Raw genomic sequence first — 1,153,433 nt, 5'->3', positions numbered from 1 at the left:
ACATTCGTGGTTAAAGCAAAGGAGAAGCAAGCACCTCCTTCACAAGGCAGCAGAAGAGAGAGAACCAACTAAGGGGGAAGTCTTCCGCCTCCTGGGTTCAAGTGATTCTCCTGCCTCAGTCTACCGAGTAGCTGGGACTACAGGCATGTGCCACCACACCCGGCTAATTTTTGTATTTTCAGTAGAGATGGGGTTTCACCATGTTGGCCAGGATGGTCTCCATCTGTTGACCTCGTGATGCACCTGCCTCAGCCTCCCAAAGTGCTGGGATTACAGGCGTGAGCCACTGCGCCTGGCCCAGTGAGACACATTTAAACCATCAGGTCTCCTGAGAACTCACTCATTATTAGGAGAACAGCATGGGGGAAGCACCTCCATAATCCAGTCACCTCCCAGCAGGTCCCTCCCCTGACACATGGGGATTACAATTCGAGATGAGATTTGGATGGGGACACGGAGCCAAACCATATCAGAGAGTATTGCTGGAAGCCACTAGTACCTATTTTTAACCACTTTCTACCCCAGCTATTATTAGCTAGGCTGTAAGACTTCTCAAACTTGAGTGTTTTTCAGAAGTACTTGGCTAGCTTATTAAAACACAGATTATTTGGCTTCATTCTCAGAGATTTTGATTCATTAGGGCCTGAGTGGTGGGCCCCAAGAGTTTGCACTTGACATGGACCCAGATGTTGCAATGCTGGGTCTGAGTCTGGAATCACACTGAGAATGTTCACATTTATTACCCCAAATTCTCTGTGTTGGGTTGGGTTAGCCCTGCTGTTGTTGCTTCTGTTTGCTCTCTCTCAGTGCCAATGATTGAAAGAGGCATCGCTTCACCCAGTACAGTGGGGTGTGATGGGGAGAGAGGAAACAATATGAGAATTCTTCCCCAGCCTCAACTCTTGGCTGCTAGAGCTCTTTCTGCCATGCTGGCATTCAATAATCTTCCCAAGGGTTTTCACAGTTTTAATTTAGTAACTAGAACCCATCAAATTCCTTGTTTATCTGTGGCATCTCCTTTAAGATAGATTCCAGGGTAGAAAGCCACCAACCTATGTTGGTTCATCATCTTTTCAGAAATTTGAAGTCTAATGTGACTTTAAAAAATTCTTAAAAAAACTGTTGAATAATATGATTTTCATATAGCTATATGCCAATTACTTTGATAACTTCTTGTGTTTAAGATTATCTTTCCTAACTAGCTATAACTATAGTAATGTAATGCAAGCCTATCTTGTCTAAACTCAGACAATGTATTTCAGTGATATGTTTTCCTTTATCGTCTTTAGAAGCTTTTTTGTCATTAATGTCAAATTGCCAAGACAACTACCCTATGTGGGTAAAAAATAATGAAACCACACCTTGACTTTTTTTTTTTTTTTTTTTTTTTTTGAGACAGAGTCTTGCTCTGTCCCCAGACTGGCGTGCAGTGGCGTGATCTTGGCTCACTGCAAGCTCCACCTCCTGGGTTCGCTCCATTCTCCTGCCTCAGCCTCCTGAGTAGCTGGGACTACAGGTGCCCGCCACCACGCCCAGGTAATTTTTTTTTTTTTTTGTATTTTTAGTAGAGACCAGTTTTCAGGGTGTTAGCAGGATGGTCTCGATCTCCTGACCTTGTGATCTGCCCTCCTTGGTCTCTCAAGATTTTTTTTTAATACAACATCTTGAATAACTTTTAGATTCTAATAGCTGTACAACTTAGAACACCTTTGGGTTTTCTATCTTCACAGTGTACTTATAGGACCCTATCTCGTTATTTAGGTTTTAAAGGGACTGTATTAACAGAAGAAAGATATGTGTCTCCAGAGCATGAATGATTTTGTCAAGTCTAGAACAGGGTTTCAAACACTGAAAAATGTCAGATTATTTTCAAACGCTAGAAAATAAATGATATGGAAAAGCAATATATGACAATGAGGCAGATAAGTGTTCATTTCTGGTAATGAGGGCCCCTGGACCACTTATTTGGTAGGTTGGCCTAACATTTACATTTATGTCAATTCTTTGGACTATAAGGAAAGCATCTCTTGTGGGGATGACAATAGCAAGATACAACGCTACAATGAAATCTAATTGTTATTTACTATTGCAGTGGAATGTCAATGAGGGGATGCATTGTTCAAAAGCTGGCATTGGTAAAGTTATTAAATTGATTGGTTCATGAGGGAATATAGTACATTAGTGAGCTATTAAGCTGTGACCAAGAGTATGTATTAGAAAGCATGCCTTCATAAGTTTCCAACATCATAAATCAAGGCAAGATTTAGTACACAACACTGGCAGGAAGCGGCAATCATATATTTTACAAGGCTCAGCTCAAGAAAGCTCAACCTTCAATCATATTTGGGTCAGTATTTTATATTTATAATTTGCTCTATACTATTTTTTTATTATATTTGGTTCTTGTATGAGGAATTTATAACATGAATATGATTAGAACTGAGCAGTAAAAAGATGATCCCTGCAGATTTCTATTGAGTTTCCTCTATGCTTGGTAAATAAAGTGTATTTTTTTGACTTTTAATTATATATGTTTAGAAAGTGATTGTAACCAATTTTGCATTTATTTCCCAGGTTGCTTCCATAAGTAATTATTCTAAGTTATTAGATATAAATCTAAATATTGTAAAACACCCTAAAGCTAGAGTGAAAAAGAAGGTTTTTTAATAAGAACAGATATTTTTAAGCAGTAAAATTAGAATTTTATTTTCACATTTATACTATTCTAGCCCAAATATCTGCTTCTTTTATCAAATCTTATCTAGTCTTTCTTATCTGAATGAATATCACTTCTCTGGATTTTATTACTTTGTTTTAAATGTTTTAGCACTCTTAACTCATTTCACCTCATATGAGAGTTTTACACATATCCACTTCCTCTACGTATTCTGTCTACCTATGGACAACAGAAAGCATATCTGGTTAATTAAAATACTTCCTTCTCTTTCCCCCAATACACTTACAGTCATTTACGAGTTTAATATATTTTGTGAATAAATTAATATTTATCTGATGTCAAATATAAGAATTCATAAAACATCAAACAAATGTTTTCGCTTAACAATAATTATTACATAAGTACTATATTTTATAAATAGTAACTAATATAAGTAGTTTACATATATAATTTAGGTGCTAGAATTCAGTATATAATTTTATTTGTTACCAAACTAGCATATTAAAATCTCAGAAGATATTTTTAGGGTTATAAAATAATCTAAGTAATTAATAAATGTGTGTTGTATATGATAAAGTTTCCACGCATAAGTTTACAAATACAAGTGCTTATATATAAATTATATTATTAATGATACATATATGCAAATAAATTCTGGAAATACATTTACATAAAATGTATACACACAAAACAAGCCTTCTTATATTCAGCAATGCTTTCCCATGCAAACAAATGTAAAAACACCTGTAAACATTCCTATATTGTGTCTCTGATAAAACATTAACATGTTAGATACAGTATGATGTGTTAGGATGTGCAGTAGCCACATGGATTGATAGTTGGGTTCCAGACTCAGCAACACCAAGAGCCACCACTCATCATTTAGAAAATAGCCTAACTTCTCTGGTCTTTTCTAAGCTGCCTTGTAAAATGAGTATATGAAACTTCGATCTCTAAAATATCTAAGCCAAATAGAAAAATCTGGCCCTAAATATAGTTCTAAGGCTACCATATTTTTAGCGGTATTAAGAGCTCCTGGTGTCTGTCTGTGTATAGACATTTGTGTGAATACAACATGTGTTGGGGAAGGGTGAGATCGAAAAAATACACACAAGATATAGTCTATCCAGGAGGACGTAAAATTTGGCCAGCGTAGGTCTAGGTACACAGTAGTTGATGAGCAAATAGTTATGACATGCCTAGAGTTCTTTAAATTTGCTAGTCAGCCACAGCCATGTGAGGAGCAGTTGTCATTAAGCAGAGAATTAAAGGACAGAAGAGCCAATTCTGTCCATTAGATATAGCCTTTCTGGCAAATGAAACAAAAACTGCAAGGGTGTAAGGCCAAACAGATCTTGCTGTTCTCTTTTGAGGCTTTTTTTTTTTTTTTTTCTGGATGTTGTTAATTTGTCCTATGTGTCTGTAAATCATTAGGAGAGAATGTGTCAGTACCCAGTAATCCAAAAATCTTTCGTAAATACCATTAAAATATTAAATAATATATGCTTGAAAGTCCTTCAAAAGTTTAAAAAATCTAATTTTATTTTACATAATCAAATAATAGAATCAGAGAACTGAAGGAGCATCTTTATAAATCTAGCCCAGTGTTTTTCAAATTCTGCACTATAGAACCATTAGGCTCAGTTTAGCAATCCCACAAGGCACTTAGTTAAAATGACATTAATAAAGTCTATCTTTTTTATTATTTTTGAAGTTGTAATTTTAAACGGGAACAACTTCAAATGTCCTATAAACCAAAGTATTAATTAACTGGATACCATTAATATAACTTCTGCTTCAAATCTGACGTTTTATTTTCTGAATCTGAGGACTACGGAATAGTTTTTCTTGTTCTCACATGTGTATGTGTGTGTGTGCGCGTGTGTGTGTGTGTACATGAACATGTATGCCATGTGTACTAATGATTATTTATAAAGGTTGTAACTCAGTATTGTTATTATTCTGAGTGAAGGTCTCCACATGCCTACTCCCATTAACTTATAAAGATGAGTGTCCTGTTAGAGCATGTGCATGTCATACTTAATTGAATTTTATCTAAAGTTAGGACACATATTTCTTGCTATGTGCTATAATTATGGTCAATAATAGATTGTTCAACAACAAGAAAATAAAATATATTTTCTTAATGGTACTTTATATGAATGTTCTAATTTTTAAAACTACTGATTATTTAATGTTTTGTTTGTTATTTGTTATACTTTGATTCAAATTTTGAGTTTATAATAAATACTGTGATTAGTTTTTGAAATTTTGAAGCAACAATTTCTTCAAATTTTTAGAATCATTTTGGTGAAAAGTTATGCTACATATAAAATTGCTTAAATTATTCACACTCACTTATTTGCATGGGTCAAGACTTCTTGGAATTGTTCAACCAAAACAAAATGTAGAAATAAAATAATTCTGCCCCAGAAAAACCAATGAGTTAAAGATGAGATTAAGAAGGACTTTTTTGTTTTTTTAATAAAGAGTCTCGCTCTGTCGCCTAGGCTGGAGTACAGTGGTGCTATCTCTGCTCACTGCAAGCTCCGCCTCCCAGGTTCTTGCCATTCTCCTGCCTCAGCCTCCTGAGTAGCTGGGAATACAGGAGCCCGCCACCATGCCCGGCTAATTTTTTTTGTATTTTTTAGTAGAGACGGGGTTTCACCACTTTAGCCAGGATGGTCTTGATCTCCTGACCTCATGATCCGCCCACCTCGGCCTCCCAAAGTGCTGGGATTACAAGCATGAGCCACAGCGCCCGGCCAAGAAGGACATTTTTTAAATAACTTAAGACCAATGAAAATGGAAACACCACAGACAAAAACTTATGGCATGGAGCAAAAGCAATTCTAATAGGGAAGTTTATAAGTAAGTAAATCAAAAAAGAAGAAAGATCCCAAATAAACAAACTAACATTACATCTCTAGGAACTGGAAAAAAAAGAATAAACCAAACCCGAAGTCAGTAGAAGGAAGAAAATAATAAAGATAAGAGCGGTAATAAATGAAATGGAGACTAGAAAGACAAAGGAAAAGAACAATGAAACTGTTTGTTGTTTGAAAAGATACACCAAGTTGATATACCTTTAGCCAGACTAAGAAAAAAATATATAGAGAGAGGACTGAAATAAATAAAATTATAAGTGAGAAAGGAGATACTACAACTGAAACCACAGAAGTACAAATAGCTATGAGAGAGTACTGTCAACAAATATATGCCAACAAATTGGATTACCTAGAAGAACTAGATGGATTTCTGGAAATGTGTAAACTACAAAGATCAAATAATGAAGAAATAGAAAATCTGAACAAACCCGTAACAACGAGGTTGAATAAATAATAATCGAATGTCCATCAAAGAAAAGCCCTGAAACAAATGGCTTTGTTACAGGAATAGGGTTCCAATCCAGACCTCAAGAGAAGATTCTTGAACCTTACATAAGAAAGAATTAAGAAAGTAAAAGAATAACAGAATGGCTAATCCATAGACAGAGAAGCCCCGAGGGCTGCTGGTTGCCCATTTTTATGGTTATTTCTTGATGTATGCTAAACAAAGGGTGGATTACTATGCCTCCCCTTTTTAGAGCATATAGGGTAACTTCCTGATGTTGCCATGCTCGTGGGAGTGTAGCAGTGAGGACCACCAGAGGACACTCTCGTCACCATTTTGGTTTTGGCCGGCTCCTTTACTGCAACCTGTTTTATCAGCAAGGTCTTCATGGCCTGTATTTTGTGCTGACCTTTCCTGTCTCATCCTGTGACTTAGAATGCCTTAACCATCTGGTAATGCAGCCCAGTAGGTTTCAGCCTCGTTTTACCCAGTTCTGTTTAAGAAGGAGTTGCTCTGGTTCACAGGCCTCTGACAGCTTCACAGCAGAATTCTACCAAACATTTAAAAAGAAACTAATACTAATCCTCCTCAGACTCTTCCAAAATATTGAAGAAGAGTGACCATTTACAAGGCTAGCATTAGCCTGCTATCAAAACTAAATGAGGACTCTATGAGAAAATAATATTTCAGGCCAATAACCCTGATAAACATAGGTGCAAACGTCCTCAACAAAATATAGCAAACCAAGTTTAAGAGCACATTAAAAGAATTATTCACCATGATCAAGTGGGATTTATGCTTGGGACGGAAAGATGGTTCAACACACAAAAATCTATGAATTTGATACATTGTATTAATAGAACGAAGGACTAAGCTCTATGATCATTTCAATAGACACAGAAAAAGCATTTGACAACATTTAATATTTTATCATATTAAAAAACACTCAACAAATTAGGTATGAAAAGAATGTATCTCAACAAGATAAAGGCCATATATGATAAGCCCACAGCTAACATCATCAAACTAAATGGTAAAAAGTTGAATGCATCCCTCTAAGATCAGGAAAACACAAGGATGCCCACTCTCACCACTTTTATTCAACATAGTACTGGATGTCTTAGCTAGAGTAATAAGACAAGAAAAGGAATTTAAAAAATTCAAAAAAGAAAGAGTAAAATTGTCTCAATTTGCTGATGGCATATTCCTATGCATAAAAAACCCTAAAGAAACTACCACAAAACCGTCAGAACTAGTAAATTCAGTAAAGTTGCAGTATACAAAAGCAACATGTAAAAATCAGTAACATTCCCTTATACTAACAACAAACTACCTGAAAACCAAATTAAGAAATCTATCCCATTCACAGTAAAGAATAAATTAAAAATAAAAACATGTAGGAGTAAATTTAACTGAAGTGAAAAATACATATATTGAAACTTTTAAAACATTGATGAAAAACATTGAAGAAGAGACAAATAAATGAAAAGATATCCCATGTTCATGGATTGAAAAAGTTTATATATTTTAAATATCCATCCTACCCAAAGTGATCTACACATTCAATGCAGTCTGTATCAAAATCAAAATGTCATTTTTCATGGAAACAAAAAAGTGTCCTAAAATTTATTTGAAACCATAAAAGACCCCAAATAGTAAAAGCAATCATAAGCAAAAAGAACAATCCTGGAGGTATCACGCTACCTGACTTTAATACCTATTGCAAATTTATAGTAATTGAAACAGCATGATACTGGCATAAAAACAGACACATTGACAAATGGAACAGTATGGAGAGCCCAGAAATTAACCTATGGATTTATGGTCAATTGATTTTTGACAAAGATGACAAGAACATGCAATGGAGAAAGGGCAGTCTCTTCAATATCTGGTGTTTGGAAAGCTGGAGATGAAAATGAAGTTAGACCCTTTTCTCACACCATATAAAAAATATCAACTCAAAATGAACTAAAGACTTACATGTAAGACCTAAAACTCTAAAACTATTCAAAAAAAAAAGAGAAAACTCCGTGATATTGGTCTGAGCAAAGGTTTCTTGGATATTAGCAGAAAAACACAGGCAACAAAATAAACAAATAAGAATACGTGAAAATAAAAAGCTTCTGCATGGCAAAGGAAACAATAGAGTGAAAAAACAACCCAGGGACTGGGAGAAAATATTTGCAAACCGCACATCTGATAAGGGGCTAATATCCTAAATATTTAAGGGGCTCAAACAACTCAATAACAAGAAAATAAATAACCCATTGAAAAATGGGCAAGGATCTGAACAGACATTTTCCAAGAGAAGACATATAAATAGTCATCAGATATATTAAAAAATTCTCAACATCTCTAATTAGCAGGGAAATGCAAATCAAAACCACAATGAGATATCACCTCACATCTGTTAGAATGGCCATCATCAAAGTGACAAAAGATAAGTGTTGAAGAGGAAATGGAAAAAGGGGAACCTTTGTTGTTGGTGGAAATGTAAATTAATACAATCATTATTTAAAACTCTATGGAAGTTCCTCGATAAACTAAAAATAGAGCCACCATATGATCCAGCCATTTCACCTCTGGGTATATTTCCAAAGGAATGGAAATCAGTATGTTGAAGAAATGCCTACACTTAAATGTTCATTGGTGCCTTATTCACAATAGTCAAGATGTGGAACAGACCTAAGTGTACATCAATGAATGAATGGATAAAGAAAATGTAGTGTACATATATGAATTAAAAATGTAGTGTACATATATCCTTAAAAAAGAAGGAAATTCTGCTATTTGCATCAATGCAGATGAACCTGGAGAAGATTATATTATGTGAAATAAGCCTAGCACAGGAAGACAAATATCACACAATGTCCCTTACATATGCAATCTAAAATGTCAAACTAATAGAGGTAGAGAGAATGGTGGTTACCAAAGACTGGAGAAGGATTGGGAAAGGGGAGACGTTGATCAAAGAGTATGTTAAAAGAAAAACTTCAGCTGAATTAAATTTAATGGACTTTAATTGAGCAATGAACAGTTTGCAAGCTGGGCAGCCCCCAGAATTACAGCAGATTCAGAGAGACTCCAGGGATGCCTCATGGTCAGAACAAATTTATAGACAAAAAAAAGAGACATGACCTACAGAAATCAGAAGTGAGGCACAGAAACAGCTGGATTGGTTACAGATTAGTGTTTGCCTTATTTGAACACAGTTTGAACACTTAGCAGTGTATGAGTGGTTGAAGTATGGCTGATGGGATTGGCCAAGACGCAGTATTGTTACAGGAACATACTCTTGAGTTAGGTTTTCAATCTTGTCTTCCTATTAAGTTAGGTCATGGTTCAGCCACAAGGACTCAAATATAGACATACTGAGTCCTTCTCAGGCCAAATTTAGTTCACTTTAACAGGTACAAAGTTTCAGCTGGGCAGGAGGACTAATTTTTGGTGATCTACTGCACAGAATGGTGAATAGAATTAATGCATTGCATATTTTAAAATTGCTTAAAGATTAGATTTTAAATGTTTTCACCAAAATAGTTGATAAGCATGTGAGGTGATGGATATGTTAATTAGCTTGATTTAATCATTCTATAACGTAAACATATATCGACACATCACATTATACCCCCAAAATATTTACAATTATTATTTGTAAATTTAAAAAAAAAATTGTTTTGATGGTATATTATTGATGCTGTCATACATTACTTTTAACTTTAAATATTGGTATATTAGAATAGCCTCATTGTTTAATTGAATGTTTTTATAATAAGCCAGTATAATAGATTTGATATTATGAGATGAATTTGCAGTTATACATGATTTTTCTGTTTTACAATTTTGTGTTATATACAAGGTAGGCTTTTTAAATTTTCCAGGGTTAAAAAAAGGGTGTAAATCATTCATGTAGATCACCCTATTATTTCTCCCAAGCTTGTCAGAGGTATAGGAAATGATTTTCAGATAGAGAACGAGTTTCTCTCAGACTTCTACAAGCTAGTTGTTTTGATAGGTTGTTTGTTTGTTTGGTGGTTTTTTTGTTTGTTTGGCATTGGTTTTTTTTTTTTTTTTTTTCCTCTGAGATGGAGTCTTGCTCTGTCACCCAGCCTGGACTACAGTGGCCTGATCTCGGCTCACTGCAACCTCCACCTCCCGGGTTCAAGCAATTCTCCTACCTCTAAAACACAGTTTTATTGTGATAAATTTACATTTTATGTAATCACCAATTTAAAGTGTACAATTCACTGGTTTTAAGTATATTCACAATCACTAGTCTGTCTGAGTCCATAGATTTGCCTATTCTAGACATTTCCTCTGAATAGAATCTTACAATATGTGGCCTTTTGTGTCTGGTTTCTTCCAGTTAGCATATATTTCCAGATTCATCCATGTAGCTTGTATCAATACTCTGGTCTTTTTGTTTTCAAAGAATATTTCATTGTAAGGATATAACACATTTTGTTTACTGATTAATCAGTTGATGAACATTTTGAGTTGTTTTCTTCTTTTTGCCTATTATGAATAATAACACTGTAAACATTTATGTATAAATTGTATTTGAACATAGGATTTCATTTCTTTTAAATATATACATAGGAGTGGAATCACTGGGTTTAATAGTAACTCTATTATTTAACATTTTAAGGAACCACCAAGCTGTTTTTTAAACTGGATACCACACTGCCAACAACAATGGATGAGAATTCCGTGTTCTCCACGTTTTCATCAGCACTTGCTATTCTCTGTCTTTTTCAATACAACTGTTCTGTGGGATATGCAGTCACATGCTATTATGGTTTGGGTTCGCAGTTTTCTAATTACTAGTAATGTCAAATAGCTTTTCATGTGCTTATTGGCCATTCATTTATCTTTGTTGTAGAAACATCCATTCAGATTCTTTGCCTAGTTTTTAATTGGGCTGTTTATTTTTTTATTATCAAGTTGTAAGACACCAGCAGTGTTTCAGGATTCTACAAACTAGTTTAAACCTGTGGTCATCATTCTTGCTAACATACATAACTCCATTTTTAATTAGGAAAAAAAATTAACCAGGTTTCTGTAGCTAAGCAATGTTCATCTTATATGTGAATACCCAGTCAGATAATATAACTTACTGATACTACTATTTGAAGATTTAAAAATATATAATTTCATCTCCTACCAAACCCATTTGCTAGCTGATATTTTAGTGCCTTTCCAAAGGCATGACAATTATTTTCCTATGAACTTTCATTTTGAAGAAGGAAGTTGAAAACAAAGAGATGTTACTATGGCTCTCATTACCAAAGTCTATTTTCAAAAGAAAATGATAGAGGAATATGCATTTAGAAAATATCTCCTATGTCTCTGGTTGTACAGAGTGTGTGTGTGTGTGTGTGTGTGTGTATATATATATATATATATATATATTTTGTTGGATGGAATATGACCAGTGATCTGTGGAAATAACTGCTGGAAAACCAACAAATTGGGATATTATTTGCAAAGTTAATATTTTTACACCTGTTAATTTTACTCATTTAAGAAAGTATAAACAATTTTATCATGCATTCATTTTCGGTGCCTGGAACATGAAAAAACTAAAACATAATTTTACGTTTTTCGCTTACTCAGGTAGAACCTCGTTATCTAACCTCAAGACCGCTGAAATGAAAATCCAGTTGTAATCATAATAACACTCGCACAGTGGTGATAGGTTATATCCATACAGTTTCTGCTCCAGTGAAATTCCATTTTAAGAAAATACTCTATGCTATTCACTCGCTGGACATTCATTGTAATGAGATGTCATTTGTATAAGCAATATGAATTGCATTCTTCTGTCAAGTGGACATAAGTTCAAGTATGGGTGACTTTGAGAAATATTCTATACATGGTAGCTGACCAATTTGTTTTGGTGGCTATATAGCTTAAATATAACAATGGTTGATATTCTATGAAAAATAGACAAGAAAGAAATCTAATTGTCATTGTTTAAATTTAAACAGATAATGTCAAAACTCCAGAAAATATGTGACATCTGCTAAGTAATAATTCTCTACATCTCTATGTGCTTTTTTTTTTTTTGACAGAGTTTCGCTTTTGTTGCCCAGGCTGGAGTGCAATGGTGTGATCTCGGCTCACCACAACCTCCACCTCCTGGTTACAAGCAGCAATTCTTTTGCCTCAGCCTCCCAAGTAGCTGGGATTACAGGCATGCACCACCATACCCAGCTAATTTTGTATTTTTAGTAGAGACAGGGTTTCTTCATGTTGGTCAGGCTGGTCTCGAACTCCCGACCTCAGGTGATCTGCCCACCTCGGCCTCTCAAAGTGCTGGGATTAAAGGCAAGAGCCACTGCGCCTGGCCCTGTATGTGCTTTTATAACATTATCTTATGAAATGTAATTGGAGCATTCATCACATTGTAACTGTACCTTTGTGTGTGTTTGTGTTTGAAAGTGTGTGTGTGTGTGTGCGCGCGCGCGCGCACATTTCAGAGAAACCTGAGAAATAATTAAGGGTATGGAAATAATTAAAGGTATCTTATGAAATGTAGCTGGAACTCTTATCACATTGTGATTGTACCTTTGTGTTTGTGTTTGAGAGTGTTTGTGTGTGTATGTGTGCATTTCAGAGAAATCTGAGAAATAACCAAGGGTATGGAATGTATGGTTTATCTTCATTTTGCCAGTACCTAGTACAATGTCTGACATATAAAAGGTACTCAGGAGGCCGAGGTGGGCGGATCACCTGAGGTCATGAGTTCGAGACCAGTCTGGCCAACATGGTGACACCCTGTCTCTACTAAAAATAGAAAAATTAGCCGGGCATGATGGTGAGCACCTGTAATCCCAGCTACTAGGGAGGCTGAGGCAAGAGAATTGTTTGAACCCGGGAGGCAAAGTTTGCAGTTAGCTGAGAGCACGCCACTGAACTCCAGCCTGGGCAACAGAGCAAGACTCCATCTCAAAATATAATAATAAAAAATAAAAGGTACTCAGTTCCAATTCATGAATTAATTACTATAGTTGCTGCTGTTAGATTGGCTGCTACTGCTGCTGCTACAAATACTATCTCTGCTATTGCTCACTATTATTCATTGAGCGCTCATTATGTGCTATACTCTTTTTACTTTTTCTCACTTCATCACCATAAGTATGAGGTACTCTTGTATTGCTTTATCACTGAAAAAAATTGGGTCACACAAAAAAATAAAGGTGGGGAGAGGTTAAAATTCTTTTATCAAGGTGAGTATTTTGGTCTGCTTTGTTGTTGTACATTTGTTTTTGTTTCCTTGTGTGTTTTGCATATATAATTTCATCAGAAAATGTGGCGGTAAAAGAAACTAGGATCCAACATATGTTTCCAGATAGGTCATAGTGAGTGGGATCAGACACGTGAAAATTCACTCAATCTCTCATGGGCATGGGGCAAGGGAAAGGGACGTCAGGTTGTACACGTGATAGCTTTAGTTCAACCATCTAGGAGGAAAAAGTGTGGTTTTTTTCTTGTTTTATTTGCCTCTCTGCCACAAACCCACGTTTCAAAGCTTGTTCAAAATGAATACTCGATAAATATTATTGATAGGCAGTCTATCTGCCACACATCATCTTTGATAAGTGAATTATAATGACAATACTTTGGGTTATGATGTCTGCCCTTTGAGAGAAAGAGAATTTAAAGTAACCACGGCCTATCTCAGCTTGCTGGAGACATGAATCTCTTGGCACATATTAGCATAATCTACTTATGGAAGAGACATAAATGTGGAGCGAAAGGGTTGCAAAATGATTTGCTGGGTACTATTGTTGAGCCCTAATTTAAATCACTTGGTTTTCTCCATTATTATTCCAAAGCCTCATCTGAATCCTTCTGACATTAAATGTACTTTATAGGAACAATATATTCCTATAACTTGTAAAATCTTTAATGTAAGATTTATATTATCTTCAGTAAGATGGATGAGAATAATTACCTTGAGTCTTGTTAAGTTCCTCAACCAATACTTTTACAAATTTGTATAACAGAAAGAATTAAAATGTCACAAGATATATTTCTGAGCATAACAATCACAGCATTTAAAAATATGCTTAAGCATAGTATTTTTAAACAAAATTCATAGATTATCTTTGCATATACTTATACACGAGGACAGTATGGTTTTCTTGAAAACATTAGTTACAACCAGCTTTCAGTTTCATTTTTAAGTATGGGCCATATTGCTATATGTGAAAGCTGACGTTTCACCAGAGCCACAAGGACATTAGAGTTTAAAACAGCAAATGTAAAATCATGCCATTGGTCATTTGCTAAACTTCAAAAGAGAGGACACAAATTTCAGTATCTGTCAAAGTAAACACAATTCACTTTTTTATTCATAGCAGGGAAAGTCATATGTCAAAGGAAAAAAGGATGATTTGCTGTGAGAAGAATGCCAAGGAAAAGGACAAAATAACATTGATTCAGTAGTTAGATTGAATATACAAGAAGTAAGGAAAAATGTGTATTAACACATATATATCAGAGGTGTAAAATTTATATGAGGTACCAAAACATCATGTTATAGATTCCCTTCTCTACATAACCAGGCTGATGCACCGTGCCAATGTAAATAGGCCCAATTATTACAGTTTCTAGTGCAGCAGAAAGCAAAGAGATTCAGAGAAAATATTGCCTTAGGCTGTCACCATGGTGGTCTCAGCAGGGGCTGAGCCAAGCTTGAGTCTATAGGACTGACCCAAGACTTGAAGAAACCAGTGAGGGTAAGACTTCACACAGAGGGTCGTGTCACAAGGGATTTACTAAAGATCAAATCCTGGCGACCAAGAAAAGCCCAATAGCTAGATAAGAAGTGAAGTGTTTGAAGCACACCTAGCAGAACAGAACTAGAACAGGAGTTTTCCAAGGTAAAACTCTGCAAATATTCTTTGAAGCAAAGATCCAGAGAAGATGAAAGATTTTACAAAAGCATTTTTGGCTCCTTCCATGGGGATAGAAGGAGTTCTTTATGGTTGAAGAAGTAAGTAGGAGACAGGACTAATAATACTAAGAACCCACCCATAGACCTTTCACTAACTTACTCGATTTCCATTGCCTTCAAGTAATATATTTGATTTCCTTATTTGTGAATGTGATAGCTATCTTGTCTTCCTTACAGAACACCTGTGAAGATTAAATGTGACTATGAACATAAAAGCACTCTACAAACTTAAAATGTATTTACAAATGGGGAGTTATTATTCTGTTAATTTTCTTTTATTTTCCTTTCTTTCTTCTTTTCCTACATTCAACAAATATTTCATGAGCATCTAGCATGTACCAGACATTCAATGCCCTATGTGAGCAGTCAAATCTTCTTCCTCTAGGGAGCTCACATTCAAACTGGAGAAACGTAAAACAAAATGCTGCAGTAGATGGGACTAGTGCTACAGAGGACAGTAAATAAGAAAAAAAGAACTGGAGCAATGATAAGAAGTGTGGGGGTATTGAAATTTTGATAGAGTATCCATGGAAGTCTTCCCCGAGAATGTGACATTTTATGCAAGACTAGGAGACATGAAAGAATGAACCATGCAGATTTCTAGGAGAAGACTATCCAAGCAGAGGGAAGAGCAATCGCAAAGGCCACGAGGTGGAAGAACGGTAACATATCTCAGAATCTCCAAGGGAAGCTATATGGTTGGAGTAGATAGAGGGAAGTAAGTAGGGTATCAGTTCAGAAAGGCAATGGAGCAGCAGATCACATGGAACCTTCAGGGTCATGGTAAAGGTTTTGGTTTTTCCTCTCAGTGTGGCAGAAACAGGACATGGTTAGGCAGCTCAGTTCGTTACATTGAGAATAGACAGAAGAGAACCGATGGTTAAAACTGGGCTCCTGTTAAAAAATATACTGAAAGAATTCAATTGTGAAATGATTTGATGTGGAAAAGAGCAGTGGAAGTGTTGAGAAATGTTAAGATTTTTGGGTATAAGATTAAGGTAGACTCAACAGGTTAGCTGGAGACTTGGGTGAAGGTTGTTAACAAAGAGACTAAGTAGTCAGCAAATAGGAGGCTGGAGCTGACATTAACTGAGATGGGAAAACTGGAGAGAAGAAAATCTGGGGAGGAGGAAGTGGTAAGAGTTCAGTTTGGGACTTTTTTTTTTTTTTTTTTTTTTGAGACGGAGTTTTGCTCTTGTTGCCCAGGCTGTAGTACGATGCATGATCTCGGCTCACTGCAACCTCTGCCTTACGGGTTCAAGCGGTTCTCCTGCCTCAGCCTCATGAGTAGCTGGGATTACAGGCATGTGCCACCATGCCCGGCTAATTTTTGTATTATTAGTAGGGACGGGGTTTCACCATGTTGGCCAGGATGGTCTGAAACTCCTGACCTCAGGTGATCCACCTGCCTCGGCCTCCCAAATTGCTGGGATTACAAACGTGATCCACTGTGCCTGGCCAGTTTGGGACATTTTAAATTAGTAGAGGCATATTAAACATCCAAGTGGAGATATCAAGGAGCCTTTTGATATAAATCTGAAGATTAGGGGAGTAGATTTGGTTGAATTCACAAATGTAGGCATTGTTAGAGTAGAGGTGAGGTGGTCTGTAAATCTAGGTGATTGGTTAAGACCTTCAGAGGAGTAACTATGGAGACAGCAGAGATCTACAAATTACCTGAGAGGCATACCTATGTTTCCACGTCAGAAAGATAAAGAGGAACAAGCGAAGAAAACCAATGTGGGACAATAATTAGGACACTGTGGTAATTTGAAAACCAAATACAGAAGATATCCCAGGGACAGGGAGCGATGCGCTGTGAAATGCTTATGATTCAGTTTATATGATTCACTGCAACCTCCACCTCCTGGGTGGATGGTTGAATGAGGATGAACATTTACCACCTGCTATGGTTTGGTTTGTTCTTGCCCAAACTCATGTTAAAATTTGATCCCAAATGTAGCAGTCTTGGGAGGTGGGGCCTAGAGGGAGGTGTTTCAGTCATGGGGGCAGATCCTTTATGAGGACAGAGTAATGCCCTCCTGCAGGGTTACTTTTCTGCACTCCAGTTAAGGGGTTAGTTCCTGAGAGTAGCTCGTTTCAAAGACTCTGGCTTCCTCAGTTTCTCCCTTTTGTTTCCTCTCTCACCATGAAATCTCTGCACACACCTGCTCCCCTTCCTCTTTCTGCAATGTGTTGAAGCATCTGGAGGCCCTCACCAGATGCAACTGCTGATCTTGAACTTTCCATCCATTAGATTCATGAACCAAATAAACATCTTTTCTTTATGGACAACCCAGTCTCAGGTATTCTGTTACAGCAACACACATGGACTAAGACAACACCACACACAACAATGCAAAGGCCATTTATGATCTTGACCAGAGGAATTTCACCTCAAAGGTGGAGGCAAACCCATGATAAAGTTAGTTTAAGAATACCAGAGAAGGCTGGGTGCGGTGGCTCGTGCCTGTAATCCCAGGACTTTGGCAGGCCAAGGCAGGTGGGTCACTTGAGGTCAGGAGTTTGAGACCAGCCTGACCAACATGGTGAAACCCTGCCTCTACTTAAAATACAAAAATTAGCTGGGTGTGGTGGCGTATGCCTGTAATCCCAGCTACTTGGGGGGCTGGGGCAGGAGAATCGCTTGAACCCGGGAGGCGGAGGTTGCAGGGAGCCAGGACCACACCATTGTACACCAGTCTGGGCAACCAGAGCAAAACTCTGTCTCAAAAAAACAAAATAAACAAACCAGAAAAGAGACAAGAGAGAAAGTGGAGACAGCAGGGTCAGTAATATTTTCAAGGAGTTTTGCTACCAAGAGAAGCAAAATTAATAATAATAATAATAAGGGGATATAAAGTTGAGCAAACATTCTTATTTTAATAAAAAAAATTCTATTAGGTAGCATTCAGAACAGAGGAAAACAATTGATAATTACGGAACAGTGTTATTGAGCAAGTGAGAAGGCATGGATCTGGTGTCCAAGTGAGTTGTCCTGAAATATGTTTGGGAACTCTGCTCTGTGGAAGCAGGAAGGCCAGCAATGTGTGTGGACACAGATGGATTTTTGGGTGAATGTGGTGCAGAGAGCCTGCAGAGGCTTTCTTCTGAGTGGTCTGGGTTCTCAGTGAAATTTGAAGCTAAGAGGAAGACTGGCATAGAAGGCTGGGCTTAAGCAGGAGTGGTATACCAAGATAAGCGCATGGAATTGGGGAATGCGGGACAAGGCAGGGAAAGTATATGTGATGAAGTTATTATGAATGATCTTGTAAGCAAGGTAAAAAGGAAAATGAGAAATGAATGGTGCGGGGTGAAAGTGAAGTATAGTGAAAGGCTGGAAGGTTTATAAATCCCAGGGAGGTATGTTTTCAAGCTTCTTATTGGTCGTGAGACCCAAAAGTCTTGGTCATTCCATCTGCTAAAAAGTCTTCAGTTTCTTTGTATCCTTATCGCCTCTGCCTTATTTAACATTATCATTATCATTATCATTACTCCCGGGGCATTTTCCTTGCCTCTTCTAGAGTGCTAACCAAAATATCACAGAACGGCAGCATGAGCATCACTTGGGGGCTTATTAGAAATGCAAATTCTCAGGTCTCGACTTAGGCTTATTGAATAAGAATCTCTAGGACTGGGGCTCAGGTGATTCTTCCGCATATAAAATGTAAAAATCTCTGCTCTTACTGCATATAACATACAAAAATCTCTGTCCATACAGCCACCCAAGGGATTTTCCACATAAGAAAACCTCATTATGTTCTACTTTTTCTCAAAAAAAATTTGAGCCTGCTTTACCTAAAGCATAACATCTAAAAATGTGTGCTTAGCTCATTCCCATATTTACACCTGTGCTCTCGTCTTGTAGATCATATCTTCATGTCTTAGCCTCTGCTGTTGTTGGCTCTGAAAGGTATTTCTTATCTTGCTATACAGGCAGAAAAAAAAATTTATTCAGTTTTCACATTTAAGCTAAGACCTGTTCTCATTCCTCTTGGTCAGCTCAGATGTTTTTACCCTATGCTTTCACCAAACTTTATATAGACTTCAATTTTAAAAGGCATGTCATTATATTATTAATTTTTACATGTATTGCCCTCCACTAAACAGAAAGCTCCTTGATGGTAAGAATAGTTTTCTTTTATCTTTGATGGCCAGCATCGCAATCAGTTATTAGACATTCACTATATGTTCTAGGAAGATGAGTAACTGAATAAGGTATTCCAAAGTAAAGTGGTTTCTGCATTTAGATGCTCTGCCATGTGTGAATCTAACTTACAATAATTTATTATACATTGTACACAGCCAGAAATAATGAACAATCTGTTTATAAAATCTATTTCCTTACACTGGGTCATTTATGAATATGTTAAATAACAAGATACTTATAATACTTTCATTTTTCATATGGTAAAGCCAAACGTTTACTAATTTTTCAGCAAGACTTTGTGATTTGGGTTAATTATTTTTCTTGAACTATAAAGGATTTTTCCAACCATTCAGGTTCTTTCCCCAGAGTACCCTTGCAGTACCTGACAATATTTGCCTATTACTTTGTCAAGGCAATGTGAGTGTTTCTGTGGTTTTGCAACAAGGTTTTCCAATTTGAACAATGATTGAATTCATGATAATGACCTCATCAATTTCACATTCTGGACTGAGCCAACCAATTCCATTCAGATTTGTTATGCACTTCATTTCATGGGGCCATACTAAGCAAACACTTTCCTGTTAATCTTTGACAGCTGGGCCAGCTGACACATTTAAACAAATAGTAAACTATTATTGGACAATGAAGATATAAAATGACAAAATGATTCATTTGGTTATATCAATATACAATGGAATAGCTTAAATGAAGTCTTTTTATTTATTGTTGGTAGATTAATAGAATCATCTGATAGGTAAAACCCCAAAAATTTTGGTGTAGTTTCAACACTTCTGGCTGATGTCGTATACTTTTCACACAATAATGCAGACTCGTATTACTCTTGAATTGTTACAGTAAATGTGTGACATGGTATAAAAAGCAGAACTACATAATACTCTAAAGTATTAAAGGCATATGAAATTTTTGGGAAGACTGCTTGTTTTGGAAGAGCATTACTAAGTTTACAAAGGAATTTACATAGCTTCCTTTAGAATTTTGACAATATAAGGTCATTGTTTAAATTTTGTTTTTCTAAATTATACAGAGATTATAGCAGGAAATACATATATATGTGTTTGTGTATGGTGTGTATTCACACACACTCATACACACTAAATTAAAGGAACAAGTCAAGAATTCTTTTACAAAATTACAAACCCCTTGGATTGATACTTCCAAGGATAATCTGCTTGACTTTTTGAAATTCTTGACATCTGTATTCTCTCTTCCTTGGCACATGCTAGACTGCCCTTTCCAGCATTCCTACAGCTATGTGTGATGATGTGACTGAGTTCTGGTCAATGCAATGTGAATGGAAATGATATGTGGTTCTTCCAGGCAAGAACCAACCAACCAAACAAACAAACAAAAAACACACTAGCCTACTTTTCCTGTCATTGGGCTGAATGAACGAGAGTCCAAGGATCTAAAGGATGCACCTGGCTCCAAACTGTTTCAATAGAGAAGAAAGCCCCCCAACTCCAGTCCCCACTAACCCTCATTAAATTACAATCTAATCAAGATACTTGCATTGTTTTAAACCACTCGGATTTTAGGATTCATCTGTTATAGATGCTATTATTATTTGCCTTAATTATCATCACTGGAATCTACTCTCAATAGCCAACAGTCAGTCTTATCCCACCCTTTATTCTACCCTAGGTATGGTTTAATGTCTAGGTTCTGCTTGGCAAAGACGATTTAGACAATAAAGGAGAAAAACTGGAAACTTGGACAGCGATCAAGGCAGAGGATGGCCAAGCTTAGCTTGGAGCATTCACAAGTTTTCAACATAATTGCTGGCAGGCTTAGCTATGGCCTTAGGATGAAATAAGTGGAAAGCTAAAATGGAGAAATAAATTAAGACAAAAATCTAGATACGACTTAGGTAAAGGTGAAGTCTGTGACGATGAGAACTTGCTCCAGAGGTTTTATACCACGTAGGTTTACTGGTCAAAGTGATATTTTAGCAGCTCCGAGTCTATGTAGCTGATTCATATTTTAAAAGCCCCACCTTATAAGAGTAAAAACTATTTTCTGTATTGGTAGTATTTTTATTTATCGAAGTCTTCCAATATGCATTTGATGAAAATGATATGTTGCTTTGCCACATTGAGGAGAAATAGGGATGCATCATATGCAGGCCAGATAGTGGCTAATCTCCTAATAATTATCAGGTTGTCTCTGGACAAGGGATCAAGTTTATCTGAATTTTGCCTACAACCATGCCAGCTAAGCAGAACTACTCATGGATTTTCAGTTTTTTCATTTAAATTTGTATATTAATATGTGATCCTAAGTAATGATGTATCTAAAGCATCTTTGTTTTAGATACTAAATAAATTAGGATTTAACAATACATTTGTACAATTTGCTTTTTTGTCCAACCCTGAGATTATTGATCTCCAGGAACTGAATCCCCAATGCTCAAGTGATTCAACACTTAGTAGAATAGACAGGCAAGTAATGGATGACTGAGTTAAACACAAGGTAGAGAGCACATGGAATATGCATCTAACTAGTTTAATTAAGTTAGTTCTAACTAACTTCCAGACTAGGAAGTTGAGGAGCAGCAACAAGAAGTCTCTGTTTAGAGGGTCATTAGTAAGGAATAGACAACTCAATTAGGTAATCCAGGGAGATACATTTTGTAACATATGTTTTATAAACATAACTCAGCTCAATACATTCCCAATTGAAATAAAAGAGTAAAATGTGAGCACCTCTTGTGTGTCAGTTGTGATGCCTCATGTTTTACTAGTGTTATCACATTTAGAGCTTAGGGTGGTCTTGCAAAATTGACAAGCAATTTGAGAGATAAGAAAACTAATTCAAATGTTGAGGTCACATTTGGATACTATGATTTATGGCTTGCTAGTCACTTTCAGAAAGTGATTTTTTACAGCCATAATTTAACTTTGTATTTTTTTAAATCGATTTACCTCTTGTCTTGGCAAATAGGTAAACTGGATTATAATTACATGGTACCATTATAGGTTCCCAGAAAAGATTTTTTTTAATCCTCTCAAAATCACCACCACTTGCTCACTTATATTTTGGATCTGTTTTAGAAAAAATAAAACTTTCTTTCTATTATTAGAGCTCTAGCTTTATATGTAAAAACACCTTTGGAAGAACTGGCACATTAAAATTGTTTCACACAGAGATGTAAATGAGTGCCAATCTTCATTTAGTTTGCTGTGACATAAACAAAATTATACTTCTTATATATCGTGACTAAAAAGTAAAAGAGCAAAAGTAGGCATTAACAAAATGGAGAGAAAGATGCCATAAGATTTCACAAGAAACACAGGAAAAGGGGGGCAAGGGATATTAAACCAAAATATGAGACTACTTCCCACTTTATCTAAGGCACAACTTCTTCAGATGTTTAATTTTTCATTACTAAAGAAGATAACTGATCAACCTTTAAAAATAGTTGTTTTTCCATATTATCTTTATATCTGTTTTTTATAGTGAGACATTCATGTTTTGTTCATTCACTTCCATGATGAACACCTTGCACTGATAAAATGACCAAGGGCACCCTCAGGACTCATCATGGATGGTGATGAAAATCAAGCCTGAAAACTTGGATTCAGTGTGTCATCCTTTATAGTAGCACAATTTAGAAACAAGTTAGACTATTATGAATAAGTTGTTTCTCCACAGATTATTTTCTGTTTTGTTAAAATCCCATTTAGAATGAGATTGATTGAATGGTAATCACAACTATTCTAGTTGCCAATCATTCTTTGGGTTTCACTTTTTGTTATTGTCCTAGAGGGTCAGCAGCTGTGAACTTGTTCTCATTAATTTTCCTGACAAGCGCTAGTTTACACAGAAATGGTTGAGTCCAAACTCAGGACCAATTTGAATTCATTTGAAGTTAGGGAAACAACTGATTAGGGCAGACCTCTAAATTCAACAGATGTTACATTCAGTTTTGAAAACTGATGGAGATTGAATATCCGTGGCCTCAGTGGTTTATAACTGCACTCTAGCACACAATTGATTATTGTATATTATTTGTCATTTATATGGTATGAAAGCCTGAAGCCTTTGACTAATAGATGAATATGTCGGTGAAGATGCTTTAGGTATCCTACTCAACCCACCCTTATACACAAAAAGACTTACTTACTTACCTAGCAGGAATCTAGAAATAGGGTGGATCTCAGGGCGATGGATCCATTGACTCCATGCCATTGAGGACTGCAACACATATTTCCCCACAGTACCAGTTTCATCCTGTATTGACTCTCACGGTGAAGAATGGTTACTATCAGCAATTGGACCTACATGTTTCTTTGTATATATCTAAAAGCTGAGAAAGAAGGTTTCTCTTCAGTATTCTAATCAAGAAACTGTTCTATGATTTAGCTTGATTGGATTGTCTAAGTCACATGTCAATAGTTAATAGTGACTGCGACTGGGGAAATATAATGTGCTGGTTATATTGCACTAATGTACATGAGCTCCATAACAGAAGAACAGAGGCACTGCAGGGGTCAATATTTGCTAATCACACAACCAAAAATATCAACGATAGCCTCTGTCCAGCATCCAGAACACAGTCAGTCGTTGTTCTTCATTTCATTTTTGCATTGCATTTTGTAATTTTGTTTATTTATCTTTATTTTTGCAGTTAATGAATAGTAATATAGTCATACACCACATAATGATGTTTTGGTCAACAACAAATTTCATATATGACAGTGGTTGCATAAGATTATAATGGAACTGAAGAATTCCTATTGCCTAGTGACATCACAGCTGTCTTAATGTCATAGTACAATGAATTTCTTGTGTGTGTGATGATGATGCTGTAAACAGTCCTACTGTGCTGCCAGTCATATAAAAGTATACCACATACAATTATATATAGAACATAATACTTGATAATAATGTTACTCGTTTATATATTTACCATACTAGACTTCTTATGGCTATTTTAGTGTGTACTTCTACTTATTAAAAAAAAGTTAACTGTAGGCTGGGCACGGTGGCTCACACCTGTAATCCCAGCACTTTGGGTGGCCGAGGCGGGTGGATCACGAGGTCAGGAGATAGAGACCATCCTGGCTAACACGGTGAAAACCTGTCTCTACTAAAAATACAAAAAAAAAAAAAAAATAGCCAGGCATGGTAGCGGGCACCTGTAGTCCCAGCTACTCGTGAGGCTGAGGCAGGAGAATGGCGTGAACCCGGGAGGCGGAGCTTGCAGTGAGCTGAGATCGCGCCACTGCACTCCAGCCTGGGCAACAGAGTGAGACTCCGTCTCAGAAAAAAAAAAAAAAAAAAAAAAAAGTTAACTGTAAAACAGCCTCAGCAGGTCTCTTAGGAGGTATTTCAGAAGGTATTGTTATCATAGGAGATGACAGCTCCATGCATGCTACTGCCGCTGAAGACCTTCCAGTGGGATAAGATGTGGCAGCAGAAGACAGTGATGTTGATGATCCTGACCCTGTGGAGGCCTAGGCTAGTGTGTGTGTTTTTGTCTTAATTTTTAACAAAAGCTTTAAAAAGAAATAAACTAAAATAAATAAACTTACACATAGAAAAAAGCTTAGAGAATAAGGATATGATTAAATAAGATATTTTTGTACAGCTGTACCACGTGTTTTAAATTAAGTGTTATTACAGAAGAATCAGAAAGTTAAAAAATTTAGTTTATAAAGTAAAAAACTGCAGTAAGCTAAGGTCAATTTACTACTGAAATTTTTAAAAATAAATTTAACAAAGCCTAGGTGTGCTGTAAGCTTACAGCAGTGAACAGTAATGTCCTAGGCCCTCTCCTTCACTCACAACTTACTAAGTCCTGTAAGCTGCATTCATGATAAGTGCACCATTGTTTGCCTTTTACAGTACTTTTAGTGTACTTTTTCTATGTTTAGGTATGTTTAGATACACAAATACCATTGTGTTACAATTGCCTGTAATATTCAGTAGAGTAACATGCTGTTTAGGTTTGTAGCCTAGGAGCAATAGGTTATTCCATATAGTCTTGGGATATAGGCTAAATCCTTTTTATCCTTTTTTTTTTGAAACGGAGTCTCACTCTGTCACCCAGGCTGGCGTGCAGTGGCAAGATTTCTGCACACTGCAACCTCCCCTTCCTGGGTTCAAGCAATTTTCCTGCCTTAGCCTCCCGAGTAGCTGCGATTAACCACCATGCCCAGCTAAATTCTGTATTTTTAGTAGAGATGGGGTTTCCCTATGTTGGCCAGGGTGATCTTGAACTCCTGCCCTCAAGTGATCCACCCCCTTAGCCTCCAAAGTGCTGGGATTACAGGCGTGAGCCACTGCATCCAGCCGGGATATAAGCTAAATCCTACATAGAAGGTAGTGGTCTATACACCTTCTAGGTTTGTGTAAGTAGGCCCTATGATGTTTGCAGGAAAACAAAAATCACCTAACAAGGTATTTCTCAGAATGTGTTCTCCTCATTAAGTGATGCATAACTGTAAAATGATAGTAAGAAATATATATATATAATATGTAAAAAATCTGTTGTATCTACAAAAATTAAATGGAATGTTTTGAGAGGCTTGACACAATTAAGTGGTTAAAAACTCTTGTAGAATTAATGTTAAAAAAATATATAAAACTGACGGGTGAGATAGAAAAATATCTAGAAGGATTTGCTTTTTTTTTCTTTTGAGATGGAGTTTTGCTCTTGTTGCCCCAGCTGGAATGCAATGGCGCGATCTCAGCTCACTGCAGCCTCCATCTCAGCCTCCCGGGTTCAAGCGATTCTCCTGCCTCAGCCTCCCAAGTAGCTGGGACGACAGGCGCATGCCATCACGCCCAGCTAATTTTTGTATTTTTGTAGAGATGGGGTTTCATCATGTTGGCCAGGGTGGTCCCAATTTCTTGACCTCATGATCCACTCACCTTGGCCTCCCAAAGTGCTGGGATTACAGGCGTGAGCCACCGTGCCTGGCCAAAGGATTTGCAATCACGTTATTTTGCAAACATTTTAAATGTTTTAATGTTTCACTCTTCTTTTAAAAAAAATGAAATTAGAGACCATAGAAAATATATTGTGGTATGATTATTCTGAAAGGAAAAATTTGAACTTCAACTAGGGGCTATGCACTCAAAGAAGACACATTTCCCCTACATCAAATAACTAGTGAATGGTGTCTAGTAAAAATATGTTTGTGCTAATACAAAAATGTTAAGATATGCTTATTATTTCTATCTTAGCATTTTTAAAATCAGTGAACAATTGCTTTATTTATTCATTTATTTATTTATTTGTGATGGGGTCTCACTCTGTCACACAGGCTGGAGTGCAGTGGCGCAATCTCAGCTCACTGCAACTTCGACCTCCTGGGTTCAAGCAACTCTCCTGCCTCAGACTCCTGTGTAGCTGGGATTACAGGCATACACCACCACGTCCAGCTAATTTTTGTATTTTTAGTAGAGATGGGGTTTCACCATGTTGGCCAGGCTGGTCTCAAACTCCTGACCTCAAATGGTCCACCCACCTTGGCCTCACAAAATACTGGGATTACAGGTGTGAGCCACCGTACCTAGCCAATCAATTGCTTTAAATAAGAGGACATTTAATTTTGTTAGAAGTTTAAAATAAATTTAAAATAAACCAAATAAGTTTTGCTTGATTTAATGAAAGTAAAATAATTTGAAGTAGAATTCTGAACTTTGCATAAATGTTTATTATATGAATTTTTTAAATGCTCAACAATGTTTAGAAATTAAAAATCATTAAAATGTTATATTCAATTTAAACTACATATTTCATTTTTACAGCATTAGTTGATTCTCTGCTGTGAAATACATGATTAGAACTTTTTCCCTTCCCTATTTTTTTCTTCTACCTTCCCTCTGATTTTGTTGCTTTATTCAGCATTTATATACCATTCTATATCTATAATTTTTCTACTGTTTTGCCTGTTATATTTAAATAGATTCAATGCCTACTGCAACTTCTACCATGGTATCTCCATTTCTTAGTTATTTTAATGTATTTCTTGGCTGAATTTATCATTGGGCAGGTAATTTTTTCCCAAGAAAAATGTGAGTGCAATATTCCTTGGAGGCTTTTCTTGTTCACATGTGAAAATGTCTGCCTGTTGCCTTTTTCCTCAAATGATAATGTAACTGGAAATAACACAGAATTGTTGAATCATACTTTCGTTTTTAAACTGTGGATAGTTTTACATTGTTTTCTAGCATAGAATATTTCAGTGGAGAAGTTTGAAAACAGCATACTTTTTCCCCCTTGTAAGTAACTTTTCTGCAAAAAATTATTTCTTCATCCTTGAAGTTCAATAAAAGATGAACTAGGATGGATATGCATGCTGGTGGTTCAGTGATAAATTCTCCTAGTATTTTATTTATTGTGCCTATTTAGTTTGCAGGTTCAATGATCTCTCATTTCAGGAGTTTTTTCCTATATTACTTTCCTCATTACTATTTTCCATTCCATTTGTTGGGTTTTCTACTTGGAGAACATCAATTATCTTTACATTCAATCTTCTTTGTCCATCTTCCATATCTATCATCTTCTAATTGCTTTGTTCTCTCGGTCTTTTTCTTCTCATTCACTCTGTGAGGAATAGAGGGAATAGAGATTAATTCCCTCTATGCCAGTAGCTTGATAGTCAAGAATCCTACTTTGCTTATTTTGGCTTTCATTCATTTATTATGTTAATATCTGTAGCAAAATTGTTTTGATATTCAGTTTGCTTTGATAATTTTTATTCTGCTGCTTATTAACATTTTTCTCTTTTATTATTAATATTATCAATAATAAAATATTAATTTTATTAATAATTAATTTATTATTATTAATAATAAAATATTAATTTTATTATTAATATTATTAATATTTTTCTCTTATTGAATTCATGTTTATATTAAATATGTTTACATCTTGTGCAATTGTCTCTGTTGTTTTATATTTTGTGTGTTGTGATCCTCTCAACACACACCCTATCCTTGGCCAAACACGCTTGCAAAATTATATGCCATTTTAAAAATCTCATTCATCATTAATTTGGGCAGCTCTGTCCACACCTTCTATTTACTTTGATATAACGTAAGTGAATGAATTCTTCACACTTTCACCATCTTATCTAGTACCTTTGTTTTTCCTTTGACATTATTATTTGAATGGTGGATACTAAAAATAATCTACTTTTTTATACCTGAAGTCATGAAGACAGCTTTATCTTGGATAAAGCTGAGATCATTCCTTGTTGGAGCACATAGCTCCATTCTCTTCTTCGAAATTGAATGTTTTGTACTAGAGCCAACTCTCCTAGACAGGTAGGGGTTCTGCAAGTCAGCAACCTCCCACCCCTGTCCCCCATCTCAAGAAAGCAATCACTCTGAGTTTTTTCTACCTCTGCCAAAGTCCTACATTGCTGTGTAATATCCTCCAATCTCGAGAGCTATTTTCATTCTAAAAATTGTCCCTGGTTTACTTCCGGTATTCTTAATATATTTCTCTCCAAACTGGAGAAATATTATTAAAGTTATCAGTACTTAGCTAACTCCTGTTCTTTCCTCAATACTGTTGTATCCAATTCCAGAATTTTCTTTTTTTTTTGATTGCCACTTTTTGATGTTTATGTTTATTTGCTGATGGTGAATCTTATCAATTTTTTTAACTGGTTTTGTGCTTTTTTTGTTTGCAAATTTGGGAGGGAGATTTTGCAATACTGCCTCCCTCTGACATCTTAATGCAAAATCATCTGATCTCTAAACTTCTACTGGTCATGATAAAAATGAAGTAAAAGAAAAGAAGTACAAGCAAGTGAGGGTATTAGCAGTTTTTCGGTAATTAAAGGTAGCATGATGAATTCAGCAGTTTGGATCACTGTCATGACACTGGCAACGTTAATCAGTAAAGTTTCTACAATGACGGAAATGTTCTGTATATTTCCTGTCCAATAGGGTGACTACTAGCCAAATATGGCTGTTGAGCACTTGAAACGTGACTGGTGTGAGTGAAGAACTGATATATTCTATTATATTTTAAGTAATTTGAATTAAAATAAAATAATTCAGTAGGTCTCATTCAGTAGGTCGGGGAAATGACCAATGACCTGATACTGCCTATCCAGGGTACCACATTTTGAAAAGCTCTCCTCTATATAACCAACGTTTCTGTACCGATTAAAATCACACTGTTCATACAATTGTGCAATCACAGGAAAAGTACTAGTTGGTGCAAAATACTTGTCTATAACAACATAGGGATTCTCAAGAATATCGGGACATAATCTCCACTGAGAGACGAGACACTGCTCTTTGTTCTTTCCTCAGAAAATAACCACCTTGTCTCTTTCCCATTCCTTTCAATTGTTACCTGGTGTCTTGTGATAATAATAGAATCACAAACTCCCAAGTCCTGGTTTCAGCTGTAGAAGACCCTTTAAATAGGAGTTGGATTCATTCCCAAATAAAAAAATACACTACTATTTTAATATAGGTATATATCCAAATGATTTCTTCATGACATTGCTAGATAATTTTATAACTCACTAAAGGCAAATATTTTAAGGACGAGGAATGTTTTATGTCTTGCATGCTTGTTACCATCAACAGTGTAGGAATTGTAGTTATTTCCTTCTGTAATTCCTATCCCTAACACACTGTTGACATTTTCCAAGCTAGACCGTATAATTCAGTATGGCTCATCTCACACAAATTAGGACATTTTGTCATGTTCAAATATAGAGAAAGACATAGCCTAGCATTTCCTAGAGAAGAAAAATTTCCAGCATTGTCTTCCACTGTGCAGTCTCACCATATAGTTTCATTGATCTAACAGCTGATCATATTTTCTAAATCAGTTGAATTTTGGAACCATTTTCAGTAGAGTTTTACAGAGACATTTTCTCTAGCTTGAATATTTAAAATGGTAAATATTGTTATCTGATTTTATTAAAAATGTTAACCAGGCTCACTGGGGAAAGTGAATCAAGATAATCAGAACAGCTATTCTATTTTTTAAAAAAAATTTCTTAAAATAAATTTTAAAACTCTTTTAAAATCTTAAAATTTTTTAAATTATATGACAGATCCTATCAGTTCTTTCCATCAGTTTTCATGTTTCTTATCATTTTGTTACCGTTCTAACAAACATGTAATAAAAATCATGATGTTTATTATTATTATTTGAGTCTGTTGTTTTGTAGGCTTTCTCTATTCTTGCTATAGATTTGTACTCAGTTATCTTAAATTTCTGTCACTAGCTGAGTGAAGATATTTGATATTTAGTGGTAACTACTAAACAATCTGTCATGCTTGATAATGTGTAAATATGATGGATATATAATCTTATATTTTGAACACTTGTTATTGCAAAAGCTACACTTTAATCTTGAAAGCAAATCACCAAGTGAGATTTATTCAGGGTTCATTTTACATTTTTGTAGCATTCATGGATGAACTACTTTGAAGATTAAATTATAAGCAATAAAAGTTAATTTGCTGCATTAGTAAATATACCAGTAAATTAGTAGGAAATAATCACTTAAAACTTATACAATACAATTTTAATTATGTAGAGTCCATGTTTAGATATATTTTCTTCAAAATATACGTGGGCCACAATCAAGCATATTAATTTTCTGCCTGCTGGAGCAAAAGCCAGTTGGTATCTTCCTAAGAAAATTTTGTCAGTTTCTATAGTCTTGCAATCATGTATATTCTAAGGCTTGTTTTATTTTGTTTTGTTTTGAGTGTTAAGTCTCTATTAATCAAGTATAATGAGGATAATCTCTCTTACATTATTTTAAACAAGTAATTTTATTTCCCTACCTTCCATCATTTTTCTTTGTTTTAGCTTTATCAATGTATAACTGACAAATAAAACTTGTTTACAAGCAGGATGTACAATATAATGTTTTGATATGTACATACATTGTGAAATGTCTATTATTTTTCTTGATTCCTCAATCAGACAGCCTATATGTGAGGGCAGTGATGTGAATATAATCTGTGACTCTGTGTGTTTTACTTCTTTATCCCTGCTAAGAAAACAGATAAGGAAGTTAAGTGGAAAGAGTAACTTTATATGAATAACTATGAATCTGATCTTATTTATCTTTTAATAATAATATAGTCATAAATTGTCATTCTCTAACACTATCTATAAATGCCTATTGACACTTTTTTAATATCCCTGTAAAATTACGTTGACACTCAAGAATATGGTTAAGAGACATTTCTCTACTAAGATTTTATAAACAAATTTAAAGGACAAGTGATAAATTTGGAAAAATTATCTGTTACCTATATGATGTACGAAAAAGAAAAAGTCACACTTTATACAGTTTCTACAACTTAGAAGGAACAAAAAGAATCTACTGGAAAAAAAAAAAAAGAATACAATTCAGAAATTCCCTGAACTAGAAATCCAAATGGCCAAAACACAATCCTAGGTTCAATTAACAAATCCAAGTCTTAACAATAATGATACCTCCCAAAGTGCTGCAGTTACAAGCATGAGCCACTGACCCCGCCTCCACCTTTCCTTTTTAACTATCAATTTCATATGCCTGATTTTTTTTACAATAAGCATGTTATATTTGTAATTTTTAGTTTAACTTAATGTAAATAACATTTTATACTCCATAGTACAGAAAAATATAGTATACCTATTCTTTTATATTTAAAGAAAAAAAATTTAAATTAAATGCAGTTTTATCAAAATATGTTATGTCATTTTTTTTTTTTTTTTTGTCCAAGACAGCATAGCTGTTCTGCAGTGAGTGTATGGAGACAGGAGTTATCGTATACTATTGATAGGAGAGTAAATTGGCCCAGTCATTTCAGAGGGCAATTTGACTGTATTTCTCAAAAATCTAAATGTTCAAATCCAATAACTGATTAATTCTATTTCTAAGAATAAGTCCTGAAAGACTTTCATCTGGGGCTATACGATGTCTGTGCAAAGGGCCCCTACCACATTCTATGACATTTTTATGTAACAGTAAAATATTGGAAAATACCTCTGTATTCAAGTCTGGTAAAATAATTATGTTGAATCAGTATAATGGATTACTTGCAGCCAATAAAAATAAGAAGATGTATGTGAAAAATGTATCTTTTACTGAAAAAAAAAGCAAATTGAAAAAACAAAATCTAGTTACAATAGTTTTTTACATAAAAGATATACACATAAGTGAATACATATGTGCATGTATAAATGTATGAGCCCATATGAGCGTAAGAAAAAGGTCTAAAATGATATACTCTAAATAGTCTGCTACCGGGAATTCGGGCTGAGTGGCTAAGTGAGACCCCTTTCTCTTTCTCTTTCTCTCTCTCTTTTGAAACAGGGTCTCTCTCTGTTATCCAGACTGGAATGCAGTGGCACAATCATAGCTCACTGCAGCCTGGAGCTCCTGGGCTTAAGTAATCCTCCTGCCTCAGTTTCCTGAGTAGCTGGGACTGCAAGCTCATGCCATCATGCCCAGCTAGTTATTTATTTGTTTATTTTTTTATTTGAGATGGGGTGTCTCACTATTTCTCCAGGCTGGTATCAAACTCCTGGCCTCAAATGAGTCTTCTCCTGGGTCACTGGGATTACAGTGGTGAGCCATCGTGTTCCACCTTTCTTTTTATTTTTGAGACAGGGTCTCACTCTGTCTCCCAGGCTCCAGTGCAGTAGCCCAGATCTCAGCTCACTACAACTACACCTCCCGGGTTCAAGTCATCCTCCCACCTCAGACTCCTGAGTAGCTGGGACTACAGGCACACACCACCATGCCCAGCTAATTTTTGTCTTTTTTGGTAGAGATGGGGTTTCACCATTTTGGCCAGGCTGGTCTCGAACTCCTGACCTCAAGTGATCCTGTTCTGTCCTGTAAAAAAATAAAAAATAAAAAAACACTTTCAGTAATATACAGCAAGCTTTTGTTTGGGAGGGGAGATAATATGTAAATTTAAACTATTAACTTTTCTTTAAGAATTACTACAAAAACAGATTTTAATTCCTATCATTATAGACTATTAACATTTTATATTCTACTATTTCAAGCAGTTATGCTAATTTATTTTAGAGATTCTTCAACTCTTCCTTTTCAACAAATATTTTATAATGATCTATAAAGATAAAAAAAACAGAGCCAGTAAATTATGACTTTCCTGTTATACTAATGCCACGCATTTTATGATTGTAGTGACAGAGGTGTCTGTCATGAAACAATGACTAATTGTAGGAAGTACAAGCCTTCTTTAAAATTAATGAAGCTTCAGCAAAATAACAAAATATGAAAAAAATCAAAATTATTTTTTACTTCAAATATACATTTTTTTCTTTTTTTTTTAATTGACACAAGGTGTCACTCTGTCACCCAGGCTGGAGTGCAGTGGTGCCATCGTGGCTTCCTGCAGCCTCTACTTCCCAGGCTCAATCCATCCTCCCACGTCAGCCTCCTGAATAGCTGAGACTATAGTTGCATGCCACCATGCCTGGCTAATTTTTGCATTTTTTTTTTTGTAGAAATGGAGTTTCGCCATGTTGCCCTAGCTGGTCTTGAACTCCTGGGCTCAAGCGATCTGCCCACCTCAGCTTCCTAAAGTGCTGTGATTACAGGTGTGAGCCACCGTGCCCAGCCAATTTTTCAAATTGAACTTTCAATTATAAAAGATTATTTGTCTTACTTAAGCATTGTTGTCCTACTAAAATATTATTTCTATACATTAATTATGCCTTGGTGACTTTAGGTTTGAAATCAAAACCCATTTTCTTTTATATAATATTAACAACACTATTCAGAGCTAAGATGCATTATAACTAATGATGCATTATACACTTGATTATTAATTTTGCTTTTTAAGTGAATAGGAAGAGTGGATATGAAGAGAATGCCCACAGTCCTCATTGCTGTGGAGATTTGCTTTCCACGATTTTAAATCAGGGTTATCAGAAAATCCAGTTTCTCCCTAGAAAGGTTTAATTAGTTACATTTGTTGAAAAGTTTGACACATTCTAGATGCTTTATATTTAAGACTGTTTTATAATTAAATGCCATATTATGAAAGCTCTTCTTGCTTCTGTATTAACTTATTAATGGATATTGAATTAAAATCATAAAACTTAATCCTCACTGTTGAATATTTCTTGAATCTCAACTAATAAACAGTTGGCATATGGACATTCTTATTGAAATATAGGACATTTTTACTGGTGAATACATTTTTCCATTTAAAAGTTTTTATGCTGATATAATATAATTGGTTCCATTAAGCTATTATAATATAAATTGCATTCCCCTAAGGTCATTTTAGCCTTTACACATGGCTAAAGGCTTTCATCAGTTATATAAAACTCAGTGCTGTCAATGAATTTACTATTGAGTAGCAGACTACCAAGTAGACTGAACAGCTGAAAAAGGGGAGAAAAAGCAAAATAATGATAAAAGTAGATAACATTTATATAGAGCTCACTACAAGTCAAGCACTTTTTAAATTGTCTCATCCATGTTAATTCATCCAATTCTCATAATGATCTTGGAGGGTGATCCCATTATCATCCCCATATTGAAGAAACTGAGACCTGGAGAGGTTAAACAATTTACCTGTTGTCATACAAGCAGTAAGGAATTAAGCTACAGTTTGACCCCAGATATTCTGGCTCCACAGCTCATGCTTTGACTTAACCACTAAGCTACACCGCCTCTCTATGCAAATTGGTGTTGGATGACTGAAATGGTATGGGTGCTTAGATTCAAGTGATATATAAGGCTGCAGACAAAGACAGGCCTAGGATTTTATCATTTTAATTGACTACCACTAAACAATTGGCCAGAACCTGGACTTTCTGGCCCTATACTTATTTCTTTCATGGTCTACACCAATAAATTTGACATGATTCCATCCTGCTGCCACAAGTGTTAGACTGTAAAGAGAATTAGTTATTTGCTTCTAATATCTTGCCAGATAATTAATATAGAAAATGATACATTTTTCTCATCAAATGCACCAATGAGCTTTTCACTGGAATATGAACCCTGGTTTGCAGAATGGGGCGAGTCTGGGGCATTTGTGACTGCAGCCTTGGGTTCCAAAGACCAGGCTGACTCAGGAGGAATATTACTCAAGGTAACTGCAGTTTGTAAAACATGAGCAAAAAGAATAAAAAAGGAAAAAAAAATGATCGGAGTTGCAAGTCACTGGAGTATGGCAATCCTACAGGCATGTTAAGAATGAAAACAGCTGGGTGCAGTGGCGCACACCTGTGGTCGCAGCTACTTAGGAGGCTGACACAGAAGGATGGCTTTAGGCTAGGAGTTCAAATCCAGCCTGGGCAACATAGCAAAAACCTGTCTAAATAAATAAATAAAGAAAACAGGATTTAAACAGAAAATTACTAGTGAAGGAACCCATCAGGCACCCTTGTTCTAGTCAAAACTTTAGCATTACCCTAGTTGCTTATTTCCCTCACTTCTCTACTGTGATGTCAGAGCCTTTAGGAAGCCTTGAGGTTCATTTCTAAAACAAAGTGAGGTATGCCCATGTTTGGCATTTCCATGACTCCTGCCCACTATTCCAATCTGTGGTCCTCTCTTCCTGAGAGCTCAGCCTTGGCCCCAGCTATGTGTTCATTTCCATGGCTTTTACACTTGCCCTCTAGGTTGTGTCCATGACACACAGCAGAGGTTTTTAAATTAGAAATGAGATCATATCACTCTCCTGCCTAAAATTCATTTCAGTGCAAGTAAGAAAGATTGATATATTCCCATATATGTTAGAAGAAAGTTCAAACTCCTTGTCAAGGCCCAAAGATTCTAAATAATTTTGCCTTTCTCTAACTCTATCTCATCTCTTCTCCCACCTCCTTCCATCATGCTTACTTATTTCCAGTTATACTGTTTCCCCTTCAATTCTGCAAATAGCCACACTGTCTCTTGACTTTGTACTTTTTTTTCTCCTTCTGTCTTGAATGCTCTTCCCTAGCTCTTCAAATGCCTGGCTCAGTCTCACTCAGGTCTGGGCTCACTGTCACCTTTTAGAGAAACCTTGCTGATCAGTTATTTTAAACAAGCCTCCTTATTTATTTTCTGTCACATCACCATATTTATTTTCTTCACAGCAGTTGCTACAGTCTAAATTATCTTGCTTACCTATTTGATTACATGTGTATTGTCTGCTCCAGTAGACTGTAAGCTTTACCAGAACAGCAACCTATTCTGCCTCGTTTGAAGTGTGCGCCCTATGTTGAGCAAAATGCCTGGCATGTAGTAAGCAAGTGGTAAATGTCTGTTGCATGAAGAAAACTGATGGTGAATCAGTGTCCACAAATGAGCCAAGGAAAATGGCTCAGGGCTGAGACCGTGGGCAGTGAACAAGTTCTTTGCACTGTTTGTGAGAATAGAAAGGCCAGGACATAGTCACATTGGGATTGAGTCCTCAAACTGTAATAAGCACAAATAAAATGACGAAACATAGTAAAAGAATGACTGTTCCCTGTCTATCTATCAATCATTTATCCATTTACCTTTTGTGTGTGTGTCATGTCTACAGCTTTATCCTTTCATGAAATGCATGCTGTATTTGGTAATTTTCAAATTTAATCATTATATGAGCATAATTAAAATACAGATGTTTACATTTCATTTTAAAAATAAATGCAAACACTTATGAGTTTTTAGAATGCAAAATTAAATGGAATATCTTGATTCTCAATCTCAGATTAACTAAAGATATACTTTGTGATGCAGCAGTTAATTTATATGGTTAAACAGTGTATCATTGAAATGCTTGCACATAGTATGCGTAATAATGTTTGAGATAATGAAACTACAAAAGCAAAGGAAATAATTTTGATTAAAAGTGAATGTGTCTTTTTGGAAGTTAAAATAATCAAATGGTAAAATATTACTTCTAATAATTGCCATTTTTTTTTTTTGCTTTCCTTTTATTTAGAGACCAGTAAACCTGTTCCACAAACTTCTAAAAGCATACAGATGTGAGAAAAACTGAAACGAAATGGTCATTATTTCTAAGCGCAGGTTTTCTTTTCAACTACGACTGGGTTTTGAGCATATCTTAATTACCAAAAAACTTAATGAAAGCTTAGCAAACTTTGAAGGAGGAGGTCATTGCGTTAATGTTCTTTCCACAATTCTCAGCAATATCATTTACACCCGCTTCCCTGAGGTGTTATTCCATATGCCCCTTCTGGATATAACTATGTAGGGAGTGTAAGAATCTTTATAAATTTCTTCAAGAGGGTGATCATGATTTTAACTGCTACAACCAATCAAATCTGAAGGTCCATTTATTTAATGAACATGAATTCATTTAAAAAAGGAAATTACCAAACTAGTCATTTAATAACAAAAAGGGAAACAATACAAATAAATAGCATAATTAAATAGCAAAAGGCTATGAGAATCTAGGCATTTTGAGTATCTGCAAAAGGCTAACAATGACTTTTACAAATTAATTGTTGTAGGATAGGTTTTTTTGTTTGTTTGTTTTTTTATCAGGATGGAGTCTCTCTCTGTCGCCTAGGCTGGAGTGCAGTGGCGCAATCCTGGCTCACTGCAACCTCCACCTCCCAGGTTCAAGAGATTCTCCTGCCTCAGCCTCCTGAGTAGCTGGGGATTACAGGCACACACCACCATGCCTGGCTAATTTTTTTTTTTCTATTTTTAGTAAAGATGTGGTTTCACTATGTTGGCCAGGCTTGTCTCGAACTCCTGACCTCAAGTGATTCTCCCACCTTGGCTTCCCAAAGTGCTGGGATTACAGGCGTGAACCACTGCGCCCAGCCTAGGATAGGTTTTCTAATTGCCATTACATTAGAGTTTTGAAAAGAAATCTATTGAAAAACTCATTGAACTATATACACTTATATCGATGATTTTTAAGGCATATAAACTACACCTCGGTAAAGTGGCTAGAAAAGTTATATACCAAAACTTTTTTCCAACTATATCTCTACTCTGCATCTTCAACTTTGTTCAGTCTATGCCGTAGCACTTTCTCCTGTATCCACCATTATGCAGAGTAGTAACGCATTGGGTGTTGCATTACCCAACCTTCTGCTGAACCTAAATTTCATCACATTTTTAAATAAGTAACTCTCTTCTTGGACCTTATGCTTGACATAACTTTTCCACTTTTGAGGGATTTTTTTCTAAACTATAACTTCATATAATTTCACCCCTTGATTTTTCTAACCTCTTTTCCTGTCTCCTCTCATGTCATCTCATTTCTTCTCTTTCCTTCCTTGCTTCTTTTATGACTTTTATTTCTGGCTATATAGTCAATTCATTTACTTAGAATGTCACCCTTCCTAATGCATATAAACTGTGAAAGACTGGCACTTCTCTGAGGTTACTCTTACTTTCGAATGGAAATTTGAGTTATTAAGCACTTTCTTAAAGCTAAAATTAGTAGGAATTGCTATTCATTTTGCTCACGTGAAAAGTGTCAGAAATATCCTGGATCTTATTGAGGTTTTATTTCTCACTACTAGTACAAGACTATACTTCTTGAGTGTGGAGACTGAGTCTTTTTTTTTTTTTTTGAGACAGAGTCTCGCTCTGTCGCTCAGGCTGGAGTGCAGTTGCAGGATCTCGGCTCACTGCAAGTTCCGCCTCCCACGTTCATGCCATTCTCCTGCCTCAGCCTCCCGAGCAGCTGGGACTACAGGCGCTCACCACCATGGCCTGCTGATTTTTTGTATTTTTAGTAGAGACAGGGTTTCACCGTGTTAGCCAGGATGGTCTCGATCTCCTGACCTCGTGATCCACCCGCCTCGGCCTCCAAAAGTGCTGGGATTACAGGCGTGAGCCACCGCGCCCAGCCGCCGGAGACTGAGGCTTATTCATCTTCATGTGCATCTCCCATAATTGAATGTCTGGCACAGTACTCAAAAAGTAGTATTCACCAAATTTTATGTACCCAAGAGTTCCAGAGAAGTTTGTTGTTTTTATTATTGCCCTTGTTGTTTGCAGCAATCATTCCAAATGCCAACATAGAATCCTACCTACCTCTTATTCAGTACCGAAGGTCCACACCTATGTGGTATCCAATGATCATTTTGTAAATAATATGATCTCTGTCCCTTTACTAAAAGGATAAATAAGCTGACCACATATGTGAGAAGGAGGAGATAGCAAAAGCCAAGACTCTTCCTTCTGCTTCCTTGCTCCCAGACTCTTCAGGACCTTACCCATAAATTATCATTTTTTTCTCATCTACTGCTAATTGATCCACGTTCTAAGCAAACAATCATACTCCAAACCCTGCTTTTAAAAACAATCTCTCCTCAGGTCCTTTCCCCAGGATATAGTCGTTTTTCTCTTTTTATAGTCCTTTTTCTCATCTATTGTTCATCAACAATTTATCATCAATATGATCTATGCTTTATATCCATCAGCTTCAATCTAGCTTTTTCCTATACCGCTATTACGACACTTCTTGTGAAACAAGCACATATGACCTCTTAATAGTTAAATTATAGAGTTTATGCATTGTTTCTTGTATTTTGTTTACACTGAATAAATCTATAGAATTTGTAATAATTGGCGATACGGGTGAAATCACTGTAGCAATTTCAGCCTTGCTTATTTTCAATGGCAAGTAAACCTCATTCTGCATTGATGGTGAATTCCAATGCAAAGATATTTATTAACCATCTGCAATTAAAAAAAAAGGTGTAGGGGAAATACAATGAAAACACCAAACAGTATTTTTATCTAAAATTATTATATAGTGGTACAAACAACCGTACACCATGAACTACATTATGTTATGGAATAGACTGTGATGATGGAAATCAAGTATATATTAGACAGAAGGGTTATTCTAACTGGAAGGATTGAGGGATGGGGTCAGGGCTGCTTTAACATTTTTTTTTCCTTATTTTTTTCCCTACTTTTATTTTTCTTCTTTGAGTTATTGTTGTTTGAGTGGTTAATAACACTTCTCAGTTCATGGGACATTGTCATCAGGGGTCTATGCAAGGTTCTTTTATATTTTATGAATTTATTTACTTCCTGTAACTTCATTCTCCACTGGAGAAAATCTTATACAGAAGATCACATAAGAACTGGACCTGGGTGCATGAATAGGATGTCCACAGAGGAAGTGAAGGGTGCTCCAAAAAGAGGGAAAAGGGGAACATGGGTACCAAGAATTGATCGTTGCTTAACTCTGGGGTTAGTGGCAGCATATATGTCTGGAAAGATTGTTGCAGCAAGTTGTAAAGGCCTTGATATCCTGTGTTAATACAATTGCAACACCATGACAAATTTCGAGCAAATGGGTTACTGGATCTGGCTCATGTAAGATCATTCTAACAGAGGTATAGAGAATCTATTTTAGAAACTGGGTCAGAACAAAGATAACTGAGAAAGAACATAGAAGAAACTGGACTGGGGAGATTACTTTGAAGATGGTTCATTATCTAAATCATAATCACAATTAAGATTTAAGGTAATATTTCCCATTGATACAGAAGTTTAAAATGAGACAGACGTCCATATGCAATTAATCTTTTCTTCCATACTGGTCCTACAGGCCTGATGTTAAATGCTTTTTAACATGCTCTTGTTATCCCTATAAACATTGGAGCTTGGTTTCCTTGGGAAATATAAGAGCAGAGTTTATTAGTGTATTCATTCCTAGTACTAAACTATAATGGATCCAGTGGTAGAATGAAAGATTCAGTTTCCTTAACTTGCCATATATCTTTTATTACATTAGTGATGTGTTTTCCTGATATTTGTTTCCTTGTAAACTGTACTTTTCTCTCTTTCTTTGAATTAGTTGCTATCAAGGTGAATAGCTGAATAATCTTGCATTAATTATTAGTACTTCTTATGCCAAAGCTAATTCATGGTTTTGCACAATTTAAATAAACTACAGTCTTATATAAAGAAACAGCTTGTTTCTTTAGAAAGCTAACACATATATAAACATATGGTCATAATTTGAACTTAATGTAAGTTTCCAACACAATCATATAAAGAGATTAGAAACAAGGAGATCCTAAGTCTTCTATGATGGCATTCTATTAAAATCCAAATTGAAATGTGTGATAAAAGTTACTTAAATATATGTGCCTATAATCTATCTATCTATCTATCTATCTATCTATCCATATATCTATCTATCTCTTTTCAGCCATCTATCTATTTATTTTACTGCCTTCATTACCTACAATTTGTTTGTGATTCTCCAAATTCCTTTTTTTCCATGTTATATTTATCAAGAGTTTTGATTTTGGTCTTGGATTTTCTGTGATTTCTTTATTATTCTACATTTAATTATTTTTGTACCCCAACAGTTAATGTGATAACCTTTTTCTATTAATATCCCTTTCTCCATTCAAGTATTTATTTTTCTCTTTCCTCCCTGGCATTTCTCTATGAAGGAACCTTGACAGCTTTCTATCGTCGTATTTTTATGGTCATAGCACAGACACCCTTTGAAGTTAACATCTTGTTTTGTCCTGAAGATAGTTTCTACTCCTTCTTTATTTTCTTTGACCCCAGCCCAGACTTCAATAATGCATTGAACTTGCTGTCGCTGGTAGTCCTTCTGCTGATATTTCATTGCTGTCTCTCTTGCTCAGGGTCAGGGACAAACTCTCAGCTATTCTTACAAGATTTTAATAGGCTTTTACTGGCACTTAACATTTATAAATAGCAAACAACAAATGACACTTCTGTTGCATGTGCTACAAAATAAGCTTTTTGTACATTGAAGAACATATTTCTTAAAGAAAAAAATTAAATAATGTCTCTATAACTAAATAACAGATAATAAGACCAAACCATAATTATATAAATTAATATTATTTGGAAACTTTTTAGAACATGTTTTATATTTTTATGAGTACATGTAGGCTTGGTTATGCTGGAGTAAAATATCAACATGAAAACACCAGTGTCTTAAAGCAACAGTTACAGTCCTAGCCAACTGTCCAGAGCAGCTGTCATCTCAGTTTTTGGCTCACTAGTTCAGACTCTGTGATCATCAAGAGAAAGGTAGAGTATTCAGGAGGATCCACACCAGTAATGTAAGGCATTGGCCTAAAAAGGAACAAAGTTGCTTTCTCTGAAAAGCCCTTAACCAGAATTATTCACAGGTTTTCACCTAAGTGAAGAGAAAAAATGAAAAAGACACAAAAGGGTAATTCTCCTAAATAGCTACAGAGGTAAATAATCAGATATGGATAAAGACTAGAAATTTCTCCCACAACATGATACAATAGATTTCTATTTTGCTGCCAACAACATATTAATTCTACTTTACTCCATGGCTAAACTTTGGAAGATGTTAAGTTATCAGCAAGCATTAGAAGAAGAAAGAGAGAGAATTTGTTATGGACGAGGCATTCAAATCTTGATAAATATAAATAAAGTATGTGAGACTAGAATAAATAATGCAAATACAAGGTAAAATAAAAAGGATACATCAGTTAGAGGACAGAACCATTTTGAGAGCTCTTTGGAGATGAGTGTGGAAAGCAAACAGAAAAAGTGGCAGAGAGGGATTCTATGGAGATTGTGAATGGTGACTATTAAAAACACTAAATGCTGATATCCACATATGCTTATGTTCAGGCAAGTCTACAGATGGGAAGATACTTAGCTGGAGCAGAAATAAGGAATGGGCTGTGAGGTTTACAAGAACAGACCACCCAACACCTGTGTGAAGTGAAAACCTGGCCAAGGACCACAGTCATGAATTCAACTTCATTGTCCAGAAAACTAACTCATGCCTCATAGAGCTATTATGGAAGCATCCATTCCTTTTTATATAAAGCCCAATTTTACCTTATGCAAAAAATTTACAGAGCATGCATATGCTTGCAAATAATTCATTTTCTGTGCCCTTTATTTTACTCATAGGGTGAAGAAGTAAAGAAGCGTCACAAAGGAAAGATCTTCTGGGTCCTAACAGGACTAATATCAGTGCCCAAAATGAAAATGCATTCTTCTGCATACCTAGTTACTGTTTCGGCTGGTGTTTCTTACTTACAGTTAAGAAAATGTTAGACATCTCTCTAGTTCACAGGTTAGCTACCCCAGCTCCCTATTCAGAGCTCCCTAGTGGGACGCTGTTGAGCCTAAAATTCATGATTGTCAGCCTCCAACAGAGAACTTCCATAGATTGCTGCTGCTACAGCTTCAGGATCCAATCCAAGTCCTGCTTTATGCCAGTCTGGTGTTTAACACTTAGTCTGGTTTATTACTTCCAATCAATCCTTTTTGGGGCTATGTTAACTGAAATTAGTTTCTGTTGTTTGCAACCAAAGAACCATAATTAAGACTGCCCTCTCCACTCCCCAAACAGCTGAGATTTTTGCACCCAAGTTGACTAAGAAACTTCTGAAAATAAATAGCAGGTTTAAGATCCTGGTCTAGAGAGCTGAATCACAAGTCATTTAAAGGAGGATAAACAGGGTTCAATTACTAAATTCCTTTATTGGAGAACATAGCCAAAAAGAGAAAAAGCAAACATAACTAAAGAGTTTTAAAATCGATGACATCAGAAGAATGTGATATAATCAATAGTTAACAGGAAGTTAGCCTGTGAATAACTTGTGGACAGTCAATGGTATTCACATATGCATACGCTTCCATAAACCTGCTGTTCTTTCTCAACTATTCCACAAATGGAAGGGGCATGTGACTCCTTTCCCTCTCCTGTATTGATTTTCCTCATGGTCACTATTCCAACTGCACTCAGCTATTGGCAGTTGTCTTAATATGTCATACCCTTTAATGTGTACGTATTTGTGTCCAAGTTATTTCTCCTTCCTTGGAGTGACTTTTCTCTGTTGTTTGTCTTTCACTTCTTAGAATCAGCTGTCACTCTTTGAAATCTCAGAGTCAATAACAAGAACAACTACAAAAATGATCACTCACTCTACTCACTACTTTCTCCCTACAGTTCCCAGAACCTACTGCTAGTATTCCATTTGTCAAAATGCAGTTTATTATTTAGTTGCATCTGTTGTCTTTAATCCACTGTGAGCTCCTAAAAGTGGGGCTGTGACTTACTTGTCATTGCATGTCTGGGAGGTACTTGGTGCTTGGCACAGGGTGAATAATACTTTTTTTTTTTTTTTCACACAGATGAATGAATAAATTAGTGATCTAGGCTTAAGATTTTTCCACCTCAAAATCTGACACGTACACATCTATTTGCAAAACCTTATAGAAGCAAGTTTAGATAAAATTAATAAACTGAAAACTATCCTGTCCTTTTATATTTAGGTTGTAAATTCAATGTAGATAATGGATGCATTCTTATTATGTGTGTGTGTGTATATATACATATATATATAAAAGAATTTATTTTTATATAAATTTTTTATATATATATAAAAGAATTTATTTTTTAACAGAAGCATCCCATCCTTTTTACATAAAGCCCAATTTTACCCTATGCATAAAATTTACAGAGCATGCATATGCTTGCAAATAATTCATTTTCCGTGCCCTTTATTTTACTCATAGGTTGTATGACTATGTACCCATGTGCATGTATGTGTGTGTGTGTTTTATACACATAGATGTGTGCACATGAGTCTACATGTTTGAATAGATTTTGAGAAGCAATTGTAATGCACTATTATAATTGAAGTCCAAATTGACTGCAACTATGTCAATGAGTGCTGAATCACCAGCCTCACTATTTCCTCCTTAAATAGCCTTTCCGTCATCTCCATTTTCTCGAGTATTGCTCCCTAATCCTACACTGTACCTTCACTCCCTTATCTCCTTCTTTCCATTAAATTTATTCTTCACGGAACTGACATCGACTTTATTTTCAAACAGTGACTTCATTTTCAATAAACCAAGCTAGAAAACCCAATTCTGTATGTATTCTGGGCTTGGTTTTTGCTGATGTTAATTCACCATATTAAGTTTTTGTCTTGGCTCTGCACAATCTAGTGATTAGCATATATGTATAAAATAAAAAAGAGCTTTTATATTTAATGTACTTTTCATGTGCATTGAAACTCTGGGCAGAAGATGTGGGGTAAATGCAATTACTATGTAGAGTAAGTAGCATGGTAAATCTCAAATTACATGAGAAATTTACCTAGAATTAGATCAGATACATAGATGATAGGTAGGTAGGTAGATAGATAAATTTTATTTAAAATGATCGTGATCAGGAGTGAATCTCCAAAATATTGTGAAGCTGTAGAACTTATATTGGGTATTTCTTTGGTTGCCTGTGTGCATCCATTCTTCCCTTCATGCAAGCATTCCCCTCTGGACCTCTCACTCTTCCTCGTCCTCCCACCTACCCTAATGGGAATTACCCACCATGACTGCAGGCCCTCCAGGATGTGGTTCCCAATTTCCTGTCCCTCAGAGCCTCAACTGCCATTCTCTAGACCTTGTCCCTGACACCTATACTTGACATACTGTCATGTGCTGTCCTAGAGTTCTACTTACTCATATTCTTTCCAGGTATTTTCTTTTTGCAGGGTCACACTATGTGAAATGCTCTTATCTCCCCTGGGAGCCTGAAAAATGCAGCTTTATCTTGAAATCTCAGTTCTTCTGAGATTACCTGCTCCAGAAAGACTCTTCTAACTACACAGTAGTTATTTAGATGAAATTACCTCTATTTTCTGCCTTATCAATTCTAATATTGTGCTTGCCATACTGCATCAATTTCTGCATAGAATTTTTGTGTGAGACAAAAGGAAAAAATGAACCCAATTCTCAAGCCCTCCCTGTATCCTACAACGTTCCTTCATGGTGTCTGGCCCTTTTGACGCTGAGCTTGACCATGTGACTCACTTTAGCCAGTGGGATGTTAGCAAACGTGAAGTAAGCAGAGGCTTGAAATGAGCTTGTATATTGAGGCTTCTTTGCTCTTGCCTTTTGCCATTGCCAGAGAACCTGCCTAGAGGAGCCTGCTGGAGGATGAAGGACACATGGAGCAGAGCCATGTTTCCCTTGTCATCTCAGCCGTGGCCATCCTGGACCAAATGCTCACCTACAATGTGTTCATTATACTTGTTGTGGCAATGCATAACCAATATGGTTGCTTTGCCTGTATTTTGTGACCTCTTTGTGAGTGAGACATCTTTGTCTTGATTAAGTCTCTTTCCCCCATTCCTAGAACAGTAGTTGATCTATTACATTTTGGTTGAATTGAACCTGTTGAATGCCGTTATTGTTCCTTTCCCAGAAAAAAAAAAAATGAGTGCTGTATCTTATTTCTAACAGGTTTCTAAACAGTTTAGAACCCCTGTTTAAAGGAATTCTACAAAAAATATTGAGAACTGCATAACCTCTTTAGAGTAATCAACATTTGCAAATGATCAATTTATCTACCTCTTTAGTGAGCCTTAAACTTTGCAAGAGATTAAAAAATGATATATTTTTTCTCAATAGTTTTCATGTAATTTTCTGCACTTTTCTAAAATTGGTTGTGGAAATTGTGCCTGGTTTTAGGGTGGGGGGAACCAGCAAGTTTGGAAACATCATCAGTGTTGTTTTACTCGTCTTTTAGTAAACACATTAGGTCTGGACAAAGTCTAATGCATATGCAAGTTCAACATAAACTGCATGGATCAATTAAGTAATCTCTCCTTTTCATGTACTTGATAAAGTACTATTTCTCATATGCATTTTTAGAACAAAAATTACCCATAAATTTGCAAGATTGGCAGGTATAACCAAATAAAGACAATTTTCACTTTTGTATAAATAATGAAAGTCATACACTCAAGATAGGGACTGTGGAAAGGCTAGGAATTCTAGAATTCAGCATATTTGAGAAGATTGCTCTGGCCCCCCTCAGGAAGGACTTTTCATTCAAGCTTTGAAAGATTCAATCTATGCAAGGATATTTCTCTAAGCTGCTAGTCCAAAAGTAATAAACATCAAGCTTACAGACGGGTGTGGAAACTGAATGGCTTTGCTTTTCTTCTGAGGGATTTAATTTATTTTTAATATCACAGGTGGCTCGAGGCAAGGTGTAATCATCTGTCACTCTTCAGTTAAATCATATCACCTCACTTCTGAAATATTCTTTGATCCCTCTACCTGTAAATCATGTTCCACTTTCTCTGCCATAGACTGTAGCATATAGATATAATAATGACATTACAAATTACCAAGAGCATGGAGAGTATGTCTATTTAAAAGATGATTGAAAAACACACACATGCAAATACTAACCCAGACATTTACTTTTTAATGTTTTTCTTCTTTTTTGACTTGTTACTAGAATATAAAATTATATGAAACACATACTGAAGACAAGTTTTAATTTTTTTAATTTAAAATACATCAGGCATTTCTTTTTTACTGGCTTTATAGTTTAGACAATATTAATACTTTACATCTGTAATTTTAGCATTTTGAATACACAGTTTTTAATGTACATTATCCACTGGGCAGATCCATAGAACAAGCTAAAACTTTCCAGATTCACATTACTTTAAAAATATTTTGATTTGCTGGGCCTGGTGGCTCATGCCTGTAATCCCAGCACTTTGGAAGGCCGAGGTGGGCAGATCACGAAGTCAGGAGACTGAGACCATCCTGGCTAACACAGTGAAACTCCGTCTCTATAAAAATACAAAAAATTAGCTGGGCGTGGTGGCACACACCTGTACTCCCAGCTACTCGGGAGTCTGAGGCAGGAGAATTGCTTGAACCGGGGAGGCAGAGGTTGCAATGAGCCGAGATCATGACCCTGCACTCTAGCCTGGAGACAGAGCAAGACTCCATCTCAAAAAAAAAAAAAAAAAACTGATTTGTAGTCATATATCTTGGTTAACACATTTTCCGAGGGGGTCATTGGGTATAGCATGCCTCACTAGATTATGTTAGGAAAAGTGATAGATAGGACATTAATTTGTGTTATTCCAATATAAAAAGGGCCTCTTTTCTTCCCTCAATCAATCTAACTATTAAATCATTTATAAGAATCTTAAATATCACAATAAGATATCAACTGTCTTGAATAAAAGTCATAGATGCATGCCTGTAATTCCAGCACTTTAGGAGGTCGAGGTGGGTGGATCACAAGGTCAAAAGATAGAGACCATCCTGGCCAACATGGTGAAAGCCCGTCTCTACTAAAAAAAAAAAAAAAAAATTAGCTGATCATGGTGGCATGCGCCTGTAGTCCCAGCTACTTGGGAGTCTGAGGCAGAAGGATCGCTTGAACCCAGGAGGTGGAGGTTGCAGTAAGCCAAGATTGTGCCACTGCACTCCAACCTGAGTACAGAGCGAGACTCCATCTCAAAAAAAAAAAAAAACAAGAAAAGAAAAAAAATTAATAGATGGAATGCCTTTCTAGGAAACATTACCTTAAAAAATTGTAATATTATAATAATCAAAATAGCCAGATTCATATAATTTTACAAAAAAACAAGATTTGCTGAAATGGTAAATCAAAGAAGTCATTGTGAAAACAGCTTTAGCTGCATAAATGATAAAATCTAGAAATAGGGATGAGTGTTATTGAAAAGAAGGCTTCTGTTTATATGAAGAAGGAAGTCTGAAGAGATGAGGGTAAGTGATATACTGGCTGAGTGTCCTTTATGCAAAACCCTTGGGACCAGAAGTGTTTAGGATTTAAAATTTTTTAGATCTTAGAATATTTGCATGTATGTAATGAGATATCTTAGGACTAGGACCGTCGTCTAAAGATGAAATTCACATATGTTTCCTATAAACTTAATACACATAGTTTGAGGGTAACTTTATGCAATATTTTAAATAATTTTGTGCATGAAACAAAATTTCAGAAAGCAAAGGTTCCACTCTCTCCACAAACCATGTGGACAGTCTGTAGTTGATTGGCATCACCATGATTCCTGACTCTGAATTTATACACTATTGATAAGCAATCATCTTCTTACACTTATTCTCACATAAGTACTTAACAGCAAAAAAATGTGACATGGTATTTTCAGCTTATTTTCTAATAAATACTTATTAGTCATATAACTGCTCTCCTAATGTTTATGTTGTTAGATCAAAAAAAATGAGTAAGTATGTTAAAGGACCTCGGACTTCCAAAATAAATCTGTGGGCATTATCAATGTTTTATTTCTCTGAAGCCTACCAATTCCATTTCCTGATTCTTCATAGGACTTTTTGACACATTACTTCAAACTCTTAGATCAACAACATATTAATCCCTAGATTTAAAAGAATTATTGCTATATTAGGCAGTATGCACTTAGTTGCAAGTAATAATTTTTTGAAAGGAGCTGATCAAAAGGGAATATTTATTATAAGGATACAATCATAGTGGGCAGCAATATACTTAGGCCTCTGGAATGAACTGAGAGAGAGGACTGGACAGAAGTCTTCTCTCTGTCCTTGTGTTTCTTATCTGAATTAATTTGATTAATCAGTATCTTGATAAAAAATAAACAGCTTACTCTAACTGAGTAATTTGGGCAGAATAAAGAGACATCTTATACAGACAAGGTATAGCATAGCTCCCTGGCATAAGGAAAACCAAGGAGTCATTTCCACATCCAGATCTGGAGGAGAAGGAGCAGAACAGAAAACGCACAGAGGAAAACTGCATAGGAAGGACACCAGCAGGTTAGCACTGCGCCTGTATCCCAGAACTAGCAGCAGGAATACTCCTTAAGCTGCCATTTTTTTTTATCTTTCTTCCATTGTCTCATATCTCTTTCTAACCGCAGCTGGGAAAAGTTCTCCACTTTTCAGGGTTCATGTAATTTGATTGACCACACTTAGATGACCCAAGATAATCTCCCCATCTCAATATCATGTATTCCTTTGGGTTCTGTAAAATGCAAATTGTCCTGGAATAACTAATGCTTGAAGTACTTTTTTATAAAGTGTGGGGCAGTTGTAGTGTAAGAATTTAACCCCTATGAGAGCAGAGACTGTTTTCCTTATCCTTTGTTTTGCTGTATCTTCAGGATTTGGAATAGTATTTGGCACATAAAAGGAGCAAAGTAAATATTAGTTGAATGAATGAGTGAGTGAATGAGTGGAGAGAGCAATGCCAAGAGAGAGATCTGTAGTTCTGAGAAGTAACATATAGGCAAAGACAGAGGCTTCATCAATACAGCCCCTGCCATTATCTCTCTCCCAGATTACTTCCAAGAGTCCCTCTGAGTTTTTCTGAATTGCATTAATCTCAAATCCATTCCTTATTTTAAGACTAAAATGGGATTTCTTTTGCCATATCGAATTATTCACTTCCTTGGTTAAATTGCAACTGAAGTTTCCTTTTGCCTGTTGTATAAAATCAAGTTCTTACAACACCCTTGAAGATTGGCCCTGAGTACCTTTTTCCTCACATTGTGCTCTGCAGCTGCATTAAAAATGTCCTCTTTCCTTGCTCACCTCCTCTCCTTTCTTACCTTGAGGCCTTTGTCAGTGCTAATTCCTCTGCTTTGTATGCCCTGCCATCTTGAGACACCCTTGTCTGGCATCTTTGTTTGTTCTTAATACTAAACACAGGTGCTCCACCCTCCACAAAGCTTCCCTTGACACTTAAAGTTTGCCCCTAGAACCTCCTCTGTATAGTTTTCTACTACCCCAGAAGATGCTGCATCTTGTTTTTTGTCTCTGTCTCCTGTCAACTTGATATGGGGAAAAGCAAAACAAAATAAAACAAAACTTTATTAGTGCCAGAAAAAAAGAATCATCAAAAGGATCACCCTTTAGAACAATATATTATACTTCCTGCTAATTCATTCCAGTTTTCCCTGAGGAAATGCTATGTACACATGCGTGTGTATAAACCCATTGTTATGTTAATTCAATCAATTAGTTCTTTTTTTATATATCAGTCTCCTTTTTCCTCACGACCATCCCTAAACTCAGAATCAAATTTCCAGCTCAATTATATTTAATCTGGTATATTTCATGGTTTCTACATTTATGGGTTTTTTTTATCCGTCTTTTCTACACAAGAACCAAGCTAGTATTGGGCCCTCATTTTAATTACATTTTTATCTTGTTTTTAATAATTCCTATATATGTGCTTTTTTGTAAATTGCCTAAAACAATTTGTAGAAAAATAAAGGCATTTTAAAATCTAATTCATTAAACTTTAAGTTAGTGCTTTTTGAACACCTAGGATTGCCATAAAAAGAAACAAACACACACAAAAAATTGGGGGACATAGTTTCTAGAAAAGAAAATTCTTACCACTGATATTTTTTCTTTTCCGGGAGTCAATAACTCCAGCAAATAAATACTTCCAAAAGAACTGTGTTCTGTAATGTGGAAATGAAAAACAAATCTAGTTAATTCATTCAGAAGATTTTTCTGTACCTGTATTTAGGAATAAATTTGCATCTTTTACATTGGTTCCTTTTGTCATTATTGTAAATAGCCTTGGATGGTAATAACCCACTCCATTGCTCATAAAACCCATTTGATCTGTGTTTATCACTTGCTCTGTAAGTAGCTCTTCATTTCTGTTTGTTGCTATCATGGTTATAAAATATACTACTATAATAGTTCTTAAACATACAATAGCACTATAAAACAGTATCTTTGGTGGGTATTTAAACAATTTTAATGCTGAGACAAAATAATTTAATTTCCTACCCATATGTTGAATGTTCCTTAAGGCATTAAAAAAATCTCTAAAATCCATACGCTTGAAAATATCTAAATTTCTGCCAAACTTAGTTCAGGCTTATTAGTAATTCCAAACGAGTGAAATCATTGTGATTATACAAGAAAAAATTGATTAAAGTATGGCAGCTTTCTCTACTATCCACTATTTCAGAGCTAAAAACAATACGTATATCAGATCTTGGTTCTGTGACATCTAAAAGTATCTACAACATTTGTGAGCAAGAAAAAGTAGAACCTATCAAATAAACTTTGAGAACCATAAACTTGTTTTACTCTACCTGTAACACTTTCTATAGAGCTAAATTAACATTCTTTGTATTGCTATTTCAATAAAAATGTTATGACTCTTTTATAGTTAAAATAAACTTTTTAAATTTTCAGTGCTAACCATTATCATTTAATAAACAGCAGTTAGATTTTGACACTTTCATTTATTTTAAAGAAAAGTTAATATGCCATTGAGATGTGAATTTTACATAAACAGAATAAACAAAAACAGATGATTATCTCAATAGATGCAGATAAGGCTAGATAAAATTCAACATCTCTTCATGTTAAGAGCCCTCAATAAACTAGGAATTGAAGGAACACACTTCAAAATAATAAAAGCCATCTATGACAAACCCACAGCCAACATCATTCTGAATGGGCAAAAACTGGAAGCATTCCCCTTGAGAACCACAAGACAATAATAACCTCTCTCATCACTACTATTCAACATAGCACTGAAAGTCCCCGACAGAGCAATCAGGCAAGAGAAAGATATAAAAGGTATCCAAATAGGAAGAGAGGAAGTCAGTCTATCCCTGTTTGCAGACATGATTCTATAGCTAGGAAACCTCATAGTCTCTGCTCCCAAGCCCTTTGCTCTGATAAACAACCTCAAATAAATTTTTTTTAAATGTACAAAAGTCAGGTGCAATTCCAAACACTAGCAACATCCAAGCTGAGAGCCAAGTCAAGAATGTAATCCTATTCACAATCACCACCAAAAGACTAAAATACCTAGGAATACAGCTAACCAGGGAGGTGAAAGACCTCTACAACAAGAATTACAAAACACTGCTCAAAGAAATCAGAGATGACACAAACAAATGGAAAAACATTCTATGCTCATGGATAAGAAAAAATCGTGTAATTAAAATGGCCACACTGCCCAAAGCAATTTATGGATTCAGTGCTATTCATACCAAATTAACAATGACATTCCTCACAGAATTAGACAAAACTATTTTAAAATTCATATGGAACCAAAAAAGAGCCCAAATAGCCAAGGCAATCCTAAGCAAAAGGAACAGAGCTGGAGGCATCATGTCACCTGACTTCAAACTATACTACAATGGTATAGTAACCAAAACAGCACGGTACTGGTAAAAACAAACAAACAAAAACAGACACAGAGACCAATGCAACAAAACAGATCACCTACAACCATCAGATCTTAGAAAAAGCTGACAAAAATAAGCAATGGGGAAGGGACACCATATTCAATAAATAGTGCTGGGATAACTGATTAGCCATATGGAGAGGTTTGAAAATGACTGCTTCCTCATACTGTATATCAATTCAAGATGAATTAAAACTTAAATGTAAAACCTAAAACTATAAAACTTCTGAAAGATAACCTAGGAAATACTATTCTGGACATAGGGCCTGGCAAAGATTTTATGACAGAGTCCAAAAGCGATTGCAACAAAAACAAATATTGATAAATGGCATCTAATTGAACTAAAGAGCTTCTGCAAAGCAAAATAAACTATCAATAATATATTTGTATGCATAGTTTGCATACAAACTATGCATGCAACAAAGGTTTAGTATCTAGAATTCCTAAGAAACTTAAACAAATGTACAAGAAAAAAATAACCCCACTAATAAGTGGGCGAAGAACATGAACAGACACTTACCAAAAGAAGACATTCATGTGGCCAACAAGAATATTAAAAAATACTCAACATCACTAATCATTAGAGAAATGCAAATCAATATGACAAAGAGATACCATCTCATGCTAGTCACAATGATGACTATTAAAAAGTCAAAAATTAACAGATGCTGGCAATATTACAGAGGAAATGGAATGCTTATATACTGCTGATGGGAGTGTAAATTAGTTCAGCCATTGTGGAAAGCAGTGTGGTGATTCCTCAAAGAATTAAAATGAAATTATCATTTGACTCAGCATTCTCATTACTGGGTATATACTCAAAGGACTATATATTGTTTTATCTTAAAGGAACATGCATCTGTATGTTCATTGCAGCACTATTGACAATGGCAAAGACATGAACTCAACCTATATTCCCATCAACAGTTGACTAGATAAAGAAAATGTGGTACATATACATATACTACGTAGCTATAAAAAAAAGCAATGAAATCATGTCCTTTGCAGCGACATGGGTGAAACTGGAGGTCATTACCCCAGGCAAACTAACAAAGGAACGAAAAACCAAATACTGCATGTTCTCACTTATGGGAACTAATAAATGAGAACACATGGACACAAAGAGGGGAACAACAGATGCTGGGGCCTACTTGCAGGTGAAGGGAAGGAGGAGGGAGAGGATTAGAAAAAATACCTATTGGGAACTATGCTTATAACCTGGATGATGAAATAATATATACACCAAACCCCCATGACATGCAGTTTACCTATAGAACAAATTTGCAGATGCACCCCTAAATCTAAAATAAAAGTCCAAAAACAAACCAAAAAAAACAAACAGAAAAGAAGTAAGTTTTGTGAATTCTTTAGTTTATAAGTTAAATGTGCTCAAAACATAAAGAAATCAAGAGTTCTAGAGTAATTATGTCATTTATACAACATGAACAATGCAAACATAAATTTGAAAGCTTACGTAATTCTCAAAAGAATCAGAAATTATTGAAAAAATAAACATTTTCTATCCATGTAGCTATTGACCAAAATTTTTATAGAAAGAGAGATTAATGAATAAACTTACATTGTAAAAGCAATCTATTGACATTTCCAAACCTAGTGACTTGATTTGCTCCAGTACTATAACAGTATATAAAATTATATATTATATTTATAATATTACATGTAAATGTTACATATATAGTATTAGTTTACTACATAATGCCTACAGTATTAGTTTATTATGTAAGCATATATAACTATACATATATAGTTATTAGTTTATTCATCAATTCAAGTATTCATCAAATTCAACAAACATGTATTTGCTTACAACTTACTCAACATCTGAAACTGCACTTTGTATCGAAGGTGTAAAACTTAGCAAGGTCAGTTTTGCCTGCCAGAGCTCTCACTTATATATGGGAGCTAAAAGAGTGGATTTCATGAAGATTGGTGATTACCAGAGGCTGGAAAGGATAGCATGAAGGGAAGGTGGTTAATGATCCAAATATACAGTTTGATAAAAGAAATAACATGTAGTGTTTGATATATTAGTAGGGTGACTATAGTTTACAGTGATCTATAATACATTTCAAAATAGCTAGAAAAAAATAATTTAAATGTTATTAGCATATAGAAAAGACAAATATTTAAAGTAATGGATATCGCTTGGGCTAGGGGAGGGATAGCATTAGGAGAAATACCTAATGTAGATGACGGGTTGATGGGTGCAGCAAACCACCAAGGCATGTGTATACCTATGTAACAAACCTGCACATTCTGCACATGTATCTTACAACTTAAAGTATAATTTTTAAAAAGTGATGGATATCCCAAGTAACACTAATATGACCTTTATACATTATATGACTGTATTAAATTACCATGATGTACATTCACTACTCGTTAATAAAATTTTTTTTAAAGAAAATAAAATAGATATTGAAAATGTGGTATGATAAGTACTGTAACAATGGATGGTAGATCTTCCAAAACTTACTAGTTCCTTTTCAGTTTGGCATCTACTTCTTCATGTTGTTAAAATAAAACATAATTGAATATTGTTGTGTTTATCTTAATGATATTGTAATTTATGATTTTTACAAGTATGCAACTTTATGATTTTAATAAATCTTACTTAAATATTATTGTAGCCAATTAAGTAAAGCTAATCCAGACATCTATGCATCAAGTTTGTTATAGGTGGTGACACACTGTAAAAATGTGTACACATTAATGTAACAATGGAATTAAGTTTTTAATTTATTCCTGCTGGTAGATAATAACAGGAAGTCAGGGAGATGGATGCACAGTTGCTATTTATCCAGTCACCCATTGTTTGCAACTAAGCACCATTCAAGAGACCTTCTTTCTGCCTCATTAAATAAGTTAATCATGTAAATCACAGAGAAAATTTGAGAAAATATGGATATAGTTTGCACATAAATGATGTATTTTTATTGCTGAGAATAAAAACAGATGTGACAATGCCCAGATGTCAGTCACAAAACATTATCATTCTTTAGTATCTAATATGAATGAATAGAAAATTAGAAGGTCAAATTGAGATATATATATGTATGTGTGTGTATATATATATATTATCTGTAGAACATATTCACGAATACAAATCATTCTCCATAATTAAAATAAGTCTAAACAGCTCAACTGCTGTGATAAGAATTTAAAATGAGCTACATATCATATCTGGAAATGGCATTGAGAGACTTTTTAAACAGAAGCTCCAAAAATCCATCATTTTATGAACAAAATGTCTATTAATATAGGTTTAGTGAGTTCATGACTCATGTAATGGCTAAATCCTTTTTATTTTTCACAGTCCCTCAGTACTCCACAAACCTTCTACTGTTGCCAGCAGTATTAGTAGTGTGGCCAGACAGAGGATTCAACACCTGAAAGATTGATGCAGAACAATTAATAAATGGAAAGGCAAATGTAAACATGGTCATTTCAAAGCAAATAATTACAGTCATGTCTCTGGAGGCAAATATTGGCCCAAATTTGTCTTTTCAATCAGTTTAACATGCTTTAAAAAACTTCTCTTTCGATTTTGTTTGATCCACGGTTATTTAGGCATATCTTATTTAGTTTCAAATATTTGGGGATTTTCCACGTATATGGTTACTAATTTGAAAGTTAATCATATTGTGGTCAAAGAACATACATTGCATAATTTTAAATGTTTTAGATTTGTTGAGACTTACTTTGTGGCTTAGAATATGGTCTATCTTGGTAAACGCTTTGGGTGCCCTTAAAAATAGTGTGTAATCTGCTGTTGTACAATGGGGTGTTCCATAAATGTCAACTAGGACAAGTGGATTATGTTGTTGTTTACCTCTTTTATATCCTTACTGATTTTCTCTCTGTCCTGTCAGTCATTGAGACATGAATCTTGAAATCTCTAACCATAATTGTGGAATTGTCTGTTTCTCATTGCAATTCTATCATTTTTGACCCATGCATTTTTCTTAATTTTTAGGCACATAAACATTTATCCTCCTGATAAATTGACCCTTTTAACCCATGGTAATACTGTTTGCTCTGAAATCTACTTTGTCTAATATTGAGATAGCCCACACAGCTTTTTGTTGTTGTTGTTGTTGTTGTTTAATGCTGGCATAGTTTGTATTTTTTTATTTCTTTAATTTTAACATATTTGGGGATAGCAGATTAAGATGGCAGATAGGAGGCAGGACTAGCCTTGTAGCTCACACTTGGAGGAACAGAGCAGGATGTGGAGGCTCACTTCCTCAACTTTTGCTCCAAAAACTACTGCAAGAATGTACCAGGAAAGCTGAGAGAATCCACACACCCTTTGAAAGAATTGGATCATCACTGCAGGCTCCCTGAGACACTGAAAACCTGTGAGTCTGCTTGCTTTTTCAATGGGGAGGTTCCTGGTCTGGGGCCAATTCTCAGCCCTGCTCACTGGTTGCCTGGAAATAGACTTGGTGCTGCTGTGGGGTCACGGTGGGAGTGAGACCAGCCTTTAGGACTGCAGGCTGCTGGGAGCAGGGTGAGGCCTGTGACTGCTGGCTTTCCCCCACTTCCCTGGCAACCTGTATGAGTAAGCAGAGGCAGCCATAATCACCCTGAGACTATAACTCCATTGGACTGGGAAACACACCCCATCCTCCACATGAGCTGAAGCAAGCCCTGCCCAAGGAGAGGCTGAATTCAGATATGCCTATCCCTGCCCCTACCCTGTGGTCTTTATCTACCAGCCCTAGTAGCTGAAGACAAAGGTCATAATCCCTTGGAAGCTGTATGGCCCTGCCCACCACCTGAGGAACCTGAATACTGAACCAGGTGTCCCTAGGGCAAGTTTGCATCCTCTCCACAGGACCACAGATAATGGGCTCTTGAGAGCACCACCTCTCTCAAGAGAGAGGTGCCTGGAGGCCAACCAACACAAAACCAGCACATCAAACAAAAACACAACCAAGGACCCTCACAGATTCCACTTCACTCCCCTGATACCTTCACCAAAGCAGGTGCTGGTATCCATAGCTGCAAGACCTGAAGGTGGATCACATCACAGGGCTCTTTGCAGACATGCCCCAGTACCAGCCTGGAGCCCAGTAGCTCCGCTGGGTGGCTAGACCCAGAAAAGCAAAAATTATCACTATAGTTTGGCTTACAGGAAGCTCCATTCCTAGGGGAAGGGGGAGAACACCACATCAAGGGAGCACCCTGTGGGACAAAAGACTCTGAACGGCAGCCCTTGAATCTTAGATCTTCTCTCTGACATAGAGAAGGAATCAGAAAATGAGAAGGAACCAGAGAATCAATTCTGGTAACATGACAAAACAAAGTTCTTCAAAATCTCCAAAAGATCATACCAGCTCACCAGCAATAGCTCCAAAGCAAGACAAAATCTCTGAATTGCTAGAAAAAGAATTCAGGTCAATTATTAAGGTAATCAAAGAGGCACCAGAGAAAGTCAAAATCAAACTTAAATCAAAAACATCATATAGGATATGAAAGGAAAATACTTCATCCAACTTGCCAGTCTTTGTCTTTTAATTGGGGCATTTAGCCTGTTTACATTTAAGGTTAATACTGTTATGTGTGAATTTGATCCTGTCGTGATGATGCTACCTGGTTATTTTGCCCATTAGTTGATGCAGTTTCTTCATAGTGTCGATGGTCTTTACAGTTGATATGTTTTTACAGTGGCTGGTACTGGTTTTTCCTTTCCATATTTAGTGCTTCCTTCAGGAGCTCTTGTAAGGCAGGCATGGTGGTGACAAAATCTCTCACCATTTGTTCATCTGTAAAGGATTTTATTTCTCTTTTGCTTATGAAGATTAGTTTGGCTAGATATGAAATTCTGGGCTGAAAATTCTTTTCTTTTAAGAATGTTGAATATTGGCCCCCACTCTTTTCTGGCTTGTAGGGTTTCTGCAGAGATATCTGCTGTAGTCTGATGGGCTTCCATTTATGAGTAACCCAACCTTTCTCTCTGGTTGCCCTTAACATTTTTTCCTTCATTTCAACTTTGGTGAATCTGATGGTTATGTGTCTTGGGGTTACTCTTCTCAAAGAGTATCTTTGTGGTGTTCTCTGTATTTCCTGAATTTGAATGTTGGCCTGTCTTGCTAAGAGTTAAACACATTGGTGGGCTGTATTTAGGAGACCCATCTCATGTGCAAAACACATATAGGCTCAAAATAAAGGGATGGAGGAATATTTACCAAGCAAATGGAAAGCAAAAAAATAAAAATAAAAAAAAGTAAAAAAAAAAAAGCAGGGGTTGCAATTCTAGTCTCTAATAAAACAGACTTTAAACCAACAAAGATCAAACAAAGGCTAAGAAAGGTATTACATAATGGATCAATGCAACAAGAAGAGCTAACTATCCTAAATATATATGCACCCCATACTGGAGCACCCAGATTCATCAAGAAAGTTCTTAGAGACCTACAAAGAGACTTAGACCCCCACATAATAATAGTGGGAGACTTTAACACCCCACTATCAATTTTAGATAGATCAATGAGACAGAAGATTAACAAGCATATTCAGGACGTGAACTCAGCTCTGGACCAAGCAGACCTAGTAGACATCTACAGAACTCTCTACCCCAAATTAACAGAATATACATTCTTCTGAGCACCACATCACACCTATTCTAAAACTGACCACATAATTGGAAGTAAAACCTTCCTCAGCAAATGCAGAAGAATGGAAATCAAAACAAACAGTCTCTCAGACCACAGTGCAATCAAATTAGAACTCAGGATTAAGAAACTCACTCAAAACTGCACAACTACATGGAAACTGAACAACATGCTCCTGAATGACTACTGGGTAATTAACAAAATTAAGGCAGAAATAAGTAAGTTCTTTGAAACCAATGAGAACAAAGACACAATATACCAGAATCTCTGGGACAAAGCTAAAGCACGGTTTAGAGGGAGATTTATAGCTCTAAATACCCACAGGAGAAAGTAGAAAACAACTAAAATTGACACCCTAACATGACAATTAAAAGAACTAGAGAGACAAGAGCAAACAAATTCAAAAGCTAGCAGAAGACAAGAAATAACTAAGATCAGAGCAGAACTGAAGGAGATAGAGACATGAAAAACCCTTCAAAAAATCAATGAATCCAGGAGCTGGTTTTTATAAAAGATCAACAAAATAGACCAGTAGCCAGACTAATAAAGAATAAAAGAGAGAAGAATGAAATAGACACAATAAAAAATGATAAAGGGGATATCACCACTGATCCCAAAGAAATACAAACTACCCGCAGATAATACTATAAACACCTCTATGCAAATAAACTAGAAAATCTAGAAGAAATGGATAAATTCCTGGATATATACACCCTCCCAAGATAAAACCAGGAAGAAGTCGAATCCCTGAATAGACCAATAACAAGTTCTGAAATTGAGGCAATAATTAATAGCCTACCAACCAAAAAAAAAAAAAAAGCACGGGACCAGACGGATTCACAGCCAAATTCTACCAGAGGTACGAAGAGGAGCTGGTACCATTCTTTCTGAAACTCTTCCAATCAATAGAAAAAGAGGGAATCCTCCCTAACTCATTTTATGAGGCCAGCATCATCCTGATACCAAAAACTGGCAGAGAAACAACAAATAAAGAAAATTTCAGGCCAATATTCCTGATGAACATCGATGTGAAAATCCTTAATAAAATACTGGCAAACCAAATACAGCAGCACATCAAAAATCTTATCCACCACGATCAAGTTGGCTTCATCCCTGGGATGCAAGGCCGATTCAACATATGCAAATCAGTAAACGTAATCCATTACATAAACAGAACCAATGACAAAAACCACATGATTATCTCAATAGATGCACAAAAGGCCTTCGATAAAATTCAACAGCTCTTCACGCTAAAAATTCTCAATAAACTAGGTATTGAAGGAAAATACTCAAAATAATAAGAGCTCTTTATGACAAACCCACAGCCTATATCATACTGAATGGGCAAAGGCTGGAAGCATTCCCTTTGAAAACCAACACAAGACAAGGATGACCTCTCTCACTACTCCTATTCAACATAGTACTGGAAGTTCTGGACAGGGCAATCAGGCAAGAAAAAGAAATAAAGCGTATTCAAATAGGAAGAGAGGAAGTCAAATTTTCTCTATTTGCAGATAACATGGTCGTATATTTAGAAAACCCCATCATCCCAGCCCAAAATCTCCTTAGGCTGATAAGCAACTTCAGCAAAGTCTCAAAATACAAAATCAACGTGCAAAATTCACAAACAATCCTATACACCAATAATAGACGTACAGAGAGCCATATCACGAGTGAACTCCCATTCACAATTGCTACAAAGAGAATAAAATACCTAGGAATCCAACTTACAAGGGATGTGAAGGACCTCTTCAAATTGCTCAAGGAAATAAGAGAGGGCACAAACAAATGGAACAACATTCCATGCTCATGGATAGGAAGAATCAATATTGTGAATATAGCCATACTGCCCACAGTAATTTATATATTCAATGTTATTCCCATCAAGCTACCATTGACTTATTTCACAGAGTTAGAAAAAACTACTAAAAATTTCATATGGAATCAAAAAAGAGCCCATATAGCCAAGACAATCCTAAGCAAAAAGAACAAGGCTGGAGGCATCACACTTCAAACTATACTTCAAACTATACTACAAGGCTAAAGTAACCAAAACAGCATGAGATTGGTACCAAAACAGATATATAGACCAATGGAACAGAGCAGAAGAGAGACCTCAGAAATAATGCCACATATCTACAACCATCTGATCTTTGACCAACCTGACAAAAACAAGCAATGGGGAAAGGATTCCCTATTTAATAAATGGTTTTTGGAAAACTGGCTAGCCATATGCAGAAGACTGAAACTGGAACCCTTCCTTACACCTCATACAAAAATTAACTCAAGATGGAATAAAGACTAAACATAAGACCTAAAACCATGAAAACCCTAGAAGAAAACCTAGGCAATACCATTCAGGACATAGGTGTGGGCAAAGACTTCATGACTAAAACACCAAAAGCAATGACAACAAAAGCCAAAACTGACAAATGGGATCTAACTAAACTAAAGAGCTTCTGCACAGCAAAAGAAACTATCATCAGAGTGAACAGGCAACCTACAGAATGGGGGAAAATTTTTGCAATATACTCATCTGACAAAGGGCTAATATCCAGAATCTACAAAGAACTCAAACAAATTTACAAGAAAAAAACAAACAACCCCATCAACAAGTGGTCGAAGGATATGAACAGACACTTCTCAAAAGAAGACATTTATGCAGCTGAAAAACACATGAAAAAATGCTCACCATCACTGGCCATCAGAGAAATGCAAATCAAAACCACAATGGGATACCATCTCACACCAGTTAGAACGGCAATCATTAAAAAGGTGGGAAACAACAGGTCCTGGAGAGGATGTGGAGAAATAGGAACACTTCTACACTGTTGATGGGACTGTAAATTGGTTCAACCATTGTGGAAGACAGTGTGGCGATTCCTCAGGGATCTAGAACCAGAAATATTATTTGACCCAGCCATCCCATTACTGGGTATACACCCAAAGGATTATAAATCATGCTGCTATAAAGACACATGCATGCATGTGTTTATTGCGGCACTATTCGCAATAGCAAAGACCTGGAACCAACGCAAATGTCCAACAATGATAGACTAGATTGAGGAAATGTGGCACATATACACCATGGAATACTATGCAGCCATAAAAAATGATGAGTTCATGTCCTTCATAGGGACATGGATGAAGCTGGAAACCATCATTCTCAGCAAACTACTGCAAGGACAAAAAACCAAACATCGCATGTTCTCACTCATGGGTGGGAATTGAACAATGAGAACACTTGGACACAGCTAGGGGGACATCACACACCAGGGCCTGTTGTGGGGTGGAGGGAGTGGGGAGGGATAGCATTAGGAGATATACCTAATGTAAATGATGAGTTAACGGGTGCAGCACACCAGCATGGCACATGTATACATATGTAACAAACCTGCACGTTGTGCACATGTACCCTAGAACTTAAAGTATAATAATAATAAAAGAAAAAAAAAACCCCATCTAAAAGTGGGCAAAGGATATGAACAGACACTTCTCAAAAGAAGACATTTATGCAGCCAACAAGCATGAAAAAAAGCTCATCATCACTGGTCATTAGAGAAATGCAATGTGAAAACCACAATGAGATACCATCTCACACCAGTTAGAATGGCGATGATTAAAAAGTCAGGGAACGGCAGATGCTGGAGAGGATGTGGAGAAATAGCAATGCTTTTACACTGCTGGTGGGAGTGTAAATTAGTTCAACCATTGTGGAAGACAGTGTGATGATTCCTTCAGGATCTAGAACCAGAAATACCCTTTGACCCAGCAATCCCATTACTGGGTATATACCCAAAGGATTATAAATCATTCTACTATAAAGACATATGCACATGTATGTTTATTGTGGCATTATTCACAATAGCAGACTTGGAACCAACCCAAATGTCCATCAATGATAGACTGGATAAAGAAAATGTAACACATATACATCATGGAATACTATGCAGCTATAAAAAGGATGAGTGAAAAAATATGTCCTTTGCAGGGACACGAATGAAGCTGGAAACCATCATTCTCAGCAAACTAACACAGGAACAGAAAACCAAACACTACATGTTCTCACTCATAAGTAGGAGCTGAACAACAAGAATACACGGACACAGGGAGAGGAACATCACACACTAGAGCCTGTTGGGGGTGTAAGGGGCTAGGGGAGTGATAGCATTAGGAGAAATACCTAATGTAGATGATGGATTGATGGGTGCAGCAAACCACCATGGCAAGTGTATACCTACACAACAAACCTGCACATTCTGCACATGTATCCCAGAACTTAAAGTATGATAAAAATAATTAAATAAATAGAGTTTGGTCAGTAGTGGGAGTGGAGAGTGGACCTCAGAGAGCCCTGAGCAGCCCCACTGCTGCCGCTGTTCTAGTTACCATCACTCCCGGGGAAGAGCCACAGCTGCTGCAGCAGGCCCCAGTCACCATCACCACACCCATCAGCAAGGCAGAGACCCAGCACCCACCTGCCACCCCCCCCCACCATTCTCGCACCACCCCCCCCACCCACTCAGCTTCACCGACACCAAGCCCAGCAATATGGGGAGCAGTGCAGGGAGTGGTGAGATTTTTAAGAGTTTCATTTTTAATTTGTACTAAAAGCTTACAAATGGATAATTTTTTTCAAAAAAGTCAACAAACTGCAAGCACCTGTTAATAAAGGTCTTAATAAATTGTTAAATAAATAAATAAAATGGAAAAAAAAGGAAAATTCTTCAGTGAAGTAGATAGCATAAACAAAAAAAAATCACAACTTCTGGAAATCAAAGACACAGAGAAATGCAAACTGCACTTGCAAGTCTCAGCAAAAGAATCAAACAAGCAGAAGAAAGAACTTCAGAGCTCAAAGACAAGCCTTTTGAATTAACCCAATCCAACAAAGACAAGGAAAAATGAATTAAAAAAAATGAACAAAGCCTTCAAGAAGTCTGGGACTATGTTAAACATCCAAACCTAAGAATAATTGGTTTATTCAGAAGAGAAGTATAAAAGTTTGGAAAACATTTTTGAGGGAATAATTGAGGAAAACTTTCCCAGCCTTGATAGAGATCTAGACATCCAAATACAAGAAGCTCAAAGAACACCTGGGAAATTCATTGCAAAAAGATCATCACCTAGGCACATAGTCATCAGGTTATCTAAAGTCAAGACAAAGGAAGAATCTTAAGAGCTATGAGGCAAAAGCATCAGGTAACCTATAAAGGAAAACCTATCAGATTAACAGCAGATTTCTCAGCAGAAACTCTATGAGCTAGAAGGGACTTGGGTCCTATCTTTAGCCTCCTTGAGAAAAACAATAATTAGCCAAAAATTTTGTATCCAGTGAAACTAAGCTTCATAAATGAAGGAAAGATGGTCTTTTCCCAGTAAACAAATGCTGCGAGAATTTGCCACTACCTAGCTGGCACTACAAGAACTGCTAAAAGGAGCATGAAATCTTAAAACAAATCCTCAAAATAGAACCTCTTTAAAGCATAAATCTCACAAGAGTTATATAACAATAACAGAGTAAAAAAACAAACCAAAGTATTCAGACAACAAACTGCACAATGAATAGAATAGTACCACACATGTCAATACTAACATTGAATGTAAATGTCCTAAATGTTCCACTTAAGATACAGAATGGCAGAATGGATAAGAATTCACCAACCAAGTTTCTGCTGTCTTAAGGAGACTCACCTAACACATAAGGACTCACATAAACTTTAGGTAAAGTGATGGAAAAAGACATTCCACACAAATGAACACCAAAAGTGAGCAGGAGTAGCTATTCTTATATCAGACAAAACAAACTTTAAAGCAAAAGCAGTTTAAAAACATAAAGAGGGACGTTATATAATGATATAAGAAATAGTCCAACAGGAAAATATCACAATTCTAAATATATATGCACCTAACACTGGAGCCCCCAAATTTATAAAGCAATTACTACTAGACCTAGGAAATGAGATATATGGCAACACAATAATAGTGGGGGACTTTAATACTCCACTGACAGCACTAGACAGGTCATCAAGACAGAAAGTCAACAAATGAACAATGGACTTAAACCATACCCTACAACAAATGGACTTAACAGAAATTTACAGAACATTCTACCCAACAATTGCAGAATATACATGCTATTCACCAGCACATGGAACATTCTCCAAGACAGACCATATGATAGACCACAAAGCAAGTCACAGTAAATTTAAGAAAATTAAAATTATGTTAAGTACTCTCTCAGACCACAGTTGAATACAATTGGAAATCAACTCCAAAAGAAACCCTCATAATCATGCAAATACATGGAAATTAAATAACCTGCTCCTGAATGATTCTTGGGTCAACAATAAAATCCAGATGAAAATTTAAAAAAAAATTTGAACTGATTGATAATACTGACACAACCTATCAAAACCTCTGGAATACAGGAAAAGTGATGCTAAAAGGAAAGTTCATAGCATTAAATGCCTACATCAAAAAGTCTGAAAGAGCACAAATAGACAATCTAAGGTCACACGTCAGAGAACTAGAGAAACAAGAACAATACAAACCCAAACCCAACAGTAGAAAATAAATAACAAAGATCAGAGCAGAACTATGAAATTGAAACAAACAAACAACAACAAAAAAGATAAATGAAACAAAAAGCTCGTTCTTTGAAAAGATAAATAAAATTGATAGACTATTAGTTAGATTAACCAAGAAAAGAAGACCGAAGATTCAAATAAACTCAATTAAAAATGAAACGGGAGATATTACAACTGATAACACAGAAATACAAAAGATTATTCAAGGCTACTATGAGCACCTTTAAACATATAAACTAGAAAACCTAGAGAAGATGAATAAATTCCTGGAAATATACAACCCTCCTAGATTAAACCAGGAAGATATAGAATCTCTGAATATACCAATAAAAAGCAGTGAAATTGAAATGATAATTTAAAAATTGCCAAAAAAATGTATGGGACCAGATGGATTCACAGCTGAATTGTAACAGACTTCAAAGAAGGATTGGTACCAATGCTATGACACTATTCCAAAAGACAGAGAAAGAGGGAATCCTACCTAAATCGTTTTATGAAGCCAGTATCAACCTAATACGTAAACCAGTGAAGGACATAACAAAAAAAGAAAACTTCAGACCAATTTCTCTGATCAATGCAAAATCAATGCAAAAATCCTCAAAAAAGTATGGCAAATCCAACAGCATATCAAAAAGATAATCCACTGTGATCAAGTGGGTTTCATATCAGGGATGCAGGAATGGATTAACATCTGCAAGTCAACAAATGTGATACACTACATAAACAGAATTAAAAACAAAAATCACATGATCATCTCAATAGTCACAGAAAAGCATTTGACAAAATCCAGCATCCACTTATGATTAAAACCCTCAGCAAAATTGGCCATAGCAAAATAGGACATATCATAAGGTAATAAGAGCCATCTATGACAAACCCACAGCCAACATAATACTGAACGGGGAAAAGTTGAAAGCATTCCCCCTAAGAACTGAAACATAATAAGGATGCCCATTTTAACCACTTCTATTCAACATAGTACTGGCAGTCCTAGCCAGAGCAATCAGACAAGAGAAAGAAATAAAGGGCATCCAAATTGGTAAAGAGGAAGTGAAACTTTGCTGTTTGCTGATGATATGATTGTATACCTAGAAAACCTTAAAGACTCATACAAAAAGCTTTTACAAAGGGTAAATGAATTCAGCAAATTTCAGGATACAAAATTAATGTACACGAATCAGTAGCTCTTCTACACACCAACAGCAACCAAGCTAGGAATCAAATCAAGAACTCAACCCCTTTCACAATAGCTGCAAAAAAGTCAAAATACATAAGAATATATCTAACCAAGGAAGTGAAAGATGTCTACAAGAAAAACAACAAAACACTGCTGAAAGAAAACATAGATGACACACACAAATTGAAACACATCCCATGCTCATGGATGAGAAGAATCAATATTGTGAAAATGACCATACTGCCAAAAGCAATCTATAGATTGAACACAATTTCCATCAAAATACCACCATCATTCTCCACAGAACTAGAAAAAACAACCCTAAAATTCATATGGAACCAAAAAAGAGCCCACATAGCCAAAGCAGAACTAAGCAAAAGAACAAATCTGGAGGGATCACATTACCTGACTTCGAACTATACTATAAGGCCATAGTCATCAAAACAGCATGGTACTTGTATAAAAAAGGGACATAGACTAATGGAACAAAATAGATAACCCAGAAATAAAACCAAATACTTACAGCCGATTGATCTTCAACAAAGCAAACAAAAGCATATAGTGGGGAAAGGACACTCCACTCAACAAATGGTGCTGAGATAATAGGCAAGCCACATGCAGAAGAATGAAACTGGATCCTCGCCTCTCACCTTATACAAAAATCAACTCAAGATAGATCAAAGACTTAAATCCAAGATCTGAAACCAGAAAGATTCTAGAAGATAACATTGGAAAAACCCTTGTAGACATTGGCTTAGACAAAGACTTCATGACTGGGAACTCAGAAGCAAATACAACAAAAACAAAGATAAACAGATGGGACTTAATTAGACTAAAAAGCTTCTGCACAGCAAAAGAAATAATCAGCAGAGTAAAGACAACCCACAGAGTGGGAGAAAATCTTCACAATCTATATATCCGACAAGGACTGATATCCAGAATCTACAAAAACTCAAACAAATCATCAAGAAAAGAAACAAACAATCCCATCTAAGAGTGGGCTAAGGACATGAACAGACAATTCTCTAAAAAAGATATGCAGTGGCCGACAAGCATATGGGAAAATGCTCAACATCACTAATCATCAGAGAAATGCAAATCAAAACCACAATGCAATACCACCTGACTCCTGCAAGAGTGGTCATAATGAAAAAAATTTAAAAAAAATAGATGTTAGTGTGGATGTAGTGAAAAGGGAACACTTTTATACTGTTGGTGGGAATGTAAACTAGTACAACCACTATGGGAAACAGTGTAGAGATTCCTTAAAGAACTAAAAGTAGATCTGCTGTTTGATCCAGTAATTCCACTTCTAGGTATCTACACAGACGAAAAAAAGTTATTATGTGAAAAAGATACTTGTACATGTTTATAGCAGCACTATTTGCAATTGCAAAAAAATATTAAATCAGCCCAAATGCCCATCAATCAACGAGTAGATAAAGAAAATGTAGTATTGTGGTATACATATATCCCAGGGCATAACACTCAGCCTTAAAAAGGAGCAAAATAATGGCATTCACAGCAACCTGGATGGAATTGGAGACTATTATTTTAAGTAAAGTAACTCAGCAATAAAAAACAAAGCATCATATGTTCTCACTCATATGTGGGAGCTAAGCTATGAGGCTGCAAAAGGATAAGAATAATACATGGGATTTTTGAGGACTCAGGGGAAAGGGTGGTGGGTGGTGAGGGATAAAAGACTACACACTGGGTACAGTGTACACTGCTAGGGTGATGGGTGCACTAAAATCTCAGAAATCACTGCTAAGGAACTTATTCATGTAACCAAACACCACCTGTTCCCCAAAAACCTATTAAAAAAATTTTTTTTAGAACAAAGAAAAACCAACAACATATTTGGATATTTATATTTCAGGTGGGTTTCTTATAGACAGCATATAGTTGAGTCTTGGTTTTTAATCTTAACAGTTTCCTATTTTCAGTTGAAATTTTTAGGCCATTTCTATGTAATGTGAATATTGGTATGGTTGCTCTTTGCTTTCTATTTGTCCCATTTTTTTCTTTGTTCCTGGTTTCCTCTTTTTGACTGCTCTTGAATTAATTTCGTTTAACAATTCCAATTTATCTCAATTTTAGCTTTTAAATGATAACATTTTTAGTATTAATTTATTTAGTGATTGCTTAGGATTTACAGTACACGTACATATTTTTCTTATTTTTATTTATACATAACAGATGCACATGTTTTCAGGGTACATATGATAATTTGATACATTTATATAATGTATAAAGATCTAATTAGGGTATTTGGGAAATACATAACTTTAAATGTGTATATGTACATATACATACACACATATAACCTTAAATTAATATGTATATATAGAGACAGAACCTTAAATATATATATATTTAAATATATATATTTATATATAAATATATATATTTATATATAAATATATATATTTATATATAAATATATATTTATATATAAATATATATATATAAATATAAATATATATATTTATATATATAAATATATATATTTATATATATTTAAATATAGATACACACACATATGTACATATAGTCTTAAACATATATATGTATACACACACAACCTTAAATACATATATAACAAATATATATTTATATATATTTATATTTAAATATATATATATTTATATTTAAATATATATATTCATATTTAAATATATATATTCAAATATAAATATATATTTGTTATATATGTATTTAAGGTTGTGTGTGTATACATATATATGTTTAAGACTATATGTACATATATGTGTGTGTATCTATATATATATATTTAAATTATGTATATTCCAATTACCCTAATTTCATCTTTATAATCTTTAAGTATATTTTATAATCTTTAAAATGTATATTAATTTGTAAATCTAATTATAAATCTTTATAATTTGATCTTTAACATATATGTATTTTAATGCTAGGAACACTTGAATCAGTCTTTTCTAGATATTTTAAAGGTACAGTAGATTAATGTTAACTATAGTCACCTTACTGAACTATCGAACGTTAGGTCTTATATCTTTTATCTAACTGTATATTTGTCTTTTTAATCAACCCTCCTCCCCCTCCCCTTCCCAGCCTCTGGTAACCACCAATCTACTCTCTCTCTTCATGAGATCTATTACTTTAGCTCACACATATATGTAAGAACATGCAATATTTGTCTTTCTGTGTTTGACTTATTTCACCTAGCATAACGACTCCCAGTTTCATCCATGTTACTTCAAATGACAGGATTTTATTCTCTTTTATAGTTGAATAATATTCTATTGTGTATATATAGCATATTTTCTTTATCCATTCATCCATTGATGGACGCTTAAGTTGATTCTCTTTTTTTGGCTATTGTGAATGGTGCTTCAGAATACATGACTACAGATATCTCTTTGATAGATTGATTTCCTTTCTTTTAAATATATACCTACTAGTGGAATTGCTAGATCATATGGTAATTCTATTTTTAAGTTTCTGAAGAAACTCCATACTGTTTTCCATAATGGCTGTACTAATAATTTACATTCCCACCAACAGTGTACCAGGGTTCCCCTTTCTCGACATCTTTGTCAGCATCTGTTATTTCCAGTCTTTTTCATAAAAGTCATTTTAACTGGGCTGAGATAATACATCATTGCGGTTTTGATTTGCATTTTTTATGATCAGTGATGTTGAGCATTTTTTTTATATATACCTCTTGGTCGTTTGTATGTCTTCTTTGAAAAATGTTTTAGATTTTTTGCCCACACAAAATAATGAGATATTTTGTGGGGTCTTTTTGAGTGTTTGTTTGTTTGCTATCAAGTTTTCTGAGCTCCTTGTGTATTCTGGTTATTCATCCCTTGTCAGGTGGTTACTCTGCAAATATCTTCTCCCATTCTGTGGGTTGGTTCTTCACTTTGTTGATTTTTTCCTTTGCTGTATAGAAGCTTTTTAGCTTGATGTAATCTCATTTGTTTATTTTTTGCTTTTGTTGCCTGTGCTTTTGAGGTTTTACACAAAATATCTTTGTCCAGAACAATATACTAGAATATTTCCCTAATGTTTTCTTTTAGTAGTTTCATAGTTTCAGGTTTAGATTTAAAATTTAGATATAATTTTTAATGCATTTTGATTTTTTATATGGTGAGAGATAGGGATCTAATTCCATTTTTCTGCTTATGGTTATTCAGCTTTTGCAGCACCATTTTTTGAAGAGACTGTCTTTTCCTTATTGTATGTTCTTGGTACCGTTTGGTTACCGAGTTGGGTATAAATGTATGGATTTATATCCAGTTTCCTTATTCTGTTCCATTGGTCTATGTATCTGTTTTTATGCCAGTACCATACCAATTAACTATAGCTGTCTTGTATAATTTAAAGTTAGGTAGTATGATGCCTGCAGCTTTGTTCTTTTTGTTCAGGATTGCTTTGACTATTCTGGGTCTTTTGTGGTTCCATATAATTGTTTTTTCTATTCCTTTTCTTTCTTTTCTTTTTGAGACAGAATCTCACTCTGTCACCCAGGCTGGAGTGCAGTGGTGCCATCTCGGCTCATTGCAACCTCTGCCTCCTGTGTTCAAGCAATGCTCATGCCTCAGCCTCCCAATGTAGCTGGGATTACAGGCATGCACCACTATGGCTGGCTAATTTTTGTAATTTTAGTAGAGACAGGGTTTTATCATGTTGGCCAGGCTGGTCTCAAACTCCTGGCCCCATGCAATCTGCCCATCTCGGCCTCCCAAATGCAGGGATTACAGGTGTGGGCCACTGTACTCTGCCTTTTTTTTTCTATTCTTGTTAAGAATGTCCTTGGTATTTTGATAGGGATTACATTAAATCTGTAAATTGCTTTGAGTAGTATTGTAATTTTAGCAATATTCAGTCTTCCAATCCATGAGCATGGAATATTTTTTAAATGTTTTATGTCCTCTTCAATTTCTTTTATCAATGTTTTAAACATTTACTTGCATAGATCTTTTACTATTTCTTTGGTTAAACTTGTTCCTAGGTGTTTTATATTCTTTGTAGCTATTGTAAATGGGATTGCTTTCTTGATTTGTTTTTCAGATTGCTTTTTGTTGGCGTATGGAAATGCTACATTCGTATGTTGGTTTTTATATGTTGATTTTTGTATCCTGCGACTTTACTGAATTTGTTTATTGAGTCCAACGATTATTTTGTAGAGTCTTTATGTTTTTCAAATATATAATTAAGTCATCTGTGCATAAAGCAAATTTGACTTCTTTTGTTCTAATTTGGATGCCCTTTATCTCTTTCTCTTGCCTAATTGATCTTGCCAGGACTTTCAGTATTGTGTTGAATAAAAGTGAAAGTTTTGATAATATGATGTATTTCATTTATTGACTTGCATGTATTAGACAATTTTGCATTCCTGGGATGACTCTCACTTGACTTATTTCACCTAGTATGAATACCATGGTGAATTATCTTTTTAACATGCTGTTGAATTCAGTTTGCTATTATTTCATTGAGGATTTTGCATTTATTTTCACCAGTAATATTGACCTGTAGCTTTCTTTTTTTGTGGTGTGTTTTTCTGGTTTTGGTATCACAGTAATCCTGGCCTCATAAAATAAGTTTAGAAGTATTCCCTCATCTTCAATTTGTTTAAAGACTTTGACTAGAATTGGTTCTGTGTTTAATGTTTGGTAGAATTTAGCAATTAAGCCATCAGGTCCTGGGCTCTTCTTTGATGAGAGACTTTTTATTATGACTTCAGTCTTGTTACTTATTATTGGTTTATTGAGGTTTCCTGTGCCGTCATGGTTCAATCTTGGTAGGTTATATGCGTCAAGAAATGTATTCATTTCTTCCAGGTTTTCCAGTTTATTGGTGTATAGTTGTTCATATGTCTCTAACGATTCTTTGTATTTCTGTAGTTAGTTGTTATGTCTCCTTTTTCATTTCTAATTTTACTTAATTGGGTCTACTCTTTTATTCTTAATATAGTTATAGGTTTGTTGAGTTTGTTTATCTTTTCCAAAAACCAACTTTTCCTTTTGTCAACTTGTTTTACTTTTTGTCTCAATTTCACTATTTTTCTGCTCCAATTTTTATTACTTCTTTCCTTGTACTAATTTTGGTTTTGGTTTATTATTGCTTTTCCAGTTCCTTAAGGGCCATTATTAGCTTGTTTATCTGAAGTCTTCATACTTCTTTGATATAGTCAGTTATTGCCATAAACTTCTATCATTTTTTGTATCCCATAGATTTTGGTATGTTACATCTCCATTTCCATGTGTTTCAAGAATTTTTATAACATCATTTTTAATTTCTTTATGACCCATTGATCATTTACGAGCATATTGTTTACTTTTTATGTGTTTTTGCACTTTCTGAAGTTCCTCTTGTTATTGATTTCTAGTTTTAATCCACTGTGGTCAGAAAAGACACTTGATATAATTTCTACTCTTTTAAATTTCTTGAGACTTGTTTTGTGGCCTGATATATGGTCTATCCTGGAGAATGTTCCATGTGCTTATGAAAAGAATGCATATTCTGATACAGTTGGGTGAAATGTTATGAGTCTAGTGTGTAATTTAACTCAGATGATTCTTTGTGGATTTTTTGTCCACTACTGAAAGTAGGGTGTTGATGTCCCCTACTCTTACTATACTGAGGCCTGTCTTTGGTTAACATTAGATTTAGTAATGTTTACTTTGTACACATGGATGCTCCTGTGTGGGGTGCATAGATGTCTATATGAGTATATCCTCTATCTGAATTGATCCTTTTATCTTTATATTCTGACCTTCTTTGTCTCTTTTTACTGTATTTTACTTGTAGTCTATTTTATCACTTGTAAGTATAGATATTTCTGCTCTTTTTGGTTTCCACTTTCACAGAATGGCTTCTATCTCTTCACTTTCAGTCTGTGTGTGTGTTTATAGTAAGGTAGGTTTCTTCTAGATAGTATATGGTTGTCTTCGTTTTTTATCCAGTTAATCACTCTATGTATTTTTATTAACGAATTATCTCCACTTATATTCAGTGTTATTATTGATAAATAAAGACTTATTATTGCTATTTTGTTACTTATTTTCTGGCTGTTTTATAACTCATTTTTCCTTTTCTTTCTTTTTTTACTGTCTTCCTTTGTGGTTAAGTGTTTTTCCCTGGTAGTATGTTTTAATTTGTTGCTTTTTATTTTTAGCATATCTATTATAGGTTTTTGCATTGCAGTTACCATAAGGGTCACAGAAAACATCTTATAGATTTAACAAGTTATTTTAAAGAAATGACAGCTTGGGGGAGTGGAGCCAAGATGGCCGAATAGGAACAGCTCTGGTCTACAGCTCCCAGCGTGAGCAACGCAGAAGACGGGTGATTTCTGCATTTCCATCTGAGGTACCGGGTTCATCTCACTAGGGAGTGCCAGACAGTGGGTGCAGGACATTGGGTGCAGCGCACCATGCGTGAGCTGAAGCAGGGCGAGACGTTGCCTCACTCGGGAAGAGCAAGGGGTCAGGGAGCTCCCTTTCCTAGTCAAAGAAAGGGGTGACAGATGGCACCTGGAAAATCGGGTCACTCCCACCCTAATACTGTGCTTTTCTGACAGGCTTAAAAAATGGCGCACCAGGAGAATATATCCCGCACCTGGCTCAGAGGGTCCTACACCCACAGAGTCTCGCTGATTGCTAGCACAGCAGTCTGCGATCAAACAGCAAGGTGGCAGCGAGGCTGGGGGAGTGGCGCCTGCCATTGCCCAGGCTTGCTTAGGTAAACAAAGCAGGTGGGAAGCTCGAACTGGGTGAAACCCACCACAGCTCAAGGAGGCCTGCCTGCCTCTGTAGGCTCCACCTCTGGGGGCAGGGCACAGACAAACAAAAAGACAGCAGTAACCTCTGCAGACTTAACTGTCCCTGTCTGACAGCTTTGAAGAGAGCAGTGGTTCTCCCAGCATGCAGCTGGAGATCTGAGAACAGGCAGACTCCTCCTCAAGTGGGTCCCTGACCCCTGACCCCCAAGCAGCCTAACTGGGTGGCACCCCCCCAGTCGGGGCAGACTGACACCTCACACGGACGGGTACTCCTCTGAGACAAAACTTCCAAAGGAATGATTAGACAGCAGCATTCGCGGTTCACGAAAATCTGCTGTTCTGCAGCCACCACTGCTGGTACCCAGGTAAACAGGGTCTGGAGTGGTCCTCTAGCAAACTCCAACAGACCTGCAGCTGAGGGTCCTATCTGTTAGAAGGAAAACTAACAAACAGAAAGGACATCCACACCAAAAACCCATCTGTACATCACCATCATCAAAGACCAAAAGTAGATAAAACCACAAAGATGGGGAAAAAACAGATCAGAAAAACTGGAAACTCTAAAAAGCAGAGCGCCTCTTCTCCTCCAAAGGAACGCAGCTCCTCACCAGCAACGGAACAAAGCTGGACAGAGAATGACTTTGATGAGTTGAGAGAAGAAGGCTTCAGACGATCAAACTACTCCGAGCTACAGGAGGAAATTCAAACCAAAGGCAAAGAAGTTGAAAACTTTGAAAAAACTTTAGACGAATGTATAACTAGAATAACCAATACAGAGAAGTACTTAAAGGAGCTGATGGAACTGAAAGCCAAGGCTCAAGAACTATGTGAAGAATGCAGAAGCCTCAGGAGCTGATGCGATCAACTGGAAGAAAGGGTATCAGTGATGGAAGATGAAATGAATGAAATGAAGTGAGAAGGGAAGTTTAGAGAAAAAAGAATAAAAAGAAATGAACAAAGCCTCCAAGAAATATGGGACTATGTGAAAAGACCAAATCTACGTCTGATTGGTGTAGCTGAAAGTGACGGGGAGAATGGAACCAAGTTGGAAAACACTCTGCAGGATATTATCTAGGAGAACTTCCCCAATCTAGCAAGGCAGGCCAACATTCAGATTCAGGAAATTAAGAGAATGCCACAAAGATACTCCTCGAGAAGAGTAACTCCAAGACACATAATTGTCAGATTCACCAAAGTTGAAATGAAGGAAAAAATGTTAAGGGCAGCCATAGAGAAAGGTCGGGTTACCCACAAAGGGAAGCCCATCAGACTAACAGCGGATCTCTCGGCAGAAACCCTACAAGCCAGAAGAGAGTGGGGGTCAATATTCAACATTCTAAAAAATTTTCAACCCAGAATTTCATATTCAGCCAAACTAAGCTTCATAAGTGAAGGAGAAATAAAATCCTTTACAGACAAGCAAATTCTGAGAGATTTTGTCACCACCAGGCCTGCCCTAAAAGAGCTTCTGAAGGAAGCACTAAACATGGAAAGGAACAACCAGTACCAGCCACTGCAAAAACATGCCAAAATATAAAGACCATCAAGGCTAGGAAGAAAACTGCATCAACTAACGAGCAAAATAACCAGCTAACATCATAATGACAGGACCAAATACACACATAACAATATTAACTTTAAATGTAAATGGGCTAAATGCTCCAATTAAAAGACACAGACTGGCAAACTGGATAGAGTCAAGACCCATTAGTATGCCGTATTCAGGAAACCGATCTCATGTGCAGAGACACACATAGGCTCCAAATAAAAGGATGGAGGAAGATCTATCAAGCAAATGGAAAACACAAAAAGGCAGGGGTTGCAATCCTAGTCTCTGATAAAACAGACTTTAAACCAACAAAGATCAAAAGAGACAAAGAAGGCAATTACATAATGGTAAAGGGATCAATTCAACAAGAAGAGCTAATTATCCTAAATATATATGCACCCAATACAGGAGCACCCAGATTCATAAAGCAAGTCCTGAGTGACCTACAAAGAGACTTAGACTCCCACACAATAATAATGAGAGACTTTAACACCCCACTGTCAACATTAGACAGATCAACGGGACAGAAAGTTAACAAGGATACCCAGGAATTGAACTCAGCTCTGCACCAAGCAGACCTAATAGACATCTACAGAACTCTCCACCCCAAATCAATAGAATATACATTTTTTTCAGGACCACACCACACCTATTCCAAAATCGACCACATAGTTGGAAGTAAAGCTCTCCTCAGCAAATGTAAAAGATCAGAAATTATAACAAACTGTCTCTCACACTACAGTGCAATCAAACTAGAACTCAGGATTAAGAACCTCACTCAAAACTGCTCAACTACATGGAAACTGAACAACCTGCTCCTGAATGACTACCGAGTACGTAACGAAATGAAGGCAGAAATAAAGATGTTCTTTAAAACCAATGAGAACAAAGACACAACATACCAGAATCTCTGGGACACATTCAAAGCAGTGTGTAGAGGGAAATTTATAGCACTAAATGCCCACAAGAGAAAGCAGGAAAGATCCAAAATTGACACCCTAACATCACAATTAAAAGAACTAGAAAAGCAAGAGCAAACACATTCAAAATCTAGCAGAAGGCAAGAAATAACTAAAATCAGAGCAGAACTGAAGGAAATAGAGACACAAAAAACCCTTCAAAAAATAAATGAATCCAGGACCTGGTTTTTCGAAAGGATCAACAAAATGGATAGACCGCTAGCAAGACTAATAAAGAAGAAAAGAGAGAAGAATCAAATAGACGCAATAAAAAATGATAAAGGAGATATCACCACCGATCCCAAAGAAATACAAACTACCATCAGAGAATACTACAAACACCTCTACGCAAATAAACTAGAAAATCTAGAAGAAATGGATAAATTCCTCGACACATACACCCTCCCAAGACTAAACCAGGAAGAAGTTGAATCTCTGAATAGACCAATAACAGGCTTTGAAATTGTGGCAACAATCAATAGCTTACCAACCAAAAAGAGTCCAGGATCAGATGGATTCACAGCCGAATTCTACCAGAGGTACAAGGAGGAACTGGTACCATTCCTTCTGAAACTATTCCAATCAATAGAAAAAGAGGGAATCTTCCCTAACTCATTTTATGAGGCCAGTATCATCCTGATACCAAAGCCAGGCAGAGACACAGCCAAAAAAGAGAATTTTAGACCAATATCCTTGATGAGCATTGATGCAAAAATCCTCAATAAAATACTGGCAAACAGAATCCAGCAGCACATCAAAAAGCTTATCCACCATGATCAAGTGGGCTTCATCCCTGGGATGCAAGGCTGGTTCAATATATGCAAATCAATAAATGTAATCCAGCATATAAACAGAACCAAAGACAAAAACCACATGATTATCTCAATAGATGCAGAAAAGGCCTTTGACAAAATTCAACAACCCTTCCTGCTAAAAACTCTCAATAAATTAGGTATTGATGGGACGTATCTCAAAATAATAAGAGCTATCTATGACAAACCCACAGCCAGTATCATACTGAATGGGCAAAAACTGGAAGCATTCCCTTTGAAAACTGGCACAAGACAGGGATGCCCTCACTCACCACTCCTATTCAACATAGTGTTGGAAGTTCTGGCCAGGGCAATTAGGCAGGAGAAGGAAATCAAGGGTATTCAATTAGGAAAAGAGGAAGTCAAATTGTCCCTGTTTGCAGATGACATGATTGTATATCTAGAAAACCCCATCATCTCAGCCCAAAATCTCCTTAAGCTGATAAGCAACTTCAGCAAAGTCTCAGGATACAAAATCAATGTACAAAAATCACAAGCATTCTTATACACCAATAACAGACAAACAGAGAGCCAAATCATGAGTGCACTCCCATTCACAATTGCTTCAAAGAGAATAAAATACCTAGGAATCCAACTTACAAGGGATGTGATGGACCTCTTCAAGGAGAACTACAAATCACTGCTCAAGGAAATAAAAGAGGATACAAACAAATGGAAGAACATTCCATGCTCATGGGTAGGAAGAATCAGTATCATGAAAATGGCCATACTGCCCAAGGTAATTTACAGATTCAATGCCATCCCCATCAAGCTATCAATGACTTTCTTCACAGAATTGGAAAAAACTACTTTAAAGTTCATATGGAACCAAAAAAGAGCCCGCATCTCCAAGTCAATCCTAAGCCAAAAGAACAAAGCTGGAGGCATCACACTACCTGACTTCAAACTATACTACAAGGCTACAGTAACCAAAACAGCATGATACTTGTACCAAAACAGAGATATAGATCAATGGAACAGAACAGAGCCTTCAGAAATAACGCCGCATATCTGCAACTATCTGATCTTTGACAAACCTGAGAAAAACAAGCAATGGGGAAAGGATTCCCTATTTAATAAATGGTGCTGGGAAAACTGGCTAGCCGTATGTAGAAAGCTGAAACTGGATCCCTTCCTGACACCTTATACAAAATTAATTCAAGATGGATTAGAGACTTAAACGTTAGACCTATAACCATAAAAACCCTAGAAGAAAACCTAGGCATTACCGTTCAGGACATAGGCATGGGCAAGGACTTCATGTCTAAAACACCAAAAGCAATGGCAACAAAAGCCAAAATTGACAAATGGGATCTAATTAAACTAAAGAGCTTCTGCACAGCAAAAGAAACTACCATCAGAGTGAACAGGCAACCTACAGAATGGGAGAAAATTTTTGCAACCTACTCATCTTACAAAGGGCTAATATCCAGAATCTACAATGAACTCCAACAAATTTACAAGAAAAAAACAAACAACCCCATCAAAAAGTGAGTGAAGGACATGAACAGACACTTCTCAAAAGAAGACATTTATGCAGCTGAAAAACACATGAAAAAATGCTCACCATCACTGGCCATCAGAGAAATGCAAATCAAAACCACAGTGAGATACCATCTCACACCAGTTAGAATGGCGATCATTAAAAAGTCAGGAAACAACAGGTGCTGGAGAGGATGTGGAGAAATAGGAATACTTTTACACTGTTGGTGGGACTGTAAACTAGTTCAACCCTTGTGGAAGTCAGTGTGGCGATTCCTCAGGGATCTAGAACTAAAAATACCATTTGACCCAGCCATCCCATTACTGGGTATATACCCAAAGGACTATAAATCATGCTGCTATAAAGACACATGCACACATATGTTTATTGTGGCACTATTCACAATAGCAAAGACTTGTAACCAACCCAAATGTCCATCAATGATAGACTGGATTAAGAAAATGTGGCACATATACACCATGGAATACTATGGAGCCATAAAAAATGATGAGTTCATCTCCTTTATGGGGACATGGATGAAATTGGAAATCATCATTCCCTGTAAACTATCACAAGAACAAAAAACCAAACACTGCATATTCTCCCTCATAGTTGGGAATTGAACAATGAGAACACATGGACACAGGAAGGGGAACATCACACTCTGGGGACTGTTGTGGGGTTGGGGGAGGTGGGAGGGATAGCTTTAGGAGATATACCTAATGCTAAGTGGCGAGTTAATGGGTGCAGCACACCAGCATGGCACATGTATACATATGTAACAAACCTGTACATTGTCCACATATACCCTAAAACTTAAAGTATAATAATAATAAAAGAAAAATAAAAGAAAAAGAAATTAAAAAAAAAGAAATGACAACTTTTTTAGATAGATCAGAAAAAAAGGAAATGACAAAAAAAAAAAACTTAAAAAAATTGTCTACACTTTAATTCCATTACCCCATGCTTTGACTTTTTGTTTTCTCAGTTTACATATTTTATATTGCCTTTCTCTTAATGGTTGCTGTACCTATTACTGTTTTTGATAGGTTAGTTTTTTCATCTTCATAGTAGAGTTACAAGTGGATTGCACATCACAATGACAATATTAGAGTATTCGAGGTTTGTCTGCGTACTTAATTTTACCAATGGATTTCTACCTGTATTTTTTTTTCTTTTTGCACATTAGCATTTTTTTTTCTTTCAGTCTGAAGAACTCCCTTTAGCTTTTAAGACAGTCTAATAGTGTATATTTTCTCAGCTTTTGTTATCTAGGAAAAACTTTATTTCTCACTCATGTTTGAAAAATAGCTTTGCTGCATACAGTATTCCTAGATGGCATTTTTTCTTTCAGTGTTTTGAAAATGTAGTCCCACTTCCTTTGGGTTTTCATTGAGAAGTCTGTTGCCAGAAAAATTACAGCCTTTAAAGTACATAATTTGCTTCATTTCTCTTGCTGCTTTTATGATCCTTTCTTGGTCCTTGATATTTGAGAGTTTGATTATTACATGGTTTGGGGTAGTCTTATTGGGATAAAGTCTGTTTGGTGTTCTCTCTCCTTCCTGTACCTGGATATTTACATCTACCTCAAGTTTTGGAAATTTTTCTGTTATTATTTCTTTGAATGAGCTTTTTACTCTTTTCTTTGGCTCAAATTTCTCTTTAACAGCAATAGTATTTAGATTTGGTATTTTGAGGTAATTTTCTATATCTTGTAGCTTATCTTTGTTAGTTTTCATTTTTTTTTTTTGCTTTTCCTCCCCTGACTATGTATTTTTAAGTTTTTCAGCTCAGCAAATGTGTTTCTCAGTTCCAAGATTTATGTTTGATTCTGTAATTATATCAGTCTCTTTGTTAAATTTCTGAATTGCTTTTCTGTCTTATATTGGAGACCACTGAGTTTTTTTATAACTGCTATGTTGAATTATTGGCACGAGAGCTCACATATCACAGTCTTGTTAGGGTCAGTTACTGGTTCCTTGCTTTGTCCATTTGAGGTCATGCTTTCCTGTTTGCAATTGTTTCTTGTGGATGTACATCTATGTCTTTGCATTGAAAGGTTAGTTATTTATTACAGTCTTCTCTGGCTGACTTGTGTTGGTTCTTATAGGATATGTTTGCTTAGAGATTATTTGTAATTTTTGAATTTTTTCATTTTTATATTCTTGGGATTCTGGATGTTTTAGTATTAATATGAATATTATTTCAGTTCTGAGATATAATTAAAATTATTTGCAAACTAGTTTGATCCCTTTGCATCTTGCTCTTAAGCTTTGTTTAGCAGATCACAGAAGTGCTTAGTTTCAGTCTAATTTTGCCCCAATATGGACACAAAATGTTATGAGGACTCCACTCAATGTCCTGTGAATTATGAGCATGGTTCTTTCCTTAACTCAGGTAGTTTTGTTGGGTAAAGACTCAAAGGGATCCTCTTCAGATCTCTGGAGTACTCTGCCTATGCAGTCTTTCCATTTCCAGTACTCTGCCCTATAAACTCATGCAGCTTTCACTTTCCATGACTTTCCACAACTAATTTCTTCAACTCAGAGATACCTCAGGATTCTACCTAATATGTTGTCTCTTCACCATGTCCTAGGGAATCTCTAGTCAGTAAGATTAGGCAAAATTAAGCCTCAACTAATTTTTTTTTTTTTTTTATTTCTCAGATCAGTATCCTTCATTGGCTGATATTCAATGTCTTAAGAATGATTTTTGATACATTTTATTTGGTTTCTTACTTTGGTTTTCATTTTAGTTGTTTTAGGCATAATGGTAAGCCTGGTCTCAATTAACCTTGTCCTGAAGTGGATGCTTGAAAAATCACTGGAACTGTGTATCAATCTTAAACTACATTTTGTCTCCTAGAGCAGAGTTTACTTACGGTTATTCATTTTTCAATTATGAGATTCGATTTGTCATGTAAGGAGTGATTTTCTTTTTTCCCAACTTTTATTTTAAGTTCAGGGTATGTGTACAGAACGTGCAAGTTTGTTAGTTAAATGTATGCCATGGTGGTTTGCTGCATAGATCATCCCATCACCTACGTATTAAGCCCAGGATTCATTAGCTATTTTTCCTTATTCTTTCTCTCCTCCCACTCCCCACCCTCAAACAGGCCCCAATGTGTGTTGTTCTCCACCATGTGTCCATGTGTTCTCATCAGTTAGTTCCCACTTATAAGTGAGAACATGCATTATTTGGTTTTCTGTTCCTGCATCAGTTTGCATGCTGGTGAGGTTGTGGAGAAAAAGGAATGCTTTGACACTGTTGGTAGAAGTGTAAATTAGTTCAAAAATTGTGGAAAACAGTGTGGCAATTCCCCAAAGTGAAGACCTAGAGGCAGAAATACCATTTGAGCCATTACTGGGTATATACTCATAGAATGTAAGGAATTATTTTCTAATGGTTAAACTGATTACTATTTTAGGATGTAGCCACACAATTCTGGGAATTTCATTTTTATTGAAAACCTTTTGACATGTAGTCCCTAAAGTGGAAGTTCCTTTTGCACAAAGAATTTGACACCCTTCTCAGACATTTTTTTCTTGAGCGCTGTCTAAGCACCATGCAAGAGGCTTATTATATACTCAAAAGTCACAATATGCCTCATAATTTTTTTTCTCAGGAAAAATATTTTTCAAGGTGTCAATCTTAGAAGAGTCATTCAGGGAGAATGATTTCCTCTGTCAATTCAATGTATATTGAAAAGAAAAAAAAGAGTGTGATATAACTTGAGAAGATACAAAGTGTAGGCAACATTTATGTGGAAACATGGCACTGACTATTCAATCTTTATTGATAGCTAATGAGTTTTACCAGATGTCTACTTGGCTTATCATAGATTATTAGAGTTGGCTTGGTTTATTGTGTCCAATCAGGATGGATTTGCAATCTAATTAATTTGTTCCTCACCCCTATTGACCTTCAAGGGAATAAACGGAAGGAAATTCCTAGATCATTGAATCACTGCTTTCACCACTACAAAGTCCTTCTTCTGCATGCAGATTGAATATTAAAAAATAAACAGCTTCACAGGTGTTTATTTAGGGTGCTGTGAAAGAAACCAAGAGAAGAGCTAAGGAATTTTTCTGTTTATCCTTTTCTCCAATCATTTCATGGACAGGTAAATCTTTAAAACACCTCTCAAAAACACCTTAATTTTTTTTAATTAATGTGACAATGCAGCTTTGCATTATTTAGCATTTCTAATCTTGCAATCTGACTTAGTGGAAAATCACTTTGTTTTCTTCATCTCAGGTTTCAAACCAAAAATATAGCCATAATGTGTTCTGCTCTTGTATAGACTGCATAAGATAATATTTATAAAAATCACTGTGAAACATAGACCACTCATCATATATGTAATATACTACCACAATAATAGGTGTTGTTGCTGAATTATTCTATTTTCAATGTTTACTATGATAGTTGAACACAAAGCTTGAGCCTATTACATATAATTTTTTTATAAAATACTCTAAAAGAAGAATCAATACATGAGAAAAAAATTACACTTTGACTTCAACATAGTCTGTATGACAGTGAGGATAAAATGGCTGAAAGATAAAACAAGCAATATTTGCTAACAATAGAAGAAAATATCCTGGAATCCATTTTTTTCCTAGCAATAGAGGGTAACTCTAGAAGTATTTTTTTTCTTACCAAAATGCCAAGAGTATACAGCAGGGCAAGAAGCATGCAAAGCACAGAAGCCGCTTTCAGAGTATGTCACAGCAGCTGCATTTTGAAAAGAGAGTTGAAGAAGTAAAAAACCTGAAATTTTAGTATTACCCATCTCTATATAGTTATGAGTTAATCGTAATTCTCTTAAGACTGTAACTTGAACTATTATACAGAGAGATTTAAAAGTCTTTGAAAATTAGTATTTGCGAATTGTGTGATTCAGAATACAAAGAAAGATATTTATTTCCTTTAGCAATAATCAACTGAGTGTTAACAGTCCTTGGAGAGGCAGAACATTTATAAATTCCTTCACAGAATATTTAAAAAATAATAAAAGCAAGTTCCATCTATACTTAGAATATAGGTTCATTGTCCGGGTGTGGTGGCTAACTCCTGTAATCCCAGCACTTTGGGAGGCCGAAGCGGGTGGATCACCTGAGGTCAGGAGTTCGAGACCAGCCTGGCCAACATAGCGAAGCCCTGTATCTACTGAAAAAAACAAAAATTAGCTGAGTGCAGTGGCAAGCACCTGTAATCCCAGCTACTCGGGAGGCTGAGGCAGCAGAATCACTTAAACCCGGGAGGCAGAGGTTGCAATGAGCCGAGATTGCGCCATTGTACTCCAGCCTGGGAGACAGAGCAAGACTCCATCAACAAAAAAAAAAAAAAGAAGAAGAAGAAGAATATAGGTTCATTATAGGTTCATTGTTAGGTAGACTTTATAAACATTTTTGATCCCTTTGCTCTCTGGTTTAATCTTAAGAATTAGTTATCCTACTCCTTTCCACAGTAACTCCTTGCACTTCTCTCTTGAATATAACAGTCAATCCTTGCAGGGCACTTACCCAGCAGTCAGGTGATCTGTTCTTCACAAGTTTTACTTCATTTGAACCTCCCAATAACACTGAGGTATTGATAGTACTATTATCTTCCCATTTGGCAGACTTGACACTGAGGCCAACAGAGGCTAAGTAATGACTTGGTTCATGCAGTTGAGTAGTGGGAGAGTGAGGATTAAACCACAAACCCTGTGGTTATAAACACGATGAGATTACGTTTTCTTATATAAACCCAGCTTCTCACTCTGTGACCTTTCTCAGACCCTACTCCATCCATAATTATTCTCTCCACTCTCCTGACCTTTTGTCACTCTCTGTCCCTTTGCTTTCTCCATCTTCAGTGGCTCCTTTTGCTCAGCCATATATTAACGTTTTTATGTTTTTCAAAACTGCAGTAATACCATCGTTCTTACCCTCCAGCTCCAACTCCTTCCTCTGTGCCAAGGTCCTCACAGCAATGGTCACGTGGCCTCCATTTCCACTCTTCTCATTTATTTTATCTCACCCACCATGAAACTGAAAGTGTACTCTTAAAATATAGTAATAAATTTCTAATTTCTAGTTTTATTTATTTTCAGTTCACATTCTACTCTAATTGTATACAAAATTTGGCAATTTTTACTACAATATCTTCCCTCCTTTTTTTTTTTTATTTTTAGAGATAGGGATAGCGTGTTGCTCTATTGCCCAGACTGTAGTGCAATGGCTCAATCATAGCTCTCTGCAGCCTCAAACTCCTGGGCTGAAGGGATCCTCCCACCTCAACCTTCCAAAATGCTGAGACTACACGCGTGAGCCACTGTGCCTGGCCAATATCTTTTTTTTTCTTTTTCTTTTTTTTTTTTTTTGAGACGGAGTCTTGCTCTGTCACCAGGCTGTAGTGCAGTGGTGCAATCTTGGCTCACTGAAACCTCTGTCTCCTGGGTTCAAGGAATTCTCCTGCCTCAGCCTCCAGAATAGCTGGGACTACAGGCGTGCACCACCAAGCCCAGCTAATTTTTGTATTTTAATAGAGACGGGGTTTCACCATGTTGGCCAGGATGGTCTTCACCTTTTGACCTCGTGATCTGCCCGCCTCAGCCTCCCAAAGTGCTGGGATTACAGGTGTGAGCCACTGTTCCCAGCCTGGCCAATATCTTTCTCTAAAGTCTCTTCTTCCTTTCCTTTTTACTCCTGATTTTCTTTCTATGTCAGTTCATTTATTTTTATTTTTTGTCCTCTCTCTCCCTTTAAGTGTTTATGTTTCAAGATTTCTGACCTTTTTTCTCTCTTCTCTTCTTGCTCTATCAAGTATCATTAATCCACAAACAAGAAGAGTCCTAAACGTCTATCTCTAACCCTGACTCTCACCTCAGCATGAGATTCATATTACAAACAGTACAGTGGACATCAGCACCTAAATGCTATGTGGGCTTCTCAAGTATTTCCAAAACCAAACACATGATCTCCCACTGCCCTCAAAAATGTCCCCTTCTTCTTCATTTTCTATGTATATGAGGATGACCATTCAGTTATCTAAGCATAAAACTCAAGACCCTTCTCAGTTAGTTAAAACATTTAAAGTGTTTAGAAAAGACCCTGCACATTATAAACACTCAATAATTCTTAGTTAACAGTAAAATTGCCTTTACTAGTTAATAGTACTATTTGCCATTGACTTCTCACTCTTCCTCACTTACTATATCCAACTGAACTCCCGTCATGACAATTCAATCCCTACTAAGTCTCTGGACTTTTGATTTCTCCTTCCTTTTTCACTGCCACTGCTTTAGTTCTTTCAGGCTGTCCATTTTCAAACACCAGAGCTGGTCTCCCTGACTTTAGATTCTAACCATTCCCATTACATTTTCTCACTGCCTACAGAGTTATCTTGCTAAAACTTAAGTGGGGTCAGGCACTCTGTGTGATAAGTTCGTGTAATTGTACCACGTAAGCCTTTCCCAATCTAAACACAAGCTACCCTGCCAGTCATGCCACTTGACACTTAGCCGATAACACCTTCCATGCTGTGCTCCAGTTAGAACTGCTTCTCAACCCAAAGACTGACCGTGCCCCGACATATTATACTCTTCTTATACCTATACTCTATGCCTTCTCTTTCTGCCTGGAAAACTCCTACCTCAATCTTAAAACCTATTAAAACTCTTAACTTTTAATCTTGATTTTAAACATTACTCTTTCCCTACCTAGCTCCCCATCCACTTCCATCTCTACCCCCGTCAGGCAGAACAGGGTACTGTCTCCTCAGGGTTTCTATTTTGTAAATTTGTAGAAACCCATTTTTATAACACAAAATCTTAAATAATTGTTTCCACAATATCATATTTTTACAATATTATGTTTATTGTCCAGTAATTATGTAATAGCTAATAATAACTCCAACGTATCTTGAAGGAAGAGCTTCAGGTTTGTTTATATTTTTATTTTCAGAACCATTCTTATATTTGACACACAACAAATTCCTAAAAACTGCTTGTAAAGTGAATGAAATAAAACAATTCTTACATTTCACTTTCTCAGCCAACCTACTCTTTGATTATAATTATGGTAGATCTGCTTTTATAACCCACTTCATTCCTCACATCCTTTACATTTATACCCCAAATGTAAATTGGTAGGAATTCTCTAAACCATTCAGTGTCTCATTTTCCTTACCTGTAAAATGCTGAAACTACTTTATAAGGTTGTCATGGGATTTATATCATTTATATACAAAAAATGATTAGAGTATAACAGGTATCTGATTAGCATCTAATAAAATTAACTATTACTATGATTACTCTTGTATCCGAAAGTTCCTTTTTCCTCTGATACATTTGTGTGCAATGCTTCCTATGTATGGATGATAATGTTTTCTTAGTTTTCCCACATAAAAGGGAGAGATCAGTGAATCCCTTTATAAGATAAAAGACATATATAATTATATTAGTCTATTCTCACACTGCTGTAAAGAAATACCCGAGAGTGGGTAATTTATAAAGGAGAGAGGTTTAATTGACTCACAGTTCTGCATGGCTGGGAGGCCTCAGGAAACTTACAATCATGGCAGAAGGCAAAGGCGAAGCAGACACCTTCCTCACAGGGTGGCAGGACAGAGTAAGTGCAAAGAGGGGAAATGCCAGACGCTTATAAAATCATCAGATCTCATGAGACTCATTCACTATCACGAGGACAGCATGGGCAAAACTGCCCCACGATCCAATTACCTCCACCTTGTCCTGTCCTTGACATGTGGGGATTATGGGGATTATAATTGGAGATGAGATTTTGGGTGGAGTCACAGCCAAACCGTATCAATAATTAAGCCCTAAAATGCTCTTTGGTTAGAAATGAAGAGATTTATTCTTAGGGTAGTAAGAATTATTCTTATGTTATTATTTTGTTATTATAAGAGCAAGAATTTTTAGTCCAATTATTACAGTCTCCTTTTAAACACTTAAAAAACTTTATAAGTGGCTTTTGATTGTGACACAATTGTAAAGGGATACCAAAGGAAACCTGAGGATAAGGAGTGAGATGCTTGCTCTTCTTTTCACCCTGGCACCTAAACAGATAAGCTACTTTCTGCTTTTTAAGTGCTCCTCAGTTAATGCTGCATGTGAGCACTATTGGTTTTTATTTGTTTGTTTGTTTTACTTCACTGTTTTTTTCGAAGTACTTTATGCTCATTAACCTATTTTCTATATGGATATTCCAATTAAATATTAGAACAAAAAGTTGTTTACTTTTAAGTTTCTTTTGGGAGAATGAAAGAAACTCCCAAATTTCTGCAATAGAATCGAATTGAAATATAGAAAAGAAATTTATCTGTGAGTTCTCCCAGCTCTGCAAGATATGAATCATCTCTCATCACTCACTTTTTCAGGCCTCAGGATCAAACTAGTGCCAGAGGAAGACCAGGTGACTTTTTTTCTGAGGGAGAGAAGTAATGGCAGCCATTGTCATTCCTCTCACTTTTTAAATGGACTGAGCTGCCATGGGAGCTATTTGTCAACAAACACAGACCAGAAGTCATTAGTTAAATACAGATCATGTGAGATTCGGGGAGCAGCAGATGGAGGGGTATAATGACAAACTTAAAAACAGCCATTTGGTTACAAATTGTCTTAATATTAATAGTTACATTTTAGCATTTAGTTACTACTTCCTAAATACTGCTATTTACCCATAATACATAATAAAAAACTAAAAGATCGTGAAAGGAGGAGATAAACAATGAATATACTAAAGTTGTTATGGAAAATCTTTGTAGACTTACACATATTACACACATATGCATGTGACAAAAATACTTTTTTCCTTTCTGTCCACATTATTTCAAAACTTTCAGGTGAAATTTTAATTCATTCATTTATATTTTTTTCTTTTATTTACAAAACAAACATACATTTTGCAGCCATTAAGTTCCAGGGATGGCAGGCAAAAGAAACTAAAGGCCAATAAAATTGTCCTCAAGAAGCTTATATTTCTTATGCAGTGATTTTCAAAGCATGTTCCTTAGAGCAACTACATGAGACGTACCGTGGGAATTTGTTAATGACGCAGGCAGCTGGCTTTACTCCAAATTATAATTTCCGTGCATGAGCTTCCAAAGTCTATATGTTTAACAAGCAACCTAGTTAATTCTTTTGCTTTTAAAAAATTTGCACACTGATCTAACTGCTTTGCTCCACCAAGTGTGGTCTGAGAAACGACAACGGTATCTACATTTCTCATTCCAATTATATCCAATTAGTCTTTTAACTTGTCATCCAGTGGTTCACAGGCACTTCGAAGTCTAAAGAGTAATAATCTAGTCTATATGATTTCTCGAGCCAACCATATAATGATATTATGTGGAATGATTGGCGTGTGCTGTGGGAGACACACCTAAAAAGTTGTCCAGAACTTGAATCCTACCATCACACTTATCCTATTTTTAACATTTCTCAGGTGAATCTGTTTCAACTACTATATTTTACTCGGGTTTCTTATTTTTGTTTGTTTATTTCTATTGGCACTGAAAACTTAAAGGATAGTGAGATGTAGTTTAAGATGGGTTATCGTTTGGATATTTGCCTTGTGGAGGGGCATATGAACAATGAATATGAATTACACAAATAAGGAATACACCGCAAGTCAGAGTTAGGACAACATATCTTCATCCATCCACTTCTTTACTTTACTCAGAAAATATTTATTTATTGTTTTATTTTATTTATTTATTTATTTTTTGAGATGGAGTCTCACTCTGTCGCCCAGGCTGGAGTGCAGTGGCACAATCTCAGCTCACTGCAAGCTCCACCTCCTGGGTTCAAACCATTTTCCTGCCTCAGCCTCCAGAGTAGCTGGGACTACAGGCGCCTGCCACCATGCCCGGCTAATGTTTTTTTTTAACAGATTTTTAGTAGAGAAGGGGTTTCAACGTGTTAGCCAGGATGGTCTCTATCTCCTGACCTCGTGATCCGTCCACCTCTGCCTCCCAAAGTGCTGGAATTACAAGCGTGAGCCACCGCACCCAGCCTCAGCAAATATTTATTAAGCTTCTTCTTTGAGCCAGGGATTTAGATAGTATTTAAAATAATAAGAAAAGCAAATATTTACTAACCACTTTTACTGTGTATTGATGAGTCCCCTTAATTGTCACATAAGTTACTGCATTTAATTGTCACAACCTTGTAATGGAGGGACAGTGATTACTCTTGCTTTACAAGTACGGAAGCTGAAGCCCAGAGAGGTAGAATAACTTGCTCAGGGTCACCGAGCTAGAATGGATTTTATTGGGAACCTGAATACATATCTCTTTCATCAGAGCCCTTCCTTTTAACCTCTATGCTATCCTAATGCTCACATTTCTAGGATTCAGATCACCGAAGTCCTTAATCAAACAAACCTTTGAAAAATGCATGGTGAAAATATTACATTTGAGGCAAACAGGAGGGTCAATGGAAGTATGGAAGGAAGCAAGAATTCACCAGGAGAAAGAGAAGGCCAGAAGATGCTTCCAGGGCACATGGATAGAGAAGGACAGTGGTATCCTAGCCTTATGGAGCAGAACGTCCAGCAGCAGAGAGCATGAGAGAACACACTGGGTATAGGGAACTCGACATTTCTTGGTTTTGCTGGAGGGTGAGTTTTGAGACAGGGGAGAAATGGGAAGTGATGGACAGAAAGTAAAGGACCAGATATTGAAGAGAATGATATGTCCTGCTAAGTATCTGACATTTCTCTTATAGGTGATAAAAGTCTATTGAATAATTTTGAACTGATAAATTATTATATTTTGCTTCAGATAAATTAATTGTCAAACATAGTGAAATCTTTTAAATAATAATAACTCCAAATGGTTTGTTACTGCAAATTGTAGTCTTCGGAGGGAACATATAAAAGAAACAGCTGTGTTTCTGAGAGAGTTTGTAGGCATTCTGACCCCAAGGAAAGGGTAAGCATGACATGTTTTCTTATACCAGAGGTCAAGATCTTCCCAGTGGTTTGTTTTTGACCTGGAAAATTTTGTGTGCACATTTTTTTCCCTCAGTCAGTGACATTATTCTTGCAGATCAGGTGCATTCAAAAAATTATTTTGTGTTAATCTTTTATAAGCATGAATGATTTTTAAGCCATCATTTAAAAAATTATTCCTAGGTTTTTTGGTAGTTTTGAGTTCTAAAGACTGCATATTGTTAGGCACAATAATTAATTGTGACACACTCTACCCACAAAGAAATGTATATACCCATCAGCAAATCTCCATTGGGGCATCAAGTCATCTGCCTGCCTTAGCCTCCCAAAGTGCTGGGATTACAGGGGTGAAACACCACACCCTGCAGCCTCAGGAAACTTTCAATCATGGCAGAAGGCGACAGGAGAGCAAGCTCATCGTACATGGCCCATACAGGAGGAAGACTAGGGGAAAAAAATGTGCACACAAAATTTTCCAGGTCAAAAACAAACCACTGGGAAGGTCTTGACCTCTGGTATAAGAAGTAATTTTACTAGAAGTAATGCTTCAATAACAACACCAACTCCAGGTACTCAACAACATGATACTTATAAACCTTTACCTGATTAAGCCATCCAATTAACCTTTCAAAGACTGTGTAAATACAGACATAGGTGATGTCTGGGCATTACAATTTGACATGAGATTTGGGCAGGGACACAGGCCCAAACCATATCACCAGGTGACCACAGAAAACCAAAAAAGAGTAGGAATATTTAATGTAGACATGGTCATCTGTGGGTAAAGTGCTTCTTCATATCCTATTTATTTAACCCTCCTCAGAGTTAGCAGGGTTAGTCACACACTCATATGTACCTTTTTCTAGAAAAAAATAAATATTTCTAAAAGTTTGAATTAAGTGAACTAAATTATAGTTGACTAATTTTTAAAAATAGAGTAAACAGTCACAATTTGGAGCACAAACCAAGGGGAAAGAAGAAAGACTTTACCCACAGATGACCATGTCTACATTAAATATTCCTACTCTTCTTTGGTTTTCTGTGATCACCTGGTGATATGGTTTGGGCCTGTGTCCCTGCCCAAATCTCATGTCAAATTATAATCCCCAGCATTGGAGGTGGGGCCTGGTGGGAGGTGACTGGATCTTGGGGGTGGATTTCCACCTCAGTGTTGCTCTCGTAACAGTGAGTGTGCACCGTGAGATTTGGTTGTTTAAAAGTGTGTAACACCTCTCCTCTCGCTCTCTTCCTCCTATATGGGCCATGTAAGATGAGCCTGCTCTCCTGTCGCCTTCTGCCATGATTGAAAGTTTCCTGAGGCTGCTGGGTGTGGTGTTTCACCCCTGTAATCCCAGAACTTTGGTAGGCTGAGGCAGGCAGATGACTTGAGGTCATGAGTTCAAGACCAGCCTGGCCAACAGGATGAAGCCCCGTCTCTATTAAAAATACAAAAATTAGCTGGGCATTGTGGTGGGTGCCTGTAATCCCAGCTACTCAGGAGACTGAGGCAGGAGAATCACTTGAACCCAGGAAGCAGAGGTTGCAGTGATCCGAGATTGGGCCACTGCACTCCAGCCTGGGTGACAGAGCCTACCTCAAAAAAAAAAAAAAAAGTTTCCTGAGCTCTCCCCAGCCATGCTTCCTGTATATCCTGCAGAACCATGAGCCAATCAAACTTCTTTTCTTTATAAATTACCCAGTCTCAGGTATGTCTTTATAGCAATGCCAGAAAACTAATACACCTGGCAAATTGAATTAAGTTACACAATGATGCAATATTTTTTCATTAACTAAATTTCAAGGGATACAAATCCTGCTCACATTGATATGATTTCCGGTATCTACTACTTCTAGCATATGAAACAAATAATCATTGGCTTCTTATTTGTGGTTAGCCTGGCATTAACCCAGGAGAGGAGGGTTCTTTTTCATTTTTCCTAACTATGAGATATTGCTTATGAGGTAGGATAAAGCAGAGATCTCCAGCTTAGTGATTTTTTTAATGACCCGAATCAGGATACCAACTTAAGCATCTCAGCTCTTATGCATTGACAGTCTGTAGTCTATGTACATTTTTCATAGTAACAGCACTTTTTGTGGTGTTTCTTTATTCTTCCCTTTGTATCACAGTGGAGCCCATTCACTCTGTTCCACACAGTATATCTTTCTAGGTCACACCCTTGCTGCCTCAAGAATTTTAACAAGAGTTATAAATCTGCAGTGTCCAGATACCTGGAAATCTCTTGCTGACCTGATCCTTCATCATTTTCGCATGAGAATTTGGTATGACTTTGAGTAATGGTGTGTTTTAAGAAAACACATTATAGAAATAGGTGGGCCCTTCGTAACACAACAAGAATGCCATGAGCCCACAGGTCCTCTGTCAATAGGCCATTCTGTTGGTTGTTGGTTTTCCAGCTGTAGAGATGTCATTAAGATGCTTCTACTTCCTTTTCTCAAATTAAACTGTTTTCCTATCTCTTTTTTTTTTGTTTTTTCAATCAGTAACCTGTGTTTTACTGGTAAGAACATAGGAAATCAATAAAATTTAGGTTTGAATTCAAGCTTTGACACCTACCTGCTAAGTGACTTTCAGATTCCGAATCTGTAAAATGGATAAAACAAAGCCAATTTCAAAAGATTGCTATACATTTTAAATTATGCAATACAAGTAAAATGCTAACATTTTATCTGCCATAGAGTTGGTCCTCATAAATATCTAGTGTCATTTCTATTGTAATTTTTTTTTTTTGATAGGGCCTCACTGTGTTGCCCAGGCTGGGGTGCAGTGGTGCGATCTTGGCTCACTGCAACCTCTGCCTCATGGGTTCAAGTGAGTTTCGTGCCACAGCCTCCCAAGTAGCTGGGATTTCAGGCACCCACCACCACTGCTGGCTATTTTTTGTATTTTGAGTAAAGACAGGTTTTGCCATGTTGGCAAGGCTGATCTCAAACTTCTGGCCTCAAGTGCTCCACCCGCCTCAGCCTCCCAAATTGCTGGGATTACAGGCGTGAGCCTCCACACTTGGCCTAATATTTTGAACACATTTTACTCTTGGCTGTTGATGCACGGAGTGTTAGAGCTGAAATAGTTCTTAATTTTAGTCTCTCCTGCTGTAGATCAGGAAGGCAAGAGATAGAGAGGACAAATGAGCTATTCAAAGAGCAGAGGGTCACAAATAGAACTAGCGTTCTCCTGAAGCCGTCTTGATCCGTAAGTTTCAATTCATGCTATAATCTATTGTATAGTATCTGCTCTATGTTGATATTTCCTTACTGGTAGCAGTATTCCTCTTCCCACCTTATAGTGTATACTTGTATATCATTTTGAAGTTGCAGCTAATAATCAAATACTCTGTCTAATGTTTCATGTGAAACCCTTGGACTTCATGGTATTTTGAATGTTAAATAATTTCATCATTTTAATAGTTTATCTCAGCAATGGCATATGCAAAATTAGCTGGATGAAGAGTGTTATCTGACCACGGCCAAAATCTGTAGCCCAGAGACATAGCAAATTTTCCCTGGCCCAGTGGTGCTGGAATATATTTAAGCCTTTACAGCAAACTAAAACAATTCATTTAAGGAATTATGAGAGCCAAACTATTTTTTTTAGAGTCTCTAACTGATACTTCATGTGCTAATAGAGAAAAATATTATGGTGTCAATGTTTTTCTCTTTAAAATATAATGTAATGTGGCATGACTGATATAGCCAATCTCGAATATTAGAAATGATGCATCACCTAATTCATCAAAATCAATCTTGAAAAGGTCAGACTTACTTGAAAAATAAGTTGATTGGCCTTAAATGAACATATTAAGATCTCAAAATTAGAGAGAGACTTCATGGTTTTGCTAAGTTGTTTTTTCAAAGTACCCTCATCACAAAATTTAGGCATACAAATGTCAACAATTTGTGTAGTTATGCATTTAAAAAGTCTTCTTCAATGGAAACACACAAAGTTTCATAACTTTCAGTGACTAATGCCTACCGTAAATAACTACCACAGATTACATAGTAAACTCTTCATTACTCGGGGATTGACCAGTCAGTTGGTAAATTAACTGCGTTCTAGATTTTTTAATTCTCTCTCCTCATTGCATGTCTGCTGGTTACATCAGTACTCACTAGCAAGTCAAACATAATGAAGGAAAAAAGCTAAAGAATATCTCATTGATTTTAAAAATTATGGAGAAAACATTTAAAAATTGGCTTTCATTTGAAACTTTGAGTCTCTGTACACATAATATATCAAAACTCCTTCTCTTTACTATTTATACAAGGCACTGTCTTGCGGTCAGTTATATATTTTAACAGGTGAAGAGCAGAGGCAATAATTTTTTTAAAAAATTTTTCTAACTTTTAATTTTTATAGGTATATAGTAGGTATATATATTTATGGGGTACATGAGATATTTTGACACAGGCATACAATGTGTAATCATCACATCAGGGTAAATGAGATAATCATTGCCTCAAGTATTTATCCTTTCTTTGTGTTACAGATATTCAACTATACTCTTTAAGTTATTTTTAAATGTATACTACATTTTTGTTGACTGTAATCACTCTGTGTATTAGGCCGTCCTTACACTGCTATAAACAAATACCTGAGATTGGGTAATTTATAAATAAAAGAGCTTTAATTGACTCATGGTTCCACAGGCTGTACAGGAAGCATAGCATCTTCTGGGGAGGTCTCAGGAAACTTACAATCATTGTAGAAGGTGAAGGGGACGTAAGATGTCTCACATGGCCAGAGAAGGAGAAACAGAGAGAGAAGGGAGAGGTGCCACACGCTTTTAAAAGACCAGATCTTACAAGAGCTCTATCATGAGAACAGCACTAGAAGGATGGTGCTAAACCATTAGAAACTGCCCCCCATGATTCAATCACCTCCCACCTGGTACCCCACCTCCAGCATTGGGGACTACATTTCAACATGAGATTTTGGGGAGAACAGAGATCCAAACCATATCAACCTGTTGTACTATCAAATATTAGATCTTATTCATTCTATCTAATTACATTTAGGTACTCATTAACCATTCTCAGTTTCCCCTGCACCCCTCACTACCACTACCCTTCCCAGTGTCTGATAACTATCATTCTATTCTCTATCTCCATAGGTTCAATTGTCTTAATTTTTAGATCCCACAAATGAGTGACAGCATGCAGTTTGCCTTTCTATTCCCGGCTTATTTTACTCAACACAATGTCCTCCAGTTCCATCTATGTTGTTGCAAATGACAGGATCTCATTCTTTTTATAGATGAATAGTACTCCGTTGTGTATTGTACCAGATTTTCTTTATCCATTCATCTGTTGATGGATACTTTGGTAGATCCCAAATCTTGGCTATTGTGAATAGTGCTGCAATAAATACAAGAGTGCAGATATCTCTTCAATATACTGATGTCCTTTCTTTTGGGTACATACCAAGCAATGGGATTGCTGGATTATATAGTAGTTCTATTTTTAGTTTCCTGAGGAACATTCTAGGATAAAAAGATTTTTGTTTTCTTTCAGCACTTTAAATATGACATGCCATTCTCTCCTGGACTGATATATTGATATATTGTATATACTCTGCTGCCAGATATATTGGAATGCCTTTGTGTGTTATTTTTTCTCTTGCTACTTTTAAGATTCTCTCTTTGTTTTTGACCTTTGTGAGTTTGCTTATTAAATACCTTGAGGTAATCTTATTTGGGTTAAATCTCCTTAGCGTTCTATAACTTTCCTGTACTTGAATGTTGATATCTTTCTCTAACTTTGGAAAGTTCTATCTTATTATCTCTTTGAATAAACTTTCTACTTCTACCCAGCCGAATTCTGCCCTGTGTTGCTTTCCACTGTGACCAGGAAGCACTGAGTTCTAACGCAAAGTCCCACAATCACTGCACTCACCCTCTCTTAAGAACACAGATTTTCTTTCTGTGCCATGCGGTCCAGACCAGGGGATGGCGGAGGGATGGTATCAGTAATTCAAGACTGTCTTTCCTACCTTCTTCAGTGCTTCTTTTCTTGATATTATGTTAAAACCAGGTATTGTAATCACTCATCCAAGTTTTGGTTCTTATGAAGTTGCTTTCTTGTGTGAATAGTTGTTCACTTTGGTGTTCCTGTTGTGGAGTTGATCACTGGAGGGTTCTATTTGGCCATGTTGCTCTACAGAGGACGTAATTTTGATTTATCAATTCTATTAGTTTATAGGGGTTTTGTTTGATTCCTTTTACTAATCTTATGAGTAATTTTCTCAAACTTGTGTTTGCATAAGAGAGCCATTTTGTGTGTGCTGAAAGGCTCTGTGTGTGTGTGTGTGTGTGTGTGTGTGTGTTGCTTAATGTCAAATAGATTCAAACTATTGGTAATTTTGAATTGACCAGCTGTTTTCATGTAAAAGCAATGATAATAAACATTTTGGTGAGATAAGGAGGTAACTTAAGATTCTAGTAATTAACCAAGGTGTAAGCAACTTAAAATTATTTCCATCTGTAAAACTATCATTTCAACAAATTATATTGTTTTAGAGCAATGACCATGTCAGCAATGACAATGACAATGTAGCAATGACAAGGACAAAGTTAATTCTGGTTACAGAAGAAATAATTCTTGTTTAGTGAATCAAAGATCTCCACTGAAAATCACACCATTTGAATTCTTGCAGACTTTGAAGCTTAAATAGATTCTTAGCCTTCACAACCCCTGGGTATTTTTAATAAGAAGTGTAGTGTGATTCTCTGCTTGGGTAAGGAAATAAAATACAAATTTTTCTCGAGAGGGCCCTTAGGTATATTACATCCAATTAGTCCTATCTTGACTCTGTGAAGTTGTCCCAAATAAGAGTGGGTGATAACTGTTTGTAATTTCCAACCAGAGAATTCACCTTAGTTTGTACTTTGAATAGTTAATGCTTGGCAGTAGCAGCTTACTTTAATATAGGGGACATCTGGAAAATACCTTGTAAAGGATGAAACCAAAACATGCAATTGTCTAAAAATATTATGGAGTGAAGAACACAACCACATATAATTAACTTAAATGTACAGTGGCATTATATTTGTTAAAGAATTTATTAATAATATTATTTTTCAGTTCTTTTCATTCTTTGCAGGAAGTTATTATACTTTTAATTACTTTAGTTTTATATTTTCTGTTGTCTCCTGTGATTATTTAAATCAGAATTGCCATTTCCTTAACATAATTGCAGATTGAAACGTGTGACTATATTTCTTATTTTAATTTTTTGTTTTATAAGCTTCATCTGGTACCTATTAACCATGAACCTTGCTCTCATTCAATTCAGCTCATGTTCAGATACCAGAATTGAAGCAGTATCACTCCTGTAATATTTTTACCATTTATTATTGAAAGCAGTTGAGAATTAATGATTTTAACAGAAGTGACATTTGTATACAGTTCCATTAAACAATTAAGATAATACTTGATCCACAGAATACATTGGAAACTTTATAAATTAGAAATACGCTGAATAAATAGACAACTCATGCTGAGAATAAATGTTGAATAAATCAAACAAATGTTTCATCATACTCTGGATTCTTCCAATCAGTTATCTAATTTCTACAAATGTATTTTACATTTATCCTTCTAAGTCCATTTATAATGTCATTGCTCTTTGCCAACAATACTAAATGTTAATTAAATTTTGAATATTTCAATCACTATTATATTGTGATTAAAAAAACAGTGTATTCAATCTAATTTTAATGTGTCTCAACCTCAGAAAATATTTTTCTCTAGTCATATTTTCATGAGTAAGAATTATTTCCAATTATATTTTAACCATGTCTTTTTCATTATTTTAAACAGTAAAATTTTAATATGTTTACTCCTTTCTTGTTTTATGAGTCTAAATGCTGTAGAATAACAATAGCCAATGTGAATTACACAAGCATTTTAAAATGTAAAAAAAGCACCTTGATATGAAAAGAAATGCTCAGTTGTACTCTCAAGACAAGAATTTAATAATAAATACTCTGCTTAATAAGGACAGTTTCTAAAGTTAAAAAACCCAAAAGTGGTACATAACACAGATACTAGTAACAAAAAGAGAGAGGCTAGATTACTTCTTGCTGATTCTCACTTACACCAGCCCCCAATAAATTTCTTTCTTTTGAAATTGCTTTTCACCTGCTTATCTAAATGTGACTTATATCTCTCTATCCCTCAGTCCTCCATTTGTCATGAATTGTTCTCTCACCTACTGTTCCCACAGTTCACTCTATGCCCTGAAAATTGTAATAGCTTGTGTTCATAACTTAGTCTTACTCTCCAATGATTTCTCATATTTTATGATTACTGTTACATTAAATGTTTTATTTCCTTGACCACATTGTAAAGTCATGGAGGACTGGATGCATGTTTTATGCTTTTGGATTGTCCATAATATTGGATACAGTGCCACGGTCAACAGCATATTGTATATGTACATTTGTATGCTCCCAACATATGTAACCCTCTTCCCATCATCAGCTTCTTTTCCCTTGTTTCAATGTTTCTCAACTGAGTAGCTCCAGCATGCCTACCAGTGGCCAAATCAAATTATCAGTATTTTCCCCAATCTAATAAATCAGTAAGTCTTATCTAGTATTCCTTCTCAATATATCTTGAATTTATCACTATCTCCCATTGACACTATCGTAGGTCAAGCCATTGTTAATCTATAACTTAGCTTGCACTGGCCTTCTAACTGGTGTAACTGTTCAAAATTGCTTCTTTCAAAACACTTGCTTATTCAGTAGCCAGAGTGATATTTCTAAAATGTAGACATAAGCTAATTTGCTGCTTAAAATCACCAGTTGTTTTTTATTTGGCTCATGATAAGGTCCAAGCTAAGCAGAGTAGCATAAAAGAACCATTATGACCTGGGGTCTGTCCACTTTGCCACCTCATGCCAAATAGCTCCCTTCATCACTCTCAATGTCTTGTTATACCAAATTGTATCAAATACCTTTCCATTTTACATAACAGTGGACTTTCCACATGTATCTCCTCTTCTTCATATACATATTCTCCTTACTTCACTTTACCAGCATGTGTTGGTGTTAGATCTTTTTACAAAAGGCTTAGATGATTTCTCCTCCACTCTTGAAAGAAATATTTTGTGTTCTCCAAATTTACTTGCATAATTTCTTTAAATTTACGTATATGATTCATTATGTTTCTCCCTATTTTAACAGTTGTCATTTACTGATTTATAAATATTCTTCCTTTGACCAGTCATCTATAAGTAAATTACATGCAGAGGGCTATCTTTTCCCATAGTTTAATCCCAAATACTTAGTAAAAATATGTTTTTAAAATTTTTTAAATGAGTGATGGGTGGTTTGGTAGATGGATGGTTAAAAGAACATTTTTTTAATACATAATAAATGTGAGTTGAACAAATGAGAAATGAAATTTATAGAGCACTGATACAATAATGTGTAATTTTCCTTTAAAATGTATTTAAAATTCATTTAATAACTCATTAATTTTATTATGATATAAATAATAATAATGATGAAGTTGGGCAGCAAAGGTAATAAGGAGTTACATTATTGAGCAAATAATGTATGCTAGTGTGCTATGCCCATTTATATTACTATTATACACGCCACTCTTAATTGCTTATTTTCTTACCAAGCTTGAGAAAAGAGAGTCAATCAGATTGTAGTGAGCCAGCCCCAGTTTCTGTTTTACCACCAAAACGATCTACTTTATAGTTTTCATTTCTTGTCTTTATCTATGCAATGGAGACAATATTTGCTGACTTTATAACAATATAGTTATGAGAAGTGAGGCAAGATGTTGAAAATTATTTTAAACTCAGACTACAGTAATTTAATATAAGCCATTCCTTTTCTAAATTGTAATTTATGTTTCTTCAATATCACAAAATAATGTTAACTTCGTTCATATCAAAAGTACTCCATATCTGAATCTTTCATTCCAGCCAATCTGATATACTCACTATATTCCAAATAGTCATGATGGCATGTGTGAAGAAAATATTACATTGTACATTTCTGCATTCTTCTTCCTAGTTTTAACTGACAATTTAGTTCTCATAGTTCCCTTTTCTAACACCTTTATCTTTATAGAGTTTTTTAAAGAGACATTTGAACATATGTAAGTTACCTCAAATCTTTTTTGGAATAGGCTAGGGAGAAAATGAGCCAGAAATTGTGAAAATAAAATGCCAGTCTTAAGATAACTGAAAATAAATGAAGATTGTCACACCTATCAGGTTATAATAATTTTTTTAACCACAACATTAGGACTCCATAAGTCCATAGGAAGAATTATTTCAAAAGAAATTTCCAACAGAGCAAAAAAGGCAGAGTATGAAACTTGAAAATTCATCTCCTCATAAAAACAGTACAAAAGCTAGCCAAACAACAACAAAAATCTAGTCTAGTTTGACTTTTCTAGAATTCTGAAAACTAACTAAAATGCTGGAGAAATTGGGAGACCATTTATTGAAGAAATACCCACTGAATCTTGGTAAGAACAATGAGCTTTGTGGTATTTATACTTACCCTGGTTCCATCCCATACTCCTCATCTTAGTGATGGTAGTGATGAAAATGTACTGTATTTCTAGTACAGGTAATCAGTGCTGGAGGGAGCAAAACAGACCTCACTCACAAATAATTGTTTTAGCCCACCTGGTAGCTCCCTGAAAGACCTGCTTAAAGTCAAGCTAAAAGTGCTTGCCTTAATGTCTCATAACCTGGAACTCTCCCAGTGCTGAGGTTGCTACCCTGAGGATGTTTGTCAAAAATGTTCACAGGCAAATATAATAGTCACTGTTTCCTGGGGGAATGAATAAAAGTTGAGGCAAAAAAAAAATAGATTAATTAAAAGCTTAGCATGAAAGGCTGGAGATTGAAATGCTTTGGGGAATAAAGGCTTTGAAAATTTCTCACATATTCTGGGAATCCAGAGGGCCACATGTAGGTACAGGGCAGTGCAAATCCTCAGGAAAAACCGAAAAAAGGCATTAATCTCTCACCACTGACTAACCTTCAGTCTCTGCACTGGCAGGAAGTGAATGCTAAGGCAGGGATGGTACATGGCCTCACTAGTGTTTAACACACACAAGCCCATCTCCAAATTCTGGGAGATGTTTTTGGTTCCAGGCAAGTATAGAAATCTCTGTCCAATCACTAGCTGACTACTAACCTCACAGAAAAGAGATGTATTGACCACACATGACAAAGAATACAGACTTTATGATATTAATTCAGAAAAGTCACTAAACAAACAATTACCATAACAAGCAGAACATGAAACTCTGGAGAAGGGAGAAACCTGAATTCCATGCTTGCTACATTATAATTCTCAAAATGTCCAGTTTTCAACAACAAACACAACAGGCATTAGACATGCAAACAAACGACAACGTATATTCCACGTGCAGGAAAAGAAGCCATTCATATAAACTGCCTCTGATTAACCCGAGACATTGGTCTTAGCAGACAAATCCTTTAAATCAGCTATTTTAAGTGTGTTCAATGAACTAAAGAAAATCTTGCCCAAGGAACTGAAGAAAATAATGAGAACAATGTATCACCAAATAGAGTATCAATAAAGAGAAAGAAATTTAAGAAATAAATCAAGTAGAAATTCTGAAGCTGAAAAGTACACATTCAAGGTACTGAAAAAAAAAACTATCAACCAAGAAAATAAGGCGTTCCATAATAAATAAAAACAGTTTTCACTAATAGACTTGTCCTAAAAGAAATGCTAAAGGGAGTACTTCAGACTGAAACTAATGGACACTAGACAGCTACTTGAATCCACACAAAGAAATTAAGAACATGGGTAATAGTAAATAGGCATTATAAAAGTATTATGTAAAAGTCATTATAAATGCATTTACTGTTTTAACTCCTCTATTTTGCTATCTGATTTAAAAGGCAACAGCAAGAACAATAATTATAAATCTATGCTAATGGACACACAATGTAAAAAGACAATTTATATCAATAACAAAGTTTCAGTTAGGATGAATAAGCTCTAGAGATCTAGCATACAGCACAGTGACTATAGTTAGGAATTATGTATTGTATACCTGAAAATTGCTAAGAGAGTAGATCTTAAATGTTCTCATAACCAAAAAAAAATGATAAGTATGTGAGGTAATGAAGATGTTACCCTGATTTAACCATCTTACAATATGTACATATATCAGAACATCATGTTATACATCGTGTATGCATACATATACAATTTTTGTCAGTTATACTTGTAAAAGCTGAGAAAATAAAATTAAATAAAGAATTCGAGTTCAGAAATAAATCCTAGTACTTATGTTCAATTGATTTCAACCAAAGTGCTGAGACCACTCAGTAAAGAAAGAATAGTCTTTTCAACAAACAGTACTGAGACAATATAATATTGAAAAGAAAAACAATGAGTTTGGGCCGCTATCTCTCACTACATAGAAAAACTAACTCATAATGGATCAAACACCTAAATGTAAGACCTAAAACTACAAAACTCTGAAAAGAAAACATACGCGCAAATTTCATATATTTGAATTAGGCAGTGGTTTCTTAAGTATGACTCCAAAAGCACAAGCAGCAAAAGAAAAAAATTGTAAACGAAATTTAATCAAAATTAAGCTTTTTATATATTGAAATATATTATTAAGGAAGTAAAAAAAATGACCCATGAAATGAGAAATAACGTTTGCAAATAATATATCTCATAAGGGTTTAATATCCAGAATATGTAAAGACCATAAAACTCAACACCGATAAGATAAACAACACAATTGAGAAATCAGCAAGTGATCTGGATAAGCGTTTCTCCAAAGAAGATATACAAATGAACAGAAAGCACTTGAAAAGATGCTCAGCATCATTAGTCATTAGAGAAATGCAAATCAAAACCACAATGAGACTAGAATGGCTAAGAAAAATGGAAAATAGGCTGGGCGTGGTGGCTCACACCTATAATCCTAGCACTTTGGGATGCCAAGGCAGGCAGATCACCTGAGGTCAGGAGTTCGAGACCAGCCTAGCCAACATGGCGAAACCCCGTCTCTGCTCAAAATACAAAAATTAGCCGGACATGGTGGCAGGCACCCGTAATCCCAGCTACTCAGGAGGCTGAGGCAGGAGAATCACTTGAACCTGGGAGGCGGAGGTTGCAGTGGGCTGAGATCTTGCCTCTGCACTACAGCCTGGGTGACAGAGGGAGACTCCAACTCAAAAAAAAAAAAAAAAAGGACAATAGTAAGTGTTGGTGGGCATGTGAGAGAACTGCACCCCTAATCCATCATTATTGGGAGTATAAAATGATGCAGCCACTGTGGAAAACAATTAGGCAGTTCCAAAACCTAAACATAAAGTTATTATATGACACAATAATACCACTCCCAGATAAAGCTCAGGCAATTGAAAATAGATGTTCACAAAAAAACTCATGTTTAGAGCAGCATTATTCACAGTAGCCAAAAGGTGGAAATAATCCAAATGACCATCAGCTGATGAATGGGTAAACAATATGTGGTATGTTCATGTAATGGAATATTATTCAGCCATAAAAAGCAACACAGTACTAGCACATGCTACAATATCCAGGAACTCTGAAAAATTATGCTAAATGCAAGATGCCAGACGCAAAGGTCACATATTGTAAGATTCCATTAATGTGAAATGTCCAGAATAAATAGACAAATTCATGGAGACATAAAGCAGATTAGTGGTTGCAAGTGGCACGAGCTGAGAGGAATTGGTAGTGACAGATTAATGGATTTTCTTCCAAGAGTGATGAAAATGTTCTACAATTAGATTGTTGTGATAATTAGACACCATTGTGATTTTACTAAAAACCACTGAATTTTACATTTTTAAATCGTTAAAATGGTAAATTTTATCCCTGTTTTTAAACATTTACAAAAAAAGTTTCCAATACAAATTTTCAATATACATGCTAACATGGAAAACAATGAGAATATATTTCATGGCTTGTTGTGCATTCTATGTGAGGTTTGTTTGATGAAAACTCCTTTCCTTTCAACTATTTTTCTGAGACTCACAATCGTGTTAAATCAGATTTTCCCAATATCCATTTGTAGAGTCTAGTACAGTACATTATCTTTTTTACTAAGACATAAGCATTTTGAGGATACAAATATTTCTTGTTTAGTTAACTGTTTGCAACTAGCTTATTGACTTACAAATAATGAGCATATCAATAAGTAGTTGTTTAATGAATTTATTAATTTCCTGGCTTGGGGGAAGGAAGCTAACATATTATCATTGGCAGTGCTTTGCCGAATTCTTGCCTTCAGATTTGAATACAAAAAATATGATTTATTGTCATAGTTACAAGTAGGATAGAGCAGCTAATATGTTAGGTTCATAGAGATCACGCAATTGATAAATACGATATTATACTAAGACTTGAATTAACTTAATCTTCAGAAACCCGTGAAAGCTTTACCTTATGTAGTATGATTATTATTATCATCTTTGATTTCAGTATTAAATGCTTTGTGGCTCCTTAGAGTCCTAGAACAATGTAAAAGCAGGTAGATAGGAGGTCCACTTTCATATAAGTGAGAATTTTTAGTTGTCAGATAGTTGACATTAATGAACTTCACATTTATCTCTTCCTAACAGCAATTTTTAAGCATATGTCTGTTAATCTAGCTCTTTCATTATTTCCATACATAAGCCCATTGCAAAACTCACCAAATGACACAGTAGACTGTCCCTTCAATAATGTTATTAGAAAAAAGTGCACTGTTGGGTTCATGTTTTGTAGTTTCTTATAGCAACCTTAGTTAAACTAAAGTTGGAACTAAACAACTAAAGTTAACTTTCACTTGCTTAATTTAACCTTTGGTCTCTGATATTCTCATATCTGATCTTTACTTTAGAAATACATATTATAGGCCCAGGGCAGCGGCTCACGCCTAGAATCCCACCACTTTCCGAAGCTGAGGCAGGTGAATCATGAGGTCAGGAATTCAAGAGCAGCCTGGCCAATATGCTGAAACCCAGTCTCTACTAAAAATACAAAAATTAGCCAGGCGTGGTGGCACACGTGTGTAATCCCAGCTATCAGGGAGGCTGAGGCAGGAGAATCGCTTGAACCTGGGAGATGGAGGTTGCAGTGAGCTGAGATCACACCGCTGCACTCCAGCCTGGGAAACAGAGCAAGACTCTGTCTCAAAAAACAAAAGAAATACATATCATACCTGCTATGTACAATTTCTTTTCACAGTATAACAGGTTTGGATTTTACTTTTTATTATATTTCTTTCCTCAAATATTATTATTTTATTTCAGCACTCCTTTTGAATTGCCCACTCTGCTTTAACAATAATGCTGTTGTTTATTTGCATGGTGGCTGAAATAAACTGTGCTATTGGTCTACCTTGGCTGCCATTTCTTATTTCTCATCCAATCTGTTTTCTTTCAAAGAGGCTAGCTCTTATTAAAGAAAGATGACACCAACTAGTAATGTTTTGACTGCTTTAGACTCCTGAAAACTGTGTTTTCCATCATTCTCTTGAACTTCTACAAAGCTTGTCCTGGTTTTAATCTAATTTTCATAAGTTATAGAGCTATGCAACTCAACACAAGAAGCAATACAAATAAAACTTACTCCAAAGACTACCACTGGAAATGTTTTGTTGTTTTGAAACTTACTATGTCATTCTTGGAAAACGTGGCTGTCATTTCCAATGAGGGTAGATTTCACTTTATTTGAAAAAGTGGTAGAAGAAAACAACAGGTGAAGAACCACTTAAACAGGTCACTTTGAAGGAGTTCTTTATACTTGAAATTCTATTCTCTCAAGTTCATAATTTTTATAATTGAAATATAAAATATTTTATTTTCATAGTAAACCTCAAAAATAAAATTAATCTCATGAGTAAACTATCTGAAAATGTTCATTTATTGCTAGTTGTCCAAGAGTAGTTTGAAGATGACTCACTGCAACACTGGTAGAACGGGCATCATTTGTCTGCCACCCAATTCTAGAATGAAGAGCTGACTGCATTTTGTTGCACCCAAGACACTATAAGGAAGGATTTGCTTATAATTTTGTAATTGAATTCATTAAAATTTTTACTCTCATAAATATTTGCTGTCGTTTAGGGTTTCCTGTCACATAAAAAATGTAGAGTTTTGAAGATATACCAAAAATGTGTCATATTAGACTCACTCTTAAAAATTAATTAATCGTGCACCATGTAAAACATAGAGAAATTATAAAGGATGTAAAAATGAAAACAAAAAATAGAAATTATAAAGAATGCAATAGTCATATCTACTACCTAGCTTAATAAATAATATATTGCAAAAGGTCAAATATTTGTTGTTTCTTTCTTCCTGAACATCATCCTCTGGAGTAAACTTGTTTCTGTATATGACTGTCTTAAATTTCCCTGCATGTTTATTGCATACATATGGATCCTGAAACAACATCCAGGGGTTGGAGGGTGAGGCAGGGCGTATAGTCTATAATTTGCAGAAAATATGTATGAGTCAAGGATACTATTGTGTGGAGACCAGCATGAGCAAAAGAATAGACCCAGAGTCATTGAGGTACTATTATGTGTAGGGTCTGGTAAACATGGTCACTGAAGGCACATCATGATTATAGGTTCTGAATACCTCTTTTTTCTTCTTCTTCTTCTTTCAAGAGACAAAGTCTTGCTCTGTCACTCAGGCTGGAGTGCAGTGGCACCATCATAGCCTGAGTTCAAGTGATCCTCCTACCTCAGCTAAGTAGCTAGAACTACTTACCCCCACATCTTGCTATTTTTTTGTTTTTTTTTTTCTAGAGATTGGGTCTTCTGTGTTGTCCAGGTCTGTCTTGAACTCCTGGCCTCAAGTGATCATCTAATTTTAACCCCCAAAAGTGCTGGGATCAGAGGCATAAGCCACTGGACCTGGTTTACAGGTCTTAAATATCTAAGAGCAATGCCAATGTAAGTCCAATGTTACACATCCTCTCTCTCCAAATGGCCCAAAATGGAGGCAAAGGAGTGGGACTCCAAGACAGAAGATGTGAGTGAATTAGAGGAGGAGGAGAAACAAAAGAAGCAAATATGGGGATATCGGCTTATAGCCATGTCTACATTTACAACAACTCTGCTCTTTTACCTGCAACAAAATAATCTAAAACAGCTTATTAAAAATAGATTAGTTTTGTTTTATCACTGTGTCATTAACTAGTATGTGTTCACAAATGAAGGCAGATTGGGAATAGACTTCGCTTCACTTTCAAGGTTCCTTTCCTCAATTAAGTCTAAAAGAGAACGATTTCCCCACTCCCTCATCCCCATGAAAAACAAAATAAAAGAAAAAATTCTGTATCTTTAATTTTTTTCTACCAAAACTGATACCTGAAAATCTTTTACAGCTGCATCTGCTATTTCCTGCTCAGCCCTTTCTTAACTCTCTTAGATATGACCTAAAAGAAAATATGCCCAGATACCACGTTACCCAAGCAGTATATTCTCTACCTGCCTTACCCACTCTATGTGCCAACCCACTTGTTCTGATGCCTGAGGTAGAAATGGTAGAGTTTTGGCTGCAAAATGCTTTCTTCTTGCATTTACTATAGATGACAAAATTATTTTGGAGTTAAATGGTGAGATGGAGGGATTTTTTTTTAGGTCTTATATTTGACTAAAGATTTATGTTTCTTGCTTTGTGAAAATTTAATATTTTAACTGTATTCCAGCAGCCCTATGAAAGTAGGTAAGGTAGATGTACTAAACCCATTAACACGATAAGGCAACCAGAGGCTCAGTGAATTGCTAAGATGGTGAGTTGCTTTTTTACTAGGTGAAATTATATTTTTATGGAAAGGACAGAAGGAGCAGAGTTTGTTTTGGTATTTTGCTTTGTTTTTTGTAAATGTGCATGTGTTAGCAAAATCACAAAGCAGCAAGAAACCAAGGATGTAGTAAATTATTCACTTTATGACTTCAAAGAGCTTCTCTTTTATGACTAGCAGCCTCACAGATCAATAGATAATGGGTGTAAATAAGAGTCATAGAATTTAGGAGTTGGACAAGGCTTTGAAGGTTATTCAGGACAACCCCTCATAAGGAGTTATGCTGGTCCAATATCGCTTGGAAAAGATGGGCTAGGCCAGACCTTCCAGTCTAGTCTGAGTTTGAGTTTGTGTGAGAAGTTTGACTTGAACTAGGTACAAGCCTACTTTTTCTTTGATTTACTGACAGAGTAGTAAATAAGAAGGGCAAAGATTGCCAAAGAACTAAGAATGCTTTGAGGGTTAAAATTTCTGCTGCATTCGCACTGGGGCACTCTTGTACCTGCGATTGCTCTGGAGGGCTTAGGAGATTTCCCATATTGCCCAGTATGGGCAGAATTGTCCACAACCTGCCACAAGAACTAACCCAGACTCTGCGAGAACATTCCCCCACAATGGGTAGTTGATATCATAGAGCTTTCTTTCTCACTGTAGGAAACCCTAATTTGTCAGCCTTTCTTCTACTACTTTATATTGAAATCAAGGCTAGCTTTTAATCATAAAGGGACAAAAAAAAAAAGCACACTCCTAATTAATCCCCAGCTTCTACTGCTCTTTTAGAAGTCCCTTTGTTTCATGGAGACCAGAAAAAACCATTTACATTTCCAACTCTTTGTCTTATTTTATTTTATTTTATTTTTCACTCGGTCTCCCAAACTAGAGTGCGGTGACACGATCTCAGCTCACTGCAACCTCTGCCTCCTGGATTCAAGTGATTCTCATGCCTCAGCCTCCTGAGTAGCTGGGATTACAGGCACCTGTCACCACGCCCGGCTAATTTTTGTATTTTGAGTACAGACGGGGTTTCGCCACGTTGGCAAGGCTGGTCTTGAACTCCTGACCTCAAGTAATCCTCCCACCTCAATCTCCCAAAGTGCTGGGATTACAGACGTGAGCTACCGTGCCCGGCCTCTTTGTCTTATTTTTGTAGTCTCAAACAAAGTAAGTCAACAATCTTTTTTTTTTATTATTTTTTATTTTTTGCAAGCCAGCCCTTCAAATACTTAAATGAATTATCTCTGTTTCACAACCATTCACAGCCTTGGTCTTAATCTTTGTTTTTTGTTTTTCTAGTCCCCAAATCCCAATACATCTTCTCCCATGATACAACTTCCTATTCTGTTGTGTGCCTTCAGCGGAACATTCTCCAATGTGTCACTGCCATTATAAAACACAGATCTCTTAGCTGACCCCAGTTGAATCTCAATCCTTCCCCCAGAGTAGCACATTTCAACTAGGAATCCATTCATATCTATCTTGGTAATCCTATACAGTCAGTCATTCCGCTGAGGGCTCCACCTAACGGTGACCCCAAACGAAGGGAAGGAGAAAGGAGAAAGAAAGAAAACAAAGGTGAAAGAAAGAACAAATACAGAAATATAAGGAAGAAAGAAAAAGATAAAAAGAAAGAAGAGGGAGGAACAGAAGGAAAGATTTGAAAAAAAAGAAGAAGAATGCATTTACTTTAGCAAATCTTCTTAATAAATCACGCAAGTTTTAAAGAGTCCCCCTCTTTTATCTTGTAAGGTCTCACAAATTATTTGATAAACATTGCAGTAGATATTTCTTTTCTTTTCTTTTTTTTTGCCTATATAATATGAACTCTCTTTTTTCTCTAATAGCAGTATCCTAATTTCGTAATGGATCCAGGCTCCGTCACTCCTAGGACAAGTGCTTTGGCAGAGCTGTGTCCAGTGCTAGCTTTGTAGACACATGGTATGCTGTTCTGACCAATCAGATCACTTTATTTCTCCAACCATGACAACTGGTTCAGAGATGGACATCTGACCTATTCAGAGCCATTCAGAATTAACCTCAGAATTTTTATTGAGAAAACCAGAATAGATTCTATTTCAACAAGATGTGGAAGAAATCTTGGGAACATTAGTGACCTCAACAGGAAAAAAAAAAAAAAAGCAAATGTGGAAGAAAAATAAGCTGGTGGCGGGGACGGGAAGGAGCCAGGAGATAAAAACAGCTTCCTCATAGCTGGAAATAGACAAAGCAAGCTGAGGTTAGTTCTACTAGAGACGTTTTCCCTTACTGATCTTTTTTGTTTAAGCCTCTTTTAGCTGAGTTTCTTTTATTTGCAACAGAAAGAGACGTGTCTAATATTTATTTTCCCAAAATATGCATCAAATTTCACTTCTTTCCAAATTGATTATTTCCAATTTAAAACATGAGGATGATGAGTGCACATCTTTAGCACTCTCAATTTTTCCAACCCTTGTCTTTAATGTAATTTACTAATAATTATTTAAACCTCCCTCTCTCACTATTGTGAGCTACATGAAGACAGAAAGCATCACTTACTTTAATGTCCCTTATAGTTTAGAGCAGTGCCAGGCACTTAGTTAACACACCATAAATGTCTAGATAGATAGATATATAGAGGTAGGTGATAAAGAAATACATATATATACTATATATATATATATAGTATATATAAAGAAATACATATATAATATATACATGTGATAGGAGGAAAGAAAGGATAGGTAGATTTATCAATTGGTATAAAGCCCGTGGGCTGTGACTTATGCCTGTAATTCTAGCAATTTGGGTGGCTGAGGCAGGTGGATCACTTTAGCCCAGGAGTTTGAGACCAGCATGGGCAACATGACAAAACCCTGTTCCTATAAAATATACAAAAATTAGCTGGGTGTGGTGGCATATGCCTGTAGTCCCAGCACTCGGGAGGATGAGATGGAAGGATCCCTTGAGCCTAGAACTTCGAGACTGCAGTAAGCGGAGACTGTGCCACTGCGTTCCAGCCTGGGAAACACAGTGAGATCCTGTCTCAAATTGATAGATAGAATAATAGAAATAATTAAATGAACATTATGTCAACTTCCCTATGGTCTATACATCTTCAGCCTTTAATAGCATTTGCTTTGGGAACTCATTCACAACATCTTTTATTATTCTGGCAGGTTTCATTTGATCACATGTTCTCCTGAATGATTTTCCCCTTCTCCCTTTATCCTGGATTATCAGTTTTTCTATCTAAAGAATGTTCATTTTATGCTAATAAGAAGCTGAGCTCAGAGAGATGCTCCTCAAATTTTTAATCTTAGAAAATTTTCTGGGAAACCTATGACAAGGTGCTCACCTCCCTTGCAAGAACAGGCTTAGTATATTCACAATCATACATTTCATTGTCTCTCTGAGGGTCAGTGTTTCTTGCTGCAGCTCATAATGGATTTAAAAATCCTTGTAATGCCTAACTCCCCTTTAAACAATTAACCAGAGTCTCTTTGGTTCCCTTGGAGACTATTTTAAGACTTAAAATTGTTTTTCTTCCCCCCTGCCCACACTGCAGCTAAAAGCTATGAATTACCACAATAAACAATATTGAGAAATGTCAAAAAGCATCATTTCACCTCATGGAAAATAATCAAAGAGCAAAGATAGAGATTCCCTTCCTATTTATGCACTTGTTTAAGAAGTGGCTGACCTCTGTGGGATCTTCTGGGAAAACTTTGATATTTCGACTCTTCGTTATTAAACATTCATAGATAGAGATGAAAATGACTCATTTACTTTTTTTCAGTCATACCAAAATTGGCCAGATGGCTTTTGCAGCTGACAGGTTCCAGTTATTCTTTGCAATGGAAAAGGGCTATCAATTTATGAAGGAGGAAGCATGATAGCGACATCCATAATAAAATTTAAGCAATAATCTGTACACAAATAACATATTTATCATCCCACATGCAAAAGCTAAGCCATTTGCAATTTGTAAACTTACATTAAGTTCAAAATAAAGAAATTTAAAAATGCATGCTAGTTAAATAAAATGCACAGTGTTTATAATTGGGAAACATAGTATCAATAATGATGATGGTAATGATTATAGATAGAACTTATATAGGTTTAAAAGTATGCCAAGCCCAATAAGTGCTTTATGTAAATTGTTTCATTTACTCCTTCCAAAGATCATTTGAGGCAGGTACTCAGCTAGGAAAAATATTCTACAGAGTATGCAGCAGGCAGAGCAAGTGCTAAGGGTCTGAGGTGAGAATGAGCATAGCATGTTGAAGAAGCCAAAGGACAGTCAGAGTAGATAATATGTCTTTTACATAACAATATTTTATATCAATTTTCATTTCCTTTCTAGTACAAGATTATTTAGAATATTAAAATTTTCAGTTAAAATTGTTTTTTTTTCCCTTGGCTATTCTTTTTCTGTTGTTTTTTTAAATATTTTGTTTACAGAATGTGGACTCAATTTTCAGTTTCATATAATTTGTTTTTATTTTAATTTTGAAATAATATATTAAAATTTAAAATATTCTTTCATGAATGTTTGAAAAACTGTATTATTGTTTTAAGATTACAGTTCTGTGTGTGTGTGTGTGTGTGTGTGTGTGTGTGCATGGCTACCAAATCAAATTTTTAGTAGTTTGAATTTTGCTATTCCTCTTTGAGTCTAATGTCAAATAAATTTTGTATGAAGTATCTTTAAAGCTCTAACACTTAAGGATCAGTAAATTTGTCTTTGTATTTCCATCAGCTTAATTTTGTATATTTTGATGCTGCATTTTAAAAATAATTTACACTCAAGTTTTGTTTTTTATTGTAAGTTCCAGGATACATGTGCAGAATGTGCAGGTTTGTTACATAAGTAAACATGTCCCATGGTGGTTTGCTGTACCTATCAACCCACCACCTAGTTATTAAGCCCAGCATGCATTAACTACTTTTCCTGATGCTCTCCCTCCCCCTGCACACTGCTCCCACCCCTCAACTGGCCCCAGTGTGTGTTGTTCTTCTCCCTGTGTCTATGTGTTCACATTGTTCAGCTCTCACTTAAAAGTGAGAACATGCAGTGTTTGATTTTCTGTTCCTGTGTAGTTTGCTGAGGATAATGGCTTCCAGCTCCATCCATGTCCCTGCAAACGACATGATCTCATTCCTTTTTATGGCTGCATAGTATTCCATGGTGTATATGTACCACATTTTCTTTATCCAGTCTATTATTGATGGGCATTTGGGTTGATTCCATGTCTTTGCTACTGTGAATAGTGCTGCAATGAATATATGCATGCATGTATCTTTATAATAGAACAATTTATATTTCACTGGGTATATACCCAGTAATGGGATTGCTGGGTCAAATGGTATTTCTGGTTCTAGGTCTTTGAGGAAACACCACACTGTCTTCCACAATGGTTAAACTAATTTACATTCCCACCAACAGTGTAAAAGCGTTCCTATTTGTCCACAGCCTCCCTAGCATCTGTTGTTTCTTGACTTTTTAATAATCACTATTTTGACTGGCATGAGATGGTCTCTCATTGTGGTTTTGATTTGCATTTCTCTAATGATCAATGATGTTGAGCTTTCCTTCATATGTTTGTTGGCTGTGTAAATATCTTCTTTTGAGAAGAGTCTCTTCATGTCCTTTGCCCACTTTTTAATGGGGTTGTTTTATCCTCGTAAATTTGCTTAAGTTCCTCATAGATTCTGGATATTAGGCCTTTGTCAGATGGAGAGATTGCAAAAATTTTCTCCCATTCTGTAGGTTGTCTGTTCACACTGATGATAGTTTCTTTTGCTGTGCAGAAGCTCTTTAGTTTAATTAGATCCCATTTGTCAATTTTTGCTTTTGTTTCAATTGTTACCAAAAAAGAGCCCATATAGCCAACACAACCCTAAGCATAAAGAACAAAGCTGGGGGCATCATGCTACCTGACTTCAAACTATACTACAAGGCTACAGTAACCAAAACAGCATAGTACTGGTACAAAAACAGACACACAGATCAATGAAACAGAATAGAGGACTCAGAGATAAGATTGCATGTCTATAACCATCTGATCTTCCACAAATCTGACTAAAACAAGCAATGGGGAAAGGATTCCCTATTTAATAAATGGTGCTGGGAGAACTGGCTAGCCATATGCAGAAAATTGAATCTGGACCTCTTCCTTACAACTTATACAAAAATTAACTCAAGATGGATTAAAGACTTAATGTAAAATCCAAAACTATAAAAACTCTAGAAGAAAATCTAGGCAATACCATTCAGGACACAGACAAGGGCAAAAATTTCATGTTGATGCTGTATTTTTTATGTATATAAGGTTTTATGATTTTACTTTTACCATTGTAAAATATTATTAGCTTGTCTCATTCATCTTTTTTTCTGGTATTATAATGGGTTTCACAGTACTGGTTCAATGTCTGCCTTTTGTTAAAATTTGCCCAATTTACTTTCACCATCATTTTATTATCATACTTTATATTATCGAATTTTTAACTTTCTCACTTTGACACAACATATAGCTAGATATGGGATTGTTGTTCATTTGTTTTCTCTTCTTTCTTTTTTTTTCTTCTTTTCTCTCCCTAATGTTAAAGCCTCTGATTTATAAGGAAATATAACTTATGTTTATTATGCCTACAAACATACTTAGTATTTCTTAGGTTGAGATCCCCAGCAAGTGGAGCCTGTGGCAAAGGCTGGTGTGCTTCTGCTCCATTAGAGTGTGATCCCAGGGAGAAGTAGGGAGATCAAGTACAGCAAAGCAGGGAAGAAGGGAGAGCCAATAGGAAATGTGCCATGGGGCTGAGCATTACAAGGTAAAGCAGATGTTTGACCTTCAGGATCTCTTCCCCCAGAAGCTATATGACTGTGGCTCAGAACAGTGTGCCCAAAGGAGACAGAGGGGTAATTTGTCTACACACATCTGTTGCCCATCACTCAAAAGTCCGGCTGATAGGGGGTTAATTCTGCCCCACCACCCACCCCTACACACACACATTTCGGTTGGACATAGGTGGGCACTGAATGTAGATTCTTTGCTTCCTGTATTTATATGTGAAAAGCAAAGTGTTGAGAACTGGAAGCATGAGTGAGTGACATGCAAGGAACTGACATTGAAGTAAGATTCTGTGAGGGTGAGGTTGCGTTTGTAGAAGGTGGTTAGAGTCCACTTAGCAATGGTCATCACAGAGGTGGCTGAGGGACCAGTAGGTGGTTCTGAAAAGGTAAGTGGATGCTACCTAGGTTTGTTTAGTCTTCTTTCTAGCAGGGTTTCTGATTGGGTTTCATTTATTTTATTTTCTTGTACTGAATTGTCTTTTCCTATTTTTCATTTTTGTTTTAAGCATTATCCATCATATGCCTAATAGTTGCCCACATATATTTAATGTGTATGTTTATATTATAATTTTGGAAGGATAATTTGAATTATTATCCATTTAGAAAATGACCATAACATACTTTCACATTTCTTGTGCTCTACCTTCTTCACCTCAACTAGTCACCCTTTATATGCTCTGGGTTTCATATTGAAAATATATTTGAAATACTCCTGGATCATTACACATAACTCTGTAACATATTTATTTTTTAAATTCTGGAGAAATCTATTTTTGAGCTCACTAGTTTCCTTTGTAAGTCTATCCATTTCTCAATTCAACCCACTCATAGAGTTTTTTAATTACCTTTTTCAATTAAAAATTGAATGTTTAAATCTAACTCTTTTAAAATGACCACTGCTTAATATAAACTGGGAAGAGATAAGGGAGTCGTGGCCCATCTGTTCCAGTAATCATCCGGATGGACAACCAGGTGGCCTCTGCCTTGCTTACAATCATTAACTGTGAACCTGGAGGACTGCTACAACCAACCTTAGCAAGTCTGAGGATACCAAAGTTTAGGGCACCAGTTTCTTATGTTCATTTTTTTTCTTTATAGTTCTTTTAATCTTCTCTTTATGTTTCAGGGATTCCTCAAAATTTATGATTGGTTGATGGCATGCTTCATCTTTCTGATGTTCATTTGAAAGTGGTATGTGTGTTTGGGTGTGTGTGTGTAGTGTGTGTGTAGTCACTCTTACCAGTAGCACACACCCCCCCGCCCCCCACCATTCTCTCCTCTATCCTACTTTGTTCTTTTGATTTTTTTCATTTCAAGGGATTTTGGAAAGTAGAAGAGTAAAACTGTATAGTCGATCTACACCCTTTGATACAATCTCCAGCGCACTAATTAATTTTACATTTTTATCATTGTTAGTTTTTATTGAAACGCGCATGCCAAAAGAAAAAAAATCTACCCAAGAATAATTGAATTAGTGTATCTGAGTTTGTTTGGTAGATAATCTTTTAAATCTTAAATTGTGTTAATCTCAGCATTTGCAGAGCTATTGCCTGCTATCCTGTAGTGAACCCAGTTTCTAAATCAGAGCAATCCTTAATTAAAATGGTACATTAATCAACAACAAACTATTTGTATCTACCATTATTCTAAATTGTATGACTTGACAAGATCCACGTTATTGCCTAAGATAAACATTAAATATGTAAACTTTATAAGGCAGAAGCTGTTTATCTTAGTCCTATCTAGAAAAGACATTACAAATAAGGATTCATTAACTTATTCATTTTATATATATGTATATTTTTCATGTTATATATATGTATATTATTCTTTGCCAATTTTATTATAATTATATGCTTGTTAGGGTTAAATAACAGTTGTAATTTTTTGTCCCACACGTGCCTGCATGTGTAGGCACTTTATGCATATGCACACATTTATATTTCTTATTTATACATTATATTATGACTAGAAGTTACATTCAAGATTACGCAAAAAACAAGAAAAACAAAAATAAAAATATGAAAATGCTTAATTCAGTTATTTGCACAACCTAAATATAAAATTAGAGCATGCCTCCAAGATCTAATGGGAGTCTTAAGGGTCCATTAGATGGCACAATTGGTTTAAAATTATAATATCTCTCAAATTTTTAAAATTAAAATTTGCCTTCAATGTAAAGCAATGGTAACAACAAACTGTTAGAATAACATATGGCACTAACCAAATTGATTCTAAATGGCCATCTGTCCCTAATATCTATGATTTCCTCCACAGATAATTATTGGGAACCTGATGCTCCGTACTGTATTAGGCATTAAAAGGAAGAAGATGACTAAGGGAACAAAATAACAACTTAGAATGATTCTCTCCTTTTTAGAGTTTTTCCCTAACTTTGTCAAAGTATAATTAAAAAATAAAAATGTATATATTTTCAGCATACAATGTGATGTTTTAATATACATCTTCATTGATTACCACAGTTGTGCTTATTAACATATCCATCACCTCACAGGTTTACATATTTTTTTTTGTGGTGAGAACATTTAAGAATACTCTCTGAGTAAATGTTAAATATACGGTACAGTATGATTAATGATAGGTATGGTCTATTGGATTTCCAAAACTAATTCATTCTGCATAACTGAAACTTTATGTCATTTTACCAATGTCTCCTCTTTTCCCTCACTCTCAAGAGACTGGCAATCATCATTTTCTCTCTATTTCTATGAGTTTAACTTTTTAAGATTGTATATGTGAGAGTATGCTGTATTTGTCTTTCTGTCCCTAGCTTATTTCCTTTAACATAATGTTTTCTGTGTTCATCCATGTTGTTGCAAATGACAGAATGTCCTCTTTTTTTTTTTGAGACAGAGTCTCACTCTGTCACCCAGGCTGGAGTGCAGTGGCGCCATCTCGGCTCACTGCAAGCTCTGCCTCCCGGGTTCACGCCATTCTCCCGCTTCAGCCTCCCGAGTAGCTGCGACTACAGGCGTCCACCACCATGTCTGGCTAATTTTTTGTATTTTTTGATAGAGACGGGGTTTCACTGTGTTAGCCACGGTGGTTTCCATCTCCTGACCTCGTGATCCCCCCGCCTTGGCTTTCCAAAGTGCTGGGATTTACAGGCGTGAGCCACCGCACCTGGCCAGAATTTTCTCTTTTTAAAAGAAGAAAAATGGCCGAGCGTGGTGGCTCATGCCTGTAATCCCAACACTTTGAGAGGCCGAGGCGAGAGGATCACGAGGTCAGGAGATGGAAACCATCCTGGCTAACACGGTGAAACCCCATCTCTACTAAAAATACAAAAAATTAGCCGGGCGTAGTGGCGGACACCTGTAGTCCCAGCTACTTGGGAGGCTGAGGCAGGAGAATGGCTGGTCCCGGGAGACGGAGCTTGTAGTGAGCCGAGATCCTGCAACTGCACTGCAGCCTGGGAGACAGAGCAAGACTCTGTCTCAAAAAAAAAAAAAAAAATAGAAAAAAAAGATGAAAAACATTCCTGTGTGGGTGTGTGGGGGTGTGTGTGTGTTTGTGTTTGTGTATTTTCTTTGTCCATTCATCTGTCTATGAAAACAGGTTGATTCCATATCTTGGCCATTGTGAATAATGCTGCAGTGAACATAGGAATGCAGATATCTCTTCAACATACTGATTTTATTTCCTTTGAATGTATACATAATATTGGGATTGCTGGATTATATGATAATTATTTTTAATTTTTTAAGAACCTCCATATTGTTTTTATAATAGCTGTAACAACTTACACTCCCACCAAGAATGTACAAGGGTTTCCATTTTTTCACACCCTCACCAACACTGATTATCTTTTGTCTTTTTGATAGTAGCCATTCTAACAAGTGTGAGGTTATTGTGGTTTTAATTTGCATTTCCCTGATGATTAGTAATGTTCAGCTTTTTTTTTTTTTCATGTACCTATTGGCCACTTATATGTCTTCTTTTGAGAACTGTCTCTTCAGCTCCTTTGCCCATTTTTTAATTAGGTTATTTGTTTTTGGTGTTGAGATCTTTGTATTCCTTATATGTTTTCAATATTAATCTCTCACTGTATATATGGCTTGCAAACAATTTCTCCCATGTAGGTTGCCTCTTCATTATGCTAATTATTTCCTTTGCTGTACAGAAGTTTTTAGTTGATGCAATCCCATTTGTCTATTTTTGATTTTGTTGCCTTTGCTTTGGGGATCATATCCAAAAATTATTTCCCAGACCAATGTCAAAAGGGTTCTTTTCCTATGTTGTCTTTCAATAATTTTATAGTTTCAGATCTTACATTGAAGTCTTTAATCCATTTTGGGTTGATTTTTGTAGACAGTGTGAGTTAAGGGTACAATTTCATTCTTCTGCATTTAGATAACCAGGTTTCCCAACACCTTTATTGAAAAGACATTCCCCATTGCGTGTTCTTGTCATCTTTGTTGAAGATCTATTGACGATAAGTGTGTGGATTTATTTCTGGGCTCTCTATACAATTCCATTGGTCTGTATGTCTATTTTTATGCCAGTATCATGTTGTTTTTATTACTATAGCTTTGTAGTATATTTCAAAATCTGGTAGTATGATGCCTTCATCATTGTTCTTGTCAGGATTACTTTTGACTGTTTGGAACTTTTGTGGTTTCATATGCTTTAGGATTTCTTTTGTATTTCTATAAATAACACCATTGGATTTTTATGGGGATTGCATTGATTCTGTATTTGTTTTGAATTTTTAACAAAATAGATTCTTCCAATATATAAACATAGATATTTTTTCTTTGTGTCTTCTTCAATTTGTTTCATCAATATTTTAAAGTTTAACTGTACAGATCTTTTATCTCCTTTGCTCAATCTATTCCTAAATTTGTTTTAAATGATACTGTGAATGGGATTGCTTCCTTATTTTCTTTTTTGGGTGTTTCATTGTTACTGTATAGAAATAACACAGATTTTTATATGTTTGTTTTGTATCCTGCAGTTATACGCTGAAGTTGTTTATTAGTTCTAACACTTTTTCAATAGAGCCTTTAAAGTTTTTCCATATATACAGTCACACCATCTGCAAAGAGACAATTTAACTTTTTCAGTCAAGATCGTAATGGATATCCTCCAGACTGTTCAGTCGTTTCCTTACAGAAATCACAGTTTTACCCTCAATAATCTCAATACAATTACAAAAACAAATAAAAGGATCAGTACGTCTTTGATTTTGTTGGAAATATATTAACTCAGCTTTTACTCAGTTTAGCACAGTGGTAAGATGTACAGGTTTTGACATTAGACAGATCCAAATTCCAATTCTGCTTCCTCAAATCACATGCTGATGAATTTAGGCATGTTACTTAACCTCTCTGAGAATCTTTTCTTTCTTTTTTTTTTTTTTTTTTAATTTGGTGAGTGAGCATAATAATCACAATAATCAAATAGGCTATTTTTCAGATCTATCTATATATAGTATATGTATATAATATTTATATGTATGTATAAAACATTTAGCGTAAAAGCATTCAATTGATTTTAATCTCTTTACCTGTAAGTGTTTATTTTGGTGTGTATTAACACATTGTGTGTATGTTTATATAGTGTCTGCATTTAAATAAAATAGATTTAAACTTAATAACCTGGAATGCTAGATTTATATCATCACAATTTATTAGGTTAAAATGTGAGTGCTCTAAAACAAACAAACACAATGCAACCCCTCAGGCTCATGAAAGTAAAATGAGAAATACATTATGTGGTGATAAGAGCTAATACTTCATGCAAATGTGACATTACACATCTCTTTGTGTTTAGGACTATGCTTGTCAGCTATGCAAATGCTAGCCATTATTTCTTAACACACTCTGGTCCTTAAATAGCACCAAGAGGAATGTTCTATATTTCACTCATTTAGTACATTATTGTATTGTAATTTTTAAATAAAACTAAAAGAACTAGACCACATAACCATCTTTGATCAATGTTCAGGACAAATATATGGCAGAGAATTATTAAACAGTACCTCAAGCACGCTCTTTCCAGAGGGCAATGGATTATTTAGTACCATGTCGAATCACATAAACTAATTCAAAAATGATAAATTACAATGAAAATGCATGCTGATGTTTTGTCCCTGAATTCTAATAATGGGTGTAAAACAGTGTTAACTATCATTGATCAGACACATTTATTAGCATGCTAACCTAACAATTAACCATAGTAGTGACTATCAAACAGCCATATGATTATAGTATATGATGTACTGTATAGTATATGATTATAGAAAAGATATAGCCTATGGGTTCATTTACTCTAGGAATACCAATTATAAATATAAGTGTAGAATACTAATTTGTTAATTAGATAAATATCATTTTAATTCAGAACTGTTGACACTCTGCTTCTCCTTGACTCCCTGAGTTTTAAATAAGAAAATGTATTAACTAACTTAGAATTTTCTCAAATTTATTTATCATTGCACTTAGCCTTCACTTAATAAAAATGTTTATTTGGCTTCAGGCATGAAATTTCCCAGATAGTCAAAAACAAATCTGCCAAATCAATGCCAATAATCTTCTAAGTATTTTGAATATTAATATTTATGAAGGACGAAAGGTTACTTTTCTAATGTTGCAATTAAATGTCTATTTTCTCTTCATAAATAGAAATTAATGAATCAATGTTTATGCAACTGACTGCTTGCCAATTAAACACTTATCTTAGGAATTCATAAATGTCCTTTCTCTTCAAAGAGTCAGCAATAGAGAATTCTTTCTTTTTTCTCTTTTTTGTAACCTTTCTTCTACCTATTTTTTTCTTATTCTCCCTGCCTATTTCTTGTCATTATCTTTGTTCTATACTCTTTTTTCTTTGCTCTTCATCCTCCTCCACATCCCATACAATGTCTGGTATTAACTCATACAAAGCAGTGCATGTAGAGACTATGTTATTAAAACCCTAGGGGTTTGGTCTAGGTTCCATTGCTCACTGCACAGAAAGCCAGTTACTGAGACAATGAGTGTTGCCTGGGAAGAGAGATGGGAGCCAAAGCTCAAATCTACCCCTCTCCACCAAGCAACATTGGGAGTTTATATATCAGGGAAGGAATTTAGCTATGTACAGAAAGCAATCATGACAAATAAGGGTTCTGGCATCTGCCTGGATTGCCATCTGCCTGGATTGGCATCTGCCTGGATTGCATCAGGTGATTTTGATCAGGTGAGTTTCAGTTCCTTCCGTGCCTGAGGGTTAATTTCCCTAGGGAGGAACTCAGAAGTGAGTTTCAGGTTTTAAGACCAGAAGGGGCAATTTCTGTATTTATTTAAAAAAAAAAAAAAGTAAACATGATTTCTACGGAGCATTTGGGCTTGTTTTAGCAGTAGGTGAGGGCATGGCTGAGACCTGGCAGGGAAACTGATCACCTTAGTTTAAAACATTTAGAAGCTGAGAGGAAATTTCCTGGTCAATAATCTAGGCACCTCAAAAAAGTTTCCATTATTTTTTTTCAAATACACAGATAATTGCTTGGCCAAATTGTTACACGTCATTGGCAGTGACACTGAGGCAAGACCAGAAATCAATGGCTTGAAAGAATGAGAACAGCAAAGAAGAATTGTCCAGTTGTGCAAATGAGAGAATTTCAGCCCACAGTTGAGATAATGATAGCGGATCTGGAAAAGACAGGGATGATGAGGAAACTATAAAGAAGAAGGACACTGTAGAATTCAGCAATAGGTTGAAGAAAAGACAGAAATGAGTCACAGATTGGAAATGGAATAAATGCACATTGATGCCTTCCTTCCCCACTGTTTTTTTTTTAAAGCATGTATATCACCTGATGGTTATCTGAACGAGAGCCCGACTGAAGAGGCTGACAATCAGACTAAGCCAAGCAGACAAGTAAAATAGCTATAGGGAACAGTCCTAGAAACAGGTTTTACAATTTAGCATAGATATGTCTTTTTCCTTAAAAGAAACAATCTTGGCTTATATTTTATTCATAAAAGCTATTCTTTACTCTGTTGCCTTGAGTGATTTTGGCTATGTGTAGATGTGAGGATAGCAGCTTTAAATTCACCTGTGCCCTTGAAACAGCAGCCTGTAGTACATTCAACATTGTTGCACTGACTGCTGCTATTCTGCGTTCTTTGTGAGCAAATTATGAATCTATCTTCAGAAAATTGTGTTCCAGTGCTATTACTGAATTAACACTTTGCTTAAGTGTGTTAATTCACAGACACCCACATGTGTGCCTACATACAACCTCAGAGAAAATGTGTAAATAAGTTTAAGAGTAGCAAAAAGGCATACGTTTTATGAAAAGCATTTAAAGTGTCTAAAATTTTCTATTTATCCTGTTAAGAGAGAAGGGTGCAGGGATTTATTAATATTGAATGAAATGATGTATATTGAATAGAAAATATATTTTCTTTTTTTCTGAGACAGAGTCTCACTCTGTCACCCAGGCTGGAGTGCAGTGGCATGATCTCAGCTCACTGCAACATCCGTCTCCTGGGTTCAAGCAATTATCCTACCTCAGCCTCCCAAGTAGCTGGGTTTACAGGTGCCCACCATCATACCTAGCTATTTTTTGCATTTTTAGTAGAGATGGGGTTTCACCCTGTTGGCCAGGCTGGTCTCGAACTCCTAACCTCAGGTGATCCACCCGCTTCAGCCTCCCAAAGTGCTGGGATTACAGGCTTGAGCCACTGCGCCCAGCCAGATTATATTTTCTTTAAGATAGAATAGTAAGCATAATCTTCCTGATCTTCCTGATTTTGTCTCCCATATTAAAGAACATTTATTGTCTGTCTAAAATTTAATGTTCATGTGTACATGGAATTTAAAGACAAAAGAATACATTCCCAAGAAAAATTTAACTTGTATTTCCAAGCCCCATCTTTGCATCAGAACACCCTGTAGAGTTTTAAAAGTTCTAAAACCTGAATTCCACCTTGAGAAGTTAGGATTTTAAAATCCCCACTGGTCAATTGCATGCATAGCCAAAGTGGAGCATCCCTGTATTAGGGCCTGCCTGTTGCTGGGTGCAGGGGGTGGCAGCAGGGCACAGTGGAGGTGGGTGTGTGGTGGAAATCACTTCAAAACTTACCTAGCTCTAAGATGGGCTGTTAGAGGGCAGTTCCTTCTAAACTTTAAATATGAAATCAACTGTTCAGTTTATGATTCTGTTACTGTATAACCCTGACCTTGAATTTATCTGGGTCACCTTTGCTTTAAGAAAACAGCCTGTCTAGAAGAGCAGGGATTTTGTAACCAGAGATTTGAACTGAAGTCTTGGCTCTGGCCATTTACTACTGAGATACTTAGGTAAATTATTGAATCTCTTGTAACATCTGTTTCCTCACTCTATAAAGTAGAGTGATTAAAAATATACTCAACAGTTCCAAGGCTGTTCAAGTTCAATGAAAGATAATCTGTGTAGGATTGAACACACAGGAAGTGCTCAGTGTGCGTCAATTTCTTTCTCCTTTACTGAATGGTAGCCTTTTTATACTCATTTGTGCTCCTTATAAAATAGGCAAAGTCAAGGGAAAGTGATTAAAATCACATGAGCCTGTTCTCTATTTGGCAGTATCTCTGTAAAGAGTGAGAAGAAGACTGGCTCTTTTAATTTTTAAGACAGGAAAATGATTTTTTGATTTTGTTTGACAGAGTCTTGCTCTGTTGTCCTGGCTGGAGTGCAGTGGTACAATCATAGCTCAGTATAACCTTGAACTCCTGGATTCAAATGATCCTCCTGCCATAGCTTCCCTAGTAGCTGGGACTACAGGCACACAATACCATACCCAGATAACTTTTAAAAAATTTTTTTGCAGATATAAGGAATCTGCCCAGGCTGGTCTCAAACTCCTGACCTCAAGCAATCCTCCTGCCTCAACCTCCCAAAGTGCTGGGACTGCAGGTGTAACTACCACAAACATCAGGGAAATGATTTTTTTAAACACACATAGCAGAATGTTTTTGTCTTAATATGTGATGCCCAACTTAAAATAGTTACCTTTAAGAGCTGAGAGGTTATTCCAAAGATGCTGCACTGAAAAAGAAAAATTCATAGCCACACATATGAAATTGTCTTCCAGAATTTAGGGTACGTGAAGCAGGATGGAAATATAATGCAATTGCAAGGTCCTAGGGATACAAACCTGGGACAAACAAGCAAGTTTCCTGACTCTATAGAATTTACCTTTTAGAGGAAGACAGATGTTGATCAAGTGCTCCTACAGAAAACTAGGACATGTAAAATAACTAAGGATGGGAGGGGAGCAAATGTAGAAAACGGTAAACCATTTCCAAGGTAATGAGGGTTGTCCAGGGAGAGAGATGATGACACCCTGGACTAGGGTTGGGTGCTGGAGTCAACTTATGTAAATTATTTAGGAGGGAGAGCCAACAGGATTTGCGTATCGTGGGGATTTCTGCATGTATTATTTTAGAGGTGAAATTAGTAGGACTTGAAAGAGAAGCTTATATGTGATATATCTGACTTGAGCAACCAGATGAACCATGCTGCTACTCAATAAAATTGGGAGGATTAAATAAATCTCTTATTTGAGGTAGAAGATCACATCTCGAACACCTTGAGTTTGAGATGCCTTTGGACCATCCAAGATGAAATGTCGGATAAGCAGCAGGAGCGATGCCTTGGTCCCACAGACAAGAGAGTGAGAAGCAGTTATATGTGGGTCATGGTATAAATCATATGATGGCCAGTGAAGCCCTGAGTGTGGGAGGTCATATTCGGAGAAAGCTCAGAGTGAGAAGAGTGCCTTTACATAAGTTTTTATTAAGGACTTCATGTGATAGCATTGACTGCTGATCACATAGGTGTTTGCATTAAATAGCATAATCTAATCCACAAATTCTCTTTCTTAGAAGTTGTTTAGAAGTGAAAGCAAAGCTGCTCTTCAATAAATGTCTCTTGCACATACTCAGCAATCCCAGAAGAGAAGCCAAAAGATACAATCAGTATGTAAAGGTGCGATCGGTGTGTAAAGATACAGTCAGTGTGTAAAGATAGGTCAGTGCTTAGAATGATCAAGGGGAAGTCCCAGATGAAAAATGTTGAAGGTTGTCTGGCCGTTTCAGTTTCAAACCCATGTGAATCCTGAGATTTTTATGCCCTATAGAAATAGTTACTCATTAAGATTTTATCAAAATAGTCTCCTTGAAAAAATAATTCTCATGTCTGTCAGCTGCAGTGTGTAAACTAAAATTTAATTAGAGAATTTAAATATCTCTTGAATCTCTGATAGCAGTTTTCAAGACATTTGAGGCTTATTAGTTCAGGCCATTTTACTTCAGGGAAGAGTGAGATAGCAATGGTGAACTTTTTTTTTTTTTTTTTAAATGTTGGGCAACTCCTTTTATTCCGTAATGAGAAAACACTTGCTTTTTAATTAAAATTCTATTTCTGTATACCTTTCTTAGAGTAGTTGAATCCTAAATATTCAGGGGCAGTGAGTCAATTTAAAACTCATAACAAGTAAAACTTCTTAAATTTAATTGTACCCTTCAAGTTCAAAAGTGCTTTGGTAATTTGGGTTCCAAACAGAATGTGGGTAGCAATTAAGGGAGGGTGCTATTGTGAATCATGCATCACACTCAGAATCAAAAGATGTTGGTTTTCATTCACCCTGTCCTACACACAGGATATGTTTATGAGCTGAGCTCTGTGGAAGCAGAGACATTTCTTAACCTCCCAATCTCCACATCTACCTTATAAAGATTTGGTAGGTTTTGTTGTTTCTGTTGTTGTTGAAGTTTTAAAGTTTATGGTGAAATATATGTCAGGCATTCAGGTAAGAATAAAATATTATAAAAAGTATTATGACAAACATTAGTTTTCATTAAGCTAACATTAGGAAGTAATCACTTCAGTTTATTTTTTAAGGAATTAAATGCTATAAACACAATTGAGATCCTTTTTCTACCTTTCTCCTATATCATTTCCTTCCCTCCTCCTCCACTATACATACAATTAGGAATTCAGTGCACATAAAAATATTTTTTTTTAGACTGAAGGACTCCTAGATCCTTATCTGTGACTATAGAGAAAGGGATCAGAGAGTGTGCTAAATCTACAGGTGCTGGCCCTGTATAAGTCAAAAGGATAATAATTTCTATAAATGTATTCTGTACTTTTGTTACATAATTATGTATTGATAAGTATATGTAATTTTTTTGCACGATGTGTTAATGTTTATCGAAATAGTACTATGTGTACATTACACTACATGTAACATTGTACCTCTTGCTTTTACTCAATATTTTTTTGAGTTTTCTCTATGTTGGTAAAGGTTACTAATTCATTCCAAGTTCTATATCATATTATTCCATTTACAAATGTAGCATAATATAGTCTTCCATATTCCTGCTGATGGATGTTAGATTGTTTATAATGTTAAATTGTTCATTATAAATAATGAAGTAATGAGCATTATTGCTCTTGAACGTGCCTTGTGTTCATATGTGAGAGTTTTATACACAGGATATTTCTTTCTTGCTGTAGACTAAAATTGTTCACTTACTATCGCACTGCTATATTGTTTTCCAAAGTGGTTGTACAAATTTATACTTCCAATAGCAGTGTATGAGAGTCTTATTTTTCCGTATTTTTGCAAATATTTAGTTTTTCCTTTTTTGTATGTGTACTTGAATTTATCTCAGACTTTCATAGCTAAATTTTTGGGGCCACCTCCACTGTCACTACTAACATCTCCATGAGTGCCACCATCTCCCTGATTCTTTCCATGTGAGTATTGTATATAGGTTCAATGGAATGGGCCAAGTACGATTCGTAATCATGGCAGCTGTCATCTAATATATAACTGTATATAATCAAAATAACATGAGTAAAATCTTTAATCTATCATCTTATTCATTCATTATATGTTAGTTAAATGTTGGCACTAAGAATAATTATAATTCTGATTTAATAATTAAAAAGATAAAAGAATTATATAATTTTTTATGAGAACACACCAGATTCACCATGAACTTCAAAGAGGGATACATAAAATTCTGCCCTTGTGTGGATCAAACACATGACATCTAACCTCACCAGTAAACTGGAAAATTAGTCAAAATAGCAAATAATTATTTAGCTTCTTCCATCCCCTCTTTGACGTTCCCTAATTTCACATAATTCTAGAATTAAAAGGAATACAGTAACAACTTTGCCAAAGTTTCTTATTTAAAATTTAGGAAGAATATTCTCAAATTATGAATCCTAAAGAGGTGAAATGCCTTGATAAAGTCACATAACAACAGATCTCTGCCTTTAACTTCTTTTTCCTGATTTTTGGCAGCCTGAGACCCTGCAGTGCAGTGTTCTGCCAAAACACGTGGGCCTGTTGCCCTCAAGAACAGCGCAAGCCATCAAGATTTCCCTGACTCACTTGTTTACTCTAACATCTCACCTCCTTTTTCTGTAATATTTCAGGACTTTCCTCCTTGCTAACCAATCTAATAATCTAATGAGCGCAGCACTGGCAGAGGTTTAATGTTCTATCCATTCTCAACAATATTGCCCAAGAGGGAAATTTTTCAGCCAGTTTCTATTGAAGCCTCTCAAAATATTACTCTGTAACTATCAACCTAATCTTCTTAAATGTAGGCAGAAAAACAAAAATCACTTCAGTCTTTTCTATTTTAATTTACTAAGGTACACTAAAGAAAACTTCTCTACCATCAGCCACCTCATAAAGGCCTGAGACAATCACACTCATCATTTAAATTCAGACATAAGCCTGGCACGCTAATGAAACTAAGGCAAATATGAAGGTAATAGTTTGTTTTTAATGCCTATTAAATATTGTTAAATTAAAATGAAACATTTAAGAAAATATATGTGACATTCAAATGAACACCAAATGATTTCATTTTACACTAGTCAATATTAAATTAACTCCATATTACACAAAAATGTTAAATACTACTGAAATAAGCAATATAAGAAAATTATACTGTAACCTCACAAACACATCATGGTTGGAAATTTGTTATTCAAAAAAAGATTAAGGCTAATATTGTAAAACTGTTTTAAAGTCAATTATTTTTAAAAAGAATTAGGAGAAAATATCATCACATCAGTGGTTCCATTATATGTTTTAAATTAATGAACTAATGAAACCCACTGAAATGTAGGCAGGTGTAAACAAATTGCTGTTTGTATAATGCAGTACTTAGTAAAGATTATTTAAGTAGTATGCTAAAATCTAAACAATATGTAGAGTCTATTAAGGATAACTTTTAGCATTACGTTTCAAAATTAAAGTTGAAATAATAAACTGAAGAAATTGCTAACCTAATCAATTCTGAGTTTGCAATATACAACACGGGATTGGTCACCTGATATCAATATGTAAGTTGTTTCAAAGTGCAAACTTGATTTTAAAAAGTTTCTTTGGTCTTCATATTCATTTATATTATTTCCACACATTCTTTCAAATTAAAGACATATTTAAGTATCACAGATAACTTACATTACTCAAGTTATCAGTTAAATTGCTCAAAGAGTAACACCATAATTACTATACAATAATATTTTGATTATTTTGACCTCTATAATCATGCTGAAGAGATATTTATCGGTTCTTGATTAATGGGCAATTTTGATTTAGATTAATTCTATGATAAACTTAAGGTTATCAAGTATTATTTTTTCTTCAATAATTTAACATTCACACACAGACACACACACTTTAGTACACACTTGAGTGCCCACTCTACACCGTGCTGGGACTCAGAAATAAATCCTTGGCCGGGCACGGTGGCTCACACCTGTAATCCCAGCACTTTGGGAGGCTGAGGCGGGTGGATCACGAGGTCGGGAGATAGAGACCATCCTGGCTAACGCGGTGAAACCCCGTCTCTACTAAAAACACAAAAAATTAGCCGGACGTGGTGGCCGGTGCCTGTAATCCAAGCTACTCAGAAGGCTGAGGCAGGAGAATGGCGTGAACCCGGGAGGCGGAGCTTGCAGTGAGCTGCACTCCAGCCTGGGCGACAGAATGAGACTCCGTCTCAAAAAAAAAAAAAAAAAAAGGAAATCCTTAAGAAACTCAGAGATAAATGGGTATGACAGACAAATTAGGACACAGTGTTGCCTGCTATGCATGGAGACGTTAGCAGAACACTCTGGGAGGCCCAGAGGAGCAGTGTATATTGGATTTGGGGTGGCATCACTTTCTCAGGGGATTGTTGTGTGGATTGAGTCTTGAGAGACTGGTACTTGCCAGCTAGACAAATTGGTGCGTATTGGGGCTGGAGAAGCAGCCCACGGGACCACAGGAAAAGCAGCAGCAGCTGGTGTACTGCATTGCACTCTGGAGACCACACTACCCAAGGTCAGTCATGAGATGAGCTTGATGAAGTGAGAGAGAAGTGGCTAGAGAGGAAGGGTCAGTACTAAATCACAAAGGCCTCACATCATGGTGAGTGACTGCAGCTTGATGGAGAAGTCAGCAAAAAAATGTCAACAGAGAAATGGCAGTATCAGTTTGATTTTCCAGAAAGCTCCTACTAGTTGCCTCATAGTTGAATATTTCCTACAATTGGAAACATTAGGTGCACATAAGGAGAGGCTTTGTGATGATGGCCCAAGGCTTTACCTGGGATTGACCATAGAAGGAAGGGTCAGAGGCTATGCTATATTTATGGCAAACAGTCTTGTATATCTTTTTTTTTTTTTTAGATGCTCTTATAGCCAAGGCTGGAATGCAGTGGTGCCACCTTGGCTCACTGCAACCTCTGCCTCCCGGTTTCAAGCAATTCTCCTGCCTCAGCCTTCCAAGTAGCTGGGATTACAGGCACCCATCACCAAGCCTGGCAAATTTCTGTGTTCTTAGTAGAGACACGGTTTCACTATATTGGTCAGGCTGATCGCGAACTCCTAACCTTAAGTGATGAGCCCACCTCGGCCTCCCAAAGTCCTGGGATTACAGGCATGATCCACCGTGCCTGGCCACCCTGTATATCTCAAACTACAACAATAAAGTGAAGGATGTAATTTTTTTTTTTTGGTTATTTCTTCCTTGTAAGCTTGGACACAAACTAAAATGGCTCATGAATACAGCTGGAAGTTAACTCAAGTTAGAGGTCTGCAAATTATGGCCCCTGGACTACACCTAGTCCACTATCTTATTCTGTAAATAGAGTTTTGTCGGAAACAACCCAGTCACATTAAAACCAAAGCTTATTCTTTTATGAATTGTCTGTGGCTGATTTTGTACAACAGCAGAAAATCACAAAACAGACCATAAGGCATGCAAAGAAGAAAATACAGTGTAGCCCCATATAGATAAAGCTTGCCAACCCTTCATTTAAGAGATCACTCAGTGCAGAACGTGTATTTTTTCCCATATATTTCCATCTTTTTTGCTCTTCATTCTTTCTTACACCTTAGATGCACCTGGGATCATTTTCTCTCTGTCTAAAGTGCATCTTTTAGAATGACTTCAGTGAAAGTTGTCACAAAGACCCCTCTCAACATTGTTGCTCTGAAAAAGTCCGTTTTTATCAACTTTCCTGAAATGTTCTCTAGATTATACTCATTCTCTTTTAGTGCATTAAAGAGATTATTCCACTATTGACTATCTGACTTTGTTGCGGTTGAGAAGTTAGCCATCAGTCAAATTCTTGCTCCTTTGAAGGTGATATTTTGTTGCTGTTCTTCACCTGTGGCCTTTCTTAAGATTTTTTTCTCAGTCTTTTTTTCCCCGGAGCAGTTTCAATGTAACATATTTAGTTGCAGATTTCTTTTTAATTATCTTGCATGGGATTTGTGAGCTTCTTGAATCTGCAGATTACTGTCTTTCAGATCTAGAAAATTGTCAATCACAATCTTTTCAGATATATCAGCTGTCCTACAGTCTCTCCTCTCCATCTGGGACTTGGATTACATTTCCTAAATCTTGTTTTGGTGTCATTCATGGTTATTAATCTCTCTCATGTATAGTCCATCATGGGTCTTTTAAAATTAAACTCAAGATAATTGTTTGCAACCAATCTTCTCAGATACAAAGCCTGTCTTTAGCTGTCTTCAGTTTGTTGTCAAGTCTGCTCACAGAGATTTTAATTTCTGTTATATGTTTTTCCAGAAGTTTTTTTTAAACCTTCTATGTCCGTTTTTATGGTTCCCTGTCCTCTGCAGATACCTTTTAATTGGTCCTTCATTTATTTAAACCTTTCAGCGTAGTTGTTTTATAATCGGTATCTAAATATTTATTAATAACTACCTGATGTCTTTACCTTTTGCTGTGGTTCTGTTTTCCATTTCTGTCCTTTTCTACTTGTTCTCATAGTCTAGCACCTTGTTGTCATTTTTGACATGATGAGTATTCTTTTTGAAAAAAAAATTTTATAACTAATTGACAAACATTTTTCAAAGAGAATGTTCATTGCTGCATCAAGTTCAAGACGTGGTACAGACAATATGTGACTAATTCTACCGAGGCTCTACCACTTCCATTCACCCTTGGCCTGAGGGTAAACTCTTTAGGGTCTCAGCTTATCAAGAAGGAGTCTTATTAGACTTCCAATTTTAGGTTAATTCTGCATTAGATTTTGATTCCATTCCCAGAAGGCCTCTGCTAGGAAATCAAATACCTTCAGGGAAAAATCCGTTTTTGTACCAGGATAAATTTCCAAGTTTTCATTCTTCCTTCCTTTTAGGCCTCAAAATGTCTTATTGTCTTGTTGTCTGTGTGATGCTTTTAAGAAATTATTTTGTAATATTTTTATCAGCTTTTTTAGTTGTTTTCAACAGGCCAGAATGTCCCTGTAAGCTGACCCTCCCATTACTATAAACAGTAAGCCTTCTGAACATGCATTTTAACAGTAAGAGTATTAGGTTAAGTAAGGTCTTAAATAAAAACCTTACTGCTAAGGTCGTTGCTTCCTCTGCTGCCTTTGTGAGCCAAAGGGAGGTTTCTCACTCTTTAAAACTCCTGTGGGCTTAAAGGAAGGTAGCCAGGCTTCGTGCTCTTTTTGCTTCAAACTGGTACAAAGTCTGTGTTAAAATAGCCAGTTGAGGCCATTTTTGTCTACATGGAACTATGGTTATGGCATGTAACCAGAATGCTAAAAACTCTTTGCTGGTAACATTGTAGATTGCAAAAATGGCAACTTGGCAGCTTTTTGAAAAATGATGTGGAGTCTATTTCTTCACCCTTTGATTCTGGGCTGCTTTGTATATTACTTGGTTAATACAATGCTACAGAAAGGATGTTGTATGTAATCTGAGTAGTCTCAAGAATTTTGAGGTATATCCACTCTTACTTTTGGAACTCTGCGAACTTCACATCTAATAAATTACTGGAGGATTTGAGTCCATATGGAAAGATGCCCTACTCATTCTAGCCAGTGAACCTACCAGCTAACTACAGATGCATGAGCAATCTCACTTTAGATAAACTGAGAGGAACCAGTGTGGCCCAGACTAGAAGAACCACTCAGTGAAATTCACGCCAGATTGCCAACCTATGAATTCGTGAACTAAATAACTGGTTATTGTTTTAAGCTACTAAATGTAGAAGAGGTTAGGTTTGCAGAAAAACTCAACACCTAGAGCTATATTACTTTATTTAAATTGTTCTTCTTAAAATTAAATCTCTCTCAGTTATCAAATCAATGAGCATTTTTCAGTCCTTATCTAATGAGACTATTTTACAGTATCTGACAGTATTGATTATTCTTAAACAATCTATACTCTTTTAGTGTTTATGACACTGGATCTTTGCACTTCCGCTAGAATTTCTGTACTATTCATTCTTCATTTCCCTTGTAGATTTTATTTCTTCTTGTTTTCCTTAAAAGTATCAGCATTTGTTAGGTTTCCGTCTTTTTCTTATGTTTCCATCCACAAACTCTTCCTATTGGATCTCCTCCACTTTTTTTTCTATTTCAATGACCACTTTGTATAAAGATATAAATTATGTCTTTATGCAAAGCCTCTTCCTGCATTAAAGTCCTGAATATGTAATCTGAGAGTTAGGTAATAGTCAGATATATGTCCTGAGGCCCTATGCTTCAACATATCTCAAAGTATATAACTGCATTCTTCTCTGCCATCTGCTGGCTGGCTATTCCTCTGTTTCACATAGTATCAAAACTAGTCTCCCAGCAACCTGCTAGAGAAACCTGGCATAACACATGCCTCCCTCCTCATTATATTTGTGTCCACTCTGTTTCTCTCACACTGCTCTGGTTTAAGCCTTCCTTCTCTCTCTTTTGAAACATTATAATCGTTTCTTGACTAGTATCCTTAGCTGTAGTTTGTTTCTCTTATATCTATTCTAAACTTAGCTGTCAAAAAAGTTATTAAACAACAACTTTCAGAGCATTTGCTACAGTGAATTTGGCAAATAATAAACATATTTGCTACCACAATTTTTGTCTCTGCCTCTGAAAGTTATCACTAAGTGATTTCTGCAGGATTTTCATGGTAGCATCCAACTCTACACAGCCAGCCATTGCTATTGGATAGGAGATAGCTTTAAACCTTCTGTTTGCCTTAGGATTGTCAAAGATTAACAAAGCTGGACAGTAGTTAACATGACAAGGATATATTTTAATCAGTAATATACTACTGCAATAAGGAAGAGGATCTAGTTCTATCACAAACACCTCTTCTAACATCCAGGTTAGTTTTCTTTCAGGTGTCTTTGTATAAAACATCTAGAGTGGGTTAGGTGCTATACCTTTGTGATCCTGTCAAACCTATATGACATCCTATCAATATGAATATGAAACCTCTATGAATTTCTATCAATATATCTGCTCACAATTTTGAGGTTTTCTGATGATATTTCTATTTATTTCACTTGGACTCTGTGAAGTCAAGTACTGTATCTTAAATATCTTTATATCCCCATCATTTAGCACAGTACGTGACAATTAAAATCACTCAGTGGTTTTAAAATTTAACAACAACAAAAACACATAATAATGCACTGACCTACAACTTGAATAGTGCTCGTGGGCTCAACATCATCTGAAAATTGTTCATTTAGCCAGAATTATGATTTCAAAATAACTAAGGACTATAGGAAACCCATTCTATTGTCTCAGGGAAATGTCCAAGGTGTCCTACTTTTGTGGACATGTGTTATCTGACAAAAGGTTGTCAAGTTCACTGTTCTTTCCAGTTCTGCCTGGTACTATGATTGCAGTGCCTAAGCAGCTTGAATTTTCTGGGAAACTGTGCACCATGCTGTAATAATTCAGAAGCTGTTTTTGTGTTCTTGAAACATATGGTGCTAGCTCAGATTTATCTTGGGAAAAGCTGGTCAGGAAGGGAAACTGCTGAAGAGCTGAAATCTCTCCCAGCAGCTAAGAAAACAACGGAGGGACACTGGCGTCCTTCCTCCCAGAGCTCAGGCTCTCCGCCAGTTTGTGGTCCATATGCTGAATCCAGAGAGCTGCTTCACTTCTAATAACGATTGTGTTACGTTGTGTGAAGCTGATATTCCTCCAGAGGGCTCACAGTTTCAAGCATACCTAAAAGCACCTGTTAGGAAGCACAGCCTCAGAAAAATGCATTAGCATTTCTAAGGAAAGGGCTTATTTTTATTCTTCTTGGTTACAGAGTTGCAAGTTGGCTTGTTCAGAAAGAGCTGTTTTTGCACCACACTGATGTTCAGTTTGGTGCAACATTTAAGTCTGGGAAGAGCACAGAGCTAAATGTGGCAAGAGATGGCAATAGAGAAAATGCCAAGTGCCCCCTGGCTTATCTCTTGTAGAAGAATTTGTAGCAGGGCTTAGACCACCTGAAATGAATAGCATTCTGCAGTTCTGTCTGAATTTCACTCTGTGATTTATTATTTCATTATACTAGACTGAATTTGAACCAACAAATAGTTTGCCCAGGGAATAAAATATACTTTTACTTTACAGATCCTTTCCCTTCCCTTCCCATATCTTTTTCTTCTTTCTGTCCCACCTCCACCAATGTGCGTATGTGTATGTGTGAGCACATGTGTGTGTGTACTCACATCCATTCTGTTATAATAATTGGAAACCTACCTTCGCTGGAGCAGGTTAAATATTGCCTCTTAAATATTAATATGTTTAGAAAACCCATTCCCATGAATAATAAAAGTGGTAATTTCTACCCAGTTGTTCCCAAATTTCAATAAATTAATCTGAATAAATGAGTTTATAGATATTACATTTAGAAAATGCATAGTTAAAAGGAAACATTTTAATAAAATAACACTTTTCAAAAAGCCAAATTTCAAACTGGAAAATCAGAAGTAGGTAGTGGCCAGTGCCACTAGAATATGTTAGGAAATCTCAAAATTTCTCCTCCCCCTTTAAAAAACAGTGTTCCTCAAAAAAATGTATACATGTGTCGTTTAACTCAGCCTTTTTAGCCCAGTCCTATTATAATGCTGTTTGTTCCAAACTATTTTATAAAATATGTTTATGCTAAAATATGTAATATTACCTTCCACTAAATAAATAAATCTATTGTACACATATCACATACATATGTACCATCACCAACTCCTGTATGAGGACTAAAGCTATGATTTTTTTATCTTGGCCAAATTCCTACCTAAGGGGTGTGGGGAGTCATGCCCTACAAACCACAAATTCTCATCAGGTGGGTTTTATTTAACCCTATATATCGTGACTTACTTTCCAATCTGACTCTGCCATAACATTATGAGACAAGGAAGAAAATCAAAATATTTCACCCCAAAACATGTTTTTCTGCCATATCTTGAAATGGCCCTACAAAGTCGTCCTTTGTTGGGGAAGATCTGCATCTGTAAAGAATCTCTGTTAACATAGCTAGATCTTTTTCTTTCAGGCCCTCCTAATTCTGAAGAGATTAACTAAAAGTCTAGCACCTTTTAAAGATCTGAATAGGAAACATTTGTCATCTATTGTCTCTAAGGGCAGCCACTATAAGATTTCAAAAGAACTTTGCTCTCCACGATCTTTTATCTTAACCCAAATATTTCTTTTCTATCCATCTCAGGTCTTTAGACAACTCAACCAATTGTCAACCAGAAAATGTTTAAATTTGCCCATAGCCTGGAAGCCACCCCCCAGCCCCTCCCTGCTTAGAGAGTTGTCCTGCCTTTCTGAACCAAATCAATGTATTTCTTTCTTTTTCTTTTTTTTTTTTTTTTTGAGACGGAGTCTCACTCTGTCACCCAGGCTGGAGTGCAGTGGCGCAATTTCGGCTCACTGAAAGCTCTGCCTCCCGGGTTCACGCCATTCTCCTGCCTCAGCCTCCCCAGTAGCTGGGACTACAGGCACCCGCCACTATGCCCGGCTAATTTTTTGTATTTTTAGTAGAGACGGGGTTTCACCGTGTTAGCCAGGATGGTCTCGATCTCCTGACCTCATGATCCGCCCACCTCAGCCTCCCAAAGTGCTGGGATTAAGGCGTGAGCCACTGGGCCTGGCCTAATCAATGTATTTCTTAAATGTATTTAATTGATGTCTCCTGCCTCCCTAAAATATATAAAACCAAGTTGTACCCCGATCACCTTGGGCACATGTTCTCAGGACCTCCTGAGAGCTGTGTCACGGGCTGTGGTCACTCATATTTGGCTCAGAATAAATCTCTTCAAATATTTTACAGGGTTTGACTCTTTTCGTAAACATATACTATAATATCTTCCAAAATGTGGTCTTAACTCATGAGAGCAACAGTGCAGAGTGTGTGACATTTTCTAATTCCATGAGTATTAGCTGGTTGCAAAACAAGCATTCTCAGCCCATGGCACTGTGTATTCCAAGTCGAGCGTATTCTTTAATGTGTTTTTATTTTGCTTCACTCTCTCATGTTACCATTTACCTCATCTTATGGTAAAGCAGTTTTGATCCATAATGGTATTTTTAAAAGCTAAATTTTCCAAACTGAAACACCTAGCTGAGTAGGCTGCGAGTTAAAAGAATAGTGTGGCAATGGCTGTAGATTCCTTCAAGGAAGTGGTTGAAGGAAGGGATGGATTTTAGGGATTGGTTGAAGTCGTTTAATATTTTCTTCAGCATAAAAAAATGACTAAATCAGTTAGTACAAATAACTTCTAGAGCAGTGGTCCTTAAACTCTAGCATGCATCAGAATCACATGGCAGGTGACTTAAAACACAGATTGCTGGCCCCAGCTTTAGGGTTTCTATTCAGGAAGTCAAGGTCGTGACCTGAGACTATGCCTTTCTTTTTCTTTTCTTTTTCTTTCTTTTTTTTTTTTTTTTTTTTTTGACAGAGTTTCACTCTTGTTGCCCAGGCTGGAGTTGCCTAGGCTGGAGTGCAATTGGCCCAATCTCGTCTCACCGCAACCTCTGCCTCCCGGGTTCAAGCGATTCTCCTGCCTCAGCCTCTTGAGTAGCTGAGATTACAGGCATGCATCACCACACTCGGCTAATTTTGTATTTTTGGTAGAGATGGGGTTTCTCCATGTTGGTCAGGCTGGTCTCAAACTCATGACCTCAGGTGATCTGCCCACCTCAGCCTCCCAAAGTGCTGGGATTACAGGCATGAGTCACCGCACCCAGCCAACTATGCCTTTCTAACAAGTTCTCAAGTTATGCAGATGCTGTCAGGTGGTGTCTTGGTTGATTTGAGCTGCTTTAACAAAATACCATAGACTTAGTGGCTTATAAACACAGACCTTTATTTTTCACAGTTCTAGAGGCTGGGAAGCCTGGGAAGCTTAAGATGAAGGCTCCAGAAAATTCAGTGTCTGGGGAGAGCCCTCTTCTTGGTTTATAGATGGTGCTTTTTAGCTGTGTCCTCACACGGTGGAGGGAGAGACCTAGCTTCTCCAGCCTCTTTTATAAGGGCACTAATCCCATTCATGAGGGCTCCACTCTCATGACCTAATCACCTCCTAAAGGCCTTGCCTCCTAACACCATCACCTTGGGTGTTAGAATTTCAATATACAAATTGTTAGGGGACACAAACATTAAGACCATAGCAGCAGGAGGGAACACACTTTGATAGCTGTTCTTCTAGAGCAATGTCTACAGTGCTTTTCAGTCTGGATTTCATAAGGGTTACTGTGGTATTACCTGAGAAAAACAAAAATGGTGCTACCTAGCTAACTTCCACAGAAAAAAATCAAAAACATCTTTTCTTTTTTTCTTTTATTTTCTCCTTTTTCTTTGAGAGACGGGGTCTTGCTGGGTCACCCAGGCAAGAATGCAGTGGCCTGATCATGGCTCACAGAAGCCTTGACCTTCTGGGATCGAGGGATCCTCCTACCTCAGCCTCAGCTGGGAATACCTGATTGATTTTTTAAAAATTATTGGTAGAGACAGGATCTCACTTTGTTGCCCAGGCTGGTCTCAAATTCCTGGCCTCAAGCAACCTTCCTACCTTGGCCTCCCAAAGTGCTGGGATTAGGATTACAGCTGTGAGCCACTGTGCCTGACCAAAAAAAAAAAAAAAAAACTTTAAACTAAACAACTTTTTAAAAAATATAATGAATTTATGTTAATTTTGTATTTCTTTTCCACTGAGAAATTAGGAAAATGTTTAGTGAACTTTTAGCCAAATTTAACTAGGAAAAAAACTTCTTAATTTTGGCCTGAATTCCTGGCTACAGCTGATTGATGACCCCTTGACTTCCACAACTTTTATTGCCATCCCAAGTTGGCCCCTCATCCTCAGAGTAACATCCTGGGGAGCTGTCATCATCCAAGCTTGCCTCACATCTTCTGTCCTAAATTTTTATGCGCCACCTTCTGCCCACAAACTTCTTGACATCTTCAGCCTGATTTCCTCTTTTTCTTTTTTTTCCTCTTTTCTCCATTTCTCAGTTCATTCTCTTCTGCTTTCATTGTTTTTCTGAACATACCTAGACCTCATGGTCAATCATCACATCGATCATTTCTTTCTAATATTAGAAATGTCCTGACTTTCTTGCCATTATTCTTACACACAGTGAAAATAATCCAATCTAATCATTCTTTTCTCTTTGACTTCCACATTAACAATCATTGCTATGAAAATTAATGGTTAGACTGCCATTTGAATTTCCAACTGCAAAATGTCCTGTCTCCAAGACTAGATGAGCAGTAATTGGACATATCCCTAATGAGCACTCTGCCATTTTCCACAATTTTTATTTCAGATTGTCATCACTGAAATCCCTTTCTCACCACCCTCTCTATCACACTTTGGAAAAAGATCTTTCCTCCCATACTGTACAAATAAAATAATAATAATAGCCACCAATCATTTTTTCCCTTCAACTTTCTTCACCCTTCCCTATCCTGCTACTTGCAGATTCACTCATCTGTGCCTCATTGTTTCCCACTTCAGAAGAACACAAGAGCAGAATCAAGAGCCAGCACAAGATAGTTTTGGATAAGTACCCCATTTTACTTTCCATATTTTATCACCAGTGTAGTGTATGAAAAAGTAGGGAACATTTAAAAGTTCAGAAACAAGGGCTGATCCATTACAGCCTGCACTTTCATGTTCCATGAAAACCAAAAAATCAAAAAACTCACTCTATTGAAATCATCTCTTTCCTGGTTTATCTCTTAAACTAGACTGAGCATTTGGTTCCCTGTGGCTCTTGCCTTTCATATCTATGTCTACAACAACTCAGTATCTACTACATCACAGGGACTGCCCAGTAAATGATTCAGTGGGTCATTCCTTTTTTTTTTTCCATGTCTAATTTTTGTTGATCCTCACTTTGTGATCCACAATTATTCCCCTTTATTTTTCTCTTCTTGAGTATCACATTTGTGTTATGTTTTATTTGCTTATCTATTTTGACAAATGTTCACATCTTTTTAAAATATGCATATGTATAAGACATAAAAGTGCAAAGAAGAATTCTACTCAACCAGAAGTAACCCTTGCTAGTGTGCATTTATCATATGACATTCTGGACAAGGCTCTGTGCATATTTAAAATGTGTAGTCCCTGGGTATTCTTCTGGTTTCTTTCTGTTATTACCTCTCTTAATGGGGTAGGAAGGAGTAGATAAAATTCTAGCTAGAGTAGCTATTTGAAGATGATGCTTCAAATATTATCCCCAAGTGGTGAGGGTTTTGTTAGGGATTTGGGGAGGGGAGTGAGGGGACTTGCACTTGCCTCGGGACAGTCTAAAATTCCAATTTAGGTTTGTCATCTCAAATAAACTCTCACAAAATCTGCTATGTTCTCCAACTTAGGGGCATTGCTCTGTTTAGAGTTTGGTTTTTGTAAAAGTTAAAGAAAGAGGAAAGAAACACAAAAAGTGGCTTAACAGTCAAAGACAGGTTTATTTTGGAGAACAAACCTGAGAGGGGCTTCTGGCCAATTTTTGGTGAGGAGCACTCTCTCTTACAGTCTAAGAGTATTTATTGGTGAGAGAGGTTGGAAAGTTTCTGTGTTGGGGAGAAGTTTATGGTGGGGTTGGAATGTCTCTGGTTAGAGGGCAGGTTATCTTGGGTCTGACATTTCTCTGGCCGGAGGGGAGGGTTATCTCAGGGCTGGCATGTCTCTGGTCAGGAAGGGGTTTGGAATGTTTCTGGTCAGAGATGTCATTTGTGGTTTATGGTCATGCTGACCTTAGCCATTAGGCTGATGCCCTTTAGATTTAGGTGGTTTTTTATCAAGGTGAACTTTAAAATGGCAGTGCTCATCCAAGATGGTGATGCTCCTGCTCTGTCAGTTTTCAGGGTGGGATTGTAACTCACAACAATGTTCTGTGATATAATGAGATGGCCATTGCTTTCCCACCCTCCTCATTCTCTTATATCCAACCATCTCCCTGTGCTAAGAAGCCAGATCAAGACAACACCAATGGCCCTCCAGCAAGGTTCCACTGTATGACTTCCTCTCCTGTTCTACCTTGTGGATTTGCATCTAAACCTTGTCAGGCTCCCTTCATCCCTCAGACCGCTTTCACACTTCTAAACTTCATCCACATTTTCCACAAAGAGTCATCACATTGTCTTTTCAGATTCATTCACTCTCTTTTAGATAAGTCTCTACTTGTCTGAAGTCTGAGGACATAAATATCAGCTTTAATCATCCTCCATGATTTTGATCCAAATTTTAGTATGTGATGGAGATCATTTGAGTTTTAGGTTTGAAGTTAGTTTTTTTTGTTTTTTGTTTTCCACCACATAGGAAAAGTTATACTCTCCTTGCCTTCTCCTCCCTTAACCCCAACATGTGTCCATATGTTTAGTGACACTTAAGGGAAAAAAGTAGAAGAAAAATGGCCTAGTGCTGCTGTTTTTCATTGGCTGTCCGTCCTACCAATTTAATTTGAAATTTGTTTGAAGAATGGTGTACTGAAGAGGAAAGATGAACAACAGCAAAAAGTCCCTTGTTAGTTATGCTTTGCTCATGGAAGGCCCTCATTTTGGTGTTCTATGACCTGCAGTTCAGTTCCGTTTCTCTCCTCTGAGTGTCCATGTTTAGCCCACCTGCCTCTGCATTGGGCTTTATAGCCTATTTGTTGTTGAGTAGTGAGGATTACATCTTGTTAGAAATGTAAGCTGAAAATAGTCACAATGGAGTTCTAGAATCAATTTTCTTGGCAAAAGTGCTAAATAGTCATCCTGACTCCAGTAAGCCAGGGATACTACTATACTAATAACCATTGCGGCCTACTGAGTGCACACACCGTGCCAGGTAGTCTGCTAAGGGCTTCAGTGCATTTTAATCTTTTCACCAGCCCAGGACTGTGTTTTTTTGTTTTTGTTTTTGTTTTTTTAAGTAAAGAATTTTTAAAATGAAGGAACTGAACCTCAGAAAGCTTGGATAATTTGTGCTAGTTCATCACACTAATAAGTGGTAGACTCTCTCTGTTTGACTCCAATGACTATGTTCTTGAACACTATCCAAATGAATACCAAATAACTCACTTTGCAAACATTACATGTCCATTATCACTTCATTAATTTGTTCATTTTATTGCTCATTTCCAGAATGCTCTTGCCACTCCTTTTATCATAAAACATCCCATCCATTCTTAAAGAGCCAGCTTATATCTAATCTTGTATCTTATCCTTCCCCTAATTATCCAGCATGAAATAGTGTTTCTGCCTCTGTTCCCCTTAATCATGTCTGTTTTAACACTTATTTTTAATATATCAGTTAATGTTAGACATCTATCACCTTTTGGTCTCAGAGTTGTACCAGTTCCCATCTCCTACTGTATCTGGTACAGGACAGCTTTTTGTTTTGATTTTCAGAACTTGATTTCAATATATATATATATGAAAGAGGAGACATGATACAATAAAAAAAAGTAACATTTGATATAATAATATCTAAGTCCAATTCTAGCATTTACTAGGTGTATTATATTAGAAAATGCAACAGGGATCACTGAACCTCAATATTGTCATCTGTAGAAATTATCTTCATAATAAAACTACTTGTTTTACATTTGATTGAGTTTTTAAGAGAAAAGCAAATACAATAATAAGTGATGAAGTATTATAACTCATAATGTGCTATGTTACTGTATTTTGTCACTGCTAATAAAAATAGTTGATTGATGACTTTTTAAGTGACTTTTAGGCAGAGTCTAGAGTGAGCAGTAAAAGAAATTAAAGCTGAAACAGTGAACCTAAAATTCTGTTGTAGAAGTTGTTAATAACTGTCTTTCCTTCAGCAGAAGTTACCTAGTTCTACATTGCCTCTGGCTTTTTGCCACCCATTAAGATAAAAAGCTAGAAGATATGAACTAGGAAATAGTAGAGATAAGGTGAAAGTCTAGCTTGAACTCAGTGAAGCAAATCAAGATAAGCAAAGATCCCTCGCTTGGAGATGTGGTAGAAGACTTGTGTGAACTATTACAGTGACTAACTACACAGAGGAATAAAGTTATACATATAAAGTTAAAAGATATATAATATGAGTGCTCCTGTTGAATCAGCCAACATGAATTCAGTCATATAGTCATAATAGTGTGCATCATAAAACAGTATCGTAAATAGCAATGAGTTATAAATGGATTTGACCAATATACTTAGTGAGACCAATATACTTAGTGAGAAACTACACTGTATTATTACTTTGTACAATTATAAAAGATAATTGCCCAATATAAATGATAACTAAAATTTAAGAAGAAATTTCCTATTTTTAATCTAGATTATAAAATGAATGATAGTTACGTAAAGTTTATTTTTCTTTGGAAGGAAACCAAATCTGGAGGCATAATAATAATTTGGTATCATGTAATGCCTAGGAAATAGTACATATCTAATAAATATTTGTTGAGTGAATAAATGAATGACACCCACTGGAATAAGTTAAAAAGTTTTTGTAGGTAAAAGACAGGGCTGAAACAATGATTCTAACTCATAAGTGGTGGGCCATTAATTATATACATATATGCACAGACACACACATAAACTTTAAGAAAATAAAATTTTAGGAAAACAGATAAAATGTCAACTAGTATTTTATTATTCTGCTAAATGAATTTGTTGTCATTCATGACAGTGTAATGATTCCATCTTGTGTCTTTGTGCAGGCGCATGTGTGAACCACTTTAATCCTCTTCTTTTTAATTTTCTAACATTAAAAAAACTCTATTTTTTTGTGTCCATGAGACATACAGTTTCAAAACTATTTTATGAAATTGAATGGATAGTATAGGAATTAATGTCATGTATATCGCAGTGTGATTCCTTTTAAACCTGAATGAGAGGAATTTAAGGCATGCCTACTGTTTTTCAGGGGCATCTAGTAACTTTGAGTTATTAAGTAATGAAAAGTCAGTGACGGAGTTCAAGTTCCTATTAAACATAAGGAGAAAAACATTTATATAGTAGGTTTAATCACTGTTACTTTACATTTTGATGTGCAAATTAAAATCGAGAATGTGTCATTTAAGTAGGCTTAAGAGTTATTCAGAGGTAGAAATATGACAGCAGCTGACCTTTATTGTTATATTTTACTGCAACAAAAGCTCTGTGGATGTTACACAATTTCTAGTGTGAATTGTCTGAAGGTGGTAAAAGAATTCAAATATCTGGACTGAGGTGTATATTTTAGGAGATAGAAAAATTACTTTCTTACCTTCAGCAAACTTTCTCATAGATCACAAGATTCAAAGGGCAATCTTCAATCCTCTAACTTACAACACACGGTAAACTACTTCCTTTGCAATCCATAAAATGAAAGGTACAGGTGATATTCTGCAAATACAATAAGAAGATTGTGTTGGGTTACAAGAGTCTCGTCTGATTAATTTTTACATTCCCTGGACCTAAAATAATATCTGTTTTGAAACAGTAGCTCCATGAGTATTTACCGAGGTCAGCAGAATTTCATTAACTGAATTTAAATGTAGTAATTGAATTACCCACACAAGTAATTTAGTTTGAGTAGTTTTACTTAGCTAATAGTGGCAAGCAGAACATTAAAATGGGCAAAGAAATAAGCATACCAGAGTTCTGCAAGCACTTTCTATGAACAGCCAGATAATAAGTATTTTAACTTAGGAGGGTTTAAAAATAAAATTAAGGATATTATGTAGGTGCATACATAACAAATTAAAATGTAACAATTAAAAAAAAAAAACTATTTGTAACTCACAAGCCATACAAAAACAGACAACCAGCACTTTGGCTAGTGGGCTATAGTTTGCCCTTCCCTGAAATAGATTTTTGTGCAACAAATTCAAAGATTTGTTCCCGTAGTTGACCTAAATAATTCTGTAGATTTGGTCCTCCATGATGCAAATTTACATAGACAAGATGATTAGACAGATGATGGATTGAAATCAATTTCTTGTGAGTTAAATTAAACAATTGAAATGAATTGTTCTATTATGCCTTTGTCTCTGCATACAAGTTAGCAAATTCTGGGAGCCAAGTGGAAAATGTGGATAAAAGGATTTAAGCACGTCTGGAGCCCCTAAGGAGAATGGCATCTTTGGAAGAAAAAAGTTAGTGGAGTTCAAAGTGTGCCTTAGAAAAGGATAGATTTAGATAGAAGATCTCATCCCTGGTAATAGGAGGAAGGTCATATGCAAATGGGCTTTGGGAGCAGTGTGAGGGTGAGTTAGTTGGAGCAGGTGAGGGCACTGGAGCTCACTCTACTAAGTTGGCAGAACATTGTGGTCCTCAAGGCCTAATGTAAGTGCATTTAGCTCTGAGAGACATTAGACATAAGTAAGATCTATTCAGGAAAATGTTACTACTTGTTCCCAAAAGGAATTCTGCAATTCTTTTTTTTTTTTTTTTTTTTTGATACGGAGTCTCACTCTGTCGCCCAGGCTGGAATACAGTGGCACTATCTTGGCTCACTGCAACCTCTGCCTCTTGGGTTCAAGCAGAAATTCTGCACTTCTAACTGAACAAAATATGCAATTAAATACACATGAGCAATGGAAATAAATTAACTTTAATCAATTCATTTCTGTAGTTTAGTAAGAGTAGTTTATGGAAAATTAGTATTGCCTTATCAAAGGAGCCCAAAGCTATTTTCAAGACTGTAAAACATTTTATATGTAGTAGTATCAAGTGGTGTATTAGTAAAATTTAAAAGAAAAACAAACAAAAAAGAAGATGAGCAAGCGTCTTGATCTTTCTGAATTTTAGCTTCTTCATGGGTAGGGTGAAGATGTGTTACTTAATGTTTGCCAATGTCTTATCTATCTTTACAATGCCAAGAAGTCATAAAATTTTTATGTTAAATATCTAAAGTATAAAATTACTCACCAAACTACCCAAGGTACACATGTATGTACTCATTCAACACCTAGACCCGTAGTTCCCAAACTACGTGTCAAAGTGCCTTAGGGAGCTTTAGGCTTGTGGGTCATACAGTTTCTTACACAATAACTCAACTCTGTAGCCCTAAAGCAGACATAAATAATATGCAAACACATGAGCATAGCTGTGTTTTGAGAAAGCTTTATTTTCAAAAAGAAGTGGCCAACACCCAAGCTGTACTTCACTGAACTCTGGTATACAGTATATACATATATATTTATATATGCACATTAAATATAAGTGTTGATATGCTCTCAAGAAATGTACAAATATATGAAGTTTCCTAATTGATGAATAAAATAATAAACACATAAATACTTAAGTGAAGAATGGAGAGAAGGAAGACAGTAGGTAGATTAGAGATAGCCTGAGTCAAAAGGAATAAAACCACCAGTAAGGAAAAAGAGCTTAATACATTCATATACATATACACATACATATACACACAGTTGCTCCTCAATTTTACAGTAGGGTTTTATCCCAATAAACCCATCATAATTTAAACATATGATGGGCTTATCAGGAGAGAACCCCATCATAAATCAAGAAGTGTACTAAATGCATACACTTTTGCACCATTTTAAAGTTGACAAATATATGTTGAACCCTCCTAAGTTGGAAAATGGTCTATCTATACATGTATGTATTCGTATATTTGTTCTCTGTTTCTCTATGAAATATTGATGACAAATTTGTTATTTATTTGTCATAACAGTTCATCTCAGATGTGACAGATACACAGTGTGTATTATTATGAAACTTGTAAAAAGGTTTAAGAATAAATAATAAACATCCATTTCAATCCTGATAATAATGAAGTTTAAACTCATTTCCTTGGTACTATCTCTTAAAAATAGTAGTAAAAGGTTTTGCTTGAGCAGAATGATGCCTAATGTAGACATTACACTCTTGTGAAAATAACCACTTTGATAATACAAAGATAGCCAGTCTGGTAGAGATTAAACTGAGACAGCTATGCCCCTGTGTCGCAGACGTTCAGTTGGCCATGTTATCAAGACCCAAGATATTGTAACAAATAAATAAAATAAAAGTGATAATAGTAATAATAATAAAGCTGCTGTAATCAGGCCAACAGAACACCCCCCAAATTTATTTCCACTTAATAAATGCTCTTCTAACCTCATATTAAAGATTGTGTCTCTGATTCCAGTTAAAGACCAAATTTTAAAAATATGGAGACTCCAAATCTGATTCTGTATTGAATTTTAATGTGAAGATGTTTGCTGGAATGCTTCAAAGGAGATTAGAAATATTGATTATCATTTAAGTACTCTTAGATCACCAAAATCTCACTAATGAAGAATTTATTTGTATAATGACTCCTATTGGCTAGTTAACAAACTATAAAATGAACATGTAGTACATTAATCCCTCGATAACATGACCTGAAATCCCTACATTCTAAAAGTATCTCTTTGTTTTCTGCCTGTATTTGATAGAAATGCGGCATTAATGAAATGTTCAGTTCTTGCTTAAAGTTCATACCGGCATAAGTTTTCAAGGAATGTAGGGCTTCAACACTTCTTCAAAGTCATGTTTGACTCTTTCTAGAATAGAATATAGAGGTATGATTAGGTAACCTTAAGTGAGAGAGAGATTGCACATAGAAAATAAAGCTTATTCTGCCACCTAGAACAGTTTTTTGAATAGTCCTTGTTATGTCTGAACCTTGTCACTCAGGGCTCAGTTCAAATACCAGCTTTCTATAGAGATCATTTTTTGATCACTGTTTTAGGAAGGGGTCTTTAGAAATTAGATTTTGGGACATAAATGGGTATGTAGGAAGTTTACAGGAAATTGCCTTGGAATTAACACCTGTAGTGGGGTGAAGGAACCTGGACTGGCAGAGAAATGTAGTCAAAATTAAGGCCACAGCAGATTCATCTTTTTCACCAGGAGCTCTGGTGCTGAAATGCATCTATAGAATTATTCCAACTTTCCCCAAAGGAGTAGGCTTTCATATCCCCATATCAGTCAGTCATTGGATGAGGGATGGGTGCACACCCATGGGTGTCTTACCTCTCCTTGGCTGAGGACAATTCCCAGAGCAAGGCTCTGACTGTGAGCTTTCAGCCAAAAACACTCCCAGAAGCTGGGGGAGTAACAGCCTCAGTCCTAATGAGAGAAATAGATGGTTTAAAATGGCATCTACAACACTCTACTCCCTGCACTATTCAGGTACTTGTGATTCATATACAGTCATGCATCACTTACCAACAGGGATACATTCTGAGAAATGGGTCCTTATATGATTTCGTCATTGTATGAACATCATAGAGCATACTTACAGAAACCTAGATGGTATAGCCTACTACACACCTAGAGTATATGGTATAGTATACTGCTCCTGGGCTACAAACCTGCACAACATGTTATTGTATTGAATATTGTAGCCAATTGTCACACAATGGTATTTGTGAATCTAAACGTTAAAAAAAAGTTGCAGTAAAAATTCAGTACTATAACCTTACGGGACCACCATTGTATATGCGGCCCATCATTTATCAAAACATCATTATGCGGTGCATGAGTGTATTAAGTTCTGGAATCAGCTCCTCTAGAATCCCTGGAAAAACATAAAAAGGACAGTAAATAAGATAAACTACAGCCCATGCACTACAGCTAGTCAGAAGTCATAAATGATATTCATTGTTTCTCTCTTCCATTATGATTTCTATATTCACCTTTAACTAGTGCTTCTGAAGATCTAGGTAGCTACTAAATGCAGAATGTCATATCTGCAGGGTCTGGGTTCTTAGTCATCGTAAACTTCTCATGCCTTATCTGTTTCTCTTGTCCAGCTACCACAAAAATTTATCAACAGAGAACAAAGATATGCCTCAAGAATCACCAGGTTTAGGCCAGGCACAGTGGCTCATGCCTGTAATCCTGGCACTTTGGGAGGCTGAGGCGGGCAGACCTCTTGAGGTCAGGAGTTCAAAACCAGCCTGGCCAAAATGGTAAAACCCCATCTCTACTAAAAACACACACACAAACACACACAAAAAAATAGCTGGACGTGGTGTTGGGTGCCTGTAATCCTAGCTACTCAGGAGGCTGAGGCAGGAGAATCGCTTGAACCTGGGAGGCGGAGGTTGCTGCGAGCCAAGGTTGTGCCACTGCACTCCAGCCTGGGCGACAGAACGAGACTCCACCTAAACAACAACAACAACAACAAAAAAGAATCACCAAGTTTTTTATATGGGGGCCATGCAAATACTTCCCTGTCCCCATTGTGAAACCGCAGCCATAGTTTCTCCTGGTGATCACGGTAGCCTCTCCAGGATGACTATCACTTTATTTGTCTCCTGGAGAACTGGTATGAGAAGGTCCAAGTGACATGGTAGCAGCTACAGCTTAAATCTTAATGGGGCTTTTATGGCCCCTCAAGGGTAAGGACCTTTAAACCTCTAGAACCAAGAACTGTAAGGACAGAAAACACAGATTCCTAGGAGTTCAAGGCAGTGAGCTATGAGTCACCGGAAGTAATGATACATGGAGCTATTTCTTAGCTCACATATTCATGTATTATACTGTTGAGGATGTAATCATACACAATGGTCCTTCATGTAGAGTGCATGCTGTCTCCTGGAGGATGGGTCCTCTCAGTGTGTTATTTCCAAGGTAGTGTCTCCATTGTGCCTTTACAAGGATCTTCTTTTGTTCTATAAGGCTGGCAGCTTCTGAGTGTTATAGGGTATGACAGAGCCAGTGGATCCCACGGATATCTGCCACATCTCCTTTGCTGAAGTGTGAATTACTTGGTTCAATAAGATGTAACATATGGCATAAATGTTGATGTAGTAAGAAGTCTTTAGTCCATTGTACAATGGTTCTGACAGAGACCCTGTGAGTAGAAAAGGCAAATCTATTTTTGGTTATATGGATGATGCCACTCAAGATGAATTTCTGCTCTTTCCAGAGTGAAAAATATCTAATACAATCAACGTGCCACCAAGTGGCTGGTTGGTCTTCTGAAAAGATGATGCCATATGGGAGGTAGAGAACTTGTCTCTGTTGGCTGCATGCAGTGGTTCACACCTGTAATCCAAGCACTTTGGGAGGCCAAGGCAAGAGGATCACTTGACATGAGTTCGAGGCCAGCCTGGGCAACAGGGCAACAAAGTTCCTGTCTCTATAAACACCTTTAAAGAAATTGGCCATGCATCGTGGCTCATGCCTGTAGTCCTAGCTACTTGGGAGGCTGAGGTGGGAGGATTGCTTGAACCCAGGAGTTTGAGGCTGCAGTGAGTTATAATCTTGCCACAGGACTTTAGCCACTGAGTGACAGAACATGACCACGTCTAAATTAAAAAAAATACACACACACACACACACACACACACATATGAAATATATATAAAGGAATATATAGGAATTATGTATATACACACATATATTTGTACATACCTATGTGTGTATGTACGTGTGTGCATGTATATATATGTGTGTGTGTGTGTGTATATGTATCAATTGGTCTCTGTTATTGGCAGGTTAGGTATCCAAAGTGGCAGTAACTAAGATGGCATATGAGATATGCTGACTGACATGAACTGGCTAACTTAACTTGGATGATCACTGCCTCTTTTAAGTTGCTCTTGGGTGAGTTTTAACCTGTGACACAAAGATGTTCACAAATTATGATCACTCCCATAGATCCATCCACATATCTAATTTCCATATCTCCTTTTTCTCATTCATAATGTTTATCCTTCCAGGCCCCTGAACAATTAGTCAATTCACCACAGTCCATGAGTCTGTAAACATCCTTGTCTTGGGCCACTTTTCTTTCCACACCAAATGGAAAACTGCATCACTTGCAGCTCTCACCACAGAGAGAACTTATTCTTATAGTTGTTTTTTAGGGTCACTTTTAGTTTTTACCCACATACTGAGCCAACTCCCATGTGAGCCAAGCTCAGTCCCTTTCCTGCTCTGCCCACCAGTCATATTTGTCCTCATCACGCAGCCATAGGTATGTGCTGTGGGAGGGATTTGGATGTAATAGTGATGGATGACATGGCGTCTGGGCTACCTGATTACCCATCATACTTGTGCCCTCCATTTCTGCTCTTGCTCAATCCCAGGTGTGCAATTCCATCTTTTGATGGATTTCTTCTGCACCTACCCCACCTTATGGCTGGATGAGACTCTCAGAAATTCGTGATGGAAATATCTGGCTACAAAATCACTTGATATCTCATGGTTGGCTGACACATATCTCCTAATAACTGCTTTTGGAATATAGTATAATTCTCCAGTGAGGTGGCAGGATCTTGGACCAGAACTCTAGGGGTGTAATTGTGATTCTCCTATCAGAGTTTGCTATAAACTCTGCATTCTTTCCTACCACTGACATATGTAATAATATGTTATCTTTTGGGTCATATGGCCCAAGTAGGGAAGCCACTTTCTCCTACACCCCCTATGAAGCATTTTTCCTCACTAGTTTTCACTGAAAACAGGCATCCTTTGCTGTCACACACTAATGGGTAGAAGGAGTACTCTCAAGTGTGAAACATGCTGTCTTTAGAATCCAAAGTAGTGCTGCACTTTGTCTTTTAATTTGATTTGGATTGTTTCAACATGCCAAAGATCACTGGACTTCTAAAAACATCACTGCTGTGGTTGGCCCTTAAATCTTCTTGGGGTTTAAGTTACACTTTCTAGGCCACACGTGAACTCCTTTTTGCAGCCCCAGCCACCAATTCTCCACATCTTGTCCTCTCCATCTCCTTTTCTCACATATAGCCACAGTGTCTGAAGCCATGGCAGCCACTGTGGCTATGTAACAACAAACACAAGGACAACAGGGCCAATGCACTGAAAATTGTGGAAAGATGATAATCTCTTGGGACCTTGATGATATCTTTAAATTGTAGAATCTTCCTATAGTTCTTGTTATGTTAGAAATATTTCTTTTATTTGAGCTGAAACCACTTGGATTAGTTAATTATAGCTGCTATAAAAAATGAACTCTAAAACAGCAATAACTTAATACATAAAAATCTCATCTCTCTCTTACAACAGCTAAAACAGGGAGTTTTCAGTTGGGTTATTCTCCTTCAGACAATGATTCTGATTCTCTTTTTTTTTTTTTTTTGAGATGGAGTCTCACTCTGTCGCCCAGGCTGGAGTGCAGTGGCGTGATCTTGGCTCACTGCAAGCTCCCCCTCCCGGGTTCATGCCATTCTCCTGCCTCAGCCTCCCAAGTAGCTGGGACTACAGGCACCCGCCACCATGCTAATTTTTTTGTATTTTTAGTACAGGAGGGGTTTCACCATGTTAGCCAGGATGGCCGCGATCTCCTGACCTCGGGATCCACCCGCCTCAACCTCCCAAAGTGCTGGGATTACAGGCGTGGGCAACCACGTCTGGCCTCAGACAATGATTCTTGAACCAAGTCTTCTTTCAGATTTTGGCTCCACCATCTCCAAAACTTGGTTTCCAGAGTTAACTTGGATATCACCTCAATTTCTAATTTTAGGAAATGAGAAAGGAATATAGATGATTATGCATGGGAAGTTTTTAATGGAGAAAGCCCAAAACTAGGTTGTATGGTTACTCTTAACTGTAAAAGAGAATTCAAAATTGTTTTTCCATGAAGAATCAGAAAGGGGAATGACTTTATTCCTTCTACCTAGAATAGTGCCTAACTGATAGCAAAAACTCAATGTATAAACATTTAATATATGAATAAATTAGTTTGCTTTGTTCTGCTTCCCAAGCAAGAATGTACTGGTTGGTAATTACTTATCCAAAATGCTTAGGACCAGAAGTGTTTCGGATTTCATATTTTTTCAGATTTTTTAATATTTGCATATACTGTACCTAATGAGATATCTTTGGAATAGAACCCAAGTCTGAAATTTATTTCTGTTTCATGTACACCTTAACACACAGCCTGAAGGTGATTTTATACAATATTTTATACAATATTTTAAATAATTTTGTATGTGAAACAAAGTTTGTGTTAAGTATTTACACATGGAATTTTCCATTTGTGGTATCATGTTGGTGCTTTAAACATTTCGGATTTTGGAGAATGTCAAATACATACCTTTTTTTTTTTTTTTTGTAAGAGACAGGGTCTTGCTCTGTTACAGCCCAGGCTGGAGTACTGTGGCATGACCATAGCTCACTGCAGCCTCGACCTCCTGAGCTCAAGCAATCCTCCTGCCTAAGCCTCCTGAGTGGCTGGATCTACAGAAGCTGCCACCACACCTGGCTATAGACCTAAACATATGTCTTACAAATGTTTTATATGACCATAGAGTAAGATATTACTTACATCCACAAAAATTCTGAGTTCTAGAGAAACAACTCAAATGGTGCTGTTTATTATTGATTGATTCATAATTTCATTTATATATAGGCAGTAGCAATCTGTCTACAGCCTTCTTAGTGACAATATATGTGGTCTTCCTTGTTCCTTCACACTGAGTAAGGTCTCATCAGTGTTTTTTCTAAGAGGTAGTCTGTGTTTTTTCCTTTGCCAATAACTCAGTGAGAGACCACTACCCTCCAATATAACATCAAAAGTACCTGATCAACTAAGTCAAAAATTTACTTGATCTTCTCTTATGTTATGTAGGAACAAAATCTGTTTTGGCCGGGCGCGGTGGCTCATGCCTATAATCCTAGCACTTTGGGAGGCTGAGGCGGGTGGATCACGAGGTCAAGAGATTGAGACCATCCTGGCCAACATGGTGAAACCCCGTCTGTACTAAAAATACAAAAATTAGCTGGGCATGGAGGCACGCACCTGTAATCCCAGCTACTTGGGAGGCTGAGGCAGGAGAATTGCTTGAACCCAGGAGCCAGAGTTTGCAGTGAGCCAAGATGGTGCCACTGCACTGCAGCCTGGGTGACAGAGCAAGACTCCGTCTCAAAAAAAAAAAAAAATCTGTTTTATAAAATTAATGTTTGCTTGAATTGATTGAATTTCCCCATGGTTACAAGGAAATAACCTAGTTTGCCAAAGATGACTTATAGAGTTTATATTTTACCGTTTGTCTTTAGCACATACTCACATCTAGGTCTACCTCTCTATTGATTATGCTTCCTTAAAATTTTTTTCTCTGAGATGACTATGTCATGATTTTACAAATCCACATGTATATTAGTCTGTTTTGCATTGCTATAAAGGAACACCTGAGACTGGTAACTTATGAAGGGAAGAGGCTTATTTGGCTCATGGTTCTGCAAACTGTGCAAGAAGCATGGTGCTAGCATCTGCTTCTGGTGAAGGCTTCAAGGAGCTTATAATCATAGGAAAGGCAAAAGGGGAGCAGATGTGTCACATGGTGAGAAAGAGAGAGAGGAGAAGCAGGACAGGCTTTTTTGAGCAATCAGATTTTATGGTAACTAACAGATCAAGAATTCATTCATTACCATGATGACAGCACCAAGCCATTCGTGAGGAGTCTGCCCCCATGACCCAGACATCTCCCACTTGGCCCCTATATCCAACACTGGGGATGACATTTCAACATGAAATTTGGAGGGGGACAAATACCAAACTATATCGATATGATTCTGCACATGAAATGGGTTAGCATAGTTAGAGATAATTAACTAGGCTCCAAGTCTATTACGTTAATATAAATCCTAGGCAAATAAATTATTTATATTTTCTAACAAAATATGTATTGAAGCTAAGCAGGCACATCTGATGAATCATTCACTCTTTTGTTTGTTGTTTCTTTTTAATTACACAAATTTTCAGTGATTATATTGAAAATCATGCAGGCAAAAGACTTCGAATAAACAAATGAAAGTTCTTAAAAGAAATGTTACATCCTAATGGCAACACAAACCTTCTAATTTTTATTTTTTAGTATAACTTAGAGGCTTTAAGTCACAGGTCAGATTAACTTCTGATGTAACCCAACTATGCAGACTTTGTTTCCTAGTACTAAAGACATGAACATACATGTAATTTCCATCACCTAGAACTGTTTTGGCATCATTGTGATGGCCTACTGTACTTTTGCAAATTACTTTATCATCCTTGCTGCTTTGATATTCTTCTTGTCAATGCCATGTTTCCGATAATGTCACTTTGAACAGTGATTGTGTGAATGCTTAGAATTACTAATAATTTCCACAGACAGTATCTTGTAGTGAGGTAGTAACGGAATATTTTTCCATTCTCTGTCAGTGTCTTACCGGACTGATTTTTTACAAGATGGCTTTCTTGGCATCCAACGCAAGGACTCTCATCCCAAGAGAAAACTTTATGCACAAATTAGAAATGAGGGAATAAAGTTTCTTAAACTACAACTGCATCAGAAGATGTGTTCTCTCTGTCTCTGATTTTTTGTTTGTTTGTTTGTTTTTTGTTTTTTGAGACAGGGGTCATGCTTTGTCATCCAAACTGAAGTGCAGTGGTGTGAACATGGCTGATTTGCAGCCTCAATTTCCCAGGCTCAAGCGATCCTCCTACCTCAGCCCCCCGAGTAGCTGGGACTACAGCACACGCCACCACACACAGCTAATTTTACATTTTTTTCTTGAGACAAGAGTCTTGCCATGTTGCCCAGAGCTGATCTAGTCCTGAGCTCAAGCAATCCTTCCACCCCAGCTTCCCAAAGTTCTGGAATTACAGGCCTGAGCCACTGCACCCAGCCTGATGTGTTCTCTCTTAAAACGTTCTTAAACCCGGCCAGGAGCGGTGGCTCATGCCTGTGATCCCAGCACTTTGGGAGGCGAGGCGGGCGGATCGCGAAGTCAGGAGATCGAGAACATCCTGGCTAACACGGTGAAACCCCGTCTCTACTAAAAATACAAAAAATTAGCCGGGCGTGGTGGCGGGTGCCTGTGGTCCCAGCTACTCGGGAGGCTGAGGCAGGAGAATGGCGTGAACCCGGGAGGCGGAGCTTGCAGTGAGCCAAGATCGCACCACTGCACTCCAGCCTGGGCGACAGAGTGAGACTCTGTCTCAAAAAAAAAAAAAAAAAAAAAGAAAAGAAAAGAGAAGCTCTTAAACCAATGATTTTTTCTATAATCACTAATTAATGATGATCATCATAACTTCAACCACAGTATTTTTAAAAGAGATATTTAAAATACTTTCCCCCTGATAATTTTTATATTCCTTAATTTGTGTATTATAACATGAAGGGAATAAGGATCACTGATTTGACAGTCTATTGTTTGGTCTAATTAAGTATATACAAAACTGAATTTCCTTAAAATACTGAAACTCAAGGATTAAAAATAAATTGTTTAGTAAGAGAAAGGAGAAACAAAAAAACCGATGGGAAAGACAATAAAGAAGGAACAATAAAAAGTTTGTGGGATTGGTTATAGCTTTTTTTTTTGGTGCTAGCCATAAGATTTATCATATGTCAGATAACTAGAAAATTTAAGCCCATATTTTAAAATCCAGGAGCCAAAATTTTGACAGATACTTTTTAAACAGTGACTCAGATTAGCTAGCTAGATAGGTAGGTAGGTAGATAAATGGAAGATAGATAGATAGATAGATAGATAGATAGATAGATAGATAGATAGAGATAGGTATAATGAAATCTTTTTCAATTTACATCACGAGTATCTTATGCATTACCCTCTTATTATAAATGCAAAATGTACTTTAAAATGCTAATTTTGAGAAAGATAATGACTAAGGAAATTTTATAGTACTTGTGATTTGTTCCGTTAGTGTATTACTATTACAATTTCAAAAGACTTATAGAACATTTTTAGTCAGTCTTTTTGAGAAAAGCTGAATGTGCAAAATTTTAAAGAAGACATTCTCTTTTATAAAAGAATATATTAATATAATCTCATCTTTGTTTGAAGGGAAAATAAATCAAATAACCTTTATTTTTTTCCAAATTCATGAATTTATACATATTTGATCAGCGTAAGTTTTTGAGATTACTTCACATAAAATTAATATTTTCAGAATTATTGCTGTTAATTTGATCACCCAGAATATCAGTGATTTACTCACCCTTTTCATGGTACTGGTTTTCTCTTTCTCCAGCCTACTTTTCAGGGTGATATATGGACCCTCCGTGGATATTTACCCCAGGGAAAGAATCTACCTATTCCTAATATGTATGTATCTAAACTTACATAGATGAAATATGCAGGGAAAGGAGATTGCGGATTTGTAAATCTGGAGTAGAATTTTAAAAATCACTGTACAGATAGACCAAAGTTTGCAAAATCAGATGCCAGCAGAGGTTTGGTAGGTAATATACAAGAATTGAACAGCCAGATATAAACCAATATATTGGGGTGAATTTGAAAGCCTATGCCCCACGCAAAAAGACAGCACATTATTTACAAAGCTCAAGCAAATTATTTCCTTGCTGAAATGTAAAATCTATCTTTCCAACATAGGAGATGTCAGAAATCCAATTCTTTGTGTCAAGCAAGTCTCAGTTAAATGTAGGTAAGCAATTTGAATTACTACTAGTAATTGGCCTACTAGTAGGCCAATTTAAAACCTATATATGGATCTAGTGCAGGAATTACAGATTTTCTGTAACCGAAGTCTGAAAAAAAATTTAAATTGAATTTTAGCGTCATCCAACATAGCCACTTTTTCTACCATTACTTATTATTTCATTCCTGTTAGCTTTAATCATTTACCTGCTTGCAGGCCCTGAATGCCCTTGAGATTGTAACTAATGTTGGTCCAAAAATCTCACTGACAATGTTATTGTGGCATGATCAGTGAAAGAGAAGTTGGGTTCATGGTTGAGAAATAGGGATGAGAGATATAGGAGACTGGTTGAATGGAGGTATGGTGGAACTATGACAATGCCCCTGCTGTATCAGATGTGGCCTCTGCTGTATCAGATGTGTCACCTCCTCATCCATTTGAGCAGCCATAGCTATGTAGAAAAATCCTTAATTTATGTCATTAAAGATGTTTGATGTTAACATAGTAACTGATCATTTATAAAGTAAATAATAGGGATTTGGCACATGTGTGTCTGGCTTTGTCAGAAGTAAACAAGAAGAATATTCATAACCTTACTCAAGTCATCTGGGGAAGGATTGCTCCTTGTAGTAAGACTTTTCTGGAAAACAAAGAGGTTTGGGGATTTCTTAACCCTATTGCTTTCTAGAATCTCAGGGTTCAGTTAAAACTCAACATTGTCGGCCAGGCATGGTGGCTCATGTCTGTAATCCCAGCACTTTGGGAGGCCGAGGTGGGCAGATCACGACGTCAGGAGATCCAGACCATCCTGGCCAACGTGGTGAAACCCCATCTCTACTAAAATACAAAAAAATTAGCTGGGCGTGGTGGTGGGTGCCTGTAGTCCCAGCTACTTGGGAGGCTGAGGCAGGAGAATCGCTTGAACCCGGGAGGCAGAGGTTGCAGTGAGCTGAGATTGCTCTACTGCACTCCAGCCTGGCAGCAGAGTGAGACTCCGTCTCAAAAAAAAAGAAAAAAAAATTCAGCGTTGTCAATAAAAATCTGATGGTGAGGTACAAAGAAAAAGCTACAGAGAATTTCAGTTTAAAGAATTGTAAGTTCTATTAAGGAGATATTTTTTAACACACCTCAAGGAAATATTATCCATTCCTGGAATACAGTGGCTCTCAACTGGAGGTGATTCCTTCACGCTGAATCCTTGGGGACACCTGGCAGCATCTTTGCTTGTCACAAATGAATGTGGGAATGTGACTGGTATCAATTGGATAGAGGCCAGAATTTACACTAAACATCCTACAATTAAGAGAGCCCCCTGCAAGAAAGAATCATTCACCCTAAACTTTCAACAATGCTGAGCTTGAGAGACTTTGCTGTAGGGACAAAAACACAAGTTTGAGAATTTGATAATTCTCTGCCATCTTCAAGCTACATGGACTCCCATAAGTAACTTAGCAAGTATGAGCCTGTTTTCTAATATGGTAGTTGGGCAAAATAAAATACATCATGGAACTTGTGAGTATTAGTGAAGTAAACTCTGTGTAAACGCCTACCACAGTGCCTGGCAAATAAGTCAGGAAGAAAATAATAATTACCTCTCAATTTCCCACCCTCCTTTCCATCTACTTCTCACTTCAGTTTCTCCAGACTAACTTTTTGGTAATCAACCATTTCATAGGGATGATGAGGAGAGTCTAAAAATTCTGGGTTTGGAAGTAAGAAAAAATCGGAGCTTTTGTACCACCAGGATCAGTTTTATGACCTTAGGCAAACCAACTTACTCTCCGTGTTTTAGTTTTCTTACCTGTCAAAAGGACAAAAAGACATTTTCCCTTACCTGTCTTGGAGATGAAAATAAATGAGTTACTAGGAAAAGGAGCAATTTTCCCAGGAGAAGTGATCTATAAATGACTTTTGCTTTAGCAGCGTATGAAAGCACTTTCAGAAGTATGGACAATATCTAAATTAAAGGATTTAAGTTATTTTACTGTAAGTTACATTATTTAAATATAATGTATTTAAATAGTTTTTTGATAAGTGTGCTATTTATTTTTTAAGTTATATTTTAAATTAGAGAACTCTGTATAGCATTAAAATATATATAGATGAGTCTCAGATTGAGACTATAAAATTTCTCACATACCAATACACATTTCATCTCTGAATAGTCTTTCTTTTCATATTTTCTCAGTTTTGTTTCTTCAGGTAGTTTTCTTTATACAGTTCAAATAAATATTTTGTTTTTTTCCCCTGATTTACTGCTTTAGATAGTATCATTTTATTTTACTTTTCAAAAGTTTAATCACATAGTGACTTACCCAACCATATGTTCTCTTTCCTTTCCTGGAGCTTGTTTATATTGGTATTTTAAATTTGTAAAGTTTACATATTTCACATTTAATATGTAGCTAAAGTTGTGCTCTAGCTTTACTATAGGTTGATTTTAAAAATATAAGAACAATAAAAGTGACATTTATGATTTTAAAATTATGCGAATATGCAAACCAAATACTGAAATTGAAACTGTGGAGAAGGAAATGTAATCCTATGGCACTAAAGTTCTAATGCTCAAAAGATAATGTCCCAAGCATACACAAGTAGTAGCTTTTCCTTTCTTATGTGCTTATGTTTCCTCCATACATCTTCAGTGACCACTAACTCATGTTCATAATCATCCTTTCACTTTCTTTCTTGAATGTGTTTTTTCTTTTTTTAAAATTAGGTTGTATAGCTTTTTAATGCTCATTGGTTTCCCAGTAAGCAGACTCTGAAACAAAGATTTGTGTTCAGGAAATTGATAGGACATTGATTAGATTTTGTTCCTAAGGATCAACCTGGTGGGGGATAAGGGGAGACAAAGTGAGATTAAACAGGGGAGCAAGATTGAGTAAAAGAAAAAGCTGGCCTGTGGAACACTCATAACAAAGGCCTCAACTGATTTCACAGGGAATCTCTTGGGTGGAGATGCCCCTTTGTCGTTGTTCCAGCTGCCACAAGAGAGTAGGCATGGGGTGTAGGTTCCACCCAGGAGGCAGTGTGATCTTGGGCAAGGTGACTCTCATCAACCAGGACAACACTGGGATGGTGGGTGGGGAGGAACTCAACGGCAAACTTTCAGCCACCAATACTCCCAGCAGCTGGGGGAAGGCAAGCTTCAGGCCTGAAATATATGAAAGAGCAGGGAAAAATTCAGACCACATGCAATAGGATCCATTCAGAGCAATCCTCAAGAGGTAGATTTCTCACAAGATCCTTGAACATTTGGAAAACTGGGTTTAGTTTTTTCATTATGCTTCACTGGTAAGCTAATGAAAAGTAGAAATAATTTTCCTCAAGGTGTTTCTTCATTGTCGTTTTAGTACTCAGTGCCTGATGGGAAGTCAACCGGCCAATCAGATTCCTGCTGTGTGGTGTACATGTTTTACTTTTTCTCTCTATGGAAGATTGAGGAAAGTTTCCCTATCCTGGAAGTTCTGAAACTTCACAGGATTTGGAGCTTTTTAAAATTCTAATCAGCCTTTGTATGTTTTTAATAAGATGTGCCTTCCCTTCTCTGAAGACAATCTTTTTCTAATTTATTTCCTTGTTTCTTTCATTCACTATCACAGTTCTTTTCACCTGGATCTCTTGTTAGATAAAATCCAGAATATTGTATATTTTTCCATTAAAATAATCTTTTCTTTTATTATTCTTCCCTTTGTCTTTTGTTCTTTTTGTTTCCTGGGACATTTTCTCAAGTTTTATCATCCAGATCATCAGCTAGATCCTTAGGTATATTCATTTTCCTTTCTGTTCCATAAAGTAACATTAAAAATTTTTATTTTACATTATGTTTCTTTTACTTCTTTTTATATGGTTTCTTTATAAACATTTATTATTATTTTAATGGACAAAATTTGTATACGTTTATCATGTACAACAAGTTGCTTTGAAATTCTGTATGTATACATTGTGGAATGGCTAACTCCTGCTAATTAACATATGCGTTACCTCTCATACTTACCATTTTTTCTGATAAGAATATTTAAAATGCATCCTCTCAGCAGTTTTCAAAAATATAATACATTGTTATTAATATGATACATTGTTATTAATACATACTACATGATCTCACTTATATGTGAAATCAAGAAAAAAGTTGAACTCATGAAAGTTAAAGAGTAAAATGGTGGTTACCAGGGGCTGAGGGTGGTGGGGAAGTGTTGGCCAAAGGATACAAAATTTCAGTTAGGGGAAATATGTTCAAGAGATCTACTGTACAAGTTGGCGAGCATAGTCAATAATTCTCTTTTATTTTGGCAGCATTCTCTTCTTTTATGAATACAAGTGCTTGCTTTTCTCTTAAGTCTGTGCTGTAGATAATTTCTACCTCTGCTTTAGTCAGCCATATGCTTCCCCATTCTGGTATTTTCGTTCACATTTGGTTCATATGTTTGGTGGTCTATCAGTCATTATTTCATGAATAAAAACACAACTAGTTTAATTGATATAAGTTGTTTGCATAGGTTTACTCTGCAGATACATAGGTCTGGTTCCCAAAGTGACTAAGTTATATGTGTATGCGTGTGATATATTTGTGTGTGTTGTGTCAGTCTGGACTAAATTTTATGTAATTATAACATGTAATATTATATATCAACATATATAAAATGTATAACACATACAAATATATGCTATGTTTTAGTGTTTGTTTTGTATGTTTTACTTGTTATATATACCATGTGTTATGTTTCATATGTTGTATATATGCTATATATATATATAATATATATAATGTGAGTATATTTAAATGTGTCTATATGTGCTTTTTAAAGTCTAAATGTTCTAAATGGTTCTTTTGCCCCCAAATGTGTGTTCTGTTAGCCTTAAATTCTCATTACTTTAAATATTTTCATGAAGTATATCTTAGACACGTTTTTTGCTCTTTTTTGCCCATAAGAATCCTCCTCCCCAATCCCACTCCTTGGCCCAAGGAAAACACTTCTAATCTGATTAGTGTGAAGTCAAACAATAGTGAATTCATACTCACTAGCATGCAGATTAAGTATGCATGAAATCATACCTGTCCATTTTCTCTATCTCCTTGGTACTTACATAAAGGTGGAAGAGGACTAGGTTTCTAGTATTCGCCATATTATGCTTCATCTCCTCTCCACTTCCTTCATCTATGTGAACAGTCCAAGAATAATAAACCCTTGAGATACATATTTTGGGGCAACATATAATGTTCTACATAGGCTGCTCAAAACTGGAGTTTACTAGTGCGGTGTATTAAGATATCAAGCACTTGTGCAACACTTAATATTATGTTTTGGTTCTTATTTAGCTGTTATTCTTTTTGTGTATTGCCCTATTGAAAACTGTTATAATTGATCATACACATTGAGTCATTCTTGTCATATCCAAACTGAAACAGAGTCTAGAAGCTGGGGGGAAAAGTACTCAGCTTATAAAACATTGCTCCAAGAATATAATTCTCTGCAAGTCTGACTACTGAAATTGCTTGTTGTAACCCGAAACCAGTTTTATCTATAGCTTCTGAGAAGACTTGCTGCAATGCTAGGACTAATTCTGCCCACCACCATTGCTCACCAGTACGAACTTGCCAGCTCCCCAAACACTTACTAGTGTCAGCAAACTTTCTCAAAGAGTGGTATATAACATGTCTCCTTTTTCATAAAACCTCTAGCCTTCTCTTTGTTCTTTGGACCTCCAGAATACCTCCAGTCCATTTGCATGCCTCAAACTGCAATTGTTTCTTCACAAATAAAACATTAAATTTGGAGATTTGTCTTTACATTTTTATTCTGACTTTGAAAAGACACAGAAAAAGAGAAAGTATAAGAGCATGCATTTGATTTAATAAAAGTCTCACTCCTAATTCCTAATTCCTAGTCATGCCCATTCAAACATTCTACTATGTCTGCATGAATCCATTTAAAACTGTAAATATTAATGAAGAAAAAAATCTCATTTATCAATTAGTACCCACCAATATTTATTCTCAAGGAGTTATATTCACAATCTAGATTCTTTTCATGTGCCACCAAATGCCCCACTTTCACTGCTCCTCGTTCTGCTTAGGATCCTGCATTCGAGTTCTAACTCCACTTACCTTTGTCTCTCTAGGAGAAAATAAACACACATTCTAATGCAAGTGAGTATTTTTTTGGTACTGATAACATTTAAAAATGTCCAATTCAAAATATAAAATTTCTTTCACACAATTTTATGTAACACTAGTAAGAAATACTAGAATTAGTAACAAATTACTTTTCGCATGCCTCTATTCTGACTGTGACTTACCAATGTGTTTCTACTTTGAGATTTAGAAGTGTAGCATTAACACAATGGAATTAATTCCCTAGTTTAACTAGAAAACTGCCAACAAGGGAAGTGGGACATAAATGGTTTGATAAGAATACAGAAAATCCAAAGCATTACACTGCCTGCAAAATGAACAAGTACCTGTACCCATTCACAAAGTGAACAGGTGAGCAGTCATAGGGCACTATACTGGTTCATTGCCTAAGACGGTACAGGTAGGCTTGTCTATGTGTATGATGATATGTGTGTGCACATAGGAGACCTACGGGAAGGTTTGCAGGAGATGTTATAGAAAACGGTTGTTTCTTCATCATTTTGCCAAGAGCTCTTGTCCTCCAACCTAACTGTGTCCATACATAGTGGAGCATTATTTGAGTAAACGACTGAGCTCTGGGAAATGGGTAAATGACCCCAAGGCAAAAAGGTGTAAATAGGCTTGCCTGGGCTTCAGTGTGTGCTACTCTGCTGCTGTGACGATCATTGCTAGCATAACAATAAGATCCATGGTTACCTTTATGGTTGTGTTGAGTTGCTGGGGAAAAATTAGAAGAGAATTTGGATCATCTATTCTCAGGAGACCCATTTGAATCATCAAAGCTTAATGTCACTTGTCTCTATCTCTTTCAACCACGCATTCCACATACCAATTTGCTTAAATGGTGGATGCACATGCCAAATCTAATTATCCCTTATCTCACAAAGTCATTAATCATTCCCATGCATTATTCATTGACTACCAATAGCTACTCCAATCTTTAGTACATGCAACTTCAGTACACATTACAATACCATGTTTATAAGTGGCATTTATCTCTGAAATGTACTGCATGGCATTTCTAAGTTAGATGAAATATTCCTGGCATAAAAACTGGTGGTGTGTTTTATGGTGTTCTTCTCATAATCCATAAAATTAATAATATAACAAGAAAATGCTACAGATAATTGTGAAGCTGCAGATAATTATTCATGGTGATGTTAATTAGCACAGTGTTGTGAAAATGGTGCACAACCTACACAGTATCCAGGGATTGCAAAGTACTTTGAAAAGAGATTGTATATTATCCAAAAAAATCAGAAGGAAAGTGGTGTGAGGGATAGATTAGCCTAGTTAAAAGACAAAAACAATGTGAAATTTGGGGTAACTGGAGCATTCTCTAGCCATTTAATATTCTCAACTGCTGCATTCTACAGAATTCATATTGTCCCACATATACTTTAACCTTTTGATTTCCTCTAAAATATTTGAGGGGTACTTAAATAGACACAATGATTAAGTTCAAATCTCATTTTTTTCCCAAAGACACTTAGAGAGTTTATGAGACAACAGAGATTTGAAAACTGATCTCCTGATGCCAACCCAGAGCTATTTCATTAATGGATTATTGGATGAAACCAAGTTTTTTTCAGTGCCTTCTACATAACAAGTTACTATACACAGTGCCATTACATACCATTTTCAGAAGTCTATTGAAAATGCTAATTATTTATCTATCTTTATATCTATATTTTCATCTATAACCTCTATCATTTATCATCTTTATTTACAGATGAGAAAATTGAGAGTCATCAAGGTTATGTAGTTTTCCCAAGCTTCCTAGTTAATAAATAGGTCTGCCATGATCCTAATCTTAATTTATCAGATTCAAACTGATGTGCATATTTCCAAGACTCTACATTTTGTTAGTTTCCTGTCATGCTGGGCAAGTAGGAAGGACTTAATCTTTCTTTATAATAAAAATGTTGTTTCAAAGATTCCATAGAGAAAACCTCGTCCAAGTCACTTATTTTAAAGATAAGAAAACTGAGACTCAGAGAAGGTACTTCTTTACACATATATAATTATTGTAAACTTTAGGTAAAGCACGCATTTCCTAACTATTGATCGTATTGGTATATTTTCTATAACATTATGCTTTCCTCTTGAACTGCTCACAATTGGAATGTCATACAATCTTTTCCTCTTTTATTTTCTCTCTTTCTGGTTAAAATCAATACATAATGTAACATTGAGCCCAAAACCTTCATCTTCCGTAAATTTTTATCAGATTCCTTATGCACAAAGAATTTATCTTTTCTTGGAACTAATAGAACATACATATGATTCAATTAATCTTTTCCATTTGCTGTATCTTTTTATTTATTCTGCCTCATAATCACTCCTAGTTTCTTAAACATGTTCCTATCTTGTCCCATGAGCTAGATGACAAAGTTCTGTGAGAAAAACTCATACGCTTCCTGTTTCTACACTCTTCGTGTTGTATTGCCTTGCCATGGTAAACACTCAATCAGTATTTGGTGATTGCTTGCTTAATGTTTGACCAGGACAAAGAGTAGATTATTTTGCCTATTTTATTTACAAGGTACAGCAAGTTAAATGATATGTGGTTTTATCATTAAAAAGTGAAAAGGGAATTAAGGAGATTGAAAATTCACTGCAATGTTCTGCCTGCTACCATGAAGGTGGAAAGCCAAAAGAGCAGTTTTACCAGCCAGCTTTTCCTGTGGTGTGTTTCTACACCAATGAGCTCAGTATTCTAACATAAACTGTGTAAAAATAACTGCTAGTATTTATATTTCAAAATGTATCTATTTAGTTGAGTGTGATGGTGCTCACCTATAGCCCCAGCCACTTGAGAGGATGAGGTGGGAGGAGCACTTGAGTCCAGGATTTCAAGTCTGCAATGAGCTCAGACAGCACCACTGCACCTCCGCCTGGGTGACAGTGTGAGAGCCTGTCTCTAAAAAGAAAAATCAAAGTGTCTGTATTTCTCATATTTCATCACACTTTTGGAGTACTGACTTGTACATAGATTTCTGAAAATGCTTTGTAAGCTGAACATAAGACAAAAAGAAGATGATGAGAACCAGCCTTATCTTCTTGAAAATAATTACGAAGCTGTAAAAAGAAACAGATACAACTAGACAAGGAAGCTTAAGGGTGGGGGGAGGTGGGAAATACTTGGATGCCCTCTCTTCCTTCTGGTCCTCTTCTATGTGTATTGATTGCCTCAGACACCTTCAGAGTGATCATGTTGTGGAGAGCATGGTTGAACACCTAAGAGGGAGAAAATATCAGAATATTAAGTAAAACTAGGTTTTCAAATGCAATAACCACTCACTGTAGCTTTTCAGGGATGATATTTGCCTGGCAATAACTTTTGATTTAAGAAAAATCTTTTTCACCAAAACCTATCCCTTCTCTGAGATGGGTTCCAATCTAGATAAATGGCACCGCTATTCACCTGCTTACTCAAGACCCAAACCTAGATGTTACTGTTGATCCCTTTCTCTCCCTTACCTACTATAGCCAATCAATCACCAATTTCTGCTGAGTCTGCTCCCAAATATCTCTTGCGTCTTTCCATTTCTCGCCAATCTGTTACTATCACTGTAGTCTGAACTAATATTATCTTTTACCTAGACCATTTATTTACTCCAAACTAATTTCTGTCACTATCCACCATCAAATAAGTGTGGAAGTTAACAGTGCCAGCTTTCAAGTCAGACTGCTCACTGGTTAGCTAAGCAATATTAGGCAATTTTTAAAGCTTTTTGTAAGATGAAGATAATAATATTTACCTTGTTACCAGCAGCAAATTTGTATGGGTCTGCAGCACTCAATACTTGCCTAACTGGAGGAAAAAAATTTGGCTGAGGGCCAGAATTATGTTGAAGGCAGAGGGAGAGATAAAGGCAAGTTTGGTTTTTTGTTTTGTTTTTTGTTTCTTGTTTTGGAGACGGAGGCTCACTCTGTCACTCAGGATGGAGTGCAGTCGTACAATCTCTCAGCTCACTACAATCTCTGTCTCCTGGGTTCAAGCAATTCTCCTGCCTCAGCCTCCCAAGTAGCTGGGGCTACCATCACATGCCACCACACACAGCTAATTGTGTGTGTGTGTGTGTGTGTGTATGTGTGTGTGTGCATGTGTGTGTGTTTAGTAGAGATGGGGTTTTACCATGTTGGCCAGGCTGATCACAAACTCCTGACCTTAAGTGATCCACCCGCCTCGGCCTCTCAAAATGCTAGAGTTACAGGTGTGAGCCACTGCATCCAGCCTAAAGCAAGTTTAAGAGCAGGAGTGAAAGTTTATGAAAAAGTTTTACAGCAGGAATGAAAGCAAGTCAAGTACACTTAGAAGAGGGTCAAGCAGGCAACTTGAGAGATCCAAGTTCCCCATGTGGCCCTTGACTTGAGGTTTCATACATTGGCATGCATCTAGGGTTTGCATTTCTTCTCCCTTGATTCTTCCCTTGGAGCAGGCTGTCCACATGCGCAGGGGCCTGCTAGTACGTTGGAGGTGCTGCATGGTCAGTGTGTTTACTGAAGTTGTGCAGGTGCTCATTTGAAGCATTTTTCCTTTACCAGTAGAGTGTTCCAGAGGAAGGTCATATACCACTGCATCATTTTGTCTTTTACTGTGCATGCCTGAACCCACTTGCTCAAGTCCTGAGATCTTATCAGGAAGCTGCTAATCACCAGCTTCAGGTGTTTTCTGTCTATTGTGAGACTGGTGTTGGCTGTGGCCAATTATTGTTTTAGCAAGACAGATGAACAACCACTTGATCATCACCTGATTGTTGCCTGACATTCCTGATGGGGGGGCCCTCTCCTGTCCTGCTCAAGTATGCCTACCTAGGTACTCTCACATTTCTGCCCTCAAGAGTACAAGACCCAATTATTTGGTATAATGGATGCAAGTCAGTCTTTTGTGGTAGTATGTTCTGTGAGTCTTGGTCTCTTGCTAGCTGTCAGGGAAAAGTGGCTCCATGGGTTGGTGAAAGTGGTATCCAGCTAGGTCCAAGGGACACAGGGGCAGGAATTCAACTCTGTTGTGTTTCTCTGATGGGCATTCTAGGGTCCTCTAAAAGGATGCCTCTTGAATATTGAGAGGACAGTATCCCTCATTGAGGATTATTTGGAGTTTGATGGCCTGAAGGCAAGAGGAGACAAATTGGGTTACTGTGCTTAGAAAACATGTACCAAAAAGGAGCAAAAGTAGGAGACTAACAAGTGGGCCTAAAAAGGGAAAATCCCAGGAGAACCATTTCCAGGTTTCTTCCCAATTTAGCCAGTTCTGAGTGTCTTGTTCTCATAAACTGGAAGTTCAATTTAAAAGTTGTCTGATGTGGTCTTGTACTTTTCCCAATTGATTTACCCCAAAGCAACATTTTTCATCTGAGTCTAAACAGATTTCTCCCTGTGCTGCCAGTAACATATCTAGCTCTTGACAGTTTTGGAGGACTATGGCTGCTAAAGAGTCAATTTGTTCTTGCATAGTTGTTAAAGTTTTATCCATGTCATCAATGTTGCTGGATATTTCCTTTGAGAGTTGGCTACAGGCCAAGGAGGCTTTTGTGATTCCAGCAATTCCAGTACCCATACCAGCTATAATGCCAAGTCCTATGAGAAGGGGGGTTAATTGGATAGACCTCCTCATCCTGGGAAGGATGGAATGCCTGTGGATTGGTGCTGGAAGAGAGAGACTCTTGGGGGTTTGAAGATGTCAGGGATACATAGCTGATGGTACAAGTTCCAGTCTAGTTAGTCAGAAGACATTGGGGAACTGATTGGACACAAATATAGAAGGTTCCTTGGACTTAAAGACAAGGAGCCTTCTGTATTTGTGGAGAGGGTAGAGATGTCAAAACAAAATAAAGTCTGACACTTTCTAGCATAGCTAGGGGGCATGGCTAACTCTGTATGTTCCCATGCCTTGCCCAGAATTTAATGGATTTAAAGCAGGCAAGTAGTATAGTTACTAAGAGTCACAGTAGCAGTTTATACTACTAAAGGATTTAGTAGACCTAATAACCTTTACAATTTTACATTTTTTTTATAAATTCCCTTTCGCAATTTGTTTATGACTTACATAGGTCATCTACAACATACTTGGATGATTTGACTTGTCCTAAACATCCCTCTTTGTAAACAACTAGTCATTTTACTTTAGGACAAGAATGTACCATACAAGATCACTTCTCATATAAAATCTATTTTCTTTATAACCTTCCTTACCAAAAAATCTCTTTACCTTTATAACCTTTGAATTAGACTAAAGTAATTTTCCTTCTGTTAAGAAGTTATGTTGCTGTGCAAGTACTATGAAGAGGGAGAAGATAAGGAGATTATCTGCATACTGTTGAAGTTATTCTCCCTCAAGGGATTGCTCAGTTAGATTTCTTACTAGGGCTTCTCTGAGTAAACATGGACTATTTCTAAACCCTTGAAGTAGGACTATCCAGGTTCAAGTTAAAGATTTAGGTAACTTCCCCAGGAGAAATAGGGCTATTAGAGGGAAAGATTAATTCAGATTTTGGGTAAATATTAAGCAGGCACCCATCCCAAAGGGGTGTGGGGCTTTTAGACATTACCTGGTACTTATGTAAGAATAGTAATTGGACCCTAAGTAATATAAAGGTGTGTGAATCTTTTCTTTTCAAGGGAGGTGGTGCCATTTGCCCCCATTACCCAACAGGATTTGGAGGAGAGTTGCTTAGAGAAGGAGATTAGCACAGACTAGGCAGCTCTTGAACCCACAAGAGAAATTTATAACTACTTCCTGCCTCCAGAGTTGCCCTTGGCTTTGTGCTGTTGATGGCCATCAATGTCTGATCTGGGAGCTAGCTGGAGCTGGAACCCCTTCAGTTTAAGGCATTTATTGGATTGGAGCCTGGCCCAGGGGCATTTTTGGCTCTTGGGACATCCTTTTTCCAGTGGCTGAGCTTGTGGCAGAGGGAACAGGCTATGTGGGGATTTCTCCCATTTGGCCCATTTGGGCAATTCTTTTTCCAGTGGTCTGGTCTTCTGCACCAATGGTAGTTATCTAGAGGAGTGTCCTTAGGGCAACCTGGAGGGGGCTGGTGGGCTTGCAGAGCAGCCAGTACTTAAGACTGCCTCCTGTTTGTGCATTTCTCCTTCTCCTTAGCCCTGTCGTCCTTATTCTGCTCTAGGTTTTGAAAGACTGAGGAGGCTAATTTGAGGATTTCTTGTATAGGGGCACTGGGTCCTGAGGCTGACTTTTGTAATTTTCTCCCAGATCATTTTTAGGCTAAACAGTATTACAAAGGAAAACTAGATTTTTGCTTTAAGATTTGGGGGGATCAAAATTTTCCCAGGTTTGTGTATGCATGGAAGGGGCATGTCCTGTGGTATGCAGACACAATTAACTATATGCAAAGAAAGAACAAAGGGAGAAGAAAATGAAGACATCCTTTCTAGTTTTCCTAACGTATTTTCCTGCACTTATGGCAGACTGGAGTGAACAGGGTGTCCCCCATTCATCCTAGGGGTTCCAGAATGAACCAGTGCTTACTGGGTACCCATAACCTTGGTCCCATCTTGTTTTATGGAGGTACAATTACCCATTTGTGAAGATACAACACATGAGAGAAGAGAAGAGGAGGGCACCCTCCCACCCCTGTTTTTCCCTGAATCTTTTGCCTGTGGCAGATCAGAGTGAACAGGGTTTCCCATTCATCCAAGGGGCTCTGGAACGAACTAGTGCTTGCTGGGTACCCCTAACCTTGGTCCCATCCAATTTCTGGGACCAGCCTTCATCTCTGTCCTACAGGTACTTTGGTCTTTTATGCCTGTGGCCTTGGGCCAGCCTATATCTTTGTGGCCAAGACCTTACAGTGACTCTTGTTCAGAGCATTCTAGAAGTTACAAGGAGCTGGCAGAGCCAGAGGTCCAATTAGTGTGTGTCCTGGCAATGAGCCGAGACACATCTATGAGAAAGCCCATTTCTTTGTTGCCACACAATGCAGCAAAAGCTGTGGACATATAAACAACAAACTGGGAATGTGGTCCTGAAGGAGCACAAGACCATTTCAGAATACAGACAGACAAAACAGGAGAATAGGCAGTGCAGGTTTTCTGGAAACAAGCAGAGGAAACCTTGAACATTACACGGCCTTAGGCTTTAGCCCTACCACTCTCAGGAGCCTCCTGTCCAAGAGGGCCATTAGTGCCTCAGGTCTACTCTGTGCAGACTCTAAGGTCCTTCCCAGCCCCATGAGCCACTCACCAGGGGGAGCTGAGAGATCAGCTGAGAACAGAGCCACTGTGACCAAGAGGAATCATTCTGGGCATTGGTTAGTAAGCAGGAGAGTGAAAGGGGGAGAAAGAATCCATGTACAGGGGTTGTACACCCTCAGCCAAAGAAAGCAAGGCATAGAGGTGTCTTACCACTAGGGAATGTGCCTGAGTCACAGCACCAATGTATATTACCAGCAGCAAATCCATATGGATCTGCATCAAATCAATCCTTGCCTCCTTGGAGGAAAGAATTTAGCCAAGGGGCAGAAGTAGGTTGAAGGCAGAGGGAGAGACCAAGACAAGTTGTAGTGGGAGCAAAAGTTTATTAAAAAGTTTTATAGCAGGAATGAAAGGAAGTCAAGTACACTTGGAAGAGGGCCAAGTAGGTGACTTGAGAGATCCAAGTTCCCTGTCTGTCCCTTGATTTGAGGTTTTAAATACTGGCATGGTTCTGGGATTTGTGTTTCTTCTCCCTTTATTCTTCCCTTGGGGTGGCCTGTTCACATGCTCAGTGGCCTGCTAGCGGTTGGGAGGGGTCACATTTGCAGTGCATTTACTGAAGTAGTGCAAATGCTCATTTGAGGCATTTTTCCCTTATCAATCAACTGTTCCTAAAGGAAGGTCATTTACTGGTTAAACTCCACCATTTTTCCTTTTGGTGCACATATTTAAGCCCGGTCATCCAATTCCTGAGAGCTTATCAGGAAGCGGCTGATGACAGATTCAGCCTTTTCTGTCTGCTAGGAGACCATCTTTTCCTGATGTCAGCTGAGACCAATTACTATTTTAGAGAGACAGTTTAACAACCACCTGACCATCACCTGATGGTTGCCTAATATTCCTGGGGCAGTCCTCTCCTGCTCTGCTCATGCCTGCTTAACTACCTACTATAACAACCTCACTGGGTTATTTTAAATATTAATGTGTTAATAGACGTTTGCCCCAAAAGAAGCCTGCTGTACAGGAAGATAGTCAGCAAATATTAGCCATTATTTTATTATTGCACCCAACAGGCCCAGTTATATCAGTTATATATAAAATGCCTATCTGATTATGCTTTTTTTTTTTTTTTTTTTTTTAGACAAAGTCTCACTCTGTTACTCAGGCTAGAGTGCAGTAGCCTAATCATGGCTCATTGAATCCTCAACCTCCCAGACTCAATCTTCCAACTGCAGCCTCCTGAGTAGCTGGGACTAGAAGCATACCACCACACCAGGCTAATTTGCTTATTCTTATGTAAAAATGGGGCTCTTGCTATCTTGCCCAGGCTGCTCACGAACTCCTAGACTCAAGCGATCCTCCTGCCTCCGTCTCCCAAAGTGCTGGATTACAGGCATAAGCCACCATGCTCAGCCTGACTATGCCCTTTTCAAGCTTAAAACCATTCAATGACTTCCTATTATTTTTGGAATACATTCCAAAATTATTGACATAACTCCACATGAGCATCCTTGATTCACCTCTGCACACCTCTCCAGCCATATCTTTGCTATTCACTATCTCCCTCATTATCTGATCTTTAGCAGCACTGGCTTACTTTAAATTTCTTAGGCACACAAGATTCATTTGGCCTAATTAAGCCACTGCATGGCAGCTCTCTTATACCTTCCTTGGACTAGAATCCCAGTTATCTTCCCTTCACTCCTGATGTTCCTTCAGAACCCAACTTAAAGAATACTTTCTCAGGGCCATTTACTATGTGACATTATTATGTGACCACTCAAGACAAGATCAAATCCCATTTTTATGCAATTTCATAATACCTAGAATTATAGCTAATTAATTACATATATAATTATATGTCTTTGTTTCTATCATGTAAATTTTATTACATTAAGTTTGTAATGAAATGGGGAATGTCTGTTTGTTAACCAAGGTATCACTAGTGTCTAAAAGAGTACCTGACATCTAGTTAATGTTTAACAAATAGTTACAGTTATAGAATAAACCCATTATAAATAAATGAACTAAAAAAATAACTGTGGAGTTACTCTGATTCTGTTCTTTGACTTTCTAGGGGTTAATGCTGGATCTACTTAGCAAGAGGACAGCCAGGGACACCTTAGAGATAATTCATCCTAACCACTCCTTTTACAAATAAAACCAGAGTCCATGCAGCTATAAAAAGAGCCTTTCTCAACCTTCCTCCAGTCATAAGTTCTTTTGTTTCTCTATCTACCATAACTGTGAAAGGAATTCCATACTTTAACACAGGCACTAGTGGTGATTAGTTGTCCAATTCATAAAGTTGTGCATTGCTAAAAGGGGTAATCCAAAGGTCTAGAATTCAAATGTCAGAAGTAATGAGATCAGTAAAATACAAGGATAAAAAAGGCGTGAGACCACAAAAAAGTATTTCTTCTATCTCATCTTGTAAAAATCATCTCTGAATATAAAATATAACGTGATGTGTATTTTTAAAGATTTCTCAAATGAACTCTAAACAGGAAAAGACAAAATTAAGGATAGAAACTTGGATCTTGGTTGGTGCTGTAAAACCTGAGAAAGTTATTTATTTTTGTGTTCTTTTCCCTGTGAGGGAAAATGGTATTTCCAATTTCAAGAAATCCAAGCATATATAAGCTTTAAAATCAGAAAAATTAGAAGCCAATTTTAACATTTTTAAAGTATTTTCTTTGCTTCCTCAAATAGTGAGTCACCTAAGTTCAACATATCATAATACCATTTTTTTTTTTTTTTTTGAGACACAGTCTCTCTCTGTTGCCCAGGCTGGAGTGCAGTGGCACGATCTTGGCTTACTGCAAGCTCCTCCTCCTGGGTTCACGCCATTCTCCTGCCTCAGCCTCCTGAGTAGCTGGGACTACAGGTGCCCTCCACCACGCTGGGCTAATTTTTTTGTGTGTGTGTGTTTTTAATAGAGACGGGGCTTCACCATGTTAGCCAGGATGTTCTTGATCTCTTGACCTCGTGATCCGCCCTCCTCAGCCTCCCAAAGCGCTGGGATTAAAGGCGCGAGGCACCACGCCTGGCCCATAATACCTTTTTAAAAATGTATTTAAATTAGATTTTTACCAAGCCACATTATCAGGCTAAGTTAAAAGGTACCTGTTTCATAATTGAGATTGTATATATATTTCCAAAATGACCAAATACATACTTTTGTTGAAAGCAACCCATATTTCGGATATCTTTATCTTATATAATTTTGTTCTAGTCCACACCATCATTGCTACTGACAAAAATTATATAGTACTTTATTGTACTCAAGTTTGTTTTGTCTTGTTTTGTTTTGAGACAGGTCCTCACTCTGTTGCCCAGGCTGGAATGCAATGGTGTGATCTTGGCTCACTGCAACCTCTGCCTCCAGGGCTTAAGCTAGCCTCTTGCCTCTGCCTTCCAAGTAGCTGAGACTACTGGCTAATTTTTTGTATTTTTTTGTATAGACAGGATTTCACCACGTCACCCAGCATGGTCTTGAACTCCTAGGCTCAAGCAATCTACCCGCCTCAGCCTCCCAAAGGGCTGACATTACAAGCGTGAGCCACTGCACCTGGCCACATTTCAAGAGATTTTGTATTTTCTATTCTTGAACAGTCTTGACTGAACATGAATGCTCTCTTTGTGTCCACCTGGAGTAATTGAAAGATATTTATTTAAAAGTGATATTAATGATATAAATAGATAAAAGAAGAGTATCACCTGGATAAGAATTTTGAAATAAGAGAAAAGTTTGCATTTGAAATGCAAATTTTACATGAAATATATATATATATATATATATAATTGGAGTTGTTTTTTACAGTGAAGTTCAACTGTTCTTTTTGTTCTTGTTGTTCAGATGCTCTCTCTCTCGTTTCTTTTTGAGTGTCACAGACATTTATATTCCTCTTTTCTCAACCTAACCTTTCCCTGATTACAGGCATTGTACTAATTACTGTGATTCCACAGTTCAACACAGACAGCTTTGTTCCCACTTCTACAGAAGCACAGAGTTGCATCAATATTCAGTAGGGAGATTTTGAAAATAACCTAAGTGGCATTTTGGAATAGATGTTCCTCCAATGGGTAAAATACCTACGCAAAACCACAAAGTACACATTCAGTAGCATATTTTTTTGAGATTCTACAGACTTTCCAAACAACTTTGTTTAGAATAAAAGATTCATAATATGCTAATACAAACGTAAATATTGTACCAAGTCACATCTAAAGGATGGAAAAGTCTACTAAGTGAAAATACCCATTACTTTGGGGCTGTAAGATTTTCTACCAGAGAGGATGCACAGTAATATACCCTAACTGTTAAGAATGAGGAAGTTTGTTGCTGTTGTGTTTTGTTTTATTTTGTGGGCATCTGTAAGAACTAGACAAAAACTGTAGAGTCCTGTGTGTGTTTTGTTTCACCTATGGAATACTGATTTTCTTGGTGTTAAAATGATTAATTCTTATTTGTTATAAAATAGAGAATATTATATAAGTTCTGGATTCCTGTATTCTCTTGAAAAGCATGAAGATCTGCCAACTCTGGGCCCAATTTCATCTAGCAGCTACTGCTACAGTATGGTGCTTAGACTCACAGAGGGAGGTGGCTTTCCATTTCAGCCCCAACCCCACCTCTGTCTTTGCCTTCGATACACTGAAACCTAGAGTCAGATGGCATTTATCATTTTTTTCCTAATATTAGAGTTGAAAATATATTTTGTAAATATCTGTGTTTCTATCAAGAGGGGTAAGATTAAAAATGGACTCATATAGCTGTATTTTTCAAATAAAAGAGGTGTAGTCCAAGAAGAAGGAATATTTCTTTGTGGAAACAAGGGACATTCCATATATTTAATTTGTAATGTTGTCTGTGTGAAAGACTACATCTTTGTCATCTGTGCATTCTACTTTACTATACACATTTATATTTATTTACTTGCCCCTTAGTAGCTTAGTCTACAGCCACTGTGACTGTCGTATGTCAGCCATGGTATAAGCTGACATTTTTTTAATTGGGTGTGTGAACATGTGTAAACTTCGGAAAAAGTGGCAAAGGATATACTCCCTATGTCAACTCATTATACCTAGTTCATGGGTTTACCAGTTATTTTAACTTTCTTTTGTTTATCTTTTTCATGTTATGAGTTTTTGACCATGTGCTTGTGTTATATTTTAAAACAGAAAAACAATAAATTAAAACAAAAAAAGTAAGAAGATGGTTTGTTCAGAATGCTAAACACATATTCCCTTTTTGTTCCCCTCTGGATGCAATTAATGCATACTTCAATCTTCATAGAACCTAACCCAAAATGCAAGGGTCTTTATAATCAGCCTTCCCAAAGTGGTTTTTACTCAATCAAAACCCTCCTCTCCAGACATACTGATTTTTTCATTGTCCCTTAAACACACCTGAACTCGGAACCATTTCCTCCTTCACGTTTGTATTTATTCTGTTTACCCTCTTGACTTCCATCCCAACCCAGAATATCTTATTTTGTCGATGCATCAAAATACTCACATCATTCAAGTCCAGTTCAAACTCCTTATTAATGCTTCCCTTAGACGCCAGAAATGATCGCTGTTCTCCCTAATTGCAATTGCACTTAAACCAACTGTCTCGAACAGCTCAATCTTTATTAAATATTTCCTCGTATTTCCTCTGAGGAGCACTAAGACCCTGAGATATTGATAGTTTTTATGATGTAAAAATTTCCATAGCTTAAAAAATAGTGCAAAAATGTTCAGAAACATTTGGTTTAAACAAAATTAACCAGATTTATTTACTGCAGTATTTCTTAGAACCATTAAAACATGTGTGCTCTCCTGCTAATAGTGGAGAGTGGTTTTAATATAAGGAATTTTACGAAATTTTGTCAGCATCAAACTGTCAATTGTCATTATTTGGCCCATATTTTCTAGTAGAATAATGTCCTGCAGAAGATAATTTGGGTGATCCTAGTTCATAATATAGTTTTATGTGTATCTCTTTATTCCAAACCAGCTAGCAAATTTCTAGTCACTCTACTTGTTCTTACAAATATTTTTACACGTCGAGATCCTTCAACAGTTATGAGTTCATGGTATGTGTGCAAAAACCACGAATAGATAAGAAGGGGAGTAACAATACATTGTCCATTGGCTAAGATACTGGAGCAGTAACAAGCGGACAGTCATCCCAGATTCAGGGAAACAGGAGGAAACCCATCAAAGGACATTAGGTAACCTCTGAAAGTCTGACAATGTTTCCCTCTTCATGACACTCGTTCCTTGCTTCTCCTCTTCTGTCTGGACCAAATGATTTCAAACTCAGTCTTCCTGTAGCTCTCCACTGTGAAAGAGGCTTAAAGAGATAGGATCACTTCAATTCAGGGTGCAGCCTCATTTTTCCCTCTGCTGTTCACATATTGATAGGAACTTTACATCTGTCATGTCTCCTTTTATAGATGAATGTAGGGAGGGTGGATGATAATGCACTTTAATATTTATCCAATTTCAAAATGAAAGACAAGTTGAAAATCTTTCATGAGGATGCAATCCACGGAAATATTAGAGCTGTCTACCTACCACCTCTAACAGATTTTGGCCTTTGTTTATTTCCGGAGCACTTATTTGTCTATATATTCATTAAGATAATTTTTGTTTATGTTTTCTCACACATATTATGATTCCCTTAAATTTCTGGAGAGCCTTGTTCTATGCTCTGTAAAGGAGAGGCATATGCAGGTTAAATAAGAATTTAATATATGCTTAATGAATGTATCACTTATTTGTAGAATGCATTCTTGTTCCTCCTTGATATTCTTGTCATGCCAAACCATCACGATTTCTGTCATTTGTCAAAGTATATTCTTACTTTGCACTTACACTGATTACACCTGATAGCCCATTTTGCTGAGTCATCCTACTGTTCTCTGTGTCCTTACTTCTCATAGTGTTGTCAGGAAACCAGCAGCATAGGCATCCCCTGAGAGTTTGATAGAATGCAAAATTGCAGCTCCAACTCCAGACATAGTGATTCAGAATACGCATTTAAACAAAAGTCCTTGGCAATTCTTATGCTCATTAAAGTTGGAGAAGCTCTGTTCTAAGTGTTCCCTGGATTTTTCACTATGGGCTGAGGCACATGGTATATAGATATCTCTCTCTCTCTTAACTTCTTCTGTTCTCCTGGGCATTGTCTTCAATATTTCTCTTTCTTTTTCCTTTCAGCAAGTGCACCTGCTTAGGACTCACTAAACCATTTTCACAATTAATTTTCCACCTAATCAAAACCCTCCTATCCATATATCTCTACTATCACTCCAAAAATAAAAGTTTCATTGAGGTCTGCCTCCCCTATAGTTAACTAGCTCAGATGGAAGTTGTAGGCTATTCCACTTGCCAGGCATTTTTCAGCCCATTTTTTGCATTTTTGTTCCATCATTTTCCTGAAACTTTTTAAGTCACAATTACCTAAAATTGTTGAACATATTGAGCATTTTTTCAAATTCAGTTGTCTTGTCTCTCTGTCACCTTTGACACTGTTGTTGATACGTTCTTCCTTAAAACTCTCTTTTTCCTCAGCTTCTGAGAAATAATCCTCTTCTGATTCCACAAAGACTCAGATGGTTCTTTCTCATTTCCCTACCTCTGTGTTCCCATCCAGTTAGTATTATCCTTCCATCCATGCATCCATCCATCTATCCATCTACCCATCCATCCATCCATCCATCTTCAGCTTTCTTTTTTTAATCTCTCTATATATTTTCTATAAATGATGCTTCTGACTTTCAAGACTTCAACTACCAGATCCAGAGCTACTGATTCCTTTCATCAGTGACCATGCCTTTTCTCCCACATGCCTCTCTGCATGTAAGATACCTCTCCCTGTCAATACAACCCACACTAAACTTATTTTCTCCCCACCTCTTCCATTCTATATTCCTTAGCTGGGCTGGTAGAATTGAAAAGTCTTTCTCAACTCCTACTTCCTTTTCTGTGCACATCCAATTATCCCCTGCATTCTGTCGATTCCACTGTCTTAACAACCGTTAAGTCTATCTTGCCTTCCTATCACATAGTTCCCAACTTCAGAATTTCTTCATTATTTCTTACCTTCACTGCAATAATGGTCTCCTAGTAGGTTTTCTTTCTCCTTACCCACAGAGTTCTTCCTAATCAATTTTTCTTACTTGTTACACCATGAAAAATTTTCCCTTCTCATTCTGTAGCCATCTCAATGGGTTTGTTCATGCAGGTCTACTAAAAGCAAGGAAGGGCTCCTGAGGTTATACCAATGTAAAAGGATAGGAAGGTGAGTAATTCAGATAAGATGTGGTTTCTTAGGCAACACTCCCTTCCAACATCTATGAAAATAGGTGAACATAAAGCAAAATTAAAATAATAGCAAATAGTCTGGGCACAGTGGCTCATGCCTGTAATCCCAGAACTTTGGGAGGCCAAGGCAGGAGCATTACTTGATTCCAGGAGTTCAAGACAAGCTTGGGCAAAATGGTGAGACCCTGTCTCTTCAAAATTAAAAAATTAGCCAGGCATATTGATATGTGTCTGTGGTCCCAGCTACTTGGGAGGCTGAGGTAGGAGGATTGCTTGAGTCCGGGAGGTCAAGCCTGCAGTGAGCCCTGACTGTGCCACTGTGCACCTGCCTGGGCCATAAAGCAAAACCCTGTCTCAAAAAGTAACAAGAAGAAGAGTAGCAAATAAATAGCAAAAATATAGCAAAAAAAAAAAAAAAAAAAGAAAAAGAAAATATAGCAGTCCATAAAAAGAAAATTCAAATTGATTCTGAATAAAAAACATGCTTTCAAATCCATCTGAAGAATTCCTACCTTAGCTACTGATTTGTTATCAGAGAAAACAAACACTGTGATATATTTAAAGAGGTTTATTCCAAGCTAATATGAGTGACCATGGCCTGGGGAACAGTCTTAAGAGATCCTGAGGCCTACAGGTATCCTGAGGTGGATTCAAAGATTTTCTGGGTTGGGCATGGTGGCTTACACTTGTAATCCCAGCACTTTGAGAAGCCAAGGTGGGAAGATCACCTGAGGTCAGGAGTTCAAGATCAGCCGGGCCAACATGGTGAAACCCTGTCTCTACTAAAAGAAAAATACAAAAATTAGCAGGGCATGGTGCACAATCCCAGCTACTCTGGAGGCTGAGGCAGGATAATTGCTTAAACCCAGGAGGCGGAGGTTACAGTGAGCCAAGATTGTGCCACTGCACTCCAGCCTGGGCGACAGAGTGGCACCATCTCAAAAAAAAAAAAAAAAGAATTTCTGATTTGGAATTTGTTGTAAGAGTTAAGCTTTGTCTTTAGACTGGTAGTCTTTGTCTAAAGACTTGAAGTTAGTAGGCAGAAATGCTCAAGTTAAGATTGGGGGTGTTGTGACGACCAGGGTTTCTGTTATGTAGATGAAGCTTCAGGAGTTGCAGTCCTCAGAGACAATAGATGGTAAATGTGTCTTTTGGGACATTGACTTTTACATTAAGTGAAAGTCAGACTCTTAGTCTTTTCTAGATCTGAAAAAGGTCTGGAAAGGGAAGGCCTGGATGCATTAATGGAGATTCTCTACTGATGCAAATTTCCCCCACAAAAGACAGCTTTGCAGAATCATTTCAAAATATGTCAAAAAAATATATTTTATGGTAAAATATTTTATTTCCTTCGGGATGTGCTTTCTGTCATTTCTGTCATGTGATGCTATACTAGAATCAGGTTGGAATTTAGCATTTTATTGCCACAAGGATTCTTTTTTGTCAGTCTTAGGATCTCTGTTTTAACTTTAATGCTTGTCACTTATGCCTAAACTCCAAAAGGGAGGGAATATAATGAGGTATGTCAGACTTCCCTTCCAGTTATGGCTGGAAATTCAGGTTTTCAGGTCTTTCTGGGGTCCCCTTGGCCAGAAGGTTGTCAGTTCAGCCAGTTGGGGGAACTGAAAATTTTACTTACGGTTTACAGACTTTAGAAATAAACCCCACTAATTGCCCATCCTATTTTGAGATGGTTCATTCATATATGAAAAACTCCTCTTCCTTTACATTTTGATTTATACCTAAAAACTCTGCAGGGATGATTTCTGTCATTCCAGAATTCTCCATGCCTCCAAGTAGTGTTAGAAATTTCCTTTTTGCAAAACTACTTCTTCTGAAGGAGAGTTTTGGAAGCTATCTTATAGTTTGGATTCATGGGTTTGGAAAAGAGAATTATTCCAGGGGGTTATGAAGAATCCTAAAATCTTAACAGAGCAAAATCTCAAAATCTATATATATGTAGATATATATATATGTTTTTTTTTTTCTTGAGACAGAAATCTCGGATTTGCCATTGAATTACAGCCTGGGTGACAAGAGCAAAACTCCATCTAAAACAAAAAGCAAAAAACAACAACAATAACAAAAACAAATTGGCCAGGAACATTTCTGTTTAGGAAATTTAAGACCAAGGAACTGAACTAACATTGGGTACTTACCAGAGTCTAAGACCTGTTATTCATGGGCATTTAGATAAGTTTTCTCATTTAATGTTTATAACTCTATTGATAAGGACATGTTATCAATAGAGAAAAATGAGAAAAGATAAATGAAAATAACAATTGAGTACTTAATGCCAAAAACTTTATCAGGTATCGTGAGGTATCTGTTATATAAAGCTCATTTTGCAGATGAGGGATGCTGCTCCGAGAAGATGAGTGAGCTGCTCATGGAAACGCAGCTCTTAACTGCTAAAGGGAGGAAATAAAGCTTTGCCTACTTTACTTCAAGGCCCAAGCTGTTTTCATTATAACAATCTACAATCTTTAAGATAGGTGAAGACCATTTTGGACACAAATGAGCTAAACTGCTTATCCTATTTGTGTTTTAATCAGGTCTGTCTGCAAAGTTATCTTCCAGCTATTTTGTATTCACCCCACGATACCTAGCACTGTGTTCTACCATACATGACAATCAATAAATGTTTGCTAAATTGATGGATGGACCTTGGTGCGCTATTAAGGAACACTCATCACACTACAGGAATTGCTTTGTCCCCATGTTAATAGACAACTGGTTATGATGACCTTTTAAAGGAAAGTAAAATTATGCTTCTCTGAAAACACATCTAATAAAATGAGGATGTTATTATTATTTGGTTTGTTTTTGAGAATGTTGACCTTAAATACAGTTAAATAAATAGCTGGAAGATTGGAAATAACATTAGGAAAAAGATCCTTTATGAGACATGATAAAGAACAATAATTCTTTGATATATACATTTAAGTACAAATTCACAGAACTCCTTCTGAAGAAACAATTGATTTACTCGTAAGTTTAAGTACCTATTAAATATCTCCTAGTAGGCAGTTTCATCTACATGTTACATGTCAGTAGCATTACCTCAAATAAGAGCAACTATTTGGACCCATTCTTTGGGGTTGAGGAATGGAGGTGATAGTTATTATGCATGAAGTGGCTGACTAGATGGTGCACGTAGACTGCCTAATGTTGATATTCAAAACAATCATATGAAATATGTGTTACTATAATCACAATTAGATGGGAAAACTGAGTGAGGAGGAAGTCAGGTATGTTTCCTTGCTTACATGTCTAGTACATGTTAAAGCCAGAATTTAAATCTGTATGTCTGATTCTAAAATCTTTGTCCACTCTGCTTCTCCCATGCTACCTCCAATAGCTCAAAGTATAAAGAAGGTACAGTGACACAAATAGGGCCTTCATCTAAAAAGATCAGAGTAATAGCATAATGAATAATAAAATATTTACAGTATCAACAGGGTCAAGGGTAAGTGCATTTTTAGAAAAAAAAAAATGACTGGAAGGAAACACCACAATGAAAACAGTGGTTTTGTTATATTATATTACATTTTGCTATTTTAGTAATGGAAAATTCTAAGCTCATAAAAAAGCAAGATAAGTGCATTTTAGGACAAAGCTTTACATCAGATTAAAGAAGATTTCTGGGAGAGAATCAGCAAGAGGCCATCGTGCAGCCTGGACAGAGGGAGGGAACGTTCCACACTGCTGCTCTAACAGAACACAAGCAATGGCATATGGCACTAATTTGTGAAATTACACTTTAATTTCAAACCCAGGTTAGGAAGAGTAGTCATGGCTGGAGAACACTGAAGAAGGTTTCCACCTATTAGCTCAAACAGTCAGGCAGGTGCTAAACTGATCCAGCAGGCAGCATGCTGGATGTTGGAGATAGAGAGTTGAACACTGTCATGTAAGTAAAAACAGCATGTTGTAGGAGCATACTTCAGGGTTGTACTTCTTTATAGATCCTCTGAAGTGGGGCACTTGATATATATATATGATCAAATAGAACACAATAGCTTTTCAACTTCCTTCTGCATTGGTTTTTAACCTTCCTTCCTTCCTAATATGTGCAACCTGCCTGAATTCCCTATCTACCTTCTTGCATACTGGCCCAATATAGAGAATATATTAATTATTACTTTCCTTATAATAGCACCCAACCCATCTGTTTTATTCAGAAACCCAGTTTTACATTCCATTTTCAATGTCCAGCAAAAAACAGAGAAGGCCTCAGCATTATGAGTGCTACCCCATGAGATAGTACGTAGAATGGCCCATCTGTTAAAACACTGTTCATAATTTAAAATGGAACATTTTAAAGCTCAGTGAAATCATTTCTGGTCTACAGTACAACGAACTTCTATTCTCTTACCTCCTGGAGAGGTTGAACTGAACATGGAAAATCAGGCCTTTTTGGTTCTTGTAGTGAATATAAATGGTGATATCAAATCACCAACTTGGCCCAGGAGATAATTTCTTGTGAGTCGCTGAGGCTGGCTGTTCAATCTTACATGTTTTACACATAATTCCAGACCATTTTGCAGAAGGTTTCTTGGCTTCCATCTTAAGGATCAAAAGCAAGTTTCCTCATGGTTTGTGATTCTTATGCCAAAAGAGTAAATGTGCAGGAAGGTCACAAGCAGCAGCAAAGCTTCTCTCACATCTGCCTTGAACTTGAGCAGTCAGGCTTGCTAATTTGACCTCCTACTGTCATTTAGAATCTTCTGCCAGGAGAGTTTTTTTCTTTTTTAAAGAAGTGAGAGGCAGATAATTTGTTTTAATTATTTATATTTAAGAAGTGGAAGGAACAGGGAAGAAAAAAGAGATGTCTTGATTTTCTGAGGAGTATGCCATGGATGGACATTTAGGGCACAAAACAGCAGTTACCTGGTTTATGCTGAAAAAAAAAACATATAAATAGGAATTATTGTGCAGCAGTAGCCCTGAGGAGGATTCTCTGCATACTCAATCTTTCTAAGCAACCTTAAGTGTCTTGGACTCTCCATTACAGAAAATGTGTTTAGGTCTATGAATGGAAGAGCGCACCTGTGTGTGTCCTGTCTCAGTGTTTCTGTGATGATGTGGATGTGCTATTAAAATATTAGTAACAAATGGCAATGTTTTTCTAGCCTTGATGTTATTCTCATAGTATTTACAGGTCACATCAACTGGGCAGACGTGGCTACAAAGTAAGGTTGTAATATGTCAAAAATTATTCTCCTTGAAAGCTCATGTATATGTATTCTCAAGAGACACCCTCAGGCAGTTAGAAACAGTGTATTTCTGTGTAATGACCTGTTCTCCCAAACATGGTTATCTCATTGCCCAGGGATTAAAAGGGGAAATGCTTGTAACAATCAGCACAGGCAAAAACTGCAAAGGGATGGAATAAAAAAAAAACCCATAAAGCAGACATAATGATTTACAGAGCCAAGCAGTCTGAGGTTATCTGTTTGAGGAGCCAATAATTACATGTATACAAATAATCTTTGGAGGAATAGCACAAAAATTGATGTTTCAGAGGTTGACCCAAGTCATAATATTTAAAATCCCTAGTGTAAGGGGGCACAGAGCAATATAATTTTAGAAAATCATTCATCCAAAATATATTTTAAAGGATTTTCACTTAAAGATGACATTCCTTTTACCAATGATGTAGACTACATTAGTTCTCCTTCCCTTTAGGTTTGAAGTTCAGTTAGCTCAGTCTCTTTTGTACTAGGTAGAGTTAGTGGCTATTCCCTTGAATAGTCCAGATGACTTCACTCATAACAAGGCAGTCCCAGAGTAGTTAACATGCAAGCCACGTGTGAGGGTGTGTGTGGGAGGGAGAGAGGAGTTGGTGTGAAGAGGAGGTCATCTGTGCTAATGGAAAATAAACTCAAAGGGCATATTCAGCATCACCTTTGTATGGGAAGGGCATCTATTTGGGGTTTTCATTTTCTGATAGGGAGTGATAGAATTACAACTAATATAATAAATAAATAGAGCTTTAGGGAGTACAACAAAAGAATCCCAGCCCTGGCCAGTGATTTGATTTGCTCTAGCACATCTATCTGACTGAGCCATCTGGCAGCAAACCAGTGTTATCAGAACAGCAATGGGTGTAATCTTGAGGAACTGTGGCCCCTTGACAAACAGACTGGTGGGAAAAGTGCAAGATGTGGCAGGACTGAGGATGAACAACTATCCACCCTGCAGAGGATAGCAACATAGGGAGAGAATGAGTGGTGCACATCACTTTGTCCAGAGTGTTTGGCCAGGCCGGGTATGAAGGGCACTTAGGCTGGATACCTAGGAATGTCTAATAGCAGGTGGAGCAGACAAGAAAGGAGGCCAGGCTCTAGTTAAGAAGAGATTAATTATGGTTTGGAGAGAGCTGTCCATTCATAACCGGTGGGCTACGGAAGGCAGAAATCATTCCCCAATGGGAGAAATTGTTAAGAGATTGAGTGAACTCCAACTAAGAAGACCTATCAAGGGACAGAAGGCAGGACATAGAGAATGTTGTGATTTAGAAGTTATACAGCCAACTACCTTCTAGGTACACCTGTGCTGTCAGACTATTAGAACAAGACCCAATTCAAAGTTCTATTCAACTTTGAGACTTAGGCTGCCAGTATTCCCACCAGGTCACATTTGGCTAAGACAGATTTACACAGAGAAATGAAGGTCATCAGCATAAAGATAGAAATGTTCAGAGCTTAAGGAGGAAAAGTAGACGATATCATATGAGGACAGAAAGATGCACTGGGATGCATAACACTGTATTAAAATGAATATTACAAAGCTGAAACAAAGAGTTTTTGAATTCTAATTTGCATTTCCAAAAGTTATATGCACAGATACTTGCACTGCTTCATTTCCTCTCTACATGGGGGTCTGGGTGGCTATCTGGAAGAAAAGAAAAAAGCTTATCAGTTTTTTTTTTTAGTGCCCTATTGAACACATCACTGCATTTTAATCTGGGACAGATGGTGGAAAATGGCATCTGGTTAATCAGGGGTTCATAGATTATTTGGTGATACAACTTAACTGTGCTGATGAAGAAATGAGAAATTGTGTGTCTTCCCTAGAGCAGCATTATAAAGCATCTTTCCTGGTGTTTAAAATTGATTGTGCATTATATTGGTTAAAGAGTGGCATTTTGAAAATAAAATTAGGGCTGATTTGCATTTGTGTTGAAACAGTTGCACAGGCATTTGATAAGAATAGTTCTTTTTTCTTTTAGAACACATTTACAGTTTACATTTATTTATATTAACTCAATGTTTTATTCAACATTGTTTTAAAAGACAAGACAAACATGGATATAATTACTCATAAAGAAAATAACTCTTATGAATGAGAATGATTACTATGTATTCCATTTGGGAAAATAAAACACAATTTTTTTTATTAATTAGGACACAGGCAATACTTCAGTAAATGTACCAAGGTAATTCAATTTCATAACTGACAATTTTAAAAGGCATTTTGAAACATTATATATTATTAATTTTTACATCTAGAATTGCACTTGTAGATGCCATCAGAATACTTGATCAATATCTGTTTATTAAGATATAAGCTCCATGACTTAATTGTGTTATGTTTAATTTATGTGTATTTCCTTGATTCACAGTCTGCAGTAAATTCTGGTTGCTTAGATCTGGGCAAAATGTCTTTAAAATTATCAATAACTTCCAGGCAGTAAAAAAAATGAATTGCATGTTGATGGTAAAAGAAAACAAACTGCTACATATGATGCATGCAGATTTATTAACTAAATAAGTCTTCATTCCTCCTCCAAATATGATTGAAATTTATAGGCTTGCTAGAAAATTCTATTTTCCAAGAAGGTGTTTGCAAAGATATTTGTACAGTAATTAAAATAGTTACTTTTCCAGTAATTATAATAGGGAACTTGGAAATATGCAAAATAATAATCTTATTTTATTTATGGTATATCATATTATCTTTGAAAAGCAACTCAGGTGACATGATGTTTAAAAGTTTCAATCTCCTAAATGAAAAACACGTTGCTATTGTAGAATTGGTCTTGTAAGATGGTGTCAGAGATAAAAATCATAGGAAAGTTCATAGATTTTGTTTTTAATTTTTAAGTTATTTCATGTAAATCATCAATGGACTCTAGGAAGACATAATCCCTCCCACCCCCACCACACACACATCTTAAAAACTTTACATTTTAAAAGGCCAGGCAAATATTACTGAGACAGAGAAATATATAGTAAGCACCTGGTTGTAAATTTAACCATAACCATCCAGAAAGATCAGTTATAAAATGGACATTCTGGGCTGAGTATCAATAGTTAAATAAATTGAACTTTGTCAGGAAAGGGAGGGAACTGAGTTTCTAAGTGGGCCAGAGGTAAAAAGCAGGTTTTGTGAAACACCTAGGGATGCTGCAGTTGAATAGTCTGCAATTGGAAGGTAGATCTAAGAAGTAAAAATACTAAAAAAAAAAAAAAAAAAAAAAAAAAAAAATTAAGATACTACTTTGTTATAAAATAACTTGATGATTCTGTGTTGATGATACATGAATCAGCCCCCTCCCATCAGTACAGTGAACTTGGTCAATGGACTGACTCTAACATGTGCTTCTTTGCCCCATACAGTTATAGGGCAGAAAGTATAAGCTTTAGAAGTTGAATCCCATGGGAGAGGGCATAGCATTCATGCATCATGACAGACACATGTTCATTCTATGCCCCATAAGGGGCAAACACCATTCTGGGTACTTAGGTCACGAACGTGAAAAAACTAGACCAAAGTTTTGAGGTGTGGAGTATATATTACAAGAAGAGAAGAGAGAGGACAAACATATAAACAAATAAATAAACATGTTCCAGATGGCAATAAATTTTATAAAAATAACAAAACAGGGTAAGGAGGATAGAGAATACAGGGATGCTATTTTAGAGAAGGTGATCAGGAAAGATCTTCCAGGCACAGTGACATTTGACAGAGATGTAGAGGAAGTAAATGATGAGCTATGTGGATGTTCTAGGGAAGTGTACTACTGGCAAAGGAAACATCAGGAACAGCTCGGAGAGTTTCTGTTTAAGGACCAGCAAGGCAGGCAGCAAGTGAGGCTGCAGGGCTGTGGGCAGAAGGAGGATGATGGAAGATGACGGCTCAGAGCTGGTGATAGCAAAGAGGCGAGATCAATCACAACCTTTTGGCCGCTCTAGGAAACTTGGCTTTTCCTTTCACTGAGGCAAGAGGCCACTGGTCATTTTTGAGTAGAGTGATGTGATCTGGTTTCTCTTTTAAATAGCTTATTTTAGCTACTCTGAGGAAATTGAAAAGAAGGAAGACAACAACAAGCTTTTGCAACAATTCAGACCAAGGGTGTTAAGAGTTTGGACCACATTTCTAACAACGGTAGTGAGAAATCAGTGCCTATTCTGATGTGAGTCAACAGGATTTGCTGATAGACTGGGGGTAGTGTGTGATAGGAGAGAGAAGTGAAGAGAAGTAATCCATGACGCCAAGTTTTCTGATCCACATAATTAAAAGGATGGAGCTACCATTTACTGAAATGGAGTTGATAATGGGAAGAAAGTAAATCTGAAGTCCATTTAGGGGGCATAATTATTTTGAGATACTTCTTAGCTAGTCATGGACAGATCAAAAGATGTGACATGCTTATCTTGAAAAAAAAAAAAAAACTAAAGAATGAATGAACTAGAGGAATATGGTAAGATTACCAGATAGGCCTAAAAATCACCAGAGTTTGTGAATTTCCTCCAGTGGATTAAAAACTCCACCAGAAATAAGAACAATTGAGTTAGAGCAAGAAGGTAGGGATGTTTGGTGAAGTGGTTAAGGTTTGGGAAAATTACTTAGAAATATTTTATCTTCTATACATTATAGGGGTGGGGATGTTATGGCCAACTGTGTGGCTTGGAAAAGTTCCTTAATTCTCATTGCTTCTACTCAATATGCAGTTCTTATAAATCAGAGAGAACATCTCTTTCAGGTTGTATCAGGAGCATTCTCAAACTAACACGCAGAAATCGGCAATTTAGGAAGGGAGGAAAGGAATATTCACCGATTACCTGCTATATTCCAGACACCGTGCATGCCGCTTCACACATATTACCTTAATTGATCTTCCCGACACATTTCTGAGATGGAAACTCTTATTTTCATTTTAGAGGTGAAGAAAGGTTAAGGGTTAAAGATTCATCTACTTAACATAGCTAGGCAGGGATAGAGCATGGCATTTGCCTTACCTGCCATCATTTCCATCTGAAGAAGTTGAAAAGCTGCCTCCAAATATTTTGGTATGAGATGGGGTACATAAATACTTGTTAATAACTTGTTCGACTGCATTATGTCTAGACAAGAATATATTAAATTCGGAAAATAAATAATTTTAGGAGTGTAAGCTTTATGAGGATTTAGTCCATGCTGTCTTATATACAGGTGTATTCTATTCATTCACTCACCTAATATTCATTTGGTGCTTACAATAGGAAAGGAGGTTTTTTGTTTATTTGTGTTTGCTTGCTTGAGACAGAGTCTCGCTCTGTCACCCAGGCTAGAGTGCAGTGGCTCAATGTCAGCTCACTGCAACATCCACCTCCCTGTTTCAAGCGATTCTTGTGCCTCAGCCTCCCGAGTAGGTGGGACTACAGGTGTGCACTACTATGCCCGCCTAATTTTTGTATTTTTAGTAGAGACGGGCTTTCGCCAGGTCGGCCAGTCTGGTCTCAAACTCCTGTCCTCAAGTGATCCGCCCACCTCAGCCTCTCAAAGTCCTGGGATTAGAGGCATGAGCCACCACGTGGGGCTAGGCTAGGAGTTATGTGCTCCATAGTTAAATAAGATACAGTTCTTGTTCTTCAGGATTTCCTATTTTATATATATAGACAGCCAGATAATAGCACACTGTTTCTGCTTTAAAGGCTGCGCTCCTCTTGCCTGTTTAATATTCAACTGCCTATAATCCAGGGCTTTGCAAAAAATCATTCACTGCTTTTTTGCAGTGATCAGTTAATCAAGCAGAGCCACAAAGGGACTCAAGCAAGGGTAGTAGAAGGCTGGCTTCTGGAATACAGGAAAAGCCTCCGTTTGCCAGAGCCCAAGGTTTTAAATGCAGACAAAGTCAAAGGCTGGGAAGAAAGCAATGTGTGCTCATAGATAGCATGGACCCAGGAGATCAGCCCCAGGGATGGAGATCAGATGGAAGCCAATATCGCTGGTCTAAATAGAGGCAGACCAAGTTTAGAAATTGAAGCACAGAAGTTCAACTGCTTCAAAGAGATTTACTGCAGCTTTGAAAAACGCGAACTGAAAATCAGGGGTGCGTGTGGCAGGGCCCACAAGCTCTCAAAGAAAGAGAGGGAAGCACTAACTGGGCAGCCTCTGTGTGGCTTCTTAGGCTTTAGACCCTTCTGAAGATGCTGTATATCTTTCTCTATCAGGACCCAGGGAAGTTGGGTTGTTCCCTGGGAATACTTAACTGCTGCACCAGGAGGAAGAGACAGCTACAGTGCCCTAAGTCCCCAGCTCCAGTAGCCCTTAAGGATCCCTGGTCTACTTCAGCGCCTCTTTCAAAGCTGCCTCACTCTGAGTAGTTTTTTCTCCCTCTAAGAGAGGCCTATTACCCTTGCTGCTGGTGGTGGTGGTGGTGGGGATGTCCTAGATTTGTCTAGTTGTCTTAGTTTGGGGGCTAGATCTTGTATTGGAGTTGAACTTCAACTTTTATTAAGGGGCAAGGCTCTTGACTGAAATTTCTTTGGTAAACTCTTGTTTCTAGAAAAAATCCAGCATTGGGCTCCCTTTCAATGACCTTTTCATTCTGCAGATACTAAGCCTCATTCTTCTCCCAGCTAGATTAACATGCCTTGGGATATTGCCTGGTTCTAGGAGGGACAGTAGGTCATATCATGATAGCAGTGGATGAGCATGGTGCTGTGAGACTGGCTGAAGTGGCCCTCGATAAAGGTCAGAAACAATAGGCAGAAGGGTACACCATTTATACCTACTGGTAAAGTCCATTGGTGGCCCATGGCTGGACAGAAAAGCAATAGCCCCTTTTAGAGGATGGAAGTTAAAGTACTAGTTATAAATCTAAAGAAAATATTTAGTCCACTGGAAGTAATGGTTCATTATGATTATTAAAACAACAATGACAACATGCAGGCTAAGGATGTCTTTAAGATATTGTAGAATGCCTGAATAGATAAAACATGAGGCAAAATAAATGGCAGGGAATAAATGGATCTGATTAGTGGATGACTTACTATCCAAGATGTAGCATAATTTCTATAAGGCTATATTCTAAAATATGCATTTAATGCCATAAGCACAAAAGTATAAAATGCACTGGGATCTCAATATGCCAAATGCACTTAAGAGTCCAGTGGGGATGATCTTTCTGAGGATGGCCATGCCTCAACAGAGTTTAGTCTCCTAGACCTTAGGTCATTTGTATTATCTGATAGCATAAAGGTATGTGGCATCATGGAATGAGCTAAGTACCACATTGGAGAAATCTCCCTGGATACCCAATGATCCCCAGGACATTTCATTCTGTTCATATCCTGGTACCAGTAGAAGACAGAGCAATCTCAGATGCAGCCTCTGCCAATCTCGAGATTCCTTCTGCCAGATCTTTATGTCATCTCAGAAGAATAGTATTTGTTGTTGTTTTTTTTTGTATCCTTGTCCTAGATCCACTTCACACCGTGTTAAGCAAAGTGGCTGAGAAAATGCAGAGTTATTTCAGGCTGAGACTTATATCGGATAATCATAAGGGCTGTGTACACCATAGGATAGAATTCACTTGTTTTATTTTTCGACATTTAACACAGTGAAAGATTTAAACATAAATTATTTGATTGGCTCACTCAGTTACTTGCAAGGAAGCTCCTGAATCACTGTATGATCCCCATGCTCCCCCAACCAATTCCTGAAACTTGGAACCGAAGCATTTTTTTGGAAACACCAATGCAACAGAAATAAATGTTATTACCCTGGGGCCAGCATACCTTATTCTGCCCCATGCTTCCCTCTCTCTAGGATTGTTCTCCACTGGGAAATGTATCTTGTTCTTTGGCCATTCTCATGCAGAGACACTGTTCCTTCCCCATGTACCTGTTAGGATTCAGAACAAGAAGTCACTTAACTCTTTTTACGTCGAATAGTTAAGAGTACACAGTTATTCAGGAAATTGTAACTTTGATGTATTTAAATATAAGAAACATCTGCTTGGAATCTGACCCATGTTTGTAGTTCATGGGTCAATCAGAAAATTAGGCAGGGTTTTAAATGATGTTTTAACTGCTCTGCAAGGTGCAGGCTGAAACCTTTCCTCTTCGCTCATAGGTGGGAATTGAACAATGAGAACACATGGACACAGGAAGGGGAACATCACTTTCTGGGAACTGTTATGGGGTGGGGGGAGGGGGGAGGGATAGCATTAGGAGATATACCTAATGCTAAATGATGAGGTAATGGATGCAGCACACCAGCATGGCACATGTATACATATGTAACTAACCTGCACATTGTGCACATGTACCCTAAAACTTAAAGTATAATAATAAAAAAATAAAATAAATAAAAATAAAGAACTCACCCAGTGCAGCTCCCTTCTTCCAAGTGTTGACTCTTTTCCAGAATTTGCTTGCTTTTGTCACTCGCCAGTGCCTTTAGGTGGCTGTTTTGTAGTTTTTCCAGCATTTATATTTTCTTTGGGAAGGGCAGTCTGATTGAAGCTTATTCACACATTTTAAAGGCATCCCTGAGGAAACAGGAAGAAAAATTTGCACTGTTAACCCTTTGCCTTGCAATCAAAAAGTTTGTAATTATTATATACATACCCTTGCTTGGCTTTGATTCTTTTGTGATATGTGTATCAGAAAAAAATAAAGAAGAATTAAAAGAAAGGCAAGAAGATGAATGGAAGAAAGAGATAAAATAAGGCTTTGGATTAATGTGTAATGACATAGCCACAATTACAGTATCAGGCAGAATAGTTTCCTGTTCCTAAAAGTTTCCCATGCTCTGCCTATTCATCACTTCCTCCCTCCTTTCAAATTCATGACAATCACTCATCCTTTTACTGTCTCCATAGTTTTGTCTTTTCCAGAATGTCACATATTTGGAATTATGAAGTATGTAGCCTTTTCAGACTGACTTCTTTTACTTAGTAGTATGCACTTAAGATTTATCAATGCATTTTAATAGCTTCATAGCTCATTTTCTTTTAGCACTGAATAATATTTCATTGTATGGATATACCACAGTTTATTCATCCATTCATCTACTGAAGGGCATCTTGGTTGCTTCCAGGTTTTAGCAATTATAAATACAGTGCTGTAAGCATCTCTGTGCAGGTTTTTATGTGGACATAAGTTTTTAATTTATTTGGATAAACACCAAGAAGTGCAATTGCTGGATCATACAGTAAGAGTATATTTAGTTTTGTAAGAACTGTCAAACCAAATGGTACAGTGGCTGTACCATTTTGTGTTCCCACCAGCAATGAATGAGAGTTTCAGTTTCTCCACATTCGTGTCAGAATTTAGTGTTATCATTATTTTCAATTTTAGCATTCTACCAGATATGTAGTTGTATCTCATTGTTGTTTTAATTCTCAATTCCCTAATGACATATACTATTGAGAATACCCACAATTTTACAACATGGTATACTACCACTGCTGCCATTACTTGTAAACACCTAGTTAAAACTTTCTATGTACTAGGCACTATGCAGAGTACTTTTCACATATTTTCTCATAACCCTACGAGTCAGATACACCATTATTACGCATTTGCAGGAAAAAAAATCCTGAAGTTGAGAAGAGTTAAGTGCACTGCTAGTAAATGTTGAATCTATGACCCTGGGGTCTTTCTGACTCCAAATCTCATCTTTTAACCACTACATACATTTTTCCTCAAAGTGTGATCCTGAATTTCCTACTTCAAACCAGGTAGGATGTTGATAAAAATTCAAAATTCTGAATTGTACAATATTGCATCAGAATCTTCATGCTGGGTGTGGATCTGGAGTGGGAGAAACTGAAACACACTCAAGATTAACAGCCATTATACTACCATTCTAGGATTACCCGAAGTCCAAGTAGCAGTTTTGATACTTTATTTCTATCTTGTATCATGTATTTCTCTTTGAAGTATATTTACAAAATCCCTGTTATTTATATAAAATAAATTATACTAAAAACATTGAGATTATATCTTAAATGTAGGTGAATACATAGTTTTCTATGTTCCCTAATTAAGGATGCTATAAAATCTTTTCCTCATACACTCTACCTTAGAGATAAATTTGACAACAGGGAAAAAAAAAAAAAAAAAACAAAAAACCTCGAGTCTTTCAAACATCTACTGTGTATCATTCTGGTATAGTCTGAATGTATCCTCACAAAATTCATATTGATTCAATTGATTCAATTGAAATCATAATCACCAAGTTGATGATATTAGGAGGTGGGGTCTTTGAGAGGTGATTAGGTCATAAAGGTGAAGCCCTCATGAGTGGAATTACTGTTCTTATAAAAACACTTTAGACAGGTAGCTTGCTCCTTCCCACATATGAGGACACAGCAGGTGCCACCTATAAACTAGAAAGTGGACCCTCGCCAGACTCCAAATGTGCCAGAGCCTTGATCTTAGACTTCACAGCCTGTAGAACTGTGAGAAATCATTTTCTGTTGTTTATAAGCCACCTAGTTTATGACATTTTTGTTATAACAGTGCATAGGGACTAAGATATACTTTGTGCTAGGTAAATTGAACAAAGACCATACCAAATACTTCTAGCATTATGACAGATTTATCTAACTATAAAAGTCTATTTAATGTCTTTTTATTGGATGGAAAAACTGAATATATTTGCATATTTTACTATACAACTATATACTATATATATGCATATATAGTGTGTGTGTGTATATATATAGTATTGTATATATGCTATACCATAGTATACCATAATATACTACATATATAGTATATTTCACAATAATTTCAGGCCAAGGAAAAAGTCATTATTGCAGGCACTCTATGAAAACTTATTAATTAAAATAAACAGACACGTATTTGTTGTGGCTTTTGATCCAAGACAAGACATTATTAAGGATATTAACAATAGAATTGCCTGTGTTCAAATCTCTGCTATGCTTCTAAATCATTGTGGAACTTTGGGCAAGCTTTAGTAACACCTTTTAGGTCTTGGTGTACAAGATTCTAAATGGAGATAAGGAAAGCCTCTACGCTCTAGAATTATTGAATTAAAGGAATTAGACAGTGCCTGATTCACATTAAACATTCAATAAATGTGAGCTATTATTATTTTCACTATTATTATTCTCAAAAAAAAAAAAAAGGAAATTGAGTAACAGAGTGGTAGGGTGGAAAGCATGGCAGAATGGTAGTGTGAGACCCAAAAATATAAGAATATAAATGATATGTGACAAATCCATAGTATAGAAATTGAATACTCTGAGAATGAAAAACTGAAGAAATCACTTTTCATGGGAGTGGGCAGGGATGCATGGCTTCTTTGAGGAATCTAAATAAACTTGAAAATGTTTTTAGGTGAAAAGAATGTGTATTTGGAGTGGGTTTCCTCAGGGATGTACAAATTTAGAGACTTTAGCACTTTTTGGTAGATAGGGAAACCCCATTGGGACCCTCAGACACAGCCCACTGTGTCAAGACTTGGCAATTTGAGGAGAGATGGTGCCAAAGTAGGTGCTGTATAAGAAAGGAATCTTAGACACATGAAGAGAAGGCATCCTTTCCATACTAATTGAAGCTCAACTCAAATAGCAAGCTAGAACCCCATTTGCAGCTACAAAATTGCAGACTGAGCACTACAGTCTTTTAAACAAGACTGTCACTGAGTTCACAAAGGCAAGAGGCATTGTCACCTGAAGCCACAAATCCTGCTAAGAAGAGCATTAATTGTTCTCTATATCACATAGACTGTTTAGTTTTGCAATCAATAAGAAAGAGTGGGCTCGGACCAGGACCCATTGCTTTTTTCAGGTAAATTTGGAATTCAACAAATAGACCACGATCTACAATTTTCTCCATAAGGCAGAATGCAGGCTAAGCTGATACATATTTACCAGCATGGAAATGAGTTAATGACCTTGCGATGAGGATCTCAGTGACATAAACCCCCATTCTCTTTACAACTTCTTGAGTTTGTCTTGGTGTTTGCTAACTCTGAGGAGGTCTAAAAGAATAAACAGTGTTTGCATTCTGCTTTCAATGCCATAAACACATTTTGGAGAGGCAGGAGCAATTTTATAGCTGTACATACACTGGAGAGAGAGCATGACCCTGGAGAGCTAGAGGTTTATCATTACTTTAAAAAATAACGGTTGAGAAGGAATTGCTCTAAGTGTAGTCTCTGTCGTTTATTTTATATTTTTTAATAGCTACCTCTTATTGAGTGTTTACTAAGAGACAAGAACTCTATTAGGCACTGTTTAGACTTTTATTTTAAAATGAAACACAGATACAGCAAACCACACAAAATTATTATATGGCAAATACATCTTAACCGCCACGCATGTCAAAGAATGAAAACTTGCTAGCCATCCAGAAATCTCCATACATTCTCTGTCCTCTCTGTCTCCAAAAATAACCACCCTCTTGACTTTTATATTAATCTTTTTTTGCATTTTTATTGTTTACCATTTAAGTGAACATCCTAAGGCATTATAATGTAGTCATCAATTTTCAAATTGATATGTCTTTTAGCTTCAATATCATCAACGTGTCATCTCCCTTGTTCCCACAAACTCCTTTCCCTTAAAATGAATCTGTTGACAAATATGGGCCACTTGTGGATTTTGCCCCAGGGTCGATTTGATGAGTATATTGATATACTCATGGTGCCAATCTACATGTTCTTCTCTTCTCTGCATTTCCAGCAAGTGGCAGCAGGACCCTTGATCAAACTCAGCTTTTATATTGTTTGCAACATTATAGGTAGCACTGAGTCTTTCATCAGGAGGCAAATTGATGCTCAACAGCAGGTTGGTTATTTTCTTGGTGATTATAAACTGGTAATACTCTAATTCTACCCATTATTTTACACATTAGCTCAAATAATTTCATATGTAAGGTAATTCTTCCTTTCACCTACAATTTGGTTACCCAGTGGCATAACTCCAAAAAAGGACAGAACTGAAGTTTTTATGATAGGTTTTGTGATAATAAATTGGTTCCCTATCACCCTCAGAAGATCAACTAGGATTTAAATTTATCTGATGGATCCCAATGCACTGTAATTTTTATCCTTATTGAAGTGCTATTTTTTCCTTCTTCATCCAGGTGGAGCCTTTTCAAGGTTAACTTTTGATTCCTCTTAAACTAGTAGTCTTTGATACTTCCCATGTTAGTCCATAACAAAATGTTTCAGATTTATCTGGTATGCTTCTTTTCTTATATCTGTATTCAGCACTTTTCTAAGAAATTCTGTTTTTTGTTTGTTTGTTTGTTTTTTTAACACAAAAACCTGGTTGCAAGTGATAGTCATTGCTACTAGGTTTGCCAAAGTTAGCACATAAAAATACAAGCCACGTAGTCACCTATTTGGGACACACTTATACTAAAAAAATTATTCATTGTGTATCTGAAACTCAAATTTAATTGAGTACCCTGCATTTTATTTGACAATTAATTTATACTAGGTCAGTCATTATTTTTAGACCGAGTTAATCTAGGTCCTCTGAGAAGCAGGTGCAAGTGGATGTGCAAGAGAGTTCTTGGAGAAAATGTCTGTGAGGGAATAAAAGAGTGAATGGAAAAAGCAGGAATAACCCTTTGACTGTGATGTAGGCTTTACTGCTGTGAAGGTCAATGGGAAGAAAGGAGAATAGATAGAAAGAGTCTGAAACTGTAGTTCAGGTCTAAGAAATATTCAGGAGGGTTCTCAAACCAAAGCTGTCCAGTGGAGGATTCCCACAAGCCCTATGAAGGGGACTGCTTCAGTATCTCTGCCGCCTGCACTCAGTCATTTGCCTAGCACAAGCTGTGGGAAGCATAGCCTCACTGCTAATGCTGTTGTGCATTAGGAATGAGATAATAATGATATCTCCAAATGAAAATTTCCAATTCAATTTCAGGGCTATTTTCTAAAGGAACTTCTTCTATTTGCCTCTTATCTATCTGTAGTGAAAATTATAGTTCTTAAAGCCTTGGAGATTAGAGAGTTAGAACATCTCATAATTACTCATTTACTTTTCCAATATTATACACACAACAGAAAAAAAAGTAACTATACAAATATTACCACCACCCATTATAAATATTGAAAATATGTTTTCTTGCATATGCTATCTCATTCTCTCCATTTAGTTGTACTAAATCTACATTGGTAGATAATATAGCTGTTATGTACTCTTTCCTACTTATCACTCAATTTGTCTTATTCTACTATAACTAAATGTGTAATCCACCATAATTCTTAGGCTTATGTCTCTCCAGTTCTGGAATGTTCGCAGTGGCTCTTAGTGACATGAGGTATTGGACAATTGAAACATATCTGGTCTAAATTGGTATGTTTGTAAGCATAAAATACATACTGGATATTGGAAATTTACTATACAATGTAAAGTCTCAGACAATTTTCATATATATTAGATATCAAAATGATAAAACGTTTAGTATATTGGGGTAAATAAAATATACCATTGTTTTAAATTCTTCTGTTTCTTTTTATTTTCTTCAAGTGGCTACTAAAAAATTTAAAATTACATACATGATTTTTTTATTTAATTGCGATGTTCCTGTTAATTTTGTTTTCTAAAACTGATTTCTAGAAGATTCCTCAAAAAACTCCCCTGAGGACAATATTCCTTGAGTGATTGCATGTTGCTAACAGTCTTTCTATGACCGTTATAATTGAAATTCAGTTTTACTGAATATAAAACTTCTGGTCCATATTTTCTTTTCTTGAGTATCTTAAATATGTTACTTCATTTTTTTCTCTCTAAGATAAAGTGTTACTGTTGGAAAGTTTAATAATAATAATCTTAGTTCCTTTTTAAGTCAAGTATTCTTTTGCCCTAGATGCCCGAGTAATTCTCCTTTTCCTCTTTCTTAATTTTACTTGGTGTTGATTGTACTATATTAATATTATCAGTTACACTATGAGATTTTTCAGTAAGTTTAAATTGATTTTTTAAATTTCAGGATTACTTTCTAATACTTTTTTTTTTTTTTTTGAGATAGAGTCTTGCACTGTCACCCGGGAGTGCAATGGTGTGATCTCGGCTCACTGCAACCTCTGCTGCCCGGGTTCCAGTGACTCTCCTGCCTCAGCCTCCCGAGTACCTGGGATTACAGGCACCTACCACCACACCCGGCTAATTTTTTGTATTTTTAGTAGAGATGGGGTTTCACTATGTTGGCCAGGCTGGTCTCAAACTTCTGACCTCGTGATCCACCTGCCTCGGCTTCCCAAAGTGCTGGGATTACAGGCGTGAGCCACCGCGCCCAGTCAGTATTGAGTATTTTTTTTTTTTTTTTTTTTTTTAATCCTTACTTTGTTCTGTCACTCAGAAACTCCCATAACATTCACGGATTTTTTGCCATCTATAATACATGTCACATTTTCTTGAAACCTCTTTATTTTTTAATTTCTTTTTAGTGTTAAATATTTTTCTCCTTCTCAACTTGATTTCCTTTAAAGTGTTATTTTTGTACTTATATCCTCTTATTTTCCTTCTAGATTAGTCTTATTCCTACTATGCCGTTTCTTTTATTTCTAATTTTTTTCTTGAGTTTGATCTCTTTTTCTAGTTCTGATTAATGTTTTTTCATGTGTTGCATGATTTTCTTGATGTCCTTTAGCTTATTTTAAAATAATATGTTACACTTCTGAAAATATTTTGAGCATGACATTTTTTGGCAGGCTTATTTTGTCAATAGCAGAAGTTGGCAAATTTCCTATAAGGTTCAAGACAGTAAATATTTTACACTATGTAGGCCATATGGCCTGTCACAAATACTTAACATTGCCATTGTACCATGAAGATAGTCATAAGCAATATGTAAATGAATGAGAGTGGCTATGTACCAATAAAACTTTATTTCTAAAAACAGAAAGTAGACTGGAGTTGGCCTCTGGGCTACAATTTGCCAGTCTCTGGTCCATAGGAATTTCATTCTATGTTTTCTTGTAGCAACTTTGTTTTGGGGGCTAAACTTTACATACATGGCATTTGACCTTGATAGTTTTCTGTTGCTCATTTTTGTATAAATTTAGTTTTTTTGAACTTTTAGATAGGTAAAAATTAAGACTGACTTTTCAACCTAAAGGAGATCCTTCTTCTCTTGTTACGTAACAGTAAAAAATATATATATTGGCTTGTTTTCATAGATTTCTTTTATCTGTTTACGTGGAAACAGGCTTGTCTGGATTTTCTCTTTCCTTCAATTTTATTATGTCTATTCAGTTCAATTTTGACTCCACTTTTAGTAGTTTATCCTCAGTATGGGGTCCTGTTTTGGAAAGATGCCTGGAAGGTTGGTTTCAAGAGTTCACAGGATCGAGACTGCACCAGCCACCTAAGACCCTGACATAGGCCTGCTAAGAACAATGAAACAGCTGAGATTTTATATTGCTTACAAGCCAGTGAGTTAACCCGCCAGTTTTACGGATGTTGGCAAAAGACATGAGACTCTGAGGGTCAGAGACAAAGACTTTTATTACTCATAGTATAATGAGTAGGATGAACATGAGTGTGTTTGTGTGAGTTCTTCTTCTCGTCAAGTACCATGGGAGGGGTGGTTGAGCCAGATGGATGCCTACCCACACAGTCGGTTGCAGTTTATAGAAGAGGAACCCTGAGCTTAAGGAACCCAAATCTTTTATAATGGGGAGTAAGCGTGCTTGTTTTTTGTTCCAGAGGAAGACATTATCTTTTTTATACTGAAGAGTAATAATGCTTGTCCTTTGCTCCAGAGGAAGATCCTAGTCCTTCTTTCCAGGTTAATTGCTGAACAAATATTCTTTAAAAGATATTATGAAACGGCATTTTCTTCTGATAAGAAATGCAGAAATATGAGGGACCAATTTCCTGTGGGGAAATGGGCTCCCCACAGGGCCCCTTTTACTCACTGTTGGAATGCACAAAACCTCTCCTAGTTCCACTCGGTGTTATTATGTTGGTCCACTGTAGTTTCTAGTGAATACCCATTGACTATTTGGGGGTTCCTTTCTTAAATATTTTGGAATTATCTCATCTGTAATTTGCCCTACTGCTTTCTTCTGAATTCGCTCACATAGATACAAGGGCACCCACACTGTGTGGCTTTTGGTGTTTACGGATTTGTATAGGTATCTAGTTATTTAGAAGTGTTGTAAATGTTGTACATTTGGTTCTGATATCTAATTCTCTATCTAGCCTAAACCCATGCTGTCATCACAGCAGCCTATCTTCCCAAAATAACCCTTTCGAAAAAAGTATGCCAAGCCTGATTTTACTTTTTTTGAAGTCCTCATTTTGAACATAAACTTTATTTTTCCCTAAAATACTTATATTTTTCCCTAAAATACTTATTTCTAAGATCTTCCGAAGCTGCATAAAAATACTTGTCTCTCCTCTCCTTCCCCTATACTAAGTGGTACTAAGTTGTTATTGTTTTAAGTGGAGGGGCCAATGTTTTCTTTCTTTGCTTTCTATAATATTCTGTATCTTATTTTCTTGCCATATTTGTGTACCCCATCTATCAGCAATTCCTCTTACCCTCTTTCCAAATACGTTGTCAGAAACTAGCAAAGCAGATAAACAAACTTATTTAATATGTGTGCAGAGGATGTAAAGCAAAAATAACTATCTTCTGAGATTGAGCATAATCTCAGAAATTTCCATTGACTTTATGGTCCTTTTGGCAGTATATATACAGTCTAGAGGAATTTAAGCTGTATTTACAACAACAAATATTTTATTCAACTTCAATATTTCCTCAGCATTTTGCCCATTATAGCTCTTCCTCCTCCAAATTTAGTGTAGTTTTTATATATTAGGTAAGAAATAAATTAGGAGTGATAGTGCAAACATATTTCTTTCCAAATTCTCCTGTGAGCTTTCCACACTGGAAGCTTGGTACTTCATAACACGTAGTACCTGCTCCTAAGCAGTAGAAAATTCCATGCTTATCTGGCTCTTACTTAATGTTTTAGAACTAAGCAATATCTGATGGGTTCTTACTCATATCCAGCATCAGTAGATCAGAGGAATATCAAGATTATGTAATTCCTACATGTCAAGTAGAGAAAAGTAAAATATTCTGGGACAACAGAAAGAGAAAATATATTTTCCCTGGATGATCCTGTTCAGTAAAATAAAAAATACAAGCTTATAGGAGGTGCTAATAGAGCTTAATATTGAGAGGGTGAATAAAGATTTTTTTTTCAAAGAACATTTCCTCTGAGGCTCCCCCTACTTAGGCAAGGAGACTGATGTAGACCCCTACCCACCACCCCCTGCACACACACACAGTTAACTCCAGTACCCAACAGAATTCCTCTCCACTAAGCATTGATATTAGTAGAAAAGATAAGATGCCACATATGACAATTAGGATGCTGAACAAGCTATTAGGTTGGTGTAAAAAAATTGCGGTTTTGCCATTACTATTTTTTTTTTTTTTTTTTGAGACAGAATCTCACTCTGTCACCCAGGCTGGAGTGCAGTGGTGCCATCTTGGCTCACTGCAACCTCCGCCTCCCGGGTTCAAGTGATTCTCCGGCCTCAGCCTCCCTAGCAACTGGGATTACAGTCACGTACCACCACACCAAGCTAATTTTATTTTTTATTTTTTTTTTGTATTCTTAGTGGAGACGGGGTTTCGCCATTTGACCAGCTCGGTCTCAAACTCCTGACCTTAAATGATCCACTTGCCTTGACCTCCCAAAGTGCTGGGGCTATTATATTTAATTGCAAAAACCACAGTTATATTCGCACCAACCTAATATTAGAAAATAAAGGCATTCAATTGTGCAGTGAGATAGACACTACAAAGAGTGAAAGAAGAAAGTCCCTGTGAACTTGCAATGGGAAGGTTGTGAAAGGTGTTGAGTCCTAATAGATCAGTTATATTAGGGAAGATGAAAATGTGAGTGGATGGCTTCTCCATGTGAAAGGTCAGGGAACCCCTGAAGGGAAGAGGACTGCCCATTTGTCCTGTGAGGCTTTTGATGTCCTATTAACTAAGATTAAACACTCTTATAAGTGTTGCTCAGTAAATCAAGTTGCTAACTGAAGGGTGATTTTCTAGTCATTCATTTGTAAGAACTATCATATCCGTAATAGATTCTCTCCTCCTCCTCCTCTGATGCTTATGGTCTAATTGTTAAGTGTAACAAATGATAAAATATTACAAGGCAAGGTAAGCTTGAAGTTAACTAGTAATATCAAGTATAACTTACTGACAGAGGAATGAGGAAGTTACACTTTTGACTGCATTCTAAAATTATACAAGTATATAGAAAACCAACGGCAGGAGCAATATTTAGGCATAACCAGTGGGATTTATGGTATTTCGGTTCATTATTTTTATGAAGATGTCAATAAACCAATGAGACTTACTACACCCTAACATCCCTAACAACTTCAGAATGTATTCTCTTGGCGTTTCCCTTCCCTCTCTTTTTCTCCTCCTACTCTACCTTGTCTCTTCCGCTTCTTTCTCTTTCTTCTTGGATTTGGATAAAGATCTGTGACTTTAGTAAATATTTAGATATGCAGGATAGAAACTGAGTGACTTAAACATTTCCTTATTCTCCCAAAAAGATATAGATATGTGACAGATTGACAGACAGATGAATATAACAAGGGATATACACTAGCAAGCAACTCATCGTGTCTAATAGATGAAACAGAATTAAACAATGTTCAGTATTGAAAGGTGTGTTTTAATGTGTCTTATTTCAATGTACTTTGCCTCCCCTGATATCCTGAAACTATTATTTGTATAATCACATGACTCCGCGTGGTGAAAGGAACCCAAGGACTTGGCCTCAAGTTTCCTTTGGCAATAGTGGAAGAAAAATCCCCAGTGGTAGAAAGTCAATTGGTAGAGAAAATGCCAGGGACTCTTTAATGTCAGCGGATGCTCTAGGGCTATTGCACCTGAATCTTCGACTATCTCTTGTTTTCTAGAGGAAAATTCATGGGAGAATTTGAATCTAGTACTAAATCCTTAAAAACAAATTGAACATTGTGGAAGTGTTAAAAAAGATGAAAATCTTTCCTTCTAAAAATTAGTCAGGATCTTATAGTAGAATTTTCTCTTTCAATTTGTAAAAGATTTTCCAGAATGGGAAATGTGTTTTGTGCTATTCTGGGAATTTTATAAGGAAAGAAATTGGGTAACCACTATGAAGTCTGAATCTAAGAGAAGGCTCAGTAATATTGCACTTTTCAAGGAATAAAGGAAGACTATTTTGAATCATTTGGGAATCTTGTCTTGGTTATGGAAACGAGAAATACCAGATTCAAAGAAATTTATTCATCACAGGCAGACATTATCTCAAAAGGACAAATGCGATGCCAATGTTTCTAAATACTCCTCCATACATAGCAACCCTCTGTCATTTGTAGAGAAATCTGATTCAGAAAACTTTATTTCTAAAGAGTTGTGAAAATCAGGAAAAAAATACCATTAATATCAGCTCAAAGAGATGATGGAAGGTTTTTTTTTTTTCTTTTTTACTGTGCCAACATAACCAATTCATTAAATGACAACTCTTAAAAAAAGAGCAGAATAAATAAACACACATCCCTTGTTGGGCATCTAGTGGGTAAACATGACAACAGCAGGTAAATTTCTCATGTTCTCAAGTTGTTTTGGTGTTACAATTCAGCTATATGTATATAGAGAAAAGCATACACAGTAAAATAATCTGCGTTGTTTTACTGTCTTAATTCCTGTATATATGACACAGAAGGGCTGTGGGGTGAAAGGAAGATGTGAGGTTTTAAATATAGCAAAAAAAAAAAAAAAAAAAGAGGTTTGACAACACCGGACCTCAGTAGGCATGGGCAATTTGTCAATATCTTCAGGTCTCCAGAGAGCAAGAATGACTCTCAGGATATTGCAACTCTGTCTGCTTCCACCAGAGATCATAATTGGGCTATGAATTTTTATAACAGGAAAGTCTTCCTGTCAAAGACAGAGACTGACAAAAAGTTTATTTAACTGATACTGAAAGAAACTCAGAACAGAATGAATAGTATACATGGGTATCATTTATATATATAGTGCCTTTACTTCTTTCTTCTTTTTTTCTTTAAAAGTAAATTCCTGTTATAGTTTACTGGTTAGAGCTTCTAAAATGTAGCTTGTTTATGAGGATTGCTCAGCATACTGGTTTTCTGCCCAGGGACATGATATGCATTTTGGGGAATTCAAAAGCCGATTGAGGTGAGTAGAGGTCGTTCGTAAATCGAAACCAAATGATAGCAGAAGATGTGAACTAAAGCGATTTCTTTATCTGCAAAGAGCTAATTGGGCATATTTCAGGCCAAGTCTCTGAAGACACAGCTCGTGAACTCTGTCTTCTTGATGCTCTGCTCATTATAGACACTCAATAGAGGACTGGCTAATGCTAGGGAAATCCCCATCGAGGTGGTCTTTACATGACACTGCAGATTTACCTCAGGAAGGAGAGCAAAGAGAAGGAAAATGCAGTGAGGGCTTCTAGCAACTAGCTGCTTGTGGAGTACTATTTGCCTTGTCTAATTCATCTGAAACTGAAGAGTTTGTCTCTAAAGGATATCCTACTTCACAAAATCTCAAGGGACATTTGTCTTTCTGACATATCAGCTGTTAGCTAAACCTTATTTCTTACTTGGTTGTTTTTAGAGTAAATTTTGGTTCTTTGGTCCTGTGTCTGCTATTTGAGGTGGAGGATTAAATACTGCATAGATGACCTATGTATGTATCGAACAACCTAATTTTGCCACAGATACCAAAACACTATAACGATAATCTTCAATTAATCCAATTATTATCTAAATTTCATAACCTGTCCTCAATTATCTACCTTAATATTTCTAGGTAAAGAGAGATGTACTGCATTGACTTCCTGTTTTTAAAGGGTAAAACAGCAAGAGAAAGAAAGATATTGTAGATATTCACGGTGTTGTATGTGAGGAAGTTTTTGAATGACTTCAGAAACCCAAATGAATATATTGAGAAAGCAGCATTGTGAGTTCTGTCTACATGTGAACCCAAAACTGGGATTTGAGGCAATTCATTTTCAGAAGGAAGTGATGGAGTTTGAATCCTAGGAAATCTTCCTGAATAAAATGGCCATGTGTTGTAAGGTTTAGATATTTATAACCCAAAATAGAAGGAATTTTGCTAGGTGGTCTCTCCAGTTCCTTTTCGGTTATGAGAGTATGATTTCTTTCCATGAAAAGCGTAGAAAAACTTCCTTTATTGTTATATGAATGTTATAAAATGTATACTTGTCCATGAATTAGCTGATCAAAGATCATACATAAAAACTATTCAAAATACTCTGTGAATCTTTTTTAAGAAACTCTCTTTAAATAGATTTTTGTATTCAGAAATGATACTTTGTAAATACATTTTGAATTTCAAATTTAAACATTATCAAGACAAAATTGTGACTATATGTGTATGTAAAACTAGAGAGCACTGGAAAATGTGATGGATGGTAAGGGCCTTTTGCAAGGTAATTAACTTACCTATTGATTTTGTTTAAAAAATTTCTAAGTACTTAATTGACTCTCCCATTAAAATTTAAACATATACAAATAATTTTTCATTCAGAGGATAGGCGTTTGATTTATAACATCAACATATCATCATAAAAATTTAGAGAATGAGAATATCTTAATGGGCACCTGGTCTAAACATTTTAATTTTACCAGGTAAAAAGGTGGAAGTGGCCTGGCATGGTGGCTCACGTCTGTAATCCCAGAACTCTGGGAGGCCAAGGTGGGCAGATCACGAGGTCAGGAGATCAAGACCATCCTGGCTAACACGGTGAAACCCCATCTCCACTAAAAATACAAAAATTTAGCTTGGTGTGGTGGTGCGTGCCTGTAGTCCCAGCTACTCGGGAGGCTGGGGTAGGAGAATGGTGTGAACCCGGGAGGCGGAGCTTGCAGTGAGCTGATCGCACCACTGCACTCCAGCCTGGGAGATGGTGCCAGAGTCCATCTCAAAAAAAAAAAAAAAAAAAAAAAAAGTGGAAGCAAGAGATAAGTGACTTCTCTGTGTTCTATACCTCCATGCTCTGATGGACCAAGAACACCAATCTGTTGACATCTAGTCAGGTACAGAACCCCTGTATCTATATTGCATTAGAGTTATATATACTTTAGTGCTTTTAAAATTTTGTAGACATTTGATTGTGAATGGATGTTTTGTATTTTTTCTTTAAAAATAACATCATTAGAAACCATATAAAACAGAACCGCAAATACTCCCTTCTAAGGTGAAAGGTATTCCAACATTTCTTGTTTGGACGTTAGAATTTTTTCTTCAGTAAGAAATTAAGTTGAAAATGAAGTAGAACATCTTACACTGCAATTCAAGTGCAATACATTAAAAAAATAAAAACAGTGTTTAAATTGGGAAAATCCGTTTACATGTGATTAAGTTTTAATCAGTGCCCTTAACCTAGATCTCAACAGCTAAAAATGTTCTTAGCTTGACAAAATAACAACCCATCCCAAAAGACAAATACTTAAATTAAATCAAAGAAACATTTTATAAATAAAAAAAATTCACACACACATACACACACAGACCCCCACAATACATGAAACATATAATAATGTATGTCTTTATTTGTAATGAAGTGGATTTTATACTGAATTCAGAACATAGATGCAAGTTCAACAGTTGAACTAAATCAAATAAGTAATCTTATATAAAAGGATAACTCCCTCTAGCATAAACTTATCCTGTGTGACAGATATCTCTGTAATAAAGTAAATTCCTTCAACTCAAGCAGATTGTCCAAAATGGAAACACATTGAAAGGATGAATATACTCAAATAATCAACAGAAGAGCAAAAGATAAAAATGGGAACATTTTCTGAATAATGCAGATGCCCTCCCTCCAAAAAAATTACATGTGAGGGAATATCTATATTGTCACAATTACTGGATAAGCTGCCCAATAGCTATTATACTGGTGTTTCATTAAAAATAACTATTTGCTTTATACTTTTGCAACTTGCAAAGTTATTCCTAGCAAAAACTTATTTCTCCTGAAACAGAATAAATAGGTCATTCACAATATGCACTGGAATACATATTTTTGAAAAACAAGATCTCCACTCACCTCTGATTCTATCTTTCTGCTGGTGATTACTGTTATATTTATTTTAAAATACATACTTTATTGGAACCATCGTTACAATTAATATTTAGGACAACATTATAATTCATGTTTTAGAAACTACTAAGGCAGGAGGACAACTCCGACCATTCTACAAAAGTCTTTCAGTTAAGAAGTGATTAATTAATGGACTGAGTGGCTCAAAGCAGGGAGCCAGTCCTTAGCCAATAAAGCCCAACTCAGTGCTACCCCACTGCCCCATATTCTCTGTCCTCTCTGCTGGAACTGTCTTGTGCTGAATACATGAACACCTAAATATTCAACTCACTCCTGCCATTTCTCTAGTGAGCAATCTCCTACAACCTGTGCCTGAGACTTGGAGACTGTTTGTGGTCCATGGGCTTTAGGCGCCCCAAGGAGAGCCACGTGCACTAGTGCATCTGGATGAACTGTGGACTTTGTCTATCCACGAGAATTCAACTTCCTAAGAGCTACATTGACTCATTGATTTGTATCCAGGCTCCCGGCTCCCAATTCCCAAACAACATAAGCTCCCTGCAGCCAGGGAATTTGGTAGGTTTGTCGTGTTGTTTAGTGTCTCTTCCCTGCAACCCTCTCTCTCAGCCTCACAGTGTGTTTGGCACGTGGTAGGTGCTCGGTAAACCTACTTTGAGTGAGAGAGGGTTGTGTTGAAGAAAGGAAAGGCTGAGAGGACTTAAGATTTGAAGGTTTTCCTTCCTACATGTGTCCAGGAAGACAGAAAAAGAAAAAAAAAAAGTGAGTATCAGATTCTTATCACCATTACAGTTATTATTGTTTTTAACCAACCTTTAGGAATTCCACTGACATTACCCAGGCAGCTGGTAGGAGAATCTGGGCTGGAGGCTAAAGGATGTCCATTGCCCCAAATCAGAAGGCGCAGAACCTCAGGTCACAATCTGAGACAACCCCTCGGGTCCCGACAGGTGTTGCCCGCCTCCCATAGGGCTCCGGGACCCCGGTCCCCGACTGCCCCCTGCCTTCTGGGGCGCTGGAGCATGCCCAGTGGCAGAGCTGGAGCCACCGAGGGCTTTTGCACCGGCGCGCTCCGCTTCTCCGGGTTTTAGCAGAAGCCTGCGGGGGGCGGGGGGTTGCGTGTGTGTGGGAGGGGGGTAACCGCGAAACCCGGCAGCCTTGGGCGCGCGAGTGGGGAGCTCTCGCGCCGCGCAGGGCTCTCTCCCCGGTTGCAGTTGCTGAGGAGATGCTGGAGCGCGGCACCCGGCTGCTCCACCTGGCGCGCTGAGCACCTTGCGGGCAGACCCCGGGGGCCGGCGGTGGGGGGGTGCAGACTGCGGTAGAATGCACGCAGGGCTCCTCCGGCTCTGCGAGACGTCGCTCCAGCTCGGTCAGGTGCCGGGGGCCCGCCGCTCGCCACTCCACTAACTTGCCACTTGGTCGTGCCTGGTCTCCGAGGCTCGCTACGCTTTGGGTGGTGGGGGGCGGGGAGAGTGGGGAGTTAGAGGGTCTGCGGTAGCCGAAGGAGGGATCCTACCAGGGGGAGCCTGCCTGGTGCCGCTCTTCTTCCCCTCCCTGTAACTCCCCTCCCCCCCAACCCGTCGCTGCCGCTTTCCCTTCCGCCAATTCCGAGAGCGACGGGCGCCTGTGACATGCGAACGCTGCCAAGTGACGGTCCCCGAGTCTGAAGTGCCCGCGAGGAAGTGAGCGCCAACACGGGCCGCCGGCGATGACAGCCATGAAGCAGGAGCAGCAGCCCACCCCGGGGGCCAGGGCGAGCCAGGCGCAGCCGGCGGACCAGGTGAGAGTTGGCAGCTGCGGCCAGGCCCTCCCGGGAGGGGTGGTTCCAGTCCGCGCTCCCCCCGCCTCTCCTCCCAGGCTCGGCTCCCACGCCTCCCTTTTCTCACCCTCCCCCCCGCCCCAGTTCCAGGCTCTCCTGCTTATCCATGGACTCTCCGGGAAGAAGTTAGAGCCTCTGAGTGCGCTCCGGGGCCGGGCGAGAGGATGCGCAAGGTGGAGAGCCGCGGAGAAGGGGGGAGAGAGGTAAAGGGTGAAGGTGCCCCGGGGAACCCCGGCGGGCGGGCCACCGAGGGAGGGGAGAGGTGGCCAGGGCCAAGGAATGGGGCCTCTTGGCTCCCTATTAACGTACGTTGAAGAAATCTGCTGCGCTCCTGATGTCCACTTACCGGGTTCAAGCCCGGTCTTCCTATAGCCGGGACGCTCGCTGGCCAAAGCGACCCGAGTAGGCAAATGACCTTTAGGCGGACGGAGTTTTTCCTTTGCTTTCTTGTTTCTTTTGAGGAGACGGGTGTGTGTTTGTGAGGTGGGGTGTTTGCGGGGGTCGATGGGGGAAGAGTGTCCCAGACATCTGTAGTCTGCTGAGCGGAACGGAGCTTGGGGAGCAGCAAGGCATTAATTATTAAGGGGAGCCGGGAAGGTGCTGGCTTTAGTGATTTGTTGGGTTTGGATGTGTTGTGTCTGCAGAGATGAGGTGCCCTGCGTGGGCTGAGGGTTATTCCTGTCTCTTTCCCGTCCTTCTACACCCGCCAACCCCTTTTTGTTTTGGTCTTTAGAAATCTGTAGCATAACCGTACCGTCGTGGATCCCCATCTTGTCTCTGTCCCTGATTTGGGGTGATTTGGGAGTTCGGTGTCGCTCTTTTTTCAAAGTTGGAGGGTCGGGAGCGCCGAGATACCCTGACGAGGAGGAGGAGGAGGAGGGAGGCTGTGCTGAGCCGGATGGAGGTGCGGTCACGTTTACATCAATTAGAAACTCTGGGCAGAGAGAGCTGCACTTAGGTCAGGGATTAACTGTGGACACGCAGGACCCAAGCACTGGGGTAGGAGGATTGGGGATCTTTGCTCGGAGTGCACTGCGAAGGCTGCTGGAGGCGTTCCTGGCAGAAACCCTCCCAGCTTATGGCTAGCATGGGATGGAGGGAGTGCACGCAGCTAGGCTCCAACAGCAACTCGGCTTTTCGCGTATTCTAAGCACTAAAGGGCCTATTAAGGGGAGCTGTCCAAATCGCCCAGGAGTGGTGGCGAGACAGAGGAGGCGATGCCAGCGATGCTGTTATTAATATTGCAGACTTGGTCATCTCTCCTGGCTTGTGGTCTCTTTTCTCCTCTTACCTCCCCTTCTCTGTTCTCTCACATATGTTTCACACAGGTGGTGGGGATTACTCAATGATTTAAAGCTCCCTTCCCGTTTATTAGTGGGAGGGGGTTGAATGTTGGCAGTTTTTACAAAGCATTTGTTTTCTTAAACTATCCTGTTTGATCCATACTCTGAGATCAGTATGAAAATATTAAAACATCATATGTTCCTTCCTTTTATACCCCTTCCTCCTAATCCCCAGCACACATCAGAATGTAAACACTGGATAGCAGATATAGAAAAATAATTTCAGGACAGGAACATGGATTTAACATCCTCTTTCAGGCTGACAGCCCTTAAATTTCATTAACAAGCCACCGAGCCTCTCTACTGCTCTTGGAATGATGCTACCAGTAAGAATGATTAGTCAGGTGAGAGTCCCCACATGAAATCTTTGCTCACTAACCTGTGACACCAGCTGGTTACTTGAGGCGCTGCAAACAGTTCAGTGATGATGGAAGTGGGATGCAGAAGCAGAGCAGAGCACACAGGAGCTGAAAATGTATGTGTAGATAGTGGACACGCTGTCTATGCACAACAAACCCCCTCGTCAGGATTAATCTGGTACTTAAAATTCATATGAAGAGATAGGTGCAAGCTCGAATCCATTTCTCTTGTTAGTGTGCATTTTTTAATAGCCACTTCAAATATTCAGGGAGTGGCTACTTTGCAGAACTCTTGATTTAATAGAGTATTTTAAGTGCCTTTCTGAGTATTGACATGATTTGAAAATGTCAGTTTTATGCATCTTATGCATGTGTTCAAATAGATTGATTTTACAAAGAAAGTCAACTGAAATATATACATGGCACCTCACAGTGAGGGTTTTTCAAGCACTCCCAGGAAATACTCACATCTAGCATATTTTTGTTCAAAGCTTGACATATGAAATGATGGACAAAGAATGTGAATGATTTTTGTGAAAGCTTAAACTACTTTCTGTAAGACTACTAAGCTTTTATTAGCCATATTAGTCATTATGGTTTAATTCTGCAATTGCCACACAACTCTCGTGCAATACTAGATATAATAGCTTCATAAAGATGTGATTAGTTGTGTGTTTTCTATAATATTTCAAAAAAAATTCATAAATTTAAATTAAAATGTACCTTTATGAAATTATACCTAGTAGTTAAATAGCACATATGTTCCAACAAATCAATCACTATGCATTGATTTTGAATGATTTAAGCTATTGAATGTTTCCAAAAATGTCTTCTAGTTTCTATGGTAAAGATTTTTATGAAACCTCAAAGATGCCTTGTCCTGAGGCCATCAAACACCTATTTCCACTTATAGCACAGTGGAAGACCATAATCCTTCCTCTAACTGAAAATGGTTATGAACCATATAATTTGGTTACAGTTACAGTCCTGTAGAGGGCTCAACCTTCCTGTTTTATTTGATCTGTTACTGTACTCTGGCACAGGGTGCCATGACAAGAGGACATGCCCTCCCTCCCTAGAAAAAGGTGACAACAAGAATAGGAGGGACCGTGTAGCGACCGTGTATTTTATGAATATTCTGAATCACTGGAAATATTTTTATCATCTTAGTAATCTTTCTTTTAAAGATTCTTTGATTAAAAAATATTTATGACAGTTATTTTTGTTGCTTTCATAACACTCCACATTTACAAAATGTCTAAAAACAAATGCCTTGACATGACTAGACACAATCATTTCTTAACATGATCAGTATCTCAATTAACATTGAAAGAGCTCAGAACTTTAGTGGCTAATTGTAATTTATTATTATTTTAAAAAATCACTTCCTGAATGTTTGCCACAGGCAGAGTACTATTCTCAGGGTTCATAAAGTAACATTTATTGAATGTATTTTTCTATTTGATTCCTAAAGCAGTTTTTTGAGGTTAGTCCTGTTTTTATTCCTATTTTAGAGATGAGAATACAGAAGATTAAGGAAGTTATTGTGGAAGTGAGACTTAGCCAGGAACTCATGGAGGTCTGAAGCCTCAACTTTTAACTTCTATACAATCATGATACAACATATTTCCATTATAAGAATGAAAGTAATTGCAAATTATATATGTATGTGTGTGCATGTGCACAAATTTACCTTGAATATAAAACGAATGAATAATTTGTTTAAAGCTTCAACTATACACATATAAATCACAGCTCTGGAAATTTTAGTTAACTTAATATCACGCTACTGATCTAAATAATATAAAATAACAAGATAGATCCTCATAAATTTATAGGAACTTTTCTTGATCTTTGTATGATTTGTCTCTGATGACGAGACTCTCAAGGTTTGTTAAATGAGTATATATATTTTTTAATGGTCAATCAGACAAGGTTTAGAATTTGTTCACATTTCCACCAGGTGGCACCCTTCTGCTGACTCCAGTGGGTAAAAATGTTGCCTAAAAAGCGTGGCCGTTCTCTCAGCTCCAAAAGCAAAACAAAAATAACCACACAAAAACAAAAACAACAAAAACAAAACCATCCCACTTTTCAGAGTATGACTAAAAAGCATATTTTTAAAAGCAACTATTTGACTACAAAGACAGCACTTGTTATGCATTTTCTTTAAAAAATGCATTTTGGTAAAAAACCAATCTCTTACGATTGAACGTGAAGCTGTCACTTGATGAAATCATTCATGACCAGAATTGAGATCAAATGTGTAATGTGTAAAATGCCTTCTCTGAAATATCGATGTGCTTTAGACATTTAGGTAATATCAACTTAAAATATTTCAATACAGAAATTGATATTCAGTATTTTTATTCACCTTTGGTCTAGCAAACCAGATTAAAATATTCAAACATATGCTTAATGAAAAATTGCAGAAGAGTTATTCTTCCATGTGCCCTTTGCTAATATATACATGTCATAATTTGATCAATAAACTATTGTTTTTAAAACACAACCTTGAAAAGAGCTTTCATAAATCATATGGAAACATTTTAATTAATAAAAAATGTATTACTTCGAATTATTCAACATATAAAATGTCATATTTAATTGGGGTAGAGTTCTATATAATTTGGTTATAAAAGATAATATACATTAAATAAAGATGTTATATGGAAGTCTATGATTTGAGAAAAAACATGCATTTCCTACTCTCCCTGAAATTCTTATTTTTATATATAAATATAATATATTATATAAATTTATCATCTAAATATAATATATTTTATAAATTTATAATATAAATATTATATTTAAGGTATTTTGTTTATTGAGTTAAGAACATACCACAAAATATCTGTTGCTTAGAATCTTCTAATATATCTATATATCTGTTTGATTATTTCAGGATCTGAGCAAATGGTGCATTTTAAAAAGATTAAATTATATAAAAACAACTTAAAGAAAATTGTATTATTAAATATTAATGCTGCATTATCTTATGAAGCACATTACATTGGAAACAAAACAACCAAATTTCTCCCAGTCTGAGTAAAAATAAAGCAAATTCAAAATTTTGGTTTCTTGAATTATTTATGATTACAGAATGTCTTAAGCTTTACTACTTATAGGCACATTTTAAATTTACTTACAGTGTGACATGTAGCAGGCACAATGCCAGAATGCTGTGACTAAGATTGTGAGATTTTGTGCTATCAACCACAAATATTTATTCATCACTGTCTATGGGTTATGCACTGGAAGTGCACAGAGTCAAGTTTATATCCCAGGTCCACCAAAGACCAGTGTGTTTTCTTGGGCAGGATAACTGAATTTCCCCATTTCATCTGTGAATGGAGGTGACTGCGGTTCCCTTTAGATGTTTGTTCTAAGGGTTAAATGAAATAATATGTAGGAGTTTTTGAATAAGGCCTGACTTATACCAAGTCTTCTTATTGAATGGGTAGTCTGGGAATAAGAGCCTAGACAAAATAGGAAAAAAAAAAAAAAATCTTGGCCTGATGCAGTGGCTCGCACTTGTAATCCCAGCACTTTGGGAGGCTGAGATAGATGGATTGAGCCTAGGAGTTCTAGACCAGCATGGGCAACGTACTGTGACCTTGTCTCTAAAACAAACAAACAAACAAAACAAAAAAGAAAGAAAAAAGAAAAGAAAGAAAGAAAGAATTAGTAGGGTTTAGTGGCATACTCCTGTGGTCCCAGCTACTCAGGAGGCTGCGCTGGGAGGATTGCTTGAGCCTGCGAGGTCAAGACCACAGTGAGCCGAGATTGTGCCACTGCACTCTAGCTTGGGCAACAGAACGAGACCCTGTCTCAAAAAAAAAAAAAAAAAAAAAAAAAAGCCTCAGGATTATTAAGCCATGTATAGCTGATAACATTATTTTAAGTTTACAGACAACCACATTTTGCAGTACACGTATTGGTATGATTACGCATGAGTTTTTGGGTGCATGCAAATATTATATTAATGGATTTGGACATCAAACCTATTTTGGCAGGCATCCAGATTTCAAAATATTCTGTTACATCCTGACTTTCATTCAATCAAAATTGAATAGTAAAATTCTTTACTGTTCTACTCTGTAAGAAGTCAGGCTAAAAGTAAACTTTGGCTAATTCTTACCAAGAGTTGAATTAGCTGCTGAATATGTTGCACATTGTTTTCACTGGAATGTACTTCCCAAGGTAATCAGCATGAGAAAGAGGATATTTAAAGGAAAGACAGATGGGATTTATAGAAATATGTCAGGGAGTGAGATTTCAGTCAATGTAGCAGGAGAGTGTGCTTGGCAGTGGAGCCACCAAGAACCCAGGGTGCATGTCCCTATTGTTATGGGGAGGGGCATGGAATTGGATTAAACATAAGTCAAAAGACTTTTTCACAAATTTTTTCTACAGCTTTTTCTGTGTAACCTTTAAACACACATGTATGCTTCACTTATTAAAATCATCTCCATATATTTTCATACTTGCTAAGTGACTTGTGTGTCCTAACCAAGTTCATGTATGACTAACATTAGAATGGGGGCCATATACTAAGACATACATCAACCAAAAAAAGGTTAGAGGTTTTTCCATCTGAACACCTGTACAAGGTCCAAAAAGAAGCCAGATAAATGATAAAGGGACTGTAAACTTCTTCATAAACTTATATCTTTATGGATAGTTAGAATTATTCTTGCTCTAGTAAATGCTGCCCTGCCTTGAGAAGTCGTGGAATTTAGTATTGATTATTCCCAGCATATTCTTGTTTTAAAGTTTTTATTGACCTGATCCACAAGGTTTCTGGCAATAACCAATCTCTGTTTATTTGTCCCTATCTAATAGCACCTGTTCTCTAAGGCTTTTAAAATTAGCACTCACCTTCTTTCTACATGGTAGACATTCTTATCATTGACTACATATTAACTCAAGGAATGGTCGTCATTTTCAGTATAGCAGAGAAGGCTGGGAAGTAGGTTCAGTGGGGAGACTGGGGCACTGAAAAGAAAGCTCTTCTATTGTAGATTTATGTTTGTTAAGCTTTCCTAAATTCTTAGAATCTCAGGCATATCCATTTGTAATGGTAAATGTGTCACCCACTGCCAGGCTAAATACAGAAAACTCAATTTTATCCAAAACTGATAAAATAAATATTTTGAATTGTTTTGTTCTGTAACTGATGTGAACAGTATTCTTTTAATGTCTTCCATAAAATAAAGAAAAATTTTCTAAGTTTTTCATGCCATAGTTTATTTAAAAGTTATTAAAATATTCTATAACATTTTTGGAATTGCCAAATGATTTTCAAATTTAATTACATTTTGGGGAGAGGCAACGTGATGTAAGACTGAGAACAAAGTCAAACAGATTTCAGATTGATTCCTTCCTCTGCCATTTACTGGGCAATTTATAATCCCACTAAAATCATTCTTTCATCTTGAAAAGGGAGAGGATGATGAGAATGTTGCAATAATTAGAGAATCTATGTGAATGAGTTTTTATTGCATCTGGCTCAAGCTTGAAACCTAGTAAGTATTTTCATTCTTAATGCTATCATGCTTCTAGATCATCTGAGAAGGATATTTTCTTCTTTTACAAAAGTAAATTTGCACTTATGTTAATGAAAATGCTGAATGTGTGTGTGTACACCATTATCAAATATATACACACTATACACACACACATATATATATTTATGATCTAAATTCTATGGGTCTTTTATAGGTAGATTATTATAGGGCATTAGATGAAAATGAATTTGTGACCACTGATTTCTACTATTTTTAGATGAAGAGTCTATTTTCACAAAAGACTTAGAGTCTTGTTTGATATGTTCATGGTTTAATATTCTCTTTCCAGAAGTTTGGTCCCCAGGGATGATTCACTTAGAAATTCTTTGCATATAGGAACAGGTGATATTATTTAGTTGAAATTTAAGAAAAGTTAGTTGAGTGCAGAATCAAAACAGACTTTACATTTGGGAATGCTCTCCAGCCAAGGTATGTATTTTCTAACTTTAATACTATTGTTATTTGTCATGGTTACTGGTTTTCTCAGGTCAAGACAAAATAACTATGTATCAGATTATAAAAGATAGCAAATGAAGAAAAATGAGGATAAAAGCTATTTTTATTATTTTTATCCCCACTCTCTTTTTGATATGTAAATGAAGATTCAGTTTCTTATTCCATCTGAGAAACTCTGCTCTGAAAACAGAAATGTGACAAATCTGTATTACATAATCAAGAACTTGAGTGTCAGGCTGCCCTGTGATTTATTTTCAAATAATGGACCAGAGAGACCACTTGAAGTTGCATTAATAATGCTTGTACAGGGAGAAATAGGCCTTTCTTGTTATTGCAACATGGGTTTACTTTTGGCAAGAGTTGAGTAAGTGAAAACTCTGATATTCATACTTACATTAATCAAATCTCACCTCCAGGAATGGTTTTAATATAAGTTAATCAATGCAAAACATGGCTCTTTTTTTTCACTTCACATGTTTTAAAACAAGTACTAGAAGTCTTTCATAAAGCAATCCTTTAAATCGATGTGTCACAAATTTGCATTGATAATTCTTCTCTCTTAGACACAGAATAGAAGATGAGGAACTGAGGCAATGTTTGAATAGAGGTAAAAATATATCTTTTTGAGAGGAAAAAAAACTGAAATCCACGAAGGATTCCTCAAATTTAGAATAGGTCATTTGTTTGGCAAAATTAGTCTATAATTTAAATTTCCTAGGATCTATGAAATTATGTATAGATTTTCTATCTACCTCACTAGCTTTTAGGAACTTCAAGGGAAAAGACGATACGTTTCACTTGTATGTACCTTTTTAGAGTACTTTAAAACATAAGTGGTCCAATAAATAAAGTGAACATATTTTGAAGCCATACCCAACATCTTCATCAGGGTTATTTCCTTTTTTCTGATCTTAGGAATTGTGTGTACCCTACTTCTTGACAACCATATTGAGAGTGATAGGCATGTGTGAATTGAACCAGGAGTTGAAATGAAAGAGACTCCCCCTCCTTCACATTTATGAAGGTTGCTTATAATTGCTCCAAAATGAGATTTACTCAACTTTAGGCCACTGTGGCATGATGAGTGGCTCATTATTACACATTTCTATTTGCTCAGAGTCAGTATCTCTGTATTCCAGGATGGTACTTTTCGTTCCTTCATCTCTCTTTGCATGAATGCCATCTCCAAACCCAAATCCAGTTCCCTCCGCCTCTCTACATTTCTGAGAGCCATCGTCTGTCTAAGAGTTGATTGACTTGCTGACAAAGAATACTTTGATATTGGCTGGGCACAGTGGCTTGTGCCTGTAATCTCAGCACTTTGGAAGGCCGAGGCAGGTGGATCACCTGAGGTCAGGAGTTTGAGACCAGGGTGGCCAACATGGTGAAACCTTCTCTCTACTAAAAATACAAAAATTAGCCAGGTGTGGTGCCGCATGCCTATAATCCTAGCTACTCAGGAGGCTGAGGCTGGAGAATTGCTTGAACCCAGGAGGCAGAGGTTGCTGGGAGCCAAGATTGTGCCACTTAACTCCAGCCTGGGTGGCAGAGTGAGACTCCATCAAAAAAAAAAAAAAAAAAAGAAAAGAAAAGAAAAGAAATAGTTGGATATTCGTAGCAGCATTGCCTTTCTAAATTCTTTCCTTCAAATAGCCATGACATGAATGATAAATGATGATAACATTCAGATAAACTGTTGTTTCCTGAATGTCACACCTTTGTATTCAAATCAGGAAACAGACGAGGGAGAGGTGAAGTGACTTGTCTCAGGTCACACTGTTGTTTAGAATTAGAAGCAGTACTTGATTCTGGGTCTCTTTCCATATAGCCATTCCCAGATTCTGCTGCTGATACAAAGCCTTTGGTGGTGTCATGGTGGCACATCTGCCTTCCTTGCCACTTGACATAAGTATAACCTTTTTTTAAACAAACAAACAAAAAAAACCACGTTTTAAAATGCTTTGTGTCCATAGGCAAAGCTCATTTGACATTTCTTGATTTCTCCTTTGTGATGAGCTAGTTCTAGGTCAGTGGTCCTTAGACTTTTGGCACCTGGCCACCAGACATCACAGAAGTGCATATGCATCTTCTGTACTTTGCCATGGCAAGGAGTTACACCCAAAGCCATAATGCCATTCTGAACGTAAACTGTGAAATTCACTATTCCAGTGAAATGGCAGTGCCACCACTACACAAACAGAAGTTGACTTTCTCAAGCTTCCCCTCTTACTCTCAGCATGAATAAGCAACTGCTGATATCTACACACAGCATTTGAAATTGCAACTCCCAGCAATGTAGTAGCAATTGGGTGAATCCCTCCTAAAGGAGAGATGCTCTTAAAAACTGGGGAATGCATGCAGGTAAATTTTAGAGCTTTCTTGGGACATTAATGGAAACAACAGACTTCTGATACACTGGGATTCTTGGTAAGAAAGGCTTTTGCCCTGGGCGTGGTGGTGGGCTCCTGTAGTCCCAGCTACTCGGGAGGCTGAGGCAGGAGAATGGCGTGAACCCGGGAGGCGGAGCTTGCAGTGAGCCGAGATCTCGCCACTGCACTCCGGCCTGGGCAACAGAGTGAGAATCCGTCTCAAAAAAAAAACAACAAAAAAAAAACACAATTTCCAGAAGCTGATTATTTGTATTTCCAGACAGAGTTTTCAGAGCACCAAGTTCCGATACAGACCAGAGAAATGATTATATGCTAAATAAATAAGTCCATGAGAATAATTTTTGAGACACATGTAATTATTTTTAGTGGATAGACCCAGGGATTTCTATTCATTTAACCTGACTTTAAACCCTAGAGCCTTGACATACTAGTTTGAGCAACTTACCCAGCCTCTCTGTATCTGATACTTCATCTGAAAATGAAATGATGTTTATTTTGCAGAACTGTTGTGAGGGTCAGCAATGAAATAGGTTTACTATCCAAGAGATGCTGAAAAATGGTGGTGCTTATTATTTGGTTATTAATATGTGTTGGGTTCTTATACCAGACATAGACAGAGTGATGGAAAATCAAATTATGTTGGATGTTGAAGTTCCCAGAAGTTGGAAACACAGCTTTAAAGCACCTTTTGTCATTGTTTGACATTGGAAGCTTAAGGGCATCTTTAATATTGAACTCCTGTTTTTGTTGGTATGCAGATTATATAGAGTCCTCCTGACTCCAATGCAAACATGGATTGAGAGTTGGTTAAGAAGCTATATGGCATCCATTTTTATATTTCTTATCACGCAGAGATAAACAAAGTTTATGTTTTGAAAATGGAAAACTGAATATGCATTTACTTTTCTGAATTTGTTTTTTTTCCCTTCCCCATCCCCATGGTTAAATTCCATCTCATGCTTATAATGTATTCTGCATTTGGAGTGCAGCTTCGTTCCTTCTCAGAGCTACAGTTCTTGAGCTGTAACAGCGAATCCAAAAAAACTAATATGGAATCACAGATGGTGCAAATATTTGAAAATAGGTAAATACAATCTAGGATTAGCTGCTTGGACTCAGAAATGTCAGCTTCACATTGCTTATTGGTCACATAAGGCAATTTTAGTTAAGGAAAACCCAGGACAAAACCATCATGATATAAAATTACTGGTTTGAAGATGTGCAGCATAACAGGCCCATAATTGTTACATAAACCTCAAAATGAGTCATTCTGTAACAAGAAAAAGGTATTTTAGAGAGATCACAAAGCACCAACAGGTTATACAGGGCTAAAAAATTAAGCAGATACCATAACATGTTCCTGTTGTACAGTACCATCTGCTGACTTCCATTTACAGCCAATTTTTAAGGAGAAAATATCCATTCTTATGGGTATGCTTTAGGTAGACACAGATTAAATGACCTGAGCATGAGATGCAACAGTCAAATTGCCAGCGTAAAATCTGCAGATGGTAATTATTAGTAATATGCACTGTGGGCTCATAGTTCTGACTCTGAGAGTCTTAAATAATAGAATCCCATTTTCTTTCCATTATCCCCCTTTAAGATGTATATATATTTTGAATGAATCTTACAACCGACTATGTGATTAAGTTACATGGTTTACTGATAAGGCAGTTGAGAACGATAAAGCCTGATTTGCTCAAATTCATACAACTGATCAATTTGGTATAGTAGAAAGAAGAGTTCCTCCCACCTAGGTTAAGAGTTGGTAGAAGGAGCCTCACTCAATTATCAGAATCACAGAAATCACTTTGGATTGTCTGTGATGATGTCGATAAAGAAAAAATTGATGAGAATGTAAGTGGAAAGTTTCCAGCTGGTTTAGGATTTTATTTTTATTTTTGGTAGCAGGTTTAATAAGAAGATGTATTATACAGATTCTATCTGGAAGCAATAAGGTTAACTAGCATGGTTTGTGTAAAGTCTGGATTTTCTGCAGTATCTCATTTTCCTGATGAAGTAGAAGAGAGTAGGAAGGCCCGTTCCAGATCAGACATGAAGATCTATAAGACAGTATTGATCCCTTTCAATGTACATGTTTCCAAATGAAAAAATGTGGTTCTCATATAAGTATGTAGTGAATCTCTATCAAGAATTTAACTTATTAAAGGAACCATCAAGACGGTAAATTTGGTTCAAACAGTATTTGAGGAAGAGAGATTTATATAGTCTGAAAAGGAATGGCTTACAAAGTTTGCAAAATTAAATACAAAACTGGTTAATATTCAGGCCATAACTTTTGTGTTTGTCTTTGATAGCAGACAGAAATTTTTTGGTACTTATATATTTTCTATAATTAACATCTAACTTTATAGACTGTGGGCCTATGTAATAGCAAATAGTAAGAGAAAATAGGGTACATTCTCCTAAAATTCTATAATCATATGTCGGCTGATTAGATAGCGCCCCAGTTTGACATTGAAAAGATGAATGTATAGTTATACTTGTTTTTATTTACAGTTCTTAAATTGTTTTCCTAACATTCCCAAGCTCAGAAAAACTGTGCAATCTGGGCCTACACTTGATGTCACAGCCAACCTCTTAAGCCATTTTATTAAAGTTTTCTATAAACCCTATGGAGCTTCCAGTGTCAGATTTGATTCACCAGCAGTGAGGTCCTGGAATGCAGCCAGTCAGCCAACATTGCTTGTCAGGTTTGTCCCAAGAAATTGATGCAGGTGTCTGTGAAGGCTAGAGGAGAACAGTTTGGTAGTCTCAAATAGCTTTTATTTGGAGAAGATGCGATAGGATAATTGCACACAAGGAAGTGAAAAACCATTCTTGGAGGATTTAGCAAAATGAGGTTCAGATCAAGCTGCATGGTGGTAGTTGTTCCTTGAGATGGCTACTTTTAGAAACTGCCCTTAGGGAGACGAGAGATTAACTACCAACATGGTGTGATTTAAGGCATATCATAAATTTTTCATTCCCTTGTGACTCACATCCCTGACTGTCAGTGTTCTGAAAAATAACTCTTCTCATTCATCTGCATAGCTCCGGCTTCCACCATGACTTCCTTTGTTCCTTTAACTTCTGGCTGGGCAGGGGATATTAACAATTTATGTCTAATTTGTATTCATTTCCTGCTCCATGATTGCTTAGTATGCTCTGTCTTGAGAACCCATATTTGGGGGCCAAAGAAAATGAGGGCCTTATGAATTTAAGAGGGGTGGGTAACAGGAAGAAATAAACATATGAATGGGATTGGGAACCTCAAGAGAGAATCACCACTTGCACATGGGGCAAGCTACCTCCCTTCCCTTGCCCTTTCCTACCAGTGTTAAAAACAAAAAAGTAAGTTTACATGAGTACTTCTGTGCAGTGTAAAAAGGGGTTCAATGAATAATTTGGAGTTTAAGAAACTTATTGAATTATTGAACCTTAGTTTCCTAAAATATCTTTTACTTTCTCCCAGAAAAGACCAGCACTATTCAATAGTACATACTGGAAAGATGAAAATGTTCTGTACTGGTGTTTTCCAGTATGATAACCACCAGCTACGCATGGCTATCATGTTAAACACTTGAATTGTGACAGTGACACTGAAGAATTGTATTTTTAATATTACTTAATTTTAATTAATTTAAGCTTAAGTAGCTGTATGTGGCTAGGGCTACTATATTAGAGAATCAGTTTTAGAACACTATCCAAACTTTAATGTGGGTATGAATCACTTGGGGGATATTGCTGAAAAGCAGATTCTAGTCCAGTGAATGTGAGGTGGGGTCCAAGATTCTGCATTTATAGCAGGTGCCCAGATGATGCCTAGTCTGTGGACCACACTCTGAGAAGTAAGGCTTTATTTCTCAAAAGCAAGGATTCTCTAATCCTAATTTATGTCTTTAGCCAGGCTGACACTTGTCCTAGAAGATGAGTCAGATGAGCCTGTAGCAAAATTACAAAATATGACTTTCAAATTATAAAAAGGAAAGAATTTCAGTGACGAAATTATTGGTATTTTTATTATTGACAGTAGCTAAAATTTTGCATCTATACTATATATATATATATGTTGTATATTTATATTTTATATATTTTATAAAAAATTTTAAATATATTTATATATAAATATATGTTATATTTATATATAAATATATGATATATTTATATACAAACATTTTATATCTATAATATTTATATTTTTATATTATGTAATGTAATCATCAATTGCTTAAATTTTATTTAATCCTCACCATAACCTTATGTAATAGATTCCACTTTTATTCCAGTTTTGCAAATGAGGATCTGAGGTTTACTAAAATTAAGAGACTCCCAAGACTGCACAGGTAGTAATTGCAGAAGCTGTCTTTTGATCACATACAGTCTTACATATTATAATAACCATCAACTTCTTTCCTCTTATTAAGTGGAGGCCAATGATTTCCCACTTGTGGCTGATCAATAAATCATATCTGATTCTTTTCTACAAATGATAATAGTAAAGCCAATACTAGTAGTTGTAGTAGTAATGCTCACTAGAACTCTGTGTACAAGTTAGAACTCTCATCCTCACTTTAAAGATGAGGAAATTGAGGTTCAGAGAGGGAACCTCTTTGATTATATAATTTGATTATGACCACATAACTTGTAGGTGGCAGAACCGGGTTTTGAACCTGGATTGTCTGCCTCTGGAGTCCATGCCCTTGTCTATTCCAGTAGACAGTTTCTCATGTGTTCAGTGAGCACCTGCTGTCTTAGGCAATGTGCTGTGAGCATGGCCACTGCCTTCTGTATATTCAATTGAAAATGGAGTTTACTTTGAAAATTTTAATCATGTGTAATTTTATGTCTATCAAAAATATTTTAAGACAAAAGGTCACTCTTTATTGTCCAAAATGTATAATTTAGTTTGTATCATCTTTGAAGCCAATTTTTAAATTCGTTTGTCATCTATGAAGCTGATTTTTTAATTGTGCATATTTAGTTTTAGATCTTACCTCCACTTTTTTATTAGTGAAGAACTGGTGAGCACTGTAAGACGTGTACATGTATGTGTGTATATGTGTATATATTAATGTAAACTTTACAATTTAGAAAAACTGAAAATTGTCTTCCTTGTCTCCTTGAACTTGAACAACAAATTGGCTTCATCATTTTATGAAAGAGAAGGTGAATGCTTTGCTCCCGGTTTTTCAGTAACCTAAGCATCTGATTTAAGCCTTATTTTTCAGAGGTCTTCGTCATTTTGTTTAGTTCAGGAGTCAATGCTAACAGAGTCTATTTTTTTCACTTCCAATTTTAAATAAAACACATAGTCTTCTTTAATTTCTGAATAACATATTCATGTAGGTCAAACATCAAATATTATGCGAATATATCCAGTGGAACGTCTCCTTCCCAGAGTTGTTCCCCAGCTGTGCAGTTCCTCATTCTATCATTCTTTTGATAGTTAATCACTAATATTATTTTCATTTCTTTCTTCCAGAGAAATGTTTGTAGTTTCAAGCTAGTCTAGACACATTCTTTACCTCTCCTTTTATAAAAATGTTAGCAGACATGTTTATTTTAAAGTGCATGACATTGCTTTTGTTTTGTTTTGTTTTGTTTTGTTTTTGTTTGTTGTTTGTTTGTTTGTTTTTTGAGACAGAGTCTTGCTCTGTGGCCCAGGCTGGAGTATAGTGGCGTGATCTCGGCTCACTGCAAGCTCTGCCTCCTGGGTTCATGCCATTCTCCTGCCTCAGCCTCCTGAGTAGCTGGGACTACAGGCGCCCACCACCACGCCTGGCTAACTTTTTGTATTTTTAGTAGAAACGGGGATTCACTGTGTTAGCCAGGATGATCTCGATCTCCTGACCTCGTGATCCACCTGCCTCAGCCTCCCAAAGTGACATTGCTTTTTTTGATAAAAACCTTGACATTATCAAAATAGACCCTCTAAAAGTTGGCTTCTTTAAAAAATGTTCCTCCTTTTTTCATGATAAATTAAATATTATGTGCCTCATAATCTGATAAGTGATAGCCAATCTTGGTGCAGGTGTGTTTACTTTGCCCTTGCCTACACACAGAAGGGAAGAGCCATGCTCTCCACACGTTGCCTGACAAAGAGTAGGTGCTCATTGAACACCTGAGACACTGTCTACTGGAATAGACAAGGGCATGGACTCTAGGGGTAGACAATCCAGGTTCAAAACCCGGTTCTCCCACCTAGAAATCATGTGGCCCTAGTCAAATTACTTTCCTTCTCTGAACCTCAGTTTCCTCATCTTTAAAATGAGAACAACAAACTAACTTGCACGCAGTGTTCTATTGAGCATTATTACTACAACGACTACTATGAATACCACTACTATCATCTGTGGAAGAGAGTGGCTGCTTTACTGGTCAACCACAATCAGCACATCATTGGCCTCAATTTAATAAAGAAAATAAATTGATGGTTATTATGATATGTATGATTGCATGTAACCTAAAGATAACTACTGCATTTATTAGCTATTCTGTTTTGGATATCCCTTAACCTCTCTGAACCTCAGCTCCCCATTAGCAAAACTGGAATAAAAGTATTCGATATGTTGGCATCCACTTCAATGCTATATCTGTGCATGTGTGTGTGAATATGTATGTATATATACGTTTATTTATATACATGCTTTCCAACTTAGGATGGGGTTAGGTCCTGACATAACCATTGTAAATCAAAAATATCATCGGGTCAAAAATGCATCATAAATTGAAACTATCATAAGTTCCTCTACCTATTATGGGATTGTGGTTTCTACTGGATGCGTGTGGCTTTCACACCATGGTGAAGCCAAACCATCATACTCGAGGGACCATCTAGATAGCATCGGTCTACATATGTTAATGGGGATCTTAACAAATTAAAAGTAGAAAAGCTTCCTCCTTATCCCCAGCATTAGACTCAAGTATGTATCCCAGCTTTTGCATATTTTAATAAGTTGAAAATAATTAATGAGCCTTTCCTAGTAGATGGGTAAAAGAAAAGGGCTATTATTGAAATATTCTGAAACACAATTTTATACCTTATAAGATATTCATGTTAAGGAAACAATAAAATAATATTTAGAAATTTTAATGTAGAATTGAACAAGTTCCCTCTATTTTCTTTTATAATAAGAAAGATATTATATTCCTGGATGTTTGAATGACACTGTGAAGTCTAAAGGCTAGTAATGGACATAATCCAGCATTATGAAAATGTTGTTTCTGTATTATTATTAAAAAATATAGAGACTCTAAATGCATGATAATGAATACATGGTGTGCTTACATTTTCTTATATACTGTGGGATAAGCACAATTTGAGAAATGAGAGGCATTTCTTTAAAAAATAGACAGTGCTTCATTCACCTGTCTTAGCCTAAAAAGGCTATATGTTGCTGTCAGTCACAGCAAATCACCCTCTCAGTGAATAAGAAGGAGAATAATAATAGTTGAGGTAAGGATAGAAGACCTTAGACTTTGCAGAATTCTTTTATGTTTGCAAAGAAAAATTACTTCGATAAATTATAAGCTTATGGATTTTTTTGTCCTTAACTCCTCATATATTGAGGAAGCTAAGAATTATTCTAAACTTGGCAAATTTATTTGGTCAAAATATTCCCCTCTATTCCATCAAGTAGTAATGGAATTTAACAAACACACCATGAAGAAAAATAGCAGCATTGAAATGTTTTATTGATCCATAAGGATGACCAGCTCTACCAAGACTCCAAACCATTTCACAGAAGGAATTTTTAGTTAAACTATTCTTAACAACAGGAAAAATAAGTTATTTCTTTTAAGATTCTGTAAAGATTGTAGAGCTATTTAAAATCAAATAACCTCTTTTCTCTGAAAAATTTTAAAGAAAAATCAATTTTTTACAATGCACCTGCTGAATTATTGCAGGGCATATTTGGTAGCTGCTTATCTTTTAACACAAAGAAGAAACTTGTAGTTGTTAATGCTTCTAGGAAGTCAAGCTACTGAATGGAAAGTGGTTTTTAGAGTTCAGATTAGGCCTTAATCTTGATGTCCTGCTGGGAATATTAGGAGATCTATGGGCATGGTTGAGGAGAGGTACACTGATAGAAATCAACTAGGACTTTGATAATTTTTTTCAAGAATCTTATTAAGTAACCCAGACAGAAAAGGTACATGAAATGTTACCAGGAAGATTCCTGATTTCATATTATAAATACTGAATAGGTATGACTTAAAATAAATTTTAATCAGTCACTAATTACATATTCGTACCTAAAATTTGGGTAATGGTACCATTTGATTCTATCATAAGGAATCAAGCCTCTTGTGTGTTATAATCCAGGATCTTTAGGTCAAACCTCTTGCTTTTGTGAATTAACCTGGAAATCCTGTCAGATCTTCTAATTACGATGATATAGGGCAGTTTAATAGGAAGTCAGGATTCCCTTGGCCTCTGAGATTTCAGTGTTTGGTGGAGTACCAAGCTCTCAGTTTCACCAGCTACTGCAGAGTCTTATGACATACCCAATGGATTAATTATAAGTTGTGCCCCTGAATACATCTAACCTTGACATCCTGTCACTAGAAATGTGCATATGTATATAGACACCCAGACTGATGCTCCAAGGAAATGTTTCTAGATTGAAGGGGTGGGAGTAGGCATGAAAAAAAGTCCTTTCTGCTTATTTATCTCATTGTCCATGGAGGTAACTATTTATATTGGAAGGACCGAGGGTAAACCCAAGAACTCTTGATTATAATGACACTCTGTCCCTCCGTCCCTGCCTCCCTCCCTCCCTGCCTCCCTCCCTTCCTGCCTTCCTTTTTTAAGCAAAAAAGCAACAGGAAATAAAGAAGTGAATAAAAGTTGTCTCTTTTCCTGAAAATATACATCACTTAGTAAACACATCTCACCCCTGTTTTGATTTGTGAATAAGGACAACTTAAAAGCTGTCTTCTAATATGAAACACCTTAACACTAAGACCTTGCAAGGTGCATCTGTTCTTTTTATCCTGGACATTAAAAAATAATTTACAGACAAACAGTTTGGGTGTGAAAATACTTAAAATGGACAGCTTTCATTGTCTTTTAAGAAATCATGATGGACGTTCTGGTGAATGTCTGTGCTAACCTGAAGATATTGAGAAAGTATTTTAGGCAGATTCTGTTTTATCTATTACTTCATATCATATCACTCCCTTATTCGGTGGCTTAAAACAACCGTTTTATTTCTCGTGACTCTGTTGGTCAGGAGCTCAGGTGGCTTGGTGGGCAGTGCTTCTGGTCCAAGTGTGATTGTTTATCTTGACTGCATTCATCCGGTAGCTGGAAGGTCAGGAAGACTTCACTCATATGTCTTGTATATTGTTGCTTTTTCATAATGACCTCTCTTTCTTTCTCCACATGGGTAGTTTGAACTTCTTCATGCATGGGTCCTAGCATCTCTTACCAGGAAGTTGCCTTCTAAAAGGGATTATTCCAAGTACCCAGGGAAAAAAACCCTGCAGATCTCTTAAGAATCAACCTTAGGAGTTATGGAGCCTCTTTTCTGCCACATTTCCTTGTCAAAGCAGGACACAGGAGGCAGCCCAAATACCAAAGGAGGAAAAATGAATTTCTTGTTTTCATAAGAGAAATGGTAAGGACTGTGCAGTCATCTCGGATCCACCACAGACTGTCATTGGCGAAAACAACAGAACTGTATCTGGATACAGACATTCACTATAATAGGAGCATGTGGATGATTTAAGAATGTTTGAATGTTGAAAATATTATAAGGATAAAAGTGATGTCATGATGTCAGTGCTGTATTCAGCCATAATTTGTCAACACATACCATCAGCCGTAATCTATCAACACATGCATACAAGTTATAATTTATAGAAAACAGTCTTTCATGTGCAGTGATGCTTAGAAAGATAAGAATTTACATTTTAACTGTAAAATAGAAATAAATATAAAGCAATCACCTTTATATAGATGTAGTTATAAAATATATTCATTTGAGAATAAATCTAACGTCCCGCTTGGTTGAAAAAGACGGTATGTTCTAAATAATCTTTTAGCTCCAGGGAAATTATGACCATCTAGAGTAATTTTGTGTCAAAAATTAAAATATACAGCTAGACTTCTCAGAAGATGTATATTTTAAGGAAGGGACAAGTACACAGAAGTTGGTTATTATGGCCACAAAGATACTTTAATTCTGAGATATAATTACATTAATGAATTCTGACACTGTGAAATCCTTGATGTTGTCACATTTCAGGCTGGAAGAAGCAATTGATCTGGGATTGGTGGGATTCCAAAGATTTCACAAAAGAAAGCTTTTTCAGATGGGTGGGGGGAATAATCAGGGAAAACAGTCTTTGGGGTTGTCAGGAATATAATATAATTATCTATGAAATATCTTTTTAAAATTATTCAGCCCCTCTTTGGGCATTAACAGTACATGAAAATATCCTGTTCTCAGTGATCTAACTTTTTAAAGGTACTCCAACGCAAAGGACTTTAACGCAAAGTGTAGATACTCCTTTCTATGGAATATAACCCTAGTTATGACAAATTTCTCCTTTATTTACTCCTTGGAATAAGTGAAGGCGATTTAACTCAGAGGGGAAGGTAGGGAAGCTATTTCAGAAGGAAGATACCACCCTAGCGTGAGTGATGGGGGTTACCTTTCTTTTGCTTCCCACTCCTCCACATTGCCTGTTTTGCTTAAAATATGACTTCATCCCTTTTTCTTCTTTTGTTGTCATGGGTTATTGGAATGTAGGAACCAAGATGTCCTGAGTGGTAAACTTAGCTCCACTACCTGAGAAGGGTGATGTGGCATATACTCACCTCATGGACAACAGGCTGCTGGGAGTCCTTTTTGGAAACGTAAAATATTTACACACACACACAGGCCCGCACACACATGCACACAGAGGCAAGCACATTAACTAAGGGAAAAATTTTACTTGAACACTTCCCTTGGAATAATAAGTCTTGTAGAACTAATTGTGGCCAGATTTTTAACTCACTCTCTCTTATTCAAAGCAGAAAAGAACATAGAGGAAAATTATCTACTGCTGTAATGTGATGGTTTTGTACTCCAAAATGAACATGAGAATCTTCATTCATTTTTTAGAGACAGGTTTTTTATTCACACTATAAATTCTGTGAAAAAAAAAATGTCATTCTTCCAAACTGGTTCTGACTTGTGGAGTTTGGGAATAAAGCCATGTGTGCATTTTAAGCATTCCTACCTTGGTGCTTTGGGTTAAATGCCCCCCAGCGGTCATCCAAAAGAACCTTTTTCTTGCCTCCCTCATGCTTTGAAATTACCTGTTTACTGGTGTCTCTCCAAATACCTACACGTTTCTTGAGGGCAGGACCGGACTTTCTTCATTCTGAATCATCAGTGAAGAGTTTCAAAAAATATGGTGAATTTGCATTTGTAGTAGAAGTGCTTTGAAGGAAAGAGAGTTTGACATTTAGGAGAGGGTTCCATGGCAATCTTTATTAAGTTGATTGGTATTTATAATATCTTCCAGTCTGTGGATCATTTTAAGGGTATGCCAGGCTAGCAAAGCTAATAAAGTCAGAGTGATCTCAGATTGACAGGTGGAATAAATAATAGACTTTTGGTATATAACTCACAGAGAAAATCTAGAGTGGGTTGATGCACAGTACAAGGAAAAGAGCTATAAAAGATAGATTGAAAGAGCTTTTTAAAAATTAGGAAGAGCAAGCAAGGAGAAGTGGAATCCAGAGGATAGTAGGATGTCAGAGGGCTGTGTTTCATGTGGGCCTCTAAAAGTGTCCATGGAAAGAATCCTAGTTGCAGAGTTCCTGGGGGAAACAGGAGGTGAGGTGCACAGCCAAACTAACAGGCCAGACTGTTTTGTTTGCAACATTAGTTTTAACGTTAAATACAGCCAGTTTCTTTGGACTCGCAGCCCAGACAGGGAGAGGGAATAGGGAACTCAATGACTTCTTGAATAAACAATTGCAAGAAAGTCTGTAAAACCCAATGAGACCAATAATTACCCCACGAGGTAGGGCCTGATCCTGTGGAAGATTATGGGTCAAAATAAAAACAGTATTTTAAACGTGTGTTCAGTCATCTGAATGATATAAACTTTAGCTATTATTATTATTTCTTCACTATAACATAATTTGTCAAGTGGAATTCTTTTGCTGCCTGATGAAGATGATTTGTGCACTTGAGCTGACCCTGTATTGGATAGGGAGGAAGAAGAGGTCATTTCAAATGGAAGGGGAAAGTAAAGAAAATTGCGTGAATATCTGTAGAAGACATGTGTGAAGTCTTATTTCTTCTCTTTATTGGACTTTTACAAGACGATGGCAGCAGCAGCCGGGGATGCAACAAGAGTCACATTCGCTTTGGAGGCCGCCCTTGAGGAATGGCCCCATTTTTCACAACTGTACAGAAGTCATCTCTAGGAGAGCTGCAGCAGGCAAAGCCAAGCCGGCTGTAATTAATGACCCAGGCTAATATTGGTCTTTGATGTTCTTGGATATTAATAAATGTTAGATAAGAAAAGCAGCTATTTATCTCTTTGCCCAATATACCTTCAAACATTTGTACAGGAGATAGATATCCTAATGTAAACATTTGCAGCCTCACATATTGTCGGGATCTCTGAACTGTGACTGTTGACAGCAGGTTGCTTTAAGTAATTAATTGCAGTGAGACAGAATAATCTAGTAGAAGCTATTGTCATCCTAAGTAATATTTTCCTGAGAAACAGTTATGAAAAATGAATACTAGCATTTAGTAATGCATAGTGTGAAAGTCAAGAAGAATATTGAAGACAAAGGAAACAATCATCATTGCTTGAGGAAAACTAAATTTTATATAGCTGTCTTTTGTTGTTATGTTAATCAAATTATAAAATAAGCGATAGTAGGGGAATAGCATTGCTGTTTTATAAAATTATTTTTAGAATTAGATTAGCTCTGTAACATGAGATGGATCACAGTGAGATTGTACCTCATGAGTACTCAACTCTTATAAACACTACAATGACATTGTTAAATATTCCATGCTTAAAACCCCTATTTCAGGGGTTCGTTTTTATAGTTAGAGAAGGATTTTTTGTTTCTTTTTTTTTTTAGCTTTTAGACTATATGCATACAATGTATTACAGGTGCCTGTGACTTGCTCTAAAAATGTTGGAAGCTGAACTGCATCCTATTCTTGAAGGAGAACTTAATGTCAAGAATTTAAATTTGCAACACCCATTAATGTATATTTAGAGCATTTCAACAAAGAAATACATTTAATGACAAAAGTTTTAAAGTATTACAGAAGAGTCAGAACTGAAAAATAACTCATGGAATTTTAATGTACCATTTTACCAAATGTCCTAAAAAATGATGAGTACTTTCAAAAGTAAAAAAGTACCTAAAATTTATTATTGTTAAGGAAAATTTTATGTCAATCTATATTAAAACCACAAGTTTGTAAATTTCTGAGGAAAATTGCATTAAGAGTGTATGGATATTTTAGGATAATGATTAAAATAATCCAAGAGAGAATAACATAAATATAGATATTTAATGATATCCAATTCGGCATAGATGGATGTGGCTTTAATTCAGTGTGGCAGGAACTCCAGAAAGCTAATTTTAACAAAAGAATGTAATCTGAACAATATTAAACATGTAGGTCACTTTATTTAGAGATAATCACTATAATTTTAAACCTGTTAGTAAAGGTTGTAATGCAAGTGTGTTGTACTAGAGTTCTCCAGGAATCACTCTCACTTCTCTCCTGAAAAATATTAAAAGTACCTTCAAAGATAAAGCTGATTACAGCATAACAAAGCAACTCACTACCACCTCTACTTCATAATAAATACACCCCACATTATTGTGTTAGATATGAGTTTCACAAAATTTATTGATTAGTTGAACTTTTAAAAAATCTATTATATTGACTTCATGTCTAACCCTTTTATAAGTGAGTGGAAATAATTTCTTTTATTTCTTCCCCTATTCCCTCACTCTCATCACTGAGTAGCTCCATTGTTTTTATTATCTTATTCATTCCTGGTCTTAGTTCTCTTTGCTTTGTTCTGTTTTACATGTAAACCCACTTCTATGTAGAAGTTTTTCTATGCAGAGAGAGCAGGAGTATATTCTTTACACTTGGGACAATAAACATTTATAGACTGAACATTATACACCAGAAACTCTGCTAATCGCTGGATTTACACTGCTGGAGGAGACATGATAGTCCTCTCAGAGCCTACAGTGGAATACGAACAGAGCAGCACAGTGATTTTCTGAGTGTAACAGAGCATGAAGTCAATGCTCTTGGTGTCTTTTAAGAGCTTTGCTTAGCTTATCCTTGGCGGTAGTAGTGGAGGGGAGTCAAAGAAGTCTTCCTGGAGGAGGTGAACTGTGACCTAAAATATGAACAGGAGATAGGATGAAGAAGGGGGAAGGATGGAAGGTGGTCATTTCAAGAAGTAGGAAGCAGCCTGCTCAAATTGTATAGCCCTCAACTGTATGGTATTTATGGAAAAATTATAAGCAATTTATGTGACTATCATGTACAGTTCTAGGAGGTGGTGTGTGATGAGGTTGGAGGAGCAATGTCATGGAAATTGTTGTCCTTGTAGGATATTCACAGCAGCTTGGGCTTTACCCTAGAAGTTGGGGAGACAGCTGGAGAGTTTTAAGTAGGTAACTGGCATGGCTGACTTTACATGCATCATTTTGGCAGCAGACACAGGAAGGACTTAGAATAGTAATATGCTAGGGTACAGCCTCTAGTCAGAGGATGTCGACAAAGGACCTGGACTCAAATCATGGTCTACAATTCTGCCAGGTTCTAGCCCTACTGAATTCAGAAGGCGGTGCAAAGATTCTTACAATTCATAAAGAGAAACAAGTCCAGCTATGGAGAAGAACTTAGTTTTTAGTATAGAAAGTTTGAGATATTTACGGACATTTTTCATACTTACTAAATCTTGAAGCAGAGAGCGACAAAGACATACATTTGTGAGTCACCAGCATATACATGGTCATGAAAATTGTGAAAGTGGATGGAGTTTTTTAGGCTTGGTTTATATTAACATAACGGGAAAGTGACGGTCCAGGACACCTAGGAAGTTTGGGAGGTCAATAACAAGGGAAGAACTTCCAGAGAGGCCTGGAAATGGAATCAGTAAATTTTAAAGCACCTGGGAAGCAGGGATGAAAAATAATGTAGTGGGTGGGAGCATGACAAAGCTCAGTAGGCCTGGTGTGGTGGCTCTCGCCTGTCATCCCACCACTTTGGGAGGCTGAGGCGGTCAGATCGCTTGAGCCAGGAGTTGGAAATCAGCCTGAGCAACATGGTGAAACCCCATCTCTACACAAAATAAGAAAAAACAAACAAACAAAAAAATTAGCAGGGCGTGATGGTGCATGCTTGTAGTCTCAGCTACTTGGGAGGCTGAAGTGGGAGTATCTCCTGAGCCCTGAGAGGTCAAGGGGGCAGTGAGCTGAGATAGTGCTACTGCACTGCAGCCTGGGCAACGGAGTGAGACTACTTAAAAAAAAAACAGAGAGAGAGAGAGAAAGAGAGAGAACGCACTCAGGAGAGAAGAGAAATCTCAGGAGAGAAGTAAGTTTCAAGAATTTTGCTGATCAAGGAAAGAGGAAGACTAGGAATGGAGGAAACATGAAATTCAGCAGACTACCTTTTGAAAATTTTTGTTTTATATTATTTATATGCTTTTCCTTCTTATTTTTTAGGATAAAAATAATTGAAAGATAAGATGTGTATGGGCTACACATGGACTAAGATTGGAAATATGGGAGAAAATGGGATAATTAAAGAATCAGGGTCCTGGGTGAATGTCAGGTAACTGGATCTTTCTGTATAAAGAAGTTTGGGCTAATATCTAGAACTACATTATGGTAAATTTTCACGGAAATTAACTCAGAGGGATCATTTCCAGAGTAATTTTAAGCCTATAGAGATGTTTTAAGAAATCAGGCAGTATTTTAGGGTCTCTCAAGAAAATTCACAGACCAGGTCATAAAATACAATAAACCAAACGTTTTCTAACCCACAGAAAGATCCTTATACTTGCTTATAAAAAGAGATATAGGAATTTATACTACACTGCAATACCATTTATCACCTTGAAATTGGCAAAATCCAAAAGTAGTGAATACTGTCATGGGAATTGCTGTTGGAAATGCAAAATGCTACAACTCTTTATGGAGAGGAATTTGGCAGTGTCTAGTAAAATTATATATACTTTTACCCCTTGACCCAGCAATCACACTTTTAGACACCTATTTCACAAACCTATTGGTAAAAATATGAAAAAAAATCACACCTAAGGCTGTTCACTGTACGTCTATTTGTGATAGTGAAAGACTGGAAACAGTTCAAATTTTCTTTAATAGTATTGTTGCACATCTATACAAATGCTATACTTCACAGCTATAAAAATGATTCAGAAAAGTAACTGTACTATATTTTCATCATTATATATGTATACACACATCTGTACAAATATACAGGTGCTCCTTGATTTATGATGGAATTGTTATAAATAAATAGCACTCGAACATAAATTTAATTTTCTCAGCAAGGCAGTTTTAATTCTATAGAAGGGTGTGACTTGCAGATGGAACAATGGCAAGAGCACCCCTGAACAAGGGAGGGGAAGGGGTTCTTATTCCTGACTACTCCCGTGTCGTTCCCCTGTTGTCTAGGGTTGGACCGCACAGTCTAAGCTAATACTGATGGGCTATTTTTAAAGAGATCAGGGGTATGAGCCAGAGTGGCGGGGTGAATAGTTTGGCAGGAAGGGTGGTTACAGAACAGGTGACTCAGGATGAGCCAGGACAGAGCAGGTGACCAGGGGTGACTCAGGTCAAAGCAGGTGACCAGGGGAACAGATGTGAACTACTGATTGGAAATGACGGGGAAGTTATTTACTGAAACTAGAACCAAGGGGCGAAGAGAACCAGGAAGTTAAACTTTAAAATGGAGCATCAAAGAATAACAGACCTGAACATACTGACAGACTGATTCTTTGAAGAGAAACTTGGGGTTCACTATATTTAACAATCCCCCATCTTGAATTTTTACAGTTCTTTCTCTTCAGACTTCCTTAACATGTCTTGGCTTAGTTGTTCTGCTGCATTCTCTAAAAGACTAAACTTCTCTGCATAAGGTGGAGGAGAATTTAGAATTAATAAGGTGGAGGAGGTTTTAGTAAGTGCTGCCTCTATTGAGTCTGCACACCAGCCCATGGATGTATGCTATGACACAACACCCGACAAGAATGAGTACACCTTCTACGCTGCAAGAGAAGTAAGAATCGAGGCTATGATTCCTTTCCATTTACTGAACCATTTTTCTAGCCACCCTGTGAAGGAGTCATTTACTCCTGAGTTTTTGGCTAACTCATTGGACAGAGCAGTTAGACCTTGCAATGCCTTTGTTATACTTCCATCGGGGCAGTATTGTTCGGGATGAAGGTACAACATTGAGTTTTGATCATGAGGTAAACTCCTCCACTTTCTGCTAATATCATGTCTAAGGCTATTCTATTTTCCCAAGCCATCTGGCTAGTAGCCCCTAATTGCTCAGCTGTTCCTTTAACAGCATCTCTAGTGTAGTTAATAAACCACTGTTTGTTGTAATAAATGTAATTTATTCAAACTATGTTCTTATTAATTGTCACCCACCAAAATATTGACTTAAATCCTGCAGCTATTTGATCTTGGGTTTTAAATTCATCTGGTACTCCTCGTGGAACTCTAATAGCATTTATATAAACATGGAGGTCAAAGGACTCATGTGAGGCACTTCTTCATTTACAATTTTTTTTTAAATTATGTTGACGGAATCCTAGGGTGAAAGGCATGGCCAGTTGAACTAGAGCACAAGTGCTGCTCTAATTACTTGGCAGAGTACCCAGCAAGAGTCCCCCGCAATACCACCACACATCTGCTCGGGGATGAACAAGGGCAGACTGGTGGGTAAGCTCTTGAAAGGGCTTGGTTTCACTGCACCCTGTTAAGTCTACAATGAATACTCACTTCTCCCCCTGCCATGAAAGGCACCAGGTGAAGTTAACATCAGGGGCTGGAGGCCGGATGGCCCTCGGGGGCTGACCCGCAGGGCTCTTAACCTCAGGGAACAGCAGTGAAAGAGTCTTGCATGACTCATCGCCCCAGACTGTGGGGTTCTGGAAGAGAGCTACCATACAGCTCATGCCCGGTCCATGAGAGGACCACCCAAGTGGAAAGGGGACAATCTGGGTCTCTGGCCTGCCTGTCGCACATAACAGTCGCTTTTGTTTAGCGTGCAAACAGAATATTTAATCCATTCCAGCCAAGCGTTTGTGTCCTGATATCCTGTTTCAATTGCTATAGTTTGTTTTAAATTTTTAACCTCTACAGCAACTACTTTGGTTTTATCATTGGGTTTATAACGAGAGAAGGTTTGGTTAGCAGAGAACTTAGGAGAGGAAGAAGGAGGTGCAGGAGGTGAGGAGGCAATGAAGCACATTTCAAAGGATCCTATGGGGTACTTCCCTGAGACTTCTGCTCCTATACTATAGAAACAGCTTAATGAAGGGGAAGAACTCTGGGGAGCAGAGATGGTAATCTGTACTGGATTACAGTGATTTATCTGACCATGGAGAGGGCTAACTCCTTTAGTAAAATGAATATATGTGGTTTTAAGAAACTGCAAGTACTAGCTGGGGCGGTCCATCCTTGCTCTTTAGTATTTTACAGAGCATTGGACCAACTTTGGCAGAGAAGCTCTGCTCTAGGAGGACAAGATTTCCAGTTTATACTGGAATCTTCATCAAACTCTTCTCAAACTAACTTATTCCATTTCACAGATTTTTAGTCTGAGGAAAGCTAGGAAGGATAAAGTACTTTTCTGAAGTGGAGAGTTGCCTCTCACTTGGCAAGTCTCCACAGGGTATAACAAGGCAAGCATCAAATGTAATAGTTTGAGGCAGAATTGACTTGGTTACGTTAATAAGTAGGTGATCAGCAATAGAGCAAGGAAAGAAGAAGGAGTAATAGAATAGATGAAAGAGAGTTAAATTTTTCTTTGCTTTAGTTTGGTAGGGTTTTCCCCTAGGACTATGGCCCATGACTTGGGAGGGGGCGGTGCTTTCTTGACTTGAGTATTATGGATCCATCCTTTTTCTGCTGTCCGGACTGTGGTTTTGGTAGTTAGGAGGACTAGGTAAGGTCCTTCCCAGGCCGGTTGGAGCTTTTCCTTCTCTCCAGCTTTTGATGAGGATGTGGTCCCCAGGCTGATGTTGATGTACTGGAAACTCTAGGGGTGGCACCTGTGCTAAAAGACCTTTAGTTCTGAGGGAAGAGAAAGTGGAAGATAAACCAAGTATATAATTTCTGAGAGACTGATCTTTTGTTTCAAATGTCGGGAGATCAGTAGTAGAATGTAGATAAGGCAGTCCATAAAGCATCTCATAAAGGGATAGGCCTATGTCTTTTTGGGGAACAGTTCAGACTCTCAACAGGGTAATAGGCCTTTCTACTTTCCCTGATGAAGGTGGGTGCCAGGGATTATGATATTCCCATATTATATCCAATACCTGGGCTAATTTCTTAATGGCATGTGCAGTGAAATGAGTCCTATTATCTGAAGCAATGTTTTCTATTAATCTAAACTTGAGTATAATATTTTCAACCAATGTCTTGACTACATTATTAGCAGTTGTACTTGAAAAGAAAATGTCTTCTACCCAATGAGTAAGCTGGTCTACTATTACTAATAAATACTTTGGACGACAAATTGGAGGCATCTCTGTGTAATCAATCTAGATACTTTGGAATGGCCTTAAGCCTGGACTCCTTCCCCTAAGGGGCAATATTTTACTAAGCAATTGTCTGTAACCGTTTGGCCAGGGTATAAATTTCTATGCACCCATAAACTCTGAGGACTGCGTCACACATGGCTTGGGGCCCCTAGTGGGTCCCTTGATGCAGCTGGACCAAGATTTCCCTCATAAGGGGTTTGGATAACATTTCTCTCAGTCTAGCAATATCCAGTTTGCTTCTGAATTCTCTTTAGTACCTATTTTTATTAGTTTTTAGACCAAAGAAAACCAAACAGCATTTTATATTTGACAGTGCTTCCTGTATGATTTTTATACCAGATAAGCTAAATTTCACCTTTATATTAGTGTGCTATTAATGTTAAACTCAATTTTAATAAAGCCTTGTAGACATATTTATCCAATTTTAATGTCTGACCATATGTAAGATTTTTATAGACTCTTTTTAACCCTTTATAATTTTTGTTAAAGGGCAGGTTAGTGCTTTAAGAAAAACCCATAGTGCTTTTATTTTAATACACAATTGAAATAAATTTTAATTTATTTTAATTAATTAAATAAATTCTTTTACACAGAATTTCCTTTACAATTAACGTTTCAAAACTTGCTTAAACTTTAAAACAAAAAAAAATTTTTAACCTTTTAATGTAGGTATAAATCCACATTCTTATGCCTCCTTACAATCCTTTTACCAAAAGTATATTTTACTTTCCTTACACACCTTGCAAATAAACTGTTTCTTCAATAGTTTTACATTCAGGAGTCCTAATTACCTTTGAATTATACAACATTTCTTGCATAAATTCCCTTTTATAACATGTTTCACGACTTTCACAGACAATCCTTGACATGCCTTAACTTTTTGACTTGTTGTAAACATCCTTTTTTTTAAACAACAAGTTAATTTACTTTTGGACAAGAATTTACCATGTAAGATTCTTTTTACATGACTTCTCCTTTTTTTAATGTCAAAGATGATAACCGTTCTTTTCCAAAGCAAACTTCCTTTATGTCTGTGGACTAGACTGTCTAAGACCACCAGATTAGAAGTTAGGATAATACATGTTACAGTGTTAACTTTTAGCAAACTTTTGTTGAAAATCTGTAAGTTTGGGATTTTAATTAAAGAAAGGCTTTTCTGGTGTCCAGGGCCATGGACAATAGCTATTCCTTTTGGCAACTGAAGATTATTTATACGTGGGTGATTAATTCCTTGTGGACCAGGTCTTGGTCTTTGCTATTGATAAGTCCTCATTCAGTCCAAATTTTTCCAAATGTATGAACCACTCAAAAGGCGTACTTAGAATCTGTAAGATGGTTCACTTCCTGGTTCTGTAAGTACTTTAAGGCTTGGCTGAGTGCAAACAGCTCACATGTTTGAGCAGACCAATTATTAGGCAATTTTCCTAACTCTATTTCTACAAGAGTTTCTCTATCAATTATTGGATACTCATTGTGTCTTTTTCCCTCAATCACCCGGGAGGAACCATCTATAAATAAGTGTCGTCCAGTCCTGAAAGGAGTTTCTCCTAGGTGTGGTCAGACCTTTGTATGGTAATTAATTAAATCTAAACATGTGTGCTCTCCCTTAAGATTTGAATCCCCTGTTAGGAAACCTGCTGGGTTAAGTGAATTATCATTGGTTAATGTTAAATCATCTTTTTCTAACAAAATAGCCTCATACTTTAAGATTTTTGAGTCAGTAAGCTATTTTTTGCTTTCTGACTTAGGATAGTTCTGACTTTGTGAGGTGTGCTCACAATGAAGTTTCTTCCAAAAGTTATTTTTCTACTTTCTTCTGTTAGCAAAGCCATTGCCGCTACAGATTGAATGCATTTGGGCCACCCGCAGATTACTGGGTTAAGGATTTTTTTTTTTTTTTTTTTTTTTTTGAGATGGAGCTTTGCTCTTATTGTCCAGGCTGAGATGGAGCTTTGCTCTTATTGTCCAGGCTGCATGCAGTGCAATGGGGTGATCTTGGCTCACCGCAACCTCCGCCTCCCAGGTTCAAGCAATTCTCCTGCCTCAGCCTCCTGAGTAGCTGGGGTAACAGGCATGCGCCACCATGCCTGGCTAATTTTGCATTTCCAGCAGAGACGGGATTTCTCCGTGTTACGGATTTTTGATAGGAAGGCTACGGGTTTCCAGTGGCCTCCGTGCTTTTGGGTAAGTATTTCTAAGGCTATGCACTTGTTTACACTGACAAAAAGATGGAATGGCTGCTTAAGGAGGGTAAAGCTAGGACGGGGCAGTTACTAATAGATGTTTTAACCTTTCCATCTGTTGGATTTCTGGTAATTGCCAAAGGAAGGGGTTTGGCCCATCTTGCGTGAGCTTTTTGTGTAAAGGTTTTGTTTTTAGGGCATAAGAGTCTATTCATAGACAACTGTACCTGACTAATTCTAAAATTTTTTAAGTTCACAATGTTCTGTGAACATTTGTGGAATCTACACGGCAGAGGACTAGAAGGGACATTTATATGTGATGTTTAATATAATAATGCCACATGTTGGATACAGTAGGAGATTACTCTGTGTTTCATATTTGTAGACACTGATCTCAGCAGACACAGAATCTCGGGTCCCCTTTGGAAAACAGCATTTTATGAAGAGCCCTTGATGCATTATGCACAGGAGAGAAATCATGGTGGTCAATTTCCTAGTGTTGGGTTTTGCCTGTCAGATAAATTTAAGCTGGGACAGTGTCTTTTGCAGATTTGGGGATATATTTTGGACATTCAGTGTGCGTTCATGATGATCACTGACTGGACAAACTTATGTTGATGAGTCAGTATTGTTATTAGAAGATGAGAGGGGCTCTGTAATTTGAAATCAATTTTCTACTCCTGAGACGTTGAAAGGGATTCCAATTTGGATTCAGTGTGGGTGGCTTTCAAGATAGTTCTTTTTAAGATCATGTGATCTTTGCCCTTCTCACAGTTTAGTGTTGTCTATTTTTAAAGGTGTTAGGAGTAAATGTTGTTTATGTTTAAGCATGATAATATAACCATACCTCACCACCACCCCTAACACCCGTAGAGACGAATACATGATAAGGATTGCAACTGTGGAAGGTAAACAAATAAGCAATTTTGCTCATTTGTTTTTTAAAAGTGTGACTATTTGTCTTGATAGTACTACCTTGAGCTTGTGCTTCAAAAATCTGTCCAGCTATTTTTCTCTGCAGACATATTCACACTCTCAAGCCTGCTTCTGTTAATGTGTTTATGTGATTGTTCTAACACGATGAATACTGCTTTTGACTATATGTACCCAGAAATTATTATTACATTTTTTTTTGTAATTTACATAAATTATTATTACTTTTTTTGTAGTTTAGATAATGAACCAAACTTGTGGACCTTTTTTGTTCGTTTAGAAGTGGTAAAGGTTGTTCGTTGCCTTGACAGAATTCTTAACAGCTGCCTCTGCCTTGGTTTTGCTTTATGTGCTTCCTTCCCTCAATGGCCATGGCATTGTATTTTGGGACACTCTTCCCTCCACAAAGCAACAGGGCAAATCTTCAGTGGATATTAGAATTTTTCTCTTACTTCTCTTCTGCAAACCTGGTGCACCCATACACAGTATATCTTTTATTTTATTACTTCCAGTTTGGTGAAAAACTGGATTTGTCATGACAACCAAGTATTTAGTAGAACAGAAACAGAGATAAAGAACACATCTTGAAAGGAATACACAGGATCAATATTTCATGTCCATTTGAAGTGTTTTCAGTGTTGTTGAGGAAAAAGTACATCTCATTCAAGTGTCCTTTTTTTCCCAGGGACCAGATGTTCATTTTATTTATCAATTGTGGACAATCCATCAAGCCCAGCAATATTTTTCCAGAGATTTCCTCCTGTGGTTTTCTAATTTATTTGAAATTTAGGAAAAGAAGAATTGCAGCTGCTGCAGAAGAATTAGAGTTCAACTTATGTGTACGTGATCATTGGAGCATGTTCCTCCCTCAGACATTAAATGTTTAACAGGACAGAGTAACTTATGCTTCGTTTGAATCTTGCATCTGCCTGCTTCTCCTAACTGGGTGAAGAATGCTGACAGTGACCTACTGGATTAGTTATTTCTCTCCTCTATTTTATGAAACATTTCATATTTTATATTTCAACATATGAAAGCATATTTTAAAATTACTTTAAGACTATATTTTAGATACTCTCCAAATAACTAGTATTGCAGACCTTCCTGCTTCAAAATATATTTGTAATTTTGTTCTAATTGCACTGAGCCATAATAGCTAAGATTGAACCTACATTTAAAAAATTTAATTTCCCTTCATGTTAGTGGGTAACTATCACCATGAAAGAGACTACTTTTTTTAAAGAGATTGGACTTTTACATTTATTACCACTGTAAGTGCAATGAGGCAAGACCTCTGATCATGTTCTTTTGGAGATGGTTAAGGCATTCATGAATCTTTTGGAGCTGTCAGCCTGCACTTCTCACTTTGTCAGAACATATGGATGTGTGGGTGTGGTATGCAAGCTAACTGTCCTGAAGAAGCTTATCAAAGAAATGTTTGGAGGAAAAAACACCATAACACTGAGCATAAGTTTGAATATAGCCATATACTAGAATAAAATATGGAGATCAGAAAAGAGCTTCCTATCAGAGATTGTTAACATTGGAACTTAAATTGCATCTTGAAAATGGATTAATAAGGTTTAGCCCAGTAGTGGTAAGTTGGTGGACATTACTAGTGGGTAAACATTACATGGGCAAAAGTTAATAATGGAATATTGAGGAAAGGAGTCTGGGCTGAGGAAATAAAGGAGTAGGCAAGGCCAGGAGGGGTGGCTCACTCCTGTAATCCCAGCACTTTGGGAGGCCGAGGTGGGCGGATCACGAGGTTGGGAGTTCAAGACCAGCCTGGCCAATATGGTGAAACCCCATCTCTACTAAAAATACAAAAATTAGCTGGGTGTGGTGGTACGCACCTGTAGTCCCAGCTACTCGGGAGGCTGAGGCAGGAGAATTGCCTGAACCTGGGAGGCGGAGGTTGCAGTGAGCCGAGATCATGCCACTGCACTCCAGCCTGGGTGATGGAATGAGGCTCCATCTCAAAAAAAAAAAAAAAAAAGGAGTAGGCAAAGAGGAGAATGGAATAAGTGGAGTTGGGAATATGGACTCATAAACTTACCTTTAGGAGGAGTTACTAGGAGAGTTTCACATCAGAAGTGGCCTAATCAAAAAAGCCAATTAACTCCAGCCATTTTTAGTCACTGTAATTTGGCTCCAAATTCAGGTTTTAGGGTAAGATATCTTATCGGCTGTATCTTCAAGTTCTTTAAGTATTGACATCAAATTTCCTGTAACGCCTTTAGAGCCTACTATAAGCCCTAATAGATGACTTTATCTGGGTAGCTAGAATTTGAGATACCTGTGAATCTTGGCTGTAAAATTTGGCTCAATTTGCATCCCATTTGGATGAAGCAACAGGATATTAGGGTTTTGAAGTATGCTTATGAAAATAAATATGCTATGACATTTATAATTGGTATGATTCAGAATTTAATTAGATAAACTACCTAGCATTTCTCTGTATTTTCAGAATCTTATTACCAACTTTTGTAGTACTCCCCAAAGAGCAATTTCAGTAATTTGTAGTGTACCTATGGACATGATAAATGCTATTATATCACTATGATTTGTAATAGCAGTGCTTTTCACTGTGAAAGATTTACTGAGATTTTCTAATTGACTTAGAGCATTGCCTCTCAAACTCTTTCTCTGTTTCTTATTCACTGTACTTTCTCATCACAACTTAGTAATCATATTAATCTTGCTTTCTTGGAAATGATTCATATATTTGCATGAAGACTAATTAAAATACATATGCCTGTCCTAAATGATTAGGCTAAGACTTAAATGAGCAACTCTCAGCTTAAAATCCTCCAGTGATTCCCCAGCTTGCTCAGAGTAGAAGCCAAGGCTCTTATAATAGGTTGTAACACCCTGATACTTTTCTGGATTCATCTCAAACACCCTCTTACTAATACCACTCAGCTTTATGGCACCACTTTTGGTTGTGAAGGCACCAACAAAAATGTTTATTGTCTGAATTTGGCATGTGTGTGTGTAGTAGTGTACTCACATATCTGAAAAATATTTACCCTTTAATATAACTTTCTGTCACTCTGTATATACACCTCCAGATTCCCCCAGTTCAGACATGCATTTGCCTTTGCTATTTTACTGGTCTGGAATTATCTTCTCTCAGATTTCTTCATGTATTACTCCTTCAGTTTCTTAAACACTTTGATCAAATTACTTCCAGTGATTCTTTCCCTAGAGGGATTTACTTAAAATCACACCACTTTTTACTTATTTATTCTCTTCATTGTTTGTGTCTTCTCTCTGCTCATCCCCCCAACCCCACCCAGACTTAAGTTCAGTGAAGAAGATTTTTTTTCTTGTTTCTTTACGTTACTAAATCTCCAGTGCCTATGTCAAACTCTGGCATGGGGTTAATAAATGTATGTAGAATGAAGGAAAGCAAGCCTCTTCTAAATGAGTGCTTACCATCCTTATTGCCTCTCAAGAAGTAGATCTTAATATGAAAAAGGATGGGAAAGTTCTCCTTACCTTTTCTTCTAATCAGAAGCCTTTGCCATGCTCGAAACATTAAATGGAACCAAATTTCTGGATTTATTTCTATTTACATCTCCAGACATTTGCAATCCTTATAAAAAACATGGTAGAGGCTAATCATGATAATGTAGATAATAATAGTAGTAGTAATAATAAAAGCTAACATTTATTGAAGGCCTATTAAAGTTCAGATATAACTTATTATATCATTAACAAATGTTATTAAATTATTTAATAATTTTTATTATTTTATTAATAAAATAATTATTTTTATTAATAAAATAATAATCTATTAATTATTAAATTTATTAAATAATTTAATAAATTTATTAAATAATTTAATACATTTAATAAATTATTTAAATTTTTAACATACTTAAAATTCTTGATAAGCAACTGAGTTGATAATCCTATTTGCCCATTTTGAATATGATAAAAAATAGCCACACTTACAGTAATTTTATTTGTGTGCATATTATGTATGCATTTTTTCTGCTTGGGATCTGTTGTATATTTGTATGGGGATTTTAGTATACGTAGTGTAGAGACTATCACTGTCAGGTGAATGCTGTTATTTCTTTTGGAGTCTATTGGCTTTTAAGCACTCGGCGTGAAATATATTTATATATTTCAAATAACTATTAAGTTGTTATCATCTGACTTTTTTTAAACCTTCTACATCAAGGGACTTTTCATTACCTTATTTGAACTACTAGTTCTTGGTTTAAATGTAACAAATTCCTGGGAGGCCCGTTTTGACCGCAGAGTACAATGTAGCACTATCTTTTTTAAAATAACATACCTACTTACCAAAAGAATTGGAGAAGAAATCTTGATTCCTTTAGGATTAGACTAAAAAGTTACATTACTTTTTCTTTTATTGATTATCTTTTTGTTTATAGCATCTATCAAGACTGAAGAGATGATGATTTTAAAAAGATAGGCATTGTATTATGATTTGCTTTTTCTTCATTGTTTTTATAGGATGATTAAAAATATCTGGATTTCATAAGGCATAATTGACAGGTTGCAGATCTGAGTTGGAGCACATGTCAAATAATATATAAAATCTTCTGCTTGATACTTTTTGAGATCAAACATTGTCATAACACCCACAGTGTTTAGAAATAGGCCAGAGGACAGCCTCCTGGATAGCTGACCTTTAACCAACAGGAAGTATATAAAATATCTGCAGAGTAGAATGACTATATTCCAAACTTAGATTAGACAGAAACGACACCAGCTCTGGGTTCCATCACTATTTCTGTGCATCAGTTGTTGCATCTGAGAAGCAGAGTGCTTTTTGTTCCCCCACACTTCATCTAGTTTGAAGCAAGAAAATTTAAGAGTGCAACAAAACGAACTGGCTTTTCCAGCTGATCTCTATCTTCTCTGACAGATGGTTCGGTTGGGCGTCTTTTCCATCCAGAGCAGCGCTGTATTTGAAGAATGAAAGCATTGAGAGAGATCATTTGTTGTATAGAGCAGAGTTTCAAATAACCATTACTACTGCCAATCTCTGCGGTAATTCTTGGATTTTGAGATAGGTGTACAAGAAACTCTGTGGTGAGATTAAACATTCAGCTAATGGTTTTTTTTTTTTTCCCCAAAGTCATTAAGTAGCTAGCATTTAATTTTTTATATGTGCAGATTAAAAATGAAGGTTGATTAAGTACCAGCAAAGGAAGCTCTGTTCAGGACAACTCTGGTATACTCTTTGGTGTCTTTGGTGGAAATGACTATTTATTATGCAGAAGAATAAGACTTTATAAGAATAGTATTTCCCTAAGCAGGCACAGCACTTGAGAAGATTACAGAATACCTGTTTACTCTGCTAACCTAATTCTCTGTCGATTTCTCTTGTCAATGCCTTTTGATATTTTGACACAGAATGTTCTACCTAGGACCACCCTGCTGAATATAGGTCAGGCTCCGGACACTTTCTGAACCTATTCTCATAAATCACAATTTTATTACTGTTTATACTTGTCCACTTGGGTCATTCCACACAATGGGATCTTATTTTTAATACTAATTTAAACCGAGGTGTTACTGAATATTTTGCTTAACATATTTGCAGTTCCCGAAGACTTCAGAGTTTTATCCCAAAGAAATAATGCTCATAGAGAGGTAGCAGACATACTAGTTATTCCTTGGGAGAGGAAGAAAACAGGAAATGGATATTTGGAAACAAGAGAGACTTCCATGTTCCTCAATTCATAGCAATTATCCAGTCCTACTTTGGATCATCCTCCTAATCCTATTAAGAAAATAAATGAGACTCCAGGCATTACAAAATCTGAAAGGTTTTTAGAAAAACAAGCTACTCTGAAAGCATATCTTTGGTCAACGCAGCCAAACACAACTCACAGTTTTAAAAACACAGAACTGGCCGGGTGCAGTGGCTCACGCCTGTAATCCTAGCACTTTGGGAGGCTGAAGCGGGCCGATCACCTGAGCTCAGGAGTTCGAGACCAGCCTGGCCAACATGGTGAAACCCCATCTGTACTAAAAATAGAAAAACTAGCCTGTGCATGCCTGTAATCCCAGCTACCTGAGAGGCTGAAGCAGGAGAATCCCTGGAACCCGGGTGGCAGAGGCTGCAGTGAGTTGAGATCATACCACTGCCCTCAAGCCTGGGCTACAGAGTGAGACTCTGTCTCAAAATAAAATAAAATAAAATAAAATAAAAACATGGAACCATTTGGTAATTCCTTTAGAGACAGGTTGGATTTTTCACATCACTACTCAGTCGATGAAGCCTTGAACTAGGACCTACTAATTGTGTCTAGACATAAACAGAAGAGGAAATGAGTCCAACAAGAGGAAACAAGAATGAGTCTTTGTCAAGTAGACTATTTCTTTTCAAGAGCTCATGTTATCCTCAAGTTATAGGGAAATCCTTTCTTGAAAAATGACTCCACCTCCTGCTCTGCATGTGCTCCCAGCCTCTCCTTCCACAGTGGAGCAGTAAGAGAGTGAAGGCTTTATATGTCCTCAAGAGCAATGATTTTGCAAATTCAGAATTGCTACTTCCTCAGGAAAACTTGAAGTTAAAAAAAAAAATCCTTATTTGAAGAAGGAAAACATTAGGGCATTATCGGATGAGAACGTCTCTCATTTCCTCTCACACGTTAGTGTCTTTCTTTGAAAAGTAGTGCTTTTATGTCTTAGAATGAGAGTACTGCATGATTCAGGGTTCTAAATTTTGTGTTAAATTAATATCTGTGCATTCTTAAGATGCTATTTATCAAGGTGGTTTTACATTTGATCAGAACTCAGCCACAGATGCATTTTCATTATTTATTTATTTTTATAGAGATGGAGTCTTGCTATGTTTTCCATGGTGGTCTTGAAATCCTGGCCTCAAGGGATCCTCCTGCCTCAGCCTCCTAAAGTGCTGGAATTACAGACATGAGTACCCATGCCTAGCCTACACTATATAATTAATTAAAACTTTAAAGCAATAAAGGCTGCTGAATTTTAAGTTAAGCAATTTTCTATGACCTAGAAACATAAAGTAAAATCACTCTAGTTTGTCACATAATGAAAAATATATGCTAATTAAGAATCGGAAAATCATGGCTTTATGGAATTGAACATATTTTCAATTTACTGATTAAACTCCCTGGGGATTTTAAAGTCATCTAATTCAGCTTCTTATTGAGAATTTTCTCTTTTAATTGCACAGCTTTGGTCTAAGTACTTCCAGTGGACCTACTTCCCTCTACTTTTCCAGGAAAGTCTGTATCAGAGACACTTGTATTATTTTAATGTGTTTCATTATTTTGAGAATACAAAATTGGATTCTGCATAGCTTTACTTGCTTTTCATATTTCTCTATGTAATGGGGATATTTTTGAATTCTAGAACAGCACTGTCCAATAGCACTTTCTGTGATGAGCAAGTATTTTATTTCTGTTTAATATGGACATGTGGCTAATGAGCACTGGAAGTATGGCTAGTGTGACTGAATTACTGAATTTTGGATTTCATCAATTTTTAACTAAATTAAGTTGAAATAGCCACACAAGTCTTCCGTATCGACATAGTTTTAGAGATATTGTTTTCATCAAGGACAAAGGAAGAAGAAAATACCTTTCTCTTGTTTGACTGCCTAATGAGCAAAATTCCTTTTTTACAAACGTTGAGAAACAGACAAACAAACAAAAAACAACAACAAAAATCTTTTGGAGTTAATGCTTATTTTGCATAGAAATAAAGGCATGAAGGAAATTTCAATATATGGCCAACTCAAGTTTAGAGAACAGTCAGCTCTCTATGGTAACTAACCAAGGAAGAGATGAATAAGGAAGGTGTAGAAGGTGGGGAGTAGGACCTGCTTACCAGCTTAAGGACAACTGAAAAGTGACAAGAATTCAACTGCCGCGCCCAAGACAATGTTTCCTGCAAGAATGAGTGGGTTTTAAGTACAAGGAAGAGTGTTGGCTTGAGTCTGGTCTTACTATGTTTTTCCCTCTCCATCCTTAATTTTTCCCAGGTTGTTGACAGCGTATAATTTCAGTAGATGCTCGGCACTTCTCACATCTCCACTGGAGATGAGCTTTATACAAGTGAAAGTGCTACTGAGATGGGAAGATGTTAGATACTGGCATACGTGCTTCTTTTTTATTTTTTTCTATGATTTGCCTCCATTCCTTATGTCAGCATGAACAGATTGGAGAGGGAGATGCTGAGTGTGTCATACTGAACTGAGCTAAATTGATTGGAACTAAGGGTGATATGCTCCCAAACTACTACCCTATCCTATTTACAGCTTCATCCAACTAGTGAAGTAATTTTTCTACCTCAGGAAAATTGAAAAGATCCACACATACACCCCCACACCCAGACACACACATGGACACATGCACACAAATCCATGAAGTTGGCACTTTGGCTTTGACCTGTCATGATCTTCTGGACCCTCTCTATGATCTGCTTCAGCCTCATTTTCCTTGTCCAAACACAAAATATTTTATACTATCCAATATATTTTATTATGGATTTTTTCTTGTTAAATTTCCTTTTCTCCTATCTATTCAATCAAAATTCTTTCCCTACATGGAGAGGTTTACCTAATAATAGAGGTCTACCTAATTTTCATATTAAAGTAACTCATACTCAGTTGTGAGGAAGTTCTCTAGGTTAAGAATAAATATCATAGAGAAACTTATTGTCAAATGAATACCTAAATGACAAATTTCTGTGGTGATGGGCGAGTTTAAGCAGAAGAAACTCCCCCTCACGTTCTATGAATTTTCTTCAGTTATCCTGATTTGACCTGATTTTAGGCTACTTGTAAAGAAATAGAAATTTTACTAATTAGTGAAGTTGTCTTCTACAGTTAAAAATCCATTATACTTTTTCTGTCTATTTCTGATATGCACTTCTGCAAAAACTGGGGCTTCTTAAAAGGCTAAGTGACCACTTTTAGTTTAGGCGAGATATAAAAACACAAGTAGCAAAGAAAGTAATTTACCTTTGTCTAGAGAATTTATTCTCTAAATATGCACAAAGAACAGACCATATGTCAGACTTTGTCCTTAGAATTCACAGGAAGAAAGAAAAAGACTAAGCCTCTAGCCTCTTGCTGTTGACAAGAGCAATAGATACTACATGGATTATATAGACCTTGCATGCTGTTGTGATGAATTTGATGATAGTAACAGAAAAAAAAAATAGCCTTTTGACAATGCCAGCACTTTACAAAACATTTTAGTCACAACTCTAATAGCAAAACAACCACTAAAGCAGATGTTACCACCCTCATTTTAGAAATGGGGATTCTGAGGCTCAGGGAAATGGCCGCTGTGGATGAAAACTTTAGGTTTTGTCCCTGGCAGTAGTAACAAAAACCCAAACTGACTAAACAGGTCATAAAAGTAAGGAAGCAACTCAGTTTCATCTGTCTGCCTGTTCTGTCAGATAGTGACAGCTCCTCCCCTGGGGAGCAGTGAATACATGAGTGAGAAGACTTTTTAATAACAGCCATTCTGACTGGTGTGAAATGACATTCATTTTGGTATTGATTTGCATTTCGCTGATTAGTGATGTTAAGTATTTTTTTCATGTTTCTTTGGCCACTTTTATGTTTTCTGTTGAGAAATGTCTGTTCATGTCCTTTGCCCATTTTTTAATGGGGTTGCCTTTTGCTTTTTGGTTTGTTTAAGTATCTTATACATTCTAGATATTAGATCTTTGTTGGCTGCATGGCTAGTGAGTATTTTCTCCTATTCTGTAACTTGTCTGTTTACTTTGTATATAGTTTCTTTTGCTGTGCAGAGGCTGTTTAGTTTAATTAGGACCTACTTGCTAATTTTTATTTTTGTTGCAATTGAATTTGAGGACTTAGTCATAGATTCTTTGCCAAGGCCAATGTCCAGAAGGGTATTTCCTAGATTTTCTTCTATAATTTTTGTAGTTTTAGGTCTTACATTTAAGTCTTTAATTCATCTTGGGTTAACTTTTGTATATGGTAATAGGTAAGAATTTAATTTTATTCTTCTGCATATGGTTAGCCAGTTATCTCAGGATCATTTATTGAGAAGGGAATTTTTTCTTTATTACTTATTTCTGTAGACTTTGTCGAAGATCAGATGGTTTTAGGTGCGCAGTGCGGCTTCAGTTGGTGGGAATGTAAATTAGTTCAGCCACAGTGGAAAGCAGTTTGGAGATTCCTCAGAGAACTAAAAATAGAACTACCATTTGACCCAGCAATGCCATTACTTTGTATATACCCAAAGGAAAATAATTTGTTCTACCAAAAAGACACATGCATATGTATGTTCATCACAGCATTATTCATAATTCCAAAGACATGGAATTAACCTTGGTGCCCATCAGTGGTGGATTGGATAAAGGAAATGTGACACATACACACCATAGAATATTATGCGGCCATAAAAAAGAATGAAATCATGTTCTTTGCAGTATCGTGGATGCAGTTGGAGGCCACTATTGTAAGCAATTTAACATGGAAACAGAAAATCAAATACTGCATGTTCTCACTTGTAAGTGGGAGATAAACATTGCATACACAGACATAAAGATGGGAACAGTAGACACTGGGAGCTAGAAGAGGCGGAAGCAGGGAGTGGTGCAAGAATTGAAAAACTACCTTTGGGGTCCTGTGCTCACTACCTGGGTGATGGGTTCAATTGTATACTAACTTAACCATCACACAATCTATCCTTATAACTACCTGCATATGTACCCCTTGAATCTAAATGAAAAGTTGAAACTAAAAATGAGTAAGAATCTGAAAAGAGGAGGAGCAACTTCTCACTTCAGGGAAGCTTTCTTATGGGAGTATGTTTTATACACACATATACATGATATGTATATGTGAATCTGTTTTATGAACATATACCTATTTCCTTATGGACTATGAGGACAAGAAAATGGTGTTTCCCTCGTCAGGTGACTGGGCTGCTGCTTGGATTTATTAGTTTGGTAAATATGTTAGTGTGAGATAATGTACCAGACGCCTCAGGAAACCAATTTTTTAAACAATCTATAGCACCATAAATTAGCATTTTCTAGTGTGACTTTCAAATATGAATTACTATTCTCTGAAAAAAAGTTTCATGAAGAGAGTTCAGTTCACAGAGTCCAGGTACATGTGAGAAACTTCCGAGTAGGTTCCTTCCTCAAAGCTCTGAGAAGCACTGCAATAGAAAAAAACATTTGATTTTGCTTAAAGCAATTTTCCCCATATTTGACAACAAAACCATGTCTATTTGCTTTTTTCTCTTCCAAAGTCAATCTATTGACATATTTGTTCTACAGAAGACATCTGAGAAGATTTTTATTAAACCAAATGAATGAGTAATGTGGAAAATTCAGGCATTATAGTGGGATTAGAGAAACATTTTTGGCAGAGGATGGGTTGTGGGCAACCATTTTATTATGCCATTTAGCTCGGTTTACTCCTCTATTTATTGATGTCTGGTACTGTAAGTGTATAATTATTTAGTGTTCAGTAAATGCTAAGCCATATTAAATGATAATGCTAAAATTAAGAATGTGCATGCTATTTGTCCAATCTAGATACAGGCTAGGCTCAAAGTATGATGTGACTTCAGCCAGGCTGAGGGTTCAATAGGCTTTAATATTCTTCAAAGATGTTATCATAAGACTTAATAGAACTAGAAACAGAACATGAATAAACCAATATGACTGTATTGGAGATTTTTCCGACTGTCAACAAGTGTTTCGTTGACTGTTCCAGACTTTTAAAAGTGCTGTAACTTCAACATCCGAATCTCCTTTTTGTGTGCATAATAAACATTCCTGCTTTGTGTAATTTTAACTAGACCAAACGATGCTTACACTTCCCAGATACCAGCTGTTGAAGCAGCAACTTTCAAATGATTTTGCAGATCGGCAAACACATTATATCATTGTGTGTTTTGCAGCTGTCTCTTCAGTTAGCCTGGTTTTGCTTTTTGCAGAGTAACTTGTGTACAGTTACAGAAGAGTATTTGTTTTCCTCCAACAGTCTTGGCAATTAGTGCTTTCCTAGCTTCAGTTTTACTTCGGTGCAATAGGCACCCTGTATTGTGAACCGTTTATAAACCAAGGTAATGACTTGTGGGTTTTTAAAGAGTGCTTACTGCACCAAAAAAAAAAAAAAAAAAAAAAAGCTTTCTCCTGGCTTGAGTGATTTTAAAACGTTTAGTCAAATATTTGGGTGCCTATTGCGTTTAAGGCACTCTACGTGTTTTGCATCCACTGAGCAATACATAGTAGAAGTTAGTCGCGTCACAAGTAAATGGGAAGGTTATTCTAAGGAACACCAGTTTTCAAAGGCAAGAGAGCATATCCCTGTGATGCCACAGAGGGAAACTCAGCGAGACTAGAGCAGAGTACAAAATCAGAGTATCTTATGGTAGGCATGCAAGAAGTAGATTGCAGAAAGCTATGCTAAAGAGTTTGGAATGGAATTGAATTTGGAATGAATGGAAATCCTTTGGAGGATTCTTCTTTTTTTTTTTTTCAGGGGTATGTGAAGATCAGATTTGTGTTCCTGGTTAAAGATCAAACAGTATAGTAGAGAGAATGAACTATAGGCAATCACTTTGGGTGCAGGGAAATGAGTAAGCATACTATTGCCTAGTTATATAACAATAGATTGGCAAAACTGGATAGTAGAGACAGTGAGTCCTAGTTAGTTTTCTTAAATGAATCTATTAGCTGATGTACATATATTAGATAGAGGACGACAGCATTTTAGAGCTGGAAGATCCACTAATCTAAGCCCATTGTCCAAGATATGAAAACTAAGTCTTGGACCAATTGAATAATCTTGATAAAAGCTTTAAAGCTAGATAGTATCAAAGCTAGAATCAAAATCCACATCTCTAAGGATACTTTGCTTTACATTATCTCTCCTTTTTTTTTTTGAGACGGAGTCTCCCTTTGTCACCCAGGGTAGAGTGCAGTGGCACGATCTTGGCTCCCTGCAACCTCTGCCTCCCGGGTTCAAGCGATTCTCCTGCCTCAGCCTCCCAAGTAGCTGGGATTACAGGCATCTGCCACTGCACCTGGCTAATTTATCTCTCTATTTTTATTTTGTATTTTATTAACTTTATCATTGAGCCTTAACTGCATAGATTAAAAGAGTAATTTCTTTTAATATAATTATACATTGCTAAAATGAGGTCTCATAGCAGAAGAGAAATGTTTAATGGCAGCTTCGTTTACCTCTTGCTACTTGACTTTGAGCAATGCATTCCTTTAGACTCAAAATCTGCTTTTTATTATTTACCAGTCTCCCTTATCTGTATTATTCAGTGTGCAAGTGTTGATCTCCATCTATGTTCCAGGGACTGTAGCAGGTGTTGGGTAAATAATATGTGGAAAGCTCTATCCTTGAGGCTGCTATGGTGTTGGAGAAATAGACAAGGTTGTGGGTGGCTCTGCAACCACAGTGGCAGGACGTCCCGCCCTTCTGGAGAGTTCAAAATGGCTTCCTGGACGTGAAACTTGATTAAGAGCAGTGCCAACATCATCGTTTCAAATTATCTGGAAGTGTACATTTAGGAGCAAATGTACAAAGCTATAAAAATATTCATAATTCCTTTTTACCCCTAATACTTGACTCTTGTGCTTGGCTCTGACATGCTTACTCTGAAACTCTTCTGGAATTGGCTTTGTGTGTAGACAACAGATCAGTTCTTAGATCAGAAAGTAGGTAAACTGGCATGATGTTGGATTTTGGCTAGCTCTAACTATTAAGTAGTGATGACAAGGGTACTCAGTCTGAAGCATTTATTTTTTATTTTAGACGACACTATCTTAATCTCAAAAAGATATCCTTTGACTTGAACACCTTTCCCCAGGTTTAAACTGTAATTGAGTTAAAAAAAAAGTCAAACATTCTCAGTTTCAGGAAGATATTACTGCTGTCTAAAACCTACTAAAACATATTTTGCCTATCCAAAAGGCAAAATATGTCTCTGAAGGGAACATGAGCACGTTGGCAGAAAATGAAGCTATTTATAGATCTTATTTTTTTTACTCTCTCATTCCTTAGTTGTTTTTATTGGTCTTATTTAAGATATGGACATTTTTAATATATGTACACACACAAACATATATATGCACAAACATACATACACATACATGCTATGAAATACTCTATAGCTAAGTGAAACATGAGACGTCTCAGCATGTGAAACTGTAATAATCTCATTCAGTTACCTTTTGCTAAAGTAGACTTTAGTCTTTTGCATTTCTATTATTTCTTTCTTATTACTTTTCTTTGTTTATTCTAACTTTCTTGTTGTCTGCCTTGCTTTAATCATTTTGTTTTTTCTCTTTATCTCCTGAGCAGGCAAACAAACCTCTGGGCAATGTGGTCTTGCAGCTCAGAACAGCAAAGAAAAAAAAAATATTTAACCCGATAACTGCAAAGAAGAAACTGTGTTTCCTGGGAGAGGAATTATTGCCAAAGTAGATGCAAGAAAAATCAGCTCTGGCAGAGACAAGGAAGAATTACACATATCTCTTAAGTTTATACTTCCTAGATTTCGATCACAGCGATAGTAGCAAAGATGTGAAACACTTCATTTCTATAGTATCTTAAGTAGGCCAGGTTCAGTGGCTCACGCCTGTAATAGCAAGCACTTTGAGGTGGAGGATTGTTTGAGGCTAGGAGTTCAACACTAGCCTGGGCAACATGAGTCCTCTTCTCTTTTTATTTTTATTTTTTATATATATTATACTTTAAGTTCGAGGGTACACGTGCACAATGTGCAGGTTTGCTATGTATGTATACATGTGCTATGTTGGTGTGCTGCACCCATTAACTCGTCATTTACATTAGGTATATCTCCTAATGCTATCCTTCCCCCCTCCCCCCACCCCACGACAGGCCCTGGTGTGTGGTGTTCCCCACCCTGTATCCAAGTGTTCTCATTGTTCAGTTCTCACATATGAGTGAGAACATGTGGTGTTTGGTTTTCTGTCCTTACGATAGTTTGCTGAGAATGATGGTTTCCAGCTTCATCCATGTCCCTACAAAGGACATGAACTCATCATTTTTTATGGGTGCATGGTATTCCATGGTATATATGTGCCACATTTTCTTAATCCAGTCTATCATTTTTGGACATTTGGGTTGGTTCCAAGTCTTTGCTATTGCGAATAGTGCCGCAATAAACGTGTGTGCTTGTGTCTTTATAGCAGCATGATTTATAATCCTTTGGGTATATACCCGGTAATGGGATGGCTGGGTCAAATGGTATTTCTAGTTCTAGATCCTTGAGGAATCGCCACACTGTCTTCCACAGTGGTTGAACTAGTTTACCATCCCACCAACAGTGTAAAAGCGTTCCTATTTCTCCACATCCCCTCCAGCACCTGTTGTTTCCTGACTTTTTAATGATCGCCATTGTAACTTGTGTGAGATGGTATCTCACTGTGGTTTTGATTTGCATTTCTCTGATGACCAGTGATGATAAGCATTTTTTCACGTGTCTTTTGGCTGCATAAATGTCTTCTTTTGAGAAATGTCTGTTCATATCCTTTGCCCACTTTTTGATGTGGTTGTTTTCTTCTTGTAAATTTGTGAGTCCTCTTCTCTATTAAAAAAAAAACTTAATTAGAGATTCTAATGATACAGAGAGGAAGATCAAATAAGTCAAAGCAATACTATTGAGAAATATTCAAGACATTTATGTTTTAAGGTAATTTGTTTATTTTGCCAAAAGCAATACATAATCATTTGATCAATCATATAAATCTGCTACAATTTTTGTACTATATTTTAATGTTTAATATATAACTTGAATTGTGCTACTCCCTATGAAGTTTTGCTAAAATATTTAACTATTATTTTACAAAATGTATTATTTTGCAAAATGCAAAATCTTTTTCTTAGAAAAATGAGTTGCTTACTTAGTTTCTTTTGTTGGTCTTATTGATTTTTTTTTTTGGCCAAATATTTTAGACTTTGTGTGGCCCAGATGATAAGTTATCATTTCTCATAGGAAGTCATATGGCCTAAACCAAAATAAAAGAATAGGAAGTCTATGAGACAAAGCATGGAAGTCATTTAGCATAGGTAATACCTAGGAAGGCCTCATTGGTTACTTCTTACCAGTCCTGCAAGTTTTACTGTTTCTGCTTGTGAGAGTAGTCATCTGCCTTCCATCATCAATGCAGGCATATATTGGATTTAATAACATTGGCTCTTTTGCCTATTGAATTGTATATTGCTGACATCAAAACCCCTCCTAATAATGTTTTTTTTTTCTTTTCTCCTTAAAATATTGGCTCTGGGAGGACACTTACCCAATTTTCTTTCATTTAATTTGGCAGTAAGATGCTAACGGTCCTTTTTTATTGACAGAAGCAATAACAATTAATACAACTTCAGTGCATCATTAATTGACATGTTTTGTCCATATGTTGTTTCAAATCTCTTTAAGAAACAAATGATGTCCATATTTGAGTTAAATACAATGGTAGATATACTAAGTTAGAGGTGTGTGCATGTGTGTGTCAGCCAATACTTTGAGTGTTAGAAATGTTTTCCTATTCATTATTTTTTGAATAAACAAGTAAATGCTAGTTAAAGCTATTTGATGCTGTGACTGTTTAGCTCCTTATGCAAAAGACAGGTCAACACCATTGGATTTGTTGAGTTGACTGTGCTTTCAGCATTATGCCAAGCAATGACCCAGGATGCATGTCTTAGCTCTGACCTTAACCTGCAGTTACTTCTCAATGAAGCTCTGATGCCTTTGTCAAGTACTTGTACTTTATCCATAGATTAGCTAATTTTCAAGTTGTGGGGTTAATCTTTATCTGTGTTACCTTTAAACTAAATACTTACTGTTCCCTAAAGCACTTTAGTGCTTTAGAGAACATGCTGGAGTGAACCTCCCTGCCTGAATCTGTTATGTCATGACCCTTCATTACAGACTCTTTTGAAGATGTGAGGCAGTTTTATATTAAGCAAAGATTATCAGAGAAGCCTGCTTTATGGAAAGAATCAACCCAATGTACATGACATGCACCAGTGTTTCTCTTTGCCAAAGGGAACACACTAGTTATTCACATTAGAGATGGCCTTGAGTTACTATAGTCAAAATACTCCACTTTGATCTGTATTTTCTTTAATTCAGTATAAACTTTTGTGGAGCATACATCTGAAAAGTCCATGCTGGCACTCAGAGAGTTACTCTTTTAGCTTATGAGACAGAGTGATATATGTTGCACGATATTTTTGTGTTTAGAATGGTCATCTATGGAATGAGATTACAGAACCAATTTTCTTTAATTTAAAAGACAAAAAGTATTCAACCTACTTGAAACACATACAAATATGTTAAAATAAATAAAAATAATTATTTATGTGTACTTGCACACACAAATAGATAAAATATTACCTTGACATATTTTATTATAGCATAACTTGCATCAGTATATATATATATGCATATACATATTGGGGCATATTTGTTCATAAATTCTTAAAGTTGCCTGGTTATGAATGCTCTGTCTTAAATGAGTTTAATATGTCATTATTTCACTATGAGAAATGCATGAGTTATTCACATTGGTTTATCACATATGGAGTTGAAGGAGTCTATTTTACTTCTCTTTCAGGATCATACAAATAGTTCATTTATATAATCACAAAATGGAGATCCACTCCATGATTATCCCTGCCCATTAATATTGAATTTTCATCACTGTTATTCTTTATGTGAGTTCTTAAATATAACCCTTGTAAGGGCTATAGAATATACATTTGAAAGGATTATAAACTGTGATAGTAGAAAATTCTGAGAGAATTATACGAAAGTCTTCAGTGAGGATTCACTGGAGATAGCTGGGTTGTGTATCTCCCCTTGCCCTAGCAGGATATCATGCATTTTTACTTTACGTATTTTGTCTCAGAATGAGTAAAAGACATACCTTAGAGTAGGATGCAACAGTGTTCTCGGATAGCACTAATTTAGAAATAAACTGGGATTGTAAATGCAAATGTATTAGAGAACCATTTTGCAAATCTCTTGCTTGTAAGAAATTTCCCATATTTTTGCCCCATGTCACCCATCCATGGTGATCAATACTCATCCTTAAGCCTTCAGGTTTTGTCTTATATCAGGTGTTCATGGAACAATGTATGTTTACTTTATCTATCTCCATCCTGATTGATCATATACTGCTTACCTTCACTCTTTTTAGACTAAAGTCTTTTTCTTCCCTATTTATTTGTTCCTCTGACACTATTTTTCTATGCAATTTTGTTTGAGGCTTTCTAGTAGGGGAGAATAGGTCTACATTATTGTTTATAATCTCTTCTGGTCATTCCTTGCTTTTGTTTTTAGTTGTATTACTGCAGTTAATATTTATGTTTACTAATATGCGTATGCTTAATCCCAAATGAATACTAATATGATTCATTACAGTGTACAGTATGTCAAGATGACTGGCAGGTATCTGATTCCTAAATACTATAATGAGAAGCTTAGGCCTATAGTACTTAGACTACTGTTATTTCAGCACTTACTACAATCAGTAGATTTTTAGGCACATTTAAGAGATTTATAAACTGACTGAGGTTCCTAGGTCACTGTTTATTTTATGGAAATAGAGGCAGGATTTATGGATAGAAAAAATCAGAAAAATGCTTTTTTTAACCCATGAAATTAGAGTAAAATAATTTTTATAAATAATCTTTAATATTTAGACTTTGGTTTTGTAGATAAATTCTGTGTTTGAGAAACAAGCCTTTCGTGGGTTGGTGTTGGGAAGCAGTCCTGGGGAGGAAACATAATATCCTGGCAAATGTGGCCAGTGGCCTGGAGAGTGCCATGCAAATTGAGAACTGAGAGCAGTTGTGGATGTGGAATGAATAGGGGTTTGGTCTGGGTGCCAAGTCAATGTAAGGAATGAAAGCTACATCCCATGAAGATAGTTTAGTGACAACTCTGGCTTTCAGCAAGTTGATGAAAAGCTTTATTATTCTATTTCTGCTGCAATTGCAGGAGTCCTTTCTGTCTGGGGGTTAAGCTTACCCAAGAGTATTACTTCATTTCCAAGTCTAAGCATTAGGTTCTGATACATGGTATGAAATTGTTAAACTCTGTGGATTTTAAATGGCCTTTTGAAATTATCTGTATCAACCGAGGTGATGTTAAGATACCCTGAGATCATTTTCAATTAATTCTACTTCAGCCGATGCTGAGAGGGAGCAGATAGGGAAATGCTGATCAATATTGCCATGGGGTATACATTTTATATATGAAATAATTACTTGTGTCACTGAACATGTGTTTGTCTCAAAGCCATATGAAATTGTCAGAATCTGTCCTTTTTTTCTGACTTCTTCCTTTATTCAATAACACTCAATGGTCTTATATCATTCTTAATGTGAGATTGACTTTTGTCTCTAAGGAATGTAAAAATTAGCCTGATTTTCTGAAGGAACTCATCACAGGCACTGGCATTCCCATACCTCTCTTCCAACTGAGTTCTTGTTTGCCTGACAGAATTGTGAGCCCCTTGCTTCCTTTGACCCCCAGGTTCCCCAATCCACTCAAACTGACAATGCCTTTGGCTCTCATTTTTTTATCCTGGTGCATCTTGCCTTTCCTGAGCTTGCTGTCCTGTTGGCAGCTAGACTGCTGTCTTTGTTGTTGATAGGACGCAAATTGGGAAATACAGGGACAAAAATTTTAACCTGCTCCATTACCCAATAGGTTTGGTTTTTTAAATCTGTATTTTTATTTCATACAAGATAATTTGTGTTGTGACATACCTATATGGTAATGACTGTTTGGTGGATATTTTCAATGTTGATTTTCCAGAGTTGTCTTAGAACAAAAAGTGTTGGCATTATTCTCTAGGCTGGTAAATATGTTGTGCTTCCATTTATGTGGTTTTAAAGCATAACTTACGATATTTGTCCAAATGAAGAAACATCTTTGTTTTTATCTAGCAGGAGCTGATAACTTATTTCAGTAGTGAATTTTTAAATTTATTTGACAAATACGATTAACATATTAAGTTCTGATTTTAACACCAAAAAAGAAAAAATAAAATAGGCCATATAATTTTGAGCATTTGTGAATTTTATGGAAATACTTTAAGTTTTAAAGTTTTTAAATAGGCCACATGTCTAGTATTAAAAATAGTTCACATGTCTATTATTATTTAAGTCAAAAAATTACAGAAGTGGGCAAAGATGTGGAGAAAAGGGAACATATACATTATTAGTGGGAATATATATTAATACAACCCCTATTGAAAACAGTATGGATATTTCTTCAAATAACCAAAAATAGAATTATCATTTGATCCAGCAATCCCATTACTGGGTATCTACCCCCACAAAACTAAATCATTGTATCAAAAATACCTCCATTCGTATGTTTATTGCATTACTATTCACAATAGTAAATATATGGAATCATGCTAAATATTGATCAAAGGATGACTGGATAAAGAAAATGTGGTGTATATGCATACCATGGAATACTACTCAGCCAAAAGAGAATGAAATTATGTCTTCTGCAGCACCATGGAGGGAACTGGAGGCCATTATCTTAAGTGAGATAACTGAGAAACAGAAGTCAAATATCACATGTTCTCACTTACATGTGGGCGCTAAATAATGTGTACACATGGACAGAAAGAGTAGAGTAACAGACATTGGAGACTCAGAAGGGTGGGAAGATGGGAGGAAAGAGGGAGAAAAAATTATGTAATGGGTATAACGTACACTATTCAGGTGATGGTTACACGAAAAGCCCAGGCTTCCTCACTACACGATATAACCCTGTAACAAAACTGCACTTGCACACCCTTAATCTATAACAATGAAAAAAAAATTTAATTAAAAAAATAGGCCACATATTGTTTCAGCTGATGTTTACATGGAAAAATTTGAATCTCCCAAGGTCTCTGGAGAGATAGTGGAACTTCAGACATTTCAGTGACTGATTTTATAAACGCATATGTACATAAGTGTGTGTGTACATATATGTCTAACTTAGCATAATCAAAAACTAAGTCAAGGCTGGGTGCAGTGGCTCATGCCTGTAATCCAAGCACTTTGGGAGGCTGAGGCAGGTGGATCACCTGAGACCAGGAGTTCGAGAGCAGCCTGGCCAACAAGGTGAAACCTCATCTCTAAAAATACAAAAATCAGCCAGGTGTGGTGGCGGGCACCTGTAATCACAGCTACTCAGGAGGCTGAAGCAGGAAAATCAGTTGAACTCAGGAGGCAGAAGTTGCAATGAGCCCGGATGGTGCCATGGCACTCCAGCCTGGGCAATAGAGTGAGACCGTGTCTCAAAAAAAAAAAAAGGTCAAAAGCTAAGCTATATATATATGTATATATATATGTATATATACACACCCGTATATGTACAAATATATGTGTATTTGGACATACATATATACACGTATATATGTATACATAAACATATACACATATATACACATATATACATCTATATATTTGTCTAACTTAATCAAAAGTATACACTACAATTTTAAAAGATTAATTACAGCACACACATCAAATAGATATGTGTTGTGTGTTTTAGACTTATCATTTTATCTGTCTGATAAGTGGCTATTCATCCAGAAGACCTAATTCACGTATTAATTTCTCATCTTCTCACAGATAATTGTTTTCACCAGAGTTTTACCAAGACGCTTCATAATTGGGAGTAAGGAATAGGTTTTGAACAATTTAGTTTTGAATCCTATGTCTGCTAATTACCAGCTGTTTGAACTTAGGATAATTATCTAATGGCTTTAAATCTTAATTTCTTCATCTGTAAGAGGATTAAATAATAGCTATCTAATAATACTAAATGACCCTTTTTGTGAGTGCTAGAAGACATCATACATGGTAAACACCTAAAGAGTACTCACCACATAAAGCTCATTCAATATTAATTCTGTTTTCATGGATGATGGTTATTATCACCATTGACTCAAGACTTTGGCATTTTTGTTTTAATCATTTGCTTCATGGCTTTACTTCCTTTACAGATAGCAATAATTGGCTATGCATTGATCTTTCCTCAGAAGCTAGCACATGTCAGAAACATAGTAGATATTTAATTAATTTAGGGTGAATAAATGAAGTATGCCACTTCTTTACAAAATGCCACCAGTGGGACTTGCCAGATACACATATGATCTTATTTTACTTCAATTTCATCATCACCTGTTCTAAAGCATCTGATCTGCACATGAAAATTAAGCTTTTTGGAAAATCACACCATTGCGGTTGGTACTGATTGCTTTGCCCAAATTATTTTGTCCTCCAAAATACACTGCTGATTCACATCTTTTTTTTCTTTTGCTCATGTAATTATTGATTACTTCTGTCTAGAATTGCCCTTGCCTGACTTACTTGTCTGATTCACTTACTCTCTCAAAACTCAACTCCAGTATTGCCTTACCTGAGACCCCAGTCTAGGTTTAGATGCTCCCACGTCATGCTCTGCTTCACCTACTTGTCATATGTTATGTGACCTTTCCTGTCATTAACTGATTTTGTCTCTTACTCATGAGACTGTATTCTTTTCAAGGTTGAGCACAGTTTCAGTGCCTCAATTATGAATGTTTTGCCAGAGAGTTCTTAGTTCCTTACTAGGATTCAGTAAACATGTGTTAAGCTGAACTGAATATTGTATATAGACTGTACATTTTCAATACAGTTTCTTGACTTGCATTCAAAAGGACAATTTTTATTTTTGCAATGGCCTACATAAAATGCTGCTTTGATCCCCTTGTAACTTTGCTGTAAAAACTGAACTCAAGAGATAAGTAGTTTTGAGGTTTTGGAAAAGGAAAGAAACAACGATTTGATTCTTCTTGAAGGGTGATCTCTCGTTACATATTTTTCCTATGATTTTAATGAGTGTTTTGCAAAAAAGTTTTGCCGGATCCTTATATTTTCTAGAAAACCTTTATTTCCTTACTCCTACTTCTACTTGGTTTTCTTAAAACATGACATTTGAATAAAATTTATGCCTTAGGAAAAATGTATTTCTTTTAAGCTATAAGGTTTCCAATATCATACTGGCATAGATTCAAAGGAGAGGTTCCATGTCAAATTTTGTACTTCAACAAGATCCTGTTCCATTCCAGTTCATTGCATCAGGCTATAGCTTTCATTTACAATTTTTTCTTTGAGAATGCTGTGAGTAAAATGTATGGCTCTTTTTCCATACCAGGAAAATCCTCTATAGAGTAGTGTATACTGGAAACACTTACAATAAGATATACTATGGATTTCCCATGTCTAACATTTGGTTCTCTGATGTTTATGGGCTCTACTAATCAGCCTTGTGGTAACTGGTTTTCTGACCATAATTTGAACAGAAAATGTTACCGAATTAATTGTTTTTAATCGAAGGAAAGTCAATGTAGTTTTTATAATACATTTTTACTAAGGACCAATATCATATGTTCCCATTGGAATTAGACTCAATTAACCTATTAGTGTTAGATGAATAAATATCCATCCTCATACCCATCACACTGAGTACTTATTATACCCTACAACCTTTGTTTAGAGATAGCATGCATTATCTTATTTATCAAAGTATCTAAAGTAACTATTATTATCCTTATTTTATAAACAATAAACAGAGGCACAGAAAGTTCAAAGTTACATTTGAATGAAATAACATGTTAAAAAAGTGAAAATAGGTTTTAATTTTTCATCCCAAGATGGTAAACACATGCTCATAACATAGGTCTGCATTGACTTCTCTGTACCTGGAGGCTGAGGTTGAGCAATTTATATTTCTAGACCAAACTTCTTGAAAATGAGCAAAATTATATTGCATTTATTTTCCTGCTATTCATTACATAATAGGAACACAATTAATTTTTGTACATGGATCATGAGCATGGTTCAAGGTTTCCAGCTCTGACCCTAAATACTTTTCCATAATCATCCTGCTTCTGTTCCGTAAGTGTATACACACACACAAACACACATACACAAATACATATATATACACCTCCACTCTTACTACTGTTCTTTCTTTGTCCATGGTGCTGAAAGCAGGAAGCTGTTCCATAAAGAATAATGACAGAAATTATAACAATAAAAAGGTGCTGTACTTATCAACCATCAAAATGATTGATGTTAATCATATATTGTGCATAACATAGAGATATTTGTATTTCTTGGTATATTACCCTAAATTCTCAATATAAAGATCAAAAGAACTTAATAATTAGGAGAATAAAATAATCTTAAATATTGTTAGTCACACTTTGAGAAACCAAAGGTTAAAAGACTAGCCAACATCTCACAGAGAGCTTTGAATTGATTGCAGCTGACTGCAAATATGCTGACTAATTATCATGCCCTTTAAAAATACTATCTTGCCTGGCTTTTATGTTAGCCTAGAGAAAATTGTCATGGAAAAATGTGAATGGCTAAATATTTTATTCAAATTTATCACCTGTCATCAACAACTAGAAATGTGTGAGCCAGTTATTCACCTAACTACATGCTGTGGTAGGATGATGGCAGTGATTATAACAAAAACAACTATCATTTATTGAACACTTACTGTGATCTTTATAAGGGTCAGCTAATTTAATCTTTACTTCAACCTCATGAAAAATAAAATTCTTATTTTGGAGTTACAGAACCTCGTACGTGGGGAGATTTAGTTGCCTGTTTTCCTTGGTATTGGAGCGGAGTTACTGTTCCAGACCAGATTATCTACACCAAAGTCTATACTCTTAATCATTATTCCATATCACCTCCTTCATTTTATATGCTCATTGTTAGTAGCTATCAAAATTGTAGGTGTTGTATTGCTGTGACTGAAGTCTGTCTTTATAAGTCAATGTGAAGCAGTGATACAAAAAAATAGTATATTTCCAATTAGTTACCTCGTGTAGATCTTCCGTGTGACCTTACAAAAGATACCTTGAGTTTAATACTATCTTAAGAAAAATAAATTCAGGATCAGCATGGTGTCTCACACCTGTAATCCCAGTGGTTTGGGAGGCTGAGGTGGGAGAATTACTTGAGGCCGGGAGTTTGAGACCAGCCTGGGCAACAGAGTGAGACCCCCACCTCTATAAAAATAAAAATTTAGAAAAGGAAAATAAATTCAGAAAAAATTTCACCACAAAGTCGTTTGTTTGCAGACAATTATGTATTATGTAGATATAACCAATCTTTGACAGACATGTCACCTACACTTTGGAAATTATTAAACTTGCCTAAACTTGTAGTTCATTTAGTTGATATTGCTGAAAACAAAACAAATCACTACTGTGCCTTTGATGATTCTTGAGAAGTTCAAAAGGGAAATACAACAATAGTTTACTACTGCTATGCCATGCACTGAACTACATAGTTCACAGAATTTACTTTTAATTATCATATACCCTTTGCTTTCTATTTCATATGTATACATATATTATATGTTCATATATAATTGTTTTAATGTTCATTTATAATATTTATTTATATGTAACTAAAATATTATATAGTTAATCAGTGGCAAAGCCAAAATTGTAATCAGTGTATTTTGATTATAAAACATTAAAAATATTAACTATATCAGAAGTTACAAACTGTTCAATTCAGTACAAATGCAATATTTGTTGCATTTATATTTCCACTTTTTTTTGCCCAGAGTGTGTATTTTGTAGATGTTGCAGTTGTTACAGTTTGTCCATAGTATTTTTGAATTAAAGTATGTCACAAAGAAATTAAGATATTTTTCTCTTGAAATATTAGCCTTCTGGCTGGGTTAGGCTCATATTCATGCATAGATGTATTGACTAAATCTAGGTGTACTTTAAATGAGAATGTTCTCTTTAGTGTACTGTAGTCCCCACCTGGCTCACTTCACTCATTTGTATTAGCATATGTTCCCTGTAGGAATTTAGGTTTGTTGCTTTTGCGTTGTACTCAAATGCACTAAAGCAGGGTTCAGCAAACCATGGCTCATGTGGAACAGCCTACTTTTGAATATAAGTTAAGGATGGTTTCTGCACCATTACAAGGTAAAAGAAAAGAGAGTTAATAATAAAAGGGAATGTGACAGTAACTATACATGGTCCCCAAAGTCTAAAATATTTACTATCTGGCCCTATATAGATGGCTGACCTCTTCTTTAGAGTATTTTATGGGACTTGTTTATTCTACACTGCCTCCGACTCTTTGAAAAAGATTGGTAGCATTATTCAATACAATCATGGACACTAGAAGAGATGGCAATTAGCCTGGCCGTCTTGGGCAAAATTAGAGCCTTTGAGGCTTTGTTTCTTTTTTTTTTTTTTTTTTTTCTATGAACTAAGAGAAAACCATGGTCTATAAGATATTTCTGGAGGCGAAACTAATAACCCCACATGGACAGCTGATTTCTGTGTTACTTCTGCTTTTAAAGCCAGATTGGGCATCAAAGGATTGCCTGAACTGTTCATTTGGAGCTATTTGTTTGAAGCTGATTAGTGAAAATGCTAAGTGTAAGTAAGCAATGTTACTTAAAGTCTAGGATTTGGAGAGTTTTTTCACCAGAGGAATCTGATTTAGCTTATTGGAAGGGTACGCGGATAGATTTCTTGTTAGTAGGAATTTAGGAACACAGGGGAGAGCAAGTTTAGTAACACAGGCATGCTGATTATGAAGAGTGGTACCACTTATGGGGGAAGAACTCTAATATCTTTAGAGTAAATGAGTAAAGAGGGCCTGGAGATGAATTTGATAATGCATACCTCACCCAAAGGTACTAAAACAGGGAGAAATATAACAAGTAGCATTGTGCTCACCCAACCAGAGATGTCTCTAGCTCAATCAGTTCAGCCATGACTTCCCATTGGTAATTTGGTTTGAATCATAATTGATATGATTTTGCCGTGTCCCCACCCACATTTCATCTTGAATTCTCACATGTTGGGAGGTAATTGAATCATGGGGCAGGTCTTCTCATGCTGCTTTCCTGATAGTACATAAGTCTCATGAGATCCATTGGTTTTAAAAAGGGGAGTTTCCCTGCACAAGCCCTCTTCTCTTGTCTGCTGCCATGTGAGACATGAGTTTCACCTTCCACCATGATTGTGAGGCTTCCCCAGCCACATGAAGCTATAAGTCCAACAAACCTCTTTCTTTTGAAAATTGCCCAGTCTGGGATATATCCTTATTAGCAGCATGAAAATGGACGAATACAGTAATCTTTGACTATTAGAGTAGAAGACATTCAAAAGCAATTTAGTGCATCTTCATCTCATGAACAGCATTAAAAAAAAAGCAAATAAAATGGTCATAAAATTTAATTAATTTGCCCAAATTTGTCCTGAAGAGTCAGCATTAGTATCTAGATATCCTATTGCAGATTTGGGGCTCTTTTTATTACATTGTCTATAATTCCACTGACTTTTTTTCTAAAGAGCATTATTAAAAAAATCAGTTGCCGATTGCTTTTGAGTAGCATACCGAAAGAACAAAGGTCTTAGGATTGGATAATCAATGTAATGAATATTTATAAGACTATTTGTAAATGCATTTTGACTAATACAAATAGATCTGGTAGCAATATTGTTTCATAACATATATCTGTGAATGGTGTTTTAGTATCTTAGGGGTTGGGGCTTCCTTGTTGAGGACTCAGCTAAGTAAGAAAACCAGTGCATTATTTTTGGACTCAGAATAGACCAATGTGAAGCTTTTAACAAGAGTAAAGACAGCAATAAGAGGGTTGAGCTATTTCAGCTTTTCCCTCAAGTAAGTTTTAACTTTTGCTTAAAAACATTAATTTTAAGGATGTCTATTTTGTTTTTGAGGCACTGTGCCACCAGGTTATTTATTCAAACAATTAATGATTAATTTACTATTTTCTGCCAATGAAAGAGCTAGGATCCATAGGTTTCATTATGGCTGTGTCAGTTGCTCTTTATGGAGACTTTGGCAAGTAATTTAAATTCTGAATCTAACAAATTTCCTAAGAATGGATTAACTAGTTGTTCTAGGTACATACTGTAAAATATATATAGGAAACTAAAATTTAGATAAGACATATTTGGTTTGACGAACTGTAAGGAGTGAATAGTTTTAATAAACTGTGTTCAGGGTAATGTGAGTGTAAGATATGTTCAGCTGAAAATAAAGAAAATGATTAAACAAAAATATGAAATAAACAACAACAAAAAGGAACCAGTAAATGAAAATGCAGTCCAGCAGCAACAATATGCTAGAAAGTTGGAGGAAACCCTGAAAAGTGGAAAGCTGTTGGGACCAGACTAATGGGAAAAAGTACTGAAGGAGAAAGTTGGAATCTTTTCTAAGAAAATGGTTAATAGCATGCACAAAGATGTCCTGGAATGTTTATCATATCAGTACGAGTCATAGAATTTGGAAGCAAACTTTTCTTTCACCAACATGTCTTGTTGTAATAAATCATGATATATCAATACTTTGGAACAACATTATGTAGCCATTAAAATGATGTTACTCAATTATATCTATTCATATCAAAGCTGCAAAATCACACTTAAGTTATTCAATAAAAATTGATTTAGTCCCTTCTAGGCATTGGACACAATTATGTGTACTAGAGGTTCAATGATAAAGTAGTCCTGCTTTGAGTTTATTGTCTATTAAATAGAAAACAGTCATCAAGTACATATGCAGATTAGTGAGTGTAAAGTTACAACTGTGAAAACCTTCTTAAAATAAAAGCTTCATCTTAAGGAAGTGTGCAAAGTGGGATCCAGATCTAATTGGGGATTTGAATGGACTTTCCTGAAATCTGAAGGATGAAAGAATTGAGTTAACTATGTGAAAGTCAGAGGGTAAAAATATAAGGGAGGAGGAGAAAAAAGGTCGTATGACCATATGGATTTTTGCCCCTTAGAAATTGAAATAAGATTTGTGTGGCTAGAGGTTAGAAAGTAATCTGTGAATGTAGGATAAGTCGAATCAGAAAAAGGAATATTAAAAATTTGCCAGGTGAGTTTCTCTAAGTTTCCTCATATAAGCGAGATATTATTCCCAGAGGCAGAGAGTAGAATGGTGGATACCATGGGCTGGAGGGAAGGTCGGGAGGTTGGGGAGATGATCGTCAGAGGACACAATTTCAGTTAGAGGAATAAAGTCAAGAGATTAATTGTACAACATGGTGATTGTAGTTAATAACAATGTATTGTATACTTGAAAATCACTAACATAGTAAATTTTAAGTGTTCTCATCACATACACACACACAATAATCATGTGAGACAATATAATTGTAATTTGTTAAATTTAGCTTTCTACAAGGTATATTTATTTTTTAAAATCATGTTATATACCATAAATATATCCAATTCTTGTCTTTTTAAAAAATAAAATTGCTAGGTGACAAATATTGAATGCTTACTGCATATTGAACATTAAGAATGATCACATTAAGCACTCTCAATAGCTTTTGAGACAGGTATGATTACCATTTGCATTTCTCCAGATAAGTGCACTAAGATGAAACTAAACCCATGTCACACAGTCCTGCCAGAGCTAGGGTTTGAATTCAGACTGAATAGTAATCACTGCGTTACACTTATCTTTTGGGTAGGAGATAGTCCATAGGTCTATTTTAAATGTTTCGGATTTTGATTTTTATCCTAAAATAAGATAAAAAGCATTGGCAAGTTGCCATTTTTTAAATAAATTCTTAAGGCATTTGTGGGGAGGAATATTCAGGTGGAGCAAAAGGGAAAGTAAAGGAGGCCAGCGAGAAAGCTATTAAATAATGCAGAAGAGAGGTCATGATAGCTCGCTCTAGGAGGGAAGATTAGAAATGGAGGGAAGAAGACAGGTTGCAGAGACGCAGAACAGGTGAAATTGCATGGTACTCCGTGATGGACCTGTTGGGGTGCAACGTGAGAGGCCGGTCTCAGGCCTGTGAGGAGGATGACAACCTGCCTTGAGATAGGCAGCACTGGACAAAGGGCCCGATGACTATGAGTGTGTGTGTGTGTTTTTTTTTTCTTATTGAGTGCTTCGAAACACTTATACATTGAAGTCAAACCACATGAATGTGTGTGTGTTTGTGTGTGTGTGTGTGTATGCATGTATATCTGGAACTCATGGAAGGTTACTGAGCTGGAGATAGATTTGCCAATCATCTATGGGTGGTTAGGAATTAGAACTGTGGGTATCAGTGAAATTTCCTAGGGACATACACGAATGAATAGAGATGAACGTAATAAATCAAGTATTAATAGTAATTATTTCTCTGTTATAATTATAGGTATTCTTTGTGCTAGTTTTCTTTATTTGTATTTTTGTTTTACTTTAATCAGCATATATTGATTTTTGTGGGAAAAAAATTGAAAAAGATTTTTTTTTTCAATTGAGAAGAAAAAGTTTATTGTATATGGCAAAGGGTAGAGGAGAAAGAGAACCAAGATGGACCCGGGGTTTTGTGTCTGGATCAAAAGGCTTTTCTCCTCTCATTTTGCACTGTTTACCCCACTCAGTTTGGCACTACCTTTTATTACTCACTGGCAGTATCATTTCCATCAAAACTCTAATTTTTAAATATTTTTTAGACAGTAATGTTAGCTGTTATCAGAAGTTGTCAACAAAGCTTAAATTCAATTTTACTTATACTTTAACATACAGGCTGCACATGCTAAATACTTGTCACTTAGAATGCTGTTCTCATTAGTCTGGATTCCAGATTTTGTTGTCATGATGATATGTCTGGCAACATTCTCATAGTGGGTCAGCTCGACTGTCTAAGGATTATCTTCTATTACAGTTCAGTTTATCATGCTCTGTTTGCTGCATTCTTTATTAAGAAACTCAATTACCTATAGTTGTAGATATTATGTGCTAATGAGTTGTACGTGTGAGTAAATGTATTCCAAACTCGTTTTTGGCTGCTAATATATTTCTACAAAGATGCTTTGAGAAAAAGAAGCAATAAGATCTGCTTCCATTCTCTGTCAGAAAAGTTGCCGCTTAGTCATAATGTGGCTTTGTTCCATATTTCCATGAAATTCATTTGAGACATAGTAAACTCACATTTTTGAATTTAATATTTGTAAGTACACTGTCAGTTATCCACATAGTCAAGTAAAACTTAACAGCCGTGAACAAAATCTTTGAACTGTAATGTCATATTGTGTCAGGTAATATTATTCAGCTATGAAATACTTCATACTTTAAAAATGACACTTTACTGAGCACTTCTATGTATAACAGAGTTTAGTAAAATGTTTATTTTGACTACTTATTATAGTTATATCAATTTGTTATTTCCAACAGTAGTTAGAGGAAGCACAATTTAATTAAATATGTGGACGGAGAAAATTGATTTCAGAGCAAAGTTTCTTGTTTCAGATTACTTGTTTGAATCTCAGATTTTGCTTGTTGTTAATGGAGTTACATTTGTATAACCAATTGTAATAAATTAAGATTTCCATGAGGCATATGGTTGTGTTCATTTCTGAAGAACTACAGATTTCAAGTAAAACAAAACAAAACACAGAAATCACCGAACCAAGGCACATTTATTGAGTACAGACATCAACCAAATTTCGTTTTTGTATTAAAATCTAAAAATTCCATATAAATAGCTATGTTTGTAGGTTGTTCTCAGGCTAAAAATAAAGACAGATATTGCATCTTTCATCAACATAACCTCAAGATATTTGGGTGGGACCAATCTTCTCAAGATTTGATTTTAAATTGTTACTTAGTCTTATTCAAATTACACGTATCCTTCCCTCTCAAGGTACATAAAATGAAATGTTCCGAAAAGACAATTATGTGAGTATGGGGGATTCTAGGGACTTACAGTCTCTATTAATTTTAGCAATAATTTTTTTCTTATAGTGAGGTCCATTTTCAGAGTACATTAAATAATGTATAAATAGTCTTCATCTTTTGGTGAAGAAACTGATTCTTCCAGTTGAAATTTAAACTTTCTTTTACTCTCTTTTTCTTTTTTCTGTTGTCAACTTTATTGAAATATAATTTGCATACAGTGAGGTTCATCCTTCTTAGTGAACAGTTCTGAGTTTTGGCAGCTATATATCTGCTGCCACTATTAGGATACAGAATAGTTAGCCCAAACTCCCTCTTGCCCCACTTTAGTCACCTTTCCTTGACTCTCACTCCTTGGTAGGCACCAATATATTTTTTGTTCAGGTAGTTTTGCTTTTGCAGATTGTTACATAAATAAAATCAGACAATATGTAGCCTTTCGGGATTGGTTTCCAAAGTTCATCTAATGCATTTGAGATTCACGCATGCTGTGGTGTGTGTATCAGTCTCTGTTTTCTTTTACTGCAGAATAGTATCCCATTATATAGATATACCATAGTTTGTTCAGCCATTTTATGCTTTCTTTTTATTCTGTTTTTTCAAAATTAATTATTTATTTATATTAATTTTGTGGGTACATAGTAGTTGTATATATTTATGAGATACATCCAATTTCTTTTCTTTTTTTTTTTTTTTTTGGAGACAGGGTGGCATTCTGTCACCCAGGCTAGAGTGCAGTAGTGTGATCATGGCTGTCTGCAGCCTTGACACCCTGGACTCAACCAATTCTCCTGCTACGGCCTCCCGAGCAGCTGGGACTACAGGTGTGCACCATTATGCCTCGCTGTTTTTTTTGTGTATGTATACATATATTTTTTGTTGTCGTTGTTGTTGACATGGGGTTTTGCGAAATTGACAGACTGGTGTTAAACTACTGGTCTCAAGTGGTCTATGTGTCTTGGCCTACCAAAGTACTGGGATTACAGGTGTGAGTCACTGCACCCGGCCCTATACATGGGGTACAGGAGATGCTTGATACAGGCATACAATGCGTACGAGTCATATCAGGGTAAATGAGGTGTCCAGCACCTTAAGCATTTATCCTTTCTTTGTGTTACAGACTATAAAATTATACTCTTTTAGTTATTTTAAAATATAGAATAGATTATTGTTACTGTAGTTACCCTGTTTTGCTATCAAATATAGATCTTATTCACCCTATCTATTTTTGTACCCACTAACGAAACCCACTTCAGTCCCCCCTCCAGCTACTACCACACTACCCTTCCCAGCCTCTGGTAACCATCATTCTACTCTCTATCTCTGTAAGCTCAATTTTTTTAAAAAATTAATTTCCACAAATAAGTAAGAACATGTGAAGTTTGTCTTTCTGCACCACACTTATTCCACTTAACATAATGACCTCCTATTCCATCCATGTTGTTGCAAATGACAGGATCTCATACTTTTATATGGCTGAATAGTATTCCATTGTGTATAAGCACAACAATTTCTTCATCTACTCATCTATTGATGGACACTTAGGTTGCTTCCAAATTTTGGCTATTTTGAATAGTGCTGCAATAAACATAGACGTGCAGGTATCTCTGTGATATGCTGATTTCCTTTCTTTTGGTTGTATACTTGGCGGTGGGATTGCTGGATCTTATAGTAGCTCTATTTTTAGTCTTTTAAGGAACCTCCAAGCTGTTTGCCATAGAGGATGTATTAATTTACATTCCCACCAACAGTGTACAAGGGTCCCCTTTTCTAAACATCCTTGCCAGCACTTGTTACTGCCTGTCTTTTGAATAAAAGCCATTTTAACTGGGATGTGATGATATCTCATTGTAGCTTTGATTTGCATATCTCTGATGATCAATGATGTTGAGCATCTATTCATACACCTGTTTACCATTTGTAGTCTTCTTTTAAGAAGTGTCTATCTAGATCTTTGCCCATTTTTAATCGCATTATTAGACTTTTTCCCTATATAGTTGTTTGAGCTCCTTATATAATCTGGTTATTAATCTCTTGTCAGATGGATAGTTTGAAAATCTGTTCCCCCATTCTGTGGGTTGTCTCTTCACTTTGTTGATTGTTTCCTTTGCTGTGCAGAAGCTTTTTAACTTGATGTGATCCCATTTGTCCATCTTTGCTTTCATTGCTCATGCTTGTTGATTATTACCCAAGAAATCTTTGCCTACTACAATGTCCTGATTCCTCAGTGGTTTTTGTTTTTTGTTTTTGTACAGTAATTTCATGGTTTGAGGTCTTAGATTTTAGTCTTTTATCCACATTTATTTGATTTTTATATACAGATCTAGTCTTATTCTGCATGTGGATATCCAGTTTTTCCAGCATCATTTATTGAAGAGATTGTTCTTAGGACTTTTGTGGAAAATGAATTCACTGTATATGTATAAATTTGTTTCTGGGTTCTCCTATTCTATTCTATTCTATTCTATTCTATTCTATTCCATTCTATTCTATTCTATTCTATTCTATTGGTCTATGTTTCTTTTTATGCCAGTAGCATGTTGTTTGGTCACTGTAGCTCTGAAGTATAATTTGAAGTCTGGTAATGTAAATTCTCCATTTTTTTCTTTTCTTTTCCTTCTTTTTTTTTTTCTTTGGCTTAGGATAGCTTTGGCTATTCTGGGTCTTTTGTGACTCCACATAAATTTTAGGATTGTATTTCCTATTTCTGTGAAGAATGGCACTGGTATTTTGATAGGAATTGCATTGAATCTCCAGATTCCTTTGAGTAGTGCGGACATTTTAACAATATTGATTCTTCCAGCCCATGAACATGGAATATCTTTTTATTTTTCTGGGGTCTTCTTCAGTTTCTTTTATCAATGTTTTATATTTTTCATTGTAGAAATTGTTTGTTCTTGTTGTTGTTGTTGTTAATTCCTAGCTATTTTATTTTATTTTATTTTATTTCCATTTATTGTAAATGGGATTACTTTCTTGATTTCTTTTTCAGATTGTTTATTCTTGGCATATAGAAATGGCTATTTTAATGTTGATTTTGTGTCTTGCAGCTTTACTGAATTTGTTTATTAGTTTGGATAGTCTTTGGTGGAGTCTTTAGGTTTTTCCAAATATAAGTTTATATCATCTGCAAAGATAATTTGACTTTTTTCTTTCCAAGTTGGATGCCCTTCAGTTCTTTCTCTTGTCCAATTGATTTAACTAGGACTTCCTACTTTCTTTTCATTTTGTAGGTAGTATTTCTGCCATGAACACTAGGATTATATTGACATTTTAACTAGTTGTTGTTTTATCTACTTTTATTTTATTTAGAACTTTTCCAATGAGTGTTATGATTTTAGACTTTCTAATTGAAGAGCTTTTTTATTTATTAAATTATTTGTAAACATTTCAATTGTAATAAGTATTGCATTTAATGAAAAATGAATTGCTTTAGAAAATATTCTATTGAAATTCTAGAGATATGTTAATGATTTATTTGTTGTATTTTTTGGCATGCTTTTTCTGGTAAAAAAATTAATTATGAAAAATCGGAAACTACAGACACGTATAAGGAAGAAAAATCCATAGTATTCTAACATGGCTCATAGTTTGCTGGAAAATAATTACAATTTTTTTCAATCTCTAATATCTGCAATATCAGTCTCAAAGATTGAGAACTTCTGGCACACCATAGTTGGAAATTTTACAAGTAAAGCCAAAATTAGCTAATTTAGTTAACTGAGTTAGGGGAAGCAAGTTGAGCCTATGGAGTATAGATAAGAAAACACGCTTCAGTGTTCAAGACATCAAAAAGAAAAAAAGAGGAAAGAAAAATATATTTCATTATTTGAACTAGATTACATTCTTCCCTGGAGTTCCCTACTTTTGTTATCCTGCATAACTGTGTTTTAAGTAGGGTTAAAACTAAGATATTTCAAATTGTGTAGTAGAAAAAAAATAGTCTGGTATTATAGATTAAAAAATGAATTAAATATAATTATTAATCTAAGGTTTTGAAGTCTAAAAAATTCTAATTCATTTGTTTAAAACACGAATGTCCATATTCTTTTACTTTTATTCCATGATATATGAAAGTATAATAACATGAATTCTATTTATAAACGTGTGTTTGTCTTAAGGTACATATGCTAATGAACATTTACAAATTGCAACTCTTACATTTCGCTATGAAGAATTTAAAGCCCATACTTTACATTTTGATTCATATTAATACTTAAGGTCTTTTTTGTACAAGTTATACCTACATTAAAAATTAGAAGGGGTCTTAGAAGTCATCTTAGTCCAAGTACCTTATTTTTCTGGAGAAGAAATTCGTCTTTTAAATGGTTAGTGAATAGAAAAGTTTAAATAGATACAAGGATCCCTAGTTTCAATACAAAATAATTTTGCCTATAACATCACTGGGATGCAATGAATCTCACCAAAAATAATTTTCTATATGTCTGTTTGTAACAATTAGCCCCCAAATATTTTGATCAAGAAGTAGCGATATATGAAAGAAATCCAGTCTTGTGGTTCACCCTTTTCTGTGACTTTCACCATTTCCCTCCCTCTATGCTCCCACCGCAGTATTTGGGATCAGCTCCACCTTATCTCTTGTCAGGCCAGTACTTCTCACACCTTGGAGGATATGAGAATCATCTGGAGAATCAGTAATGAGCACAAAGTAGAATAGGGCCTGGGCCTGTGGATTTGCACCAAATTTTGTAGGTGAGTTTTATGCCCCCTAAAGAAATCACTGGTGTAGACTCCTGCATGTGCTCCCACATGAGCCCCTTCCTCTCCAGCCTTTCTCATTCTTCTCGAATCAAGAGGACGTACTTTGGCTGGCACAAGCCTTCTAACTGCCTACTCCATTGTATTGTTCCAAACAAGTTAATGGCATGCACTGAACTGAGTCACAGTTTCCACCTTGGCATCAGAAGGCTCCCCCGTAACATTCTAGCCTGGGTCTCTTTACTCCAGCATGACTGAACTCCGGCCCTTTAAGAGGAAGCATTAAAAGTGTGATTTCTGTTCTCAGAGACTTGAGTTAAGCTTATAGTTACTACTAATAGAAATGTTCTGAGGTTCACCATTTTTCTGAAAAAAAAAAAAAAGTTTTTAGGTGCTTTGAATATGATACATAAAAGCTGGGTATGGGGAGAAGGCACTTAGCAAACTTGGGGATGATAATGTGATAGGCTGGTTGCCTTTCTCTTTAATTATTTTGCTTACAATGTTTCACTGACCGTAGGTTTTGAACTTATACATGCTTCAATCTTCAGTTTTGATTTCACTACTTCCTCGTGCCTTCTGATTTCCCTTGCTGTGTGCTTTCTTACTCTTCTGAATATGTGTAGAATTGTCACATAGCCACTGGAAAAAAAATTCTGCCATATATGAGTGCTAGTATGCATTCTGCATTATCCTCACACAAGGCAAGGGAGCTGATTTCATTTCCTTTTGTAATCACTGCACATGACAAGTTCCCAAAATACATATTGAATGAAGTGAATGAATACACTTATTTTGAACTCTTAATCTTTATAAACATTAATATTTTCTGGTAATCATAATAACAGCTGCTGTTTATTCAGTAGTTAACATGTGCCAGCCATGGTGCTAAGTGTTTTGTGCATGTTATTATTATGTTCTTAGAACAACTACCCCAAGATGCAAGTATTTTAATTCCATTTCATGTATGGGGCAGTTTGAAGCTCAGTAAAGTTAAATACTTTAATCACTTGCAATAGCTAGTAAGGACTAGAGTTGAGAACTAAATATAAACTCCTAGCAACTTTATCGATGGTGTCTATCGTCATCTTAATCTTGACTGTAGATTGACTGTTTTTAAATGGACTTAAAGTGACAGCAGATTAGTGACCACCATGTCATATTTTAAAGGCTTACAATGAAATAATTTATTCTGTTATATAAAATAGAATGATCTTTCATCTAAATTAGAGAAGTTTTGCAATTGTGTAGGTATATTGAGTGTGTGTGTGCCTGTGTATGTGTGTGTGTGAGTGTTTATTACATGCAGTTCAAGGGAGGCTAGGTACGTGATAATATCTTATCCAATAACTGTTCCCACTATGCTTCCCGAAAGAAAACCATCTGATTTCATGTCATTTCAGGCACTTTGGGTTATTTTAAAAGTCTTATCTAGTTTTTTAAGACTTGGATCTAGAATGTAGTCTAAGAATGCAGTCCCGTGTGTGATTATAAGACCTCTTTCTCCCTTCCAGTCTTTCCCTGGTTCAGAAAAGACTTGACTCCATAGACATCATTTGGAGCTGGCGAAGACCTGTTCTTTTCCCATCCCCTTCATGTGCTCCTTGCTTTCCCCCTGGTGGTTATACTTTATAGAGGACATTCAAATGGGAATTCACTCTGGGATCCATTTGATAGTTTTTCTTAGGGACTGTGGGTCTCCCCTAGAGTTTCCTGGAATGAGGACTTAGTCTCTGCAAAGAAAAATTGACAGCAGAGTCGGCCACAATAAAAATTTCTACTCAAGTTTGTAGCCCTCTTGTGGGCGTGGACAGGATGATACTCCATAGAATTTCCACAGCATCCTTTTGACTCATGGAAAACTCACTCACCTTTGCCACACCAAATGTGGGATGCAGGCTTTTCCCCATCCTCCACACACATATCCCATTTCTGCTCACCTGTCTCTCCCTTAGCCCTTCTTCTGCCCAGTAGTATCAGGCAGATTTAAAGCTTAGAAAGTTCTAGACTAGAGAGATAAATCAGCCCTCAAAACAGTAGGAAGTTAAATGGAGGTAGTGGGGGAAATGCTTTTCAAGGTACCTTTATCTTGAAGAAGGGGACATTCTAATAAGCGATAGAATAATGATGAAGAAGTGGTTGTATTCTCTCAAATTCACTTATTCCCAAGTTTTATAGATCAGTGTTTATCATATTTTTTCTGCAGCCCCCACTAAGAAATAATTTTTGCATTACAGTCAAGTTGGCTCTCTCTCCCTCTCTCTTTCTCCTTTTCTCACACATCACACACCTGAAATAATAATAATAATAATAATAATAATAAACTCAGCATTCACCTATTTTATATACCCTGCACTATGTTTCCTTTTCTTCTTCTATCCAGTACTATCAGTGTTTAACTTGCTTGTTTCGTGACCCACGAAACTGATCAGATAACCTTAACCTTTGCATGTGTCACGTTTCACAATTTATAAAGCACTGCTGTAGAAGGTAAAGACTAATAAACATGTTGGTTGACCTTTCTTCCCTTGTACAAAGGATTCTCAGGTCAATAGCTAGATTTTACTAAACTGGCCCTGAAAATTTTATAATTTTAATTCTCAATAGCAGTTTTCTGTACTCTAGTCCGTGAGTTACTGGGGAACAATTGAAGGCAAGAAGAATAGCAGTTAATATGGCGTGCCACCTTCTCACCATGCACACTTGGATTCACAGGTAGCTGTGTGTGCATGCACTTACATTTCCTAAACCAGTTTTATTGTTTTTCCTGAACATAATAATAATACATGCTTGTTGTTTAAAACAACTATTCTGAAATATATAATTCTTTCTCATTCCCGCAGAGTAATCACTAATTTAGGTCTTTTTTAAGTCCTACTTAATACATATATGCACCCACGCATGCTTATACTTTAGTAGTCTTTTTGTTTCTATCACGGTCTTGTTTATTCTAAAAGTTGATCATTGGAGAGAAGGTGACCTTGACATGAAAGTCGGCTCTTGCTTCAGAGTCTAAACTGGGACCTCCTTGCTGCCTTGAAGGGTAAATTTATTATCTCTCCGGGATAAGAACATGATCTTTAGACTCTATTAACTTTTCTCCAACTTCTTTCTCATTTAACATGAAAATGCTTACGTTTTTGTTTTTAACCTTTTTTTTTAGCTTTTATTGTGCACTTGCTAATTTCATTCTCAGTGTGACCTCTTGAATATCCACAGGGAAAGGAAAATTGCTTTAGAAAACCTCTGTGCAAGGAGATTCAGAGAATTAGACTTATCTTTGTAAGAATAATATGAGCTAGATATAGTTTACTGGGACACAAAAATCTGCATATACCAAGAGAGTGGGACAATAGACATAATGATGTGAATGGTAAAAATAATAAAGAGGACTTTGCCTCATTTATTGATTTTTTCGAGTATTTTCCATCTGAGTTACTGAGTACAGATCTCTTTCTTTCAATTTACAAAAATTAAAAGAACTAAAGATAGGCAATTATTTGTGGTACAGATGCATTTAAAACAATATAATTCTGTTTTAAAATAAAGTTGCCTTACTCATTTCAAAGCTAAGGTTGTGATGGCATTTCTGGAAATTCTCCAATTTATCTTAAAGTTGACAGTTTTGTTTTTTTTTTTTTGGTGGGGGGGTTGGGTGTGGAGACCGAGTCTTACTCTGTTGACCAGGCTGGAGTGCAGTGGTGCGATCCCAGCTCACTGCAACCTCCGCCTCTGATTCAAGCGATTGCCCTGCCTCAGCCTCCTGAATAGTTGGGGGTTACAGGTGCACGCCAACACACCCAGCTAATTTTGTATATTTAGCATAGATGGGATTTCACCATGTTAGCCAGGCTGATCTCGAACTCCTGACCTCTGGTGATCCACCCACCTTGGCCTCCGAAAGTTCTGGGAATGCAGACGTGAGCCACCGTGCAGCCAAGTTGACGTTTCTTACGGATATTGCCTCAAATAAGTACACTATGGAGGATGTCCTTATGGCTTAAATCTGCCTCATAGACGATTGTTCAGTGAAACATTTAAATTGCTCCCTAAGTCTCAACTCTAATTCCTTAGCTCATAACTAAAAAATTTACTTTTGACTAAGGAGTGCAAGAAACAGACAAGCAACCAAAACAACACCTGTACATACTACCCCCCCCCCCCACACACCAAGATTCTCTTTAATATTCATTATGATAATTGTAACCATATAAGGAGTTCTTTTTGTGTGTCTGACAGTATGCTATAAATTGTCACTAAATCTCCAAAGAAAACTTAGAGGTATTATTACTAAGTTACAGATGAAATTTTTTTAAAAAGATTTAAGTTGATCTAACATCACATTGGTGAAGATTTTAACCCATCTTTCAGAATATACCATGGACATAGTTGTCAGGCAAGCACGTTAGTGTAGAGATGCCTTTCATTGTTTAATGGTGGGTGCTCTTTTAGATGTCTGGTAGGAACCCAATAGTTATCTTGTTTATTGATAATAACAAGATCAAGATGGGAAGTCATTTTCTTTGGTTCTCTTATTTCCAAGCAACATTTCTGCATTAGTTATGAACTCCTTAAACAAACACCGAGGATTCTTATTAGCTTTCTTTTTCTATGGCAAACATTATTAACTGATCACGGCATCTTTTCACTGGAAAGGCTGGGCAGCAGAAGCTTCCACAGAAGGCTCTCTAGCCAGACACCACCAATCAATTATCGAAGGTATCAAAATTAAAACCAATGTGCCATTTCTGCCTTCTATCCTATGACTCTCTTACACTGAGGATTAGAAAGACAATTTTGAATTTTTCACTTAAGTCTTAAGAGACATATTGATTTGCAAGAGGTATTTATTAGGTGTTATGCAGAGTAAGCTAGTTAACTCTTTGATACCCTCTCTCACGGAGACTAAGTAAGTTGGCTTTCCCTGTTAAGGAAAATAGTGTTAACATCTGCATTTCACAGTGAGTTAAGAATTTTAGGGAATGGGGCATTACATTTACAGCCTAGGATCTGAAATTGTACATGAACAATTTGAGCTCAAAGATTACGATGTTGAAAGTCAGTGATTTTCTGGCAGCTCCTTAATGTATAGCAGCAGCAACCGCCATCACAATGATAATATAACTTTTCCAGGTTCCTACTATGAAGCTAAGCTCTGTACAGACAAAGCTTATTTTATTGTACTTTGTGTTATTGTGCTTTGCAGACAATGCATTTTTTTTTCCAAATGAAAAATTTTTGGCATCATTTTTACAGCAGTATATGCCTAATTCATGCGTTTGGGTCACATTTGGGGAAATCTCATAATATTTCAGATTAATTCATTATTATTGTATCTGTTATTGTGATCTGTGATCAGTGATCTTTGATGTTACTATCATAATTCTTTTGGAGTGCCATGAACCATGTCAATGTAAAACAGCAAAGTTAATCAATAAATGTTGTGTGTGTTCTGGCTGCTCCACCGACTAGCTGTTGCCCCATCTATCTCCCTTTCCCCAGGCGTCCATAGTCCCTGATACATAGCAACTTTGAAATTATGGCAATTAATAATCCTATAGTCACCTCTAAGTACTCAAAGGAAAAGTCGCATATCTCTCAATATAAATCAAAAGCAAGAAAAGATTAAGTTTAATGAGGAAGTCATGTCAATAGCCAAGACAGGCCAAAAGCTAGGCCTCTTGGTCCAGTTATCCAAGTTGTGAATGCAAAGGAAAAGTTCTTGAAAGAAATTAAAAGTGCTGCTCCAGTGAATGCACAAATGATAAGAAAGCAAAACAGCCTTATTGCTGATATGAAGAAAGTTTTAATGATCTGTATAGATCAAAGCAGCCATGACATTCCCTTGAGCCAAAGCCTAATTCCAGAGCAAGGCCCTAACTCCCTTCAGTTCTATAAAGGCTGAGAGAGATGAGGAAATTGCAAAGGAAAACTCTGAAGTTAGCAGAGTTTGGTTCATGAGGTTTAAGGAAAGACACCGTCTCCATAACTTCAAAGTGCAAGCTGAAGCAGCAAGTGCTGATGTAGAAGTCACAGCAAATCGGTTATCCAGAAGATGTATCTGAGATCATTGCTGAAGTTGGCCACACTAGACAGAAAATTTTCAGTGTAGCCAAAACAGCCTTCTATTGGAAGAAGATGGCATCTAGGAATTTCAGAGCCAGAGAGAAGTTGATGCCTCTCTTCAAAGCTTCAAAGGATGGGCTGACGCTTTTGTTAGAGGCTAATGGAGCTGATGGTTTTAAAATGAAGCCAGTGTTCATGTATCTTTCTGAAAACCCTAAGGACCTTAAGAGTTAGGCTGACTGTGCTCTATAAATGGAACAACAAACCCTGGATGATAGTACCTCTGCTTGCAGCACAGTTTACTCAATATTTTTAAGCCCACTATTGAAACCTACTGCTTAAAGAAACAAAATTTTTTGTCAAAATATACCTGCTCATTAACAATGCACCTAGTTACCCAAGAGCTCTGATGGAGAGGTACAAGGAGAATAATGTTTTCAGGCCTGCCAGCACAACATTCATTGTACAGCCCTTGCATTAAGGATAATTTTGTATTTCAAATCTTATTTTTTCAAAAGTTGATTCCAACCCTCATGAATGACTTTGAGTGGCTTGAGACTTTAGTGAAGGAATTAACTGCAAAGGAGGTGGAAATAACAAGATAAATAAAATTAGAAGTAGAGTCTCCAGAAGTTCCTGAATTGCTGTACTCTCATGATAAAACCTAAATGGATAAGGATTTACTTCTTATGGATGAGCAAAGATGGAATTTACTCCCAGTAAATACGATGTGAACATTGTTGAAATGACAGCAAAGGATTTAGAATATTATATAAATTTGGTTGATAAAGCAGTGGTAGATTGTATTAGTAAGTCTAGAGGGACAGAACTAATAGGAGATATATATGTGTATATAAAAGGGAGTTTATTAAGTAGCATTAACTCACATGATCACAAGGTCCCATAATAGGCCATCTGCAAGCTGAGGAGCAAGGAAGCCAGTCCAAGTCCCAAAGCTGAAGAAATTGGAGTCCGATTTTCAAGGGCAGGAAGCATCCAACACAGGAGAAAGATGTAGGCTGGGAGACTAAGTCAATCTAGCCTTTTTATGTTTTTCTGCCTGCTTTATATTCTGGCAGCACTGGCAGCTGATTAGATGGTGCCCTCCCAGATTAAGGGTGGGTCTACCTTTCCCAGCCCACTGACTCAACTGTTAATCTCCTTTGACAACACCCTCACAGACATATCCAGGATCAATAGTTTGCATCCTTAAATCAAATTGACACTCAATATTAACCATCACATGGAATTTGAAAGGATAGACTAATCTTGAAAGAAGTTCAACTGTGGGAAAAATGCTATCAAACAGCATCACATGCTACAGATAAATACTTTGCAAAGGAAAAGTCAATCAATGTGGCAAAATCCATCATCTTAATTTTTGAAATTTTCGTAGCCACCCCAACATTCAGCAACCAACACCCTGGTCAGTCAGCAGCTAGTAATACCAAGGTAAGTTCCTCCACCATCAGAACATTTAGACTCACTAAAGGCTCAGATGATTGTTAGCATTTTTTAGCAATAAAGTGTTTTCTAATTAGGATATGTTCACTTTTTTAGATGTAATGCTGTTGCACACTAGTAGACTACAGTATAATATAAACATAACTTTTTTTATTATACTTTAAGTTCTGGGATACATGTGCAGAACGTGCAGGTTTGTTGCATAGGTATACACAAGCCATGGTGGTTTGCCAAACCCATCAACCCATCATATACATTAGGTATTTCTCCTAATGCTATCCCTCCCGTAGCCTCCCACCCTCTGACAGGCCCCAGTATGTGATGTTCCCCTCCTTGTGTCCATGCGTTCTCATTGTTCAACTCCCACTAATGAGTGAGAACATGCAGTGTTTTGTTTTCTGTTCCCGTGTTAGTTTGCTGAGAATCATGGTTTCCAGCCTCATCCGTGTCCCTGCAAAGGACATGAACTCATCCTTTTTTATGGTTGCATAGTATTCCATGGTGAATATGTGCCACATTTTCTTTATCCAGTCTATCATTGATGGGCATTAGAGTTGGTTCCAAGTCTTTGCTATTGTGAATAGAGCTGCAATAAACATACATGTGCATGTGTCTTTATAGTAGAATGATTTATAATCCTTTGGATATAAACCCAGTAATGTGACTGCTGAGTCAAATGATATTTCTGGTTGTAGATCCTTGAGGAATCACCACACTGTCTTCCACAATTGTTGAACTAATTTGCACTCCCACCAACAGTGTAAAAGCGTTCCTATTTCTCCACATCCTCTCCAGCATCTGTTATTTCCTGACTTTTTAATGATCACCATTCTAACTGGCATGAGATGGTATCTCATTGTGGTTTTGATTTGCATTTCTCTACCGACGAGTGATGATGAGCTTTTTTTCATATGTTTGTTGACGGCATAAATGTCTTCTTTTGAGAAGTATCTGTTCATATCCTTTGACCACTTTTTGATGGGGTTGTTTGTTTTTTTCTTGTAAATTTGTTTAAGTTCTTTGTAGATTCTGGATATTAGCCTTTAGTCTGATGATTCTAGATATTAGCTCTTTGTCTGATGGAGAGATTGCAAAAATTTTTTCCAATTCTTTAGGTTATCTGTTCACTCTGCTCATAGTTTCTTTTGCTGTGCAGAAGCTTTTTAGTGTAAGCACGACTTTTAAATGCACTAAGAAACCAAAAATGTATGTGACTTGCATCATCACAATATTTGCTTTATTGGGGTGATATGGAGTCGAACCCACAATATCTTCAAAGTATGCCTATACTAAGTACTCAATCCTTATACATTCAATTTTCACAACAATCTTGTAAGATAATTTTATTCTTTATAAGTCAAAACAAAATATTTACAGTTCAGGCTCCAGTAACTAGCTTATCAACAACACAGCTACATTTCTCAACTGAATACCAAGTATGCCTTTTCCTCTAAAGTTGTAATGTGACATAGTACTAAATGATACCAGAGACTTTTCGTGGCAAACCTATAAAAAAAGTAGTGCTGGTCGGGCGCAGTGCCTCACGCCTGTAATCCCAGCACTTTGGGAGTCCAAGGCAGGCTGATCACGAGGTCAGGAGTTCGAGACCAGTCTGACCAACATGGTAAAACCCCGCCACTACTAAAAACACAAAAATTAGCTGGGCGTGGTGGCATGCACCTGTAATTCCAGCTACTCAGGAGGCTGAGGCAAGAGAATTGCTTGAACCCGGGAGGCGAAGGTTCCAGTGAGCTGAGATCGTGCCACTGCATTCCAGCCTGGGCGACAGAGCGAGACTCTATCTCAAAATAAATAAATAAATAAGTAGTGTTTCTAATATCTCTCAGACTGTCTTTAAAACTGCATGTTTAAATATTTTGCTAGACTAATATGTTCAGTATCCTTAGTAGTTGCTAGTTTCCTGTATCTTCTTTCTTTACTCTTTCTCTGCAAAAGCATAATCCATCTCATTGCTGACATTCTCAGATTCTAATCTTGTACAGATTAACAATATAAAACTGTATGCACTTATTCACAAAATAATATATATTTGTAGATTTTGTGATTCACAATAAATCAGTAATAGCACATTGCTCTCTCCCTCCCCCACTGGCCTTGGTGATAGTTGTTCTGGGAATTCTATAAACCATGGCATCATCATGAGAGAGACACACATGCTTTCTTTCTGATGTTAATCAAACCATTTCTATTTCTTCATAGCTTTTCATTAGATGGATTTTGGCTTTATGTAATACAGAAACACATCTTACTTTTAAATTGAACTGTATGATTTTAATTTATTCTTCATCTTTGCTAATTGTTTTACTTTGGTCAAATCTGAAAATCCTTCTATACCTCAGAAATGTATCTGGAAAAATGGGGATAAACATAAATCACAGGGTTATCATAAAGATTTTAATATACTAATGAGGAATTCCTTTGAAATTGAGTATGCATTGGCTGCTATTGTTATCACTAGAACTACTTGGAAATGGACATGAATCATTTTAAAATAGTTGTTTGGTGGTACAGTTTTTTTAAAAAAAATTTCTATAGGTTTTTGGGGGCATGTAGTATTTGGTTACATGAGTAAGTTCTTTGGTGGTGATTTGTGAGATTTTGGTGCACCCATGACCCAAGCAGTATACACTGTACACAATTTGCAGCGTTTTATCCCTCATGCTCTTCCCACCCTTTCCCCCTGAGTCCTCAAAGTCCATTGTATCATTCTTATGTCTTTGCATCCTCATAGTTTAGTTCACTTATGAGTGAGAACATACAATGTTTGGTTTCTCATCCCTGAATTACTTCACTTAGAATAATAATCTCCAATCTCATCCAGGTTACTGCGAATGCCATTAATTCATTTTTTTTTTTCTTTTATGGCTGAGTAGTATCCCATCATGTATATATCCCATGGTTTTTTAATCCACTCGTCGATTGATGGGCTTTTGGGCTCGTTCCATATTTTGGCAATTGCAAATTGTGCTGCTATAAGCATGCGTGTGCAAGTATCTTTTTTGTATAATGGCTTCTTTTCCTCTGGGTAGTTACCCAATAGTGTGATTGCTGGATCAAATGGTAATTCTACTTTTAGTTCTTTAAGGGCTCTCCACACTGTTTTCCATAGTGGTTGTACTAGTTTACATTACTACCAGCAGTGTAGAGGTGTTCCCATTTCACCACATCTATGCCAACATCTATTTTTTTTTTTTTTTTTTTTTTGGTTATGGCCGTTATTGCCAGAGTAAGGTGGTATTGCATTTTTGGTTTTGATTGGTGTTTTCCTGGTCATTAGTGATACTGAGCATTTTTTCACATTTGAAAACATAGCTTAGCTCCCACTTATAACTGGGGGCCATTTCTATATTTTCTTTTAATTTTTAAATAGTTTAAAAACATAAGCTAAGCTATATAGTCTCATATTTTAACAACTAACTTGAAAATATTTAATAGAAAAATTTATATTAGTACTGCTTAATTAAACCTTTATTGGTAGTTGGTGATACTTCTATCACTCATGTTAAATTCTCTTCTCAAATAAATTACAATGTTTTATAACACACACATACAACAAATGTACACCTAACATTTGTTGTGCTTCGCTAAGTACTAGGCATATAATTTGCCTCCCAATTTATTGCAAGTAAGGTTTATCAAATATTTTACCACTGCATAACATGGAATATCACCTTGCCAGCCTCCAGTAGTATTTCCTTGACACCAGCTGCCTGACTGCTAAGGCACTGACAACTATTTTTTTTTTTAATTGTAGCAGGATCCCACTCTTGGTACTTGTTTAGGTATTAGGGTGATTTCGATGGGCGCATTAACCCTACTGACTGAACATCTCAGTGACTCAACACAGAAAAGATACATTTCTTGCTCATGCTGTATGTCTGAATGACTGTTGATTGGCTGCAAGGCAACAGTCCTAAAATAAAATTATGCTTAGCTTTAAAAAAATAAAATAAGGGTCAGTAAAATATCTAATTATTTTTCTTTATTTTTATTTTCTCACATTTTCATTTAATTTTACATTATTTTATAAATATAACTGTACAAACTGCAAGGCCAGTTATTTGCTAAAGAGTTTTTTGATAAAACAAAATGATTGAGTAGAAAATCTCACCATGATCTTTGACTTACTTAATGGTAGTTACAGAAAACAATTTATATAAATTAAAAGGCCATAGTGCAAGCAACCAACAAGTATTTGACTCATACAAATCTGTATCATGATGTCCATTAGCTCAAGATGTTGACTTTTCTTCTTTTTCTTCTTGCTGCTTTTTTTTTTAAACTATTTTTTTTTCATCTAGCCACCAGAGAATGCTTATGGGAAGTTAGCATAAATATCACACGGTGTTTTCAAATATTGTTTATGCTTGACTGAATAGGGATTTGTACAAAGAGTAGTTAAATATATGGACTGAAATGGATGCTCCCCATTATAAAATAATATTTGGTAGATTACTTATAAAATTTTTCTTATTTTGAAACTCAAAGTTGTTTATATATGTAGTCCTACTTTTTAGATTTAAGCCTTCTTATGTGTTTGCTATTAACTGACTTAGAAAAAGTAATACCTTAAAATAAGAAAATAAATGCTTACGACAATAAGTAGATTGAAAATTCATTTGAAATTAAAAAAATTTTGTGACATTTATTTTTGTGCATATTAGTACCAGAACTGAAAATAAAGCCCTGGCAGTCTCAGTGTCTATATATATATATACATACACATATATATGTGTGTATATATACACATATACATATATATGTGTGTGTATATATATGTATATATATATAGAGAGAGAGAGAGAGAGACATATATGAATGATATGAATGTGTACTATGATACATTGGCCTTTTTGAATTACTTCTACAATTGCTATAGTTAAGCCATAATCATAGCAAAATATTTCACCGAGATGAAAGGAATATAAAAATGTTTCTGGCATTATAAAAATTGCAGTGAAGATGTTGGAACTTAAAGCCAAAACAAATAGCTTACATAATTAAAACAGAGCTTTGTCTGTGGTAAATTTTTTGGCCTGGAAATGTGAAATATTTCTTAATTCTTGAAAGTAATACTTGTGCACACTTCATAAAATTATAGTGAGAGAGAGAATGTGTTGTAATTAGCAGCTGAAGAGATAAATAGGAAATCTTGCTTAGTCGTGTACCTTACATTTTCGTCCTGACAATGCTGAATACATTTTAATGAGAATAAAATAAATTAAAATTAAAGCATCAGCATAGATTCTATATATGCTATTTTTCCCATCTCCATTCCAAGAGTACCTCTGTGTTTACCATTGTTTTATATATATATATATATAGTTTCATTAGTTTGGGGGAACAAGTGTTTTTTGTTGCATAGATAAGTTCTTTTGTGCTAATTTCTGAGATTTTGGTGTATCTGTCACCCAAGAAGTATTCACTTTACCTAATGTATAGTATTTTATCCCTCAGCCCCCTCAGCCCCTTCCCCCTGAGTCCCCAAAGTCCATCGTATCATTCTTATGCCTTTGTGTTCTCATAGCTTAGCTCCCACTAATAACTGAGGACATGTGATATTTGATTTTCCATCCCTGAGTTACTTCATTTAGAATAATGATCTCCAACTCCATTGGGGTTGCTATAAATGCCATTATTTTGTTTATTTTTATGGCTGAGTAGTATTCCATGGTGTATATATTCCCATCTTCTTTATCTGTTCATTGGTGGATGGGCACTTAGGCTGGTTCATATTTCTGCAATTGCAAAAACAAATAACCTCATCAAAACATGGGCAAAGGACACGCATAGACAATTCTCAAGAGAAGATAAACAAATGGCCAACAAACATATGAAAAAAATGCTCAACATCACTAATTATCAGAGAAATGCAAATTAAAACTAAAATGCGATACAACCTTACTCTTGCAAAAATGGCCACAATTAAAAAATCAAAAAATAATAGATATTGGCATGGATGTGGTGAAAAGGGAACACTTTTACACTGCTAGTCAAAATGTAAACTAGTACAGCCACTATGGAAAACAGTATGGAGCTTCCCTAAAAAACTAAAAGTAGAATTACCATTTGATCCAGCAATTCCAATATTGGGTATCTACCCAGAAGGAAAGAAGTCATTACAAGAAAAAAAGACCCTTGCACGTGCACGTTTATACAATTGCTTTTAGATTTTACTTTGCAGACTTATAAGAATTCCGTGATACAATGGGGATATGTTACTTTTGTTGCTGAGTTTTACATGATAGATTCTGTCATATAAGTCAGCAATAAAATTAATGATTAATGATTCTTATGACCTCCTTATATATATCTTAATGAGACCAACATTAAAGTTTGGCATTAATTAAATTCTGGGCTGAAAAATATATTATTTCAGACATAGCTTATACATTTTTTTAAATTGACTTTTGAGCTGATGTTAGGTTTGATTGGAAAAACATATTCAATGAGCTCCAAAAGTTATGCTTATATATGATGTCAGAAATATCTGGATACTGAATACAGAAAATTGAAATGAAAGATGGAAACCTGAAGAAGACTACTTTTCAAATAGAGTGATCCAATTTTTGTATTTATTACCTTCAAAGCCCACCTCTCACTGTATACTTTTTTGGGGTAAAAAAAAATGTGCACTTCTCATTCCCAGGTATCTACAGAACTCACTAGATTCATTTAAATTTATTACATAGTTATCAAACCTTCACTACATTACAAGACTGTGCTACATACTGGCTAGACGACAATAATGAAGCTCATTGAAAATATCATTAGGGACACAGATAATTTGCTGAGCTTTCCACCAATGGAATCACCTAGGTGCTCTGGTAGCATGAAGACAAACTTTATTCTGCCTAGGGAAAACACTAGGGTTTTCCAGAAGAGGTCATCTTTGGTTAAGCCTTGAAAGAATTGGTGGATTTTTTCAAGTAGAGGTCTTTCTGAGAACACTGTAAACTGAATGATCAGTGTGAACAAATGTATGGCCCATAAGTGGCCTCACAGAGACAGGAGAAATGTGCACTAGTTGGGTGTTTATTGCAGCATCTGGGCGAAGTGTGAAGAGAAACAGATGAGCAGCTTGTCAAGTAGGGAGGGGCGACACAATGGAGGGAAACTGGAATTGTGAGGTTCAATGTATGGGACACACACAGATGTTGTTGGGGCGGTAGACAGCACTTGGGAACTAGATTTGAACTCTTATTTTACTATATATGTACTTCTTTTACCCATTATTATACAATGCTACATATTCTGATAGTAAAATAAGTATAACCACATCTACCATGTTCACATCTTGAAGAGGGCTGAAGAAAATCAAATGACATGGCTTCGAAGTCCTTCCTCCGAACCAGATAGGCTCTGCTCAATGAGTGAGGGTGTATGTGCCTAGACATGCAAATGAATGAATGAGAGAAGTGCACTAGAAAACCTACTATCACCAAAGACCTATGTCAGTTTTCTCAGGCAACTTTATTAGTAATACAGCTAACATTTAAATTCAAAAATGATAAAATGAGGAGAAATGCATACATTTGTCATTTGTATTAAGGATGAGTGACTAGAATTGGGAAACAGAGAGGAAGACATTTTTATATTTGAATTGTTGATAGATGGTAATGCTAAGAACAGGATAAAGAATGGAGGAGAAAAATGAGGAGAAGCTGGGGAGAGACTTCAGGTAGGATCTAATTTTTTTTTACAGTTTGTGAAGTGCCTGCATGTCCTCATCATTGAGCTACAATTTTGTTTTGATGTCAACCAAGGTATAAAAACTAGATCATCCATATACAGATGGCAGTTACACTGGTGGGAGGGAATGTGATGCCCAGGAATTTGTGTAATAATTCATGTGTTAGAAAGTTGAATCATGAATAGTGAATGCAGAAAGCAAACATATGATGTAAATTCTTGAATGATATTTATCTCAGAGAATCAGGAGACCCTGAAATGAGCAAAAAGAGGATGACTGCCCCATGAAAGGAGCCCTAGAGGGAAGAGTGAAAAGAGATAGAAGAATGTATTAGGGTGTGAACATCACACAAGTGATGGATAGGATAAGACCTGAGAAAGGGGTCATTACTCTTGCCCCAAGAGAGTCAATGGTGTCTTGCATTGAGCACTTTTCAGTGGAGTGGCTGGAGATGAAATACAATTGCAGGAAATTAAAGAATGCATGGAGGTAAAAATAAAGAAACAGAAATGCAGTCCACACTTTGAAGAAGGTTGATGATGACGGAAAGAAATATGTTTGAGAATAAAACACCCCATGAAAGATTAGCATGCAAAGACAATACAACAAACCAATATACTGTTTTGTTTTTTCCTTTGGTCCTATTCCAACTAGCTAATGGTGGCTGTATAGCCTTCTTATATGACTCACCGTTGAGTTTAGGTTGTCTATCTCCAGGGAGAGCGTAACTTGGTAAACCCTTGGAATATCATGTCTCCTTTGCTAGTTTTCTTCTTTCCAGTTCAGGGGATTGCAGTGATATTTTACATCATTGACTGCAGCAAAGACCCAAAGGTGGAAATATGCCTCCCTCAAAGGTACTGATGTCATCTCCATTAGGAGGAATTTCTGTATAATCTCACTAAAGACACCATGAAGATTTGTCCTGTGTTTTCAGTGTCTGATGGATGCTGCTGTAAGGCAGCTCTTAGTTTTTATATGCACTTTTATGCTTTAATGCAATTCTCTCTCTCTCTAGGACTCAGACATAAGTCCCACAGGAGAAGGGCTGGCAGAGGCATTAAGTGCTAGACCATGAGCTGTATTGCATCATTCTTTCATTCAGACCTGGCTCGTGGTTTTAAACTATAGTTGTGTACTCTGGCCTCTTTTTCTTTAGAAGACATTTCTTTCTTTTTTCTTTTTTCTTAAGGGGCCTCTCTGACTATGCTTACAGATTTCTTTTTCTTTGTGAGTCAATCCTGCTTGTCCATCACAAGTACTCAGATTAGGCTACCGGTTGGAGTAACCTGCTGCTACATTAGTTATTACAGAGAGAATTGTGTTATACAGAGGGAATTAGTTATACAGAGGTAATGATGAAGTAGGTAAAGTTCAAATTGCTGTTCGCTTGCTTTTCATTGAATAAGGGAGGGAGATGGGGTAGAGGGTAGCAAACTGATAATGGAAAGGAAGAGTGGTGCTACTTTCATTAATATCTAAAGAGCAATAGACGACATAACTGTCTTCATGCTAAAATCAAAAGTGTAAGCAATATGATAATTCTTAATACTGCCATGTGCAGATGTACTAATCATGCTTGTGTTAATGCACCATTTAACTGAGAAGATGAAGAAATCCAAGACATGTGATTACATCCAAAGACCAGGAGAAAATCATGATAGTATTGAGGATACTTTTAAAGTAAGTGGCTAAGGAAAATTTTGCTACATCTTTCATGAATGTCACAGAAATAGAGACAGTTTGAAAATGGAAATTTTTCCAAATCATATTGAAGTTTTGCTAGTATATTTTACTGAGAATTGAGCAATGATTTTTGAGAACTTCATTATGCTGAAGATTAAAAATACCAAGTTGTTGTTTCTAAACTCATTTTTTTCAGAGAATAGATAGCTTTTCAGCATTTAATATGTACAATAAATTGCACTGTGATGATACACAGATGAATCTGGCACAGTGTCTATTCTGTTTAATTAATGTCCTGATATAAAACGCACTTTAGAAAACATTAAGCATTATAAGGGGTAAATTACTGAAGGTGTTTGAACAGATTATGTTCATATATAGTGATTAGGAAAAGCCTTGTAAAAATTATGACATTAGTTGGACCTCTATAATAGATAGCACTTAGAATGGCAAGAGAAAATATGGTGCCTTCCAAATAGAGGGAACCACATAAACCACGTGGGAGAAGACACAAGCAGTGAACATAAAATGCATGGCTTCTTTTTATTGGGTCGAGTGGTTTTATGAAAGAAGTTAAGAGAAATGAGGTTGTAAATGCAGTTTGAGGCAAGTCATTTCATACCATAATCAGGAGTGTGGGTTTTATCTGAAATAATTTCACTGGGTAACTTTAAAACAAGTTGTTAAATGATCTGATCTGAAATTCTACAAAGAAGCTACTGCAGATAGCAAGCCTCTTGAGTTCTATTTTTTTCCCCATTCAACAACTTCTGCGTAACAGAAATTAAAGTCCACAGACTATCAAAATTAAGGGAACTTTGATTTTCTTCCTCAAAATGATGCCTACTATAAGTAAGAAAGGTTAACCTTACTCCAGGAAAGGAAGAGTAAATCTCTGGGGTTAGGAAGGCTGTTGTGGTGAATGGATAACTTAATGAAATGATCAAATAGTCCAGAATGATGTTAATTAGGGCAATTTTGTATTACTATAATTGCTTTGTATTTATTGAATTATTGCAATGGGTGAGTTACTAGACAGAAAGAAATCTATTTAGTAAGCTGACAAAACACTGAAAGGATGACAGAATTGGAATGCTCTTGGCTGTTCAATTCACTGCTTAAGCAGTCTCCAAATACATTATGCTATTTTTTTTCTTTTTCTCTTTTTCTTCTTGCTCATTATCTGCTCATTGTCCTTGGATGGGACAGTTCCTTATTTGAGAGTATATCACATGTTCAGATCATTTTCATATATACCTTCCTGGCAGACACTGATTCTACAAGTGTTGTATATTGTTTAATGATTTTGTAAAACATATTTACTGAGAGACTGCAGTAAGACAGACTCATTACCCAAGATCAGTGAACCCACTGCATGGAATAGATGGGGAAGCTTCTCTACCATAATTCTGAACTGAAATACAAATGCTGCCCTTAGTGGCAGAGGTTAAAACCTTAAAAGTTTGTGTTGAATAAGGAATGTCATTGGGGGACATATTGAACCATGTGTGAAGATGTGTGAATGGAAGGGTCTGGAGAAAAGAGAGAAGATTGGAAGATAAATGTATGGGTGGTACATGTAGGGAATAGGGACTCAAAGGGAATGTCTGAGCAATGGGAGACACTGTGAGGCCATGGGATGGGGTAGCCTCAGCTCATAATACGTTTACGTTATTTCTTCTTTTTAGTTTTCCAGAAAAAAATAATGTTGCCAAGTATGCCAACCTAAATAACAACTTATGTTTCAACACTGTATTTTCTAGGTTGTTACTGGCAACTTAGAAAGCCTTTATTTTGGAAAGAGTGCTTGAGTGGTATTGAGATTCCCACATTGGCTTAGCAAAGTCTTCTTTGATAACTTACTTCTAGAAATATATTAATGAACAGTAGTAACTTGCTATTTCAAACATGATCTTTATGGGGAAATGTGTACTGAACTCCAGTAAAATGACAACAGCATATATGTCCACACCATGACAGTCTTTTATGCCAGTGGAAAATGTTCAGAAGTGAAGGCTTCCTGCCAGCAGTAGTGGACAGAAGAATGAAAGTAAGAGTCGGATTTTTTGGAAAAGCATTTCATGGTTTTCATCCCCAGTGGCTTTGGAGGAATATGCCACTTCTGTTATTGTGGGAAGTGCAGTTAGAAATAATAGTAACGGTGGTAGCTGCCAGGGATAGGTCTGTGGACTTTGGGAACTGAAGTACTTGAATTTGGTACCTTTATCTTGATTGGAATCTATGACTATTTTAAACACTTTCTCCAATTTACAACAGCTTCTCTAAGAAAAGCTTCACAGCTTTCTTTCAGAAAAGCTTTGAGAGGTAGGTTTGATTGGCCTAATTTTATTAATGATGGCTTTAAAGCATATTGAGATTGAGGCTGTCACTGCCAAACATAGCACCTCTCTTTGTCAGGCTCTATTTCTCAAACATATACATTTCTCACTCTCTGCCACTTTTTCAGCTGTCCAGTTTCTCTACTGATCTGTAATTCAGTCATGGAGGAAGAATAAGCTTAATATAATCCTCTTATTAGAAAGCTTTTACTTCAACAAAAAATCCCCAGGATCTTAGCTCTAAGTCTCTTCAACCCCTATCTATAGGACCTACTTAAAGGGCAAAAGTGTAAAATAAATAAAAGGAGATAAAATGAGGAGAGGGGCAAAAATGAAAGAATTACTTATTAGGAAAAGTAAGAGAATGTGAAAAATAATTATTTGCAATGTCAAAGTTTACATACTTCTCCAGGTCAAGTTTATTTTTCTCCAACATTATTAATGATGTATTGAATCTGAACCCCATGCACAATTCTGTTCTAGGCAGTTAGGAGTCATAAATGTGATAGAAAATGTTCTTACCTTCAAAGTGGTTACAGTGTGATAGAAAAGTATATATTTAGAAAATATTCTAAGCTATTTCAAAATAGAATTGAGAATGTGACAAAAGCATAGGCTGTAAAAAAATGGTTTTAGGTAGATTTTCTCTGGGCAGCCCCACCTTCCAGTATCAGTAAAAAACCTGTGTTGAAAATTGCTACCAGACAATCTCTCTTGTTGACCATGTCTAAAAAAGTTTCATGCGTATCAATTTTGTATTCTATCACGTATCAGTATGGTGCCCTTAAGCAGATTCCAAGAGGACCTCCTCAATCAGAACGTATCACCTCATAAATTATAAGATTAATTTGTTTTAAAGATGCCAACTTTCTCTCTTATTCAGGAACGCCTTTTTCCTGAAAATATACTTAGAATCTTAGTAGATACTATCGTGAATTTCATGACTAATTCTAATTTGTTCAATAAACTGTTGATTAAATTATATAAAATTTGGGCACACTGGATAATAAATACAGAGAACTCATCCCTGTCCCCTCAACCTTGCTGTGGGAGCCACTCTTCTTAATTAGCTAAACAATTCCAGTGAGTACTTTTACTTAAATTATTTGAATAATTCCACCTGTGCAAACCTGACTGCAATGGGCTGTTAACCTAGAAACCCTGAGTATTTGATTACATCTGAAATAATTGCCAAGCTTATTGTTTAGTTTAACCCTAGTTTAACTCAGATATACCGATGTCTCATTATGTTTGTTAACTCTATTCTGATTCTTCAAATATGATTAATTATGATTTACTGAGAACAACGTTTTCCTTCTGTGTTTACTTCAGTCCACAGAGTCTGTAGGAGGGGAAATCTAATGGGTTTGATGTTCACTGGAGTTGTTCCTTTGAAATAATTAAGGTTATATTTTAAACTTAGCCATAGGGTAAGGACTGCCAGATATTTCTTTATGTACTTGGATAAAATTTGCTTAAATTCTTCAAATCTCTGGTCTCAAACTAATTGATTTCTCTGATGTAGTGCTTCCTTCTCCCAATTGTGTGCCTTTAAATGAAAAATCTCTCTTCTAACCCTCTAGCTATAAGGAGTTTGCCAAAGGCAAAGTCGTTAACCAAGATTTTTATTTTGACCCATAGTTCCAGCTTTCTTTTCATTTTGACAGTTAATATGAATATACAGTATCTCAGTGTATTAGGCTATTCTTGTGTTGCTATAAAGCAATATCTGAGACTGGGTAATTTATGAAGAAAAGAGGGTTAATTGGCTCTGTAAAGTGTATAGGAAGCATGGTGATAACATCTGGTTGGCTTCTGGAGAGGTCTCAGGGAGCTTACAATCATGGAAGAAGGTGAAGCAGGAGCAGGCACAGCACATGGTGAGAACAGGAGCAAGAGATGGAGTGGGGGAGGTGCCACACACTTTAAACAACCAGATGTCATGAGAGGACAGCACCAAACCATGAGGGAGCCTTCCCCATGACCCAATTTCCACTAGTCTCCACCTTCAACACTGGGGATTACATCTGCACATGAGATTTGGAGGGAACATATATCCAAACTATATCATTCCCCCCTGAACCTACAATCTCATTTCCTTCTCACATTACAAAATACAAAAATCTTTTCCCAATAGTCCCCCAATGTCTTATTTCATCCCAGCATTAACTCAAAAGTCCTAAGTCCAAAGTTCCATCTGAGACAAGGTGAGTCCCTTACACCTATGAGCCTGCAAATTCAAAGCAATTTATTTACTTCCAAGATGAAAGGCGGGTGCAGGCATTGGATAAACATTTCTGCTCCAAAAAAGAGAAACTGGCTAAAAGAAAGGGGCCCTAGGCCCCATGCAAGTTTGAAACCTGGCAGGACAGTCATTAAACCTCAAAACTTCAATATAATTTTGTTTTACTACATGTCCCACATCCCAGGCACTCTGCTGCAAGGGGTTGGCTCCCAAGGGCTTGGACAGCTCCACCTCTGTGGCCACTGCTCTATCAGGCTGTTGGGTGTTTTTCCAAGTGCAGGATGCAAACTGCTGGTGGATCTACCATTCTGAGGTCTGTAGGGCAGTGTCCTCCTTACCCCAGCTTCACTAGGCAATGCCACAGTGGGAACTCTGTGTGGGCCCTCCAGCCCCATATTTCCCTTCTGCACTTCCCTGGTAGAGCTTCTCTTTAAGGGCTCTGCCCCTGAAGCAGGCTTCTGCCTGGGCGGCCAGGCTTTTCTATACACTCTCTGAAATATCAAAGTGGAAGCTCCCAAGCATTCTTAACTCTTTCACTCTGCATGCCTGCACGCTTAACACCAGGTGAAAGCCACTGTGTTGGTCCATTCTCATGCTTCTAATAAAGACATACCTGAGACTGGGTAATTTATAAGGAAAGAGGTTTAAGTGACTCACAGTACAGAATTGCTGGGGTGGCCTTGAGAAACCTACAATCATGGTGGAAGGGGAGGCAAACATGTTCTTCACATGGAGGCAACAAAGAGAGTGCTGAACAAAAGAGGGGAAAACCCCTTATAAAACCATCAGATCTCATGAAAACTCACTCACTATCATGAAAACAGGATGAGGGGAGCGACCCCCACGATTCAATTATCTCCACCTGCTCCCTCCCATGACACGTGAGGATTATGGGAACTATAATTCAAGATGAGATTTGGGTGGGGATACAGCCAAACCATATTATTCCACCCCTGGACCCTCCCAAATCTCATGTGCTTGCAATTTAAAACACAGTCACGCTCTTCCAACAGTCCCGCAAAGTCTTAACTCATTCTAGCATTAACCCGGAAATCCAAGTCCAATGTCTCATCTGAGAAAAGGCAAGTCCCTTCTTCCTATGAGCCTGTAAAATCAAAAGCAAGTTAGTTACTTCACAGATACAATGGGAGTGCAGACATTGGATAAATACACCCATTCCAGATGGGAGAAATTGGCCGAAACAGAGGGACTACAGGCCCCATGCAAGTCTGAAATTCAATAGGGCAGTCATTAAACCTTACAGTTCCAAAATGATCTCCTTTGATTCCAAGTCTCAGATCCAGGTCGCCCTGATGCAAGAGGTGGGCTCCCACAGCATTTGGCAGCTCCATCCCTGTGGCTTTTCAGGGTACAGATGCTCTTCCGGCTGCTTTCATGGGCTGTCATTGTCTGTGGCTTTTCCAGGTGTGCAGTTCAAGCTGTCGGTGGATCTACCATTCTGGGGTCTGGAGGACAGTGGTCCTCTTCTCATAGCTCCACTAGATAGTGAAGCAATGGGGACTCTGTGTGGGGGCTCCAATCCCACATTTGCCTTCCACACTGCCTTAGGAGAGGTTCTCCATGAAGGCTCAGTCTGTGCAGCACACCTCTGCCTGGACACCAAGGCATTTCCGTAAATCTTCTGAAATCTAGGCGGAGGTTCCCAAATCTCAACTTTTGACTTCTGTGCACCTGCAGGCTCAACACCATATGGAAGCTGCCAAGGCTTGGGGCTTGCAGCCTCTGTAGCCGTGGCCTGAGCTGTACCTTGGTCCCTTTTAGCCATGGCTGGAGTGGCTAGGAGACAGAGCACCGAGTCCCTATGCTGCACACAGTAGGGGAGCCTTGGCCCAGGCCCACAAAACCATTTTTCCCTCCTGTGCCTCTTGGCCTCTGATAGGAGGGGCTGCCACAAAGGCCTCTGACATGCCCTGAAGACACTTTCCCCATTTTCTTGGTAATTAACATTCTGCTCCTTGTTACTTAGGCAAATTTCTGTAATCAGCTTTAATTTCTCCCCAGAAAATGGGGTTTTCTTTTCTATCATATTATCAGGCTGCAAATTTTCCAAACTTTTATGCTCTGCTAACTCTTTAATGCTTTGACGCTTAGAATTGTCTTCTACCAGGTATCCTAGATCATCTCTCTCAGGTTCAAATTTCCACAGATATTTAGGGCAGGGGTAAAGTGCTGCCAGTCTCTTAGCTTAAGTATAACAAGTTGGGAACTGAACCTTTGCTTCAGTTCCCAACAAGTTCTTAGACCACTGTGGCCTAGACTTTATTGTCCATATCACTATCAGATTTTGGTCAAAACCATTCAACAAGTCTCTAGAAAGTTCCAAACCTTCCCACATCTTCCTGTCTTCTGAGCCCTCCAAGTCTCTAGGAAGTTCCAAAGTTTCTCACATTTTCCTGTCTTCTTCTGAGCCCTCCAAACTGTTTTGACCTTTGCCTGTTACCCAGTTCAAAAGTTGCTTCCACATTTTCGGGTCTCTTTACAGCAGCACCCAACTTTTTGTGGTACCAATTTACTATATTAGTTTGTTCTCATGCTGATAATAAAGACATACATGAGACTGGGTAATTTATAAAGGAAAGAGGTTTAATTGACTCACAGTTCAGCATGGCTGGGGAGGCCTCAGGAAACTTACAATCATGATGGAAGGGGAAGCAAACACGTCTTTCTTCATATAGCGGCAGCAAGGAGAAGTGCCAAGCAAAAGGGGGAAAAGCCATTTATAAAATCATCAGGTCTCGTGAGAATTCACTCACTATCAAAAGAACAGCATGGAGGTAACCACTCCCATGATTCAATTACCTCCCTCTGGGTCCTTTCACAGCATGTGCGGAATATGGGGACTACAATTCAAGATGAGATTTGGGTGGAGAGAGCCCCAAACTTTGTCAGCCACCAAGGCTTATGGCATGCCTTCTCTGAAGCAGCAGACTGAGCAGTACCTGGGACCCTCTGAGCCTATGGCTGGAGTTGGAGCAGTCAGGATTCAGGGAGTAGTGTTCCAAGGTAGTGTATGGCTCTGATGCTCTGGCCCTGGCCCATGAAAACATTTTTTCTCTTAGGCCAAAGGGCCTTTGATGGGAGTGGATACCTGGAAGACTGCTGAAATGCCTTTGAGGCCTTTTCCCCATTGTCTTGTCTATCAGCACCTGGCTATTTTTGAGTCATGCAAATGTATTAAGTGGTTGCTTCACAGCCCACGTGGATTCTTCCCCTGAAAATTTTCTAACACATGGCCAAGCTGCAGATTTTTTAAACTTTTACACTCTTCTTCCTTCTTAAATAGATGTTCCAACTTTAACATCATTTATTTGCTCCTGCATCTGAATGTAGGCTGCTTGTTAGAAGCAGCCAGGCCACATCTTGTACACGTTGCTGGTTAGAAATTTCTTCCCACAGATACTCTAAATTATGACTCTGAAGTTCTACCTTCCACAAATCCTTAGGGCATAAACAGAGTGCAGCCAAGTTATTCGCTAAGGCATAACATGTATGACCTTTGCTCCAGTTCCCAGTGCGTGCCTTACTTCCATCTGAGACCTTGTAAGCGTGAATTTCACTGTCCATATCATAACAGCATTTTGGTCTCAACAATTTAACCAGTCTCTAAGACGTTCTAAACGTTTCCTTATCTTCCTGTTTTCTTCTGAGCCCTTCAAACTCTTCCAACTCTTTCCTGTTACCCAGTTCCAAGGGTTCTTCCACATTTTCAGGTAATTTTTAGCTGAAATTACAAATTTTCTGTATTAGTACATTCTTGTGTTGCTGTAAAGAAATACCTGAGATGGGGCAATTTATAAAGAAGAGAGGTGTAATTGACTCACAGTTCTGCAGGTTGTATAGGAGGCATGGTGCTGGTGTCTACTTGGATTTTGAAGCCTCAGGGAGCTCACAATCATGGCAGAAGGCAAGGGGGAAGCAGGCATGTCACATGGTGAAAACAGGAGCAAAAGAGGGAGTGAGGGAGGTGCCACACATTTTAAACAACTAGATTTTGTGAGAGGACAGCACCAAGCCATGAAAGATTCTTCCTTATGTCCCAGAAACCTCCCCACCAGGCCCCATCTTCAACACTGGGGATGATATCTGAGCATGATATTTGGAGAGGCCATATATCCAAACTATGTCACTCAGTATGGCATTTCATCTGGATAGGATGCAAAACTAAGTGGAAGCCCCCGTTAGTTTCAGATGTTGAGTGTTTTTTTGCTAAGTTACATAACATTATGGTCTACATTAGTCCATTCATATAACATAGGTATATGCCTTGATGATATAACCTATTTTGTCTTCTGGTTTAAAATCATTTAATAGAATGGATTTCGAGTCAGTGATGTCAACAGAATTGAATTCAAAGTTATAAGGAGTCCTAGAAGGGGTTTTTTTGTTAAGAGAAGGATTCAAACTGTGGAAAAGAGATAGGATATATGTAGAATTCCACTTGCAATTAAAATATATGTACCATTATTTTCTCTTTTCCTCTACTCTTGTGATTACTTCTATTCCTTAAATGGAAACAGCTGTCATTAAAACTTGAAAATATTTGTTTAAAAGCAAATATTGTTTATTGATGCTAAAAGCATCAAGGAAACAAACACACTTTCAAGTTAAATTTGTTATTGTCATGGTACACTGAAATAGATTTTGTTATACTTTATATGCCTGAAATTAGTATGCTATGCAAAAGGATTAGAGTGAAAGATTTAAGCAGGTCAGCAGTGAAGATGCTGCCAGTAGCTGGTGTTAAATTGAACATTTAATGTGTGTCAGCTATATGAATTTTTCTCTCTTAATTTTCATGGCAACTTCCTGAAATAGGTACCATTCCTATTTAATAGATGATAAAATTATTCAGAGAGTTTAAATAGATGATTGAAAAGTAAGATAACAAAGACAATAATCCGGAAATAAAATTGTTCTAGCTTACAAACTGTAGTATCCAAGTTGGCAAAAAAAATCTTTAAAATGTTGTTAAATAAATTATAGTTAGATTGAAAATCACCCTAAACTGAATATAGAATAATTTGTAATAATAAATAAACATGCATTCAACATGTTAAATGAGAAAAAGCAGATTGCACACTTCAGGTATAATGATTCTATTTTATTTTATGTGCTTACACACTTTGGGAGGCTGAGATGGGAGGATCACTTGAGGCCAGGAGCTTGAGACCAGCCTGGATAACATAGTGAGATGAGGGCATCTCTAATACTTAGGGCACACTGGCATGCTCCTGTAGCCCCAGATACTGTGGAGGCTGAAGTGGGAGGATCACCTGGGCCTGAGGCTGCAGTGAGCTGTGATACCACCGCTGCACTCTAGCCTGGGCAAGAGAGTGAAGCCCTGTCTCAAAAAGTAAATAAAAAATAAATAATTGTGCTTACATATGTATCTTACCAGTGAAGATTGAGTTCAGCTGCCTATAACAGAACACCAAAAATTGCAATGGCTTAAGCAAAGTTAAGTCATTTCTCTTTTATATAAAAGAATACAGAGACAGTCATCCAGGACAGATAGAGTAGTGGTCATCTATTTCTTGCACCTTGCTAACATTTATCTTCCAACCTGAGGATCATTCTGTGATCTACAATTACTGCTGGAATTCCAGTCATCCTGCCTACGTTCCTGGTGCCCAAAGGGAGGAAGGAATAGCAAAAGACTGGCTGGGTGGGGTGACTCATACCTGTAATCCCAGCGCTTTGGGAGGCCAAGGTGGGCGGATCACCTGAGATTGGGAGTTCGAGACCACCCTGACCAACATGGAGAAACCCCATCTCTACTAAAAATGCAACAAAATTAAATGGGCCTGGAGGCACATGCCCGTAATCCCAGCTACTTGGGAGGCTGAGGCATGAGAATCACTTGAACCCGGGAGGCGGAGGTTGCAGTGAGCCGAGATCGCACCATTGCACTCCAGCCTGGGCAACAAGAGCGAAACTTCATCTCAAAAAAAAAAAAAAAAGAAAAGAAAAAAGAAAGAAAAAGGAACACACCTCATCTATTTGTACCCACATTAGTAATAGTACCTTATCCAGAATGACCCTAGAAAACCGTTTACTTATTGTTCATTGGCCAAGAACATAATTACATGGCCACACTTAGTTGCAGAAAGGTATAGGAAATATTTATAGTCTGTACCTAGACATATTGCTGCCCTATGTACCTAGACATATTGCTGCCCTAAGTATTATTCTTGGATGATCATTTAGCGGCCTCTGTCATGACATATTTGTATTGAATGAATGATGGTATAAAAAATACACATATGCATAAACATATTCACACAAACTATATATGATATATGCTATATAGCATAATTTTATTATCTATGTGCATATTTCTTTACTTACAAATGTTTAATTTGGTCATACTTGATTTAGTTGTTATAGGTCAGTCGGTCATATGTTTCTTTTTATTTATAATTTAAAATATATTTTACCTTATATAATTACACTTTTAAAAATGATATGTTTAAAAACTAATAAATTTGAAAATTTATACAATTCATTCTCTGCTTTTCCATAAAACAACACTTCTGGCATTAATGAGTCACTGCTTTCCATAAACTATACATAACTATTGTATGTATTTATTACACATTATTATATATTATATTATATATACATTAATTATGATATATAATTGTATTATGACTATATATAACTTCATGGTATTATGTATATAACATCATGGTATTATTTTCAAGCCTTTTGTTAATATCAGAAAGTTTTACATAGCAATTAGGAGCTAGAAATGGGTTCAAATCATTCCGTTGGTAATAATTTGAACTTAGTTTTCTTTCATGGTATGAAAGTTTTTGTGCGCTACTTTTTACTATTCCTAAACCAAGAAGCGTGAAGATCACTGAATGTATTTGCTGTTCAATTGGAGGTCAGATGCAAACTCAACAAAGGCTTGGCACAAGATAAATCACTCTGCTGTGAAATGACTCCATAAACACAAGGCACTTGCCAGCCCTCAAACAAAGTAGATTTACAAGTTTTTAAGAATCTCAGTGAGAAGTACTGTTGTTTCCTTGAGTGTAAGTTACCCTTATTCATGAATATGTTTAAATTTTAGAAAACTGGACCACAAAAGTCTATCCTAACTGTAGTAGTCTGTGATTAAAATGGCAAAAGCAAAAATGCATGATTTTTAAGCTCGTTTTAGTGCTATTTTCTAGTATTTTAAAATTTTTTGATTTGTTCTTAATAAATAGGTTTTAATTGGAAGTGTTGTTTTGAGAAATGGAACTAAAACTTTGAGTGGGGCAGTATAATTTTAAAGTCAGAGTCTATCATTGAGTTCATAAGTTCATTCAATTTGGAAATTAAAAGTAGAGGAAACTGACAAGGGAATTGGGGCGTGCTGCGGAATTACTCTCAAAGCTAAACATGGAGTTAAAACTGTGTCAAAACCATAATTAGTATTTGCCCTTGAATTGTCCTTGTTAATAGAAGTGGAACAGTGGAAAATACTGTGTAGAGGCATTGTCTGGAAACTGCATTTCATAGCAAATAAATCCAAACCACCTTAGTGGAATATAATTATGAGGGGTAGCTATAGTCTCTGTGGCTGAAGAGAAAACAACAACAAGAACAACAACAAAAAAAAACGCAGAGCACATCTTGCTCTACATTGTAACTTGCATCATGGAATCTGCCGGATCTATGCCATTTTGGATTTCATTACCACCGGTTGAAAGTGGTAGATTTCTTTTTCTTAAGTCGGCTAGAAGACCTAATTTTAGTAAGCCTAAAGGGCACTGAGCCATACAACTACTTTGGTGGATCGTTTCCAGTTTGAGGAAACTGATTTCCTAGTGCACAATCAGTGAAAGTTATATGGAATGCATGGTGAAGAAATATGGTTTAGTGAATCTGGAAACAAAAAATTGGCCTTGGCATCATGAGGAATTCCCATTTGGCCTTCGGCATTTTTGTCTATGTTGGCTTTTCTGTCCCAAGACTTTCTATAATCCAATTTATCACTTGCTTTTTTGGGTTAAAGGGAAATAAAATTTCCACACTTCTTCAATACATGTGCTGGAGAGGACAAAGGGAGGGAATTTATTTTTTGTGTATGTTGTAAAATCAGAAGCAATTGTTGAAAGGTGATGAACAGTTTGAAAGGTATATTATTCCCTTCTACTACATCCAGTGGTTACTATGAAGTTTTTCTCATCTCTTTTGTATCGTTTCTTAAATTCTGCTGTGTGGCAGAGTATCTTATTTATCTCCATATTAACATGTCTTTTGCAAGGTTTCGTTATATTATTGCGACTGTTCTCAAAAGACACAAGCTTCCTCCTAAAATATGTCACAATCAGGTTTTACTAGACAGCTACTAACAGCCTTAAATTAAACAGGATCTCAGGATGTCTTGTCAGTTTGGGTTTTCAGCTGCAGACAGCTGACAGGGGATAAAGAGGACCCAGCAAGTACCCACAGAACTAATGCCACATGCCATCTCCCTCCAAAGAGAGAATCCTTGACCCCTGAGTTTACCATTCTCATTTTTGAGATTCCATTTTCACTTCTACCACATACAAATTGCTTTCCTTGTTTTTAACACAGTTAAGTAATTTGAAAAAAAATCTAATAAATAATGTATCTCACATCTCTATGTCTTTTAATAGGAAGAGGGCACATATTAATTCAATGTATTCATTTGCAAGAACACAAAATCCTGGACTTTTTTTTTTTTTTAACTTACTGATCATTATATATCTGAGACATTTGGTTTAACACCAAGTCTTTTGTCATCAGTAGCTCCCATTTTTTAAAGACTTCTTCTATCTCTATATTCAATAAATGTCACAATTATTTGCTATCATTATTTTAATATGTTTACTATTATTTTTATTTTAAAATATGTTCTGATTTTCATATACTTACTGTTTTATTTTTAGTTTAAAAATATTTTCTCAGAAACCTAAAATGTCAGTGAATACAGGTAAATATTTATTCATTTGGACTACATAGAAATCTAAAGCAAATATTCATTGTGATATGTACATCTACATATAAATATAACATTTTTATAAACACATTGTTTCTGTTTCAAACATGAGTCTTGGTCAATAATTGATATAAATAAAAATTCAATTTTTCCATAAAATTTTGTTTATGTAAAATTAAATAAGGTAACCTTTATATTCAGGCAGTTCTGGCTCTTGAATAAATTGCATGCTTAGAAATTTCACTTTAATAAAATAAAAATTTTCTCCTCATCTGTAATGTATTCTTCCTTTTACTGTACTAGCATCTACATATTGACTGCTTTCATGAATTATTTCTTCCCAAGGTGCCTACAAAGAAGTAAAACTCATTCATAATAGATTGTATATTAATCCCCAAATTCCATGTAATTCTACAGAAGGAAAAAACATAAACCCAAATCATGGTACTTGCAGTGGAAGAAGCATAAGCATCCTACATTTATACCCTTTTCCCCATAAAAACATAGTGTAGCTGGCAGCCTGCACAGTAATGATTAAATGAGACAATAAAATCTTAGCAATTCTTACCCTGAGTCTGGAAGTGATCACCGTGTCCAAGAGCAAGTCATTTCCTTTTACTAGATGTAGTTTTTTTTATTCTACAAAATACTAGGAAGAGATTATCTCCAACAGAAGTCACATCTTCTGGGTCAAATTAGGATCACAAACATGTGTTTGTGTATTAAAATGTTTTAAATTTGAATCAGCTGACAATACTTCAAAAATTGGGAGATTTGATATTAATATCTTGTAACACATAATAGGTACAAGACTGCCCCTGGCAAAAGCCTGCATCTCTGGTTCTCCAGAAGCCCCACCCTTCTCACTTGCTACCAGTCACTTAAACCAAGTCTGTGTTGTGGCTTAATGTCTAATTGCCTTTTTATTTAAAACTCTGACTTTGGCCCCTGGCCTAGAATGACCATTAATGGTATATTTAGCCATGATATCTATGATTCTTTATCCAATAAATGCTTAAGGCTATCCTTGCCTTGATGTTTCTCCCAGAGCTTGCCTAGTCAAGCTTCATCCTCTTAGTTAATTATGGTCCTGTATAGAATATGTGCTATTCTGTCTTTTAAAGGCTTTTCCAGGGACACATTTGACATATTTAAACATGATAGCTAGGTAAGCTGTTTTAAAGGCATTATCCTCCACAACTGCAAATCCATGAACATTCTACTCTTGTATAAAAAGTCATTTCAGAATATGCTATTTTACTAGGTTTATTCATTACTAAGTCAAGAGTTGCTTCATCAGATTAGTATTTATTTTCAACTGCCTTTCTCATATACATGTTAGATAGCATTGCACTCTGAGACTGGATTTGAAACTTTATTTTTTTCTTTATAAAACATTAGTGCAAAAATCACAAAGGGATTCAACACACACACACACACACACACACACGTGCTCATTATTCAATAGGTTTTGTATGTTTGAATTCAAGAAATGATGAGTTATAAGTTATATCTGAAATGTCCAGGAGAGTGGGTCTTAATTCAGAAAGAAAAAATGGAAGGTAGTTAAAAATGATTTCCATAGTAAATACTCAATAGAATTATTCACTAAGAAGAAGGAAATTATGTTGAAAACTTAAACTTTTGAGGCTTTTCAAGAGTGTTAACAGGTATCTGTGACATATTTTTAGTACTTTAATTTGGTGGACATATTCTTATAATCTTATAATTTAATAAATCAGTTATTAAAACTTCAGTTAGTTTTTGCGAAAATAATGCTGTACAATAAATGATGCAAAGTGTCAATTGACTAACCACTGAGAAAATTTATCCCTCACTGAAATTCCTGTATGTTGTTAATGTGTCTCTGCTTTGGGCTGTTGGTTGGGTTCAGGTATCTATGTGTCTTTTAATCTGGAGCCTATCCTTTGCTGGGGAATAATATTTGTACAAGATAGGGCAGGATTGCATAAACAAGTCAAACCACACATGTGCATCTATATCCTGGTTGGATACAGCTTATTATATTAACTCACATTCGATTAGTTGAAGCAAGTCACAAGGTCAAGCTCAAAGTCAGTGAAGAGGAGCATTATAGATGCATTGTGGCTAAACCACAATAAGCCATTTCAATGTAGGGAAGGACGGAAGAATTGTGAACACATAATACTATCTGTCACATGAAATATGCTTGGTAATTTGCATTATTTTGGATATTTCACATAACAAATTCAAAATATAGCTTGAGAAAGATAATAGACAAAGATGTCACATATTTTGGAATGATGTTTGAGAAAGATGATGCTGTTTCAGTTCTGTAAGCTCTTAATATTTATCAATGTGTCATCTTTGTTTTAAAATATAAAGCTTTATCTACATGATGATTGTGAAAAGTGGGTACCAAATTTTGGGCTATGTAATAGTACATGAAAGGAAATAGCCATAAGAAAATCATGAATTTAGAAAAACACCATTGCATTGATAGATTTTATTAGGGGTGTCAAATGTTTCAGCTTATAGGTTAGAGAAATATAAGCCCCTCTTTTCATACTGCTATGTGGTATGACTTGCTGTTATTATAAACTTCTGTACATTGCACTTGAGTTTGACGAAGATCCATAAAGATTTACTCATTGAAGCATAACCGCCATTGTGACACATAACCTTGGGTTGAGGTCTCAATTCAGAGCCAACTTCGGGCAGCACCATGAATAAAATTTGACCTTGCCAATTTCACATTCCCCATTTCTCCCATTCAATACATACACATCGATGTTCCCAATGTCTTTATTTTGTCCTTTGGCTTTGGTTTCCCCATATATATATATATGATTCTCCTTTAATTTCACTCAGTATCCTGTCTTACCCATTTTGAGCATCTGTTTAATACAAAGTTATTATTAGGCATTCTGAATTTAAAAAAGCAGGAGACATGGTTCCCTAGGATGGTGGTATTTAAACGATTTTACAAAAATCCTGGCAGATTATAAGAAATAGATTTTAATTTCAGTCCACTAAATACATACATATACATGCATACATGAAGCAAAAGTTTCACAAATAATAGTAACCTTACTACAGGTATACATTATGATGTATTTTATTTCATTGGGGGTGAGTGTTGGTAGCCACTCACTAAATGAATGTCAGTCCCTAGTGTTTCTGAATTCAGTGTATAAAAGCACTTTAAGATTTTAGGTTTAATGGTGGCTAGGGATAAGGGTCAGAGAAAGGGGAAGCTACACATATCTCCAGTATTATTAAATGCCAAATAAATGGTGCAGATAATAAGTGCTGAAGTGTTTAGAAAAAGGGGCCAGGTGCGGTGGCTCCCACCTGTAGTCCCAGCTACTGGGGAGGCTGAGGCAGGAGAATTGCTTGAACCCGGGAGGTCGAGACTGCAGTGAGCTGAGATCATGCCACTGCAATCCAGCCTGAGCGATGGAGCAAGACTCCATCTCAAAAAAAAAAAAAAAAAAATTAGAAAATGAAGAAGCTTATTTTGACTAAAATGTAAGATGGTAATACTAGAAGTTATCAAAGATGAAGAAGAAGAGGTAGGACTTGAATTTCATATTAGTGTTTCAAAATATATTAACATGAGGAGGTAATTTAATTATTATTTAGGAACGGTTATCAGCAAGACATATTTTAGAAGCTCTGTAATAGTTTCGAGGGGTTAGGTATAGGAGTTCATTTTGAGAATTACTGTGAGATAAACATGAAGGATTGATTATGTATTATATCTGAACATGAATTCCAGGCCAATTATCTCAACATTTATCTTTCATGCAATGGAGACTTTCTTTGAGTTTCTGATGTGGAAGCTAGAATGATGTAAGAAATATTTAGGAAGGGGAATTTGATATGCACCATGGTCACCTACGTGCTATTGTATTTTTAATGTTTTTCTTAGATTTTTCAATAAAAATTCTACCATGCGTTTTCTGGGGCTTGTTAGCAATTTAGTGGGAGTTATACTGAGTAGTACTTTAACTCAAGTGAAGGATAACTAGGTACACTCTTGAGACAGGTGTTCATTGGGATATGATATATTCATTTCACACATTATAAGTTCTAGCCTTAGAATTTTTCATGTTTTAAAAGCATTATTCCAAGCATCCAATGTATATTGCATTTATCCCATATGATTTTGTCCAGAATCATTACTGTCCACAGAGGTTTTATCTTTGTCTGTGATATTAACATTTTTGAGGACGATGAAAATGGCTTCATATTCAAGAATGATAATAATTTGGTCAACTTTTATGTACTGAGAAATTAATTGAAGTATTTCAAAAGACTAAATAGCATGAAATATTTATAATTGCTGTATAGTGAAAAATGATGAGAGATTTTCCTATCCTCATACGGTATTTTGCAGAGGGTATAAGCAAAAGCTCTTGTGATTTTTATTCATTTTGAGGGGGAGAATTGGATAAATTATGTTATGTTTTTAAGGTACTGGTTTTTGTTTTATTGTAAGCAAAACTTATTTACTTTTTATAGTGCTAGTCATTATCAATGCCAGAGGACTGCTGAATCGTCCTGTTCCCACCTCTAGTCCTATAGGACTTCACCATCTAAAAACACGTTAATTCCTATACAGCTTTGCTCTAGAGTCTAGAAAGATGCTAATGATTATATGCTAGAAGGGATCAAGTGATATTTGGAGGAATTGTTCTTATGTCTTCTAGATTGTCATTTTAGAAGCAAATCATGCTTTCTGTGAGATGTCCGTAAGTGCCTCTATCAGAGACGGATTATAGTGCTGTGGTGTCATGGGTCTGATTCTGTGGGGAGAATTTAGCTTACTAATTTCGAACATATATGCAATATATATCAGATAGTAAGTGCTGCAAAGTATGTCCCTGTGCTTTAAAAGGGAATTATTGAAGAAATTTCTAATTTCACAATAAAACATATTTTAGAGTAGGAGGGACTTGTCTTTAGGAAGGAAATCTGCCATATATTAGCAAGCACCATTACATTTTAAAGTGATATTTTTCAGGCATATAAAGAGTCAAGTTCTTAAAAATAAGAACACCTTTATTATCATGTAACTGCATTTCAGCACTGCATCGCTCTCTGTATTCCCCTCTCCTCTCCTTGTCTACCTCTCTCACCTTTATTTCGCTCCCTTCCTTCTAATCTTCTCACTTTGCTTTTCCTGCACTTCCCTTCCTCAAGGCATTTGTTTATGCAGTTTCTGTAGCCCTACATGCTTATTCTTCTCCTATAGGTAAACACAATTCCAATTTTTCAAAATCCATCTCAAATCACAGAGCCTTCAAGATGGTTCCCAAAGCTTCCATCAGACTTAATTTGATATCCCTATATTTGCCATACATTGTGCTTTTAAAAATTGTAGTTATCCTTCTCTGTCTTATTTAATGGTAATTTATGTGTGTCCACTCATTTCATAATGCTGTACTGTAGGTTAAGGCCAATGTCTGGCTCGCAAACATCTTACTCATCGACACAGAGATTTGCACAGAGCAGACACCCAATAGATATTTACACTGAATATTTTATGAATCGTATTAAAATCTATAGGTGGCTTTTAACCATACTTTATTGATGTTATTTAATTAGAAGTCTCTCTCAAAAACTTCATATGCTTTGACGCTGGGGAGGATGCCTCACTCATTGTTGTATCCCTATTTGTAACTAACATTTATTGAGTTCCAATTATGTGACAGACTCCTACTAGTGCTTTGCACTTTATATGGCTCATCTCGTTGAGTCCTTAGAATAACCCACCAGAATAGGTGGGCAGTAATATCTGCAGTTTATAGGGGAAAAAAATTGTGAATCAGAGGCTAATTTACTTTCCAAGGTTTGAAGAGGCAGTAAGTGACAAAACCAAGATAAAAACTCAGAAAGCTTCATCACTTTCTGCAAACCTTGAACAATCTAGTGAATGAACGAATGTGGCTTCAGAGTTATGACATAACCAGCAGGAGAAAGAAACCGTCATGTGACTTCCTAAAATATGATGCATTATTTCTTTCAACAAATTATTTGAGTAAGTGCACTATGCTTAGTAGTTATGTGAATCATTATCTTGGATTTTATTAACTGTAGGGCTGTAGACTTTGGAAAGAAAGATCCTAATACTGTGTTCAGGAATCAATGAGAAACAAAGATATTAGTAGAAAAATGGAGTGGAAGAGAGGCAGTGGGTGTATCGATTATGTGCTTTGGTGATTATGATTTCTGTGCTATGGATATTTAAAATTTTATTTTCCTCTTAATCTTCAATTTCCATCTTCTGGTAACTTCTTTAGATATAAGAACAAGACACTTTCTTTACCGTTATAACTGCTAGATTTTTATCCAGTGTATTTTAAGAAGCCTTTTTTATCCAGTGCCTTTTATCCAGTGTCTTTTAAGAAGCTCAGTCCGGGTGCGGTGGCTCACGCCTGTAATCCCAGCACTTTAGGAGGCCGAGGTGGGCGGATCATGAGGTCAGGAGTTCAAGACCAGCTTGGCCAACATAGTGAATACCTATCTCTACTAAAAATACAAAAATTAGCTGGGCGTGGTGGCACGCACCTGTAGTCCCAGCTACTCGGGAGGCTGAGATGGGAGAATCACTTGAACCCGGGAGGCAGAGTTTGCAGTGAGCGGAGACCACTCACTCCAGCCTGGGTGACAGAGTGAGACTCCGTCTCAAAGGAAAAAAAAAGAAACAGAAGCTCAATAAGTGTTATTTGGGATAAAGCATTAACTGGTTTAAAGCTCAAGACTTTAAACAACTGAGGATTGGGCATTAAAGAATAACAGAAGCTACCATCTATTGAATTTTTATTAAGACATTTCAGGACACCAGGAGTAAGAATACAGGGTAGGTGTATCTGTTATTTATTGCTCCTTAACAAATAATTCCAGACTTCATGGCTTAAAACTACTCATCTCACAGTTCCTCTAACTAGGAATTCAGCATCTCTAATTTAAGGTATCTAATAATGAGGTTCCAGTTAAGCGATTGTCAGGGTCTGTGGTCTTATCAAGAGGCTTGGCTAGTGGAGGATCTGCTTCCAAGCTTACTTGTGGGGTCTCAGTTTTCTGCTGTCTGTGGGCCAGAGCTCTCTTTCAGTTGCTTGCTATGCAGGTGGCCTCATGGGACTTTCTCATCACATGGCAACTGGTTCCCCATGGTGAACGGTCTAAGAATCTGTCCAAGATAGAAGCCACAGTGTTTTTATAATCTAAATCGGAAGGGATATTCCATCACTTCTGCCACATTCTATTGGTTTGTAGTAAGTCAGAAAGTCTAGCCCACATTCAAGGCAAGAGGATTATAGAAGGGCATAAATACCAGAAAGAGAATTGTGGGGCACTCCCTTAGAAGCTGCCTATCAAAGTACTTACCCTGCCATTCTGTCTACTTATCATTGTATTTCTCTTTAATTTGATCTTGAGGTTGTAAAGTGGCTATAAACTTTAGCCCTGCCCTGATGGAGTTCCAAGGGATTTATTTGGCTGTGGGTATTTATGATGTGCCTTTCACTGGATACTTCTTTATCCTAGTGGATGGCCTAATTCCTGTGCCTAACTTGTTACTAGGTATACTTCACACACACACACACACACACACACACAAACACTTATTAATGCTGGCAGACTGACAGTCACCTTTGCAGCTCTTGTCTGATCTGCCAAGATAGTCACTCTCTGGGAGAGCTTTGACCAGAAGAAAAATTAGGTATGGATGTATTGGTCAGGAGACGTAGAGAAGGCAGCACAGCAAAACATATGAAGTATAAGAAGCAGTTTATTACTCATGAGTCCACGAGAGAAGAGGGCTACTACATAGGAAGCAGGGGGCAAAGTTGTGGGGGCAAAGTTGTGGGGGCAAAGTTGCAGGGGCAGTGTGCTGAACCAGCAGATCAGGAGCAGATAGAAAGAGGACCTGTGGGGCCGTGCCTTTATTGAGCTATGGGGGTTACCCGTTAGGCTTTCCCATAGAGGTTATTGATTGGCTAATTTAAAGAAAACACACATGAAGAGGGGAGCTTATTCCCATGACTCTGGTGTTGACATTAGGTTTTGTGGTCAGTAGCTGTGGGTGTGCTGAGCTGTAGATCAGTAAGATGAGAATCAAGCAGATTACCTTACAAATGACCACGTGGGGAGAGGAAGATTTAACTGGGCCAAGGGTGATGGAGCATGACTTAGGTCAGGGACTTATGTCAGTCCTAAAGTAGATGCTGAGGCAGTAACTATGTGAAACACATTTATGACACACATGCTCATTGCAGATACTAGTAATTGGTCATAGCATTATTTCAAAATGAGACAAGATTTGGGACTACAAAACATTCTCAAGGTAGTGTTCCAGGAAGCTACTGACTGTCAATTATTTAGGATTGGAACTCCATTTGAAATCTTTTTGTTCTTTATATTTTTTTTTTTTTAAGTTTATCTTCATTAAAAAGCTGCAAATTAGATATTTATTTTTTTATTCCACTTTGGAGAAAACAACAACACTAAGAAATGTCAAAATTAATCATTGATATATTTGTGACCCGTACCTTCAAAACTAGTTCAGCCTACTGAAAAATGCTCAAGCTCTTTCCTCCATGTGATAGCACTTTCAGATATTGTTTTTGCGGCTTAAAGGGAATTTGCATTTAGGTATGTGTACAATATCAACAAATTGGTGCTACAGGCACATTCAATGTTCTTCTTTTTAGAGGAAATTAAATTCAATTTGATTAGGTTGATGTGGACAACATTAAAATAAATGTTAACCTTATTCTGTATTTATGAATCAATACTGATAGGTGTAAGATACCTGGCCATTTTACTTGTTGGTAAGGTCTTGGAATAAGGAAATCTTGACAAGTTTTGAAGAGTATATTCTTTATAATTTCAAACTGTGAAAACTATGCACTTTCCTAAGAGTAGATTTTCAAGTCACACAAGGGATCATGCTGAAAACTGACTTCTAGAGTCTTTGCTCGGCAGGTTGTTGCATTTTTTTCTTTACTATCGAACACTCTTTTGTTCATGCCTTTTTTTCTTATTGCTTGCAGAAATGTGACAAGCTTCAAACTTACACAGAAAGAATAAGTAGTAGAGATACTAGGTATCATTGAACAGCCCAGATGTCTTTTGAAAGTATTTATTCAGCTGAACTAGAATTTCAAAATCTATTAGAAAGCTAAAATACATCTTGGAAAACAAAAGCAGATTTTGAATAAAACATAGGTAAAAAAACTTTTAAGTAAGAAAATATGAAAAAATGGCAACAGCTTTAAGTGATAACTTGATGGCTTCCACAGAATAATTCATAGTGTAGGTATTTTTTATTAAAACGACAAATATTCTAAACAATGTAAAAGTGAAAATTAGGTATTTTAATTGAGAAAGATGAAATTGGCACCATTTAAAAAATTTTTCATGAGTTCCATTTGTGTTAAGAAAGTATTTCTTATTTAATCAAATACATGTGCAAAATGTTATCTTAAAATCCTTTCAGAGTTTTAATAAAGAATGCTCAATATGAGCATACATATTCAGCCATTAGTTATATTCACATTCTCTTCCAGAAATAATCTGTTAATAATTAAATGTGTTTTATAAACACATAATAAAACTCAAATTAGCTTCTCAGATAAATTGTTGTTGCTGTTGTTTAGCTGGTATAGTTATAAACCATCATTCGTATAACTTTATTATATTGTGTTTTCTTTGAAACCGATCAACCTCAGCATTTAGGATTGTGGACTATTAGATGGAGAAATGAATATCTGCCTTAGCATAGTAATAAATATTGTTAGACTGACACAAATATTAGCCTGCACTCATAGTGCCTAAAATAGGCCATTCCAGTAATTGCTTAGAAAAATATTATTGGTACAGCTTGTAGAAATTTACAAATGAACAGAAAAACTCTACATTTGACCTAGGATGTATGAATTCTTCAAATAATAAATATATCAAATATATTCTGAATTTGAAATAGTCTTTACCTTGAGCCACAAAAAGGAAAAGCAAATAGAATCAAGATTACTTGTTAATTTTCAATTTTGGGGTGAAAAACCTTATTCAACTTCTCCAGTAACTAAATCACATAAAGTTCTTCAGTACAAGTTAGTTTGTGGAAATAGTTCACGTAGTTATTCCACGTCTCCTTCTAACAAAATATCAACAGTTAAAATATCCAGTTTCCTTTTCATTTATGCACCATTGTAGTTGCTAATATAAATGTTGGATCTTTCTGCCTCCCACTCCCACCTCCAGCCCCTCCCCTGCCCACGCACCTGCACTGGCTCACATTGGTGCTCTTTTTCTGCGGGCTGTGCTGAGCAGAAAAGGTGAGGCTATTCAGGGTTCTGTAATGCTCAATTCCATGTTGCGTTTCTTTTCCTCAGAAACAGTTGAAATCTATCTATGGATGAAAAACGCTTCATAATCCAAACATTACTTCAATCAGATATGAAGAGTGGGTTTGCTGCACTGTAACATGCTATTATTGCTTAGGTTTATTTGATAAAAGTGAACAACCACAACTTTTATGAAAAACTTTTTTTTTTGAATTTTATGTGAGTTGCCCTTTTGGAAATAGATAGATGAGAGAGAGACAGAGGGACAAAGAATCTGTATGAATTTTGGCTTTTTCCTTGAGTATAAATATTTATCTTTCCCCCTTCAATGTAAGTTGCTTGGATGTTCAAGTGTGGAGTACATTTCTTTTCTAAAACACAACATATTTTTCAATTTTATTCATTGATTTATCACTCAAAACATGCACTTGAAGGTACTGTTAGTACTCTCCTTCATGGCCAGTTTATGTATACCGTTTTTTCAGAGTTTCTTGAGACCGCTTGCTTTTTTTTTTTTTTTTTTTTTTTTGACCGAGTCTCCCTCTGTCTGTCGCCCAGGCTGGAGTGCAGTGATCCTGGCTCACTGCAAGCTCCGCCTCCCGGGTTCGCGCCATTCTGCTGCCTCAGCCTCCCAAGTAGCTGGGACTACAGGCGCCTGCCACCACGCCTGGCTAATTTTTTGTATTTTTAGTAGAGATGGGTTTTCACCGTGTTAGCCAGGATGGTCTCAATCTCCTGACCTCGTGATCCGCCCACCTTGGCATTCCAAAGTGCTGGGATTACAGGCGTGAGCCACCGCACCCGGCCTGAGACCACTTGCTTTTAAAGAGCTCTCACAAACAGGTAGCATGTGTGACTGCCTTTTGACCTAAAATGTGATATTTCAGAATATGTTACTAGAAATTTGCAATAATGTTCTTAAAATTATTAATCTTATTGATGCGTTTCTGGAGATCAGTAGCAAACATTTATTCTAAAGATTGAATTTGGAACGAGGCCAATTCAGTGTTTCTCTAAACTGTTTTGGGTAGAACACTAATAATAATGCCATGTGCTTTTACTAGTATTTCATAGCCAAATACATTTGAGGATTACAGAGTTAGCCCACTCGTAGCTGTCTTGTGGACTGCACAGAGCCTTCAATGTGCTAGCATGCATCATGCATCCACCTCTCCGAGAGTGGTGTCATATATGTCTATTGATTGGAATGAGCAGGTTACTCCTGCTTCCCTCTGTAGAGCGCATCATGCGGAATTGTTTGTGTGTGTGTGTGTGTATACCACTTTGGATATCACTCAGTTAACAGTTATTGTCTAAATCATTCTTGTGATAAGAATGATCATCTTATTATATAAATGATAGAACTATACTTGAAAATACAGCCTGATTGTTTTATCTATCCATTTTATCATTAAAGGTCAATTGAAAACTTTACTATTATGAACCCTGTCATTTCATATTGAGGTTCTTTAACACTAGAACCTGCAGAATTAGCCGTACTTTGACATTAAAACTATTACATTGCCATCCTCTCTTTTTCCCTGGTGAATATTTAGATGCACTTTGAGATCTGGTTTCCTATTGCTCTAGTGGTGGGCCTATTTTTTTAAAAATATTTTCAGTTTTGTTTAATCTACAGAGAAGTTCCGAGATCCTCCAGAGCTCTGATGGGAAGAATTGTATAGCGTGTCCCCTGCCAAAAGATCTAATAAAAAATTTACACAGTGGAGGCTTTGATTAAATGAATTATTCATTGACAACTATCCATCAGGGAATTAGAAGTTTATGGCAACATGAGCTGTGGAAAATAGAAAGAAAAATTACCCATTACTAACTTTTTAAATGAAAAAGTCAGAAACTCAGATTGAATTTGAATTTAACCCTGCACATAGAAAGACACTATGCAAATTATCGAGAGGGGTTACATAACCTTTATGCAATTTATTACTTAATAAGCACATAATTGGCTGCTAATTAACAGTTGCAGCATCTTTCTTTCTTGTCTTTCCTCTCGTTAAGCATAATATTATGTGTAGAACTAGCATAGTGTGGTTTCTAACTTTAACATTCTTCTGTAAGATCACTTGTGTTCAGCACCTCGCACAGGGTTCTATTCACAGAATAGAATCCTATTTTGTTTTCTTTTATATTAGAAATAGTCCACCAGCCTCTTGACAAGGTGTTATGAACCAGAGAGGAAAGGTCAATGATTTAAACCTGCTTTAGGAAAAGCATATATAGAAGTTGTTTCTTGGATTTCTGGAATGAATTTTAACAGCCGCCTATAATTGAAAGCATTTCATGCAGGGCACTTCACAAAATGGACATTCAAAAACTGCAGGTTGACCTGTACTGAAGACGTGAAATTGCTTTGTGCCTTTGAGAAGTACTCTTGGATAAATCATGCCATTGTCTATATTGAGTTCCCTGATTAAATAATAGTCTCTCTCTATCTCTTTATCTCTCTCTAGCTAGCCATCCATCTATATATATAACACACACACATACTCAAATAAATATTTACATAACGAATCTATCGATGTATATTAATAAGTACTATACATTCAGCACATGATTAGGGTGCATAATCTCATATACATGTTGCAAAAATCTTTGAGGGATAGTATCATTAATAATATTTCATATATGACAAAACTGAGGTTTAAAGAGTTTAAGGGATTTTTCCAAGTTCACATACTAAGAGAAACAGTTACTATATAAGTCACATTAGCAGCAAAGGCAAGCCTTTCTTCTTTTTTTGAATATTATATAAAAATTATATAGAAAAGTTTCTTTTTAAACCTAAGCCATGGGAACAGTTCTTCAGTTTTCATTTTATTCTAGTAAATTTCTTTTCTTTTCTTTTCTTTTTTTTTTTTTTTTTTGAGACGGAGTCTCGCTCTGTTTCCCAGGCTGGAGTGCAGTGGCGCGATCTCAGTTCACTGCAAGCTCCGCCTCCTGGGTTCATGCCATTCTCCTGCCTCAGCCTCCTGTGTAGCTGAGACTACAGGCGCCCGCCACCATGCCCAGCTAATTTTTTGTATTTTTTAATAGAGACGGGGTTTCGCCATGTTAGCCAGGATGGTCTCAATCTCCTGACCTCGTGTTCCACCCGCCTCGGCCTCCCAAAGTGCTGGGATTACAGGCATGAGCCACCGCACCCGGCCTATTCTAGTATATTTCAACTCTTGGTGGCAGAAACATCTTTCTTAAATTTCACCCAGAAGTGAATTATATGCCCACCCTTTCTTTTTCCTGATGGATATGTGGAGAGAACAATTATAGTTCTACTTTGCTCTTGGCTGTAGGTATAGTTGTTAATAATTAGAAAACACTCGAATGGCAGGTTGCCAATTAGAGAGGGGAGTATAAAGATACACAGAACCCGGGCAATTCAAATTTGAGACAATCACCTTTAAAGAAATTGAGAGTTCACTAAGGTTGCTAATGAATCCTGTCACTTGTATCAGTCAAGAGGATAATTTGTAAATAGCCTGTAGAGAATCAAAGGCCAGAATATACTCTCTTTTCTGACAAGCAGAAAACACATTATATGGGCTAATTTTCCCTGCATTTTTATCTTAAAAAAAGGAGATGGGTTTCTTATTCTGCAAGCAAATATATATTTTTTCTAAATGTGAGCTATTTTGAAAAACCTAAAACCACTCATCCTAGAGCAAGAACAGGGGTACAGGCCTAGGTTGAGTGTCCAAGAGAAGACTGTCACAGGAGCTGGCACATTAGTGAGAAAGGTGACATTACTCCAGGGGAACTTAATGATGCCATTTATTTCTTGATGCTCTGAGGCACAGCCCCCATTTAGATGGATTACTCTGAGAATTTTGTAAGATATCCAATGAGATACAATCATCTTTATTGGTGGCAAATATGTAAAGGCAAGTATGAGAGCTTTTGGCAAGATCATCTTTTTTTAGAGACACATTTATCATATTCCTTTTTACCCTCTTTATTACGTAGGTACTAATACTATTTCTGATTCACTGCTCTCTACTCCAAGGATTGCACTAATAGGATAATTTTCATAAAGCTTTTGGCTAAGAACTCCTGCTATTGACCTATGCCCCTTTGTGTCTAGGTTGATCCAGAAGATACTTCAGCATAAAAATAAATGCCACCAAAATTTAGTTTCAAACTATAAAAGTTGATATTTCTGTTTTATTTGTCCAAAAGAGGTTCTAAAATGAAATTTTCTCAATTTCAGGTCCATTAAAAAGTCTGAATCTTATAAATATGCATAGCTTTTATAATACTTATAACTTAGATATTAAGAAAAATCAAGATGTACATTATTAAAGAAATAACATTTCCATTGTTTTCCTTTCTCAGAAGTGGGATAAACAAGCACTGTAAACTGAAATAAGCAATGCATTCTCAGTTCCCTCCCAATAGAAAATACTGGTGTGCCTGACTTACCATTTCAGAGAGTCCAGAGAACGCTGCAAACTAGGCAGGCAGTCAAGTGCAATGGCAATGAATAACCTTATAAAATTTCCAGACTTTAAGACTGTCAGTCTGGAAAACTACACTATCTTTTAGCACAAGGTACTTTTGGAGATTATTCTAGGGATCTTAGAGAATGATAATTATACTTAAGTCCTGCCAGGGCTTTTTTTTTTTTTTTTTAAACTGTGGTCAATAGCACTTCCATTGTACTCCTTACATGACATTATGTTACAGAAGAAAATGTTTTATAACAATGTCATTTGAGTGCTTCAGTTGTTATGTCTCCTTGAATACATATGAAAGAATAATTAGCTTTGTAGTAAAGGACATTCTAGTTATACATCTATATTTCATTGGTTTCTTCATGTTTTTCTCTTCAGAAGTAGAAACTTAATGAAAATATTGCATAAGTAGAGAGCAGTTTATGACAGTATTTCTTTCTAAATAAATTAAAGATTTTATTATATCTTGAAATATATCACATATGTAAAATATTAAGTATAATGTTTGTGATCATTTTGAAACATAGACTTTTAAACTTTAATAAATTATATCTAAGTAACATTTTAAATTTGTTATCTAACTTCTACTGTTAACATCTGAAAAAAATTAGAATTGGCAGACATGCAGGATGATGTTGACTGTAGCCAGAAAATGTGGAAAGGCCTCAATTAGTATCCCTGATTCACACTTACAAATGGGTGTTTCATTGCTGTGCAGTTTGATAAGGTAGTTAAGGCCATAGTCTGGGAGACAGATAGGCATGGATTCCAGTCCTGGCTCAGGCATTTCTACTTATGTTATTCGGGCATGTCAGTTTTTCTTTCTAAGGCTCATTTCTCTGTCTGTCAATAAGGAAATAATGTGTTTCCTTGGTAGAAAGATGGTTGTGAGAGTTCAGTGCAATCATGCATATGCATAGTAAGTATTCCATATATCCCAATATCATGACTGGTTCCTTGGGACAATGCTACACAAACTTACAGTCTACTCACTACCTTTGATGTAAAGCTATCCCACTGTCCTTGCTTGCTTTTTCTAGAGGTTGAGCTCTTCCTTCATTTCTAGAATAGTTACTGATTTCACCAATAATTTGCCTTTTAAATCCATTGTTACAGACACCTTTTTGAATCTGACTGCTCAAAAGCTTAGTCCATTTTGTGTTGCTATAAAGGCATACATGAGGCTGAGTAATTTATGAAGAAGGGTTTTGGTGCTCATGGTCCTGCAGACTGTACAAGAAGCATGGTGCCAACATCTTCTTGGCTTCTGGTGAGGGCCTCAGGCTGCTTCTACTCATGGTGGAAGGCAAAGGGGAGCTGACTATGCAGAGAACGGGGAGAGAGGAAACACATGGGGGCAGGTGGGTGATATGCCAGGCTATTTTTCACAAACACTTCGCTGGGAACTAGTAGGGTGAGAGTTCAGTTACCCCAATGGAGGGCATTAAGCTGTTCATAAGGAATCTGTCCCCATGACCAAAACACCTCCCACTAGGCCCCACCTCCAATATTGGGGTCAAATTTCAACTTGAAGTTGGAGGAAACAAACATCCAAACTATAGCAGAAGCCTTTTTTTTTTTTTTTAAAGCTTTAGCTTTACCTGCCATATATAATAGTTCAAGCATAAAATTCAATGTCTTTTAGCTTACTTAGAGTTGTGCTGCCATCACCATAATGAAACTGTGAGACCTTTAAAAGAGAAGACAGGTGTAAACTTGTGTTGTCTTTGATTAGGTTATGACTTACTAGATTTGACACCAAAAGCACAAGCAATAAAAGAGAAAATATTTAAGTTAGACTTCACCAAAGTTAAAAACTGATATGCCTTTAGGAAGCATGTAAACTCAGAAGCCATTCGTATGTGACTGGCTCATGGACATAATTGATTCAACCAGAAATGGACATTAAAACCATGGTAGGCTGGTGCAGTCTCTCACGTACGAACTTGAAATAGATACAAGGAAACACCATGAAGAGAATCTCTGTGGACCTTAACATTTTCAAATTTTAGAAAACAACATTTTACTATGTGGAATGGAGAGGGAGAGTGTCAATGAGAAAAACAAGAAGGAGGAGGAGGAGGAAAGGAAGAGAGTTTGGCTTAAAATGTTACCGCTCAAAATGCCTAGCGTGAATTGGGGCAGGTCCATGAACTACTTGTTATTGGTCTCTACCCAATAAGGAGCTGGCTCCAGAATGCAGTTCAGTTGACATTTTCTTTTGTAAAAAAGAATTTCTCAATTAAAAAAAAAAATCACCCTGTTGATTTGCGTTTGATAGTACCTTGTTATCAGACACCTGAATTTTGGGTAGCATTTTTCTTTTTTTTCTTTTATCTTTTTTCTTTTTCTCTTTTTTTAAAATTATTTATTTATTTATTTATTTATTTATTTATTTATTTATTTATTTTTTACAGGATTTCTGTTGCCCAGGCTGGAGTGCAGTGGTGCAATCTTGGCTCAGTGCAACTTCTGCCTCCTTGGTTTAAGCGATTCTTATGTCTCAGCCTCCCAAGTAGCTGGGATTCTAGACGCACGGCACCACGCCCAACTAATTTTTCTATTTTTAGTAGCAACAGGGTTTCACCATGTTGACCAGGCTGGTCTTGAACTCCTGATCTGAGGAGATCCACCCACTTTGGCCTCCCAAATTGGGTAGGATTTTTCTAGAATATTGACGCCTTAAGCTTTCTTATGATACTCACTCTTTTCTTTCCTACCCTGTTATGCCCAGTGGGAGAAGGTTACTTGTCCTAATAGTTATCAGTAAATGCTGATTAAATAAACTGTAAAAGGGTAAATAGTTAATAAGATTCTGAATTTGGACTTGTGATTTTTGAGGCAAAAATAATAGATGGAAAGACATGTTTTTTGGATCAACAGGCTTGTATGGAGGTAGACATTTATAATCTTAGGCATACTAGTGAGTGATGGACATTTTATTACTGTTTTGCAAAGATATGGACAAAATCTTAAGATCTATGTCTTCTACTTTTAGGCATGTAGGTAAAAATATCAGTAACAATGCAGAAAGCCAGTTTATCTATTTAAAAGATGAATACACTGGAAGCCTTGAATATGAGGCTGAGTAATGCAAGCTTTTCCCAGGAGAACTGTGACTTCTTGAGGCCCAAAGCTGCACTCTGGAATTATAAGTCCTGAGACATAGTCTATAAACAATAAGTAAATATCCTGTAGTTCAGTGTTCACCACTGATGACTTCTCACACATAAGCAATATCATGCTAAGCAGGTAGACACTCATAGTCATCCAATAGTTTTCACTGGGAAAATAGTTTGCTAAAAAGCAAGATGTCATATTTGTTGTTAATATTTTTCACACATGTTGAGAAATTACCTCTCTTGAAGAGAGATTTCTTGAGTTAACCTTGGGGCATTAGCCTTTGCTGCAAAGTTTGAAAAACTCAATTTTTCCCACTCAGTGTGATCTATTACAAGCAATTCTGCTTCCTGAATTTTTGAGTGTATTGCTAGTTATTTTATTCTCGGATACCTAAGAAGGGACATATGAGGGAATGTTTTGATTATCCTAAATTCATTTCTATGGATAACTTCATATCTTTGTTCATATCTTATTTCTTCCGTAGTCACTTAAACATGAGAATTCTATCCTATCTTCCACAAAAGCTATAATTGAAATAGCTGTGCTTTCCACTTAAAGAGTGAAAAGGTTAATGGTATGGAGATGAAACTGGAATCCAATCCTCATGAACAATACCATCTTTTCCATTTTTATGTCGCCTTTTTGGTCACCTAGACCATACACAAGAGATTTTATTTTTCTTTTTGTATAATTGCTTCTAAACAGATTTCTATTACATCTCCAAATTTCAGTTTCTCTCCCACTGTTAACTCTAGGATAAAGTGGAGTTCTTACTTTATTTCAATAGAAGCTAGAAATAGGTACCTTAATGAGGCAACTCTTGATTTTATTTCAGAACTTGGTAAAACTTTGGCTTTTCATTTCAAAAACAAAAGTAAGCCTCTGTGCTTGCTGATCTGTGTTCCGAAGACTTATTCTCCCTGTGCACCCACTATTTCTACTAGCTAGAAGTAAGGCAGAATTCCCATAGAGTAATTGTATTTCAGTTGTATTTCAGACACCACAGACATGAAAGCTTCACAGAAAAGGTTGCTTCTTCCTCAGTGGAGCTCATTTGGTAATAGATGCCAGGTGCATGACTGATGCTGGTTTGAAATGGAGGACCCAGTAATAGCTATATCTCTTGGTGAAATTGCATGAGCTTACCAGAATTAGAATATGCCCATAGGAGTAAACATAACTTCTCATTTTTGAAAAATTCATAACTTCTCACAACTTTTGTTGTTCTCATTGCTATTGATATTGTTTTAATAATATTCATCCCTATCAGTGCCTAGCAAGAAAATATGTGCAACAAATATTAGTTGAATGAATATTTTAATCCACACAGTAAGAGCCATAGGATATAAATATACGTGATCAATATTCCACTGCAGAAACCACTGGATATCTTAAAACATTATAAAGTTAAGTGTGGAAAACTATTGCTGTGCTTTATGATTTTAAAAGTAAGATGTATTTATAATAAAATATTTAAAAATACCGAGAAATTTTAGAAATTTTAAAATAGTGACCCAAGAATAATCTTTAGTTTTAGTATTAATTTTTATATATGTACTTAAAAATTACTGTTATTATTATTATGACATTTGTAAAATGCAATTGGAGTATATTCGTTACTTTAAGGTAGGAGTGGGGAAGTGATTTACTTGAGAAAAATGACATCTAGTTTTGTACTTTTTCTCACGCTAAGAAGTTTGTAGAAACAAGCAATGAACTGAATAACTTTAGTATTTATTTTTAAAAGTGACATATATCCCAACAACTTGTAACTTATTCTTTAAATAACAGAATTTAAGGAAATGAATAATATTAGATAGTATTACATAATAGTTATGTCTCACTTTTAGTATTTTTCTCTTTCTACATGTATGAATTTTATAATTAACTGAATATTACAATTTTTAGACTTCCAAACTAATTTTCATGATTTTGGTTATCTGTATTGGGGTATAATTTACATACAATAAAATTCACCAATTTTACATATAAAATTTGGTTAGTTTTGGAAAATGTGTGGTATTTGCCCTTGGTTTGCTGAAAGTAGAATTAAAAACTCATCAAATCTTTTATCCCCCTTCATCTCACTTCCAATAGAGATATACTTCTACATTTTATACTTATAATGTCTTACCTATAGAAATTGATAGAATAGGGCCTTTCACAATACTAATTATTTCATTTGGTGTTTACAGCCAAGCAGTTTTGCTCCTCAGAGGATCTTAACTGGGAACTAACCCTCATCTGTAACTATAGTTTCTCACACCATCAAACTTTACTTAAAATGTTCCAGAGCCTAGTTAAATATCAGAGAAGAGGCCTGACAGCCTTTGTTGGGGAATAGAAGACAATATCTACTTTGAAGTTATTGTTTCTAACCAATAGCATCCTCAGATTTTAACATTTTTGTTTTATTTTGTTTCAGTCTCACCTCACTGACAAAATACCTTTCCAATTTTGTGCCTTAATTTCCGGTTTGAATAGCAATACCTTAGCTCAATCTTTAAAAATAAGCACTGTTTTTGTCACTTTTACTGACTGTTTGCTTTTTTTTTTTTAAAAAAAAGTCCAAATTAGTTTCAAGATTAAACTTCTATGTATATTTAGAATCTAGCCTTGAATATTTCCTAATTTATACTGAATTCCATTTGTGTATCATTCTTGGATTAGATTTTCTAATCTGGCCATGTTTTTTTTCTTTCAGACCTGTTACTAGCTCACTCTTTTCTATTCAAATCTTATTTCTCATCCTGGCCTATTTCCCAAGTGCAAAGACAGTGGGGCTTCCTATGTCTTAGGGCTGCCCAGAGCTGATGCATATCATTCAATTACAGTATTATAAGTAATATTTTTAGAAGTATATAATAAAAATATTACCACCTCAACAGCTTAAACTTGAATTTGTAATCAGGTTAGAATTAATCAATGAAAAACTTTGTGATATAGAGCATTGTGTTTTTCTATGCACAACTTTGTTGAAATTCTAGCACTTAGGAAATGATGTCTACTGAAGATTTACATTGGCTAATTCTTCTCATACTAATTATTTTTACTATGTTGATTATTTATTGTTTTATAGTGGTTGATGGTTTTTTTTGAATGCTCAGATAAGCAGCCATTCTTGATAACTATTGCTTATCTCAGATGTGAAGTATATAATAACATTTTATTACTGGTTTTGGTTATTGGAGGTTATTTTAACTAGGATTTTACTCTTAGTTCAGTTTTAATTCAGTCTAAAAGGTATTATTACCAGGTAGGGGAGAGGTCAAATAACTAACATTATTTTCCAGTCATTCTGGCAATCTTTAAAAATGTGGTTCCCTGAGTATGTATGTAGTCATGTACCACATAACAGTGTCTCAGTCAATGATAGACTACATCTATGACAGTGGTTCAATGAGATTTTATTACCTTACTTTTATTGTACCTTTTTACATTTAGATACAAAAGTACTTACCATGTGTTACAATTGCCTATGGTATTTAGTACAGTAACATTTACAGATTTGTAGTCTAGGAGCAATAGGCTAGACTGTATGGCTCAGGTGTATAATATGCTATACCATCTAGATTTGTGTAAGTATACTCTATGATGTTTGCACAATGACCAAATAACCTAACGATAGACTTCTCAGAATGTATCCCTGTCATTCAGCAATATATAACTATACATATGATACTGGGTTGTGATCATTTCCCAGTTACAAATAAATTAACTATCAGTTTTCTCCATAATATCAAACTCTTATGTGATTCTAAGTAAATAATTGGCAGAAAGGAGAATTCACATTAGTTTACTGAAAAAAACACAATGTAGTTTTATGAAATCTTGCCTGTTAGTAATATACCCTATTCACTTTTGTTAACAAAATGTAAATTACTTTTTTAATATTACTGTTCTCCATAACATTCTGATTTGTTTAACCTTGTCATGTTTCTATGAAACCAGTTCAACAGAAAGGGATCATCCACTTATAAATAATGCATTATCTTTTAAAAGCCCTAGTAATTTTTTGCTTATAATCTCTGGGTAGCTTCAGTAAGTCAAAACATGACTTCATATTCTAACTTGTCAAACTGTTAAGCATCAAGCAATTTTTGCTGCACTTTTAATTAACAGCACAAAATATTATCTGTAATGAGTAGATATGTTAACAAGTTATGTTAAAACAGGACAAAACTAGCTTTTGGCTCAGTGGGGTAGAAAAAAGTAAATATATTCTTATTGCTGTTGTTAGAACGTAGCTATGTTAGAATGTTGCTATGGAAGAAAGGTGCTACTGAATTGGGTGCAGGGAGGGGAAAACATGGGAGTTACAACATGTGATTTATACACCTATGAATCTAAGATACCATGCAGAAGAGGCTGGAATTAGACTGATGGTTAATCAGTGGGATAAAGGGATGTGTTTTCAATCCTTGTCAGATGAATTTCTACTTTATCCTCTGGATTATTGGTCCTTATTCTTCTTTCCCTTAGAATTTATCATTCTTCAAAATTACAATTATTTCTGTAATCATATCAAATTGTCAGCTTCTTAGTGATGTTTCTTACCCACTGTGTTTTAACATCTAAGATATGGGTGTGTAGCTAATTGTCATAATAGCTAAGTAGCATTCATTGCATGTTCATATAATGTCCAGCTCTTTGTTAAGGGCTTAAAGCTCATTATCTATTTTAGGCCCCACAACACTCTGAAGTTGGTATTCTTAGGAATTCTGTGAATGAGAAAGCTAAAACTTCAGGAATTTAGTGATAAATTTAGGTAAAAGTTAGAGCAGGCCCAGGACCTACGTCTTTCTACAGTGACATACGTGCCCTGAACTGCTACTCTCTCTCTTTCTCACATTACCTAGGCAGCTTTTATTGTGCTTTGTTATCTTTAAAATAGCGAATTAACACTTGCTATTTCATAAGCTTAAAGATGCATTGCCTGTAATATTGGAAGCTGATATGCAGCTCACCACATATCCAAAGGCCGGTAATAATGAACATAAAATAGGGAAGAAAAGACAGAGTATACTGGGATGGATCATTATCTCTACATGTTGATTTATTTTAAAAATTCCTTTCAGTGTATATTAACACCTTGAAATGTGTGCAAGTTACACCGGTGACCTTTCTGCATAGAACTCCAATGAGAGAAAAGGCATCCCATTGTTAGATGAAATGCTTTTCATTTCAAGCATGTAAGCAGTACCACACTTGGTGGATTAAAGATCGATTGATCTCAGCAAGCAAAGAACATTGTTAAATTGTTCAGTCCTCCTTTCTGGCTTTCTCTTTTTGCTAGGAATGGAAAAAGAGAAGGCCTTGCTCTCTGTTGTCTCAGATTCTTGTACCTAGGGCTATAATTGCTGCAAATAAAACCCAAGAACAATTGGGTTGTGGTTTCCAAGTTTAATTACATTAGAGCTGCTTCTTTTGCCCTATAGTCACATTTGCAATTTGTGATTAAGGTATTAATGAGAATAAAGTAATGATAGATTGTAGTTAATGAAGCATTTTCTATATCTGTTGTTTCTTCAATGCCTCTTTCCCCCTGCAGGATAAGATATTTATGTTAATTTTTATGCATGCTGTAGTTAGGTTTCTATATATTATGTAGGGAAACTTTTGCATTAGCTCTAATGAATAAAGTGTTCAGTTTTAAATCATGGTCTTTGCTCTACTTTATTTGTATTTACTCTTTTTCATTACTGCAGGAGGAAACAGACTCAGTGTTTTATTTTTATAATAAAATACTCTGAGAAAGAGTTATTATGAGTCCTAATACTGGTATGCAAACATCATTAAAGTTTACACAGCAATGGTTTTTAATAACATTTGGAGATATTTTGGCTGATGCAGTTTTTGTGCTAATATTTTGGCTTCAAGATAAGAAAAACTGGATTTAATCCTTGCTAGAATGCTGGGAAAAACTGATGTTATTTGGAAATGAAGATTTAAAAGCATTTAACTAAGCTTCATTTTAAGACATACATGTAGAGCCACATCTTTTTTTAACTTTGGAATTTTAAAATATGATTTATCTTCCTTTGTCAGGTAGACTCCAGAGTTTAAAGTGAAATATATATGTAATATATATGTAACATATATATTACATATATTATATGTATATATATATAAAATATATGCAGAAGGCTGAGAATCAAACCAGTATTGAAGCGTTCTTACCAATGGCAACTGGGATAGTGTTTGAGAATGAGAATGTGGGGTGTGTGTTGAGGAGGGAGGTAAGGGTGTGGATTAAGAGTTGTGGAGGTGAGATGATAGACAAGAAAGAAAATTTTACTGTTATCTCTTTCTTTATTGAAATTGCTCATTAGTTTGAATCCTTCCGCTGTTGTCTTGACTCCCCATTAAAAAAGAACATGATCACTGAGAAAGTGTCTAATTTAGATGTGCTTTTGATAGCAAAATAATTATAATAGACAAATCCTTGAAAAGGAATTTCCTTGTCACATGACACTGATATACTACAAAACAGTTGTGCCATGGCAGCTTATAATATTTAAGTTTCCTGATTCTAGGTACAAAGATCTCTCTGTGAAAGCTGGCCAAATATTCAAGAATGTACTGAAACATTCAAAAGGTGTACATTTATGATCTAGAATAATTGATAAGAGTTTAATAATTGGATTGCTTCACTAGGGAAAGGCAGAAAATGTATGACTGTAGAGTTAACATTCGTGAGATTATTAAGGAAATGATAAAGAGAACAATGGAGAATCACTTTCAGTGTACTAAAAGTTAGGGAAGCAGTGGAAGCTTTTGCTGAAATTTGAAAGAGACAAATATTGAGGCAAGTGAAAAGTAATAGTCGAGTCATTTGAGATATGTGCATTTTACTCTGTCAGTTTTATTTTATTTTTAATCAATTTTTTAAAATTTCAATAGCTTGAGGGTACAAGTGGTGTTGGGTTATGTGGATGATCATATAGTGGTCAAGTTTTGGCTTTTAGTGTACCCAACACCAAAATAGTGAACATTGTATTCAAAAGGTAATTTTTCATCCCTCACCTCCCTCCCGAACTTCCTTCCTCTGAGTCTCTAATGTTCATTATACTACTATGTCTGCCTTTGTGTACTCATAGCTTAGCTCCCATTTATAAGCGAGAATGTGCAGTATTTGGTTTTCCATTCTCGAGTTACTTCACTTAGGATAATGGCCTCCAGTTCTACTCAAGTTGCTGCAAAAGACATTATTCCACTCATTTTTATGGCTGAGTAGTTTTCCATAATGTTTCCATGGACTCATTTGTCAGTACCCAAATCAGTAGCACTGCTGTACACCAATAATGACCAAGCTGAGAATCAAATAAAGAACTCAATCCCTTTTACAATAGCTACAAAAATAAACTAAAATACCTAGGGACATACTCGACCAAGGAGGTGAGGGATCTCTACAAGAAGAACTACGAAACACTGATGAAAGAAATCATAGATTATTCCTTTCCATGGAATGATAAGGAAATGGTATTTCCATTTTGTTTATCCACTTATCTATTGATAGTCACTTGGATTGGTTCTATACCTTTGCAATTGTGAATTAGGCTGTGATAAACATACACGTACAAGTGTCTTTTTGGTATAATGACTATTTTTCCTTTGGGTAGATATTCGGTAGTGAGATTGCTGGATCAAATGGTAGTTCTACTTTTACTTCTTTGAGAAATCTCCATACTGTTTTCTATAGACGTTTCACTAACTTATATTTCCACCAGCAGTAGGTAAGTGTTCCCTGTTTACCACATCTGCACCAACATTTACTGTTTTTTAATTTTTTTTTTTTCATAATGACCATTCTGGCTGGAGTAAGGTGGTATCTTGTTGTGGTTTTAATTTGCATTTCCCTGATGATTAGTGATGTTGAGCATTTTTTTTCTGTGTTTCTTGGCCATTTGTATAACTTCTTTTGAGAAATATCTGTTCATATGATTATCTCAATAGACTCTTCTGAGTCTATTCAATAAAATTCAATAAAATCCAACATCTCTTTATGATAAAAACCCTCAACATGGTCAGGCGTGGTGGCTCACACCTGTAATCCCAGCACTTTGGGAGGCCAATGCAGGTGGACCACTTGAGGTCAGGAGTTTGAGACTAGCCTGGCCAACATAGTGAAACGCCATCTCTATTTAAAAAAATATAAAAATTACCCAGGCCTGGTGGGGGGAGCCTGTAATCCCAGCTACTCGGGAGGCTGAGGTAGCAGAATTGCTTGGACCTAGGAAACGAGGTTGCAGTGAGCTGAGATCATGCCACTGTATTCCATCCTTAGTGACAAAGCAAGATTCTGCCTCAAAACAAAAAGAAAAGAAAAGAAAGAAAAGAAACAAACAACCCTCAACCAACTAGGTATAGAAGAAACATACCTCAAAGTAATAAAAACCATATATGACAAAGGCACAACCAATATAATACTGAATGGGGAAAAGTTGAAAGCATTCCTCTTAAGAACTGGACTAAGACAAGGATGCTCTCTTTCCCTACTTCTATTCAACACAGTACTGGAAGTCCTAGCCAGAGCAATCATGCAAGAGAAGGAAATAAAGGACATCCATATTGGAAAAGAGGAAGTTAAACTATCTCTGTTTGCCAGTGATATGATCTTATACCCAGAAAACCCTAAAAATTCCCCCAAAACACTCCCAGATTTGATAAATGAATTCAGTAAAGGCTCGGGTTACAAAATCTATGTGAAGAAATCAGTAGTGCTGCTATGACACAATGACCAAACTGAGAATAAAATCAAGAACTCAACCACTTTTATAACAACTAGAAAAAAAATTTAAATACCTAGGAATGTGCTTAACTAAAGAGGTGAATGATCTCTACAAGGAAAACTACAAAACACTGATGAAAGATGACACAAACAAATGGACAAACATAGACAACACAAACAATGGGAAAAGCATCCCATGCTCATGCACTGGAAGAATCAATATTGTGAAAATGGCCATACTGTCCAAAGCAATCTATAGATTCAGTGTGATTCTTATTAAAATGCCAATGCCATTTTTCACAGAATTAGAAAAAACAAGCCTAAAATTCATAAGAAACAAAAAAAAAAGAAGAAAAGAAAAGAAAAAAGAGCCTAAATAGCCAAAGCAATTCCAAGAAAAAGAGCAAAGCTGGAGGTATCACATTAACTCATTTCCAATTGTACTACCAGACTATAGTAACCAAAATAGCATAGCACTGGTATAAAAGTAGACACGAAGACCAATGAAGCAGAATAGAGAACCCAGACATAAAGCCAAATACTTACAACCAATTGATTTTCAACAAAGCAGACAAAAATATCCACTGGGGAAAGGACACCCTATTCAATACATGGTTCTGGGAAAACTGGATAGCCACAGGTAGAAGAACAAAACTAGATCGCTATCTCTCACCATATTAACATTAACCCAAGATGGATTAAAGACTTAAATCTAAGACCTGAAACCTTACAAATTCTAGAATAAAACCTAGGAGAAACTTTTCTGGACATTGGCCTAGGCAAAGAATTTATGCCTGAGACCCCAAAAGCAAATGCAACAAAAATAAAAATAAGTAAATGGAACCTAATTAACTAAAAAACTTCTGCACAGCAAAAGAAATAATCAAAGGAGTAAACCGACAACCTACAGAATGGGAGAAAACGTTTGCAAACTATACATCCAACAAAGGACTAATATCTAGAATCTACAAGGAATTCAAACAAATAAACAAGGAAAAGAGGCCAAATAATTTTATTAAAAGCAGACAAGTGATATGTAAATTGTATTTTTAAAATGATAACAAAGAGTGAAATCTAGTAAATGTTATACCTCTTGGTGTTTAGGAGTGAAGTGTACTGAGGTCTTGAAATGCATCCAAAATTATAAGTTAGTTTTCAATGTTCAAGTTACCTTGAAATGTGTTCAAAATTAAGATGGATTAATTGATGGGTAGATTAAAGGTGGATTAATGGATGATAGAGGTATACATATGTGGATAAATAGGCAGGTGGATATGTGATTAAGCAAATATAACAAAATATTGATTCTAGAATCTAACACTAGGAACATGGCTGTTCACTGTGCACTTCTCTCAACTTTTCTTTATATTTGAACTTTTTCATAATGAAATGTTCTTTAAAAAAGGAAAGCTACCTGAGACAAGGTGAGAAAATTCTTAATGCCTATTCAGGTAATACTAGCTGAAAAATTGAAAATAAACTTTAAGTGGAGATGATTGTCTTAATCCCAAAGTATTGCTGACACGGGATTAGTTAGCATGTCTCTAAGGTGATGCACTATATATTTTAGGAAAAATACTTCATTTTCCCTGTAAATCATGGTGCATCAATAATCATGCACTTGCAACAAGATTGTCTCTGAGTTCGCTAACACTCTAGCATTGCTTGTGAAGGACATTCTTCTATTTGGCCAACAAAGAATATTTCTGTCTTATCTTAAAACAGATAGAGATAAGGCAAATCATTGTGACAGTCTCTGAGGCAAGGTAATCCCTGCTAATCTACTCATCTTTCTACCTCTTACATACAAAGAATGGGCTAGAGTTTGTCATGGGACCACAGGAATCAGGCTTTGTCCCTGAGTTTATTATTTTTCTGAGGCAGGGTCTCGCTCTGTTGCCCAGGCTGGAGTGCAATGGTGCGATCACAGCTCACTGCAGCCTCGACCTCCTAGACTCAAGAGATTCTTTCATCTAAGCCTCCAGGGTAGCTGGGATTACAGGTATGTGCCACCATGCCTGGCTAATTTTTTATTTTTTGTAGAGACGGGGATCTCCCTATGTTGTCCAGGCTGATCTTGAGTCCTGTGCTCAAGCAATTGTCCTGCCTTGACCTCCCAAAGTGCTCAGATTACTGGTGTGAGCCATGGCATCCCACCTCTGCTTCATTCTAACATACCACTTCTTCCCTGTTTCCCGGACTAAATACTCAAGGTCATTAATAGAATGTTATTAAATTTGAAGACATAAAAATTCTAACTTTAAGCTTTACTAACCAACATAACATATTGAATTTTCCCCACCACAAATTTCCAATAGCTGGTAAATTAATGGTGTGTTTTGTCTTTCATCTTCAAATATTGAATGAAGCACAGTTCTGCTAGATACTCATATCACAATACATGTCTTCAAAAACAATTTATATGCCCAGTGTATCAATATTTAATTTATTCACACTTTTTTTCACCACTACCTTTATTTGAATGATGGATGTGTTGATGCCTAAGCCCATTTATCACTAAGAATGAAATAACTACCACTGGGAAACTTTTGGGAATTATATATCCATGAGCATTTCAGAACTGATCTTTTGTGACGATGGAATGGTCACTGACCAGATCCTTATTGTAGACTGATTACTTTTGAACACATTCATCAATACCAAGGCTCGGGTGGCTACTGGATGTCACAGATCTATAGCACTATGCCACCATGTGCTCCCTAAAAATCTATTGCATGGTTTAGACTATGTTTTCCCAAGCTTAAACCTAGGAAAATTGATTGCCTTTCCTATAAGTTTACATAATCAGAGAAACCCAGAACTGGAAAGTATGTTAAACATTCATTCAGGTCAAACATTTGTGTTCTAATAGAACTTTCTTAAAATATCCAATACAGGCAATAGCAGGTCTTCTTCTAAAATATTTCTGGAAAAAAATTATTCCATTTAGATAATGCCATGTATGTATCCAGTCCTTCATTATGTGCAGTGGTAACTAGTCTAATTTTAATTAGTGCTGTTTAAGCCTGTATTCAGCTAAACTTCATAGGAATAAATCCCTTCAGTAACATCCTTATAGTAGACTTCATATATTTATAAAGCTACATAACTACATATAAAACCAATTATGTTTTTTCCTAGTCATTTTTATTTATAATGCATAGTCTAAACTCTTTTGATTTTATTTTAGAACAGCATTATTTAAACTTTCCTGCTAAAGAGTACCAGAGAAGCCTAGAAACTCAAGAAAAACTACTTTTGAAATATTCTTGGGATCTAAATTTTTGTCTTTAAAACATGCCACATAACCTTTTCTCATGTCTCCATACTGAATCAATGCTTACCTTAAAACACCATATTTTAACTTATGCGTTGGAACACTTCCACACATCAAATGTTCAGGTAAAATAGATTATCTGTGAACAGATTTGGAATTTATTCTGCTGCTTGCCAAATCCTTGCCATGCTGCTGTTTCCTCCAATGTGGTATGTGTTTAAATCTGGGGAGCATACTCTCAGTACATCACAACTGTAGCCTATTATTATTGTTGTTGTTATTGATGATGCTATCCGTTTACCAAAAATAATTTCCTGTAATACTAAGCACATGGCTATCCAATTGAAACACTTAAATTTTACTGAGGATCTGAGCATTGTCCCATGGTGTATTAGGATGTGTTATTGCTAAATACCCTTCTGAAGATGGTGACCGAATCCTTGAAATGTCTGTTGTGGCAGTTTGAAAGACAGGTGAACGCCAAGGTCAGGCTATCACTCAGTGAAGCCAACTGGCTGGCTGCCCACGTTTCTCATAACATTTCATTTATTTTGATGGATTCACCAAGGTATGAGCTCTGGCACTCAGGTTTGGGGCACAGAAACTTTGATGTTTATAAGCACATTAAATGGTTCCATCTCTAGGGTACAGATTCACATTAACCAAGGGCACAAAGACTAGCAAGTAAGCCACAGTGCCAAAGGATAAATTGATAAAGAAAAGAAAAATGGCCTTGCAGCTGGCAGGTTGCGGGTCAGTGCGGTCAGGCCCTTCTGTCCCTGTTGGCAGGTATTTCAGAAAAGCTAAATGAACATCCAGAAGTTGCTGAGTGAGTGAACATGAAATCAGGAAAGAAAAAATCAGTTTTATGATTAAGGTATTTAGTAGTACGAACCAAATGTTTCCTTATCCATTCATTTCTTCATAGAGACTCACATATCATGGGAATCAGAGTGAGCAAGAGTTGGGAGGGCAATGATGGTATTTACACCTTCTTCCAATTGTTGCACAGCTTCTATAGATGTATTTAGTTAATCGTGATGTAGGCAGTGCCTTTCTCTGTAGTCTGGGAACAGTTCTTTTTCTTATGATTCAACTCTGAGAAGGCAGTGCTTTCTTTTATTCACTATTACACCATCATGTGGTGTAGGTGAGCTTCTGGTAAGGAAAGAATAAAGAAAAGAAATTATGTTTAGTTGTTCAGAAACTGTGTGATTTAGTAACAGAGAGCTTCATTACAGTAATGTATCCTGTAAGTGGAAAGACAGGCAGTATGGGTATTACAAAATGATTTTTTTTAATGGAAGAGAATGATGGCGAAAGAGACAAAGGAAAGTTATGTTAGAGTCATAAACCCTGCATGATCCTGTAAAGGTTCATACTTGATCACTGCAGCCTGAATCAACATGGACATCAGTAAATCTCTACTCTTGCTGAAGAAACAAACTAAGGCTATAAAGAAGTACTTTGTTTTTGATATTCATTGTCTTCCCTGACAGCCAAGTCAAAAGAAAGAGATAAACAATGAGCAATTTTCTAACATGAAAAACAACACAAGAAATATCTATCTTATAAAGGAACCCACTCAGTCTGTTAGTGTATATACTTTGCCAGTCATTCCTACCTGATTCAATGAATATTTATTGATCAAAGATCTAGTCTTGTGAAAGAGACACTTGAAACCGGACAAACAGATGTAATTTGTTAAGTGCTACCATAGGGATAAGCCAAATGCCATGAGCAGACTAGGGAGGGATGCCTTGGGAGCCTCATTGAATCATTCTGAAGAAGTTCGAAAGGCAGTCACGGTGTGGGTGGGCATGCGTTTAACTAGTAGATTGACCTAGGAGGGTAATATGCTTCTGCTTTTAGAGATTAATGAATGTATTTATCAAATGTGTATTGAAAGTCTAATACACATCAGACTTCGTTAACACTATGGATACACTGAGCAAAAGAAATGAGATTCAGCTCACATACACAAGTAGGTAAATTTGGGGTTTTTTTTTTTTTTGGATTAGCTTTTGTAAATTTACATCTAGAAGTACTGGTATTGTTTTGTACTCTCTCTTTCTGTTTTTTGCTTTTTGGGGGGAAGGGGACTTCCAAAATGGTATTATGACTTTTCTTCTTTGAAAAACAGTTCTTAAATTTATCTTCAAAAATCTCTTGAAAACTAGAACAAAATGAAAAATGACTAGGACTGCATTGTTAACCTTATCAATTGTGACTATCAATATGGAATCCTTACGTCTATGTAGTTTATGAAGACGAAGCCTACAGTTGGTTTGAGACAACTATTAAACCTGACCAAATTCTCAGAATGCTTTTATGATGCTAATAAGTATCACCACAAAATGAACTGATGTTTCTCATGCAGCCAAAGTGGCAATGATTTTACAGGAGGGAGAGGCATGAGGTTGGTTATCTCTTCCTGGCAGATGGACTGTCCCTCCCCAACCCCTCCTCCTGACAAAGACACAGGTTGGTAGGATTTTTTCTACCTACAGGATGGTAGGATTCTCTGGGAGAATGAAAATATTTTTAAAAAGCAAAACAAAAGAAAACTCTTAATTTATATTTAAATTACCCATAATTGAATGATTCACGCAAAATGAACTTTTAGAGCAAACGTCTTTTCAAATTGTATGAGGGATGGCTTATTTTTAACTAACGGTACTGATGGAACATTCTGGGGACTGATGCAGATACTGGCTGCTCTATTCACAAAGACTGGGGGAAAAAAAGGCTCTCTTCAGTAGATGAATGGAAACACTGACTGGCTTTGAGGCAAGTAATTGCCTTACTCACCCACACAAAAATTTCAGCCAGAAAACTCCTCCTTTAAGCAGAGCACAAATGATGTGAAATGCATACTTGCACAGATATAGTATAACTTACCTTGAGTTTATTTAATTATTCCTGGTCCATGGGATTTTTGAAAAATTGCCAGAATACTACTTTTCTGCAGATATAAATAAAAGGTCCAAATCTTGCTTAACTTCTTTTTTCCTTAATTGCATAGTATATATGTGTTAGAAATGGCTAATAATCATCACAGAGTAGTTGAGAAGTTAAAACACACACATATTCTTAATATTTCTAATTAAAAGCAGCATAGGAATATTAATTACTACAGTGGAAATGTAATGTGTTCTTTCTTTCCTTTTAAAATGCCTATATGGTACTTGTTAACATTTTTAATGGCAAAAGCAATAAAAATAATTAAAAGCACATTTAGTTCCTGTTCTGCCTCATTTCATTAATTTCTGCTTTTTTTTCTTTTGGAGAAAAAGTTGTAAAATTGATGTCTTAGCTGTAGCTGCCTCTTTATGATATTAGATTTCTGTCTGTAAAGAAGGTATTAGAAAAATTTTCTCCTACACTCAAGGAATCTTTAAACTTAAAATAAAACTTCTATTTTCAAGGCAGAAAAAAAATGTTTTACAATGAATAGAATTCTTGATTTTCTGTAAACTAGTTCAACCCTTGTGGAAGTCAGTGTGGCGATTCCTCAGGGATCTAGAACTAGAAATTCCATTTGACCCAGCCATCCCATTACTGGGTGTATACCCAAAGGACTATAAATCATGCTGCTATAAAGACACATGCACACGTATGTTTATTGTGGCATTATTCACAATAGCAAAGACTTGGAACCAACCCAAATGTCCAACAATGATAGACTGGATTAAGAAAATGTGACACATATACACCATGGAATACTATGCAGCCATAAAAAATGATGAGTTCATGTCCTTTGTAGGGACATGGATGAAATTGGAAATCATCATTCTCAGTAAACTATCGCAAGAACAAAAAACCAAACACCACATATTCTCACTCATAGGTGGGAATTGAACAATTAGAACACATGGACACAGGAAGGGGAACATCACACTTCGGGGACTGTTGTGGGGTGGGAGGAGGGGGGAGGGATAGCATTGGGAGATATACCTAATGCTAGATGACGAGTTGGTGGGTGCAGCGCACCAGCATGGCACATGTATACATATGTAACTTACCTGCACATTGCGCACATGTACCATAGAGCCTAAAGTATAATAATAATAATAATAATAATAATAATAATAATAATAATAATAATAAATTAAAAAAAGAAGTTTATTACATTTTATTTTGTCAGTTAATAAGTGATAATGAATAAATGTGTGGAAAAATAAACTTTTGAACTAGATCAAATGTGTTTGTTTCTATTTCAGTATTGGCTTTGATGCCTAGGAAAACAAAATATTTATCTACTGAAAGAGCATACGTCTTTGTAGCCCCCAGCTTCTCCTCTGGTGAGCCTTAGGAAAAATGACACTTGCTCTGGAGGCAGGGAGGAAACTCCAGATTAGACCCAGGTTTCTGGCTTGGGAGGTAGTGGTGGTGGTGGCGAAGGAAGTGCAGTTAAGATAAGGAGATGAGGTGAATTGCCAAATTTTCCCCCAGACGCTCGGTGGCATCTACAGGTCAGTGGTGTTAAGAAGCGCAAATTAGTAATGCTGGCTTTGAACTTACCTTGAAGCTGCAGTGCCACTTGTTCTTTTCATGCAGTCGTATTTCGCCAGTGGCTTTTTACTATTTTCTTAACCTGTGTTTGGCATCTTACCTGACTCCTGGGCAATTACAACCTTTAACTAACCACTAGAAAAGGAAATACATTAAACACACGTTGTTCATCTTGAAGAGAGAGCAGGGGAATGGGGGTTTCCTCAGCCTGGGATGACTTTCTTCTGCCTTTCAGATCTAAGCTCTTTCTGACTTGGATCTTATTTCACTGGGAAACGGCCAGGATAGATTTGATCTTTAGCATTTCTAACAAACATCATCAGGGATCTCTCTTTCCTGCATCCTATCACATTTAGCATCTTGCACCACAGTGCTGAGTATTTTTAAAAATATAGTTTTCTCTTTTGTTCTTCCAATGTTTAATAAATTATTCATCTTCCCAAATAGATTCTCATTTATCTGGGGGCAATAGGTTCATCTAGAGTCCTTCCTTCCTTACCCACTTTCCTTCCTTTCTTCTTTCATGCATTCCTTCTTCCCTCCATTAGTAATACGCTGACACTATACTAAGACTTCAAAAATGTGCATTTTCTTTAAGAGTTTACAGATGTTCTAAAACTGACTGTTTCACAGGAACTACTTTCCTTGACTCAATAACAGTTAATCCTCAAGAACGATTATGTATAGTTTTTTTAATTCTTCAGATTTGTGAGATGTGGTTATAAAACTTAAATTGATATAGATGAAACAGTTTATAAACAGTTTTCACTTGCGTTATTTCTTGGAAAGCTCATAAATACTGTATGCAAGTATTTTCCATGTGAGCAGCATGAGCCTGTGTTATATCTACGAAGTAAATGAGTGGGGGTAGGTTTTGTGACATGCTGGCTGCATCAGATAATGCTGCATGGCATAAGCTGGGCACACACTGCTGTTCCTGTTTTATGCCTAGGAAGATGAAAGCCTTATCTTAAATCATACAAGTAATTATTAATGGGCAGCCCGGGTGGGCAGACCAGGCTGCCAAGTTTACTATTTTCTATCGCTGTACAATGAATATTCCACATTAGGTATGGATTATCTGTTGTCAAGAGAGTTTTATATCACACTTTGATATAAAATAAAGTGTAAAAAGCTATTGAGAATCAATATTTGACATTCTAAAAGTAACTTCAAGATGATAAAGAATAAATATTATACTAAGCCAAAAAATAGTTTCTGGTTTGTTACATTCATCTGTTTAATAAATATAAGTGGATGCACGGTGCACCAAGAACTTAGCTTGGCATTGCAAATGCAATGAGAAGTAACTATGTTCTCTACTCTCCTTGTGGACAAGAGTCTGGTCTGTTAACTACAAACTACTTCTAGATGATTGGGCTGCAAATATGATCCTTCTGCTATGTTTTGTCTAGAACTTTAGGCAGAACTTTAGTTCTAGGCAGAATGTAGCCGAAGATTATATATGCAGCCTGCTCATCTCCTGAAATCAAGCTTAAAGATGATTGTCTACCTTGCTAGTAATCCGTAGAGGTTTATCAATCCCAGAAATTTGGGACTATTGTTCCAGTTTGTAGATCACTGACATTGTTTTAGTGCTCTTTCAACCACAATTTATAGTTTCCAGGATGGGTCAACAACTGTACTCCTGGGATGTCTTTTCTCTCTCTGTTTGAGATGCAGATAGCTAGTTATCCCCCAGTCCTCACAATGCTGAAATGCAACCCTCAAGATTAAAGATTCTATTCCTAACTTTAAGGAATAAATCTGAGCTTAGTGCTTCAGTCCAGATATTTTGTGAATACTTAGTATGTGCCTTACTAGGTGTTATGGATACAGAAATGAGTGTGAAATAGTCTCTGACCAGGTGGAACTCAGTTTAGACTTAAACATAATTTGGAAAATAACACATATGGAGGAAGATTCATAAGCCTGATCATGTGTATTAGGCATAACTAGTTAGGCTTATAATTATGCTTAAATAGATTTGATCAATCGTGTATGTAACAGAGCTAGTAAATAGATAATTAGATATTAAAATGCAGGTGTGCTGATTCCGAAACCACTAACTCATAATGCATCTACCAAATTCCTCTGAGTGTAAGATTGTTTAGTTTAGCCGTTTCAGAACTGTATCACTCCAGGACTTAATCTCTACTGTAGGGGTTCTCCAATTTGAGTGTGCGCAAGAATCATCTGGAGAGCTTGTTACAACAAAGATTGCTTAGTCCTTCCCTCCTCAGGAACTCACTAGGTCTGATTTGGGGATGAATGATTTGCATTTATATAAACTCAAGGGTGAAGCTGACCATGTTTTGAGTAGCACTGACCTTGGGGACTGTTTCCCAGACTTCAGCACATAGTAGAGCCATCTGGAGAGCCTCTTAAAAGTGGCTGTTAGGACTTCCCTGGCCCTGGAGATTCAGAAGGTCTGTGATGGGGGTGAATAATTTTTATTTTCAACAAGCTTTCAGATGATGCTGATCCTACTGGTCCATGGACTGCACTGAGCTAAGGCATTGTCTAAATAGATAGACAGAAGTAACCTACTAAGAAACTCAATTTTGAAAAATATGAAGGCTTGATCAAAATATGTACTCTCCTTAGCATGGAGTCCTTTCATCAGAGAAATGGGAAAAAGTAAAAGTAGGAAACTAAATGGCATGAATCTCATGGGCAATTTTACGAAGCAGTAGGCACTCTAAATAGCAACTGACTTTGATATGTATGGAGGATGTTTTACATATATTGGGAGAAGATTGTCTGTCTGAATAATGTAACTGTAGAAAGACCCTTAGCTTTCTGTCTATTTAGAGGTCAATTTCAGTTTCTATCCCTCTTTTTAAAAATATCTTGTCCATGTATTCTGTTCCTAACATTAACATATAATGTTGATAGAAAATATGGATAATATAAAAAGTGGTATTGAATGATATCACTAGAAATAGTGTTCATGTAAAGAAAAGATGTGGGCCAGCACCAAGGTCTGGGCAACTCCACAATTTTGAGAAATTGGAAAAGTGGCTGGCAAATAACAAACAGGAACTATGGTGTCACAGGAGCCAAGAAAATGTTCTCGTGGGAGGCTTCAGCAGTGAAAGGATTGGAATGCTGATAAGAAATACTGTAAGATGATGAAAAAATTGGCTGTCTGACTTGGCTCCATGGAGATCACGATATTTCTCGTTGGAATGTTTTGCTCAACCCTAATTGTCCTTCTTTGCAGAATGAAAGTCTTGTGGGAAAATAGAGTTTAAAGTATAACTAATTCTGTCTATAAATCATATAGACATATATAAGAAATATATAAATTCAGTCTATAAAATAGAACTAATGCATTTGTGTGCATGCAACATTTTTCTCTGAAATATAGTTTTACTTCTGTATTTTTCTGTTCTTATTCATACCACACATTATTCATTAGCACAGATTTATATTACATTTTGATAACTGATATCCACAGATATCAGTTTTCAAAATTATTATTTTATATGATTATTTTTCCATCTAAATTTTAAAATCACTTTACCAGTTAAGAAAAAAAGTTTTATTTGGATTTTCACTGGAATTACTTTAAATTTGTAGATTAATCTAGGAAGAAGGGACATCTTTACCACATTGAATTTTCCTTAACAGGGATTTGAAGATTCTCTACATCCTTCAAGTGGTCCTATAAATTCTCTAATAACATTTTGTGGTTTTCTCTCTTTGGACAATAATACTTTCTAAAGACATTTAATATATTGTTTTGCTATCATAAATGTTATTTTTATATGTTTTTATTATAGTTCAGTTCATTGACATTAAGTACATTTGCATTGCTGTGCAACCATCACCATCAGCCATCTCTAGAACTTTTTTCATCTTATCATACTGAAACTGCATAACCATTAAAAAGATAACTTCCCATTTTTTTTGTCTCTTCAGCCCATAGCAACTACCATTCTGCCTTCTGTCTCTAAGTATTTGACTACTTAAGGCATGTTGTTTAAGTGGAATGATACAGTATTTGTCTGTTTGTGACTGGCTTTATTCCCCTTAACGCAGTGTTTTTAAAGTTCATCTATGTTGTAGCAACTGTCGGGATTTCCTTCATTTTCAAAGCTGAATGATACTCATACATACACATACAGGCACACACACAACATTTTGTTATTCTTTTCGTTTACCAATGATCATCTGTGTTGTTTCCACCTTTTGGCTATTGTGAATAATGCTTCTGTGAACAGAGGTGTACAAATATCTGTTTGCATCACTGCTTTCAATTGTTTTGGGTATATAACCAGAAGTGGAATTACTATTGATTATTAATGATAATCCTGTTTTACTGTTTTGTTAGATATATCACAGTATGAATTCCCAGCTACAATTTTGGGGTCATTTTAAATACTCTCAGTTTTCTCATGTACCATTTTCTTGATTTTCTTTAGTTTGTCATTACTTTTCTTTAGCTCTCAGAGTGTATTTAAGGCAGTTGTTTTAAAGTCTTTCTCTAGTAAATCTGACGCCTTGTTTGTTTAAGGTTGGTTTCCAGAGATTTATTCTGATCTTTTGAAAGGGCTAGATTTCCCTGTTTCTTTATATGCCTTGTGATCTTTTGTTGAAAACTGGGTGTCTGAAAAATCAGACACATCTTCCAGTCATTGTAGACTGTGTGGAGGAAGATGTTCTCTAAATAGCCCAACATGAAAGTTTAAGATTTTCTCAGGCATTTTCTAGGCCTGTGTCTTCCCTGGGCCTGTGTGTGGGGTGTTCTCTCCCAATTTCCCCATAGACGGGGCTGCTTTTATTTATTTATTTATTTATTTATTTTGAAGGCTGCTTTGAAATGTCTTATTATCCGTCCCTAAGAGTTTCACCCCTGCTTCTTCCTGAAATCTTGGCAGTTCCTCTGTACTACTCTTGCCTTAACATCTTGCCCTCAGTTTCTGCATGTCAGCATACTCTTGCAGTTTTCACAAACTATGTTACCCATCACAGTTTTGCATGGCTTCCAAACTGAGATTCAAACTATATATTCATTTTCGTCTGAGAGCTCCAATTGAGGCAAGACAGAAACCAGTCCCTCGGGCAGCCCACAGACAGGCCGGAACTTTGCAAAATAAGTTCCACTGCCTTCCTTCCTTCCTGAGAGAAAAATACTGGAAAGTGGGCTACTTTTTTTTTTTAACTGCACTCACTGTTCCAAGGTGGCACAAGCACAAGCAATAATGCCATGAAATGTCCTACCTTTTGCACTGTGGCTTTTTCTTGATGGGGCGTTCACTTGGTTGGAAAGCAGTGAATTTGGCTGGTTACCAGAGCTCCTGAAAAGCTGCTTCAGTGAGTCGCTAGTAGTTTACTTGATGATCCTGTGGGGGAATGAGGACCTGGAGCTTTCTAATCTGCCATCTTTCTGACATCAAATCTGTTTGTTTGTATTTTGTCTTTTTTAATAGCTTTATTGTAGTTTTTAACCCTAAATGTGTCCAGAATCACAATTGCTTAGTCCTATCTTAGACCTCTAAATCATGATGCTAAAAGTCTAAAACTAATACCACACAATATATTAAAGATAGCTGTCATACTTATTTTGTTTCTAATTTACTGTTAATTCATCTAGGAGTGTGTTTGTTTTGACATTACTATAAATAACTATCTGACACTAGGTAATTTATGAAGAAAAGAGTTTAATTGACTCACAGTTCCACAGGCTTAACAGGAAGCATGACTGGACGGCCTCAGGAAACTTACCATCATGGTGGAAGGCAAAGGGGAAGCAAATACATGTTACCATGGCGGAGCAGGAGAGAGAGTGAGCGAAGGAGGAAGTGCCACACACTTTTAAACCATCAAATCTTGTGAGAACTCACTCACTACCATGAGAAGAGCAAGAGGGAAATCTGCCCCCATCATCCACTAGGCCTTTTCTCCAATTGATCCCACTAGGCCCCTTCTCCACCATGATATTTGGGTAGGGTCACAAATCCAAACCATATCCAAGTGTGCACCAATAATCATAATTATTGGGGAGTGATAAATGCAAGTTGCAACTCATATAATTGCCAGTTCTTTTACAAACAAATTAATTGTAAACAAACAAACCCAAGCTTAGGCAACATAGCAAGACCCCATGTCTACACAAAATATATAGAAAAAAAGTAGCCAGGTACAGCGGTACATTTCTGTGGTCCCAGCTACTTGGGAGGCTGAGGTGGGAGGATCGCATGAGCCCAGGAGGTTGAGACTACAGTGAGCCATGATTGTGCCACTGCAGTCCAGCCTGGTGCCAGAACAGGACCCTGTCTCAAAAACAAAAACAAGAAAAATAATCCCAGAACAAAATAAAACAAACAAACAAAAAAGAGCAATAAAAGACACTTGCTTGGCATTTCTAACAAGCTTCCAGCTGATGTTGATGCCTTTGGTCCATAGCTCAAATTTCAATATGATTTAGCATATTTAGCCTTATGTAGGTCAACAGCATAAACCTATAAAGAGCATAATTTTGAAAAATGTGTAAGTTGTAATAAGTTATAAAAAAATTACTTAGCATAGAGTCCTCTAATCATAGAAGAAGGATAAATAGGGAAACTATGAATGGCATGAGAACAATAAGCAATTTTAAGAAGCAGTAGGCAGAATAAGTATTAAGTGCAGATTAAATATGAGAAATAATCTCTATGATTATATTTTCTTTATTGGTATTCTTAACTGATGTCTTGTAGGAAACCATGACTGTTTCTCCTAATACTAGACAATAGTCCATAATATTTGTTATTTATACTAAACTCTTACATTCAATTGACTAAAGTTGTATTTAGTATAATTACATTTATTTCTTTAAATTGAATTTGAATTTTCTTTTTGTGGTATTTTTTCAGACATACTATTCAGACAACACGAACTTAATAAAAATTTAGAATTTTTTTCTGCCTTCAATATGTTATAAAATATTTTAAATAGTGAAAAAGTTATTTGTTTCTTGGAGGCAAAAATCAGATTTTGCCTGCTTCTTTTGGAAACTCCTTGAAAGTTATCTCAGTTCCTTTTATGCTTATTAATCTAATATAGCTTGTAAATGTTGTCAATTATTTTTTCCAGAAGGAAAAGAAATGCACACTTTGTGGACATTTCCAAATACCTACATGTGTATTTTTATACACATTCTCTACTTACTTTTAAAAAAACTCCTCTGATTCTTTTTTCATTCTAGATTTTATATAGTTACATAATCTCAGCATATCCAGCACCTTTTTTATAGGATGTTGATTGAATGTGCATAATGAATGTTTTATATCAATATAAGAAAATTAATAATTTTCTTCTTTATTTCCCATAGCAAAACTTTATGATTTATTCTTTTACCTTTTTTTTTTTACCCTTGTATTGTATTGTTGCCTAGGAAATTCTTCCTCAGACTTTATGCTCACTGGGAACAGGTCTTATTTTAATTTGTATTCCCAGCTTCATCTTGTGTGGTATCCCAAACCTTAACACACTCCAGTACATTTTGTTAAATGGTAAATGGTATTATTTTAGGAAATTTAAATTGAATTTCTATATCTCAAGGCTTTTCAAGCCAGAGCTGGCTAAACGTTTCTTAGGTGTGTTGTAAGAGCATGTTTCTTTAAGATGGAGTTTATTCCAGGTAGCTTTTAAAGTTTTAACTCTTAAATGCTGTTTCTTTAATATCATGAGACAATATAGAAACTTCTAAAATATTTTAATTTCCTTTAGGATATTTTCAGATTATTCAATATAAATGTCTTTGAACTATTTCAAACCTTTCCATATTTGACATTACTTACAGTTGAAAATATAAACATCATCAGTAAAATAAAATAAGTAAAAGACAATTCAAACTTTTGAGCTATTTAACAGAACATGAACTGATGGAAGAGGACACCCCATTTTTTCTTTAATTTTGAGGAACTTTATTGAACTTCTTTGAGAAAACATTAAGATTCTATGTGAAGACGTATTGAAACAAGTAAATATAGGGAAGGGATAACAGAAAAGTGAATAAGTTTTTGAGTGATTGGTGTGATTGTGTTAAGAATGACACTAAGAATCAACATAAAAAATGTTAATACTCTAGGGCTAAAAACCTAAGTACATCTTTTCAAACAGAAATACAGATATTTTTAAGAACCTTCCTTGTGCTTCTTAGAAAGTAGACAGGTGGTTGGAGAAAATCTATTTTTGTTGAAAACACACCCACATTCAATCTAGATGTATAATTTCAATATCTCAATGATTTTTCCTTGTATTTTCTCTAAATGTCATGTTTTTTAGACTATTTCAATATAGATGGATTATATTTCTTTTCAGAGTACATATGGCAGATAAATACATTGACGTTTTCCAAAGGAAAGTACAAATGGAATACTATTTTTTAAAAAAACAAATTTTGGTATCCTTTACTTCCTTATGAAGAAAAGCAAATCTGCTGGTTAAGATTTTTTCTTTATTTTGCCAAATAAAATGGTGTATAACCCTTGCATTTTTCCTACTTATTATTCCCAGCATTTTTCTCCTTGCACCTAAACACATAAAAAATGAATTTGGACTTAGATAAATTATCTTTATAATGGTAAGCCTTGTCTTGTAAACCAAACTGTTCTCTGAAGGGTGATGAGTAATTTGTTGGTGGTAGATATAATGTAAATAGTTAGGTTACAGACTCAGTTAATTTGGACTATAGCACTAACGTGTCTCTAGGCAATCACAATATTTAATATGATCTGACATTGAACACAAGCATTTCAACTGATGCATCCATCCACTGGAGGGCTCATTTACAAAAGTAGCACCATATATGGATCATTTAATGTTTGCCTCTAAGTCTCTAGACCCCCTCTTTGTGATATCATAATCTAACATGCACTTTGTTCTGTGGCCAAAGCATCCAGATGACCATGTTGCAAGTTCCTAAAATGTTCCTTGTCTAAGGCTGCTGCCCAGGATCATACCTGTTCTGTTGGTCTGGCATGTGCAATTGATTGCTTTCAGATGTTGGGTGGTAGAAAGTCATCAAAAACAAAGTCAATCAGGATCACTTTCACCACCACTTAATTAACTGGCCAATTACTTTCCAAGCACCTATTAAGAGAACAAGAGATTGTTAACTGACATAAGGAATCTAAAATTGTCTAAGGCTGGGTGTAGTGGCTTATGGTTTTAATCCAAGAGCTTTGGGAGACTGACACAGGAGGATTGCTTGAGGCCAGGAGTTTGAGATCAGCCTGGGCAACATAGAAGACCTCGTCTTTATAAAAAATAATTTTAAAAAATTAACTGGGTTTGATGGCACTACGCCTGTCGTCCTAGCTACTCAGAAGGCATAGGCAGGAAGATCTCTTGAGCCCAGGAGTTTGAGGTTTCAGTGAGCTATGGTTGTGCCACGGGACTCCAGCCTGGGTGACAGAGCAAGACCCTCTCTCTAAAAACATTTTTTTAAATTAAAAACAACATAAAATTTTCTAAGATGTGATTCTTACATTAAGGAGTTAATAACTTTAAACCCAACAGGGATATGATGGATCTTTATACATGGTTTTAAGCAACACCGTCACTACCATTCACCATCATCATGATGATGATTATGATGTCATTCATTCATGATATAATGAATGATGGGAAAGAGTACAAGTATATTGAGGGATAGCATTCCAAACAGTTCACTTAGTGTAAACTTTCTTATTGTATACTTAGGTAAGAGGTTTTTTTTATGAGTTATTTTATTTTAATCCTTCCAACATTTAAAAGTAATTATCATTATTATTCCAGTTGTTCAGGTAAAAAATATTGAGGCTCAGAATAATTTAGAAGTGTGTTTGCAGTCTCCTAGCTCTCAAGTAGCAGAGTTGGATTCAAACTTACTGGTACAGTGTATTTTAGGCATTTTTCTTTCCAGAGAAAGGAAAGTCATATCTGGCTTGCATAACTAGGAGAAATTCCCAAGAGAACAGACATTTGAGCAGGATGTTGAATGACTGACAGTGTCTATAACTGGATGCATATGAAAGGGGTTGGATGGAACAGAATTAGGAATGGAATGGTGATGTGAAGGTTTAAGCATCTCAGGCAAATGTAAGGAAATGGTAATCAGAGCAGCGTGAAATACAAGATTCTTTTGCAAAAGTAGATTGTGCTGGTTGGGGAAATGGGAGCGTGGATATAGATAATCATTTTTCTAGACTCACACATTTGTGTTTTATTCTTTAGCTAGTGTAGGAAAGTTAAAGAACTTTGGAGAAAAAAGTAACGTAAGTAACACCATGCTTCAGAAATGTAATGGTAATAGAATATAAGGTGGTTGGAAAGGGGAGAATTATACTATGTTCATTAAGTCAGCAGTTCTCAAATAGGGACTTGTATATATGCCTTGAGCATTGATGAGTCATTTCAGGGGAACCACACATTCTTATGTGCATCACTTTATGAACAGAAAAATATGTCTCACTCAAATTTGTTTTACCGCTTTTTAAGTGGTGGACTTCCATAGTCAGTTGTGACTTGCAAAATATACATTTATTTGCAAACATTACTGAATTCAGGATAGCATTACTGAATTCCAAATATTACTGTGAATTTTCCCAAATAAAAGGTATTGATGTACAGTTATGTATCGGTCCAAATAACTTATTGATTTATTCATTCTTTAATGTACTTGTTCTAGAAATATTTATCTTTACAAGTGGCATTATAGTGGTTAAGTGTGATCTTTATAATCAGGTTTTATGAACTAGAACTCCAGCTCTCCTACTTACTAGTGATAAATGGATATGTTACTAATCTCTTCAAATCCCATTTTCTTATCTGCAAATTTGTGAAGATGACACTAATCTTACCTGATTATTTTGAGGATTATGTGAGATTGCAAATCTAAAATATTTCAATACCAGACACATAATAAAATATATAAGCTATTATTACTCTTTGTTAGACTATGGTAGACATTACATGGTTTTATCATAGTCACAAACTGAAAAACATAGTCAAAAGTCATTTCTCAAATAGTTTGTCATGAGTTGGAGTGACAGCATATCGAGATCATAATCAGTAAATTTCAGTTTATAATTTTTTCTTGATTCTCTTACTGAATTGAAAAGTCAGTTATAATTGCTACATTTCTATTCTTTTTCCCTTTTCTTACATTGTGAAACAATAATATGTGCTTGCTTCCCTCAGAGTTAATAAATAGGAAAGTATTTATGGTTCTTGGCCCAGATACCCATTTGCTGTTGGTTACTGCCCTTTTTATCACTGTCTCAGTTGTTGAGATGAGTATTTCCCAACCTTCAGACCACTGTAGGTTTTGATTTACAGCAGCAGCCTCTCTCGTTCTGTCACTCTACCTTCTGAGTAGCCTTGAAGTAGGGCATTATTATAGAGAATCACCAATCATTACAGCACACACATTCTGACAAAGAAACTCACCTAGAAACCTGCAGGAACGTTGCATTCCAGATAAGGGTTTATGGTCACAAGACAACTATTGACTGTCTTTATATCACTTCTCTAAAGCTGATAATTTGGGGGACCCACTGTATTGAGATATGTGGAAAATATGAATGAGAATCCTAAAGTGCAAGAGGAATAGAAGTGTCGGATAATAAGCATTATTTGAAAAAGAGGTGTGGAGCAAGTCATTTAAGAAAAAGTGGAATTGATCTCTCCTGGATTTGGTTTATCAGAATGAAAGACTAACTTAGAGCGATTTATCTGAGAAGGGAAACAACAAACAACAAAATGCCTCCTATGCATGGTTTCTTCTTGTATTTATTTAGAGTCTAGTTCTTTAAATCTGATGGGTTTATGGCACAATTCTATACCAAAATAACTATATGAATATTGGCATCAATGTTTTAATCTGTGAGTCACAGGAACTCATGTACAATTTATTAAATGTTTTCTATTCTGTTTATATTTGTTTAAAACAAAGCTGCTCTATGGCTTCTTGGGTGATTTGTGCACATGTAGTGAGCTGGATACCTTCATGTTTTGTTTCATTTATCACCAAATCAGTTAGCTATTTCTGAATAAAGAGGCTGTATTGAGAAAGGATGAAAAGCAGTTGGGAAATGGAATAGGAAGAAAAAAAATGAGTAGCTCAGTGTTTTATAAACTTTATTGCAAAGTAAAGCTGACATTCATTTCAAATCAATGTGGTCTGTGCTTTGCTTTGGTGAATTATGCTCACACATATGTAGTCAACACAGTAGAGCACAGATAATTGGAGGAATGAATAGCTTTACCACATGCATCGTGAGAGATGTACAAGTTTATTTTCCCCATCAACCATACCTTTTGCCAATATCATGCATGTTGCCCAGCAAGAGAGTGTCATTAACCACTGATATAGAAGGACTCATTTAATTTAGTTACTAAACCCTGTTCGTTTTTATGAGTGGTAAGAGAACTGTTTTAAAAAGACCTGTTTGGTTAACAAATGTGCGCTGCTCTGCAGTGAGGGACATTTTGAATGATTTTCCCATTTCTAGTCTTTCCCCCATCCAGTTAGAAAGTAGCCCATAGTGCTTCAAGAACAATTTACATTTACATCTTTATTGTAGGTTCCATTGTAGCAAGAATACACGTAAATGGACTCGCTCTATTTCCATAATTATTTTGCAGAGTATTTTGGCTATCATCCTGGTGTTTATAGTCAATGCATTTTTACACCATCTACATTTTGGACAGCAAGCATAAAACTCTGCTGGTTTATCTCACAGAGAGATCAGACTGGCCCCCAAAAGATAGCCATTTATAATATGTGCACTTTTGAATAATTAAATGAACTACTGAAGAGGAAATGGATTCTAATCAGCTTTCAAACTGTGATTGTGCCATGCACTGAATCATTCCTTTATGAATACATTTCTCTTGGAGCATGTATAATTATGAAACTTTTTTTTCTATCTCGGTAGGAACTGGGAAGTAACAGCCCACCACAGAGAAACTGGAAGGGAATTGCTATTGCTCTGCTGGTGATTTTAGTTGTATGCTCACTCATCACTATGTCAGTCATCCTCTTAACCCCAGGTAATCTGTCTTTATTCCTCTCTTATGATGGTATTGTGGATGATAATTTCACATTCAAATGCCTTAAGAGGGTAGCAATATGTGGTATCTTAGGGCACATTAGCATGGGTTGGAATTTGAAAAAAAAAAAGCATAATCAGACATTTTGCAAATGGCACAGTAATTCTGCAGTTCAAATATCATGCAGGATATTTTGGGGAAGCTGAAAATGTAAAATATGTAAGTTGAGAATGCCAAGGAGATTTTTGATCTCCATTGCCACTTACAGACTTACTATGTGTTAGTTTGATAAATGCAGAAGACATTTGACTTTTATTGTAGGTTGAAGATGAGGGAGTGGCATCTGGAAGTTTCTATATATAGATGATAACCCAACTGTATAGAAATGGAAAGAGAGGATTTGATAGAGAAAGATCAGATCGAAAGAGAGTGATCTAAGCCTCTAAATTTGGAGACCTCTTTCTTATGCCTTCTTTTCCTTTCTTTCCCTAAAGTTTTTACATTCTAAGTTTCTACCCTATCTAAAGAACCTTTGCAAATTGCCCCTGCAATGATTTTTAGACTGTGTTCTTCAGATTAAAGAGTTTAATACTAATATGGAAATTATCATTGTGCTTCTTTCTGGGGACCATTTCAATACCCAGGAGATTTATTACTCTTTAGTAGGTACTAATAAGGAAGGCAGAGATAAGGGGATCACTTTTAAACTCCCCCCGGTTGTCTTCCAGAAACATTTGGCAGTTGCTGCAACCCACCCACCCAATTGTTTTTCTCAAAGACCGAACACCCACATATGACAGTGTTAGGAAAAATAGTCATTTCTGGGATAGGATTGAATGAATCCAAAAATCAACTGATATTTTAAAATTATAGCCTGTTGTTGAATGCTATTTATTTCCACTTCAGGTTTGTCTTAGTTTTGTTATTTCATGAGCCCCTTAAACACGTTGAACTTATTTCCTGATGTACAAAATACGATTAATGATAACTGTTTTTCAGAGTCATTTAGTCAAGTAATTTTGGTGACTAATTATACAAATGGCAGTATCAATTGTTCCAGTGAGACACTTCGTGAAATATACTGTCTTTGAAAAATATTGACAATGAAATGTATAAACTGCCAAAAATGCAGTTTTTAGATGTTAGTTAACATGTGGAGAGGTTGAGAAAGAAATTAAGGGAGCTAGTAGGGAGGAAGGAGGAGAGAAAGGTAATTGGAAAGGAAGAAAGAAAAAATTCCCTGGTAAAAGTTGGCTTATCCGGCATTCTCCCCAGGAACCTTTTCTTAACTGCCTCATTTGTACATCTGCAATACAGTGTAATTGAGCCATGTGACGGCTCTAAGTTTCTTCACAATGCCAAGAATCATTGTTACAGGAAGATGAGTTTCAGCATGGTGTTTCACTTAAACATACGACATTTAACGTAATTATAAAAAAAGAATGAGTCGATATTGCTGCCTTCTATTGATGGCTATTAGCCAGATGGAGGTATTCATGTCATAATCCCTGTGTATTTCTCTTGAATTCTTTTTCTTTCATACTAATTCTAGCATCCTTGGCCCAGTGATTCACTTTCTCAGGTTTTCTTATTACTCGCTGAGGCCATAGTGATAATTTGGTGTCCTTGAGAGTCTGATACAACAAAGACCATATAGAGTTAGCCACTCACTAAATTAAACTTCTTTTGCTCAACCCTTTTCAATTTTTTCCCAGTATAAAACCACAGTGATGAACCATAATTCAGTTCATTTTGTCCTGCACTTATTCATTTATTAAAGCAAAAGCAAGCATGACATACCTGAGTCTGAGTTCTGTCTCTGTAATATAATAGTTTTGTGTAATTTGGCAAGTTATTTAACCTTGTCTGTCACTTTACTCATCTGCGTTATGGGTATAATATTTAGTTCCAACATTGCAGTGTTATTATGGAGGTAAAATGAGATAATGTAGTTCGAGAGTTTATTTAGCATAGTGCCTAGCACTGCTGCTGCTATTCCTTTGATGATTGCTATTATTCAGTACTTAACTGACAACCAGAAACCATGACAAGCAGTGTTATATAAAGAATATTTCCCAGAAAAGGTATAAAACCTCTCAGGAATATACCTCTTTTGTGACTTCAATTTCAGTTATGACAAATGGAAAGGGACAAAATATTTAACCTGAAGTTAGTCTCCTGGGGTCAAATTATTCATGCATTCATTCATCCCATAGGTAATTATGGAGTTCTTACCACATTCTAGGTGCTGTGGTAGTTGGCCCTGCACTTTCGCTATTTTTTAACTTTCACCTCCAATCCCCAGTTACACAAATACAAACATTTAGAAAATACACATATTTAGAACACCACAGCCCCCCAACTCAGACTTAATTTCATATGATATTAATCATATAAATAGAAGAGGCATTTATTTATTTATTTATTTATTTATTTATTTATTTATTTATGTTTTGCTTTAAGATGGGGTCTCGCTCTGTTGCTCAGGCTGGACTGCAGTGGTGCAATCATGGCTCACTGCAGTCTTGAACTTCCGGGCTCAAGCGATCCTCCCACCTCAGCCTCCTGAGTAGCTGGGACCACCATGCCTGGTTATTTTTTATACTTATAGAGATAGGGTCTCTCTGTGTTGTCCAGGCTGGTCTCGAACTCCTGGTCTCAAGCAATTCTCTTGCCTAGGCCTCCCAAAGTGCTGGGATTACAATCATTAGCCACCACACCCAGCCCACAATTATTATTTAGATTTACAGTTTACCAAGTGCATTTCACATACTACATGTTCAAATGTCTTTGGATTTCACTATTATTATTGGTAGGGACATTATAAAATAAAAAAGAAAATAGTTATGCTGGAGTGGAAAAGGTATTGCTATAGGAAGCAGACACCCTACTTTATACAGAGAGTGTTCTATACTTTCTGTAAACTCGATGCCATCAAGTGCCTAGAAGATTATGTAAACTGACCAAGTGGGCAAGGGTAACAACTAGTGGTTAGAAATTTGAGTTGTGACCCAGCAAAATGGCAATGTAGTCGCATGGCCTTTATGGTGGGCTCTACCCAAACATGTCAGAGTAATATATAAGGCCAGAAGACTAATAGTTTGCAGCTCAAGACTTGAGTCTTCAGCCTGGAAGCACTTTTAGAAATTATCTAGTCTTGCCTCTCTCATCAGACAGGAAAAATATCTGAGTTTGTTTAACTTTTGGGGTGAGAACAAGAATATCCATCAAGGCCATGTACACTCTTGATTTTGCATGTGTCTGTGGCTGTGTATGTCTGCAGTCAGGCTGCAGTGCTCCAACTGCACCAAGCCTTTCTCTTCTAACCCTCAGGCTTGAGTTCTCTCAGCTGTGCTAAAACAGAGCCATAAAGAAAACCTCCAGCTGGAAATTCAACATACAGCATCATCCTTCTGATCTTCCCTCTGTCCACCAATATGTTCTCAAGGCCTAGTTTTCTAAGTAAAACCAGTCAAGCAGATGGAAACTTTCAACCAAGTAGAGGAATCTATGTCAGGAGGGGAAGCTTCTGATTGTGGAATTTCAGCAAGACACTGGGCCTTTTAGGACAAGGCCTGCCTCTAGAACAACTCTTCCAATAAGAGTGGCAGTCAGGCCGGACGCGATGGCTCACGCCTATAATCCCAGCACTTTGAGAGGCTGAGGTGGGAGGATCACGAGGTCTGGAGTTCGAGAGCATCCTGGCCAACATGGTGAAACCCCATGTCTACTAAAAATACAAAAAATGAGCCGGGCATGGTGGCATGCACCTGTAGTCCCAGCTACTCAGGAGGCTGAGGCAGGAGAATTGCTTGAACCTGGGAGTCAGAGGTTGCAGTGAGCCCAGATCGCACCACTGCACTTCAGCCTGGTGACAGAGCGAGACTCCATCTCAAAAAATAAAAAAGAGTGGCAGTCATAAATTCACATACCTTTTATAATTATACAACCCTGGGCTAGTCACTTACTTCTATGGCTTCAGTGTTTCATTGAAGAAAAGGGCATCTTTGGTTTGCTAGAATGTGAGGTGATCTCTTGAAGTGTATTATAACTCTAATGTTTATTATCTAATATATTAATAACAACTACCAATGATAATAATGCCTTGTTTAGTGACAAATATAGCAACAGATGAAATATGGTGGGCTCTTTCACTAAGATTTTTCTACCATGAAAATATATTTAGTGGGTTGTTTTTAAAGATGAAAGCATACAAAAAGTTATTTAGTCAAAGAAATGTTTTAGAAACTGTTTTACTCAAAATAGCACAACAATTTGCAGGTAAGTCTAAGGAATGCAAGCCTATAACCAGAGAAACACATGTTCACTGTAATTTCGGTTTGATTGCAAATTTTATTACAGAAGTAGTTTGACACATGTGCCTTAATTTCTAAAATTATCAGACTCTTCCTTGCTTTGTGAAGAGAAGTCCTAACTATTTTTGAAGAATAGGCTATTCAAGTATTTCAAAGTATTTCTGAAAGGAACAAATTATTCATTCCACTTTTTTAATTACAGGGTGGACTTACTCAGATGCATTGATGAAGCCTACATTATTTTTTCTATTGAGTTTGTTTAAAGAAAAGGAGTTTACCCACATTTATTTTGAGAATATGTTAACTATAAGATCAATAATTATACTCTACAAATATATGAGTGTACATTCATGCTTAAAGTTGTAGAAATCAGTCTAGTAAAGGTATGCATCTACTTTGCAATCTTGTTTTTACATTTAATATGTAGAATGAGAAGGAATATACTTGGGAGAACATTTTGTGCAGAATACAATTACCAATTTTGGCCTCTTTTAAGAACAAAGGTGCATATTTTATGAGTCAGAATGCAGTTGATATAGGATAGTCATCAGGCTCTTTAATCCATCTGCCGTATTGAAATAGCCACCTGGGAACTGTGTATACTCCACAGTTCTTCAGCAACAATGTCCTGTTGCCCTTTGACTGTGTCTGTAATCAATCAATGCCAAGACAGAGTCATCACACTGATTATCTGTCATGGCTGACTAAGGGTAAAATGGGAAAGCACCAAAATGTGGTCTTCATTGTTAGCTCTAGCTCTTGTTTCTTTTGGAAACTTCCCAGTTACCATCTGTTACAATAGTGGGATTCATTCCTTTAGTACACTTTTTAGGTGTGCACAGTGGATGGTCTTTGCAGGTTTATCAGAGAATAAACAAAACCAAGCATTGATGTGGGAATCATGAGAGCTCTGCTTGATCTCAGTTAAACAAGAATTTAATAGTAATTTTTCAGTTCCGCAATAGAGATGTCTTTATTTTCACTTCTAGAAGTATCTCTAAGATTAAGAATTTTAAACTAATTTCATATGTCATGTTGGGTAATAACTTACCCAGGTCGATACTGCCACAGTGATGTTGATGGTTAGATAAGTCTTTAATATCAGATATGTGTTACATCCATGAAGCTATGCTCAATTAGTTCATTTGAGTCAAAACAGAGAATTAAGGAAGTGAAGGAAACTAGAGAAACATAGGCAGCCCTATTCAGAGAAATCAGCAAAAGAAACCCAAAACTAGAAGACAGCATTTAAGAAATTATGCCTTTGTTACATCAACTTAAATGTACAGTGCACACAATCAACTCATTTAACCCTCATAACGCACCACTTTAAAGGAAGTAGAGCAGTTTTCTACATAACACAGCTAAGGCCAACAGATTTGGATGACTTCAGCAGCTAGTTTGTGGAGAAAGTATAGTAGATAGAGTGATTAAATTGACCTTGGTATTCGACTGACTTGGATTCATCTCCTAGCCTTGCTACGTGCCCACAAATATGATGTTGAGGTAAAGAATTCTCTCTGTTCCTATTGTTAAGACTACAGATTAAAAAAAAAGATTTGACCCTTTGAAAGCGGGCTTTAAAAAGATTCATATGCCTGCACACACACACACATACACACACACACACACACACACACATATGTAAAACTCATTTCCTAGAAAGCATTTAATAAAATTAAGGACTTTATTGGACTGATGACAGCTGATCTGTTATTGTTATGCAAAAACTCAAAGTGAATTCATTCTAGTTACTATTTTGCTCTAACAAAATGACAGCTCCTGGTTATAGTTAGTTAAAATGTTATGTTGTGCTATTTTGCAAACAATATCTTGGCATCTGTAATTTATTAAGTGTCATTTAAACACCTGACCTGTGTTTTAAAATGTCAAAGCAATGATTAAACTATCCCCATTATGCATTATGAGGGGAAAATAATGTTTTACCAGATTTTTAGATTTGCACTACTTGTAAACATCGGCATCAATCAAGATGCAAATTGTTTATTTTGTTGAATGAAAGCAAGAGATGTGTTGTATTGATAGGCATAATCTAATGTGTCTCTGCTTGTTTTTTTCAAGAACAGCACAGATTGAACATGGATATCAATGTAGCATTACCCAGGCATAATCAGGCTGCAGAGAAAACAATGACAGATTCTAACAGTTTCCCTCTGGATAATATGGATTGCTGTTGCTTTTTTAAATAGATTTATCTCTGATGTTGAATAAAAAATTATTTCCTCTGGCATTAACGGAATAAAAACAGTTACTTTTTTTGTCTTTCCTTTATAGTTTCATTTCTATATTTAAGCCATATTTGATTCCCTTAGTTACTCTCATAATGTTAGAGTGTCCAGTCAGATAAATGATGAATTTGGTTTACATTATAATGTGTTTAGTTTTACAAGAGTTAGAAGAGAACCTATTAACATTTATGTATATCTTTTTCTTGCCAGATGTTGTACTAAGTGCTTTACATGTACGATTTTTTCTCACATCACTAATATTGCATAGATACTATTCATTTATTTACATTCTAGAGTATTCATTTGAGTCTTACAAGTTGAAGTAAATTGACTAATTTCACACAACTAGAAGGCAGAGATGCTGGATCACTCAGGCACTTTTAGCTTTGACATGTATCATAATCCTTGTAATATAAGTTAAGACATATTCTTGCACCCATGGAAGATAGGGGCAAAAAAATATTTTAGAAAAATAAATTTCCCCTTTATTCTTTCCCATGATTTTTGTAATTAGTAACATAATTCTATGTATTTCTAAAAGGGAAGGCATAGCAAAGAAAGAATTCAGCTGAGGATTGAGGTGTAAAAATTTGGACAAGGGGCAGAAAGGGAGGCAGTGACAGATGTGGGAAGTTGAAAATCATAAGTGTAAATTCTGTATGTATTTTTATTTCTGGTTTCATAATTTTTCAGAACTTCAAATACCCACAATAAAATATAAGTTCATGTTTTCCATCCTAAACCACATTATATAAAATTATGTGTCGTTATACAACTTTAATATTTTGTCATATATTTTATTTCTTCTTCCTAATAGAAATTTGATTTAGAAATGTGATATTCTGGCCTCTAATGTATGATTAGATAGCCTGGTCTCTGAGAAGGCAGGTTTCCATAAAAGAGAGAGTTATGGTGGGGTTTGGTGGTTCATGCCTGTAATCCCAGCACTTGGGGAAGCCAAGGCAGGAGGAAGGATCACTTGAGCCTAGGACTTCAAAACCATCCTGGGCCACATAGTGAGACCCCATCTCAACTAAAAGTTTTTGAAAACAATTAGCCAGGTTTGTTGGCACATGCTACTCAGGAGGCAGGAGGATTGCTTGAGACTGAGAAGTTGAGGCTGTAGTGAGCCATGATCATGCCACTGCACTCCAGCCTGGGCAAGAGAGCATGACTCTGTCCAAAAGAGTCTTCTATCTAGTTCCAAAACATATTCGTCATCCCAAAAGGGAACTCTACCCATTAAGCAGTTGCTCCTCATATCCCACCTCATATCACATCCCCTGGCAATCACCAACCTACTTCTGTTTTCTGAAGATCTACTTTTTCTAGATATTTCACAGAAATGGAATCAAATAACATGTGACCTTTAGTGTCTAACGTCTTTCACTTTGCATGTTTTAGAAGTTAATCCACCAAGTCACTTGTAACAGTGCTTCATTCCTTTTTATGGCTCATAGCAATCCATTGTATGCATGTTCCACAGATTGTGCTACTGTGAGCTTGCGTGTATTTGTTTGAGTCCATGTTTTTAGTTTTTGGGGTTATATACCTAGGAATGGAATTGCTAGATCTTATGGTAATTTCTGTGTTTAAATGTCTGAAGAACTATTTGCCACAGCCGCTGAACCATCTTACATTCCCAACAGAAATATTTATGTGTTCCAGTTTCTCCAAATCCTTAGAAACACTTGTTCTTTTCTTTTTTTTTTTTTTTTTTTTTTTTCAATTATGGGCATTCAAGAGATATGAACTAGTATCTCATTTGGTTTTAATGTGCATTTCCCTAATAATTAACTATGTTGACTGAATATCTTCTTATGTGTCTATTGGCCATTTATGTATCTTCTTTAAAGATATGTCTATTTAAGCCTGTTGCCCATTTTAAGGGACTTGCTGGTTTTACTGATAGTGAATTGTAGGAGTTCTTTATTCCTGATATTGATCTCTTGTCAGAAACATATTTTCATATACTTTCTTCTATGATGTAGGTTGTCTCTTTACTTTCATAATAGTTTCATTTGGAGCACAAAGTTCTTCATTTACCTATTCTTTCATTGTTTATGCCTTTGATGTCTTATTTAAGAATACACTGCTGAATCCAAGGTCACAGAGATCTATCTTTTGTTTTTTTTAAATGAGTTTATGGTTTTAGTTTATCTACATAGGTCATTGATCCATTTTGAGTTAATTTTTTATATGGTGTGAGTTAGGGAGTCTAGCTTTAATTTTTGCATTTGAATAACCATTTCACCTAGCACCATTTATTGAAGAGCCCATTCTTTCCCAATTATGATAGTGTGACCCTTGGTGATTGTTCTTGGTTATAGATACGTGAGCTATTTCTCGGCTTATAATTTTACTTCATTCATCTCTATATCTATCCTCATGCTGGTACTGCATTGTTTGGATTACTGCAGCTTTGTGGAATGTTTGAAATCTGGAGGTGTGACTCTTACACTTTAAAAATATATATATTGCTTTGCTATGAAGAGCCTATCACAGTTCCATATAAATTTGAGAATTAGCTTTTTTATTTTTGCAAGAAAGCCAGTTGGGATTTTAATAGTAATTGCATTGAGACTGTATTTGCTTTAGGTAATATTACCATCTTAGAAATATTAGTGTTCCAACTCATAAATATGGAATGTCTTTTCATTCTTGAAATAATTTAAATAAAACAAAAATAAACATTTTGTAGTTTATAGTGTAAAAGTTTTTCATACTTGGTTAAATTCATTTCTATTTAGTTTATTCTTCTTTATGATACTGTAAATAGAGCCTTAATATTCTTTTCTGATTAATCATTGTTGGTATACAGAAACATGACTGATTTTTTAGTGTTGATCTTGTACTCTTCAACTTTGTTGAAATCATCTATTAGCTTTAGTAGCTTATTGTAGATTCTCTGAGATTTTCTATGTATGAGGATCATGTCATGTGTGAACAGAGATAGTTTTACTTCTTTATGTCCAAATTGACTATCTTTTAGTTATTTTTCTTGTCTAGTTACTCTGGCTAGAATTTCCAGTACCGTGTTGGATAACAATGGTAAAAGTGGATATTCTCATCTTATTCCATCATAGGTGGAAAGCTTTCAGTCTTTCTTCATTGAGTAGTCTTAGCTTGTTTAGATAAAGATTCTTTACATTGTTGAGGGAGATTCTTTTTATTTCTAGCTCTTAAAATATTTTTATAAAGAGTGTTGGATATTGTCAAATACATTTTTTCAATAAATTGAGATGATCATTTGTTTTCCTCCCTTTTCTACTATATGTTGTATTACATTGATTTTCTTTTGTTGAGCCACTCTTATATTCCTGGAATAAAACCCACTTGTTCATGATGTATAAGCCTCTTCATATGCTGAAGAATTCAGTCTTCTAATATACTTGAAGGATTTTTGCATCTGTATTCACAAGAGATATTGATCTGTTGGTTTCTTTTCTTGTGCTATCTTTGTCTAGTTTTCATATCAAAATAATTTTAACCTCACAGAATGAGATAGTAATCTTTTCTTGTACAGTTTTGGGAAGAGTTTGAGAAAGATGATTGTTAATTCTCCTAAATGTTAGAATTCACAAGTGAAGTCATCAGGTTCTAGCCTTTCTATTGTTAGGAAGGTTTTTGATTAATGATTTTGTAACTTACTTATTATAGGTCTGTTCAGGCATTTTATTTCTTCTTGAATAAGTTTGGTAGTTTGTGTTTTTCTAGAAACTTGTTTACATCATATGCGGTGTTTGGTTTTTTGTCCTGCAATAGTTTACTGAGAATGATGATTTCCTAACAATGAGAACACATGAACACAGGAAGGGGAACATCACACTCTGGGGACTGTTGTGGGGTTGGGGGAGAGGGGAGGGATAGCATTAGGAGATATACCTAATGCTAAATGACGAGTTAATGGGTGCAGCACACCAGCATGGCACATGTATATGTATGTAACTAACCTGCACATTGTGCACATGTACCCTAAAGCTTAAAGTATAATAAAAAAATAAAATAAAATAAAAAAAGAAAGAAACATATAAGACATTACATCATATAATGTCTTAGTTCATTTGTGCTGCTATAACAAAATACCACAGACTGGGTAACATAAACAATAGTAATTCATTTCTCACAGTTCTGCAAGCTGGAAAGTCCAAGACCAAGGTTCTGGCAGGACTGGTGTCTGGAGAGGGCTGCTCTCTGCTTCCAAGATGACACCTTTTTGCTGCACTCTCCAGAGGGAAGGAACACTGCATTCTCACATGGCAGAAGGAACAGAAGGAAAAGACAGCCTTCCCTTCAATCCTAAGCTCTTTTATAAGGCTATTAATTTCATTCACAATGGTAGGGCCCTAATAATTACCTCTCAAGGTTCACACTTCTCAATACTATTGCTTTGGGGATTAAATTTCAATATGAATTTGGAAGGGGAATATAGTCATTCAAACCATAGCATATAATTCGTATCTCTATTGTTTGATACATATATGATTCTTATTTTGTCTCTTTAATGACCATTTTTCAATATATAGTATCATTTCTTCTCATAACAATTTTTGACTTAATGTCTAATTTTTCTGATATTAGGATAACAAATTCTGCTCTTTCTTGATTACAGTTTGCAAAGAATATATTTTTCCATCATTTACCCTCAATGCATTGCATCTTTAGAAAGCAAGTAAGTGAATTTTAAAAATCCATTCTGCCATTTTCAGCCTTTTGAATGGAGAATTACATTTATTTACATTTAATTTCTTAAAATGAAGTCATTGTTTCATTGTTGCATTTGTTTTCTGTTTGTCCTTTTATGTATTTTTTTCTTTAAGTCCTTCAATGCTGCCTTCTTTTGTGTTTAATTTATTTTATAATGTCCTTATTTGATCTCTTCTCATTTCCTCTTGAATTTTTTTTTCTTATGGTTATGTTGGTTATCATAATTCTTACTTTAAATTTGTAACAATTTAGTTTGAACTAATTTTAATTTGTCTTCAATCACATACACAAATTGTTTTTATACAGCTTTACCCTTGCAATATTGTTTTTGTCACAAATTACATCTATACATATTGTGTGACCATTAACCTAGATTTATAATTATTATTATACATTTTTCTTTTAAATCATATTAATATAAGAAATATAAAGATGAGTCACAAGCCAAATATACAATAAGACTGCCTTTTCTATCTACCTAGGGAGTTATCATTACTAGAGTTTTTTGTTTCTTCATATAGCTTCAAATTATTGTCTAATATTTTTCCACTTCATGCTGAAGTACTCCCTTTAACATTTTTGGAGGGCAGTTCTACTTATTGCAAACTCCCTCAGCTTTCCTCAGCTTTTGTTTATCAGGGAATATCTTGGTTTTTACTTTATTTGAGTGATGATTTTGCTATATATAGAATTTTTGGTTGGAAACCTCTGTTCTTGGCTGGGAGCAGTGGCTCACACCTGTAATCCCAGCACTTTGGGAAGCTGAGGTGGGAGGATCACCTGAGGCCAGGAGTTTGAGACCAGCCTGGCCAACATGGCAAAACCCTGTCTCTACTAAAAATACAAAAAAATTAGCCGGGTCTGGTGGTGGGAGCCTGTAATCCCAGCTCCTTGGGAGGCTGAGGCAAGAGAATCACTTGATCCCAGGAGGCAGAGGCTGCAGTGAGCTAAGATCATGCCATTGCATGCCAGCCTGGGCAACAAGAGTGAAACCCCATCTCAAAAGAAAGAAGAAAGCAAGAAAGGAAGGAAGGAAGGAAGGAAGGAATGAAGGAAGGAAGGAAGGAAGGAAGGAAGGAAGGAAGGAGGGAGGGAAGGAGGGAGGGAGGGAGGGAGGGAGGGAGGGAGGGAGGGAGGGAGGGAGGGAGGGAAGGAAGGAAGGAAGGAAGCTCTTTTCTTTAAAAATGTTGTTCCACCTTCTTCTTGTCTCTATATTTATTGCTAAGAAATCTCCTGTTAAACTTATTGAGAATTCCTTATATGTATCAAAAGGGTTTTCTTTTGCTGCTTGCAAGATCATATGTTTGTTCTTATCTTCTGAATATTTGATTATAATGTGTCTCAGAATGCATTTTTTAGTGTGTTTTTTTGAGCTTGTTGAACTTCTTGAACATGTAGTTCCATGTCTTTTGCCAAATTTGGCAAGTTGTTGGCCATCATTTCTTTAAATACTCTTTCTGCCCTTTTCCTCTCTCTCCTCTTGTGATTTCCATTATTTTATGTTGCTATGTGTGACGGTGTTTTAAATGTGTCTTAGGCTTTGCTCATTTTCTTTCATTCTTTTTTCTTTCTGCTTTCTATACCAGTAATTTTAATTGATCTATTATTATTTTCACTGGTTCTTTCTTCTGCCTGCTCAAATCTGCTGTTTTATTCTTCTACTGAGTTTGTATGTAAGTTCTTAGACTTTTAAGCTCCAGAATTTCTGTGCATATATGTGTTTAATATTTTTTATCTCTTTATCGATATTTTCTACTTTTTTCATACATTGTTATTCTGGTTTCCTTTAGCTCTTTATTCATGATTTCCTTTAGCGCTGTGAGCATATTTAACACAATTGATTTAAAGTCATTCTCTATTGAGTAAAATTTCTGTGCCTCCCCTGCAGCAGCTTCTATTAACATCTGTGAATGGACTTTACTTTCTTATTTCTTTGGATGCTTTACAATTTCTGATTGAAAAGTGTACATCTTTATTACAATGTCAAACTCTTATAATCAAATTTTTCTTCCTTTTCTGGGTTGGCTTTTGTTTCTTGCTGTAGGCTGTAGCTATTTGTGTTTTCTTTGGTAGAATCTTTTAAACTATTTTTGAAAAATCACTATTATTCACCATGTATGTTCTCTGGTCTCTGTTCTTTAGGTTGTGGTTAGCTAGGGTTTTCTGTTTGATTATTCTGTTTTCCTTGATTTTTTGGTTTACAAATATTTTCTTGAATATTAGGAGGCAAATGTGGCTATGGTGGGGTGTGGAGGCTAGGAGAAATAAAACACAGAGAGAGTAAAATACCTTTTCAGATTAGCTCTGTGTTTCGCACTTAAACACTTAGCCAGCCCATTTACAACTCTACCTTAATCTTTACTTCCTGCCTCTCTTATTGTGATAAACCCGAATTCCTTATTATATTTGAAGCCCAGCATAAGGTTTATACCTTTACCACCTACACTGCTTTCTACTTTATTATATCATTCATAATAGTTTCTATTACAAACTAAGTTCTCAATAAATTCAGGCATACATTGTAATATTGCAGGTTTAGTTTCAGAACACTGCAATTAAACAAATATTCCAATAAAGCAAATCATACAATTTTTTTTGGTTTCCCACTGCATGTAAAAGTTATGTTTATCATATTTGTAGTTTATTAAGTGTGCGATCACATTATGTGTTATAAAAATGAACAGACCTTAAATGAAAACTGCTTTATTGTTAAAAAATTCTATTTGATGATCTGAGCCTTCTGCAAATCCTAATCTTTTTGTTGGTAGAGGGTCTTTCCTTGATGTTGATGACTGCTAACTGAACAAGCTGGTGGTTGCTGAAGGTGGGTGTGGCTGTGACAATTTCTTAAAATAAGAGAGAAATAAAGTTTGCCACATTAACTGGCAATTCCTTTCACAAAATTTTCTCCACAGCATGCATTGCTGTTTGAGAGCATTTTCTCCACAATAGACCTTCTTTCAAAATGGGAGTTTCTTCTCTCAAATCCTACTTCTTTATCAACTAAGTTTATGTAATATTCTAAATCCTTTGTTGTCACATCAACAGTGTTTACAGCATGATAGCTAGGAGTAGATTCCATGTCAAGAAACTGCCCCTTTCTCTTCATCCATAAGAAAAAACTCCTTGTTCATTCAAGATTTATTTTGAGATTGCAGCAGTTCAGTTTCATCTTCATGTTCCACTTTTAATTCAAATTTTCTTGCTGCTCCTACCACATCTGCAGTTATTTCCTGCACTGAAGTCTTGAACCTCTCAAAGTTATCAGTGCTGATTGGAATCAACTTCTTCCAAACTCCTGTTAATGTTGATATTTTGACCTTTTCACATAAATCACAAATGTTCTTAATGGCATCTAGAAATGTGAATTCTTTCCGGAAGATTTTTAATTCACTTTGCCCCGATCCTTCAGAAGAATCAGTATCTATGGCAGCCTTATCAAATGTAATTCTTAATTACCAACATTGGAAAATCAAAATTACTCCTTGATCCGTAGGCTGCAGAATGGATGTTGTTAGCAGGCATGAAAACAACCATTAATATTGATGTATATCTTCATCAGGGCTCTTGGGTAACCAGGTGTATTGTCAATGAGCAGTGATATTTTAAAAAGAATATTTTTAGGAGTAGTAAGTCTCAGTAGTGGATTTGAAATATTTAGTAAACCATGCTGTATCCAAGTGTTGTCAGCCAGGCTTTGTTGTTTCATTTATAAAGCACAAGCTGAGTAGCTTTAGCATGATTCTTAAGGGCCCTAGGGTTTTGAAGATAGTAAATGAGCCTTGGCTTCCACTGAATGTCACCAACTGCCTTAGCCCCTAATAGGAGAGTCAGCCTCTCCTTTGAAGCTTTGAAACCAGGCATTGACTTTTCCTCTCTAGCTATGAAAGTCCTAGATAGATCAAGACCATCCTGGCTAACACGATGAAAATCCATCTCTACTAAAAATACAAAAATTAGGCAGGCAGGGTGGCATGTGCCTATAGTCCCAGCTACTCAGGAGGCTGAGGCAGGAGAATCACTTGAACTCGGGAGGTGGAGGTTGCAGTGAGCTGAGATCGCACCATTGCACTCCAGCCTGGGTGACAGAGCGAGACTCCATCTCAAAAAAAAGAAAGTTCTGGATAGTATCTTCTTACAATAAAAGGCTGTTTTGTCTACATTGAAAATCTCTTGTTTAGCATAGCCACCTTCATCAATGATCCTAGCTACATCTTCTTGATAACTGGCTGTAGTTTCTACATCAGCACTTGCTGCTTCACCTTGCACTTTGATGTTATGGAAATAGGGTCTTTCCTTAAACCTCATGAACCAATCTCTCTTAGTTTCAAAGTCTTCTTCTGTAGCCTTCTCATCTCTCTCAGCCTTCACAGAATTGAAGAGAGTTAGGACCTTACTCTAGATTAGGCTTTGGCTTAAGGGAAAGGTGTAGCTAGTTTGATCTTCTATCCAGAACACAAAAACTTTGTTTATATCAACAATAAGGCTGTTTTGTTTTTCTGTCATTTGTGTGTTTACCAGATTAGCACTTTTAATTTCCCATAAGAACTTTCTGTGGCTAACTGTTGGGAGTGAGAGGCTTAGCTTTCAGCCTACCTAAGCTTTTGATGTGCCTTCTTCACTAAGCTTAATTGTTTTTAGTTTTGGATTTAAAGTGAGAAACATTTGACTCTTCCTTTCACTGGAATACTTAGAGGCTACTGTTGCCCTAATTTCAATATTGTTATGTCTTAGGGAATGGGGGGCCTGAAGAGAGAGAGAGAGACAGGGGATCAATTGGTTGATGTCACAGTTAGAACACACACAATATTATGCTCTTATATGGTCATGGTTCTTGGCTGCCCAAGACAACTACAATAGTGGCATCAAAGATCCCTGATCACAGATCACCATAACAGATATAATAATAATGAAGTTTGAAAAATTGTGAGAATTACCGAAGTTTGACACAGAGACATGAAGTGACTGCATGCTATCAGAAGAATGGTGTCAATAGGCTTGCTTGACAACAGGCTACCACAGCCCTTCAAGTTGTAAAAAACAATGTCTTCAAAGTGTAATTGAGTAAAGCACAATAAAATGAGTATGCTTGTATTGACCAGTGACAAATTTATCCGGTTATCCACTCTTGCAATAAAAATGTCAGAGAATTCTTTAGTGAAAGTTCTTGATAATGAAGTAGTAAATAATAATACAATAGAGTAAGGTTATTAAAGCTGATGATATTACCAAATTGAAAAGGAAGTCAACATCTTTTGAGACTTGAATAATATTTATTATAACCCTGGCAGTTTGAAATGTGGAAAAACATAAACTTGTAAAATACACAATAAAGTACATTCAGTAGAACTTAATGTAGTGTACTCTAACAAAGTATTGAGGACCCAAAAATGCTTTGGGGCATTTGAATTGTATATATCACCATTTGTAAAATTAGACATTGCAAATAAATTCTGAGATTTCAAGTAAAATGTGTATTTATTTAAGATGACAATAATAAAACAATTACATATAAATATAAATAACATAAAATGAAAACAGTTATGTTTTTCAAAACAAAAAAAGGAAAATAAATGGTATTGTTTCACATTTTTACAAATGTATTTAATGTCTAACTCAGAGGAAGATGACAGAATTCTCATATGTGCTTCTCTGTTAATTCTTTTGCAATACATTGTTTTGGTTGAGATATATGTAGAAATTCTGACCTGATAAAGACACATAGTTAGAAATAGAATATGTATGTTAATAGCTATTTCAGATAATTGTAGAGGTTTTTTGCTGTTACTTCTTGAAAACTAGAAAAGTGCTAGATGTTTGAAGGTTAATTGCAGTGTAAAATCTGAATATTTTAATACTCTGCTACATTAAAGTCCATTGGTCCATCTTACATGTTGAAAGACTCTTACCCACTTCTACTTCTGTAATATGAATTGGTCATTTGTAAAATATTAGTTCATTGAGTTATGCAGGTCTTCCAAATGTCAGTGGAGTTTATTATACAGTCATGCACATTATAATGTCTTTTAGGTCAATGACAGACTTCATATATATTGGTGGTTCCATTTGATTGTAATTCAGCTGTAAAGTTCTTATCACCTAGTGACATAACTAGGTCATAGTAAGTAAGGTCATAGTAGTAAGGTCATAGTAAGGTCATAGTAGCATGATGCATTACTCTGGTGTTTTTGGTGATGCTGGCATAAATAAACCTACTGTGCTGCCTGTCCTGTAAAATTATATCACATAGAATTACATATGGTACAAAGTACTTAATAATGATAATAGACTATTGTATTACTGGATTATGTATTTAATATACCTCACTTTTATTATTTTACAGTGCATTCCTTCTACTTATTAAAACATAAGTTAGCTGTATAACAGCCTCGCAAATGTTCTTCAGGAGGTATTCCAGAAGAAGGCATGGTTATCATAAGAGATGTCAGCTCCATGCATGTTATTTACCCTGAAGACCTTTCAGTGGAATAGGATATGAAGGTGGAAGACAGTGATATTGATGATACTGACCCTGTGTAGGCCTAGGCTAATGTGTGTGTGTTTATGTCTTTGTTTTTTAAAAATAAAAATATTAAAATAGGCAAAGGTTATGCAATAAGGACATAAAGAAGGAAAATATTTGTGTTCAGTTGTGAAATGTGTTTTTAAGCTAAGTATTATTAGAAAACTGTCAATGATGAAAAACATTGATAAAGTAAAGCAGTTACAGGAAGCTAAGGTTAATCTACTACTAAAGAAAGAAAAATGTTTTATACATTTAATGTAGACTAAGTGTGCAGTGCTTATAAAGTCTACAGTAGTGTGCAGTAATATCTTAGGCATTCATATTCACTCACCACTCACTGACTCACTCAGAGTAACTTCCAATCCTACAAGCTCCATTCGTGAAGTGCCCTATCCAGGTGTACCATTCTTTTTATTATTTATAATGTTTTTTAACTATACATTTTCTGTGTTTAGATACACAAATAGTTACCATTATGTTACAGTTGCCTACGGTTTTCAGTACACTAACAGGCAGTACAGGTTTGTAGCCTAGGAGTAATAGGCTGTATCTTATAGCATAGATATGCAGTAGGCTTTAGCATCTGGGTTTGTGTAAGTACATTCTACGATGTCCGCACAACCATGAAGTTGCCTAATGACACATTCCTCAGAACATACCCCTGCCATTTAGTGACACGTGATTGTACAGTTGTTAAAAATCATGATGAATTTCACTAATGATTTCATTAGAAAAATCTCACTAGAGAATTATTGACAAATGGTCAAACTCAAGATGGAGAATATCAGTTTTCTAAAATTCATTTTCTTGCTTGAAAGCTTGAATTTTTTTGTTTGTAACAAATACAGCCAATTGTGGATTTTGTGAAGAAAAAGTTTACTTCATTTTGAAGAAAAACATCTGTCAGACACTTAAATCTGAATAATTGTAGTTTGTTACTCATTCCTTCCAGTAAAAATAATGTTCTATGAGAAACAATGTGGTGAGTTTAGCTCATAACTCAAGCAACTGACCATATGCTTTTCCATGAGATAACCATCATATTTCGTATGCACTGGTGTTATTTTATTTTTTGACATACTGCACAACACAGATATTAAAAAGATATTGAGAGTCAAGATGTAGTACAATTAATATTTTTTACTACTTCTGAACTGAAACTGGGTTTATTTTTAAATTGAGGCTATATGGCCATAAAGAATATAATGACAATTGTTTGATGTCACAGTGTTGACTTATGAAAGGGTGCCTGGAGTATTATTGACCATTGCTTTTGCATCACAAGTGAAAATTTCAACCCATTGACAAGGACAATAATGTCTTTGTGTTATTATGAATACAGTTTTGATTTCTGTGACCCCTGTCTTCCTGAAGTCCGCAATCATATACCAGAAACCTCTGGTGTAGGCTAATAAAGACATGGAATAAAAATTTGGTCATGGTAATGTGATAGAAGCAAGCAACATATGTGAAGGAGGAACTTAAATATGACTTTATAGAGCCATAACATTTTAGGGTAAAAGGATGACATCATTTCAGGGTGTATGTGTGTACACGTGTATATGTATCACAGTGTGTAAATGTTCTTCTCCAAATGTGGAAAGCTTTCATACATTTCTCACATTTAGATTCTTTACTCATATTCAGGAGATGTTAATTTGAAAAAGGTCTCAGAAAGAGGTTTGAGAATGATTAGCATTTTGAATGATTGACTAATTTGGCTAATTAAAACTATGAGTAAATCCTAAAACTCTTGACTTATGTACTCAAGGGATGATAAATTTGAGGTAAAATTTAATAATAGTCCTTCAGAACTTAAAAGTACATTTCTTATTTGATGAGCACTTTGAGTCACTGCTGAAAATGAAAGAGCTAGTATAAAATAAACCAGAAATTCGAGAATCCTAAGAGATGCAAGCTAGTTTGCAGCTCATCATGTGTGTTTGTATGTGTTTTGTGTGTGTGCAAGCATGTATGTGTAGTGCTTCAAGTAAAATTCTACACAAAGAATCAAACATGCCAAAGCAGCACTGTTCTGGTTGAAGAGGTCTAATCACATAACCTCTGTCCTTCCCTCATCTCTTCTGTGTCCTGAAAGAGTTCACTAGAGTCCTTAGAACACTGCTGGATATAGTGTGATTTAGTCCAACCCTTGGTCTTTGCAAATACAAAAAATGATGCATAAATAAATGGAGTGATCTAACCAAAGAGATACCTGCTAGTGAAGAGTTGAATTAGGACTAAAATATGACCTTCTAACTCTGATCACTGTTTTTGAATCATCATTGCTCATCCCCTTTTGAGAACAGAGAAGCAGAGGTTGCATTTATTACAGTGTGCCGGGCACTGCAGGGAAGGTGAAGGCATTGTAGGAGGTAAACTTCTTGCAGGTTATGCTTTTGTTTTATGTATTCAGTATGAATTTCCTAAATATTATTTCTATATTTGTTGAAAAAAGAGCAGAGTTTGGTGAGAAAAAAGAAAGAAGCAGATAATAAATTTTATTTCATTTGTCAGCTGTCCTTCTCATTCTATTTAATATAGGCACAGTTTGGTCTTAATTTAATTACTTACCCCATGTTGAATTTTAAAAATATATTTATGATTAAATATGGCTTTCTGTATGAAAGTCCCATTTTGGAAATATACTCAGATAGGAAAGAACATTCATTGGATGAATGTCTGACCCAGGAAACAAATTAAATTATGGAGTAGGTATCATTAGGCTTTGTAAGATACAGGGATAATCTGAGTCAAAAGTGGTTCTTTATTTAATTTTTTTATTTTATTTTATTTTACTTTAAGTTCTACAGTACATGTGCAAAACATGCAGGTTTGTTACATATGTATACATGTGCCATGTTGGTGTGCTGCACCCATTAACTGATCATTTACATTAAGTATATCTCCTAATGCTATCCCTTCCCCTTCCCCTTACCCAATGACGGGCCCCAGTGTGTGATGCTCCCCTTCCTGTGTCCAAGCATTTTCACTGTTCAACTCCCACCTATTAGTGAGAACATGCGGTGTTTGGGTTTTTGTCCTTGCAACAGTTTGCTGAGAATGATGGTTTCCAGCTTCATCCAAGTCCCTACAAAGTATATGAACTCATCTTTTTTATGGCTGCATAGTATTCCATGGTGTACATGTGCCACATTTTCTTAATCCAGTCTATCATTGATGGACATTTGGGTTGGTTCCAAGTCTTTGGTATTGTGAATAGTGCTGCAGTAAACGTATGTGTGCATTGTGTCTTTATAGCAGCATGATTTATAATCCTTTGGGTATGTACCCAGTAATGGGATCACTGGGTCAAATGGTATTTCTAGTTCTAAATCCTTGAGGAATCGCCACACTGTCTGCCACAATGGTTGAACTAGTTTGCAGTCCCACCAACAGTGTAGAAGTGTTCCTATTTCTCCACATCCTCTCCAGCACCTGTTGTTTCCTGACTTTTTAATTATTGCCATTCTAACTGGTGTGAGATGGTATCTCATTGTGGTTTTGATTTGTATTTCTGTGATGGCCAGTGATGATGAGCATTTTGTCATGTGTCTGTTGGCTGCATAAATGTCTTCTTTGGAGAAGTGTCTGTTCTTATCTTTTGCCCACTTTTGATGGGGTTGTTCATTTTTTTCTTCTAAATTTGTTTGGGTTCATTGTAGATTCTGGATATTAGCCCTTTGTCAGATAAGTAGATTGCAAAAATTTTCTCCCATTCTGTAGGTTGCCTGTTAACTCTGACGGTAGTTTCTTTTGCTGTGCAGAATCTCTTTAATTTAATTAGATCCCATTTGTCAATTTTGGCTTCTGTTGCCATTGCTTTTGGTGTTTTAGACATGAAGTCCTTGCCCATGCCTGTGTCCTGAATGGTATTGCCTAGGTTTTCTTCTAGGGTTTTGATGGTTATAAGCCTAACATTTACATCTTTAATCCATCTTGAATTAATTTTTGTATAAGGTGTAAGGAGGGATCCAGTTTCAGCTTTCTACATATGGCTAGTATGGCTAGCCAGTTTTCCCAGCACCATTTATTAAATAGGGAATCCTTTCCCCCTTTCTTGTTTTTGTGAGGTTTGTCAAAGATCAGATGGTTGTAGATGTGTGGTATTATCTCTGAGGGCTCTGTTCTGTTCCATTGATCTATATCTCTGTTTTGGTACCAGTACCATGCTGTTTTGGTTACTGTAGCCTTGTAGTGTAGTTTGAAGTCAGGTAGCATGATGCCTCCAGCTTTGTTCTTTTGGCTTAGGATTGTCTTGGCTATGTGGGCTGTTTTTTGGTTCCATATGAACTTTAAAGTAGTTTTTTCCAATTCTGTGAATAAAGTCATTGGTAGCTTGATGGGGATGGCATTAAATCTATAAATTACCTTGGGCAGTATGGCCATTTTCACGATATTGATTCTTCCTATCCATGAGCATGGAATGTTCTTCCATTTGTTTGTGTCCTCTTTTATTTCATTGAGCAGTGGTTTGTAGTTCTCCTTGAAGAGGTCCTTCACATCCCTTGTAAGTTGGATTCCTAGGTATTTGATTCTCTTTGAAGCAATTGTGAATGGGAGTTCACTCATGATTTGGCTCTCTGTTTGTCTGTTATTGGTGTATAAGAATGCTTGTGATTTTTGCACACTGATTTTATATCCTGAGATTTTGCTGAAGTTGATTGTCAGCTTAAGGAGATTTTGGGCTGAGACGAAGGGGTTTTCTAAATATACAGTCATGTCATCTGCAAACAGGGACAGTTTGACTTCCTCTTTTCCTAATTGAATAGCCTTTATTTCTTTCTCCTGCCTGATTGACCTGGCCAGAACTTCCCACACTATGTTGAATAGGAGTGGTGATAGAGGGCATCCCTGTCTTGTGCCAGTTTTCAAAAGGAATGCTTCCAGTTTTTGCCCATTCAGTGTGATATTGGCTGTGGGTTTGTCATAAATAGCTCTTCTTATTTTGAGATACGTCCCATCAATACTGAATTTATTGAGAGTTTTTAGCATGAAGGGTTGTTGAATTTTGTCAAAGGCCTTTTCTGCATCTATTGAGATAATCATGTGGTTTTTTTCTTTGGTTCTGTTTATATGATGGATTATGTTGATTGATTTGCATATGTTGAACCAGTCTTGCATCCCAGGAATGAAGCCCACTTGATCATAGTGGATAAGATTTTTGATGTGCTGCTGGATTCGGTTTACCAGTATTTTATTGAGGATTTTTGCATCAATGTTCATCAAGGATATTGGTCTAAAATTCTCTTTTTTGGTTGTGTCTCTGCCAGACTTCGGTATCAGGATGTTGCTGGCCTCATAAAATGATTTAGGGAGGATTCCCTCTTTTTCTATTGATTGGAATAGTTTCAGAAGGAATGGTACCATCTCCTTCTTGTGCCTCTGGTAGAATTCGGCTGTGAATCCATCTGGTCCTGGACTTTTTTTGGTTGGTAAGCTATTAATTATTGCCTCAATTTCAGAGCCTGTTATTGGTCTATTCAGAGATTCAACTCCTTCCTGGTTTAGTCTTGGGAGGGTGTATGTGTCCAGGAATTTATCCATTTCTTCTAGATTTTCTAGTTTATTTGCATAGAGGTGTTTGTAGTATTCTCTGATGGTAGTTTGTATTTCTGTGGGATCAGTGGTGATATCCCCTTTGTCATTTTTTATTGCATCTATTTGATTCTTCTCTGTTTACTTCTTTATTAGTCTTGCTAGTGGTCTATCAATTTTGTTGATCTTTTCAAAAAACCGTCTCCTGGATTCATTGACTTTTTGAAGGGTTTTTTGTGTCTCTGTCTCCTTCAATTCTGCTCTGATCTTAGTTATTTCTTGCCTTCTGCTAGCTTTTGAATGTGTTTCCTCTTGATTTTCTAGTTCTTTTAATTGTGTTGTTAGGGTGTCTATTTTAGATCTTTCCTTCTTTCTCTTGTGGGCATTTAGTGCTATAAATTTCCCTCTACACACTGCTTTAAATGTGTCCCAGAGATTCTTGTATGTTGTGTCTTTGTTCTCATTGGTTTCAAAGAACATCTTTATTTCTGCCTTCATTTCGTTATGTACCCAGTAGTCATTCAGGAGCAGGTTGTTCAGTTTCCATGTAATTGAGCAGTTTTGAGTGAGTTTCTTAATCCTGAGTTCCAGTTTGATTGCACTGTGGTCTGAGAGACAGTTTGTTATAAGTTCTGTTCTTTTATATTTGCTGAGGAGTGCTCTGCTTCCAACTATGTGGTCAATTTTGGAATAAGTGCGATGTGGTGCTGAGAAGAATGTATATTCTCTTGATTTGGAGTGGAGAGTTCTTTAGATGTCTATTAGGTCCACTTGGTGCAGAGCTGAGTTCAATTCCTGGATATCCTTGTTAACTTTCTGTCTCGTTGATCTGTCTAATGTTGACAGTGGGGTGTTAAAGTCTCCCATTACTATTGAGTGGGAGTCTAAGTCTCTTTGTAGGTCTCTAAGGACTTGCTTTATGAATCTGGGTGCTCCTGTATTGGGTGCGTATATATTTAGGATAGTTAGCTCTTCTTGTTGAATTGATCCCTTTACCATTATGTAATGGCCTTCTTTGTCTCTTTTGATCTTTGTTGGTTTAAAGTCTGTTTTATCAGAGACTAGGATTGCAACCCCTGCCTTTTTTTGTTTTCCAGTTGCTTGGTAGATCTTCCGCCATCACTTTATTTTGAGCCTGTGTGTGTCTCTGCATGTGAGATGGGTCTCCTGAATACAGCACACTGATGGGTCTTGACTCTTTATCCAATTTGCCAGTCTGTGTCTTTTAATTGGAGTATTTGGCCCATTTACATTTAAAGTTAATATTGTTATGTGTGAATGTGATCCTGTCATTATGATGTTAGCTGGTTACTTTGCTTGTTAGTTGATGCAGTTTCTTCCTAGCATCAATGGTCTTTACAGTTTGGCATGTTTTTGCAGTGGCTGGTACCGGTTGTTCCTTTCCATGTTTAGTGCTTCCTTCAGGAGCTCTTTTAGGGCAGGCCTGGTGGTGACAAAATCTCTCAGCATTTGCTTCTCTGTAAAGGATTTTATTTCTCCTTCATTTATGAAGCTTGGTTTGGCTGGATATGAAATTCTGGGTTGAAAATTTTTTTCTTTAAGAATGTTGAATATTGGCCCCCACTCTCTTCTGGCTTGTAGGGTTTAGGCCGAGAGATCAGCTGTTAGTCTGATGGGCTTCCCTTTGTGAATAACCCGACCTTTCTCTCTGGCGCCCTTAACATTTTTTCCTTCATTTCAACTTTGGTATACCTGACAATTATATGTCTTGGAGTTGCTCTTCTCAAGGCGAGAAGAGAAGTTTAGGGAAAAAAGAGTTAAAAGAAACAATGAAAGCCTTCACGAAATATGGGACTATGTGAAAAGACCAAATCTACGTCTGATTGGTGTACCTGAAAGTGACGGGGAGAATGGAACCAAGTTGGAAAACACTCTGCAGGATATTATCCAGGAAAACTTCCCCAACCTAGCAATGCAGGCCAACATTCAAATTATTCAAATTCAGGAAATACAGAGAATGCCACAAAGATACTCCTCAGGAAGAGCAACTCCAAAAGTAGTTCTAATTAGTAGAGTTGATCAGGAATGGACCAGACTCTGTTTTGTTTTGTTTTTTTAAGAAACCTAGCTATTGCTGCAACAAGAGATAAGAAAGAGTAAGAAAAGGCAAAAGAAAGACATACAGAAGGAAATCCCTAGTATGCCAAGAAGAACAAAGGTGATTTCCTGGAACTGTAAAACAGATGTAGTGTGTTTGACTTTTCCTTTTTGACTTTTGCTTGAATGGATGAATTATGCTTCACAATACTAAGCGACAAGCTATTAGGTTTTCTTCATTAAAAAGTTTGAATTATAGATTATTATTTTTCCAATTCATATTTTGGAACTTATAAGTCAACATACTTAAATACATTTCTGAAAAGAGACTTCTCGGTGAATTTTACATTTTACTATATTTTTCCAGTAACTATAAAGAAGCAACTTCATATTGTGTTTCTAAATGTAAATCTGAGAATACACGTAGAAACATTTTGGCTGAAGAGAACAACTATGAAAGAGACAGATATTTCAAGAGAATGAAAAATATTTTTGTTTGTCTGAAAGTGAACAATGTGAAGGTGCCTTATATGGTCCTATACATTTTACATTTTAATAACAATAAAGACAATGGCTGAAATTAAATGAGCTAAGTAATTTGCTTGGTGATTTCCATATAAGTCTTCTTTTATGTAAAACACAAAACAAAACATAACCCAAAAAATCTATGCAAAATATACCAGGATATATCTTTTTATTTTTTGTGTTCTACGACTGTATTAGTTCATTTTCACGCTGCTGATAAAGATATAACCGAGACTGGGGAATTTACAAAAGAAAGAGGTTTATTGGACTTACAGTTCTGTATGGCTGGGGAGGCTTCACAATCATGGTGGAAGAAAAGGAGGAGAAAGTCACATCTTACGGGGATGGCTGGAGGCAAAAAGAAAGCTTGGGCAGGGAAACTCCCATTTTGTTGTTGTTGTTGTTGTTTGTTTTATTTTGTTTTAATTTATTTTTTAATTTTTATGGGTACATAGTAGGTGTTTAGATTTACAGGGTGCATGAGATATTTTGATAAAGAAATACAATGCATAATTATCACATTAGGACAAATGGAGTGTTTATCCCTTCAAGGATGTATTACTTCTAAGTACAATATGCAGAAGAGCTCTGTGAGTATGTGGATGTCTTAATTGGTTGTCAATTCCTTTCACGTATTTGTTTGATTACTCATCATTTTATCAAATATTTAAAAGGTCTTTCTTAGTGTAAAACCTAAAATCTCATCTATAGATGTTCCTATTTGTACACTCTTGATTTTATCCCATTGATCTGTGTTTGTTTCTATGTCATTTATGTATAGTTTTAATTTTTCCAGGAATATTGAATCTGACACCTAGATGTGCAAGTCATTAGTCATTCCCAAATCTACTTCTTCCTCTTACTCTGTTATCAAATTAGATTAATTTCTTAACAATTCTCTTCTAGATAAATTATGGAAATGTTACCAAAAAAAAGCATGGAAATTTCACCTGAAGTGATGGAGTTTGTAAACCAATGGTGAAAAAAAGTGAACTTTACAACACTGACTCATTTAAGACACAACTATGTCATGTATTTTACTGATTCATGTCTTCTTTTGTGTGTTCTAGTACAAAAATTTTTGCTTTCTTAAAATATATTTTGACCCTTTCGAAAGGAAATATATGTTTTTTTTGCTATTTAAATATGGTTTATGTTAGGATATTAAATAAATTATAACAATATATTGAACTTTAAAATAAAAGTAATCTTAATGTCTTGACTGGCTATTAATCAAAATAATGCCACCATGATAGATATAAACATTGTCCTTAATATGCAGTACATACATATGCATACCTATAAACTTCAGTATTTTTCAAGTGTGTGAGGTACTACGAGGCAAATAAAGTTGTTTGACTTACATTTTTACTCAACTAATTGTCAATACATAGGGAAATAACTCATGAATTAACTTCTGCATAACATGCAAGAACTACTCATTATTTACTAATTGTTAAAGAGAATTCTTTCTTTTTTTCATAATGTTTTGTTTTGTTTTGTTTTTTAATTATTATTATACTTTAAGTTTTAGGGTACGTGTGCACAATGTGCAGGTTTGTTACATATGTATACAGGTACCATGTTGGTGTGCTGCACCCATTAACTCATCATTTAGCATTAGGTATATCTCCTAATGCTATCCCTCCCCCCTCCCCCCACCCCACAACAGACCCCAGAGTGTGATAATCCCCTTCTTGTGTCCATGTGTTCTCATTGTTCAATTCCCACCTATGAGTGAGAACATGCGGTGTTTGGTTTTTTGTCCTTGTGATAGTTTGCTGAGAATGATGGTTTCCAGTTTCATCCATGTCCCTACAAAGGACATGAACTCTTCATTTTTTATGGCTGCATAGTTTTCCATGGTGTATATGTGCCACATTTTCTTAATCCAGTCTATCGTTGATGGACATTTGGGTTGGTTCCAAGTCTTTGCTATTGTGAATAGTGCCACAATAAACATACGTGTGCATGTGTCTTTATAGCAGCATGATTTATAATCCTTTGGGTATATACCCAGTAATGGGATGGCTGGGTCAAATGGTATTTCTAGTTCTAGATCCCTGAGGAATCGCCACACTGACTTCCACAATGGTTGAACTAGTTTACAGTCCTACCAACAGTGTAAAATTGTTCCTATTTCTCCACATCCTCTCCAGCACCTGTTGTTTCCTGACTTTTTAGTGATCCCCATTCTAACTGGTGTGAGATGGTATCTCATTGTGGTTTTGATTTGCATTTCTGTGATGGCCAGTGATGATGAGCATTTTTTCATGTGTTTTTTGGCTGCATAAATGTCTTCTTTTGAGAAGTGTCTGTTCATATCCTTTGCCCACTTTTTGATGGGGTTGTTTGTTTTTTTCTTGTAAATTTGTTGGAGTTCATTGTAGATTCTGGATATTAGCCCTTTGTCAGATGAGTAGGTTGCAAAAGTTTTCTCCCATTTTGTAGGTTGCCTCTTCACTCTGAAAGTAGTTTCTTTTGTTGTGCAGAAGCTCTTTAGTTTAATTAGATCCCATTTGTAAATTTTGGCTTCTGTTGCCATTGCTTTTGGTGTTTTAGACATGAAGTCCTTGCCCATGCCTGTGTCCTGAATGGTATTGCCTAGGTTTTCTTCTAGGGTTTTGATGGTTATAAGCCTAACATTTACATCTTTAATCCATCTTGAATTAATTTTTGTATAAGGTGTAAGGAAGGGATCCAGTTTCAGCTTTCTATATATGGCCAGCCAGTTTTCCCAGCACCATTTATTAAATAGGGAATCCTTTCCCCATTGCTTGTTTTTGTCACGTTTGTCAAAGATCAGATGGTTGTAGAAATGTGGCATTATTTCTGAGGACTCTGTTCTGTTCCATTGATCTATATCTCTGTTTTGGTACCAGTACCATGCTGTTTTGGTTACTGTAGCCTTGTAGTATAGTTTGAAGTCAGGTAGCGTGATGCCTCCAGCTTTGTTCTTTTGGTTTAGGATTGACTTGGTGATGCGGGCTCTTTTTTGGTTCCATATGAACTTTAAAGTAGTTTTTTCCAATTCTGTGAATAAAGTCATTGGTAGCTTGATGGGGATGGCATTGAATCTGTAAATTATCTTGGGAAGGATGGCCATTTTCATGATATTGATTCTTTCTACCCATGAGCATGGAATGTTCTTCCATTTGTTTGTATCCTCTTTTATTTCATTGAGCAGTGGTTTGTAGTTCTCCTTGAAGAGGTCCTTCACATCCCTTGTAAGTTGGATTCCTAGGTGTTTTATTCTCTTTGAAGCAATTGTGAGTAGGAGTTCACTCATGATTTGGCTCTCTGTTTGTCTGTTATTGTTGTGTAAGAATGCTTGTGATTTTTGTACATTGATTTTGTATCCTGAGACTTTGCTGAAGTTGCCTATCAGCTTAAGGAGATTTTGGGCTGAGACGAAGGGGTTTTCTAAATATACAATCATGTCATCTGCAAACAGAGACAATTTGACTTCCTCTTTTCCTAATTGATTACCCATTATTTCCTTCTCCTGCCTAATTGCCCTGGCCAGAACTTCCCACACTATGTTGAATAGGAGTGGTGAGAGAGGGCATCCGTGTCTTGTGCCAGTTTTCAAAGGGAATGCTTCCAGTTTTTGCCCATTCAGTATGATATTGGCTGTGGGTTTGTCATAGATAGCTCTTCTTATTTTGAGATACTTCCCATCGATACCTAATTTATTGAGAGTTTTTAGCATGAAGTGTTGTTGAATTTTGTCAAAGGCCTTTTCTGCATCTATTGAGATAATCATGTGGTTTTTGTCTTTGGTTCTGTTTATATGCTGGATTACATTTATTGATTTGCGTATGTTGAACCAGCTTTGCATTCCAGGGATGAAGCCCACTTGATCATGGTGGATAAGCTTTTTGATGTGCTGCTTTATTTGTTTTGCCAGTATTTTATTGAGGATTTCTGCATCAATGTTCATCAGGGATATTGGTCTAAAATTCTCTTTTTTGGTTGTGTCTCTGCCCAGCTTTGGTATCAGGATGATGCTGGCCTCATAAAATGATTTAGGGAAGATTCCCTCTTTTTCTATTGATTGGAATACTTTCAGAAGGAACGATACCAGGTCCTCCTTGTACCTCTGGTAGAATTCAGCTGTGAATCCATCTGGTCCTGGACTTTTTTTGCTAAGTAAACTATTGATTATTGCCTCAATTTCAGAGCCTGTTATTAGTCTATTCAGAGATTCATCTTCTTCCTGGTTTAGTCTTGGGATGGTATATGTGTCGAGGAATTTATCCATTTCTTCTAGATTTTCTAGTTTATTTGCATAGAGGTGTTTGTAGTATTCTCTGATGGTAGTTTGTATTTCTGTGGGATTGGTGGTGAGATCCCCTTTATAATTTTTTATTGCATCTATTTGATTCTTCTCTCTTTTTTTCTTTATTAGTCTTGCTAGTGGTCTATCAGTTTTGTTGATCTTTTCAAAAAACCAGCTCCTGGATTCATTAATTTTTTGAAGGGTTTTTTGTGTCTCTATTTCCTTCAGTTCTGCTCTGACCTTAGTTATTTCTTGCCTTCTGTTAGCTTTTGAATGTGTTTGCTCTTGATTTTCTAGTTCTTTTAATTGTGGCGTTAGGGTGTCGATTTTGGATCTTTCCTGCTTTCTCTTGTGGGTATTTAGTGCTATAAATTTCCCTGTACATGCTGCTTTGAATGTGTCCCATAGATTCTGGTATGTTTTGTCTTTGTTCTCGTTGGTTTCAAAGAACATCTTTATTTCTGCCTTCATTTCATTATGTACCCAGTAGTCACTCAGGAGCAGGATGTTCAGTTTCCATATAGTTGAGCAGTTTTGAGTGAGTTTCTTAATCCTGAGTTCCAGTTTGATTGCACTGTGGTCTGAGAGACAGTTTATTATAATTTCTGTTCTTTTACATTTGCTGAGGATTGCTTTACTTCCAACTGTGTGGTCAGTTTTGGAATAGGTGTGGTGTGGTGCTGAAAAAAATGTATATTCTGTTGATTTGGAGTGGAGAGTTCTTTAGATTTCTATTAGGTCCGCTTGCTGCAGAGCTGAGTTCAATTCCTGGGTATCCTTGTTAACTGTCTGTCTCATTGATCTGTCTAATGTTGACAGTGGGGTGTTAAAGTCTCCCATTATTATTGTGTGGGAGTCTAAGTCTCTTTCTATGTCACTAAGGACTTGCTTTATGAATCTTGGTGCTCCTGTATTGGGTGAATATGTATTTAGGATAGTTAGCTCTTCTTGTTGAATTGATCCCTTTACCATTATGTAATGGCCTTCTTTGTCTCTTTTGATCTTTGTTGGTTTAAAGTCTGTTTTATCAGAGACTAGGATTGCAACCCCTGCTTTTTTTGTTTTCCATTTATTTGGTAAATCTTCCTCCATCGCTGTATTTTGAGCCTATGGGTGTCTCTGCACGTGAGATCGGTTTGCTGAATACAGCATACTGATGGGTCTTGACTCTATCCAATTTGCCAGTCTGTGTCTTTTAATTGGAGCATTTAGCCCATTTACATTTAAAGTTAATATTGTTATGTGTGTATTTGGTCCTGTCATTATGATGTTAGCTGATTATTTTGCTCATTAGTTGATGCAGTTGTCTTCCTAGTCTTGATGGTCTTTACATTTTGGCATGTTTTTGCAGTGGCTGGTACCGGTTGTTTCTTTCCATGTTTAGTGCTTCCTTCAGGAGCTCTTTTAGGGCAGGCCAGGTGGTGACAAACTCTCTCAGCATTTGCTTGTCTGTAAAATATTTTATTTCTCTTTCACTTGTGAAGCTTAGTTTGGCTGGATATGAAATTCTGGGTTGAAAATTTTTTTCTTTAAGAATGTTGAATATTGGCCCCCACTCTCTTCTGGCTTGTAGATTTTTTGCAGAGAGATCCGCTGTTAGTCTGATGGGCTTCCCTTTGTGAATAACCTGACCTTTCTCTCTGGCTGCCCTTAACATTTTTTCCTTCATTTCAACTTTGGTGAATCTGACAATTATGTGTCTTGGAGTTGCTCTTCTGAAGGATTATCTTTGTGGCGTTCTCTGTATTTCCTGAATCTGAAAGTTGGCCTGCCCTGCTAGATTGGGGAAGTTCTCCTGGATAATATCCTGCAGAGTGTTTTCAACTTGGTTGCATTCTCCCTGTCACTTTCAGGTATACCAATCAGATGTAGATTTGGTCTTTTCATAGTCCTATATTTCTTGGAGGTTTTGTTCATTTCTTTTTATTCTTTTTTCTCTAAACTTCCCTTCTCGCTTTATTTCATTCATTTCTTCTTCCATCACTGATACCCTTTCTTCCAGTTGATTCCATCAGCTCCTGAGGCTTCTGCATTCTTCACGTAGTTCTCGAGCCTTGGCTTTCAGCTCCGTCAGCTCCTTTAAGGTCTTCTCTGCATTGGTTATTCTAATTTTGTCTAATTTTTTTTCAAAATTTTTAACTTCTTTGCCATTGGTTTGAATTTCCTCCTGTCGCTCAGAGTAGTTTGATCGTCTGAAGCCTTCTTCTCTCAGCTCGTCAAAGTCATTCTCCATCCACCTTTGTTCCATTACTGGTGAGGAGCTCCATTCCTTTGGAGGAGGAGAGGTGCTCTGCTTTTTAGGGTTTCCAGTTTTTCTGCTCGTTTTCCTCATCTTTGTGGCTTTATCTACTTTTGGTGTTTGATGATGGTGACGTACAGAAGGGTTTTTGGTGTGGATGTCCTTTCTGTTTGTTAGTTTTCCTTCTAACAGACAGGACCCTCAGCTGCAGGTCTGTTGGAGTTTGTTAGATGTCCACTCCAGACCCTGTTTGCCTTGTTATCAGTAGTGGTGGCTGCAGAACAGTGGTGGCTGTAGAACAGCGGATCTTGGTGAACTGCAAATGCTGCTCCCTGATCGTTGCTCTGGAAATTTTGTCTCAGAGGAGTACTCGGCCATGTGCGGTGTTAGTCTGCCCCTACTGGGGGCTGCCTCCCAGTTAGGCTGCTTGGGGGTCAAGGACCCACTGAGGAGGCAGTCTGCCCGTTCTCAGATCTCCAGCTGCGTGCTGGGAGAACCACTGCTCTCTTCAAAGCTGTCAGAGAGGGACATTTAAGTCTGCAGAGATTACTGCTGTCTTTTGGTTTGTCTGTGCCCTTCCCCCAGAGGTGGAGCCTACAGAGGCAGGCAGACCTCCTTGAGCTGTGGTGGGCTCCATCCAGTTGGAGCTTCCTGGCTTCTTTGTTTGCCTAATTAAGCCTGGGCAATGGCGGGCGCCCCTCCTCCAGCCTCGCTGCTGCCTTGCAGTTTGATCTCAGACTGCTATGCTAGCAATCAGGGAGACTCTGTGGCCGTAGGACCCTCTGAGCCAGGTGCGGGATATAATCTCCTGGTATGCCGTTTTTTAAGCCCGTTGGAAAAGCAAAGTATTAGTGTGGGAGTGACCTGATTTTCCTGATGCTGTCTGTCACCCCTTTCTTTGACTAGGAAACGGAACTCTCTGACCCCTTGCACTTCCCGAGTGAGGCAATGCCTCGCCCTGCTTTGGCTCGCCCACGGGGCGCTGCATCCACTGTCCTGCACCCACTGTCTGGCACTCCCTAGTGAGATGAACCCGGTACCTCAGATGGAAATGCAGAAATCACCCGTCTTCTCTGTCGCTCACACTGGGAGCTGTAGACCGGAGCTGTTCCTATTGGGCCATCTTGGCTCCACCCCCCAAAACTCCCATTTTTAAAACCATGAGATGTCATGAGACTCATTCAGTATCATGAGAACAGTTAAAGAAAGACCTGCCCCCATATTTCAATCACCTCCCACTGGGTTCTTCTCATGACACATGGGAATTGTTGGAGTTACAATTGAAAATGAGATTTGGGTAGGGACATGGCCAAACCATATTAACTACTATACAAATTAACTATTTAAATTTATTTTTAAATGTACATTAAAAACTGTAAGATTCTTAAGTAGGAAAGAAGAAACTGTTGTTCATTTTCTAGGTGATAAGTTAGGAAACATTAAAAAACAGGCTTGTGATCTTATCCTGATCTCAAATGACATAAATTTAGACAATATTTCATCTGCTGCCTAAAGTTTCAGCATCCTAGGGAAGGAAAAGAACAGATATTAAAAAAAGAAAGTAAGAATAGAATTTATATTTCAGTTGTTAAGTACTAAAACAAAGTCTTAGGATCTGCTGACAAGTTAGAGAATGCACAAACCAACAGCAGATATTTTGAAAAATCTAGAATTTAATCTTGACTATTGTGATTTGCATTCTGTAGTTTCATCTAGCTGTGCAAGGAGGGGTAGAAGTGATGTTATTTCAATGAGCTATTCAATAATATTTAAAATGGAAATGCACTAGAAGACTATCCCATATGACACTAACCATGGAAAATGAAGAAAACGATTAAGAATAAATATTTAAACTACAGCCCTGGGAATGGAAATGGTGGTACTGGGAAAACCCAGCTAAGGGAGAATCACGTGAGTAGAAAGGAAAATGGCTTGTTCTTCTTGTGGGAAATTTTAAATAACTACTTGATTCGATTTTTCTTTCTATTTCTGTTTTAATAGGAATTATTTTGAATAGGATTTAAATTAAAGAAATACTTCTGAACCTCTGATATCAAGAATAAACTAGATAAAACTAACACAATTATTTTCAGCAAAGGGGAACCAAGAACTTAAAGTCATAAATTAGCTTTTCTTCAGTTGAATACTGAAGAACTTTCTTTTTTTTCTTCTAAGATTATGCAGCCAACTCATTTCAAAAGGCCATTTAAAAGCAAGATTGGATTTTTGGAAGAAAGAACAGAAATACCCATAGCAGTCTATGATCTTAAAGGACCAAATAGAGCAGAGAAAAGAACATGGCGTGAATTATTCAATTTCAGTTCTGTTGCCACATTCATATTGTGCAAGCTGAACTTTTTACTTAAGATTCTGCAATCCTTGTAACTATTTAACCAATAAGGTTTCTCTTTCCAGGTCTCTAAATACTTGTGAATTGTTAAACCATGTATTTATTTGGATTTTTGTGTCACTATTCATAATTATAGTATCTGATAGGGTTAACAAATATTTACACTTTTAATAACAACTATTAACATATAGTGGGTTTTCAGACTTTCATACATGTATACTCTCTCTCTGTCTCTCTCTCTATATATATATATAATTGTGCCTTATATTTTGTTACAGAATCACTAGAGATGAGATATGTTCTCAAATACCTTGCTAGTAAGGAGAACAGCCTATGAGAAGTGAATATTAAATTTTAGCAATATTTTGTTTACATTAGGGACTAAGTATTGATTTTAGAATTTCTTTCTCTAAAGATTAATAAGAAGGAAGCTTTACATGAAAGAGTGTCTCAAAATGATTTACAATCTAATATTTTTTTTTCTGAGCCACCTTCTCATTGTTCAGTGTGAGTGATTGAGATGAATGATTAATCCAGGTTTCTCTGTTTGCTAGTTAAAAATAAAGAGAAAATTATTTAAATGCATCAAATAGTAAGATTTCTCTAGGTGATTCTCCCTGGGTCTGATTCTAACATAAATTAAGTTCCTGCTAAATTAGGTTGCAATGTGAGCAATAAATGTTTGTTGATGACTGAGTTCTGTTGTAACTGTAAATTGCCTGTAACAATGAGCAGAGGGTAAGCTTGGAATTTAAGACATATTTTAGACAATTGTCTTGAAGAAAGCAAAAAAAAAATTCCTACATTTTAGTGAATGCTGTGACATTTCTCTCTTTGAGAAAAGAGGATATGCTATTATCTTCCTGGGCAAGTTGAGGCAGAATGAGATGCTAATAAGGTCCAGAAGGGCTTACACTAAGGAGTTGGATTTCAGTTGGAAGAAGGGTTCTTGTGGCTAAAAGGCAATAAGAATATTCCTAAAATATTTTTGTAAGATTGTATATTGTCTTGTGAAAAGATGCTATTAATACATTATTAAAGAGAAAAGGAAAGAAAACTTATTTTTGGGAGACAGTATAGCTTAATGAAGAAAACCTAAATTCAGAGAGATGCAAGTTCAAGTTTCACCTCTGCCAATTACTAGTTATGTGGTCTTTGTCAACATGGCCAAGCCTGTTTCTCTGTGAAATGAGGATACTAATACCCAGTAGGGGTTGGGGGACATTCAGAAAAGAGAGGATTGGTTGCAAAGGATGAACATCCCAAATGATTACAATGAGACAGGGGGAGCCTGCTCATAAAAAAAAAAAAAAAAAAGATAGAGGATAGAAGTTAGCCTTGGAGGCTATTAAAAGAGAAGCTTAATTATTCATTATATGTATAAGGAAGGAGTCTTTATTCTATGAATGAAAAATTCAAGTGACCTCAGGGTAGGCAGCTAACGAAAATTTAAGGAAAGGAACAAAGAAAGCAACACAGAAGAAGAAAAAAACAAAGAAATGAAGTATATGGTTTTCTCAGTATTGAATACAGCCAAATAAATTAATTCTTAAATTACATAATATCTCCTTCTCATTATTGTTTAAACAGAAGATTTATTTATAGTTATTTGAATTGCTTTGAAGGGTTGGTTTTAGAATAAGTTCCAGAGGAAATTGGAGTTAAAAAATATTCTTATTATTAAAATTATTAAACTATTCCAGAACACAGAAAATAAATACAACTTCAAAAATATTGAATAAATGTGTTAATGTGCTAAGTGATCAATATAATACAGAATGGAAAACAAAGGACTATGTAATTTTATCTGTTAACATAGATGTAAACATTTAAATAAAAGTTTAACATATTAATCTAATAGTATAAAAATAAGAATTCAACATGGTTGGTTGGATTTTGTTACAGACATATAGAGTGGTTGTAAACAGGAGATTGTATTTATGTAATTTTTATATCAATGTGTTAAAGGAGAAAAATATGTTTATATAAAAGAGTCTGGAAAGAAATAATGATTATTTCATAATGGAAAAAAAGACAGGAATGTCACTGACACTATGATCATTCAACATTGTTTTTTTAAAAATAAATTAAATTTTTTTAGTTTTAGGGATTAGGTCTCACTCTCTTGCCCAGGCTGAAGTGCAGTGGCGCAGTGGGACAGTCATAGCTCACTCTAACCTTGAACTAACTCCTAAACTCAACTGGTCCTCCTGCCTCAGCCTCCCAAGCAGCTGGGATTATAGACATGAGCCACCTTGCCCAGCTCAATATCATTTTTCACATTCAAGCTAATGAAATAATTCACTAGAATTAAACAAATGCTTTTCAAAAACGAAGTTGGAACAATTAGTCATCCATAGACACAAAACAAAATAAACCAGCAAACAAACAAAACTTCATATTAAGCCTCATGCCATGTGTGAACATATACAAAAAGTAACTCAAAATAGAGCAGGGACTAATATGTGAAATAAAACTATAACATTTTTTAGGAAAAAGCCATAGGATAAAGTTTCAAGACCAAAAAATAGGTGAAACATTGTTAGACTTGACAGCAAAAGCATGATTCATAAAAGGAAAAATTGATTACCTGGATCTCATAAATATTGATACCTTTTTCTCCACAAAACATTTTCTAAAGAGGGTGAAAAGACAAGTTACAGACTGGAGGGAAATATTTGAAATTCACATATCTGACAAAGCATTTGTGTTTAGAATAGACGAAGAACTCTTCAAACGCAGCATTAAACAAACACACCAACAAAATAATTCAGTTAGAAAGTGGACGAATGACATGAACAGATATTTCACTGAAGACGGTATGGGGATCATAAATAAGCACATTAAATGATGTTCAACATCATTAGCTATTAGAGAAATGCAAATTAAACCACAAGGGGATGTCACTACACATATATAAGAATAGCCATTTTTTTTAATGACATCAAATGCTGCCAAAGATGCAGAGAAACTGGATCATTTATACATTGCTGGTGAGAATGTAAAATGGTAAAACTACTGTAAAAAAGCATATGGAATTTTTAAATAAAACTGTAATGTGTTTACATTTGACCCAGCAACTGCATATTTGGGCATTTGTCTTGGAGAAAGAAAATTTATGTTTGTACAAAAATCTATAAACAAATGTTTATAGCAACTTTATAATATCCCCAAACCAGAAATAACAATAACTCAAATGTTCTTCAATGAGTGAAGAGTTAAAGAATGGTCTGTCAATACCCTGGAATATTACTCAGCCATCAAAAGGAATAGATTATTTATACATTCAACAACTTGAATGGATCTCAAGGGAATTATTCTGAGTGATAAAAGCCAGTCCAAAAGCTTAGGTATGGTATGATTCTGATTATATAGCATTCTTAAAATTACAAAATTTTAAAAATGGAGAATAGAGTAGTGGTTTGTTGCCAAGGGATTGGGTGGGGGACTATTAATAAAAGAGTAGCAGAAGAGATCTTAGTAATGAAACTTTTCTTGACTGTGGTGCTGGTCACCTGTGATGCAGTTGCATAGAACTAAACACTCAAGAATGCACGTGAATAAATGAATACATGTAAAACTGGGGAAATCTGAGTAAGGTTGATGGAGTATATCAATGTCAGTTTCTTTTTGTGATATTATTATGCAGGATGTTACTTGTCACTGAGAGAAAGTGAATGAAGAGTACACAGAATTTCTCTGTAATATTTCTTGCAACTTCATATGAATCTTCAATTACCTGGGAAGCAAATGCATACATAGTATAATTAGTTGCTTAAAATTTGGAAAAGAAATAAAAAAGTAATATTTTTACGGATGCTATGATTTAATATGTAGAAAATAAAAACTCACAATTGAAATGTTTAAGAAAATGTGATATGGTGTAATCATTAATCTTATAGGTATAAAAATAATTTAGAATGGGAATGGGAAATATTCTGTTCATGATACCAAACTATATATACTTTGCACTAAATTCAATTGGAAGGGCAAAGGACTTATATGAAAAATCAAAGATAAAATAGTATTAATGTACATGAAATGAGGATGGAATATTTCTGAATGAAAAGCCTTAATGTTGTGAAATGTTTAAAATTTTCCAGTTTACACTGTTGTGTGTATGTATATAATATATATAGTGTTATTTTAATAAAATTTCTATTTGAGTTGTAATATGATTTTAAAGCTCACATAAAAGATACCATGTTTGAAAATTACCAAAATATTATTTTAAAACTTATTTGAAAATAAGATTATTTGGTGTGGTGGACTTACAGCCTTTTTTTTAAATTAACATCTTCCTAAAAAATGTAAATGAAATATGTGGAACTCATTAGGAGCAAACTAAATGTTTTTGGAAGACAAACAGATGCATGCATATAAAAGAAATTTTTATATATAATACAGTTAATTTTTTAAATGTAATAGATAAGGATCATTTATCTAAGTTTGTTAGCATAATCTCTCTCACTGAAATAAGCACATGCCTACCTCCCACCTTTACCTATGTAAATTTATTGTATCAAATAAGTCAATGTTTATCAAATATAGATGATAAAATATAATTCTCTAAAAATTGAAGGGATCTGATTAGACAAAATAATGGTAAATTTATGTGATAGGGAAATTTAAAAATTTTGAAACTTATCTATATCAAACCTTGGTTTTATTGAGATACTTCATAGAATAAATATATTTCTGAAACCCTAATAAAATTAGCTCATCTGATTATAATCCCATACTTTTATGATGGAAGCTGAATTCTGGAATTAAGACATTTTTTCGCTTGTGAAACAACAAGCACTTATCCTTTTATCTCAAATGTTCTTCCTCCTTCTCCTGCCCCTAGTATTCCCTTCCTCTGCCTTTTGAAACATGTAATACCCAGGGTTTTTTAAATAGTTTTTTTTATAATAGATTATTTTTCAGAGAAATTTTATATTCACAGCAAAATTGAGTGAAAGGTACAGGAATTTCCCATATTCTCTTCCCCCTGACCCCCCTGTGCCTGATACAGACCGTGCATAGCTTCCCCGATTATCAACATCCCGCACCAGAGTGGCACATTTGCTATCACTCATTAACCTATATTGACACATCATTGTCACCCAAAGTCCGTTTGGATTCACTCTCCAGTGGATTGTGTTCTATGGGTTTGGACAAGTAAATAAGGACATGTATCCACCATTGTAGAATCATATGGAATAACTTCACCACCCTAAAAATTCTCTATGTTCACCTGCTCATTCCTTCCCTCGCAATTCCTAGCAACCATTGATATTTTTACTGTCTCTATAGTTTTGCTTTTTCAAAATGTCATGTAGTTGAAATTCTATACTATGTAGCCTTTTCTTATTGACTTCTTTCACTTCATAATATGCATTTAAGTTTCCTCCATGTCTTTTCATGGCTTGATAGCTCATTTTTTAGCATAGAATAATAACCCATTAAAAAAATGTATCTATTTAGCCATTCACCTATTGAAGGACATGTTGGTTGCTTCCAAATTTTGGCAATTATTAATAAAGCTGCTATAAATGTTTGTGTGTAGGTTTTTCTGTGTTAATATGTTTTCAGCTCCTTTTGGGTAAATACTAAGGAGCATGATTACTGGATTGTATGATAATAATTTGTTTACTTTTATAAGAAAATGCCAGATTATTTTCCAAAGTGACTGTACCATTTTGCATTCTTACCCAGGAATCAGTGAGAGTTGGTCACTTTATGTTTAAGTGAGGCCTTCTCTGATTTTTTCTGTGAAACATTTCCTTTCTCCAAACTCATTTAGCACTCTCTATCCTTATACTGACATCTATTATGTATGTATGTGTGTGTGTGTGTGTGTGTCTCTGTGTGTGTGTGTGTAATTTGTTTTTTGAGACAAGGTCTCACCCTGTCACCCAGGCTGGAGTAGAGTGGTGCAGTGGTGCGATCTCAGCTCACTGCAACCTCTGCCTCCTGTGTTCAAGCAGTTCTCCCACCTCAGCCTCCCAAGTAGCTGGGACCTCAGACATGCACCACCACTCCAGGCTAATTTTTTGTTTTATATATTTTGGTTGACACGGAGTTTCACCATGTTGGCTAGGCTGGCCTCAAGCTCCTGTCCTCAAGTGATCCACCCACCTTGGCCTCGCAGAGTGCTGGGATTACAGGCATGACCCACTGTGCCTGGCCTGACATCTGTTATATTTTTTGTTAAGCATGTGCAAACGCCTCAGGGCAGGACAGAGATATGTCTCCTATCCTTTACAATACTGCACTTGTTGCCTTGAAATTTTTTGAATGAAACTAGAAAATTTGTGAATGAATTAAGAAATTCTGGTGTGTCAGACTGCCAGGCAAATGATCAAATATTTATCATCACCTAACAGCATTTTGTTTTGCAAAGCTCTATACAATTACAATGTCTTATGTTAAAATTATAATCAAACAATACTCACTATTTTTATTATAATTTTTTTTTCCATTTTTTCTTGGCAGTTATTTTATGGGTTAAATACATGATTGATTTATGTGAAAGGGAATTGCATTTGACATTATTGACTCTTTGCCCCAGCCTTTTCAGCTAGAAAAAAGCAAAGCTCTTGCTGTAATAAGTGCTGAACCTTTTAAGAATAAAATCTAATGAGGTTAGTATATATCCTCGACATTTTATTTTCAGCCGAAGTGAAGGTCATAGCTGAAAGGTCACAAAGATGAATTTATACAGCAAATAAACAATGCTATTATTTTGCAAAGAAAATGCAGTATTTCTGTCTTTAGCCTCTTGCATGTAAAAGGGTGTTTGTAATGCTGATTTTAGTATTCAAGTCCTGTTATCTTTTCATTTCTTATATTTTGGAATGTAGAAAGAGGAATACACCTAGCTTATCTAAAAAAGACTAGTATGAAATGTGTGTATTATCATTAATATTCTAGTATTTTATTATTTGAACTTTACATTTAAGTCAAATCTACTTTGTATTTGTAGGGTACTAATTTTTTTGGTGGAAGTAAGTAATTATTCTATTTCCTTGGTAAACTTCTTTCTGACTTGAGAGTTTAGTCATACATAAGTCCCTCAAGTCTACCATCTTCGGATTTTAAAACAAAACTGTACATTTCCGATGAAAGAATATATCAACATGAGTTTGGAAAATAAGGGGCTGAATTATAGTTAAGTGGTAGAAAATCTGCCTTTTTGCGCACAATGTACAACAGGAATTCTTAACTGCTTTCATATTATATTACTAATACATAACATGGGATTACTCTATTAAATTTGTACCAGATCAAGACAATTTTAATAGTAAAAATAGTTTCATTTATTTAAAAAGTCATTAAACAAAGTTCAAATGCCAAAAACCATGTCAAAATGGTCACTTTATATTGTTATCTAGTTAATATATTTTTAGAGCAAATATTCCAAATTTTGTAATTTGTTCCTTTTAAAAAACAAGCATAAGATAGGTATCTAACCTAGAATTTCCTTTATTTTAGATGAACTCACAAATTCATCAGAAACCAGATTGTCTTTAGAAGACCTCTTTAGGAAAGACTTTGTGCTTCACGATCCAGAGGCTCGATGGATCAATGGTAAGTGTATACCTTTTTAAACATTGTATTCATTTTGAGTTCTGTATAATCAAAATTTTAAAAAATGATATGTGTAAGTTGGGCGCAATGGCTTATGCCTGTAATCCCAGCACCTTGGGAGGCCAAGGCAGGAGAATCGCTTGAACCTGGGAGGTGGATGTCGCAGTGAGCCAAGATCGCACCACTGCACTCCAACCTGGGTGACAGAGAGAGACTCCATCTCAAAAAAAAAAAAAAGATATGTGTCGTTAATATTTTAATTGGAAGTGTACTTCAAAGATTACATGGGTATTATTTAAATTAAAACCTTGGTTCTTGTGAGAGAAAATCAGTTCCTAAGATAGGGCGTCAATAAGTTATTTGGCAAACATTGGGTTGACAGTTTTGTGTCTGCTGCTCTCTCACGATCATTAGTTACATGACTTTAAGGATGTATTACTTCTCTAGCACATCCCTAGATAATTTTTCTTAGTTTGGCAGTGTACATTTTGGGAGCTAGTACGTAGAAATGTTAAGTGCTTCAAATTTGACAATATGATTGGTTTTTGTTTTTCTCTGTGGCTTTTCTTTTTAAGCTTAAGTGTTACAAGCTAGTGAGACTCTATGCAAAGTTGAAATGAGTTGGAAATATATGGCACTTTTTTTTTTTTCTGGCCTGGCAAATAAGACTCCTTAGGTTCTCTTAAGTCAATCTCTGACATAAAAATAAGAAAATAAAACCACTGAGTGGCTTCATAGGTTTTGCTTTGTCTTTATGGAAGATAATAAGGGCATAATGTGTTGGTGAAAAAGAAATGAGTTTTTTAATCCTTTGAATGAGTTTTTTAATCCTTTCAACCATACTAATCATTATGGTTGGATAGCTGCTAATCTTTACCTGTCACTTTATTTGGGCATAATATCTTTGCTTATTTTCAAGGCATAGAGTGTATTATTTGTATAATAGATGAAAGGAGTTTTGCCTTTTTATCTAATAAAGATCATCATACTTACAGTCCATTCCTTCCTCTCTCTTACTCTAATTAAGTGTATTTATGCTGGTGAATTAAACTTTAATTTATGGAAGCTATAAAAAGAATGTAATTTAACCCTTGAGGGCAAAGGCCAAATCACATGTGTTTACTTGACACTGATATGTCTCCTGGAGATCTGCAGGCACTCGAGATTGGTTTTTTGAATAAATGAATGAATGATTTTAATTGATGCGCAGTCTCATTTTCACATAAACTTAAATTTTAATTGAAATCAATTGGAAGATAAGTGTGTATTGTGGTGATGATATTACGGATAAAGAACATAAGGTAGCATTTTTCTTAATGAATCTGTATATTTTTATTTTGAATTGTTTATAAATTTGAGGCTAGTCATATTTTTGCCTTTGTACTGTGATTATTTCACATATACACTATAATGAGTGCTATGACTAAAGAAGGCTAACAAAAAAGATACATTATCACCAAAAATTGTCCAAATACACAAATCTCTCATGAATAATCTTCTAATGTGTGATTATAATTGACAATCACCTGTTTGCTCTTTAGCAAATATTCTCTATTGAGAGAAATGACAAAATGAAAGTTGCTAGGTTTTTTTAAACAATAGTATTATGAGTTGTTAGATTTGAAATGCTGAATAATCTTGTTTTTTTCACCATGTTTTTGGACAAATTATAGACATTTTGTAGTCTTTGACTTTGGAAAACATGAAAAATTATGGGTCTCATCTCACTTCTCAGGTTAGCTTGGACTATTTAGAGGCATTTACTCCTGTGTATAACTGACACTGTGATATTGAAGCTCCAAAGGACAGGACAGATGTTTAAGTAGTGAACTGCATGCTAAATTAAACCATATTTCAATATGTAGGACACAGATTCTACTCTTATACTTCATAGGTTACCAAAATAATATATTTGGAGTTTATCATTTTTCAAGTAATTTCTTTATTAATCATTGGTTAAATTTGATCCTAAGAAGGCATCTGGGACAAAGCTGCAGTGTTATTATAATGTTCTAAGTAATATCTAAAGATATAATTTTTATAAAGAATTTGACATAAAGAGAACTCTTTAAATTGGAATAAACAGAACCTAAGCTCTGAAAGCATGCAGTCTTTATAAATACCATTGAAGGAACTGTCTCAATGCTGGTAAATTGTGTGCACTGAGTTACTTTTTAAGTATAGAAACGGATTTGTGCTTTTATCCAACCCAGATCTTTCTGGCAAGTGCTAGATACTTGGCCTATTTACGTATTCCTCACATAGCCTGGAAATTCAATGGGAAATATATGAGTAGGATGTGTAACCTTGGCCTCATTATCAACAGTTATATCTAAATGTAACCTGTGAGCTTTTTCTTTATTCTCAAGTGATGTCTCAACAGGTTTTCTTAGTACATAAGTCACTTGAAGGAGTTTGAGCTCAGCTTATTTGGAAGCGTCATTTAATTCTTGGAGGTCATCATAGAAGTGCTTAATGCATTATTGGTCCAGGGGAAGGAGGGAGTCTAGACGGCCCTGACATGTGTAGGTTATAGTGAGGCAATGCCATTCATTATGACTGGTCTCAAAAAATATGTCTAAGAATATCATTACTGCCTTGGATGGGTGCCCCTGTTCATGGTTAGCTTAACAACGGCCTTACCCCAAGTCTGCTCATATCTTTGAAATCTACATTTTTATAACATCTTCATTCTAGCGATGTCACCTTGAAATTTGAAAAACTGTCTTATTTAAAATTATTCATTCTATCCACACACATTTGATAATCAATTAATCACCAAAGAACGATCTAACATTGAGTGCCTTCTACTGAGGCTCTGTGATCGATGCTTTATGTACATATTTCATAGGACTGCATATGACATTAAAGTTAACCCCAGAAAACTGAGGCTTAACTCAGAAACTTATCCGAACACACACCTAATAAAAGGCAGAGGCTGCTTTACTCATTATGCTTAAGTATAAAACTTGACCTCTTTCATTGTTTGACTCTGATGTGTCATCCTCATATCTAACATATTTATCAAGCACCTCACTGACAATCCCATTTTAACAGACCTCATTGCTGTTGTAGGGTGGAAAGGTATGATACCCTTCCTCACCCATCATAAAGGTCACAGCCAACACAGCTGTAACAAAAGACCAGTTAAGAAGAGAAAAGCATAACAAATTTATTTAATCAAAGTTTTATGTCACTTGGAAGACTTTAGAAATGAAGAATCAAAGGCCTAGGGAAAACTGTCCATTTGTATGCTTAGGTTAAATAAAGTACGGACAGTGTATTGAAATGTGACTGGACAAAAAGGGTATATTCTAATGATAATAAGATGAGGGAGAAACCCAGCAAGGCTTACCTGTTCAGATCCTTCTTGGCCTCCCTGTGTAGCGTTTCATCCTCCCAGATATAAGGCAGAACTCCCCTGGAAATAAGGTCTTATGATCTATTATCTGAAAGGTAGGTCAGTGCATTTCCTTGTGACAGCTCCTACACAGAAAAGCAGAGGAAGGTTAAAATATTTTTAGATTTTATGGTTTGCTTGGAAAGAGGCATGCTAGTTTCTTTTTATATTATTATTATACTTTAAGTTCTAGGGTACAAGTGCAGAACATGCAGGTTTGTTACATAGGTATACACGTGTCATGGTGGTTTGCTGCACCCATAGACCCATCATCTACATTAGGTATTTCCCCTGATGCTATCCCTCCCCTAGCCCTCTACCCCCTGATAGGCACCAGTGTGTGATGTTCCCCTCCCTGTGTCCATGTGTTCTTATTGCGCAACTCCCACTTATGAGTGACAACATGTGTTGTTTGGTTTTCTGTCCTAGTTTTAGTTTGCTGAGAATGATGGTTTCCAGCATCTTCCATGTCCCTGCAAAGGACATGAACTGATCCTTTTTTGTGGCTGCATAGTATTCCATGGTGTATATGTACCACATTTTCTTTATACGGTCTACCATTGATGGGCATTTGGGTTGGTTCCAAGTCTTTGCTATTGTGAATAGTGCTGCAATAAACATATGTGTGCATGCGTCTTTATAGTAAAATGATTTATAATTTTTTGGGTATATACCCAGTAATGGGATTGCTAGTTTTTATAACCTTTCCTGGGGTAGAGGAATCTGGTTTCTATTACTTGCTTCAGGGATGGCAGAGAGGTAGGAGACAAGGAAGGCAGAAGAAAGTCAGATATAGACTTTGCTTCTGAGACTGCTCAGAGGCCTTCCAATATCTTAATCAGTTCAACGTACTCAGCATGCCACGATGTCATACTTCGAGGTATCATTTTCTGAGTCCCAACACTATTAATTTTTCATGTTGAGTACTACAATAATATGTTTATTTCCCCAGGTACATTTATATAGTGGTAACTTATACAGTCACTAAAACTAGAGTTTATATACATGTTTATTGACTTGATCATGATCTAGAAAAGTGAACAAAGTGACTTCAAAACAGCATTGATAGTATGTGATATCACATTGTCTATTGTGTAATAGTGATTGTCTCCAGATTATCCCTTTGTTTTTACTTATTTTGTTTTCTCTCAAATTTTTTCAATAAATGTGTGTGTTTACATAGTTTTTTTTTTAATAATTTTAACTTTTTATTTTAGATTTAGGGAGTGCATGTGCAGGTTTGTTACATGGGTATACTGCAATGTTAGTAATCTCGAGATGTTCATTTTTAGCTATTAGATAAAATGAATCAAGTGATATTTTATTTTTAAATTTCGTCTTCCACTCTGTGTCAGTAGACAATTCCAAAATTTATCTGATGGAGTATAAACAATTAAAATTATCATTTGATTAAAAAAATGTTGTAAATTTTAAATACATTTGTGTTCCAGTGGGCAAACATACGATCATGTAATGAGATTTTACCATACAGCTAGTGTGTCCTTTACTCACCCCATGAGTTTGACAACACCTGCTCAGTGATATTAGTCCACTTACCATTTGTTATGAACCTGCAGCAATATCAAATTGCTATGAAAGTTTTTAAATGCATATCCACATTAAACTTACCTTTTCTGGACCAGTGGCCAACCCTTCACCAACTGACTGTAGTCAGACAACATCACTCTTAGCACAGCCCTTCCCTAGGAGACAATAAACTATGAGGAATAACTATCAGTATTCAATGAGTGCTCCATAAATAGTTTCATTATCATAATGAGAACAGTTGTATATGTAATGCGATGGAAGTTGTTTCATATTTCTTTTGCAAAATGGCATGCTGGGATAAGTGATAATATGTGAGGCTTTGGGTTTTATTTTGATCTTATTGGACTCATGTTGGAAAAAAATAAATTCACTTGTTACATGAGATTCCAACACAGATATTTTAACCTGCTGTCTTTGTAATGTGTGACAGTATAATATGTGGAGATGGGAGACTCATTAAATCAAGGTAAGCCATGGCCTTTCAGCAAGTTATCTAAGCCTCTTAAGGCTTGGTTTCTTCTTTCAGAGTGAGGACTAGAGCCATAGCTAGAAGCATAATACAAAGTAAGTGAGCAAAAATATGTAAAAAGTGAAGATAAAAGGTAAAAGTTAAAAAAGAAAAGAAAGAAAAACTATAAATGGAAAGTCAAGGTCTGTAGCCTTATGGATCGTCAAATGGTAGTGATTCATATAACCGATTTTAGAGATGCTCTGAACACCTGACATTTGTTAATAAATGCACTGGGAAGTCTCATTCTCATAATATATGCAGAATATTGAAGAGGCAGTGAAAAGTCAGTATTGTAGCCTATATGAAAAACAAGAGACATTATTGTAATATATCAATAATATTTACAATAATTAGGGGAACCATAAATAGGAAAACTAAACAGGTACATCTGTGTTGTTTCTTGCTTGTTTGTTTGACACTAATTTATCACACTAGAATTATCGTCCATCAACTTAACTGGGTTGAGCTGCAGAAGTTGTTGTGTTTCTCAGTGCACAGGGAGCTACTTCTAACTCCAAAGACATCATTACCCTCCCTTTAGCCTATATTCAGCCCCCAGTCAAAATTATCTTATTTTTATCTTATTTTGTATCTTCTTGACCAAAATGTTATTTTTTATAATTGTCAACCAAACTAATAGTTAAATAAAATAGAGTTGAATTTATATTCATGAGGCTCTTGAAGATAACATGTATTTTTCTTGCAACTTAATTTATAAAGATAAAACCTTGCATAGATTCTAGATGCACACAATTCGGTATATGGTCAAATAAATAAATTTGCATCTTTTTAATGGAATACTAAACAGCTGTAAAAATTAATATTTAAAACATTAGTGACATTGAAACATGCTCAGATAACATATTAATTGAAAATAGCACAATATGGAATTATATATATAGTGTATTCACAATTGCATTACATGCATATACACACAAGTATATACAAAGAAAATAATACTAGAATTCAATATGTCAAAATATTAAATAATTTTCTGTTAGAGTGATTGAGTTGTTTTCATTTTTTCCCTTTCTGTCTATATTTTCCAAATTTTCAACAAGCATTCTGCTGTTTCATACTATGGCAATTTTATATACTAACTACGGATATTCAAACTTTTGTTTGAAATTCAAACCTAACAAGTAAATGCTTACTAAAATTCTCATTAAAATGTAGATGCATTCAGCTAGACAAATATTTGTTTTGTTATTCTGCATGTGCGTTTTTTCTCAATGATCTGTATGTAAAGGAGGTACAGAGAGGACCGTGAGGTTACTGAACCTGGGAGAATGAGAATGTTCTTAGCACAGCAATGACTATTAGACTTAAGAGGCATGGATTCTTATAACAGCAGTTTCACTTCCTTCTTTCCCAATAGATTGAGACATAACATTTCCTATAGTTTATTATGTTCTTTTTTCTTCCACTAATCCAAACCTCTGCAACATGCAATTTATTTATATTACAAACCTGAATAGTACCCTAGGCCCCAAAGAGTTTTTTTTGAAAAGTCAAAAATAACAAATGTTGGTGAGGCTGTGGAGAAAAGAGAATGCCTATATGGTGTTGGTGGAAATGTAAATTAGTTCAGCCACTATGGAAGGCAGTTTGAAGATTTCTCAAAGAACTGACAACAGAACTAGCATTGGACTAGCAATCTTATTAATGGGTATATACCCAAAGGAAAATGAATTGTTCTACCAAAAAGACCAATACATTTGCATGTTCTTTGCAGCACTATTCATAATAGCAAAGACATGAAATCAACCTAGGTGCCCCAAAATGTAGGAGTGGATAAAGAAAATGTGGTACATATACACCATGGAATACTGTGCAGCCATAAAAATGAACAAAAGCATGTATTTTGCAGCAACATGGATGCAGCAGGAAGCTATTATCCTAAGTGAATTAATGCAGAAACGGAAAGCTAAATATCACACATTCTCACTTATAAGTGGGGCTAAATCTTGAGGACGGACAGACATAAAGACAGGAACAACAGGCATTAGTGACTCCAAAGGTGGGGAGTGGAGGAGGGGAAGAAAGCCTGAAAAACTTCCTTTTGGGTACTATGTTCACTATCTGGGTATCTGGGATCAATAGAAGTCCAAATCTCAGTATCATACACTATACCTTGTAACAAATCCACACATATACCCCCAGATCTAAAATAAAGATTAAAATTTTAAAAATCAAATAAAAAGTAAAAACACATAGGAGGCTATTGAAATTATGACAATACCTAGTTCCTGATTCACAGACCAGAGACTTGTAAATGAGATTTGGAATGTAAATCATTGTTATCAAGGCTGACTTTTCTTTTCAGAGTTATGTATGACAAAGTATCTTCCTATCAAGAGTAGATAATTTCCTACTAAAACTAAAGAAATGCTTAAAAAGCATACCATGAAGCATATTTACTCCTCTCCAAATGACCAAAAATGTTTTATTTATTGCTATGTTGTTTGTAAAATTGTGCTTTTACCAAAGTTTAGATTAAATTTCATCTGTATTAAAACTGTTTGAAATCAATAAAATGGAAATATCTACTGTAAAAAATCATACTGTGGCAATCTTATATACTAACTACGATATTCAAACTTTTGTTTGGAATTTAAATCTAAATAGTTTTCTTCAAGAAAATATTTTTAAGATTTCAGTTTGTCTAAAAATGGCAATACTTAAACTGAACACCAAGAGAGAGAAAAGGGATTTACTGATAAAATTCAGTGTTAACATTTAGGAACAAAAAAGTGTGTAAGAAAAAAATATATTTCTATGACCTAGGTATGCAATGATCAAAGTACTTAAAGAGAATTTGAAATACAAACTAAACTTTAGAATAAAGAAGCTAAATATTTATGTTACCACTTATTTCTTGAAATATAAAACTATATTTTGATTTTTAAAATAAGAAAAAAAAAGCTTGGGGAAATGGGATGAAAGTTATGTTCGGAGTTCATCAACAAGCATTTATTGAGCTTCAAATATGTGCTCTGCACAGAGCTTCATATATTCCAGATGGAATCTGTTTATGTTTGAAAAGTTTGTAGTAAAATATCTGGTGTCCTCATAGTCCTTTGATATTCTATACAATTGTTGGTCTTGGCATTGATGGCCCAGGAAATCTGTTTGTCAATACAAATATAGAAAAATAGATACATTGACTTTGACATCTATCTTTCCATCTGTATATCCATCTATCCTTTTATCTATCCAACATGTATTGAAAAGATTGAAGCACAGCCAAACATTTTTCTAGATACAAAGATATAAAGATGAATAAACACAGTCCCTTTGATCAAGGACATTATGAATATAAAGGGGTTTTTTCCTCATTGAGCACAATATCTTTCCAGTTGTCTCAGGCTTAAAAGTAAAATTGTAATCAAAAGGCTGTGAATGGGAAAGAAAGCAGATGTAACTGAAGAGTTGCAAGAAATACTCAATCCAATTACGATGAAGTTTTATTAACCTTCTCCAAAATCGAAAACACATCTTCACATCCCACATCTCTCTCTTTACTATGGTGCAGGGTACACATGGCACATTTTATTTTTTTGAGCTGCTGTATAAGCTCTGCCTCTCTTTTTATTTGATACAGTCCTCACTTACATATGGTAATGATCATGACTAATATATACACGTACCACTGACATGTTCAAAAGAAATAAAATGTAATTATGGTACCCAGAGACTATAGAAACTAGATGAAAATAATAGGCCTAAAACAATTAAGTGAACAATAATTAGGTGATCCATTTCTGGGTAATTATTTTTTAACAACAGATGTTGCAACTATGAGAGATCAGTTTGAGTTAAGAATAGTTGGAGTCGTCTTTATGGAAAAGATAAAATTTAGTCTCAGTCTAGAGGGCAGATGAGCCCAGGGGATGAATGAAGACATTGTTGGGAGAACAAGGATGTGTTATGACAAAATCACAGAAATTAGCATGGTGTGTAAGTTTTACTGTAAGGAAAATGCTGTGTATGTGTGTTCGGGGCCTCTATATGTATAAAAGTAATGGAAAATAAAGTTGAATAACTCACTATTGGCATATAATTAGAATATGTATATTTGATTATTTTACTGTAATTGTTATTCTTTGATCTCCTTTAGCAGATTAACCCTTTATTAACTTTTAATTTGAAACAGAAGAATTTAAAGTTGCTCTGATAAATATCAGCTATTTTGTTGAAATGGGAGATGTTAGTAATAGGAATTGAAGTGGGAGATATTAGTAATAGGAATTTACCTAATATATGTTCAGTAAGTCAAAATTTGCATGTATGTTTCTACTTTTCTAGGACACTTCTACATATGCTATTTATTTGCATTTTTTTGAAAACCCTTCTTAGGGAGGCAGGATGGGCATTTTTGTTTTATACATGAGTAACTTGAGAAGCAAGTTTTTTTCCACTTTTCTCAGAATCACTCAGTAATAAGTTCTGGCTAGAAGCCACATCTTTCATGTTTAATATTTGGTAGAAACTAGAGTAGAGAAAACGTTTCAAATGAATTTTTTGTATTATCATGAAACTAACATTTGACAGTGTTTATAAATTAATTTTTAAAACACATAGATTTAAGGAAAACAATATTAAAGGAAAAGTAGATAAGAATAAGGAAAGATTTTCTTTGTAATTCTATATGAATGTTTCAATTTTATTGGAATGTTTAGGTATTTTTGGAGAATGTAATTATTCTTATAGGATTGATTTTACATGTAAAAAAAGAAGTCATTGCAGATAATCATAATAAGAAACTGAAACTTAGGATATATTTTCATTTTTTTAAAAGTGTATTCTTTTTTGTCAACTTTTATTTTAGATTCAGGGGTACATGTTGTTACCTGGGTATACCAGGTTGTTACCTGGGTGTGTTGTATGATGCTGAGTTTTGCTGTATGATTGAATATGTCACCCAGGTAGTGAGCATAGTACCCAACAGATAGTTTTTCAAAGTTTGTCTCCCTCCTTCCCTCCCTACCCCCTCTTATTTTCACCAGTGTCTAATGTTCCCATCTTTATGTCTGTGGGTACCCAATATTTAGTTCCCACTTTTTTGTGGTATTTGGTTTTTTGTTTTGGTTTTTAGTTTTAGTTTTTTTGTTTCTGCATTAATTAGCGTAGGATAATGTCTCAAACTGCATCTATGTTGTTGTAAAATGACATAATTTGGCTCTTTTTTATGGCTGCATAGTATTCCATGGTATGTATGTACCACATTTTCTTTATTTCTTTTTTTTTTCCTTAATGTTCATGTGCAGAACGTGCAGGTTTGTTACATAGGTATACATGTGCCATGGTGGTTTGCTGCACCTACTGATTTGTCCTTTAAGTTCCCTCCCCTTGCCCCCCACCCAACAATAGGCCCTGGTGTGTGATGTTCCCCTCCCTGTGTCCAGATGTTCTCATTGTTCAACTCCCACTTACGGGTGAGAACACGTGGTGTTGGGTTTTCTGTTCCTGTGTTAGTTTGCTGAGGATGATGGCTTCCAGCTTCATCCATGTCCCTGCAAATCACATGATCTCATTCCTTTTTATGGCTGCATAGCATTCCGTGGTATATATGTACCACATTTTCTTCATTCAGTCTATCACTGATGGGCGTTTGGGTTGGATCCATGACTTTGCCATTGTAAATAGTGCTGCAATAAACATACGTTTGCATGTGTCTTTATAGTAGAATGATTTATAATCTTTTGGGTATATATCCAGTAATGGGATTGCTGGGTCAAAGGTTATTTCTGGTTCTAGATCCTTGAGGAATTGCCATACTGTCTTCCACAATGGTTGAACTAATTTACATTCCCACCAAGAGTGTAAGTAACTGTAAAAGTGTTCCTATTTCCCCACAGCCTCAGCAGCATCTATTGTTTCTTAACTTTTTAATAATTGCCATTCTGACTGGCATGGGATGGTACATCATTGTGGTTTTGATTTGCATTTCTCTAATGATCAGTGATGTTGAGCTTTTCTTCATACGTTTGTTGGCCGCGTACATGTCTTCTTTTGAGAAGTGTCTGTTCTTAGCCTTTGCCCATTTTTGATGGGGTTGTTTTTTTCTCGTAAATTTGTTTAAGTTCCTTGTAGATTCTGGATATTAGACCTTTGTCAGGTGGGTATATTGCAAAAATTGTCTCCTATTTTGAAGGTTGCCTGTTCACTCTGATGATAGTTTCTTTTGCTGTGCAGATTCTCTTTAGTTCAATTAGATCCCATTTGTCAATTTTCGTTTTGTGGCAATCGCTTTTGGCATTTTTGTTATGAAGTCTTTGCCCATGCCTATGTCCTGAATGATATTGCCTAGGTTTTCATCTAGGGTTTTTAGTGTGTTGGGTTTTATATTTAAGTCTTAAATCCATTTTGAGTTAATTTTTGTTTAAGGTGTGAGGAAGGTGCCCAGTTTCAGCTTTCTGCATATGGCTAGTCAGTTTTCACAGCAACATTTATTGAATAGGAGATCCTTTCCCCATTCCTTATTTTTGTCAGGTTTGTCAAAGGTCAGATGGCTGTAGATGTGTGGTGTTATTTCTGAAGTTTCTGTTCTGCTCCATTGGTCTATATGTCTGTTTTGGTACCAGTACCATGCTGTTTTGGTGACTGTAGCCTTGTAGTGTAGTTTGAAGTCAGGTAGTGTGATGCCTCCAGCTTTGCTCTTTTTGTTTAGGATTGTCTTGGCTATACGGGATCTTCTTTGATTCCATATGAAATTTAAAGTCATTTTTTCTTCTTCTGTGAAGAAAGTCAATGGTAGTTTGATGGGAATAGCATTGAATCTATAAATTACTTTGGGCAATATGGCCATTTTCACAATATTGGTTCTTCCTATCCATGAGCATGGAATGTTTTTCCATTTGTTTGTGTCCTCTTATTTCCTTGAGCAGTGGTTTGTACTTCCCCTTGAGGAGCTCCTTCACATCCCTAGTTAGCTATATTCCTAGGTATTTTATTCTCTATATAGCAATTGTGACTGGGAGTTTATTCATGATTTTGCCCTCTGCTTGTCTATTGTTTGTGTAAAGGAATGCTTGTGGTTTTTGCACATTGATTTTGTATCCTGAGACTTTGCTGAAGTTGCTTATCAGCTTAAGGAGTTTTGGTCTGAGATGATGGAATTTTCTAAATATAGAATCATGTTGTCTGCAAACAGAACAATTTGACTTCCTTTCTTCCTATTTGAATACCCTTACTTCTTTCTCTTGCCTGATTGCCCTGGCCAGTACTTCCAATACTATCTTGAGTAGAGGTAGTGAGAGAGGGCATCCTTGTTTTTTACCAGTTTTCAAAGGGAATGCTTCCAGATTTTTCCCATTCAATATGATATTGGCTAGGGGTTTGTCATAAATAGCTCTTATTATTTTGAGATACATTGCATCAATAATGGTTTTATTGAGAGCTTTTCTTTATCCAGTCCACTGTTGATAGGATCCTTGGTTGATTTCATGTCTTTGCTATTGTAAAGGGTGTTACAATGAACATATGGGTGTCTTCTTGGTAGAATGATTTATTTTCCTTTGGGTATATACCAAGTAATGGGATTGCTGGATTAAATGGTAGTTCTATTTTTAGTTATTTGAGAACTCTCCTAACTGCTTTCTATAGTGGCTGAACTAATTTACATGATCACCAACAATGTTTAAGTGTTTTTGAACCATTGCGCCTTTCCTCCCTCCCATCTTTTGTATTATCCAGCATCTATTGTTCCCATCTTTATGTTCATGTGTACTCAATATATATTTCCCACTATGAGCGTGAAAATGCGGTATTTGATTTGTTCTTTCTTCATTCATTCTCTTAGGATAATGTCCTAATGGATAATGGATAATGACCTAATGACCTAATGGATAATGGGCCAAGTTCACAGTCTCATCTGAGACAAGGGAAATCCCTTCCACCTAGTGCCTGTAAAACCAAAACAAGTTAGTTACTTCCAAGATACAATGGAGGTACAGGCATTGGTTAAATATACCCATTCCAAATGATAGAAATTGGTCAAGGGCCTACAGGCCTCATACAAGCCTGAAATTCAATAAGGTAGTCATAAACCTTAAAGTTCCAAAATGATCTCCTTAGAACCCATGACTCACATCCAGGTCACACTGATGCAAGAGGTGGGCTTCCACAGACTTGGGCAGCTCCACTCCTGTGGCTTTGCAGGCTACAACCTCCCTCCTGGATGCTTTCATGGGCTGGTGTTGTGTGTGCAGCTTTTCCAGTTGCACAGTACAAGCCGTCAGTGGATCTAACATTCTAGGGTCTGGAGGATGGTGGGCCCCTTCTCACAACTCCACTAGACAGTGCTCCAGTGGGGCCACTGTGTGGGGGTTCCTACTCCACATTTTCCTTCTGCTCTATCCTAGCAGAGGTTCTCTATGAGGACTCCACCCCTGCAGCAAACTTCTGCCTGGACATCTAGGCATTTCCATACATCCTCTGAAATCTAGGCAAAGTTGCCAAAACTCAATTCCTGTCTTCTGTGCACCCGTAGGACCAACACCATGTGGAAGCTTCCAAGGCTAGGGATTTGTATCCTCTGAAGCAACATCTTGAGCTGTATCTTTGCCCCTTTTAGCTAGGTTTGAAGAGGCTGGGACACAGTACCAAGGCTGAACACAGCAGGGGGGCCTTGGACCCAACCCAGGAAGCCATTTTTTTCTCCTAGCCCTCTGTGCCTGTGATGGGAGGGGCTGCTGTGAAGGTCTCTGACATGCCCTGGAGACATTTTTTCCATTGTCTTGGTGATTAACATTGGGCCCCCTGTTGCTTACTCAAATTTTTGCAGCCTGCTTGAATTTCTCCGCAGAAAATGGGTTTTTCTTTTCTATCATATCATCAGGCTACAAATTCCCAAGCTTTTTTGTTTGCCTCCTCTTGAGCACTTTGTCACTTAGAAATTTCTGCTGCCAGATATCCTAAATTGTCTCACTCAAGTTCAAAGTTTCACATGTCTCTAGGGCAGGGGCAAAATGCTGCCAGTCTATTTGCTAAAGCAAGAGTGACCTTTACTCCACTTCCCAACAAGTTTCTTGTCTCCATCTGAAACCACCTCAGCCTGGACTTCATTTTCTACATCACTATCAGCATTTTGGTCAAAGCCATTCAACAAGCCTTTAGGGAGTTCCAAACTTTCTCACATCTGTCTGTCTTCTGAGCCTTTCAAGTCTCTGGGAAGTTCCAAACTTTCCCACATTTTCCTATCTTCTTCTGAGCCCTCCAGATTGTTTTAACCTGTGCCAGTTATCCAGTTTCAAAGTTGCTTCCACATTTTGGGTATTCTTATAGCAGCACCCCACTCTACCAGTACCAATTTACTGTATAAGTCTGTTCTCATGCTGCTATGAAGAGATACCTGAGACTGAGTAATTTATAAAGAAAAGAGGTTTAATTGCCTCCTCACAGTTCAGCATGCCTGGGAAGGCCTCAGGCAACTTACAATTATGGTAGAAGGGGAAGCAAACATATCCTTCACGTGGCAGTAGCATGGAGAAGTGCTAAGCAAAAGAAGAAAAGTCCCATATAAAACCATCAAATCTCATGAGAACTCACTCACTATCACAAGAATAGCATGGATGTAACCACCCCCATGATTCAATTACCTCCCACCGGATCCCTCCCATGACACATGGAGATTATGGGAACTACAATTCAAGATGAGATTTCACTGGGGATGTTGTTGCATATGAGATGGGTTTCTTGAAGATAGCAGATGGTTGGGTCTAGCATTTCATCCAACTTGCCACACTGTAGCTTTCAAGTAGGGTGTTTAGACCATTTGCATTCATGGTTAATAGTGATATGTGAGAATTTGACCCTGTGATCATGTTATTACCTGGTTGTTTTGTGGACTCAATTGTGTAGTTGCCTTATAGAGTCTGTGAACTATGCATGTATGTATGGTTTTGTGGAGGCAGGTATTGTTCTTTCATTTGCATGTTTAGAACTCCCTTAAAGACCTCTTGTAAGACTGTTTTAGTGATAATAAATTCCCTTAGCGTTTACTTCTCTGGAAAGGATTTTATTTCTCCTTTGCTTATGAAGCTTAGTTTGACAGAAGGTGAAATTATCTGAAATTTTTTTAATGATCTTGAAAATAGACCCACAATCTCTTTTTGTTTGTAAGGTTTCTGATGACAATCCTGCTGTTATTTTGATGGGGTTCTTTTTGTAAGTGACTTCCCCCTTTTCTTTAGTTGCCTTTAAGATTTTTTCTTTCACATTGACTTTGGAAAATCTAATGAATATGTGCCTTAGAGATGGTCTTCTTATATCTCATAGGGGCTCAACAAATTTCTTGGATTTGTGAGTTGACCTCCTTCATGAGATTGGGTAAATTTTTATGAAATGTATTCTCAAATTTGTTTTCCAAGTTGCTTACTCTCTTTCTCTCACAGGAATGCTATTGTATAATAGGCTTGGTTTATTTACACAATCTTGTATTTCTTGGAGGTTTTCTTTCTTCAAATTTTTTTTTTATTTATATTTGTCTTACTGAATTGGTTAAAGGACCAGTATTTTCATTCTGAGATTATTTCCTCATCATTGTCTATTCTATTTTTAATGCTTTTAATTATATTTTTTAATTTCTCTAGTAAGTTTCTCAATTCCAGAAGTTCAGTTTTGTTTTTTCTTAAAATGCTTGTGTTGTCTTTCTACTCTTGGATTATTTTACTGCTTTCTTGGATTGGGTTTCAACTTTCTCTTGAATCTCATTGAGCTTCCTTGTTATCAAGATTGAGAATTCTATGTCTGTCATTTCAGCCACTTCAATTTGGTAAGGATCCATTGCTGGAGTGCTAGTGTGATTGTTTTGAGGTGAGGAGATACTCTGACTTTTTGAATTGCCAAAGTCCTTGCACTGATTCCTTCTTATCTGAGAGGGTTAGTGTTACTTTATCTTTTGGAAGTTGCTGTCATTTGGATGAGGCATTTTGTTTTTATATTCTTTTTCTCTCTGGAGAGTGTGACTGTAATGAATGTTTTGTATTGTCAATTGGCTTTGTTTCTGGGTGCTTTCAGGGGGTTAAGCCTCTGTACAGGTTATTTAATTATAGTTAGATCTCTACATAGTATTTCACAGGCAGTGTGTGGAAGGCATTTTAGTTTGGTGGTGTAATTTGGACTGTGTTCCATTAGATGGCATTTAAGAGTAAGAGTCAGCAGATATGTTCTTATTCAACTGTGTGCCTCTTTTGTATTTCAGTGCATTTGTGTAGTGTTCCAGGTTGTGGGAGTTGGGGGGAATCAAAGGATGACTCCCTCACCAAGTTTTCATTCCTGGGACTTGGGGGAGCCCCCTGTAATCTCTGGTGCCGTGCCCATGTTTCTTTAGCTCCAAGGGAGACCTAGGCTGGCAGTGCTGTTTCCTCCCTTGGAGTGACCTGAGCCAAAGGTTAAGCTGGCAGGAGACCTGTAGCCCCCCGGGGGCCTGCTATACCTCTGTACTTGACAGAGTCAGAGAGGGTTACGGGGTATGTCTGCTGGTGGTCTGTTGATTCAGTTGGTCAGGGGTGGAGGATCCCAGGAAGGGCAGTGTTGCTGTGGGTGTGCAGCTGGTGTGGTACCCAGGGCCTAGAGTTTTTTGCCCAGAGATGGCTGTCTGGACTTCCTAGCTTATGCTTGACTGATCAGGTCTCCTTCCAGTGTCTGTCCCAGTACTGAGCTTGACCAGCTAGTTTTGTCCCAAGCCTTTTGTTCTCAGATTGCTTGTCTGTTAGGTGCTGCAGGGCATGGAGCTCCCTCAGGCAGAGGCTGAGGATGGCAGATAGGCCACACCCTTCCTAGATTGGTCTTCCAGAGCGTGGTATACCCAGCTGCTGTGCCAGCCCTTGATCCCATACCTCAGTTTTCTCTGTGTTCTGAGAGTGAGGGCTCCTCTCCTGCTTGAGCTCAAGCCACAGATCTCAGCTCAATACCTCTGAGCTGTGTCTTCAAATCCTAGGGAGTTGGGACCAGGCATGCAGCTTTGTCCTTCTGCCCATCTGGGTCAGGTACCACCTGTTCTGCGGGAGGGCAAAGCAATTCCAGACTAATGGCAAGACACTCAGGTGGGGCAGTAGAGGCTGCGTTGTCGGCATGCTCTTGATGGAGTGCTCAGGCAGTGGCCTTGAGGGTGGCCAATGGACAAGGGGATGTGCAACCAGACGTGCCCCTTTCCCATGGGAAAAACAGCCCTGTTTCCCACACCCCCTCGTGCAAAATCTTCTGAGTTCTTCTCAGGTTTGAGCTCTGCCTCTGCTTACTCTCCAAGCAGTTCTCCTGCCAATTCAAATCTTTTTGGGGTCACAGGATCTCTCATAGCTAGGATCTCAGAGGTCTGTGGCAGGAGTGTGGTGTCCCGCAGTTCCTTTATTCACTTCTTCCTTAGGACCTGTTAAGGGCTGAGAGCCAGTTCTGGTGCTCAGCAACTTTGTGCAGCTTCCTCCCTCTTCATCCTCAGTGTCTGTGTTGCATCTCTATGGACTTTCAGTTTTCTCCCAGAGGATCTGCTTGAGGTGTGATGGTTCACTAGATATTTTGGGTTCTCTTGGTTGGAGAGTTGCTTCTTGGCTGCATCTAGTCAGCTATCTTGGCCCCCCAACTCCAAATTTTCATATTAACCTTTTAATTCAACTTACTTTGTTTGTCATGTTTTTGTGTGTATGTTTGTGTGTTTGTGCATTTCTTTATGAATGGCTAAATTTACTTAATCAGCTTGGTTACATAGTCAATTTGAATGAGCCATTGAGACCTTTGGATAACAATCACTGGTTTCCATTGAATAAACAAGTATTAAACATGTGGGTGCGTTCCAAAATGTCTTTAGCTAGAGAAATTTCTAGAGATAACATTCCTTATCATTAAATGGCTAAGATTCTATATGTAAGTTATGTTTTGTAAGTGGGGCAACTAAGGCCAGACACCATGCTATGCATTTTTAGCTTATTATATCTAATGTTTATAGTTTTCTAACTTAGGTAGATACATGCTTATTTTATAAATGAAGAGCTTGAGTTTAAAGCAAATAGGTGACTTGTTCAAGAACACAGAGATAAATTGAATCTATACTTTTTTTAACTTATATGTATAATAGAAAAAATCCATAACAAAAAGCTTTATATAGCTGGCATGTGATGTTTTCCAACTTTTGGTTAAGCTGGGTAACAAACAGTGAGTTCCCCATTTCTGCTAATGTTATAGAGAGGTTGGGTGATCATGTGATAAAGATATATTAGTGAGATTCATGTAGTGGATATGACATTATTAAAAAGTAGCCTCTAAGTTCAACTTTAATTCTAATATTTTATCAGTTTATCTCCACGTCAACATAAAGTTACAGTTGAAGCTACTGTTTCCATTTTTCCTTGTTTTAGGAAACCAGTTGATACATTGTTCTAGACCTTTCCTAGGGAATGGTGTCAGCTTTCACAGAAAGTTCTCTGCTTTTCATTTCCAGTCAAGAAAACTAGTGTTTGACACATAGCTCTTTTCTCTTTGATTTGACTGGCCATAAGGAGTTGTTAAAATATTTAAAAGCTGATCTCATTTGGACTTTTAGTTGATAACACTTGGTATCCTCTTTTGTGCAGTCATAACCCGTGCCAATTTTCATGAGGTTGAACATTCGTTACTGGGTTCATGACCCAAGCCATTAGCCCATCACTGCCATGCACTCATCAACAGCATCTGAAAGCAAGCAGCTTAAACCTATCTGGTCTCCGGTGTTATTCAATTTGTGAGTGAAAAGATCACACATTATCTAGTTAATGTGTGTATATATTTTTCCCTTCTCCTTTGAATTTGAATGTTCTCTGAGTTTTCTACCATTACCAGTAATGCTAATTATTTAATTTGTCTCTGTCACCCACATCTGTGATAAAATAGTTTCTTTGCACATTGTACTCCTTAGCTTTTAATTTCTCCAAGATCCTATTATATTTAAAAGATTTAAAAATGTGAAATCTCTTAAGTAGAGAAGTGACTAAGGCCTTGTAGACCATAAGGATTGCATGCTCTCCTCAGGCTCATGGTTAAGTGGCATCAGTGCTCTGAACCATTCAGCTGTGTTGTTCTCTAAGGCCCAACCAACCACCAAAGTAGAGAAGGAACATATCTGAATCAGTGTACAATACCTGAAATGGGAAGGTTAGTTCTGTGTCTAGGAGACATAGTGCGCAAGTTACTTGACTTCTGTCAGTGGCCATATCTTCTTCACCTATAGGACTAAGAGGATAATTCCTCTAATGCCTTTCTTCTAAAGGCATTGTGAGCACCACAGGCCTATGCTTTCTAAACATTATAAACTACTTAAAACATTCTTGACTCCATCTCTTATTGAATAAAATTTATTTTTCATTTCTCTAGACTCTAGGGCTTTGGGCAAGTCAACCAGTATTTCTGGGCATTAGTTTTGTCAAAGCACCTGAGTGATAACCACAGTTATTTATTGGGAGTTGAGTATGTGCCCATCATTGGGCCAATAAGGTTTGGTTAACTGTATTTATTCCTCATGAATTATTTTCAATGGCTTCATTTGATGGCTCAGGAAATGGAGCAGAGAGAGTTCAGTAACTTCCCTAGGCTCATATAGCTAGTTAGTAGCAAAAGTGGAGGTAGATGCTTTAGGTCATTAAATAAGGAGGGATTAAAATAATTCATGGAGTTGTCCTAGGTAGCGTCTAGGTTCAAAGAAAGTAAAATGTAGAGAATAAAAGATCTGCTTTTTTTTTTCTTTGTTTTGGTCAACTTTTTTCACCAGCCTGTATTTCCTCTCCTTTCTTTCTTATCTGTTTTGAAATTCCAGTTGCTGCCTTCACTTTGGTGGGGTAGGTGGGGATGGTTAGAGTTGCCTTTCCTACTGTGCTTAAGTTCTTATTGTGTAAAGATCCTGTAACTCGCTAAATTAGCTTAAGAAGCTCTGGTTTTGTTTTCATGCAGGCATATTATCTCACTACACTATCACTTTTTACCCTCCAAGACTTGCCATACCAAGTGGCAGTGCCCAAATCACATAAAGAGGAGCCATTTTTACTTGTTCGCTAGTACATGGGTTTGTATCCCCAAACCATGTCTTTTTACATGATACTAATTTTGTCTCGGATATTCTTATTTTTCCATACAAAAAGCAAATTCCTGCTTTTCCTTATGAAACATCAATCAGTTCTTCTGTATACTCAACCATGACTTTCCCAGATATCTTTTTTTTTTCCTTTAAGTTGCCAGCATGGCTTTTATGCTCAGCAATGTTTGTATTCCATGCTCCTAAACCAAATTTTCTCAGAGCAGGGATGCTGGTTTTTGCTTTCAGCATTTTCAGCATCAAACACAGTATCTAGCACGTAGTTATGCTGTTGTTTCAGCAAATGAATTAGTACTTTGGTACAACAGACCCTAATTTTAATTTGAAGATTGACACAATTGTGAAGGTATACTAAAAAGTTTTCTTGAAATTTTAGATAAAATATAAGTAGTAGAGGATATTTTTTCTCCTTCCAAAAATTAAAGCGAAGAAAATCACTCAGTTTAATTTTCGTTTAACAAAAAAGAACCAAAGTGTTATGACTAACTCTGTCACAGAGTATGGGGTGATTACTGGTGATCAAACTTCTGTAGCAAGTTACATGCATATATAAAGACTAATACTGTTCTTCCAATTACTAAGTCAAGTTCTTAGAAGTAAAAATATTTATGTTTAGATTCCTGAAATAGTCACTAATCATGAAACTGTATTGAAGCAAACCAAATTCCTGGAACTAGACAGACTGTGATAGAATCCAGTAGGCTGATGGAGGTACCCTGCATGACAGCAGGGCAGATGGATTTGCGAAATCCAGTGTTGCCCAACTACAAATCTGCCATAAAAGAAAAATGCAAACATGGAGACTTTTAAAACAGGAATAATTTGGACTCTCACCGAGGAACATTTTCAAGTTATGGTTTAGGTGGGCTTCTTAGAGCCATCCTGGATTCCAAGAACTAAAAGTAACTGCAGACATCAGGCAGAGATGGTCCAAGTTGTCAAGCAGAAAATAAATGAATTACTCAAAACATGCCATCTCTTCATAAGCACTCTTAGAATTTCCATGTTTAAGAATTTTTTTTTTCTATTTTTTTTTTCTAAGACTAGGATTCTTTATATGAAAGTATTTTTTTTTTCTCCTTGGTTTTTTAAACATCTCAATACAATGGCAATTAATTCTGGAAAGTCAACACCAGAAAGAGTTTTAGAGAATCTTCCTTACTTTGCCATAAGGCATTTAAGATGGAAGTCTGTTTTAGTTTTCCATAGATCTTACAAGGCCCAATCCAGTGCTTAAAACATTTTAATGTTCAATTAATTTTATTTGAGCTAAATTGGATTCATATCTACTGCTCACCACCATCCACAAACATCATTTCAAACAACCTGTTTGGGAATTAAAATAAATGAATCCTAGGATGACTATGGTTTGTCTCAAGGTCAAAAGCTGTGACAGAGCTAGATTTAACATCAACAGATTGCTTCTTATTTATGTTATTAATGAGTATTAATATATACTACTGAACTTTTTGACCTTCTGTAATGAAAATTTCTGATTATAGATTTATTTTGTGATGCTAAAATATATGCAATTTTAAAGAAAAAGGACACCATCAGTGGTTGGCCGTCAGAGCCAGGGATTTTCTTGAGAGCTGATACTGAAGTATTATTGAAATGATATAATAATATATTATTGAAATAATATTTTTTTTCCGTTTTCTTCCAAAGGATGCCTATAATGCTGTGGATGACTCTCCACTCTCAGCTAGCACCTCATTCCTGAAAACTTTCATCTCTTTTCACTATTCTGTGTATTCTTACAGCATCCCAAATTTACCTTACATTACTTATATCATTTTCTTGTGTATAGGAACAATCCTATTCATTAATACCACCACTACTGCTATTGAAATTTTGGTTCTATGAATATCTCAATTATATTCCTTCTTTACTTTATTATATAGCCTTTTTGTCCTGGTTTATTCCTTAGAGTTTTATGCTTTGCTTATATACAATGTACATTGCTATGTATGTCTTTAAGTTAGTGTACAGATTTTTAACTGTTTTGTTTTAGAAAAATATCTAGTCTTCCACAAGTATATCAATATCAGTTAATTGGCTTGTCTACCGAGTCCTTAGGATGATGTTGTATTTGTCTTCATAATCATTGGTTTATTCGTTCCTGTTTGTCTTTGAAGGAAGGTCTGTCTATCTAGACTCAGTGTTTATTTCTCTTGACTTTGCTGGGTCTTCCAAGGTCCACACATCCACAAGTGCAGTTGCCTAGCTCCCAGCTCACTTCTCAGTGTCTAATCAAATTTCAACTGTTGCATTCCTGTAATAATTGATAGTATGTCTTTCCATATTGCTCCAATTCTTACCCCTTTAGCACTGAAAACAGATAGTGTACATGAAAAATCACATTACACCCCCAGCAGTATCTTCCTAGGAAAATCAGTGTTGGTCATGCCCGAGACAAAACTCCTTAGTTGTAGGGACCTTATATCCGGCAATATGTGGAATCCATCACCATCTTCTTAGCCCATCCTATATACTAAGATATTTTCTACAATTTGACATCCCTGATAGATATTATAAGAGTGACACTATAAGGAGGAGAGGGTTGGAAAGTAAAGGTCATGTACTTTAACTAGTACCTAAGCAGCAGACAGATGGCCCGTAATTATCTGATAAATGCAGCCATTTGAATTTTAGATGTGATGGACAGACAGTCAGACAATAGTACGATGGCATAGAGTTTTCTTTTATTTTGGTTTTGATTATGTTTGTGTGTGTGTGTGTGTGTGTGTTGTTTTTAAACTACTTTTTGGCAACAAAGCCTGGTGATCCAAATGTTGTGATTTTTAGTTTAATTCTAGAAAATATATAGGTCATGGAAGTTCTTCCCAGTGTCTTAAATGTTGACAGTTCTAGTTTTCAGTGTAATATGATGTCTACTATGTACAACTATATTTGTCTTTATTAATAATCTAATAGAGATCTGGGAGACCATGTGACAGATACAGCTAACCAGGCACAATTTTAATATTAACTATCATATGACTTTTTACTTTTTTAAGTTTTAAAGCCAATTTTTTCTACTTTCTTTACACTTTTCAAAGTGTTTCAAATTGTCAAAATATGTCTTATAATTTTTAAAGATCCTAGGATTAATAAATCACTGAAACTTTAATGAGGTGCAATATCAAAACAGTCTTTTGTTTCCGAAAATGATTACAATTATTAATGAATAACAAGCACTAATACAACTTTGTACGTCTTTTTGTTATGTATATGATTGATATTTATTTATTTGAGGTTATGGTAAAATTAAAATTCTATACTATAATAAAACTAGTTTTAGTATTTATGCAAACAGAAGTTGATATTTGATGGAGATGCAAAAGGAAAAAAATTACTCATTATTCTAGGTTTTAGATTGGAATCTAAACATTTCTAATTGAAAACAATTTAGGAATTAAAGAAACCTTGTCCTAGTTCAGCCTTCCTCTGGTGTATGTTTAGGTTAATGTCCCTTAATCTAAGGGAAATTAGATAGCTAAAAGTCATCAATGAGTTCAGCACACCTTTATTTTAGCCTTCGCTGTAAATTAAGGTCTGTGACCATTATTGAAGGTTTACCTGAACTCCTCACAATATTAGTTTTCCATTTCTTCTTGTCCTGAGTTTGCACTAACAAAATCATACAGAAGAAAAAGAGGAGAAAGGCCTAAATTATGACAGAGAGAGAAATATAGGATAGCTTCTGTGAATAAAGCCTAAGCCTGGGGACAGGAAGTCTGGAGTGTGCCATTATTTCTCTCCTTTCCTTCTGGTAGCCCCTGGGGGCCATTGTGAAATCTCCAGGGAGTCCAGGAGCACAGGACAGAAACCATGACATGGGAGGTTATTGTGAGATTAAAGGATATAATATATGTGAACTAGTAATATGCAAACTTTACAAATATAAGATTCAGTATTATTTTATTTTCTATCAATTTAATGTATTTTAAAGCAGTCATCATCTTTTCCCAATGTATTATTTATTCTACATATTTGAAGCACCATATCATATCACACTTATCCTTAATTGTCTTCAGGTTTGCAGTATTTAAATTAAATTACTAATTCAAATTGAAAAATGAGAGGAACTATTAGTTTGTAGAAATGTACTTATTACTAGATTAAAGTGTGGCAATTCCAGTTTTTTCACGATCAAGTGACTATGTGGTATAATATGTTTTCACAAAAAAGCTGCATGTTATTATGAATTTTTAAAAGTGTGTGATAGTCGGCTCCTTTTTTAATTTGAAGTAATTCCAAAATATTTTCTTTAAATAAAATTTGACATCATCATAGAAAATTATATGATATCAACAAACTTCTTTTCTATGGTAATATTACTGTATGGTAAGTTTATATCTCATTATTTCTGTGATTGCTATCTGTGCTTTTATTTATTTTATTTTCTCAAGAAAATCGACCATTTTCACTAATAATATAAGTTACTTTAAGTAAAGGATAGGCTCTGCATATATTAACAGAGTTGTTTGAGTTCCAGCTTTCATTGAAGTGATTTCCTGAGAATTGATTGCATGCCTGATGGTAATCTTTACTACAATAGCTGAAAATTCACATTTCAATATATCTAACAGCAAATGATCAGACTGCTACCCAGACAGTGTGATTCATCTATAGCTATGTTAGGCTGAAAGTATAAATAAATCAATAACACACACTGGTGATAAGGAAGTGTTCACAAAAGTACATGAAAAAAACAACATTATTTCATAAACAAGTCTATATATTCACAACAAAGTAGAAAGCAGAAGTTTAGATTATTATAATAAAAAAGGCACCTGCTTTATGTATGATTAGCTTTTCTATGAGTCTGTAAAAACTTTTACACAAACAATTGCCTTATTTTTCCTTTGTAGTTATGATTACTTAAGTATCAATTTATTAAATGCCTGTCCTGTACCACACCTATATTCAGTATTAGAAATAGAAATATGAATGAAGGATGATAAATGAACTTAAGGGTGAGATAAAGGTGTGGGCAAATATTTCCAGTAAAATGTTTGGGTGCTATGTAATACTGGAAATCTGTTTAAGACAAAAAGTATAACAATGGAAAGATGGACTTTCTGTGGTGGAGTCTTTACAAAGGAAGTAGAGCTTTAGTAGGGTTTTCAAGAATAAATAGAAAGTGTGAGGTGACAAAGGATGGGCCAGAGAGCATTTCAGATTGAGGCAACAATAGTGTCTTTGCAGTACAGATGTGGCCAGAGTGCTTTCTGCTCGGTATTTGAGAAATGTCTTGTTTCTCTCTTCTATGATTCAATTTATTGGCTGATTATTCTGCCCAAGCCAAAAAATATGTATAACTTCTGTTTATGTTAATCCTTGTAAATCCATCTCTAATGTACAGAGAGATGCCCATGGAAGAAAATGTGTTAGACCAGTTTTCAGATTTGACTGTACAAAAACTTGGGATCTAAAGACATGTCTGAGGAGCTGTGGAAGGAAAAGCTGCATGAAGGCTTTCCTGATTCCCTGCTTCAACCAGAACAATCTCACTTTAAATTGGTTTTAATATTGAGATTTCTCATTTGGAAAAAACAAAAACATTGAATTGCAAAAAGAAAATATGTTTAACTGAAATCTCCTATCAAAGACAGACTTGTGGTCGCTTTTCTTGTTAATCTATTCTAGATGACAGAAAAATTGAGAGCTTGTTTATAGACTTGGGAACACTTACGTTTTGAAATCCATATTTACTTAGTTGAAGGTCAGTCATTTTTGTCCCCTGAATATTTTAGAAAATGTCAGGGAAACAGGCACGGTAATTGATCATATTAGAATGGAGTGAATCCATGAAGAATTGACAGCTTGATCTCAAAAGCTGTAGTATATGTATGGGGATTTGTAGAGAAGTAAAAAATAATTAAATGCCTAGAGAAAGCAGAGTAAACATAGAGCAGAACCTGTACAGAGTCAAGGACTGGTACACTGGTCTCAATTCTACTCCTTATAAACAAAATAAGCAATGGAAAGTTAAGGTTTACTTCCTGGATTACATGATTGTTAAAATAGAAGGATAGTTTTTAACAAGAAGGTACATTTAAGCAAACAAGAACTCCAGGGTACTCAGATTCTTCATCTGCCTATTTTACTGTCTATTTCATCTATTTCTGGCAACATTATGTCCAGAAAATATAAGATTAATCCAATTTTAGCGTGTATCAGAATCACCTGGTGGGCTTGTTAAAACATGAACTGGTAGGCCTTGTCCCTGGAATTTCTGATTCAGTGGGTTTGGGGTAAGCATTAAGTATTGGCATCTCTCATAAGTGCCAGGTGATGCTGCCAGTCCCAGGACTAACTCAGAGAATCACTGAGATAAACAAACTATATAAGTAAATTCCTGAAATTAAGTGTCTTCTTCAAATAAAAACAAAATAACTCCCATCTTTCTGCCCAAAGAGTTGTGAAGGCCTTTGTTATTGAAAACATTAAATGAATTGTTAAAAAATTAAAGGTTTAAACATTTTCCTAAATGAATATTACAGTGCCGGCTACATTTATTTTAATGCATTTTTGGGGATCATACAACATCTGCTACTGGTATTTCCCCCAAAATTTGAGCTATGTTTCTTCAACTCTTAGGTTTACCTTAGTCTACAACTTTTGCTTTCACATGTCCATCATGTGAATTTTAAATTTTATATTTTGATTTTCAAGTTGAACTTTCAAGTTGAACTGCTTATGCTTCTCAAATTGCCCCTTTTTCTGCAATTTAAGTATAATGCAACCAGATGAAAGAAGGAATCTCTTACAAAATGTAGCTCATAGCTCATAAAGATATTTGCAAACTCACCTTTTTTAAGAAAAAACAAATGTAGGCTTTTCAATAAAATATGTGAACTTGAGCTCTTTATAAAACACCAGTTAAAGATCATTGACTTTGAAACAAACTAATTTTACTTTATTGAATACCCTTTTCCTTTCTTTAAAGATTTCCAATGCTATATATAGATTGCTCTGCCCTTTTCAATGTCATTTTGTTTTTCTTGCTGCAAAACCATACTCTGAGTTATTTAAACTGTATTTATCATTCCCAGTATTATTTTTTTCTTTAGCACAAACCCAAACTTATTAAGAATGCTGTGATGTTAATTTCAGAAGAGGATAGTACTAAGGCAGAATAATTCTGATATCCAAATATTTTTATAAATAACATTTGAAAAACAGTATATATTTTGGTTTAGTCTACTATTAATAGAGGAAAGTTATAGGGAAACATATATTGTCCTAATAAGAAAGAACATCTAAAAAAATAGAGCAGAAAATCAATTAAATAATTTGCTGATACTTTCATAAATGTCTTCAAATTATGTTGTGATTAATACTTATAAGAACTATTTTTCAAGAGGTTCCAGAATAGAGTGAGTGTTCATCTGCGAGCTCGTCTGATCCCCTTACAGTTCTAACAGGGACTTTATATGCTAATTTTTCTCCTAATGATGGTTTTCTATGTAATGTAACAAGTCTCAAAGTTTTCTTAAATATTCATGTATTTAAGAGTATAAAATTCCTTGGAGTCTTTTATTTTAGAGACTTTTTCATTAATAGATACAATTTTGTTGATTATAGTTTAAACTGAAGGGATATAAGTCAAAGAAATATTATTCTCAATATGAATTATGAAAGGAGAACAACTTTAAAAATACTTCATAATGAAGTAAGAAAAAGAGTATATGAAACATCTTTTGGGTTTAAAAATATGAACAAGTGATTTCTGGTGAATTTTTTCTTTTTAATTGCAAGTCTGTTTGGCTATTTCTTTGGCTTCTGAGCATCTCTTAAGAGAGTGAATGAAAAGGTAATCATTACTCTTTAGAGGTAAAAAAAATCTCTGCAGGTTTCACAGAATCTATTTGATTTCAATAAGCATTAAAATGTGTTGTAATTTTGCAGGGTATCTCATTGAATGTAGAGCCAAGATTGATTCTGCTGAGAGCTCCACTAAATGAAAAACTTAGCCAGTATGAAACACTCTTAATTGGCCCACATCCTTGCAGTGGGACTATCACACACCCAGGCACCCTTACTTGAGGTAACTGGCTACTGATTCAGCAATGGAATGAGAGAAAAAGATTGTTAATGAACCTGGATCAGAGACCAGATTGCTGACCAGCTCCTGAAGTTAATAATCCATCATATGAAGTAAACACATAACCATCACTGAAGTTAGAGTAATGTAAGCATTGCACCTGACAGCAGTATGGTGTAGGGAGAATGAGTGCAGTTATTCCTGGCAGGTTTGTACTGGAATCTTAGCCTAGATCTTTACTTTGACTTTATGCCAATTATTTAACTTACTTTTGTCACTGGAAATAGAAACACAATCAAGACGTACTATCTACCTTCCCTCAAGGAATTTATGGAAAACATAGTCAGTTGTTGATGCTGTCAAGTTATTGATATTGTGATAAATATTATGCACAATTACAATAGAGGTTTATAGAGCTATGGTAAGAGTAGTATAGTCTGCCCTTGGAAGCCACAGGAGGGTTGCCTAATGAAAGAGATCAGGGAAAGTTTCCTGGAGGATGGGACATCTTAGCTGAAAATAGTAGGAAAAGTAGAAGCAATAGCTCTTTAGTAAATATGCATTCAGTGCTTGTCTCTTACATGTCAAAGACTCAGATAATAACAATATAAATGAACTAGTTAGTAGGATAATTCCAATGCAATAGAAAATCCTATTATGCATCTTCCTTCAGACAAGAACATAGATGTTTAGGGAGGTCTTATAAGTTCATTCCGTGTACAGTGCATTGAAGCTGAGTGGGGAGTCAAAGTTAACATTTATCTAACCCTGTGTAGTGCTCTACAGAATGTTAGAGTAGTAGATTTGAAAGTCTTTTCTATTAAGATTATATTGAAGCTTTGGAAATGAATGAGAATGCTAACTGATCATAGGATGAAGGGGAAAGAAATCTGAGCATTATACCAGAGGGATTCCCTTCCCATAGGAAGTAAGAATATGAAAAAGGAGCTCAAAAAATAAGTGGAAAAACTCGAAAAAGGAAGAATGTTTTCAAAAGAGCGTAGTCAATAGGAGTAGATAGCCCATAAGTTAAAATGGTAATAAAATTCTGATGGATTTATCCTTTTGCAATTTACTAGTTGTATTAGTCCATTCTCATGTTGCTACAAATAACCACCTAAGACTGGATAATTCAGGAAGAAAAGAGGTTTCATTGACTCACAGTTTCACAGGCTTAACAGGAATCATGACTGTGAGGCTTCAGGAAACTTACAATTTGGGCAGAAAATGAAGGGGAAGCAAGCATGTCTCACCATAGCCAAGCAGAAGAGAGAGAGAGTGAAATGGGGCATGCCAAACATTTTTAAACCATCAGATCTTGTGAGAACTTACTCACTATCATCAGAAAAGCAAGGGGGATATCTGCCCCCATGTTCCAGTCACCTCCCACCAGGCCTCTCCTGCAACACATGGAGATTACAATTCAACATTAAATTTGGGTGGGGACACAGAGCCAAACCATATCTTTCCACTGGGTCTTCTTAAATCTCATGTCCTTCTCACATTTCAAAACCAATCATGCCTTCCAAACAATCCCCCAGTGTCTTAACTCATTCCAGGAATAACTCAAAAGTTCAAGTCCAAGGCAAGTCCCTTCCACCTAGGAGTTACTTCTAAGATACAATGGAGGTACAGGCATTGTGCAAATACTCCCATTCCAAGTGGGAGGAGACATGGATCTCCTTTGATTCCATGTCTCACATCCAGGCCACACTGATACAAGAAGTGGGCTCCCAACATCTTGGGCTGCTCTTCCCCTGTGGCTCTGCAGGATACAGCCCTTTGGCTGCTTTCATAGGCTGGCAATGAGTGCCTGTGGCTTTTCCAGGTGCACAGTGCATGCTGTTGGTGGGCCTAGCATTCTGGGGTCTGGAGGACAGTGGTCTTTTTCTCACAGCTCCACCAGGCAGTGCCCCAGTGGAGAGTGTATGGGTGTTTCAACCTCACATTTGCCCTCTGCACTGCCTTAGGAGAGGTTTTCCATGAGGGCTCCGCACATGCAGCATACTTCTGCCTGGACATCCAGGCGTTTCCATATGTCATCTGAAATCCAGACAGAGGTTCCCAAACTTCATCTCTTGTCTTCTGCACACCTGCAGGCCCAACACCATGTGGAAGCCACCAAGACTTGAGGCTTGCACCCTCTGAACCAATGACCTGAGCTGTACCTTGGCCTCTTTTTGCTATGGATAAAACTGGAGTGGCTGGGATGTAGGGTGCCATGTTCCAAGGCTGCACAGAGCAGCTGGCCCTTGGGCCTGGCCCAGGAAACAATTTTTTACCTGCTAGGTCTCTGGGCCTATGATGGGAGGGGCTATTGTTAAGGTCTCTGACATGCCCTGAAGATATTTTCTCCATTGTCTTGGCTATTAACATTTGGCTTCTCTTCACTTATGCAAATTTCTGCAGCTAGCTTGAATTTCTTCCCAGAAAATGGGTTTTTCTTTTCTACTATATGGTCAGGTTGCAAATTTCCCAAACTTTTATGCTCTGTTTCCCTTTTAAACAGAAGTTCTAATTTCAGACCATCTCTCAGGAATGCATATGACTATATGCTGTTAGGAGCATCCAGGTCACATCTTGAATGATTTGCTTCTTAGAAGTTTCTTCCAATAGATATCCTAAATAATCTCTCTCAAGTTGAAAGTTTCACAGAGCCCTAGATCATAGCACAGTGCTGCCAGTCTCTTTGCTAAAACATAGCAAGAGTGACCTTTGCTCCAGTAACCAACAAGTTCCTCATTTCCACCTGAGATGACCTCAGCCTGGAATTCATTATCTGCATCACTATCACCATTTTGGTGGAAACAATTAAACAAGTCTCTGGGAAGTTCCAAACTTTACCACATCTTCCTTTCTTCTTCTGAGCCCTCCAAATTGCTCCAGCCTCTGCCTGTTACCCAGTTCCGAAGTCACTTCCACATTTTCAGGTATCTTTATAGCAGTCTCCCACTCTGCTGGTACCAATTTTCTGTATTAGTTTGTTCTCACACTGCTATAAAGATCTACCTGAGACTGGATAATTTATGAAGAAAAGAGGTTTAATTGAATCACAGTTCCACAGGCTTAACACAAGTCATGACTGGAAGATGTCAGGAAACTTGCAATTATAGCAGAATGTGAAGGAGAAACACACGTCTTACCATGGTGGAGTGCAAGAGAGAGAGCAAGGGCACAGTGCCAAACAGTTTTAAACCATCAGAACTCATGAGAACTCACTATCATGAAAACAACAAGAAGAAAATCCACACCCATGATCCAGTCACCTCCCATCAGACCCATTCCCCAACATGGGGGGATTACAATTTGACATGAGATTAAGGTGGGGACACAGAACCAAACCATGTCACTAGTAGTGCTTGGTATAAGAATATTCATTGGGCTATTGAGGGTTAAAGCCCAGAAATGAGGCATTAGTGGGTGAATGTTCAAAGCAGGAGCTGATGCAGTAAATTTAGCCCACTCTTGCTAAAATTGTCTTGGTGGAGCTATAGATGGAGGCAGCAAGATATAAAACAAATATTCATTTGTCTCCTTGTTTGTTTGAAGACTAGAGACTTTTTAAGGAATTGCTTCTCTTGTTATTGTTAAACATTTTGTTATAAATTTTATGAGATCTAATGGGAATGGTGGTATACAGCCTAGAATATGAATTTCAAAATTATAAATATAATGATTGAATGTTATGTATGAACACTCAGAAAAATTTTGAGTTTTGCCCTTCATGTTAGGAAAAGGTGTAATTTCACAATATTCCCTTCAAAGACTAAAAAGACTGGGTTTAGAGTATTGTATTACCAAGTGGAGGGATAATCTTTTTTTTCCCCTTCTTTTAGTGCTGCTCTTCCAAGATGGCATTCAGAATTTCAGTTTCACCAGTGGACACTTGTTGATTCTAATAATCTCTTTCCAGTGCTATGTCTGTGTCTAGCTAATAAAATAGGTCTCTTCCTAGAAAATTGCTTTTAATGAAGGAGAGGTATGAGGTAAAAGTAGGAACATTTTGCTGTGAAGCAGAGCTTGAGTTGGATGTATAAAAAAAGAGCTGGAATAGTTTTTCCCTTATTGCCACTTTCCATTTACATTTGTTCCCACCATTCAATTATTCTTTTTGAAAAGGCTAGAGGAAGTGATGGAAAAACTGAAGATAATAAAGACACAAAATGCTGAGGATGGATATTTGCGAAAATACATAATAGCAACCAATTGTGGGGCAGGAGGGAAGTCAGAGAGCACTGGGGTCTGTCTCTCCTACTCTTCCACAGCATTTTTGAAGCAGCATTCAGTAATTTCTGCACAGGGGGTGCCATACTTAGACAACTCCTTATCATTTTTCAATTTCTCATTATCTTCAATAAGTGTTCCAGAAAAGAATCTAGAAGGAACACTATCAAAGATAATGGGTTACAATTTTCCACAATGGGTAAATAACGAGTTTTCACATTAAAGAATCACACTGAATATTGAGTGATGATATGGTTTGGCTGTGTACCCACCCAAATCTCATCTTGAATCCCCATGTGTTGTGGGAGGGACCTGGTGGGAAGTAATTAAGTTGTGGGGGCAGGTCTTTCCCATGCTGTTCTCATGATAGTGAATAAGTCTCACAAGATATGATAGTTTTATACAGGGGAGTTTCCCTGCACAAGCTCTCTTCTCTTGTCTGCCACCATGTGAGACATGCCTTTCACTTTCTGCCATGATTGTGAGTCCTCCCCAGCCATGTGGAACTGTGCATGCATTAAACCTCTTACTTTTGTAAATTGCCCAGTCTTGGGTATGCCTTTATCAGCAGCATGAAAATGGACTAATACAAGTGGGATTTTTAAAAATTCAGTTAGATGACCTGGAAATCCTCTTTTGCATAAATTAGTTTTATCTGGTTTTCTGCCATTTCAGACTTTGCCAAACTAGTCTTCCTGAGAAATGTCCTAATTTTTACTCACCAATTGTCTGTGGATACCTCTGTTTTGCCACACCATGGTCAATTCATATTCATTTAAATATATTTAATAATTTGATTTATAATGTGTATTTCTTATGCATTTAAATATATTTAATAATTTGATTTTTAATGTGTATTTCTTATATAACAATGATTTTGAGCATATTAAGATAGATTACTCTTTCTTTCTTGTTCCAGCATTTGATTCTTGCGTTAGCTACAAAAAGTTGAGATTATTTCTTAGCAATGTAGAGCTACTTTGCTGAAAGACTGCTGTACCTTTTTAAAAACTTAATCCAAAGAAACCAATAGAGCATAAGAAATAACCAAATATAAAGTATCTGTCTAACCAATAGACAAACCTAATTAGAATGCTGCCTACATGCTTATGTAAGTGTTGGGGCTCAGAAAAGGATACCCCAAAACTATGTTGCTTTGGCATGCTGAGCAGTTTAAACTAAAAGAGATTGAAGGCCTCAGAAGTCACCTCAGACATAAAATCTTTCTCCCATCTCCTGCTCTCCTGTCTTCTGCTCCTCTTTCTCCCTCAAAGAAAGTCATAGAAACCAGAGTTCCTCTTATCAAAGGTGAGGCATAAAAACTAGAACCCAGTCCAGGCAGGTTGGCTCACACCTGTAATCCCAGAACTTGGGGAGGTCAAGATGGGAAGATCACTGGAGACTAGGAGTTCAAGGCTGCAGTGAGCTATGATCACATGACTGCACTCCAGCCTAGATAACAGAGCAAGATCTTGTCTCAGAAAAGAAGAGGAATAGGAAGAGGAAGAAGAAAAAGAAGAAGAAGAAGAAGAAGAGGAAGAGGAAGAGGAAGAAGAAGAAGGAAGAAGAAGAAGAGGAAGAGGAAGAAGAAGGAGGAAGAAGAAGAAGACAAAGGAAGAAGAAGAAGAAAGAAGAAGGAAGAAGAAGAGGAAGAAGAAGAAGGAAGAAGAAGAAGAAAGAAGAAGGAAGAAGAAGAGGAAGAAGAAGAAGGAAGAAGAAGAGGAAGAGGAAGAAGAAGAAGAAAGAAGACGAAGAAGAAAGAAGAAGGAGAAGAAGAAGGAAGAAGAAGAAGGAAGAAGAGGAAGAAGAAGAAGAAGGAAGAAGAAGAAAAAGAAGGAAGAAGAAAGAAGAAGAGGAAGAAGAAGGAAGAAGAAGAGGAAGAGGAAGAAGAAGAAGTAGATGAAGAAAAGAAGAAGAAAAGAAGAAGAAGACGAGAAGAAAAGAAGAAGAAGAAGAAGAAAAGAAGAAACTGCAACTCTTCTTCCCCAAAGCAAGTGGTAAAACCAAAGCAAGTGGTAAAAGGTCACTGATATGGTTTGGCTCTTGTCTCCACCCAAATCTCATCTTTAATTTTACTCCCATAATTCCCACATATTGTGGGAGGGACCCAGTAGGAGATAATTTGAATCCTGGTGGTGGTTTCCCCCATACTGTTCTCGTGGTAGTGAATAAGTCTCGCAAGACCTGATAGGTTCATCAGGGATTTTTGCTTTTGCATCTTTCTCATTTTCTCTTACTGCCACCATGTAAGAAGTGCCTTTCACCTCCTGCCATGATTCTGAGACCTCCCCAGCCGTCTGGAACTATAAGTCCAATTAAACCTCTTGCTCTCCTCATTCTCAGTTATGTCTTTAACAGCAACATGAAAACGGACTAATACAGTCACTTTCTCCATTTTCTTGTCTCCCTTAAGGAGCCTCATTCCAAAGGGATCCTGCCCCATACCTGGGAGGAAGGAGTGCTATACAGAGAGGCCAAGACGAATCTGAAGAGAGGCCTCACTGAGTCCTTCTTCAGTCTGTCACCATTAGACCAATACCTTTTGTTCAATCATATTTCTTTCTTTTTTTTTTTTTTTTAAATCAAGACAGAGTTTCGCTCTTGTCTCCCAGGCTGGAGTGCAGTGGCACAATCTTGCCTCACTGCAACCTCTGCCTCCTGGGTTCAAACAATTCTCCTGCCTCAGCCTCCTGAGTAGCTGGGATTACAGGCGCCCGCCACCATGCTCGGCTAATTTTTTGTGTTTTTAGTAGAGTTGGGGTTTTACCATGTTGGCCAGGCTGCTCTTAAACTCCTGACATCAGGTAATCCTCCTGCCTCAGCTTCCCAAAGTGCTGGGATTATAAGCATGAACCACCACACCCGGCCTGTTTAATCAGATTTCTATAGAGCTGTCCATTCTTCACTAAACCAAAGCATAAATGCAATTTTTCCTGAGTCTTTGAGTTTTTATTTCTGACAGCTTCCCTGTCACATAAAACTTTGATTTGAAAAATTTGGTAAGCTTTTATCTTCCTAATCTGTCTTTGGTTGTAAGAGTATGACTGTGATTCTTTTCATGGGTGAGGAAAGGTATCACATCTTTCCACTCCTACATAAGATATGATATACATTTTCCTCTTTGGTAAACAAAATTTCCAAAAGACAAGCAAATGGACTGTAATGATATTCTATGACTATATCACTTGGGAGCAAAGTTGGCCATATAGGAAAGGCTGAATATTAGGATTTATTAAATTTATTTTTAAGTGTTTTAATTCTGTGGAATAATTGGTGTTTAGGCAACTTATATACCTTATATTAATCACTCATAAATCTCCTAGAAAATTAATTTTATTAGACAAACTTCATAAAGGAGGAAAGAGTAATTAAAATATTATTAATGAAAAGGATCAAGTGAACAAGATAAGCAAACTTTGTTTCCTCTGCCCCAAGTCAAAGTAAAATATTCTGTGTTATAAAAAGAGTACAGGGGAGGGAAAATTTTCTTTATCTTGTATCCATATTAGGTTCATCAGGGCCCTAGACAGAGAAAAGGCAGGTTAACAAGAGAAAAATAAACAGAACTTTATTGACACATGCGTCACTCTTACCTGTGAGAGCACTCAGTGATGAGAGCACTCAGTGATGAGTGATGATGGTTAGAACCTAAGCTTATAAAGCATCTTAGCAAAACAATCATTGTTGTGTAGGGAAATGACAAGACAAAAGAAAAGGATTTTGAGCTTCTAGGGGCAGCATGTTGTGGGAAGGCAAATATGTAAGGAAACTAACCATAGATAACAGTCAGTTAATAAAGTTTCTTTTGTTGATTCGTCTGCTGCTATCTCAAGTTGATAAGGGTCTAAAGTTGTCTCAAGAGATTAGCTTCTATCCTTCCTGGCAGAGAGAGGAGGGGGGCGCTGTTACACATCTGTCTCTTCTTTGGCAAACAGGAAGGACAGAGGTTTTCCTTAAATATGCTGCTTCTCAATTGCATTCCTCTCACAATAATCCTTATGCCAAAGTGGCATATTTCAGGGGTGACATATTTTGTTACCCTTTAATAAATTCATGCTGCGATATGTTTATAATAATCAGTACATATTTGTTCATTACTTTTTAAGTACTCAGTAAAAAAAAAAAAAACTGTAAGAATATTAAAAATATGAAGGGCAAAATGCCTCCCTTTAAAGAGTCCTGAATTCAGCTGTGGAGCTAAACATATATATCTTAAGATATGTTGGTATGTATCTTTCTTTTCCATTTTGAATGAAAAATTTCAACATATTTTTTGAAATATGGTGAGATGAGATCTCTGCAGGTCCTGGGTCTGTGGTGCTTATGAACATTTTCCTCCTTTGCCTGGCCCTTCTGTGCTCTGAGGAGGGGGAGGCTGACCCCTTCACCTGTGTTTTTCAGCACCACCCCCACACTTGTTTCTAGCAATAGAAGGCTCCAATGGAGATGGGGGTGAGGGGGCAAGAGAATCCTTGGGGTGTTTCTCCCTCTGTTTCAGAGCTTTTAGCTTCAAACAACACGTTAACATCTGGCCTTAGTTGCTTCAACAACTTATTTTTAGTTTTAGTTTTCCTTTAACAATTGAAAAGAAATTGCAGAGATTTACTATAAATTTCTCAGTAGGCATCTGGAAAAAAATTAAGATATTGTCCTCATAACCAAACTATTATTATCATATCAAAGCAAAGTAGCAGGATTTCCATTGAACTCTGTTTTAGTTTTTGAAAATTCCTAACTCTCCTAAAATTCTCTTTACAATTGATATATTTGAATCCTAGTCTAAAGAAAGATCCCAGTCACATTGAAGTATATTTTATGCAATTGGGACATTCTTATATTAAAATAATATGTTATTGTTTATCTGAAACTCAAACTTAATTGGGTATGTAATGTTTTTATTCATTAGATTTAGGAGTCATATCCATGTTTCACTTGGTTATTGTGGTTTTATAGGTCATAGGTAAAATACAAGCCCTGGGTCAGTGGCTAAAGGTAAATATGATGAGCTAGTGAAGGTTTACTGGAGCTCACATTATAATTGATGGTGATAAATGGGCAATACACAATTAAATCAACAATATGTTGATAAGTGCCATAAACAAAGAAAAAAAAAGTGGTAGATGTGACAATGGTAAATGTGCACTGGGAGGTCAGGGACAACTTCTCTGGTGACCAAGTGACATTGCCCGACAGCTAACTTCTAGAAAGCATCTACACATGTGCAAATGTTATGCTTAACCTTCAAAGGTTAAAAAATATATATGATGTAAAGTTTCTATGAAAGCCAAATTATAGATCATATCACTTTTTTGTTCTAAGAAGAAGCAATTGAAAGTGTAAACCCCGTGAGGTGGGAATGCATGTAGTCTACTCAGCAAATGTAAAAAACTGAATATAAGATTTTGATTTGTAGGGTATCTTGAGTAAACTAGAAGGATATTTTGAGATAAAGTCAAAGAGGTAGATGGGTGCCATGTTATTTAAAGGCTTTTATGACATAAGGTGGAATTTGGATTTTTATTCTACGTGTGCTGAGAAGCTTTAATATAGGAGAATTAGATGAAACTGATTCCCGTTGCAGGAGAGCCACCTGGCTGCAGAAGATTGTCAGAGATCAAGGATAGGAGACTTGGGCTAGTTAGCAGGGCATGATTATAGTAAGTCAGGTGAGAGATGTAGGTAGTTCCCACCAGAGTTGTAGCAGTGGAGATAGAAGAGGATGGATTTGGAATGCTGCTTGGACAAATACTTCCTGGCCCTCTAAGGTGATTCAACTAGCTCTGCTTGCTTTTTCTTTATATTTGCAAAAGAATTGTGAGTGAACTTGTATCACAACATCTAAAATGCTATGTTAACTTTCCTGATTATGTTGTTTTTTTCTCCTACTAGACTATAAACCCCTAGATGACAGAAGTAGTGTGCATTTCACAGCATCTTGCTCATATTCAGTGCTCAGTGCATTCTGGAGAGGAAGTAATTTAATGATATTTTAGTTTACATTCCACAAATAATTTCCAATGAATGTGGCTTCTACAACCCTGTTAATTAAAAGGATTGCAATAATAGTCCAAAAAATACACATGATATGTAATCTGGCTATTATAGAAACTTTAAATGCTATTCTTTTAACCTTTGAAGGTTAAGCTTGGCTCAAGAGCTACCTGGAGTTCACAGCAAAAGTAATAACACACACAAGTTTTAGCCTCTTGAAGGAAAATACATATACCTTCTCAAACTTTCCTTTACCAAATCATATGACTGATATTGAACTATTCTTTTCTCCTTTGCTGCTTTTGCAATCAAAGCCACTCCCATTATCTTGGTAAAGAATGTATTCTATGATTCCTTGACTCCTATAAACTTAATGACATGAGCTTTTAAAATGTTGACAGAACAAACAAAGTGCACACAGCTGCAACATTCCCTCTGCCTGCAGTTAGGCGCTTTTATGCTTTTACTAAACACACACACACACACTCTCTCACGCTCATTCTACTTCATTTCAATTTGAACTACATGTGGCTTACTACGTCTCAGTTAATGGCAAGCAACATAACTTGTTGGCTTTTATACAAGTTAATTATTACCTGTGTATTAATTTGTTTAATTTTGTTTGCCCCTAAACACTCTGAGAAGGAATCATTGCTATTTTGTTAGATTTTCTGCTACCTCTCACATGAGCCTGGTACTTGGATTTCCATTTTTTAATGAATAAGTAACCGATGTAATGAACTAAATAATAACCTTGTTGAACCTCATGTTATGAAGTCAATTGTGTTTGTCACCCAAAGAATTTTAAGTGGGTAGGATGGTGAGAAGAGTCCCGTTAGAGTAATGCCCATGAATTATAACACCCACTAGCAACAAAATACCGGGTACATTCTAGAGTGGCTCAACCTAATGCATGAGGCATTTGGGAAACTCTTGAGAACATACCACAAAAGAGTAGTATTCAGTATATGATTATTTATCTTAGAGCCTCTTTGTGATTACTTATTTGGTAAATATATCAATTTTATAGAATTATTCAACCTGGCTTCTCTATAATTATTAATTCATTATTTAGCATTCCCATTTGTTGTAAAATACTCTCTACTCTTCCCTGAAACTGAGTTATTACATTAAGGCTCATCGATATTTTATTCCTTATAGGCAGGATCTTGAGGGCATTAGGAAGAATTTGGGTATTTCTTTGTTAGTGATGGACAAAGTACTTCTATATACAACAAGGTTATTTGCTGAACCCAGCCCTACATTACATTGTATGATTTTTGCCTCTTCAGCTCTTATTACAGTGACTATCCCCTTGTAGAGAGATACTCAAGTACTATTTGTTGTAACTTGAATGAAGAAACAGCACTTGAGTTGGAAATAGGAAAAAGGCAACTCTTCACAGTTTGTGTTTATGTCCCCAGAAATGCTTGTTGACTACACACAAACACCATGCTGAAATATAATCATCCAATGAAATAAAGCTAAGCTGAGATAATTACCACTGGGATATTTTTAGTCAATAATAATTATATGTTAACCAACTGGTATTTTCTGCCAAACGAGAGATGGCATTTCTGTTGATGACACGTTGCATGTGTTCTTTCTACAGCTGCATCTTCATGACTCAACAGGCTTTCTCTAAGTCTCTCTGCAATAGGAATTAACTATCAGACCATCTTGCTCTTTTTTTATTGCTCTTTTTGCTCCACTTGGTGTAAACAGGGATACTGACCATTTCTTAAATGATTTTTATTTTTCTACTATTTTTCTCAGCATACCAATTTTCTCTTCAATACTCAAGTTTAACGTTGAGAGAGAAATGAATTTTGCCCCCCTCAAAGCCTCTGTTTACATTTAGTTAATGAGATAATTTGTTTAAAGGTTAAATACCATTACTCACCTGCTAAAGTTTCACACCATGTAGAAAGTTTATAGAAACATATTAAACTGAATGCCAAAACTATCTAGACCTCACTAAAAATTGGGATCTATGTGCCTCATTTTAGTGAAGAAGTTTGAATTAAGAGAGATCACATCACTCTCTCTGAGGTCCAGGGTGAAGTCTCAGCATTATGGACTCCATCCTCACCGTCATCTTGTACTAGTTAACTTTTCCCTAACTGGTAATCTACACACAAGACTATTGCACTTTTTCATTATGATTGATAGAGATCCTAGTATTGGTGTATGGAGACTATTAGATAAAAATCTTGGCATTAAAAGCAGGAGAAGGAATATGGAAAAATGCAGAGCTGTCAAGAAGGCTAATGCATATAGGTTTTAAGAACTACATGAAGGTACTACTTTTGGAACACAGTAGAAGTCAACATAGACCTAACGCATGACTTATCAACATAATCATTTATGGATAGTATGCACTACTTGAACATATTTAACTAATCCAAAGTCTTCCAAGGCTTGGATATACAATGGTAGAATGATGATTAACAACAGTACTTATATCTGTGCTTTCTTATGACTCCAATAAATATGAAGTCCTTACTAGTGGACACTGATTGTGTAAGCAGTATAGCACTCATAGAGAGTGATCACAATCTGAGATCATTCTATCTTATGGCAGCTAAAACATTGCACATTCAAGGATCTATGAGAATACACTGAGTAAATACCAGATGTAGAAGGAAAGGATTTTGAAGTAGTATGTGAAATGACTCACAGCACATGAGTTGGTGTCAGACGAATCTAGATTTGAGACCTGGGTCCTCATGTGAATAACTCTATAATCTTTATCAGCTAAGTTCTTTAAAGTACAGTTTCCAAATTTATACATCTGAGGTATGAATATCCATACCATAAATATAAAATAAAAAAAGATATTTATAATAGTTAGTGTTATTTTAGCACATATAAATAATAAGCATTTATTATAATTATAAATATATAAATAATTTGTCCAAGATTCATTTCATTAAACTGAGAACAGAACATATTAAAAATATTTATCCCATTTCTCCAAATCAATGGGAGAAAAGTACAAGATGAGCTGTGGGGGTGGATAGATGAGGAAAACACAATGTCTTTACGGTATTTCCAGTTCACTTCTTCGTTTGCCTTGCTCAATATAAGCAGATCTCGGGGAATTAAACAGTCAGCTGATACGATGATTTGTTTGTTACCAGAACCTTAGCATTCTAAGGAGATATACTATTGACCTAGAAGACTGGGGCCTGTGTTCTCTCAGTAACAACTTGTATTTTCCAGGACAAATAAGTTCTCATCTTCTCATCTGTGTAACAAAGAGTTGGTTCTTATGGTCATTAAGGTCTCTTTTAGGCACAACTATTTGCTGATATAATAATGTCATCTTCAATTTATTTATTCTCTGTTGTCGATGGTAAATCAATTCAAAGTCTCGTATTTTTATGCTTTTTTTGACTATTTTGTTTTCTTCCCCCACCTGAAGCCTGAAATTACTGGCACAGCTGTGGAATTAGTAAAACCTACTGAGGCTCTAGTCTTTGGTGACCTTTAGTTTTAATAAGCTGTGCTGGGTTGTGTTGTCTATAACTAGTTTCTTTTAAGTAGATATGTTCACTTTGATATCATATTAATAGAAAACTCTCTAAAATATCAGCCTTAAGAACTTAAATTGTTGAACTGCATTTTAGAGTTCTTACTTTTTCATTTTTTAATTCTTATATTTCACAAATAAAGATGTATGCTTTCATTAAAACATATGTGTATACATAATTACACTCATCCTCTTAAAATATCACATATATATAACTAATATTTTTAAGAGCATAAGTGAAAAATATGCTAAACCAAGTGAATATAATTTATATAGGATATTATCTTCACAATAATATTGGATTCAGGACAGTTGATTAGATGAGCAAGATATTATAGTTTATAGATCGGACTGTATTTAATATAATTTGTATTTTAATTTCAGTGTCTGTGATTTAAATTAAATGAATTTTTTAAAATTGCATATAAATGCATCATTTTAGAGAGATTAATTCTTTATATTCATAGTCATCATTAAATGAGTTTTTCAGTATAGTGAAAACATTATTTTTTCTTTCTATGAAGATCTTTGTGTAAAGATTTCCTTCGGTTTTATTTGAAAGAATCTATTACTTTCAAAATAGTCATATTATTTTTTCTTTGCCAGTAGGAGAAACTAAAGTTATTGTTATGATTTGCATATTTATATTGAATTTTCCTTTGTCATTTATATTATTTCTATTTATTTAAAAAGTATATGTGAATAGGCTGGGCGCGGTGGCTCATACCTGTAATCCCAGCACATTGGGAGGCTGAGGTGGGCAGTTCGCTTGAGGCCAGGAGTTTGAGACCAGCCTGGGCAACATGGTGAAACTGCATCTCTACTAAGATTACAAAAATTAGCTGGACATGGTGGTGCGTGCTTGTGATCCCAGCTGCTCGGGAGGCTGAGGCATGAGAATCGCTTGAACCCAAGAGGTGGAGGTTGCAATTAGCAGAGATTGTGCCACTGCACTCAAGCCTGGGTGACAGAGCAAGACTCTGTCTCAAAAAAAAAAAAAATGTATATATGAATAGATAAGATTAAATAAAATACATCTAATGCTAATAAATGAAACTGGCAAAAATTGAACAGCTTATCAAAGTCTGAATGACCATAGAATGTTTTAGTGGTAGACTAGAAACTGAAGCCACCTTCCACTTCTGCAGAACCATGACAAACTGGGATAGAACCCATGGTCTTTTAGCCTTTGAATTCCAGTTGCTCTTAGAAGTTCCATATCAGGATAAATTGGGGTATGAGGAGAAAGGATTGTATTAAATTCATTAAGGGCCAATACAGTTTTCTGGCTCTGGGAACCATTGTGTATTCTCAGAGAAGAGAGAGAGCATTGGAACTTGTTACTTTCTCTACTACACAGCTCATAGAAGGCAGAAATTTATTTGTTTTTGCATAATTACAGAACTCATTAAAGAGGTAGATCAAATTTCCAGACTTGATCTGTCTAGGGTGGTTTCTAGGAGCAGCAAATTATAAGCTGATATAGCAAGCATGAATTGGAGTTGGCTAGACCAAATAAGGGATGGTGATACATTAGGGTACTTGGACAGATGAAATAGCACATATGGAGGTCCATAGATGAAACAATGAAGTGTAATCTAGGACCTGAAAGAACTTTGTAGTTAATTGAATGTATACATTGAGGTCGTTATATATGGGAGATGAAGATTTGTGCCATGAAGTGAGATAAAAATTATGCAGAGATTGAATTATGCAGTTTCATCAAATATATACAGAAATTTGGAATTGATCCCAAAAACCAGGAGGATACAACAAAGTGTTTTAAGTGAGAGTGATGTAATCAGATTTTCATTTTTTTAAGCTTGGATTTGAAACTATTACAGCCTTAGTGTCTTAGATCCTCTTAACAACGAAGAACAACAGTTTATTCACAGACATTTTAAATAAGAATGCAGATCCCCAAAGAATTGAAATGACTTACATCACATTCCTCCTCAAAATGTCAGTAAAAAGGTTGATAAAGCCCAGGTTTCTGTTCTTGGAGGTACTCTTTTGAGAATGTGGGAGATGTTAAAATTCTTTTTTTAATTAGAAAATCACATTCTATTATAGGCTGCTGCATGCAATCAACCTCACCAAAAAAAAAAAAAGAGAAAGGGAAAGCATTACTGAATGCTACCTGTCCCTAACATTAGTGAAACTGATGGATAACATTTTTAAAAAGTATTTATCCCAGCATAATACAATTTTCTATTATGAGAGCGAGGTATAGAATTAAAGCAACTATCAAAATAGCCCATATCAGATGCAATACTTATCCTGAATAACAAGACTATTACAGGATAGGAGTCTAACCAAAGGGACTTTTAAAAGTGTCTGTCATTTGCTGATGGTGGCATAGATGTTATTACTCTACAGGTCAGAGGGCCACAAATTTCTCTGTTTATAGTGAGGTGTTTTTTTTTAATAGTACATTTATCTTTCTTGAATATGGGAAATCCATACATAGTTACTGTGTTAGAATTCCTCACTAAGAATAATTCTTGATAATCAATGCTATCAGGAGTTGAGGGTGGCACAAGTGAGTTCAAGAATAAGATGATAATTTGATGATGGAAAAATAAGTGAGTTCTCCTAATGCATACCTCCTATCATTGTAGACAAAAGTTTATATTCTCAAAACTGTTTTCGCATACTACACTCTTCACATCTATGTTAGTTTGCTAGAGCTGCTGTAACAAAATTCCACAGACTGGGTGGATTAAATGAATGAAATGTATTTTCTCACTGGTCTGGGTCCTGGAAGTTTACGATCAGGACCCTCTGAGCAGCATTGGTGCCCTCTGAGCCTCTCTTCTTGGCTTGCAGATCCCCACTCTTCTGCTGCCTCTCCCCATGGTCCTGCCTCCGTGCATGTGCACCCCAGTATCTCTTTTTATGTGTATAAATTTCCTCTTCTTATAATGATGCCAGTCAGACTGGATTAATTTCTACCTAATGACCTAATTTTAACTTAATTTCTCTTTAAAGATTCTGTCTTCAAATACAGTTACATTTTGAGGCAGTAGGTTTAGAGCTTTGACATGTGAGTTTCAGAAGGACACAGTTCATCCCATAATAACCTCCAAAGACGTTAATGCTAAACAGCCTCCATGGGCTTATTACCAACTCAAAAACATCTCTTTCTTACCAGGCCTTCCGTGTTTGTTTTACTTGACTGATTAATGTATGCTGCTCTTTGAGGCTGAGTTTCTTTCTCCAGTGAAGACCTACAGTTTTCCCACCTTCTTCTCTAAATCTTACCTTGCACTGGTTTACAACTCAGCTCACAATATTCCCAAGTTACTTTATCAGTAAAAAGTTTTCAATAGATGAAACTCATAGCAAGTCAATACACAATTTTCCACTTAAATGTGCATTATTTTACATTGTATTCTAATTGATCCATACATTTCGATTGTCTCCCCATCTAGTTTGCAGTTGATGAGAATGGGAATGACACTTTATATTTATTTTGTATCTTCATATGTGTTGCTGTACATACTATATACAATGACAGAGTGCTGTGTATATATTGTATTCTCAAATGATTTGATTTGATTCAATTTCTGATAGTGAAATACCCAGCTACATGATTCTGCTGGTTTTCAGTGTTACTTTAATTGGTGTGAATTTCCAGCATTAGCTTTCCTTCACCATACATACTTTATAACCCTCTAGACTGCTCAAGTTGGCTGGGCCTGGTCTTCCTGACCCAGACCATTGGATGTTTTAGATCACATTCCAGGCATGAGGATGGCTGCACATCTATTACCTCACAGATTGTCAAGCTTGATTATTACTGATGTGGATGATTATCTAGGTGTCCTTATACCTCAGTGTTCCCCCTGTGCCTTTTCAAGAAGAATATTTTACCCAATACAGAACATTTTTAGAAATCAAGGTTACACAAGCATCTGTGCTCATTTGTGATCATCTTGAAATCTGTAAATACTGTCCAAGTATATTACTATGTTAGGTGAAAGATTCATGTTGCTCTCCACAAATTATCAATGTTTGTTTACAGAACATTTGTGAAAAATAATGTTTGGAAATGAATTGCTGCGTGAACTAAGTATCCAATAACTGAAGCCATTTCTCCCATGTGGTCTGTTTTAAAAATGGAAATTCTGTAATCTGGCTTCCTCACCTTGGAGTAATATACAAAATGTCAAAATGAGAAAAGGGCCCTTGGTAGTTGTTGTGTCTTTCTTGTTTATTCTTTCTTGTTAAATACTCAAAGAAAGAAAAACAGCATACAATGTTAGTAGCTCCCACTGTGTTAGCTTTTTACTGTCCTGACATATGTCCTAAAGTTTAAAAAGCAATAAAAGGTTGCTGCTTCCACAGTCATTAGCTTTCGTTGCTGCAGTCAATCATCCATAGAGTTCAGAGCCATATCAGTTTTTCCCATCCTCATTGCACAATCCACTCTAGCCATTGCACTCATATATCATTAAAGGAAAAATGAACCAAGGAAACTACTGAGACTCAAAAATGAACTTGCAATGTGAAAAATCTCACATCTCCTTATTTGAGGAAAGATACTCCTGTCACACTGAGTAAACAATAAAATTATAAGGCCAACACTGTAAATGGAAGTATTATCCCATCTATTGATTTATAAAGGGTTAATTTTCAAGTGTTTTTATCTGCAAAACATGATGTGAATATTGACAGAAATCCTTAGATAGTTTAAGATGAAGTCACTTTTGTCTTAGTGGCTTGATCACTTATACTTAGGCCGTAGTTAAGAATCTAATAGGATTATTTCAGCAGAATGTTGCCAGATTCATGTATAAAGTCAAGAAGTAAAAGAAAAATATAAGTTAGTCATGTTTGAGTTGGGTGATGTAACCTTGAAACAAATCTGACTGGGCTAATAATAACAAGTTAATAAACTCATTGTGAACAAATAAATTAGAAACCTAGGCATTGTTATATTTATTTGCATCTTACTGTCTAACTAGACTTTAGTCGAACCACACTTTATTTAATTTTAATTCAAGCACTCGTTGATAATACATTTTGCATTTCTTAGATAATTTCAAAAAAAGATAGTGTGCCATAGTCATATTATTATAAGGGACTAGAGTTATATTCTAAGTCTTCTGACATTCAATAAAATTGTTATAATTGGGTTAGACATATATGAATTACAAAACATGGGTTTGAAAGTGGTCATCCAAGCATGATTAAGAAAACTGCATACAAGTAGTCTTACTAAATACAAGTTGTACCACTCCTTGCTTCATCCCTCAGAAAGAGGCATGATGTCATCACTGCTACTCATCTTCAGCTTCCACTTTAGTTTCTGACTAATTCTTGCCTAGCATTTTCTTCCTGTGCTTTTGGCTGTGATTTTCCAGTTATTCGAATTTCTTGTCTGCCTTCTTTGAGCTAGAATTTTCAGGTTTAGTGTTTGTATTGTTCTGATTTTGTGTTTGGGAAGACTTCCACCACAAGTATTTCCCCATGCATGTAATTATATTCTTGACCAATGCTCCTTGTCTCTGTCCACATAACCTCTGATGAATCCCAAATGTGTACCCTTGGCAAGTTGCTGGGTTTAGTGTGAGAGTCAGAACGGCAACATCACATAGAAAAAATGTTCACGGCCAATTTCTAATTTCATAATGTGATGAAATTTATGGATACTTTCCTCATTAAGATGTTCATCACACAAACAGCTGCATATAATTTAAAGACATATTCATGCATATGAACTTAAAAAGTCATGGTTTAGACGTGTTTTTAATGCATTTCCCTGGAGTTTTTCATTGTATATGACTTTTTTTTTCTTCTTTTGTCCCTTGGTTATATTAACCTGCCTCTTAATACTTAGAAAAGCAGTGCTTAAGAAATTGGAATATCTCTTTCCATAAATATGTGATAAAATGTATTGCAACTTATATGATTTATTAAATTGAGTCATGCCTGAAGCAAATGCATTATTAAGTAGTTAAAAAATTCATGACGTGTCCTTAACACACTGAGAGTGCCTTAGAGGAGTTCATTCATCTGATAAATATGTGTTTAAGAAAATTGCTTGAAATGAATATCTTTTATGAGTTTTGGTAATTATTGTTCTTATTTAAGACTTAGATATATATAGCATAAATAACAGAATGTGTTTTTCATATAGGGTTGTGGTTTGTTTCTGAATGCAAATAGCACAGTCTTTTCTTTGTGAGTATATAATAAAATGCTTTTTTGCATCATTAAAAGTTCTCAATAGTCTATGGTGTCCTAGAACATATTGTCTACATTGTACATAACTATGTTTCTGTTTTGAGATTTAAAGGAACATATGCAATAGCAACTTTATATGAGATTTGATTCTGCATATCAGACTTCAGACTCAAGCATTTAGTTGAAGAATGAAGATCTTAAATTTTGACTTTTCTGTTTTCGGCCAGACATGTTCAAAATAAAAGAGGTTTGTTTCCATGTCATCTGAAATAGGGATGTTTTAATTTGTGTTATATTTTGAGATACACCAAATCAAAGGGACAAGCCTGCCTCAATATCCCAGTATAAATTTCCTATGGCTGCTGTCACATAGAGAGCACATTTTTTTTTAAGTTACAGCTTTCCATCCCTTTAGCACTTATTCATGTATAGATTTGTATCGTTGCTTATGCATAAAATAATTCGACTTAAATATTCTGAGGCAGTGTCGGTGACTTTTTGTTGCTGTTGGTACCACCTCTTGTTTAATTACTACTACTATTAGTACCATCATCTTTGATAATTACTACAATTTACTGAGTGCTCACATTGTTACTAACATGAAGAAAAGTACTTTATTCTAACTATGTTGCAGATAAGAATCTGAGACCTAGTGATTTTAAATAACACACACAAAGGAAAAGTATTGGGTGGATAACTATTTTTGTTTGTTTTTGTAATCCATGTATGCAATTCAACAACACACAAAAATAATACTATAAATGATGATCAAAACTCTTGATAGGCTTTTTATAATGCGATCGGACAACACTAACTTTCTCATTTATTATTTATCTAAACTATTTGAATAATTTCAAAATATTCTCTGCTGTTCAGGCTACTTGATTTGCAGCCCAAATAATTGCAAAATTGTAATAAGTCAAGGAACACTTTTAGCCCGAATTATTAAAAAATTACTTTAATTTTGCTTTAGAATCAACACCCACACTACCCATTGCATTTTAGTTTTATGCATTTCTTTATCTTTTATTGATGGACTTTGTAATATATTAATTTATATGCTTAAAGTCCCATTTAGATATAGTTTTACTTTTGATTTAAATGTAACTTAAAGAGAAGAAAGAAAATTTTTATTTCATCACACTTCTTCCAAGTATTTTATAAAAATTCTGATGGTTCTCTTTACTGAACTTCTTCTAAGTGTTTTATAAAAATTCTAATGATTCTCTTTACTGGCTTGTATTAGCTTGTACTTGCTTTGCTATAAGGAAATATCTGAGATGGGGTAATTTATAAAGAAAAAAAGGTTTAATTGGCTCATGGTTCTGCAGGCTGTACAGGTAGCATAGCAGCTTCTGCTTCTGGGGAGGTCTCACGAAGCCTCCAATCACGGTGGAAGGTAAAAAGGGAGCGGGACATCTCATATGGCCAGAGCAGGAGCAAGAGACCGGGAGAGGTGCTACACGCTTTTAAATGAGATCTCATGGTAAATCACTGACTCACTATCATGGGAACAGCACCAAGAAGATGGTGCTAAGTCATTCATGAAGCACCACCCCCGTGATCAAATCACCTCCCACCATGCCCCGCCTCCAGCACTGGGATTACAATTTGACATGAGATTTGGGCAGGAACACAGATCCAAACCATATCATGGCTAAATTTACCAAATCAACTGTGAATGGAAAGAAGTGAATGAATGCTAGCAAGTAAATGTATTTCAGATTAAATTTTTTTAGGAAACTAGAAGTAAATTGCCCTGTTTAAAAAATTAATTTGTAATGGACTTCTAGTTTTGGCAGCATTCTCTCCAAAAAGCAAGTACAGAAGCTTCTAGACTTACAATCATGATATCTCACCATAAGTAAAAAAAAAAAAAAAAAAAATCTTAAGTTCAAATATGTTTAATACCCTTATACCCACCATAATGTCAAAAGTTGTAGGTTGAGAGATTATAAGTCCAGATTGGTTCCTGACTTATGATAGGATTACATTCAGATAAATCCACTGTAGAGTGAAAATGTGTATTTTGAACCCTAGCAACTCAGGGACCATCTGTGTAATGTTGGAAAAAAATAGAAACAACATTTCAAGGCACATATGTCAGCAAAAAACAGGAAACAAGTTAATAAAATTTACTTTTAAAATAAATGCAAGAGTTGCAAGTTAGAGGAGTATCTGTGGCCTTCTTTCCAGGTTGCTGCCATCTTCACTCCCCACGTCAATAGAGTCAGCAGGAATAGTATTTGTAACAGCTGGCATTGAAAACCAACAGTTATGAGGCTATGCATGGGGAACTTCCTCAGTTTGGAGTAGCAAGTGAAAACCTATGGCTTTGCCAGCTAAAAGTGAGTACTTAGATAGGAACAACTGAGAAAAACATTTGTATTAGCACACAGAGGTCCTGGTTGGGGGAGCAATGGACCAGCAAGAAAGTTAGCCAAGAGATTCTGAAAATGAGCGAGCCATAGAAGGTCTGAGATAAGGTCTCGCATATCACTGACTGTTAGGGAGACCTGAGAGGGATTTGAGAAACAGAAGCTGAGGAAGACTTGAGGACTCACTTCAACTTTAAGTGTGTTTTCCAAACCACTCACTAATAAATGTGAAGTGGGTAGACACCTTATGGAAACAAAGCCTTTGAGTACATCCTCTATCCAAATAATTGGGTGATCACTAAACTATGAAGACATGCTGGGGGGCCAGGCTCATTCCTATAATCCCTGAGCTTTGGAAGGCCAAACTGGGAGGCTCATTTGAGGCCAGGAGTTTGAGACCAGACTGAGTAACATAGAGAAGTCTTTTCTCTGCAAAAACATTTTTTAAAAATATATCTGGGCTAGAGGTGTGTGCCTGTAGTCCTAATTACTTGGGAGGTTGAAGTGGAAAGGTCACTTGAGCTCAGGAATTTGAGATTACAGTGAGCTATGATCAAGCTATCACACTCCAGCCTGGGCGACATTGTGACACCCTGCCTCTAAAAATAAATGAATGGATAAACAGACACAGGGAGGTATTCCCAGAAAACAAGGCATAAAAATACAATAGTAATGGTAAAATAAAATTAAGTAGAGTTATCAGTGGCTGGGCTACCCATCAAAGCTAATTTTAACACACATACACAGAAATATAAAATGTATTCCAGAGTTGGTATGTTACATTTTCTAATATATTAAATTTTCAACCACAAATTATGTGATATCCGAAGAAACATGAAAGTGTGACCAATACTCAAAAGAGTATTGAGTCAATAGATATTGACGCTACATGGGACCAGATATTGGATTTAGCAGAAAAAAAAATTCAAAACATCTACTATAAATATTTTCAAAATATTGAAGGAGTGACATGAGCAAAATGGTGGAGTAGGATTCTTGGGCTTCACCCTCCCTATAGAAATCCAACAGCAACACAGGAAGTATACCATCCTAAATGTCCCAGAACTCAGGAGTGAGGCTAAGACTTCCCTTGGACCCTTGGACTTCAGAACAAAGAAAAATGGAAATCAAATATTAAGACCTCAGATGTTTCACCTCGTTGCCCTTTCTCTAGGCCAACACAGTACCATACACAGAGAATTCTCCTGGACCCACAGTTTCTACAGTTGGGAAAGTTAGTTGGAAGCAAATCTTCAGTTTTCCCATCATTCAGGCATTCTTCACAGAAGGCTCATTCCTATTTTGTCCCATAGGAAACATTGGGAGTACAAGCAGGGGTGGACCACCTGGGGTCAGTTGGCAACAAAGAGCATTTAGGAGCAGCTTTAGAAAAGAATAGACAAACCCTTAACTAGACTTACTAATTACAAAAAAGAGGTTATTCAGTAAACAAAATCAGAAATGAAAGGCGAGGCATCACAATTTACACCACTAAAATATGAAGAATCATAAGAAACTACTATGAACAATTACACACCAGTACATTGGATAACTTAGAAGAAATGGATAAATTCCTAGACACATGAAAGCTTTGAAGACAAACATGAAGAAATAGAAAACTGAACAGATCAATAATGAACACAGAGACTGAATCAATTAAAAAACAACAACAAAAAAAGTCTCCCACTAAGGAAAAGCCCAGGACTGGACGGCTTCACTGCTAAACTCTACTAAACATTTAAAGAAGAGATAATACCAATTCTCAAACCATTCAAAAAAACTGAAGTATAAACAATGCTTCCAAACTCATTTTATATCCCAAACTCATTACCACAACACCAAAGGCAGACAAGGAGACTATAAGAAAAAAAAAATTATATATATATATATATATATATGGCAATATCATTGATAAAGATACATTTTTAAAATCCTCAACAAAAATATTAGCAAACCCAATTCAAGAACACATTAAAAGAATCATTTTTCCCAATCAAGTGAGAGTTATTCTTAGGATGCAAAGATGGTTCAAAATACGCAAATCAATAAATGTGATGCACCACTTTAACAAAATGAAAAAAAATATGAGAAGATGCAGAAAAAGCATTTAATAAAACTCAGCACCCTTTTCTTATAAAAATTCTCAATGATTAAATATATGGAAAAAAATGTGCTTCAACACAATATATGACAAACCCATAGCTAGTATTATTCTTAACAGTGGCTAGTTGAAAGCATTTCCTATAAGATCAGGGACAAGACAAGGGTGCTCACTCTACTTCTCTCTTTCTTTCTTTCTTTTTTCTTTTCTTTTTTTTTTTTTTTTTTTTTTTTTTTTGACACAGAGTCTCACTCTGTTGCCCAGGCTGGAATGCAGTGGCATGATCTCAGCTTACAGTAACCTCTGCCTCCTGAGTTCCAGTGATTCTCCTGCCTCAGCCTCCAGAGTAGCTGGGACTACAGGCACCTGCCATAACACCCAGCTAATTTTTGTATTTTTAGTAGAGATAGGGTTTCACTGTGTTGCCCATGCTGGTCTCTAACTCCTAACCTCAAGTGATCCACCCGCTTTGGCGTCCCAAAGTGCTGGGATTACAGGCATGAGCCACCATGCCTGGCCATACCACTTCTCTTTGATAAAGTACTAGAAATCAGAGCCAGAGCAATTAGGCAATAAAACAAAATAAAAGGCATACTAATAGGAGAGAAAAAAGTGAAATTGTTTCTCTTTGTTGATAAGATGATCTTATGTGTAAAACACCTTAAAGACATCATAAAAAAACTACTAGAACTGATCAATGAATGCACTAAAGTTGCAACATTCAAAATTAATGTGCAAAAATCAAGAGCTTTTCTATATTGCAATAATGGGCTATCTTAAAAGGAAATTTAAAAAAATCTCATTTACAATAGCAATAAAAAAGTTAAGTATATAGGTGTAAATTTAATTGTAAAATACCTGAGTATTAGACCATTCCCACATTGCTATAAAAAATACATTAGACTGGGTAATTTATGAAGAAAAGAGGTTTAATGGGTTCACGCTTCTACAGGCTGTATGCAAAGCATGATGCTGGCATCTGCTTGCTTTTGGGGAGGCCTCAGAAAACTTACAATCATGGTGGAAGGCAAAGGGGGAGCAAGAATGTCACATGATCAAAGCAGCAGAAGGGGGAGGTACCACACACTTTTAAATGACCAGATCTCATGAAAATACTCACTATTGCAAGGACAGTATAAACGAGATGGTCCTACTCATGAGAAATCTGTTCCCATAATTCAGTCACCTCTAACCAGGCCCCACCTCCAACACTGGAGACTACAGTTCAACAGGAGATTTAGGTGGGGACAACATCCAAACTATATCAACTTATATACTGAAAACTATAAACACTGAGGAAAGAAATTCAGGGTAATACAAATCAATGGAAAGATATGCCATGTTCGTGGATTAGAAAAATTGATATTGTGAAAATGTCTATGCTACCTGTCTTCACCTGTTCTGTGTTGCTATTATAGAATACCTGAGACTGGGTAATTTATTTAAAAAAAAAAAGACGCTTATTTTGGCTCAGCATTGTGGAGGCTGGAAAGTGCAACATTGGGAAGCCACATTTGATCAGCATCTGATGAGGGACTTTTACTTCATCATGACATGGCAGAGAAATGGAAGGGGAAGCAGGCACACAAAAGAAAGGCCAAATGGGAGAGACAACTTCACTTTATAACAATCCATTCTTTCAAGAATTATTCCATTCCTAAAATAATCAACCCATTCTCAAAAGAAAGACATGAATCCATCTTAATGACCTATTTTCCTTTTAAAGCCACTACCAACAGTGCCACATATAGAGGAACATGGTTCAACATGAGTTTTGGTAGAAATAAACCACATTCAAATCACAGCATTCTATCCCTGGCTCCCCCTATAACTCATGTACTCACAATGAAAAATGTTTTCAACCCATTTCAATAGTACCAAAATCTTAACTTATTCTAGCACTAAGGCAAAAGTCTAAAGTCAAAAGTTTCATCTGGGACTCAAGGCAAAGTCCTTCCAGCTATAAGCCTGTAAAATAAAAAATAAATTTGTTTATTTTCTAAATACAGTGGTGGAACAGGTATAAGATATGTATTCTCATTCCAAAAGGGAGAGAGAAGCAAAAAGAAAAATCAGCCCAAAGTAAGCCTGAAGCCCAGCAGGGTAGACATTAAATCTTAAAGCTCAGAATACTCTTTTACTTCATGTACCTTTTCCTGGACACATTGGGGTAGAGGAGGGGCTTCAAGACCTTGGACAGGCCCATCTCCAAGACTTTGCTGGGTGTAGCCCGTGTGGCTACTGTCATGGATTGGGGTTGCATGCTGATGCCTGCAGATTTCCTAGGCTGGTGTTGCATGTTGCTGATGACTTCTGGGGTTCTGGAGTCCAGAGGGAGGTGGCCCTGCTTCCATGGTTCCACTGGGCATTCTAGAGAAGACTCTCTGTGATGATGACTCTGCCACTGTGACAGATTTCTGCCTGAGCTCCTAGGCAGTTTGACAAAAACTTTGAAATCTAGTTGGAGGCTGCTGCATCTCCTCCACTCTTGCATTCTGCCTGCATGCAGAATTAGCACCATATGGATGTGGATATTGCCAAGGCTTACTGCTTTTGCCTTTTGAAGCTGCAGCATGAGGTGTACCTGGGATCACTTGAACCATGGCTGGAGCAGCCAGAGCAGCTGGGATGCATGGAGCAGAGAATCCTGAGGAGTGTGCTTGAGGCCTATCCCCCAAAACATTCCACCCTTGGAGACCTCTGGGCCTAAGATAGGAGAAACAGTCTGGAAGATCTTTGAAATGCCTTTGGGGTCTTTTTCTCATTGTCCTGATAAATGGCTTCTGGCTTTGTTCTCTTCACATTAATCTATTTAGTGAAAGGTTGCTGCACCACACCCTTGGTTTTTCTTCTGAAAACAGTTTTATTCTCTACCACGTGGTCAAGCAATATATTTTCCAAATCTTTTCACTCTACTTCCCTTCTTTCTAGCAGTTCACTAGCAGTTAGAAGTAGCCAGGCAGCAGCCTGAACATTTGCTGCTTAGAAATGCCCACAAAGCCCTAGGACAGGAACACAATATGATCAAATTCTCTGCTAATGTCTAACAAAGATGGTCTTTACGCCAGTTCCTAGTAAGATAGTCCTCATTTCCATCTGAGGTCTCATCCGAATGGTTTTTACTGTGTATATTTCTGTCAGCATTCTGGTCATGACAACGTAACCAATCTCTAAGAAGTTTTAAACATTTTTTAGTCTTTTTTGTCTTCTTTTGAGCCCTCATTATATTATCCTTAATGCTCCACATACAGAAATACTGTTTATAATAGAAAATTATTCCACTTAAATGATGGGTAAGGGAGGTGATGGATATGGTAACTAACTTGTTAAAAGAGACAGATACAACTATGTGCTGTCTATAAGAGATGAGACTAACATTAGATTGAAATATAGAAATAGGTTGTAAGTAACTTCATTTAAAAATTTATACCATACAATCATAATCATAAGAGAGTTAGAGCAGCTACATTAAAATTAGACAAAAATATATTTTAAACTAAGGTATATTACTAGTTATAAAGAAGGATATTTTAATTTAAAAAAGGTCAATACAGAAGGAAAAGATGACAATTATAAATGTACTTAACACTAGAGCTTTACAATATATGAAGTAAAATCTGACAAAATTGAAAAAACAGAAATGGATATTTCAACAAATATAATTGTTATTTCAACACCCTTTTCTTAATTGACAGAGCAAGAACAGACTAAATAAGTAAAGATATAATAAATATGAAAAATACTATTGTAGAAAAAACTAGGTTCTTGTCACAGGACCAGAAAATATTAGGCACGCAGACGCTTTGAAGAGTGAGGGGGAATGGAATTAATTGGATGAAAAGGAAAAAGCCTCTCAGCAAAGCGAGAGGGGTTCCTGTTAACAAGCCTCAACCTCACAGACTGAATCCCAGGTCACCACCCAGGAACAGAAGAGGCCAGGCACCTTCGCCCTGCAAACAGTGCAAACTTCCTGAGCCTTCACCCCGTCCCCGCAGTGCACAGGTGGGCATTATTCAGAAATAATCAGTCGGGAAAAGGGAAGGCTTCATCTGGGACAGGCAGTCCAGTTTTTCAGCCTTCAGGCTGTTTCAGCCTTCAGCCTCAGGCGGGGTTTTGCCAGGTGACCCTTGGCTGCCTCCTGTCTCTATCATTCCCCCTCTAAAGGAGTACATCTAACTGTCGTTAGAATAAGGATAAGGATAAAGACCAAGACCAATCTTAACTGCTTCCTGCTGACAGGGGGCGCTGCTTTGGGAAATTGGCAGTCAGATCGCCCTCAGAGGCAATCTAAGCGTTCCTGGCAAAAGGGGCCATTGTCCAAGGCTCCGGTTGCATGACCATTTGGAGTTGGCCTGAAGGAGAGACGGGACAAACCAGGTTATTGGAAAACATGTATCAAAATGAAACGAGGGGTGGGTGAGGACAGCTCAAAAACCCGAGGTCTTTTACGAGTTTGTACACGGAGAGGGAGGCTGAAAGCCCACTGGTTAAAAAAAAAAAAACCAACAAACTTTTACCTTTTTGCCAGCATGTTAGGCTTCTGGGTTCCCTTCCCCTGAGCCCAGTCCTAAGCCAACCAGTTTAAGGTTTGTGAAATTAACTCTTCCCAGTTTGGAGGATGCATATGATGGGAGTGTCCCAGAGTATGGACACACAATTACCTATCAGTGAAGAGAGGACAGAGGAGGAAAAAGGAAAAAAAAAAGTAGGCATTTTTTTCAAAGGATTCCTAGGGATTTAGGACTCATTCAAAAGGGGTACAGACTGAAGATGAATGGCTACTCATCTAGAATGAGGGGAGCAAGCATCCCTGGTTCCTTTCTCTTTCTAGCAAATACATGAGGTACATGAAGGAGGGAAAATGAAGCATTCCTCTTTCTTTCCTGCATTCTTGTATCTCCTAGTCTCAGTGACCACGACAGGGTGCCATCCATGAGTGTTAAAGTGGCTTTCACCCATGTTAACAGGCGGACTTAGGTGGTAGGAGTATCTGCTCTTACCCACATATGCCCTATCTCCCCTGCTGTCAGTAAACTTTGACAGGAACAGGAGCTTTCTCAGGAACAGGAGAGGCCAGGGTCCTCCACCCTGCAAATGGTGCAGACTTCCTGAGGCTCCACCCCAATCTCCCAGTGTGCAGGCAGGCATTATTCAAAAAGAATCAGTTGGGAAAAGGGCAGGCTTCATGTGGGATGGACAGCCCAGTTTTTCAGCCTTCAGGCTGTTTTAGTCTTGAAGGTGGGCTTTTTCTGGGGGACCCGTGGCTGTCTCCTGTCTCTATCACTGTCAACCAACTGGATCTAGTTGACATCTATAAAATATTTTACACAACTGTAAAAAATACATTACTTTCAGGCATACGTGGAACACTCTCAAAGGGACCATATGCTAAGCATTAACAAATGTATCAATATACATGAAAGGACTGAAATCAAATAAAGTATATTCTCTGATCCCAAATACAATTCTATTAGGAATCAACAACAAAATGAATAGTTGGAAAATCTTCAAAATTTGAAAATTAATCATAAAGTTATAAGTTCATTGGTCTAAGACAACCTTTTGAGAGATATTAAAAAAATCATATGAATGAAGATGGAAACACAAAATTGAAAAGCTGATGTAATGTAGGTAAGCTAGTGCTTAGTAAGAACTATAGCTTTTAGCCTTAATTTTAAAAAACATAAAAAATTTAATGTTAAGAATGTAAGATTCTCTCCAAAAAAGTAAAGACACACAGATCAAATCCAAAGTAATTAGAAGTAAATAAATAGTAAATCTCAGTGAAAAGAATGAAAAAGAAAGTAGAGTAGGAGAAAACTAGTAACTAAAACTTGTCCATTTTTAAAGATAAAGGAAGGAAAACAAAAAAAAAACTGACAGACTTTTAATTAGATTGACCAAGAAATAATGAGAGAAGAAACAAATTATCAAATTGGGAATGTAAAAGGATTCTCACTATAGAAACTGTAGAAATTTATAATGTAGGACTATAAAGGGAACATTATGAACTACTTTATTCCAACAACTGTGAAAAACCTAGGTGAAATGGATAAATTTGTGAAAGACACAAATTACCAAAACAAACTCAACAAAAACAGAAAATATTGAGATCTATATCAAAAAAAGAATTATTAGGAGACAAACGTGTAAAACTGACAAAATTTTTGAAGTCACTTTACTAAAGATCATATATAAACAGCATATACAAATGGCCAACAAAAGTGAAAATTGCTCAACATCACTAATGATTAGAGAAATGCAAAGCAAAACCACATGCGATACCAACTTACTTCTGCAAGAGTGGCCATAATTTAAAAATCAAAAAATAATAGACATTGGCATAGATCTTGTGAATCGGGAACGCTTTTACACTGCTAGTGGAAATGTAAACTAGTATAACCACTACGGAAAACAGTATAGAGATTCTTTAAAGTACTAAAAATAAATCTACCATTTGATCCATCAATTCTACTATTGCATATCTATCAAGAGGAAAAACCGTCATTAAATGAAAAACACACATGCATGCGCATGTTTATAGCAGCACAATTTGCAATTGCAAAAATGTGGAACTACCCTCAATGTCCTTCGACCAACAAGTGGATAAAGAAATGTGGTATGTATATATACCATGGACTACTACTAAGCCATAAAAAGAAACAATAACATTCACAGCAACCTGGATGGAAATGAAGACCATTATTCTAAGTGAAGTAACTGAGGATTGGAAAACTCAACATCATGTGTTCTCACATAAAAGCAGGAGCTAATCTATGAGGATGCAAAGGCATAAGAATGATATAATGTTTTGGGTTTTACATTTAAGTCTTCAATTCATCTTGAGTTAATTTTTGTATAAGGTGTAAGGAAGGAATCCAGTTTCAATTTTCTCCATATAGCTAGCCAGATCTCCCAGCCCCATTGATTAAATAGGGAATCTGGGTATATATCCAAAGGAATATAAATTATTCTGTTATAAAGATACATGCATGCATATGTTCATTGCAGCACTATTCACAATAGCAAAGACATGAAATCAACTCAAATGTCCATCAATGATAGACTGGATTAAGAAAATGTAATACATATATGTCATAGAATACTATGCACCCATAAAAAGGAATGAGATCATGCCCTTTGCAGGGACATGGATGGAGCTGGAAGCCATTATCCTCAGCAGACTAATGAGGGAACAAAAACCAAGCACCCATGTTCTCAGTTATAAGTGGGAGCTGGATAAGAACACGTGGACACAGGGAGGGGAACAACACACACTGGGGCCTGTTTAGGTGTGAAGGGGAGAGCATGAGGAAGAATACCTAATGGATGTTGGGCCGAATACCTAGATGATGAGTTGATCTTTGCAGCAAACCACCATGGCACATGTTAACCTATGTAACAAACCTGCACATGCACCTGGAACTTAAAATAAAAGTTGAAGGAAAAAGAAAAAAAGAATGATATAATGAACTTTGAGGACTTGAGAAGTGTGGGAGGAAGGTGAGGGATAAAAGACTACACATTGGGTGCAGTTTACACTGCTCAGGTGATGTGTGCACCAAAATTTCCTGAATCACCACTAAACAACTTATCCATGTAACCAAAACCACCTGTTCCCTAAAAACTATTTAAATAATAATAATTAAATTCACATAAGATAATTCTTATAGTAATTTAAACATCATTTTAATAATTCTATATCACTTGTATTGACATTTTGATATAAAATTAGACTAATTTGTCTTTTATTTTTAAATGTTTTCACTTCTTTTTTAGTTACATTTTTTAATTTGTAAAACTTTTCTGTGGTTAAAATATCAAGAGCTGTAGTATGAAAAATAAATATATATAGAAAAGACTCACTTTAGGGGCTGGGCGCAGTAGCTCATGCCTGTAATCCCAGCACTTTGGGAGGCCGAGGTGGTGGGTGGATCATGAGGTCAGGGGTTCGAGACCAGCCTGACCAGCATGGTGAAACACTGTCTCTACTAAAAATATGAAACATTAGCCGGGCATGGTGGTGCATGCCTGTGGTCTCAGCTACTCGGGAGGCTGAGACAGGAGAATTGCTTGAACCGGGCAGGCTGAGGTTGCAGTGAGCCGAGATTGCTCCACTGCACTTCAGTCTGGGCAACAGAGTGAGACTCCGTCTCAAAAAAAAAAAAAAAAAAAAAGGGAAAAAAAAGAAAACACTCACTTTAATTCTGTCCATTGTTGAATGATGGCTGCTCAAAACTGTAGAACAACTGGTTTATTGGGAAAAAAAATTGTGTGTATTTGCATCTTGGTCAAGGACTATATTACCTTGATAAAGTCTTAGTAAAGTCTTGAAAGGGGGAGGGAAAATTGGGATATTTATGAAGCTTTATGATTTAAAGAAGTTCTTTTATGCGAGAGTTTCATTAGGGAGAAACAAGGATTTTAATGATTTACGTTTGGTTGAGGTGGCAAAGTGAACAATTTGAGAAGCCTTAGAAAGACTTGGGGAGTAAGCTGTCATTTTATGCCTTCTATTGAAGGGCTGAACAATTTGATCTTTATTGAAATAAGATTTTCAGAAAGTTCCTGGAATGAAAAGTTATTTGCAACTATTATCTTCTTGGGAAAGTTTCCTGCAATTACAAAGTCATGTTGACACACATGTAGTGGAATGGTTAAATCATGAAAATGTGGACAGTACGCTGTGTGGGGGTGGATGGTTTTGGTTCTCATGTTCCACCATGATTCTCTCTGTTCCTTAACAGTATAATTTTTGCTAGTTTATTCATTTTCCATCTGGTGTTTACTTTTTAAGAAAGCAATTGCAGGTATAGCCATTGCTTTTCAGACATTTATTAATGCTTACCACACATTTACCTGAACAACTACTGTGAACCACGCATGGTGCTAGGTTTTAAAGATTAAAATGATTTGAGGGGAAATGATATTTTCCTCCAAAAAAAAAACTTACTCTAACTTCCAAATTTAATTGCTAAGCACACGTAATTGCAGCTAAAAGAGGTTGATGAGGGATTGATGAGGGAGAGGAGAGGAAAGAAGCGCCTGTGTGGCAACTCTGTTCACATTTAATTAACTGTCTATAGATGGCTGCTACCTGCATTGATCAAATGACTACCTATACATATTTTACTCTTACACAGGAAAAAATTAAATTGGATCATGATATAATATTTATATAACTTTTTACCACCCATTTTTTAAGATATATATTCTAGATTAATGGAGAATACATCAATTTTAGGCAATTTTACTAAAAAGAGCAGACATTGAAGAACAAAAAAAAAAAACCACTCTGTAAATACAGGTGTCTACTCGAAGTTTCATCAAAATTTAAATTTGTTGTGAATTCTTCACAATTAGACTTTTCATTTTCATCTGAATTCTTGCAGCATTATTATTCCAGGGTTGGAATACAGTTGCATGTGATAATCTTTGTTTTCTTTATAATAACTATGAGTGACTCAGGAATTCACCTTGGCACAGGACTAAGTTATTTCTGATCTACTCAGTTGAGTGTATGTATTTAGGATTATTCATCCTCGTTTACTTAATGTATTTTTCTTCACACATTGTTTTTTAGATGTTATTTGAGAGAAACAAGACCTTTAACTCTTACTGAGAGGGAAGATGAATTTTCTCACCCTGGGATTTGGCTGCTCACTGAGTGTACACATAACAGATGGGTGTTTCCATTGTATTATTAGGGGCATTCAGTAGAGGGCCTCTCATCTACCAGGGCACAATTGAGTACTCCTGATTATTGATTTATTTATTTGTGTTTATATATAAGTAATTCCCCTTTAAATACTAATATTATCAAGTGTTCTACCACATGTGATTTCTCTGTTCTGAGCTGTCTAACATTAAGTATAATGGCCAAATCCCATTTTCTGTGGGATTTGGGATTCTTGACCTAAGGACCACCCAGCACCATGCCCCGGAGACCTCCCATCCTGAACACAGCTAATCGGACTGGAGAAGTCCATCTGAGGAAGAGGAAGCAGTTGTCTTCTGTAGTCTGACCAGGAGATTAGCAAGAAGTCTGGCCCAAAAACTCTGCCCCACAGGTTTCTCTACCAAATGGTGAAGGCCAGGTGTTCAGTTACTTTTTCCTAAGGTGTTGAAACGTAAAGCATGTGGAAAATATGCAGATAGAAACAGCAAAATGGAAGCAAACAGAGACCATGAATCAGTAAAATCCATGAAATTAAGGGAAGTGAAAATCAAAGTCAGAAAATAGTGGCAGCCGCTCCACAGTAGTGGAGCATGAGGGTAGGTTATCTCCAAGTAGTGAGGTTTGTGTAAATTAGATTTCTTTATATTTTCTCTACTTTTTAATGCTCTGCAATTAAAAAAAAAAAATGTTACTTTTGTGATCAGGACAATATGGTCAAATTTTTAAAAAGTACCTAAAATTTTAAAAAATCACTAGCTTGATTTAACTAGATTTTCCTTTGTTTATCATCATGACTCTGCAAAAGCTGCAGCATCTGTTGCTTTATGAATGAAGTGCTGATTAGGCAAGCAAAAATACAGTTTTCCAGACCTCACATTTAGGCAACTGTTAAAAGCCTAGTTTCCGAGTCAAAGCCAGATATAAATTTCTACCCTGTGTCTCAACTCAGGGCCAGTGATGGATGGTGGAGAGTTTGAGATACTAGTGGTCAAGTTTAATTTCAGCTGGCTGTGTTTGTAACCATTTGACTTTATCTAAGGAAGGCAATTCTACATCTTCTCTCAGTAATTTTTTTTCCGCTTGGTTTTCTCTGACGTAACTGATATCATTGACATTCTGACTAGAGCCTAAGAAATTTGATATATATGTCTGGTTCAGTGGTTCAAGGTGTTAAAGATAAGCCTTTAATTCTGAGGAAGAGCCTTTAGCTTCTCCCTTCTCTTAATACAAACCTGATTCATGCCAGGTTTATCTAGGGTCTACCTGGATGGTTAATAAAAGCATGTAATTTCTATCCCCCAAATTGTACTTATTTAGGATTAGATTTCAGAATCTTATTTGAAACTTAAACAGGCTTTAGAAATAATTTTGTCTCACTCTATTATTATAGAGATGAATAAATGTATTTTCAAGACAAGTAGAGCGACTTGCCAAGATTAAAAAAAAATGTCCGGGACAGAGCTGAGTCTAGATGTTTATCTTCTAGTTTCCAGCCAGATACTAGTTTTACGGCTGGTTTCCGCCATGCTCTGTGGGAGGCACATTTTCCATCATCTTTTATCTCAACACTGAATACTGTTTTTGACACATAGTAGGAAATCAATTAATATTATTTAAATGAATACAAATATATGCTGTAAAATATATCAAAGAAGTCTATTATGCATTTTCAGACAAGCTTTTATTCCTACAGTATATATTTTTATGAGGCTGATATGTATTTTTTAGACTAACGTGCACCATCAAATAGTATTCATTTTTGAAACATTTTGAGAGTGATGTGTATGTACCATCAAATGGAATTCAGTAATATAGCTGAAGTTGTACCTGGCACTCTGCCAAGATTTGTCCAAAGAAAATAATATGAAATTAGCTTTGCCTTTCTGAATATTTACAAAGTCCAAGCAAAAAAAGAAAAATCCGAAGGGAAAATTCTGATCTCTGGAATACTTTGAACAATTCATGCATCAAAAGCCAACTGCAGAGCCACTATTTGCAAGTCAAGTCTCAAGATGGTATACTATCTCCAGGAAAAGGCTTGGAAGGTAAGCACTACTATTGACCCCAATATCTGGATTTCCACGGAGAAACCATATTTGTTAAATGCAGAGAGATCTCTCTGAAGTGCTATTGCCGAGATTAAATTTGAGCCATCGGAAGGCTTCGTCATTATCTTAAATCTTAGCATTACTTGTGCCTTATTCTATTCTTTAACTATCACTTATGCTGCAAACTGTGATCCTATTGTGATTTTACCCTTACTAGCTGGTTTTCCTGGTAAGATAAGTATTTCATTCTGCTCAAATTTCTCCTCTTGCCTTCCTAACTGGTCTGAATCTTTCTTTCTGCTTATTATCATTCTGTCTCAGCACCTGTTTATCTGGCTGCGCTTTGGCCAATTTCATTGTTTATGATTATTTGGTTTTGGTGCCTACCTATATGATCAGTTCAAGTCCTAGCCCTGCTGGAAAATTTCTGGCCCCATTACAGACCAGACATTTCCACTCACAGCTGCTTCTGTATCTATCACAAGTATGCATTCATGCCCATGTGCATCAATCCTATATCAATAGTTGTTTCTACAGAGATAGCCTCTAAAGTCCATCCTTTTGTATATGATCGTAGGTAAACTGAAAATGGAAAGTAACAAGGTCTCTGTTAATTAAAATGTCCATTAAGGGCTCAGTGCCAAAAGTTGGATACGGGAAAGCTTGCCAAGTGCACAGGGTTAGAAACTTAATTGCACTTCTCTTTAGCAAGATTTCTATCAACTGCAGTTATCAAATATATGACCTTCCTTTAATTTTGTGCTAATGTATAAAATGAGGGTTTTGCCTGTTTTTGTACTTGCCATTTGGATGACATATATGCATGCCTGCCATAAGTGGAATTTACATATGTATATGTAAAACTACGATTCTCGGCTTTTTATCAGTGGAAAAATAAATCAGATTATGTAGATAGATCTGTCTTTATACCTGATTTGCTCATATATATATATATGTATATATATACATATACATTCACATTTATTTTAATGGGCAAAATATTTGAGAATATTTACATGAAATTTTTTGTGTAGTAATCGCTAATTCTGGAATTGCACCATTTCTTTTGTGGAGCTCCAAAAATAATCAGTACACAAATTTGAAAGCAAAACAGTTAACTTGAAGCCATTTTTGGTTACTCTATCTTCTCAGAATACTGAGGTAATTAGACTACAGGGTGTCCTTCAATACTTGAAATTATATTTTGCTGTTTGCAATTAAGATGCACTGCAGAATATGTTGTCGTGGAATGGCCACCCCAATGGCTGTCAAGCAGACATTTTTCTTAGCCAAGTCACACAGATAAGTAACAAGGTAGATTCAAGGTTGATAAAATGCAAAAGCAAATCCACACTTAATGGTTTCCTGGTGTGACATTGAGTATACTTCGGGATTTCACAGAAGGGTTAGTCACAGTATTCCTTCCTATATTCTGATCAGTTGCTAATACAGATTTGATTCCTCTTTCAAGTAGAAATGACTCAGCTATAAGTTGGTAGCTTCCTCTGTGGGTAGTTAATGCAGGTGGATAAGCAATATTGAAAGCATGACTAAGTCTAGCCAAAGCAGGTGCATGAAAAATTATTAGTACATTCTGCAAAACCCTAGGCCATCTATTTGTAGGATTTCTCTGTGTTTTCCCTTCCTGGTATCAAGTACTTAACTACTAACTTAAGCTTATACTGAACAGGAGGAGCCAGGAAAATCTTCCTTAGATATTCAGATACTCAATATTCCATTAATCAATTAATTAAACAAGAAATCAATTAAATCACAATTTATTTGTGCACTTTTCATGTGACAAGCATTTCGCTAGTTCTGATCTCATAAGAGATAAACATAAGAAACCATTTCTGCACACTGAGAACTCAAAGGCTTTTATGGGAGTCAGACCAGTTATGAGGCTGCATTCCAGTTTCAGGAATAGCAGTTTATATAAAGAGATTGAGATTTCTGAGAAGATTAATAGAGTTCAGACCTGAGAAGACTGTTCAAGTCAAGGGATGGTGCCAGAGGCGAGCATACCCCTTGCTGTGTTATCAAGTTGCCTGGTGATATCCTATGGGTCTTTTTATTTTATAATATTTCAGAGATGTGTTCTGTAATTCACATATAGGGAGTCAAATTCTGTTATTTCTATTCATGCCTGGCATATAAGACTGATATAATCTTACTGTTAGACTTTTCATGAAGAATGGATGTTAGATTCAGGTACATATTTTTGAATTTAGATGGCCCTTGTTACAGATGTGCCAGAGCTCCCCAATATAGAAGCATTTCTTCCAATATTAATTACTATGTGTTGTGTATTACAAGTTGCCAAGGTACCACTAGAAAACACACAAAATCACTGAATGGAAACCCCCCAAATAATGTAAAAAATATCACCTCTTTTAGCTCTTAGAAAATGATGTCGACTTCTTTCTAAAGGATATTGTTACTGTAGGGATGAGGAAAAAAACGCAATTTGGAGGAAATTAGAAAATAATTTGCAGTTTAGAAAGGGGTTATCTTATATACATGTTGGTAATAATTCAATATTAACAACAAATGTTATAATAACAACACAGTTATCATAGTAAACTATTTTATACCAAAGCAGTAGTCCCAGAACTTAACACATATTAACTCTTTTGATTCTTATTACAGTGCTATGATGTAGCTATGTATGCACCCCACTTTAGATATAAGAAAAAAAGAGGCAAATGGAGATCAAGTTTTTCCACAATCACAGCTAATAAGTATCAAAGCCTAGATCAATCTAGATAGCCTGGTTCCAGATGCCTTAGTCTTAGTCTCTTCAACTGCATGCTGCCTATGAATTTATGATACCTTACTTCTTCTCCTATGCTGTGCCCATGGTAGTTTATGTTAATTTTTCAGTTAAAACATCTGTCTTTTCCAAGTGTGCAATCATGCCATTAGTCTATTTTTATACCACTACGTTTGAACTTTTCTCTGTCTGATTTATTTCTTTTATCTACATGTGTGGATCATTAACTCCGGAATAATAGTTGTAGCAATGGGCATTGTTGCCTTAATGGGAATTCAATTGTTTTCCCCAATATGTGTGAGTTGGCTTTGAGGTTAAGCTAAATATATCTTACAGAGTTAAGGCTTATGTAAGAAATCAACTTCAGAAATCCAACTGAAGGTCAGTATTGTGAAGAGAGGTAGTCAGAATATAAAACATTTCAAAGGTAGAGTTGAGAGCATTTCTTGATAGATTGGATGTGATGTGTGCAAGAGAAATAGAGGATTCAAGGATGACTCATTTTTTGATTGTCATTGTTTTTGGTCTGTCCAGCTAAAAGGGAGAAATGTATTACCTGCTAAGATGTGGAAGGCCTGGGAGGAGCAAGTTTTAAAGAAAGGTCAAGAATTTATTTATTGATGTATGTTCTTCAGATAAGTAGAACCAATAGGGTATATTCACAAAGAGAGAGAGGTAGTGAAAGGTGGAGACAGAGAGTGAAGAGTAAGAGACAGAGAGAGAGAGACTGTTTTAAAAAATGGCTCAAGGGTTTGTTATGATGAACAAATCTAAAATTTGCAGAGCAAGCCAGGTTCATTGGCTCACACCTGTAATTCTAGCACTTTGGGAAGCTGAGGCAGGAGGATTGCTTGAGCCCAGGAGCTCAAGACCAGGCTAGGCAACACAGCAAGACCTCATCTCAAATTTAATTTTTTTTAATTAGCTGGGCATGTTGGTGTGTGTCTGTGGTCCCAGCTACTTGGGAGTCTGAGGAAGGAGGCTCACTTGAGCCCAGGAGGTTGAGGCTGCAGTGAGCGCTGATCACAAACATTGCATTCCAGCCTGGGTGACAGAGTGAGATCCTGTCTCACACACACAAAAATAATTACTTAATTAATTTAAAAAACTAATAAGTATAAACAATTTAAAAATAAAGAATAAAATAAAATTTGCCAAGCAGGCCAACAGGTTGGAAATTCTGACAAGAGTTCATTTTGTAATCTGAAGGCAGTCTGGGGGCAGTATTCATTCCTCTTCAGCAAACCTCAGTCTTTTTTATTAAGGCCTTCTAATGACTGGATGAAGTCTACAAACAATATGAAGGGTAATTTGTTTTTACCAAAGTCTACTGATTGAAATGTTAATGACATCTAAAAAGTACCTTCACAGCAAGATCTAGTGTTTGACCAAACAACTGGATGCCATAACCTAGCTAAGTTGACACGTAAATTGACCATCATAACATATTAAGTTTTAGATGCCTACTAGACATCTAGGATAAAATTTCAAATAGCCTGTTAAATACACACATCTAAATATCAAGAGAGGAATCCAGGCAAGAGACATACATTCTTGGATTCATCAGAACACAGATGTCAGTTGAGCGTTGGCTCCTGGTTCTGCAGACTGTACAAGAAGCATGGTGTCAGTATCTGCATCTGGTGAGGTCTCAAAGTTTTCGGTCATGGAAGAAGGAAAAGGGGAGCAGGCATGTCATACAGCAAGAGAGAGAGGGGAGGGAGGTCCAAGGTTATTTTATAACCTGATTTCTAATGAGCTAGTAGAGGGGTCGTCTCACTCTTTACTGCAGGGAAGGCACCAAGCCGTTCATGACCCAAACACCTCCCACAAAGCCCCACCTCCAACACTGGGGATCACATTTCAACAAGAGACTTGGAGAGGAGAAAATGTCCAACCAATTTCAAATGCTTTACCCAATTTAGCAGACTGCCCAATTTATTAAAGTAAGTTTTCAAACACTTATTTAAAAATAGGCGATCTCTTTCTATTCCTGATGACTTGAATAAGATGAATCAATTTTACGCCAAACCTGTGTATGCTGCTTGAATGCTACAGAAAAGAAAGAACTAAAATATATTTTAAAAATATCTAAAACCATTAAAATGTCTCCTGGTGATATTTAAAATTAGAAATAGGGCACTACTTATTTAAGTAGTATATTAATAATGTGGGAATTGGTTGAATCTTTACCTCTTGAGGTTCTGGAACTTTCCCCTTGCAATTGTATATATCTATAGATGACTTACATTATCCTTAACTGAGGGAAAAAAATGTGTTATGGAAGTATTTTTGATTCTGGTTAATGCACTTTATATAAAATGCCAAAAGTAAATTATTAGAGGTAAAGATGAGGCTTTGAAATTTTTATGAAATATTTCGGTCCGGAACTTGGTTAACCCAAATCGTGTCCTGCTAATCATGCATCCTCCCTCTGGAGTTCCTGAGAGGCTCTACATCTGAGTATCAGAGTATCACTTTGATAATCACTATTTAATGTCTTATGATATAATACAGACCTTTGGACAAAGGATGAGGTGGTTCGACTGGAGTAGACACAAGTCCTGATGAGAACTTTTTAATTTATTTTCCCCTTAATGTGTGTCTTGCTACTGGTATAAACAAGCATGCTTGCAGGAAGGAGAAAGAGATGGCTAAAACAAAATCAATTTATCCATTATGGAATACAGTCCATGTATAACAGAGAGAAAGAGTGGTTTTCACTATAGATAGCTTAAGATTTATGGCTCAAAAACTATGCTGCTGGATTGTGTCAAACAGTTTAGTAAAAATGAAATATTATTCTCTCCTTTGGCATAAGACATCATGTTGCTCAGACACAATGAGTGATCCTAAAAATATAACGTGGTTATAGCTTCTGTTAATCAAGAATGAGGTAACCAGCAGCTTCTGAAAACAAAGACTAGTAATGATGGAGATCTCCCTTGAGACATAAATCTCATCTGTGATCAAAAGAAGAGCAGCCCTGGCTCCTTTCTGGGGATCCCTGGCAGCCATGATTTTTAAGACACATCAACAAACAACTCCGTGGCAGCAGGAACTTCCTGGGAAGACAACAGTAGAAGGACCAGAGTAGAAGATGGGGGAAAATATCGAATACCTAAGAACACAGAGGAAAATATCAGATCCTCAAAAAAATATCCAATGACTAAGAAATGACTCAGAAGACACCAGGATTTCACTAGAGTAGATGGGAATAGAATCTAGAAATACATAATTTTATTGTTAGTAAGATATAATTCGTAATCTTTCTCCCTGAAATTGGAAGCAATGCAAACACAGGGCTGCTGCAGCCTCTATTCCAGAAGGTAACCTTTCTATCCTGTAGTGTAGTGGCCCTATTTTTATTTTTTACTTCTCTTTTTCCCCATCTTTCTCAATTGCTTTTAATTCACCAATTATATATTAAATCTCTACCATGTGTTCAGTGTCAAACTATATGCCAGTGTAAATAATTAGCATTACCCTTCACACATGGTATGTCTAGGTCCAGAAATATACAAATATATGAGTAATATGAATTGTTTAATATTATAAAATCTTCCTCAGCTGCCATGTTCAGTGGTTGTAAATATACTATGGAACTATGAATGGAACATGGGTGGAAACAAATAAATGTATGCTCAGCAAATTAAAAAATTCTTACCATGTTCTTACTAAGAACTTTCTACCTGCATATATTCCTGGAGTGTCAAACCTGAAAATGATCTCCTGCAACATCAGTTTATTTATATTAATTTGAATCTATTAGGCTTAGGAACATAGTATAAAATACAGGAAGGAAATTCCATGAGGGACTAAATGAAATATAAATTCATAATATTTTTTATACCTATAAAAATGCAGCCAGGCGCAGTGACTCATGCCTGTAACCCCAGCACTCTGAGAAGCCAAGGCAGGCGGATCACGAAGTCAAGAGATCGAGACCATCCTGGCCAACATGGTGAAACCCTGTCTCCACTAAATGTACAAAAATTAGCTGGCCATGGTGGCATGAGCCTTAGTCTCAGCTACTCAGGAGGCTGAGGCAGGAGAATCGCTTGAACCCGGGAGGCGGAGGTTGCAGTGAGCCAAGACTGCTCCACTGCACTCCAGCCTGGTGACAGAGCGAGACTCCATCTCAAAAAAAAAAAAAAAAAAGCAAGGATGTCGAATTTGGGGACTATTTTCTATTTGAAACTTTCCTTCTGTCTCTAAACAAGTTTAAAAGCAGCACCCCCACCTCTCAAATGCCCTTCATAGACAATGTAATATAAATAGGACCTACAACTCACTAGGTTTGATTCCTGTAGAAGATGAAAAGTGACTGCTGCACGGCAAGCCACTGTGGGAGATTCTTTAACAAACTCAAATGGATTTGAGAGAGAAAATTGTTGATGCAAAGCTGTTTAGTGAGTTCTGTTACTGTGAAGTGAAATCAGTCCTCCCAAGGATCATTCACTGTGAGAGGCAGAATGGAAACTTCCTAATGTCATAAAGTGTTATACCGATATTTATAGCAAAGGCAACATAGAACCCTGGAGTTTGAATTAGTTTTTTTCTCTCCAAGAATACATTTTTAGTATTGGCTATTTGTTTCAACCTGGGAAGTTTGAGAAGTTATTTCTATCTGGGCATTTTCTTAGCTTGACAGTTTAGGTAAGAAGTCTGTGTGGCTATGCCAGTAGCATATCTCTTTGTGACAAGAACATGCATCATTCTTTGGCTGAGCAAAAGACAAAATTATTTACTCAAGATAAGCAACGATTATTGGAAGGCTGAAATTGCAAATGATGAAAGTTCTGCCCATAGATTTTGTTTGCCCGTGACTTTCATTCTGTCCTTGCAAATAAAAGAATAACTTGATATATTTCATTGAATAATCACATTTTATATTTCTAATTTACTTTATTAAATTATGTTTTTAATCCTTTAAATGAAGTTGAATTGATAACAGAGAGAAAAAAATCATATCCAATAATGTCAGTTCAGATATTGTGGGTTAATTTAAGGATGAAATAAAACTATATAAATTTGTCCAAGTCCCCATGAGTTTCTCAGTGTTTTGAGGTTTTGCTCAGACTCATTTACACATATAGAAAACTTTTTAATAACTACATAAGGGATTCACATTCGAAGGGATTTCATTTTATCCCTCCATGAAATGAAATCCCTTCAAATGTGACTTCCTTACAAAGTCTGGCCATAGTCTTGAATTATCTTAGCTGCATTTTCTCTAAAGTGTCACTGTCCAACTGAAATATACTGTGAACCACAAATGTGAATATGACATTTAAATAGTCTAGTGGCAACACTGAAAAAATAAAACATGAAAATAATTTTAATATGATATAAAAATTTAATATAACATATTTAATATATTTAATATAAAACAAGTACACTTAATTTTAATAAAATAATCTAGTTAACCAAATATAAATGTTAACTTTTCATCATGTAACGAATATAAGAATTACTCATGATTTATTTTGTCTTCTTTAAAAGAGGTTTATAATTTTTGCTTACAGATATTTCAGTTTACACTAGCCACATCTGAAGTACTCAAAGCCAAAAGTGGCTAGAAAGACTATTGAACAGAGACACTCTATGGTACGTTTTCTTATTAGAAACTATTATTTAAGGAAGTAGCATAAGAAGATATTTTAAATGCTAATTTAAAATTCTAATGACAAAGCCATGTTTTATATCATATGTGTAAATAAAACCTAGTCAGATCTTTTAAGTGAATGCTTTCTTTGTATATAGAGAGAGCTGTTTCTGTCTGCGGAAAATTTCTGCTGAGGAAAGGACTGACAAATGAGGAAAAGAAGGGCTTTGCCTGGGACAGTAGCAGAGAAAACTAAGAAAAAGGATGTCCTAAAATGAGTTAAGAAAATTTTTACTTAGACCCTGGACATCATAGATTATAAAAGGAGCATTTAGTGACAAAAATATCATAATGTCTCAATGTACAGTGAATCAATAGTACCTTGTGGGGCTGTTGTCTGATACTAATTGAAACACAGTATTTGAAAGCTACAATTGTTTAGTTTGCGTATGACTGTCTTCATCAGCAAGAATACCTTATATAGTGTCTGTTCTATTTGCTATTTTTTTTCTGTTCTTAACTTTTATGGGTTTATCTTTGGCAAAAGCTGATTTTATAAGAAGAAAATCTATAAACTGCATTCATGGTTATGTCAAACTCCTCAGGTACAACTATCAAATACCAGCACTTTCCAGGGAAGATTGTCTTCAGGATCTGATCATTCAGCATTTTACCAGAATTGTTGTTGGAATCTATGGAGCCATAGTCTCTGTTGGGCTCTATATAACTTTCCTCCAACCTGGTCAGAACCATAGCTAGTCAAGTAATAAGACATTATGACAAGAAATACCCCTTACAAAGACAACCAAAAGAGTCAGCATCCAGTATTGTTAAAAACAGTTTCAAGTGTAACCAAATGTTTTTACTTCTCAATATTTTTTTAAAGTAACATTATTATATGTAAAATATAAGCTTTGTATGGCAGTAGTTTTTGCATTAAGCCAGAACTTACTATTTTTCCTGAAAATACTCACTAATGTACAGAACTTTTTTATTAGAAAATAATGATTGGATTAGAATATATCCTAATGACTTTCAAACATTTAATTTTATTATTTTCTAAAATGTTATTAATTTTGCCACAGATTATTCTGCCTTGGTGTACTGTCCAGATAAGTTATCAGCCGACAGGAAAACAAAAAAAAGAAGACAAATTTTTAAAAAAAATAAAAAGAAACTATTGACATGACTCCTAGAAGTCTGTTGAATCCAATTATTGCTTTGTAGTCACTTTGTTACTTCTTGTTTGCCTCGGTTTTATATTTCTTTTGTCTAGGAGGATGTATTTTTAAAATATATATAGATAAGGATAAATATAAATTAAAATTGAGAAACTTAAAATGCATACGCACACTCACTTATACAATGGGATGATTAAAAATGTGTTTAAATGATGGAACATAGGTAGCTGATACATCTAATACTTAAGACCTCACCTTTACTTCATTGGTACCAGTCACTAAGATAAAAGCCATGTTATTTATTCCTAAGATCAATTTAAGTGATTTGAGATTCTGACTAATAGGTTATGATTAATCGTCTGTAGAAAGGGATTGTGTTGAGTCTGCACTAATGGGTACTCTACCTTGTCTAACATCCCTGAAAGGTAAAACATGAGCATCTTCATCTGAATGGAAGAGAGAAGTAGAATCAGTGGGGAATGAGTGGAGAATGAAGATGGTGACTCTGAAATGCAGATAGCTTTCTGTGGAATTAATCAGTGAACAAGTTCATAAAAAGGAAAAAGGCACAGATGAATGAGGGGCTCTAGCAGAAACTGCAATTGGGTAGGAGGTGCTGGCCCCTAAAAGGGTTTATTTAATAATCTAATTGACGGTTTTCCAGAGAGGAGTTCGGGGTTTGCCAACTTGCATGAGGTGGCAAGGGGTAGTTGGATAGATGGATGCCAGACAATTCTAGAAACTTATCTAGGCATTAAAAATGATTTTGAATTTGATTACAAATGCTTACTTTCAACTAAGTACTATTGTGTACTCTGCTAAAGTATAATTTTTATGTTGTTTTTGTTGCTGCTGTTTTGTGAGGGGAGGGGAGGATCTAATATTATAGTTTCTAATGTAATTCTAAGGTACTTACCTTTTCACTAGCAATGACATTTCTAGTAACCTAGCCTTCAAAATTGCTCATACTCAGAGGTATATTCTTAACAGTATTTTTTATAGAATTATTTGCAATGAGCATAAATTGAAACTAAAAAATTAGGTATCTCTTTATAATAGAACACTGTTCCACCTAAATGAAGCACATGTAGCATATGTTGAAAATTAACTCGACCATTTTTCATTTCCCTTTTAAAAAGATAGATAAGTGATTGATTCATTAATTGATAGTGTATTTGGCCATTTTTGCATTGCTATAAAGAAATAACTGAGACTGGGTAATTTATAAATAAAATGGTTTAATTGGCTTATGGATCTACAGAGTGTACAAGCATAGCACGGGCATCTGCTCAGCTTCTGAGGAGGCCTCAAGGAGCTTTTACTTATGGCAGAAGGTGAAGGGGGAGGAGACATGTCACATGGGAAAAGCAAGAGCAAGGGAGAAAGGGGGAGGCGCCACATATACCAAACAACTAAATCTCATGAGAACCGACTTAATACCGTGAGGGCAGCACTGAACTAACGAGGGATCTGCCTCCATGACCCAAACACCTCTCACCAGGTGCCACCTCCAACACTGGAGATGACATTTCAACATGAGATTTTCACCAGATGCCACCTCCAACACTGGAGATGACATTTCAACATGAGATTTGAGTGGGGTCAAACATCCAAACTATATCATTCTGCCTCTGGCCCCCACAAATTTCTTATGCTTCTCACATTGTTAAATACAATCATGCCTTCCCAATAGTCCCCCAAAGTCTTAACTCACTCAAGAGTTAATTCAAAAGACCAAAGTTTAAAATCTCATCTGAGACAAGGCAAATCTTTTCTACCTATAAACCTGTAGAATAAAAATTAATTTATTTACTTATAAGATACAATGAGGTTATAGGAATTTGGTAAACATTCCTATTCCCAAATGGAGTGGCCCAAGCTGTACTGTGAGGCCTCTGAGCAGTGACTGGAACCACAGCAGCTGTTATGTTAGGAGGAGCCTCCTGAGGTAACACTGGGCAGTAGCACTCTGGGCCTATTCCCGTACCACCAAAACCATTCAGTCCCCCTGGGCCTCTGATGGAAGGGGCTGCCTAGAAGATCTCTGAATGCCTTGGAGGCCTTTTTCTCACTGTCTTGGCTATTAGCACTTGACTCCCTTTTAGTTATGCAAATTTCTTTAGTAAGTGATTGCTGCATAGCCTACTTTAATTCTTCTCCTAAAAATGGGCTTTTTGTTTCTACCCCACAGCCAGGCTGCACATTTTCCAAATTTTTATGCTCTGCTTCTAAGTATAAATTCCAAATTTAAGTCATTTCTTGGCTCCTTCATTTGAAGCTGGCTGTTAGAAGCAGCCAGACAACTTCTTGAATGCTATGCTGCTTAGAAATTTCTTCCGCCAGATACCCTAAATCATCTCTCTGAAGTTCAAACTATCATAGATCCTTAGGGCATGAACAGAATCCAACCAAGATATTTGCTAAGGCATAACACACATGACATTTGCTCCAGTTTCCAATAAGTTCCTCATTTCCATCTGAAACCTCAGCAGCCTGGACTTCACTGTCCATATCACTATCAGAATTTTGGTCACAACTATTTAACCAGTCTCTAAGAAGTTCTAAACTTTCCCTCATCTTCCTATCTTCTTCTGAACCCTCCACACTGTTCCAGCCTCAGCCCATTAACCAATTCCAAAGCTGTTTCCACATTTTCAGGTATTTTTATAACAATGCCCTATGCCTTGGTACCAATTTTCTGTATTGGGCTGTTCTTGCTTTGCTATCAGAAATATATGAGACTGGGTAATTTATAAAGAAAATAGGTTTACTTGGCTCTTGATTCTACAGGTTGTACAAGCATAGTGCTTGCATTTGCTTGGCTTCTGGGGAGGCCTCAGGCAGCCTTTACTCATGGCAGAAGGTGAGGCAGGAGCTTGCAACACACATGGTGAGATCAGGGGTGAGAGAGAGGTAGGGGAGGTGCCACACACTTTTAAACAACCAGATCTTGCATGGACAGCACCAAGCCATGAGGAATCCATTGAGATGACCAAAACCCCTCCTACCAGGCCCCACCTCCAACATTGGTGATGTTAGAAATGCTTGTTTCCCAGTGCCATAAAGAAATAGCACTTGAACATAAATTTAACTTCCTCAGCAAGGCCATTTTTAGACTTTCTGCAGAAAGGATACACTCGCCAGCAGTTTTGCCATGAGAGTATATTGAACAAAGGAGACTGGGTTATTTATAACCTGATGCATACACTCTACTTCTGTGTCCAGTTTTTATTGGCTGAATGGGACCTTATATTTAGATGGAGAGGAAAGTCTCTTTGAAGAGGAACCTCTACTTTACTTTTTACAGTGATTACATTTCTACATGAGATTTGGGCAGCAACAAATACTCAGATTATATCAGGTAGCGACATAAGAAAAATAAAGGGAAAAGCAAAAAGGAGTGAAGAAATGTACAGAAGGGAGAAAAAAAGAAACACCTAAAAAAGAAATAGAAATGATAAACTTTAACCATAATTATTTTAGTGAATAAAATTTTAATAAATAAAGGAGGGCATTTTGTAGTTTTTCGCTTTATACATTTAAGGAATTTTTTTTTTCCTAAGCTTTTCTTACTACTTTTAAAATATATTAAAAAAAAGAAAAAAATTAAAAATTGTATACTTGCATCTGCTTTTCTTATTTGGAGGCTACTGTAATGTTTAAACTGCATTTTATTTATTAATATACTCCTCATGTGAGAAAGGAGGCTCACAAGGCTATGTAAAATTCAACAAGCTAGCATAAATAAAATGTTTGGGAAAAATAAATGACAAGGCAATATGTGATCTTAAAACAGAGTAGTAATGAGGTTTAAAAATATATAACATTACGTCCAAAAATGAGATTCCATTATGTCTGGCATATAAGAAGAGCTCAAAAGAAGAGGGATTTATTTTATGTGCTTAATAATAAAAGCTAATTGATATATTCTAGACACAATACCCATAGTGTCCTCAGGACTTTAAAAATCTCATGCATATTTTACAATTAAAATAAACATTAACTAAGTGAATGGCTTTTATGTCCCTTCCCCAGCATGTAACATTATGAAGCACAGAAACATAAAAACAAGCTTATTTTATCTGTGAATGTATCAGAGAAAAATGAGATTTAACATTTAAAACAGTGGATAATAGTAACATTGAGGCTCGTTTACATCTCGATAGATTTTTAAGGTCTTTGTCCCTCAAAATATTCAAGTATTTGTGGAATTCAGCTATGTATGAGAAATAAAGCAGATTAGGTAATACAAACAAACAATTTAATATATTTCAGGAGAAAAATTAGAAAATATTGCTCCTTTTACAACACGTATAAAGAAACAGCTAAATTGATAATCTCAGATTTTTGCTTTGTATTGAATTTTCTACCCGAAAAGCCTTGGGCAGTACTTTTTCAAGAATGGTGTTCTTTTCATATTCGACTTTAATAAAGACAGCACATTGCCCGCATCCATAAAATGGTAGATGAGCAAATTGCTCTGTGTTTTACTGCACACTCGACTCCTACATTCATAGTATTTGACAAGTAGGACTTAAATGGGAATACTTCTTTTTTTCTTGGAGAGAGCAGTTACTCTGAAATCTTAAATGAAACATATTGGAGTAAGGTAGCATAAATTTCCCCCCTCATTTATTAAGATCCAATCTGCATGCAGTACTCTGCCAGACACATTATATTAGGTTGGTTAAACAGATATGATACTAGCTTCTTAAGAGAATAAAAACCAGATGATATCAATGTAGAGACCCAAGGTTATTATTCATGACAGTGCCCTGTGATTCTTCATGAACTAATACATCTCACAGAAGCAAAGGGATCCAGGAATTCTGTGATAAATATGAGGCAGCTTGTCTTGACCAGAGATCTAAAGATTGAAAACAGTCACGAGAGGCTTTTAAGAGTCTGGAGGACAAGTCCATGACTGTAAGGAGGTCATAGAGAAACAAGCAAGTACTGTTACCTGAGCATCGGTTTGAGTAACAAGGAGTAGACAACGAAGTGAAAGGACCGAGGGATAAAATGTTGGTGCCCACAGTGCTGTAAGATAACCATATCATGCAATCAGGAATCCCAACAGAAACTCTTGCATATTACTAGGTCAGGATGTAGATGAGGGAAAAAATAAACATGGACTGCAAGCATGAATTCTGATACTGCAGTAGTGTAGAGATAGCACTACCTACAGCATTCTGCCTAAAGCCAATGATCTCTGAGTGAGAACTGACAGAAAAGCACGTCTGTTTAGAGCTTTAGGAATGAGAATCTAAAAGAATTTCTCACATCTCTGCAAGCCCTCTTGGGCTCTCCATTGTGCTAATCATATTCAGTGCTGGTCTCTAACAGTTTAGGGGTCTAACCAAATCACTTTTCTTGTGTTTGTGACCCAGCTTGCCCCAAATGCACACACTTTGGATATCATCCCTCCATTCTATACCCAGTATTGTCCCTTCACTCCTTGTAGATCTGAATTTAAAAGTAGAACAAGCAGGCACTTGCATCTGCCTAAATATTCATGTGAACTACATTTTGAACACCAGTGTTCTGAATCTTCATTTCTGCAAGATATCTATAAAGTGGGATTTGGAATTTCATTAGAATAACATCAGAATTATTGATAATAAGGCAAATAAGCTGCTTTCCAAGGGAAACGGGAAATCTGTATACTGTATTCTGATAAAAATGATGCCATTAAACATAGTAAGTAAAGCTCTATAAATTACCCATACTCCAGATAGAAAAGCAAACCAAACAGAATTAACCCAAAAAAGGGATTTCAAATTATATAGTTAACATTTGTTTTCAATTTTTCTACCCTGGGACTTATTGTTATCTATTAGTCACCTTCCTTAGAAAACATCAAGTCTGTGGATAAATACACTTAATTGTGTTAGCAGGAATGCTATTCATGACAGACCTCAACATGTTGACTCGTACTTTATTTAAGCTATTATGAGCTTGGCTAAAATCTGAAAGAAAGAGGGTACGATTTATTTTAGGAAATACTTCTTAAAATTAAAGATTTCAAATGTGGGAAATATTCATTAATAGAAAGAGTTGGTTTTGCTCTCGTTGGTTCTGCTTGTTTTACTACTGTCTAGCTATATGAGGGACTTTAGGAAAGCCATTCCTAACAAGGTGGGTTTTAGTTTTCTCATCTGTGACATTAAGGAATTAGACATCATCATGTAAAGGGACCATTTCCTTCTGTTATACTATAGATCGTTATTGATACACAAAATGATTTGTTAATTCAAGTTCAATTTTGTTAACCTGCAATATTTTGAATTACTTTTGAGAGATCCTTGTTTAAAAACCATAGGCAATTGTGTGTGTGTGTGTGTGTGTGTGTGTGTGTGTGTGTGTGTGTGTGTGTCTTTTAGCTCAGTAGTTATCAATGGGGCAATGTTCCCTTTCAGCAGGCATGAAACAGTGAGACATTATTGATTTTCACAGATATGGGAGAGCTACTGGCATTTAGTGGGTAGAGACTACAAATGCTGCTGAACATCTTCTATGCACAGGAAAGCCGTCCCTTAACAAATAATTATTTGGTTCAAAATGTCAGTAGTGCCAAGATTGAGGAATCGTGCAACTAGTTCTGGTCCAGATTGATGGCATACCTCATCCTTCATGATATAGTGATCCAAGTGCCTTGTCATCTAAACCAAACAGAGCAGAATCTCCAACTCTCCCTGCTCTGAGAAAAGGGACTCTATTTTCTGTCAGACAGTAAGGATTGGAGACCATATTTGCTCTCGTGCTTGAGAGCCCACATCATTATTGGGTTAACAGTCATAGCTAGAGAATTCAGTCTGTGTATTTATTTTATTAGTGTTATTTTCCCTTTGTCGTAATGTAACAATTTTTGTAAATGTTTCATGGGCTATGAAAGAAGGGCATTTTTCATTTTCATGCCACTGCATTAGCAATGTATAGATACAATCAATATTATGGATTGTGATTTAGGTGGGTGTTCTATATATTTACAGCCAATTAAAAACCATCGAAGAGCTTTTCATTGATTTCATTAATTTCTATTATCTTAATAATTCTATATTCAGGCAGGGCTACTTTAGATATTTGTGTGTATGTGTGTTTCTGTGTGTGTAAATGTATAAATACGTATACACATGTGTGTGCATATACATATAAAATCAAAGGCATATCTAGACCTAAACAAAATATTCTGTTCTCATGATGTAATTAATCTCATAAGCAAGATACCATTCTCTGTGTGACACAATTTTTTTTCTAGTTAGAATTCACATTCACTAAATATTTAATACTCTCTTGACTTCACTTTAAAAATAGAACATCAGGCTCACATATGGCTGCTCTCTACACTAGAACTACCCTCAGGGGTGCACAAATTGAATACACTCAGTATTTTTCTCCTGGAGTTTTTTAAAAACTCCATTTATTTCCTTAAACTTTTGAGACAACAGGGCTGACGTTTTCTATAATGAAGTTAGTGAAATGAGCTTTTTATTGAAATTTATTCAATAAGATTCATTCTTCATGTGTCAATCAGATATCATGATTACCATGCTCAAATCCAAATTCAAATTTTTGTTTTATGAGATTTCCTACATTTCTGGAGACTTGAATCCTGGTCTATCTCTAACAGTCATTATCTATTTATCTTTAAATAAATAACTTCTGTACACTGTGGATCGCTTTATTTATAATTTGGTCATAGTTTTCTGCTCAATTTGACCCAGAGATAGGCTCAGGTAGTGATGTTAAGGGCTTCTGAAAAATATCAATTACTATACATATATGAGTAATGGTGGTAGTGTAATTTACACATTAGACAGCAAAGCAAAAGCAACAAAAACTAAATTAAATAGGGCAAAAAAAGATGCTGTGGTATGAAATTTTCTGGATAATTTTAGTTTTAGATCATGTTGTTAATTTATAATTGAGAATTTGATAAATTAGTTCAACCTTCATTACCAACCATTTGAAACACTGGCTGATATCATGGCCAGGTAAATTGTGTCCTTTTTTATTAACATAGTTGACTGAACATTTGCTTTTCACACATTGAATTGGGTCCTGGCAATACTTGGATGAATCAAATTGTTTCCATATCCTTGAGAAACTGCCAGTGCAGGCAAAATAGGGTAACAGATGTAATAATAAATGCATGCACAGCATAGATTGGAGCAAATGGAAGCACTGACAAACTCTTCTTTTTAAAAAAAAATAATTTTCATTTTTTTACTGATCCATAATATGGTACATATGTTGGAGGTACATGTGATAGTTTGATGCATGTATACAAGATTTAATGATCCAATTAGAGTAATTGGGATATTTATCACCTCAAGCTTGTATCTTTTCTTGGTGTTGGGAACATTTCAGTTCTTCTCTTCTTGCTTCTTTGAAATATATTTTTAAAATGTTAATTATCGTCCACCTACTATACTATCAATCACCAGAACTTATTCCTTCTAACTGCATTTTTGTAACCATTAACCAACTTCTCTTCATCCCTCCCTCCCCAGTACCCTTCCCAGCCTCTGATAACCACCATTCTACCCTCTATCTCCATGAAATCCACTTTTTTAGCTTCCACATGAGTGAGAAAGTGCAATATTTGTCCTTATGTGATTAGTTAATTTCACTTAACATAATGACTTCTAGTTCCATCCATGTTTCTGCAAATGACAAGATTTTATTCTTTTTATGGCTGACTAATATTTCTATACACACACACACACACACACACACACACACACATATATATGTATCACATTTCTTTATTCGTTGATCTGTTATTCCATATCTTGGCTATTGTGTATAGTGCTGTAATAAACCTAAGAGTGCAGATATCTCTTCAACATGCTGATTTCCTTTCTTGGGCCATGTACCCAGCAGTCAGATTGAATAATATGGTAGTTTTATTTTTAGTTTTCTGGGGAAGGAACACTATATTGCTTGTTTTTCATAGTGGCTGTTCTAATTTACATTCCCACCAACAGTGTGCAACAGTGTGTGAGAGTTACCCTTTCTCCACATCCTCATTACCATTCATAATTTTTGTCTATTTGATAACAGCTCTTTTAACTGTGATGAGATGATGTCTCATTGTGGTTTGATTCTAATTTCCAACAATGATTAGTGATGTTCAACATTTTTTCATATGCCTGTTGACCATCTTTATGTCTTCTTTTGAGAAATGTCTATTTGGGTCTTTTGCCAATTTTTAATTGGATTATTATTGATTTTTTTTGCTATTGAGTTGTTTGAGTTCCTTATATATTCTGATTATTAATGCCTATTGTTTGGATAATTTGCAAATATTATCAAATTCTGTTGGCTGCCTCTTTACTTTGTTGATTTGTTTCCTTTGCTCTGCAGAAGCTTTTTGGCTTGATTTAATCCCATTTGTCTATGTTGCTTTGCTTTTGTTGCCTATCTCATGCAAAAAATCTTTGCCCAGATTAATGTCTTGAAGAATTTCCCTAATGTTTTCTTTTAGTAGTTTCATATGTTCATGTCTTACATTTAAGTCTACAATCCATATTAAGTTGATTTTGTATACGGTGAGAGATAGGGGTCAAGTTTCATTCTTCTGCATATATATATCTCGTTTTCCCAGCACCATTTATTAAGGAGCCTGTCCTTTCTCCAATGCATGTTCTTGGCACCTGTCTAGTGGACAAACTTTTAATTTTTCTGTGAGTAAAAGCATTTGGACAGATGTTATTGGGAGTGGTAATATCATTCTTTGTTTTACAAAACAACTCTGTTAATAGTGGAAATGTTAGGTCAAAAGGGTGAAAAAGGTTTTTCAGAGATATCAATAAAAGTCTATTGCAATGCATAATAATGTATTGGGTATGGAATAGTGATAAAAATCTTTGTGATCTTGATTAAGAAGTGATCATTTACAAATAGTGACATGTTGAACATATACCGTGTTCTTACCTCTGTGTTTGCCATCTCATATAAACTAAGTGCAATAGATAAAATTTGGTTTAATTTCTCTCTACAAATTTAGTTGTAAGAGTTTAGGATTTGGGATATCATTAACTCTTTTAAATCTGGAGACAAGCACATTGCAAATAGATTTTTTTTTTTTAAATTATCAGGTATTGAAGATAACTTGAAAGTGTTATATTGAAATACTTAAATGACATAATTTAAAGATTAAAATATTGAGGTAAGTGTTAGGGTATATGTCTCACTTAGAAAGTACCTGATTTTTGTTCATTGGATTCTTAAGCACACTCATTAGAACTCAAATATTAGACATAATCAATCAACCACTTTTAAACATTATTTATTGAGGCCCATTTAGAATCTTGGCAAGGTATGATGCTGGATGTTACAGAGAATAGGGTGGGTATTGAAAAACAACAATAATGAAAAATAGGACAGGAACAAACACTTGGGAGTTTAAAAAAATATGGAAAGCTATTGGTCTAATTTGAAATTTTCTTTTTCTGGTTCTTTAAGATCATTCAGTTTATGTGTACAACTGTATTTTGAGGTAGAAATTGGGATATATATATGAAGCATTTTAAACTGAACCATCTTTAATTAATAATGTATTCTACCCCAATAATAATTAATATTCCAGCCTACCAATAGTAAATTCAAAATTGTGGTCTAATAGTATGTAAGATACTGCAATTTCACAAAGTATAAGATACAATATTTCTCAAAAAGAAGCATATAGTCTCATCGGTAAGTAATCACCTGACTGTGTGATGTTAAATCAGAGTGTCATTTATTGATAATTACATACCAAAGAAATGCAGCATTTTAGAGTCGTAAGAGACTTCCAAAATCATCTAATCTGGCCTCTTACATGATTTCATGGAAAAGATGTTTGAATTAATTCAAAATAATGGATAATAGGGTGAAGACATTCCCTAATATCAGCAAGGAGATTTCTACTGAATTAACTCTCTTCTAGTGGATAGCTCAAGCAGCAACCTTTTTTATTCATACAAATCACCCTCTGATTGTAACCTCTTACTTAAGTTTTCAGCATTAGAGAAGAAATATATTTGCCTATTTCTAACTTTATAGAGAGGATTGAAATTGACCCAGTGCTCCATCTCATCTCATGCCATTCAAATCATGACATAGATTCCGAAAAGGAGTCTATGATGCTGAAGTGGAGTGAAAATGATTAAAAGAGGAACTTGCTTAGAAGTGGCTTAAGTTAAGTGTATTACTCAATGATCTTCAGGTTGATAAGCACAACTTTAGTATTATCTAAGTTGTTTATGACAGTTTCACAGATAAACGTATATGTGGTGCTTTGAAAATTGAAAAATTATGCTGGATAGGAAAACAGGTGGCAACTGAAATATTCATAATCCAATGTCCCTTTACCTTAATCATGGAGTAAACAACAGCTTGCAGTACAGTGTGTGAATTATATTAAGAATAGGACTAAACATTTATGTTCATCTAGTAGAAAATAGGTGTGAATTTTGAAAGTGATAAATGACTACCTTGGTATTGTAAGAGCTGTCACCAAAAATGAACAAAAATGATACAACGTTTTGTTGTGTCTAAATTTTTATTCAAACAATATAATTTCTTTTGTAACATATGTCTCATTTTATTAAATTCATTTTATGTGCCACGTAGTGCCAAACAGCTCACATTCAAGCACTTCAGGAGGAAAAGTTGTATCTGCTTTGTATATTAAAAATAATCATAAGTTTCTTCATATGACTAGGGATTCAAGCTGAAAAAAATGAGGGATGGGCCTGTTAATGTGGATGAAAAAATGGTGAAAGTAAGCACATGAAAAGATGTTAAACATCACTAATCATTAGGAAAATGCAAATCAAAACCACAATGAGACACCACTTCACATTCATTAGGATGGCTGTCATGAAAAAAATATTGCAACAGCAACAAAAATAACAAGTGTTGACAAGGATGCGGAGAAATTAATTGGAACCTTTGTGCATTGCTGCTGCGGAAGAAATGGTGGTTCCTCAAAAAATTTTGCATAGAATAACCACATGATAAAGAAATGCCACTGCTATGTATGCTACGTATATACTCAAAAGAATGGAAAACAAAGACTTGAACATATATTTGCGTGCCAGTTATTATACCAACATTATTCTCAGTAGCCCCCGACTCCCCGAAAAGTAGAAACAACTCAGATGTTTATTGATGGATGAATAGAAAAACAAAATGTGGTATATACGTGCAATCAAATATTATTTAACCTTAAAAAGGAAGGAAATTCTGACACATATTACCCCGTAGATGAATCCTAAAATCATTATGCTAAGTGAAATAAAGCAGACACAAATGGGCAAATAGTAAGATTCCACTAATACTATGTACCTAAAACAGTCAATTCAAGGAAGCACAATGTAGAATAGTGGCTAAGATGGTCTGGGGAGAGGGAATAATGTGAAGTTATTATTTAATGAGTACAAAGTTTCAGTCTGGAATGATGAAAAATGTCGGGACATAATAGTGGTGATGTTTGCACTACAATGTGAAAGCCCTTAAAACCACTGAACTGTACACTTAAAAATGGTTAAAATGATCATTTTATGTTACATATATTTTATCACAACAAAAATAGAATATTTTAATCTTGACAAACATAACTACAGAAAACAACTTACAAAATAGAATTTCAGAAATTTTTGCTAAATTGGAATACATTCTGTTTTATTTCTACCAAGAAGATGGATAGTAGGTTATTTGGAGTTGAAGAATTATAACGCAGCTTCCCCAAATTCTGATCTCCTATGTGGCAGTGGTTAGAAACAAATAAAATTCTTATCTCTTATCCTTAAAGAAAATCGAAATTACCACACATGTATTTATTCAGACAGCTGTTCTGAGTTAGAGTGCAAAATAGAGCTTTTATTAAAAAGTAGGATATATTAAATTTAAACATATATAATCTATAGATCAAACATTCAAAAAGCAGAACTGATTCAAAACTGGATAAACATTTTCGACCATATTAAAAATTTTAGGCTGCCTTTCTAAATTCTAGATTACACTGGATTACCAGTGTAGAACTGAAGAGTGGTTGGTTTTGAATTTTACAGTTGTAATTGCAAACTTGCAAAAATATATACTTTAGGTGCTACTATTTCTTAATTTTAATTTTGTAAATTAACTAGCTCTTTTGAACAGCATTTTTTTTCTTAGTATGATGCCTATGAGAAAAACTACCTGCCTTGGAGGAATTTGTAATAGAGAAAGATAATATGTGTGTGTGCGTGTATGTGTGTGTGTGAGTGTGTGTGTGCATATATAAAGATTTCCATATATTATATGAAAAGTGAAGTTGAATAACAAGATAAGTTTTTCTTTGCTAAGGAAAAAATACATTTGTTTTTCATTAAGTAAAGATTACTATACTGGCATTATTTTGTTCTTACATTGGTTTTCAGAAAGTTCAATGGCATATTCATCTGTGAGCCACACAGAGCTGCATTTATCTACTGTATTATCTTCCTCCCTTTTTCCTAGATACTCCTTTTTTGTCTGTGTTTTTCTTCCTGCTGGTTTAGTGTTATGCATATCTTATTATTTTACTATGCAAATTCTTATCTTGTTGTGCCCAAGCGAGTTAGTGAGAACGCCACACTTGGAGACGAATTAAGAGTCCTTTATTAAGCCGGCGGCCAAAGAGACGGCTAAGGCTCAAAATTCTCTCCGCCCCGAGGAAGGGGCTTGATTAACTTTTATACCTAGGTTTAGGAAGGGGAGGGGGACTCAAATGCAATAATTCTACAGAAGTAAAAACATGCAAGAATCAAAAGAAGCAAAATGGTTACAGAGAGATAAACAATTTAAAAGACAAATGGTTACAAAAAGAGCAACGGTACCAGGTGCAAGGCTCTAAATCTTTCATTATAATTAGATACAGGGAGTATGCCAGACAGGAACTCAAGGCTTTATGTTGTTATGTCTTTAAGCAAAATCCTGGGAACTTCATACATTGTTGGCGCTAGTACCTTATCAGTTAATTGGGCTCCTTTGAAATGCTGAGGATCTGCTTACACAGATCTGCTCCTTGCAGAAGAGGGTTGGGTAAGGAGCCCTTAGTGTCTTGCAAATTACGGGGTCAATTGGAGTTTGTCCGGCTTTCCCAGCTAGAGAGAGTCTTATTTACAGGAGGAGCAAGGCTAGGTGATTAAAGAGACAAGCAGGATAAAATTCAAAGTAGCAAGTTAGAGTAAAAACAAGGTTAGGCATTTCAATCTTAACGCCAGAAGATTTTGAGGCTAAATAATAAAACCAAATCTAATAAAAGTAAATTATAAAATTGGTCACAGGAAAAAAAGGGGGAAATAGATAAATATAATGTAAAGAGCCAAAGGTGAGTTGAATATAGTGCTGTACTGAATCCCGAGTTGGGATTAACCTAGACTTGCAGCTGGAGTTCTTCAGCAAGCTGTGATGTCCGCGACCTAGATTTAGCTATTTGATGTGAGATCTTGTAATAGGTGAATTTTGTTATGTGAAGTTGTGGGGGATGAAGTTGGAAAGGGCTTTTTATGTGACCTGGAATCGTCTATTTGTCATTTGAAGTCAGATGAACTATTCTGTCTTCTGGGAATCTTTCCTACTTGTGCCTATTCATATTTAGGATAAATGATTATTGTGTTTATCTGAGATGCCCTATGGTTATGTTTGAATATTACTTACCTGTCTCAGCAATGTTTAATACGGTAGCCACTAGTCTATGTTTGACTATTGAGCACTTGAAATGTAATTATTTGGGGCTGTGAGTTTCTCAAATCACATGGGTGGTATAAATTTAGACTGCATACATGTGGAGGAACAGACTTAGTTATTTGATTCATCATTCCCATGATGAATTTAAACTTTTAAATTTTTTTTGTCAGACCTATGTCAGGACAGGTTTCTTTTTTGTTTTTTCTTTTTTTTTTTTTTTTTTTTGAGGCAGAGTCTCGCTGTGTCGCCAGGCTGGAGTGCAGTGGCTCGATCTCAGCTCACTTCAACCTCCACGTCCGGGGTTCAAGTGATTCTCCTGCCTCAGCCTCCTGAGTAGCTGGGACTACAGGCGCACCACCATGCCCAGCTAATTTTTGTATTTTTAGTAGAGACGGGATTTCATCATGTTGACCAGGATGGTGTCGATCTCTTGACCTCGTGATCCGCCCACCTTGGCCTCCCAAAGTTCTGGGATTACAGACATGAGCCACTGCATCCAGCTGACAAGTTTTTTTTTTAATTTCTTGCATTGGTTAAGTTTTTTTGTCTTCACTGTGCGTGTACTCTGTTAAGGTCCTAGATTTAATGCACAAGTCTCAGTTTTAACTAATTAGTTTTGGTAGGCTCAAATCTCACTGGCTCTGTAAGAGGATCAGAATCCAATTCCTTGATCAGATATCCAGGTCCAGTGCTCCTCCACTCCTACCCCTTGTCACCACAGCTCTTGCAATATATTATCTGTCTCTGTGTGTGTGTGTGTGTGTGTGTGTGTGTGTGATTTCATTAGAAATCTCTAGGTGTTATTTTAGGATTGTTTCTGAGTTAGCGTAATTCCTGATTTGGGGGATCAAGAAGATTTTATTAACAGTATTCAGTGTCCAGTGGAATGTTGCTTAGGATTTGTAAGAGAGGAAGAAGATCAAAACAGTGCTTTCTAAAGACTTTTCTGGTTGTTTGCCTGTGAGCATATTACAAAGGAAAGACAGTCGAACAAGATGCCATTTATTTAATGGCTTTGATGATGAATGAGAGGAAACTTGTTTTAAACTGAACACAAATCTACAGACAAATTTACTAAATGTAATTTGTCCTTTTCAGATCTATGTACAGTTACTCTCCCTTACAACGATATTAAAAACTCTCACAGACATTTATTTTCTCCCAAGAGGATTACATTATTGAGAAAAATGTAAGGGGCCTTAACACTTGCCAGAATAATTAATATTTTGTCCGTCATCTATCTAAGATGAGTTGTCTCGAACCGTTCTGTATCTCATGTGGCTTTAGTTTGATCTTAGAATACTGGGTTAGAAACTGAGGGATAACATGGTCTGGATAAAAAGGAAGGTCTGTAACAATGATTGCGGCTATTGGTCTATATTGTAAAATATTTTGCACATTTGTACTTTTTAAAGTTTGTCTTTTTTATTTTACATTGATGCTAATAAAAAGGCTTTTAAAAAATTTACCATTATGTTCTAATAAAAGTCCTTGCTTTGATTTAGAAAGGCTAAGTTATGAGACAGCCACATAATTTTCATTAATATCAATCATGTGTACAAATATTTTAGCATGAATTCTTAAAAGCTTATGACGATTTGAGCACAGTTTTGTTGACTGATGCTTTCAACTTTCAAGGCAGAAGATATTCAAAAGTAGCAAATACCCTCTCCAGACTTTTTTCTCTTAATGTGAAAAGCCTATAATTAACAAGTATTTTGTCACTTGGTAAGGGAAATGCTTCAGAGATAAAGAACTCATAGACTTTGAAACATTGTAGCAGAATTCAGACATTTAGATTTGGAAGGTTTTTATTCATTTGATATTTGAGTGCCTGTTATGTGAATATGCAGTGCTGAACTGGACAGATTTTACTCTAATGGAATTAAGAATCTGGAAGAGAAGACAGACGTTACATTTATGATTATAGATAGGATATACTGTAGGTAAGGAGAAGTATTGAATTTTCTGAATGTTTATATCAAAGTAATTTAGGTCAAGATTATGATTCACAAAATGTGGTTCTCATACAAGTAGCATTAACATCATCAGGAAGCTTCTTAGAAGTGCAAATTCTAGGCTCCACCCAAGACATACTGAGTCAGAAATACTGGGGATGGAACTCAGCAATCTGTGATTGCTCATGGTGGTGCTCAAGGCTCAAGATTGAGAATAGCTGTTCTAGGTCAGAGTTTCTCAACTTGAGCACTGTTGATATTTGGGCCAGAAAATTATTTGTTACAGGAGTCTGTTTCATGCATTGCTGTTTGTTTAGCAGCATTCCTGGCCTCTAACCATTAGATGCCAGTAGCATCCACCAGTGGTGACAGCCAAAGATGACACCAGAAATTGCCAAATATCTTCAGAAGGCAAATTCTTATTAGCAGTTCCCTGCTTCCCCTCCCCCACATCGCCTCAGGCAATACTCAAATGACTTGCCCTGCCTTTTATCTTATCTTATAGTGTGTGGTAAGTTGCTCTGTAACAGGACAAAGGAATTCCACCACGTTTATGCATTATAAGAAAAGTGAATTTGATCTCAAGACCAGAGGTGATCCAAGTTCTGGTCACTTTAGTCTTTCATTTTTTGGCTTGTTTTCAACCTATTTTTCTTCTCGCTTCAATTAAATACTCTTATATATTAATCCTGTTTTATCCTTAAATAGTAACACATTCTGTTTATGTTCTAAACTTAGTGATTTGATGAATCTCATGTAATTAACATGAGGTTTAGACTCAGGCACCTGCTCTTTCCAAAGATCTTTGAACATAATTAAGAAAGTGAAGGGCATAATTTTAATAGTAAATCAAAATATTCTCATTGATGAATTATGTCATAATAGGTCTCTGTCAATCACAGATGCTCTTGGGAATTTGTTTCTTTCCAAGAAGTGCTGAGTCTTTTTCTGTAGTTACTCATCTATTATGTTTCAAAAGTGTTTCTGAATCCATGGTTATGAAGTAGGAATATCCAGTTTCTTTTTTTTTTTTTCTTTTTTTTATTATTATTATTATTATTCTTATACTTTAGGTTTTATGGTACATGTGCGCAATGTGCAGGTAAGTTACATATGTATACATGTGCCATGCTGGTGCACTGCACCCACTAACTCGTCATCTAGCATTAGGTATATCTCCCAATGCTATCCCTCCCCATTCCCCCCACCCCACAACAGTCCTCAAAGTGTGATGTTCCCCTTCCTGTGTCCATGTGTTCTCATTGTTCAATTCCCACCTATGAGTGAGAATATGCGGTGTTTGGTTTTTTGTTCTTGCGATAGTTTACTGAGAATGATGATTTCCAATTTCATCCATGTCCCTACAAAGGACATGAACTCATCATTTTTTATGGCTGCATAGTATTCCATGGTGTATATGTGCCACATTTTCTTAATCCAGTCTATCATTGTTGGACATTTGGGTTGGTTCCAAGTCTTTGCTATTGTGAATAATGCCGCAATAAACATATGTGTGCATGTGTCTTTATAGCAGCATGATTTATAGTCCTTTGGGTATATACCCAGTAATGGGATGGCTGGGTCAAATGGAATTTATAGTTCTAGATCCCTGAGGAATCGCCACACTGACTTCCACAAGGGTTGAACTAGTTTACAGTCCCACCAACAGTGTAAAAGTGTTCCCATTTCTCCACATCCTCTCCAGCACCTGTTGTTTCCTGACTTTTTAATGATTGCCATTCTAACTGGTATGAGATGGTATCTCATTGTGGTTTTGATTTGCATTTCTGTGATGACCAGTGATGGTGAGCATTTTTTCATGTGTTTTTTGACTGCATAAATGTCTTCTTTTGAGAAGTGTCTGTTCATGTCCTTCGCCCACTTTTTGATGGGGTTGTTTGTCTTTTTCTTGTAAATTTGTTTGAGTTCATTGTAGATTCTGGATATTAGCCCTTTGTCAGATGAGTAGGTTGCGAAAATTTTCTCCCATTTTGTAGGTTGCCTGTTCACTCTGATGGTAGTTTCCTTTCCTGTGCAGAAGCTCTTTAGTTTAATTAGATCCCATTTGTCAATTTTGGCTTTTGTTACCATTGCTTTTGGTGTTTTAGACATGAAGTCCTTGCCCATGCCTATGTCCTGAATGGTAATGCCTAGGTTTTCTTCTAGGGTTTTTATGGTTTTAGATCTAACATTTAAGTCTTTAATCCATCTTGAATTGATTTTTGTATAAGGTGTAAGGAAGGGATCCAGTTTCAGCTTTCTACATATGGCTAGCCAGTTTTCCCAGCACCATTTATTAAATAGGGAATCCTTTCCCCATTTCTTGTTTTTCTCAGGTTTGTCAAAGATCAGATAGTTGTAGATATGTGGCATTATTTCTGACGGCTCTGTTCTGTTCCATTGATCTATATCTCTGTTTTGGTACCAGTACCATGCTGTTTTGGTGACTGTAGCCTTGTAGTATAGTTTGAAGTCAGGTAGTGTGATGCCTCCAGCTTTGTTCTTTTGGCTTAGGATTGACTTGGCGATGCGGGCTCTTTTTTGGTTCCATATGAACTTTAAAGTAGTTTTTTTCCAATTCTGTGAAGAAAGTCATTGGTAGCTTGATGGGGATGGCATTGAATCTGTAAATTACCTTGGGAAGGATGGCCATTTTCACGATATTGATTCTTCCTACCCATGAGCATGGAATGTTCTTCCATTTGTTTGTATCCTCTTTTATTTCCTTGAGCAGTGGTTTGTAGTTCTCCTTGAAGAGGTTCTTCACATCCCTCGTAAGTTGGATTCCTAGGTATTTTATTCTCTTTGAAGCAATTGTGAATGGGAGTTTACTCATGATTTGGCTCTCTGTTTGTCTGTTATTGATGTATAATAATGCTTGTGATTTTTGTACATTGATTTTGTATCCTGAGACTTTGCTGAAGTTGCTTATCAGTTTAAGGAGATTTTGGGCTGAGACAATGGGGTTTTCTAGATATACTATCATGTCATCTGCAAACAGGGACAATTTGACTTCCTCTTTTCCTAATTGAATACCCTTGATTTCCTTCTCCTGCCTGATTGCCCTGGCCAGAACTTCCAACACTATGTTGAATAGAAGTGGTGAGAGAGGGCGTCCCTGTCTTGTGCCAGTTTTCAAAGGGAATGCTTCCAGGTTTTGCCCATTCAGTATGATATTGGCTGTGGGTTTGTCATAGATAGCTCTTATTATTTTGAGATACGTCCCATCAATAGCTAATTTATTGAGAGTTTTTAGCATGAAGGTTGTTGAATTTTGTCAAAGGCCTTTTCTGCATCTATTGAGATAATCATGTGGTTTTTGTCTTTGGTTCTGTTTATATGCTGGATTACATTTATTGATTTGCGTATATTGAACCAGCCTTGCATCCCAGGGATGAAGCCCACTTGATCATGGTCGATAAGCTTTTTGATATGCTGCTGGATTCTGTTTGCCAGTATTTTATTGAGGAGTTTTGCATCAATGTTCATCAAGGATATTGGTCTAAAATTCTCTTTTTTGGTTGTGTCTCTGCCTGGCTTTGGTATCAGGATGATGCTGGCCTCATAAAATGAGTTAGGGAGGATTCCCTCTTTTTCTATTGATTAGAATAGTTTCAGAAGGAATGGTACCAGCTCCTCCTTGTACCTCTGGTAGAATACGGCTGTGAACCCATCTGGTCCTTGACTTTTTTTGGTTGGTAAGCTATTGATTATTGCCACAATTTCAGCTCCTGTTATTGGTCTATTCAGAGATTCAACTTCTTCCTGGTTTAATCTTGGGAGGGTGTATGTGTTGAGGAATTTATCCATTTCTTCTAGATTTTCTAGTTTATTTGCGTAGAGGTGTTTGTTATATTCTCTGATGGTAGTTTGTATTTCTGTGGGATCGGTGGTGATATCCCCTTTATCATTTTTTATTGCATCTATTTGATTCTTCTCTCTTTTTTTCTTTATTAGTCTTGCTAGTGGTCTATCAGTTTTGTTGATCTTTTCAAAAAACCAGCTCCTGGATTCATTAATTTTTTGAAGGGTTTTTTGTGTCTCTATTTCCTTCAGTTCTGCTCTGATTTTAGTTATTTCTTGCCTTCTGCTAGCTTTTGAATGTGTTTGCTCTTGCTTTTCTAGTTCTTTTAATTGTGATGTTAGGGTGTCAATTTTGGATCTTTCCTGCTTTCTCTTGTGGGCATTTAGTGCTATAAATTTCCCTCTACACACTGCTTTGAATGCATCCCAGAGATTCTGGTATGTTGTGTCTTTGTTCTCGTTGGTTTCAAAGAACAACTTTATTTCTGCCTTCATTTCGTTATGTACCCAGTAGTCATTCAGGAGCAGGTTGTTCAGTTTCCATGTAGTTGAGCGGTTTTGAGTGAGATTCTTAATCCTGAGTTCTAGCTTGATTGCACTGTGATCTGAGAGATAGTTTGTTATAATTTCTGTTCTTTTACATTTATTGAGGAGAGCTTTACTTCCAAGTATGTGGTCAATTTTGGAATAGGTGTGGTGTGGTGCTGAAAAAAATGTATATTCTGTTGATTTGGGGTGGAGAGTTCTGTAGATGTCTATTAGGTCTGCTTGGTGCAGAGCTGAGTTCAATTCCTGGGTATCCTTGTTGACTTTCTGTCTCGTTGATCTGTCTAATGTTGACAGTGGGGTGTTAAAGTCTCCCATTATTAATGTGTGGGAGTCTAAGTCTCTTTGTAGGTCACTCAGGACTTGCTTTATGAATCTGGGTGCTCCTGTATTGGGTGCATAGATATTTAGGATAGTTAGCTCTTCTTGTTGAATTGATCCCTTTACCATTATGTAATGGCCTTCTTTGTCTCTTTTGATCTTTGTTGGTTTAAAGTCTGTTTTATCAGAGACTAGGATTGCAACCCCTGCCTTTTTTTGTTTTCCATTTCCTTGGTAGATCTTCCTCCATCCTTTTATTTTGAGCCTATGTGTGTCTCTGCACGTGAGATGGGTTTCCTGAATACAGCACACTGATGGGTCTTGAGTCTTTATCCAATTTGCCAGTCTGTGTCTTTTAATTGGAGCATTTAGTCCATTTACATTTAAAGTTAATATTGTTATGTGTGAATTTGATCCTGTCATTATGATGTTAGCTGGTTATTTTGCTCGTTAGTTGATGCAGTCTCTTCCTAGTCTTGATGGTCTTCACATTTTGGTAGGATTTTGCAGTGGCTGGTACCGGTTGTGCCTTTCCATGTTTAGCGCTTCCTTCAGGAGCTCTTTTAGGGCATGCCTGGTGGTGACAAAATCTCTCAGCATTCACTTGTCTGTAAAGTATTTTATTTCTCCTTCACTTATGAAGCTTAGTTTGGCTGGATATGAAATTCTGGGTTGAAAATTCTTTTCTTTAAGAGTGTTGAATATTGGCCCTCACTCTCTTTTGGCTTGTAGGGTTTCTGCCGAGAGATCCGCTGTTAGTCTGATTGGCTTCCCTTTGATGGTAACCCGACCTTTCTCTCTGGCTGCCCTTAACATTTTTTCCTTCATTTCAACTTTGGTGAATCTGACAATTATGTGTCTTGGAGTTGCTCTTCTCGAGGAGTATCTTTGTGGCATTGTCTGTATTTCCTGAATCTGAATGTTGGCCTGCCTTGCTAGATTGGGGAAGTTCTCCTGGATAATATCCTGCAGAGTGTTTTCCAACTTGTTTCCGTTCTCCCCGTCACTTTCAGGTACACCAATCAGACGTAGATTTGGTCTTTTCACATAGTCCCACATTTCTTGGAGGCTTTGCTCATTTCTTTTTATTCTTTTTTCTCTAAACTTCCCTTCTCACTTCATTTCATTCATTTCATCTTCCAGGGCTGATACCCTTTCTTCCATTTGATCACATCGGCTCCTGAGGCTTCTGCATTCTTCACGTAGTTCTCGAGCCTTGGTTTTTAGCTCCATCAGCTCCTTTAAGCACTTCTCTGTATTGGTTATTCTAGTTATACATTCTTCTAAATTTTTTTCAAAGTTTTCAACTTCTTTGCCTTTGGTTTGAATATCCTCCTGTAGCTCGGAATAATTTGATCGTCTGAAGCCTTCTTCTCTCAGCTCATCAAAGTCATTCTCCGTCCGGCTTTGTTCCGTTGCTGGTGAGGAACTGCGTTCCTTTGGAGGAGGAGAGGTACTCTGCTTTTTAGAGTTTCCAGTTTTTCTGCTCTGTTTTTTCCCCATCTTTGTGGTTTTATCTACTTTTGGTCTTTGATTATGGTGATGTACAGATGGGTTTTTGGTGTGGATGTCCTTTCTGTTAGTTTTCCTTCTAACAGACAGGTCCCTCAGCTGCAGGTCTGTTGGAGTACCTGGCCGGCCTTGTGAGGCGTCAGTCTGCCCCTGCTGGGGGGTGCCTCCCAGTTAGGCTGCTCAGGGGTCAGGGGTCAGGGACCCACTTGAGGAGGCAGTCTGCCTGTTCTCAGATCTCCAGCTGCGTGCTGGGAGAACCACTACTCTCCTCAAAGCTGTCAGACAGGGACATTTAAGTCTGCAGAGGTTACTGCTGTCTTTTTGTTTGTCTGTGCCCTGCCCCCAGAGGTGGAGCCTACAGAGGCAGGCAGACCTCCTTGAGCTGTGGTGGGCTCCACCCAGTTCAAGCTTCCTGGCTGCTTTGTTTACCTAAGCAAGCCTGGGCAATGGCGGGCGCCCCTCCCCCAGCCTCGCTGCTGACTTGTTGTTTGATCTCAGATTGCTGTGCTAGCAATCAGTGGGACTCCGTGGGCGTAGGACCCTCTGAGCCAGGTGCAGGCTATACTCTCCTGGGGCACCGTTTCCTAAGCCCGTCGGAAAAGCACAGTATTCGGGTGGGAGTGGCCCGATTTTCCAGGTGCCGTCTGTCACCCCTGGAAAGGGTACTCCCTGACCCCTTGCGCTTCCTGAGTGAGGCAATTCCTCGCCCCTGCTTCGGCTGGCGCACGGTGCACTCACCCACTGACCTGCGCCCACTGTCTGGCACTCCCTAGTGAGATGAACACGGTACCTCAGATGGAAATGCAGAAATCAGCCGTCTTCTGCGTCGCTCACACTGGGAGCTGTAGACCGGACCTGTTCCTATTCGGCCATCTTGGCTCCTCCCCCGGAATATCCAGTTTCTTATCTGTCTGTTAACCAAGTTCCAAAGTGTTTTAGTTTTCTGGGTTTTAGACTATAGGTGGTTCTGTTTGAGATTGCTAGGACCCAAGTAGATAAGAGTAGCTGCATTTAAAAAGCAGAGATTACTGCAAGTATAGAAGTAATGCATTTTGGTAGGTTTGTAAACATATGTACACTTTCTAAAATGTCTAGATAGCTGTGTAGCTATGGAATTTTTTCACAAGTTAGTTTTGCTGGTAGGCCTATAACAAGATTCAATTATCATTAATATTTGGCTCACATTAGCTAACTCATAAGGGTCAGTGATATGGTTTGGCTCTATGTCCCCATCCAAATTTCATCTCAAAGTGTAATCCCCATGTGTCAAGGGAGGCACCTAGTGGGAGGTGATTGGATCATGGGGGAAGTCCCCCCATGCTGTTCTTATGATAGTGAGTTCTTATGAGACCTGAGGGTTTTATAAGTGTGGTTACCCTGCTCTCTCTGTCTTTCTTGTCACCTTTTGAAGAAGGTACTTGCTTCTGCTTTGCCTTCTGCCATGATTGTAAGTTTCCTGAGGCCTCCTCAGCCATGCAGAACCGTGAGTCAATTAAATCTCTTTCCTTTATGAATTACACAGTCTTGGGTATGTCTTTATAGCAGTGTGAAAACAGACTAATACAGGAAATTGGTACCAGAAGTGGAGTACTGCTATAAAGATATCATGAAAATGTGGAAGCAACTTTGGAACTGGGTGACAGGCAGAGGTTGGAACAGTTGGGAGGGCTCAGAAGAAGACAGGAAGATATGGGAAAATTTGGAACTTTCTAGAGACTTGTTGAATAGTTTTGACCAAAATGGTGATAGTGATGTGGACAATGAAGTCCAGGCTGAGGTGGTCTTAGATGAACAGGTTCCTTAGACATGAGGAACCTATTGAGAACTGGGGCAGAGGTCACTCTTACTATGCTTTAGCAAAGATACTGGTGGCATTTCGTCCCTGCCCTAGAGATCTGTGGAACTTTGAACTTGAAGGAGATGATTTGGGGTATCTGGTGGAAGAAATTGCTAAGCAGCAAAGCATTCAAGAGGTGACAGAGCATAAAAGTTTAGAAAATTTGCAGCCTGACCATGTGGTAGAAAAGAAAACCCCATTTTATGGGGAGAAATTCAAGCTAGCTGCAGAAATTTGCATAAGTAATGAGGAGCCGAATGTTAATAGCCAAGACAATGAGGAAAATGTCTTCAGAGCCTGTCAGACCTCCATGGCAGCTCCTCTCATCACAGGCCTGGAGGTCTAGGAGGGAAAAATGGTTTTGTAAGATGGGCCCAGGGCCCCACTGCTCTGTGCAGCATTGGGACTTGGTGTCCTGCGGCCCAGCTGCTCCAGCTCCAGCCATGGATGAAAAGGGCCAAGGTACAACTCAGGCTGTTGCTTCAGAGTATGCAAGCACCAAGCCTTGGTGGCTTCCATGTGATGTTGAGGCTGCCAGTGTGCAGAAGACAAGAGTTGAGGTTTGGCAACCTTTGCCTACATTTTAGACCATGTATGAAAATACCTGGATGTCTAGGTAGAAGTTTGCTACAGGGGCAGAACCCTCATTGAAAACCTCTGCTAGGGAAATGTGGAAGGGAAATGTGGAAGGGAAATGTGGATTTGGAGCTCACACACAGAGTCCCCACTGGGGCGCTTCCCAGTAGAGCTGTGAGAAGAAGGCCACTGTCCTCCAGACCCCGGAATGGCAGATCCATGTGTAAGAGTTAAAGAAAGAGGAAAGAAACACAAAAAGCAGCTCAACAGTCAAAGACACTTTTATTTTTTAGTATAAACCTGAGAGGGACTTCTGACCGATTTCAGTCAGGAGCACTCTCTCTTACAGACTAAGAGTATTTAAGGATTCAGGGTGGGAGAGCTTATCACAGGCTCGGAAAATTTCTGTGTCTCTTTGTCTTGCTTATCTTGGAGGGAGACTTTTTGTGTCTATTTCCATGCATCTTCCTGAAGCTGCAGGCATACCCGTCTGGTTACTTTTACCTTTCCTATCTTAGTGCACCTAAAGGGAAAGGGATGTGCTTATTAGATCCACCATTTTACTGGGCCCCATTATATTAGTGTGAAGTTTGCTGATTACCAAGAGACTTTCCCCCTTCCTTCTGTGCCTGGGCTGTCTTATCTGTGTTTTGCTGTCTGCTCATTCTGGCTGCTTGTTGTTAAAAGAGAAGTGATTTCCTTGAAATGCATGAGGTTAGAAAGGGAGCTGGAACTTAAAACAGTGGTGTTTGTCCAGGATGACAGTGCTCCTTCTCTGTCACCATGAGCAGCTTATAATGTGCACCTGGAAAAGCTACAGACACTCAACACAAACCTATGAGGACAGATGCGGTGGTGGAACACTGCAAAGCCACAGCAGTGGATCTGCCCAAGGCCATGTGAATACACCATTTGCATTAGTGTGCCCTGGATGTGAGACATGGAATCAAAGGAGCTTTAAGATTTAATGACTGCCCCTACTGGATTTTGGACTAGGATGGGGGCCTGTAGCCGCTTTATTTTGGCCAATTTCTCCCATTTGAAATGGGGACATTTACCAAATGCCTATACCCCCATTGTATCTTGGAAGTAACTAACTGGTTTTTGATTTTACATGCTCATAGGTGGAAGGAACTTGCTTTGTCTCAGATGAGACTTTGGATTTCAGACTTTTGGGTTAATGCTGGAATGAGTTAAGACTTTCGGGGACTGTTGGGAAGGCATGATTAAAATGTGAAAAGGGCATGAGATTTGGGAGGGGCTAGGGGTGGAATGATATGGTTTGTCCCTGTGTCCCTACTCAAATCTCATCTCAAATATAATCCCCATGTGCATGTGTCAAGGGCGGGATCTGGTGGTAGGTGACTGGATCATGGATGCGGTTCCTCCATGCTGATCTTGTGATAGTGAGAGAGTTCTCACAGGATCTGATGGTTTTATAAGTTGTGGTGTTCCCTTCTCTCTTGGTCTTTCCTGCTGCCTTTTGAACCAAAGGGACTTGCTTCTCCTGATCTTCTGCCATTATTATAAGTTTCTTTAGGTCTCCTCAGCCATGCAGAACTCTGAGTCAATTAAACCTCTTTTCCTTTGTAAATTGCCCAGTCTCAGGCATTTCTTTATGGCAGTGTAAAAATGGGCTATTATAGTCAGTGAGGGTCAAGCATGTTTTATCTCAACCAACAACAGATTATTGGGTAGGATGCAGTAATGCAGTTTGATACTAAAAGGTGGTGGATAGGATGATGATGATAATAAATAATATGTAATAATAAATAAATAATGTGTAATTAGAACAAATTTTAGAAGGATATGTTTCAAAGAGTACAGAAGTTTGTTAGACCTGACTGGTATTGGATAGACATAACATTGTCCAAGTTCGACAGAAGGGGAAGATCCGCCCTGTGTGGGGAACAATGAGAACAGGTCTGAGGTACAGTGAATGAGGTTGTTGATTTATGGGAAGGGTGAAGTTTTGGAAAATACACAGAATGAGATGTGGCATACTTGAGAGATTCTATTCCAGGGAAAACGTACACACACTGGAAAATGGAGATCTCCTTAGAGACTCGGGATAGAGAAAGAAGCAGCTGAAAAGAATTGGGTTCTATCAGAAAAAAATACCACCAGTCAATAAGAAGATAATCAATTAAAAACAGGCTAATGACAACCACCACCATAAGATGATAACAAAAGTCTACCAGCATTAAATTAACTGCACAATTGTATTTTAATGTAGTGAGAGATAGAACATGTACCCTTGAACTAAAGCTAAAGCCAAGTGAGGCCCCTCCTCCCTTGAGTTTCACCTGCTAGTATGGGAGAAAACTAATTCAAGACATAATCCTGATCATAAGGAAAATAGAATCCAATGTTTTTAAAACTTGCTATATAAAGAAAAGTATTGCTTACTATTGCTGGACAAGAAAAATTCAAGACATGAAATTCTGATCATTAAAAAGGATCCCAAAATTTATTAAAATATTCTGTGTAATGAAAAGATAATAAATATTTATTGAATGAATTCCTCAGTTTTCCTATGAATTGAGAAGTGCTCATGAAAATGCATAGGTAAATTATAAAATGCTATTCCATTTCATTCAGGGCTCTGCTGAACTGAAATACCACAGAGATCCCTTTCCAGACTGAATTGTTTGAAAAAGTTTTCCCTATCACTTTCTTCATAGCACATATCATTTGAGGTTTTACTATTTTTCTGTCTTCACTAGAGTGTAAGCACCACATGGTGCTTACACTCTAGTGAGTGTATTTGTTTTAGCTTGTTGTCTCTCATACCTAGAATAGTTCTGGCCAAATAGAAGACACTCAATAAATATTTGTTCAATGAATACATGAATAAAAAAAATCTTCATTAAATGTTTTGAAGGGATTTTCATATAAAAGAAAAAAGAAATGCTGAACTTTTCAGCAAAGTAACCCATGTATTTGAGATAAAAGTAACTCCTGCACTTTAAGTTTGATTTACACAAAAAAATTGTACATTTTTAAACTATAATTGCAACCTGATAAATATATTTTCTAAATAAGTTAATTAATACATTTTGGAAAACATTTGATCCAAGATATACTGTGAGAGAGCCAGGAGATCTGGCCAGTCGACCATTTTACTATTGGAAATGTTAATAAAACGGTAAGATTGTTGATGTTGCTTTCCATTAGGAAAAAATATCAGAGAAACATATGCTAAGGGGATAAACAAAAATGAGGAGTATAGAGTCTACTTGATCTTAGTTATTGAGACAATTCTATTAACAAGAGAGTGGGGGGCCAATATAATGTGGTCTATTAACAAGAGAGTTAAAGATCAATATAATGTGGTCCTTAATTGTATCCTTACATAGTTTGACACATGAATGTGCAACATAGTAAAGCATTAGTGACTTTATCGTGACGAGCATCAGATTTAGGATCCTATAATGAACACATCCCAGTCTCTCTTCTAGCTAAATATTGAGGTCAGAATGGAGAGATTGCATCCTTTGGAGGCTTGACAGAGACTTTGATTGCCATTTGGCCTTAAGCTCCGTATCAAGCTAACATGAATTAGAAAATTATTCCCACACTGCTGTAAAGGTGAAGCCATAGACAGCATGTCAGATCCTCAGCACATATGTAATTGAGTTTGTGCCATAAATAGCAAGGTAGTACAGAAGTTACATGAAAATTAGTCTGTACTATAGTTACAAATATGTATAGTAAAAAATATGATTAAATTCAGGGCATTTTAAACTTGAGTTGTCCTTTTATTATTCAGAGACAAATACAGTAAAATCTAGAGGAGTGATTTTTCCCCCAAAAGCCCAAGAATTATTTATTCATCAGCAGAACAAGGGCATAAATTGAGGCCTCTTGAATCCCAATCCTTTTGTACTCTTTAATACAGGTACTCTTGGATTTATGGTTAGTTTATGTCCCAATTAGCCCATCATAAGTTAAGAATATCATAAGTCAAAAATGCATTAAATACTCCCAACCTACCAAACATGATAGCTTAGTCTAGCCTGTCTTCAGTGTGCTCGGAGCACTTACATTAGACTGTAGTTGGGCAAAATCACCTAACACAAAGCCTACTTTATAATAAGGTGTTGAATATCTCATGACTGCATATCACTAGCCTGGAAAAAGATAAAAATTCAAAATTCACAGTACATTGAAATTGTGATGGTTTTGTGTCATTGCACAGTGGAAAAATTACTAACTTGAACCATCATAAGTAGAAGACCATCTGTATATGACACTTACCTGCAGAGAATCATCTGGATTCCAACTGAATAAAGCCCTCAATTGAGATTTTTTTTAATGTGAAACTTTGATTTGAAACACAATGAATAAACATCAAAATATAAGGTACAAAGATACAAACCAATACTTTGAATGTAAGAAAAGCAACCTTTGACAATAAGACTCCCAGACCAGGATATAGTCAACATTACTCTTTCATCATGACTTTAGGATGACCAAGGCAGGCACAATGAAGGTAAAATATGGCATATACTTGTTCTTCTTCAGAGCCATGAGTATTTGCTTTTTGTTTAAAAGGTGTTTTTAGCAGCTTGAGGAAGCTGCTAAACCATTTTTTGACTCTGAATGTTCAGGAAACTATGTTGAGCTCTGAAGATGCAATAATTTTTAAGTTATCTACATATATCTCTCTCTTTCTTAACCCAGCCATACATCTGTGCACCATGTTAGATTTTATTTGTTGTGATTCTTAAAATAGGAGATAATAAAAATATTAACAGACTGCTCTTTAGTTTATAAAATGCTGTTTTTCAGTTAATATTAAATTCTGAACAATAGGACCAGTATTCTTATAGTTGTCTTACTCATGAGGAATCTGAGGCTCATAGATTGTAATTTGACACAAATTACAAACCTTCTAAATGGAAAAGCACAAGATAGGGATTTCTGACTCCAAAGCCAGTGTTTGTTTGTTTGTTTGTTTTCTCACTGTGTTGCTTGTAGCATCTACTTACAGGCATTATTATTATTGTTTAAAAAATCTTGCCATCTGTTTACATTGACTTACCACTTAGAAACCATTTGCTAAAAAGTTGACAGTATAATAAAAGTATTCCATTATCAAGGATGAATAATTAGAACTAGATGTGAAAGGTGAAAAGGGTAGAGTTTAAATGCATATAATTTATTATTTAAGAAACTTCTAATAAAGAAGTTTCTTTTACAATATGACTGACTATACCTTCCAAAATTTCAGTGAATGTTGTTAAATCAGCATCCTCAAAGATTTCATCAGTCTGCCAAGTTTTGCAGACAAAAATAAAATTCTTTGAAAGCATCTTGCCACTTGTCTCTAGCTCCTTTATGTGATGAAATGTTTGTAGATTTATTATAAAATCATAATTTCCATTTTACTATTTTCATAATACTATATTTGATAGAAATTACTTAATTAAAAATGTTGTCAAGGGAAGCCAGCTGAAAATTAAGAAAGCACAGACAGCTGCCTAGGTTGCTACCATGAAATTTATGTCTTTTAAGAAGTACTTTATTCTCATTCAACAATGTTTGTATGTTGGTTAATTTCAAATATATCTTTCAAATTTATGAATGTATAATTTTTATTAACTAAAAAATTATAAAAATGCATAAAAGTGAAATACTCATGTTTTTATACAGATAAATTTAGAATAAATGTAAGTTTTTTGAAGGAACAAAGTATCAGCTGTATAGGAGAGAGAGAATGTGTGTGTGTGTTTGGGTGTGTGTATGTGTGTCTGTGTATCTGTGTTTATAGAGGTGGTGGAAATTTATTAAATCCCCCCAAAATGGAACTGGATGTGACATTATAGTGTATTTGGTCTACCTAGACCACCTTACTTGTCAACAAATGGGAGCCAGGAGACTTTAAATAAGTATCTTAAGGTCACATAGTATGTTAGTAGCAGAGCAGAACTAGAACAGATTTTCTCATTCTCAGTTATCTTTTCTCATTACTCTTCTCCTTCTTTAGTTTTATTTGTTATTGATGATAATTTACAGTGCATTTATGAATTGACATGCCTATGAGAGTTCTGTTGGCCTACTTTGCTTAATCCTAAGAGGGCTATTATATGAGGACATCTGAATTGAGAAAGGCAGGAAAATTTATTTAGGTGTGACATCAATTTGTGACCTATGAAAGTGTTGTAGCATGCCCCCATATCTAGGCCTTCAGTTTAAACAAATTGGTTAAATAGGGGCTGTGGCTCCCACACTCTCTAATTCTTAAGGCTTTTCTCTCCCATCCCAATGTAAGTCAATGCTGACTGAACCTGATTCACTTAGCAGTGTCCTTGTGACTCCCTTCTGGGTGTAAATGCTCAAGATAATGATGACACATATGTTAACTGTATTCTCCTGTATTCTCAGAGATGAAAGTGAGCTGTGATTCTACTTGCAAGGTATCTGTGCCTACTTCTATTCTTCCCCAGCATTTCCCAGTCTTTCTGACTTTCCCATAGATCTTCATCATTTCCATAGACATTTGTCTTCCTTCTTTTTTTAACTTTTACATGTCATATGGGAGTGGCCTCTGTAACTGTCATTTGTTCTTATCCAACTTTCTCTATGACATAAGAAACCTTTTAAATACTGATCAAAATAATTCAGGCAATGTTCTTTAATAATATAAAAGATAAGTATTGTGTTTCAGATAAATCAGACATATTTGTTTAGTAGGTCAGATTCTCCATATCATTACAGTGATGAGCATATAGGTAGGATTTATGGAAATACTTCACTTACATTCCCCTTACAGAGATGACTATAGTAAGAATTTTTACTTTTTTTTCTTACCTTTCACTATGTAAGGATGAGCTTGGATTACTTGTTTTAAAATCCATAATTAGGCATTTCCAACTACTCAGTATGGTTTATATAAACTTACTAGGAATATCTGTTGAATTAAAACCTTACCTTATGTTTGATTTTAAATGTACCTGTGTTAATTCTTAAAATAAGAAGGGTAAACTTTTTTCAATTACTCATCACTTAAGAAAAGATATTCTTGAGTAGTTATTTATAATAAGGAGATCATGGACTACTTACATTTTAACTCAAATTCTTCTTAAGTGTTTACATTTTTAAATATTGATGATTGCTAGAAAGAACTCATACATTAAATTGGCATACTCTTTTTCTTATTCTTTTCTTGCCTTATTTTCAATTATTCTATAAATTAGAAATTTTTTTTCTTAGAATAAACAAAAATCACAGTGTTCTGAGATTTTGCAAAGTCTATGTCACTGAATAAGAGTGCATATGATTTTTCCTTATGAATGAGAATATATTCTCTGGCAAAAATAGAATTAAATTAGAAATCAACTACACATATAAATTTGGGAAACCCTCAAGTATTTGGAAATTTATGAATATATTTCTAAAAGAGGTCACAAGAAATTGTAAAATATTTTGGACTGAATGAAGACTAAAATCCAACATTTCAACGTTTATAGAATGCAACTAAAACAGTAGTTTTGGGGGAATTTATAGTTTGTTTTAAATGTCTATTTTAGGGAAGAATAACATTCTCAAATTAATATCCCTAGCTTAATCTTAAGAAACTTGACAACAGAAAAGCCAAATTATTCAAAGCAAGCAGAAGGAAGAAAATAATAAAGATTAAGATGGAAATATATCCAAAAGTTATTTCTTTAAAAAGACCAACAAAATTGACAAAATCTTACCTAGATTTACTACAAACGTGAGGGAAAACACAAATTACCAAGACTGACAATGAAAGAGATGACATCTTTAGGACCCTATAGAAATTTTAATATATTATAAAAGAGTCTTATAAAAATGTTATTATAATAATTTAGATAACTAGCAAAAATGGATAAAGTCATGGAAAGACCCAAATTACCAAAGTGGGGTCAATGAGAATTTGAGAGTATGAATAAAACTATAAAATTGAATTAGCAATTTAATATCTTCTCTAAAATAAAAGCCCTCTATCTCACGGCCTCACTCATAAATTCTGTGAAATATTTAAAGAAGAAATAGTAGTAATCTTTCCTACTGGTACCAGTAGGAACCATAAAAACTTATTTTATTAATAGGCTAGTGTAATCCTAATTCTCATATCAGACAAATGCATCACAAGGAAACACAACCAAACAGATAAATAAACAACAAAAACTACAGACTAATATTTTTCATGAACATAGAGGCAGAAGTCTTTAACAAAATATTAACAAACTAAATTCAAGAACATATAAAAAGCATTATACACTGTGACCATGTAGGATATATTCCAGACAGTCAAGGTTGGTTTGTCATCTAAAAGTCAAATAAGGTAATACATTATATTAACAGAATAAAGTAAAAAGCAACACAATGATCTCAATATACAGAAAAAAAATTGAAAAATTCTAATAGTCATGATAACAACTCTCAAAAAACTAGTAATAAAAGGGAACATTTTTAAAATGACAAACAGTATTTAGTTCACAGCTGATATAATACTTACTAGTAGAGAATGTTAATTTAATATTTCCATTAAAATCTGGAATGAGGCAAGAATGTCTGTTCTCATCACTTCTATTCAACATAGTGCTGAAGGATCTAGCCAGTGCATTAAAAAGGAAAAAAAAGCAATTAACAGCACTCAAATTGAAAGAGAAATGTACAATTATTTTACTTCTCAGATGACATGATCCTTTATGCAGAAAATACAAAGAGATCCATAATAAACTACTTGAACTAATAAACAAACTTACCAATGTCATAGGATGTAAGATTAATATAATTGTATTTCTGTATACTTGCAAGGAGCAATCTAAAAATGAAATTATAAAAAATTATATCCATGACATCAAAAATAAGATACAAAGAAAAATTAAGAATACAATGTAAATATAATATATAAATATAATATTAATATAATATAGCAGAATTATAATGAATCTGAAATAAATATAAATATATAAAATAACATCACAAACTAAGAATATAAATAAAAAAGATTTAAAAATGTGTGCTAAAAACTACAAAATATTGTTAAAACAAATTGAAGATGTATATAAATGGAGAGACATTCCATGTTCATGAATTATAAGTCTCCATACTGTAAAGATGGCAATTCTCCCAAAATTGATCTGTACATTGAATGCAATTTCTATCAAAATTCTAAGTAGGCTTTTTTTGGAGGTAGAAATTGATGAGCTGGTTTAGAAATTTATGTGAAAATGTTAAGGACCTAAAACAGCCATGACAATATTTAAAAATAAGAAAATGGCCATACTGCCCAAATTGATTTATAGATTCAATCCTATCCCAATCAAACTACTGATGACTTTCTTCACAGAATTGGAAAAAACTATTTTAAATTTCATATGAAACCAAAAAAGAGCCCACATAGCCAAGACAATCCTAAGCAAAAAGAACAAAGCTGGAGGCATCATGCTACCTGACTTTAAACTATACCACAAGGCTACAGTAACCAAAACAGCATGATACTGGTACCAAAACAGATATATAGACCAATGGAACAGAACAGAGGCCTCAGAAACAACACCACACATCTACAACGATCTGATCTTTGACAAATCTGACAAAAACAAGCAATGGGGAAAGAATTCCCTGTTTAATAAATGGTGTTGGGAAAACTGTCTAACCATATGTAGAAAGCTGAAAGTGGATCACTTCCTTTCACCTTATACAAAAATTAACTCAAGATGGATTAAAGACTTAAACATAAGACCTAAAACCATAAAAACCCTAGAAGAAAACCTAGGCAATACCATTCAGGACATAGGCATGGGCAAAGACTTCATGACTAAAACACTAAAAGCAATGGCAACAAAAGCCAAAATAGACAAATGGGATCTAATTAAACTAAAGAGCTTCTGCACAGCAAAAGAAACTACCATCAGAGTGAACAGGCAGCCTACAGAATGGGAGAAAATTTTTGCAATCTATCCATCTGACAAAGGGCTAATATCCAAAATCTACAAAGAACTTAAATTTACAAGAAAAAAAAACCCCATCAAAAAGTGGGCGAAGAAAATGAACAGACTCTTCTAAAAAGAAGACAATTATGTAGCCATCAAACATATGAAAAAAAGCTCATCATCACTCTTCATTAGAGAAATGCAAATCAAAACCACAATGATATATCATCTCACGCCAGTTAGAATGGCGATCATTAAAAAGTCAGGAAACAACAGATGCTGGAGAGGATGTGGAGAAATAGGAATGCTTTTACGCTGTTGGTGGGAGTGTAAATTAGTTCAACCATTGTTGAAGACAGTGTGGTGATTCCTCAAGGATCTAGAACTAGAAATACCATTTGACTGAGCAATCCCATTATTGGGTATATACTCAAATGATTATAAGTCATTTTACTATAAAGATACATGCACACATATGTTTATTGTGGCACTATTCACAATAGCAAAGTCTTGGAACCAGCCCAAATGCCCATCAATGATAGATTGGATAAAGAAAATGTGGCACATATACACCATGGAATACTCTGCAGCCATGAAAAACGATGAGTTCATGTCCTTTGGAGGGACATGGATGAAGCTGGAAACCATCATTCTCAGCAAACTAACACAAGAACAGAAAACCAAACACCACATGTTCTCACTCATAAGTGGGAGCTAAACAATGAGAACACATGGTCACAGTAAGGGGAACATCACACACTGGGACCTGTCAGTGGGTGAGGAGCTAGGGGAGGGATAGCATTAGGAGTATAGGAGTAATACCTAATGTAAATGATGGATTGATGGGTGCAGCAAACCACCATGGCACATCTATACCTATGTAACAAACCTGCACATTCCGCACATGTACCCCAGAACTTAAAGTATAATAAAAAAAAATAAGAAATTGGAGGAATTGCCCTACCTGATTTCAAAACTTACTGTAAAGTTACAGTAGCCAAGAAAATGTGGTACTATCATAATGACAAAAATATAAATCAGTGAAGTAGAATTGAAAGTCAAGAAATAAGCCCTTAGATTTATGGCCAATTAATTTAAAAAAATAGCAAGGCAATTCAATGAAAGAAAGAATAGTATTTTCAACAAATGGTGATAGGAAAATTATATATCCACTTGAAAAAAAATGAATTTAGACCCTGATACCGCAATAGAAAAAAAAATTCAGAATATATAAGACCTTAATTTTAGCACTAACACTATACAACTTTTTAAAAAAAGACTACCAGAGAATCTTTTACCTTGATTTAGACAAATATGTGATATCAAGAGCATCCTTCATAAAAGTGAAAATTAATAAATGACTTATCATTGCTAAGAGAATGAAAAGTCAGGGAGAACATATTTGCAAACCTTATATTTTATGAAGATCTTATATCTAAAATGTATTTTAAAAACTCAAAACAAATCAGGCGAGAGATTTTAACAAATATTTTACCAAAGAATTCATGTGATTGGGTAATACGTACATGGAAAGGTGCTCACCATCATTATCTTTCAGGAAATGCAAACTAAAAACATGATGAAATACCTCTCTATATCTACAAGAATACCTATAATCAAAATGGCAATACCAAACATTGGCAAAATGCGGAGAGACTAGAACCTTTATGCATTGCTGGTGGAAATACAAAATAGCACACCACTTTGGGAGACAATCTGACAGTTTCCTAAAAAATAAAATGTGTACTTATTAGATAACCCAGTAATTCCACTGTTATTTATATGCCAATGCAAAACGAAACATACAGCTATGCAAAATCTTGTACAGGAATGTTTATGACAACATTCTTTATATACTTAAACACTGCAAACGATACAGAATTCTATTAACTAGTAAATAGATAAAAATGTATATATATACAGTGGAATACGAATGATTAACAGTAAAAAGAACAAACTCCTGTGGCTACTATAAGATGGATAAGTCCTGAAAACATTATGCTTAGTAAAAGAAGCATATGCACTGCGTATTGTATGATTCCATTCAAATGAAAAGTCCAGAAAAGCCAAATTTTCTGGAGACAAAGAGCAGATTGTCTGGTGATTGAATTTTACCTATACAATGGCTAAATTTTTAAGATATGAACATTACACCCCCAAAATGAGAGACATGGAAGGAGTAATCAGAGCCATTTGCAGATGTAATCTCAGCCTCTTACCATAGGGATGATATGGATTGGAGGAAATTCTCAAGAATGTGATTATTTTAATTTTGATGGAAACAAGGTAACTATAAAGAATAGGAAAAAAACATTTTAGAGATAAGCCCTGATTCCATTTCTGTATTAAATTTACAGACAATTGTTTAGACGACACTTTTGATTGAAATAACATATATAAGCTATTTAGACTTAAAAGAAAAAGACGTGTAGAAAGTTTCCTCTAGTTGAACAAAACCTTCAACTGCTTTCTGTATTCCTATTTTGACTCTCGAAAAGAAAGAAAATGAAAAGGCAAACAGAATGGGTGAAGAGCTTTTATTCAACTACATTCTCTTACCTGATATGTTTTAGGTTCAATAAAAGCCAATTTTATGAGTTTGTGGATATATATATCCACAAACACATCTATACGTATATCCACACACACATATATATGTATTGAGCATTGCTTGAATATTGAGACTTTTGGAATGATCAGGTATAGTAAAATAAACTCTGATATAGAGGACTAGAAAGAAAGAAAAATGACTTTTTAAAAATAAAACAGGTGCATTTGTACTTTGAATGTATAATGTATGTGTCACATGTTTATATGTGATACTTATGCACATTACTTATGTACATATTTAATGTTAAACATGTAAAATATACAGACTAAGAGTACATGTTTTGTTTATATTTTGCTAGGTTCTCATCTAATCACAAGGAATATTAACCTAATTAAGGCACAACATTTTCTTTTTGCCATGTTCTAACAGCAAAGATAGAGAGACACTCCAGTGTCATGTTATCTGTATGATAGGTGCTTACAATCAACAATTGCCACTGCAAACAGTTAGCATTGGTTAGCAACTGTATTAAACTTAGACATACTGTTGGTGATTTGGGTGGACTTAACAGTTGTCAAAATTTGGGGTAAGTCAGTTTTCATCTTGTGAGTTTGGATTTTTTTTTGTTTTAGTCTGGGTCATGCTCTGTTGCCCAGGCTAGAGTGCAGTGGCACAATGTGGGCTGACTGCAACCACCACCTCCCTCGTTCAAGTGATTCGCCTGCCTCAGCCTCCCAAGTAGCTGGAATTACAGGCACGTGCCACCACGCCCGGCTAATTTTTGTATTTTTAATAGAGCTGTAGTTTCACCACATTGGCCAGGGTGGTCTGGAACTCCTGACCTCAGGTGATCCACCCACCTCAGCCTCCCAAAGTGCTGCGATTACAGGCATGCGCTACCACGCCCGGCCGTGAGTTTGATTTTAATATAAAGTTTTCTAACCACATGAAAGAGTTTCTATTGTTTTTATTTCCATGGCTATAACTGATCTTCTCATTTTTTTTCATGCAGGCAATATTAGCATTGTGATACATAAAATATAACTCAATTTAATTCTTTGGGAGTGACCACCAGCTCTCTCCTTAACTGACTACTCTCTAGGGATAAAAAAGCAATTTGAGGAAATTTGGGCCATGTAAAGATATTGCAAACATGGAAATTGTGAGAAACAAAAACTGAATATAATATGAATTCTAATTGTGTGTGTATATTCACATAAAATCTGTCCAACTTCCAACAGTTGAATGACTGGAATTATTTCTAACTTCTGAGATTTGATATTGGTTCTATGACTAAACAAGCTGGAAAGGACTACCATGTTATTAGACCACCCACAGGTAAAATTATTTTCAAGGCTTATATAGTAAAACATATATATATATATACACACACACCTTTGTTTGCATTATTATACTAGATATTGTGGCTATAAAACAAAATAGAATGTGAAATTTGTCCTCAAGGATGTAAAAGTACATTTATTTTTTTTTCTTTCTTGTCGGAACATTGTAATAAATGTAGTACATTTTCCTTTGTAGAATTAGTAACCATAGTATTCATTCGAATATTCAGTGGTAATGTGAGTTTCAATTTTTAGCTTTATAGGTACTTTCTAGTAACTGATATAATAGGTTTCAGAGGCTCATTAACTCTACCTGGTGTCCACATAAGTAATCACATACTCTGTTGTATGAATGGCTTACATTTTTCATAACGACCTGCAAATATAAAACCTTTCTTTCTCTCCCTATTAGTTATTCTCTCTTGGCACATAAGTAGAAGAGACATAATGAAATACCAGGAGTTTTATCTATTTGAACTCAAGTAGTATCTCCCAAGGTGACATTCCCATGGTTAAAAAAGCAGTCTTCTTCGTTTTTGTGTTTTAAAACACTTATTTAGATCTAGACTTTTTTTTTTCATTTTATTTATTTATTTATTTATTTTGCGTTATTCTAAATTTTCTTTTATTATTATTATTATTAATATTATTATACTTTAGGTTTTATGGTACATGTGCGCAATGTGCAGGTAAGTTACATACGTATACATGTGCCATGCTGGTGCGCTGCACCCACTAACTCGTCATCTAGCATTAGGTATATCTCCCAATGCTATCCCTCCCCCCTCCCCCCACCCCACAACAGTCCCCGAAGTGTGATGTTCCCCTTCCTGTGTCCATGTGTTCTCATTGTTCAATTCCCACCTATGAGTGAGAATATGCGGTGTTTGGTTTTTTGTTCTTGCGATAGTTTACTGAGAATGATGATTTCCAATTTCATCCATGTCCCTACAAAGGACATGAACTCATCATTTTTTATGGCTGCATAGTATTCCATGGCGTATATGTGCCACATTTTCTTAATCCAGTCTATCATTGTTGGACATTTGGGTTGGTTCCAAGTCTTTGCTGTTGTGAATAATGCTGCAATAAACATACGTGTGCATGTGTCTTTATAGCAGCATGATTTATAGTCCTTTGGGTGTATACCCAGTAATGGGATGGCTGGGTTGAATGGAATTTCTAGTTCTAGATCCCTGAGGAATTGCCACACTGACTTCCACAAGGGTTGAACTAGTTTACAGTCCCACCAACAGTGTAAAAGTGTTCCTATTTCTCCACATCCTCTCCAGCACCTGTTGTTTCCTGACTTTTTAATGATTGCCATTCTAACTGGTGTGAGATGGTATCTCATTGTGGTTTTGATTTGCATTTCTGTGATGGCCAGTGATGGTGAGCATTTTTTCATGTGTTTTTTAACTGCATAAATGTCTTCTTTTGAGAAGTATCTGTTCATGTCCTTCGCCCACTTTTTGATGGGGTTGTTTGTTTTTTTCTTGTAAATTTGTTTGAGTTCATTGTAGATTCTGGATATTAGCCCTTTGTCAGATGAGTAGGTTGCGAAAATTTTCTCCCATTTTGTAGGTTGCCTGTTCACTCTGATGGTAGTTTCTTTTGCTGTGCAGAAGCTCTTTAGTTTAATGAGATCCCATTTGTCAATTTTGGCTTTTGTTGCCATTGCTTTTGGTGTTTCAGACATGAAGTCCTTGCCCATGCCTATGTCCTGAATGGTAATGCCTAGGTTATCTTCTAGGGTTTTTATGGTTTTAGGTCTAACATTTAAGTCTTTAATCCATCTTGAATTAATTTTTGTATAAGGTGTAAGGAAGGGATCCAGTTTCAGCTTTCTACATATGGCTAGCCAGTTTTCCTAGCACCATTTATTAAATAGGGAATCCTTTCCCCATTTCTTGTTTTTCTCAGGTTTGTCAAAGATCAGATAGTTGTAGATATGTGGCATTATTTCTGACAGCTCTGTTCTGTTCCATTGATCTATATCTCTGTCTTGGTACCAGTACCATGCTGTTTTGGTTACTGTAGCCTTGTAGTATAGTTTGAAGTCAGGTAGTGTGATGCCTCCAGCTTTGTTCTTTTGGCTTAGGATTGACTTGGCGATGCGGGCTCTTTTTTGATTCCATATGAACTTTAAAATAGTTTTTTCCAATTCTGTGAAGAAAGTCATTGGTAGCTTGATGGGGATGGCATTAGATCTAGACTTAAGTGGTGCTTTTCTTGTAGGAATTTAAAAATGCTTAACAATCTGAGTTAATTATTACTCAAGTTTATATTCAATATGTTCAAGTTTCTCAAGTTATCTAATTGGCTATTCTTCCTGGCTGGTGGCCTGTAGATTTTCTTAGAAAATTTGCTACTTTGACAGGGTAGTAGTTACATGATGTTTCTACTGTTGTATTCTGGATGTCTCTCATGCTGCCCTATCAGAATGCCCTGTCAGAATCCAGATCACTGGAGGGTACACAGAGCATAAACTGATCTGGCTACTGCCAGGTCTTGAGAATGAGAAGAGGGAAGAGTTGCTGTGTATGTTGAGCAATTAGAGTACTATCAAATGTATCTGATCACAACATATTGCCTGGAAATACGCTATATTGCTATGGCAAAGTCTATTTTGTATATGAGATTGATTATTCCACATGAGAGCAGGAACTTGTCTCTCATAATGAGTCAAAGAAGTGACAATTTCTCGTTATATTTCAGAGTTATGGGGGATTGACTATAGTGTGTATTCTGCAGGTATGCCTCAAAGATAAAAATAAATTAAATGCAATGGAGACGTGTTGATGAATTTAAAAATTTGTTATTTAACCGATTGGTATTTATTAGCTCCCCTGTGGCTTCTATGTTAAGAGAATGAAAAGATGAATAAAACAAGTTTACACTAATATCTTGTCGTCTCAAATGCTCAAAATAGTCTTAAATGACATGATTTGATGCTTTTTTTTTAGTAAAATTTAAAATCTAGTAACTAAAAAGGCATTCCTTGGAGTGGCAGAGATGTTCTGTGTTTTGATTGTGATGGTGGTTACATGTTTGTATATATTTGTCTATTAAATTTTCCATTAAATACTGTTAAAATGAGTAGATTTTGTTATATGAAAATTTGACTCAAAGTAAGTTGATGTTGGTCAAAAGGTGCAGTTTCAGTTACGCAGGATGAATAAGTTCTGAAGATCTTTCATACAACAGGGTGACTATACTTAACCAATATCGTATTTTATACTTAAAAATTGCTAAAAAGAATAGATTTTAAATGTTCTCACCACACTTACAAACAAAAACTGGTAACTATGTGAAGTAATGGATGTGTTAATCAGTTTGATTGTAGTAATCATTTCACAGTATACAGGCATATCAAAACATGTTGTACACCATAAATATATACATTTTTTCCAACTATACCTCAATAAGGATTAGAAAATAAATAAAAATGGTTTATTTTCTCTCTCATTGTATAATAGACAATAATGTGTACCAGTACTGCTGGTAAAAGTATTATAAAGAATATTTGCTAATATATATTAATGCAGTTAGAAATTATTTTCCCTTTCTTCTGATGTTCTGATTGTGAATAATTACTGAGTATAGAGTTAATTCTAGGCTTGCTCTTTCTCTCTGTTTCTTTCTCTCTCTTTCACTCACATAAACTAAAGACATAATTTAATAAATGCCCTTTTGTGTGGACCTTTGGAATGTCTTTTATTCCATTAAAATTTAGAGAAATCGAATAGCATTTTAGGCCTTTAACACATTGCTTTAATTTACTAGTTTCTTCTAAAAAATTGGGATTTCAACAATCCAAAGGTGCCTCAAGCTTAACATGTTCAAAGTTGAACTCCCTATTGTTCCTCACTAACTTGCATCTTCTGCTCTCCAAACTTCCGTGAATGATATTGTCACTTACCAGTCACACAAGACAGAGGTCTAGAATTCCTCCATGCCTCCCTTTTCCTGGTCCTTTACCTATGAACCGTATTCCAGTCCCATCAGTCCACCTCCTTGACACTTCCTGGATCCATTCCCCTGGAGTTACTACTGTGCTTCCCTCTTAATTCAGGCTCCATTTATCTTTTACCTGGCCTACTGCTTTTCTACAATTAATACTTCTGCAGCAGCAAGGTGATCACTACAATGTCAAATTGGTTATGTGAACTCCTAAAGTTTAATCTTTTACTAATTTCCCATTGCCTACAAGGTTAGAATCCAAATTCCTTGGTATGACACACAAGGTCCTCCATGATATGAAGCCTATCCACCTCAAGTAGCAATTATAGAACCCGACCATATTTAATAAGTTAATTTAATATTTAATACATAATCCAAAACCATAATAGGTTGTCTCACACATATATAAAATAAAAGTATTATAAAGAATATTTGCTAATGTATATTTATGCAGTTAGAGATTATTTTCCCTTTGCTCTGATGTTTTTTGTTTTTGTTCTTGTTTTTGTTTGAGACAGAGTTTCACTCTGTCGCCCAGTCTGGAGTGCATTGGCATGATCTCAGCTCACGGCAACCTCTGCCTCCCAGGCTCAAGCAACCCTCCCACCTCAGCCTCCCCAGTAGCTGTGACTACAAGCACACGCCACCATGCCCTGCTAATTGTTTTGTATTTTTGGTAGAGTTGGGGTTTTGTTATGTTGCCCAGGCTGGTCTCAAACTTCTGAGCTCAGGCAATCTACCTGTCTCAGCCTCCACAAGTGCTGGGATTAAAGGTGTTAGCTGCTGCGCCCAGCCTCTAATTTTTAATTAATTTATTTCCTCTATCTGGAATACCCTTAAACAAAAAGGGTCACCTAGTGAAATAGCTACTCTGCACTAGTGTCAACTGCATTTGGAAATTACTCATATTCCTCTGAGGGATAAATGACCAACTTTTCCTTATACCACTACAGCATCCTATTTCTATATATGCATTACTTTGTAAGTTCTTTGCAGAGCATTTCCATAACTGATTCAGCTCTGAGATTCCTATACCACACCTGGCATCTGACACATGGTAAACACCAAATCCTTGACAAGTTACTGTCTGCTATTTATATTTTATGTGATTTATTTAAGCTGAACTAATTATGATGCTTTCAAAATTTAAATGTGTATAGTTTTTAACATCAATGAAATCCAGAAGAGGTAGCTGAAGAAAAGGTTTCTGAGGTTTTTAGGATGGAAGGAAGTATAGGTAAAAGATCATAAAACTGTCAGCAGCTTTTTAAATATATAGAGTGTTATGTAAATACATATCTGTCCATAAGTAGTGATGCCATAAAATTGTGTATCCTTCACCTCAAATACACAAAGTGTAATTTACTTTTTCTTTAACAGATTTGGTCTTCCTTATGTGATGAGTATTGGGATATCATACTTTATTTTGGTCCATTTACATCTAATCTTACATTAGTCTATAATGCTGTAGACTCAAGTATCCCTTTAGGCAGTGCTGACTTTCTTGGTTAAAAATCCTGTCTCTCAACCAGTACCTCTCTACCTCCTCACCCTAAAGTGGCATCTGAGGGAAGGGTTGACTTCCTAACCTCTTAGTGCTGAGATAAGATCCCTACATTGTGATGCCATGTGACAAATGTGAATTCCTTTTTTTTTTTTTCTCCTTTATTCCCGCAGTTGCTACTCTTTCTGTTGGTCATAATGGCTGAGCTCCTAAACTGTTTGAGTCCAGAGTGGCATATTTCTTGTGCGTCCAGTAGAGACTGGTGGTCCTCTCTTGCCTATTCAAGCTCTTCGTGGCTCACGACGGTGCCATAGGCTCCCTGAATCATGGCTTCTTCGTGGCTCATGACGGTGCCATAGGCTCCCTGAATCATGGCTTCAATTGTTATAGGGTCCTCACTGTTCAACCTCCAGGCCACTTTGCCAGTCCAACTCTACTCCAGATTACCCTGAAATGATTCAAATCATACCATGTGTCTGTTTCCATTAGTGAAAGGTGATGTGAGAGCAGTCCCAGTCATAATGTCTTTGGTGCTAGAATAAGAAGATAAATGGAGATTCTTAGTTTTACATTAAATATTTAACTCATGAATCAATCTGACAGGCTGTTAAAAATATATGCTATCCTTCTACGTTGACAAAAATATCTTCTTAATGGTATGGAGAGCCAGATTTGAATTGAGAATCATCTGACTCCTTAAAGTTCTGCAGCCAAAAAAAAAAAAAAAAAACAGTGATATAGGCGAACTAGCACCTGACACCTGCCCTGTGTCTAACACTAGATTTTTTTTCACCCCCGAGGCTGTTAGCATCTTGAGAGCTTCAAACAAACATGTGTGAATGCTGCAGACTGTATGTTGAAACTGTTTACACATGCTTATCCTCAGGCCCAGAAACACCCATATAGGTGGCTCAATTCATTGCAAAGAGGAAAAACCCAGGGAATGAACTCTCACAGACCAGGGCAGAGGGCTTGGAGAGGAATGTCTAGAGTCCTGGGTAGGTATGGATTCCAGATAGGTGTAATATCAGTAGGTAATTATGGCCTCCCCTTGGCCTTATGGAATCCTTGCCACATGAGTAGCAGTGAGCTAGAGGAGGGAGAGAGAACCTTCCAACGTGCAGAGACTGGTTGTCCTTGATCTAAGGTTCATACTTACTCAGTTCACAGTTAGATTTCCATAATCTCAAGTCTAAAAGGCTCCTATCTACCACCGTCCTTACTTAAGGTCTTCTGTTTAATTATACCATGGCCTAGTTCCCCTTTTATATTCTTTTATGTTCTTAAAAAGAACAAGTCACTAATACAATCTGCCTGGGAACAGTACACCTTTTGGTAGCATCTTAGAGCAGAAAGTGTTTTTAAAAAGCAACAATATAAAGAGGAAATTAATTTTCTTTTTGTTTCCTAAGTATTGCTTAATACTTACAATATATTTTTCCTATTACTTATGTAAGTATTGTCATTGACACTTTGTAGGTTGTAGTAATACACACTCATAAATTCAGCAGTTAACGCCTCTAGCTTTGCATATAATGCTGTTATTTCTTTTAAAACACACGGTTATCCTATTATGCATGTGATGCTTGGAATAAAATATATATTAAAATATGACTAAAAGTAAAAACAGATTTTGTAGGCTTTGGAAGTACTATACTTTAAAAGATCTATATTTTTCACACTGAGGGGGGAGAACTACTGAAATAAAGTGTACTGTGTCAAAGTATTATGCACAGAATATGAGAATGGCAATATTGAATATCCTTGCCCCACTATGGAAAATTAAGGATTAAGATTTGAGGAAATGCTAAATGTGTTAAAATGGAAAATGTAACTGTGTCAAAGTACTAAGTACAGGATATAAGAATTAATGACAATATTGAATATCCTTGCCCAACTGTGGAAAATTAAGGATTAAGATGTGAGGAAAGTCTAAATGTGTTAAAATGGAAAATGTGGGCCAGGCATTGTGGCTCACGCCTGTAATCCCAATACTTTTGGAGGCCAAGGCAGGTGTATCACCTGAGGTCAGGAGATCATGAACAGCCTGGCCAACATGGTGAAACCCAGGCTCTACTAAAAATACAAAAATTAGCCAGGGATGGTGGTGCATATCTGTAGTCCAACTACTCGGGAGGCTGAGACAGGAGAATCGCTTGAACACGTGAGGCAGTGGTTGCAGTGAGCCAAGATCGTGCCACTGCACTCCAGCCTGGGTGACAGAGTGAGACTTCATCTCAAAAAACAATAAAAATAAAATAAATTGAAAATAACAAGCAGAACATTTTGTCATTTAGTTGATAAATCTACAGTTTAGAGTTTGCCATGAGTCAAACACTATGGTTTCCCAAGTGAATTAGCTTTCATAATAATTGGCCTTCTTAAACATGATAATTACCCATTCCATAATGGGTAATTATAGTTAACTATATTTTAAAAGAACTCACTATTACTATTTATGTATCTACTGATTTGAAAGTGAAAATGTAAAAATTTTTTTATCAACATCACCAAGATGTTTGTCTATAAATCTCTAACTGAATTGTATTCTATCTCTATAAACTGATAGACCTTTGCTTTAGAAACTTATGCGGAAATACCAATCCAGAGAAACCCTGTCTCCCTATCTCCCACCTGGGACTTTTTAGAACCTTTAGTATTCACTTTGAAATGTCTGATATGGGAATTATAGTGTGGTGTTCTTTAACTTTTAATATCACAGATCCCATAATTTGGAGCATCAAGTAACATTTTGTAGAGCTACTATTCCTCAGAACACAATTTGAGAAATGTTCTACTAGAGCCATTTTCTACAAATAGGAAATTCCTACAAATATTATTATACTAAATCATACTAAAACCTAGTCTGATTTGATGTATTAATAATAAAGTAGTTTAGATTACTTTAACTTTTGGCGATTATTGCCAAAACTTCTTTCCTATTAAGAGTATTCTACAATAAATTAAATTTAGTCCACAAAAAATGCTGATCATATGTACAGTAACATTAACATCTAAGATGACAGAATAATATACATCTTATTACTTTTGTGAAAAATAGAAAGGGTTACGTAATAAAATATTAATTATCTAGAATTTGGCTTTCTAGAGGCTTGATATACTATAATGTAGCCCTTAAAATATGAATGTTCTTGTCAGAAATCTAGTTCTATATTGGGTTCTACTGTTATTGTCAGTATGACTGGGGCAGGTTACTGGATCTCTTTAGGTTTGTTTACTCACAGGTAAAATGGTGATTAATAATATCTTCCTAGAACAGTTGTGATATTAAAGAGGTGGCTTATATATGTAAACCACCTGGCACCTGGTAGAAGCATTGATTACTCTTCTAACTTTCTTTTTCTTTGAATTCAATTTTTTTTGAGGAAGTACTTCTTGGTTACAGTGAAGGTCCTTAACCCTCAAGAAAAAGACAAAACTCAGATTCTTGGAGGAAAGAATGTAGCACTCTGTTTCACCTTGTTATAAAAGGTTAAATTTTCCCTTCAGAAATTTGGAAGTTGTGGGGAAAATTTAAGGGAGCAATAAAGAAGAAAAGCAGAAATCTGAACATAGATGACAATAAAAAGAAATGATAAATACATGCATGCACACTCATGCATGTTTGCACACACACATGCACATGTGTACACATGCCCAACAACCACAAACACATCCACAGATAAAACAAGAGACACTGGCCAGGGGCAGTGGCTCACGTCTGTAATCCCAGCACTTTGGGAGGCTGAGGTGGACAGATCATGAGGTCAGGAGTTCGAGACCAGCCTGGTCAAGAAACCAGCCTGGCCAATATGGTGAAACCCTGTCTCTACTAAAAATACAAAAATTAGCTGGGTGTGGTGGTGGGCACTTGTAATCCCAGCTACTCGGGAGGCTGAGGCAGGAGAATTGCTTTAACCCGGGAGGCAGAGGTTGCAGTGAGCCGAGATCACATCATTGCACTCCAGCCTAGGTGCCAAAACGAGACTCCGACTCAAAAAAAAAGAGACACTGAAAAAAAGAGAAAATTAACTGTTTTGCTCACTATTCCTGTGAGGTTGATTTAACTGCTACCTGCGCTGCAATTTAATATGATGAACTTAAAGAGTACAAGGCATCTGGAATTAATTTGAAAAATTATTATTAGAATAATGACACTTAAAGTGTTGACTTTTGACTTCTATGGAATATTTATTAAGTAGAACATTCTGCATACAGGCAGGACCTTGTGAAGCAAAATTTATAGCTTTGTGTTCAGGAGTGATTACAAACAAAGATAGCAGAATCAGGGCTTTATTAGAGTACTATGCTACAGTTTTGCTAAATATATGTTAAAGGAATCTGAAAGAACAAAGAGAATCATGAAGATTATCCTAAGGATTTTCCTAAGGAAACTGAGCTTTCTATGCTACCCAGAGAAGGGCCCAGATGGTACTGGATTCCCGTTGTAACTTAAAGGGAAGCTTTTACGATGTCTGGAACCTGCGATGTCTTGAAAATGAAGGTAGAGGATGTCTTCAAGTTTCTTGCAGCAGGAACCCACTTAGGTGGCACCAACCTTGACTTCTAAATGGATCAGTACATCTGTAAAAGGAAAAGTGATGGCATCTATATCCTAAATCTGAAGAGGACTCAGGAAAACCTTCTGCTGACCGCTCATGTCATCGTTGCCATTGAAAACTGATGTCAGTGTCATGTCCTCCAGGAATACTGGCCAGGGGGCTGTGCCAAAGTTTGCTGCTGCCACTGGAGCAACTCCAATTGCTGGCTGCTTCACTCTTGGGATGTTCACTAACCAGATCCTGGCAGCCTTTCAGGAGCCACAGCTTCTAGTGGTTAATAATCCCAGGGCTGTCCACTGTCCTCTCACAGAGGCATCCTTTATTAACCTGCTTACTATTGCTGTGTGTTACACAGATTCTCCTCTGTGCTATGCGGACGTTGCCATCCCACTCAACAAAGTAGCTCACTCAGTGGGTCTGATGTGCTAGATGGTGTGGCCCGGGGAGTTCTGCACATGTGTGGCACCATCTTCCATGAACATCCGTGGGAGGTCATGCCTGATCTCTACTTCTACAGAGATCCTGAAGAGATTAAAAAGGAAGAGCAGGCTGCTACTGAAAAAGCTATGACCAAAGAAGAAGAATTTCAAGATGAATGGCTTACTCTAGCTCCTGAGTTTGCTGCTACTCAGCCTGAGGTTGCAGACTGGTCTCAAGGTGTGCAGGTGCCCTCTGTGCTTATTCAGCAGGGCTCTGCTGAAGACTGGAGCACTCAAGACTGCCACAGAAGACTGGTCTTCAACTCCCACTTCTCAGGCCACTGAATGGGTAGGACTAACCGCTGAGTGGTTTTAAGCTGTTCTTTCATAGGTACTTTTTTTTTTTCTGAGACGGAGTCTCACCCTGTTGCCCAGGCTGGAGTGCAATGGTGCGATAGCTCACTACAACCTCCACCACCCGAGTAGCTGGGATTACAGGCGCGCACCACCATGCCCAGCTAATTTTTTGTGTCTTTAGTAGAGACGGGGTTACACCATGTTGGCCAGGCTGATCTCGAGGTTCTTAAGCTACATGGCAATAAGGCTGATGGAAAATAAACATTATTGTCTAAAGAAAATAGGAAAGTGAAATATAAAGTTATGAATTTAAAGCTATTTAGAAGGGCATGAAGAAAGACCAAAGAAATTATTCAATCTGAAATTTTTCTAAAATGAAATTTCAAATTAAATTTAATCTCGTTTCACATTGCTGATTAAATTTTAGATGACACTGTACAAAGCTATCTGGGAGAGTGAAACCGTATGACAAATTTACTGGTTGTCATTTTCTACTTTGTGATTTTAGCCTGTAATCAATTTTAAAGGTCTGTTATTTAGAGTGTGCTGCCTCTCTACAACTAAGACCTTTTTGACTTTAACTTTATGTCTGTTGAAAGAATCACTATCCCTTCAGAGGTTCTACGATCACAGATTGAAATTACATTTTAAAAAGTTAGCATCCCAGGTTCTATTAAGACTAGTTTCCGAGGCTGAGCATGGTAGGTCACACCTGTAATCCGAGCACATTGGGAGGCCGAGGTGGGTGGATCACCTGAGGTCGGGAGTTCGAGACCAGCCTGACCAATGTGGAGAAACCCCATCTCTACTAAAAATACAAAAGTAGCCAGGCGTGGTGGCACTTGCCTGTAATCCCAGCTACTTGGGAGGCTGAGGAAGGAGAATCACTTGAACCTAGGAGGTCGAGGTTGCAGTGAGCTGAGATCACACCATTGCACACTCCAGCCTGGGCAACAAGAGCAAAAAAAAAAAAAGACTAGTTTCTTTAAAATGTGGATATCGGTTAAAATCTGTGTATTGTATTGCATTTTGGATGCACTGGATTAATTCCATTTTTAAATGAAACATGGAAAATCTTGTTTTAAGATGAAGAATCCTCGCTAAATAGAATCTCTGTGCCCTAAAATGGCTTTTTTAATTGGGAATTTCCAAAATATGAATTTGGTTAGTTACAACAAACAATCAAAATCCTTACCTATGAATTGCCCTGTTCTAAAGCAAGAATGTTCAACTCGGATATCTAGTGGTAAAGCAAAAAGAGATTTCCCTGTTAGTCCTTTTACAGATTGTTGGCATTGGTTATTTGACTTTGAAACATTAAAGAAGAATGTGTTTCAGGGCAGACATGCTGGTAAAACTGTTTCTGTTACAAAAATTTTAGAGGACAACTCAACCTTTTAATGTGGTGAACCTCAACTATCATCCTGTCACTGCACCATCTTTTTCCAGTTTCATCCTGGACCAGGGTTTCATGGCACAGAAAAAAATCTGGCCATCAAATCATAGTATATGAACAAGTAGATGGCCCAAATGTTTGAAAGCATAAACATGCCTCTCTCACTGGGCACTGGTTGAGAGGGTTTGAAGCCCATTATTTGTAATTGCAGTTCAGACTAGGAGAAAAAAAACTCCATCCAGAAGAGAAACAATTGGAATGTTTGTATGGATTTAGGTTTTGATAGCTTCTGTCACATTCCATCACTGTTTGTGTGAGCATTTTCCAATCTGCTGTCCCAACATCAAAGCCATTTCTGCATAATTTTTTTTCCCTGTATTGCTTGTTCTTTTCAAAATTTGGTTTTCTATCCTCTTCTCCCCCAGTCTCAGTGAGATTTGCATTTTAATGTATGATCTGTCTAATGTATTGTCTATTTCACTTCTAACAGTTATGTCTCTTACATTTACAAATGTACTTCACCATATTTCTTCCAGACAGTCACCTTATTATTTTACTGCCCTCATAACATAATATTGTAACTATCTGCAGCTCTAAGACAAAGAGAACCTTTCCAGAAGAGCTTTCAACTTTTTCTCTTTTGCCTTGGAGTATGTCTCTCTACCTCTATTTTGTCCTTGTAAGTGATAAATATCTTATGAATTTTTTTGTCTATCCATAATGATAATAGAATCTGAGCATTAATATTTATTTTGGTGGACCATGCACAATTTCTAAAATTCGTAATTTATTTTCATAACTAATATTACAGTAAATTTGTTAAGCATATACAAGGTTTGGAGGCTTATTGGCTTAATAGGCTCAATCCATAGAAAAGGATAATTCACTACCTACTCAAAAGCATCCTACCTGGAGAGTCAGCTAAGTGGGGAAAGGAAAAATATGCTTTTCTCTTCAGACAGCCTTTGTATCAGTGTTTCAGTAACATACATGACTACTTATTCCCATTTCATTTCTTCTCTTTGAATATTGCCTTTGCCTCTCCTGGGACAGTAGAGTTAATCTTATAGGAATACCTAATTCCACAAATTCCTTAGAATAGTATAAGGCTGTGCAGTGATTGGCCCTTACCTTGCTCTCTGGTCTCTCCTTCCACCACTGGCTTCTGAGAGGTTCGCAATCTTACATCTTGAAAACCACTTTCAGTTTGTGAAATGGATCAGGATTCTTCTTTTTCTTTTCTTTTTCTCTTTTTTTTTTTGAGACAAGGTCTCACACTCTCACACAGACTGGAGTGCAGTGGCATGATCATTGCTCACTGCAGCCTCTACCTCACTGGCTCAAGAGATCCTCTCACCTCAGCCTCCTGAGTAGCTGGGACCACAGGCATGCACTACCATGCCGGACTAGTCTTTTTTTGTTTGTCTGTTTTTGTTTGTTGTTGTTGTTGTTGTTTATTAGAGACAAGGTTTCACGCTGTTGCCCAGGCTGGTCTTGGGGTCCTGGGCTCAAGTGATCAACTTCCTCAGCCTCCCAAAGTGCTAGGATTGCAGGTGTGAGCCACTTGACCCAGCCAGACCAGGATTCTTTTGAGTTTTGGTGACATTACTTATATTGTTCCCTATTTTTGGAATACTCCCCCCCATCTGATTGCACTGGAAAAGCTTTCTAACATTTTTTTCAAGGCTTTGTTAAACCATAAAATTAAAAAAATAAAAAAGCATTCCTTGAGATTAATTCTCCTGGCTGTGTTGTGTAATCCTTCTAGGTGCCTGCATGCTCTGTGCTTACTTCTTTAATAATAATAACCTTTATGTGTTTTAAATCGTTTACTCATTCTGACAAGCATATTCAGTAAACAACTGTAGTTATCATCAGTCCTATTTTATGAATGTAGAAAATAATGCAAAGAAAATTAAGTTACTTACCCAATGTCTCACAGCTAATGGTAGAACTAATTTTGAAGAGGTCTGTAACAGGACTGTCCATTAGAAGTTGAATATGAACTAAAAATGCAATGCAATTTTTAAAAAATTTCAAGTAGATATATTACAAAAGCAGAAAGAAACAGGTGAAATTAATTGTACTGTTATTTTATTCTCAATATCATTTCAACATATGACCTATAAAACATGAGATTTTTTTATTTCTTCACACTGAGTTTTCATATCCAGTGTATATTTTAAACTTAAAGCAGATCTTGATTCAGACTAGCATTCTAGAGCACATGTGCCTAATTGCTACCTTTATTCAACAGCACAAGTCTTTACTCTCAATTACAGCACCCCTCTTTGTATTGAAATAGTTTTATTTGCCTACCTGCCCCGTTCTACTGTGTGCATCTTTACTAGCTGAAGAATGTGCTATTCATTTCTTTATTTCAAGTATACAGACCAGTTAGTGCCTAAGATATAGAAACAATAAATGCTTATGGAATTTTGTTGCTGCAGTATTGCAGTGGCTTCAGAGTACAGAGATTTTGGATACTCTTTTTAGCAATCATTGTAGAATTGAAAATCTAAAAGATTTAAAATGCTTTACAAAATTTCTAGAAGGCATGCATTTGCCTTTTAGACTTCTGAACAGGTCATACAAGAAGATTGGGAAGCTATCCTGGAAATTAGTTGTAGCCCATACAGACAGTGGAATATGCCAAGTTTCCACTTTAAGAGTGCCTGTAAATTCTATGACTTTCACTAAAACCACATAGCATTATAATAAATGAAAATATGGTCTAAACATGTTCTGAAACATTTCCTAATTATTATAACATATTGTATTTTGTTATCATTATTTAGTAGAAAAATGGGATCAGAATTAGCATTGTAATATTATTTTGGTAAAATTATGAATGGGATCATGCCTTGTACATAGTAGATGCCTAATAATTATTAATCTGATTTGATTTATTTGAGCCAGGGTTAGTAAGTTCAACCTCTACTGGTTTCTGTTATTTATTTGAGAACCTATTCAACTTGCCATCATTGGGACAAGCTGGGACAGTTCCTTAAAATGAACTCTATTATAGTCAAATTGTTCCATCTGTTTTCCCTAAATGAAAGAAGATTCCCTTGATGCTAGTCAATGAGTGAGGGCTCCTTGACTCAGAACCAGATGCAAGCTTTATACCAGCCTTCCATTTCAGCCCAATTACATTCTTGGCAGCCTGTGAGACTCATGGGGTAAACTTTTTATAACAATTATCAATATCAGCCAATTTTTCAGAATGGGCAGGAATGAACTTCAATGTCTCCAGGATGAGTTTTCTGTCTTCCAAAGGCTCTGTCTGTCTGGCTGCCATGGAGAATATGTAGGAGCATAAAGGCTGCTTTTTTATGTAACAGTCTAGAAATCAGCTAACTTTGTGACTACTTAGAGTTTTAAGATTTTATCAATCTAAATTAACTATTTAATATTGGCTTAGGCTACTTTTTTGTGACATAGAGAACATTATTTTTATTCCTGTGATACAGACCTCCAAGGTGTGTGTGTACATTACATAGCAATGACTGGAGTCTGGTCTATTGTTGACTCCCTCATAAAGCTATTGTGCAAGAAAGAGAGAAAGCATCTTACTGATGGGATATAGGATCAGTAAAAACCTGGAACCATTGAATTCCCATTGGGTTAGTGTGTGTATATTAGGATGGGAGGTTTGGGGAAGTAGAGTGGAAATTGATGGTATTATGAGATGACATCATGTCCTTTAACTCAGGAATGACTCAATCCTGTCAATATCTAGCAATCCCTATACATTGTGATCTCACATAGATTGTTATGCAATGGCAATGACAATTATGAACACACTATTATTCACTGAATGTTCCTAATCATAAAAGGGAAATTGTTTCTTAAATTGCAATAGGACACCAAGATTTTTCTCAAGGTTTAAGAGAAAACTTTTCTGTTTTGAGAAGTTTGAAAACTAAAAAAAAGAAGGCATTCATATGAGAAGAGAAGAAAGTGAGAAGACACGAGTCCTCTGGCCTCTTAGCCAGGCTCTAATGGGTTCAGCCCATGGAGGTAGGAATTAGAAAACATCATAGACCATATCAACTTGGACTGCTTAGAAATTCAGCCACAGAGTTTCTGAAGCATGAGAACAGACTAATACAAAAAGTCACTTTTGTTATGCATTAGCAAAGAACTTGGAGGCATTGTGCCATGCCTTATGGATCTGTGGAACTTTGAACTTAAGAGTGATGGATTAGGGTATCTGGTAGAAGAAATTTCTAAGGAGCAACTGATTCAAGATGTGGCCAGACTGCTTCTAAAAGCCTATATTCATATGTGCGAGCAAAATATGACCTGAAACTGGAACTTATATTTAAAAGAAAAACAGAGTGTAGAAGATTGGACAATCTGCAACCTGACCATGTGATAGAAAAAAAAAAAAAGCCCAGTTGACAGGGAGGACTTCAAGCAGGCTGCAGAAATTTGCATAAGTAAAGAGGAGCCAATTACTAATAGCCAAGACAATGGGGAAAGAACCTCCAAGGCATTTCAGAGACATTTGTGGCATCCACTCCCATAATATGCTCAGAGGCCTAGGAGGACTGAATGGTTTCATGGGCCAAGCCCAGTGCCCCACTGCCCTGTGCAGCCTTACAACACTGCTCCCCATATCTCACTCTGCTCCAGCTCTAGCCAGAAAATTTGCAGCCTAGTCATTTGGTAGAAAAGAAAAGTCATTTGCAGGGGAGGAATTCAAACAGGCTGCAGAAATCTGCATAAGTAATGAGGAACAAGTTGCCAATAGCTAAGTCAATGGGAAGGCCTTGAAGGCATTTCAGAGACCTCCATGGCAGTACTTTTCCTCACAGGCCCAGAGGCTTAGGATGTCTGAATGGTTTTGAGGGCCAAGTCCAGGGCCCCACGGACCTGTGCAGCCTTGGGACACTACTCCCTGCATCCCAGTCACTTCACCACTAGCTATGGCTCAACAAGGCCCAGGTACAACTTGGGCCACCACTTAAGAGGATGCAAACTGTAAGTCTTGCTGGCTTCCAAGTGGTGTTAAGCCCGTGGGTGCACAGAATGTCAAAGTTGAGCCTTGAGATCCCCTACCTAGATTTCAGAGAATATATGGAAAAGCGTGGATGTCCTGGCAGAAGCCTGCTGCATGGGCAGAGCCCTCATGGAGAACCTCCAGGAGGGCAATGTGGAGGGAAAATGTGGGGTTGGAGTCCCCACACAGAATCCCCACTGGAGCACTGTCTAGTGGAGCTGTGAGAAGAGGGCCACCATCCTTTAAACCCCAGAATGGTAGATCCACCAGTAGCTTTCACGCTTAGCCTGGAAGAGCCACAGGCACTCAACGCCAGCCCATAAGAACAGTTGTGGGGGCTAAACCCCAGAAAGCCACAGGAACGGAGCTGCCCAAGGCTTTGGGAGCCCTCCTTTTGCATCAGTGTGACCTGGATTGAGACATGGAATCAAAGAAGATTATTTTGGAGCTTTAAGATTTAATGACTGCTTTTCTGGGTTTCAGACTTGCACAGAGCCTATAGCCTCTTTCTTTTGACCAATTTCTCCATTTTGGAAAGGGAATATTTACCCAATGCCTATACCCACATTGTATCTTGGAAGTAACTAACTTGTTTCTGATTTTACAAGCTCATATGCAAAAGGAACTTGCTTTGTCTCAGATAAGACTTTGAGTTAATACTGGAGTGAGTTAAAACTCGGGGGGACTCTTGAGAAGATATGATTGTATTTTGAAATGTAAGAGGACCAAGGGATTTAGAAGGTGCCAGGGGTTGAATAATATGGCTTGGATTTGTGTCCACGCCCAAATCTCATGTGGAATTGTAATCTCCAATGCTGGAGCTGAAGCCTGATTTGAGGTGATTGGATCAAGAAAGCAGATTTTCCTTTTGATGTTGTTTTGTGATAAAGAGTGAGTTCTCGTAAGATCTGATGTTTTAAAAGCGTGTGGTACCTCTCCACTTTCCCTCATTCTGCAGCCGTGTAAGACATGCCTGCTTCCCCTTTGCCTTCCACCATAATTGTAAGCTTCCTGAGACCTCTCCAAAAGTAGAAGCCACTATACTTCCTGTACAGCCTATTGAACGATGAGACAATTAAACCTCTTTTCTTTATAAATCATCCGGTCTCAGGTATTTCTTTATAGCAGTGCAAGAACAAACAAATACAGAGAGCCAATGTATCACATGGCCAGAGTGGAAGTAAAAAAATTGGGGGTAAGATGCCACACATATTTAAATAGCCAGATATTGTAAGAACTCATTGTCATGAGGACAGTACCAAGGGTATGGCACTAAACAGTTCATGAGAAACCTGCCACCATAATCCAATCACCTCCTACAAGGCTCCACTTCCAACATTGGGGATTGACATTCAGTATGAAATTTAGAGAGTACAACATCCAAACTGTGTTAACACTGATACATAAATCCTCAACAAAATACTAACAAACTGAATTTAGCAACATGTTTAAGAGATTACACACCATGACCCACTGGGATTATTCCTGTGCTAAGATGGTTCAACATATAAAAATCAATCATGTAATACACTACATTAACAGAATGAAAGATAAAAATTACATGACCATCACAATTGATACAAAAAACATTTAATAAAAAATTAATACCCTTTCATGATGAAAACTCTCAACAAACTAAGAATAAAAGGAAACTATTTCAATATATTCTAAGCCACCCCTGAGAAACCCATAGCACGCATTACTCTCAATGGTGAAATTGCTGAAAAATTGTCCTTGAAGATCAGAAAAATGATAGGATGCTCACTTTTGCCACTTCTATTCAACATAGTACTGGAATTTCTGATCAAGGAAATTAGCCAAGAAAAAGAAATAAAAGCCTTGGAAACTGGAAACAAAGAGGTAAAATTACTTCTCTTTATACATGATATGGTCTTAGAAAATTTTAAAGATTTTCAAAAAGTTTGTTAGAACAAATTAAAAACAATAAGCAAAGTGACAGGGTACAAAGTCAATACACAAAAATCAGTTGCATTTTGATACACTAACAAACAACCCAAAAAAGGAAATTAGAAAACAGTTCTATTTGTAGTAGCACCGAAAGGATTAAAATATTTAAGAATTTAGTTATCTAAAGAGAAAAAAGTCTTGCATACAAAAAGCTACAAAGCGTTCCTGAAAAAAAAAGATATATATTAATGAAAAGCTATACCATGTACATGGATTGAGAGACAGTATTGTTAAGATGCCAATAATGTCCAAAACAATATACACAGATTAATGCAGTCCTTATAAAAATCCCAATGATTTTTTGCATAAATAGGCAAACCCATCCTAAAACTTATATGGAAACTTAAGGTATCCAACTAATTAGTACAGTCCTCAATATAGAATAACAAAGCGTTGAGCTCATACTTCCTGATTTCAAAATTTACTGCAAAGCCACAGTAATCAAAACAGTGTGGTACTGGCGTGTTGTTGCTATTATACATATAAAGACATAGCTGAGGCTGGGTAATTTATAAGGAAAATGGGCTGTATAGGAAGCATGGTGCTGGCATCTACTTGGCTTCTGGTGAGGCCTCAGAAAGCTGTCAATCATGGCAGAAGGCAAAAGGGTAGCTGGCATCTCACATTGTGAGCAGGAGCACAAGAGTAGGGGCAGGTGCCACACTCATTTAAACAACCAGATCTCATGTGAACTCGGAGTGAGAACTCACTCGTTACCAAAAGGATGGCACTAAGCCATTCATGAGGGATCCAGCCCCGCGATCTAGTCGGCTTCCACCAGGCCCCACCTCCAACACTGGGGATTGCATTTCAATGAGATTGGGAGGGGACAAACAGCCAAACTACATCTATTGGCATAACAACAGACATATAGACCAATGGAATAGAACAGAGAGCCCAGAAATAAATTCTCAAATATGTGGTTAAATTATTTTCAACAAGGGTGTTGAGACCTCAATGAGGAAAAGACAGTATTTTCAACAAATGTTGTTGGGAAAATTGTTTATCTACATGCAATAGAGTGGAATGGGATTGTTAACTAAAATGATGTTTAAAAACTAGTTCTAAGTGAATCTATCACTTAAGTGTTAAACCTAAAAGTATAAAACATTTAGAAGAAAGCAGGACAAAAGCCTCAAGATTTGGGTTTGGGAGTAATATTTCTTGGAAATGACATCAAATGCACAGACATCACAAGAAAAAATACACAAATTGGACTTATAAATTTTTTTAAGCATGCATCAAAAGACATCAACCACAGAGCCATAAGGTAATCCATAGATTGGGAAGAAATATTGCAAGTCATATCTATGATAAGGGATTAATATCCAGAACATATAGAAAATGCCTACAACTCAACAAGAATTACAAAACAAACAGCATAATTAATAGACAAAGGAGTTACATGAATATTTTTCCAAAAAGATATGCAAATATCCAATAATCATGAAAAAAGATGCTCAACATCACTAATCGTTAGGAAAATGCAAGTTAAAACCACAATTTGATACCACATCACATTCACTGTGATGCATACTATCAGAAAGAAAGTAAATAGAAAATATTTGGTGATGACGTGGAGAAACTGAAAGTCTTGTGCACTATTTGGTGGGAATGTAAAATATTATAGCTGCTGTGGAAAACAGTATGATGTTTCTTCACAAAATTAAATGCAGAATTACTGTATGATCTATAAATTATTCTTCTGGATAAATACCCAAATGAATTGAATGCGCGGTCTTAAAGAGATTTTTATGTACCCCTATTCATAGCAGCATTATTCACAAAAGTTAAAATGTGGAAGCAACCTGAGTGTCCATTGATGGATGAGTTGGATAAACAAAATGTGGGATATACATACAATGGGATGTTATTCATCCTTAGAAAGGAAGGAAATTCTGATATATGCTACAACATGGATGAACACTCCAAGGTTCATCCATGCTAAGGGAAATAAGCTAGTGGCAAGTAGACAAATACTGTATGACTTTATTTATATGAAGTTCTTAGAGTAGTCAAAATCATAGACACAGAAAGTAAAATAATGGTTTCCAAGAAGTGCAGAAAGGAATGAAGAGTTATTGTTTAATGCGTACAGATTTTCAGTTTTGCAAGATGAAAGGGATTCTGAAGATAGGTGGTGGCAATGGTTATCCAACAATATGAATGTACATAATACTGCTCAGTTGAAAACTTAAAATAGTTAGTATGGTAAATGATAAATTTTATATTGTGTGCAATTTACTATAAGTAAAAAATGAGGAAGAAACACAGTTTAATTTTAAATAAACACACACACACACACACATACATATATATATATAAATTTTTGATGTGATAAAATATGGTCTCCCATAAGACCAGGAGGACTTAATCAAATTTGCTCCAGCTTTATGACCTTCTTTAGCCCCTCTGAAAGTCATCACTCCATATTTGCTAAGGTTCAAAGTTGGGTGTGCACCAGTCTAGTAGAGACTAGCTTCACTTTTAGCTGTATGCTGTTGTGCTGCTACCATGGTTTCTCACATTTGTTAACTGACACTGACAAGGCTGAAACAAGCAGTAGCATGCACCTTGCAGGGGAGACATGAATGCATACACACCTGAATTTGCCATGTTCAGACCTCAGTTATTTCCCCTAATAGAACAGATTTTGATACTACAAGGAATGTTGGGAGCTACCCCTTCAACTACAGCCTCTGGGTGCTGCAGGCCATAACCAGGTAGGGTGTGTGCGCTATAAGGGGGTGAAGATCAAGCAGCACCATCTCCTGGGGCAGCTAGTAAAATTTTCACTTCCAAATTGTATTTAAAGTCTGTCTCCCATTGGAATTCTGGCTCCCCCTTTCTCTTAATTGTATGATGTTTGTCCAATTAATTAAGTTCCCTGGAGTTCAATTTTCTTTATGTAAATATAAGAATTTTCTTTATGTAAATATAAAAGAATTAAATGAGACAAGTATAAATGTCTAATAAAATGTCCTTCCCATTGTAGGTGTTAAGAAATGGCCGTTTCTTTTAATGTACTGCATAACTGTATTTTTTTTCTTACTGACTAGGTTATAGGTGCCTTTTCCCCTCCTCCTTCCTACTTCCTAGGGACATGGTAAACACTTAACAAGTAGTTTATTGAGACTGAGAAAATGTATTCATTCTATTGTTGCTTGTTGGTTCTATCAGAACACTTTGATAGGAACAAAAATGGTGATTTTCTATATCATATCTGTATCCTTGAAGACAGTTATCTACGCGTTTATCGTATTTGTGCTTCCATCTGTGCCAAGAGCAAATGTTATAGAGTTAAAACGCAGGTGAGGTGAGGCAGGATCTGCAGATTGTGGCTCTTATCTGCTTAATGATGTGTACAATAAGTGTCATATTAGGAAGAAGAACAGGAAGGTTCATCTTTTTGAAGCAGAAACATAATGTTCAGTACAAAGAATCTCATATCATGTTTTCTAAAAAATTGTGTGAGAAAAAATGGTGAAATAAAATGCTTAAGGAGAGACATCTGTTCTCTCTGATTCTTTAACCCACTTTAAACTTGGAGAAGCAAAGAAAAGCAACAGTTTTAATTCTTGTGTTTCTTTAGGTCCAGATCTTTAACTCTTGCATAAAAGTGAGCAAGCTGCCATCTGTGCAAACAGGTGGCTTGAATTAAATATGATGCTAAGTATTAGAACAATTATATTTATAGGCATGGCAGGAAGTGACAAAATTAAGAAAACCCAGGGTACTTTTAGTAAGATGAGATATGTGAGCCATAAACTGTGTCTAAGAAGATAAAATATGAAAATATATGTTCAAAAGGATCTAAACACCTGCATGCTTCACATTTGCCTCTGGTAATTCAAGAAGCGATGAAGCACAATTACTCATATGCCCCTTTCAACGTACTACTGTGGGTCAACTAGGTTCCATCAAAGAACAGTACTAGGGAAGATCCTTTATGTCATGAATAAAGAGTTGCTCAACTGTGGCTTAATTATCATTTAATAGTGACTCTCTTAGCTTCATAAAGTACATTCTTCAAAGCTTGAAGCTAAGTAGAAAGGCAAAAGAACACACAGGTTGGAGGGTAAGCTTAAGGAAGCAGTACAAGCATCGTCCATTCATTCAGAGATAACCGGTATTGCAGTAAGTAGACTGGACTTGGAATCATAATTCGGGAGTTTTAGTTGCTGATTCTTCACCGGGTTCAATGAGGCTTTTTTGATGACTTTTTCATCATGGATGAAATGAAGTCATTGGACAAGATGACCTCCTTGGTTCCGTCCAGCTCTACAAAACATTTTGGAACCAATTATTTTGTCGACTTTTTTCTCAGGGGTCCTTTATAGAAACAGTGTATGAAATTTACTGATAAAGTAATTAACTCTTTTTGACTGTTTTCCTTCAGTTAGATTAATATTTTCAGGGTTCATCTATCTTGTACTATGTATCATTATTTCATTCCCTTTTATTGATAAAAATACTTCATTATATGAACATATCACCTGTGTATGATTAATGTATTTAGTATTGTCAACTTATTCAGAATATAAATACTATTTATATAGCCCTATATTAGTAGAGGTAAGGATGAGAATATTCAAATTAAATGAGAAGGATTACACATAGCAACTATAACACAAGACCAAACCATTTGTGTTTCAAAGTTGGTAAAAAGTTAAACTTTACTTTGAGTAGTTGAAACGAATACCCAGCAAATGACACATTGTTTTGTTCATATTCCACCAGTAGTTTTGGTTTTACAGCCAAAATATATCTAAAGTTTTGTATTTGAAACTTTTGTCATCTCAGTTGTTTCCGTTTTGGTCATCACTATTTTTTCATATACCTTTAAAAAAATAAATTTATTGATATAAAATCATATGGCATAAAATTCAGCCTTTTATTTTTTAAAAATAATTTTTATTGTGTCTATTTAATGTATACATCATAATATTATAAGATTTTATATATATATATCTGCATACATAGTAAAATAGTTACTATAGGGGAACAAATTAGCATATTCATCATCTCACATAGTTACCCATTTTTTCCTCCTTGTGATAAAAACTGCTATGAAATTCACCCTTTTAAAATGTACAATTCATTGTTTTTTAGTATATTCATAAAATTGTCTAACCGTCATTGCTGTTCATTTCCGAAATGAGTTCATCATCTCCAAAGGGAAATCTAGTACACAGTCATTTCTGATTCTCCTCCCCCCAGTCTCTAGCAATTACTAATCTACTTTCTATTTCTATGGATTTTCCTATTTGAACATTTCCTGTAGATTGAATTATGCCATATGCAGCTCTTTATGACTGTCTTCTTTCAGTTACATTCATATTTTTAAGGTTTATTCCTCGTGTACCATGTATCATTCCTTCATTCATCCTTATTGATATATAAATACCAATATTATTATATGGATATATCACATTTTATCAATTCATCAGTTCATGATACTGGAATGGCTTCCTTTCATCATAGCCTTACTACCTTAACATCTTCTTGTTTTTTCTTTTTATTATTGTGTGGGTGATTAACCTCTGGGATTTTACTCTATTCTTGCTTTGTTGTTTCATCCAGTTTATATATGAATTCCAAAATGCTCAAAATGGGAATACTTAGACACTAATTCAATTAGATACATAAATACCAAATATATACTCAGTCTTATTTGAAATAATTGGGTAAATAAGGAAATTTGAATATTTTCTTCTAAAAAGAGTACACAGCCATTTTAATGGTTAATGGTAGTATCTGATAACAGGATGAAATGTAGGTAGGGCGGAGAATTAAAAAATGCTTACTAAATCTTTGTAGTTACGTTACCTCCATCGTCATCATACTCAAGATCACTTTATTGGATACATACTCTGTGGAAGATACTTCATTTTTAACATGTATTATAGTATTTGATACTAAAACAACTTATTTTGGACATGTAGGATTTTTTAAAAATTATTTCAGATGACAAAAGTAAATTACAGATAGCTAATGTAACCAGCTCCAAAATTAAATACTGTTATGTAGAAGAGTCAGAATTTCAACCCAAATCTCTAAAACATACTCTTTCTTCCTTCTTTCACTGCCTGATATGTCTGTCTATCTATCTATCTATCTATCTATCCATCTATCTATCTATCTGTATGTGTATGTGTGTGCATTTGTGTCTGTGTGTGTAAAACTAATATTGTTTGGGAGGAATTCATAATTCATAGAAGGGGTGGACTTTCAAATTGCCCATGATGTTAGATAAGGAAAATTTGGTTAATCATGATGAGAAGTGAGGCAGGGTCACTAGTTTGAAGTAAACAACCACAGCAATAAAAAATGTACTCTCCACATTCATGTTCTAACACTGATTGATGTTAAATTGTAGGTTTAGAGTTTAGCCTTACTGGCAGACTTACTTGTAAATTCAGACTGCTCCTTGGCCAATCTGATTACTCTTAACAACTCAACAGGAGACTTGAAACTTTAATGGAGATTTGTGATTCTCCCAGGACATATATCTATATCTTCTCAGCAGTGTCAGACTGATCTGCTGCCAACATGTTTTTCCCCCTCTCAGTAAAATAAATCTCTGACTACACATCCTGGCAAAAGCACACATTTCTCCTGGCAAGCTTCCTCAATGGGCATCAAATATCTTGAGATTTCAGACAAAATCATTTTTCTCCAGGGGAAACATGACTTGTGTAGATGACAGGATCCCAGACAAACAGCAAACTCTGCTCAGAATTTTAGCAATTACTAAAAATATATTTCCTACCACAGACCCATTTTTTTTTGCCACCAGTACACGCCCCCCCCCACACAAACACACAGGTGCACACATACATGTGCACATACATGATCAATTTTCCTGTACTTACCTGCATTATTAAATGCCAACTTATGGTAAGTTCGGAGAGGCATTTTTTTTTTTACAAATAATACCCTCCATAAGTAAACATAGTTATTATCAATGCACACTCATTGTGTAATAGATCTGTTGTTTGTGTCACTTAGCCAACTTTGATCATTTTCTGTCATCCACAAAATAACTTCTTTCTTAACAACCAACACATAATCAATGCTTGGCAGTAATGGGCATGTGATTTAGGTCTGTGCCTAATTAGCACATTGCATACCACTAATGTACAGCACAAGAATGAGTACCTGGACCATCTATGACCAATGAAAGCAAGGGACCTCCTACTGAGAACACCGGAAAATATAGTTTTTGTTTTTTATGTTGTCTTGAAAGTGACAGGCTGTAGGGATTCCATATGGTATAGCCATTTTTTGATCATGAAGAGAAAGCTTGTCTGAATTGGAGCCATCTGAAAGAAAACTATGGTAAGATATTATTCATGCCCCTGATGACAACACTGAAGTATCTGTATCAAGTCATGCGTCATGCATGTCTGCATGAAGCCCTGCATGCAGTCAGCCAGTTTGGGAGGTAATCTCATTCAGGCAGGAGTTTCTGATACTTCAAAAGGAAACAAATAGTCCTTTACTTTTCTCCCACCTCCTACCTAAAATAGAAAATGGTAACAATGACTTATCTATCAATTCTTAGCTGATCATCCTTCTTCTAAAAACATTAACTTGTATATGGTGGCACATGCCTGTATTCCCAGCTACTCGGGAGGCTGAGGCAGGAGAATCACTTGAACCCAGGAGGCAGAGGTTGCAGTGAGCTGAGATTGTGCCACTGTACTCCAGCTGGGCAACAGAGCAAGACTCCATCTCAAAAACAAACACACAAACAAATATTAACTTGTATAATAACTGTTCACATAAGAACAAATATGATTAAGTCCATTATACAATTTTAGGCTCATTAGCATTTTTTCTTAATCATCTGAATTTTTCTTATAAACTTTAACACTGTTCCAAAAAAAAAAACAAAAACAAAAACCTTAAAGCCTACATATGCTTGAGAAGTTATTTTATCCAAAGAAAAACGACAACCTATTGCCCAAAGTTATTGCCTCATTTCCACTTGCTGTTGCCTTAGAACTAGCTAGTGTTTTGATATTAGTAACCATCCTATAACTATTTCTTTGTAAGTATTTTCATATATTTTATATTCCTGCCCTTCATTCTTGGGTCTGATTGTTGTTAAGTATGTGAATTTTAATTATTCTTTCTGTCACTTCTTTCAATGTTGTTTCTGTTTAAATGAATGCAATACTACCAATTTATTCAACTAAATCAATTTTCTATTTAATTAAGTCTTACTTTATGGTTTAATTATATACTTGGATTACAGTGATCAATTCTTCTCTCTAGAGATTTAATTGAAATATGCAGAAATTGATAAAGGTATGTCATTATGCATTTGAAGAGTCATAGCATCTGTTGTTTAGATGTATGAATTAGTTTTCCAGACAACAAAATTCTTCAATACTACTCTATGCAATTATGTTGAGAACTATAACATCTATTAATATGTTCCTTTTGTCTACATTTTAAATACAGCCACTTTTTCTTTGTATATTTCAGTTATGATATTTCAATTTGTTTTTCTTTCTATAATGTCAACTGAGAGTGTTAAGCTTTTGAAATAGCCAATGGTGAATTTTTAGTGACAGAGTATAATGCCTAATCTATAATTTTAAGGAATAAAGTCTGATCTAAACCTTGATATGTTCATGATTGCAACTGTGTGTTTTATAAGGGAACACATGAAAATTATAAGTTAGTTTCCCTTGACATGTTTGCATTACACAAATTTTCCACAGTGAATTTATATTACTTTAAAATCAGAAAATATAAACAATTATTGTGTTTGACCCATATGTCTTTTTCTTCTATCATCTTTTGTATGTTAATATGCTGATATTAACCATGACTAGAGAAATATTTTCATAAGGGTGAGAAAACTTGCTTAAGTTTTACAGGCATTAGTAACATATCCATCTGTCCATTCAACTGAAATACTAATGAGAAGATATTGCATCTTGAAAAGAAAGACATAGCATTATCAAAGATGTTGGAGAGTAAACATGTTTGTCAATTGGACAATGTCAATAGTTAATGGAAATTAACTAAAGTTCCTGGACTGACCATGAAAGATTCAAGCAAGATAATAAAATAGCTAAGTGATGGATGGTTAGGCTGTGCTGATAGATATTTAAATATAGGACTTCAGAGTTTTAAATGGCAGTCAATGTTGAAGGATCAAAGCACAAATTAGATATGTAGAGTTCATTCTGAGTTTCTAATTTACGAGTTTGATGAAGGATTATTTGATTTATGACTAAGTTAATGAAACATAACTATGCAATTTGAGGTCATTTTACTAGAGGCATGGAAATTAAAATTAAAACCTTAAGAGAAAGCAGGGAGATGTTTGGAGTGGAGGGAGGATATCTTTTAAATGAGTAACTGTGAGGGATCTCAGATTTCACCCTACTTGCAAATTAACAAGTTAGCCTGCCAAAGTGTGTGCGGCTATATAAAAATGAGGCATTTGGGTCAGAGATGAAAAGAGTTTATTATTCACAGCAACAGTCAAATCATTACAGGGCAATGAGGTGTTATAGTGAAGTGTATTACTGGAGTGGAACCCCAAAATACAAAAACTGTCATCTTGCATAGGATTGCTGGTGACCTCCCGTTCTCCTAAAGTGTAATGAAAGACTAAAATCAGCTCTGTTTAATCTTTTCAGAATGCGGAAAAAAATGATGACAATATAGTAGCTGACACAAAGTAAATAGAGGGAGATGGAAGTGATTGAAATATTTGCCTAGCCTCTTTTTTCCTCTATATTTTGCAGTTTAGATGTTACTTTAAAATAAGCTCTATTTTCTGCATGCATCACTGCAGTGTAGAGTTCTAGACCTTTGGGATCATATAAACACATCAATCTTTATATTTACTTTATATGAGATGCTCAAGTGGAAGAGAAGCATGAATCTGCTTACATTTTTCCTTTGCCTGATGATTTAAATAGACTGGACCATTCAACAAGAGTGTTGAGTGTATGAGTATGAAGTCAAGAAACTTTTGGTAAGAGTTTTAACTGAAGAAAATTAATCAGTTAAAGCTGGTGGTTATGCTACTATTATGCAAACAACACTTCTGGTGGGAAAAGATATTTAAAATTCTAGAGAGAGATTTTATTTTCCTCTTATGTGATCTTTTTGCAAATAATCCAAAGAATGAAATGATCGTTTGAAAATTGCTGCTATTCACATTTTAGCTACAAATCAGAAAAACATCATTTAGTTGAGTGGCTATCAACTGCTCCATTATCTAGCCTGAAAAAGGCTCTTTATCACAGGAAGTACCATTCATAGGATTGGCACTTCCACAAGAATTAATAATGATTACTTACAATTATGATGACTTTTAAATAAAAATGACCTTTATTCTGGTTACTTTTTAGGTAAATGCTTTTATTTTGGATATCTAACTTTATCTTATTTACCAGGGATTTGATTCATTTTTTAAAAAATATGTATCTCTCATGCCATGTTGTAAAACAAAGAAACAAACAAACAAAAAACATACCTTTTAGAGTGTATAGCTATTTTGGAAATCCAGAAGAACAGTCTTTTAGTTACATTGCAATGATCGGTGATTAACGTTTATAAATATAGTAAGTAAAAAATATGTTCTTTGAATGAGGCAAACAATTAATAGGCTAACATAGATTCCAGCAAACTTTTTATTTAAAGAACCAGAGGGTAAATATTTTAGGCTTTGTGGGCCATATTTTCTCTGTTGCAACTACTCAACTATGCCGTTATAGTGCATAAGCAGCCATGAACAATAAATAGATGTAGCTGTGTTCTTTACTAAAACAGGTCTTGGAAAGCCAGATTAGCCCAATGCTATAGTTTATGGACCCCTGATCTAGTATACTGTAAACGAAAAATAAAACCCTAAGTCCCCCAACAGACTAAACAGACTCCCTCTTGGCCAAGAGGACGCCAGAGAAACCTGAAAACCTGAATTCCTGGCCATGATGGGAAGGGATGTTGAACACTGTTCTTTATATCTCCTTCCTTTTGGAATTTAAGCACAACTGACTGGCATTCAGGTTAAAATAGAGATCATAAGAATAACAAAACAGTCTCTTTGTGGCTAATTAAAAACAAATAAAAGGCCATGCAAGGCAAAGGTTAAGTCCCATCCTATAAACCACAAAATTTCGTAAAACTGGTGCTTTTTTTTTTTTTTTAAATTAAGCTGGTATAATTTGGCTTGATTTCTAACCTAACTACAGATAGCAGACCCTGAAAGAAACAAAAATATTTTACCCCAAAATATATTTTTTGATATATTTTGAAATGGCCCCACAAAGACATCTTTTGTAGGAAAAATTTGGATCTGCAGACAATCTCTATTAATGTAGCCAGATCTTCCCTTCCCAAGCCTTTCCCAGATCTAGGGGAGATTAGCTGACAGTCTGACAACTTTAATGTCTGAAAAGAGACATTTACCATCTATTCTCTCTGAAGGCTGCTATCTATGAGGCTTCATCTGCATAAAAAGAGCCTTGGCCTTTACAACCCCCTTTAATCTTAATTCAAGCATTTATTTTTTCTGACTTCAAATATTTAGACAAAGTTTAACTCTTGCAACCAATTACCAGTCAGAAAATCTTTGACTCCATTGATGACATGTAAACCTTCCCCACTTCAAGATATTCCACCTCTTTAGGCTGAACCCATGTACACCTTCCCTGTATTTATTTATAGTTATATTAGTCTATTTTCATGGTGCTATAAAGAAATACCTGCGACAGGGTAATTTATAAAGAAAAGAGGTTTAATTGACTCACAGTTCTGCATGGCTAGGGAGGCCTCAGGAAACTTACAATCATGGAAGAAGGTACGTCTTCACATGGCAGCAGGAGAGAGAATGAGTGCCAGCAGGGGAAATGCCAGATGTCTGTAAAACCATCAGACCTTGTGAGAACTCACTCGCTATCAGGACAACAGCATGGGGGAAACTACCCCCGTGATTGAATTACCTCCTACCGGGTCCCTCCCCTGACACATGGGGATTATGGGGATTACAATTCAAGATGAGATTTGGCCGGGGACACAGCTAAACCATATCAATGGTTTTACCTACAATTCCTATCTCCCTAAAATGTGTAAAACCAAACGGTAACCCAACTCCCTTGAGCATATTTCTCAGTACTTCTTAAGAATGTTCCCTGGGCCATGGTCACTTATATTGGCTCAGAATAAACCTCTTTAAAATATTTTACAAAGTTTATTTCTTCTGTTAACAATACTAAGTTTAAATTTATATATGTGTAAATGTATTAAAAATTATTTAAATGTAATACTGTAACATTATGAAAGTAGGTTATGAAAGTTGAGATTTGCAAGATAGTATTAAAAAATATTCTCACACTAAAACACTAAGGAAGACCTTATTCAAAGCAATTGCAAGAGGGCTGTGCGTGGTAGCTCACACCCATATTCCCAGCAGTTTGGGAGGCCAAGATTGTGGATCATTTGAGGTCAGGAGTTTGAGACCAACCTGGCCAACATGGTGAAGCCCCATCTCTACTAGAAATACAAAAACTAGCTGGGTGTGGTGACTCACAGCTGTAGTCTCAGCTATTCCAGAGGCTGAGGCAGCAGGATCACTTGAACCTGGGAGGTGGAGGTTGCAGTGAGCCAGGATCCCACTACTGTACTCCAGCCTCCAGCCTGGGCAACAGAGTGAAACTCTGTTTCAAAAACAAACAAACAAACAAACAAACAAACAAAAAACCAAAAAAAAAAACCCATACCAAACAAAACGAAATAACTATTGCAATATAGAGAAGAGACTTAACTGCAACTACAGCAAACACTGCTAGAGGTACTTAGAGCCAATGAGCAGAATAACACAGTCAATGCATGGAAAACTACTAACAGGAGGTATCCAGGGCAGGGGGAGTCTTGCTAAACTGGTATAAGAGTTAAAGAGGAAAGAAACACGAAACATGGCTGGCAGTTAAAGACAGGTTTTCTTTAGTTAAAACCTGAGAGGCGCTCCTGGCCAATTTGTCAGGAGCCCTTTCTCTTACAGACTATGAGTATATATTGGTTTTAGGGTGAGGGGGCTTATCAGAAGCTTGGAATGTTTATGTGTGTGGATAATTTTATGATGGGTTGGAATGTCTCTGGGAGGAGGGGAGGTTATCTTGGGGCAGACATCTTTCCAGCCAGGAGGGGGGTTATCTCGGGGCTAGCATCTTCCCGGCTGGAGGGGGTTATCTAGGGGCTAGCATGTCTGTGGTCAGGGAGGAGTTTGGAATGTTTCTGGCTGGAGATGTTAACTGTGGTTTACGGTCATGCTGACCTTAGCCATTAGGCTGATGCCCTTTGGATTTAGGCGGCTTTTATTAAGTTGAACTTTAGAATGAGGGGCATGTCCAAGATGTCAATGCTCCTGCTCTGTTAACTGGATTAACACAATTTTTGCTAAAGGCAAGCCACAGACTTGAATTTCAAGGGTGGGGATAGAGGAATTAGATCAAGTGTCAAAGGCAGGAGGATTCTCACTAAATTGACCCAGCAGGATTCTTGTTAAAAGCAGGCCAAGGTCAAGGGCTAGTTGTGAAGTGGATGGAGGAGGCTGAACAAATTTTAGTCAAGGCAGATATCTTCATCAGGAGTGCTAAATGCATTTCTAAATAACGTCACAACAGCAATAAATAAATAAATAAATAAATAAGTATATATTATATATATGATAAATGTGGTCAAAAACTTAGAGGAAACAAAAATATTTGCTGTGATCATTCTACTGTATGGGTAGAATGTATGTAGTACATACTCTAAAAGCTGTGAATGACTGAATGGTGGCTCACCAAAAATTCCACCAAAATAACCTATTAAAGATAAAGTATGGCTGACTTAATTGCTTAGTTTGGTAAAAAAGATCACTGTTGTCACAGAAAGTGAGCAGCATATGGAAAAAGAAAAGCAAAGAAGAGTTGCTTATAAAGTTTTGGGCATATGTAGTTTGACAGATATTTCAATAAGTGGTCTTGATTAGAGTTCAGCATAATTTGTGATTGAGAGTTTAGGATAGGTGAATTGAGGGATGTGAGTGCTTTGGAGAAGCTCTTAAACAGGAAACAGTAATGTGTTTGTGCTGTATATTGTTCTGAGAAAGATATATTTATGAGCCTTAGATGAGTGGTCTATTTTTCAAAAAAATGGGTTTTTGGAAAGTTCTTGAAAAAAAGAAGATTATTTGCAACTTCAGCTTCCTGGAAAGAATTTCCTGAAATGTTAAAGTCGTATCAATGCAGACAGTTGAATAGCAAATTGTGTTAATGTAAACAGTAAGATGTGTTGGTATAGATGGTTTCGATTCTCAAAGGAACAAGAAATAAGTCCCTTCTTGAGTTTATAAAGTAATTGAAAACCCAAAACAAACACATCAAAACGGAATAAAAAAACTCAATAAAAAAGATTGAAAGGAATTATATGATTAAATATTAAATGGCACAGGACTTCAGAAGAGAGAGATATTAGGTGAATACTTTAAAGGTGTTGGGAATTTAACAATGCTTTGAAAAAAGTGAAAAGTTTGGACAAGATCTGGTGTATTTATTAGTGGGCATTGTAAGAAAATCTGAGTGGGAGTGAAGTTTTACATATGTGGAGAACAGTAAGCCACAGGTAATCTGGACTATTTTATAAGCTATTGATAGATAATAAATATATAAATATATGTTAAATTTTATATTTTATTATTAGGAAGCCACAGGTCTTTGAAGAGTGTTTGAGATAATGGTAAGTATTGTGTCAAATTGATTGGGCTGTGTAATGGTAATACCTAGAGCCATAGAAAACTCTTACAAAACAGTAGTCTGGGTGAGTGATCATAAAGAACGATATTAATATAGGAGATGAAGATACAGGAAAGGTGTAACCAACAGGATGGTATGTATGTAAATGGAATTTTGAGGGAGAGTAGAGCCAAAACTATAAAAAGTTTAATTGTAGTACTGAGGTTTATATGTCTACAAGATATGTGGTCTAGCATAGAATTAGAAATATAGAACTGGCATATGGGAAATGTCAGGACTTTAGTTGAATGTTTAAGAATCCATATAGGAAGGTGTGAGTAGTAAAATCGTCACCGAAGAGCTATTGGAAAAAAAAAAATCCTACAGCTGAGTTTGGAAGGATGCCTTTGTTTAGATAGCAATTGAGAGGAAAGAGCATACAGAAAAATTTGAAGAACAAATAGCAGGGCAAGATAGTGGTTCAAAGTCAAGAGAAGAGGATTGCAAAACCCTACTGTTCATCATCATTGTTACACACTATGAAGTTGAGTTAGGTGGATATTAAACATGGGGGAAGAGCATATTGGGTTTGGTTATTGCAGGTCAGCGATGATGCTGGAAGTTTGAAATTTCAGGAGAGCAAGGACTGTAGCTGCACTGAAGAAGATACAGAGAATAGCATGTACGGCTGTTAGGGAGAATAAGGTGGAAACATCTCAGGCAAAACGTTTATTGAGGCTTACTGTGAAAGGGAAAAATCTAGGAACAGAGAAAAACACTAGACTTAATGTACTTTTTATTTATTTATTTATTTTTTGAGACAGAGTCTCACTCTGTTGCCAGGCTGGGGTACGGTGGTGCAACATTGGCTCACTGCAACCTCCGCCTTCTGGGTTCAAGTGATTCTCCTGCCTCAGCCTCCTGAGTAGCTGGGACTACAGGTGTGCACCACCACGGCTAATTTTTGTATTTTTAGTAGAGATGGGGATTCACCATGTTGGCCACGCTGGTCTCATTCTGTTGACCTGTGATCCACCCACCTCGACCTCCCAAAATGCTGGGATTACAAGCATGAGCCACCGTACCTGTACTTTTTTTTTAAATCCTTTTGTTTTTTGAAGCAGAAATCAAAGATATTTAAGAGCTTAGAGTGCATTGACTTGTTTATAAAACAGAGCTTCTCTTTGTGAAGGAGAAAGTTCATCTCTTCCCAAAAGTCTTGGGGAAAAAATGTGCATGGAATGAGATCTTGAAGTAGAAATAAAGGATATTGAAGCCATTTCTAATGGCCTCAGTTTTTTCAGTTAAATATACGGATCCTGGGGCTCTTCAAAATATGAGGAAAGTTTAACATTGTTGTGAGCAGTGTTTTAGGAGAGTTGAATGAGGAGCCTACTGTGTTTTAATTATGACTAGCTAAATATTCTAGATTTACCATTGATATATTTAATTAAAGAATAAAATCTTGTTATTTAACAAACCTTTCCTAGATTTATTTGAGCATTTCCTGTGATAGTCATTTCATTTTTTCCACATTTTATTTTTAATTGCTCAGCTTTTTTATTAAGTATAGTTTCTTTTAAAACATGGAATGCTACAGAATTTTAATTGTGGATATATCAAAAACAGTTTTAAATGAAGGTTATGTTTGGATTAAAATTTCTCAGAGAACTGATTTGCCAGTTTTTTCTACTTTTTGAAAACTCTTTCTCTATGTAGAGACAGATTATATATTTATTGATTTAATTTTGAAACATTGAAACTAGATTATCACGTCAAAATTAAATGCATACTTAAATTAGCCATTAGCAAGACCAACAGAAACCAATATGGTGACTTTTTATTGTTACATATGGAAGATGAATTTTGTCAGCTTTCAACTTCTCAGAAGACTCACAGCATAACCCGTTAAGCAAAGCTGAGTTTATTACCTATAATAGTCAGAAAAGACAACATTTTAAAAGAGTCGGAGTGTCCAGAAGGAGAAGATTAAGGGGAGATATGAATAGGGTTGGAAATCTGGGTTTGAGTAGATAAGACTGAACTTTCAATGTGAGGATCTGGTTTGGTTAGGCACATTTCAAGACGTGATAGTTTAGGATTGGTGAACACAGAAAGGCAGGAATCTTGAAGTGAGTTGTTTGATAATTGAGCCATTTACCCAGTTTTAGGAGTTTAATGTTTCTAGAAACTAATTTTCAGCCATTTTCTGAAAAAAAAAAAAAAAGAAAAAGAAAAAAAAAGTTTTTTGTTCTGATTTACGTTAAGTTCATGAACAAGAACTTCCTAGAACAAACAGTAAAATAATGTGAATGTAGGCTGCCTTTATTTTTGGTCCTGACAGATAAGGTGGATGCAGAAGTCTCAGTTCTTAATTTCAATACCACATTGAGAACTAAATTAACAGTGGAAAATGCTTTATTATCTGCTTTGTGTGGAAGAAGTATAAAATATAAGGTTGCATTTACCCAAAAGATTTTAAATTAGGATACTATGTTTTTCTTTTCATCAGCCAAATTATGGAAAAAAAAATTGGATCGAAATGACAGTAATGATTGTTAGGGATACTGCAGACTGAAAATACTTGCTTAGATCTCAGGGTACATAGGCCAGATAGCGATCCTATTCTGCCATACATTTTCATTTTAAAAAAACTGACTGAGTTGAGTGTGTGTTCAGAATAATTGGCTCTTAACTGTCAAAGAGTTAAAAAGGAGAAAAGATTATTTAATCAAAGTGCCTTGTAGATATGCATAATGCCATGTTTTAAGAATATTTCAAGTACTCCTACCTTAATCTTCCCATGTTAATGCACTTAAGTCATTGATCTGATTCACTCATATTTGATTACTTAAGGTTAAACAAAATATATGGTACAACGTTTAGAAATGTAGTTCCAGAAGGAAGGATCACTATTAATCTAGTAGATAGCTGTTAATCTAGTAACAAGAGTTTCAAAACTGGGGATTCCACTAGTGATTACAAATCAAACTGTAAAGTAGGATAAATATGAAATCCAGAAGACCAGATTATAAAGAACAACAACAAAAAAAACCCAAGAAAATTAATAAGGGAAGATATTAGTTTCTTTTAAAATAATTCATGCAAAAATCTTTATTATTTATTAAGCTAGAGAATTACATGTGAATTTTAAAAGTTTATCCTATTAATGCAACATTGAGGGTCTAACAGTAAAATTTGCAGGAGTGTAGATCTAAAGGTATTTACAAATCTCAATTCTCTGTAGATTTTTCTCAAGGCCAAATAATTATCCAAGAAAATTGACTTTAAATAAACTGATATTAAGTGTAGTCTTTATCTTTTCAAACAAGCTTCACTTCCTTTTACTTTTGTTCTGAGGGAAATCGTGATTAATTTTCTTTTGATCACCCCTAATAACAACCTATCACTCATTTAAGATTTTCTTTCACTATGAGGAACTATGGGGTCACACATTTCTTTTCCTCTTCTCTTGACTAGGAATCACCATTCATACTAAAAATGCTCTAAGGCTTTTCTTTCTCTCTAATGCCACAGACCTCAACTCAATTTAAAATTCTGCATTGTGCTTGTGTAATCACCCAGTGATTTCTTCCTGTCCACTGCAAAAACCAGTTCACTGAGACGTTGGTATTGCAGTAAAGAAGAGTTTCAGTAACATTAGATTCGCCATGTGGGAGAACTGGAGTTATTATTCAATGAGTTTCCCTGAAGTCTTGGAGGTCAGGGTTTTTCAAGGAAAGTTTGGTGGGCATGGGACTAGGGAATGGATGCTGATGATTAGTTGGGGGGGGGATGCAATTATAAAAGTGTGGAAAACTGTGCACTGAGTCTGACTCTGGATGAGAGGTCACAGGACTGGTTGAGTCATGAGTCCAGGTGAGGCCAGTCTGAAAATCATCTCAGAAGACCAACCTGAGGTTCTACAACAGTATTATCATCTATATTATCTATATATAGGTGAGTCACAAATCTTGTGACCTCTGGCCACAGGACTTTTGAGCAGTAAGGGATTAGAGAAACTATAGCTACATTTTAGCAGAATTCAGGCCTCTTTCATAATTTCAGTTTTGTGTCCTTTCATTAGTATTACAAGGGTGGCTTCAACCCCTGAACAAGGAGGGGATGAGGTTTAGGGAGTGACTATTATTATTCTTGTTTCAAGGTTAAACTATAAACTAAATTTCGCCAATAGTTAGCTTGGCCAGTACCCAAGAATGAGTGAAGACAGCCAGCCTACGAGCCTAAAAGCAAGATGGAGTCAGCCGTGTTAGATTTCTTTCATTATCATAATCTTTGCAAAGATGTTTTTGCCTGCCTTTTGGGAGAAAAACTACTTGTCGAGTGTTTTGTTTTGTTTTGCTCTATTTATCTCCATGATGCAATGGAAAATGGAAATTTATTTTCTCTTAATTTATTGAGAAAATATTGTAAGCATGATTTTGTTAGGGCATGCTATTTGGCTCTTGCTAATTCATGATGGTATGTTCATCACAATCAAGAAGTGGGCCAGAGATGAGAATATTTTAAAAAATTCAAAGAGGGAATGGAAGTTAGAACTCAAAGTTGAGGTTGGACTATTGATTTGAGCAAGCGTTAATTGTGAGCAGGAGGACAGGCGATCAAATCAGCTGGCAAGACCAAATGAGCATTACAGATGATTGGTGTTGCTGTTGAGACATGATCATAAATATGAATGGAAAGGAAAGAGAAGAGAGGAAAAGAATATAAATCAAAATAAATATTTATTGTTTATGTAAATCTGTTATTTGTTCTGCATCAACAGAAAGGAAAACAGATAAAGTTAATGATAAAAAAAAAAGAACCCAATTCCTTTTTAGCTGATAACAGAAGTTCAGAAGATGATACAGGCCTTAATTTAAAGATCATATAGAACTATCAGTCCATACAGCCAGCCTCAGGGAGTAACTGGGAAATACCTTCTTTATCTCCTTACTTTCCTCCTTGCTAAAAACGCCATTTGACTTTCCCTGTTTCCCAGGCCACAGTTTCAACGTGTCACTGTTCCCATGTGATTAAGGTCAAGAACTACTGGCCCTCTGTGTTATTCTTGACTCTAACAGGAGAGTCATATTGGACTATGTGTTTTGAATTAGATACTGAAGAAAACAAACTTCAGTTTTACTAGTATTTCTTGCTTCTTGTCATATAAATTGTATGTGTAACTATTAATAATATTTAAATAATGAGAGAAGGGGGTCAGAAAATCTTGTTCTGCCAAAAGTGTCAGACACTTTTTCGTGTGTTTTTGCTGATAATCTTTGTAACTCATCATTTAGTACTTGTTTTATAAGTTTGCAAGTGAAGACATTCAGTTTCTGAGAGATTGTAACTTATACACATTCATTCACTATAAGTAGTGAATCTAATCTCCATTAATATCACCTTTCTTCCTAAAATGAGCAGGAGATTAGGGATGTATAAGCAAGAAAAGGCTAGAATTGGGTAAAATTGGGTTAAAAGATTATCATTTAAAAAGAGAACATATTCAAAACTACTTTAATGTGGCTATCTTCTCTTTTACCTAATTTTATATATATATAATTATATATAATTATATATATATATATATATTTATCTCCAGAGTATCCTTATATCCTGTCAGTTTTACCTCGTTAGTAATTTCAGTCAGCGATATTGTTAAGATGTTTTAATTTTCTAACAAATATGGCCAAACTTACGTCAAAAATATGTAAAAGCAATTATCTGAAAGAAATGCAATTATTTAAAATGAAGACGTAGTTCTTCTAGAGTTGAAAAAGTTGATTCATTGATATAGTAGTAGCCTCAGATTTTGAGCTGCAATTGTGCAAGCCAGATAAAATACCACAGAAAAAATTCACAACCCAAAAGAGAATTCAAGATACTGAATAGGAATTCAGTGGTGGTAGAAGAATTGGATCCATAAATAGGTCTGCATGAGAATGATTCAATTTGAGGAGACGTAGAACTGTACAGAGTTACAGTCAACTGGCAGTACTTTTAAGTTAAAATACTGGATCATCGTCAGTAATGGTTTACTTTAGAGACTGGAGGCACTTCTCTTTGCCCATTTTTTCTCACCACAGAATGTGCAGCAGATTGCCCATATTTTAATTAATTTTCATTTGTTAAACCATGAACCTGAGTGGCCCTCATACTAACCCCTTGTTCATTGCACAATAGACCATGTGTTAGGTGGGCTTCCTGATCTTTCACGAGAATGAATGCCAAGTACAGAAATCTGCTCGGGTTATTGAAGGCTGAAAATGATTATTCTGATGTGTCTGTTTATTTTGCACGTTTTCTCCCCTACAGTTACTATATTACCTAGTCAATGTATTTGTCAATTGTGAATGTCTTTGTTGTTGCAGATACAGATGTGGTGTATAAAAGCGAGAATGGACATGTCATTAAACTGAATATAGAAACAAATGCTACCACATTATTATTGGAAAACACAACTTTTGTAAGTAATGAATAATTAATTACTTTATGCATTTCAGTACTGTTTAGAAAGCTCTCTAGATGTACATAACTTTCTATTCTTCAGCTCCAGCATTTGTAAAGCATTTCAGGTGAAAAGTTGGGGCTGGAATATCATGAGAATCAGTAAATCTATTGATAAAAAATACCCTGTGACTATCTGCTTCATTTTCTCCCCATTTACTCTTGTTAATAATTGGAGAAATATTTCCAAAAATAGTAGTTGCTTAGAAAGAATAATTTTCCCAATATTTTATATATAACATTAGTCATACAAATGCCAAGGTTAAAAAAATGGCTCATCTAGCCTTATTTATTATTAACTTTCTTTTCATCTTTACTTTTCATTCTTTCTGACTTCTTTCTAGTTCTGTTGTTTTCTGGATCAGATAGAAAGGCTTTCTAAAGGTGGTCTTCAGCTGAGGTTGATGTGTTTTACTTTTAGAATTTAGGATTCTGTCAGTACCATTTTACTTATTTTGTATCACTGTTTCGCCAACATGGTTTAAATTATTATGTGTCTTTATTTTGGTCTTAATACAGACTTTGTCTTTTTGAAAAATCTAGTACCCTAAGGTTAGGAGACTTAGCTATGATTACCTATTTGGTAAGCAATAATGAATCACTATTGCAAATGTTGAAAATCTAGCTACCCAACACTGGTGAAAAATAGTACACAGTTATTTACTTACTATTTTATTGTAATTAAAGTTTCAATAGACTGCCAATTAGATGAATTCATATAATACAGACAAAATATAGTACAAGCTCTCAGAAAACCTCCAGAAAATAAAAAAATAAGCAAAATTGTTGGCAACTTTTAAAAATGTATTCTACTTGTACATTTAAAATAAACATTTAATCTTCATATTTATTATGGAATGGCCCTATGGAAAAAATGGACTAAGAACATTCAGTTTAGTATTTTTACATATTAAGGAGAAAAGGTCATTACAATCATTAAGTGATTATATATGTATATCATTGGGCTAAATTTAACCAGCCAACTAATGTACATTAATAATAAGGTCATCAGCCAGAAGAAAAATAATGACATTTTTGTTTTTAAACTAATTACAGGGAATCAAAGAATAGTTACTTTGTATGCAACTCTTTATGGTACTTGTGGGATGTCAAGGATATGTACAGCAGATTGCCTACTGTCTAAGAATGTGGATTTCCTTTGGGAGATAATACTAACCCTTACAGAGAATTTTAATAAACAGTATACAGCAGTATTTACTATTTCTTCAGTGGATGGTCCTCAGGGATACTAGAAAAAAGCCTAGAGAATCATTGAGAAATACTGTCAATAGTGGAAAATTAGCCATTAGTAAGAAGATAGGATAGGAGACAGAATTCCAGAATCGATAATGATGAGAAGGTATGATAATAATATATGGATTAAAGTCAGAATGAATGGATTTTTAATAAAATTAGTTTGGGGAACAAAAATTGAATGCATTTTAATTTTTGCTTTTTCTTCATAAAGTAACATAATTTTATGGAGATTCTAGGCCCTCAGTAGCCAAGCATTCAGGTTAGATATATTCAGTACATGAATTATTCTATTATGTGACTGTGCCTCATTAAATACTCATTTACGAAAGTCAGTGAGGTTTTCCCCCATCACTAATTATGTTTTTGTTTTCCATTATTTATTCATTACTTTTTTATCTTCCATGACACATCAAAAAAGAAACCAAAACAAACAGAACTTTTAGATTATTATTCCATTATCTCAATTCTTTTGTTGGTACTACACACCATCACCATCTCATCATATCATTGTGGTTTTCTCCATGTGCTAATTAATGCTGTTTTATCTTTGTGCTTTTGTGTTATATCTTTTTAAATCCTTTTGAGGTCTCTTTCTATTCTCCTCTATGTTAGCCATGACTTTTAATTACCACAGGGTCATATTTAGCAAATATTCTAATTTACTTGTCTTCTAAGATTCATAGACTCCTTAAGGACATTTATGTCACAACACAGATAATTAAGCAATTTATAAGTCCTAGAGGTGTCTAAATTCGATGTCGGGGAGAGGTTAGGGGAGTGGAAGGTGGCATCAGTTTGCAACCAGTTACCCAAAACTGAGAACAAAAATAGGAATTACCATAATTCCATATGATTTCAAAGGAGCTTGTTTAATCATTTTCTCCTAAATTCAAAATGGCATTATTTAATACACTTATGTTTTTAATACTAACATTAGGCTAAACCCGGGATTTAATTTCTCTTCCAGGAAACTCTGTTGAAAAATATATTTTATTGAAACATATCGCTGGTTTTTCTGTGAGCAATTGTCAATATCTTAATTATAATAATAATTAATTGGATCAGATCAGTATAAAAAGCTTTGAAATGAAAGCATGACAAGTCATTTGAGAAAATAAACATACTATTGATAAAAATGTCATAAAAGAATGGCTTGTTCTATAGTAAGATATATTATGCTAAAATATGACTACAAATTTATTTTAAAAATTAAGATAATTTAATATCATATCACTTTTCAGCTTAAACACATTTTAAATATGATTGCTGTGTACTTTTGGTTATGTAATCATGGTTAGCAGACTCTATGATTAAAATAAATATTGGGCATGGTTGCCAAAATAAAAAATACTTTTTTAAAAATGAAATAGTTGTGTTAAGGCATTCTTTTGGATTGAAGGTAGGTGGATTTCTAATGAAAGGAGGAAATTAAAGGGCATACAACTTTTGAATTAGAGGATGGGAAGTAAGTGATTTAGCCTCAAAACTGCTCTTCATAATTTCTAAGTGTTTGGAAATGTTATCTCTTAAAGCCAGAACTATTTCAAACAAAAGCTCAGTCACAATGTCATAATGAGGAAAACGTTTCCTAAGTATTAGCTGTACTCTTTCCGCTGTCAATAATTTGAATATCACCAGTGGCCATGGCTGAAAATACCGGCAGCCATAAATTGTTTTATCAAATCACTTTTTGAAATTATAAGGGGGTTGTAAACATAAGTCCAAGCCCCACATGCTTAAGTATAGTTAAGATTTTTAAAATATGTATCTTTTTTGTTTTTTAAGACACAGCTCTTGTTCTCTTGCCCAGGCTGGAATGTAGTGGTGCAATCATAGCTCACTGCAGTCTTTAAACTCCTGGGCTCAAGTGAACCTCCTGCCTCAGCCTCCTGAGTAGCTAAGACCACAGATGTGTGCCACCAGGCTCAGCTAATTTTTTAAAACTTTTTTTTTTTTTAGAAGTGGGGTGTCACTATGTTGCCCAGGTTCATCTTGAACTATATCCTCAAGAGATCCTCCTCTGGTAGCCTCACAAAGCATTGGGTTTACAAGCGTGAGTCACGGAGCTTGGCCCCCTAGAATATATATCTTATGCATTAATATGTAAAGGAATAATTGAGAGATAAGTATCTAATCTGAAATCTCTGAAACTCTGTAAGCCTATTTAAATACATTCTACTAAAAATAGCCATCACACAGGAAGGAAATTCATATATGGCAGCAGAATGATTCCAAGCAAAATGTTAGTTACATATTCATTGGTCTAACTGTTTATTTATATATAGGCCATTACAAAATAGTAGGTTTGGGAAGAACCAAGGAAGATTCATTGATTTATAATGCCTAGAGACAGCATCAGCTGGCTTGGATGTCATCCTAGTTTTTTTCGTTTGGTTTCTTTGTTGTTTTATTGGTTGTGCTGCTGGGTATATGGAGGTGATAGATCCAACTCTGTACCACTGTGAAATCAAGAAACTTACTATTCAATTTGTGTTTGAGTAAATAGATGCCCTATTAAAACAACAACAACAAAAAAAAACAAACACAGTAGCATAGATAAAGAATTACTGAACAAAGGCATCGAAAATTTTACCTCATAAAATTTGAGATGAGGAAAGATTATCAGAAAATTCGATTGGCCATGTAGCCTCACATAATGCCAATAGTAATGGAGAATTTGTTAATTATTTGTAAGATTTGGTCTACTCAGTATCTGTTGGAATCCCAGTAGTGATAGACATCAGTAGTGTAACTAACACTGATTAATCAGTGAAGCCACGGGAACTGTACATATCAATATTGTGTTTTGACAGTATTGTTTCTTTCTTTCTCTAGACCAGCGTTTCTCCACTGGGGGTGATTTTGCTCCCAGGAGACATTTGTCAGCTCTGGAAACATTTTTGATTGTCCTGAATGAATGTGAGGGGTTTGCTGTGGGAATTTAGTGAGTAGAGGTCAGAAATGTGCATCCTACACTTAATGCAACCAGAAATGTCAGGAGTGTAGAGTTTGAGAAACCCTGTTCTAGACAGAGATACAAGAGAAACCCTGTGATAATTAGAAGGTAATTTTTTGAGGTGGGATCAAAGTAATGACTTTTAAATTGATAATTTTAAGGGAGATATTAAGCTGTGGCTTCCAGATTCATTAGTTTCAGGTACTTTTCTTCTTTTTAAGAACAACCCTGCAAAGAAGACCAGCATGCATGAGTAGGATCATTTGGCCTTGGCTTCCTCTCTTGTGTGTGTTGCTGAGTATAAAATAAAAGTGTGACCCAGTTTTATTACAATTTTTGGATGATACTTCTGATTGAGACTTTTTTGTTCAGATAAGTTAGTACCACTTATTTGGCTATTGCCAATTTTTTTTTTTTTTTTTTTACTAGGAAACAGCTGTTCCTTTTTAAGATAGAGGATAAAAACTGATGGCTACTGGGGACTCCAGTCAGCATAATTGCTTTCATTGGTGCATTGTGCTTATGAATAATTGAATTTCATCGTCTTTTGCTTGGGCATGTCCTTCCCCTCACTATAGCAGTTACCATTTCCTGTTGCTAGATACCTTCATATTTATCTTATTTTTATCATCCACTATGAAAATATTTAGATACTTATTATATCCACAATATTTATTTAAAAATGATTATTATGTTTATTTACATTATTTAGGTAATTTCCAATTCAGTCATCAAAATAGGATGTAACATTGATGTACATTCAGGGAAACAAGTGGAATAATACATGTTTCAGCAAAGATTGGACACCTTTCTATATTTATTTAGGGAAGAAAACATTGAATCTACCGTAGACATTTAGGCTCTTCAAAATTTTCTGTAAGTTAGATATATGTGAATGTGAATTCCAGCATAGCTTTAAAAGTGGTGGTCATTAAAACATGGAAATTAGAAAGAAAATTTCTGATCCTTACCCTGGAAGTCTACTCAGGCACTATTTTAATTAAAAGTGTGAGAGGAAATAGTCTTGTTGCTTCTATGTGTTTGCAAGTGTGACAGGATAACCCTGCAATTTCAAACAGTTATTCATACGGTTCCCCATAGGTTTAAAGGGCTAAAATTGACTACTACATTATTATTTTTTACCCTAAATTACCATTATGAAGGATCTAGAAATTAGATTCTACTAAGTAATTTATTCATGAGGACAAAGTATCTCAGATGCTATGACCATTTTATTGTCAATAATGATAGTGTTACTAATAAATCCACATTCATAGCCATTTATTATGCATATTGTTAACTGAGTAAGTCATCCTTATAAACAAAATTATCTAAGTAATATATAAATAAAATTATCTGATTAATATAAAAATAATATTAAAAATAATATAACTAAATTGTTTCCTTCAGATAGGAATAAAATTATGACAAAAATAAATTAGATGACACTTGTTTAATTATATGAACTAGAGCTTGGTTCAATCTTGTCTGACAGAGCCTGTTAGATATATGCGATAAAAGGATTACAATTCCAGTGTTGATTTTTTTAGAAGATTCTTATTTAGTCTCTTTGGAGCTGGAGGTGTCAGACAGGATGCTGGAAACCAACAGGCAGCTAGATTTATAACAACTGTTTGCGATTGTTTTGGAATTTGGCTTCCTGAGAGGTCAGCTCTCTGACTTGTATCCAGAACCAGTCAGTCCATCTTGAGCAAGTCAAGGCTCTAGTTTAAACATTTGATGGATATTTCTGCCCTTCATTTCTTTCTGAATAATTTTATATATTGCTGTCTCCCGGTCATGGAAAGCCAATTAGAAATTTTTAAAAATATTGGTCAGAGGATACAAAGTGTCAGACAGAAGGAATAATAAGCTTTAGAAAAGCACAACAGGGCGACCAGAGTTAAGAATAATGTATTGTGTATTTCAAAATTACTGAGAGTAAATTTCAAATGTCTTACTACAAAAAGATGGGTATGGGAGCTGATGAATATGTTAATTAGCTTGATTTAATCATTCCACATTGTGTATTCTTCCATATATATCAGAACATCACATTTTACCCCATAAATATATATAATTATAGTTTATAAACTAAAATTATTAATAAAAAGAAATTTTATAAAATAATAAAACACTCTGTTTTATTACTTTATGATGGAACTTAAGCAAACAAAATACATTTTCAAGAAACTTTTCAAGCTTTTGAAGTTGATGATATAAAAATAATTTTTCCCCTCTTTTGATCTTTCAGAATACTTCAGTCTACACAGCTTTGATGATGTAGAACTATGCGTTGCTAAACTTCTGCAGCCCTTCCACACTTCACATTACATAATACAGATATTTTAGTAGTATATTGGAAATATATTAAATTAGTATTTTAGTTTGCTTGTAAAACATGCATGAGCATTCAAGGAAGTTCAATTTTTGGTAAACATTAAATGATAATGACAGCTCATTATAGAGCTAGAAAGCATTTTCCCTGTCTCCTACTTCAGTTTAAATTTTAAAAAATAAAAAACAACTGAGACCCAGAGAAATAAAGAGACTTGCTCAATATATCTAGTGCAGTCTTAAGACTAGGGAAAACATTTCTTGACTCCTAATCCATTGTTGTTTTTAATATTACTAGCTGAGAATTCCATTCAAAATAACTTTTAAAGAAATGTAAAAATAAATAATGATCCTTTAGTTTTTTATATATTAAAAAATCCATGTTTATTTGTGGAATTTTTACTTAAACCTTTTAGGAAAGATGCTTGAATTAAATATATGTATGTTTGTATGTATTTATTCATATGTTCACATAATACAGATAGATGATAGATATCTACATATAGATCTATCTATGCAAAATATTGATCTATCTATATCTATCAATCAATCAATCAGTCTATCCATTTTACTACCGGATAATCAGTAAGGAAACATTATATAGTGAGTGGAAAAGAGGAAAACTGTAAGTGTGGTTTACATGGCTTTGTTTGCCTTAACTTGTCTGAAGTCATCACATTTGTTTTTAACATATTTTAAATATTGTGATGACTATAACCTGTGTCATCATTCTTTCCATCAAATGTTTTCAATTCTTGTTGAAATATTGCCTCGTGAACAAAGGATAACAACCTTGGCTGCATTACACACACACACAAGCACACACACACACACACACCCCACCAAGCAAGCAGCACCTATTATTGCGAACTACTACTCTACTTCTCTTCTTTCCTCTGATATATCTGGCTGAAATAATCTAGTTTATACTTGAATTTCTTCCTTCTCTTAAAAACTTGTAGAGATTTTTCTACTTCTCCATCTTTACGATGTTTCTGCATCATTGTTGAAATGACTCATTATGCCTTATTACTTTATTAATTTATTTGCCAAGTGTTGTTTGGATCCCTGTTGTGTGTAAGATAATATTCCAGATTCTGGGGATACAATGGTGAGCAAGGCAAGTTTGTCAGACTGACAATAAATGAGTAATTCATTGAAAATACAAGAAAATGTCAGCTAGTAAATTTAAATCCTTGCTGAAAAATAACATAGGGTGAGGTCTAGAGAATGATTAGGTGCTTAGGAAAGGCTCACTACGGAGATAACATTTCAAGGTCAAATTGAAGAGTTGTGTAGGTTGCAAGGCCAGTAATTACAAACAACACAGGGTTCAAACTATATAGATCTATTCCAAGAACAGAAAGTATATAAGTGGTGGACATGGGTGGAGAATGGTACAAGATGAACTCAATGAGATAACTAGGGGAAAGATTTATACTGAGTTTTGTAGGTCAAGGTTTTATTTTGTGAGCAGTAGGTACACTCTGAAGAAAGAAAGTGGCAATATCTGAGTCATATTTTAAAAGTATACTCTGTCAATTATATGGGGAGCATTTTCTAGGGATACTAAAGTAGAAACTGAGAGACCATTCTGAAGGCTATTGCAGTGGTACAAATAAGAGAAGATGCAGGGCATGAACTATATACAGGGATGCTATTGGAGAAGGTAAAAAGTAGGTGGGTGGAGGATTTGCTTGGAGATAAAACGGGTAGGGCTTTGTTGGTTAATTACCTTCAACCTGTTGGAAATAGAGGAATCAGCATCGTCTCTGAGGTTTTAAATGTCATTAAATGGGTAATTCTATTTTGAATATTTTGCCACAATTTTTTACAATAGAATCTATTTCATGGTTAGTTCTTATATGTACATGTTTATGCATGTTTTCTGTGTATAACAGTATAACAGAGAAATTTTTAGAAGCCTAGTTGAAAAAATCTTGAAATAAAATTAACAAATTTATAATAGATAGAACATAGACATGCAATCCATTATCTCTTGGGGCTTAAAATATATTATATTGCCTATGATTATTTGATTCAATGACTCCATAATATTTTATGTGCTTTTTCTGTCCCAACTACAACTACAGCTGAAGATACAATAGAAAATAGAAGAGAAAATAGGAGAGCTCCTGCCATAAGAAAAATAGGAGAGCTCTTGCCATAATAATCTCATTATGTATTAAGGGAGATATGCACTAATCAAATAATTAGATATATAAACATTTACAATTTATGATATAGAATAACTGCAAAGTATAGGAATATAAGAATGAAAGTTAAATATTGCTTTTACTTTTATTTCTTAATATCCATGTCAGAATTTCTAATGCATTGGCCGTATCTGTTTTAAATAAGTCACAGAAAGCTTCCCTAAAGAAATGAAGATGAGCCGGGCTCAATGGCTCACACCTGTAATCCCAGCACTTTGGGAGCCTGAGGCGGGTGGATCACAAGGTCAAGAGATCAAGACCATCCTGGCCAACGTGGTGAAACCCCGTCTCTACTAAAAATACAACAATTAGCTGGGTGTGGTGGCATGTGCTTCTAGTCCCAGCAACTCAGGAGGCTGAGGCAGGAGAATCGCTTGAACTCAGGAGGTGGAGGTTGCAGTGAGCTGAGATAGTGCCATTGCACTCCAGCCTGGCAACAGAGCGAGACTTCATCTCTAAATAAATAAATAAATAAATAAATAAGAAATGAAGATGACTGCAGATAAGTTGACTAAGCAAGAATATGGCTTGAGCATAGTGGGACAGGCATGAGGCATGGAGTATTAGAAACAAACAATGGCATGGTAGTGCGAGCAGCACAAGGAAGGGGGAAACAGGTTGGAGAAATAAGTAGTGGCCAGATCATGAGGGTCATGGTGCTGAATTTTCAAAAATAATCAGATTTACTTTTGGAAACAAACATATTCCTGTTGAAGTGAGAGAGTAAGTTAAAATTGAAAGTTGTGGCTCAAGAGAGGACAAATAAAGACACTACTGGATGGCCTAGGTTTGAGATTATAAGCAAATGGGCTTAGGCAGTGCCAGCAGAGAAGTGAAAGATTTGGACGGTAATAATAAGTAAAATAAAAAGAAAGTAACAAAATAAGAATGTAGTGGTTGGGGATGGGGGTTAGAATGATGTATCAGGGATAATTCTTGAGATTTTGGTTGTATGACTTAAATGAAAGGGGAGTTAACCATTGAAATGGGGAATTCTGGGTGAGAACCAGGTTTGAGCGTATGATTGGATGAAAGTATCTGTCAAGCGGCATTTAGTAACTAAGTGGGGAAATCTATTAAACAGTATTTAGGGTGTCACATTTCTTGATTCAAATGTGAAAAATAAACCTTTAAATTAAAAATAGTCTCCACTCCTAGGTGGAGGTTACAGTGAGCTGAGATTGCGCCACTGCACTCCAGCCTGAGCGACAGAGCAAGACTCTGTCTCAAAAAAAAAAAAAAAAAAAGATAGTCTCCACTTCTTAAAAAGAAGGAGCAGAGTTGTGGATCATATAGTAATTCTATATTAGCAGTTTGAGGAACTTCTAAGGTGGTTGCATGGATTTGGCTTCCTAGCAATGGTATAAGAGGGGCCTGATTAATTCACATCTCTACAAAACATGTTCTTACCTATTTGATTTTAGCCATTTTAGTGGGTGTGAAGTAATATCTTGCCATGGCATTTATTTGTATTCCCTTAATTTATTGATGATATTGAGGATCTTTTCATGTGCTTATTGATCATTTGTATATCTTTGTTGGAGAAATGTCTGTTCAAATTCTTTGCCCATTTTTTATTGAGCTCTTTTCAATTGTTGAATTGTAAGATTTTTTCATATATTAAAAATCAAATTCCTTGTCAGATACATAAATTTCAAATGTTTTCTCCCAGGTATGTTGTCTTTCACTTTCTGGTTGTTGTCTTTTGATGCACCAGATTTAAAGGTTGATAAAGTCAAATCTATTTTTTCTTTAGTTTTCTATACATTGTTAATTTAGACTAACTTCTTTTTGTGTGTTTGAGAACAATAGATTTTTATTTCTATGTTTAGTTCTATGATACATTTTGAGTGGATTTTTTAATACGATGTGAGGAAAGAGGTCCACATTTATTCTTTTGCATGTGGAAATATGATTATCCATGTAACATTTTTTAAAAGATTTTTTTTTTCTGTTGAATAATTTTGGCACCCTTCTCAAATGTCAGTTGACCACAAATATACGATTTTGTCTTGGGACTCTCTATTCTATTAATCTATATGTTTATCCTTAGGCCAGTAGTTCAGTCTTGAGTACTGTAGCTATGTGGTAAGACTTGTAATCAGGATGTGTGAGCCCTTGAACTTCGTTCTTTTTCAAAATTGTATTTCTGTGTCCCTTACATTTCCATATGAATTTTAAGATTAAGTCGTAAAATTTGCAAACAAAGTCAAAAGAAGCTAAGACTTTTGATAGTGATTATATTGCTTATGTAGATCAATTTGAAAAATAGTGCTACCCTAACAAGGTTCTGATCTGTAGACATACAATGTCTTTTAATTTATTTAGATATTTTTCAATTTCTCAAAAGAATGTGTTATATTTTTCCATCTAAAAATCATACTTTTATTGTTGAATTTGTTACTAGGTATTTTATTGCTTTTGTGGCCATTATAAATGGAATTGTTTACTCCATTTCATCTTTAAATTGTTTGCAACTAGTGTATAGAAATGTAATGATTTTTGTGTGTTGATTGCTTATCCTGCCACATTGCTGAATTTGTTTAGTAGTCCAGGCTGTTTATACTCATAAGGGGTTATCAGTCTGTAGCTTTTTCCAATTATGTCTTTGTCTGGTTTTGATAGCAAGATAATACTAGCCTAATAGAATAAGTAGCATATTGTTTCCTCCTTTTATTTTTTGGAAAAGTTTATGAAGGATTTTTTTTTAATGTTTCATGGAACTCACTGATGATACCATTACGGCCTAGGCTTCTTTTTCACAGGAAGTTTTAAATTTATTTCATCAATCCTTTTACATGTTATAAGCCTATTCCAAATATATATTACTTCTGAAATTTATGTCTTTCTAAGACTTCTTGTTTTGATCTAAATAACTGAATTTGTTGATAAGCAATTTTATAGTATTCTGTGTTCATTTCTGCAAGGTTGGTACTGATGCCTCTTGTTTCATGCCTGATTTTAGTAATTTGAATCTTTTTATTTTTTCTCATCCATCTATCTAAAGGCTTGCCGATTTTATTTTTCTTTTCAAGGAAGAAACTCTCAGCCTTGTTCATTTTCTCCATTGTTTTTTTAGCCTAGATGTAACTTATTTCCACCTAAGCTTTATTAATTCCTTCCTTCTGCTTGCTTGTGTTAGTTTTCTTGTTTTTTTCCTAACTTCTTTAGGTAGAAGTTTAAGCTATTAATTTGAGATACTTATTTTCTTCTTGCCCTTTTTTCTTCTTTCTTCTTCTTCTTCTTTTTTTTTTTTTTTTTTGTTGAGACAGGGTCTCACTCTGTTACCCAGTCTGGAGTGTAGTGGCACAATCATATCTCACTGCAGCCTCAACCTCCCAGGCTCAAGTGATCCTCCCACCTCAGCCTCCTGAGTATCTGCACTATAGATGTGTGCCACCATGCCCAGCTAATTTTTTTAAAAAAAGTTTTGTCAAACTGTGGTCTCACTGTGTTTCCTAGGCTCATCTTGACATTCTGGGTTCGAGTGATCCTCCTGTCTTGGTCTGCCAAAGTGTTGGGATTACAGGTGGGAGCCACCACACAAGACTTCCTCCCTCCCTTCCCCACTCCCTCCCCTCTTTCCTTCCTTCCTGCATCCCTCCCTTTCTTTTCTTCTCTTTTCTTTTTCTTTCTTTCTTTTTGACAAAGTCTCACTCTGTTGCCCAGGCTGGAGTGCAGTGGTGTGATCATGGCTCACTGTAGCCCCAATCTCCCAGGCTTAAGCAATCTTCCCACCTGAGCCTCCTGAGAAGCTGGGACTTCAGGCATGAGCCACCATGTCTGGCTAAATTTTTAATTTTTTGTTAGATTGTGTCGTACTATGTTGCCCAGGCTGGTTGTGAACGACTTACCCCAAGCAATCCTCCCACTTAGGCCTCCCAAAGGGAGGATTACAGACATGAGCCACCGCACATGGCCTAAGATTACAGATACGAGCCACTGTACCTGGCCTCTGTCTTTTTCTTTCTTTCTTCCTTTCTTTCTTCTTTCTTTTTTTCCTCTTTACTTTCTTTCTCTCTCTATTTTGTTCCTAATATAGATTTTTACAGCTAGTAATTTCCCTGTTAGCTCTTCTTTATGATATATCATAAATTTTTGTATTTTGTGTTTTCATTTTCATTCTTCTCAAAGCATTTTATTATTTCCGTTGTTATGTATTTCTTGATTCATTGGTTATTTAGGTAACTGTTGTTTAGTATCTATATATTTGTGAATTTCCCAAATTGCCTTCCATTATTGATTTTTAATATAATTTCATTTGGGTCAAATAACATACTTTTTATAATTTCAATACTTTTCCATTCATTGAAACATGTTTTGTGGCCTAACGTATGATCTCACCTAGAAAATATTTCGTGTGGACCTCATAAGTATGTGTGTATTTCTGCTAGCATTTTCTGTCTGTAAGATCTTTGTGCTTTGTAATGTTGTTTGTCTTCTATTTTATTATTGATGTTCTGCCTACTGGTTCTATCCATTGCTGAAATCAAGGTTTTGAAGTCTCCAGCTATTTATTATTAAATTGTTTATTTTCCCTTTCAATTCTATAAATTTTTGCTTCATATATTTGTGAGCTCTGTTATTATGTGCATACATATTTATAATTGTTTTATTTTTCTGATAGAAAGTCCCTTTTATTATTGCATAATTTTTATCTTTGTCTCTAGTAAGAATTTTTGCCTTAGAGTATATTTCATTTGATGTTAGTGAAACCATTCTATCCTTGTTTTGTTTACCAGTTTCATGGTATACCTTTTTCACCTTTTTATTTTAAACTTATTAGTGTCTTGAATTTAGAATATATCCTTTGTATACAGCATATAATTAGATTATTTAAAAAAATTTATCCTGTCAACCTACACATTTTGATTCATGTGTTTATTTTCATTTAATGCAATTATTAATAAGATAGAACATATATTGGCCATTTATTTAATAATATTTGTTTTCTACATATCATATGTCATTTTTGTTTCTCCATTCTTGGATTTCTCACTCCTTTTTTGTTAGATATTTTCTGCTGTATCTTTTATATTTGCTATTGTTCCTTTTTACTATTTTTTGTTATTTATTTAGCCACTGCCTTGTAATTTACAACTAGCATCTTAGTTTAGAATAAATTTGTTCAGATAAAATACTAATTTAATTGCAATGGTATACAAACATTATTCCAACTTCATGTTTTTCACCCCTTTGTACTATAATTTTCATACGAGTTATATCTTTATATGTTATAACCCAATCAACACACTTTTATAATAATTGTTTTTATGCAGCTATGTTCTAAAACAAGTACGACAAGAAAGGAGTTACAAGCAAATGTGTTTATGTTGTCTTTCATAATAACTGTGTGGATACTTTTACTAGGTCATTTTATGTCTTCATGTGGTTTCAAGTGACTATTTATTGTCATTTCATTTCAGCCTGAAGGACTTCTTCCTTTAGTGTTTCCTTAGAGCAGGGCTAATAGTAACAAATGCTCTCAGGTTTTGTTTATTTAGAAATGACAATTTCTCCTTCCTTTACGAGAGAAAGTTTAGCTCAATATAGAATTCTTTGTTGACAAGCTTTTTCTTTTAATACTTTGAAGACGTCAACCTAAATCTCTTCTGACCTCTATGGTTTCTTATGAGAAGTTAGCTGTTATTATAATTGAGGGTTCCTTGTAGGTGATATTATGTTTTTAGTGCTGTTTTCATTAATTTCTCTTTGTGTAAGTTTTGTCAAATTGACTATGATGTATCTATGTGAGGATCTTTTTGAGAAGAATTTTTTTGAGTAGAAACTTGGAATTTTTGAACTTCTTAAGCATATATATTATGTTTTATCAAATCGAGAAGTTTAGAGTCATTATTTTTTAAAACTTGTTTCTACATATTTCTCCTTTTCTTCTCTATAGTCTTTATGGTTTTCCTTCTTTTTAAATATTGGATATGTCTCACTCTATACATTATTTATATGTGTCTCTTAAAATAGTAACTTTAAATTATAATTTCAACAGTACATACGGTCTATACTTTTTATCCACTTAATGTATCTTGAAGAGCTTTTTATATGAACTTTTTTAAAACAAAAAAATAGTGTAATAGCACCATAAAGTGTTCTTGTATGATGTATTACCACTGGTTTAAATATTTTTCTATTACATTACTGCTCCAAAACAAATATAAACAAACAGCAAAGCAGGCATATTTCAAATATATATGTAGGCTAAATATATTCCAGTGTATTGGTGAGTCAAAAGAAGTTTATATTGCAATTTATTAGATAGTATCAAATTTCATTAATCAAACCCACCAATAGTATATGATACTGTCTGTTGGTCCACTCTTCCTGTTGTTGGGTAATGTTCAACCTTTTAGTTATTTTCGATTTGGCTGATAAAAGATATAATTTAATCCTTTTGTCGATTTACAATTATTTAATTATGAGAGAGGTTGAGAATCATCTTTTTATATGTGTATTGGCCATTGTTGTTTTCTGGTGTTTGAATTCCTGTGTGTAAGTCTTTCATATTGGGACTTTGCAAATGGCACTCATGGCAGGAACATTTTAAAAAAATATTTGTACTTAGTCTTAATCTAACTGGAATTATTCATTCATTAATATCTGTAAAGTCCACTGAAAGGATGTTCTGTGTTTTACATATCTTAATAAACCTTTATCTGTTGAAACTGGCCTAAAAGAAGAAATGAATGAATGTAAAGGAAGAGAGAACAATGGGAACAGTTGTGAGTAAATATCTATAATTAACTCATTCAGTTATAAACACCTGTTTAATAAAATTGGAGGAATCATCTACCCTATAAGAGTTGGAAATATTACCCCTAAATTTTCCGTCAGTTTTTAAAATGAAATAAAATGAATAACGAAAAAATAAACACACACACTGAACACCTTCCAGCCTTAGGATTAATTCAGCCTCTATTTGGACATCGAAAAACATACAGAAAACTGATTTATCTTAGCATTCTACACATTTCACAAAAAAATTGAAGCTATTAGTGAACATTTCTGAGAAAGCGGACAATACAACAAAAGGCTTTTGGATTTGGGCCATAAAAATGCAAGTTTAGTGCATGACAACTCAACTAGTGAATGTCGGCCTCAGCTCCTAAGCACAGTTGAGGAGATCAGCAGTGTTTGCAGATGTTCTTGGGAGACAATAAAAGAGAACCCGGTTCTTACTTCAGAGCTTGAGATTTTGCTCAAGACATTGAATCTGGAGGCAGCTCTTGATTGTTTTTTATTGTCATTGTCACTAAATTTGACTTGATTTTATAGGCCTTCTTTCTTTTCCCAACTAAGCAGAAAGTGCCACCAGGGATGTAAATCTAAAATTATTCTTTTCCTTTATTTTTGTTATTTGCTTTGGCACGGAAGGGTCATTTATGATATCTCTGCTTATCAAAAGGATACTGACAAATGAACAGGAAACAGCAAATCAATCTATTATTAGGAGTCCCGAACAGGAGGTATAATGTCACATCAGTTAATATATTCAAGAAATATTGATATTCTAAGCTGAAAACCCTAGCCTTGTTATTCTTTGTTTTTTTTTTTCAAGTGACTTGCACATTCAGAATCTTCTTAATGGTCATATCCTTATTTTTTTTGTTGCTTGCATCCTATATCTGTTATAATTTCATGTTAAAATTAGAGGATGGAGATATTTTAGCATACCAATATGCTAAGTTGTAAATTATGAAGACATAATGAAAACTCTTAGTTAACTTAGAAAATGTTAACGTAATTAATATGTAAAAACTCTTCCAAATCAATTGAAAATGAACAAAAAATATAAAGGGACTTTTTATCAAAAAATGTTGTTGATAAATTTAAAAGCTGCTTAACATAATTCACAAACAGGAATATTTATCAACAAGAAGATAGTATTTTTCACATATCCTATTGGCAAAGATTAACCCTGATGTTACCATGTATTGGAAAGACTGTGGAATAATAGAGCCTCTTACTCCTTGATAGCAGGAATGTCATTTGTGTTTTTACTTTGGGTAAAATTTTGTCATTATTGTGTGAAGTATAACATTCACATGCCCTACAATCTAAAAATTCCTTCCTAGGTATATACCATAAGGAAGCAATTGCACGTGTATTTCAGGAAACAGGAACAGAGAGATTTATTCAGTCACAGTTGCAAACAACCACTGGTCTCCTCAACTGTGCTTAGGAGCTATTAATGTTTCTGATAAAATGACCTGTGTAATGCATGGCTTTCAACCTTGGAGAATTAAAGTGCAAGTTTAGTAAATGAAAACTCAACTTTTAAATTAATTCACTATGTAAATTATTGTTATATCCTTGGGTTTCTAGTTAATGTCTAACTCAGTTCGCTTTGATACGTATATATGTTTGCCTATATGATGTATAATTTAATCTTAGTTGGTCTTGAACTTTTGAAAGAGGCATCAGGTAGTCCATGATCATCTTATACTTCACTTTATCACTCAGCATTTTGTTACTGATTCATGCATATTTGCATTTAATCTGTAGTCCAGTTATTTTATAACTACAAGATATTCTATTTTTATGTCATTCTCATGGTTATATGATATGCCATTCTTTACATTTATTACAATATATTGTTTATCTTATATTTAAATTTAATTGGGAATTAAATTTTTAATTGCTAAATCTATCATGATTGACAATATGTGAAGAGACAAAAACTGCGATTAATCCAATTCAAGAGAGAAAATGATAAGGATAGAGTAGATATCTGTCTTATCTATTAATTCATATTTGTCTTATCTGCTAAATAGATATCTGTCTTATCTACTAGTTCATTTTGTATTGCTGTAAAGGAATATCTGAGGCTGGGTAATGTACATAAAAGATGTTTATTTGGCTCGTGGTTCTGTAGACTGTGCAAAAAGCATGGCCCTGGCATCTGCTTCTGGTGAGGGCTTCAAGTTGCTTTATTCATGGTGGAAGGTAAAGGGCAGCCTGCATGTGCAGAGATAACATGGTGAGAAAGGAAGCAAGAAAAAGAGAGAGGAGGTGCCAGGCTCTTTTTAACAACCAGCTCTCATGAGAACTAATAGAGTAAGAACTCACTATGATAAAAATGGCACCAAGCCATTCATGAGGAAGCCTGACCCATGACCTAAACACCTATTATTAGACCCCCACCTCCAACATGGGGGATCAAATTTCAATGTGAGGTTTGAAGGAGTCAAACATCGAAACTGTAGCAATATCAAATATGGTATCATTGAGGAATATATATGAATACATCAAACCTGGCACAATTAAATATATTTTTTATTTGCTAACCTATGTTTTCTCCTATTTTTTGGAATTATTAATTATAATGCTAAATTATTGATGTTATATAAACCTTAAATGAGCCTTTGAACCATCAGCTTTCAAGAAGATTTAGTCTTTGAAGCACTATTATTTTTCTGTTTCTATTTCATAAAAAGAAATAATTCAGCCATGGCAAAAATAGTTTTTTTACTTAATATTGGACATTATAGTTTCCCTTCTTTTTATAAATATGGGAATTGCAAAGCTCTTGGTAACCATTATTTTTCTTACACTAGAAATAAAACACATTACTAATTGAAATACTTAAAATATGCATGTTTTAAAATAATAATTATATTATTTTTGTTTATAAAATTATACTCTGTAAAATGTGCCCGATGGGCTATCATAGCAAGAATGAATTTAAGTAACTTTCTACTGGACAGCTCCAGTCTACTCATCTTATAAGTATTATGTTACACACATTGTATAAGGCCATGGCGAGGAAAACTCATACTGAAATTCTAATGTCAAATTTTTTAGGACTTCCATAGCTTTTATATGCTGTATTCTTTAATGCAGCTGTGCTTGAAGATAACAGCACCATTTAAAAATATATATATACCTGATACAGGATGATTATAAAGCACTAAGACAATTTAAAGAATCATTAGACCAGCACAAACTGAACTTCACATAAATAATTTGCATAAATATGTAAGTTACAATATTTCTTTTCTTCTTTCATCAGCCCATAGCTTTTCCAATTTATTAAAGTGTTGGATAGAGAAATATTGGCATTCTTCTCAAGTGTTGGGTGGAGAAATATTGGCATTACTCTCAAATTCACCTTTTCTGCCCTATTTTTTTAAGATATTAATAGATTTCAGTGATCATTAATTTCCGCTTTCTTTGAAAAATAAAAATTGCTTTTTAAATGTTTTAGTGTATGGCCTATGATGTAAATGAATAGAATATTATTTTGGCTGTTTACATTTATTGAGCAATAAAAATATATGTGCGTCAGTCTATATGGATTAGTAGGTATTGATTCAATACTCATAAAAATTACATAGTTGTATCATGGCATTTTCTGCATTGGGTTGTTTTATTAAATACTCCAATATCAACAAAATGCATGGTAACAAGAAAATATATATATAGAGAGAGCATCTATTATGTTTACAAAATATAGATATTGCAGATGTCAGGAAAGAGATATAATTTAAGCACAATCATAATTAATTGGTCAGCTAAGAAAAGAGAACATGAAAAAATACACAGTAAAAAAATTGATTTTAAAATTTTCTGCATATATACCCAGCTATAGCTACAGAGAGCAATCAAGCCTTTGTTTACAGCTAAATTATAAAAAGCTATTTGCTTCTTCTCTGTTCTTAAAGCCAGACAGTGAAAGAGAGTATGTCTTTTGCATCATTCTAGGGACTGCTGCCTCCTTTCCCAACTTCTCTTGATTTCCCTTTTCTTCTTTTCAACTAGATCGTAATCTTTTTCCCTCTTCTCCTCCACTTATGGTCCACTGGCTTTCTAAAATCCTTCCTCATGCTCAAACCAGGGAATTTGGTCATTTATAGACTGCACTATGAAAGAAGCATTTTCATAATATATACGTAATTACATGTTTCAAAATTAACATCTTTCCAAAATGATAGATGGCTTTTCTAAATATTTTTGTCAGGTATCAATAAACTAATAATGAGATTGAGTGGTGAAGGAAGTTATACCCTAAATAAATTAAACGTAAAGGATGGCCGGGCATGGTGGCTCATGCCTGCAATCCCAGCACTTTGGGAGGCCAAGACAGGTGGATCATGAGGTCAGGAGTTTGAGACCAGTCTGGCCAACATAGTGAAACCCCGTCTCTACTAAAAATATAAAAAATTAGCCAGGCGTGGTGGCGGGCACCTGTAGTCCCAGCTACTCGGGAGGCTGAGGCAGGAGAACTGTATGAACCCGGGAGGCAGAGGTTGCAGTGAGCCAAGATAGCGCCATTGCACTCCAGCCCGGGTTACAGTGCGAGACTCCGTCAAAAAACAAAACAAAACAAAACATAAAGGATATGTGTGTGAATGTTTAGGGAGTTTGATGGGCTGGAGGTTGAGGGAGCAGGGAAAATATCATAGGATCCAAGAAGACTTACATTTTTGTCTCCATCATTCACTATCTGTTAAAAACATACCCATCTACACTTTCAGAATTATTCAGCCAAAGCACCTGGAGCATGATTTTTTTTTTAATTTTGTAAATAGAGATGTCTTTAGATATTTTTATTACCAGCTTATTCCAAGGTCTGGAACAATACACATCCCTACTACACAGTTCTGCCGTTTCTCAATGTTCTGCCATTTCTCAATGTTAAGGCAACCAAGTCCTTTATACCAACTTGTGTTAATTGTAACTTTATCTCTCATTCTCCCTTTGCTCAGTCTTTTCTCGGTCTCAAGTCATACAAATGAATATTTTATATTTTCTGGCACTTCTGACATTTAAGTTTGTGTTTAATGATTTCTTGCTATGATCTTTAATATCTGACATCTTGGAATACCATCATTATCTCATTTTCTACCTCTAGTTATAATGTTTCTGACAAAAGTGAATCATTGTAATGGGGCCTCTTAATAGGGACATTACTGTGGCAATAAGAGATGTAAATTGCAGTTCCAAACAACCTAGAAGTGCAATTACGAAACAGTGATCAATTGTCAGATGAACTGCACATGTAATTAAATACCTGTGAGGTCAGATGAATCACTTGAGCTAAGAAGGACAGGGAAGGCTTAAAGGAGAAGAACTAGAATGATGCTTCAGAGAAACACAATTTGAATAAGGAAAAGGGAAAGGTGAAGGTGGTATAGCAAGTAGAGAAAGTTGAACAAAGGTACAAGAAAAAGAAAACATGCACATTTAAAGAATACAAGCAGTGGTACACCATGTTCATAACTGCATGATTACTGGCCCACCCCAGTAGAGCATGTCATTTGGGGAACTTGTTGCTTTTCCTTAGAGGGGATGGATTTACATTGAACATAAACTTTCATCTATTACTCTGTATAAATGATTAAAGATGAGGCTTTCTGGCATCTCTCTTAAACTCCAGGCTTTTTATCCACAAATCCTGCACATTTCCTGTTGGCTATCCTTCAGGAGCGATAACAGTAATGTATAAAAAATTTGAATGTCTAAAACTTTCCTCAAAATATGCCTGTTTTTCTTTATTTTCCCCAGTGAGAATGTTACAAAAGCAATATTCACCCAATGATAAAAACTTGAAAACCTGGAGTTATTCTGTATACTTTCTTTTTTCTCCATCTTCAAATCTAATCCTTACTTTTTTTTTTTTTTGTATTTTATTCACAACCTCCCCTGTACATGTCCCTTTCACTCTTTGCCTCTGCTTCTTCCTTAACTTTGTAACATTGCTTTCTTGGATTGTCATGAGCCTCTTACCATCTCTCATGAACTCAAGATGTCATCAAATCTAACTAGTTTTTCACCCAGTTGCCAAGGTAATAGTTCTAAATTCAAACCTGATTTTGCTTCTTTCTTGGCTTTCAGTTTACTACTTATGAAAACAGTAATAAGCACTGGCATATTCATGTTGGCAATAATGCATACTTCATACGTAATAGCAGTAATCCATGGAATCATCCCTCATCTTCCCACGAATTGTTTTTAAGCTACTTGTGCATTTTTTGAAGTTTATTCTCATATTGTAGGTAGTAATTCAAAAACTGGCAAGCTTGTAGGCTCCAGATAGAATCTGGCCCCCAAGTATATTTAGGATTGAATCATAATTTTAAAATTATGAAGTTATAAGTTAAATTTTGCTTTCTAACTTTTTTTGAAAAAAATGGAAAACTAGCAACGCCGTGTGTATTTTTCTATAGGACATTGTATCTGGAGCTGAGGAGCTACTGCGCTCTTTTAAATAGGCAGTCTGACTACTCCGTCTCTCTCCGTGATTCTTACACAGATAGCTTCAGTCTTACCCTGCTTCCCCAGTGGTTTAAAGCACCCATGTGTTGGACCCTTGCTCTGCCATTGACTAACGAGGTTCATGACACTCGTCTTATCCTGAACAATATGGAAAGGAAAACATCCTAGTGGGTTTGGTTTCCCAACTTTGTAGCGCCTTCAGTGTCTCCCGGGGGCTTGTTGTACAGTGAATGTTCAATACATAAGATTCGCTTGAATGGAATGATACGTAGAAAAGAGGTACCACAAAATGTTCCCAAGCTGCCTGAAAGCATACATTTGTTTCTCTACTTGATCAAATACCTTCCCTTTCTTGCTTAATTCATCTAGTTAATCACCTGCATATTTGCTTTATTCAATTTATCATATTTTGCTTGCCTTCAACAGAATGTACATAGATGGCAGGATTCATGCATTTTTATGCCCTTTGTACGATGTTGGATGTCAAAAACTGGACAGGCAGGCATCATTGCTAAGTAATGGCAATGAACACATGTGGAAGTTACTTTTGCATCCTTTCATTTCAATGGTAATTAAGTTGTTAAATATGAAAGTATTGTAATAGCATTATTGGCAATAATCAACTTCCCCAAACCACAATTTGAAGTCATATTAAGTTGAAATTAAACCAGAACCATTTAATGTCTACAATTAGAATCAATGTTGACTAAGATGTCTCCTGTGGCTGAAAGAAAGAATCCCACAAATGCAATAAATAATAACATTAAAGGCATAAACTAAGAGGGATTGACCTAAGATTTCCAACATCTTCTGGACTGTTGACTAAGCTGCCGAGATATGTTTCTTATTCGTGTATCATCAGTAAGTTTCTCTGCAGCATCAGTGACCTGCCCACGACTCTTTAATTTCAGAGAAGGTTCAGCAGCTTGGGCCCTGAAAAGATATTTGGAAAATTTCCCAGTTTGTGTGCTGCATAAGCTTGAGGCAGTAGAGTGATAATTAATAAAGTGCCAGACTGGATAATTGTAGGAACTGTAAAAGATACTAAAACGTTGTTACCGGAGGCACAGAAGCACCTGTGAAAGCGTGAAGTTAATTTGTGTGAGGAACATCACATGAGGGTGGATGAGGATGAGGGAGGTGAGATTTCCTTTAAATTAATTCAGACTTTAGTCAGAGAAGCTCTCAAAAAAAAAAAAAAAAAAAAAAAAAAAAAAAAAAAAAACCCTCTTGCTAGTGAGATAATGTAAGGCTTATGAAATAGGCCCTCCTGGATTGTCTTGTTATGTATGCTTCTCTCTGACCTTGAGAAAGGTATAACAACTGCAATATTGGAATTTTCTAATCCCTGTAGGACAAGAATGATGGCATTGCCCTATCAGTCTTTACATAACAGCATACCATTTGATACTGTCCCCTTGAACATTTCCTTAAAAACAATACACCTCCTGATACTATAATGTTGAATACTTTGTGTATCCAATGTCACCCCAAATTTCCCATAGGTTAATTTCTATCAAATTTCAATATACAATAAAGTAATGAGAGCGAGAATGAGGTTGTATCATAGTATTGCCCTGAAGACTGTTTAAAATCATTGATAACTGCAAAGTACCTAACAACTGGCAGACCACATGATAGATGACTAATCAGTGGTAGCTGCTAATGTTGTTATTTTCATGGTGATTTAAATGGATCTTTTAAAAACTAAAAAACAAAATTCTTGACATGAATTGTTGCCAGTGAATGTTGTTATCTTGTTCTAAAATGCCTTATGTGTAGATTGTACAAGATAGGTGTAAACCCCTATACCTTAGCATTGCCATATGGTGATGTCTCGCTGACCATTCCACTCTCTTGCATATCTGGCTCAGGAATTAATAAGCTATGTCATTCCAAAAATGATTCTCTGATACCAATTGAGTGCTCTACAATTTAATTCAATATGGAGACTAATTACCAGGAATGAGCATACACCCACAGTTAAGGAGCTCAATTCCCCTGGTCTGTCCTCACCTCAGATGCCAGCTGCCAGTCCCTGGTCCCAACGGTACTGAATTATGTCCAACCTGGCTACAAATGTGAGGGTTCTCATTACCCCTTTTCAGGCTGGAGAATTTCTTAGAATGACTCCAAGAGCTCAGACAAGAGGTATTCTTATAAGTAGCAGTTTATTGTAAAGGGTAGAAATGAACAGCTAGATGAAGAGATATACGGGGTGATGTCTGAAGGGGTCCCCAGCACAGGAGGCTCTTTCTCTTTGGACTGGGGTACATCACCCTCCCAATGCAACCATATGTTTACCAACCAGATGGTTCCCTCAACCCTTATCATTCAGAGTTTCTAAGCAAGGTTTCATCACTTAGACATGATTTTTTGAATCACTGGCCAGCCGCTGAACTCTGATCTCCAGCTCTTCTCTCTTACTAGATCTTAGAGTGGGGCTGAAATTTCTAAACTTGTAATCGCATGATTGATGTGATCTGATGACCAGCTTAATCCTGAAACTATAAGCTAACGCCTCCCCTCACAAAGAGTCCTCTGATGCTGCAGTCGCATTAGCATGAAATCGAATAAAGTGCAAAGAAGTTTGCTATGAACAACAAAAGACATTTCTATCACTCAGGAAATTTCAAGGGTTTTTGGAGCTCTGTGCCAAGAACCAGAGAAAAGACCAAATATATATTTTATTATACCACCCAAACTTGCCAAATATTGATTAGTCTGAATTTCTTATCCTATCCATTGTGTTTTGGGGTCCCTATGTAAAACAAACAAACAAACAAAAACAAAACAAAGAAACTCTGACTTTACACTTTTCTGGACTTTATAGAGAGCAGTCTTATGGAAACTATAAGGTATGCACGATTGTTTATGCACGTATTTCTCTGCAAATACCATGCAAAGTATCTATTATGCTTAAAATTTTATACAATTTATTTTGTTTTTTTGTTTGTATTTTGGAGTTTTTTCACACATCAACTCAGTGTGCTTGCCCTCTCTTTAGATATGAATTAGACAAGTATCTCTATTTCAAGTGAAATCTTTTTTCTACCTTGAATGTATTTGTTTCATTGTGTAGTTTAAATTCCTTCTGTCCTCAAATTTGTTCAATTATTAGATTATAGGCTCAAAATTAGTTAAGTACAGTGTAGTAGTTTTTGTTTGACATCAAATGCAATGTTATGTATTTGTGTTTTAATCTGTTTCACCCTGGGGATTTCCTTTAAAGAGAGTCTGTCTTCAATGTTAGTGTCTTCTTTAAATATAAACATTCAACCAGTAAGAATACAAAAACATAGAGACAGAAAATTATGACAAACAGAATGTCAATACTTCTTTTCCTTTTGATTAATCTAGCATGCAAATTATAAAAGCATTTTGATTACTCAGGAATTTCAATAGGCCTTTGAATTTTTTTAATAATAAAAATAGTAACATATTCTTTAAGAGATAACATATAGAAAGATATATTAGCAAACCTTTCCTTACTGAAATGTCCAATATGTCCTCTTTAAGTTTTTTATATTCATCTGAATAATCATACATACATACATGCAAATATGTGTACAATATAAAAGAAATGAGAATGTCATTTTATAGTGCTATGAAAATTTATTTTTTTTTACATTTATACATCCAAAATTCATGTTAAAAAGTTTTTAAATATAACTTTTTTTTTTCTTTTTCTAGGTAACTTTCAAAGCATCAAGACATTCAGTTTCACCAGATTTAAAATATGTCCTTCTGGCATATGATGTCAAACAGGTAAAGGAGTGATCTTCTTTGAGAATACTTTTCTTTGTGATGCATTGGGGTGACAATTCATAATTTTACTCAGCTATAACTCACCTAAACAAAATCTGGCATATCTAGTAACTACCGGAGGACAGTAATGACTACTTTGCACAAAAGACATTTGAAGATAATGTCCAAACATATTCCATATCTGTATAGCAAATAATTGGGACAATTTGCCAAGTGCCTGTGCTGATCCAAGTCCATCTCTTGGCAGAGGAGAATGTGGCAGAGTTTAGCAAATCCAAAAAATGCAGGCTTGTGAAAGTTTCAAGATAAGCCTTACCATATACTTGAGTGTTTCATGTGTGTACAGATTAGAGACTTTTCTAGTGGCTGTGCCTAGAGCTTCAGATATGTATATTGGGAAGACAACTGCTAAAAACATTGACTCAGATTATGGTCAAGGGATTCTTTACTGGTATTTGATTGTCAGCTTGGGGTTGTAGAAAATTTTGCTAATGGGGCAAGCCAAGCAATTATTTCTGAACAAATAAAATGTTCTAATTGAAATTAGTGTTTCCTTATTCCATGTGAGCCCTCAAGCACAATTAGAGCAATATGTATGGTTGTTGAGTATTTTGTACTTAGACATCATTTGCACGATTAAAAAGCAAAGTAAATGTTGGAAAGCCAATTCGGCAGATTAGTATCTGTAAAGAATAAATGACTGGAAATCATTCAAGGAAGTTTACGAGCTTTAAGACGAACAATAAAAATTTATGGACTTAAGGCAGGAAGCCTCATATAACGCTTTGAAAGCCTTTTGAACACATGGAATTTCACAGTTCAAAAGAACTGCCATTTGATGGCTTTAGTCTTTTGGAATATACATGTGCTATATTTTTAAGGTTATATTTTTTGACTTAAGTAATTTATGCTGTAAAAGACAGAGGGATTTTAGTCAAAGGCCTCTTTTCCTAGTATAGATGTTGGCCTGTTGTCTTATCTTTTGCTTTGAGTTATCTTTATTCATTGGGATTTTGTAAATCATATGTTATAGTAAGAAAAATACTTGACATTTATAGACTAAAATATTATGCTAAAAAGTTTCTAACATAACATTATCTAAAGAATCTAAGCTTGAAAAGTCTGCTATATTAAACTGATCATGAAATTTTAAAAAATCAGGTTTCAGGAGCTATTGTAATGAAGACTGGAACTGGCAGTAGGACAAACACATAGATCAATGAAAGAGAAGAGAGAACCCAGAAATAGACCCTCACAACTATGCCTGATAGACTGTTGGCAAAGGTGCACAAGCAATTTAATGGAGGACAGTCTTTTCAACAACTAGTGCCAGAACAATCAGATATCCATAGGCAAAAAATAAAAACAAAAAGCCCACAAAAAACAAAAGCATCATATTGGCTTAAGCCACACACCTTATACAAACCCAGAATGGATCATGCTTTTAAATGTAAAGTGTAAATCTATAAAACTTTTAGAAAAAAATCTTTGGGATTTAGGGCTAGGGAAAAATTTCTTAAACTGTATACCAAAATCACAGTCCATAGGAGGATAAACTATTGTTCCATGATAGACCCTGTTTTCAGGCTAAAAATACAAGTTACAGTCTAGAAGAAAATATTTGAAATTCCCATGTTTGACAAAGGACCAACATTCATATATAAAGAATTCTTAAAACTGAACAGTTAAAAACAACAACTGTAATAAAAACACAGCTATACAATCAGAAAGTGGGCGCAGAGATGAAGAGACATTTCACTGAAGATTTACAGATGGCAATAAGTACATGAAAATATTTTAACATTACTAGCCAATAGGTAAATGCAAGTTGAAACTACAATAGAATATCACTACAAATCTATCAGAATGGTGAAATTTTTTTTAAGTGGCCACACCCAATGATGGCAAGCATGCAGAGAAACTGGATCATTCATACACTGCAGTTGGAATGTATAATGATACAGCTACTTTGGAAGATATTTTGATAGTTTTTTTAAAAACTAAGCATATATTTGGGTTGGTTCCAAGTCTTTGCTATTGTGAGTTATGCCACAATAAACATACGTGTGCATGTGTCTTTATAGCAGCATTATTTGTATTCCTTTGGGTATATACCCAGTAATGGGATGGCTGGGTCAAATGATATTTCTAGTTCTGGATCCCTGAGGAATTGCCACACTGTCTTCCACAATGGTTGAACTAGTTTACAGTCCAACAATGATAGACTGGATTAAGAAAATGTTGTGGGGTGGGGGAGTGGGGAGGGATAGCATTAGGAGATATACGTAATGCAAATGACGAGTTAATGGGTGCAGCACACCAACATGGCACATATATACATATGTAACAAACGTGCACATTGTGCACGTGTACCCTAGAACTTAAAGTATAATAAAAATATATAAATAAATAAATAAAATCCAAAATAAAGAATCTAATTATACTACATAAATAAACCAACATTTATTTAAACATTAAAAAAAAAACTAAGCATATACCACCATCCAACCCAGCAATTAAATTTCACTAGACAATTCCTTCAAGTCATTTATCCCAGATAAATAAAAAATAATATTCACACAAAAACCTGTATGCAAATATTTGCAGCAGCCTTATTTATAATAGCCAAAAACTGAGACAGCCCAGATGTTCTTCAAAGGATGAATAGTTAGATAAACCGTGATCCATTCATCCCATGTAATAAATATTCACCAATACAAAGGAACAAGCTTTCAGTATAGACAGAAACATGGATAAATCTTTGGAATTATGCCAAATGAAAAAAAAAGTCCCAAATATGATTGTTTGTATGATTTCATCTATATAACATTCTCAAAATGACAAAATTAAAGAAATGAAGAAGAGATTAGTAGTTTCCAGGAGAAAAGCAGGGAAATGAGAGCAGCTTTTTTTATTTTATGGGACAACAAGAGGGATCTTTGTGGAGATGGAAATGCTCTGTATCTTAATTATATAAATGTCAATGTCCTTGTTGTTTTCTTGACCTTGTTGTTTACTTGACCGGGATTTCTTATAGTTTTGTAAGATAGTATCAGTGGGGAAAACTGGGTGAAGAATACCTGTGATTTCTCAGTATTATTTATTATAATGGCATGTAAAAATAATTATGTCAAAATAAAAGATTTTAACTTGAAAAAGCTGTAATTTTTTAAAAAGGTCCTAAAATAAGGCAAATTTTTTTTTTTTTTTTTTTTTTTTTTTTTTTGGTGGGAGGGAGGCAGAGAGTTTCACTCTTGTTGCCCAGATCAGTACAGTGCATGATCTCTGCTCACTGCAACCTCCACCTCCCGGGTTCAAGCGATTGTCTTTCCTCAGCCTCCTGAGTAGCTGGGATTACAGGCATGCACCACCACACCCAGCTAATTTTGTATTTTTAGTAGAGATGAAGTTTCGCCATGTTGGTCAGGCTGGTCTTGAACTTCTGACCTCAGGGGATCCACCTGCTTCAGCCTTGCAAGTGTGAGCCAACATGCCTGGTGGCAAAAGTTTTTTTTTTTTTTTTAATTCAGTTTCAATTTATTTTATTAAGTGTATGGATTATGCAAGATCATTGAAATCTTTTGCCCCAAACAAGTTACTGGAAAGAGGTAAAAAGATTTAAGTATGCATTTCCACATTTATAGTTTTATGCAAATCTGATACAGTTTTTAAAGATTAGTGAATGAAAATAGTTAAAAGTAGTAAAAAATGATCCATTATTAAATAAACTAGTGAAATTAGCTTGAGAACTTTTGTATTCTTGTCCAAGTCAGTCGATTTCTATCTAGAAGAACAATTTTTACTATTTGTTTTCAGGGAAGCTGGTTAACTGTCTATGAAAAGTAAAACTGTATTAGGTTATGCCAGATCATCCCTGATAGCATCACAATAACCATTCTCTAACCACAGAAATGAAATTGCTTTTTCATCTTATTTTTAAATAGTAACTTTTTGTAATTTAGGTTTACGTTTTTAAAATGTGGAATAAGGAACATAAAACTAGGTTAACTTTGAGTATTTGGACAAAATAGGGCACAAACTTATAAAAATATAATTAACAATATAAACATAGTTGTGGACCAGTCTTCATATTCTTATGGTCTTTTTTTCTTATCAAGGAAAAATAAAGATACTTTATGACCAAATAACTGGAAGTGAAAGAATGCTAGCATTTAAATAAATTTTAGAAACTTTATTTCACCATTTTATATCATTTCATTTATTTATTCATTTTATTTATTAATTATGTCCCAGGTGCAATTGCTGGGCTGTATATTATAGGGTGTATCTGTGGGTATGCTCACATAAATTGAATTATCTCCTTCAAGAAATTTATAACCAGGAAGAGGTGATATGACACAAACATTCATATCCACAGCATACAACATCATGTTAAGTATCATACATGTGGTAATATCAAAGAATAAAGAAAACTTTTACTCAGGGTAATCATGTTAGACAAGAATCATATGCTGGGCTTTGAAGAGCAGAGAGGTAATAATGAATAGGAAAACAGTCCAGCCTGGCCAACATGGTGAAATCCCATCTCTACTAAAAATACAAAAAAAATTAGTTGGGCGTGGTGGCACACGCCTATAGTCCCAGGTACTCGGGAGGCTGAGGAGGAGAATTGCTTGAACCCAGGAGGCAGAGATTTCAGTGAGCTGAGATTGACTACTGCACTCCAGCCTGAGCGACAGGGCAAGACTCTGTCTCAAAAAAAAAAAAAAAAAAAAAAAAAATATATATATATATATATATATATTAAATAAATAAATAAATAAATAAATAAATAAATAAATAAAGCAAGCAGTCATTCTCACTCTTGGCTATGCCATTAGAATCATCTGGAGAGTTTTAAAAATTATTAATGCTGAGGCCCTCCCCTGCAGAAACTCTAATTTAATTGGCCTGAGGTATAGCCCCAGCTTTGGAGTTTTACAAACTCCCCAGGAGATAATGTGCAGCTAGGGTTGAAGACCATTGAATTTAAGTGAACTGGTCTCTTCGACCTATTGAAGACTTTCCAGATTTCAGAAAACGGAAGCACTAGAAACACAAATAAAAACAGCTAATTATTTAAACTGCATGTATTTTGTGCCAAAGTCTTTACTTGTACATGCTTAATCCTTACATCTTTTAATCTTAATCCTTAATCTTTTATTCTTAACACACAACAGTACTTGGTGTTATTCTTCCTTTATTGGTGAAAATACAGAGACTAACTTACCTAATGTGATTCAGCATTGAAAGTTATTTTTTTTCCTGAAACGATGGGTCTTAATGTACATGCTCAGCATAGCAGCATCAACATAGCCTGGGAAGTTATTAAAAATCCAAATTCTCTTGTCCCATTGAGACAGAAACTCTAGGAGTGGGCCCAGCAATCCATGGTTTGACAAGCATAAGTGATTCTGATGCATTCAAGACTGAGAACCAGTGTTTAGGGACCTGATTCCTTAAACTGCAAGAGCTCTACCTAAGAAGAGAGCTAAGCAGCCAGAATCTCACTATATGCAGGACAAAGATTCATAAAAAATATCATTTAAGAAAGATGATCGACCCATTTTTTCTTTAGTTTTTCACAATTATTTCTTCCTGGATTTAACGTCCAACTGTTCCTTTCTGACCTTGGATGTTGATCTGGTAACAAATTCACCCTTCAAGGTTAATGTTTGATCTGTTTTCATTATAGGTGGCATAGTGGGGTGTGCATGGAATTTGGAACAAAATATGTGTTTAAATTCAAATTATCCATATTAAAATTTGCATTGAAATATAACATACCTACAGGAGCTTGCATATACTATGAAGATAGCTTGAATTTCTATAAACCAAACACCTCTATGGTGCCATCACCCAGATAAAGCAGCAAAACATTGCTGTTCTCCATTCTGTTACTACGAGCCACAAAGGAGAACACTGTCTACATTTGTAAAGATTAATTCTGCCTGTTTTTGCACTTTAGGTAAATTCATACACTATGTACTGTTTTGTGTATCTCTTATTTTACTAAATAATTAGTTCATAAAATATATCTATAGTTTTCAAGTATTGTGTAACAGGTTGTACATTCCTGCTATGATATACCATTCCATTGCACATATCACAATTTGTCCACTCTACCGTTGATTAGATTGTAATACAGATGTACATGAGCAATGCATTATTGTATAGATGATTTGTCTGATCACTCTCTCTTTCCCATCCATTACTCTGCTTCTTCTTTGACACCTATTTCAAAAAAATATTATTTAAGAGGGCACAAACATTTTTTGGGTGCTTAGATAGTGCATCTGCCATGGAAGTTTGTTTATCAATGTAAACCTCCCAAAGTCCCGCTTCTTGGCTGTTTATATCATATTTTACAGAGGAGACAGACTTAGAGATGTTAACTAACTTCCTCAAGGGCCCCAGTTCACAGTTGCAGAGCTGGGACTGAATTGTTTTTTCTTAGCTCCAAAGTCCCTAGCTTTTCGATTACTTCGTCATTTTCAGAAAGTTCTTATTTATCTTTACAGATTAACTGTGTACTCTGGTAGAATTATTTTCCTATTTATTTGAAATCATATCAACTAATTCCTAATTAATTAATTGGAAGGCAAGTGAAACATATTACAATATGTATTTAATAAACATATTACAATATCAAACAATATATTATTTTCAATACTCAGTACTTAATATACTTGTCCAGATGTAGTGGTTAGACATTTTATTGCTGTATTTGCATCTTTACAACTGTTTCTCAAAATAGTCAATGAAATAATCATTCTGGAATGCCTTTTAATGCCATAAAATTAAAAACATACTTTCAAAGAAGATGAAAGTATTTCAAAATATGGCAAATCATGGTATGCTAAAACCTTGATGATCAGAATATTTGTGGTTAATATTTGTTATCTAGTATTTTGATATTCAACATATCAGACTAAATTATTTGTTCAGCATTCTGAGTCATGTATATAAATTATTTTAATTTAACCAATAAATCTATGTAATTTTATATATTATCCATATATATTTGGAATTATTGGTCCATTGGAATTATTTAACAACTGTATTTTTAAGCCATCCTTAAAATGTCAAGAGTCCTTTACCACATTTTTTTAAGGACAAACATGAAGTAAGGAGAAATCGATTTTTTTAACCTTTTTAAACAAATTGATAGTTTTATAGTTTTCTTGTTTGGATTTAAAATACACCATGTCAAGTAGACTAGTTAACTATTTTACACTGTCAACCACTTTCTTAATACATCTTATGTTTGTTATCAGAAACTTTAATTAAATTTACTCTTGTTTCAGCAGAATTAGAACTGTCCTCTATGCATAATGGGACATAAATCTGCATAAGAATTAGCTTTTTCTGAATGCAAGAGTAATAGTTGAATGAATCCTTCAAATTGTGTCTAATAGAGGGAACAAATCAATTGTACCTGGGCTACATCTGCTATGTTGGTAGTATCTGTCCTCTAAATTCGATGCTCTGCAAAAAATCAGCATTATTATTCTCTACAGTTAGATGCATTCATTTCAGTTTAGGTCTCTACTATTTTATAGCTCTTGTGTACAAAATTATTTTTCTGATAAGTATCTATTTTAACTAAGAAGTAATCCTGTAAAATGCATCCTGCATGCACTACTGCTTTAAGAAGTAACTCTTCTCTAGTGAATTATCTAATTAAATTCTGGACCTTAATACTTCAGTGCTTTACAATTACAGATACATATTTAAGAAGTCTGTGGGAGTACATAATCTGGTTATAGAATTATCTAGGCTGTTAAGTTTCATATATTTGGGGTTCACTAATATTTCAAAAAATACAAACTCAAAGAAAGCACAGTCTGGGAAGGTTACTGTGTTCAAACATGTGGGACTCTGAGTTCATGCTGAAATCCTCCTGCCTTCTAGTGCCCATAGAATACTCACCTTTCCTTATTTGTAGCAGCTGCTGCTGCTGAACTGCCTTCCTGTGTAACCTTCTCCTTGCTACACAGAGATAATAAGGCATTAAAAATAAGTTAGTATCAATTTTGGAATATTTCTTTTGGGTTAAGGCAAAAATTCAAAAGTCCCTAGGAGGTGGACAAAAAAGAAGGAAAGAAGTAAACACAAGAAATATTTTTGGAAGCCAGTATTTACAACATTTTTTGGTGAAAGTTACTAATGTATTTATCACTTTATCACTAATTAAATAATATATTTTAAATAGCATCTTTTTATTTTGAAAGAATATAACTCTATTATAGAGAATCTGAAAATACACGCACAAAAAAAGAAGATAAAAATAATGCCTCTATCCACCTCTGTTTTTTAGAGAAAACCACTGTTAATGTACTGGTTTATCTCATCTAAGTCTTATTTATTGTCATTAGTATGTATATTTTTTCCACTTATAGACAAAATTATAAAAATAGAATAACACAGTTTACTATCATGAACATTCCACTATGAACATTGTTCCTTGTCTTAAATATTTCTCAAAAACATTATTTTAATGGCTTTACAATCTTTTCATGTGGTTATATCATAATTTATTCAACTCAATTTCTTTAATATTTATAGATAGTTGACAGATTAGCACTCTCACTATTACAAAAATCCGTCCTGCAATGAACACTAATAAATATCTGTCTTTGTTTATCCTCAGTTAAATTAATGAAACTGAAATTATTGGATTATATATTTTCTACATTAATTAGTATTCTTGATGCATATTGCTAAAATGCCCCCTAGAAAGCAAAGTAAATGTATGCTTCCCCAGTAAAGAGAAAGAATTTAAGGTTCCTTTTGGTTTATGATGCTATTTTATAGGACACTAATGGTTTTTCTAAGGTAAATGAACAAAAATAAACAACAAAATTATTTATGAATAGGAGAATCTGTGATATGTTAGCAGATTCTGATTCCTTCTTACATTGAAAGCTCTGTGATTCATATTCACTCTCTAAGTGCAAATATCTAAGCTCAAGTCATTGAGAAAGCAAACCTATTTTTTAAAAAATAAACACCTTCAATATCAAATAATTGCCTTCATTACTCTGGTAAAATTACACTAGGAATAATAGATGAGTAGAATTAGCAAGTGACGGAGTAAAAGTAAGTTTCTCCCCATAGGAGTTATTTAGTGAGACATATTTTAAAATTGTTACTACACAAGACAGTCCTTAATTGTAAAACATAATGGAGTCATCATTTGTATCTATTCACAGGTAGTTTATTTCTATAGAAATAATATCATGTTCTCATTTTAAACTGCAAGATGCAGATTCCAACCTACTTCTCTAGCTTTGCATACATTTAAAACATACAGGTAAATTTGAAACATGTTTTTAGACTAGGTAGCTATATATGTAATTGTATTAAGATAATGGACTCTTCTTTTGTTCAGTGGGTTCCTGCATGTGCCTGTTATTTATTTTTACTATCATGATATAAGTATCTAAGACAATAAAATAACCTATTTCCTTATGGTGTGTTGACTGGCAAAGAATCCCCTTGCACATGGGGAGGCCACAAAGTAGAAACAGGCTTAGCATGGAGAAAAAGTAAAGTGAGTCCCTATATATTTGACAAATATTAGGTTGAATGTGAGTTAAGCAGTTTTCTCTATTAGAAGTCTTTAGAGAGATTTTAATATGTTAGTGTATTATAATTTATCAAATGGAAGAAAACATTTATTTTACCCTGAGCTTCCTTGAGACACATCACTGTTTTTTTTTTTCTCATGGATCTGTGTATGGTCTAGAACAAAAAAACATACTTTGGGCAGTAGTATATTAGGAAAATACTATGATGCTAAGTAGAAAGATCTTATTCTGGTCACCTAATAGTGATGCACATCTGCCAAACTTCATGTCATAAAGCAGTAATTTATTGTGATCATAGATTCTGCAGATCAGTGTTTCTAGAAGGGCTTGGCTGTACATTTCCCACTTGAAGCCTTATGTGATTGATGCCAGATGTGGGGGCTGCAGTCATCTGAAGGCCTGACTGAGCTGGGAGCTATACTTTCAAAGTGGCTCATTCACATGGCTGGCAAGTTAATACCGGTTGTTGACTGAGAACCTCAGTTTTTTCCATGTGTAACTGTCCACAGGGCTACTTCCATGTCCTCATGAGAGGGCTTAAGGCTTCCCGCAGTCTGGGTAATCCAAGGGAGCCAGGCAGAGTCTGCAACACTGTAGCCTTGAAACACATAAACCATCACTAGCACTCTAGTGTTTGTCACACAGGCACAGCTGTGATTACAGGTGGGAAGGAAGCACATGAGGCCATAAAATCCAACAGATGAGAATGACTGATGGCTCTCTCCCTTGACACAGATCCTGAAACAAAGGAAGTGAATTGCATGAAGACTTGGAAAGTGCCTCAGGAAATCATCATAGAGTTCTGAATACTAGTTAGGTCTAGTGAGGTTAGATGGCTTTGAAGCTGGCTGAATAGCCATATCCAGAGAAGTGTGATTAATTGGTATTCCATGTGAGGGCCTCCATGGATAGATCAGAAACCTGTGTTATTAATATTTTCATGTCTGTTTCTTGTTCTATACACTTTAATGAGTTTAAAATAAATAGATAAAAGTATACTTATCACAGTTTTGAATGAGCGAGGTAGAATAAAGGGTTGATTTACAGATAATCTATATAATCAAGATTACAGATAACCTAGGGGTGGCAATGCTGACTGGAGTTCAAATGATTAAACTTAACAGTGTTTAGAGTGAATTTAAGCATGCATTTTATAAACATCTGGCTCCCAAAATGTAGCATGAAGGATAGTAATGGATACACTAACTTAAGTAAAGTTATTGGCCACAGCTCAGTATAAATTCAGGCTGTCACATTAACTTTAAAAACGCTGATAAATTTTTAGGTTGGTTAATAAAATTAAACTACCCAGAACCATGTGCCAATACTGTAGTCACCAGCCACATTTGTCTATTGAGGACTTGAAATGTGGTTAGTCCAAATTGAGGTAAAAATTATACTTCCCAGATTTTGAAGACTTAATTTAAAACAGATAAACATATAATATTAATTATGTATCATATTCATGATATGTTTGAATAATATTTGGGATACACTGGGTTAAATAAAATATATTAGTAAATTGATTTAACCAGTTACTCTTTATTTTCTATGAACGCAGCTACTAAAAATAAGCTTACATATGCTGGGTTTGGGTTACATTTCTGTTGCTCACTGCTGCTCAGTGGATACAGGAGATGGGTATGTCACTGTTCTAAGGAAAACACCTGGGATACTCTAGCCAATTAGAGGCTGTATAGGAGACAGTCATAATTCTCAAAGATTTAGCAATTGTGATGAAGGAATTATGTAATTGTGGAAAAGGAAAACCCTGGAAAATATGGGAAGAATAATAGATATCTTCAGTATTGGAGGGCTGTCACAGAGAAGAGAAATTAGATATATTTCTAAGCATAAAACTAGGGCCCTTGACATGAAATGGTGCCAGGAAGGCAGATTTTGACTCCACATAATGAAGGCCTCTCTTAACACTTGTTTTTTCACTAATACAAGGCCTAGTGTTGAAGTCAGTGAGCCTATTTTCTCTAGAAATATTCAAAAGATGGGTAGATAATTGTCCATCACAGGCATTGTGCAAGGAAATCTCATGGGTGAGTTATGTTGAAATAGTTAAATTTCACTGTTTTCCATTAATCCAAGAAGGATAACAGTTTTACCTCTGAAATATATCATACCAGAAACACAGGAAAAAAGAGATGTGACTTTCCAACTAATATGTCAAGTTTGAAAAGTTGCAGCTTATATGGACCTTGATTTTTCTTGCTACAAATTTCAATCAAAAGCAGTAGACTTTGTTCCATATAATCGTATCTATTTGGAAAAGTATCAAGTATGGAATAACTTTTCAGAGAACCATAACAGTAATAATTCTTAGTAGAAACAGAAAACTTCAAGTTAAAAAAAAACACAACCAGATATACACACAGAGAAGAAATTCAGAAGTAATATTTTCTAATATTTTCTGATTATACCAAGACAGCAATGTTATGATTCCTAGTTGGAGTTTATACTAACTAATTTTCAATTGTCTTCATGCTGCCTATTTTAAAAAGGAAAACAGTTAAAGGTTGTGTGTTAGTAAATTAACCAGCTCAAAGAGAGTGTATAGTGTGGGGGTCTCTAAATAGAAAGGACCTTAGTGTATCTGAGGAAAGAAGAAATATAGAACATAATTAGACATGAGGTCAACACAGTTTTAAAAGACTTTGGCCAGAAAATGACCAAGGCTTATGGTCAAAAAATTTATACTTTATTTTTAAGAGCAAATTTTTGTTAAGATATAAAATATAATCTACTGTACTTGAAATAGAATGAAGTGTTGCATTATGATGCTTAATTCTACTTACTTAAACTTCATTATGTTTAATTAAAATTCACACACATTTTTCTTCCCTTTTCATCTTGGGATCATTTAAGGCTAAAACTGGAACTTAATCTGTGTGGTAAACCCAACACCAAGTACACTGTATGTGCGCATTATAGTCAATTGTTTGTTTCTTTAATAATTGAATAAGTGGGGGAAACAAAGCTTGCCTACACAGGGAGAAAATATGCATTTTCTTCATCTTCCTAATTCCTTTTCAAGAGACTTGTTTCAAAATAAGAGATACCTTACAGGCTGAGGAAAAGCTAGTGGTATTGGTGTGAATTTTCATCTTCATAAAGAAACATTAAATAATCTAAGTTATTTGTGCATAATTTTGCACCTTAAACTAGTTTTGCACCTATAATTTTGCACTTAAACTTGTGAATACTGTCAGACAATAGTTTTCATCATTTTTTTTCTTTCTGGATAAAAAAATTCTGTCCGCAATATTTCAAATACAAAAACATTAGCAATTTTCATTCCGAGGGTATCACTTTGTTATTATTACTTTCTTTCCATATAAAGAATTGAAGAGCACTTTTTTGCAGTTGAATTTCCTTTAATATGTATGCGTGTATAATAACACATTATGAGGGAGAGCATTTTATTAATAATTTACATTTTCTTTGTTTGCAGATTGAATGATGCCATGAGAACAATTAATGGCATAGATGTTCATTTACTCTCCCTCATAATTTCTAAGCAAAAGTATTTTTGTATTTATTGATGTGATGCAAAATACAGGCATGTTGTAAAAGATACTGTGAAAGGGGAAATTTTCTAAATAATGAATGTTGTTAATAGTCATGATGTTAATGTAGAATATAAATTTAAAACGTATAATTAGGTTATTGTGGATTATACCTGTATTTATTAGTTATTCATTTATAAAATGAATTATGGTATTTGTTTTCAGAAAAATGTTCCAAATTATGGGGTAATATCCCATACCACAAAAAACATCCTGTTTCCTGTTTTTGGAAAGTTAGGTTAATTTAAAATTTCCCACTATTATAAACAATGTTGTGATTATCATCCTTGCCCTTAAAACTGTGGCCACATTTCTGATAAATCACTATATCAAGTGATATTAATTTTGTAGAGGTTACTGAGGCATATTACTGCATTTCCTTCCAACACGTTTCAAATAGCACTTCCTCTAGATTTGTGTTTACGTGTGTTGGGGTGTGTGTGAGAGAGAGAGAGAGAGATTTTTAAAATTTAACCTTTTATGCATTATTAGTTTTGTGGATGAGAGAATTGCATGGAAAGTTCAGATAATTTGCTAAAGATCTGCTGGATAATAGCAGAGCTGGGATCAGAATCAAAGGCTCATGATATTAGCCATAATGTTAAGATGATCTTTATATGTAAAATACTAGGTTAATTAATCATAAATGCATTCAATAGCTATCCATGGAAAGCTTACTATGTAAGCTGTCTCCTGCACTATATGCCATGGATATAGTACAGAACAAAGCAAATGATAATCCCTTGCATAATAGTGGGGAGAGATAAAGATAAAAGAAAATAAATAATTACACAGCATGTTACATGGTGGTAAGTGCTAGGGGGAATTTTATTCTACATTTTATTTCACTTTTACTTACTTGTAAGTGCAGACTCACACAAATTTGCAAATGAGTATAGCGACCTTTATATTCCTTACCCATCAGCAAAATCCCCCCAGTGGTGACATCTTGCATAAAAATAATGCATTATCAAAACCAGACAATTGACTAGCATAACATAATTAATACAATTACAGATCTTAAACCTGTTTTTGCATATGCTCATTTTCTGACATGCCTTGGTGTGTGATTCTATGACATTTTTTATTATACGTAACCACCTTTACCATCACAATTGAGATACAGAACTGCTCTGTCACCACAACAAAAATCTCTTTTGCTTCCCCTTTATAGTCACACCCTCTGTCTACTTATCTAATTTCTGGCAACCCCTGTTTTCCATTTCTATAATTTTGTCATGTTACGAATGGTATGTAAATGGAATCATGAAGTATATAATTTTTTGAAATTGGCTTATTTTTTATTGTCCAACATAATGCCCTTAAGTTCCATCCACGTTGTTTTCTGTGCCAAGATTTTGTTCCTTTCCATTGCTGAGTAGTAGACAGTGAGATGTAAAGCAAAAAGGAAGATGCCATTAAAAAGGGTGCAGTTTTCAATGGAGTGGTGAGCAAAGGCATTCCAGAGGAAATGACACCTCAGTGTCGACCTAAGGAAGTGAAGAAAGATTCTTGTGCATATTTGGGGGAAGAGTGTCCTAGGTAAAGGGAATATCCTGAGTAAAAGTTTGGAGCAGCCAGGAAGCCCTTTTGGCCTGAGCAGTGAGAGAGAGCACAAGCATTAAGAGATGACATTAAAAATAAAAAAAGAGAGATGACATTGAGACCCTTTCAAAGGCCCTGTAGACTCTATAGTTAGTGGTAACTGCAGTAACTGTATAACTATGGTGATTGTATTAGGTGACTCAAATTTCCCATGAAGTTACTTCTAAACTCTGAAAAGATTGAAAGAATTATCCCTTCCCTGGGGGTGTAGCAAAATGAATACTTTATAATAGAAAAAATAGTTTAACTGGAATTTTGCCTTTTAAAAAGATTTCCATTTTAAAAAATGGAATATAAAGACCTTTATGTTCCATTTATGAAATGTTGTCTCAGTATTGTCAAACCTTTAAGTAACTTTGGCATGAGACGGGAAGCATATGTTCTATTACTTTTCATCATTCATGATTTTTACTTTGTGAAAACCTCAGTTGGGGGATGCAAAAGGCATAGAATTTACTGGAAGAGCAGAGATGGCACCTCGTATGACTCAGAGGACATTGCATCACAGTTGGGGTCCTCAGCCCAGCAGAGAATATCACAGCAAACACTAAATGGACCTGCCAGAAAATTCCGGTCCATTTGGGCAGTTATATGATCTAAGTCAAGTCTCAGTCTTTCACTCTATCAAAGAATAAAAAGGGTATAAGTCATTTTGACAGGTCTCAAAAGCATCTTAGTAAATGAACAAAGCTCAGGACATCAAAGTTGCGGATGTTAATCAAAGACTGAATTGAATTGGTGCTTGGGGGACTGGCAGTCCTAATCTGATTTTCACAAACATGCCAATATCAATAAACTTGCAGGTAAAGCCAAATAAATAGAAGTGCATTCATTTTTGCTAAATACTAGATATTTGATTTCTTTAATTCTGTACTGTGTAATTGGAAGCTTACATTTTGGTGTTTTACATGTATTTCTACCACCGCATATAAATTCTTTAAAGGCAGACACATGCTGGGTTTATTTTTTCTCCCTCACATGCCTAGAATATAGAATCAGTATGTCTTCAGTCAGTAGCTATGAAAAAAATTCATTTATCTGACATCAAAAAACACAAGTCATTGCTTTTGGTTATGTGTGAATGTCGCTGTTGCTGTAAATAAATTCAGACACAGTCAATGAGCATTAACATCTGATTGTTATTCCTTCTACTTATAACAAAGAACTATGAGATGAAATCTAACTGCCAAGAATCAGTAGTCATTGTGTTAATTTCAATGCTGCTGTGTAAATTTCATTAATATTAAATGGATTTTTATTTAACAATTGTAACTTCAAAGGCGACAAAAAATTAATTACCTTAATAAATTGAAAAGTCTTTCCTTCTGCTGTACAGGTAAGGAAAATAATTAAAGAAAAAAAAAAAACAATCCTGAAGAAACACTGACTCTCACATGCTTATTTTCTTCCTGAAAATGTGAGATAGTAAAAACTGAGGAATAAATTAAAATTTGCTTCTAACGTTATACAATTTTGTCACAAAAACCATAATAAAAATGAAAATTTCTTATGATATTTGTAGAATATTCAGTAATCCTTGAGAAACTGTCAATATAGTCAGCTTTCTGGAATTACAGGTGTATGCTGTTGTTATAGTTTTAATTTCTTGTTTTTACATTTAAACCTCCTGGGCTACCTTCAGCATATGTTTCCGTGATTGACAGTAAACAGTTGCTATTTCTGCAAGTCTTTTCATGGTGAGATCAATTTTCCCATTTAGTTCCTATTAATTCCTAAGTACTCACATCTTACAAAATTAAGTGAGAGAGTATAATCTCAACTGAGGCCGTGGGAAATATGAGCAACCCGGTCAAGGTTTTAAACCTGTCATCATGGATTATTTTGTATTTGTCCCCGAGTTCATTCTGGCCCAAAATCTAACTGTCCATCCTACAACTACTTAGTCAAGCCTTTCCTCCCATCAAGAGTATAACTCTGGTTATAGGCTTTAAGTCTGGCTTATTTTAAGGGTCAAAGCTAAATTAGGCCACTTGAATTTAGACCGGTGTCACTCGCTGTTCTTAAGGGCAACATAACACACAGCATTCAAGCATATCCTCCTGAAAAGACTGAACTTTACATACAGAGGGGTACAAAATGTTCCTCACTGCTGCTGGTGGTGGTGAATTGCATTTCAAAAGTAGGGTTGCTTATAGTTTGAGGATGTTTCCTTTTGCTTTATTTTGGTTTGTATTTTCTGTTTGATAAATACAGAAAAGAGGCTGTTTATCCTCAGAAAGTTTTTCTTAACTGCTGCCTAAGTTGTTTTCTTTCTTCTGGGTTAAAGAAGGTTTTCTGGGATAGTTACCAAGAAATGACAGTGGTTTTTATGTCAGAGGGGATGGTAGAACACCTCGATTTATTACTGAGGAACTGAGGCCCAAAAAAGTCAAGTGACAAAAAAATCTAGGCAGTGGCAGAGTCTGACCTAGATAATATGTTTCCAAATGCTCAATAAAAGACTTTTCCACCACACTGTTCTTTAAAATACTCCATGTCAATGGCAAAAGGAAAAATTTTGTTCTCTCCAAAAAAGTTGGTAAAAGACTGACATATATGTTGATCTCTTTCAAGTACTAATTACCTTGCATTTCTTTCACATATCTACTCATTCATTTTCAAATTATTAAATATGAGGAAATGTGGTAGGTACTAGACATAAAAATAGTTACATGTAATTCCTGCCTTTCATTTGAAGAGTTCACAATGTAGTGGGGGAAATTTGTATAAATAGAAGAATTATAGAACATTAGAGCAAGGACAAAGTAAAGCTCAAAATTCCAAGAAGAAGGCATCAAAACTGTTATGAAGATTGGGTCGGAGTTTTCCAATATTTTTTTCTTTTTAAGTGGGAAGATGCCTTCAGGCATGTACAGAACAGAGCCATGAAAGGTCGTAGTGTGTTTGCACAACAGTGAGAGACTTGGTGTGGTAAGTGAGTTGGAAAATAAAGTCTGGAAATCAGAAGTTTAATTCATGTATTTGCTAATTATTCTCAATCCCTGAAGTTAGCTGTGATGAAATTAAATCACAAATCCCCAAATCCTCAAGGGCTCACAAATCCTCAAATCCTTACTGGCTCACAAAGACTATATGGGATTTTTACATCAGGAAAGAGCTGCCTATTTGTTGGTTGAGAATGCTGTTTTTATATGGCACCTCCAGTCCTAATGAGTTTCACAAGATCACAGGAAGCTACAGAGTCTCTTGTGCACCCTCTGACCTAGGACCTGCAGTAAAAGTAGATGTCATGGTCCTCCCTTTTTTTAATGTTTTCATCCTTGATGCTCAGGGCTTTTCCAACTCATTCTTGACCTTGCTAGTTCCCTTTCTATTTGAGAATGGACAAAAAAGGCAAGAGGAAGCTCTGAGCAACCCCTAGATTTAGGAATGACTGACCCGCTTAGACTTAAGGTCTAAATCTGCATTCGGATTTGGGAACATCTTTTTGGTTTTCCACAGCTACAGGACAATGACACTGATGAGTTCCGTTCTCTCCCTTTCCAATTGGCCACTAAAACATCTATCAAAGGTAGAACAGCCACTACCTACTTGATCAGCTTCCAGCCAGATGAAATGTCTTTGGTTGACACTGAAACAACTGAGTTCTTTATCAAGCTCTGTTCTAACCCAAAATTACGTATGTATACGTAAGTGTATATACATCTACATATATACGTACTTTTTCCTTATGCATATTTTGCAGTTGTATTTGCCAGTTGTCCTCAATCTGGAGAAATCAAAACCTATAGCTAATCAATGGGTTCCCTTACAATGGGATAGAAAATGTATTTTCTTTCTTTTCCATTCATTTAGGGTTCTCTGTATTATAGCTACTAATTTTTCTCAACAATTTTACTCCTCGTTTATTTTCATGCTGATAATGATAACTAAGAGGATTTTCTACTCTCTTTGCCATGAGTTAGATAATCATGGTCCTGATAAAATATAGGTGTCAGGGTAGGATAAAAAGGAAGACATTGATAATTAAACTTATCAAAGACCAGCAATATCACATGCATTCAGCTTATTTCTTTGCAGATAGTCAAGAGCTTAGGGAGTGTTATTTGAGGAACTAAAGGTCTAAATTCTGGGAAGACTCATCAAAGTTGGTTGATACAGTGGACAGCATGAAAATGTCAGGTACCTTGGGAAAACGACATTTTCCCTGTTTCACTATTGTGAGACAGGTCTTTCCAGCTCCTCCCATTCTCGATGCAGAATTGCAGCTGAATCACATATAAAAATGCAATTTAATTCAAACACTAATTATTGGGTACCTACTAATAGAATTAACATCCGCTGAGCCTGACAAGAAATGATATGGAATCCTTAGAAGCTATGAGCCTGGCCTTTGAAAAGTTTATAACTTACATTTTTTCCTTGACTTACTTTTAGTTGTGCATATTCCTCTTTATCCCTGACATGAAATGTCACCTAGCATCCATTTCCATCCCAGTATTGCCCTACAGAAAACTCTGAGCTCTAAGCAAGACATGAATGATAACTTATAATAAAATTCCCAGCGAGGTCATTCTTCATCTTTCACTTTGTTAAATAATTGTGGAACAGTATTTTAAAAGCTATCTGGCAATAACATATAAAGTAGTTTTAGAATGATGCTTTTGCAGTTACAGCACTAAAACTTTTTTTATGAAAACTTCAAGATTTGTGCAAAAGTCGCTTTGTAAATGAGAGTATTTAAGACTTCCATGATACAATGGCAGCTTATAATAAAACGAAAACAAAATGCTTTATCTCAATTTGCGATTTTAAAGTTTGTTTCATAACTCCATATCAGATACACTTTTCTTAAAATGGTTTATAGGCCAGGCGCAGTGGCTCAAGCCTATAATCCCAGCACTTTGGGACACTAAGGCAGGTGAACTCTTGAGCTCAGGTGTTCAAGACCTGCCTGGGCAACATGGTGAAACCCCGCCTCTACAAAAAAATTAGCTGGGCATTGTGGTATGTTCCTGTAGTCCCAGCTACTGGGGTGGCTGAAGTGGGTGGATCACCTGAGCCTGGAGGTCCAGGCTACAATAAGCTGTGATTACGCCACTGAACTCCAGCCTAGGCGACAGAGTGAGATCCTATCTCCAAAAAAAAAGACATAAATAATTTCATTAAGGCAAATGACAGAAGAGCTTGCATATTTTCTATTTCTTTACATGTAAGATGAGCACTTATCTAACAGTCGTAAGTAGAGTTGGCATCTTTCCTTAAGTTAGATCAAAATCGATTTCATTTATGTTTAGATATTCAAATGCATTTTACTTAATAACCCAATTAGACTTGAAAATAGTACTAGAATAAATATGTGATTTTAACTTTTGCACAATAAAACCTTGATTAGCTAGAAGAAAACTAACAAGAAATATCAATTAACCAGAAGGAACAAAATTATAAGGCAAACTCAAAAGAATCTAGAATTTAGAAAGCTGTATAGAAAATGTGGAAGAAATTATGTGCTGAAGGTTATAAGCAAACATCTAATCTGATTCCTCTGTTTTTTATGGTTACATAATCACAGTTTAGATATTTAAATCTTCTGGGATCATTTAAGTGAGTTTTTTCCTATGCATTAGATCCTTCTTACCAACCAGAAAAGTGGAATAAAATTATGACAGTATCATCAACAAAGACTGAAAGAAAAGTTTCTGATGATTATTCAAGTAAGTTGAGTCCAGCAGAACCTCTAATCTTCCTGGCATTATGCTAAAAATACATGCATGGAGGAGGTGATAGTCTTAAAGATGAGTTTCCCAGGCAGACAGTTTAGGACACAGAAGTACAGGGAAGGCCTCGGCACACACCAGGAGTATTCTACAAATATCAGTATAGAAAGTCAATGATGCAATGAGGAGCTTGTATAATAGGCTTTAGCTATATTATCAACAGATTTCAAGACCCATTATTACTTCAAACAATAAAGACTCAGAAAAAGATACATTTCCTTGCCTCCAAGAATTTACCATGTAATGATGGATGAGGAAGGAGTTCAGTAATTAGACATATAAAACAGCCATTGATAAACATCATAATAATGTTTGACATGTCCATGATATAAACACATGATATAAACACATGTCCATGATATAAACACATGTGAAATTTGAGACAGCTGTATATTCATTTGAAAACAGCATTCATCTCCATCTCAATTACACATAGTCTTGCTTGATTCTGTGGAAATGTGTCAATGGCATCATGTGACAAAGTTTAAATATCTGTGTAATTATCCTCTTCTCTCACCAAAATGTAATGTTCTCTTGATTCTTCTATTTCTCTTAAAGGTACTACTATCTACCTAACAAAGCTTGACGCCCCAGTTGTCTTTGTAGCACCATCACCATTCACTTACCCAATTTTGTTTTGATATCAAGGAACCCAGCTAATGCTTCCACTGCAAATACTTAATCAGGCCTCTTAGTTCCCTCCTTTGCTATGATTCCAGAAGCCATGTCTCTCTTACTTCCAGGTACGTACTATGAAATAATGGCTTTGTTGTTTGGATACATCGACTTCCTGAAAATCTTAAATGGTCCAGTGCCTTCTGTTAAATAATGTACAAATTAGTTACCCTGATATCAAAGTCTATACAGTAGGCCTGGAGCTGCCTTTATGACATTATTTTCTATATCTGTGCTGTGTTTCCTTTCTACCCCAATTGTGTGTGATCAGTCTTCTCCCAGTCCAACACCCTTTGTCCTTTCTTGTGGGGTTAACTGCACTCACTCACAGATGTTCCTTCTTTGATCTCCATCTCTTTCTATCCAACTTTTTCTGTCCTTCAATGTTTAGTCCAAAGATCTTATCACTCATGCATTCTCTCCCTATTCTCTGATTTCAAGATGACCGTTTCTGTCACTGCAATCTTTTACCACTCCTTTGGTTTATTAAATATTGTCTGTTCATTCCATTTCCACACCACCACACTCGTTAGAATCTCTATCTTTATTCACCTGGATTGCTACAATAGACTCCTATTCGATCTCTATAGCCAATGTATCTTACCTCCTCTCTAGTCCATTCTCTGCATAGAAACCAGAATAACTTGTTTAAAAACACAAACCAGTCACTGGCTTAAAATCAATCATTGACACCACATTTAGAATAAAGTCTCAATCCCTTAAAACTCTACAATGATATGCAAGCTCTGGCTTGTCTGCCTCTCTAGTTTTGTCTTTGTCCACTGTCCGTGCTCCAGGAACGTTTGATGGAATGCATTTTTGAGTGTATTTTATGCCTTCTTACCCAACCTTCACACATACCATTCTCCCAACTGCAATGCCCTTTTTCCCACATCACACACATTCCTGAGCCAAGTCACTGTGATGATGTGATTCTGCTGCTCATGATATACAAATCAAGTCCATCTATGCAGCTCAGGTAGAGTTAATTCCACTCAAATCATTTAAGTCATACCAAAAGGGGGAGAGACAGCTTCCTAAAGGGAAGTCCAAATCCTGTAAGAAAATGAAAGAATAAATGCTAGTCAGGCAAGAGTGAAAATCCACTACAGTTAGTAATGGCTCTTATAAAAATACATAGTTATAGAATCTTTAATATGCATGTGAAGTATCATGAATTACATAGTGAAATATGCATGAAAAATGAAGAAAACTCATCATTGTGCATTGCATGCATATCATCCAATGGCTAATGTAGCTGAGTTTTTTTTGTCAAGCTAGAAGTTTTCATTCTCATAATACCAATCCCTGTAACCTTGCTATTGTCATTGCATCTCTGAAACATTTTTTCAGAATTGACAGCTATAATGAAATATCTGATACTTACAAAATGTGCTCAAAACCATGTTCATGGGACTATGCATAGCACCTTATTGAAACAGATGAAGTCTCCAGTGCACTTTACAACCCAGAAATATCCCCTCCATTTTCTAACTACTTTTTCATGCGGAAACTGACCCTCGTTCTTAGTTTTTGCATGAAATTTACAGTAGCCATCTGCTTAGGCTGTGACCTATTTTATTTCTCAACTTTTCTGTTAAAGAGAATCAACTATAATGCTTACTTAGAGGAATGTGAATAAGCTAAATATGGGGTTGCAGCTGGTTCAGACTCTCTATTGAAATTCTCATGGCCTGGTATAATTTAAGATCTATTTATGTAATTGTTGTGAAGTCGGAGAAACAATCAAAGAAAGCTGTGTGTTACATCATTTTGCCAAAAGAGATATTGTCTTTGTCTCCTTGCTTAAAGAACTGAACTCCGTAGTAGTAATCTGGCCCAGCCACAGATGTGCTTAGGTTTACCCTCACAATGTTAATGCAAATAATGACTAAAACATTCAAAATATAATTTATTGTCGATATTTAAAAATTGGGGAATTTTATATTCAAAATCATATTCCTTTTTTTTCTCTTGAAAAATTGGAAGATCTGGCAATATTGGCATATGGAGACATTTTCCCATGGTAACCATTGGTTCACTCTCACAGATGGGGCATTCTCTCTTCAGGTAACCTTAGTACTCACAATTTTTAATATTTTATTCTTGCAGACTTCACTTGCTGATAGTACCTGTGAAACTTTGGTAGACATTTCAGATTGTAATACTTCCTTGTCACAATGTCATCCTCTAAAACAAAAGATTTGGCCAAAATGAATAGTATAAGGAGTACATTGTGCAATCTAATTTTAAAATTAAGAACAAATTGCTCTTATGGGCTTGGCTATGGCTATGATATGGGTAGCAAGAACTTCCCAAGACTGGGCTGTAGTTAAGGCTCTGGGTGCGGCAGTTACCATAGGTCAAGCTATGGCTGTGGATACAGCTATGGCTATGGATTCTCTCTCCAATGACCATCAAATTCTCAAAGCTGTCGATCATTTTGCTGCTAATTTTTGACTTTCAAAGTTTTCATGCCTCTCCCTAGTATTCCATGATGAATTTCAAGAAGCTCAAATTAATTTTTCTTCCATTTCTCTTTATTCCTTATGGACAGTGAAAGATAACACGATATTCCAGTTTGATCTTCTGCCTCTTGGGCAGTTTCCAATATTTTGGTACAATCAACATTTAAGCATTTGCTCATATACTGTCAAACTATGGCAATCCAATGTCTCTATTTGTATATATATTTTATTTATCATACTTCCTAATGAAATATATTTAAATTTATTTTTAAAAAAGAACAAATCACTCAAGTTACAACCTACAACAACTAGAAATCTTTTCAGCTACAAGTACAAGAAAACTCAAACTCAGTTGGTTAAAAAAAGCTAGTTACTAATTTCAAATTATATCTATTAAGTAGGCAGCTAATTTCATTTGTTCTGTGGCTCTACAATAGCAGCCACTGCATTTCTAATTGCCCTTAACCTTTCACTGATGCCTGTGACCTTGTTGTTGTAAGATGGCTACCATAGTTCCAGATGTGCCACACCTATTCCAAGCAAAAGAGTAGATTGAATTAAACGGCAAAGGATTGCATTAGTTTTGTTTGCAACTTTTTTTATCAATGAAACAAAGTATTTCCATGAAGTACTACCTAGGTGACTTTAATTAAAGTAAATCTCTGGCCAAGAGGAATGAGATTATAATGATTCATTTAAAACAATCATAATTTATCCCCTTGGAATAACATAGCATTTGTCCTCTCTGAGATTAAGTTATCTCCCAGAGTTTTCTTAGCATAGAATCTGGGAAGGAGGTGAAGACATTTGTGTAGGCAAAGGACAAAGTCTGTCACACAAGTGTCTATGCTCCCATTTACTTTCAAGCAATTTCACTATAAATTTTGTCTTGTACTTCATGAAGGCTCCTTCCAGAATAATTATTGCCTCACACTTACGGAATTATTATCAAACCAATCAATATTTCTGATAAACGAGGCTGCTGAGCTGTTCATTCTGTGGGTTTTATTCATTTCCCCTTTTATCTTGGATTGCAGTCTACCTTGGCATGTGATAGGTATTTTGAAGGAGGTGGAAGATGTTTCTCAGACAAAATTGTTTTAGGGTGTGATAAAACAGGGGCAAATTTTAAATAATTTTTAAATGTGTCTTTGTTGACATAAAGAGCACAATGCAATATGTATTATCAATAAATATTCATCAATAAATTAAATATTTATTGATGAAAAACCTTATTCAGAAAACTCAAAATCATGATTTAGGCTGGGATAGCATTAAACATGTATTAAGCAGAGAGATAAGGCAGGGAAGACCAAATTTCTCAGTAATCTCTTCCATTTCTTTAAGTTATTCTTCATTCTTTGATTTTAGACAAGAATATATTATAAAATTTATGCAAAAGTTACACTTTAAATTCCTAGATTTTGAGGTCTTAAGTTTGAAACTAGGTTTATTCAGCTGTGGTGACTCAAAAGAAGATAAGAGAGTGGAGGACTCAGACAAAAACCTCCGTGTAGTTGTCATTGCCTAGCCTGAGAAATGATTGGATTTAAAAGGAATTTACTATGCTGAAAGCAACTCAGATTAATTTAATGTGACCATTTCAATGTACACTCTTGCATTATTCATGTACTATCTAGACATTATTATTTTTTATGCAAGTCTACAGTCATTTGACTTTCAAAGTATATGCTGTAGATATCCTAGGCCTGATACACTTGGTATAAATTATGGAATTACACCATAACATTACCATAAATCTTTATATTCAAATGCAGATTGTGTCTTTCTCCATAGCTATTCTTCTTGCTCATCTAAATAATATGAAGCCAATGTAAATTAGATTCATAAATGAAAATTATCACTATTTTCAGGATTAAGAAGTATATTAATGTATATTAATAAGCTGTTTTCAAATCTGTCATTTCATACATTATAGTTTTTCTCAAAAAATGTGAAACTTTTTTATTTGAACCTTGAATGAATAAATATAATGATATATTAAATTAGCATAAAATATTCTGATTATACATACGTTTTCATGGTCTTCCTACAAGAAGAAAAAAGGGTCCTAATTAGATCAGGACATTGATAAAATGCATTAGTGAGTAAACTGAAGCTAGTATTTACTGAACAAATGGCATATTATACTTTATCTGCACTATGATCTTTGTAGCAAGATAATCTATTGATTGTTTTATATAGACCACCCCACAACCATGATTTGGATTCATGGCTGTACTGGGAAGATGCTTATATAGATGTTTCTTTTGGCACCCGAAATTATGCTGAGAGTTTTTTTTTTCTTAAATGATTTCCTTAGATAATTCTTATTATACTATTCAAACGACTTTCAAAATAAGTCACTGAATTATTTAAACTGAATTATTCAATGTTTCAGGTGGAGTGAATAGTGGAGAGGGCCAGATTCAGGTTAGCTTCTAAGCTCCGACACCTCTCTCTCTCTCTTTCATACACACACACACACACACACACACACACACACACACACACAACAAATTAACACCTTTCTCCAGGCCCATAAACATATTCGCTGAAAAACCCTATCTTGCTTTAATGCCAGTGATTACTAAAGTATCTACTCCCAAAACTACTATGTGATCTACCTAGAATTTTGACCCTACATTTTACAAGTTTCAGGTAGTTAAAATTGGCCATAATTGCTGAAATTATGTCACGTGTGAAAAAATGGGATGCAAATCACAGATGTGTCCTTATACCTTTTTACTATAAGGACAGCAAACAGAGACAAGAGACAGAGACAAGAGAATCAAGTTTCTATTTTTAGTTCCATTGTCATTCTCCCCTGCCAAGACATCCATTTATCATTTTTGAGGACACCAGCAGCAATGTTATTCCTGGGTTTACAAGTACATCTGAAGACTAAGAATTTGTCCTTGGGCAACATCACTTTGACCACCTACTGATTTGGGGTAGATGCACTAAATAAATCAAATGCATTCATTAAATCAAATAAATCATTAAATATATTGATTATAGTAGCCCCAGTCTATGCTGTGTTCACAAATCCATGCTGGTATTTCAGGAGCTTTACATAATCTCATACCCCAAAGGTAACTATTGTTAATGGTTGCTCAGAAATCCTTCCAAAAACATCTTTCTTCTTAAGCACACACACACCAACACACATAAGTCTTTTAAAAATACAAAAGGTCTGTATACTCTGTTCTGTTCTGCAGGCAGTCTTAATAATTTTCATGTAATGTCTTTCCATGACAAAGCACAAGGACAGGGCTCTTCTTTTTCATCAAATCACTAAAAATATACATTTCCTTGGTTTATATTGTAGTCTCTTCCCCTTGTGCAACCCCTGCCTGTTTTACTGAACAAATCACTCCTGACGCATTGGGTTGAGTTATCTGCTGATGTCCTTTCCCATAAATGTTCCCTTCTAATACAGGGGCAGCTGTACATCTTAAGCTCCTGTTGAGTACTGGGACAAAATATCTAACTTCTGCATTAATATCTAGGTTTTCACACCTCTAAAGTAGAAAGGACATGACTATAGCCTGATGTCAGGATCTCATTACTTTTCTTCTCTTACTTTGGTATCTGATGTTCCAAATGGATATTGATGGAGAAATTTATTTCCAATTTAAGAATCAAGAGCAAAAATTCATCTTCTAGAATATATTATTTCCTATTTTATATGCTCTTTCCTAGAAACTTAGAACATGTGCAGAGGAGGAAAAACTTTCCTCTGCCCTCTTACATTTGGAGCTGTGGCATGTGAATTAAAGCATACAAATTGTATTAATGTTTTTAATTTTACATGCATTGGAACCACACAGAAAAGACGTGAAAAACCTAACGGAGTTATTAGACTCAGGGGTTTATATACTACTTTAACAAAGGATTATATATTTAGGAAAGTGACTAGGAAATATATGGGAAAACTATGATGAGAAGAGTTATTTAGTAAGGTTTGTTTATGCAGACTCATCTCTCAGTACTATCTTTATCTCCCGTAACAAGGGTTTTTGTCTTCTTGAGATGGGAGAAGGGAACATTTCCACAAGGAAAATTAATGTGATACTTGTAGTCAGAAAGTGGGAGGGCAGAGAGCTCTTACTGTTTCTGATTTCTCTCAATTACCTTCAGTTATAAAAAATCATTTTCCAAAGTGGTATATTTTGGTGTGGCATATTTTGATCCCTTCATATGATTATGTTCCTTTTTTCTATCTAAAGATGGTATCCCCTAAGTACATCCTTGACCTTTTTTACCTTGTTATATTAGCACTTGAGGAAATACCAAAAATAATAAATTGTGAAGCCTATTACTGATGAAATGTGTATGTTTCTTTTTGTCATGTGTGTGTGGTGGACGAGGTGCATAGAGGATATTTCTCTGTAACTTCTAGCTTCTTTACCTTTGTTGGCAAGCAAATAGATTTCTTTCTGTGTGTGTTTTCAAGTCATTGTCATTAGCATGGACTATCTTTGAAATAACCATTTGAGGGTCCCCAGAGTCTATAATTTTTGAAATAGGAAAATTTCAGGATATTAGTATTTTTCTGAGTTTAAAAGTGTAACCTAAAGTTAACTTGCAGGTTTTTTCTTTCTAATGCTTTTTACTGAGTGGTAAAGATGAGCAACCTTTTTTTTTTTTAAATAGCCAAATACTTTTTATACTCTGAATACAAATATTGAAAAAATGAAAGGAAAACCCCCTAGATCAAACTTGGTCAATCCACGGCCTCTGGGCTGTATGTGGCCCAGGATGGCTTTGAATGCAGCCCAACACAAATTCATAAACTTTCTTAAAACATTATGAGATTTTTTTTTTGCAGGTTTTTTTTTTTTTTCTCATCACTTATCGTTAGTGTTAGTGTATTTTATGTGTGACCCAAGGCAATTCTTCTTCCAATGTGGCCAAGGAAAGTGAAAATATTGGACATCCCTGGTCTAGATTGTGAGAAAAGAGATCCCATTACATTTATGAATGGGCTGTGCTGAAAATTGACAGCAACATCAGAATCCTAATTGTGTGCCAGAAGAAACAGTGCTATTAGATTTTCTCTGTGCTTAGCAAAGGATTTAGTTAGGGCATTCACTTTCAAGCACCCATTCTATGCATTACGCACTCTCATACTCTCTTAACCAATAATTATTTCTATAAGGACATTCTGGTGAAATTAGTGTGTCCAAAAATTTAAACTAAAATGGTGACATCTAATATTTTCTCCTCCAAGGTAATGTCAGCATTTCAGAGCACTTTCACTATCTGAAAATGGCCAAAAACTGATAGAAGAGCTTTCTGTTTACAACTTTATACACCATAGTAAAGTTCTAAGATGCAAAGCTTGCACAGCTTTGTGACATAAGCATTTTATGCCAAATTAGGTGAGGATAATAAGATATTTTGACATTTGCCCAAAGTCACAGAGCAGTACAAAACTCAAGATTTGAACAATAATTTTTCTGACTACAAGAATCATTCCATTTCTGCTAGCTAAATCAACAATGAAATACAATAGTTTTGCATTGCGACTTAGAGGTACTCCATGTATTCCGCTAAAATAATTTGTATTTTATTAGAAATTAAAATATAACCACATGAAATAGGTCCGTGGGTATCTCTCTCTCCCTCTCTCTCTCTACATACTAAATTTCTAGGTGTAATAAAATGCAGTCAAAAGAGTTCCTGCGGCGCCACATTATTTTTTTCTTTTTGCAACATGACACTACACTACTTCTAAGACTAAGGGCTAACAAATTTTAAAACTTTCAAAAAACATGATGAGAAAATTGATGAAGGCCTACCATATAGAAGCAAGAAGGAGGTTTGAAGTGTCTTTCAAAACTGATTACCAAACAGTCTGTCATTTTGACTCCACATAAGGTGGCCATAGAATTATCCATCATTGAGAGTTTCTTCATCAAGAACCCTGCCCTCCATCTTTATAGAGCTTGCAAACTAAAGCACTGCCTTGGTCAGAGTCTTTTCTATTGCCTTAACCCTGTCTTCTTGTGACTGCCCTACTAAATTCCACATGAAAGTCCCTTTCTCAAGGTATAATTTTATGTAAACTTTTGAGCTGACTTTAAGATTTGTGGGCATATTGTAGAAATACTCAGACATACTCAGCACATTTTTCCAGATGTTCCAGGTGTTCCAGAGGTCACAGCTCCATCATGGATTACAAGGCTTTTGGTAAAGAAAGATGGATCAAGGTTAGAGAGAAAAAAAAGAATGGCCTACTCCTATTTGTCACTTCCTGTGAAATGCAGAGGCTCCTACTTAGGAAGACATTTTTCCGGTGCTGAGAGGACTCTTGGGATTTTATTTATTGTGAAAGTTTTATTTATTTTGAAGTATCATTTTAAAGACAAGATTAATGCTCAAAATGGATAATCAACATCTAGTAAAAAATGCATGGACTTACATGTTAAAGGTGTTATTCTTTACTTATCATCTATGGGAATTTGGACAAGTCAGGTAACAATGTATATATTTTAGAAGACAATATATTGTGTACATTATATATATACATATATATATACATTTGTGTGTGTATGTGTGTTCTCTGAGAAGCCGACCCAAAATGGTATTTGTCCTATTTCACCCTGAAAACAACTCCCAGGAGAAACATGGCCTCAGGATGAACCTGGCAGTGGATCCAGAGGGACAGCTGGATCCACCATGCAACTATTGGTCAGCTGCTCTCCATAACAGGATCTCTTGAAGGAGACCTAAGTAATGCTTTTCCATGTGCCATAGTGTATGAAACAGAAGATCCGCACATAATTTAGAACTATGAGAGAAGGTAGCGCTGTACATTGCAAGGACTCCTGAAGATCTCATTCAATGCCGTCATTGAACAATGGCAGGAGTAGTTATTAATGAAAACCATTGGTCAGAGACTTTAAAACTTCAGGGTACCCAAGAGTACATTTAAGGGTTTGCTAAAATGCTATTACCAATCTCAGGAATTAGGATTTAATGAATAAGTAATGAGGATGAATTTTAACAAGCAATCAGGGGGATCCTGAACTGGGTGGTCTGTATACCACAGTCTGAAAAGTACAGACCTTCCTAAGCGAGGTAGAACGTACAAAACTGTACTCATTATAGTATATTCTACTTAAGTGGATTATGTATGTTAGGTTTTAATACTAAAAAAAAATCTACTCTGGGGAATTAAGAGTTATTTTCATTTATTCAGAAAATCATATATAGTGTATGATATTATACAACTGAGGCATCAACAAATAGGTAATTTTTATGCAAGTTCAGAAAGGCAGTAGGGACTTGTAGGCATTTGGAGGGCATCATTTTCCCGTGTCAGTTGGTATCTTTCTGTTACAATAGGTGCCATTATCTACTTTAATTGTAATGAATCACTGGGGGAATTGTATTTGTGAATGACAGGTACTTACTTATGCAAATGAATTGCCCACAGTGAGCTAGTTTAGTTGATCAAGCTTTCCAGGTCAAGTAGGGCATTTCCCAGATAAGATAAATAAATCTGTTGGGAGATAAAGAGGAAATCATTAGAGCATATCATTCTATCTGAATTTCAAATAGTATTTTTGTATTTCATTTGTTCCCCAAATACTTTTCAGATTGACTATATATACTATTTCTTGAAATATTCACTACATTACTGAACACTATCATTTTTGTGTGGTTCAGCCTCACAAAAATGTTACCCAAATGGGATGAGTGCTCCAATGAAAATATGAAAGCCGTATGAAAACAGGTTCAGTATAAATGCAAATTGCTTTATCAGAAATATTGTGAAATCCTCCAAAAGGTACTAATTTAAAGTTAATAGAACACTTTTAAAGTGGCTTTTAATGTCAATATCCCTGTAATTTTCAGTATCCTGAAAATAGTAATTATGACAGAATTATAATTTAACAACAATAGCTTTCTTAATTTGATATATTTGAGTGACCTAATTAAAGTCATTCTTAATTGTTTTGCCGTTTGATTTCTATTTTACAAACTTGAATGAGAGACTGCTTTCTTGGTGCTTAAGTTAATCTAGGATAATGTAAATAAAGTTAAAATAATAGAATGGAACATTAGACTTCAGTTTTGTTTCTATTAATAATCGAAATTATTAGTTTGTGGTTTGTATTTTTGTTTTCATAACTGTGTGAATCATACATTTATTTTCCAAATTGTGTGCAACCTGATTGAGGACCCCTTTTAACTTTACAGCCAAAGTACCCAGATGGCATTCTGAAGTATATTTTACAAATAACAAGGTCAAATAAGGAGGATGTGCAGGCCATTTGACGGATATAATTTGTTAAAGCTTTATGTTTTTGTGAAAAACCTTATATGAAATAATTTCTAATGTTCTAATGTAAGCTTATGTTAGATACTCTGTTAGACATTGTCTACCAAGGTTCCATGGTTTTAGAATCCTGACTTTAATCTAACTGTGGGTACTTACATATAAATCTACAGAGAATGGTCCTTTCTTCTGTGTGAACTAGTAGGGACCGACTACTTTAAATTCTCCCTCTAAGGCTTGAGGTCGCCGTTCAAAGAACTAACTGCTGTAAAAGAGCCCACAGTGTGTTCATTACTTTTTTAAGATACGACAGCTTTGGGAGGCTGAGGCGGGTGGATCACGAGGTCAAGAGATCGAGACCATCCTGGCTAACACGGTGAAACCCCGTCTCTACTAAAAATACAAAAAAATTACCCGGGCGTGGTGGCCGGCGCCTGTAGTCCCAGCTACTCGAGAGGCTGAGGCAGGAGAATGGCGTGAACCCAGGAGGCGGAGCTTGCAGTGAGCCGAGATCGCGCCACTGCACTCCAGCCTGGGCGACAGAGCGAGACTCCATCTCAAAAAAAAAAAAAAAAAAAAGATACGACAAACTACTGATTTAAGGGCAGGGAGGAGACGGGGGAAGTATATTTACAATCTTCAAAAATTATCTTGTGGATACTGAATACCTAAAAAGAAAAACTCACAGTGATCTATTCCCCTCCGCCCCCGACCTCCCACCTAGGTAGTTTGGTAGTTTCTGCTGAGATCAGAAAATTTTATTTTATTTTGAGACAGGGTCTCCTCCTCTTGCCCAGGCTGGAGTGCAGTGGCACTATCATGGCTCACAACAGCCACAACCTCCAGGGCTCAAGCTAGCAAAGTGATATTGTTAGCATTCAAAAGAAAGAACAAATTAGTAATGGGTGTTTTAATATTAAACTCATCTTACTGTGGTCATTATGACCATTAACTCTTCCGTACGAAAATATTTTGAAATGAATCATCAGGGACTCTTTGAGTCAGTGGTCTTGTCTTGATGTCTCACAACATGGGTGCCTCTATTCATTTAGACAGCTATCTTCACCACTCAATTCCTAGTGAAAGTGAAAGAGCAGGTCATCAAATTTCAGTATTCTGTTATTTTTTGCAGTCAGGAGCCGTATGGAAACTAGCCCATTACCTAAATTGAGATGATAGAATTTGCCTATTGAAATCTCAAGGATTGGCCAGGCGCAGTGTGGCTCACGCCTGTAATCCTAGCACTTTGGGAGGCCAAGGCGGGTGGATTGTCTGAGCTCAGGAGTTCGAGACCAGCCTGGGCAACACAGTGAAACCCCGTCTCTACTGAAATACAAAACAAAACAAAAAATTAGCCGGGCTTGGTGGCAGGCACCTGTAATCCCAGCTACTAGGGAGGCTGAGACAGGAGAATTGCTTGAACCCAGGAGGTGGAGGTGGCAGTGAACCCAGATCATACCACTGCACTCCAGCCTGGGTGACGGAGCAAGACTCCATCACAAAAAAAAAAAAAAAAAAAAAAAAAAGAAGGAGTCTCAAGGATTGAAAGACTGACCCATTGCCGTGTTATCACGTCCAAAAAAGGTAGGCATGTTCACATATTGTTTTGAGAGAATTAGGAAAATTTTATGAGAAAGTTATTTGGAAAACATACAAAATTAAATGTATTTTTCCACTCATTTTCAAAATGTACTTTAGCACAAGAGGCCTGGTGCATAATATATATGAGAAGTATTTAAATGAAGGGATACATTTTGTAAATAACTCTTACTAAATAAATGATTTTTCTTATAAATTCATTTAAGTATTTCAAGTAATACAGAATAATTATCTAAACCAGTGTTGCAATAGCTATTAATTTTCCTTATGGAAGGAAAATAGACAAAGGCATATTATTGATTTTCTTCTCAATCTTTTTAAGTTTTTTAAAATAAATTGGAAAAATACAAGTTTATATGTAGATTTACTTATATTTGGGGGTTTAAATAAATGTTCTGCATCGCTTTGCCGCTTCTCAACTTGCCCCAAAGCAAAACGAACACTTCCATGGTGTCTCTTGGAACTCCTCTCCTTTCATCTCCCAAACTGTCCTATATCTTTAAAGTCTTTTCTGAATATATGCCTCATCTCCTTCTTTTCTGTGAAATTTGACGGTTTGTCAAAAACGCAACCCTGGTTGCCTTTTATAGGTGATGACAGTGTTTTATTCCCTTTCCCACATGTTATAGAGCCTGTATATAAAGTAGGTGCTTTACTTGTTCCTCATTGCTACTTCAAAGTCATATCTCACCTTTTCTCCTTCAAAAACCCAGAATGTTTGAAGCTCAAAGTCATCCGGCTATACAAATCCTTCCCCTTTTCATTGTTATAACCCACTGACATTTGTCATTCTCTGCCATTCATTTAAGGCTGTAGATTCTGGCTCGCTCTTTCTCTTCATCTCTACCTCTGCCTCTATTCTAGTCACCTTCCAAATCCACATGGCCTTAAAACCACAGGCTTTCCATCCCTTGTCTTACTTGTCTCCAATATGTTTTCCTTCACCCTAACTCAGCTGATCATTTAAAGGCTGAGACCATACGCTTTTTCATCACTCTTATCAGCACCCCCCTGAGATCAATCATGATTCCGAAAGTTCCATACTCATTTTTTCTCTCTCCTGATCCATGGTTAAAATAACCTCACATTTGTCAATTGTTTTTATCTCTTTTTACTCTCTATCATCTCCTCCTATTATAATAAACACAGATTACCAGTCCAAAATTATAATCGCTTTCTTGCAAACAACCTTAACTATTTTACCTTTGTCTTTTTGAATCATACTTATCTATCAAATCTGGGTTTTATTCAGTCATTTGCTTATTTTTATCTAAAATATAATCTCCCCAAAGGTACACTTATATTACTGAAAAACACTAATTCAGTTTCCTATTCTGCATGATTATTTTATATCTTCTGTTGTCTACATAAGTTTAAGTTGGCTTTATCAAAAGCCTTTCTGATCTCCATAGCCAAGGAAGTTCCATAGCTGTTGATTTCAACTCATTGGTACTGGGTGATCACAGGGAATCTCAGTGATCAGAGATTAGGTAATAATATCTTCCCAGTCGGCAAAGTTTGAAGCCAGTTGGCTATCTTTCTTTCTATATGAAAGTTATTCATACACAAAGGTGTGAAATTGTCAACTACCTTTCCTGGAATATAATTCATGAGTATGTATCAGTAACAACGTATGTCTGCTTTTATGAACATCATAGGCAAAGGATGAAAACAGAACAATCACCTCTTAAACGTGTCAATCAGTTACCATAGCCAAGTGCACTACGACATTATGATTGTTTCAGAGCAGGGAGCATTTGCTGTTCATCATTTTATCCTGAATGTTTTTCCTAACCCTGACTCATGGTAGTAGTCCTCAGTATGTATTTATTTGAAATGTATGTTTTATTTTCCTGTTAGATCTTGTAAATATCAGAGTTCCAAGGACATAAATCTGTTAAAGCCTTGTCTCATGTTTATTGTTTTTGTGTATCTCTTAAGGAAATGATATTTTGTTTATATTTTCTGATCTGAAAAGAGCAAAAGCCCCTGCACTCAAGATAGCTGTTACAATCAAATGAGAAAATGGAAAGGCAAATAAAGAAGATGTGATTCCCTACAGCTGTGAACAGTGATGTGGAAAATATACTGGCTTTTAGGTAATATAGGGATTCACATCCTTCCTCTACCACTTACTGCTTATGTAGCATTGTAAAAACAACACTAAATCTCTCTCAGATAATTAAGACATGGAATCTGAAACACAGTCGGCACTTGATACATGTTATCCCTTTTTATACTTCTACCTCTTTGTAAGGAAATATTTCTGAGATAGAATAAAGTTCAGAATCAAAGTAACAAGATGCTTAAGCCATTTTGACAGAATATAGCAAATATGTGGAAAACATAACAAAATATCAAACAATTATGTAGGTTAAGGGGGATGTGCCCAAGAGCTGGAAGAAGAGAGATTTTCTCTATAAATTATTCAGCCAAGAAATTATAGAATGATAATATAAAGCTATTCATCTGTATTCAAATTTTTATCTAAATGCCTAAGATTGACATGCAATATATGTTTGCTCTTAACCATTTGTAGGACCTTGATAACATTTAAAAATAGATTTACATTCATTCATTTCACTCTCCACCACATTCTCTTTTTGAATCTGTCTCTCTGTGCCCCCTTCTGGAAGCCTCTTTTAATTACTTTTTCAGAGTGGAAATTGTATTTGTTAAAATATGCCAGTCCTCAATATTCAAATAAACATATTCCAATTATGGAAAAATGTGAGATGGAATATATTTAATAAAATGAGGTCTCTATTTTTTCACTCAAATTTGATCATGTCTTTTTTTTTGGTCTTAGTTTTTAAATGTTTTATTTTTATTTTATTTTTATACTGACTGTCTGGATCCTACTTGCTCAGGTAAAAAAGTAAGACACTAAATCTTGTTTAAAGATAAACTATAACAAGTGTTAACTTAAGGAAACTTCTAGAATATTTTCCATTTGGAAGTCCATTTTTCACGGAAATAAAACCATGTTGTTTATGTTCATTTGTACCCAGAATTTTCTGCTTACTGAAACATGAAAGAAAGTTCTATTTCAATACACACATATCTAACTACATCATTCATTTTCAAAGACCTTGTGGTATTCCAGGATATAAATGTACCATAATTTATTTAGCTAATATTCTTGAAACTTTTTGAGATGATTCACAATCAAATGAATTTTTAGTCATAACAGTTTTCTGAACATTTATCACACACAGCCTAGTGTTTTCAATTGTTTTACTCAAAAGAGAAAGTCTTGAAAAAATACATCAGATGGTAAAATGTCAATTTGAAGCAGTGTTTCTCACATTAAAAATATTGACATTTTTCTCTTTTCCAAATTTAACTGGCAATTTAAATAACATTTCTGTATTCATTTGTCTTTTATTGACAGAAGAATCAATAGTATTAGTCAGTTGGGTTAGAGTGGGAAGAGCTGGAGGTCTGGAGGCAGGTCCTGGGCTTAGACGTGGCCTTCGATGCTTGATGTTCAAATGCTAAAGGCATTTTCCGTTTTCATTGGGAGAGGGTGAGTGATTACTGGAGTTTCTATATTCTGGCACCAACTGGCCTTCTTATTTCCTGTGATACGGAGAGCAAAATCATGAAAATGTTATATACCAGAAGCAGAAAGCAGAGAATTCTCTCCCACCTCCAAAAAGCAGAAGTTAGCAAACACTGAGCTTTGTGTGTAAGTATGTGTGTGTATATGTATGTAGGTGTCCCTGAAGATAATTTACATTTTTGTTTTATATATTTTGAAACTGTTGAATTTGAAACAATTTTAGTTTATAAGAAAGTTGCAAAATTATTTAATGAAATACTATAAACCCTTCACCCAGATTCTCTTTCACTACGTTTTATGTAAATACACATTTATATACATTAATATATAGCTATTTTTTCTGAACCAATTGAGAATAAGTTGCCCACATTATGCCCTTTTAGCTCCAAGTACTTTTATTGTTTATTTATACAATCGCATTCACTAAAAATCATAATACAATGATAAAAAAGAAAATTACTGTACATAAAATGTTATCACCAAGACTAGAGATCATATTCATATTTTGCCAATTGTTCTAATGTCCTCTAGGATAAAAAAAAAAAAAATCCTGGTCGTTAGTCTAATCTAGATTCACACAGTACTTTTATTTAGCATGTCTGTTTTGTCTTTGTACATCTGGAATATTTCCATAATCTTTCTTTGTGGACTTGATATTTTTAAGGAGTACGGGAAAATTGTTTTATAGATGCTGCTCCGTTTAGGTTTGCCTGATATTATCTTGTGATTAGGTAGAGGTTATGGGTTTTTTTTTTTTTTTTTTTTTTGATGGAGTCTTGCTCTGTCACCCAGGCTGGATTGCAGCAGCGTGATCTTGGCTCATTGCAACCTCCACCTCCTGGGTTCAAGTGATTCTCCTGCCTCAGCCTCCCATGTAGCTGGGATTATAGGCACGCGCCACCAAGCTCAGCTAATTTTTGTATTTTTTGGTAGAGATGGGGTTTCACCATGTTGGCCAGGCTGGTCTTGAATTCCTGACCTCAGGCGATCGGCCCACCTCAGCCTCCCAAAGTGCTGTAATTACAAGCATGAGCCCCTGTGCCTGGTCAAGGTTATGTATTTTTGACAATAATACTATCGAAGTGATATTGTGTTTTTCAATGTGCAACAAACCAGGAGCCGCGTAATGTCTAGGGGTTCCATTAATGATAGTAGTTACTTAGATCATTTGATTAGGGAGAGCGTGATTTTGTCATTTAAAAGTATTTATAATTTTCTGTATATAAATATATCTTATATACATTTTTCCTAATGTTTGGCATCCATTGAGTTTTCTTGACTGAAAAAATTTATGATTTTTTTCCTATATGGCGGTTTTTCTCTTCATTTTTTTCTATGCTAATTAATTACTGTAACAAAGCATTTTCCATTCTTTCCCATTTATTCATTCATGTGTTTATTTATTTATGTTACTATAGACTCATGGATTCTTATTTTATCCTATGTCTTGTAACATATTACTATTAAGATTCATTTTGATGATCCGATTTTCTAGATTTGGCCAGTGGGATCCAGTTCAAGCTGGCTCCTGTGTCTTTCAAAAAAAGTCAACATTCTAAGAACATTGTCTTACTTTTTGTTACTGTAAGTTGTTCCAGGCTCATTTTGAACATATCCTGCTCCAATTCAAGAATGAAGTATTTATCCAATGTATTTCCTTTTAGTAAAGAATTATATTAAGGCACCAAGAGCTGGTCTTAGGTATGCTCATTGCTACTGTGATGATGTGTACATACATTTTCAAAATATGTTTAAAGACACTTTCCAGTATCTGTCTCTAGCTCTCTATTATAATCCATTAATTCATACGATATTCCCATTCTCATTTAATATTACAGGGTTTAATTTTGCCATCATGCTTTCTATGTGTTTATATTCCTACTTTAACATTGAGAAACCTGGATTCCATTACCCGTAATGTATTTACTATTTCCTCAGCCTTATAAGAGACATAAGTAGTTTGAAATTGCTAAATTGTGCCATTGTGAAAAGCAAACCAACTCATTACATTTCAATTAAAAATTTACTTTAATCAGAGAGTATATGTCAAAGTACAGTTTCAAGTACTATTTGGTGTCTTTTTTTTTTCTTTTCAGCACATCTTGACTATTAATTTGAAACACGGTTTTTTTTCCCATGCTTGTAGATTCCAGGGATTTGTTTTTATATGTGAAATATCAATATATAATTCTAAAAGTTAAAACTATACAAAAACATATAATAAAGGAATTGTCACCATTCCTCACCTTTTCAATCCATTTTTAAACTCTTATTCTTCTTTCCAATTCTCACCCTCTCCTTACAGATAACCAGACTCCTTAGTTTATCTTTCCAGTGTTTCTTTTTCTCACATATCTGCAAATACATTATATTATATCTCCTTCTCTGTTACAGAAACCTTAGCATGCCTTTGATTTCTTTTGCACTTTGCATTTTTCACTTAGTGTTGTAGTCTGGATATCACTCCAAATTACCTCTTAAAGATTTTATCTTTTTTTTTTTATATAACTGTGTAGGACTCCATTTTATGGAAATAGGCAAGTGTACTCAACCTCTCTAATGGATAAGCATTTCAATTGCTTTCAAGTTTTAGCGATTACAAACAATGCCTTCATGGATAACCTTGTTTATATTTTTGAAGTTGAATCATTAAGGAAAATGTTGAGACACTCATTTCTGAGTCAAAGGTAAATGCATACATAGTTTTATTTATATTGTCAGATTCTCCCTTATAAATGTTGGACCAATTTACATTCACAATAGCAGTGTTTGAGAGTGTCAATTTCCCTTGAACTTTGCCATTGAAATGTGTTGTCATACTTTTAAATTTCTGTTAATATGAAAGGTAAGAAATATTTCAGTGGCTCACGCCTGTAATCCCAGCACTTTGGGAGGCCAAGGCTGGTGGATCACCTGAGGTCAGGAGTTCCAGACCAGCCTGGCCAACATGGTGAAACCCAGTTTGTACAAAAAATACAAAAAAAATTGGCCAGGCATAGTGGTGCACACCTGTAATCCCAGCTACTTGGGAGGCTGAGGCAGGAGAACCACTTGAACTCTGGAGGCGGAGGTTGCAGTGAGCCGAGATCGCGTCACGGCACTCCAGCCTGGGTGACAAGAGCGAGACTCCGTCTCAAAAAAAAAAAAAAAAAGACTGGGAGCAGTGACTCATGCCTGTAATCCCAGCACTGTGGGAGACTGAGGCGGGCAGATCACGAGGTCAAGAGATTGAGACCACCCTGGTCAACGTGGTGAAACCCTGCATCTAGTAAATACACGAAAATTAGCCAGGCGTTTTGGTGTGCGCCTGTATTCTCAGCTACTCAGGAGGCTGAGGCAGGAATCCGCTTGAATCCGGGAGGCGGAGGTTGCAGTGAGCCGAGATTGCACCACTGCACTCCAGCCTGGTGACAGAGGGAGACTCCGTCTAAAAAAATAAAGAAATAAATAATATTTCAGTATATTTTCATTTGTATTTTTATAATTCCAATGAGGTTGATCTTTTTTTTTTGTATTTTTAAAGTTCATTTTTTGTCTATTTTTGGATGTGATTTTGTCTTTTGCTCATTTTTCTATCACGTACTTGGTCATTATTCTAAATCCCATCACTGTCAATTTTTTTTTCCTTTGTGTTTTTGCTCATTCCCACGGAGTTAATCTGGGTATGTTCTCCACTTATGCTTCGCCCAGGCTAAGCTGTCAGTCAGTGCAGCTCATTCTGCTACCCTTCTGCTAGCCTTGTTTCCTTGTCACCTAAAATACACTTTCTAAGTTTTTAATAATGTTGAGTCAGCATTAACAGAATAAATTGGCCACATTGGGCCAATTAGTGAGAAGTCTCATTTCTATTTTTGTGGCATTTTAATCCTTTCTTATTCTGTGTTTCTCTTTCATTGGTGTCAACATTCTAATATGGATATGTGATAGTCTTCCTTAGTGTCTTTCTACTGTCCATGCCATAACAAAGGTCCTTCCTTTGCTAAATGTGAGATGTGTACAAGTAATATCTTACATCTATACTTTGCAACAATTGCATGCTATACGTACTTTCACCACCCCTTAGTTCACAGATAAAAAAGAAAAACCAGGTTACAGAGGGATAAATAACTGAATTCATACAGCAAGTAATTGATACAACCAAATTTTCAAACCAGGCAACCTGCTTTCAGAGCTTGAACTCAAAATCAGCAATATATATGCTGCATCAGATAAGTGTATTTCATTGATTTTGAAAACTTGAAGACATATAATACTGCATCCTAAGCTTTAAAAAGACAAAAGTTTGTTGGCTAATGCATTAGGTAAAGAAGTTATCTGATTTTAATTAAAAAGAGCAAAAGTAGGCTGCAGTTCATATATTAAGTAATTACAATTCTGTGGTATCATTGGTCTTGAAAATTAATTTATACTTAATTTGTTATATCAGATATTAATTATACTTGGTAGAAGGACGAGAATTAATACAGAATTCATTAATAAAAGAGTGTGCCGGTTTATTTTAAACTATCCTTAGATTATATCTACACAATCAAGGGATATTTTTGGTGTATTTGGTGCGAGAATTATATGATCCAAACTGAAATGATCACTGGGAAAGTACATTTTCACCTGATAACCTTTATTTAACTGAAATAATTCTATCAGGCATGAACTAGTATAAGTATGCATTCACAGTCACAGCCATGTGCATACTGCATAACATCTGCCAGACTGGAAGCACCGTGAGTCACTGGAGTAAACCAGGGGCTCAGTTGACATTGTCAGATGGTCATGATCCTTTATTATTATTAAGAATTAATTTTATCACAAATGTGAACTAAAACTAATTTGAAATAAAACACTAATAAAGGCCAGGCGCGGTGGCTCACGCCTGTAATCCCAGCACTTTGGGAGGCTGAGGCGGGAGGATCACAAGGTAAGGAGATCAAGACCATCCTGGCTGACACGATGAAACCCCATCTCTACTAAAAATACAAAAAATTAGCCGGGCGAGGTGGCAGGCGCCTGTAGTCCCAGCTACTCGGGAGGCTGAGGCAGGAGAATGGCGTGAACCCGGGAGGCGGAGCTTGCAGTGAGCCGAGATCGCGCCACTGCACTCCAGCCTGGGTGACAGAGCGAGACTCCGTCTCAAAATAAACAACAACAAAAAAAAAACTAATAAAGTACTAATTAAATAAAACACATGCCAGTACTAATTATTAAAATTAAATAAATTAAAAATAAAATAATCAAAAAACAAATTTTTATATCATCAAGTATTGTTTAAATCAAGTTTACTGTGGTGATTGAAATTACCTTACAGTTATCTGTGTGACACAGAGACTAAAGTTGATCGTCAAAGGAGAAAATTCTAGGAAACATATTTTTCTGACATTGAAATGTTGCTTTCTGAGGAGTCTTTATTCCTGCAGAGAAATCAACACAACTGGGAAACTCTTGTCTCTCATGCCTGCTGTTTGCTTATTTTACACAAGTGACATTCATCATGGCTTAGGTGATGGAAACTGAGCAATGCTTGAAGTTTTGAGACTACCTCTGTAGAGCCCAAGTAAGCAGAAAGCCTTAAAATAATCTCATGAACTCAGTATAGTCAGGATAGAATAAGCCAGGAAAATCCCGAATCCCCATTTACCTTAATCACCTTAACAGTTTTAATGGCACACTTGTAAAAAAGTAATTCTTTACTGGTGCTCAACACCTTCTATATACTTCATTAAGGGTAAAATATATGGTTGAGTCTTTCACATAGTCCACACTTCAGATCGCCCAGAATCTCATTCTGTGCTCACATGTTTTGTGTGAAGTTTGGAATCAGTAGGGTTTTCCTTTGAAAGAAATCACTCCTCCACCTGCCATCTTGCTCTGTCAACTTCAGGTGAATGCCAAATATTGGTTCTGAGTTAATGCTGTGTGGTGTTGTTATTCTAACATCCCAACAGGAAAGTGCCAATTAAAGGGAAAAAGTGTTGAAAATAAGTTATTTTGTTAAAAGAACATATGTAGGAATGCTTCTGTCTTAAATATAATTATGGACCAAAATACAGAAATTGAGTGTTTGCATAATGGAAGACTAGACAATTTGAATGAACAAGTAATGTAAATATAAATATAATAAAAATGACACAAAATTGTTATTCAGTATACTCGTATTTTACGTACTGCCTTGTAGGGTTATTTTCAGTGATTAACGTATTTCACCTGGCATTTGTTAGCACACACTGACTGCCACGACCACAGGACGGAGAGAGGAGTCGGTGGGCATTAACCACAGTGTAAATCAGGTTGTGGAAATGCAGAGACAGTCACTTGCCCTGGCACTCACACACCTAATGTCTGAAGAAGCCAGGACGAGTTCCTACGTTGTACATTCTCTGCCTAGTTTTTCTTACTAGACTTGATAAGGAAGCAAAATAATTAGATCTATGGAGATATTAAGTATGAGTCAACACAATGCAAAAACTATCAAAGTAGCCAATCACTCTTTGTCTTTGATTGTTGCCAACATCTTTTTTCTCCAACTTTTATTTTGGATTCAGGGAGTACCTGTGCAGGTTTTTTATCTGCGTATATTGCATGATGCTGAGGTTTGGGGTAAGAATGATCCTGTCACCCAGGTACTGAACATAGTGCTGATCATAGTATCCAGTAGTTAGTTTTTCAAACCTTACCTCCCTCCCTCCCTCCCCCATATAGTAGTCACCAGTTTCTATTGTTGTCATTTTTTAAATCCCTGAGAATCCAATGTTTAGCTCTCTCTTATAAATGAGAACATGTAGTATTTGGTTTTCTGATCCTGCGTTAATTCACTTAGGATAATTGTTGCCAACATCTTTAATCAGATATGCAATGTGTAGAAATATGTTAGCAATAGAAGCATATTGAAAATGGACATTGATACTGTGTCATTTTGTTCTCTCTTAATGACAAGGACCCTGTCTAAGAGAGTTTAGTTCTCTTTCGTTCCAAAACAACTTGTAGAGTTGTTTTGTTTGTTTTTTTTTTCTGATTTTAGAAAAAATATGTGCTCATTATGGAAAACATAAAAGTGGAGAAAAATATTAAAAGAACAAAAATCACCCATAGTCTCAAAACCCCAAATCCATCCCCTGAAGCATTTTTACTATACTTTCCTCCAATATCTTGTGTGCTTTTTTTTTTTATAAAGTAAAATTGTGCACTCCTGAAGGGAATATAAAGCAAACCGTTTCACTTTTCCAAACTAAATTATTACGGACCATTTTTCTATTGAACAATTATATCACTCAATTTAAATACAAAGTATTTTACCCAGCTATTGTCTGAACAAATCAAAGCTGTCTAATTACAGTACTGTATATTGTACTTTTTTAAAAGCTTGATATATTTACAGATCAAAAGCATGTAACACCACACCTGGGTTGCTATAGAGATGTCTACATTTTATCAAGATTAAAAAAAACTTAACAATAAATGCATTTTTATATGTATGCTGAAGACTAACCATAACTTAAACACCCACAAACATTTTTTTTTTTTTGCATCAGTATTCTGGGAAAAATACAGGTGCAAGATATTATGTGCCTTTTAAATAGCTTCATTTTCTAAACTTCTGTCTTTTTTTCTTCTCATACATCCTTTCCACTCACTTATTTTCTAGTTTAGAATTGTCAGTGAAAAAGTTATGTTTTTCAAACTCTTGAAATATGGCCTGCCAAACTGATAGTGTGAAGTATGGAGAAAAATAATGTGTATACACACATTGTACAACATGTACATGTACATACATGTATATATGCACATATGTAAACACAGGTAGACATGTTATATGCATACAAATGTGTTTTTTATATCTGTTTCTACTTTATGTACTTACAAACAGAGCACAAGCATGAAGATTCTTAAAATGTACATAGGACAGAATCATGGTCATCTGATCTAGATAAGAGTCATCATACATATTCACAGCTCTGAAATTATCTGAGAGTTTGGGGAGGATATTTCTCTAGGGACCTTTAACCTTAATGTCAGGGTGTTGATTTGACAAGCATCTCTAAAAAATCCATCACTTTATTAGTAAAAGCAAAGTATAACATTTATTATTAAAAAAAATAATAATTTTTTTAAAAACCCAAACTTCAAAAACCTTTGGAGTAACTCTTATGAGAAATACCTGACTTTCGTAAGCCACGACTACAGAATTTCATGTTGGCAGTGGCAAAAAAGAGAGTGCAGAGGGAGACGAGCCTAGGTTCCCATCTGTCATAGCAGCATGCAGAAGATACACTGCTTGTTGCTTCAGCTGTTTCTAAAAGCTGAGATACAGTCTTGAAAAGGAGCAAACTCCAAACTCTTGGTTCTTTAAGCAGAATTTATCAGCTGGATTCAAAAGAAGCAAAAACATTAGCATGATGAAATAATATGCAGGTGGAGCCTGAGAAAACCTATTAATATCAAGTAGGAAATAGAACAGTCAGAGCATGGTATAGTCATGTTATTGAACAGAGATGTAAAGGGGAGAACTATAAATTCTTACTGCTGAAGTACTAGCCCTGCAGGACATACAGGCTGCATGAAGCCTAGGCTTCCTGTGATTTTTTTTTTTTTTTTCGGAAGGAGTCTTATTCTGTCGCCCAGGCTGGAGTGCAGTTGCAGGATCTCGGCTCACTGCAAGCTCCACCTCCCGGGTTCATGCCGTTCTCCTGCCTCAGCCTCCCGAGTAGCTGGGACTACAGGCGCCGGCCACCACGCCCGGTTGATTTTTTGTATTTTTAGTAGAGATGGGGTTTCACCGTGTTAGCCAGGATGGTCTCGATCTCCTGACCTCCTGATCCGCCCACCTCGGCCTCCCAAAGTTCTGGGATTACAGGCATGAGCCACCGCGCCCGGCCTTTTTTTTTTTTTTTTTTTTGAGACAGTCTCACTCTGTCACCCAGGCTGGAGTGCAGTAGCGCAATCTTGGCTCACTGCAACCTCCGCCTCCTGGGTTTAAGCAATTAGAGGTGTTTGCCACCACGCCCAACTAATTTTTCTACTTTTAGTAGAGACGAGGTTTGGCCGTGTTGGCCAGGCTGGTCTTGAACTCCTGTCCTCAACTGATCTGCCCGTCTTGACCTCTCAAAATGCTGGAATGACAGGTGGGAGTCATCACGCCTGGCCAGGTATTTTTAAACTCTTGGTTTCTAGTGTTATTCTCATCTTCGTATTGCTCTGTATGCATCTTTTGGTCACTCCTCCCTTTACTTGAGCTGGCCTGGTTCTCTACTCTTTGAACCACTGAAGCTTAACTAAAACCATGCCCTTTCCAACCACAGTCCATCTGAGTTCCCATAATTTTCTTGGGTTGTTGTAAATTAATTCAGTCATCTGCCATCCATTTATCCGTGTAATGCAGGAACCACGGTGTCACTTCATTGTTCCCTCCACTTCACTGACTTCCCCATTTTCCCCATCTCCACCCTAGACCCTGTCTCTCCACCTCATTTTCAGGATTAATTAGCCCTCTTTCTCCTTAATAGTACCCTCTCAGTATAGTAATATCTCTTCCCTGAACTACCATGAAATCTTGGAAACTGTTTTTCTCCTACCAGTCTTCTTTCTTTATCATTCCCCACATTTTATTCTGAGTAATTAATGAGACACAAGAGGACTTTTTGTTTTTCTGATTAAAGGTCTATCCCAAGTTTCTCATCGTCTTGTAGTAAGTTCTCCATGGCTTGGTTCTCTCTACTTCAGCTTTAGCTTCTGCAACACTTGCTGCCTCTGATTCAATTGCTTTCCCCATATTTAAATTCTTGTGTACCTCCCTCTTGTTCTTCAACACTTAACTAAATGGTCATTTCTTCTTGCAACAAGGCTTTCTTAAACACTCTATCTGGACCCTCCTCTGTGCTTCCAAATTTGTACTAACTCTAACTGAGGGCATCTCATTGTCTGCTGAGTAAGTATCTTAATGGGTCTTCCACTAAGCTGTCAGCTTGTTAATGGTGAGGACTTTTTTATAGTACATTCAAAACCTGGAACAATGCCTGGAATATGCCAGTGACCAATGAACGTTTGTGGAATGAATTTACCTTGGGTATTGCAGTCCCTTAGATGTACAAGACCTCCAGGGCCCTCTCACATTGTCCCCTTGATCCATGGTTCTCTGCAGCAGTGTTGTCCATGAAGGCTTGTTTACCTGCTGTGCCAGACCCAGTTTGTGGCCAGCACTGTGCCCATGAGAATACATAGATATAGCTCAGAGATGCCTAGAAAGCAAGCTCTGTAGAATAAGTGGGACTCCTGCATGGTTTTCCTGAGAACTGGTTTTACTAAGATCATCTTTTGCCCTTCAGTTTTATTGTACAGCACCTTCAACATTACCTTCCTGTGATTGACCATACATTTAGAAGAACTCTTCAGTTGCTGCTTTTTGTCTTTGCCCTGCTTTAAGAACAAAATCAGTTATTTTAGAAAGGTAAGTTTGATACCAACATGAAGGGCTGAGCAGCTGCACCGAGTGCAGAGAAATAAGAGTCACCTCAGGCACCAAACTGTTCATGGTCAGATTTAGAGGAAATCAATAAATAAACTTGCTCACACTTTACTATATTTAGTTTCGATTCATTGGATAAAATATATCTTTAAATATCATCATAAGAAAGTGAGTGTTTGGTACCATTTTAGAGTTTGAATTTGAAAAGGATTTCAAGTGTGAGGAGTCGGTCTCCTCTGGAGACATTTCACAGGAACCATCATTAGTGTCAAGTGGAGCAGCCTAGGGGAGCCCCTTTACATTTATCGTCTTTGTTCCTAAAAGATCAAATGTAGTTTTTCCTTGTACGTACAGAAGCTAGGAGCTTGCCACTTTCTCAGGAGGTGCTAGCTCTGGCTGAATTCAATTTGTGTTCAGAACTGCCCGAAGCAGAATTTCATACATCACCAGCTCAGGATCTCACCCTTGCAATTATCCATGTTGAAAGACTGTGGCAGGCAGAATAATGATTCCCCAAAATGTCCACAAACCCCAGAACTTGTGAGTCTGCCACCTTTTATGGTAGAGGGAAATTGAGGCTGGAAGTCAGTTGAGAGATCATACTGGATAATCCAGGTGGGCCTAATGTAATCATATGGGCCCTTAAAGGCATAAGAGGAAGGAAGAAAAGCCATTCTAAGAGATGTAATAAAGCTAGAGGAAGGGACTCATGAGCTCAAGAATGTGAGCAGCCTCTAGAAGCTGGGAAATACCTTCAATCACAGTCAGCAACAAAACGTAGACCTCAGCCCTACAACTACCTGCAAAGAACTGAATTTACCAGTAATCTGAATAAGCAAGGAGATGGATTTTTCCCTAGAGCCCCTAGAAGGCTTCCGCACTGTCATCTTTATTTTATTCTTCTGAAACTCATGTTGGACTTGTGACCTACGAAACTGTAAGATAATACATTTGTATTGTTTGAAGCTACTGACTTTGTGGTGATTTGTTACCGCAGCACGGAAAAGCAATACAATGAGCTATCAAAAACATTGATCACCTTATCCTTGATAGGGCCAAGAATACCTTAAAGAATATCACAATCTAATTGCCAAGAAAAGAGAAAAATAAATGGAAATTTCAACAGTGATAAAGGAACAAGACAATATTTTGAGACAGTAATTGGTTGAATGGTGTATAACAGTGCATGATAAATTGGCAAATAAATTCTGCTAAGTTTTGAGCGAAGTCTTAATGAAAAGTTAGAAAGAAATGAGTCTCAGGTTCCTAATCTCAAGTATATTTTAGACGCTAAGCACAGAGTTGCTAGATAGTCTTATGAACATTGCTTCATTTAAGAGAAAATGGCATATCGTTAAGTTGAATATTTCATGATATTGAAATGTAGAGACTCCAGTTGAATTTGTCAGGAAAATGGGAAGAAGGAGACTGCATGAGAACCAAACTCAAATGTACAGGTTGGAGGATTTGAAAACGAATGAGACGGAGAGGCTTTCCAGAAGAGAACAAATTGATGAGCATTTCAGAGTTGACAATGTCTACATTACCTCCTGAGACATCAAGGTCAGTGCACATGTGCTGAAAGCCACCCACAAAATTGAAGTCCATCCTCCAACTCCAGGCCCACACTTACTCACAAGCATAACTTCCTCACCTTGACAGTGGGCAGTACATAATTTCTGAAAATGAGACAATACAGAGTAATCTCTTATGGATCTCTCTTTGATGTAAGAGAGACCAGCCTGAGTTGTAATAAATTTAGGGAAAACATTCACTATTATTTTGGTTTCTAACTCTTCTCAATCTGGGACAAAATGAATGCCACTGAAAGGCAAGAGAAATACTCAGATAATCTCTCTTTTCCAGCCAAATATGGGAGTATTGAAGGAACAAGGAGATGACAGATAAAGATACTTTTAGAACAGTCCCTAATGCTCTCTCTGTTCCTAAATGGATATGGCCAAGGCTGAGGAGGGTTCTACTTAAGAGAAATTGTCCCTGAAAGTACTCCAGCTGCTCACTGACTCCCAGGCCTAAGGATAGTCAGTCTAGAGGAAGATGCTGCATCTAGTATCTCTTCCTGCCTAGGGTTCTGTAGAGTCTAGTTCCTGTGGAAAGCCATGTTTGGCGATAAAATGAGTGTGATCCTCTTAGCAAGAAGTCATGGGTAGAATTTCTACCTTCCGTGTTTGCTAATAAGGGGACTTCATGCCAATTACCTAACCTCTCTGGGTTTTAGTTTTTTCATTTGTCAATGGCACTGATGATATTAATGGTGCCCCTCTCAGAGTAAGCACTTATGGATTTTTATATGATTTTTAATGAGATCAGATAAATCTTCAGTAAAATTTGAAGTATTATAAAATGTTAGTATTCTTGTAGTTATTATTGCATTAGTTTTCTAGGGCTTCTATAATAAAGTACTGTCGATTGGGTGGCTTAAACAGCAAAAACTTATTTCCTGTGGTTCTGGAGGCTAGAAGTTTAAGGTCAAGGTGCCCACAGGGTTGGTGTCTTTTGAGGCCTTTCTCTCGGGCTTGTAGATAGCCATTTTCTCCTTATATGCTCACATGGTGTTCCCTTTTTGCAAGTGTGTGTCCAAGATTTCTCATATGAGAAGTCCAGTCACGTTAAATTAGGGCTCACCCTAATGATTTCATTTTAACTTACTTTTCTCTTTAAAGACCCTATATCTAAATGCAGTCACATTCTGAAATACCGGCTGTTAGGACTTCAGCATATATAATTCTAGGGGGACACAATTCAGCTTATAACATTATTATTACAATTATTAATTCCAGTTCAGTGGTTAAAATAATATTTTTGCATTATGACAGTCATAACTTTACCTATTAAAAAACTAAATACCTATTTCACATTCCTTTGAGGCTTTACAATCACAAAGTCACCACTTCTCAGAAACAAAAGCAAGCTGGCAGCATGGCTCCACTGTCTCTCCTTTGCTCAAATGGTCACTGAAACCAGTGCTTTGGCCTCTGTGGGCTTTGTCATCTTTAACATGAAACCACTTTCTTCATAGTATAATCTCATTTTTTGTGCATCATAAGGGAATCCATTTGAAATGCAGAAGTTGACTCCAGTGACAAAATAAATATGAAAAATAGCAACTTTCTGCAGTAACTCTAAATTTCCTTCTGGGAAAACACACAAACATACATGTGTACACATACACACACATACACAATCCCCCACCCCTCCAACTGCTAAAATTTTCATGCCTAATTGATATTTTCCATAAAACCATTTAAGCTGCTTTCTTCTATTATGACTTCTTTCCTACCAGGCACAGAAACTGTACTGAATATTTAGGGAAAAGGGCTGTATTCCACACTTCCAGTAGCCCCATTTGCATTCAGTCCTCAGACAAGCAAAGACATGGACAGTGAGTAACATTTATCCTGGGGAAACTGATCAAGAAAGAGAAGCCACCTGGATAAAACAAGTCAAGGAAAATTTGCGTACTCAGAACCATGATTTGAGATGCTAATCATTACAGAAGCATGTTTTATTGGTCCATTTAATTTGATTTGGAGAGAAATCTCCCTAAAGGATTTGGGGATTTTGCCGACCTAAGGCACTAACATACAGAGTAAAGTTGGATTTTACTATATGACTTGTCCCTATGGAATCAGTTCATCAAGGCTGCTAATAACTAAAGCAGTGGCTTTCAAACTTTAATGGCTTTAAGAATGATCTGGAGAGCTTGTTAAAATGCCACAGGCTCAAGGAATTCTAACTCATTCAGTCCTGAGTGGGATCTGGAAACCTACACAATATCAAGACCTCTTCCTCACCCCAGGTGATTTTAATTTTTCTAACCAACATTCATATAGTGTTTATTATAGGTCAGACACTGTTATAAGCATTTTATAAATGTTAACTTATTTCAAGTCACAAAATTTTTACGTTTTGTTTTCCATTTTTTACAGGAGAGCAGTGGAGACAGAGTTGCTTATCCAAGGGCAGTCTAGCAAGTGGCAGAGCTGGGGGTTGAGTCCAGGCAGTTTTGTTCCAGAGTCCGTGCTCTTGGCCACCTTATTTTGATGCATATTCTCCACCAGCACACTTTGAGAAACACCACAGTAAGGAGTACTCACACAGATGTGACAACTGCCCCTATAAAGCAAATGATTCCTGCCAGTTATGGATACCTGTCTCATTTATTGAAAACCTACTCTGTGCCAAGGACTCTGGTAAACAGACAGGTTTTTTAAAGCATTACAAAATAAGTGTGAAAAAGAATCCTAAAGGAGTCTTGATTAACCCATTTGGGTCTCTCTGTGGCCTAATGGTGGAACCAAATGATGTAGCAGAAGGAAAGCAATATTTCTGTGCTTCCAAATGCTCAAACTGCTGCTGAATACACCCTGGGCTCCATCCAGTGCAGAACTTAAGAATTTGCCCCTATGTTTTTTACTTTTTCTTGTAAACCAGTATTTATTTGGAAATGATTTCAAATTTACAGATATATTTAAAGGCTAAGAATAGTATAAAAGACCTTCATAGACATTTCACTCAGAATCACTGACTATTAACATTTTACCTCATTAGGTCCAACATTCGCAAATTCTCTCTCTCACAGTTTCTCTCTGTCCACATAACATATACACATTTTTTAAAATTTAATTTTAATTTTTGTTTTAAGCTTCAGGGTACATGTGTACAGGATGTGCAGGTTCATTACATAGGTAAATGTGTGCCATAGTGGTTTGCTGCACCTATGAACTCATCACCTAGGTATTAAGCCCAGCATGCATTAACTATTTTTCCTAATGCTCTTCTTCCCCCACTCCACCCCCCTGGCAGGCCCCAGTGTGTGTTGTTCCCCTCCCTGTGTCCCTGAGTTCTCATTGTTCAGCTCCCACTTATAAGTGAGACCGTGTGGTGTTTGGTTTTCTGTTCCTGCATTAGTTTGTTAGTTCTATCCATGCCACTGCAAAGCTCTATCCATGTCTCTGCAAAGAATATGATCTTCTTCCTTTTTATGGTTGCATAGTATTCCATAGTATGTATACAATTTTTTAACCATTAGTACCATTAGCATTTTCTTATGGGGGAAGTATTGGTACTTTGTCCCAACAAATAAAAATAATAAATGAAAAAGTTTGTTAGAGTGTAATATATCCACTTGTCACAATCATTTTAGCAGCTTTAGAAATGCTATTACTGGAATTATTTATCTGGAATCAGTTATTTCATCATATCATTTAATTTCCAATTGATCATTATAATCAGCATTATTATCATAACTTTTTATTGAGTACTTGTTGTGGGCAAAAGGCTTTTTGCATTATCTTATTAATCCACCCAACATTATAATATTATAATAATCCTCTCTGTCTCTGTAACAGTAATTCTTCCTATCCTCCTCTTCACATATGCTCCTGCAGGCATGCTGGCTTCCTTGTGGATCTATGAACATTCCAGGCACATTTCGGTCTCATGGCCTTTGCACCTGCTGTTCTATCTACTGGAATATTATTAATCATGATATTAATAAATGAATTCTCTCATTTTCTTCGATGATTCACTCAAATATCAACACTTTAGTGAATCCTTCCTTTTCCATATCATTTAAAATTTCAGCACTTCCCTAATATTTTCTTTCCCCCTTCATTGTTGCCTCATTCCCATCTTACATATGTCAATTACATTTTTTTCACTTAAACGTTAGTTGCAAGAGGCCAAGATATTTTTCTATTGGGTGTATTCCTGTTTAGCAACCCAGAGAAGTGTGTCAGCCATGCTGAGGCCTTCTTTAAATATTTGTTGAATAAACACCCATTGTTAAGGTACGGAAAATGAGGGCTAGAGAGGTTAGATCACTTAGCCAAAGAAGTTTCGGGAAAGTGTCAAAGCAAATATGATATCAGGAAATTGCCTGTAGGGCCTAAATTCTCCGTACATCTAATCAGCTGGGAGAAACCTGAGGAACATAATTGAGTTTCATCTTTTAGAGTTTTACATTCTAGAGCTTCTACGCTCTTGGTGGAGAAGCTGATGCACACACTTAATGGCTCTGATTTTTGTTCTCACTTGTGCCCAGCCTAGCTGTGGAAAAGAATTTGATTTAATAAGAATAACTGCTCTTAGTAGTAATACTAGAGACACACCTCCCATTTGCAAATATATTTGCTATTTTCCTAGTACTTTTACATACATTGTTTCATTTTACTTCATAATGGGACAGTAAATCAGGGTTCATTATCACCTTTGTGTGGATGAGGAATTGGAAGCCCATTTGGGTTAGTGATTTTCTCGAGGTCATACAGCAAAAATGTGGTTGTATCAGAACTAGGGCCAAGGTTCCCAATCTCTGACCTGATTTTTCACCAACAATGTTCTTTCTCAGCCACTCATGCTACTATACTCTGTTATACAAAATAACTCTTCTAAACAAATAAACAAATGCTGGCCCTATAAAATTATAGGTATGGTAAGAACAGTAGTCTCAGTTGTATCTGCAAATTCCTGTATTACTTCGTTAATTTTACTCAGCAGTACCAAAGGGTTTTAGGAAGTTGAGCAAGAAGACCCCCTGGTCATTTGGGGACAGAGATTTAACAATAAATTGAGCCTGAATCTTATAGTCCCCAAACCTGACTTCCTGAGTGACCAAGCAGAGATGGAATTTAAGGAACAAGCATCTTCCCTGTAAGTCCCATCATTGTGTTCACCACAAATTACAAATACTTATATATGAAATATGCATCTAGAGGCATTACCAGTGGCGACTCCATATGGGTCTGGGTCTGTAGCAACTCTATTCTTGCCTTCTTTGAGGAAAGAATTTGGCTGAGGGACAGAAGGCAGAGTGAGAGACTGAGGCAAGTTTTAGAGCAGGAGTGTAAGTTTATTAAAAAGATTTAGAGCAGGAACAAAAGGAAGTAAATAAAGTACACTCAGAAGAGGGCCAAGCGGGTGCCTTGCGAGATCCAAGTGCCCTATCTGACCCTTGACTTGGGTTTTTACACTAATATATTGGTATGTTCCAACGTTTGGGATTCTTGTCCCCTGATTCTTCCTTGTGGCAGGCTGTCCGCATGCACAGTGGTCTGCCAGCATGTGGGGGGGGCTGCATGCTCAGTGTGTTTACTGTAAGTTGTGCACATGATCACTTGAGGCGTTTTTCCCTTACCAGTCGAGTGCTGCAAGAAGAAGGTCATATACCAGTTAAACTCTGCCATTTTGCCTGTTAGTGCACATGCTTGAGCTCCACTCACCCAGCTCCTGCGATCTCATCAGGAAGCTGCTCATCACCAGCTTCAGGTGTTTCCCATCTATTGGGAGACTACCGTTCCCTGGCACCAGCTGCAGCCAATTATTATTTTAGAGCAAGTTTGACATCTGCCCAACCATCTGCTAATGGTCACCTGACATTTCTGGGAGTGATGCTCTCTTGCTCTGCTCATGTATGCCTAGATACCTACTCTAACAGAGGTATTCAGTTCCGTAAAATAATAGATTTGTTGTCATTATCAGTACCCATCAATTATGTTTCATATTTCCAAGCAGTTTTTAACTTCATCACATCTCTTAAGAGCAACAGCTGTATGTAACTTTTATTATAAATAACCCAGTGATGTTAGTATAAGTAATAATCTCCTTAATTACCACATTCCAAAAAAATTTCTCAGGGTTGTCAATGGCTTATCTAATATCTCACAGTTAATATCACTTATTCTCTTGAATGCAAGTCTGTGCTTTTGTCACCACACTGCATAGGGGCAGGAGAAATATCTGTCATATACTAGGAACTCAGTTGACGTCAACTTTCTCTTTCTAATTCTCTCCTCCCTATAATTAAATTATCTTATCATCTTGCAACTTTGTGAGATGATTGCATATTTTAATCTCCATTTTGATGAATAAGAAAGCTTTTGTAATTGATCTCAAGAAGAGGAATTTAAATCCAACAAACAAAGAGAAAATAGTGCACTGAATATTTGCATTAGGTTTTATATGTTCCTAGTCACATTTCAAAGTTGCCTTCATAGTTAGACTTCATAGTTAGACTTCATAGTTGTCAGGGCTACTAGGAAACAAGTTCCTTGACGGCTCTTTTAGAATTATTTGCACTCAGAATTCCTTGGTTCTATTCCAGTTATTTACTGTTGCACAACAAATCTATGTCTAAGGTTAGTAGCATAAAACCACAGGATTGCATTATATATCATAGTTTTCTTGGGTTAGAAATTTGAATAAGGAGATTATTGTCTTCCGCTGGATATTAACAGAGATTACTTGATAGTGTTCAGTTGCAAATGTGCTGGTCTGGAAGGCCCAAGAAGGCCTCTTTGTGCCTTGGAAAGGACAGGACCCTAGAGTAGATGGTGCCTGGATGAGATGGCAGGAGGCTGGGTTCACCCAGGACTGTTGACCAAATGACACATGTGGCCTTTGCGATATGATGGTTTCAAAGTGGTTGGATTTCTTACATGGTATCTCAGGGCTCCCATAGAGCGTTTTCCAAGAGACAGGAAACAGGTAGTGTAGCAAAATTAGTAACACCCCTTCCAGTATATTCTACCGATCAAATAGTCACATGCCTGTTCAGATTCAGAGGAAAGAAGGAAAGCGGTATAGACACAACCTCTCAGGGAGAAAAACACCACCACATTTGTGGCCATCTTTAATATTCACATTTCATGTAGTTCTACTCTATGAGGATAAGCATGCTAGTATCTGATCTGGTCACAGTCTGAACTGTACAGCAAAGGATGAGGGTGGTGAAATGTGGTGTGATGAGCATTAGAAGATGCTTTTTGCCTCTGAGGAGGATTTCCCTAGGCAAAAAGTGGAAAGTAGTTAAAGTTGATCTTTGCTGTTCTATTTGCTATTAATCTTGAGGTGAAGGTTCTGGCAAACATGTTGAATAACTGAATTCTGCTCTAGCAAACAACGCCTGCCATCGCCATATCTATTACGTTTCCTAAGACCAAGTTTCCCAAACTGCTGCAATTCCGTATCATGATGACCATTTCTACCATATCAGGGTCCTTCTTGAAGTATTGTTTAACTTCTTTTTCTAACTTAATTGACTCCACTTTATTTAAGTTTTAAGATAAATTTTTCATCACTATTATAAATGGAAAACCATTATCACTTGTCATAAGTAGAGATACTTCTGAAAATAAAAATGAGAACCATATAGTGTTATTTAATTCTAGCAAAAGACATGCAATCTTTTTGTTTAAAGTGAAGAATTGGAAGAATTAGGCATTGAAGACGTACTATCACCAAATGAAGACATTTCTCTTGATTTAAAAAGACTTGAAAAAATCACTGGAAAAGGAGTAACTTACTCGCATGCAAATTGAGGTTATACAGTGTTCTGCCTGAATAGCACGTAAAATCATCTCATATGCCAGTAATTGTATCAGGTATTTCGGGAATGTATTAGCTAGATTGCGCTATGTAGAAACCACCTCAAATCTTAGTGGTGTAAAATAATCGTCATTCAGTTGCTAACCAACATGTGGGACAGTAGTTGTGGCTTGGTTCAGCTGAGACAGCTTCTTTCTGCTCATATCTGGGCTCATCATACAAAGTTGACTAGGCTCAGATAGCATGGCTGAACCACGAAACAGTTGGCGTCTTGAGATGGCTGGACATTTTTCACCATGTGGTCTTTCGTCCTGAAGGGGGCTAGTCCAGCCTTGTTCACACAGTGGTAGCAATCAAAGTGGGCAAAAACTTGGACCAAAACATACAACATTACTCCCATCACATTCCATTGGTGAAAAGAAGTCACCACACCAGCCCACATTCAATGAGTGGAGACATAGATTTCACCTCGTAATGGCAGTAGGAACAAATAATTATGGCCATGTTTTATCTCCCCAAATGAGAGACTTTTCTTAGAAAGCATATAGCACAAGAGATGTTACAGAAAAATGCACACTATTTGCAATTATATAGCTTTGACTTCCAGCTTGGAAAGGGGCTAGATTGTGTATAAGCTGCACAAACTACTTTTGTTTCTCTATCATAAGACCTAGAACAGCATTTCTCAAGATGTACTTCATGAAGAATTGGTGTTTACTGAGGTGTTACTAGGTATTCTGGAAACAAACATCCAAAATACAAGGCTTCTAATATTTTAGGGAATGTTGTAAAATACAGTTCACTTTGAAAGCTCACAATATTCATGTGAGTATATAAAAGAAATTGAGTAAATCAGTTTTACTTGATTTCCCAGACTGACCACAGAACACTTTGATCATAGACCTTCCAAATTCCATTTAACAAATATTTATTACACACCTACTTTGTTCTAAGTCCTCTGCTGGACCTTTGGACTAGATCAGTGAGCAAAGCACATGCAGACCTGTTCTTCAAAGATCATACAATGTGGTAGGCAAACTCAACATTACCCAGCTGGCCGTATAACCACAATGGTTGCATCAAGAATACATATATTAAGATGAAAACATACCAAATATTGTACAAGTGACCCCTGAGCAACACAGGTTTGAACTCTGTGGGTCCACTTGTATACGGATGTTTTTCAATAAATAATTTGGAAAAATTTTTTGGAGATTTGTAACAATTTGAAAAAACTTGCAGACGAACCTAAAACATTAAGTATGTCATGAATGCATAAAATGTGTGTAGATACTAGGCCAGGTGCGGTGGCTCACGCCTGTAATCCCAGCACTTTGGGAGGCCAAGGTGGGTGGATTACCTGAGGTTAGGAGTTCGAGACCAGCCTGGGCAAAGTGGCAAAACTCTGTCTCTACTGAAAATACAAAAATTAGCTGGGCATGGTGGTGCACATCTGTAATCCCAGCTACTCAGGAGGCTGAGGCAGGAGAATTGCTTGAACCCTAGGGGGGCAGAGGTTGCAGTGAGCTGAGATCACACCACTTCACTCCAGCCTGGGCAAAAGAGTGAAATTCCATCTCAAAAAAAAAAAAAAGTGTAGATGCTAGTCTATTTTATCATTTACTACCATAAAATACAATGTACATACATCTATTATAAAAAGTTGATACTTATCGAAACTTATCTACACAAAGATTTATAGATCATACATGGTGCAATTCATAAGAGAAATGTAAACAAAAATAAGATGCAATATTCCATCATAATTGCATAAAATTCACTGTAGTAAGTACTGTACTACTGTAATAATTTTGTAGCTACCTTCTGTTGCTATTTAGTGAGCTTAAGTGTTGAGAGTATCTACTCGAAACACTGCACGATGCTGATCATCTCCGTGTGAGCAGTTCATTTTTCTTGTAAATTGCGTATTGCAGTAAGAAGTGATCTCTCCCAATTCTCATGTATTATTGTGTTTAATGCAATACGTAAACCTTGAATGCAAAGTTCTACTTGTGATGCTCAAAGTGCTCCCAAGAAGCAAAGCCGTGTCATTAAAAGACAAACTTAAATTGCTTGATATAGACGTAGATTGAGGTCTGCAACTGCTGCCATTTTAAATAATTTATCTTGTGAATGGACAATGTCAACCTGTGTTATTGATATATACAGAACTGTAATGTAAACATATTTTGTCTTATGATTTTCTTTATAACATTTTTTTCTAGCTTACTTTATTATAAGAATGCAGTATATAAAATATATCACATTCAAAATATGTGTTAATTGACTCTGTCTGTTATTGGTTAAGGCTTCCAGTTAACAGTAGGTTATTAGCAGTTAAGATTTTGGAGACTCAAAAGTGATGTGTGGATTTTTGACTGCATCGGAGGTTGGCACCCCTAACACCATGTTGTTCAAGAGTCAACTGTATAATTGTATAATATTTGGAGGTCTAATTCAGTTAGGAGGAAGTAGCTAGATGAAAGTGTAAGCCACAGGGTATATGTAGTGTCAAAAAATAAGATAGGGACATTGTTTTGGAAAATGTTGGGTTCCCATACAGTAGCTACTAGCTATGGGTGGCTATTTAAATTTAAATTTGTTAAAATTTAAGTAAATATAAAAATTCAGTGACTCCTTTAAATGAGTCATGTTTCATGTTCTCAGTAGCTACAAGTAATTATGGCTACTGTAATACTGCAGAATAAAACCCTTTAATTTTCTCAGAAAGTTCTATTAGAAAGCATTTATCTACAGCAGAGGTGAGCAAACTGTATTGGTCATTGGCTAAATCCAGCCTTTGGTTTGTTTTTGCACAATCTGCAAGCAATAAAAGAAAGAAAGAAGGGAGGGACGGATTATGGATAAGAAGCAGAGAAAAAAAGAGGGAGAAAGGAAAGAGGAGGAAAGGAAGTGGGGAAGAAGGGAAAAATGGAGGAAGAAAGAAAGAAGAATGTAGCAAAGACCATACGTGGCCTGCAAAAGCTAAAATATTTACTATCTGTCTCTTCATAGAAAAAGTTTGATGACCTTTTCTCTAGAGCTATGCTTTTCTTCTTGCTTGTCCTTCCAATGCAATATTATGTGCTTGTGTTTGCTGCCTGCTTAGAAAGCTGCATTTGATGCTGTATGGTGACCAACAAAACAATCATGCCTCCTTTTCATGGTATAGAGTTGTTGCTGAGCAGCAGCTGTCCAGGCGAGAGATTACAATTCTGAGCCATGGCATCTAGTGGAGCCATGAGAATGGTTCTTACTAATGGTAGATAAACAAAAGTGATGGGTGTCATTTTGGGTTCCAGGTGGTTAAATACTGGTTGCATGATCCTTCACAATCTCTGTCCTCTCATGCCTTTGTCTGCCAGTTGAAAGATGCTTTGTTTAAGGAAATAAGATATTTTGCAGTTTACACTATAGGATCTGATGAACAATTGTCAGCCTTAAAAACACATACCCATTAATTTTTATTGTGTCCCGTTGGTCATAATTATACCAAAAATACATATGCTGGCAAAGTTATAGTAGCAATAACCTTATTACGGGGTAACTATTACATGGACCTGTATGTGATAGAAATTGGTAGTTAAGAAATAATACTCATTTGCAGGCTATGAGGGCAAAATATTGCTTGTCAAATTCATTCAGGGATATTTTCTGAGTCCCAAAAGTAGATGTGAGCTAAGAAGTAACTTAATCAGTTTAGGATTTCTATTAACTGAAATTCCAAAGGTCTTAATATTAATAAATTACAATGATTAACTCAGACATAATTTCAGTTGCAGGCATGGGTAATCCAGATAATGGCATGTTGAAGATAGAATAAAACCCATGCAGTACTAAAAAATAAATAAATATATAAAAGTAGGTTTTATTTAGTCAATTTATCAAGATTACTATTTATTGTTGCTAATTGCAGTACTTTTCATGTGCAAAACACTGCAGTTTCTTAAATGTGATGTCACTTAGCCTCACATTGAATTAAAAAGGTAAATAAGTTTTATCATGTTTTCTTCCTCCTCTTTCCCTTCCTTCCTTTCTTCTTTCCTTTTTCTTCAAAGAAACAAAGATACCATACAGTAAAATAGCTTGTCCACAGTTATGTGAGCTTTTCTATAATCCATTGGCATCTTCCCTACCATTTCCATTTTCTCCTCAATCAGTAAACCCTTTTAATTCATTTTTAGTTTATATTTCTAGTTCAGTGATTTTTTTTAACATGAGCAAATACATATGTGGACATCTAACTATCTATCCACGTCACCACTTCCTCACACAAAAGGCAGCACCCTATACATAGTTCTGCACTGGTTTTTTTGCTTATTTTCTATTTAACATATATCCTGGAAATTGCCGTAGCAATGTATAAAGATACCTTTAAGCTTTCTTACGATCACATAATAATCCAATATGAGGATGTAATATAGTTTATATAACTTGTCCTTTTTGATACGTATTTGGAGGTGTTTCTAGTCATTTGTTCTTAGAAATAATATCAAAGGCCAGGTGTGGTGGCTCACGCCTGTAATCCCAGCACTTTGGGAGGCCGAGGTAGGTGGATCACCTGAGGTCAGGAGTTCAAGACCAGCCTGGTCAACATGGCAAAATCCCACCTCTACTAAAAAAATACCAAAATTAGCTGAGTGTGGTGTTGCATGCCTGTAATCCCAACTACTAGGAGGGGCTGAGGCAGGAGAATTGCTTGAACCCAGGAGGTGGAGGTTGCAATGAGCTGAGATCGTGCCATTGCACTCCAGCCTGGGCAACAGAGCGAGACTCTATCTCAATAATAATAATGATAATATCAAAAACCTGAGAAAATATGACAGCAAATATTCCTAGGAAAATTTAGAATGTATGACAAAATGCCGTTGTCATACATTCTCTCATATTTGGCTACATACTTTGGAAAAGATTCTGAGATGTAGGATTACTGGGTCAAAAAGCAAATGCATGTACAATTTTGTTGAAAAAATGCCTTATTACACTCCCTATGATGTTTCTTCCGTATTTCATTCCCAGCAGTAATGGAAGAAAATGCCTGTTTTCCCACAGGCTCACCTTCTTTCCCAAGACAGGACTTTGGCTGTTTTCTTCTGGGAATAAAATACTTCTCAGTGTGATGCTTTTTGTTTTGTTTTTGTTTTCGTCTTTTTTTCCATTTTACTTGTTTGCCAATCCTATTATTTATGCATAAACTACACAACTTTTTTTAAGTTTATATTCCCACTAATCACAGTAGCATTATATTCTTACTTGAGTTTTCATTGCACTGTTCTCATTATAAGGAACTTGAGTATCTGTTCATATGTGTAAAACTTTTTTCATTTTTCATTTTAAAATTTTTGACTGACAAATTAAAACTGCATGTATTCTAAGTATATATGTGATGATTTGATATACATACGTAATGTGCAGTGATTACCACAATCAAATTCACTAGCACCCATGCTGCACATTGGATCTCCAGGACTTGTTTATTTTATAACTGAAAGTTTATAACCTTTGACCAACATTGTCCTTTTTTCTTTTTTTTTTTTTTTTTTTTTTGAGACGGAGTCTCACTAAGTCACCGGGCTGGAGTGCAGTGGCACGATCTTGGCTCACTGCAAGCTCCGCCTCCCGGGTTCACGCCATTCTCCTGCCTCAGCTTCCCGAGTAGCTGGGACTACAGGTGCCCACCACCACGCCCAGCTAATTTTTTTGTATTTTTAGTAGAGACGGGGTTTCACCGGGTTAGCCAGGATGGTCTCTACCTCCTGACCACGTGATCCACCTGCCTCAGCCTCCCAAAGTGAACGTTGTCCTTTTTCCTACTCCTTAGCCTCTGGTAAACACCATTCTACTCTCTGCTTCTATGAATTTGAACTTTTAAGATTCCACATATAAGTGAGATTATACAGTCTTTGTCTTTTTGTGTCAGGCTTATTTCATTTAACATAATATCCTCCAGTTCATCAGTGTTGTCAAAATAAAATCAGTATCTTGAAGATGCATTTCATGCACCCCCATGTTCTTTGCAATCTCATATTTATTGCAGCATTGTTAATAATAGCCAAGATATAGAAACAAGATTAGTGTCCACTGATGGATGAATAGCTAAATAAAATGTAGTCTATGTATATACAATGGAAAATTATTCAGCCATAAAAAAGAATGAAATCCTGCCACTTGTGACATATTTGAAGACATTTTAATGTCTTTCCGTAAACTGTTTGATCAAATGTTGTGTCCATTTTTCTTTCAGCTTGCTAGTTTTATTCTTGTCCATTCTTTGAAGCTTTAAATATTAGATATATTAAGTTTTTATCAGTGATAGAATTTACAGTATCTGAGATATAAGTTACAATTACTCTAAGATCCAAGTAACAATTATTATAGTTATTACTCTAAGATCCAAAACACAAATATTTGTTGTAGTTGGTCATATTTTGCTTAGGTATTTTTGGCATGTAAAGTATTATACTTTTTAAAAACTTATGTAAAAAATCTATTGACCGTTTCCATAATGCTTTTGGAAAAGGAATATATCATCTCTAGGTAGGTATATAAAGAAAATAAACTGTTTTCTTTAATACTTGAATAATTTCTGCTTATTTGTATCTCTGACCCACTGGGTATTTATTGTGGTATCTGTGTGTAAGAAATATTTACAGGCTTTTTTAAACTTTTATGTTTGGTGATCCAGTTCCTCATACGCCATGTATTTACAAGTTAATCTTTTCATTAATGACTTGGAAAAGCATATTTTCATTTATTCATATAGTGTATCTTTCCTTTTAGTGTTTCTCTCAGTTTCAAAAATCATTCTGTCTACTCATTAACCAATATTTATTTAATAAAATTTGTAATACAGAGGCTTCGTAATGGCTTCAATAAATGATGGAGTTGGCTTACCCTACCATCATGAAGAGGATACCTGTGGAACCTTCCTAAGAAACAGACAGTGATCTTCCAAAGCAGGTGAAGCTCAAATACAGCAAGAGTCCCAAATAGCTGCATACCTGGGGCATGCCACATGGAATCACGTGTTGCACACACCGAAAACAAAGGGTGTTTTTAAATGTCATTCCCACATCAAAAGATGCAAAGGCAAATGCTTTTAGTAGCAGAATTTGATTTGTAATTGAGTTTTTTCTCCCAAACACAAATCTTTTTGTTTGGGATGGGGAATTAATTTTAGCAACTACATATATATTTGTTGAACAAATGAATGAATTAAAGAACGAACTCCATGAACTAAAGGCAGGAATTTCCGTGCTCAAGTTTGGACAATATTCTTCTATACAATTATAGTTAGGGTGAATAACATTACAAAAATATATTCAGGTATGCCTAGATCATAAGAATGGCTCAGACTGGATTTTACTGGAAAAATGTATGGATCTGATTATTGAATAAAATAAATTATTATTTGTAAAATGAAAAATTGGAAAAGAGCCTTAGCAGTTGAATATAAAATATTAAAGAGTATTAAAAATGACATAGGCATTCACTTGACCAGTGTTCATTTTATGCCTACTACATAGCTAGCAAAAATCTGTGATGAATTAATTAAGTGAACACTGTTTGTACACTTAAGACAAAGCATGTAATAATCACGAAGCTCCTGTGTGAAGTCCTTAAAACCGTGAAATGTCAAACCAAACCCAGCTTCTCAGTTGACAGATTGTTGTATTAATCCATTCACCAAAATGCAAATATTAATAGAGAATGCATTTTTATTTTATCTATACATGCTTTAATGCTGTCTGAAATGTTTGTGGAATAAAGAAGAGAAGTAATGGCTTTAAAAGAGTTAATTTAATGTTTACCCAGGTGGACAATCACAGTCTAAATGCCGATTAAAATTTTAGGTCAACTTGGAGGGAAAGAACATGAGATCACTCACAGAACTCTGCTCAAGTGCCTTCCTACTTTCTATCAATAACTTCAATTGATGTAGAGAGGATTTTTTACAAATATAACTTATGAACAATTTAAATCTGGAAGAGCATGCAATTATGGTGAATTCTAGAATCAATGCTCAGAATCAAAAGGCTGAAATGACACATCAAAGCTAGCAAAATGAAATCAACTGAAATCTAACAGGTTGACATTCCAAGTTTTAAAAACATAATTATAAAGGTAATTGTGCAAGAAGTCATGGAATGCTAAAGCTCAGAAACAAATGTTTAAACAAAACTTTAACTTGCATTGACACTAAAATTTAAAGTATAAGTAATATCCTAAGACTGGCATTCATAATTGTACAGATATTTTCCAGTATTACAATGGATAGTTTCTTCCAAATAACTCATCGAACAGGCAGTCATGCATATCGGTATCTATACAGATACACATGTTTTCAGCAAACCAGGTAGTGTAAAGTATAAGGCCCTATATTGTTCTTTTCATTATCTAACCGTCTAACACTTTGAAGCACATTAATTCTTTTTATCTCCCTGCTTTTTGTTTTTCTCTCATTCTGACTTACATTGGTTAACCATAGGAGCAGAGTATTGCAGTCTGAGATTAAAGTGAACCTGCTTTCCTTTTCTTTTTTTTTCCCCATATGGTATTTGTTTTATTATTATTATTATTATTATTATTATTATACTTTTCGTTCTAGGGTACATGTGCACAGCATGCTGGTTTGTTACATATGTATGCATGTGCCATGTTGCTGTGCTGCACCCATTAACTCGTCATTTACATTAGGTATATCTCCTAACGCTATCCCTCCCCCTTCCCCCCACTCGACGACAGGCCCCAGTGTGTGATGTTCCCCACTCTGTGTCCAAGTGTTCTCATTGTTCAATTCCCACCTATGAGTGAGAACGTGTGGTGTTTGGTTTTCTGTCTTTGTGATAGTTTGCTGAGAATGATGGTTTCCAGCTTCATCCATGTCCTTACAAAGGACATGAACTCATCCTTTTTTATAGCTGCATAGTATTCCATGGTGTATATGTGCCGCATTTTCTTAATCCAGTCTATCATTGATGGACATTTGGGTTGGTTCCAAGTCTTTGCTATTGTGAATAGTGCCACAATAAACATACGTGTGCATGTGTCTTTATAGCAGCATGATTTATAATCCTTTGGATATATACCCAGTAATGGGATAGCTGGGTCAAATGGTATTTCTAGTTCTAGATCCCTGAGGAATCGCCACACTGTCTTCCACAATGGTTGAATTAGTTTACAGTCCCACCAACAGTGTAAAAGTGTTCCTGTTTCTCCACATCCTCTCTAGCATCTGTTGTTTCCTGACTTTTTAATGATCGCCATTCTAACTGGTGTGAGATGGTATCTCATTGTGGATTTGATTTGCATTTCTCTGATGGCCAGTGATGATGAGCATTTTTTCATGTGTCTTTTGGCTGCATAAATGTCTTCTTTTGAGAAGTGTCTGTTCATATCCTTTGCCCACTTCTTGATGGGGTTGTTTGATTTTTTCTTATAAATTTGTTTGAGTTCAATGTAGATTCTGGATATTAGCCTTTTGTCAGATGGATGGATTGTAAAAATTTTCTCCCATCCTGTAGGTTGCCTGTTCACTCTGATGGTAGTTTCTTTTGCTGTGCAGAAGCTCTTTAGTTTAATGAGATCCCATTTGTCAATTTTGGCTTTTTTTGCCATTGCTTTTGGTGTTTTAGTCATGAAGTCCTTGCCCATGCCTACGTCCTGAATGCTATTGCCTAGGTTTTCTTCTAGAGTTTTTATGGTTTTAGGTCTAACATTTAAGTCTTTAATCCATCTTGAATTAATTTTTGTAAAAGGTGTAAAGAAGGGATCCAGTTTCAGCTTTCTACATGTGGCTAGCCAGTTTTCCCAGCACCATTTATTAAATAGGGAATTCTTTCCCCATTTCTTGTTTTTGTCAGGTTTGTCAAAGATCAGATGGTTGTAGATGTGTGGTATGATTTCTGAGGGCTCTGTTCTGTTCCATTGATCTATATCTCTGTTTTGGTACCAGTACCATGCTGTTTTGGTTACTGTAGCCTTATAGTATAGTTTGAAGTCAGGTAGCATGATGCCTCCAGCTTTGTTCTTTTGGCTTAGGATTGTTTTGGCAATGCAGGCTGTTTTTTGGTTGCATATGAACTTTAAAGAAGTTTTTCCAATTCTGTGAAGAAAGTCATTGGTAGCTTCATGGGGATGGTATTGAATCTATAAATTACCTTCGGCGGTATGACCATTTTCACAATATTAATTCTTACTATCCATGAGCATGGAATGTTCTTCCATTTGTTTGTGTCCTCTTTTATTTGGTTGAGCAGTGGTTTGTAGTTCTCCTTGAAGAGGTCCTTCACATCCCTTGTAAGTTGGATTCCTAGGTATTTTATTCTCTTTGAAGCAGTTGTGAATGGGAATTCAATCATGATTTGACTCTCTGTTTTTCTGTTATTGCTTTCCTTTTCATTCCTGACAGGTAAGGTGAGCACCCTGAACAATGCAGCTCCCCTGATCTTCTCCCCCTACCTACTAAAGGGGGTTGTCCTCCTAAAGGGGCATTGAAAAATCACCGACATGAGGCAGATTGATTAATAGGAGAAAAGATATACCAATTTATTTAATGTGTATACGTGAAAGCCTTCAGAATAAAGACCCAAGCTAACAATAAGATACAGAAGCTTTTATATTAATATCATCTTAGATGATAGAAAGAATGTGGACTCAGAGCATGCCCCCAAACAGGTTTTAGTTACAAGGATGGTTATAAGAGAGAGAAAGGAAGAGGCTCGACTGGCAAGGGTGGTCTTGTTAGGTAGATGAAGCTTCCCTCAGAGAAAATAGGTAGTAAATGTTTCCTTTTAGACTTTTAAAGGTGTCAGCCTCTCAATCTCTCCTAGGTCTAGGAAAGGCATACAAAAGGCCTTAGTAGGCCAGGTGCAGTGGCTCATGCCTGTAATCCCAGCACTTTGGGAGGCCAAGGTGGGTGGATCATGAGGTCAAGAGATCGAGACCATCCTGGCCAACATGGTGAAACCCCATCTCTACTAAAAAAATAAAAATAAAAAAAAAATATATATATATATATGTGTATATATATATATATATGTATATTATATATATGTGTGTATATATATATATACACATATATATATTTATATACAAAAATTAGCTGGGCATGGTGGCCTGCGCCTGTAGTGCCAGCTACTCGTGAGGCTGACGCAGGAGAATCACTTGAACCCAGGAGGCGGAGGTTGCAGTGAGCTGAGATTGCATCACTGCACTGCAGCCTGGTGACAGAGCGACACTCAGTCTCAAAAAAAAAAAAAAAAAAGAAAGAAAAAAGGAAAAAAAAAAAGAAAAGTCCTAGGTATATTAATGGAAATTCTCTACAGATGCAAAATTTTTCCCAAAAAAAGATACCTTTGCAAGGTCACTTCTGTTTGCTAGCACTACAGCAGGCATTTTATAATATGTGAAATAAATACATTTTGGGATAAAATATTTTTATTTCTTTTGGTACCCACTTTGAAACTTAAAACAATTTTTACACATTAAAAGCAAAGCTGATTACTTTGGTAGAATTTGTGTTAAAGGTTGTTAGATAGAGATAGACAAAAAAATAGAAAGATAAATTGGTATATATAGAAAAGAACAAATTTAAACATATTGTTTAAATCTTCTTTAGTCTCTTAGTAGTGAAAATATATCAGTTCAGTTAAACAACTGTGTCTCATTCCAAGAGGTGGCATTGCAATGGGCTTTGCCTTTACGTGTGATGCAGACAATCAGCTGTCTAGTAAGGCATTTCTAGGGAAACAGAAGGAAAACAAAGGTTAATGCCTGGCACACTCCCCCTATAGACTACCTTTTCTAGAGTTTCTAAGGCATCCTCAGATTGCAATGGCAACCTGACAGATTTTTCTGGATTGTAATTTGGACCAGGAGTTCAAGTGAACTTTCTGAGGAGTCCACACATTGGCAGGGAGGTGTGAAGGTTGTTCATATATAAGTTGCTGTTATTTTTTCACTGATGTTTAAGTTGTCTAGCTTCAATGTGCAGGGCTTTAAGAAAAGCACAGTTTTAATTTCTAATAATTCCAAGCCAGAAAATGGAAGAAAAAATGGGAAATAAAAAAATGTTAGTTTGGAGACTTGTAGCAAGTAAAGAATTCAGAATTCAGATCAAAGTGTAGAGAAAAAATGAAAACTCAAAACTAATGGACAAGGCTAGAATCTAATAATAGGTATACTACTGTCTTTTTTGAAACATAATTTTTCTCTTTCTATTCCCCCATTTTTTACCAAAGAAAATCATAGTAGGACCAATTTATTTGCAACACAAGTTTTAGTCTTATTATACTTGGCTTGATTAATTGCATAAAGTTCAACAGGAATTATTGTTCACATAGGCTTTTAAACATTGGCTTTGCTGGAACTTTTTTCATAAGGAATCTCAGATTGGACTTTTAAAAACCTTTCAAGCCCAGCCAATAACTTACCTCTGCCTGCAGATACCTATTATGAAGTGGGTAAATTCCTCTCTTCTTGAAGTCCCCAAAAAACTTGAGATTCCTAGGCCTGTCAGAAAGTGGCATTCTTTACTTACTATAGGTCAGGAACCCTGCAAAGTAACCATGTAGACAAGAGACCAGTCATTCCAAGGGGCTATTATTGGCTCTATAAAATCAATCTTAATTCCTCAAAGCATTCTGATCATATCTGAAGATATGCCCTTCCAGCTGAAGCCATGATAAAATAACCACTGTCTCTAATTATGTCCTGTTAAAAATGAAACAGATTCTTACTTAACTTACACAAATAACTATATTGCCATGAATTAAGAATACTTACAAATAATTTCCAAATTCTGGAGAAATCAGACAGAAAGAAATATGCTTCTAATTTTGTTTACAAGAGTATATTTACTCAATTGTTAAAAGCTATAAATAGCTCAAAAGAAAAAAGTTTTCTTGACTCTGAAAAACAAAACATAAAGAATCAGCAACGTTTCAAACAAAAAAAGTCATAAAAAATTATTTCAGTATCTAATAGTCCAGTCCCATGCAATTAACTCCTGTTCTTCCTGATATTAGGCTAATAATCCTCATGAACACTTTAGCTCTCCAATGAAAGTTCTGGAAGTTTTTTCTCTAGTCCAGTGGCACAATCTCCAAAATTATCAGAAACCTGCTTTCAAGCATGCCTATCCAGGTCCTTTCTATGAACTCCCTTAATGAAGCAAGTTTTGTACTCTAGCTGATGATAAACCACTTTTTGAGGAGAATCAAAGCAAAACAACTGTGGATGACAAAGTCTTAGCACAGCCATGGTGAAAGACACAATTGACAAGGAAATTTAGTTACTTCTGTGGCATACAAAAATTTATCATAATAGTTATAATTATTACTGACAACATACTGAGACATATCAGAATTATAGAAATCCCATACTATTTTGGAACACACACTAATAACACATTTATATAAATATAACCCAAATAAAGTTAAACATTATTTTATATTTCACAGTGCTTTCTATATGATTTTAACATACCAAATAAGCTGAATATGTCTTTCAGGGGACCTAATATCTAAAAAGTTAATGAGGTCAAAAAGACAGAATTTGAAATTTGATTTTGGAAAGTTTGTCAAATATGTAAGATTTTAAACATCTTATGTCAAAAATTAGGCAAATATTTTAGAAAGCAAAAACATTTATGCTTTGAGAGGAGACTGAGTTTCTTAAATAATAAGACATAATAAAGATATGAAGACAACTGAATCTGTCTGTCTCTTCCCTTTTTTTGCAGTTTACTCAACAGGTTAAAAAAAATCTTTTACTATCTCTTACTATTAACTGAAAACTTTGTCCAAAAGAGAAAACAAAATTTTACCTTTCAATAGCATATTATTAATGCTAAAGCTTATTTTAATAAAATCTTACGAACAAATTCATCCAATCTCAAACAGTTTGACCATAAAGTAAGATTTTTATAGACCCTTTTATAAACCTTAATAATTTTCTATTAAAGAGCAGATCAATGTTCCAAGAAAACCATTACCCCAACACAAAGGCCCTGATCCTGGCCCTGTATCAGTGTGCTTTTGATATTAATATTTAATTTATAGAAAAAATGAAATAATCCCCTTTAAATTTTAGCCAACTTGATCACAAACAAAATTCCTTTTTTAAAATTAATCTGCCATAAACCTTCTATAACTTACTTAAACCTTCAGTTTTTTTTCTAATATTTTACTTTAGGACAAATATTTCCTTTCCTTCCCAATTTTCTGTATCCGTTTAGTTTTATCCATCATTTTTTTCTTTAATTTAAAACAATTCTTATAAACCGTTAAGTGAGACAAAATTACTTTTTCTTCAACAAAAACCACATTTCCATTTTTTTTAACGTTTTTACACATCCTACTTTATTATATGCTTTGTATATAGAATTGTTATATCTAGTAGTTTTAATTTTATTTATTACAGTGTTGACTCTAACTCTTGTTTTTAGTGGAAAACCTAGGAGGTAAGCAATTTTAATTATGTATTAGTTGCAGAGCCCAGAACAAAGGACAGAGCTGCAGATAGTGCCTTACCCCTTGCTGCATAGCCAGGAGGCATGGCTAGGCCAAGAAGAACTCATGTCCATTTGTTTAGAGCCTAGAATCTAATAGTTGTAAAACAGTCAAGTCAAATATTTATCAAAAATATCACACATAAATATCCCAATTTATGACCTTAAAACAGCTAGCAAAGGCAGTATCTGACCTGCCTGTGTAATTCAGACTGAATTTCTAAATTAAATTCTGAAGATGTTTCCATTTTATCTTACCAGTAACTTTAAAAAATTTAATTTACCAAAGATTAGTCACATGAACTATGAAACTTGTGAGGTAAAATTCTTATTTTTCTGTTAAAATATTTGATTTAAGTGTTTTTTTTTCTTTAAGACAAGTAATTAGAGCTATTTTACATATTTTAGTAATGAAACATCATATGTGCTTATAAATGGGTATAAACACATAGACATACAGGCAGAGAAACAAATCTTCACTTGTCATATTTCAAAGTTTCTCTCCAGTATTTTAGACTATCAGTCTCTTGATTACCTGTTTTCTTCTCTAAACAGTTATTAGCTAGGCAACCCCAAATTTGCAATTCTAAAGGGACAGCTCTTGTAAAACAAAGTAGAAAATTTATATCTCAGAGTACAAAGGTAAAACATTGGGCCTAAATATTGTATCATCATCTGCTCAAACCACGGGAAAAAATTATGTAAGTAAAATTCAGTTAAGATGACCAGAGAAAGCACCTCAAACAAAGAGATGACTTGTAAATTTAAAACAATGGTAAACACTTTTAATGTACACAGGTAGGCACCCTTACAAATGGAGATTTCCTTAAATATGTGGATTTCTTTTACAAAAGGGTTTCAGGATAGCTAGCTAAATGCTAGAAAGTTGTATTTTGGCTATTTTACTTAACTTGTTTCATAATTAGATTACTAGCTTCAGAGTGGGGTGCCTTAGTGAATATGGGAAGAAAAGCATACAGTTTTTAGGGCTTACTATTTAACTACATGAGAATCAGGCACAGCTGAAAGTAAAATGCACATCCCCCAGAATCAAGGATCCCATTTGCACATTGAATCCTGGGTCCCCCAAAAGAGAGAAACACAACAGGAGGAGACAGTGCAATGTTTCCACAGTATACTTCACTGTGAGGACATTACTTGGAGGCTGGTAGGCAACCCAACACCAGTCAGCACACTCTATAATCAGCCCATTCCCTAGCCACTAAACACACCAAGGTCAAGTTTTTTTACAATACAAAGTAATTTCTCGTGTCCTTCAAAGCCAAAGAGATCAGGTAAGGCAATGCAAAAGAGACTGAATATGACAAAGAGAAAAGAAGAATAAGGTGGATTAAAAATAAGTAAGACAACAATTTTTAAGAAAGGAAGCAAACGTAAGTACCATGTACATAATTTAGAAAAAAGTTTTAGCCAACTAAAAATATTCCGCAAAACAGGATCCAAAAAGAGAAAAATCATAAAGGTCATATATACATCTATATACACACACATTTATATACATTATATATTCATATATATTTTATATGCATTATATATATTTCATTTACATATATAAATAAAATGTTTGTGTGTGTAGCTTAGGTATCAGCTTTTAATTAAGCAGATTTCTAACTGTAGCGCTCACTCCTCAAAAATAAAAAAACTTTCAAAATCTTATTACTGGATTTCAGCTGGGACAAATAGCTTATGTTTTGGCTTTTGAACTCCTTTACCAAAGGTCCAAAGCAGTCCTCATAAGATCTAGAAATATCAAATCAAAAGGGACTAAGTGATTCCTTCATCAGACCAACTCTTCTGTCATTCGTTGAGAGGAAGTGTTACTCTTCAAACTCTGATTGTAAAGTTGTCTATTTCTCACTTGAAATCTTTCAGATTTTTAAAAATTCTAAATTTCAGTTATTAGGTATATAAACATGTATGATTGTTGTGACTTCCTCTCCCTTTAATCATTATGAAATATGTCTCTATGTTTGGTAATACTAATTATTTTGAAGTCTATTTTATCTGATATTATTGTTGCTACTTCAGCCTTCTGACACTTGTAAATCTTTTTCCATCCTTTTACTCTCAATTTCTCTGTGTCTTTGTATTTAAATCTATCCCTTTTGGATAGCATATATTGGGGTCTTGTGGGTTTTTTTTTTTTAATATTTGAACATAATCTTTGCCTTTTAACTTGAGTGCTTAGCCCATTAACACTTACTATAAGATACATTCAGATTTAGTTCTACTATTTTATTACTGGTTTTTATGATGCTCATCTTTTATTTTCTGGTCCTTATGATGACTATCTTTCATTTTTTGGTCCTTTGATCTCCCTTCCCTGCCTTCTTCTTAATTACTTGAATATGTTTTTAGAATTCAATTATTTCTTTACTAGCTTTTTACCTATACCTCTTTGTATCATTGTTAAGTGGCTGTTCTATGGCTTACAATTTATATCCTTAATAATGAACAATATATAACAGTATACTTCCATTTTTGTAGCATTTTGTGTAAAATATAGAAAACCTGCAATCATATAATAGGTCACTATCCTTTAATTACAGTTGCCATCTGAATTAATATACACACAGATTAAAAATCCATAAATAATTTTATAATATTTGCTTTAAAGAGTAAATTATATTTTGAAGAAATGTTTAAAATAGGGCTTTTTTATATTTACTCATAATTCAACATTTTTAATGTGGTTTGTTTAAGACCAAAGAGTCAAGCTTTTCATCTGGTATAATTTCCTAGTTTCTCTTCAGCCTGAAGAGCTTTTTTTTTTTTTTTCATTAATAACATGTTTTTTGGAGTGTAGGTTTGATAGAAATAAATTTCCTTAGTTTTTCATTTAAATATGTATTTATTCGACATTAATTTTTGAAACATATCTCACTCATTTTAAATTATGAGATGAGAACTTTATTTATTTATTTATTTTTTACCTCTGTAAAGGTTTCTTTTTGTTCCCTGCACTCTTTTGGTCTTCATGGGCTTCTGATGAGAAGTCTGTTTTTATTCCAATTATTACACCTCTAAAATCATATGTTATTTTCACTGAGTACTTTAAAATTTTCTCATGCTTTAGGCTTTGAACATTTTGAGTATGATTATCTACAAAATACATTCTGAATTTGTCTTATTTGGCATTTGCTCAGCTATTAAATTTAACATCTTGTTCATTTACCAAAAATGGTAGTTATAGTCATTATTTCTTCAAGCAGCTCTTCTGCTCCATTTTCTTTCTCTCCCCTTCTAGGACTCAATTACCTGTATGTTAAAACTTTTGACATTGTCTCATAGACTTCTTAGGCCCTGTTAGGTTGGTTAGAATTTTTAAAATCTCTCTCATCTTTTGATTTAGTGAAATCTATTCACAGATTTTCAAGTTCACTGGCCATTTTCTCTTTCCTCTCCTTTCTCTTATTAAGCTTACCCAGTGATATTATTTCAGATGTTTATTTATTTCAGTTCTAACATTTCACTTTATTTTTTACATTGTCTGGATCTTTGCTGAGGTTTTATACTTTACCTTGAAGAACAAAGTTATAAGAGGTGCTTTACTAGCCTCATACGATAATTCTAGCCTCTGCACCATCCTGATTGGCATCTGTTCATTATTAATACCTCGATATTGGGTCACATTCGCAGCCTTTCTATACTGAGTAATTTTGAATTGCATCCTGGATATCGTGAGTGTTATGCTGAATATATTCTGGATTCTGTTCTATTTTACCTCCAACAGATTATTGAAGGGTTTTATTTTAGCAGGCAATTTACTTACTGTCACACATACAGTGCATTGCGGCTCACATCTCACTTTTTTGTAATTTTTAGTTGTAAGTTGCTTTAATTTTGCCCACCATCCCCCATTCACCCCATGAATGGTCCCAGTGGTCAACCAGGAACTTACCTTGAGTTTATGCACTGAATTAAGGGTTCCTTTTTCCTGGTCTCTCCTTTCTGTCTTTGACTCTTTGGGAGCCATTGTTACCCCAGAGCACCATCACCTGTTTTTTTTTTTGTTTGTTTGTTTGTTTGTTTTTGTTTTTTTGATGAGAAGTCATTTTTAACCTATCTCCACTGCAGCAGCAGCTATCTTAAGGATAAATCACCAATAAAATAGGGATTTTACGCTATGCTGCCCCAAGTTTTGATTCCCCTTTAGAAACTCCCTGCTTGCTTCATCCTCCAAAGCCCTCAGCTAGTTGTGTTTTTGATTTTATCCAGCATTTAGTTATTTGTGTAAGGATTGTTTTTTTAAGAGCTTACTCTTCAATTTCAAACACCCAAACTTCCTGTTCAATAATTTTTGAAAAACTAAGATGATAATGTAATAACTTTCTCTCAAATGAATAAGTATTTTAATAGATTTTCTAAAATCCAGTGAAACATATACTTTGGAAAAGAACAATAAAATTTTTTCTTAAAATTTTTATTTACATATTAATTTAATTAAATGTGTTAGCTGATTTCCATGTATATATGGAAAATCAGAGAACTAAATTCTTCAGGTAATCTATTTTTGCACATCTTTGGGAAAAAGATTTCTGTTTGATTGCCTCTAAAGCATAGCTCATTCACATTTAATTATCTTAAGAATAGGCCACTTGTAACATTAATCCACAAAGCTGAATTTATAATTTGTAAGAGATGGCACCTTTGAAGTTGACATTTCTTTTATATCAATGAGATTGCAGCTGCAGATGAAGTGCAAATGGCAAATTATGCAAAATAAAATAATCACAAGGGGGAACTTCAGTTGAATATTTCTGTTTGATTAATAATCTATCAGCAGATACCATCTAATTTAAATTTGCACAAAAGCATAACTGCTGTTGAAAAATTGCTGCTGTTTAACGGGGACACCAATTCACATTTCTTTCCCTCCTCCTCTTTGTGTAGCCAACGATTGCAGTTACTTGGTTTTGAATTGGGCTTTTTCGAATTTTAATGCCTTGAAAATAGAAAAATAATAAAAAGCTTTACTTCATCCTATTTATGCCTATTCACCTGCTTATCATCTTCAAGTCTTTTCTAGGTCCTATGAGACTAGAATCATTATTCAGTTTTGCCCAGTTACCTACTTCTTAAAAGAGAAATGTCATTCAGATTCTTTAAACTATAGCTGATATTCATTGTTCTGGTTTGTCAAAGACCACCTTAAAGTGGTGACTAGAATTGAAAAGAGAATTTATTTAAGTAAGCGTGATGAATCTAACTTTTCTCATTATCTGAACTATAAAATGTCATTAAGGTTTCCTAAGATTCAATTAGGTTTCTTTGTTTTTTAAGGGGTTGATTTCTTTATGCGTTTTGTTTCTGTAGCAACCATATCACTCTTGTAACAGCACAACACGAACACCAGTTACCTAAATATAAAAACATAATTAAAAGCTATGCCTTTTTCACATCAAATACTGCCAGGTCTGGGATGTATTACCTGATTCTGTAACGTAGATAAATACCTTAAATGCATTGTTATTAAAATTGACCACAGTGATAAAATTTGATCACTTGACAGAAATTCTACCCTATTAAAGAGTAATCTTTAGAGAGAAAAGAAAAAAAATATTACTTGGGTTAATGAGCTTGGATGTGGATTTAGAAGGTCTAATTCCCAACTAGTTGAATAACAATAATTGTATAACTTTCTTTTTTTTAATTGAGATGGAGTCTTTCTCTGTTGCCAGGCTGGAGTGCAGTGGTGCGACCTCAGGTCACTGCAATCTCCGCCTCCCGGGCTCAAGTGATTCCCCTGCCTCAGCCTCCCGGGTAGCTGGTATTACAAGTACGCACCACCATGCCTGGCTAATTTTTTTTTTTTGGTACTTTAATAGAGACGGGGTTTCACCATATTGGCCAAGATGGTCTCAATCTTCCGACCTTGTGATCCGCCTGCCTTGGCCTCCCAAAGTGCTGAGATTACAGGTGTGAGCCACCACACCCGGCCAATTGCATAACTTTCAACAACTCATTTGACCGCTAAAATTTCTGTTTCTTTAATTGTAAAACTAGATTTTTAAATTAAATCACCTGTATCTTCTCTTTTATTCTAAAAATGGACATTTTCATGAATAAAACCCCACATTGTAAGCAGAAACTTAACAGTCTCTAAGTAAAAGTCTGTTTGTCAATAGGTCTGAGTACTCCAGGCAATGATTATTCTCATGATCATGTTCACCTGGATATGTTTCCAGAGATCCAAGAACTATCAGACACAGTCTCTGTCCTGAAGAATCTGATTATCTTTACACAATGACAGAGTGATACATTAAAAATCATAAAGAATGGTTTAAAAAATGCTAGAAAACATTTCCAAAGTAAATGCGCATTTTTAGCACAGAATCTTTTAAAGACCTTACAATCAAATTTATATCACATTAGTCAATTTCAATGCCATATTTTCTATTTATCTTTACTTTTGTGTCCTATAAGGGAAATGATATCATTCAACATTCAAAAGCATCTTTTAAAAAAATTATTTTTTTAGTCTATTTGCTCTTTGGAGTCATATAAATTTCTTCCTTTATTTTTTCTTCTCTTTCATGTAAAGTTGCCAATTTTATAATACTGAGATTTCATAAAAGAAAAACACCTTCCTCTCAGACAAATGTTCTATGTGAGGAAAAAAATACACCTGTTTGCAAGGTGACATTTCTTTGAGGGGTCACTCATGGCACAGCCTGGGGATACACAGACCACGGGCCAACATCTGTGGGGAACTCAGAGCTTTGCTAATTGCATTCATCGTATTTGCTGGGGATTCACTTAGTGCTCTGAAAAAGCCAGATAATTACTGGTTATTTAAAAAATTACTTTGAAAGAAATACACATAAAGCATATCCCTCTCTTAACTCCTTGAAATAATTTCCAAAAAGTATAATTATTTTTAAATAAGTTAAAAGTAAATTTAAGAGAACTGAAAATTATTAAGGTTCTTGATTCTTGATGCTTATTGGCATGTTACCTTCAGAAAGTTGGTGCATTTGCCATTCTACCTGATGTTCTACCTGACATATTTAAGGGTCATAGTTCTCTTTATCCTTGTCAACATGCTGAATGTTATCATTTAAAAAATAAACCTGTGTGTGTGTGTGTGTGTGTATAGTCATCTGCAAGTTGAATGTGTTCTTTGGAGAAAAAAAGGTCTATGTTTGAGTCAAAAATTCCATCATCAAGACACAGCTTGTGGTCTCATATTTTCTTCAGTTGGTGACAAGGATCTGTGAATTGTGACTTGGAATAGGCACGCGCACACCCACCCCCGCCCCGCCACCACCCCCTCAAAAAAACAAAACCCAACTCTAGTCTTCATGACAGTGGCAGTGACCAGGAAAATAGGACAGATCTGTTTTCTCAGCTTTCTCTGCACTCCCCAGTGTCTAGAGAGGAAGGTAAGCAAGGGTGTAAGCTCATGTCCTGGTGTAACATTTAGGCATAACAGAGCTGGGCTGGAACTTGGAACTTGGCCTCTCCACTACCATGTGTTTTTGTTGTTGTTTGTTTGTTTTTTGGATTTCTTGACAGCTCTAACCACATAAACCTAATAGCAGAGAAAAGGAGTGTCAGCCCTGCCATGTACAATGCTGACATATTTTAAAAGCAACCCTTTGTTCAAAATAAATCTTAACCATTTTAGAGCAGTGCTATTTCTTCACTGAAATTTGGATCAGAGAACAAATCCAGTCCACTGAAAGATGTGAAATAAACACAAGAGTTTCTTTATTCTGTAAGATAAAATATTTATGAGATGATTTTTATCAGAAGGCACTTATTATGTAGCAATCTTTACAGACTCTATGCTTGCTGCAGAGTTATCTATGCAAAATTTAAACTAAGGGAAACCTAGGTGTTTACATCTTAAGAAAGACATACATTTCAACCAACAGAACATGTGTTATAAAGATGTGTTTTATAAAAGTAGAATGGTAAACATACCTTAGGCTAAAGGAGAAAAAATGATAGGGACATGCTGCAAGCTGAATAAACCTCCCTTCTAGCTGGTTTTTTTTTTTTTTAAGATGGTAGCTTTTGAGACAGTGCTATCTTTCGGGATATTCAGATTCCCTTTCAAACAAATGAATATTCTGTGACCCGATTGCATGTTTTGTTAAGTTGGGTGATGACAGTGGATTCTTAGGGTTGTCCTCCTGAGAGAGTAGCCCCAACTCTATTTTCAGAGTTTTTCTATTCTCTAGTTTTTGTATATGCCACAGACATTTGGTCTTTGAGTCCTCAGTCTTATAACAATAGATCTTAAGCTTTGTTATCTAAAAAACTATCCCGCTTCTGATTTAAAACCAAACTGCCTAACTATAATTCTTGTATCTGTTATATCTTCTAAGATCTCAGAGGAATGCTCTCAACCTGGACTATTTTAGCTCATTCAATAGAACATAACAGCAATCTCTGAGCCTGAGCTGGTTAGCCACCACAGTTCTGTTCTGTCAGGGTAATTGCTATCATGATTCACAACTAGTGTCTCTTTTCTTCAAGAAACTGTCACTCAGATTTACCCTACCTTCTTCACCTAAATCCAATTCTTCTGGTCATAACCTAAATCTAAGCCTTTTTCATTTCACAACCGTACATCTGCAAGGTTCTTTTAATTATTCTCTGACTGTCTTCCAATTTTCTAATATCGACAATATAGCCTTGCATACTTTTCATGAGGTCATTTGTTTTTTGAAAACATTAAGTAGCCACCTCCTTCTTAGCATACTGCAAAAACTCCTATGTAAGACTGTTAAGGTCATTTAAAATCTGCACATCTCCAATTTCTTCTCTCGTATTTACCACAAGAATTTAAGAAAACATTAATTACCCAATGATTTATGATATTTTCAGTTGCATTTTACTCTAATTTGATATATCCTGATGAGCCATTGCTAATTTGTTATAACTTATTGCATAAAGAGAGTTTGATAGAAGGTTTCATGGTCTCCCAACAAAATATGAAGATAGGTAGATGTTAGTAAAGTTACAGAGAAAACAATCTCCAATATTCACCTGATCTATAGGACTAGGTCGTGGAATACTTTTACAAAATAAAGAAATTTGGAGATTGTCTTTTTTGGCAAATAATGATTAACATGCATTTTTTTTGGATGGAATCAATTTTTGGGATGCCATAAGGGTTATATAATTTAATGCTGATAAGAAACATAATAGTTTCATTGTTTCTCTCATTTTGAAAATGAGAAGACTGTGAGCTAGAGAGAATACATATATCATAATTTTTCTAACATGAACAAAAAGATCAAAATTTTAAACTCTTATCACCCCAGGCCATCTCTGTAAATGCTCTTTTTAATTTATTACCTTCTTTTGGTATATATTTCCCCAGTTTTGTATGATTTGCAGCTTTTTAAAATATTCTGATTCTTTCCATTCTAAGCAAAGAAGAAGTGCATTTTTCTCCAGAATGTAAGAGAAGTACTTGGCATTTGATCTTAATTTCACTTTTTTTTACAGTGTAGAATGAACTACAGATAAGAGGGGTGGAAAGAAAGGAAAGGGAGAGAAAGCCAACATGAACAAATTTCTATTAATTGTCAGATCATGACATATTCCAGCCAAGAATGTTCCTATCTTCTTATCAACAAAAGTAAAATTTACTCTCTCTCTTTTTTTTCTCTTGTAAAAATAGAAACTTCCGACTTGCCTTTTAAGCTCAAAATCAAACATTTCTGGAGCACCTAGTATGTGAGAGGATCATTTTCTCTATCAAACATCTTCCCAACAATATTATGAATGCAAAGTATTATGCAGAATTGTCAAATAAACTTTAACAAGTTATGTATCTGATCCAAATTCACAAAGAAATCCAAACTCCAAGTTATCATGACTCCAAACTTCTGTGCCTTTGATATTTTATGTATCACTGGATGATATTGTGTCTTTCAAATTCCTAATGTAGAATTGTTGGTAAAATGAAGCTCTCTAGCCAAATTTAAATTGACCTATGAGTTAATAAAAATGTGCTAATTTCTAATGCAAAATCTTATTTAGCATTTTTAATAACTAAAACATTCCTATTGATATTTGCTCACAAAATTAATATTTTATTGTCTAAAAATAAATTGCTCAGTAATATTTGTTTTTAAGCATTGATAATAATTTGAGGTGCAGTCTTAATTCTTGAGAGAAAAACCTGTTCTTAAAATCTTTCAGGGCAAACTCAAGCATTAGACCTTTATTTCTCAATATGTTCTTTTGCTTTTTTTAAATGAAATTGCCAAAAAAAGAATAGATTGAAATTTAAACTAAAAGTCTAGAAGCTAAAACCAAGCTAAACGAAATAACACTACATTAAAAATATAAGTAGATAAAAATGTGCTATATTTTCTTGTCCACTTCATCCTGTGTAACTTGTCACTGAGCACCCATTAATTTCTTTTAAATTGTTTCTTTCACTTTCCTCTTGAGAGATGGAGTGTTGAATCTAGCAGCAGATCACAGCTACTTATAAACACTTGTCTGAAGGACTCTCAAATTCTCTTCAAGATTTTGAGTAAAGTGAACCTAGGAATTCTGAAGGGACACCCTTTAGTCAGTAAGGAAAGAGCGTTCATCTATTCCTTAGACTTGTTCCTGCTATCACGGAAGTCAAAGTTAAAAACACAGGGTATGAATACCAGTACTAATTTCCTGGACTGATTATCAAGGAGCTGTCCTCTTTCGTTGTCAGAGGCTAATATAAGCACTCCTACAACAAAAGCAGGAAGCTTTGTTTCTATTTTCTTAGCCCATAACAATCTTTGTTCTTTACTGATATGGGAGATAAAAAGTGGTGACAATATCAGACAAAACAAAAGAAAAGAATGTGAGCTTTCATTTTTCCTCTCCTGCCTTGATGAGAAGCAGTCAAATGCAACGAAATGCCCTTGGCCATGTGAGGTTGGGATATCTCTTAATTAGTCTGCAACTCCAAACTATCAAAAGGTAGGGAAGGCAAGGGTCCTAGGAAGAAAAACCAAATACTCACAGACAATTAAAAACTAAAGCCTAATAGTTGATTAATGAAATGATGTCAGCCTACATGAAGTGCCCTTATGGCTTTGTAAGAGTCCCTTACGCTGCCTTAATAACTTGGATACTGATGTCAAAGAAGGCGTGCTTATCATTTTTGGCAAAGGCATAACTATGAGAGACAGAGTTAATATATTTGAAAAAAATGCAAATTTAATTCAAACATTTAATAATAATGTAAGAAATTAGATGTTTTCTCACAAGATAAATTTAACGTAGATAGGTATAAAACCCCACATTTAGTAAAAGTGAACATATGAAAGCACACATATTTACACAGATATATAGGGAGAGATGCTACTTAACAACTGTTTATGTACAAAAATACATGAGCATTTTAGTTATTTTTAGCACAACACGAGTCAATAGCATTATGTGGCTACTGAAAACATTCTCCTGTAATTTCAGTTAGCACTTTTGGAAAGTGTGCTAAAGTAAAACAAGAAAATTGTTCTATTGCATTCTATCTTTCTCATATCCTTTAGCATTTATTATAACTCAGTATTATTAATTCATTTTTTCACTTATTTAATGTGAATCTGTTCCATTAGATTGTATGCTTCATATCACACATGTTTTATTCACTAATCCTTGTTCCACTTATGCCTACTACAGTACATGGTCCGAGATGTATGTCCTTGGTGTCTTATATATAGTATATGAAGAAAATTTGGTGGGGTAATGTAAAGGAAGTAGAGGCCTGGGTGGAAATGACATACATTATATCCCAGGAAACAGGCCCAGAATCAATATGTAGAAACCATAGAATGATTGACTTAAAGTCTTAAAGATTAATTTTACAGTACTTAGAATATCATATGTTGTAACTATTCTAAAGTTTATTAGTAGTCCAAAATGGAGTAGACTAGACTTCTGTTTAAACATGGTGGAATAATAATACTTTTCTTTCTATGGCGTAAGAGACACCAAGTCAGCTGAGGGCACAAGCACTAACAAAACAGGAAGAAAGTGATGATTAAATCCTTCTTCTGGCTGGGCGCAATGGCTCATGCCTGTAATCTGACCACTTTGAGAGGCAGAGGTGGGCAGATCACTTGAGGTCAGGAGTTTAAGAGCAGTCTGGCCAACATGGTGAAACCCCATCTCTACTAAAAATACAAAAATATTAGACAGGCATGGTGGTGTGGGCCTATAATCCCAGCTATTCAGGAGGCTGAGGCATGAGAATTGCTTGTATCCGGGAAGCAGAAGCTGTAGTGAGCCAAGATTATGTTGCTGTACTCCAGCCTGGGCGACAGAGCAAGACACCACCTCAAACAACAACAAAAAGAATAATAATAACAACAAAAAACAAACAAACAAAAAATACCCTGCCAGCCAAGGTAGGGTACTTCTTCATACTCTGTCATGAAGAAAATTGGAAGGCTTTTATCCAAAAGTGGGACAAACCAAGAGAAAAGATGCAACATTGCCATGTAGTTGTTCCAAATAAAATGGGAACAATTATTTGGAACAACTGATGTTGTTCTGGTCACTCTACAGCAAGGATCATCATTCCTCAAACTATGTGATAAGAAGTTCCAATAAGCCTTTAGCATCTCTTTCTTAAATATTAATGGATATTCAGTGATGATCAGATATGTGAGCAGAGCTTCTAACATGAAAGGAACAATAGTAAGAAAACTAAAGAAATAGGACATGAAAGTGGGGAGTATAAGAAGAAAAATATTAATATCCAAAATGAAATTTTAGAAATTCTTTTGTTAATGACAAGATGATATCAAAAGGAACATAGAATCCATATAAATTGTATTAGACAAAGCTGAAGACATTGAAAAAGAACAAAAAGACTTAGGTGTATAATATAAAAGGAGAAATATAAAACAAATAGAAGATCAATTCATAAAGATCAAGACAAATTCCAGGAAGAAAGAACAGAGAAAATGGGAAAGAAACAATCCATGAACAATAGATGGAGAGAAAGAAAATGATTTTTGCTAGGGCACATCATTATGAAATTCCCAAAGGTAGAAAATAAACTATTCCAAAGAAGAAACGACAGATTTGAAAACAGAGGATGGAATCTCAGAAAGGGTCTTCATAATGGCAGTATTAGACATTAGAAGACATTAAATAAGCATCTTCAAAATACTGAGGCAAAATAATTAGCAAGCTAGTGATCCATATCTGGCCAGCAGAGCTTATTAGAATGAAGACATCTTCAGACACACAAGATCTCAAAACAATAACTTTCTCAGGAAACTATTAGACAATATGTTGCAGAAAAAAAAAAGGATGAAAATCACAAAGAAAGTAGATATGAGATTGATGTCTAGGAATCAGAGGATCCATCACAGGAGAGATGAAAAAAGAGTCATCAGGAAGATAGTGAAGGGATATTCCAGCATTCCATTTTTTAGCAGTCCCAGAGAGTAACTAACCCAGGTAAAATGAAGAGAATCGTAAGTTCTCACAGCAAAGTGTTCAAGCTAAAAATAAGTATAAATAAATAAATAAATAAATACCTCCCTTCACCCCCACCAAAGAAAAAAAAAACCTGCTAAAATACGTGACCCTACTATGACATTTCCATTTCACGAGTAGAGTTTGGGGATAAATTAGTTGTCATTACAGAGAATAGTAAGAAAAAATTTCAGGAAGAATGAGTCATTAACCTTAGTGAAACCAATATTGTATCAAGTAAAACAATGTAATTAATGGCTCAGCTGTGAATAATATTTATAAGGTCATGAATAGTGAAACTACAGAAAACTGATTAATTTTAAAAACTGAAATATGCCATATTAAATGGTTGGAATGAATAGTTAAGAACTACACCATCATTTCCATTAATGAGAAATTAATACAGAATATCTAAAATTACAAAATCAAGAAATGATGTACAACAGTTATCAATTGCAGAATATTCAAACGTTTTGTAGCTTAAAACATTAAGTATTTACTATCTTACATAGTTTCTGTGGTCAAAAACATGGTAATGGCTTCAGTGTGTGAATTGAATCTCTCATAAGGTTAAGGTTAGGATGCCAGCCAAGCCTGCAGTCAGTAAGGCTTGACTGGTACTCAAGGATCTGTTTTCAAAGTGACTCAGTCACATGGATGGCAAGCAGATACTACTGTTGGCATGAGGCCTCAGTTCCCCCCACCACCCCCATGGACCTCACCTGCATAAGACTCAAGATATGGCAGCTGCATTTCTCCAGAGTAAATGATTCAAGAAAGGGCCTGCAATAGGAAAACGTCTTCTCTGACTAGTCTTAGAGGCTACAGGTTGTTATATTCACAGTATACTAGTAGTTACTGAGATCAACCCTATTCATCGTGGGAGAGGACTTCATGTGGGTAACTGACCACGGGGAACAGAGGATGATACGGGCCAGCTTGAAGGCTATGTACCACAAGCAATATGAATGTGTGTGTGTGTGTGTGTGTGTGTGTTTTCAACGTGAAGTGAATTTTAAAACCATTCGCATTACAGACATAAAAGAGCTACATGGGCAGAGATCCCAGTACTTTTAAAAGAACTGTTTTATAATTATCCATGTGAATGAAACTACAGGTCTGGGACCTTCTTTTCCTGAAATGCTTGTATGTATTGGGCAGCTTAATTTGTTTACTTTGTTATTATTGTAAGAGATCTTGAGTAACCTGACAATAAGCTATATGTGCTCTTTAAATTCTATATATCTGCTCTCCAGTACCACTACCTTGGTGCAGGCGGAAGTGAGTACTTGGAATTGGCTTTTTGTATTATTATTTTGAAAAGAAAGAAAAAGAAAATCAGTAAACAATAGTGTCCAAAATGAATATCTTTAGAAATAACCCTTCTTAGTAGACCATTGATATTCTTCAGCATTTCAGGAAATTAATCCACCCACTTGATAATGGTTGAAAATTGGTATCTTAAGACACAGTTGTTTTTCCCAACATATCGATATTATATCAGACTGATGTAGCTTGCATTCTCCCAGTAAAAAGGAAATAGAATTTTAATAAAAGCCAGATTGTGCAACGAATACTCTGGAATTGTAGTGCATTTTTAAAAATCTTCATGCAGGAAATGAAAGAGAAAAAAAGAATCCAGATCCTAACTTTTCAGTAGAAGAGTGAAATGTAAAATGATTATAGAAAATAGGTTATTTTCAAATTTGTATTCTGCACTTTTGAAGAAGAGCGTATTTTCCTCCTGGATACATAATTTGGAAACACATTTCAAAAACTGAATCTTAGTCTACGCAATGAACATATCAAAAAGTAAATTAATGTTTTCAAGGGAATGAAATATCATATTAGAGAAGCACACTCTAGCACCACAGTAATTACGGCTTTGCCAACATTTCTGTGCAAACTCTGATTCTGAAACATTTTTTTCTTACCCCACACAGACTTGTTTATGTCAGAATTTAGTGTTTACCCCAACCTTCAAATACAAGTTGACCTATTTTTTTACTTCTTTAAGTGAAACTTTTTGGGACTATATGACCTTCTAACTTCCTCCAAAAATATGTATTGTTCTGGATTTCCTCCATGCTTCATCTACTGTAGCTTACAGATGAGAATGTTATAGAATTATTGCATTTTAGAATCGAACTTTGAAGCATGTTACTGAAGCCATATCATGATGGGGGAGCAGTACAGAAATATTTTTTTTTCCTTTTATTATTATTATTATTATTATTATTATTATTATACTTTAGGTTTTATGGTACATGTGCGCAATGTGCAGGAATATTTTTAAAGCACTAGTCTTGGAGTCAGAAGCTCTGTGTTAGCCTACCTACTTATTAGTAGGGTTGCCTTGATGAAGTCACTTCATTTTCTGAAATATTTATCTCTCTCTCTCTCTCTCTCTCAAAAATCTATAAAACAGAAGCAACAAACTCAATGGCTTTTAAGCTCGTTGTAACCTCCAATGTTACTCAAGTTTGAATAGAGAGATAAGGTGAGAAACAAATCTAGAATACACATCTCCTAACTCCCAGTTTGGCATATTCACAAATATTAGATTTATGATGATTAGTGAGAAAATATAACTATTCCAAATACATTTCTACATATGTGAGATATATTACAATATGGAAGGAAAATGATACCAAATTGTGGCTCTTCTCTATGGCCCTCATCAGGGAACTATTCTGAAATAATAGGACATGTGTATAACCAAATTCATATTTTTATATGCTCATCAGCTTCTAACTATGTACTTGACTTGATCTATTCTTAGTGTCACCAAATTAACATCTTGAGGAAGCATGAAATTTTCCAAAAAGAATCTATGAGCATTTGGTGGCTATTTGCCAGAAATACTCCTCCTGGACAAAAGATGGAAAGCCATTCTGGAAAGTAAGAGTGTTTTACTAGAATACAGCAGTGCTTTAGTTCAATGTGATCATTACCCTTGTAAGTTTCTTTTATTATTATTATTATTATTATACTTTAAGTTTTAGGGCACATGTGTACAATGTGCAGGTTAGTTACATATGTATACATGTGCCATGCTGGTGTGCTGCACCCATTAACTCGCCATTTAGCATTAAGTATATCTCCTAATGCTATCCCTCCCCCCTCCCTACCCTTGTAAGTTTCTAATCAACTATTTGCAGGATGGTTTTACAAATATGGTTTGACTAACCTCAAGCCTTATTTTTCGCATGTGAAGTCTACTAAAAAATGCAACATTATCATTATTTCTTTTACATATTTCTTCCACATGTATAAAAAAGTAGAATGAATCTTCCTTGTTCTTACCAAAAACCTCTAATATAGTGGCATGTTCTGCCAAAATGTAATAAATGAGAAAGCATATGCTTTGCAGGCAGACATACTGGGTATTTGGAATCTCATTTCTGCACTTCTTAGCTATTATGCTCCTGGGCAAGATATTTAATGTCTCTGAGCCTCAGTTCCTTCCTCTGTGAAATGAGACTAATAATACTGCTCTCATAAAGCTGTATTGATATATATTCTAACTATACATATGAAATTACATCAAATTATGAAACAGAGATAGTGGCATATTTAACTCCATTAGATGCATTAAAATGCTAAACATCTGTATCTTTTTTTTTTAAACCAGTTTTCATTCAATCACAATAAAATCATGACAACTGGTAACTTTAGGAATAATCTTACCACTAGGCAGAGTTGATAAATCAATTGTATAAAATGGTACATAATTCAAAGCCTATATTTCTCTTTTTAATGCGTGTAGCCACAACTACTACATGACCTTCATACTTTACTGCTGAGAGAATACATATTTAGACAAAAGCTCAAGGAGTTGCATTCTATTATATAGCATGCAGTGGTTTGTTTCTGTGACTGGCTGTGGAAGTGATTTCTAGGAGCACCAGATGCTTGGATGCTATTTTTATATAGATAGAAAGGGAATCCCTTTATTTATTGGATGTTCTTGGCATGGTATTGTGTGATTTCATGCTTGACCAGGTGGGAGTCTCTTATTCATGAAGTTCAGAAAACTCCAGTGCTTAGCCAAGTGTCTACTAAATGCCCAGGATATACTTGAAGGTTAACACTGGCATAAAGTATTAGTGTGTCTTGATTTTTATATGTGGATAGAATATCTTTTGGCCCTTGGTTTATACAGATTCTTGCACTATTCTCTCATGAGATCAGTTCTTGGCCTTAATGCCCTTGAGTTCTTCAGGGCTACTTCCTCCAGCCTTTTTGTCTGACATCACTACTGCCTCTCCATGATATGAAATCTGCACTATGATTCAAAGAGATCCCCCGCATATAGCAGAGTCATTCTTCCAATGTTTTCCTTTCTTTTTCATTTCAATTCCCACAAGCCTCCATCTTCAGCAAACCTGTTGCTGACAGATTGAACAAATACTGCTAAGATATATTTATTCTCTGAGATCCTTTTTCACTTAGAGTAAATATGTTACTTTCTCAGTTCATGTTCCAGCAAAACGCAGACTCTAAGGTATGGATTTCAGTACAAGTAGATTATTTGGGAGGTGATCTTAAGAAATATCAATGAGAAAGTGGGATAGGGAAGAAAAGGTGCAATAAAGGGTCCATTGGGAGGCCTGCTAGCACTGTGGGCAACCGAGATTGAATCCTTTGGGGAGCACTGGAGAATACTTAACTGAGAGTGACTCCCATGCCTCTCCACAGGAGGGAAAATAGGATACTCAGCCCCTGATTTAAAGCTGATCCCAAAGGCATTAATTACCAATAATTCTGTAGACTGCTGATGGCGAGATCCAAAAAAGCTTTGGGGCAGAGCAACACAGCTGTTCAGCTGGAATTCAGGGCATGCACTGAAATGGTAAAAGACAATGGGATAGGAGCAGATAACTAAAGTGTCTACCATAATCACCTTTAAAACATGCTTTATGCAATTATAGAATTGGAAATTACTTTACAGACTAGCTCTCAGCTTATGAGTCACAACAAGGTTATTGATAACATTGTAGGTGGGATAATTCTTTATTAAGCAGAGTTAGCTCTGCACATTGCAGGATCTACCATTAAGCACCAGTCAGACACCCAGTTATTTTGACTGCACAAATAACCATTTATATTTTCAAGTGCCCCTCTGTTGGTCAACATTTTCTCTGAGCACCACAATTTTATAGGGGAAGGAATTTTTTTGTTTTTGGTTTTTGAGACTGAGTCTCACTTTCTTGCCCAGGCTGGAGTGCAATGGCACCATCTCAGCTCACTGAAACTTCCGCCTCCTGGGTTCAAGCAACTCTCCTGCCTCAGCCTCCCGAGTAGCTGGTATTATAGGCATGTGCCACCACACCAGCTAATTTTTGTATTTTTAGTAGAAACAGGTTTTCATTATGTTGGCCAGGCGGGTCTGAAACTCCTGACCTCAGGTGATCCTCCCACCTCGGCCAGGCGTAAGCAACCATGCCTGGCTAGGGGAAGGAATTCTAACTTAGCAAGGCTAAGTGACTTGCTAAAAGGCAATTGGCAACCAGTGTCCAAGTCTCCAGAATTATCATATAGAGAGAACAGAAATCTTCTTTGTGAGGGAGATCATCTCTGAGATATTTTGTACCTGGGTAGCAGTGAATCCTGGATATACAGAAATATAACATAATATTTGAGTGAAATAAGTATTAAATTATTATGGGAGCTAAACAAATTGCCCTCAATTCCCTACCTGTGCATTTTAATCTGCTTTTAAATAATATAAATTATTATTACCTATGTCCACATGCAGAGGCAGAGGAAAAGAGAATCCCTTTAAAATGATTACAAGCCAACAAAATATTTGCAAGTAAAAACATATATTTTGGGGGAACTGCCTTGTTATTTTAAGTTTACATTATACCTACTTTAATTCCAGAATGTCGTTACAAATGAAAAAAAAAGCTTGATTACCTGAGTAGCATCACCTTTTTAACTAATGCACTCTCCTACTGCTTGGTTCCTTACAGCTGGATAAGTGGGTAACATTTGTGTCCATAAATTCTTAGGTAGATGGAATCTATTGGGAAAGGAAATCAATTTTACACATATACATACACATATTTTTAAATTTCAGACTGTTTTTATCTAAAATAGAAGCACTGATTTTGAGTTCCCCCAAAATGGATATTATTTGTCTCATTCGATGGACTTACGATAAATTCTAGCATAGTGGGATGTTATGAACGGCATCACACATGCTACACAAACACAAATTCTGCTCTTACGATTACACCATTACAAAATAAATGTATTCTCAAGTAGCTGCAGTATTCTGTTAAAATGTAGACACAAGCAGAATCATTTTTATTAAGAAAAAAAGCAGAGCAAAGCATTTAAAATATAAATAAAATATAAAAACAATTGCTTTCATATTAAATACAAAACTAGAGAGCACTGTTTCAAATTGGTAAGTCGTATCTGTTTAATATCATTGCAATTATTTATGGGGATTAAGAAAATTAATGTCAAATCTAATATTTTGGAAAAATGGAAGACTCAATTAATTAACATGGAACTAGACATTTCATCCTGGAATCCTATTTCTTTTTCTTTCCAGAGGGAACCTAAATGGAGATTATATTAGAGAATTAAGTTTGACAGTTAATTTATGAATAACTAATATTATAAGTATCAATTAAATAGAGGTGAGGGATATATGGAATTAGTTTGAGTTGTTAAACTGACCATTTTGAAAATTAGAAGTATTTTATCACTAATACAGATTTGAGAAATTATTAGCAATTCTAAATTATTCAGATTTGCTTAAATTCAATAATTATGATTTAGATGAATTAAGAAAGTTACTCAGTTTGTTTAAACTGTGTAAGTTAACTTTAGTGTCCCAAACCTGGGACATTAGCTTCATTTTATTTCGGCTATGCCAAGATATCTTTGAAGCTCGTATTCTGTGCAACAGTGTGTACTATTGTAGAGAATGGGGATGGAAAATAATAATAAAATACCACTTTGTCAGTAAATAAATATTCATTGAATGATAATTGTGTGCTAAGGAATTTATATGTATATTATCTCATTCAATTCTCATAAAATCTATGTGACAGGGCCCAGTATAGTTTTCTGTTTTCCAGTTGAGGTAACTGGGTCACAGAGAATTAAGCCTCACAACCATGGTTATGCTGCTAGTATGTAAGGAATTTGCTTTAATCCCCCAGTATCCCTACTCTAATCTAAGTCAGAGTCTAGACATGCAGATCAATGCAAATATATTTCAACCTAAAAAAAAAAAAAAACTCTCAAAGCACATTTCCAGTTTTGCCAGCAGTTAGTTATTCATCTACAGAAGCTATTAGTCCCAGTTTGTAATATTAGCAAAAATTAATTTTCAGTCTTTTTCTTATTGATTCTGTTGGTATCTATTGACAAAGTTGGCCATAAACTCTCTCTGGACCCTACTGCACCTTGTCTTTCAGAACAACAATACTCTTCTGGTTGACCTCTTATTCCTTTGAATGTTACTTCTCTGATTCCTTTAGAGGTGTTTCCTTTAATTTCTAAAAAATGCTCATGGTTTTAGTGTGCTGTTTTTATGATACATATTCCCCTTGGGAAATTGCTCATGTTCAGCCACTGTCTCATGCTACTGACTGCAGTGTAGACTGCTCTATGTTCAATCGTCTACTGGAAACCACCGTTGAAAGCTTGAGGTGCATAACTTAGACTTATATTTTCTCAAACCTGCTCTTATACCCACTTACCCTCACTAGAAATCCTCTTTACTCCTCCCTCTTTTTTACATGTCCGCATGTTAAATTTCATTATTCAGTCTTGATTCATTGATTAATTATTTATAATTTATAATTTTATATTTTAGAATTGTTTTCAGGTGCTGGGGATACAATTATAGACATGATTAAGTACTAGTTTCATGAGCCTTATACAGTAGTTACCCCCTTACCCATGGAGGATACATTCCAAGACCCCCAGTAAATGCTTAAAACCATGGACAGTACCAAACCCTGTATGTATGTATGTGTATATATATATTTTATACATATATATGTATATTCATAGCATATATGTATATGCTATGAATACATGTATACATATATGCTATGAAAACATGTATACATATATATATTTATGCATAACATGAATGAAGAATGCATAAAAAGAATGGAGCAATGCATTTAAAATATAAATAAAATATAAAAACATTACTTTCATATTAAATACATATATGTATGCATAACAATATTTTGGTAAACTATAGACTACATAAAGACAGTAGCCCTATAATATTATAATAAGATATTTTTACCATATCTTTTCTATGTTTAGATATGTTTAGATATACAAATATTTACCATTTTGTTACAATTGACTACAGCTTTTAGGACATTAACATACTGTCCTAGGAGCCTAGGAGCAATAGGCTATACTACATAGCCTAGGTGTGTAGTAGGCTAGACCACCTAGGTTTGTGTAAGTACACTCTGTCATGTTTGCAAAACAAAATCGCCTGAAAACTAACTTCTCAGAATGTACCCCCATCATTAGGTAATGCATGACTGCACTGTTTTTTCCTAAATGTCTATACCTATGATAAAATTTAAAATATAAATTACACACAGTAAGAAATTAATCACAATAACTAATAATAAAATAGAACTATTGTAACAATATACTGTAATAAAAGCCATATCAATGTGGTCTCTCTCTCTCAACATATTTTATTGTACTTTACTCACTCTTCTTCAGATGACATGAAATTATAAGACACCTATGTGATAAAACGAAGTGAGGTGAATGCTTTAGGCATTGTGACATAGCATTTAAAACATGAATTATTTCTGGACTCTTCCATTTAATATTAAGCTGCTGTTGACCTTAGGTAACTGAAACTGCAGAAAGCAAAACCAAGGATAAGGATGGACTACTGTATTCTCACTGAAGAGTTAGGGTCAAGAAAACAAATCTGTAAAGAAACAAATAATATGCTTTCTACTAGGGATGAGTGTTTTGAAAAAGCATAAAACAGATGAGTAAATAAAGAGTGAAAGGGCATAGCATTTTACCTAAAATATACATTGAGTGCAATGTGTCAGTTGAGTGAACTATCTTTGTTGCAAGAGTCATTAAGGCTCTTAGGAGTCATGAAAGCCTTCTGTGAGAAGGTGATTTTGGTCACAGCAATGAATGATGAAATGCTGGAATTAATGAAGAGTTAGTGAGAGAGACAAATAAGAGGGAAAGCAAGTTTAGAGGTTCTGAGGATTGAACAATTTGGCACTTCCCATGGTTTCATTTAACTGTAAGATTTGCTTCCGAAAATATTTCTGTCTTTGGTATCACTTGTCTTACTAGGTACTGTGGGCTCTGGGCTTTTTCTAAATCCAGTACTCACTAAGCAGTCAGAGTTTCTGGTTTATCTACACATACAAATCCATTTATATGATTTCAGTGCTTATACCTTTCTAGATTTCCATGTAAAACTGTGCACTGCAAAACACTAAGGAATATCATTCACTTAGACTAGGATGTAAACATTACTCCATGGAGTTGTGTGACATGCTGGCCCTAAATTCCGTGCCATTGATAGTGGGAGGAAGTAGAAATCATTTGACAATTATTTTCCTCTTGATCTAGGATACACCCTTTGCTGGAGTCTGATTTCTTATAATTTTCTACTACTGTATTTATGCTACATTGTGGTAGTTTATGGTTCTGTTATCCAAATTCCCTTCCTCCTCCCTGTAATGACTTCCTTTTCTGGTTAACACCTGTTCATTCTTTGAACTTCAGCTCAGATACAACCTGTGTGTAGCAGCCTTGCCAAGCCTAGGTTAAATACCTGTAGCGCAACACTGCCAAATTGAGAGACATTTGTCTCTGAATTTTCCATATCATTTGTAGTTCTTTTTTTTTTTTTTTTTTTTAAGACAGAGTCTTATTCTGTCCCCCAGGCTGGAGTGCAGTAGCGTGATCTCGGCTCACTGCCTCAGCCTCCCGAGTAGCTGGGACTACAGGTGTGTGCCACCACGCCCGGCTAATTTTGTATTTTTGGTAGAGATGGGATTTCACCATGTTAGCCAGGATGGTCTTGAGCTCCTGACCTCATGATCCGCCCTCCTTGGCATCCCAAAGTGCTGGGATTACAGACGTCAGCCACTGGGTCTGGCCCCATTTGTAGTTCTAAAATTCAAGTCTGGATATATTAGTTCTCCACTTAAAATACCTCATGTCTTCCCACTTTCTATAATAAACAGTCTACTATCCTTCGCATGACATTGCCTGTATTTTAAATCTCCTTACAGTTCTCTCCTCTTTTTCGTGAGGGTCCCATTCTCAAGTATACACTTACAGTTTCCTGACTAGGCCAATTGGTTCCCAGCATAGCTCTGTGTCACCCTCTGGAATTCCACAGTCACCCATCTCCAAAGGCTCAGTCAAGTGTCACATACACTTTGAGGCTTTTTCTGACCCAGGCATAGAACTGCCCTTCTCAGTGTCTCCGCTTTACTCTGTATGGACTTCTATCACAACACCTATTATCATTTACTGAGTTTAGTCATTTGTTTTTCTGTCTTCTTTTGTAAACTCATGAAGGATGGGACTTTGTTTCTGAGCAGTGGAGACAGCTGGCACCTGAGAGTTGTTTATTTGAGTAGATGAACGAGTGATTTAAAAAATTGAGGAAGGATATTGAGGTGAACCCAATCGTGGTAATCACATTCTTAATAAACACAAACTGAGACAAAAGATTTATTCTGTGAATTTTGTTTTGCCCTCAAAGTAAAGTAGAATCTCATTTCATATGTAGTATGTTGGAATGTTTTGCTGTGGCTGCTATACTGATTGGCATTGCTTACTGCTGTTCGTTGCAATATGCACCAGCTATTTTTCCAGCAGAATGAGTGGTACACCTTGAAAGCCAAGTCTTTCTTCCCGAACAGAGCACTGGGCCAGGCTCAAGTCTGTCATCTAATCACTCACTGTGTGCTGAACACTAGTCTGCCTTTCCATGTGATCTTTCTACACTTTTTGCACACCCATCCACACATTATTTATGCTCAAAAGAATAATGTGTTATGAGAGTATAGTGAATGTGTTAGTTTCAAGAGATAAGATTGTCCAGATTCAGAAACTTGTAGCTGTCATCTTCTAGTTTCCTCACTGCAAGTGTGAAGTCAGATTTGTATAATATTAGTTCATCATTCTTCTCAGATTAGAAAATCTTACATGGTCATCTGGGAGAACAGAGCAAAACAAAGGTCAAATGTTATGGCTAGAAATCAAGCCTGCAAAGCACCATCAATGGAAAGTTTGTCATATTTTATGGAGAAACCATAATTCTTACATATCTATACTAACAGTTCTGGTTGTGTTGATGCTTTGGACTGTCTAGAGAGTCACAATCTTCCGTCCATTAACTTAAAAGCATGACTTTTTAGTATGTTAATTTCTCCATATTGGGTACAAGATTAGCAATATCTTCTTTTACCAGATACTTTCTCTACGATCATGGACATTTGCCTATTCTAATCAGATCCCTGCATAGTTATTTAGGTAACTTCCTTGAAGAACATAGTACTAAAGCAGAATGACCATATAATTTATTATCGAAGTTAGATAACTTTTTGAGAGTGAAGAAAGCAGTATTCATAGTTACACCAGGATGACAGGCATAAATTTAAACACATGGTCAACATAGTATATGGCAGACATGACTTTTAGGAGAATATATTTCCAAATAACTCAAATCGTAAAAACCTCCAGAGACTTCAAACCCATTCTGAAAACATAATTTGCTGTCCGTATTTCAAAATAACATGGTTATCACCTGGGGATAGAAAGATCATGACAACACAGATGTGTGCCATGAAATTCTTTCCGTATTTACATGAGATTGTCAGGTCCAAACTCCAAGTGCAGAAAAACATGCAGAGAATTGTAGTGCTTGAGCATGTCTTCTTGAATTAGAGCATAAAAATTAACTTTTAAATATTTTTGGATACCATTGCCAGTGCTTTTTATTTTGGGTATCTTTTTAACTTAAGTGCTAGCTTTCAGAAGTGGAAAGAAGGATAAATACAGTAATTATCCTTCTATTATAAAATATTACATTTTTAATTACAGCAATTATTTCTAGCTACAAATCTTTAAATGTATGATGTTTTACTTATGTTTGATAATAAATAGGCAATACTTTGTGATACACAGTTGACGCAAGACAAATCTAAATAAAAAATGAGAACATGAGCCCCATTAATTTTATGGATTGTTTTATAAACTGACTTTGCTTCTATGCAGGCCTTTCACTTTCTGTAAACACTTAAGGAATGTTTTTTAATATTCTGTAAAGTAAATTTTAGAATGGAAAACATAACTCTGAGGTGTATTTTCAATCCGCACTTTTTTTTTCACAGAGGTGTAGAAAACATTCTACCTGTTATTAAAAAAATTCTGTGTGTTTTTGGTTTGTTTGTTTGTTTGAGAGGGAGTTTTGCTCTTGGTGCCCAGGCTGGAGTACAATGGTGCGATCTTGGCTCACTGCAAACTCCGCCTCCCAGGTTCAAGCAATTCTCCCCTCAGATCCCCAAGTAGCTGGGATTACAGGTGCCTGCCACCACGCCTGGCTAATTTTTGTATTTTTGGTAGAGACAAGGTTTCTCCATGTTGGCCAGGCTGGTCTCGAACTCCTGACCTCAGGTGGTCCGCCTGTCTCAGCCTCCTAAAGTGCTGGGATTGCAGGCAGAAGCCACCACACCCAGCCACAAATTCTGTGTTTTTAATAGCTTTATTGAGACATAATTTACATGCTATAAAGTTACTCACTTAAAGTATACAATTTAATAGTTTTTAGTCCATTTATAGAGTTGTGCATCATCATCCTAATCTTGTTATAGAACATTTTAACCATCTTCTCCCCAAACAACCTTGATCACATTAGCAATCTCTCCCCATTCCCTCTGCTGTCCACCCCTCATGCAGCCCCCAGCCATAGACAAGCACTCATCAACTCTCTGTCTCTATATATTTGCCTCTTTGGAACATTTCACAAAAAAATGGTATTATACAATATATTGTCTTTTATATCTGGCTTCCTTCATTTAGTATATTTTTGAGATTCATAGGTGGTATAGCATCTATCAGTACTTCATTTCTTTCACTGTCTAATAGTATTCCATTTCTTGGATGTACTACATTTTATTTATTCATTCCTCAGTGGGATCTTTGTGTTGTTTCCATTTTTGACTCTTAATGCTGCCATCCACGCAAAAGGTTTTTCAGTGTTTCGTTTTATTATCTTTTTTTTTTTTTTTTTTTTAACGTATGTTTTCTTTTCTCTTGGGTAGAATTCCACCTAGGAGGAAAGTTGCTGAGTCATATGGTAACTCTGTTTAACCTTTTGAAAAATTGCCAAACTATTTTCAAAATTTGCTGTACCATTTCACATTCCCATCAGCAATATCTGAGGATCCCAATTTCTCTACATACTTTCTAATACTTCTACATCTTTTTAAATAAAGGCATTTCAGTGGATCAGTAATGATAGTAGGCACTTCTGATTGTTTTTGTAAATAAAATGTTATTAGAACACAGCCACACCCATTCGTTTATTCTTTTTTTTTTTTTTTTTTTTTTTTTTCTGAGACGGAGTCTCGCTCTGTCGCCCAGGCTGGAGTGCAGTGGCTGGATCTCTGCTCACTGCAAGCTCCGCCTCCTGGGCCCATGCCATTCTCCTGCCTCAGCCTCTCGGGTAGCTGGGACTACAGGCGCTCGCCCCCACGCCTGGCTAATTTTGTTTTGTATTTTTAGTAGAGACGGGGTTTCACCACGTTAACCAGGATGGTCTCGATTTCCTGATCTCGTGATCCGCCCGCCTCGGCCTCCCAAAGTGCTGGGATTACAGGCGTGAGCCACGGTGCCCGGCCCCATTCATTTATTCTTATTGTGTATGGGTATTTTTGAGGTATGATGGCAGAGTTGAACAACAGAGACAGCATAGCTCACAAATCCTAAAATATTTATTGTCTGACCTTTCACAGAAAAAATTCACCAACCTCTGCTTTAGCGAATCAAAAATTTACATCCTCAATCATGTTTTATTTACAAGTGATTTGCGTATATCAGAATGTTTAGTGAGCGATACAAGAGTATTTCATTGTATTTGGAGGGAATGATTGAAATGATTTTATACAGATAATCTTCTGAATTTGTGATTGGTGTTAAATTTCAATTTATCAATTTATTCATATTTATTTAACAAGTTTATTACATATATATTTATTCGGTGTAGTTGTGAAAGTCTTATTATATGCCAGTGGCTGTGTTAGAATTTAAGGATAATGCAGTGAGTAGCAACAAGACCCCTGCCTTAACAGAGCTTACAATTTATGGAAAGACGGCCTCATATTCTAAGGAAGGTGGAAGTCGTCTGGTCTACAGTGGAGCTGAGGGCCTGAGGGAAGCTGGGGAATGGTGACTAAGAGTTAGTGGAAAGAACTGTTAGAACAGATCACTGTACAAGATTTATAGTTCTGAGGAGCAGACTCTCCTTTTTGTATAATTTCTCAGAGCCTTTACCATATGAAATATGCATTGCATATCTCTAGCAAGATTTCCAAGGTACCTGAGCACCAGATCTCTCAGTTTGATGAAGTATTTAGGGCTCCACGAAACATTTTCTGAAAAAAAATTACATAGAACATTGTTGGTCAAGGATTGTCAGATGAAAAGATTCATAAAAGACCCTAGAAACAAAACGAGATCATTTACTCAACATCTTTCTTTTTCTAGTGCTACGTGACCTTTTAGATCTTGAATTTTTCTTGTGTAGATGTTAGGCCTGTAAATTAGTTATGGTAATGTCTTATTCAAAGGGTCTTTGAAGTTTAGTTTGTCCTTTATTGGATTCCTGTCTTTCATATTTGTCTTTCTAAAGCACTTTAAGATCATGGAGAAGAAAGTTCAAGGAAAGATGATATAATAGATTATTCTTCCTTGGGCTCCAACACTTTTAAAAGGATTATTCCTTATCTTTTTGTTAAATTGACTTCTATAAATTTTTCAAAGTGAAGTGTTTTGGTTCTCAAAGTCTCCTTTTAAAAGTATCCTTTTATCTTCTTTTTCTACTCTCTCATATTTTCCTTCCTCGACAAATTCATGGCTGAATAACAGTATCGAAATGTTATCATAATTCTTTGGCCAATTATTTTTGTCAAGCCCCCCAAAAGGCAAAAACAAGCACTGTTTAAAATGTTTAGTTTGGCTGCATGAGATAAATGGGAAGTGCAGAGAGTGAGCAACCTATGAGATCATCTGTCTGCTGCTACATGCAGCCCGTCACAATTCTAGACTGTTAGAAACTCAAGCTCAATTACCCACTTTGCTATTCAGTTCCTGCATACTTTGCATGAATAACTGCCCCACTCTGTAACTGAGATCCCTCAGCTGTATAATCAATGGAGTTAATAATACTTATTTCAGTTATTGTGAAGCACCAAGTAGATGGTTGGCATGCAATAAATATAGTTACCAACCTGTAACATTGGTCTAAGGAATGAAGAAACATCTGTTAGAAAGACAGCTTTTTAAAAGAAAATACTAATAGTGCCCTGAAGAAAGATTTATCTTTCTTAGTATGTCACAGTTACCAGATGCAAAAATCAGTGAAATACAAAACACTTAATGAATATAGGTATCATGATATCATTATGATCATAAGGAAAAAAAGTGGAAGAGTTAGATGGGCTTATAACTGGTAAATCCATACTTGAATGAGATGTCTAACATTTAGAGTGGAGTTCCCCTGGGTTTATTAAAGGTTAGAGTTCTCTATCTTCCCCAGGGAGAATTTTATAAATATATAAATAATGATATGATTTACATCTTTGGATAAATATATAAAGGCTATTTAATAAAAAAAAATGTGTCCGACCTAAAGCTGGAAAGGATTGATAATACGTTGAATAGCAGAATGATGGTCATACCATATGGACAGATGATGTGATAAACCTAATTTATGAGCTAATTTTTTTTTTAAAGAAATGTGAGAAAGACCTTTTTTGGATTCACAATATTATCTTCACAAATCTTTGAAACGGAAAATGTAAGTGTGGAAAAGACTTAAGTATTTAAAATTACTGTAATTGCAAAATAAGAGTTATAGTGTGTTAAGGAGATACTTCTGACAAAAACAGTCCAATGTAACTATAACCAGATCAAACTGATATGAAATATCTGCAACAGTGGAGATTATTGACCTATTCAATTTTAGACTTCAATATTACAGTGTTAGATTCAGCGGAGCTACTCCATTCTCAGAGACAAAGATAAATGTTAAGATATTCAAGAAAAGTTAAATAGTTTTTGGCAGTTGTTGATAAAAGGATTAAGACATTAAGAATAGCCGTGTAGTTTGGAAAATCAACTACAAAAAATTATATCAGGAAGTATCTTTCAAAAACTAGCTTTGACATTCTTGTTCCTACAACCCCATATTGAGGCATTTAACATGAAGGAATCTCTCCTCACGTAAAAGAAATGCCTAGGGTTTTAAATTCCAGCATAGTTGTATAATATTGAAAACTACCTAAGGTGCTCATTGAATAATTGATGTATAACCACTGAGTAGAATAGTATTTGGCCATAAAAAAGAATGAAGAAAATTTTCTCTGAACTGATATAAAGTGATTAAGAAGATACATGTTGTAAAGTACAATTACAGTATTTTAACTTCTGTTTTACAAATAAGGAAAAATAAGAATGTATGATTTTTTTCTCTCTCTTGAGATATCTCTATATCTGTTTGTCTGTTTGTCTGAATCTGACTGTCTGCTTGGGTATACTTTCCTGGCCAAAAAGAAAAACAAAACAGATGTATAAACAGAAACTAAAAAATAATTACCTATGTAAAGTAGATGAAAATGGAGTAGAGGGAATAAGAATCAGAATGTAAGTTCCTTGAAAGCAAGGAACTTGCTTTATATAGTAAACTCTTTATGTAGTTGATGTTTGAATTATAAAAATATCCTATATATTCAAACAAATAAAATTCAAAGGATGAAAAAATCAGTTGAATCAATCAGACATACATGATCTTAACCGAATATCAAATTATTTACTACCATACCGAGAAAATAATAATTTAAGTGGCTTTTACTTGATTAATTTGCCAGTTAACATACGAATTAATCAACAAATTAAGATTATAAATTCAGGTAACATTATTCATAAAAATCTTCAAGCACATTTTTATCCATCTTAAATTCATCTGACTGTTCTATATTTCAATATTACCATTTCCCCATGATTTATACATGCTTAGAAAGATAAATTCTAAAGTCCAATACAACTGCAAAAATATCATTAGCTCTTGTTTTTTTTTTTATAGTTGTATTGGTGTGGTCATTCTCACATTGTTTGTTTTCCGTATATATTGTATGAAAGAACTAGTGAGTAAATGCATTAGCATGGTTGGAAGAAAGGAGGCACAAATATGGAATGGGTATGTGTGGAAGAATGCTTTAGTGTTGGGTTTTCTTTAGAAGTATCAATATAACCCTATTAGACTTAGACACATACACACATTTAATACAGACTTCAAGCACATTTTCATCCATCTTAAATTTATCTGACTATTCTATGTTTCAATATTACCATTTCTTCTTGATTAAAGGATGTCATTATGCCTGTTTGTGCATATAATGGACAGATATTGATTTCTAAATACCACTCACTAAACACACATTGAAAACTGGGAAACTTGAATGGCTGATTTCAGGTCTGCAACAAGGAAGAACAAATTGGGTTATGCCAGAAAGCAATGGCATACTTGATGGTTAATAGGATAAGGCTGAAAAGGCACAGATGCTCTGTATAGGAAATTTATTGACCACATTTGGGATATGTAGCATCAGTAAGAAAAATATAGAATAACATGTTGAATTATAAAAAAAAATCCAAGAGTACATAGTAACACAAGAGATAAAAAGAAAAACAAAAATAGCAGTTCTTTTCAAAAAGAATTATGTGATTTTATTAGCCCTACTTCACCCTGTTGGTGATAGAGGGATTCCTACTCTAGGGTTATATGGATGATAGAATATAACACCTGACGCTGGGCAGATGAGATCAACTGCAGTTCATACACATGCATACTCACATATGGCATACATATATATACTCTCAGCTAGGGGAGGAGAGCACCCCATGCCACAGAGGCCCACACAGGTTGCACTTGGGAACAAAGTGAATAACCAGGGACTGTGGACAGCAAGATTTATAGTGTCAACAGAGGGAAAGGCCCCGGTACTCATGGGAGGATGTGGTTGGTTTATTTATTTTTTTATTTTAAAATTTACTGTAATTTAATTTTAAGTTCTGGGATACATGTGTAGGATGTGCAGGTTTGTTACATAGGTAAACGTGTGCTATGGTGGTTTGCTGCACCTATCAACCCATCACGTAGGTATTAAGTCCTGTAAGCATTAGCTGTTTGTCCTAATGCTCTCCCTCCCCTCACCCCCTCAACGGGCCCTAGTGTGTGTTGTTCCCCTCCCTTATCAATGTGTTCTCATTGTGCAGCTCCCACTTAGAAGTGAGAAGAGGCAGTGTTTGGTTTTCTGTTCCTGTGTTAGTTTGCTAAGGATAATGGCTCCCAGCTCCATCCATGTCTCTGCAAAGGCATGATCTCCTTCCTTTTTATAGCTGTATAACATTCCATGATGTATATATACCACATTTTCTTTATCCAGTCTATTATTGATGGGCATTTGGGTTGATTTCATATCTTTGCTATTGTGAATAGTACTGCAATAAACACACACATGCATGTATCCCAGTAATGGGATTGCTAGTCAAATGGCATTTCTGGTTCTAGGTCTTCGAGGAATTGCCACACTGTCTTCCACAGTGGTTGAACTGATTTACATTTTCACCAATGTGTAAAAGCATTCCTATCTCTCCATAGCTTCACCAGCATCTGTTCTTTCTTAAATTTTTAATAATCACCATTCTGACTGGTGTGAGATGCTTCTCATTGTGGTTCTGATTTACATTTCTCAAATGATCAGTGATGTTGAGCCTTTTTTCAAGCTTCTTGGCCACATAAATGTCTTCTTTTAAGAAGTGTCTGTTCATGCCCTTTGCCCACTTTTTAATGGTGTTGTTTTGTTTCTTATAAATTAATTTAAGTTCCTTGTAAATTTTGGATATTAGGCCCTTGTCAGATGGATAAATTGCAAACATTTTCTCCCATTCTGTAGGTTGTCTGTTCAACTGATGATAGTTTCTTTTGCTGTGCAGAAGCTCTTTAGTTTAATTAGATCCCATTTGTTAATTTTCTCTTTGTTGTAATTGTTTTCGCTGCTTTCATCATGAAATTTTTGCCTATGCATATGTTCTGAATGGCATTGCGTGCGTATTGTTCTAAGGTTTTTATAGTTTGGGGCTGTACATTTATATCTTTAATCTGTCTTGAGTTAATTTTTGTATAAGGTGTAAGGAGGGATTCAGTTTCAATTTTCTGCATATGGCTAGCCAGTTCTCCCAGCACCATTTATTTATTTATTTATTTATTTTATTTATTTATTTTTTTAGGTCAAGTTTCTTTTTATTATTATTATTATTATACTTTAAGTTTTAGGGTACATGTGCACAACATGCAGGTTTGTTACATATGTATACATGTGTCATGTTGGTGTGCTACACCCATTAACTCGTCATTTAGCATTAGTTATATCTCCTAACGCTATCCCTCCCCCCTCCCCCCACCCCACAACAGTCCCCGGTGTGTGATGTTCCCCTTCCTGTGTCCATGTGTTCTCATTGTTCAATTCCCACCTATGAGTGAGAACATGAGGTGTTTGGTTTTTTGTCCTTGTGATAGTTTGCTGAGAATGATGGTTTCCAGCTTCATCCATGTCCCTACAAAGGACATGAACTCATCATTTTTTATGGCTGCTTAGGATTCCATGGTGTATATGTGCCACATTTTCTTAATCCAGTCTATCACTGATGGACATTTGGGTTGGTTCCAAGTCTTTGCTGTTGTGAATAGTGCCGCAATAAACATACGTGTGCATGTGTCTTTATAGCATCATGATTTATAATCCTTTGGGTATATACCCAGTAATGGGATGGCTGGGTCAAATGGTATTTCTAGTTCTAGATCCCTGAGGAATCACCACACCAACTTCCACAATGGTTGAATTAGTTTACAGTCCCACCAACAGTGTAAAAGTGTTCCTATTTCTCCACATCCTCTCTAGCACCTGTTGTTTCCTGACTTTTTAATGATGGCCGTTCTAACTGGTGTGAGATGGTATCTCATCGTGGTTGATTTGCATTTCTCTGATGGCCAGTGATGATGAACATTTTTTCATGTGTCTTTTGGCTGCATAAATGTCTTCTTTTGAGACGTGTCTGTTCATATCCAGCACCATTTGTTAAATAGGGAATCCTTTCCTCATTGCTTGTTTTTGTCAGGTTTGTTGAAGATCAAATGGTTGTAGATGTGTGGTGTTATTTCTGAGGCCTCTGCTCTGTTCCATTGGTCTATGTATCCGTTTTGGTACCAGTACCATGCTGTTTTGGTTATTGTAGCCTTGTAGTATGATTTGAAGTCAGGTAGCATGATGCCTCCGGCTTTGTTCTTCTGGCCCAGAATTGTCTTGGCTATGCGGGCTCTTTTTGGTTTCCATGTGAAGTTTAAAGTAGGTTTTTTTCCAGTTCTGTGAAGAATGCCCATGGTAGTTTAATGGGAGGGAATAACATCAAACGTATAAATTATTTTGGGCTGTACGGCCATTTTCATAATATAGATTATACCTATCATTGAACATGGAATGTTTTTCCATTTGTCATTGTCCTATCTTATTTCCTTGAGCCGTGGTTTGTAGTTTTCCTTGAAGAGGTCCTTCACTTCCCTTGTTAGCTGTATTCCTAGGTATTTTACTCCTTTCGTAGCAATTGTGAATGGGGGTTCATTTATGATTTTGCTCTCTGCTTGTCTATTATCAGTGTATAGGAAAGTTTATGAATTTTGCTCATTGATTTTGTATCCTGAGACTTTGCTGAAGTTGCTTATGAGCTTAAGAAGTTTTTAGGCTGAGACAATTGGGGTTTTCTAGATATAGGATCATGTCATCTGCAAACAGAGACAGTTTGACTTCCTCTCTTCCTATCTGAATACCCTTTATTTTTTCTCTTGCCTGATTGCCCTGGCCAGAACTTCAAATACTATGTTAAATAGTAGTTGTGAAACAGGACATCCTTGTCTTGTGCTGATTTTCAAGAGGAATGTTTCCAGCTTTTGCCCATTCAATACGATATTGGCTGTGGGTGTGTAATAAATGGCTCTTATTGTTTTGAGGTATGTTCCTTTAATACCTAGTTTACTGAGAATTTTTAACATGAAGGGATGTTGAATTTTATCAAAGGCCTTTTCTGCATCTATTGAGAATCATTTGTTTTTAGTATTTAGTTCTGTTTATGTGATGAATTACATTTATTGATTTGCATACGTTGAACTAGCCTTGTATCCCAGGGATGAAGTGACTTGATCATGGTGGATAAGCTTTTTGATATGTTGCTGGATCCAGTTTGCCAGTATTTTGTTGAGGATTTTTGCTTTGATGTTTGTCAGGGATATTGGCCTGAAATTTTCTTTGTGGTATCTCTGCCAGGTTTTGGTATCAGGATGATGCTGGCCGCATAAGATGAATTAAGAAGTCCCTCTTTTTCAATCGTTTGCAATAGTTTCAGAAGAAGTGGTACCAGTTCCTCTTTGTACTTCTGGTAGAATTCATGTATGAATACATCTGGTCCTGGGCTTTTTTTTTTTTTTTTTTTTTTTTGTGGTTGGTAGGCTATTAATTAGTGTCTCAATTTCAGAATTTGTTATTGGTCTATTCAAGGATTCAACTTCTTCCTCGTTCAGTCTTGGGAGGGTGTATGTGTCCAGTAATTTATCCATTTCTTATAGATTTTCTAGTTTATTTGCATAGGGGTATTTATAGCATTCTCTGATGATTGTTTGTATTTCTTTAGGGTCAGTGGTGATATCCCCTTTATCATTTTTTATTGTGTCTATATGATTCTTTTTTCTTCTTTATTAGTCGAGCTAGTGGTCTATTTTATTAATTTTTTCAAAAAAACAACTGGATTCATTGATTTTTGAAGGGTTTTTCACGTCCCTTTCTCCTTCAATTCTGCTCTGATCTTGGTTATTTCTTGTCTTCTGCCAGTTTTGGGGTTTGTTTACTCTTGGTTCCCTAATTCTTTTAGTTGTGATTTTAGGGTATTGATTTGAGCTCTTTCTAGCTTTTTGATGTGGGTGTTTTAGTGCTACAAATTTTCCTCTTAACACTGCTTTAGCTGCATCCCAGTGATTTTGATACATTGTCTCTTTGTTCTCATTGGTTTCAAAGAACTTCTTGATTTATGCCTTAATTTCATTATTTACCCAGGAGTCATTTAGGAGCAAGTTGTTCAATTTTCATGTAGTTGTGTGCTTTTGAGTGAGTTTCTTGATCCTGAGTTCTAATTTGATGGCACTGTGGTCTGAGAGACTGGTTGTTATGATTTCAGTTCTTTTGCATTTGCTGAGGATCATTTTACTTCCAATTATGTGATCAATTTTAGAGTAAGTGCCATGTAGCACTGAGAAGAATTTATATTCTGTTGTTTTGGGGTGGGGAGTTCTGTAGGTACCTATCAGGTCCACTTGATGCAGAACTGAGTTCAAGTCCCGTATATCCCTGTTAATTTTCAATTGTGATGATCTGTCTTATATTGATAGTGGGGTGTTGAAGCCTCACACTGTTACTATGTGGGAATCTAAGTCTCTTTGTAGGTCTCTAAGAACTTGTTTTATGAATCTGGGTTCTCCTGTATTGGGTACATATATGTTTATAATAGCTAGATCTTCTTGTTGAATTGAACCCTTTAGCATTATGCAATGCCCTTCTTTGTCTTTTTTGATCTGTGTTGGTTTAAAGTCTGTTTTGTCAGAAAACTAGGATTGCAACCCTTGCATATTCTGCTTTCCATTTGCTTGTTAAATTTTCCCCCATTCCTTTATTTTGTGTCTTTGCACATGTGATGGGTTTCTTGAATGCAGTACACTGATGGGTCTTGACTCCATCCAGCTTGCCATTCTCTCTGTCTTTTGATTGGGGCATTTAGCATGTTTACATTTAAGGTTAATATTGTCATGTTTGATTTGTGTGTCCTTGGTCTTTGTACTTCAGTGTGTTTTTGTAGTGGCTGTTAACGATTTTTCCCTTCCATATTTAGTCCTTGCTTCAAGAGCTCTTAAAAGGCAGGCCTGATGGTGACAAATTCCCTCAGCATTTACTTTTCTGAAAAAGATGTTATTTCTCCTTTGCTTATGAAGCTTAGTTTGGCCAGATATGAAATTCTGCGTTGGAAATTCTTTTCTTTAAGAATGGGAGAAAATTTTTTAAATCTACCCATCTGACAAAGGGCTAATATCCAGAATCTACAATGAACTTAAATAAATTTACAAGAAAAAATCAAACAAACAACCCCATCAAAAAGTGGGCGAAGGATATGAACAGACACTTCTCAAAAGAAGACATTTATGTAGCCAACAGACACATGAAAAAATGCTCATCATCACTAGCCATCAGAGAAATGCAAATCAAAACCGCAATGAGATACCATCTCACACCAGTTAGAATGGCGATCATTAAAAAGTCAGGAAACAACAGGTGCTAGAGAGGATGTGGAGAAATAGGAACACTTTTACACCGTTGGTGGGACTGTAAACTAATTCAACCATTGTGGAAGATGTTGTGGCGATTCCTCAAGGATCTAGAACTAGCAATACCATTTGACCCAGCCATCCCATTACTGGGTATATACCCAAAGGATTATAAATCATGCTGCTATAAAGATACATGCACACGTATGTTTATTATGGCACTATTCACAACAGCAAAGACTTGGAACCAACCCAAATGTCCATCAGTGATAGACTGGATTAAGAAAATGTGGCACATATACACCATGGAATACTAAGCAGCCATAAAAAATGATGAGTTCATGTCCTTTGTAGGGACATGGATGAAGCTGGAAACCATCATTCTCAGCAAACTATGACAAGGACGAAAAACCAAACACTGCATGTTTTCACTTATAGGTGGGAATTGAACAATGAGAACACATGGACACAGGAAGGGGAACATCACACACCGGGGACTGTTGTGGGGTGGGGGGAAGTGGGAAGGATAGCATTAGGAGATATACCTAATGTAAATGATGAATTAATGGGTGCAGCACACCAACATGGCACATGTATACATATGTAACAAACCTGCACGTTGTGCACATGTACCCTAGAACTTAAAGTATTAAAAAAAAAAGAAAAGAATGTTGAATATTGGCCCTCAATCTCTTCTGGCATATAGGGTTTCTGCTGAGAGGTCCACTGTTAGTCTGACGGGCTTCCCTTCATAGGTGACCTGGCCTTTCTCTCTGGCTGCCTTTAACATTTTTTGCTTCATTTCAACCTTAGAGAATCTCATGATTATGTGTCTTGGGGTTGATCTTCTCATGGAGTATCTTACTGGGGTTCTCTGGATTTCCTGAATTTGAATGTTCACCTGTCTTGGTAGGTTGAAAAAGTTATCCTGGATGGTATCCTGAAGTATGTTTTACAACTTGGTTTCATTCTCCCTGTCTCTTTCAGGTACCCCTATCAGTCATAGGTTCAGTCTTTTTACATAATCTCATAGGTCTTGGAGGTTTTGTTCATTCCTTTTCATTCTTTTTTTCCCTAATCTTCTCTTCCTGCTTTATTTCAGCAAGATAGTCTTCAAGCTCTGAAATTCTTTCCTCTGCTTGGTCTCTTCAGTTATTGATACTCGTATTTGCATTGTGAAGTGATTGTGTTGTGTTTTTCAGCTCCATCTGGTCATTTATGTTCCTCTCTAAACTGGTTATTCTGTTTAACAGCTCCTTCTGAAGCCTACTTCTGTCAATGTACCCATCTTAGCCTCTGCCTAGTTCCGTGCTCTTGCTGGAGAGGTACTGCAATCATTTGGAGGAGAAGAGGCACTCTGGCTTTTTGAGTTTTCAACATCTTTTCATTGGTTCTTTTTCATCTTCATGAGTTTATCTAGCTTTGATCACTGAGGCTGCTGACCTTTGGATGGGTTTTTTTTGTGGGGACTTTTTTGCTGATGTTATTGTTATTGTTGCTTTCTATTTGTTTATTTTTCTTTTAAGAGTCAGGCTCTTCTTTCATAGGTGTGCTGCGGTTTGCTTGGGGTCCACTCCAGACCCTATTTACCTGGTTCCTTTCCACACCTGGAAATGTCACCAGTGGAGGCTGCAGAACAGTAAAGATGGCTGCCTTCTCTTTCCTCTGGGATCTCTGTACCAGAGGGGCACTGACCTGATGCCAACAGAAATGCTACTGTATAATATGTCTGGCAACCCTAATTGAGAGTTCTCCTCCAGTCAGGAGGCACAGGATGTGGGACTCACTTAATGAGGCAGGTTGGCTGCTCCTTGGTGGAGGAGGTGCACCGTGCTGGGAGGAATCCCACTTGTCTAGACTGCCCAGATTCCTCAAAGCCAGCAGGGGCAAAGACTAAGTCTACTGATTTGCGTAGACTGCGGCCACGCCTCCTTCTAGGGGCTCAGTCCCAGAGAGATTAGAGTTCTGTTGCTAAAACCCTGGCTGGAGTTTCTGAAATTACTGCAGGGAGGCCTTGCCTAGCGAAATGGAGTGGGTCAGAATCGAGCCTAAAGAGGCAATCTGGCCACACTCTGCCACGGCCACTGTGCTGCACTATGGGGAATTCCTCCAGGGTCCAAACTGTCCATTTTCCCTGGCATTGCAGGGAAAAGATGGCAAACTGGAGTTGCAGTGCTGGCGGTCACCCCTCCTCCCGGAGCTCAGTCATTTTAGGCAGCAGGCAGCCACAGTGATGGCTGCCGCCCTTCCCCTTGGAAGCTCAGCCATCTTAGGCAGCATGCAGCCACAATGATGATGGACACCCCTCCCTCTGGGAACTCGTAGTCTTAGGGAGTCTCCAGCTGAGTAGCCGCTGAGAATCTGCACAACTCTGCGGTTCAGACCCAAGGCTCTGGTGGCGTGGGCTGACAAGGGGGATCTCCTGATCTGTGGGTTGCACAGATCTGTGGAAAAAGTGTGGTTTCCCAGGCAGGGTAGCACCATCACTCACTGTCTCCCACGGCTGAAGGTGGTAGCTCCCCTTGCCCTGTATAACTCCTAGGTGGGCTGTGGCACCACTCTGCTTTTCCTTACTCTCCGTAGGTCACACCAGCCACCTACTCAGTCCCATTAAGAGGACCTGGATACCTCAGTTCAGTTTGTTTAAATAATTCTTCAAGTTTGCAGGCAACTGAAACTCACCAGTTAATGATAAGCAATAGCCGCACCTGTTCCATTTGATAAGAAAGGTTGTTTGGAGAGGATCTTAGCTCTAGAAGCCAAATGGGGAGGGAAGCTTGTGGTTAAGTTATTGGAGGCCCTGTGATTTCACCAGATATCCAGTCAGCACATAATTTTAGACATTAGTTCTTAGACTTTATGTCATATAATAACCATGGCTGGAATGATAGACTAGAAAAAGTCTTGATGTTTCTGTCCTAATATTATAATTTATTAATGAAAGGATTATCAATACATTCTAAAATCATTGGGTAAAAGGTGTTTAAGAATAGAATATTCATGTTTTCAAAGCATCATTGCACATGTTACTCAAAAGGTGGAACATGTCCCTTCAAAATGGAAAGATCATATAGTGACAATCTTAACCAAGTGGCTAAATTTGGCATTACTGGTGGTCTAAAGAAACTTTTTGTTTCTTCTGATGACATGCAATGGGAGATACACTACACCAGCTATGTGGTATTCTTACCAAAAATGTTGACCTCAGTCTAATTGCACAAAAAAACAGACAAATCTATGATGGTATGCTTTGCGAGACAGCTACCCTGGACTTCTCAAAAACCTAATACTTTAATATTAAATCAAAATATGTAATAATGAACAATAGGGGAAAACATCAACTATTTTAAATTAGATAAGACTAAAGTAACATAACAGTGAAATGCAATGCATGAAGTTGCATGATAGACCAAAAAGATATAAAGAACATTTACGTGACTATTGATGAAATGTAATGTAGGTTGCATGTTGTATAATTTTGTTAAACTGTTTATTTTTCTCAGGTGTGGTAATGGTGGTGTGGTCATATATTCTTGGGAGGCCCATACTTAAATATAATTGTGCAATCTCCTTTGGATCATTCAACAAAACAGTTGTGTGTATGTTTATGTTAAAAGAGAGAAGGAGACAGAGAGAAAAGGAGAGAGAGAGACAGAGAAAAAGAGAGTGAGAGAAGGAGAGAAGGAGAAAAAGTGAGAGAAATGAAGCATATATGGAAAGATGTTGAGAATTAGTGATTCTAAATGAGGATTATGCAGGTCTTTATTGTACTGTTCTTTCAACTTTTCTTCAAGTTTGAAGTTTTTAAAAGTAAAAAAAAAAAAATTACCACATAGCTGAAGGTGAAAACATACCAATTATGGTGGATAAATAACATCTGCTCACATCCCTTATCATAAGAAAATTGCAGAATCTAAGAGAAAGTGGAATCTTAAAAGATTTTAGAAGAAAGGCAGTCTACAGAAGACAAGCAATTTAAACAGGCCTCTCAGCAACAGCCATGAGAAACCTAAATACAGTGGAATATAACTTCAGTGAGCTGAAATAGCTTAAAATTCTGTACCTAGCAAATACACTTTTCATGAGGGTAAAATATATTTTTTAACGGATAATCTGGGATAAACCAAAAACAAATACTCAGTAAAATAAACATTAAAGATATAATATAAATAGAAAAAAAAATCCAGATGTGAAGATAATGATACAAAAAGAAATTATGAGCAATTATATTGGCAAAAATGTGGCTAAATCAAAGCAAATTATGACTATATAAAGCCAAAGTAATTTGAAATTTTGTGAAGAGGAAAAATATCTTTCAAAAAACTGATTAAAAAATTATATACACAATAGGAAGGGGAGTAAAGTAACTGTATTCTATGGCTTTTGAGTAGTTTGAAGAGGGGTAAGTTAATTGTTTTTAAATTAGCATAATCACAAAAAATATAGATGCAAAGTACAAATTTCTAAAAATAGAGGAGAAAAATAGAATAAGAAAATAGGAGGCAGAGAATTGAGACTCCAAGAATATGAAATATACAATCCAGGTGATAGAGTAAGATTGGGCAACAGTGACAGAATAAAGATTGAGGAGTAGGTAAACCAATGCAATATATTGTTAGGAGAGGATTTCCAAGAGCGCAAAGAAACTTAGCAGCTCTCAGTTATAAATAAAAGTTATTTTATGATAATACTAAAACTCTTATTGAATTTGTGAGTGAGCCCCCAAATAGAACATGTTTCATAGGCATAAGACTTGATTAAATTACTCTTTTCTCTAGGAGGGAGGCCCCTGTGACCTGGGGGGAAGCCTACACACAGCTCTCACTGATGGACAAGAACGGTGGCCATCCCAGTCAAACTAAACTTGTGTGAAGACCAATTAAGCCTAGACATCACCAGTCTGTGACCTCTAGTACCACCCTTGTACATGTATCACATTCTACTGGTATAACTCAAATATAAGTTCAGAGTGAAAGCACTGAATCGTGAAACTAAGAGGGTAACCTGTAGAAGAAGAGCCAGAGATCTGATTCCATGTTAGGCTTCACTCTAGACTGTAGCCTCTGAGGATTAATAAAATCTTTGGAATGCAAAGATCACTTTTCCTCCGAATAAGATTTGTGAAATCTCTAGAGTTATGCACTTTCATATACATCTGCGGTTCTGCCTAATTTTAATGGGTACTGCCTTGTGATTCTGTGGGAAGAAAATATCATGGGACTTTGAAATCCGTCAGTTGATTGCGCATTTCTTGTTCAGTCAAAATTTACTTAGAATTCCAAGTGTGCATTTACTAAAACTGTGCTTGAAGGGTTGGTAATGGGTGATTTAATTCTCTAGTATTATATGTGATCGCAATCTGGAAGGCTGAACTCTTTTGGTGATGGCCAACCATGCAGTAAGAAGGTTAACACAATTTGCAATGGTAATCTCTCTTTCATCTACACATTTCAATCAACTTTGGCATTATCTCTAAGGCCGGATCCAAGTGCCTGTAAGCCAGAAGCCTTCAGGAAAGAGCAGCTGTTTTTGTCCTCTCTCACATCTTGAATTCTAGGTCAAAATGTCATGTAAAAGTTTTTTGACTGAAATATCTATATTGATTTCTAGGAATAAAATAGAAATGCCTGGAGGATTCTGTGTATTTTCCCTGTAAGTCACTGAAATATTCTGGTAGGCTATCAAGAAACAAAATGGATTTTGTCTCCATTGTATGATTGAGTCATCCCTTGAAATCCTTGCTATTATCTGGACCAACAAATGTGTAGAGTCCAGACTAAGAGTGGAGTTGATTTAGTGTGTGTATCCATGGGATTTTGGTCAACAAAACAGGACTACTTAAAGCCTTGTTGGATAGGGGTTTATTATAGGAATCAGACCTTACACAAACACAGAAGCACTAAGTGAAGAGAAAGTGTTTAAGGGGAACTGGGATGATCAGAGAAAGAATCACTGGCCATTTTTCCTGAAGCGCTGACTCAGGTAGACAAGAAGCCAAGCATGCTCTGCTGCCAAAGTAGGACTCTGAAGGGGGCACATCAGCAAGATCTGTAGGAAGATGTTGTCTTTGGTGGCCACTACCACTGTGAGTCTACAGCCAAATGCCCAGTGGTAGGTTTGGGGCCACCATTGGTCAGCAGGGCCAGCTACTGAAAAGGTGGACTAGATTCAGAGAAGAGGAGAATAAGGATACACTGAGACTTGCTGGGTACCCCTCTACGTATCTTAGGCATCTATCTTATGAAAACCTTCTGAAAGTAGTAGCTTCTGTTTCTCTTCTTCCTTCCATATCTCACTGAACGTCTCTCTTCTGGCCAACTCTAATGTAGAAATATCAGGAAAGGGTATTGGGAAATGTAATACTCCATATTTGCCTGACATAAGCAGGATACTTTAGTTAGAAGCTGGCAATTTCCTTGTAACATAGGACAATTAGGAAGTAGAAATTAGAGTCTAAAGCAGTCTGCAAACTAGGAAGACAGTGGCAAACAGGAGTAACAGGAAACGAAGTCAGGGGCGGTAGACAAACATCTGTCCTGGTGTTATAGGTTGTGCCAGTATATGGGAGGCTGAGGGTCAGAAGGTTTATGCAAAGAGCCAAAGTGAAGCAAGATTTACCTCTGAAATGACAGGAGGTCACAGGTACATGAAACTCAAATGCATTACAGGATTTTTTTTTTCTTTGTTATCCAAATATAAAGAGCAGGAGATAAATTTCATCACCTTTTGAGGTGTTTGTTAAAAAATGTAGATTTCTGAAACCTCCTTGCAGACCTAGGAACCGGAATCTCTAGGGTTTTGATTCAGGAATCTGCATTTTAAATACAATCCTCAGATGGTCCTTCTGTGCAGTCTAGTTGGAAAATGTATGACTCGCAGAGTGACAGATTCATGCTAACCTCATGTCAGGTACTTACTGATCTGCTTCAGCACTGAGAACAGACTGAATTAGAGGAACAGATATATAAGTGATTTTTTTTAACTGACTCATACAGTAGATTTTATTTTTTTATTTTTTAAGAGAAGAGAAAATTCAGGCTGGAGATGGCAAATAAATTATTCATGTCACATACCTAGTAAGTGACTGGGCCCATACTCTAATTTAGATCTACTTGACTCCAAAGTGTACCCTTTGAGTGTTGAATGGAGTAAAAGGCTTCAGGCTTGCAGGATTACTGACTGACTTACTAAACATTCATCAGTGAGACCCCTCAGGGAAGGAAAAGTAATACTAGCCTCCTATTAAGCTAAGTCTGTGTGGATTTCTAAGAAAAGTCCTGGAGGCCAACATTCCCCCAAATAAAAGAACTAGTAATGGAGGAAGGCAGGTCCTGAAAAAAATCACTCCCAAGAAAAATGAGAACTTCACACTCGCTTAGTTTTCTGCCCCTCTCCTCCTCCCTCTCTGTGGACCCAGCACTTACAACTACTATGACTTCTTCCTATGACTTCTTCCATCTTTATGTGTCCTCATCATACCAAGTATTCCCCTTTCTTCTCTAAAAAAAAAAAAAGAAAGAAAGGAAAAAAAACGACATCTTGGGCTCGTTTATATGGAATTAATTTTACAGTTAATAAGTAAAACCTAATATTTTCTGCATACTTTTTTGGGAGCAATATGGTGAACTCATATTGGCAAAGTTATTTAATTGTTTTATGAAGGAATAGATAAGTGTGAGTGAGAAATTGTGGAATCAGATCGCAGCTGTAAAGATAAGCCGAACTATGGCAGCGCAATGTGACCCCTAGTCTTTGCATTCTAATTTACGTTCTGCTGGGAAGCTTTATGAGATATTGAATAGCTTTCTAGCAATTAGAGCTGGCCCGGATGGTTCGGGTTGCCTTGGGAATTTGGAAATTCTTCTATGTGAAAGATGTTTCTGCAGGAGCTGATCATTACACACCGATGTTATAAACAGTTAATTTATAAAGTACAAAGTTTCAATTTCACAGTGTTTATTTTGTTTTTTTCTGTTAGCTGTCTATTCACCAGATAACTATCATTCTTTCCATAGCTTGTGGAATTCCTGCTAGGACTAACAAGATAGGAACTGGAAAACAGCTTTGAAAATATAATAATTACTTTGAAAATAGAATAATATGTATTATATGATATACATACAGGAACGTACTCCTGCAACAGCAACAATTCTACTGATTCCAATATCCCAAATCCAGCGGCTGCTCTTCACCCTCTTTCCTAGCCCAAGCCATCATTTCTACCAGTTTACTACCGCAGTCTCTTAAATGATCTGCCTGTATTCTATCTGCTTCCAAAAGAGTCCATCGTCTACTCAAACTTGTTCAGATCCTGTCATTTCCTTGCCATAAGAGGAGAATCAGGACAAGTTTTGCCATGGCATCAAGGCCCCGCATGATTCGTCCTCACCTGTTTTTCCAGTGTCATCTCCTCACAGTCTTCCTTGGTTATCTGCATTTCAGCATCATAGACTTGCTTTCTAGTCCCCAAATGTGCCCACCTCATTTCCATCTTTGTCTCTGCTCTTCCCGTTCATTTCCAATACTACCTCTTCAGAGAGACCTCTTTAAACCAGCCTAAATAAATGAACCCCACTCTCTCCCTCTACCCTAGTATCCTGTTTAGTCTTTTTATTACAGTACTTATCACTGTCTGAAGTTATCTACTTATAAGTTTATATGTGTATTATTAGTTTTCTGCTATTATACTGAAGTGCAAGCTCAATAAGGGTAGTGTCTTTGTCTTATATACCCAGTTCCTAGAAGCATGCCTGTCAGATACTGTGTTCAATGTGCATGTGGAATAAATGAATGGATAAATGGAAGGGATTCAATTATATGTGATAGTTTGGTAGACAGCCAGATTCAGTGAAATTATGGAATACTGGTGCCTCAAAACAAAACCTTTTCTTATGTCACTTCATATATGATAGTGTTACCACGTATCAACCTTTTCAGCCACATAGCCTGAAATAATGGAATGGAACATAGTAGTTGGACTTGGAACCAACTTCTGCCTTAAGCAGAAAGCTCATGCAGAATTTAAATTGATTATTAAGGAAAAAAAATCCTCTTCAACACCCACAGAAAGATAGGGCATTGGTTTTCAAGTCATAGGATTCTCAGTAATTAGTAAGAGAATTATAAATATATTATTTGCATGTTACACGTTTCTGTAACTCTAACCATCAAAATATGGCTTCTATATTCAAAATGGTTAGCAATTTAAATATAAATGAGACAATGCCTCATACATACAATATGATATTTAACTTAAAACACTGAGATGGTTAATTCTGTGTGTCAGTTTTGCTAGCTACAGTGCCCAGATATTTGGTCAAACATTCCCCTGGATGTTTCTGTGACAGTGCTTTTTTGGATGAGATTAACATTCACATCACTGGACTTTGAATAAAGAAGATTACCCTCCCACAAGGTGGGTGGGCTCATCCATTAGTTTAAGGCCTTATCAGAAAAAAGATTGACCTTCCCTAAGCAAGAAGGAATTCTGCCAGCTAACTACCTTTGTAGTTCAACTGCAATTCTTTTCTGAGTCTCCGGCCTGCTAATCTGTGCCATTAGATTTTGGACTCTCCAGTCTCCAGGGACAACAGCATGGCACTGTCCCTAAAATAAATTTCCCAATCTTCCTCTCTCCCTCTCTTCTTATCTCTCTTAAATTCCCTCTCTCTTTCAATCTCTCTATCTCCCTCTCTCCTTTCCCTATCTCTCTCTCAATCTCTCTCTCTCCCTCTCAATATCTCATACAAACATATGTACACATATATGTGTGTTTACATATATGCATACATATATGCATATGCATTATATATATATTTATACACATACATCTTGTCCTGTTTCTCTGGAGCATTCTGATACAGACACATTTCTGATTATAGATTTAACATATACTATATTGTAGTTCAAATATATAGATATACATAGAGAGATTTAAAATACACTATATTGTAGTTCCAAATATACTATTGAAAAAATTTACATAACCTGTCCAAGTGTTTATTTGGTTATTAATTCAATTAAATAGATTGACCTCATCTATCATTTCTGATAGATTACTTCTAAGAAACAGAAGATGGCAAGTAATATCTCATGCATTATGAAGTCATTTAAATTATTTAACATGCATTAAAAGAGAAATTCAATGTAGCTCATTTCTTCAGGTTTACTAATTAAAGTCAGTCTTGACTCTAGAAATAAAAAAAAAAATGAGTAAGAAGAGCAACTGTGACAGCATTAGTATTCAGTGAAATTGATGACCTTAGTGGGTTAGTTTTATATAAACTGTTACGGTATGTACAACTTGTCACTGTAGTTCAAAGTTATGTTCAACACAATTTTTCTTCTTAATTGCTCAAGACACTCCACTGTGACATTGGCTACTTTGGCTGCAATAGAGAGATTAAAGAATCAAGTCATTGTATTTTACAGTTAACAGGATTGCTAATAAAGAATAGTAGCAGCATGAAAAAATTGTAGAGAGGCAGTAAAACTGAAAGCTCAAGGGTCTACCTGTATAGACTGCGAAATCCATATACTGCACAAAGATTAGAAATGGTGATTAAAGAGGAACCCACCATATAATGGATTAAAACAAAAGGTAAGGTGTCTAACAGAACACTGGATGATTCTGGGAGGATGGGGCACATATGACATTATAAAAACAGAGTTATATTCCAAGGCCCTTTTTAAATTATAACAATTACTTGTACTTTTACTGGCATTAGTTTTTGCTTGCAAATGTTGCTAGATTCATCATACTTTTAGAAAGCTGATTACAAGGTTTTGGTCTGTTCCCATGAAATTCCATCCCCAGCTTTTGTGAAAGTAGCCCTTCATTTAGCAAAAACTCATGAGTTTCTTCTCTGTACCAGATGCTGATGAGCTTAGTCAGTTATTTTTTATGCTGTCACTGTTTAGGGCAAATCAAACCATTGTCTTAAACAGTTCAGTTTGGAATATTGTGAAAAAAATAAAGTAGAGATCCACTTAAAAATGTTTAATGTGGTTCTTGTCTTTATCTTTCTTGGTATTTTCCTGTCATTGCCATAATCACTGGCACCATTAGCACCTGACTGGCCAATCGGATCAGTTGACTTTGTTCATCTGAGCCACTTAACATTTCTAAATCCATTCTCATACTGCACATCAACTGTGGTTCCCCATCTTGTAAATTAAAAAAACTTAACCATGTCTAACCCACAGGAAAATAATAGTTTCTTTTTTTAAGAAATATATATATATATATATATTTTTATTATACTTTAAGTTCTAGGGTACATGTGCACAACGTGCAGGTTAGTTACATATGTATACATGTGCCATGTTGGTGTGTTGCACCCATTAACTTGTCATTTACATTAGGTATATCTCCTAATGCTATCCCCCCCGCCTCTGCCCACTCTACAACAGGCCCTGGTGTGTGATGTTCCCCTTCCTGTGCCCAAGTGTTCTCATTGTTCAATTCCCACCTATGAGTGAGAACATGTGGCGTTTGGTTTTTTGTCCTTGCGATAGTTTGCTGAGAATGATGGTAATAATAGTTTCTTAGTTTAGTTATTCACTGAAGGACTGGATGCAGTGGCTCATACCTATAAACCCAATACTTTGGAAGGCCAAGGTGGGAGGATTACTTGAGGCCAGGAGTTCCAGACCAGCCTGGGCAATGTAGAGACACTCCATCTCTATAAGGTATTTGAAAAAAAAAAAAAAAAATAGCTAGGCATGGTGGCGTGCACCACCTGTAGTCCTAGCTACTTGGGAGGCTGAGGCAGGAGGATCCCTTGAGCCCAGGAGTTTGGGGCTGCAGCGAGCTATGATTGAGCCACTGCACTCCAGCCAAGGTGACAGAGTGAGACCTTGTCTCCAAAAATAAAAATTTAAAAAGTTATTAATTGAATAGAAGTTTGGCGTGGGTGGAGTTTAACAATCAGTACCACTAATCTCCATATTTTAATGTGGTTTATATAAACTATATCACCAAAGACATAATTATTTCTATTGAAATATCAACATGTCTAACAACATAATTGGCTTCTATGTTTATTTGCAATATGAGTAAGTCAGAGGAAAACTGATAGAGTAGCAAAGTCAGATTTCAAAGGTGAACCGTATAGGAACTTGCCGTTTGGTCTTACAGTGCTGTCTCCTATTATTTTAAGCATTCACCTTAATGGTACCATGAAAAGTATTCTCAAATGGGATCATATAGGAAGCCAAGACACAGACTGTTTTAGCTTAAAGGGCCCTGAGAATTGAGATTGTTTTGAATTCCTAACACTTTCCTTATATTATAGGCCAAGCCAACGTCCCAAATGTGCTTTACTCTGTTCCACTGAGTTTTAAAACTTTGTATCAGTTACCAACATTGAACACTGAGAGTTTTGATACAGAGATAGTAATTTTCAATTTATTTAGAAGATTAGAAAATGTGGTACACATCCCTGCATGACTATGATAAGCTGGAGCTGAGAAGCTACACCCTCTTTCAGATGAGTCCTGTGATATTCAGGGCTTCCCAATCCCCACCAGCCACTTTATTTTTTACATCACCCACCTGGACACTATATCAAATGACTTTTCAGTCCCTTAGTCTGAATCCTTCATTTTTCCCATGTAATGATTTGAGTTATGAATAGAAATAGTAATTTGCCTGAAATTGAGGAAAATGAAACTCCCCCTTACTAAGCCATCATGTTATATCCCCTTCTTCCTTATTATAAAAAAAAATATGCTGTTCAGGGTGGATGCACGTTTAAGTCAAAATATAGAAAATAAATAAAACCATTAAGTTCTTAGGCACCTTTGCAAAAATGACTCATTATATAACATACTACGTTCCAATACTAAAAAGCAGAAATCAGTTGGGGATTTCTGGGAAATGTTTGCTCTACTTTCTCTTTTAATTCCAACTCTATTTCTTTCTTTGTCTTCCTATATAAAACATTAAGATGAAGCTGAAGCATTTATATCTTGATGATGAGGTAACAATTATTGGGACAAAGCACAACATAAATATCATAGTCAGGAAAGATAGAAAAGTCTAAATATGATAAGGCATTATGTTTTGTTTTTTGTTAAATATGATCCTGACTGACAAAATCCTGACTGATAAACATATATATTTCACTTCCCATCACACACACACACGCACATGCACATACACACACACACACATGCACGTGCACACACACACACACACACACACACTTCTTTGCCCTCTTTGCCTCCTCCTATTTATTATTTTATTCAACAGAGAGTGACTGGTGCTTACTCTACGTCACCATATCACTGCACTGGCCCTGCTTCTCCCTGGCAGTGATGGAGATCAGACTGTCACATATTGCTTCTGAACTTAGTATTAGTAGTCTCATAGAAACTAAAAATAGCATGTCCTACCTATAGCTTTAAAGATCATTACAGTGGGGCTATTAGCACTGTGAATGGGAACACAGCCTGACTCTGGGTAAAAAAAAAAAAAGAAATTGAAGACATTATATATGGGAGATTCTATAATTACTTTAACAAAATTAAGAGATAAGGCAACAAAGATCTAATACTCTAAGTCCCACCTGCATTATTCGGCCTGAAACACCATGTCCTGCACATTGGCTGTGACATGTAGTACCACTAAAACATAGGGTAAGTGTTTATGTGTTTAGTAAACATTTAGGTATTTCCTTAATCCACCTGGGCTAATAGGCAAGGGATTCTTATGTAGATGGCTATACTGAAAGATTTTGACACCATTTAAAAACATTCTTAGGTCTTCTGAATGAATTATGTTTTCAGATTATTTAGTTTGGGCAGGTTAAACAGACTGTTTTTATACAAATTCTAAGAAAGTTGACAACCCTGTGCCTCAATTTCCTTATCTTTAAATTGATGATTTTGATGATTCTGAATTGTACCACTATTAAGTTCCTTCTAGATCTACCATGTTTAGAAGTCTGTAACGTCACTCTCTAATGCAGTTTATTTTTTTCTTCTTTGCCCCTGTGTGCACACTGCTAGCTCTTCTATTAATCTCAACAGATGGTGGAGATAATTTCGTTTGAAGTCACCAAAACTGTAGGCTATAAATAGGAAGTAAGGTAGTCATTCTATAGTAACCATAAAAAGTTCTCATCACATTGGGATGAAACAAAAGTCATGTCACCTCACTCTGGAGACAAGAGATTTATCTGGTTATTTGTAATTCCTATGGGCTCCAGATGCATGGACAGAATGAAGGAAGATGGAGATGTGGAAGGTTAAAGACACATCAGGGCCTATCCTTTCCTTAGTGTGACACAGTCAAAGGAAGAAGACTGGCTCTCTTTGGGTTTAACCGCTTTAACAAGTGCTGCTCTATACATTACCCAGAGAAATGCCTTTTGCATTCTAGAATTTCAGGCATTGCAGTAGGCAGTTGAAGATGTGGCAGCAGCACATAGAAAGCTTTTTAAACCTCTCCATGCAGCTCTACGATGATTATACTCATTCATTAGCCTTTTTTCAACAAACAATGATTTAGCAGCTAGTATGAGCTGGTATGTACTAAACACTCTGCTAGGCCTTCAAATATGGCATTGCATAAGGCAAGATCTTTGCTATGAAAAGTACAAATATTTAAACAATAACAAGATAGATGTTGTATTAGAAATAGTACATGGTAAAAAAAAATTAACAAACAAAGGACTGTGGTAACATGACTGAGGGTACATCTTAGTCTGTTTGTACTACTACAACAAAATACCTGACACTGGGTAATTTATATAAAACAGAAATTAATTTTTCACAGTTCTAGAGGCTGGGAAGTCCAAGATCAAGGCACTGTCATGTGATCTGATGAGAGCCTTTTTGGCTGAGTCTTCACATGGTAGGAAGAGAAAGGGCAACTAGAGCAAGCTTCCCTAACACTGCGTGAAGCCCCTTTTAAAAGGGCCTTAATTCCATTAATGAGACAACAGCTCTCATTGCTTAAGCACTTCTTAAAGGCTTCACTTCTTAATGCTACCACATTGAAAACACATGAATTTTGGAGGTGATTAACATTCATCATGAATTCTGGAGGGAGCAAACACATTCAAACCATAGAAGGATGTGACTAATGCAGTAAAGATTCATATCACTTTTATTCTGTGCAAAGAAGGAAGAACTTATTTTATGTTGTTACTTTGGTTTGCATGTCTGAGAGAGGGCAAGTGATCCCTCACATCTAGCTTGCTAAGATTTGTTCGCTTAAGGTACCAGAAGAATTCTCTGCCAGAGCAAAAAAAAAAAAAATAGTGAGAACCTAACAATTCCTTCATTTAGAATTAATCCTCTATATGGGAAAGATATGTTTTTAAAAACTGAACTAATAGAAGCAGAGTAGAATCGTAGTTACCAGGGTCTGTTAAGGGTCAGGGTGGGGGCATTAGTGCGATGTTGGTCAAAGGATACAACATTATAGTTAAATAGGAGGAATAAGTTCAAGAGATCTGTTGTACAACATGGTGATGATAGTTCATATCAATGTATGATATTCTTGAAACTCCCTAAGAGAACAGATTTTAAGTGTTCTCAACACAAAAATATACATGATATAATGCATATATTAATTAGCTCAATTTGGCCCTTCCAAAATGTATACATATTTCAAATAATCATCTCTTACCCAGGTGATGGGTTCTTAGGTGCAGCAAACCACCATGGCACATGTTTACCTATGTAACAAACCTGCAAATCCTGCACATGTATCCCAGAACTTAAAAAAAACATTAAAAAGTAGACAATTTTTGTCAACTGAAAAAAATTTTATAAAACTTAGCCTAGGGTATTCTAGGTAATTTACGTAGATTATCCCAAGGGAGGAAGTATGGGTAGTGTGAACCTTTTAAAGCAAAGGTGGAGTGAAGCGAGAGTTCAGATTAGTGGTGTAGAGAGTCCAACCCAGTAGGAAAGCAAAGCAGTAATAGGAGTCATATGGAAGATCCTGTACATTCACCTTTGTTCCCTTAACACCTAGCAGGGGTAGAAGGCACCAAGACTTAATAGATTAATGGAGTAGGGACACCAACCCAGTTGGAAAGCAAAGCAGTAATAAAGACCAGGTGGCAGGACTGGCACAGGTGTGTGTACTGGAAACAAACTGAGTGAGTCCACATTACTTTCATTATCCTCTTTAAAATGTGTCTTTCCAGCATTTCTGGGAAGAGAAAAACAAAACCAGAGAAAATTCATGGTTCTAGGGAAAAGGAGAGGAAATAGATAGTGCAATAGCAAGAATTAGAGTATTAATGACAGGAAGTAATGTAATCCTAAAGGGATTAGTGAATTAATGCTTATAAATGGCTCAAGTGCCTGGGCCAAATGTTTGATGTGAGAGGAGCTACTCTTCTGTTACTTTCTCTGAGCTCATTAACAACCAAATGGATTATAATGGGCTTTGACAGGATTAAGTGACAATCAGCAATCAAAGTAAGACAAGAGTTTATTATGAAGAATATTATGTTCAAAGATTAACATTAAATTCATGAAATATATTGTAGAAACTACAGATTACATTTTGCTATGATTTTCTTTTTATATGTCAGTCTTCATTCCCCCTTCAGAATGCTCTTTATATGATGATTTGTACATATTTTTAGGAACCCATTGATCAATGTTCTAGTAATATTTCATTCTTTAATATCATCTTTTACAATAAGATTAAGTTGCTTTCAGACTAATTTAAAAATAATCTTTGGGGTTAATGTTCTATTTTCAGATTATGAAAAAGGAAGGAGTTCAATCAAATATTGCATTCTATCACCAAGTGGATTTTAAGTACCATATGCCCTATATTATGTAGTCAGAATGAAAATGTACTCCATGTTTTCAGAGAATATACTCCCTTCGTCTTTCACATTATCTCAAATAGTGAGAAAATAAATATACATCCATTCTTCCTCCTACTTTCTTTCCTTATATTTATCTCCCAACTAGCCACCAGACATTCTCTCTACCTTTAATACCTACAAAGAGGGCTGGCTGCCTTTCAGGTCATCTGGCAAGTATCACGTTTTCTCCAGTATGGAAAAACTAAGACATATGTGTTTTGTTTACAGTGTGTCAGATGTGCCAATTCAATGAGTTTTTGGATTTGTTGGCAAAAAAAAAAAAAAAAAGAGACTGAAAAATAGGGAACAGCATTTTTTCCTGCGGTCAGTGGTAATTTGTTGGCATGAGGAATTTCTGTATTATAAATGACATTCAATTCTCTCTTTGATGGCCTCACTTTAAGAACAGATTTTGAATAAACAGATCTTAGGCACACAGAATTTCAATCCTCGAGGCGTATCTGCAGAAGTAATTAGATACTTGAAAGTGACTTTTCATCACTTCAACTTGAATCCATGTGTTGCAAAAAGATATACTAGCTAATGTGATTATTCCAGGAACATCTAAAAGTTTTCACTGAGTAACTTTTTTTTGACATGACAACTTCTTGTCTTCTTGATCTTGAAACATTGGCATCTAGATAAAGGCACATGCTGGCATGGGGAAAGAGGGGGGGAATAATCCACTTGACAGCTGGTAAAGATAATCGTATTTTTATAATTTTTGATAAATAAATTAACTTACAAGCCTTATTATGACTGTAGTTTCTTCTCCCTTTAATCAGTTACATATATTACTGCCAGAGTAATTGTTCTATTTCATATATTTTGTCATATAATCCACCTGCTAAGAAAGAGTGTTATTGTTTACAGATTATTTCTCTTCTTAGGATGACACACAGGTCCTTTCACATGTGGTCTCTAGTTGGTTTCCCAGACTCACCTAGCCTCCATGAGTATTTCCTAATGTAGCCATATTCAACACACTCCCTGCTCCCTGAGGTGCCCATGCATTTTTGCCCATGGTCTTTGCCTTCCAGTAGCATTGAAGGAGAAAGAGGAGGAGGAGGAGCAGAAAAGGAGTGGGGAGGGATGAAAAGGGGAGGCACAGAAGAAATGAGAGGAAAGAAATGTCCAACGAAGGGAAGAGAAAGAAAGGAAGAGAGTGAGAGACAGAATTTCTCCGCATTTCTCAAGACTCACCTCAAGTGATCTCTCCTCTTCAAGCCTTCCCTAAATCCCCTGACAGAGAGCCCCATGCCACCATACCTTATGCTGTGTCATCCTCTAGCATATTTACATGGTATAACAAAGCATGCTTATCTTTTTCTCCATTATAGATGATCAGAAACTTCAGAAAAGGGTCTGAGTCTTGCTGTCCCTGTGTCTCCCATCACCTAGTAGTAACTAGTCCAAAACTATTTTTTTGAAAGAAGGAATGAATGAAACCTGCCAATTAATTAAAAGCGAGAGAACAGACAAACAAAATAAAATAGATTTGTTCAACTCTGTTTGTATAATATGAATAGACTTCTAAATTAGTCTTTCTAGTTGGTAAATTGGAGGAAAATTAATGAACCTGAAAATGAAAAGTAGGTGTCACGTTATAAGCTTTCTGAGAAAATAACTTGAACCTTTTGTCCTTGTGTTATCCTCCTTTCCCGGCACTGAATTATCTTCTAAAATGGTTTGCCCAAGTAGAAAGTTAATTAAGCAATTAGAAGTTATTAAGCAATTAGAAGAAGGAAAGCATTTTCATTTTCAAGTAAAAGAATTGGAAAGAAAGAGAGGAGATGACTAATCATTAGGAATGGCTTAGGCGCCGAATGGTTTCCCACATATACCAAGATAGAAAGAATGTGCAGGAGAAGGATGATCCATGGAGTAATACAATACTGTCAGTCAGAGTACAGACAGGAATGTCTGCCCTGTCAGCTTTGATCATACCATATGGGGACTGGAAAAGAAAAAGATGGTGCTTTTTTACACATATTCTCTAGCTTTCATTTATACTGAAAAGTTATTGTAAAGAGAATAAGCAGATAGTTTCCATGGTTGGACAGCCTTTGTAAGTTTTGCAGATTTTTATTCTTTTTACCAACAGTGACATGCTTAATTCTTCAAGTTGCCACACTCAACTGAATTGAATTTTAGTGTTCTGTTAAGTATAAAATATGATGATTCATTTTTCAAAGTTTCTCTGAAACACATCAGTTCAATGACATCTGTAGGTTAAGAGGATGCCTTATGATTCAGATATATGAGAATTCAAATTCAGACTCTATAATTGACCCTATCTGTTATGTTGGACAAATTAAATTTTTTCTTTAAAGACTGTTTTTCTCAGATATAATACAGAGGTGAATAACAAAAATTTAAAAATAGCTGGAATAATTGGATACATGATATATGCCAGGCATTCTTTCAAGTACTTTATAGAAATCGATTCATTTAATTATACCAATAAGTTTATGGTTTAAGTACAATGATTGCACCCATTTTACAGATGAGAGAAGTGAGAACTAGAAAATTATGAATTATTTGGTAAATGAATTATATAGCACAGTGTCTTGTGTATAGTGGGTAGTCACTAGCTGGAAACAGATATTGCTTATTTCTTCATTTATTAGTCTGGATTCTCCAGAGAAACAAAACCAATAGGATATATATGTGTGTGTGTGTGTGTGTGTGTGTGTGTGTGTATTCTTTTAATATATGTATTTTCTAATTCCTCTATATATTATATATATAATGTAGATAGATATAGGAATTAGCATATGAAGTTATAGAGGCGGAGAAGTTTCAGGATCTGTAGTTGGCAAGCTGGAGACTCAGGAGAGCCGACGGTACAATTCTAGTGTGAGTCTAAAGTCCTGAGAACCAGGAAAGACAATGATTTAAGTTTATAGACTGAGTGCAAATATGACAGCAGGAGAAGACTGATGTACCATTTTGAGAACAGTTGGGCAGAGAGAGTGAATCCTCTCTTATTCTGCATTTTGTTTGATTCAAGCCTCCATGGATTGGATGAGGCCCACTCACACTGGGGAGGGCTGTCTGCATTACTCAGTCTGTTGATTCAAATGCTAGTCTCATTCAGATACACCCTGAAAGATGCACTCAGACATAAAGCTTAACCATGTGACTGGACACCCTGTGGCCCAGTCAAGCTGACATGTAAAACTAACCATCACAATTCATTATGGCAATTTCAAAGAAGGAAAACATTGGCGAAGTTGTTTACAAATGAATTCTCAAAATAAATGTTCTAATTATATTTTACAGAGACACGGGGGAAAGCACAAATGATGATGGAGTCTGGTTTATACTTCACACACAGAAAACATTCATTCAATGAATAATTGAGATCATCAGTTAATTAGAGGTGGATATACAAAATTTCAAATATTGTGACAGGTAATTGAAAAGACAAAGTATGAGAGGTGGTAAAATGAAAAGACAATTTAGGAAAAGTAAAGCAGGGGATATGAGGGCAAAGAATGTAAAATCAGACAAATAGACAAAACATAAATTAAAATTTGTTTAATACAAGTTAAAAAAGAATAAACAATTATTCTTAGAGTAATAAATGATGGCTGCACAGAAGAAATATCTAACGCTAGCATTTTATATTTTACCCAATTTCAATCCATTCTCAGTAGCATCAGTAGTTCACTTTTAAAACAACAAATCTGCCATCTACATTAAAAATGTCTTAGATAATCTCCGCTGTCTAAATGAAATCCTAATTCCTTTGTACTTTATTTAACGCTCCTAAAAGTTTTTGTTACTCTTCATTTGCAGCCTCATTTCTGGCCACAGTTTTCCCAATATACACTAAATTCTATCCACAATTAACTTCTCATAATTTTCCAGAAACACAATGTGTGTGTTCTTTATTTATATTCCTTGGCTTTTCTAGATGATTCCATTCCTCTTTTTCCAACTAGTGGGTCCTATTCCCTAGAAGGCAAGTTGATGTTGATGTGGCAATAAAAGGAATGATAATGTCATGGGAAAGAAGAGGAGAATGTTGAGGATTATAGCTCTCTTTTATTAGTTATTTTGGCCAATCCTTGTAGAGGATATCTTAACTGAGTATTTTATTTAATTCTCACACCAAACCTACTTTTTGTTATCCATGTTTTATTGTTGTGAACGTTATAGCTTAAAGAGATTAAATGACTTATCCAAGGTCACCCAGTTAATAAGACTATTTTACTCAGTTCAAATACCAAATTGACTTTCCTAAGAACTCTTTTATTAAGTATAAAAATTTTAAAATTCATAAAGCCCTACAATGTTCTTTTTATATTGTATCTAATTATATCAGAAATATTTACACATCAGTCTACTCAACTTGATTTTGATTTTCTTGAATCTAGGAATGAGTTTCGTCCACCCTGCTTCCCCCATCCCCTGCAGTGTTAGGTTAATCACAAGCAGTTTATAATCTTTTATTTAACATAAACAAATATAAAAAATAAATTCTAAGCATGCACAAGTGAAGGCAACATACTCAATAGTACAAATAAGAAATCAAAGCGAATTGCCTTTGTCATTTTAAAAATTTGGAGGAATTAAACCTTTTTAAAATTCCATTAATAACATTTCCTATTAATAATTCCCTTATTAAAATACTGGAATGTCAATAGATACAGATATTGAATAAAACTAAGCACAAAATTTAATGATTTTTCCTAATTATTATTCAGGGAATGTCTTTGAAAAGAGAAGTGCAAAATATACAAAAACAGAAAAATCAAGAAGCATGCCAAATTGGCAGTGTGATTGCCAAAGCAAACAGAACAGTCTGTAAATTATTATTTAGGGTTTGGGGTGGCTCTTGCATCAGTCACAAAATGTGTGGAAATTAAATAATATGCTTTAAGAAATCTTGTCATAAGAGAACACAGCATGCTTCTTCCCACATCTATTTTTAAATGAATTTCTTATATGATTGCTCATGAAGAGGCCCAATAGTAGTCTTCATTGTTTATAAACCAATGAATATCTCTCAGTCTCAATGTGTAACCTCTCTGTCACCATTAAGACAGCAGAGGGCAAAGGAGGTGCAACAAATTTTAGCATGTAACAGGTGAAGTAGCTGATAGGCTCATTAGAGTAACTATCAGGGCTAGAGAAAGCTGTCTCCCGATATCAGTTCCCACAACTTTGACCTTTAGGTTGGATTTCTTCATAAAATTCAGCCTGATTTTTCTAATTTCCAAAATTGTACACTTATTTTCTATTTTCTCTTGTCTCTTTTTGGATGTTTTTAAAAATTATTCCTCTAAGTGGATACTTGGAAAAAAATTAACGTTTCTTTGCAACTTCATCCTTTGATTGTTATATATGTATTCAACTGGAGATAAAGTTGGGTTGAAATCTGGAATTCAAGATTATTTTATACCAACGTATAAATTGTTTTCAGGTAATTTTTATAATGTCCCAAATACATAACTTTTTAGGCTTTATTTAATTATAGATATTTGGCCAAATAAGCACAATTGAAAGTTTCAATTAAGAGTCTAGGATACAAAGTTTGGGAAAAAAATCATAGTATTCTAATAATATGTATTCCTTGGATGCTGTATGTCTAAAAGCACTCATGAATACCTAGTGAGCATGTGTCAAAATAAAACTTTTTTTTTTAGAGTGTAACAAGTTCTTTGGAAAACTTTTCGCATCAAATGGTGTAAAAATGAAATCATTTTATATAAATTTAGAATCTGTAAAAGGTACAAATTATGGTTTGCTCATCAATTGTATTTATTTACATCTAATCAACTCCATCTTCTGTTTCCTACTCGATATTAGCTCTATTATTTGATTGGTTTGGATATATAGGGGCGTGTTATCAAATTATACACACCCTTGTTCTTTTCCTCCTTTCGTAAGTTTCCTTCAAATTTATAATTCTTATTACTTATTTAAATGAATAATGATGGAGAATTAATAAATAGAATAAATATAAAAAGATAATCGTATAATCGCTCAACACATTCCTACTGAATTGATTTTAATTTTTGAAAAATTATCATATTATATTGAATAAAGAATTAGCTCTTAAATAATACAAATAATTTCTTAGGGGAAGGCTGAGGAGGAAGACTGAATGAGAAGGAGCTTTGGCAATTGGGTGTTAAATACCATGGGAAACAGTCAAACTCATAGTAGACAAGAAAAGAATGAATGATAGTTGCCAGGGACTGTGTGAGGAGAAAATGGAAAATTATTTTTCAATGGGTATAAAGTTTCTGTTATGCATAATAAATAAATTCTAAATATCTGATGTGTAAAATAGTATCTATGTTAATAAGACAGTATTGTGCACTTTAAAATATGAGAAGAGGATACATCTCATGTTATGTTCTTACCAAACACAAACACACAAACACACACACACACACACACACACACACATAAGGAAATTTTTGGCAGTGATGGATATATTTATTACCTTGATTTTGGTGATGATACAATGGGTATATGCATATTTTTAAACTAATCAAATTGTATATATTTAATATGTGCAGTTCATATGTATCAATTATATATCAATAAAGCTAAACAATACAATGGAAAATTCAGAATAAGACATAGATGAATTGTAAAATATTGTCCATACATTGTGTTGGCGTTTCTTAGGCTCAAATTGGTGCTATTTTTTTTTTATTCTGAGAGATAAAAAGCTGGAGGTTTCAGAATATCACTAATGTTTTATATGTAGTTCTGAAGATTTGTACAAACCTCTCTTCCCCCCTTTATAACTTTATATAAGAAAGGAGAAAGATCAATCTGTGGGTATGAGAAAGGAAAATTATAAGTTTTATCTGGAGATTTACTCGTGATTAAGTTTGTATTTCAATATTGCAAAAAACTCTTGGCTATGATTAGAGATATTCATATTAAAAATTCAGATAATGTAGACTGTTATGAAGAAGAAGTTTCAAATTAACCGAAATAAGTTTCAAAGTCAGTTAATTTGTTACCAGCAGGAGAAAGTCACCATTATATTTGCCATGTATTCCTGAAGAACATACATAAGATAGATATAAACACAACTGTGATGTTGGAAGCCTTGCTTATTTATTTTATAGAAATAATCATTCTATATAAAATTTGAAAAGTGCTTCTTTCTTACAGTTTATCATGACCATTTTTCTATTATAATCATGTCTATCATGATTTATTGTAGATTATACATTTTCCCATCCTAAGAAATGCATAGTTTTTGCTTCCATTGGCATTAAATCATAATTATGTATAAGGAATAAATTTAACACAAACCTTTTTTATTTGCTTATTTTTAAAAATGTGAATGTTTGTACAAACCTAAAAGTAGATAAAGTGAGAAAAATAGCAGCCATACATTTTCTCAGAAAATTACATGAGAACCTAATTAACAGCTGGTGATAACAATGGTGAAACAAACTTCCCAAGACTTTGAAATCAGTCATTTAAAACTTACACTGTCAAACGTCAAGTTCAATATTCATTTTAGTATGTGACTCTGCAATCAACAAAAATACATTTCTTTTAATTTATGAAACACAGAAAATATGGTTGTTTTTTCTATTTCTTCTCTTAAGACATTATTTAATCTTTATCTTCGCTTTTATTGATTTCTTCCTTTTAAAATCTTCATTACTCTTGTCTTTTCTCCCAGCTAGTCCACTTGCCCTGCTTTATCCTGTTATGTTCTTCTTCTAATGCTCAACTACCATTCCAAAAGGGCTTCTTCATAATTTAAATTAATAATGTGAGTGTGTATAGAAAAAAAAAACTCACAGAAGTTTTATTTTAATGTTCTGGAGCAACCTAAATGCCTGGAAGATGCATCATCATACAATTTTAAAAATAAAAATGATAGATTGATATATTTTAATTTGTATTACATGCTATCTGCTTATGTTCTTCACATGTTAATGGCTACTAAAAATAAAAGCATTAAAAAATTCTCTTGAAGCCTTTAAACGTACGAAACAATCTTTTAAAAATAAATATTTGTCTATGTGTCTGAAGAGAACCTTCTTCCACAGCTGTGTGGAAGAACCTTCCACAGAGCAGAGGTACATGTTGCCCTTTTTTCAATATTTAAGATGTTATATGTCATATTTAAATTGTTGTAGTATTCCAAGACAGTAAAACTAGTGATATTTAATGTGACAATAATGTATTAATTTTTATTTCAAGACATCTTTTATAAACTATTGTTTTTGGAAAGAATTCACCTATCTTGGATTGCTATGCTCTATTTGGAAGTACATATCCAAATATCAGTCATTTATCTCTATTCCTAAAGTCTAGTAAATGCAACAAGCAGTCTGAAAAAGGAAACTGCAGCTGCATAAAATGAGCATAATTGATTACTAATTGATATGCATGTAATAGAGACTTTTTCTACCCCATCAGTATCTTTTTATTTATGTTGAATAATGTTTTCAGGTTTGGCCCATTTCCTTGTTCTTTCTCTGCCCCAATCTCCCTTATTTGTTTAGGTCAACTTGACAAAACCTTTTTTTTTGAGAATGAATTCGATGTCTTAAAATCTCTCTCTCTTTTTATATTTATTTTAGTTTGACAGCAAACATTAGTTCTTGCTTGCTATATTTTACTCATCAAAGTGCTAACATCATTCATAAATTATTACCAATGGTAGGCACTGGTTGTTATCAATCACCAGGGAATAATTGATGCTGATTGAATCAAATAAATGTGGTGTTTATGAAACCATGACCTTGTCATTCAACTTGGGTACAAAAATCTATTAGATCTATGAGAATTGAATCTTAAAGATAACTGAAGAATGCAGCTTTCTATTGACTTAAACAAATAAAAATGCCTTTTTATTTGAATATTTCTTTCTTTACAATACATGATAGTCTAAAGCTCTGAAAAACAACAACAAAATCACTGCTAATCTCCTTTATATGAGACTAAATGAAGGGTCCTGGGAATATTAATTCTGAAAGAAAGCTTGTCCAGCCTCCCATCTTATAATAAACTATATCAATTCAAGGACTACACAGAGTAAATTTTTTCAAGTTGTATAGTTCTCCAGTTTGAATGTGTCCCTCAAAGTTTATGTGTTGGAAACTTAATACCCAAAGCACCAGTGTCTGGTCCCCCCAGAGAAGTGGGACCTTTCAGAGGCAGAGCCCTCATGAATGGAAAGATTAATGCCATTATTATGGAGTGGGTTAGTTATCATGAGAGCGGATTCCTGATAAAATGATAAGTTCAACCTCCTTCCCTCTCTCACTCTTGTCCTCTCTTGCCCTTCCACCTAAAGCCAGGAGATGATTTAGTAAGAAGGCCTGCATCAGATGCTGGCACCATGCTCTCATACTTTCCAACCTCCATAACCATAGGACAATACATTTCTGCTCTTTATAAATTACCTAGTCTCAGATATTCTGGTATAGGAGCACAAACGAACTAAGACACATAGTCAGCCTTTAGCAGAACCCCATTTTCCTACCAACCTCTCATCTCTCCTCCCACAATGTGCATTTTCTTTTATTTACACTAAAAGTGCCAAAAAAAACATAGTTTAGAATTGAAACTATTTCCAGTTGGTATCAAGATGCAAATAGAGTTAACCTTAATATATATCTGTAAAAAGATATAATTCAACCGAGTCTCTAAGGCTACATTAAATATGAAAATAAATAAAATGTATTTGTTGTTTTGATTTAGCCACAAATCAGTGATTTAATTTAGCTACTCTTTTCCAAATAACTATGAATTTGATACTGAGTCAGTGCTTTCGTAGGATTTACATAGGTGTAAAATCATAACCTTAATGCTTATGATAATAAGGTAGGTTTTTATATGTCTAATACACTGAGAAATTTCCAAAGACTTTTTAATCTTTGCTTAGCATACGGAGTTTAGTCAGTAACTATTGCAAGGGAAAAATGATCAGTTTTCATTTGTCAGTTCTATAAGCCCCAGGCAAGTTTCTTTCGGTTTTGACTTTTTATTAATTAACCATATCCTAAGTGCTAAAAGCAATGAGTCATTTTTAAAACGTATCTTTTTTTGTATGCCATCACTTCTAGTTTTACCACTTTGTACTCACAAACAAGACACAAATGGATTAATCATTATGTCATCTAAGGAAATCAATCCATGGCATAGGGGTAAATTTAAAAAATAGTTTGTACTAGGATTTTATAATAGCTTAAATTTATTGAAGGGCTACTGTGTCACAGTCAACATGCTCAGCATTTTTCATGTGTTATTTTCAGTTTGTAACTGGCAACTACTTAGGATTACTTAGTTAAAATCCCTTCCTTTCCGGAATGAGATGTCTGTTTATTACGTTTACAGCCACATTACAGATCTGTTGACATAAACTCCAACTATGGTAATTGTTGCTCCTTTTTTCCCCCTCTCTCTTTCACCTGCTCAATGTTTAGCATAATCAAGGTGAACTTTTTTAGAGAGGCTTGCTTCATTTTTCACATTACTATGACCATTCCTACAGTCATTGTAAAATGCAGTAATAAATCAAATATCTGGACATAAAATAAGGAGTTTAGGCTAAGTAAGTTACAAAGTTGTTTTGGCATCCAAAGCTTAATTATATAAATATCTCCAGGGGATGGAGATTTCTCCCCTGAAAATAGAGCACTTGGAACATAGAAATTCAGATTGCTTATTTCATATAATACGAATTCCTTATAAAACAACTCTTTAATCTACTTAAAATCCAATAGCTCATTAAAATTATCGTCTTATCTTAGACACCATTATAATTCTTGTCTCATTCTTTCCTTTCATTTTCTCTGTTTTTTTTTTTTTTTGCTAATTTTTATTTTCTTAATTGCATTGTATGGATGTGTATATTTTGTTTATTCTGTTTTGCTTTGTTCTAATCATGAGGGTCTTTATATTTGGAAATAACAAAGTGTAACTTAAAAATACAAATATACTTTTTGTGCCACATTTAGAGACCGATTTCTTGATTAATTATTGGATCAACATGAGTTCTGGGTTAATTCTTAAAAACTTACTGTGTCATCATGAGAAAAATCAAGAATAACCATTATCAGAAATAAATGTGCAACCAGTTAAAAATTCATATATTATAGGCCCTAATTTTATTTCTCTGTCACCCAGGCTGGAGTGCAGTGGCGTGATCTCGGCTCACTGCAACCTCTACCTCCCGGGTTCAAGCAATTCTCTGCCTCAGCCTCCCGAGTAGCTGGGATTACAGGTGCCCACCACCCTGCCCAGCTAATTTTTTGTATTTTTAGTAGGAACCAGGTTTCACCATCTTGGCCAGGCTGATCTTGAACTCCTGACCTTGTGATCCACCCGCCTCGGCCTCCCAAAGTACTGGGATTAAAGGCGTGAGCCACCGCGACCAGCCTGAAATATATTTTAATTTGGTTTTGCACATCATTAAATTGGTTTCCCATCATCTTTGACTAGTCTTTCTATAGTTCCTGTATTTCTAAGTTCTGAACATGGAAATCAACTAGTTAGGATACAGGCCAGTCACCTAGAATACCAATGATCTGAACTTGATTTGGAATTGATCAGTAAGAAAAAGCAGGCTCCCTGCAGTGCTTCTAAGTTTTGTTAGGTGAATGATCACAGAATATTTGGTTTTCGTTGGCATCAGTTGTTGTGAGTCGAGTTCCTAGCATAGAAGTGGCTTTTGCAGTCCTGAAGCAGGTAGACATTTTCTATAAAGGCTCTATGGAGTAGAAGTTATTGTTTCAACAGCCAGTTTCATGGTGTAGTTTCAGCCAACATTCCTAGAAGCTTAGCCCTGATCTGGGTTTTTTAGTTCTCTCAATAAATTTATCAGCTGCCCACACCTTTCATTTTTTGCCTTCAGTTTTATTGTGCTATAATTGACAATTAAAATTTCATATATTTAAGATGTGCAAGTTAATGATTTGATATACATTATGAAACACTTAATTACCACAATTAAGCTTATTAACTTCTATCACCTCCTGTAGTTACTATCATCTATTTTTGTGTGATAAGAATAGTTAAGATCTATCCTCTTAGCACATTTCAAGTATATAAAACAGTGTCAACTATAGTCATAGTGTTGTACATTAGGTCCCCAGAACTTGCTCATCTCACATAATTAAAACTTTATGCCCTCTGACTGAGAGCTTCTCATTTCCCCCTCCCCTCAGCTCCTTGGCAACCCCCATTCTACTTTCTGCTTCTATGTGTTTGACGATTTTAGTCTCCATATATGAGTGAGATCCTAGAGTATTTTTCTTTGTGTGTTTGGTTTATTTTACTAAGCATAATGACCTTCAGGTTTATCCATTTTGTTGCAAATGAAATTATGCTTTTTTTTAAATTAACATTTTGTTGCATTTATAAACCACAACTTCTTTATCCATTCATCCACTGAAAGACATTTTAGTTGTTTCCATATTGTGGCTACTTAGTGAATAATGCTGAAATGAACACAGTAGTGCATAGACCTCTTAAGGACCCTGATTTTGTATCCTTTGAAAATGTGCCAAGAATCAAGGTTGTTGTATCATAAGATAGCTCTATTTTTATTTTTGGTTTTGTTTTTTTTTTTTTTAGCAACTTCTGTATTGTTTTCTATAATGGTCATACCAATTCACATTTCTCAAAAGAAACATACAAATAGCAAATGGGTATATGAAAAGGAGCTAAAATGTACTAATCATCAGGAAAATGCAAATCAAAACCACACTGAAATATCACCTCCTACCTGTTAGCTTGGTCATTGTGAGAAAGAAAAAAGATAAGTGTTGGCAAGGATGTGGAGAAAAGGAAACCCTTGTACACTGTTGGTAGAAATGTAAATTGGTACACCCAGTATCTTTTTTTAATACATTCATTTTAGGTTTAATTAGATAAAATCCAATATTGTTACTTGTAGTCAAGAATTCTGGTATGGCCTTCCTCAAACTGTTACTCAATTAAGGGACTCCCAAAGATATATGAACATAGAATGATATATGGAATATATCCAGAAGTCAAGAAATTCTAGCTTAGGTCCTGACTCCAATGTGTTCTCTATTTGGGCAAATAAATTAAATTTTGGCACGTCACTTTTCTTGCATATAGAATTATTTTGAGAAGAGAAATTTTTACATTTTATTTTATCATTTTTTACAATTTTTATGGATACATACTAGGTATATACATTTGGGGGGTATATGAGATGTTTTGATACAAGCATGCTATGTGAAATAAGCACATCATGGAAAATGGAGTATCCATCCCTTCAAGCATTTATCCTTTCAGTTACAAACAATCCAATTACATTATTTAAGTTATTTTAAAATAATAATGAAAAAAATGCAATGTTTTAAATTTCTTTTTGTTCTTCTCTGTGTTTTTTAAAATTCTTGAGCTGAGGATATATATTTCATATTTAAAAGATGACTTCTTATTCTTGATGCCTATATTCTTCAGCAATGTATAATAAGATCAAATGAAAACCAATAATTAAATGTCACTACTGTTGTTGTGTGCCTGATGCATATGCATTCCATTGTTTCACGGTATTCAGATCTGTTTTCCTTGCACGACTTTTCATTGTGCTAGTCTTGACTTTTTTCTGTCAAGGAAGACATCTTTAATAGGTACATAGACACTTTATAAAAAGTTATTCCTTCTGGGCACTTATGTCCATAGGTGAACTGCTTAGCAAAGGCTCAGTGGCTTGCTGTATTCTGGTAGAATACAGCCCTGTTCAAGAATATAGCCAGAGTATAGATTGACATTAAGCCACCTCTTATTCTCTAAGCTGAGTTGTTTTGTGTAGAGAACAAATCACACAATCATATGAAGAAGCCTTCTTATATCTACATATAATACATACAGGCTGGGCACGGTGGCTCACACCTGTAATCCCAGCACTTTGGGAGGCTGAGGCAGGTGGATCACGAGGTCAGGAGTTTGAGAGCAGCCTGACCAACATGGTGAAAACCCATCTCTACTCAAAATACAAAAATTAGCCGGGTGTGGTGGCGTGCACCTGCAATCCCAGCTACTCGGGAGGCTGAGGCAGGAAAATTGCTTGAACCCGGGAGGCAGAGGTTGCAGTGAGCCAAGATCATGCCATTGCACTCCAGCCTGGGTGACAGAGCGAGACTCCATCTCGATAATAATAATAATAATAATAATAATAATATTACATACATATATGTATTTATATACATTCACACTTTATATCAGTGATGATATTAAAATTAGACATTTAAATTAAGTTTGGTAAGTCACTACATTTTACTAGAATTTAAATTACTACCTACTTCTTACAATTTAAATATGTAAATTGTACATATACAATTTAAATATGTAAATATATGAGACTTTGGAAATAACTGGAATTCACTAATAACTTTATACTGAAAAACATTTTCAATTTGCCCAAATTGTATACTAAAGAATATAATACATAAGGTACAAAAAAGTTATACTTAAGAATTACAAATAATTACCAATGATATAAAATACTATCAAATATTGATTACAAATTTTTACAAATTTTTGGTTCATCAGCAGGGAAAATTTTTATCCTCTGGAAAATCTAAGTATGGATATGGGTTAAGGTCCTGAATTTTATTATTATTCTCACTATCAGTTGTTATAATATTTAGAAAGTATAATTAACAATAATGCTTAATGTATATCTTCCACTTTTTCATTTTTCCTAGTATTACATTGAGAAAAAAAAACTAATAATAAAATGGGGGCAAGTATTGGGGATTTCTCTGTCAAGCAAGGAAATACTTTTCTCAAGAAAAATCTGGAAGCTTGTCAGTAGAATGTGAGAAAGGAAAGATAGTTGGTATTTAGCTGCTAAGCTCACCACCTCCTGTGCTTATTACATTTTTAATTGTTTCTCTCTTACCCCAACTGGGTTCATGATGCAGGACCAAGGATGTCAAAGTAGCGCTAGTATTTTCAGAGCAGTGCATTAGGGCAACCTAATGCCTGATCTTTCCATCCTAATCTTAAAAATGCTCAAACCCCATGTCTAAGCTTGTGCTGTTCAACACATCGCCACCAGTCACATGTGGCCATTCACATTAAATAAAATTATGTATTCAGTCTGTCAGTTGTACTAGCCATGTCTCAAGTACTCTAGTCACCTATGGCTATGGCTATGATATTGGGCAGCACACATTGAACATTTATATCATTGAGGGAAGTTCTATTAAGAGTCCTGACCTAAGCACTTACTTAAATGCTAATTTGTATTTTTAACTTACAGTTCCCTGGCATCTTGCTTGAAATACTAGCAAATATGGTGACATAGTAAAGATCTCGTTCTCATACCGAATGTGTTCTTTCCATTTCATAGTTGCCACTAGGTAATTAGTAGTGTCTCATGGGATGACAGACAGCAGAGCACAGCAGTCACAATGTTATAGTGTTTTAGCCTGTAAACCTTTTGACAAAGGCACATGTTCCTTTATCACAACTTGTTTGTCAAAGTAGAGTAATTAACATATTGCATCCAATCTGAGATGCCATCAATTGAAAGATATACCATTATTTTGTATTTTCATGAGCAATTAAATTAATGACATTCCATTTGGTCTAGAGTCTGCCCAATTCCAGAGATGTTAAAATGTGAAAAAAGTGTGCACCTTAGGTTTATTGAAATTTAAAATAAGAAGCCAAACTTTTACTCATTTCCAAAATTGAATCTTGTTGCAACATACAGAAAATGAAGCAACTTAAATATAGAAAACCTTGCTCGTTAGTGTTTTAATGGATTGAGAGGCTTCTTAAAATACTTCTCTATTCCTTTATTCATTTTATGTATCTAGCTATATTTTGTCCCACTCTAACTCTCTTGCTTTTGGGTGTTCAGTTACACATACATTAGAACATTTTATATTGCTTCAAACTTTTTTCCTAATACTTCTTCTCTTTGTATTTTAATTTGAGTAATTTCCATTAACCTATCTTCAAGCTTACCATTTTTTTTAACGGTGATGTCAAATCTACTACCAATCAGTGGCAATTTATATTTCTGTTTTTTATTTTTTCCATTTCCAGCATTTTTTTAAAAATTTCTTTTTTATAAATTGTTTATTTTAGGTTCAGGGTACATGTACAGGTCTGTTTTATGGGTAAATTGTATGTCACAGGAGTTTGGCATATAGATTATTTCATCACCCAGGTAATAAGCATAGTACCCAATAGGTAGTTTTCTTAGTCCTCTCCCTCCTCCCACCCTCCACCCTCAAGTAGACCTTGGTTTGTTCCCTTTGTTGTGTGCATGTGTACTCAATGTTCAGTTTCCCTCATAAGTGAGAACATCCAGTATTTGGTTTTCTGTTTCTACATTAGTTCGTTTAGGATTGTTTTGTCCATTTTCATGCTGCTATGAAGCATATCTGAGACTGGGTATAAAGGAAAGGGGTTTAATTGATTCACAGTTCTGCATGGCTGGAGAGTTCTCAGGAAACTTGCAATCATGGTGGAAGGCAAAAGGGAAGCAGGTACCTTCTTCACAGGGCTGCAAGAAAGAACCAACAGGGGAAACCCTCACTTGTAAAACCATCAGATCTCATGAGAACTCGCTCACTATCACGAGAACATCATGGAAGAAAACCACCCCCATGATCCAATAATCTCCCACCAGGACCCTCCCTTAACACATGGGGAATTACAATTCAAGATGAGAAGTGGGTGGCAACACAAAGCCAAACATATCAAAGGTTATGGCCTCCAGCTACATCCATGTTGTTGTAAAGGACATAATCTCATTCTATTTTATGGCTGTTTAGTAGTCCATGGTATGTATGTACCACATTTTCTTTGTTTAGTCTACTGTTGATGGGCATTTAGGTTGATTCCACAACTTTGCTATTGGGAATAATGTTGTGATGAACAGACGCGTTCTTCTGTCTTTATGGTTGAACAATTTATAATCTTTTGGGTATATAATGAATAATGGGATTGCTGGGTCAAATGGTAGTTCTGTCAGGTTTTTTGAAAAATCACTAAATTGCCTCCCACCGTGGCTGAACTAATTTGCATTCTTACCAGCAGTGTATAAGCGTTCACTTTTCTCTGCAAACTCACCAGCACCAGTTATTTTTTGACTTTTTAGTAATAGCCATTCTGACTGGTATGAGATGACTGGAAGAAGGTACCTGCTTCCCTTTTGCCTTCCACCATGATTGTAAGTTTCCTGAGACTTCTCCATCCATGCAGAACTGTGAATCAATTAAACCTCTTTACCATGTCATTGTTATATTTGCATTTCTCTAATGATTAGTGATGTTGAGCATATTTTCGTATGTTTGTTAGTCATTTGTATTTTTTCTTTCAAGAAGTGTTTGTTCATGTCCTTTGCTTAATTTTTAATATGGTTATTTGTTTTTTGCTTGTTGATTTGTTTAAGTTCCTTATAGATTCTGGATATAAGAACTTTGTCAGATGCATAAATTATAAATACTTTCTCCAGTCTGTAGGTTGTTTGTGTGTGAATAGTTTCTTTCACTGTGCAGAAACTTCAGTTTAATTAAATCCCACTTGTCAATTTTCATTTTTGTTGCAATTGCTTTTGGTATTTTCATACAATCTTTTCCAGTTTCTATGTCCAGAATAGTATTTCCTAGGTTATTTTCCAGGATTTTTATAGTTTCAGGGTTTTAATTTAACTCTTTAATCCATCTTGAGTTGGTTTTTGTATGTGGTAAAGAAAGGGTCCAGCTTCATTCTTCTCCAAATGTCTGGCCACTTATCCCAGCACCATTTATTAAATAGGGAGTCCTTTCCCCATTGCTTGTTTTTGTTGACTTTGTCACAAGATTATAGTTGTGCAGCTTTATTTTTGTTTTCTTTTACATGTTCCATTGGTCTATGTGTCTGTTTCTGTATCAGTCCCATGCCGTTTTGGTTACTGCAGCCTTGCAGTGTAGTTTAAAGTTGGGTAATGTGATGCCTACAGCTTTGTTCTTTTTGCTTTATTTCTAGCACTTTTATTTCCTTCTTTCTTATATTATATTCTTTTATTTCATTCTGCTGCCATCTCCCATCTAATCATGCATATGTCCCATCTTTTCCACTAGATTCTTTAACATAGTAATCATCTATATGTTAAATTTCACAGATGGGAATTTTAACATATAGATGACTAATATGTTAAACATATGTGTCATATATATGCTTAGTTCTATTGTTTCATCTTTTGACAGTGTGTTATTTATTTTACTTGCATCTTTGTGTATCTTATAATTTTGGTTAGAAGCTATCTGTCTTCTGTATAGTAGTAGAAACTTATTAAATTGTTTATATATTTTATCTGGAAATTGCCTTTTTTTTTGGTAAGGCCTTTATTATAGGGAGTTGTGTCAATATTCAGGTGCTAAGTGCTACGGTTTGAATGTTCCCACCAACATGAATGTTAAAATTTAATTGCCATTTTAACAGCGTTGAGAAGTGGGACCTTTAAGAGGTGATTAGGTCACAAGGGCTCCACTTTTATAAGTGAATTAATGCCATTATTGAGAAAGTGTGCTCCTGATAAAAGGATGAATTTGGCTTCACTTGTATCTCTGTCTTACATGCTCATTCACCATGTGATGCCTTCCACGATGGAACAAACCCCACCAGATGCTGGTGTCATGTTCTTGAATGTCCCAGACCCCAGAAGCGTGAGCCAAATAAACTTCTATTTGTTAGAAATTATCTGGGCTGTGGTATCCTATTATAGCAGCAGAAAATAAATTCAGACACTGAGTTTCTGGTTTTCTGCTTTGGTCACTCTCAGTTCACCACAGGCTTCCAAATACTCTGACTTACCTTATGTTTAAAGTGTGGGCTGGTCTGTCAGGTAGTTTCTCTCGATGTCTCATCCATTCTCAAATTCAGATCTCCCATGTGCACTTCTGTCTCAGAGAAGATCGTTCTTTCCACACTCTTATAATTCCCCCAGCTGTAGACTGTTGTGTATTACTCAACACTATACAGCCCAGTGTTGGCAGAAAGGGAGGATGACATTTTTCATTTTTCTGTTTTACTATCAGCCTTCGGTAGGAAAGTATGTCATGAGTTTTGAGGGTAGAACCCAATATGAAATCCTACTGTTCTTTCATTAGTATGAACTTTTAAAATAATCTTTGCCCAGAATGTATTTCAGGTCTTCCCTTAGGATTTTTTTTTCTTCTATTTCTCCTGAGGGTAGAAGTATTTGCTGCTATTTTGCAAGTGGTATAAAGCTTTGGTTCTATAGTAAATATAGAAAAGGATCTGGTTTCTTAGACTAGGGGAATATGTGTTATTGTTACTATTATTGAGTAGGACATTGTAACAAATGTAATCTATTGCTGGTTGGAATGCTATTAGCAAAAGACGTACATTTGGTTTTGGCTATCAGTTGAGAAGTAATCTATAGCAAATAAGTAAATAAAAGCATGATGTTTTATTGTATTTAAGTGTTTAAGGTCAATAGCTTGATCTTCAGAGATAAAACTAAAACTCACTATTGAAGAGCATGAACTAGACAGTCATATTAGTTGTGTACTGTAGTTAATAGAAAGGATAAGAATGCAAACGGGAAAAATTAAAGTCAATTCTTAGTCTTCCTGCGTTAATTTAAATTGTGTTTGCAAGTGACTTAAATACTTTCCCAAAATGTCTTAAAGAAAACAGACTTAAATGGTTCATATAGTCAGAAAGTTCCCAGGTAGTACTAGCTCCCATTGTGACTTAATAATACATATCTTTATTTATTTTTCTCGGTTTCTTTTTCCATCATTTTGGTCACACTCAATACAGATATTCTCTGTGGTGGCAAAATTGTTCCAGTAATGTCCCACCTCTTTCCAGACGAAAGTGCAGCCAGAAATAATGTTTTCTTCTGTTCCAGATTTGTTATCAAACATTGCATGATGCTTATGAGCTCTGAATAGTTACATAGCCATTGTATCAGTCATTGCCACCATAGCATAATCAAGCCTCTTACATGGTATCCCTGGAATCTGAGAAGAGCCAGATTCCTTCTAAGCACAATGACAAAGAGTGAAAGAAAACTATATTCCCAAGACAATATTAGACATTTTTAGGAGAAATAGAATTAACTGATGCCAGTTGGCTGTTTTAGTCAATTGGGGGTGCTATAACAAATTACCACAGATGGGTGGCTTAAATACCAGACATTTATTCCTCATAGTTCTGCAGGCTGGGAAGTCTGAGGTCAAGGTTCTGGAAGATCTGGTATCTGGAGAGGGTCTGCCTTTTGGTTTTCAGATGCAGTCTTCTCATTGGATCTTCACATAACAGTTCAGAGAATAAGCACACTTTCTTGTTTCTCTGATAAGGGCACTAATCCCATCATAAGGGCTTCCAGCTTTATGATCTAATTAACTCTCAAAGGCCCCATATCCAAATATCATCACGTTGGGGATTAGGGTTTTAACATATAAATTTGGATGGAGAGGACATAACATTTAGTCCACAGAAGTGGCCAAAAAACCAAAAGTGACTATTGTATTCAAAGATCATTGATAGTTTTCATTTACTTGATATTTCAGAAACTCATTTTCTCATCCTTCTCTACTATTCATGTTTTTCTAGAATTCAAAGACATATTGGTCTAATACTAAAACTGTGTTCACCATGCCAAGTTACCTCAATTTTTGTAAGCTTTTTATCTTAGGTCCAGTCTAAGAGTAAAAAGCATTGTCTTTTATTCTAGGTTGCAATTTTGAGAGGCTAAGTTGTGAAACAGCAGAAATGTGACTACGTCTAGAATCTTCTTTTGCAACTAACTTTACTTTTAAGCTGTTTTATGCTGAGATATATACCTAGCACTTAAAATATCTCAATCAAAGTCTACCTTAAAGCTGCCATTCTCAAATAAGGACTATTTATTCATTTGTCATTTAAAATATATTCTGTCATGTAACCCTTTCAGTCAATTCATGGGGAAGATAATATTGTCTACATGATGCTGACATTGCTCTGATCCCAATGATAGGCCAAATAAAAGTAAGATTAAGATGCGTCTCCCTCTGACTTCAAAATTTTTGCTAATTTTAATGTAATACGATATGTGGATGAACGGGCAAAAAATTGATTCACATGAGTTTTCACGTTTTAGAGAAACTATTGGAAAAAAATTGTTAAGTCATGATTGAGAAATAAAGAATATTCCTGGTTTCTAATATTATACAAACCTCAGTTGATTATTTTAAACTAGTGATGATATTCAGGGCATGTCCAAAAACACACTGGGAGTATAACTGTGTTCATGGTTGATATAATTAATTTTGATTCCTTTTTCCATTGTTGATAAAATTAAAATTTTCAAAATATTTGAATTCTAAATATTCTGTTTTATCCAGTTTTTCTTTTTAAATTCATATAGGTTTTTAACTGGGTAAGTGAGTAAGAAAAATATATACATTTAATATTTGAGTTCTGGTCTTAAAATAACTATAACAGTTTTATAAACCAAGTGATATTTTAATTTAATTATTTAAAAAATATATTTTTTGGTTTGCATTGACTTACTAAATAGATTTGCAGTTCAGAATAAATCATAAGTAAATATTCTAGCTTGAACTAGGACTTAAATAAAAAATTAAATTCATTTAAAGTTTTCATTCAAAGTCTAGTTTTGTGCTAATTTGGTAGCTTTTAGCCTCAAATAGCTATTGAGCACTGGTAGCATGGCTAGTGCTACATTTTGAAATAACAATATTTTAGATATGTTACATTAAATAAAATAGGTTATTAAAATAAATTACAACTGTTTATTTTCAGTTTTAATGTGACTGCTAGAAAATTTAAAACTATAATTGTGGCTTGCATTTTATTCTATTAGGCAGCACTGACTAGATCAATCTCCAGATCTAGAAATTTAGAAAGCCCTTTAGATTTTAAATCGTCTAAACTGATGACTACAAAACACCAATATTTAAAATCATTTTCTTTCTCTTAGCTAACCAGCAGCTTTTTGAGAATTTTTATTCAGCATTTCTAGAGAATGCTGAAGTCACTGAATCTCACCACTTGTGCCCCATCTGTATTTATACAAATGGAATAGTATGACAACTGATAGGTAAAAGAATATATTTTATTATGTGCATATTCTGTTATTCATAGTGTATTCAAAACCACTTATAAGGCAAAAGAACTGGTAGCTGAGATTGTCTACCATCATATACTCAATATTGACAGCTGAGAACAGTTTTCAGTAGTAGAAATATGTGCATTTTCTTGAGCATAACTAGTGGAATGTTGAAAAAATAGTACTCATTGAGGAATTATGCCCTGTATTTGAAAATATTTTAGTTATTCCATTATAGACCTGGGTGTGCTTTTGAGGTATTCTTGAAGTAATAAAGTCTTTGTTATGTTGGTTGGTTGGTTGGATGGTTAATTAATTTGGTATCTTGGTGCCATATTTCATTAGCAGACACACTTGTACAAAATACTTTATTTTTTTTTTCCTATGACCTAATCAGGTCATATTGTTTGTGCATCAAGAGTCATAATACCCATTTCATGAAAATCATTTCTATATAGTTAGAACATAACTGTAAAAAATATTGAAAATGAAGGACAAGGGCAAGAAAAAAATGAGCTCTTTAGGAATTAGAACAATTATTATTTTCCTACAGGTATCCTAAGAAAATGATGCACAGTTAAAAGAGACTAAGTACAACATTTAAAAATTTTTATCTTGTCCCTGATGCTTTCGTTTCTTTCCTCGATTGATTGTTATCATGGCGCCCTTTCCTTCTTTCTTTCTTTATTCCTTTCTTTCTTTCTTTCTTTTTCTTTTCTTTCTTTCTTCTTTCTTTCTTTCTCTTTCTTTCTTTCTTTCTTTCTTTCTTTCTTTCTTTCTTTCTTTCTTTCTTTCTTTCTTTCTTTCTTTCTTTTTCTCTCTCTCTCTCTCTCTCTCTTTCTTTCTTTCTCTTTTTATTGAGACAAAGTCTCACTTTGTCACCCTGGCTGGAGCTCAGTGGCCCGATCTCGGCTTACTGCAACCTCTGCCACCTGGGTTCAAGTGATTCTCGTGTCTCAGCTCCTGAGTAGCTGGGACTACATGCGCGTGCCATCACACCTGGCTAATTTTTTTGTAGTTTTAGTAGAGACTGTGTTTCACCATGCTGGCCAGGCTGGTCTCAAACTCCTGACCTCAGATGATCCGCCTGCCTTGGCCTCCCAAAGTGCTGGGATTACAGGTGTAAGCCACTGTGCCCAACTATCATGGCTTATATTTTAAAAAGTAGTTATGTAGTTATATATAACAATTAAAACCCTCGCCTACATAGCTTAATATGAGTATCTGGAAAATTTTTTCCTCTACTCTCTCTCCAAAATAGAACAATCATTAATGATATAGTTTGGGATTTAATTGATATCCTTTGTTATACTGTATTTCCAATGCAGCCAAAAGTGATTTTATTATTCAGCTGGCTGTCTTTTATTCAATGTCAGGATGAGTTAATCACTTTCTTTCTAATAGTTACCACATATCAGTGAGTTAATGTCATGAAGAATATATCCAGAAAGGAATAACATAGGCTAAAATAGAATATTGTAAGAAATATTCTCTATCTGCCTGTTTCACTTCAAGTATTACAACACTGAATGCAATTGCTAATTAAAAGTTTAGGGAGTCAAGACATGCCTAAGATCACCCAGATAATTGACCTAGATAATCCTAATAACACGTTAGGTGCCTTAACCAAGTCATTGAAAGAATTGTATTTCTTCTGTCCAGCTGTGTGTCAGCCACTAGTTGTTAAATATCTCCTGATACATTTCTTAATTCCTCAGTCTGTTTCCTAAACTGTTCAGCATGTATTTGTTACCTGGACTCTAAACTTTCTTTTTGTATGGACTAGGTGTGATATTTCAAACCCATGCTTTTTACTCATATTTTGGGTTCTGACCATGATATAGCATTGGGAGGAGATTGTAAAACATCTGTTGAGAGTCACTGCCTTATCTGTAGTCTGAACTAAAAACGTCTCTCTTCAGATGACTCCAAGAGTTCATATATTTATAAATTGTATCTAATGATTTTTATGATTCAGAAAATTTGAGGAACGTCAGAGTACACTTTAAAAATGGAGGAAAGCTGCCAGGCGCGGTGGCTGACGCCTGTAATCCCAGCACTTTGGGAGACCGAGGCGGGTGGATCACCCGAGGTCAGGAGTTCTAGACCAGGTTAATGTGGGCCACATGCCAGTCCAGCTGAATATGCATGAAGTGATTGAAATGGGGAAACTCTGCCTCTACAAACAAAACAAAACAAAACTAGCTGGGCGTGGTGGCGCTTGCCTGTAATCCCAGCTACTCAGGAGGCTAAGGCAGGAGAATCACTTGAACCTGGGAGGCAGAGCTGGCAGTGAGCCGAGATCATGCCATTGCACTCCAGCCTGGGCAACAAGAACAAAACTCCATCTCACAAAATAAATAAATAAATAAATAAATAGATAAATAAAGGAGGAAAGGAAAATATAGAGTCATAGAATCAGTTTTCTAGTGTCAACATAGCTTTTGGAATCAAGCACAAGTGGGCACAGAAGTAAAGAAAACAGGCCTACATACTTCATGGTGTTGGTTTTTTTTTTTAAGATTTTTTTCTTATTTTTGCTGTGAATCATATGTACTCTCTCCCCCTTGCCGGCAGTTACATGCTTGTGACATGTAGCCTTCCTAAGAGGGAAAAATGTTAATTACTGAACCTCAGATTCTGGTGCCTGCTCTGATTTATAGTTTATGGGTGATGTGTTTGGCATTTTCAAGGCTCAGTTGGTTTTGTTGAGCTTCAGGACTGAAGACTTGGTCCCTTAAAGAAGAACATTCTGCTTTTAGTAATAACCAGGTTAATGTGGGCCCCATGCCAGTCCAGCTGAATATGCATGAAGTGATTGAAATTGAAAGTCAATTCCTTACATGTTTGAGTTTCATGCTATGAGGAACCTTACAAATAGAGGTCAGAGGGATTTTTATGTTGAAAATCAGTAGAGTGTTACCTTTGCTATGGGAGAAAACAACTTTCTTCAGATACTAATGTCAGCATTAGAGTAATTGCTCTGTGAAACTCTGTCTCTAGAGTTCCATTCTCTCTTGAACAACAAATCTTTATCATCACCTTAGTATTCAGGTCATTTTTCATAAGCAGCACATAAAGAACACATTAATCTTTATAGATGTCTGCCTATATTTTTATCTCAAGGTTAGTTATTGTCAAATATTGTCAACCCACAGGCTTTTCTTTTGCCAAGAGTTCTTTATTAACTCCTCCAATAACCTCCCATCTTTTAAAATAAAAACATTGATTTTCCCTTGAAGATGTTATCATTACCTGGAAACTGAGGCAAACAAAGTTAAGTCATGTGTTCAAGTTTTCAGTGTAAAGGCTGAACCAGACACACAATCCACACATATATTTTAATCCACAAACTCACTATTAAAGTTATAATGCAGACTTCGACTAATATGATGATGCAACATATTAATTAAAAACCTGAACAAGTAAATAATGTTCATGACCAATATAAATGGATGTTTTAAAAAAAATGACCCAAACAGATGTCATCAAGATGGCTTACTAGAAGCCTCTAGCGCTCACCTCCTCCACAAAGAAGAACCATAACAGCAAACCACACATTGAATAGGATGTTTAAGGGAGAACAATGAAATTCAGCAAGGAAGTGATGAAGACCCTCTGAGGCATGGAAGCTTGAGATGGTAGCATAGAGAGGGAAGCAAAGAAGCTGGCCAAGATTGGCTCAGAGCCAAGAGGTACTCCCCATTTCTGAGAATAGGTAAGTGGGGAATGCCCCAAAGCCCACATTTCAACAACAGATACCTGCAATTCTAGCTATAGTAGAGCCCCTCAGGCCTCACAGGCCCTAAGTCCACCAGACGGAGTTGTCTGGAGTTCATAGGATTTTATTATCCCAGAGAAAAAAAATTAACGCTAGATCACCTTCACTCCTTGGGACCCAGGTTATTGCAGCACAATGCCATTTTGAGAGCATGGTCACCATCAGAGTACATCCTTCCCTGAGGACCAATAGCCCCTGCATTTCCACATCCCTGGGGCCTGACATCCATCCCACATCCATTCAGAGGGTTGCAGTGTTGCACCACCAGCTGGACCCAATAGTTCAGCCATGACTGTTGTACTGAAGCACGTGCGGGACCCTCCATCCTAGAGTATAAACAGTCTAGCACAGTGAGGAAGCTTTCCCCAGGACAAAGAAAGCTGATGTGCATGTTCCCCAGGGCCTTCAAGCTGCCAGTTCAAGGCATAACACCACAACCAGCAATTACATTTACTCTAGCAGCAGAGATGCCATGAACTTGTGCATGTCCTTGAAGGGCCTTAAGGCTGGTCTGTCTGGTATCCCCACCTCTGAGCAAACTTGTGCCATGGCAAATAATCACAGAATGGCCACCAGGGCACTTAGAGACACTGCTGACATTGATTACCAAATAATTTTTATAGAGACTATATTACTGTGCCCACTCAGAACCAAAGCCAAAGTATTTTATCCAAGTAAAACTGTAGGACACACATAGAGAAAAAGATCTTTCCCTATAAAAGCTACTTCAAAAAACTGGAAGAAGAGATTGTTCCACCAGATGCACAGATATTAACATAGGAATACCAAAAAATATGATTTAGAAATTCAATAAAAAGATAGCTATAATAAAAAAGAACCAAACAGAAATATTAAAATTGAAAAATTAAATAAATACAATAAAAATAAGTGCTTCATCAATAGACTAAATTAAGTAGAAGAAAGAATTTCTGAACTTACAGACAGGTCTTTTGAGATAAATGAGTTAGCCAAAAGAGGGAAAAGAATAAAAATGAATGAAGCAGGACTACGGGACATATAAGAGGACATTAAGAAAACACATATTGGAATCATGGAAGTTCCACATTAAGCAGAGAAGAAGAAAAGCATAGAAAACCTGTTTAATGATGTAATAGATGAAAACTCTCAACTCTTGGAAGATGTGTGGCATGCAGATAACAAGCTCAAGTATTTCCATGTAGATTTAACCCAAAAATGTCCTCTCTGAAGTACAATAAATAATTATCACAAGATAAAGAGAGACTTCTAAATACAGCAAGAGGAAAGCATCAAGACACATATGAGGAAATCCCAATCAGAGAAATGGTAAATTTGTCAATGGAAATATACAGATCAGGAAATAATATGATAGTATAGTCAAAGTTCTGGGAAAAGCAGACAAATAACCTTCCAGCCAGAAATATAATACTCAGGCAAAGCTATCCTTTAGAAATTAAGGAGAAATAAAGTGTTTCCCAGGCAAGCAAAAACTGAGGGAATTCATCACCACTAGACTGGTCCTACAAGAATGCTTAAGAAAGTCTTACATTTGAAAGCACATGGGCAATCTCTACCATTATAAAAACATATAAAAATATGAACCTCACTGGTAGAACAGATAAATGAGAAATAAAACAATCAAATTGAATCAATATAGAAAATCAACAAACTGCAAAGATAAACAATAAGAGAGGAAGAAAGAAACAAAGAATTTGCAAAACACTAGAAAACAATGTAAAAAATGATAGGAGTAAGTTTTTCCCAGTCAATAACTGACTAGCATGTAAATGATTTAAATTCCCCAATAAAAAGATACAGATTGGCTGAATCGATTAAAAAGCAAGACTCAACTATATGCTGCCCACAAGAGACTCACTTCATTTGTAAGGACACATGTAGACTGAAAGTGAAGAGATGGAAAAAGATATTTCATACAAATGGAAATAAAAAGTGAGCAGGAAAGCTATATTTATATCAAGATACAGCTTTAAGTAACAAAAAAAAAAGAAAGAAGTTTAAGTAACAAAAAAAGTTTAAGTAACAAAAAAAAGACTTTAAGTAACAAAAAAAAAGAAGTAACTTTAAGTAACAAAAAAAAAAAGACTTTAAGTAACAAAAAAAAAAAAAGAAACAAAGAAGGTTATTGTGTAATAATAACAAGATCAATTAAGCAAGAGGATATAACAATGTTAAATATATATGTACCCAATACCATAGCATTCAGATTTACAAGGCAAATATTGTTAGAACTAAGGGGAGAGAGAGTCTCCAGTACAGTAAAAGCTGGGGACTTTAATGCCTGACTCTAAGCATGAAACATATCATCCAGACGGAGAATCAAGAAACATAGGTCTTAAACTGCACTTAACACCAAATAGACCTAAAAGACATTTATAAGTCATTGTATCCTTTAGCTGCAGAAAACACATTCTTCTCATTAGTACATAAAATATTATTTAGCATTAATTATACTTAGAGCCAAAAACAAGTCTCAATATATTTTCGAAAACTCAAAATTATATCAAGTAAGAGGAAGCAGAGCATAAAACTTTAGAAAATTTGCAGTCTGATGATGCAATAGAAAAGAAAAATCCATTTTCTGAAGAGAAATTCAAGCCAGCTGCAGAAATTTGCATAAGTAATGGGGAGCCAAATGTTAATCACCAAGACAATGGGAAAAATGTCTTTAGGCATGTCAGAGCCCTTCACAGCAGCCCCTCCTGTCATAGGCCTGGAGGCTTAGGAGGAAATAATGGTTTCATGCGCCAGGCCCAGGGCCCCCCTGCTGTGTGCAGCCTTGGGACTTGGTGCCCTACTTTCCAGCTGCTCCTGCCATGCTAAAAGGGGCCACGGCACAGCTCAGGCCATTGCTTCAGGTGCAAGCACCCAGTCTTGGCAGTTTGCACATGATGTCAGTCCTGCAGGTGTTCATAAGATAAGAATTGAGGTTTGGGAACCTCTGCCTAGATTTCAGAGGATGTATGGGAACACCTGGATGTCCAGCAGAAGTCTACTGCAGGGGTGCAGTCCTCATGGAGAACCTCTACTAGGGCAATGCAGAAGGAAAATGTGCGGTTGGAGCCCTACACAGAGTCCCCACTAGAGCATTGCCCAGTGGAGCTGTGAGAAGAGGGCCACTGTCCTCCAGACCCCAGAATGTTACATCCACTGACAGCTTGCACCGTGCACCCGGAAAAGCTGCAGGCACGCAACACCAGCCCATGAAAGCATCTGACTGGGGGCTCTACTCTACAAAGCCACAGTGGGTGGAGCTGCCCAAGGTTGTGGGAGCCCACCTCTTGCATCAGCATGCCCTGGATGTGGGCCATAGAGTCAAAACAGATCATTTTGGAACTTTAAGGTTTAATGAATGCCCTCTTGGATTTTGGACTGCATGGGGCCTGGAGCCCCTTTGTTCTGGCCAGTTTCTCCCATTTGGAATAGTTGTATTTACCCGGCGCCTATACCCCCATTGTATCTAGGAAGTAACTAATTTGCTTTTGATTTTACAGGCTTATAGGCAGAAGGGACTTGCCTTGTCTCAGATGAGACTTTGGACTGTGGAATTTTGAGTTAATGCTGGAATGAGTTAAGACTTTGGAGGACTGTTGGAAGGGCATGATTGTGTTTTAAAATGTGAGGACATGAGATTTGGGGGGGTGCATGGGTGGAATGATATGATTTGGCTGTGTCCCCCACCCAAATCTTGTCTTGAATTGTAGTTCCCATAATCCCTACATGTCATAGGAGGGACCTGATGGGAGGTAATTGAATCATGGGAGCAATTACCTTCATGCCGTTCTCATGATAGTGAGTTCTCAGGAGATCTGATGGTTTTATAGATGGTTTCCCCCCTTTGCTCAGCACTCTTCTCTCTTTCTGACTTGTGAAGGACATGTTTGCTTCCCTTTCCACCATGTTTGTAAGTTTCCTGAGGCCTTCTCAGCCATTTGGAACTGTGAGTCAATTAAACCTCTTTTCTTTGTAAATTACCAAGTCTCAGATATTTCTTCATAGAAGTGTGAGAATGAACAGTATGGAATCAATGTAAGTGTCCATCACCAGCTGAATGAATTAAAAAATTGTGGTGTAAATACACAAGGGAATAATATGCAGCCATTAAAAAATAATAAAATTCTGTTATTTGCATCAACATGGATAAAGCTGGAAGACATTATATTAAGTGAAATAAGTTAGGCACAAAAAGATAAATACCATGTGTATCACTTGTATGTGGGAACAAAAACATTTAGCTCACAGAAGTAAAGAGAAGAACTGTGGTTATTAGAGGCTTGAAAAGGTAGGAGTAAGAGAAGATAGAAAGAGGTTTGGTAAAGGATATAAAATTATAGCTAGAAAAAAGAAGGAGTCCTAGAATTCTATACCACCTTGGGCAACTATAGTTAACAATAATTTAATATATATTTTCAAAAATCCTAAAGAGAGGATTTTGAATGGTCACAACACAAAGAAATAATAAATGTTTTAGGTGATAAGTATGCTAATTACACAGATTTAATCATTACATATTATATACATGTATAAAAATATCACATTGTATTCCAAAAATATGTACAATCTTATATGTCAATCAAAAATTTTAAAATTTTCTAAATGACAAGAATATTTTAAAGATTTCTAAGTAAAAAGTTTTAAAACATTTTTAAATAAAATTTTTATTCAACAATATTTAATATGCTTCTCAGTTTAACTAGAACTTAATAAGAATAGGATGTGTTTAAGTAGTCAATATTTAGAGTGTGTATATGTCACCAAAATATGAAAATGTATTAATATTCTTTGTGATTAAATGTGTTTTAAAGGTGCAATATAATCCTTGTAAGGAAAAGACAAACAAATAAATAAGTCCACAATAGACCAGTAAAAGACAAATTATGCATAGAATGTAAGTATAACATTCAAATAAAGAAAAATGACAAATTACAGAACAAATTGCATTGAGCAACTTTCTGGTTACTAGGGGAATAAAAAACAAAACTGGATGTATACCTCATACCACAAATAAAAAATAATTATTGCTTTATTGAAGAGATCATAAATTTTTAAAGTACTAGAAGAAAAAAGTGTGTGAGAACTTACAATGTTAAGCTAGTTAAGCTATTTTTGGCATGCTGCTTAAGTATGAGACCACAAAGGAAATAACTTTTAGAATAAACATATAAAGATTTAAAAATTATCTATGGAAAACACACAAAATGAAAACACAGATGCTAAATAGGGTGAAATGTTTATTGCATACATAAAAACAAAGTTATAATCTGTCATATAAAAAGAGCTTTTACAGATCAATAAGAAAAAGATGAATGAATTCCCAAGAACAAACAGGAAAAAGACACTGATATATAAGTTATGAATGAAGAAATACAGGTGATTACAGCTTACGACAGGATATTCAAGCTCAATCATAATCAAACTACAAGTCTAAATGATTTGTTGTTGTTGTTGCTGTCATTGTCATTGTTTATCCTTGAAACAATTTAAATTACCTCAATGGTAACGTGATTTTATTGTGACATTGAACAAAGAGAGAGATGCTTGTGTAGCATGTATGACTATAAATTGTTTTTAGCCTTAGTAAAAAATGACTGGTAAGAGGAATCAAAATGTAAAATGTGCATATCTTCTGATCTACACATTTTACCTTTGAGAATATATCCTAAGCATATGCAAAATATGTAATAAAAATAATTTTACAGTTTTCTATGGTATATGGAAAATATGAACAATCTAAATAGCTATTAATAGGTAAATACATATATCATCATACTTTCTTGAAATTTATATTTATTACCATTTTTCTAATATTTAAAAAATCATTTAACACAGGTATGTTAATTATGTATGAGGGTATAGTGTTATGCAAAGTTACAAATACAAAATCAATACAACTCATTTTAAGGATTTTCTATCTCTGCTTGGTAGTAAAACTTTTATGGAATAAGTTAACAAGTTGCAATTGAAATAGACTTGAGCTTTTCTGGTTGTAATCTCTTGGGCTTAGCCTCAGGTAATAACCAAAAAATTTCCATATATTTTTGTCCTTTAATCCTCATAATAAAACATTTGGATATACATTATTTTCTCTATTCCCTTGATGAGTAAATTGTGTTTTTTTCCCCTTTCTTTCTTTTCCTTCCTTCCTGTCTGCCTGCCTGCCTGCCTGCCTTCGTTCCTTCCTTTCCTTTCCTTCCTTCCTTTCTTCCTTTCTCTCTCTCTCTCTTTCTCTTTCTCCCTCTTTCTCTCTCTCTTTCTTTCTTTCCTTCTTTCTTTCTTTCTTTCTTTCTTTCTTTCTTTCTTTCTTTCTTTCTTTTTTTCTTTCTCTTACTTTCTTTTTCTTTTTTCTTGTAACCTGCTAAGGAAAACACAAGCTAAGATTTGATCGTATTGAAATGAAGACAATCTTTTCTCCAAAGCTGCTTGGAAATGAAATGACCACTTTTCTAAGTCATGGTTTATTCAGTTAACAAGTACTTGTAATTTCCTGTGTGTTGAAACAATAATTTTCATCCTTACCATTCTAGTTCCAGCACTAAATGGAAGCTAGGTTGGGAGTTTGGCTCTCTTTCCTATTGCAATATATTTATTTCTGCATGGATATGCTGGAGAGAAAACTAGTTTATAGCTAGTGAGACAATGTTTAAACTTATTTCGCTATAAATAAAATCGCTTGTACTGTTGTCAGTAATTGATTTTAAATGCCATTCAGGTTATCAAACCAGATATTTTCAAATGATGGTAAGTAGAAAATAGTTTAATGCCAACTGATGTGGAAGTTGCTTATTTGCATTAAATAATGAGGAGAGGTCTGATCCATGAAAATATTATATTACAAACAGTGGCATTGTCAATGAGGCTGTTAGTTTACTCGAGAGTGTAGTATGGTGAAAGTTACGTGTTAAATATCAATTATTGAAAAATAGAGCATCTTTGAAAAGGAATTATGCACTATAGAAAACGTCTCAGGAACTCTAAGAGCAATTTAAAGAAGGTTTTTCTATAATATAATTAGCTTATTTATATAACAGGGAATATATCAGGAAATGATTTATTCTGCTCTCTCAGAGATCTCCTTTGGGATAATAAAATATAATCTTCTGGTATTAGCTGCTATTAATACATAGGCCAGTTGAATTATATCCTAGGCAGAATAGCCCTACATGCAATTAAAAAATGTTGCCCAGGTGATTTTTGGTATACTTTTAATATTTGAGACATCAGCCATCCATTGTCTAAAGTAAAATAAATATATCAAATAAAAACTTGTACTTCATTCATCTCATTAGGTTGTCAGCATTTACAGGCAGAAAGTATTTCTGAAAGTATTGTATTTCAGTTTAGAGGGAATACACTATAAATTATAAAATTGCTGACACAGTATCTGATTCTTTTCCACTGTGACGCCTACTAGACCCAAATAAACCAAAGAAACATATACATTTTACTTTATTATACATCTTGTGTGGGCACGGCATCATGCTGCCTGTAACAGAATGACCAAATTGGTTTTGTGACAGTCTTGTTTTGCTTTTTAATTATCGTTTATTTTTATGTTTTGTAGATTTTGTCATAAATATAGCCTAATTAAAACAACACCTATAAACTGTGACGTATCTAGACTACGCAATATTATTTCTTGAAAAAGAGATGAATTATCAAGGCATGAAAACACATGGATGAAATGTATGTGCATATGACTAAGTGAAAAAAGCCAATTTGAAAAGTCTGCATACTGGATGATTCCAACTATATGGCATTCTGGGAAATGCAAAATTGTGGAGACAGTAAAAAATTTAGCATTTGTTAGGGATTAGGATGGAAGAAGGGATGAACTCGTGGAACACACAGAATTTTGGGGGGCAATGAAACTATGCCACGTGATACCGTAATCACGAAGACAAATCATTACATACTCATCATAACTCATGGAATATACAACATCAAGAGTAAACCCTAGTGTAAATTATGGACTTTGGGTGACAATGGCGTGTTGATATACGTTTATTGATTGTAACATGCGTACCACTCTGGTAGGGGATATTGATAGTGGAGAGGCTGTGCGTGTGTGGCGGCAGAGGTACATGAGAACTCTCTGTAACTTCCACTCTATTTCGCTGTGAACCTAAAAGTGCTCTAAATATGTCTATTTTTAAAACATAAAATAAAAATAAAAAACCTAAATTTTATATTCTTAATCATCATACTTTTAGTCTCACCACCTTAAGTATTTTACTGTTTGCCACTTACCAAAATGGTGATGCAATTGAAGAATGCTACGTGATTCCTCTATGTTGTATTATAGTAAAGTCGTGCTTGCATTTTTTTTCTTTCTTATTGTAGTAGAAAAGACATGGATTTTAGAATCTATAAGATCTTAGTCCCAAATCTAGTTATACTATCTGTGTATAAACTTATTTTGGTATAAATAAAAAATCGCTTGTACTACTGTCAGTAATTGATTTTAAATGCCATTCAGGTTATCAAACCTGAAGGATAGATAATATCCTTTTAAGGGTATAGTGAACATTAAGTAAGAAATATTTTGAAGTAGTTTAAAATACTGATAAATATTAACTATACTTTTAATACTCATATATATTTTCCCTTTCAATCAATACTTGCTTTTCGATGTTCACAAAGCTTTTGTTAAAAGGGCAATATTTTAAAAATATTTCTGTAGAGCTGTAGTTTATCATTGTATAAATCATATTACAACACTGGAGTCTCCTAGCTCATAGCTAGAAGCTAGTTAGTTCTTAACTGTGTGAAGAAGATAAATCTTTTCAAACGACAAAGTCACGACTCACTCATCTTAAAAGGTATCTCATTATCCTAGAACAAACTTGGCATCATTGTATTACTGACTTCCAAGAGAAACAAATCCCATTTTGCCTATATTGTCTTTCCTCTTACCGGCATTCTTTTATAAATGCTGTTGACACAGTAGCTTGTTTTCTCACAGTTCAGTTTTCCTAACTGTTTGATTCCATGGCAAATCCATAATCCTATTTTAAATATTCTCCAGGCCATGAAAATGAATACTATTTATATCAATTCGGCTGTTCAACTGCAGTGCAGAAAAAGCTTTTGTATCCAGAGATACAAGCCTCTGGTTCAAGCATAAATTACTGGGATACACTGCTCTTTTTTCTTTTAAGCGTAACTCTCCTTGACATGAATCCCCATAGGTGTCTTAGGTAATAACTGATATTCCAAGAAAAAAAATTGTGAAAAACAGTTAAAGGAAAAGACAATTTACATTTTTAATCTGATATATCAGATCATGTTTCCAAAATGAAATCTCTCTTAACTCTGGTAATCAATTAATTCATACATATTTCCATCAATAGATCTTTGAATAGCGGTTTAATTGGTCTTTTGGAAATGAATCTTTTGCAAAGCTAGAGTCATGCTTCATGTACTAGCTCCCTGAAAGGTAGTGTGCAGAGAAATTAAATCACAAAGTGGATTGTAATCAGGCAGATCTCGGTTCAGATTGTGACTGTTTCCTACTTAAACTTTCAGTTTTAAACTTGAACTTGGCAGAGCTTATTTTATGAATTATGAATAATATTTACTTCTTGAGGTTGATTTAAATATTAAGTAATATAATATATGTAAAGCACTATGCAGAATCTGGTATGTAGTGAAAGCTAAATTCAAGTTATTATTATATGCAGGACTATCTTAAGTTTGACACACTAGCTGTATTTTTCTAAGCTATATAAATCACTTTGACTAAGTCAACTATTATATTTTCTATGATGTGCTCATAAAACCAAAAAGATTAATCATTTCTTGGAAAGTTTATGAACTTATAATATGCAGTCCTAATTGAACCATGACCTACAACAGAGTATTCCATACCAACGTAATATTTCTTGGCCTTGTTGCACCGAATGGAACATAAGCTCCATGGGGACAGAGGTTACATTTATTTTGGTCTTTGTATTTTGCAAGTTACCTCATTTATGAACTTGCACATAATTAGTATTCAATAGTTACATAATTAGTATTCAATAGTCATTTATAAACTGACAACATGTAAAAGTAAATACAAGTTATCAACTGACACTCTTATTTATCTTATTTTAAAAAAACTTTATTATGATAATCTTTTTAAAAATAGTAGTTATTGTGGTGCCTGTATCAAAGATATTGACAGAAATTTGTTAAATAAATGAATGTAGTTAATTTTCACTTACAGAGCGTGAATGCCAGAATTTGGATAACTTCTGTACTTTCCTTGTGTTCAAATTCTGGCAGGACTAAAATATGTCTGTTTTTCCTTTCTTCCAATAATATCTCATGCCATGTTTATATAAGTAATACAGTAGATTATTATCCATAAATTACATATATGCAAATTCAACTACATGCTACAGTTAACTTGTGCCCCACAAATCTACTCCTGGATCTTTCACAGTCATTCACAGACATATGCAGAATAGCAGAACAATTGAGTTGCTTGTTGTCTACTTTCCCAACTAAGGTTGAACAAGATGACACTGTGCCTTCCTGTTTCAGCTCTTTTACTGTAAACAATTATCGTTTTGAGGGTCTACTTAGTGACATGTTTTTCACATTTTTGTGCTTTCGGTTGGTCATGTTCCTGTTTAAAATACTCCCCACCACTCACTTCTGCCCCCAAGGATAGTGATGAAGAGTTGTCCTGTCTTCCTTAGTGCAAGAACGCTGTGATGTGCCTCATGGAGCAAACACATGTGTTAGATAAGCCTCATTCAAGCATGAGTTATAGTGTTGTTGGCCATGAGTTCAATGTTAATGAATCATTTAAAATAAGGTGTCTTTAAACAGAAACAAATATGAAATAGGTTATAAGTTAAAGGGTTCATGAAAATGTTGTGACCAGAGGCTCACAGGAACCTGATCCTGTATTTCTCCTAGGAGCAATGATTCAGTAGTTGCTAATTCAGTGTTTATGCTGAGACTACAGGTAAAAACAACTGCAAACAATGGAAACTGTCTATACCACTTGTAGTAGTCAACTCTTAGTAATCAACCTCTTCTTAGGGTTCACAGTATAATATAGAGATGATGGATACCAGATTGGATTACATGATCTTTTGATGTTTTCTGATTCTCCTAATACTTTTCTTGATGGAATTGAATGACTGGATATCTTAAGGCCAGCTTCCAGAAATAAGCTTTGATCAAGTTTTGATATGGTGTATCTGAATTCTATCCACTCCCACTGCCTTTTCCATAACTATTCACAATCTAATAAGCAGTGGAACATCATTTGCAGAGATGGGATGAATAGGTAATTTTTGGCTATGAAATGTGCTTGTCCACAGAGGTCTCTCAGATGCTCAGTTTGACTTTCACTATGCAGCAGCCAATCATTACAGGAAAAACTGTTACTCTTCCTAATCTTAAGTAACTTTGATTTTACCCTCTCATCATGAAATAAGACCTACTTAGCCATATGGAAGGGGAGTTTAAGATAAAGGAAAATGAGGAATGTTAGAAAAGAGTAGAAATGCTATCCAAGGAAGGAGAGAGAAAGATATGCAGATTAACACAGGGTGAATTTAGACCAGAATGCCTTAATACAGACGTTCAGTAAAGCTAAATCTAATTCTCACTGAAAATCCCCCCCTCCCTTTAAAATATCTCCAACACTATGTCAAGAAAAAGAGAAAGAGAGATAGAAACTTCTTCCAACCTTGTTCAAGATTTTGCCCTCCCCCATACTCTTTATTCTGTTGTGGGCAAGGAATGTGATTTTTCTTATTGAAAGTTAAAAAACAAGAAGTATTTGAGATCTGCTGGGAACACACACACACATGCATAAAAAGATAGTGAATTTGGAGGAAAGTGTTCTAAACTCAGAGTAAAGGGCTAGGTTCTAATTATCTAAAGATGGCAAATTGCTGGCTTTGTAGGATGGATGGATGGATAGATAGATAGATAGGTAGATAGATACATAGATAGATAGATAGATATGGATGAGGCCCAAGCCTATAATATGTTACTTCATTCTGCTGTGGGTTTGCAGACAAGTCTAGTTTAACTTCTTTATTGCAGTCTTCACCTCAACACACTTACTGCAAGAGACAATATTATTATCAGCCTAAGAACTACAGAACAGAAGGTGGATTTATATATCCCCTTCTCCAATCACACCATTTGGAAGACATATAAGTCCTCTGGATTTACAATTAGAGAACGACCAGCAACCTCTATAAAAAATAGTACAGAAAGCGACCAAGATTCAATAATTATACCCAGTTAGGTTTCAGTGCCTGCTTTGCCTAAAATGATAATGCCCAGCAAGTTTTTCTCTTAAGATAGATGTGTGCCTAAAAGCCAGGTGCAGTGTGGTAGGTGATTCAAAGATAGGATGAATACCCTCTTTCCCCCCATGACATCATGACATATTTGTCTTCTTTGAATACCAAGCACTCACTTGGCAGTTTGCTTTGGCAGCAGAGCTTTCTGAGAGACAGAGAGAGAAAAAGAGAGAGAGAGAGAGAAAAGTATTGACAGAAGTGGTCACATTTCTCATCTTCTTGTCAGCTCTGGTAGTAGATTCAAGATTTAAATTTGTAGTAAAGTATGGAACTTTATAGAACACAATGTAAATGTCAAAGTAGATACCAGGAAAAATTATTTTTGCTTCTACAGCCCTATCACAAAGGCAATCTCAGATTTAATAGTTATTCCAAAAGGAATGGGAGCATAAAGCTTCATTGTAAAACACAATACTCTAACAAATGGTGGAAGGCTTGCAATTTAAGAACATAGTACTTCTTTGCCAAATACGTGGCCAATCATATTTAATTGAAACTATTATTCCAGTGAGAAGAAATAACAATTTGACTTCTAGGGAGTTTTAATTGACAGTATTATAATATTTGTGCAATGTACATCCACTACAAGAATAAAAGAAGCTTTTACAATTGCATACTGAAAAATGAAAGTATCAATAAAATTTCTGTAAATCCTGGAAATAATAATATCACAATATAGCTAGCCGAAGAACAATTTTCTTCACTAGATTCACATAGCTTAGAGAAAAATAATTTTCACAGAAATATACTCACCATCTCTTTCCCTAACCCATCTTTTGTAATTTTCCTAATTTCCTCTGTATTCCACTATTTCATCATCTCATTATTAAGTAGCAAAACACAGAGGCATTTTTGCATTATGCACTACTGTCTTTTGTTTGAAATTTAATGGGTCATGAGTTCTACAGTCCTTGGGAAGACAGTCTTTAAAAAAAAAAAACAGGGATTTTTAGATATTACATACTTGCAGCCATCTGCTTAATATGTCATTTTCAACCATTACTATGAAGGTGTGGAGAGTGTTATCTCACTTCGACTTCACCAGCAAACACTTCAACATGCATTAGTTTTTTCCTATCAGAGCCATCACTCAAGAAATACCAGTTGAATGCATATAAACATGGCACTGTGCTAGGTAATGTGGAGGATGCAAAGGTAATAGACACTGTATCTGACAACATTCTAGTAGGAAAAGGAGACTTACACAAAATGTTTATATAGTTTCACTACAGAGTGAGATGTGTCCTAAGAGTCATTCAGGAAACTGTGTGAGATGGATTTCAATAGAATAAATCAATATGAGCTCCATACAGGGGCTTTATTATAAGGGGGTAGAATTTTCACCTCAGTTAAGGTAGAATGTCCTTGGGGCAAAAGCAAAAAAGGTTCAGGACAAACCGGGAGAATCCATCTAATTTGAAGTATAGACGATGTAAAGGGAGGCAGTGGGTGATAAGTTTAGAAAAACATGTAAAAGCCAAAATAACAAAATTATTTAACATCAGATGAGGCAATTTGAACTTTATTTTACAGGCAATAGGGCATTAGTGAAAATTTTGAACAAGAAAGTAATATAATCACAATTATACTCAGGATAGAGTGGATTAAATAAGCAATGGAATTGATATTAGAAAGAAAAATTAGGCATAAGGCACAAAGAGCTTCTGAGCTAGAATATTTTATATTTTCATTTCTGCCTAACACCAATTCTTGGATTACCTGGATTTTACTAAGAATATATATATATATATATATATATATATATATATATATATATATATATATATATATTCACGTTAAGATAAAACTATGATCGATAATGTTTCTTTTTTAATTTCAGATTTTTCATTATTCATATACTGCTTCATATGTGATTTACAACATACACACTAGGTAAGTTCTTTGATTTTCTGGTTTTCGTGAGCAATTGTGTTACTAAATTGTTGGTGTAGATATCAGTTTGTTCATGTAAAAATATTCACATTTTTTCAAGGGAAGTTTGGGAGTTAAATCCTCCAGAAGTAGAGGACTCCGTCTTGCAGTACGCGGCCTGGGGTGTCCAAGGGCAGCAGCTGGTAAGCGCAGGCATTGATATGCACTGAACACTGCCAATCATGGTGTTATGGAAGATGTTAACTGAAACTTTGGAAAAACCATAGGAAAACCTGTCCTACAAAACTTTATGTTTTCCTAAGTCCTTCATATCTTTTATCTAATATTCCAACTTAAGAATACATTAAATGATACTAGTATTATTTTATCAGTTAATAGAGATAAAAGTTTATTAAGTAATATGTGATTAAACTGCTGGTTTATAATGAGACCTAGAAGAGATCCAAGGTTACTAGGACCTTGTACTGCATAATTTCCATTACATAATATTGTCAGTTTTCATGAAAAGTTCAAAATAAAGATTATTTTTTCTTAAAGCATTGTTCAGGGTAAAAATTTAGACAGAATTATTTAATATTCTCTTAAGGGAGGATTTTTACTTTTATTTTTATTTTGAAATTATTACAAACTCAAAAAGATAATTATTGATGTATAAAGCAGTTTGAGCAATTATATATATATATGTGTGTGTTTATTTTAGGCAAAGTCTTGCTCTGTCATCCAGGCTGGAGTGAGATCTCAGCTCACTGCAACTTCTGCCTCCCAGGTTTAAGCAATTCTTGTGCCTCAGCCTCCCGAGTACCTGGGATTACAGGCACATGCTACCAGGCCTGGCTAACTTTTATATTTTTAGTAGAGACGGGGTTTTACCATGTTGGCCAGGCTGATCTCAAACTCCTGACCTCAAACGATCCACCCACCTAGGCCTCCCAAAGTGATGGGATTACACACATCAGCCAGTGAGCCCAGCCTGCAATATTATATTCTTGTACCTATCTCATGGTGACCATGTAAAGCCTTTCTCAAGGGAATACTGCTCAGGGAGTAGTATTGCTTACTGTCCTGTGCATGCTCAGATGTACTGAGCATCACCAAACTGATTTCTAGGTTATTTGTTAAGCGTGTTTACACCTACCAGCAACAATGAGAGCGTTCTCTTTGTTCCATATCCTTGCCAACACCTATTTTTCCAGATTTTTAAATAATTACCCAAATGATGACACAAAATGGTATTTCGTTATAGTTTTATTAACATTTAGTATTTCCTTGAATTCTAATAAGCTAGAGCAACTTTTCATATGGTTACTGGCAATTTGTATTTTTTCATATGTGAAATATCTATTCATATATTTGTCCATTCACATTTTTTATTCTTTTTTTTAGTTAAAAGGAACCCCTTATATGTTCTGGATATTAATACATTGTTTGGTCTATCTTCATCCAGTTTTTGGATTTACTTCTCACTCTCTTAATGGATCCATTTCTACAAACATATTTTTTTATAAATGTAGTCTGATTTATCAAATACATGATTTGTACTTTGTGTTATTGATGAAATCTTTACAATGAAATCATACTTCTCTAGAATTTTTCAAGTGGGCCTTCCATGTATAGGTTCTTGATCCATCCATCTGAAGTTGCTTTTTTTGGTATGGTATTAAGTCCCTATCTGTTTTTATATATGTTTTATATGGCCAACAATTGTCCTGAAACCTTTTGTTGACTTCATTCTTTATTCATCTGCAGTGTTATAGTGTTATGCTCTACATATCCATGAGTCTTCTTCCGGCTCTTTTTCTTTTTCCAGGTGGTTTTTCTATTAATGTGCTAAGACAACAGTGTCTTATTTAAAATAACCTTTACTATCTGACAAGGCAGTTTCATATGCTGACTTTGACTCTTCTTGACTTTTTAGCCTTTCATATGAATGTCACAATTGTCTTTCATGTTACATGCCCATTTTCAGAATTTTGAATTTATTATTTGAATCTATATGTCTATTTTGGGAAATTAACATCTTAGTGATATTGGATCTTCATAGCTACAAACATTTAATATATGTATTTAGTTATTTAAGACTCAATATCTCAGTCAAATTTTACAATTTTATATCTAAAAATTTACACTTTATCATTTTGGTGACTCTTTTAAGTGCTTGCATTTCTTATTTTAAAAATGTTTGCTACTGGTAAATAGAAAGGTACTCAAATTATGTATTTATTTAATATATATCAACCTTGCTACACACAATTATAAATTCCAAATAATCCTGTGTAGACTATTATGCTTTTTGTTAATAATGACATTTTTCTTTTCCATTTCAATTTTTATAATTTCTATGTTATTAAAATCCTTCTGCACTAGTTAACCTATGAATGTAACTAGGTATGGTAGGGTTTTTTGTTTTTTGTTTTTGCTGGAATACTAAAAAATCGATTCTATTATGGTTACTGGGTTAAGTTTTACAATTTTTTTTAGTTAGTTTTAGTTAATGACTGCAATTGATGAGACATGCTTTATGGCTTGGGATTTTTTCAAAATGCCTTTTATGTGATGGATAATTTTATATATTTTCTATATGACAGGTACAATGTTCTATATGTGCCTACTGGATCAATCTTAATAATTATGTTTCTAAGAGTTATATTTTCTTACTAATGACAGTGGATACGTGATTTTTTTCTTTAGTTGTCAATTTTGCATTATATAATTTGAACTATGTTGTAAAGAATGAGGAAGTTATAAAATGATAAATACATCTTTCTATTGAATTCAAATTTTTTATACCTTAATCAATATATTTACCTTATTTACCTTTAATAATTCTGATCTGCCAACCCTCATTCTATCCTTTAACTAGTTCTTTTAACGTAGTTTAGAATCCACCAGGTTTTTTTAAAATTTAAATTGCTGTTTTAACAATAGCTGGTTGGGCTGAGTTAAGTTTTTAATTTCCTGCAAGCCTCAATTTCCTCGTCTATAAATAGAAATATGTACACCATCATATCATTGTGATAATTATTTTGGAAAATGTGACTATTTTTCATAATAAGGTGCACATTACTATTATTTATATCCTATTTTATAAATCTGAATGTATATTTCTTAAGCTTATTAGTGAAATAGGGTAATTATAATAGATATTTCATATCATGAGAAGGCTACAGAATAATACACTGTTGCTAAATAAGGTTTCCTTTCATTGGAAAATAATCTGGACCCTCAAATATTCAAAGAAGTCCTACAAACAACCCTGCATTCACTGTCCTTTCCACACTAAATGGTTGAATAATTGAGTAAATCATTATGATGAAAACAGGTTAGTGATTTAAAATGAAAAATGTATGCAATTGTCCAGATACCACAGATTATAGACATTATGTTTGCTTTTATCTTGTAGATATTTAGATAAATTAACAAACAATGCATTTAATCTACCATCACAGAACTCTCTGTAATCTATCCCACTGTGATATTTCTGAAAAGTGGCAGCAAAATTTGCGTAGAATATGGTAAATATGAATGTGCAGGGTTTGGTCTAGATGAGGCATGTAATCAATGAAACATTCGTGGACAATGGTGAGTGGACACCAAGAAGTGGCAGGCACTCTTATCCTTCCTGTTTCACTCTGATGTGAACAATAGAGCTGGTCCATTGGGCCAGAAGCAACTTTGGAACAAACAAAATTCCAGAACACAGAAACCCAAGACAACTTCACCTTTTGTACAAAATACTGCCCAGTATTTTAGAAAAAAATGGACAGTATTTTGGAAGATCTTTTACACTTTGGTTGGTTTTAAATGACCCTCTTATTCTTCATACTTGAGGGAAACCAACACCTATGACAAAATAATAGCACTTTGATACACTCAAGGAAATAGTATTATTGTATGCATTTTCTTTATTTGTTATTGATTCCTTATTTTTTAATATATTTAAGAAAATTATGAAAATACTAAGAATGTATAAAAATTATAGGTTCCCTGTTTGAAGCCATATTGCAGGTGATTACATTCTGGTTCTACTGCTTACTAGCTGTTGATCTTGAGAACATTATTTAATCTTGATATGCCTTACTGTTTCCATCTTTAAAATGGTAGTGCTTTATCAATAGTGCTATTCTGGTGTTTAATGTATGAAATACAGTTCTAAAGCACTTTGAATAGTATCTGGCCTATAATAAGTATTTTGTAGGGGTTCACTTTTACTATTATTAAAAAATCTGTTTTCATATGAATTTAAACACCTTAGGGAATTTTAGGGTGACTAATTTTGTGGAGAAGTAAGCTTAAGTTTTCTGTAATGTCATTTTTCAAACTCCTTTGGGGAATTCTTAAGAGAAATTTCATATTTATCAAGTTTATCTTTTGAGTGCATGCAAACATAAATTTAAAAAAGTAAAAGACATACTTCTACAAATGGCCAATGGTCCATTTCATATGAGTTTGGCATGCTTTGTCAATATTTGAAGCCATTAGCAAACTCAGCAATATGATTTTATTAGAGATGAGTCATTATAATACTTTAATTAGTTTTGCATTAAATAAAGAGCCTTGTAGTGTTTACTAACTAAGGATAATTAATTATCCTTCATTTTCAGCTTCTAATCTTATTTGCTGTAAAAGAAATTCCTGGTTTTATAGAAGAGAGGCAAGGGATTGACATAATTTACTGATGAAGAGGATCTAAGTTAGAACTCAGAATATTGAGGAGAACTTTCAGTAGCACTAAGTGTAAGTAAAGGCAATTTAGATGTGTCAAAATTTGTGGAAAAATGAACCTGAAGCAATAAAGAGTGCATTATTTGGAGAAGGTGGTGAGTAAACCACTTTAGCTGTGGTAAATGTTTTATTGAAAAGAAATGGTTTGGGAAGAGGAATCTGGGAATTATGGTAGAAGGAGAAGCACCAGGAATCTGTTTTTCCATTCAGATAACAATTGCTACAGTAGACATATAACTATTGAGAACTCTAGTCTATTGAAAGCATGTAAATTTTGTGGGAAGGCTTGAATGAAAGTTTGTGGTTAATTTTAGTTGACTTGAACTCTTAGCTCAGAAGCAGCTACCTATCTTTGACCCCAGTCCCATGGCAGACAGCTGTGCTAATGTTCCTGGAGCATGCACTCGTCTTGCAGGAACCAGGATGGACAATAAGGGCCATAATAAGTAAGTAAGGATGTGTATTCTTATTGCTTATTGCCCCTTCTCATTATGAAATTGCAGATATAGAGGAAGACAGCTATTGTTTCACATCCTTACACCCTTATAACAAGCTCCTCTCTCTCCAGCTGAAGTGAATTCTGAGATGGTTAAAAGGCCAGTGCCCTTTCCTACTCTTCATTTTTCTCTTTTTTGAGGGATGTCAGCCATTAAAGATTAAGATATTCAAAGGCAACTGAATATATGGGAGAAATTAGCAAGTCACCATACATGCACAGGGAAAGATGCAGGCTTACTAAAGATCTGAGAAGACTTTTTTCACCTAAGGCTGATTCTCAGCATAAAGACAGCCTCCAACAATTACAAAAGAACCAACATAACAAAACAAAAGCAAAAACATAAAATAGCAAACCATGGGAAATGGGAATGTATTAGTCCGTTCTCATGCAGCTAATAAAGACATGCCTGAGACTGGGTAATTTATAAAGGAAATAGGTTTAATGGACTCACAGTTCCACATGGCTGGGGAGGCCTCAAAATCATGGTGGGAGGCAAAGGAAGAGCAAAGTCACGTCTTACATGGCAGTGGGCAGGAGGGCATGTGCAAGAGAACTCCCCTTTATAAAACCATCAGATCTCATGAGACTTATTCACTATCATGAGAACAGCTTGAGAAAAACCTGCCCCCATGATTCAATTACCTCCCACCAGGTCCCTACCATGACATGTGGGAATTATTAAAATTCAAGGTGCAATTTCAGTGGGGACACAGATCCAAATTACATCAGGGGAGATTCTGATTTCCAGAGATACCAAAATTATTAGATTCAAATGTCTGGTTTTCAACAATAAAAAAATTACAAAGAATACAAAGCAATAAGGAAGTATGTCCCATTCAAAGGGATAAAAGACCCAACATCAAGAAATAATGGAAGTCACAAAAAATATGAAGAACATGATGTGTGAACAAAATGGAAATACCAATGAAGAGAGAGAGAGTAAACCTAAAAGACACCAAATAAAAAGTTCTAGAGCAAAAGTTTACAGTAACTGAAATAACAGTTTTACTAGAGAGTCGAGATAAACTTGAGCAGGCAGAAGAAAGAAGTAGTGAAACTGAAGATAAGACAAGCGAAATGATTATCAGGAACATAAAAAATAAAAGACTGAAGAAAAATAAACAGAACCTAAGGGACCTGTGGAGTACCATCAAGTGGGGCAACATACGGATTGTGGGAATGTTAGAAGTAGAAGAGGGAGATAAAGGGGTAGAAAAAATATTTTTAAAAATTAACAGCCCTAAATTTGATGAAAGTCATTAGTATAAATAACCAAGAGCTCAAAAATCCAAATAGGATGAACTCAGAGACCCACACCAAGACAAGTTACAATCAAACTGTTGAAAGACAAAGACAAAGACAATTTCGAAAGCAACCTGAGAGAAGCCCTCCTTGCTTGTCACATACAACGTATCCTTATCAGCAGATTTCTCATCAGAAACATAAGAAGCCACAAGACAGTGGGCTGATGTGTTCAAAATTCTAAAAGAAAAACAAAACAAAATCTGTTAACCAAAAATTTCATGTCTGGCAAAACTGTCTTTCAAAAGCAAGGGAGAAATTAAGACATTCTCAGATAAAGAAAAATTGACAAGAGTTACCACTAGACCTGCCCTGAAAGAATTACTAGTGGGAGTCTAGCAGGTTGAAATGAAAGTACACTAGGCAGTAATTTGAAGCCTTATAAAGAAATAAAGATCCCGGTAAATGTAAATACATGGGCAATTATAGAAATGTATGTTATTGTTACAGTGATTTGTAACTGCACTTTTTGTTTTCTACTTTAAAAGCTAACATATTTAAAATTTTTAGTCTAAAAGCTAATATTATTTTCACTTTAATTTGTATTTCACATTTTGTTTTACACATAATTTAAGAGACTAATGCCTTACATGTCATTAGTTAATACCTTTGGATGTACAATATACAAATATGTAATTTTGTGACTTCAATAATTGAGGGAAGTGAGGATGAAACTATAAATGAGCAACGTTTTTGAATGTTATTGAAGTTAAGCTTGTATAAATTCAAATTAGCACCATAACTTTATGATGTTGCATGTAACCGCCATGCTAACAACAAAGAAAATAATAAATATACACAAAAGGAAGGAAATGAGAATGGAATTAAAACATTCTACTATAAAAAATTAACTAAACTCAAATAAGACAGTAATGTGGAAAATGAGGGTAACAAAAGATAAGGGATATAGAAAAGAAATAGAAAAATCACAAAAGTAAGTTATTCCTTATCAGTAATTACTTTAAATATAAATAGATTAAATTGTTCAATTAAAAGAGAGAAACTAAGAAGATAAGTTTTAAAATATAACATGATTCAGCTACATACTCTCTATAAGAAACTCACTTTAGATACAAAGACACAAATAAGCTGAAAATAAAAGAATGGAAAGAGATATTTCATGCAAACAGTAAGCAAAATAAAATAGGGGTTGCTGTACTAACATAAAAATAGACGTTAAATCATAAACAGTTTTGAGAGACAAATCAGTACAGTAAGAAGATATAACAATTCAAACATTTATATACCTAATAACAGACCATCAAAATATATAAAGCTAAAAATGAATATAATTGAAGGGAATATATATAACATATATATATATTTCTACCATAATAGTTGGTGATTTCAACACCATACTCTCAATAATGGCTAGAAAAACCAGACAGAAGATAATTAAGAAAATAGAGGATTTAAAAAACACAATAAGGCCGGACGCGGTGGCTCACGCCTGTAATCCCAGCACTTTGAGAGGCCAAGGCGGGTGGATCATGATGTCAGGAGATCGAGACCATCCTGGCTAACATGGTGAAACCCTGCCTCTACTAAAAATACAAAAAATTAGCCGGGCGTGGTGGCAGGCATCTGTAGTCCCAGCTACTCGGAAGGCTAAGGCAGGAGAATGGCATGAACCCTGGAGGCAGAGCTTACAGTGAGCCGACATGTGGCACTGCACTCCAGCTTGGGCGACAGAGCGAGACTCCATCTTAAAATAAATAAATAAATAAATAAATAAAAAACACAATAAGCCAACTAGACTTAACAGATGTATACAGAACACTCAACCCAACAACAGTGTACACGTTCTTTCAACAGTGTTTGAGAAATTCTTCAGGGTGGATCATACATTTTGCCACCTATTAAGTCTCAATAGCTTTTAAAAAATTATCACACAAAAGATCTCTGATCACAATGGCATAAAGTTAGAAATCAATAACAAACTGAAAACTGAAAAATTTATACATTTGTGAAAATTAGAAAACATTCTGTCAAACAACCAATGAGTTAAAAAATTACAGGAAAATTAGAAAACACTTAGAGATGAAGTAAAATGAAAGCACAACATACCAAAATGTATGAGATGCAGCAAAAACAGTGTAAGCTGTATACACTTACTGCTGTAGAATTAATGGTGTTCCCACAAAATTTATATGTTGAAGCCCTAACCTCCAATGAGACTTTGTTAGTTTGTTGGAGATAAAAGTTTTAGGAGGTAATTAAGTTTGTACAAGATCATGTGTGACGCTTTAATCCAACAGGACTGGTGGCTTAATAAGCAGAGGAAGATCTCTCTCTCATTCTTTCTCTTGCTCTTGCTGTCACTCTCACTTTCACTCTTGCTCTTTGTCTCTCTGTACACACTCAAAGGAAAAGTCATGTGAGGGCAAAGCTGCCATCTGCAAGCCAGTAAGAGAGCTCTCACCAAAAACTGAAACATGTTGGAACCCTGATCTTGGATTCTTTAGCCTCCAACACTGTAAATAAATATATTTCTGTTACAAACTGCACTGTCTTTGGTATTTTGTTATGGAAGCCTGAAAGGATTAAGACACTTACATTAGAAAACAAAAAAAATCTCAAATCAACAACCTAATTTTACAACTGAAGGTACTCAAAAAAGAAAAACAAACTAAACCTAAAGATAGTAGATATAAACAAATTAGATAATTAAAAAACAGAGAAAATCACTAAAATCAAAAGTTGGTTCTTTAAAAAAATCAACTAAATTGACAAACCTTTAGTTAGCTTGACTAAAAAAAAAAAAAAAAAAAAACAAGAGAAGACAAATTTCTAAAATCAGATTGAAAGTGGGGATATTATGACCGTTTCTACAGAAATAAAAAGGATTATAATAGTACTATGAACAATTGTATACCAATAAACTGGATAACCTAGATGAAATGAAGATAGTTCCCAAAATGCAAAACTTCATAGTAGAATCACGAAGAAATAGAAAATCTGAATAGGCTTATAGTTAATATGGATATTAAAGCAGTAATGAAAAACCTCCTGGCCAAAAACATTCTGGAACTGATGTCTTCATGGGTGAATTCTACTAAACATTTTTAAGAAAACCTAACACCAAGGCCAAGGTGGGTGGATCACCTGAGGTCAGGAGTTTGAGACCAGCCTGGCCAACATGGTGAAACCCTGTCTCTACTAAAAATACAAAGATTAGTCAGGTGTGGTGGCGGGCGCCTGTAATCCTAGCTACTCAGGAGGCTGAGGCAAGAGAATTGCTTGAACCTGGGAGGCAGAGGTTGCAGTGAGTTGAGATCACGCCACTGCACTCCTGCCTGGGAGACAGAGTGAGACTTTGTCTCAAAAAGAAAAACAAACAAACAAACCAATATTTCTCAAACTTTTCCAAAAAGTCAAAGAGGAGAAAGAACTTCTTAACCCATTATATACCAGCATTACCCTGATTCAAAAATCTATACATGCTACAAAAAACTTATAGATCAATTTTTCATATGAACATTTATGTAAAAATTCTCAACAAAATACTCGTACAACAAATTCAACTGTGTAAAAGATTATACAACATAGCTAACTGGGATTCATTCTTGAAATGTAAGGATCATTCAATATATAAAAAACTGATCAATGTAATTGTATTAGTCCCTTCTCACATCACTATAAAGAAATATCTGAGGATGGGTAATTTACAAAGAAAAGAGGTTTAATTGGCTCACAGTTCTGCAGGTTGTACAGAAAACATGGCTGGGAAGGCCTCAGGAAACTTTTACTCAAGGCAGATGGGAAAGCTGGAGCAGGCTTCTTCCTGTGGCTAGAGCAGGAGAAAGGTGGTGGGAGTTGCCACACAGTTTTAAACAAACAGATCTTGTGAGAACTCACTCATTATCCTGAGAAAAGCACAAAAGTGATGGTACTAAACCATTCATGAGAAACCCGTTGCCATGATTTAATCACCTCCCAGCAGGCCCCTTCTCCAACTCTGGGAAATACATTTAACATGAGATTTGAGTGAGGACACAGATTCAAATCATGTCAGTAATATACTACATTAATGAAATTAAAGAAAAAAACACATAATCATCTCAACTGATACAGAATAAGCATTTAAAAAAATTTAACACCCTTATATGACTAAAAAAAAAAACACTCAACAAACTAGAAATAGGAGAAAAGTACCTCAACATAATAAATGTCATCATGTATGCAAAATGAACAGTGATCATTATACTTAATGGTCAAAGACTGAAAATATTTTCTTTGAGATAAGAAACAAGGCAAGGATCCTTCCTTTTGATACTTGTATTCACCACAGTACTGGAAGTCCTAGCAAAAGCAATTAAGCAAACAAAAAAATAAAATCAATTCAAATGGAAAGAAAAATAAAATTATTTCTATTTACAGATTATATAATTTTATTTCTTTAAAAGCCTAGAGTCCACACACACACTCAGTATTTTAGAACTAATAAACACATTCAGCAAAGTACTAGGATAAAAAGTCAACACAGAGAAATCATATACATTTGTAAGTCTATACAATAACTGTGGGCAATCTGAAAGGAAATTAAGAAAATAATTTTATTTACAATAGCCTGAGGAAGGATCCAATGCTAACAAATTAACTCAGTCAAATTGATGAAAGACTCACACAATGAAAACTACAAAATATGTCTGAAAAAAATTAAAGGACACATAATAAGTGTAAAGACATACCATGTTCATGAATTGGAAGATGTAATCTTGTTATGATGTCAATATGCCCAACACAATCTACAGATCCAATTCAATCCCTATCAAAATCCAAATAATGTCTTTTTTGCAGATATAGAAAAGCCTATCCTAGAATTCATATGAAGTTTCATAGGGCTTCAAGTATCCAAAACATTTGTAAAAAGGAAGAAAGTTGGAGAACTCACACTACTGATTTAAAACTTACTACAATGTATGGAATTCAAAATAGTGTGACATAAATTACCTGTGCTGGTACACAGACAGTGATATAGACCAATGGAAAAGAAGAGAGAGTCCAAAAATAAACTTTCACATTTATGATCAAATGACCAAATCATTGAATCAGGAAAGGACTATCTTTTTTAAACAACTGATAACTGGAAAAACTGTATATCCACATACACAAAAAATAAACTCTTACCTAATACCACATTCAAAACTTAACTCAGATTGGATCAAATATCTCAGCATAAGATCTAAAGCTATAAAACTTTTAGAAGAAAATATAAGACAGAAGTTTGAAGATATTGGGAGGAATAAATGAACTGAATCATTTTGCAGTGCTTTCTTGGATATGACACAAAAGACACATGAAATTAAAAAATTGACAAATTAGATTTTATCAAAACTTAAAACTTCTGTGCATCAAGAACACTATCAATGGAGTAAAAAGGCAACCTGTGGAATGGGAGAAAATATTTTCAAATCACTTATCTAAGAAGAGGTTAATATAGAGGAATTTTATATTACAGGAATAAAGTATTACAGGAGTTCTTATATAGAGAGCTTCTAAAATTTAATAAAAAGAAAGCAACCTGATTCCAAAATGGGCAATGAACCTAGATATAAAAAAATATGTAAATGGCCAATAAGCTCATCAAAATAGCAATTCCTATGGAAGGAAGTTTGATCTTAATATGAAGTTGAACCTTAGGAATTTACCATTTTCAGTAGGTAAACACAATTGAACATAGATGCCTTGATATAATTCCATCGCAGTAAGTAGCAAAATGTAAGTTAAAGTGAGCTAACATTTCTTTCCTATACGATCATCAAAAGTTTAAGTCTGATAATACCATTTACTAGTGAGAATACTGTTTACTAGTACACAATAGGGACATGTATATCCTGCCAAAGGATGACTAGTGACACAATGACCTTGAGGAACAAGGTCAATTTCCTTGTTCCTCAAGGTCCAGTTCCTTGTTCTTCAGGGTCAAGTTTGCAGAACTTAGTCAAGTTAAAGATGTCCATCTCTAACCCTCAGAGAGTGCTGGTGGGCATGTGAAATGGTACAGCCTCTTTGGAAAACAGTCTGATATCTCCTCAAACAATTAAACATAAAGTTATCATATGATCCAGCAATTCCATTCCTAGGTATATGCCTAAAAGTCCACACCAACTTTGTACACAAATGTCCACAGCAGAATTATTCATAGTAACCAAAAGGTGAGGAAAAAGACAAATGTCTACCAACAAATGAATGGATAAACAAAATGTGGTATATTCAAACAATGAAATTATTATTCATACAATGAAATTATTCGGCCATAAGAAGAAATGAAGCTCCGATACATGCTACAGCTTGGATGAACCTTAAAAACATGCTAAGTGAAAGGAGCCAGTCTTCTTTCAGAAGTCATATATGATTTCATTTATGTGACAGTCCAGAATGAGGAAGTCTGCAGGACAGGAAGCAGATTAGTGGTTACTTACAGTTGGAAGGATTGAGGGATCAGGGGGTGATAGCTAAAGTATATGGGACTTCTTTTTGAGATATGCAAATTTTATAAAATTAACAGTGATAATAGCTGTGCACATCTGAGAATTCAATACAAACTATAAATCTGTAATTTTTAATGGGTGACTTGTTTGGTATGTGAAGAATAGGTGTTTTTTTAAAGAAAGAACTGGTAAGTCCTACAATAGGAAGAATATTTTGGGCATTCAGTTGAAAAGGCTTGTGGTGCAAGAAGTTGTGTCATTTTTCTTTTTAAACATAATGTAGCCTTATAAAGGTCAAAATTACTCATTGTAGAACATTTTGAAATTGATATAATTAATAAAAATAGAAAGTATACTTATCTGTAATTATATCACGAAGAATGGAAGAGTTTTGAAAATCAGGTGAAGGGATTTCAGCTTTAAAAGGAAAAACATGTTACTGATTAGAGTGAATCTAGAATCAAGAAGCTCAAGTCCAGATTCTTTTCCATTATTTTTCTTTATTCTATTTTATCTTTTTTTGCTTTGTGATTTAGGGAGAGTTGAAGGCTGTACACTCAAATTTACTCACATTAAAAATGAAAGATGGTCATAGCTAGTTCCAGTTTTAAGTTTTAACTGAGGTATGTCAAGTGTATCAGTTAAAATTCTCCAGAAAAACAGAACCAATAGGATATATATCTCCATATATATAGGGAGAGGGAGAAGGATTTTAAAGAATTAACTCATGCAACTGTGAGGGCTGACAACTTTGAAGTCTGTGGAGAAGACCAGCAGGCTGGACAAGTATTAATGAGTTGATGTTTCAGTCTTGAGTCCTAAATCTGTCGGGCAAGTTGGCAGTTGGGAAAGTTAGGCACAATTTCTTGAAGCAGAATTCATTTTTTGGGGGAAACCTCATCTTGTACCCTTAAGGCCTTCAGCTGATTGGCTAAGAACCATCCATATTATTGAGAATATTCTTCTACTTAAAAAGAATTGATTGTAAATGTTGATCATATCGACTAAACACCTCCACAGCAACGTCTAGACTAGTGTTTTACCAAACAACTGGGCACTACAGCCTAACCAAGTTAACACATAAAATTAACCATCACAGTGGGTATGACACTTAACACAGTAAGAACTCAAGAAATAATAGCTATTATTTTGTTCCCACCTGTTCTTTCCTACAAATAATTCACTTAATTCAGAGCCTCATCATCTTTCACCTTGATATTTTAGTAGCTTATTTTCTAAAATTCGTTCTCACATCTCCAGTCATTCTAATTCAGCCACCATCCGCAGAGATCTATGTTAAAATTGAACATACTTAACAGACTCCCACAAGGTTATAAAATGTCATTGAAGTGACACTCAATGTCATTAATGTAACTAATGTGACAACTGGTTCATCATCTGAGCTCCTGCCACTCCAGCACAGAGCACATATTTTTCTCTACCTGAACCAAACTCTTTATGATTTTTGGATGAAAGACATCTGACTCCTCTGGGTCTCTGAGTCATTCTCTTTGGTAGACCTAGTCATTTTAAAGAAAAAAAATTTCCTTCAAAAGTCTTTGTTAAATACTTTCTCTCTTCTTCTCTGATAATTTTTTTCTAACCCTTACTCCATGCTAAGTGAATAGTTTGCTTTTTGGGATTCTGGCATTCCTCTCTCTCAAATAATTTTTAATAGTATTTGTTTATGTTGTTATCTTCTACCACTGACTGAAGGAGAACAGCTAGAATACAGGATCTGTTAAACATTTTTTCTCTCTCATTTGTTTTTCTCCTCCTCCACTTCTTCCTCCTCCTTTTTTGTAAAATTTACTGTAGCTCAAGGCAAAATGTAAGTTTAATAAATTTCTGGTTGCATTGAGAAATTAATGAGACTTATTGTTATTTCTGTGTAAAACAAGAAACCAAAGGTTTTGAGGATTGTATAACATGGGAAAAAGTCATGTATGAGAAGATAGATCTTGTAAAGGAGGCCATGATATACCATAAGCTATTGAATCTGGAAGCAGGGAGCTAGGTGTAGAAGCCATCATTATAATCTGGAACTGCAATGATAATCAACTATATATCAATATAACAAGCTTTTATGCTGAGATCTAGAATTTGATTGCTATTCAAAGATAAAAATTATCTTATGAACCTAATTAATGTAAATGAAATGAGGCAAATATTAAAGAAGTGTATTTCTAAAGGTTTCTTTTTCTTTTTACAGAAACGTCCTCTTTGAGACTCCTTCCCTGAAATTGCTAATATTTGGGGTTTTTTTGTATTGTTGAAAAATTTAATGTCTAGGTAATTCTTCAAATACAAACAAAAATTATCAACATCTCTCTATCACCTGTGTTTTTGCTATTACTAGAAATTTATCTTAAAATGTTATTAAAACCTCAAATTATGAGCAATGGTTTAGTGTCTTTGGGAGACTTTAAATTTGTGATATAATCTCTTACTTTATTACTAATAACAATTGTGAACTATTTTATCAATTTTTCCCAAGTAGTATTTAAGGTAGCACTTTTCAAACATATCTTTGAAATCTCACATTTCCTACTAAAAGTCAATGAGATTTTGCCTCATATTCCATTAAACGTCTATGCTTTTTAATACAAAAGTAATTATTTTAAATCTCATTAGGATACATTCAAGAAATGTATGATAAGCATACACAAATATATTTGTGTTTGTATGCACACACACACACACACATTCACACACATTACTGCTGGTGCCAAGCACATTCTGGGCTGAAAGTCTTGGCCTTAGAGTCCTATTATACCAGAGCTTTAATGGAAGTAGATAAGGAAACAAGGCCAGCAATTGACAAATTCTATTTCATGTTAGTTATTTAACTGTAGTTTGTACGATGCTCATTTCTAGTTGGTAGAGTGATGCAGGAAAACCACTAGGGAGTGAAGCCAAACAATTTACACTATTAATACCAAGTGTTTGACATGATGAGTGTTTCCAATATAAATAAATTTGGACCACTTTTTTGCTGTTGTTTACCTCATTCATCTTCATTAGTGAAGATAACTGAAATCAGGTTACCTTTTCATTTTATCTGAAACAAAATCGAATGTTCCTGATTTTAGTTGCAGGGTATAAAAACAATCTCCCTTACCACATTGTAGTATTGCCCCATATCTAATGTCCAATGGGTCTCAAATCAAATTTGAGATCAGGAAAATCAATACCAAGCAGCTCATATCATTTATTTACTAAATATTTATGCCAGAAATAGTAATAAACTATAAGGGGATAAGTCTGTTTGGGTTTAAGGGGGTGGAAAAAACAGAAAACGAAACCTCACCTTTAAATTATCTTAACTATCTTCACTTATAAATTTGCAATGTATTTAGGTATATATTTACATGAATATATTACATATGTAAGTGTAACAGGAAATACAATGTCACATAAATAAAATGCCTTAACATTGTGCAGGTATGTGGGACAAATATGCAATTATGGTATATAATTTAAAGGAAAATTAATTTGCATTGCTGTGTAAAAATCACCTACACATCAGGTGAGCAATCCCATAAACCTCCTTTAATTCATATTTAGGCAATATTTTAGTCATTTAGAAATAATAAGATATTTGTAATGACTTTGTCTTTTTTCTCTTGTTTTCCAATGTAAATCACAATTTCTGTGGCATGTCTTATTTCATCCTGCTCATAACATAATATTAAATATTAAATTGTGGAGTAAGAAGCATGAAAATCCTGGGATTGTAGATTTTTTAACTGTTCACCTGGGTCATGCATAATCTAATATACACAATGTATACTTTAGACAGTTCCTGCTAAGTAAACTATCTGAATGAAAGAGCAATGTAAATGACAGTTAGTGAAAGTTCCTGAATATTAGACTCTTTCTGTATCATTGCAACTAAGCTCTTACACTATATCTATTATTCTTACATTTGATCAGACAGGGTTAACCTAGAGTGATATGTCAAGTTTCATTTGATCAGCAGTCTAAACAAAAACTGATAAGAAAAATGATAAGATTATAATAGTGTCTACCATGAGAAGTGAACCATCTAACAAAACCCCTGAGGTTAAAAGATCCCAATTAGGCAGAGTTCAGTACTTTAGTAATTTACTGTGTTTTATTAAATGGCATGCAGAGAACTCCCCAAAGGGAACTGTGGTCTGCATTAATGTCGAGACACTTCATGTCAGAAATAACTTCAGACATCTTTTAAGTGGTGTGGTAGAGGAGCTCTCCACTTGCTCTCCTCCTTAGGAACAACCAAAGAGATGAAAATAAGAAAAGACAGTACAACTTTTATGATACCAGTAATCAGCTACAGCCTAATCTATAATCTCTAAGGAACATAGAGTAAAAAGAAATCCAGAGCCAGAAAAGGATTGAAAGCAAATATACACTTTAATAGATTTTGAGAAACATAAGGAAATAGACAAACTGACAATTTTAGCTGGTAATTTCAACATTTCTCTTACAGTAAAACATGAAAAGAGTAGATAGGAAATCAGTAGGGTATAAAAGGTTTGATTAAAACTATCAACCAAACTGACATAATTGACTTTTCTAGAACACTATACATGACAATTACAGAATACTTGACATGTTTAAGTGCACACACTGGGCCATAAAACAAGTATCAATAAATATAAAAGAATTGAATTCATACTGACTTATATTCTGTGACCATAAAGGAATTAAGTAAGAAACAAACAAATTTTACAGACACACACACACACACACACACACACACTCCACATTTTTTATTGGAATTAGAATATATCTAATAAGTAATATAAAATTATACATCTAGTGATTTCAAATGTAGATTTTATCCTGTAAATATATTACACATGTGTCTCAAGACATACATCAAGAAGATTCATTGCAACATTATTTATAATTTAAAAAACAAAATAGAAGACTGAACACAACTTAAATTATTATTATGGGACTAGTAAAATAAAGTATGGTACATAAAATAATAAAATAGTGGCTTCTTCAGAAGACATTAAAATTAATGATTCTTCTTTATGTGCAGGAAAGCAGTGCTATCCAGTGATAAAAGAAAGGTCCATATTGTTACTTAGTATGTTCTTATTATTACAATAGGTAAAACATTCCCCCAAAACAAAAATATCTATGTATTATTTAAATATTTCCAGAATTATGAATAACAAGGTGAAACTTAAAATACAAAATTGATTACTTTTAACATAGCATATGAAAATTAAAGCGCATCAGGAACTTCCAACATAAAGAAAAAGGTGGCAAATTATTATATATGGATATAGATATAGAGGCAGATATCTTATTTTCTGAAGTGCATGTCAGCAGCAATGATCATATACAATGTCATGAGATTCTACATGTGTTACATGTGTCAAACATAATCAGGGACAAAATAGGGAAAGCAATATTTTAAAGTAAAAATAATTATTGTTTTAGAGTAGTAGGATAATGGTAATATGGTCTTTAACATTAATGTTATTATTTTACATATTGTTTTAAGTGTTAGAAGAGGAACTAGAATTTGAGGAGCAAGGGACATAAAGGACTAGACATTTAAAGCTGAACTTAAAAAGCAACTGTAACTTGGACCTTAATTCTACTTGGTAGAAAAGACTTGCTAATAATATTGAAGTTGGCTATTAAAAGACAGTGGTATCTTATTTGTTTCTGATGTGCTCTGGAATGAGGATAGAATGCAAAGATCATTACATTACAAATTGGTGCTCAACTCTTAATTCTTTCAAAATTATCCTAATAACTGTTTCTAACATCCCAGAACTGAACTGGGATATGGGGGTGAATATTGTCGAGTTGGTTGTTCATTTAAGACAAACAAAGCTTGCCCACTAACTTTTTTGATTTTCCTTATGTTATTCAAATTCAGTATCTTCCAAAAGAGCTTTTTTTTGGGAAAATTTTCACCATCTTCTAACCAATTTTATATCTCTAACATAAAAAGCTGTCCCTGAAAGCATAATGAAATTTGTATACATACTAATAATTCAGATCTTCGTACTTATTCTTGGAATTAGAATCAAAACTAGAAATAAACCACTTCACCCTTTAAAATTATATAATTCACTTGACATTAATAAATTCTTCTTGAAAAGGAAAAATAAAAATACTACACCTGGATATGGTGAAGAATGTACTGGAGAATAACCTTTTACTTCAGAGCAGTCACAATGAAAAGAACTTTGAATAAAATTGAATAAATGGTTTTACAACCCTGATATGGAAGAGCAATTGCTCACACATTAATCTTCAGGCAAATTCATCTATAAACTCTGACAAAACCTTAAAACAAACCAACACATAAAAAGCTACCCAAGGACTGGAGCCTGAACAAAACCAGGCAGATTTTCAAAGGCAGTGAAATTTACAGGAACATAACTCGCAAAATAGGATTCCTCCATTTTGTTAGTTTTGTTTAGAGTTTTAGCCTAAGGGCAACTTGTAGTGGAGGAAGAGTGTGGGTATAAAGTAAGCTGAATCTCCGATAGGAAATCCCACTGTCGTTTAGGCAAGAGCAAGAGAAAGAGCCCTTGAGTAGCTATAACCGCCAGAGAATGAGAAGGATCCCTGAGAGAGTCAGGGCAGGGGTAACTAGTGGTGTGCATGTATGCAGCCAAGTGTTTGACTGAACTTCAACTATAAATGACAGAATTTTCAGACGAAGTCTTTAAAGCTGCTATTCTAACTGTATTTCCTGACCTTCATAAAAATAAATGCATAAGGAATAAAAAGATAGGATATATCAGCATACAAATACACCTATCTTAAATCTATTGATATATTTATATATCTTATATATCCTACCTTTCATAGACAGATACACAAAGAATATTAAAAAGAAGAAAATGGACACTTTTAGAATTTCAAAACAATATTTAAAATAAAAAAGAAATTGGATGGGATAAAGAGCAGAATGAAGATGAGAGAGAACAGAGTCTGTGGCACATAGATCAATACACAACGTTTAATCTGAAAAAATTAAGAAATTTACAAAAGAGAGAAAAACAAAACAAACAAACAAACAAAAAAAACAGACCCCTAGGGACCTGTAGGATAACTGCAAATCTCTAACAGATGGTGCTTGGAATCTCAGAAGAAAAGGAGAAAATGGAGCAGGAAAAATATCTGGAAAAAATGATAGAAATTCTAAAATGCAATAAAAAACACGAATTTACATATTCCAGGTGCTCAGTGAACTCCAAACACAATATATTCAAGGATAATCCCTCAAAAGTAAATGTTAGTGAAACTGTTGAAAACTAAAGATAAACAGAAAATGTGGAAGTGAACAGAGACACAACACAACATAAAACTAGGACCAACATTAGAATACTTACAGACTTCTCATTAAGAACCATGGGGAATCAAAGTGAAATAAAGACAGTTTCTGATTAAAGAAAAATAAGGGACCCACACTACAAAATATGCTCTTCAGTGAGAAAGAATAATATCATAGGGGAACTCGGATCTTCAGGAATGAAAGAAGAACATTGGAAATGTTAAGTATATGAATAAACATAAACCACTAAATTTCCTCTTAATTTCTGTATAAAACATATTACTGTTAAAAGCAAAAATGACAATATGGGGGTATGTATGTATGTATGTTGTGTGACAACTATAACGATAAAAATGGTGAGAGAGAAAGGAAATTATACCTTTGTAACATTTCTATATTTTACGTGAGATTATTATCTTCCTTAATAATAATTTTCACAAGGCACTTTGAATTGTTAGTTACTAATAAAAATCAGATTGCCTGATAATTTTAGAATTTAAGGGTATGCAGTAAATGAGGTAGTTTATTTTCATCAAACAATAATAGCATCATGGATTCATAAACAATGTTCATTTTTTTTTCTAACATTTTGATTACAAATACATCTGAAAAGTTGAAACAAGTCACTATAAAATGCCTTCAAAATGATTGACTTAAAATTTTTTCAACTTTTTTCTAGAACATTATGAGCTTTTAAAATTTGAGGTTGTTTTATTCTTATTCCTAAAACCTAAGATGTATTCTCTTGGTAGCTAATCTAGTTTTAATCATGCAGTTAATAAAAATTTATTAAGTGATCCCGTTTTGTTGGTAGCCTGTGTTCCTCCCAAAGGTCATAACCTTCAATAATATAGTTAATAAAATGGGGAAAATATTTCCACAAAGAAACAACAGCACTTGAGTTTTTAAAGAATAAGAAGTTTGCTTTTAGAATCTGTAATGTGTTAGTCACTCTGGATCTGTAATGTGTTAGTCACTCTGGAGAATTCAGTTGGAAAAAAAATGAAAGAACTGAACTGCTGAGATATTTAAAATCTAGAAGCATGAGGTGATAAGTCAAGAAATACTTTGGGCAAAACTGAAATTCGTATAGCACAATAACATGCAGATAAAGCTAGGTGAGTACATGTTTTTTCTTTTTTTATGGGGTGAGGGGAGTGAATAGAGGATTTGCTGTCTTAGAACCACAGTTTCTTAATTTCAGGTTTGAAAGTTATATACATTAATTTGCAGAAAAGAAATAGAGACCTTACAAAAGAAAAAAGTTACTTGCAAAGACTATTAGGGACAATTTGGTAAGTACTGTTAGAGAAATTAAAGATGAGAAAAATGAGGGATACACATGAAGAATGGGATTGTCTTGGTTGACCTGGAATGCTACAGTGGCTACGTATTTGCAGAGGTTACAAATTGAGAGTCACTCTGGATTCTTATACATCATAAAATGGAGTTTAAGATTACTCTAGCGGTTGTGTTCAGGATGGATTTATTCAAGAGGAGGGTGATTGTCTGAGATGGAGTCCATTGAAATGACTGTCCTTTCAATGGAGATTTGAAATGCTAATCCTATATAGGTGTGGGAATGAAAAAGATGCGTAGTTGGTAAATAATATGGATAAGGTGATTTTTGTGGATTTTGATTGAAACAAGGCAATGTGAGGAGGCCGAGAAGATAAAGGTATTAGAAACAACTTCTTAAAGATGAGTTTGTTCTTATTACTAGACTTTGCCGACACTGAGCTGACACATATCTTAACGTGTTATGCAATTTGAAAGCTGTAAAAATAATTGGTTCTTAAGGTTACAAATAGTGATCCATATATTAGTTCATTTTTACTTAAGTAAGAAGATATACTTTAAAATGCATTTTTAAGGGTTTTCCTAGAATATTGGACCTATAAAATGGTCTGATTTTTGTTTTTTTGAATCATTGTCTAATGCATTTAAGACAGCAGTTCTCAACCTTTTTGGCACCAGGCACTGGTTTTGTAGGAGACAATTTTTTTTCCATGGACTGGGGCAGGGAAGGGATGGCTTTGGGAGATTTAAGAGCATTACATTTATTGTGCACTTTATTACTATGATTATAACATTGTAATACGTAGTGAAATAATTATACAACTCACCATAATGTAGAATCAGTAGAAGCCCTGAGCTTGTTTTCCTGCAACTAGATAGTCCCATCTGGGGGTAATGGGAGACACTGACACAATTAGATTTCATAAGGAGCATGCCACCTAGATAGCTCACATGCATGGTTCACAATAAGGTTCGCACTCCTATGAGAAACTAATGCCACCACTGATCTGACAGGAGGCAGAGCTCAAGCAGGAATGTGAGTGATGGGAGTGGCTATAAGCACAGATGAAGCCCACGATTCACCTCCTGCTGTGAAGCCCAGTTCTTAACAGGCCACAGACTGGTCCATGGCCTGGGGGCTGGGGACTCCTAATTTAGAAAATACAGTATAGTATCCTAGTTCTCAAACATTCTCAATGAAATTAGAAATAGCTTTGAAGAGTCCTGAATTAAATATATATATATAGATATATAAAGAAACTGTCTAATTTTATTTAACACAATGTTTCATAGTTGTTTTACCCTACACTAGGGATCAGCAACTTTTTTCTGTGAAGAATCATATAGTAAATATATTTGGCTTTGTAAGACAAGAGACAAAACCAAAGTTATATAGGTGCTTCTACAATAAGATAGAAATCAAACCGCTACAAAATTTTATTGTAGTTATTCAAAGTAAAATAATAAGTACAATGTTATGTAATACAAGCCTACAAATGAAAAAAATGAAATATGTTTTTGCGGGTTGCGTGTAAGTATTCCCTGTCATCAAGTCCGTTGCAAATGTTGGTCTACAAAAACCATTTTTACTTTGCATGCTATACAAAAAGAGGAACTGACTAGATTCTGCCTATGTACCCTAGTGTGTTGAACACCACTCTAGACCATGAAAACAATTTTTTTATACGATGCCTATTAGAATTTTTTTTTAGAAAATCACTCTTCTACAATGAGGAGCCAAAAAGTAGTAAATCTGATTGGAATGAAACTCATATGAGAATAATTTTTTTATGAAGAAGTAGAAACGTTTTGATGTAAAAAAATATAAAAAATAATAATAAAAAAAAAATAGGTAGCAATGAGCATCTTGAGGTGTGAGTTGATAAGCAGTAGTCATGAGAGAGGGCAGCTGGGAAACTGTGTCATCAAGGAAGACCTAGACGTCAGTTATGACAAAGAAGGAGAAGGAACACTCAGAAGAGATTGCATTGAGAGTAGAGGTAAGTTGGTTGGTTATGGAGTGACAGTTCTAGAATGTAGAGTTAAAGGTTTTGGAATGCTGAATGGATAAAAAGTCAGGGATTATTGAACATTATTATGGGAATGATAAATTGATGGAAGATCAATTTTTAGTGGCAACAGGTTTACAATCTGGGGATGACTGATGTGAACAGGAATACATGGCATGAAAGATTTATGTGATATTGTCTGTGTGAGGAAGGGGGTCACTAAGCCTGGCGTCAGGGAGACTTAGTTGCTGTGATGATGGGATTCATTGAAGCTCCTTGTTCTAGAATAAATGCTATTACAAAGCATGATATTTCTTGAAGTATGTGATGAAGGATTCTGGACAGGAGACTTGCACTGCAGCCTGAGAGACTGAGCAAATAACTTAGAATCTGGGTGTACTTCCTCAATTCTCATTATCCTCCTTTTTGTCTTCCTCCTCCTTTTCCCCCTCTTTGAATTACTTTTACATTCTCAGGAATTTCAAAAGTCTCTTCAGAGAGACTTTTATGAAAGTTAGTTCATGTCAAACCATCATCTCTTTTAATCTCTTCTTATCCCATCATCCATTTATAAAGCCAGAATGTTTTTGCACTGGTGACACCTGCCCCAGAAGTCCACTGCTCATTTTCTCCTCAATCACGTTAAATCTTTTCAAGAGTTATGATGCTGAGTCATCACTGAAGACTGAATTTGGACTTTCCTGTAAAGTCTAGCTGTCTAAACATCTGCTTTTCTGCTTCTATTCATTTCAGGTTAGTCTATTCTAATATTAAAGTATCACAAAGAACCACACCCACCTTCCACCAAAGGCTGATGTGAAAAACAGTCCATTTTCACTGAGCACATGTTGTTTGTTTACGTATTAATACCTGTAGGAGACTCATATGGGAAAGGTGTTTGGAGGTTCAGTTTGAGATATCCTTTTACCTTAATTGTTATATTACAGTAATGTTGAGATTGTTGTTATCCTATTCACTTACTGCTTTTCCACTAGAGCAGAATGCAAAGAAAATAATTTCCAGATTAATTAAAAATAAAACAGAAGATCTTAGGATCATGATTTTTAAATGTCTTGACTCTTTATCCATCATTGTATCTCCAAAATTGGACCAGTATTGTACTAGCCAGTTTTTAGGTGGAACTATTCAGAATAATCAAAGTAAACAGTGAATAATTTTTAAGAAAGTGTCTTCCTGTTTTCTGTGTGCATTTTCCCTACATCTCTCTTGTTCTCCAATAATTCTTTTACATTTGTATCTTGACCCCACTCTTTCTCTAGCATACATGTCTCTGCCTTAACATTTGCCTTTCTTTCCTTTGGGTTCTTTCTATACACGGTATTTTCAACATGTGTCATCTTGTTCTGCCTTTTCTCATACTAGTTTCTCTACTTGGAACAGCCCTTTCTCTGCTTAGAAAAATCTACTGGATGGGCGCCGTGGCTCAAGCCTATAATCCCAACACTTTGGGAGGCCAAGGCAGGTAGATCATGAGATCAGGAGTTCAAGATGAGCCTGGCCAAGGTGGTGAAATGCTGTCTCTACTAAAAATGTACAAAAATTAGCCAGGCATGGCGACGGGCACCTGTAGTCCCAGCTACTTGGGATGCTGAGGCTGGAGAACCACTTGACCTGGGAGGCAGAGGTAGGAGTGAGGCAAGATCGCGCCACCGCACTCCAGCCTGGGAGACAGAGCAAGACTCTGTCTCAAAAAAAAAAAAATTATAAAAAGCCAGGCGCAGTGGCTCATGCCTGTCATCCCAGCACTTTGGGAGGCCGAGGGAGGCGGATCACCTGAGGTGAGGAGTTCAAGACCAGCCTAACCAACATGGAGAAACTCTGTCTCCACTAAAAACACAAAATTAGCTGGGCGTGGTGGCACATGCCTGTAATCCCAGCTACTTAGGAGGCTGAGGCAGGAGAATCACTTGAACCCAGGAGGCGGAGGTTGCAGTGAGCCAAGATCGCACCAATGCACTCCAGCCTGGGCAACAAGAGCAAAACTCCGTCTCAAAAAAAAAAAAAAAGAAAAGAAAAGAAAAAGAAAAATCTACTGGAACTTGTTGGCCCAGCTAAAATACCATGGCTCATCTGAAGCCTTTTTTTGACCCTCCCTTCTCTCGACCAGATTCAGACTGTTTCATGACCTTCCCTCAGATTCCAATAACACTTTATGCTTCACTATGTTATAAACATACCATACCATATTCGGTAATTTGTTAGCTCTTCCTTATCCTTCTCACGTTAAATTGAGAATTGTTCAGCAACAGGGGCTGTGACTTAGTCGCTATTGTTTCACAGACACATTAGGACTGCAGTGAAACTGTAGAGGAATGAGTGAACTGTATAATCATCACGTCTCCGTGCATACCCGCACAATTGTACACATGCACACTTTTCTTTTATCTTTACATTTTCTTTATTAATACATTTTAAAACTATTTCTCCCAAATAGCAAATACATATTTACATGTTTCTTTAAATGATATGAAACTTACAATATCATTTGGCATTAACACTTGACAAAAATGCTATTTTTCCAGGAAGTCTACCTAGCTGTTCTGACCAAGGTGTCTTTTCTGTTTTGTGTATCAATGTCTTCTCCAATGAACAAGCAAATAATACAAATACAGACATTGATCCATATTTATGCAACGGCAAGTGAATGCGGTTCACTAAGGCAGAAGCTGCCTTTTAGATGGATTAAGAGATCTATTCTAAACTATATACTTTGCTGGTAATTTCAGCCTGAAGAATTTGGTTTTTCTTCTTTGTGGAATGTGTACTAATACAACATTGTTGTTGTCATTGAATTGGACAATATCAATGAAAACACTAGCAGACAGTTTCTGTTTTGTTATATTGGAAAATGCAGTTAGAACTGAAGGGAGGAACAACAGGAAATAATTTATTGCGAACAACCCAACATGAATTACTGAGAATTAGGAATTACTCTGTTGAATACCTTTTCACATGCTTTTCACCCCCAAATTAAAAGTTACTAGGGCATATTGTGATGTAGTTATGTATACACCATAGGTAGTATGTAGTTGTATCCCGTTGTAACAGACAGATTAACTGAAGTACAAAGGATAGCCAATTCTATAGAATCTCATAGGGAGAAAAAGACTCAGGGAAGTATTCTAACTGCTTTTTATTGTGGATCCTAAGTTATGCTTGAATTTAAGTGATTCTCATCCTCAGTCATCATGGGTTCAATTAAATTTAAGTTCATAAGAATATTAACAGGAATAAATTAATTCTGGACATGGGCATTTTGGAACCAAGTTTGCTTTTCTATGATTATTTTACTGGTATACATTGTGTTTGAAGAATATAGTAAAAAAAAGTTGGATGTTTCTGTATTGCAAAAACAAACAAACAAACAAACAATATTTATTCCTTTGTGGCCAAAGATGCCTTGAAATTTTATGAAGTAGTATAAAAAGTCAAGCTGTGGGAAAAATGTGCATGGTAGATAACCAAGCCTAGTTCCACCTTCTGCGTTTTTCAATTTGTTTTCTTATCAGCATGCCCATAAACTGGAAAAGCATTAGGCACAAACCCATTGATAGGCATATGAGAATTTCTTCTAGTGTCCCTCATTCTTCTTTATGGAATCTTTTCTAAGAATTTTGGAATCCCCATTTGAAATACAAAGAGTTACAATACAAATGTAAAAACATTATTTTAACATCAGAGGCTGAAATGCATATGCAGGATCCCTTTTGTTAATCTTTGGATGAATGAGAGGGAGGGACACCTACCTGGGAAGAAAGAGTAGTTAATTCAGCTCACTACCAACAGAAATGACAGTGAAGGACTTTCTTAACAACGAGGCTTTGAAGGTTAAACTGTTGCATGTCACTTTCCAATTAGGATGCCTGGGAGTAAGCAACAGAAATAGACTCAGGCTTACTTCCAGAGAAAATGAATTCATTAAAAATATTACTGGGTGCAGCACACCAACATGGCACATGTATGCATATGTAAATAACCTGCACATTGTGCACATGTACCCTAAAACTTAAAGTATAATAAAAATAAATAAATAAATAAATAAATAAATAAATAAATAAGAGGACAGGCTTTGGAGCCAGGCTGCCTGTATTTGTGTTGAGTTTCACCATTACCTACCAGCTGTGTAAACTTGGGCAAGTTACTTAATGTCTTTGTCCTCAGTTTCCTCATCTGTAAAGGTTAATTGTAACCACTTCTTAGGTTTTTGTGAGTGCTTAGAAGCAACCAATAAATGTTAGCTCTCAAAAAAAATATATATATATGTAAGTTCTCAGAATCAAAGAGAAAATTGGAATTTCAGGACTGGAAAATGAACACGAGTTAGGAGGCCCTACACATTTTTGAACATAGTAATGTGTTCAGGAAAATCTAATTAGGATGCTGCAACTGGAAGCCACATTAATGGGCATGCACCACACCACGCTTGCTGGATACTGAGGGTCTGCTGTTGCTCTTGTGAATAATTTTTCAATTACAGTTTTATTATCTCAAAATTCAGGGTCCTGGGTAGGGGCACGACCTAAGGATATTTTATCTGGATTTTGTCTTATGATTAAAGACTGGGTTGTACTTTCCACTGATACTCACATAGTACAAGGATCCTCCAAAATAAAAAGGGAAGTCAGATGTGGAGTAGCCAAATAAGAGGAAAATAATGTATACTAGGTAGCCGGTATAGAGAAAATGGGTGCGTGGTCATTAATTTACCATCTTTAAATGCATATACTTATTTTCAGGGTAACTGGATAAAAATGTTTGATTCTGTCTAAATTGTATTTATATCTTTTATCTTTTGTAGCAAATTACTTACTACTAGCTTCCAGTAATTAAAAAAAAAATCAAACATCTATGTACGGGTACACTGACCAATATCCATGACCTGATTTTGTTTTATTTAAACCTGTAGACAACCATGAGAAGTATTAATATCGCATCTTTACAAATGAGAAAACAGACTCAGAGAGATGAAGTAACACGATTGCCCAAATATTACAAAGCGCAATTGACATTGTCAGGATGAGATCTCATGTCTCTCTGATAGAAATTTCATTTTTCTACAGAACCATGAAAAAAGTTATCTTTCAGATAACATAGTTGTCATTTCATTCACTATTGACTATCTCTACATTTCTTAGATCTCATTTTTTTCTGTATTTTTTTCTTTACTAAAAATCATGCTTTTATTTTTATTTTCCATTTTGAGTTCTATTGCAATCAGTCATATTAGGCAGTAACATTTTCTCCTAAATTAATGCCCTCATCCATTGGTTTTATTTTTCCTTATTCTCCATATCTGTATTAATTTGTGTATGGTTTTAATGAAAAGTCACATTAGAACATAAGATCTTGTTTTTTTTAATCTTTATAACCTCAAGGCTCAGCACAGGGCCTAGCATATAGGAGGTGCCTGATATATATTTGCTTTATGATAATGGGCTTGAAGAAGGAAAATAAGGCATGACAATGGGGTGAAAAAGGAGAAAGTTGGGTAGAGAAGAAAATGGATATGCAATGACTAGATAAACCGTCTTCTAGCACTTTGACCTGCATAAAGCGATACATAAGGGATTTTTAAATAACAGTTATGATATTGATGACTGTTTGTCTCCTGTGGGTTCCAGTTTATTTCTTGAGGCCTGTAAATATTTTTCTTAATGTTTTCAATTACCAAAATGATTTATTCATCACAAGGTCTTCTCTTATGCTAAATAAGTTTTATGAACTGACATAGCCAAGAGAAAGTCTGTTATTATATTCCTTATGTTCCATTTATTGGAGTTGGTCTTTTTGCTAACTTTGTATGGTATCCATTTATCTCCTAAAAAGCATGGATTAAAAGATAAGGCTTTAGGACTGGTAAGTGACTTATATAATTATGAATTTAAGACAAAGGAACATATTTCATTTCTTCAAAAATGCATAAAGCGCTGCAAAGGTTTTAAGAAATAAGAACTCTTTGAAAGGGCTTCCTGATATGAATAATTGCAAATGTCAAGGGATAAGAGTTTCCTGATAGTGATTCTATTTCTAGAATGTCAGGTACTGATGCAAAGGTGACATGAGTGATTTGAATGAGTTGTTCTATGTCTCAGAGATGGTCCCATAGAGAAATGAAAGCAGTACTTTATAATCAACAGAGAGATTTATTTAAGGCCAAAATGTCAGAGGTAATCAAACTGTTTAACTTGTGCTCATAGCTTTGCTTTGCATTATATAAATGGACACACAGAATTTATTGTATACTGACAAATTATGGAAACAGAATTTTATAAAAAGTAAAGTTGAATTCCGCATTGTGGCTTTCAGTAAATTTTGATAAAAGTCTTTATGGTAATATTCTTAATGAAGTATAAATGCTAATATATATTCTATATAACATTTTTCCTTTTGCTTTAAGTTTATATTAGCGTGCACGCAACAAAATATACAGAACTGATCCTCGTCAACACTTCCATTGTTCACACAATTGAAAGACCTCTATTCTGACACCTACCAGTAATTATTTACCCACAAGGATAATCATTATCCTGATTTGTAACATCATTATTGGCTATCACAAATAGCATTACCAAGAACGTTTTTGTATGTGTCTTTTGATACAGAAAGCACAGATACAGAAATCTATCTATCTACCCATATAAGTTTCTGTTAGGTATATACCTTAGAGTGGAGTTGCTGAGTCAGACCTATGCCCTGCTTTGGTAAGAACCGTTAAAAGGATTGACAAATTGATTGTACCAATTTATTCTCTCACCAGCAGTGCACAAGTGTTCCAATTGCTTCACATCCTTGACAAAACCTACTAGTGGCTCTCTTTTCATTTTAGCCATTCTAATTATAATACCAAAACATTTTTTGTGTGTGTTTGCTTATATTCACTCATACTACCAAAAGAATGTAAGTGACATAAATCAAAATAACCACTTTTAATTTATCAATTTATACATCAAGATTTTAAAGAGTAATTCCTCCAAATGGTTTCTAGACTAAAATGGAGCATATTGCTTAGAGGAGGAAACTTTTCTTCAATATTCAATGATCCATTTAAAAATATGTCTTAAATATTTCAAAAATTTATATTTATTAAATAAATATAAAGGTTTTGCAACATCTTATGTACATGATGGAATTCAATGTGTCTTATTCTTACAATATCTTTCTCTGATAAAAAATAACTGTAAATGTACTTACATGTTTTAATATGGTCTATATGATAATACTTTTTTATTGAAATAAAATATAGCATGTTGGAGGTTTCTGTGTGAAATAGAAACCTAATAGTGATTCTATTTCACTGAAGAATTTCCATGTGTCTCATTTATTTCCAAAACAATATTATATCAAATTTGAAGACAAATATTTAGTTTATTCTAAGCTGTGTTCTTAAAGACATTGATAAACTGGCATGACTAAAAAATTAAATGAAGTCAAATTTTTACATCATAAAACAAAAGGTCTAAGGTTCCAGATAAATTTTGAAGCCAGTGTTTTGTCAGGGGCCATGGTAAGGCTGGAATATGGGTGGTGGGCCGGGAGCCAAAAGGAGCTGAGGATATGGTTGCTGGAATGTTCAAGTTCTATTAGGCAGGGAAGAAGGTGAGAACTTCATAGGCTTTGAAAGATATGCAACCAGTGCTAAAAAGAGCTGCAGTGATTGACTCTGGAAGATGAAGCTTAGGATTCAAGTGGGAGATACTAAAACATTGGCATTGGAATTCACGAACATTTTAGGCGTATACATTTAAGACATATGTTAGGAATCATGACTCCATTTTGCCAATTATAATTCCTATTAGGCGGAATATCTGAATCATTCTTCTGCCAGCAGTCCCCCATGTCCATCACCTATTCTGTAACTATCAGCAATTATTTTCCCCAATATTTTCCTAAAGCTGATTAAACACTCTCGGGTCATAACAAATTGGAACTCTCATACACTGTTCAGTATACAAAATAATCCAGGTACTACATGAAGACAGCATGAAAGTTCCTCAACAAATTAAAAATAAAATTACCTTATGATCTAGCAGTGCCAGTTCTGGGTATTTATTCAAAATAATTGAAATTGGAATCTCAAAGAGTTATTAGCACTCCTATGTTCATTGCAGCACTATTCACAATAGCCAGGATGTAGAAACAGTCTCAATGTCCATCAACAGATAAATGGATAATGTGCTATATACATGCAATGGAATGCTATGCAGGTTTTAAAAAGAAGGAAATTGTGCAATATGCAACAACACAGATGAACCTTGAAGACATTATGCTAAGTGAAATAAGCCAGGCACAGAAAGACAAATACTGCATGATTCCCCTTTTATGGGGAATCAAAAATAGTCAAATACAAAGATTTTAAGAGTGAAATGGTGGTTGCAAGGGGCTGAGGGAGAAGGGACAATGGGAAGTTACTAATCAATAGACACAGAATTTCAGTCGAGTGAGATTAGTAAGCTCTAGAGATCAGCTGGACAACGTTATACCTACAGTCAATGATAATGCATTGTACGCTTACAAATTTAAGAGGGTAGATTTCATGCTGTGTTCTTACCACACAATTTTTTTAACTCTTTACAATATTTTCCTAGCCTTTTCTGTTTGACTACCTGCTTTCTACTTCTGTACCCCACTGTACATCCACCCACATTAAAAGGCAAACACAGATCCTTCCATAGTGTCTTCATGCTTTTGTGTATTTGTAAAATACAGTCATGTATCACTTGACGGGGATATGTTCTGAGAAATGTGTTGTTAGGCAATTTTATCGCTGTGCAAACATCATAGGGTATATCTATACACACCTATTTTGTATAGCCTACTACGAATAGGCTATATGGTACAGTTTATTGGTCCTAAGCTACAAACCTCTAAAGCATGTTACTGTACTGAATATTGTGGGCAACTGCAACACAATGGTATGTATCTTTGTATCAAACACATAGACATGTAGAAAAGACACAGAAAAAATAGAGTATTAAAATCTCATGGACCACCCTCATGTACGTGATCTGTTACCGACCAAAACATTGTAATGCAGTGCATGGCTATACTGTACAAGCGACTATATTCATACATTTTTGAACTGTTTCAGTAAAGGTTTCCAAATGGGAAAACAGATATTACTCTAGTGGTTCAGATAGAAGAGATTTAATACAGATAATTGTTACAAACAATGTTGTAAAGGCTGGAGGGGCCAAAGTGGTGATATGCAGAACCTGTAAACACATGTTACCATTATCAAGGCAGGACCCCGGAGCTTACACTCCTATCACCACTGCCACTGAGGTACTATTGCTGAAGCTGGTGTGCCAGAGCCACTGCCAGATGCTTCCAGTTTCTGACTGGTAGCGCTTTCTTTTTTTTGCAGAAAGTAACTAGAAGTCAACTAGCAAAGAAGCTGAGAAGACTATTTTGAAAGGAAGTCTTAGAAATGTAAATTTCAGGCTTTCTAACCACCCCCAGTAATAAAAAACCATATACGGGCAGGAGTGGGGCTGAGTACCAACAGACAACCTCCAATGTGTATGTGTCGGTGAGATTACTGATAGTATAAATTTATGTTTGTATTGTCGTTGTCTGGTGTATAAAGACGGGCTGCCATTGAATTTTTTGTTGTTTTTGTTTTTCTTTGGTTTTCTGTCTTGCTTTTGTCACTTGACGATATCTCAGTGAAATTTTTCCAAGTCAACTTTATTCTTTTCCAAGCACAAATTTATTCTCTTCAAGTCGTCAATGTTATTATATGGTGTGGATGAATAGTAATCCATCCAGGCATTCAATTATGATGAGTTTTCATCTTGACTCTTTGACAATTACGATGAGTTTTCACTTTGACTCTTCTTTTTGGCTGAAATAAACATCACTGCTCATTGTTCTCTGCAGGTTGGTATATTTTGTTGTTGTTGTTGTTGTTGTTTTGTTTTTTTTTTTACACAGCTAGGTCCCAGGTTTAGGATTGCTGGTGAGGTGGAATATGTTTTGTTCGCAATTGCCATTTTATATTCCCAAATGGCCATAACACATTGTAATTTTACAACTAAATGAGAAAAGGACAGTTTTCACTGCATCCCTGCTGCCAATAGGCATTATCTGGGATACTTTCTTAATTACAATTTTATTTCCCAGAAAACAAGCTACGGTAGAATGAATGCAAATACTATCCCAACTCCACTGTAACTTTAAAGATCTTTCCAAACCATTATAATGCATGGAGATTTTTGAATGTTTCACCATTTTTAAATTTAAAATAGTCATGAAAATTACTCAAATCAGCGAAGGCAGAATAGCGTTTCAGTAATATTTCAGCTAAAACAGGTCTAATGTTTAATTATGTATCTTTTGTGTTTTTATCTTCTTTTAAGATGGCTAAAATTTTGTGAGAGTACTGCTATTATAAGTTTGTATCAGCCATTGTCACGGGTTGAATCACTCATGGTAAACTAATTTACATTGTAATTGCATTCAAACTCAAGATCTTCATAACCTTTAATATCAAATTTTCATTTCTTGCCACATGTTCATCACAAGTTGTATGTCAGTGTGGAGAGAATCTGCCTAATGGCTCTTCACCCAGAAATCCAGGCTGCTAGGTATCCAGCATCTGGTGAATTTGCTGGTAGTTGTGGCAGAAGAGAAGGTGGCAAATTAAAAATTGACTCTTAAAGACTTCTGCCCAGCAGTGATGTATATTGGGTCCAATCATTTGTTAAAGGCAACATTGACTAACACATTGATTCGAACATCCCTTGAAACATTTATTACATATTTCCTAACTTGACATCATGCAGCACATAGTATTTCAATTGTTCTTCTATTTTTTTTGTGGTGACTTTACCCATTTTGAATTGTTTTATGGGTAGAGTAAGACTACTGATTTTGAAAAACTGGGAAGTTTGCTGGCTCTGCAAATTGAAGAGTTAACTGGTCAAATAGCTTTCCCTTGTTATTTGTTATGCTGCTTAGGTGTTGTGTTTGTTCTTGCATTGCTACAGAGAAACGTCTGAGACTGGGTAATTTATAAAGAAAAGAAGTTTAAGTGATTCAAGGTTGTGCAGGTTGTGCAAGCATGGCATACACATCTGCTCGGCTTCTGGGGAGGCCTCAAGTGTGTTTACTCATGGCAGAAGGTGAAGCAGGAGCAGGAATATCACATGGCTAGAGAAGCAGTAAGACAGAGTGGGGTGGTGGGGTGCCACACACTTTCAAACAGCCAGATCTCACACGAACCCACTCATATTGTGAGGACGGCACCCAGCTGTGAGGGATGCATGCCCATGACCTAAACACCTCCCACCAGGCCTCATCTCCAACACTAGGGATGACATCTCAAAATGAGATTTGGCAGGGACATAGATCTAAACCATATCAGGCGACTCACTGAAGAAAATAGCAGTATAAAATATTATGACAGTTTAATCAATAACATTTGGATAAATAGCATTAGTGTGTATCATATTTTCATTGTGATTTAAATCTAAATGCAGTCCTTGATGATTGTCATTTGGGTCCAGTTTAATTTCATCAGAGTGCTCAGACAGTACCTGGGGATACTTGCAGCTCTCAAATTGTTACTAGTGGTTAGAGTTTTCAATTATTGTTTGAAACAAATACAACTCAAGGATAAACTTTGATAATTGAAAAGGGATTAGGATATTAAAAATGCACACTTTCATGAAGACAGCTACTTACTTTTTATCCACTGAAGAAAACATCTTATGGACATTCTCTCATATTACAGCTTTCAGTGGCATGGCATTACAATTCTGATTCCATATTGCTTGTTCTTCTACATTGAAGCAGATGTCAGTTTCATATGGATTCTGAGTATCCAATCTGTCAAATATAAATGTAATTACTGGTCAATAGTTTTGGATAATTTTTACATCTGTTGAAGTCGTGGAGGTTTTATTAATTATTTTGACTTAGATTTTATTCCCTTCAGAAAGCTGAGAATTTAGAAACATATTACTTTGGGTGAGGTCACCTCCACTCCTAATAAGAGCAACATGTGCTGAGTAGTCCAGGTGTGCATGATCTGTGCTGTTATGACTCACAAGTCCTACTAGAAGTTTCAGGTACAGGAAAGGAATTTCCTCCAAGTAAGGAAAACATTGTGCACCTGCGTTGTATACTGTTTGTGAAAAGCAAGAGGATGTAGTATTCGAAAGGTGTAAAGCTTATGCTTTAGTTGGCTGAACAAAGTTCATATTTTTTCTCAGTTATCACGGGTCGTGAAAGTCATTAAATCCAACTTCTATCCAGTGTTAGGGAAACTGAGAGGTAATTCTCAAACTTTTGCCTAAGTGTGAGCCACATAATTTTAGTAATAAGCTTATTTCTTATTTCATTGTCTCACCTGACAACTTTCTAACTGAGGTGGAGGCAATAAATATCATTTGTTAATAGCTCTCTCTCCTCCTCCATGTCCCTTGCCTTCCTACTATTAATACTACCACTATTGCTGCTACTATTCTGCTCCTACTCCTAATACATAATTAACTAATATAACACGTACTCTACCAGACAAAACGTTGGGATAATTTACATATCACCTAAAGCTGTAGAGGTGTCATTTTGACTTAGAGTTTGTTGCCTCCAAAACTCTTAACATTCTGAACCAGGTTATCTTGTGTACAGTCCACCCTGCTTTTAGTAATACTCCAATGTGTTATTTATTCTGCATTCATCATCTCATTTATTCTTCACCACGGATCTGTAAGGTATGTGTGAGCCTTATTCACATTTTATAAAGTAGAGGACTGAGATTTAGAAAGGTTAAGAATGTTATCAAGGTCAGTAGGATTTTAAATTTAGGCTGCCTGGCTATAAAACCCATGCTTTTAAGCACCCTGCAGTACCCTCCTTTCATTGTTTTTATTTATTTTTAAATTCTTACTCTGATATTGAGATTCTCACCTGTGATATAAAAAAGATCCTGTTGTAGTGGTGGAATTAATAATTAAATACGCCCACCTGTAAATGCTTGTTAAATCACCAGAATTAAAATAGAATATCCATGAAATGTTCTAGATATTAAAATTGCTCTTGTCACTGTGCACACCAAGATTTAAAACCTAGGGCCTCGTAATTATTCAGACAATTGTTTTGGAAGTTCTTGTGTTTTCTCTATTTGCTATTGTGTGTTAATTCTATAGCATGCTAGGATACACGGGCCTTATGCCATCTTTCACCTTCTTAGTAGAATGTTTGATCTAAACAGCAATTTGGCTTGCCCTGGACAATGTTCTGCTTCTCCTAACCACAGAAACATGGTTCTCTGGAAGGTTATAGTACCACATGGGTCAGCAGTTTCAAGTATTTGGCATTAAAGACATTGTAAAGCGAATTATAAATAATTTTATCCTGAATTATCTATATCATAGGCACATTGTGACATTGTTTAGTTTGCACCGTTGTTCCTGTTGTTGGGGCTATTGTTGATATTATTTTGGCAGACTGTGCTATGTTCAAATTAAAACTCTTTCTGGAACTCTCAGTTACAACGTTATTATTATCGCTGTACTATTTACAAAAGAGTTGCCAAGACTGGTGCACTGGAAGCTGTGTTCCACTTATCAATTCAAAGGAATTTTACTATCGTTTCTACCATTAGTGAATCTGTGAGCTGTGCTAGATAGAATCAGAGAGATTATCTAGAGATTATTTTATTGATCACCAAATGCATTTTTGTAAAAGTAGAGACCCCAAATTGAAGCTCTTCAAACAGTCAGTTGGTGTTACTAAAATGGCCTATAGTTACAGTTATCAGTCTCTTGAGTATGCAAAATGTTATCTCAAAGCCAAACCAATTTTGTGGTATGGAGAGAGATTATTAAGTAGTTGAAATATTTTTGCTGAAAATATGGATTTAAAAGCATCAATACCAAGCGCCATGGAATTTCCAAATGACAACTTGATATTGATATAATAAAACAGAAAAAGCCATTAATAATTGAAAGCAATAAAAACATATGCCTTGAATAAAAACAACTTGAAGCCCGTAAATAATACAACATGGCTATTCAGTGATCATTCTGTAATATTAAAGTTTCAAAAGGCATCCTAACATATTGGGTTTTTTGTTTGTTTCACATGTTTCCTGATCCAGATTTATATTTTTGAAAATAATATCTACTACCAACCTGATATAAAGAGCAGTTCATTGCGACTGACATCTTCTGGAAAGGAAGAAATAATTTTTAATGGGATTGCTGACTGGTTATATGAAGGTGAGTTGATCAGATTTAGTTTCAAAGGAAACAAATGACATATTTTTATACAAAATCTACCAAAAAAATCTATTCATTCTGGAGCAATACTTACAGTACAATTTCTTCTCATTTTCTCTCAAAATTGCCCTCATGCTTTCATATCTTTGCGTGTGCTTATATTTTGTGTGGTTGAGATTTACATCTACTTACATGATTCCATGTTTGGTATATGTATGTACATATAGGCTAGATAGATATTATTTGTGGGGACAACTAATGAAAGTAAATGGTTACCTTATGTCACTTTGGAATTAGATGCTGAATTTTTTCTGACTCTGGAAAAGAAGAAACAGAAACCTTTATTTCTAAAAAAAAAATGCATAAAAAGCCATCTGATTTTAGTTATTTCCATTAGGGACATTCTGTCACACTTTATAAGCTATTGCAGAGGGAGCAAAATAAAACCCACATAAAGAGTTATTTTCAATATCTATTGAATCAAGTTTTAGTAATAGCTGAGAATATAAAAATAAATCAGGTGATGAAAATTTATCCAGTATTTATCACGTACCAATTATCAGCTGAGTTCTAGATATAGATTGCCTGGGGAAGACTCAAAGTATGAGTTTATTACCTATGTTTCAGATGCTTCAGCTGACTTTGGCAAAATATGTCAAGATTTAAAGTAAGTCTACTTTATTATAAATTATAAAGCTATGAATCATTCAAAAAGTGAATTTTATTTCATGGGCAATATTTGCAAATGTAATCTCTCTATCTCAGATTTGATATTTTTAATTCTATAAGAAAAGTGAATAATTTAGACCAATTATTCATTCATTCATTCTTTCACTCAAATGATATCATTGAAGGCCTACTGTATTCCAGGTAGGTGTCTAGGTACTAGGATAAAAGACGGAGCAAAAAGTACTGCTCTAATAAACTGTATATTTACGTGAAATATTTTGTTAGGTGGAGCTATTTTCTTAAAGAAGAGATGTTGTAACCCTTGAGATTTATATGCGTATGTGTACATGTATATTTATATCTATGATAGATTTCTGTGTACATGCCAGCATCAAATAAGATTTTTAGAGGCTACAATTTATTGTGAAGAGCAGTGAGAGCTTCCACGAAAATATCAGCAGTAAGTATGATGTGAAAGTATATATTAGAAAAAGAAATACACAGGTAAGGAAGGTTCATTGGTGGAGAGTCACAGAATCTAAATCTGGCTTTTCTATTTCAAAGAGATAAATTACTGGAGGGGACTGGGATGGCCCCCAGAATTTAATAAACAGGTGGACAACACATTTAAAATCTGGTTAGTTCTGGCAGTCTAGGTGGCAGGAGCTAATTGAAGTGCAGAGACTAAGACGTGCCCTTTTTCTTCAAAATATTATTGGTACTGTGTGACACCCTGACAGATGAAGAAACCATGTTAACGCAGTGTGGTAAGTAGTTGAACCTTAAACAACACAGAATTCCATGGAAGAACAAAGGAATGATATCATTCTAGGGATTTGCAGGCATTTTTTCTAAAGGAGAAACCCTGGCCAACCACAGTAGCTCAAGCCTATAATCTCAGAGCTGTGGGAGGCCAAGGTGGGAGAATGATTCAAAGCCAGGCGTTCCATACCAGCCTAGGCAACATAGCAAGGTTTTCATTTCTACTAAAAATTTTTTTAAAATTAGCCAGATGTGGTGGCATGCGCCTGTGCTCCCAGCTGAAGAGAGAGGATTGTTAATGAGAGAGGATTGCTTGAGCTCAGGAGTTGAAGGCTGCAATGAGCTATGATCCAGGCCCCTGCCCTCCAGCTTAGGCAACAGAGTGAGATCCTTACCTCTTAAAATGAGGGAGAGAAAGAGAAAGAGAGAGAGAGAGAAGAGAGAGAGAGCATCTGAGTCAAGCCTGAACAGTTAACGAGTGTTACGCATGAGAAGAAATTAGGAAGGAAAAATCTAAGCAGATGTAAGAATTTGCAAAAACCCACAAGTGTGTCCCTAGGGAACCAAAGTCTCCTTGATATAATTGGGCCATAACATTTGAGATAAAGGAAGGTAGCAAGAACCAAGGGATAGTGACCTCTATCAATGATTTGGAATTTCAGTTACTTTTCTACCATTTAATAGGAAAACTAATAGAACTTTTCAAGTAAGGGAGTGACAAGATTGGATCTTCCATATGAATAGATTTTTTTGCCACAGTGGGAACCTGGGGTCTAATAGTAGAAAGAAATGGTGAGCGGCTGTAAGGCTTCTTCTGTGTTCCATCAAGAGATAATGAGCAATGGAACTAGGGTTAAAGCAGTAAAAAGGAGGAAAGATTCTAAAATTGAAGAGACAATGAAATATATAGGTCTTAGTGGCTAAGCAGATGAGGTGAATAATAAGTCAAGGATGATTCTGTGTCTTCTGGTTTGGGTCACTAGTAAGTAGTGGTGGCAGACATAGTGAGCAAGCATTAATGAGGAGCAGTGGGTTTCAGGGAAGAGAAGACTAGATTAGCAGCAATGTGGGCATTGAACCATGTACTGACGTGCTCCCTTGGTGATAAAAGGTGGTCTGTAACATCGATGAAGTTTTCAGTCAACTGAGGGTATACTCAGTGTAGATCATGCTTATTGTGCTGCTCCATCCCAAATTAAGATGACGTGGGTCTCTGTCCTATTGAAAAGGCTTCATACATTTATAAGGAAATTTTAAGGAGAAAAATTAGGGACCATTTCCTGACAAATATGGTAATTTTCTTAACTAAAGAATAAAAATCTGTGTATTTGGTCTGAGAGTAAACTGTTTGTAGGGGTTGTGGAGAGCAGAACAAATGGGTAATACAAACTTTTGTGATGATGTTGTAGGTCTGACACATTCCAAAGGGGAAAGGAAAAATTATAGTTTTTGCCATACTTTGGGCTCCTATGTTGCAGATAACTAGGAAATGCTGTACGTGTATGTGATTTAATCATCACAATGTTTGTGCATCTAATCATTTACTAAGAAACTAAGACATGTCCAGTGCTGTGGCTCATGCCAGCAATCCTAGCACTTTGAGGGGGCGAGGTGGGCAGATCACTTGAGCCCAGGAGTTCAAGACCAGCCTGGGAAATATGACAAAATCCTGTCTCTACTAAAAATACAAAAAAGGCCAGGCGTGGTGGCTCATGCCTGTAATCCCAGAATTTTGGGAGGCCAAGGCAGGCAGATCATGAGGTCAGGAGATTGAGACCATCCTGGCCAACATGGTGAAACCCCGTCTCTACTAAAAATACAAAAATTAGCTGGGCGTGGTGGTGCGTACCTGTAATCCCAGATACTCGGGAGGCTGAGGCAGGAAAATCTCTTGAACCAGGGAGTCGGAGGTTGCAGAACCGAGATCATGCCACTGCACTCCAGCCTGGCAACAGAGCGAGACTCTGTCTCAAAACAACAACAACAACAACAACAACAAAAATTAACTGGGTGGGGTGGTGGTGTAGCGCATTGCCTGTGTTCTACCCTACTCTGAAAGCTGAGGTGGGAGGATCCCCTAAGCCAGGAAGTTGAGGCTGCAGTGAGCCAAGATCATGCCACTGCACTCCAGCCTGGGCAACAGAAGCGAGACCCTGTCTCAAAAGAAAAAATTTAAAAAAGAAACCAAGACTCAGAGAGGATCAGTGATTTAGACGTGGCCTCAGAGCTAATGAGTGGGAGAGCCAACATTTGAATGTGTGTCTTTTGTTCCTAAAGCCAGGGCTTAGTCACTAGTCTACTCTACTTGTTATAAGGGGATGTCCTTCACTGTTCCCCAAGACGCAGCACACATTTTGAGACCTAAATTGTCAGATTTCAGTGATCTGTTTCCTCAGCCAAAGACTCATCCTACTGTCCTTGGACTTACTCTAATCCTCACTGCATTTCCAGGAGGAACCCTACCCATGACATCAATGTTAAGGTTTGGCAGAGGGATGTAAGCTATTCAGATGTTTTTGATTTTCCCTCACTATTTTGACTGCTATCCCCAACCTCTGCTTCAAGAGTTCCACATGCACCTTACCCTCCCACTATCACTTTGCTTGTAATGTGCCAGGAGCTCCCAAGCTCCAGACCTTTTTTTCCCCTTTAATGCACTCACTGAAACACAATGATATTCCCTAGGGAATGCATATAATTTCAACATTATGTGTGTGATACTCTGGTGTGGAGATTTCCTTTTTGTTACTTTACAGGAGTCAATTACAATCTAAATTAGCATGTATGGGAGACACAGAAAGTAACAAGTAACATTTCAACTTCTTTAAAATTGAAATTTACCTTTTGTAAATGTCATAGAAAAAAAGATGAGAGAAAGAGTGACATAAAAGACAATAAAATGTTTTCACAGTAAGCTTTAAGGGCATGTCTTAATCTTTTAAGACCAGGCCAATCTGTAAGAGTGGCTGCTGCTCCCAACTAGTCACTAAATAGAGTCCTTAAAAGTGTCAGTTTCAAGAATCTTTGTCTCTACTTTTAGTATTGTTTAGTTCCTAAAGAAAGTAAAGCAATATAAAATGTAATGCATTTTAAACAGTGAAGTCAGAAAAATAAGAAAATGCTCAAAACAGAAGATTATTTAAAATATAATTCGCACAAAACACGTATAATGTTATTCACATAAATTGCTGTATTTAACCTAGCAATGTTAATACGATATCGGATCAAAGTTTTACTTTAAAAACTTTTAAAATGTTACTAAAAAGAAAGTTTACAGTTACCCACTTCACAGCTTTGAAAATTTCCATAAAGCATTTAATCTATTAAATAGGAAAAAAATGACTCACTTTCAATTATTTAAGCATATAGAATAATGGAACTAACATGCTTAAGTGATTTACAGATATATTTTAGAACCTTGTATATTTAAGGGATTATTCCTTAAAGTTTAATGCAACAGCTGTGGAGCAAATATATCTGCCAGGCATTATCTAAGAGCAATACAATGAGAAATACGGGTTTCCATGTCTCGGGTATTTCCAACTTAGTGTAGTGATAAACAATAAACAACTATTGTATTGGGAACCATTTGGAGCATAGTAAATATAAATATAAATGGGATTTATTTCACATGCTAAATAGAATTATAAGTAGAACTAAGTCTGATAGGATGGAGGAATGTCAGGTGCTTCATAGAAGACGTGGGCCTTGTGTTGGTATTCAAGAATGACAATAATGAAAAGGTGAGGAAAAATTCACGAGATAAGCAATATTCTTATCAGCAGATTCTGATTGTTACACTTTTTTTGTTGAAATAAAACAGGGAAAAATGCCTATTTTCACATTCATGTTTGTTTCACATTAATGTTTCACATTAATGTCTTTTGGCGACATGAAATTGCATTCATTTCATCATTGATTCAACAAATATTTATTGAGCACTTACTCAGTGTCATCTATGGGGCTGCAGCATGGGAGTCACAAGAAGGCAGGGTTATCAGTAGTGCTGAGTCTCCAGAGGTCAAACAAGGGAAGGATTCCAAAGCTTTTGTTGGATTTGCTCATAGATCATTGATGGCCTTGACAGGAGTAAAATCAGTTAATTGGTGGGGCCAAATCCAAGACTGCAGTGGATGGACATGTAAATGGGGAGTGAGAAAGTTATGAATACAGACTATTCTTTCAAGGAATTTGACAGTGAAATGCAGAAAATTTAAAAAAAAAATCAACCACAGGCCTGCAGAGCTGCAAGTAGCATCCTCAGGAAATCCTACTGGTCTTAACTGACAAACTAAAAATGGAAAAAATCAGTTTGCTTTTTACAATAACACATTAATCTAAACACAATGGTTGTATCTCAGTATTGTGGAAGTGCTTTGTGTTGTGGCTATGTTTTTAAGTGTCTGTGATATAAAACCACATGTGCTGAAAAATCCATCTGCTCTGCAGTGAGATTTTCTAAATCAGAGTAATAAAAACGATGAAGAGCCAAACCTACACTAAATTGCAATGAAATGCCATTTGTAAAAATAAATTCTTTGTAAACAATATGATATAATTAACATTGGAAGTTCCAATCCATGAGTAAATGTGCCCATTAGTTGCAGTTAAAGAAGCTTGTGCCTTATCCAGGATGACTGTTAAGCAAATGCATATTAAAGATTCTTTTATTTACCTCCTTCCCATTCCAGGTAGCTTTATTTTTCCATCTGAAGAAAATCACAAGGCTCTCTATATGATTATTTTGGTACATTAGCATTTTTATGGGGAAGAACATTAATCATATGTCACTCTAAAATAAATGAGTAGGCGATGCCTCATTTCTCTTGAAAAGCATACTCAAATTTGGGTCAGGTTTATTCTTGGGAAGTACTGGACACACATACTTCAGCACCTATGACAGAACCTGTTTCTTAGAAATCTAGAGTATTGATTTTAGCCAGTGGGGTATCTTTGTATCTTCAAATCTCATAGAACTTAGAGTCTGTGGTGGGGCCGGGCATGGTGGCTGACACCTGTAATTCCAGCACTGGGAGGCCGAGGTGGGCAGATCAACTGAAGTCTGGAGTTCGAGACCAGCCTCGCCAACGTGATAAAACCCTGTCTCTAATAAAAATACAAAAATTAGCTGGGCCTGGTGGTGAGCACCTGTAGTCCCAGCTACTTGAGAGGCTGAGGCAGGAAAATCACTTGAACCCTGGAGGCAGAGGTTGCAGTGAGCCGATATCATGCCATTGCACTCCAGCCTGGGCAACACAGTGAGACTCTGTCTCTAAAAAAAAAAAAAAAAAAGAACTTAGAGTTTACACTCAATTAGCCCTTAGCATGCATATATATACACACACACGTATATGTATATTTTTTTCTCAATGTGTCATATGTATAACTCATGTCTCCTTAACCAAATTGTAAGTTAGTTGTATAAATCAGTGTCAATATCACAACTGAAGAAAGCTGGCACATTCAAAAGGGAATAATTCAAGGAGTTTAAGCTATGAAAGGGCCCCTTATCATGAACAAGGTAAATGCCACAAACCATGGCTTGTAATGGTTTAGCCATTAACAGCCAAAGGGGGAAGAGGACACAGCAGTCACCTGAAACTAGGAGAGAATGCTATACAATTTTTACAGAAATAGAAGCAGTGGCTTTTGGTTGGGTGAAGCCAAACTCACATAATTTAGACTCATGGGAGATAAGAAAATAAATTCCATGCACTCACTTCCTCCCTTCATTTGATTTGCCGGGGTTACATAGTGGTCATACCCAAGAAAAAGTCAAAGAACATAAGAATATTCTTATTATTCAAATTAAAAGCTAGTGTCCCAGGAAAAGAAGTACATAAAATCTAATCTGCTATTGTTTAATTGCAGGATGGTATTAGTCCTGTTATATATCTGAAATTTGTAAACATAGCCACCACTTGTATTTTTCATAGAAGATTGTGGAGAAATGCCCCCATTAATATTAGTAATAATAATAAAAGCTTATTATGTGATCTTAGTTGGTAATTACAGTTGCCTTCTTCAAATGTTCATTCCTTTTACTTTTACTTTCTGTCAGCATGCTAGAGAGGTTATTTAACAGGTGGGTCAGGCCAAAATTTCATTCCCGCCAAATCTTACTCCTTTCCATCCTGTTCTATTTTTTTTTTTCTTTGACAGAGTCTTGCTCTGTTGCCCAAGCTGGAGTGCAGTGGCACGATCCCGGCTCACTGCAACCTCCAGCTCCCGGGTTCAAGAGATTCTCCTGCCTCAGCCACCCACCACACCCAGCTAATTTTTGTTTTTTTTTTTTTTTATTTTTTAGTAGAGATGTGGTTTCGCTATGTTGGCCAGGCTGGTCTCTAACTCCTGACTTCAGGTGATCCACCCACCTTGGCCTCCCAAAGTGCTGTGATTACAGGCGTGAGCCACTGCACTTGGCCCCATCCTTTTGTTAATTGTGTTGTTACAATTTCAGTTTTCCATCAACCAGTACTATTGGGCAAAAATGTGTTTGCGACTCTCCTGAGTTCCAAATGTATTTCTCCTTGCCCTCCTTTGCATAGCACATATATATCTTTTTAATTTTATTATTATTAAACTTTAAGTTTTAGGGTACAGGTGCACAACATGCAGGCTTGTTACATACGTATACATGTGCCATGTTAGTGTGCTGTACCCATTAACTCGTCATTTAGCATTAGGTATATCTTCTAATGCTATCCCTCCCCCCTCCCCCCACCCCACAACTGTCCCCGGTGTGTGATGTTCCCTTTTCTGTGTCCATGTGTTCTCAGTGTTCAATTCCCACCTATGAGTGAGAACATGCAGTTAGCAAACATATTTTTATTTCTGGCAGATGAGGTCCATCATCAGACCCAGCTTAGTAAATGTTTTGTCTTTTTTTTGGGGGGGTTGCATAATCAGCCCACAATGGTGGGGAGAAAATTTCAGTTTCCAATTCAGAGGAATAGAATTATGACTATATTCCTGGTGGATACCCTCGTCCTTTAGGCAATGGACTTCTAAGTTCGACAACTTCAATATTATGGGAATGAGAAGCAAATTGTGTTCTGTGGGTTATTGGTGTGATAATAAAAGATAATACTACTACTTCTACCCCTTAGAGCCTAGATCTGTACCTCATGGCTATACAGGTGGGACACACTGCATGTTAAAGGATGAAATCCGGGCTTCAAGGTTATTGCTAAACAAATAGTGCCAAAACTGAGGTAGAGCAGACTATTTTACTCCTCTATCAATCCAGGTACATATAGCTACTGGGGAACATGATGAAATTAGTAAATACCACCACTGAGCCCATGGTGCTTTTTTGCCACAAAATATTTCCTTTTTTGAGATAATGTAACGTGGATTATTATGGTAATGGATAAATGTTTCTGTAAAGAGTAGTGCTGAACAGATCCGTTGGCAGCAAAAGCAAATCCACACCCAGAATATGTGTGTATTTCTGTGATGACAAAATGCTACACTGTCTTGATGGAAAGGTTTTCATATAATTCATGTGCCTTCCTCATTACATTATCTCAAAAAAGGAAATATTTTGTGGCAAGAAATTCACATGCCATCAGCTCTTCCCCTGAGAAGTGATCCTATGTCAAAGGCTCAGTGATGGCCACTACCATTGGCAGGTAATGGTGGGAGCCAGAGGCTGACGGACATGTACTTGGCAGTCATCTTGTCCTAAATTTTTCCCCTTTCTGGTAAGTCAATTCACTTGTTTTTCCTAAACCTCCTTGTCACTAGTTTTCTAATTTTATTTTTGCCACATCCCTGATAGGTGGACCCTTATTAGTTACTGTGCGTGAATCAGGACATTTCCATGCCTAAAACTAAGTCTCCTTCCATGAAAAACGGACAACTAAGTATTCTGTTCAAAATCTTACCAAATGGGAAGTTTTCTCTTTATTATTGTCTTTCAGTGCCACTCCTGAGTCAGATTCTAGTACGGAGCCTACTCAATTCCAGCTTGTTGTTGTACATCCTGCAGACCTGCCATACACCAGGCCTGCGTTTATTTCTCCCTCGCCAACTTGTGTTAGAAAACATGCTTTGTGGCACAGATGTGAGATGAGGAGAGGAGATGAAGCAGAGAAGGCAATACAATGGGCAATCACGTTTGTTTTCTGGCTCAATTTCACTTTTATTTTATAGTAGAATGGTGTGTGTGTGTTCAGTTCTATGGTCAGTGGATCAGATAGCAATCAGTTAATGATGGGCAGTTTGGGTTGCATACTCACTTGGTATCCCATGATGAGGCTAAATGTTTCTACTGGAGCCCTGGAAAGAGCTGCTCTTGAAATAGATAATATTTTTCAATACAAGCGACAATGATCTTTTTTCAAATCTTGTAAAGCCTGTCCTATGATTGTCATATGGAGAGTCCCAAAGGCTCCACACAGCATCTCTATTTGCCATGGGCACTGACATTGCCATTGGATCTGCCGGAGTCAGAAGGTTCAGGACATAGAGGAGGTTGCAACATGGCCTAGACCAGTTGCAGGGCCCCCTGGTACACCGATTCTACTCAGAACTAGCAGCTTTACAGCTTGCCTGGGATACAGAACAGAGAACATATGTCAATGAGGCTTATGTTGTTTTCAAAGTCCAAAGAATTCAATTCGTCTTTACTTTTGCATAAGTACAATTGTAACAATTTTTGTCTCACTTTAGAAGAGATATCCCAGTGTATCCCAAACTACTAAATTTCTAGAAACATCCCTGGTGTTGCACACTTTTAAATTTTAAAGAAATTTGTCTCCCATTCTCTACCTCTATGCAGAGGAGGTCTAGTTCCCTAGGATAGAGGTTGCCTCTGTCAGCAAGAAGATTTGTCAGAATTTTGATGTTCAATATCTTCAGCCATAAAATTAACCACATACAGCAGCATTCAACCATAATGTGTTATTTATAAGACTGGCCCAGAAATCATAACTATACTGTATGCTTTTGTCCAAACATTCTTATCCTGTGTGTTAGGGTCCCAATCCATCTTTATGAATATCTTTGTTTTACCTTAAAAGAACAAATGGAGTTGAGCCTCTAATATGTATTGCAGCCCTGTACCCATTCCTATGTTCTCTTGGACTGTGGCCATAGTTTCCCTGAAACTACAGAAGAGACAGACTCTTCCAAAGATACCATCATGACCTTTTGTTCTGCTTGGGCATTCCTAATTTCACAATCATTGTTTCAAGCTCTCTTTTTTTCCTGTGTACTATCTCTGGGGTGACAGAAGAACCATGGGAACTTGTTTCCTAATCTTTACAATCATCATTGTTGTAGCAAGTAAGTGCTACAACACTGACTTGCTATAACTAGAGATGCTGTGTGGCGCTTTTGCCACTCTCCATATGACAATCATAGGACAGGCATTACAAGATTTTTAAAAAGACCATTGTCACTTGTATTGAAAAATATAACCTATTTCAACAAGCACTTGTTCTCCCAATGCCTTTTCCCTCTCCCTGTATTTTATTCCATGTCACCACCACTGATGATTGATTACTCACAATTCCATCTCTTGCTATGGATTGTCTATGCTCCAATTCCCACCTGAGAAGGTGATAAATTCCATTTGTACGTATAGATAGAGAGATGACAAACGTAGTCTCAAAATCTAATTTTGAGGGTCTCTTCTGAGTCTGTTGCTAGTATTAACTTCTGTATCTGTCAGAGTCCCAAGTGTTGGCACATTCAACAAGATGCTTTGAAGATAATTTATTTACAAAGTGAACATTTTATTATCTTTTTATTTACAAGGAGAACATTTGCTAAGGTTAAGGGGTAGGAAAACCACAAAGGAAAGTGATATAAACTAAGCTAGTAGCAGCCAAGTTGTTTGCACTCCTATGACCATGAAGATGAGCCATTACTAGACACAGAAGGAGAAATTTGTGTAGAGGTTGCTGCAGTGACAGAAGTAGTGACATCATTTAAAGTTCACAGCCAGCCTGAGGTAACATTGTAGGATAGAACCAAGAGGATAAATAACCTGACTTTACTCTCCTTTTTATAATCTTCTGCCAAAGGGAAGCCAGAGGACATGGGGGCCATTTTGATGTCGTTCATATGGGTTAGCTTTCTGGACCAGAAAGTGGGAATCAAAAAAGTGGATAGTGGATCTTGAATTAAATGAAAAATACCCAGTATACTTCTTATTCCATTTTCTTAGAGCTTAAAATAGTTTGATGAATCTAGTGGGCCCTCAATTTGGTTGATGATGATAGAATACAAATATGATTGCATGCAAATATGAATGAATCATGACATGGATATGGTTTTAGGCCACATCTCACTCTTCAATCAGTGTTCTCATTCTGATTACTCCAGTAGTGCTTTCATCTGTTCTGTCTACATTGCTGAAAATCCATGAAATCCTGACTTAGGTGCTTCATTGTTTCCTTCCTCTACAGCTGCTCTTCCTGTAATTAAAAGGGTAACTCAGAATTAGAGAATTTTCGGGGAAGTTAATAAAATTCAATACACAGTCTAGAAAATGTAGGTGTACAATGGAGATTTCAAGGACAGATGTTTGTGGGTCACTGAGCCCACATCTCTACAGTTGGTGTCAAATAACACTCATTTATTCTAGAGGAACTCCTGCATTCTCACATCGCCCACTGGTGGTCACCGGATGGAGAAAGACTCGCCTTCCTGATGATAAATGACTCTTTGGTACCCACCATGGTTATCCCTCGGTTTACTGGAGCATTGTATCCCAAAGGAAAGCAGTATCCATATCCTAAGGTAAGTAACATGGAAGTACTATTTTGTTCCTTCTCTCTCTGCACTAGTGACTTGACGGATGGTATTCTTGGTTCTTGAACAAATTGTCTTTGGAGGAAAACAGAAGTTTTCCTTACTTGTCAGACTCATCACTTTCGAGCTCCCAGTAGTCTATACACAGTGCTTGGGTAGAGAGAGGTAGAGATGATTTGAAAGTGTGTGAACTTTCACTTTTGTTGCATTTCTTTCCTATTGATGCTCACTTTTATTTTTTCACACCTTACAGTTGAAAGGGGAGAGAGAAGCAATTAGGGGTGTACTGAGGCCAGGGCAGTGTTTTGTCCAAGGCCTATTCCATAATAGGTGTTACAAAGGAGGGGAAAGTGCCATGGTCAAATATATTGGAAGTTCTTAAAAAAAAAATCTAGCTTCTTTCAGATGATTTCTTAGAGCACTTAATGTGCTATATGTTAATGTATATGATAAATCTTCTATAAAAAATAGACTATGCATAAAGAATCTCCAGTCTGAAATACATTAAGTATAAAGAATCTCAATAAAGAAAGGACCAAGTGTAAAAAATCACCCATAAAGAATAGACTAAGCATAAAGCATGTATTAGTATTACTATCAATATCAGCATTAGCTTGGCAGAGCATACTCTAGAACACACTACATAAAATGCTGGTATGGAGTCATAGCCATGGGTAGGTAAGACAGATGGAATTTTTCATCAGGTGAAGAAATATGGCAATATGTTCCAGAGAGCAAAACTATTTTCAAGTGTTGGGCAAGGCCTCTATAAGAGGGTTGCAAAAACATCTGGATTGTACTGTTTTTTCCTCTGTATGCCACCTTTAATTACTTGAGATCTCTTTTAAACATGTATTTTTTCCCAATGTTTATATAACAAAGAAGAAGGCTCATGTGTAAGGCCCCCAGTATATTAATCATGTAAAGATGTCTTATAGGAAACTTGTAGAATTTCTCTTCTCAAACACCTTCTAATTAAGTAAGAGAGGATGTTGATCTCATTTAGAAGCCATTTTTAAGCCATTTCTTTAGCGAGTCGTACTTTGTTTTTTTCAAGCACAATAGGTTTTCTACCATTTAATTCATGCACTACATTAGTTAGACAAACTCCTGGGTAGATTCCCATCGCCCTCATTACTCTAGCCCTGTCAGGGTGGGGGTGAGGTCAATCACACTTTCCTTCTGTTCCCACCAGCCACCATATTCATTTTATCCAAAGGCAAGAAAAGGAGGCTTGAATATGGAGGATCAGAGATAAAATGAGCATATTCCTCAGTGAGATTTCTCATCCACCTTCCTTCCACAGGTTGTAGTATTCAATGCAAGATTATGAAGAATATGATTCCATGATTTTAAAATGTAACTTACAGGGTCTTCTCTGGACATAGATTAGAAAGCAGATATGCTCGGTGCTTTTTAGGAGAACACAATGATTTAACTTCACAAAAAAATAATACGAAGAGTTTTTTTTTATGGTATTGGGTTTTTAAATTTTATTTCATTATTATTATACTTTAAGTTTTAGGGTACGTGTGCACAATGTGCAGGTTAGTTACATATGTATACATGTGCCATGCTGGTGTGCTGCATAAAAGATTTTTATTGTACTCAAAGAAAAGAACTTCTGCTTTCTCCAATTATAGATTTAGCTTTTTTTTTTTTTTTTTTTTTTGACATGACAGTTTGGACCTATACAACATACCAGCACTATTTTTTCCCCCAGAGAAAACCTGAAAAGTTGCCCCAAATATATTAATTCTCACTTTGTTTGATTTATGATAATAAATGTTCACCTGACAATTTAAATGTGAAATGGAGAACTAGTGACATACTGTGAAAGGCACATTCAACTGTTCAGTGCACTGCACAAAGGAATAAAATAATATCCAGCTCCTCGGTGCACCGCACAAAGGGAATACAATCACATCTGATTGCTCAACACACTCACAAAGAAAATTCACTCAGTTCTGTGGAAGGCACAACTGTTTGTAACTGATTTCCCAAAAGAAATGGGATTTTTTAATTCACATAGTAAAACCATATGCATTAGCTGCATGCTCAAATTGCCTTCTTAGTTCTAGACTCATGGTGCTTGAACTTGGCCATGCCTAGGCCTCATAATTTTGACTAGATTGAGACAAACAAATGAACCAATGGAAGCATTTGAGGAAATTAAATTATGTCAGCAATAATTCAGAAGATACTGGATATGAACCTAGATACTTTATCATTTGATAATGTCTTCTAATAAATTAATATTGCTTAATAGTAAAGATAGGCATAACATAATAATCTTTGTTTATTAATTGTAGAAATCACATGTGCTAATGATAAACTTTATGTTTTCAGGGAGACTTTCCACTTGTTTGTTTTTTTCTCATTTGGTCTTTATCACAATTGTCTCAATTTTACAAATGAGCAAATAGATTCTAAAAGGCTTAGTGCTTTTATACAAGTCACAGTTATTTTAAGAACAGAGAAAAAACTCAAATCTATTGATTTCATCCCTCTCTATAAAACTACCACAGGTCAACAATTTGTATTTCCAAAAACACAGCTGGAATCCAAACATCTCCTTGTCAAGTTAACACATATATATGGAGCTCTGTTTGCTCCATTTACTCCTAATGACTTAGCTACATATGGGTGCCATTCTTAGCCTCACACCTGTCATTTTATATATATGCAAATAATATATATAACTATATATGATAACTACCATTAATATTTTTTAGAAGTGAAAAAAAATTCCTCTAATAGGCAAAGCCAAAAGAAAGAATTTCCAGTCCTCAGGTGATTTTTAGTAGGAAGACCTGCTCACCTACCCAGGTACTTAAGACGATAGGACTGTAAGAAAATAATCTGTTTTGGTCCTTGTTCTTAAAACAAATTTCAGTATCATTTTGGGTATGTTACTTCAATTTTCAAATTTTTTGTTATCTACTCTGGTTTCAAGAAATGTTTTGTTAGATTTTGCTGTAACAAATGTATTGTTTCAATTCACTCTTATGCAATAAACTTTCAAAAAGTGCTACTTTGGAAATTGAAACAACACCTAGAGTTTATACTAAATTGTGCCCTAAATTAAACTAGATTAAAATGAGTATAGCAAATACCTAATGTGGTCAGATTTACTAACGAAATACAGTAAACAAATATATTTGTATTTTACTTAATTCAGCATGATTCAGAACTCATAAAATACCCTATCATTAGCAATTCAGCACAAAAGAGATGCACGGTTCTATCCCAGTAACCTCAGGTTAATCTTTTTAATTAAAACATTATCTTGTTTAATGACAATCTAGTTGCCAGTAAAATAAGGTTAATTGTTATTGAGGCTTGTGTTTCAGAATAATGGAGGGGAGAAATTTGTGGATTTGCAGTCTTCACGGCAAATGTAACTGTAAAAAGCAAATAGATAAAAACCCTCTAATCTGCAAACTCTTGAAATGATTCAAATATTAAAATTTACAAATGAACTTGTGATGTGTGCTTAATTTCAAAACTCCATGGAAAGATACAAATCTGCGATTTTAGAATGCTGGACTGTTGAATTTTGGAGGCAGCCTAATGCTTAGTTGAGATGTTCACATTTTGTCTGAAAACTGGCCACATGTGTGCACAACTTTTACTTTGTGATAAGCTTATAGCGCTGCTGACATAAAGAAAACTGACTTAAAGATGATAACTGATATGTCTTTAACAAAGTATGCCATAAAACTGTGCATCATTGGTAAGAATTCACAGAAAGATCTAATTTAATTTAATTTTCCATTTGCTTTAATCAGTGTATCGAATGATAAAAAATGGAAGCACAGCTTTTCACTAACTAGAAGATTTAATGTCTTAACAATAATTATCATTTTAATTCACTACCATATGCTATTTTAGGCACTTTATATAAATCTTTTTATTAGTTTATGAGATATTCTTATCTACAGACAGGAAACCTTCAACTCAAAATTTCTGATTTGTGACATATTCTCAAAGAAGTGTTTGTCTCATTTTTGACAAAATAAGACAAATAAAATGATACTTGAGAATCTTTAGCATGTGCTCATAGCCATGCCAAGCAAATAACAGAGTGAACATTTGGACTCAGGTTTCACGGACTTACACATTAAGCTAAGCCTGTTCTCAAAATGTGGTCCTTTCACCAGCATCATAGGGTATCAGCTTCATGCTGGAGGTGGACTGCCTTCAGCAGTCAGTAGCTTAACAAGCCCCTCAGGACCTCTGAACGATTGTGATGCTGTCTAACTTTACCACTACTGAGCTGTTACATAGATAGATACATAAATAGATAAGGATACAGATAAAGATCAATGTTTTATTAAAATTTGCACACTCATTATCTGGGAATTTTGTAAAAACATATTTGTAGGCCCACACTGAGAGATTCTAATTCCAAGCCTAAATATAGGTTTCAGATGGGATCCGTGAATGCATTGCTAAGGTTCCAGGAGATGCTGATTGATGCTACAGTACAAGAACAACACTTTGAATGGCACTGTTAATACTGTGTCAGGCTCTAAAGTTTAACATACCTGACCCAGCTAGAGAAACGGTAGGCTAAAAATTAAATAGATTAAGGCCATTATTTTCAGGGAGAAACACGACAACTAAATTAAAACAAGATTGATGTGAAAGAGAGCTCCTAAGAGTCACAGAAGGCTAAACTGCCTAAAAAATGTTCCCAGGCACTGTTGGGCTTGGGAACAATGAAAAGATTTGCAAATTCTGATACCAGAGCCATTGGTGTGCGGCAGGCTCATAGCTTATCTTCCAGGAAGCCCTTTACTCTATGAACCAATTTCATAATCTGTCTTAACGGTTACCTCATTTCCATAGTGGAAACCTTTCCTGACTTCTTTCTTTGGCTCAAAAATTCTAACCTGTGAATGATGTACTTCCACAGATGTGCTAGTCTGTTTGGATATCCTAACAAAACATTTATTGAGGAACTCTTGCTGGCTACTGTTGGAATATATTATGTTGATTCTGGTCCTGATTTAACTATGGGTTTTGTCAATGCCAATTCCTTAAACATGGATCTTCGTCATTTTTAAATCAGTTTTATTCCCTTTAGGTTTTTTATCAGATTTTTAAATTCAACTCACATTTAATTTCCTTTTTCTTTTCTATATATCTCATGTGGACTTCTTTAAGCATCAGCCACATCATAAGGATAATCGCATACTGTTTAGAAACATATTAAGCCACAAGTAATCAAGTAATTTGGCACATCACTGATGTGGTTATTCATTCATTCATTCCAACTGCTTGAAATATGTCAATGAAAGTTCTCATTCCTGCCCCTTACTCACAGTGTATTTGGCAAAACTTTGAAGGCCATTGTGTTGGAATAAACAGAAAGTGCAATATTCGCATTGTAGTTAAGAACATCCTGGGTTTAAATACTAACTTTCTTAGTTTTAGGTATTTCACCTTCACAGTTTGCTTAGATTCTCCATTGTGACCAAGAAAATGTTTATATCTTACGACTGTAGTAGGGACATTTAATTTAATAGTTTGTGCAATGCCTTAGTGTCTACTATGTGCCAGAAACATGCCAACTACTATGCCTGCTAGTTATTATTTATTTAATAAAGTGTTGATTCATTGAACTCAAATTAAATTATCCTTGCTATCCTTGCCTTTCTGTTCCTCATGCCAGGTACTCAGTGAGGACAGTCCGCCCATGGCCCACCTCCCAAGGGTCGTCAATTATGCAAATGAGTCACCCCATTTAGTAATTAATAATGTTTAAAAGGAAAGCCTGGGAGATTACTGCGATAGCATATATTAGGCTTTTGGAATTTTAAGCTTGGGGCACCTGGTTTGGGTAGGCTTCTTTCTTTCTTTCCTTTCTTTTTTTCTTCATTTCTCCTTTTTTTTTTTTAATTAGCCAAACCTTCTTCCCATTGCATTTCATATCCTCTAATGTGAGTAGCTACTTGATCTACTAGTTTTTGTTTGTTTGTTTGTTTGTTTGTACAGCCAGCCCTTCTGGTGCCGTTTTAGGGAAAGAACACAGTAGCACTGCCTAATGAGTGAAGTCATAATGATTTCCTATCACCTTTAACTGTCTGACGAAAATGCTTGAGAAGCAGCAATCTTCAAAAACAATTGAAAGCAATCATGTTGTCGAATTTAAAATCATTTCTACTTCAGAGAAATTAAACTTTTTTTCTCTTCTAACACAAAACAGTAAATGAATCAAAAATCCTTTTCTTTTTTGCCCAATATATTCTAATGCTTAATGTACTTGCAATATAACTTTCATTTTCTCAAAGGCAGGTCAAGTGAACCCAACAATAAAATTATATGTTGTAAACCTGTATGGACCAACTCACACTTTGGAGCTCATGCCACCTGACAGCTTTAAATCAAGGTATGCAATTTCAATTTCACTTTTATGGGGAAATAGATATTTTCACTCCAATTATCATTTTGTTGCAATTTAGATAGAGATGTGATCAGCTCAACAAATCCACTTGAAAATAAAGCTGAAGTTGCCTACATTAGTGAGGAATTAAGTCATTCTCGGTGTCTGGCTGCTCCTAAGAAGCATTTAGCTCCAAGGTGATTATTAGCACCATACAATGACTGAAGAGGCTGATACTGAGAATTAGGTCTTTTGCTGGAGATGTGACAGAGATGGGAACAAAGGATCATTTTCCACTGAATTTTCTTCAAGAAAATAGTTGCTCCACATTTTTTTTGAAGGTGTTCATTAAAAGTGTATAATCTCTCTGGAATTAGTGAGTTTTTACAACTTTCTCCCCACAGTTTTGCCAAAGATTCTCTAGCTTTCTTCTCCAGAGACATTTAATAAATTTTTTTTCAAAATATCCTATGTATGAAATATTTATATTTAAGAAACTTGATCAGGGAGAAAATAAACACATTTTATTGGGTCAGAAGCATAATTTTAATATTAGCAAAATCTTTAGTAGTGAACAACTAATTATATAATCATGTGTATTTTGAAATCTAGCATGGCATCATACTTCAAAAGTGATTCTTTCAAATACTAGAGTCCTTTGGAAATTTATCACAACCCTAGAGATGGGATAGGCAGCTGATTTAGAAAAATGTTTTCACATTGTATTGAATGATGTGGGGCTAAGTTCAAAGTTTATTTTGATGATATCGATAATCAGGGTGATTGGTTCCAACAGATATTTCATTCAAATGTTGTTTCATTGACATTATTTAGAAAAAATTTCATCCCAGTTGGTCATTTTCACAGAGAGTGCAGCCTGATGTGTGTGGAAATTTTACCTACTTGAAAAGGTAATAAAGGTTTATGAACTTCTCCTTCTACTGATGGAAAAGATAAATCCCAGCGGAGTAAATGTTTGAGATTAGAGGCTCAGGACTGATTGATAAGAAAAGTAGAAAATGAAGTAAGGATTCTTTCATCAAGTTACAGAGCATTTCATCCACGTTGGATGGAAGACCTTAAAGATAGGCCTGAATTGACATATAATGTAATAAAGTTGACCAAATGAAATAGTAACATTTATTTCTGAGCTTGATCTAGCAGCCATGAATGGTTACGTTACAAATGAAGCAATGATGGATACTACTGACATTTTATCTGGTCTCTAACTCTAATCTTTTTCTCTGGTTTGTTTAATGCTATGGAATAACAGAAAAGGGAAATAGACTAGGAGTGTTTGATTCACATGTCTACCACCATTTCATTTGTCGCATTGAATAAATCACTTTACCTCTCTCAGGACTGAATCCCCTTGTCTTTTTTTTTTTTTTTTTTTTTGAGATGGAGTCTCACCCAGGCTGGAGTGCAGTGGCACAATCTCGGCTCACTGCAAGCTCCGCCTCCCGGGTTCACACCATTCTCCTGCCTCAGCCTACTGAGTAGCTGGGAGTACAGGTACCCGCCACGATGCCCAGCTAATTTTTTGAATTTTTAGTAGAGATGGGGTTTCACTGTGTTAGCCAGGATGGTCTCAGTCTCTTGACCTCGTGATCCGCCCGCCTCGGCCTCCCAAAATGCTGGGATTACAGGCGTGAGCTACCGTGGCTGGCCCTCCTTGTCTTGAAATAATAATTTCTAATTTTTTTCCTTTCAAAAAAATTTTTGCAATAGGAATCAATTTTACAATATCCATGTTTCTTTCTAAAAGGAGCTCTTGATTCCTGACCTTGTTTTTTTTTTTACCTATTTGTATAAATATAAACATATATACATTGAATTATTAATAACATACTTTCTTCATGTCCTATTAAGTTCATCAAATGTCCTCTCTTCTCTTTGATGTTTGTGTTGTGTTCATAGCATAGTTACCTGTATAGTTTGAAATACTGCCTAAACTCTCAATAGCAGAATATTTAAAATTAATTCGTTTTATAATAATTTACATGTTTATGGTTTTTTTTTAGTATGGTACTTAAGCATCTGGTATATTTTTATAATCTTTAGGTTATCTGTGAATTGACAGTCAATAAGTGACTGTCAATTATGTTTCTCAGTACAGTTACAAACTATCATTTTTTCTTTTTCAGTTTATTTGTTAGTAATTTTTTTCCGCCACACCTAAACCACAAATACAATCATCTCTTAGCTTTCTTCTCTTAATAAAATCGCCACAATGACTACAACAATAATTGAATACATATATGATTATGTCTATATAAGGAGGAATAATAGTAAGATAAATATAGAAAGATTTTTTTCATGACTTGCACTACCTTATAAACCAGATTCTCTGACCTCCACACTGGAGAACAATATTTTTTGTTGTTTGAATTGAAGATCTTAGGTCCTTTTTTGGTCTGTTTGATTGTTTATTTGGATGATTGGTTTACTTATTTATAATAACTAGTGTTTATCACTGTAATAGAAAAAGTTCTCCAAGCTAGTATCATTATCATTATCCCTTCAACCCAATACGTATACTCACCAAAGACTGTAAAATACATTTTAATTAATTTATATGATGTAAAAAGAAATTAAAAGGATAAAATAATCTACAGAAAGGCATAATTTCTTCTCCTAATTCTTACCCTCATACTATCTTCAGTTGTTTTATTTATTTATTTGTTTGTTTGATTCAGCTGAAGTCATTTCATCAATTTAGACGAGTGCAACTTTTCTTCAATAGTAATTCAGTTCAGACTCATCTTATCACCATTTAGTTTATCTTTAACTGAACCACAGTCTGTATCGATTCTGAAAAGAATATAGCATGGTAGGAACAAAGATAATGCCCCTTCTTGAATATCCCCAGAACCAGTGGGAGTTAGATGGGTTACCTCATCTTGGAAGGAAGAAACATTTTGCCAAATTGTTGTACTGTGCACTTAAGGTATTGCAATCACACAATATTAGAAAATTTAAGTGTGAATTTTAAAATATATATTTACTTTCCAGGGAAATTTTATCTTATGATAATGAATCATGAAGATTTTCCACAGATTGGATAAGTCACATTAATTTGGAGAAGTGATACATGGTCATTTGTGTAGACCTCTCTAGTCTGAAGAGTAAAAGTAATGATTTGTCCTTGGTTTCTTGTTACTCTATGTCTTTAGCATTATTTTACTTCTTAGAAACCTTTCTGTAGTCACCTGTCTTTTGTGAACCATTGTTCTCAACCTGCGTCACTGATTTAACATGGTCATTTTGCCCCTTGACTCTGGGCTTGACACTGTCATGCTTTCTCTCCCTATTTCTTTAAGTATATCTAGCCTACATATCTTACTCTTCCAAGGAATATCTGTGCCTTCCAAGAAAATCTAATTAATAAATTAACCCATGTTCATGGAAGTGTCCTGAATAACTCTTCTTAGAAGTCATGCATAGTTATTAATAGAGGTCTTTGGAGAACACTAGCTATAATTTGGTCATGAATACCATCACAATATACTTATGGGAAGACATCACAGATTATCTAGAAGAGAATGAGCTCAAAGTAACTACATTGCACAAATATTTTGGTATAAACACAGATTGGACAGGAAGGCCGTGAAAACACGGTGTAACTGCTAACATAACTGTCTGCAGGTGATGCTGGGGCCTCCATTCCATATAACCTTGTGGACAATTAGATCTTCTGTGCCAGACCACCCAGCTGATAGAAAGTCTCTGTTGACTTGAGTGCAATCCCTCTAACTAGCTTGTCTCTGTCTCTGTGGCTCAAGAGGACCAGATCCTCGAGGACTTCCTGGGTAATCCAGAGCCATGGAGACTAGGAACAAGCAGGAAACCCAGTTATAAGAAAGGGACACTTCTGCTGGCCACTGGTCGTGGAACACCAGATCTAATGTGTTCATGAGATGGAGTTCCAGGAGGAAAGCTACATCTGCAGCAGGCAGGCCAAGGAGTGTGACATTTCCAGGTAAGGGTGCTTCCCTACTCCCTTGTTCAGAGACAGCCTGAATACTTATGAGTAAGCAGGATCAGTCAATATGAATCACAGGGAGATGTACACCTAGGCTCCTGGGGCAAGAAAAGAAAGGATATAGGAAGTGATTGAGTTAATAGATGTATCTTTCCTCCCTGCCTATGTGTCAAGCTCTACTTGAGCTTCCATTTTGGCTATCTCCAACACCTTCATATAGAAATTTCAGTGGTTTGAAATGGCCGTTTGTTAGACTTTACAAATTAAAATTTGTGGAGAGCTTTCATTCTTCAGATTGTGTTTACTATTTGAAAGGTCATTCTTGGGTATAAGTAAGGTTTATAATGAGGTATCTCACATCAGATTATGCTTTGCTTATGACCATAAGCCACATTATGTAAAAACAGACACAATAATCACAATATTTATCAAAGAGAAATATAGGTATATTGCTGTAAATTAATGATTTTCAAGTTAACAGTTTACAACTAAGTTAGTGTTCCCTTAAAAATCAGTTATTCACCACATTTGTACTCGTTGGCTTTTCATTCTTTTCCAGAGATTAAGTTCTTTTTTTTAAGTCAAAATTTGACAGCTTAGCTAATAAATATATTCTGTCATGCCTGAGAGGTGTTGCAAAGATGTTCTTGTAGCATTTCATTTGAGACTAACTTTGAAAAGGAAAGCTCTCAAGATGAATATTTAAATTCTGTTTTGTTGTTGGTGGTATTTATTTTTAAATTATTCATGTTAGTTTGTTACCTCATATTGCACAAAATATAATATTATGGCAGGTAATTGAGACAAATTTCTGATTAGATTAGAAAAGCAACTATATAACAGTTCAATATAGATTTTACCAAAAAATATGATCTTCTTGACTTTGCAGTCTCTGGTTAGTTGTTTACAATATTCAAATTAATTTTTTACTTCAAATTTCAACAACATTTATATCAATTATTCAGCATTTCAGCACTTATTTTCTGATTATTTATAGTACTTACTATCATTTTTCTCTAAGCTAAATTCTCTAGAAAAATCTATTAAAGGTTAATACTTCATTTTCTACTTTTTAATATTCACATTGCTAAGTATAATGGTGTATGAAAAATAATTGGCTTAAACGAAACACAGTGAAAGTGAACAGGACACTGTTCTTTGCAGGATCACAAGGCCTATTGATATGGACAATGATTATACCTAAGCCAGCTGCATCTTTGATTCAATGTTGCCTTATTAACTCTACTTCGGGCACTTTATGTTTGATTTTACCGAGTTTAAAGGCAGTTTTCAAGCAGAGCTCAGCTAGTTGTGGAAGCTGCCAGATGTCTTGAAGAGATTGTTGAAAAAAATATGACAGCCTTCCTTGTATGTCAGGTTATGCTTGCCCTTCTACTGACATCTTCACTTTGATAGGCTAACAGGTTTTCTAGAGGAAACAGTAGCTACTCGGTAATGTTAGATATGTAACATTCATGTAGTTGTATATCTAACCCAGATACCTCTAAAGACAGGCGATTTGTATCAAGAGGTTATTTTTCTGTAGCTGATATTTTTCTAAGTCATATAAAACTAGGTTAATTAACTGTGGTTTTTTTTTTTTTGTTTGAGACAGAGTCTTGCTCTGTCGCCCAGGCTGTAGGGCAGTGGCACGATCTCGGCTCACTGCAACCTCTGCCTCCCGGGTTCAAGTGATTCTCCTGCTTCAGCCTCCCGAGTAGCTGGGATTACAGGCATGTGCCACAACACCCGGCTAATTTTTTGTATTTTTAATAGAGATGGGGTTTTACTGTGTTAGCCAGGGTGGTCTCGATCTGCTGACCTCGTGATCTTTCCGCCTTGGCTCCCAAAGTGCTGGGATTACAGGCATAAGTCACTGCGCCTGGCCAAAACTGGGTTAATTAGTTTTAATACAGTACATTGATGACACTTTCCATGACATGTGGATGGCTGTTTCTTCCAAGAGCAGATGAGATCGGGCATGTTCAGGATGGTATGGCTGTAGACTGGATGGCTATTTCTAAAGTAACTGATCTGTTCTGAAACTGGGCAAGTTTTTAGAAAAGTTTTTTTAAGTTTTTATCATAAATGGATGAGTATTGATGATGGCATTTTGTTGCGAGTGAGTTGGAAGCTTTGTGACATATTGTATACATGTCTAAACGTATGTGTTACAAAGGAAGATATATAAACTTTTCCCAATCACCAGTTACCATGAGGACATAATTGGCCCCATAAATTATATCCTTATTATACCAGGAATTTAATAGACTCTCATCTTCTTTAATTTGATTCATTCCTTGTTTAAAAATGTTTCAAATAAATAAGATAATTAACAATATGGAAAAAAAAATTTGTATTAAAAATTGGGACTGGTCCTTGGTCTACAACTGGCAAAGACCAAAACAAACCATTCATACCTTGGTAGCCAAAGGCCCCATGTATGAAGTGAAATAACACAGAGGTTATGTAAAGGATATAATTATTAAGCCAGGAATAATCTTTGCCTTTTAATTGGAAGAGATTATTCTTGATGATTCATTGATTGTGATTTTAAAGAAAAAAAAACATACCTTTATAAATGTATACTTGTTTTGCACTTAAAGGAGTACTAATCAATAGAAAATTTTCATAAATATCTAGCATGTGATTGTTTTGATTTTTCCAAGAAATAGTTTTCTGGGAAATAATTCACTCTCATATTTTTTCTCAAATTATCTGTATATTTGTATACATATGTATACATCCATGTGAATACATACATACACATATATTTGTATTTATATATGTAAATATTGAAAAGAGCAGTTATCTATTTACCTATCTATACATAAATTAATATGAAGCAACATCCTTATAGTGGTTCAGTTATTCTTATATATAAAATGGCAAATGTATATTGTTGGTACTATATCAACGCTCTGGCTCTAAACATACTTTTTAATTTTGTTTCCAAACTAGAGAATACTATATCACTATGGTTAAATGGGTAAGCAATACCAAGACTGTGGTAAGATGGTTAAACCGACCTCAGAACATCTCCATCCTCACAGTCTGTGAGACCACTACAGGTGCTTGTAGTAAAGTGAGTATAATTTACTTTTCTTTTATGCCTAAAATGAAGTAGCTTATGCAGCTTTACAAACGGGAATCAGGAAATGCTTTGTACAAAAAAATTCAGTGTTTAACTTTTAAAACTAGTAGGAAAAGAATTATTCTATTAAGAATATATACTTTAATTTATAAAGCTTCCAAACTTTGAAGTGAACAATATTGATGATAAGCAGAAGAGAACAAACTGAGCTTTTGAAAACCAAATTAATTTTTATACAGCATGAAGTATAATCCAAGCCACGTTAGCTTCTTTCTCAGATATGGAATTTTTCTCCATATTTTGTCTTTGATTATCTTGAGAATATAAGAAGTTTCTTTCCTATCTTCTTTAAACATATTCCTTTTAATTTTTTCTGTAGTTCAGATAGATCTGATAAAATAACAGTGTTTCTGTCCTGAAATTAAGTAAAACAAGTAAAAAATTGGTTCACGAACTACTCTGTTTTGAAATCAGGTTATATTTCAATTCCTAATATCAGTTTTTGTAAACTCTGTAGTAAATTCAGTGTGTCATTTTTAAGATTCCTGGTAGAGAAAACATTGCAGTAAGTTTAAATGGTTATGTGTATGGTATTTGGGTAAAGCATTTTTAGATTAACAACTGACTTTTCAAACTTCTGTTCTGGAAAAGATGGACTAGATGTTACCTGACTAGCTTTTCTGTTGTAAACAACTGTAAAATTGTACAAAATATACAAAACAACTGTTTTCAGGTATGGGACATTAGGAGGATCATGGCCATAAATGCTAAAATCAAGTAAATGCACAAAATCAACCTTGCTATGACTTTCTATTCACAACACTTTTAAGACCAAATGGCAAGGAGATGGAGCCCAAGCAAAGCAAAAAGATCTTTGTGATCTAAGTAGACAGGGAGAATTAGAGTTTGAGGCTTTTTTGGTGACTAGCATTTATAGGACAGGGACCAGAGAAGTTGGAGCTTTATAGAAAAGGACTCCAGCAATCTATGAAGAGGACCCCTTAAGTATTAGGCTCAATGCTTAGCTGTGCATACATATATGCTTCCACATTGTCTTAAAGAAAACAACTACTAAAAATTTTTGACGCAAATGAAGAATCTGCAAGTTGCAAAGTGTTTAGAGACCTTAGAGTTCTGAACAACAATAGTGAAGAGATCTCCCTAAAAACCTCGGGTATTCAACTGAGAACCCAGAAAGAAAGAGCATTAGAAGTAGGGCTATTCTAGACACCTTCTAATCACCTTTCATTTACACTGTAAGGTATCAAGTTCATCTGTCTGTAAATTAACTGTCTACTAGGACAAAGTTTACATATTTAAAGGGAAAATGACAATTAATAAAGACTATCAACAATGTAGCATTTATAATGTCAATCATATGATCAATACTATGTATGTAGAAAAGTGGAAAATATAACCTATTCACCTTCCTCAAAAATATCCAGTAGCCGGGCACGGTGGCTCATGCCTGTAATCCCAGCACTTTGGGAGGCCAAGGCGGGTGGATCACGAGGTCAGGAGATCGAGACCATCCTGGCTAACATGGTAAAACCCCGTCTCTACTAAAAATACAAAAAATTAGCCGGGCATGGTGGCAGGCACCTGTAGTCCCAGCTACTCGGGAGGCTGAGGCAGGAGAATGGCATGAACCCGGGAGGCTGAGCTTGCAGTGAGCCAAGACTGCGCCACTGCATTCAGGCCTGGGTGACAGAGCGAGACTCTGTCTCAAAAAAAAAAAAAAAAAATCCAGTAAAAGCTGACCTACGAAGGATAGTAATATTGGAGTTAGCAGACACATAATGTTTTAAAAGTAATTAGAAATGACAAATGTTTGAAGTGGTGAATATCTTAAATACACTGATTTGATTATTGCACCTGGTATACATGTATCAAAATATCACATGTACTCCAAAATATGTATGATTATTATGTAGCAATAAAAAAATTAAAAATCAAGGTATAAGTTAAGTACAACGAAGTGAAGAAATCTCACATGTGCAGTTAAATGAGTTTTGGCAAATGCATATATCCCATAATTCACACCTCATCATGATGTAAAACATCCCTGTTATTCCAGACAGTTTCTTTGTCTTATTTTCCAATCAATCTCAGTTCCCAGAGGCAATTACTATTCTGATGTCTATTATAAATTATTTTTGCATGTTTTTAAACTTCATATAAATGCATTTATACAATAACAAATGTATTAGAAATAAATCTAACAACTTAAAAAAGAGAATAGCTCCAATAAATAAACAGGTGAGAAGTTTTAGTAGAGAAATGCAAACTTTAAAATGAAAATAAAATTTCAGGAACTGAAAAATACAGTGTTTGAAATGAAAACATTGAATAGACAATTCAGAAACAAATACATGTGTTTATAGTGAGCTGATTTTCAACAAATACATCAGAACACGTATTAGGGAAAGGACAGCCTCTTTAGTAAATATTGCTGGGAAACTAGATGTCAATGTGCAGAAAAATGAAACTAGATTTGTATCTCTCACCATATACAAAATTCAACTCAAAATGAATTAAAAAACTAAACCATAATTTCCAAAACTATAAAACTACTAGAAGAAAGCAGAGAAAATGCTTAAGGACATTGGTCTAGGCAAAGATTTTATGGCTGAGACTTCAAAAGCACAGACAACAAAAATAAATGTAAATTGGTACAGCTATTATGGAAAACAGTAGTTTTTTCTCAAAAAACTAAAAATATAATTAACATATGTTACTAGCAATTCTACTACTGGGCATTTATCCGAAACAAACAAAATTAGTATATCAAATACATACCTGCATCTGATGTTTACTGCAGCTGTGCTCATAATAGTTGGGTTGTAGAATCAACCTAAATGTTCATCAATAAATGAATGGATTTTTTAAAAAGCATACGTATATACTTTTTTTAAAGTATATACTTTTTTAAAAAGTGAGTGTGTGTGTATACATATGTGTATATATACACATAAAACATTCCATGGAATACTATTCAGCCATAAAAAAGAATGAAATTCTGTCATTCATGGCAAAATGGATAAGTCTGGAGGATATTATGTTAACTGAGATAAGTGAGTCAACACAAAGATAAATATTACATGTTCTTACATATATCTGGGAGCTAAAATAAATTGAGCTTATAGAAGTAGAGAGTAGAATTGTGTTTATTAGAGTCTGAAAAGCTTGGGAGGAAAGGATAGAGGTTAGTTAACAGATACAACATTACAGCTAGATGAGAGGATTAAGTTCTAGTGTCCTGAAGCACTGAAGGTTGAATGTGGTTAATAATGATTTAGTATATATTTTCAAACAGCTAGAAGAGAGAATGTTGAATGTTTACAACACATAAAAAATGATAATGTTTGAGGTAATGGATATATTAATTATCCTGACTTTGTCATTACACATTTTTTACATATATCAAAATAGCACTCTGTATTTATAAATATAGACAATAATTACATGTCAACTAAAAATAAAAGGAAAATACATCACCAAAGTGAATGTATGAAGAGGAAGAATATTTGAATAATTTTACATCAATTAAAGATAAAAATAATGAATTAAAGATAAATTTATTTAGTAAATTAAATAAATTTAATTCATAATTAGAAATCTTGCCACAAAGAAGACTCTAGAAGCGGGTGGATTGCGTGATAGATTCTATCAATTATTAAGGAATAAATCCTGTAATTCTTTGTCTCGGTTTGTTTTGTGCTGCCATAACAACCTACCACAGGCTGGGTAGTTTATAATGAACAGGAATTTATTGACTCACAGTTTGGGAGGCTGGGAAATTCAAGATCGAGAGGCTGGCATCTGGTGAGGGACTTCTTGCTGCATCATCCCATGACAGAAGGGCAAAGAGAGGGTGAGAGAGAGAGAAACAAAAGGAGGCTGAACTCGTCCTTTTATAAGGAGCCCACTCCTGTGATAACAAACCTACTCCCATAATAAAGGCATTAATTCATTAATGATGGCAGAACACTCATGGCCTAAATACCCCGTAAGATTTTACGTCTTAATACTGTTGCAATCACACAATCACAATTAAATTTTAACATGATTCGGGAGTGGGGAGCAAATATTCAAACACTATAACATTCTTACTAAGGAGTATATGATAACATCCCTATACTCCTTAGAAAGTGAAGAAGAAAGAGAACATTTCAACTAATATTATAAGAGTAGAATAATACTGATAACACAACTAGACAAGAAAAATACAAGAGACAACATTTTAGACTGATCTCTCTCATTAACACGTGTAATAGTCTGTTTTCATGCTGCTGATAAAGACATACCCAAGACTGGGCAATTTCCAAAAAAAAATAATTATAGTAATGTTTATTAGACTTACAGTTCTGCATGTCTGGGGAGGCCTCACAATCATGGCAGAAGGCAAGGAGGAACAAGTCATGTCTTATGTGGATGGCAGGAGGCAAAGAGAGAGCTTGTTCAGGGAAACTCCCATTGTAAATCCATCAGATCTCATGAGACTCATTCACTATCATGAGAACAGCAAACGGAAGATTCGCCCCCATAATGCAATCACCTTCCACCTGGCTTCTCCCACAACGCGTGGGAATTGTGAGAGTTACAATTCAAGATGTGATTTGGGTGGGACACAGCCAAATCATATCAGCACAAATATGAGAAAGTCCTTAAACATATCAATACTCAACTCCAGCAATATAAATAGAGGATAGTGCATTATGATCAAATGAGGTTAATCTCAGGAATTTAAGATTGGTTTAATATTGAAAACTAATCAGTATAATTTATTATATTAAGAAAAAAAGAAGAATTAAATATCTTGGTAGATGAAGAAAAAGCAATTGACAATATTCAAAACCAATTCATGATAACTTTCAACATAAATGAATAATAAGAAATATCCCCAATCTGTTAAAAGATACCATAAAGTACCCCCTTACTGAATGTGCAGACACTAACCTTATTCATATTAAGATTAGCAGTGAGGTAAGGGTATCCATTCTCAGTACTATGATGCAAACTTTACCAGAGGCCCCTCTCAGAGTAACTTAGCAAGGAATCAGTATAGTGTTAGAAAAGGAAGAAGTAAATCTGTATTTATAGATAACATAACTGTATACATTAACAAAAAAGGCTACAAAAAACCCTAGAATACAAAATCACAATTTGTAAGGAAGCAAATGGGGTAAAATATAAACAAGTGGCAAGTAAGTCCAGAGGGTATTCAGGTTTCTCAAACCAGTCTTCTAACTTGTCTATAAGTTTGTACTTGTTTCAAAATAAAGAATGAAGAAACAACAAAACATAATTTCTATATGTTAGTGATATTAAGAAAAAAATCGGTTAAAATACCATTAAAACCCTTAAAACTTTAAATACACAATTATAAATTTAACAAATATTGTGAAATACCCCAATACTGAATACTACAGCATTGCTAAAAGGCATTTGAAAGACCTAAATAAATGGAAGCTATTCCATGTTTTTAAATAGAAAAGATTAATATTGTTAAGATATTAATTCTACCCAAATTTAACTGTAATTTTAATATAATACCAATTAAAGTCCCTTCTGATTTTTTTTTGTAGAAACAGACAAGCTGTTTTTAAAATTAATATGGAAACAAAAAATACCTGAACAAGTCAAAGCAATCCTGTAAAGAATAAAATTGAAGGAGTTAGCCCTACCTGATTTCAAGAATAAATAAAAAGCTACGAAAACCTGGAGATGCTAATGGAGGCATAAGGACCACAAATAGGTCAACTAAATTGAATGGTTTCCAGAGAACAGACCCACATTTATATGATTGATTGATTTTCTACACAGGTGCTAAAGCAGTTCAATGGAGAAAAATGGTGCTGAAAAAATTGGCATCCCTATTGGATAAAAAATAATTGATGTTTGACATCTCATATCATATTCTAAAATCAATTTGGGATAAATCATAGCCCTAAATTTAAGAGCTAATACTGTCAGTGTTCTAGGGGAAAATATGAAATAAAACCTTACTATACTGAATAAGCCAAAAAATCATTAATTATGAAACAATAAATTGGACATCAATAAAATTAGAAACTTCTTATCAAAGACACCATTAAGGAAATGGATATGCAAACTACAGTCTGGAAGAAACTATTTTGCCAAATGTGTATCAGAAAAAACACATAAAAGAAATTCTATAACTCAATAATAAAAACACAACCTCATAAAAACATCAAAACATGTGAACAGTTACTTATAAGAAAAGAATGAACACATGAAAAAGTACTCAACATTTGGCCAGGTATGGTGGCTCATCCTTATAATTTTAGTAATTTGGGAGGCTGATGTGAGAGGATGTTTTGAGGCCAAGAGTTCAAGACCAGCCTGGACAACAAAATGAGATCCCATTTCTATATAAAAAATTAAAAAATAAAAAATAAAAGTACTCAACTTCATTAGACATTATCAAAATATAGATTTAAATTATACTGATATAATATTATGCATAATTAGAATGACTACACTAAAATAACAAAAAACTGACGACATTAACTGTTAAAGAGAATGTGAAAAACAAAAATTCTCGTTCTTTGCAAGTGGTAATGTAAAATGATACGATTACGTTAAAATAATATTTTAGTTCCAAATGAAGTTAAACATATATGTAAACACAATTTTTTTGTTTATATATAAATAAGACATATATATATATATATATATATACACATACATATATAAAAACATACATTATAGGCTGGGCACGGTGGCTCATGCCTGTAATCCCAACACTTTGGGAGGCCGAGGCAGGCAGATCACCTGAGGTCAGGAGTTCGAGACCAGCCTAACTAACATGGAGAAACCCCATCCCTACTAAAAATACAAAATTAACCGGGCATGTTGGCGCATGCCTGTAATCCCAGCTACTCCAGAGGCTGAGGCAGGAGAATTGCTTGAACCTGAGAGGTGGAGTTTGCTGTGAGCCAATATCATGCTATTTCACTCCAGTCTGGGCAACAAGAGTGAAACTCCGTCACAAAAAAAAAACAAAAAACAAACAAAAAAACCCCATACATTATAATTCCATTTCAAAGTATTTGCACAAGAAATGAAAACATGTGTCCACCAAAGGATTTGTAAGAAATAGTCTGTAGAGAAACTTTATTTACAATAGCTAAAAAGTAGAGACTATTTTGTCCACTAACAGGGAATAGACTTTAAAGTAAGGCATATCTACACAGTGGAATTCTACTTGGCCATAGAAACAAAATACTGATATGCTCAACAATATGAGCGAATCTCAAAAACATGTGGTGTGAAAGAAACCTCACACTACAGAGTACATAATATGTATGTAATGCATGATTTCAGTTATCTGAATTTCTAACATAGGCATATGCTCTCTATGGGGAAAAAGATCAGAAGTGATTGCCTTTTGAGAACATCTGGGGAGGAACATGAGATAATGTTTTGGGCAAAAATAAAGATCCTATAACTTGATGGGATAAACTTGTCAAACTCATCACATTATACACTTAAAATCTGTGCATTTCACTATATGTGAAAAATTTAAAACATATTATTTAAATGGTCTGTGAAGGCGAGCCCTCAAGAGGCAGACATTTCTCTTTGAGTAGAATGATAAGCATAGTCGTGGAAATGAGATAGTTAAATCAACCATTTGATGCTCTTCTCATTAAGCTTGTGTTACTAGAAAATTCTTCTCTTTCTTTTGGCTAGATTATAGATTGACTAGAATTTCTCCATGTATTTGTTAAAGTGTTCTGGATGGTTTCTATTTGGCTGATTAGTAAGTCATTTAAAAATTGGCCTATAGGCCTGCTGTGGTGGCTTACGCCTGTAATCCCAGCACTTTGGGAGGCCAGTGTGGTCAGATCACCTGAGGCCAGGAGTTTGAGACCAGTCTGGCCAACATGGTGAAACCCTGTCTCTACTAAAACTGCAAAAATTAGCCAGGCATGGTGGCACACGCCTGTAATACCAGCTACTCAGGAGGCTAAGGCAGGAGAATTGCTTGAACTTGGGAGGCAGAGATTGCAGTGAGCCGAGATCGGGCCACTGCACTCCAGCCTGGGCAACAAAGCAAGACTTTGTCTTAAAAAAAAAAAAAAAAGGCACTGGCCAGGCATGGGTAGCTCACACCTGTTATTCCAACACTTTGGGAGGCCAAGTAGGGAGAATGGCTTGAGGCTAAGAGTTCAAGACCTACCTGGGCAACATAATGAGACGCCATCTTGATTTTTACATAAAAAATTAAAGTAAAAATTTAAAAATTAGCCTACATATATTGTAGTTAATTAGAGAAAGCCCTTCTAGATGGAGATATTGTAAATATTTCATTGCATACAGATAACTGCAAAGATAAATTAAAATGCTTTAATAGAAAATAGATCCAGTAATCCTATCATACTATTGATTTGACATGTTATTGATATTGTAATGTATTTTATTCTACGTATGGAGATAAAAAGACTTTGCATTCTGTTAATTGAAATAATGAGACAAGCAATAACAAATGAAGTTTTGAGCTCTCATGGGTTCTACCAAAACTTGGTGGTACTAACAAGCAGTGGCATTGGTATCTACTTTATTTCTGTGCTTTACAGATATCAAGAATGGTTAATGCTAGGGTGTAAATGGGGAATAAAGAAATGATTCAGTTAGATTTCTTTTGATATTTTCATGTAATGAAGATCTATTGAAAAAAAAAATGTCCTGAAAAGAGAAAGTGACCAATTATAACGTAATCATAATATGAATTTAGAAAAAGAAATTAGTATTTAAAAACATATAAATAATTTATTATTAACAATTTGAGATGGGTACCTCTGCATATAGGAAAGCCCCTAATATGTTGTTACTTATCTTTCTTAATTTGAATACTTTTATTATAGAATCATTTCTTTCAGAAAACTGCAAGATATTTCATGTCATTGCATGTAAATGGTATTATTAAAGCTTGTTTTTTCTACACATATTTAACTTGAGGTTAAATTAGTCTAATTTTGCTTTTTGCAATATGATTTTGGCTCTGATCTACTGCAAGACTGTTTTGAAGGGACACATAATTTTGTCATTTCAAATATTTGATATTTTTTCTCAAAGACTGAGTTACTACTGATAAGAAAAAAAGAAGGCTATGATTATGAGTGAATTGAATATTGAAAGAATGTCCACTTTTTAATTTTATTCCTGGCTGTTTGCCCAGTTGCTTTGAAGGACTTAATAATTTTGTCTCCCAATGATGCCTAGAGGTGAAAAGAGATAGTGTCTGGTGGTTCAAAACAGTTTGAATGAGGTAATCAAACAGAGCTGGAAAATGATCTTCTCTCCCTGGTGAGGTACTGCTGGGAATTCTGAAAGAGTTCACCAAAGAAAAGACTTTATAATTAAATTATCCTTCAGTCCCTATTCTCTACTTACTCATTCAGATTAAATCAATAATGACAATGAAATCTCTCATGGTATTTCACCAGTTGAAGAGAGGAAAAAAAAACTGATGATAACTGTGTTTTAAAAAAGTTAAATTTATATATGCTCATTTTGGTCTTTAGATGCTTCATGGAGTTAATTGTTTTGTTTCAGAAATATGAGATGACATCAGATACGTGGCTCTCTAAGCAGGTACAGTATAGGTGGTCTGTCACATCTTGGCCATTGTGACCATCCTGTTTACCCATTTCTTATGTGATAACTTTCTGTAAAAAGTATGAGTTTAAGGCTTTGCTAGGTTTGACAGAGTGATCCTTTTTCATTAAAAGGATCACTTATGACTTGGGCTTTCTATGGTATCATTTGTGAAAAGGTTACTTCCATTTTTTTATGAGACATAAATTGCAGAATAGCTGCCAGGATCACTTTTTGAAATATTCTGTGTAAGTACACTCTTGCGTAGATGAAGGAGAAAAACTCAGGACCTAACCAAATTAGAAATCATTAGCATTGTTCAAATTGTCTGAAAAATTGACCCGACCTTTACATTAATCAATCATGGAGATATTCAAATAAATCCTTCTCTTCTTAGTTGTATTCTAGCTCACAATTCTAGTTTGTGACATAAATGAGGCTGGAATCAAGATGAACATGGCGGACTAAAAACCTAATCACTGTTACGTGGTCTTATCCTGGACAATTTGGAAGGAAACACAAATAGCTTATTTAAATATAGCTGGATTCATTTTACTCTTAACTCCATTACTGAGTTTTGCAAAGGGAAATAATATGTTTGGTTTGGCTTTCTTTTTGTTCTTTAAAGCCCTCTTTTATTTTATATTATGTCTATGGCGTTAATGACCACCCATATTTTGAGACCTTCACATTTATCCAGACACTTCAATGAGTTCTGAAATATCCAAATTTATGCTTGCCATCTCCTCCTAAATCTACAAAAGTAGCTTCATATTCCCTGGGTCTAAGCTGAACTCATTCCTTTTCTAGTCAGTCTTCTTTATTTTTATCATAGGACTCAATGACATAATTATCCATTCAGACGTTAAAACTATTTACCTAATAGTCATCCTTGAATCTTTTCTCATTTTTATCTATCTATATATAATTAATATGTACAGATTTTACTTTCAAACATCTCTCAAGTCAATTTACTTTTCTCTAATTCACAAACACTGTTCATGTTCAAACTACAGATCCAGCAAGTCTCAATCCCTCACGCACCTGCCAATCTGTTCACACTGCAGGCTGACTGAGTGACCTTTTTAAAATATGCATTTAATTGTTGCTACTAACATTCCCCTCATACTTGCACTTCCACAACTCAAAGAACTTTTCTCTCTTCTTTCTGTCCTTCAGATAAAGACCAACATCCTTAAAAGGTCCACAGGGGATTAAATTGAAAGCTTTTTCAGCTCTGAGTCATAGAATCATTTTATCTATTTTCTCCAGTCTAGCTACATGGACCCTCATATGCACAGGGACTTCATAAGTGCCCTTCCTTCTGAACAAAATTCCCTCAAACTTTCTTATTTGAAGCCTATTTGTTTTTCAAACCTTGGCTTAAATCCCCTACGTAAGAAGTCACTTCCTCTAACTAGCCTAACCAAATCGCATCTCCCAATAAAAGTTATACTAAAGTCAAGTGTAATCTTTGTGTAACACTTACACAATTATTGCTATGATTTTTTTTTTGCTAAGATACAAGGACATGAGGATGTTTATTTTTTGCTTCTAATTGTAAACCAAATTCCTAGTATAGAATTCAATATGTAAGAAGAGCTTAATAGATACTGAATGATTAAGAAGAAAAGTAAAAAGGATTATAAATAATTGTTTATCTGAAGGGTAGGTAGATGGATAGACACAGATACATGTTTGTATATATATTATGAGTATATGTGTCTTTACACATGGTTATCTATCAATATAAATACTTTTATCTTGGTCAATATACAAAATAGAATAGAAAAAACCCTGATTTTACAGCTAATAATATGCTTACAAATTTCAGTTAGATACAGAAAATGAGAACAATGAAAAATATATAACACATAATACTTATGCATTCTGAATTTCTCTCCATTATTAAACATCTTTTGCTATTACTTTGATTGCCAGTGACATTCATAATAGTTTAACATATGTTAACATAATGCATGTTCTTTTGAGATTATGCTATCTAATTTTTAAATCCCAAATTTATGAATGTTTAATAGAAACTTTTTTAAAAAACAAAGCATCCAGTTATTAATTATTCCGTTAGTAAATGCCATTGGTCGTTTATCACAGTTGATTTTTTTCTTCAGATGCTCTAAGGGAATTTTATGAAATACTTAGAGTTATATGAAATTTAATGTATGAGCATGGTAGCAATAATAAGAAGCAGCAAATTTCTAAGATAATTATAAATTTAATAGAATCACCATATACCCTCTTTTTGCATAGCAGAAAAGGCAAAGAGAAGTAGGCATGTTTAGCCTAGCTTTCAAGGGACTTGCAGTTGAGATGACCAGTATATAATATTTTTGGTCAAGGGATAGAGTCCAATATCCCCAGCTCACCATCTTGTGTGTCAAAAACACTGACTTGTATAATGTCATGAAACTGAGCAGTGAGATTGGCACTATCTGTATGGAGCTGAATGTTTATCACCAGACATTGTCAAGAGTGGGTGGCAGATTTTTTAGTCCAGCAAGGCATATGAGATTGGAGCCCCCATCTATTCCTTTTCTGAACTACTTCTAAGGTACTAGAACTGGGGAGGAGGCAATGTAAATGGAAGAATGCTCATATATCTGTATGTGAGAAAAAAGCTATTCATCTTTTGACAGAAGTACAAAGGGAGAATGGTAAGGGAGGAGTTGCTATGTGGGGGTAAATCTGGTGGATAGAGTGATATATATAACTAATATTTTTGTTCATTGTATCCATACATTCATCTATTCACCAATTATGAGTTAGGACCTACTGTGTCTTAGGCAATAGAGCTAAACAGATAAAATTTAAAATTTAGTTCAGTTATTAATTGCCTAGTGAAGGAAGCCAACAAGTTAATAGATCAATATAATAGAGTACATTGGAAGCCATGATAAAGATGAATACAAGATAGTTTTTAGAATATCTGAGGAGAGATTTCCTAACTAGGGAAATCTTGGAAATTCTTTTGTTTCATGAGAATAAGTAAAAAATGGGTAAGATTTAGCAGAAAAAGGAAGACGAAAAGGTTGTTCCAGACAAAAGAAGCTCCAAGAGAGAAATATCCCACAGGAGCAGGCGATGGAACAAATAGAATTATTGACTTTATTGTAGTTGAAAGAAGTGATTCACTCAGTGAAGTATTTTGTCAGTATCTATTATATGCTCAGTTATACAATTTTTCCAACCTTGAATGGTATATTATCTTAGAGTTTTAAATTTATTACATATGTTACTTATATTTTCATGAATGTTCATAAGGCAGTTAAGGAAAATATCCTTATTTTACTGTCAAGAGATATATTATGAATGAAGCTAAAATCAGACTGTTCAGTATATTAAAATAGTTATTAATTGACTGATTCATTCAGTAAATAATTATTGAGCTCAATTTACGTGATAGTCACTGTTCCAGGTGCTGCAGATACAGTAGTGAAAAATACAAGTTTCCTGCCCTATGAGGCTTACATTACAGAGAACTACATACATACATACATACATATGTAAATATGAGATTAGTGCAAAAGTAATTTTGCCATTACACAGTAGGTCCCAACTCATAATCGATGAATAGATGAATGTGTGGATACAATGAACAAAAATACTAATTGTGTATATATATATATAGCACTCTATCCACCAGATTTACCCCCACCATTAAAAGTAATGGAAAAAACCACCATTACTTTTACACCAATCTCATACATACATACATTCGTATACAAACAAACGCATACATACACAAATTATACGTTGAATGGTGTTAGTTGCTGTATTAGTCCATTCTTGTACTGCTATAAGAGACCAGGTAATGCATAAAGAAAAGAAGTCTAATTGGCTCACAGTACTGCAGGCTGTACAGAAACATAGTAGCTTCTGCTTCTAGGGAGGCCTCAGAAAGCTTCCAATCATGGCGGAAGGCAAATGGGGAGCAACGCTTCACGTGGCCTGAGAAGGAGCAAGAAAGGGATGGGGGAGGTGTTATACACTTTTAAAGAACCAGATCTTGTAATAACTCATTCACTCACTGTCATGAGACAGTACCCAGGGGTTGCTGCTAAACCATTCATGAAGGATTCACCCCCATGATCCAGTTACCTCCCACCAGGCCCCACCTCCAACACTGGGGATTTCAGTACGACATGAGATTTGGGTGGGACACAGATCCAAACTATATCATGTGCTATGGAAAACTAGAAAGAAAATAAAAGGAGATGAAGGATGTCAGATAGAGTTGGATGGTCTGACTTTCCTAGTCTCGCTTTATATAGGGTAATAAGGAAACACCTTATTGATAAGGAGATTTCAGATTAGAGACCTGAAAGTGATAAGAGGAAGATCCAGACCAAGGGAATACAAAGTACAAAAGCCCTGGAGCAGGATCATGCAGGAACCCAGTGAAGAAAGCAAGAGAATGAAAAAGATGAGATCAGAAAGATGGTAGAGGGCCAAGTCATCTAAAAGGGCTTGAAGGCCATTGTGCAGAGCTACTCAGGACCCATATCAAAGCCTTTCTTTATACCATACATAACCACCTCTCATTAGTACAGCAGGAAAAACTCAACATTTCATCAGATAAATGTGTTTTCTTAATGTTTTTCCTGAAGAAAGAGCAGTATCTCTCTCTCTCCCTACATATATGTATGTGTGTGTATATATATATATAAAAAAATATATAGTGTGTGTATATATATATATATATATAATGGCTTTCATCATTTAATTTTCAAAAATAATTCTGTTGATTTAATGTGCCACCAGAGTTTAATTAAAAATTATCAAATGGGGTCACAGTTGTAGGTGGACATTTGTGTTTGTGTGTTTGTAGAGAGATGAGCAATAAGGATGGTAAATTTGAGTTAAATAACTTTCTACAGAATCCTTTCAATTTTGTGGCCTGTTGTCTTTTGTATTTTCAGTAAATTTATGAGTACATTATCAGAAAAGAATCTTCAAGTAACTACAGTTGCTGAAGAAAGGATTTCAAAAAATATGTTACAGAATTTTATAATTAAAAGATTTATTTTGATAAACTGGTGCAGATGTTTGCATGTTCGTTATCTTGAAGGATATCTCACTAAATGCAATCTTATGTGAAGATATGACAGTTCTTGTTTGAACCAATTTAAAAAGTGTCTTTAGTCTAATAGTAAATCATTCATATCCACCATGCAAAAAATTTTCTTATCCTTCCCACAACTCAACCACATACATACATAATGTATCAGATTTACTTTAAAAAAGTTTAAAAAATAGCATACATTCATTTTTTAAAATAATGTGCCCATTTTCCTGACTAATTATAAACCAATATTTGGTATAACCCATGCAGGAATTAACAGTAGTAGGCAGCACAGATTGCATGTGCCTTTTTGAGATTGTTCTATGCTCTTCTATATTTTAGAATGAGGAGCCCGTGTTTTCTAGAGATGGCAGCAAATTCTTTATGACAGTTCCTGTTAAGCAAGGGGGACGTGGAGAATTTCACCACATAGCTATGTTCCTCATCCAGGTAAGTGCTGGCTTTTTTCCGTGTTTTGATTTTATTGTCCTCATGTCCCCGAAGGCCCAGTTCTTGTGGCATTCTAAACCTCTAGTTCATGGCAGTGAAACTCAGCCATATATACAACTCACAGACATCTTAGGAAGAGAACCTCCATCCATAGCCATACATTCAAGCCTTACCTTCCCACAAAACAGTCTCAACACTCAGTACAATTTAATGAGTTACATGTGTGTCCTATGAACTGAGGGCTTTGGGATATAGAATTTAATAAATAAAAAGCACCCAACTTTTGAGGACCTGAGACAATCTAGAGAAGATTTTTTATTCAATGAATATATATATAACCTATTTTGTACAAGTAATATTCTCTAGGTGTTATAAAAGTTTTAAATACTCAAAGCAACCTAAATGTCCATCAAAAATTGATGGTTGAATAAATTATGGCACATCCTCACAAGTAAATACAGTGCAGATTTTAAAAAACAGGATAAAATAGATGTTTTATGTGAAGTAACATAGATTTCATGTTATAAAATATAATCTGTTATATTTTTATAGACTTTCTGATAAAAAGAGGGGAAAGATTACTTTTTATCTAATCAAAAGAATATGAAGGGTTTATACAGTTTTATTATAAAAAAATTAGTAAATGCAGGTAGTTAGTTTAAATATGACAAGGTTAATGAGTCAATCTGAATTTAATTTCCAACAGCAAGCATTCATGAGAAAATAAAGCTTCCTTCAAAATCATATAAATAAATAATCTAGTCTCACACACACAGGTTAAAGGCTTTCTAATGAAAAGTCACCGTGGCTAAACTGGGATCTTTATGAGAGTTTTACAAACTAGCTAAGAGTAATTTCATACTTACAAAATATATAATAAATATAAATATGGCAAATATACCTAACTGACCTTACTAATTTTATGTTTTTAGAACCTTTAAGACCTGTGCACATTCTCAAATGATTACCATTATCCATATACATTTGTATTGGACAGCTTAATGCTTCAGAGTCTCAGAATCTTATGTCAATAAGTTTAAAACTTAAAACTTGTTCAGGGTCTGTATAATTAAAATAATTGTCATTATTTTAACTTTAATTTTAATCAAGACTGAAACAAATAATTTGGAATACATACCATTTCCACAGTACAGATGTAGATTGATTTTCACAGCATATTATTAAGGTGGAAAAACAGGTTATAAACTAATGTATAATGTGATCCTATTTATGCTCTAAATAAATGCATTTATAGATGCATTTATATATGCATTTGTAGATGCATATATATATGCATTTGTAGATGCATTTATATATGCATTTGTAGATGCATTTATATATGCATTTATAGATGAATAAAATTTTGGATGTTTTTATGTCTAGCTATTAAAATGATTATATAAGTCAGGTATAATTAAGGGAACTTTTTTATGAAACTGAAGGGAAATAGACTAGCAAATTACCTTACTTTATAAACTTTTGCTAATTAAGAGTCAACTTGATTATCACAAATATTAGAGAACTATTTTGGCCCCTAAAATATCACACATCCCAAATCTTATAACTGATTATGACATTTCATTGAATTTTTAAATTTCAGTATTTTATATTCAAGAAGCTCTGTGAAAAATATAAGTAGTAAAGAAGATTATCTACAAATTGTAGATATTTATGAGAGATAGTGAAGGATAGGAAAAGTTGTACAATACGTCTTTGTATATGTAATTCCCCAAAGAAGACAATCTATCCTTGACTGTAGGTACCCTGTTGTGCTTTCAAATACTAGATCTTTCTCATTCTATCTAACTATATTTTTGTATCCATTATTCAACGAATACATAATAGAAACAGTGTCTTTTTAAAAGTATGGCATTGGGTAGGGTTGCGATGTTGACATGCAGGAATTAAAATATTTATACATCCAAACCAAGAGTTTTTTTATAAGCCTACGGAAGAAATACCTTCTATTTCTCAATCAAACCAGCCTAACATGTAGGTTAATTCCTGTATTTCTGAAATGTTCAGAAGAAAAACTTAATAAAGTTCTTACATTGTGTTTACTTTGTTCCTCTTCTATATGGACTATAACAAAGCCTTCACTGAAGTAGAAAACATTTTTTTCCATTCTGTTTGCTGTTTAGGTAATTTGTGGTTTGCCTCATTGAGAAATGAACATGACTGCATGATTATTTATGAATATTTTGGCAATTGATTAAAATTAGTCTACTTTGCTAATGAGTCAGAAGTCAGTGCTAGGTAAATACAATTTATACATAACTTTGAACACACACAAACACAATCACATATGTTATTTTAGGAAATAGTTTGAATCACCTTGCCTCAATTTAAAAATAGCTAACAAAAAAGCTATTTATGAATTGTGTATGACTGCTTAATTGACATATGCACTATAAAATTCTGAAAAATTCAAACTGAATAAACTGATAAAGTATATAAAATCACCCACAATATCATCACCTCATATTCTCACACTTTTAATCCATTATTGTGTATATTTTAAATTCTTTTTTACATGAGAAATATATAATTTCCCCCTAAAGATTGCAATTAAAGCATAATATAGATTTGTAACATTAAAAGAATAATTAATGAGCATTTTCTTACAACATTTAATTGTATTCCTAATATTTAACATTTTATATTTTTCTGAAATGTGATTTTAATAGCTGCTCAGCGTTACATCAAGCAGACATACTGTACTGTATTTATTTATTTATTTTATGTTTTGAGACAAAGTCTTACTTTGTTGCCCGGGCTAGAATGCAGTGACACGATCTCGGCTCACTGCAACCCCTGCCTCCCAGGTTCAAGCCATTCTCCTGCCTCAGCTTCCCGAGTAGCTGGGATTACAGGCACCCGCCATCATGCCCGGCTAATTTTTGTATTTTTAGTAGAGGCGGGTTTCACCGTGTTGTCCAGGCTGGTCTCGAACTTCTGACATCAGGTGATCCACCTGCTTCAGCCTCCCAAAGTGCTGGGATTACAGGCATAAGCCACCACGCCCGGCCTGTACTGTGTTTAAATGATCCAAGTTTATTCATCATTAAAGTTATTTCTATATTTTGATCTTAGAAATGATTCAGAGTTAAAAGCCCTTATAAACACTTTACTTATAATTCTTCCCACAAAATTATATGTCTAGATGTTAAAAGATACCCAGGCAGAGTATATCCATATGAATGTATTTGTTTACGTTTTGATGTGTAATGCCAAATTGGCTCTCCAAAAAATAGTACAGTAATTTACTGCCTAAACAGTAATGCATGCCAGCATTGATGACTTTTTACCCCCTTTCCTTCCCTTGCCGTGCTACATAATTCTTGGGGCCTTGGCAGCCAACAGCCAGATCACCTTTGCAGTACTTGGTGCTTACCTATGTTTGAGAGCTTACTAATTCACTCAGAATATATTTATTTGTTTGAAGTACCTTACTAAATGAAGTTACTAAATTTTTGCAAACGTTTTGATCTCTCATATTACAGTAAGTAGATAAAAATCATTAATTAGAGACCAAGCTAGAAAATTATTGCTTTCAAGCTATTTTCATTATGGAGAGTGATGGCAGTCACCACATATATTTTCGTGGGTTTTTTTTCCTCATTTACAACAGCTGTCCTTGTTAAAGTGATTCCAAAGGATACAAATAAAAAGAGAAAAGAATGCATGTGTTTTCCTCCAGTCTTCATTTAAACATTATTGTAATTTTATGTAAACTACAGTATTGCATCCTGGTATTTCAAATTTAAATTTTAAATGCACACTTTTCCCACAATGCTAAATAATTTTGAAACATAATTCTTTAGAAGATTAATGTTGAGTTGACTGGATGTGCATCAATAACCATTATTTGTTGTTCTGTGTTTAATTTAGTGGCAATTTGTTGTAGTGATAGATGTCACTGTATATAAAGCTTATTTATATTGTGAATTATTTCTTTAGTATTGATTAACAAAACTGGAATTGCTGGACCAAAAGTAAAAGATTTCTAAGCCCTAATATATGTATTTCCAGATCACCTTCAGTATGAATATATGAAAGCAAAATTTGTGAGTGTTTTCTCCACTTTCGTATATTCCATTAAAGAAAATATTAAATAAAACTATGGCTTTTCTGGAAATCTATATAGCTAAAGAAATTGTTCTTCTGGATAGAGTGTTTTGTATACATATTACTATCAGTTTATATACTTCCTGAGTCATACACTGATACAAAACTTTTTACCCCAGACCATTAAACTTTTGATCACTTCAGGTATTCGCCCCTTTGCTCCTTGAAAAATATTTGTTATGTTGGCTTCAAACTTCTGAATTCTCATCTCAGGAACTGTAACATTCTACATCCTGCAATTCAGGCTGCAGTGAAGAGATAGGTTTTTATCAAAGGTATAGCACCTTTTTCTCTCAAATATGGAGTAAGCAGAGTTTTCATTGTGTTCAGTCGTTCATATTCATAGGCGTAAGGAATGGCCCTGTCATCTTCTAAAATTGTGTTAAATGAAAAATTATATGTTGGTGAATCCATTCACTTTCTCTATTCAGCAACACGAAGTTTTGCCCATGAGAACTGATGATTTCACTTGGAACAATTTTAAGTGGCATTATTCACTACAAATACTGTGGAAAATAGCATGCCCCCAATCCACAATTTTATCACCTAATCAACCCAGTAAAATTTTTGCAGTAAGTTTCACTGCTGCATCTGATTAGGACATTGTCTCAAAACAATGAGCTCATCTCATGTGGTAAATAGATGGCAAATTAGAGCATGCTATTTTTAAGCACTACAATATTTCCCTTATTTAGAAGCTATAAAAGTTAAAATTTAATATAAGAAATGTGAATGAATAATGTGTAATTAGGTAAAAAGAACATGCACCATTAAACTTGTATTGATACCCAATGTGTTTCCAATTTGTAAATAGAATTATAAAACTAATATTTAACTTCCTTGAGCAAGATAAAATCTCTATGAATTCAAGGGTACTTGTCTGATGTCTAATGTTCCAAATAAAAACTCTATTCCAAATTTCCAGCCCTCTTTTAAGAATGAATGAACTCACGAGTTTTGTTGCTTTTTAGTCTGAAATTAAAGTTGAAATATTAGTTCAATTTAAAATACATTGTCATATTGCCTTTATCAAAAGTCTACTACAGTTTTATATTTATATTCAGTATTTCTATTCTACCAAGTTAATATTGCAGAGATTATGGATGCACAGAAAGAAAGAAATGTTACTGTAGAGAAAAAAAATGCTGTTCTTTCCTGCTTTGTTAAGTGATCTTTCCTGTGATTGTATTTCTGCTGAAGGTACTTAAAAACCTAACTGAAGTACAAACATTCCCTTGTGAAATCTGCTCAAATCCCTTGATATTTATTAACTGTTGTTCAGTCATCTACCATATTCTGATTGGTATTAAGATTATGAACCAGGTCAAAATTAATGTGCTCACTACTGTGACAGTCTTATGTAGATTATTAGAAAGTAAACCTTTGCTATTATATGCAAAATGGGGGTTCAACTTATTCCCCATACCATATTTGCCCTGGTAGATTAAAAGCAAGCAAGGCAATTACAGCCGTTTAAAATAAAATCAAAAGGTTATATGGTTGTTATTAAGGCTTCCAACAAGAGATCTTTTGGTCCTACACTTGAAAGTGTAATATTTTGAACTAAAAGGATCATTGAAGTGAATCATATATAATATTTTTTATACTGTGTTCAAACATTTTTCAAAGCATTGGGTTTTTACTCAATTTTACTCATGGCAATTTTAATGTTGTATCTCACTTGTCTTTAAAACACACATACACACACACACACACACACACACCCCCAAAATACTCTGAAAAACAGAGAAAATAATTAACCTAGAAATCTGTGGGCCAAAAGTGTCTCCAGATATTTTCAAATGTTGAGCAAAGTTTCTTCACTTTTTTAATGTTTTGAGATTATTTTATCTTGAAATTGGCATAAAAGATGCACTAAAACCTTGAAATTTTAGTATCCTGTCCTTGGCTCATTCAAAGCAAGGGCCTGGAAATAAGAAAGAGGAGCTATCCACTGAGTTATTTTTCTGTGTGAACTTGGCAATAAAATGTATGACTTTAGAACTCTGTGCCAGCCTTTGGGTTATGCAGGTCTCATATCTCACAAATTGGGTGTCTTTGCACTTATACCTTTAGTCAACAAATACTTGTAAATCACAGTAGTACATCAGATAACATACAAAGAAGGTGATATAAAGAAGTCACAGGCTTGCTGTTGACCTTAAACAGCTAGACGTCTAGAGAACTTCCACTAAGAACATAAAATAGACTGCTTAGGGAGATATTGAAATGCAAATACATACCAATAAGGCAGAAAATTTTTCAAAGGAAGATTCTCTTAGTACACATGTGTAGTAAAGTATAGAATGCCCTTTTAGTTTACACTTTCAGTTCTATGGGAAAATAGATGTTATAATAAAACTATCCCATATGAACCTAATTCTGAATTTATTTTTACCAAAAATGCATTGAAAGTGTTACTCAGCTGACACTTTTTGCATTGAGTGTAATCTTCTCTCTGAGAAGATTACACTCTCTGAGGACAATGCCATTGAATTGCACGAATTATAACATTTAAAAGGTCCTACATTTGGAAATAAAATATAATTTCTATTCATAGTTTCAAGAAGAAATCAGCAAATACTTAGAACTAAATGAAAATACTACATATACCAAAATATGCAATACATATAAACAATAATTTTTAATATATGCAATAATTTATATGCATATATGAAATTATGTATATATCCAATGTCAGAATTTAGAAAAAGAAGAGAATAAATTCAAATGTAAAGAAAGAAAATTAGAAATGAAAGAATAGCACTTATTAAGCTAGTAAGCAAACATGAAATAAAGCAGTATGATAAAACAAATAATAAGTTATTTGGAAAAAGTAATTAAATCTATAAGAGCTGTCAAGGGTAATAATAACTTGAACAGCTCCAAAGTATAAATAATGGAAAGGGACAAAACTACAGATTTTAAAAATATTAAAAGAGTACTATGAATAACTTTACATTGATAAACTTGAAATTTAGGAGAAGTGGATGCAATCTAGAAAAAAAATCAAATGAGATTTAAGAAACAATCAAAATCCTCCATAGTGTTAAGAAAATGGAATCTGTGATGTAAAATTTTTCACATCAGGGAAAGGTTGTCTTTAAAAGCGAATCTCACCAAATATTCTAGGAATATGCACTTCCAATTTTATATTATTTTGAAAATGAAAAAAGATGGCATATCTTTAGTAAAATTTATGACATGGGTACCATCTTGTAACCAAAACCAAATTAAGACAGTATGAGAAAAGACAGTATAAGAAAGTTTAAAAATACTAAACCAATCATTGACAAGTTGCTTTATTTAATGCATTTAAAAAATTAACTCTTATTTTTTGAACAGGAATGCAAAATTTGCTTAAAATTTCAAAAATATATAAGATAGTTAACTGCATTTAAATTTTCATGAGAAAATTATAATCACCTTAATAGATGCAGACATAGGATCCAAGTAAATTCAACAAAATCAGTATTCAAAAACCTTAGAAAATTAGGAATAAAGGGAACTTCTTTAAGGTGATGAAGGTACTTGCCAAAAGTTTTATTAATATAGCATAATTGATAATGGAGCAGTAGTAATATTCCCTTTAAAATCGGCACTGGGATAAGGAATCAGAGTGAAGTAGCTTGAGTATACACAAAACCAGAGATAACAGTTTTTTGGTTTTTAGTTGTTGTTGTTGTTTTATACTTGAAGCTCTGGGGTACATGTGCAGAAGGTGCAGGTTGGTTACATAGGTATACACGTGCCATGGTGGTTTGCTGCACCCATCAACCCGTCATCTACATTAGGTATTTCTCCTAATGCTATCCCTCCCCTAGCCCCCAACCTCCTGACAGGCGCCATTGTTCAGCTCCCACTTATGAGTGAGAACATGCAGTGTTTGGTTTTCTGTTCTTGTGTCACTTTGCTAAGAATGATGGTTTCCAGCTTCATCCATGTCCCTGCAAAGGACATGAACTCATCCTTTTTTACGGCTGCATAGTATTCCATGGTGTATATGTGCCACATTTTCTTTATCCAGTCTATCATTGATGGGTATTTGGGTTGGTTCCAAATCTTTCTAATCCATTCTAATCAGTGTTCTCTAACTACATAAAGTGATTAAGGAATAGAATGATAGTATTTCTAAGAATACTTTTTGGGCCAAACAATATATATTTTTTAGACAATACTACTACCTGTTTTTTACATATTAAAATGTTAGTCCTATAAACACCTTGGAAGAATTCATTAAGCTAATTATCTTCATCAACATGAATTCATCTCTGAAAAAAAATTATTGCATTAAATGGCAAATCTTATAACAATGCCCATACTGCAAAGGTTAAAATGAATACAAACCCGAGTATTTATTGGAGTAAAGTTTGTTCTAAAATGTTTTTTTTAAAAGCTAACTGTACAGCTGCCAGTCATTTAAATGAGAGTGATTAAAGTCCTACCTTGGTATCAAATGCTGCCATCAACATGGTATACTTGATTCACCCTCACCTGGAGGAGTTTTCTGAATGACTTTTCTACAGTTGAAGTGAAGGCACTAACCTACCTGCCTTGATCTGTGTTTACAGGAATGCATGTTCATTCTTGAGCTGTGGAACAGAAAACTGAATGTTAACTGAGAATTAAAGAATTCAAAGTGTCACAAGCAGTTGGTACATTCGTGTTTACCAGAGAGATGCTGTTTAAATAAAAGGAAAATCAATATTTTCTATTTCTTTGCAGAGTAAAAGTGAGCAAATTACCGTGCGGCATCTGACATCAGGAAACTGGGAAGTGATAAAGATCTTGGCATACGATGAAACTACTCAAAAAATGTGAGTGTTTTCAGTTCTCTAGTCAGGCTGCAAGTCAGGGTTGTCAAATGCCATCTTTTCTACTAGAATTATGTTTTGCTTACCATAGTCCTAGTCAAAACAAGCCAGCCATGGAAAGAATAACCTTTCTTTAAAGACCTCTTCCACACTTCACACAGAGACATCTTACACAGAGGCGTGTGTGTGTGTGCACACACGCGCACACACACACACACAGTGATGACAGAGATTATGAAAAAGGATGATTTTATCAGGGGAAAAAATCTGTTTCCTAGTCTGATCAAAGCCCTGTGTTTGTATAGCAAAACGACTCCTGTCTGTATTTTGACAGTTTTAAAAATTCAAGTGAAGATTTAATGTGAAAATTCAGGTGAAGATTCAATGTGAATTCAAGATTCAATGTGACAATGTGACAAAATTCACAGATCACAAAAAATAGATCTGTGTCTAATGCTTGTGTTGTTTTCTTTCCTGGACAGTTACTTTCTGAGTACTGAATCTTCTCCCAGAGGAAGGCAGCTGTACAGGTAAGCAGTGTGCAAGGATCTCCTTACACAGATTGGCTTCTCAGTGGCTATCTATGTAGCATAAGGAAGGGAAGGAAAACTTTGAAATGTCTTTTACAACATGGCTAGAAAGAGCCAACTTTGCATGACAAAGCTTCACACTCTTGCACCAGTCTCTCCCTTGACAGGACTGGAGAAAATGGAGCCCTGCTTGCTCCTTCCTGCTCTGCTGTCTCCTTATTCTTTTTTTCACCTGCTTTTGCAGTTTCTTAATATCTTTTTTTGTGGCTTGTTTCTCTCAGCTCTCCACATCAAAGACATTTACATATTTTCCCTTGTGCCTTCATCTTCTGCTAAGTCTCATTTTGAATTTTCAGTGCATTAATGTGGCACAGGTGAAATTTATTCTTGTACAATATAATGTTGTTGTGAACAGTTAGTCTAGTGTATCAAGCAGGAAGCTTTGCCTCTTTGTCTTGTCATTCATAAAACCCAGTGAGATTGTTGCAGGAGGAGGCATCCTTATTTAAATAAGGAACACTCATTGCTTGCTAAAATAAAGCAATATATGGGAAAATAATTACATCTGTTCAATTTCCCAAATGCAAAACTACACTCAAAAAAAGGCTTAAGCTCACACCTATTTAGTATTAAAATGTCTCCTCGCTCAGAAAGCTTTCACCAGGATCTCACAAAAATGACTTTTATTTTTGGCTGGCAAGCAACCTATTAATTCTAGACTTCATATACATGTTCTAATTTCCATTTCACAGATCCATTTTTAAAGTGTCAAAACTGCCATGACATATTCTCAGGGGAAATTCATCATGTTTGAAGAAGTGTCACCACTAATTCTTACTGAGTAGTACTGACTTTGAGAATAAAAATGCATGTTTAAAGTACCCCGACTTCCTCTCCATCACCCCCCACACTCTTATTTATACACAATTTGCTTTCATCAGAAGCAACCTTGTCCTTTTAATCGCCTTTCTTAATACATCATTTTTATATTCTTAGTTTATTCTCATGGACCTCTTGGAACCCACGTTCTTAATTCTGATTTCCAGGAAGTAAAACTATTTATAGAGAGATAGTGATTTGAATTTTGGATTTGGGATCTTGATCAAAGTACTGGTCACTTTTTCTTTTGGTGACCTAAAGCTTATCTTTCTTGAAACATACATTATGATTGATATCGGTAGCCATAAACTGTAGCTTAGAGAGGTAGAAACACTTTATATCTTATAAAACTCCCACTTTATAAAACTCAAAGAAAAATGACAGCATCAGAAGATTAGACTTGGTCAAGTTCAGCAAATGGAACTGCCTCAATCTTTCTTCCCATTATTAGTCTAAAATGTGATTTGAATCATAATGACTTCTTAGATTTGTGTGCTTGTCTTATCTCTCTAGTGACTGAGGCAGAACAGTTAATATATCTTTGACATGTACTAGTGTAGTCAACAGTGTTATAAAGAAAATGTAGTACCAATAAATTTTCCCTTAAATAGCTCATCAAATGACAGTCGGCTTGACTGTAAGATAATGTTAGTGTTTGACCGAGAAAATGCAATCAATGTCTTGCCCAGGCTATAAAAATGATCATTGGTTGACTTAATATATGGCACTAGGCACCCCTGCAGGAGTAGGACTGCTACCGTAGTCATTGTTAATTTCTTTGCCTCAAAATTTGCATCTCTTTATTTCAGCAATCTCATAATCTAAATAATGAGAAAATACCACATAAATCTCCAGGGAACTTGGATCTAAAAACTTTATGGAAGAGTAGAGAGAAAAAGGTTTTCAATCTTAGTATGTCACTGAATAGCTGTGTGCAACTGGGATACTTTCTAGGCTTTTCTGTGGTGAAAATTGTACAATATTGTGAATGTAATTAATGAAACTGAATTGTACGCTTAGAAATGCTTAAAATGACAAGTGTTATGTTATACAGGTTTAACCCAAATTTTATAAAATGAAAAAAATTGACTATGAATATTTTAAGTTATCATGAGTGAAACTAATATGATTTGTGCTTAGTATATATTAATTGTTTTGAGTATTATAAGAAAATTTTTGGATTGTAATCATCTCACAGTGTTTCAAATATGGAATAGTGATTTTGTGAACTGTTTCTTGTATCTGCCTTAACACCCCTGTTCCAATCCCCATACCTACAGCATATTGCACATCAAAATCAACATGAATATTATTCATTTGTAAATATACAACCACAAATCATGTTTCATTCCAAAATGAAATTGAGACCTTTTGTCTGATCAAGTTTTTTTAAAGGTATTCTCAACAGTGTTTTCATCCATTGACCTACCAAATTTTGCATTCAGACTTATTTATTAAATAAACAATTTGATAAATGAAATTTAATCTTATATTAATTTTTCAACTCTTGTAACCTTAAGCACCATTATTGTAAAATAAAGATGGTGATGACTCTTCTTTTTATCACCTCATTATCTCAAAGTGTATATTGTTGTTAGTGTTATATGTGTTATAATACAAATGTAACTTTTTAAAAATCAGTAATTTTTCTGCAAGTAAAAGATGGGGAAAATTTGGCACTGATACCAAATTCTAATGTTTAGAATGTTTAATTTAGAAAATCATGAGCTGGATGTTTTCGTTTGACTTGTGGAAATGTGTTTTCCTTCTTTCAATTAGTATGTATTAATTAAATATTGGATAATCTCTGTGGGAAATTCCCTTTAAGACTTTACACGGAAATATCTATTAAAAATGCAAAAAACAGTAAGTTAATTTGAGTTTCATTGAAATCAGTTCTTTCTTTATAGCCATACGTACAAGCATACATATTACATACATAAAATAATACATAACTTTAATTTTAATAGATTAAGAAAAATGTGTATGTTTTAACATTACTAATAGAAGTTGACTTTTTATGTATATGGTGATTCATAGTTTACAATGAACCTCTATGCAAGCACCGATGTAACTCCCCTGTTCATATTATATTTAAATATGAACACCACACATTCAAGTGCCTAGAATAATAGCATTTCTATAATAACTTCCTTTTCCTTTCTCCAGTGCTTCTACTGAAGGATTATTGAATCGCCAATGCATTTCATGTAATTTCATGAAAGAACAATGCACATATTTTGATGCCAGTTTTAGTCCCATGAATCAACATTTCTTATTATTCTGTGAAGGTAAGATAATACATGAATTCTGATATAATATATTTTATTCATTGTATTTGATCAATATCTGTTGGTATCAGCAACTATTACTCTAGATGATTTCATAATCTTAATTTATAAATTTTTGTTAATAGGATACACATTATATATAGATTTACTGATACAATTTTTTACATATTTTGTATAGAAATAAAAAATGAGAATAAGTCAATAAACATGCACACATAATTAATAAGTGCTATTTGAACATAAGCAACTTTAAAAGGTGAATAAATATATTTATATCAGTGAGGCCATGCCACAATCATAAACTAATTTACCTAGTCTTTAGGAAAAGTAATAGTCTAGTCTTCTTGTTAAAACAGTGCTTTGGTTGTTAAGAGATTTAGGATCTATGGAAATTTAGGACCTATGGAAATTGAGTTCCCCTGCTTCAGAGTTCTTCAGTTCTGGGCAATTACATTCATAATTATTATTTCTTCTATCTTGTAACAATATGTGTAGTCTTACATGTTTATACAGTATCTCTACAATATATTCATAGAAATCATTTTCCTTTTAATATGATACTGTATTTTCCAGAGATTAAATAGAACTCATGTGTCCTCTTATAATACGAGGAGTTGAGTGCTACTACTGCAGCTGATATATTAAGCTGTCCTTTTTTAAGACACAATGAGAGATATACCAAGACCTACTTTTTAACATTGTTTTTCTCTTGATATATGAAATGAAGTAATCAAAAAAGAAGTCCTTGTTTAATGACACCAGGAAAAAAAGAAAAAAAACATTAGTTTTAGATGGGATTCCTTAGAGAAGTGAAGTTTCAAGATAACTTTTTACAGTAACAAATTACCTAGTGTACTTTAAATATTTGAAGATTATGGTTAACGTATTTTTAAATTAATATATAATTACCACCCAATTTTAAACTTTTCTTACGGATGAACTATTTCAAATATGCATGCTTTCTTTTTTGGCTGAGTGGCAAATAGAATTTGGTCTTGGATCGGTGGATGAGGGGTGATTGTGTGAATCAGCTTTCTGAACATCAGTGGCTAGTCTATAAAAGACTAGAGATAAAGAGAAAGCATGTAGAATTGGCTAAAAACATAGAAATACAGAGCATCTGGGGGAAGAGAGAATCTTAACAATAATCTCTGCAAATAGCTTCCTTCTCATGTATTCTTACCCTTCTGAATAAAATGCTTATAAATAGGAATGAAAGCTAGTTATCTGGTTTCTGTTTTGTTATGTTTTAACCACGAAGTGCTTCCATTTGGGGGAAAAAAAACTATTATGTAAACTTTCTAATGATTATTACTTAGGCATCTTTAAAAATATTTATACACATATTTTTAAATTCCAGGCCCAAGGGTCCCAGTGGTCAGCCTACATAGTACGGACAACCCAGCAAGTGAGTACACAAGAAGACAATTAAGAATAGTTATGGTTGGCATTAGACATCGTATTTTCTATTCTGAGTCATATCCTCTATAAATTCTTCTTCAAAAAATCCCCACCATGAGGAAAGCTTCATGTATATCATCAAATTGACCTTATGTATGTAAGAGAAACAGTAAAGCAAGCGATGTGAGCCATGTTACAGGCGGGAGGTGAATCTTATATGCCCGAAATAGGATATCTACTACCTAAATCAAACGGAGTTATTGAAGAAACAGGCACATTTTAGCTTACTGGCCTCTTAATGTTCTGGTTCATTCTTTCCTGGGCCTCACATAAGTTATTCCTCCAGAATAACATTTTGAAGACATTTCAGAAAATTATGAAAAATATGATATGTTATATATTTTCTATCCTGTTTGTTCCAGATATCCAGGTTCTTCTAGTTTTGTATATGCACTTATTCATTTATGCATTTATTCATTTGTATATTTGTTAGGAGATCACCTACTTTTGCCAAACATTGTAACAGAGTTGGAGGGTACATTGAAAGGGTGTCGTGTTCAAGAAGTTACAGTAAAGTAGATAAATAAATACATGGTTGAGCTTATCTGAAAAATGAATAACCAGATTTCATCCTGCCTTCCTTTCTCTTTCCTTTCTTCCATGTTTCTATCCTTCTTTCATTTTTTAAGTTTTATTTAATCAGTGCTTCTATTCTGTGATGATTTCACATCAGCTACTATAATCTAATAATGGCTCATATTTATTGACTCATTTAAACTTCAGAACACCTCCGAGATAGTTAATTTGATTATCGCTTTTTACAGGTGAGAAAAATTAGTCTCAAAGAGGTTAAGTATTAATAACTTGGCCAGAGTCATACTAATAAATGGCAGAACCAGGGATCAAATGAGACAGTCTGATTCGAGAATAGGGTTTGTAATTCACTACAATATAACAGCTACTTTTTCTATTGTGCTTTTGCCTCTTGCATTGCGTACTCTTATTTAAGTAGGAGTCAGGTAACTTGACTTAGAAGATATATAGTTAAAAAAAGTGTAAGGTTGAATGACAAATATCATTTTGAGAAAACAGACCAAGACCATTTATATTCTTCAAATAATGTCATATGGACACTTAGTACATGCACTAGGCAACAAGAAATTTTTAAATTTGTGTTGGGTTTTTGTGTGGCTGGAAGATGGTTTAGCACACATTTTAGTTTCTATTTATTGCATTATTTCCGTCTTCAGTGTAAACCTTAAAAAGGTTATGTTAAGCAAATCAAATATATTCAAAATTAACTCTAACAGCAACAATAATGATCATAGACAGTATGGTTGATAAAATGGAAAGAAGGTTGAATCTCATAGATAGAACAATTAGTGTATAAAATAAGTCTATCACATGCTTTTTGTGGGATCCAAGACAGTGTGTTAACATCTCATAAGATCAATGTCCTCCGAGGCAAATAAACAAATGTGTTTGCAGTGAAGATGAGTAATATTCATGACATATAGGACACACTTAATCAATAACTGTTTGTGTTACACTGTATATCTTGCCTTTAACAAAGGATGATTAAAAATTTTCCAATCTGATTTTAATTTAATTTTATCCTATTGTTACAAGGCAATGTCTTTTCTAATAACTTCTGCTGCAAATTACAAAACATTTTTGTCTAAGGGAAATCATGTTATTTCCCTGTTCAGAAGCCAATCATGATTGTCTCAAGGTCAACAAAAACAAAAAAAGGCTATGAACAGTGGTCAAGTGCTTAATTTTCTTTTCAAAAGATAATTACTTAGGGAGATAAAATTTATAGTCAATGGCAACTAAATCTTTGAGTCAATGAAAGCAAATATACCAATGAGTAAGTCATAACTCATTTTTGGGCCACATGAAGTAGAATAATGCATGGAGAGAAAATTTAAAACAAGAAAAAGGAAAATATTTAACAAGCACGGAAAACCTTTAAATCCACTAGTTATCAAAGAAGTGCAGAAGAAACTACTGCCATGTAATTTTGCCTAACAAATTAATAACATTAAAAATTTACATTACTCATAAAGATAGAATGTGGTAGAAATGTTAATTATAACATATTAAAAATAATAGTCAAAACTTATTTCTTTTGATTTTTTGAGACAGAATTTCACTCTTGTTGCCCAGGCTGGAGTGCAATGGTGCAATCTCAGCTCACCGCAACCTCCACCTCCTGGGTTCAAGCAATTCTCCTGCCTCAGCCCCCCGAGTAGCTGGGATTACAGACATGCATCACCACGCCTAGCTAATTTTGTATTTTTAGTAGAGACAGGGTTTCTCCATGTTGGTCAGGCTGGTCTCAAACTCACTACCTCAGGTGATCTGCCAGCCTCAGCCTCCCAAAGTGCTGAGATTACAGCCATGAGCCACCATGCCTGGCAAAAACTTAATTCTTTTGTATCTTTTTTCATTTTTGTAGTTTATACTGAGAAAATAATTCTAAATGGAGAATATTATGACAAAGCTACTGAAAATAGAAAAAGACATTATAAATAACAAATAATGGGAGTTTGTAAATAAATTTTAATGGAATATTACTCAGTGCCCCGGGCATCTTCCATTTGTTTTTCCAGAACAACTTTTAACTCTCAATTCTTCTCTTCGATGTTCTCTGGCCTAGAAGTACTTTCTATAGATGACTTAGGTTCTGTTGCCCCATGGCTTCCAACTGGATTCAACCAAAGGAAACCTTGTAGGCAACTGGAAAGAGGGAGAAAACTGCTCTGGGTTGTTTATTCCACCAGCACTGTTCCTATGGAGTCACCACAGGTTGGCTGTGACCTTTGACTGAAGGGAATCTTCACCCTTGACCTTCAGGCCCAGCCACTGTTTTCTTGAAGTTTTCTTTTTTCACTGTGTTTCTGCCAGGTTTTGGTATCAGAATCATGCTGACCTCACAGAATGAGTTGGGTAGGAATCCCTTCCCCTTGATTTTGTGGATTAGCTTCAGTAGGATTAGTAGCAGCTCTTCTTTATACATCTCATAGAATTTGAATATGAATCCATCTGGTTCCGGCCTTTTTCTACTTGGTAGGCTTTTTATTACTGATTTAATTTCATAAATCATTATTGGTCTGTTCAGGGTTTCAGTTTCTCCCTGGTCCAGTCTTGAAAGGGTGCATATATCCAGGAATGTATGAACTTCTTGTAGGTTTTTCAGTTTGTGGGCAAAGCGGCACTCATAATAGTCTCTGAAGGCTTTTTGTATTTCCATGGGGTCAGTGGTAATGTCCCCTTTGTCATTTCTGATTGTGTTTATTTGAATTTTGTTTTTTATTATGCTATCTAGCAGTCTATTAATTGTATTTATACTTTCGAAGAACCAACTTTTGGTTTTGTTGATCTTTTTTATGCTTTTTCACGAATTCATTTCATTCAGTTCAGCTCTGATTTAGGTGTTTTTTTTTTTTTTCCTCCTGTAGCTTTGGGATTGGTTTGCTCTTGTTTTTCTAGTCTCTCTGAGTGAATATTCACCATTTTTTAAGCATTTAAAATTAAATGCTTAGGATAGCTTCTTTGGAAATATACTAATGTTTAAATAATCAGAGTTTCTTTACATTTTAAACATGTAAAAAACCTCTTAGAACATCTAGTCTTCCAGATATATATTATAGGGGAAGATATTTACTTACAAAAGAGGTAGTTTGATGTGCCTGAGGTTACACATAGACAGCATAGTCCAATGGGAGAAACATAAAATTACATGCTTATAACGGTCTATGATTATTTCTCTAGTAAAAGTGCACACAGTTCAGGACAAGAGGAAGTCAATGAGAAGACATTTTCAGAAAAACAAATGTGTATATACAAACATAAGAACACATAAAAATGTTCACATTTGCAAGATAAACATTGTTAATCATAGCTGGAACAAAACATTTACTAAAAAAGCAAAACTATACAAGGCCAGAGGGGCAGACTGGAATTGGATTATAACTCTTACTTTTTTCTAAGTAGTTTGGATTCAATCATATTTGTTCAATGACAAACCTTTGACATTTTAATTTTTTTTTTTCTGGCCATGGAGTAACTGGAAATAGACCTGATTCCCTTGTTTCCTTTAATAATAATAATAATAAAGAATAAAGAAAACTGGACAAAATATACAAATCAACTGTTTCCAGATATTCAACAATAGCCAGCATGGGTCTCTCATCCCTGATAGAAGGAAACAAGTAAAATTAGTGTTGTAAGTTCTCTGGCTTTCTTGTTAACAGAAATTTCTGAACTCCAGTGCAATAAGGAATAAACAAATCATAATACAATGATATCCCTGAGTTGAGGAGACAGAAAATGATATTCAGAAAGATTGAGGCTTATGGAATGTTGAGGAATGGTATGGAATTTTATGGAATTGAGGCTTATGGAAAGATGGAACTGGAAATGAAGAAGCCAAATGGAGAAAGACATCTGCATAGGGCTGGAAGAGGGATCACCCTGAGTCACCTGCTGAAAATACCTAGCTGAGTATGCACAGGAAGATGCTTCATGAGTGTGGGCAATGCCGGAGCTCACAGAGTGGTGGGATGTGCTCAAGTTATAATCAGCAGAGTAGTGGAACATTTAGAAGAGATCCCAGAAGTGTCCTGCCTTTTGTAGTGCTAAACTAGCCATAGAGCAAAGGTCATTCAAATACACACTAAAAAGATTTCTTTAAAAGTCTTGAAATGGTCAACCTGCCTACAACATATGCCAGAACAAAAAGTCCAACAATTGTTAAAAGATCACAACAAAACCCAGGCTTTCAAAATGTAAATGTCACAATGGTAGGTATCTAATAAAAAATTACCAGCTTTGTGAAGAATGTAGAAAATCTTATGCATAAATAGGAGAAAGATTAGTGAATAGAAACAGACTCAGAAATGACAGAGATGATGGAAATCACTGGCAAATACAGTAAATTAGCTGTTACAAATACATAAAGCCATCAAGAAAAGAATGAACGTAGAGAGAAAAAAGAATATATTTTTATAAAGGAACTATGTGAATTTAAAATAAAATATTTGAAATATAAACTTCGCTGGAAAATACTAAAAACAGATTAGAGGCTGCAGAAGAAAAGATCAGTGGACTTGAAACAGTATCAGTAGAAAATATCTTGACACAAATAGAAAAAGAATGAAGAAAGTAGAACCTAAATTAACCATAGGCCAATACCTACATCTATCATATTTGTAATTAGAGTCAGAATGGGGCAAGGAGACTTGCAAAACATATTTGATGCAATAATGGCCAATAATTTTCTAAATCTGATGAAAAAGTTAAAAAAATTTCAACATAACGAAAACAAGATAAATGTCAATAAAACCACACTAGCGCACTTCATGAGCAAATTATACAAAACCAATGATAAAGAAAAAAATTTTAAATCATCAGAAATTAAAAGACACATTACATCCACATATTATACACATAGTAAAAATGAATGACTGCAGACATCTCATCAGAAAAAAGCAAACCAAGACAACAGAACAAAATACTGCAAATGCTGACGGAAAACCAAACCGTACTAAACAAAAATCCTTAATAGAAAAACAAACCTAGAAGATATTTCTCACTTAAAAATGAAGACAAAAAGAAAGTTTCAAGAAGAAAAGAAGTGAGAATGTTGTCATCAAACTTGCTCTTCTAAATAACAAATTGATCAATAAAAAATAATTAGAAAATATTTTGAGCCAAAGGAAAATAAAAACACAACAGGTCCCAATTTAGGGGTTACTACAGTTGTGATTAGAAAGAAATTTATGATTCTAACTTATTGTATAAAAAGAAAAGTTTTAAAACTGATAATCTCCTCTCTCACCTTAAGAAACTAGAAAAATAAGAGCAAATTAAAACAAAGTTGAAAGGAGATAAAAAATGAGTAAGAAGGAAATAAATGATATTGAAAATAGACTAGCAGTAGAGAAAATATATGAAACCAAAAGTTGCTTCCCTGACAAGATCAATAAAGTTGGCAAAATTCTAGCGAGAGACATGAAGAAAAGGAGAAAAATGTAATGCCATTAATGAAAGAGATGATGTCTATACAAATGCTGTAGATATTAGAATGACAATAGTGGAACATTATAAGTAATTTTATGCCAGTAAATTTGACATCTTAGATGAAATGGAAAAATTCCTTAAAAGACACAAATCGCTAAACATTCACACGAGAAGAAATACAATATATAAATGTGCCATTAACATTCTCCTCACAAAGAAAACTCCAGTTTCAGCTAGCTTCACTGGTGCATTCTATGCAACATTTAATAAATTAATACCAAGCTTACACAAACTCTTCTTAAAAATTTAAGGCAGGCCAGGCGCGGTGGCTCACGCCTGTAATCCCAGCACTTTGGGAGGCCGAGGCGGGCGGATCACGAGGTCGGGAGATGGAAACCATCCTGGCTAACATGGTGAATGAAACCCCGTCTCTACTGAAAATACAAAAAAATCATCAGGCATGGTGGCGGGCGCCTGTAGTCCCTGCTATTAGGGAGGCTGAGGCAGGAGAATGGTGTGAACCCAGGAGGCGGAGCTTGCAGTGAGCCGAGATCGAGCCACCGCTCTCGAGCCTGGGCAACAGAGTGAGACTCCGTCTCAAAAAAAAAAAAATATATATATATATATATACACACACACACACACACGCACATATATGTGTGTATATATATGTGTGTATATGTGTGTATATATGTCTGTATATGTGTGTATATATGTGTATATACACACATATATGTATGTGTATATACACACATATATGTATGTGTATATACACACATATATGTATGTGTATATACACATACATATATGTATGTGTATATACACACATATATGTATGTGTATACACACATATATGTATGTGTATATACACACATATATGTATGTGTATATACACACATATATGTATGTGTATATACACACATATGTATGTGTATATACACACATATGTATGTGTATATACACACATATGTATGTGTATATACACACATGTATGTATGTGTATATACACACATATGTATGTGTATATACACACATGTATGTATGTGTATATACACACATGTATGTATGTGTATATACACACGTATGTATGTGTATATACACACGTATGTATGTGTATATACACACATGTATGTATGTGTATATACACACGTATGTGTATATACACATATATACACACGTATGTGTGTATACACATATATACACACGTGTGTGTATATACACATATATACACACATACGTGTGTGTATATATACATATATACACATATATACGTGTGTATATATACATATATACACATATATACGTGTGTGTATATATACATATATACACATATATACGTGTGCGTATATATACATATATACACATATATACACATATATACGTGTGCGTATATATACATATATACACATATATACACATATATACGTGTGTGTATATATACATATATACACATATATACGTGTGTGTATATATACATATATACACATATATACGTGTGTGTATATATACATATATACACATATATACGTGTGTTATATATACGTATATACACATATATACGTGTGTGTATATATACGTATATACACATATATACGTGTGTGTATATATACGTATATACACATATATATGTGTGTGTATATATACGTATATACACATATATACGTGTGTGTATATATGTGTATATATACATATGTGTGTATATATATGTGTGTATATATATGTGTGTGTATATATATATGTGTGTGTGTATATATATATATGTATATATATATGGCAAGTATTGACCAGATTCCAAATCCAGACATATATATTAGGAAGACAAAAAACAAGATCAAATTTTCTCATGAATTTAGATGCAAAACACCTTAACTAAATAATAGCAAGTCAAACCTAGCAATTATAGAAAGTATAATTTATTATGGCCATATTGGGTTTACCCAAAGATTCTATGTTTACTGTAACCTTCAACAAACAATGTAATTAACCATAATTCACCGTATTACACTGACACCTCAAAGAATTTTTTAAAAAATTGAAAATTTTGGCAAACAATAATAATAATCAATTAATAGTAATTCCTAATCAAGATAAGATAGAAAAGAAATTCCTGAACTTCATGAATGATAATCTGTAAAAATACTACAGCTGACATCATGCTTAATGGTGAAAGAATGATGCTTCTCCCTAAGGACTGGGAAAGTCAAGAATGTTTGTTCTCACTGCTTCTGTGCAACATTGTAATAGAGGACTTAGCCAGTAAAATGGGTAAGACAAAGAAATATATGCAGTAAAACTGTGTTTATTTGCAGAAGACATACTGTGTACAAAACAAAAAGCAAGGAAACAAAAAATTGTGGAATATACACACAATAAGCTATTGAAAATAAGTGAATTTATCATGGTTACATCTGTAGGCCAATACACAAAATTCAACTATTTCATCAACAAAAATGCAAGATTTAAGAGTATTTTTTAAATGCTGTTTAAAGTAACATCAAAAATCCATGGAGTATCTAGGAATAAATCTAATAAAAATCAATACCTCCTCTATAAATCTATATAATACTGCTGGGAGAAATTAAAGACTCAAATTTCCACAGACACAGACATATATATACACATATATATCTGTATACAATATGTACACATGGATGTATATGTACACAATATGTATACATATGCAAACATATATGTGAGTGTATCTATATTTATGGATTAGAAGGCTCACTATTTTTATGATGTAAAGTCTCTCCAAATAGATCTACAAATTTAACACAATGCATGTACATCAAAATTCCAGCAAGTTACTGATGTCCACTTCATGTTTTATCAAATTTTTTGATGTTTCATTTTTGATATTTCTCTATTACTGTATTTTCAAGGTCCTTACTGTTTCCTTCTGCAGTGCCTAATATTTTATTAATATCACCCAGTGTATTTTTCATCTTAGATCTTATAATTTTCATGTATTTCAGATTCTGCAGTTTTTATTTTTAGAAATATATAACATGCTCATGCTTTTTCTACCTTATTAAACACCTGAACTACAGTCCAGATATCCTCATCCTGTGTTTCTGTATCCCTTTTAATTGGTATAGGTACCTAGATATTGTGAATCTCATCTTATTTGGTGCTAGATAATCTTGTATTTTGCTAAAATATTCTTAAGCAGGTTAACGATATGATCAGATTTGCATTTTGAAAACATAAATGATAAATTTAATATAGAAGCAAATGAAAAGGTTTTACTGGCATAATGAAGCTCACTTAGAAAACTGTTGTAGTAATTCAGAAGAGAGATAATGAGTTAATCAGCACAGTGCCGGCCAAATGGTAACAACTGGTTAATTTTTTGTTGTGTTACACTGAATCTTGTTTAATGCATAGGAGTTAGCTATTTACACTACCCTTTTTGGTTTACAGAATATTTTATATTGGAAAGCAATTCTATGCTGAAGGAAGCTATCCTGAAGAAGAAGATAGGAAAGTCAGAAATTAAAATCCTTCATATTGACGACTATGGTAAAGTTTTGTGCATGCTATGTTATTCAAGAACAACTTTCTCTGCGTCTTATAGTTTTACCTGTAAATGACTCTCCATCTTTAATATTTTGCTCTTTCTTTAAAAGAACTTCCTTTACAGTTGTCCCTTCCCAAAGATTTTATGGACCGAAACCAGTATGCTCTTCTGTTAATAATGTAAGTATTTTATTTGTTTTTGAAATAAAGGAATCTAAAGATTTTATATTTTTATGTCTCACATGACAACATTTGATTCAATAAACAAGAGAAGTCCTATGTGTGTAGTTAACCAGGGCAGCTGTCTGTTGTCTAAATTCTTCCATGAGTCCATCACTAAATCATGTATAAGGATGTGTAATTTTTTTGAACTTCTTGCATCCCACATGGAGTTTGGTGCTACTGCCAGGAATAGTGACACTAAATAGTTTGATTTGTGGGTGTCTGCTTAGCAATTACTCAAGCCCTGTGCTCTTTATCAGCTGTTTATGCAACATTGTGGAACATGTAATTCCACTGCTAAAACAATGGGTTATGTTTGTATCACTCCTATCGATTTTTCCTCCTGCATACATGGCTTGCAGTAAGCTGCTCCTATGCTCAGAAAACTTGACTCAAGTTTTTCTTATCTTGAAATTGACTTTGAAGTTAAATATCTTTATACATTTTGTAAGGCTATATTATGACCGTATGGTATTAGGCACCAAGGCCCCTAACATCTAATGCGTAACTAACTTGATATTGATTTAGCATTGTATTCCTGAGAGTTATAAGTTATTTCCCTTATTAATATGATCAGGTAGCATATTGATATAATAGTGCTTAAAACTATCTAAAATTATATCTTTAGATATAATATTTTCTTTAGATATTTAGAAATAGTAAATATGAAAATAACATTGCTTATTATGATCACTGAGTATAGTGGATAAGTATTCAGTCTGTGAAATTGGATTTCCTGGGTTCAGATTCTAGTTTTGCCATTTATTAGCTGCGTGTCCTTGGGCAAGTTCTTTAACCTCTTACAAGGCTAAGTTTCTCTAAATATAAAACAATCATTACAATACAACCTGTGTTCTTACAAGGCTAAGTTTCTCTAAATATAAAACAATCATTACAATACAACCTGTGTTTTAAGACTGCTTTGTAGACTGAGTGAAATACAACATATAAAGTCCCTTAAATAGTGCCTAACACATATGATTCTTATAATTATTGGGATTATAATTCTTTTTTGTATAGACTGCATTTATTTTAGATATTTTAATATATACAAGCAATTTGTCCCTTTATTTTAACAAACCACATAATACAGAAATAATATAATATTTAATTTTCTCTCTCACTCCAGTGTTCATTTCTAATTATTGAGCTTTATGTAGTTTCTCATATCCAAACTTTTCTCCCTTGTCCCTAAATGCCAGAAAGCTCTGAAAGTTTTTAATGTCTCCTTGAGGAAGTTCTTATTTGCTGTTTCTTAATTCATTGGTTTTTTTTCCTCGTCTTTTTTACCTAGTTTCTTCTGGTCTATTTTAACTGTATGTATGATTTATTGAGGAAAAATGTTTAAGGCACTAAAACGAGACAAAAAGAAAGCAAAAATCAACCCCATCTTCTATCTCAGTCACGTCTCCCTTTGGTAAAAGGAAATGTTCTTTTGATTCACTGAAAAATAAACTTTCTCAAGGAAGGGACATCCCTCAGGCACATCCTAGGCATCCCTCAGTATGTGATGACCTTCAAAATGGAAGATAAAAGAACTGAATGCCCTTGAAGCATGATATTTATGCAGACGAATGTGTAGATAATTATGACCACTTGCGTATCCACCTGCTGTAGGGCAGTGTCACACATAGGGGGAAAACCAAATAAGAGTTAACAGAATCTCTTTGTTTTCTGAAACAGATAAGCTAACTGGCTCATCTTGGCATCAGACTTGTGTTTTGTTCTGGTTGATTTTTAGTTTATAAGAGGAATATAAGGACCTACACAAGAAACCAATTTGAAGACTTCTCTTATTGGCAAAGGGTACTTGGGTTTTTTTTGAGAAGTAGGATTTTGGAGCAAAATGCTGGTTTTGGAGTCAGGTAGGACTGGGTTCAAGTTGGAGTGCTGAGATTTAACAATACACTGCTGAATTTTTCGAATCTTCTGTTGCCTTATAAATAAATTGGAGAAAATAACATGGGATAATATTTATATTTAACTATATTACCATAGTGTTTGGTAGAGCATAAGCACTTGCAGAGAGTCTTTAATAAATCATAAGCAGAATCATAATTATTATTAGTATGGTGCAAAAGTAATTGCAGTTATTATAAACGGCAAAATTATAAGTAATTGCATTACTTATAAATGCAAAAACTGCAATTGCTTTTCTGCCAACCTAATATGGATAATAGTATTTTGAAGTATTTAATGTGATTAATATAAATATTTGATGTGTAATTTAATGCCCATAAAGTTATTCAATAGACAGACACTACTAAAATAGATAAAATAGTGCAGTCAGACCCATAGAATTTACTTTGCTACTTTTTTGGTTGATACAGGAAGAATGAAAATGAGTATTAAATCATTTCTAGTTATACTTTGTTATATATAGTTATATATTGTTTATACTAAATATTAATTGACATTATCCACACTTTTGGGTTTTAAAGGGAAATTATCGAAAGCTTCACAGAATGTGACTTACAAAATCCAAAAGGATAATTTCTTTTTTTAAAATTTATACTTAAAATACGATCTATTCTTTTAAATTGCATGATTATTTCTAAAACACTATGCTTGGAAACAAATAAGGGTCAGAATAGCAAAAGTAGAAAATGTTTTTTAAGAATTTTAAAAACTGCCCATAATTTAAAGCCATATTTTTTCTCAAGCTTAAAAACTGTTTTCAGTGACAAATTGACTTCCCATTCTAAAAGTAATAATAATAATTATTTTTTTTGCAAATGAGCAATTAGACAGTGATGAACAATAGAGTGACTATTATTTAAATGAGTCTAAGAGGTCACTCAGTGATTTTGGTGTCAGTACTTTATTGCTATTTTGTGCCATATATCTGGTAGCCAACAGAGTATGAGCCATTTCTTGATCTGTGGAGATGGGTTTACATCCAAGGAATTATATAATGAATACATGAGTTAGTGTCAGGCTGCAGCAAGCACGTGAGTGGCTGAAAGAAAGATTGCCCTGGAAGAAACTGGCCTCTGGCAATTTGGAAACCCAGTTCTGCTCAATCTTCGTTATGGATCTTCAAAAGAAATGGTCCCTCTGAATTGAATAATAATATCTTAATTTTTACTTTTAAGAATTTTATCCATGGGATAAATTATCTACATCCATTAAGATTTTTTGGAGAAAACCAAATATCCACATAGGAAACAACATTGGTTAACACTGATCTCATTATTTTATTTATTTTTTATTATTATTATACTTTAAGTTTTAGGGTACATGTGCACAATGTGCAGGTTAGTCACATATGTATACATGTGCCATGCTGGTGTGCTAAAATAGGAAAATTAATATTTGGTATAAGGAAGAAAATACATTTTAATTTTCTGTATGTATGTATATATGCATATAATACATTTTATATAAATATGCATGTGTATGTTATTATAATGCACATATGTATGTATACTGCATCTACAGAATTTTACATAGAGAAGAAAAAATACCAAACATCTTATAAAAAGTACAAAAAGTAACCTCTGGAAAGATCATGTGTGATAAGGGTAATTGCTTTTAGGTTTGTAACATAATTCTGATACTGGAGTGAATAAATTTGGTTTTATGGAAAAAAAAAAAAAAAAAAAGAAATGGTCCTCTGACCTCCCTTGCTTGGTCATATGTTTTGAAACTCAAACTTCCTCGTAACATTTAAAATGTAAGTGAATCAAAGATCAACGTCAATGTCACATTAAAAAGAGTATGCAGGATGGGGTATATATCACATAAATATTTTTACTGTAGAATATTTTTACCGTAATGGAAAATCTAAGAAGTATTGGCACCACAGATGGATCTCAGTGACCTGGGTTTGCTGCGGTCTCTATGGAGTCATGATCCCCTTTTTCTGAACAGCTCCTCCAATTCTCCCTTCAAGTGCCTACTTGTTTTACTCCTGCGTTTCTGTTTAACATTATAGGGAGCCCTTAAGGACTCGGAGTCCTTATTCATTTTTAAACTTATTCTATACACATCTATATTCATTCCAGCTCTTATAACCTCATATTGTTCTTTTTTAATATTATTCTTACTTCCTATTCATGTTTATGTAATTTAATACCATACACATCTACCACATTGCTTTTACATATGAGAAGCCGTGTTAATGGCTATGGGGAGATAACAAGATTGCAAGCATCTTGAAGTCTATAATAGTTATTTGGGTTTGTTCAGTCTATCTCCGCAATGCTTAATACATAGAACTTACTGACTATCCTGTAATTACCAAATAGTGCCAAGACTGAAGGTGTTGTGGAAAATGCCCTGCGGTTGCAGGCGTTCATTTGGTAAATAAATAAATATGAATCTAGTATGCTTAGATGCTGGTAAAAAGCAATCCAGAAAGTTGTACTGTTATTTAAAAAGAAGGGATTTTTGTTTTTGTTTTTATGTTCTGTCCCTCTGAAGAGGAGCAGCATCAGCTCAGGGGTTTAGTTCAGTACCAAGGGCCCATCATCTCTTCCCATTTTCTACTTTCTCGTGCTCAAGTTATCTTGCCACACTCGTTAAAGGTCTAATAAGGGAGGCAGTAAGTGTTCAGCAGGTTATATTAACTTCCAGAATGCAACATATGCTATCCTGCCTCCATGACTTTCTTTTCTTTCTCTGAATTCACCGTCCTCGAAATCCCAAGAAATTCATGGTCATCCATTAAGTCTTATCTTCCTGGAGCTTTCTTCCATTCTCCTCCTCTGTCAGCCTATGGATCAGGTCATTCTAACTGGAGAGCATTCGTCATTTTTATCTAGAGTCTCATCACTGAATGTTCTGTGTATCAGAATCCCATAATTTGGTCATCTTGGTAGAAGTGATCTGTTTTCTATGTAAATATTCTTTTAAACAGCATGATATAAGTAACCGATCATTCACAATGAGGGAATATATTCAGTTATTCATATCCAACAGTCAAGATAACATCATTGCTGGTCTGTTCTATGCACATTTCTTCAAACAACTTGAAATATTGTTTAATATTGTAATTAGCGTCAAGCTTCAGACCAGTCAGACATCCTATCTGGATGATTGAACTCTACCCTACTATACTATTTCTACTTACACTTCCTTTTCTTTAGTTTACTGCTTTGCTCTCTCTCTCTTTTAGTTGCTTTTCCACTCTGCTGCTAGGTTGAACTTTGCAAAATCCATATGTGAGAATGTAGCCCTCCTATCTAAAATCCTCTCATTATTCATTCATAGATTAAAGGTCTGCGTTTTCCCTGACACTACATAACAGTCTTCATGATATATTTTCTATTTTTCTCTTCGTTTTTATCTCACATCAACCACCCCTAAAGAGAAATCCCATCCTTTAGATAGACGGCTTTGTTCTGGGGAACACCACAACTTCAATCACCACTTGTGTTTTCTTTTTTTTTTATTTTTTTATTATTTTATTTTATTATTATTATACTTTAAGTTTTAGGGTACATGTGCACAATGTACAGGTTTGTTACATATGTATAAATGTGCCATGTTGGTGTACTGCACCCATTAATTTGTCATTTAGCATTAGGTGTATCTCCTAATGCTATCCCTCCCCACTCCCCCCACCCCATAACAGGCCCCGGTGTGTGATGTTCCCTTTCCTGTGTCCATGTATTCTCATTGTTCAATTCCCACCTATGAGTGAGAACATGCGGTGTTTGGTTTTTTGTCCTTGCGATAGTTTGCTGAGAATGATGATTTCCAGTTTCATCCATGTCCCTACAAAGAACATGAACTCATCCTTTTCTATGGCTGCGTAGTATTCCATGGTGTATATGTGCCACATTTTCTTAATCCAGTCTATCATTGTTGGACATTTGGGTTGGTTCCAAGTCTTTGCTATTGTGAATAATGCCGCAATAAATATACGTGTGCATGTGTCTTTATAGCAGCATGATTTATAGTCCATTGGGTATATACCCAGTAATGGGATGGCTGGGTCAAATGGTATTTCTAGTTCTAGATCCCTGAAGAATCGCCACACTGACTTCCACAATGGTGGAAGTAGTTAACAGTCCCACCAACAGTGTAAAAGTGTTCCTATTTCTCCACATCCTCTCCAGCACCTGTTGTTTCTTGACTTTTTAATGATCGCCATTCTAACTGGTGTGAGATGGTATCTCATTGTGGTTTTGATTTGCATTTCTCTGATGACCAGTGATGATGAACATTTTTTCATGTGTCTTTTAGCTGCATAAATGTCTTCTTTTGAGAAGTGTCTGTTCATATCCTTCACGCACTATTTGATGGGGTTGTTTGTTTTTCTCTTGTAAATTTGTTTGAGTTCATTGTAGATTCTGGATATGAGCCCTTTGTCAGATGAGTACGTTGCAAAAATTTTCTCCCATTTTGTAGGTTGCCTGTTCACTCTGATGGTAGTTTCTTTTGCTGTGCAGAAGCTCTTTAGTTTAATTAGATCCCATTGGTCAATTTTGGCTTTTGCTGCCATTGCTTTTGTTGTTTTAGACATGAAGTCCTTGCCTATGCCTATGTCCTGAATGGTATTGCCTAAGTTTTCTTCTAGGGTTTTTATGGTTTTAGGTCTAACATGTAAGTCTTTAATCCATCTTGAATTAATTTTTGTATAAGGTGTAAGGAAGGGATCCAGTTTCAGCTTTCTACATATGGCTAGCCAGTTTTCCCAGCACCATTTATTAAATAGGGAATCCTTTCCCCATTGCTTGTTTTTGTCAGGTTTGTCAAAGATCAGATAGTTGTAGATATGCGGCATTATTTCTGAGGGCTCTGTTCTGTTCCATTGATCGATATCTCTGTTTTGGTACCAGTACCATGCTGTTTTGGTTACTGTAGCCTTGTAGTATAGTTTGAAGTTAGGTAGCATAATGCCTCCAGCTTTGTTCTTTTGGCTTAGGATTGACTTGGCGATGGGGGCTCTTTTTTGCTTCCATATGAACTTTAAAGTAGTTTTTTCCAATTCTGTGAAGAAAGTCATTGGTAGCTTGATGGGGATGGCATAGAATCTATAATTTACCTTGGGCAGTATGGCCATTTTCACGATATTGATTCTTCCTACCCATGAGCATGGAATGTTCTTCCATTTGTTTGTATCCTCTTTTATTTCATTGAGTAGTGGTTTGTAGTTCTCCTTGAAGGGGTCCTTCACATCCATTGTAAGGTGGATTCCTAGGTATTTTATTCTCTTTGAAGCAATTGTGAATGGGAGTTCACTCATGATTTGGCTCTCTGTCTGTTATGGGTGTGTAAGAATGCTTGTGATTTTTATACATTGATTTTCTATCCTGAAACTTTGCTGAAGTTGCTTATCAGCTTAAGTAGGTTTTGGGCTGAGACGATGGGGTTTTCTAGATACACAATCATGTCATCTGCAAACAGGGACAATTTGACTTCCTCTTTTCCTAATTGAATACCCTTTATTTCCTTCTCCTGCCTAATTGCCCTGGCCAGAACTTCCAACACTGTGTTGAATAGGAGTGGTGAGAGAGGGCATCCCTGTCTTGTGCCAGTTTTCAAAGGGAAAGCTTCCAGTTTTTGCCCATTCAGGATGATATTGGCTGTGGGTTTGTCATAGATAGTTCTTATTATTTTGAGATATGTCCCATCAATACCCAGTTTATTGAGAGTTTTTAGCATGAAGGGTTGTTGGATTTTGTCAAAGGCCGTTTCTGCATCTATTGAGATAATCATGTGGTTTTTGTCTTTGGTTCTGTTTATATGCTGGATTACATTTATTGATTTTCGTATGTTGAACCAGCCTTGCATCCCAGGGATGAAGCCCACTTAATCATGGTGGATAAGCTTTTTGATGTGCTGCTGGATTTGGTTTGCCAGTATTTTATTGAGGATTTTTGCATTGATATTCATCAAGGATATTGGTCTAAAATTCTCTTTTTTTGTTGTGTCTCTGCCAGGCTTTGGTATCAGGATGATGCTGGCCTCATAAAATGAGTTAGGGAGGATTCCCCTCTTTTCTATTGATTGGAATAGTTTCAGAAGGAATGGTACCAGTTCCTCCTTGTACCTCTGGTAGAATTTGGCTGTAAATCCATCTGGTCCTGGACTCTTTTTGGTTGGTAAGCTATTGATTATTGCCACAATTTCAGCTCCTGTTATTGGTCTTTTCAGAGATTCAACTTCTTCCTGGTTTAGTCTTGGGAAGGTGTATGTGTCAAGGAATTTATCCATTTCTTCTAGATTTTCTAGATTATTTGAGTAGAGATGTTTGTAGTATTCTCTGATGGTAGTTTGTATTTCTGTGGGATCAGTGGTGATATCCCCTTTATCATTTTTTCTTGCATCTATCTGATTCTTCTCTCTTTTCTTCTTTATTAGTCTTGCTAGCAGTCTATCAATTTTGTTGATCTTTTCAAAAAACCAGCTCCTGTATTCAGTAATTTTTTGAAGGGTTTTTTGTGTCTCTATTTCCTTCAGTTCTGCTCTGATCTTAGTTATTTCTTGCCTTCTGCTAGCTTTTGAATGTGTTTGCTCTTGCTTTTCTAGTTCTTTTAATTGTGATGTCAGGGTGTCAATTTTGGATCTTTCCTGCTTTCTCTTGTGGGCATTTAGTGCTATAAATTTCCCTCTACACGCTGCTTTGAATGTGTCCCAGAGATTCTGGTATGTTGTGTCTTGTTCTCATTGGTTTCAAAGAACATCTTTATTTCTGCCTTAATTTTGTTAGGTACCCGGTAGTCATTCAGGAGCAGGTTGTTCAGTTTCCGTGTAGTTGAGTGGTTTTCAGTGAGTTTCTTAATCCTGAGTTCTAGTTTGATTGCACTGTGGTCTGAGAGACAGTTTGTTATAATTTCTATTCTTTTACATCTGCTGAGGAGAGCCTTACTTCCAAATATGTGGTCAATTTTGGAATAGGTGTGGTGTGGTGCTGAAAAGAATGTATATTCTGTTGATTTGGGGTGAAGAGTTCTGTAGATGTCTATTAGGTCTGCTTGGTGCAGAGCTGTATTCAATTCCTGGGTGTCCTTGTTAACTTTCTGTCTCATTGATCTGTCTAATGTTGACAGTGGGGTGTTAAACTCTGCCATTATTATTGTGTGGGAGTCTAAGTCACTTTGTAGGTCACTAAGGACTTGCTTTATGAATCTGGGTGCTCCTGTATCGGGTGCATATATATTTGGGATAGTTAGCTCTTCTTGTTGAATTGATCCCTTTACCATTATGTAATGGCCTTCTTTGTCTCTTTTGATCTTTGTTGGTTTAAAGTCTGTTTTATCAGAGACTAGGACTGCAACCGCTGCCTTTTTTTGTTTTCCATTTGCTTGGTAGATCTTCCTCCATCCCTTGATTTTGAGCCTATGTGTGTCTCTGCACGTGAGATGGGTTTCCTGAATACAGCACACTGATGGGTCTTGACTCTTTATCCAATTTGCCGGTCTGTGTCTTTTAATTGGAGCATTTAGCCCATTGACATTTAAGGTTAGTATTGTTATGTGTGAATGTGATCCTGTCATTATGATGTTAGCTGGTTATTTTGCTCATTAGTTGATGCAGTTTCTTCCTGGTCTCGATGGTCTTTACATTTTGGGATGATTTTGCAGTGGCTGGTACCGGTTGTTCCTTTCCATGTTTAGTGCTTCCTTCAGGAGCTCTTTTAGGGCAGGCCTGGTGGTGACAAAATCTCTCAGCATTTGCTTGTCTGTAAAGTATTTTTTTTCTCCTTCACTTATGAAGCTTAGTTTGGCTGGATATGAAATTCTGGGTTGAAAATTCTTTTCTTTAAGAATGTTGAATATTGGCCCCTACTTACTCTTCTGGCTTGTAGAGTTTCTGCCGAGAGATAGCTGTTAGTCTGATGGGCTTCCCTTTGTGGGTAATCTGACCTTTCTCTCTGGCTGCCCTTAACATTTTTTCCTTCATTTCAACTTTGGTGAATCTGACAATTATGTGTCTTGGAGTTACTCTTCTCGAGGAGTATCTTTGTGGCGTTCTCTGTGTTTCCTGAATGTGAATGTTGGCCTGCCTTGCTAGATTGGGGAAGTACTTTTGGATAGTATCCTGCAGAGTGTTTTCCAGCTTGGTTCCATTCTCCTCATCACTTTCAGGTACACCAATCAGACGTAGATTTGGTCTTTTCACATAGTCCCATATTTCTGGGAGACTTTGTTCATTTCTTTTTATTCTTTTTTCTCTAAACTTCCCTTCTTGCTTCATTTCATACATTTCATCTTCCATCACTGATACCCTTTCTTCCAGTTAATCGCATTGGCTTCTGAGGCTTCTGCATTCTTCACGTAGTTCTCGAGCCTTGGCTTTCAGCTCCATCAGCTCCTTTAAGCACTTCTCTTCATTGCTTAATCTAGTTATACATTCGTCCAATTTTTTTTCAAAGTTTTTAACTTCTTTGCCATTGGTTTGAATTTCCTCCTGTAGCTCAGAGTAGTTTGATTGTCTGAAGCCTTCTCTCTATTCGTCAAAGTCATTCTCTGTCCAGCTTTGTTCCATTGCTGGTGAGGAGCTGCGTTCCTTTGGAGGAGGGGAGGCGCTGTGCTTTTTAGAGTTTCCAGTTTTTCTGCTCTGTTTTTCCCCATCTTTGTGGTTTTATCTACTTTTGGTCTTTGATGATGGTGACATACAAATGGGTTTTCGGCGTGGGTGTCGTTTCTGTTTGTTAGTTTTCCTTCTAACAGACAGGACCCTCAGCTGCAGGTCTGTTGGAGTTTGCTAGAGGTCCACTCCAGACGCTGTTTGCCTGGGTATCAGCAGTGGTGGCTGCAGAACAGCGGTGGCTGTAGAACAGCGAATTTTCGTGAACCACAAATGCTGCTGCCTGATCGGTCCTCTGGAAGTTTTGTCTCAGAGGAGTACCTGGCCGTGTGAGGTGTCAGTCTGCCCCTACTGGGGGGTGCCTCCCAGTTAGGCTGCTTGTGGGTCAGAGACCCACTTGAGGAGGCAGTCTGCCTGTTCCCAGATCTCCAGCTGCATGCTGGGAGAACAACTACTCTCTTCAAAGCTTTCAGACAGGGACGTTTAAGTCTGCAGAGGTTACTGCTGTCTTTTTGTTTGTCTGTGCCCTGCCCCCAGAGATGTAGCCTACCGAGGCAGGCAGGCCTCCTTGAGCTGTGGTGGGCTCCACCCAGTTCGAGCTTCCCGGCTGCTTTGTTTACCTAAGCAAGCCTGGGCAATGGCAGGCGCCCCTCCCCCAGCCTCGCTGCTGCCTTGCAGTTTGATCTCAGACTGCCATGCTAGCAATCAGTGAGACTCCGTGGGTGTAGGACCCTCTGAGCCAGGTGCAGGATATAATCTCCTGGTGTGCCGTTTTTTAAGCCTGTTGGAAAAGTGCAGTATTAGGGTGGGAGTGACCCGATTTTCCAGGTGCCCTCTGTCACCCCTTTCTTTGACTAGGAAAGGGAACTCTCTGACCCCTTGTGCTTCCCGAGTGAGGTAATGCCTCACCCTGCTTTGGCTCGCACACGGTGCGCTGCACCCACTGTCCTGCACCCACTGTCTGGCACTCCCTAGTGATATGAACCCGGTACCTCAGATGGAAATGCAGAAATCACCCATCTTCTGCATGGCTCACGCTGGGAGGTGTAGACCGGAGCTGTTCCTATTCGGCCATCTTGGCTCCACCGCCATCACTTGTGTTTTCACATAGTCTCCCAGTTCCCTGAGTTTGCCTGCCCACCTGGAGAAGTTCTCTTAAGACTTTCAGACACACTTCCAGATAACTTTATGCACACCACTATTACAAACATGTAACCATACCAGATTACAACATTTACTTTGCTTTCTCTTCTGTTAAATTGCCAATTCCTTTTGAATAGTTTTGCCATAACGCACTAACTGGAGCATTATTTGATAGAGTAAATGAATGAATATATGAATACATCAATGAATAAGTAAACAAATCAATTAACCCTGAGTTTGTCCTCAAGAATGAATTAAGTCGAGATGGAGAAATGGAGAAATAAATGATTTGTGAGTTTATAATTGATTTCTGTATGGATCCATTTCTCTGCAATTTAGTTTCCCACTCAGTAGAATGAGATGCGAGTTTCTAATTTCTCTTATAGTCTTTCTGGATAGGGCTGAATATTGATTGATTTTCATGCTGTCTCTTCACTGTTTCTTTTTACAATTTTTTTACTGAGCTTAAGATAACAAGAATTGATATTAGCTACGATTTATTGTTATTGTGCAAAGAGTGTCTCACTGAGAATATGTAGACATCATCTTTCATCCTTATAGAAATCATCCAAGGTGAATACTGCTGTCCTTATGTTAACACAAGGAAACTATAACTAAAATAGGTCATGTATATGTTCCCCCAAGTTTATAAGCAGGAAAAGTTAAGGTTTGGACTCAAGTTTTATATATCTGTTTTCTATATTAGAACCTCTGCTGTATTACCCAATGCTGCCTGCCTACATAGTCCACCATATTATGATAATTATTGGCATATTATCAAAGAATGATGACTTGAATCAGAAGAGGCTTCTCTACCACCAAATTCTTATGAGCTTTTCTTCTTTCCACTGAACTGTTTATAATAATTTCTGGAATATAACATTTTCCACATGTACTATGTTAATGCTTTGGTGTAAAGTATCGATTACAGAAATCATGACTGAGTTCATGAATTTTCCACAAGAGAGATCAAATTCTCATCTCAGATTATTTAATAAAATTCTGAATTCTCATCAAAATGTTCACTTTGTGGGAGGTCTTTTCTACTCTGTATTTGTTTCATAGATTTCTAGGGGTTTGCAGATCAGATTATCAGAGGTGAGTTCATTTTGTTTCCCAAGGATGAAGACATATATATTCCAATAACCTCTAACATCGTTTGATCTTCTATTTGTTCATGCCAAATACACATCTACTTTTACGCTCAGTGTCTCACAAAAATAGTACATATACCGTCCGATGTGGATGAAAGAGATAGCTTGTTGATATTAATGTTTGTCTCAAGAGTGATTATTATTGCTTTGCCATATAATGAGGTTCAAAGCTTAAATTTTAGGTTTATCATTTGTGTATCTTCGTCATTTAAATGGATGGAGAATGTACCCACACTGTAATACATAGAAAATGATTAAGAAGAAAAAAGGCAGAGGCATTTAATCTTGTTAATAGAAGGGGAGAAGGTGATCATTTGTTTTTATTTTTTTCTTGAATGTATTTAAACTTGTTCTTTCACAATTTGCAGATAATGCATCTTAAATGTCAGCATTAATTTCTTACCACTATTTAAAGTTGTACAAACTCAAAGTTGCTCTATTAAGAAGGTGACATGGGGGAAAAACCCAAATTTAGATCAATTTGTAGATAATGCATAAGCTATAATATTCATTTGGTGATTATTTTAATTGGAATATATATGTGTATATATGTGTATATGTGTATATATATGTGTGTATGTGTGTATATATATACACGTATATGCACACACAGAAACACACATGCCATTTTAGGTCTTCTGTTAACATAGGTTTTAGATATGCATGGATTCACAGAATTATATGAATGATATAATATGGTTTCATATGAATGATATGGGCTTATTCATAGTTCCTATTTAAAACTTACGTGTATACGATATATTTACAGATATACCACTGAATACTTTTTATAAGAAATATTGAACTTCTCAATTTACAAAGTTCTTAGTTTTAGATGGTCGTATAAATGTAGTCATTAATGTAAGGGTAATTCATACTGAAATCAGTCTCTTTTTCTGTTTTAATTATTTATTTGTTTCTAAGAAAAAACATATTAGGATATAATATTAACCGTATTATTAGTTTAACATGACTTTGAAAGGTGAGGTTAAAAATACCAAGATATAGTGTATTCTTTCTTGGTAATCCCACACAGCTCCACATCAGAGGAATACATCAATGACATTATGTTATTCCAGGATTTTTTAAAAAATATATTCTTCCCTTTTGACTTATATATAAAAACAGTGCATTATGAATCATGTAAGGCTGTGTAGCATGTAAGTCAAAGTGTGTCTATGATGATGGGAGGCTAGGCCAGAGCTTCAGGCTTTTCTAGTCCAACACACATATATTTTTGAGCAACAAGTAATGTGCAAAGTTCCCTACTAAAAATTACAGGGCTTCTAGGAGATATAAAACTTGGGAAGAAACTAATAATTATTGTATTTTTAAAAGAAAACCACAACCCAAACAATACAGTTGTTATTAACATAGTAAAGTTTTAATCAACGTTTTGATTTGGAATCAGTCATTTTCAGCTTCGGACTTTAGCACTTGTTCTTCCTCTTTGAGGGCATTCTCTTATAGCCATTTTTTCTCATTTTTATCATGCCATTTTAATCAAAATTATAAATCTGATCTAGCTGTAGCCTTCTTCATTAATCCACTGTTTGGGTCCATGTCTTTGTAGCCTCTATGATCAGAGCTCTCAGTTGTCACCTGTCCCTCAGTTACACGGAGGAAGCATAATCAATTGGAAGTTGCTAGAACAGCCACAACTCATCCTAAAAAAGTGCTTCCTTTGATTTTTAGCTTTTTTATAAAGGTTCCAATATATTGCTAAGACTTTTTCCTTACTTATGAGAAAATGTGGCTCTGATTTCCTCCACACATTAATACCTTGGGAAAGGCTGTGCCTGCACCACTATGATGGTGCATTATACTGACATAATCTCCCTCTTTTTCATCACATAGAAAACATGTCATACAAAATAAATCTATATTGCACAAAACATGCTGCATCTTTGGGAATTAAAAGTGTTGAAAATTATATTTATACATATATGTTAATGTATAGGTTATAGATATTTTAATTTATAAGGGCACGCAAAAAAAGTCCAACTATATAACATGTAGTTTACATACTTCCTATGCTTTTTTTTCTTTTTATTATTATTATTATTTTAAGATTTATGGTACATGTGCACACGTGCAGGTTTGTTACATATGTATACATGTGCCATGTTGGTGTGATGCACCCATTAACTCGTCATTTAGCATTAGGTATATCTCCTAATGCTATCCTTTCCCCCTCCCCCTCCCCCCACCCCACAACAGGCCCCAGTGTGTGATGTTCCCCTTCCTGTGTCCATGTGTTCTCATTGTTCAATTCCCACCTATGAGTGAGAACATGCACTGTTTGATTTTTTGTCCTTGCGATAATTTGCTGAGAATGATGGTTTCCAGCTTCATCTATGTCCTTACAAAGGACATGAACTCATCATTTTTTATGGCTGCATAGTATTCCATGGTGTATATGTGCCACATTTTCTTAATCCAGTCTATCATTGTTGGACATTTGGGTTGCTTCCAAGTCTTTGCTATTGTGAATAGTGTTGCAATAAACATACATGTGCATGTGTCCTTATAGCGGCACGATTTATAATCCTTTGGGTATATACCCAGTAATGGGATGGCTGGGTCAAATGGTATTTCTAGTTCTAGATCCCTGAGGAATTGCCACACTGACTTCCACAAGGGTTGAACTAGTTTACAGTCCCACCAACAGTGTAAAAGTGTTCCTATTTCTCCACATCCTCTCCAGCACCTGTTGTTTCCTGACTTTTTAATGATCGCCATTCTAACTGGTGTGAGATGGGATCTCACTGTGGTTTTGATTTGCAATTCTCTGATGGCCACTGATAATGAGCATTTTTTCATGTGTTTGTTGGCTGCATAAATGTCTTCTTTTGAGAAGTGTCTGTTCATATGCTTCACCCACTTTTCGATGGGGTTGTTTGTTTTTCTCTTGTAAATTTGTTTGAGTTCATTGTAGATTCTGGATATTAGCCCTTTGTCAGATAAGTAGGTTGCAAAAATTTTCTCCCATTTTGTAGGTTACCTGTTCACTCTGATGGTAGTTTCTTTTGCTGTGCAGAAGTTCTTTAGTTTAATTAGATCCCATTGGTCAATTTTGGCTTTTGTTGCCATTGCTTTTGTTGTTTTAGACATGAAGTCCTTGCCCATGCCTATGTCCTGAATGGTATTGCCTAAGTTTTCTTCTAGGGTTTTTATGGTTTTAGGTCTAACATGTAAGTCTTTAATCCATCTTGAATTAATTTTTGTATAAGGTGTAAGGAAGGAATCCAGTTTCAGCTTTCTACATATGGCTAGCCAGTTTTCCCAGCACCATTTATTAAATAGGGAATCCTTTCCCCATTGCTTGTTTTTGTCAGGTTTGTCAAAGATCAGATAGTTGTAGATATGCGGCGTTATTTCTGAGGGCTCTGTTCTGTTCCATTGATCGATATCTCTGTTTTGGTACCAGTACCATGCTGTTTTGGTTACTGTAGCCTTGTAGTATAGTTTGAAGTCAGGTAGCGTGATGCCTCCAGCTTTGTTCTTTTGGCTTATGGTTGAGTTGGCGATGTGGGCTCTTTTTGGTTCCATATGAACTTTAAAGTAGTTTTTTCCAATTCTGTGAAGAAAGTCATTGGTAGCTTGATGGGGATGGCATAAAATCTATAATTCACCTTGGGCAGTATGGCCATTTTCATGATATTGATTCTTCCTACCCATGAGCATAGAATGTTCTTGCATTTCATTGTATCCTCTTTTATTTCATTGAGCAGTGGTTTGTAGTTCTCCTTGAAGAGGTCCTTCACATCCCTTGTAAGTTGGATTCCTAGGTATTTTATTATCTTTGAAGCAATTGTGAATGGGAGTTCACTCATGATTTGGCTCTCTGTTTGTCTGTTATTGGTGTATAAGAATGCTTGTGATTTTTGTACATTGATTTTGTATCCTGAGACTTGGCTGAAGTGGCCTATCAGCTTAAGTAGGTTTTGGGCTGAGACAATTGGGTTTTCTAGATATACAATCATGTCATCTGCAAACATTGACAATTTGACTTCCTCTTTTCCAAATTGAATACCCTTTATTTCCTTCTCCTGCCTGATTGCCCTGGCCAGAACTTCCAACACTATGTTGAATAGGAGTGGTGAGAGAGGGCGTCCCTGTGTTGTGCCAGTTTTCAAAGGGAATGCTTCCAGTTTTTGCCTATTCAGTATGATATTGGCTGTGGGTTTGTCATAGATAGCTCTTATTATTTTGAGATACATCCCATCACTACCTAATTTATTGAGAGTTTTTAGCATGAAGTGTTGTTGAATTTTGTCAAAGGCCTTTTCTGCATCTATTGAGATAATCACATGGTTTTTGTCTTTGGTTCTGTTTATATGCTGGATTACATTTATTGATTTGCATATATTGAACCAGCCTTGCATCCCAGGGATGAAGCCCACTTGGTCATGGTCGATAAGCTTTTTGATGTGCTGCTGGATTTGGTTTGCCAGTATTTTATTGAGGATTTTTGCATCGATGTTCATCAGGGCTATTGGTCAAATATTCTCTTTTTTGGTTGTGTCTCTGCCAGGCTTTGGTATCAGGATGATGCTGGCCTCATAAAATGAGTTAGGGAGGATTCCCTCTTTTTCTATTGATTGGAATAGTTTCAGAAGGAATGGTACCAGCTCCTCCTTGTACCTCTGGTGGAATTCGGCTGTGAATCCATCCGGTCCTGGACTTTTTTTGGTTGGTAAGCTATTTATTATTGCCTCAATTTGAGAGCCTGATATTGGTGTATTCAGAGATTCAACTTCTTCCTGGTTTAGTCTTCGGAGGGTGTATGTGTTGATGAATTTATCCATTTCTTCTAGACTTTCTAGTTTATTTGCATAGAGATGTTTGTAGTATTCTCTGATGGTAGTTTGTATTTCTGTGGGATCAGTTGTGACATCCCCTTTATCATTTTGTATTGCGTCTCTTTGATTCTTCTCTCTTTTCTTCCTTATTAGTCTTTCTAGTGGTCTATCAATTTTGTTGATGTTTCAAAAAACCAATTCCTGGATTCATTGATTTATTGAAGAGTTTTTTGTGTCTCTATTTCCTTCAGTTCTGCTCTGATCTTAGTTATTTCTTGCCTTCTGCTAGCTTTTGAATGTGTTTGCTCTTGCTTCTCTATTTCTTTTAATTGTGATGTCAGGGTGTCAATTTTGGATCTTTCCTGCTTTCTCTTCTGGGCATTTAGTGCTATAAATTTCCCTCTACACACTGCTTTAAATGTGTCCCAGAGATTCTGGTATGTTGTGTCTTTGTTCTCGTTGGTTTCAAAGAACATCTTTATTTCTGCCTTCATTTTGTTATGTACCCAGTAGTCATTCAGGAGCAGGTTGTTCAGTTTCCATGTAGTTGAGTGGTTTTCAGTGAGTTTCTTAATCCTGAGTTCTAGTTTGATTGCACTGTGGTCTGAGAGACAGTTTGTTATAATTTGTATTCTTTTACATTTGCTGAGGAGAGCTTTACTTCCAACTATGTGGTCAATTTTGGAATAGGTGTGGTGTGGTGCTGAAAAGAATATATATTCTGTTGATTTGTGGTGGAGAGTTCTGTAGATGTCTATTAGGTCTGCTTGGTGCAGAGCTGAATTCAATTCCTGAATATCCTTGTTAACTTTCTGTCTCATTGATCTGTCTAATGTTGACAGTGGGGTGTTAAACTCTCCCATTATTATTGTGTGGGAGTCTAAGTCACTTTGTAGGTCACTAAGGACTTGCTTTATGAATCTGGGTGCTCCTGTATCAGGTGCATATATATTTAGGATAGTTAGCTCTTCTTGTTGAATTGATCCCTTTACCATTATGTAATGGCCTTCTTTGTCTCTTTTGATCTTTGTTGGTTTAAAGTCTGTTTTATCAGAGACTAGGACTGCAACCGCTGCCTTTTTTTGTTTTCCATTTGCTTGGTAGATCTTCCTCCATCCCTTGATTTTGAGCCTATGTGTGTCTCTGCACGTGAGATGGGTTTCCTGAACACAGCATACTGATGGGTCTTGACTATCCAATCTGCCAGTCTGTGTCTTTTAATTGGAGCATTTAGCCCATTGACATGTAAGGTTAATATTGTTGTGTGTGAATGTGATCCTGTCATTATGATGTTAGCTGGTTATTTTGCTCATTAGTTGATGCAGTTTCTTCCTAGCCTTGATGGTCTTTACAATTTGGCATGTTTTTGCAGTGGCTGGTACCGGTTGTTCCTTTCCATGTTTAGTGCTTCCTTCAGGAGCTCTTTTAGGGCAGACCTGGTGGTGACAAAATCTCTCAGCATTTGCTTGTCTGTAAAGTATTTTTTTCTCCTTCACTTATGAAGCTTAGTTTGGCTGGATATGAAATTCTGGGTTGAAAATTCTTTTCTTTAAGAATGTTGAATATTGTCCCCTACTCTCTTCTGGCTTGTAGAGTTTCTGCCGAGAGATAGCTGTTAGTCTGATGGGCTTCCCTTTGTGGGTAATCCGACCTTTCTCTCTGGCTGCCCTTAACATTTTTTCCTTCATTTCAACTTTGGTGAATCTGACAATTATGTGTCTTGGAGTTACTCTTCTCGAGGAGTATCTTTGTGGCGTTCTCTGTATTTCCTGAATGTGAATGTTGGCCTGCCTTGCTAGATTGGGGAAGTTCTTTTGGATTGTATCCTGCAGAGTGTTTTCCAACTTGTTTCCATTCTCCCTGTCACTTTCAGGTACAGCAATCAGACGTAGATTTGGTCTTTTCACATAGTCCCATATTTCTTAGAGGCTTTGTTCATTTCTTTTTATTCTTTTTTCTCTAAACTTCTCTTCATGCCTCATTTCATTCATTTCGTCTTCCATCTCTGATACCCTTTCTTCCAGTTGATCACATCGGTTACTGAGGCTTGTGCATTCATCACGTAGTTCTTGTGCCATGGTTTTCAGCTCCATCAGGTCCTTTAAGGACTTCTCTGCATTGGTTATTCTAGTTATCCATTCATCTAATTTCTTTTCAAAGTTTTTAACTTCTTTGCCATTTGTTCGAACTTCCTCCTTTAGCTCGGAGTAGTTTGATCTTCTGAAGCCTTCTTCTCTCAACTCGTCAAAGTCATTCTCCATCCAGCTTTGTTCTGTTGCTGGTGAGGAGCTGCGTTCCTTTGGAGGAGGAGAGGTGCTCTGATTTTTAGAGTTTCCAGTTTTTTTGCTCTGTTTTTTCCCCATCTTTGTGGTTTTATCTACCTTTGGTCTTTGATGATGGTGACGTACAAATGGGTTTTTGGTGTGGATGTCCTTTCTGTTTGTTAGTTTTCCTTCTAACAGTCAGGACCCTAAGTTTCAGGTCTGTTGGAGTTTACTGGAGATCCACTCCAGACCCTGTTTGCCTGGGTATCAGTAGCAGTGGCTGCAGAACAGCAGATACTGGTGAACTGAAAATGCTGCTGCCTGATTGTTCCTCTGGAAATTTGGTCTCAGAGGAGTACCTGGGCATGTGAGGTGTCAGTCCACCCCTACTGGGGTGTGCCTCCCAGTTAGGCTACTCGGGGGTCAGGGACCCACTTGAGGAGGCAGTCTGCCCATTCTCAGCTCTCGAGCTGCATGCTGGGAGAACCACTACTCTCTTCAAAGCTGTTAGACAGGGACATTTAAGTCTGCAGAGGTTATTGCTGTCTTTTGTTTGTCTGTTCCCTGCCCCCAGAGGTGGAGCCTATAGAGGCAGGCAGGTCTCCTTGAGCTGTAGTGGGCTCCACCCAGTTCGAGCTTCCGAGCAGCTTTGTTTACCTACTCAAGCCTGAGCAATGGCGGGCGCCCCTCCCCCAGCCTCGCTGCTGCCTTGCAGTTTGATCTCAGACTGCTGTGCTAGCAATGAGCAAGGCTCCGTGGGCGTAGGACCCTCTGAGCCAGGTGCAGGATATAATCTCCTGGTGTGCCAGTTTTTTCAGCCTGTTGGAAAAGCACAGTATTAGGGTTGGAGTGACCCGATTTTCCAGGTGCCGTCTGTCACCCCTTTCTTTGACTAGGAAAGGGAATTCCTTGACCCCTTGTGCTTCCTGGGTGAGGTGATGCCTCGCCCTGCTTCAGTTCATGCACAGTGCGCTGCACCCACTGTCCTGCACCCACTATCTGGCACTCCTCAGTGAGATGAACCTGGTACCTCAGTTGGAAATGTAGAAATCACCTGTCTTCTGTGTCGCTCATGCTGGGAGCTGTAGACTGGAGCTGTTCCTATTCGGCCATCTTGGCTCCATTTTTTTTTTTTTTTTTTTTTTTTTTTGAGACGCAGTCTCACTCCTGTCTCCCTGGCTGGAGTGCAGTGGCGCGATCTCGGCTCACTGCAACCTCTGCCTCCTGGGTTCAAGCTATTCTCCTGCTTCAGCCTCCCAAGTAGCTAGGATTACAGGTGCCTGTTACCACGCCTGGCTAATTTTTGTACTTTTAGTGGAGATGGGGTTTTGCCATGTTGGGCAGACTGGTCTCAAACTCCTGACCTCAGGTGATCCACCTGCATTGGCCTCCCAAAGTGCTGGGATTACAGGTGTGAGCCACCACACCTGGCCCTTCCTATGCTTTTATAAAAACTTGTACTCTCACAGCATTATGATTACAACAGGGCAGATATTCTAATCCCCATTTTTACAGGTGAGGATACTTGAGGGATAGAATTGATGAGCAATATGCCTCATGTTGGACATCTACTAAGAAGTGAAAACTCAGCAACAATGTGCAATACAAGCTTTTATTACTTTTCCCTAAAAAAAAATTCTAGGGATAAAGGAATTTAAAATATGTGGTGTAAATTTAGAAAAAGACCCATAATTAGAACTTAATAAATAAATGAGATTTTTTTAACACCTTAAATTTATAATCTTATTCTGGCTAAGAATTCCAATTTCCTTTTGCATTGAGGATATAATTGCTTATATGCCAAAGGTATAAGTGAATATTTTGTTGAGATCAACTTTTATAATTGTGTTCTCTCAAAAAACTGGTGTTATTTATCTATGTATGGTTTATAATTTCTTTACCTGTATATGTCAGTTTACTAAGTTGCAAAATGGTTCTGCTAATAACTGCTCATACTTAGTACTATAATCATTATTATTCCTATTTAGCTGATGCAAAAACTAAGCTAAGATGTAAAATTCCCTATATTTATATAACCACACTTTCCAGTTAATAAATGGATTTTTAGAATGCAGGTAAAGGATTATATAGTTAGAAAACCAGTATTGTTTCACCACCATACATTACTGAAGGTGTCATGATGCCCTACCAAGGATGAAATACAGGTTGAAAGTTAGTAATAATTAGTTAGTAATAATTAGCTTCCGTTCCTGTATTTTCAATCCATTGCACAGATATGTATTCCTTGATATGTAGCCCATGTATTGTCAGCCTCAGTACTGTACTCACTACATTCCCATGCTGAATTGCCCTCTCCTTGAAAAAATACAGAAATCTAAGTTTCTTGTGGAGATTGTCACCTGCTTCTTTTTTAAAGATACACACACTTTGTTCTAGTTTTTATCTAAATTGCCCCCCCACCCCCGGTTCCTGAAGCAAGCATGTAGAATATTTTCCATGGTCATATCCAAAGTGGACTTGCTGCATAGGAGTGTCACATTGCAGTTATGTGCACATGGAAAATGAGATAAGTTCTCCTGTCTTTGGTGTGTCTATAAAATGCACTAAGCTTTCTTTTAACCATGAATAATTTAGGTATGACCCTTTCTAAGTGCAAGAGAGTAGATCAAATGCTGTCCTAGCTCTGTGATGATATAGCTGTTCCCAGCAAGTGAAAGAAAAGATCATCAAAGCCTCTTCCCTTTCTACTTACTCACCCACACTGTTAGAAATTATCTCAAATGAAAATTGGCCAAAGGATAAGAATTAATGTAGTAAGACTTTGACAGGAAAGATGATTAGGAGATTGGACATTCCTTCTATTTTATTGAACAATTTCTGGCTAGGAGATGTCCCTGAGGTCCTTTTCTATTGGTTCTATTCTTATATTTTCATGTGCTGTCTAAGATGTTTATCCTGAGTTTAATTTTGTGTGGATAATGCTAACAGTCCATTTTTGAGTTTTAGAGCTGGCTCATTAATATCCATGCTGTTCAGTGTTTCAACTTGTATAACAATAAGGCTTTCATTTTTTGGATTTGTACTACAGTACAAATGACTTCATTTAAACAACTGGACTCTTGTTTTTCCTTCATTACTCTCATGATGGTCATTATGCAGTTTTTGCATCAGGCTAAGGAGACAATCTCTGGCTTTCATTCAAGATAAAGAGCAAAACAGTATCAAATTCCCTTCAAGACAAGGAAGAGTGCCTTTGGCCAATAATAGTTGATCATGACATGAGGAAAACTATTTCATTAAAAATAGAAGAGAGAAAAAAGGGAGAAGTAGGAGGAAAGATAGGGGAGAGACCCCAAAAAAGATTCAATTTTATTAATGCAAAACACCCAAACTTGGAGATCAAGAAAAAAAAAACATTAAAACATCAAATATATGGGTATTTTTTTAATTCTTTAAAAACACGAAAAATTCTGATTGAGGAAAAACATTAAATGCATTTTTCAGGTTTATCTGAAGTCACAGATAACAATATTAATGACGCTAAAATGTACTGAACAGACCCACATATGAATAAGTGAAAATACTTAAGAATTTTTTCTTTAAAATAAAACTATAACTGAGTTCAGAGGCACTCTGGATTTTAGCAATTTAAAAGCAACCAGTGTTACTAATCTAACTATGAAGAAGCTCATAAGATACCTTTAACATATGGCTAATAAAATTGCAAAAGTGACGACACTCGTTCAAGAGATACATGCTGAGCGTCATATACGTGTGTGAAAGGCACAATATTTCTTTTTCATTTGTATGGCTATATAACTATAATTCAAGTCAGCAAAGATTTAGTTGTGTGACATAAAAACTATTAGAATAAGAAAGAGATTTTAAAATTATGTGTATTTGTGCAAATAGACTAGAGGTCAAGAACACTTTGATGACATAAAACCACCTTCCCTGAGAAACTATGTTCTTGAATAAGAGTACAGGAATTATTGATGCAGAGTTGCATAGAAATAGCCAGATTTGGGTGGCTCAGCTTCTACAAGAGGAATGGAAGGTGAAAGGTCAAGTCCCAAAGTGTTGTCCAGAACTAGGTTAATAATATTGAACACCTATACCAAGGACCAGGCACTTTACGAAGCTACATATAGAATCTCATTTAATCCCTGCCATAACTCTACTGGGTAGATGCTATTATCACCCTCTATACCAAATTAAAAGCAAACTTAGGCATAGGTGTCTAAAGACACTGGACCTGGGCTCAACTCAGTTTGATTTGATCCCCATATCACCTGTACCTTTTCACAGTGACATGCTTACTTCTTTATAAAGTCTAGGTCATGAATGCAGGCAACTTTTCTAAAGGTTTGACAATGGACAAAGTCTGAGAATAAAAATAGATGAGTACAAGTGATTTGGAGATTAGTACAATTTGAGAATTTAATTTATGAACAGAATTTTTTATACATTATTAGGTAGCCTTCATCATAATCACCGCCAGAAAGAAAAATCTTAGAACTAGGAGATAGGGTCCTGGTAGCGGCATGAACAACCTTGAACATATCAAATGCTTTCCTGGTTATGACTTATAAAAAAAGGAATTCAACCAAAAGCTACAGTGTAAATAAACTAGGGTGAGGAATTTGAAGATTATCTTAACAATATCCCTAATGGAAGAAGTTGGGAATGTGACAAGAAACAGTTCTCTGGTAGGAAAAAAAATAATGCAATTCCTTACATGATGAAGTAAATACAGTGTATGAGAAAATTCATTCAGCCATTCTTCATGTAGGAAAATCCATCTATGAGAAGAAATTTTAAAATAATAAAGAGATAAATAGAAGGAATTGGCCCAAGAGGCCCTTAGCCAGTATGTGGATCTATGTGTACATACTGCTCGAAAGAGGGCAAACTTCATTATACTTTAGATATACATATGCTGCAACTAAATCATCATGGATTATAAATCTCTATAAAGTAAATTTTTAATTAAGCCAAGGCAAATATTGTTTAAAGCTACTATCCTATGTTAATCTCATATTCTACCTGAAATGAATTGTCATGAAGAATAAAATGGAAGCATTGATAGTTGATTATGCTTCAGAATATAAGGTAATATTGTTCTTTGCATATTGTTTCTTTTTCCTTACCTTGATTTTTATTCTGTTCTTTACTCCTCCTTTCACATTCTTTTTAAATTCATAATACCTACAATTAAATTGCAACCCTTGGTTCTCAAGGACTTTAGCTCTCAAAGAGGTATTCGTGCAACTGAGTGAACCTGTTGTAGGCCTAGAAAGAGCAATGAACTGAGATGACTATAAAGCAATTCTATGTCTCCTCTTTCCACTGCCCCAGTGGATGCAGATAAGCAGCTGACAAATTCTACCATGCTTTCAACTGGTCGTCAGAAGTCCTCTCATTAGAATAATATTCTTCCTTCCATTTATTATAACTAAAGCTTTACTGATAAGGATAAGAGCTTTCAAAAATGTACTTTTAATGGGATGCGGTGTCTCGTGCCTGTAATCCCAGCACTTTGGGAGGCCGAGGCAGGCGGATCACAAGGTCAGGAGATCGAGACCATCCTGGCTAACATGGTGAAACCTCGTCTCTACTAAAAACACAAAAAATTAGCCAGGCATGGTGGCAGGAGCCTGTAGTCCCAGCTACTCGGGAGGCTGAGGCAGGAGAATTGCTGAACCTGGGAGGCGGAGCTGGCAGTGAGCCGAGATCATGCCACTGCACTCCAGTCTGGGTGACAGAGCGAGACTCCATCTCAAAAAAAAAAAAAAAAAAAAAAAATGTACTGCCCTGATAATTTGTGATCTTAACTATTTACTACCAAATATTACTTAACAATGAAAACAATAAATAAAAATAAAAAGAACAATTAATTGCTCAAGGTACCTCAGCAGATTGGTAATGAAATCAAAGACTAAAACCTTTGTCTTCTGAAAATAAATTCAACCCTGTTTTTAGAATTTAATTGAAACACTTTGTGAACCCGATCAAACGTGTAGTTTCAACAAATCTCCACACTTTAATCCAGTTTTGGTATAAATGATGTTTTGTTATGTCATAAAGAGGTGACTTGTTCTGTCATTTAAAAAAATCTATTGAGTATTGTTTGTTTTATTCCATTTTTTCTATATTTTATTATATTGTGAACTCATCCATACAGACACATTCAGTGTTGAAGGTATTGAAATAGATGAGGATTCTGCCCTCAAAGACCTTACCTTCTAAGAAAAGTTTGCAGTCTTAATTTGATTCTGCTGCTTGTGTTAGGAAATAGACAAGTTTCATATTGCTATGACCTTTTCACTGCTTAAAACAGATGGAATTGTTCTTTTCACTGCAAATTTCAACCAAGTTGTATGTCTCCACTCTCAACCTTGAAACACCCTTCTTACTGTGAATCCCCAAAGATTTCTGAGACAGAGATAAAAAAAGCAAAATTGTGTAGAAGGAAAATGAGGGAAACACTCAGAAAGAAACAAAAATAACTAAATCAATTGGAGCTCAGCAATCTTGCACAGCCAATACACACGAGTCGTGGTACCCATTTATTATAAGATAGATGATTTGTCTGTAGTACGTTCTGTGTGGTTATCCCTAGCACCAAATGTTTTGCTATTCCTACCTTACTGAATAAGTACTCTTTGCTTAGCTTTATTTATAAGTCTAGTATTTTCTGCTCATCACTTTGTGAACAAGTAATGTCCCTCATTTTCCTGCACATGCCTGGTTTGTTCCTTGTAATGTCAATGATTAGCATCATAATCCATGTGCTTTTAAGTGTGTGTTGAAATAGATATGCCTATATTGTACACCAAAGAAAAAGAAACAACACCCAATTAGATCACAGAAATGGGTTCAAAATCTTTGGTTCATAATGAATTGATACCACTTTGTGATCTAACATTTAAACCTTGGAAAGACTAGGTTAAAGTTTAAAATGGCAATTAAGAGAAGAGAGCAAAAGAGTGAAATTGTAGTTTTCTTCCATGAGTGTAGCAATAATGAGTCAAGGTTTGAAGGTTTTGTTTTAAAAAAACCTGTAGCCATTTACTAATTGTGAGTTTGAAAACTGTGCCTTATTTTAAACCCTATCTTAAAATAATTTATTTGCCTGCCATAAAATGTCTGACTTATTTACATTTTAACTAAACATAACTTAGCTGTGAACTTCTAAAATCGCTGTGAAAAAGGCAATGTGTCATACGTAGATTGGAAAGTTGTATCTTTTAAATAAACAAAACATCTTATGTTGCCTTAGCACTGCTGCCAGAGTTTAAAGGTGAACAATCCTGCCTTAAAAGTTAAGGACACTCTGGTGATCACTCCAAGGGTCTGCTGATTGCACTTTTTTTATATCCTTGTAAGGCTTTAGATTTCGTTGGTCCATCTAGAAAATGGGAGTACCTCTGACATAATAGCTCATATTACATAGCAATTATGCTTTATCCATAGATATTGTGCATTTAATTACTGTGCAACTAGCCAAAATTCTTTATATAGTTCTCCATTTTTAAGTGTAATTCAAAGAAATATGCTCAACATAAGCAAAATTATCAAGTAAAAGAATAAAAAACAGTTGTTATTGTCCTATAAATCTAATCATGGTTTTGCTCTTTATACTTCATAAAGTATTTTCAAATGCCTTATGCCATTAATGCTTACAAAATGTCATTGAGGAAAGCATGGTAGTATTTGCCATCATTATAGACACAGACTGAGTCCTAGTGTTTCAGTTATTTTTGCCTATGTTTGTAGTGAAGTTGAGATTCAACCTTGGTATTTTTACTCAGCTTAGTATTCAAAGGTGAAGTTAATCTTTGGTACCTGTTCTTTGTGAAACAAAATATTTGCAATAAATACACAAGCTTCAAAATACAGTTTCTTTATGTAAACTCAAGTCTTTTTAAGGCCTTTCCATTTTAAACTTCATCTATTTTCCCTGAAGAAGGTTTACTTCAACAAGCATTGGCTATGTCCTATGCATACTAGAAATTATGCTAGGCATGATTCATGCTAGTTCTCAAATGTTAAACAAGCTGTTATCAGGATCAACTGGGCAACTGAAAAAACAAAACAAAACAAAACAAACAAACAAAAAAACCCAGCAATTCCAGGCTTACTTTTGAATGAAGACATTAGACTTCTAGGTTATAGCATGGGGACATGGGTAGTAACAAATTTCAAATTATCTGATCAAGAGCCAAGGTTGCATAAATTAAAATACACTTAAAAAGAAAATATAAAAGAAAAGAAAAAATATCTAGGTGGCAAACACTGTGGAAAGACAAGGCATATTTAGATTTCAATCACTGAAGATCACATTAAATGAGTGATTTAGAAAAGAATGGAGGAGATTTGTGATTCATTAATTTCTATGGCACAGTTTATTTACGGTGTTTCTTTATTTATAATACATCTCATAATACACATAACAGAAAACTTACTCCCAAAAAAAATTTTGGAAATAGGGAGTATATGACATGATGGATCTTAAGTGCTTAAACCACAGAAGGCATTTATATGAGTTTGCTAGGGCCATCATAACTAAATATCACTGACTGGATATCTTAAACAATGGAAATTAATTTTCTCGAAGCTCTGAAGGCTAGAAGTCAAAGATCAATGTGCCAGCAGGATTGGTTATTTCTGAGGGCTCTCCTTGGGTTGCAGATGACCACCCTCTTTGCGCCCCTTCATATGGTAGTCCCACTGTACCTGTGCACCTCTTGGGTCTTTTGTGTGTCCAAATTTCCTCTTCTTTAATGGACATCAGTCAGGTAGAATTACGGCCCACGTTTGTGGTTTCATTTTAACTTAGTTACCTATTTAAAGGACCTATCTCCAAATATAGTCACAATCTAAGCAACTGGGTGTTAGGGATTCAACATATAAATTTTGGAGAACACAATTCAGCCCCTAACAGCTTTTAATAAATTTTAGTTGCTCTGTGTTTTGTCTGATTCTCTAATTACTTCTTTATGTAACTTACTGGTTCCATACAACCCCTGTATCTGCTCAGTTTCATTTGTTGCTGAGAGGTTATTTGCTGTAGTAAATCTAATAACCTAAAAGCTTGTTATTGGAAATGGTTTGTGTATTGGGGCTTCTAGATAAACATTTACATAAAGAGGAAGGCAGGAGAGTTTGGTGTTTTTACCTTGAAGAGTGAGTAGGGTGGGAATTTCTCACAGGTTGCCCAACTAACAATGGAGATCCTTTCAGGGATGGATGTTTAAATGGTCTTCAGATCTATCACATGCACAACTGCTTGTTGGAACTGTACCTAGGTATGGACCTAGATACTCCATGTGATTGTTTCAGAGTCTGATTTTTTACTTTTTCTGTATTCTAGAAAATCAACTAATAAATGTTTTAAGCTGACATTTTAAAATTGTACCTTCTTTTCCCTCTGGAAAGAACATTCATGCTTTATTATTTGTGTGTCTTTCTTTCCTTCTAGCTTTCAAATTTTTCAGACATATATATCTATGCTTCTTTTTGCTGTCAACTTTAGTGATAAAAAAAGAATTTTTCTCACTGCTTGTTTAAATTTTCTTCAGTGAGAATTCCACCACAAAAACAAACAAACAAACAAAACAATTCAGGAAATACTAATGCAGTTTTTTTTTAAGTTTAACATTATGTATGGTTGCACATTTCCTGTTAAATTATTATCAACTTTTTGTAATTGGTTCTGCCCTTCAGCCCTTGGAAGCCATTTGCAAGACATTTCTAAAACACTCTGGAAGAAATCCAATAAAGACAGACCTGTCTACCAACTTGACAGTCATTCTTTAGAAATGCCGTTGGGAAAGTACCACCCATTTTCTTCATTTTTCCCCATTGAGAAATGAGCTAAACTAATTTCTACTGCAATGTTAAGTCATACTTTCATTTCATTCAGGGAACTTTTCAATTACAGTTTTACAAAGGAAAATACAATTTTACAAAGGAAAATTGTAATTTTACCTTCAGGTTTATTATCAAGAATTAACAGAAATTTTAATAGCCAGCACAGTTCTTTCCCATTACTTAACTTGTGAGTATGAAAGCTAAAATTTCTACCAGATTTTCAATTGCTCTTGTTTTGGTCCAATATGTTGGTATTTGCAGGGATGAAGAACCAGGAGGTCAATTGGTTACAGATAAGTTCCATATTGACTGGGATTCCGTACTCATTGACATGGATAATGTCATTGTAGCAAGATTTGATGGCAGAGGAAGTGGATTCCAGGGTCTGAAAATTTTGCAGGAGATTCATCGAAGATTAGGTTCAGTAGAAGTAAAGGACCAAATAACAGCTGTGAAGTAAGTGGGTGCACATTTTTCTTTTCTGTTTTCTATAATGACAGAGTCTATGTATATGAAATGTAATATTACTAACCCTGACTCAAGGCTTCTATTTTAGTGACTGAGCAATTTTGTAAGTTAATCATAAAGCCTATTTCATTTTTTTTCAAGTACCTGTCACCCTTAGTGCTATAATAAAAGAATTTTCATATTTCCCCTCTGGAATTAAAATTTACCTTGGATTTGTGAAAGTTGGATACATTTTAATTATATCACTATATTATTTGTTTACAGTAATCCACAATGTCTGTTGTATCCTCAGTTAATCACAATTCTTGAAGTTTCACAGATACCATTATCACACTGGCATGAATGTGTGACCTAAGAAAGTTAGTGGGTTCTTTATAATAGCACACAGAAACCAGGTATGATATTGTTCAAATGTAGATGTTGATTCAGTAGGCCTGGAATGGGGCCCAGGCTTCTGCATTTATAACAAGCTTTCAGGTGATACCAAACTACTAGGCCATCACTTTGAGTAGCAAGATTTTGGAGTATATGACCCTTATACACGAATAGAGCTATAGTTAGTAAAGCATTTCTAGTCATTAGCTATTGTTTTGTATGTATGCAAGCCAACTATATATTTATATATGCATTTAACTCACAAAGATATAACTATTGTTTTTTGTTTTCATTGCAGATTTTTGCTGAAACTGCCTTACATTGACTCCAAAAGATTAAGCATTTTTGGAAAGGTAAATAGTAGAAATGCTGAATCTATCTTTCTATGTATATCTGTGTTATGTAATATCCTATTACACATTCACAGGAGGCCAGTTGGTTACAGATAAGTTCCATATTGACTGGGATTCCGTACTTATTAACATGGAAAACCTCACTGTAGCAAGATTTGATGGCAGAGGAAGTGGATTCCAGAGTCTGAAATGTATATATATAATATATGTATATATACATGTATATATGTATTGTTTGTTTGTATGTATACATATGTAATTACATGCTTCGTTATATTATGATTCCTCCATATTATCCTTTAAAAATATAATAGCATAATTAGTATTATATACAGTCAGTCATTTATTAATTCAGTAACTATTTATTGGGCAGTTAGTTGCCACCTGGTATTAGAAGTAGAGAAACAACAGGACAAAAGGGGGGTTTGTTTTCAAGAAGCTTGTGTTCCAGAGAGGGGAAACAGTAAAGAGGTAAATGAAAAACACAGTTTCATATAGTAATAAGCCTCATAAAGAAAACAAAGAAAAACTGATACATAAAAGGTAACTGCAGAAGCGGCCAGAGTCATTAGATTGAGTGGTCAATTTAGGACTCTCTGATGAGGTTATATTTAAACCTATACCTAACTAACAAATGGAAGCTGGTCAAATAAATCTCTTGAAGCAGAATATTCTCCACAGAAAAAAACTACCAAGTGTCGCAATCTTAGGAAAACAGACACAGGCTTAGAAACTAGGAAATGACCAGTGTGCATAATTACGTCATCTGTGCTCTATGCACGATATTTACTTATTGCAGTAACTGTTATGTCAGGTTCAACATTATTTTGACAGTGGGAAAATAGACCTCATATAGATATTTATTGAGTTTGTTTTTTATTTTTGTTTTTTGTTTTGTTTTTTGAGACGGAGTCTTACTCTGTTGCGAGGCTGGAGTGCAGTGGCGCGATCTGGGCTCACTGCAACCTCCACCTCCCAGTTTCAAGCGATTCTCCTGCATCAGCCTCCTGAGTAGCTGGGGACTACAAGCACGTGCCACCACGCCCAGCTAATTTTTGTATTTTTAGTAGAGATGGGGTTTCACCATGTTGGCCAGATGGTCTCGATCTCTTGGCCTCGTGATTCGCCTGCCTCGGCCTCCCAAAGTGCTGGGATTACAGGCGTGAGCCACCGTGCCCAGCCTATTGAGCTTGTTTTTAACACATCAGTGGACAATATATTATAAAGGTAAAAAGGCCGGGCGCGGTGGCTCACGCCTATAATCTCAGCACTTTGGGAGGCCAAGGCGGGCGGATCACGAGGTCAGGAGATAGATACCATCCTGGCTAACACGGTGAAACCCCGTCTCTACTAAAACTCCAAAAAATTAGCCGGGCGTGGTGGCGGACGCCTGTAGTCCCAACTACTCGGGAGGCTGAGGCAGGAGAATGGCGTGAACCCGAGAGGTGCAGCTTGCAGTGAGCCGAGATGGTGCCACTGCACTCCAGCCTGGGTGACAGAGCGAGACTCCGTCTCATAAAAAAAAATAAAACAAAACAAAATAAAATAAAATAAGACAGGAAAAGGGGGACCTTGAACTATTTTAGTTTACAAATAAAGCAAATTCTTGGTGTTCATGGATTTAAACATATGATATTTTCTACTATTCATAAGTAACTTAGAGATCCATGATATAAAATAACTGGTAAGTTTAATTGGGGCATAAATTTTAGTGGTACACACTGACAGGTGGATGTATAAAAACCACTTAACAAATGAGTAAAATACAAATCAGTGCAAATCACGACCATCCTCTCTCCACTTCAGACATCTGCAGTGTACCATGCCTTTGCAGTATTCTATGCTTGTTGTCAGCAATATTCAACAGATAAGCAAAAATATTTTGTAAGCATTGCTCCTCCAACATAACACAAAGAAGCAAATAACTGAAAGTGCATCCCTCATAGTAAAGGTTAGTTTTTCGTTTTTTTTTTTTTTAAAGGAAAACATCTAAGAAAGTGATCGTCCCAAAGAAATGGAAACCCTAGATATATTAAAAAGTGAGAAATCCTGTCTCAGACTGCAACACTGTTAAGCCTTAGGGACATTGTGCTAGGTGAAGATGCCAGTCATAGAAGGACAAATACTGTATAATTCTACTTATTACATGAGGTATCTAGAGTGGTTGAGTTCATGAAAAAAAAAAAGAGCGAAATGGTGGTTGCCAGGATTTGAGGGGAGAGGAAAAAGGGAAGTTGTTTTTTAATGGATATATAATAATGGCAAGAATGTAAACTAGTAAAGTAAAAAACAAAGATAAATAGAGAACAACCAAGCCAGAAAATACAGTTCATTGAAAAAAAAGAGAGGGAGGGAGGGGAGACAAAAAGGGAGAGCAAGAGCAGTAAAGGAAGAATGTGAGTGCAAATGAGAGCAAGGTGCTCTCATTTAGTGATTAGCCATTTTATGAGCCCATCAGTTTCTTATTAGAGTTCTTGGAATTTTTGTCTAGTTTCATATTTGCAAGATAAAAAAGTTCTGGAAATCTGTTTCACAGAAACAAATATATACCTGACACTACGAAACAGTGTGTTTAAAAGTGGTTAATAGAGTAAATTTTATGTTAAATGTTTTACCACATACAAAAAAGTACACGTGGTAGGAAACATTTTACTCCTTAAAAGTCCTGATACGTGTAATAATTTACAAATGGCTTAGGGCCTATGTATTACAGTGCTCTACTTACTGTACACATAAATAAGCATAAAGGACCAAATAAGCTTTTACAAACATTCATGGAAATTTATTTATTCATTTATTTATTTATTTATTTATTCTCTTCTTTTTTATTATTATACTTTAAGTTTTAGGGTACATGTGCACAATGTGCAGGTTAGTTACGTATGTATACATGTGCCATGCTGGTGTGCTGCACCCATTAACTCGCCATTTAGCATTAGGTATATCGCCTAATGCTATCCCTCCCCCCACCCCCCACCCCACAACAGTCCCCAGAGTGTGATGTTCCCCTTCCTGTGTCCATGTGTTCTCATTGTTCAATTCCCATCTATGAGTGAGAACATGCGGTGTTTGGTTTTTTGTCCTTGCAATAGTTTACTGAGAATGATGATTTCCAATTTCATCCATGTCCCTACAAAGGACATGAACTCATCATTTTTTATGGCTGCATAGTATTCCATGATGTATATGTGCCACATTTTCTTAATCCAGCCTATCATTGTTGGACATTTGGGTTGGTTCCAAGTCTTTGCTATTGTGAATAGTGCCTCAATAAACATACATGTGCATGTGTCTTTATAGCAGCATGATTTATAGTCCTTTGGGTATATACGCAGTAATGGGATGGCTGGGTCAAATGGTATTTCTAGTTCTAGATCCCTGAGGAATCACCACACTGACTTCCACAATGGTTGAAGTAGTTAACAGTCCCACCAACAGTGTAAAAGTGTTCCTATTTCTCCACATCCTCTCCAGCACCTTTTGTTTCCTGTCTTTTTAATGATTGCCATTCTAACTGGTGGGAGATGGTATCTCATTGTGGTTTTGATTTGCATTTCTCTGATGGCCAGTGATGATGAGCATTTTTTCATGTGTCTTTTGGCTGCATAAATGTCTTCTTTTGAGAAGTGTCTGTTCATATCCTTCGCCCACTATTTGATGGGGTTGTTTGTTTTTTCCTTGTAAATTTGTTTGAGTTCATTGTAGATTCTGGATATTAGTCCTTTGTCAGATGAGTAGGTTGTGAAAATTTTCTCCCATTTTGTAGGTTTCCTATTCACTCTGATGGTAGTTTCTTTTGTTGTGCAGAAGCTCTTTAGTTTAATTAGATTCCATTTGTCAATTTTGGCTTTTGTTGCCGTTGCTTTTGGTGTTTTAGACATGAAGTCCTTGCCCATGCCTATGTCCTGAATGGTAATGCCTAGGTTTTCTTCTAGGGTTTTTATGGTTTTAGGTCTAGTGTTTAAGTCTTTAATCCGTCTTGAATTAATTTTTGTATAAGGTGTAAGGAAGGGATCCAGTTTCAGCTTTCTCCATATGGCTAGCCAGTTTTCCCAGCACCATTTATTAAATAGGAAATCCTTTCCCCATTGCTTGTTTTTGTCAGGTTTGTCAAAGATCAGATAGTTGTAGATGTGCGGCGTTATTTCTGAGGGCTCTGTTCTGTTCCATTGATCTATATCTCTGTTTTGGTACCAGTACCATGCTATTTTGGTTACCGTAGCCCTGTAGTATAGTTTGAAGTCAGGTAGCGTGATGCCTCCAGCTTTGTTCTTTTGGCTTAGGGTTGACTTGGAGATAAGGGCTCTTTTTTGCTTCCATATGAACTTTAAAGTACTTTTTTCCAATTCTGTGAAGAAAGTCATTGGTAGCTTGATGGGGATGGCATTGAATCTATAAATTAACTTGGTCAGTATGGCCATTTTCACGATATTGATTCTTCCTACCCATGAGCATGGAATGTTCTTCCATTTGTTTGTATCCTCTTTTATTTCATTGAGCCGTGGTTTGTAGTTCTCCTTGAACAGATCCTTTAGGTCCCTTGTTAGTTGGATTCCTAGGTATTTTATTATCTTTGAAGCAATTGTGAATGGGAGTTCACTCATGATTTGGCTCTCTGTCTGTTATTGGTGTATAAGAATGCTTGTGATTTTTGTACATTGATTTTCTATCCTGAGACTTTGCTGAAGTTGCTTATCAGCTTAAGGAGATTTTGGGCTGAGACAGTGGGGTTTTCTAGATATACAACCATGCCATATCTGCAAACAGGGACAATTTGACTTCCTCTTTTCCTAATTGAATACCCTTTATTTCCTTCTCCTGCCTAATTGCCCTGGCCAGAACTTCCAACACTATATTGAATAGGAGTGGTGAGAGAGGGCATCCCTGTGTTGTGTCAGTTTTCAAAGGGAATGCTTCCAGTTTTTGCCCATTCAGTATGATATTGGCTGTGGGTTTGTCATAGATAGCTCTTATTGTTTTGAGATATGTCCCATCAATACCTAATTTATTGAGAGTTTTTAGCATGAAGCGTTGTTGAATTTTGTCAAAGGCCTTTTCTGCATCTATTGAGATAATCATGTGGTTTTTGTCTTTGGTTCTGTTTATATGCTGGATTACATTTATTGATTTTCATATGTTGAACCAGCCTTGCATCCCAGGGATGAAGCCCACTTAATCATGGTGGATAAGCTTTTTGATGTGCTGCTGGATTCGGTTTGCCAGTATTTTATTGAGGATTTTTGCATCAATGTTCATCAAGGATATTGGTCTAAAATTCTCTTTTTTTGTTGTGTCTCTGCCCGGCTTTGTTATCAGGATGATACTGGCCTCATAAAATGAGTTAGGGAGGATTTCCTCTTTTTCTATTGATTGGAATAGTTTCAGAAGGAATGGTACCAGTTCCTCCTTGTACCTCTGGTAGAATTCGGCTGTACATCCATCTGGTCCTGGACTCTTTTTGGTTGGTAAGCTATTGATTATTGCCACAATTTCAGCTCCTGTTATTGGTGTATTCAGAGATTCAACTTCTTCCTGGTTTAGTCTTGGAAGAGTGTATGTGTCTAGGAATTTATCCATTTCTTCTAGATTTTCTAGTTTATTTGCGTAGAGATGTTTGTAGTATTCTTTGATGGTAGTTTGTATTTCTGTGGGATCGGTGGTGATATCCCCTTTATTATTCTTTATTGCATCTATTTGATTCTTCTCTCTTTTCTTCTTTATTATTCTTGCTAGCGGTCTATCAATTTTGTTGATCCTTTCAAAAAACCAGCTCCTGGATTCATTAATTTTTTGAAGGGTTTTTTGTGTCTCTATTTCCTTCAGTTCTGCTCTGATTTTAGTTATTTCTTTCGTTCTGCTAGCTTTTGAATGTGTTTGCTCTTGCTTTTCTAGTTCTTTTAATTGAGATGTTAGGGTGTCAATTTTGGATCTTTCCTGCTTTTCTTGTGGGCATTTAGTGCTATAAATTTCCCTCTACACACTGCTTTGAATGTGTCCCAGAGATTCTGGTATGTTGTGTCTTTGTTCTCATTGGTTTCAAAGAACATCTTTATTTCTGCCTTCATTTTGTTATGTACCTGGTAGTCATTCAGGAGCAGGTTGTTCAGTTTCCATGTAGTTGAGCAGTTTTGAGTGAGTTTCTTAATCCTGAGTTCTAGTTTGATTGCACTGTGCTCTGAGAGAGCTGAGAGAGAGTTTGTTATAATTTCTGTTCTTTTACATTTGCTGAGGAGAGCTTTACTTCCAACTATGTGGTCAATTTTGGAATAGGTGTGGTGTGGTGATGAAAAAAATGTATATTCTGTTGATTTGGGGTGAAGAGTTCTGTAGATGTCTATTAGGTCTGCTTGGTGCAGAGCTGAGTTCAGTTCCTGTGTATCCTTGTTAACTTTCTGTATCATTGATTTGTCTAATGTTGACAGTGGGGTGTTAAAGTCTCCCATTATTATTGTGTGGGAGTCTAAGTCTGTTTATAGGTCACTCAGGACTTCCTTTATGAATCTGGGTGCTCCTGTATTGGGTGCATATATATTTAGGACAGTTAGCTCTTCTTGTTGAATTGATCCCTTTACCTTATGTAATGGCCTTCTTTGTCTCTTTTGATCTTTGTTGGTTTAAAGTCTGTTTTATCAGAGAGTAGGATTGCAACCCCTGCCTTTTTTTGTTTTCCATTTGCTTGGTAGATCTTCCTCCATCCTTTTATTTTGAGCCTATGTGTGTCTCTGCACGTGAGATGGGTTTCCTGAATACAGCACACTGATGGGTCTTGACTCTTTATCCAATTTGCCAGTCTGTGTCTTTTAATTGGAGCATTTAGTCCATTTACATATAAAGTTAATATTGTTATGTGTGAATTTGATCCTGTCATTATGATGTTAGCTGGTTATTTTGCTTGTTAGTTGATGCAGTTTCTTCCTGGTCTAGATGGTCTTTACATTTTGGGATGATTTTGAGGTGGCTGGTACCGGTTGTTCCTTTCCATGTTTAGTGCTTCCTTCAGGAGCTCTTTTAGGACAGGCCTGGTGGTGACAAAATCTCTCAGCATTTGCTTGTCTGTAAAGTATTTTATTTCTCCTTCACTTATGAAGCTTAGTTTGGCTAGATATGAAATTCTGGGTTGAAAATTCTTTTCTTTAAGAATGTTGAATATTGGCCCACACTCTCTTCTGGCTTGTCGAGTTTCTGCCAAGAGATCAGCTGTTAGTCTGATGGTCTTCCCTTTGTGGGTAACCCGAACTTTTTCTCTGGCTGCCCTTAACATGGAAATTTGGAGAAGATTCAAAGGGTTGTAAAATGCCTCATGGAAAAGGGCAACATGAGCTGAGTGGTGATCAGCAGGTGGAGGGGAAGGAAAAGAGTCTTATGCAAATGCACAGTGTCAGTGAGGGGAGCATTTGTGGAGAACTTGAAATGAAGTAGTTGACTGTTATTGGAAGAATGATAGGCAATAAGAATGAGAGGAAGACTGGGCAAAGACGATAGAGGATTTTCCATAGCCACTGATAAATTAGAAGCTGAGCCTATAAACCATGGAAAAATAACACTCTAGGATTCACATTTAGAAGTTCAAAATCTTTTTCCCCAAATCGTCATTGTATACTTGATGTGCCTCAGAGCAAATTACTCTGGAAAACTAAAAGAGTCACATAGGATACAAACAAGTAAAAATATGAATGACTTCATCTTAAATGGAAAAAACATTCCAGGTCAATCAAACAAATATGCATATCTGTGACTGAGTTAGAAATTAAAATTTGACCTTCTCACCATATAAAAAACACTGTTTATCCTAAGATTCAGTAGACCTTGTGATTCTTTTTTCTTGAAATGCACTGATTTCAGATTCAAATTAGGTTATGCTAAACTCATAAAATGGGTTGGAAAACAATGTTCTTGCTATACTGATTCCTTGGAAAAATTTGTTTAAAATTGGAACTAGACTGTAAAGACATTTGGAGCCATTGCTTTCTGTGTGGGATTAAAAATTTAATTAGTTTTTACATTTATGTAGCCAATAAAAGACTATTAAGATTTTGTTTCATTTCTTCTGGAGTCACCTTTAGTACTTTGAAAAGAATGTTTTTTCACTTCATATAGCTTTTCAAGAATATATACTAACAGTAATATATAATATCCTCTTATATGTTTAATCATTTCACTTGTGGCTGTAATGTCCCATTTTGATTTCTATTATGACTTACTAGTGCCTTCTTGCTTTTGCTAGGGCACTCTCTTGCTCTCATTTGCACTCACGTTCTTCCTTTATTGCTCTTGCTCTCCCTTTTTGTCTCTCCTCCATCCCTCCCATTTTTTCAGTGAACTGTATTTTCTGGCTGGTTGTTCTCTATTTATCTTTGTTTTTTACTTTATTAGTTTACCTTCTTGCCATTATTATTTTTCTTCTACTTTTTATATCCATTTTATTCATCAATTATTAAGTTGAATGTCTAGCTTATAAGTTTTTCATTCTTTCTTTCAAATATAAGCATTTAGGCTGGGTTTGGTGGCTCACACCTGTGATCCCAGCACTTTGGGAGGCCAAGGCGGGTGGATCACCTGAGGTCGGGAGTTCAAGACCAGCCTGACCAACATGGAGAAACCCTGTCTGTACTAAAAATACAAAAATTACCCGGGCATGGTGGCACATGCCTCCCAGCTACTTGGGGGGCTGAGGCAGGAGAATCACTTGAACCTGGGAGGCAGAGATTGTGGTGAGCCGAGATCGGGCCATTGTACTCCAGCCTGGGCAACAAGAGCCAAACTCTGTCTCAAAACAAAACAAAACAAAAACAAATATAAGCATTTAAATTAAAAATCCCTTTGAGATGCTCTCTTAGGTATTTTTCACTAGTACAGATATAGAGTACTTTTATTAAAATTTGTGTAAATATCTCTTTATTTGTCAAGATAAGTCTATATCTTCTGAACTTTTCTTATTATTTTCATGTCAAATTGAATGAAATCACGTTTTGGTACTTTTCTTTAACTTACTGACTATAATTGAACTGTGGCCAAAGAACTGATCAAGAAACAAAAATATTTTGAAATATCAATTGATTTATGAGTTAGGAAGGGAATGATTTTTTTATCTTTATCAATTATTTAATTTTGTGTAATTAATTTTTTTGTTTTACTTGATCCTGATAAGCCATTTTATGAGCCAATCAGTTTCTTATTAGAGTTCTTGGAATTTTTGTTTAGTGAATTGATTTTTTTTCTTTCTTTTTTTTTTTTTTTATTTCAACAGGGGTTTGGGGACTAGGTGGTGTTTAGTTACATGAATAAGTTCTTTAGTGGTGGTTTCTGAGATTTAAGTGTACCCATCAGCAGAGCAGTGTACATTGTACCCAAAGTGTAGTCTTTCCATCCCTTACCCACCTCTCACTTTTTCCCCCAAGTCCCCAAAGTCCATTGCATCATTATTATGCCTTTGCATCCTCATAGCTTAGCTTCCACTTATGAGTGAGAATATACCATGTTTGGTTTTCCATTCCTGAGTTACTTCACTTAGAATAATGGTCTCCAGTTCCATCCAGGTTGATGCAAATGCCATTGTTTCATTCCTTTTTATGGCTGAGTAGTATTCCATGGGGAGTGTGTGTGTGTGTGTGTATGTGTGTATGTGTGTGTGTGATACATATATATCACAATTTCTTTATCCACTTGTTGATTGATGGGCATGTGGGCTGGTTCCATATTTTTTGCAGTTACGAATTTTACTGCTATAAACATGCATATGCAAGTATCTTTTTCATATGACTTCTTTTCCTCTGGGTAGATACCCAGTAGTGGGATTCCTGGATCAAATGATGGTTCTACTTTTAGTTCTTTAAGGAATCTCCACACTGTTTTCCATAGTGGTTGTACTAGTTTACATTTTTAAAACTTCCTTGTGTGCCTAAAAGTGTTAGTGTTACATATATGTCCATTTAATCAAACATATCTATTTTGATGTTCAAATAATAAACATTGATTTTCACTATGTCCTGAGAAAGGTGCATTAAAGTATCCCTTTATAATGTGAACTCATCAATTTCTCCTTATTAATTTCTCTAAGTACATTTTAAGGCTATTATTATTCAATTCCTGCAACTACAGAATTATTATGTCCTCTGGATAAATTTAATCTTTTGTTGTTTTTATTGGCCAAGTTTATCTCTATTAATTTTTTGCATTAAAGATGATTTTTATATTAAAATTACAATAACATCCTTTTTTCATTGATACATGTTTATTATCAGCCTTTCCACCTTATTATTTTCAGCACTTTCCTAATGATTTAGGTATGCCCTTTAAACAAAAAGAGAGAGAGAGAAATATGTTTTTATCTTTTTGCCAATTTCTGTATTTTTGTTGAAGATTATATTCGTTTAAATTTCTTCTAATTACTGATAAATTAAATGTTACTGTTTTCATTATATGTGCCATTATCTGTCCTATTATATTTCTTCTGTCTTCCATTTATTTGAATTGATTATTTTTTTCTCTTTCATTCTTTTTTCTAAATATAATTTTGGTTTGTTCAATTATATTGCTGAGAAGTATTGTATTGTATGACTATAAAATAATTTGTTTATCCATTCACCTATGGATGAACATTTGCATTGTTTTTAGTTTTGTGTATAGTTATTATAAACATGTGTATGCTTGTTTTTGTGTAAACATATATTTTCATATTTATTTGTAAATACATAAGAGTAGAATTGTTAAGTCACATAGTAATTCCATGTTTACCTGTATGAGGAATTTCCATACTTTTTTGAAAGTATTCATACTTTGTATTTTATTTTTTAGGAACTATATAGGAGAGCTTCATTTGTTCTACATTTACACCAACACTTAATATCATCAGTCTTTTAAAATCATCCACAACTGATGAATAGTGGGATTTATTTTATTTTCATTTGTAGTTTACTGATAACTGATAATACTGGACACCTTTTCATGTGTTTATTGCTTCATATAGGTATATTTTAACATAACTGATTTGTTGACCATTCAGATTGTGCAACTTACACTTTCATATTAAAATTTACTAAATCACAGAAAGCATGTTACAACTGCAAACCTATTCCTTCCTTCCCCTTTTCATCATTTTTAATTGAGATATAATTGACATACTATGAAATTCATCCTTATATCATACCTTAACATCAGATAGTAGTATCTTAAAATCAAATAGTAGTAGTTCTTCCGTTTTATTCTTCTTTTTCAAAGTTCTTTTGACTCATCTAGATGTATTACATTTCTTTATAAACTTTAGAATGATTTTGTATCATTTCTAAAAAGAAAATACACCATAGGGATTTCTTATGTGAATTATATCAAATCTATAAATCACCTGGCAAAGAAATAACTGACATCTAAGCAATATTGAAGCTTTCATATTTTTAAAAGATAATTTTCTTTGGTGTTATGTTTTTTCTAGTATGTGCATAGTTATAGATATTTTTTCATTAACCATGTTTAGGTTGTATTGGGTTTTCTGAATCTATGTTTTGGTGCTTTCTGTCAATTTTAGAAAATTATCAATTTTCTATTAGAATATTGTCATAACTTCTCATCCTCCTTAAACACTTATTAAAAATGTGTTAAAATCTCACTTTAACATGGTTATTTTATAAACTTTTCTTAGTGCCTTTTGGTATTTAATTCTGTGTCGTACTTGGTTCTATAGTCCAATAATTCTCTCTTCATGTGTGACTAATGGTTTTCTATATTCATTGCTTAAATTTAAAAAAATTGTTACTAGAAGTTTCACGGAGCTTTCTATAAAAATATTTAGCTATATTTTAACTCTTGCTTTGCTGATGTGTATTTTTAAAAATATATTTAGCATCATTATCTGATATTTTACATCTTATTAAACAAATATCTTTTATTTTTGAGTATTTGTTTCTTTTGCTTGTTATTTCTGCTGTCTCTCAGTCATGGTGATACTTTTCCTTGTGTACTATTTATTTACTTGTATATGAGCTTATCTTTCTTGGAATTTTATCTATGGGGATTCTTTGATGCTTTTGCTGCATTTGTATGTATGTATTATGTTTTATTTTTAATTGTGTATGCTGAATTGGGACCACACAAACCAAGTTTGGACTTTTGGCTCAAATTTTTAGTCAACATTAATTATTTTTTATTAGCTCAGTACAAGCTCATAACAGGAATAAAAATGTAAAACATTTCACCAATCTCTTTTATGCAGCATGGGCTTTTATTTTTTGTCACATTTAGACAATGCTTTTGGGATCTAGATTTATTTAGGGTCTCCTTTAGACCCATTATGGATTTTGTTTACGCCATCCACCAAAGAAGCCATTAGAACGAAAGGTCAAAGTCTTTAGCATGTGAATAACACATTGGTTTCATGCTTTCTTTATTTTTCACGTTTCCAGCTTTCAGTTTGTATTTGGCTTTTGTGGATTTATGAGCTTTATTTTTAGTGTTTGGGGGTTGTGCCTTTTTTTTAAAGCCACCAACTTATATTTGTGTTTTATTTATTTGTTTGGTTGGTTGGTTTTACTTTGGTTTTCTTTAGTTGAGGGATCAAGTGGAGTATCTGTTTCACTTAATGCTGGGAAAGAAACTGCCATAAATATGTTGTTCTCATCAATGAGGCTAAAACAAGTCTACCTTGTAAGATTCTGGGCTAGGTTAAATCTCAACGTAAAAAGTGATGTGATTCATTTGAGATATTCCCTCAAGGAAAGAAAAGATGATTGGCAGCTCTAGTTCTACGAATTTGCAATTTCTAGTCAACTTCTTTTCTTTACACTCACTAATATTTGAATGAATTTCCAGGTTCTGCTTTTTCTCCTTTTGGTCTAAGATTTACCATGTTTTTATGACGATATATATCTATATCTAGCTAGCTAAATAATTTCATTCATTACTATGGACTTTACCAGCAAAAACTAAACTTACACTCTGAGATATATCATACTGATATATATACACCTCCATAAAGCCAAAATTATGAAATTTTAAAAAGATGCTCAATGTTTTTGTCGTGTGTATAATTGTTTAGTTTAATTTTTTGTTTTTGAGTATGGAAATGTTTAATAAGGAGCTGGGATTTGGGGATGCCTGTGAGGCACATTCTTTTTATTTTTAATTTTTTTAAAATTTTACTTTAAGTACCACAATACACGTGCAGAATATGCAGGTTTGTTACGTGGGTATACATGTGCCATGGTGGTTTGCTGCACTTATCAACCCATCATCTAGGTTTTAAGCCCTGTATGCATTAGGTATTTGTCCTAATGTTCTCCTTTCCCTTGTGCCCCGCTCCCCAACAGGCACCAGTGTGTGATTTTCCCCGCCCTGTGTCCATGTGTCCTCATTGTTCAGCTCCCACTTATGAGTGAGAACATGCAGTGTTTGGTTTTCTGTTCCTGTGTTAGTTTGCTGAGAATGAAGGCTTCCAGCTTCATCAATGTCCCTGCCAAGAACATGATCTCATTCTTTTTTATGGCCACTTAGTATTCCATGGTGTGTATATGCTACAATTTCGTTATCCAGTCTATCATTGATGGGCATTTGGGTTGGTTCCAAATCTTTCTAATCCATTCTAATCAGTGTTCTTTAACTATGTAAAGTGATTAAGGAATAGAATGATAGTATTTCTAAGAATATTCTTTGGTCAAATAATATATATTTTTTAGACAATACTACTATCTGTTTTCTATGTATTAAAACGTTAGTCCTATAAACACCAGGAAAGCATTGCTTGAATTAATTACCTTCTAAACCTATTACATGGATACTAGAGGAAAAGAGAAGAAAAACTTCAGTCAGTACAAAAGCATAGATGTCAACTTTTGTCTTTTTACATCCAATTTTATTTCAATATTTTACAAGTATTCACTAAATTCTAAAAGTTGCAACTATTATGTAAAATGGGACCTAATGATATTTCAACTGCATTTACTGTTATTTACTTTCCAACTGCATTTTCTGCAATATAGTTTAACTGAAATCTCTTTGATTATAAGTGTGCATTCCACCTTTCTACCTCAGTGTCTTTGTTCATGACTTTTTACTTTTTTCTAACAGCCTCTAAGCCTACATATTGCTTTAGAATTCTATCTCTTATTAAGCCCTATTCAGGTGTCCCTTCCTCCATTAACCATTCACGCAATCTCTCCCATTAGAAAACACTATTCCTTCCTGTGTACTCATAGAACACTTTTTAGTAACTTCTTGTAATCATTTTACCAGCATGTAATGTATTACATTCATTTGTGTTCTGTTTTCATTTCTAAGTCAGACTGTATGCTTTGTCAAGGTAGTTCAGTTTTATTTGACTTTTTTGTTGCAGAGACATTTGAATTGAACTTATTTCATAATCTTTCTTCAATTTGGAATTCCCTTTCCCTCTGGATATCCAAACTTTATCCTTTTTTCAAACTCCAATTCAAACCTTTTCTATCTTAAAGTCTTTACCTCAATTTCACATATAGAATGTTCTATAAATATCAATGAAGCCAAGTTGATTGAATATATTATTCAAGCTTTTTGTTTCTTTACTGATTATCTGTCTACTTTTTCTATCAAGTAATGAAAGAGAGTGTTGAAATCTTTGGCTATGCCATAAGACAAAATTACAACAATTTAGTCTAAAAATCTTAATTGCTTTATTTGCAATTCTAGAATTGGGCAAGACTTCATTCCATCAAATAGAAAAAGTGTCCCAATGAAATGGGCAGAAGAGGCTGGTTTTATAGATAGAAAAGAACTAAAGAAAGAAGTAACAAAAAATAAAAAGCAGATTGGTCATTTCAAAGTGACTTTGTAAAGCAGGAACAGTAGAAAAATAACTAGTAACATCAGGTCACTTGAGGTTACATTTTGTTGTCAGAATTAAAGCAGACATTATCATTATTATCATGCTGATTGAAACTGGCCTGTTTGGGAAATTAGGCTGTTAACCTCTTACTCCTGCTTTCTAGGAAGGTCAAGTAACAACTCAGTTTGGGTTTGGTGACATGGAAACTCAGCATGAGTGGCTCCGTTTTGATTTTTAGTCTGGTCCGTTGAGGCCTAGTACAGTAGCTTCGTTCAAAACAATGACTTCCTATAGTTTTTATTTAAAGGCTATAATTGTCTGTTTGCCTTTTCCTACTTTCAGTTCTATCAGTTTTGGCTTCATTTATTTCCATACTCTTTTATTGTATAGATACATACATGCTTAAGATCATTATTTCCTCTTGATTAGTTGACCTCTTTATTGTGAAGAAATGACCTTGGCCGGGCATGGTGGCTCACACTGTAATCCCAGCACTTTGGAAGGCCTAGGTGGCCAGATCACCTGAGGTTAGGAGTTCGAGACCAGCCTGGCCAACGTGGTAAAACACCGTCTCTAATAAAAATACAAAAATTAGCCGGGCATAATGGTAAGCACCTGTAATCCCAGCTACTTGGAAGGATGATGCAGGAGAATTGCTTGAACCTGGGAGGCGGAGGTTACAGTGAACAAAGATCATGCCACTGCATTCCAGCCTGGGTGACTTTATTTTTGGTTATATTATTTCCTTTGAAATCTTTTTTGTCAGATATTAATATAGCCACTCCATCTTTCTTTGGATTATTGTAAACATGTTATAAATCTTACTCTATTATTTTTCTTTTTATGTAATTATGTATTTACATTTACGTATTACATATTTATATTTAAAGTCTGTTTCTTATAGGCTGCAAACAGTTGGGTCTTGCTTTTTTATTCAATCTGACAGACTCTGCATATTAAATCTCTAGATTTTAAATAATGTATTTAGCTCTTTCACCTTTAATGTGATCATTGTTATTGTTGCATTAAGGTCTATCATCTTGCCATACACTTTCCATTTCTTCTGCTTTTAGTTTCTTTAAAATTTTGTCTAGTGTGCTTTATATTAAAAGAGCATTTTTTATAATTAAATTTGCTTTGTTATTTGTTAATTATAACTGGTCTCTGCATTATTTTGATGGTTCCTGTATGGCTTATAATGTATATTTTTAACTAATTAAAGTTGTCCTCCTGTGATATTATTTTACTTCATTCTTCAAGGTAATAAGCTGTAAACAGGCCAGTATTTATGTATGTATGTATGTATATATGTATGTGTACATATATACACATACATATATATACATGTACATATATATGTATATGTATATGTATATGTATATACATGTACACATATATGAAGTGGGATATATCAGAGGAGGGCAACTGTGTGTGTGTGTGTGTGTGTATATATATATATATATATATATATATGCTCTACAGTGGTATGCTTCTGTTTCTCTATTTCTGACCTTTATGCCACAGTTGTCATACATTTTATGCTACATGTTATAAATCCCAAAATATATTGTTATAATTTTTGCATTTAAAAGTCAGTTATTTTTATTTTTATTTTATTTTATTTTATTTTTATTTTATTTTATTTTTTTGAGATAGAGTTTTGCTCTGTTGCCCAGGCTGGAGTGCAATGGTGTGATCTCGGCTCACTGCAATCTCCACCTCCCGAGTTCAAGCGATTCTCCTGCCTCAGCCTCCCCAGTAGCTGGGATTACAGGTGTGGGCCACCATGCCCAGCTAATTTTTCTATTATTAGTAGAGATGGGGGTTTCACCATTATGGCCAGGCTGGTCTTAAACTCCTGACCTCAGGTGATCCACAAGCGTCGGCCTCCCAAAGTGCTGGGATTACAGGCATGAGCCACTGCACCCGGCCTAAAAGTGAGTTATTTTTAAACAAATTTAAATATAGTGTTTAAATGTTTATATATTTACCCAGGTGACTACCAATTCCAGTGTTCATCATTTCTTTGTGTAGATACAGATTTCCACCTAGTCTCACTTTTTCTTCTGCTTGAAGAACATCCTTTAAGTTACCTTTTACTCCAGGTGTGCAAGTAATATTTTCTTCAAGCTCTGATGTGTCTTTATTTCACTTTAATCTTTTAAATATTTTATTATTTTCTGGGCAAAAAATTTTAGGTTGACATTTCTTATTCTATACTGTAAAGATGTTTACTACCTTCTGGTTTGCATTTTTTTCAATAAGAATATGCCATCTTTCTTAACTTTGTTCCTCTGTGTACAATGCATCTTTTCTCTCTAGATGCTTTTAATAATTTCTCTTTATGATTAATTTTAATGAATTTCATTGTGATACGCCTTGGTATAGTTTTCTTTACATGTCTTATGCTTCAGTTTATTGAATTTCTTGACTATCTAGGTTAAGTGTTTTTCACAAATTTGGAAATTTTTTAGTTATTATTATTTCAAATATCTTTTGTTGTCCACTTTCTCAGGGATAATAAATATATGTAGATTGGGCTACTTGAAGTTGTCCCCAAACTCACTAATATGCTGTTCAATTTTTTTTAAAAAAGCATGCATTTCTTTGTATGTTCCATTTCAGATAGTTCTGCTGTGCCTCAACTTCATTCTTCAAGGTAGCAAGCTGTAACAATCCTAGGATTGATGTGTTTGTTTTTCATCATTCGGGGATCAATGTCCTTCATCAGTCAATGTCCAATGTCCTAAAAACCTCTATTTTATACATTTTGTCTATATTTTTAGTCATTTCATGTGGGAGGATAAATCTCATTTCTGTTGCTTCATCACATTAGAATTATAAACTTTTAAATAAAATAAATTGTATATTTATTAACCATTTTATATGTTTCTTTTTGGATTGTCCATTTACCCATTATATATGCTTAGTTTATTTTGACTTCTGGTATATATGAAAATATATATTTGTTTCCTTGTTGACATACTAAGATTTTGCTATATTAAAGATAGCAGTCTCCGTTCACACTTGTTTGAAATATTTCCTCTGCTTCTTGAATTTTGTTAACATTTGCACATGATGAGTCAAAAAACTGAAGTTCTAAAACTTGGCAAACTCTTCTCAAAAGCTTTCTTGGGTAATTTCTTCCAGTGATTTTATTATTTAGATGTCCTGTTTCTATCAAAAGGCTAAATGAGTATTTATTATGTTTTCTCTTTATTTATCTGAGTTTAATAGAGAAGAGAGAGATGCATAGCCCTTATGATGTATGGTGAGAATTTACTTATATAGTTTTAAATAGCTAGCCAGTTTCCTAGCTCCATTGGTTGACTAAATCAACAAGATTAACAGTGATACCAACTAAGTATTAAGTTCTCATTCATTTCAGGGTTTATTTCTGTTGAATTCTGTCTTTCTGTTCTTATGCTAATCTTACAGTCTTTTAATTATAACATGCTTCATTATAACTCATTTTAATATTTTTAGAAGAAATTTTCACTCTTTACTTCTCTCTTTGAAAATATTCTTGGCTCACCTGTTCTATTATCTTTGTTTCTTTCAAGTTCTCCCAAAATATTCAACTGGAATTTTTTAATTAAAATTTGTTTCAACAGTTATAATAATTTAAGAAGAATTAAAATAGTCAACAGATGTAGCTTTTATCTGAGTCAGACAATATGCACAGTACATTTCTTTTATTTCTTTTTTATATATCCTAGTAGAATTTTATAGCTTTCTTAAAATATGCCAAATCTCTTTCCTGCTGTTTTTTTTCTAAGTATTGCTTATTATTTGTGTGTTTTAATTTTTATTGTAAATGGTGTCATTTTCTCAGTGTTATTTTCTAACTAGCTTGTTGGGATAATGGAAAGGTTATGATAATAGCATATGTAGCTTTCAGCTGGCCATGTGTTTATTATTTAGTAATTATGGGTATGACTTGATTGAAGACATTAAGCAACTTTAGTTTGAATAATTATCCTCAGGACCTAACCTCATTTAATATATAATAATTTTAATTTTTTTAAAGAATTATGTGTAAGTGCTAAATATAAAATAAAACTCCTAGAAGCAAAATTTTATTGGCATAGCTTCTTTAAAAACATTAATCACAGCCGGGAGTAGTGGCTTACGCCTGTAATCCCAGCACTTTGGGAGGCTGAGGTGGGTGGATCACCTGAGGTCAGGAGTTCGAGAACAACCTGGCCAACATGGTGAAACCCCATCTCTACTACAAAAGTACAAAAATTGGCTGGGTGTGGTGGCGAGTGCCTGTAATCCCAGCTACTCAGGAGGCTGAAGCAGGAGAATCGCTCGAACCCAGCAGGCAGAGTTTGCAGTGAGCCCAATTCGCACCACTGCACTCCAGCCTGGGCAACAAGAGCGAAACTCTGTCTCAAAAAAAAAAAAAAAAAATTATCACAAGAACTGAAATTAAGTTTAATTGTCTTATAAACTTTTTTTTAGAACTGATATCACTGTGATTACCAGGCCAAAAAAAAAAAAAAATTATTCATCCAACAAACATTATTGAATGTGCAGTATGTGCCCAGAACTTTTTTTGAAGTGTTGGAAATACAGTGGTCAAAGAACCGAAGAAAAGTCTTTCTTTATTGAATTTAGTTCAGTGAGAAGAGCTATATGGAAAACATGTAAACTAAACATAATTGGTGAAATACATAAAATGTCAGATGGTGAGAGTTTGATTCCAAAAAATAAAGAAGAGAGATAAATAAGGAGGCCAGGATTAGAGCTAATGTGGCAAATTTAGATTGGAGATAAGGAAAGGTATCACTAGGAGATCATGTTTGAACTAAGAGAAGGCAATGTAAGGAGGTAAGAACTATGGATATCTGGGGAAAATAAAACAAATTTAAAAATGTAAATGAATATGAAAGCTTCTTAAAGCTTTACTTAGGGAGGTATTTATTTGTTATGTAAAGTTTTGTATCTTTTCAATTGAGGGAGGGCCTCTCAGTGTTTGAGACCAGCTTGAGTCACTTCTAAGGTTTAAAGCTTCAGTACACATTATCTGTAGAATTAAGATCCTGCCTCCTTGAGGCAGGATTAAAATTCTGCTTCAAGGCAGGATTCTAAGTATTGTGATAAAATGTGAGTGATTATGTTAAGCGAATTAATAGTTTTAATGCAAAATAATATAGTGTAATAAAATTTATCTTGTATTTATAAAATTCTTTATTTCAAATTAATTCATTGTGTACCACAAATGAAATGGTTCAGAAAGAATTACACAATTTTAAGTTCGCACAAATCACCTCTTTATTTATTTATTTATTTATTTTGAGACGGAGTCTTACTTAGTCGCCCAGGCTGGAGAGCAGTGGCACGATTTCAGCTCACTGCAACTTCTGCCTCCTGGGTTCAAGCAATTCTCCTTCCTCAGTCTCCTGAGTAGCTGGGATTACGCCACCACACCTGGCTAATTTTTGTATTTTTAGTAGAGATGGGGTTTCACCATGCTGGCCACGCTGGTCTCCAACTCCTTACCTCATGATCCGCTGGCCTCGGCCTCTCAAAGTGCTGGGATTTCAGGCTTGAGCCACCATGCCCGGCCCAAATAACCTCTTTTAAAATCCCAGTCTGTCAGTGTATCCTTTTTACTATATTCATAAAGTCATTTAAAGATCATCTGAAAGCCTGGGGCCACTGCAAACATAAATTTTGAGTAAATGGCATTGCAGACCCCACCTCTGCTTCTCTAAGTCCTTCTATCTATTGAATTTCGTTTCCTACATCATGGGTATATTTCTTTTAAGAAGGAAAATTCTAAGGAAACATTCCTATATTTTAGGTTTACTAAATTAAATTTAAAAATAACACAAATTTGTTAAAATTTTGTAAGTGATGCTAAAATGCTTGGCAAATGGGAATGACAAAAGAATTTTAATGAATAGCAAAATCCGATCACTGGGAGACCAATAAAATGCACAATGAAAACAGAGCAGCCTATACTGTTGATGGAAGTTTTTGATCTTTATTAAATCAAAAATAGACTCTAATTTACTACAGACAATATGGTGATTCCCATTTTTTAATCTACCTGATGATATGCATTGTTTTGAAAGTTGAAAGCGTGATCTTTTATCTACCTAGAACTTATATCTTATTTTTGCCCTCTTCTGAAGTAAATTTTCCGAAAACTCTTTTGTGATATACTATTGTATTCTATAATTACATATAAAACGGGTGAGAGGAAGGCAAGCCATTAAAATTTAATTTATTTTCAGCTGGAGCTGGTGGGTCACACCTGTAATCCCAGTTATTTGGGAGGCCAAGGCGAGTGGATCATTGAGCCCAGGAGTTCAAGACCAGCCTGGGCAACCGTGGCAAAACCTATCTGTACAAATAAATACAAATATTAGCTGGGCATAGTGGCATGCACCTGTGGTCCCAGCTACTCAGGAGGCTGAAGTGGGAGGTCTGCTGAAGTCTGGGAGGCAGAGGTTGCGATAAGCAGAGATTGTGCCATGTACTTCAGCCTGGGTGACAGAGTGAGACCATGTCTAAAAAAATAAAATTATTCTAATTTTTGCCAGTGTTGATTTTTGTTTAAAAATCAATTAAAGAAGCATTTGTGGTTCAATTTTAAATGCTATAAATAGAATTTTATTCAACAGCTTTTATTATCATTTATCATTAACACTTAGAAAATACTTGACTTCATTAAATGCCAAATTTTCATATTTACAAAAATAGTAAAATATAACTCCTTGTATAGCAGCAATAATTTACAATCCTGGTTTCACTGAAGAATCACATGGGGAGATCCATCAGGTGCCCATTCTCCACAGATTGTGATTGAATGTGGGTTGGGGGGGGCCGGCACTGGCACTTTTTTTTTTTAAAGCTTCACTCATCTAGGGAACGTTGGCTGGAACTAAGAAGATGTTTCCGGTAGGCATTTTTATTATACAATTATGCAGTAATAACTTGTTGTATATTATGTAGATCAGCAGCATAGAGGTCCCCTGAGAGTTTATTAAAAATGCAAAATCTTAGGTCCCACCCCAGATCTACTGAATTTGAATCTGTATGCTGACAACACTCTCAAGTGATTTGAATTAACTTACAAGTTAAGAAGCATTGTTCTGGGATCTACCCCTCCTTTGGAAGGCACTATTCTTGATTCCTAGAGATAATCAGGCTACGAGAGACATGTGAAACTGAGATAAATAAAATAAACCAACAAAAACATATAATGTCATCTTATATATATTATTTAAATCTAACACAAGCTTTTATGGACTGGAATATTCATTATTCAGATATACAACTATTCTGTCAATGTTTTCAGGTTATATAAACAAACAGATCATAATCAGCTGAAAGTTTGCTTGGCCATCATGGTATTGTTAATAGAACCAGAAAAGTTGCATGCATCAGCTAAGATGTGTGATGCATTCATCACTATGGGAAGAGTCTTGCCTATGGGAAATACTTGAAATCTCTTGGCTGCAACACCCTTCACCCATCTTTATGACAGAGAACTAGGAACAATATACTGGAAATGCTTCCTCTAGGGACAACACTTTCAAGAGCTGTTTCCACTTTTGCTTTATGATACAGGTTCAACGTACCTAATCTGAAAATCTGAAATTTGAAATGCTCCAAATCCAAAATGTTTTGAGCACCGACATAATGCCACACATGGAAAATTCTACACCTGATCCTATTTGATGGGTCACAGTCAAAAATGCCATTAAAACTGTCTCATGAACAAAATTACTAAAAATATTGTATACAATTACCGTCAGACTGTGTGTATAAGGTATATTAAAGCATATATGAATTTCATGTTTAGACTTAAGTTTTCATCCCTGAGATAACAAATTATGTATAGGTAAATATCCCTAAATTTTAAAAGAATCCAAAATCTGAAACTTCTGACTCCAAGCATTTCAGATAAGGGATATTCAGCCTTTAGCTATTTATTTTCTTGCTTTGCATAGCTTACCCCACCCTTGTATTTTTCTTTCTTAGGTAGGTTAATACATTTACCTACCCAAGGGAAAATTTAAAATGGGCTACTTCCAGATTTTGCTGGCCTAAGACTGTCTCTCTCAATGAGAATGAGCAAAGGCACTTTGAAGTGGCTTATATCGATATAGCATAATTTTCTTTCCTTCAGTTACTAATTGTTAAAGCTTTGTTCAAGCTTCTGAGTACTATCTAAATATTCCAGTACCAGAACAATATATGTTATCTCAGTCCATTCAGTAATGAATGACTGCATTTTGAACTTTTATGTACCAATTTTTAAATGATGCTCCAAATACACATAAATGAAATTTTTATTTCTTACTTCAAGAGTTTAGTGACAATGACAATAAAACTATAACCTGGACCACACTTGAGTCATCTGAAAATCTTTCAAAAGGAGACTTCATCATGAACAAACTGAATCAGAATTTCTGAGACTGAGGCCTGAATATTAATATTTTTAATACCTCCCAAGATGTTCTGATTTCCAGTAGCATAAAGAACATTACTGAGAGTAGGGCTGAAAATTAATTTCTAAAACAGATAACTCAGTAGGTCATTTACTTTTTTCAGCGTTACTGTAATTATTAAAATCTCCTCTGGAACTTTTCTAGTCAGATCATGGGTTACAAAAGAAAACTGGACATCTTGATTTATTAAAAAACATTTCAAGAGGGTATTCAAAATTTAACTAAAACAATAATTTAACTCATCTATCTGGGAATATTATTCATTATATCCCATTGCTTTCCAAAACTTAGTTGTGTGGAATATAGAGAAGACAATTTTCTCCTTTACTCTTCATGAGTTTTAGCTAAGATTCCCTGTAACAAAAGGCAGATTAACAAGAGAAAAACAAGCCGGGCACGGTGGCTCACGCCTGTAATCCCAGCACTTTGGGAAGCAGAGGTGGGTGGATCACGAGGTCGGAAGATCGAGACCATCCGGGCTAACACGGTGAAATACCTTCTCTACTAAAAATACAAAAAAAATTAGCCGGGCATGGTGGCGGCGCCTGTAGTCCCAGCTACTTGGGAGAATGAGGCAGGAGAATGGCACGAACCCAGGGGTCAGAGCTTGCAGTGAGCCGAGATCATCCCACTGCACTCCAGCCTGGGCAACAGAGTGAGACACCGTCAAAAAAAAAAAAAAAAAAGAAGAAAAGAAAAACAGCAACAGAAAAACAAACAGAAGCTTGATAACATAAATACCTCCTTTGTACATGGGATAGAAACAAGAAAAATGGGCAGATCTCTAGAGTAGATCTTAAAGAATTGTCTTATACCTTAGATGCAAACACTGTCATTCTCTGAAACAAACGCATAAGGATGTAGGAAAGGTTTGTTAAGAAAGATGACCAGGAAAAGCAAAACACAAGCAAAGTTTGTTATGCATAGTGAAGTCCATTTCTTCTCCATTGATTGAGTCTTCGGTTATGTAGTTATTCTTCTCTTCCTGGTGCAGAAAGAGAGGGAGAGAGAGAGACCCTTGAAAACGTCTATAAATTTCCTTTATAGACATAAATTTATCTTACAAAAGGGAAACTTCCAGCCTTGTTTTTAGTATTCTTTCTGTGTCTGCAGTTTCTCAAAATATCTAGCTCAAAATAATCCTGAGCCAGAAAGGCATATTTCGGGTGAAATAGTCTGATTGCAGCCTTATTTTGGGGTGACATGTTCTGAACTCTATAAGAAATTAAAACAATCTATATTTTTGATGATCTATTTTCAAAATTTCATTATTTCTTAATTCTACATAATCATCATTATTTCAATATTTTATTAAATATATATATTAAATTAGTGGAAAATTATATGTGATTTAATAAGTGCTTTATTTCCCTAACCTCAAATTATTTGGGGCAATTTCCAGATGTATAGTATGAAATCATGGAGCAATATTTGACATTTGGTGATGTAATTAATTTTATATTTTACTTAAGGCTTATTAAAACAGCTGTTATATAACAATTTAAACAAATGTTCAAAAAACTTAATTGCACAAAATGATTTTGGCTTTTTTTTTCAAACCTGAGACATTCTGATATGATGTACGGTACCAAACATTGATCAAAAGCTAAAAATATCTCCAGGCATAGTTGTTATATATAAATATGTGTGTGTGTTATATATATATATATATGTATATATCCCCCCCCAGGGTTATGGTGGCTATATTGCATCAATGATCTTAAAATCAGATGAAAAGCTTTTTAAATGTGGATCAGTGGTTGCACCTATCACAGACTTGAAATTGTATGGTGAGTACTTTCTACAGACTGACCTAATATAATGTATTGATTTGTAGAAAGCAAAAGCCCAATTTAGAATAGCTCAATTGAGCTCATTGATCATATGTTATTAGAGCCTGTTTTGAACTGTTTAATCTCCTCCTTGATTCAGCTGATTTTACTAAAGCATGACAATTAAATGTAAAATGAAGAAATTAATGAAATATTCTAGTCAAATAGTTTGTATTTTCTTCTTGAATGTCTGTTTTCTTGGGTCACAGCCTCAGCTTTCTCTGAAAGATACCTTGGGATGCCATCGAAGGAAGAAAGCACTTACCAGGTAACTAATTTGAAAATAACAAAGAAAGAGGAGTATTTTTGTTCTAAAAAAATTAGTTAAATTGCTTATTTAGATCTATAGATACAGATATTTGTATTTTCCTTTCTAGGCAGCCAGTGTGCTACATAATGTTCATGGCTTGAAAGAAGAAAATATATTAATAATTCATGGAACTGCCGACAGTAAGTATTATACTTGCTGCTGCTGTTTGATAGGATATGACCTTTTACAAAGGGATACATCTAAGGACTTGCTTACAGGAAGCCCTGTAAACCTTCTGAAGAAGGGAGCAGAGAATCACACAGAGAATCAGATACATGATAGGAGGTGGGAAAAAAGAATTCAGAGATAAGAGGAGAGGAGGCTATTCCTCAAATGGCAGCATTGTCCGATCAAACTCCCTGTAATGATGGAAATACTTTATCAATGTTGCTGAAAAAGTAGCCACTGGCCACTTGTGGCCATACTGTGTTTGGTGTGACTGAGGAACTGAATTGATTTTATTTAATTTTAATTTAAAAAGGCACTTGTGTCTAGTGACTATGGTTACAGTGTTATTCAGCACACCTAAAATGGAAACCAACCTGGAAAACAGAAACCAAAAAGCTACAAACACTGACATGAAATTCTAATGAGGTTACCCGCTTAAATGAACTTAAAACAAAAACTTTAAAAAGGCACTTTCGTACCATCTCTCATTTTTTCATCACTTTCAACCTTGGAGGTGGATGTGATTGATGTTAGTAGTAGTAAATAATATCATTTTATATTTACATGACACTCTTAGGGACCAAAGAATCTATATTTTATTATCCTCTGTGATATTTTACAACAGACGGCTGAATATTTATAGCTCCATTCATGGATGAGAAAAATCAGTTTCAGAAAGGAAACAGATTTATCCAAGGCCATCTGGCAAGTGAGCCAAGAAAGTCAAAGTCTTGAATCAATATTTCCTAAATCTTGAACTTAACTCCTTCCTCTTTAGGGTAGGTTCCACTGAATGATTTGCTTCAAGGATACTATATGGAAAGGGAGAGGAAGACGAACTTTACAGTGGAGAAATTTGACAAACATCACATCAACAGTGACAAGTCATGTTATTACTATTATTAAATGCCCTTGATATGATGTAGTGGGGATGGCACTTTACCTCCATGGTTTAGTACTCCAAGCCCATACATAACACCAGTCTAACCATGAGAAAAACATCAGGCAGATCCAAATGAAGAAAATTCTATCAGATATCCAGCCAGCACCCCTCAGAACTGTTGGGGTAATCAAAAAAAAAAAAAAAGTCTAAGAAACTCTCATAGACCAGAGGAAGTTTAAAAGACATGAGGTCTAAATATAATGTGGGATTCTGAATGGAACCCTGGAACAGAAAGGTAACACAAGAAAACAACAACAAGAACATCAACAAGAAAGACTAGTGCACCCCAAATAAAGTGGGTTTAGTTAATGGTAGTATATGAGTCTTAGTTTCTATTTGTGACAAAGTATATAATAATGTAAAATGTTAACAATGCGGAAACTGGAAGATGGGTATCCAGGAACTCTGTACTATCTTTGCAACTGTTCTGAAAATGTAAAGCAATTACAGTATTAATAGTCTATTAAAGAAAGATGTAGATGATACAGTACCAGTGTTGAGTGAAACATGAAGAAAGAGAGCATAAAAATTGTGAAGGACATTTGGATGTTGTTCTAAGGTATTAAGACCTTACACTTATATCAACAGTAATAAAAATAAATAGCAATTAAGTACTCATCGTATGTCAGAAAATGTGCTAAAAGCATTTAATATTATGTTATTTGTACTTCTTGCAAACACAGAATAGTAGATATTATTACTTTCATGTAACAGATTGGGAAAATAAATATTAGGAAATGATATAACTTCCTTAAAAGAGTAGACACGATTGATTAGTAGGAAGGAGATTTGAATCCATGTATTGAGCCTTTTATTCACTGTGCCCTGAAGCCTTATTCATGTGAATAAATTATATTCAAGGTTAAATTATTTTACGTCTACCCATCATGCTGGACTAATATATTAGTGCTATTTCAAATTTCTCTGTCAATATGTTGTAGCTATAAAGGTAAATCACACTGTTCTATCTGACTCACTCAGTCACAGGCCTGGCGCTTCACGCATCTAATAAAATACAAGCAGAGGTTCAGCCCTGGTCACTTGAGAGGAAATGCACCTGTGAATGTGTATGAGCACACACACACATAGGCAAACACATGCACAGGTATACACATACACATAGGCATACACACACACATAGGCACACACACACACAGGCACACACATACACACACCACACAACCCATACGGGCCTGGTGAATTATAGGTGCTCAGTCATGACACTGTAACACCACTACTATTAATATTATCTTCAAAAATTAACAGCAAATGAATTCAATCAACCAGTCAAACCTGTAATGTTCCCTTTTAGCGATAGTAAACAGACAAATAGCAACAAATATCAATGGACTTTGCATTATAAACTGAGCAGAAAAAAATCCAATTGGAAAAATCCTTTTGCACATTTATTTTCAGCTGTACCCATGCAGAGAAATAAGGGATCACATTACCTCTGTCATTGACCTTATTAATTAGCATTTCTAGAAGCTTCCATTTATAGAGCAGTTTGTACTTATATAGCAACGACAAGGTCATTTTCCCATTAAGTGCCATAGGAAGATGTTGAAAAAGATCTTGACTATCTAGTTTTTTAACAGGTTTAAATGATTGTTTGCCATTTTACTTTCTCTGCTGTGTGGTCTGATTATTCAGCATTCTAGAGTTAGAGCATTAAAGAAGCTTAAGCTATTGATAAGGCTGCCCTAGTTTTGCAATGACAGTTAAAAATGTTAGCTTAGGCTGGGCGCGGTGGCTCACGCCTGTAGTCCCAGCACTTTGGGAGACCGAGGCAGGCAGCTCACGAGGTCAGGAGTTTGCGACCAGCCTGACCAACATGGTGAAACCCCGTCTCTACTAGAAAGCTAATGCTGGGCATGGTGACGCATGCCTGTAATCCCAGCTACTCAGGAGGGTAAGGCAGGAGAACCGTTTGAACTCAGGAGGCAGAGGTTGCAGTGAGCTGAGATTGTACCACGGCACTCCCGCCTGGGTGACAGAGCAAGACTCCATCTCAAAAAAAAAAAAAAAGTCAGCTTAAACATTAGTTACAGAAATTTGAAGATACACAAACTACAGGAATGAACACCCCAGAGAGAATGTGAGCCAGCTGCTGCGGAAAGAGATTTGAGTGACTGCATCAAATCTTCATAGCTACCAAACCCAGGGCTATTGGGCTGCTTACTTCAGAATTTTGGATCTTATGTTCCGGCAGAAGGAAGATAAAGCAAGAGTAGCCAGTATGCTCTATATTAAATAGTTAGTCCTTGTATAATGAGATGTGCATTCTATTTTCTCAGTGTGGGGTATTCTCTTCTAATTTTGAATAATACAGCAGAATGCCAGTATCCAACTGAGACTGTGCCCTAGTAATCTTTGAAATGAAATAGATAGCTGGTTTCCTGTATTAATATCCAGAAAAGACATTTGCCATATTAAATTTTTTAATAAATGTTATAAAATTTATAAAAATATGTGTACCATTAGGAATAATAAATAATATCCAGTAAAGTAAATATAAACACCATTCTGTAGAGTAAGTAGGACTTAGTTGTAGCTGCTGTTTTAGTGAAACCCAAAGTTTTACCATTATGTTTACCAGCTTTCTACCTAAAGCCAGATTTTTTTTTTTTTTTTTTTTTGTGAGACGGAGTCTCGCTCTGTTGCCCAGGCTGGAGTGTATTGGCGTCATCTCCGCTCACTGCAAGCTCCCCTCTCCTGGGTTCACGCCATTCTCCTGCCTCAGCCTCTTGAGTAGCTGGGACTACAGGTACCCACCACCATGCCAGCTAATTTTTTATATTTTTTAGTGGAGACGGGATTTCACCGTGTTAGCCAGGATGGTCTCAATCTCCTGACCTTGCGATCCACCCACCTCGGCCTCCCAAAGTGCTGAGATTACAGGCATGAGCCACTGCACCCGGCCAGATATAAGTCTTTTAAACGTGCAATATATGTAAAATAAAACACTGAATCTCTTTGAAAAATAATATGAAAAAATTCTGATACAAGCAATGTGTTTCTTCAGATATTATAATTTGATTTCTTGCAGCAAAAATTCATTTCCAACACTCAGCAGAATTAATCAAGCACCTAATAAAAGCTGGAGTGAATTATACTATGCAGGTAAGCTACTTTCTTAAAAGAATGTGTTTTCCTGCTGTGTTTTTTCACTTGTGAGATATGCAACACAGCTTCTCTATTATTCCATTCTCCCTACTATTATTTTTTAATATGTTTTTTAAGTACCAAAGATTGTGTTCTCTGTTCCTAATTACACCGAGAATGTGGATGAGCTCATGCTTTACAAGTGAATTGCATGAATCCTTTCTAAATTGTCATTTTCCTCTCAGACTTATTCATATCCCAAATATTGAATTCTTTTAAAAGTAACAAGTTTCTATTTCCCTTCTTGTTCCTTTTGTCTTTTCTTCCTTTTGCTGTTCCTTTCTTCCTTTTCTTGTTCCTTTTGTCTTGTTCCTTTGTCTTTATTATTAAATATGAGAATTTATTATTAATTTATTTTTAAATATAATTTATAATTCTCATAATAAATAGTGGATAAAAAGTGTTTGGGGAAATATTACAAGAAAAGAAGAGAGGATAAAAGGCCATTTGCACTACCATTTACATCTGTGCTTTCATACATTTAATATATATTTATCAAGGACATTACAGTGGTCACTCTGCTCTATGGGTAACAAGACATACATTATACTATCAAGGAGGTTCCAGTCTGATATAAGAGTCATAGAAGGAAAAAGTAAAGTCATTTAAATTTCTCACCATTCAGAAGAACCAAAAGTTGTTCAACCTGTCTAAAACACAAACTACCAGGTTTAGGATGATGAAATACGAAGATATACAGATAAACAAATGTCAGGTCATTCCATAAGCAATGTTGAGGGGTATGGAGTTTTATTCAAAGGGCAATGAGGCACCATTTAAACCTCTTTACTCAGGAATTGATGGGATAATATTTGTATTTTTTATTTGTATTTTAGAAACAGTAACAGTTTTGTTTACATTGGAAAGGGAATTGTCAAAGTAATAACTGCACCAGACAATGTTAAACAGGCAAGGAAGACCTTAAGAAAAATTACTGCAAAGGAGATATAGACTGAACTCAATGCCCTTTAAATAAAGAGCTGGAAAATTTTCTAAACTAAATACTCCTAAAAAGGGGAGGAGCGGCCAAGGGCCTTTAGTCAAAAAGAAACTGTCCAAAGTTTAGTCAAGCTGAGGGCAAGGTTAACATAAACATGAAACATCTCAGTCAACATAAACATGAAAAAGTCTACCTTTTATGGCCAACGCATTCTAATTTAAATACCAAATATTAATTGACATGATTACAATTGTTTTAAAAGTTTAGCATGAAGAACTTAGAGTTGAATTAGGTTTGATTTTGCTCAGATATTATTATTCAAAGTTTCCATGCCATTAGGGCTCAGAAAATGAATGCAAGGGACAATAGCTTCTTGGATAATTTGAAATCTTCTTTCTCCTCAATATCTTAGGTCTACCCAGATGAAGGTCATAACGTATCTGAGAAGAGCAAGTATCATCTCTACAGCACAATCCTCAAATTCTTCAGTGATTGTTTGAAGGAAGAAATATCTGTGCTACCACAGGAACCAGAAGAAGATGAATAATGGACCATATTTATACAGAACTGAAGGGAATATTGAGGCTCAATGAAACCTGACAAAGAGACTGTAATATTGTAGTTGCTCCAGAATGTTAAGGGCAGCTTATGGAGATGTCACTGGAGCAGCACGGTCAGAGACAGTGAACTAGCATTTGAATACGCAAGTCCAAGTCTACTGTGTTGCTAGGGGTGCAGAACCCGTTTCTTTGTATGAGAGAGGTCAAAGGGTTGGTTTCCTGGGAGAAATTAGTTTTGCATTAAAGTAGGAATAGTGCATGTTTTCTTCTGTTATCCCCCTGTTTGTTCTGTAACTAGTTGCTCTCATTTTAATTTCACTGGCCACCATCATCTTTGCATATAATGCACAACTCATCATCTGTCCTACAGTCCCTGATCTTTCATGGCTGAGCTGCAATCTAACACTTTACTGTACCTTTATAATAAGTGCAATTCTTTCATTGTCTATTATTATGCTTAAGAAAATATTCAGTTAATAAAAAACAGAGTATTTTATGTAATTTCTGTTTTTAAAAGGACATTATTAAATGGGTCAAAGGACATGTAGAAATGTGGATTTCAGCACCTTCCAAAGTTCAGCCAGTTATCAGTAGATACAATATCTTTAAATGAACACACGAGTGTATGTCTCACAATATATATACACACGTGTGCATATACAGTTAATGAAACTATCTTTAAATGTTATTCATGCTATAAAGGGTAAATGTTTGATGAATTAGAAGAGATGCTCTTTTCCAAGCTATAATGGATGCTTTGTTTAATGAGCCAAATATGATGAAACATTTTTTCCAATTCAAATTCTAGCTATTGCTTTCCTATAAATGTTTGGGTTGTGTTTGGTATTGTTTTTAGTGGTTAATAGTTTTCTAGTTGCATTTAATTTTTTGAATATGATACCTTGTCACATGTAAATTAGATATTAAATATTAAATTATAGTTTCTGATAAAGAAATTTTGTTAACAATGCAATGCCACTGAGTGCTATTTTGCTCTTTTGGTGGAGAAGCCTTTTTTCAAAACTCTTGGTCCTTTTACTTCTATCTCTCAGTGCAGAATCAATTCTCATTTTCATTGTAAAAGCAAATAGCTGGATTATTTCATTTGCCAGTTTCTATTTAGTATTCCATGCCTGCCCAATTCATCTGTTACTGTTTAATTTCAATCCTTCTGGTGAGAATTAGAAATGAAATAATTTTTATTCATTGGCCAAAAAGTTCACAGACAGCAGTGTTTGCTATTTACTTTGAATTGAAGGCACAAAATGCATCAATTCCTGTGCTGTGTTGACTTGCAGTAGTAAGTAACTGAGAGCATAAAATAAACCTGACTGTATGAAGTCAATTTAAGTGATGAGAACATTAACTTTGGTGACTAAAGTCAGAGTATCTTCTCACTTCACTTAAGGGATCTTCCAGAAGATATCTAAAAGTCTGTAATAAGCTTAGAAGTTCAGATAAATCTAGGCAGGATACTGCATTTTTGTGGTTTTAAAAAAGTCCTTAGGACAGACTGAATTATCATAACTTATGGCATCAGGAGGAAACTTTAAAATATCAAGGAATCACTCAGTCACCCTCCTGTTTTGTTGAAGGATCAACCCCAAATTCTGGGTATTTGAGTACATGTGAATCATGGATTGGGTATTCAACTTTTTCCCTGGATGCTTTGGAATTGTGTCTTCCATGTTCCACTGGGTTCAATTTAAAATAGGAAAGGCTTTCTCTTCTGAAAGACCCATTTTAGGTCTTTTTCAAGAATAGTGAACACATTTTTTAACAAAATAAGTTGTAATTTTAAAAGGAAAGTTTTGCCTATTTTATTAAGAGGGAAATTTCTTTTTAGGCTAATTTGAAATCCAACTGAAGCTTTTTAATCAATATTTTAAATTTGAACCACTAGAGTTTTTTATGATGCAAATGATTATGTTGTCTGAAAGATGTGGTTTTATTGAATGTCTATTTGAGTATCATTTAAAAAGTATTTGCCTTTTACTGTCATCATTTCTCTTGTTTTATTATTATTATCAATGTTTATTTTTCAATTAATTTAATACAGTTTCTAATGTGAAAGACATTTGTCTGGAACCCATTTTCCCCTTAAACGCTAAACAGACCTCAAGTGAAAGCATATTGCTTAGTAGGGAGGCAGAAAATTTTAATCCCTGCGATTCTTTGAGTTTTAATGACAGGGTCATTTTCAGTAAAGGAAATGCTCACCAACAAATAGTCACCAATTATTAAAGGAATCATGTGTTTGGATTTTCCCCTTTATACACGTACCCCTGGTCATAATCCCACTATTTCATACATATTTATGCATTGCTAGAGTTATCTAGGACTCCAATAGCATGCTTTCCAAGTGTTATTATTCCCTTAATGTTAAAGAAAAAAATCAATATATTGAATTCCATAATAAAACAGGTAAGCAATATTAAATCATCCACAGAGATAAACAACCTCTTGAAACTCTTTTGAAAGAGAAAAGTGTTTGTTCACCTTCATTGCCGTCATTAAGACCTCCAAATACTCAGAGACTGACGCTATTCTCATCTATTTGAGTTTCCTGACAGAACTAAAGGAAGGAATCTCTCTTCAAAAGATGGATCTCACTTCACTCTGAAAATGTGCCTTTTTTTAATTGGGTGTTTAGCATAAAAATCACTATTGGGAATCTTACAGATGACTGTTGTAGATCTATTATAATGAGGTGACTTAGACATTGGGCTTTACCATATTAGAGAATTACTTAAGCCATTGTCCTTCAAATGTTGGGCTTTGAGACAGAAGTACCTTGGACTGAATTGCTTTCAAGTCTCTAGAATCACTGACAGCACATGGCTTCTATGAGGAATTATATATGAAATACCACTTGTGTCCCTCCTCAAGTTCTCTGACCACCTTCACATCCTGCAGCCACCAACATTGTATGAATACAATCTGGCCTCTCAGCTATGCTCACTTTCACTTTCTGTTCTGGGGATTCTCTGATACTAATTTTGACTACTTGCTAGCACCAAGAGACAAATCGCTTACATACTGCAAACCGATGTGAGTGTGTTAATAACCCACTAAAACACAATTAATGAAAGACCATAGCAGGTAACTAATCTTTCCCTCAGACATTCTACATGGTCCATGAAGACTCTGTGGGCCCCAGAAGCCATAGCTGCATACCCTTCTCTTTTCCTCTTCCCCATTTCACTCTTTTAAGCTCCCTACTCCTATTGCCTAGGATCACTTTCCAAAATAAACAGCAGGTATGCTAGCTGTTGTCTTAGACTCTGCTTTCTGGAAACTATTTTTCCCCTCCACAAGAAATTATCACTGTGAATATTACAGGAGTAGAAATAAAATAAGAATAAATAAGTGGTTTATTTTCAGGTTCGAATAAACTCTTTCTAATGAAAATGTATTGGACTCTTACTAAGTGCCAAACCTATGATAAATGCTCTACATGCACTATCAAATTGAATCTTCTCAAAATGCCCTAAGGAGTTATTATGTTTCCCATTTTACAGATAAGGAAATTGAGTTTTAGAGAAGTATGTAACTTGCCCACATTTATGTAAGTATTAAGTGAAAAGACTAAAACCCAGCACCAGCCAACTTAGAAGTTCACGTTCTTAGTGATTCTGCTCTCCAGCACTCCTGAAATAAGGAGAGTTAACCTATGTTGATAGCACATGAGAAAAGATTCTGAATATTTAAACACACAGTTCCAAATATTTTTGAGAATAATTTCATAGCAATAATACTGAAAGGTAATGGGCAAACCAATTTACCATTGTGGAATATTTGAAGATACATGAATTCTGTAATGTCAAGAGGACATATGTAACATTAAAACACGTTTTCTTTCTCCGTTGAAGACACGTAAGTTATTCCTGTGCATGGAAACCCTTGCTCAGAAGACCATGACTATGTGCTTGGAAGTCACTAGTAAATCTCCTTGCTTGGGCATTATACCAAAAACACTGCAAAATCATTCAGAGATGCATCCATATACTGCAGAACCAGTATACTGTTCAAAACACCCAGGCTTGTAAACATGAAAACCTCATGTAGTTCTCAAACCTTACAACATGTACAAAGCATGTCAAAACATTTCAAGTCATAGCAGACACCCACAATCCTATTTGCAATCTGATGCAGGAAAGTTGCATTACCTCCCACTTTTCTACTAGTGTAGAAATAGATTTGCTTTACTACTGATCAGATCTGCTAACAACACTTTTATTTCATTTAGCAATATTCCAGCAATTGTTGAGGAGAGAGTCTGTGAATTCGAAAAAAAAATCCCTCTCTCATAAACAAGGCAGACAGGTTTTAAAAAGAAAATAAGTCACATCAAAGTACAATTTTTATTATTTTTCTTTTAGACTTCCCATTAAGTTTATGGTCGACTGATACAAGCATCACAGACTTATAATAACAACAGTTGGATAGTAAGAAAATTTCTGTGCCAATTCTCACAACCTGTCTATTTCTGTCATACCTACCCCCATTGTAACGAAGTTATTTTTGACATGTGTGAAGCTTGAGAATGCAGATTTCTATCCGGCCAATAGCATCAGAGAAAAGGAACTCACATTTATTCTACACCTATGCTTTTTGTTACATAAGCTCAGCTAATCCTCAGTCCAGCCATATGAGATAGATACTATTGTTCTCTGATAAAGAAATCAAGATTCAGAGAAATTAAACCATTTTCCAACAAAGCCACATAGTGCGTAAAAGATGGAACCAATATTTGAAATCAGACCCTGATGATCTCAAAGCCCTCACATGTGATGGTTTTAATCTATGCGTTTTTTAAGCTAGTTCCTAAAGTTCATCATCATGTCTTTGGATTCAGTTTTCAAACCCCTCACTGTTCAAAGATGCCATTTTGCATGCTTCTGGCTTCAGGGAACTAAATACAAAATTTTAAATGGCTTAAATACTTGTGATTCAATATATGCACAGCTTGGACATCACCTGGGAGTTTGTTAGATATGTATACTCTAAGGCACCACCATGACCTTCTTGAATCAGAACCCGAATGTTAACAAGATCCCCAAGTGATTGTTGTGCACATTAAAGTTTGAGAAACACTAGCTTAAATGATATGAACTATTACTGATTCACATTACAGGAGCGCTAAAGTTGGGTACTTCCAGGTCAGTTAACCGATCAATGATAGACTCAAATCCCAGTCTCCTCCCAAGTTTACACTTCTGCTTTGGTCGGCTTTTTGTTCCCTGCCTTGTCTTCAGATAACTGCAGCTGCCCCAGGCAATGTATCTTTTCAGAGCAATGTCCAAGGATAGAAAGTCAAAGGATAACTCTCCTCTTGCCTATCTTTTAACAGGAAAGATAATTTTCTCTGGAAGTCTTAAGAAGGATTTTCTCAGGTCCCTTTGTACTCTACAGGCTTTGATTGCAGGCCCTTCTCCCAGATATAAGGAAAGCTGGGAAGCAATACATCCGAAACTGCAGTCTCTTTGGTGAGGGTGCCACAAGGAAGAAGCATAGGAGAATGAACATAAATAAGATCAAAGTACCGAGGGAAAGGTATACTCTACCCATGTCGATAAGGTCCTTGATGCTGGCATCTCATCTGGAGGAATACCTCAAAATATTAAACATTAAAAGCTGTGTTTTATACGTAATACAGTAGGTCGCTAGTCAGACATGAGCAGAGGAGGAGAGGGCTCCTGCCCACCAGGAATGTTGGGTGACCATCATCAGGTGATGGTCACACAGGTGTTTCACTGCCTCTTTAAAATAGTAATTGGTCCTAACTAGCGCCAGGGAAAGGCAGCCTCCCACTAAACAGAAACACCTGAAACTGGTGGTCAGCAGCTTCCCAATCATATTAGTATCTCAGAAGCTGGGCTAGTGGGCTCAAGCATGCGCACTGAGAGGCAAAACGGTGGTGTTTTAACTGGTATATGACCTTCAGGGGACATTTGGCTGTCAAGGGAAGAACGCCTCAAGGGAGCATGCATACAACTCCAGTAAACACTACATATGCAGCCCCTCGGAAACTTTGGCAGGCCACTGCCGGTGCAGACAGCCCACCCCAAGTGAAGACTCCGGAGACGTAACGCAAGTAGGCAAGTACGCCCGAAGGTACGCCAACATTTAAAACCCAAAGTCAAAAGGTCAAATAGTGCACTTTATCTCTCAAGTTGCCCACTTGGCCTTCTTCCAAATGTACTTTACTTTCTTTCCTTCCTTCTCTAAAGCCTTTTACTAAAGTGTCACTCCTGCTCTAAAACTTGCCTTGGTCCCTCCTTCTGCCTTCTGCCTCCTCAGTGGAATTCTTTCTCCCGAGGAGGCAAGAACTGAGGTTGCTGCAGATCCATACGGATTTACCGCCAGTAACAACAGATCCACTTTTCCTCTCGGAAGATCCCAAACATCGACTCCACTCTGTGTTCCTGAGAGTGAGTACACTCTTCCGTGGTTGACATTTACTATTTTCACCTATGCTCTTCATCATTGACACATTTTCCAGTGCAGGCAGGCAGTTTTGAAATGTGATTGCTGTGCTAGCAGTCCCATTTGGTAGGCTTTATTTGCTCTAACACAATTTATGATGCCTTGATTATCTCCGTATGGCCTAAATTGCTAGGCACGCCATTAATCCTCCTGATTGATGGATTGTGTAAGGCATATACCAATGGGAAAAGAAAAGACCTGACAAGGAAACACAGGTAACGCAGCCTCCCAATTCATATGCACTTTTAATAGGTGTAATTCTCATTACACTCCAACTCTCTATGCCTTAGGACATCATGTGTGACTTTTAATGATCTGTATAGTGTAATTGGATTTCAAGCCCTTGGGAAGAACAAATTGTAAATTCCCTTGCTCAGATAAAGGAAAAATTTTAACATCAAGGTTGGCTTCAATCATGAAATAACACAAAGATAATTTATGCCTACTATGTACTAGGTAGTCTGCTGGATGGCACAGCATTAGAATCCTTGTTTTAACACTTATCTGATTAATAAGCCTAACATATGAGTGGATATTTCAGTACAAATGTTACAGCTAAATGAGTCATCAGTTACTAAAAAATATCAGCATAGTCAATTTTTTTTTTCTATGAGACAGAGTTTCACGCTATGAGACAGACTTTCCAGCCTAGGCTGGAGTGCAGTGACACGATCTGGGCTCACTGCAACCACTGCCTCCTGGGTTCAAGTGATTCTCCTGCCTCAACCTCCCGAGTAGCTGGGATTACAGGCACACACCACCACACCCTGCTGATTTTTGTATTTTTAGTAGAGAGGGGGTTTCTCTATGTTAGCGAGGCTGGTCTTGAACTCCTGACCTCGAGTGATCCGACTGCCTTGGCCTTCCAAAGTTCTGGGATTATATAGGCTTGAGCCACCACGCCTAGCCCATTGAGTCATTTTTAATGCTCACCTAATTGAGTGCACTATTCTCTTGTGCCCGCCCCACCTTGAAAAAATATTTCATAATGAATCTACTTTTTAAAATTTAAGTAAAAAGGGCTCCATAGCCCACTTTTACACTGAAAGTGGTTGGTCTATATGTAGTTGCCCATTCCACTCTCAATTTCAAGGACATTTGTAGTAAAGCCCTGCCATTTTTTGACAATTATTTCTTAGTCCAAATTGTCTCTGGCATAAGGGCATTGACAAAAAAAGTTTAGTTTAGTTTTGTTTTTGTTTTGTTATTTTGTTGTGTGTGGGCATTATTTTAAGTAAATTTGTCAAGGGTAGAAGAAACAAATTTACATCTCATAGAAAAATAAGTATTTCCAGAGAGTGAAAAATTTTCAAAAAGTCAAATGGCTACTTGCCAATTGCCCACCCACTGCCTTTGGATCTCAGTTGTGTCACTACCCAGCTTGTATCCAGAACCAGCCTTTTCCTTTGTGCTTTATTGACCTTCTTTCAGTGCTTTTCTCATTCTCCAAAACCAGGAAATCATATAATTTGCAAGCTTTTCTTTTGTTCTTAGGTTGACAGATAATAGTAAAAGGAGTAAAGAGTTTCGATATTTGGAATTACGCTTTTAACTTCATCTGGACTCTATACTCTAAATTTAAAAATTTTCTTTAACTGTTATCCACTTTTCTATCAAATTCTAATATATATTTCTTAACAATTTCCAATTATCCTCAATTCCTAAATCCCCCTAACTTAATTTATTTCATTGAATATAATTTCTCATTCATGTATGCTCTTTTTAATGTGTAGAATTTATATTATGCCCCACTCAGTTTATAAATTGCTATGATAAAATATGTTAATAATGAGAGCTAACATTAACTAGTTGATTGATTTGTACCAAGTCCTAAGATATGCTCATTAACACACTTATTTTTAACTTTAAAACAGTAACTAGTTAAGTATGATCACTATCTTAACTTTTACATGAGAAAATTGTAAACTCAGAAAATTTAAATAAGTTATTAAAGGTCAGCGGATAAGTCAAAGTAAGACATACTAGTTAGGGCAACAAAGGGAAAAGAAAACAAATTTCAGTATGTTAAGAAAATAAAGCTTTATTTCTCACTCACATGAAGTCACATATGGGCAGGTAAAAGCTATTATTTCTTATGCCATCTGGAGCATGTGGCCTCCATGCTGTAACTTCAAGGGCAGAGAAGGTTGAAAACCAGCTTTCAATTGCCATCTCTCTGAAGTGACACACGTCACATCTGTTTGCAGTCTATTATTGAGGACAGCTCTGAGTCCCCATCTAACAGCACAAGGGTTGGAAAATGCACGGGAACAAATGGAGAATTTAGTGAGCACTAGCTGTCACTGTCACAGTCCACCATCTGGATATCAAAAATTTTACTTGTTCCTTCAATTTCCCTACACATTAAGCATAATCAACTCCACCCCAAGAAACATAACTCCAAACCCTTCCAGCTCAAAGCCCGGGATTTCTGGGTGTTGTTAAGTAGTCCTTACATTAAATTTATATACAACTCCTTCTTGTCTGAAAAACTTTGAACTTTAAAATAATCAGTTTTCTGTCCTCCATGCTCCTAATAACAGTAGAACAGGGATGAAATAACCAAAATAAATAGTTCTATGTGGAAAGGAAAGGAATAAATATGTCTGCCTTAGGAAGCAACACAGTTTCCCTAGCCCACCTCTTACTTAAAAACAGATGGCAGCTGATATAGTTTGGATGTTTGTTCCCTCCAAACCTCATGTTGAAATGTAACCCCCAGTGTTGGAGATGGTGCCTAGCTGGGGTGTTTGAGTCATGGGGATGGATCCTGTATGAATAGCTTGCTTTCATCCCATGGTAATGAGCGATTTCTCTCTCTTGTAGTTTGTACAAGAGCTGGTTGTTTAAAAGAGCCTAGTATTTCTCCCCATCTCTCTTGCTCTCACTCACCGTGTGATGTTACAGCTCCCACTTTGTCTTCTGCCATGGTTGTATGCTTCCTGAAGCCCTCACCAGAAGCCATGCAGATACTGGTGCCATGCTGGTATGGCCTGCAGAACTGTGAGCCAAAATAAACCTCTTTTTTTCATAAATTGCTCAGTCTCAGGTATTCCTTGATAGTAAGGCAAAATGGACTAATACAGGAGTCCAACTATTTCCTTAAGACTTAAGCAGTGAAATTCAATTTTTCATATATTTAGTGCTGGGAAATTAGTAAGTTTCTTATTTATTTAACTTTCAAACTGGTCTAAAACTAGTCATTAAATTCAAATTTCTTTTAGATCATTGTCTTACTCCATTTTCTGTTGCTATGACTCAACACCTGAGATTGAGTAACTTATAAATAAAAGAAATTTATTTATTACATTTATGCAGGCTATGAAGTCTAATATCTAAGGCTTGGCATCTGGTCAGCTTCTGGTGATTGTCTTGTGTTCCATCACATGATGAAAGGCATCACAGAGTGAGACAGGTGCACTGAGAGCCAAACTGGCACTTATAAGAAATTTACACTCATGATAGCTAACCCATTCCCATAATAACCCATTAATCCACTAACCAATTAATCTATGAATGAATTACTTCATTCATGAGGAAACAGCCCTCATGTCTCAATCACTTCTTAAAGGCCCCCCTTCTTAGTACAGTTACATTGGGGAATAAGTTTCAACATGAGTTTTAGAGGACACAAATATTGAAACCATGGCACTCATTACTTAAGAATCTGCACTATCTTTTGAGAGATAGGATATGAGGGCTTCTTTCCTTATCCCTCACTAAATTGTCAGCTAATTTAAGACTGCAGCATAAAAAGGAAAGTTCACAAAATTAATCTGATCTTTACATTGATCTCTTATTCAAAGAAATAATTTTACTAGACCTGTGTGGTCTGAAGCTTATTTAATCCTGTTACTTTCTATTTATAATTAATAACTGACTTTCTGAATCCTGAAAAGACTCAGATATCTAGAATCTTTATTTAACCTTTTCTTAAATTCATTTTCTAATGAGATATAATTCACATACCATACAGTTCACCTTTTTAAGGTGTACATTTCAGTGATTTTTGTATTTTCACAAAGTTTTACAAAAACTTCCACTATTTTCACAGCCTCCAAAAAAAGCCCTATGTCCTATTATAGTCACTTTCTATGTTTCCTTTCCCCAGCTCCTGACAATCACACATGTATCTTTCTATTAATTTGTCATTCTGTATATTTAATATAAATGGAATCATATAATATGTGGACTTTAGTAATTGGCCTCTTTCATTTAGCATAATGCTTTCAAGATTGATCATGTTTAAGTATACATCAAGACTTCAATACTAACATTCTTATGACAGAGAAGGTATATGTGTATGTATATATATACAGTGTATGTATATACCACATTTTTAAATTTTATACATCAGTTGGTAGATATTTGGGTTTCTGTCTCATTATTATGAATAGTGCTTCAATGAACATTTGTTTGTGGTTTTTGTGTGTATATGTTTACAAATGTCCTGGCTATGTACCTAAGTGGGGAGCTACTTGGTCATAGGGTAACTCTATGTTTAGCTTTTTAGGAACTTCAAAACTGTTTTCCGGGGTGACTGCCGTAATTTACATTACCAATAGCAACGTATGAGGGCTACAATTTCTCCATATCTGGTCAACACTTGTTATTTTCCATGTTTCTTTCATTGCAGCCCCCCTAGTTAGTGGGTGTTAAGTATCTTATTGTGGTTTTAATTTACATTTCCCTAGTGACTAAATTTATTAAGCATCTTTGTATGTGCTTACTGGTCATGTATATGTCTTTAGAGAAATGTCTAATGAAAATCTTTGCCCATTTTTATTTTTATTTTATTTCTTTGCTTGGCACCTTGCTTTTTTATTGATACTAAATTTTACATGTATATGGGGTACATGTGACATTTTGACACATGCATACAATGCATAATGATCAAATCAGGGTACTTAGGATATCCATCAGCTCAAACATTTATAATTTCTTTGAGAACAGGTCAAATCTTCTAGCTATTTTGAAATATAAAATAAATTATCAACTATAGTCACCTTATTGTGCTATCAAATAGTAGAACGTATTCCTTCTAGCTAACTCTATATTTGTATCATCAATCAACCTTTCTTTATCCCTCCCCCACAATTCCCAGCCTTTAGTAACCATCATTCTACTCTCGGCCTCCATGCAATAACTTGTTTAGCCCCCACATATGGGCAAGAACATGTGATATTTTTCTTTCTGTGCCTGGCCTATTTAACTTTAACATAAAGACTTCTAGCTTCATACATGCTGCTGCAAATGACAGGATTTTATTCCTCTTTAACGGCTGAATAGTATCCCATTGTGTATATATGTCACATTTTCTATATCTGTTGATCTATAGTTAGACATTTCAGTTGATTTTTTATCTTGGGTATTATGAGCAGTGTTGCAGTTATAAACATGGTAGACCAGGTGTCCCTTTGATATACTGATTGCCTTTCCTTTGAATAAATACCCAGTAATGGGATTGCTCGATTATATAGCTGTTTTATTTTTAGTTTTTTGCAAAGTCTCCATACTTTTATATTTCTACCAATAGCATTCCTTTTTAATAACAGCCATTCTAACTGGGGCAAGATACTATCCCATTGTGGTTTTGATTTCCATTTCCCTGATGATTAGTGGTGCTGAGTATTTTTCACATACCTGTTGGTGTTTTGTATTTCTTCTTCTGAAAAAAGCCTGTTTAGCTCATTTGCCCATTTTTGAAATTAGATTATATGGTTCTTTTTTTTCTTTTCTGTTGAGTTGTTTTGAGTTCCTTGTATATTCTGGATATATTGTGGAATGAATAGTTTGAGTTCCTTGTATATTCTGGATATACTATGGAATGAATAGTTTGTAAATACTTTCTCCCATTCTATAAGTTGTCTCTTCACTCTGCTGATTATTTCCTTTGCTGTGCAGAAGCTTTTTAGTTCAATGCAATTTTATTGGTCTATGTTTTCGTTTTTGTTGCATGCACTTTTGAAGACTTAGCTTTAAAATCTATGCCTAGACTGATTTTCTGAAGCACTTCTCTTTGTTTTTTTCCAATAGTTTTATAGTTTCAGGTCTTACATTTAAGTTTCCAGTGAATTTTGAGTTGACTTTTATATATCGTGAAAGATTGGGTTCTAGTATCATTCTTCTGCATCTGAATATTCCATTTTCTCAGAACCACTTATTGAAGAAAATGTTATTTTCTCAACATGTGTTCTTGATGCCTTTGTCAAATATTAGTTGACTGAAAATACATGGATTTGTTTCTGGGTTTTCTATTGTGCTCTATTAGTCTATGTATCTGTTATTATGCCAATACCATGCTGTTTTGGTTACTATTGTAGTATGTTTTAAAGTCAGATAGTGTGATGCCTTCAGCTTTGGTTTGCTTAGTATTGCTTTGGCTATTTGGGCTGTTTTGTGTTTTCATACTAACTTTATGTTTTTTTTCTATTTATATGAAGAATGTCATTGGTATTTTATAGAGATTGCATTGAATCTATAGGTTTCTTTGGGTCGTATGGCGATTTTAACAATATTAGTATTCCAGTCCATGAGCAAGAGTCATTTTTCCATTTGTTTATTGTTTTCTTTAATTTCTTTCCCCGGTGTTTTATAGTTTTCTTTTTTTTTCAAGATGGAGTCTCTCTCTGTCACCCAGGCTAGGTTGATCTCGGCTCACTGCAGCCTTCGCCTCCTGGGTTTATTCTCCTGCCTCAGGCTTCTGAGTAGCTGGGACTACAGGCACGTGCCACTATGCCTAGCTAATTTGTGTATTTTTAGTAGAGATGGGGCTTCACCATGTTGCCCAGGCTGGTCTCAAACTCCTGACCTTAAGTAATCTTCCCACCTTCGCCTCCCAAAGTACTGGGATTATAGGCATGAGCCACCACACGCAACCTTATAGTTTTCATTGTAGAGGTATTTTACCTTTTTGATTAAATGTATTAATAGGTATTTTACTTTTTTGTTTGTAGCTTTTGTGAATAACATAGATTTATTGATTTTTTAGCTAGTTTGTTATTGGTGTATAGGAATGCTACTAATTTTTAAGGTTGATTTTATATCATATTACTTTACTGAATTTATCAGTTCTATAATTTTCTTTTTTTTTTGGTGCAGTCTTTAACTTTCTCTAACTATAAAAATATGTCTTTGGCAAAAATGGACAATTTGACTTCCTCTTTTCCAATTTGGATGCCTTTTATTTCTTTCTCTTGCCGTATTGGTCTGGCTAAGACTTTTGCTCCAATATTAAATAAATGTAGTGAAAGTGAATATCCTTGTTTTGTTCCAATTCAGGAAAAGCTTTTTGCGCTTCCACATTCAGCATGATGTTAGCTGTGAGTTTCATATATGGCTTTTATTATTTTGAGGTATGTTCCTTTTATGTCTAACAGAATAATGTTAACCCTGCTGAACGATTTAGGAAAATTTCCACTATCGTCAATTTTTTGGAATAGTTTGAGAATTGGTATTAAGTCTCCTTTGTAAGTTTAGTAGATTCATCAGTAAAGCCATTTGGTCCTGGGTTTTTCTTTTTAAGGAGACTATTTATTACTGATCTAATCTTATTTCTCATTATTAGTCTGTTCAAGTTTTCTACTTCTTCTTTGTTCAATCTTGGTGGATCGTATGTGTCCAGGAATTTATCCCTTTCCTTTAATTTTTAAAAATTTGTTAGCTTATACTTGTTTATTATAGTTGCTAAAGCTCCTTTGTATTTCTGTGGGTTAAGTTGCAATGTCGTCTTTTTCTTCTCTGCTTTTGAGTCTTCTCTCTTTTTATCTTTATTAGTCTAGCTAATGGTTTATTGATTATTTTATTTTTTCATTTTATTTTCTTTTATTTTTTAAGTTCTGGGGTACATGTACAGGATGTGCAAGTTTGTTGCATAGGTAAATATATGCCATGGTGGTTTGCTGCACCTATCAACCTATCACGTAGGTATTAAGACCTGCATGCATTAGTTCTTTTTTCCTAATGTCCTAAAAGCCAACTTTTCATTTTGTTGATTCTTAGTATTTTTGTTTCTAATTTCTTAGTTCTGCTCTATTCTTTATTATTTATTTTCTTCTACTAATTTTGGGTTTGGTTTGCTCTTGCTTTTCTAGTTCCTTGTGGAGCATTAACAGGTTATTTAAAATCTTTCTACTTTTCAGATGTAGTTGTTCATTGCTATAATATTTTTTCTATTAGCACTGCTTTTGCTGTATCCCATAAATTTTGGTATGCTGTGTTTTCATTTTCATTTGTTTTAAGGATTTTTTATTTTCTTATTTTTTCATTAATTTGATGGTTATTCAGTAGCACATTAATTTTTTTATTTATTTGTATAGTTTCCAATTTTTTATTTACTTCTAGTTTTATTTCATTGTGATCTAAGAAAATAATACAATTTCTATTTTTAAAAATTTGTTGAGAATTGTATTGTGGACTAACTTTTGGTCTGAAATATCCAGGAGAATGTTCCAATGTGCTGATGAGAAGAATGAATATTCTTCAGCTGTTGCGTAAAATGTTCTCTTAATGTTTGTTTAGTCCCTTTGGTCTATCGTGCAGATTTAATCCTATGTTTCTCTGTTGATTTTCTGTATAGATCATCTGTCCAATGCTGAAAGTCAGGTATTGAATTTCCCAGGTATTATTACATTAGGGTCTATTTTTCTATTTAGCTCTGCTAATATTAGCTGTATGTACTTCAGTACTCTGGTACTGGGTGCATATATGTTCACAATTGTTACATCTTCTTGGCGTATTGATCCCTTCATCATCATATAATTATTTTCTCTTTTTATTATTTTTGACTTAATATCTTATTATTTTTCTGATATAAATACAGGTACTCCTATAGACTTTTGGTTTATTTTTACATGAAATATTTTTTCCATCCTTATACTGTGTATGTGTCTTTACCAGTGAAGTAAGTTTGCTGTAGGCAGCATATAATTCGATTTATATATTTAATCCATTCAATTCATCTGTATATTTTAACTGGGGAACTTAAACCACTTACATTCAACATTGTTATTGATAGGGGGAGACTTACTCCTGTCACCTTTTAAATTGTTTCCCAATTGTTTGCATATCCTTATTTCTTCTTCTATTATTTACCTTTATATTTTTTTGTACTGATAGTGTTTGATTCCTTTCTCTTTCTCATTTGATTAGCTGTTTTACCAGTGAGTTTTTATTTTATTTTATTTTTTTAATATTAGGTATCATCCTTTTATTCCACATATAGAACTTCTTTAAGCATTTCTTTAAAAGTCATTCTAGTGGTTATGAATTCCCTCAGGTTTTGCTTGTCTTGGAAAAGCTTTATTTCTCCTTCATTTCTGAAGGTTGGTTTTGGTAGGTATGGTATTCTTGGCTGGCAGCTTTTATTCTTTCAGCACTTTGAATATATCCTGTGCTCTCCTGGCCTATAAGGTTCTGCTGAGAAATTCACTGTTAGTATGATGGGAACTACCTTATATGTAACTTGACCCTATTACTATTTTTAGAATTCTGTCTTTGATTTTTGACTGTGTGCCTTGTAGAAAACCTTTTTGAGTTGAATCTATTTGGGGTTTCCTTGATCTTCCCATGTCTGAATGTCTCTGTCTCTAGCAAGACTTGGAGGCTATCAACTGTTATTTCATTAAATAAGTTTTCTATGCTTTTGCCTATCTCTTCTTCTGCAACTCCCCAAAATAGAGTATTTGGGTGCTTTATAATTTCCCACATGTCATGTAGGCTTTCTTCATTTTTTTATTTTTGTCTGACTGGGTTATTTTAAAAGACGTGTCTTCACATTTAGAATTGTTTTCTTCTGCTTGATTTAGATGATTGTGGAAGCATTCAATTGTATTTTTTATTTTATGTTTTGAATTCTTCACTTTTCAAATTTGTTTTGTTCATTTTTATGATATCTGTCTTTGTTGAATTTCTTATTGAAATAACAAAATTGTTTCTGATTTATTTGTATTGTTTATCTGTGTTCTCTTGTATCTCACTGAGTTTTAAAAATATTATTTTAAATTATTTCTTAGGTAGTTTGTAGTTTCTTTTCATTGGGATCTCTTAATGGATAATTATTATACTCCTTTGAGGTGTAATGTTTTCATGCTTTTTTATGTTTCTTGGGTTCTTCGGTTAATATGTCCACATCTGGTATGACAGCTGCTTCTGCCAAATTTACGGATTGGCCTTTGTGAAAAAAAGACTTTTTTATTTGGATGTATCTATCATAATGGTTTGGTAGGGTGCTTTGACTTTGATTCTGGATGGGTGCAATAGTGTAATCTTCATATGATTTATTCAGCTGTAATCAACATCACTAACATCTGTGATTTCCTTTGTGGCTTAGGCTTAATGAAGAATGTGCTGAGTCTTTGCTGAGGATAAGGATGCCATGTGGGCTGGTTCTAGGGCACCAGTGGTAGTAGTTTCAGGCCAGGAAGGCCAGTCCTCATGACCCTGGTGCATATGTGGGTGCCAGCAGTGATGGCTTCAGGTAGCTGGTCTTCAGACCTCTAGGTAGCATGCTTGTGTGCTGATGGTGGCAGGGAGAGGCTGATTGTGAGGTTCTTAGTCCCCCTGGAGGTGTGCATGATGTTGGCAGTGGCAGTAATGGCAGAAGGTCACTCTTTGGGCTCTTGCATGGTTGACCCATGTGACAGAGGGTTGGGTGAGCTGGATCCTGGAACTCTAGACAGCACACACATTGACAGTTGCAGGTAGGGCAGGCCCATCATCAGACTTCCGAATGCTGTGCATGAGTGTCCATAAAAATTTCTGTCCATTTTCAATTTGTTTAAATCTTTTTAAGAGTCTTTGTAATATTCTGAACACAAATTTCTTAGATATATAATTTGCAAACATTTTCTCACATTTTATGAGTTTTCTCATTTGCTTAACAGTCTTTTGAAGCACAAACTTTTAATTTTGATGAAGTTATTTATCTATTTTTCTCATAGCCTCTGCTTTTAATATTACATTCAGGAAATCATTGCCTAATTCCGAAGGGCAAAATGGTATATTCCTATGTTTACTTTGAAGACATTCATATTTTTAGGTTTTATAATTAGGAAGTTAATCTATTTTGAGTTATTTTTTATATGATGTGACATGGACATCTAAATTTATTCTTTTGCATGTTAATAAACAATTGTCCCAGAACTATTTGTTAAATATATTGTTGTTTTCTCTGAATTATCTTGGCCTTCTCATTGCAAATCAATTAACCGCAAATGTAAGAATATATTTCTGGAGCCTCAACTCTATTCTATTGATCAATATGTCTATAATTATCCCAATGTTACATATTCTTAATCATTATAATTTTAATAAGTTTTGAAATTAGAAAGTCTGAGTTCTCTAAACCTGTTCCTTTTTCATGATTGTTTTGGCTATTCTAAGCGGATCCTCTGAATTTTTCATATGGAACTTAAGATTAGATTGTCAGTTTCTGCACGAAGGCAGATGGAACTTTGACAAATATTATTTTTTGAATTAATAGATGAAATAGACTAGTTGATATCTTAGCAATTTCTTCCAATCCACAAACACAGAATATCTTTTATTTTTTCTTTATTTTTTTAATAAAAATTTGTAGTTTTCATGATCTAATCCTTGAAATTATTTTGTTAAATTTATTTCTAAGTATATTATTCTTTTTAATGATAATATAAATTGTTTTCATTTCATTTTAGAGCATTTGTTGCTACTGTATAGACATGTAATTGATTTCTCTATGTTAATCTCATATCTTGCAATTTTATTGAACTTATTTATTAGCTTTAGTGTTTTTCTTACTGCTTTCTTAGGATTTTCTATATACAAAATTATGCCGTCTGTGAATAGATATGCTTTTACTTCTTTCTATCCAACCTAGACAAATTTTATTTCTTTTTCTTGCCTAAATACTTTGTTTAGAGTCTAGTTAGAGCTTCTAGTAAAATACTGCATAAAAGTAATAAGAGGAGATAATCTGGTTTTATTCCTGATCTTAGGGGAAAATATTTCAGTCTTTCATTATTAACTGTGATGCTAACTGGATTTTTCATATATGCCCATTAGTAGGTTGAGGAAGTTTCCTTTTTTTATTATTTTGTCAAGTGTTTGTATGATACAAGGACAATAAATTTTTGTCAAATGCTTGTTCTTTATATATTGAAATGATTCAGTTTGTACTCCTTATAGCATTTTTTTTTAACTCTTACTCTATTAACATGATATAGTAGGGGAGTTTTCACATGGTGAACCAAACTTACATTCCTAGAACCAATCGGACATAGTGTTTAATCTTCTGAATTCGGTTTACTACTATTTTTTGATGATTTTTGCATTTGCATTCATGAGAAGTTGGCTTTTCATGAGATGTTTTTGTCTCATTTTGGTAACAGGGTAATACTGGCCACATAGAATAAGAGAGAAAGTTTTGTTCCTCTTTTACCTTTGTAACAGCTTATACAACTCTTTTAAATATTTTTTAAAATCAAATGTTAATTATTTGAAATATTTAAAAATATATATAATTTACCAGTGAATACATCTCTGGTCTAGACTTCTCTTTATGGTAATTTTTTAAATTAATAATTTAATATATTTCTGTTTATCAATCTGTTCAGACTTTCTATTTCTTCTTGAAATGTTTTGGTAGTTTGTGTCTTTTCAGGTATTTATGTCTTTGATATAGGTTACCTAACATGTTGGTATACAATTTTTTATGATTTTTTTCTTATAATGTTTTTATTTATCTCTATAAAGTCAATAGTAATATCTTCTTCTTCATTTTTGATTTTCTCTTTTTTTCTTGTTCAGCCTAGCTAAGGCTTGTATACTTGGTTTATATTTATTAAAACCAACTTTTCATTTTGTTGATTTTTATCTATTGCTTATCTACGGTATATTTTGCTCATAGTCACTGTAATATTTATTGTTTAATGGCCCAGCATATATCCTATAGAATGTTTCACATGAACTTGGAGACCTCGTTCATGGATTTCACAACTGGAATTTAGAATATTTAAGAACAAAGTTCAGGAGCTGGGTCATGTGCATAAAGGGAAGAGGTTATAAAATTGGGTAGGCAGGTAGCCAGAAAGAGGTTCATGCATGTCTTCATAAACAGAGTAGGGATTTAATTCTTATTCAAGTCCATGAGAACTTATTGAAAGGTATTAAGCAAGGCTATGATATGATTTGATTTGTATTTAATAATAGGTCAGCTGCTGTGAGGAGAATAAATTGAAATGGTGAAAGAATGGAAGTAGAAAAAAATTTAAAAGCGATGTAGTTATTCCGAGAAGAGATGACAGTGGCTTTAAATAAAATACTGGCGGTGGAGATGGAGAGAAGTAGGCACCTTTAGGATTTATTTCAGATGCAGAGCCAACAGTACTTCCTGACACATAGGATGCTCAGGATAAGAGGAAGACTAGACTTGAGGATCTTGTGTAGAATTTTGATTTGAGCAATTAGGTGAATGCAGTTGCCAATTATTGGAATAGAAGAAAAATTAGGAGAAAAGCAGATGGCAAAGAACAGATGAAAATATCAACACTTTCGACCATTTTAAGTTTTAAATAACTTTTTACTTCTAAGGTGTAGTCATAAATAGGCAGTCAGGTGGATAGATCTGGTTCCTTTTAGAAGTTATGGTTATATCTTTCAATCTGGTTACTATCAGCAATTAGATTATATTTTACCTTGAGGCTACATAATATTTGCTAGGACAGCAATACAAATAGAGGGATAGGGTGCTAGGGAGCATGCCCTGGATCTTTTCAATATTCAGAAGACAAACAGAGAAACAGGAGCTAGTAAAGGAGAGCAACAAAGAGGCCAGTATTACAGACAAAGAAAGAAGAGTGTGTGTCACTGAAGCTGAGAGGAGATTGTTTCGTAAAAGAAGTGTTGACCTATTTTAAATATGGCTGACAGATCAAAAGACACAAGCTTACTGTTCTTATTGGCATCATCATTTTCAGATCTAGTCTACACAGTTGAGTATGAAAGGGTCTTCTCTATCTGGCTTCTTTGTCTTATTGCATTATCTGGGACTTCCAGTATGGTGTTGAAAGCAATGGACAGAGGAGATATCCATGCCTTGCTCCTGACCTCAATGGGAAATCTTCTAGTTTCTGACAGTTAGGGATGTTGTTACCTATAGGACTTTTGTAGATATTCTTTATTGAGTTAAAGAGGATTCCCCTATTCCTGGTTTGCTGAGAGTTTTTTTCATGAATGCGTATTTTTTTTCACATGCTTTTTCTGTACCTATTGATATAATCATGTGATTTTACTTTTCTTGGCTATTTATGTGGCAAATTATATTAATTGATTTTCAAACATTGGTCCAGGCTTGCATACTTGTGATAAATGCTAATGATTGGGGTGTATAATTTCTTTTATCCTTACTGAATTCAGTTAGCCAATATTTTTCAGAGGATTTTTTTTGTATCTTTTTGAGATAATCTAGGTAGTCTGTTAAAACTTCATTTGTTATATGACAAAATAGGCTGTGCTTTCTTTGTATTTCTTGCCACAGACTTGGATCTATGGTTCTTTACAATGCGAAATTATATTATAAAATTACATTATAAGTTGAGAAATAAGAGTGCTCAATAATAATTTATAAATAATTTAAATATGTTATATGTTTGATACTAAGTGCAGTTCTTGACAAGTTATTCATTGGTTTTAAACCACAATTCAACGTTATAATCTAATAAAAATCACAGCAACTTTATCACTAATAATATAATTACTAAAGTTAGCTTCAGACTTTTTCTTTTGCCTAATCCTTGGAGTACAGAGCCAAATTACCATATTTTTAAATTATTCGGAAAAAAATTCCTTCAATATGATGATATTTTCTGCTCCATATGAAGTTAAAATTATTGGTTCTAACTTTTAAATATTTAAGCTCTATCCTCAATTTTGTTGTATGAAATAAAATATTTGCATGATTTAAAAATTAAGTCTATAAAAAAAGGAATATAAACCAGATGGTATTCTGCTTCCTTCTACTCATTCCTCCACCTATATATGGCACTTACAAAATATGGTTTATGTATTTTATTTTTAAATAGTATGAATTGACAAAGTATGCATAGATTGGTACTCACCTCCAGCTACTTAAATGAACAGTGCAATATTAAGATTGTTTCCTCCAACGTGATTTTTCATTCAAAAATAAATCTGAAGATGACTTCATAGGATTATAAAGATAGGTTCCTCTTGCTTTTTGCTGTTGCATGTTACTACATTATAAAAATAATGTAACAATAATACTCTCCACTATTTTAATGGATTGTATTACATACATAAATTAACCTCAAGAGAAGTGATGTTTTTATACAGCTGATATTCCCTATGTAAGAACACAGGAACTTTCTATGTGTGTTTCATTCATAAGTGTTTCATAGTTTAGCTTATATGGATTTTCCATATGTCTTCTTTTCACTTATATACTTTTATTCTATTTATTTTTAGCAAATAGATTCTTTTCTTTCTTTTAACTGTTTTTTTCTTTGTATATAAAAATATATGTATTTTTGTTTGTTGTTTTCTTAACCAGCTACTTTACTAAATTCACCTAGTTTTAATGACAGTTTTTTCTTGATTCTTTTGTAAAGTTTTTAGATACATAATAACAACAAATATAGTTTGACCTCTTTCGTTTTAGTTCTTGTACCTCTAATTCCTTTGCCTAATTTATTTTCATTGGCTGAATATATATTGTGAATTATATACAAAAGTCTCTTAATATAAATGTTTCTACCTAGATCTATCTATTTATGTCTGTAACAACTACATTATTATTAGGTTGTTAAATACTTTATGTTCTTAATAGTTTGTTCGTATCTGTCTTAGACTGAAAGAGATATACTAAAGTCTCAGATTGTTAATTTGTGTCTGTCTGTTTTCTATCATGTTTTCTGTAATTTCTGCTTTATAAAATTGTTGCATGGTAACTAGGGGCCTCAATGCCAAGACAATATTTTTTCTTTCCTGTTTCTTAAGCCGTATAATTTTGTCAGAATTTGCGTCTATTTTGGCCGTTTGGGGTTGGTTTTTCCCAAATACACAGTGTCTGTTAATAGTAGATTTTAAATTATAAATTATAATATAAATTTAGTAAATTCCCATTGCTTCATTTTTTTTTTCCCTTCAGGAATTATTATTAAATATAAATTGGATCTTTTTTGTTTATGTTATAGAACTCACATTTATGTCTTATGTATTTTATTTTAAAAAATTCAATTCCTATTGTTTACTCACTTTTGTGTTTTCTCTAATTTAATCTTCATTTCTGAAATATTTTCTTTTAATATGTAAATATTTCTTAAATTCTTTCAGTGCTTTCATGTAAATTCTTTTCTGCAATCGCTTTACTATGTTTATTTAATTGTAATGTATGTTATTGCTTCAATCTTTCACTTTTTAAGCTTATTTTAAAATATTATATTGCAACCTCAATCTGCTTCGTTGCTATTTTACTTTACATATATGCATATATAATCTCATCATAAATCATGATATATCATAAATCATCTCATAATTTATCCAAGAATAACTGTTAACATTTGTACTGATAGTGCAAAACCGGTTGGGGTTGGGGGGTGTTAAAGCTGGCATTTCAGCAAGAATCAAGGCAGTGACACCACACAGAACTAGTAGCCATTGTATTCTTTGCTATTATACTTTACTAAAATTTAAAAAAATAATAAAATTCCGTTTCTTTCTTTCTTTTTTTTTTTTTTTTGAGATGGAGTCTCACTCTGTCGCCAGGCTGAAGTGCAATGGCGCGATCTTGGCTCACTGCAACCTCCCCCTGGGTTCAAGCGATTCTCCCACCTCAGCCTCCCGAGTAGCTGGAATTACAGATGCTGGCCACTATGCCCAGCTAATTTTTTGTATTTTTAGTCGACATGGGGTTTCACCATGTAGGCCAGGCTGGTCCCAAACTCCTGACCTCATTATCCGCCTGCCTTGGCCTCCCAAAGTGCAGGGATTACAGGCTTGAGCCGCTGCGCCTGGCCAAAATTCTGTTTGAGTCTTTGATAAAGCAATAACAAATATGAATATTATTAAATGTCAACCAATTAATACATACCTTTTTAATACTCTATGTGACTAAATGAGTGATACACGTGAAACACTTTTACATATCAAAGTACAATGGTGTTCTTGAGGAGAAGCCATTGTGACTTTGTGTAAGTTACAAGCTTAACTAATTACTTTTTTAATGGATCACCATTTCCACTTGCAAAAACCATGACAGGAAATTATGGTCATTCATACTTGGGTATTTGATAGAAATATTTTTGAAAATTAAGGAAGTTAGCTTGTAATTTCAAGAAAAACAACTGATTATTTTTGCTACTCATAAAAATTTGTACTTTCAAGAGAGCATTAAAATTATAAAAACTTGATATGTCACCAAAATCTTGACAGCTTCCTAACATTTAAGGATTTTAGAGTGAGATTAGTGATATATTAAAAATGTGATTAAAAAATATTACATGGTGAAAGGTGGCAATATCTGGAAATCCTGCAGAACTAAGTGAGCCAATATTTTCCAAATGATCAATTTATGATGTTAGAAAATCATGCATAGGTTAATGATTCATTATAAGTTGATCCCAAAAGTCTTTCCTAATTTAGGGGCTTTGCTCTGAAAGAAAATGTTTGTTGTGTCATTTGGAGAGTTCAGAGATCCCTAAACACCTCAGCACAATTTCACTTTTCCTCAGAATCCTCGATTCACCTATTCATTAGAACCTGGAACCCTCGACCCATTGTCTCCATTGAGAACATTGTTCTTATATTTTTCCACTGCACCCTGGAATGAGTTTCTGTTGACGATTTAGAATTTTTAGCTCTCAGGAACTTATGAATTTCCTTTATTTTCTGTATTAGTCAATTTTCATACTTCTATAAAGAATATCTGAGACTGGGTAATTTACGAAGGAAAGAGGATTAATTGATTCACAGTTCTGCATAGCCGGGAAGGCCTCGAGAAACTTAAAATCATGGTGGGAGGCAAAGGGGAAGCAAGTATCTTCTTCACAAGGTGGCAGGAGAGAGAGAAAGAGCAAGAGAAACTACTAGGAGAAACTGCCACTTACAACATCATCAGATCTCGTGAGAACTCACTATCATGAGAACAGCATGGAGGAAACTACCCCCATGATCCAGTCACCACCAGGTCTCTCCCTTGACATGTGGAGTTTACAATTCAAGATTCGACTTGAGTGGGGACACAGAGCCAAACCATATCCTCTTTCCTCTGTTTTATTTCATACCATTGCTAATACTACACAGTTAATTTGAATTATTTATTCTACTTGTATTTTGGAGATTATGAGCATGCTTTGTCACTTAATATTTTTCTAGATGTTATCCACGTTTATTTTACTTTCCTGATAGATATGTTTATTTTTATACAAATGTTCAGAGACATTTTAAAACCATGCCCCTGCCACATCTTCCCCAAATTCTTCTTCCCAAAGCAGTGTCTATTAGAGAAAATAGTGAATATGTCTGGCTTGCCCAATCTTCATTTACTAAAACCAGTGCCAATATTCCACTGGAAATTACTGCTAGTTTTAAATTATATCTGTACTTTTGGTCAAGAGTAAGTTTTTTTTTTTTTAACTTTTAAGTTCAGGGGTACATGTGGAGGTTTGTTATATAGATAAACTCGTGTCATGGGGGTTTGTTGTACAGACTTTTTTTGTCACCCAGGTAATAATCCTAGTACCCAATAGTTATTTTTCCTGATCCTCTGGGAGTAAGTTTTGACTAGTTGGTGAACCTGCCTTACCTGTGATTAAATATTTTAAATACTATTCATGGAAACAATTGACTTTATGCGATTATTATTATTTTTATTTAGATAAGTTTAGCTTCTAGAAGAATGCTTCAAAAGAAAGGATAAACGGATTAAATGCAGACTGACTTTTTGCTATCTAAAAATGGGTATTTTTCTCCAATGTTAATGAAATTAAATTATACCAGAATTTTGCCACTTCATCAAATTTTCATATGAAAGTAGAAATCGTTTCTTTGGGAAAAAAATAGCATTATTCAATCAGATATAATGAAAGAACTACTCAATTTGCAGCATAATTCTTAAGTTTTAGGAGCTAATGTTTTTACACAAGAGCTCAAAATAAAACTGAAATATGCAAATACAATCTGTGATATCCTTGAGTAATGACATCATCTGTATACATCTTTTTCCACCTGAGATTTAGTTAAGATTGACATTCAGAAAGCACTCTATAAAGGTGTTTTGATTTACTAAGAGACCTACTTGAGTTAATGAAAACTACATTGAAACAGATATACTGAAGATATGATGTATAAATTCATGTGCAGTTGAAACACTTATAAATAGAGTAAAAATTGTGATTCGTAGCAGGAAAGTTCTGTGCTGCATCTTAGAAATGTAATTGGAAATACAACTGAGCTCATTGATTGACTTGTGTGTGAAAATGGTAGACTCCCTACTTAATCAGATTCCAGATGGAACAACTTAGTCTGAAAAATACGATTTTTTATGTAAGCAACATTTTTTTTGAAAAATTGATTAGTAAAAGCACATAATTTACATAAACAGATAAGGTGTCAAATGCAATCCTTTAGGTCCATTCTTTTTTAAAATAAAAATTCATCGTACTGAATCTAAAATGTCAAAGGAAAAAAGATGATTATCACTGGTAACTTCCAGCTGAAGCTATATCTTATTTAATTTATGTTTTATGTGTATATCCACATATCTGAATTTTTAAGCAAGTGGAAAAACGTGGAAGAAAAAATGTATAAAATGTGAAAGGACCAGAAAGAAGATAAGAAAAGAAAGAAAGAAGAAAAAAAGAGAGGCTTAAGTAAAATAGCGTGCTGTGAATAAGACTTCAGCCAAATGAAGCAAAAACAAAATTAAAAAGGTTTCATATGGGAGGAAGTTCATAGGTTTATAAAAGAGGAAAAATGGAGATTAAAGGAAATTCAGCAAAAAGAAGCCGTAAGTGAGACTGCCATAATAGATTTCTCAGAGATTGGCCAAACCAACCCTGAAAACGAATAAAAGAAAAAATGAAGGCCAAATCTGTGGTTGACCCTATCCCTTGATGTCCTCTTATCCTATCTCCACAGAGGGTTATCTGGAAACAAAAAGTTGTTTCTTTCATTTTCACTCCAAACACAGAAACCTTTTCAACCACCTCAGATTTTTTTTTTTAACAAATTGAAATTATCACTTTCAAGCATAAATAGTGATTATATTTAACTATATTTGCAAATTATTTCCAACAGATTCTTAGGCCACCAGCTTTATTGAAGAGATTATAATTTCACTTTAAACATATAAGTGGTTGTGATATGCAGGGTAAGTTTATTTTAATAAGGTTAAATATTTCAGGGGCAGGGGGAGGGACAGCATTAGGAGAAATACCTTAATGTAGATGATGGGTTGATGGGTGCAACAAACCACCATGGCACATGTATATCTATGTAATAAACCTGCACATTTTGCACATGTACCTCAGAATTTAAAGTATAATAAAAAAAAATTCCTAACATTGAAACTGTTTCTTTAGATTAAGTCACTGTCTCTAGAAGGCCTCAACAGAAATAAAAAAAAAATCATTATGAAGGATAAACATTTACATTAACATGAAATCATTGATATAATTAGGAAATACTTCATGAGATCAAGAAGAATCAAAGTTCTTTGAAAAGCAGAAGTTAGGGTAAGACAAATCTTGAATTATCTAGTGCTAGTTTACTGGGGATGGAGAATATCAATGTGTGTCTAGTTGATTGGGCAAACAAGGAATGCCCTCATGCTATAGAATCCTTGGCTGTTCTTTTGTTGCTCATCTGTCTTCTAAATGCCTTCACTTCAACTTTGAAGCTTCCTCTCTAGTGAGTTTAGAATATCAATGAACTCTTTCATTTTCTTCTATTCCCTTTTTGATGCTTAAGGGTACTTTGTAAATATTTTACCCATATAAGAGCCATTTCCTTTGTCATAACAATTTTTCCTAGGGCTTTTAATGATTCCTTTTCATCCATTATCTTGTTAACAGGTTTTTGGTGTTGAATAATGTATTTTATACATTATGATACTCAATATATATTTGTTAAATAAATGAACTGAAGCAATAATATTCATAATCATTATGAATGTCCAGTATAACATTTTAGTGATTTGAAAATATAAACTTCAGTTATACTAAAAGAGATAAGATACGATATACAAAAGGACTTAGTATAGTGCCTGGAGCATAGATGTTTATTTCTATGTAGGTGATCCAGTAAGTCATTTATTATGAAGTGGTGAAAAAAATTATTACTTTAAAGTTATTTTTGATCTCTCCAACCAAAGCCTATTATTTTGATTCTCATGAATTTTGCTGCCTCTGTTGAATATCTGTGATGGGTAACACAGTACTAGGCAAACATAAAAAGTCAATAATAAATTTATATTGATTAGGCATGTTCATAAACATAGATTTTGTATTTGTTTTCTTAACAAGTTAATTTCTGCAGGATCATAATACATTTTAATCCTTCATATATTTATTAATGTAATATGCTGAGTATTCCTAGTGTCATATGCCCAGTTTGTACTGCTAATGCATGTTTATTAAACTTGACTTTTTAGATTTGGCATCTGACGTTTTGTTGGTGTAGATTAGAGTTGAGACTAATAAAACAAGGGATTAACCTCATTGTTGGGTCAAGTATGGCGAGAAGAAGCCCATAATGATAAGAAGTCACAGGTGAGGAAATAGAAGCAGAAATACTTTTGGCACTAAGAGGTTCTGGGGGTTCCAAGACGGATCATTAATTTATAGTGTCTCTTCTTTAAAGGCAAGCATACAGAGGGCTCTTGGAATATATCAGTAAACAAATCTTTACATTTGGGTGGTACAAGTATCTAGTAACAATTTACTGAAGATTTATTTTGCCATAATTCATTACCTAACATTCTAAATAAAAACTTGTAAGTACTGTAAAGGTAATGTCTAAGGAGATTAAAGCCGCAAAACATATCAAACCATTTCAAATAAAGCAGAAGTTACAACTATGGGGGTAATTTTTGAGGCTTGTTGAATCTATTAAAATATCTTATTAACCTTTCAAAATAAGGATAAAAGATGTAGAACTATAGGGGTATTTTTGAGATCTTTCCCAACTCTTAAATTCTAGGGTTCTAGAATTTTATAAATAGACTATGTTTAAAGATCAGCACAGCACAGACAAATATTTTGCTAAGAGCAAAGAATTAAACTGTGGGGCTGAAGAAAAGAAAATTCAAATAAACGTCATGCTGGTGTCCTCAAACCAAACACTTGGTGGATATAAACTTAAATTAGTACTAACAATCTAAATTTCATGATCTTTCCACAAGCTTCTACAATAGAATCTAAACTTTGTAATCTCTCGATTTAATATTGCTTCAAATCCTTAAGGTTATTTTAACAAATATCAATCAGGTACAGAACACAAAAAGTTCCTTTTTTTTTTTTCTTTTTTTCTTTTTAGTTCTGGTTTCCTTCTTGTTGATGCTCTTGACTCAGGGAGTCACTAGAGGATGCCTCACTGTTCTCACTGCCATTGGTGATTTCCAGAGGATTATGACCAAGTGTGCTTCCTCCCTATTACCTAAAAGTTGCCAAAACATTTCCACAAATAAGTGTGAGGTATCTGGTCACATTTTATCATTTAATCCTTAATAGTTACTCCTCCTTACACACACACACACAACCAAGGCTATATCAATGGGAACAATTTCTTTATCTTAGATCTCTAACCCTCAGTTTATAAGAATCTGAAACCATTTCAAGAGACTTGGCAAGAAACTAAGGCCATTCTATTGACTAGCTTCTCCATGAACCAAATTCCCTACTAATGTCTTCATCCTTTTCTCTAAAGTGAAAGCCTTCACTAAAATCTCTTTTTAAAAATTCTCACTATTTTATTTGAACATTAGTATTGGTACAGCTGGTAGGCCATACTATCATAATAGCCAACTACTTGTTGTTACTGACAACTAATTGTTGGGTGTCAACTTCTTAGACAAGACTATTTCAACTGCAAGCAACATAAAAACGATTTAAGCGGACTTCAGGGGAAAATAAAGGCTGGCTGATACCAACGTGCAGAGATTCAAGCAAAGTTACTGGGATATAGTTCATCTCTTTACGGATTGGATTTTCTATATTCTATCTTGACTTACTTATCTAACAGCATTTCTCAACATTATGAGGCTCATCTCAAGGCTTCTACCAACTAGTTTAACAACCCTGATGAGGATAGAAATGATCTTTCTTAATAGCTCCAGCAAAGGCCTGAAACTGAGTGCTATTGGCCTTTTTGAGTTACAAGACCATCCATGGTTCACAGGTCAATTGTTGTATTCAAAGGAATAATATGCCCTGAATGAGTAGGCTTGATTCTCCTTAAATCGGTAGTTGAAATTAGCTATACACAAACCACGTGAACTGAGTGAAGAGAAAGAAGGCATTCCGCATTAGAAAACTGAGGTGCAGGCCAGGCGCGGTGGCTTACACCTGTAATCCCAGCACTTTGGGAGGCCGAGGCGGGTGGATCACCTGAGGTCAGGAGTTCAAGACCAGCCTGACCAACATGGTGAAACCCCGTCTCTACTAAAGATACAAAAATTAGCAAGGTATGGTGGTGCAGGCCTATAATCCCAGCGACTTAGGAGGCTGAGGCATGAGAATTGCTTGAACCTAGGAGGCAGGGTTACAGTGAGTCAAGATCACGCCGCTGCATTCCAGCCTGGGCAACAAGAGCAAAACTCGGTCTCAAAAAAAAAAAAAAAAAAAAGAGAAAAAGAGAAAACTGAGGTACACATAACAAAAGAAATGGTAATGGACAACAGGCAACTATGTTCACCAGTGTTGATCAAACTCCTATTTTAGTATCTTCACCTTTTCTTTACCAATCAATAAATTGTATTGTTTACAGATGAGGAGGGAAAAGGAATAAACAAGAAAAGAAAAATAATGAAAGTTCAAATTCCTGCTTACAAGATTTTCTCAATTCATATATCTGTGGCCAAGACTGTACCCTGTCCTTTGCACTGCCTTTGAAAAGACAGACACATAATTTCAATAAACATGTTTTCACCTTTCCCAGCATTTGGCCTTTGCAGCTTTATATCATCAGTGTAAATATTATAGGAATTGTAATGGCCATTTGCACAGAGAAGAAAACCTGGTATTGTTTGCTGGTGGAATATCAATTCTAGAGACAAACAGAATATAACCTCAGCATGTTACCTTAATGCCTCAGCAAATATCACACTTTCTAAAGAACATCATAAACAGATATCTCTTCCACATTAGAAACCCTCTTCCAAGTTAAGGTTAAGAAGTGTGAGAAAATTTCCCATGGTATCTTCATTACCTGTAGTAGAAAACTGTTAGGAAAAGTATCTTTTTTTTTTTAATTTTTATTTTTAGGGGAATGAGCACAGAGCTTCCATGCCTTTCATGGGTGTGGCATCCTCCAGAAACCTCCAATTGTCCAGCTGTCCAGAAGCTCTGAGAAACAACTTTTTGTAAGTTTATAGAATATAACATCTTGGTAAGAATTGGAGATTTATTTATCTTCTTCATTGACATCTTTGTTTACTGTTAAGTATAAGATACAGCGGAAGGAAGTATAGGCTTGTGAGGACAATCCAAACACTAGTCCCAGATCTGCTAAGGTCTACACATGTATTTAGTGCAAGTAACCCTAACAGTATTTCAGTCTCTTCATATTAACAGATAGTGATAACTCACCTTTTTATAACATGGTTCTTATAAGAATTAAATATTGCTATGACCACCCATTGAAAAATTATAAAGTGTTTTATGAAGGCAAGGTACCACTTTATTACTCTTGCTATTATTTTATCATTTACTCTTTTACCATATATTTCTATATATGGTAACATAAGCCTGTTTCCTCCAATCTTAACAGTCATAAATTCCGTTTCACAGCCTCTAAATGGATCCTGGTAACCCCTAAATCTATCTCTTCATTCCCAAACTCTCTCATGATAGTTAAATGCATATAGTCAACTACTGACTTAGCATGTCCACTGAGATATCTGATGGGGGACTTTCATACTTAACATGTTCAAAGCAAAATTTGATCCTGTTCCTCTAATCTTTTACCTACTCCCACCATCTCCCTTGTAATAAATTGAACTGAAAATCACCAGTTGCTCAGGTCAAAAATCTGTCATTCATCAGTAATTATTTCTCTTTACCTTATATATCTTATTAATCAGCAAGATCTCAAAATACATCTATCTACACCATGATATCTTTTCACCACCTTCACTTTAAACCACTGTAAGAAAGCCTTCCTTCTTCCACATTTACCCTCCTGGTAGGCTATATCTAAGAAAAGCAGGTTCAGGTGGTTCATTTTGCATTGTCATATTTTGCAGCATGTGTTACTGTTTCCGAATCAGCTATTTTGACAGTTGGGCCAGGAATTAGATATTTCTTTTTTTTTTTTTTTTTTTTTTTTTTTTTTCTGAGACAGTCTCTGTCATTCAGCCACCCAGGCTGGAGAGCAGTGGCACAATGTTGGCTCACTGCAACCTCCACCCCCCATATTCAAGAGATTCTCCTGCCTCAGCCTCCCGAGTAGCTGGGACTACAGGCACACACCAACACGCCCAGCTAATTTTTGTATTTTTAGTAGAGATGGAGTTTCACCATGTTGGCCAGGATGGTCTCGATCTCATGACCTTGTGATCTGCCCGCCTTGGCCTCCCAAAGTGCTGGCATTACAGGCCTGAGCCACCACGCCCGACCAAGAGATTTCTTAAACAAAGTTTCTGCTCAATAAAAGTACTCTATATTTGATAATGACACATTACACTAAAACAGTTAGGACTTGCTTAGGGTGTTTTACTGTGAAAGGGAGTCAGGAATATTGACAACAGAATCCAAGCAACTCCACTGGAAAAACAATGAAATAAGAATCTATTGAGCTGGAGAATGATGTGTGTATGCTTGTGTGTATATGTGTGTGTAGTGTGCATGTATTATATCAGTATGTGTGGCTATTAAAAGAGAGACAGAAACATAGTTTAGCCATTGCATCCCTGGGAAAGAGGACTGCTAGGATAGTCTTGTAAACTGAGAGTCTCTAATTTAAGAACCTTTGTTACACAACTTTTGAAAGTGTTTGCTATTTGTCTTCTGTGTTTCTTAAACCATCATTAACTGAGGCATCCAAAACAAGTCCATGTTCTTTGTAGCTTGAAAAAAAAAATCATCAAAAATAGCTATTTCGGGTGGTTTTTGAGTAATAGATCTTCAGAGAAGCTTGGAGGTTATGGAAATAGCAATCGTGCAAATGTGGAGGGGATAGCAAGTGGTAGCCCATGATTCGTCTGTGCAGCTGATGATCTCTTACATAAAATATGTACCTGCCAAAGCCAAGTTTTGACTACAGCTTTGGAATTCTTTCAATGTGTTAAGTAATGTGGGAACAGTAGAAATAAAAGTTTGCTTCTACTACCTCTAAATTACTACATAAGGAAAAATACAAAAAAGGAAGAAAAATACTTGTGTTATATAAAATTATTTTATACTTTCTTCTTGTAACTGGTGCTCTAAGTTAGCTTTAAACTAGCACTTAAAACATGCATGGCACAATTAAAACAACCCAAAACACTGAAGTCTAAAGGTGATAAAATTTCCTGGTCAAGATCGTGGTCAAGGACTCTAATAGTGAGGGTCAGGCACTTAGAAATTTGAATGAGATTACTCAGGAAGAATTGAAAGCGTATGAGAAGTTGGAGAATCCCATCAGCTCTTAATATATCACTACAAGTAGAGCAAATCAGAATGCCCCATGAGCCTGGGAACAATGTCAATAAATCAGATTAACAAACACAACAAAATTAGCAAGAATTTTGTATAACCTTTTAAAGCAAGCCATTAAACAATTAGGTAAATATAAACTTTAACAGTTCTTGATGTAAAAGCTTAGCAAATAGGTAAATATTACGTTGAGATGATTGCTTGCTTGGTGGAAATGCATGGGGAAATGACAGACTGTTCAGTGTGTTAATGTGAACAGCTGTCTATAGCTTTAATATCTTCTTGGGTTAACTAATGCAAATTAGTCCCAGTGGTGGCCCACACTTCTCAACACTGAAGAACCAATAGACTACTAGCTATGGGAGGAAAGAGTGGAATTGTACCTATCACATGCGTCTTATTGTTTCACTCCTGCCTTAAAGTCCCAGGTAGAATGCAAAAACAATACAAAACAAAATGTGCACTGCCATGCATTTAGGAGAAGCTGTTAGAAGTTAAAATATCGGGCCAGGCGTGGTGGCTCACGCCTGTAATCCCAGCGCTTTGAGAGGCCGAGGCAGGCGATCACGAGGTCAGCAGATTGAGGCTATCCTGGCCAACATGGTGAAACCCTGTCTCTACTAAAAATACAAAAATTAGCTGGGCGTGGTGGTGTGCGACTATGGTCCTAGTTACTTAGGAGGCTGAGGCAGGAGAATCGCTTGAACCAGAGATGCGGAGGTTGCAGTGAGCCGAGATCGTGTCACTACACTCCAGCCTGGCAAGACTCCGTCTCAAAAAAAAAAAAAAAGTGGTTAAAATACCACTTCTCCAATAGTCCTATCCAAGCCAATAAATGCTAGTAAGAGAGAAAAACTACAAAAAATTAACGACAAAATCCCAAAGGCCTTAAATATAGCAATGATGTATTGCTCACTCAGGCTGTACTAAGAAAGAACACCTTGTAGGGACTTTTATTAACTCAATCAGTAGGTAGCTGTAGTCATGTTTCCTGACAGCCTGTTGGGTAGAACTATCACATGGCTTTGCCAAATTTCAAGGTGGCAGAAAAATGCCAAATGAAATAAAAGGGGAACATTATTGTTTCTGTTTCATGACCATTCTGTTCACCAACTCTCCCCTGACTGTCTTTTACATAGAACACATTCAACCCTTCCCCAAGGGAGATAGCCCAGATGTTTTCACTTATCTTGCTCTAAGTTTGGAACACCTAGGTGATATATGAGAGTCCCTACATTGTCGTTACGTTGTTTCCTGTTGGTCTCAAGATGAATTAACCTAAAAAAAAAAAAAAAGAAGTTATCCCACCAAATCTAATGTGTAACAGTAATAGGATTGAGGTAGCTACAATTAACATATCTAACTAGAGAGAAAAAAGTACATACAGATTCTGAAAGCACACTGGGCAGAGGTCCTGTGTGCCCCCATCCTGGAGAGGGAAACTGCTCATCAGGCCCTCACCCTGAGAGTGACTTCACTGTCTACAGTTTTTTTCCTTTCTGAAATTCTTCTTTCTCTATTTTCTTTCTTTATCATAACTGACATGGACTTTGGGAAATAAACTCTTCTTACATGTTGTATAGCTTTCTCTTTGCCATAAAAGATTGGGGCTTCAATGCTTTTTTAGTTACAGTCTCTTTGAATCCAGACTCTAAAACTTGGTTACTATGATTTGTTTGTATTCTATTGTACCCGCATTATGTACCAGTAACTGTGCCTACAGGTTTTGTTGTTGTTATTGTTCCTGTTTTAGATAGGGTCTCTCTCTGTCACCCAGGCTGGACCATGGCTCACTGAAGCCTCAACTTTCCGGGCTCAAGCCGTTTCCCAGCCTCAGCCTCCCAAGTAACTGGGACTACAGGTGTGTGCCACCACACCCAGCTAATGTTTGTATATTTTGTAGAGCTGGGGTTTCACATGTTGCCCAGGCTGGTCTTGAACTCCTGAATTCAAGCGATCCGCCCTCCTTGGCCTTCCAAAGAGCTGAGATTATAGGCGTGAGCCACTGCACCTGGCCAACGTACTGTTTTATTACAGTTATAGATCTCATGATGAATATAATGCTTGGCTCTTTGTTTTCCACTTTCTCCTTCTCTCTCCCCTTGCTCTTTTCACTCACTCAGTGGAATTAATGGTAGGCACCTTGAGGTTATATAACCAGAAGAGTTAAAAGAGCCGCATCATTATCATAAACTTTCCCTCTAATAAATTTTTAAACCGAAAAAATTTACTGGGTGGCACACCTTAGTATGATCTTTGCTTTGAGACAGTTTAATTAATTGAAAGATTTTGCTAAATATTTGTTACTCAAAGTCATTCTTATTCTAGTTTTTCCCTGTTTGCAGTTGAAAGTTACCATTAGGACAAATACCAAATGCATGTGGGGCTTAAAACCTAGATGACGGGTTGATAAGTGCAGCAAACCGCCATGGCATGTATATGCCTATGTAACAAACTTGCATGTTCTGCACATGTATCCCAGAACTTAAAAAACAAAACAAAACAAAACAAAAAAACGAAACAAAAAAAAAAAACAAGGTGGCATTTCTGATAGTGCAGCTTCACTAATTTCTGAGATTTCTCTAGTCCCTTTCATTTCTGGTCAGAAAATTGATAATCCTTCCATCAGCTCAGCTCTTTCCTGCAGTGCCTCCCTGATGCAGCTGAAAACAAATAAAGCCCACTACTAATGTTCTTTGCAAAGCTATTTGTCCATAGCTAAAGGTTCATTAATCTATGACTTGCCTTCCAATTTTCCACAGGCGACAGTATTACCTAATATTTTGCCATTTTATTACTTGGATCACTGCCTTTTCAGGGTTTTATATTGGTGTTTTCACCATTATTCTCAATTACTAAGCCTAACAATTAAGCTAAAGGCATACATTTTAAGCTTTTTTCTTTTGTTTGTTTCTGCAGTTTCTCCTCCTTTCGCCTTCTACTTCTTCCTTGTCTTCTTCTCCTCCTTCTCTTTTTCCTTCTGCTTCTTATTAATAATTAATCCAGATAGAAAAAGCTATGCTGTAATTACAAACAACACCAATATATCAGAGGTTTTATAAACAAGACTGTGCATGACACTCATGGCTGGCAAGGGAAACTTTTTCTTGCTTATGCTGTGTTCTATCACCTTGTGCCTCCACTGTTTTACAAAACAATTTGCCTACTTGATTGTCATAAAAGAGAAGGAGAGACTAGAGGACAATACTTGTTTGCCTATAGGATCATTTTTACTGACTCAGCCTTACACTTACTTTCCAGCACAGCCCTAGGGCCAAGTGTCGTTGCTTTATAGGGTGGTTGAAAATGTAGAGGTGTACATAGAATATGCGGTAAGCATTGCAGTCTCGCAGTGGACTCAGTGGTGCCTGTTAAGTGTTAGAAGGTATGTGATCATTGTCATGTGACTAAGAGACTTTTAATCCCTTTTGATAACTAGATATAGCTATAGTAGATAAATTATATTCATAGCTGACCTGGAAAGGTACCAGCTAGAATTTGCTTGCTGTAGGAATTGTTTGGAAGGATAATCAAGAAAGGAAATCTTCTCATTTGGGATAATATTTTAGTACATAATCCCCATAAAATGATCATAGGCCTTTGTCCAGAGAACAGTTCAAGGCAGAAAGGTGGACATTTATAGGTGAATAATTCATCCCCAAAAATGGTCTTGTAAAATAGCTCTGTACAACAGGCCCACTATAACAGGACACATCTCTATTGTGACTAATGGAGCCAATCTTGGTCCTGCTCCTGACTTTTGCATATGAGACACAGAGAGAGGCCATCACCAGAAAACAGAGAAGCAATAGTAGAACCCTACATCCTAAGATATATATTATGATAAATGTCCATTTACTGAGGTAGTGTTTCTATTTCTTGCAACTTGAAACATCCTGACTCACACAAAAAGTGGATATGTGCAAATTATGAAGATATTGTATCCCCCCAAAAGTCAGATGTTAAAGCCTCACCCCCAATGTGGCTATTTGGAGATAGGGCTTTTTAGGAAGCCAGTTAGGTTAAATGAGGTCATACAGGTGGGTTCCTAATTCTATAGGACTGGTGCCCTTATACATAGAGGAAACTACGCTAGATATTTTTCTTTTCTTTCTTTCTTTCTTTTCGAGACAGAGTTTTCCTTTGTCATGCAGGCTGGAGTGCAATGGCACGATCTCAGCTCACTGCAACCTCCACCTCCCGGTCTCAAGTGACTCTTGTTCCTCAGCCTCCTGAATAGCTAGAATTACAGGCACATACCACCATGTCCAACTAATTTTTGAATTTTTAGTAGAGACGGGGTTTCACCATGATGGCCAGGCTGGTCTCGAACTCCTGGCCTCAAGTGATTCACCCACCTCGGCCTCCCAAAGTGCTGGGATTACAGGCGTGAGCTACTGCACCCGGCCTACACTAGATATTTTTCTTTCTCTGTTCACACAAAGGAAAGGGCATGATAGGGTACAGCAAGAAGGTGGCTGTCTACAAACCAGAAAGAGAGATCTCACCAGAAATAAACTCTGGCAGCACCTTGGTCTAGGACATTCAGCCTCCAGAACTTTGAGAAAATAAATTTCTATTGTTTAAGTCTGGCAGTTGATGGTATCTTGATATGGCAGCCTGAGAAGAGTAATACAGCATATAATCTTTACTGAGGTGCCTTGGTATGAACACACTATGCCTATTGCTAATTGGTTTTCTTTTCTCTAAGAACCTCTTATTCAAACGTTTTCGATTCCATAAGAGAAGTATTACTTTATTCCTTTTTGCCTTGGCAGATTTTTGTAGTTTAATGGTTTGAAGATCAACAAAGACAATCCATGGGCTTTACAAATCAGTAACAGTAAGAAAAACATAAATATTATCAGGATTTTACTAATCTTCATGGATGCTCATGTGGAAAATTGAGGCAATTATATGAAACAAATGGCCCCTGATATTTGCAATACTTGCAAGTTTTTTGTTTACTCTTATTTTTTGAAAGCTTTTGTCTAGAACTGTCTTTAATAAACTTTTTCTCATTTTAATAATAATTAAATTTATAAAACATATTTTGAGCATTTATCATATGTCAGAGTTCTAGGTGCTGAGGAGTAATTAGTGAACAAAATAGACACAAATTTATACCTTCACAAAGGTTGGTAAGAGAAGGCAGGTAATAAATATAGATATGCTAAATATTTGATATGCTATGTAGTGATATTTGTTGCCATGTTGGAAAGGAGATTTGGGTGGGAGGGATTACAACTTAACTGAAGATAACATTTGAGTAGAAAATCTGGAGGAGATATGAGATAGTCAACCACATATCTGAAGGAAAGATCATTCCAGGCAGAAGGAACAGCAAATTCACAGATGTGAAAAGAAAGCATGTTGATGGGTTTAAGAAGTAACAAAGTCAGCGTGGCTGGAGGAAGGTGATGGGAGTAGGGAAGATGTAGGAGATAGGATCAGAAAGGTGATCAGCTGGATCCTGGTTAATTGAAGGATTTGTGTTTTGACCTCAGAGAGGTAGAACTCACTGAAGGATATTGAGCAAAGCTATGACATGATCTGACATATTTTAACAACACAACTCTGGCTGCTGCATTGAGAAGAATAGGTTAAAAGATGCCAAGAAAACAGAGAGGAAGACCAGTTAGGAAACAACCTAAGTGACAAAGGAGTGAGATGATGGTGCCTTGGATCAGAAGCATCTTAATGGAGGTATTGGGAAGTTGCCTGATTCTGGATACATTTTGTAGACAGAACCATTAGCATGTGCTGACTTACTGAATACAAAGTGTGACAAAAACAGGGGTATTAAGGGTTATTCCAAGGTTTTTGGTCTGGACAAATGTAAGGAGGGGTTGTCATTCACTGAGATGGGCTAAGTGAGAAGCTACACGTAGGTTGGAGGCAAGAAGAATTAGCAGTTTCTTTTCGACCATGTTAAGTTTGAAATATTCGACATATTGAAGATGGAATATTCTATATCTATGTGGAGATGTCAGATGAGTAGTTCAAGATTTGAGTCTGGAATTGAGGGAATGAGACATAAACATTTGAATGGTGTCAATAAATAAAAGATATTTAAAGCCTTAACACAGATGATACCACAAAGGAAGGGTGTGTAGCTAGGTAAGAGAAGAAAATCAAGTGATAATTAGAGATTCTGATTAGAGGCAGCAACTTTCATGAAGCTATTGTCAATTATTTTATTTTAGCACTTCTTGATTCTATTCTTGTTGTAGCCAAACAAACTTATAGAATAATACTCAACATTTACTTCTTTACTTAAAATATAAGTCTTTCTTTATTTCATAAAAATTTAAGTTGATTGTAGTATGTCTCTCTTTTACAATATAGAGAATTTTTATATCTTTAAGTTTACTGACTTGCTTAACTTTCTGAAGAATGTTTATTTTTCACTCTTTCAGACATTATCATTCCTGATTATCAAGTCTATTGTTGATATTTCTGAATCTTATTCTGTGAAACAAAACAAATAAAATGTTTCCATATTCTAATTCTTTGAAGCAAAATAGTACTTTTTGCATCATTACAAAACCAGAAACAAGATTACTTTTTCTTAATAGGGACATGAATATCATTGTTAAATGAATAGATTCAGATGCAAAAGAAGAGAGAGTTCATGGATAAAGGAATGGATAGAGCTGATAGGAGGTTGTTTTGATCTAATTACAATTAATTGGAAGAGAAGACCCTAAATTGGTCAAGACTTAATTTTAGTAGTGTTTAAATAAAATGTCTTTCTGTTATTAGAAGTACATAAAATAATTTGCAATTATGGTAGCACTGTAACTGCTTCTATTCAGGACAATAATCATGTAGCCCTATGTGCTCTTATTTATGTATGAGGAAGTGAGGGTGGAGAGACGATCTGGACAGCCTTCCTCTGACCTGGCTTTTGTCCAGTGTTAATTTGGTAACAGAGTCCGCCTGAAGTCAAATTTAATGCTACATACACTATCCTGGTAAGTATTTGGAAATATTACTAAAGTGTTGTGGATTCATTAATTATCTAACACATTTTTATTGAGTGACTTGTGTATGCTCACAGGTATTCTAAATGCTAAGAATTTAGCAGTGAACTAGACATACAGTCTGTGCCCTCAAGAAGCTTGCATCTTAGTAGGCAATAAACAAAGAAATACATAAATGAAAAATGTCAGATATAATGTATGTTAAAAAGAAAATACAGAAGGTCAAAGGGATAGAGAGAGAGAGACAGCAGTAGGTAATAGACAATGTATTCTATGCAGAGATCAGAAAACACCTAAGAAGATACTTGAACAATGACCTAAATGATGAAGTGATCTAGCACCCACACACACTGGAGCAAGATTGATACAGAAGGAGGAGAAAGTAGGTGTAATAAATGTGTAAGGATTCATTCATTCATTTAATAATAAATACTCACATAATAATAGATGCTAGATGCTACATTTCAAAGAATACAGTATCAGTCCTTGAAGAACTTATGTTTTACTGGTCTGATGAGCGCTCTTATGAAGATCTAATATTAAATATCAACAACTTATTACCAGAACTAGAAGGCAGTATGAGTGGAGTTTTGAGCAGCATTTCTTTTTCATTAAGTATAACAGGTCTTATGCTCATTAGGGATGGCTAGGTCATTGTCCCACTTCTACATTTTTTCTCTGTTCCTTTCTGTTATTTGTCCATATTTATATGAATGTTGCAGAGATCTGCACTCTCTGTGTGCTATTTTTTCAGTGTCCAGTTACTCCATTGCTATGACATTGATGCCCTTTGCCATCATTTTATTCTTCTATGTCGTATACACTTTGAACCTCATGCAGATTGTGCACTTTCAAGACACTCTTTCTTGTGTACTTTCATTTTTCTGAAGAATGTAACTTACTAACTTGTCTTTTCCTCAATATCATCTGCTTCTTCTTCTCTGATACTTTTTTTTATAACTGAAATTTTAGAATAGTTTCAAGTGGCCAGAAAAGTTTTGAAGAAAGTATAGAGAGTATAATCAACATCTCACATTAGTATGTTACAATTGTAACAACAAATGATGCAATATTTATACATAATTAACTAAAATTCATGTTTTATTTAGGTTCCCTTAGACTTTACCTAATGTCCCTTTCCTGTTCCATGATTCCACCCGGTAGTATATCACATTTTGTCTAGTTGTCATGTCTCTGTAGGCCCCTCTTGATTGTTACAGTATCTCAAACTTTTCTTGTGTCTGATGACCTTGACGATTTTTAAAAGTGTCCCCAGGCTGTTTTGGAAAATTCTTCTCAATTTGTGTTTGTCTGATGCTTTTGCCCATGACCAGACTGGGCTTATGGGTTTGGGGAGGAAGATCAGAGGTAAAAGTGTCACTGTCATTACATCAGGAGTACACACTATCAATATGACTTGCTATTGATGTTAACCTTGATAACCTGGCTGAGGTGGTATTTGTCAGGTTTCTGCATTGTAAAGTTACTCTTCCCTTCCCCTTTATATACAATACTGTACTCTTTGTAAGCAAGTTACTATGCACAATCCACACTTAATGAATGGGAAGGTATGTTCCACCTACTTAAAGGCAAAACATCTACCAAAATTATTTGGAATTTATCTGCACAGATTTGTATCTATCTATCTATCTATCTATCTATCTATCTATCTATCTATCTATCTATCTATCTATCCATCCATCTATCTATCTATCTATCTATCTATCTATCTATCTATCTATCTATCTATCCATCTATCTATCTATCTGTCTGTCTATCCATCCATCAATCTATTCAGTTGTTCACTTATATCAGTATGAACTAATGGATATTAGTTAATTTTTTCATGAGTTTATTTATTATTTTTACCATCTTGTTCCACCTCAAAACACGGAAGACCTCCTGCTTTTTTGCCTATTTTTCTTTTTAAAATTTGCCTTTTGTTTGTCAGAGAAAGCCAGCATATTGTTTGGGGTGGGAGGTGTGCAGTTACTTTGGCCTTTGGGGCTCTAGCAGTATTCTCAAATTATTTGTTCAGCCCATGAGAGAGAAAAACTCTGCTAGTATTTTATTTGGGGACCCAGGAGAGGTAAATAGCCGAATTAGGTGTCAGGAGGAAAGTGAACAGCATTGAAGTCCCATGCCTGATAATTCCCATGACCCAGCTTCTTGAGGCCAAATTTTCAAACCTTAAACTCTTTTTTCCCATTCCTATTATATATTTAGAATGTACTCTTTAACACTTTCAAAATGTTTTGTTATCTATTCTCTCTAAATATTTTGAAATCTGGTTTCCACTCTACCATTATACTAGAATGGAACTCTAAATATTTAATGTTTCTCAACTGCTGAAGTAACAAAAATCCAAAATTTTAACAACATACTCTGTAGCTAATGATTCAGGTTCTTGATGAGTATTGTTTTTATTGGGAAGCCACTGTTTTCTTCACCAGAAATACTGATCAGAAATGTATAATGAGCCCCTATGTGCATCTCATGGGTCCACGTATAGTTCTCTTTGCCATCATTGTGCACCAGTAACAAAGCTCTCATGCCTGTAATCCCAGCACTTTGGGAGGCTGAGGTGGGCAGATCATCTGAGGTCAGGAGTGCGAGACCAGCCTGACCAAGATGGTGAAACCCTGTCTCTACTAAATACAAAAAAATTAACTAGGTGTGATGGCGGGTGCCCGTAATCCCAGCTACTTGAGAGGCTGAGGCAGGAGAATCGCTTGAACCAGGGAGTTGGGGTTTCAGTGAGCCGAGATTGTGCCATTGTACTCTAACCTGGGCAACAGAGTGAGACACCATCTCAAAAACAAAAACAAAAACAAAAAAAAACACCACCGCCACCACCACCACCACCAACAAAACCCTCTCCTTTTGGTAATAAAGATCAGTACTTGGCCAGGTCAGTGACCCCCTTTCTATGAATTTTGTTCCAACTGCATAAGGATTACAGGTTAGTGTCAATATCAGCTCTAAATTTAATAATTTTTCCTTAATAATGTAGCACCAGACAATGGCTTACAAAATTTCATATTTGCCAGGGAAATAAACTTGTTAACTCCCAGAACATTTGATCTGAATCACTTTTATATTATTTAATAAGTCTTAATTTATATTTTATTTTATTTTATTCTATTTTATTATTATTTTTTTAGATGAAGTCTTACTCTATTGCCCAGGCTAGAGTGCAGTGACACAATCTTGGCTCACTGTAACTCAATACAATCTCTGCCTCCCGAGTTCAAGTGATTCTCCTGCCTCAGCCTGCCGAGTAGCTCGGTTTACAGGCACACACAACCACTCCCAGCTAATTTTTGTATTTTTAGTAGAGATGGCGTTTCACCATGTTGGCCAGGCTGGTCTCAAACTCCTGACCTCAGGTGATATGCCCACCTTGGCCTTCCAAAGTGCTGGGATTACAGGCGTGAGCCACCGTGCCGGGCCCGTACCTTATATTTTAGACATCTGAGTATGTACCTTATTTCCTTTAGTAGTTGAGAAATTATTTAAAGCACATTTCATATGTTAATTAGCATGATTTTCACTATATAGGGATCCCTATATAGCATTTTAATAGACTGAATGAAGTTGTTTCTAGGTTGCACGTTTGTTATGCTGTTAATAGTCGAAGAAAAGTTTTTCTTTCCTTATTTCTTTGTTCTTTCTTTCCTTTTCAGTCAAAAAGCCATTAGGTAATTTAGGTAAATATTCACCTGCAAGGAGACGTATCATAACCCCTACTCTTTAAGTGTGGAATGCACATAATAAATTATTTCCAAAGAGTATAATATAGATAGGGGAAAGAAAGTAAATTTACAGTGGAGCAACCTGGAAAGCTCTATTACTGCTGGGTGATCAAAGTTCACATCAACAATGGTCAGTCAGGTTGAATGTGTACCCTTTGATATGATATGATGATAATGGCACTTTGTTTCTCTGGTCTTCCTTCTCAAAAGCTGTAAGTCCTGTATATTCAGGAGAAATAAATCAGATATATCCCAAATGAGGAACAATCAACCCAATCTCTGATCAGATCAGTATTCCTTAAAACTGTACATTACCTTATAAAGAAGAGACATCTAGAAAACCCTCATAACCAAGAGGAACCTATGAAGACATGATTGATGACTAAATAGAAGATGGTGTCCAAGGTAGGGTTCTAGAACAAAAACAATAAAAAAGGACATTAACTGAAGACTATGGGAATCTAAATAATGTCTGGACTTTAGATAATAATAGTGTATCAGTACTGGTTCATTAATTATTATAATTATTCTATACTACTGTACGGTAATAGTAATAGACGAAACTTGGTATGGGGTATAGGAAGACTGTGTACTGTATGCAAAATTTGTTGTAAATTTCAACCTATTTTAAATAAAAAAGAACGTTTATTACAAAAGGTTTCAGAAAGACATTAGGTAGTTCAAATAGGGCACCTGATGGTGGCCAAAGCCCAAACAAGGAGAATGTAAGAACAAGGTAGCTGTGGCCGCTGGAACCTACCCAAGGCGGACTTCAAAGCAGAGCAAGAATATATTCCAAAGATTGACTGCAGTGAAGGAGATTGAGCCGATAATTAAACATATCTGGTTAACAATGGATAATGGAGCCAGGTTTCTCATTTTTTGGAGAAGTGAGGTGCAAATATGGAAAGGAGAAAAGATAGAATGAAGCCTATGGTATTGGACAAATTCACGTTAAAGAACATTCTAGAAAATTATTGGTCTATAATTTTTACAATGTGAGAAATTATTTTCTGGAAATCAAGAAAAAGAGACTGAAAAAAGATTCCAGATTTTAAAAGACTAGAGAAATAGGAAATCTAGGTGCAGCATAACATCTTTTTGCTTTAAAAGACATATAACAATAGGCGGTTCTTTGTTTTAGCCCTGTTATCTTATCTTCAAAAGAAAAAATAGAAATTAAACAAGGCAAAGTTCCATTTTTCTAAAATTACACTACACACACACACACCCACCATTCCTAAATAATAGATTATCGAGACATTTCAGTTCAAACTACGTAAGAAATATTTAAACATTCAAGTAAAAAGGTTTGATACCTCAGGACAACTGACTTTCTTTCCCCAACCATTCTGATTAATTACATATTTTTCTCTAACAATTCTTTACTTATTCCTCCTACTCTTTTTGCCTTAGTAAAGTTTTTCTTTTTTTTTGTTTGTTTGTTTTGTTTTTTCTGGACACCTAAATAAATTGTTTACTTAAACTCTAATCAACTTTAAATTGAACAAAGCCACTTCCATGTCAACAGAAATATATTTTGGCCTATACTCAGGTTCCACATTGGATTCTATCCTTACAAAAAATTTTTCGTTTTTAAAATAAGAACCATACTAATAAAAATAGGAGACAACCCTATGTCAAAAGAGAGTTAAAAATTATTTCTACTTTTCTTTCTTCCCCCTCCTTCCTTCCCTCCCTCCCTCCTGATCCATCCTTCCTTCCTTCCTTCCTTCCTTCCTTCTGTCCGTCCATCCTTCCTTCCTTCTCCCTGTCCATCCTTCCTTCTTTCCTTCCTTCCTTCCCTCCCTCCCTCCTTCCCTCCCTTCTTCCTTCCTTCCTTCCCTCCTTTCTTCCCTCCCACCATTTCTCCCTCCCCTTGCTTCTTTCCTTTCTTCCCTTCCTCCCTCTCTCACTTACTGGCTTTGTTTTAGAAGATCAGATACCTCTAATTTCTTAACTTCTTTAAAGTGAAGGTAGTGACATTTACAATAATAATATAAAATTAATTAAGCAAGGAAGCTCAAATTATTTTTAATGGCTTTAATCACAAGGTTAAATGCCATGCTCATGAAACTCTCTAAGGAAAGACTCTATCCAAGATCATCTGGGATAGAGAAGGCAGAAATGACTCAGGTTACTCGTCAAGGAAGAGTGGCATTCTTTGAATATTTGGCAATACATTTTATAATAAGCCAATCATCCAGCAGAAAAGAAACAACCAAATAATAATTTATTTATAATTAATTTCAAATTGGAGCATAGTGTAGAATATTTATATTTTAATGAGAATGGTTTTATGATGTCTTTTAAGCAGCACACTTGAGAGATTTAATTCCAACTAACTTACCTGCTTTCTGAATAGTTCAGTGTACCTAAAATTCTAGAGACTCAGATTTATTCTATTTCTACATTCTAGTGGAAGTGACCTGGAACTGGATAGCAGAACTGGCCTTACCACCTTAACTTTATACATCAATGAATTAAGTTGAATTGTGTTGTTTCCAAAGCTACTAACCTCCAGCTCTTATAATGTAGTGAACTAGAGTTTATCTTTGCCTTCTCCTTTCCTCTCACCCTGCTAGGGCTCAGTCCGTAAGACTTATTTTTCCTTGCTTGGAAATAAATTCTCAATATTTTTTTCTTAATATTTTTCATTAACTCTGCCATAAGATATCAAAAATACCACAATTTTGTTGGAGTGAAATACTCTTATTTCAGGAATCTTGCAATAGCCTTTACTTTTGTATTTGCCTTCATGTAAAATTTATTGAAAATTACTGTTTAGAGTAATTTTCTTAAAATACTGCTTTTGCTACTGCGCACAGTTCAGTACTGAGTGCAGAAAATTATCTAAATTTCTATATGGCAATTCCAGCCAATTCTCAAACTGCTTTACCCTTCCTTTACAGGTATATTTTCTCTTGCTCACCTATTTGTTGTCTCAATTTCTAGTCAAAGCAGTTTATTTATGTCCCATTATCTATCTTCTATTGATCATTCTTGGGTGTTTCTCGGAGAGGGGGATATGGCAGGGTCATAGGATAATAGTGGAGAGAAGGTCAGGAGATAAACACATGAACAAAGGTCTCTGGTTTTCCTAGGCAGAGGTCCCTGCGGCCTTCTGCAGTGTTTGTGTCCCTGGGTACTTGAGATTAGGGAGTGGTTATGACTCTTAACGAGCATGCTGCCTTCAAGCATCTGTTTAACAAAGCACATCTTGCACCACCCTTAATCCATTTAACCCTGAGTTGACACAGCACATGTTTCAGAGAGCATGGGGCTGGGGGCAAGGCCATAGATCAACAGCATCCCAAGGCAGAAGAATTTCTCCTAGTCAGAACAAAATGGAGTCTTCTATGCCCACCTCTTTCTACACAGACACAGCAACAATCTGATCTCTCCTTCCTTTCCCCATACTTCCCCCCCTTCTTTTCAACAAAACCGCCATCGTCCTCATGGCCCACTCCCGATGGTGGCTGTCTCTTCGGAGCTGTTGTGTACACCTCCCAGACAGGGCGGCTGGGCAGAGGCGCTCCTCACTTCCCAGATGAGGCGGCCGGGCAGAGACGCTCCTCACTTCCTCCCAGACGGGGTGGCGGCCAGGCAGAGGCGCTCCTCACCTCCCAGACAGGGCGGCCGGACAGAGGCGCTCCTCACTTCCCAGACTGGGCGGCCGGGCAGAGGCGCTCCTCACCTCCCAGACGGGGTGGCGGCTGGGCAGAGGCGCTCCTCACTTCCCAGATGGGGCAGCCAGGCAGAGGCGCTCCTCACTTCCCAGATGGGGCAGCCAGGCAGAGGCGCTCCTCACTTCCTCCCAGACAGGGTGGCGGCCAGGCAGAGGCACTCCTTACTTCCCAGATGGGGTGGCCGGGCAGAGGCGCTCCTCACTTCCCAGATGGGGCAGCCGGGCAGAGGCGCTCCTCACTTCCCAGACGGGGCAGCCGGGCAGAGGTGCTCCTCACCTCCCAGACGGGGCGGCCGGGCAGAGGTGCTCCTCATCTCCCAGATGGGGCAGCCAGGCAGAGGTGCTCCTCACTTCCCAGACAGGGTGGCTGGGCAGAGGTGCTCCTCACCTCCCAGACAGGGTGGCTGGGCAGAGGTGCTCCTCACTTCCCAGACGGGGCAGCCGGGCAGAGGTGCTCCTCACTTCCTCCCAGACAGGGTGGCGGCCGGGCAGAGGCACTCCTCACCTCCCAGATGGGGCGGCCGGGCAGAGGCGCTCCTCACCTCCCAGACGATGGGCGGCCAGGCAGAGGCGCTCCTCACTTCCCAGATGGGGCGGCCGGGCAGAGGCGCTCCTCACTTCCTCCCAGATGGGGTGGCGGCCAGGCAGAGGCTCTCCTCACCTCCCAGATGGGGCGGCTGGGCAGAGGTGCTCCTCATCTCCCAGACGGGGTGGCCGGGCAGAGGTGCTCCTCACTTCCTCCTAGACGGGGTGGCAGCCGGGCAGAGGCACTCCTCACCTCCCAGATGGGGCGGCAGGGCAGAGGCGCTCCTCACTTCCCAGACGGGGCGGCTGGGCAGAGGCGCTCCTCACTTCCCAGACGGGGCAGCCGGGCAGAGGTGCTCCTCACTTCCTCCCAGACGGGGTGGCGGCCAGGCAGAGGCACTCCTCACCTCCCAGACGGGGCGGCCAGGCAGAGGCGCTCCTCACTTCCCAGACGGGGCAGCCGGGCAGAGGTGCTCCTCACTTCCTCCCAGACGGGGTGGCAGCCGGGCAGAGGCGCTCCTCACTTCCTCCCAGATGGGGTGGCGGCTGGGCAGAGGCGCTCCTCACTTCCCAGATGGGGCGGCTGGGCAGAGGCGCTCCTCACTTCCCAGACGTTGGGCGACTGGGCAGAGGCACTCCTCACTTCCCAGATGGGGAAGCCGGGCAAAGGCGCTCCTCACATCCCAGACAATGGGCAGCCGGGCAGAGACGCTCCTTACTTCCTATACGGGATGGCGGCCGGGCAGAGGCGCTCCTCACTTCCCAGATGGGGCGGCCGGGCAGAGGGGATCCTCACATCCCAGACGATGGGCAGCCAGGCAGAGACACTCCTCACTTCCTAGACGGGGTGGCGGCGGGGCAGAGGCTGTAATCTTAGCACTTTAAGAGGCCAAGGCAGGAGGCTGGTAGGTGGAGGTTGTAGCCAGCCAAGATCACGCCACTGCACTCCAGCATGAGCAACATTGAGCATTGAGTGAGCGAGACTCCGTCTGCAATCCCAGCACCTCGGGAGGCCAAGGCCGGCAGATCACTCAAGGCCAGGAGCTGGAGACCAGCCCGGTCAACAGGGCGAAACCCCATCTCCACCAAAAATACTAAAACCAGTCAGGCGTGGAGGCGCGCGCCTGCAATCCCAGGCACTCGGCAGACCGAGGCAGGAGAATCACAGGAGCCCGAGGCAGGGAGGTTGCAGCGAGCTGAGATCATGGCAGTACAGTCCAGCTTCGGCAACAGAGGGAGACCGAAAAAAGAAGGAGAGGGAGACCGAAGAGAGGAGAGGGGAGAGGGGAGAGGGGAGAGGGGAGAGGGGAGAGGGGAGAGGGAGAGGATAATTTCTTTAAGCTCTTTAGTTTAATTAGATCCCATTTGTCTATTTAGGCTTTTGTTGCCATTGCTTTTGGTGTTTTAGTCATGAAGTCTTTGCCTGTGCCTGTGTCCTGAATGGTATTGCCTACATTTTCTTCTAGGGTTTTCATAGTTTTAGGTCTTACATTTAAGTTTTTAATACATCTTGTTAATTTTCCTATAAGGTGTAAGGAAGGGGCCCAATTTCAGTTTTCTGCATATGGCTAGCCGGTTTTCCCAACCCGTTTATTAAGTAGGGAATCTTTTCCTCATTGCTTTTGTCAGATTTGTCAAAGATCAGATGGTTGCAGTTGTGCTGCATTTTTTTCTGAGACCTCTGTTCTGTTCCATTGGTCTGTATATCTGTTTTGGTACTAGTACCATGCTGTTTTGGTTACTGTAGCCTTGTAGTATAGTTTGAAGTCAGGAAGCATGATGCCTCCAGCTTTTTTTTTTTTTTTTTTTTTTTTTTTGCTTATGGTTGTCTTTGTTATATGGGCTCTTTGTTGTTGTTGTTGTTCCATATGAAATTTAAAGTAGTTTTTCTAATTCTGTGAAGAAAGTCAATAGTAGTTTGATGGGGATAGCAGCATTGAATCTATAAATTACTTTGGGCCATATGGTCATTTTCATGATATTGATTCTTCCTACCCACAAGCAATGAATGTTTTTCCATTTGTTTGTGCCCTCTTTTATTTCCTTGAGCAGTTGTTTGTAGGTCTCCTTGAAGAGGTCCTTCACATCCCTTGTAAGTTGTATTCCCAGGTATTTTATTCTCGTTGTAGCAATTGTGAATGGGAGTTCACTCATGATTTGACTCTCTGTTTTTCTATTATTGGTGTATAGGAATGTTTGTGATTTTTGCACATTGATTTTGTATCCTAAGACTTTGCTGAAGTTGCTTCTCAGCTTAAGGAGATTTGGACAAAGATGATGGGGTTTTCTAAATATACAATTATGTCATCTGCAAGCAGAGACAATTTGACTTCCTTTCTTCCTACGTGAATACCCTTTATTGCTTTTTCTTGCCTGATTGCCCTAGCCAGAACTTCCAATACTGTATGTTAAATAGGATAGGTGAGTGAGGGCATCTTTGTCTTCTGCCGGTTGTCAAAGGGAATGCTTCCAGCTTTTGCCTATTCAGTGTGATATTGGCTGTGGGTTTGTCATAAATAGCTGTTATTATTTTGAGATATGTTTCCTCAATACCTAGTTTATTGATGGATTTTAGCATGAAGGGGTGTTGAATTTTTGGAAGGCCTTTTCTGCCTCTATTGAAATAATCATGTGGTTTTTATCATTGGTTCTGTCTATGTAATGGATTACATTTATTGATTTGCATATGCTAAACCAGCCTTGCATTCCAGGGATGAAGCCAACTTGATCACGGTGGATAAGGTTTTGATGTGCTGTGGGATTCAGGTTGCCAGTATTTTATTGAGAATTTTTGCGTTGAGGTTCATCAGGGATATTTGCCTAAAATTTTCTTTTTTTGCTATGTCACTGCCAGGTTTTGGTATCAGGATGATGCTGGCCTCATAAAATGAGTTAGGGAGGATTCCCTCTTTTTCTATTCTTTGGAATAGTTTCAGAAGGAATGGTACTAGCTCCTCTTTGTACCTCTGGTAGAATTTGGCTGTGAATCCATCTGGTCCTGGGTTTTTTTTAGTTGGTAGGCTATTAATTGTTGCTTCAATTTCAGAACTTGTTATTGGTCTATTCATGGATTCGACTTCTTTCTGGTTTAGTCTTGGGAGGGTGTATGTGTCCAGGAATTCATCCATTTCTTCTAGATTTTCTAGTTTATTTGCACAGAGGTGTTTATAGTATTCTCTGATGGTAGTTTGTATTTCTGTGGGATCAGTGGTGATAGTCCCTTTATCATTTTTTATTGTGTCTATTGGATTCTTCTCTCTTTTCTTCTTTATTAGTCTGGCTAGCGGTTTATCTATATTGTTAATCTTTTCAAAAAACCAGCTCCTGGATTCATTAATTTTTTGAAGAGTTTTTTGTGTCTTCAGTTGTGCTCTGATCTTAGTTATTTCTTGTCTTCTGCTAGCTTTTGAATGTTTGCTCTAGCTTCTCTAGTTTTTTTAATTGTGATGTTAAGGTGTTGATGTTAGATCTTTTGTGCTTTCTCCTGTGGGGATTTTAGTGCTACAAATTTCCCTCTAAACACTGCTTTAGCTGTGTTCCAGAGATGCTGGTATGTTGTGTCTTTGTTCTCATTGGTTTCAAAGAACATCTTTATTTCTGCCTTCATTTTGCTATTTTCCCAGTAGTCATTCAGGAGCAGGTTGTTCATTTTCCATGTAGTTGTGTGATTTTGAGTGAGTTTCTTAATACTGAGTTCTAATGTGATTGCACTGTGGTCTGAGAGACTGTTTGCTATAATTTCCATTCTTTTGCATTTGCTGAGGAGTGTTTTACTTCCAATTATGTGGTCAATTTTAGAATAAGTGCAATGTGTGGCTGAAAAGAATGTATATTCTGTTGATTGAGGTGGAGAGTTCTGTAGATGTCTATTAGGTCTGCTTGGTCCAGAGCTAAGTTCAAGTCCTCAATATCCTTGTTAATTTTCTGTCTCATTGATCTAATATTGACAGTGGGGTGTTAAAGTTTTCCACTATTATTGTGTGGGAATCTAAGTCTCTTTGTAGGTCTCTGAGAACTTGCTTTATGAATCTGGGTGCTCCTGTATTGGGTGCATATATATTTAGGATAGTTAACATATCTTGTCATGTTGATCCATTTACCATTATGTAATGCCTTTCTTTTTTGATCTTTGTTGGTTTAAAGTCTGTTTTATCAGAGACTAGGATTGCAACCTCTGCTTTTTTTTTTGCTTTCCATTGCTTGGTAAATATTTCTCCATCTCTTTATTTTGAGCCTATGTATGTCTATGCACATGAGATGGGTCTCCTGAATATAGCACACCGATGGGTCTTGAGTCTCTATCCAATTGGCCAGTCTCTGTCTTTTAATTGGGGCATTTAGCCCATTTACATTTAAGGTTAATATTGTTATGTGTGAATCTGATCCTGTCATTATGATGCTAGCTGGTATTTTGGCCATTAGTTGATGCAGTTTCTTCATACTGTCAATGGTCTTTACAATTTGGTATATTTTTGCAGTGCCTGGTACTAGTTTTTCCTTTCCATATTTAGTGCTTCCTTCAACAGCCCTTGTAAGGCAGGCCTGATGGTGACAAAATCTCTCAGCATTTGCTTGTCTGTAAAGGATTTTATTTCTCCTTTGCTTATAAAGCTTAATTTGGCTGGATATGAAATTCTGGTTTGAAAATTCTTTTTTTAAAGAATGTTGAATATTGGCCTCCACTCTGTTCTGTCTTGTAGTGTTTCTGCAGAGAGATCTTTTGTTAGTCTGATTGGCTTCCCTTTGTGGGTAACCTGACCTTTTTCTCTGGCTCGCCTTAACATTTTTTCTGTCATTTCAACCTTGGTGAATCTGATGATTATGTGTCTTGGGGTTGCTCTTCTCGAGGAGTATCTTTGTGGTATTCTCTGTATTTCCTGAATTTGAGTGTTTTCCTGTCTCGTTAGGTTGGAGAAGTTCTTCTGGATAATATCCTGAAGAGTGTTTTCCAACTTGGTTCTATTCTCCCCATCACTTTCAGGTACACCAATCAAATGTAGGTTTGGTCTTTTCACATAGCCACAAATTTCTTGGAGGCTTTGTTCATTCCTTTCCATTCTTTTTTCTCTAATCTTGTCTTCATGCTTTATTTCATCAAGTTGATCTTCAATCTCTGATATCCTTTCTTCTGCTTGATCAATTCGGCTATTGATACTTGTGTATGCTTCACAAAATTCTCGTGGTGTGTTTTTCAGCTCCATCAGGTCATTTATGTTCTTCTCTAAGCTGGTGATTCGAGTCAGCAATTTGTCACTAACTACTCTAGTTAGCAATTTTTTCACAGTTCTTAGCTTCCTTACATTGGGTTATAACATGCTCCCTTAGCTTGGAGGAGTTTATTATTACCCACCTTCTGAAGTCTATTTCTGTCAATTTGTCAAACTCATTCTCCCTCCAGTTTTGTTTCCTTGCTGGCAAGGAGTTGTGATCCTTTGGAGGAGAAGAGGCATTCTGGTTTTTGGAATTTTCAGGCTTTTTGCGCTAGTTTTTCCTCATCTTCGTGGATTTATCTACCTTTGTTCTTTGATGTTGGTGACTTTCAGATGTGGTTTATGTGTGAATGCCCTTTTTGTTGATGTTGATGCTATTCCTTTCTGTTTGTTAGTTTTCCTTCTAACAGTAAAGCCTCTCTGCTGCAGGTCTGCTGGAATTTGCTGGAGGTCCACTCCAGGCCGTATTTGCCTGTGTATCACCAGTGGAGGCTGCAGAACAAGAAATATTGCTGCTTGTTCCTTCCTCTGGAAGCTTGATCCCAGAGGAGTACATGCCAGATGCTAGTCGGAGCTCTCCTGTATGAGGTGTCTGTCGACCCCTGCTGGGAGGTGTCTCCTAATCAAGAGGCACGGGGGTCAGGGACCCATTTGAGGAGGCAGTCTGTCCGTTAGCAGAGCTCCAGTGCGGTGCTGGGAGATCTGCTCTCTTCAGAGCCAGCAGGCAGGAATGTTTAAGTCTGCTGAAGCTGCACCCACCACTGTCCCTTCCCCCAAGTGCTCTGTCCCAGGGAGACGGAAGTTTGATCTATACGTCCCTGACTGAGGCCGCTGCCTTTCTTTCAGAGATTCCCTGCCCAGAGAGGAGGAATCTAGAGAGGCAGTCTGGCTACAGTGCCTTTGCCAAGCTGTTGTGGGCTCCACCCAATTTGAAATTCTTGTGGCTTTGTTTACACTGTGAGGGGAAAACCACCTACTCAAGCCTCAGTAATGGTGGACCCCCCTCCTCCCACTAAGCTAGAGCATTGCAGGTCGACTTCAGACTGATGTGCTGGCAGCGAGAATGTCAAGCCAATGGATCTTAGTTTGAAGGAATCTGTGGGGGTGGGATCTGCTGAGCTAGACCACTTGGCTCCCTGGTTTCAGACCTTTTTCCAAGGGAGTGAAAGGTTCTGTCTCTGTGTTCCAGGCACCACTGTGGTATTAAAAAAAAATTCCTGCAGCGAGCTCAGTGTCTGCCCAAACAGCTGCCCAGTTTTGTGCTTGAAACCCAGGGCCCTGGTGGTATAGGCACCCAAGGGAATCTCCTGGTCTGTGGTTTGTGAAGACCATGGGAAAAGTGTAGTATCTGGGCTGGAATGGCAAAGTCCCTCACGGCTTCCCTTGGCTAGGGGATGGAGTTCCCCGACCCCTTGCACTTCCAGGGTGAGGCGACGCCCCACCCTGCTTTGGCTCATCCTCCGTGGGCTGCACCCACTGTCTAACCAGTCCTAATGAGATGAGCAGGGTACCTAAGTTGGGAATGCAGAAATCACCCACCTTCTGCGTTGATCTTGCTGGGAGCTGTAGACTGGAGCTGCTCCTATTCAGCCAGCTTGACCAGGAATCCTCACAAAGTATCTTTTATGAGCACAATGAAATGAATCTACAAATTGATATCGGAAAGAAAACCAGAAAATTCACAAACACATGTAAATTAAACAACAAACTCTTAAAGAAACAAAAAAAGTGTCAAAGAGGTAATCACATATTAAATAAGTCGATTTTTCAAAATGAATAAAAATGATAACACAACATACCACAATTTAGGGAATGCAGCTAAGAAAGTGCAATGAATAAAATTTATAGCTATAAATCCCTACATCGAAAAAGAAATCAGATCTAAAAGCAGTAGCCTAGCTCTACATTCTGAGGAATTAGAAAAAGAGGCATAAACAAGCCAAAAGATAGCAGAAGAAAGGAAATAATAAAGAATACAACAAAGATAAATTAAGTAGAATATAGAAAAATAATAGGGAGAATCAACAAAACCAAAATTTGATTATTTTAAAAGATTAATAAAATTAACCAACCTTTAGCTAGGGTAATAAAGAACAAAGGGAGAAGACACACATAAACCAGAAATGAAAGTGGAAATATTATTGACCTTAAAGTAATAAAAATTATGACACTACTATAAAAGTTGTATGCTAACAAATTATATAACCTAAATGAAATGGATACCTTTCTAGACACATAAATTACTTAACTTCACCCAAGAGAAATTAGAAAATCACAACAGATCTATAATAAGCAAGTAGATTGAATCAGTAATTAAAAACGTCTCAACAACAAAAAAATTCAGATAGCTTCACGGTCACATTTTATCAACCATTCCAAACATTTAATAAAAAATGAACACCAATCCTTCTGAAAAGCTTAAAATTACAGAAGAGGAAAGAACATTTTCCAACTCATACTATTAGCCTAACATTAGCCTGATATTAAAGCCAGATAAGACATCACAAGAAAATTGCCGGACAATATTCTTTATGAATGTAGATACAAAAGCCCTCATTGAAATACTGTCAGCCTAGATCCAATAGTGTAGTAAAAGGATTATACACCATGACCTAGTGGGATTTATTCCAAGATTCAAGGGTTAGTCAATATAAGAACATCAATGTAATACTCTACATTAATAGAATGAAGAAAAAAACATGAATGAACAAAATATGATCATCTCAATTGACAATAGACATCTGCCAAAATTCAACACCTTTCCATGATAAAAGCACCCAGAAAACTAGAAATAGAAGGGAACTTCCTTTATATGTTAAAGGACATTTTTTTTCTTTCATCTTTTTATTTCTGGAAACTGGGCTTTTTCTCTCTCTCTCTCTTTTTTTTTTTTTGAGTTCAGCTATATATTTATTTATTCTTGTTGTATTAAACTTCAATCAATTTAAAAGTATACAGTAATTGTTACTGAATATAGACACAAGATAATGGTGTCAATCATTGAATTATAAATGGTGAAGGAACAAATCTCTGATGCAGAAATATTTTAAATTAAATATCTACATACTGTAGCCTAGAAAATAGGAAGCATAACTCCTCATCTCTTAGGTGTGGCCTGTGCATTTCAGAGTACAGTATAGAAAAGAAATAAAAGAGTAACTTTATAGTAGAGAAATCTGGCAAATACTGCTTCAGCCAGGTGATCCAGGTCAACATTAATACTCATAACCCATATTGATAGTATGTACCCTTGATATTATAGGATGTAAATAACACTTTATCTCTGTAACCTTACTTCTAAAACACATAACTCCAGTGTAATCCTGAGCAAAATGTCAGACAAACTGTATTAGCAGGACATCTATAGTATACCTTACAAGTACTCTTCAAAACTGTGCGAGCCATCAATAACAAAGTATGAGAAGCTGTCACAGTGCTGAGGAGCCTAAGGCAACATGATTACCAAGTGCAATGTGATATCCTGGATGGGATCCTGGAACAGAAAAAGGAAATTAGGTAAAAACTGAGGAAATCTGAATAAACGATACACTTTAATTAATTATAATGTATAAATATCAGTCTGTGAATGTTTACAAATGTACCACTCAAGTGTCTAATTTTAATAATAGGAAAAATAATGTATGAGGGGCACAGTGGAAATCTGCAGTTCTGCACAATTTCTCTGGGAATCTAAAACTAGAAAAAAAAATTGTCTGTTAATAATACCAACACAGAAACAAGTTGAGGCATTTGTTTTTGGAATTCCAGGTTAAAGACAGTTGCTTCAGGGAAAGGTGCAAGTTACTATCTGACACTGGCACTGGAAATTTTTCTTTTCTTCTCAGTTACTGGTCATTCTTGGAAAGTCAGGTGATACCCCTCAAGTAAACTTTTCCCCAAAATGGAGCTAAAAATGTACCCTGAGGGCAGACATAAATAAAAGGGCCGAAAGAAGGAGAGAAATACAAAAGTCGACGTTAGTCTCTTCCCTCACTTCTCCACCTTTTCTTCTCTGTTCTCAATATATTGATTTTCTGAAGGCATCCTTCACCATTGCCATCTGTGTGTGATATTACCACTGCTGGTCATGACCTTCCACAATGAGGCTATTTGAACTAGATAGCTGGCAGGGTGCAGCGCCTTGAGAGGCCGGTGAGGACAGAGATTTTTGCTGACTCTGAACTCAATCTACCTCACTGAAGTGAAAGTTTAAATTAGATTTTCAAAGAGGGTATATGCAATTGTGTATTTCCTCATAATTTTTCCCTTGATGTGATGATTGCTTTCCAACAGGACAAAGCATTGTGACACGTAATATTAACCTAAGTGATATCTTTCCAGGCTTACAAGTGTGCTTGTTTTACTTTGTTATTTCCTGAAGACTTCCTTTACACTTCTCTTCATTTCTGCCATTTTTATAATAATGTATGGTAAGAACAACATTGTGGGTACTAATTATATATTCTTTCAAACAAAGAATGCTATTATGTTTGCTTTCTTCTGAGGTAGCTTAGGCATACATTTTTGTTGCCATTTTAGCTTTGAGATCATATTAAGTTGAAATTGTAAAAGTGATTATCGCTGGGCGTGGTGGCTTATGCCTGTAATCCCAACACTTTGGGAGGCCGAGGCAGGCAGATCACCTGAGGTCGGGAGTTCGAAACCAGCCTGACCAATGTGGAGAAACCCCATCTCTACTAAAAATACAAAATTAGCCAGGCGTGGTGGCGCATGCCTATAATCCCAGCTACTCAGGAGGCTGAGGCAGGAGAATCACTTGAACCCAGGAGGCAGAGGCTGTGGTAAGCCAAAATCACACCACTGCACTCCAGCCTGGGTAACAAGAGTGAAAAGCGAAACTCCGTCTCAAGAAAAAAAAAAAGTGACTATTAGAACCCATTCTTGAATTTGGCTAATTGATTAGAGAAAGACAAAATGTTATAAGCAATTTCTCATTATTTTCTCTTATTTGCCTTGACTTTGATTTGATCTGTGGCTGTGACTGTTCTTCTTAATAATTCAATTAACCAATACTTACTGAGCTACCTGCTCTGCATCAGACAATATTCTGTGTATTGCTAGACCAATAACAAGACTGATGAACTACCTAAACTTCACATTCTAGTGAGGTAGCAGATAATAAACAGATAAACATGTAAGTATATAATATAGTATAGGAAGTGAGAAGTAACATAGAGAAAGAAAAATCAGTTTTAGAAGATAGGCCAAGAGCAACAGTTTTATAAACAGTGGTCTCTGTGGAGACAGCAATTGCTCAAAGACCTGTGTGAGAAAAGTAAGCCACACAAATATCTCAATATGGTATGGGCGGAAACAAACTAAATTAGAAAGACTCTAGGCAAGAGCTTGCCTTCTTTTATTGAAAAACGGTAAGCATTTTTGAGCAAATAAAGTTGGACAGAAGGTAGTCGTTGGCCAGATCATAGAAGAACATAAAATATGATTACAATGCTCTCCATTATTTGAATATCTTGCATAATAATGATGTGGTCCTGTATTATCTTTTTTCGTTTTTTTTTTTTTTTTTTTTTTTTTTTTTTTTGAGAATGAGTCTCACTCTGTCGCTCAGGCTGGAGTGCAGTGGCGCAATCTTGGCTCATTGCAACCTCTGCCTCCCAGGTTCAAGCGATTCTCCTGCCTCAGCCTCCCGAGTAGCTGGGATTACAGATGCTTGTCACCGTGCCTGGCTAATTGTGTGTGTGTGTATATATATATATATATATATATATATATATTTTTTTTTTTTTTTTTTTTTTTTTAGTAGAGACGGGGTTTTACCATGTTGGCCAGGCTGGTTTTGAACTACTGACCTCATGATCCACCCACCTCGGCCTCCCAAAGTGCTCGGATTACAGGTGTGAGCCACCATGCCTGGCCATATTATCTTTAAGTCTCAGGTTCCTCATCTGTGAAATCAACTAATATTATGTGTTTATTGTTATAAGTCAAAGATAGGAATTTGAAATGAGGCCTACGATGCTGATTATATTTTGTGCTTTGATCCAGGTGATAGTTAAATAGATATGATCACTTTGTGAACACTCAAGACTTATGCACTTGTCTGTGTGTAATGTACACAAAAATGTGTAACTACTTATAGTAGTAGTCTTATAAAAATAAACAAGATAATGTGTGTGTGTGTGTGTATATATATATATATATATATATATATATATATATATATATATAGTGTTAAGCAAAGTACCCAGTACATGTTGGCCAAAACAAATGTCATTTCTCTCCTCCTGTCTTTTGTTTACTTTTTTTCCTAGCCCAACAATCCTAGAGATTTTAAAGTACTTCTGCTTGTTTACTTTTGTTTTCAAAAAAGTTAATTATAAAGCAAATAAACTCATTTTAGGAAAAAGGCAAAAAATATGATAATATGCTCATTTATAAATAAAAAAGCAAACAAAACCTTTAAATTCTAACAGCCACCAGCCTACTCCCATCCTTTCCAAGGTATTCTAATTCTCCTCTTCCTTTTCTCCAAGGCATATTTTTTTCCTAAGGATAGTTCCATTTTATCTTTTACATATACTTCTTTTCTTTTCCTATATTTTTCCACCTTCTTCTAATTTTCTTTACTTTTCTATTGATTATGGGTTAAGTAAGAAAAAAAGGAAAGGGTGGCAGTCAGAGTGCATGCAGAATTCTTCAAAGCAATAAATGTTGAGAAAAGCCGTGTATGTTTAGAAGTTAATGGTCTCCCCTCTAGATTTCTATGCAGCTTGAATTCCTCAGTGTTTCTGAACTTCTTGTGTTTTTCTCGTATGTTTTAAATAATACTCTGCTACTGTTTTTTATCTCGATTATCATTTCAGTGGATTTAAAAAATCTCTTTCCATTATTTTTCTTTTCTCCTTACTTCTTTCCTTCCCTTCTCTTATTTTTTCTTTCTTTCTCTCCAACTTCATCCCTTTATTAATTTCCTTCTCTCCTTTTAAGTTTTGGTAACTGTTTTTCATTTGGCCAGCTCTCAGTATACCTTATTTGTGTTGGGTGCCAAAGCAAACATCCTCACCAGTGATGCAAGACTGAAGAAGTGTGATCGTTAGCTCTGCAATCACAACCACAAAATGCCTGTGGCTTGCCTAAAACCTTCTTCTGTTAAAACCTTTCCTTACTTGGAAACGATCTCATCTTAAGAAGTCAAGCAATACTTGAAGAAATTTTGAGGAACCCATAAGCAAGAAAAACTGTATACTCATTTCCCTTAACATGATACCATTTCAGAATTACCTGTGTGGTGCTTTTCATTGCTATACAAATCGAATTAAACTCAGTGTGATTGTAACATAATGGGATACTTCACTTGAGAAAGGGGATTTTTATAATTTGGAGAAGCATTGAGAGTCAGCAGTGAATATTCATGACACGGGCTAGGACCATTTAAACAGACGACTTCTAGGAGTATCTCTTGAGGACATTTAATCTCTTGTGCTTGACCATCCTGACCCAAGGTGAGTTTGAGTCTCAAATACATTAAAATTCTCAAACCATTAGTTTTATTTTGTTCCTGAAAAACTAGAGTTTAACTTTCAGAATACTTTTTCTCATTAGAATTATCTGTTTAAAAATTCTTGGTGACATACCATTCTTCACCTAATCTCACGTTTGTCTTGTTCTGTTTTGTCAAAAATGTTTTCCTAAAAATGAAAAAGAAAACCTCTAGAATGATTAATCGAGTGAGATTCTCAATAAATCTGCAGCTAAAACCATCTGTAAGTCCTAACAAGTTTCAATTTTTATCACATTAGTGTCTTTTAGTGGATAAACTTTGCCCTAGGTCACTATCCAAAAAACTTATGTGAGTTCTGTTGATTGTATCCTGTCTTTGTATTCCTAAGAGTTGATTTGGGAAGCCAAATCCCCCAAAAATCTGTCTTCTCAGGCCCGTGGATAGTTAGAACGCAGGCTACAGATGTGAAACCCTCTAGTCAGGGGTCATGCCTAATAAAGTGCAGAAGGAATACATTGAACAGAAAGTTATACAATTTTAGGGCGTTTTAAAATTTTTGGTCTAAGTCATGTCTCTACCATGCTAGACACCTGTTCCAGATATGTATTCTTAATATAACAGAAATTATTTAAATATCTTACCATATGTCACAGTTACATCAATAATATTTGGAATCATACTGGACCCTTTGAAAATTTTCAGTATGGGTAAAAATGTTTATCTTAGAAGTAACTGGAGGGGAAACATCCTTATTATTAAGTGCCAAGCCTTTTCAAAATGGTATATGAAGATTCTAAATAGACTTCTGATTCCAAAATACCTATAACAATGGAGTCTTTGGCCATGGCTAATTTAAAAAAAACATAAAACTCTAGAGACTGTCTCGTTTATTAATTTGCCAAATTCTTCTTTCTTTTAACATTTTCTTTATCCCACAGTATCTTTTCTTGCTTTTTGTGCTACCACACTATCAAATTTTACTTTTTCTCCCAAATTTCTTTTTCTAACCATCAGTTGTCTTCCCCCTCTGATTATGTCTAAAAATAACCACTTGCTTTTCTTCTTTTTTTCTTTTTCTTTTCCTTCCTTCCTTCCTTCTTTCCATTTCCCTTTCTTTTCTTTTCTTTTTTCTTCTCTCTTCTCTTCTCTTCTCTTTTTCTGGGTCTCACTCTGTCACCCAAGCTTGAATGCAGTGGCAGGGATCACAGCTTACTTCAGTGTCAACCTCCTGGGCTCAGGTGATCATCCTGCTTCAGTCTCCTGGGTAGCCAGGACCGCAGGCATGTACCACCACACACGGCTAATTTTAGTATTTTTTTGTAGAAATGAGAGTCTCACTGTGTTGCCCAGGTTTGTCTCAAACTCCCAGGCTCAAGCAATCTGCCTGCCTCAGCCTCTCAAACTGCTGGGATTATAGGCATGTGCCACCATGCTGGGCCTCAAATTGACATTTTCTTAAAAATTGGACTGCCAAACAAAGGACATTAGCCCTAGTAGGCAGAAGATACTATCTTGGTCTGTGTTAAAGGCAATTGTTGAAATTTCTCTGAATCTCTATGGGATAGGCATAAATGTACTGATAAATTTGAACAGTCCTGGGAATCCATAATCTCAATTTATTTGACCAATATCAATTAATACCATGTTGAGAAGTTCTTCTATTTCTAAAGTCTGGTTCAGCAAAAAATTAAAAAAAAGTTAAAATACCTGAAATAATGTAGCTATTCCTGAGGTATCATTACCAGAATAGAAACTTAAAAAAGCACATGATATGGAAAAATCTTTGCTGATGGTTATACATGTTAAGTTTCCAGATAAATATTAATTAAACTTGCAGACATAAAAGGCTGTACCAAGTGGATATTTTAGAGATAAATTTTTAGCACTTACAGACAATATTATGAAGTAGCTATGTGGGCATAGAGAAATTCGGGAAAGTATCAGGCTGGTTCTACTATAATAGATCTCAGTTCACCCTTAGGATATCTTCACTAAAGGAGCTTAACATAGCCCAGATGGTAGATTTGATTGCCCACATTAGAGCTGGTCACTTGGCCAAAGACCAAAAAAAAATTACATTTACACAGAAAATAGCTCAAGTACCTGAACCTCAATATGACTATATATGAGGATAAAGTCTTTAAGGAAGTGATTAAGGTTAAATAAAGTCATAATGATGGGGCCCTAGTCTGATAAGATTAGCATACTTTTAAGAAGAGGAATAGACATCAGGGATTTTTTTTTTTCTCTCAACCCATGCCCAGAGGAAAGTCATATGAGGACATAGCACGAAGAGAGACATCTACAAATCACAGAGGCTGCACCAGAAATCAACCCTGCTAGCATATCGATCTTGAACTTCTAGCCCCCAGAACTGTGAGGAAATAAATTTTTGTTGCTGGTGCCACCTGATCTGTGACATTTTGTTATGGAAGTCTGAGCTGACCAATACACTTGAATAACTCTCAGTGTCAATGTAAAACAACCCATTTTTAGACTTAAGGAGACAGTCACCTGGCTCTCTAAGGCAGATGCAAATGGATTTTTCTTTACCTGGGTTTAGTAATTCAGATTATGGCACTAAGTGTTTTGGGAAGGCTCCATGTCATTTTGATACTAGTCACTGTGTGTTGCCATTCTTATGCATGTATTCTCCACAGTCTCAGTCCTGTTGGGCAGCTCCTCTCGTGTAAAATGATCCATCACTTAACAGAAATGAACTCATCACTCCATAAAAGGAATAGGAAGATCAGTCCATGATCCAATCCCAAACTATTTTTTCTGAGGATGATAATATTATCTAGAAATCACAACAGTGATATACATCTGAACATGGCTGCTTTAGTAGCTGAACAACTCTTCTCATCAGTTAGGAAAGACTGAGAACTGGTACCATAAATCCATCAATTATGGGATTGCAATTACAGAATGTTTTGTGACTCACATAATGTTTTCTTCTTTACTCAGAACTTCTCTATTTCACAGATTCTCACCTTAATAATTGAAGCAACTCAGGGTCACATCCTAGTTCTATAATTCTGCTCTAGGCATTCTAAGCCCAAACCATCAACAGGAAGCAAACAAATAAAAAACCTGCTAATTTACTCTCAGATGAAACCTTTCCAGAATTATCTGTGTAGAGTTTCCTATTGTTGCAATAATTAATAAACTCAGTTTGCTTATATTGCAAATTTTAAAATTCATAGTGGGAGATTTCCAGTTTCAAACAACAAGTCTTGGCTTTAATTATGAGTTCAACTAGTTTTTTTCCCCCAATGTTTTAAATCTCAGTTCATTATAATGTCTGAGCTTGTCGGATTTTGGCATAGGGAATATAATTAGAAGTAGTGAATGAAGGCCTAGCTGCTGCTTCGATGTCAGCAGACACCCATTTCTCCTTCCAAACAGCTTTTAAAAAGTCAAACCACTTCCTTCTCTTCTTGCCTCACTCTCTACTTAATGTGATTTTCTTTTAATTTATGAAGGAAATAAAATCATTGCTTTTTAAGAATCATCCAATCAAGTCATTAAAGATATCTGGAATTCAAGTGTAGTCAAAATATTTCAAGGGCATTACAGTATCCTCTGTCTTCTCTAATCTCTCAGGCAATAAAAACGATACCAAGTGCAGAGATAGAAACACTGCTGTGAAAGTAGGTTAAAATCTTGACAGTATTGTGGCTTCTCATTTTAATTTCTCAATTAACTTATTCAAATGAATAACTACCTTTATAGAAATAGCTTCTGGATTTCTTTGTCCTTTTTTTCCTGAAGTTAGGCTATATTTGGTATCTCTATAGAGATAGGCTATATTTGGTAAATCTGTTCTCACCTCACATAAAAGGTTAATATTCTACAAGTGGATAGATGTGGTGAGGACAACTAAAAGGAGATTGAATGATCTCATCAAATTATATTACACAATCTTTCAAAGAAAGCCCAGTTGGATTAAGAGGTTTCTTTATGTTCATGCCCCAAATGCCAAATTCCAACAGCCCACAAAATTTCTTTAAAGTATTTTTCTCATACGTTTGTTTGATGAACAGCTTAAAGCTCCATTTCCGTCCTAGCAAGTGGCAGACAAAAATCCAGATAGTAAATCATATTTTAATAAAATGATTTTAATAAGTGAAAGATATGAGCCATTAAATTAATCTTGTTAAGTAGAAGACCAAAATGAGAACTTAATGGGGTGCAGACATCACGGAGAATCAAAACACACACTAGAAACCATACTTGAGAACCAGAGATGAGTGAATGTTTGGTCATCAATATCCATGCTAGCCTTAATCTTGTGGTTATCCCACCACATCCCCCTTTTTCAACAGAAGTCAGTGAGTAGCAAGCCTCATTGAATGTTGGATATTAGCAAGCACATATGGTTTTGCTTCCAGTACTCTTTGTTTTCTTCCAATCCTCAGGGCCTTTCTCAATATACGGTTTTTTATAGCATTGTGAATGGTTGGCCCTTTATAAGTACATTTTCCTTGGCAGAAGGCTATTTGAAATTCATTGTTTTTACAAGAAAAGATTTCTGGAAGTTCTAAGCTATGTGAATAGGTTTGGAGGAACATTCTCTTAAACCACAGAAACTATTAATACTCTTGAGCAGGTGAGCTTATCAGATTCCTTAGTAGTCAACCAAAATGCTGAAGGATTTTTCTTTTCTTTTCTTTCCTTTTGAGATGGAGTCTCACTCTGTCACCAGGCTGGAGTGCAGTGGCATGATCTCAGCTCACTGCAACCTCCGCCTCCCGGGTTCAAGCGATTCTTCTGCCTCAGCCTCCTGAGTAGCTGGGACTACAGGTGCATGCCACCAGGCCCAGCTAATTTTTGTATTTTTAGTAGAGATGGGGTTTCACCATGTTGGCCAGAATGGTCTCGATCTCTTGACCTCATGATCCACCTGTCTTGGCTTCCCAAAGTGCTGGGATTACAGGCTTCAGCCACCGTGCCTGGCCAAGAATTTTTCTAATGAAGTATGTGACAAAGCAGAAACATTTTATGTTAAGTGCAGGCATGGCCACAAAAATATCACTTAAGAGGAGAAGAATTTTGGGGTTCTCAGTGTACCATGGAGATGAACAATGTCTCACTCTTTTGAGGATAACAATAGATTTCTCTCTTCTGCTTTTGCAATGATTAAAATTTTGGAAATTTATTTGAGAAAAGTAAAGATATTTTAAAAAGATTTCTTGATTTTTTTTAACTCTTTATTCTCTTAAATCTTGACACCATTCGTTGTAAGTTTGTGCTAGATATAGCCACTGTTTGGTTGAGAGAATTTCTCTATGTCTGTGATATCCATGAGATAGAAACCAATAGATACATATAGCTATTTAAATTAAATTAATTAAACTTAAAATAAAAACTTGGTTCCGTAGTTGCATAGTAGAGAACTTTCTATCAGAGAAAGTTTGTCAGGGAGCTGTGCTAAAGGTGGTTTTCAAAATATAGCTATAGCCTGAAAATATTTCTTTACTATTTTAATCAATTTTAACTAATTAATTAACTACATTATACTTTGTAACATAAAGTCAAAGGCATCTACTTCTGTAATTGGGAGGTAATAATTTGCAATATAAAAATAGATGAGGCAGGGTGTGGTGGCTCATGCCTGTAATCCCAGCACTTTGGGAGGCCGAGGTAGGTGAATCATCTGAGGTCAGGAGTTTGAGACCAGCCTGGCCAACATGGTGAAACCCCGTCTCTACTAAAAATATAAAAAAAATTGGCCAGGCATGGTGGCGCATACCTGTATGGCCCAGCACAGTGGCTCACTCCTGTAATCCCAGCACTTTGGGAGGCAGAGGCGGGCGGATCACGAGGTCAGGAGATTGAGACCATCCTGGCTAACACAGTGAAACCCTGTCCCTATGAAAAATACAAAAAATTAGCTGGGCGTGGTGGCAGGTGCCTGTAGTCCCAGCTACTTGGGAGGCTGAGGCAGGAGAATGGCATGAACCCAGGAGGCTGAGCTTGCAGTGAGCCGAGATTGCGCCACTGCACTCCAGCCTGGGTGACAGAGTGAGATTCCATCTAAAAAAAAAAAGATGACAATTATCTTACTTAATGGTGACATATTGACAGTACTCCCTTTGAGAAAATAGACAATATAATCTGTCTTACTATTGCAACTGAAAACATTTTCCACTTAATATTTTTAAGTGACGCCTAGGTAGAATAAAACATGAAAAATAAATGAAAGTAAAGAAATTAGAAAACAATAACAAGTCATCAATATATGTCAGGTATGAAAAAATACCTAAAACCTACTATGGTTAAATGTTATTTTACATAAAGAAGTTTCTGAAGAAACTTAAATCAATAAATTAAAGATACTAGTATGTTTCCACATAAAATAACAAACAGAAATGGAATGATCTGATTTCTAATAGTATCAAAATAAAGAATATCAAGATAAATTTAAGCAAGATTTTTAAAATACATTTTATGAAGAATGTTTTTATGGGAACATATAAAATAATTGAGGATCAGTAAATAAGACCTAAATAAATGGAGGATTATACAATATTTCTGGGCCACAAATTCCAATAGTGTAACCATGGCAGTTCTCCAAAACTGGTCTATAGATAGAAAACCATCCCAATAAAAATCCTGACAATCAATGTGTTCATGTGCCTGTTTGTGTGTGTGCATGCATTTAAATTGATAATCTGAATTTTAACACTTACATGCAAGTAAAAAGGACGTTGCTATCAAGATGTATTTGAAGAAAAAAAAAGGAAGAATTTATTATATTTCAAGACTTTCAATAAAGCTATAATAATTATGATAAAGTGGAATTATAAAGGAATACAAATAGAACAGTGTACCAAAATAGGACCTACAAGCTCACTAGGATAAATGTAGACACTTGGTAAGTCTATCAAGGTCTCCTTTCTGGTCACCTAATATTTGATACACTTCCCTTCTCACTGACAAAATATACTCACTTTAAATAATCTATTCAGCTATATCAACAAACTCAAGCACCATTATATCTGGGTGAGGTATGATAGGTTATAACTTCAATTAGGTATGAATCCTATTAAACTAAAAACATAAGTTGTATATTCTCCACAGCTGCAATATACAATTGTGGTTTAGGGAAAGTGTAATAGTACTAAGCACTGCTATTTAGAAAAGAGTAATAGAGAACACAAAAAATTCATGTCTGTCTCAATTCCAAAATTTTGTTGGGCAGACATTTCAAAGACCTCCTTACCCAGAGATTAGTGGTTAGCAAAAACTTTTTTAGGACTGAATTTCATTCTCTTCAAGAAATTTCCTAGTTCCGTGTGTGTGTGTATGTGTGTGTGTGTGTGTATGTGTATGTTTCTGAGAAGGGTCTGAGATTGTACCATACTTGCAGACTAACAAGTTAGTCTGCCACAGTTTCATAGTTGCTGGCAGAAAACATGAGAATTCTGAGATAGACACAAAGAACTTATTATTCACAGTAATAGCACTAGGCAGAATATCAGCATTTTCCTGTTCCTGTTCCTGGAGTCCTCATTCCCACAGAGTGATACAAATAGGGACAGCTGATTCCTGCGCACACAGCATGATGTGTTACAGAAGCAGAACCATGAATTTAGGGAACTCAAGTCTTTGATAATGGGCAGTAAGAAAGTCTGATCCAGAGGAAGATGTCACATTTATTGTACTGGACAGAAAACATTCCTGACTTTTGCCTGAAAAGACATTATTTTGATGTTCCAAAGCTGTTTGCTATACAAATATCTTTGCTAAGATAGTCCAAAACAAAGTCAGTTAGTGCTTCCACTAGCAAGACGGAAAGAAACATGAGAAGCCTGTGGAGAGTTGTCTTCTAACACTTCTGTTTTTGTGCTAATCCTTGGCCACATCTGACATAGGCATTGGAGAGTAAGTCCCCCAGGGAACATGGAAGAGGGAGTTGGAGAAATGTTTCTTGTTTGTAAAAGGCTTAGGTCCTAAGAATTTTTGTACATACAGTCAAAAACATTTTTAGTTCAGGTACACTGTGTCTTTGGCAGACATATTCTTCTAAACCTGGCTTCTTACCCCTTTGGTCTTGAATAGTTTAATATGTCCTTATCATATGCATATATCTTTTCTACATATGCCTTTTCTCTGAATTTAGTGTGGATATTCTAAGCTAATCAGTGTGGTGGGAAAGCAATATCCTTAACCTTGGGAAATTTTTTTCTGCTGTTAAGATTTCCTAAAACCATTCAGAGATTTTAACCATGGGTGTCTGAATATAACTTAGATGTTATATTTGCCATTATACTGAGCTCTAATTGGCCTCTCTTGCTCAGAACACTTCTCCATCCTATATTTTACTCTTAGCATTGAGAAGTTGCTATGTCCAGCTCTCTAAGCCCCTAAATTCCCAAACTATTTGTATTCTCGCTAATTCCTAATTGCAAATGCAAGATTTGTTTTTTCTTAGAGGAACCATAGCAAATGCAATCAAATAGAAGCCAATATGCTATGGCCATTATTTTTCTAAACTCTAACCCTAAAATCATAATATATACTATGTATATTACCTGCTTTGCAACTCATCACAAGCGAAAATATTGTCCAATATTTTGCCTCTATAAAACATGGATTGTCATAACACTCTCCATAACACTCTCCATAACAGTTTTCTTTCTGCTTGCATTCAGTCATAGATTTTAGGTTTCTTTTTTAAAAATTATGATGCTACCCTAATTCTACGTACCAGTTTTCATAACATGCTCTGTTACAGTTTCTATAAAAAGTGATCATCGAAATCTTAGTTGTTTAATGCGAAGGTTTCTTTCTCGCACATCATGTATAACTATTGGGTGTTGATGGGAGTATTTGACTCGTAGTCTCTTAGCAACCTAAGCAGACAAATCAGCTACCATTTTGAATGTTGTGGGACACTAATCGAGATGAGGAAAAGAAGTTGGATGGGGGTTGTGTTTGGCACCAGCAATTAAATGCTCTAGCTCAGGGAAGACGTGTTTTTCTTGCAACTCATGGCCGTAACTAGTCATACACCTCACTCAACCACAAGGGGTCAGCAAGTACAACTGGCCACAAATCTACGTGGTGAGAATTCTGAACTATCTGGTCAGCAAAATTAATAATAACAAAAATCTCACCAACTCCCTGTCCCATGTTCCCTAGAAGACTTATTCTCCAGTGCCTACTTTAGAGGTAACCAAGGATGAAGATGAAAACATTAAGATGAAGCATTAGGTGACAATTCTCCATGGGTTTTTCATGTTTTTGTGACAGTGGTTCTCAACTGGGGGCATTTTTGTCCCTCAAAAGACGTATAGGAATGTGTGAAGACATTTTTGGTTGTCTTCACAATTGGGAGACACCCAAAATCGGAGAGGGGCTGAGTTTTTGGCACCTAGTGAGTACAGGCCAGGGATATTACTAGACATCCTATAAAGCACAGAGCAACACCCTCCCACACATGCCAACAAAAGTTGTCCAGCCAAAGATTTTATGTGCTGAAATGGAACAACTGCACCTTAGAGAAAGTCATCCATTTGTACTGGAATATACACTCAAGAATATTAATAACTTTGTTGTTAATAAATAGCAAAAAATAAATGAAGTACAATTTAAGTACTAATCAATAGTAGAATCAATCAATGAATACAAATACATTTTCAAAATAAACCAAGGTTATGTAGAGTAACACAAATGTGGGTCATAAACAAACTATTGAGCAAAGAAAGTGAGTTATAAAGGACTATAATGGCATACTACATTTATGTATAGTTTGAAAGTAAGCAAAAGTAAAATATTAATTTTAGGGAGACATTGATAGAGGGTAAAATTAGAAGGGAAATATATAAAATAATTATCATCAAAATTGGGAGCTCTCCTGTGAATGGGGAAGGTGAAAAGTGCGATATAAAGAAGTGCAGTATAAGTATGGTAGAGGATGCTTCCCAACTTCCAAAAAGTTCTGTATATTCACAAAAAGTAATTGCATGGGTATTCATTTCATAATGAGGGAAGACGAAAGGCTGGAGTTTAAATCCAGTATGTTCAGTGACCTGTGCCTTTTTAGAATGACAATCTAAGCCTGACAACACATGCATTTTGGATAGTGGTTTTGTACCTGATCTGATTAAATATTTAGCTGAATGCTGCTGCTGGAATATCACTGCTTCTGCCACAGATGCCACAGCAAATATGACACCAAAGGCCTAAGCAGAATACTTAAACAGAGAATGAAAAATAAGATAGAGGTCTGGGAATGAACAGAGAAAAGCTAAGGTGCAAGAAGTTAATAACAGGGAGCTTAGGAGTTGATTTGAAGAAAGGCATTATGTGTATCTTTCAAATGGTTCTCTGAATAATTAGGAGCAGGCGGCAAGTGTGGCTGCTAAAAGCTCTTCACTCGTGTGTTATCTATAATCTAGATAACAGAATTCAACACTTGACTAGGCAGCAGAGTGAAAAATACATGTATTTGAGGCAAGATAAACCTATCTAGAATATAAGTTCTGCTTTCTAAATGTGCGACCTCAGGTAAGTAACTGAATTCCAAAATCTCAATATTCTCAATAAAAAGTAGGGATAATTATATTTACTTACTAGGGCTTTGTGAGTTAATGTATAAGAAGACACTGGTATGATGCCTAACATAAGATAACAGTTCGATAAATAGCAATAGCTGCCATTATCATTAATAATAGTATTATTGTTATTATTCAGAGTCATTGTACCTGATATTTACTAATATGTCTTCTGCAAATGTCAGCAAATGCTTTGGATTGACTATTTCACATGACATACTCCATGTTTTATCTTTATTCATTGCTTTTTTTTTTTTTTCCTTCTACACAGTTGTTAAAGCAGGAGGAATAAGAAGGAGATTTCACTATTGTAGAACACACCAGAGACAATTTATTTATACAAGATATATTGATTGATAAACCTTAAAAGTAAGAAAACAAACACTGTTATTTTAAAAATAGGCAAAATAGAGCTGGATGTGGTGGTTCACACCTATAATCCCATCACTTTGGCAGGCCGAGGTGGAGGATCACTTAAGCCCAGGAGTTTGAGACCAGCCTCGGAAATATAGGGAGACCCTGTCTCTACAAAAACAATTTTAAAAATAAGAAATAGGCTGGGCACGGTGGCTCACTCCTGTAATCCCAGCACTTTGGGAGGCTGAGGCGGGTGGATCATGAGGTCAGGAGTACGAGACCAGCCTGGCCAATATGGTGAAACCCCGTCTCTACTAAAAATACCAAAAAACTAGCTGGGCGTGGTGGTGTGCACTGGTAGTCCCAGCTACTTGGGAGGCTGAGGCAGGAGAATTGCTTGAACCCAGGAGGCAGAGGTTGCAGTGAGCCGAGATCGCACCACTGCACTCCAGCCTGGGTGACAGAGAGAGACTCCATCTCAAAAAAAAATAAAGAAATTTTTAAAATGGACAAAATAATTGAATATGAAAAACCACTGCACCAAAGAAAATATACAGATGACAAGTAAGCATATGAAAATATCTTCAACATCTTATGTCATTAGAAAATTGCAAACTAAAACAATGACATGCCACTACGCACCTATTGGAATGGTCAGAATCCAGAACATTGACAATGTCTAATGCTGGTGAGGATGTGGAGCAACAGGAACTCTCATTTATTGCTGGCAGGAATGCAAAATGGTACAGCCACTTTGGAAGACGGTTTGGTGGTTTTTTACGGAATTAAACTTCCTTGTATCCTATAATTCAGAAATCATGCTTCTTGATATTTACCCAAATGGATTGAAAACTTAAGTCTACACAAAATCCTGTACAGCAGATGTTTGTAGCAGCTTTATTCATAATTGCAAAAATTTGGAAGCAACAAAAATGTCTTTCGGTAGGGTAATGAATAAATAAACTGTGGTACATCCAGACAATCATTTGGCACCAAAAGGAAATAAGACATCAAGCCATGAAAAGAGATGAAAGAAACAAATTTATATGATGAAAAGAGAGAAATCAAACTTAAAAATCTATAAACTGTTAATACATACATTCTAACTCTAAGACCTTCTAGAAAAGAATAAAACTGGGAAGACTCCATCTCAAAACAAAAAGATCAGTGTTTGCCAAGAGTTAAGGGGATGAATAAGTGAAGCACAGAGAATTTTTAAGATAGTGAAACTATTTTGTATGATAATACATTGATAGATACATGTCATTATGCATTTGTCAAACTCCACAAAATGTACAACACTAAGCATAAACCCAGTGAAAACTCTCAACTTTGCCTGATAATGATGCATCAATATAGGTTCATCAATGGTAACAGACAAGTTACTGTGGTGCAGGATATCAGTAGTTGGGAAGGTTGTGTGTGTGTGTTTGAGAATGAGGGTATATATAAATTCTGAAATTTCCACTTAATTTTACTGTGAACCTAAAACTTCTTTATAAAATAAAGTTTATTAATTTGGAAAAAAGGACTTGAGCTGATTTGAATTTGAAAAAAATGAAAAGTTTAAGTTGTGAAAGATTGCTTTCTACCTTGATTAGTTGGATATCTGCATTGATTCTCATGGCATGATATATAACAAACTGTTCTGGTGAAGAGTTGTACAATTAATCATAGGAAAATGAGGCAAACAGAAAGTTAATCTAACATTAATGTTCCCTATTCCATGAAAGCAGGCTGAAGAATGCTGCAAATACTCCATTTCACTTCATTCGTCTTGCTTTTTCATAGAGAGATGTGCATAATTAAATCCAAATGTAAGTATTTCCATAAACAAGTGACTCAAAAAGACATTCACGTCTTCTCATCTTTCTGATAACTTCATGAAAAGTTATTGAATGAATTAAGCTAACACCTCACTATAATGACACACACCTATATGAAAGTTGCTATAGGGCAGCTATGACTAAGTCAGGCTGCTGGGGTTGCCTCTGAGCCAGCTTTTGAGAGGATTTTTGACTTCTCTTCTCCCCACCCACCTTTTGTTTTTAAATTGTTCAAAATGTGACCATAAAACAAGAAGAAACTACAGTTTGACTTAGTCCCCAAAAAGGAAAACATCCAAAATAGAAGTAGAAAAAGACACCATGGTGCATGTCTGATCTACATCATACATATAGTCCCATTGATTTGTTGCCTCTCAGTTCCAAATCACCCCTTCTTTGTCCTATGTTGTAATACTGAAGCTTTACCCTGTAGACATTTCTCCTTTGCAGCTGTCTCAATGTTAGTCTTTGTCAATAGAAAGAGCGCAACACTGACAGATGAAAGGGTTTCCTGCTTCTAGTGTGCTGTTTTTGAGGACATAACAGCCAGCAAATCAGTACAGGAGAGGTCTGACAATGCTCACTTCAGGACCTTCATAGACTAGCTGTGTATCCCACCCAGTAGGCCACACGTCTATGAGAGCTCTGCCCTGCTCCCGATGGCTGGTTTCCTCATCACCTGAAGGCTGGTGTTCTTGTGGCAGCCATACTTTCTCCAAAGAGGTCTGAATTTAAGATGGGGGTAGGCGTTGGGAACAAGCCCCCAAATCTGGCCATAAACTGGCCCCAGAACTGGCCATAAACAAAATCTCTGCAGCACTGTGATATGTTTATGATGGCCATGACATCCACGCTGAAGGTTGTGGGTTTGCCAGAATGAGGGCAAAGAACACCTGGCCCACCCAGGGCGGAAAACCGCTTGAGGCATTTCTAAATCACAAACGATAGCATGAGCTATTGTATATGTTCCTGCTGCAGATAACTAGCCAGAGCCCATCTCTTTGTTTTGGCCCATCCCTTTGTTTCCCCTTTTAGTTAATCTATAATCTATAGAAACAATGCTTATCACTGGCTTGCTATCAATAAATATGTGGGTAAAACTCTGCTTGTGGTTCTCCGCTCTGAAGGCTGTCAGCCCCCTGATTTCCCACTCGGCACTGTATATTTCTGTGTGTGTGTATCTTTAATTCCTCTAGTGCCGCTAGGTTAGGGTCTCCACAACCAAGCTGGTCTCGGCAGGTAGGGAGATGTTCTAAGTTCAACCCTTCATTTCGTGCTCTCCCTCAGCTCTAGAAATAGTAGCACCTGATTTATGCACTTGCTACTTCTGTGCATCTTAGAATTTTCTTTTAAGCTTCAACTACCTAGTTAACAATTCTGTATGTGAAATTTTCCCTCTTCAAATTCCCAGTATGTTTTATATATTCAGATTGGACTCTGACTGATACACATATATTATGTATAACTAACATCCTAAGTGTTCAGCGATAGAAAATCTAAACATGCTGGTATGAACCAAATTGCTTTTATTAGCAGAGACTTGGACTAAAACTTGTTCTTCCATAGTATTGCTTGGTAATAACACAACTATTAAACATTTTTTTTTTTTTTTGAGACAGTCTCACTCTGTTGGCCAGGCTGCAGTGCAGTGGTGTGATCTTGGCTCACTGCAACCTCCATCTCTCGGGTTCAAGCGATTCTCCTGCCTCAGTCTCCCAAGTAGCTGGGTTTACAGGTGTGCACCACCACGCCCAGCTAATTTTTGTACTTTAGTAAAGGCATAGTTTTGCCATGTTGGCCAGGCTGTTCTCAAACTCCTGGCCTTAAGTGTCTACCCACTTTGACCTCCCAAAGTGCTGAGATTACAGGTGCCCAGCCCTAAAGTGAACATTTTGCCATCAATGAAGCTAATAAAAATTTAGTATATCCAAGAGGACTTATTCCATTATTAAAGGTGTGTGTGTGATTGTGTGTTTGTGTTTGTATGCATTTGTAGAATTTGGTTTTTGAAGATAAACCCCTGAGGTAATTTTTTGAAACGTTTATATACTCTGCTATAGTTACATATATAATTCTTTCTCCTCTATCATTACCATCAGGAAAAAGAAACGATGTTGAATTATTTCAGTCACTATTATACACACATTGTTTTGTAATTGTCCATTTAATTATATAACTTTTTACTAGAAGTAAAATTGCATTGTACTTCACATATAAAGACAAGCAGCAAGAATTTTAAAATAAATACATGCGTGGTGGATGGAGTAAATTGTAGGACTCAGTACATTTGCTGTTGCTTCTAGATATGCATTTCCCCAAAGTAAAATCAATAAATATTGGTTACAAGGATTTTAATGTATGGGTATAAGTTGTCTGAAAGAAGGTACATTTTCACAAAATTTTTGCTTTATTTACCACAGTGAAGAGCACCTATTACCTTCTTGCTAAATAGTTTGTCTCACTTGACATAGCACCATAAAAGGAACATCTTGGAGAAACTTCAAATATTGTGAATTTCTGCTTATTAACTCTTACATATGACTCCATTCTTTTTTGTCTTCAATTCTAACCCTTGTTTTCTCATTTTACTCTGATTTAAGTCACTTGTTACCTACCTCCTTAATGAATATCCTTGTTACTGTCCTCACTCCTCTGTGTTCAGTGACTAAATAGGAAGACAGTAATGTATAATGGATAAAAGCACTTTTCCAGCCGGGCACGGTGGCTCATGCCTTAATCCCAGCACTTAATCCCAGTGGGCAGATCATGAGATCAGGAGATAGAGACCATCATGGCTAACACGGTGAAACCCTGTCTCAACTAAAAATCCAAAAAATTAGCTGGGCATAGTGGCATGCACCTGTAATCCCAGATACTTGGGAAGCTGAGGCAGGAGAATTGCTTGAACCCAGGAGGCGGAGGTTGCAGTGAGCTGAGATCACACCACTGCACTCCAGCCTGGGCAACAAGAGTGAAGCTTCATCTCAAAAAAAAAAAAAAAAAAAAAAAAGCAGTTTTCCACCTTTGTGTTCTGATGTGAGTTTATATCCTGACCACCTCTTTATTGATATACCACCTTCGTCAGTTCACTTAAATGCTCTTTTTTTAAATAATGATAATAATATGGTCCATGTGAAATTTAAATCTTATAGTTTTATATTAGTCAGCATTCTATCAAGGTAACCCTCTGTAACAAACAACCCCATATTGTCAACAATCATTTCTTTATTGGGCACAGTTCTGCAAGTCTTCTGGGACAGTTCTACTTAAGATATGGTTCCGGTTTAGGTCAGTTCCATGTCTTTCACTATGAAACCTGCAGCTACTCAGGCATAATTAGGCATAATCTTATTATTTTGGATGGCTAAAGAGGCCATGCTAAACCAAATTTAACTAGACATATTTAAAGCCTTTGTTTATATTACCTTTACTAATATTGCATTGACCAAAACAAGTTATATGACTATGCCAAAGCCGGTGGAACAATGATGTGTGCTCCACATATTCCTCAAGGAAGCACTGCCATGTAAAACAGCAAAGTGTGTAGATGCATTAAACCACTGCAGGAAGGAAATGAAGATTTGCAAACTATAGTCCTATGTTCCAAAGACTTTCTTGTTGTTCACAAGCATTTACTTCCCTCTCACATGCTAACTCCTCATCTCGAACAAGACACATCAAAAGTATCATCCAGTAACTGCATAATCTCAAGACTCAGATTTCCATGTTTTGCAACATGACTATATGCAGCTTCTCTTTTTTTTGAAAACCTGTGAAGTAAAAAGCCAAGTTGTCTTTCTCCCATACTCGAGGCAAAACAGCTATAAGATATCTACAAAGACAGTCCCATTTGGAAAGGGGACAAGGTGGTACACAGAAGACTTATTCCTAACAATTCTAAAAATCTCCTGGGAAATGTTAGATCCAGCTACCCAGAGAGTAGGGATATTTCTCCATTAGGCCTCTATTTTGCTCCTTATGAATAGGTCCCAAACCATTTTCCCCCACGATTCTTGGCTCTGTCCTGTAGGACCATGCTTACTATATATAATGTTATCTTCCATTTCATACATATTCCCTTATGTTGCCCACTTCCACCACTAATCTTGCCGAAAAACAAGTCATCAGGAAGATGCAAACAATCAAGAAACACACAGAATATAACACTTCTCATCTATCCATTTGTCAAAAATAGTTAACATCTGGTGCGGAATTTGCAGAGAAACTTGTCATTCACTCACACAGTTGATAAAAGTGTAAATTGTTAAGCCACTGGAGAGTAATTTGTCAAAATCTACTGTGAAAAGTATGCATCCTTTGAATATTTGCTGGAAATTTATCCACTGGATACACTGTCAAAAAATGTCAGGTTATTTATGTGAAGAGTTTATTGCAGCATTTTTTCAATGAAACAAGTTTAAAAATAATCCAAGTGTTCATTACTAAGTCATTGTTTAAATGAAGTATATTATCTGCATACAAGAGAAACCTCTGTAATTATTGAAGTGAATGAAGGAAATCAGTATTTGTAGATGTTGAGATATGTCTAAGATATAATTTTATTTGGAAAAGAAAAAGTCACGGACAATGTATAGTGAATAATTTCTTTTATGTAATAAAAATATGGTCAAACACTGATTTGCTCACACATATTTTATCCCACTAGAAAGATACAGATGAAAAAGTTAAGGTTTGGTTTTGGGGAGAATCACAACTGTGTTTTTTCATAAATTTTAAATTCTTAAAGTTTTTACAATGAGCAGATCCTTAAAAACAAGAGAACAAAACTGGAAAAGAAAATTACTATGCCTATAAAGATTTATTTACAATTTTTTTTAACAAAAAACATTTCATATGTGCCAAATAAATATACAGATCCTAAGACTTCCTAGGATGGGATAGAGGATGTGAAATGGAATGTCATGGAGAAAGCAGGCTTTGGGCTGGATGCCACATATGAGGTGAAGAGATGGTGATGGCCATTTCTATTCTGGGCACTTCTATAAGGAGTTTAGCACAATAATCGGGTGGGTGTGTCTGTAAGTCAATCCATGAGCTTGTTAGTGGAAAAACAAATCATAGTAAAATATTTAAAGAAGATTATACTGACACAGTATGAGAGACCGTGGCCTGGGGAACAGTTTCAAGAGGTTTTGAGAAGGTGTGCCTGAGGCAGCCAGCTTACAGTTTGGTTTTATACATTTTGGGAAACAGAAGTTACAGGCAAAAACACAAATCAATACATGTAAGGTATACACTGGTTCAGCCTAAAGAGATGTGATATCTTGAAGAGACGGTGTGTTTACAAGTCATAAGTGGATTCAAAGATTTTCTAATTGACAATTGATTGAAAGAGTTAAGCTTTGTCTAAAGACTTGAAATCAGTAGAAAGAAATGCCCAAAGTAACATAAGGGAGGTTGTGAATACCAGGGTTTTTGTTATGTAAGTGAAGCCTCCAGGTAGCAGGCTTCACAAAGAATAGACGGTAAATGTCTCTTTTCAGAACTTGAAGACATCAGGCTCTCATTTCATCTTTCCTAGATCCAAGAAAGACCTAGAAAATAAAAGTTGGCTGCATTAATGGGATTTTCTACAGGTGCAAATTTCTCACACAAGAGACAATTTTGCAGGATCATTTCAAAACATGTCAAAGAAATACATTTTGGGATAAAATATGTTGACTTCCTTCAGGGTCTGCTGTCATGCGACACTGTACCAGGGTCACACTGGAATTTGGAATAGCATTGCCACAAAGAGTCTGTTCTGTCAGTCTTATTGAAGGAGCATCATTTGTCCAGGGAAATACCCAAGGTTTGATGTCTCACACCAAGGAAATTGAAGACAGAGACACACAGAAATGAGTTTAAGAGGGGAGGTTTAACAGGCGAAAGAAAGAGAAAAAAGAATAGCTCTCTTTCACGTAGAAAGACAGGGGCGCCGGAGTGGGACTTCCAGTCTGTGGTGGAGTGCATAGGGTTTTATAGACTAGCTTGAGGAGGAGGTGTCTGATTTACATAGGGCCCAAAGATCGGTTGAACTAGATGTGATGCTTACATAGCGTATTAAGAAGCTGGCCACCCCACCCTAAACTTTTTATTATGTGAATGGACTTTGTGCTTGGTGGGTGCCATATTGCCTGCTCCTTACCACACGTGTGGTTAGCCAAGAAACGGGAAGATGGAGCTGCCATGTTGAACATGCCTAGCCCCAAGGTAGACTTGTCCTATTGGCACAGCTGCCAGCCTTTACCTATGCAAGCTGCCAGCTTGCTTTTCTATGTCTGCAGCTCGATTCTACAGGCTGCTCTTTGTTTGAAAAGAAGGGATGTTATTTTTGGTTTATAAGCTCAGTTCTCAGCTCTAACATTTACTAGCTGTGTGATCTTGGGCATGGTTGTTCTTGTTTCTGTGTCTCAATTTTCTTATCAGTAAATGTTGTTGATAATAATAATAATACGTATATTCTAGGGGATTTGTGAGAATTCAGTAAAACACTACAAAAAAAGCTTTTGGAATAGCGCCTGACAAATAGTAAGCCATAAATAAATGTTATGATATTATTGTAATTAGCAAGATTTAAAGAAGGATTAGTTAATGGCAAAAGTAGATTGTCTTTTTAAGACTGTCACTCACATGATAGGGTGATTGAATGAGGCTCTGTAGAACTCTGCTGCATTTCTGATAGTGCTGTGGGATACTTCATTTACAGCTCTTTTCTACCCAATGGGCCTTTTTACTTGGAATATCAAGAAAATAATAGCTGATCATCTCTGGCTGATAGGTCAAACTTTTTTCTTTTCTTTCTCATGGAAATTCAATCACAGCACATAATACTTTGGTTTCAAAAGATTTGAAGAGAAATGTTAAGAATTTGGCTACCTAACTACACCCAACAAAAGCTTTTCTCCGTGAATCTTGAGCTCGTTCTCTCTAGATGAATAGATGAATTTACTCATAAGAATCACTGCATGAAAGCTTTTCTCATATCTAATCTTAATATCCTTTTGGAAAAATAATTCACTCTTTCCTATACATTGATGGTACATCATCATGGTTCCTGTCACCTAAAACTAAGCAAAGACAAGTTCAGTAAAATTACTGCCCTTGTAATCTCTGTCTATTTCTCATTTTTCAAGTATGTGATTCAGCAGAATTGTAGACCACACTCTTTGCTTCTACAGTCATTGATTTTCTTGGTCAGTCACTTTGCAATGCTCTGCCAAGTGTCATACACAAACTTCTTTATTATATTTACATAAAAATGAAAATTTAAATATAATATATACATGTAGATAAGCAACTTATTCACAAATCCTCTGTCACATTGAAAACAAAACAAATCTGGACTTGGTAAGAAGACTTCCCACAAATGTATTATTGTGAGGGAGAAAGGGACTATTGTAATAAGGGGAGGGTGCTATTTCTCTGATCATAGATCTGCAAGCATCTCAAACCGTAGGCAAAAAAAAAAATTTTTAATTTTTTTTTTTCATTTATAGAGAGAAAGCTAGAAAAAGACTGGGTGTGTGGAAGAGGGATAAAAGGGAATGTTTTACACTTGGGCTAATCTGTTTTTTGGAAGGGCTTTTAGGGAGAGTTTGCATGCTGGCTTAGGCTGAGGTAGGTGAAAGTTCAGGAACCTGGGGGACAGAAAATTTTAACAAAGTTCGGATAATAAATTGTGGAAATACAGACTAACCAAATGAGAAAAACAAAGGCTACGATAGGCTTGCTATAGTAAAGAAATCAGCCACTGTCATTTCAGAGAGTGAGAGGCAGGCAGAAGAATGGGAAGCTTTATACCTAGTGAAAAAAAGAAAGCCTTCAAGTGTACCTTCATTGAAGGATGTTAGCTTAGGGAAGCTGTGGGCAGGCTCACTGGAAGTTGGGCATCCTATGTGTTTGGTTAGGGGTGCACATTTGACTTTCTCTCATGGTCCTGAGTTGGAAGTAGGGACAACAAATGGGGAGCTGTCAGTTTTTAATCAGGTCCTGGCCATTTTGAGCCAATTGTTACAGAAGTTATTGTATAATTTTCTTGCTTTTCACTAGAGAAAGCAATCTGGTTTCCTCAAAGTCTGATTTATGGCAGGCTGACTTCCTGGATTATTTGTTGTAGCTAACGGTTGCTTTCCTAGCTAGGTTAAGGCAGGTTTTGGGACAACATTATATTTTTATATGTGGCTGTTTATTGTCCATTTGTACAATCATCTGTCAAAGCATTTTGTTCTGATGAGTCAGTGGAGACAAACCAATTCGACTAATCATTTATTAGGCAAAAACGGGAATTTGGAGGGTCTGGATGTCATAGGTAAATAAGGGGGACATCTGTGAATCTTATCTATTAATAACTTATAACTTATCTATTAATAACTTATCTATTAATAACTTATATCTATTCATAACTTATATAACTTATCTATTAATAACATATCTATTAATAACTTATATGTGAATCTTATCTATTAATAACTTATATGGTTCTGGTTCTTTGCAGCAAATGAGTTTCTATAGCACATAAGTGTTGGAGAGATTTCTTAACCTTTGCTGTTTTCCAGGATCACAGGGCAGAGATAAATTTCAACATTGTCACCTCTGATCATGATTTACACAATTATATGTAGGTGAACATATTTGCAAGTGTTAATTATGGACACAAACACCTCACAAAAGTTAATCTGATGATATCTAATATGTATATGTTATGCATATATAATGAGATGTAGCTTATATATAAATAGGAATATATCTTATATCTCATATATATGATATATATGATCATTAGATTAAGTTCTGTGAGGTGTTTATGAGCAGATAGAGTTGTATTATATATATGATATGTATAATCTATTTATATATGGTATATATTATATATTACATATATGATATGTAATGTTTATATTTTATATATAGAACTTTTAAAAAAATTATTTTGTATTTCAATAGGTTTTGGGGAACAGGTGGTGTTTGGTTACATGAGTAAGTTCTTTAGGGGTGACTTCTGAGATTTTGGTGCAACCATCACCCGAGCAGTGTACACTATACCCATTGTGTGGTCTTTTATCCCTCTCCACCTCCCACCCTTTCTCCTGAGGACCCAAAATCTAATGTATTATTCTTATGCCTTTGCATCCTCATGGCTTAGCTCCCACATGTAAGCAAGAATATTCGATGTTTGGTTTTCCATTCCTGAATTGCTTCACTTAGGAATAGTAGTCTCCAGTTCCATCCATGTTGCTGTGAATGCCAATATTTTATTCCTTTTATGGCTTAGTAGTATTCCATAGGATGGAGATATATATAATATATATATTTTTTGAGGAGGAGTTTCGCTCTTGTTGCCCAGGGCTGGAGTGCAATGGCAACATCTTGGCTCACTGCAACCTCCACCTCCTGGGTTCAAGCGATTCTCCTGCCTCAGCCTCCTAAGTAGCTGGGATTAAGGTGTGTGCCACCATGCCCAGCTAATTTTGTATTTTTAGTAGAGATGAGGTTTTGCCACATTGGCCAGGCTGGTTTCAAACCCCTGACCTCAGGTGATCCACCTGCTTCAGCCTCCCAAAGTGCTGGGATTATAGGCATGAGCCACCATGCCTGGCCCATGTCTTTTTTTTTTTTTTTTTTTTTTTTTTGAGATGGAGTTTTGCTCTGTCACCCAGGCTGGAGTGCAGCAGCCCAATCTCGTCTCACTGCAACCTCCGCCTCCCAGATTCAAGGGATTCTCCTGCCTCTATATACCACATTTTCTTTATCTACTCATTGATTGATAGACATTTGGTCTGGTTCTGTGTTTTTGCCATTGCAAATCATGCTGCTACAGACATACATGTGCAAGTATTTTCTTCGTATAATGACTTCTTTTCCTTTGAGTAGATACCTAGTATTAGGATTGCTGGTGCAAACAGTAGATCTACTTTTAGTTCTTTAAGAATCTCCACACTCTTTTCCATACTGGTTGTACTAGTTTACATTTCCACCGACAGTGTAAAAGTGTTCCCTATCATCACATCCACACCAACTATTATGTTTTTTATTTTTTGATTATTGAGGATTGAGGTGGTATCGCATTGCAGGATTGAGGTGGTATTGCATTGTAGTTTTGATTTGCATGTCCCTGATAAATTAGTGATGTTAAGATTTTTTTTCCATATGCTGTTGGCCATTTGTTTATCTTATTTTGAGTATTGCCTATGCATGTCTTTAGCCCATTTTTTGATAGGATTTTGTGCGTTTTTTTTTTTTTTGGCTGATTTCTTTGAGTTCTTTGTAGATTCTGGTTATTAGTCCTTTGTCAGATGTACAGATTGTGAAGATTTTCTCCCATTCTGTGGGTTGTTTGTTAACTCTGCTGATTATTTCTTTTGCCATCCGAAACTCTTTAGTTTAAGTCTCATCATTTTTCTTTGTTTTTGTTGTATTTGCTTTTGAGTTCTTGGTCATGAAGTCTTTGCCTAAGCCAATGTCTAGAAGGTTTTTTCCAATGTTACCTTCTAGAATCTTTACGATTTCAGGTTTTAGGTTTAAGTCTTTGACCCATCTTGAGTCAATGTTTTTGTGTAAGTTGGGAAATGAGGATCCAGTTTTATTCTTCTACATGTGCCTTGCCAATTATCACAGCACCATTAGTGTAATAGAGTGTCCTCTACCCAGTTTTGTTTGCTTTGTCAAAGATTAGTTGGCTGTAAGTATTTTGCTTTATTTCTGGGTTCTCTATTCTGTTCCATTGGTCTATGTGCTGATTTTATACCAGTACAATGTTGTTTTACTGACTATGGCCTTATAGTATAGTTTGAAGTCTGATAATGTTATGCCTCCAAATTCGTTCTTTTTGCCTAGTCTTGCTTTGGTTATGCGGGCTCTTTTTTGGTTCCATATGAATTTTAGGATTGTTTTTCTAATTCTGTGAAGAATGATGGTGGTATTTTGACGGGAATTGCATTGAATTTGTAGATTGTTTTTGGCAGTATAGTCACTGATATGGTTTGGCTGTGTCCCTACCCAAATCTCAACTTGAATTGTGTCTCCCAGAATTCCCATGTGTTGTGGGAGGGACCCTCAGGGAGGTAATTGAATCATGGCGGCTGGTCTTTCCTGTGCTATTCTTAGGATAGTGAATAAGTCTCACAGGATCTGATGGGTTTATCAGGGATTTCCACTTTTGCTTCTTCCTCATTTTCTCTTGCTGCTGCCACATAAGAAGTGCCTTTTGCTTCCCACCATGATTCTGAGGACTCATCAGCCATGTGGAACTGTAAGTCCAATTAAACCTCTTTTTCTTCCCAGTCTCTAGTATGTCTTTATCAGCAGTGTGAAAACAGACTAAGACAGTCATCTTCATGATATTGATTCTACCCATCCAAAAGCATGGGATGTGTTTCCATTTGTGTCATCCATGATTTCTTTCAGCAGTGTTTTGTAGTTTTCCTTGTAGAGGTCTTTCATGTTCTTGGTAAGTATTTTATTTTTTTGCAACTATTGTGAAAGGGGTTGAGTTCTTGATTTTATTCTCAGCTTGGGCACTGTTGGTGTATAGCAGAGCTACTGATTTGTGTATATTAATTTTGTCTCCTGAAACTTTGCTGAATTTTTTAAATTAGTTCTAGGAGTTTTCTGGAGGAGTCTTTAGGGTTTTCTAGGTAAGCAATCATATCATCAGCAAACAGTGACAGCCTGACTTCCTTTTTACTGATTTGGGTGCCCTTTATTTTTTCTCTTGTCTGATTGCTCTGGCTAGAACTTCCAGTACCCTGTTGAATAGAAGGGGTGAAAGTGAGCATCCTTGTCTTGTTCCATTTCTCAAGGGAAATGCTTTCAACTTTTCCCTGTTCAATATAATGTTGACTGTGGGTATAGAACTTTTTTAGTGCCGTTTTAAGTACACAGAACAATTGAGAGAAAGGTGCAGAGATACTCATATGCACCCTGCCCCCACATATGCATAGCCTACCGCTTCATCAGCATCCCCCATCAGAGTGATAGATTTGTTAAAACTGAGGAACCTACATTGACACATCATTGTTATCTAAAGGCTAGGTCTCTTGGCTAAAGGCTTGTTATCTAAAGGCTAGGTTCACTCTTGGTGCTATACATTCTACAAGTCAGACAAACATAGGAGGACATGTACCCACCATTATGGTATCATACAGAACAGTTTCACTGCCTTAATTCTCTGTGTGCTGTGTATTTAATCCCTCCCTTCTCTCTAACTCATGAGAACCACTAATCTTTTACTGTCTCCAGTGTTTTTCCCTTTCCAGAATGTCATGTATTTGGAATCATGTAGTATATAGGCCTTTGAGATTGAGTTCCTTCACTTAGTAATATGCATTGAAGTTTTCTCCACATCTTTTCATAGTTTGGTAGCCATTTATTTTCAGTGATGAATAATATTACATATGATCCTGGATGTATCACAGTTTATTTATCCATTGATTTATTATAATATCCTGGTTGATTACACATTTTTATAATTATGAATAAATTATGAATATAGCTGCTATAAACATCCATGTGCAAGGTGTTGTGTGGAAATAAGTTTTCAATTCATTTGGGGATATAACAAGGAGTGAGATTGCTGTATCGTAGAGTGTGTGTTTTGTTTTGTAAGAAACCACCAAACTGTCTTCCAAAGTGGTTGTATCATTTTACAATTTCATCAGCAATGAATGAGAGTATCTGTTGCTTCACCTCCTCACCAGCATTTGGTGTTGTCAGTGTTCTAAATTTTTGCCATTCCACTAGATGTGTAGTGGTATCACATTGCTTTAGTTTGCATTTCTTTGATTAAATATGATATGGAGCATTATTTTATGTGCTTATTTGCCATTGCTTTGTATTCTTTGGTGTCTATTAAGGTTTTAGGTCCATTTTTTTTTTAATTCAGTTAGTTGGTTTTCTTATTGTGGAGTTCTAAGTGTTCTTTATACATTTTGGATAACAGTCTGCTATGGTTTGAATGTGGTGTCACCTCTGAAATTTATGTTGAATCTTAGTCTTTATTTTTGTTATATTAAGAATCGGGGCCTTTTGGAAATAGATTAATACTCTTATAATAAAAGCTTCAGAGAGCATTCATCCTCTCTTGCCCTTCCATATCTTCCACCATATGATGACACAGGATTCCTCCCTTCTGAAGGATGCAGCAGAGGCTGAACTGTGAGAAATAAATTTCTGTTGTTTATAAATTACTAAGACTGTGGTATTTTGTTATAGTAGTACAAATTGACTAAGACACAGTCCTTTATCAGATATGTCTTTTGAAAATATATCCCCTAGTCTGTCTCATTTTTTCCTTTTCTAGACAGAATTTTACACAGAGTAGATTTTCTAAAAATTTTAATAATGTCCAGTTGAACAATTCTTTCTTTCCTGGGTCAAGTTTTGATGACATATCTGAAAAGTTATCACCAAACTGTGTCATCCAGATTTTCTCCTATGTTATCTTCTAGAAATTTTATAGTTTTGTGTTTTACATTTAGGTCTGTGGGATATTTTGAGCCAATTTGTATGAAGGATGTTAGGTCTGTGTAGAGATATTATTATGTTTTTTTATATGTGGATATTCGATTGTTCCAGTAAGATTTGTTGAAATGACTGTCTTTTCTCCATTGTACTGCCTTTGCTCTTTTGTCAAAGATTAGTTGATTACATTTATATGGGTATATGTGTAGGCCCTTTATTCTGCTCTACTGATCCATTTTTTATATCATTTTTCTAAAAGCATACTCTTTTGATTACTGTAGCATTATAGTAAGTCTTGAATTTGGGTAGTATTAATCCTCTAACTTGGCTCTTCTCCTTCATTATTGTGTTGGCTAATCTGGGTCTTTTGTCCTTCTACATAAACTTTAGAATAAAGTTTATCTGTAAAGTGACTTGCTAGGATTTTGATTGGTATGGCAATGAATCTACAGAACAAGTTGGGATGAACCGACATCTTGACAATATTGAGTCGTCCTATAAATGAAAATGAAATATGTCCTTATTTGTATAATTCTCCTCTGATTCTTTTCATTAGAGTTGCTTTATTTTTCTTGTACAGATGTTGTACATATTTTGTTTGACTTATATATAAAATTTCATTTTTTAGGGTACTAATGTGAGTTGTATTGCATTGTTAATTTCAAATGCCACCTGCTGATGGATTTTTGTATATTATTCCTTGCATGCATCTCTCAACTTTGATATAATAGCTTACCAGTTCCAGGAGATTTTTTGTTGTTGTCTTGTTGTTGTTGTTGTTTGTTGGTTTTTGGAGACAGACCCTGTCTCACTCTGTTGCCCAGGCTGGAATACAGTTGGTGGATTCATTGATTTTTCTCTATGGACTTTCTATTTTAATTTCATTTATTTCTGCTCTAATTTATATTACTTATTTTCTTCTGCTTAATTTGTATTTAATTTGTTCTTCTTTTTCTAGTTTCCTAAAGTGAAAGCTTAGATAATTGATTTTAGATTTTTTTCTTTATGATATATGCAATAAATGCTATAACTTCCCTCTAAATACAGTTTTTACTGTATCCCAAAAATTTTGATAGGTTGTATTTTTATTTTCATTTTTATTTAGTTTAACATATATTAAATTTTTGATTGAGATTTTCTTTAACCCATGTGTTATTTAGAGGTGTGTTGTATAAGCTCCATGTATGCTGGGATTTTCTGCCTTTCTGCGATTAATTTCTAGTTTAATTACACTCTGGTTTAAGAGCAGACATTGTGTGATTTCTATTATTTTAAATTTTTTAGGTTTATTTTATGGCCCCAAATGTGGTCTATATTATTGGATGTTCCCTGTAAGCTTGAGAGGAGTGTATATTCTGCTTTTGTTGGATGAAATAGTCTATATATTGTAGTCAAATATATCCTATTGATTGATGGTGTTGCTGGGCTCATGTCTCAGTCTTTTCAGACTGCTATAACAAAATGTCATGGACTGGGTGGCTTATAAGCAACAGAAATTTATTTCCCACAAATATGGAGGCTGCAAATTCCAAGTAACCATCTCTGGCAAATTCAGCGAGTGCATACTCTCTGGCTTACGATCACATTTTCTTACAATGGCCTCACATGGTGGAAGGAGCAAAGTTTCTATTTATAGAGTCTTTTTAATAAGGCTACTAATCCCATTAGGTTTATAGACTGTGCCTTCTCTTAATAACTTTACATGACTTAAACACCTCCAAAAAGGCCCACCTCCAAATATCATCACCTTGGGTATTAAGATTTCAACATTTGAATTTGGGGGTTAGGGAAGAACAGACATTCAAACCACAGCAGTTTAACTATATCTTTACTGATTTTCTCCTTGCTGGATCTTTTCCTTTCTAATAGAGAGGTGTTGAAACCTTCAACTAAAATAGTGAATTCATCTATTTCTTTGTGCAGTTCCATCAGTTTTTGCCTCATGAATATTGATGCTGCATTGGTAGAATGATGTGTTGTTACAAGATTGCTATTTCTTGTTGGAGAATTGACCCCTTTATCATTATGTAATGCCCCTCTTTATTTGTGATAACTATTTTTTTGGCCTGCTCTGTCTTAAATTAATACAGCTAGCTACTCTTGATTTGATTAGTACTAGCATTGTATATCTTTCTACATTCATGTACTTTTAATCTATATGTGTCTTTATATTTAAAATGAGTTTATTGTAGACAACCTAGAGTTGCATATTATTTTTTCATCCATTCTGACATTCCCTATCTATTAATTGGTATATTTAGAATATTGTTGTTTAAAGTGATTGCTGATACAGTTGAATTAATATCGACCATACTCATTACTGTTTTCTTTTTTTAAGTAAAATATCAAAGACTTCATTTAACTCTTCAGGAATTAGTAAGATATTATAAAGGGGAATCTGAGAAAAATGTCTTTTGTTATTTTTACTATATCTGGCATTCTCATTATGTGTAGGTTACACCTTTTGTAGTCGTGCCACCGTTCTTTGATGTTCTATTCTATTTTAGTCTTTTTTTTCCCTTTGGTTTTCAGTTTTGGTAGTTTATCCTCAAGCTCAGTGTTTCTTTCTTCAGCCATGTTGATTCTGCTAATAAGTTCACCAAAGACATTCTTCATTTCTGTTCACATTATTTTTTATCTCTAGCATCTCTTTTTGATACTTTCTTAGGCTTTTCATCTCTCTGCTTACATTTCCTATCTGTTTTTGCATGCTGCCTACATTTTCTGTTAGAGCCTTTAGCATGTTAATCATAGTTGTTTTAAATTCCTGTTCTGGTAATTTCAAGATGCCTGCCATGTGTCTGTCTCTTTAAACTGTGTGTTTTTTGTTTGTTTGTTTGTTTCTTTTCTGCCATTTAGAGTATGTGTGTGTGTGTATCTTTTAGATAGATGATAGATAGATAGATAGATAGATAGATACATAATAGATACATAGACAGATAAGATAGATAGCGGAACAGGATGTACTGTGTAAAATGAATTACTCTAAATAGGTCTTTAGTAATGTGGTTTTAAGGTGTGGGAGGAGAGAAATTAGTCTATAGTCCTGTGATAAGGCCTCTGTCTTTTAGTGAGCCTATTCCTCGTTACTGTGAATGTTTACAAGTGTTTTGCAGTTTTTCTCTCCTTTAGGTGGAATAGGATAGCTAGAGTGAGATAGAGTTTGATATTTTCCTTTACTCACATGGAAAGCTAGAGGCTAGAGTTAGATATTTCCTTCCTCCCAGAGGAAGTTTGACTATGATAAGATTCAGTGGGTTAGAGTCAGGTTAACTAGTTCCTCCTGAGGGCACACCTGTTGAAGAAGAACGGCGTGCTCTTGTGTAATTCAAAATGGTTCCTTTCCCCACTCCCTGCTGGGAGCACAAAGGGATTTTCCCCTCATGTCTAATGTGAGGACTCAGTCAAGTTTCTTGAGGTAAAACTGACAAAAGCACCCCCACACCCCATGAATGAGTCCTGCTACAGTTTTTAGCTCTCCTTGTTGTTCACACTGAGCCTAGAGCAATTCGTCAAGTACAGTTCCAGTTTTCTTACCCTGCCACTGGTTCCACGGAGGTTTCCGTACAGGTAGGTTGTGATTTTGATACATCTGCCTGTCTGTAACTTCAATTCTGGGAACAGTATTTTGCCCTGTGATGTCACTTCTTTTCAAATCTAAAAAGAGTTGTTGATTTTTCAGTTTGTTTAGCTCCTTACTTGTTACAACAGAGTGGAGATTTCCAGGCTTCTTACCTGCGGAACTGGAAAAATGCTCTATCATGTATTTTTTATATTTCTATCTCCAAAGATGAAATATTTCATTGCAAGGGTTTTGTATGTGTGTGTGTGTGTGTGTGTGTGTGTGTGTGTGTGTGTGTGTGTTTTAAAGAAATCAATCTAAATATTCAGGAGCATCCCTAAGGCATATCATTGTTTCTTTCAATGATAGATTAATGAGATATTTGAGGAACTTAGGAGAATGTTACTCACCTGATGATGTTTGCTGCATTTTATGTTTGAGAATGTGCTTTAGGCTATCATGAATATAAATACTACTTTCCATGTTACTGAGATTAATAGTTATCTTTTCCCACGTTGGCCTTAAATTGATTCCTCAGGCTTTACTTTTCCCCACTCTTAATGTTAAGGACTCAGTCACTCAACTTTTAGTTTTTGTGTTGGCCTTGCCACAGACTTGAGAACCTCCAGGGAATGGCGATTGAAATAGACCTAATAGACACAATACTTTAGGATCTACTAAGAGTGCATTATAATTCAGAGCAAAAAAGAAACGCAGAAAAGTTTCATTCATACAATTGTTCATTATCACTCTCATTGATTTTTCTTAAATTCAGCTCCTCATGGCCACAATGATTCAATGGAAGAGCCTCAGGAAATTTGAAAGTGTGGTTTAAAATATTGTGATTGCCTTGTCTGTGTGGACAGCAATTTGATTACCAAAACATGAAATAAATGAGGGGGTGGCATTTCCATTGTTACTCTCTTGCTCCTTAATCTGTATCAAAGCAGTATACATATATCAACCCATTTCAGACTTAACTCAATATGAGGCTTTCAAAATTGAGCCGTAAATCATTTTGAAAAAGAAATCTAAAAAGAAAACAAATATTTTTATATAGGAAGCAGCTTTCCAAAATTTAATTTTGCAAGAATCTTACTTAGAAATATGAGATATAGGCTGGGCGCGGTGGCTCATACCTGTAATCCCAGCACTTTGGGAGGCCGAGGTGGGTGGATCACCTGTTGTCAGGAGTTGGAAAGCAGCGTGGCCAACATGGTGAAACCCTGTCTGTACTAAAAATATAAGAATTGGCAGGGTGTGATGGCGGGCATCTGTAATCCCTGCTACTCAGGAGGCTGAGGCAAGAGAATTGCTTGAACCTGGGAGGCAGAGGTCGCAGTGAGCTGAGATTGCATCACTGCACTCCAGCCTGGGCAAAAGAGCGAGACTCCATCTCAAAAAAAAAAAAAAAAAAAAGAGAGAGAGATAAAATATATGCCATGAAACAGCTGGTAGAAAATACAAGGTTATGTGCAGGCAAGTATGAGAAAAATGGATCAAAGAAGTATATTTTGATGTCCATAATGTGAAAGAAAACACTTAAATAATATAATTTGAAAGATGCTAGAGAAACTCCCTGTATCCCAATGTATGTTACCATGCCAGTATGTTAGTGAGCAAAAATACTTTGCACGCAAGGGTTAATGGTTCACAGATGCTTACACAGTTATTTCTTCACTATATATTTCTCTCCAATATATACTGTTGAAGTATAGCATGTATATATATAGAAAAAAAGCCCCCATAACTGAGTTCTCCTGCAGTTTTTAACTCTCATCATTATTCTCACTCATGTGTATATATACATGGTATATGTCAACAGTTAAACTATTTATATATAATAGACATATATAGCATATATTTATATGGCATACTTCAACAGTGTATGTATATATATATAATATATATAAAATTTATTATTTATATATGAATCGTCAAATATATATGGGAGAAATAACTGTAAGAGTCTGTGAACCATTAACCCTTACATGCAAAGTATTTTTAGATCAGTGAAACTCCATAAAATGGGAAATTATATGAGGAAGAAATTTTATGGAAGTATTATAGTCAATAGCTACAGCCAAAATATAGACATCTTTGGAATGAGATCAAGGAGGGGTGAAAGCAGAATGGGTAAATGAGAGATACCAGAAAAATTTTACAAAATATTGCTCTGGCTATAAGTATTAAGATAATTTTGCCCTTCTTTGAAGCCAAGGGCTAATTAATTATATCAGGGAAATCTGGAGAGCTTTAGCAGCAAAGTCTCATTTTAAAAAGTAAAGAAATAAACCTCTAAGCCATATGTTTCCTCTATAGACAAGCAAAGAGAAGCAGAGATGAAAGTAGGAGCGTAGGTAAATCTGTTCAAAATTCCTCATCTAGTCAATTTGGCTTTAAATAATGCAGAGCGACTAGACTGGCCTAGTGTATTCTTTAATGTATAGAGAGTTTCTTACTTGAAAGGTTCAGTTTTTCAACTGAATAACTGTCAGAAAAATTGTAGGTATCATATATTTTTGTCTTTACCACTTTAGTGCAGGCTCATTTGACTTCCAGCTGCCAGAAACAGGTTTTTTTTTTTTCCTTTGCCTGTAGTTTATCTCTGGCTAATCACCAAGCTTCAGCAACTTAAGCGTGGGGTCAGTTATGCTGGAGATTAGGACCACTTGGGAGCACTGCTTAACCAATGACTACAAGGAGTTGATGAGAAAAATACACCAATCTCCACGTCCCTTGTGTGGCATTAGAGGCATGATCTTCACATTGGCTCCTAGTGTGTCCCTAGCAGAATTAAGCTTCACTGACACACAGCGAGTAGCTGGCTTAATAATGTGCCTTATCTAATTTCCCAAACCCTACTAAGTGATTTCTTCACCTTTCAAATAAACGACTTGCGAGAGATCTTTGTCTCAGGGTCTACCACTGGAGAACTTGAATTAAGATGAAAGTCAACTAAGCAAGTTATTTGATATAATGGAAATCTATGTGGATAACTTCTTTTATTCCATAAATGCTATCACAAAATAAACAGTTTATTTGGTGACTAGACCTCTGAAAGCTCTGCCTGTAGAAAGGGAGACATAAGGAGCTTGAGTGTTTTGGTGGATATGAGGCAATAAAACTCATTCCAGTGTAGCCATTTTCAAGAAGAGTGGATGCTGAGAGTGGCAGTTTGTAGTTGTGGCTACTAATATAGACACATGTACTGAGCCATACTTCTGGCCTCTACTCCATATGTACTGCACAGCTGGCTAAGCTGCTGGAAGAGCCTGCTGCATAAGACAGCCTGCAGGTCTTGAGATAAAACACACCTGCTCCTGCTTGCTTTCTTCTGGGACCTTCCACGTTAAACTGCGTCTCTCTTTTTCAATAAAGACAGGGCTCAGCTATGGGAAAACAGCAAGCACTGGGTGCCAGGAATAGAAAAAAAGCTGGAATCTACAAAGGCAAGTTGATAGGACATTATTCTAGACAAAAAGAGAGTTGTGTCTGCCAAGTTATATTGGTCACATAGCACTAGCATTACCAAGACATCCATAATCCTGCAAAAGAATTTTTAGAGAAAAATAAGCTCAATTCTCAGAGAACTACAGATTTACATTTGTTTCCAGTGACCCATTGTTACTTATATGGCTTGCTACCGAGATCCTTCAAGCAAAATATTGGAAAGATCCTAACGGAAACTTCAATTCTTACATACGTTTATCACTTTTGTCCTTAAAATTCAGTGTCCTTAAGCAGTATTTCCACACATGTAGAATTAAAATAGCCAGTCAACAGTACATTCTTTCTGGTTCACATTCTTCTTTTTTCTTATGAACTTTGTTGACTCAAGCAGCCTGAGCTATTGAGAACTCCTGACTTCTCAAGAATCAGAACTCACACTCAAGAAAGCTAAATGTTTCATGGTTCTTGAATAAATATGTGAGTTTTTCCTGAAGCGAGTGAAGCTACTATTGTGAGTCACTGCATCTTTTTTATTATTATTATTATTATTATATTTTAAGTTTTAGGGTACTTGTGCACAACACGCAGGTTAGTTACATATGTATGCATGTACCATGTTGGTGTGCTGCACCCATTAACCCATCATTTAACATTAGGTATATCTCCTAACGCTATCCCTTCCCCCTCCCCCACCCCACAACAGGCCCCAGTGTGTGATGTTCCCCTTCCTGTGTCCATGTGTTCTCATTGTTCAATTCCCACCTATGAGTGAGAACATGTGGTGTTTAGTTTTTTGTCCTTGCGATAGTTTGCTGAGAATGATGGCTTCCAGCTTCATCCATGTCCCTACAAAGACATGAACTCATCATTTTTTATGGCTGCATAGTATTCCATGGTGTATATGTGCCACATTTTCTTAATCCAGTCTATCACTGATGGACATTTGGGTTGGTTCCAAGTCTTTGCTATTGTGAATAGTGCTGCGATAAACATACGTGTGCATGTGTCTTTATAGCAGCATGATTTATAATCCTTTGGGTATACACCCAGTAATGGGATGGCTGGGTCAAATGATATTTCTAGTTCTAGATCCCTGAGGAATCACTACACTGACTTCCACAAGGGTTGAACTAGTTTACACTCCCATCAACAGTGTAAAAGTGTTCCTATTTCTCCACATCCTCTCCAGCACCTGTTGTTTTCTGACTTTTTAATGATCGCCATTCTAACTGGTGTGAGATGGTATCTCATTGTGGTTTTGATTTGCATTTCTCTGATGGCCAGTGATGATGAGCATTTTTTCATGTGTCTGTTGGCTGCATAAATGTCTTCTTTTGAGAAGTGTCTGTTCATATCCTTCGCCCACTTTTTGATGGGGTTGTTTTTTTCTTGTAAATTTATTTGAGTTCATTGTAGATTCTGGATATTAGCCCTTTGTTAGATGAGTAGATTGCAAAAATTTTCTCCCATTCTGTAGGTTGCCTGTTCACTCTGATGGTGGTTTCTTTTGCTGGAGAGAAGCTCTTTAGTTTAATTAGATCCCATTTGTCAAGTTTGGCTTTTGTTTGCTCTTATGAGTCAATATGAGAGTTAGGAGAGAGAATGGAGACAACATCCCTAACATATCTCTGAACTAGTGGGTCTGGTGTACTAGGCGTTCCTCTCATCAATATCGCCTCTCTTTCTCTCTCTTCCCCCACCCAATTCCCTCCTGAGCATCTTTCCAAAGGCTATTGACTCTCCCTTCTTCAGTAGAGGCAGTTACCTTTTAATCTTGTATGTTCAGTCTGATGTGTACATTGCAGGACTTAGAATTTACAGGAAGATTAAACTTGGTCCTTTCTATCTTCTGTAGCTATTTCTTCTTGACTCCTTGGTCTTCTGATAATCATTTGATCCACAAGCCTGGTTTACAATGAGGAAAACATGGGTCATATTTAGATAGAAAATGGTTGTGGTTTACACAAGTTGGAAAAGAAACTGTGGTGAATAGAGAGGCCTTCACAGTTTTCTCTAGGGATTTTATGTCAGTTTCCAAGAAATCATGACATAGTTTGCTCTCTCCATTGCCTTTCTATTATCTATGCATCATATTAAAGAAGCTAAGAGCAATTTGTTGAATTCAGGCCAAGAGAAAGGTGAGGAATTGTGTGACAATTAATAATGATGAACTCAAAACATTAGGTTATTATGGAGATTCTTGTTAAAATCTTTAGAGGCAAAAAATAAATTAGGCCAACTTTGATTTTGCCAGTACCTCACTGACTCTTTTGGTGATGATCAGGAATTGTTTATAAATGTCTGTATACATCAATTTGAGAAAGAGAATCTTACAGAAGGACAGCTCAATTTCTCTCAGCAATATTCAATAGAAATATTCAAAACACTGTTAAAGAAAAAAATATTCATGACACATTTGTTAAAGATGGTAAGGTAGATTTTATTCAAGAGCAGCCATGATGATAGACATAGGCACCACTGCAGTGGGATACTGCAATAGGGAAAATAGATTGGACTCAACTTCAACTTCAATAAGAACAAGTGAGAATTTACAACCAAGAAACTGGGTAAATGTCAGTGGATGCAAAATTACTAAGAGAAAACTTCTGGGCAAGGTGTCAGGGCCCCGGGGGCAGAGAGTGGTTGGCTCATGGATGGTAAAATAATTTACCAACAGTGGTTTAGGTTTGAAAAGAAAAGTTTTATTAGAAGGAATGCTGCAGCAGAGTACAGTGGGGCGCTTATGCAAGAGAAGACTGAGCACGACTCGGTGCATTTTCTTTAGGCGTGTTTACGGACCTTCATGCAGGAACTTTAGGGTAATTTGTACCATATTAGTCACCTAAGTGACGGTCAATTATTACATTTGTAGACATTTTGGTACCTTGATATCAGCAAGGGTTGCACAATGAGTTTTGACATGCATGCATTCCAGAGATGTATAGAAATTCTAGTTACTTAGAAATTCTTGGGAAAGAAGCCTGTACTAGATATGGCTTTAAATAATAGGGAAGTTTAATTACCCCTGAATTCTTCGGATAAGGGGTCTTGCCTCAGAGGGTCTGCTTGATGGCCACCAGGTGATATATTCTCTTCTCAGAAGTATCAAGGATAAGGGGTTTCTAGCTAAATTGACTTAACAGAACCATCCTGAAGGCAAAGCAGAGTGATAAGATATCTAGAGTAATTACATACCAAGCATGGGAGATTCTCCCTAAATTGACTTACCAAGATTCTTGCTTGAACTGTATTCTATAAGGACAGAAAAGGAAGCCTGAGGTCAGACCTAGTCAAGTAGAGGACTCAGAGGAGCTTGATTAAAGGTTCTATCCAAAGAAGAGAGTCTTTGTAAGCACATATGTAAAGTTTCAGTTTCTAGTTGTCATATTAAAAAGAAACAGGTAAATTGATTTTAATAGTATATATACTTATTTCAACATATCCAAGCTTTTTTAATTTCAAGATTCAATTAATATAAAAATTATGGGATATTTTACAAATTTTTTGTACAAAGTCTTTGAAAGCCTGTGTGTGAGTTATAATTATGTCATGTCTCAATTTGGACTAGCCACATTTCAAGGACTCAAGAGCCAACATGACCAGTGGCTACCATGTTGGACAGCAGGTCTGTGCGACATCCGGACACAAAATTCAAGGATAAAAGTGCTGCTATTCTCAGACACAATAAAACACTTATTGCTCAGGTGGCATTTCTATAATACAGTGATGAATATTCTATAATACAATGATTGTAACTCACAGTGGATAATGCCTTTTTCCAAAATGAATTGCTTACGTTTAGGCACTAGGTCCATTGCTCAGCACTGTATATCTTGGAATTTTCTCAACTTACTCCTTGGCATCTGTAGAAGGATACAGTGACTTTTATTGCTTGTAGGACATGATTTGTTTGGCATTGAATAGGTAAACAATAACAGAAAGTATGGATGGTATAAATTTTAAGTGATATTTGCATTATGCATTTGGGAGTTTTTAGAATGGGAGCAAAATTTGCTCTTTTTTTTCCACATGCTTTAATCTATTTGTTGAGATAGCATCATGGCTACAAAGAATACTGCAAAAATATTTAGTAGGGCATCGTCTTCTCTTCTGCCAATGTTTCTTGATAATCAGTAGCAAAAAAATAGAGGTGGGGGAACCACGTTTTAATAGTGCCAATTTCTTTGTTGTTTTTCTGGTCAGTGCCTGCTGCAAAGAATATAGAAGTGCATGGGTTCCAGATAGCTGTTCTGGGCATAAAACTATTCTACTCTACATCCTGGGAAGAGACCAGTCTCAATTAATCCTATATAGCCATAAAGCATTGATAAAACTTTTGAAACTGGAATGCCAGTTCCTGTAATGCTTGTAGAGACAAAAGTTAATCACTAGAAACAACTCTAGATCCTTATCAGCCCAGAGATGGCACCAGAGGAATCTACATAATAAACTTGACTGATTCTTACCATCACTAGTCTCCCCATATAGTTGCTTTCCATACTTTGCTGCCCTTAGAAGTGCAAAGTTCTTTCCTTTGTTTTGTCACTTCTCTAAACATTTATTTTTCTTTTGTTAAGATGCTCTATCAGCCCAAGTTCTACTTCTTTTAGTTACTCAGGCAGAATGCTCCCATGTGTAAGCAGGATGCACAGGTTAATACATTGGTGTTTAGTTTTCTCTTGTTAATCTGTTTTTGTTTTTGTCAGTCTAATTTACAGGGCCTAAGAGAGGGGTACTAGGAGCAACAGTATTTTTTTCTCTCCTACAGGGCAAAAATGTGGAGCTATTTTTAGCTATTAGGATTTCTTTGCTCTTTCTTATTGGAGTAATCTAGAATATCTGTTTTACCCTTTGCATTCCTTCTTCATATTTCAAAGGGTTTTGCCCAACAAAACATACTGCAGTATCCTATGTAAGAATGTTCTCACTACTTTAGTTTTAGCAGAGAATATAATGGGATGTTCTACCTGTCAATATTTACTTTTTAGCTCAGCAAGACCTGCAAGAATCAATCAATGAAATCTCAAATACAGAAAACCATTTTATGGTGACAAATACTCTATATTAAAGTATCTCAGTTTTCCACAAATTGTATACAATATTCCTTGGTAAGCCCTAAGTCAAATGCCAAGATAACTTTTAATAACTCAAGAAAAAGAAAAATTAAGAAAAAAAAAAAGCTTTTCTCTATAAGAACTCTAGGAAAACAGTCAGTTATATTTATAGCTAAATTGTGTTGCATTTAAAATATTTTCAACTTCAGAATTTTGCTTATTTTACCAATAGACATGGGACTTTAAGTTAGGTAGAAAGCAAATTCAAAAATCTTTCCCAAAACATTAGATCTCCTTGTCACAAAGTTCTATAGTATGTGACTCTATTGGAATAATTTCAAATTCAGAATCAAAAGAGTCACATCTCCTAGGGATTGTTAGAAACCTAGAAATGTGATATAGGAAAAAGAAATGGTAAGGAATGGTAAAAGCTGATGAGAAGATATTATTGAAAAAATGTGTTAAAATCATTTTTAAAAGCTGGGGAATTGTATAACCAGATCTCGTATTGAACTATTGTTAGTAGGAAGAGAAAAGAGATAACCTGGGCATGGAAATTGTGCTTTTGAGAGTGTCTTAAAACCCAAAAGGCATTAGAAAAAAAATAGCTTTTTAAAATAAAAAAAGGAAACTTTACATTTGGATGAAGACTCACTTCCAGAAATATAGCCACTAAATGTCTACATTATATAAAGAAAAAAAGTCTATTTGAAACTGACAGTGATGAAAAGAATGTATGATTGAAAAACGGAAACTGACCAAAGAGTACTGGATCACAAATTGTAAAGTAATTGAAAGTGTACTATATTTATATTTATTAAATTTATTGGTATGAGAGAGAGAGAGAGTGTGTGTGTGTGTGTGTGTGCGTGCATGCATGTGTGAGTGGGGGGTGGGGTGGGGAGTGGGTTTCAGTAAGTTCACGTGAAACCAGTTTCTGAAACAGCATTTCCTAAAAGATCTTAAACTATTCAGAATAATTTATTCTACTCTATGATGTATCATTTACCTCAACCCCTGAGGATTTTAGGTAAACAAACCCATTACTTAACACATATTTTGCATCGTATTTTCCAGTTTTCATTATGAAATAGCCAACACATTTCATTAGAAAAAATAATCTGGCCCCAAGATTTTAAATTCATACAAGAGTTCCAATGTTCCTGCCAATGTGTATCTTAGTTTCCCTAATATGATACATTTAATACTCCCATCTTAATCCTGCCTAGAAGTCAACATTCAATCTCCCTTATTTTTGCACAAATATTTCAAGTATATTCATATTTAAATGCATCTCACAGCTAATTTCTTTGCTTAGAAGTTCTATTTGGCTGTGTAGGACTTGAATGTTTAAACAGCCTCACTTTACACATTTGCTTTTCAGTGATTTCTTTCCAGGATGCTAGTATTCGATTTGGAATTCAAACAGTTTTATGTTTGAGAAAAGAAAAAGAGAGATGCAAATACCTTATAAAGTAGAGGCACTTTTTTCCTAATACAAACATCAACTCTATTCGGAGGATAAAAGTTTAATAATTAATCTATTCTTGAACATAATTTAATAATTATCCAGAGCCTACTATGGACAAGGCTAGTGTGCTGGTGATTATGGTGTAGGAGTGGAGGAGGACATATAAAAATGAGTAAGCTTCTTGATATCTAAAAAAATTAAGCTATTAATGAAGATGAGCTATACAGAAATAATTTACAGTGCAAGGAAATAAATAATATATGCCATGAGAATGGAAATGAATGTTTTGCATTCAGAGAAGACAGAACACACTCAACTGTGATGATTGGAAGAGATTTCAGTCAGTAAGTGACATATTAGACACAAAAGGCGAATAAGATTTACACAGCAGGCACAGCAGTCCATGAGAACAACACAAACAGCAGTTCAGACTTGGAAAGACCTATGCTGTATTCAGGAAATGATGCTTACCATGAGGAGAGCAGAGGTTCCCTGCAGTAGGGCAATAAATCATCTCATGAAGGGCCTCAGAGGACCCAGGAGTTAGTCCTTGATGAAGATGGACTATTCACAGTGATTTGAGCAGTGAAATCACATTGCAAAATGGTGTTCTTGGAAGGAAAAGACACTACTATATGATTATACGGAGAAGATTAGTAGCAGAGCCTTGTTTAGAGAGAGGGAAATCCTGTGAAGGATATGAAAAGATATTGTGAAAAACAGTCAGCCAAGTGTTTGCCATAGAGGAGCAGGAAAAATGAAATGCCTACTCTGAGAGGGGGGTGCATCATTAAAAACAGAGCATGAGGCTGAGGGAGGAGAGGCTTTGTCAGGGAATAGGCCATCTAATGACAAGCAGAGACTGAACTGTGCATGTGCAGACGTCCAATGGGCCAGGAATTAATGAACATTAGAGGACAGGAATGCCCTGGGGCATTAAGATTTATGTCTTTGTGTAAGCAGTAAACTTTGTAGGTAAATATTCACTGATGTGAAGCATTCCTGAGGATTGAAAGAGCAGGCCACAGGAAATATGAACAATACAAGGATAGGAAACATCCAAAGGCAAGAACCCCAGCAATGTTCTGGCTGGTTTTGTGCATGAAACAAAACAAGACAAAGGAATGGAATGTGTAAAAAAAATATTTGTTTCGAAATTCACACCAATTTTTTTTTTTTTTTTTTTTTTTTTTTTTTTGAGACAGAGTCTCGCTCTGTTGCCCAGGCTGGAGTGCCGTGGCGCCATCTCGGCTCACTGCAAGCTCCGCCTTCTGGGTTCACGCCATTCTCCTGCCTCAGCCTCCCGAGTAGCTGGGACTACAGGCTCCCGCCACCATACCCGGCTTTTTTTTGTGTTTTCTTAGTAGAGACAGAGTTTCACCGTGTTAGCCAGGATGGTCTCAATCTCCCAACCTCATGATCCACCCGCCTCAGCCTCCCAAAGTGTTGGGATTACAGGCGTGAGCCACCAGGCCTGCCCGAAATTCACACTAATTTTTATATACTCGATTTGCACCTAGTTGGGATCCTGCAAATGTTTGGTTAATATTGTTCAAAATGTGATGTTATGTCACAATAAGAAGCTGTGAATTTAGAGAAAAAGCTGAATATGGTAAGATGAAATACTCAAGGAGTCAGATAATTCGAGTTAAAAGGAAGTCATGTGAAGAAATCAAGGAAGCAGGTCAAAAGAGAAAACAGTCAGAATTAATGTGAGACCAGTGAAACTCAGAAGTTCACAAAATCTAAAGTGAAGGGTAAGGAGGAGAGAGTCAAAGATGCGGAGAACAGGTATGCACTAAAGAGCGGAGCAAGCCAGCAAGAGGTACCTGGAATGAAGTAGTAGCTTAATGCCTAAGAAGTGTCTAGCTGACATGAGTTTAGGCATGTGTAAATTACTAAAATGTCACTGTAGAGTTTAATTTATGTGCTTATGTTTTGTTCTATTACTGTTGTTTTGTAGCAGTAGGTGAAAGTTCTTACAGAATTTCTATATGTCATTGACTCACAACTTTGATTACTCATTTGAGTGACCTCAGGAGCTTTACTCATTACTGAGGTCTAGGTTCTTCCCACGAGACTCTGTTTTTATTCTCCTGGGTGCTGTTTGCACATGTGGAGTTTGGAAACTCCCAGGTGATTTTACTAGCCAACACTGAGAATTGCTTTATATGTGAAGCAGACCAAAATGGAGCTGCCCACAGGGGACAGAGTAGAACCTGTTGACCACAGCTCACATTCTGACTCATTCAGTCCAGTTTGTGAAGCAACATCCTAGGAGAGTCCTTGTAAAAGTACAAAATCCTCAGTCCTATCTGAAATCCATTAAATATGAATCTAAGTGTTGAATGCAGGACCGAACATAAGTGATTCTGATGCACACCTGTTTAAAATTTACTGCCATAGCTCTCCCTGACCCATACTTTATAAACCACACTACAAGTAAAGATTTTGACTTCTGCTGAGTTCCTAAGCTTCCTGTGATCTGATTAGGTCATTTGTGATTCAGGATTATTAGTTTCCATTCCTTTGTTAAATAACAATTACTCTAATTTCCATTAATTATCAGCTATGGACCAAGAGTTTTGCTGGTCCCTGAAGATTCAGAGTCACACTATGGTCTTTGTCCTTAAGAAACCATCCATCTAGTGGAAAAATAAGTGAATAATTATAACTTGGTAGACACAGGCAGGAGCTCAAGCACTGAGCCCAAATAGTCTACGTGGAAAAGCTTCCTTCATGAGAGAGGTCATGAGAAGACTGCTTGCTGGAGACAGAGCAGGAGTGTAAGAAAAGTAGGAAAGGAACAAGCAAACTGGCAAGTGGCTAATACTCTAAATTGTGCAGCTTTTAAGATTTGGCTAAGATAAAAGCTTTCTCTGGGAGGTTTGTGATGCATCTCATCTCTCCTCCTTCCCTTTAGAGTCCTGACTAATGGAAGATACACATATAAAGGTCTATAACCAAGTGAGAACTATCGTTCTACTTGACAAATCTGGACAAGCCACCTATAACCCTCAAAATGTACGTTCTTTTTATAGGTCTAACACTCAGATTGGGTTTCCTGTCCCATTTCTCTTCCAGTAAAGAAAACTGAGCCTGCACAGTGTTTTACATACTCAGGAATAGGCAGAGAATCTGGAACAGAATACTTCTGTGAATCTGGTTTAGCAAGTTCTCCTGACCCATGTATCTGTTTGTAACAGGACATGTGAGAGGATTCAAGAAGTGAGTCTGTATCTTTTAAGGCCTGCAGTTCTGCTTCCTAGTAAAATGGATTAATTGTAATCTCTGACCAGTCACATTGGCCAGTCCTCCCTCTCTGGAAAAAGGATTGAAAGCGGGTAGAAGTGGAGAAAGCTAGATGAGCAGAAATTTCCCAGTAAACCCATGACAAAGACTACTAACCGCTTACTAATATTTATTCTCCAAGCCGGGCACGGTGGCACGTCCCTGTAGTCCAGCTACTTAGTAAGCAAAGGCAGGAGGATCACTTGGGCCCAGGAGTTCAAGGCTATAGCGGGCCGTGATTCTGCCTATGAATAGCCACTGCACTCTAGTCAGGGCAACATAACAAGATCTCATCTCTAAAAATAATAAAATATTCATTCTTCACTCCTTTCTTAATGACATTACCTAGATATTGTTGAGACTGACAATGTGCCCAGTTTAGAAGCAACATTTACCAGTCCCATCTGAGGCATTGATGTCTATGGGACAGGCTTCTGAGCTATGCAGTCTTACAAGAGACTTACAAACAGGGCTTGCAGGAAGTTTTTCTAAAACAATGTCATGCCTTAAGAACGTACCAGCTTTTATACTTAGCCTTCTTATTTCTACTATCCCAGAACCTAAATATGTTGGCTGGAGCCACAGCAATCATTTCATGAGAATGGACATGAGAGGAGCCTAGGCCGTAACAACGTGAAACCATGGTATCTGTACTATTTTGTGACTTACCCATTACTAGAGGAAAACATAAATTTCATACATTTTTAAGCAACATTTGTTTTGTGTGTGGCGGTGATGTCTTTTTTATTTGTAGGAGAATATATTTCCTAACCAATACACTCTTCTACATGGGAGGGAAAAATCCAGTAAGTCTACTTCTCTATAGTGCAAGGCTAAAAATGTGGCATGAAGGTAGAAATGCTTTTTTTTAACTTAACAATAGTATAATCTATTGATTTATGAATCAGTATGTTGCACCACATTACAGGCCAAGAAAGTGCTGAATATAAATAACAAATACTCTTTATAACCTGAAGAAAGAAATGGTATCACAAAATCCTCAAAAATCTGAACTGATTTACTAAATAAGAGAAAATCACATTCTTAAGCAATGCTAGAAGGCAAACTTACCATTTCATCTTGTCAATTTCTAAGATTATTTTGAAGTAAACACCTTCCTCATTTTCTCAATTGTTAGGTGAGCAATTTGCAAAAGGCTGCCCCAGGAAGTGTCCATGAGAGAATGTGTTGGTCCCTTAAATGGAAGTGACAGCTGTTGGATAATGCTGGAGTTCTGGCTTATGCCTTCTGACCACTCACTGTGACAAAGTTTTGATGAGTCACCTTATGCTATGAGTATAGAAGCATCCCTTATGAAGAAAAGTGATGAAAATACCAACAATATTTCTCTTTTTAAATTGACTGAGTAATTTAAAGAAATATGCACCAGTATCCTCACATCTTTTTAAGGAGCTGATCACCATTGTGGACATTTCATGCTTTTTATAGCTTTGGTTTAAAATGAATGATGATCCTTAAGCTCTAATGATCAACTTCACAATAATGTTCTCCAAAAGCATTTAGGGATGCAACGTTAGGCACCGATTTGACATAACTCAACAGTAACAATATTTGACTATAGAGATTGAATACTCCATGTAAAAAAATCAACAAAAAACAATTTTTTATTAACAAACAGAATTAACCATAGAAAAGATGTTATTTTTCCTATAGTTTCATTTAATAGGGAATTAAATTTTATAATGTCTTGATGTTCTGGTGTTGTTCTTAGTCCCAGGAATACCTGGAACTTGTGAACATAAGGGTTTAGGGTCTTTAAATGAAGATACCAGGTGCACATCACATATCTATTTTCCAGGTGTTAGTACCCAACATCAGGCTTGATAATTTTGAAAAGTGCTTTCACTAGAAGCAAATGTGTAAACTGGGGATTTCAGCCAACTCAGAATATTTTTAAAAAACTTAGTGGAAAGCCAGTTTGGTTATATCCCTCTATACTTGAAGAATCACATTTTTCAGATTATTTAATCTTTAAAGACCAATGCAGTTAGAATACATGACTGAGCCTATAGCCCATCTAAGTCCCCCAGCTGTGAAGTAAATTAAATAATTCCACATAATCCCCATAATATTTTGGATTCAGATAGAAGTAGATTTAACAATTTTTGTGTTTTCACTAAGAAAACCATCAAATAAATTTAATCACTGATAAATTTAGCATAGCCAGGGACAGGAGAAGATCAGGGGTGTCAAGACTCTTTTTCTATACTCTACACATTTAATGGAGCTATGTGGTCTTAGTTCCATATATAATAACTTTGTGCAAATCAACTAAGCAGGAGACTCCAATCTGGTTCTGACAGCCGTCATTTCTTGAATATCAATTCTTTCTAGACCAATAAGCAGAAATGCAATTTTTGTTTTGATTTTGACCAAAGCTGAGCAACAAGAAAACGTCTTCACTCCTTTTGTCACCTACTTTATGTAGCCTGTCTGTTTTAAGCCTGTACATCCTTTTCTGCCTCATTATCACCTAATTTAGAATGCCAGAGACTGTAAGATACAGAATCAAGACCAGGGCTCAGGAAAATGCCAGCATTGCAGAGATCACTGAGCTCTCACTAAGCCCATTTCCCAGACTCCTTTGCATTTATATGTCTCCAACACCTTTCCCTTTCCACCCACTTGTTGCAGTTGAGTTTGGTAACCTTTGAAATCGTGCTTCCACAGTTGATGAAGCTCGAGGTAAACGTCCCTAAATTATTAATTAAAGGAAAGCTGCCTGTCAATGAAGAGCAAACATTTTGGACTTAATGTATACAATAAATGAATTGTCATGTTTGAGCCTTTAAATATTCTTTCAGGATTTGTTGGCTACAGCAGCTAAGTTACCTTAACTAAACAACAAAAATCATTAGCATTTTTTTCTCACTGATATCCTGCATATTTGAGGCCTCTCTAGAAAGTCTGTCTCTTAATTCCTTAGTTCTCTACATTAAGTTTGTCCTCTCCCACATTTGCCTATGATCAAGACATCTAGACATCTCTTCCAATAGAAATGGATATTAGACATCTTAGACATCTCTTCCCATAACTCCAACCTAGTTCCTCTTTCAAAACTGCCCTATCCCTGCCTTATGTCTTCACGAACTTGTTTATTTGAGAAGTATTCAGCTAATTCACTCAAATATGGAAATATCTAAATGTGAATTAAAAATTGTCCCTCAAAGGCTAACACCTTTAGATTTTGAACTTCAATACACTAATTCAAGTGAATGACTAACATGAGAAATGCAAACCAAGTAACTAACTTTTGGAAGACTACAAGTTTAGGAAGATTTTTGATCCCTCATGTCCCATCTTATGATGTGTTTCTTATTTAGCAGTATGCAATGTGTACCATGACCCCAGCAATCAATTGGTAGTAGCAGGTTAGGCTATAAGTCCTCACTTTATTAATCATATCTTCACCAGTACCATCCTCTGGATCTGCTAACTCCATCCCCTGCATAGTCATAAAAATTATATTCTCTTTGAGATGTTGAAGCTGGTTTTCTTCCAGTACAGCCATTAACTTCCAACCTGTTTTCTTCTCCCTCACTGACACCCTGCTGACCTATGAAGCAGGAAGCCAAAGGGATATCAAAATATCTGTGAATTTCCCTCTTGAAAAATCACTTAGAACATACCAAAACCTACAACAGGATAAACTGAAGTGTATGATCTCACTGAGGTTTCACCAAATAATATCTTACCCTTAAGCCTGTCTTAGTAAAGTGTGTTTGATTTACTAGAGAGATACTCAGTTGAGAAAGTCAGGTCCATTAACACAATAGGTCAAAAGTGTTAACGTGCTTTTTAGAAAGTTTGCCCACACAGCTGCATACAAAGTGGCTGTTGCAATACGTGATTTGCTCCACGTAGACGGCTGTTCTGGATAGCGCAGTGTGAACAACAAAAAAAGAGTCTTTAAAATGTGGAAATGTCCGATGGCCTATAGTATTCTGTTTGAATGCCTACACAAGCCTAAAAACCTGGCAGCATATTGGGCTGTGTTAAATGGAGAGTAGCTCAGGCTCCTCTTTGTCTGTCTTAGAAGGTACTCTGGTCTGTTTCCCAGCGAGCTTGTGAAAGTGTAGGGGCTGGGAATGCTTGTCAAATGGCCTTGTGTAATCAGGGCCCCTAATATCCAATTTATTTGTATATGGCCCTCGTGCATTAGAGCAAATTGCTAAAAATGCCATAAAAAGAGTTATTGTAAGGTTATTGAGGTTCTGAGAGGTGATTGATGCCTTAATTAGGCCTGTTAATAGTCTTCATAGCGGTGTGTTGTAATAACTAAACAGTCAGGTTGGGATTTAGGGTCACTATATTAGTTTGTTGAGTGCCACTAAATGAGGTTTCCTCTTCAGAACCAAATTATAATTTTATAGCTAACTCATAAACTTAACTCAGCTTAAATACTATTTAAAGGGCTCAGAGAGGTGCTTATTTACCAAGCGTTGAGCCACTGAGCTCTAAGCTGTAAAACTTGAAGTCCAGCTATTACAATTTAGTCTTGATAATAACCACACTTTAAATAATGCTCTATATTTCATAAAACAGAAAAGGTAAATTATAATACACTAAAGAAGAAATTGTAAGTATATGCATACAAGTATAAAGTAACATTTACTATTTCTATCAATTTAAAAAGAAACATTGATAATTGCTTTCAGTTCTCAGTGTTCCTATTAGGTTGAGTCTAATTCCAGTCAGTAGTGTGAGGCAGTGCCACAAATATATTTGGTTTCTGAAGCACTATAAGAAAAAATATCTTTGGTAGTTAAAATTTAATGAGAGTCTCTACTCTTTTAAATTTATATTTATTTTTTATTATTTAATTTTATATTTGATTTATAAAGACTGCAGCATTCATCACATTATTAACAAAAAAAAGCATCATTTGTATATAAAAGAACATAGCCTGCTTAAACTCTTTTCCTTTGATAGCGTAATTGAACATTCTGTTTTTTAGCCTTACTACTAAAAGATGCTTTCAATGTGACCTTACATATGCTATATCACCAATAAAAAAGCACCCGTGGATAGGTAGAACAGGAATTTCTAACCTTATTTTATAAAGAGAGACAATGAAGCACATCATTATCTGAATCAGAGTGCAAATCAATTTCTGATACCTGGATTCTGTACACTAAGCCTTCTGAAAACCAATTCTCATAGTATATTGATACAGCAAGTGAGCTAATCAGGAATATATAATTGATACGGTTTAGCTGTGTCGCCACCCAAAATCTCATCTTGAATTGTAATCCCCATAATCCCCAGCTGTCAAGGGAGAGACCATGTGGAGTAGTTGAATCATGGGGGCGCTTTCCCCATGCTGTTCTCATGATAGAGAGTGAGTTCTCATGAGTTCTGATGGCTTTATAAGTGTTTGGTAATTCTCTTGCATTCATTCTTCTTTCTACTGCCTTGTGAACAAGGTGTCTTGCTTCACCTTCTGCCATGATTGTAAGTTTCCTGAGGTGTCCCCAGGGGAACTGTGAGTCAATTAAACCTCTTTCCTTTCTAAGTTACCTGGTCTTAGGCAGTTCTTTATAGCAGTGTGAGAACAAACTAATACAACAATTAACAAACAAAGTTTTAGAAACATGGCCTCTCTGCTTTGTAAATGGAGGCAAGATGATAACTAGTCCCCACCCACTGATCCTCTGAGACCTAAGGTTAGACTGGTTCATGGGAGCAACTGGAGGGTAAGCAGTAATGGTGTGATACAGAGGTTATGCTGGCATAAAATGTAGATGCTGGATCCAAATCAGAGGTCCAGAAAAAAAAAGGAGAGAAGACAATGCACAAAAAGAGGTTATAAACAACAGAAAGCAAAACGGAACATTAAGAGAAAGTAGTTCAGAGTAAGCAGTGATGGATGGAAAAGCTTTTGAGAGAGCACACCTAAGTTTGCAGTAGAGTTTTACATAATCCTGGCACATGCCTGCAAGGACAATCTAATGTAGCACAATGGAACCTCAATGATGGCATATGACCAGACTGGTGGTTTCAGGACTGATAATTAGAATACTTTATTACTAGGATGCTTGTAGAAAAAACTAATATTGGTAATGAAAGGAAATACTCATTTGATCCAGTTATTTGGTGTCTTAAATTATTTTCTGTTATAGTAGCCAAATACCACAGACTGAGTAATTTATAAAAAATAGTTTCTATAGCTCACCATTCTGGAGGCTGGAAAGTCCAAGAGCATAGTGCCAGCATCTGCTAAAGGTGTCTTTGCTGCATCATGACATGGCAAGTGTTATCACATGGCAGAGCTTGACAGCTCAGGCCTCTTCTTTCTTTACAAAGACAATAATCCCATTGTAAGCTCCCCACCCTCATGATTTCATCTGGCAATAATTGTCTTCCAAATGCCCCACCTCCAAATACTATCAATGTATAACTTTGGGAATTAAGTTTCTAAAACATGAACTTTTGGGAGACACATTCAGATGATAGCATTTGGCAAAATATATGCTCAGACTCCATGCACAATTTTGTTTACATACATTAAGCTCATTTTTACTCTAGTTTAAATCACTTGTGTGTTTAGATATTACAGAACTCACGTAAAGAACTTTGGGAGAATAACTACTACTTAAAAACTGTTTATTTTCAAAGTGTGATGGATTAACTAAATTTTTCATTCATTCATTTATCAACAAATAATTACTAAGTACTGCCATCTGCCAAGCATGGTGAAATGAAGATGATTACAAATGAGAGATTCATTGAGCTTGCAATCAAACCTTGAATCCAGCACTTACTTGATAAGTGGCCTTAGACTGTTCTGAAGTATTTGGTATCTTACTTTCCTTATCTTTAAAATAGAAACCTTACTTACTTCATACGGCTGAATTGATAATTATTTTTTAATGTGAACTGCCTAGAACACAGACTGGTCAAGTGTGAATAATTTTTTAATCTTTATTATGGAAAAGAAGAAGTCATATTTCTTGCTTTCAAATAAAATATAGTTTAATGGGAAACAAAAAGTTATATAATAGAGGCACATGAAGACTTTTTTGGAGTGTAATGTAGATATGTAGTGGCATATGATACCACCAGAGGTTTCTCCCCCTCAAAAAATTATTTTGTGATTATAGGCAATAGACTTGAGTCCTAACTGAGCCCCAAAACTTGTGTCAGCACAACATTCAAGAATAACACATTAAAGAGACACTGGAGTTGAACTACTAAACCTAGATTCTGAATCAGAAAGCAAATTTTATAATACAAAGGACAGGAACTCAGATACAAATTTCAATTCTCATTCCAAAAAGTATTTTCCAGTCAATTCAGCAAAACTTAGTAAACCACTCAGTAGTGACTTACCCAATATTTTCTGGATATTAGTTATTCTTTTGAGATCTAATTATAGAGGCTCAATAAATGGCAACTATTATTTTACCTCATTATTTAATATAAAAATACATGACATATATGAAACCTGAACATGTCATTTCTCTGTATATATACTTCATCCTGTCTTCAATGTCTCTAAGACAAAAATATCAATTATTAAGCATAGTCTATAAACCCCTGCCAGACTTCATCTCTGCCTTAGGCTCCAGCCTATTTTTGTCACTCCTTCTTCACTTCCAGACACCCCGTGCTTTGTTCTGTCATCTTTTCATGACTTTGCCCACATGCTGTGTCCTCTGATTGGAAACTGCTGTTTTCCCAAACATAAAGACTCATTCATGATTTCTCTCTCCCACAAATCTTTCATTCCCCCAGCCCCTACACAAAATGAAGTAGGTGCCCTTTTTCTCTGTTTCAAAGTGCTCAAACTCACATATGTTTTGGCATTTTTATTGCATTTGTTTCTCTACTTTTCTGTCTACTTGACTCAAATTCCTTGAGAGAAAAGACGGTCTTCTATACCTTCCTCTTGGAGACCTGGCTGTGAACTGGTCATATAAAGATTGGTCTATAAATGATTATGGAATGAATCAATCAGTCCTTGAGAAATATAAACTGTAAGTGTGAGTAGAACCAGTATATAAACTTGAAAGATCCTTAAGGCACATGAGAAATTTGACATGAGATCTGAAAAGGATCTTAAAAATCTGGAAAATTTTGCATTCAGTAAGACGTGTCTAAAGTCCTGCTATAACATGAATTTCTCTCTGGCTCTGGGGAACAAGGAGGACTCTGAGTTAAGAGGCACTTGTCTATTACCACCAACTAGTCTTTGGTGAGATACTCGGAGCATTGGCCTCTATGAATTCTTCCACACTGCAGAATCTTACTGTCAGTGGCATTTTAGCTTAACCACAAATGACATCTTTTCTAAATATAGAATCTGTTTTCCAATACATCTAACTACTTCTGATTCCAGATGTTTTTATGTCCTGGAACCCTCTGGGAAAATCAAATCTGTTATGTGGGCAATAGCCTGGTTACTTAGAAAAAGTAGTTTTTCTCTCTTCTTTTTACTTCTTGTCAAAATAATTTAATGTTTTGTTGTTGTTGTTTGAGTCTCACATAATTGCTTCTCCTCCATTTCATTTGATTGAGGAGGCCTGACCGTTGGGAGTCATTATATTAACCATTCCTCAATGTAAAATAATGAACTGTTCTTGGTCAAAGCTCTTTTCATTGATAAAACATACATTCACTCAAACTAGCTTTAGAAAAAAGAGGGAATTGATTATAAGTAATAAAGAAAGGGTAGTAAGTACAGTCAGCCTCTCAAAACACTTGGGACCTGGAAAACAAACAGGAAACAAAGCAGTCTATCTCCCTCATTTAAGAATATAGTAGGCTGCATAGATATCTTCCTATAAGAAGTGTCTGTTCATATCCTTTGCCTACTTTTTGATCGGGTTGTTTGTTTTTTTCTTGTAAATTTGTTTAAGTTCCTTGTAGATTCTGGATATTAGCCCTTTGTCAGATGGATAGATTGTAAACATTTTCTCCCATTCTGTAGGTTGCCTGTTCACTCGGATGATAGTTCCTTTTGCTGTGCAGAAGCTTTTTAATCTAATTAGACCCCATTTGTCAATTTTGGCTTTTGTTTTCATTGCTTTTGGTGTTTTAGTCATGAAGTCTTTGGCCATGCCTATGTCCTGAATGGCATTGCCTACATTTTCTTCTAGGGTTTTTATGGTTTTAGGTTTAACATTTAAGTCTTTAATCCATCTTGAGTTAATTTTTGTATAAGGTGTAAGGAAGGGGTCCAGTTTCAGTTTTCTGCATATGGCTAGCCAGTTTTCCTAACACCATTTATTAAATAGGGAATTCTTTCCTCGTTGCTTGTTTTTGTCAGGTTTGTCAAAGATCAGATGGTTGTAGATGTGTGGTGTTATTTCTGAAGCCTCCATTCTTTTCCATTGATCTATATATCTGTTTTGGTACCAGTACCATGCTGTTTTGGTTAGTGTAGCCTTGTAGTATAGTTTGAAGTCAGCACGATGCCTTCAGCTTTGTTGTTTTTGCTTAGGATTGTCTTGGCTATAGATTCAATGCTATTCCCATATTCATTCTACTATAAAGACACATGCATACATATGTTTATTGCAGCACTGTTTACAATAGCAAAGACTTGGAACCAACCCAAATGCCCACCAGTAATAGACTGGATAAAGAAAATGTGTCACATATACACCATGGAATACTCTGCAGCCATAAAAATAATGAGTTCATATCCTTTGCAGGGACATGGATAAAGCTGGAAACTATCATTCTAAGTAAACTAACACAGGAACAGAAAACTCTTTTTTGTTTCCATGAAATTTAAAGTAGTTTTTTCCAGTTCTGTGAAGAAAGTCAGTGGTAGCTTGATGGGAATAGCATTGAATCTTTGAATTACTTTGGGCAGCATGACCATTTTCATGATGCTGATTCTTCCTATGCATGAGCATGGAATGGTTTTCCATTTGTTTGTGTCCTCTCTTATTTCCTTTGAGCACTGGTTTATAGTTCTCCTTGAAGAGGTCCTTCACATCCCTTGTAAGTTGTATTCTTGGTGTTTTATTTTCTTGTAGCAATCGTGAATGGAGGTCCACTCACTATTTGACTCTGTTTTTATCTATTATTGGCATACAGGAATGCTTGTGATTTTTGTACATTGATTTTGTATCCTGAGACTTTCCTGAAGTTGCTTATCAGCTTAAGAAGATTTTGGGCTGAGACGATGGGGTTTTCTAAATATACAATCATGTCATCTGCAAACAGACAATTTGACTACCTCTCTTCCTATTTGAATACCCTTTATTTCTTTCTCTTGCCTGATTGCCCTGGCCAGAACTTCCAATACTGTGTTGAATAAGAGTGATGAGAGAGGCCATGCTTGTATTGTGCCAGTTTTCAAAGAGAATGCTTTCAGCTTTTGCCCATTCAGTAAGACATTGGCTGTGGGTTTGTCATAAATGGCTCTTATTATTTTGAGATATGTTCCATTAATACCTAGTTTATTGAGTGATTCCTCAAGGATCTAGAACCAGAAATACCATTTGACTCAGCAATCCCATTACTGACTATATAACCAAAGGATTATAAATCATTCTACTATAAAGACACATGCATACGTATGTTTATTGCAGCACTGTTTACAATAGCAAAGACTTGGAACCAACACAAATGCCCATCAATGATAGACTGGATAAAGAAAATGTGTCACATATACACCATGGAATACTCTGCAGCCATAAAAATAATGAGTTCATATCCTTTAGAGGGACATGGGTAAAGCTGGAAACCATCATTCTCAGCAAACTAACACAGGAACAGAAAACCAAACACGGCATGTTCTCACTCATAAGTGAGAGTTGAACAATGAGAACTCATGGACACAGGGAGAGGAACATCACACACCAGGGCCTGTTGGGGGTGGCGGACAAGGATGGGGGATAGCATTAGGAGAAATACCTAATGTAGATGACAGGTTGATTGGTGCAGCAAAACACCATGGCACATGTATACCTATGTAACAAACCTGTACATTCTGCACATGTATCCCAGAACTTAAAGTATAATAAAAAAAGAATATAGTCATAGGTATTTCACTCTATGTATGGACGTTTCATTAATTCTTTCTTAGCCGCTGCCATTTCCTCCTTCTCCATAAAGTAGCAGAATGTGATTGCTTTATATCTCATCAGTTTACATATCTTCCCATTTTGAATTGTGAAATGAAACTAATTACATAAAATTTTTCTTTTTTCTTTTATTTTTTTTGAGACAAGGTCTCACTCTGTTGCCCAGGCTGGAGTGCAGTGGCGTGATCTCAGTTCACTGCAACTTCTGTACCCCAGGATCAAGTAATTCTTTGATGTCAGCCTCCTAAGTAGCTGGACTACAGGTGCACGCCACCATGCCCAGCTAACTTCTCAATCCCAGTTCCATATGCTTGCAAGAAAGAGATTAGCCTGAATGGGTCAGTTGTCCATCTTAATTAACTGTAACTATAGGATGACCATTGCCATGGATGGCCCAGAACATGGCAAGGTTAGCCCTGGTCATATATGAAGACACATTGTGTATATTTTGTAGGATAGATCCAACTGGAACATCTGACTACCACAAAGAACAGTATTTCCATCCAACATCAATTGGTGCTTTGTTTTCTGTACTTGCTCTGTACCAGTAGAGATATTTACAACCATGTATCAACTACAGTTCCTAATGTTCAAGAGCAGCACATGACAATCACATGCTTAGTCTCTATGACTTAGTACTGAAAATTATAAGTGAGGCAAATTCCCTTCCTCTTCTTGGCCAGTGCTGTAAAAGACTATCTCTCTATGCCCTACTGAATGACATAATCTTGTAATAAACAGTTATAATATAATAAATGCTCCCAGTACTACTTTAATTTTTTCCTTTGAATATATATTCTAGAACCCTCCTCAAGGCAAAGGCTATTTTTTATTTAAAAAAAAAGAAAAACGTTTCTTGTCTCTGGTGATATGCCAAACCTTGTTCTACATACTTTATTTGTGATCAACATACTTAATCTTTATAACAATCTAAGTTATATATAATTATGTATGATTTTATAGGTGAGAAAAAAGGTTCAAAGCTTTAAGTATTATACTTTGTGCAAAGCATACAGCTAGCTAAGGGAAAAGTAAAAATTGAAACTGAGGATGAATTTGAGGCTACCACAGCCTATTTCTGCATTGACTTTTATTAGTCATCTTTGACTTCCTAACACTTCCTAACTTCCTAACATCTTTGACTTCCTAACACTTCCTAACTTCCTAACATCTTTGACTTCCTAACACTTACCGATAAGTGAAGTGTGTGTGGTAGAATTTTCTCTAACTGACCTCCTTTAGCCAGTTCACTATGTTAGATCTTTTTCATGTCTTGATAAGACATGAAAAACATTGGTAAGTGCCTTTGTGTTTCTCTTTCCAGTATTTGATATGTTCACTCTTTATGCCTGTTTGAACTTGCAATTTAATAACGTAATATTAAATAGGACTGATTAAACAGAATCATGAAAACAGTTATTTCTATAAAAAGCATGTTAAGTGTTTTGCAAGAATTTGAGGAGAAGAGCCACCATAATAATTGCCTTTTTAAGTAGGATTGCAAAAATGTTATAAAAATTAGAAAAAATTAATGTCACAGAATGCTAGGCAAGGGATAATTAACGAGTACTGTTAAGTGCTTGTTTCACTTTAAAGATTTTATGACTGGAAGGTTTAGGTGATGCATTATTGATATGATTATGCAAAAAGGTTTATTCCAATCAATGGATAAATATTTAAAGTCTACATAAAAATTGTCAAATAAATACATATTTATATGTTGTAGGCTAAAGTAAGATGTTACAGCAGACATGTAACTATTTTTAAATTCTACTTTCTAATTTTTAATACTGATGCATAATACATGTACATAGTTTTGGTGTACATGTGATGATTTAACACATGCATATAATTTGTAAAGATCAGATCAGTGAACTTGGGATATCTATCACCTGAAATACTTTTATATTCCTTATGCTATAACCGTTCAAATTCTTCTTTTCTAGCTATTTTGAAAAGTACAATAGATTACTGTAAACTATAGCCACCCTACTGATCTAACACAAGATGTTATTTTTTCTATCAAACCATGTATTTCTACCGATTAATCAACTTTTTTTAATCCTCCTATTCCCTCCACTTCCTAGCCTCTGATAACCACCAACCTACTCTCTATGTAAGAGAGCTACTTTTTTAGCTTCCACATATGAATAGGAATATGCAATATTTGTCTCTTTGTGCTTGGGTTTATTTTACTTAGCATCCAGTTCCATGTTTCTGCAAATAACAGGATTTTATTATTGTTTATGGAAGAATAGTATTTAATTGTACATATGTATTATACATATTTATATTTTTTATAAATTTATTTTGTATATAAGTATATGCCACATTTTCTTTATCCATTCCTCCTTTGATAGGCAGTTAGGTTGATTCCACAATTTGGCTATTGTGATTAGTGTTGCAGTAAGCATGAGAGTGTAGACATCTCTTCAATATATTGATTTTCTTTCTTTTGGATATATACCCAGTAGTGGAATTGCTGGATCATATGATAGTTCCATTTTTTTTTTTGAGGGAAAACTATACTGTTCTCCATAGTGGTTGTACTAATTTACATACCCACCAACATTGTGCAAGGATTCTCATTTCTCCTCATTCTCATCAGCATCTGTTATTGCCTATTATTTTTATAAAAGCCATATTAACTAAGGTAAGATGATATTTCATTGTGGTTTTGATTTGCATCTGTCTGATGATTAGTGATGTTGAATATTTCTTTTCACATACCTGTTGGCCATTTGTATCTCTTTTTTTGAGAAATGCCTTAGACCTTTTCTTCATTTTAAAAATAGAATTATTTGTTTTTGCTATTGAGTTGAGTTCCTTGTAGATGTTGGTTATTAATTTCTTGTCAGATGCATAGTTTGCAAATATTTTGTCCCATTCCGTGGGTTGTCTCTTCACTTTGTTGATTGTTTCCTTTGTTGTCCAGGAAAGTTTTAGCTTGATTTGTTTCTGTTTGTCTATTTTTGCTTTTGGTTGCCTATGATTTTGAAGTCATACACAAAAAAATCTTTGCCTAGACCAACTTCCTGGGAAAAGACAAAGAACCATTTCCCCAAAGTTTTCTTCTAGTAGTTTCATAGTTTGAGATCTTAGATTTAAGTCTTTAATCCATATTGATTTGATTTTTGTGTATGATCAGAGATAGGGGTCTAGTTTCATTCTTCTGCATAGTTATACAGGTTTTCTAGCACCATTAATTGAATAAACTGTTCTTTCCCCATTTTATATCCTTGAAATCTTTGTCAAACAGGAGTTGGCCATAAATATGTGGATTTTTATCTAAGTTATCTATTTTGCTGCTTTGGTCTATTTGTTTTTATGTGAGTGTATGATGCTGATTTGGTTACTATAGCTTTGTAGTAAATTATGAAGTCAGATAGTGTGATGCCTTCAGTTTTCTTCCTTTTCCTGAGGATTGTTTTGGCTATTCAGGGTCTTGTGGTTCCATACAAATTTTAGGATTTTTTTTATTTCTTTGAAGAACATCATTGGTATTTTTATAGGAATTTCATTGAATCTAAATTACTGTGAGTTGTATTGTGACTTAAAAATTATTCCTCTAATTCATGAACAGGAAGTATATTTTTATTTTTTTCTATCCTCTTCAATTTCTCTCATCAGTGTTTTTCATTTTCCATGTAGATATTTCAATTCTTTCATGAAATTCTTTTCTGGGTATTATATATTATTTGTAGGTATTGAAAATGAGATTGGTTTCTTGATTTCTTTTTCAGATTTTTTGCTTTTGGCATATATAAATGCTACTGATTTTTATATATTGATTTTGTATCATGTAAATTTACTGAATTTATTTTCAGTTTCAACAGTTTTTTTTGATGAGGTCTTTAGGTTTTTCTATATTTAAGATTATGTCATCTGTGAATAAGGCTAGTTTGACTTCTTCCTTTCCAGTTTCAATGCCTTTTATTTTTTTTCTCTTGCCTAATTACTCTGACCAGGACTTCTAGTACTATATTAAGTAGGGAAGGTGTCTCATCCCATGTCTTAGAGGAAAGACTTCAAATTTTAACTTTTCCCCATTTAGTACTACGTTACCTGTGGGTTTGTCATGTATAGTAGGGTCTTGTTTCTTTATTCAGCCAAACTTTGTCTTTTAATTGAAGAATTGAGTCAATCTACATTCATAGGCAGATCCCTGTGAGGCAGAGGACATCAAACCCCTAAATTCAGCTGAGTCTTCTTTTATAGTATTCTGGCATCCATGTCTGAAGGGTTGGTGTCTCAGGAGTTTAGTCTTTTTTTCGTCTAAAGAAGATATAATTACTTCCCCTGAGATAGTTAGTTACCTTGCAAGATATTGCTGGTTCTGGACAAGACCTACATCCACTACCCCTCTTTTCTTCGAGACTTATAATTAGACTCATGTTCCTGCAGGCCCAGATGGGTGAGGTCAAAGTGTAAACCATAGGAATATGAGCTATGGTCCAAACTACTGTAATATTTTTCCAGTGTATACAGAAATAAATATGAGAAATATGTGTGAGAATTGATATTAACAGTATGGGATAACACTGGAAGAAAAAAAAGTTGAACCAAGATAAATATATTGATATGAAACCAGGAAGCAGAGAGTCTGAATTCACTATTGCAACTTCATGGATTAGAAGGGGCTCTAACACTTTGATTGGCTGTTTGGGTGAAACTGAGTTGAAATGCAAGATTAGCCTTGGTATACCCTAGAAGAAGAATTCTAAAGCTTAGAGATGTGAGTGTTAGATTTATCATGTGAAACTTGGTTACTCACTCTTCAAGGTTCCAGAGGAAACACCTTTCACTATAACTTTAAGAAATAAATCTGTAAGGAGAGCCTCAGCATTGTTGAAGACCTTTATGGTTAACCTTCTCTGTAGGTCAGAAACTACAGTGGGAAATGTTGCCACTGAACTGGGATTGTTAAATGCAATGGAGACAGTTGTATCCTAGGGTGGCAGAAGCCAAGTGGTGGCATGTAATTGCCAATGACAAGGTAGTATGGTTGCCTCAATGAACAGAAGGTCAAAACAGTAATTAGAATGGTCTGATGTTGCAGGAAGTCAGGGACCTCCAATGGAGAGATCAGCTGAAGCCATGGCAGAAGAACATAAATTGTGAAGATTTAATGGACATTTACCAGTTTCCAAAATTAACACTTTTATAATTTCTTACACCTGTCTTTACTGCAGTCTCTGAACATAAATTGTGAAGATTTCAGGGACATTTATCACTTCCCCAGTCTATACTCTTATAATTTCTTATGCCTGTCTTTACTTTAATCTCTTAATCCTGTCATCTTCATAAGCTGAGGATGTATGTCACCTCAGGACCCTGTGATGATTACATTAACTGTACAAATTGTTTGTAAAACATGTGTATTTGAACAATATGAAATCAATGCACCCTGAAAAAGAACAGAATAACAGCGATTTTCAGGGAACAAGGGAGATAACCGTAAGGTCTGACTGCCTGTGGTGTTGGGCAGAATAGAGCCATATTTTTCTTCTCGCAGAAAGCCTATAGATGAATGTACGAGTAAAATATCGCTGAATTCTTTTCCCAGCAAGGAGTATTAATAATCGATAGCCCTGGGAAAGGAATGCATTCCTGGGGGTTGGTCTATGAATGGCCGCTCTGGAAGTGTCTGTCTTATGCAGTTGAGATAAGGACTGAAATACGCCCTGGTCTCCTGCAGTGCCCTCAGGATTGCTAGGATTGGGAAATTCCAGCCCAGTGAATTCTAGTTAGACTAGTTGTCTGCTCTTGAACCCAGTTTCCTGTTAAGATGTTTATCAAGACAATGCATGCACAGTGGGACACAGACCCTCATCAGTAGTTCTAATTTTGCCCTTGCCTTATGATCTTTTATTGCCCTGTGAAGCATGTGATCTTTGTGACCTACTCCCTGTTCATACACCCCCTCCCCTTTCAAAATCCCTAATAAAAACTTGCTGGTTTTGCAGCTCGAGGTTGACATCACAGAACCTGCTGATATGTGATGTCACCCCCAGAGGCCCAGCTGTAAAATTTCTCTCTTTGTACTCTTTATCTTTATTTCTCAGACCGGCCAACACTTAGGGAAAATAGAAAACAACCTACGTTGACATATTGGGGGCTGGTTCCTCCCATAGTCTGAGTTGCAGAGATTTAAGGGATTGGTTAATTGATTATGGTCTCCCTGGGGGAAAAATAGTTTGACAATCTACTAAACTTTTAATTGATATTTATAAACAGAAACTTTTAGGTCAGGTCAACAGAATTCAAACTTAAATGACCAAAACAGTCATGGAATCTTAATAAGTTCCTAGATTGGATTCAGTTTACAAAACTGGAACCCTTGAATTAAGTGGACACTGGGTTTCCTTATGAAAGGACCCACTTCACTGCCTAAAACTTGTAATCTTCCTTCCAGCATTCCCCAAAGAGTCCTATAGCCTTTTACTAGAATTACCATGCAATAGGAAAAGAAAATTGTGAGACATTTTGGGGGAGTATTGAGTGCTAGCTCTGACTTGAAACTAGTTCCAGGAGATGCAGAACACCAGTGTAGTTCACAAGTCAGTGTGGCGCCTTATGGAGGTCAGGTAATCAGTAGTGTTGTAGGTCATGTCTGTCTCACAATGGGTTCAGTGGATCCTTGAACACACCCTGTGCTACAGTAAGTATAATTGACATGGGCATACTGGCAAAATCTCTGGATTGTGTTCTTATTCTGTGGAGTGAGGGCTATCATGGTGGGAAAGGCCAAGTGAAAACTACGAGAAACACCTCTATACAGACAATAGTAAATCAAAAGCAATACTGAATACCTGGAGGGATTACAGACATTAATGCCACCATCAAGGACTTGAAAGATAAGATGGTGATTTGCACTTTTCCCCATTCAACTCATCTATTTGGCCTGTCCAGAAAGCAGATGGAACTTGGGGAATGAGAGTGAGAAATAATAAGCTTAACTAAGCATTGATGCCAATTGCAACTACTGTCCCAGATGTGGTTTTATTGCTTGAGCAAATTAACACATCCCCTGGTATCTGGTATACAGCTATTAACATGGAAAATGCTTTTTTTCTTAATGCTTGTTCATAAAGACCACCAGAAGAAGTGTGCTTTCAGTTGGCAAGGCCAGCAATACATCTTCACTGTCCTCCCTCAAGGGTCTATCAATGCTCCAGCCCTATGTCATAATATAGTATTCAGGGAATTTGATCTTTTTTTCTTTCCACAAGACAAAATACTGGACTTTTATATATATGACACTAGCTTATTTCACTTAGTGAGCAAGAAATAGCTATTACTCTAGACTTACTGATAAAATATTTGCATGTGAGATGTTGAAAAATAAAATTGGCAAAAATTCAGGGGCTTTTTTTTCAGTGAAATTTCTAGACGTCTACTGTGTTAGGCAGGGTGAAATAAGGCAAAGCATAAATTGTTGTATCTACACCCTTCTACAAGCATAAAAGAGGTATAGTATCTAGTGGGTCTCTTTGAATTTTGAAAGCAATATTTTCCTCATTTGGGTAGGTTACTCTGGCCCATTTACCAAGTGATCCAAAAAACTTAGTTTTAAGTGGAGCACACAATAGAAGGTTCTGCAACAGGTCTAGGCTACTGTGCAAGCTGCTTTGCCACTTAGGCCATATGATCCAGCAGATCCAAAGGGGTATGAAGTGTCATTGGCAGAGAGAGGTGCTATTTGGACTCCTTAGCAGGCTACTATAGTGCATAATAGTGCAGATCCTTATGATTTTGGAGCAAATCTGCATCATATTCAGTGAATAACCAATCTCTTTTTTAGTAGAAGATTTTTATTTGCTACTGAACCTTATTAGAGACTGAACACAATTATTGGCCACCAAGTTGCCATGTAACCTGTACTACCCATTGTGAAATAGTGGTTGTCAGTGTTTATCAGGCTATAAAGTTAGGTGTCTAGAAGCAGCACTCTGTCTTCAAATGGAAGCAGTATTCATGAGATTGGCCCCCAGTAGGCCCTAAAAGCTCAGGTAAGTTACATAAGAGGTGGGGCCAGGGCTTCTACTCTGCTGCATTACCTTCTTTCATCCATCACACATCTCTCATTTCCTTGGGAACTCTCTATAATTAGTTAACTGAAGAAGAGAAAGCTTTGGCCTGGTTTACAGATCGCTCTGCATGATATACAGGCACCACTCAGGAGTAAGCAGCTGAAGAACTATAGCTCCTTTTTGGGACTTCCCTGAAAAACAGTGGTGAAGGGAAATTCTCCCAGTGTGCAAAACTTTGGTTTATCTTGCTTGGAGGGAGAAATGGCCAGAGGTACAAGTCTATATTAATTCCTAGGCTGCAACCAATTGTTTGGCTGGATGGTCAAGAATTTGGAAGGAAAATGATTAGATAAGTACTGAAAGGGAAGTCTGGGGAAGAGGTATATGGCTAAGCTTTTCTGAATGGGTGAAACGTGGAAATATTTGTATTTCACCTGAATGCTCACCAAAGAATAATCTCAGCAGAGGAAGATTTTAATTAACAAGTAGTTAGGATGACCCGTTCTGTCGATAACAGTTAGCATTTTTTCCCAGTCATCCCCATCTGTCATTGCTTAATGAATCCATGAACAAAGTGCCCAATTTGCCAAAATGGCAGAGATGAAGGGTGTACATTGGCTCAGCAATGTGGACTGTCATTCACCAATGCTCATCTAGGTATAGCTAATGCTGTGTGTGCAATCTGCTAGCAACACAGAGCAACATGTGGTTTCTCATATGACATGATTCTTTGGAGTGATTAGTCAGTCACACAGTGGCAGATTGATTATATTGGATTGTTTCCATCATGTAAAATTGAGCATTTCATGGCAAACAAAGTGCGGAATGAGCCCATGCTTATGGGGGTGGTGCCACTCACTTTTTTTTTTTTTTCCTTGAGACAAAGTCTCGGTCTGTTGTGAGACCAGAGTGCAGTGGCACAATCGCAGCTCACTGCAAACTCTGCCTCCTGGGTTCAAGCAATTTTTCTAGCTCAGCCTCCTGAGTAGCTGAGATTACAGGCATGCACCACCATGCCCATCTAATTTTTGTATTTTTAGTAGAGACGGGGCTTCGCCATGTTGGTCAGGCTTGTCTTGAACTCCTGACCTCGTGATCCTCCTGCCTCAGCCTCCCAAAATGGAAAAATGCTGGGATTACAGGCATAAGCCACCACACCCAGCCACCACTCACTATTACTTTTAGTAATCAACTAGCAATTTTATTGGGTTGGTACAAAAGTAACTGTGGTTTTAGACTGTGAATTTTAGATCATTACAACTAGGCTCAAACAAATCTTTTGTAATCAAAATAGGAATCATTACAATCAACACATTTTTGCCAAGGAGAAATGTTTGTTTTTTTCTTATAGCATAAAAATCTGTGTTTTAGGATTCAGCAAATTCTTGAAAAGCATTTTCTGCATCCTGCTGGTTGCAGAAGCATTTTTCCTGCCAAAAGTTTTCAATATGCTTGAAGAAGTGGTAGTTGGTTGGTGAGAGGTCAGGTGAATATGGTGGATGAGGCAAAACTTCATAGCCCAATTTGTTCAACTTTCGAAGTGTTGGTTGTGCAACGTGCAGTCAGGCATTGTTGTGGAGAAGAATCAGGCCCTTTCTGTTGACCAATGCCAGCTGCAGACATTGCAGTTTTCTGTGTATCTCATCGATTTGCTGAGCATACTTCTCAGATGTAATGGTTTTGCTAAGATTCAGAAAGCTGTAGTGGATCAGACCGGCAGCAGACCACCAGTGACCATGATGTTTTTTTGGCGCAAGTTTGGCTTTGGGAAAATACTTTTAGGCTTCTTCTTGTTCTAACCACTGAGCTGGTTGCCACTAGTTGTTGTATAAAACACACTTTTCCTCCCACGTCACAATCCAATTGAGAAATGGTTCATTGTCATTGCATGGAATAAGAGAAGATGGCACTTCAAAGCAATGATTTTTTTAAAAATGTTCATTCTGCTTATGAGGCACCTATTTATCGAGCTTTTTCACCTTTCCAGTTTGCTTCAAATACCAAGTGACCATAGAATGGTTGATGTTGAGTTCTTTGGCAACTTCTCATGTAGTTGTAAGAGGATGAGCTTCAAAGATTGCTCTCAATTGGTCATTAACTTCCAATGGGCGGCCACTACACTCCTCATCTTCAAGGCAATTGTCTCCTTTGCAAAACTTCTTGAACTACCATTACACTGTACATTTGTTGGCAGTTCCTGGGCCAAATGCATTGTTGATGTTACAAGTCGTCCCTGCTGCTTTATGACCCATTTTGAACTCAAAAAAGAAAACTGCTCAAATTTGCTTTCTTTCTAACATCATTTCCATAGTCTAAAATAAATGTAAGATAAACAGCAAGTACTAAGTCATTAGCAAAAAAAGCAAAGCAAGAAATGCGCATTCATGTATAACATGACCACATTTGTTTAAGAATGTATTTCTCTTTGTTTGTTTGAGACGGAGTCTTGCTCTGTTGCCCAGGCTGGAGTGCATTGGCGTGATCTCTGGTCACTGCAAGCTCCGCCTCCCGGGTTCACGCCATTCTCCTGCCTCAGCCTCCCGAGTAGCTGGAACTACAGGTGCCCGCCACCACGCCCAGCTAATTTTTTTGTATTTTTAGTAGAGACGGGGTTTCACCATGTTAGCCAGGATGGTCTCGATCTCTTGACCTCGTGATCCACCCTCCTCGGCCTCCCAAAGTGCTGGGATTACAGGCGTGAGCCACCGCACCCGGCCAGGAATGTATTTCAATATCAAACGGCAAATTTCAATAATTCAAAAGTATTTACTTTTTGCTGAGATTTCCAACATAGCCTGTTATTGTTAATTTTTTTTGCCAACTTGACTGAGCTAAAGGATGTCTAGATACAAAGTAAAACATTTCTAGATTTGCCTGTGAGGTTGTTTCTAGCAGAGGTTGACATTTAAGGCTGGATGCGGTGGTTCACGCCTGTAATTCCAGCACTTTGGGAGGCCGAGGCAGCCAGGTCACCTGAGGTTGGGAGTTTGAGACCAGCCTGACCAACATGGAGAAACCCCGCCTCTACTAAAAATACAAAATTAGCTGGGTGTGGTGGCACATGCCTGTAATCTAGCTACTTGTGAGGCTGAGGCAGGAGAATCACTTGAACCCAGGAGGCAGAGGTTGCAGTGAGCCAAGATCATGCCGTTGCACTCCAGCCCGGGCAACAAGAGTGAAACTCCATCTCAAAAAAAAAAAAAAAAAAAATGATATCAGTAGACTGTTTAAAGAAGGTCTGCTTTTATCAGTATGGGAAAGCATCGTCCCATCCATTGAGAATCCAAATTGAACATAAAGGCAGAAGAAGAGAAAATTCTCTCTCTCTCCTTAAGCTAAGGCATGCATTGTTTATTGACTTTGGACACCAAAGCTCCTGATTCCCAGATCTTTAGATTCCGGGACTTATACTTCCTGGTTCTCAGACCTTATGCCTTGGACTGGGAGTTATATCATCGGCTCCTATCTGGTTCTCAGGCCTTCAGAATTGGACTGAATTATACCACTAGATTTCCTGGTTTTCCACCTTGCAGAGAACATGTCATGGGAAATCTTGGCACTCATAATAATGTGAGCCAATTCTCATAATAAATCTCCTCTTATTTATCTATATATATTCCACTGCTTCTGTTTCTCTGGAGACCCGTGGCTAATACATATCTCCTACTCCCAAACATGCATAGCTTCACCCATTACCAACATTACCCACCAGAGTAGTACATTTGTTGCAATCTTTGAATCTACATTAACTCAGTATTATCACCCAAAGTCCACAATCTATATTAGAGTTAAATCTTGGTGTTATATATGGTATGGATTTGGACAAATATATAATGACATGTATCTACCATTGTAGTACTATACAGAAAAGTTTTACTGCCCTAAAAATCCTCTGTGAACAATCTATTTATTCCTTCCTGTTCCCTCATCCCTGCAAGTACTGATCTTTTAGCTATCTACATAGTTTTGCCTTCTAGAATGTCATATAGTTGGAATCACACAGTACATAGCCTTTCCGGATTGGTTTCTTTTACTAATATGAATTTAGGTTTCTTCCATATTTTTATTTCTTAATACTTAATTTGTTTTTAGCACTAAATAATATTTTATTGTCTGGGTGTACCATAGTTATTCATCTACTTAAGGACATCTTGGTTGCTTCCATGTTTTTGCAATTATGAATAAAGGTGCTATAAACATTCAAGCACAGGTTTTTGTGTGGTCATAAATTTTCAGTTACTTTGGGTATATACCAAGGAGTAAGATTGCTAGATTGTATGATAAGAATATGTTTAGCTTTGTAAGAAATTGCCAACATATCATCCAAAGTGGCTGTACCATTTTGCATTCTCACCAGTAATGAATGAGAGTTAGGGTTGCTCTACATCTTAACCAACATCTAGTGTTGTTGGTGTTCTGGATTTTGCTAAGCTAATCCAGATGTAAATTGGTATCATATGGTTTAACTTGCATTTCCCTCATGAAATATGTTGTGGAACATCTCCTTATGTGCTTATTTGCCATTTGTGTATCTTCTTTGGTGAGATGTCTGTCAAGGTTGTTAGCAATTTTTAAATTAAGTTTTCTTATTGTTGAGTTTTAGGAGTTCTTGCATATTTGGAATAACAGTCCTTTACGGATATGTCTTTTGCAAATATTTTCCCCACTCTGTGGCTTGTCTTTTCATTCTCCTTAGACTTTTTACACAGAGTCAAAATTTGTAATTTTAATTAAGTCCAGCTTAATAATTCAATATTTTGAGCTTTAGTGTCATATCTGAAAAATCATTGTCAAACCCAAGGCCTTCTAGATTTTCTTCTATGTTATCTTCTAGGAATTTTATAGTTTTGTGTTTTACATTTAGTTCTGAGATATACTTTGAGCCAGTTTTTGTCAAGGGTGTAAACTTGTATTTAGATTTTTTATGTCAATGTGAGATTACTTTATTACCATTTTTTGAAAACACTCCTTGCTCCATTGTGTTGTTTTTGCTCCATTGTCAAATATCAGTTGACCATATCAATCTATTTCTGGGGTCCCTATTCTGTTCCACTGATTTATTTGCCTATTATTTCACCAGTACCACACTGTCTGGATTACTGCAGCTTTATATAAAGTCTTAAAGTTGGATATTGTACATTCTCGGACTTTGTTCTTCTTCAATATTTGGTTGGTTATTACGTGGGGTTTCTTTTTTGCCTCTCCATATAAACTTTAAAGTCACTTTGCTGATGGCCACAAAACAGCTGTTAGGATTTTTATTGGAATTACATTGAATTTACACATTAAATAGGAAATAGCTGACATTGTGACAATATTGAGTCTTCCTAATTATGAACAAGAAATATCCTTCTATTTATTTTGTTCTTTATTTCTTCTTCAGAATTTTATAGTTTTCCTCCTTTAGATTTTATACATTTTTTATATTTATACCTAAGTATATTATTTTAGAGGTGCTAATGTAAGTGGTAATAATTTTTTACTATACTTTAAGTTCTAGGGTATATGTGCACAATGTGCAGGTTTGTTACATAGGTATACATGTGCCATGTTGGTTTGCTGCACCCATCAAGTTGTCATTTACATTAGGTATTTCTCCTAATGCTATCCCTCCCTCAGCCCCTTACGCCCTAACAGGCCCTGGTGTGTGATGTTCCCCTCCCTGGGTCCAACTGTTCTCATTGTTCAGTTCCCACCTATGAGTGAGAACATGCAGTGTTTGGTTTTCTGTCCTTGTGATAGTTCGCTGAGAATGATGGTTTCCAGCTTCATCTTTTTTATGGTTGCATAATATTCCATGGTGTATATGTGCCACATTTTCTTAATCCAGTCTATCATTGATGGACATTTGGGTTGGTTCCAAGTCTTTGCTCTTGTGAATAGTGCCACAATACACATATGTGTGCATGTGTCTTTATGGTAGCATGATTTATAATCCTTTGGGTATATACCCAGTAATGGGATTGCTGAGTCAAATGGTATTTCTAGTTCTAAATTCCTGAGGAATTTCCACCCTGTCTTCCACAATGGGTGAACTACTTTACACTCCCACCAACAGTGTAAAAGCGTTCCTATTTCTCCACATCCTCTCCAGCATCTGTTGTTTCCTGACTTTTTAATGATCACCATTCTAACTGACATGAGATGGTGTCTCATTGTGGTTTTGATTTTCATTTCTCTGATGACCCGTGATGATGAGCATTTTTTTTATGTGTCTGTTGGCTATATAAATGTCTTCTTTTGAGAAGTGTCTGTTCATAAACTTTGCCCACTTTTTGATGGGTTTTTTTTTCTTGTAAATTTGTTTAAGTTCTTTGTAAATTCTGGATATTAGCCCTCTGTCAGATAGGTAGATTGCAAAAATCTTCTCCCATTCTGTAGGTTGCCTGTTCGCCCTGATGGTAGTTACTTTTGCTATGCAGAAGCTCTTTAGATTAATTAGGTCCCATTTGTCTATTTTGGCTTTTTTTTTGCCATTGTTTTTAGTGTTTTAGTCATGAAGTTCTTGCCCATGCTTATGTCCAGAATAGTATTGCCTAGGTTTTCTTTTAGGGTTTTTATGATTTTAGGTCTAACATTTAAGTCTTTAATCCATCTTGAATTAGTTTTTGTATAAGGTGTAAGGAAGGGATCCAGTTTCAGCTTTCTGCATACGGCTAGCCAGTTCCCCCAGCAGCATTATTGAATAGGGTGTCCTTTCCTCATTTCTTGTTTTTGTCAGTTTTGTCAAAGATCAGATGGTTGTAGATGTGTGGCATTATTTCTGAGGGCTCTGTTCTCTTCCATTGGTCTGTATCTCTGTTTTGGTACCAGTACCATGCTGTTTTGGTTACTGTAGCCTTGTTGTATAGTTTGAAGTCAGGTAGCATGACGCCTCCAACTTTGTCTTTTTGCTTAGGATTGACTTGGCAATGTGGGCTCTTTTTTGGTTCCATATGAACTTTAAAGTAGTTTTTCTCCAATAATGTAAAGAAAGTCATTGGTAGCTTGATGGGGATGGCATTGAATCTGTAAATTACCTTGGGCAGTATGGCAATTTTCATGACACTGATTCTTCCTATCCATGAGCATGGAATGTTCTTCCATTTGTTTGTGTCCTCTTTTATTTCATTGAGCAGTGCTTTGTAGTTCTCCTTGAAGAGGTCCTTCACATCCCTTGTAAGTTGGATTCCTAGGTATTTTATTCTCTTTGTAGCAGTTGTGAATGGGAGTACACTGTGATTTGGCTCTCTGTTTGTCTGTTATTGGTGTATAAGAATGCTTGTGATTTTTTCACATTGATTTTGTATCCTGAGACTTTGCTGAAGTTGTTTATCAGCTTAAAGAGATTTTGGGCTGAGACGATGGGGTTTTCTAAGATACAATCATGTCATCTGCAAACAGGGATAGTTTGACTTCCTCTTTTCCTAATTGAATGCCCTTTATTTATTTCTCTTGCCTGATTGCCCTGGCCAGAATATTCAACACTCTGTTGAATAGGAGTGGTGAGAGAGGGCATCCTTGTCTTGTGCCGGTTTTCAAAGGGAGTGCTTCTAGTTTTTGCCCATTCAGTATGACATTGGCTATGGGTTTATCATAGATAGCTCTTATTATTTTGAGATACGTTCTGTCAATACCTAGTTTATTGAGAGTTTTTAGCATGAAGAGCTGTTGAATTTTGTCAAAGGCCTTTTCTGCATCTATTGAGATAATCATGTGGTTTTGTCGTTGGTTCTGTTTATGTGATGGATTATGTTTATTGATTTGCATATGTTGAAGCAGCCTTTGCATCCCAGGGATGAAGCCCACTTGATCATGGTGGATAAGCTTTTTGATGTGCTGCTGGATTCGGTTTGCCAGTATTTTATTGATGATTTTCACATCAGTGTTCATCAGGGATATTGGTCTAAAATTGTCTTTTTTCATTGTGTCTCTGCCAGGCTTTGCTGTCAGGATGATGCTGGCCTCATAAAATGAGTTAGGGAGGATTTCCTCTTTTTCTATTGATTGAAATAGTTTAAGAAGGAATAGTACCAGCTCCTCATTGTGCTTCTGGCAGAATTTGCCTGTGAATCCTTCTGGTCTTGGACTTTTTTTGGTTGGTAGGCTATTAATTAGTGCCTCAATTTCAGAGCCTGTTGGTCTATTCAGAGATTCAACTTCTTCCTGGTTTAGTCTTGGGAGGGTGTATGTGTCCAGGAATTTATCCATTTCTTCTAGATTTTTTAGTTTATTTGCATAGAGGTGTTTATTCTCTGATGGTAGTTTGTATTTCTGTGGGATCAGTGGTAATATCCGCTTTATCATTTTTTATTGCGTCTATTTGATTCTTCTCTCTTTTCTTCTTTGTCTTGCTAGCGGCCTATCAATTTTGTTGATCTTTTCAAAAAACCAGCTCTTGCATTCATTGATTTTTGAAAGGTTTTTTTTTTCCTTTATCTCCTTCAGTTGTGTTCTGATCTTAGTTATTTCTTTCCTTCTGCTAGCTTTTGAATGTGTTTGCTCTTGATTCTCTAGTTCTTTTAATTGTGGTGTTAGGATGTCAATTTTAGATCTTTCCTGATTTCTCTTGTGGGCATTTAGTGCTATAAATTTCCCTCTACACACTGCTTTAAATGTGTCCCAGAGATTCTGGTACATTGTATCTTTGTTCTTATCGGTTTCAAAGTACATCTTTATTTGTGCCTTCATTTCGTTATTTTCTCAGTAGTCATTCAGGAGCAGGTTGTTTAGTTTCCATGTAGTTCTGCGGTTTTGAATGAGTTTCTTAATCCTGAGTTCTAGTTTGATTGCACTGTGGTCTGAGAGACAGTTTGTTGTGATTTCTGTTCTTTTACATTTGCTGAGGGTGCTTTATTTCCAATTATGTGGTCAATTTTAGAATAAGTGCGATGTGGTTCTGAGAAGAATGTATATTCTGTTGATTTGGTGTGGAGAGTTCTGTAGATGTCTATTAGGTCCACTTGGTGCAGAGCTGAGTTCAAGTCCTAGATATCCTCGTTAACCTTTTGTCTAACGTTGATCTGTCTAACATTGACAGTGGGGTGTTAAAGTCTCCCATTATTATTATATGGGAGTCTAAGTCTCTTTGTAGGTCTCTAAGGAGTTGCTTTATGAATCTGGGTACTCCTGTATTGGGTGCATATATATTTAGGATAGTTAGCTTTTCTTGTTGAATTGATCCCTTTACCATTATGTAATGGCCTTCATTGTCTCTTTTGATCTTTGTTGGTTTAAAGTCTGTTTTATCAGAGACTAGGATTGCAACCCCTGCTTTTTTATTGATTTGCATTTGCTTGGTAGACCTTCCTCCATCCCTTTATTTTGAGCCTATGTATGTTTCTGCACGTGAGATGGGTCTCCTAAATACAGCACACCAATGGACCTTGACTCTTTATCCAGTTTGCCAGTCTGTATCTTTTAAATGGGACATTAATCCCATTTACATTTAAGGTTAATACTGTCATGTGTGAATTTGATCCTGTCATTATGATGTTAGCTGGTTATTTTGCTCATTAGTTGATGCAGTTTCTTCCTAGCATCAGTGGTCTTTACAATTTGGCATTTTTTGCAGTGGCTGGTACCAGTTGTTCCTTTCCATGTGTAGTGCTTCCTTCAGGAGTTCTTGTAAGGCAGGTCTCGTGGTGACAAAAATCTCTCAGCATTTGCTTGTCTGTAAAGGATTTTATTTCTCCTTCACTTATGAAGCTTAGTTTGGCTGGATATGAAATTCTGCATTGGAAATGCTTTAAGAATATTAAATATTAGCCCCCACTGTCTTCTGGCTTGTAGGGTTTCTGCCAGGAGAACCGCTGTTAGTCTGATGGGCTTCCCTTTGTGGGTAACCTGACCTTTCTCTCTGGCTGCCCTTAACATTTTTTCCATCATTTCAACCTTGGTGAATCTGACAATTATATGTCTTGGGGTTTTTCTTCTCGAGGAGTATATTTGTGGTGTTCTCTGTATTTCCTGAATTTGAATGTGGGCCTGCCTTACTAAGTTGGAGAATTTCTCCTGGATAATATCCTGAAGAGTGTTTTCCAACTTGGTTCCATTCTCCCCATCACTTTCAGGTACACCAATCAAATGTAGATTTGGTCTTTTCACATAGTCCCATATTTCTTGGAGGCTTTATTCATTTTATTTTACTCTTTTTTCTCTAAACCTGTCTTCTCACTGTATTTCATTAATTTGATCTTCAACCACTGATAACCTTTCTTCCACTTGATTGATTTGGCTATTGAAGCTTGTGCATGTGTCACGAAGTTCTTATGCCATGGTTTTCAGCTACATCAGTTCATTTACAGTCTTTTCTATACTGTTTATTCTAGTTAGCCATTCATCTAACCTTTTTTCAAGGTTTTTAGCTTCCTTGCTGTGGGTTAGAACATGCTCCTTTAGCTCAGAGAAGTTTTTTATTACTGACCTGAAGTCAACTTCTGTCAACTCATCAAAGTCATTCTCCATCCAGCTTTGTTCCATTGCTGGTGAGGAGCTGTGATCCTTTGGGGGAGAAAAGGCACTCTGGTTTTTAGAATTTTCAGCTTTTCTACTCTGGTTTCTCCCCATCTTTGTGGTTTTGTCTACCTTTGGTCTTTGATGTTGGTGACCTACAGATGGGGTTTTGGTGTGGATGTCCTTTTTATTGATGTTGATGCTATTCCTTTCTGTTTGTTAGTTTTCTTTCTAACAGTCAGTCCCTCAGCTGCAGGTCTGTTGGAGTTTGCTGGAAGTCCACTACAGACCCTGTTTGCCTGGGTATCACCAGCACAGGGTGCTGAACTGCAAATATTGCTGCCTGATCCTTCCTCTGGAAGCTTCATCCCAGAGGGGCACCCTCCTGTATGAGGTGTCATTCGGCCCCTACTGGGAGGTGTCTCCCACTTAGGCTATACGGGGGTCAGGGACCCACTTGAGGAGTCACTCTGTCCATTCTCAGAGCTCAAACACCATGCTGCGAGAACCACTGCTCTATTCAGAGCTGTCAGGCAGGGACGTTTAAGTATGCAGAAGTTTCTGCTGCCTTTTGTTCAGCTATGCCCTGCCCACAGAGGTGAGGCTTATAGAGGTAGTAGGCCTTGCTGAGCTGCAGTGGGCTCTACCCAGTTTGTGCTTCCTTGCCACTTTGTTTACCTCCTTAAGCCTCAGCAATGGCAGATGCACCTCCCCCAGCCTGGCTGCAACCTTGCAGGTGGATCTCAGACTTCTGCACTAGCCGTGAGCAAGGTTCTGTGGGTGTGTGACCAGCCGACCCAGTTATGGGGGAGAATCTCATGGTCTGCCAGTTGCTAACACCATAGGAAAAGTGCAGTATTTGGGCAGCAGTGTCCTGTTTTTCCAGATACAGTTTGTCAGGGCTTCCCTTGGGTAGGAAAGGGAAATCCCCAAACCCCTTGTGCTTCCTGGGTGAGGTGCCTCACCCTGCTTCAGCTTGCCTTCCGTGGGCTGCACACACTTTCCAACCAGTCCCAATGAAATGAACCAGGTATTTCAGTTGGAAATACAGAAATCACCCGTCTTCTGCGTTGATCATGCTGGGAGCTGCAGACCGGAGCTGTTCCTATTCAGCCATCTTGCAACGACTTGCTAATAAATTTTTAATACCAATTTCTAGCAAGAATTTATTCATTGTTGCTATATAGATAAGTGATTCACTTGTATATTATCTTTGTATCCTGAAACTTTGATAGAATTGCTTAGTAGTTCCCGTTGTTGTTGTTGTTATTGTTTTTGATTAATACTTTCAAATCTTCTACATAGGTAATTATGTGAACAAAGATAATTTTATTTCTTCCTTCCCAATTTGTATACCTTTGATTTTATTTTCTTGTCTTATTGCATTGGCTAGGTTTTGTAGTAAAATGTTGAAAAGCAGTGGTGACAGGATATCCTTGCCTTGTTCTTAATCCCAGTTGAAAAGCTTTGCATTTTCACACCTAAGTATAAATGTTAACTATATGTTCTTTGCAGATTTTTTTTATCAAGTTAAGAAAGTTTTCCTTTATTTATTGTTTAATCTACTAGTAAAATTTTTGCTTCTTGTCTTCTGACCTTATGATGCTCTACTGGTCTAGAGGTCTTTGTTTCAAAGGGAAGATTGTTGCTATCAGGAAACAAAGCAATGATCCCACCAAACTGGGGGTTAGGTGTTTCACAGAGCCTCTTTGGGCTCCTTGTGCATCTGAATCAACAAAGAAGGGAGTTACTTTGGTGTCAGGAAAGATTAATTCTGATTAACCATGGGAAATTAGCCTGCCATGACACAGGGGGTATAAGGAAGAATATGTCTCCCTCAGGGTAGGTCCCAGTGACAAAAGTTTCCATGGAAAAAACTACAACATCTCAATTTACACACAATTTCCAATGGCTTGGTCACTTTGGAAACGAAGATTTGGGTCACCGAATGAGGCAAAAACAAAATAAAACAAAACAGAAAACATGACCAGGTGAGGTGCTTGTTTGGAGTAAAGAGAATATGGAATGGGTAGTGGAAAGAGAGAATTATACAAATAAGCTTACCACTATGTTATCAGTTGCAGAGACAAGAGTTGTAATTGTTATTAGTATTTCTTTCTTTTTTTTAAAGATAAATAGGTTTGTGCATCAAATCTTTGCTTTTTACCCTCTCTTATCCCCTTATTATCTAACATAAGATGTATTGAATAATGGTTAACTTTAAATCACAGTATTTAAGATTTGAAGGAGAAGAGTGAACTTCATCTAAGGACTATGTCTCCTCTTCTGGGAAAAGGACTACTGTGTTTTCAGTTGCACACACAATTGCTGTATCATGTTACATGGAAGTATGACTTTATTGTTGTCTTTATTTAGAAATTAAGTATGATTTAGGGGGATGGGTATGGACACCACGTTGACCAAGGTAAACTGCAATGGTTAATTAATATGTTAAGTTTGCTAGGTTATGGTACACAATCATTTGATCAATTGCTATTAGGTTGGTTCAAAAGTAAGTACAGTTTTTGCCATTACTTTCAAAAGCAAAAACTGTAGTGACTTTTGCACCAACTTAATACTTGAAGTGTTGCTGTAGAGGCATTTTGTAGATGTTTTAACAACTACAATCAGCTAATTTTAAGTAATAGACATTATTCTCAATGGTGGGCCTCATCCAATAAGTTGAGGGGCTTTAATTGCAATACTGAAGTGTTCTAAGAAGAAAAATATCTGTCTAAACACTGCAGCATCAGTTGAAAGTTTTCAGTTTTTTGTTCTGCTCTACAAATTTTGGACTGGCCAACCCTTACAATAATCACACAAACCAATTCCAGTTTCTTTAAGTACACCTCTATATATACTCACACTCACACTCATGGACATGCACATGCACACTTGTGTGCAAGCACACAGACACACACATATGGTGTATTAATGTATGGAAATATGTTTGATTTTTGTGTGTTGATCTTGCATCATGTGACCTAAATAAACTCACTCATTAGTTTTAGTAGTTGAGTTTTTGTTTTTTGGGGTTTTTTGGAGAGGAGACTTGTATTGAATTTCTATACAGACAATCATGACATTTGCAAATGAAGCATAATTTTATTTCTTTTGCTTCAATTAGTATGACTTTAATTCCCTTTATTGCTTTATTGAACTTGTTAGAACATGCAGATCATGTTGAATAAGAGTAAAAAGAACAGACATCGTTGCCTTGTTCATGATCTTAGGGGGAAAGAATTTAGTCTATAACCAAGAGTGTTCATTGCTGGCTTTTTGTAGATTTTGTTTATCAAATTGAAGACTTTCACCATCAACTCCTATTTTTCTTGGAGTTTTTTTTTTTAAATATGAGTGGGTGTTGGATTTTTTTTTTTGGCAGGGGGACGCGGTTTCACTCTGTCTCTCAGGCTGCAGTGCAGCCTTACAGGTGCCCACCATCACACCTGGCTAATTTTTGTATTTTTAATAGATATGGGGTTTCACCATGTTGGCCAAGCTGGTCTCAAATTCCTGACCTCAGGTGATCTGCCCACCTCGGCTTCCCAAAGTGCTGGTGTTACGTGCCTGAGCCATCGTGCCTGGCTAGTGTTGGATTTTTTAATGTTTTCCTCTGTTACTTAGCATAATCAGAATTTGCTTTTTTGGCTGTTTGATATGGTGAATTCCATTGTTTGATATTCAAGTATTCAACCAGGCCTGAAACCCTGAAATAAATTTCAGTCGATCATAGTGTATAATTATTTTGTACATTTTTGGATTTTGTTCACTAATATTTTTTGAGTATTTAGCATCTACATTTGTGAGAGCTCTTTGTCTGTGGTTTTTTCATGGTGGAGAGCAGGAAGATGCCTTAACACACTTCTGTATTTCAGTAATACTGGTCCTATAAAATGAGTTGGGCAATATTTCCTTATCTTCTGTTTTCTGGAAGAGATTATTAAAAATTTGTAATAATTATTTGAAAATATTTGGTAGAATTATCAGTAAAACCATCAAACATCTGTGTCTAGAGATTTATATTTTGAGAGAATTTTAATTATGAATTTAAGGTCTTTGATGGTTATAAGTCTCTTCGGATCATCTTGAGTTTCAGCAGTGTGTGGTTTTTGAGGAATTGATCCATTTATCCTAAGTTGTCTAGTTTATGAATGCAAAGTGTTTCTGAAGTATTCCCTTGTTATCTTGTCATTGGCTGTAGAATCTCTAGTGATGTCTTCCATTTTATTCCTGACAGTGGCAATTTTTGTCCTTTGTCCTTTTACATTTGCTAGTGTTATTGGAGATTTACTAATTTTATTGATTTATTTTAAAGAATAAGCTTTTTACATCATTTGATTTTTCTGCATTTTTAAACAATTTTGCATTTTATTAATTTCTGTTATTTTACTAACTGCTTCCTTTGGCTTGTTTTGTGTTTATTTTGCTTTTTTTGTAGTTCCTTGTGATAAGAAATTAAATTATTCATTTAATCCCTTTCTATGCTTTTATGCCTTCCACATATTTTGCTATGCTTTTCCTTTTCTTCCAAATTCAATTTTGTTGTATTCATTTATATATATATTTAAGTTATACAATATGATGTTTTGATATGCATATACGTAGTTAAATGATTATTATAGTCAAGCCAGTTAACATATCCATCATCTTATGAAGTCATCTTTTAAAATTTGTGAGATCCCCTAAAATCTCCATTAGCCAATTTTCTGTGTGTAATACAATATTAACTATAGTCTTCATGCTGTAGATTAGTTCTCTAGACTTATCCTGCATAGCTGCACAATTGTACCTTTTAACCTTCATCTCTCCATTTCTGCCCTAACTCCTACCTCTGGTAACTACCATTCTACTATGTATCTATGTACTACACTTCTTTATATATGCCACACATGTATTTGCCCATTTTTGAATTGCTATAAAGAAATATCTGAGACTGGGTAATTTGTAAGGAAAAGAGGTGTAATTGTCTCATGGTTCTGCAGTCCATACAGGAAACATGGCAGCATCTGCTTCTGGGGAGACCTCAGGGAGCTTTTACTTATGGTGGAAGGCAAAGCAGGAACAGGCATCTTACATGGCAGGAACAGGAGGAAAAGAAGGAGGAGAGTGTGCCACATCCTGTTAAACAACCAGATCTTGGGAGAACTCAGTCACTGTCATGAGGACAGTACCAAGGAGGAAATCCACTTCCATGATCCAGTTACTTCCCACTGGGCCCCACCTCCAACACTGGGAATTACAATTCAACATGAGATGTGGGTGGAGACACAGATACAAACCATATCAACATATAAGAGAGGTCAGGCAGGATGTTTCTTTTTCGATCTGGCTTATTTCACTTAACATAATATTCTCTAGGTTCATCCATGTTGCTACAAATGGCAGAATATTTTTAAGGCTGAATAACCCATTGCACATAATTTCTTTATCCAGCCATTCATTGATGGGCGCTTAGGTTTTTTTCATATCTTGCCTATTGTGAATTATGCTGCAATGAACATGAGTGTGCAGCTGCTCTCTACAAGATGCTCATTTTATTTCCTTTGAGTGTATACCCAGTAGAGAGATTTCTTGGTCATATGGCAGTTCTATTTTCAATTTTCTTAGGAAACTCTACACTGTTTTTTCATAATGACTGCAATAATTTACATTCCTATCAACAGTGTTTTCTTTTCTTCACATCCTTACCAACGCTTGCTGTTTCTTGTCTTTCTAATAATAACCATCCTATTGGGTAGGTAATATTGTAATTTTGAGTTGCATTACTCTGGTCATTAGTGATGGTGAACACCTTTTCATATACCTATTGGTCATTTTTATATCTTCTTTAGAGTTGTCTATTCAGGTTCTTTGCCCATATTTTAACTGGATTATTCATTTTTTGCTATTGAATTCTGTGAGTTCCTTACATATTTCTAATATTAACTCCTTTTTTGATAAATAGTTTGCAAATATTTTCTCACAATCTATATGCTGCCCTTTCATTTTATTAATTTTCTACTTCCTGTGTGTGGAAACTTTTTACTTTGATGTAGACCTACTTTTTTACCTTTTCTTTCGTTTCCTGTGCTTTGTTATCCTATCCAAAATCTCATTGTGTAGACCAACATCAAGAAGCTTTCCCAGCCGGGCCTGTTGGCCTAAGCTTGTTAATCCCAGCATTTTGGGAGGTCAAAGTGGGAGGACTACTTGAGCCAAGGATTTTGAGACTAGCCTGGGCAACGTAGTTACATGTAGTCTCTAAAAATTTTTTTAAAAATTAGCTGGGCATGGCAGCACACACCTGTAGTCCCAGCTACTTGGGAGGCTACTTAGGAGGACTGCAAGCCAAGAGGTCAAGGCTGCAGTGAGCTGTGATCATGCCACTGCACCACAACCTGAGTGACAGAGTGAGACACTGTTTAAAAATTAAATAAATGAATAAAAATAAAATACTTTTTAAAAAGAGGCTTTCTCCATATATTTTCCTCTAGGAGATTTTGGTTTTAAGTCTTACATGTAAATCTTTAATGCGTTTTGAGTTGAATTTTGTGTATGGTGTAAGGTAATGATCCAGTTTTATACTTTTGCACGTGGTTAGACAGTTTTCCCAGCATCATTTATTGAAGAAGACTGTTCTTTCTCTATTGTATCTTTTTGGTACCCTTTTCAAAAATTAGTTGACCGTATATGCTTGGCTTTATTTCTGGGGCTCTCTATTTTGTTCCACTGGTTTATCTCTCTGTTTTTATGCCAGTACTATGCTGTTTTGATTACTGTAATATTATGATGTAATTTGAAATGAGACAGAGTGATACGTTCAACTTTGTTTTTCTTTTACAAGATTGCTTTGGCTACTTGGGGTCTTTTGTGATTCCATATGGATTTTAGTATTGTTTTTTCAATTTCTTAAAATTGCCATTGCAATTTTGATAGAGAATATATTGAATCTGCATATTGCTTTGGGTAGTGTGGAAATTTTCACAATATTAATTTCCTGTTCAGTTTTGTCTTTTAAAAAAATCTCCTTTGAGATACATGGACTGCATTTAAAAATGTGTGTTTTTTAAGTTTCCACATTTTTATAGATTTTCTTGTTGTCTTTCTGTTATTGATTTCTAGCTTGATTCTATTAGGCCCAGAAAACACAACTTGCAAGATTTAAAGTCTTTTAAATTTGTTGAGGCTTTTTTATGGCCTGGCTATGGTCTATTTTTATAAATCTTCTGTGGGCTCTTTAAAAAATGTGTTCTGATGTTTTTGGTTGATGAGTTCTATATATGTCAATTAGATTCTTTTGTGTGGTTCGGAACTATATTCTTGCTAATATTTTTTCTGAAAGTTCTGTTAGTTGCTGAATAAGCAGTGTTGAATTTTCCAACTGTAATTATGTATATTTTCCTTATAGTATTAATAGTTTCTACTGCATGTATTTTGAGGCTCTTTTATTTGGTGCACACACTTTAGGATTGTTATGTTTTCTTGGTGAGTTGAGTCATTTATTATGTAACATATCTCTGTCTTTAATAATTTTCTTCGCTCTGGAGGCTACTTTATCCAATATTGATATGTTTTCCTTGCCTTTTTAAAATTAATATTTGCATGCATGTCTTTTTCCATCCTTCTACATTCAGCCTACTTAATGTCTGAATCTGAAGTGACTTTCTTGTAAGCAGCATATGGTTAATGGTGTATTCCAGTGGTCCCCAACCTTTTTGGCACCAGGGACCGGTTTTGTGGTTTAATGGAAGACACTTCTTCCACGGACCAGGGGGGATGGTTTTAGGATGAAATTGTTCGACCTCAGATCATCAGGCATTAGTTAGATTCTCATATGGAATGTGTAACCTAAATCCCTTGATTGCACGGTTTACAATAGTGTTCAAGTGTCTATGAGAATCTCATGCCACTGCTATTCTGACAGGAGGTGGATGGAGCTCAGGTGGTCATGCTCTCTCTCCCACTGCTCACCTCCCACTGTGCGGGCTAGTTTCTTGTACAGGTCCACAGCCTTGTGGGCTGGGAACCCCTGATGTGTTCTGCTTATCAACTCTGCCAATCTCTATTTTGATTGGTGTATTTAGAATATTTACATTTAAGGTAATTATTGATATGTTACAGCTTAAATCTCTCATTTCATTACTTCTATTGTGTTTGTTTTCTCTGGGTCTTGTTCAGCTTAACTTTCTGTAGGTTTCTTACATTTTTTTAAGTATTATTTTGTGTTTTACTTACAGTGTGTTTGAGTATATTTCTTTGCATTGTTTCCATAGTGGTTGCTGTGAGCATAGTCTTCTGGCATCAACACTTTGCCACTCTGAATAAAGTGTGAAAATATCACCTTCATTTAGGGCTTTTAACCTCATCAACTTTTAAATATCATTGTCTTGGATATCAGATGATATTTTCTTTCAATATCAAATATAATTTATAAAACTCATGAGGAAAAGAATTGTCTATTGAATGTACTCATAATTCTGTTCTTTCTGTTGTTTCTTCTTATTTTCTGATATTCCAAGATCCTTTCCTTTATATTAGGTTCTTTTCGTTTGAATAATTTTCTTAAGACAGTTTTTAATGATAGGTCTGTTAGTGACAAATTCATTCTGTTTATATCTTTGGGGAAAGTTTTTTTTCTCTGTTATTAATAAAGAATAGTTTCAGCAGCTATAGAATTTATAGTTGACAGTTATTTTCTTTTAGCACTCGAAAAAACAATCCACTTCCTTTTGGCCCCTATGGTTGAGAAATTCACTGTGATTTGAATGTGTGTTCCTCTATGTGTAATGTGCTGCTTGTCTCTTGGATATTCTTTTTTTTTTTTTTTTTTTTTTTTTTTTGCTTTATTTCTCAAAAGTTCAATTACGGTGTGTCTTGGCATGGATTATATCAGTTTATCTTGATTTGTATTTATTCAACCTTTTGAACTTACAGGTTTTTGTCTTGTACTAAATTTGGTGATTTTTCTTCCATTATTTCTTTAAATACTCTCAGTCTGACCCACTCTCTTTCTTCTATCCTGATAATATGAATGTTAAATCTTTTGTTATTATGCCACAAGACCCCAGGCTTGTCCATTTTTTTTTCTGCCTATTTTCCCCTTGATATCCAGCTGGGGTGAATCCCATTGCTTTATTCTTAAATTAATTGATTTATCCTCTGTCATCCTCACTCTATTATTGAGTCCACCCAATAAGTTTTATTTCTATATTGTATTTTTCAGTTCTAAAATTTCCATTTGTTTCTTCATTTTTAAGTCATTTCTATTTATTTGTTGAGTTTTATACTTTTTCATTTGTTTAAAGATAATTTGTTATTAATTATTGAAATATTTTTATTATGGATTCTTTAAAATCCTTTTTCAATAATTTCGGTATCTGATTTTTCTTGGTATTCATATCAGCTGATTTTCTCATTTAAGTTATGATTTTCTCAGTTCTTGGTGTAATAGGTGATTTTTAAATTTTTCTTGGCCATTTTGTCTATTATGTTAGAAGATTCTGGATCTGATGTGTGTGTGTGTGTGTGTGTGTGTGTGTGTGTGTGTGTGTGTGTATACCCCCACACAGGCATTTACCTGTTTATGAGTATTGGCCCACTTTCATGGGCTACGATTCCAGTGGTAGTTTTACTTTCAGAACCTTTATGTTGTTATTTTGGTATGCTTGGTTAATCTGGTGCCACTGGGGGTCCTAGTAGTCCCTCTTGGCACTGCCTGAATGATCAGAATTTCCCCAGACCGGGTAGCAGGATGTCTCTCCATGAAGGAACAGGACAGGCATGGCAGGATACTCCTACTTTTTCACTTGTCTCCTACTATTCTGGTGTCTCTGGGAAGTGGAAGAGAGTCCCTAACTCATTGGGACAGAGTGGCTTTCCAATCCAGGCCACCTGCTTCTCTGATTCTTTTCTATTGACTTGAGCCCTTTTCACTCCAGTATCTCTTTTCTATTGACTGGAGCCCTTTTCACTTCAGTATCTCTTAGTAAAAGGGGACTCTCCGGCCAAGCAAGGGAGAGAGGGCCTCCACTGGTAGCTTCTGGAAGAACTCACAAATGATTCCTCACCAGTGGTGTTGTAGATCATCTCACTTGATAATATCATAAGAATGTTTGATCTAGGGGAGGAATGCACTGGCTTTTGTTGCTAAGATGAGGATCAGGACAAGCTGGGACTGGGTGGCCTTCCTCTGTTGAGTGAGAGGCATGCAAGATGCCCTGCCACTGTACTGTTCTGTTGGTCCTGGGGTTCCAAACAATATCACACTTTTCTTCTTTTAGTTCTCCTTTGGTTGTCTCTTGAGCCATTTCCAGGGTTCATAGTTGTGCTTAGCAGAAAAGGGAAAGAAAAACATGTCCATACCATCTTGTCCCCACTGGAAGCACCCGGATATCATTTTTAATAGACTGATGCAAAGAGGAAACTCCTTAGTGTGAGTAAATGAATGTAAAGAAGTTTATAATATAAAGTTTTTCTATCCTATAAAATAAAATGTAACGTTTTGTGTATGATAGGATACTCTTTCTAAAATACATTACCACTTTCTACTTATTGAAAGCTTTATGGGGTTTAAAAATGGCTTTTGTGTCAAGATTTCCCAACATGATGATGATGTGGGCTTAAGCAGTTAGATCTCCTCCTCAGGATCTGTTTTGCTACTTAGCACGGGAAATGCTGTTACCCTCATGCCAGTATAGAAATTTTAAAAGCCTCAGTGATACTAAACAGGAATGAAATTTAAATAAGGGAATAATGGGAAGACCTTTGGTCAAGAATTGCAAATCTATTACAATAGTCAAGAAGGACAACGAAGATACACAAATATCCCTAATTGGAGGGTGAAATCAAGTCAAAGGAGAAGCTGATAGAACAGAGAAATGTGGGAGGGAGATGCTGATACAGAGTCCCTGGCAGCAAGGCTTTACGTCAGAGCATTAAAGCCGAGGTCTTTATGAAACAGGTTTTACCAGAGAAAGAAGTGAAAAATATCTTCACAACAGCCAGAAAAGTTGGGGCTGTGATGGCTCCAGTAAATAAGCCCAAATATTGAATGAGCTAACACGGGAAAAAATAAAAGTCTCTGGCATTATCTAAAATCAACTTAAGTCAAAAGAAAGGTTCTCCCCTGAAGAATCAGAAAATTCCCTTATCTAAAATTGTTTATCTGTAAGAATGAAGAAAGCAATTAAGCTATTTCTGATTGGCATACATATACATACAACAAAGCAAATATAAAACTAGATTATATAGTCATGATGAAACAATATTCTGATGTTTTAAAATTAAGGTTACAAATATAATTTCCAAATAAAATTATGTACTGAAGAAAATCAAGTAGTAACTGCAGACTCTGGATTCTGAAGGCCAAAGATGCATGTGCTGGCCCAAAACTCACATGCTGACTGATATGGCAGGAAAAACGACAAGAAAGGAAGAGGGAGAAGATAGAGAAAGAAAGAGAGGAAGGGCGGGTGTGGTGGAGTCATGAAACATACCTGAAAGGATTCAGAGAAATTTGGTTTGGTTTTGTTGAAATATTTTATTTTCTTTCCTTTTCATCTTTTTATAAAATTATCCTAATAGTTTAGTCAACTAGGGCAATTGAGTGTGCAAGAGCAAGAAGAGGACTTGCTTTGCCAGTGGAAGTGCCAAGATAAGTAATAAAAGAGGGAGATCCAGTGTAAAGACAGAGGAAAAGAGGGATACCCAATGAAACAATAAGGAGAATGATTTTGTGTTTTTTAGGATCCAACCAGGAACAAAAACCACCTTAAGTATTTACAACAGAGGCAGTTTTCTGCAAGGATTTGGTTATACTGATGACAGAAAAGAGAAAGTAGTCAAATCAACAGTGAAGCCACACACAGACTAGCGATGTCAGGAGACATTCCACTCCCAGACAGAGGGACAAGGGGAGAATGAGATTTATCAGAAGCCCAGATGTCACATAGCAGTAGTGTAAACCTTTGCAGGCCTTTCTTGTAAGAGCAGTATGTAGAAGAGGCAGCCACTGACAAGGAAACTACCAGAATCTTTGGTCTTCCAATCTCTCACCAGAGCCACTCATAGGTGGACTCTGGCTGGAATGCAGCTGACATAGCGAGATGAGTATCAGTCCCCCTGCAGCACAGAACAGGGGAAGAGCAATAGATTCTCAGTGCAAATAATTTTGTGGCATAATGACGCTGGAGAGGTATTTGAAGAAAGAAATAGAGGAAGCACAAATTGGACAGCAAAAGAAGCTGTAGAAATCAGAGGCTAAGAATGAACAGTGACTGAGGAGAGTGAAGTTGGGAGCTAGAGATGACAAAGGTGAAGATGGCAATTGGAAGCAGAAGCATCAGGAGAAACGGTAAAGCATATAAATATATAGGAATGCAAATCAGGATGCTTCCTCACTTTTCCCATCAATGTTTTGCATCTGAAGTGTGCAAGCAGATAAACTGCATAGCATCTCAGGGCAATGAAGGACAACACAGGCTTAGCATCTACTAAATGATGGAAGGATTTTAACAGTGCTAATGATGATGCTGTTAGGAATTTGACAGTATTTGTCCAGACTGCATAGGGAGGTAGATGATTGCAAAAGGTGAAAGCAAAGAAAGAATTGAGTTAGTGTGTGTATCACATCAAATGTAATTTTGAGTGCAGTTCATCGTAGTAGTTCAGATAAGACCCAAATTGCTAGGGATCCAGGTGGATATAGATGGCAAGAGTTATAGGGAACAAATGCCCATCACTTCTTCCAAAAATTAGAAGTGTGTGAAAGGAGAAAATAAGTGAGTAGTTATGAATAGTTATTTATTTTAGAATAGTAAAATTGTTCATATGTTCAGAAAATTAAAAGGAATTACAAATTTCCAATGACAGGTAATTAAGGGAAGCACACATATTTTTACTTAAAAAGAGGTTCTAGTCATCTGTTTACACAGTCTTAACTTTAATTCAGCTGATTTTATATGTTAACATTAATGGGTGATAAGGAGATCAAAGTATTTATTTTATAAGATGTCATGGAAATTTTACATATACAGCATTGCAAATGTATCTCCTAACACCCCAACAAAATCATCATACTGATCCCTGGGAATATTTCCAAGCACAGTCTTACAATAACAATTTTAAAAACTAGAAAAAGAGATTCTGTAGTCACAGTGAAGGCAAGTGTTGACAAAGAGGACATAGCAAGTGATATACAGGTGGCTTTAATATAGGCAACCATGTGCTTACCTCTGGGAAGTATTCTAAAGGGCAGATCCTGAAGAAACAAGTAGCATCAGCAGCGGACCAGGTAAATAATCAAGTAAGCTCTGTGACTCTATACCACTCACAGTTTAGAGCAGCTAAAGGGAGAAAACTCCAACAAAAAAAACACTGCAATAATTGAGCCATAATTAGTAGCATTTTAAAGAGAACAATAAAATTAAGCTCAATGTACTGTATCTGTCCTTTTAAAAAATGGGACAAAGAAGTCTGGGTAAAAAGTCATCCAAAGTATAACAAAAATGAAGTCATGTTGGAAATCTGTGGCTATAGTGAGATGTGGTTAGGAGATTTCACTTTGACATTTTAGTATTTATTTATTGATGTTATTTCAATAGATATTGGGGTACAAGTGGCTTTTGGTTACATGAATGAATCTTTGATATTGTGAATTGTGCTGAAATTAACATATGTGTGCATGAGTCTTTTTCATGTAATGACTTATTTCTATTGGGTAGATACCTAGTAGTGGGATTGCTTTATCAAATGGTATATCTACTTTTAGTCCCATAAGGAATCTAAATACTGTTTTCAGTAGAGATTATGCTAATTTACATTTCCACCATCAACATATAAGCATTCCTCTTTTACCACATCCAGGCCAACATCTGTTGTTTTTGACTTTTTAAAATAATGGCCGTTTTTGCAGGAGTAAGGTGTTATCTCATTGTGTTTTAAATTTTCATTTCACTGTTGATTATTGATGTTGAGCATTTTTTATGTTTATTGGCCATTTGTGTATCTTCTTCTGAGAAAAAAGTATATTCATGTTATTTGCCCAATTTTTGATAAGATTATTTGTTTTTTCTTGCTGATATGTTTGAGATCCTTGTAGATTCCAGATACTAGTCGTTTGTTGAATTCAAAGTTTGCAAATATTTTCTCCCATTCTGTGGGTTGTCTGTCCACTCTTGAAGACTATTTCTTTTGCATGCAGAAGCTTTTTAGTTTAATCAGGTCTCATTTATTTATTTTTGTTTTTGCTGCATTTACTTTTGGGGTTTTAGTCATAATTTTTTTTTGCCTAGGCCATCATCTAAAAGAATTTTTCAAAGGTTATTTTCTAGAATTGTTATGGTTTCAAGTTTTAGATTTAACTCTTTGATCCATCTTGAGTTTATTTTTCTGTAGGGTGAGAGATCGGGATCCAGGTGCATTCTTCTGCATGTGGCTAGCCAGCATTCCCAGTAACATTTATTAAATAGTGTCCTTTCCCCAATTTATGTTTTTGTATGCTATGCTAAAGATCAGTTGGCTGTAAGTATTTGGATTTATTTCTTGGTTTGCTATGCTATTCCATTGGTCTATGTGCCTACTTTTATGCTGGTACCATGCTGTTTGGATAACTATAGCCTTGTAGCATAACTTGAAGTCTGGTAATGTGATGCCTCTAGATTTGTTCTTTTTACTTGGAATTGCTTTGGCTTTCAGGCTCTTTTTCAGTTGCATATGAATTTTAGGATTTTTTTTCTAATTCTTTGAAAAATGATGCTGATATTTTTATGGGAATTGCATTGAATCTGTAGATTGCTTTGGGCAGTATGGTCATTTTCACAATATTGATTCTTCTAACTCGTGAGCATGGGATATGTTTTCATTTGTTTGTGTTACCTGTGATTTCTTTCAGCAGTGTTTTGTAGTTCTCCTTGTAAAGGTGTTTCACCTGCTTGGTTAAGTTAATTCTTAGGTATTTTATTTTTTTGCAGCTGTCATAAAAGGGATTGAGTTCTTGATTTGGTTCTCACTTTGGTCATTGTTGGTGTATATCAGTGCTACTGATTTGTGTACATGGATTTTGTAATCTGAGACATTATCCAATTTGTTTATCAAATCTAGGAGGCTTTTGGAGCAACCTTTAGGGTTTTCTAGGTATATAATCGTATCATCAGTGAATAGTGATAGTCTGACTTCCTTTTCTCCAATATAAATGTCCTTTATTTCTTTCTCTTGCTTGATAGCTCTGGCTAGGATGTCAGGTACTATGTTGAATAGAAGTGGCGAACTTGGATATCCTTGTCTTGTCCAGTTTTCAGGGGCATTGCTTTCCACTTTTCTCCATTCAGTGTGATGTTTGCTGTGGGTCTGTTATATATGGCTTTTATTAATTAATTCGAGGTAAGTCCCTTCTATGCTTAGTTTGCTGAGGGCTTTTTATCACAAAGAGATGCTGTATTTTATCAAATGCTTTTCTGCACCTATTGAGATGATCATATGGTTTGTTTTTAATTTTGCTTTTGTGATATATCACATTTATTGACTTGCATATGTTAAACCATCCCTGCATCCCTGGGATGAAACCCACTTGATCATGGTGTATTATCTTTTTGATGTGCTGTTGGATTTCATTAGCTAGTATTTTATTGAGGTTTTTTGTTTGTTTGTTTGTTTGTTTGTTTGTTTTAATTTATGTTCATCAGGGATATTGGTCTGTGGTTTTCTTTTTTTGTTGTTATGTTAATTCATGGTTTTAGTATCAGGGTGAAATTAGCTTACTAGGATGATTTAGAAAGGATTCCCTCTTAATCTTTTGGAATAGTTTCAGTAGAATTGGTACCAATTGGACATCTGGTAGAATTGAGCTCTGAATCCGTCTGGTCTTGGGCTTTTTTGGTGGTGGTGGTAGGTTTTTTTTTTGTTTTTTTTTTTTCTGATTCAATCTTTATGCTACTTATTGGTCCATTGAGGGTTTCTCTTTTTCCTGATTTAATCTGGGAGGATTATATGTTTCCAGGAATGTATACATTTCCTACAGTTTTTCTGGTTTGTGTGCACAGAGGTGTTCATAGTAGTAACGAATGATCATATTTCCGTGGTGTTAGTTGTAATGTCTCCAGTTTCATTTCTAATTGCACTTATTTGAATCTTCTCTCTTCTTGGTTAACCAAGCTAATGGTCTGTCAATTTTGTTTATCTTTTCAAAGAACCACCTTTTTGTTTCAGTGATATTTTTATTGTGTTTTTTGTTTCAATTTCATTTAGGTCTGCTCTGATATTTTTTACTTTTTTTTTTCTTCTACTAGCTTTGAGTTCAGTTTGTTTTGTTTCTCTACTTCCTTGAGGTGTGACATTAGGTTGTCGATTCATAATCTTTAAGGCTTTATGATATAGGCATTTAGCACTATAAACTTTCCTCTTAGCACTGCTTTTGCTGTATGATAGAGATTTTGATAACTTGTGTCACTATTATCATTCATTTTGAATTTTTTTAAAATTTCCATCTTGATTTCATTGTTAACCCAAAAATCATTCAGGAGCAGATTGTTTAATTTCCATGTATTTTTATAGTTTTAGGGGTTCCTTTTGGGTTGATATCTAGTTTTATTCCAGTGTGGTCTGAGAAGATACGTGGTATGATTTCAATTTTCTTAAGTTTATTGAGACTTGTTTTGTGGCCTGTCATATGTTCTATCATGGAGAATGTTCCATGTGGTGATGAGAAAAATGTATATTATGGAGGTCTTGGGTACAAGGTTCTGTAAATATCTATTAGGTCACTTTGTTCCTGAGTGTAGTTTAAGCCCATTGTCTTTTTGTTGACTTTCTGTCTCAATAATCTGTCTAGTGCAGTCACTGGAGTATTGAACTATTATTATGTTCCTGTCTATCTCATTACTTAGGTCTAGTAGTAATTGGTTTATGATTCTGGGACCTCCAGATTTAGGTGCATATATGCTTAGGATTATATCTTTTTGTTGGACTGATCCTTTTATCATTATATAATGACAGTTGCCTTTTTTGTTTAAACTGTTGTTACTTTAAAGTCTGTTTTGTCTGATATAAGAATAACTACACTTGCTTGTTTTTGGTGTTGATTTGTTTTTGTTTTTTGGTTTGTCTTGTTTTTGGTTTCCAGTTACATAGAATGCCTTTTTCTACCCCTTTACCTTGAGTTTATAGGAATCCTTACATGTTAGGTAAGTCTCTTGAAGACAACAGATATTTGGTTTGTGATTCTTTATCCATTCTGTTAGTCTGTATCTTTTAAGTGGGGAATTTAGGCCATCTACATTTAATGTTAATATTGAGGCGTGAGGTACTGTTCCATTCATCATGTCAATTGTTTTCCAGATACTTTTTTTAGTTACCATCATTGTGTTATTGTTTTATAGGCTCTGTGAGTTCTATGCATTCAAGAGGTTCTCTTTTTGTGTATATTGAGCTTTTGTTTCAAGATTTATAACTTATTTTAGCATTTTTTTATTGGGCTGGTCTGGTAGCAACAAATTCCTTCAGTAGTTGTTTGAAAATGACTTATTTGTCCTTCATTTATGAAACTTGGCTTTGCCTGATACAAAACTCTTGGTTTACAGTTACTTTGTTTCAGGAGGACAAAGATAGAACCCCAGTCCCTTCTGGCTTATAAGATTTCTGTTGTAAATCTGCTGTTAGTCTGATAGATTTTTCTTTATAGGTTACCCCCTGTGTTTTTCTCACTTTTTTTAGAACTCTTTCTTTCATGTTGACTTTATATAGCCTGATGACTATATGTCTTGGTGATGACCTTTTTGCAATGTATCTCCCAGGTGTTCTTTAAGCTTCTTGTATTTTAATATCTAAATCTCTAGCAAGGCCAGGGAGTCTTCCTCAATTTTTCCCTGAAAAAAGGTTTCCAAACTTTTTGCTTTCTCTTTTCCCTCATGAACACCAATTATTCTTAGGTTTTGCCATTTTACATAACCTCATGATTCTTAGAGATGTCCTTCATTTCTCTTGATTCTTTTTTCCTTATTTTTGTCTTACTACATGAATTTGAAAATATTTTTGTCTTATTAGGTGAATTTGAAAACTTGTCTTAGAGTTCTGAAATTATTTATTCTACTTTCCTTTGCATTGTGTAATTTACTAAGTGTGTATTTCATTTCCAGAAGTTCTGATTTTTTTAAGATGTCTATCTTCTTAGAAAATTTGTTATTCATATCCTGATTTTTTTTTTAAATTTCTTTCTATACCTTTCTCTGGTATCTCCTTGAGTAGCTTAATAATCAACCTTTTGAAATTTTTATCTGGTATTTCAAAGAGTTCATATTGGTTTGCTTTATTTGCTGGAGGGTAGTGTGATCTTTTGGGGGTGTTACAGAATTCTGTTTTGTCCTATTATCAGAATTATTTTTCTGGTTTCTTCTCATTTGGGTAGACTATTCACATTATTCTTGAATTTACTTTTGACTAACTTCTTTTATTTTTTTCCTTTTTATGGATGTGACTTTAACATTTATACTTTGTTGAAACCTAACTTAGGTACTGGTGCTTTCTAGGGTGAAGACTTAGTGTGGATTCCTTGGTTATAGGTCTTTGTATGATGGCCTTCTTGGGTGCTGATTATAGTAGCAATGTGCTCACTGTGTGAGCAAGTTCACTGTTTCCTGTAGGAGTGAAATGGCAAATGCCTCTCGAAGCTTATCTCATTCCCCCATGGTGTTTACTTTTTTATTTATTAATTTTTCCCCAGGATTTTACTTACTGGGTTGAATAGTTCAGGCTTCAGCCCAATAAGGGATGTGTCTACAGGTAGAAACCAGATGTTGCTAAAGCAGGTGGGTAAATGCAGTATCCAATGGCTGGGCAGAGGACAGAGGTGGCTTGGAGAGCTCTCAGTGAAACACACTGAGGTCTTCTCAGAGGGAAGGACCAGATTTACCTCAGCTTCTCTGCCAGGACAACAGGAAATCTTTCCCTCACCAAGACACACTCCTGACCTGGTGTTCCAGCTATTCAGATCAGACAGGTACTTTTTTTACATCTGTGGGAATGTTGGTGTTTCAATTAGAGAGAAATTGTGGTTCTACCTCTCACGTAAACCTGCACTTGGAGGGCACTCCTCCTGTGGGGATGCATCCTCCTGAGGTGTTGCAGAATATCTGTCTCTAGGTGCATCCACACTGAGCTCCTATGGGAAAACCCCAACTGTGTCTGCAGTGGTGGACAAATAGGAAACTTGTCCCGTTCTTTAAGACATTTCATGAGTAACAGAGCTTCCTGAGTGTTGGCTTAGAACTGAAGACTTTCTCAGCTGAGCCTAGCACTGCAACTGTGGCTCCACTGGAAGAAACTTGCCACCAGCAGAAAGGTCTGGGACTCATGGCCTGCCATCTGGGTTTTGTCCCATGGGGTGTCCCCTTGATTTGGGGCCCTCTCCTTCCTCTAGGAAATAGAAGTTCCAGAGAGCCAGACTATTGTGAATGCTGTTGCTCTTCAGGGTGTAGCAACCCACTAAGCCCGCCACACTCCAGGCTGGTGCTGGTGAATGTCTGCAAGGGATCCTGAGATGTGGCCTGTCCTTAAGTCTCCTAGCAGTAGGTACTAGCACCCGCTCTGATAGGGATGACAGGGGAGTGACATAGACTCTGTGAGATTAGTTGGTTATAGATAGCCTTAGTTTGCTGACTTTCTCCAATGCCAGTTATTGTAGTGATGAACTATCAGGTAGACAGACTTAGGACCTCCTGATTAGCCAGGATTGTGCAGGCAATGGTGGTAATTTAGGTTGTACACAGGTTTTCTCCTTCCTGGGTGTAGTGTTTTTCTACCTGGAGATGCTGTAGTGGACTGTGTCAGTTGGTTTCCAGCCAAGAGTTGACATTTTCAAAAGAGCACCAGGTAGTATTGGTCAGATTTGTGATTGCCTTATGTAACCCAGGGGAGATACACTGGTTTCTCAGATGATAGGCAGAGTCATAAAGCTCCCGAAAGGTTTGTCCTTTGTGTTAAGCTACCAGGGTTGGTGGAAGGGCAAAACCAGGTAGGGGCTGATTCAGGCAGTTTTACACTCAGGCTCTCAGCATGCAAGGTAAGCAGTGGCCCCTGTGGGAGTCAGGAGGGCAGTTCTCTGGCCACTGGGGTAATATTCCAGAGAAGAGCATAGCTGCCTCTGCTGCAGAAGAGTTTGTGTAGGGAGTGGGAAGTAGCAAGTGGCAGTAAACCCCATCTACGGACTTGGCAAGGCAGATCTCCCAGATGCAGTTTTTCTCTAGCCGTAGAGAACTAAGTTCCAGGCAGTCTATCCTCAGAACTCACAACTGCCCCAGGCCATAAACTCTCCCTGCAGAGATAGAAACCATGGCTTTCTTTTTTTTTTTTTTTTTTTTATTATACTTTAAGTTTTAGGGTACATGTGCACAACATGCAGGTTAGTTACATATGTATACATGTGCCATGTTGGTGTGCTGCACCCAGTAACTCGTCATTTAACATTAGATATATCTCCTAATGCTATCCCTCCCCACTCCCCCCACCCTATGACAGGCCCCGGTGTGTGATGTTTCCCTTCCTGTGTCCAAGTGTTCTCATTTTTCAATTCCCACCAATGAGTGAGAACATGCGGTGTTTGGTTTTTTGTCCTTGCGATAGTTTGCTGAGAATGATGGATTCCAGCTTCATCCATGTCCCTACAAAGGACATGAACTCATCCTTTTTTATGGCTGCATAGTATTCCATGGTGTATATGTGCCACATTTTCTTAATCCAGTCTATCATTGTTGGACATTTGGGTGGTTCCAAGTCTTTGCTATTGTGAATAGTGCCTCAATAAACATATGTGTTCATGTGTCTTTATAGCAGCATGATTTATAATCCTTTCATGTGTCTTTTGACTGCATAAATGTCTTCTTTTGAGAAGTGTCTGTTCATATCCTTCACCCACTTGTTGATGGTCAACCATGACTTTCATGCTATGCCCTTCCCAGTCTGCCTGCACATCCAGGGTGCAGAGCTCCTGTGCTCTTGGTTGCACAGTTCTTCCCCATTTGAGGTTATATTGCAAAATTCATTTGGGAGATTCTTTCAACCTGCCACTGGTGCCTGAGTTAGTTGAGAGACCTCTGCGAGGTCCCATGTGAGGCAGAATAAAGAATGGCTTCCCTACGTCTGGGCAGTCTATCCCCCTCTCATACTCTGAGGACTTAGTTTTTTTGCTTGCTCATGGTGTAGGTGGCAGCCTGCTGCTTCTTTCAAAGTGTCTGTGGATTTCTGTTTTCCTATTCAGTTCTTGCATGGCTTCTTAGAAACAAAATCTCACAGTGGGAGTATCTATGTACTATTTTGTCTTTCCAAGTGGGAGAGACATGCTAATACTGCCTCCAGTCACCTCTCCTGGGGTGGGGGAAACCTTCAGTATGATTTAGAAGGCTGACTGTTGCTCGTCTAGAAAGTATTTGGAGAGTGTGAGTTATATTCAGATCTCTTGTGATGTATTCTGTATTAGCCTTTTCATGTTGCCATAACAAAGTAATGCCAACAGTGTGAGAAACAACAGAAATGTATCCTCACGCAGTTCTGGACATCAAAGTTTCAGCTAATTCTGGTCTAGATAAGGGCTCTCCTCCTGGCTTGTAGATGGCTGCCTTCATGCTGTGTTCTCACATGGCCTTTTTTGGGTGCACGTGCACGTGTACACTGTGTGTGGGTGTGAGTGTGGGTGTGGGTGTGGTGGGGGAAAGGGAAACTCTTTATTTTTTTAATAAGGCTACCAATCCCATCATATTAGGATCTTCATTTTATGAACGCTTTTAATCCTAATTAACTCCTTATAGGCCCTATCTCCAAATACAGTCTTAATGAGAATTGGGGCTATTAAATTTTGAGGGAACACAATTTAGTCCATAACATGCTCTAGTGATTTGAGTCAAAGTCCTTAGCATAATCTAAGCAGCCTGGAATGTATGACCTGTGCCCTGGCTAGATCTCTCATATTTCTATCTACTCTATTTAAGCATCCTGACTACCTGCTGTTATTTGAAATGCCAGATATAGTTTCTTCTCAAGGCCTTCCTATGCAGTGTTTTCTCTGCCTGCTTACATAATGACTTCTCTGTTTGGCTGAAACCTTTCAGTTAGATCTCTTCCCAAATGTTGCCTCCTTATCCATTTTTTAGGGGCTTAAAATGTACTTTGATCAATTTATAAGTTCAGTACAAAGACACACTCTTTTGTTCATTGTTTCTTATGAAGTAGTAAATATTTATTGGATTAATGACAGAAAAAAACAGATTGAGTACCAATTTTATTTTAATTGCACACCAAGGAGGACCTGAATGGCTGGACCTTTTTCTCATCTGTTTATAATTAAGTCACTTGGATCAGTTTGCAAGTTCATAAGGGTATGCCCTTTCTTTCTCTAGCCCTTCCAGTCTGGTCCACATTAACAAATGCATGTATCTAACTATCAAATACTCCTTTAGATATTCAACGTAATTAGTAGCTCACAAGAGAAAATAGTAGCTATTTTGTATCTCCAGTATGGGGTAGCTTTTTCAAAAACCATTATTGGATGCCATTATAAAGGAATTTCTCAAAGGGGGCCTCAACATTTACAATCTCCTCTCAGGAAATTCCACATTTATTATCTCCAAACAGTTAAAAAATAAAACTGTTGATCTGAGTTGTAAAAAGCACAATTTGTGGCTAAATTAAGCAAAAGCTGAAATTGTGATCCATCCTTATTCCTTCTAATGGTGTCAATATACTTTTTTTATTAGATTTTTCTAAATTTTATTTTTTCAGTACTCAGATGATTAGGCAGGTGTCAACATTTGCGATGACAGCAAGGAACAATAAGAACAATCAAGGTAACAGGTTGACAAATTTATTAGAAACCACAGGAAATTTACACAAGCCACTGCACTAGGTGAGTGATTCCATCTTCTCCCAGTCCTGGCATTCTCTGTTGTGCTGCGGTGGCCACCAGGTAGAACTTGAAGGGTACATAGAAAGTTGACACTATTATCCTAAGTTCTCAAGAGGAATCAGAGTGCAGTAACAACTCAATTTGGAAACTCAGCATTGTTTCTTTTATTTACAACCCACACAGCTCTTTTTCCTGCCATTTCTTATTTGTGTGTTCTTCAGAAACATATTGCACACTTCCTTGGACTTCCCTCAAAGGTGACATATGGGTAACCCAATCCAAATATGCTGTTTACTTCACTTGCACATGAGTTTTTTATTACAATATAATTGACGTGGGGAGGCAGGTATACAAAGGCATACTTGGAGCATCTTTCCAATTTGGCCAAGTTTGAATCCCATTTCAACATAATTGAACCATCTTATTTACCACACGTCTGTCAGGTACATTTATTTCTTTTCTTACTAGCCAGCATTATTTCACCACAGAATTCAAAATAATCCAAGTACTTATGTTGATCGAATTATCTCTTGGAATTTTGCTTTTTTACCAAATGACATTAACTTTTTAATGTATAAGATGATATTTGTGTTTCATTGTGTATGACTATCAATTTTTACATAATGCATTTATCTTATGCATTCTATCTGGTCTCATGAAGGACCTTGCACAAGGCCTTGTGGGTAGAGAACAGCTTTGGGAATGACCAGAACCTAAACTCTCCTAAAAGGCTATCAAAGATAGGAACAACATGTACAGTAAGTCACCACATCGGTAAATTCAATGATTGTTACTTCCAAAGTTTTGTTTCCTTCACATAGCACTTAATTCTATTTCAAATTTGTGAGTAATGATTGAATAAAGGAGTTTAGATCACATTCTAAGGAAATATCTGATCCCCAAAGATTCCATAGTGCCAGGAAATACTGTCCAGGCTCAACTATACACAACATTGAGGGTAATTTCCCAAAAACATTGTGGGCTGCTGTTACAAAGAGTTTTAATAATACATAATTTTTAATTTTTATGTTTACATACTATCCATATTTATGGGATATATGAGATACTTTGATACAGGCAGGCAATGTGTAATTATATCATTATCCTTTGTGTTACAAACAATCCAATTATACTCTTTTCGTTATCTTTAAATATAAAATTAAATTATTGACTATAATCACTCTGTTTTGCTATCAAATGCTAGATCTTATTAATTTTTTTATATTTTTGGTACCCATTAACCATCTGCACCCCACCATTCCACCCCCACTACACTTCCTAATCTCTGGTAACCATTCATTTACTTTCTATCTCGATGGGTTCAATTGTTTTAATTTTTAGCTCCCACAAATAAGTGAGAACATGTGAAGTTTGTCTTTCTGTGCCTCGCATATTTCACTTAACATAATGACCTCCAGTGCCAGCCATGTTGCCACAAATGACAGGATATCATTTTTTATGGCTGAATAGTACTCCATTTTATATATGTACCATTCATTCATTCTTTATCCATTCATCTGTCAGTGGACACTTAGGTTGTTTCCAAATCTTGTCTACTGTGAATGATGCTGCAATAAACATGGGAATACAGTTATCTCTTTGATATACTGATTTCCTTTCTTTTGGTGATATACATAGCAGAAGGATTGCTGGATCGTATAGTTGGTCTATTTTTAGTTCTCTAAGGATGCTTTAAAATGTTCTCCATAGTTAGTGGTTGTACTAGTTTACATTCCCACCCACAGTGTAGGAGGGTTCCTTTTTCTCCACAACCTCTCCAGCATTTGTTAATTGTTATTGCTAGTCTTATTAATAAAAGCCATTTTAACTGGGATGAGATGATATCTTGCACTTTTTTTTTTTTTTTTTTTGAGACAGAGTGTTACCTAGTCTGAAGTGCAGTGGTGCCATCTCGGCTCACTGCAAACTCCACCTCCCAGTTTCAAGCAATTCTCCTGCCTCAGCCTCCCAAGTAGCTGGGATTACAGGCGTGTGCCACCATACCTGACTAATTTTTGTATTTTTAGTTGAGACAAGTTTTTGCCATGTTGGCCAGGTTGGTCTCAAACTACTGATCTCAAGTGATTCATCTGCTTCGGCTTCCCAAAGTGTCTGGATTATAGGTGTGAGCCACGGCCTATCACACTGCTGTTGATTTACATTTCTCTGATGATCAGTGATGCTGAACATGTTTTTCATATACCTGTATGCCAGTTTTATGTCTCCCTTTCAGAAATGTCTATTCAAATTTTTTGCTAATTAATCAAATTATTAGATTTTTTTTTCCTATAGTGTTGTTTGAGTTCCTTATATATTCTGGTTATTAGCCTCTTGTCAGATGGGTAGTTTGCAAATGTATTCTCCCACTCTGTGGGTTGTCTCCTCACATTGTTGATTGTTATTTTTGTTGTGCAGAAGCTTTTTAACTTGATGTAATCCCATTTGTCCTTTTTTGTTTTGGTTGTCTGTGTTTGTGGGGTATTGCTCAAGAAATCATTGACCAGTCCTAGAGAATTCTAGGACAGAGATTCTGTCTTAGAGAATTTCCCCAAAGTTTTCTTTTAGTAGTTTCATAGTTTGAGGTCTTAGAATTAAGTCTCTAATACATTTGACTTGATTTTTGTGTATGGCAAGTGATAAGGGTCTAGTTTCACTCTTTTGAACATGGATATCCAGTTTTCACAGAAACATTTATTGAAGAGACTGTCTTTTCTCTATACATGTTCTTGACACCTTAATTGAAAACAAGTTTATTATATGTACATGGATTTGTTTCTGTGTTTACTATACTGTTCCATTGATCTATGCATCTGTTTTATGCCAGTACCATGCTGTTTTGGTCACAATAGCTATTTAGTACAATTCGAAGTCAGGTAATGTGATTCTTCCAGTTTTGTTCTTTTTGTGCAGGATGCCTTTGGCATTTCTGGGTCTTTTGTGGCTTCATATACATTTTAAGGTTTTTTTTTCTTATATTTCCATGAAGAATGTCATTGGTATTTTGATAGAGATTGCATTGAATCTGTAGATTGCTTTGGGCGTATGGGCATTTTAACAATTTGATTCTTCCAATCCATAAAAAGGGACTATCTCCCCATTTTTTGTGTGTCCCCTTCTATTTGCTTTTCAGTATTTTATAGTTTTCACCATAGAGATCTTTCACTTCTTTGGTTAATTTCTAGGTATTTTATTTTATTTGTAGCTACTGTAAATGAAATTACTTTCTTGATTTCTTTTTCAGATTATTTGCTGTTTGCGTATAGAAATGTTGTGAAATTTTATATGTTGATTTTTTTATCATGCAACTTTGCTAAATTTGTTTATCAGCTCTCACAGTTTTTGGTGGAGTCTTTAGGTTTTTCCAAATACGAATATCATCTGCAAACAAGGATAATTTGATTTCTGCATTGTTAATTTGGATGCCCTTTCTTTCTCTTGTCTGATTGCTCTAGCTAGGAATTCCAGTATTGTGTTGAAACAGTGATAAAAGTGGGCATTGTTGTTATGTTCTAGGTCTTAGAGTAATGGCTTTCAGTTTTTCCCAATCTGTATGATACTAGCTATGAGTCTGTTGTATATGGCTTTTATTATCTTGAGGTATGTTCTTTTTGTACCCAGTTTATTGAGTATTTTAGTCAAAAAGGGGTGTTGAATTTTATCAACTTTTAGGCATCAATTGAAATAATCATATGGTTGTTGTCCTTCATTCTGTTGATATGATATATCACACTGATTGACTTGTATATGTTGAATTATCCTTTCATCCCAGGAATAAATCTCACTTGGTCAGGATGAATTAGCTTTTTAATGTATTGTTGAATTGGGTTCTTTACAATGTATTGTTAGGTTGTTTATGTGAAATTTCTGTACTTTTTTATGTAGGTACTTATAGCTATAAACTTTTCTCTAAGTACTGCTTTTGTAGTATCCCATAAGTTTTGGTATGTTGTGTTTCCATGATTTGTTTCAATAATTTTTAAAATTTCCCTCTTAATTTCTTCATTGATCCACTGGTCATTCAGAAGCATACCATTTAATTTCCAGGTAATTGCATAGTTTTCAAATTCCTCTTGTTATTTATTTCTAGTCTTATTCCATTGTGGTCAGAAAAAGATACTTGATATTATTTTATTTTTTGAATTTTTAAAGACATGTTTTGTGGCCAAATGTATGGTCTGTCCTTGAGAATGATTCATGTTCTGAAGAGAGGTATGTATTCTACAGCCATTGGGTATAGTATTCTGTATATATCAATTAAGTCCACTTGGTCTATTCTCAGATAAATATCAATATTTCTTTGTTGATTTTCTGTCTGGATGATCTGTCTAATGCTAAAACTGGGGTGTTGAAGTCTTTGTTGTTGTACTGGGGTCTATCTCTTTATCTCTAATAATATTTGTTTTATGTATCTGGGTGCTCCATTGTTGGGTACACATGTATTTTCAATTGTTATATCCTATTGCTAAATTGACCCTTTTATTATTATATAATGACCTTCTTTGTCCTTTTATGGTTTTTGTCTTGAAATCCATTTTATCTGATATAAGCATATCTACTTGATATGGTTTAGATATTTGTCCCTGCCCAAATCTCATGTTGAACTCTATTCCCCAGTGCTGGAGTTGGGCCTGGTAGGAGGTGTTTGGATCATGGGAGAAGATCCCTCATGAATTGATGCTGTCTTTATGATAGTGAGTGAATTCTTGCAGGATCTGGTTATTTAACAGTGTGTGATATTTCGCTTCCACTCTCTCTTGCTCCTACTTTCACCATGTGAAATGCCTGCTCCTGCTTCATTTTCTGTCATGAGTAAAAGCTCCCTGAAACCTCCCCAGCAGCAGATGCTGCTATGCTTCCTGTATAGCATTCAGAGCCATGAGCCAATTAAGCCACTGTTCTTATAAATTAACTAGGCTCATGTATTTCTTTATAGCAATTCAAGGATGGCCTAAAACAGAAAATTGGTACCAAGGAGTCAGGTATTTCTACAAAGACACCTGAATATATGGATGCAGCTTTGGTTCTGGGTAATGGAGAGAGGTTGGAAGAGTTTGGAGGGCTCAGAAGATAGGAAGATGAGGAAAAGTTTGGATCTAACCAGAGACTGTTTGAATGGTTGTAACCAAAATGTGTGATAGTGATATACATAGTGAAGACCAGGCTGCCAAGGTCTCATATGGAAATGAGGAGCTTATCGGGAACTGGGGCAAAGGTCACATATGTTACACCTTAGCAAAGATCTTAGCTGTATGGCGTACGTGCCCTAGGGATCTGTGGAAATTTGAACTTAAGAGTGACGATTTAGAGTATCTGGTGTAAGAAACTTCTAAGCAACAAAGCATTCAAGAAGTAATCTGGCTGCTTCTAACAACCTATGCTTAGATGTGGGAGCAAAGAAATGACTTAAATTTGGAATATATATTTAAAAGGGAAGTAGAGTGTAAAAGTTTGTAAAATTTGCAGCCTTGCCATGTGGCTGAGAAAGAAAAGGCTTTCTCAGAATTGGAATTCAAGTGGACTGTGTAACAACCACTTGCTAGAGATCTTTGCATATCTAAAAGAGAGCCAAGTGCTAATATCCAAGGCAATGAGAAAAGGGCTTTGAAGGCATTTTAGAAACCTTCACAGAAGCTCCTTCTACCACAGGCCAGGAGGCCTAAGAAGGAAGGATGGTTCCCTGGGCCAGCCCCAGGGCCCTGCTGCCCTGGGCAGCCTTGGGACAATGCTCCCCACTTTCTGACAGCTTCAACTCTAGCCTCAGCTTAAAGAGGCTTAGTATATCTCAAGCTGACACTTTGGAGAATGCAGGCCATAAGCCTTTTGGCAGCTTCTATGTGATCTTAAGCCTGTAGGCACACAGAATGCAAGAATGAACAAGGCTGAGGAGCATCTGCCTAGATTTCAGAGGATGTGTGAGAAAGCCTGGGTGCCCAGGCAGAAGCTTGCTGCAGGGTCACAGCCCTCAACAGAGAACCTCTACTAGAGTAGTGCCAAAGGGAAATGTGGGGTTGGAGCCCCTATGCAGTTTCCTCAGTGGGCACTGCCTGGCGGAGCTGTGAGAAGAGGCCACTCTCCTCCAGACCACAGAATGGCAGATTCACTTGAGGCTTGAACCCTGCACCTGGAAAGCTATAGGCAGTCAACAGCCTGAGAGAGCAGTCACAGGGGCTGAACTTTGCAAAGCCACAGAGGTGGAGCTGCCCAGTCCTTGAACCAGCATGCCCTGGATGAGGGACACAGAGTCAAAGGAGACTCTTCTGGAGTTTTGAAGTTTAATGACTGCCCTGCTCAGTTTCAAATTTGCATAGGGCTTGTGAACCCTTTCTTTTGGCTGATTTCTCTCTTTTGGAACAGATATGTTTATCCAATGCTTATACTCATTCTATCTTGGAAGCAAATAAATTGCTTTTGATTTTACAGGCCCATAGGTGGTAGCCTGTGAGCTTGCCTTGTCTTTCTTTCTTTCTTTTTTTTAATTTAAGTTCCAGGGTACATGTGCACAATGTGCAGGTTTGTTACATAGGTATACATGTGCCATGTTGGTTTGCTGCATCCGTCAACTTGTCATTTACATTAGGTATTTCTCCTAATGCTATCCCTCCTCCAGCCCCACACCCCCCAACCGGCCCCATTGTGTGATGTTCCCCACCCTGTGTCTATGTGTTCTCATTGTTCAACCCCCACCTATGAGTGAGAACATGCGGTGTTTGGTTTTTTTATCCTTGTGATAGTTTTGCTTAGAATGATGGTTTCCAGCTTCATCCATGTCCCTGCAAAGGACATGAACTCACCCTTTTTTATGGCTGCATAGTATTCCATGGTATATATGTGCACATTTTCTTAATCCAGTCTATCACTGATGGACATTTGGGTTGGTTTCAAGTCTTTGGTATTGTGAATAGTGCCGCAATAAACATACGTGTGCATGTGTCTTTATCATAGAATGATTTATAATCCTTTGGGTATATGCCCAGTAATGGGATGGCTGGGTCAAATGGTATTTCTAGTTCTAGATCCTTAAGGAATCACCACACTGTCTTCCACATGGTTGAACTAATTTAAACTCCCACCAACAGTGTAAAAGCGTTCCTGTTTCTCCACATCCTCTCCAGCATCTGTCGTTTCCTGACTTTTTTTTCTTTAGTCTTCTTATTTTATTTTTTATGATTTATTTATTTATTTATTTTTATTTCTAGTTCTAGATCCTTGAGTAGTTTGCCTTGTCTTAGATGAGACTTCGGACTTTTGAGTTAGTGCTGAAATGAGTTAAGATTTTGTGGGACTGTTGGGAAAGCATGATAATATTTTGCAATGTGAGGATGGAGTGAGATCTGAGAAGGACCAGTGATGGAATAAGAGAGTTTGGATGTTTGTCTCTGCCAAATCTCATGTTGAATTGTAATCCCAATGCCGGAGGTAGGGTCTGTTGAGAGGCGTTTGGATCATGGAGGCAGATACCTCATGGCTTGGTGCTGTTTTCACAATAGTGAGTGAGTTCTCATAAGATCTGGTCATTTAAAAGTGTTTGTGTGGCATATCCCTACCACTTGCTCTCTCTTGCTTCTGCTTTCTCTGTGTGAAGTGGCTGCTCATGCTTTGCCTTCCGTCATGAGTAAAAGCTCTCTGAAGCCACTGCAGAAGAAGAGGCTGCCATGCTTCCTGTATAGCCTGTAGATCTGTGAGCCAATTAAATCTCTTTTCTTATAAATTACTCATTCTCAGCTATTTCTTTATAGTAATTCCAGAATGCCCTAATATACTACTACTGCTCTTTTTGGTATTCATTTGAATGTAATAATTTTTCCATCCTTTTTTTCATTCTATGTGTGTCTTTATAGGTGAAGTGTTTCTTGTGAGCAACAGGTCTTTGGGTCTATTTTTTTTTTAAATCTATTCAGCTACTTTTGGTCTTTTGATTAGAGGGTGTAATTCATTTACATTCAATATTATTAAGTAAGGGCTTATTCCTGCCATTTTTTTTCTGATTCTTTTGTTATTTTCTCTTTCTTCTTATCTTCCCTCCTGTCTTCCTCTTACTGAAGATGATTTTCTCTGGTAGCATATTTTAATTTTCTGCTTCAAAAATATATATCTATTGTATGTTTTTGCTTTGAGGTTACCATGAGGCTTGTAAATGATATCTTATAACCCAGTATTTTATTTATTTTAATTTTTTTATTCTACTTTAAGTTTCAGGATACACGTGCACAACGTGCAGGTTTGTTACAGAGGTGTGCCATGGTGGTTTGCTGCGCCTTTTGACCCGTCCTCTAAGTTCCCTCCCCTTACTTCCCACCCCAACAGGCCCTGGTGTGTGTTGTTTCCATCCCTTTGTCCATGTGTTCTCCTTGTTCAACTCCCATTTACGAGTGGGAACATGCAGTGTTTGGTTTTCTGTTCCTGTGTTAATTTGCTAAGGATGATGGCTTCCAGCTTCATCCATGTCCCTGCAAAGTACATGATCTCATTCCTTTTTATGGCTGCATAGTATTCCATGGTGTATATGTACCACATTTTCTTTATCCAGTCTATCATTGATGTAACCCAGTATTTTAAACTGATGACAACTTAACACTGATTACATGTACAAACAAACCAGCAAAGACAAAACTAACAACTCTATATTTTAACTTTGTCCCCCTACTTCTTAATTTTTGTTGTTTCTATTTATATCTCATTGTACTCTCTCTGTCTTGGAAAGTGGCAGTAAATATTCTTGATCACTTCATCTTTTCATCTTTCTACCTAAGATAGGAGTAGTTTGCACACCACAATTACAGAGTTATAATCTTCTTTGTTTTATTCCGTACTTACTATTACCAGTGAGTTTTATACCTTCAGATATTTCTTAGTGTTCAGTAACATTCATGTTTTTGAGATTTAAGAACTCCCTTTAGCATTTTTGGTAGGACAGGTCTGATATTGATGAAATACTTCAGGCTTTATTTTTCTGGGAAAGTCTTTATTTCTCATTCATGTTTGTGCAGTTTTTTCACTGGAAATGCTATTCTGGGGAAAACATTTTTCACTTCAGCTCTTTAAATACATCGTGGCAGTCTCTACCTATAAGGTTTCTACTGAAAAGTCTGCTGCCACACTTATTGGACTTCCATAGTATGTTATTTCTTTCTTTTTTTCTTGCTGCTTTTAGGATCTTTTCTTTATCTTTGACCTCTGGGAGTCTGATTATTAAATTCCTTGAGGTAGTCTTCTTTGGGTTAAATCTGCTTGGTGTTCTATAACCTTTTTCTTAAATATTGATATCTTTCTCTAGATTTGGGAAGTTCTCTGACATTATCTCCTTAAATAAACTTTCTACTGCTATCTCTTTGTTTACCTCCTCTTTAAGGCCAATAACCCTTAGATTTACCCATATAGGGCTATTTTCTATTTTGTAAGTGTGCTTCATTCTTTTTTATACTTTTTTCTTCTGTTTCCTCTGACTGTGTATTTTCAAATAGCCTGTCTTCAAGCTTACTGATTCTTTATTCTGATTGATCAATTATCTTATTATGAGACTCTGATGCATTCTTCAGTATGTCAATTGCATTTTTAAACTTCAGAATTTCTGCTTGATTTTTTTCTAATTATTTCAATTTCTTTGTTAAATTTATCTGATAGAACTATGAATTCCTTCTCTGTATTATCTTGAATTTGAGTTTCCTCAAAACACCTATTTTGAATTCTCTTTCTAAAAGGTCACATGTCTCTGTGTCTCTGGGATTGTTCCTTGGTGCCTTATTTAGTTCAATTTGTGAGGTCGTGTTTTCCTGGATGGTCTTGATGCTTGTGAATGTTCTTCAGCATCTGGGCATTGAAGATATAGATATTTATTATTGTCTTTGTAGTTTAGGATTGTTTGTATTCATCCTTCTTAGAAAAGCTATCCAGGTATTCAGAGTCTGTTTGGTGTTATGATCTAAATTTTTGGTCACTGAAGCCATATCTGCATTTGTGTCATCCCAATCCCAGTAACACTGTTGACTGTGACAGACTTATAGAGGTACTTCCTTGGTGGTACCTCTTGGTGGATAAGATCTGGTAGAAATCTTTGAATTTACCAGGCAGAGATTTCTGGTCTCTTCCTTTAATTTTTTCCAAAGAAAAGTCCCTTTCTCTCTGCTGAGCTGCCTGGGGCAGGGGGAAGGGTGACACAAGCCTGGGCAACATGGTGAAAGCCCATTAAAAAATACAAAATTAGCTGGGTATGGTGGCACATGCCTGTAGTCTCAACTACTTGGGGGGCTGAAGCAGGAGGATCCTTTGAACCCGGGAGGTTGAGGCTCCAGTGAGCTAAGATGGCACCACTGCACTCCAGTCTGGGTGACAAAGTAAGACCCTGTCTCAAAAAAAAAAAAGACTTCAAAAAAAAAAAAAAAACAAAACAAAAAAAAGAAAGAAAGAAAAAAAGAAAAAAAAGAAAAAAAAAGAAATGCAAATTATCTGACCTCTTTGCAGACCCAGTGTATTAGTTTCCTAGATCTGCCATAGCTAATCACCACAAACACAGAAGAAGCTAGAAGTCCAAAATTAAGGTATCAGCAGGAGTCTTTGTTCTGAAGCCTCTGAAGGAGAAAACTTCCCATGCCTTTCTCCTAGTTGCTGGTGGTTACTGGCATTTCTTTTTTTTTTTTTTTTCCGCACTCCTTGTCATGCAAACACATCACTACAATCAATGCTTTGTCTTTACATGGCTTTCTTCTCTGTGTTTCTCCTCTGTTTTCGTATCTCAAGTATCCCCCTTCTTTCTCTAATAAGGACACCAGTCATTGGATTTTGGGCCCACCCTAATTCAGGATGACATAATCTTGAAGGCATTATTTTAATTACACTTGCAAAGATTCTTATTCTAAATTAGGGAACATTCTGAGGTTTGGAGTAGACATGAATTTTTGGAGGACAAAAATTCCTCCCGTTTAACCCATGACACATACAAAACCAGAAGCTCTGCTGGTGGAGTATAGCAATCTTTTACCAAAGTTTCCAAATGATTCTGGTGCATACAAAAGTTGGCAAACCAGTGACACACAGTGTATGGCCCTGTCTTAATCCATTTGTGCCACTATAACAGAATCAGTAGACTAGGTAATTGATGAAGAACAGAAATGTATTTGCCGCTGTTCTAGAGACTGGAAAGTCCAAAATCAAAGTGTCAGCATTTGATGAGGGCCTTTTTGCTGCATCTTAGCATGGTAGAAGGCAGAAGGGCAAGAGAGCAAACCTTTCACAAGGTCTTTTTATAAAGGTGTTAATCCATTCATAAGGGCAGAGGCTTTGTGATCTAAACACCTCCCATCAGGTGCCACTTCTCAACACTGTTGAATCAGTGACTACATTTCAAACATATGAATTTTGGAGGGGACAAAAACATTCAAACCATAGTATGCCTTTGCTAAGAAGTACAGTAACAAAGTGTTACTACATTTTGTTATAGTCCCAACATAAATATCAATAAAAATTCTTTTTTATTCACAAAAGCATCCCCATTTGAATATTAACTTATATTATCACCCTTAAAATGACATGTCAAACTATTAGAATATTCACAAACTGAGCAAATTTTACAAGATGAGGAGCCTAAGTGTGGGTAGGGACTGCAAGTAACAGTTGACAGATGATTTATAGTATCTCACTGACTTGTTAAAATAGATACACACATAATTGAGGAATCTGCCCATCCTTTATTCTGCCTTTTCCTTTGGGGAGAAATCCAGGGAGAGAATCCTTAGGCAATAAAGTTGAAATTTTATCTGAGACTCGCTGGGTAGAAATTTCTGCCCAAGTACGTCTAAAATGTGAGTGGTGAAATGTATGAACAGAGAAAGTTTTAATGCTCTTATAAGCTAGGTAGAAAATTTAACATAGGGAATTGCATCAAGCCTGAAAAATGGCCCAGGAAATTGAATTAATAAGAAATTTACAAATGGCCTTTCCGGCAACCAAAAACTGCATCTAAGGAGATTGTATTTTTTCATCTATCTGTACATACAATTATTTCTATTGTTGACGTGTTCCACAATGTTAGAGAAAACCTAGGAAATATTTTCTGTGCCATCCCCACATGAACGAATAGAGAGTTAATTGAAGACCAACAGGCTACTACTTCCTCTTCTCTGTTTAACTTCAGAATAAGAAATCCTTTTTCAAACCTGTGTTGTGAGACTTCACTTATTTTTAGTTTTACTATTGTTCTACTCATTCCAAAAGGAATGATAATTTTAGTTTTGCATATCTTTAAGAAATAAATACCCCTGTGCATTGCCTGTGTTCACTGTGAGCAATTCTCTAGCCAGAAGAGAGATAAAACTGAAACATCAGGAAAATACAAAATGATAGAAAGCATAGTTATTTCTCTTTTTCTCTTTCCGATATTTTATTATTTAGGATGGTTATCTTCTGTATTAAATTTGTAACTTTTTAACCAAGGTAAGAGATCTTTTTGTACAAGTAAGAAATAATAAGAAATAAATAAGGTTTTTGTAAAATAAGAAAAAAAAAGCTAGAATTACAACTTTCTTAATGTTTTGAATATGCAGGCTTCATTTAAAGTAATTAAATATTGACCATTTTCAACCATTTATTGAATATGCTGTGTGAGGCTTTCTTGATCCTTGGTAAGAAAACTCATTTTATACTTATGTATGCAGTATGTACACTTATTTAAGGTGTATGAAATATGAGTATGTGAATTGTGGAGGTTTAGTATATGAAAGATGTCGCTTTAAGAGTGCTATTTCAGAATTGTGTGATTTTTTTTCATTTTGACCTAAAACTATCCTACCATAAAGGCAGCAAAAATTTCAGAACGAGCAGACCAGAAAAAACTGAAGGGAATGGGAGAGAGAGGAGGAAGGGAGGGAGGGAAGGAGGAAAAGAGGGAAGGAGAGAGAGCCTGAAGAAAAAGAGTAAATAATTTAAGCATTAAATTAAAAATGTTTGAAAAATAAATCATAAAGTGTAAAGAAAGTGAAATAATATAATTAATTAAAAAAAGACCACACCACATTTGAAAAAAAAGATGTTAATAATGTAAATCAAATTGTCTTCTATTTGAAAACAATAGAATCTAGACTAATCAGGAGAAGATAAGGAAGAAGGCACAGAAACAAAAGATTAGGGAGGAAATGAAAAACAGCCAAAGATACAAAGGAAATTAAAAAATTAAACAATTCACCACTTTCTTCAGATCAGTTCAAAAGCTGAATATAATAGATGAGATTCCAGGAAAATGCAAATTGCTAAATTTAACAGATGAAGTAACAGAAAACATAAACAGATCAATTGCCTAAGACAAACCTGTTCAAAAAGAAAACCACCTCCTCCTCACTACTGCATCTCTAATATTGGGCAAAATGACACAAACCAGAGGTTTTTACAGGTAAGTTTTATGAATATTTCAAGGAATTGATCAAGTTGTTGCTATTTAAACTGGTTAAGAGCACTGAAAGCAAACGAAGTATTCTAAAATATTTTAAAAATCAAACATGTCTTTGATATCAATAGTAGAGATTTTAGTACAAAGAAAGAAAACTAATTTTAACATTGATTTTAAAGTGACACAAAAAAATGAACTCCAGCAAAACAAAGAACAAGAAAACAACAATTAGGAAATGCAGCAGAAAACCAGGGTTTGTTTCTAGAAAAAAAGAAGGATTTAATATGGAGAAATATGTGCATATAACCTATATTACTTTATAAGACATACACTAACAAAATGTATACATATAACTACTATAAAAACATATAGCAAAGCTAGATTGATGGTCACGGCATATTGAAAAATATTTTTTCCACTTTTTTTTAGGTTCGGGGTACATGTGAAGGTTTGTTACATAGGTAAACTTGTGTCTTGGGGGTTTGTTGTACAGATTATTTCATCACCCAGGTATCAAGCCCAGTACTCAATAGTTATCTTTTCTGCTCCTCTCCCTCCTCCCAGTGTCCAGCCTCAGGGAGATCCCAGTGTCTTTTATTCCCTTCTTTGTGTTCATGAGTTTTCATCATTTATTTCCCACTTATAAGTGAGAACATGTGATGTTTGGGTTTCTGTTCCTGCTTTGCTAGGGATAATGGCCTCCAGCTCCATCCATGCTCCTGCAAAAGACATGATCTCATTCTTTTTTTTTTGTGGCCACATAGTGTTCCATGGCGTATATGTGCCACAATTTTTAATCTAGTTTGTCACTGATGGGCATTTAGTCTCATTAAATGTGTTTGCTATTATGAATAGTGCTGCAGTGAACGTTCATGTGCATGTGTCTTTATGGTAGAATGATTTATATTTCTCTGCGTATATACCCAGCAATGGGATTGCTGGGTTGAATGGTAGTTCTGCTTTTAGCTCTTTGAGAAATCACTATACTGTCTTCCATAATAGTTGAACTAATTTACACTCTCACCAACAGTGTATGAATGTTCCCTTTTCTCCACAACCTTGCCAACATTTATTAATTGACTTTTTTTTTCGAGACAGGGTCTGGCTCTGTTGCCCAGGCTGGAGTACAGCAGTGTAATATTGGCTCATTGCAGCCTCAACCTCCCAGACCTAAGTAATCCTCCCATCTCAGCCTTTCAAGTAGCTGGGTCTACCAGCGTATGCCACCACACCTGGCTAATTTTGTATTTTTTTGAAGAGATTGGGTTTCCCTGTGTTGCCTAGGCTGGTCTTGAACTCCTCAGCTCAATAGATGTGCCTGTCTTGGCCTCCCAAGGTGCTGGATTACAGGCATCAGCCACTGTGTATGGTCTTGCCTTTTTAATAATACCTATTCTCACCAGTGTGAGATGGTACCTCATTGTGATTTTGATTTGCATTTTTCTAATGATTAATGATATTGAGCTTTTTTTCTTTCCTTCAGAGATGGAGTCTTGCTCTGCCACACAGGCTGGAGTGCAGTGGTGTGATCTCAGCTCACTGCAACCTCTGCCTCCCAGGTTCAAGTGATTCTCCTGCCTCAGCCTCCAGAGTAGCTGGGATTACAGGCGCATGCCACCACAGCTGGCTAATTTTTGTATTTTTAGTAGAGACGGGGTTTTGCCATGTTGGCCAGGCTGGTCTCAAACTCCTGACCTCATAATCCACCTGCCTCAGCCTCCCAAGATATTGAGCTTTTTTTCGTGTGCTTGTTGGCCACATGTATGTCTTCCTTTGAAAAGTGTCTGCTCATGTCCTTTGCCTACTTTTTAATGGGGTTGAAAATTTTTTTATTATAATCACTTAACTTTAAATAAACTAGTATTAGATTGATGCAAATGTGATTGTGTTTTTTGTCACAAAAAGTAATGGCAAAAACCACATTAACTTATGTGCCAACCTAACAACTGATGGATGCTTCCATTTTGTTACCAAGCATAGGCTCAGCTGCTCAGTGCTTGCAATGCCAATGACAAGGATGAAGCGCCATGAAAGGAAAGCGATTTTACTTACCACAGCTAGCAGTGGGGGAATGGTCTAGGCTCCTGCCTTAAACCATTTCAGAATTCTGGGTTGAGTGTAGGTACTTAAAAAGGGGAAACACAGTAGAAGGGGCATGTAAGAGTAGCGAGGAGGTGCTGGTCTACATGGCTTGTTCTGATGACTTACCTTGAGTTATTGCCCCACATGATGAATAGGCTGGTGCCGTCTTGGCAATGAGTAATCTCTTTTTTTTTGTTTTGAGATGGAATCTCACTCTGTCACCAAGCTAGAGTGCAGTGGTGCAATCTCGGCTCACTGAAACCTCTGCCTCCTGGGTTCAAGCAATTCTCCTGCCTCAGCCTCCCAAGTAGCTGGGACCACAAGTGTGCACCCACCATGCCCAGCTAATTTTTGTATTTTTAGTAGAGATAGGGTTTCACCATGTTGGCCAGGATGGTCCTGATCTCTTGAACTTGTGATCTGCCTGCCTCGGCCTCCCAAAGTGCTGGGATTACAGGTGTGAGCCACCACACCCGGCCAGTTATAAGTAATGTTTAGAAGATTACTCATGAAAGAAAATTCCATTGCTGCCTGGACTGTTTCAAGATTTAGTCTCTGAAACTTCTAAGGAATAATTCAATAAGGAAAACATTGTGCAAAGGAGTACCTAGTGGAAAGAAAGAACATAAAGGATACTATTTTATCATTAACAAGAATCAGGCACCAAAGAGGAAGGGAAGGAAAAGAAAGAAAAAGAAGAAGAAAAAAAAACCCTTAAAAATAGGATACATGTTTACGACTGTAGTACTTAATAGTAGAACACTGGAACATTTATCACTACATTCAGAAGATGGTCTGTTGCCACCACTGCTATTATTTAACTTTTTTCTAGAAGTACTAATTGGTGTAAATACACAAGAAATTTATATTTATATGTATAAAACATTTTTGTTAAGGAAGAGGCAAAATTTTTATTTTAAAAATGATGAGATCATATAACTGGAATAACTAAGTATGTCAATTTAACACTGTCAGGAACTAAATAAACTCATTTGTATAGGAACAAAATTATTATACTTAGCTTTCTTATTTATAAATAATGACCTCTTAGAACTGGAGATCTCTATTTTTATAATAGTAAACAAATATAAATAAATTATATAAATAAACTTAATAAGAGACCTAGAAAAAAAAACATAAACACTCATCAGTGGTTCATTACTGTGTAACTAACCACCTCAAAATTTAATGGCTTAATAAAACAATAACATATTTGCTCCTGTTTGTTTTTTTGGGAGTTTGGGTCCTGCTCAGCTGGAGCAGCTCAACTCTGCTCCATGTGGTGTTGGCTTCTTCTAGGTCTCTCATCCTCCAGGATGCTAGCCTGGACTTGTTTGCATGTGACAGCGGTATTCCAAGAGGCTCAGAGAGAAGTGGCAAGGCTATTTTAGGCCTAGAATTTGCCAGTTGAACTTTAAGTCACAAGCAACCTGGATTCAAGGGTTTGGAAAATCAACCATATTTCTATACAGGAGAAGCTATGAATAGTTTGTTATTTTTAATTTAATATATTAACAAATGAAGATAAAACTCCTAAATTGTTTTCAGTCAATAAGGATAAATGGTGTAGACATTTTAATTCATTCCAATTTAATCTAGGAAGTTAGTATGATTAATAAAATAATGGTTGATTGTTTTGTTTCTTTGATACTTAAATTGATTTTTAAACCTCCAATATGAAGACATATAAGAGTAGGAATAACTAATAATTATAAAAATGCAAATAAATAATGATAAATACAAATGATAATTAAGAATACTGTTTCTATGGCTGAGCATGGCTCACTCCTGTAATCCCAGCACTTTGGGAGGCCTAGGTGGGCGGATCACCTGAGGTCAGGAGTTCGAGACCAGCTTAGCCAACATGGTGAAACCCCGTCTTTACAAAAACACACAAAAAATTAGCCAGGCATGATGGCACATGCCTGTAATCCCAGCTACTCAGGAGGCTGAGACAGGAGAATCACTTGAACCTGGGAGGCGGAGGTTGCAGTGAGCTGAGATCGCACCATTGCACTCCAGCCTGGGTGACAGAGCAAGACTCCATCTCAAAAATAAAATAAAATAAAATAAAATGCTATTTATATTAAAACACATTACAAATATATAGTAATAAAAACTTGTGTTCTTAGCACAGAGTCAGCAAGCAGATATATGAAACAGGTAAAGATTTCATAAAATACATTAAAACAAAGCTGCCATTTAAAATTAATGAGACAGCTATATATTAACAAACAGTAGTTAGACAACTGAAACCCAAGGAAAAATAAAATAATGCTGGACCTTGAAAATATTCATTATATCACACTCTCAAAATAAAACTAGAGGACAACATGAAGGGATTTATTTTATAATCTTGGAGTAGAAAAGGGTTTTTCTAGAAAAAAAATCCAGAATCCATAAAAAAAGACAGTTTATAAATTTGTGATTATATAAAAATTTTAAATGTATGTATGAAAAAAGGAATACCAGAAATAAGTCAAAATACTAAAGTCAAACTGAGAGACACATAAAGAGAAACTAAGAATCAGCAAGAAAAATACCAGAAACCCAATAGGAAATAGAATAGACCAAGGATATGAATATGGAGGTAGAAATACTTAAGGTAAAATATAGTATAAATGTATGAAATAATTCACTCACAATTGGAATAAACTCACCCCAAAATAAAGTATATTAAACTCTCATATCAACATACTAGCAAAAATAAATCAACAATAGCCAGATGCAGTGACTCACGCCTGTAATCCCAGCACTTTGGGAAGCCGAGCTTAAGCAGATTGCTTGAGCCCAAGAGTTTAGAGACCAGCCTGGGAAACTTGGCAAAACCACATCTTTACAAAAATTGAAAAAGAAAAAGAAATACAAAAATTAGCTGGGCGAGATGGTGCGAGCCCCTGTAATCTTAGCTACTCAGGTGGCTGAGACGGGACAATCACCTGAGCCCAAGATGTTGAGGCTCCAGTGAGTGGAGATCACTGGGCGTAGGAGTGAGACTATTTCTCAAAACAAACAAACAACCCAAGGTATCCAATAATGATAAAAGTACTCTTTATTTCTTAATTCGGCTTCCTTTTTTTAAAACTTATTCTCAGATGCTCTCTACTAGTTAGAACCTATCAGTTCCACACTTAGATCCTACTCTAAAAACACTGGTGGAAATAAAACATCTTTTTTTCTAATTATATTAGCAAAAGTCCTAATCATGATTATCACTGGACCAGGGTGGTCATGTGGCCACTGCTGCTATAATTGCCGTGTTAATGTGGTGGAACCCTTATGGACCTAGTGCGACTCCAATGTTATCCAAGCCACATGGAGACCTGTAGAATGAGATTGTTTCCAAGAAAAATGAAGTCTTGTTACAGATGAAGTTTCAGGCTTCTCTGAGAAAAATATTAAGGCTAGTTGAATCCTCTTGTTTTCCTGCAAAGAGGACTGGTCCACTGAATTCACCACAGCACTCAAACCCTGTCGCACAAAGAGACAGGATAACAGGAAGGAAAGAGTAGCATTGGAGTTATGCTCGCAAACTGCTCTATCCTAGATTACTGCTGACTTGGGACAAGTCTGTTATTTCCTTTGATCTCAGGTTTCCCCACTTGTATAAAATGGAGATAATGATACGTATCTCACAGTGTCACTGAATGAAGTTTGAATAGAAATGATTCATATTTCTGGAATCATAGCTTTTGCTTCATATTTGTTAGTTCCATTTCCCATTCCCCTTACATATGCCTAGTCTGTGCTCTTAACCACCCCATGCTATTCTGACCTTTTTCTTAACTTAGAGTGCTTGCTGACATGCTCGCTTTCCATTTTCTATCTCAGCAGTTGTTTTTATTGGAAATACTTTTAAATTTTTATTTTCCAAAATAAAAGTTCATGCCACACCAGGCAGCTTCACAGCGGACAGCCTCTGTGCTCTGTACAAAGGATAATGAACAAAGAATTCCTGAGACCAGATCCATAGATACCTGAGAGAGTGAGCCCCTGTGGCTGATGGTGTATTAGGTCAGTATTGACTGTGACCCATGTTGAATGGGTAGAGAGCAGTTGAGATTTAATATTGTCCTTTGCAAATGACCTGTGGTAGCCATAATCCTGAAAACAATAGTGGACAAATCTGATGACTATCCTCCTAGTGGATGAAGGCAAAGTATCCTGAATTTAGGGGTTATCTGGCTACAGAAGTCCAAGGGGTCTGAGAAGAGATGTGCTGGCCCAGCTAATGAGTACTAATGAAGAAAGGGGCTGAGGTTAACTACAAACTGTTTTGGAATATGCAAATGATTATTGTAACAACACAGAAACCCTGTAAACGTATTTTCATTAAGTATAGAGAACTGAAGTCAACATCTTTTCTGTTATCATGCTAACCAATTCTAGGAGAAAAGCATATTTTCATGCTTTTGTGCTAAAGTAGTCTGGATCAGGCAAAAATAATTTAGCTGCTTGTTCCAAGAAATTCTTGTTCTTGTGAACCAACTAAACAGCTTACTTAATAGTTTTCCTCATCAAGAATCACTTGTAAGAACCTCACTTCACTTCACTGCAACCATTAATTCAAAGTTACTAGGTCATATACTTTGCTTTCTTAAACAGTTTCCTGCCTTACAAGTCTTACCTTAAAATCACCCAGCCCAGCCCATGCACCCTGTAAAGACCAGTTTCCAGTTATCCCATTTTGAGATATTATTGAAAATCAGTGAAGGTGATGTCTCTTCTATGGCATAATTTTGCTTGAACAAAGATTTTGCTGGAAGTCTCTTGGGAAGTGACAATTATTATCAATAAATACATAGTGGGCAATATGTCAGAAGAAACCAGATGTTAAAATCAAGGTTGGCAGTTAACTTTCCAATGGCTGCTACACGTCATCACCTTTACTTAAATGATAATACTTTTTAAAGCCACAGTCATTTGATATGCTCTTTTCTATCTATGAATGAAGAAATTGACATCCAAGGATGTTAAGAGTCATCAACATTGATACATGTTAAAAGAAATTAAATTAAAGAGAAAGCCAGAACTAGAATGATCTCCCAACAGTTAAACTTAATTGTTCTATTAAAATAATGCCTATCTCTGAAGATCTCTTTATCTAGCATCCATCTATCTATCTATCTATCTATCTATCTATCTATCTATCTATCTATGTCTGTATGTATATATTGTCATAGTATAAACACATTTTAAAGTATAAGTCTCCAAATTATGCTCTGAAATTATGAAATTCTATATGTTGTTTGAAGCACTTTTAAAATGGTACAACAGATAAAAATGTTACCAAAATATAATCCATTTATTTTAGGGACTTGGGTACAATTCTGAAGTGCAATTTTCCAAACTTACAATAAGAATGACTTAGAATTCATATTAAAATTATATATGTTTGGCTCCTCTTTGATCTACTGAATATTTTTATAAGAGGTGCCTAAGAATTTGCTGTTTTATCAAGTTGTCAGATTTTTTTTAATCTAAGGTAAGTGTGGGAAATGATGTATTCTAGGTCTTTGGCTCACAATGTAGTTGCTCTTTTGAATCACCTGAGAAGCATTTAAAAAATACCAATGCCTGGCCATACCCTAGACCAATTAAAATATTTTTGGGAGAGAACCAAGCATGCATTTGTTGATATTGTACCAAGTTATGCTAATGTGCATAGGGCTGAGACCCAGCATATCAAACCAGAGCTTCTCATTTATGTACATACATATCCTAGTAAAACACACATCCTAATTCAGTGGATCTGCAGTGGGGTCTGAGATTCTGAATTTCTAATAAATTCCCAGGTGAGGCTGATACTTCTGTTTGCAGACCATACAAAGTGTGTAGCAAGCAATTAGAATAATGATTCTCTAAGTTATGGTCTCCAGACCAGCAGCATCAGCATCCCCTGGGAACTTGTGCAAATAGAAGTCCCTGGACCCCCACCCTAACCTATGCATTCAGAACCTCCAGGTCTCTGGCCTTGCCTTTATGACACCCCCCTCCCCCATGCCCTCGTAGCAAGGGAAGATTCAGTGTCATTTATTTGACACAATGAGCTTCCACCAATAATTTTGTTTGAGTAAGAAGTTCTGAGAAAAACAATTAATATATAAAATTAGTTATGTTGGTAGATAATTGAAAACCTCACATTTACTGGAAAATTATGAATTTGGAATCAGAAAACCAAATTTAAAATTGTAGCTCAATTTCCTCTTAGTTATGTGAACTTGGGTGAATCACGTAACCCTGAGCTTCAGACTTTTAACTAAAAAAAAAAAAAAAGTGTAAAAATGAGCACTTTCCTTACCTATTTTACATGTGAGCTGTGAGGAACCAAGATGTTATTATTATAGATAGCAGAAATATATACCTGGTGATGATGAATGAGGTGGATAAAGAAATATAAATCTTAAACTTGGTTCCAGCTGCACAGAATGTTTAATTTATTAGTGAAGTAACAAACACTAAGAAAGCAAAAAGTTGTTGGAAAGATCAAAAGAAAGTATAGTAACATTTACTGAGGACTCATGTGGTGCTTTAAATATGACATTTCATTTTTCTACCATACTAATAAATTCCAAGTGAGGAAATTAAGATAACACAGAAAATAAAGGTAATAACTTTTGGAGCCACATTAAAGGGCTTTTGCATTAGAAAACCTAAGTTTGAGTGATACTCTGTTGCTGGCTATAGACCATTGATTAAAACTCTCTCACTCAATCTGTCTTCAGCAGCATAGAAATAACATCTGCCCTATGAGATACTTGGTATCCATAAATTTAAAAAGGATGAGAAATTGCTCTAAAAATGTCAAAGATTTTAACAATGTAACTCATTATGTAAAATAACACATAAGATGTGTAGACTTTAATAATTTTAACATTTTGCTGAATTTGCTTCAATTTCTCTGAATTATACATATAGCAAAGGTATACTGAATGGTAGATATTTGCACATATTCAAACTTTATTTACATAAATTTCCATTTAAGTTATTTTTAATCAATGTTATTTATTCAATAAATGTTTAGGGGATTGAGTACAATCGTGGAATTTTGTCTCATTGCTATGTCACTTTCATTTTACAGAAGGGAATTCATCTACCTAGTGCTGATTTTATTGGTAACTTTTATGTTTCTATCATATTTTATATATCCTGAGTTTCATTTTACTGGCCTTTGAGGGAAGACTCTCTCTACTTCTCTCTCCATCTGCTTTTCATGCTTTTGGGGTTTTGCAGTTGTTCCCACTCAGCATCCCAAGGCTCCCAGTTGAGAACTGGGCCTCATGTGTATGGCTCAGTTCCTACTCCATGTTGGTTCTGCTGCTGTTACTAATGCAGTGGCCAGGCCTGCATTTGTGCCTCTGTTCTTTTTCAGCTTTTTTATCTTTATAACAAAAGGTCCTTTCTCATGTCTTGCTTTTAACACAATAATCCTGTCTCCATTTTTTCACCTTTTCTGGAGAGCTTTTTCCTTGTAATGCCATCTGAGTCAAATTCTCAACTGTTACTGCCTGCTTAGAAATCTAGAGCCCATTTTGCCGCAGCCTCACCAGCATTGTGGAAGACAGTTTGGTGATTCCTCAAGGACCTACAACCAGAAATACCATTTGACCCAACAATCCCATTACTGGGTATATACCCAAAGGATTATAAATCATTCTATAAAGACACATTCGCACGTATATTTATTGCAGCACTATTTGCAATAGCAAAGACTTGAAACCAACCTAAATGCCCATCAGTGATAGACTGGATAAAGAAAATGTGGCACATATACACCATGGAATACTATGCAGCCATATAAAAGAATGAGATCATGTCCTTTGCAGGGGCATGGGTGAAGCTGGTAGCCATCATCCTCAACAAACTAATACAGGAACAGAAAACCAAACATTGTGTGTTCTCACTCATAAGTGGGAGTTGAATGATGAGAACACATGGATACAGGGAGGTAAACATCACATACTGGGGCCTACTGGGGAAGGGTGGGGGGCAAGGGGTGGGAGTGCATTAAGACAAATACTTAATGCATGCGGGGCTTAAAACCTAGATGACAGGTTGATAGGTGCAGCAAACCACCATGGCACATGTATACCTATGTAACAAACCTGGACATTCTGCATATGTATCCCAGAACTTAGTATAATAAAATTAAAAAAAGGAAAGAAAGAAATCTAGAGCCCAGAGAGAGATAATGGCTTCAGTTCTGCTGTATTGTTCAGTTCTGCTGTTTTGTTTTCTAGTTGTCAGGTATTTGATTTTATACATGGCTAGATCTTTTTAAATGTGTCTTTAATCTATTATATTTTCAGTGAAGAAGAATTGCCTCAGAGTATAACTTTTAATACCAGCTTAATCAGAACTCTGGTGTGGAATTTATGATCTGAATGTTACAGATATCCAGATCCAAGTGAAGAAAAACTCATGAAAAAGGTCCTCCTGATAGTACCCAAGTAGACAAAATCAGATCATTATGTTAATTATGAATGATCACATTAATGCCTGCATTTGTGCCCTGCACGTACTGAAGCATTACATGCCCAGCCTCAGTGAGGCAGAGGCTGACCCCGTCTTTCCCTCTTCTTTTATTGTTTGCCACTTCATTACTTTCCTTCTCTGTTGGACCCTGGGGAAGTGAGCTTGTTTGGTCTTCACAGTGCCTTTAAATTGGCCATTTTTCAGTTGAATTTTCCCCCAGCTGGCTGTGACGGAATCAGATCAACCTTTTGCAACTTGATGGATTGTTCTATATTCTGTCATCACGAAGGCTGAAAAAAAGAGTGACAGCAAAGTTGACAATCTGTAGGCTTTTCCTAAAGATATGTTCACTTACTGCATTCCCTGTCTGTAAAAACTTACTTTCACTAAGGTATACAATACTTTAAAAACATCAATTAAAAGCACTAAGAGTTTTGATCATCTTTTCAATTTAATGGGTTTAACTTTTAGACAATAATTAGGTAAAATTACATTGTCATATTACCTCCTGGCTTTGTATCCACGGAGACACAGAACTCTTCACCAGTGGAAAGTTATCCTAAATAACATCCCAAGGTGGCTCTAGCATGAAAAATTCTATTAAAAAAAAACTAAATGGTTTATTCTGAGCATTATTGCTAAGTTTCTGGTAATATCTTTGTGAAAGTACAAAATATAGATAGATTTATAATTTTTAAGGGTATTAAAATGATCTAAAAGAGGTTATATATCATTACAATACAGTTTATCTAAACAAATAGAATATGTTTAAATAAAAGTAAATATAAAGAACTGTGTTTTTTTTCCTAAGGATGCACTTTTCTTTTAAATTGTCAACTTGAAAAAATAACTGTCAATTAGGTAAGTGGCAGGTCAATCAGTGTATAGATTAACAGTGATTAAAAATAGTAATTGCATGTTTTGATTGATTGATTGATTGATTGATTGAGATGGAGTCTTGCTCTGTTGCCCAGGCTGGAGTACAGTGACGTGATCTTGGCTCACTGCAACCTCCTCCTCCCAGGTTCAATCAATTCTTGTGCCTCAGCCTCCTGAGTAGCTGGGATTACAGGCGTGCACCACCACACCAGGCTAATTTTTGCAGTTTAAGTAAAGACAGGGTTTCATCATGTTGGTCAGGCTGGTCTTGATCTCCCGACCTCAGGTGATCCACCTGCCTCAGCCTCCCAAATAGCTGGAATAACAGGTAGGTGCCACCACTCCCAGCCAACTCTTTTTTTTTTTTTTTTTTTAGTAGAAAGGGGGTTTCACCGTGTTGGTCAGGTTGGTCTTGAACTCCTGAACCTCAAGTGATCTACTTGCCTCGGCATCCCAAATTGCTGGAATTACAGGAGTGAGCCACTGTGTCCAGCCACATGTTATATTTTAAAAAGGAATAAAGTATTAAATTTGACTTTTTTCTTAAGACTGTTGGTGAAGACCAGATCTTTAATGAAGGGGTGATCAAGAGATTGTTAAGCCAGCTTTGCAACTCTTATTTCATTCTGCTTCTAGATCGATTCCAGCAATAAGAAATTCTTTGGAAAGTACAATCAGTATGCTGTGTGCTTGCATGGATGATGGGGCTGGAGTTCCTTTCTCCTCACTTCCATCCGGTTAAATTTGGGCTTTTATCTGACTCACTTCTGAAATAGCCCCTGATTACAGAGAGGAAGAAATGAGCCAGAGTGACGTCAGTTTATTCTCTGAAGACATGAGCTAGCATCCTGTTTTTCCTGGTTTGAGCACTGTCCCAATAAAAGGGATCTATCTTAGAAGTCACTGGACTCAAGAAGAGTATGTGGAGGAGTGAATCTTCTCCAATAGAGTTTCCTGAGCCTGTAGCTAAGGGGTTGTCACACACCATCACCTGAAGTGGGCATCACTCATGCCCAGTAACCACAAGAAATAATAACTTCCTTGTAATGGTAGGGGGGTTGAAGATCCCACAAAAACCTCCCATGAGTGAAAGCATTGGAACCATTTGCTATCCTAATTATACCAATTCCACATTACAGCTCTACCAGTGAAATCATTTCTAAACTTAACTCCCTCTCTACCTCTTACCTAATTTTGAAAAAGCCAAATTAAGTAGAGTGAGGAAAGCTTTATGAGGAGTGCAAATAGATAGAAAGAGATGGAAGGACTGAAAGATACCTAATATTCATGAAGCACTTGAATATTAAGTATTCATGATACATACTAGATACTACATAGACAAGAGGCACTCAGTGTTCAGAATATTCCAACTATAAGTGAGATATAAGAAGCACTCAAATTCATGAGGCCTTAATTTGGTCACTCAGTGGTTACACCCATTCTGGACCCATATATCCTCTGTCCAAGCAGAAGAACAAAATCCTGGCTGTTCATTAAGCTACAGCTATGGTCAAGAACACTTAAGAGTGCCATTGGTCCTGGCCATCTTCTGTCTGTAGTTTCCTTTGCTTGAACCTCAACTCTGGTCTAATAAAAATGTCATCAATGAGAAAGGTGATGTGGCTGAGAGACAGACAGAACGTAGGACTATTGAAAACACAGGATTCAGGTAGTGTGTGGCTCTCCCAACCCACCTGTAGCCTGTCCTAAGTATATTCACTTACCCATCTCTTTCATGCTGCTTATCCTTGCGTTCTTTAAATAGATTTTAACACACCATGTTATTGAAGCATTTTAACTTCTCTGGGAAGTTAAACTTCTGTTCTGACCTTCAGGGTTGCTTGCATGGTAATTTAGTGTAGACCATCATTGCTCTCAGGAAATGTCCCATTTGATAGCTTCTTATGCTATAGTCTAGCTTTCATTAAGGATTTGTAACAAAATACTTATTAGCTTGTTTAGGTAATACCTGTCTTCCTTAGTAGACTATAAATACCATGAAGCCATGAAATATTTTTTCATTGCCTCCTAGAATGCCCAGGACATACCAGGCATCCAACAAATATTTGTTGACTACATTAGCAGGCAGACAGAAACCTTTTTTTTTTTTTTTTTTTTTTTTTTTGAGACAGAGTCTCACTCTTCTCCCAGGCTGGAGTACAGTGGCAGGATCTCTGCTCACTGCAAGCTCTGCCTCCCGGGTTCACGCCATTCTCCTGCCTCAGCCTCCCGAGTAGCTGGGACTACAGGCGCCTGCCACCACACCCAGCTAATTTTTTATATTTTTCATAGAGACGGAGTTTCACCGTGTTAGCCAGGATGGTCTCGATCTCCTGACCTCGTGATCTGCCTGCCTCGGCCTCCCAAAGTGCTGGGGTTACAGGCGTGAGCCACCACGCCCAGCCGGCAAACAGAAACTTTTTAATAAATATTTTAGACTTAAAAAACAATTGTGAAAATAATACAGAGCATTCCCAAGAATTCTTCACTTAGGTTATACTAATGTTATCATCTTACACAGTACAATTGTCACAACTTAGAAATTAGCATTGGTGCACTATTAACTATAAACTTTATTCACATGTTACCAAATTTCTATTAATGTTCTTTCCTTCCAATTCAGAATCCAATCCAGGAAACCACATTGCATTAATTGTTGTATGTCTTCATATTCTTCTAAGGAGCTGGTGACAGTTCCTGAGTATTTTCTTGTCTTTCATAACCTAGACGTTTTGAAGAATGCTTTTCAGATATTTTGTAGACTATCTCTTGATTTGTGTGTGTCTGATGTTTTCTCGTAATTAGACTGAGGGCATACATTTTTGATGATGTGCCACTTCTGATGTACCATATTCAATGATGTATAATATCAATTTCTTAGTGCTATTTATCGCTCTTATATGCATCAGAGTTATCTTAAATTACCTAACAGATATTTGCTACATCTGTGTCATATATATGAATCTAGCTGTGATGATTGTTTTTTGTCTCAGGAGTCCATTGTTTTTTCTAGCCATATGTACTTTAATTTTATTACAAAAGGCAGATAGCTTGGGTAGCTGAGTTGAGACTTAGGTAGACAGATTTGACACCTAGAATGGTAACACTCTTTCTTCTACTAGGCCTTAGGGCCCAGTTTTGAGTTAATATAATTAGAAATTGAGCTGGGTTTGAAGTTTGTTATTCCTGTGATTACCCTTTGTCTGTCACAGGTATTAAATTATCCAGAGGATGCTTTGTGTTTAGTAATTTTTTATTTGTTTTTTCAATGTCTTCTTTACCTTCAGCTTTAGGGCTCTCCTTTGTGCCGCACCTCAGCAAGGGTCTGTCTCTGGCCAGTTATTTGTGAGGGGTTTGCTAGCCTGCTTAAGGGATTGGTGGGTACTGTGGGGAAATTTTCTGTTGTTTGGACCACAGCCTGAGTCCTAAATAAGCACCATATCTATGGGTCTTGAGGACATAGTCTTTTCAGTCTTCCCTCCCTTATAATTCTGAGTCTAGAAGCTATTTTAGATCTTCACCCAGAATCATAGACACTTTTCCTGGTCCTTTCCCCAGCTGCAATAGTTATAAACTGATACCCCCAGCTTCATAGTGTTTACTTTCTCCCTCCAAAGATTCATATTTTTGTTTCATACAGAAACATAAGTTGAAGTTTCTACCTTAGTTTTCCCCCTCTCTTTCATCAGCTTTTATTTCCTCCTCCAGTTTTGGAATGTGAGAGAGAATGTCTGATGATTCTCCTAATCTTTTCTAGGAACATCTTATGGTGTTTGTGGGGAAACAAGCGTCTGCAAGAGGATATATACCCCCAAATATTTGCATCTCCCAGGGACTTCACCCTCTCTCGGAGAATAATCAGCTGGCCTCCCCCAAGTCACCACATCTCTAGGTAAATATTTCTGACCTGCATCTTTACCAGGTAAGCCAAGGCACCTGCCTCTTCTGCCCCAAAAGACACATGACTTCCTTCTAACTCTGGGTAAGTTGGTTGCTCTGAAGCCTCAGTATGTTCAAGAAAAGTTGTGAACAAGTGGCTTGCTTGGCTATTTCTTGAAAGTTTGGAAGCAGTGTTCTTTCCACCTTTTTGTATCTGCAGATGGAAACCAAAAGTTTAAGTCACCCCCTTTACCCTCCTCAGACATAGATTTAAAGACGTTTTGCAATAGGAAACTTGGGTAGAGCAAGGATGAAACACTAAAGTTTAAATTGTGTGGTATAGTAATAAGAACATGTAACCTGAAGTCAGAAAGCTTTGAGTTAAAATTTCTTCCATGTCACTTTCTCTTTTGAAATCTTGGACAAATTTGGATCCAGGGTTGTCATTGATTACAAAGATGTACAATGATTACAAAGATGTAAGCTTCACACTGTCATTTCCACTAGTAATTACCAAATAAACGGCCTTTTTGGGGAGCAAGCAAATAATATTTTGGGTGAGTGGATGAATAAGGGAACCTGCCTCTTCCACCTTCAGTTGGAGGACTTCTGCATTTATCAGCTATGTGGATACGACTTACCAGTGAGCTCCAACTTGAAGAAAGAATGCCTAGGAAAATGAAAACCAGTTGTATGGATGTAAAATATAAAATGTATGCTGATTAAATGCTTTTTTGTTTTAGATTTTTAATTTAGCCTCATGTGGTCTTAACAGGGAAAGGCAAACCTAGGAACTTGAGTTTGTAGTAATGGAAATCTGAATAGAACTTTAAGGTTATCAAAGGAAAATGGAAGAAACAAGATTGAAAGCAAAGTTAGGAAGAGGTTGAAAATAGATGAATAACATTGGTCTGGTAATTCTGAAGAGGATAGGACTTGGACTGAGAGGAGAAGTTTGAGAGATGCTTTTGCCGCTTATATATTGGGTGGCCTTTGGTAAATTAATCTTTTGGAGGTAAAAATTCTCATTTTGTAAAAGCCATTGTAATTCGGTTCTTCTCTTTCATCTACTCTTTCAGCCTCTGTGCTGAATCCACCCATTACCATTTGCTGTTTCTTTGAACACAGAGGCTCGTCTACATTTCCTGCTGATGTTCTCATTGCTCTAACTGCCCAGAGTCAGGAACTAGATCTTTCTTATTGCTCCAGAATTTAGCACAGTCACACACAGAAGAGCACAGATACTCAGGAATGTTTTTTAATGCAAAAAAGAGGAAAGGAGGAAAGGAAAAATAAAAAGAGGTGTTACATCCATCTATTCATATCCAATGACCTGTTCAGGTTCATCGTTAGGGCCACTCACGTGCAAGATAAATGACACATATAAAACAAAATCTGTGGATAAGGAGCAGAATGATGAGTTGGGGGTAGACCAAAGTGATAATAAAATAGGGGATTTGCCTTATTTACACAGACTTTAAATAAGTGAGTTAAAAAGCCTGAGCTTTCAGAGACAGAGAAAACAAATGTTGAAATACGGAAGAGTGTGATGTTGAGGCTGTCCACCCTAGCTGTGCCCTCCAAGTAGGTAATGTTCACTACCAATCACTCTGCACTGACTTTTCACATAATCTCCATGGTCATAAATGTGGAGACAGTTAGCAGGCTACTAAACAGCAGTACATTCCAGGCAACAGGTTAGTCAATGCTTTAATTTTTGGCTGCAATAGCATTCCATCAGGGAATTTACTATTAGATTTCTTTGACTTACTATATCGATAACAAACCGCCCCTAAGCCACTAACTCAGACCCCAACAAAGTATTGGAGATACTCCAAGAAATATTCCCTTTCATCATCACTTTAAAAACAAAAATTCTGTACTTATACAAAAATGTCCAGGTAATTTGACCCAGCAGTAAGACCTGCTAAGTCTAGCCTTAATGAACTTTTTCATCTGAAATTTCACCAATCCCTGACTTCTGTTCCATCAAGCCACCCCTAACTCTTATGAGCCATACACAAACTCTCTGTTCTAGAATCCTTCAGTTCTTACACATACCAGGGAGTTTTAGAGTTTCTATTAACAGAAGGACTATTTTTTTGTTGTGTAACTCTTACTGCAAAAGTTAGTGTGAAACTTAAATGTGGTAGGATAGCTCTGGAAGAATGGGAGGCATTGGGAATAGGCTTGAGTTCTACCTTGATGCTGTTTTTACAGCAACTATTTCAAAGCCCATTGGAAAAAGGAAAAAATAATAATCAGAAAATCTGTGTCTAGTTTTAGATTGAGAAAGCTGTGTGAGTTTCACCAACTGAGCTCACCTATGTCACTTAATTTTTTGAATATGCAAAATGAGGGAATGGGACAAGGAGATTTCTGAGGTAATTTCTAGTCATAGAATTATTTAGAGTGGATATAATTTATTATATTGGTAATTTCCACATTTATACATTAAAAATGGGTTTCTGCACCAAATACTTGGGCAAAATGTCTCTAAAAATATTTGTTGAGGCGCATGGGTTCATGTGGCTTAATGTTATAGAAAGAGACTGTTCTATTCATTTAGGGCATTGATTAGTTACTGACTTGACACAAGAAAAAATAAAACCCTGTAATTAATAAAGAAATAGCTGTTAATTCTACATCCTTAAGTAAAAAGTGCAACCAGATTCCCATTTATGTGTATGTTATTTCTTTCCTTATTTGACACCATTTGATCAAAATATTTTATTGTTATGCCTCAGACTATTCAGCAGGCTCAAATAAATATTGGATTCCCCAGGTATAAAGAGATTTTTACCCTTCAAAGGGACCTTGCCAGGTTCCAGCAACCTGCTCCTTAGGCAAAGGAAATGTCTTTTTCTGCACATAAATTTTGAGTTGATAGAAGGTAAATTGAAATGACATTTTAAAATTTAAAATTAGTTTTAGTAAATCCAATATTGACAGTGTACTACTTGGGAGCACCTGATGCTTGAAAGATCAGAGATCAGTCCGTCCTTGGAGATATCTTGCTTTTTTAGTCAAAAAGAATATCTGTTTATTTTGGTTTTTCAAATGTGAAATTGAGAATCAGAAATAACAAGTTGGTAAAAATAATATGCTTTTCTTTTTAACTTTTTCAAAGTACTCCTATATGATGAAATCTAATTCTCAAAATTGTTAAAACTTTTAAAGTGAACTACAGTATAAAGTTAAGTGTACTCATCTTGTGTATGAGTTTTTAAAATGTATAAACATCTATAATGATCACCCAGATGAAAAAACAACATTAGCACAACAGAAGCTTTCCTTGTACTTTCTTCTGGTAAACTCCTAACTCTTAAAGGTGATCTCTAATGAGACTTTTAACATCCTAAATTAACATTGTCTTTTTGTGTACTTCACATTAAGAGTTATATGGTATGTGTTGCTTTTCATCTGGTTTCTGTTACTCTATATTATGCCCATCTAATATATTTATATTGTTTTGTGTAGCAGAACTTTTAAATTTTTATTGCTGGGCTATAGTCTATTAATTAATAAAACACTATTCATCCTACCATTGATAAGCAATTGGATTGTTGTTAGTTTGAAATTATTGTGAATAATGCCTCTATCAATGGTCATGTACATAATTTTTTAAAAAATATGAATAGATTCCTTATATGAAGTAAAATTGTGTGTGTTTAATTTTAGTGGTTACTACCAAAAATTTTCCAGAGTTAAGATTGTAATACTAATTTTATAAGCTCACCACCAGTGCCAACAGTAATACTATTATCCTATTATCAGTGCATTTAAAATATATTTTTAATTTAAATACGTGCATAATTATATCTTCTTTGCTTAGTTTTAATTTCCTTAGTGTAAGATATATGAGCATCTTTTTGTGTTATTTTATATAACCTATCTCTTGAATATTTAAATTGTTAATTTTATCTTCCTTTCTAAAATTTCCAGAATTTCTTTCGTTTCCTGGAATTCTTTCCATTTCCAGAAATTTTTTTTGTATTTTCTGAACATATTAAGCATAGTTATTTTAAAGTTTATTTCTCACAGCTCCAACATTTAGCTCACTGTTAGATCTTTTCTCTATTATTTACCTGGGATTTTTTTAGTCATTTGGTTTGTTTGTTGGCTTGCCTATTAATCTTTCACTAAATACCAGATATTTTATGCTTTGAGTAATGCTCTTTTACCCCAGAGAGGGTTAAATTTTACTCTGGCAGGTAGATAAATACAAGCAAAACATCATATTCCAGTGGAGTCTGTATTTCCAGTTATCCGTGGGCTGGCCTATTGTAGGCTGCCCTTATTTCTAGGGTAGAGTTCCCATTCATACTGTGTATTCTGGGGTCTCATTGGAAATTCTTCTTCTCTCCTTTCTTCCCTCCTTCCTTTCCTTCCTTTCTTCCTTCTCTCCCTTCCTCCCTCCTTTCTTTTTTCTTTTTCTCTTTTTTTTTTTTTTGTTTGTTGTTGAGACGGAGACTTGTTCTGTTGCCCCGGCTGGAGTGCAATGGTGCGATCTCAGCTTACTGCAACCTTCCGCCTCTTGGGTTGAAGGGATTCTACTGCCTCAGCCTCCCAAGTAGTTGGGATTACAGGTGCCACCACGCCCAGCTAATTTTTGTATTTTGGGTAGAAAAGGGGTTTCACCATGTTGGCCATGCTGGTCTTGAACTCCTGACCTCAGGTAATCTGCCTGCCTCAGCCTCCAAAAGTGCTGCGATGACAGACATGAGCCACCATGCCCAGCCTGTCTTTCTTTTTACCATCTTGACCCATTCTGAATTCTAATTCTTAGTATTGAGGCTGCCAAAATATCTTCTCAGCTTTTTAGCCCTTCGGGTATTGGTTTTTACTTTCTAGGAGTCTTACCTCGCACATAGAAAGTTTAAGGACTGGGCAATGTCTAAAAGGGGAAATCATCTACACATTTGAGACTCACTTATTTTTGGCACTTGCATCTGGTATTTTGCCCCTAAGTCTTTGTCACCCTGGGAGCCTTCAACTCCAGACTGTGTCTCCCCAGCCCACTTTGAGTACCCAAGTCTTTAGGCCAACATGGCCTCCATATATCTATAATGTGAATGGCACATTTTTGAGGCAAAAGCAAGTGAATAGAGAGGGGCTCCCCTTGGTATTCTTCCCTTCTCATGCCTGCCCTGGCTATTTTCTTATGCCTCCAAACAGCGACTTAATGTATTTTATTAATCCTTTATCATTTTTCTCACTGGTAGAATTAATCTCTTAATCTTTAGTTTCATTATCATAATTGAAAGCGAGAGTGCATTTTTTAAATGTGTGTGGCAAACATTATAGTGATTATTTGAAACACAGAAGAAATAAATAATGAAGAGAAAGTAACCATTTCCTATGATCACAAAGCAAGACTTTTGTGGACCAGGAATTCGAATTCCAGTTTCAAAACTTTTGAGCTCAGCACTTTACATCCTACAGGTTTGAAATAAAGCTGAACTTCCATGGTTCAATTTTTATCAGATTATATGTTAGAGGAAAATTAAAGATCCAACAATCTTAGCTTGTAACAATACAATTTTGAGTGTAACCTTATGAATGCCTACTTAAATCAAAGAAAGGAAAAATTCTCCTTGAATTAGCAAATACTGATAAAATCCACAATTAGGGAAAAAACATGTATAGAAGAGTGTGGAAATAAAAATTACTCCTAACATCCCTTTAAATGAATTCTAACACATTTATCTTGTCCACAAGTGATAGGACAGAAATATTGACATAAATTAATGCATCCATAATATCCAAACCAGTGACTGAGAAGTGGAGCTTTTAAATGAAAAGGGCATTCATTTTATGACATGTTATAATGCTTAATGTGACTTGCATTTACTATCTCGTAAGTATTTTGCAATGACACTGTGAGGTAGTTCCAGTGTTCTAGGGAAAAAAAAGGAAATGGATGCACAGATATGGTTTCAGGAATTTAACAGGGATAATGAAGAATTCATGGCAAATGCCAGAAATGAACCTCAGAATTTTTGTGTCAGTCTCAGCCTCAGACCCTTTTTGCTGTATTTAGAAAAGCTGAATGTATTAGAAATCCAGCCGAAGAGTTCTGCCTTGCCCCGTGCCTCTGAATTTGCCCTCAGGCATTTGAAAATACAAAATGAACTGCATAAGGAAAGGTTTCTGAAGTTTAGGATAAAAATGCTGTGGGAAATACCTACTATTTAAAGCATAAGTGGAATATGCTTCTTGTATGATTTCCATGGCACTCATAGAAACTCATTCCCTCTGCATAGCTACTTTCTCTCGTCAGGAATTTGGGGAGTTCCCAATGGGAATTTTACATGAGCATAGGGAACATCATTTACATAGCTCTTAATGCAAATGATATCCCTGAAGTTGATACATTAGCCTTGGGATCAAGCATGGTTCTCTTCCCAATAAAGGCCCCAGCAACTCCCCTCCTTATAGTTGTCAATGCTTTTCTAAGCATGTAAAATCTTCACAATGTTCGACAACTGTTCATGAGATTTTCTTCCATGCAAAATATTTATGAGATGTTTGAAGGCTTCCAAACTATTAGAATTTCAAATTTTTACAAAATACAGAATTGGAAAGATTGAGTCTCTTCCTTGTGTAATGTACTGTGTTAGAGAAACCTCAAAGCAGTGATGCTTGGTCTTGAATGTGACAGAAAGCAGACCCTGTCCACTCAGTGGGTATTAATCTTATACTACCTAGATTACAAAATATTCACTATTGACAAAACAATGATGCAGTCATCATTTCACTTCCCCTCTGATGAGCAAACCATTTCAATCTCTTGGCTCCGGATAGGTGTTCTTCTAATTTGCTTTTTAGTGCCATTGCAAGAAATTACTCTCAGAATAGCTCAGCAATGTCAAATAAAGGCTAGAAATATCTGAATTTCTTAGACTCCAGTTGGAACATTCCACTATAGAAATCATAATTGATTTCATCTGCAGATTAAAGAGCCTGGCCAGAAAACAACTCTGCAAAATAAAACAGAATGTGCATATCAGAGCCATATATTTGGTCATTGTAATCATAGAAACAGATATTCAAGGATGGCATAGCCCTTCACCTTGTAACTAGACTATGTGATCCTCATTTTCCAATAACTGATTTGTCTAGAGATAGTAATGTATTTTATAGATTTGAATCATTAAATTTTGAATTGTTATAGCAATTTTTTTTTCACTGAGCCTAGTTACAAACTATGTATAATTTGGTAAAAATTGAGTTCTCCCTTTCAATAAAAGCTTTCTTTCTTTGTATAGAAAATTGGATTACATTGTACTAGAAGAAACTTTTAGAGAACTAGGCTAAGCAGGAACTATTTAACACTTTCCTTGAAACATTTGAATGTTCAAAAGTTACAATTTCATAGGTTTTCTAATCCTCCAAAAAAGAATGATTCAAATAATTGCTACAATTTTTTTCCCTTAAGTGTGGCTCACTTGTAGTATGCTATTATTCTGTCACAATAAAAGGTTAAAAAAAGGCAGTGGTAGATTTCTGAAATTAGCCCTCTTATTTTGCTTATGAGTTCAGAAAAGATCAGGATTTTTGAAAGTGCATTTTGTTCAGAAATGAAAATACTTAAGAAAAGGGGTAGGCGGGAGAAGGCATAATGTAGTTAAGATTTTACTAGCAAATGTTTAATTTGGATTGAATAAATATATTTATTTTGTGAGCAACAGATGCACAAATGAGTTTGTGCTTTAATGCCAACTGCTTTAAATCTAATTTTTATATAAGTTTTGAGATCTAACTGTCTAGATTTTATCTTATTTTTATTTTGAACAAAATAAACACTGCTTGCTGCTATGGGCTGAATATCTGTGTTCCTCTAAAATTGAGGTCTAATCCCCAAAGTGAGGTATTTAGGGGCAGGGTATTTGAGAGGTGATTAAATCATGAGGGTGGAGTCCACGTGAATAGGATTAAGCACTGAAAGAATCTGAAGAAACTAGAGCTCTCTCTGTCAGCCACGTGAAGATTCATCAAGAAGGCAACTTTCTTCAGACTTCAAATATGCTGGCTTGGACTTCCCAACTTCTAGAACTATAAGAAATGTGTATTTGCTTTTTAAGCCCACACAGTCCATGATATTCTTCTTTATAGCAGCCTGAACTAAGACACCAGATTTAAAAACTTGAAAATTTGTGACACAGTGGACTCAAAATAGCAAATGGGATCCTGCTAGACACAATATTTTTTGTTGGAAGCTGATCAAAAACAGATTATTTCATATCTGGTGACATGAAATATAACAGGGAGTAATTTAATGTTTAGTGAGATAGACAGTGGAAATCAACCTCCTTTTAAACAAAATAATCTAAATATGTGTTCCAAGGGGTCATCATTGCTTTGAAAGTCCAACATTCTTGAGAAGAAAATAATAACAGCCACCGAGGTACTACGTAACTTATTGCAGAATTCAGATATGAATTGGGATTGCTCTGAAAAATATTGGCATGTTTTCTTATATGAAGACAAGTATTTCTTAAAGTGTAGAAAGTATTTATAGAAATGTTTGAGGGCATAGTCATGGCAAAAGAAAATTTCACTCTGACTTCAAATATAGCCCAGCTTAACATGAAGAAAGCTATCCTCTGATGAATGGTCATCTGTATGTACTTGGCAACTTTTCTTAATATTTTATGAATACATTAGTCTGGTAGCCTCTTTCATGGGTACACAAACTGTTTTTATTTATTGTGAAATACTCACCATGCCTAGTGATGTCTAACTAGTGGGATGCAGTCACAACCATGAGCTCTGTATTTGTGTTTTTACATTTTGTCTAGCCCTTTGGGGTTTCTTTATTAATTTAGACCCCATAGCTCAATTTCCTCCTTACTAACATTCTCTCAATACATTTGCATTTAATTTCAATCATGAAAATATTTTCTTGTGTGTGAACATTCTAGCCAGAGATTTCTTAAGTCTTCATATTTTCAATGAGTCCTATAGAGGGTGATTTTTATTTATTTATTTATTTATTATTATTATTATTATCATTATTATTATTAGAGATGGAATCTCGCTCTGTCACCCAGGCTGGAGTGCAGTGGCGCTCTCAGCTCATTGCAAGCTCCGTCTCCCGGGTTCACGCCATTCTCCTGCCTCAGCCTCCAGAGTAGCTGGGACTGCAGGCGCCCGCCACCACACCCAGCTAATTTTTTGCATTTGTAGTAGAGACGGGGTTTCACTATGTTAGCCAGGATGGTCTCGAACTCCTGGCCTTGTGATTCACCCAGCCTCCCAAAGTGCTGGGATTACAGGCGTGAGCCACTGCGCCCGGCCGATATCTATCTATCTATCTATATCTATCTATCTATCTATCTATCTATCTATCTATCTATCTATCTGTCTGTCTATCTATCTATCTATCTATCTATCTATCTATCTATCTATATATATATTTTTTTTTCCCATGATTTACCAAGCTAGTATTGAATGGTCCGGGCTGGAAATAAAATACTGCTTTCTGTCCTCCACATAAAGGTGGAAATTTATTCAAAATCTTTCTTCAAGACGTGTTTTATCACCTCTACTAAACTGTAAACTAGGTACAGTGTGTCCTGGTATCTTACTGTTTCTTCTTGGGAGCTAGTGAGAGAACTATGCCTATTTATTAAACATTTAAAAAACAGCCAACATAAGATTAATGCAGATATCATTAACTATTAATGTCTTTAACCCTTTAGCTAATACTTCACATAAAAAAATTTCATTATATATTCCATATATTCAGGTTTCGTGGTATTTAAAGTCATGATCACAGTGTCTCATGTTAGGATTTCCCCTGTTGTTTAAAGTTCTGGACCTTCCAAAGTACATGAGTTTATCAAGATCATGTTAATTTAGATGTTATGGCCAAATTTTGGTGGTTTGGGTTGCCCGACTGTGCAAATGTCAGAATAGGGGTAGTCTCTTATCTTTGTTCTGCCTAATGCCTACAATAAGGTATTTCCTCATTTAGTTTTTCTTTATCCACTGTGCTCTGTGCCTTCTTCCTTCCTTTTTTTCCCCCAGTAACTATTTTAAAGGTTTATTAAAATAGTAATAATTTTAATAATTATTAAAATTAGGACAGAACATCCAAAAATGGTTTAAGCAGAGGCCAGACTTTCCAGAAGCTGAGGAGGTAATGAGGGGCTCCAACTATGGAGTCAAATCTGTCTATGGTGGAGTGGTTTAAAGGAAGATGTGCTACCTAACTTACTAGGGAAGTTGGGAAAGATTCTGTTAAAAGATGCCACTGAAAACAGGTCTTGAAAGGTGAATAAATTTGCTTAGGACGGAGAATGTATGGAAGGTCTTCTAGGTGGGAGCACAACAATTACAAAGCAGCAGAAGCATGAAAGAACACAGGACGCTAGGAGAAATAAGCCATAGCTGATGTGTGGGCTGGTGTGACCTTGTTCTCTGATCACAGTGGAGGAGTGGAAGGGAGATGACACAGAGGGGGATGCCAGCATGGGACATATTAATAGAATTTTCCTTTTCACATTCTACTCTGAAACCAGTTGATTGATAACTATTTTTCCTATGAATTGCTCCAGGATCATAAAAAATGAGCTGAGATTACTAAGCAAATAATTTTCAGAACAAGAATAACACAACCACAAAACATACTTTCAGGACTGACATGCCATTCTTCCTTTAAAAATCAATCCTCTAAAATAAATTGCTTAAAAGCAATTACTTTAAAAAAGATAGAATATAGGTACATGTGACCCTTTAGCTTAGAATGCATGGCTCTCTATTCCATCCACACATTGAGCAGAACCAGCTAATCAAATTTGTTTTGCCCAGTGAACATTCTTTTTTAAAAAAATGGTATCCTTTCTCTTGATATATGGGTTTCCTTTGCTGTCAGTGGCGGTTCCTTGTCAAGATATATCATTGGAAAAGTTTTGTTCTTGTCAGTCTAATCCCCTTGGAATATCCAACAACCCATGCAAATAATCTACCCATTAGAATTAAAGGCTAAGCATCATTAATAGGTTGCATGGACAAGTGTATTTCCTATTTTCTTCCACTCTTGGCTGTGGTATCTAATTAGACAGCAACATTTGTGCTCTGAGAAGAGCTTCAGGATGGTACTCACTGAGATAAGAGCCTTATGGTGCTGGAAATTCCTGTTGCTACAGTGAATAAAATAAAATTAGAAATGTCATAGTGATCATATGCATGTACACTTCTCTTCAGGAAGATTTAAATCAGTTTTTCTCATGCTTAAGTAGTACATGATATCTTCTAAGGGAGAAACACATCTGTATATGTGTGTGTGTGTGCCTAAGTACATATTTATATGTTTATAAAATTCAAACTTGAGAACAAATATGTAAAACCTAAGTTGAGAACACTTCATTAAAAGGCAAATTCTGACTTCTGTTTCTGGCCACAATAGGATAACAGACACTGGATAACAGGCACAAAATAGCTAACACCGGACAATACACGTATTACAATGGTTTTTAGATTTTGGGCATTGAGCAATTCAGGACAATGACACTTTTGACAGAGGATATCAGTGAGGTGAGCCCACGATTTCCCAGTTTATTAACTAGGGGGAGTTTGTAAACTAAATTATAAGTATTAGGATTCCAGGTGGAGGTCAGAGGTAGCTCTTGTTTAAAGATGGTAGTAGATTGCCTTTGTAGGACTAACATTACCCACAAGATTGGAAATTATGGTTTAAGAGTCATGCAGCTGGATGCTTCAAGATTCTGACCCTCCCTAAACTGCTCCTAAGATCATTACTTGAGATATTTTGCAGACCCTGCACTTGATGGATCAGCTGGCACCACCCAGATCAATAAACTGGGTCATCTGATCTTGTGGCCCCCACCCAGGAAGTGACTCAGCACAAGAAGACAGCTCTGACTCCCTATGATTTCATCTCTGACCAATCAGCACTCCCGGCTCACTAGCTTCCCCCCAAGCACCAAGTTGTTCTTAAAAACTCTGCTCCCCAAATGCTTGGAGAGACTGATTTGAGTAATAATAAAACTCCAGTCTCCCTGAGGAAGGAGGGAGGGAAGGAAGAAAGGGAGGGAAGGAAGAAAGGGAGGGAGGGAGGGAGGGAAGGAAAAAGAAAAGGAAAGGAAAGAAAGATGGAGCAGAGAATCTAAAGTGAGGCACAGCAGGTAGAGATTACAGCAGTGTAAGAGAAGAGAGATCTGCAGAGGATAACCCTGGCATCTTTACCTGAGTACTGATCAGTGCATGCAGGTAAGACAATCACTAAAGTTGAGAAAAGACCCACTCCAAAAAGTTTAGAGGGAATAATTTATTATTAGTAGTATTATTGAGGTGAAATTCACGCAACATAAAATTCACCATTTAGAGTGAATAATTCAGCGGCATTTACCACATTCACAGTGTTGCACAATCACCACCCCTATTTGGTTCCAAAATATTTTTATTTCTCCCCACAAAAAACCTTGTACCCATTAAACTGTTACTTCCCATTATGCCTTTCTCAACCCCAACTCCTGGGAACTACCAATATGCTTTCTGTTCCTACAGATTTTCCTATTCTAGCTATTTCATATAAATGGACTCCAATAATATGTGGCCTTTTGTGTCTGACTTCTTTCACTTACCATAATGTTTTTAAGGTTCATTCACATTGTAGCTTGTATCAGTACTTCATTCTTTTTTATGGCTGAATTATATTCTACTGTATGTATATACCAACTTTTATCTGTTCATCTGGGGATGAATACATAGACTGTTTCCACCTTCTGGCTATTGTGAATAATGCTGTTATCAATGTGTGTATAAGTTTAAGTACCTCATCTCAATTTTTTTTGGCTTTAATTGCTGGGTCATATGGTAATTCTATGGTATCCTTTTTTTTTTTTTTTTTTTTTTTGAGACGGAGTCTTGCTCTGTAGCCCAGGCTGGAGTGCAATGGCACGATCTCGGCTCACTGCAAGCTCTGCCTCCCAGGTTCAGCAATTCTCCTGCCTCAGCCTCCCAAGTAGCTGGGACTACAGGTGCCCGCCACCACGCCTGGCTAATTTTTGTATTTTTAGTAGAGACGGGGTTTCACCATGTTTGACAGGATGGTCTCGATCTCCTGACCTTGTGATCTGCCTGCCTCGGCCTCCCAAAGTGCTGGGATTACAGGTGTGAGCCACTGTGCTGGCCTTTTCATTTTTTTTTTTTAGACAAGGTCTCACTATCACTCACGCTGGAGTGCAGAGGTGCAATCATTAACTCACTGTAACCTCTGACTCCTGGGCTCAAGCAGTCCTCCCACTTCAGCCTTCAGAGTAGCTTGGACTGCAAGTACATGCCACCACACCCAGTTAATTTTTAAAAATTGTTTTGTAGAGACAGGGTCTCACTGTGTTGCTCAGTCTGGTCTCAAACTCCTGGCCTCAAGCAATCCTCCCACCTCGGCCTCCCCAAGCATTGGGATTACAGGCATCAGCCACCATGCCTGACCTATGTTTTACCTTTTGAGGGCTGCAAAATGTTTTCTACAATGCCTGAACGATTTTACATTCCCACCAGTAAGGTACTTGTGTGTAAATATCTCCACATCCTTGCCAGCAGTCTTCCTTCCTTTCCTCCCTCCCTCCCTCCTTCTTTCCTTCCCTGCCTCCCTCCCTCCTTCCCTCCCTCCCTCCTTCCCTCCCTCCTTCCCTCCCTCCTTCCCTCCCTCCTTCCCTCCCTTCCCTCCTTCCTTCCCTTCCCTCCTTCCTTCCCTTCCCTCCCTTCCCTCCTTCCTTCTCCCCCTACCTCCCTCTCCTCCCTACCTCCCTCTCCTCCCTACCTCCCTCCCCTCTTTCAGTCTGTGGCTCTCTCTTGCACGTGTGCACTGTCTGTCTCTTTCTTCTCTTTTTCTTTAATTTTTTCTTTTCTTTTTTTTTTGAGATGGAGTCTCACTCTGTCACCAGGTTGGAGTGCAGTGGCGTGATCTTGGCTCACTGCAACTTCTGCCTCCTGGATTCAAGCAATTCTCCTGCCTTAGCCTCCCAAGTAGCTGGGACTACAGGCTGCACACCACCATGCCCAGCTAATTTTTGTATTTTTGGTAGGACAGGGTTTCACCATTTGGTCAGGATGGTCTTGGTCTCTTGACCTCATGATCTGCCCACCTCGGCCTCCCAAAATGCTGGGTCTGTCTCTTTCTTTATGGCCATCTAAAGGATATAAAATGGTCCCTCTTGTGGTTTTGACTTACATTTCCTTAATGACTAATAATGTTGAGCAAGTTTTTTGTGTGCCTATTGAGTATTTGCATACCTTCTTTGAAGAAAATGTTTATTGAAGTACTTTGCCTATTTTTGATTTGGGAGTATTTTTGTTTTTTAATTGTAAACATTATTTATATATTCTAGGTACTAGATCCTTATCAGATGTATGATTTGCAAATATTCTTTACCACTCTGTAGGTTATCTTTTTATATTATGTACAAATGTTTTTAATTATGATGAAGTACAACTCACCTATTTTTCGTTTTGTTACTCATGCTTTTAGTGTCCTACGATTCCATTGTCAAACCCAAGGTAATAAAAATTTATCCCTATGTCTTCTTCTAAGAGTTTTATGGTTTTAGTTCTTATGTTTATATCCCTGATCCATTTTGAGTTAAATTTTGTAGGAGAAATAATTATTAGCACTATACAATGGAAGGAAATGTCTTTTTCCGATGATCAGAGTAGAAAATCTCATAATTGATAGGGTATAATTACTTTGAAGTATATTCAATGTAGATAAAATTAGCCTTAGACAAAAGGCTATTTGTATCCTGCTTAACAGAGGTTAAAGGAAGCTTTGGAAGAATTAAGCTGTTTCCAAGTAATTAAACTGCATCATAGAACAATGGACAGCTATATTTAAAGGAAATAAAAATATCAAAAACCCAACAAACTAAAATTCTCAAAATCAAATCAGTAATGTAAAGAAGCAGGAAAATTTGACCTACAATGAAGAGAAAAGTCAATCAATATAAAGAAAAATTACTGAATTACGAGGCAAATACATTAAAATAATTTGTTTTAATAATTGTATTCCACATGTTCAAGAAGTAGAATACAGAAGTGGTTCAATAAATAAATGTTACAAAAATACTCAAACTTTTAGAAATGAAAAACTTTCATGCCTGAGATGAAGACACTGAATGGAACTGATAGAAGATTTGACAATGTAAAAGAAAAAATTAGTGAACTTGAAGCAACAGCAATTGAAAGTACCTGAAATGAAACACAAATTGAAAAAAGCCCTAAAATGTATGGATCATGCTTTTTCGGTTATACCTAAACCTCTCCTTAATAAGGTAACAAAGGTTTTTCTCTTATGTTTAAATCTTTTTTTTTTTTTTTTTTTTTTTTTGAGGCAGAGTCTTGCTCTGTTGCCCAGGCTGGAGTGCAGTGGCCCGATCGCGGCTCACTGCAAGCTCCGCCTCCTGGGTTCACACCATTCTCCTGCCTCAGCCTCCAGAGTAGCTGGGACTACAGGCGCCCGCCACCATGCCCGGCTAATTTTTTGTATTTTTAGTAGACACGGGGTTTCACCGTGTTAGCCAAGATGGTCTTGATCTCCTGACCTCGTGATCCACCCGACTCAGCCTCCCAAAGTGCTGGGATTACAGGCGTGAGCCACCGCGCCCGGCCTTATGTTTAATTCTTGAAGTGTTAGAATTTTAGGTTGGACATGTAGGTCTATGCTTAATTTTAAGTCATTTTTTGTATGCCATGTGAGATAGAAACATATTTTTTGTTTTTTACAACATCTTTTTTTGTTTTCTTACTTAGGGCACTATTCGTTGAAAAGAACATCTTTTCTCTTTCTATTTGCCTTGCTATCTTTATTTTATTGATAATCAATTATTCATGTATGATTCAGTCTGTTTTATTGATTTACTTGGAATTTTATTGTAAAGCTACATTTACAGCTTTATAGTAAGGTAGTATGGGTCTTCAGGTAATATACTTTTTCAAATTTATTTTTCTAAACTTTAGCTACTGTAATTTCTTTGTTTTTTTATATAAATTTTAAAATAAGCTTGGCAATTTCTGCACAAATCTTGCTAAAATTTTGGTGAAATTTTGATTGAAGTTGCACAGAATCTACAGATGAATTTTGGGGAAAACTTCTAACAATGCTGAGTCTTCCAAACTGTGAATATCATATAGCTTACAATGTATGCAGATTTTTTTTCTTTCATCAATGTTTTGTTGCTCTCACTGTATATATCTTGCACAAGTCTTATAAGTATTATACCAAAGTTTGTTTGTTTGGTTATAGTGCAACAATAAATGGATCTTTTCAAATTACAACTTTAAATTTTTCATTGCTAGTGACAGAGATTCTTTCCTTGGCCAATCTCTACTCAGGCTCCCCTGCACTCTCATCTCAACTAGCCTCTAACATTTGAACTTCTGTATTTGTCTTTTTGTTTTCCAATTTTAGCAAGAATCCTACTGAGTTAGTTAGTTTCCCCATCCTCAATATCTCATCATGCTTGGTATCCAGTTCCTCATCTGCCACCATCTCAGAGGTTGATGTCTGCTGATCGCCCTGTCCTGTTGCAGCAATGATTGATCTAATCAGAATCCCCTGTGCCCTGATGTTTCCTCTTAATAATTTTCCACCTTGCTCCTTGACTATACTTTTCTCTCTTGTATTTAGACTTGAGCAGAATCTCTTTCCTCTACTGCAAAACCCCATTGCAGTACTCCCTGTACCCATCCTGATGGTTCTGAACAAAGTCAGCTTTACCATTCTTCAACAAGTGTGATGAGTAATTTTTTTTTAACACTAGTATGTAGAAATACAGTTAATTGATTGTATATATTGACCTTGTATACTGTAACGTCCTTTAATTCATATATTAGTTTCCATAACTTTGGTAAATTATTTAGGATTTTCCAAATCAATGATCAAATTGTTTGCAAATAACAAAAATTTTACTTCTTTTTTCCCAAACTGGGTAACTTTTATTTTTTTTCCTTGTCTGATTGTCTTAGCTAGATCCTTTTCACAAAGTCGCCTTGTTACACATTATTAGGAAGAAGTATTCAGTCTTTTTTAAGTATGATGTTAACTGTAGCTTGTGTGTAAATGCCTTTATATCAAGTTGAGGAAGTGCCTTTCTGTTGCTACTTTTTGACATTTTTGTCATGAATAAATGTTGAATTTTATGAAAAGCTTTTCTGTACCTTTTGAGATCACTATATAGTTTGTTTTTAGCTTGTTAGTATGGTGAATTGTAGTGATCCATTTTCAAATGTTGACCCCATTTTGCATTTCTGGGATAAAAACTCTATAGTATTATTTTTAGATTATCATAACAAGATTAAAAATTTATTTAACTCACAGACTATGAAGACCATATCCACACAGCTCTAATTTAGAAAAGTATTTTAGGCCTGGCACATTGGCTCACACCTGTAATCCCACCACTTTGGGAGTCCAAGGCGGGCAGATCATGAGGTCAGGAGTTCAAGACCAGTCTGATCAACATGGTGAAACCCCATCTCCACTAAAAATACAAAAATTATCCGGGCATGGTGGTGTGTGCCTGTAATCCCAGCTACTCAGGAGGCTGAGGCAGGAGAATCGCTTGAACCCAGGGGGCGAAGGTTGCAGTGAGCCGAGGTCACACCACTGCACTCCAGCCTGGGCTGCACAGTGAGATTTTATCTGAAAAAAAATAGTATTTTAGATATTATAATTTTTAACTGTATATTCAACTGGTACTAAATTAATTAGCCAATATAGAAGTATTGTTTTTAGCTTTAAAATAAGACTTAGGAAGATTGTTTCAGGCATCACTGGAAAAATAAAATAATGTGGTTGTAAAAGTGTTCAAAAAAGAAGAATTATGGTTTCACTTCGGTGGTAGAAATGGAAGCAATGAGAATTTAAAGACAGAAGGAATTTTTTTTTTTTTTTTTTTTTGAGATGGAGTCTCACTCTGTCGCCCAGGCTGGAGTGCAGTGGCATAATATCGGCTAACCGAAGCCTTCTCCTCCAGGGTTCCAGAGATTGTCCTGCTTCAGGCTCCTGGGTAGCTGGGATTACAGGCACACACCACCATGTCCTGCTAATTTTTGTATTTTTAGTAGAGAGAGGAGTTCACCATGTTGGCCAGGCTGGTCTCGAACTCCTGACTTCAAGTGATCCACCTGCCTCGGCCTCCCAAAGTGCTAGGACTACATGGGCCACCGTGTCCAGCTAAGGACAGAAGGATATCATTGATGAATATAATTGATAGCTGGGAGATACATGACTGAGATAGCCCATAAGAAAGGTATTTGTATATTACAGGGGTAGGGTGGGCCTTCTTTGACAAAAGAAAGTATGAAAATCAAAGGATAATTATGTTTTCAATAATGAAAATTCTAGATTTTCTACAGTTGAACCAGCTAAAATATACTGAATTTTACTATATATCAAATATTGAAGATAGACATATCATTTTTAAAAATCTGCTAATATTAAATATTTATTTTAAATATCTTAAGAGATATTTAATGGTTAAGTAATTTTCCAGGTCACATTGCTAATAAATGTTATGGCTAGAATTTAAACTCAAAACTTTTTCCTTCCAAAGTATATACTATGAACTGTCAACCAAAAATTCAACAAACTGAGTTTAATAATTGTAATTGTCTTTAATTAGCGATTCATGAATTAAACAGCATCCTATCTAAAAAATAGAAAGGTACTCTGCTGTGTGTGGCAGAACAGTTGGTTTTTGTAAGGTAGGCTGAGTAGGAACAAGGGAACAGCATAGTGCAAAAGGTGGATTGGTTAACATCAGGTTACTTTCCTTATAGGGTTAAAATAGTGGGAACTTTCTTAACATGTAGACACAGATCAACTGAACCCCTTATAATTGGTTATTGCGAATTTCTTGTTTTTAGGAAAATTGTCCTGTTTCTAAGTTCAGCTTGATTACATGGCATCTAACACAATTGACTCTATAATGATCAGTTTGTTCTATGGGATCCTAGTGCAGGATCTCAGTCCAAAACAATGGCCTCTCAATTTTTTTAAACATAATCACAATCAAAGACTTGAACAATGAGAAATAAAATGGAAAGGTTGAGGTTACAGTGGAAAAACTCTTGTAACCTAGTCAATGGATAAGTATTTATAGGAATTTGAGCTTGATGGTCATTTGAATAATACAATGAAAAAAAACCATAATTGTGGAATTTATGGGCATCTCATATATACTCGCGTAAATGGAGATCCCAAAAGAAGAAACAAACTTTAAATGAGGAAAGGTACAATAAAGTAGAATATTTGTTCCCAAGTAATTTCTACTCACCTACCCTCAAAGATATATTACCTTAGGTTGTTTCTAAAATATAATTAAGAATGAACTTTCATTTCAGCAGATTTAAATAAAACATTGTAAGAATGACTTTTTAAATATATGGATAAGGAAGATTCGTTTGCCCAGATCAGTGGTCCTCAAACTTAAGTATGCTTCAGAACCATCTGAAGGTTGTTGAAACAGATCACTGGGTCCTGTCTCAGTGTTTCTGATTCATTAGGTTGGCTGTGGTGCATAAGAATGTGCATTTTTATCAGGGTCCCAGATGCTGCTGCTGCTGCTGGTCCTGAAATCAGCCTTGACAACCATTGGCCTACCCTAGTACATTTCAATTGCAATCTTTACTCAAGAGCTAAAAATCCAGTGACCTGACTTTTAGTTACTGTTGTGTGATTACTTGTGTGGTTATGGGAGAAGTGCTTAATTTCCTAGGTCTAATTTTCCTCAGCATCTCAACTGTGAGTATTGGACTAAATGACCTTTAACATTCCCTCCATCTTGAGAGTTCCATGTTTTGTTTTGTTTTTTCTCTTTTTATTTCAAATGTCTAAATCTCCCTTGTTGCTGCTTGCTCTTACATGATTTGAGGCCAATTAATTTAATCATTAATATATATATATATAAAATACTTACTGATCTCTACCTTGTACTGGACATTAGATTGTAAGATGAAGAATGTATCCCTGCTTTCTAGGAGCTGTATCTTATGTAACAAATCCCCAAACTTACGATGCATCACAATAGCTTTGTTAAAATTAAAGACAATGGGGTCTTCCCCTAAGAGTTCTTATGTACTAGGTTTAAGTAGAGCCCTGATACCTATCACTTTAACTAATCTCAGATGATAATGCTAAGCAGCCAGTTTTAGGGATTAGTGGCTTTGTGGAGGAGATGAGCATGAAGAAAGAAGACTGTATAAGGTAAGGGAGCCAAGAAAAATCGACTGAACAATTATAATCTCAGCCCAATTACTCTTCATTGACTGTGGAATCTTGAAGAAATGTGTGTTAGCCAGATGTTAGTGATCATGCAAAACACTGAAAGTGGTCAGCGTATAGTACAAATTGGGTACCTGGTTTTGGGCTATGACTCTGCCACTAGCTTTTCCTAGAATCCTGGATAAATTGTCCCACCTCTTGAGACGCAGTTCCTCTGTGAGATGTGGGTGTAGGGATTGGTGTCATCTAAGATGTCTTTCAGTTCTTACAGCTGGTAGTTTTAGAAGACAGGGCTAAGCCTGTAGATGTGTCAGATGGGTTCTAATGACCAGCTTTGAGAAAAATGTCCAAAGTGGGCTCGTTTCTAACAATTTTCTTATTTCTCTGGTAAGTGGATTCAGAGGAAGAAGGGTAGCAATCCAGTGGCATACAGTTCTGGATCATTAGAATCCACCAACCAGTGCCTTATTATGGTAGGAGATGACTGTATATGTTTCTTTATTGTGGTTCAATACCATGTGCTTTCATGATAGACTTTTCTTTACAGCAGCCTAAAATAGTCAGATAATCACCATCAATACTATGCTTCCAGCATATTCTCTAGTCTAGTACACAAATTTAAAAACAAGAGAATTCAATTAAGGAACGACTTTCCTGTGAGAGCTGTGCTGAAAACTCTAAAATGCCAAGGGATAATGTCAATTGAAATACAAATGTTTCAGCTTAAACAGGCAAAAAGCTACTTCTTCCCTTACTCTAAAAAAGTGAAACTTTGTCTATTCCTAACAGAGTTCTCTGAGATATAGAGTAATTAATATCTCTGATCAACCATTCTGTGGGCAATATTGGAGGAGTAGAGAGGTTCTAAAGAGTAATGCAATTCTTTTCAGCATGATTTTTTTTCTTATCAAAAAGAAATAAATATGTGATCCTGTTAAATCTTTAAACGTTTTAATGCAAAGTGGTATAATTTAATTATACTCTTGTCTTTAAAAAACAACCCTGTATGTCTAGCTTGTAAAACATAAAAAAAAAAAAAAGATTTCAAATGAGATTGGGGGGCTGGTATTGGTTATAAAAAAAAAAAAAAAAGAAGGAAAACCCTTTACTTTTCTATATGGTTAGAGTTCCCAATGGAATTTCAGTTTGATATGTTAAGAGGGATGGGGTTGAATTAGTAAATGGTTGAAAGACAGTTATTATTAATAATATCATAATTGCGACTAATATCTTACAAGTGTCTATTACTTTGAAGACCATTGTTATCTTTTTATGATATTTAATGTAGCCATCCTAACATTGAAGGGAAATAGAAATTATTGCACTTATTTTTAAAATGAAGAAAATGAGCCTCAGAGCGTTTAAATTCTTCATTCAAGGTCATGAAGGTTATGTATGTGGGATACAAATTTAATTCTCCTATTGGCAACCCCTTTAGCCTATATTGGGCTTTGCTCATTTTCTGGGCAGTCCCCATCCTAGCAACAGTTCTAGAAAAGTTATGTATCTATGATGCTAGATGGTAAACTATAACTGCACTTAGAAGTAGTTGCAAAAAAGAACATAAATGCTTTTGCTTACATCCTGAAGCCAATGTTTGCCAGGACTGTGACCCATACATGCCCTTAGCAGGAGAGCTCACCTAGGCACTGTTGACATAGACAAAACATTTGCTTGTGGCTTGTCTAAGCTACCTGTGAGAGTCTATGGTGAGTTGAGAGTCACTTGAAGAGCAGACCCACACCAAGACCCCCCATAAATGCCATTAATTGTCTGAAGCTGTAAATGTAAAATGGTTCAAATGTAGTGTCAATGTTGATTATAATCTTATTAGTTAAATGCATTCAGGTGTGTCTTCTCATGTTGATGAACCTCACTTATACTACCCATGAATAGAAAAATTGTAAGGGATGAAATCAGCACACGGATATCCTCTTGATTTTTCTTATTCTCTCTCTCCTACTGAATATGTGCAGATTCCTCAGACTGTGGCAGAACTTTCATTGGGTACTGAGAGTCCATTCTCTTCTGTCTTCATGCTACATTCATGCTCTCAAAGTTAAGCTACCATTTGCATGCTATTTTAATATATGCGAGAGCCTGCTGATTGTCATGAGCATATGTATTAAAAACTGCATCTACTGTGTCACTCTTGTTCTATTTTTGTGCTAGGCTAATAAAGAATTTTTTTCTAGTACTACTCCAACATGCTGCTTGTATGCCCTTCTTGTTTGCTCACTGCTGACTCCATGATGGCTTAGTCAAACAAACTAATCTTCCTTGCTCTTCTGGTCAATGTGATTCTTCTCATGGGTTCCAGTGGATTTCCTGAAGAGCCTCAAAAGATGGCATTAACACAACACCATGACATGTAATATTGGAGAAGCATAGGTCATGACATGACAACCCTCCTTTCAGAGATCTCCAGTGGGGTCCCCATCTCCGGGTAAAAGCCATCATCCTGTCATTACCCGGCAAGCCCTGTCAGCTCTCTGATCTTAACAACTTCTACTCCCCCTCTAGCTCAGTTTGCCTTTCTTGCTAATGATATGCACAAAGGCATTTCTGTGGTCTTAGCATTTGCTCATCTCTCTGTCCAGAATGCTTTCCTCATACTTATACATAGGCTAATTCCTTTCTCTCTTTTAAGTTTTTTTTAATATGACATTTGTACATTGAGATATTGTGTAATACTACTATTAAAATTGCATCACGTGTACACACACACACTTTTCATGTTATCCTCTTATCTACTATAGTTTCCTTGATAGAAGTTATTTTTAATGTATCATTTAATTCTTTTTTATTCTATCTCTTCTTACCAGAATATAAGCTCTTGTGGGGCAAGAATTGCAGTTTGTTGTTTGTATGTTTACTGCTGTATTCCCAGGTCTGGATCAAGTGCCTGGCACATGGTATCTTCAATAAATACTTGCTATATGGAAAAACATGTCTAGGCAGTTCCCTAACACTGTTCTTTTTGTGAAGAATGAAGAGCAATAAAATGGATAACAGGAGTTTCTGACAATCTAAACTAGAAAACCAATTTTTAATACAAGGTTTTGTTGACTCTCACATGGTATAAAAATATTCTACTTATTGGGAAAGTACATAAAATATAGTTGTTTTTAATTAGTAATTTAAATCAGTATTTATTAATCTCAAAAATATAACATATAATTTAATCTGTTTTCAGGTACTATTTGAGTTTGCACAAAGATCTAAAAAGACTTTCTGACTCAGATGTACAACAGTTAGTTCAGCAATCCTTATTGTCTTGAAAATGGCCTTTTTTTTTTTTTAATTGATAAAGATGACCTAGTTTCAGTTCCAAGGCCATCATTCCTGTAAGCCTATGTGAAATAGTCCCTGTTTTTTAGGGATTTTTTAAGGATTAAATTTTATAGTATTCAAAATTATGGTCTTCAACAATGGCCTGCCCTAAGCCCATACCTCAGAAACATAATTCAGTTAAGCAATAATGGCAATCTACCAGGGAAGATTTACAGAATCATAGGAAAGGATGGGTCCTCCTTGAATATAAATGTTGGTAGCATTTATATCCCTACTACATTAAATGTGTCAGGAAGAACAAAGATACTGGTATCATCTAGATCCAGAGGTGAGCCTGGTTCCCAGCCCCACTGACCTGATGAGGTTACTTATATAAAACTAAGTTTTCTCATGTATAGTATAAGCATAATACTTTATAAGACTTTTCTTCATGTCCAAAAATTAATATAAAGAAAGCAAATTGCTAAAAAAATGATAAAACATAAATGCATTAGTTAAAAATAGTTAACAAGGGCACACACAGATTAGTGACGTGATAAAATGTAAGGTATTTTGTGTAGTTAATTGTATAAAAATTAGAATCTTTTCTTAGCAAGAATTATAAAAGATACTACTCATAAACCTTACCATTCTAAGCAAAACATTGTGAATAATGTGGTGTTAATATCTTCTGAGAACAAAGCTGGAGGCATCCCATTACTCAACTTCAAAGTATAGTAACTGAAAGTTAGTATAGTCAGTATAGTTACGGCAGTGACCGAAACAGCATGGTACTGGTACAAAAACAGACACATAGACCAATGAAACAGAATAGAGATCCCAGAAATAAGGCTGCACACCTATAGCTGTATGATTTTTGACAAAACTGACAAAAACAAGCGATGAGGAAAAGACTCCCTATTCAATAAATGGTACTAGGATAACTAGCTAGCCACATACAGAAGATTGAAACTGAGCCCCTTCCTCAGTCAACACAAGATGGATTAAAGACTTAAATGTAAAACCTAAAAATATAAAAATGCTGGAAGATAACCTAGGCAATACTGTTCTAAACATAGGAACGAACAAAAATTTCATGACGAAGATGCCAAAAGCAATTGCAACAAAATCAAAAATTGACAAATGGGATCTAATTAAAGAGTTTCTGCACAGCAAAAACAATAACAACAACAACAAGGGAGTGGTAATGAGATAACCTATAGAATGGGAGAAAATATTTGTAAACTATGCATCCATCAAAGGTCTAATATCCAGAGAAACTTAAATTAACAAGCAAAACCAAACAACCCCACTAAAAAATGGGCAGAGGAAATGAGTAGACACTTCAAAAGAGACATATGTGAAACCAACAAGTATGTAAGAAATGCTTAGCATCTTATTAGAGAAATCCATACCCAAAAGAATATAAATCACTGTATCACAAACAAACATTGCATGTGTATGTTCATTGAAGCACTGTTCACAATAACAAAGACATGAAATCAACCTAAATACCCATCAATGGTCAACTGGATAAAGAAAATGTGGCACCTATGTATCATGGAATACTACACAGCTATAAAAAAGAATGAGATCATGTCCTTTCCAGAAATATGGATGGAGCTTGAGGCCGTTATCCTAAGCAAATTTATGCAGGAACAGAAAACTAAATACCTCGTGTTTTAACTTACAAGTGGGAGCTAAACAAGGAGAACACATGGACACAAAGAGGAGAATAACAGACAGCTGGGCCAACTTGAGGGTGGAGGGTGGGAGGAAGGAGAGGATCAGAAAAAAAACCTATTGGGAAATAGGCTTATTACCTGGGTGACAAAATAATCTATATACCAAACCTCTGTGATACACAGTTTGCCTATATAACAAAACTTCCCATGTACCTCTTAACCTAAAATGAAAGTTATAATAAAAAAAAATAATAATACATTTTCTGAGACTGTGAGAAGTTGAAGAATCAGAAATGTTACTGTACATATCATGCTATGTGTTTATCCCATGAATGTCATTTTACATTTCTAAAGATAATTTCTTAAGAGCTATATTACTTTAAACGATTGGACAAAATCAATTGATGCAGAATTAATTTTTAAATTTCTGGATTACTTTTCAGTAATTTTCATTGTTATAAACTAATATCCCTAGGACAACTTTGTTGTAACTGTTTGCATGTCTTGAAAATGTTAATTATTTCAATAGGAAAAATTCACAAGAGTAGAATTTTTGAAATATGAAAATCTTTAGTGATTTTGAAATAAATTTCCAAATTTTTCCTCAAAAAAAAGAATGCAGTTTGGTAAATTCTCTTGGTAAGAGAATGTGAAAGTTCATGCTTACAACTTTGCCAATATTTTCAATTCTTTTCCAATTTGATAAGTGAAAAATATTACATTGTAATACAATAAAATACTAGTTGTATTAGAAAATTGTAATATAAAGTATTATGTTAAACATCAAACATGTACATAAAATAAAATAATATATGAAAGTCACCCTTTATTTTCCAAAAATCATTACTATAGTAGGTAACAACTTTCTGTGACACTTGGCCATTTGTGTGTGCATGTATCTTTACATTATAATACATAAAGGAGATCATTGGATGTATGTTTTTAAATGACTTGCTTTTAATTAACAAAATGTCTTGGCAACTTGTGATAGTGTGTGTTTGTGTCTGTGCGGTTGTGTATATAACATTTGCAGTAAATCACTACACTGCTTTCCATACTGTATGTGTAGAATACTTGTTTGTTCTACCATTGTATATTTTTATTTTGATTATAATGTAATTAAAAACTGATATGGTATATGTACACATATGTACACATATACCATATCAGTTTTTATGGTGTATATATGTATATATATGCACAATATCAGTTTTTAATAAATGTTTATATGTTGTGCAAGCATATTAATATTATTAGGTATGGTAGATAATAACCCATACTCCACAGAAACATTACAATTTAAACTTCAATGGTAATATATAAAAGTATGAACTTCTGCACACTTTTACAATTATTAAATTATTTTTCTATTTGCATTTTCCGATGTCATTTGAAGAACAACTTTTTATATGCCTACTTGGTAGGCTGCGTATATGGTGAATAAAACCACAGACTCTGACCAGATTACATCAGTTTTAATTCTAGCTTCTTTGATTCCTAGCAAAGAGAGTCTGTAAAATGTAACCAGTCTTTGCCTTGATTTCCCAACTGTAAAATGGAGAGGAAATTAGTACCTAGCTAGTAAAGTAGTAGTGAGGACAGATGTAAAGTACTGGAGAAACAACTGGCACAAAATTAGCCCCACGATATTTGGTTAGTTTTTAACATTTACTCTTATCTGCCTATTCATATCTTTTGCCTATAGTTTTTTAAATTAAATATTGTTTAATTTTACTAGTCAGAACACTATAGTATATGATATACATTTAATCTACCCAAAACATGAATTTCCAAGGAAACCATAATTATTGGGCATCCCATCCATGTAATCATTTCCTTTCTGATCTTCCAGGAAAACACTCTCACATACACGTCTTTCATCTCCTCCTCCTTAATCTTCTTCATGAAATGTTTTTTCTTTGCTTGTGTCTCTTTTTTTAACTTTTAAGTTCAGGTGTACTCGTGCAAGTTTGTTATAGAGATAAACTCATGTCTTGGGGTTTTTTTGTACGGATTATATTGTTACCCATGTATTAAGCCTAGTACCCATTAATTATTTTTCTTGATTCTCTCTCTCCTTCTATCCTCCACTTTTCAGTAGGCTCCAATGTCTGTTGTTTCCCTATATGTCCATTTTTCTCATTGTTGTTCTCTCACTTATAAGTGAGAACATGTGGTATTTGGTTTTCTGTTCCTGCAGCAGTTTGCTAAGGATAATGGCCTCCAGCTCCATCCATGTTCATGCAAAGAACATAATATTGTTCTCTTTTATGGCTTCATACTATTCCATGATGTATATGTACCACATTTTTGTTATCCAATCTACCATTGATGGGCATTTAGGTTGATTCCATGTCTTCGCTATTGTGAATACTGCTTCAGTGAACATACACATGAATGTGTCTTTATAATAAAACAATTTATATTCCTTTGGGTATATACATAGTAATGTTATTGCTGGGTTAAATGGTAGTTCTGTTTTTAGGTCTTTGTGGAATTACCACACTATTTTCCACAATGGTTGGACTAATTTACACTCCTACCAGCAGTATGAAGTGTTCTCTTTTCTCTGTAACCTCACTAGCATCTGTTATTTTTTTACTTTTTTAAAATAGCCATTCTGACTGGCGTGAAATGGTATCTCACTGTGGTTTTGATTTGCATTTCTATAATGATCAGTGATGTTGAGCTTTGATATTGAGCTTTTTATCATATGCCTGTTAGCTGTATGTATGTCTTTTTTTGAAAAATGTCCTTTCATGTCCTTTGCCCACTTTTTAATGGGGTCGTTTGTTTTCTTTTCCTGTAAATTTAAGTTTCTTATAGATGCAGTATATTAGACTTTTGTCAGATTCATAGTTTGCAAAAATATTCTCCCATTCTTCAGGTTGTCTGTTTCCTCTGTTGATCGTTTTTTTCGCTGTGTAGAAACTCTTTAGTTTAATTAGATCCCACTTGTCAATTTTGCTTTTGTTGCAACTGCTTTTGGCATTTTATTTATCAGATCTTTTCCCTTTCCTGTGTCCAGAATGGTATTGCCTAGGTTGTCTTCCAGGGTTTTTACACTTTTGGGTTCTACATTTAAGTTGCTAATCCATCTGGAGTTGATTTTTGTGTACCTTGTAAGAAAGGAGTCCAATTTCAATTTTCTGCATATGGCCAGCCAGTTCTCCCAGCACCATTTATTGAATAGGGAATCCTTTCCTCCTTGATTGCTTTTGTCAGCTTTGTTGAAGATCAGTTGGTCGTAGATGTGTGGTCTTACTTCTGGGCTCTCTATTTCTGTTCCATTGGTCTATATATCTGTTTTGGTACCATTACCATGTTGTTTTGGTTACTGTAGCTCTATAGCACAGTTTGAATTCAGGTAGCATGATGCCTCCAGCTTTGTTCTTTTCTCTTAGGATTGCCTTGGATATTTGGGCATGCTTTTGGTTCCATATGAATTTCAAAATAGTTTTTTCTAGTTCTGTGAAGAATATCATTGGTAGGTTGATGGAAATAACATTGAGTCTATAAATTGCTTTGGGCAGTTTGACCATTTTAACTATATTGACTCACCTTTCCATGAACATGGAATGCTTTTCTATTTCTTTGTGTCATTTCTGATTTCGAGTGGTGTTTTGTAGTTCTCATTGTAAGAGATCTTTCACCTCCCTGATTAGCTGTATCCCTAGATATTTTATTCTTTTTGTGGCAATTATGAATAAGACTGAATTTCTGATTTGGCTCCTGGCTTGACTATTGTCAATGTGTAGATATGTTAATAAGTTTTGTATGTTGGTTTTATATTCTGAGAATTCACTGAAGTTGTTTATCAGCTTAAAGAGCTTTTGGGCTGAGACTATGGAGTTTTCTAGATATAGAATCATGTCATCTGCTGACAGGGATAGTTTGACTTCCTCTCTTCCTAACTGAATGCCCTTTATTTCTTTGTCATGACTGATTGCTCTAGCCAGGACTTTCAATGTTGAATAGAAGTGGTGTCAGAAGGCATCCTTGCCTTGTGCTGGTTTTCCAAAGGAATGCTTCCATCTTTTGCCCATTCAGTATGCTGTTGGCTGTGGGTTTGTAGTAGGTTGCTTTTATTATTTTGAGGTATGTTCCTTCAATACCTAGTTTATCTAGAGTTTTTAACATGAAGGGATGTTGAATTTTATCAAAAGCCTTTTCTGCATCTGTTGAGATAATCATGTGGATTTTGTCTTCAGTTCTGTTTATGTGACGAATCACATTTATTGATTTGCATATATTGAACCAACCTTAAATCCCAGGGATAAAGCCTACTTGATTATATTTTTTTCTTGATTTATAATAATACGTTTTGTGTATTATGGGACCTTTGATATAAATATATTGCAAAGAATCTTCTGCAATCTGTCACTTGATTTTAACTTGGCACCTTTCCTACATGGGATTGCCAATGCTTACATAGTTAAATATATGATTTTTCCTTACAGTTTCCAAATTTCGAATAATGTCTTTCCTACATTTTTCTTAATACATAGTTTTTAAAGATTTTATGTCATTAATTTGTTATTTGTCAACATTTGGAGTTATAAACATGATTTTTTTCAAGTAAATTGTTATGTATTAGATATCCATTGTTTATTGAATTAAAAATCAAGTAATTATATACTAAAATTCCATATTTTTATATATATGTCTGTCTCTTAATACATCTTTTCTATTGAAATATTAATTTTTTACCAATATACATTCCAATTATTTTAAAATTATAATAGAACTTTATATCTAATAAAATAGTTTCTTGTTTTTACCATTCCTGAATATTTGTTTTCTGTGTGCATCTTTTTTTGCATTCTCTAATAAACTGCTCATTCAATTGTTAAACTTTTAAGTATTACTTTTACAATATTTGTACGATACTTATTTTTTCTCTCAATGTGGCTAGTCCTGATCTCAGAATATGTCTAGACTTGTAGTATAGATTGAGAACTGGGTTTTGTGTTTGTTCTCCGCAAAGATTTATGTAAGAATAAACAGTTTATTAAAGATATGGTAGAAACTTCCCCAAATCATCTGTTGTCAATTTTTTTTCAGTGATGTATATCAGGACTACCTTTTCAGTTTCTACAGTGTTTTTCAGGTTATTTAGGTTTCCATTTATTCTAACATTTAAGTTATATTTTCTTAGAAATTTAACCCTTTGTCTAATTCTCAAAAAATGTGTTACCAAAGAGTTACACAGATTACTAAATATTTTAAAAATTCGTATGTATCAAAAATGGCTCTTTCCATTTCACTAGAGTGTCCTGTACTTTATAAACATGCAACATATCATTAGCAAAATGGAATATTTTTATCTCTGTTTTAATGTTTGTTCCAATTATTTTTGTTTCTATCAAATTTTTGTGGAGCCTCTGAAATAGAGTTATAAAAGTAGCAGACTTCTTTACAAGATTACAGATTTTAATTCTAATGATATTTATGCTCTTCTATTATAAACATATGTTTCGCTTTGGAAAATAATTTTTGTATTTATTCAGCTACCTTGAATTCTTAAAACACATTAAATCTTACCACTTCATATATGAAATATCTTATTAGTATCCAATGATGCACTTCTGAGGTTTCTTATTCTATGTTTAGATACTCGAATAGATTAATGGATTTCCTTACACTAAACCTCCCTTGCATTACTCACATAAATCTACACTGTTCATCATATACTGTTATTTAATACTTTACTGAATGACATTGCATATATTTTGTTACATATTTTGCAACCATATTCATAAGTGTTCTACACACCTCTTGTTGATCCTGCTGGCAAAAAAGGAATCCCATTCTCTAAATAGTAGGAGATGGCTGATATATGATACCCAACACTAGACAGATGAGCCTGGGTGGCAGTTCACTAGTTACATATACTCACTGCATGGGGGAAGGGACTACCACACAGCATGCAGGGCCAAGCAATGGTTCCATCTGGGTGGTGGAAGGCAGGGTAAGTTAACCAACAGGGACTCTGGAGGCAGGCTTTGTGGTAACCAGAGGGTCAGGAGGCCCCTGGTTCCATGAAAGCTATGAGATTGGTTTGTTGGAGAAATTTCATGGACTGGCAAGAAGGTGAAAATCAAGAGATTGCAGCTGGTGCGGCTGATAAGGAAACTGGTCAGAGGAGGCACGTTTCCAGCTGGGTGGGAGCCCTATCTGGGTAGAGCAGGGATACTCGTGATCAGGCCTTTGGGGACCCCATGAGGCTAAAAGATATCAAGGACAGACTTGAAATTCTAGATTTTACAATACAACAAGGGATTGATCTATTTATTTTTTTGTAATACTTGTGACAGAATTTGGTAATAAATGTATATTAGCCTAATAAACAAAAAAGGTTTCCATCTTTTTCTAAACCTGTTCTAGAATGTTCTTAAAATATTATTTCTAATATTAGAATGTTATTTATACAGTATACATTTTCTAGAAAATTTTAAATAATAATGTACTTATTGGCTCTTTAACATAACTCAACTGTACAACCATCTGTTTCTGATAACTTTTTGAATGGCTGAATCACCTTTGCAACTACTTTTATGTGGAAATATTTAATTATTCTAAGATTATTAAAATGTTTTAAATTTTGCTTAGAAATAATTTACTCTAGATTTAATTATTTTGTCATAGATTTGCAGGTGGTGTTTTTATTTATTTTTATTTCTCTTATGTATAACAACAGTATAAGAAACGAAAAATAGTTTTATTCCTAATCTTGTTTTTTTTAATGTCTTTAAATTAACTGGGTTCATGAAGACTATTCCTTTATCTTTCCTAGAGACTAGTTTGGATTTATGTATATTCACGTATTTATTCCTTTTTATTTAATTTTAATATCTATTTTTTGTTCTTGTGTCTTATATCATTATGATTATATAGTTTTTCGATATTTTAAGAAAAATTCTAAATTGATTTATTTGTATCTGTTAGAGGTTGAATTTTGTAGAAGCTGAACCTGAGACAGAAAATTCTTTGAAAGTGGTATAGTGAAAAAGACGCCTGGGGGTGGGTACTCTTCAATACCTCACTATCAAGTATAATGTTAATTGAAGTCTTTGCTAGATATCCTGTGTCAGATTAAGAAAGCCCTCTTCCATTCCTTTGTCTACATCTTTGTCCTGCATTTTCATTCAAGTAGTGAATTACAATGACAGATTTTTGATTGTTGGACCAACCTTTGAATTTCTGATATAACTCCCACTAGGTCATGGTATATTCATCCTTTCATATTGTAGGATTTACTTTTTTCTTCTATACTCGACTGGAAGCAGAAGCTGGTGAAGGTACACTTAAGGCTGTAGTAGTTAATCGATGTCATTGTGCTTATTATTGCAGGCTTCACCTACCAGATTTTAAGCTTCTTGAGAGTAAAGATTGTTTCTAGACATAATATATTTGATATGTTTTCACATCTTAGTGTTGGATAAAAAGAAGCACAGTAAGTATTGGTGGTTTGGCTAACCATTTTGTATGCATTTTAATTTAACCTTTTCAGGTTGCTATAAAAAGTTTTGTGCTTATCATATGCTTTTTTTTTATTGTATCCAGAAATCTTCTGTACTGTTCTCAAATAAACTTGGCAATTTCAAATGTTTTATGTATGAAGATAATAGTCAGAAGAATGAAGATGTCTGGCATCTGAGGTTAGAGGCTATGTTTTTCAGGGATATTCTTTGTTTCATCTGAGTTAATTAGTAGCGACATGGATTTCTCACAGGAAAATCCAAAGCTCCTGCTTATTTCTTAAGGGTATTAACAAGTCCTAAATAATTTGCCTGGAGCCTTTTGTGCCCCAGGTCATCCTTTTCATAAACAGAATCACATAATTCAAGGAGAGTTACTAGCAAGGAGACAAATTTATAAAACTAAGATGCAAAAATTGCAAATAAAACTACCAAATTTCTGTCTTTCTTAAATGAGGTTGGGGTTGTATAACATACTAGTGTATATATTTTATTCACTTTCTTAATAAATATTTAATAAAAATCTGTAATCTAAATTGAATAATAATTTTTATTAAAAGACATAAATACCATAGCTACCGAGAACAAATAGAATTTACCAGCATTATTTGGATTATAACATATACCTTCCCACTGTCTCAAAAATAATACATTTATTTTACTCAGTGGACTCAGTATTTCCATGATCCTATCACTTTTTAAAATCTTGGTGGGACTTACATGGTCAGCATTCATTATGACATTCTTTTCTTCTAAAACCCAGATTGTGCTGAGAGTGTATTATTTTAGTTAAATGAAACTTATTTCGTTATATTACAAAATTGCTCAATGTCTGCTAATGAAATATTTAATTAAGAAATTGAAACTAGATAACACAAAGAAACTCTTTATAATTAAATTATGACTATATACTTCATAATATTTACATCTAAAAAAGATGTGTGTGTATGTATATATATGTGCGTGTGTGTGTATATATATATATATACCCTGCAATTGCATTATACAGCAGATTAACTTAAGTTTTATATCTCATATTCCCATTTTATATTAAATTATAGAAGGAGATTTGTTGATATATAAAGCAACTCTATATATTTTGATAAATTATTATTATTGTTATTTTTAATTTGCTGAAAATCTTTTTTTTATTTTATTATTATTATACTTTAAGTTTTAGGGTACATGTGCACAATGTGCAGGTTAGTTACATATGTATACATGTGCCATACTGGTGTGCTGCACCCATTAACTCATCATTTAGCATTAGGTATATCTCCTAATGCTATCCCTCCCCCCACCCCACAACAGTCCCCACAGTGTGATGTTCCCCTTCCTGTGTCCATGTGTTCTCATTGTTCAATTCCCACCTATGAGTGAAAACATGTGGTGTTTGGTTTTTTGTCCTTGGGATACTTTACTGAGAATGATGATTTCCAATTTCATCCATGTCCCTCCAAAGGACATGAACTCATCATTTTTTATGGCTGCATAGTATTCCATGGTGTATATGTGCCACATTTTCTTAATCCAGTCTATTGTTGTTGGACATTTGGGTTGGTTCCAAGTCTTTGCTATTGTGAATAGTGCCACAATAAATATACATGTGCATGTGTCTTTATAGCAGTATGATTTATAGTCCTTTGGGTATATACCCAGTAATGGGATGGCTGGGTCAAATGGTATTTCTAGTTCTAGATCCCTGGGTAATCGCCACGCTGACTTCCACAATGGTTGAACTAGTTTACAGTCCCACCAACAGTGTAAAAATGTCCCTATTTCTCCACATCCTCTCCAGCACCTGTTGTTTCCTGACTTTTTAATGATTGCCATTCTAACTGGTGTGAGATGGTATCTCATTGTGGTTTTGATTTGCAGTTCTCTGATGGCCAGTGGTGGTGAGCATTTTTTCATGTGTTTTTTGGCTGCATAAATGTCTTCTTTTGAGCAGTGTCTGTTCATGTCCTTTGCCCACTTTTTGATGCGGTTGTTTGTTTTTTTCTTGTAAATTTATTTGAGTTCATTGTAGATTCTGGATATTAGCCCTTAGTGAGATGAGTAGGTTCCGAAAATTTTCTCCCATTTTGTAGGTTGCCTCTTCCCTATGATGGTAGTTTCTTTTGCTGTGCAGAAGCTCTTGAGTTTAATTAGATCCCATTTGTCAATTTTGGCTTTTGTTGCCATTGCTTTTGGTGTTTTAGACATGAAGTCCTTGCCCATGCCTATGTCCTGAATGGTAATGCCTAGGTTTTCTTCTAGGGTTTTGATGGTTTTAGGTCTAATGTTTAAGTCTTTAATCCATCTTGAATTAATTTTTGTATAAGGTGTAAGGAAGGGATCCAGTTTCAGCTTTCTACATATGGCTAGCCAGTTTTCCCAGCACCATTTATTAAATAGGGAATCCTTTCCCCATTGCTTGTTTTTGTCAGGTTTGTCAAAGATCAGATAGTTGTAGATATGCAGCGTTATTTCTGAGGGCTCTGTTCTGTTCCATTCATCTATATCTCTGTTTTGATACCAGTACCATTCTGTTTTGGTTACTGTAGCCTTGTAGTATAGTTTGAAGTCAGGTAGTGTGATGCCTCCAGCTTTGTTCTTTTGGCTTAGGATTGACTTGGCGATGTGGGCTCTTTTTTAGTTCCATATGAACTTTAAAGTAGTTTTTTCCAATTCTGTGAAGAAAGTCATTGGTAGCTTGATGGAGATGGCATTGAATCTATAAATTACCTTGGGCAATATGGCCATTTTCATGATATTGATTCTTCCTACCCATGAGCATGGAATGTTCTTCCATTTGTTTGTATCCTCTTTTATTTCATTGAGCAGTGGTTTGTAGTTCTCCTTGAAGAGGTCCTTCATGTCCCTTGTAAGTTGGATTCCTAGGTATTTTATTCTCTTTGAAGCAATTGTGAATGGGAGTTCACTCATGATTTGGCTCTCTGTTTGTCTGTTATTGGTGTATAAGAATGCTTGTGATTTTTGCAAATTGATTTTGTATCCTGAGACTTTGCTGAAGTTGCTTATCAGCTTAAGGAGATTTTGGGCTGAGACAATGGGGTTTTCTAGATATACAATCATGTCATCTGCAAAAAGGGACACTTTGACTTCCTCTTTTCCTAATTGAATACCCTTGATTTCCTTCTCCTGCCTGATTGCTCTGGCCAGAACTTCCAACACTATGTTGAATAGGAGTGGTGAGAGAGGGTATCCCTGTCTTGTGCCAGTTTGCAAAGGGAATGCTTCCAGTTTTTGCCCATTCAGTATGATATTGGCTGTGGGTTTGTCATAGATAGCTCTTATTATTTTGAGATACGTCCCATCAATACCTAATTTATTGAGAGTTTTTAGCATGAAGGGTTGTTGAATTTTGTCAAAGGCCTTTTCTGCATCTATTGAGAAAATCATGTTGTTTTTGTCTTTGGTTCGGTTTATATGCTGGATTACATTTATTGATTTGTGAATATTGAACCAGCCTTGCATCCCAGGGATGAAGCCCACTTGATCATGGTGGATAAGCTTTTTGATGTGCTGCCAGATTTGGTTTGCCAGTATTTTATTGAGGATTTTTGCATCAATGTTCATCAAAGATATTGGTCTAAAATTCTCTTATTTGGTTGTGTCTCTGCCAGGCTTTGGTATCAGGATGATGCTGGCCTTATAAAATGAGTTAGGGAGGATTCCCTCTTTTTCTATTGATTGGAATAGTTTCAGAAGGAACAGTACCAGTTCCTGCTTGTACCTCTGGTAGAATTCGGCTGTGAATCCATCTGGTCCTGGACTATTTTTGGTTGGTAAGCTATTGATTATTGCCACAATTTCAGAGCCTGTTATTGGTCTATTCGGAGATTTAACTTCTTCCTGGTTTAGTCTTGGGAAGGTGTATGTGTCTAGGAATTTATCCATTTCTTCTAGATTTTCTTGTTTATTTGCATAGAGGTGTTTGTAGTATTCTCCGATGGTGATTTGTATTTCTGTGGGATCAGTGGTGATATCCCCTTTATCATTTTTTATTGTGTCTATTTGGTTCTTCTCTCTTTTTTTCTTTATTAGTCTTGCTAGTGGTCTATCAGTTTTGTTGATCCTTTCAACAACCCATCTCCTGAATTCATTAATTTTTTGAAGGGTTTTTTGTGTCTCTATTTCCTTCAGTTCTGCTCTGATCTTAGTTATTTCTTGCCTTCTGCTAGCTTTTGAATGTGTTTGCTCTTGCTTTTCTAGTTCTTTTAATTGTGATGTTAGGGTGTCCATTTTGGATCTTTCCTGCTTTCTCTTGTGGGCATTTAGTGCTATAAATTTCCCTCTACACACTGCTTTGAATGTGTCCCAGAGATTCTGGTATGTTGTGTCTTTGTTCTCGCTGGTTTCAAAGAACATCTTTATTTCTGCCTTCATTTCGTTATGTACCCAGTAGTCATTCAGGAGCAGGTTGTTCAGTTTCCATGTAGTTGAGCGGTTTTGAGTGAGTTTCTTAATTCTGAGTTCTAGTTTGATTGCACTGTGGTCTGAGAGGTAGCTTGTTGTAATTTATGTTCTTTTACGTTTGCTGAGGAGAGCTTTACTTCCAACTATGTGGTCAATTTTGGAATAGGTGTGGTGTGGTGCTGAAAAAAATGTATATTCTGTTGATTTGGGGTGGAGAGTTCTGTAGATGTCTGTTAGGTCCACTTGGTGCAGAGCTGAGTTGAATTCCTGGGTATCCCTGTTAACTTTCTGTCTTGTTGATCTGTCTAATGCTGACAGTGGGATGTTAAAGTCTCCCATTATTAATGTGTGGGAGTCTATGTCTCTTTGTAGGTCACTCAGGACTTGCTTTATGAATCTGGGTGCTCCTGTATTGGGTGCATATGTATTTAGGATAGTTAGCTCTTCTTGTTGAATTGATCCCTTTACCATTATGTAATGGCCTTGTCTCTTTTGATCTTTGTTGGTTTAAAGTCTGTTTTATCAGAGACTAGGATTGCAACCCCTGCCTTTTTTTGTTTTGCATTTGCTTGGTAGATCTTCCTCCATGCTTTTATTTTGGGCCTATGTGTGTCTCTGCACATGAGATGGGTTTCCTGAATACAGAACACTGATGGGTCTTGACTCTTTATCCAATTTGCCAGTCTTTGTCTTTTAATTGAAGCATTTAGTCCATTTAAATTTAAAGTTAATATTGTTATGTGTGAATTTGATCCTGTCATTATGATGTTAGCTGGTTATTTTGCTCATTAGTTGATGCAGTTTCTTCCTAGCCTCGATGGTCTTTACAATTAGGCATGATTTTGCAGCGGCTGGTACTGGTTGTTCCTTTCCATGTTTAGTGCTTCCTTCAGGAGCTCTTTTAGGGCAGGCCTGGTGGTGACAAAATCTCTCAGCATTTGCTTGTCTGTAAAAGATTTTATTTCTCCTTGACTTATGAAGCTTAGTTTGGCTGGATATGAAATTCTGGGTTGAAAATTCTTTTCTTTAAGAATGTTGAATACTGGTCCCCACTCTCTTCTGTCTTGTAGAGGTTCTGCCGAGAGATCCGCTGTTAGTCTGATGGGCTTCCCTTTGTGGGTAACCCGACCTTTCTCTCTGGCTGCCCTTCCTTCATTTTTTCCTTCATTTCCACTTTGGTGAATCTGACAATTATGTGTCTTGGAGTTGCTGTTCTCGAGGAGTATCTTTGTGGCGTTCTCTGTATTTCCTGAATCTGAATGTTGGCCTGCCTTCCTAGACTGGGGAAGTTCTCCTGGATAATATCCTGCAGAGTGTTTTCCAACTTGGTTCCATTCTCCCCGTCACTTTCAGGTACACCAATCAGACGTAGATTTGGTCTTTTCACATAGTCCTATATTTCTTGGAGGCTTTGTTTGGTATTTTTTATTCTTTTTTCTCTAAACTTCCCTTCTCGCTTCATTTCATTCATTTCTTCTTCCATCACTGATACTCTTTCTTCCACTTGATTGCATTGGCTCCTGAGGCTTCTGCATTCTTCATGTAGTTCTCGAGCCTTGGCTTTCAGCTCCATCAGCTCCTTTAAGCACTTCTCTGTATTGGTTATTCTAGTTATAAATTCGTCTAAAATTTTTTTCAAAGTTTTTATCTTCTTTGCCTTTGGTTTGAATTTCCTCCTGTAGGTCGGTGTAGTTTGATCGTCTGAAGCCTTCTTCTCTGAACTCGTCAAAGTCATTCTTCGTCCAGCTTTGTTCCGTTGCTGGTGAGGAGCTGCGTTCCTTTGGAGGAGGAGAGGTGCTCTGCTTTTTAGAGTTTCCAGTTTTTCTACTGTGTTTTTTCCCCATCTTTGTGGTTTTATCTACTTTTGGTCTTTGATGATGGTGATGTACAGATGGGTTTTTGGTGTGGATGTCCTTTCTGTTTGTTAGTTTTTCTTCTAACAGACAGGACCCTCAGCTGCAGGTCTGTTGGAGTTTGCTAGAGGTCCACTCCAGACCCTGTTTGCCTGGGTAACAGCAGCCATGGCTTCAGAACAGCGGATTTTCGTGAACCGCGAATGCTGCTGTCTGATCGTTTCTCCGGAAGTTTCGTCTCAGAGGAGTACCTAGCTGTGTGAGGTGTCAGTCTGCCCCTCCTGGAGGGTGCCTCCCAGTTAGGCTGCTCAGGGGTCAGGGGTCAGGGTCTCACTTGAGGAGGCAGTCTGCCCGTTCTCAGATCTCCAGCTGCATGCTGGGAGAACCACTGCTCTCTTCAAAGCTGTCAGACAGGGACATTTAAGTCTGCAGAGGTTACTGCTGTCTTTTTGTTTGTCTGTGCCCTGCCCCCAGAGGTGGATCCTACAGAGGCAGACAGGCCTCCTTGAGCTGTGGTGGGCTCCACCCAGTTCAAGCTTCCTGGCTGCTTTGTTTACCTAAGCAAGCCTGGGCAATGGCGGGCGCCCACCCCCAGCCTCGCTGCCGCCTTGCAGTTTGATCTCAGACTGCTGTGCTAGCAATCAGCAAGACTCCGTGGGGTAGGACCCTCCGAGCCAGGTGTGGGATGTACTCTCCTGGTGTGCCATTTTTTAAGCCCGTCGGAAAAGCGCAGTATTAGAGTGGGAGTGACCCGATTTTCCAGGTGCTGTTCGTCACGCCTTTCTTTGACTAGGAAAGGGAACTCCCTGACCCCTTGCACTTCCCTAGCGAGGCAATGCCTTGCCCTGCTTCGGCTTGCGCACGGTGTGCTGCACCCACTGTCCTGCGCCCACTGTCCTGCGCCCACTGTCTGGCACTCCCTAGTGAGATGAACCCGGTACCTCAGATGGAAATGCAGAAATCACCCGTCTTCTGCGTCGCTCACGCTGGGAGCTGTGGACCGGAGCTATTCCTATTTGGCCATCTTGGCTACCCTCCTCGAGATAAATTATTTTTTAAGTATTTGTGGTTGTAAGGGATCCAAGCAAACATTGTTATTATGCAGAATTTACCTGAGAATAAAATGCACTGGGATGGTTCTGTGGCGGTCTTTGACTTCCAAGACCCTAAACTAGTAGACTAGTTGAAGGGGAGATTGAGTGGGTCAACCAGTTCTGAAGCCTTCCTAGTATTTCTGTCCATTGAGTACTGCAGAAAAGGAGCGTATTTCATAAAACGATTAAGACCCAGTGAAAACTCTTCTCTTGTATATTAAAATATAATCTAAACACTAAAGGAGGATGTTATTTCTTTTCTCATTGCTCTTTATACAGTAGGTCCTAAGAGGTTCAGCTAACAAAGATAATTATTATAAATCTTCATTGTCCCTATTTATCTAATGTCTGTTCTGGCCCTAGGAACTACAGTTTGAATTAGTCTCCCTACCATTTTTTAGGAACCGCCATTTAACATTGTTGCAGTTTTCTTGGAGTCTGACCAAATAGAAAGAACTCTTTTTTTCAGAGAAGAGATGCAGGAGAACATGGAATGAGAACTCCTTTGGATAAATTGTAGCTCGCTGAAAAACAAAGTGATATAGATTTCTGTCACCAAAGAGGATTCTTGACAAATGAACACCTGTCTAGTAATAAGTGTTCATCTTTTATCTCTGTACTCCTGCTAGAAAGTGTCGTTCTAACCCTTTTTGTTCTGACATGGTAGGGGTCAGAATAGCATACTCTCTTTCATGCTTTTTAATCTTTCTTTCCATTTAATCCTCTTCATCTTTTCTGGCTAAATTATATTTTGTGTAAAATGGCCAATTAATATTTCATCCAACATTTCAAGTCCTGTTTAATATTTTAAGCATCTTTTCTTATAAGTTTCTTATGTAGGGACAATTCTTTTCAGTAGCTATTAATAAGCAGTAATTAGCCAGAAGGTAGCACACTTAGTATGAATATTTTGTGATAATTAAGTCCCTGATCTTAGTCTTAAAGTATGAATGTGTAACCATTCAAAATGTTTAAGGTGGACTATGAAGCACATGGACCCACTACTAACAGTGGAAAAATGGAGAGGAAAGAGTGACAAAGAAGTGCAATGTAAACACCTGATTCTGAGGGCATTACTGTGAAGCTTTAGCTAGAGATGTGGAACCAAAAGAGAAAGTATGAACATGACATTTGGTTGGTGCGATGAACATGAGAAACATGCAAACAGATGTAAAGTCTTAAGAAAAATAGTTTTTCCAATGGGCGACAGGATTCTGTGAAAGAATAAATTTGACCGATACTTTCTATCACAGAAGTCCTTGACCTGAGATCAATAGAGAACTTGAAATGATTGAAATCTCTGTAAGTTACTTCTGGTATTTTCACCACTTCAGAAATCCTAACAAATCATACACTTAGCCATGACAAGTTTATACACACTAACTATAATCCCAAGTGTTTTCGCTTGCTTTAGAGGCACATTAGTATGATATGGGAATGCAGCTTACGTGACTATCATTTTAGTAGACTAGTGATGGCAGGAAGTAATGTAAGAGGTAGTATACCTTTCAAAAATATGTTCTCCTTCTCCCTACCACATGCATAGGAGGCTTATGCCACCCAGCCCTTTGATTTTAGATTCAGCATGAGAACTTTTTAGGTCAAGGATGCCAGAAAATGGACACAGGGTCTTAAAAAATGAGTTTATACAGTTTGATGTTTTCCTTGCATCTTTGCTCTTACATGAGGAAAATTTACACTCTCTAGCCTGCTGTTGAAATACACTTTTGGAGTAGAACTTGCTCCAAACAGCTCTTTAAAGCCACTTAGCTTTGCCCACCCTAAACAACAGCCAACCCGCAAAGGAAAAACAATCCTTATTGTATGCTACTGAGATTTTATTTATTTATTTTTTGCATTGTTTTTGACATCTGTACCCAGTGAATGCTAAGAAATTAGGCCAGAAAATTAGACAAAGCCTAACTTATTTGATAGATAAATAATTTTGGAGTTTACGAATAATAAGTCATTTTGAAAGACTTTTAGGAAGACTCAGAATTCCCATTTAGATAGGTCATCTCACTGAATCTGCAGAACATACATTCTAAATCAGGATGGTGGCAGAAGTTTAAAGATGACAGTGATAGAGGAAAGGGAATTTATATACAAATTCAATACAAATTATGTATTTGTATCATGAATTTGTATATACAAATTCAATACAAATTGTGTATTTGTATCGTGAATTTGAATATACAAATTCAATACAAATTACGTAATTTGTATTCAATACAAATTACGTAATTTGTATACAATACAAATTATGCTTAACATAATATGTATTTGACAGCTATTTGCAAGTACAGAGGTATTACCTCTCAGCTGCAAATTTATTGTCTATTAACTGCTCTGTGATAGTAAAAATGGACACTGTAAAACAGTTCTTCTTTACAGCTGAAAGATACCTTCTGTTATAGAAAGGAAAATATTTCTCCTCCTGGTTTGTGTGTGCTTCTTGTGCCCTTTTCTTCCTCCTGTTATACAGATACAATCCATATTATGTAGTTCCTCGGTAAGTTGGCAGCCTCATTTCTGGCCTGGTTACCACCTCATCACAGTTCTCTTAGGAGGGACATAGTGCACCCCAGGGCTTTTGCTGTTCATTCTGTGAATAGGCTCCTCATTCCTTAATTCCCTCTATGCACTCATTAATATGCTCTAGTCTCTCCGCATCCCACAGGTGTGTCAAGAAGCCCCTGACACAGACAGAGCCCCACACACTCAGCCATTTAGAAACCCCTGGGTGTGGACTTTCTCTGTGGACCTTTCCACAAGGCTTTGTCACCTCTACCCCATAGCATTGTCACCCGCTTGAAAATCCCAGCCACAATTTTTACCAATCTATACCCTGAATAGGCATTTTCTGCTTGCCTGGTAACTGTAAACCAACTTTGTCCAAGTTCAACCCAGAGAATTACTCCATCATCTGGTGAGCTGCCATCATATCTACTCTGTTAAGGTCTGAAACACAATATTGGGAAGAAAATTCCACTTCTAAATTTGTTTCTTCTTTGGATACTGTCTTTCAGACCTAGGGTATTTTTTAAAGAATTTTCCTTACCTTTTCTTCTTCTGATATAATTGATTATTCTTTATGTTATGTTGAATTTTACCATTTAAAATTAATGTGTATTTATCCTGATTGAATTCTAACTGATACAGACCATTCCTTAATTAATTGTAGACATTAAGAATAATGTCAAGGATGATTCTAAGATGTGGAATCGTTGACTGATATAATACATGAAGTAGGAGCAAGTAGGAAAAGAAATCAATTCCAGTTTAAATCTGGATAATGGGAAACACTTGTAGAGCATTCAGAGGTAATTGGCCATCAGGCAGTGAGATAACATAACTACAGTTTGATGGAGAGAGGACAGATAGGAGATACAAATTACTGAGTCATCAGCATTCACGAGCAAGTCAAAATTATGAGAGTGGAAGTGATTACCTAAACAAAGTATGATGAACGATAAAAGCATAAACTCAAGAACAGAAATCTAGGGAAGTCTAATATTTAATAATTTATAAGAAAACTGTAGAAGTAGCCGTGAGAGGAAATTAGATATTTCCTCAAGTATGAAGTGATCAGTGATGCCAAATATTAGAGAACACTGTTTTAATATGAATCATGAAGAAACATCCATTGAATTTGGCAATTCAATTCTATTAAAACATTTTTAGTTCTTTCTCTAGAATAGGAACTAAACTATCATGAGTTGGGAAGAAAATGTCAGGTGAGATGACAGAGACCTCTAGGGTATGTTGTTCTTTGTAAAGTTTAAATGAAAAGAGAAAGAGATAAAACATTATCTTCCAGGGCATATGGCATAGGACAAGAAGGATTTAATTTTTAGGGTGAGAGAGCTATAAGCACGTTAACAAAAGAAAAGTAGTTAGAGGGTGAAATTTCAGATAAAAGAGATACAGTAGTAATCAATAGAACTCAATCTCTGGGGAACAGAAGGTGGGGTTAATAGCACCTGTGGAAGGTTTAGCTTTGAAAAGAATGTGATACCTGATCCTTTGAAATTGGAGGCATGGGCAATGTTTTTGATGTAAAAAATACGTAATATGGGGTAGTAGAAATCAAAGAATGTTATGCTTGATGATTTAAATCTTCTGGATGTAAAGTGATCTGCTGAGATTGATGCAGTTAGGAGAAAGGTAAGGCCCTTTGGAGTAATTAGAAATAGAATATGTTGAGGAGCTTAGGTTAGAAATGTGTGACTCAATAATATGTAACAAGAACAATCAGTGGCATGTGTAGGTATGTGCTTGTGTTACTATGTGTGTGTCTGTCTGTTTCCAACCAGTACTTATCTGTTCACATACATCAGTAATATACCTTTGTTTTTGCCAAATTGTTTTCCATAAATATTTTTCCCAGTCATCTTTTTACTTAGGAGTAGATGAAAGAGACTGTGTCACTGAATAAGTAATCTTGTAGTAGAATTCTACACAGTACTGAAAGTCAGTTGCAAATCTCTATCTTTGGATAACTTTAGAATCAACATAGAACAAAGGAAAGAGCACAGGCTTAGTAATAAGAAAGTCCTGGATTACACACCTGACTCTTCCTCTTTCAAGTTGTAGGGTATTGTTTCCTTCTGATCTTGGCTCAACCAGGTAATAAATATTAAAGTTTTTCTTAAATGTGTAAGTTTCTACTACGTATCTAGGAGGACTCTCTGGAAGTCTTTTCTATGTGTGTGTATGTGTGTCTGAGTCTGAGTTTTCTAATCTCTAACATTAGGATAATTCTTACTCCATAAAGTTGTTTGGAAGATCAAATGAACTTATATATATATATATACACACACATATATATATTTGGATATATATATATATTTGGGTATATATATTTGGATATATATATTTGGATATATATATATTTGGATATATATATTTGGATATATATATATTTGCATATATATATATTTGGATATATCTATATTTGGATATATATCTATATTTGGATATATCTATATTTGGATATATATCTATATTTGGATATATCTATTTTTGGATGTATATATATTTGGATATATATATTTGGATATATATATATTTGGATATATATATATACACAAATTTTATAAAGTAAGGATAGCAATGAACTAAATAAATAAACATATGTTAAATAATATTAAATATATTAATATAATTAAATATGTGTATGTATGGTTCATGGTTTAGTGTATCTACAAGAGACTTAAATTAGTGACTGAAATTAATGGAAAATGTAGATTTCACTATTTATCCCCGACTTCCTTTTTTTAATTCAAACATATAAAGGAGTCCATATGCACATTATATCAACCCCTTAATCTCTTTGATATTGACTTTTACTTTTCAAAATTATTACTGTTACTTAGGACCCAAAAGTTTAAATTAGCAATTAATTGTTCATACTGGCAAGAATTACCAAAAAGCACACAGATAACATTGAGGAGATACTCATGGTATATGCATGGCATTGTGTTTGCATATACCATAAACTTAGTGCCTTGAGTTTTAAATCTTCTTCAGGAGACAAAGGCAAGTCATTCAGTTTATACCAGGAGAGAAGTGAGATGAAATCCCTTCATAAAGTTAGGGAGCTCATCTACATGAATAGCGCTAAAAATAAATAAATAAATAAATAATAAGTCTTCACATGGTGTTTGAGATTTGAATTTTAATGACCTGTATATTCTGTGAAAACTCAAGTAGCAATTTTTATTTAATGCCTTCTCAAGATAATATTGTCCTACTTTCTGATGCTAAAAGTTGGATCCACAAACCTGTAGCAGTATCTGCACCATCAAGAGCTTGTTAGAAATACAGACCCTGTCACTCTTCTCCAGGCATACTATCAAATTACATTTTTAAACAAGATCCGAGGTGATTTGCATGCATATTGCCCTAGTTTTCTATTGCTGCTGTAACAAACTTAGTGGAACAATGTGCTGTAACCACAAACTTAGCGGAATAAAACACTGAATACTATCTTACTGAAGATCAGAAGTCTTAAAATCAAGGTGTCAATAGGTGAAGATTTTTTTTTTTTTTTTTCCTGGAAGCTGTAGGAAAGAATCTTGCTCCTTGCCTTTTCTAGCTCCTGAAGGCTTTTTGCATTATTTGGCTTATAGAGTCTCCTCCATCTTCAAGGGCAGCCTGTAACAGTTCAAAACTTTCCCTCTCTTTTACACTATTTCTATAATGACATCTACTTTCCTTGCTATGACTTTCCTGCCTCCCTGCGTAAGGGCCCTTTTGATTACATTGGTCCTACCTGGATAACCTAAGATTCTTAGATTAAACCCACCTGCAATGTCCTTTTGCTATATAGAGTAACATATACACAGGTTTTGGGAAGTGAGACTTGGGCTTATTTGGGGGATGAATGGGCTTTCATTCTGTCTACTGTAAACACTGAAAACAGAGCACTACCTTAGAAATCTGAAAGAAGCACATGTAAATATTATCTACAAAAGCTCAAGTTCAACTTAGATACTCTGGGATTTTCATTGAATAAGATCAGCTGAGTAGGGACTTACAAACAAAAATTACTGGTCAATTGAAGAATCAATAAAGTATGTGAGAAAGTCAGCAGAAAGAGCAAATAACAAAGGGCAAAATGCAGAATTGGGACATCATAATGCTTATAAATGTGTATTTAAAGAGGTAATATTCTGAATAAAAAACATGAACATGAATTGCTAAAACAAGTTGACATGTTAATAGAGTGGTCCAGCAAACTCAGATATGCCGTCACATGCAAGAATCTTGAATGAAGAAGCAAATGTCAATTTCCTACCTACTTTTAATCTAATATAGAATGAATTTATCTAAATCTAAAAATATCATACATGTGAGTTATGTTTATTTTACTACATCAGATACCACCTGGGGGTTCTCTATCTTTCACACAAATGAAGTCAAATGCAAAAAAAAAAAAAACTATATACAGATCATGTAGGACTTTTAGTATGGTCTGTGGTTTGGTGCAAGTCTATGAACAATTTGTTACTGGGCCATGACAAGATTACACAAAAATTGAAAGTGTTTTAAAAACTTTTGTAGTAAGCCTAACTACAACCTTCAAAGTGCGTAATCAGGAAACTTGTCTCAGTGAATATGAAACAAATCAGTGTAAACGTTGTCCATCTTGCGGGGTACATTATGTCTGATATAACTACTCGTGTGACAGTTTAAAGTTAATCTGTTAAACCCAAAACTATAAAATAGCTTAAGCATATAATTGTGTGTACAAGTTGTTTTTATAAACATCATTTTTATCAAACTTTTTAACATTTATAGTTTTATGTATGTAGTCATATATATAGTTTATATAACTTTATAGTTTTATAGTATTCATGAGTTAGGAAAGTATTTTATAGCATTCATAAGTTAGGAAAGTATTTTTGTTATTTTTTCACCCTAATTTTTATATGGTGAAACAAAGTCACTTTATGCTTTTGTCAAGAATTAGTAAATTAGTTCATACACTCTGGAAAGCAGTTTGGAGATTTCTCAGAAAACTTAGAACTACCATTTAGTAAATTAGTTCATACACTCTGGAAAGCAGTTTGGAGATTTCTCAGAAAACTTAGAACTACCATTTGATCCAGCTATCCTATTACTGGGTATATATCCAAAAGAAAATATATCACTCAACCAAAGAGACACATGCACCCATATGTTTACTGCAGCACTATTCACAAGTACAAAAACCTGGAATCAATCTAGGTATCCATCAGTGGTGGACTGGACAAAGGAAGTGTACATATGCACCATGGAATACTATGCAGCCATAGAATAGAACAAAATTATGTCCTTTTCAGCAATGTGGATGCAGCTGGAGGCCATTATCCTGAGTGAATTAATGCAGGAACAAAAATTAAATACCACATGCTTTCATTTATAAGTGGAAGCTAAACATTGACTACTCATGGACATAAATATGGCAACAATAGACACTGGGGACTACTAGAGGGAAAAGTTTGAAAAACTGTTGGTTACTCTGCTCAGTATCTGGGTGACAGGATCATTTGTACCTCAAACCTCAGCATCATGCAATATACCCAGGTAAAAAACCTGCACATGTACTCCCTTAATCTAAAATAAAAGTTGGAAAAATAATTAGTATACATTTTTGAAAAATGGTTATTTTTAATTTTTACAGGTACATAGTAGGTGTATATATTATGGGGCACATGAGATACTTTGGTGAAAGCATGCAATACATAATCACGTCAGGGGCAGGGTGTGGTGTCTCACACCCATAATCCCAGCACTTTGGGAGGCCGAGGTGTGTGGATCACCTGAGGTCAGGAGTTCGAGACCAGCCTGGCCAACATAGTGAAACCCCATCTCCACTAAAAATACAAAATTAGCTGGGCGTGGTCGTGGGCATCTGTAATCCCAGCTACTCGGGAGGCTGAGGCAGGAGAATCACTTGAACCTAGGAGGTGGAGGTTGCAGTGAGCTGAGATCGTGCCATCACACTCCAGCCTGGGTGACAAGAGTGAAACTCCATCTAAAAAAAAAAAAAAAAAAAAAAAATCACATCAGGGTATCCATCACCTCAAGCATGTATTCATTATTTGTGTTATAAACAATCCAATTATACTCTTTTAGTTATTTCAAAATGTACAACAAATTATTGTTGACTGTAGTCACCCTGTTGTGCTGTCAAATACTAGATCTTATTCATTTGATCTAGTTATATTTTTCTACCCATTAACCACCTTCCCCCACAACTACCCTTCACAGCCTCTGATACCCATCCTTCATCTTCTAGTCTATCTTCATGAGTTCAACTGTTTTAATTTTTATTTCCCACAAATAAGTGGGAACATGCAACTGTTTGTCTTTCTGCACCTGGCTTATTTCACTTAACATAATGACCTCCAGTTTCATCCATGTTGTCATAGAAGACAAAATCTCATTTTCCCTAAGGCTGAATAGTTCTCCATTGTGTATAGGTACCATATTTTCTCATCTATTCATCTGTTGACAGACACTTAGGTTGTTTCCAAATCTTGGGTATTGCAAATAGTGCTGCAGTATACATGGGAGTGCAGATATCTCTTCAGTATATTGACTTCCTTTCTTTTGAGTATATCCAGCATCCCTTAGGAACTTACACAAATTTACAAGAGAAAAGCAACCCCATTAAAAAGTGGGTAAAAGACATGAAAAGACACTTATTGAAAGAAGACATACATGTATCCAACAAGCATGTGAAGAAAAGCCTCAATATCACCGTTTGTTAGAAAAATGTAAATCAAAGCCACAATAACATATCATCTCACACAAGTCAGAGTGGCTATTCTTAAAAAGTCAAAAAAAAATTGCTGGTGAGGTTGTAGAGAAAAGGGAATAGTTACACACTGTTGGTGGGAGTGTAAATTAGTTCAACCATTGTGGGAAGCGGTATGGCAATTCCACAAAGAGCTAAACACAGAACTACCATTCCATCCAGCAATCCCATTATTATGTATATACCCAGAGGAATATAAATCAACCTACCATAAAGACACATGCATGTTCATGTTCATTGCAGCACTATTCACAATAGTAAAGACGTGGAATCAACATAAACGCCTATAAATGACAGATTGGATAAAGAAAATGTGGTACATATACACCATGGAATACTATACAGCTATAAAAAATAATGAGCTCATGTCTTTTGAGGGAACGTGGATGAAGCTGGAGGCTGTTATCCCTAGCAAACTAGTGCAGAAGCAGAAAACAAAATACCGCATGTTCTCACTTATAAGTGGGAGCTAAATGATGAGAACTCATGAACACAAAGATGGGAACAATAGACAATGGGGCCTACTTGAGGGTGAAGGGTGGGAGGAGGGAGAGAATCAGAAAAAATAACTATTGGGTACTAGCCTTAGTAGCTGGGTGATTAAATAATCTGTACAAGAAATGCCTGTGACACAAGTTTACCTATAGAACAAACCAGCATATGTACTTCTGAACCTGAAATAAAAGTTCAAAAAAAGAATAATTATTAATGATATAGGTGATCTTGACATTGCACATCTGTGAGAAGATATCACCAAACCCTTAAAAAAATTGATAGATCATTTTGAGTTTCATTTTCACCAAGAGAAGATTTATGTATAGGAATTTTATAATAAATCTATTTCATCAAAAAACTTTAACTAATTTGACAAGGTTAATTTTTGAAAATACAACTAGTGATAAAATATTAAAAATGAATTTTAAAAATAGAGCATCAATTGCTACATTTTGAAGGAAAGTTTAAGAGATTCATATGAGCTTATTGAAATTGCTTTAAAACCGTTTCTATTCTCAACACAGGACTGCGAAACTGGTTTTGTACTGTTATCAAACAAAGTACTGAAACAGTTTCAATATACATTATTGTCTGTGGATATCAGTATTGCCAATGCAAAGTAGATTAAATAAGTTAATAAGTGAGTTTATTTGTCTCATTAATATTTGCTGTTAATATTTACTCAGAGAGTGTTTGCAGGCTTTTAATGTGGAGAATCATCATCTCCCTCATAAATTTTTGTTTAGTTTCAACTGTATAATGACAAAAAGTTTGTGTATATTTTCTATATTAATTGACTACTCACATTTGCAATAAATGACTTATATAGATATTTAATTATTTCCCTATGTAATGTTAGTTGTGATTATATTACCATTTAATATGCCTTGCTGGATATAAAAAATGAAAAATCTTGGGCTTTATTTCATAGATTTTTGTTTACTTTTTCTAGTAATTCATTTAACTTTTTAAAATGTTTTGGACTGTGATGGATTGGGATTTTTAAAAGTGGTTGTTTATCACAAATAGTTTGATTAATGGTGATCTAGTGAATGTTAGTAAGATAATTACAAATACTTCAGGTGTGGCCCCACAAAGAACAGTAACGGACTCAGAGTTCAATAGCTATAGAAACAGTTACATGGATATTTCAGGGGAAAGATGAAGAATAAAATACTTTCAAGCTGTAGAGATCAAGTACAGAGAAACTTCATTGTATTTCTTTGAGAACCTAAAGGAAAGAAAAAAAAAAAAAAGCAAAATGAGTAGGATTTAAAAGAGCACCTTCAATTTTCTCTCACTTTGCATAATGACTTTGCCAATAATAGTGGTGAAGAACTCTGGTTCTTTAGAAGAAAAGATACAGATTACAGCTGATTGCATTGCAGTATTTTTTCCATCCCACTGAAATTACTCTGGGGGTGACTTGTATAAAAATTCATTCTTCCCCGTAATGCTGAGATGTGTATTTGTTTAGTACTAATGAAAACAATAACACTAATGTACTTTTGAATTTAGTTGAAGAGATGAATAAAACCCTCAAATTATCTATGAGAAGGTTCATTAAGTTTTTCTTTTGAGGTTACACTTATATTTTTTCTTATATAAAAAAAGTTACAGAGAATCAGAACTCATTATCTATGTGAATAACTATTATAATATTTTGAAAGCCTATTAAATATAGACACTTTATATTCACTCAACTTTTACATACATTAGATAGTCGACATGTGTTATCTCTAATTTATGTGAGGATCCTTCCGAATAGACATATATCATCTTTTGCAGATGGAGAAATTTAAGCAGAAAAAGTTAAATAACACGCCCAGGTAGACTATGATAATGCTGAAGTTAAACCCAGCTCACTTCGATTCCAAAGACCGTGCCCTTTCTACTCTAATAGATTGTCAAAATATTTTTCACTGCTGTTATTTCTTAAATAGCGTTTCATAAAAGCAAAATGTGCACATTAAAAAATCTGTTTAAAGATATTAAATGAAGAAATATCTGTATTTTTCAACTTGGCTACTTGGCGTTTTGTGTGATTTTGTTTCGTGGAAGCTGTTATGGGACTGGCTTTTCTTGATGAAATTTGCTACATGAAACTAGATCAATGTAAACTACTAATTGGATGATTTATATCTTCGTCTGCTATTGTGAAAAAAATGGCAATTATATAAAGCTCTCCAAGGAGACATGTTTTCCAAAAGCAATAATTGATATGAATGAAATGTAAGCTTTGGATAAAGGTTACAGAGATATTTGATTGTTCTGCATTAAGAAATCATTTTTCAAATTAGCATTAAAAGAAATCTATTTTTTCCATGTATCTTCTACATATATGGGTAATTTCTTTTCCTATAAGATATGGTAGTTGCTTGAGTGGAATATCTATTATGTTTTTTCTTGTCTTCAAAACCATGTGATATTTTTCTACTGATTCTCCTTTTCTTTTCCAACAATATTTCCTTGAAGTCAACAAATGAGAAAAGTGCTTTGATTCTCCCTTCTCACTCACTCATTAAGTTATCAAGAGTCACCAATTTTGCCTAGCACATTGCATTTTCCTCATTCTATACACAGTTTATCTAATGGGGCTATAATCTTCTTCTTTTTGGGTTATTAGGGCAAAGATTTAGTTCTGTGTCTCCAATGTAAGTAGCCAGTAGCCATACATGCCTATTGAACAATTGCTATCTGTCTGATCCAAATTTCTATTACCTGGAAGCATGCACTATACCCTGGGTTTGAAGTATACATACATGTAGCCACTTCATTATGTAAATCAAAACACAATGATGCTATTTTTCTTTAATTTTTATTTTACCTTAGTGAGGAAAAGTATAACTGGCACTTCTTTGGACAGCAGTTGGTTGGGAATAGTGATGTGGATTAATGCAGGATTGAACTAAGTTTAGCAGGTCTAGACAAGGATTGAACAGATAATCAGAATTCATTACTAGCCTGTTGATTGAAGCAACTCAGCTAATTGGCCACAGACAAAAAAAAAAAATAATAGAGGCAGGGCGCAGTGGCTCATGCCTGTAATCTTAGCACTTTGGGAGGCTGAGGCGGAAGGATCATGAGGTCAGGAGTTTGAGACCACCCTGGGCAACATGGGGAAACCCTGTATCTCCTAAAGATATAAAAATTAGCCAGGCGTGGTGGCACGTGCCTGTAGTCCCAGCTACTCTGGAGGTTAAGGCAGGAGAATCGCTTGAGCCTGGGAGGCGGAGGTTGTAGTGAGCCGAGATCACGCCATTGCACTCCAGCCTGGGTGACGGGGCAAGACTCCATCTCAATAATAATAATAATAATAATGGTAATAATAATTAGAAAGTGACTTTTTAGTAGCAGTAAGTATCTGGTGATTTTCATTCATATGGGGATAGTTGAACATTTTAAATGAGATTATAATATAAAGTTCATTCCTTCATTTTTCTTTGAAAAAGGTGGTATAGGGTTCTCTCAATAATTTACATGAAAACAATTCCTGGTTACTTTACTTAAGATCTGCAATAAAAAAGAAAGTCCCCAAAGCCACAAATAAAACTAATTGGAAGAAATACTATGCAAGAGTATATAGATTCTAACAGGTCTCAGTAAATGTATTATAAAAGCTGAAATCCTATACAGCATTCATCATGCATCATGAGTCATGGTAGTTTTTTGGGGGGTGAACATAAAAAGTAAAATCAGGATAAGAAAATAATCCCCAGAGAACACACTTTTTTTGTTTTGTTTTGTTTTGTTTTTGAGATGGAGTCTTGCTCTGTAGCCCAGGCTGGAGTGCAATGGCACAATCTCTGCTCACTGCAACCTCTGCCTCCTGAGTTCAAGTGATTCTCCTGCCTCAGCCTCCTGAGCAGCTGTGATTACAGGCTGCTGCCACCTTGCCCAGTTCATTTTTGTGTTTTTAGTAGAGATGGGGTTTCGCCATGTTGGCCAGGCTGGTCTTGAACTCCTGACCTCAGGTGATCCGCCCGTCTTGGCCTCCCAAAGTGCTGGGATTACAGGTGTGCAACATCGCACCCAGCCAAGAACACACATTTTGTTGTCTTTGAGAATTCAAATAAAAAGTATGAAATAAATAATTTTTAAAACATCATCAACATTGTCTCCCTTATGCATGATATAATGACAGAAAAAGTTGGTAAAAATTTAGAGTCTTTGGAAGTAAAAAGGTAAATGGTGTCTGATATCACTGAGAATTTTTATTTTTCATATTGAAATATACATAGGGTAACTTTTATGGAAACTGATTTATCAGTGTATTATGTAGATGCATAGTTTCTATTACAAATGAAAACTGTAACTTTGATGTGTACTTAAACTTAGCTGAATAAATTATAAAATTCAAGTGATCTATGTAGAACTTTCTGGTTTAGTTATGCTGGTTTTACAGACAGTATCTATAATATACATATAAGAATATACCTAAGAAGGTATTATGCCATCCTTTCACAGATGACAAAACTGAGGCACAGAAGAATATGTGATTTGCCAAAGATCACACATGTTAAGCCTGATGGTACTGGAAATTATATCCAGCTCTCTGATTCCAAAGCCCCTTCCCTTTTTACTATGTTATGCTTGTCTTCTATATGAATGCTACTTATGTTTAAATATATTTTCATGCAAGTAAAATATGAATAATTGGAAAAAATCCATCATTTTTCTAAGAAAAACCTTCTAAGTGAAAATTTTCTAGTTAAAGAGATTCTCTGTTTTAACTCAATCATTTGACATTTTACTTTTCTGTTGCATTGCCATTGTATTTTATGTTAAGTTCCAGCATACACTTGAAGGATGTGCAGGCTGATTACGTAGGTAAACGTGTGCCGTGGTGGTTTGCTGCACCTATCAACCCATCATATAGGTATTAAGCCCAGCATGCATTAGCTATTTTTCCTGATGCTCTCCTCCACCACAGCCTCCCCTGACAGGCCTCAGTGTGTGTTGTTCCCCCACGCCGTGTCCAGGAACAGAAAACCAAACACCACATGTTCTCACAGCTAAACAAAATTGTTCAGCTCCCACTTAAAAGTGAGAACGTGGTAGTTAGTTACACTGTTGTATGTCTATGTTGTATGCTGCATGTATGTCTTCTTTTGGGAAGTGCCTGTTCATGTCCTTTGCCTAGTTTTAAATGGGGTTGTTTGTTTTTGTTTCTTATAAATTTAAGTTCTTTGCAGATTCCAGATATTAGACCTTTGTCAGATGGATAGATGGCAAAAATTTTCTCCCATTCTGTAGGTTGCCTGTTCATTCTGATGATAGTTCCTTCTGCTGTGCAGAAGCTCTTTAGTTTAATTAGATCCCATTTGTCAATTTTTGCTTTTGTTGCAATTGCTTTTGGTGATTT

At 35.9% G+C, this 1,153,433-nt stretch overlaps 1 protein-coding gene and 1 long non-coding RNA gene across 2 annotated transcripts; one reads left to right on the top strand and one right to left on the bottom strand.

Moving 5' to 3' along the window:
• Positions 1-195,262: 195,262 nt before the first annotated feature.
• Positions 195,263-212,860, bottom strand: LOC100940187 (uncharacterized). Its single transcript, XR_152620.5, has 3 exons — positions 212,634-212,860; positions 196,066-196,230; positions 195,263-195,581 (listed from the first exon to the last, which is right to left on the bottom strand). It is a non-coding gene; the product is annotated as an uncharacterized LOC100940187 (long non-coding RNA).
• A 109-nt stretch (positions 212,861-212,969) lies between these two features.
• Positions 212,970-916,503, top strand: DPP10 (dipeptidyl peptidase like 10). Its single transcript, XM_024243704.3, has 26 exons — positions 212,970-213,600; positions 361,060-361,174; positions 403,444-403,539; positions 557,189-557,283; positions 583,014-583,088; positions 748,538-748,590; positions 748,691-748,772; positions 786,281-786,401; positions 798,430-798,584; positions 804,896-804,993; positions 811,934-812,057; positions 821,652-821,690; positions 827,116-827,223; positions 836,077-836,168; positions 836,648-836,695; positions 839,744-839,865; positions 841,226-841,273; positions 850,717-850,815; positions 850,923-850,992; positions 880,981-881,175; positions 881,861-881,915; positions 906,865-906,964; positions 907,216-907,274; positions 907,384-907,456; positions 911,477-911,550; positions 912,945-916,503. The coding sequence occupies exons 1-26, from the start codon at positions 213,529-213,531 to the stop codon at positions 913,077-913,079; spliced, it is 2,403 nt and encodes an 800-aa protein (XP_024099472.1). The 5' UTR covers positions 212,970-213,528; the 3' UTR covers positions 913,080-916,503.
• The last annotated feature ends 236,930 nt before the right edge of the window (positions 916,504-1,153,433 follow it).

This window comes from Pongo abelii, chromosome 11 (genome assembly GCF_028885655.2).
Source record: "Pongo abelii isolate AG06213 chromosome 11, NHGRI_mPonAbe1-v2.0_pri, whole genome shotgun sequence".
Classification (NCBI taxonomy): domain Eukaryota; kingdom Metazoa; phylum Chordata; class Mammalia; order Primates; family Hominidae; genus Pongo; species Pongo abelii.
This window is presented reverse-complemented; position numbering and strand designations above follow the sequence as displayed.

Bases quoted from the DNA above. Each gene is read 5' to 3' on its own strand.
- DPP10 (XM_024243704.3), top strand. From the start codon at position 213,529: ATGACAGCCATGAAGCAGGAGCAGCAGCCCACCCCGGGGGCCAGGGCG. The intron at 836,169-836,647 runs GTGAGTGTTTTC...TTTCCTGGACAG, and splicing joins GATGAAACTACTCAAAAAAT to TTACTTTCTGAGTACTGAAT. The intron at 836,696-839,743 runs GTAAGCAGTGTG...TCCTTTCTCCAG, and splicing joins AGAGGAAGGCAGCTGTACAG to TGCTTCTACTGAAGGATTAT.